Source organism: Odocoileus virginianus, chromosome 12 (assembly GCF_023699985.2).
Source record: "Odocoileus virginianus isolate 20LAN1187 ecotype Illinois chromosome 12, Ovbor_1.2, whole genome shotgun sequence".
In the NCBI taxonomy this organism is placed as follows: domain Eukaryota; kingdom Metazoa; phylum Chordata; class Mammalia; order Artiodactyla; family Cervidae; genus Odocoileus; species Odocoileus virginianus.
Genome location: NC_069685.1, coordinates 14,150,946 through 15,304,378, shown reverse-complemented (window position 1 = coordinate 15,304,378; position 1,153,433 = coordinate 14,150,946). Strand labels below are relative to the sequence as shown.

At 38.7% G+C, this 1,153,433-nt stretch overlaps 3 protein-coding genes, 1 long non-coding RNA gene, 1 other non-coding gene and 2 pseudogenes across 12 annotated transcripts; 4 read left to right on the top strand and 3 right to left on the bottom strand.

The window, feature by feature from the left end:
* The first annotated feature begins 48,415 nt into the window (after positions 1-48,415).
* Positions 48,416-138,989, top strand: IL15 (interleukin 15). 4 transcript variants are annotated; one of them, XM_070474821.1, is made up of 8 exons: positions 48,417-48,504; positions 75,987-76,108; positions 122,307-122,405; positions 123,534-123,631; positions 124,933-125,017; positions 132,118-132,162; positions 134,134-134,271; positions 137,186-138,989. In XM_070474821.1, the coding sequence occupies exons 3-8, from the start codon at positions 122,394-122,396 to the stop codon at positions 137,294-137,296; spliced, it is 489 nt and encodes a 162-aa protein (XP_070330922.1). In that variant the 5' UTR covers positions 48,417-48,504; positions 75,987-76,108; positions 122,307-122,393; the 3' UTR covers positions 137,297-138,989. The 4 variants fall into 4 exon arrangements, with proteins under 4 accessions (XP_070330924.1, XP_070330922.1, XP_070330923.1 ...); XM_070474822.1 differs by lacking the exon at positions 48,417-48,504 and adding an exon at positions 48,924-49,008; XM_070474823.1 differs by lacking the exon at positions 75,987-76,108 and having other exon boundaries at positions 48,416-48,504.
* Positions 138,990-258,354: 119,365 nt separating this feature from the next.
* On the top strand, positions 258,355-259,320 carry LOC139037690 (uncharacterized). The gene is made up of 2 exons (XR_011490521.1): positions 258,355-258,420; positions 259,147-259,320. It is a non-coding gene; the product is annotated as an uncharacterized lncRNA (long non-coding RNA).
* A 32,311-nt stretch (positions 259,321-291,631) lies between these two features.
* Positions 291,632-294,941, bottom strand: LOC139037868 (histone-lysine N-methyltransferase SETMAR-like; annotated as a pseudogene).
* Positions 294,942-321,962: 27,021 nt separating this feature from the next.
* On the bottom strand, positions 321,963-1,147,327 carry INPP4B (inositol polyphosphate-4-phosphatase type II B). Of its 5 annotated transcripts, XM_070474817.1 has the most exons (27): positions 1,146,943-1,147,325; positions 1,011,166-1,011,228; positions 759,831-759,893; positions 735,530-735,740; positions 732,919-732,963; positions 703,321-703,439; positions 701,196-701,312; positions 609,057-609,107; positions 599,473-599,552; positions 568,427-568,538; positions 559,958-560,030; positions 540,186-540,333; positions 505,240-505,370; positions 504,776-504,880; positions 493,383-493,491; positions 464,407-464,584; positions 451,860-452,063; positions 433,543-433,702; positions 413,073-413,245; positions 411,721-411,844; positions 410,540-410,657; positions 404,731-404,871; positions 402,799-402,896; positions 376,816-376,928; positions 373,248-373,402; positions 327,792-327,936; positions 321,963-326,550 (listed from the first exon to the last, which is right to left on the bottom strand). In XM_070474817.1, exons 4-26 carry the CDS (start codon positions 735,618-735,620, stop codon positions 327,804-327,806), a joined length of 2,778 nt encoding a protein of 925 aa, XP_070330918.1. In that variant the 5' UTR covers positions 735,621-735,740; positions 759,831-759,893; positions 1,011,166-1,011,228; positions 1,146,943-1,147,325; the 3' UTR covers positions 321,963-326,550; positions 327,792-327,803. The 5 variants fall into 5 exon arrangements, with proteins under 5 accessions (XP_070330918.1, XP_070330921.1, XP_070330917.1 ...); XM_070474820.1 differs by having other exon boundaries at positions 321,963-327,931; positions 1,146,943-1,147,327; XM_070474816.1 differs by having other exon boundaries at positions 321,963-327,936.
* LOC110140929 (glutathione S-transferase A4 pseudogene) lies at positions 444,261-445,517 on the top strand (annotated as a pseudogene).
* Positions 976,239-976,346, bottom strand: LOC139037881 (U6 spliceosomal RNA). Its single transcript, XR_011490835.1, has one exon. It is a non-coding gene; the product is annotated as a U6 spliceosomal RNA (small nuclear RNA).
* Positions 1,030,417-1,030,941, top strand: LOC110127531 (large ribosomal subunit protein uL15). Its single transcript, XM_070474673.1, has one exon. The coding sequence runs from the start codon at positions 1,030,431-1,030,433 to the stop codon at positions 1,030,875-1,030,877; it is 447 nt and encodes a 148-aa protein (XP_070330774.1). The 5' UTR covers positions 1,030,417-1,030,430; the 3' UTR covers positions 1,030,878-1,030,941.
* Positions 1,147,328-1,153,433: the final 6,106 nt, after the last annotated feature.

The following is a 1,153,433-nucleotide window of genomic DNA, read 5'->3' as shown; positions in this document are numbered from 1 at the left end:
TTCTATTCCTGCTTTTTTATTCTGATAACTGATCATGCTGAAAAATGTATATATATATATATATATATATGTATATATATATATATATATAGTTGTCAATCCATCTTACTTCATGACCATGAATCACAAACGGGTCCCTAATTTGCCAGGCAGCCATACGATACATTCCTACTTAGTTCACATTCCCATTGCTCTCGATAACTATAACCTTTTCCGTTCTCCCAAACCCCAAACTATTACTTTCCCATTTTCCCTCTCAGCTGATGGCCTTCCTCTGTTCACTAAAAAATGAAAAGTAAACCAATCAGATAAGAAGCGCTACAGACTTCCTCCATCCCAAGTCCCACCTCCAAGCATCTGAATTCTCTTCCTCCACCTTCCTGTCTGCTCCTGTCTACGACCAGTGCCTGCCTTTGTGGGCCAGAGTCCATCCTCTGTTTTACTCATCATCACTCCTGTAATTCTCCCCACTCTTTTCTACAGCATCAGTTTCTGGCTTTCTACTAGATCAATACCATCTGTTGAAGTGTTATAATGGGTATTATTTTGTGAAAGCTTCTCTCAGCCCCACCATTCTTTTGCTCCCTTTTCAGCAGAATTACTCTTGAAAGAGTTGCCTGTACTCATGTCATCAGTTTCTCCTCCTGCCACTGTCTCTCAAACCACTCCTGTCAGACTTTTATGATCATCTCCACACTACCAAGAGTGCTCTCATCACAACCACCATAGTGCCCTACTTACACCCTTCAGATCTTAATCATTTCTCTGCGCTGAAGGTCAGCCCCCAAACTCCCAGGACCAGCATCTGTGCCTGAGCGTCTTTCCAGATACTCAGAAAGTCACATGCATGTGAGAAGGAGGTAAGAAACATCAGGAAATTAACATCATCCATACTCCCCCACTCCTCCCCCACTGTATTAACTAATTCTTGGTGGTGGTTTGCTGGTTTAGTCTCCAAATCCAGTCAGACTCTTTGCAACACCATGGACTATAGCCCACCAGGCTCATTTGTCCATGGGATTTCCCAGGCAAGAATACTGGAATGGATTGCCATTTCCTTCTCCAGGGAATCTTCCCGAATCAGGGATGGAACCCACGTCTCCAGCACTGCAGGCAGATTCTTTAGCACTGAGTCCCCAGGGAAGCCCATGATGGGTATAAAATACCATAACCTCCTGCCTCTTGGATGGAATGATTCTGAGCTGGGTTTTACACTCTTCCCCCGAGTTTTCTTGTGGAGCGGAGCTCCAGTTGTCACATATTGCTCAATAATGCTCACTGATTGACTGCTTCCCTTTTCTTTACGCCATGTCCCCGCTCCACTATTGGCACTCTTGCACCTCTCAAATGAACACGGTCCTCTCTGGTTTTTGTTTAGAATCTGCTGCTGAGGAAACCAAAACTAACACCACCACCTGTGACCTCCACATCACTGAACTGAATGATCAGTTCTCAGGTTTCTTCTTTGGGGGCCTTTCAGTAGGAACTAACACAGTTGTTCCCTCCCTGCTGCTCACTAGCTCAACACACCTTTAGATTTTTCTGCTAAATCACACATCACTTCTTCTCAGCCTCTTCTCTTAGTTTTGTCTCTTTCTCACTTCTGTGTTTGGAGTGCTACAGGTAAGCAGTCCTTGGTCCTGTTCTTTCCTCTGTCAGTGACTCTCCAGGTTTTATAGACCATCTCTGTGATTCTTGTCAGTCTGCTCCATCCCCTTTCTGATTCTAATTTATGTATTAGTTCCATAATGATATACTTCCCTGGTAGCTCAGACGGTAAAGCATCTGCCTACAATGTGGGAGACCTGGGTTCGATCCCTGGATTGGGAAGATCCTCTGGAGAAGGAAATGGCAACCCACTCCAGTGTTCTTGCCTGGAAAATCTCATGAATGGGGAACCTGGTAGGCTACAGTCCATGGGGTCGCAAAGAGTCGGACACGACTGAGCAACTTCACTTCTTCCATAATGATGGCATTTTTGTCCTCAATTCGTTTCCTTCAGTATGCAATTTCTCTTATCATTTTATTCTGTTATATTCTAATCTTGTGTTTGAATTCTTATTTTATTGAGTTCATGGTTTTGTTACATATTTCTATAGTGTAAAGCAACTTTGTGAAATTTTCTTCTATTTTTGGTTTTCTTCTCAACCCAGGGATTGAACCTGGGTCTTCTGCATTGCAGGCAGATTCTTTACCATCTGAGCCACCAGGGAAGCCCCGTAATGTAAAGCAGTTTAGTGAAATGTTCTTCTACTTGTGGTTTTCTTCTAGGTTGAATTATCAGTCTGAATCTTGCAAACTGTTCTTGTCTTTCATCTTTGTCACATTATGCATACATTGGTGTCACACATTTTCTATTTATCCAACTCATAGTTAGGTGGCTTTTCTGCACAAAGTCATCATATTAGCTCTGATATAATGTAGCTGCCCTTTTGACTCCAGAGCTACCAGATATCTTTGTACAGCTTGGTTATTGCACAGGGCATCTGGTCCAAGAGGCACCTGAGGTTGATTATTATTATTAATTATTATTAATGTTATTTGGTCATGATTGGCTGGGATAAGGTTTATGATTGGGTCACCACAATTCATGGTGCTGCCTCTCTTCATGGGAGCTCTGTAACCTAATTGATGTAAGTATGCCTTAGAGTGGTCCCACTAGGTTCTCTTCCCACTGTAACTGAGACCAGGCTTTTTGGGGTACCTTCCAAATTATAGTTTAAAATCTACTTATTTCATCTTCTAGCTACTTTCCTAAAGCTTGAGAGAATAAGGGTGAGAAGAGCTCAGCTGAAGGGATAATGGTCACATCATACCTTGACACCCAAGCTCTGCTCACCTGAGATTTCTCAAACTTCCTGTGCCCAGATTCAGGCCATAGACTTGAGGATGGTGTATGGAGTGATTTCTGTTCTCATAGGGATTATCCCCACGCTGTGAATTTTCTCCCACTTCAGGAAGGGGTTCTGCAGCCCTAGTAAGTGCAGACTCACCCACATTTTAAAATAATCCTCCTCAGTAACCGTTTAGTCAACTTTTTACCAGTAGAATAAAAAGACCAGGATTCTCCTCAGTTGCTTTTCTCAAAATGTGGAGGGTCTCACTGAAGATATTCAGAAAATTTCTTGACTTAGTGATCTAGTTTTTTTGGGGTTGCAGTGATTTTTGGCTGAACAGTATTTCTTTACTCTGTGCTGAACTGTTGTTTTTTTTTTTCCTTGATTAACCGCCTTTAGTCATTTGATCATTATTAAAAGCTTTTAATTAAAAAAATAGTTTTGTTCACCTCATTAAAGAAGGGAAATTCTCTAGCACACTTTTTAAAAAACATTATTTTAAAAACCAGAACACAGAAGTCAAACTTTAAAAAAGAAACATTATTCCAGAAATAAAACTATGATTGCATCTTAAGATGATTGCTGGTCAGAGCTGTGGTTATTTCAGAATGTTAAAAAGTAACATAAACTTGATCACAGTAAATGATTTGTTTACATAATAGAGCCAAGAAAAGAACTTTCCCCAAAGGTGTAGTTACCCTCTACTATCAAGTAAAGTGAAGTGAAAGTCGCTCAGTCGTGCCAACTCTTTGCGACCCCATGGATTATACAGTCCATGGAATTCTCCAGGCTAGAATACTGGAGTGGGTAGCCTCTCCCTTCTCCAGGGGACCTTCCCAGCCCAGGGATCAAACCCAGATCTCCTGCATTGCAGGCTGATTCTTTACCAGATGAGCCACCAGGGAAACCCATGAATACTGGAGTGGGTAGCCTATCCCTTCTCCAGCGGATCTTCCCAACCAGGAATTGATCCAGGGTCTCCTGCATTGCAGGCGGATTCTTTACCAACTGAGCTATCAGGGAAGCCCTTCTACTATCAAAACCTCCCACAACTGTCTATTCCTCATCTCTCCTTCACAGAAAGGGCCATCACTGAGGAAGGGAGTTAGACACATTTACTGTAGGAGCTCCATACGACTTCACTTTCACGTTCACGTTCTAGTGGCTCAAGATGGTAAAGAACCTGCCTGCAATGCAGGAGGCCTGAGTTCAATCCCTGGATCAGGAAGATTTCCTGGAGGAGGGCATGGGAACTCACTCTAGTATTCTTGCCTGGAAAATCCCATGGATGGAACTACCTGGCGGACTCCAGTCCATAGGTCTCTACAGTTGGGACACAACTGAGGACTGATACTACTACAGACCAGAAAAATACAGGGTCTTCTCTTCCTTCTGCTCTTCCCCCGCAAAAATCATTTCCTTACTATAAAAGGTTTACAGCACTTAGGAAGTGTTTTCTAATCCAACTTCGCAAATGGCAACTCCAGAAAGCAGAGCTTACAGATTTAGTTGATTAAGTACAAGAAAGGACCATTCGTATCAGGTTCTAAAGTATCACTTTAATTATTTTGTTTCTTAGCTTGATTTCTCCTTTAAAAGTCAGAAGCAATTTAAAAGGTGGAAATAATGCCAAGAAGGCTTAAAGAAAAAAAAGTGCCATTAAAACAATTCTAAACAACCATTTAAACTTTAGCATTTAGATCAAATTGCCAACATTCATTGGATTATGGAAAAAGCAAGAGAGTTCCAGAAAAACATCTACTTCTGCTTTATTGACTATGCCAAAGCCTTTGACTGTGTGGACTACAACAAACCCTGGAAAATTCTTAAAGAGATGGGAATACCAGATCACCTGACCTGCCTCTTGAGAAATCTGTATGCAGGTCAGGAAGCAACAGTTAGAACAGGACATGGAACATCAGACTGGTTCTAAATAGGGAAAGGAGTATGTCAAGGCTGTATGTTGTCACCCTACTTACTTAATTTATACGCAGAGTACATCATGAGAAGTGCTGGGCTGGAGGAAGCACAAACTGGAATCAAGATTGCTAGGAGAAATATTAATAACCTCAGATATGCAGATGACACCACCCTTACGACAGAAAGTGAAGAGGAACTAAAGAGCCTCTTGATGAAAGAGAAAGATGAAAGTGAAAAAGTTTCCTTAAAACACAGCATTCAAAAAACTAGGAGCATGGCATCTGGTCCCATCACTTCATGGCAAATAGATGGGGAAACAGTGGAAATAGTGATAGACTTTCTTTTCTTGGGCTCCAGAATCACCACAGACGGTGACTGCGGCCATGAAATTAAAAGACGGTTGCTCTTTGGAAGAAAAGTTATGACCAACATAGACAGCATATTAGAAAGCAGAGACATTACTTTGCCAACAAAGGTCTGTCCAGTCAAAGCTTTGGTTTTTCCAATAGTCATGTATGGATGTGAGAGTTGGACTGTGAAGAAAGCTGAGTGCTAAAGAATCGATGCTTTTGAACTGTGGTGTTGGAGAGGACTCTTGAGAGTTCCTTGGACTGCAAGGAGATCCAACCAGTCCGTCCTAAAGGAGATCAGTCCTGGGTGTTCATTGGAAGGACTGACGCTGAAGCTGAAACTCCAATACTTTGGTCACCTCGTGCGAAGAGTTGACTCATTGGAAAAGACCCTGATGCTGGGAAAGATCGAAAGCAGGAGGAGAAGGGGACGACAGAGGATGAGATGGTTGGATGGCATCACTGACTCAATGGACATGAGTTTGAGTAAACTCCGGGAGTTGGCAATGGACAGGGAGGCCTGGCATGCCGCAGTCCGTGGGGTCACAAAAAGTTGGACATGGCTGAGTGACTGGACTGAACTGAACTGAAACTTTAGCACCTTTTATTTATTTATTTATTTATTTATTTTTTATTTTTATTAGTTGGAGGCTAATTACTTTACATCATTGCAGTAGTTTTTGTCATACATTGAAATGAATTAGCCATGGATTTACATGTGTTCCCCATCCCGGTCCCCCCTCCCACCTCCCTCTCCACCCGATCCCTCTGGGTCTTCCCAGGGCACCAGGCCCGAGCACTTGTCTCATGCACCCAACCTGGGCTGGTGATCTGTTTCACCCTAGATAATATACATGTTTCAATGCTGTTCTCTTGAAACATCCCACCCTTGCCTTCTCCCAGAGTCCACAAGTCTGTTCTATACATCTGAGTCTCTTTTTCTGTTTTGCATATAGGTTATCGTTACCATCTTTCTAAATTCCGTATATATGTGTTAGTATACTGTAATGGTCTTTATTGTTCTGGCTTACTTCGCTCTGTATAATGGGCTCCAGTTTCATCCATCTCATTAGAACTGATTCAAATGAATTCTTTTTAATGGCTGAGTATTATTCCATGGTGTATATGTACCACAGCTTCCTTATCCATTCGTCTGCTGATGGGCATCTAGGTTGCTTCCATGTCCTGGCTATTATAAACAGTGCTGCGATGAACATTGGGGTGCACGTGTCTCTTTCAGATCTGGTTTCCTTGGTGTGTATGCCCAGAAGTGGGATTGCTGGGTCATATGGCAGTTCTATTTCCAGCTTTTTAAGAAATCTCCACACTGTTTTCCATAGTGGCTGTACTAATTTGCATTCCCACCAACAGTGTAAGAGGGTTCCCTTTTCTCCACACCCTCTCCAGCATTTATTGCTTGTAGACTTTTGGATAGCAGCCATTCTGACTGGCGTATAATGGTACCTCATTGTGGTTTTGATTTGCATTTCTCTGATAATGAGTGATGTTGAGCATCTTTTCATGTGTTTGTTAGCCATCTGTATGTCTTCCTTGGAGAAATGTCTGTTTAGTTCTTTGGCCCTTTTTTTTGATTGGGTCATTTATTTTTCTGGAGTTGAGCTGGAGGAGTTGCTTGTATATTTTTGAGATTAATCCTTTGTCTGTTGCTTCGTTTGCTATTATTTTCTCCCAATCTGAGGGCTGTCTTTTCACCTTGCTTATAGTTTCCTTTGTTGTGCAAAAGCTTTTAAGTTTCATTAGGTCCCATTTAGGATTATAGTTAATACTCTGACCTACTGATCTTGAGTGGAAGGTAGAGAATCCATTATTTCAAACAACTCTGCTTCTTCCAGAGAGATGGACATAGTATAGATTTATTAGTAAAGTATATAGCAGATAGGCCAGACTCTTAGGACAATGTAGATCCATCAAGGCAAAGTTCCTAAGACAGGCTGTATGGACTTTTAATGAGTGCTTCCCCCACCCCCATTTATTTTTATTAGTTGGAGGCTAATTACTTTACAATATTGTAGTGGTTTTTGCCATACATTGACATGAATAAGCCATGGAATTACATGTGTTCCCCATCCCAATCCCCCCTTCTGCCTCCCTTCCCATCTGATCCCTCTGGGTCTTCCCAGTGCACCAGCCCTGAGCACTTGTCTCATGCATCCAATCTGGGCTGGTGATCTGTTTCACCCTTGATAGTATACTTGTTTCAATGCTATTCTCTCAGAACATCCCACCCTCACCTTCTCCCATAGAGTCTAAAAGTCTGTTCTGTACATCTGTGTCTCTTTTTCTGTTTTGCATATACAGTTATTGTTACCATCTTTTTAAATTCCATATATATGCATCAGTATACTGTATTGGTCTTTATTTTTCTGACTTACTTCACTGTGTATAATGGGCTCCAGTTTCATCCATCTCATTAGAACTGATTCAAATGAATTCTTTTAATGGCTGAGTAATATTCCATGGTGTATATGTACCACAGCTTCCTTATCCATTCATCTGCTGATGGGCATCTAGGTTGCTTCCATGTCCTGGCCATTATAAACAGTGCTGTGATGAACATTGGGGTACACGTGTCTCTTCAGATCTGGTTTCCTAATTCTTTGTTGAAATAAGTTGTTTAAAATTAAATAGATTTTTAAAAATAGCAAAGCATCTGATAGTCTTTAAGATGTAAATTTTAAGAGATACATTTCACACCGTATCATGGTGGAGTTCCATCTTGTTTGGCTGTAAGGAGTTTGATTTACTGTTCTACTTGTTTTCAGTCTCCTTCTTGACCATAATTTAGGAAAAGATAATCTAAGGGTGGGCTTCCCAGGTGGTACAGGTAAAGAACCTACTTGCCAATGCAGGAGAGCCAAGAGACATGAGTTTGATCCCTTCCCCAGGGTTCAGGAAGATCCCCTGAAGAAGGAAATAGCAACTCACTCCAGTATTCTTGTCTGAAAAATCCCATGGACAGAGGAACCTGGTGGGCTATAGTCTATAGGGTTGCAAAGAGCTGGACATGACTGAAACGCCTTAGCACACACACAATCTAAGGGTAAGAGACAAATCTGTGAATAAGTTAAAAGTTTGTTTTCTGTACCTCCATTTCCTTTCTCTGGCTATGTTATATCATACCTTTGTGTAACCCCTGTTTCAGAAGTTTTTTTGTTTTCTTATTTCAAATTATAGAATGAAAGTCTTTCTCTAGTGATGGATCTTAAAGGGAGGGGCAGTTGAGATGGGGAGTGTAGAGATGCCCTCAGCAGTATCATCATTATCCCGTGAGGGGACCTGCAAAGAATTCAGACAGCATATTGGGTTAAGACTGCTTTTGCCAACTGAAATTGTAGATGAGAAGGTAAACAGCTCTTTTCATTAACAATCTGATAATCACTTTATGCTGCTTTGAGGTAGAGATCCTGGTAAGTTCAAACTAGACTGGTGCCATGATGCTACATGCACCTGGATGAGTCTGACTTGCTAAACACTATGTTGGTTTCCCTGTGCTGCTCCTGAAGATTCCTCTGGTCCACTGGCCCTCTTGTCACTTCTGCTTCCCCCCACCATGGGCACACCGCAGCCTTTGCATGTCACATGCAAGCAATAAGGAACCACGAGATCTGAATCAGACTTGTCTACATCACTTGTCCAGCTGCCCCCATTGCCCCAAACCATGTTGGGTAACTTCTCTAGGTTAACCTCCTCTCCCTATTACTCCTGAGAAAGCATACCACTTCTTTTGTACCTATTTTCGTGTTTTAAAACCATATACCAGTTAGCTTTTACTAAAATAAAGCTGTGTAACAAATAATCAAAGAGGCTTAGAGGCACGTGGGCTCCCCTGGTGACTCAGGCAGTAAAGAATCTGCCTGCACTGCAGGAGACCCAGGTTGGATCCCTGGGTCAAGAAGATGCCCTGGAGAAGGGAATGGCAACTCATTCCAGTGTTCTTGCCTGGAAATCCCGTGGGCAGAGGAACCTGGTGGGCTACAGTCCATGGATATGACTGAGAGACTAACACTTTAACTTTTAGAGGCACATGAGTTAGATATTTACTGTTCACGTGTCTAGAGTCAGGTGGAGATCGGCTCGGTAGCTCTACTGATCTTGGCTGACCTCACTTGCCTGGGTGGGGGGATACTGGTGGTCACTGCTCTAAGCTGTTTTGACTGGTGCAAGGCAACTTGGCTTTGTTCCACGTGTTTCTCATCCTCCAGTAGGCTGGCCTGAGCATGTGCTCATGGCAATCAGAGAGGCACAAGAGAATAAGCCGGGGCAGGAAGGCTCCTTAAAGTTTAGGCTCTGAACCTGCTCGCTGCTGTGTTTGCCTCAGTCTGCTGGCCAAAGCAAGTCAGTGGTTGAGTTTGGACTGGGATTGACACATATACAATATTGATTCAATATATAAAATATATTACTGATAAGAACACATTGTATAACAACAAGGAGCTCTGCCTAATGCGCTGTACTGACCTGAATGAGAAGGAAATTCAAAAAGAGGGAGGGAGGTTGTTTATATGTATGACTGATTCATTTTCCTGTACAGTAGAAACTAACATAGAACATTATAAAGCAACTAAACTCCAATAAAAATTAATTTTTTAAAAAAAGAAAGATACTGTCCACCGGGGCAGGCACTGCAGTGTTGGCAGCAAAATGTACAGATTCAGGAATAGATGAGGTAATGCAGTCAAATGATGCAATTTCCCCCTTCTTGGTACCAGACATAGTTGGAGTTCAGTTCAGTTCAGTTGCTCAGTCGTGTCCGACTCTTTGTGACCCCATGAATTACAGCACACCAGGCCTCCCTGTCCATCACGAACTCCCGGAGTTTACTCAAACTCATGACTATCGAGTCGGTGATGCCATCCAGCCATCTCATCCTCTGTCGTCCCCTTCTCCTCCTGCATTTGGAGTTAAGTGAGGGAAAACCAGGGCCTTGGTGCTTGACTTTTCTGCTTTGCTTCCAATGCCTCAGTTTTACACGGTTCACCAGGACCCGAAGTATCCGGCTTCCTCCACTTCCTCTTTTGATCTGGATATGTTCTCCCTTACACAGTAGTGTATAATCAAGTCCATCAAACAAGCCTCCTTAGTTATGAAAGTGTGAAATAAAATAACTTAGAAAATTCTTTTCTTTTCTGACATCTGGCTTGCATGACTAAGGTATTGCTGGAGAGACTGAGAAATTCAGGTTTGAATCGCAAAGGTGACTACTGGGCTCTTTGCTTTGGTCTGTATCCTTGCTCTTCTTCCCTTGAGAAATAAGCTTTGAGCCTCACTTTGGAAATTTAAGGCTGCCAGTAAACATGATTTAATGGAGAAATAAAAATGCATCAGCTTAATATTTACAAAATACACTCCCATTAGGTTTTACTTCCAACTTCAGGTACAGATTTTACTTCAGGCTGTGGATTTTATTGCTTGATTCATAGTTTGTTCCGCGTATATTTACATTCTGATACAAGACCTGAGCTATTTCACCTCTCCCCATTTCCATTTCCTGATCTATAAAAGTAATGGTATAGGAATTGAAATTTATAAGCTTGGGAAAGCTACCTAACTTTTTTGGGTTTTTGTTTCCTCATCTGTTTAATAGTCTGTTGGAAAGCCTGCACAACCCAATATTATTGTTAAAATTCTAAATACCCTTAAGACCTAAATTCAAGATTCCAATTGTAACAGTGGATTAGTTTTAATATTATACAAATGGGAGGAGAGTTATTTGGAGACAAAGAACTCTATCTAGTTCAGTCAAATCAGACAGTGGGACCATAATACCACTTCTAAGGTCAGTTCTGCTAGAGGCTAGAATATTGCCTGTATAAAAAGAAAGATACTGGAAGAGTATAGACTTTCTGAGGAAGCAAGTCAAGGATACCTAACCTGTTTGCACCTAATGCACAAAATGATTAAAAGAAAACTGAGAGTCCATTTAGGTAGAGGAGATGGTCAACTGACAGCATATAAAATAGCAATGAAGGCAGCAAATACACAATTTATTTATCAATAATTGCTGTCATTTATTGTATTTGGTTGACAAAAAAGTTAATTCTGGATTTTCCATACCATATTCCGGAAAAATCCAAATGAGTGTTTTGGCCAGCCCACTAACCACTTCAGTGGTTTAGTACTGTACCTTCATTTCTTCACAAATACTCTGCAAGATAATTATCCCAGTTTCCAAAACTATGAAAAGCTTCCAAAGCTATGAAAAACTGTCCAAGAGCACACATGTACTGGGGACATGGTAGCTGAATGTTTTGTGAATCCTGCAGGCTTCTATACGTAGCCAGCACAACTAGGCGGGGCACCAAGTGGCTGTTTGGGGCCACAACATGGTATGCAGCACTCCAACCTCTCACATCGCCAGCGGTGTTGAGAAAGAGTTAGCTATTTTAGCCACTCGTCTGAGAGCACTAGTGCTATCTGGGTGTGCCCTATATTCTGTCCTTAAAAAGCTATCAGTTGCAGTGTGTGAAAAAGTTGAAAAATGACTAACACACACACACACACACACACACACACACACGCACACACACACACACACACGAAGTACCCCAAATAATACACATGCACCTCTCCACTTTGCAATGTATTTTGATATTTTTCATTCTTTTTCATTATTAAAAAAAATAACAACTACCTATCAAATTAACGTCTTGTCCTGGTGAGTATGGGTTAATGATCAGCAATTTGAAAAATGCAGACAGAGAGGTAATGAAAGATAAAGCAATCTTTCTGTACTCAAAGAAAATGGGAAGATAAGAGATAGGAGTAAAGGAGGAAAACATTCTCATTTCCCCTGTCCAATCTAGGGGACAAGCTCATGAGGGCATGGCCAACTCCCGGATGCAGTTATAGGACTGAAAGTGAAAGTCGCTCAATCATGTCCAACTCTTTGTGATTGCAGGGACTATACAGTCCATGGAACTCTCCAGACCAGAATACTGCAGTGAGTAGCCTTTCCCTTCTCCAGGGGATCTTACCAACCCAGGGATCGAACCCAGGTCTCCCACATTGCAGGTGGATTATTTACCAGCTGAGCCACAAGGGAAGCCCAGTCAAAGGCCTGGGGGTGGCATAACAAGTGAGCCATAACTCAGCTTGACTATTTGTATGTTGCCGCTGGATATAATCTATGAGGTGGCACTGAATTTGGTATCTACACCCACACAGCAACTTTCCACCCATTTTCATGGAGTCTAGTGAAAAACAACAAATCAGCTGAAAGAAAAATAAATCCCAATTCCTCTTCACATATGACTGTGAAGGAATTCCCAATCTTATCATAAAAGTCACTGTGATATTTTTTTCATTGTTACATAGGCTCATTGACAAGTAAAATAATTCTTAAGATCATTTCATGTACAAATGCTAGAAAGTGTTAATATAACAATGTTATAAATGTCATTAAATCTTTTTTCCTCCCATTAAGTCGTAGTGTATATTCTCCAAAACTGATGAATTAAGGAATTCTAGGCCTACAGGTAGGAGACGCATCACTGCATTTCTGTTGCCAGTGTATTCTGGGTATAGCATTTTCTCATTAAACTGTCATGATAATATTAATTGATGAAATTTTGGAACAGCAAGAATGTGCCCCACATGTGAAGTTGAATGGTGAATTGAAATAATTTTTAGATAATTCCAGTGAAATGTTCATTTCTACAAATCATACCACCGAAGCATATTTTCTCCACATTATCTTTGCTTTTTATGTAAAACTATCACTTAAACGTTTCCTAAGGGGAAAAATGCAAAACTATTCTTTTTTAAAATGAATATGTTTATGTTTCATACAAATGTCAGTTTCTTAAATAAAGACTTTGAGAGTGTGTTTGCCATAACACTGTATCTTTTTGAAGAATTATAGTTACAAGTTTAAAGTAGTATTGATGGAGAGGGAGGTGGGAGGGGGGATCGGGATGGGGAACACATGTAAATCCATGGCTGATTCATGTCAATGTATGGCAAAAACCACTACAATATTGTAAAGTAATTAGCCTCCAACTAATAAAAAATAAATAAATAAATAAAGTAGTATTGAAGTAGTAAACTATGTTACAAATAATAGTCTTTTTTCATCTTCCTGATTCTTCAGTCACCTGAGGCTATCTGGTTGAATATAACCATTAATACAACACCATAGCTTTTCTTATCTAATAAGTTTTTTCTAAAATGAGACAATGTATTTGAAATAAAGAGGGCTTTTTTGGGATGGGTGGAGCTTCTAGAAAAGATTAAGTATTATTGTAAAGTTTTAATTTACTCTTTTTACTAGAAAAAAATGATTGAGGTTTAATAGTTATTTTAATTTTGCTAAGCTTACTGTGTGCTCATAATGAAGTGAGCAACAAATATTAGAGAGGAAAGGCAAATTTTAAAATGCATTACTTACAGGAATTTCAGTAGAAGAAAAACTAGTGATTAAAAAAATGTCTATACCAGTTTTCAGAATGTGGAGAACACTGAGCGGCCAACTCATCACCAAGAACGTGGAAATGATAGAGAAACATGATCCTCTCTTGGTGATTTGACTGTAGCATAAACTCAAAGGTCTGGACATTATCTAAAATCGCAGAACTTTCCAGATAGGAGGACTTGAGTGTTTCCTGATGAGATGCCTCAAATGGTGTCTGTAGGCCTGAAAGCCTGGGACTGGGGGCTGGAAGAACATTGTTAGTGCCTGTTGAAGTGCTGTCCACAAAAAGAAACCTTCGTGAGCAGCCTGTAAGTTCCTTGGCCCCAGTGGTAAGTCAGCCCCAGTCATCTGATTTGTAGGCTGATCCCCTTTCTCGATTCTGTACTCAAAAGCCGTCTTCTGATTCAGATTTGTTTTTCCACTTTAGGACTACCTCTAGAAAAAGAATACACTGGTTCTATAAGTACACCTGTTTCAGTGCATGTGAAAATTAAATTTCACTTAATAATTGAATAAGTAGCTCTCCTGTTGCTATGTCAGTCTTGAGTGTTCCATTCATGGAAGCCTGACACTGAGAGAGAGAGAGAGCTCTAAATCTCTACATAGTTTCACAAAAGCCCAGTGGGTCTTTTGAGATCTTTCCAGACTGATTTCTTGCTCAGAGGCTGCATGAAATTTTATTTTTTAATGGTTATACTATTCAGTATAACACATAGTAACTCTAAGTTTCCCACTTCTAAAATGAAGATAATAATTCCTCAATGCCTGTATCATCTTGCTAGTAGTTTGCTTAGCAAGCACTATTAGGCCACTCAGCTCCCCTGCCCTCAATTCCTTGGCTAGAAGAGCCTGGAATATAACAGTGAATATTCTGGATAATTGCTTTCCTAGCTTCCTTTGAAATTATACAAATAGAAAGGAAGAGATCCAAATGAATGTAAAGATGAATTAGCCTTAGCAGTTATGGTAAGCAGAATTTAACATGCTCCACCACCCCCACCCACCGCCCCCCAGTAGGATCCCTGCACTGTGTGTACACACCCACAGAATGCCCTGGACTATAAATAGGATGAATTTTACTCCTGTGATGAAGCTACATTAGAGGACACAGTTGACGTGGAGAAAGAAGTTGCCTTTGTGGGCCTTTTCTAAACACAGGAGCACTTTAAGTCTAGATCTAGCGGTCAGAGACTGCTGATCAGAGACCAGGAAAGTCAGAGATTTGAAATAGCAGAGGTATTCTCCCACAGTCCTTGAAGAAGTAATGGCCAAGTTTGGGAGAGAATGACATGGCAGGAAGTGGGAGGCTGCCTGTAGGAGCTGAGAATGGTTCTTTGGTCAATATCAGCAAGAACTAGATTCTTGATTCTAGATTCTAGGACTAGCCAACACTCAGAATGAACTTGAAGTGGATTTTTCCCCAGAGAACTCCAGACAAGAACTCAGCCCAGCCAACATCTTGCTTTCAGCCAGATGGACCCAGATGCTGTTGCAAATATCTAACCCATTGAAGTTATGAGATAACGAATTGAGGTTGCTTTTAGCTTTTAAGTTTATAGTACCTTGTTATACAGCAATAAAAACTAATTCAGGGGACTTGCCTGGCTGTCCCGTGGTTAGGACTCCATGCTTCTACTGCAGAGGGCATGAGTTCAATCCTTGGTCGGGGAACTAAGGTCCTACATGCCCTGAGGTGTGGCCAAAAAACAAAAACAAAAAACTAACAAGGGAGTCTTGCCATATAATTACTAGATTGAAAACAACTAGAGTTTTCAAATAAGAAAAATCCAGGAAATACTTCAAGATTAGGACAAATTAAAACAGAAAAGTATAGTTTTATTTCACTAACAAACATAGTTAAAAAGCTCTTAAATAAAATACTTAGCTGGTTCATCTTGTCCATATATATATATATTTTTTTTTCAAATCGTGATCAACTACAGTTATTTTTTAAGGCATAATAAATCACCTCCAAAATAACTAGTTTAAAAAAAAAAACCTTATATTTCTCTCTGGACTTTGGGGATAAGAAATTTGGGGAGGACTGAGAAAAGCAGCTCATGTTCAGCGCCTCCTTTGATTGCAGTTTGATGTTGGCTAAGACTGCGGTCTTTTCCTTTGCCTAATAGTTCAAGGTGGGAACTTTAACTTGGTCATGAGGAATTAAAAGAATTTAATTTTTTTTTTCAATCTGACCAGTCTTTAAAGGCTATTGTCTTGGTTGGGGCTCAGAAATCCTATTTTGTGTCAAAGTTGAGAAATGACTTTGTTGTTCCAGTTTCTACTGCCTCTCCCTTAGAAAAAATGCCCACTGTTGCTTCAGTAGGTTGGAATCCACAGAGCATTGCAATCTATAATTTAACCAGATATGAAAATTTCACACCTACTTTTTATTACTACCATTACATGAAATATATGCCATGTACTTGTTACAATCTTAGCTATGAAGATTAATAAGTTAATATTTCTGCCCAAGAGGAGTTTCTAGCCTCAAGGCAGAGAGAGCTGTATAAAGACCTAACCAGGACTTGACATAATTAGTTCTATAATAATGGTATGAGCAAGGCATTATGGGATGATGAAGAGAGCTCAACTGTAAGTACTCAGGAATAGTTACATCTTAGGCAACATGGTTGTACTCCTGCTAAAATAGGGCTGTTTCATTGGTGAAAGATGATGTAATTGAGAGAAAGTATTGTGATTCATGTATATTGTAACCAAAGGACAGAAACTGTCAACATCCTTTACAAGAAAGGAAAATCATTTCTTGCCAATTCAAGACATTTGACTTAGGGCCACGGGAGGAAAAACGAACCATTTTTGGCCTTTCTTGTTTCTTGTTTGTTTGTTCCTTTTCTTGGTTATGGTTTGGTTTTGATAATGAAAGATTGTTTTAGGAAAGCTCTGTTTTCCATCTTTTCAAGATTAAAAATGCATGCAATTTTGTCTTCAAAAGTTAAATATTTCTCCTTTTAAATTTTAAAGTTTTCTTTGACCTTTTATTTGTGATTACCTACTTGTTGTGAGACATTGATAAAATGCTACAGGATCTATTAAGATGGAAAAAATTCATTACTGGTCTCTTGAGGCTTATATTCTAGTAAGAGACTATGGTACAAAAATAATACAATACCTGGTAAAATAAATGCCATCAAAATGTTATGGAAAATGAGGGGAGTGTGCCTTGAGTTTTGATCTTCCTGTTGACTGGTTTGGGGTGTGCCTTTAACCTCAAAATCATGACAGTGGAATCAGGTTGAGGTGTTTAATATTGTTATAACTTCATTATCAGAGTTTTACAGCTGAAGTAACTCTCTCAGAGAAGTCTAGTTCTTTGTTTCTGGTCACATGGTTCAGCCACGAAAGTCTGACCCAATGTTTCATGCTTACTCTCTAAACCTCAAAACCAGCGACTGCAAATTCACAGCCTGTTGCTAAATTTGGCTTACAGTATGTCTTAATGTTATTATTTTTAGCAATATGAGTATTTCAAAATAACTTCTTGGAATTACTTTTGGCAAGGGCATGTCTTCTTTAAGCATATATGGATATGTATTATACACACACACACACACACACACATATATATAAAACACACATTGTATATGTGCCATATACTATATGAAATGCAGTACTTGAAGTTTCTAGATCCCATTAAGTTCTGTTTAGCTTCTGGGTCTTTGAAGTTACAACTCCCATTTTTTTTGGGACAAACATTCCCATCTTTTCTTTTTCTAAACCAAGTATTATTTATACCAAGACTCAGCTAAGGAACCACCCACCTACAAAGTTCAACCAGTTTGGTTTTGCCATAGCTTCTACTTGTAAGTTCTGCATCCTGAATTTATCTCTAACAAAAACACTTTATATTGTAATCATTCATTTACTTTCAAACAATTTGAGGGCAGGAATTATCTGTTCATCTTGGGCTCTCTAGTACTGTGCAATATCTCTGGCATACAGAAAGATTTCAATAGACCTTTATTGACAAAATGTTTTGTTAAGTGATGTAGAGATGTTAGAAATGGCATGAGAATTCAATATTTATTTGTACTTTCTTAGAAACATACTCTAGCATAAGCACATTCTTTGGATATAATTTAACATTTTATGCTTTTTTTGTCTTTAATTCTATTTTAAGATCTTCCAGGGAAAATAATTATAAACCTTAAATTGCATAGTCAAAATGATATTGAAAAAGGGGGAATATACAAAGAAATTTTACTATCTTAAAAAAATATTTTTGAAAGTAGGGCTTAAGTAAAGTTGGATCTAGGCCAAAGGGCAGTAAAATATATAAGAAAGCAGAATAAAGAAGTCAGTGAAATTTATAGTGAAACCTAAATAATAGCTGACAGCATAATTACAAAGTTTCAGAAAATTGTTAAGTAGTGATGTCCAAAAGAACAAAGGAGAGGCACAGAGTTTTCCAGTTTTCAGCAAACCTTGGGACTTGGCCATGATGTAGAGGGGGGGAAGAAGTTAAATATTCTCAAAATCTTGTGGGTATTATGGTGGACCATTGATAGTGAGTGATAGAAAATGTGATGATTAAAATGCATGAGTTAAATTTTAAGTGTAATTTTTCTCTTTTATATAGGATGTAGAAAGCTATATGGGACCGTCATTCTCACCATGAGGATGAGAAGAAGCTGGATAACCAACAAAAGTCGTGGCTTTGCTGTTTGAGCTCATCTCAGAGCTAAGATCACAAGGCAATCTAATGAAGTGAAAGAAACCCACCCTCCTCCTAGGAAAGAAGAGGCGTATGGTTAACTCACAACTTGGCGACCAAGCAACAGCAACTACAGTGGATAACTCCACCGTTTGCAGGGGAGAGAGAGGAGGAAGGAGCGCCCACAAACATAGGTAAGAAGAACAGAAACTTTTACTGAATATTTAAAGGTCTCAATGTGGGCTGTGTGGCAATCTCAATGACTAGAACCCAGTCACGAAGGGAGTCTGTACTCACTTGTCAGCTCTTTCCCATGGGCCTTCGCTGAATGTTTGTGAAAAGATTAAAGCAGACGTCCCCAACACCCCAGGCCATGAGCCAGTACAGGTTTGTGGCCTGTTAACAACCGGGTCGCATAGGAGGAGGTGAGTGGTGAACCAATGAACAAAGCCTCATCTATATCTACAGCTGTTGTCCATTGCTTTCCCATAACCTCCAGATGTAATCTTCTAGTTGCAGGAAAACAAGCTCAGGGAGCTCACTGATTCTGCATTATGGTGAGTTGTATAATTATTTCATTATATATCACAATGTAATAATAATAGAAATAAAGTGTACAACAAATATAATATGCTTGAATCATCCTGAAACCATCCTCCAGCTGCACCAGTCGGTGGAAAGATTGTCTTCCACAAAACCAGTCCCTGGTGCTAAAAAGAAGGGGACCACTGGATTAAAGACAGCAAGAGGGCTGAGGTAGGTCCTTGACAGGTAGCCTGGTCATCAAACATAGCAGGAGACAGAACTTGTCTTCCCAGAGAGCTGGGAGGGTGTTAGGGAACTTATAATAGAGGAAGTCTTGTTCAGACTTCAGAAACAGGAGAGCAGGCCTCTGACCTGCCTGGATCCTGCCTGAATTCCATGCCTGCCAGCAAGCACAGCAAGTCAGGAGGTGCTTTAGATAAGAAAGGGAGTGAGTCTTGGAATTTTTGAGCCCCTGGAGATCTGGCCAACCCTCCCATGCCCCTCACATACCACCCACCCTTCCCGCCCCGCTCTCAGGTCTCACAAAATCCTATGACTCAGGCGAAGCAAACAGTATTGTAAAAAGGTTAAAAGAAAACCAGAGCTGCATTTTTGCATACGAACTACTGACAATGATTTCAGTTTGTGGCCTGGGATGATAAACAGGAGCCCCCAAACCACAATTTTAAGTCGCACCTATTGAGTAGACTCACCCTATCCCAGTTGGGACTCCAGATTGCTATTAATGAGGGACTTCCTTGTGCTGTTTAAGTCTGGATGTTGATCAGTCCAATTTGGTGATGTATGTGCTGTTACTGTACTCTGTTGTTTCTATTCCTTTTCTTTTAATGACTGTATACTGAAATTGTCAAATAATATTCTATAAAAATTGAAATTGTTTAAGTGTGTTATAACTAGCGATTTCTTTTGTTGTTGAATCATTTAAACCTAAAACAAAAATAAACTTAGAGCAAAACAAAGGGACATCCCTTACCTCTTCCTGAGGACCAAATATGTGGAGCCTGCTGAAGTCAGGTGCAAGACATGGGCACAGAAAGAAACCCTATAGTTACACTAGTGTTAATCGCTCAGTCTGGTCTGACTCTTTGCAACCCCATGGATGATAGCCTTCCAGGCTCCTCTGTCCATGGAATTTTCCAGGCAAGAATACTGAAGTAGGTTGCCATTCCCTTCTCCAGAAAATCTTCCCATCCCAGAGTTCAAACCCAGGTCTCTTGCAGTGCTTGCAGATTCTTTACTGTCTGAGACACCAGGGAAGTCCCATGCTGAATTCAAGGTAGTAGCTTCTATGATTCTAAGGAGGTCTGGAAAGCTGATAGAGACCCATCTCTGGATGTAGTTTTATGGGGCTTTCAAAGGTAGAGAGTGGGCACGAGACAACTGAGATAAACCTTCCCGGGGACTCAGATCCCCCATCTCTGCTAAAAAGAGGGCTCTGATCCAGTATCAAATAATTTGAAGCCTGTTGCAAGTAGAGTCTAATGAAAACAACAACAAAGCTTAGGATCAGTCCAAATCCACCTTAGCAGCCTGAAAGAGATGAGGTCCCCTTTTCTAGGAATAAATATTGTGTACTCAGTCTCTACTGTTTATTCACAATGTCCAGCATTCTACCTAGAAAAAAAAAATTGAGACATGCAAAGAAGCAAGAATTAATGACCAATTATCAAGAAGTAATAGTCACTGGATCCAGGACCAGAGGTTATTAAATATTGAAGTTATCAGACAGGGATGTTAAAATGTAAGTGAAAAATAGTAGTAGAGAGATGGCTAACCTGTGGTGGACTGATGGTGTATTCATTTCTTATTGTTGCTGCAACAAATTACCACAAATTTAATGGCTTACAAAATAGAAATTCATTATCTTCAAGTTCTGAAGGTCAGAACATTGAAATGGGGTTTATGGGCTAAAATTGGATATCAGCAGGGCTGCCTTTGATCTAGGGGAGAATAAGTTTCCTTGCTTTCTCCAGCTTCTAAAGGCTGCCTGCATCCCTTGGCTTACGGCCCCTTCCCACATCATCCAAACCATCATGACAGCATTTTCAAAGGCTCTCTTTAGTTACAATACTAATTCCTCTGCCTCCCTCTTTCACTTCTTAGAACTTTGTGATTACAGTAAGACTACCTGGATAACCCAGGATAATCTCATCATCTTAAAGTCAGATGTTTGGCAGTGTTAATCCTAAATGAAATGTTAATTCCCCTTTCATATCACATACCATTCACAGGTATTAGGAATTAGGACACAGACATCTTTGGGGGGACATTATTTTCCCCACTATAGATAGAGAATTTTATCAGAGAGATGGATTACAAAAGTCAAGTGGAAATGCTGAAAAACTATAATAAAAAGATGAAAATATCTTTGGATGAGCTTATTGGCATACAAACAACAGATTATATGCTGAATCATAAAGCATATATCAATAAATTTAAAAGTATTAAAATGATACACAATATGTTCACTGATAATAACATTAAAGTAGGAATTAAAAGCAATAACATTTCTACAAGGAAAAGTGGAAGCTATCTCATTGGGAGAAACATTCTACCCCTACTGTATTGCCTGAAGCAAAGCCACTGAATTTTCTTTTCTTTTTTTTGAATTTTCTTGATTCAAGGAGATTCACTTAAATGCCTGGGCCTTGTTCACTTACGACTTACCCAAGCTAAAATGTGACAGAGTCTACTGGATTATCACAGTCCAGCCTCAGTCCCAGTTATGCATGACAAGAATAGACAGTTACTTTGCTCAGCTGAGGACTCCAGGCATTTCACATATCTTTGTCCAATATGCCACTCAATAAACCTTATTGTATTTTATTGACTCTTTGACTTTTGTCAGCGGTTTAGCTGTTTGATCTGCCATTTAGAAAACCACAGGTGGCAGATTAAAAGACAGATCTCTTCAGAGCCATAAACTATAGGAATAAAATCATGGTTAATGGTGATACTGAGTCACACATGTAGATGCCCATAGTAAGGGCCTGCTTTCTGATGAGACTACATGAAATTAAGGTACCAGTTGGGGCTTCTCTACTTAGATGGCACCACTGCTGCTGAATTCACCATTGTACCAGACAGAACAACGATGTGCCCCCAGAGGCTTGGCACAAAGTGAAGGACTCTTGGGCTTTGATCCAGAGAGCACCACTACCAGACGTGTGTCTCCTACCCTACGTTGCTCTGTTTGTCTTGTAATGGAGAAGACTACACCACACAGGGCATTGCCCCTGCTCTTCCGAGAAGATTATATTAGATCTTTGAACCCTTCTAGGGCTACTGGTAGTGCCTTGCTGCTCTCGACACTTTTCAGCTGATAGTGTTATTCTTCCAGTTGCATCAGTCAATTCTAGCCACATTATTTTGTCCTTTCAATCTAATCTATGTCATGTTTTTTACTTCTGGATCATTTGCAGTTGGGAGAGAACATATCTTTTATCACAAGGGCCACGCAACAAGGGTAATGATCAGGATAGTCAATGGACTTTTGATACTTCCCACCATCCAGAGACATCTAGTATATTCGAGTATTGGAATGGCTCCTCAAAAATAGTCTCAAAAATATTTCTGACTCTACCTTTATCATCCCTTCCTTGTTCACAAACTTTAGTGGGTAGTTTGGTCCCCAGAAAAAGGTAGTTCTCGCTCAGTCACCTTTTGAGGTAAAGTGGGAACCCTAAGACCTACCCAGCCAACTAGAAGACCACATAGGAGGCACTGCCAACCTTCTTGGCTTGTATAGGTCCCCCAAAAGAGGTGGGAGTTCATGGAAACTGATTTTGAATATTTGGGATTCTGCTCTGAACATCGCCGAATGTGATGCTTCTTTTTCTTCCTTATAGTAAATCAAGTATATGTATACATATACATATACCTGATATATACATACACACACACACACAGTATATCATTGTGGTGGTAAACCAATGAAAAGGGAATCTAAGAGATTCAAACTTGATTCTGCTTCAGACGCCTGGATTCACTTGTTGAACTGCCAGTGTTTTAGATCCTAAAGATAATAACCACTTGGCTGAGAGTACTATGGCCCATGCAGGCCACATGGGGCACATAATGGGTTTCTATCAGGTTTATTAAAATACCCTTGTTCCTCCAGCACCCGACCTTCTCTGTGGAAAATACGGGTGAGAGTAAGAGATGCTTGGGGAGGGGAAAAAAAGTGAAGTTATAGCTACCAGAATGGGACATACCAACTTTGTAATGACTGGGGGAGAGTAACATTCTCAGCACCTGGAGAAGGAATAATAGATAGATGCAGGGTGGTATGGAGGAAATCAGGATATTTATAATGCTTCTTTTTTTAGAACTACTCTTGGAACTTTCTTCATGAAGAATGGTTATTTGGGAGAGTTTCTCCAAAGGAAATCTGTCTAGTTATTTATCCCTATGGTGAGAGTCATTCAATTCCAACTTATGTGCTATTTGTCCTTGATTTTAACTGAAGTAATCAATGGCACCACTTTGGATCTGGAAGGGATTCAAGTTTGCCTCAACTCACTGGCCAGGGTTATGATGGATGGGTAGAATTACCTTACACCTCTTCCTTGCAGGCTAAGACAGAAGCTATGTAATTGCTAATACATCAAGCCATATCTGGGCCAAGTAGAAATATCAATACAGAAATGTAAAAAAACACTGGATTTTCAAGGCATGCCCTGATGGTTTATTCAGTTGGCTGGGCTCAAACCATGGAAGGGAGAGCATGGTGGTCAGTACTGTAGGCTGACCTTATTCTGGGGTTTGGAGTTCTGTTGACAGTAACCTTATTAAATGTTGTACAAGACAAATAAATATATTTTGTTCTAACCTTCTTCTAGTCAGATTAATCAGAGTAACAAACAGGGTGTCATACTCATAGGAAAATTTACCAGAAATCAATACGGCATAAAAAGCAGGGGGTCATATGGTTGTGGATAATTCCCTATAGGTTGAGTGTTCCTGCTGTGTGACCAGAGACACTACAATCTTAGTTCCAAAACATCTTTTCAAGGGATGTGTTTATTTGTTCTCTTCTATTTTGTTTTTTTTTTAAATTTATTTTATTGAAGAATAATTGATTTACATTGTTGCTTGTTTCTACTATACAGCAAAGTGATTCTCACACACACACACACACACACACACACACACACACACATGCATATATATGTATACACACACACACACATTCTTTTTCATATTCTTTTCCATTTGATTTTAATTTTTTTGCAGAACCTCCATACTGTTCTCCGTAGTGGCTGCACCAGTTTACATTCCCACCAACAGTGTAGGCAGGTTCCCCTTTCTCCACATCCTCTTCAGCATTTGTTTCTTGTAGACATTTTAATGATGGCCATCTTGATGGGTGTCATATGGTATCTCATTGTAGTTTTAATTTGCATTTCTCTCATAACTAGTGATGATGAGTATCGTTTTCATGTGCCTGTTGGCTATCTGTATAGCTTCTCGGAGAAATGTCTATTAAGATCTTCTGCCCATTTTTTGTTTGGGTTGTTTGGGTTTTTGTTATTGAGTTATATGAGCTCTTCATATATTTTGGAAACTAAGCTCTTGTCAGTCACATCATTCGCAACTATTTTCTCCCAGTTCGTAGGCTGTCTCTTTGTTTCGTTTATGGTTTCCTTTGCTTTGCAAAAGCATCTAAGCTTGATTAGGTCCCATTTGTTTATTTTTGCTTTTATTTCTTTTGCCTGGGGAGACTGATCTAGGAAAATACTGGTACAATTTACGCCAGAGAAATGTTTTGTATATGTTCTCTTCTAGGAGTTTTATGGCATCACATCTTATATTTAGGTCTTTAAGCTATTTTGAGTTTATTTTTGTGTGTGCTTTGAGGGTGTGTTCCAACATCATTGATTTACATGTGGCTACCAGCCTTCCTAGCACACTTGCTGAAGAGATTGTCTTTTCTCCATTTTATATCCTTGCCTCCTTTGTCATAGTAGGTGTGTATATTTTGTTTTAAGTACACTTTACATTTTGAACAGTTTTAGGGGTATGGAAAAATTACACAGCAAGTATAGAAAGTTTCATATATTGCCTACCATCTTCCATTACTAGCCTACCACACATAGCTTCCCCTTTTATTGACAGTTTACATTAGTGTGGTTACACTTATTACTTGTTACAATTGAATCAATATTGATGAGCTACTATTAACTAATTAAAGCCCTTAGTCTACATTAAAGTTCACTTTTTTTTTAAAAGGATTCTTTTATGGGGACTTTTTGTTTTTTAAGTGTTCATTGAATTTGTTACAGTATTGCTTCTGTTTTATGTGTTTTTTGGGTTTTTTGGCCCTGGGGCATGTGGGATCTTAGCTCGCTGACCAGGGACTGAACCTGCACATTCAGCATTGTAAAGCAAAGTCTTAACCACTGGACCCCCAGGGAAGTCCCTGAGTTTGCTATATTATACCAGTCTGTGGGTTTAGACAAATGCCTAATGTCACCTATCCATCATTCCAGTATCATAGAGAATAACTTCGCTGCCTTAAAAATGTCCTGCGCTTCACCTGTTCATTCCTCTCCCCTGTCCACTAAACCTCTGGCAACCTCTCTTCCTTTGCTTTCTGTATACTTTTGCCTTTTCCAGAAAGTCATATATCTAGATTCATACAGCATATACCCTTTTCAGATTGATTTCTTTAGCAGTACACATTTGATGTTCCACTATGTCTTACAAGTCTTAGTAGCACATTTCTTTTCATCATTGAATAATATTCCATTGTATGAATGTCCTGTGACTTATTTAATCATTCACCTATTGCAGGACATCTTGGTTGCTTTCAAATGTTGACAATTATGAATACAACTGATATAAATGTTCACATGTTGGTTTTTGTGTGGACATAAAGCTTTGTGAAGAGCCTGATGTGAAGAGCCAACTCATTGGAAAAGACTCTGATGCTGGGAAAAACTGAAGGCAAAAGGAGAAGAGGGTGGCAGAGGGCGCGATGATTAGAGAGCATCACTGACTCAATGGACATGAGTTTGAGCAAACTCTGGGACATAGGGAAGGACAAGGAAGATGGTTGTGCTGCAGTCCATGGGGTTGTAGAGTCAAACACGACTTAGTGACTGAAAAACAACAACAACAAATTTTCAATTCATTTCGAGAGATACCTAGGAGTGCAATTGCTGGATCATATGTTTAGTTTTGTAAGAAAGAGTCAAGTTGTCTTGCAAAGTGGTTGGACCATTCAGCAGCCCCACCAGCAATGAGTGAGAGCTCGTGTTAGTCCATGTCTTTACCAGCGTTTGGTGTTGTCAGCATTTCGTCCGTCACAAACCTACTGCATGCATAACACCCACTTCAGTCCCACCATATCATCTCATAAGACTCGGAGGCAAGGGGAACGGATGCAAATATATAGATACTCAAGCTGCTTTGTGCCCCAAGGTACAGAGTCGTTGGTCTTTGATTCAGTAGTTTTTGATGTATGCCAGACTTCATGAAACTACGTCAAGCAAACTTTTTAGGTTTCAAAAGGGTAAAAGCCCAGACTCTTTATAGTCCTTTTGTTACATCCACAAAGAAAAACTTATACAAGAATGTTTATTGTAGTTTAATTCATAATAACAGACATTTGGAAATGAACAAAACATCCAACAATAGATCAATGAATAAACAATTTCTGGTATTCCATACTGGAGTGGGTAGCCTATCCCTTCTCCAGCAGTTCTTCCTGACCCAGGAATTGAACTGAAGTCTCCTGCATTGCAGGTGGATTCTTTACCAACTGAGTGATCAGGGAAGCCCCATACAATGGAATACTACTTAGCAAAATAACAAAATGAATTGCTGATGCTCACAATAACATGGACAAAAATTTTTGGCATATGCTGACTAAAATAAGGCAGACATGAAACAGCACATTTTGTATACTTCCATTTACATGACATTCTGGATTAGCATAACTAACTAATGGTTATAGAGATGAGAACCATGCTTGTTTCTGAAAGACTGAGATTGATTGGGATAATACAAGAGGGAGATTTCTTAGGTGATGGCTATCTTGACAGGAATGTATCTTCAACAGTCAAGGTTTGTGTCATTCATACATTTCCTTGTCCTGAATTTGCCTTTTCTAATGTAATATTTTAAAAGAGACAAATTGTCATTTGCAAAAAAGTGCATTTTCAAAACTGATCAAACTGTACATGCAAGGTCTTTGTACCTCATTTATATGTAAATTATACTTTAATATATAACAAAAATATAGACACTCAATGAATAAAAATGTGATATGGAATTCCAAAACCAAAGAAAACTAATTCATCAACTCAATAATATAACAAAAAGGAACAAATAAAATAAAAGTAGAAAGCATAAAATAGATAAATCAAAATATATCAATAACTCTATCTAATTCCTTTCAAAAGATAGAAGTTTCCAGATTAAATGACATAAAATAAAATTTAAAAACAAGAATTCAAATTCTAGTTGTTAGGGCTTTGTAAAGAGGCACCCATAAAACAATATGAAACCAATAGTCTTAAGGCTAGAGAATAGATACACACAACTAAGTGAAATAAATTTTTTATGGTACTATCAGGAAACAAATATTCCCAGTCAGACAAAAGAAATTTAATGTGACAGCCTTATATATTGTTATAAAGGTACAACCTACCAGTATATCTCATGAATCTTTCATGCACCTGACATCATAACTTTAAAATAAAGGAAAAACTGTTAGAAATTTAAGTACCTGACAAAGGCATAATCCTAGTTGCATCCTTTAACACAGCACTCTGAAAAATTGGCTGTTGACTGAGAAAAATATGTATAAATATGTGTAATCTGGCTAATTCTGTTAATAATACTGGACATTAAGTCTAAAAAATAATGTTCTATTATTGATTGAACAGTCACAATGTTTGGGCCACAAATAAAATTGTAAACATTTCTCCATAAATCTTTACAGGGAAAGTAGCATTCTGCTGTACCACTAATAATATTAATACAAGTGGTTATAGCCATTTTGTAAGGCAATTTGGCTTTATCGATCAAGATTTAAAACATGCATATATTTTGTCCCAAAGAACTTTGCTTTTAGGAATATATTCAACAAAATCACTCACGTATGTGCACAGGATATATGAATGAAGATACTCTATAAGACATTATTATAATATCAATATAGTGATATAATAAAAAATCAAAGTTAGGAAATTGGCTAAATTATGGAATCCAACCATGGAAAACTGAATTCATTAAAAAGATGTGTGTATGTGTATACACATACATATGTATGTATATATATACATATATATGTATTTATAACTGTGAGGTGATGAATGTTAATTTATTATGGTGATCTTTTAACAATATATATGTCAAATAATATATCAAATAATTATATTGTGCATCTTCAATTAATACAATGTTTATGTCAATATAACTCAGTAAAACTTGGGAAAATAAATAAGTTTTATATATATATATGTATTATATATACATAAAATGCCTCAGAAGTTATAAATGAGCAGAAATAAGCAAATGGCAGTAGAGAGTAGAATTATATACACACACCTACACACATATGTATATGTGCGTGTGTGTGCTCAGTTGCTTCCTGTGTCCGACTCTTTGTGAACTTAGGGAGAGTAGCCTGCCAGGCTCCTCTGTCTATGGAATTTTCCAGGCAAGAATACTGGAGTGTGTTGCCATGCCCTCCTGCAGGGGATCTTCCCAACCCAGGAATCAAACTCTCATCTCCTGCATTGCAGGCAGATTCTTTACTGCTGAGCCACCAAAGAAGTCCAATATATATATATATATGTGTGTGTGTGTGTGTGTGTGTGTGTGTGTATAGTATTATAATATGATCCCACTCTGTGTGTCTTTAAATGCCTAGAATAATGGAAAGATGCACCCCACAATGTAGGCAAGGGTGACTTCTTAGGCAGAAAATAGGATTTGGATGTTAAAAGGTGAGGAAGTTTACTAAATGGGGCTTATACATTTATCACCGTCCATGGTGGCTCAGATGGTAAAGTGTCTTCCTACAATGCAGGAGACCCGGGTTCAATCCCTGGGTTGGGAAGGTCTCCTGGAGAAGGAGCTGGCAACCCACTCCAGTATTCTTGCCTGGAAAATCCCTTGGATGGAAGAACCTGGTAGGCTATAGTCCATGGGGTCGCAAAGAGTCGAACACAACTGAGCAACTTCACTTTCACTTTGAGTATTTTTATAGCCAAATATTCATTTATTAAATATTCAACAAAATATAATTCTAATTTGATATGTAAACTACCAGTCATCTAATTTTTAAAGACAGCTTGACCCATGAGCTATGTAAAGAAAAATAAAATTTTATTTTTTAATTCACTTAAAATATGCTTTTTTTAAAGAATAGGATTCAAAATGATTAACATCTATGCTAAATAAAATGTCTGTCATTATGGAACATTTAACAATAGCTTAATATAATGATTATCTGGTGGGCACTCAAGAAAAACTTGTTGAATGAATTAATAAGCCCTTAGAGACTACACGCACAACAAGAATGGCAACAATGTATACTGTTATTAACTTGTATGTAAAAGGAAGTCTACAATATTTTTTATATGTGTTTCTCACCTCCATGGATTTCCCAAAACTTGTTTGTTACGGACTTTGGAATAAGATAGGAGATCAAAACAAATGGGAGATTTTTCTTGATGTGAGCAGAAACGTAAAATGGCCTAGTCCTGAACTGAGCAGATATAGGCAGGGTGATTTGACTATGCCAAAGCCTTCGACTGTGTGGATCACAATAAACTGTGGAAAATTCTGAAAGAGATGGGAATACCAGACCATCTGACCTGCCTCTTGAGAAACCTGTATGCAGGTCAGAAAGCAACAGTTAGAACTGGACATGGAACAACAGACTGGTTCCAAATAGGAAAAGGAGTACGTCAAGGCTGTATATTGTCCCCCTGCTTATTTAACTTAAATGCAGAGTTCATCATGTGAAACAGTGGGCTGAATGAGGCACAAGCTGGAATCAAGAATGCCAGGAGAAGTATCAATAACCTCACCTATGCAGATGACACCACCCTCATGGCAGAAAGCGAAGAAGAACTAAAGAGCCTCTTGATGAAAGTGAAAGAGGAGAGTGGAAAAGTTGGCTTAAAACTCAACATTCAGAAAACTAGGATCATAGCATCTGGTCCCATCACTTCATTGCAAATAGGTGGGGAAATAATGGAAACAGTGACAGACTTTATTTTTTGGGGCTCCAGAATCACTGTGGATGGTGACTGCAGCCATGAAATTAAAAGACGCTTACTCCTTGGAAGGAAAGTTATGACCAACTTAGATAGCATATTAAAAAGCAGAGACATTACTTTGCCAACAAACGTCCATCTGGTCAAGGCTATGGTTTTTCCAGTGGTCATGTATGGATGTGAGAGTTGGACTGTGAAGAAAGCTGAGCGCCGAAGAATTGATGCTTTTGAACTGTAGTGTTGGAGAAGACTCTTGATAGTCCCTTGGACTGCAAGGAGATCCAACCAGTCCATCCTAAAGCAGATCAGTCCTGGGTGTTCATTGGAAGGACTGATGCTGAAGCTGAAACTCCAATACTTTGGCTGTCTGATGCGAAGAGCTGACTCATTGGAAAAGACCCTGATGCTGGGAGGGATTGGGGGCAGGAGGAGAAGGGGACACAGAGGATGAGATGGCTGGATGGCATCACCGACTCAATGGGCATGAGTCTGAGTAAACTCTGGGAGTTGGTGATGGACAGGGAGACCTGGCGTGCTGCGATTCATGGGGTCGCAAAGAGTCGGACACGACTGAGTGACTGAACTGAACTGAACTGAGGCAGGGTGAATTTAAGAAGCCATGAAGTCTTTGATACATGCTGTGCTTGGTAGTTTTTAAACTAAAGCATGATTTGGGAGTAGTTTAGTCACTCTATCATTTTCTGTTTTATATGTGATAGTTTATTTCTGTCTTTGTTGTAGGTCTATCTCATGTGTAAGTCTGTGAATATGTTCAGAATCTGCCTCACATGTTAGATGGAATATTGGGCTAGATCAGAGGTTCCCCCAATTTTTTTAGGCATGGTGGTCTTAGTGTTTTGGTAATTTTTCTGTGTCACCCCTGGACCAAAAGAAGTAACTTACTGGTCCCTTTGTAAGTCACTAGGTCCAAATAAATTAATACATAGTTATAATCTCACAACTTAATATCCATTTTTACAAATCATTAGAAAAACTGACTGTGTCGCACTTGCTTTGCAGCAATCCTAGACTCTTGTATGCCCACCTAGGTGTAGAAATGTCTTATGTGGGGATGAAGGTATAAAAAGAAATCTCTCCTCCTGACTGCAGTGGAACTAAACAGAACCAACCTGGCATTTCTCTTTCAGCCTGAGCAATGGAGAACACACTGACAATGTTAAGATCTTCTTATGAGGTCAGTGGTTTCCAGCAACCCTTCAAGATCAAGGAAATTCTGAAAAAGTCTTGAAAACTAAGGCATTTTATAACAAAATTTTCCTTTCTGAAAGCAGAGCAGATTGTGGAGAGGGAGGGAATGAGAGAGAGAGAGAATCAGCCTACACCAATATTACAGATACACATCAGGAGGAAATGAGAAAACTTGTTATACTGGCTTTTCGTATTTTTATCAGTTTGCAAATCATTTGTGATAGTTGTGCTCTGGTTGAAGAGTTGAGAGCTTAAGAGTTTCAGTCAAATCATAATTACTAGGTAAGTTTCAGATCTGACTGAAAGAGTAGGTTATTAATCATGTTTGACAATCTTTGCAGCTGTGAGACATACATTTACCAAAAGAACTGTTCCTACAAACTCTGATTTTGTAGACTCTAAAGGGTTACCACAAAGTGCTGGACCAGAGCCAGTCAGCAGCTCAGTAGCAGCTTCTGTTGATCCTGGAGGGCAGGGACTGTGAAATTATAGTGAAGGGATCACCCAGATAGAGAAGACGGCAGACACTTGTAGGACTGTGTGAAAACAAATAAGCACAGGAACCTGGAAAACAATAGTAATGGACCAGAATAATCACGTGTTCTTGGCATGAAGTCATTGGCATGAGAGCCCAGAAAAAGAAAGCAACTAGGCACCCAAAGGAAAGACAGCAGTATCCCAAGAGAAATCTAAGACTCTCTTTCTAAAATCTTGAAGAATTTATCTATGTATTTTATGTGCATTTTCCTCTACCTCTGCTGTCTCAGTGGTCTCTAAAGGGAGATTTTCCCCTCCCTTTCTCCCCACATCTACCATGGGACAACGCAGAAGCAAAAATAACGGTACAACTCTGCATCTATCAAAACCAGCAAGCATAGCCGAGACAAAGCAAAACTGAACTTTTAGAAATGAAAAAATACAGTCAGTGAAATGAAAGCTAAGTTTACAGAATAATACATTAAGAGAGAATTAATGAAGCCAGAAGATATTTATTAAGAAATATAACTGGCACCTACAAAATGATGGAAAAGTACAAAAGAGAGATTAAGAGACATGGAAGAGAGAATGAATGAGTCCAACAATGTATCTAATCAAAGCTCTGAAAAAATACTACATTAAACAGAAGGAATATTTAAATTGGTAATAGATAATAAGAATTTCATGAGTCCTAATGAATTCATTCTGAGGAATACCAACAAATCCCAAATAGAATATACTATCACTTGTAGGTACAAAATCAGAAAAACTGCAGAGCACCAAATAATATAGCAAATTTTTAGAAAAGCAGAGAGAAGAGATGGATTATGGACAAAGAAATGGCAACTAGGTTAACATTTGACTTCTCAACAGGAGCCAGAAGGCACTAGAATAACATTTTCAAAATGCTGGAAGTTTCTTTCAACCTGGAATCATATGCAGCAAAGACACCTTTCAAACAAAGACAAATTAGACATTTTTATGTACTAAGCACTCAACCACAACAAATTCTCACTGAAAGAACATCTGAAGGATATACTTCAGGAAGAAGGGAAAGGATGCTAGGTAAAAGGTCTGAGATGTATTAAAAACTGGGGCCCAAAGGGAGGTGATTGGAAAGGGTTTCCAGGACACTTCAGCAGTCCTGGTAATATTATTGTTTTGTTATATTGTTCCTTACTCTATTATTGTGTTACCTTGCTAACTCTATTATTATGCTGCACATGTTCTTTTATGTACCAAGTGTTCAATAGTGTCAAAAATTGATGAAAAACATCATATGGTCCCCATAGGGGTAAAAAAAAAAAAAGTAGCATAAATGAAGAGGAATATATTATCCTGAAAATTCAGGAAAATTACATTTCAGGGAAAAGTGATTTATGAGAGGAAGCAAAATAAACTTCTAGACAACTGTTTAGCTTGTCTAAATAGGATTCAAGAAGTTGTCATTTCTAAGAAATATGAATACCTGGTATATGTAAGGAACACGCTGAGGAGACAACTGGATGCTGTGCAAAAATAAGCTGGGAATAAAAGGGAGGTGGATGGAAAGATGACTGATAATACAAAGGCAATAGCAGAACGGGCCCTGTTAAAACACTGATGCAGAAAATTTTCATCGGTGCACTGAAGGCAATTTCAAAGCTGTCTTAGAATAAGGAATAAAAAAGGTGAAGGAGATGATGAATAGTAGACAACCGAAGAAAGTATAGACAGTGATGAGGAGGAAAGCAGATGGTAGGAACACTGACACCAGGCTTGCTGGCACCTCCTATACCAGGCCGTGAGATCACAGGTACATGTCAGAACCCTTCCTGAGTGCTAACATCTGAGCTTAGCGTGATCTCCCTCTTCACCAAAGAGGAGTGTGTGATTAGTCACTCAGTCATGTCTGACTCTTTGCAACCCAATGGACTGCAGCCTGCTAGGCTCCTCTGACCAGGGGCATTTTCCAGGCAAGAATACTGGAGTGGGTTGCCATGCCCTCCTCCAGGGAGATCTTCCCGACCCAGGGATCGAGCCCAGATCGCCCACATTGCGGGCGGATTCTTGACCATCTGGGCCAGCAGGGAAGCCCACAGAAGAGGAGATCTGGCTTCAGAGAAGCCCTGGAAGACTTGGAATCTGAACCTGAGTTTTTCTCTTTCAAGTGTTTGAACCTTTATTTTATTTTTTTCAATATTATCTAAACACTTAGAATTCAAGTTAACTTACTTTGAGAAGAGTTACTTTTTTACTCATGACAGGTAAAATATCAGTGAGGCTAAGACACAGAACACAGACTTGTGGTTGCCAAGCGACAGAGGGGATGGGGGTGGGTTGGAGTGGAGGTTTGGGATTAGCAGATACAAACTATTTTAAATAGAATGGATAAACAACAAGGTCCTACTGCATAGCATAGGGAACTATACTAAATATCTTCTAATAACCTTTAATGGAAAAGCATATAAAAATGAATATATATGTGAATCACTTTGCTATACAGCAAAAAGTAATATACTTCAATGAAAATTTTTTAAAAATCAATGAGACTAAAACAATATTAAAAATTAATATTCCAAATAATATAGTACAAAAAATTAAATATACACATACATAAATATATCCTATAGATTAAAAGAGAAAATGAGTAAGGACACCAGTATAATCTGAGCGTGAATGCATATCTCTAAAATCAAATGAAGAGCTATTGAACTCAGCAGAATTGCAAAGAAATAAAAGTTGCAAGTACAGTTTAATCTTAGGATACATTTTATATATAATTTAAATATGTCAAAGGAGAAAATGTATTGTGACTTATCATTCACATAAACCAAAGTTCAATTACGAGGTAATATCAGTTGTACCCCAAAGACATTTAATAACTTTAAAATGCCTCTATCTATAGTAAAAGGTTTCCCTGGTGGCTCAGATGGTAAAGAATCCACCAGCAACGTGGGAGACTTGGGTTCGATCCCTGGGTTGCAAAGATCCTATGGAGGAGGGCATGGCAACCCACTCCAGTATTCTGGCCTGGAGAATTCCACAGACTGTAAAGTCCATGGGGTCACAAAGAGTCGAACACAACAGCAACTTTCACTTTACTTTCATCTATAATAAAACAACTTATTAAATAAGAATACACTTACTTCATTTGTATAACAAAGAATTCTTTTAAACTATCAGGAAAATTATACTTAAGATTAAGATACTAAAATTATTTCAATAAAATAATGAAGCAAGTCACTCATATTTATTTAAAACGATTCTGGAATTGGCACCAATTCAATAAGAATTGATATAAGTGTTAAGAAATATAGTCTTGGAAAGGGTAAAGATTTATGATTATATGCAGATTGTTAATTGCAAAAAAAAAACCCTTCTAATTCAACTAATTGGAATATTTTGTATTTCTGAACATGCAAAAATATTTTGTATTTTTGTATATCTGAATATCTGTGCAGAGAAACAGGTGCCTTCTATGCTCATGATACGTAAATTTCTGAAAAAAACAAAACAAAACAGTGTTTTAAAGTTAGAGTCTTTAACTTTAGAGTTAGAGCTAGAATTCTGTGCTAAACATAACCAGAAGCATGAAAAATATGTATGTTTAAAGCTGATTATTAAAATGTTAGGGCTTCCCAGGTGGCACTAGTGGTAAAGAACCTGCCTGCCAATGCAGGAGACATAAAAGATGTAGGTTCGATCCCTGGTTTGGGAAGATCCCCTGGAGGTTGGCATGGCAAACCACTCCAGTATTCTTGACTGGAGAATCCCTAGGACAGAGGAGCCTGACAGGCTACAGTCTGTAGGGTTCCAAAGAGTTGGACATGATTGAAGCAAAGTAGCATGCACGAGTGCACTATAACATTAATTATTAACATTGCAAAATTGCAATGTTTCTATGTCCAACTAAAGAATGATTAAAGCATTGTACTACACATTCATTAAACTTGGGTTTTAAAAGATGTCAAATGACATGGAATGTAAACATGTTAGGTGCAAAAGGTATACATTAATTTTTGCTGAATTTATTATGATGGGGCTCCTGACAATCCAACAGCTGGCCTCTCCTTGGGACAGCCTGACCTCAACTTGTTGATGCAAATGAAAACTTTGTCATGTAAATTATCTGGAGTTAATTTTCACACAGCTTGGAAAGTATGATATGCATGTCATCATTTTGTAAATGAAACTGTAGATAATGGACTTGTCCAGGATCATACAGAAATGACATGGTGAAGCTGGTATTTGAACCCAGGTAGGTCCCTCTCTCTCCCTCCCTCTGCCCATGCTCCCTAGTGTATATTTACTGTCTGGCATGTGGAAGACACTCATCTCTAATCCCCAAACTAGCAGCACAAGGCAGGGATTATTAAACAAACAACACCCGTGTTCTCTTCAGTCTGTTCCAACTTTAAGACATTTATTTATCTGATTTTTGAGAGGCTAATCATTACAAAGCTGACCACCAACCATCTCAGCGAGGAAACAATATGAGAGCAAACATGTGAAATTCACAAACAAGTTTACTCAAGTGCAAAGGAATATTTAATGTGAACTGAAGTTAATATGGAAATCTTGACGGGGAACTCTCTTGAGGCAGCCTGTGAGAAAAGGTTTGGCTTACTGTGTCAAATATTAACCAGAAAAAAGAGCAATAGAAACACACACCTGAAGGGATAGGAGTAGGAGGCAGCAAAACTAGTGTGTTCTTTAGGGTAAATATAATTGTACAAAACTGTAAAGAGAGATGGAACTCAGTGGATCAGTTAATGGGAGACTTTTACGAATACTGGCCTGAGAAGTTAGTATCTGATTTTTATAGGCAATTACCTTAAGGTTCAGCTCTGATTGCTGTCTGTATTGTAAAAATGGTGTTTGACTTTTTTTTTTTTTTGACTTTGCACATCAAAATAACACGTTATCCTCTACTTCTCTCTGTTAACTCAAAAAGATACCCAGTAATAATGAATATTTTATTGCTTATTTTGAGACATTTTGTTGCAACTCTGTTGTAGATGTGATTTTTTTTTTCCCTCCATATATAGAAGACTATTGAATTCAGACTATACAACAAGATCAGATGGTTCAGTGACAAAGCTAAAAGCTCCATAAAGTGAAAGGAAAGTGAAGTCGCTCAGTCGTATCCGACTCTTTGCGAGCCCATGGACTGTAGCCTACCAGGCTCCTCTGTCCATGGGATTTTCCAGGCAAGGGTACTGGAGTGGGTTGCCATTTCCTTCTCCGATGGAAAGCACTAGTAACCTGCACATGTTTCCTGCTCCATAGGTTTCCAGAAAATAATGCTCTTTTCACAATTAGTTTGAAGTAATATCACAAGATTATTTTAATTGGCTAATTTTCTTTTCCCTGTGGTTGTTTTGGATTCAATTTCCAAGTGTATGTAAATCTGTGTGTGTTTTATTGAAACATAGTTGAAATTAAGGAAATGGAACTTTATATATTTCTCTAGCTATATGACCTTTGGCACATTAATCTCTTTGAAACCCAGTTTTACCATATGTAAACTGGAGATGATAACCTCTATCTTATTGACTTTAGTTTTAGGATTAAAAATGATGCGTGATGGTTCAGTACCTAAGACCCTGAGCTCCCATGGCAGGAGGCTGGGATTCAACCCCTGGTCAGAGAACTAGATCCCACATGCCACAACTAAAGATTCCGAGTGCTTCAACTAAGACTTGGCATAGCCAAATACATAAATAATTTTTTTTAATGATGCATATTAAGCTGCAAGGGTATTGCTAACATAAGGTAGGTAGTGAGTAACATAGCAATTGTTAATCATTTATGGGCCAATACTTAACTAGCTTGCAGTATGTTAGAGATGAAAGTGAAAGTCACTCAGTCATTTCCAACTCTTTGTGACCCCATGGACTATACAATCGTTGGACTTCTCCAGGCCAGAATACTGGAGTGGGTAGCCTTTCCCTTCTCCAGAGGATCTTCCTGACCCAGGAATCAAACCCAGGTCTTTTGCACCCAGAAGGTGCTTCTTCTGTCAGAGAAGGTGAAGCTTTGCTAATAGAGATTGGTTCAAATATTGGATTTACCACTTAATTTCTGTATATCCTAGACAACTTTATCTTAGACTTTTAGTTTCTAAATGAATAGTGTCCACTTGGGCCAGACAGATTTAAAACTAGGCTCACATTATAGAGCTTAACAATTCAATATTCTCCGTATTATATCATGCTGACATCACAACATCTAATCTCAGTGAATGAACATCTGGGAGATAAATCTGTATGACTAATGATACTTGTTTGAATAGATCAGACTTTAAGCCTTCAATTACAGGTTTGCTTTTCTCTCCCCTTTTGAGTGCACAAGAATTAGCATACACCTGACATTGACATCAAAATTCTCAGTAAACTATCATGGGGGGAAAAAAGCTAGTCAACTGAAATGACATTGTGATATTACTTCAAAGTAATTATGATAAAAAATTTGAACAGATAGGGTTATCTGCAAGCCACTGTTTGTGGTTATGCCAACATACAAAAATCAACCACAACATATTGTAAACTTCTCAATGGTAGCAATTAGGTCATGGATTTTCCTTTTGGAAAGGAAGAACTGTACCTTATATTACTTCTGTATAATCTGTGGTATGTAGAAGATTCTGAGTGCAGAGTTAGCAATAAATAAATGCTCATGATAGAGTGGTTTGATAACATTAGTTTTAGGTCTATCAAAGTTGATTTTGAATATTCAGATCTTAGATTTCTCACAGTAAACTTAGGGATGTTAGTCGTTTAGCTGTGTCCGACTTTCTGCGACCTCATGGACTGTAGCCCACTAGGCTCTTCTGTCCATGGGATTCTCCAGGCAAGAATACTGGAGTGGGTTGCCATTTCCTTCTCCAGAGGATCTTCCCCACCCAGGGATTGAACCTGGGTTTCCTACATTGTAGGCAGATTCTTTACCACTGAACCACCAGGGAAGCACTTAGGTATAAATGCAAACCAATGTGGATTTTAAAGGGAAGGTTTGTATCTGAGGGGTGAGACCAGCAAATGTAGCAGTGAGACTTCTAACACAATTTACATACCATAATTATTTATTCATGTAGAGATGAAAGTACCTTCAAATACTATGCACAATTATTTCCAACACTTCTATGTGCACTATGTTTGAGCACAAAAGTTGATTTTACAAACATAAGATTTTCTTTTGCCTGCACTAGAACCTCATTTCTTATTCATGTTTCAAAAAGAACAAAAAACACCAAACCTCCCTTTTTGAAAGCGATTTTTCAAGGAAATGCTCATTCAATGTTTTTGTGAGTTTCTGCAATCAAATAGTAAACTATGACATTGTTTCTTGGGATACAGCTTATTTTCTGTGTGCTATATTGGACAAGAATTCAAATAGGTATTATATTGCTGCTGCTGCTTGGTCGCTAAGTCATGTCTGACTCTTTGCGATCCCGTGGAGAGTAACCCTCCAGGCTCCTCCGTCCATGGGATTTTCCAGGCAAGAATACTGGAGTGGGTTGCCATTTCGTTCTCCAGGGGATTTTCCGGACCCAGTGATCAAACCTGCATCTCTTTGTGTCTCCTGCATTGGCAGGCGGATTCTTTACCACTGAGACACCTGGGAAGCCCAGGTATTATATTGAGTGAAGTGAAGTGAAGTCGCTCAGTCGTGTCCGACTCTTTGAGACCCCATGGACTGTAGCCTACTAGGCTCCTCGGTCCATGGGATTTTCCAGGCAACAGTACTGGTATTATATTAAACCCACCTAAATTTTACTTTGCTGTTTCAACTACATAAGAGGGGTTACTTCCATGATTTAATTAACACAGTGTTTATCAACAACAATTTCTTACACTGAACCAGTGCTGATTTTTGATGAGTTCTTCTTAGGGACATTACAGAATGTAATCATCATTATTGTCTCTTTTAATTTAAGATCTATAGGTGAGGAATTTTAGTGATAGCCTTGTCGCTTCTTAAGGCATGTAGGGGAGGAAAGATGATTTTCCCTCAACCCTCCAGGTTCTTGGCTGAGACCCATAAGCAGCAGTTTAATAAAATGTACACCTTCTGTATACATGGGAAATACCCAAGAAAACCGGGTAACTATCTGAAATTGCCCAGCGACCATCTTAAATATCATCTCCAGTTAAAGACAAAAGAATGATGTTGTGGTGTGGTATGGTGGTGGTGGAGGGGCAGTTATGGGAGGTTACCAGGAAAAGCATAATAAACAAGGGTATGATGCTATATAGATTTAAGTCTCTGCCTTCTCCAGTCATAAGTGTTTCCAGAGAATTCTTTCTCATCTGCTTCTTGGCACAGAGATGACCCTTAAAATCAAGCTTTCTCTTATAAATGTATAGTTCTCTTAGAAAAGGATAATTACTTGGTTTTCAGAGCTTTCCCTGTGTCTGCTGTTTCTTATAAATAACCAGCTCAAGATAATCCCTATGCCTGAGGCATATTTGGGGGTGACAAATTCTAATGACCTTCAGGGATCTGTTCTGAGCTCTGCCATTACTTGCATATTTCACAAAGTGTGAATCATCTTTCTAGTTTCTCTCTGCTTTTTTCTTTTGGGGGGTGGTGGCAGTGTCTGGGATCTTAGTTCCTGGTACAGGGATCAATCCCAGGCCCCCTCAGCTAAAGTGCTGAGTCCTAACTACTGGACTGCCAGGGAATTCTCTTTTTAAGATTTTGTAGAACTAAAGCCATTCCTGGCAATAATGTTTCTTAGACTCCTTTAATCAGAGTGAGTTAGACTTCAGTTTAAATTTCAGATTCTCCAGTCAAATTGTATATGAGGACTTTTAAATTTTAACAAAAATAAATCAAGTTGTAAATGGCTATTAGTAGGTGAATAGTCAATTAAGTTGTACGATTATTACAATTACTGGATGTTTATTGCCATAGAGGCATGTATATAACTCCTAAACATTCAAAGCATCACACTAAAGTGTAAGTGAACCAAATGCAGAGCATATCTGGTGGTGAAAATAGTTATTTGGCTGTTACGGCTCCTCTCCCTCAATTAGCATTGATAATGGAGTTTATTCTAGGAGAAAGTGATGTCTCTTCAATAGCACTTTGCAAGTGTGTTTTCTGGAAAACAAGTTCTGCTCATTAACTGAGGTTCTACTGCAAAATGGTTTTTTTTAACCAATAAATTTGAGAAATAAGCTAAACAGTATCAAACAGACTATTGCAGGAGTCTCTAGAGCCTTTAGTATACTGGTAGTCATTGTGGACCTTAAAAGGAGAAAAACAGTTTATAATTTGATGACATCCAATTATTTCACTTTGTTTCATTCATAGTACTTTTTGTCTGCTAAGAAATCTTTACCTACATCTAGATTGTGAAGCATTTTTTTCTATGCTTTCTTCTAGAAAGCTTATATATTTTTAACTTTCCCATTTAGGGCTATGAACCATTTGTGTTAATTTTCACAAATGATGTTGTTGTTATTGCTGTTGTTCAATTGCTCAGTTGTGTCTGACATTTGCGGCTCCATGGACTGCAGCACGCCAGACTTCTCTGCCTTTCACTATCTCCTGGAGTTTGCTCAAATTCATGTCCATTAAGTCGATGATGCCATCAAGCATCTCATCCTCTTTCACCCCCTTTTCCTGCCCTCAGTCTTTCTTAGCATCAGGATCTTTTCCAATGAGTTGGCTCTTCGAATCAGGTGGCCAAAGAATTGGAGCTTCAGCTTCAGCAACAGTCCTTCCAGTGAATATTCAGAGTTGATTTCCTGTAGGATTGACTGGATTGATCTCCTTGCTGTCCAAGGGACTCTCAAGAGTTTTCTCCAGCACCGTAGTTCAAAAGCATCGATTCTTCAGCACTCGACTTGTTTTTTATAGTCCAACTCTCATATCTGTATGTGACAACTGGAAAAACCTTGGCTTTGACTAGATGGATCTTTGTTGGCAAAGTGATGTCTCTGATTTTTAATATGCTGTCTAGGTTTACCATATCTTTTCTTCCAAGGAGCAAACATCTTTTAATTTCATGACTCCAGTACTGTCTTCAGTGATTATGGAGCCAAGAAAATAAAGTCTGTCACTGTTTCCATTTTTTCCCCTTCTATTTGCAATGAAGTGATGGGACCAGATGCCATGATTTTAGTTTTATGAATGTTGAGTTTTAAGCCAGCTTTTTCACTCTCCTTTTTCACCTTCATCAAGAGGTTGTTTAGTTCCTCTTCACTTTCTGCTATTTCTGAGGTTGTTGATACTTCTCCCAGTAATCTTGATTTCAGCTTGTGATTCATCCAGCCTGGCATTTTCCATGATGTTCTCTGCATGTAAGTTAAATAACCAAGGTGACAATATACAGCCTTGACATACTCCTTTCCCAATTTGAAACAAGTCCATTGTTCCATTTCTGGATCTAACTGTTGCATCTTGACCTGCATACAAGTTTCTCAGGAGGAATGTAAGCTGGTCTGGTATTCTCATTAAGAATTTTCCACAGTTTGTTGTGATCCACACAGTAAAAGTCTTTAGCATAGTCAACGAAGCAGATGTTTTTTCTGGAATTCTCTTGCTTTCTCTATTATCCAATGAATGTTGGCAATTTGATCTCTGGTTCCTCTGCCTTTTCTAAATCCAGGTTATACATCTGGAAGTTTTTGGTGCATGTACTGCTGAAGCCTAGTTTGAAGGATTTTGAGCATTACTTTGCTAGCATGTGAAGTGAGTGCAATCATACAGTAGTTTGAACATTGGTATTGGGATGAAAACTGACCTTTTCCATTTCTGTGGCCACTGCTGAGTTTTCCAAATTTGTTAGCATATTGAGTGCAGCCCTTTAACAGCATCATATTTTAGGATTTGAAATAGCTCAGCTGGAATTCCATCACCTTCACTAGCTTTGTTCATAGTGATGCTTCCTAAGGCCCACTTGACTTCAGACTCCAGGATGTCGGGCTCTCAGTGCATGACCACACCATCACAGTTTTCCAGGTCATTAAGCCTCCCCGCCCCCCTTTTTTTAAATAGTTCTTCTGGGTATTCTTGCCACCTCTTCTTAATCTCTTCTGCGTCTGTTAGGTCTTCACTGTTCATGATCTTTATTGTGCCCATCCTTGCATGAAATGTTCCCTTGATCTCCAGTTTTCTTGGAGAGATCTCTAGTCGATCCCATTCTATTGTTTTCCTCTATTTCTTTACATTGTTCATTTAAGAAGACCTTCTTATCTCTCCTTGCTGTTCTCTGGAACTCTGCATTCAGTTGGGTATATCTGTCTTTTCTCTCTTGCTTTTAACTTCTCTTCTTTTGTGTATGTATTAAATGTATACATACACATATGTATGTACAATATATATGTGTATGTGTACATATATATTTATACATGGAGAAGGCAATGGCACCCCACTCCAGTACTCTTGCCTGGAGAATCCCATGGACGGAGGAGCCTGGTGGGCTGCCGTCTATGGGGTCGCACAGAGTCAGTCATGACTGAAGCGACTTAGCAGCAGCAACAGTATTTATATACATACATACATACACACATATCTATATGTTCTCAAAGTTTTGATTTTAGCAAGAATTTAAAACCAATAAATGACAGATGAAACTATTTTTGAACATAAACTCAAATATTTATGTAGGGCATATTTGCTAGCCATATGATCAAAATCAAAATCAATGTCAGTTTAACTTGCTGATGTAGAATATTATTGGTGTTGACTTTGGTTCACACCCTTTCATTAAAATTATGACATATTGTAAAAAGTACTTCATTTAAATTAGAGGACTAACTCAAGTAATGTGTCTTTTCCATCCTCAGCAAGTATATGTGATGAAAATGAAATCCCTTTTTATAATTAGTCATTGAAATAAATGCCAAAAAGACCCAGTCATACTGTGTACATTTATAGTATTTACTCTCATAAATCTAAGTAAGGTAAGTAATGTATTTTGAACTAGATTGTGATTGATAAGATCAGTCTTTTAAGACTGTTCAGAGTAGTATTATTAGCACATTAAGTTATCTCTTGGTTCTATTTAAACCCCTTGTTCTTCTTACTACATGACAAAACATTTAAGATACTATATACTTTTAATCACATTAAGTTTCATGTCATTATTTAATTATTTTAAATTCATTTACAGCTTGACACTAGCTGCCCTTTCTCCTTCTTTGCCGTGGGCACCCTTTGACTCTGCAGTCCAAACAAAATCACTATCTTTAATGGGCATCTGCCAGAAGGTATCAGCCACTAGTTCTTCTGTTTATGACCTGCAGCAGAGCTCTGCCAGCCTGTTGTCAGTGATTTCATTCAAATAATCTATTTCATAAAGGAGTTATAAACCTCATGGCAGTTTCATTACAGAAACACAAGGAGATCAGGAAGCAGAAATTCAAGGGAACTGATGAGTTTCCTCCCTGGTGACGGCTAAAATTACTCTAGAGCAAACAAAATATGACCGTCAGATACTGCCTGAGAGCAAAGGCTTCTTTTCTCAGAAGCTGTGGAGGGTGGGTCAGTTTAGAGGTGGCAGGGGTTAGGGGCAGACCCAAGCTAGACCACCCGAGATCAGATCCTTGCAGGGGACCACCCAATTGCCTGTGAATTGCAGGCCACTTGTGAAATTTCTTGTGGCCTTGGTTTCTCCATCAGTAAAACGGAGGTAATAGTTGTTCATATTTCATAGCATTATCATGAGGATTTATTGAGCTAATATTTGCCTTAGTAGGCACACTTCTAGGAACTACAGAAATAGTAGCTAGTATTGCTCCACCTCTGAGGAAGCAGCAATTTAAGAAGCTCTTAAAAACTTTCTTTAAGAGGAAGAATGTTGCTCTTGGTTGTCAGGACCACCAGAAAGACTGAGGTGGGAAGCAACCTCGAGGTAAGGTTTTAACCAAAATGGCACCTTGAGGGGTCCCAGTCTATGTTTTACAAAGACCAGAAGGTCAGCTTTTTCTAGTTCTGTAATCTGCTCCTTCGGAGAACTATAAATAAGCTCACAATCATGGACTTTGAACACTAAGTCAGATGAGCTAAATTTCAACTGCTTCCACGTAGTTGCCAAAGCTACAGAAAACATTCGTTAGCCATTTATTTTAAAGAAAACTAGCCAATTAGGTAATATTGTCTTTCGAATGAAAAATCAAATATTAAAATTTATTCCATTATGATTTTATTATTTTTTTAATTCAAAGAAAGATTATTATCGTCACTTCTGTGAGATTTAGTTAATTTTTACTTCTTTCCACAGGGTACTTTTATTAGTTACCTTTAGGCAATTTCATCAATCTTGGCCTTTGCTTTTAATTTATACAGTGGGATTTACTTGTTCATTGGTGTGAGCAATTTTTAATACCCTGCCAAGCAGCCTGTGGCAACTGAAAATACAAGTTGCATACATTAGATTTCTCTTTTTGAGGCACTGCAACAAAAACATGCTGAAAACCCAACCTTATTGAATTGCACGAATTTATATAACCAGTTCAAATATACATTTTTGTATGTAATTGAGAAAACAAATTTGACCTACATGCTCAGGAGGCAAGTATATAGTTGAGCAAAGTCTCTCCTATGGCCATCATCAGTTTCAATTTCAATTTGTCAACTTAAAAAATATTCACAACCTAAAAGTTGAGAGTTATGTTTTTTTCAATGGGAGTTTTTAGACCTTTGAGCCTGGGAGACAGCATCTCAAGTGACGCTGAGAGAACTGCGCTGGGGAGGCAAGGGGAGGAACCAGGTTATATACAAGTTTTGCAACAAAGGGCAGGTACTCTGAACGTCACAGTCACAGTCCAGGTTATATACAAGTTTTGCAACAAAGGGCAGGTACTCTGAACGTCACAGTCACAGGATTGCTGTTAATTAAAGAAAACCAGATATCCCAAGTTAAGGAATTTAGAGCTTTCTATGTATGGGAAGCTGGAAGAGTCTGAGCTTACTGAAATCATTCCTTTCTTATGCATCTCAGCTGTCCGAAGCGTTTCCTGTGTTTTTCACATTCTGAGCTTCCTTTCCTCAGGGCTCACCATATGGTGTGGCTGTAGTCCCATGGCTGCTAGCTAACAGGTATTCTTCTCCTTCCTGAGTGCCCTTAGGGTTCACCAGCTCGCACTGGAGGGTTGCAATCACTGATGATTGTGACATCCTTGTTCACTGATGACGTGACACGTGTGTGTGCTCAGTTGTGCCTGACTCTTTATAACCCCTTTGACTGTAGATGCCAGGCTTCTCTGTCTCTGGAATTTTCCAGGCAAGAATACTAGAGTAGGTTGCCATTTCCTACTCCAGGGGGTCTTCCTGACCAAGGGATCAACCTGCTTACGATGTGTCTCCTGCATTGGCAGGCAGATTCTTTACCACTGAGCCATAGCGCAGGATATTGCATTTCTCAACTTTGTCATTTGTGTTATTTTATCTCCTAAATGCTTTATATTTCATTCAGTCCATCTTGTTCTAGAGCTTACATGTATTAGAAGATCAATCAATAGCCAGAGACCATTTATACTGATTGTATTTTAGTTTGGCTATATGAAGAAAATTCCCATCAGTTTCACAGCACGGTGAAAACTTCTCCAGTAGCTCAGAAAATACATGACGACCACGTATTACAAGTGTGCTTTCAGACACTGATGTCTCTCAGCTCTGGGGTCAGCCAGAGCCACCAGGCTAGTGAGCTTCAGCTAACAGTAACTTTTTTAAAGTGCTCTTAGGCAGCCACGTGCAGCAGGTGATGACCTGACCTCTGGCGGCAGTGATATTTCCTTCTGCTAGTTGTTGCTGAGTGAGGTCAAAGAGCGGCCTTACTATCTGGACAACTGCTTCAGCCATCAGCTGCAGATCACACAGCATCTGTAGGGGAGCTGAAGGAGGCATGGGAGTTCATCTTGCAGGAGCCAAGAAAGACTGGGGCAGTTCAAGTCGATGAGCAGACACAGATCCACTTCTCCATCATTAGTTTCCATATTCACATATACACATGCTTTGCCTTTGGGGCTGCTATGTCTATTGTAACATAATCCAATCCTGTGCAAGCCTGATCTCAGGATGCATGTTCATTCTGCAGATCACAGCTTCAGTGTATTGTTAGTCCCTTGCCTACAGATGAGTTCCATTCCGAGAGCACGTTCCTTAAGTCCAACAAAGTTAGCCTAGGTGCCCAACTAATGCAGTCAGTTATATAGTACTGTACCCTAATAGGTTTATAAAACTTTCCACTCAAATAATACATAACAAATGCAAAAAATAAACATTTTAAATCTTATAGTACAGCACCTTGAAAAGTACAGTAGCATGTATCAGTACCAACGACATCATCATTACTTTTACCTTGCTTCCGGAGATGCTAGACTTGAAATATACTGAGCTACTCTACTCTATACAGTGCTGTATGTGTAGACAATGCACATACATGACAATGTATGCCAGACAAATGAACTCACTCATATGACTGGACATGTGAACGCACATTTGCATCTTTGAAAGTTTGCAACTTGAACGTTTGTCTGTAGGGGACTTAACTTTGCCATGGACAAGTCTGATTGGATTTTAAATCACTGGCACTATCACAGGAAAAATCAGTATTACATTGTCTTGAACAGAAAAGAATAACTGCTTTATTTCTTTAAATATAATTTCTAACTATGGTAAAATTTTGAATGGTTGTAAAAGAGTATTTACATTTTCATCTCATTTTGCTGACAGTGACTACCTAGAGCATAAGCTTTTCATAAAAAGTGAAGTGATTTTATATGGAACCTTAGGTACATTTAATATTTAAATCACTTCTGTTTCTGTTTTACTTTTAACATGTGTGTAATGCAAAAGAAAGTTAAACGTTTTACCAAGCTCCAGGGAGCCTTATTTTTCCTATGACATAACTCTGAAAAATTTGGGGAAGCACCTTTCCCTTAGGGATTTTCAGTGATTCACAATGCGTGCAAGGTTCTCCAAAGTGCCTCCAAAAAACTGAAACCTTTTCTGCAGGCTTTGAGGCATTGGAATCCCTTAGCCTCAAGGAACTTGGTTCTTTCAGCAGTAACACCCTACAATAACAACATTTCACACGGTCCTATTGCAATGTGTCACACCGGACTATGTACTAGACTGGGAAAGTGGCCCGCAGACAGACTCCCTTCAAGTTCATTCACCCTCCGTGCCAACTGCCTTGGACAAAGTAGTCGCCCAAGTGTCTTCCTTCCATGGTTTCTTTAGTAGGACTTCAGAGCCTGCCTTCTTCCAGCCTACAGGGAGGGTCAAGGTCTGGAGTGGCCGCCCATCCCGACCCAACACATTTTCCCTCTCCTGCGGACCCCTGGGACCTGCGCCGCGCCCAGGTCTCAGTCGCAGCTGGGACAGCCTCGCGTGCCATGGGGCCCGTGGATGCGGCAGATGGACTTCGGGTCACCTTCTAGCTCCTTCCCTGCATGTGTCCCACGAGGGAGGGATAGGCCAAGGCCAGGGCCAGCGTCCCAGGAGGCGGGGCTGGAGCGCCTAGCCTGCCTTCCTTCCCCCTGCCCTCCAGGTTCTGCGCCCCCGGGCTTGGCGCCGGCGGACACCTCCTAGCGCGCAGGGAGCCGAGACACCTGGGGCACCCGGCCAAGAGCTGCCGCCACCCGCCCCTCCCCCAGCCTCCGCTGGGGGTGTTTATCTTCGCCGTTCCTCCTCGCTCTTTTCTGTTTCACTTTTCTTTTCGTTGGGGGTTGGGGCTCCCTGGGTTCCAGGCGCCCAGGGAAACCCCAGCTGGTTTGTTTGTGGCCGCAGAGACCTTACGCCCGGGAAGGGAGCCGGGTGGCCGCGCCCGCCCCGCTGCACGGCCTGCCGCCCCTGACCCTGCAGCCCGGAGTCGATGGAGGTACAGAGCCTGGCTTCTCTGCTTCGGGAGGGGAGGCGCTGGTGGCTGGAAAGGGCAAGGGAATTTTCCCCGAAAGCCTTCGTCTCGGTCCCCTCCCAGCACTGGCGGACCCACCCGTCTCCCGCCGAGCAGCTGCCAGCCGGGCCGCTCCGCCCTCTTACGGGGGAAACTCTTGACCGCGACTTGGGTTTTCGGTGGCGCTAGGCGCAGAGGTTTTTCCCCTTCTGACCCTTTATTTCCCGTCGCGGGCTCTCCTCGCCATCCTCCGCTTCCAGCCGAGCACAGAGCGCTCGCCCACTTGCGGGTCTCCCGCGGCCCGGCGGTGCGCTCCCCTCTCTCCGCGCCGCCGCTGCCGCGCGCTCCACCTACCCCGCGCCGGGAGGCGGAGAGCGAGGGCAGCGCGCCCGGCTGCCCGCGCCGAGCTGCGGGGTTCGGAGAAAGGGAAGTCCCGCCGCCCAGAGCGCTGAGTTCTGCACCTCATCCAGCTCAGAAAGTTCAAGTAAGGTACTGCAGTCCCCCGCTTCTTCCCTACCGCTCCAAACTCCCCACCGACCGGTGCCAACTCGTGTGTGAGCTTGCACGTCTGACTCTGTCAGTCAAATTGCCCTCCTCTGTTTGGATCAGGACACTTATCTGCCTTGGAAGAGGAATTTACAGAATGGTTAACTTTTGACAGTCAGGCCTGGCTTTATATTATTTCCAGAAAATCAGTGCTAGAAACTTCAAAGAAACGCAGGAGACTTGTACTGCCGTCAACTCCTTACTCAAAGGGGCTTTAAATGAAAATCCAGTTAATTTTTCCAAGTGTTGTTGAGATGTTGCAAGCATATACAGTGTATTTGAATTTAGCTTATAATGTATTGAATTTAACTTGATTTTCTATGCATTTAAAAGTTTGTTAACATCAAAGTATACGTAAAGCAAGGTTAATTTTTAAATGATGCTTATAATTTTTAAATAGGGTGAGTCAGAAGTTTCAAAACTGGAAGTACAGTGATTGTCACTAGCGATTTCCATTATGTTTTTAAAAACTGCTGTCTGATGTTACGACACTGGTGATGGCATCTCCTTGTAATTGATAGGCATTTTCATTTTGTCAGTGTGTTTAAAGCGGCTTAGTTGACTTGATTGAATAAACAGATGAGCTCTAGGTGGTTACAGCATCCTACTCTGCAGAGGTGGATGTTCTATGAAATGCATCAAGGTACGATATACACTAAACTCCTGTCATTTTATTGGAAAGCAGTGCGGTGGGCATGATAGATAAGAGGGAGCAGATATAAAGAGAAGAACATAAAGATATAGAAAGGAAAGGACTGATGACAAAGCAATAGCCATTTTAGAGTTAAAAAGTGATAAAACGATTAAAATTTTACTTAACAAAGTTAAGAAGTCTAGAAGATGGTGAAGCTTTGTTCTGGTAGGCAGAAAAGGCACATCCTTGTATTTTTTCCTCAGTTTTCTCTTCTCAGAGTTTTGATAATACTCAGAATGGCCTTCCCAGCAGGATTGTCTGCTCTAGGACAGGGTGACAGAGGTTGGGTGTTGGCCTGGACTTCTGGTAGGCAGAACGTTCACTGTTTTCTGCTGATTTGGACTGGGAACTCCAGAACCTGATTTGAAGCTACAGTTTCTGGAATTAGGAATTTTCCTACAGCTTACTGGTGGGTTTAAGAAAAACAATTTGATGCTTTTTCTTTTAATCCATGAAGTTGATATGTAAATGTCAACAGCTGTATCTCAGGACATAATGTTTGTCAGTGAAATTCTTGTTTATAAATTTCTTTAGAGGATGGGGGAAAGCAGTGGTCTAGAGTTTGATAATTGACGAATTTAAATCCTAGAAGGGTCTCCATCTCAGGTTTGCTATCAAACCTGGACTTCAGGAAGGCTGTGGATAAAGGGACTTTTTCTGAGGACAATAGCGATAACTCTAATGATCTTTTTAAATGGATCTCGAACACAAAATAGTTTCAAAAACATTTTGAAACTTACAAAACTGCCCTTTCTTCCTGTCTCCCATTGAGTATACTAAGTTTTATTCGTTATATAACAGTTCCTTTGCAGGTTAGTTAGTGATAATGCAGAGAGGACTGTTTCAGGTCCACAACTTGAACTATGGGAAATAATATGACTCATAGCTAACACTTGCTGACTTCTTATTATGTCCCAGATGTTGTTATAAATATGTGTGTATTTTTAAAAAAGTATCATCGTAAGCTTTTGTGGTGGTAGGGGCTGTATTTTATAACTGGAGAAATTGAACCATAGAGTAATTAAATAACTTTCCCAAAGTCACAGAGTGAGAAAGCTGTAGAGATTTAAGAACACCAGTATTTATGAAGGCTATTATTTCCATAGAAATATTTCTCACAATTTGACAGTGACAGTCAGCCATGATTTCATTGCAATGTAGAGTGAGGTAATGATGGAACACTGGTTTTATAGTAACACTTACATGGTACTTTCATACTGACATTATTAATTATATATTTAAAGATTACCTTTCGGAGCAAATAGTAGTCACATCACATGATGTCTATGTAAGTTTGGTCCTTGAAGAAAATCTTTATGGTTCCTGAATGAAAATGCTTGTCCATTTCACCTAGTTTTTGCTGATAGAGCTTGACAAATAGTAGGCAAATGTGGATTGATGTATGTCTGTATCTAGCTATCTACCTATATATCCATTCATCCAAGAAGAAGGCTGGAATTGAGGGAGTCTTCAGAAGACACTCTCATAACACAGGGGGGGTGGGTATAGTCAACTGTATGAGAAGTCTCCTTTTCAGAAGATATTTATGGTCTGAGAGTTGGCAAGAAGCCAGCTTCTTTCTTTAGCTCAATATTAACTCATATTTATTGATCCAGTGATTACAGATTATTTGTTGAGTTGAGCATTGTTTATGTGCTGGCTGGTATCCTATTTTATGGATTGGGTGGAAACATCCCATAGGAAAGTTGAGAGAACATTTGTGAGTTTTGCTAGTAGTATTTACTCCTCGTTAACGGTGAATTTTACTAAAATAGCTACAGTCAACTTCATATATGTTATTACTTACTAACTTGCTGTATGTCAGGGAATGTTACCGCTTTTTAAGTTATTCAGCGCTAGAATCAGAAATAGGAAATAAAATGCTCTTTGACCTTAGCTCAATCCTATGCTAGTATTTGTACATATTCTATATCTGGAGGCAGAGTATGTATACAGTTTTATCCCACTGAAAATCTAATGGTGCATGGCAGGTCATCTTTGGAAGTGCAGAGGACTGTATGTGGACTACGTAAAAATGAGTAAGAGAAAGTCAGAATGCCTATTAGGTGGCCATGTTGTAAGTCATGTCTTTTCCCAGTGCTGAAGGAGAGTGACAGAAAGTGTTTGGTTAAGTAAAGGATCTGAAACTGAAACTGATCCCAGAAGAGGAAAATATGATGACTGTAAGGTTGGGGGTGGGGATTCTAATGATCTTCGGGACACACGAGCCCAGCAACATAGTCAGTGAAGCCTGCACCACTGAAGTCCTCTTACTGGCTCTTTTGCTCATGTGCCTTCTGACGCAACTTTGGCAGAGGAAATACATTGGCCCTTGAATGACAGAAGTTTAAACTGTGAGATCTACTTATATGAGACTTTTTTGGGACAGTAAATGCCGCAGTGCTACAGTGTCCATGGCTGGTTGACTCTGTGATGCAGAACCATGGACACCGAGGAACTGTGGTCCCCAGGGCTTGCTGTAAATTACAGCAGATTTTCCATAGAGTGGAGTGTTGGCGCCCCAACCCTGCGTTATTCAAGCATCACCTGTATCCTTTGCACACTTTTTTCTTTCGTTTGCACACTTTTAGCACTGACTGCTAACATTTTCAAATTATTTTCTAATTGAACGTTTTAGTTAGATATTTAGCCATATATTTTTCCAATTCGTTTGCTCTCCTTACCCCTCGACGGGCTTCCCAGATCGCACAGTGGTAAAGAATTCGCCTGCCAGTGCAGGAGACACAGGTTCCATCCCTGGGTCGGGAAGATCCCCTGGAGTAGGAAATGGCAACCCATTCCAGTACTTTTCCCTGGAAAATTCCATGGACAGAGGAGCCTCGCACACTGTTCATGGAGCTTCACAGAGTCAGGTGCAGCTAAGCACACACAAATACACCTCAGCACCAAAAAGAAGCATGTACTTTGAGATTTCATTTTTAAATAAATATTTAGATTGTGAAAATTATTATTTATGTTATTTTAAGCCTAGTTATTAGTACACAACTATCCAAAATAACCCATTCACTTTTGATAAGTAATTATTGCTGCTGCTGTTGCCACTAAGTCGCTTCAGTCGTGTCCGACCCCCTGCGACCCCATAGACGGCAGCCCCCCAGGCTCCGCCGTCCCCGGGGATTCTCCAGGTAAGAACACTGGAGTGGGTTGCCATGTCCTTCTCCAATGCATGAAAGTGAAAAGGGAAAGTGAAGTCGCTTAGTCGTGTCCGACTCTTAGCAACTCCATGGACTGCAGCCCACCAGGCTCCTCCATCCATGGAATTTTCCAGGCAAGAGTATTGGAGTGGGTTGCCATTGGCTTCTGTCTCTAGTTATTAGCTTAGAACTAAACTGTATTAGAAATATATATCAGAGTAGGTGTGGACAGTGTGGATATCACTGCTTTGACTAAAGAAAGTGTCTCTAATAGCAATTTTCCCCCTTTCCCCTATGTTTGATACCCTGGACAGGCAAGGCACAAAGTAGGGTTCTGAGTGGGGGCGAGGTCCACCTTTCTTTTGTAAAACGGGACAAGCATCATTATGAAAGAGGAAGCGGGAAAAGAGAACTTGCTAGAAATCTGCTTGCTTCAGGCTCGTTTCAGGCATATCATTCATAAAAAGGGGCTCCTATGGAAGTAGTGGATCTGGAAATTCATTTCTTTAGAACTCTCTGTGGTCATGAAGACCTTGGAAAGTCATGGAGGTTCCCTGATGTGCTCTGATCTAGTTCAGCCTCATCCCCAACAGCCCTTCCCATGGTTCTGGACTGCCAGGACTCACTGCGCTTCAAAGCAAGTGTGTGTGTGTGTGTGTGTGTGTGTGTGTGTGGTGTTCACACACACGCATGATTGCACCTTGTGGGGCAGGCAGTAAAAGAGGGAATCTGGCTGTGATAGAGTCTTCCCAATGGTAGGATTGAAGAGTTGGTTCTCGTCAGGCTTAGACAGCCTTTGCAGCGTCACTTCCAGTCACCTCTTCTGTGCTCCAGACACACTTGCCTTACATGTTCCTCGTCATTCCTTGTCAGCCTTCAAGTGTCCTGCTCACAAAGCCCACCCTCTCTAACTTTGGCTGCCCCTTTCTACTGCCCAGGAAAAATTATTCTCTCCCTTCTATGTATTTATTTGGTGCTTTCTACATGCCTCTTTGGGCTTCCCAGATGGCACTGGTGTAAAGAACCTGCCTGCCAATGCAGGAGACATAAGAGATGCAGGTTCACTCCCTGGGTCGGGAAGATCCTGTGAAGGAGGGCATGGCAACCTACTCCAGTGTTCTTGCCTGGAGAATCCCATGGAGAGAGGAGCCTGGCAGGCTATAGGCCATAGGGTCGCAAAGAGTTGAACATAATTGAAGTGACTTAGCATGCACAAGATCATCCTCCAGTAATAGCTTTTCTCTCTGTGAATTTATCTTATCATGTGTCTGTCTCTACACTTACATTCTGAGTAAAGACAGGACAGTGTGTCCCATGTCCCCAGCCAGGGGTTAGACATGTAGTTGATTTGTATTGACCTCAGTGATCATTGAACAGTTTAACAGCTAAGCAGAGGCATGTAAAACAGGTAGGAAACGTAAGCAACACAGCAAAACACATTGCTGGAACATTATAATATAGGCAATATTTTAGGAAAATTAGTGTAGGATAGGATTTATTGAAGAAAAGAAAGAATTGGAGCTAAGGGAACCAGCCAGAAATCCATTCAGGGATATAGTCTTGTTCCTATCATCTACTCAAGGACCTGCATTTTGCCTGCTAAGTCACTTCAGTCATGTCCAACTCTTTGGGATCCTTTAGACTGTAGCTCACCAGGTTCCTCTGTCCATGGGATTCTCTAGACAAGAATACTGGAGTGAGTTGCCATGTCCTCCTCCACGGGATCTTCCCAACTCAGGTCTCCCGCATCTCCTGCATTGGCAGATGGCTTCATTATTACTAGTACCGCCTGGAAAACTGGGAGCTAATGCTAGTCATTCTTCTTTTTTTAAATTCGTCATCAGTTTTTCTTCTGTCTCTAATGAGTCTTTCCTTCACCATGCAGTGTCGCTATCATTTTTCCCATTAAAAAGGGAAACCAGAAAGACTCTCTTGATCTCATGTTTCTCTCCAGCTACCACCTGGTTTTTCTGTCCCATTTTATAGGACAACCTTGATAGAACAACTCTGGTCTGTATCCAGCGTGTCTTTCTCATCCTCTCTTGACCCAGCCAGATGGTCATCCCCACCACCCCGTGAAAAATGCACTTGTCAAAGGTACCAGGAACCCATGAGAAATCCAGTAACTAGTGCTTGGTTCTCTTCCTAGGTGCCACATTAGCAGAACCGGAAAGTTCTTTGTATGACTTCCAGGGAATCCCCCTTCCTCATTGTCCTTTTTCCTCACCAGCACCAAATTTAGTCTCCTTTGCCACCTTGTTTTCTTAACCTCTGAATATAGGCATCTGAGGGCTCAGTTCACAGCCTTCTCTCTATCTATGCTCACTCCCTTGGTGGGTGATCTTAGTCTCTTGGCTTTCAACACCTTCCTAAATGATGATTCATCAGTGTATCTGTTAGTCATGAGCCCTCTCTGAAATCCAGAGTTATGCATAAAAGTCCCTTCACACCCCCGACCAGATATCTAGTGCTCATTGGATTCTTGTGAAGTGAAAGTCGCCCATTTGGGACCCCGTGGACTGTAGCCTGCCAAGCTCCTCTGTCCATGGGATTTCCCAGGCGAGAATACTGCAGTAGGTTGCCATGCCCTTCTCCAGGGGATCTTCCCGACCCAGGGATCAAACCCGAATCTCCTGCATTGCAGGCAGGTGTTCTTTGCTGTTTGAGCCACCAGATGGTAAAGACCTGGTTTCCTGACTTTACCCCCCAAATTGTGACGCCCATGACAAGTCCATTCTTGTTATTGCACAGATCACCAATTAACCTATTAACTGTGAAATGTTCCTTTCTTCCCCTTTTCTCACACCCTGCCATTTAATCTGCTGAATCACTTAGCTGTGCCTTCAGAATAGATCCCGCATCTGACCTGCTTACCACCTTAACTGCTGTCTCCCGGGTCCAGGTCACTATTATCCTGGCTTGTGATATATTGGCAAGAGTGGGTCTCTCTTTTGCAACTCTTGTCCCTCCCCTTCCCCCACGAAGGTTTCAGTTACCTGTTTTTACTTATGTTTTACTTACCTACAAACAAATGAAAACCACTCCAGTATGCCATGGCTTAAAAACACAGTAACATGTTATTTGCCATGATTCCGCAATTTGGACTACATGCAGCTCCTCTCAGGCTACTGGGAGTGACACACCCAGGAAGATTTCTTCGTCTTCTTGCCACACACCCAGGCGGATCTAGCGCCTGGTGTCTGTGGTAGCACTGGACTGGCTATGAAATTAAAGGCACCTCCTTTGATTCTTCCTTTTTCATAAGAAACAGTTCTTATTAGCGGTTGAACACGCCATTTCTTTAGAGAGTTAGGGATCTAGAGACTTTCTGTGTCCTTTTTGTTTAGCTGGTGGTGCTTTATTTGGGGGTACAATTATATTATAAACCTTGGAGGCTTCCATTTTATCTATTAAGGATCGGTCCATTGGAAAAGACATACCCAGAAAACTCTTGAGACAGGCTGCAGTTGACCTTGACTGTGAGTCAGAATGCTGTAGGAGAAACTTTCAAGGTCTTTAGAAACTGCTTTTTCTCATGGACAGGGTCTATGAGGTGCCACCTTAAATCTCTTCTAGGTCTTAATGAGACATCTTCCAGCCACATGCTTGATTTAATCTTTAACCTCAGAGGACACTGTACTAATAGACCCTGGATTTGACCTTTGCCCTAAGACTGCTTCTTTGAGAATCTTGTGTTGCCTCAAGAGGCAAGAAAGATAGTAATTTTTGTTTTCCAACCTAACAAGTCCTAGTTTGAATGATTTCCTCTAAATACAACTTGAACATTTTAGTTCCTCTTTCTCTTCCTGTAAGTAATCCTAGGTCACAGAGTAAAGCCAGTTATCACATTCAGAAATTTTCTTAGTCAGGTCCACAAGTTTTTATTAGATACATTTTCTTTTGTCCATATTATTGTAGGCAGTTATGCAACATGGGTTACTTTCTCTGCAGTCTCTAATAATGATTTCATCACACCCTTTCTAGGCTCACTAACAGTAAGTATCCTTGCTACATACTCCTCAGGTGTCTCCTCCTTATGAAATTGACCTTATGTCAATTTCAGTCAATTATTAATTACTCTGTATTTAACTACCCTGAAATTTAATAGTGTAAGATAAGAATTATTGTATATTTTTGATGTTCCGAGTGTAGAAATTTGGACAGGACCCCATGGCAGTGGCTTATCTCTGTGTCAGAATGTGTGTGATCTCAGTTGTTATGACTCCAAAGGTCCAGGATTGTCTGAGATTGTACAAGAAATTGGGTCATATGTGGGGCCTCAGTTCTGCCTGTTGCCTGGGTTCCTTTGTTCTTCTCCACTTGACTTTTTCTATGTGACTAGATTGGACTCATTCACAACATGGTGGTCTTGGGGTTGTCAGACTCCTCATGCAGTATCCAGCTTCTATAAAAGAGGAAGTGGAAACTGCCAAGGCTTAGGAAGCCTAGGTCTGAAATTCCCAGACTGTCCCATTTGTCTCATTTTATCAGGAAAAGCAAGTCTGGAGGCCATCTCGATTCAAGAAGAGAGGACATAGACTCAGCCTCTTGCTGGGCTGTATGCTATGCTTGTTCATAGAAGGAAGATGTTGATTAGTGGCCACCATCTTGGAGATCATCTGTCACACTTTGTGATCCTTTTAAAGCCTTGATCTGGTCATGCCACTCCTCTATTCAGAACTCTCCACTGCCGTCTCATTTTAGTTCAGTAAAAGCCAGATTCCATTATGGTAGTCAGCAAGGCCCTCGGTGGTTTGTTCCTCTGTTACCTCATCTTCTCCTCCTCTTTTAGCTCAGGGCTTTGGTAACTCTGACAACCTTTCTTTTTAAAAATTATTTATTTAATTTTCAGTGGAAGGATAATTGCTTTACAATATTGTATTGGTTTCTGCCATCTATCAACACGAATCAGCCATAAGTACACATGTGTCCCCTCACTCTTGAACCTCATTCCCATCTCTGACCCCATCCCACCCCTCTAGTTTGTCACAGAGCACCAGTTTGAGCTTCCTGAGTCATACAGCAAATACGGTAATGTGTATGTTTCTTGAGTCATACAGCAAATATGGTAGTGTGTGTGTTTCCATGCTGTCTCCACTCGCCCCACCCTCTTCTTCCCCTTCTGTGTCCACAGGTCCGTTCTCTATGTCTGTCTCCGTTGCTGCCCTGCAGATAGGTTCATCAGTCCCATCTTTCTAGATTCCATATATATGCATTCATAAATGGCATTTGTTTCTATTCATCATGTGTACTACTGTGTTCTTGTCTCTGGGTCTTTGAACTTGCCATTCTTCTGCCTAGAATGCTTCCTCTCAGATGTGGCCCACTCCCTTACCTCGTGCGGGGCTTGGCTCAAATACCCCCGTTGCTGGGAGGCTTCCCCTGACTGTGTGCTTCCTGTTGCATTTCCACCTGCACTCTCTCCCAGCTCAAGCATTTCTCCAGACAGGAATAACTACCTGACATACCACCAGGTTTCTGCTACCTTATCCAAAACACTTAGGATCAGATGTCTTTGGAATTCAGATTTTTTTCAGCTTTTGGAAAGGTAATTGTGATAGACTGAGTTGTGTCTCTCCCTCTCTGCACCAAATCCTTGTATAGAAGTTCAACTTCCAAAACAAAAAAAAAAAGAAGTTCAACTTCCAGTGAGACAGTGCTTTGAGCAGTAATTCAGGGTAAGTGAGGTCAAAAGGGCGGGGCCCTAATGGACTAGAACTGCTGTCTTTATAAGATGAGGAAGAGACCGTAGGAGTTCACATGTACAGAGGAAAGGCTATGTGCAGACCTAGTGAGAAGGCAGCTGCCTGCAAGCCAGGAAGAAAAACCTCACCAGAAACCAACCCTTCCAGCACCTTATCTTGTACTTCCAGTCTGCAGAACTATGAGAAAATAAATTTCTGTTGTGTGACCCACCCAATCTATGGTATTCTGTAATGACAACCCTAGAAGAACAGACTAATGTAGTGACATAATGCCTTTGCTATATATCATGCAACAACTATGGTTTATAGTAAGCTTATTCAGGAAGCTACTCAAAAGTGAAACAGATACAGATTCTAAATAGTTTTATGCCAGTTCATGTTTTGTTAACCAATAAATTAAGCAAAACCTTCAGTTCTTAGAGTCTTTTCAATTTCAGATTTTCAGATGAGGGATGATGAACTTTTACATGTTTTATTCAGTCATGTTTGTTAATTCCCACCTTTCCCCATCTGCACATGAGCTACAGAAGAGCATTTTTGTGATTTTGTTCATTGGCATATCCCCATCATCTGTTGCTAAGTCACTTCGGTCGTGTCCGACTCTGTGCAACCCCATTGATGTCAGCCCACCAGGCTCCCCCGTCCCTGGGATTCTCCAGGCAAGAACACTGGAGTGGGTTGTCATTTCCTTCTCCAATGCATGGAAGTGAAAAGTGAAAGTGAAGTCGCTCAGTTGTGTCCAACTCTTAGTGACCCCATGGACTGCAGCTTACCAGGCTCCTCCGTCCGTGGGATTTTCCAGGCAAGAGTACTGGAGTGGGGTGCCATTGCCTTCTCCGCCATCATCTGTTAGTGCCTGGCAAATGGTAGTGCCTCATAAATATTTGCTGAATGAATGCTAAAGAATACGACATGTTCAAAGTAATGGAGAATGAAACAAGAGCTATGTCAAGGAAGATCTAATTTACTCATATGTTTTATTTGTTCATTGAATTTCTTTGTAATAATTTTGAGTGCCTACTATGGGCCAGGCACTCTTCGAAGCCCTTGACTGGCTTTGATTCAGAGTTTCTAAGTGCAGGAAGGATCCTGACGACTTTCAGATTTTAATCTTGGGAGTCAGGAAAAGTAAACACTGCAGGAACTGATATGGGTTGTGGCTAAAATGTGAGGGGGAGTCAGGGAAATGGATGAGTTTCATTTTGGAAAGCTCAAGATTGAGAAAAAAGTGGAACAGAAAGCCAAAAATGTCCGGTGAGTCATTAGAAGTACTGCACTAAAGATTGGGTGGGCTATTAGTCCAAGAGATGTTGGTTTATGAGTTCATTGTCAGGAGTTACTAACTGAAGCCAGTTGTAGGAATATTTCTGCAGGAGGAAAATGTATGTAGAGAAGACCAGAGACCCACTACTGACCTGGCCACTCCAGAAAAGGAAATGGTCAGAAAGGATCTTCAAGAAAGGGTTGGCCAATTTCCAGGTCTTCAAAAGAAAATGTTAGGATTTTCACATCTTCTAACCCTTGCTTGCGTGTCATAGCCACACTGTCTGCTTCTGTTGTGATGGATTCCATATCCCCCATAGGCCTACTCTTACACACAAATCTTCTTTTTCAACTGAAGTATAATTGACATGTAAATTCTACGAGTTTCAGGTGTATGACATAATGATTTGACTTTTGTTTATATGGCAAAATGATCACCACCATAAGTTTAGTTACTGTGTGTCATCATAGAGAGTTATCATTTTTTTCTTATCATGAGAACTTTTAAGATTTATTCTCGTATCAACTTTCAGTTATACACTATAGTATTGTTACCCAGGGACTTCCGCAGTGGCTCAGTGGTAAAGAATCTGCCTGCATTGCAGGAGACACAGGAGACATGAGTTCAATCCCTGGGTAAGGAAGATCTCTTGGAGATGGGCATGGCAAACCCGCTCCAGTATTCCTGCCTGGAGAATGCCATGGACAGAGGAGCCTGGCGGGCTACCGTCTCATAGAGTTGCAAAAAGTTGGACACACAGCTGAGACAGACGAGCATGGCCCAACTGTCTCATAGTCACCGTTCTGTACATTACATCCCCATGACTTACTTATGTTCTAACCACAAATTTATACCTTTTGACCCCCTGCACACGTTTTGCCTCTACCTCTGGCAACCACCCATGTGTTCTATGAGTTATTTCCTCTATGCAGTTCTCTCGACAAAACCTCAAGTTTACCTCCTATCTGTGCGTGCATTCTAAGTCGCTTCAGTCATGTCCAACTCTGTGTGACCCTATGAACTGCAGCCCGCCAGACTCCTCTGTCTGTGAAATTCTCCAGGCAAGAATGGGTTGCTTCAGGGGATCCTCCCCACCCAGGAATTAAGCCTGCATCTTGTATGTCTCCTGCATTGGCTTACCTCCTCTCTAGCCAACTGGAAACACTGATCACATCCTGCTTTGTGCTCTCTCCACTGATGGATGCTTCTCTAAGTATCTTCAGTATTTTGTATATTGATTCATGTTCTTCTTACCCCTCTCCTCAGATAAATGATACCGGTGGTGCAAAGGATGACAAGAATTATGATGGAGTTGGAAGGGCTAAAGTTTGGAAAACACTGTGTCTTTATGTGCCAGGCACTTGCCTGGTACATGATAAAACTCTAATCATGTACTTTTGTTGTCAGTAATCTTTCACATGTTGCTGAGAGGTCAGGTAATACTACTAGGTTCTGAGAAAAGGAGTTTGGCTGGAAATAAATCATGAGTGATCACATAGCTGTTAGAATGTCCCAGCACATGCTTGTATTGTCAGAATCAGGAAGGGAGATAGAATTTTCTGAGAGTCTAATTTGGGCCAAACTACAGATAGAATCTTTACATTCATTTTTAGATAATACAGATGAGCTTCTTAGATTAGTATGCAGGTTTTTAGAACTGACTGAAAAAATAGGGTTGTTTAATATTTCTTTTTCCAGTTTTATTATCTGAGAGGATAATTTTATCAGTTGCAAAGTAAATGCTTCAGTAAATGAAAGGAAGTAGAAGCAAGCCACACCCTATTTTCTAAATTCCTTCAAATAGGAATACTTTTGTTTTCCTAATTCAATAGTATTTGCTAAGTATTTCGGGGAAAAAAATTCAATAATACAAAAAAAATGAGAAAGCTTTTGTAAAAATAGTGGTAGCATTAATACTTAATTTATTTGATGCCTCTTTCCCTGGGAGGCCAAGAGAACAAATGTGCAGTCATAGCAATACTATTTGTCACTTTAAAATTTGCAGTAATTCTAAATGTGAGATTTTTTAAAAAATATGTATTTCATATTTTTAACTCTACCTCTAGAAATAAAGATCCTCATGTTCATTGTTTTGTGAAGGACCTCTAAAACTTCAGACATGTGGTTTTATGTTGGCATGTTAGATTTAATATTGATATAGTTCTCTTCTATACTTTGACCTGTCTTAATTCCAGACACATGCCTCAGCCTCTGTAGTTCATAAAGCATTGGCTTGTAGGGATGGTTTTGAATCAGGTAGGATAACAACAGACCAGAAACTCTTCCAGACAATAGCAGATATTTATGATTTATTGAATACTTTCTCTGTGCTTGGCTGTCTACCAAGTGCTGTGAGAGATAACACATGAACCAAACATGATGGCTTTTAGGAACTTATTATCTAGTGGAGCAATGGATATTTGTATATGAAGAGCCAAGTTACCCAGGACACACTGTCCGTTCTCTGAACAATCCATATTTTGTTTCATTGCTAAATGCACAGACATGCACATCCCTCATTGAGAATACTTCATCCAACATCTCTTCCTCACCTCTTTGTCCTGCCTCACTTACCTGGTCCAGGTGTCTCATTTTGATAATGTTTTCTCTGGGAATACTTCCAAGACTCCAAGATTGGGTTAGGTATCTCCCATTCTTAATTTCATGTAATAAATATTTCAGAACAGTTGGCCCTCTCTATCTGTTGGGTGATATAACCTCAGGATCAACCAACTGCAGATCAAAAATACTCAAAAAAAAAAAAAAATTCTAAAAGGTTCCATAAAACAACTTCAATTTGTGGCTCACTGGCAGCTATTTACATAGCATTCATATTTAGTTAGGTATTATAAGTAATTTATGGATGGTTCAAAGGAGAAGGAAATGGCAACCCACTCTGGTGTCTTTGCCTGGAGAATCCCATGGTCAGAGGAGCCTGGTGGGCTGCAGTCCATGGGGTTGCAAAGAGTCAGGCATGCCTGAGCGACTAACACACTTCAAAGTATACAAGAAGATGTGTTTAGGTTATAGGCCAATATTCCATCATTTTATATAAGATTAGTATGCATGGGCTTCCTTGGACTAGTCCCTGGCGTATACAGAAACAGGGCTGTGGTTAGCATTTATTGTCGGCCACGTGGGAAGCACTTCCACTTGTTTAACCCTCCCAAGCTCCTTCAGGTGTTTGCATCCTCACCACTTTTCCAGTGATGCAACTGAAGCTGCATGAGTTTAGATGACTTGGCCAGGCGCCACTGTGAGATGGAATAAGAGTTTTAACCCAGATCTCTCTCTAGAGCATGAACTCTTCACCTAGTCGGTGTTGCTCAGTGTAAAAACTAATATGAGATATAAAGATTAAGTGGGAGGAGATAAAATTATCATTGTTTATAAATGAAAATTCTGAATATTAACAAGCTACTAAAAGTAGTGGGCAAGTTCAGCAAGGCTGTCAGGCAAAAGAATAATGGAAAATCAATAACATTTTTCAACACTAAATGTTAGCTAACATAACATATAAAGTACTCAACACACCAGGAAGACACTTCTATCAAAATCAAACAGAATTTACGTGATGTTTATATGTATGGCTCAGTATTAGAAAATCAATCAATACGATATTAAGGGATGCAGAGAAAGTTCTTATCAAATTCTTATTTTTTCTTTTTAATTAATTTTTATTGGAGTATAGTTGCTTTACAATGTTCTGTTTATTTCTGCTGTATGGCAAAGTGACTCAGCTATATATATACCTTCTTTTTGGATTTCTTTCCCATTTATGTTACCGCAGAGCACTGAGGAGGGTTCCCTTAGCTATACCGTCTCTTATCCTCCTCCATCAGAGGGCAATGGAATGAAAACCACAATCACAGGAAACTAATCAATCTGATCACATGGACCACAGCCTTGTCTAACTCAATGAAACTATGAGCCATGCCATGTAGGGCCACCCAGGACGGATGGGTCATGGTGGAGAGGTCTGACAGAATGTGGCCCACAGGAGAAGGAAATGACAAACCACTTCAGTAGTCTTGCCTTGAGAACCCCATGAACAGTATGAGAAGGCAAAGTGATAGGACACTGAAAGATGAACTCCCCAGGTCGGTAGGTACCCAATATGCTACTGCAAATCAGTGGAGAAGTAACTTGAGAAAGAATAAAGAGACAGAGTCAAAGCAACAACAACACCAGTTGTGGATGTGCCTGGTGATGGAAAAAGGTCCGATGCTGTAAAGAGCAATATTGCATAGGAACCTGGGATGTTAGGTCCATGAATCAAGGCAAGTTGGAAGTGGTCAAACAGGAGATGGCAAGAGTGAATGTTGACATTTTAGGAGCCCATGAACTAAAATGAACTGGAATGGGTGACTTTAACTCAGTTGACCATTATTTCTACTACTGTGGGCAAGAATCCCTTAGAAGAAATGGAGTGGCCATCATAGTCAACAAAAGTCTGAAATGCAGTACTGGGATGCAGTCTCAAAAATGACAGAATGATCTCTGTTTATTTCCAAGGCAAACCATTCAATATCACAGTAATACAAGTCTATGCCCCGACCAGTAATGCTGAAGAAGCTGAAGTTGAATGGCTCTATGAAGACCTACAAGACCTTCTAGAACTAACACCCAAAAAAGATGTCCTTTTCATTGTAGGGGACTGGAATGCAAAAGGAGGAAATCAAGAAATACCTGGAGTAGCAGGCAAATTTGGCCTTGGAGTACAGAATGAAGCAGGGCAATGGCTAATAGAGTTTTGCCAAGAGAATGCACTGGTCGTAGCAAACATGCTTTTCCAAGAACACAAGAAAAGACTCTACACATGGACATCACCAGATGGTCAATACGAAATCAGATTGATTATATTCCTTGCACCCAGTGATGGAGAAGCTCTATACAGTCAGCAAAAACAAGACCAGGGGCTGACTGTGGCTCAGATAATGAACTCCTTATTGCCAAATTCAAACTTAAAGAAAGTAGAGAAAACCACTAGACCACTCAGGTATGACCTAAATCAAATCCCTTATGATTATACAGTGAAAGTGAGAAATAGATTAAAGGGATTAGATCTGAGAGATGGAGTGCCTGAACAACTATGGAAGGAAGTTAGTGACATTGTACCAGAGGCAGGGATCAAGACCATCCCCAAGAAAAAGAAATGCAAAAAGGCAAAATGGTTGTCTGAGGAAGCCTTACAAATAGCTGTGAAAAGAAGCTAAAGGCAAAGGAGACAAGGAAAGGTATATCCATTTGAATGCAGAGTTCCAAAGAATAGGGAGGAGAAATAAGAAAGCATTCCTCAGTGATCAATGCAAAGAAATAGAAGAAAACAATACAATGGGAAGGACTAGAGATCTCTTCAAGAAATTAGAGATACCAAGGGAACATTTCATACAAAGATGGGCTCAATAAAGGACAGCAATTGTATGGACCTAACAGAAGCAGAAGATATTAAGATGAGGTGGCAAGAATTCACAGAACTATGTAAAAAAGGTAATCATGACCCAGATAATCACAATGGTGCACTCACCTAGAGCTAGACATTCTGGATTGCGAAGTCAAGTGGGCCTTAGGGAGCATCACTACAAAGCTAGTGGAGGTGATAGAATTCCAGTTGAGCTATTTCAAATCCTAAAAGATGGTGCTGTGAAAGTGTTCCACTTGATATGCCAGCAAATTTGGAAAACTCAGCAGGGGCCACAGGACTGAAAAAAGTCAGTTTTCATTCCAATCCCAAAAAAGGCAATGCCAAAGAATGCTCAAACTACCACACAATTGCACTTATCTCACACGCTAGCAAAGTAATGCTCAGTATTCTCCAAGCCAGGCTTCAGCAGTATGTGTACCATGAACTTCCAGATTTTCAAGCTGGATTTAGAAAAGGCAGAGGAATTGGAGATCAAATTGCCAACATCTGTTGGATCATCGAAAAAGCAAGAGTTCCAGAAAACATCTACTTCTGCTTTCTTGACTATGGCAATGCCTTTGACTGTGTGGATCACAATAAACTGGAAAATTCTTCAAGAGATGGGAATACCAGCCCAGCTGACCTGCCTCATGAGAAATCTGTATGCAGCTCAGTAAGCAACAGTTACAACTGGACATGGATCAACAGACTGGTTCCAAATAAGGAAAGAAGTATGTTAAGGCTGTATATTGTCCCCCTGCTTATTTAACTTAAATGCAGAGTTCATCATGTGAAACGGTGGGCTGAATGAAGCACAAGCTGGAATCAAAAATGCCAGGAGAAATATCAATAACCTCATATACGCAGATGACACCACCCTCATGGCAGAAAGTGAAGAAGAACTAAAGAACCTCTTGATGAAACTGAAAGAGGAGAGTGAAGAGTTGGCTTAAAACTGAACATTCAGAAAACTAGGAAAACCAGTTCCATCACTTCGTTGCAAATAGGTGGGGAAATAATGGAAACAGTTACAGACTTTATTTTTTGGGCTCCAGAATCACTGCAGATGGTGACTGCAGCCATGAAATTAAAAGACGCTTACTCCTTGGAAGGAAAGTTATGACCAACCTAGATAGCATGTTAAAAAGCAGAGACATTACTTTGCCTGCAAAGGTCCATCTAGTCAAAGCTATGGTTTTTCCAGTAGTCATGTATGGATGAGAGTTGGACTATAAAGAAAGCTGAGCACTGAAGAACTGATGCTTTTGAACTGTGGTGCTGGACTCCTGAGAGTCCCTTGGACTGCCAGGAGATCCAACCAGTCCATCCTAAAGGAAATTAGTCCTGAATATTCACTGGAAGGACTGATGCTGAAGCTGAAACTCCAGTACTTTGGCCACCTGATGCAAGGAACTGACTCATTGATAAAGACCCAGATGCTGGAAAAGATTGAAGGTGGGAGGAGAAGTGGATGACAGAGGATGAGATCATTGGTTGGCATTACTGACTCAATGGATATGAATTTGAGTAAACTCCAGGAGTTGGTGATGGACAGGGAGGCCTGGTGTGCTACAGTCCATGGGGTCCCAAAGAGTGGGACACAACTGAGTGACTGAACTGAACTGAACTGAAATGAGCTATACAGTAGGTTCTCATTAGTTATCTATTTTATCTTAAATAAGAGCTTGATAAAGTTCGATGGGATCATCCAAATAAATACATGAATGGATTAACAATATCGACTAGAAAATCTGTAGTAAACATCACCCATAATATATAGAACTTTTAAAAGCATTTTCTTTATTTTTTAGAGATTTCAATGCAACTATTTAATCAGGAACTGAAGACCAAAATAATAGTAACAACTCATTTTCATGGAGTATTCACCATGTGCTAAGCCATATTTTAAGTGCTTTATCTGTTTTGCTTATTTAAATACTCTTAAAGACTCTTAAGGGTCTTCTCAATGCAATAAGCAGCCTCCTACATTTACCTTTTTATAATCCTCTATGATAACAAACAAAAAAACTCTCAAAAGAAATCTAGCATCTTAAACTACAAAAGTGCAGCCATCTTGGGCATCTTGTACAAGTACACCCAGCAGAAAGGGTCAAAATCTTAAAGACTGTAACAAATATGTAATCTCATAGAAGGAATTGAGTATTTCAATCCCGTGGAGGCACAGTAAATATTTGATGATGTCTATAGCTCCAGGAGTTGGTGATGGACAGGGAAGCCTGGCATGCTACAGTCCATGAGGTCATAAAGAGTTGGACATGACTGATCAACTGAACTGAACTGAAGTAAAAGCAGAGAAAAATGGAAAGCAAAGTTTAGAAAGAATAAAGGAATAGCAGTCTATTCATAGTAGTAGTTTTAGTAGCCATTAAATAAGAATATTTAATGATCTCATGTCTGTATCTTTAACAAAATCATCTATAACATTTTTCTAGATTTCATATATAAGTATTAATAATATACAATATTTTTTTTTCTCTTTCTGACTTACTTCACTCTGTATGATAGTCTCTAGGTCCGTCCACATCCCTGCAAATTATCCAGTTTTGTTCTTTTTCATGACCGAGTAATATTCCATTGTATATACATATCAAGGAGGAAAGGGGAAGATAGAATGAATTGGGAGGTTGAGAATTATGTATATACACTATTTATACCATGTATAAGATAGATAACTAATAAGAACCTACTGTATATCTCAGGGAACTCTACTTAATCCTTTCTGGTGACCTACACGGGAAGGAAACCCAAAATAGAGAAGATACAAGTATTTGTATAGCTGATTCACTTTGTTTACAGTAGAAACGAATACAGCATTGTAAAGGAACGATACTCCAATAAAAATTCACTCAAAAAAAGAATATTTAATGAGACCAATGAAAGAAGAGGTAGAGAGCTAAAACTGCTTTAAGTCTCCTAACTGAAGGGCAGCCATTCTGTTGACTGTTCCTGGATAATGACACACAGCTCTAGGGGAAAAGAAGGAACCCACTGGTGCTGAAAAGGTCGGGAATTTCCACTGCCCAGTCCAGGGAGGAGAAGGCCAGCAGCCCCATGGACCACATGGGACTTGGGAATGTAAGCATGCTGCCAGTTAAATAAACTTGATTGATAGATACATCCAGCCATCTAGTTTTGTAAGCTTTGCTCTGTAGACTTGAGAAGTTTAATCTACTTGTCAGGAAAGAACCTACAAGCAATGCCTTAGAAACAAGACCTTTGGGATTACCACAGCAAATCTGTGGCCATGGTGTTGATTCAGAGATTCAATGCTTGGGATAAATCATTTCACCCATTGCATAAAAAGCCCAATATTTGGAATGGGAAATATCAGAGGCCTAATATCAGCAAGAAATATATAACCATAGGAGAATGATAACCAGCTCTCGTGAACTAGAAATGGGTTGCTGAGGAATTATCAGGCTAACGTACATATGTGGTTAATAAAAGATCAAGTTTGACTTAGGTTTTTTTTCTTAATTTTAAGTGTTTCTGGGATTGTGGTAATTGTCCTTTTTGCTTCTGTTAGAGATCGGTGAGAAGCAAGAGAAATGTTTGAATCCAGTTATTTGCCAGTGGGAGATGTGCTGTATAATTAAGCTGTCATTTTCACTGATAGGTTATTATCAGCAGGTAATAAGAAATGCACATCATTATAAATTGTCACACGGCATTTCATGCCACAACAGATGAGGTATGTCTTTCACGGCAGCACCAAGCAATCATGTAGAGATTGGTGCCATTATGGCAGTTATAAATCACAACATACACTTTAATAGTTAAACAATTATCTGTAGTGGCAGTACTGGAAAATTGTTTAGTAATGATTGGCTGACTTTTATGATGAAGAATAATTTTGATATGGATTGTTTTCTATAAAACCTGAAGAAGGCAAAAGAACACTCATTTGAAACATGTACTTAGGAGCTTTTTGGTTTGGAGCTCATTTATCTTTAACTGCAAATATTTGAAGGATCAGAAAGTCACCAAAATAGCTTTCCATATATAACTTTAGAGAGTTTAAAATTACTATGTATTTCATATTTTTATTCTAGGTAGATAGATACTACATAATAGGACTAAGGACACCCAAAATCAAGTCTATCTGATTTTCTCTTTGGAAAGCCACGAGTTAGCAAGGGAATGTCTGGGCTTAAGGGATAAAAGGAAAATACTGCTTTGTTCTTGAAGGGCCAAAGCTAAAGTCTTCTCTTCCATCTTTCTGTTTCCTTTCTCTTGGTATTATTCCTTTGTTATTTTTCTTACTTCTGTCTCTTCCCTCGTCACAATTCTTATGTTATTCAAAAATGAGCTCAGGGCTACCCACTATAAAAACTTCATGTGGACTGACCCAACTTTCTTTTATCCTTTAATTGTGTTGTCTTAGACTTTGCTCTACTCATGGAAAAGTTTAATAGACCTCCTTGTGAGAATTGTATTTTTTTTTTCAGGAAGTATTCTTATTTTTTTAATAAATTTATTCATTTTAATTGGAGTCTAATTACTTTACAATATTGTATTGGTTTTGCCATACATTGATATGAATCCACCACAGGTGTACATGTGTTCCCCATCCTGAACCCCCCTCCCAGCTCCCTCCCCATCCCATCCCTCTGGGTTATCCCAGGGCACCAGCCTCGAGCACCCTGTCTCATGCATGGAACCTGGACTGGTGATCCATTTCTTTGTGGGAATTTTAAAATCATATCAAGGGGTTTATGTGTTTCTAACTAGACCATTGCAGGCCAAAGTATCAAAATGTTTATTCACAAAATTTGGCCCAGTGAAGAGCTTGCCCCAGAATGTAAATGCACCATACCACTAACATGTACTTAGTTCATCTGACTTTTTTTTCTCTAACAAGACTTTTCTGAAGAAAGATGTAGTGCATGCTTGCTTCATTATAAACTGGTATTTGAATAGCATTGACCTAGACTGTTAGCATGTTAAAGGCCACTTTGTTACTTTCCAGTCCTATAGGAGGGGTGGAAGAGCCTGTTTGGGAGGGACAAGATGACTGGCTCATGATGAGGTGTAATATTCACAGTAGTAATAGTCACTGAGAGGTAACATTTTACGTGTTCACTGTGTCCTATGAAGTCTGCATGAAAGAGCTTGTTTGAGCCTCACAATAACCCAATGAGGTAAGTTTTCTCATTTTCCCTATTCTCCAAATGAGGAAACTGAGGCTCTGAGAGACCAACTTTCCCTAAACCGTACTTCTAGTAAGTGCCTAAGTTGGAATTCAACCCATTTATGTCTGAAATCAATTTCTGTACTATACCTAGAACAGTGCTATCCAGAAGTTTCTGCAGTGATGAAAATGTTCTCTGTCTGCTGTGTCCAATATAGTACCCACTAACCATGTGTGACTTTTGAGCACTTGAAATGTGGCTGGCTCAACTAGGGATGTGAATTTCTAGTTGCATTTCATTTTAATTAATTTACATTTATATTTAAATAGCCGCATGCGGCTAGTGGCCATTGTATTGGACAGTGCCACTTCAGATGCTTTTAAGTGTTGCTGATTATAGACTTATAAGGGGAAAACTAAACCAGGAAAATATGTTAAGAGAATGTGCTAGTCTTTCTCCATTTTTAGAATTTCCCTAGATCTCAAATTAAAAAAAAAAATTTTTTTCAGGAAGGAAGGACTGCTTTAAATCTATCGCTATATAGAGGCAGTAGGATTCAATTAAAAAGCAGACAAATGATCTACCATCTCCTCTGGTTCAGACACTCCACTGGGCTTTGGGAATTATGAATAAATGAATAAAATATGATTCTTGTCTTCAAGGAGCTCACAGTACAAGTAACTTCGTAGAGGATGTTATACATTTTCCAGAGTTTCTTCATATATGATTAGAAAAAGTATTTAAATATCTGCTACCTAATATTTTGCAGTGTTTTGCTTTTAATTTTTAATAGTTTAATTGTTTGAAGAGATCATCTATTTCCATAGTTTAAAATTAAAATGTCAAAGTGCTTTTAATTTTCTTCTATAGAAACAACTAGTGCTATCATTTTCTAATGTATGCCTTTACAAATATTTTATGCATGCAGAAGAAAATGTACACATATATTTAATCCTTCCCTTTTTTTAGAACAAGTACGCACAGTCACCTAACCTTGCTGTTTGGACTAAAAATATATACTTTGGATACTTTTTCATTCCAGGACTTAAAGAATTTCTTATTTCTTTCCATGGATTCATAATATTTCATGAAATGTCATAATTTATATCAACATTCCTCTGTTGTTTTCTTTATCATTCCCCCATTGTTATTTACATTCTTTTGCCATTACAGGAGGGATTGATATGAGGAACTTTACCAATTATATTCTCATGTGAGCTAGAGTGAACTGCATTCATGTTTACCAGAGCGTATTCCATAGAGTACAGATCTCAGATGTTCAATATAAGAAGAGGGTTCTGTGGTTAAATAACTTCTGAATATTCATTGAAGATTCACAGTGCACATTGTCAAATTAAAGATCTCCCCCACCCCAATCTATGTAGGGTTGATCCAAGTGTTTCTCAGCCATACATTTTCTCAGCTAAGAGAATATAATCTTTTTGTAGACTGGCTTCCCTGGGAAGCAGACTCTGAGACAGGATTGTACATGCAAGAGTCTCATGGGGCATGTCCTCAGGAACACCCGATGGAAATGAGGGGGATGGAAGTAAGTGGGTAGAAGGACAAGTTGAACTGCGGTGCAGTTGGAAGCAAAGACCTCAGCCAGTCAGTCCCAAAAGGAGTTCTCTGAAGCTCGATGACCCTTTAGGAGTGCTCCAACTCCAGGAAAGGAGGCCAGGTCTCCAGGGAGGGGACCACTGAGGGCATCTCTGCAGAGACTCAGCTCTGAGCTCTCAGCTAGGGAGTGCCTCCATGTTCACTACAGTTCTGCCAAGCATCTTTGCACCTTTTATGGGAAGGCATAACAATCCTTAGATGGCTTTGCTGGTCAGAGGAAGGCCTTTCCTTTGGGAACCATTTATCCTCTTTGAAATATGGGTGCCTGGATGGAAGTTGTTTGGAGTATCAAACACTCTTTGATTCTATTCCATTTCAGTGTGTACAAATTGAAGTCCAAAGTAAGAGACAAAAATTTTTCCCAAACATGCATTTGGCCACAGAGAAGCCAGTGATCTGGATCGGTCAGAGGACATGCATTGTTATGGCATTTTCAAGAGTGTGTTGCATTAGTTGAGGCAGGTTGTTGGGGCAAATGGCAGCAGAGATGAGTTGAATTTGGTTTTAAATATTTTCATTATCCCTTCTTAGGTATTTCCTGAAGAAGCTTGCCTCCTATTTTCTAGAAACATTAGCCCTTGTTGCTAATAATTGCAAGATTAGGCAACGGAGGACGTGAAAGGCAGGGATCTATCTAGCTTTAAATCAGAGCTGTAGGTGCTCTTATTCATCCTCTCTTTTGAAACTTAAAAGGGTAAACATACATGTGTGTGAAGTTGCTTCAGTTGTGTCCAACTCTTTGCAACCCTGTGGACTGTAGCCCACCAGGCTTCTCTGTCCATGGGATTCTCCCGGCAAGAATACTGGAGTGGGTTGCCATTGACTTCTTTAGGGGAATCTTCCTGACCCAGGGATCAAACCCACGTCTCTTATGTCTCTTGCATTGGTAGGTTGGTCCTTTACCACTAGTGCTACCTGGGAAACCCAGGGGGTAGCCAAAAAGTCATAGCAACTCTCAGGGTCCTTCCTTTTGAGAATCAGATGGGTCTGAGTGCTCATCCTGTGCCTTTCAGCATATTTGTTGATTTCATTCTCATGCATCCTGTGGAATTCTCAGTTGTGTGCCTATCCAGGAAGCTTATTTCTTGGTTGCAGAGGGAAAATGCCAAAGGAAGAGATCTCTCTTAGGCATTTCTGATCAAGTTGATGAATGTTTGTAGAGTGGATGGGAAAATATCCAAGAAAAATCTCAAAGAATAAGTTCTTCTGAGATAACAGAGTTCAATTCAGTTCAATTCAGCCGCTCAGTCGTGTCTGACTCTTTGCGACCCCATGGACTACAACATGCCAGGTTCCCTGTCCATTGCCAACTCCTGGAGTCTACCCAAACTCATGTCCGTTGAGTTGGTGATGCCATCCAACCATCTCATTCTCTGTCGTCCCCTTCTCCACCTGCCCTCAATCTTTCCCAGCATCAGGGTCTTTTCAAATGAGTCAGTTCTTCGCATCAGGTGGCCAAAGTATTGGAGTTTCAGCTTCAGCATCAGTCCTTCCAATGAACACCCAGGACTGATCTCCTTTAGGATGGACTGGTTGGATCTCCTTGCAGTCCAAGGGACTCTCAAGAGTCTTCTCCAAGACCACAGTTCAAAAGCATCAATTCTTCAGCACTCAGCTTTCTTTATAGTCTAACTCTCACATCCATATAAGACCACTGGAAAAACCATAGCCTTGACTAGATGGACCTTTGTTGGCAAAGTAATATCTCTGCTTTTTAATATGCTATCTAAGTTGGTCATAACTTTCCTTCCAAGGAGTAAGCATCTTTTAATTTCATGGCTGCAGTCACCATCTGCAGTGATTTTGGAGCCCCCCCAAAATAAAGTCTATCACTGTTTCTACTGTTTCCCCATCTATGGCAATATGAACTGATGGGACCAGATGCCATGATCTTAGTTTTCTGAATGTTGAGCTTTAAGCCACCTTTTTCACTCTCCTCTTTCACTTTCATCAAGAGGCTCTTTAGTTCTTCTTCACTTTCTGCCATAAATGTGGTGTCATCTGCATATCTGATATTTCTTCTGGCAGTCTTGATTCCAGCTTGTGCTTCATCTATGTCATGATGTACTCTGCATATAAGTGAAATAAGCAGGGTGACAATATACAGCCTTGACGTACTCCATTTCCTATTTGGAACCAGTCTGTTCCATGTCCAGTTCTAACTGTTGCTTCCTGACCTGCATACAGATAATAGAAGTAGGAAGAAAAACCAGGACTAAGGAGTTGGCTGTTGTATGAGCATGATGCAGAGGAGAAAGCAAAAATAAGAGGGAGATAAAGGTTTGGTTAATGACTGTGTCTTAAGATCAACTTTTAAGTTGAATAAACATTTTTCTCAAAAATCTTTTTTTCTTTCAACAAAAATCTTCATAAGGATTCTTGTTATTCTTATTGTTATATAATAGTAAAGGATTAGGTGAAAGATTGTTAAAAAGGGAATTTGAAAGGGAATAAACTCTTATAGTCACTTCTAGAGAGTGGTAGAAATGATAGAATAGGAATTTGCCTTAAAGTGATCCAAAATGAGTTACTGGTTTTGAACAGTCATTGCCTCTTCCTTTTTCCTTCATAACACATGGTATCAAAGACCTAGGTATGCTGACTCTTCAGTGTTTCAGGTACAACTTCTTTCATAATCCACTTGTAATTATCCTTTCACAAAATTGTCAGATCAGGTAGCATTTTGGTCACTTCCGATTATTGATTTGTCTAGTCCGTTTAAAATTCCAGTCTCATCTCCAGATGTTCACTCAGCTCAAGGTAGGCCTATGGGACCAGTCGAGGGACGAGGGTGTGGTCCACATCTTCATGCTTTCTAACCTCCTTCTGGTTTTAAGCGCTGGAAGTTGAGGGCCTAGAGGGTGGTGAAGGTCAGACATACCAGATGGCTCCTGACTTAACTAGGCTATTCTCTGTTAGCTGTTGCTTCCCTTCCTGTCTAACAGGAACAGATTATTGATACGTTCTGTGTGGGAGGTTCCAGAATTGGGCTATTCCTGCCCTTTCAGATCCCTCCCCTGGGGGTACAGCACAAGATCAAGATGCCGGCGGATTGAGTTCTCTGGGGGAGGCCTCCCTTCCTGGCTTGCAGACGGCTGCCTTCTTGCTGTGTCCTCATGAGGTGTAGAGAGAGAGGAAGGAAACAAGTGCTCTAATACCATTTCTCATAACTCCACATTAATCCCATCATGAGGGTCCCACTCTTATAACCTCATTTAGCCCTAGTCACCTTCCAAAGCCCATCTCCAGATAGCATTACAATGGGGGCTAGGGCCTCAACACAGGAATTCTGGTGAGACCCAGTGTCTCTTGTGTTTAGTTTATAACACAGTGTCTCTTGTGTATAGTCCCGTAGTACTTTTGTCATGTTGCTGACTCTGATTCCAACCATTGCCTCTCACTTCCCATGCCAGTATTTTAGTCTTCTGTATAGGGACCAGTCATGGGGTCTTGGGGTGGAGTTGATGGTTTTGAGGTAGGAGAAGTAGAGTAAGGGTTTGCCTGCCTCTGAATTCTCACTGGAGTAGGTGTCTAGACATAGCTACAAAACTCTCCTTAGAATGTAGGGCAGCTTAATGCTTCTTTATCCCCCAGTATTTGGTTCTCATCACCAGTTCCAGGGCAAGCGTAAAAAAATCCTCCAGGGCAAAAGTGAAAAAATCCTCTTTTTAAATAATGTATGATTATTTTTTCCCCAAATAAAGCAGCTGTATTCAACATGGATGTGAGTTAAATTATGAGGAAGACTGAAGATTTTAGGGACAATTAATTTTAAAAAGTTCCTATTGTCTTCTGAAGCCCTTTCCATATGAGTCTTCCTGTCTTTTCCAGCATCATCAGATGCAGAAGTAATTATAAATTCAAGGAAGGGAAGATTATTCAGTACATAATTTTTAATCTCTTTATCCTGCCTTTGACTCCTACAGAATCCATTCCTACATATGGTCACGTGGCTCTTCAAAATAATGTCTCATCATGTGCCATGTTGGTGATGTCACAGGAAGTCAAGAAGTCAATGTTAGCAGATAGCCAGCATATAGGAGGTCATGTAAGTAAGGTTTTAAGAATTACATCATACAGTACAGACCCATTTATGTAATAATGTAATTAACAATAATGATGATGTGGCAAACTGAGAGATATTATATATGTACCTGAGATTTTTAAGAAGTGAGCATCTTAGTAAAAACTAAAATGCCATTTGTCATAGAAGGTTGAAAGCATTTTCTGAGGACAGAGAGCATTATAACAGGACAAACAACATAACAGAGGTAGGCAAATTGTCTTCTGAAAAAAGCCAGACAGTAAATATTTTAGGCTTTTCCAGCCAAATGATGTCCACTGCAACTACTCAACTCTACCCCTGTATACTGAAAGTATTGGGAAAGTATAGACATAGATGGGCATGGCTTTATCCTAACAAAGCTTTATTAACCAAAACAAATGGCAAGTGAAATTTGGCCTGTGGGTCAGTTTGCCAACCCTTGGCATATTAGTTGAAGAAATTGTGCCTCTCACTTTTTGCTGTCATTAAGTCAAGTTTAAAGAAACTAGTGTACTTAGAATTAGATAATTAGATAATAAAGGTAATGCAGCGATCCAATCTCTGAATGATTTTACAAAGGTAAGGAGATCAGAGAATAATATAGATTAGAAGTCTAGAATGACTGTTTGAAACTTTTGAAAAGTAAGAGCAATGTAAAATCAAGTAGTCTCAAGAACTAAACAAAATAAGTCACAGAAATGGAAATCCAAGGAAATAGCTTCTTTTTGATAAAGTGAACACTTGTGTTTAATTTTACTTTCAGTTATAATATATAACTCTGTTAGAAAAATTCTAGTACCATGTGTTTAGATCAGAATATGCAGTAGAGTAAATACAGCGGTTTATGAAAAGTGAAACCTTTTACAAGAATCCTAAGAGGAAAAAAGTAATTCCTTTCTTATGCAATCATTTCTGGCCTACTAAGATAATAAAGTGAATATAAATTGAAAGAAAAAGAATGAAGAAAATGTCCTTTGTTTATAATTACCTACAAAGTAAGACATATCTTCTAACTTCATGTGTTTCTTTGAAACTGCTCTGTTTCATAGAATTTTTATGAAGAATTCCCTAAACTTGAGAAACAACTTACTGACAGTCTTAGAGATAAACATCTTATATGTTGCTGCCACTGAAGGCTCAAAGAAGAAGTTGGAGAGCCCTTTGGATGTTGAGGAATCGAACTTGGGACATTTTTGTCATGGCAACATAGCTCTAAATTGCCACTGTTTATGAAAATGAATAAACATTTTAAAAATTCCATTATGATCAATTCTGGGGCAAAAACCAGGGGAATTTTCATTAAGTGAAATCATACTTGAAATATGCAAGAAATTAAGCAGGAATGTCCCCTCAGTTGTTTTGAAGTCATAACAAAAGTACTTTCTGTTTATTGGAATTTTTTATTCCTAGTTTTTGAGCAGGTGGTTTCTTGAGTTTAGGGATTCTTAATAAAAATACAGAGCAGCTTCCTTTGGGGTCCTTAAAAACAACCCTTTTGATGGTTTTATGGAGGCCTGCAATAGCGGTTCTTATCTGTGGGAGAGCGTCTCAAGATTTTTGTTTTATTGTTATCTTTCTGATTATCAAAATAACATGCTCACTATCATAAGAGTGTGAAGAGTACAGAAAGGTCTAAAGTGAGAAAAACATTACCAGTAATGCAATAAATAAGAGGCAGATTATTACATGATTCTTTCCAGGGCTATTTTTTCTACATGGTTGATATAAAAAATATTGAAAATTTGCCTTGTACTTTTGTCTAACAGCAAACTGTGACATTTCCTTGTGATATTACATAAGTTGATACTATTTTCATGTGTATATAATACTTCAATTTAAATGTATCATAACCTATTATAATGTCATTAATTTGTGATTATTAAAAGAAAATTTCAGCAAGTATATTTTTTAATAAATCTCTGACCAGATTTTTGAAATTTTTATTAGGAAAATTTTCTAGGAGAATCCAGATGTTACAAATGGTATGCAAGATATATTCCAGAAAATATGTACAGATTTATGTCTTCATCATCCCATTGTGAGTCTTGGTGACACTACATTCTCCTCAATGCTGACATTTAACAGTTTTAAAGCAATCTTTCCTGGCTCCATGATGAGCAGTGGATTGGACCAAATGTAATTCTCATCTTGGAAATCATGTATTAATAGAATGGGTCTGGGGAAAGACTCACAAATTAAGTCTAAAGCAAAACTCAGAGATAGTGAAAAAGCTGTAAAATCTGAAGTGAAAATCTGTAAAATCCAAACCCATGGGCTGTAGACTAAAGCACTGAGGCCGGTGGCATTTGCATAGGAAGTTCTGTTGCGGGACTGAGAGAAATGGAGCGATGGGGGGGCCCTGTGATGACATTTGTCAGCAATCACCAACGGGAAGAAAAGAGCCCAGTTCTGCATGGGGACTGAGCTTGAGCAGGGAGTCGTTGCCAGGAGAAATGGAGAAAGGTTCTTTGTCCCCATGAGTGGCAGATCTCAGAAAGCACATTTTTCAAAAAGGAGGGAAATGCACTGGTGCAAAGTGGCCGTGCCCCTCAGGAACAGGTGGGGTCGGGTACCAGGTCATATCCTGAGTTTCCTGCCTGGGGTTTCCTCCTGGTGGAAATGTGGGCAAGTCCACAGGCTGTCTGGCTAATCTTTGCCCAGTGGGATGTAGGAGTTACTAACACATTCTTGCAAATCTTGCCCCTTCTTCTGCCTGGGGTTGACCGCAAAGGTGCTGTTTCTGTAGCTCTGGGCACTTGAGAATGGCCAGCCTGCCTGGGCATTTGTAATTCTTGTCATTCCTTCTAGGGACTTCCTGTCCTGCAGCTTTCCCATTTTTAGTTTCTCTTGCCTTCTTGGAAGTGCAGTATTTACTAGAATCCTTTTCCTGTGCCTAATGGTGATGTCACATCTTTTTTATTTGCTTGAATTCTGTTGGAATTTCTTCAGATTCGTGAGTTCTTTAAGAAGTCTATTGTTTATTTTTCACACAATTGAGAATTGAGAAAATAAACTAAGAGTTTATTATTGATTTCACAGCCAGAATTCTATCAGATAATAAACACTGAATAATTTTTGTTCCTTAAATGTAATGACTTGCTTTGTGGTACAGCACATGGTCAGCTTTGGCAAATATTCTAGAAGTAGAAGAGTGAATTTTTCCATTTTGAGGTACAGTGCATCATACATGTCAGGTAGATCAAGTTTTTTTGTTTTTTTTTCAGGCCTACTCTATCATTGATGAATTTTCTTTCTCTGTTGTTAACTTTTGAGAGAGATATTTTAAAGTCACCCAGATGATGGTGAATTTGCCTTTTTCTCTTTTCTCTAGTTCTACTAGCTTTGCTTTATAAACTTTAAAGCTCTAACTTTTAGGAGGCTGCATTTTTTATCATGATATACCCCTGGTGGATGGACCTTTTACTGGGTATGAAATGCCCGCCTATCTTTCTAGTAAGTGACTGGCCTTCAAGTCTGCTTTATCCAAAATTAGTAGAGCTGCCCCAGCTTATTTTTTTTCAGTGTTTGCATGATACATGTTTTCCCCTCCATTTCACCCTGACATTGTCCTTATACTATAGGTGTACATCCTGTAACAAGAGGTAGCTGTGTCTTACATTTTTGTTTTTAACCTAATGTGGCAATCCTAGTCTTTTACATAGAGTATTTAGTCCACTTTTATTTAATATAATTACTGATGTAGTTAGATTCGTATCTATCAGCCTACTATTTGTTTCCACTTGACTCATCTCTTTATGTAGTTTTATCCTTCCTTTCTTGACTTTATATGGATTAATGGATTTTATGGATTCCTTTACTAATTTATTAATTAATATTATTTCACTCTTTATTTTTCCCTTAAACATTAAATGTATCTTTAAAAATTGTAGCTTAAGATATTAATTGTTACCTAGATGTTACAGTATGCATCATTTGTATATTACACCCTATCTAATGATTTTTTAAAAGAAGAGAGTACTTCAGTGTGATTTAAACCCTTCCAGAGGAATATAAACTCAGCTTGTTTTAATGAAGGGAGATTATCATTGACACCTAAACATGCTCAAAATTTCACAAGACGAAAACTGTTTTCAATTTTATTTATGAATATCAATGAAAAACTCTTCAGAAAATTATTTGCAGCTCATCCAAGGAATTATGTATTCTTGATGAAGTAAATTTCATTCCAGGGATGAAAGATTATGAAGTCTATTTAAATATTTCATCATAATAGTTGATCTAAGGGAAAAATCATATGTTAATTTCTACTCATTTGATAAAATTTAGCAAGCATTCTGGATATTTTAAACAAGAGAGACACCTCATTAAAGAAAGAGTCAAACATTTTATAACCATGACAAAACAATAAACTGTATGTTCACACATACACATACACAGACTCAGTCCAGTGACATTGTCAATAATGGCTAAATGCTAGAGGTACTTCTGTTATTTCTACTCAAAAACAAGCAAGATAATTGTGTTTACCTCTCACCCCTGTTAGTGATGTACCAGAGATATTAGTTAACAAAACCAAAAAAGGCAAAGGAATTTGAGGTATGAAATTTAGAAAAGTGTAAGTAAAGCTGTTATTTGTAAATGACTTAATACTTAAAAAGAAAAATGTAATCTAGCTGAACATTTTCTATTGCTCAGTTCCAACAACTAAGAGAGAGAGAAAAGGTAACTCTAACTCATTAAAAGAAATCATTTGGTTGGCAAAAAGCAAGCCAAAACAAAAGAAAAACTCTGGAGAAATTCTAAAGGAGACTGGTAAGCTGGGGAAAATATTTGCCTCTCAAATGACCAGGAGTTTTCTCTCTAAATATATTTTAGGAATTGTGGGAATGTTAAGAATTACAAAGCAATAAAACAGTGTGTGTTAGTCACTAAGTTGTGTCCAACTCTTTGTGATCCCATGGAGTGTAGCCCACCAGGCTCCTCTGTCCATGGGATTCTCCAGGCAAGAACACTGGAGTGGGTTGCCATTTCCTTCTCCAGGGGATCTTCCTGACCCAGGGATCAAACCCAGGTCTCCCACATCGCAGGCAGATTCTTTACCAACTGAGCCAAGTAGGCAAAGATAAATGAACATTGAAAATACAAATAGTGGGCTTCCTTGGTGGCTCCATGGTCAAGAGTCTGCCTGCCAGTACAAGAGACACAGGTTCGATCCCTGGTTCAAGAAGATCCCACCTGCCACAGGACAGCTAAGCCCGCGTGCCACACATATTGAGCCTGTGCTCTAGAGCCTACGTGCCGCAGCTGCCGAAGCCCGGACACTAGAGACTGAGCTCTGCGAGAAGAGAAGCTGCTGCAATGAGAGCCCCGTCAACCAGCTAGAGGAGCCCCCACTCTCCGCAACTGGAGAAAAGACCATTCAACAGCGAAAACCCACTTCAGTCAGATAAATAAGTAATACAACTAGCACCGTGATTCATAAACAGTGTGTTCAACCTCATGTGCAGTGCTGCTTGTTATTTAATTTTATTTGAGGAATGTAGAAATAGAGGTATGTATTACTAAATTTGCTTGCATTTCATAAGGAAACTTTTAAGTATTTGCAAGGACTAAAAATGTTTGCCTAAATCAAAACCGAAAGGTGGAGGGGAAACAGGTGAACAGGGACAGGAATCAGGGTACAGTTTCTAAAATGAATATCTTTTCTTTTCTTTTTATTTTGTTTTAAAGTATGTACATTACTTTTATAAAAAATATAACAAATGGTAATTTTTTAATTACATGAGTTTCAGCTGTACAACATTATAATTTGACATCTGTATACATAGTGATCACTTCCTAAAGTCAATAAAATGTAACTTTTCCCCCAAATTTAAAAAGCAAGAAATGCATTTGAGTCTAATTTGCTTTCTTAATTACTGTAGATATTGGATTCCATAAAGTGTTCATTTGTTGTTTGTATTTTTACTGCAATGATCTTTGTTATTTATATTTAGAGATATTTTTGTTTTTCTTATCAGATTTTATAATCCTTTAAAAATATAAGGAACAAGCACATTTTAGTCTTTTTTTTCATTTTTATTAGTGTTTACCCTATCATCTGGTTTATTGTAAGTTTATTTTTACATTTATTATTGTAAGTTTATTATTACATTTATAAGTTAATGTAACTTATAGAAATATTAATTTTTATTTTGTCAACTCTATCAATTTTATTTTGTTGAATTTTTTAAAAATTGCTTTAAATCCTATCCCCCAATCAGGCTTTTATATATTTGCTTTACATCTGTTAGGTCTGGTTCCTCTTTATTACTTTTCTACTTCAAAATTGTTCTCACTGTTTTCACCAGTAGATTTTTCCGAGAAGAATGTAAAGATTGTAATATCAATTTCATTTCCTATGAAATAATTTGGAAAAATATCTCTGTAATGCATAGCGTTTCTATCCAGGAATAAAGTATACTTCTCAAATTATTTGTCTTTTTTGCTTTTTAGTTTAGCTTTATTTATTTTTATGTAGTTTAATATAGTCTTTATCATGTTTATTTTAATTGTACACTTTTGTCAATAATGTGAGTTATTTAATTTCCTCTATATATTGCTAAAATATAGAATGATGAATATGAAAATTATGGTTATTCAGTTTTTATTTTCATTTGTTTTGCTCCAAACCATCTTAAAGAACTTGCCATTTTCAGTCTTTGTGATATCTCAAGTACTGTATTTAGCTTTGTTGTATTAAATACTTGTTGAATTTATAAAAGTGATGGTCTTATTTTTTTTGAGTAGTTTTAACTAGAATTTCTTACTTTTTCTACTTTATTAATCAGAAATTCCAAAAAAAGTTCCAAAGTATAACCACCAGGGTATTTTATTCTTACTCCTGAATACAGTGGGCATGCACTGATTTGTTAGTAGGTTAGAAGTCGGTATTAGTTTAAAGAAGACTTGATTGTGTTAAGAAGTAATTATCCTATTCCTTTTATTAAGAATTAATTTTTTTAAGAGAATGGATGCTGAACTTTGTGAAATGCATTGTGGGACACTATTAGAATTCGAGCACTTAGGAGCACTGTATCAGAGACAGGCTAGCTGCTGCTGCTCTCAGCTTTGTCATTTGTAAAACGAACACAGCAGGTGTTGTATGGTGTAATTCATACCCTGTTTTTTTCAGAACACCACTCTTAGTAAGTCACTCACCTTCAAAAAAAAGTGTACTTGCTTCTTATAGTCAGCACGATTAAGAAATAAGTTTGTCTTCTGCTTTTCAAGGCTCTGTGTATTCAGGAAGGAAGGGTGGAGTTGAGTTAGATACTGATTTTTGAGATGTTTAAGTTCTCGTAAGTAGGTGATAAGGTGGAGCGTGTTTATTTTTGTCTAGGTGTCGTAATGTGCATAATATTCAAAAGCTGACAAATTACTGGTTAGTCCTCTGCCCATAGATCTGGAGGGCTAGTCACAGTGTATATAAGCATGAACCTCACTGCCAGTCTATCACTAATAGATACCGATACTATCTATAATTGCTCATTCATCTTCTGCATGTGTGCTCAGTCCTTCCTGACTCTTTACTACCCCATGGACTGTAGCCCGCCAGGCTCTTCTGTCCATGGGTTTCTTCAGACAAGAATACTGGAGTGGGTTGCGATCCCTTCCTCCAGGGGATCTTCCTGACCCAGGGATGGAACTTGCATCTCTTATGTCTCCTGTATTGGCAGGCGGCATCTTTACCACTAACTAGTGTCACCTGGGAAGCCCCATTTATCTTCTATCTTATCTTAATTCTAATCTTCTTATACAGGTGATTATTTCAATATTCTGTGGAAATCTCATCTGAAATCTTAGCATTTTTTATGAGGCAGTGGAGATTTGTCTACTGTCAGTAGTAGTAAACTTACATTACAGAACTATAATTTGTACATTAAAATGTCCAGAAAGGAAGTATACCTTTTATTAATACATACTGTATAACTGTGGTGAAAACACTTTGTGGTTTTATTAAAGCTTGTTAAATTATTGATTTTGTGATAGAGATAATGCTTAGTACTACATATGCCAGGAAATATAAGCACATCCTTGTCAAGAGGTATTTTCTATGGAATGAAGGATCCTTTTTTTAATTTAAAGCATTTTAAAAAATTTGTTTGTTCGCTCATTTACTTTCAGCTACCCTGGGTCTTGGTTGCTGCCCACAGGCTCTCTCTAGCTGCGGCGAGCAGGGGCTTCTGTCTAGTCGTGTGGCTTCTCTTGCTATGGAGCACCGGCCCTAGCGTGCTGGCTCAGTAGTTGTGATTCAAGGGCTTAGCTGCTCTCTAGCATGTGGCATCTTCCCAGTCCAGCAATTGAACCCATGTCCCCTGCACTGACCGGAGGGTTATTTACCACTCGACACCAGGGAAGTCCAATGGAGGACCTTTTGCAAGATAGATCCTGCAGATCCTCTGAGCCTCGGTCTACCTATTCAGGCCATGCTTTTAAACTCTCTGCTTTAATTGGCTTATCTTCCTTTATGTCACCTCGCCACTGCCTCTCGCATACAAGTATGGCTCTCTCCTTAGCCATCCTCACCATTCTTTAGTGGGTTTTGGCAGAAACTTCTGGATCCCTTCCAGTGAGGAGGTTTGGGTGTGTTGATTCAGTCCTTCTCTCTGCCTAGTTAATCCTCACCTTTATTTTTCTATCACATTTGGCTGTCTGTTTAGTGGGGGTACCCTTTTTGTTGATATCCATCAGGAATTCCGAAGCCGAATGTACTCTCAACCCACTCCACCAAGGGTACCGATCCCTCAGTGGAGAGTTTATCTCACATCTGTCGTCTCCTACCTGTTTTAGCTTTCTCCCCCTCCTGGCTGAAACGTTCACTTGGATCACATCTTTCTGACCCTGAGCATTTTCTACCTGCCTCTTCCTACTTCTACTGTAAAAGGAACTCTATTTAGACAAACTTTCATTTTCAAGGAGCCTCAGGAAAGCCAAGTGGTAGGAATTTTCCAAACAGGATTTGACATTAGTTTATTTCTGAGAGGCGCATGGTGCAAGAAAGTAAGCCAGCCTTCCTGCTTTCCTGCCCTGGTGCTGACACTAACTAGCTGTGTAAATTTGGACCAGGAATCCCTGTTCCTCAGATTTCTTATCTTTAGAATGATGATAATAACAATCCTTTCCTTACAAAGTTGTTGTAACAAAATAATTCGTTTATACTATGTAAATGTAATAGCTTAGAACAGTAACTAAGTAGTCAGTACTTGATATTTGTTAGTAATTATTCTTTTATTATGATTTTAAATAATAGTTTAAAAATCCTTCTTTTTATGTATTTGAAGATGGCGAGCATAAGTAGAATAGAAGGTAGGTAAGTAAATTCTTATTTGTGCCTGCTGAGTTGCTCAGTCTTGTCTGTCTCTTTGTGACCCATTGTACTGTAGCCCACCAGGCTCCTCTGTATTTTTCAGACAAGAATACTGGAGTGGGTTGCCATTTCCTCCTCCAGGGAATGTTCCCAAGCAGGGATTGAACCTCGTCTCCTGTGTCTCCTGCATTACAGGCATATTCTTTACCACTGAACCATAAGAGAAGCCCAAATACACAGATGGAGGAGGTGGGGGTTGAACCTGGGGCCTCGTACATGCAAAGCATGCAATATACCACTGAGCTACACCCCCTGCAACTTCTTATTGGCCACAATTTAATTGGAAAATAAAGTTGGAAATGCAGGTGTCTGATTATGTAGGACTTTGAAAATGCCATATAATTTATTTATTATTTTTAAAGAAACTTTTCTGTTTATTAAAGAAACTCTTTAAATCATTCAGACTTCTTTGTTAACTCCTCCTATGGCTGTACCTCTGTCCTATAAGATCTCAACTCCTAAATAGGTTACTTTTACCTGGGGTTTATTCTCCTCTTTTTTTTTTAGCTTTTTATTTTATATTGGTGTATAGCCAGTTAACAATTATGTGATAGTTTCAAGTGAACAATAAAGGGACTCAGCCATACATATACATGTATCCATTCTTCCCACAAACCCCCCTCCCATCCAGGCTGCCACAGAACATGGAGCGGAGATCCATGTGCTATACAATAATAGGTCCTTTGTTGGTTATTTTAAATATAGCAGTGTGTACATGACCATCCCAAGCTCCCCACCTATCTCTGCCCCTCAGCAACCATAAACTCGAACGATGCTGTAAAATTTACACGTACAATAGTAAGCAATGGAAAACTTGATACAGCTTAAGTGATTTATGATGGTAATAAAGTTGTTGTTTTAAATTAACCCATTAGAGAGGCACAGACAGTGGAATTAAAGAGTGAAACAGAGATTATAATTATGGGAATTCAGCCTTAAGGTGATGCAAGTTTAAACTAAGTTGTTGAAAATAGCAATGGTGACACACAGAAGCATAGAAATGGTTATTAGGGCTCAGAGAGAGGCTCTGGCAATAGGTGTTTCTGAGCCAGGGGTCATGGTTTAAGCAAGTTTAATGAAAAGTTAGCACAGGGTGTTGTCTCCGCAGAAAAACTTTGCTTTTAGATTAATGAAGTTTGAGAAAGTGATAGCCTATTTGGATGGAAATACCATTGATAGGGATCAAACTTTTTTGTCTAAAGGTTCAAATAGCAAATATTTTAATTGTTGCGGGACAACCATTGTCTATGTTACGTAGTCTTCTTTTTTAAATTTTTTCTTTTACTAATTTTAAAATGTAGAACAGAAGCTTCAACCTGATTTTCCCCATCAAGCCATATTTTGCAAACCCCTGCTATAATTTATTGTCAGAGAACAGAACAGTGGCAGACATGTCGGGGCTAGAGATCTAGATTTCCTAATCTTTAGCATATATATGTTTTGAAAAGTCATTACTGAAGTGGGTTGCCATGTCCTCCTCCAGGAGATCTTCCCAACCCAGAGATCAGACCCACATCTCTTACATCTCCTGCATTGGCAGACTGGTTCTTTATCCCTATTGCCACCTGGGAAGCCCAAAATTAATATAGACTTTTTAAAAAATTGGTTAGAATTTAACAAAATAGTTTCTGAAAATTCTTAAGTTCATAATTCTAAGGAAATTAATATAAAGTAAAGTTTGGCTTACATTTGGTTTATGAGAGCATCATGGTTAATGATAGAACAAAACAGCACATAATCGTAGCTAGCTGCATTTGGCATCAAGGATTGGGGATTGTTTATGTTTTAACTATGGGATTAAAGGGTGTTATAATCTTTTTAAATTGACCAAAATAAATGTATTATAAAAAGCATTTAATGAAACAACTTGAGTTCTTTAATTCTATCTAAATTAACCAAAATCAATGGCACAATTTAAAGAAGCCTCTTAAACTAGCTAAAATTAATGAGTCCATTTATTCCCTCAATTCAAGTAGATCACAAGAGAATAATTATATTTTCCTGACTGAATTTTATTGATCTTAAGTTTAACCAAGGCATTTTGCTTCTTACAACAGGTTTCTAGAGAGATTCAATCTCATCCCATTAGGACCAAGACATTATTTTATTTGTTCTCTTTAACATGATACCTTATTTCAGATGAACTTTTGAAGTTTATGAAGAGTATTGATTCCTTATAGATGCAGAATTCAGATTACACAAAGGAGTTTTAGATAAATTCAATATTGTGTTTAGTTTTAGGTACTAAGTTTTAAGAAAAATATTGATATATTAGGTTTTACTTACAAGGAGACAATCAGGAATATAAGCTATCTATTACAAACTCAAGTGAAAAATAGTCAAAACACCTAGCAAAGAGACTTTGGATGGGCTATGCATGGAGGTGGGTCCATGTATATCGATTTCTTAAAATATTTATAAGAGTAGAGGAAGTAACGGGTTGATTTATCCATCCATTTATCCATGATTTATCCATCCACCCAACCATCCATCCATCCAACCTTTTAAAAATTTCCTTCTTTATGTTTGCCATCTTGCATGTGCTTGAGATTCAAAGATGAGTAAGACATCCCCCACCTAAAGAAGATCACAGACTAGTGAGGATATTCAGTTTTGTGGGCATAGTTTTAGCTAAGTTAACTAATCAGCCTTTGTTTTCTGTAAGTCTGGATATTAATAATAACTAGTTCATAAGGTTATGGTTAGGGGAAAAATTAGGTTGTGATAAGTACTACAAAGTGCTGTAGAAAGTTAGATGATTTAACATTATAGGCTGAGATTTATTGACTAGAGATTACTAACTCATATTTTCTAAATCTTATCATTTAGAAATTTGTATATGGTGAATCAGTTATCTATTGTTAGGTAACAACTTATCCAAAATCTTTGGACTTAAAGCCACAGTGCTTTATTATTTCTTACAATTCTGCTTGTTGACTGGTCAGTTTCTCTGTTAGTCTTGTCTGGACTTATTCAAGATTCCTCACTCACATGTCTGGGCCCTCGGGGCTAGCTGTGATCTGAGTTTTTGTTTCTATATGTTTATTTCATTTAGCAATCTAGCTGGATTTTCTTTCATGACAGTGGAAGCATTCAAAGATGGAGAAAACAGAGAGGCATGGCTTCCTACAAACCTAACCCTGGAAATTCCTTTTTATTTTTGCCAGTCTTCTCAATCTCAGCAAGTTATAGAGATAGGGCCAGCCCAGGTTAATGGGACAGAAAAGAGATTCCATCCCTCTATGGAAGGAGAAGTGATATCACATTGCACAAAGGCACAGGGATGAAGGGGTTGTTGTGGCCATCTTTGCAATATGGTGAGTTTTCATTTCACCTTTGATAAAATCTTTCTATATACAGAGACTGACAGTTGTATTTTTTTATTTTGGTAATCATTACTAGTAAATAATTATGTGAAATAAGATAAAGGAAATATTGCAGCTTCTTCTGACTTATGCATTCATTATGAGTAAAGGTTCTATTTGTATATGAGTAAAATCTACTAATTTGAATTTTACATCCCATTAGTTGATCTTCAGTGGTTTAACAATAGAAATAAATCCTACCTTTTACTAGCTGTCATTTTTATTACTTCATAACAAAAAGATAAATATATTTTAATTCAATTTTCCTTTTATTTCAGTGTATAACCAAGGCTTAGAGATAATAGAGTGGAGATGGGGAGCAATTTTGTTTAATTTTTTAATCTAGTAGTTTTAATGGCTTCCCCAATGACTCAGTGGGTAAAACAATCTTCCTACAATGAGGGAGACTGGGTTTGACCCCTGGGTTGGGCAGATCACCTGGAGATGGGAATGGTAACCCACTCCTGTATTCTTGCCTGAAAAATCCCGTTGGACTGAGGAATCTAGTGGGCTATAGCCTGAAGGGTCAAAAAGAGTCAGACATGACTGAGCAACTGAGCAGAGCTGAGTAATTTTAATGCCATTTCTAGTTGTCTAGTCTCCTTACTTTTTAAAAATTTTAATTGAAGGATAATTGCTTTGCAATGTAGTGTTGGTTTCTGCCATATACCAACATGAATCAGCCATGGGTATGCATACTTCCCTCTCTATTGAACCTCCCTCCCACCTCCCATCCCATCCTACCCCTCTTATGATCCTGTGTATTTCTGCATTGTCTTTTGTAATCTCTCCTTTTTTATTCCTAATTTTGTTGATTAGAGTCTTCTCCCCCCCCCCCCCCTTTTTTTTCCCTTTGAGTCTGGCTAATGGTTTGTCAATTTTGTTAAACTTCTCAAGGAACCAGCTTTTAGTTTTATTGATCTTTTCTATTGTTTCATTTCTTTTTCAGTTATTTCTGCTGTTACCTTTATGATTTCTTTCCTTCTACTAACTTTGGAGTTCTTTTGTTCTTTTTTCCAGCTGCTTTAGATGTAAGGTTAGGTTATCTGTCTGACATTTTTCTTGTTTCTTGAGGTTGGATTGTATTGCTATAAACTTCCTTCATAGAACGGATTTTGCTGCATCCCATAGGTTTTGAATCATTGTGTTTCCATTATCATTTGTTTCTAGAAATTTTTTTTATTTCCCATTTTATTTTTTCAGTAACCTGTTGGCTATTTAGAAATGCATTGGTTAATCTCAATGTGTTTGTATTTTATATATATATATTTTTTTTTTTTTTCCCCCCTATAATTGATATCTAGTCTCATAGTGTTGTGGTCAGAAAAGATGCTTGATTTGACTTCAGTTTTTCTTAAATTTACCAAGGCTTGATTTGTGACCCAAGATGTGATCTATCCTAGAGAATGTTCTGTGTGTTTCTGAATGTTTCTGAGAAGAAAATGTGTTCTTCTGTGTTTGGATGGAATGTCCTGAAGATATCAATTAGATCTAATTAGGTGGAGTATGTCATTTAAGGCTTGTGTCTCTTTGTTTTCTGTTTTGATGATCTGTCCATTGGTATCAGTGGGGTGTTAAAGTTCCCTACTATTATTGTGTTACTGTCTGTTTCCCCTTTTATGTCTGTTAGAGTTTGCCTTATGTATTGAGATGCTTGTATGTTTGGTTCATAAATGTTTACAATCGTTATGTCTTCTCCTTGTACTGATCCCTTGATCATTATGTAATATCTTTCCTTATCTCTTATAATATTCTTTATTTTAAGGTATATTTTGTCTAATGTAAGAATTGCGACTTTGGCTTTCTTTTGATTTTCATTTGCATGGAATATCTCTTTCCATCCTCTCACTTTCAGTTTGTATGTGTCTCTAGGTCTGAAGTGTGTCTCTTGCAGACAGCAAATATATATGTCTTGTTTTTGTATCCATTCAGGTAGTGTGTGTCTTTTGGTTGGACCATTTAATCCATTTACACTTAAAGTAATTATTGATATACATGTTCCTATTGGCAGTGAAAACAAATTATATATATTGATTATAGTCTCTCATGATAGGGAATGTCTTTTAATTTTCTTGAAGATGAACACAATTTCTTATCTTCTGACTTTTAACTATTCTGCTACTTTTGGATAGAATGTTTTGTGTATGTCTGTTAGGTCAGATGACTGACCTAACATGTAGTTTAAATCAAGGGTTTCCTTGTTGATTTTTTTGTCTGGATGATCTATCCATTGATATCATTGGGATTTTAAGTCCTTTGCTATTGTATTTTTTTTTCCTTTTCTCCCATTGGGTATATTAATATTTGCTTTATGTATTTAGGTGCTCCTATATTGGTGCATAAATATTTACAAATGTTTTATCTTCTTGCCAGATTGACCCTTTGTCACTGTCTAATGTCGTTTCCTTAACTCATGTCCATTTGTGTCATATGTATGTAATATTTTGCTGTCATCCTAATAGCAGTCTCATAGATTCACTTTCTTTTTAATCTTATTATATGGTTTATCCTCTTTTAAAGTATTCTAGTCTCTTTCTAACTTTATTACATGGCTTATCTTCCTTCAGAGTACTCTCATTTCTTATACTATTCCTAATATTCCAACATAATTAATTTTCTGCTTTTCTCTCAAGCCACATTTCCACTTTCATAGCTATGCATTATCTTGACTAGTCAAACCATGTAAGCAAATTGAGCATTCACAAGGCACTTAATCTTCCTGTTTGGGTCCTAGAATTGAGACAGTTTTGCTAAAATTGATATTAGCCTTGCACAGGTTTCAGGTAATTCTTCAGTTGTTCTTTATTGCAATAGTGAATCAGAACCTAGAGCACTTGTGACTTTATTTATCAGGATTCTAATTTTGTTTACAGAGAAGGCAATGGCACCCCACTCCAGGACTCTTGCCTGGACGATCCCATGGATGGAGGAGCCTGGTGACCTGGAGTCCATGGGGTCGCTAAGAGTCAGACATGACTGAGCGGCTTCACTTTCACTTTTCACTTTCATGCATTGGAGAAGGACATGGCAACCCACTCCAGTGTTCTTGCCTGGAGAATCCCAGGGACTGGGGAGCCTGATGGGCTGCCATCTATGGGATCGCACAGAGTCGGACACGACTGAAGTGACTTAGCAGCAGCAGCAATCTTGTTTAAAGATATCTTTTTTAAAAAATTATTATTTTTTATGCTCAACTGAATTGAAACATGTATAAGATGAAAATACAAATTAGCCAAAATGATTTTCAAATATACTTTGTGAATCATCTGATTAATTTAATGTGCTATCTCACATGACGTTGCATTCTAATTACACAAACCTGTTAAGTCTGTTTAAAGTATTGGGGACCTTGGCAGAAATAATAGCCAAACAGTTTTTCAGGGGATTTCAGAATAGTTGACTTCCAAAATGTGACAGATATCTTTGAAGTTTCATAAAATTAAATATTTAAAAGTACAGTAATTGCTTCTGAAATTCTTATTGCATGTTAATTACCTTGCTAGGTTTATTGTGTGCGTCATCTCTGTACTCCTCATTACAACTTCTTATGATTTATATGGTCGTCTTTGTTTTGTACAAGCTTTGGGAGGTAAGTAAATTGCCCTTTGCTGTGTAACAAATCATTACAAACTTAGTGGCTTAAAATAACATCCATTAATTATATCACAGTTAGGTAGATCAGAAGTCCAGAAAAGCTTGACTGGGTATTTTACTCAGGGTCTCACAAGGTAGATATCGAGGTGTTTTCCAGGCTGGGCTTTCATGTGGAGGCTTTGAAACTCCAAAAACATCCATTGCCAAGCATAATTCAGCATAATTCATTGTGAGCATAATTCAGTTCCTGTGGTTGTACGAGTGAGGCTGTCAGCCCTTGCTGGCTGTCAGCAGGGGCTAGATAGTAGTCCTAGAAGCCACCAGTGTTCCTTCTTACATGACTCCTTTCATCGTGATACCAGCAAAGGCGTGTGTAGTCCTTCTCATGACTTGAGTCTCTCTGGCTTCCCTTTGAGCCACCATCCAGAAAAAGTTCTGAGCTCATGTGATTAAATTAGTTGTCCTCCTCGCCCACTTCACCTCATATAATCTCCCTGTTAAGGTCAACTGTGCCATATAACATCACATAACATCTCCATATAACAGGGGTAATACCTCATCATATACACATTTTAAGGTAGGATTTGGTAGGGGGGCAGGGTGAGGTGTATAATTTTGCTTGCCATGACCTGTTCCTCAAAATAGTAATTGACTGAGTTGGAGTGCAAGCCTGGATTTGGTTGAACTACAGAACTTTGTCCCCATAGCACATTCATCAGAGGGCCTGATTTTATACACAGGCTTTATGGGAACTAACATTATTGCTACATAGCCAGACTGTGTTGGTTCTACATACTGCTGTGAAAATACTGCATTCGAGGGTGCCAGTACAAGCTTTACATGAGCACTGGTCCTGTAAAATAGGACATCCAGATGGTCAAGGGTAGCATAAATTGGGTTTTGTTATGCTCTGTATATTTCCGTGATTTGCACTGAACGTCAGTTTAAGCCACCCTATTGTATTTCAAGCTGTGGTTTCTGCTTGCTCTCTGTCTCCCCTCTGTCTATCTTATAAATGCACTTTAAAGACTTGATTAACTGAGTCAAACTCATTTTCGTTTCTTTTGGAAATCAGAGTGCAATTGTAGTTTTTCTTTTTTATTCATATTCTTTTCAAAGATAATTGAATTGAATGACTCATTCTTTTAAGAGTGTGCTAGGGGAACCGCAAAAACTATAAAGTCAATGAAGAAAATTCCCACTCTTGAAGATACCAAGCTACCGTTAACTAGAGACCACATGGAGTAGAATATTTGATCTGGTGCACACACACACATATACAGCACATAGTGTTATATTGAATATATGATATTTACTACTTAGGCTATTGAGTGTAACTTTTTCTGAGAGTACTATTGATTTCTTTGTTGACTGCTTTTGAATCTTGTTTTTTCTTCCCATTAAGACAATGAGAGAATCTATTTTCCCCCCACGATTTAGAGGTTGAACCCAGCCTCACAGTTGTGGAAACCAGCTCAGTTGTATTAGGAACAGTGTAGTTTATGTGTGAAACTGTGCATTCTGGATTTCCATAATAATTATTATTTACTCAATAATTAAGTAATTTGGGACAAGTCAGTAGATATCTCTGAACCTCACTGTCCCAACTATAAATCAAACAACCTACTTTGGCTAGTTTCCAAGTTGCTAGAGATTTTTAGTTTATTTTGGTTTGACTATCTAGAGTTTGTTGGATCTCAACAAAACGTATGAAGAAAATTTACAGATGAATGTGTGTGACTATTTCTTTTAAATTTAATTAGGTCCCATTTGTTTATTTTTATTTCCATTCCTGTGGGTGTGTGACTATTATAATAATAAAATTGATTGGAATGTGCATGGGGCCTGCCATACTTAATCAAGTTATAGGATTGTTTTTCTTTCTTCACACAGTGAAACTCTTTCTATGCTCTGCTTTTCTCAAGTGTTTCATTTTCTCTTTTCTTTTTTTGCCTTTTCTCCATTTCACCAGACATATCTTTTACACTGATTATTTGATTATTTGGTCACAAGCTAGGCATGATTATTCTTACTTTGATGAGACATCCATATTCCTGCTATCTAGGATAAATTACCAAAATATTGAGACAACAGGCATCATAATAGCAGCCCAGAGCCAAAATAGTTATCACACATTGTCTTAGCAAAGTTGTTTTTGTCTTTCTTTGTGAAATATGTTGTATGAAATACTGGTGTCATTCTGAAGGGCTCTCCCCCAAATTGATGGCCCAAGTCATAGCATCCACAGGATGTTTTAAACTGTTAAAGAAAATTAAGTGAACGGTTAAATTAGAAACGGGGTCTGAGCTATAACTTCTCTCCCTAGAGGGGAGGATATTATGAGCGACATGCATCTAGGGAATGATTTTTCTAGTAATAAAATTTGGAAAATAGCAACCCAGACAGAACAAAACCGTTCATGCTGCCATTCAGTATGTAGGGAACAAAAAGACTTTTCACAACGCAAGAACCTTTACTACTATGTGTTTGCAGCAATGCCTTCGTGCAAGGGGAAACAGCTGTTTATCTGTTTTTCTTTGGGTTTTATTTTCTTTTTACTCTGCCATTCTGTCAGCGCGTGTCTTCATAAAGCTGTAGGATTCTGATAGGAAAACTAGTGAGTCCATGTGCTTTGGAAGCCAATGTGTTGATTTTCTAGTTTGATAACAATATTTTATTATAGCTAGAGGGAGCGTGTGACTACAATCGTTAGAGGCAGGAAGCCTAATGCCACCACTATCATGTCCAGAGTGAGCTATCTCCTGTGTTTTATGTGCTTAACTCGACTGAATGAATATTGTATCACTGCTTTTATTTTTTGTTCTTTGAGTATCAGAGACTTGTCAGATGGTTCTGTTTCTGTCACATACTTGATGGAAAGTAAAGCTTCCTGCATGGAGATGGCTTTACAATTTGGCTGTAAAGGAAATCTCTTAAAAGTTGATTGGAAATTGTCTTTATGAGTTCTGCCCTCTGTGTTATTAAAAATTTCATAACTCAGCGCTGTGTTTGCCCAGTGTATTTGGACACATCCTTCATCTGATCACCTTCTTCTGACAAAACATCTGTCCCATCAGCCTTTCTTTGGGGGCTCAATAGTCTTGTTCAACTCATCCTTGTTATACATTAGAATCAAGCTTTTGGAGTGCTTTCCTTGGCTATTTGCACTGTCAAGGATCAAACATCATTTATGTTCAGTAATTCACCTCTTTTATTACTCTAGGCATAACTCCTAAGAAGTGCTTCAGACCAGGGAATCATCTCTGAGCATTAATTAAACATCTTGAAGAGGTTTTTTTTTTTTTTTTTCTTCATTGAAATGAGCATACTTTAATGCCAGTTTTTCCTTATTAAAATTTCTCATTCTCCAGTTACCCTTTGTGGTTACATCACCTGGCTATGTATCCTTACTGGCTGGCATTTCTGGTACGCAGCTCAGCTTTAACACCCTCCCAATAATTCTGTGACTCTAAGTGGTCTTGTTTTACCTTAATTAAGCCAAGCCTGAGAGAATGCCTGTTTCTCTCACTGTGCATTTTCCTTCTTTCCCCAGAATACCGCTTGATTCTTACTCAGAACTCTTACGTGAAATGCACTGTGAAACACAGTGCCTTTCTTTCTTCTGTTTTCTTAAGAGTTGGCATGTCTAATTAACCTGAGTAAAAAGAAGAAGACATTTTTTTAAAGGGTTAATAGAAGTCATAGTAATCTTTTCTTTGCCTGGAAACAAGTTGTCCAGCATCCCAATGGAATTTAACAATACAGATATTTCTTCACATTTTCCTTTAAAAAAAAATCAAAGGGTAGGTGCAGTCTAGAGGGCCTATTTCCTTGTGCCTTAATGACCCATGGTAGCCCAGATGTTGAAATGCTTTAAGTGGGGAAAGAATTTTCTTTCATCATCTGTTCTGCTAATGGTGTTTATTTGATGTAAATATTCAGTTCAAGCATGATAATGGGTGCCCAAAGGAATCAAAGTGAAAAAACAAGATTTTTAACATATTTTTCATTCCCATATAATTTATGTTTTATGTATTTCTGTTGGAAACTGAGAAAGCTTTTTTTTTTTCCAAAGGCAATTACTCTGCATGGCCATTTACCCTATTATGGGACTTTCTTTCTTTTCAGATAATAATCCACAGACTCTTCAGGAGCTCAAGTTAAGTCATTAGTTGCTTGATAAGAGATCATTAGTACAGAGCTTAATCTCCATTGGTTGTATGAAACTCCCTGACATCAAGTGATCCATTTTGTTGTTTCTGAGACCAAGAATTATTGTTTTCTCTTGGCATCATACAGATTGTGTATTTCAATAGAAGTCACAAATTTACAGCTCATGTTGAAGTAATTTATGCTGAAGACTAATTTCTCTATACAGTTGTTCAATTTTTTTAAACAATTTTTTCCACTGCTGCTTTCTGAACTTTTGTTCCAAACTCTTCTTAATTTTTTTTGGACATGCATCTAGAATGCAGAATCTTTGTTCCCCAACCAGGGATAGAACCCATGCACCCTGCAGTGGAAATACAGAATCTGAACCACCAGACCACCAGGGAAGTCCCCCAATTTTTTTTATTAAGAAAGAAAGAAAGAAAGGAAGTGAAGTCACTTAGTCATGTCCAACTCTTTGCGACCCCATGGACTGTAGCCCACCAGGCTCCTCCATCCATGGGATTCTCCAGGCAAGAATACTGGAGTGGGTTGCCATTTCCTTCTCCAGGGGATTTTCCTGATGCAGGGATCAAACCTGGGTCTCTCTCATTGCAGGCAGATGCTTTAACCTCTGAGCCACCAGGGAAGCCAACGTTAGATATGTTAGATTTATTTGAATGGTATGTTCTACTACAGAGATTATTAATGTCAATGCTTTGTTCTTTTAATGTACTTTCTTCCTTCAGGGATAGTTTGTGATGTGCTGTGAGTGTTTTCTCTTTTCTATGTTTATTTCTTTAGTCTTATTTTTTGGCTGTACTGGGTCTTCGTTGCTCTCTGTGGGCTTTCTGTAGTTGTGGTGATCAGGGGCTACTCTTTGTTCAGGTGCGTGGGCTTCTTATTGCTGCGGCTTCTCTTTTGTGGAACACAGTCTCTGGGCGCTTGGGCTCGGTAGTTGCAGCTTGTGGGCTCTAGAGCACAGGCTCAGTGGTTGTGGCAAGGGCTTATTTGCTCCGTGGCTTATAGAATCTTCTGGAACCAGGGACTGAACCTGTGTGCCCTGCATTGGCAGGCGGGGTCTTATCCACTGGGCTACCAGGGAAGTCCATTTTGAGTTTTCTCTGAACATTTATTAATGTTAACAATAAAGAAGATTCAACTATTATCTTTCTATGTAGGTGACTACAATAATAATATCCAGCTTTGTTCTCCTTCTCTATACTTTCTTCTTAAAATTCAGATCCATAAGAAATGTTAACAACTGGGTGAACTTGGCTTAATGAAATCTGAATTTTCTGTCAGGTCTAACCTTGTAAAATATTGATCAATGAATTCCACAAAAATTTTGATTTTACCTAATTACAAGTTTTTCCCCATCAAACTTTTGATCAAAACCATTTAAGGTATAAAGTACTAGCTAGAATTTTCCATCAGAAAGTCAGTGCTATATAGCTCCCCATAGCTAATAGTCACATCAAAAAGTATATAAGGTTTATAGAAGCGGAGACTTTTATCAGATTCTATGAAATGGGAAAGATATGTGTGTGTGCACATGGCATGCTAGACACACAATCGCAAGCCAACACTGGGAAGTTCCCTGGACAGTTAAGGAATAGTGAGAGATGCTGTGATGTCATAGATAAAGTGTAGGAACCTGGCATAAATTATTTAACAACTTATGGCTCACTTTTATCCTATCGATATGTTAGGACAGTATTCTCAAGTTCACTTGCACTTTCAGTCATTGGAATAGTTATTTGTTTGCCAGTGGAGAAGGTGGTGCTGAAGAGGAAGAATGAGGTTTTTGGCTGGAGAGGTGGTTGTTCAAAATGCAGAACACCATGAATACTTGATAAATCTAATGATGTGTGTGTATATATATATATAAAATGTATATTATGGGAGACAACAGTCACAACCCAGATGGAAATACTTATTGGGCATATGTACTGGGGAGGCTGGAAAATTTTATGCTGGGATCTCAACTAGTTATGACCCAGTCCTCTATTTACCCATCTAATAATTAATATGTGGGTTCAGCATGCCATCAACTATAAATTTCACTCTTAAATAATCAACAGTCTCTCTTTTCCTGGAAAAAAGGATGATTGTTGATGACCAGGAAACGAAAGCTAATTTTTTTAAAGTAGGAGCTATCACTCAGATTGAGGTAATAGTTTGTCTAATAAGTAAACACTTGGTTGAGTATCATACTAGCTGATGTTAAAAAATGATTTTTTTCTCTTCAGTTATGGATTTCATTACTGACTAATTCTTGTAAAGTATAATTGTTAGGTAACTTCACTGTCTAAGAATCTGAAGTTGTATTCTGTTGTCCAGAACAAATATCTGATTCTTCACCTCGACTTGGAAGGTCGTATGCAGTCTCACTCCAATTCACCTATTCAAATGTATTTCCTTTGACTTCCTTCATCATTTTCCAGCTGGTGACTCCTCTTAAGTTTTCTCATCCTTGCATGGTATAATTTATGCTGGGTCTATATTAGCTGGAATAGCCTTCTTCTTCCTATTTAAATTATATTCACTCTTCAGTACTAACCTCAATTGCCCCCCCATCCAAAAACCTCCATTTGCAGCAGCCTTTATCCTGTCTTATTTATTATTCATTTATTCATGTATTCACAATCCACAAATACTTGTTGAGTACTGCCTATGCTACAGGTACTCTCCTCACCTAAACATGAATTTTTATTGCATGTAGAGTTATATCCAAGTAGTTATACTGAGTTTGTAGTTTAATGTTTATTTTACTTCTGCTCTAAACCTGAACCCACAATAGCAACAATTATGTCTTTTTTTAAAAAAGGAAATTGTGAAATAGTGTCAGACACGACCAGGCAAAGAATTACAAGGACAGTCTGTGTCTTCTGTTGGCTGTTTAGCTCTTGGGTAAGTGAAATCAGTGGACATTTATTTAACTTCCATCATGTTAACTGCAACGTTAGGCACTGTAGGAGATAAACGAATGTGTTTTATGTATGTGTTATGTATATGCGTTTTAAAAAAATCGCTTTGCAGAGCCAACAATCTAGAAAAAAGGTATTCTGAAACCTCTAGCGGATTTAATGTTTTAGCTTCAGATGATTTCATCCAAATTTTTGAATATGTGTTTATATTCATTTTTCTGAGGAGAGAGTGCATAGCTTTTAAGATGTTAAAGGTGTCATTGATCATTTAAAAAAAAAAGATTAAAAAACTCATGTTTTCAATTTGTATAAAACAAGCACCCAACTAAAGAACAGAAACCTTGGAAGAACAACAATATTCTAAGCTGGGTTTTTGTCTGCATACACTCAGATTTCCTCTTTCATGTGATAATGATTCTTAATGTTGTCTATAGAGAGAATAGAAGGAAAAGTTATTCTTTCCTCTGGCAGAGTAGATTGAATTTTTTTTTTCTTTTTCTTTTTTTTTTTTTGGTCAATGGTTAAGGAAGTATTCTTTTACCTTCAGAATGCATTACCAGAAGTCCTGCATTTTTAACCTCCTCCAAGGCTTCGTGCTCAGGCTGTCCCTCTTGTTTGGAGGTAAGGCTCAGTGAAGTTCAGTTTTTGGGTTTCACTTGGCCTGATCTCAGACAGCCAATGCCTCTCCAGTGGGTCCAGCCTGGCCGCATCCTCACTGCTCCTCTTGACTCCTCATCCCCACCCTTGTGGGAAGGTTCAACTGTGAGAAGAGGGGAAAAGCTCATTAGTTCAGTTCAGTCGCTCAGTCTTGTCTGACTCTTTGCGACCCCATGGACTGCAGCACGCCAGGCTTCCCTGGCCATCACCAACTCCCAGAGTTTACTCAGACTCATGTCCATTGAGTCCGTGATGCCATCCAACCATCTCATCCTCTGTCGTCCCCTTCCCCTCCTGCCTTCAATCTTTCCCAGCATCAGGGTCTTTTCCAATGAGTCAGTTCTTCACATCAGGTGGCGAAAGTATTGGAGTTTCAGCTTCAGCATCAGTCCTTCCAATGAATATTCAGGACTGATTACCTTTAGGATTGACTGGTTTGATCTCCTTGCAGTCCAGGGGATTCTCAAGAGTCATCTCCAACACTATAGTTCAAAAGCATCAATTCTTCAGCACTCAGCTTTCTTTATAGTCAGACTCTCACATCCATATATGACTCTGGCAAAACCATCGCTTTGAATAGACGGACTTTTGTTGGTAATGTCTCTGCTTTTTAATATGCTATCTAGGTTGGTCATAACTTTTATTCCAAGGAGCAAGTGTCTTTTAATTTCATGGCTGCAGTCGCCATCTTCAGTGATTTTGGAGCCCAGAAAATAATAGTCTGTCACTGTTTCCACTGTTTCCCCATCTATTTGCCATGAAGTGATGGGACCAGGTGCCGTGATCTTAGTTTTCTGAATGTTGAGTTTTAAGCCAGCTTTTTCACTCTGCTCTTTCACTTTCATCAAGAGGCCCTTTAGTTCTTCTTCACTTTCTGCCATAAGGGTGGTGTCATCTGCATATCTGAGGTTATTGATATTTCTCCGAGCAATCTTGATTCCATCTTGAGCTTCATCCAGCCCAGTGTTTCTTGTGATGTACTCTGCATAGAAGTTAAATAAGCGGGGTGAAATATACAGCCTTGATGTACTCCTTTCCCGGTTTGGAACCAGTCTGTTGTTCCATGTCCAGTTCTGACTGTTGCTTCATTAGCACATATCTAAATAGAGTATCTGTGTTTCCTAGATGGCACTAGTGGTAAAGAACTCTCCTGCTAGTGCAGGAGACATAAGAGACATGGGTTTGATCCCTGGGTCTGGAAGATCCCCTGGGGGAGGGCATGGCAATGCACTTCAATATTCTTCCCTGGAGAATCCCAAGGACAGAGGAGCCTGCCAGACTACAGTCCTTAGGGTAGCACAGAGTCAGACATGACTGAAGGGGCTTAGCACGCATATACACAAATAGGATATCTATATGAAAGCAGCTGAAAGCCCTGAGAAACCAAGGCACCCTGCTTGGTATTCGGGCCCTTGAGAGCCATGGATAGGTTTGGATTCCCCATGAGTTCTGCTGGGGTTAGGTTGTCGTTGGAGTCGAGGTAGATTGAGGGGCATGCCGGCAGCCTGCCTGCTGATAGGACCTGCTGTTAGCCTGAGGTGACGACTAGGAGGTAGAATGTGGCTCAAGGCTGGGGTCACCCTCCAAGCCTCTGCTACAGGGCTGGGGCTGTTCCTTCCCTGCCATGTAAGATAGGAGCATTGAACTTCAGGGCTACTAATTACATGATAAATCCACCTCCTTCTAAGTGCTCAGAAAGTTAGAACTTAGCCATTATTATTTAGTCTTTTGTCCCAAATAATGTTTCAGTCTCTGGGAATTTTGCAATGAATGTCTTTTTAAAATCTTATGTATTACTTTAAATTTTCCAGAGCAATTCTCTTTCTCCACTTTATGCCAAACAGGGTGGGATTCCAGGTGACCTAACCTTTTACTAAAACAGATTTTAAAATGGCTTGTTCCAAGGAACATTTATGTTTAAAACTTCACGATCATATTAAGATCACATCACATGGAGATAAAAGTGCTGCATTTCCTTCATTCTTAAGAATCATCTGCAGCAGATGCCGTGCTGTGGCTGTATTTTCCTTAAGGAATGATGATTTTGCTGTTCCGATGGTTGGGAGTGCCACTTGCCGGACAGTCCTCTCTGGGAGAACCTCTCGTTGCCCAGGTCACAGCCACTTCTGAGGCATTGTGCACCCAGTGTTCTTTGCAGAGAGGGGAGTGTTACCACGGCCCCGTTTTCTGCAAGTTCAACAACATCAAGGGCCAGCTTCAGTGCTCCACAGAGCCCAGAGAGAGACAGAGCCTTACTGGGCTTTATTTCTTCTTCCCTACCCCATAGGGAGCGATCCCAAAGATGCTTCTCGATATACATCCTGCACATAAATCTGTTTCAGAGTCTCCTTCCCAGAGAACCTGCCTTGAGGAGCCGTCATTTTCTTTAAGAAGCACCTATCTTTTTACTATCAGCTTTTCTAGAGATGAGAATAGAGATCATTTATAAGATGGGACCCTATTTCAGAAATGTTTGAATTGAAAACATGTGCTTTGTACATGCAAACAAATCGTGCTGACTCCACAGGATAGCTATAATTGCTGGCTGGCTGATCATGTTTTTGTTGTTCAGTTGCTAAGTTGCATCCAGCTCTATTGTGACCCCATGGCCTAGCCTGCAAGCCTCCTCTGTTCATGGAATTTCTCAGATAAGAATACCGAGTGGGTTGCCATTTCCTCCTCCAGGGTATCTTCTCTACCCAGAGACTGGACCTGCATCTTCTGCATTAGCAGGTGAGTTTTTACCACTGAGCCGCCAGGGAAGCCAGTTTCAAGTTGTGGTGGTTGTTTAGTCACTCAGTCATGTCCTATTCTTTGTGACCCCATGGACTGCAGCACACCACGCTTCCCTGTCCATCACCATCTCCCTGAGGTTGCTCAAACTCATGTCCATTGAGTTGGTGATGCCATCCAACCATTTTATCCTCTCATCCCCTTCTCCTCCTGCCTTCAATCTTTCCCAGCATCAGGATATTTTCTAATGAGTTGGCTCTTTGCATCAGATGGACAAAGTATTGGAGCTTCAGCTTCAGCATCAGTCCTTCCAGTGAATATTCAGGATTGATTTCCTGTAGGATTGACTTGTTGAATCTCCTTGCAGTCCAAGGGACTCTCAAGAGTCATCAGTTCTTTGGCACTCAACCTTCTTTATGGTCCAACTCTCAGATCCATACATGACTACTGGCAAAACCAGAGCTTTGACTATATGGATCTTTGTTTGCAAAGTAAAATCTCTGCTCTTTCCTTTTTTTAAATATATATTCTGTCTAAGTTGGTCATAGCTTTTCTTCCAAGGAGAAAGCGTCTTTTAGTTTCACAGCTGCAGTCACCATCTGCAGTGATTTTGGAACCCAAGTGAATAAAGTCTTTCACTGTTTCCATTCTCCCATGATCATGTTAGGTGTGACCAATAACCCCAAGCAATTAGAAGTCTTTCACCAAAGCTATTATCTGAAGAAAGTTTAAAGATTATTTTTCCCATTTCTCACTGCAGTTTTCTCTTTATATGGTCTCCTCACTTGATCTGAACACATGGTTTTAAGCCCATGCGTTATATCTTCAGCCCTGCCATGTCTTAAGATTCTAATTTGCGTATGAATCTGTCTGCCAAACCATCATCTTTGCTATCCCACCACCCTCCCAGACTTCACCACTGAGTGAATCATCTTCCCCTCCAGCCAACCCTGTCTTATGTCCAGTCTCAATTAGCAGCCCTACTACTCGGACATTCCAAACCCCAAACCTCTGAGTCATTCTAGCCTCTTTCCACTTTTTCCCTCCACATACCTGACAGTCAGTGCAACCTGCCAATTTTTCTGGGAAATGTTACTCCAATAAGTAACACTGTTACTACTTTGGAATTCCTATTACTACTACTTCAAACATGAACTGTGTACTATAGTACATGAACTATGTACTGTAATTATGTTTGATTTGTTTTGCTACCTTCAGTCTTTCTTCCTTTAAATATATTCTCTTCAGGGTGGTCAAGATATCTAAATGAAATGTAAGTTTTGATTGTGCCTTGCACTTCTGAACACAGTGAACAGCAAGTTCTATCAGGCAAGGTTTTCCATGGCAGCTCATTTATCATTGATCATACCACTTTCATACCACTTTTGGGCTTCGCTTGTGGCTCAGCTGGTTAAGAATCTGCCTGCAATAGGGAGGCCTGGGTCTGATCTCTGGGTCGGGAAGATCCCCTGGAGACGGGAAAGGCTACCCACTCCAGTATTCTGGCCTGGAGAATTCCATGGACTGTATAGTCCATGGGGTCCCAAAGAGTCAACTGAGCCACTTTCAATTATACCACTGTTACTCTCTTTATTCACCTTGATGTGCTGGTAAAATTGAAGTGCTTGGAGTTTACCTGAATGCTTCATAATATTTCTTGCCTCCATGCCTTCTCCCATTATTTTCCTCTGCTTTCCAAGCAGAGGAAACTTTGACTAATAGGCTAACTTTAATCACCCTTTAAGGTAATCAATTTTTGTCATCTCCACTAGGATGCTTTCTCTACCCACAGACCTGTGATATCCAATCTGGTTTAGCATTTACAGTATTGGACTTCCTTAGTGGCTCAGCGGTAAAGAATCTCCTTGCCAATGCAGAAGACATGATTTTGACCCCTGGGTCAGGAAGATTGCCTGGAGAATGAAATGGCAACCCACTTCAGTATTCTTGCCTGGAAAATCCCATGGACAGAGGAGCCTGGCGGGCTACAGTTCGTGGGGTTGCAAAAGAGTCAGACATGACTTAGTGACTAAACAACAAGGAAAGTATGTTTGCTGTCTGTAATTTCTTCACCAACAGGGACTGTGGTTTTTCACCTCTGTAACCCTAGTGCCAAGCACAGAGAATGCTCAGTAAATGTCTGGTGAACCGCACTGGAGCATGAAGACAACAGCTCTCTGGTTCCCTTTATATTTACTTATTTAAAGAGTCTGCCTGCAATGCAGGAGGCCTGGGTTCTATCCCTGGGTCGGGAAGATCCCCTGAAGAAGGGAATGGCAACCCACTCTAGTATTCTTCCCTGGGAGAGCCCACGGCAGAGAAGCCAGGCAGGCTGCAGTCTTTGGAGTTGCAAAGAGTCAGACATGACTGAGTGACTAACACACACTTTATAGCTTATTTAGTATATTATCAACATTCCAATTATTCTTTTTGTGGTCTTTGTCCTGAAATCCAGCTCTCGCTGTCTTCCTAACATCTTGATAAAACTGGATACTTAACAGTTGTGAAACTTAATCTTTTCAAAACTGAACTCCTGAGTTTTCTCTTAGATATCTCTCCCCATCTCCCTAAGTTTAATAAACAGTAAACTGGCTCTGGCCATTTCAGGCCCAAATCTTCGATGTCATCCTTGACACTTCTCTTTCTTTTATACCGAACATCCAATTTAGCAGATAGTCCTGTATCTTCAAACTATATATTCTCTCTCTCTCCATTACTGTTATCTTGGATTACTGTAGCAATATTCCAAACATTTCCCCAAGCCTGTGCTTGCCCAAACAAAGTCTTTCTCAATACAGTAGCCAGAGTGTAGCTTTAAAAATCTAAACCAGTTTACATCCTTCTGTGCTCAATATGTTTCAAATGGATTTTCTAATGAAAGCTCAAGTCCTTCCCCAAGTCCATACCTCTTGCCAATTTCCCCTACTCTCGTCTCACCTGACCTCCGGAATTTCTGGCTGAATTAGAGCCTCTTTGGGACTTCCCTGGTGGTCCAGTGGTTAAGACTCCATGCTCCCACTGCAGCGGGGTAGGGGTACAGGTTCAATCCCTGGTCTGGGAATTAAAAATCCCACATGCCATGCAGCAAGGTCAAATGAATTAAAAATAGAGCCTCCTTGCCTTTCCCAGCAAGCTTTTGTCTCTTGTTACCTCTGCCTGGAAAAGTGTTTCCTCACTGTCTCCCTCTCTTCCTTTAGAACTTTGCTTCAATTTAATGTCACCTTATTAGTGAGGCCTTTCTTGCCCATCTTTTGTAAAATAGAGGTTAACTTCACAAGTACTGTATTTATTGTTTTCCATGGTAATTTTGTTTTGTCAGTCATACTTTATAATTGGCTCCTTTAATTCCTGACTTCCTGGGTTATTTCTTTTCTTTTTTCAGTGCTGTGTCCTTGGAATAATGACTGACACATTGTAGGGGCTTAATGTATTTTTGATGAATGTGTGAGTGAATGAAGGAACCAGGGATAAACTCCAGTTATGTTTCTGCTCACCATGTGTAATGTTGAGCGAATTATTTAACTTATCTGAGTTTTACTCCCTTCCTTTGTGAAGTGAGACTGGTAATAATGGTGCCTGCCATATTTTTCTCAAAGGTTGTTGATGAGATGCCAATGTAATGTTCATAGATGATGCTGTGAGTCTTCCTATGCCTTGTGCACAATATAAATTTTAATCTTCACAGTAGTCTTCACAATGATCATAAGAGGTATGTTCTATGATCATCTCCATTTTGATGATTTTTTGGGGAAAAAAAAGAACTAAGGCATGTCTTGAAGTCACCTAGAGAGTAAATGAGAGGATTCAAACCCATATAGTTGTGAGCACGTCAGTGTTGACTGGCAGCCCTGAATATGTGTCTCCTTATTCAGTGCCTGTACTTTGTGAAAATGACCCCAGATAGGAATCTTACAGGTTCGTATTAGACACTGTTTTTCAGTTGGATCTCATTTTGACATTTTAAAGATTTTGTGCTGAATTTTGTCAAATTGTTTTTTCCATCTGCAAAGGCAATCATATAACTTTTCTCTTTTTATCTGTTAATGTAGTAAATACAAAACTAAGGGCTTCCGAGGTGGCACTCTGGGAAAGAACCCATGGTCAAGAATCCGTCTGCCAACTCAGGAAACATGAGACACAGGTTCAATCCCTGGGTTGGGAGGATACACTGGAGGAGGGCATGGCAACCCATTCAAGTATTCTTACCTTACCACAGAGAGGAGCCAGGCTAGCAACAGTCCAGAGGGTTGCAAAAAGTCAGACATGACTGAAGCAACTTAGCACGCAGGCATGCACACAAGTAAACTTCCTGATGCTGACCATCTTTTTAAGAACCAAGTTATTTAATTTTATTCTGTTAAGACTCTACTTAGTAAAATTTAATATTTTGGAAATTAGTATCTGTGTTCCTATAAGAGATTGCTATATGATTTTCTTTTCTGGGTTATCATGACATAGTTTTGATGTTAGATTTTGGTGCCCATGAATTAGAATAATACTGTAATTACCGTAAGGATTTGTAAATTTCCTGAATTTTTGGTAAAAACCCTCATAAAGAATTCAGAGTCTTTTATTACATGTCTGTGTTAGTCGCTCAGTAATGTCCAACTCTGTAATCCCATGGACTGTAGCGCGCCAGGCTCCCCTGTCAATTGGATTCTGCAGGCAAGAACGCTGGGATTGCCATTTCCTTCTCAAGGGGATCTTCCCAACCTAGAGGTTGAACCCATGTCTCCTGCATTGCAGGTGGATTCCTTACCCTCGAGCCACCAGGAAGCCCCTTTTATTATGTATATTTTGACTAATCTTTAATTAGGTTTTCCTTATTTTCATGAGTCCATTTTGATAATTTTCTAGAAAGTCAGTGTTCAAATAGATTTGCATGAACATATAATTAACAAAAATTATACTACTAATGGCCTTTTTGTGTTTTAATACATATACATATAATCTGACATTTTGCTTTTTAGTTTTGATCAGATTTATTTTTCAAAGATACATCTCTTAGTTATACTAATTACCTTTTTCTACTTTATTAGCCTTTTTATCTTTAATAACAATTCTCCTCTTAAAATTATTTTATCTATTCTTGAGATTAATGAATAATAAAGTATTTCAATCTAATTATTTTCTGTGAGAGTCTATAAAATTCTATATGTTATGCTTTTGCCATAATGTTTTTTTTGATCACATGTAATTTTCAAATTGATTTTCTTTTATACCAGCTCTATTTAAAAGGGTAATTTACATTTTCAAGTGTATAATTTTTTTATTTTCTATTTTTTACTGCTTTTTAATTCAACAATATAGATATTATTTTAATTCAATATTATTCAATTCAATCATCAAATATTATTGATATTATTGATTTGTGATTATAGCAGGCATATAGAATCTGATTTCAGATTTTTATGTAATTTTTTTTGAGACATTAGGTTTAGTGCTTTGATGCTTTAGGCATATGTCATAAACAACCTCTTAGGGATGTCCCATGTGTTTATTTTTTATGTGCTATGTCTATGAGGTAGAATGTTTCATCTATCTATAGTTAATCTAATATACATATACACTACATAAAACATTGTTCATTGTATTTTAAAATTTACCACAGGCAGTGGTGTGCTAGAGCCAGCTCTAATTGGTTTGTGAGAGCCAATGATTAAATATGCAGAAATTTTGTGAACCAGTTATTAAAACACTATGACTTGAAATATGGTGAAGTACTTTCATAACAGAAATTGGCAAATACTACAAAATGATGATGTTGGTGGTGGTGATGTTTTGAGAATTAGCTAACTTGCATACCCAAACCACAGCCCTACTCATTTTTATGTTTATATTTCTGAGCAGAGTTTAAGATTTTTAAATAACTCCTTGTTTTTCTATTAGATTTTCCTTTATATAATTTGAAGCTATATTGTTATATATTTGAAACTATAGTCTTAGAAGCATAAAGCTTCATGGTTATTATATCCTCTTACAGATTGTAACTTTCATCCATATCCATTATCTTTCTATTGCTTAGAATTCTAATTGAATTTCTGTCTTGAATTCTAATTTTATGGTATTATTATTACTATACTCGTATTTGCTTAGCATATCTTTTCTTGTACTTTTATTTTCAAGCTTTTTGTAACATTTCATTTTTGTTACATTTTTTACAGATACTGTATTAAAAAAACATTATCTGTTATCTTTCTGCCTCTCATTTTTAAAACCCAATCCAAGTGTCTTTTAGTAATCAAATGTAGTTTTTAATCACACCTTTTCAGGTATGGGTGAATGTACTTGTATATTTAGATTTACTACTGCTACATTACTTTTTATATGTGAACTTCTTATTGTGATTTCTTTGTTTAATTTTCTCCTTTTATGCTTACCGTAACCTTCTGTTAGTTTGCTTAGGTTTTCCTTACCTCGTTTTACTTTATTTTATTTTTAAGCTTGAAAATTATGATATATGCAGGATTCTTTTTTCTGTATTGAACTTTTGATTTCTGCAATTAATCATCATGAATGTGCTGCCTCTTCACCAAATAAAGTAATAATCTTAGCATGAATTTTCCTCTTCTTTTCTCATAATATTTACGACATGGAATCTATCTGTGATTTCCCTTCCATGCTGCTATCTGGAAAAGTACATATTAGATCAGGAGTTGCCTGGTGCTGAGGTTGGGACTGGTATGACTGTAAAGGGGTATGGGAGAAATTTCGATGATTATAGCTATGGTTTCCGTTGTTGTTGGAGCAATTTCATGGAATCAAGATTGCTGGGAGAAATATCCATAACCTCAGATATGCAGAGGACACCACCCTTATGGCAGAAAGTGAAGAGGAACTAAAGAGCCTCTTGATGAAAGTGAAGGAGGAGAGTGAAAATGTTGGCTTAAAGCTCAACATTCAGAAAACTAAGATCATGGCATCCGGTCCCATCACTTCTTGGGAAATAGATGGGGAAACAGTGGAAACAGTGGCTGACTTTATTTTTAGGGGGCTCCAAAATCACTGGAGATGGTGATTGCAGCCATGAAATTAAAAGACGCTTATTCCTTTTAAGGAAAGTTAGGACCAACCTCAGTTCAGTTCCGTTCAGTCACTCAGTCATGTCCAACTCTTTGCAACCTCATGAATCGCAGCACACCAGGCCTCCCTGTCCATCACCAACTCCCGGAGTTTACTCAAACTCATGCCCATAGAGTCGGTGATGCCATCCAGCCATCTCATCCTCTGTCGCCCCCTTCTCCTCCTGCCTCCAATCCCTCCCAGCATCAGGGTCTTCTCCAATGAGTCAGCACTTCAAATGAGGTGGCCAACGTACTGGAGTTTCAGCTTCAGCATCAGTCCTTCCAATGAACACCCAGGACTGATCTCCTTTAGGATGGACTGGTTGGATCTCCTTGCAGTCCAAGGGACTCTCAAGAGTCTTTTCCAACACCATAGTTCAAAAGCATCAATTTTTTAGCTCTCAGCTTTCTTCACAGCCCAACTCTCACATCCATACATGACCACTGGAAAAACCATAGCTTTGACCAGACGGACCTTTGTTGGCAAAGTAACGTCTCTGCTTTTTAATATGCTATCTAGGTTGGTCATAACTTTTCTTCCAAGGAGTAAGCGTCTTTTAATTTCATGGCTGCAGTCACCATCCACAGTGATTTTGGAGCCCCCAAAAATGAAGTCTGACACTGTTTCCACTGTCTCCCCATCTATTTCCCATGAGGTGATGGGACCAGATGCCATGATCTTAGTTTTCTGAATGTTAAGCTTTAAGTCAACTTTTTCACTCTCCTCTTTCACTTTCATCAAGAGGCTTTTTGGTTCCTCTTCATTCTCTGCCATAAGGGTGGTATCATCTGCATATCTGAGGTTATTGATATTTCTCCCGGCAATCTTGATTCTAGCTTGTGCTTCTTCCAGCCCAGTGTTTCTCATGATGTACTCTGCATTTAAGTTAAATAAGCAGGGTGACAATATACAGCCTTGATGTACTCCTTTTCTGATTTGGAACCAGTCTGTTGTTCCATGTCCAGTTCTATCTGTTGCTTCCTGACCTGCATACAGGTTTCTCAACCTAGACAGCATATTAAAAAGCAGAGACGTTACTTTGCCAACAAAGGTCCGTCTGGTCAAGGCTATGGTTTTTCCAGTGGTCATGTATGGATGTGAGAGTTGGACTGTGAAGAAAGCTGAGCACTGAAAAATTGATGCTTTTGAACTGTGGTGTTGGAGAAGACTCTTGAGAGTCCCTTGGACTGCAAGGAGATCCAACCAGTCCATCCTAAAGGAGATCAGTCCTGGGTGTTCATTGGAAGGACTGATGCTGAAGCTGAAACTCCAGTTCTTTGACCACCTCATGCAAAGAATTGACTCATTGGAAAAGACCCTGATGCAGGGAGGGATCGGGGGCAGGAGGAGAAGGGGACGACAGAGGATGAGATGGCTGGATGGCATCACCGACTCTATGGGCATGAGTTTGAGTAAACTCCGGGAGTCAGTGATGGACAGGGAGGCCTGGCGTGCTGCATTTCATGGGGTCACAAAGAGTTGGACACAACTGAGCAACTGAACTGAACTGAACTGATACAGTTGTCACAACTCTGCATATCATATGCCTAAAATGGGTGTGTTTTATCACCTTGAAATTATATCAATAAAATTGATTTTAAAAGTACAGTGGGAAATGTCAGAAAGAACTCGAAATCATTAGCAAGATGTAGAGAACACCCATTAAAGATTGCATCTCAAAAAATTATAAGGGAACATTTTTTTCCAACAATGCTATGTAGTTTGGAATTGGGTACTGGCAAAATGAAAGTATCAGAAAGGTGAAATGTAGAGAAAACTTAGTGGATGAAGATTTAGATTCTCCTTAGGATAATATTACAGTGGCCGACTGGGACACCTGCTGGATAGGGAAGCAAGTGCAGGTAAGAGTCTGATAGTTCTAAGAGTGTGTGCGCGTGTGTGTGCATATGTGTGTGTGTGTGTGTGTGTGTGTGTGTGTATTATGGGGGCAGTGTAATTGTAAATAAGTGAAAAATAAAATCCAACAAACATGTAATATGTGCTCGTTATGTACCTGGTATGCTTTTTTGTTTTGGAGTACAGTAATGAACAAGATAAATAAGGTTTCTAACCACAAGAATCTCACATTTTTGCAAAATTAATGAATGAGATTTATAAAAAAAAAAAAAACTTAAAAAAAATGTGACTGTTAGTTATACCCAAGTGTGAATATTATATGTGTTGTGCTCCATAATTTCTTATATCCCATATATTTTTTTTCTTTGGTAATTTTTTTTAAATTTTCCTAGAATGTATTTTCATGTTATTATTTCACAGACATTCAGTGAATTTTAAATTTTCTGAGGTCTGGTAGCAAGAATGTTCTTTATCCTCTTTCTCAAATACTAATGTCCTTCTGTACTATGATTTCATCTTCACCAGTTTTTGGAACAAACTGCTTTTGGAAACTAAGCTAGAGGAATAGATCTTATTGACCATTTCTGGACAGTAGGTTAAGTATTAAAGTTGTGCTGCTCTGCAGAAGCTGTCTACTTGTACCTGCCCTAGGGTTAGCCTTTCTCAAAAACATTTACCCAAAACATTTTTCAACAACACTTACATCAAATGATAAAAAACGCACATGAACATATTGCTCTGTTGAACTATTATCAAAGAGTGGTAGGAGCATCGTTTGTATATGCCCCTTAGTTACATATATGTATGCTTCATTGTCTGGAGAAGGAAATGGCTACCCACTCCAGTATTCTTGCCTGGAGACTTCCATGGGCAGCGCCTGGCGGGCTAAAGCCATGGGGTTGCAGAGAGTCAGACACACTGAACAACTAACATGCATACACACACACATGCATCATTGTTGTCTTTGATGATAAACTACCTTAGGTGTTTCTATATTCATTTTCTGTAATACCATCTGTCTAGTTAAGGCCTTTTGAGTTGTCATGGTAACTAAGGTGTCCAAACTTTATGACTACCTTTGTCCTTGGCAATGCAATATTTATTTTAAATGGCTGTGATTTGTTTGGAAGCATTTCAGTATAGTTAAGCAATTTGTCTTAAGTATTCTAAGAATTTCATGTTGTTTTATTTAAAATATATATGTATATTATTTTATAGGTCTTATATGAAGTAGCATTTTTTAAATACTAAAAAAATCTTACTTAATCATTTATTTTTGTTGTTTTGATAAACTGTTGTGATTCATCGGCCTTAATAACATATTGTGTGGAGTCATGAAAGTTAAATGCCAACTTCAAATCTTGTTTTTATTTTTATTTATTTATTTATTTATTTATTTTAAATGGAGGCTAATTACTTTATAATATTGTGGTGGTTTTTGCCATATATTCACATGAATCAGTGATGGGTGTACATGTGTTCCCCATCCTGACCCTCCCTCCCACCTCCCTCCCCATCCCACCCCTCAGGGTCATCCCAGTGCACCAAATCTTGTTTTTAAATGGAAGTAATTTTTAAAAGTCACAGTAGTAACTCTTGATAACATAGTTCACATTGGATTTTTTTAGCCTCAATGCTGAACACAGATTGTATGTTTTAAGAAATTTCTTATTTGAAAATTTCGTAATATTGGTGTGAGTTGAAAACAGCTTGAAATAAGTTACTGAAAAAATGCCAGTACACTTAATGACAGGACAACTTAAGATGTTAAAGATATCACTTTCTCAACTCTACTGAAATTGGAACTGATTATGAAATCCATAAGTGTCAGAGGCTGGCCTGTGGGTCAGATCCACGGTCTGTTTTGGTAAGTTGCATTGGATACACCCATTCACTCAGGCGTTGTATATGGCTGTTTTCACATGATGTCAGCCTTAGATAGTTTAAACAGAGACTACGAGGTTTACAAAGCATGACGTTTGCTCTCTGACCCCTCACGGAGAATGTTTACCGACTCCTGCTTTATACAATAGTGACAGTTTTGTTTAGTCTCCTACCACTGCTTTCACACCGTTATCAAATGACTCACTTTTCTCTGAGCATGCAAGTCCTTGTCAGGCTCTTTTCTCCACCTAAAGTGTTGTTTCCTTTTGCTCAGATCTAAAATCTATCTGTTCTTCATGACATGATTCAATGAAAGTGTTTAGTTCCGAAGTCTTGTCCAACTCTTTGCAACCCCATGGACTGTAACCTGCTAGGCTCCTCTGTCCATGGGATTTCCCAGGCAAGAATACTGGAGTGGGTTGCCATTTTCTTCTCCAGGGAATATTCCCCACCCAGGGATCAAACCCACATCTCCTGCTTGGCAAGCAGATTATTTACCAGTGAGCCATCAGGAAATGGTTCCATGGAATCAGCCATGATTCCATTAACCCTTCCTTTATGAAGCTCCACAATTACAATTTTTAAAAAAAGCAATATTACCTAGACACGTGTCTCTTATACTCCCTTACATATACTCTAAAGTCCCTTGCCTTACTCTTGGTTGTACTTGCTTGACATATGCAGCCGTGACTAAATCCATTTCTCTACCTACTCCAAGCCTAGCTATTTTTTGTATGTAGTAATGTGGCTGTAGGTAACACGAGCGTGCTGACTAATCTTACTTTCTGGCCATTCATGACCATGAACTTTCATTAGGCTAGGCTCTTGTAAAATACTTAACATCTATTCACTGTCCTCTGTACCTTGATAGGTATTTCATGTATTCTCCTATCTTCAACCCATAACACCTCCTTCCCAGGCTGTCTGCTGATGACTTTAGTCCTAGTTAACAGAAAATCGAAGCAATGTCAAGAAATTTCACCACCACATCTACCTGCCTCTCAGTCTGTGCATCTAGGTTTCCTTCTACTCAGCCTTCCTTTCCAAGCTCATATTGAAAAGGTGACCAATTTTGGACCCCTTTGTGTATAAAATACTCTTTTGATGTTCTGAGCACTCAGTTTCAACATGAGGAGGGTGGATTTGCCCTACGACTAACAGATAATCCTCAGACACCAGTAGGATGATGTCCAAGAATTCAACTCAATTCAGATACTTTTTACCCAAATTAGGGGTCAGATCCCACAGGTTGATGGTTCAGTCATCCAGACTGGTCCCCTCCCAGCCTTCCATCGTGTGCTTTCAGTTGCCTGTTGAAAGTCTAAGTTGTTATCTATGCTTCTGACCAATTGGCTATAAATCAGGGGTCCCCAACACCCCCAGTTTATTGGTTTTTAATAAATGAATATAACTCAGGAATAGGAAGATGGAAGAGCTGAACAGGACAAGGTGTGAAGCAAGGGCGCAGAGCTCCATGGCCTCTCCACCTGGTGCCACCTCCACCTGGCCCCCAGACCCCGAAGCTCTCCAGACCCACGCTTTTGGTTTTTTATGTACGTTTCATTACATAGACATGACTGCTTAAATCGCTGATCCTTGGTGTTTGAACTCAATCTCCAGTTCCTCTCTCCTCTCCTGAGGTGGGGGCAGAAATGGGACTGAAAGTTTCAACCCTCTAATCACATAGTTGATTCTCCCTGCAACCAGCCCACATCCTTGGGTGGAGTCCAAAAGTCACTTCATTATCATAATAGAAGATCTCATCACTCTCAAAGATTCCTTATCACCCTCAACACGAGAAATTCCTAGGATTTTAGGAGCTGTGGGCCAGAAATGAGAATGAAGACCAAATACAGTTTATAAATCACAGTATCCCAGATGTCATCCTCACTTGCCTATTCAAGAATATCACTCTGACAATCGTTCCCCTCTCTTGTGTGTGTGTTAATCGCTCAGTTGTATCCAAGTCTTTGGGACTCCATGTACTGTAGCCCGCCAGGCTCCTCTGTCCATGGAATTCTCCAGGCAAGAATGCTAGAGTGGGTAGCCATGGGTACCCACCAGAGGATCTGGGTAGCCTCCAGAGGATCTTCCCGACCCAGGGATCGAACCCAGGTCTCCTGCATTGCAGGCAGGTTCTTTACCATCTGAGCCCCCAGGGAAGCCCTATGTAAGAGTGTCCCTCTGACAATTGTTCCCCTCTCTTCCATAATCAGTTTTTACCTCCGCTTACAAATGTGCTGTTATTTCCCTCACGTTCTACCATCTCTTATCACCTTTTGGAGCAATGTTCTTCAAAACACTGTCTGCACTGGCAACTTACAGTCCTCTCCCTTTCTCTGCCGCCCATGCCCTCCCAGTGCTCCTTGCAGCATCACCCATGACCCTCGTGTTGCTGAGCACTGCTCAGCACTCAGTCTGTGCGTTCCTTGACCTGTCAGCACATCGACATGGTCTTCCTTTCCTTTTCCTAAATGTACTTTTCTCACTTGACTTCTAGAACATCACCCTTCTTAAAGTTGCAACCTTGTCCTTCTTACCTGTTTTCTTCTTCCCGTCTCATTTAACTACTCTTTAATGAAATATGTAATCCATTTACTTATGTATACTATATGTAGTCCATCTTTCTTCCTGAAACCAAGGTGCTTCTATGTTCACTGATTTGCTTTGTGAACAGGAATGCCTAGGTCATGCCGAAACGTCCAACATGTAGTAAGTACTCAATAAATGCATACTAAATGGATTAAGGACAGCCAGGTAGTCTTACATTTTTTATATTCCACATAAGCATTCAACCTTGGTCTGCCTTCGGTTTTAGTTTTTTTGAGTGACTAGCTGAATATGTGTACCAAATAAACCAATACTTATAGCCCTTCTTTTCTTGCAGAGTCTATTTAAGTTTATTTTAAATGTGTGACTAGGCAGGTAAATGATTAAACAGAATCAAGCAAAAGAAAACAGCAGTATGCTAGATTGTTTTTCCTCACTGGCTTCCCAGGTGGTGCTAGTGGTAGAGAAACCACTTGCCAATGCAGGAGACTTAAGAAACATGGGTTCAGTCCCTGGGTTGAGAAGACCCCCTGGCGGGATGGCAACCCACTCTAGTATTCTTGCCTGGAGAATCCCATGGACAGAGGAGCCTGGCGAGCTACAGCCCACAGGGTCACTAAGAGTCGGACACAACTGAAGCAACTTAGCACACAGAATGTTTACAATTGTTTTCACAAGTCACTCCAGAATTAAACCTACTGGGGCCACCCCATTGTGTGGATTGTCTGCTTTTCATGATGTCTAACTCTTAGGCAGTGACATCAGATAGTATTGCTGTCATAAGTTCAGGGGGTACCCTGCAGTGAGACCCAGTCACAGGAGTCCAAAAAAAATCAGCTTAAACTCTGATAGCTCTTTGAGAGTAGGGCTTGGATTTAGTCTTTTTTATTCCTGGATCTAGGTACGCAGGTGATTGAAGGACACGTCAAAGATGCTGATTGTTAGGGCCTTTCATGACCATATGCAAACTGTGTCCCAGGATTAAACATTGCTTCCATAGTTCTCCAAAAATATGACATTATAAGGAAGTGGACAATTTATTTCATCACTACACTTGTATTCTCAGAAAGTAATTAACCTGATTTCAGCCACTTGTATCTAACAGGTACTTTGTGGGGGACAAATGAGATGATGTTTGTGAAAGGGCTCGAGTTCCGTTTTACGTCAGAACAGTGTGAAACACGTTTGTTTTCTTATTGAAGTACAGTTAATTTACAACATCTTGTTAATTTCTGCTGTACAGCAAAGTGATTCAGTTACACACACACACACACATGTATGTAAATAAACACATATGTTCTTTTTTATATTCTTTTCCATTATGGTTTACCTGAAGATACTGAATAGAGTTCCCTGTGCTATACAGTAGGACCTTGTTGTTTACCCATTCTGTGCATACTGTTTTGCATCTATTAATTCCAAACGCCCAGCGCATCCCTCTCCCACCTCCCTCCCCCCTTGGCAACCACAAATGAAGGACCTCTTTGTAAACTATCAGAGAGCAGTGGCTTCTTATGATTTACATGGGATGGATTAGCTGCTTTCCATAGTAAGGACCTCCACTTCTCAACCAGAGTTTATTATTTCTTGCATCTCTCTTCTACCTGTGCAGCCTGGATTGTGAGGTAGAATTTTGATAGCCACATTTATGACATTTATCCGAAGCAAGCCGCTTAACCTCTCAGAACCTCAATTTCTTCACTGTAAAATAAGAGTAATATCTCTCATCTAAAGATATTGCCAGGACTGAATATGATAATGTATGTGAAATACTTTTGTAGACTTAAAAGCACTTGGTAAACAGTTCCTACTCTAATTAGTATTGCCATCGTGAGTGATAATTGTATTAAGTGTTAACACTGAGTCTTACTCAAAGAGAAAGTTACAGAGTATTTTACCTTTTGGGGTCTTCTTTACACTCCTGGATTACACGCACTCACGTTCTTAGCAAAGTTGTTGATCCACATAGTATGGACTGTCGAAACTTCCAAAGCTGTTATGAAAATCTGTCTTTCTGTTAGCCAGACAACCACGTCAGTTGTTTTGCCAAATTAACAAGGCTGTAAAAATATCCTCAGTTAACACTGGTTTTTATTATCATTATTTGTTAGAAGTCTTTGAGGTCATTTCCTACTTATTCTACCATACTTGGCATGGAGCATTCAGACTAAAGCTCTTAGTTGTCCTTGACTTACACCCTGCTGGTAGTTGGGCAGGACAGTGAGAGTCTGATTGGTAAGATTTTAACATCCTGCACGTGTGGAGACACTGATGCAAAAGCCCAGGATTGAAATACTCATTGTTACTCAAGCAGCCTCCTGAGGCGTCATTAACAATTGTATCACCCTTTGTATTGCTTGGTCCCAGCTTAGTAAATCCTGCTTCTTGAACACTGTGGAGTGGGGGATCCTGCAACTAAAAAGGAAGTAGGGAATTTAAGAGAGTTTGAGTGAAATGGTGAAGATAATTTTAAAGTTTTGCAAATAGTTTGGAGTAGTGACATAACACAGGTAAAGAGAATGATTAAGATAAGAGTAACAGACGTTGCTGTAATTAAACTGATTAATGGGTGATTTAGATTATGTGTAATAGGAAGATTAGACTTAATAATTTGTTGTGAAATAGAAGGCATTTTTATTGAAAATACACTTACACTATCTTTTTTAATACTTAAATTCTAGTTTTTCTTTTAAAGAGTTATACAACATATATTATAAAGTAATCATTTTTACATTTCAAAAACATCTGAAAATAAAATAATTATTTCAGGCTACAAAACTTAATTGCAGTGAATACTTATGTTGAGAGACATGGCAGATTTTGGTTTTTGAAGGGGAAGTCAACAATACATACTATTTAAAATGATGGCCAAAATAGTTGTTTAAATTTTATATGTTTTGGTTTTAATTTTTTTTAATAAAGTGGAATTGGATATGGGAATGTGTAATCTTCATATTCTTTGGAACTCTGCATTCAAATGGGAATATCTTTCCCTTTCTCCTTTGCTTTTTGCTTCTCTTCTTTTCACAGCTATTTGTAAGGCCTCCTCAGACACCATGTTGCAGGAATGGTCTTGATCCCTGTCTCCTGTACAATGTCATGGACCTCCGTCCATAGTTCATCAGGCACTCTATCTATAAGATCTAGTCCCTTAAATCTATTTCTCACTTCCACTGTATAGTCATAAGGGATTTCATTTAGGTCATACCTGAATGGTCTAGTGGTTTTCCCTACTTTCTTCAATTTAAGTCTGACTTTGGCAATAAGGAGTTCATGATCTGAGTCACATTCAGCTCCCGGTCTTGTTTTTGCTGACTGTATAGAGCTTCTCCATCTTTGGCTGCCAAGAATATAATCAATCTGATTTCGGTGTTGACCATCTGGTGATGTCCATGTGTAGCATCTTCTCTTGTGTTGTTGGAAGAAGGTGTTTGCTATGACCAGTGCGTTCTCTTGGCAAAACTCTATTAGCCTTTGCCCTGCTTCATTCTGTCCTCCAAGGCCAAATTTGCCTGTTACTCCAGGTGTTTCTTGACTTCCTACTTTTGCATTCCAGTCCCCTATCATGAAAAGGACATCTTTTTTGGGTGTTAATTCTAAAAGATCTTGTAGGTCTTCATGGAACCATTCAACTTCAGCTTCTTCAGCCTTACTGGTTGGGGCATAGGCTTGGATTACCATGATATTGAATGTTTTGCCTTGGAAACAAACAGAGATCGTTCTGTCATTAGAATGCAGAGTTCCAAAGAATAGCAAGGAGAGATAAGAAAGCCCGCCTCAGCGATCAATGCAAAGAAATAGAGGAAAACAATGGAATGGGAAAGACTAGAGATCTCTTCAAGAAAATTAGAGATACCAAGGGAACATTTAATGCAAAGATGGGACCTATAAAGGACAGAAATGGTATGGACCTAACAGAAGCAGAAGATATTAAGAAGAGGTGACAAGAATACACAGGAGAACTGTACAAAAAAGATCTTCACGACCCAGATAATCACGATGGTGTGATCACTCACCTAGAGCCAGACATCCTGGAATATGAAGTCAAGTGGGTCTTAGGAAACATCACTACAAACAAAGCTAGTGGACGTGATGGAATTTCAGTTGAGCTATTTCAAATCCTGAAAGATCATGCTGTGAAAGTGCTGCACTCAATATGCCAGCAAATTTGGAAAACTCAGCAGTGGCCACAGGACTGGAAAAGGTCAGTTTTCATTCCAATCCCAAAGAATACTCAAACTACGGCACAATTACACTCATCTCACACGCTAGTAAAGTAATGCTCAGAATTCTCCAAGCCAGGGTTCAGCATGGTCCAGCCAGGGTGAACCGTGAACTTTCAGATGTTCAAGCTGGTTTTAGAAAAGGCAGAGGAACCAGAGATCAAATTGCCAATATCTGCTGGATCATCGAAAAAGCAAGGGAGTTCCAGAAAAACATCTATTTCTGCTTTATTGACTATGCCAAAGCCTTTGACTGTGTGGATCACAATAAATTGTGGAAGAATTCTTAAAGAGATGGGTGTACCAGACCACCTGACCTGCCTCTTGAGAAACCTGTATGCAGGTCAGGAAGCAACAGTTAGAACTGGACATGGAACAATAGACTGGTTCCAAATAGGAAAAGTAGTATGTCAAGGCTGTATATTGTCACCCTGCTTATTTTAACTTCTATGCAGAGTACATCATGAGAAACACTGGGCTGGAAGAAGCGCAAGCTGGAATCAAGATTGCCGGGAGAAATATCAATAACCTCAGATATGCAGATGACACCACCCTTATGGCCGAAAGTGAAGATGAACTAAAAAGTCTCTTGATGAAAGTGAAAGAAGAGAGTGGAAAAGTTGGCTTAAAGCTCAACATTCAGAAAACTAAGATCATGGCATCTGGTCCCGTCACTTCATGTCAAATCAATGGGGAAACAGTGGAAACAGTGTCAGACTTTTTTTTTGTGGGTTCCAAAATCACTGCAGATGGTGATTGCAGTCGCGAAATTAAAAGACGCTTACTCTTTGGAAGGAAAGTTATGACCAACCTAGATAGCATATTAAAAAGCAGAGATGTTACTTTGCCAACAAAGGTCTGTCTAGTCAAGGCTATGGTTTTTCCAGTGGTCATGTTTGGATGTGAGTTGGACTGTGAAGAAAGCTGAGCACCAAAGAATTGATGCTTTTGAACTGTGGTGTTCGAGAATACTCTTCAGAGTCCCTTGGACTGCAAGGAGATCCAACCAGTCCATCCTAAAGGAGATCAGTCCTGGGTGTTCATTGGAAGGACTGATGCTGAAGCTGAAACTCCAATACTTTGGCCACCTCATGCGAAGAGTTGACTCATTAGAAAAGACCCTGATGCTGGAGGGATTGGGAGAAGGGAGCGACAGAGGATGAGATGGCTGGATGGCATCACCAACTCGATGGGCATGAGTTTGTGTAAACTCCAGAAGTTGATGATGGGCAGGGAGGCCTGCCGTGCTGAGATTCATGGGGTCGCAAAGAGTCGGACATGACTGAGCAACTGAACTGAACTGAATCTTCATATACTTCATCACTTTAAATTAAAGAAAACAGGATTTTGTTACTTATGAAATTCTCAAATGATGTTTCAGTTAACAGTGATATAAAGACTGAAGACATCTATTCAATGTCTATAGAAGTAGCTTCTTCTGTTGTAAATTATATTAATAGTCAGTAGTTTATATGCATTAAGGTATTTGGCTGCTTCAGCTTTTCATTAATATGTCTTTGGAATTCAGTCAATTCAAGAACGTAATACAGTGGAAAGGACTTGGGCTTTGTAATCAGGCAAACCTGGTCTCAAATCATGGCTGTCTTGGACTTCCTGTGGGGCCTGGGCAGCTCACCCAAAAGTTGCCAACCCTCCATCTTAGGACTGTTCTGATGATTAAATAAGATACACATTTATAAGTGACTAATAGGGTGACTGTGAAAAAGTTGGTGCTCAATAACTGTTAATGCTATTCCCTTTCTTTCTTCCTATTAGTCCACTTGTATTTTTAATGGATCGTCTTCACTCTGGGTTGTATTGTAGGAAGTATTCTGGATGGATGGCTGCTGGAAACCCATTGCCATAGCCAGCTCTTCTTCAATACTGAAGGATTTACTCTGGCATTGAGTAATGAGAATTTTGGTAAGAGAAATTAGATGAAGATAGTATATAGACTTTTCTTAAAAGGTCACTTGTGTCTCAGATACTTCATAATAATTTATATGGCTCTCCTCTGAAGATTTGGGGATGTCACAGGTGTCTGTTGACATATGGGTTGTTTTTATTTTGAAAATAAATAAACTAGGTTTTTAAAGTCTATTAACACCTTGATGTGCTCTTCATGTTGTTTTTCACTTATCTCACTCTATTTTGTTCTTTAAATGTCTAATCAATAAGTTGTGTAGTCTTTGAAAACAAGGTCTAATTGTTATTCATTCTTTCAGTGTGAATAACATGGAGCACAGATTCTTAGAGGTTAAGTCAACACTCCTCTTTTGGGACCTCCCTGGCAGTTCAGTGGTTAAGACTCTGCCTTCCAATGCAGGGGGATGTAGGTTTGATCCCTGGTTGGGGGGCTGAGATCCCACGATGCTGCATGGCCAAAAAATGGAAAAAGCATTGCTCTCTGAAACTATAAAGACTTTGACCACATGAAAGAGGCAGGCAAAAATATAAAAACTCCAGGAAGTTCTGAGATAAGTAATCTTCCTAAATCACCCAGAAAATGTATTATATATCAGCTCTTAAGATAGTATAGGGTATCTTTGGTTGGTTCCATTTCTATTCAGTTTGTCTCCAAATTATATTAATATGTAATTAATTTTCATATTGTTATGTGAAATTAGTATATAACTAGCATACCTATATTAGTAATTCCTATAACTAACATGAACTATGTTGGACAATTGAAAAGTAAGTAAGAAAAAAAAGAAGAAAAAAGGAAATAAGGATGAGAAGGAAGTTAAGGATAATAGAAACAAATTATATTACCATATAGGTAAATTAGTAAATATACATATTTTTTATACATTATTATCATTGAAATGCAATTGGGGAAATATGTATTAAAGAACTTTGCATGTAGGAGACAGAGTTGAAGGTAGGGGAGAAAGCAAAAAAGATACATTCTAATTTCATTCATTCCAATAAGGAATTCTGAAACTTTGATATGTTTATATTTTGGAACCTAAAAATATGATAAGGTATCATTTTGAATCTCATTGTTTCACTGAGAAGTTTAACCACTTTGTCCATGATTTTATTTTTCAGAAACCATATTTGAGAAGCACTTCCATCCAATGCTACTTGTGTTTACTTCTCAACAGTCATTTTTTAACAGAGGCTGGCATTCATGTCTTCATTTGGGGGTAATTTTATCTTTCAGCATAGAATCATCATGTTAATAACCAGGATCATTGTTCTTCAATATCTTCTCTATTAAATTGGTTCATGTTCAGTTTGCTTAAATCTTTAGATTTTCAGTATGTGGGGTATGATAACAGATTATGGAGATTCAGAGGAGGTTTGGTAAACATCCTACAGAGAATTTTTATATTCTTATAAAATTCCAAACGAGTATTACATCCTGCAAATAAATTGGACTTCTTGATATCTGACTAAACTTGGAAGGAAACTCTTTATTAACATCCTGTGTGATTTTCACACCAGTAAGAAAATAGATATTGAGGGCTTACCCATGTTGCTTTTTTGTTTTACCTACCCCTGGCATTGACACTTCTTATCCTTTGAGCCCTATCTTAGTTCAGTTTGAAACATTTATTTCTTCATTTAGGCCTTTTGATTTTCCTCCTAATAAACATTCATATTTTCCTATGCCTGTTAACTTTTTCCTTCTCTGTTAGATGCAACTAATACACTGCACTCACCCAACTTGTAGTTTTGCGATCTGACTTGCAGTTCAGTTTTATTCTGCTAATGCCTTCATGTTATGGGGAACCACAGATTTGTGCAGGTAACTCCTCCTCTCAAAAAAAGAATAGTTTTGACTTGCATGCTTCTGTCCTGGATCCATCAGGGGGCAACAGTTTTCCCTGAAGCTCCAAGAATTATGCTGCAGTTACTTGGTCAGTGTATGTATCTTTTGTCCTGATATTAAATTTCCATTTTACAAAAATACATAAGTTGCATGATCTAGTTTTGTGACCAGGCCCAAGTCCATAATGTTTATGGAGAAAGCTGCTATAAGGTGCATGTAAGGGGCATATATTTACTCTCAAAATCCTTACATCAAAAAGATGAGTGCTTATTTAATAATTTTACCCATTTATTAGACTTAAAAGTCTGACCGGACCTCTACTTAAAGGAAAGTAATAATTCATTCAAAAACATATTCTGGGCACTGCCACACATCAAGCAATGTTTTTATTTTGATGTGATAAATTGCACCAACTTATCTATAAGTTATCCCTCCAAATTAGATTTTTCTGTAATCCAGGTTGGTCATCAAGCTAGAGTAAAGCGCCAAAATTGTACTATATATTCAGTGTTTCTATTCATCTACAAGGCTGTGGAATGCCCAAAGGCAAAGATAGCACTCATTTTTTCACTTGTTGGAATAAAAAGATCTTGATTGCTCTTTTGCCTATAGTATTCAGCAAGACAATATTATGTTGATTCAAAATGCTTTGCTCTTTGGTTTTGCTTTCAGCTGTATCAGTGCAGGTCTTCCCAAAACAGAAGCAAACTGGCAGTATGTAATAAATGATTTGAAAAAAGTTGAACATCTTCTTCAAGTAAGTACTCATTCCATAAAATCTTTCATATAATTGCTATGGAGTCTGTTACTCCCTGTGTTTTCCTGTCAGTCTTAATGAAATCTCGCTTGAAACAGTAATGTTTCTGTAGAATTGGTATGCCTCATAGAACCTCCAATGAAATCTTGTATTTAGAATTTTCAGATAGCAATTACCTTTAAACCTCAATTTATGAGTGGCCTAGCGTGAAGAACTCTCTGTGACCACAAGCCAGAGAGACTCCCTTTTCCTGTGAGATACATAACAGATATATCCTCCAGATATCAAACAGACTGGAGAGCTCGTTAGCAGAAAAACCAGGTGACTTGGTGACCCTTGTAGGGGAAATAGGCTGACCCAGGGAAGGACTGTCTGTTCCATGGACTAGAAAACCCCCTCTGGACACACCGGTTGTTTTGGCAGAACCTGTAGAGGAAAGAAATAAGGGCTGTATTATTGTGTGGGCAACACAAGAGGGACCAGTGAGCATCTCAGGGGCAGCAGGTGTACCCAACCTTCCAAATTTGCACCAGAAAGATTCTGAAAACTAAACCATCACTAGAATCACAGCATACAAACATAGGTCAGCACGTCTGTGCTAAGCCTACACAGAGTGGCTGCACGCTAAGCTACAAGACTTTAAGTAGGACCAGGGTCTCCTTACATAATATCCTAAATACCAGAATATATTGAAAACTCAGTTTTCAAACCAAAAAGCAGGAAATTCACAACTTGAATGAGAAGAGAGTCTGAAACAGGCTCTTAAACTGAGATGGATTAGATGTTGGAATTATTTGACAAGAATTTCAAAGCAGCCATTGCGAAGATGTGCCAGCAAGCAACTGTGGATATCCTTCAAACAACTGAAAATAAAACAAAAAACAACCCAGAGAGTCTTAGCGAAGAAATACAATATGTAAAAACACACCAAATGGAAATTACAGAACTAAAAAATACAATAGCTGAGATATAAAACAGACTGAAGAGGCTCATTAGCAGAATGAATATGACAGAGGAAAGATAGTCAACTCCAGGGTAGAATAGAGAGGAAACAGATTGAAAAAGAGTAAATAAAGCCTCAGGGATTTTGGGGACAATAAAAGATCCAGCCTTCCTTTCATTATCCTCCTAGAAGGAGAGGAGAAAAAGAATACTAACCAAAAGACATAGATCAGCCAAATTGATGACAAAATACAAACTGACTTTGTGCTGTCTACAATGAATTCACTTCAAATGGGTAGATTGAAATTAAGAAAGAGAAAAGAATATGTCATGTTGAGTAGATTGAATAGTGTCCACCCCTAAATTCGCATTCACCTAGACCTCGGAAGTCTTTGCAAATATACTCAGTTAAGATGAGATTACAGTGAGGTAAGGTGGGCCCTAAATCCTTGACTATTGTCCTTATAAGAAAACAGGATACATAGACACAGGGAAGAAGGCCCTGTGAAAACAGACAGCCACGAGCCAAAGAAGACTGGAATGACTGGCATGATGCAGCAAGGGTTTGGGTGCCACAGGGAGTGACAGTTCTCTCGTACCTCCAGAGGGAGCAGGCTCAGTTGAATCCTTGGCTTTGAACTGTAAGAGTATAAATTGTTACTTGAAGGCCCTCGCTTTGGGGTACCTTGCTACAGAAGCTCTAGGAAGCGGAGGCACACACACACAGTCATTCACACAATAATTTTTAAAGCTAGAAATGGCTATATTCATATCAGATAATGCAAACTTAATAGCAGATAAAATTACTAGAGTCAGGAGAGACATTCCATCTTGGTAAAAGAGATTAATCACCAGGAAAATATAATGATCTTAAATGTGTACCCACCAAACAGCAGAGCCTCAAAATTTAAGAAGCAAAAACAAATAATAGAACCAAAAGGAGAAGCAGATGAATCCACAAATATAGTTGATTTTAGCACTTTCTCAGTGACAAATAGAACTACTGGACAGAAAATCAGAAAGTATGTAGAAGAACTGGATGGCACAGTCTACCAACAATATCTAATGTCATGGATAGAACACTTCACACAACAACAGCTAATAAACATTCTTCTCACCAAGACTGGACATATCCTGAGCCATAAAATAAACTTGAACACATTTATCAGAACTGAAATCATGCATCACATGTTGTCCAACCACAGTGAACTCAAGTAGAAGTCAATTACATAGATATAACAGAAGATCTCTAAATACTTGTAAATTAAATTATACGCTTAGAAACATTCCATGGGTCAAAGAGCAAGTCTCAAAGGATACTAAAATATAGAACTGAATGCAGACAAACATGCACCATAGGAAGATCTGTGGGATGTAGCTATAGCATTACTGAGTAGAAAACTGATAAAATTAAATGATTACGTTAGAAAACAGGAAAGATCTCAGATCACCAATCTAAATTAGTGCCTCAAGAAACTGGGGAAGGAAGAGCAAAATAAATCTAACCCATGCAGAAGGAAGGAAGTAATAAAGACAAAAACAAAAAGTAATGAAATTCAAGTTAGGAAAGCAATAGAGAGAAATCAACTAAATATAAAGCTCATTACTTGTGGAAAAAATAAATTGATAAACCTTTAGAAATCCTGACAAAGATAAGAGATGACAGATACCATTAATATCAGGGCTGAAATTGGGGTCTTATTACAGAACCTACAAACCTTAAAAGGATACTAAAGAAAAACCATGGACAACTTGATTCTCATAAATTTGATAATTTAGAGGAAATGGACAATTTTCTCACAAACCACAACCTATCGAAATGTAGCCGAGATCAAATAGATAATGTGAACTCTCCTATAACTACTAGATACTTTGAATTCACCATATACAAGCTCCCCAAAGAGAATCTCCAGATCAGCTGGTTTCAGTGGCAATCCACACACAGCTGTGTAAAAAGTCAACGGGGTAACAAACTGTAGTTCATCCATACAATGGAACGTTACTCAGTGGATAAAAAGAAATGAGCTACTTAGCCATGAAAAGGTAGAGGATCCTTAAAACCCATTTGCTAAGTGAAAGAAGCCAATCAAAATAGGCTACATACTGTATATGATTGCAACTATATGACATTCTGGAAAATGTTGGATACAATAAAGTCATCAGTGATTACCAGTGGTTAGGAAAAAGGGACAGATGAAAGACTGGAGAACAGGTGATTTTTAGGGGCAGTGGAAGTATTTTGTATGCAACTATAATGATCAATGCATATCATTACACATTTTCAATAACTATAGGGATACAATACCAACAGTGAACCTTAACGTAATCTATGGACTTTAGTTGAAAATGTATCAGTATTGACTCATCAGCTATAATAGATGTACCATCCTAATATAAGATATTGATAATAGGGGGAACTTGGGAAGGGGCTGGGAGCCATACGGGAACTTTTCTGGTCATGTCCTGCAAACCTACAACTGCTTAAAAAATAAAGTCTATTAACTTTTTTAATAAGTCAGTTTCAAAAGGTTACCTACTGTATGATTCCATTTATATAATATTCTTGAAATGATATCATAGGAATGAAGAGCAGAGAAGTGGTTGAGAGGATATAGAAGGATGAAGAGGGGACTATGAATGTTTCGGGAGGAAGGTGATTTTAGCTATAAAAGAGTAACAGAAGCTTTCTTATGGTAATGGATTGTTCTGTATCTTAAATATGGTAGTGGTTACATGAATGTAGACATCTGATAAAATTGTAAAGAACTATACACATACACACAAAAACTGGTGAAATCTGAACAAAGTGGGTGGGCTGTATCCATGTCAATCTCCTCACTATGATATTGTACCATGTCATGCAGGGCAAAATGTGGTTTACTGGATAAGGAAATGGCAAACCACTATTCTTGCTTTGAGAACCCCATGAATGGTATGAAAAGGCAAAAGGATAGGACACTGAAAGATGAACTCCCCAGGTCAGTAGGTGCCCAATATGCTACTGGAGATCAGTGGAGAAATAACTCAAGAAAGAATGAAGAGATGGAACCAAAGCAGAAATAGCACCTAGTTGTGAATGTGACTGGTGATGGAAGTAAAGTCCGATGCTGTAAAGAACAGTATTGCAAAAAAAAAAAACCAGTATTGCTTAGGAACCTGGAATGTTAGGTCCATGAATCAAGGCAAATTGGAAGTGATCAACCAGGAGATGGCAAGAGTGAACATCAACATTTTAGGAAGCAATGGACTAAAATGGACTGGAATGGGTGAATTTAACTCAGATGACCATTATATCTACTATTGTGGGCAAGAATCCCTTAGAAGAAACGGAGTAGCCATCGTAGTCAACAAAAGAGTCTGAAATGCAGTACTTGGAGGCAATCTCAAAAATTACAGAATGATATCTGTTCATTTCCAAGGCAAACCATTCATTATCACAGTAATCCAAGTCTATGCCCTGACCAGTAATGCTGAAGAAGCTGAAGTTGAATGGTTCTATGAAGACCTACAAGACCTTCTAGAACTTAACACCCAAAAAAGATGTCCTTTTATTTATAGGGGACTGGAATGCAAAAGTAGGAAGTCAAGAGATACCTGGGGTAACAGGCAAACCTGGCCTTAGAGTACAGAACGAAGCAGGTCAAGTCTGATAGAGTTTTGCCAAGAGAATGCACTGGTCATAGCAAAAACTGTCCTCCAAGAACACAAAAGAAGACTACACATGGATACCTACATATAGTCAATATCAAAACCAGACTGATTATATTCTTTACAGCCAAAGATGGAGAAGCTCTATATAGTAAGCAAAAACAAGACCGGAAGCTGACTGTGGCTCAGATCATGAACTCCTTATTGCCAAATTCAGACTTAAATTGAAGAAAGTAGGGAAAATCACTGGACCATTCATGTATGACCTAAACCAAATCCCTTACAATTTTACAGTGGAAGTGACAAATAGATTCAAGGAGTTAGATCTGATAGACAGAGTGCCTGAAGAACTATGGATCAAGGTTTGTGACATTGTACAGGAGACAGGGATAAAGACCATCCCCAAGAAAAAGAAATGCAAAAAGGCAAAATGGTTGACTGAGGAGGCCTTACAGACAGCTGAGAAAAGAAGAGAAGGTAGAAGCAAAGGAGAAAAGAAAAGATATATCCGTTTGAATGCAGAGTTCCAAAGAATAGCAAGGAGAGATAAGAAAGCCTTCCTCAGTGATCAGTGCAAATAGGGGAAAACAACAGAATGGGAAAGACTAGAGATCTCTTCAAGAAAATTAGAGATAACAAGGGAACATTTCATGTAAAGATGAGCACAATAAAGGACAGAAATTATCTGGACCTAACAGAAGCAGAAGATATTAAGAAGAGGTGGCAAGAATCACACAGAAGAACTATAGAAAAAAGATGTTCACCACCCAGATAACCATGATGGTGTGATCACTCACCTAGACATCCTGGAATGTGAAGTCAAGTGGGCCTTAGGAAGCATCGCTACGAACAAAGCTAGTGGAGGTGATGGAATTCCAGTTGAGCTATTTTAAATCCTATAAGATGATGCTATGAAAGTACTGCACTCAATAAGCCAGCAAATTTGGAATACTCGGCAGTGGTCACAGGCCAAAGGTCAGTTTTCATTACAATTCCAAAGAAAGGCAATCCCAAAGAAGGCTCAAACTACTGCACAAGTGCACTCATCTCACACACTAGCAAAGTAATGCTCAAAATTCTCCAAGCCAGGCTTCAGCAATACGTGAACTGTGAACTTCCAGATGTTCAAGCTGGTTTTAGAAAAGGCAGAGGAACCAGAGATCAAATTGCCAACATCCACCAGATCATTGAAGAAGCACTAGAGTTCCAGAAAAGCATCTACTTCTGCTTTATTGACTACTCCAAAGCCTTTGACTGTGTGGATCACAACAAACTATGGGAAATTCTTCAACAGATGGGAATACCAGACCACCTGACCTGCCTCCTGAGAAATCTGTATGCAGGCTTAAAGCACCATTTAGAACTGGACATGAAACAACAGACTTTTTCCAAATCAGGAAAGGAGTATGCCAAGGCTGTACATTGTCACCCTTCTTATTTAATTTATATCCTGGGTATATCATGCAAAATACAGGCTGGATAAAGCACAAGCTGGAATCAAGATTTCTGGGAGAAATATCAATAACCTCAAATATGTGTATGACACCACCCTTATGGCAGAAAGCGAAGAACTAAAGAGCCTCTTGATGAAAGTGAAAGAGGAGAGTTAAAAAGTTGGCTTAAAAACCGACGTTCAGAAAACTAAGATCATGGCATCTGGTCCCGTCACTTCATGGCAAATAGGTGGGGAAATAAAGGAAACAGTGACAGACTTTATTTTTGGGAGCTCCAAAATCACTGCAGATGGTGACTGCAACCTTAAAATCAAAAGACGGTTGCTCCTTGGAAGAAAAACTATGACCAATCTAGACAGCATATTAAAAAGCAGAGACATTACTTTGCCAACAAAAGTCTGTATAGCCAAAACTGTGGTTTTTCCAAGTAGTTATGTATGGATATGAGAGTTGGACTATAAAGAAAACTGAGTGCTAAAGAATTGATGCTTTTGAACTGTGGTCTTGGAGAAGACTCTTGAGAGTCCCTTGGACTGCAAGGAGATCCAACCAGTCCATCCTACAGGAGATCAGTCCTGGGTGTTCATTGGAAGGACTGATGCTGAAGCTGAAACTCTGATACTATGGCCACCTGATGTGAAGAACTGATTCATTTGAAAAGACCTGATGCTGGGAAAGATTGAAGGTGGGAGACGGGGATGACAGAGGATGAAATGGTTAGATGGCATCACTGACTTGATGGACATGAGTCTGAGCAAGCTCCAGGAGTTGATGATGGACAGGGAAGCCTGGCATGCTGCAGTCCATGGGGTCGCAAATAGTCGGCCGTGACTGAGTGACTGAACTAAACTAATGATCCTGCATCATCACTGGGGGAATTGGTGAAGGGGCACACAGGATCTTGCTGTATTTTTCTTATAACTTAAAATGAATAAAATTATCTTAAAATAAAGACTTTAATTTAGAAAGTTTAATTTAATGTTTTCAGTAGGTTGTTCCCATTATATCTAAAGCAGGGAGTAGTTTCTCATATTGCTTCATTTTGTTTCTTTTCAGTCTGCACATATAGATGCCACTTTATATACTGAAAGTGATGCTCATGTGAGTATATTTTGTTTTCAACATTGCTGTCTTTTTCAATGTTCAAATGCTTGGAGATATATTTTTATAAATTTACTGAAACATGTATAATTTTAAAATCTAATGTTTGGCGTGTTCATATGATCAATGAATTTTACATGCAATTGTTGAGATTATAGCACTTTAGGGAGAAAGAGCTACATAGATAATATTTACATTGTAGCATCTTTGTCAAATCGAGACATAAAAAAACCTTTTCTATCAATGTCAAACAAAAAAAGGTACATATTTCTGTGATGCAAGTAAAACATAATGCAATTGATGCAAGAATCAAGTTAGTCAATTTGAAAATATCCTACATATCAATTTTATCCAGTGCTATCACTTTTAATCATATATTTTACAAATTGTTTAAATATATTCCTGTTCTACATTTTGCCTGAATCTTTACAGTTGTCAGAAAAGGATTCTGACTGGTTATTCTTTATGTGAGAAAAGAAACAAACACAACCCATAAAATCTATCAGAATTCAAAAATGACCTTAAATCGCTTCATTAATATGCTGACATTGCTTAAGGCATATAGAATTTCTGTTGAATTGCTGGTCCATTCTGTCTGAACTGGTTACTAAAACCAAGACACAAATCCCTGACATCTTCTCTTCTTGGAAAATAAACTCTGTGTTGTGTGTATTCACAACAGTGAGTCTTCTGTTATTCCTTAATTAGAACTTCTCTTAAATAGAAGGTTTACCCTACCGAGACTTTTTAAGCATTGGAAAGAAGCCACAGCCAGACACGGGGAGGCAGGGAGGGTGGGGGGGAGGGGTGGAGAGCAGGTATCTATCAATCACTTGGAGATAGTGCTGCTGCACTAGAAATAGTATTCTCTTTTGGCTTCAACATGTTTTCCATTTTTCTTTGCATTTTCTTCAAAGTAGAAAGCCGTCAATTAACCGCCAACACTCAGAATCCTGAGATTGCTGTTTTTGTAAGAAGATAACCTTGCCACTCCTGCGGTTGTAGCTAGCAAGAAGCTGAGACTGAAATTTAGATTTAAACCCTGACTCAGCCACTTCCTAGCTTTGTTGCCTTGGAAGACACTAAATACTTCTGAAGCTCAGTTTTATTATTTGCATTTTAGTTGTTGTTTATTTTATTGACGTGGTGACAGCATTTACCCTTTCAATCCAGGGCAGCTGCTGTGGGAGGATAAGGGGTATTTCCAGCGCCAGACAGGTGTCTGTGTCCTTTCCTCCTTCCCTTCCTTCCCTCCTTCATTCATTCAGTAAGCACTTGCGAAGGGCCTGCAGGGTTCCGGGCACCATGCATGGCATCGAGAACAAGAGACAGTCTTTGTCAAATCCCCACAAGCTCATTAAATGCTTTGGTTTGAAGTTTAGGTTTTTGTTAAAGAAATCATCTTGGGAAATGTATTTTTATGGGACCTGAAAAGTATCTTTCTGATTTGGCCAGCCTGTGCACAGGCCATAGTCCTGCTTTGATTTTTCTAAGAAGTTTCTTGGAATTATGTGTGCCACTGGAACTTGCAGGAATAGTATGATTAGCAGCTACCAGTATTTAAAATGTTAACAATACAGTCTTATTCTAAAAAATTCTTCCATATGCACCATCTTTATTCATGTTTTGAGAGTTCCAGGTCAATATTATCACCCCTCTATACAGAGGAAATGTGCTTAGTGGGAAAAAGTGGTGTATTATTTCTACGTTTTCTAGTTTTATGTTCTTTCTTCTGCACAGTATCCCCATCTTTCCTGACTGTTTTGTTATCAGTTTGTTTTGGTTTTGATTTCAAAGCCAAAAGAGAAAAATAAGTCAAGCTGCTTCCTATGTAAAATGTCTTAGGATTATTGTGTTTCTTTATAAAATAGTTGGATTGACTTTTTACAAAATCAGAATTGCATCTGTGTGAAACTGAAATAATGGGAAAATAATTGTTTTCAAAAATGATTCTTTGTAATTCTGTTTTAGCCCAATTGCAAGGTAACAGCGATGCGGTGCTTTCTCCTGGAGTTACGTGTTATTTTGCACGAGTCCAAAAATGCCACCATTTATGAAATAATAGAAAATCTTACCATGCTAGCAAACAGCAGTTTATCTTCTATGGAGGTGAGTTATGCAGTAGTTGTCCAGAGTTACATCGGATGCTCTTGGATTGACTGGAGGAAATCATTAGCTGGATGGGAATGGACAAGGAGACTCTTGGAGGGAGCACTTGGGAAAAGGAGTTAATTGCAGCAGAATGGCTGCCAGAAGCTGCACCATCACGCATGTGCACACAATCCTAAGCTTTTTATTGATTTATTCATTCAACAATCATTTACTACATGTTCCACAGCTTGTGCTTCATTGCACACAGGGTGTGCTGAAATGTTTGAAATGACAAAGGTGAACTAGACAAACAGGTCACTGACCTCAAGGTGTTGATCACCAGGTATAGTTACATAGTTGTTAAGCGTGTGTGTATGTGTCCGTGTGTGTTAGTCACTCCATCCTGTCCAACTGTTTTCGACCCTGTGGACTTCTCTGTCTATGGAATTCTATACTGCAGTGGGTAGCCATTCCCTTCTCCAGGGAATCTTCCCAACCCAGGGATCGAACCTGGATCTCCTGCATTGCAGGAAGATTCTTTATGTCTGAGCCAGCAGGGACACCCAAATGTTGAGCATTCACAGAGTAATACTTGGGTTATTACTCTGTGCCAGCTACTGTTCTTCCAGGGTCTCATGGTAACCCATTGAATTCTCGCAGTCAATCTGTGAGATATGGTTATCACTGTTTCTGTTTTGAGGCTCTCATGCAGTTAGTAAAATGAGGAGTCAGGAATCCCCAAGCAGTTTCTCTCCAGAGTCTGCCTTCTAATCTACCCAAAGGATTAATGTTGCAAAAAGATAATAATAAAAATCTGGATACTTGAAGTAAAAGGTATACTCCAAGGTAGCAAGAACGGTATAGGGCTCCTGGAGAGCAAATGCCAGGGACCCGTATGCTAGGCTGGAGCATCAATTGTGCAAGGCCCTGAAGTACAGAAGATTATGGCTAGCATGACAAAACACTAGTGGCCAAAGGAAAGTGGACAGAAAAAGTTTCATAAACAAACAAAGCCATCATCATAATTTGTTCATTTAACAAATACTCTTTGGGGCCCATTGTAGGCCCTCGGGATATCAGAAGTTAAAGCACACGTGCCGTTCCTGTTCTTACGGGAGGAGGAGGCATGTAGTAATCACTAGGCAAATAAATAGGAGGTCAGGTGTTTATTAATAACTGTAGTGGCCACAAAAGAGGCAGGTAAGGGGACTGAGACTCTAGAGAAGGTTTGCTTACAAAGCTGACAATTGGCGAAAACATGAGAGAGAATGTGCTTCAAGGATGCTATGGGGAAGTATGTTCAGTCAGAGACAACTGAAAGAGCAGAGACCCTGAGCTAGTGTGGCTGGACACTGTTGATTTTCCCTAAAGTACCAAGCTGCTTTAGGTCTTCATTCCAATGTCACCTTCCCACAGCAATGTCACTTCTTCACAACTGCGATCCCCCTGCAACCTCAGCATGCCTCACCCCCTTCTCTATATGTCCCACCATCTTAAATACTATATATTTTACTTGCTGCATATTGTCTAATTTTTCCTCCTAGAATTTCAGCTTCAGAGGGGCAGGTTTTTTGTTTCTGTTTTTTTGTTTGTTTGTAGTGCTGAGTCCCAACTCCTAGAACAATGCTTGACATGCACTAGAATTCTGATCTGTTTCTGAAATGAATATATTAATGTTTAAAATACTGTTGTGACATGTGCTCTCTCTGTTATTGGTGGAAAGGCTGAGCCATACAACAGATAATTCATAGCAATGTCAATGGGGAACTCTTTACTGTGCATTTTTATAGTCACCCTCAGCATGGCATAGTGTGGCCCGAATGCACAGTCAGAGGACCTGGACATGGAGAATTTCACTGATTATGTCAACTAAATGAGTCATTTAATATCTCTGCCTTCCTATCTGACATGATTATTTTCAGAATCAAATAGGACAGCATTATATGGAATATGACAGCACCTGGCAGAGGGTATGTGCTTGATAAACGCTGGTGAATTTGAATTTTAAATGCTTAATGGATGGAAAAATCTCATTTTGATTTTTTCTGAAACAGCTTTCACAGTGCAGATGATCCCTGGAAAGTTTGTTTTGTGGATTGCTACACTTGTAGACACTGTGTTTAAAGTACAATAATTTATGGTATTCATCAAAATAGTTCAAATTAACCAATAATAATTGGGTGAATATTGTGTGTCAGGCCCTATGCGAAGCAACAGTACATAGCCTTGACTTCCTGGAAGAGCCTAGAGCAAACAGTGTTCTGAGAAGCATGAAGCTCCTTAACATCAGCCTAACACATGACGTGATGTGAGAGAGAGCCTAAATACGGAGTTCTGAGAATGCAGAGATGGGACATTTAGTCTAGCCTCGGGAGCTCCCAGGTTCAGAAAAGCCTTCCCAGTGGAGACAGCACCTGAGTGATCTTAAGTGTGAGTGGTTGTAGCTAAAATAGAAGTGTGGAAGGAAGAGAGAAAAGCAAAGACAGCAGAACACCTAATAGGTTGATGTATGTATGGGACCAAAAGGCATGAACCCAGTGTTCCTAGAGCTGAATCTTTGAGCTGTAGAAAAAGTGAAAGAATTAGGTAAGGAATAGCTCAAGGAGAGCCGGCATGCCATGCAGGCACCAAGGACTTCAGGCTAGGGTAGATGACCTGAAACTACTGAAGGCCTCTCTAAGAAGGAAGTTTGTGGTTCAATAGATCTTTTTTTTTTCCCAATTATATTTTTCATTGTCTTTAATTTACTCTAGGAAAAAATCAGCCTTATCAAATCTCCCAGTTCTCTTTTCCCTTAGTTACTCCTAATAGGGTAATTAATCTGCCAAAGATTTTATGTCCGGATACCTCACCATGTGGTTCAAATGATATGATATTCACAGGAAAAGCATATTTTAGATTTTCCAATCTCATCCTTTCTTTTTATTTGCAGAATAAAACAGAATTGGGATGCAAAGAATGTGAGGAACTGGAGGAAAAAAATATCAAAGAATTTTTGAAGAGTTTTGTACATATTGTGCAAATGTTCATCAACACTTCTTGATTGCAGCTGATCCTTTTCTGCATTTCTATTATTAACAAACATCTTTCCACGGCTTAGAGGCAACAAAGCACTCAGCATTTAAAATGTGCTGCCAAAACAAATTCTTCTGGCAAAACGATGCTCAGGATCTTGGTTGGGATGGATTCATAAAGGTGAAAGTCGAAACATCACACTGAGACCACGTTATCTGCCAGGGACAGACTTGTTTTGTTCATTTATTTTTAATTTATTATTGAAATTGTACATATTTGTAGCATAATGTAAAATGTTGAATAAAACGGTGTACATATTTTATCCTTTGAAATTGCACTGATATTTTACATCTTATAAGAAAATAGAGGGTGTTTGGTTCAAGGGCGACTGTCCAATTATTAAACAACCTGTACCACTTGGTACTACAGCTATAGGCATAGAGGATGCCCCAACCAATGTGGAAATTGACTACCAGCCTTCATTTACTTCTTTAGGTGGAGCACTTGGAGGGAGAATTGACTACCAACAGGAAAGGAGGAACTGGGTAGAAACCAATAATTTCATTACTGATATATAAAGCCCTTCTTCTTGCTATTGTTGTTGTTTAGTCGCAAAGTCATGTCCAACATTTTTTGAGACCCCATAGTCTTTAGCCCTAGAACATGGCATCCAGTCCCAGCACTTCATGGCAAATAGAAGGGGAAAAAGTATAAGCAGTGACAGATTTTATATTCTTGGACTCCAAAATCACTCCAGACAGTGACTGCAGCCATGAAATTAAAAGACGCTTGCTCCTTGGAAGAAAAGCTATGACCAACCTAGACAGTGTATTAAAAAGCAGAGATATCACTTTGCCAATAAAGGTCCATAGAGTCAAAGCTATGGTTTTTCTAGTAGTCATGTATGGATGTGAGAGTTGAACCATAAAGAAGTCTGATCACCGAAGAATTGATGCTTTCGAATTGTTGAATTGTCGAATTGTTGAAATAGAGAAAACTCTTGAGAGTGCTTTCAACAGCAAGGAGATCAAACCAGTCAATCCTACAGGAAATCAACCCTGAATATTCATTGGAAGGACTGATGCTAAAGCTGAAGTTCCAGTACTTCGACCACCTGATGCAAAGAGCTAACTCTTTGGAAAAGACCTTGACGCTGGGAAGGATTGAAGGCAAAAGGAGAAGAGGGCAGCAGGGGACGAGATGGTCAGATAGCATCATCAACTCAATGGACATGAATTTGAGCAAACTTCAGGAGATGGTGAGGGATAAGGAAGCCTAGCGTGCTGCAATTCATGAAGTTGCAAAGAGTCAGACATGACTTAGCGTCTGAACAACAACAGTAGCCTGCCAGTTTCCTTTGTCCAGGGGATTTTCCAGGCAAGAATACTGGAGTGAGCTGCCAATTCCTTCTCTAGGGGATCTTCCTGACCCAGGGATTGAACCTGCATCTGTTGCACTGCAGGTGGGTTCTTTACCACTGAGCCACCAGTAAAGCTCTTATGAGAGCTTGCAAGTGCTTGGCGTGAAACATGCATCAGTCCACCTATAATAAACCTTTACTGTGGCTATAATAAACCTTTACTGATAGGTGAAATTGTGTATCAAAAGCTAGTGGTTGCAACAATGTTTATATTTCATTCTTCTCTCATGTACAAGTATTTTACTTTTCCTACCTTGTTTTTGTCATGTTCCTATAATAAAAAACTGCTGATGAGAGCTAACATGATGTGGCATGAAATAATTGTTTCTATTATTTTTTAGTATACTGTCTAAAATTTTCAAACTCTCTTGAAACTGAACTGACTGAAGTGAAATATGCTCATCTCATCAAAGATTTCTTGCCCCTATTTCACTTCTGGCAGACTTTACTGAGAGATCAAAGAGTAGGGATTTATCTTAAGAATTTGATTTCTTTCCATGTCATAGTGCAAACCATGTCTCTATTGAATCATTCTTTAGTAGTCAGTCCAGTGCCCCATCCACACTCATGTATCTCATTCTTTCAGTCAATGTATGCTTGATATTTTCTTTCAAGATAGTTTTGGAGAAATCTGTATTCCATTTGACCTTCAAAGAGTCATGTATTGGCTCTCAGTCCATCCCTTGACCTCAATCCAGACAAATAATATTTGGCAGCCGTTGAGCTTGTGGCATTTTTTTTTTTAAGTTTCATCTGAAAAGGAATTTTTTTGACAGGGAAATTGTTTTATTTATTGTATCAAAGGTATTAAGCAGAAATTTTAAAAGTTGAAATAGAGATGTTTGGATATTCATTAAAGATCAAATTATTTAATGTGTTAAGAAAATTTTACCACGTTCATTAAACCCAGTACATTATAGGAATTCTGTTTTTAGCTGAGTCGCCATAGAAGTGAATAATAATGTCTAAAACATGATGGTATATTTCTCTGAGATGAAAATATTCTAGATGGAATGATGGCATTTGTAAAACAGAGCCGTGATCATGCCTCCAGTTTTATTTTGGGTTTTTTGTGTCTCCATACAGATTTTAAGATTTTTATTTTGGGTCTTGTGGTACATTATGGTCTGTGACTTGGATAAAGATAGAAGGTGTGTTTATCAAATCTGTGGAGTATGCAATGAAGAGTTACAGTTCCCTCAGGCTGGAAGGGAGTGCCAGTGTAACAAGATGAAAATTAATAAGGATTTACCAAGAGTTCTGTACTTGGGCCACAATAATGAACTGCAGGGGTAAAGAATAAGGAGGATGCCGCTGGATTCAGCAAAAAAGATTTTAGGGTTTTTATGCACTAATAACTCAATGTAAGTTGACAGTTTGATGTGACTATCAAAAAGGTAATTGCAATTGTTAGCTACTTTAATATAAATATATTACTTAGGGCAGTATTTTTGAAGTATGCTTGATGACATCAAAATCACCTGGAAGGTTTTTGTTTGGGTTTTTTTTTTAACAGTTTTATTGAGAAATAAATTGGCATATATCACTATAGAAGTTTAATCATGAATTTTGATTTACATGTATTGTAAAGTGATTAACGTGATAGGTTTAGCTAATGTCACCTTCTCCTATAGATACAATAAAGAGAAAAGAAAGGAAAAAACAGGGAAAAATTTTTCTCCTTGAAATGAGAACTTACAGGATTTACTGTCAACAACTCTCCTGTATAACATACAGCAATGTCAGTTATCGTAATTATGTTGTCCATTACATCCCTAGTAATTATTCATCTTGTAACTGGAAGTTTGTATCTTTTGACCACTTTCCTTCTATTTCCCTTCCTTGCATTCTGCCTCTGGTAACTATGAGTCTGATCTCTCTCTCTCTCTCTTTTTAAAATTTTGTTTTGCTTTTAAGATTTCACAAATAAGTGAGATTATACAGTATTTGTCTTTCTCTGTGTGACTTATTTCACTAAGCATAATGTCTTCAGGTTCTACTAATGTCACAAATGGTGGAATGTCCTCATTTTTATGACTAAATAATGTTCCTCTCTCTCTCTCTTCATCCATTTCTTAGGTCATTTCCATATCTTGGTTATTATAAATAATGCTAGTATGAACATAGGGGCATATATATATTTTCAAGTTAGTCTTTTTGTTTCCTTTGGATATGTTTCTAGAAGTAGAATTGCTGGATCATATAGCAGTTCATTTATTTTTAACATTTTGAGAAACATCCATACTCTTCTCCGTAGTGGTTGCACCAGCTTAGAATCCCACTAACAGTGCATAGGTTTCCCTTTTCACTACATCCCTGCCAACACTTGATATTTGTTGTCTTTTTTATAGAAGACATTCTAATGTGTGTGGATATAATTTCTTATGGTTTTAGTTGGTGTCCCTGATGATTAGTGATTTGAGCACCTTTGTTGGTTTTGTACACATCTTTGTTGGTTTTGTACAACATCTCTGTTGGTTTTGTACATCTTCTTTGGAGAAATGTTTATTCAGGTCCTTTTCCCATTTATTAGCTGTGTTTGTTTTTTTATTGAGTTGGATGAGTTCTTTATGTATTTTGGATATGAACACTCTATCAGATATATAGTTTGCAAATATTTTCCCCAATTCTATAGGTTGCTTTTTCAGTTAGTTAGTAGTTTCTTTTGGTGTGCAGATGCTTTTTACTTTGATGTAGTCCCACCTTTTTATTTTTTAATTTTTTTGTTGCTTGTCCATTAGATGTCATATCCAAAGAATCATTACCAGGACCCCATGTAAAGTAGCTTTTGTTCATATGTTTCCTTCTGAAAGTTTTATTATTTCATATCTTACATAGAAGTTTTAAATTCATTCTATTTAGTTTTTGTGAGTGGTGTAAGATAGGGGTCCAGTTTTGTTCTTTTGTATGTGAATATCCAGCTATCCCAACACCATTTACTGAAAAGACCTTCTCTTCTCCATTGAGTGTTCTTGGCTCCTTTATCAAATATTAGTCGATATTAGCTGGTTTTATTTATGGGTTCTCAATTCTGTTTCTTTGGCCTATTGTTTTTATGCCAGTATTCTTTTATTTTGATGACTATTGTTTTATAGTACAACTTGAAATCAGGAAGTGTGATGCCTTTTGCTTTGTTTTTCTTTCTCTGAATTTCTTTAACTATTTGGAAAATCCTGTGATTCCATATAAATTTTAGGAGTGTTTTTTCTATTTCTATTTTTTAAAAAAGCCATTGGAATCTTGAGAGGGATTGTATTGAGTCTATAGATAGCTTTTGGTAGTATTGCCATTTTAAAAATATTCTTCTAGTTCATGAATATAGGATACCTTTCCATTAATTTGTTTCTTCTTCAGTTTCTTTTAGCAGTGTCTTATAGTTTACAGAGTACTTTCACCTCTTCAGCTGAATTTATTACTAAGTATTTTGTGTCTATTGTGAATGAGATTGATTTCTTTCTTGTTCAGAAAATCTATTGTTAGTGTGCAGAATACTACTGATTTTTTTTTTTCACAGTCTATCATTCTGTCATTTTTGAGACTGCACCCAAGAACTGCATTTCAGAATCTTTTATTGACTATAAGGGCTACTCCATTTCTTCTAAGGGATTCTTCCCCATAGTAGTAGATATATAGATATATAGTCATCTGAATTAAATTTGCCTATTCCTGTCCATTTTAGTTCACTGATACCTAAAATGTCTATGTTCACTCTTGCCATTTCCTGCTTGACCATGTCCAATTTATCTTGATTCATGGACCTAACATTCCAGGTTCCTATGCAATATTGTTCTTTACAACATAGTGAAGGTGATAGAATTCCAGCTGAGCTATTTAAAATTCTGAAATGCCAGCAAATTTGGAAATTTTAGCAATGGCCTGAGGACTGGAAAAGGTCAGTTTTCATTCCAATCTCAGGAGTACTGCCAAAGAATGTTCAAACTACCTTATAATTGCACTCATTTCATATCCTTGCAAGGTAATACTCAAAATCCCTCAAGCTAGGCTTCAGCAGTACATGAACTGAGAACGTCTAGATGTGCAACCTGGATTTAGAAAAAGCAGAGGAAATTGCCAACATCAGTTGGATCATAGAAAAAGCAAGGGAATTCCAGAAAAAAACATCTGCTTCATTGACCACAGTAAAACCTTTCACTGTGTGGATCACAACCAACTGTGGAAGATTCCTAAAGAGATAGGAATACAAGACCACCTTACCTGCCTTCTGAGAAACCTGTATGCTGGTCGAGATGCAACAGTTAGAACCAGACATGGATCAACAAACTGGCTCAAAATTGGGAAGGGACTATGTCAAGGCTGTATATTGTCACTCTGCTTAGGTAACTTATTTGCAGTGTACATAATGTGAAATTCTGGGTTGGATGAATCACAAGCTGGAATCAAGATTGCCAGGAGACTGATATGGTTGATTCATGGTGATATTTGGCAAACAATACAGTTCTGTAAAGCAATTATCCTTCAATTAAAAAAAAGTTATAAATTAAAAAAAAAAGATTGTAAGGAGAAATAACAACCTCAGATATGCAGATAATACCAGTCTAATTATAGAGAGTGAAGAGGAACTAAAGACCCTCTTGGTAAGGGTGAAAGAGGAGAGTGAAAAAGTTGGCTTAAAATTCAGCATTCAAAAAACTAAGATAATGGCATCTGGTCCATTCACTTCATGGCAAGTAGATGGGGAGAAAGTGGAAACAGCGATATATTTTATTTCCTTGAGCTCCAAATCACTGTAGACAGTAACTGCAGCCATGAAATTAAAAGACACTTGCTCCTTGGAAGAAAAGCTATGACAAACCTAGACAGTGTATTAAAAAACAGAGACATCACTTTTCCAACAAAGATCCATATAGTCAAAGCTATGATTTTTCCAGTGGTCATGTACAAATATGAGAACAGGGCCATAAAGAAAGCTTTGAGTGCCAAAGAACTGGTGTTTTCAAACTGTGGTGCTATAAAAGACTCTTAAGAGTCCCTTGGATAGCAAGATCAAGCCAGTCAATCCTATAGGAAATCAACCTGAATATTCACTGAAAAGAATGATACTGAAGCTAAAGCTCCAATACTTTGGCCACCTGATGCAAAGAGCCAACTCATTGCAAAGACTCTAATGCCAGGAAAGATTGAGGGCAGGAGGAGAAAGGGGAAACAGAGGATGAGACAGTTGGATGGTGTCACCAACTCATTGGACATGAGTTTGAGCAAACTCCAGGAGAGAGTGAAAGGGAAGCTGGCATGCTGCAGTTCATGGGGTCACAAAGAGTCAGACGCGACTTAGGCACTGAATTATAACAACAAATCTTTTATTGATATATTAAAATTTCAGTGGATGTAGTATAGCTTAATTAACTGGAGTGGTTATAGTCCCCTAGACAGTTTAATAAAAATTTTCTACATGCATAAAAGGAAAATTTTACAATTCAGATATAAACTGCTATCTTAAAATTAAAATTAAGTTGAATTTAGATGTGAATATTTTAAGAAGTGGGCTTCCCAGGGGGCTCAGTGGTAAAGAATCCGCTTACCAAGCAGGAGACACGTATTTGATCCCTGGGTTGGAAAGATCCCCTGGAGAAGGAAATGACTACCCACTCCAATAGTCTTGTCTAGAAAATCCCATAGACAGAGGAGCCTGGCAAGGCTATGGTTCACAGGGTCTCAAAAGAGTCAAACATGACTTAGTAAATAAACAACACAGAAACATGAGAAGTGTTACCAATGATATGGGAATACATTTTTGTGACATTAAACTAATGTTTTCTCTTCAAAAAATTTCCATTAAAAATAAGGATGAGTAAGCTTGTGTCCTTTGTAGAAATTTATTATATGATTTACTGAGTTATATTAAGATCCTACAAAAAAATGACACATATGGGATGATTTTTTATTTGAATTTTTGTTTCTTATACCAGACTTCATCAAGATGAAGTTGTATTTATTCCTCTGATTAATGACAAGTCAAACTTCTAATTTGAGTATCAATTTATGCTCAAGTTGGCAACTGAAGAATGAAACAGCTATCTAGACAACAGGCAAAATTGATTTTTATCCATCCTCTTTGTATTCCAGTAAATGTTTTCCAAATGTGCTTTTCTGTTTCCAGCAAACTAAAGATTATAATTTTATTTCTCTCAGCCATTAATTATTTACTTCTGAGAGTGAAGAACTTCTTAAAGCACAAGAGTGCTTTTTTTGTATTTTAATTTTGTATTCTGGAACTTTACTGAACTTATTGATTAGATCTAACAGCTTTTTTGGTTGAGTTTTTGGGATTTTCTGTATATAAAATCATGTCATCTGCAAACACAGAGAGTTTTACTTCTTCCTTTACAATTCTGGGGGGCTTCCCCATGGTTCAGATGGTAAAGAGTCTTCCTGCAATGTGGGAGACCTGAATTCAATCCCTAGGTCAGGAAGATGCCCTGGAAGGAAATGACAACCAACTCCAGTATTCTTGCCTGGAAAAACCTGTGGATGGAAGACCCTGGCAGGCTACAGTCCATAAGTTCACAAAGAGTTGGACCAAAGTGAGCAACTTCACTTTTACAATTCTGATAACTTTTTATTTCTTGTCTGATTGCTCTAGTTAGGGCTTGTAGTACTCTGTTGAATAGGAGTGGCAATGTGGACAGCCTGTCTTATTCCTGATTTTAGAGGAAAAACTTTCAACCTTTTACCATTGAGTATGATGTTAACTGGGGACTTGTCACATATTGCCTTTATTATGTTGAGATATGTTCCTTCTATGCATAATTTGTTAGAATTTTTTTTAAATCATAAATGAATGAATGTTAAATTTCAAATCCAATTTCCTACATTTATTAAAATTGCCATATGGTTCTTTTATTTCATTCTATTAATGTGCTATATCATATTGATTGATTTGTATATGTGTATGTTAAATCATTCTTTCATCCCAGGGAAAAATTTCACTTGACTGTGTTATATGAGCCTTTTAATGTGATACTGAATTCTATTTAACAGTATTTTATTGAGAATGTTTGTACCTATACTCATCAGGGATATTGGTCTGTTGTTTTCTTATGTAGTAGTGTCCTTTCCTGGAGTTTTCCTGGTGGCTCAGACAGTAAATAATCTGCCTGCGATGCAGGACACCTGGGGTCGATTCCTGGATTGGAAAGATCCCCTGGAGAAAGAAATGGCAATGCACTCCAGTATTCTTGCCTGGGAAACTCCATGGATGGAGGAGCCTGGTGGGCTACAGTCCCTGAGGTCACAAAGAGTTGGACATAACTGAGCGACTAACACTGATGAGTGTCCTTTTCTGGCTTTCAGTTCAGTTCAGTCACTCAGTTGTGTCCAACTCTGTGACCCCCATGGGCTTTAGCATGCCAAGCCTCCTTGTCCATCACCAACTCCTGGAGTTTACTCAAACTCATGTCCATTGAGTCCATGATGCCATCCAACCATCTCATCCTCTGTCGTCCCCTTCGCCTCCCAGCTTCAATCTTTCCCAGCATCAGGGTCTTTTCAAATGAGTCAGTTCATTCTTCCCATCAGGTAGCCAAAGTATTGGAGTTTCAGCTTCAGCATCAGTCCTTCCAATGAATATTCCGGGCCGATATCTTTTAGAATGGACTGGTTGGATCTTCTCCCTGTCCAAGGGATTCTCAAGAGTCTTTTCCAATACCACAGTTCAAAAACATCAATTCTTTGGTGATCAGGTTTTGTTAGAGTCCAACTCTCACATCCATACCTGACTACTGGAAAAACTATCGCTTTGACTAGACAGACTTTTGTTGGCAAAGTAATGTCTCTGCTTTTTAATATGCTGTCTAGGTTGGTCATAGCTTTTCTTCCAAGGAGCGAGTGTCTTATAATTTCATGGCTGCAGTCCCCATCTGCAGTGATTTTGGAGCCCAAAAAATAAAGTCTGTCACTGTTTCCATTGCTTCCCCATCTATTTGCCATGAAGTGATGGGACCAGATGCCATGATCTTAGTTTTCTGAATGTTGAGTTTTAAGCCAACTTTTTAATGCTCCTCTTTCACTTTCATCAAGAGGCTTTTTAGTTCTTTGATTTCTGCCATAAGGGTGGTGTCATCTGCATATCTGAGGTTATTGATATTTCTCCCAGCAATCTTGATTCCAGCTTATGCTTCTTCCATCCCAGCGTTTCTCATGATGTACTCTGCATAGAAGTTAAATAAGCAGGGTGACAATATACAGCCTTGACATACTCCTTTCTCGATCTAGAACCAGTCTGTTGTTCCATGTCCAGTTCTAACTGTTGCTTCCTGACCTGCATACAGATATCTCAGGAGGCAGGTCAGGTGGGCTGCTATTCCCACCTCTTTAAAGATTTTCCAGAGTTTGTTGTGGTCCACACAGTCAAAGGATTTGGTATAGTCAATAAAGCAGAAGTAGATGTTTTTTTAGAACTCTTTTGCTTTTTCCATGATTCAGCAGATGTTGGCAATTTGATCTCTGGTTCCTCTGCCTTTTCTAAATATAGCTTTAACACCTGGAAGTTCACAGTTCACATACTGTTGAAGCCTGGCTTGGAGAATTTTGAGCATTACTTTACTAGCATGTGAGAGGAGTGCAATTGTGTGGTAGTTTGAGCATTCTTTGGGATTGCCTTTCTTTGGGATTGGAATGAAAGCTAAAGTTTTCCAGTCCTGTGGCAACTGCTGAATTTCCCAAATTTGCTGGCATATTGAGTGTATCACTTTCACAGCCTCATCTTTTAGGATTTGAAATAGCTCAACTGGAATTTCATCATATCCACTAGCTTTGTTTGTAGTGATATTTCCTAAGGCCCACTTGACTTCACAATGCAGGATGTCTGGCTCTAGGTGAGTGATCACACCCTCATGATTATCTGGGTTGTGAAGATCTTTTTTGTCCAGTTCTTCTGTGTATTCTTGCCACCTCTTCTTAGTATCTTCTGCTTTTGTTAGGTCCATACCATTTCTGTCATTTATTGTGCCCATTTTTGCATGAAATATTCCCTTGATATCTCTTAATTTTCTTGAAGAGATCTCTAGACTTTCCCATTCCATTGTTTTCCTATATTTCTTTGCATTGATTGGTGAGGAAGGCTTTCTTATCTCTCCTTGCTATTTTTTGAAACTCTGCATTCAAATGGGTTTATCTTTCCTTTTTTCCTTTACCTTTCTCCTCTCTTTTATTCACAGCTATTTGTAAGGCCTCAGACAACCATTTTGCCTTTTTGCATTTCTTTTCCTTGGGGATGGTCTTGATCCCTTCCTCCTGTACAGTGTCATGAACCTCTATCCATAGTTCTTCAGGCACTCTTGTCTGTCAGATCTAATCCCTTGAATCTATTTGTCACTTCCACTGTATAATCATAAGGGATTTGATTTAGGTCATATCTGAATGGTCTAGTGGTTTTCCCTACTTTCTTCAATTTAAATCTGAATTTGGCAATAATGAGTCACAGTCAGCTCCCAGTCTTGTTTTTGCTGACTGTATAGAGCTTCTCCATCTTTGGCTGCAAAGAATGCACCAGGACCCAGTAGAAAGGAGAAGTGACCTCACAAGAGACTGGCCCAGACTTGTCTGTAAGTGTCCAGGAGTCTCCGGCAGAGGCATTGGTCAGCAGTGACCTGCTGCAGGGCTGGGGATGTTGTAGCCATGCATTCTGGGAAACAAACTCACTCAGAAAGATGATGCAGATAGTGGAGTGTGGTTTATTACACCGATGGGCCCAAGGCAGAGTCTCCTCTTAGCCAAGGACCCTGACCAGCTTCTGTGAAAATCTTTTATACGCTACTTGTATGTGTTCAAACCCATCTCCCTAAATTCCTGGAAACTTGTATACACAAAGAAAGGTAGATACAATCACAATAGCCCCATCACTGATGCGTCATGTGCTTAAACAGTTAAAGAGTTGGTCATTAATCAATAAGCCCAAGGTTATACTCTGATAAGTACAGAAAAAAAAAAAAAGTATGACCTGTCCAGAGACAGGGGTGATTAGTGTATGTTTTCTCTTAGGTGATGACTAACCTAGATAGGACTCTCAAGATTCCTTTGTCCAGGGGGGGTCTTATCCGTCTGTTGGTCTGTCGTTTCCATAGGCACTGAGCAGAGAGTTCAGAGTCCATGGAAAAGGCAGCGGAGCATGGCCAGCATTGAACAGGCCTAAGATGGAGTCCAGGCCCTACGGTCTCCTTCAGGGCACTGAGTGTAGCAGTGCATGCTGGGACCTTGTAAAGGAGGTCGCCATTATCTTCATTACCTCCACCATAGTTTGGCCCCTGGTAAATAACAGGGAGGGAACACAGCCCCGCCCATCTACAGAAAATTGGATTAAAGATTTACTGAACATGGTACCGCCCATCAGAACAAGACCTAGTTTCCCCCTCAGCTGGTCTCTCCCATCAGGAAGCTTCCATAAGCCTCTTACCCTTCTCCATCTGAGGGCAGACAGACTGAAAATCGCAATCAAAGAAAACTAACCAGACTGATCACATGGACCACAGCCTTGTCTCAATGAAACTATGAGCCATGCCCTGTAGGGCCACCCAAGATGGACAGATCATGGTGGAGGGTTCTGACAAAACGTGGTCCACTGGAGAAGGGAAAGGCAAACAACTTCAGTATTCTTGTATTCTTGCCTTGATAACACCATGAACAGTATGAAAAGGCAAAAAGATAGGACACTGAAAGATGAACTCCCCAGGCCGGTACTGGAGGCCAGTCAGGCCAGCTACTGCAGATCAGTGGAGAAGTAGCTCCAAAAAGAATGAAGGGATAGAGCCAAAGCAAAAATGACACCCAGTTGTGGATGTGACTGGGGAAGGAAGTGAAGTCCGGTGCTGTAAAGAGCAATATTGCATAGGAACCTGAAATGTTAGGTCCTTGAATCAAGGCAAATTGGAAGTGGTCAAACAGGCGATGGCAAGAGTGAACATTGACATTTTAGGAAATCAGCGAACTAAAATGGACCGGAATGGGTGAATTTAACTCAGATGACCATTATATCTACTATTGTTGGCAAGAATCCCTTAGAAGAAATGGACTAGCCCTCATAGTCAACAAGAGTCCAAAATGCAGTACTTGGATGCAATCTCAAAAATGACAGAATGATCTCTGTTCGTTTCCAAGGCAAACCATTCATTATCACAGTAATCCAAGTCTATGTCCTGACCAGTAATACTGAAGAAGCTAAAGTTGAATGGTTCTATGAAGACCTACAAGACCTTCTAGAACTAACACCCCCCAAAAGATGTTCTTTTCATTTTAGGGTACTGCAATGCAAAAGTAGGAAGTCAAGAGATATCTTGGTTAACAGGCAAATTTGGCCTTGGAGTACAGAATGAAGCAGGGCAAAGACTAATAGAGTTTTGCCAAGAGAACGCACTGGTCATAGCATCACCCTCTTCCAACAACACAAGAGAAGACTCTACACATGGACATCACCAGATGGTCAACATTGGACTTAGCTACTTCTTTTTCTAGGTCCTTAAGACATAGAGTCAGGTTTTTATTTGGAATCATTCTTGCTTCTTAGTGTAGGTGTTTATTGCTCTGGACTTCCTTCTTAGAACTGCTTTTACCACATCCCACAAGTTCTGGTATGTTGTGTTTCCTTTTTTGTCTTAAACTTTTGATTTTAAAGTCCATTTTGTCTTTCAAGTATAGCTATGCCTACTTTTTAAGAAAAAATTGTTTATTTTTAATTGGAGGATAACTGTTTTATGATATCGTGTTGGTTTCTGCTCTGCTTTTCTGTTGTTGCTACTATTTGCTTGAAATATATTTTTCCATCCTTTCACTGTCAATTTATGCATAACTTTAAAGTGAGTTTTTGGTAGGCAGCATATTTTTGCATCTTTAAAAAAAAAAATCCTTTCAGTCATTTTGTGTCCTTTAGTTGGAAAATTTAACCTGTTTATGTTTAAGGTAATTATTGATTGGTAAGGACTTACTATTGCCATTTTGTTCATCATTTCCTTACTGCATTGTATATTTCCTTGTTTCTTATCTTTTTATCTGTGTATGTGTATGTTTTGGTATCAGAATGCTTTGACTTCTTTATCTTGCTATTTTTGTAATTACTAGAGGACTTTCTCTTGTTATTACTATGGGGCTTACATAAAATATATTAAACTTAAAATAATCTCTTTTAAACCAATGGCAAGCTAACTTCAATAACTCATAAACTTTACAATTTTCCTCTCCCTCGGGTATTTTAGATATTGCTGTTACAATTTATATGGTTTTTATATCTTATAACTAATAACAGATGGTTGTAATTATGGTTATGTTTACTACATTGGCTTCTTTTTAACATTTAAACTAGAGTTGTAAGTGAATTAGGCACCACTATTACCATATTACAAAATTTCACTATGACTGTGTATTTAGTGTCACCAGTGAGAGCTGGATTGCTGCTGCTAAGTCACTTCAGTTGTGTCCGACTCTGTGCGACCCCATCCCTGGGATTCTCCAGGCAAGAACACTGGAGTGGGTTGCCATTTCCTTCTCCAATGCATAAAAGTGAAAAGTGAAAGTGAAGTCGCTCAGTCATGTCTGACTCTTCTCGACCCCGTGGACTGCAGCCTACCAGGCTCCTCCGTCCATGGGATTTTCCAGGCAAGAGTACTGGAGTGGGGTGCCATTGCCTTCTACAGAGAGAGCTGTGCAACTTTTTCATATTTCCATTATGTTAACTAACATTATTTTTCTTCCACTCAAAAAACTCCCTTTAGTATTTCTGATAAGGCAGGTCCCTCAGATTTTGTTTGTTTGGGAAATTTGTTATTTCTCCTTTGTATCTGAAGGACAGCTTTGCCAGGTGTAGAAATCTTGGTTGATAGTTATTTGCTTTAAATATTTTGAATATGTCATTCCATTCTCTTCTGGCCTGAAAAGTTTCTATTGAGAAATCATCTAGTCTTATAGGAGTTCGCTTGTATATAACTTCTCTTCTGCTTCTATTGAAATTCTTTTTTTGTCTTTGACTTTTGACAATTTAATTATAGTTTATCTTGGTGCAGCCCTAATCAGGTTAACCTACTTAGGATCTTTTACACCTCATATATTTGGATGCCCATTTCTTTTCCCAGGTTCAGGAAATTTTCAGCCATCATTGCTTTAAATATATTTTCTATTCTTTTCTCATTCTCATCTCATTCTGGAATTTCCGTAATGCAAATATTGTTTCTTTTCATGATAGCCCATAATTTCTGTAAGGTTTCTTCATGCTTTCTCATTCTTTTCTCTTTTTGCTTCTCTGACTGGGGAATAGCAAATGTCCTATCCTCTGGTTTGTGATTCTTTTTTCTGCATGGTTGAGTTTACTTTTGAAAGTCAGTTGAATTCTTCCGTTTAGTTTTTGCATTTTTCAACTTAGGATTTCGGTTTGTGTTTTGAAGGCTACTAGTTCCTTGTCTAAACAAGAAACGTTGTGTTCATGCACTGTTTTCCTAATTTCATTTATTTGCCTGTCTCTAAACTTCCTTAAGAGGATTATTCTGAATTCTTTGATAAATCTTCCTTTCTTTAGGGTTTGTTGAAGCTTTAGTCTCCTTTGGAAGTGTCATGTTTTCCTGATTTTTTTATGGTCTTTGATTCTTTAATTTAGTGTCTGTGCACTGAGTAATCCGGCTCCTTCTCCAGATTGCACAGGTTGCTTTGGCAGAGATAGTTCTTCAACAATCAGCTCGGATTGGGTTTCTGGATGTGTCTGCTGCTCATGTCCTTGTGCAGATAGGCGCTGCTTTTATGGTCTGTTTTGGAGCAAGGCAACTTTGAGTATGGGGCTTGATGGAATGTGCCACTGGCTGAGCACAGCTGGACAGGACCACTCACTTGGTTTCCTACCAAGTTGCGGCTGTAGAATGGGCTCTGCAGTTGCCTACATCCTCTGGTCAGGCTTTCTAGATGGTCCGGAATGGGTACCATTGTCAGTAGCACATGAAGTTATAAATTAGTTTCCCTATCCTGGCAGCAGAATGGGACCCAGGGCCTGCACAGCTCATTGTTTGAGGACCGAAATCAAGCCAAAGTGTGCACTGAATTCCCTGATCAGGTGAGGCCACCAGTTCTGCTCTGCAGACGGGGAAGCCAAGTGCCACTGAACATAGGCTGTTGAATGGGCTCTTCTCATCCCTGTGTGCTCCGCTTAGGGCTTCTTGGTAGGAGAGGCTGAAGGCTGTATTCAGCAATGAGTGGAGCCATCAGCTAGAATCCTTGCCAGGATGCAGTGGGAGAAGCAGCACTAAAGTCAGGAAAGCTCTTTTCTGTTTGTCTTAACTCAAGCTAACCCACACCCCCAAGTTTCTCTACAGAGTAGGGACACTGGCTTTATTTGGCAAAGTCAGCTCTGCCAACCTGCCTCTTTGCCCAAGCGCCACTGGTCTGCACCACCAGCTGTGTCCCAGTCCTTCTGGTCGGGCAGGGCGGGATCAGGACACTCTCCACGGTGGGTGGAGCTCTATCTCAGCTCCCTGGCCTGAATGAAAGGGGAGGGCTTGCTCCACTCTACTCTCAATAAGATGAAACATTTTTAAGGTTTTATTTTTTCCCTAGCCTTTTTGTTGATGGAAAATAGAAAAATGTGCCATTTTTAACTGCAACTTTCCAGTCCAGTCCTTACACAAATGTTAGCCTCCCTTCACTGCTTGTTGGGATGGAGGAAGGAAAACCATAATGGTGGTCACTTTACCAATAGCAGTTTACAGTGACCCGTAATCTATTCTGGTTATATAAGCACAGAGTGGGTTTAAAATTTGGCATTTTCCAGTGCTCAAAATTAGGATTCCTCCCACATTAGTTACTTAATATGGATCACTTCAGTTAATCTTAAGAAACTCAAAGCATATATGTGCAAATTCTCGAAACATTCTTAGCTAACTTAAGAAAGAAAGCAATCACATAAAACAATCTAAATTTTATTTTTCATGCTTGTATTCTTACCAAATTAGTCTTTCATTTGTGTTTCAAAAATTTCCTTTCTTGAGCCGTTCTCCTTAATTAACCAGCCCAATGTTATTTGCCTAGACTGGAATGCAATGTTAATGTCTCACCTGCCTTAAATGCTGACGGTATTGGTCTTATGTTACATATAATAAAGAAAGCATAAATTCATAGGCCTAGGATCTCAAATACTAAAGGCAAGTCGAATAAAAATCAGGTTTACAGCCCAAAGTCATATTGATAAATGACATTCTTGCTTTTTCTTAATTTCAGATAAAGAAAAAGATACATGAGAGAATATTATTTGTATACTCTTCCTGGCAATAAGCAAAAAGGACTAGAAGGCAGAGGACAAGGAATACAAAGAGAACCAATACATAATTTGTGAGCCCAGAGATTTTAAAGCCCAATCACAAGTTTAGTTTTATAGGCTCTCATTCTTTATCTTAGAGCAGAGAATCTGTGCTATTATTTTATTTTGCTGCTGTTGTTATGTTGTGAGAAAGACTTATATGTTTTGATGTGTTACTGTTTCTGTCCATCAAAGTCAATGGCTCCTAAGATCAAACTGACGTATGATATAAAAATCAAGGAATGTGATTGATCCTTCTCCTCTTCCCACTCTTACAAATATACTGAAAATGCATTTTCCCCTTCATCTGCATTATATCAGGCTTAGTATAAGCTCTCTGTATTCGTATGTGAGTCACGATTAACATTTGCATGTCATGTATAAATATTTTGCCCAGAAGAAATCCCATTTCCATAGAGATTTGGTTCAATGCTTCTGAATATCTGATGACTAAATTTCATCTTCACTGAGGAATTTATTATGCAAGGTAAACTTTAGCTTTATTGAGAATTCCCCTAATTGTATAATCTCTCGGATGCAACATAGAAGAAAACTTAATGAATCATTAATAAGGAGTCACAATTTTGTCCTATATTTTACTTTAATCCTGGATTTCAAACTAAGTTAACTGTTGGAGAAGTTAAAAAGAAAACTGTTACGCAGAAGCAGATTTGAAAATTGTACCTTTAATTTTTACAAACTGTATCAACACTCCCAGAAAATGCTCATCAGAGAACCCAGGGTCAGTCTCCAGGTGGTCGGTCCTCACCCCTGTCATCATGAAGGAGTTCCTTCCGTCAGTCGCGCTGTAACTCCGTTTATTGAAAACCTGCTGTGTGTGCACTTAATGCTGGGTGCCATCGCAGTTACATCTGTGAATAAGACAGCCATTATCTCTGTTCTCATGGAATTTACATTCCAACAGGAAAGTCATATCATCAAATTAATCACTCAAGTTTTTATTCAGGTATTTTGAGTTCTAGGAAGGGCACCAGTTGGGCATATGAAGAGGAAAGCAGGTGTATCCAAGGTGTCAGAGAGCTTCTTTGAGACAGTCATATCTGAGCTCTGCTATGAATTATAAAGAATCGATCAGAGAAACAGTCTGACAAACCTTCATTCAGGAAGGATGATGGCATGTTCAAAGAGCAGAAGGAAGCCCAGAAGGCTTAGGGTCACAGAAAGCACTGAAAGAAGCTGGTAAGATAGGTATCAACTGGTCTCATAGACTCTGATAAAGTCTTTCATTATACTCCAAAAAAGGGGATTCTTATTCTGACACATGTGAAAAATATATGAAGCATTGTTTCTGCCTTTGAGAGAAGAGTCAGAGTCAAAATTGCCTTACCAATAAATTCCAGCATAATAAAATTATTTCTAATGCCATCATCTTCCATGGGCCTCATGATTGCAGTTATTTAACGAATTCTTCGCAACACCTGATAGAAATCAACTTTAGCAAGTAATTGTTTGTTCACTGCCAAAAACAACAAAGCTGTTTGCAGTACCTCTGACCTGAGAGGCCAGTGTCCTGAGGATTTGCACCTAAGTCTAGCATTGGGATCCCAGGACAGTCAGTATTGATGTGTGGTCCAAATATGAACATTGGGGAGGCTTCTCGAAAGAAGGACTTTCTACATCATTTTTTAATGAAAACTATTTGAGGGAATGGAGCCCATTCATTCTCATTAAGAAAAATAGGGTAAAGGAAGGCACCAGGATATAGAGAGAGCGCTCAATAGGGCACAGTTAAAATGAGAAGTGGAAAGAAGCAAGATCAGCAGGGCCAGGTGGAGAGAGAGGAATCTGAACACACAATTTCAGCAACGCAATAAGGGACTCATCGGATCAGGCTGGACAGTGTCTTGGAAGAGACAAAAGTTGATTTTTCTAAAGGAGATAATATGAAAGAAGCAACATTTCTGAATCTTAGTGACAGCTAAGAGCCTAAAGGTAAGCCAAGAATGTCAGACAGTGATTGTCTCACATGACAAATATCATCTTTTCAAGGGTTTTAAAGATCATGGTCATCAACCAGGTTCAGTTTTTCTGAGTTGATTTAATAATGTCAAAGACCCCTCACCCCAGTGGTCTATGGATTCTGTTCTCTTTGGGACACACAGATGCTGCTGGAAATAATATGATCCTCTTACACTTTCGTGGTGCTTTCAGTTCAGTTCAGTTCAGTTCAGCCGCTCAGTTGTGTCTGCCTCTTTGCGACCCCATGGACCTCAGCACGCCAGGCCTCCCTGTCCATCACCAACTCCCAGAATTTACCCAAACTCATATCCATCAAGTCGGTGATGCCATCCAACCATCTCATCCTCTGTTGTCCCCTTAAATCTTTCCCAGCATCAGGGTCTTTTCAAATGAGTCAGCTCTTCGCATCAGGTGGCCAAAGTATTGGAGTTTCAGCTTCAGCATCAGTCCTTCCAATGAACACCCAGGACTGATCTCCTTTAGGATGGACTGGCTGGATCTCCTTGCAGTCCAAGGGACTCTCAAGAGTCTTCTCCAACACCATAGTTCAAAAGCATCAATTCTTCGGCACTCAGTTTTCTTTATAGTCCAACTCTCACATCCATACATGGTGCTTAAACATTCACAAAGCACTTTTATCTTACTATCTTATTTGATAAGAGTTTTTGTCCCTCATAGATAAAGGTGAAGAGGGGCAGAACCTATGAAAGATTTTGCTTATGTTTGTAATATATTAAAGACCAAAAAGAAGGAAAGAAAGGAACCTGAAATTGTTGTCCACATTCAACTGTGTATTTTTCTATGCCTTATTATCTTTTATATTTCTTTTCAAAGAGTCATGAGCATAATACTTGGGGTGGAAAATTATTTGTTGTTAAGGAAATCAAAACAGAGTTTAAGCGTGTATTTTTATTCCGTATTTTGATTATTTTTTCTTCACACAATTCTATTCTGGTGTTTTGTTTGCTGTGCCCAGATGGCAAATGCACCATTAAGTTTATTCAGCCTGAATTAATTATCTTTTTATAGTAAAAGAAAATCCTCTCCTTTTGACAAGTAAGATGTTTATGCTCTATTTATGAATAAATAGAGGCAGCTGTTATACACAGCATTATTAATAGCATTGTTTTAAACATCTTATCTGAAAAGAAATCCAGTCTTCAATATAAGCTCTTGGTGTCCCAGGGTTTATTAGAGAATGAAAATCCACAGACCTCTTATCCACATTAGAGCATAATAAGAAAAAGAGCATGCTTTCTGTAGACGAGGCACTGAATTCAAATTGCAGGCATAAAGCAGTGCTCTTAAATGGTTATTGTCTTTGCTGGTGGCTGGGCCCTGATTTTTCACGGTTTCTCAGGTTAAGAGTGTGGATATTGCTAAAGCTGCTCTCCCTGGAAACAGAAAGCTAACAGAAGCCAAACACCTCATCTAAATGACCACAATGATGCTATTTCTTAATTTCTCAGTTGAATGGCATTTGACATGGCCAGAGTAAAAGGGATTTTTCCTTTGGTTAAGAGTGTGTAGTTTTGCAAAGCAGAGAAAATTTTACTCCTTCAAAAAGGTCTTCTGCACTCTGAGCCAGAAAAAGTAAGACAAAGTATAACACTTTGTCACCACAATGAGATCATAACTCTCCAGGCATCTGATTGGACTTTGGAATTTTCCTCTTTGAAGGAATTTGCCTTTCCAGGAGGCCATAAAGCCAGTTTCTTTCTCAATGAAGCCAACTTGTCTAGAGATTCATTTCATTTCTTAGTCATCTTTATTTTATCTTCAACAACAAACATAAACTGTTCAAGGGAATGAATATTTGCCAGCAGTGTTATACCAAAGGCCAGGTATAGAAGTCCCACGTGTAGGTTTCAAGCGGCTACATTGTCTTTAGAGGACTAAAAACAATAATAGAACTGACTGAAAGTCTGTCTGCCTTTAGGATCACGATGTGCCAGTGATTCTATGGAATGCCAGTGGAAGAATTATTGTTGTTGTTCTGCCGTGTCTATTTGTGACTCTATGAACTGCAGCATGCCAGGCTTCCCTGTCCTTCACTATCTCTGAGAGTTTGCTCAAACTCATGTCCATGGAGTCAGTGATGCCCTTCCCTGAAAAATAATTGGGGAAATCTAAGTCTTAAATAATTGTTTGTGCTGTGCTGTGCTTAGTCACTCAGTCTTGTCCAACTCTTTGCGATCCCATGGACTGTAGCCTGCCAGACTCCTCAGTCCATGGGGATTCTCCAGGCAAGAATACTGGAGTGGGTTGCCATGCCCTCATCCAGGGGATCTTCCCAACCCAGGAATCGAACCCAGGTCTCCCACATTGCAGGCAGATTCTTTACCATCTGAGTTATCAGGGAAACCCAAGAATACTGGAAAGGGTAGCCTATCCCTTCTCCAGGGGATCTTCCCGACCCAGGAATTGAACCAGGGTCTTCTGCATTGCAGGTGGCTTCTTTACCAGCTGAGCTACCAGGGAGGCCCAAAGAATTGCTTAGGTTATAATTGCAATGATACACATGAAACCTGCAAATTGGGCTTTCCTGGTGGCTCAGATGGTAAAGAATTTACCTGCAATGCAGAAGACCTGGGTTTGATCCCCAGGTTAGGAAGATCCCCTGGAGAAGGGAACAGCTACCCACTCCAGTAATCTTGCCTGGAGAATTCCATGGACAGAGGAGCCTGGTGGGCTACAGTCCATGAGGTTGCAAAGAGGTGGATATGACTGCATGACTAAACAACAACAAAACCTGAAGATTAGCAAGTGGATTCAGCTGACCATGACTTCCAAAGAGTTCAGACTTATTCATACAGTTGATGTTTTCACCACTCTGCTCTTGCATATTCTTTAAATAGTTTGAAATAGACAATGATAACACAGTGATTGCAAAGATTAAGAAGAAAAATTTTACCTCAATTTTGATTTGTGTTTAACACTTAAAGCTGAAAAAGAGAACAAGCCATGCAGCATAATAGTTCACCAAACTGATTCGTGAAATAGTTTACTAAATGTGACCAATATCTTTAACTTTGAAATATCCTACTTTTGAGTTGTTAATTATTCCATTTAAATTTCTTTTAAAAAATCAAGAAAAGAAAATGTCCCATCTGTGGTTTGATTCATTAGTTGTATCTTTTGCAAACACTTGCTTTATTAAAATTTAATTATTAGTTATTAGTTAATTATGTGAAAATAAATAAAGGAAACATCATTTTAACCGAGTCAGGGAGGGACTTCCCTAGCAGTCCAGTGGTTAATGCTGCAGTTCCACAGCAGGGCACATGGGTTCAATCCCTTGTTGGGGAACTAAGATCACACGTGCCTCACTGCACAGCCAAAAAATTCAAAAATTAAAAATAAATGGAGTCAGGGATCCCTGATGAGGGGGTTCTCATTCAGATCCCAAACAGGAGGAAGCTTACTTTATGAGTCTCTGCAGGATAAAGAAAGAACTTCTCCTTGCCCACCAGCAGGTCTGCTAATGAGAAACCGCCATACTCAGCCAGTGAGAAATGGTAATCACTGAACTGTTTGAAACAGCCTCTCCCAACTTCCTCTTTTGCCCCTATAAAAGCAACTACTTTCCCTCTGCTCCCTAGTCTTACCTATAGTTCGCTATACTTGGCTTGGCCCAAATCACAATTACTCTATTCCCAAATAAGGGCTTCTCTCGCATCTCAGTTGGCAAAAAATCTGCCTGCAATGCAGGAGACCCTGGTTCAATTTCTGGGTTGAGAAGATCCCCTGGAGATGAAAATGGCAACCCACTCCAGTATTCTTGCCTAGAGAATGCCATGGAGAGAGGAGTCTGGTAGGTTACAGTCCATGTGGTCTCAAGAGTCAGACATGACTTAGTGACTGAACCACTCCCACTGCCATTCCCAAATAAACCCATATTTTTCTGGAAAAATAACTGGCTCTTTTGTATTTTAAGGTCAGCATTTACATAAAATGTGATTTTATGAGATTGTTAATAAAGAATCAAATTCTAAATGGTTATGTAGATTAAAATCAACTTAAAAGCTGTAGATTTTTTTTCCCCAGACATTTCAAGGTATTTATAATTATTTATAGTATTTTTTTGTGAGAGTAGCAGCTGATTCATAGTTATCCTCAGTTTTGTAAAGAAATTTATGTGAGAGATCCATAACCCACATGAAATTACGTTGACAGTGAATCCTTTTCTAGGGGCACTGATGATAAGGAAGAGAAAAGAAACATTAGCAAAATGCAAAACCAACAAGAATATTTTTTTTTTTAAATCAGGATGGGGAACACATGTAAATCCATGGCTGATTCATGTCAAAGTATAACAAAAACACTACAATATTGTAAAATAATTAGCCTCCAACTAATAAGAATTTTTTTTTATAGGGAAGAGAAAGGCAGTGGTAAAGGACAAATAAGACTAGACAAAGGCACTAGGAAAGACGTGGGCAAGATCAAAACTTTATTAAAGAAGAGAGGATGGATTCTAATCTACTTTCATATCTTTATCTATCCAGAACTGGCTTCAGATGCCTTGAGAGTTATTCTGGTTAGGAGGGAAGTGGATCTCTTCAGAATAAAAGCAAACTTTTTTTGAAGTCCAAGGAAAAGGCAAAAGGACAAAGGAGGGAGTCAACATTTGATGACTTTATGGCTTTAGAAATATTTTTAAAATGCTGAAAGGGGTTGAGCACTTGGACAACATATTCAAAATAAGAAAAGTATTTGTTTTTCCTGCAGACTTCCGTTGTTAAGACAATAGCCAAAATATCCAGCTTTATAACAGCTAGATAGTTATAAGGTAATTGAAATTTAATTTTTGAAAACATAATTGAAATTATATCCAAACATTTAAGAATGTGGTATCTGAACATCATTGTGGAAAAAAATGTTTACCAATATGAAAGATCTTGACCCTGGGACTGAAACTCCAAATAACTATGGATAAAATTCATTGAGAGGAAGTGAGTAATAAGAGAAATAAGTGGAGACAAAACATCTAGGAAAATCCATTCTGTCCACATTAAAATGAGTTAAAGAAAATGTTCTGCCAGTTTTTAGGAAGGTATACGTGGTTCAGTTTGTATATAGTGTTGATGATTTTAAGAGTAGACATTTTCTTTTGTCTTGATTTTTCACTTTTTGCATTCTTTATTATTGCTTTGATTTCTCCATTATCTTAATTGTCTTTCAAAAGGCGTCTTGAACTTGGAGTCTACAGATAACTGGGTTGCCCATGAGTGTGTTTTCAGAGGTCTCTAACACTCAGGAAATAAATCTAAGTGTGGTAAGGTGGTTTAGTTGCTAAGTCATGTCCACCTCTTTTGGACCCTAGGGGTTATAGCCCACCAGGCTCTTCTGTCCATGGTATTTCTCAGGCAAGAATACTGGAGTGGGTTGCCCTTTCTTTCTCCAGGGGATTTTCCCAACCTAGGGACTGAACCCAAGTCTCCTGCATTGCAGACAGATTCTTTACCACTTAACTGCCAAGAAAGCCCAAATCTAAGTGTGTATCCATATGCGTATATTGTTTTCAAGAGCAGGTCCTTAGTGTTCATCAGGTTCATAGAGTGTTCCAAGAATCAAAGTTTTCAAAATGCCCCTCTAAGAATCCCTTTTTTTCCCTATCAAGTCAAAGGGTCAGGCGGTTTTATATCTTGTAAAATTTGCCTTCATACTTAAAGGTACATCTCAGGATCTTGTTAAAATGCAAATTCTGACTCATTAGCTCCCAGGAGATGCAATCCTGTTGGTTCATGGATCATCCTTTGAGAAACAAGGGTTTGACATCAGAGAGCTTTTGCCTCTGGGCTTTTCCAGAATGCCATCACCATTACTGAATGGACGCCACCTAGAGAGATATGGAGCCAGGTGTGGCCTCAGTCACTGGAGCCCTGGCAAGCTGCCTAGCTGCTTTGGAATTCTTTCCTTGTTTCTGAAAAGCAATAATGATATTATTCGACTACCAGGATGGTTGTTAATTAAATTAGATGCTGACTCCAGTTCTTGGTACACAATAAATAGGAAATAACTTTATTCTGTCCCTCTTCCCCTGAGTATTTTGTAGTTTCCTTTCACTCTAGTGAGGCGATTACTTAGGAGTTATATAATCAACAAATCTGAGGATAACCTCAGGTTGAAAATAAGTACAGTATTACATATGACCAGAATTTCCTTGAAAGCATTCTATTTCAATACCCTCTGGTCTCAAGCCAAACTAGAATTCTAGTTTTCTACCTATCAACTTTCAACAGTAAAATACCAAAGCAAATTGTTTATTTGCTGTGGTTTTGGCTTAGTAACTTGTTGCCTGAGGAATGCTGCCTTTAAGCCAGTGTGACCACTTCTCTTCGACACTATTTGCACCAGTTATATTAGTTAATTGTCACCTATTACAACAAATACTGCAACATTCTCAAATTCTTATCTTTTCTCCCAACTCATTTTCAGGCTATTCTACTTGTTAGATTTCACCTGTCTCACTGCTACTGAGTGTAACTGTTTATACTGTTTATGTTAATTATTGATTTAATGTACAGCCTTGGTTACTTATTTTTTTGTCCATCTCAGATTGTCAATAATCAAACACATCTAAGTTGCATTGCATCACAGCTTCCATGAGCTAGGTGAAGCTGGGGACTTAAATGCTTTCAGTCAAGGTTATCCTTTTTGTAGTTTAGTTTACTGCCCTTGAAAATAAATGATTTCATGCTCTCATCTTTAAGGTACACAAGCAGGATAATTTGGTCGCTACTTTTTTATTAGCAAAGTAACAAAGTCATGATAAACACGAAATTTACTATCAAATTCTCACCGTTGATAAAGTCTCTTTGAAAGGGCAGTAGTAAACAAATAGGGTAGAAAACAGAGCTCCTGATTCATAATTTTTCAACTCTTTAAGTTGCCCCTTGTGAAAAAAACAGAAAACAAAAAACACAGCTTAAAAAAAGTGGAGAGAAAGAAAGACTGTTGTATTATTCTTGAAGACTATTAGGCTCAAGGTTACCAGCCAAGCATAATTCTTGTTTAATTCTTCCATTAACACCTAATCCTGTTTATGTCAAGAACACCTTTAATAGAATGTCACTTCAAATCACTGAAATACAAAGACAAGCACTGTAATTTACATTAGCTACAAAATGAATGCCCTCTCCACAGGGACCCCTCAGCTAGCAAGTACATAAATGACAATGCATGTTGCCTCTGAGAGCTCCCTAGAAGCCACAGCCATCAACGTGATGGATCCCACCCCACACACAAAGGTCAGGTCTTTTTTCTGTGACATGAGTCAGCATGTTCTCTTCTTCCTTTCTGAAGGAGGTTCTGAGTATTCATCTGGGAAAAAAACTGTGGTTTCTAGCACTATTGTTTAATTTGAGTCTCTGTCTAAAAAGAGAGGATATGACTTATTATGCAGTTCCTGGATGTTAGTTCTGTGGTGTGGGGTGTTTTGATGTTCCCAAGGGACTTTGGCTATCTTCAGTGAGTAGTGTGACCCCATGGGAGGAACTTTCAAGATAATTGACTGTCCAGATATAATTAAAGAAATCTGTACTAGCTTCTTTAATACAGCACTGCTTATATATATATATATATCCATGTATGGGCTTCTCAGGTGGTGTGAGTAGTAAAGAACCTGCCTGCCAATGCAGGAGACCTAAGAGATGTGAGCTGGATCCCTGGGTTGGGAAGATAGGCAACCCACTCCAGCATTCTTGCCTGGGAAATCTCATGGACAGAGGAGCCTGGTGGGCTGCAGTCCACAGGGTTGCAAAGAGTCAGACACAACTGAAGTGACTTAGAACACACACGGCCATTGGTAACTAGAGAAAAGAAACTATAACAGAGTAGAATTTGTTGATAGGACCTCAGAGAAACAAGTTGAGAAACAAATCTCTAAAAATGAAAACCCTTACACAAGTATCATATTATTTTTTTCACTAATTCAATTATCACCTTGATAAAGCAAGGATATAAATGGCCCACTATGCCCTCTGAGAACAAGTACAAACCCAGTGATTGGTCTTAGCCATAGATTGGGCAGCAGTATATTCTTTGATTCTAGAAATAATTGAAGTTTATGGAAATCATAGCTAGAATGGCTAATAGAATTTATTTCATGGCCAACAAATTCCCGTGGCAAATTTACCATCAGATACGTACCCTACTATTAGGCATAGTTTGCAAATACAAAATCACAACAGCATTTTCCCTTAGTCTCTATCATGTGGACTACAGGACTTTGAGTGCCATAACTCAGTTTTCTACTTTTCAAAACTCCCTAGACTTTAAAGAGGACAAGATGGGGAAAAAGGATGCAGAGTCATTCTTCCGCCTATCTCTAATTCAGTAGAGTCCTAAGGAAGTGCGCTGTAAGATTTATTCTTTGGAATGTTAGAGGAACTCAAAAGTTTTTTGTGGTTTTTTTTTTCATTTTTAAAGAATTTAGGGCACATGCCGTGGAATGTGGAGTCTTAGTTCCCTGGTCAGGGATCAAACCCTCACCCGTTGTGCTGGAAGCACAGAGTCTTAAACCTTGGACCACCAGGGAAGTCCCAGGAACTCAAGCGTCTTGAAAGGACCCTGATGGAGGGTAAAGCATCTCTTGAAAAAGGTAACATCAAAAATGTAAAGGATCAGTAGACACTGACCAAAAAACTTAGTGAAGAAGGACATTCAAAGGTCCTTTATCCTGACCTCGGGATTTTTTATCTGTCATCTCTTTGCCCTCATCACTTTCTCTTGGGTACTTTTCCTCTGTTCCTATTACTGTTTCAGGCTCCCTTACTCTTACAGAAGAGTGGAAAAAGGCAAGCATCCTTTTCGGTGTATACATCTGTCATTCTAAGCTCATACTGGAGTAAAATTTTTCTGATCTTTTGACCTTAAAAGATGGCTGCACAGATTGTTCTCTGTTAGAACAAATACAAAATTATCTTTCATTTTTTCCTCACCATTGTTTTCCCCAAGGACTTATAATTTGCCCTTTTCTGTACAGCTGTTCCCCAAATAACTTAAGGACAAAATTGTTACTCCAGATGATTTGGTTTTAATGACCAGCAATCACACACAGGAAAATTAATCAAACCCAAATGATGATTGGTGTTTGAAAAGGAAGGCAGGGTCCACAGAGAGGCTGATCCTAAACAATCTGCCAGGGAATTTGGATGGCTTCTCCAGCACCCAGCTGCTATATTCTGGGAAAAGTGATCAAGAGTGCAAGACCTATGGCTTTTCTGGTAGTCTTTGAGAGTAGCTTAAATTCTTTTGTGTCCCTGACATTTCGGACATTTCTGAAAAATGCTGTTGACTTTTTGAGGCCACTTGTGGCTATATAAAACACTCAACTTAGTCCAGCATCAATTGGATAGGCTCTCTGCCATCATAGACCCCATCACATTCCTGATTTTCACATCTATATAACTCCCTACTCTCTGTAGCCATTTGACTGTACAACCACTGAAAGGTCATGACACTTTTAATTTATGAATTTTTTTTTGAATGGAAAATTCTTTTGATTCTATAATGCTTTACAATTTTCAGAAGTTTCACACTCATGATTTCATATAATCTTGTAATAACCCCTCTCCCCCCCCATTGCCCCTCCCCTTCCTTCTCCCCAGTAGTAACCAGTAGTTTATTCTCTGCATCTGTGTCTGATTCTTTTTTTGCTATAATTAACTAGTTCATTGTACTTTTTAGATTCCACATGTAAGATCATATAGTATGAGATCATATAGTACTTGTCTTTCTCTGACTTATTTCACTTAACATATTACCTGTCAAGTCCATCTATATGGCTGCAAATGGCAACATCATTCTTTTTTTATGGCTAAGTAGTATTACATTTGTATATATGTACCACATCTTCCTGCCCATTCATCTCTTAATGGAACCTAGATTGCTTCCATGTCCTAACTACTGTAAATTGTGCTGCTGTGAACATTGGGGTGCATTTATCTTTTCAACTTAGTGTTTTTGTTTTTTTAGGATATATGCCAAGGAGTGGAATTGCTGGGTCATACGGTAATTCTATTTTTAGTTTTTTGAAAAACCTCAATACTGTTTTCCATGGTGGCTACACCCATTTACATTCCCACCAACAGTTGTATGAGGGTTCCTTTATCTCCCCATCCTTGCCAACATTTGTTATTTGTATTCTTTTTGATGACAGCCATTCTGACAGATGTGAAGTGATATCTCATTGTGGCTTTGATTTGCATTTCTCTGGATAATTAGCTATATTGAGCATTTTTTCATGTGCCCATTGCACATCTGCATTTCCTCTTTGGAAAAGTAGCTATTACATTTTTCTGCCCATTTTCTGATCGAGTTGTTTGGTTTTTTGATGTTGAGTTGTCTGAGCTGTTTATATATGTTGGACACATTTTATACTGAAGGGTCATCATAGAAACCCTGGACTCAGAGCACAAATCCTGACTGCTGGTGCCAACCCTTTCAGAGAAGTGTCTGAGAAAGAAAGTACAAAAAATGAAGGCAGGCAGTAACTTATATTAGCAGCTATCACTGGATTGGGGTTTGCCACCTCCAAGCCCCACAATGGAAGTTTTGTGAGCTATGCTGGATGATGGAACTATGGTCTCACTTACATAGTAACCTGACACTGTATGCATCCCCTGAGTCTCAATGCTCACTACCAAGACTGAGAGAGTGAAATAAACTATCCAAAAAATCAAATAAAGGATGGAACATTTCCTTAAACCCTAGCTATAGGAGAGTTAGCCTGGCTATCCAGGCCAAGAATTGTTAGGGAGGCTTATATTACCAACTTCATGAGAAGAGGAGAATCTCTAGAGAAAAGGAGAGTCAAAAAGACATCCTCCCACCCCCTAGACACACACACACACAATACATTCTTGATGACTCAGAACTTTAAATCCTCCTTAACACAGTGGTCTAGAACAAACATCTTTGAGTCTAGCCCTGCTATGTCTTGGATTTCTAGGGTGTTTTTGTATGGTTGGAGATTGTTCAGGGTTCATATTGTATGGTGGTCTCATTGGTTGGCGTTGATATTACCTAGAAGTGGTAAAATAGAAGAGCAGCAACCTTGAGCCCCCTTAGAGTCCCCAAAAATGGGCTCCATAGAACAGTTGTGGGACAACTATGGAAACTTGAATAATGGGACCAGTTCAAAATTTTTTCTTAATTTTTCAATAAAATAAAAATTCCTCAGTTTGAATTCTGCAACTTTTGATCCAATGGACCCACTTTAATTTTCCAAAAACTTTCCCCTCTATTTCCCTAAACTTTTCCCCTCCCCTAACTTCATCAGTTGCACCATCATGGAATAACTAAGTCCCTCCTTTCTGCAAATCCAAATTCTATGTACTGTGGATGCTCAGGGTAAGCCACTTCTCCTCCAAGAATATTTTACAATAATACTCTAGGACATCCAAATCTATCTCACTCTTCATGGTGCTCAGTAAAAAACTATACATCGTGCCACATTATCATATTATCTTGGGAGTGTAATCAAGTTAGTCTAAGCAAGTATGATTTGTTTCCCAAAATAAGCATCAGGTTGGCAGCAAGTTTCTTTCAGGAGAAGTCTTTCTCTTTTTTGCATCCCCAGGGCACTAGTAAATTATGCATTCATTCCACTTGCCAATATATGTGACTAGTTGGATAGATGAGTGAATCTGCAGATCTCCAGTAGTGTTCATTTGAAGGTGAGAGTGAATAACGTAAAGTCAAAAAGGAAAAGGTAAAACCAGACAATATTTACCTAAGAAAAGACACACGTAAGTGACATGTCCATAGCAATTCCTAATAGATGGTCCGAACCAAGCTTTTTGAATCGATTATTGAATTGTTTGGAAGTGGCTCCTGCATAAGTCAAATGTTTACCTTGTTCCATTGAGGAACACAATTGCACCTTTCATTGTAATTGGCCCAGTCACCTGTTCTTTCAGTAATTTTTTCTTATGTTGTGTAAGTTCTATATGTTTGTTATGGGGAGATTAGACAATTCAGATTTTAATGAAGAAAAATTAAAATCACACATAGTACTACCACTTAGAGGTGATCACTATGAAGAATTATTTTTAGAAGATTCCGTTATTGTGTATGTATGCTTCTTAAATATAAAAATAAAATGATAATATCTATAATATTTTTGAATTATTGCTACCTTATTTGTTGTAAACTTATTTTAATGGACACAAAGCAATCTATTGTATTAATGTAACATATTTTCTTGCTTAAAGCCCTTTTAAAAATATTCTGTTTTTAAACAATTTTACTGTTGGATATTGGTAATGTTATATTCTTTTGTTGCTACAAATTCTCTTCAATGAGTATCCTTGAGACAAATCTTTGTGCACACATTTAATCATTCTTTTAAGATTTTATTAAAATAAAAATGCATGAGTTTAAAGAGGCAGTATTGTTGAATGCCACCCTCCTTTTTTCCCAGTTCTGCCCATTCCCATAAGAAAGACTGAGTATGTCCCAGCTTCCTCATTTAGGGAAATGTTGGAGGAAATACACCTGACCTTTCTGCACTTCATTCTCCACAGTCTCTTAGAAGGAAGAATGGCTAATTGATCAGAAGGCTCTTTCCACTAGTAGCTTGGATCTGTAAATGAAAAATTGTGGCGAGTCTCATTCTTCCAGCACCTTGCATTTAAGTCTGGGCCTGACCATCTGTCTAGATGTTTTGTGAATCAGTCATGCTCTCGTTCTCCTTGTCCTGATTGTGACTGAGTAGGTGGGTGAGCTGAAACCACAATTCTTTGTCTTCGTTCCAGGTTCTTGTGACTAGTGGGTGAGTAGACTCAGGTTCAAAGGTTAGAGGTTAAGAAATAGAGAAGTCATACCTAATACTCCTGTCTAAGCCATGATGTCAGCTTGTTCAAGTGCGTCAGTGTTTGTGATGGGGACGAAGGCATGTTGCTATAAATCATTGGAAAATATTAACTAGACCAACAACTTTACTCTTTTTTTATCATTTCTTTTGTGCATCCTCTCTCATTAGTGAAACCTAGAGTAGAGAGCTGGAGAAGGCAATGGCACCCTACTCCACTACTCTTTCCTGGAAAATCCCATGGACAGAGGAGCCTGGTGGGCTGCAGTCCATGGGGTCACTACGAGTCGGACACGACTGAGTGACTGCACTTTCACTCTTCACTTGCATGCATTGGAGAAGGAAATGACAACCCACTCCAGTGTTCTTGCCTGGAGAATCCCAGGGACGGGAGCCTGGTGGGCTGCCATCTATGGGGTTGCACAGAGTCGGACACGACTGAAGCGACTTAGCAGCAGCAGCAGCAGCAGAGAAGAGAGTGGGTGAGTACTGAAATGTAAAAATCTATGCCTACTTCCTTCAAAAAGGCTGTGAGCATAAAAAGAATTCAGAGCATATTGAGCATATGATCAAGTACATTTGTCATGTTTTTGATAGGACATTTTTTATGTCAATATCAGTTCAGTTCAGTTCAGTCACTCAGTGTCCGAATCTCTGTGACTCCGTGAATCACAGCATGCCAGGCCTCCCTGTCCATCACCAACTCCCGGAGTTTACTCAAACCCATGTCCATCAGGTCGGTGATGCCATCCAACCATCTCATCCTCTGTCGTCCCCTTCTCCTCCTGCCCCCAATCTGTCCCAGCATCAGGGTCTTTTCCAATGAGTCAACTCTTCACACGAGGTGGTCAAAGAACTGGAGTTTCAGCTTCAGCATCAGTCCTTCCAATGAACACCCAGGACTTATCTCCTGTAGGATGGACTGGTTGGATCTCCTTGCAGTCCAAGGGACTCTCAAGAGTCTTCTCCAACACTACAGTTCAAAAGCATCAATTTTTCGGTGCTCAGCTTTCTTCACAGTCCAACTCTCACATCCATATACGACCACTGGAAAAACCATAGCCTTGACCAGACAGACCTTTGTTGGCAAAGTAATGTTTCTGCTTTTTAATATGCTACTTAGATTGGTCCTAACTTTCCTTCCAAAGAGTAAGCGTCTTTTAATTTCAGGGCTGCAGTCACCATCTGCAGTGATTATGGAGCCCAAAAAATTAAAATCTGACACTGTTTCCACTGTTTCCCCATATATTTACCATGAAGTGATGAGACCAGATGCCATGATCTTAGTTTTCTGAATGTTGAGCTTTAAGCCAACTTTTTCACTCTCCTCTTTCACTTTCATCAAGAGGCTTTTTAGTTCCTCTTCACTTTCTGCCATAAGGGTGGTGTCATCTGCATACCTGAGGTTATTGATATTTCTCCCGGCAAAACTTGATTCCAGCTTGTGCTTCTTCCAGCCCAGCATTTCTCATGATGTACTCTGCATAGAAGTTAAATAAGCAGGGTGACAATATACAGTCTTGGCGTACTCCTTTTCCTATTTGGAACCAGTCTGTTGTTCCATGTCCAGTTCTAACTGTTGCTTCCTGACCTGCATATAGGTTTCTCAAGAGGCAGGTCAGGTGGTCTGGTATTCCCATCTCTTTCAGAATTTTCCACAATTTATTGTGATCCACACAGTTGAAGGCTTTGGCATAGTCAATAAAGCAGAAATAGATGTTTTTCTGGAACTCTCTTGCTTTTTTGATGATCCAGTGGATGTTGGCAATTTGATCTCTGGTTCCTCTGCCTTTTCTAAAACCAGCTTGAACATCTGGAAGTTCACAGTTCATGTATTGCTGAAGCCTGGCTTGGAGAATTTTGAGCATTACTTTGCTAGCGTGTGAGATGAGTGCAATTGTTCAGTAGTTTGATCATTCTTTGGGACTGACTTTCTTAGGGATTGGAATGAAAACGGACCTTTTCCAGTCCTGTGGCCACTGCTGAGTTTTCCAAATTTGCTGGCATATTGGGTGCAGCACTTTCACAGCATCATCTCTCAGGGTTTGAAATAGCTCAAGTGGAATTCCATCATATCCACTAGCTTTGTTTGTGTGATGCTTTCTAAGCGCCACTTGACTTCACTTTCCAGGATGTCTGGCTCTAGGTGAGTGATCACACCATTGTGATTATCTGGGTCATGAAGATCTATTTTGTACAGTTCTCCTGTGTATTCTTGCCACCTCTTCTTAATATCTTCTGCTTCTGTTAGGTCCATACCATTTCTGTCCTTTATAGGTCCCATCTTTGCATTAAATGTTCCCTTGGTATCTCTAATTTTCTTGAAGAGATCTCTAGTCTTTCCCATTCTGTTGTTTTCCTCTATTTCTTTGCATTGATCGCTGAGGAAAGCTTTCTTATCTCTTCTGGCTATTCTTTGGAACTCTGCATTCAAATGGGAATATCTTTCCTTTCCTTCTTTGCTTTTCACTTCTCTTCTTTTCACAGCTGTATGTAAGGCCTCCTGAGACAACTATTTTGCCTTTTTGCATTTCTTTTCCATGGGGATGGTCTTGAACCCTGTCTCCTGTACAATGTCACGAACCTCCGTCCATAGTTCATCAGACTCTCTGTCTATCAGATCTAGTCCCTTAAATCTATTTCTCACTTCCACTGTATAGTCATAAGGGACTTCATTTAGGTCATACCTGAATGGTCTAGTGGTTTTTCCTACTTTCTTCAGTTTAATTCTGAATTTGGCAATAAGGAGTTCATGATCTGAGCCACAGTCAGCTCCCGGTCTTGTTTTTGCTGACTGTATAGAGCTTCTCCATCTTTGGCTGCAAAGAATATAATCAATCTGATTTCGGTGTTGACCATCTGGTGATGTCCATGTGTAGAGTCTTCTCTTGTGGAAGAGGGTGTTTGCTATGACCAGTGCGTTCTCTTGGCAAAACTCCGTCAATATAGTTGTGGTCAAATAAATCAAATATTTTATACATGGTTCAAATCATTGCATCTTGCTTGGAAAGGATTTCCTTGGCTCTAATTCAAGTAAAGTAACTTTACTACAGGTAGGTTCTGGTTATAATATAGTTTTTTGAAACAATTTTAAAATAATTCAAAGTATGATGGATAGATTCTCTGTTAATTATCCCCCATCAAATTAACCAATTGCTTTTTATTAAATATTTTTCTTCCACATATATACTTACAACCATTTCTTGACTCTCTCTTTTCTTTATTCTTCATCTATCCATTATTTTGTTATTTGAGCAGACAAAGAACATTCTGCTGGTATTAGCAAAATGAACAAATCAATATGTGGAAAAATGACTTTAAACTTTAGATTTGGAAGAAAATATAAGGGAAAAGTTTTACCCTGCAGAGAATGGTGAATTCAGAATTTTTCAAAGGCTTAAAGAGAAAAAAAAAAGCAAAGAATAGAATATAACTGAATGGATAGAGCTACCATAACTGAGAAAGGAGTGTGCTCATGATAAGAAGGTTTGGTCATAAATGGAGAAAAGATAAGAAGAATCCAGAAGCAAATAGACGTTGGGGAGGCTCATGTGTTTGCTCCCTACATAAAGTCTTCCTTGATTGAGGTTTGAATTATTCATTGCCAGAGATGGCTATATTCCTTTTTCTGTGACACATGTACCAGCTTCTCAGATCCTGAACTTCGCTAAATTTTATTTGCTCCTTTTTCACTCACTTGCTGCTCCAGGAGCAAATCTTTGAATAAAAGCTGGCTTCCTACTATCTCACCTAAAGAAAGAGAAGATGCTGGCCTGGGGATGCGTGTGTCTGGTCCCATGGCAGATACAAGTCTCCTTGTAAAACTTTAAACTGTCATCCTCTTGTGAGCTCATTGATGTTGGTGTCACTGAGATTTGGGTCTGCACCTACAGAAGCAACACAATAACTCTGAAAGAGTTTCCCTCTAAGCAGAGCCAGCAGAATTTATGTAATAATCAGATATTCAACATTCATCTCAACTGAACCAAACCATTTAGGTACCTAACAGTATACTTTCTCTATTTCTATAAATAAAATAAAGAATAAAGTCTATTCTTTATAGTCTAGTCTTTAATAAAACTCCCTCCTTTAAAGAAAATGTAAGATAAGAGCTCATAGATGTTACTTCTTTATCCCAATAAAGAATATTCAAGTTAAAAATGTATTCACTCCTCTTAGAAAAAGACTCCAAGAAAATTATCCTCGGTCAAGGCCACTTGCATTGCATCTGCTCCAAGAGGTCCTCAAGAATTAAAAAAAAAAAAAAAAAATTGTAGACTACTCAAAGAAAGAAATGTTGGCATCAATCAGTAGGAGAATCCTATTTAATTTGCTTTTTAAATCCTGAAAAACAAACAAATGGATCTAATTGCTCAGCAATTCTTGACACATCAAGTGGAAGGAGGTAAGAGAAAAGGGGAAATTTCATTGCATATATGTTTCTTTTCTTCTTGAGATCATCTAGTTCAAAGAGATGGCTCATAAAGCTCTTGTCTCTCAAATATTTTTCTCTGTGATCCAATAAATGTGAAAATATTTTTAAAGATTCATTAGGAGGATAAGGGCTTCCTTGGTGGCTAAGTGGTAAAGAATCTGCCTGCAATGCAGGAGACTCAGGGTCAATCCCTGGGTTGGGAAGATCCCCTGGGGAGGGAAATGGCAACCCACTCCAGTATTCTTGCCTGGAGAATCCCATGGACAGAGGGCCCTGGCGGGCTACAGTCCGTGGGGTTGCAAACAGTTGGACATGACAGTGACTACGCAACAGGAAGGTAAAAAAATATGGTGTTTCTTTGGTATTAAACTCTGAGGTGAGGAATGGTGCTTTGCAGCAGGTTAGTAGTACCAGAAGATGCTGAAAAATTTCTAGCTAGATCATATACTATCCCATCTTTTCCTTTCTTTTCTCATTATTTCCAAACCATTTAATTTCTTTCCTCATGAAGTCTTGTAAAAAGGATTGAGGTTGCTGCTCATAAGTATGCCTTTTCAGCTATCATTGTGACTTCTTTTCTTTTCTAGTTGTTGCCTTAATGGTGTTGTTACCTATACAACATATTAGAAAGAGGGGGCCATTTATTTAAAATGATGTCATGATGATCTAACCTTAAGAGCTGGTATTACAAATTAAAGCACAGTTCAACCTATTCATGTGATTTTTTTTCCCCTACAAATGGTTTTCCTCTCCTTACTTAAAAATAAAAGGATTAAAACCTCACTAATATTCAAAATTGAGAAATTATGTTTCAGCATAAAAATTATCAAGAAGAAAAGTTACAATGAGATCGACACAAAAGAGGGTTCTATTCTACTAAGTTTGTCTCTTTTTTAATAAAAATAATCTGTGTACATAATTTTTCACAAGCCAAATAATATACAGAGATTCACAATTGAAACAAAAGCAGCCACATATGTTTGTGTCTGAGTCCTATTCCAAGGTAACATTCACCATCAATTAATTTTAACACTTAAGTGTTTTTCTTCATATTTCTAAATGCTACATTATGTCTTATTTCTAAATAGAACAGAATTTTTAATCCTAGATTGTTTTTTGACTCTTTTCTCTGGTAAATGAAAATTTTGTACTTTCACTTACCCCCGTTCAACCACACACCTCCGCTCATGCCAGTATAGCGATACCAAAGTTTGGGGTTAATACTCAGACAGCATTAACCTTCCAAGAAAAATATTGACAAACCACACATCATCAAAACTAAATCTTGGGACTTCACTGGCTTTCCAGTGGTTAAGACTTTGCCTTCTACTGCAGGGAGTGTGGGTTTGGATTCGAGATCCCTAGTCAGGGAATTAAGATTCCATTTGCCTCACTGCCAAAAAACCAAAACATAAAAAGCAGAAACGATATTGTAACAAATTCAATAAAGACTTAAAAAAAAAAAAGACTAAATTAAATCTTCTGGTCGTAAAAGTTCCCCATTAAGAAAATAAATACGCAAGACTCAGTCTACAGAAAGTATTGGCAAAAAAATACATAACAAAGACTAACCCAGCAAGTGGGCACCTTGTCTTTGCACAACAGAAAGAATAAATACAGAGGCAAGAGTCTTTTGCAGGAGGAGAAATGGCTATACTTCCATTTCTCCAGCCAAGCAAGGAGACAGACAGCAATGCTCAGATATCTCCCCATCATCTTTCTGAGTGCAGTATTAATTGTGGAAGCAGAGAGCAGAAGGGAGAGGAGGCTTGGGAGTGACTGGTGGAAACTAATTCTAAATTTCAGGAGTTCTTTGTGCAGGTGAGACTGTCCATCATACTGTACATCACATATACAGATTCAGAAATATTTTTCGTGTTGTGTTGCATGCTGTGAGCTTTCAGCCTATGACATCTAAAGTTCACTGTGGTCATTCTAAGTCTCTCAATACACCTGGGCAAGCTCAGTGGGCTGTCAGCAAATTGTTTCTGTGGTTTCCCTATTGTTCTACAAAAGCCTGGGGGCTCTCAGTTAATCATTTTGCTTCATTTTTGTTTCTACTTCAGGGGCCTTGAGTATGCAAGATGCAGGATGTGGTTATAAAAAGATTTTTTTTCTGCCAGAATATATAAAAAACTGTCAATGAAAAATTAATCAGTTGATCTAAGAAAGAAATGAAAAATTGTATTCAAGCCAAATTGAAAATCATAACCAGGCAGCAGATTCTCAGGAAGCTCTGAGAACAGTTCTGTCCATTAGAATTCAAAGCACAATTGTATAGGTTTTTTCAAACAGAGGGCTGTACTTTAAATGACATGTTAGTGACAATTTGCACACTCCAAATCTGTAAGTACAAAGTAGTGGGTCATTGTGGTTCCCACACAAGATCAAGAAGGAATGTTATCTTAAAAGGACTTTTTCTTTAAATTTTTAATGAAATATAGTTGATTTACAACTTAGTGTTAGTTTCAGATATACGATAGAATGATTCAGTTTTATATATATATATATATATATTTCAGTTTCTTTTACATTATAGTTTATTGCAAGGTATTGAATATAGTTCCCTGTGCTATACAGTAGGTACTTGCTTTTATTTTATACATAGTAATGTGTATCTATTAATCCCAAATTCCTAATTTATCCCTCTTACCTTTTCCCCTTCGATAACCGTAAGTTGTTTTCCATGCCTGTGAGTCTATATCTGTTTTGTCAATAAATTCATTTGTATCATTTTTAAAGATTCCAGGTATAGGTAATATCATACATTTGTCTTTTTCTGTCTGACTTACTTCACTTAGCATTATCACCTCTAGACCCATTCATCTTGCTGCAAATGGCATTATTTCATTCTTTTTTTATGACTGAGTCCATTGTGTTAAATAATATAGTGTTGGGTGTTTTAAATAGTATAAAACTTCTGGAAAACAGTTTGGCGATGTTTTATGAAGTTAAGCATATACTTATCATACTTCTAAACTCAGCAACTGCACTCCTAGGTACAATAACTTTTATTTGCAATAACCCCAAGCCAGATATAAAGCAGTACACCAACAAAAAAGCAGAGTAACGAAATGTGGTATAGTCATACAGTTAAATACTACTCAATAATAAAAAGGAACAAATGGCCGAAACATCCAACAACGTGGGTGAATCTTGAGATTTGCCGCTCTAAAATTCACCAGAACTATGCTGAATGAAAGAAGAGAGACCCAACAAAGTCCTTATTGTAAGATTCTATTTAATAATGCTCTAGAGCAGGCAAAACAGATTATGCTATTTCTTCAGGCAGGGTTTTAACTGGGAAGGGACAGAGGAAAATTTCTGTGGTGATGAAAGTGTTCCGTGCCTTGCATGCATTAGTATGCATTTGTCAAAACCTTGACAGACACAATTAACATTTTGGTATTTCCCTGTATGCAAATTATATTAAACAAAAATATATTTAAAAATTTTTTTCAGTCATATTTTTGATCCAAGAGGCATGACCTGATACGTTTCCCCCTCTGTAGAGTTAATGTGGCTAGATTTAAGTTATTATTTTAAAAAGTTTTAAAATGTCTTTTTCCCCCAAAGACTTCAGGGATTTAAATAATTCATGTTCACAGCTATGTGCCCAACTTTAAATTGAACTAAGCATACTTAGTGTGTGAAGATCATTCACTAGCAGGTGTAAAGCACCTGTACAGTGGGCGAGTGTCTGAGCATTATAAGAAACCTAACTAATGGATTCATTGTCACACAGAGCATGATTTTATAGTATTTCAAAGGTGTTAAACATTTTTAAACCAGGGGACTTATTTTCTATCTTGCTGGGATGCCTTAAATAATGGGTTATTCTAAAATATTTAGTTGACATACATTTACTAAGACACAGAGGACATAGACCTACCAGAGTTGCTTTGCAAATACTAATATAGTGCTGAGACTAATTTGCTAACAAACATATCAATCTCATTTATCTAATTTAGTGTTGTCCTTGTAAGTCCTTGGATCTAGATCCTCATTTAAATGATATGCTTTTTGATTAAAACCTTGAAGGCTAGTGGTAAAAATCACATGAAAAATACTCACTACAGATTTTTTAAATTGGCTTAGTCGTATTCTTTATTCAAATATAGTTCCAGATTATACTTGATTATTTTTTAAAATTCTATTCTCAAAAGAACATGAATAATTGTGTAATAATCTATGAGAAAAGGACCTGAAAAAGAATCTATATATATGCATATATCACTTTACTGTATATCTGAAACTACCACAACTTTGTAAATCAACTACACTTCAATTAAAAAAACTTTATCCTCAAAAAATGGCAATTTAATACCACTGAAAACATTTAGGAGCTCCATTTTTAGGTACATAAAGCAGGCAGAGCCACTGAGACTTCATTTAGATATTAGTCAAAGAAGAGACCAAAGTAAGAAATATTTAGAGGACAGAATCCGTAGGACTTGGGGACCATGGGATCTTAAAGATATGAAATGGAGAATTATTCTCAAATTTTTGACAAGAATCAAACTATTTGACCTAGCGAACTGTGTTAAAACTCGCTGATAAAGCACATTTTAAAAAATTCATGTATGAAAATGGAGATGGGCAACTGCATTTGTCCATTTCAACTCCCTGGGTTGATATCAGGAGGCCTGTGCAAGCTACATATCTCAAAGGACCCCTATACATATTGGAGGCACAAACCATAAGGAAACAAATGTGGTAATGGGTAACTTTGGCAGAGCTTATCTTAAGAAATGGAAGTTTTTTGCATAGTTCGTCCTTTCTGTGCCAACCATGAATTCTTGTATGTTTATGGTTGTTGAAGCATACTGGGGACAAGCATCTTGCATTTGACCTCTACGCTGGTCAGTTCAGTCAATCAGGTGTGTCTGACTGTTTGCGACCCCATGAACTGCAACACGCCAGCCTTCCCTGTCCATCACCAACTCCCGGAGTTTACTCAAACTCATGTCCATTGAGTCAGTGATGCCATCCAACCATCTCATCCTCTGTCGTCCCCTTCTCCTCCCTCCTTAAATCTTTCCTAGCATCAGGGTCTTTTCCAATGAATCAGTTCTTCACATCAGGTGGCCAAAGTATTGGAGTTTCAGCTTCAGCATCAGTCCTTCCAATGAATATTCAAGACTGATTTCCTTTAGGGTGGATTGTTGGATCTCCTTGCAGTCCAAGGGACTCTCAGGAGTCTTGTCCAACACCACAATTCAAAAGCATCAAATCTTCAACACTCCGCTTTCTTTATAGTCCAACTCTCACATCCATATATGACTACTGGAAAAACCATCACTTTGACTAGACAGACCTTTGTTGGCAAAGAAATGCCTCTGTTGGCAAATCAATCTCAACACTGCTATTCTTTGGTTAGCTTTAATGCCAGAACCAAGAGTCTATTTGAGAGATATTGGCAAACACTAGCATTGAATAGATTCAGATTTTCCACATATTTTCAACTAGAACATAAAACTGTGTCTCCCGGGCCATTTTGTACATTTCATCAACAGACGGTGTCACAGTCAATTGCTATGCTCTTGTACCAGTATAAAATCTAAAGCAGCCATCCAAGGGTGCATTAAATATAGAACGCCTGAGTCATTCTGTCTTACACGGAAACATATGGGAATCTTTGCTTCCTAATAAAAAAAACAATGGGGGGTGGAGGCTGTTACCATGGGATTAATCTGAATCACAAGGCTTTCAGACTCAGCAAGCAGCTTGAAATGTGCAACCGTTTTAGGTTGTTAACTTTCAAGCAAAATGGAATTTTGGAGCAGGAGTATTCATTCCCCCCCAAGTTTCTAAAATTCTCAATTCCTCATTGACCCCTGAAGCCCAGATGATCTCCTCAGCTTAATATTAAGCTCCTTTAGACAGTATTTTCTTAATCATGTTCAGAGTACACTGTATTTCTCTGAAGACTAAGTTCACCACCAAATTTTAGCCATCCTCCCACACACACACACACACACACACAGTCCAGAATGAATGTACTTGATTTCACCTTCCCATTTGAATCTTTTAGTGTCAGTCTGATGTGAATGAGGCCATTTGATTCTATCTCTGAACTAAATTGTATTTGGATTCAGGGACAGAAATGCAAGAACAGAGAGTAAGTACTTTGCAACTGGAATGATTCTTTAAATTCCAGAGGTTCTGTGTGTGCCTTTAGGACAAAGAGGTGAATTCACAGATGAATGGGTGGCATCATGTTCATGGGACTGAATTTGAGGAGGTGCAAGATGAACTACACTGTTTCTACTTAGGAAAGTGCAGAGAAGTGAAAGAATATGTTTCCTTCATAGATGTAAACTTACAGAAGTTTATCCTCTGTGAATTTATGCAGACTCAATATTAAACCCTTAGGTTAGAGAATAGAGCTGATTTGTACATGTTGACCTCTCTCCCTCCCTCCTTTTCTCCTTCCTTCCTTACTTTCCCCTTTCCCCGCTTCCTCTCTTTCTTCTTCCCTCCCTTCTTCTCCCTCCCTCCCTCCTTCTTTCCCTTTCTCCTTTTGTCTGTTCCTCCTTCCATCCTTCCTTCCTTAGTGATTAAGGACGACTAAGGTGTTCATCTGCTGCTTGATACTATTGGCACATCATTGAGACCTTTAAGTCAGTTCCAACCCAATGGTCCAAAACCTTCATTTGTCACTAAAACCAAAATAAAGCTTTAGGGCTTCTAGTCCATATCCCCTACCTTTGAATTCTAGACATGAATCTCATTAATGGCATTATTTACTGTGTTCTAGTTCTAAGGATTGAGAAGCAGTTTATTTTCATGTCAGTAGTCACGTAATCGGTGCCCTCTAATGAAACAGAAAAATTTATTCCTTCCTTAAGTATTCATAATTTAAAATAATGAACTCCAAACAATTGGACCTCAGGAACATATGTAGTCAGAACATGCAATTCTAAGTTGGAGTATGGAAAATATTGGCTAAAATTGAAATGATCACAAAATATCATTTAACTCTCACAAATCCTTAGGAACTGACTTATAGCAGATAGTTTTATTTTTCCTGAAAGTATATACTCCCTATTCTACCCACTCATCAACCACCTGCAATTTCTTGGTCATCCATGCCAGTCTTGATGGCAGTACCAACATGGTTCAGTTCTGTTTATGAGAATTCAATGAATGGCAGCACAAGATGTTCAAGCTATAAACAATGGAAAGAAGAGAACAGAACTCTGCAGATAATGGGCTTTCATGGCATGCATCTGATGCAGATTGTGGCCTAACAAATAGGTTTTTTCATGCATCTGAGGTTTAAATTCCAATTACCAAAAGTCTGCTTCTTTCTTCACTTCAGGTGGGTAAATGCCAATGTGCCCTCTTGAAACAGGATATATAAACCATCAGTTTCTTGTGAATGACTTTAAGGGAGTGAAATGAATATTTTACAGCCTTCTTGGGCAGGTTAACCATCAAGAGGGAATTGATTGACTGAATAGTTGTTGGACTTTGGCTAAATGCTAGGTCCATCTGCTTGATAGTCAGACATATGTGCTCTAGAGTGGAGAGTGAAATGATTTATATCTAATGTTATAATAAGGTACTTTTACTGTTTACAGTGAAAATTAATCACAAATCAATCTTTAATGCTGATGTGTGCATCTCTGTTAGTATAAGAAACAAAAATTGTCAAAACATCGCCTCTCAGAGATTTTTGTTTTTCAAAGGTACAGAAAAACTCAATAAATTATAAATCCCAAAGAAATATATAGTACTCATAATTCTTGATTTTCATTCACATTTGGGCCCATGTGTGTAAGTTATAGTTTTCTAGAAAGGAGGTTGAACTAAAGAAGGACAATATGCTAATCAGTAGCTCCAAGGTAGCTTTTGTGTATTTGGACTCCTACAAAGCCATGAATGCTTCATTTATTAAAAAAAAAAAAAATGCTATGTTAAAAAAAAAGCTGGGGTGGTAGGGGAGGGCCTCACTACACAGCATATGGGATCTCAGCTCCTTGACCAGGGTTGAACCAGTGCACCCCGCACTGGTGAAACATGGAGTCTTAACCACTGGACCACCAAGGAAGTCCCTAAAAATATATATATATTTTTTAGCTTCTAAATATAGTCAGCCCAATCATTGTTGAAAGCTTCAAGGGAGTTTTGTGATACTCTAACAATGCAAATTCTGTGAGTATTACTATAAGAAAGGCGGTGTTTCTGTTTAAAATGACATATCTCTTCAAATGTCCATTTTAAGGTCAAGCTCTATATTTTTATCCTGATATTTTTAAATTCCAAAGGATTTTAGGAAGCATTCTAGGTCACAGGGAAGACTATGAGAGCTTCAGAGTACTAGCAATGTTCTTATGGGAAGAACGAATGTGTCAAGCTAAGCATGGTATAAAAACCAGGGCAAAAACACGAAGTAGAAAATAGAAAAGAGACTATGGAGACACCCCAAAAGATGGCTGGTCTGTAGGAAGGATAAAATAGGAAACTGTGATAATGTAACTGGAAAATTAGTCTAATTTTTTACAGTGTAGACATGTTATATGGTAAAGATATTTTCCTGTTTCTGAAGATACGAAAAACAAGGGAAAGAACGAACAAAGACACATGTAGAATGAGGTATGTTCCTCTTCTGTATTATATACAAGGATTAAAACAGACATAATGGAAAGTTCTCAGTTTTTCCTTTCTCTCTTTTTTCTTTCTTGTTTTTTGTTACCTCCATAAATTCCCTCTCATATTTTGCTCAATCAACAAAACTGAAAAAAAACAAACAAACAGCTCTGGGAAAGTACTGTTAGGTACAGGGATGGAATTCCACCAACAGTCCTGAGCAGAAGCACAAAACCTAGAAACCTCCAAGTTTCGCAGCAGTTAAGACAAAGCTGACACCAGAGCCAAACCACAGGGACACGTCATGTCCCAACCTTGTCCTCACTTTCCAAAACTCCTACCTGCTTCCACTCAGGGAGTTACCCATCTTCATGTCTTCCTTGATCCTTATCAACTGAATAAAGCCTTTAATCTTGGCCTGAGTCACATTTTCTTTTTCTAAAGAATAGTCTGTGAAAAAATGTAAAAAGGCTATCTGAAAGGAATTTAGTATTTTTTTTTTTGACTTTTTTTTTTTCCATTTATTTTTATTAGTTGGAGGCTAATTACTTTACATCATTACAGTAGTTTTTGTCGTACATTGAAATGAATTAGCCATGGATTTACATGTATTCCCCATCCCGGTCCCCCCTCCCACCTCCCTCTCCACCCGATCCCTCTGGGTCTTCCCAGTGCACCAGGCCCGAGCACTTGTCTCATGCACCCAACCTGGGCTGGTGATCTGTTTCACCCTAGATAATATACATGTTTCAATGCTGTTCTCTTGAAACATCCCACCCTCGCCTTCTCCCAGAGTCCACAAGTCTGTTCTATACATCTGAGTCTCTTTTTCTGTTTTGCATATAGGGTTATCGTTACCATCTTTCTAAAGTCCATATATATGTGTTAGTATACTGTAATGGTCTTTATCTTTCTGGCTTACTTCGCTCTGTATAATGGGCTCCAGTTTTATCCATCTCATTAGAACTGATTCAAATGAATTCTTTTTAATGGCTGAGTAATATTCCATGGTGTATATGTACCACAGCTTCCTCATCCATTCGTCTGCTGATGGGCATCTGGGTTGCTTCCATGTCCTGGCTATTATAAACAGTGCTGTGATGAACACTGGGGTGCACGTTTCTCTTTCAGATCTGGTTTCCTTGGTGTGTATGCCCAGAAGTGGGATTGCTGGGTCATATGGCAGTTCTATTTCCAGCTTTTTAAGAAATCTCCACACTGTTTTCCATAGTGGCTGTACTAGTTTGCATTCCCACCAACAGTGTAAGAGGGTTCCCTTTTCTCCACACCCTGTCCCAGCATTTATTGCTTGTAGACTTTTGGATAGCAGCCATCCTGACTGGCGTATAATGGTACCTCATTGTGGTTTTGATTTGCATTTCTCTGATAATGAGTGATGTTGATTAAGATTGCTGTAAAGAATGAAGGAAATGTGTAAGATACCTATGCCTTAAAAAGGTTTTGATTATAAATTAAAAGATTTATTAATTTATCTGGTTTTTCTCAAGCCTAGGGACATAAGTTGAATACTTCAGCTCCCAAATTATGAAAAAGCAGACTCTAACAATCATGTCTGGCTGAACTGAAAATAGCATTAAACAAAAGGTTTTATTTGTGAGTGGAAATCACAGAGTTCTTCATTCACTTGAACATCCCTATGGGAGCTTACCCATCTAAGACAGTACCTCTCAACACCTGCCAGATAATACTATGTAGAGGCAATAAACCAAACAAAAGATAGAAACTATCATCAAACTGTATAGTTTTCTTCACTGTTGCTTAGTAAGACCATTCTTTAGATCTCTATGGTATAAAATCATTTAAAGCTTTTTAAAATTATGTATAATTCTTTAGATTCATGGCACCGTAATACTGTCATATTTATACCCTTGCGGTCCTCATTCCAGGGCTTCATGAAGAGTTTCATGAAGAAATTCAGGGCTTCTCACAAGAGTTTCTAAAGAGCTTGGAAACCTCTAGGGTAAATATTGTGTTAGAAATTAATTCTCCCTTCTCATTAAAAAGTGTGTCTGTATACTTGAGGCACTTAGATCTGTTTCTAACCAACTTAGTTGCTACTATCTAGAGAAATAAAAGGGAAGATTCCATAATACCCTGCGATATACATACTTAGGAATTCATTTGGAATGTAGTTATGAGAATCAGGTTTGTCAATGCATTCTGTTGCAAGTCAGCATTGATTAAGCAATTCCAAATGGCTACTTAAAATTAAAGATTTCAATTTGGCTGTATTCTAAGAGGCCCTGGAGACTAAGTAGGAAATGAAAGAATATTCTAATGAAATGTATTTTATTAAGGTATGGATATTTTTTCCAATTGTAGGTTTACACTTCATTTGTTTTAGAAAATTAAAATTTTAACCTAACTTAGGTGAGATGGTGAACTGCAATGAACAAACAGATTTTTGATTCACTTCTAATTTTGGAAAAGTATTGATTCCATATTAAACTAGACCAGGACATCATCAATAAAGAAATGTTTCCTTATTTTGCTGTAATTTTGGTCTTGGGTAACTTTATAACAGCATGCAAAGCTCTAAAAGAGAGAGAACACCCACTGAGGGACTATTTTGTGCCAGGTAAAATTTAAGAGGGACTTCCCTGGTGGTCCAGTGGTTAAGACACTGCAGGGGGCACAGGTTCAATCCCTGGTTGGGAAACTAGGATCTCACATGTCACACAGCCAAAAAATAGAAAACAAAACAAAAATAAACTCTACAAGGCATCCCTCGTAGCTCAGTTGGTAAAGAATCTGCCTGCAAGGCAGGAGAACCTGGTTCTATCCCTGGGTCAGGCAGATCCGCTGGAGAAGGGTTAGGCTACCCACTTCAGTATTCTTGGGCTTCTTTTGTGGCTCAGCTGCAATGCAGGAGACCTGGGTTCAATCCCTGGCTTGGGAAGATCTCTTGGAGAGGGGAAAGGATACCCTCTCCAGTATTCTGGCCTGGAGAATTCCATGGACTGTATAGCCTGGAGAATTTCATGGACTCAATACTCAGAAAACTAAGATCATGGCATCTGGTCCCATCACTTCACGGCAAATAGATGGGGAATCAATGGAAACAGTGAGAGACTATTTTTGGGGGCTCCAATATCACTACAGATGGTGACTGCAGCCATGAAATTAAAAGATACTTTCTCCTTGGAAGAAAAGCTATGACCAACCTAGACAGCAAACTAAAAAGCAGAGACATTGCCAACAAAGGTCTCTCTAGTCAAAAATTTGGTTTTTCCAGTAGTCATGTATGGATGTGAGAGTTGGACTATGAAGAAAGCTGAACACCAAAGAATTGATGCTTTTGAACTGTGGTGTTGGAGAAGACTCTTCAGAGTCCCTTGGACTGCAAGGAGATCAAACCAGTCAATGTTAAAAAAATCAGTCCTGAATATTCATTGGACGGACTGATGCTGAAGCTGAAACTCCAATAGTTTGGCCACTTGATGCAAAGAACTGACTCATTTGAAAAGACTCTGATGTTGGGAAAGATAAAGGGCAGGAGGAGAAGGTGATGACAGAGGATGAGATGTTGGATGGCATCACCAACTTGTTGGACATGAGTTTGAGTAAACTTCTGGAGTTGGTAATGGATAGAGTAGCTTGGTGTGCTGTAGTCCATGGGGTCACAAAGAGTCGGACACAACTGAGCGACTGAACTGAACTGAAAATTTGAGAGGCATTTTTCTACAATCTTTAAACAGGGTTAAGAAGTAGACATTATAATCTTAAGAACATGATGCTCAGAAAGGATAAATAACTCATCCCAGGAAACAAAACTTAAAGATATAAAAATCAACATTGCAAACAAAACCTTTCTGTTTAGGCACTAATTTGACGAGGACAAGATTGCTCATGCACTCAGTCATTTCCATTGTGTCTGACTCTTTGTGACCTCATGGACTGTAGCTCACCAGGCTTTTCTGTTACGGAATTCTCCAGGCAAGAAAACAAGAGTGGGTTGTCATGCCCCTCTCCAGGGGGTCTTCCTGACCCAGGGATTGAACCCGGGTGAACCCGGTCTCCTGCATCTTCTGCATTGCAGGAGAATTCTTAACCACTGAGCCACTGGGGAAGACTTGTCTTGACAAGGACAAGACTTAAGTCTCTTGAAATGTGGACTGTGGATTTCCATTTGTTGTGTGTGTGTGTGTGTGTGTGTTAGTTGCTCAGTTGTGTCCGACTCTATGCGACCCCATGGACTATAGCCCAACAGGCTTCTCTGTCCATGGAATTTTCCAGGCAAGAATACTGGAGTGGGTTGCCATGCCCTCCTCCAGGGGATCTTCCCAACCCAGGGATTGAACCCAGATCTCCTGCATTGTAGGCAGATTCTTTGCCATCTGAGCCACAAGGGAAGCCTTAGCTCTCATTTATTTGTATTCGTGTACATACATACATATATATATATATATACACACACACATATATACATATTTATACACACACATATACATATATAGTGGAAATTATAGTATGTGCAGTTATAATTATACCATATAGTTATAATAGCACACATATTAAAATTATAATTTCCCCTAAATGATAGAAAATTATTTCTCCTGTCAAATCCATAACAAATAATCCTGATTGTCAGGTAGCTCACCTCCTAGTGATAACCCAGTCAGGCATCTCCCCTTTTACTGCTCTACCTTCCCAGCACTTGGCTTCTGAGACTTTCCTGCTAGCTGCTTCAAGATGGCAGGAGGAGAAAGAGCAGGCAAGATGTCTTCTCTTTTATAAAGTTGTTCCGTGTTTAACTAACCATTTAAGCATGCAGTTCATTGGCATTGATTATATTCACAGTGTTGTGAAATTATTAGCACTATTTCCAAAATTTTTTAGTATTTTTAAAGGGTGGAAAAAAAAGGAAAACAAAAGAGTATGCCACAGACTGTACGTTGCTCTCTAAGTCTAAAATATTTACTACCCTGGGTCTTTACATAAGAAGTTTGCAGATATTTGCTCTAGACTCAAGTAACTGTCTAAAACAAATGCCCTTGGGGCAAAAAGACTCCGAATATCTGATCCACCTTTCAGTTCTGTGGACCCTGGATAGTATTTGTTTCTTCATTTTACAAAAGGTTGTTTTTTAAGAAAGGTTATATGTTCACAGCAAAAATGAGAGGAAACTATGGAGATTTCCCATATACCTTCTCTCTCCAGAAATGCATAACCTTCTCTATTATTAATATATCCCACCAGAGTAGTACATTTGTTGCAACTGATGAACCTACACTGATTCTTCATAATCACAAAAGAATTCATAATTTACCCTAGGATTCATCTTGTTATTGCACACTCTGTGGGTTTGGACAAACGTATAATGACATATATACATCATTATATATCATATGAAGTATTTAAAATTAACCACATATCAAAACTGGTAAGTGCGTGCTAAATTGCTTCAGTCATGTCCGATTCTTTGAGACCCTATAGACTGTGGCCCACCAGGCTCCTCTATGGGATTTTCCAGACAAGAATACTGGAGTGGGTTGCCGTGCACTCCTCCAAGGGACCTTCCCGACCCAGGGATCAAAACCACGTCTCTTACATAGATTCAGCCAAAGCAACACTCAGAGGAAGAATCATACACCGAAATGCTTTCACTAGAGAACAAAACAAAACCTTCAGACAAGTACAATTACTTTTAGTCTTAAAACACTAGAAAAGGAGCAGAAAAATCACTGTCCTCTGCCAAGTTGAATGGCAGAATCGATGATAAAAGCAGAGGACTTTCAGTTAAGGTACTGGAAAATCATTACTCAGAAAACCTCATACTGCTTATAGCTAAAAATGTTGACTAAATTACTTTATGGATTTTCTTGAAAAGCGTAAAATAATTGACACCTAGTGAGAAATTATCAGAAAAAGTAAAAAGGAAAACAAAGCAAAGATTTCAGAAGTAAAGGCGGAGGCCAGAACTGATTTTGCTTTATGAATGTTCACCATTTCTAAAGATTTAAAATTTGTGTTTAGGTCCATAAAATTTAAAGAGGTAAAATAGACATCAAAATCCATGGTATGCACAAGATGGGGAGTATAATGTATATTTTAGTGTTGACTTCCTCCACAATAATTAACAATATGGACTTCTTAAATAAGCCAATGGTCACAGTCTGTTGACAATAGGAAACTCAAGCCTTGAAACTGGTGTAAAACTGTCATGACTAGTAACACCTTTAGGAAACCTTGTAAAACATTTGTAAATCCTCTCCAGACACAGCTTTCTTTTCCTTGACCTCAAATCACTTCTCCAAATAATTTTTAAGAATAATGAGCAGCAGAAAGTGAGTGATGTCTCAGCATTTCAGAACACAAGATTTTATGAGCAAGAATCAACTGACAAAAATTGAATGGAAAACCATCTCCCGGAGCTTGCTCAAACTCATGTCCACTGAGTTGGTGATGCCATCCAACCATCTCGTCCCCTGTCATCCCCCTCTCCTCCTGCCTTCTATCTTTCCCAGCATCAGGGTCTTTTCAAATGAGTTGGCTCTTCGCATCAGGTGGCCAAAGTATTGGAGCTTCAGCCTCAGCATCAGTCCTTCCAATGAATATTCAGAACTGATTTCCGTTAGGATTGACTGGTTTGATCTCTTTGAAGTCCAAGGGATGCTCAAGAGTCTTCTCCAACACCGCAGTTCAAAAGTATGGTTCCGCCTCTCACATCCATACAGGACTACTGGAAAAACCACAGTTTTAACTACATGGACACTTGTCGGCAAAGTAATGTCTCTGCTGTCTAGGTTTGTCATAGCTTATTTTCCAAGGAGCAAGCATCTTAATTTCACGGCTGCAGTCACCATCTGCAGTAATTTTGGAGCCCTAGAAAATAAAGTCTCTCACTGTTTCCATTGTTTCCCCATCTATTTGCCATTAAGTGATAGGTCTGGGTGCCATGATCTTAGTTTTTTGAATGTTGAGTTTTAAGCCAACTTTTTCACTCTCCTCTTTCATTTTCATCAAGAGGCTCTTTAGTTCCTCTTTGCTTTCTGCCATAAAAGTGGTGTCATCTGCGTATCTGAGGTTATTGATATTTCTCCCTACAATCTTGATTCCAGCTTGTACTTCACCAGTAGTTATTATGGAAAAAATGCAAATTGAAACACAATATTCTTTTCTTTATGAACTTTGGGAAAGTTTAAAAATATTGATAATAAATTGGAATAGTGTTGGAAAAATTAGCATTCTCAGACACTATTGGTGGTGCTGAATATTGTTATTCTAAAGTGTGTTTGCCAAGATCTCTCAGAATTTAAAACTCACCTATGACACAGTAATTTCATTTCTAAATTTTTTCTATATATTCACACCAAAGTATGCCAAGGTGATTACATCAACATTCTTTGCATTATTATATATAAAAGACAAAACTAGAACTGCCCAGATATTCATCATAAGAGAATGGTCAAATCTATCATCATACTCCTGTTCATTAGCTTTCTAAAGGAGCCATAAGAAGGAATGAGATAGATTTGAATGTCTTGACATGCAAGGAAATAAAAGCACTTTTAATATGAAAAAAGCAGGGAGCAAAACAGAGGTAAATTATAGTGTGATACAAAAAATTGTATACATTTTTAAGTGATAGTACATCTATTTTTTAGAGTAATACATGAAAAATGTTAACTGTGATCACCTCTGAGGAGAAGAACCAGGAGTCTGAGGGAGAAGGAAAACTTTTACTTATTGTTTATACTCTTTTGCTTTTTGTTAAAAAAAATATATGTGTGTATTTATATATATATATATATATATCTCATTTTAAGTAATTAAAACATTTATTTTAAACAATTATCTTAAAATTTAATTCTTAAACTAATAATTTCAAACATAGTTTTAACTAATTTATTTACATGAAAAAATTTATTTAAACAATGAAAACCCTAATCTCCCTCTTAAATAATCCCGTGGAGACAAACCCAAGCAAGTGTCACTCCATCCTCAGGGTCTATGTGCTCCTTGGGGACGGAAATATAAGAGCTCAGATTCTGTAATGATTCTTGAACTTCTTTCACTGCAAACTTGCAATCATTACACTTACAGAAATCTCAGGTTAGATAACACTTAGTGTTTTTCTGCAGGAAACAAGAGTAGAGTTTTTTAATTGTTCAACTGGTGGAAAGTACACAATCTGCTTATTCAAAATTTTTATATTCTCCCCAGTGACTAGGCTTCCAATCTGTTCTTTATTAATTTTTATTGGCTCCTAATTTGAATTTTATCTCTTTTTTAAGGTTATATTTATACTTCCTTTAATCAAGAAAACTATACCAATGTTCCTATGCTGAGCAGAAATTAATTTTGTGGTTTATGAAAAATTATGTAGATATTGTCTCCATTTAGGTTTTCTTTGTTTTTAATGTATTTTTCCCTCTAAAAATCTAATTTTGCAAAGCCAGTCTTTATCATTGTTCTGAGTGAAATCATATGATGACTCTAATTTGAGCTGATTCCTTGTAAGCAAGAAAAAGATTACCATATACCAAAATCAGCAGTCTGGTCCTGTCCTGCAGCCTCCCCCCACCCTCCCACCAAATAACTCCCTTTTCAGCTTTATGCCTCTGGGTGTGGTATTCTGATTTTCACTGTTCCCACTTACAGTGTTGGGCTTCAGTGGTGCAAAAATAGTTTCCCAAATGATTTCCAAACTCAATCCACCCTTCAGTAATTACATTTGTAGATAATGGAAAAGAAACCATTAACTCAGAGTGCTTTTAAGTCATAATTAATTGCACATGCAAATGCACTGCTAAATTTGGATGCTCAATTAGACAGCTAATTGCATCGAAAATGAAAGTGTGCCCTCAAATTGACTACCGTGGGCCCTGGACCACCTGTGTGCATCTTCTTGCTTAAACAAGCAGGTCTCCTTTCTCAATACAATTGTAGGTAGGTATGAACAGGGGTGAGGGGACGCAAGTACCACCTGCAGAAAGCGGAAGATGGAGCCAATCATAATTGTCACACAGTCTATTTCAAACCAGAGCCTCTGCAGATGAAGCACCCTGGGGATCTCGGGAGTCTTAGGGCTCCCCCAAAACATTCAACTCCGTAAAGGAAACACTACACTCAGACATTAGTTCTTTCTTTGAAAGCACAGGAGGTGTTTTCTCATGAGCCTTTAACTCCCTATAGTAACTTGAAGCTTCTGTGATAAGAAACTAGTGGTACAATTAGAAAATTTAAATGATTACAACCAACATTATTACTAATAGATAGGCTGCTTTATATCTGTATAACAATGACAATATATATTTTACATATATTTGCTCATCCCATCACAATTCCATGAGATAAATAGGAAACATGCAACTATGCACATGCTGAGCACAGAAGCTATGATTCAGAAAAGTGAAGTAATTTATTTCCTCAGAAAATCAACAACAGGAAAGAAACTGCCCTATTTTAAGGCAGCCTGGTGGTCATTCATGAAAATGGTAGTGAGTGCTAAAAATACACATTGCAAAATAAATGAGCCTAAAATTTCTAGCATGCTAAGATAAATTTGAAATTTTTGAGATGATTTTGTCAATTAAATCATAGGCAACCTTAAGATAAAAAGTAGTATGTTAGGCAGAATAATGGCCCCTCAGAGATACCCATGTGGAACTCCTAACCCATGAACATGTGTGTGCTTGGTCGCATCCAACTTTGTGACCTCATGGACTGTAGCCCATTAGGCTTCTATATCCATATGATTTTCCCCTCAAGAATATTGGAGTGGGTTGTCATTTCCTCCTCCATGGAATCTTCTTAACCCAGGGATCAAACCTGAGAATCCTGCATCTCCTGCGTGGCAGGCAGCTTCTTTACTGCCAAGCCACTGGGGAAGCCCCGTGAGCATGTCAGGTTACACTGAAAAGGGAAATTAAGGTTGCTGATCAGCTCATCTTTAAATAGGACCTTAAAATAAGTTCTGGATTATATGATGGATCCAGTATAATCACAAGAGTCCTTAATAGTGGAAAAGGTTGATGAATGGAGTCAGAGAGAGACATGACTCTGAGTCATGTCTCATAGTCACAGACAGATGCAACACTGCTGGTTTCCAAGACGGAAAAATGAAGCTGTGAGCAGGGAATATGGGAGACTCCAAAGAACTGGAAGAGGCAAGGAGATCCATTTGCTCCTCAGACCCCCTCCCCCTCTGAGAGGAACACAGCCCTGCTGACATCCTGATGTGAGCCTAGAGACATTTTTGTCAGAATTCTGACCTCTAGAATTGTAAGATAGAAATTTGTACTATTTTAAGCCAGTTACCTCATGGTAATTAGTTATGGCAGCAAATAAAAAGCTAACACAACTTGTGTCCAAAATGTACACAGCTGAACTGCAAACAAATGCTTGTAGAATAAATGAAGGATGTCTCCTAAGTGCTGTGACTCTGTCAGGGTGACATAACTACACGTGGCATTTGCCTCTCAATCCATCTCACTCCATTGGTTCTCAGAAACGAATCCTGACCTTCTTCTGAGCGTTTCTCTCATTTATTGAAATCTCTGGTTAGAAGAGATTCACAAGCCCTTGTTTTGCAAAGACAGTTGTTTCTGTTTTTCATTTTATCCAAATAATACGTGTCAGGCTCTGTCAGTGGAGGTCCACTGCATGCTGAAATAAACTACTCTGATGGCTGACTCTCCAATTCTCTTTTAAACATCAGATGTGGTATGTTGAATTGATTTCTCACTTATTTTTGAGAGATGTGAAAGATAACATAAAGCTTTGCTTGAGGATATGGTAAGTGGGGTAAAAGAAGCCTGATTTGCCTTCAGTTAGATTGAATCGCAACTTGAAATTAACGACTGTGTTCCAGCTATCATTGTTAGGGTAAAACTTGGAGAAAAATAGAGTTTCGTTGATTCTAAGACAGCTTTTGTATATCAACATATTAGAAATCAACAGTCATCATAGGGTCAAGGGTATCTTAGGATTATTTCCACCAGGTGGATGTAGACAACTTGGTGATAACTATTCTTTTGTCATCACTTCCATTAATTTACTGATATGTACATTGTATCCTACTGCAGATGAAATTTAATTGCTACTGAATGTAAAGTTGGTATGGAAGCAAAGAGACACAGAAACAGTACAGCAGGGCATAAATTTGCTCTTAATGACACAAATATTCATTACTGGTGGAATAACTAAAATTTTACAGTTTTTGTTTTAAGCAGAGCAAAAACCAAGGACTTAATAGATAAAATATTGACAAGTAATGAAGCTATATTACGTTTTTCTAATGAGATATGTGCAAAAGGATTGAAAGATGAGGGTGGGAATAAATTGGGAGTTTGGGACTGACATGCACACACTACTATATTTAAAATAGATAACCAACAAGGTGCTACTGTATAGCATAGAGGACTCTGCTCAATCCTCTCTAATAACCTATATGCGGAAAGAGTTTGAAAAAGAATAGATTATGTACATGTATAACTGAGTCACTTCACTGTACACCGGAAATTACACAACCTTGTAAATCAATTATACTCTAGTATAAAATTTAAAAATTAAGACAAAATAAAGGACTGTTTCATTAGATTCTAAGCAATGCAATTGAAAGTAGAAGAAATTGACAAGTGTCTCAGAAGAGATGGAAGAAATTTCAGGGCAATGAGAGGCTAGTGTGACTAATCCATGGATTGTACAGTGTATGTATTAAATTATTGCTTCATAATTTTATCAGCAGCATTCTTCTTTACCAGTAATACAATCATTGATATTTCAGACTAGGTAAAAAATAACAAGTAGAAAAATGAAGGAATAAATGGTTGGTTTATTTTATATTTTTCTCCTGTAGCATGATACAGAGGCAACTTGAATAATAGAATATGGAAAAGGAAAGGTAAGTTTTCTGAACCTTTATTCTGATCTATGGGCTTTCCAAGTGGCTCAGAAGTAAAGAATCTGCCTACCAAGCAAGAAACATGGGTTTGATCCCTGGGTGGGGAAGATGCCCTGGAGAAGGAAATTGCAACCCACTCCAGTATTCTTTCCTGAAGAATCCCTTGGACAGAGGAGCTTGATGGACTAAAGTCTATGGGTTCAGAAAGAGCCTGATATGCCTTAGTCACTAAACAACATTCTGATCTATAAAATGCTGGTAGCTCAGCTGGTGAAGAATCTGTCTGCAGTGCAGGAGACCCCAGTTCGATTCCTGAGTTGGGAAGATCCCCTGGAGAAGGGATAGGCTACCCACTCCAGTATTCTTGGATTTCCCTGGTGGTTCAGCTGGTAAAGAATCCACCTGTGATGTGGGAGACTTGAGTTCGATCCCTGAGTTGGGAAGATCCCCCAGAGAAGGGAACAGCTGCCCACTCCAGAATTCTGGCCTGGAAATTTCCATAGACTGTATAGACCACAGGGTCACAAAGAGTCGGACACAACTGAGTGACTTGCACTTTCTGTAAGGATTAAAATAGTTTTTCATCTACTTCTCTTATAATCAAAGGGAATGTTTATAGGTCAATCGTGGGGGAACTTCTGAGGATTTAGATTCGAGAGACAGGAGTTCAGTGATCTTACGCTTACATGCTGACTTCTCAGTTCCTGTGGAAGTCAGCCTCCAAGATGACCCTCAGTGAGCCCTGTGGAATCCCCTCCCTCAATGCACCGGCTTTCACCTGTGTGACCAATGATGTTTGGCAGTAATGATGTTAAGATCACTTTGAAGATGAGGTTATAAAGATGGTGGCTTCTGCCATAGGCAGCATGTGTCTTTGGAGAAACCTGCTTTCTTATCTTGCTGCTCAGGCAATTCTATGCAGAAGCCTACATGCAAGAAACTTCAGGCTTCCAGACAATAGCCAGCAAGGATCTGAGGGTTCCAGCCAATAGCCATTAGGGCGAGTCTTCTCAGAAGTAGAGCCTGGGATTCCAATCAAGGCTTTATAATATGGTGCAAATCCTCGAATATCCTAAGTCAGAAATATCCAACTAAGCCACTGTGGGATTCCAGAGTCTCAGAAATTGTGAGATAATACTTATTTGTTGCTTTAATCCCATAAATTTTTAGGTAATTATCTATATGGTAACTAATAACTGTGTGTGCTTGATTACTCATGTCCAACTCTTTGCGACCCCATGGACTGTAGCCCACCAGACTCCTCTGTCCATGGGATTCTTCAGGCAAGAATACTGGAGTGGGTTGCCATGCCCTCCTCCAGGGGATCTTCCCAACCCAGGATTGAACCCAGGTCTCATGCATTGCAGGTGGATTCTTTACCTTCTGAGCCCAGTCTTTTATTGGGCTTCCCAGGTGGTGCTAGTGGAAAAGAACCAGTCTGCCAATGCAGAAGACATAGGAGACGTGGGTTTGATCCCTGGGTCAGGAAGATCCCCTGGAAAAGGAAGTGGCAACCCACTCCAATATTCTTGCCTAGAAAATTCCATGGACAGAGAAGCCTGGTGGGCTACAGTCTATTGGGTCGAAAAGAGTTGGACATGACTTAGCGACTCAACAACAACAAACAATCTTTTATCTAAAAAAAAAAATTAACATAAGACACACTTCACAGAGTTTTGGGAGAATTGAAAGAGAACTTACTGTAAAGTATAAAGTGTTGATACAATGCTAATTCCTGTATTATCTTACTTGTCCTTTTACCACACTTTGTGTAACCCCGGTGCTCTTAAGTTTCTCCCTAATTCTAAATAAGCCATTAAGAAATATTGTGCTGGGGGTCCCAGACCACCCTCAGGTGCAGTGACTTGCTAGATGGACTCACAGAACTCAGATGTTGTTACAGTCATGGTTATGGTTTATTACAGTGAAAGGATACAGATTAAAATGAGCAAAGATAGAAGGTATGTAAGGCAGTTCAGCAAAGCCTGGATGACTAAGCACAGGCAACAGAGCACAAGGGTGAGAGCTAAAGGAATATATCCAAAATGGGTCAGGTTTGGGCTTCCCTTGTGGCTTAGCTGGTAAAGAATCTGCCTGCAATGCAGGAGACCTGGGTTTGATCCTTGGGCTGGGAAGATCCCCTGGAGAAGGGAAAGGCTACCCACTCCAGTATTCTGGCCTGGAGAATTTCATGGATTGCAAAGTCCATGGGGTTGCAAAGAGTTGGACACAACTTACTGACTTTCACTTTCACTTGTTCTTCTCTGTTACAATTTCCAGACCCCTTTTTCTTGATCTGCTGACAAATCCACATGCCTGATGTCGGGGATAGTCTCATTGCTGCTGCTGCTGCTAAGTCACTTCAGTCGTGTCCGACTCTGTGCGACCCCATAGACGGCAGCCCACCAGGCTCCCCCATCCCTGGGATTCTCTAGGCAAGAACACTGGAGTGGGTTGCCATTGCCTTCTCCAATGCATGAAAGTGAAAAATGAAAGTGAAGTCTCTCAGTCGTGTCCGACTCTTAGCGACTCCATGGATAGTCTCATTACATATAAGTAAATGAGAATTTTTATTTACACCAAACGATAGAAGGACATGGCCTTATATCTTGAGATAATCAACTTCGCATTTGAAGGTTTATTTCCTCTGTCTCCATTTATTTCCTCTGATTTCTCCTGCCCTTAGGTAGGTATCTATGAAGGATTTTATTAGGGTGAGGAAACTGGCTTGTAGCCAGAGGCCCTACATTGCCCCCACATAAAATTTATTTATAAAGGAGAGTCTCTATCCACCTTGTGGATTCCTGGTCAAGAAACATAGCCTTTATAACACATCTTTCTTGCCATTAGCCACAAAAATCCCTTTTATGAGCTACACAAAGACTACAAGGCTATCCCCATAAGCCAGACTTATATATGGATGTAGAAAGAGGTGAGGCAGAGACTGACTCGCGCAGCTCCAGTCCAGCCTGCGTGAAACCTCCCAAGCAGCTGCATGGCTCACGGGCGTGGGGCACGGATGGGCTGCCACCCAGCGGGAGGAGGAGTTCATGCCCACGTTGCCGCATGCCCATCAGAGGTTCACCTTCTGCCACTTGTTCCAGCAGTGTCTCTTTGTCTGGGCAGGGAGGGAATCCCTTCCAGAGCGCTGGGTCAAGCAAATTTAAAGCAACTGCAGCGGTTTTCACAAATGAGCAATCACGATATCAGAAAATGCCAATGGCTTAAAGTGAAATATATCATTTGTTGGAAAGATGTGGCCACTTTGAGCTTCTAGAGGGTCCTTGAGCATCCACCTTTAATAGCTCAGCGCATCTTCTCAGCTCACATGCTTCATTGGAAGTTGTTCACTTAGCTACTGGGTCTCTGTTTCAGAAGCAGACATACTCTCCATTCACTGATAATATACCTTCCCTGAGACCCCAATGTTCCTAGTAGAACAAGTCTTAAAACCTCAGGTGATTCAATGTTTGATTTGAGGTACAGCAGGGAAGCAGGATACTATGGCAAATTAGATAAGATCCTCACCTCATCTTAGAAGAATGTGCTTCCCAGAAATACCTGGCAAAGCTCAGTCACCAACGCTTTAAAGGAAAGCTCTGGATACTTGAGAAGGAAGAAAACAGTTGACAGAAAGATGGTTAAGAGGCTTGAGTGTGTGCCTGGGTGCTAAAGTAGCTTCAGTTGTGTTTGACTTCTTGCCACCCCATGGACTGTACCTGCCAGGCTTCTCTGTCCATGAGATTCTCCAGGCAAGAATATTGCAGTGGTAACCATGCCCTCCTCCAGGGGATCTTCATCGAACCCACATCTCTTAGGTCTTCTGCCTTGGCAGGTGGGTTCTTTACCACTAGCACCACCTGAGAAGCTCTAAGAGGCTTGAGTAGAGTCAGCATATGTCCCAGTTACAAACAGATTCTTCTGGTTTTAATCGTTGCCCTGGAAAGATTATTAAAATCACCTCTTTCAGTCTAAAAAGTATCCTGGATTGGATGGCAAAGTATGTGGTGGCCCTTAACTTAACTGGCAGCTGACCCTATGTGGTCACCCTCAAAGAGCTGGAAGCAGGTGGAGGACTCTGAGGAGTAGCGGAGGTGTGTGGTCCAGAAGTCTCCTGAACATCCCAGGGTTATGGACAAGCACATTTGAAACTGCAGAAAGAATTCTGACTGAGAAGACGCAATTAAATGGAGCAATTAGGAGGTCACTGGTGACTTCCAGGCAGAGGCTTTAGAGCAAAGCTGAGGCAGAGGTTGCAATTTCAGTGGAAAGAGGATGGAGTCAGAGATCTGTGCTAGCCACTTACATTGTAGAAAAATGTGATAGTTAAATGAAGGAAAAGAGTAAAAAATGGGGCAATTATATGAATGAATTGATACTAAAAAAAGAGAAACAGAAATGCAAAGGGCTCTGAAACATATGAAAAAATGCTTAACATAAAAAGGTAATTGAAGTTAGAATTATGCTACAGTGTGATTTTTTAACCATCACATTGGCAGTGGAAAGAGGTAAAAAGCACATACTAGGAGTAGAGAATAAATTAGTCTGACGGAGGATGGCTTGGCAAAAGGCAGGAATATATAAAATGAATATTCCATTTGACCTGGAGATTTCTACTTTCAGAAATTTTCCTGCAGATATTCTTGTGTAAGTGCAGAATGAGTTTATATGAGGATATTTATTATAGAATTCTTTGTAACATCAAAATATTGAAAGTAACCTAATGTCTTTTTATAGGGAACTGGATAAATAATTTTTAAAAATGTTGACTGCTTACCAAGTATCAGATATTATTTTAAGTGTTTTATTTGTGTTAATTCTTCTGTAATTCTCCTCTCAATAAAACTGAGAGCTCAGATGACTATTATCCTCCTTTTACAGATGAGGGAAATGGGACACAGAGGAGTAAGTAACTTGCCCAGGGGCATGCAGCTAGTAAATGGTAGAGCTGGGGTTTGAACTCAGAGTTTAGTCTCATGACCACTGTTGTAAACATACGTTGGTCTATTAAGAAAAAACAATGAAGTCTTTTATTGTTGCTTTTTCAAAAATTGAGGTAGACCTAAATATGGGCTTCCCTGGTGGCTCAGAAAGTAAAGAAATTGCCTGCCAGTGCAAAAGACGCGGGTTCTCACCCTGGGTCAGGAAGAGCCCCTGGAGAAAGGAATGGCTAACCACTCCAGTATTTTTGCCTGGAGAATTCTATGGACAGAGGAGCCCGCCTACAAGGCCATGGGTTTGCAAAGAGTCCAACATGACTGAGCAACTAACACTTTCACTTTCAGACTATATATAATTATATAAAATAATCTCTGAGGCAAAGGTTTAAGTGAAAAAAGGATGGTGCAAAACACTGTATTTTCAGATGTAGAGAACAAGTGTATGGACACTGATGGGGGGTAGGATGAATCGGGAGATTAAGATGGACATATATTCACTATTGATACTATGTATAAAGTAGATAACTAATGAGAACCTAGTGCATAACACAGGGAATTCCACTCAATGCTTTGTGTTGACCTAAATGCACAATTGCACTCATTTCACACGCTAGTAAAGTAATGCTCAAAATTCTCTAAGCCAGGCTTCAGCAATACGTGAACCATGAACTTTCAGATGTTCAAGCTGGTTTTAGAAAAGGCAGAGGAACCAGAGATCAAATTGCCAACATCCGCTGGATCATCAAAAAAGCAAGAGAGTTCCAGAAAGACATCTATTTCTGCTTTATTGACTATGCCAAAGCCTTCGACTGTGTGGATCACAGTAAACTGTGGAAAATCCTGAAAGAGAGGAGAATACCAGACCACCTGACCTGCCTCTTGAGAAATCTATATGCAGGTCAGGAAGCAACAGTTAGAACTGGACATGAAACAACAGACTGGTTCCAAATAGGAAAAGGACTATGTCAAGGCTGTATACTGTCACCCTGCTTGTTTAACTTATATGCAGAGTACATCATGAGAAATGCTGGGCTGAAAGAAGCACAAGCTGGAATCAAGATTGCCAGGAGAAATATCAATAACCTCAGATATGCAGATGACACCACCCTTATGGCAGAAAGTGAAGAGGAACTAAAAAGCCTCTTGATGAAAATGAAAGAGGAGAGTGAAAAAGTTGGCTTAAAGCTCAACATTAAGAAAACTAAGACCATGGCATCTGGTCCCATCACCTCATGGGAAATAGATGGGGAAACAGTGGAAACAGTGTCAGACTTTATTTTTATGGGCTCCAAAATCACTGCAGATGGTGATTGCAGCCATGAAATTAAAAGATGCTTACTCCTTGGAAGGAAAGTTATGACCAACCTAGATAGCATATTAAAAAGCAGAGACATTACTTTGCCAACAAACGTCCATCTGGTCAAGGCTATGGTTTTTCCAGTGGTCATGTATGGATGTGAGAGTTGGACTGTGAAGAAAGCTGAGCGCCAAAAAATTGATGCTTTTGAACTGTGGTGTGGAGAAGACTCTTGAAAGTCCCTTGGACTGCAAGGAGATCCAACCAGTCCATCCTAGGGAAGATCAGTCCTGGGTGTTCATTGGAAGGACTGACGCTGATCTTGAAACTCCAATACTTTGGCCACCTCATGCGAAGAGTTGACTCATTGGAAAAGACCCTGATGCTGGGAGGGATTGAGGGCAGGAGGAGAAGGGGATGACAGAGGATGAGATGGCTGGATGGCATCACTGAGTCGATGGACATGGGTTTAAGTAAACTCTGGGTGTTGGTGATAGACAGGGAGGCCTGGCATGCTGTGGTTCATGGGGTCACAAAGAATTGGATATGACTGAGCGACTGAGCTGAACTGAACTGAATTATTGGTTTAATAGATGACCATATATTTCCATATATTTCAAACCCAAAGCTTTAAGAACTGCATCTCAGACTTATTTAATTTGCTGATATCCTTTGTAATCATATGGACTTCCCCAATAGATCATTTGGTAAAGAATCCACCTACCATGAGAAAGATCTGGATTCAATCCCTGGGTTGGAAAGACACACTGGAGGAGGGAAAATCTACCCACTCCAGTATTCTGGCCTGGAGAATTTCATGGACTGTATAGCCTATTAGGTTGCAAAGAGTCAGACATGACTGAGTGACTTCCCTTTTACTATTGTAATTATAGATATCCTGTTCATGTATGCAGTTCCCTGTAAAATTAAACTTCTGCTAATAAATTGAACTAAATAATAACCATAGATTTTCACAACTGAACCCATCCAGCTTAGAAATTAAATTGCCACAGTCAAATTAAGTAAAAATATTCAAAAATTATGTGGCATGAAAAATGATGTATCTACCCCTAAATGGAGACCTCATCAAATGAATATAGAAAGATAAATCAAAATTCCAGAAGTACATTGTACATAGAGAACAGAACTACCCAAGTTTGTTTTTTTTTCCCCTATAGAAACTATTGTCTGTATTTTAATTACAAAACAAAATCAACTCTTACCCAGAATCTGTTTGGATCCTTTTAATCGCTTACCAGTATATTTTTAACCAGTATTTTTACACTAGTGATGAGTCAAAAAATATGATCTGAAACCAAGCTTATAGTGTTCATTATTTTTTCTGATTTCTGAGATGGATTCACCAGAAGCAGATTGAAATTCAATCCTATGCAAAGCATTTCAGAAGCATCTGCAGTGAACTGAAATTATAGGGAAGGAATGAAGAAAAAAATCATTCATTAGAAAAAGAAAGAGCAGGCTTTAAAATCATAACAGGAAAATATCCTGCTGTTAGCTAAGAAATGGATCATTAGGCTGAGTCCCACTAGATGGTGAAGTTATTCCTTTGTCTACAACACATATGCCTAAGTTATACATTTTTTTCTTTAGCTGATCTGATGTAATCTGTTCAAGTTTAGAAGAGACTAAGCTTTTTCTCTTGATACTGTTTGCTACCCTTTTTCTCAGAATGCCTCTCCTTCAGTTTTCTTGCTGGAGGTTTTTATAAGACTTTAAACACTGAGGGACAGAGTGTAAAGAAAAGGAATCCATAATACTCATGAATATTTAAATTACAATAGATATCCCATATCAGATTCAGTGAAAAGTCTTTGCTATTTAAAGCAGATACATGGCAAATGTCCCTTTATAAAATCAATGTGTTCTGCAAAAGAGCTTTTCCAGTACCCTGAACACATAGTTATCCGAACTGACTGAAAATAATGGGTTTGACTTTGTCATTTCACAGCTACATTTATATATACAGAAATAGAGCTGGTGGTGTCATCAGAACAGATCACATAAGGTTATACTGTTGGAGTGACAGGCAAAGCCTGCAAGTTCCTGAGGGAAGGGTGGGGATGAAGCTGACTACAGGCCAACCACAAGAAGGCACTTCTCAGTGGGGAAAATGTGAATAATTCAAGTAGGAAGTTCTCTTCTATTTTTCACCAGCCTAATATATTGGGTTGGCCAAAAAGTTTGTTTGGATTTTGCCATAACATCTTATGGAAAAACATGAACCCAACCCAAAAAGGCCATGACTGGTGAAGTGTGAGCTTAGAAAATAAAGTATAGCCTCTGTGCTGTCCACTGAGTTATTTATTGCTAAATTGCCTATTTGGAGTTGGTTAGTCTTGTCAGCCCTATGTCTCGATATTGTCTCAGCCCTCTGCCAAGAATTGGGTTTATATAATATAGACTCAGGCTTCATCTGTGGCTGAGCTGGTAAGGAACGCACCTACCAGAGCAGGAGATGCAGGAGACGAGGGCTCAATCCCTGGGCTGGGAGGAGGGCATGGAAACCCACTCCAGTGTTCTTGCCTGGAAAATTCTATGCACAGAGGAGCCTGGCGGGCTACCGTCCATGGTGTTGAAGAGAGTCAGACACGACTGGCTCCATACACACACAATATACTTTCAGATATGATGTGCTGTGTTCTGCTTAGTCGTTCATGTCCGACTCTGAGACCCCATGGACTGTAGCCCGCCAGGCTATTCCGCCCATGGGAATCCTCCAGGCAAGAATACTGGAGTGGTTTGCCTTGCTCTCCTCCTGAGGATCTTCCCTACCCAAGGATCCTACTCAGGTCTCCTGCATTGCAGGTGGATTCTTTACTGTCTGAAACATCAGGAAAGCCCAAGAATACTGGAGTGGGTAGCCTATCCCTTCTCCAGGGGAACTTCCCAATCCAGGAATAGAACTGGGCTCTCCTGCCTTGCAGGTGGATTCTTTATCAGCTGAACTACCTTGGAAGTCCATGTTCAGATATAAATCCCACTAAAAAAAATAAGATGCTTTATCAGATTCAAAACTAAGTCTCTTTAAGTCAACAATAAGAGATATGAAAATAATTTCTGTCATAATAAATACAGGTAAAATTTAAAGTTTAATGTCAGGGACCAACTGGGTGTGAAGGATATATCCCATTTCCTTTTTCTGGACTCAGTCTAATTATTGGAGAAGCTTCACCACGCACAGTCAGGTTGGGTAAAGTGTCCAGAAATCCATGGTCCTCAAGCCCAAAGTCATTCCACATCATTGGATTATTAGTGGTGAACACTGATGATTCACTATTCCTTGAACGTGTATATTTGTTTGTTTCCATGAAAGTTTGATATGTTCATGAAAGCTTCTATGTTAAACTGTACATCAATTGATATCAATATTACTTAAGTTCTATTAAAATGGGGAAGGGAGGAAGGGAATAAATTGTACTTTATTTAGCTACTTGGTCAAGTGTAGGGTTAATTTTTATCCTAATTGTCATTTCTTGTTTTCTGAGACTAGAATGCGATAGACAGTCTTAGAAGTACAAGATGTTTTCTAGGAAAATGCCTGTGAAGAGGTAGGGGAGGAAGAAGGGGAGAGAACAGAAGACAGAGAGAGCCCTTGGATGATGTTCAGGTATGATACTGTCAAAAGAGCAAGGAAATGAAGAAGGATTGGGTGAGAAGAGTCTGCAGTGCATCTTGCAGAAAGTCTAGACCAGGGCGATGAGGAACCCCAGGGCAGAGGTTGCTTAGAAGAGCCCCATGTCAACTAGAAAGTATCTGCATTTAGCACCTGAGCTGTGCTCATTCATTAGCTGGGAGAAGCCAGGTAGCTCATGGCCTAAGTATGTGTGAGCACTTCAGTGGATCCCAAAGGTGTGTGACCACTGGGTCACTCCTGAAGGGAAATCATGTACCTCCAGAACAACACCACCACTTCCATCACCCCTGATCACCATTAAACTATAAATCCACCCCTTTCTATCTATTTCCCCAAACTTGGTTAAGTCCAGAAGAGAGATGAAAAATTTACAGTAAAGCTTTCCCTGTGTGCTACGATAGACATATATGCCAGATAGTCAGTGTAATCACTCCTACTGATCTCGTGACACAGACACAAGGTTGGATGTGCCATGAGATGAAACCTAACTGCTATTTCTGGTTAGTTGAATTGCAATATTGTATTTGCTTCAGTTGTACAGTAAAGTGATTCAATGATATTTACACATGTATGTATAAAGATATACATACAGTATATAGTCTTTTCCAGATTCTTTTCCATTATAGGTTATTACAAGATATTGTATATAGTTTTCTGTGCTATATAGCAGGTTCTTGTTAGTTACTATCAACTAACAACTAACAAGAACAACAGTGTGCATATGTTAATCCTGAACTAATTTATTCCACACCCTCCCCTTTAGTAACCTTGTTTGTTTTCTGTCTGAGTCTACTTACTTTTTCAGTAACTCTCTGTACAACTTCTCTCTCTCTCTTTATATGTATATACACACACACACACACACACACACATATATATATACATACTCTCTCTATATATACTATGCTGAAAAATATTTACATGTATATATATATATATACACATATACACATGAAATATACATTTTTTTTTCAATCAAAGAAGCTAAATTAATGATCATTTCATACTTTCCTTATACCCACACCCTTTTGGTAGACAAGATCTTCAACTTCTAAACCACATTTTTTCTCACATACAGAAGGGGTTTCTCTATTTTTGAGGTGGAACACAGCTACCTACTTTTCCAAACTGCCAGCCCCAAAGCTCTGCTGACACTGCACTTCTCATCATATCTGTGTGTGTCGTTCCAAGCACAATTGGAAGCAAGTCTGCAATGACTGCCTCAAGGTTTGCAGGCTTTTGTAGAGTACTTGGCATAATCTTCACATTATGGATATTATTCTTTAATGCAAAATGGAATAATACCATTACAGTGGAGATCAAATTGGGTTTCGCCCATTTACTTCTAACATTTCTTTGAAATTTTTCATTTCCTCAAGTTCCCCCTGGTTGGGGAAAAAAAAAATTCCCTGGAGCAGCAACTCTCTAAAGAGTTATGCTTATGTATTAAATTCTTGCCACTGGGCAAATCTCCTGACCCAGAAAGATTTATTCTAAAACTTTTATAAATAATCCCCATCCCTTTTCATATATTTCTCTCTGCATTCTAATTACATTTTTAAGAAAGGGGAGAACAAATTTGATTGCCACTATTCTTATGAGATGAAGCTGGTTTAACCTGAGCTGAGAAAAGCTCCCACTGCCCTTCTCAATACTTTTCCCCAAAAATCTTTATCAATGTGTCAAGTTGAATTTATGTGGCCTGATTTGATTGGATTTTTTGAAAGGAAGAGGAGTTGGCAATACTGAATTACTCATTTATGACTCAGTGTGGGGTTATTCTGAAACATGCTGAGGTTCAAGCTGATCCAGGGATCTGGGCTGAACACCAAATTCAATTGGGTTGTCTGAGAAGTGCATTTGGCTCCTGGTCACCACAGTTAGAGGCACTTAAAATTTACATGTGAATATGTGAATAATTCTTAACAAATTAAGGCTTGACTGAATAATTAAGCAAAAAAAGAGGGAGTAGGAAAGGATTTATATCCTTGACTGGAGGGAGTGGAAAGGCTAGGTGGAAGAACAATTCTTTGTCCTGAGGATACCTACAAGACAGAATCAATGCAATATTTGCCTTAGTCATTGCATCCAAACTGATTGGCTTGTTGTATCTCGCCAGTAAGTTTGCTGTAGAGATGCCAAATTTGTGTCAAGGCTTCTTGTGTGGCATGTCTAGGAGTCCAGGGGAGTGTGGGGGCTGGGATTACCTCCTGGAGAAGCTAGTGTCTGAGATCTTCAATCATCCTGCTCTGTCCTCTGCCCCTTTCCTTTTTGTTCACTCACATCTGTGAGTTACATAGAAAGGGGAGAGGCCCGTACAACAGGAAAAGGACAAAGATCTGAATTCTGTTTTAGACTAGGCTTGAAACATACAAACGCACTCTCAGTGTGTTAACTAAAAAGATGCGCAATGTGAGAGTGGCAAGTTGAGTTTTATTTGGGGCAAAAAGAGGGCTGCATCCTGGGAGAGAGCATCTCAGATAGCTCTGAGAGACTGCTCCAAAGAACCAGTTGGGGAAGATCAATATATAAGATTTTTGAGAAAGGGGAGTTCAGAGCAATCAAGTGCTTACTTTACAAAGGTTTTCTGCCAGTCACAAGGAGCTGATGTCACCATGAAGGGATTTAGTGATTTTTCTAGATATGAAGAGATGAAAGGATTGGAATCATGAAATTAGTTCCTGAAAATGTCCAACTACCTGAAGACCTGTTCCACCAATTTCCCTGGAGCACAGAGCGCCTGCTCTCCACTCTGAATCCCCCTCAGGGCTGTTGAAAGTCAGCAGCTGCAGCAGCAGGGTTCAATCTCCTCCGAGGCAGATGGAAACGCCCCTGCTCAGTCGCCGGCAAATGCTTTTAGTGAGCGCCAATTTGTAGCTGACACATGTTTGGTTAAATGACTTTTTTATTTAACATCAACCAGGTTACAGAAGGAGTCTTAGAAGACCCTGAGAAAGAGATCTCCATAAGAGGAAAAGGGAATTTTACACACAGAGCCAGACACCATGGCAGACCCTAAACTGTAGGAAGATTGGTTTCAGATATGTGTCCAGATGCCGTACAAACAGGGCCACCTTCAGGGTGTGCAGATGTGCACAAAGATCCACCCTCAGGAGACACCCACACTTGGTTTAGGCTCTGCTATCACTGACTTAAAATTCTTAGCAATTTTGAGCAAGATGGTCTGTGTTTTCATTTTGCACTGAGTCCCATAAATTATATAGTAGTTCTGAGGGCAACCCTTACGCTAGGACCTTGCCCAGTTTCCATCTATTCGAAATAGGCCTTCACTTAATGTGTTCCTCCTGTGGAAATACTGTATGGTGGGTTAGGATTAAAGATTGACTTGCAGTGGCTTATTTCTTTCTAAAACCCAGACAGGAAAGGGATAATTGCTCAGGGGTCGGAGGGAGAAGTGATTGAATTACTATCGGATTACATTCTTTATCTTTCGTAAGTAAAATGACATAATTAAAACTAATAACAATTTTCAGGCTAGATTGCATTGATCAGTACAAGAGGAACCACTTTTCATTTTAAATTAAAGAACACAATTCAATTTTCTCAAGAACCCTTGCTGACCCAGGAACTTTTTCTACCTTATACTGAGCCTAAACCTGTCACTGTCTTCTGGACTTTCATTTCTAAGTGGAGAAAAATGTAATAATATGCCAATATAGAGTAAGAAAGTAGGTTTGAGGATCCTAGATTGGGCATGCCTTTGGACAAAGTATGAAATGAAATCTAATTTTCAGATCCCCAGTAGGATGCATGGCTGGTAAAAGAATATTTAGAGAGCTGGCACCTCAGAAACATTTTGAACCTGAAGATTTGGATGCTATAGCTATAATCTTGTTAGTGGAAACAATGACTAAACCTGCCCATCCTGGCCAGGCACCATAGTAACCATTTGCACGAGTAATTTTATGACTGAAGATCCTAGTGAGGAACAGAGTACTAATAAACCATCACCAACTGGAAGAATTCAGGAAAGGTCAAAAGAAGATGCCAGTCCATATGTCCTACCCACCTCCCAGAATCCTCCTTGCTGAAATCCATCTGGACTGAGCACCACCAGGAAGGATCCTGAGTCAGAATAATCGGCCAGAGACAACCCAGAAACTAACCCCATCACCATAAAACCTGTACTCCTAGCCACGTGGCAGAGCTGTTCTGGGTTCCTCTGTCCTGCTGCTCCCCACCCAGGAGCCCCTTCCCAATGAAGTCTCTTGCTTTGCCAGCGTGTGTGTCTCCTCGGACGATTCATTTCCAAATATGAGACAAGAGCCCACTCTTGGGCCCTGCGAGGCTCTGCCTTCCTGTAACAGTCTGAATCAGGCTTAGTTTGTGTCTGGTCAAAGTCTGTACATAATACTTTAGACCCAGCTGTCTCTGTTGGTTTTTCAATATTCTTTGTTTAGCTGTTCTAAAACAAGTGCTGTCTAAATTGCTTAGTTTCATACATGAATTTCTGTGCCACAGATTAACCTGAAATAAACTGCATCCATGCTCCTCCTCACTTCAGGCGTTGTTTTTGCCACTGACAGGAACAGTTATAAAAGGAATAAATATAAATCTTGATTCTAAGTGAAAATAGTGTTTTATTATGTCTTTGTAAAAATTAAGACTGGTGAAAATATCTTTCTTAGAGTTTTCAGTGGAAGGATGGTAACACATCAAGGGTACTTAGTGCCATCCCCAGCTATGAAATATTTCTTTTGAAGGAGAGATGTTATTGACACCATAAAAGTAAGTCTGAGGGAAGCATCGACAATGGCATCGGGATCAGAAGAAAAATAGCTGCAGCTGTGAAGTGAGACGCACCTACATAGTCATATGGATAACAACCCTTTGCAGGAATTCCATCTTTAAAAAAATAATGTCAACATAGAATTCCTCTAACATAGTTTAATGACCAAAACTCCTTTAATGCTTTAGATTGCATGAACAGATGAGCATACAAAATTTTGAAATTGTGTTAGATCTTTATGAAATATTGTGTTTATTTATTTTTTATTGCTTGGGGTAAAGGCAAAGAAAGCAAGGGACATTGCTTTTAAATCAGAATCTTATTTAAAAGAGCAAGGTTAAATTCTCTATAAAGTACTCGACAAACTACTGATTCATGTTTTCATTTTCCCACAAATTATCCTCTGCTTTTTTGTCAAAGCCTATAAGGTAGGCATGGAGATTATAAGAACAATTTGCAGAAACTCACACTTAAATCCTTTCTCCTTTATTCCTAGGCTCCCCAGGGAGAAGCTCCTGTGCTGGAGAGAGGATTTCTGAGAATTTAATTGTGTTCTTTAGCGTAAAATCAGACCCGTCTGAAACACTTCAGAACAATTAGCAAATTGTCATCCATTTTCCTCTTCTTCTGCACTGGCCCCCAGGGAAAAACAGAACTGTCACAGTGGTAATTGCAGGCATTCTTTTGCCTTTACCTTTTCCTGCTGACTTCTCATCCCAGCCTCATGCAAATACAGTGTTCAGGTTTACAGAAAAAGAGCAAAATTTAGCCTCAAAGAGCCAAACTTATTTTCCGGTCCCATGGTTTTCTCCCTCTGTATTTCACACGGGGACTGATTTCCATTTCATACCCCAGAGAAGGAGTATTATCATATCATCATGAAGAACTAAATTAGTTCCTATTATTTCTGAGCCGAGGGTCTGAGGTCGGCCAATTGGAATTTATCCTTGCTGATCTTAGAGCTTGAGCTACCCAGGAACAGTGAAGCCAGGCAGCGAACCAAGAGGTACCTAGTGATTCTCCTGAGAACTGAAAAAATGACTGTCATTCAGGTTCTGATCAAGAGAAGGGTAATTTCATGCCAAATGACATTAGCACGCTGATCTGAATCTTTTATAATTAATTATTATTTTCAAGCTCAGATGCACTTGAGACAGGTCAGCACCCCTCACTTTTCAGGGCTTATCATTACCTCCACTCTAGATGTAAAGGCCTCGCGAGGAGGCAGTAACTGCCTGGAGGCTCAGGCCTCTCTGTAGAAGCATCTCAGGAATGATCACCTCCAGGTGTTCTTTTGAGGAGCCTGCTTCTCTCCTCCTTTCTTTCCCTACCAATTTCAGTTTCTGTCTAGATTCTGCTTGGGCCAGTGGATGAGTCACAGGGGCCGGAATAGGTGTTACTTTCAAGCAAGCAAGGTGTTCAGGAACAGTGAACACAGCAGGTTTGAGACTGCTACTGTCCTTAGACAGGATGGCAAGTTGGACTGACTTGAAAGGTTGGCCCTTGGCTGACATCCGAGACTTTGGATTTTGGAAGGATTTCCCGCCCTTCCCCAAACTGTGCCAGAAGTGTTTGTATAAATAATGTGGATTATGCTGGACACCTTCTGTGCTTCTAGGAGTCTGAAATTTTGGCATGTGCTCAATAGAGGGTGCCATGTGACCAACCCCCAGTGAACGCCTTTGGGCACTGAGTTTCTAATGAGTTTCATTGGTAGACAACGTTTCACATATGCTGCTGGAGGAATTAAGCGAATCATATGTGAGTCTCCTAGGAGAGAGCCCCTGGAAGCTTACATCTGCTTTCCTCCAGACGTTGTCCCATGTACCTTATCCTTTGCTGATTTTGCTTTGTGTCCTTTCATTGTAATCACAGGGGCTTCCCAGGCGGCCCTGGTGGTAAAGAACCCACCTGTCAATGCAGGAGACTTAAGAGATGCAGGTGTGACCAGTGGGATCCAGATCTCCTGGAGGAGGGCATGACAACCCATTCCAGTACTCTTGCCCAGAGAACAGCATGGACAGAGGAGCCTGGTGGGCTACAGTCCATGGGGTCACAAAGAGTCAGACAAGACCGAAGCAACTTAGTACTCATGCGTCTAAATCACAACCATGAACATAACTATTTGCTGAGTCCTGAGACCTATGAGTCCTCCTGATGAATCATCAAAACTGAGGGTGACCTTGGGGATTCCTCACCACACAAGGTGTCACCCAAAGGATGCTCTCATACAGAGTGAAGTCAGAAAGAGAAGAACAAATATTGCATATTAACGCATATACGTGAAATCTAGAAAAATGCCACAGATGAAACTGTTTGCAAAGCAGAAATTGAGACAGAGATAAAGAACTAACTTACAGACATCACGGTGTAGGTGGAGGGGGAGATGAACTGGGAGATAGGGACTGGCATATACACTACTATGTTTGTAGTAGCCTATATGTGGAAGATAGATAACTAATGAGAACCTACTCAGAAAAGAAGAATGGAACTGGAGGAATCAACCTGCCTGACTTCAGACTATACTACAAAGCCACAGTCATCAAGACAGTATGGTACTGGCACAAAGACAGAAATATAGATCAATGGAACTTAATAGAAAGCCCAGAGATAAATCCATGAACCTATGGTCACCTTATCTTCGACAAAGGAGGCAAGGATATACAATGGAAAAAAGACAACCTCTTTAACAAGTGGTATTGGGAAAACTGGTCAACCACCTGTAAAAGAATGAAACTAGAACACTTTCTAACACCATACACAAAAATAAACTCAAAATGGATTAAAGATCTAAATGTAAGACCAGAAACTATAAAACTCCTAGAAGAGAACATAGGCAAAACACCCTCCGACATTAATCACAGCAGGATCCTCTATGACCCACATCCCAGAATTTTAGAAACAAAAGCAAAAATAAACAAATGGGACCTAATGAAACTTAAAAGCTTTTGCACAACAAAGGAAACTATAAGCAAGGTGAAAAGACAGCCCTCAGATTGGGAGAAAATAATAGCAAACGAAGCAACAGACAAAGGATTAATCTCAAAAATATACAAGCAACTCCTCCAGCTCAACTCCAGAAAAATAAATGACCCAATCAAAAAATGGACCAAAGAACTAAACAGACATTTCTCCAAGGAAGACAGAGATGGCTAACAAACACATGAAAAGATGCTCAACATCACTCATTATCAGAGAAATGCAAATCAAAACCACAATGAGGTACCATTACACGCCACTCAGGATGGCTGCTATCCAAAAGTCTACAAACAATAAATGCTGGAGAGGGTGTGGAGAAAAGGGAACCCTCTTACACTGTTGGTGGGAATGCAAATTAGTACAGCCACTATGGGAAACAGTGTGGAGATTTCTTAAAAAGCTGGAAATAGAACTGCCATATGACCCAGCAATCCCACTTCTGGGCATACACACTGAGGAAACCAGATCTGAAAGAGACACGTGCACCCCAATGTTCATCGCAGCACTGTTTATCATAGCCAGGACATGGAAGCAACCTAGATGCCCATCAGCAGACGAATGGATAAGGAAGCTGTGGTACATATACACCATGGAATATTACTCAGCCATTAAAAAGAATTCATTTGAATCAGTTCTAATGAGATGGATGAAACCAGAGCCCATTATACAGAGCGAAGTAAGCCAGAAAGATAAAGACCATTACAGTATACTAACACATATATATGGAATTTAGAAAGATGATAATGATAACCGTATATGCAAAACAGAAAGAGAGACTCAGATGTATAGAACAGACTTGTGGACTCTGTGGGAGAAGGCGAGGGTGGGATGTTTCAAGAGAACAGCATCGAAACATGTATATTATCTAGGGTGAAACAGATCACTAGCCCAGGTTGGGTGCATGAGACAAGTGCTCGGGCCTGGTGCACTGGGAAGACCCAGAGGGATCAGGTGGAGAGGGAGATGGGAGCGGGGACCGGGATGGGGAATACATGTAAATCCATGGCTAATTCATTTCAATGTATGACAAAAACCACTGCAATGTTGTAAAGTAATTAGCCTCCAACTAATAAAAATAAATGGAAAAAAAAAAAAGAGAGAGAGAACCTACTCAGAGAACTCTACTCACTGCTCTCTGGTGACCTAGGTGAGAGGGAAATCAGAAAAAGAGGGGGTATTTGTATGCATGTAAAAGTATGACTGATTCATTTTTGCTGTGCAGAAGAAACTAAAACAACATTGTAAAACAACTATACTCCGATAAAAATCTTTTAAAAAAGGATGATCACTACCCTTTTCACCTAGGCTTTAAAGTCTTAAGCTATACCCTGTTATCATTTGTATCACTTAAGATAACCTCTAAAGCAACTCAAATACAATATTATGATTTTTTAGCTCTTCCAATGTAAACTTGAATATAAGGCATCATTATTGATTCTATATTTAGCTATTCCATAATAGTGTACTGTACTCAGATATTGTGGCAGCTTTTATTTGTAAGGTTATCATATGAAACAATTATTTTCTCAGTAACCCATTAGTTTCTAGAGTGCTACACAAAAACTTGGGGTTTTGACTTAATTATTTTTCTGGAGAAGAGCGAGTTGAATTTTATGAAAAATATAAATAAAAATATTTTATCTGAGAAAATATTAGATACCAGAAGCTATAACATGCCTAGAAAATTTTTTTTGTGTGTTGTCTGATGTAAGGAATTATAAGCTTTAGGTGGTTGTATCAGATGGTGTCAAAATCCTTCATAAATTCTTCAGATGGCCACCAATATTACTTAAAATTTTGGTGAAATTTAAATTCTTAGGATGAGTGAGGGGATCTTAGATTAAGTTAGTTATACAGCAAATGAGGGGCAAAAGTGAGAAAATGATATTTATCCTAAGAATAGTCTAAAAATTTTTTTTTCTGCATTCATGAGAATCTTGATTTCATAGGCACAAGAGTATCAATGGATTGAAGCAAAGGCTCTTGTGTATATAAATGCAAATCCTGGATGTCTTGCTAACTCAGTGCCAGAATCAGAGTTTTGTTTCCAGAAGGTTGACTCTTCCAGATTCAGAGTGGATTATCTCTGCTACATGTAAGCAACATTATGTTTTAACCCTCTGTTCAAAAACAGAATTATCTAGCTCACTAACAGACTTGGAATTTGGAGCCAGATACCAAATCTGCTTGGGCTTCCCAGGTGGTGCTGTGGTGAAGGACCCACCTGTCAGTGCAGGAGTTATAAGAGATGTGGGTTTGATCCCTGGGTCGGGAAGATCCCCTGGAGGAAAGCACGGCAACCCACTCCATACAATGTGACTTAGGCCATATTGCTTATGACACTACCTAATGCACAAGGCTATAGGAATACTCAAATGAGAAACCAATATGTAAGTATAGAGCCTACATTCTATGCCTAAACCCACTCCATATGATGTGACTTAGGCCATATTGCTTATGACACTACCTAATGCACAAGGCTATAGGAATACTCAAATGAGAAACCAATATGTAAGTATAGAGCCTACATTCTATGCCTAAAACATTGTGATTAGTCTTTAAATAAATGGTAGAAATTTTGGCCTATCCCTCATTGTTTGGGAGAGATATAGCTTTTGATAGACAGATGGCCAAGAAAGCATAAATAAGTAACTATATGCATTTCTACTCAACTCACTCTAGAGCAGTTAGAGTTTCCCATGTGAGAAATAGTTTGGTTGAAAAATCATGGTTTGGGATTCAAAACATCACCTCTCATCACTTGTGATTTGAAGACTGTTTCTTTCCCCTGCATGTTTTATTTTAACAGCATGGCATTTTTATCTTGATTAATAACTATCAACCCTCACACTTTATTTTCATGAGAAAAGGAAAGTCTACTTCTTTATTACTCTTCCACTCTATGAGGGATGTCAGGACAACTTGTGTTCTGTATTTTAGGTCAGGCCAAATTGGTCAAAACCCATCTAGCCACTTTTTGGGAAGGTAGTAACAGATTAGTAGGTAGATATAAACTTCATGTCGTTTACATCGGAGATAACAGTGATCGACACAGGTGCTCGCTCTTCTACCTGTCTCTAACATACTGACAATATTCTGTGTACTTGGGGTCACTGGTACCCAAGAACAATGTGGTCCAGAGTATGGATATTAAAATTTCTTCTGAAATTTCATGCATCTCATAAAGATGTTTGAGGATAGAAACTTTCAAAAGAGGACAAGCTGTAGATAATTTAGAGCAAATAAGAATTAAATAGTAAAGGGAAAAGTGTTGTGGATAAACTGGTAAGTTCATTGAAGGTCAGAGTTCCCTCAAAGCTCAGTCAGTAAAGAATCTGTCTGCAATGCAGGACACCTGAGTTCAGTTCTTGGGTCTGGAAGAGCCCCTGGAGAAGGAAATGGCAATCCACTCCAGTGTTCTTCTTGGAGAATCCCATTGACAGAGGAGCCTGGCAGGCTATAGTCCATGGGTTGCAAGAGTTGGACATGACTTAGCAACTAAACCACCAGAGTATACCATCCCAATATGAAACCATCAATACGAAACAGAAGAGCTGAAAGTACCTGAAACCAAAGAGAAAATGCCAGTTTGCTCTTAAGAGAGATCAGACATTGAGTAACTCAGACATTGAGTAACTTATCCTTGCTACAGTCTTCTTGACTATATGCTATGATGTATGGTGCCTTGAAGGACCATGTTGATATTGCCAGGCTATTGTTGATACTGCTTCCTCAACCCTGTCTACTTAGGAAGCATGCACTCAGCACTGAAGACTCAACTCGTGTGTTACATTCTCTCTAAAGGCTTTTTCATCTTAATCCAGGTCAAACTGTTCAATAATTCCTTTGGATCACCTTTGTATTCAAATGTTTACTTGGATTAGAGAACCCATAATATACTACTGAATTTATTTCTTCAAGTGTCTCTTTCCTTCTTGTAGACTGTAATCTCCTTATAGGCTGAGAATCTAATTCATCTTTGTATGTGCCTGACACAAAAATATATTTTTTGATTAATGGCCCATGGCATGAATATATGCAATAAGAAAGGGTGGAAACAAGGAATGAAGAAAAAAAAGGAATGCAAGGGATCTTAGAAATGTAATAAAATGATAGGAAAATGGTGCTGTTTTTTTTTTCTTTTTTTTAAGTTTATTTAATGGGGCCAAAGAAGTTTCTCCTTTCAGACTAGTGTTCAAAGATGAATGCTTACAAAAAGATTTAAAAAAAAATAGGATTTTTTTTAATATCGCTAATGTGTTAAGAAAGAAACTGTAATCTAGGGGCCTGAGCATCACTATGAATGTAAATTATAAAGAAAAGTAAAACCAAAATCCTAGCATTTACATTTACAATTTTTTTTTACAAATATTTACATTTTCAAATTTTTTTTAATATGGACCACACTTAAAGTCTTTTATTTAATTTGCTACAATATTGTTTCTATTTTATATTTTGGGGTTTTTTTTTTTGGCCGTATGGCATGTAGGATCTTAGCTCCTTAGCCAGGGATTGAACCCACAGCCACTGCATTGGAAGATGAAATCTTACCTACTGGACTGCCAAGGAAGTCCCATTCACATTTTTTTAATAACAAAAACTTTCAAAGTGAAGATAGTTCTTAGACCTTTCAGTTGAAAAGTCCAAATATCTGATGGAGACATAGACTACATTTTGGCAGGAGGTTAGAAGACACTTTGCTTTCCTCAAGGCCACAATTAGCCCCTGAAATGTTTCCTTGGAATACAATGCTCTTTCACTTGTTTGTTTTTTCACTCTGAAGTTACATTTCAGGCATCAGTGATTTTCCAGGATATTAAAGTGTAGGCTTGGCAATAACGGTTCCCAAGGCCATCAGAGCCCCGCATTCCAGCATCAATCACATGAGAAGTTTATTGGCACCAAGACCCTTTCTCATAATGAAACACCCAAGAGAAAATGCTTCTTAATGAATTTGAGCCAGAGCTGGCATTTAATTTTGAAGCAAACAAACAATTTCAGCAGCCTTGTTATATGTAATTATCCATTTTGAAGCTACAGTATTAAGACCTACCATTGGGCATACCGCAACATATGGATTTGCTAGCCTCTGAGACCTTGGAAATTTTAATATCCAGCCATTACCTGCTTTTATTAGAGAGTCCTCAAGATCAGACTTGTTGTTTAACTCATTACGAAGCTGTCAAACTCTTTTCCTGAATTAAAACTAGAATAAATATTTAAAGTTTAAAGACTACATTTCTTTTTACAGATATAGTGGGATCATAATTTAATTAAAACAACATTTTAAAAGGTGCATAAAAACATATGAATTGTGTTTGCTTGTCTATAAATTTTCATTTTTGTCTTTAACTTTTAAAAATTGAAACATAGTTGATTTAAAATGTGTTAGTTGATCCAGATATATATTTTTTAGATTCCTTTTCTGTGTAGGTTATTACAAAATGTTGACTACAATTCCCTGTGGTATACAGTAAGTCTTTGTGGGTTTATTTCATACATAGTAGTGTATATATGGTAATCCCAAACTCCTGCTTTATCCCTCCTCCTCTTTTCCTTTTGATAATCATCAGTTCAGTCAGTTCAGTTGCTCAGTCATATCTAACTCTTTGCGATCCCATGGACTGCAGCACGCCAGGCTTTCCTGTCCATCACCAGCTCCCAGAGCTTGCTCAAACTCATGTCCATTGAGTTGGTGATGCCATCCAACTATTTCATCCTCTGTCGTCCCCTTCTCCTCCCACCTTCAATATTTCCCAGCATCAGGGTCTTTTCAAATGAGTCAGTTCTTTGCATCAGGCCACAGTATTGGAGTTTCAGCTTCAGCATCAGTCCTTCCAATGAACACCAGGACTGATCTCCTTTAGGATGGACTGGTTGGATCTCCTTGCAGTCCAAGGGACTCCCAAGAGTCTTCTCCATCACCACAGTTCAAAAGCATCAATTCTTCGGCTCTCAGCTTTCTTTATAGTCCAATTCTCACATCAATAAATGATTACTATAGAAACCATACCTTTGACTAGACTGACCTTTGTCGGCAAAGTAATGTTTCTGCTTTTTAATATGTTGTCTAGTTGGTCATAGTTTTTCTTTGAAGGAGCAAGTGTCTTTTAGTTTCATGGCTGCAGTCACCATCTGCAGTGATTTTGGAGCTCAAGAAAAGAAAGTCTGTCACTGTTTCCATTCTTCCCCATCTATTTGCTATTAAGTGATGGAACCAGATGCCATGATCTTTGTTTTTTGAATGTTGAGTTTTAAGCCAGCTTTTTCACTCTCCTCTTTCACTTTCATGAAGAGGCTTTTCAGTTCTTCTTCACTTTCTGCCATAAGGCTGGTGTCATCTGCGTATCTGAGGTTGTTGATATTTCTCCTGGAAATCTTGATTCCAGCTTGTGCTTCATCCAGCTTTGTCTGTAAGTTTGCCATAAGCTTGATAACCATAAGTTTGCCTTCTATGTCTGTGCATCTATTTCAGTTTTATAAATAAGTTCATTTGTATCTTTTCTTTCTTTTCAGTCAGTTCAGTTCAGTTGAGTCGCTCAGTCATGTCCGACTCTCTGAGACCCCATGAATCGCAGCATGCCAGGCCTCCCTGTCCATCACCAACTCCTGGAGTTTACTTAAACCCATGTCCATCGACTCAGTGATGCCATCCAGCCATCTCATCCTTTGCCGTCCACTTCTCCTCCTGCCCCAATCCCTCCAAGCTTCAGGGTCTTTTCCAATGAGTCAACTCTTCGCATGAGGTGGCCAAAGTATTGGAGTTTCAGCTTCAGTGTCAGTCCTTCTAATGAACACCCAGGACTGATCTCCCCTAGGATGGACTGGTTGGATCTTCTTGCAGTCCAAGGGACTCTCAAGAGTCTTCTCCAACACCACAGTTCAAAAGCATCAATTTTTTGGTGCTCAGCTTTCTTCACAGTCCAACTCTCACATCCATACATGACCACTGGAAAAACCATAGCCTCGACTCAATGGACGTTTGTTGGCAAAGTAATGTCTCTGCTTTTTAATATGCTATCTAGGTTGGTCATAACTTTCCTTCCAAGGAGTAAGCGTCTTTTAATTTCATGGCTGCAGTCACCATCTGCAGTGATTTTGGAGCCCCCAAAAATAAAGTCTGACACTGTTTCCACTGTCTCACCATCTATTTCCCATGAAGTGATGGGACCAGACCAGATGCCATGATCTTAGTTTTCTGAATGTTGAGCTTTAAGCCAACTTTTTCACTCTCCTCTTTCACTTTCATCAAGGCTTTTTAGTTCCTCTTCACTTTCTGCCATAAAAGTGGTGTCACCTGCATATCTGAGGTTATTGATATTTCTCCCAGCAACCTTGATTCCAGCTTGTGCTTCTTTCAGCCCAGCGTTTCTCATGATGTACTCTGCATAGAAGTTAAATAAGCAGGGTGACAATATACAGCCTTGATGTACTCCTTTCCCTATTTGGAACCAAGATTCCACATATAAGTGATATCATATGATATTTAAGACTATCTCTCTATTTGCCACTCCAAATGAACATTCTATGTAACTTAAATAGAAAAGAGAGATGAAATGTGCATATAGTAAACTCAAATACACCCACATAAATAAATATTCAGTGTCAGAAAGTGTGCTGAGAACTTTAAGTGATATAACAATGAATATTAGCCAGTTTTTGTTCTCAGGTACATGCAGATAATGGCTGAGGAACACAAAAATGAAACCTAGGGTGAAACATACATCTAAAGCAAGAGAGAAAATTATAGCTTTTGAGTTATAACTAATTTTATAGGAGTTCAAGGAAACAGAAATTCTCATCAATTTGGAGATGAAGGAAAGGGGATGGATAGTAAATGGAAAATGTGAGATGAAAGCTGAGGGAAAAGAAAGATTTGTAAAGCCAAAAGAGACTTTCAGAAATGCAGGCAGGGAACTATGAGGTGGAACTCATAGCAGCTCACTTTGGATGAACCATGTGAATTCAAGAACTGAAGGAAAAAAGATGGGAAAGAGGGGCTTCCTCACACTGAAAACACCAGGTTCAAAGCAGAGGAAGGTGCATTTACTTTCATATCCAAAAGGGATTTGGGGATGGTTTTTGAGAAAATTAATTACAGGTAATAAAATGATCAGAGTTGCATTTAGAAAGATTAATTTAAAATTGGAATCACTGGAGAGTGAGAAGGCAACTGTAAAACCAAGGTAAAACCTAATAAAGTTTGAACTTGGTGTTTAAGTAAAGCTGGGAAGGAGATCATTCCACTACATGACAGGAAACACAATTACTAGAGGAATCTAATCTTTGTCAAATTGGATGTAGACATTTGAGGATAAGAAAGGAATCAAAGATAATTTCAAGATTTTATTTCATACATAATCAACTATAAGGGAAGAAAGCAAAAAACATATAGAGGCTAAACAATATGAAACTAAACAACAAATGGGTCACTGAATAATCAAAGAGGAAACCCAAAAATACCTGGGAACAGTGAAGACAGAAACACAATGATACAGAAGCTACGGGACACAGCAAAAGCAACTCTAAGAGGGAATCCTATAGTGATGCAAGCCTGAGCTAGGAAACAAGAAAAAACAAACAGCTAATGAAACCAGAAAGAGAAAAACAAAGCCTAGTTTGTAGAGGAAGCAAATATTAAAGATCAGAGTGGAAATAAATAAAACAGAGGCCAAAAAACAATAGAAGTGATCCATGAAACTAAGGGATGGTTCTCTGAAAGAATAAAATTGATAAACCTTTAACCAGATTCAGAGAGAGAGAGAACTCAAATAAATCAAATGAGAAATGAAAGAAGAGCAGTTACATGTGATACCACAGAAATACAAAGGATCATAAGAAATTAATATGAGTAATCAGATTATCAATAAAATGGACAAACTAGATTTACAGAGATATACAGTTTTTCAAGACTGAATCAGGAAGAAGCAGAAACTATGAACGGATGTTTTTCCAATAATCAACTTAAATAAGTAATAAAAAAAACTCCCAACAAATGAAAATTCAGTACCACAAAGTTTCACAGATGAGTTCTACCAAACATTTCAAGAAGAGTTAACACCTATCCTTCTCAAGCTATTCCAAAAATAATCAAAGTTATTCCATAAAGCCAGCATCCATAAAGTCTCATCCTGACACCAAATCAGACAAATTGTATCACACAAAAAAGAAAATTTTAGGCTAATAACATCAAGGAAATTAGATGCAATAATCTTTAACAGAATGCTAGTGAACTGGATCCAACAATAAATTAAAAGGACTATACACTATGATCAAGTGGGGTTGACCCCAGGGCTGCAAGGATTGTTCAATATCTGCAAATTTATCAATGTAATACACCATATACATGAATATAAAGAATAGAAAGGAATAAAAATTATATGAGTATCTCAATGGATGCAGAAAGAAACATTTGATAAAATTCAACATTCATTTATGATAAAAACTCTCAACAAAGTGGGTATAGAGAGAATATATCTCAGTGTAATAAAAAGCATATATGACCAAGGCACAGCCAGCACCATACTCTATGGTGAAAAGCTGAAAGCATTCCCTCTAACATTAGGAATAAAACAAAAATGCCTACTTTCACTGCTTTTATTCAACGTAGTACTGAAAGTCCTAGCCAAAGACAAAAATAAATAAATACAAGTAATTCAAATCGAAAAGGAAGAGGTAAAATTGTCACTGACTGCAGAAGACTTGATACTCTATATAAAAAACACTGTGGACTCCACCAAAATAGCATTAGCACTCATCCAGGAATTGAGTAAAGTCACAGAATACAGAAATCTGCTGTGCTTCATACATTAATAATGATCTATTAGAAATATAAATTAAGGAAAAAATCCTCTTTACATGTGTGTTAAAAAGAAAAACATATACCTAGGAATAAATCTAAGCAAGGAAGTAAAAGACTCATACTCTGAAAACTATAAGGCACTGATGAAAGAAACTGACGATGACACAGACAAATGGAAAGACTTATAGTGATTATGCACTGAAGAATTAATACTGTTAAAATGAATTACCCAATGCAGTGTATAGATTCAGTGCAAACCCTATCAAAATACTAATGGTATTTTTCACAGAACTAGAACAATTAATTTTAAAATTTTTATAGAAACACAAAAGACCCCAATAGCCAAAGCTATCTTGAGAAAGAACAAAGTTTGAAGTATGACACTCTGTGATTTCAAGGTAATCAAAATAGTTTATTACTGGCAGACAAAAATAGATCAATGGAACAGAATTCTTTAAAAGAAAGTTTATTTTATAAACTCAAAATGGATTAAAGATCTAAATGTAAAACCAGAAACTATAAAACTCCTAGAGGAGAACATAGGCAAAACACTCTCTGACATAAATCACAGCAAGATCCTCTATGACCCACCTCCCAGAATATTAAGACAGCCTTCAGGATGGGAGAAAATAATAGCAAATTAAGCAACTGACAAAGTATTAATCTCAAAAATATACAAGCAACTCCTGCAGCTCAATTCCAGAAAAATAAAGGACCCAATCAAAAAACAGGCCAAAGATGGCTAACAAACACATGAAAAGATGCTCAACATCACTCATTATCAGAGAAATGCAAATCAAAACCACAATGAGGTACCATTACACGCCAGTCAGGATGGCTGCTATCCAAAAGTCTACAAGCTATAAATGCTGGAGAGGGTGTGGAGAAAAGGGAACCCTCTTACACTGTTGGTGGGAATGCACACTAGTACAGCCGCTATGGAGAACAGTGTGGAGATTTCTTAAAAAACTGGAAGTAGAACTGCCATGTGACCCAGCAATCCCACTCCTGGGCATACATGCCGAGGAAACCAGAACTGAAAGAGACACGTGCACCCTAATGTTCACTGAAGCACTGTTTATCATAGCCAGGACATGGAAGCAACCTAGATGCCCATCAGCAGACGAATGGATAAGAAAGCTGTGGTACATATACACAATGGGATATTACTCAGCCATTAAAAAGAATACATTTGAATCAGTTCTAATGAGATGGATAAAACTGGAGCCCATTATACAGAGTGAAGTAAGCCAGAAAGATAAAGACCATTACAGTATACTAATGCATATATATGGAATTTAGAAAGATGGTAATGATAATCCTATATGCAAGACAGAAAAAGAGACACAGATGTATAGAACAGACTTGTGGACTCTATGAGAGAAGGCGAGGGTGGGATGATCTGAGAGGACAGCATCGAAACATGTATACTATCAAGGGTGAAACAGATCACCAGTGCAGGTTGGATGCATGACACAAGTGCTCGGGACTGGTTCACTGGGATGACCCAGAGGGATGGGATGGGGAGGAAGGTGGGAGGGGGGATTGGGATGGGGGACACATGCATATCCATGGCTGATTCATGTCAATGTATGGCAAAAACCACTACAATATTGTAAAGTAATTAGCCTCCAACTAATAAAAATAAATGAAAAAAAAAGTTTAAAAGACACAACACTGTAAATCAACTATATTTCAATATAAGTAAACAATTTTTTTTAAGTTTAAAAAAAATAAAAGAAAGTTTATTTTAAAAAGAAAATTAGCTTTGGGATAATATCTATCTGCTTAGAAACAGAAGAGACTCCAGTCACAACCTCTGGTCCATAGAACAACCCCACTATTTACAAAACATATGTTTAAAGAATTGAAAGAGAGAAATAAGTAGCCAGTGAATCAAATGAATAAAAATATTTCTGTGTTATAATTTCAAAGAAGAGGAATTCTGTGCACTCAAGTGTTGGAAAAAGTTATGTAAATGTTCGTCTGAATCTTCTGGTCTTATCAAATTTCAAATCTCCCCCTGCTTAGGTTTCTTCATCTGAAAAATGGGAATTAACAATAACACTGCTCTCTTATGAGTGTTGGGAAGACTAATGGGTTAATATTGAAGAGTACTTAGAACTTGGTCTGGCAGAGATAATTCATCACCATCATTAAATTTGTTGTGAAACACGAAAGTGAACATATGAGTGTTAAAGGTGTAACATTCCCTGGTGTCTAAAAGTGAGATGGCTTCCCTAAGCTCCTTGGGCTTTTGTTAGGCATCTTTGACCGCCAAGAGCCGTGTATAAGCCTGTAAGGGACGAGCAATCACGGGGGTATTTGGAGTGGTGGATCTCCTTTGTTCTTCTGTGCAGTTGTAACTACAGTTTTTTGTTTTTGGTGTGTTTGTTGGGGTTCCCCCCCCCGATTTTGCTTTGGGATCTGTTGTTATCCAGGAAGAAGTAGAAAACTGAGTACAATTCAAATAAGCTTCGAGTTGGGTTAAAGTGTGAAGGGACAAAAGTACCCTACTTCTGACAGTAATACAAGGTGATGTGAATTTCTGCTTGAATTTTCTCTCTCTGCTCTCAGACAGGGACAAAGCTTAAAAGGACATCTTTTATCCAGGGCATGATGGCTGTTCTCCAAAGACGAGCTATTTGTGTGACATCTCTTCCCAGTTGTCACTTTCCTTTGTATCAGCTTGGCACAAACTGACAGAATCACTTAAACCATCCAATACAAACATTCACACATTGAATTAGGTAACTTTAAGGTGTCTTCCAATTCTAAGATTCTATGATTTCAGCCAACAAAAGGAACATTGAGAAAAAGTCTATTAAGTTTTATGTTCCTGCAATTCTAATTGGGGTCATTTTACAGACAACTGTAATTACCCTCACAACTAGGAAAACAGCCAGCTGGTAAAGAATCTGCCTGCAATGTGGGAGACACTGGGTCAGTTTCTGGGCTGGGAAGATCCACTGGAGAAGAGATAGGCTACCCATGGACTGTATAGTACATGGGGTCACAAAAAGTCAGACACGATTGAGTGACTTCCACTTCACTTCTTATCAGTAACACTGATGCTGAGAGTCATGCAGCAAAACTTTCAAAGATCTGAAAGGAAAACAAACCTTTATATCCATTAATGATGGGGTCTAATATTCTGAGGAATCACTGAGCATTTTCTTTTTGTTTTAATGCCTTTTCTAAACATTAGAGCAATATTTGATGCTTGGAGGAGAAAGATTTTTGCAGAGCAGTTGATTATTTTGAGGATTTAAGTACAAAATATAAGTACAACTGGATATATATGTATTAATGTATAAGAGTGTGTAAGTATTAGTTGCTCAGTCATATCTGATTCTTTGTGACCCCATGGACTGTAGCCTGCCAGGTTCCTCTATCCATGGAATTCTCCATGCAGGAGCACTGGAATGGGTAGGCATTCTTTATGTGTGTGTGTATATATATATATATATGTATGTATATATGTATGTATGTATGTATGTATATTATACATATATATTAGCTTTAAGAGGAACAACAGCAAAAATACATCTATTGATAGTCATTAACTCTCTTAAAATGAGAATGATGATCAATTGCTGTTCCTCAATGAGTCCAGGGCAAGAGGAAATGAATATTAACAAACTATTGGAGATTTCAATTTAGTATCTGAAAAAGAAATTTCTGAAAACATAATGACATTGAAGTGAGTGCCATTGTAGAGATAATTTTCCACAGAGATCATTTGAAATTGAAATAGATGTCCTGCTGATTGTATGCTTCCTGCATGACCAGATGACAATTTAGAGGATGAACTCATAGTTCTCTCCACAATTTAAGATTTATTCAAATACCTGTCAACTACCAAATTGAAACCACTGTTACAAATCTTTTGCAAATTGAAGCATATATAATAGAAATAAGATAAACACAGTTTAGGTTAAACATAATGTCACATACAAATATGCCATAATTTTTGATGGTTTCTCACTATTTCCAAATGTCACCATATCAGTATCGAAAACACAGATATATTTATATCAAAGCTTGCTGTCATTTGGTCCTATGTGATTTCTTTTTTCTTTTTTTTACTAATGAGCTAGGTGATCCATAAACAGGGTTTCCTAGGTGGCGCAGTAGTAAAGAATCCACTTGCCAATGCAGGAGATCCAGGCAACGCAAGTTAAATCCCTGGGTCAGGGAGATTCCCTCGAGTAAGAAATAGCAACCCGCTCCAGTATTCTTGCCTGGAAAAATTCCATGGACAGAGGAGCCTGGTGGGCTACAGCCCATGGGGTTGCAAAGAATCAGGCACAACTGAGTGATTGAGCACACAGTCCTATAAACACATCTCGATCCACTCTAATATGCTGGGTACTTGATATTGGAAATAGAGCACCGAAAAAAAAAATAAAATTCAATAGCCTTAACTTTACGGAGCTTATAGTTTAGTGAAGGGATAAGGCTAACAAACTCTTATGTATGCAATGTTTTTTTCTAGATGTACATACCTATGAGAAAATTTACAGATTAGGCACAGTAAAGAAATTAATAACAATAAATAACAAAATAGAACAACATATGGTAATAAAAGTTGTGTGAATATGGTTCTCTCTCTCTCTCAAGATATCACTGTACAAATGTAATGCCTTTTTCATCTTAACTAAGCACTTATGAAGCACTGTGACTGTTACATTGGCAGTCTGAGGTATAACAGCAAGGCTAGCACAAATTTCTTTGTCCTTCTTCACAATTTCATGGATAGAAGGCTTCTTATCATAGACCTCAGCAGTCTCAGCATACGTTTTTTTTTTCCTTTCCTTGTTCATTTAAGAACTTTCTCTTTTTTTCACTTAAGGAAGCACATAGCTTCTCTTGGGATTATCTAAATTGCCAGCATCACTACTCATGTGCTGTGGGGCCATTATTAAGTAAAATGAAGGCCAATTGAACAGAAGCACTGTGAACTAACACTTTGACAGTTGATCTGATAATCAAGGTGGCAACTGACAGTATTAGTGGCTCTGTCATGTCTGACTCTCTGTGACCCCATGGACTGTAGCCCACCAGCCTCCTCTGTCCATGGAATTCTCCAGGGAAGAATATTGGAGTGGGTTGCCATCCCATTCTCTAGGGGGTCTTCCTGCCCCAGGGATTGAACCCAAGTCTTCTGCATTGCAGGCAGATTCTTTACTGTCTGAGCCATCACGGAAGCTGAGGTGGTGACTAAGTGATTAATACCCTGAATGTGGGATGACTCATGTTCCAGGTGGGGCAGAGTGGGAGGGCAGGAGGTTTTATCATGCTACTCAGAATGGTGCACAGTTTAAAATTCATGAATTGTTTATTTATGGAATTTGTCATTTACTCTTGGACTGTGGTTGACCATGGTAACAGAAATCACAGAAAACGAAACCACAGAAAAGAGGAACTATAGTAACTGGAAGTGTAACATTGCCGATAACGGAGAGGGGAAAGATTGTAAGGGGCATGCACTTAGAAGGAAAATCTCAAGGGTAGTTTTGGACATTTTAAACTGAAGATACCTACACATGGATGAAAGCAGTTTGGGGAGAGGAACAGAATTTTTGGTCCATGGATGACATTTAAAACTGTGATACTGAATGAGGTGAAATTACCTAAATGGTAAGTAGAAATTAGCCAGTTCCCTGGGGACACTGATACATTAAGAGATAAGAGAGATGATGAAGATGTGTGAGCCTGGGAAGTAGGATAAAAAGCTAACGTATGCCAAAGTGAAGAGGAGAAGGGATCGCCTGCAGCAAATGCTGCTCCTAGGTCAAGTTTGACAAGGATGACAAATTGATCATGGGATTTAGCACATGGTAGGAAACTGGTGACTTTGCTAAAACAGCTTTGGTAGAATAATAAGGATGAAAGACCAATTAGAAACTATTTTAAAGAGATTTTAAATATGAAACTTCATGACTAGTTACAATTTATTAACTCAAAATCATTTAAAAAGTGTCAGAAGGTAGGCTACAAAATAATGTAAGTGGAAAATAAACAATCACTGCAAGTGATAAATATTAATTGTCATCCACCAGCTAGGAACATGCTTGGAGAATAGATGAAGTATATATGAAACTGCTGTCTGGGAAAACAAGACAAAACTGTACTAGAATTCACACTGTTGACATATGTTGGTCAGAGAGTCCTGTTTATATTCCTTGGGATGAAGCAGGGTCTAATGTCAGCATGGGGTGTGGAGAAAAATTAACCTACTGAGATTGGCTTGAAGCAGCATTTTAAATTTTTCCCAGACTGATTTGTGTTTGAAAGTTGAGATTATAGCCAGCAAAGCGTTATATTGACACCTCTGCATACTTTTAGAAAACACGGAGAACACTATTATAAATAAAACAGATAACTGATAAGAATCGACTGTACAGCACAAAGAATGAGAGTCAATGCTCTGTGATAACCTATATGGGAAAAGAATGTTAAAAAGAGTGGATACATGTGTTTGTATAACTGATTCACTTTTTTGTACAGCAGAAATGTACATAACATTGTAAGTCAACTATACTCCAATAAAAATTAATTTTAAAAAGCGGTAAATAAAACAGTCACAGAAAAAAACATCGGGAGGGGAGTTTGGGGGAGAATGGATACATGTATATGTATGGCTGAGTTCCTTCACCGTTCACCTGAAACTACCACAGTATTGTTAATTGGTTATAACCTGATACAAAATGAAAAGTTTTTAAGTTAGAAAACATAAAACACTGAAAAAACCATCTTTATATTCAGGACAATGTACATGTCCCATAAAAATATTTATGAGCAATTTATAAAGTTATGTTCTACTTAAATTTGGCAAAAATCAAAATTAACAGTGTTCAAAAAACAAAATCAAATGAACTAACATTTACTGAGTATCTGCTATTATGAAAAGCAATGTGATTATGTCTTGGAGTACAGAAATCAAATGGAAGTCCCATATTTTGCCTTTAATGAACTTAAAGTTTATTTGAAAAGAAAAAGGGGGGAAGCTAAATTACTCTATATAATTTAAAAATTAGGGAAAGAGAAAAATCTAGTACTATCATAAGGTAGGATACAGTTAATAATATAATTGAGGAGGCTTTCGTTATTATAGAATACTTTGAAAAGGCAGTGATTAACTCAATTTAATAGGTTTTGTGAAATAGGTCAAATTTTTCTGTGTTATTAAACACAGTTACCATCTTGATACCCAAGATTAACTAGGGAAAACACATGAAGAAACACATGAAGAAAAAATTTCAATAGAACTGCTAATCAATCATATATAGAGGTATATGATTAGAGCTATATAGCAAGTAACTTTCTAAAAAAGATTCAGGATTGGTTTCATAGACCCAGAGCTTTGAACTGAGTTTTGAAAAACAGATAACATCTGGAAAGGTAAACCAGAGAATGTAAAAAAGAACAGAGACAAAAATAGCCCCAAGTCTTTTTAATGGTACTCTACACAAAAGAAAGAATTTGTAGAGAATAATTCTTCATTGGAAGAATATGATAAATAAATGTAGAGTTTTTTTATGATGGTGATGTTAGTAATAAACCAGAGAGAAGATATTTAGAGCATTAAATTAGCAGTAAGTATTTGTCTTTAACCAAATATTGCACAGATTCCAAATATATTGGTGAGTGATGTGCTTGGCAACTTCAATAAAGATATCTACATAGATACAAAAAATTTAAAAACAATCAAGGGCTGTTTCCCGTATACTAGATGACATCTTACTTAAATTACAAATGTATTTAGGAACTAATAACTATGTCTGCATTGTTACATTTGCAAACTAATATATTACTCAAAGTATAAGTTTTAAAAAGTTCAAATCATGAATCACCTAAATATATAGTAAGAACATATCATATATACTTAAGTCATTAACGAGGGAACCCCTAGAACAATTAAGCTACATCAAAAAGTATAAAATAGCTAGTGAAAACTTGTTATAAAGCACAGGAAGTTCAGGGTATGTTTGATAATTGATCTGGTAATCAGTCGCTAAGAGTCGGACACGACTGAGCGACTTCACTTTCACTTTTCACTTGCATGCATTGGAGAAGGAAATGGCAACCCACTCCAGTGTTCTTGCCTGGAGAATCCCAGGGACGGGGGAGCCTGGTGGGCTGCCGTCTATGAGGTCGCATGGAGTTAGACAAGACTGAAGCGACTTAGCAGCAGCAGCTGATAATCGAAATGGTGCACAGTTTAAAATTTATGAAGTGTTTATCTCTGGAATTTTCCATTTATTTTTGGACTATGGTTGACGCATGGTGCTCTGTGATGACTTAGAGGAATAGATGGGGTTGTGAGAGACAGGTCCAAGAGGGAGGGGATGTATGTAAACATAGAGCTGGTACACTTCATTGTATAGGAGAAAGTAAAACAACATTGTAAAACAATTATACCTCTATTAAAAGGCAAAAGCATCAAAAATATTTATATGATCAACTAAGAACGGTATGTGGAAATGGAAGTTAGATGCAAAACTGGTTAATATCTTACAGGACAATAAAATGGTAAACTTTTCTAACAGTTAGCAGTCATTTGCACCACTAACAGAAGCTCTCTGACAACAAACAGACACAATTGTTGACTAAAATCTTGTTAAACATATAATTGCACAAGACTGATCTTGAGTTAAGAAGTGAATCAACTTAACTATACCATGGTCATGGTGGTTTAGTTGCTCAGTCGTGTCTGACCCTTGCAACCCCGTGGACTGTATCCCGCCAGGCTCCTCTGTTCATGGGATTTTCCAGGCAAGAATACTGGAGTGGGTTGCCATTTCCTTCTCCATAAGCATATCATGTAGAGAAGCAATTTGGGGGTAAGTCTATTAGACACTTTCCAGTGTGATATTGAAAAGGCATGCTTTTCTGTTATTTACAAATATAAGGGTAGTTTTGTTTTTTTTTTTTAACAAACTTTCCTTATGATCCTAAATAGCCATCAGAAGTTATATTGTTTATCATGAAAGTTTGGTCTCATGTTTCATCTATATAGATTTAGAAACAGACTTTAAGTAACATATGTACATGTCCTTTCTAAACGGTCTTCTAATCTAAAGTTATACAAAGTTATACAAAAACTACTAACCTCACAGAATTCAAATGGGTGGAGATTTCATGAAGAATGTAAGAATGAACTTTTAAAAGCTTCCATTATTTACCCTTCTTTTTCAGTATATCACTCAAAAAAAAAAAAAAAAAAAAGGCTAACCTCCACCAAATCTTGCTTGCAGTACATGTCATGTTGGTTAATTCCTTTCTCCTTGTGGTTTTCAAAATCTGCTGCGGGCTCAGTGTTCTACGATGGCCTAAAAGGGTGGCCTGTGAGGTTGGAGGGAGGCTCATGAGGAAGGAGATACGTGTACATGTAGCTGATTGTCATTGTTGTGCAGCAGAAGCTAGCACAACACTGTAAAGCAATTATACTGCAATTAAAAAAATCTACTGAGGTTCCTGGACTATCAGAAAATGACCTTCCTTGATATCTGTAAGGCAAAGATCCTATTTTTTAGTCCCTGGAAGGGCTGTATAGACATTGGTCACATATAAGCTATGGCCCTTTTTACTTAATTGTGGGTCATACTTAACTTTTAATGTGTCATTACTTACTTTTAATGGCCATTCATACTTTTAATGTGTGAACAAATAAGATTTAGTCTGAAACATGACACTCTAGCCGTGTCTTTGATTGTACAACTGATTTGCTTAATTATATTTTGGTTAAAAAAAGAGAACAGAACCTCAACAGATCTATATAAATAATTATATTGCCATGAACAATAGAGATTCAGTATCTGCTCCTGTCCACTGAAAGGTAAGTGAGAAAAAGAGAACATTTAAAAAAATTTCATTTTAATTTGCAGAAACATTAAATAGAAATGGTTGCTCATATAGCCATCAGAAAACAGTACATTGAACAATATTGTATATAAAATATTACATATACAAAATATTATGTGTAATACTATATATGTATAACATATTTTTAAAAATGAATAACCACAATTAAATTGTCCTCATCAGTTCATTCAGTCCTAATCAAATTTCCCATTGGATCTTGATCAGCAGCCTGCTTTCATAACGTATGCTTCTTGATGAAAAAGAGCTCTTGAAATCTTAAGTGAATCTGTCCCCAGTCTAAATGCTCTTGGCTTAGAAGCCTTTGCTCAAAAGCCTTTCCCTTGAAGTGTCACTAGTACAGTGTTTCTTTGCAGTGCTAAGAACATGCTTCTTTACTAAAGATCACATTTCTAGACTGTAGCTTATAATGAGACTTTGGACAAACATGAGAGAAAAGTGTAAACTGTCTGTTGATGACAAGACTAAATAACATTGATTGATGTATTAGGTGTGTGTGTGTGTGTGTGTGTGTGTGTGTACACACATGGACGCACTCGGTTGTGTCTGACTCTCTGTGATCCCAGGCACTGTAGCCCATCAGGCTCCTTTGTCCATGGGATTGTCCAGGCAAGAATACTGGCGTGGGTTGCCCTTTTCTACTCCAGGGGATCTTATCCACCCAGGGATCAAACTGCCTCTTGTGTCTCTTGCATTGGCAGGTAGATCCTTTACCAACAGTGCCACTTAGGGAAGCCCCAGTTTATTAAAGCAGAACCCTAAGAGATTCAACAGGAATCTCTGTTGGGTCTTTGCTGGGTCAATAATGCATAAGTGACATCTTAAGGATGGATTTAATCCAGGTTTCCCCTGTGAGTCAGACATACTGTGAACAAGAAGGGTCTTGCCTCAATCCTGGAGCCTTCTGATTCTCTCTGGAATGTGGATAACCCTTGACACCTATTTGTATTAATAATAGTTTCCTGTACAAAACTAACTTAGGGAAGGTATAGTTTCTCTGGATTTGACATCTCTTCTCAAGAAGCTCTTATAATAGTGTTTAGCTAATTAAGAAATGCTGAAAACATGAAACAACCTAATTATTACTGGTATTCCTTCTTTAATAAGATGAAATATGAATCTGTAGGTCCCCAGGATATCTGAAAAACTCCACACATTATTTACATGTTAAAGATACCTGCAAACAATTTTTATGACTCTAGAAACTTATTTTAGAAGGGCAAAATCAAAAGAATCATCAGAGGAGATTAGACACTGAATTGAGAGGAACAGAAGTGCCTAAAAAAATGATTATAACCTGACTACCTAGCAAATACAATGTCAAAAAATATTTTAAAACATATAGCAATAGGTACCCTAATTGTGAGATCCCTTCCCTCTTTCAGAAGTAATTCTTATTCTTCGGATTTTTTTTTTTTTAAATAATCAAGGGTATTATAAAGACAGCAGAACAAACCAAAAAATTATTCTGATGACATACAGAGTCTCTGCTGTCTAAAAAATTACACAGAACATAAAGAGTAACCTTTTTATTATTTCTTATTAAGAGGAGCTGAATACTTTGAGATCAGTTTAGCAGAGAGAAAATCCAGATTCTAACATTGCATTAATATAATCTTTGACAGTAAAGAATTCACAAGCCTTCTTTTCCACTGGTGAACAAACCCACTGAAACTGCGTCGACACATTGCATTGTTTCTTTTTAGACACATCCTTTTGGGTATTATGATCCAAGTCAAAGAACATTCACTTTCCTTAACTTGATATAGTCATTCAAATTTTGTCATCCATTATTTTCTTTTATATTCTAAAATGACCTGACACTTTATTTTAAGATAAACTATTCTCTAGTTCCTTTTAAAAATATAAAAACACATTCCATTGACTTGTATACACAAGTTGTATTTATGTTCTGTTATTTTTCTGCATAGAGTCATCCATACATGTTAATTACCACTTTTAACCGAAGTACCAAGTTCTGCTTCACAGCAAAAATTGAGAGGTAGGTAATTGGGAACTGTCTGATATAAGCATTTTGGCAGACCAGAGAAGTTTGTGAACACACATTATAACCTCTAAAATCACATTCTTTTATACTTTTATAGTGACAAGAATAAATATGCTAACTAAAACATCTCAAAGGTATAGACATTATAATATTTAAAAATAAAACTTACCCTTGATGATCAAATTTTTACTGTTCTATTACTTATAATCTATGCCTACAAATAAAAGTTCTATTAATTAATTCTGATATTAGTCAAAATCTTAAATTTAACTAAGCTCTTGGAAATTCTGTTTATGTTGACCAAAAAAAAAAAAAATTGGCAACAATTTGGTTTTTTGTGTGTTTATTTATTTATTTTTCCCTTTTAAAAAACTAAGTTATAGTTGATCAGTTTCTGGTGTACAACATAGTGATTCACAATTATTAGAGGTTATATTCCATTTATAGTTATTAGAAATGTTGGCTATATTCTTTGTGTTGTACAATATATCTTTGCATTGGATAAACAATCATTATCTATATTTAAAAGTTGGCTAAAATTACAATATGATTAATTGAACATTAATTTTATATTTTAAAAATTAATATTGAAGAATATTAGTTAATCAGGGCAATAAACCAGTATAAATTTTAGGACGTTCATACTAGCAGTCTCATGAGAAAACCAACCAAAATCTAAAAAACTTGTTTTTCTTATACTTTACTCTGACAAAATACAAGAAAAATACATACAACTGTTTCTAAACCCCCAAATATCCAACCAATCTCATTTTTCCAAGGGTTCATTTTGAGCAAATGAACTTAAAGTTTTATATAAAATATTTAAGTTTTTTTTTTTTCTGAGATAAGTTTTCTTTTTCCCTTTAGAAGCCTGGGATTTCTCATTTGAACCACAGGACATAGAAGATTGAGTAACTATTTTCTCAGTTTTCTCAAGGACAGTGTTTAGCTAGTGCTACTGTAAAATGCATTAGAAAAAAGTTAATAAATTACATGCAAAGGATGCCTATGAGAATCAGGATTTAGTCTCTGGTGGAAAGGAAGGACACAGTAAGAGCATATACTTTTTTCCTGGGAACTCTTGTACTTTAAAATATTCATATAAACTTTACGTTTTCTTTTGACAGCACAACACAATGACACTCAGATGAAAAAGAGAGTACTTTGTCACTTATAATTCCAAACAAAAGAGAACTGCCAGGCAGGGCCACACCGGAGGTTGTACCTGGGGACATGGGACAGCAGGCTGGTGCTATTTGGGGAAGAATATGGCAAGCTTGGTGGGGTTGCATAGGCTTCACAGACTCCCGTGTAGGTTGGCTAATGTGAATAATTTTGGCAGCCTTTAGCACATAGAAATTGTCCCTAGTTTTCTGGTACCTGGCCCCAGAGTGATCCAGAGAGATGTATAGTGACCTGGAGTTTGAAAGCCCCATAAGGGAAGTGGTCACTATGCAGACAATCAGCTGCTCAAAGCCGGGGAACTGACTGGCTTCTAGCTAGGGCCTCAAAACTGAAATAAGGTAGCATTTAAAAAATAAAAACAAATGATATTATACCTTATTTGTTTCTGTAATCCAATCAGAAACAGATTTTTAATATCATTTATAATCCTGCTTGGGCTTTCCAGGTGGTGCTAGTGGTAAAGATTCAGCCTGACAATGTAGAGACATAAGCGACACAGGTTTGATCACTGGGTTGGAAAGATCCCCTGGAGGAGGAAATAGCAACCCACTCCAGTATTATTACCTGGAGAATCCCCAGGGACAGAAAGGAGCCTGGTGGGCCACAGTCCATAGGTGGCAAAGTGTCGGGCACCACTGAATGACTTAACATGCATGAACGCACATCTAGTATTTAGGACCCTGACTATATCACAACATCTCAACAAACTGAAGTGTAATAAAATAAAAAAAGAACTTTTTGCCATTCCTTGTACCAGATAATAGAGAATCATGCTTGTGCAATGAAGAGTCCATTATATTACATTGAGCTAGCTACAGGAGATTGATATTACTCTTATTAATTTCTATACCTATTTAAGGACTAGCCTCACCTTACATATTTCACAGAAGAGCACTGAATATTTCTTAGGAAACCCTTACCTTGATAATGATTAGAGGCTACTTTTCTCACAATTCTTATACATATCATCAAGCCAGCATGTTTTCAAGAGCAGCACAATCACAATTCCAGGTTCTGATTAATGGAAAGATAACAATAAGGAAACATTTGGCAGAAATCCCAAAGTCAAGAGTACAGCAGAAAACTAAAATCGGGGACAAACAATGGTTTAATTTATTTTTTTTTAAATCTCAAAAGTTGAAAAGTTTTAATCTTTAAAAAGAAAAAAAATAAAAAGAGCTCGTAATTTGCAATTAGAATTCTTTTTTCACTCTTAAATATTCAGTAGGGAAAAGAACAGTTATGTCAATGATGTGACCTTTGAAAAAGGCTTGTAGTTCTCTGGGAGCTGCTATGACTGGTTAATAGAAGTGAGATATGGTCCAAGTGGCTAAAACGCTAAGATCAGCTTATAAAGGAAAGGAGGAATAACTTGAGAATCCTTCTTGTTCTTTTAGGAGACTTTCCCTCCCTCCCATTCCAGGGACAGAATGACAACCTGTGTGCCAGTATGAATAACATAAACTCTTCTTTACATGGTTCTCTGGTTCTGGCTCTTTCTGTAAGCTTCTCTGGTGATCACCCTGAGGAAGCCAGACCTAAACTCTGCGCAGTTGTTTTCCTTCTGCAAAGTTTTACTTCCCTGAGGGAGTAACTCTCATGTTAATTTCCCCCAAATATCACTCATGTCAGCTGGAGTATTGAAAGAAACTGTGTTAAAGCCTTAATAGCTCAGTGGTAAAGAATCTGCATGACAACACAGGGGATGCAAGAGAGTGGAGTTTGATCTCTGGGTCAGGAATATCCCCTGGAGTTGGAAACTGTGACCCACTCCAGTACTTTTGCCTGGAGGATCCCATGGACAGAGGAGGCTGGTGGGCTATAGTCCGTGGGATTGCAAAGACTCAGACATGCCTGAGCAACTGAGCATAATAATAGTAATGGACTGATTACACGGAAAATTTAAAATTGAGTATGAAGTAGTAATATTTCTGTAATCTTTTATCGATACTTGTTCCTAGAGTATTTCTTTCTATGAGTCTTTTTTCTTAGTCCTTAATTTGTTGATAGTTTCTATGTCTCACTCTTTTTTTTTTGGCTGTGCTGGATCTTTGTTACTCTGCACAAGCTTTCTCTAGGTGCAGCGAGTGAGGGCGATTCTAGTTGCAATGCACTGCACTGCATTGCACTGTCTATTCTTGTTGCAAAGCACACACGGGCCTTAGGAGTAAGGACTACAGCAGTTGTGGCACGTGTGCTCAGCAATTACAGGCCCAGGTTTAGCTGCCCCATGGCATGCGGAATCCTACCAGACCAGGGATCAAACCTGTGTCCCCTACATTGGCAGATGGATTCCTAACCATCAGGGAAGTCATGTCTCACACAACTGAAAACTAGGAAAATAATAACAACAACAATGAAGCCTCCTTTTTAATAACTCTTAGCCCAAAGCTCTAAACAGCTTTATCTGGCCCTAGGCCAAGATAGAAAAATACTGAAATTAACCTCAATAATCAGTTCTGATATGTCCCAGGCCTATGATATTCGACAACTCAGTTTGAAGCATAATGTTTGTGTTGTTTTGTTTGGCTCACAGCTTTCAAATATCTTTAATGCTCAGTCTTTCTTGTTATTTTGCCAGCACAGAGTTTTCCCAAGAAAATATTTTATCAGTGTGGTCCCTTCCAATGTAAACAAAAGGCCTCCCAAGAGTAAATTTTTATTTCATCACTGAAGTGCTGAAATCATCTCTGACCCTTAATATGCAACCTCGGCAGCTTCACCAATTTTAATCTTGAAGACACATCTCTAAAAATCAGTGGACTCTTTTGTACAAATAGGTTGCTCAGGTCTTCATGATGAAAAGGGAAAAAGAGAGTTGTTCTAGAGTTTTAGTGGCCATTTTAGTAAATGACTATTATGCAAAGATTTTTTTAAATAAAAAGACAAGTCACAGATCGGGAGAAAATATTTGGAAATTACATACCCAACAAAAGGCTAGTATCTACAATATGATATTAATATCTAGAATATAACAACAGCACAACAGTGAAAAATCAAATAATTTGGCTAAAAACAGAACAAAAGTCATGAAGATTCATTTTATCACAAACTTGCCATTTGAGGGATACTTGTGGGGATGCAAATGTCTCTATTGTAATGATCTTAATTGTATTAATGTCAGTTTCCTGGTTGTGATATTGTTCTGTAGTTTGCAAGATGTTTGCATAAAGGGAAACTGGACAAACAGTCCTTGGGGTCTCTCTGTATTATTTTGTAATAAGTGCAGGTGAATACACAATCATATCAAAATTAAAAGATTAATTTAAAAACTATGGTGCAACATTCCATTTTTTAGATCTCTTCTAAAGTCCATGATCCTATTAAAATGTTGAACCAGCAAGACTGCTTTCTTTCTCCCTTGTCAATCCCTGAACAAATATGTAGGGCAGGGTTGGGGTGGGGGACAAATAAAAAAAAAATGTAGAAAATAATTTAAAACCTCCTGGTGTCACAGGGATTGCTTTGAAGGCTTGTGGAGGGATGTGTTTTGTTTGTTTGTTTGTTTTAATTGGAGGCTAATTACTTTACAATATTGTGGTGGTTTTTTCCATACATTCACATGAATCAGCCATGTGTGTACATGTGTCCCCCAGCCTGACCCTCCCTCCCACCTTCCTCCCCATCCCATCCCTCTGGGTCTTCCCAGTGCACCAGCCCTGAGCACCCTGTCTCATGCATCGAACCTGGACTAGTGATCTGTTTCACATATGATAATAGACATGTTTCAGTGCTATTCTCTCAAATCATCCCACCCTCGCCTTCTTCCACAGGGTCCAAAAGTCTGTTCTTTACATCTGTGTCTCTTTTGCTGTCTCACATATAGGGTCATCGTTACCATCTTTCTAAATTCCATATATATGCGTTACTATACTGTATTGGCGGAGAAGGTAATGGCGCCCCACTCCAGTACTCTTGCCTGGAAAATCCCATGGATGGAGGAGCCTGGTGGGCTGCAGTCCATGGGGTCGCTAAGAGTTGGACACGACTGAGCGACTTCACTTTCACTTTCCACTTTCATGCATTGGAAAAGGAAATGGCAACCCACTCCAGTGTTCTTGCCTGGAGAATCCCAGGGATGGGGGAGCCTGGTGGGCTGCCGTCTATGGAGTCGCACAGGGTCGGACACGACTGAAGCGACTCAGCAGCAGCAGCATACTGTATTGGTGTTTTTCTTTCTGACTTACTTCGCTCTGTATAATGGGCTCCAGTTGCATCCACCTCATTAGAACTGATTCAAATGCATTCTTTTTAAAGGCTGAGTAATATTCCATGGTGTATATGTACCACACTTTTCTTATCCATTCGTCTGCTGATGGACATCTAGGTTGCTTCCATGTCTTGGCTATTGTAAACAGTGCTGCGATGAACAATGGGATACACGTGTCTCTTTCAATTCTGGTTTCCTCAGTGTGTATGCCCAGCAGTGGGATTGCTGGGTAGCATGGCTGTTCTGTTTCCAGTTTTTTAAGGAATCTGCACACTCTTCTCCATAGTGGCTGTACTAGTTTGCATTCCTACCAATGGTGTAAGAGGGTTCTTTTTTCTCCGCACCTTCTCCAGCATTTATTGTTTGTAGACTTTTTGATAGCAACCATTCTGACTAGCATGAGATGGTACCTCATTGTGGTTTTGATTTGCATTTCTCTGATAATGAGTGATGTTGAGCATCTTTTCATGTGTTTGTTAGCCATCTGTATGTCTTCTTTGGAGAAATGTCTGTTTAGTTCTTTGCCCCATTTTTTAACTGGGTCGCTTATTTTTCTGGAATTGAGCTGCAGGAGTTGCTTGTATATTTTTGAGATTAATTCTTTGTCAGTTGCTTCATTTGCTATTATTTTCTCCCATTCTGAGGGCTGTCTTTTCACCTTGCTTATAGTTTTCTTCATTGTGCAAAAGCTTTTAAGTTTAATTAGGTCCCATTTGTTTATTTTTGCTTTTATTTCCAATATTCTGGGAGGTGGGTCATAGAGGATCTTGCTATGCTTTATGTCAGAGAGTGTTTTGCCTATGTTCTCCTCTAGGAATTTTATAGTTTCTGGTCTTACACTTAGATCTTTAATCCATTTTGAGTTTATTTTTATGTATGGTGTTAGAAAGTGTTCTAGTTTCATTTTTTACAAATGGTTGACCAGTTTTCCCAGTTTTTACCTGGGGAAAGAAAGAGGCAGGTAAGATGTTAGGAGGATACAATTTAAAGGAACTGTTGGGAAAAAGAGACACAGATGTATAGAACAGACTTTTGGACTCTGTGGGAGAAGGCGAGGGTGGGATGTTTCAAGAGAACAGCATCGAAACATTTATATTATCTAGGGTGAAACAGATCACCAGCCCAGGTTGGATGCATGAGACAAGTGCTCGGACCTGGTGCTCCGGGAAGACCCAGAGGGATTGGGCGGAGAGGGAGATGGGAGGGGGGATCGGGATGGGGAATACATGTAACTCCATGGCTGATTCATGTCAATGTATGACAAAAACCACTATAATATTGTAAAGTAATTAGCCTCCAGCTAATAAAAATAAATGAAAAAAAATTTATGTAACAGGAATTAAAAAAAAAAAAAAAAGGAACTGTTGGGTAATATTCCATAGTGTATATGTACCACAGCTTTCTTATCCATTCGTCTGCTGATGGGCATCTAGGTTGCTTCCATGTCCTGGCTATGATAAACAGTGCTGCGATGAACATTGGGGTGCACGTGTCTCTTTCAGTTCTGGTTTCCTCGGCATGTATGCCCAGGAATGGGATTGCTGGGTCACATGGCAGTTCTATTTCCAGTTTTTTAAGGAATCTCCACACTGTTCTCCATAGTGGCTATACTAATTTGCATTCCCACCAACAGTGTAAGAGGGTTCCCTTTTCTCGACACCCTCTCCAATGGAATATTACTCAGCCATTAAAAAGAATACATTTGAATCAGTTCTAATGAGATGGATGAAACTGGAGCCCATTATACAGAGTAAAGTAAGCCAGAAAGATAAACGCCAGTATAGTATACTAACACATATATATGGAATTTAGAAAGATGGTAACGATAACCCTGTATGCAAGACAGAAAAAGAGACACAGATGTATAGAACAGACTTTTGGACTCTATGGGAGAAGGCAAGGGTGGGATGATCTGAGAGAACAGCATCAAAATATGAATATTATCAAGTGTGAAACAGATCGCCAGTCCAGGTTGGATTCATGAGACAAGTGCTCGGGGCTGGTGCACTGGGATGACCGAGAGGGATGGGATGGGGAGGAAGGTGGGAGGGGGGTTCAGGATGGGGAACACATGTAAATCCATGGCTGGTTCATGTCAACGTATGGCAAAAACCACTACAATATTGTAAAGTAATTAGCCTCCAACTAATAAAAATAAATGAAAAAAAAACAAAAAAAATTAAAGGAACTGTTGGAGTTCTGCTTTTGTTTGTCCCCTGACATTGCCTAATTGCCTAGGGATAAACAGTGCCTGTCCCAGCACCAGCTGCTACTCAAAGCTCCAGTTGAGCTGTCATCAAACGTAAATTTATGCCAGATGAGAAGCCTTGTGCCGTGAGCTGCAGATTTAAAAAAAGAACGACTTTTACATAGTCACTTTCCAACACATTCTTTTCCAAATTTTCCAAGGGCTGGTAAATTGAAGCTTATACAGCAGAACCTATGAGTTGTGGTCAAAGTGGTCCTTTGAGAGGGATGTATGGCCTTAACTATTTATTAGAAAAGAAGAAATATTTTGAATCAATTGTGTTAAGACATATTTTAGAATTTAGAAAATGAATACTAGAGTCAACCAAAGAAAATGGAAAAGGAAAAAGACGATAAAAAGAAGAGTTGTGATTAATGAAAGTAGAGGTGCTATTTTACCTAGAATGTGATTATAGAGAAAACACGTCATATAGAAGGAGACAATGACCGAAAAGAAGAAAAGAGCTTTTCTCCCAATCTTTCTGTTATTCAGGAAAATTGGTTCCATTTCTCCCCTTTTCTCAAGCTTAGCTCTATCCTCTGCTTCCAGGGTCTGCTGCCATTTCACCCTGCAACAAAGAGTGAAGTTGTGGGGGGTCAGAGTCACCTGCCCACCCGATACCCATGGAACTCCAGTGGAAATCACTCCTTTAAGGGTTTAACTTGCCCATGCACCACCTCATTTTTGCAGAGAAAAATGAAATTTGGAGAAATCAGAAGCCATTAAACACAGGCCCTCCAAAGGCTAGGCACCACTACCGCTGAGCTGTCTAGGAAAAGTGGTCATGAGGTGCACGGTCTTACTTCAGGCTTTGCCAGCAATACACTCTCATCCCATCATTGAGCAAGAGTCTTAAACTCCCCAAAGAACAGACCTTGTTTTGTGGGGATGGAAGAAAGATATTTAGCTTAGATTTCCATATCTTTAATTTGTGTTAAATTTAAACCCTGGCAGACATCCTTATTTTCCACTCCATTAATGCATTGCATGGTTCAACAACTCTGACTTCACCCTGACACCCTGATTATGGTAATGTGAACTCCTATTGCTTTTCATAAATGTCCTATTCTGTGTTGGGTCCAAAACAGTCTCATGTTGCAGGGAGGGTGTTTATGTGTATATATGTATTCATATATACGTATACATCTGTATACATGTATATACTTAGGTATGTGTATGTGTATATGTGGGCTTCCCTCGGGCTCAGCAGTGAAGAATCCTCTTGTCAATGCATGAGATGAGGGTTCAATTCCCGGGTGAGAAAGCTCCCCTGGAGAAGGAAATGCAACCTACTCCAGTATTCTTGCCTGGGAAATCCCATGGACAGAGGAGCCTGGAGCGCTACATCCATGGGATCACAACAGTCAGACACAACTTAGTAACTAAATCACCACCACTACCATATGTATATATACATAAATAAAATGATGTACTCTCACCCAGGAAGAGTGATGACTAAAGCACCAAGGGTTAATTGTTCTTTGTGTACATTATTAGAGAGGAAATATTCTTTTCTTCTCCTGACAGTCTGGGGTTATTTATTTAAGACAATGTTCAGGCTCCATGATTCCCAAACCTGCTAATCACTATGAGTCACCGAAGTTCTAGTTAAAAGTAGAGACTCCTAGAGTTTCCCTAGAACTTCTCAATCAAGACATCTGGGATATAGCTGAGGTTCTGTATATTGAACTTGTGCCCCCAGGGTGCTTTTATGTTTGAACAAGTTTGGGAAACATTGTTCTACCTAGTTCTGAGGTCTACAAATACTTAAACCATATGCACATACTGTCTTTGGGGAATCATCCCAACAGAAAATGTTATTCATTTGCGCGTGCATGCTAAGTCTCTCTAGCATGTCTGACTTTTCACAACCCCAGGGACTGTCACCCAGAAGGCTCCTCTGCTGTGGGCTTCTCCAGGCAAGAATACTGGAGTGGGTTGCCTTTCCTTTCTCCAGGGGATCTTCCCCACCCAGGGATTGAACCCATGTCTCTTATGTCTGCTACACTGGCAGGCAGGTTTTCAGTATATCTTTATCTCTTAGCTTCTCTAAACCTTGTTTTCTTCATCTGAAATGTGGAGATATTATTATTATTATTATACCTCCAAGAGACTTTTAGAGAATGCAATAAACTGATGCTTATAAAACTCGTAGCATAAGACTCAGAGGAGAGCAATCCCGCACTGTTAGCTAAGACTGTTATTATTTCCAGTGACAATCGTTTGCTTGCCTAATGTGACAGATTATTTAGAAAAATGTTGCAATTATTTTCCTCCCTTGTACTAAGCCTCTGTGCATTGTGGTTTTGCAGTAACTCCTGCCAGGATATGGAACCCATTTCCCCTACCCTTGAATCCAGGATGCTCTTGTCAATCTTTCTGACCAATAAAACACAGCTGCAGAAGAGAAGTTCGGCTAGTCTGAGCCTGGGCTTCAAGAGGTCTTGTGAACATGCATTCTATGAACGAGCCCATTCTAGCCTGCTGGGTGATGAGAGACCACACGGGCCAGTCAGCCAGCCAGGTGTCTAAGCCCTGGCCCCAGAGATGAATGGAGCCCAGTCAAGATCAATATGGTGCCACCCATCTTATAGCTACTTGGAGGCAAGTAAGTGGGCCTAATTAAGAGAAACAGAAATACCCAGAAGATCCAAGAACTCATGAGGAGTAAGAAGTGGGGATTGCTTTAAGGTACTAGGTTTGGGGATAATTTGTTACACAAGCATAGATAACTGATACATCTACTATATGTCAATTTTTAGGAAACATATTAGAGATGGGCTAGTGGTAAATAACCCATATGGCAATGCAGGAGACTTAAGACACACAGGTTCAATCCCTGAATGGTATGGCAACCCCCTCCAGTATTCTTGCCTGGAGAATTCTGTGAACAGAAGAACCTGGCAGGTTACAGTCCATAGCCTCCTGGGGTCACAAGGTCTATGGGGTCACAAAGAGTTGGGCACGACTGAAGCGACTTAGCATGCACAGGTGTGTTACAGAGGCAGGTAAAAAAAAAAAGGCACAATACTTGCTCTCGACAACAGGAACCATGGTTTCACAAGAAAAAAAGGCAGCTAAATATAACTACAAAACCAGAATGTGCAAGACTAACATTGGGCTAACAGTGAATCATTGAAAAAGCAAGAGAGTTCCAGAAAAACATCTACTTCTACTTTATTGACTATGCCAAAGCCTTTGACTATGTGGCTCACACCAAACTGTGGAAATCTCTTCAAGAGATGGAAATACCAGACCAACTTACCTGCCTCCTGAGAAATCTGTATGCAGTTCAAGAAGCAACAGTTAGAACTGAACATGGAACAAGAGACTGGTTCAAAACTGGGGAAGGAGTACATCAAGGCTGTATATTGTCACCCTGCTTATTTAACTTATATGCAGAGTACATCATGAGAAATGCTGGGCTGGATGGAGCACAAGCTGGAATCAAGATTGCTGGGAGAAAGATATGAGGATATGAAGATGACACCACCCTTATGGCAGAAAGTGAAGAAGAACTAAAGAGCCTCTTGATGAAAGTGAAGGAGGAGAGTGAAAAAGTTGGCTTAAAGCTCAACATTCAGAAAACTAAGATCATGGCATCTGGTCCCATCACTTTATGGCAAATAGATGGGGAAACAATGGAAACAGTGAGAGACTTAATTTTTGGGGGCTCCAAAATCACTGCAGATGGTGATTTCAGCCAAGAAATTAAAAGATGCTTACTCTTCGGAAGAAAAACTATGACCAACCTAGACAGCATATTAAAAAGCAAAGACATTACTTTGCCAACAAAGGTCCTTCTAGTCAAAGATATGGTTTTTCCAGAGTCATGTATGGATGTGAGAGTTGGACTATAAAGAAAGTTGAGCACCAAAGAATTGATGCTTTTGAACTGTGGTGTTGGAGAAGACTCTTGAGAGTCCCTTGAATTGTAAGGAGATCCAATCAGTCCATCCTAAAGGAAATCAGTGCTGAATATTCATTGCAAGGACTGGTGCTGAAGCTCCAACACTTTGGTGACCTGATGTGAAGAACTAACTCTCTGAAAAGACCCTGATGCTGGGAAAGATTGAAGACAGGAGGAGAAGGGGACAATAGAAGATGAGATGGTTGGATGACTCAATGGATATGAGTTTGAGCAAGCTCCGGGAGTTGGTGAAAGACAGGGAGGCCTAACGTGCTGCAGTCCATGGGGTCACAAACGGTCAGACACGACTGAGAGATTGAACTCACTGAACTTTGGACTTCCCAAGTGGTGCTGTGTTAAAGAATCCGCCTGCCAGTGCAGGAGACACAAGAGATGCTAGAGCAATCCCTGGATTGGGAAGATCCCCTGGAGTGGAAAATGACAAACTGCTCCAATATTCTTGCCTGGAGATTCCATAGTCACAGAAGCCTGGCGGCCTACAGTCCAGCGGGTCTCAAAGGGTCAGACTCGACTGAGCACAGCACAAAATTACAGTCTTTGTAAGCTGCATTTGTTACAAAAAATATTTGGAATGTCTGCTGTTTGTGCACTGTTCTAGGCACTTGAGCCATATCAGTAAATAAATTAAATTCCTTTCTCCAAAGGAAATACTAAACAGTAAATGTTATAAATGAATACATGGAATAGGATATATAATGTTTTGATTTACATTTCCCTGATGGGTAATAATGCTGAGCTTTTTTTCATGGACGTCATTGACTCTGTTTTTGGGGGGAGAAATATCTAGTCAGATCCTTTGTCTAATTTCTTAAACTCCGGATCTTTTTAACACTTCATTTGTTATGCCAGGACTCCTGCTAGGATTCCAACTAATACCTATCTCAAGGCCATCAGATTTATGGGATCTACTTTAAGGTACATAAATTTAGTAAAAGATTTAGGGCAACCATCTATGCTGTCTGTGCAAACAGAAAGAAGAAAATCATTTTCATATGATCACACTGACCTCAGCAATTTCTTTTGAATTAGGGCTGTATCTCAGTTTGGTCTCTTAACTGCTTTTCACTTGAATCATTTACTGTAGAAGCATCCTAAAACAAAACACAGTCCAAGTCCCAGGAAGTCAAATTTTAGGGCTCCAATGCAAAGTTTCCCAGCAAGCTGTAAAAAACCCTGACAGTGGAAACATCTGAATATAGTTATAGATGAAACTAAAAGACAGCCTCTTCTTGCCAAATTAATTCAAACTTTGGTAAAACCAGAGCTCCAGTAAAGTGGCTTCATGCCACACAGAACTGAGTTTGAGTATTTACTCTGTTATATTGGCTACGTGACTTTGGATAAGTTGCTTGACCAATTTCAGCCTGTTTTCTGATCTATGAAATTAGGACAATAGTATGACTGTATATAAAATGGCTGTGATAGATAAGTAAAACTATGCAAATAAGACACCTGGAAATAATGTTAAATAACTGTTTTCTTCTTCACTATTGTTATAATACTGTTTCAAGTTAGGCTGGTTCTGAAAAGTACTGGATTGGCCAAAATGTTTGGTTGGGTTTTCCCATATGCTTTTAAGGAAGGCTACGGTTTTTCCAGTGGTCATGTATGGATGTGAAAGTTGGACTATAAAGAAAGCTGAGCGCCAAAGAATTGATGCTTTTGAACTGTGGTGTTGGAGAAGACTCTTGAGAGTCCCTTGGACTGCAAGGAGATCCAACCAGTCTATTCTAAAGGAGACCAGTCCTGGGTGTTCACTGGAAGGACTGATGCTGAAGCTGAAACTCCAATACTTTGGCCACCTGATGCAAAGAGTTGACTCATTTGAAAAGACCCTGATGCTGGGAAAGATTGAGGGCAGAAGGAGAAGGGGGACGACAGAGGATGAGATGGTTGGATGGCATCGCTGACTCGATGGACATGGGTTTGGGTGGACTCCGGGAGTTGGTGATGGACAGGGAGGCCTGGTGTGCTGCAGTTCATGGGGTTGCAAAAAGTCAGACACAACTGAGCAACTGAACTGAACTGAAGGAAAAATCTGAATGAACTTTTTGGTCAACCCAGTATTTTTCTCTTTCAAAATGCCAAGTCCATGCCACCAGAATTTCTGCAGATATATTACATAAAGCGGCTTCTCAGGTGACAGTAGGGGTAAAGAATCCTCTTTCCAATGCAGGGGATGGAAGAGACATGGATTCGATCTATGGGTTGGAAAGATCTCCTGGAGTAGGAAGTGGCAATCTGCTCCAGTATTATTTCCTGGGAAATTCAATAGACAGAGGAGCCTAGTAGGTTACAGTTCATAGGGTTGCAAAGAGTCAGATAGGATTGAATCAACTTAGCATGTACGCATTTCTGCTTTTGCTATCTTAGTAATTTCAGGTTTTTTCACTTTCATTTCCTCCTCCCTTTTTTGCATTACTATGTTGCTTATTACCTAAAGAAAATATTTCGGGTTGATATCCAGATAGGTATTTATTGCCTATGTATCTGCCTAGCACCACTGCCATATTTGAGAAGTCTCTAAATTAGGAGACAAATTAAGAGTTAAAATTGTAGCATATCCAGCCTCTCTTGCTGCAAGGGAGCAGTCAGATGAGCTAGACGTTACCTGCTAGAATTACCTAAACGAGAATTCAATTAGCAGATACCGATGCTAAAAGCAGGCATGTCATGGACTCCTTCCTGGTGAGGATGACCTGAACAGTTGTTTTATAAGATTTAAAGGTCCTTTTGATGGCAGGATAAGAGACAATGACCCTGAGAGAGATGAAAAGCAGAACACTTCGCTATTCACAGTTCTAAATGGGAAAATGCTGCCACATAAGGGAACAGAGCAACTGCACGCTGGAACTGTAGAAGCAGACTTATCACAAAATGGGAGAGAATAGCCTGGTTTCTTGGGCTTCCTGGGGATCAACTAATTCTAATAATACACAGGTTCTGGGGCATAGAAGTGATGCTACCTGGTCCAGGGGCAACTGGTAAATTGTGCCTAGTGGTCCCAAAGGATGGGAGCCCAAGAAGGGAAGTGGTAGAGTTGGGGGCTTAATAAACTGCCCACAAAGGGGAACTGAGAGTTTTTAACCATAACTTCAATACTGGGCCAAGACAGCACCTGTGTAATATTACAGTGGAGTCATCAGCTTTCCAACAGAGCAGTGACGTAGGCAGATGTGAAAGAGTTTGGGCTTAAACTTGGGAGTTTCTAGTCCCTGCTGGCTCAGTTGGTAGGGAATCTACCTGCAATGCAGGAGCCACAGGAGACCACAGTTCAATCCCTGGGTGGGGAAGATCCCTTGGATAAGGAAATGGCAACCCACTCCAGTATTCTTGCCTGAGAAATCCCATGGACTGAGGACAGAGAAGGTTGGAAGGCTATAGTCCATGGGTTTGCAAGAATCAGACATGACCTAGTGACTAGGCCATCACCACCCCCACCGGAGGGTATAGGGTTTTGCTGAAAGAGCCCAGTAGTGTAATTTGAGGATGAGATTTTGTGTCTTCCAAACCTGATTCTCTGGACCTTCTTGAGATTCTCAAAGCTATCCTAGGAATAGTATTAGTCTGGGTAACGATATTAGTCTGGGTTCTCCACATACAAAGAGTTTCATGATAAAGAATCAGTTCATGTGATTATAGAAGGTGGCAAGTTTCAATATCTGTACGGTGAGTCAGAAAGCTGGAGACCCAGGAGAGCCCATGGTTTTGTTCTAATCTGAGTGCAAAGGTCCAAGAACTGGAGGAGTCAATGATGTGATTCCAGCCTCAACTATGTAATTCAAGCAGGCTCAAGATCCAGAAAGAGCCAGGTATCCATTTGAGTCTGAAAGCAGCAAGTAAATCGGTGTTCCAGTTCAAAGGCAGTCATGGAGAAAGGATTCTCCCTCTTGGGAAAGTCAGCCTTTTAGTCTATTTTGGCCTTCAGCCGATTAGATGAGGCTCGCTCACATTGGAAAGGGCAATCTGCTTGAGTCAGTCAGTCTACTGATTTAAATGTTAATCTCATCTAAAGACAACTTTAGCAAAATATCCAAGATAATGTTTGATCCCATATCTGGGTACCCCAGGGCCCAGTGAAGCTGACACATAAAACTAACCATCATAGATAGGGTTTCCCTGGTGGCTCAGTGGTAAAGAATCTGCTTGCCAATGCAGGAGACACACGTTTGATCCCTGATCCGGGAAGATCCCACAGGCGAGGAGCAGCTCCCTTGGGCCACAACTATAAACAACTTTAAAGCCTGTGCTTTAAAGCCCAGGAACCACAACTACTGAGCCCTTGGGCTGCAACTACTGAAGCCCCCGGGCCCTGGAGCTTGAGCTCTGCAACGGGAGAAGCCGCTGCAGGGAGAAGCCTGCTCACTGAAGCCAGACAGGAGCCCTGGCTCGCTGCAATGAGGGAAAAGCCGCCCAAGCAGCAGTGAAGACCCAGTACAGCTAATAAATAGATAAACAAAAATTAACAATCATCACGCTTTATAGATTGATTTTCCATTTTCTAGAGTAGATTCTGTGAATTTTTATGATTCCCATTTAAAATCTTGACTGCTACAAGTACCAGTTTTATTTTAATATTTAATCTTTCATGTTTAAGAATGCAAGTTACATGTAATGTTATGTATTTTTCTTTGAGAAGAGCTTTTGATATATCTACTACCCCATTCTTCCTTTATATTTTTTTGATAATTTTTCCTTTTAGGTTTAAATGCTTCTCTGATTCAACCACTATCTCAAGGTGAATTTTCTAACTTTTATGCAATAAGAGCTCCCCCCTAAACTTTATATCTTCAGGATTAGAAAACTGATTTGTAAGATTTACACTTTTTAAAATTTAAAGTTTATTGTTTTTAAGTTAGTAAATAAGATTTTTAGACATTCGGTGAACAGACACAAAATACTATTAACTCAAGTTAAAGTTCCATAAATTGCTAGCAAATTTGAGAGTTGAGTGTTATTTCTTATTTATAAAATCTGTTCCATTTTAAAGCAAATATATTAACATCTCCTATAGTAAGTCCCCTTCATTTTTAAAACAGTTTTAATTTTATATTTCTGTAGGATTAATTCAGATTTATGCTTTTTAAAAATAAACACTGCTTTTCATAGTTACATAATCTCCAGCATTTTTACAGTTTGCATTCTGGTAAGTGAATGCAACCTTCCCTATATAATATTAATACAGCCACTCCTGCTTTTTTTTGGTGGTTGCAGCTACATTTGAATAATATCTCTTTTAACATCTCTGATTTCAACTCAGATAAACTACTTTGTCTTCTATAAACAGCGTAATTTTTTTAAAAAGTAAAAATATTACGGTCGGCCTCTTTAAAGGGAACTTTAATTTACTTGATTTTGTTTATTTCACTTTACTTGTATATCTTTATTTCATTTTAATTCTTTTCTTTTTCCCTTATTTCTAATGATTCCATCAATTTATTTATCTCTTTTGTCCTTCTTGTTCATTCTTTCCATACCATCAAATGTTGTGTCTTGTCTGATATTCACACAAATTTATCTAGTGAGACATAAAAAAACAAACTAATAATTCCACACAGGATACTTTAACTTTCCCATTCTCCTTCCTGCTCTATCTCCTCACTTCTCTTCTTTTTCTGCCCTGTGCACCCCAATTTAACTGTTCTGCTAAGCTAGCTTTGTACTTTGAGGTTCCTACTTATTAATAACATTCTCTTTCACTTTCTCACATCTACCTTAAGAATTCCTTTTTAAACCATTTATATGTTTAATTTTGTTTTGGTGGTATTTAAGCAAGAATATTTTATTGAAGTTTTGCAAAGGCAAAAGCCAGAGAAGTCATGAGAGTTTGATCAAAAGCCTGTGATTCCTGAAGAGTTCACAGAATCCATGTAGACCAAAGCAGGAAGCTAGGACAGGTGCAAAGGTATAGTAGGGTGGGTTGCAGTAGCTGTCTGAAGGCTCTACAATTCTTGCACATTTCAACCCTTCCTCTCCAGGGGAAATGGATGAGTTTCTGACAGATCCTGTCCATGGGCTTTCAAAACAGGAGCATGGTCTATAGTCACTTAGATTTACCCTCAAATTTCTCCTCTGCCACATTTAACAGGGTGTTATCTGGCAGTCACCAGCCTCCAGAGCTTCAGTTTCCTATTTGTGCAAAGGAAATATGATAACCATCTCACAGGGTGGCTCTGAAAGCATAGAAGACCACACTCCTCTGAAGTGGGTATTATTAGGCACACCAGTGACATTTGGGTGTCTGTCTTTCCCTTCTTCAGAACTGTGCCTTAAGACAGTCAAATGATTTGAGACTAAAACCTCACATCCCACCTGCTGGGAAGAGGAGAATTGAAAAATAACACCTCTCCCCTCTAGCCAAGCATGTGTTTTTCCATTTTTGTATGCAGTTTCTGTCTTTATCCTGACACACATATAGAGTTGAAGGGCCTTGAACTGGCAGGTTTGTGTCTTATAGAAATATTCTTTTGACTTTGACATGCAGATATTTTTTGGCTCACCTCTTCCTAGTAAGAGATATTTATAAGTCACCAGAGTTTTAGATTTGAACCCAAGATCTAGTCAACTCCAAAGTAAAATAAAACTCAAGGTAGTCAACAGAAAAACATTAGAATTAAATTTTAACGAATCTCATATCTTATAGTGTCTCTAGGCAATGCTAACCTCCTCCTTAAGAAATAATTTATTGCCTAACACGTCAGCTTGGGAAATATATAAGTTTCAGCTCAAAGGACTCTTATAGGGCAACAGGCCCCAAACTGCCTCCAGGCACAAATTTCGAACATTATCACTACCTAAGTTCCTCTATTTTTTTCCCCTTTTTCTCGGACCTCAGGTTTGGATTTTCTTTTTTTTTTCTGGACATATATTAAATAAAAGCTCATTTCTCAAAAGGACTCCCCAGGTGGCGCTAGTGGTAAAGAGCCCGCCTGCCAGTGCAGGAGACAGAAGAGACACGGGTTCCTTTGATCCCTGGGTTGGGAAGATCTCCTGGAGAAGGGAATGGCAACCCATTCTAGTTTTCTTGCCTGGAAAATTCCATGGACAGAAGAGCCTGACGGGCTATTGTCCTTGGTGTCCCAAAGAGTCAGACACGACTGAAGCAACTTAGCACCCATGCGTTCCTCAAATGTAATTCATCAAAGAGTCTTTGGTTAGCTGCACCTAACATGTTATTGATGGAAATAGTCTCTTCTTTCCCACACAGAGGAAAGAGACTCTATATTTTAGGTAATCTTAAGGTCTTTATGAACCCACCTACCAAAGAGGTATTTGAGTTCAATATCTGGGTGGGGGAGATCCCCTGGAGAAGGGCATAGCAACCCACTCCAGCATTGTTGCCTGGAGAATCCCATGGACAGAGGAGCCTGGCAGGCTACAGTCCACAGGGTCGCAAAGAGTTAGACATGACTGAAGCCACTTAGTATATGCACACACGAGGTCCTTTCAATTTAGATGAATGCTAAGGTTTTTTTATTTTGTTAAAGCTCTTCAGTACACAACCTTGTATTAGAATCATCTCCTCCCATTGCTGGCTATGGGAGCTTGTACTGGGCATGTTATTTGGATAACCCCATGTAAGTGCAGTCATCCTCAAAGAGTGGTCCCTAGACAACCATCATTAGCATCACCTGGAATTTTTTAGCAATGCATATTTTCAGACTCCACTGGAGATCTACTGAGTTAGAAAGCCCTAAGTTTGTGTTTTCAAAACACCTTCAGGTGATCAGGATATAACTGAAAGTTTGATTAGATTAGAGACAAACCATCACATTTCTACAGTTTATTTTCCAGTCAGTGAAAAGTGCACACAAAGCAACAAACATATGGCATGGTGCACGGCAAGTGCTCCAAAATGTTAGATGGGAGCCTTGTTACTGAAAATCATTTAGAGATCCTCCACATCCCTTTTATACATCCCAGGTTGGCAATTACCAACTCAAGCCAACAAAACAGAAAATGTTTACCATTTCACAAATTAGTTTATTTATTAAATGCCAATCATACAGACTGCAAGAATCCAGGGATCCCTGTGAGGACAAGAACAGAGTCTGAGATAAGAATTCTAGCCACTAGTAGAACTGTGTTCCCAGATTCTGGAATTAAAGTTAACTGGCCTCTCCACCTAGGAAGTCATTCATTTGGGAAATCAATTCGAATTCTCTTTATCAAAGGAATAGTTTCTTACTAGTTGGGAAATTGTTGTTTATTCTGAAAAGATTGAAAGTAATCAGCAGGCAATTTTAGGTTTATTTCTTGGAAAAAATAAATGCAGTACTCTGTTAGGTGGTGGAGCCGTTTCCTGAAGGGACTAGAAGAGGATCAGCCTATGAGCAGGAGATGGCTTTCTGTCACTGTGCTACTGGTGATTTACCCTCTAACAGCCAATTAGGGGTTTGGCTCCTTAACCCATCTTCAAGTCTTCTGAGCCAGATGTTGTTCGGTCACTGAGTCATGTCTGACACTTTGTGAGCCCAAGGACTGCAGCATGCCAGGCTTCTCTGTCCTCCATTATCTCCCGGAGTTTGCTCAAAGTCATGTCCATTGACTCAGTGATGTTATCTAAGCATTTCATCTTCTGCGGCCCATCTCTTTTTGCCTTCAATCCTTCCCAGCATCAGTGTCTTTTCCAAAGAGTCAGCTCTTGGCGTCAGGTGGCCAAAGTACTGGAGCTTCAGCTTCAGCATCAGTCCTTCCAATGAATATTCAGGGTTGGTGGTACAGAAACTAGTCCTTTGAATGCAGTCCTTCCTGACTTACTGGATACTGATTGTAAGGTGCATTTAGCTCCACCTGGGCGGTTTTGAGGATGTATACCCCTCCAGCCTCCAACACTGGATTTAACCAAAAGAAAACACAAACTAAGAGGCTTCACTTATTTTCCATCTCTGCTTTTAATTTTTGTAAACTTCAAACTGGATATTTTTCCTTAAGAAACTATAGAGAAAAACAAATGGATGGACAAATGGTTATTCTAGTCCTAAAGTTTTTTCAAGTCTTCATAAGATAGTAGTACTTTTGTTATACAATTTTTTCCTCCAACTCATAAGAAAATAGTTTGTTTTACCAATTCTTCTTCCAACATCCTCTCAATCCCCTCTCTATTTTCTTTCTCTGAGAGTCCCTGACACAGTTCGGGTTTTTTTGTTTGTTTTTTTGAAGAAAGAAAAGAGATTTTTATTTGAATTAATTGAGAATTATAACCTGGGAAACAGCCTGAGAAACTCTGAGAGCTGTTCCATTACTCAGGAGGTAAGATGTAGTTTTATACATCTTTGTGACAGAGAATTTGTGTTTCCTACTCATGTGATATTATTGCACATGACATTCTTCAAAGATATTTTTGGTCAGTTATGCATGTACAGAGAAAGGCTTTAATCAATGAGACCCCCTTTATAAGTGAAAACAGCTTAAAATTTTGGCATCTGAAGAAAGAAATCATTGTTCTCAAAGGTTAAGTAGAAAAAGATTTTGATTCCTTCTTCATCAGACAGTTTTTTCAATGAGATTTTAAAAATTATTTATTTATTTATTTATTAGCTACACTGGGTCTTAGTTGTGGCATGTGGGATCGAGTTCCCTGACCAGGGATTGAACCCAGGCCCCCTGCTTTGGGAGCAGAGTCTTAGCCACCCGACCACCAGGGAAGTCCTCCCAACACAGCTTTAAAGATTTTTACAGTAAAGAAAAATGTATATCCTTTATGCCATTCAAACATTCATTCAATCTACAGAAGTGCAAGAATGAGGCTTATTTCATCACAAACATGGTGAGTAGGCAGCATATATATAAAATAAGAGGGGAAAAGAGAAGGAGTGTCAGAAGCTTGCTTTATCTATAATTCAGACTGGGCCATCTCTTGTGAAAGAACATCTAGGAAAGAAGGAAAATGTCATGACAAATAAAGCCCGTTACTTAGGAAAATCCTGCAGGGACCTCCCTGTGGGCCGGGCAGGAGTAAGAATGATTTCTTAACTTTCTCACTGGTTTTAAAGAGCAATCACTGGAGTCATTCCTACAAAAGAATCTTTCAGGATTAAAATGGGCAGGATCTTTCAGAAACCTGTCTGTATTTCCCCCATCTGTGACTAGCCTTTATTTCACCAAAAATCTGAGATTGTTCAGCACAGTCAGCTCACCCACTGCCTTAGGCATCCTCTATAGCTTCCAGGCAAAAACATGGTTGAGTTCTACTCTGATAACAGTGAATTGTTTCTGATAGAAACTAAAACCTCCTGGGCTTCACTGCTTGTTCCGAGAGTTTAGTTTCTCTCATTTTAGCAGTTTTCCTTAGCCCTCTGCTTTTGACAGATAAGAGACAGAACCAAACCCAGCAGTGAGTGGATTCTATGGAAACCAAGGGGAAAGGACTAACTCAGAAAAGGAATTATTTTCTTTCTGATAGCATGTGTGTTATTTAGATGCACCATTACAATTGTCAAAGTATTTCAAGCTGCCCTGCAGGAGCCTGGTGGCTACGATCTATGGGATCTCAGAGAGTTGAACCCACCTGAGTGATTGAGTTCTGTAGACCTAAATATTTACCTCTTGTGGTACTGGAGAAGATTCTTGAGAGTTCCTTGGACAACAAGGAGATCAAGCCCATCAATCCTAAAGGAAATCAACCCTGAATATTCATTGGAAGGACTGGGACTGAAGTTGAAGTTCCAATATTTTGGCCACCTGATAAAAGGAGATGACCCACTGGAAAAGACCCTGATGCTGGGAAAGATTGAAGGCAAGAGGAGAGAAGGGTGGCAGAGGATGAGGTGGTTGGATAGCATCACCGACTCAATTCAATGACATAAATTAGAGCAAACACTGGGAGATAGTGAAGGACAGGGAAGCCTCGTGTGCTATAGTCCGTGGGGTTTTGCAAAGAATCAGATACAACTAGTGACTGAACAACAACAAGGGACTTGGCTCGGAATTTGGGGAAACAATTAGTTCAGAACTCAACATCTCTCAAAAATGATGTTTTTTCCAAATTCACAGTTACTTCCTTTATTCAGATTCTTATCACCTGTTGTTTGCATGGCACCGTGAAATGATCTCTTGATGAATCTATAAGACTTCAAGTGGTTCTCAAACTGAAATAGGGAAAAATGTCACCACAAGAGCAGAGTCCTGTATTTTATCCCCTCGAAGTGCGAACACCAAGGAAATGCTGATGTAAGATCTCAAACTATAAATTTTACAAAATTACTAACTCCACCTCTCTGTCCATTCTTCCCATTGTGCCAGAGCACTCATTCTATAGTGCAAACTTAAGAACGTCAACGTCAACGTCCACCAAAAATACAGTTGATACTGCCCCAATGCCTTGAAGAATAAGTTCAGACCCTTAATTAGCAATAGTACATATATATATATATATATATGTATATATATATATTTGTCTGATATTTTTCCAGAAAGCATTTAAAGACAATTATAAAGTAAATAGGGCTTCCCAGGTGCCTCAGTGGTAAAAGAATCCACCTGCCAATGTAGGAGACACAGGAGACATGCAGGTTTGATCTCTGAGTCGGGAAGATGCCCTGGAGGAGGAAATGGCAACTCACTCCAGTATTCTTGCCTGGGAAATCCAGTGGCCAGAGGACCCTGGTGGGCCAGAGTCCTTGGTGTCGCCAAGAGTCAGACTTGACTTAGCGGCTGAGCATGCGTGCATAAAGTACATATACTACTACCAAAGAGATGATAGATGTAGAGTCGTTATGGAGAGAAATGTAAGTAGGAAAAATAAGCTGAAGCTAAGAGTGAAAGTAATACCCATTTGAGATATACCCAGTGAAACTGTACATTTGCCGTGAGTGGGCCCCAGATTTGGTTCTAAATGGTCTAGCAGCAAATACAAAGAGATGTACATTACTGGCTAAGTAACTCACAGTTTTCTGGAAGGGAAAAACATATCTAGTTAATAAGGAGAACTATGATTCATCTTGATATTGAGACCAGAGGGGATTTGTTCTTACAGGGCCTGAGCAAGTAGTTCCCTTGCAAAACAATGAAAAATATCCTTAAGATAAATACAGCAATGTGTTTCCTAGGGCTGTTTGTTACGTTCCTATGTGTTGATCCGTGGTATTACACCTGACAGGAAGCACAGTTCTACAAACACCTTGAAGGGATCCGGTGTTTTCCCCGTTGGCTTAATCAAAGGATATATTTTAAAGTTCCTAGAGGGAAGTGCTACAAAATTTACTAGGAGTGGGTCAAGTTAAACAAATGTATTAAATTCGAATCTACCAGCTGTAACTATTATCGCCCTTCACTGACCCTTATGTAAGTATTAAATAGCTGGAAATCCCAGGTTGTACTCAGAAAAACACCTGGAGTACAACCCTTGTGGGATATTGTTGAGTGTTGTTTGTTATTTAGTTGCTCAGTCATGTCAGACTCCTTGAGGCTCCATGGACTATAGTCCTCCAGGTTCCTCTAACCATGTGATTTCCCAGCAAGAATGCTGGAGTGGGTTGCCATCTTTCTCCAGGGGATCTTCCCACCCCAGGGATTGAGCCCCAGTCTCCTGCATTGGCAGGCGGGTTCTTCACCACTGAGCCAGCAGGGAAGCCCTGAGTGTTGTTTAGTGACCCTCAAATTTCAAGATAAGCTTGACATTCTGTTGTGAAAATTAGTAGTCTAACAACAAGGAAATTAAAAATAATTTTTTGTTGTTGAAGCATAGTTGCTTTACAATGGCAGGCTAGTTTCTTCTGTCCAGCAAAGTGATCAGCTATATGTATACATAGATCCACTTCTTCGGATTTCCTTCCCATTTACATCACCACAGAGCATTGAGCAGAGTTCTCTGTGCCCATTACTTAAATATTTTACACATAGCATCAATAGTGTGTATAAAGTGAAAGTGAAAGTGCTAGTCACTCAGTTGTGTCTGACTCTTTGTGACCCCATGGACTGTAACCCGCCAGACTCCTCTGTCCATGGAATTCTCCCGGCAAGAATACTGGAGTGGGTAGTCATTACCTTCTCCAGGGGATCTTCCTGACCCAGGGGTCAAACCCGGATCTTGTGCATTGCAGGCAGATTCTTTACCCCCTGAGTCACCAGGGAAGCCCAGTGTTTATTAGCTCATTCTAATCTCCCAACCCACAGTACTTTTCCCCTTCCCCTACTGGTGTCCGCACATCTGTTCTCTATGTGTGTTTCTATTTCTGCTTTGTAAATAAGTTTATCTATATCATTTTTCTATATTCCACATATATGTGTTAACATATGATATTTGTTTTTCTCTTTCTGACTTCACTCTGTAAGACCGTCTCTGAGTCCATCCATGTCTCTACAAACAGCACAGTTTCTTTCCAAGATGTCATGCATAGATGTGAGTGCTATTCTGTGCTAAGTCTCTTCAGTTTTGTCTGACTCTTTGCAACCTAATGACTGTAGCCCACCAGGCTCCTCTGTCCATGGGATTCTCCAGGCAAGAATACTGGAGTGGGTTGCTATGTCCTTCTCTAGGGGATCTTCCCCACCCATGAATAGAACCTGAATCACTTATGTCTCCTGCTTTGGCAGGCGGGTTCTTTACCATTAGTCCCACCTAGGAAGCCCAGGGATACCCACACACATTCAAAACAACACATGCTGGATGCATGCAACCTGCAGGTCTCAAGGTCTTCTCCTGTAACTATGCAACCAATTCAGACCTCCACCACTTTTTACTTAACAAGCATCTTCACTTCTTGCCAGCACCAATTATAATTCTTGATAAATAACTCATGTAACTAACTTCGTAGTTTTGGTCTTCATAAGTGTTGGTCTTCCCTTTTTAGTGTGGTGGAACACAATTCAAGTGTTTCTTGAATCGGTTTCCTGAGTTGCAGTCTCAACAAACCCCAGGTAAACATCTTTTTTAGTTTGATGAGGTCTTGATTTCTAAAATTTTGGTTAACAGATGTATATGTTTGTCTTTAATCTATACCATAGGGGTGGTTGGTTAGCATCTTAAAGTGTCCTAATAAATAATGGACACAACAGAGGTAGACATTTAGCACTTTGTATATTGTTGTTTGAATCTATACCAGAGAGTTTGTGAATCAGCATGAAAGGTAATTGCTGTTTAGTCGCTCAGTCATGTCTGACTCTGTAGCGATCCCATGGACTGTAGCTGCCAGGTGCCTCTGTCCATGGGATTCTAGAGGCAAGAATCCTGGAGTGGATTGCCACTCCCTCCTCCAGGGGATCTTCCTGATCCAGGGAACCAACCTGCAGCTCCTGCATTGGCAGGCAGATTCTTTACTGCTCAGCCACCAGGGAAGCCACATAAAGGATAGTACACTTCTTTTCCATGAAATCAATGCATCTCAAGATAGGTGGTGTATTAAGGCAATTTCTAAAGGCCACACTGTACTTGGATGAAAGTAGTATAAAATAAAAAATTTGGCACATTGGTGCAGTGTTTAAGTTCTAGCGCCCAGTTGGTCTTAGGATCATCTACCTTTCAGGGGCTGACTAGTCCTGCTAACAGAAGAGATACATTTCTTCCTTTAGAGTAGAACTTTTATCCAATGCTTAAGTCCTAGGAATAAGCTGTGTTTTCTTTTGTGCTTTGTTGCTGTTTTTCAGATGCTCAGTCCTGTCCAACTCTTTGTAACTCCATGAACTGCAGTATGCCAGGCTTCCCTGTCCTTTATCTCTTGGAGTTTGCTCAAACTCATGTCCATTGAATTGGTGATGCCATCCGACCATCTCATCTTCTGTCGTCCCCTTACTTGTCAATAAATGCCATAGTCAACAGTAGTCTAAGATTTGTTTTCATCTTAATGTACCACCTGGTAGTGTAATAGAGGGTGGGGAAAGTTATAGGCTCTGCTTAACCCTAATCAACCAAAAGCTACTAGATGTTTACTCAAAGAATCAAACTTCACTGATGGGCAAAACTGATGAGGTGAGTTTATAACATCGTCTTGGCTTGACCCTTCTGTGTGTAACCCAAATAATGCATTCTATTTCTACTCTGATTTCTATCTTGTGTTTAACCCCACTGGATGAATGATTATGGCTTATCCTACAACAATCTTTCTTGGCCTTTTAATACTTACAATCTATCAATACCATAAAGATTTTACTTAACTTATTAAAAATTTACAAATATAATGGGATATAGTATTACATATGCTTTTTGAAACCTCTTCAAACTATTGCTATTCCCAATATACTTATTGTGTTAGATCTTTGCTTTAACTTTAGAATGCCTGCTAGACTTACACACATGCACACATATTTCCTGACAAATTTTGAGCACCTGGGAAATATCTTATTCATGCATGCACAGCAAGTATCTAGAAACAGCTCTTATATATAAAAGACAAGCAATAAATATCTGTTTAATGGGTATATTTTAGAAATAACATGTGAGCATATATTCTGTGTCATTGGACTCTTCATCATTATCAAGGCACAAGGCAATGATTCATATTGAAGACATTTTCAGAAGACCTAATGAACCAACTTGTAGGCTGGTTCATTGAACCAACTTATCAGTGAGTCATCATTCTTTCCTTCCTTTGGCTTCCTTTTCAGCCATTGGGATCTTTGCAAAATAATTTACATGCTTTCTTCTTAACCAAAGTTTTGACTGTATTTACCTAAGATCTGTAGTATTATGTGTTTTGTAAACCAAAACTCTAGCTAACGCTGAGATTGACATCTTATTACAATTTAATTTTACCAAACCATTTGTAAATAGTAAATGCTATACAATCAATAAATCAGCTAAATGTATGCTACTCAGGTGACTAGATCTAGTGCAGGCAATCAGCAGGTAAATTAAAGCAACTGTTGCCACAGGCATAACTTAGACAGTAATAGTGAGTGCAAAGAAGGGGGAGGATAATAGTGGGCTGAAATTAGACTGTGGTATGTTAGTGGAATGATTAATATCTTGAAATATCTCAAATGAGCAACATGAATGAAGTCAGGGAGTTGCTATACATGCAGTAGTTTTCAAACTTAGCTACTCTGAAAAGACCTGCTATTCCCACTGCATCCTAGAAAATTATATCAGAATTTCAGCAATGTAGGCACTGGCATTATTTTTTTTCACTCTCCAGATGATTCCAAGGTACAGCAAAAGGTTTCAGCCACTGCTGTTATTCAAACTGACCTAAAAATGGCAAAACCCTGGATTTGGAGAACAGCATATGGTAGGGGTGAGCAGACACATTGAGAAACATATAGAGTGGCTTTGATAATCTTTCTTCAAAAGGTAGAAATCTCTCACGTGTGGGAGAGCTACATTTCAAACTTTATTAATGGTAAACTGTTTCTGTTAGAGATTTTATATGGTCTATGGTGAAAAAGAAAATGATCTGGTTTAGGATGCAGCAGGAAAGCATAGAAGTTGAGTTAGATATCTCAAAGGGCACAAGAGTCCCCTTCCCCTTTATGGAAGGACAGAGAGCTGTTTTCCAGACAGCCAGGTGGAAGGGAAAACACAGCAGATGTAATTTGTGTTGAATAAAGATCACACAATGTCCTTAATCACCACCTTTCCTTTTTATGGAGTAAGTGTAGATTATTTTCAGTTTCATCATTTGTATTGGAGCCTGAAACAGATGCTGAAGGTTTAGTTTAAGATGATATGTGTATCATATAACAACCTCCAATATGCTCTCCAAGGACTATTTACTTTCCACTTTCCATAAACTCAGTACAAGGGAATTTATTCTTAAAAGCATTGAGGTAAATTAAACACAATGATCGCAACTTCCTTCAGAGATAACATTTAGTGGAGTTATTACAGGGCTCACTGTGTCTGCTTTGAGTGGGCATTTGCCTTAACGACTTTGTTTAACCAGCTTCCATTTCCTTGCTTATATGATTCAAAGAGCTCTTGCAACTGTTTGCCCTTTGGAGTTTTGCAACCAATATGCGGTAATCACAATTTGGCTTTCTTGCTTGCCCTCTCTCTCTTTTTCTATTTATTTTTTAAACAGAATTGTATCTAAGAGAAAAATATTTACAGTTTCAATACCAAGGGTGATGGTAAAATTCTTAAGATGGTTGTTTACACTAAATATTCTTTTCTGTCTGAAACTAGGAGTTAGGGATTAGAATCTGGAATTCATAATATAAAATACCCCCATTTACAAACAGGTAGCTCACTTTACTGTGTGAGGTGTCCAGGTATAGGAGCCAGTGCTCAGGAAATGATGGCTGATAAGTAAATAAGTAAGTATAGGCAATAAAACTATTTCTGCTTTATTGACTATGCCAAAGCCTTTGACTGTGTGGATCACAATAAACTGTGGAAAATTCTGAAAGAGATGGGAATACCAGACCCTCTGACCTGTCTCTTGAGAAACCTGTATGCAGGTCAGGAAGCAACAGTTAGAACTGGACATGGAACAACAGACTGGTTCCAAATAGGAAATGGAGTACGTCAAGGCTGTATATTGTCACCCTGCTTATTTAACTTCTATGCAGAGTACATCATGAGAAATGCTGGGCTGGAAGAAGCACAAGCTGGAATCAAGATTTCCGGGAGAAATATCAATAACCTCAGATATGCAGATGACATCACTCTTATGGCAGACAGTGAAGAGGAACTGAAAAGCCTCTTGATGAAAGTGAAAGAGGAGAGTGAAAAAGTTGGCTTAAAGCTCAACATTCAGAAAACTAAGATCATGGCATCTGGTCCCATCACTTCATGGGAAATAGATGGGGAAACAGTGGAAACAGTGGCTGACTTTATTTTTGGGGGGCTCCAAAATCACTGCAGATGGTGATTGCAGCCAAGAATAAGAAGACTCTTACTCCTTGGAAGGAAAGTTATGACCAACCTAGACAGCATATTAAAAAGCAGAGACATTACTTTGCCAACAAAGGTCCATCGAGTCAAGGCTATGGTTTTTCCAGTGGTCATGCACGGATGTGAGATTTGGATGGTGAAGAAAGCTGAGCACTGAAGAATTGATGCTTTTGAACTGTGGTGTTGGAGAAGACTCTTGAGAGTCCCTTGAACTGCAAGAAGATCCAACCAGTCCATCCTAGGGGAGATCAATCCTGGGTGTTCATTGGAAGGACTGATGTTGAAGCTGAAACTCCAAAACTTTGGCCACACCATGCAAAGAGTTGACTCATTGGAATAGACCCTAATGCTGGGAAAGATTGGGGGCAGGAGCAGAAGGGAACAACAGAGGATGAGATGTCTGGATGGCATCACTGACTCGATGGACATGGGTTTGGGTGGACTCCAGAAGTTGGTGATGGACAGGGAGGCCTGGCGTGCTGCGGTTCATGGGGTTGCAAAGAGTCGGACATGACTGAGCAACTGAACTGAACTGAACTGATAGGCAATAAACAGAGGGAGAAACATAACTACTGCGTCCTTTAGATGAATCAGTGAACAACACATATTCAGAAAATACAACACTGTGGGCTTCTTTGGGGAAAGGAAGCCAGGACCAAACTCTGTGTAGGGCTTCAATGAGACTTTTAGTCTGATCCGTAATTATTTGGGTTTTTATAAGAAAATTAGATGCATGTATTTATGTAACTAGAACTAGCTTTTACAACAAGCAGAAGACTAGAAGGAAATAACATTTTAAAAAAGAAAGAAAGAAAGAGACTTTCTTTCTACCATTGTGTAATCTTGCCTCCTTTGTGTTAGATTAATTGACCATAGGTGTGTGGGTTTATGTCTGGGCTTTCTATCCTGTTCCATGGATCAATATCTCTGTTTTGTGCCAGTATCATACTGTTTTGATGACTTTGGCTTTGTAGTTTGGGGGCGACTGGGTAAACATACATGTAAGGCTGAGTCATTTTGCTGTGTACCTGAAACTATCACAACACTGTTAATCAGCTATATTCCAATAAAAAGTAAAAAGTTTTTAAAAACAGAAATAAAAAGGAAAAGGCAACAGAGAATTTAGAATCTATCTGCAAATGACTAAATTTTAGTCTTCAATAACAAGTACATGAGAACCAAGGCAATCTCAAAAAGTACTCAACAAGAGGCAGAATTCAACAAAATAAACTAAAAGGAATTTTTGAAAGGACAACCTAATCTTAATACAGAAATAAACAAAATACTAGATAACAGCAATTTTGATTCAAACATCAATTTTTAAACATTTTACTTCATTATTTTTATTTATTTATTGATATATATATAGCGTATATAAACTTTTGCTCTCCTTGCCTTTTAAAAAAAATCGACCAGGTCATCCCCCCAAAGTGGGTAACTCTAGTATTTTACATTAAAATTATCCTTTAACTGACATTTTATCCCTGTTTTCCACCATTAAGGAAAACAGTTGCTATTTAATAAAGCAGCGTTTACTGGAGAGAGATCGCAATTGGTTTATAGGAAGTATGAGGTGTTATGAACTCAATGTTGTCTCCCCAAAACATATATTGACACCCTAATCCCCAATGTCACTGTATTTGGAGAAGGGCATATTAAGAGGTCATTAAGGTTAAATGAGACCATAAGGGTGGGGTCCCAAACTCTTGAGTCTACTTCTTGGAGTACATGCATGCATGCTAAGTCTCTTCAGTCATGTTCAACTCTTTGTGACACTTTAGACTGTAGCCCACCAGGCTCCTCTTGTCCATGGAGCTTTTTTGGGCAAGAATACTGGAGTGGGTTGCCACTCCCTTCTCCAGAGGATCTTTCTGACCCAGAGATCAAACCCAGGTCTCCCTCATTGCAGGCAGATTCTTTACTATCTAAGCCAGAGAGTTAATTTTAAAACATTCAAAAACCACTACAATATTGTAAAGTAATTAGCCTCCAACTAATAAAAATAAATGGGAAAAAAAATGAAGCTAAGGAGCAGACTCCACGGAGAGAGGCTTGCCTATACCAATAGGGGGGTTGTAATTGCAATAGGCCAGGAGAAGAGTGACACTGGGCTGCTTCCATCACGATAGTGAAATAACAGCTCAGAACTTCCATGCAACAGTGAGAAAGAGCCTCAGGAAGTCCTTCTGGTTTCTGCCAGCTTGAGCATGTCAAGCAAGGGACCGGGGGTGCCCATGTGCCTGCTGAGGGGACAGAGAATTACTTGGATCTGGTTGAAGAGGCCATGGTGGGCAGATTTGGAAAATGGAGACGCATGGCCAAAATCAAGGACTCCTGCCAGTGCAGGAAGCTCAACTGCTAATGGGACCAGTTACACTCAGCAGGCACTGATCCCAGCAAGAAAGAGCCCCACCATTTTCCAGTGGAGACTGAAGGGTGCTGGGAAGTCAGGGCCAGTCTGAGGACTCCATCGCTTCTGATGCTGTGAGACCATAGAAGGTGGAGCTTGGGAAGAACACAGAAGAGAAAATGACCTGTGCAGATTGGAGTCCTTGTAGGTAGGTATAAGGAGCTTACGATCTCTTTCCATATCTATCACATGAACACATATCTGGCCAGACTACCTGTGCTGACTATCTGAGTATTGCTAAAGACAAAATCATTTCTCTCCTGGAAAGTGAATCACTGAGGGTTTGGAGTGAGGGGTAGACCTCTTTGAATTACCTTCTTTACTGTTTTCCCCCTTCTTTTCCTCATAGTTCTCTCCAGGAGGGAAGATTCTTTCATTCTCTTTGTCCTAGTCTCCCATCCTATGTCAGTAAGCCTCCTGGATTAGCTCTCATACAAAGGACAAAGGTAGGAATTCTCTCCAAAGTCCATGGAATAAACACTTGGTTCTACATCCTCCATATATATTTAACTGGGAGCTGTGGGGCATGATTTTTTTTTAAAAAATGGATCTCTGAAAATGAAAATAAGTTGACTTTTAAATATCATCTCCATTAAAAATAGAAGTAAAGAACTCATGCCAGTTGATAACAATCCCTTCCAAAATCAGAAAAGGCTGAGCTAGAAATTCTCAAAGGAAGAAGTAAACCTATTAAATAACATTTAAGCTCACAAGTAATCAAAGATGTGCACATTTAAAAGCATAAAACTGTATTAAATTTGAAATTAAAAGAAAAGCATTCCCAATGCTGGAGAAAAGTCTGTGAAAGTGTTTTTATTGTAATACTATTGGCAATGATAATTTGTTCATAATTTTCACAAAACAATTTATCACTAAGTTTTTGTATTCTCCAAATTATCTCCTTAGATCATGTGTGTTTTCATCATTAGAAAAGATAATAAATAAGCTCTTAAACAAAGCTAAGTGACTCTCCCTAGCATCAGTTGCTGTTTACCATAGCTACCTATGTAGGGCTGGTGAGTCTTCCACCTGGCATGTCATATCATCCTTATCTGCATCCACCAGACATTTATATCAGTAACTGTTGACAGGCTGCGAGAATGACAGGGGTGTTGTGCTAGGACTCTTAAGTAGCTCTAGTTTTTCTGCTTCAACTAAAATGTGACATAAATTTATTTCAAATATATGTGTAACAGTCAAATACAAAACAAACCAAACCAATGAGTTAAAAATAAGAATAGTAAAATTATTTTTCAAAGAAAATTCCAAGTTAGCAAGTAAATGAATGGTAGCAAAAGGACCTTTCCTTAAAGGTACAGCAATGTGTGGCACATATAAATGTCCATGAAGCAACTTTGTAAAAGAACCCAACAATGGCAGTGACGTGAGGAATTATCAAAATGAAGACAAAATTCCAGATTAAAGTGACAAATGTTCAAGTGAATCACTGTCTCCTTTGACAGGTGACTTCCTAGGGACTGCATTAACATCTTAGAAAAAGAAACAGACCTCCCTTCCTTCTTCAATTCAAAGATACCTTTTTCGCCAGAGAATTGGTGCAAAGTTGTCCTCACACAAATAAAGAAGAAAGAATTCAGAAGGACTGAACAGAGTCAGAAAAGTACTATCTTCATGTCTTTAACATTTTTCCATAAAACTTGAGCATGCTCTCTCCCTCTCCATATATATATCATATATGTATATAATAATTAAAATTAATTAAAATTCAAAAATATGTTTTCCCTGGGCTCTTATGTGATGCTAATGAAAAGGGCCCTATAAAAAGAAGTGTACATTTAACTGCTATGTAAAATAGGACTAAGAGAACTCTTGTTCCAAAGCTAGCTTCCTTTTACTTTAAATAAAGAAGTATTTTTTTATTTTTAGCTCTGTATTTTTCTACAAAGCATTAAAATCTTTGCTTCTCTACTGTTGAATTTTACTGAAGAAGAGAGTGAGACTGATAAAATATTTCATTGTCAAACCTGAGAAATATTTCTTTACTATTTATGTACTTAAATAGTATGTACTGTACATAAATGGTATGTACACAGGATGCTGGAGATCATGTCAGCACCTTTATTTCACCTGTGGGAGCTCAGAGGCCCTCTGAGGCACAAGCCACTATAGGGAGGTTATGCAGCTGGCCAATGAGCGGGCAAGATCTGAGCAGAACTTATGAATGTAACTCATTCAGTTGCATCACTAAACTAGGGATATTTACTCAGCAGCGAGCACAGTGTCTTCCTTTTCATTTTTCACATCATCAGGCAATGATGTGCATGTTACCCATAACTTCAGGATGGGTCTGATGAAGGGGGGTTAAAGGGCACGGATAGTGTTTCAGGCCATATGCTTCTCTCTGGTCTTTTCATTCTCTTTCCTAAGATCACCGATGTCATGATGCGTGTTACTTGAAAAATCTAATACTGATTGCAACTTTATCTCTTATAGAAGCTTGTCATGTCATTCCACAGAATGAAATAAAAAGAAAAATGCATTTCAAATAAACTCAAATCCTTCTGTGACTTTTTCTCAATATACATCACTCAACACCTATTATAATACATATGGGTTTCCCAGGTGGCACCTTCCAATGCAGGAGGTGGGTTCAATCCCTGAGTCGGGACAATTCCCTGGAGGAGGGCATGGCAACCCACTCCAGTATTTTTGCCTGGAGAGTCCCATGGACAGAGAAGCCTGGTGGGCTACAGTCCATGGAGTGCAAAGAGTCAGACACAACCAAAGTGACCTAGTATATATACACATAATACATATAGATGGGTTTAATTTGGCCTATTGGACAGATACAAATCCAGCTGATTGAAAAGAATTTGCATTTATTTTATAAATCTGATTCCTCTTCCAACAGTTGTGAGACTTTGGTATCTTTCACGGCATTTACAATCCAGACCAGGAAGCTCTTACAGTATAACTCTTAAAATTTCAGGAGAATAGGAAGATTATTTTATATCTTACTGACACATGTCAAGCTCCTACAACAGTCCCAGGTACAATATGGACTCTCAAAATATAATTCCAAATGAATTCCAGATTCCTGTAAACTATGCACATGTAAACCAAGGCTACAGCTCTGATGTCTGAAGTCCAAGTTCACAGATTAGGCAGCAGCTCAGTGGGAAGGATGGAACTTACTGCTCAGGACCAAGAAGTCTGATTAAGAAACACAGCTTGTGAGAAGTGTTTCTTACAGTGTCAGGGGAATGTGGGAAGATAAGAAATTTCAGGGAGGATTTCTATGACATTGCTTCAATTATGAAAATTTTTCAGATAATTCCTACTCCAGTCAAGATGACTCATCTTATCTTTGGGGCTGAAATTTTTAATGGATACTATTTTAAGAAGAATAACACTGGGCTCAAAACCAACAATATATTTGCTACAGGTTCATTGACTTGCAATTTGGACAATTTTCCTATCCACTAGACCAGTCTTTTCTTTTCTTTTTTCTTTATTGTTCTTTAAAGGAAGTCCTTGAGGAAGAGAGATATCTTATTTTTTAATGGCATTTAACTTACCAATGTGAATCAGATTATTTAGAAATTAACTTTAATGAGTAATAGTTCTAGATCCTTGCTTTAAGATAATTTAAAAAGTAATGACTAGATTTACTAAACTAATTTGAATTCCTTGAGTTAATTAGAAACCTTATTAGCAGATATTATTAGAAAGAAATTTCTAGTTTTCAATAAAGGTTTCTAAGCACTAATTTTGGTTTTGACCAAAAGTTTTGAGATTGTAATGATGCAAATATGACCTGTATTATGGATCTTTATAAAAGGTAATGTTGTATAAAGCAGTGCTGCCCATGAAAATAGTAGAATGTGGGCTATAGAAACCATTGCACAATTTAAAATTTTCTGGTAAATACATTAACAAAAGATGAAATCAATTTTAATAACATTTTTTTATTTAACCCAAATAGCTAAAATATTATTATTTCAACAGGTAATCAATATAAAAACCATTCCTCTTTGTCTGTCCAGGCAGTTATAAGAAAATACCACATACTGGTGGCTTATGAAAATGTGCTACTCACCATTCTGGAGGCTGAAGTCGGGTATCGGGTTGCCAGCTTGGTTAAGTGAGGGCTTTCTCCTAGGTTTTTGTATCCTCACATGGTGGAAGGTGTAAGGAAGCTCCATAGAGTCTTTAGTAAGGGCACTAATCCATGAGGCCTCCACCCTCCAAATAACATCACATTGGGCCTTAAGACTGCAACATATGAATGTGGGGGGTACATTCTGACTGTAGCACTATTAACGAAATATTTTATGTTTTTTTTAGTTTTAAGTCTTCAAAATCTCCCTTCAGATATATCACATTTCAAGTACTCAAAAGCCACAAACAGCTGGTGGTGACCATCACGGGCAGCGCAGGTCAAGAGGCTGAAAGATTTTGGAGTTTGACAGCTCTGGATATAAAACCTGGTTCAATCATTTACTAACTATTAGTCACTGAAGAAATTTAAACATTCCAAGTGCCAGTTCCAGCAACTATAAAAGGGAAGTAATTTATAGCTTGAATATTTTTGTGAAGATTAGAAATAATATATATAAAACATCTACTACAGTGCTGGGAACTCAGGAGCTATTACTTCCTGAAGAAGCTGAAGTTTCAGTGCTTGAAACATAATTTCTATTAAATGCAGCTATTACCATCGTCACTTCTTCACCTTTGAAACTGTCGAAAAAAATTCTCTTAGTTTAACTTTCTCCACCAAGAAGCCAGTTTTGCATTGATACATGGAATAGACCATCTGACTGTGGACCATCTGCAAGGTGACCTCATTAGCACACAATACAAGAGATAATACTGTTGGCACTTACTGTTAAATACGCATTTATCATGAAGGAGCTCACCTTCTTCATTATAGATCACAAGAAAAGTGACAGGAGATATATTCATTTCGTGGGTTATTATCTTTATCAAAAGGCACACAATGCCTTGGTAAAATAATACATTTCATTCTGGAATATATTAAAACTTTTCTACATGCTCTGAAATTCATTTCCTCTTGTTTCAATTCACATCTCCCATACCTCAGTTGTTTCAGTCTAATTAGATAAGCCTGATTCTTCTGGCCATTTCTCTTAAGAATATTCTCAAAGAGACCAATTGTGGTTTTCTTTGGGGAAAAGACTGGATTTACATTTCTAGAAATGGTGGAAGAGGCTGAAGATTTTGCTTGAAAATGTAATGGCAAAAGAAAGCACACTTTCCAGTCATACTTGAATACCAGCTGACTTGGTCTACATTACAGAATGCTGACAGTCAATGAAAGTGAATATTTTATGCTACTTTTTAAAGACCTCAAAGTGTTCTGATGCCAATAATTTTACTTAATCAGGAAAAAATATATAAGAATCAACACTAGCTGAATTATGGTGAAACTTGATTGTTTGATCTGTATGCAATTTGTTTTGTTTGCTTTACCCAGACTCTTTGCAACACAATGGACTGTAGCCTGCCAGGCTCCTTTGTCCATGGGACTTCCCAGGCAAGAATACTGGAGTGGGTTGCCATTTCCTTCTCCAGGAGATCTTCCTGACCCAGAGATCAACAGGAGTCTCTAGTATCTCCTGCATTGGCAGGTGAATTTTTACCATCTGAGCCACCAGGGAAGTCCTTACCCAGAAAGTTAGCTCTATAAAGAGGGAAGTATTTGTTTTTTCTATGACAAAGCATGTAACAGATTTTAGAAAATCCTACCATTCCCATGTAATGATAATTCAAGGGAAAACAACTTTTAAGTGGATCTTGGTCAGACTCAGTCTATGGGAATTTAACATCAAAAACCCGGGTTTTAAAATGGAGAATTATATCCTGGATGCTGCACTGAAGCTTACACTTAGGAGTTTTATCTTAGGAGGGGATAGAATTGTAATAGAGTCATAGCTATAGCTGAAAGTCTGAACTATCCCATCTTATTCAATTTAAAGGTGAGATTCAGAGAAATGGAGTGATTGGTCCATAAGCAAAGTGATAGCTAAGGATAGAAAGAGTGAACCTGAGCAATTTGACTCAATCTAGGACTTCTGTTAGAGCTCAGGAGAGGTTGATCTCAAATGCACCAAAGTCATCTATTGACTACATGCATGCTCAGTCACTTCAGTCAAGTCCGACTCTTAGAGCGACCCCATGGACTGTAGCCTGCCAGCCTCCTCTGTCCATGGGGATTTTCCAGGCAAGAATACTGGAGTGGGTTGCCATGTCCTCTTCCAGGGGTCTTCCTGACCTAGGGATTGACCCGTGTCTCCTGTGGCTCCTGCATTGAAGGCAGATTCTTTACTGCTGAACCACCGGGAAAGCCCCATATATTGATTATTCTGAACTAAAGTTACTTAAGAAACAGTCAGTGCAAGAAGAACACCCTGACTCTCATTTGTCCCCAGAAAGCAGGACATAAATTTCCCACGTGAAAAATACCCTCCCATCACAGGACATACGAGATATCCTTATTGCTAGAGACACAAATTCAGGGCCAAGAAGTTTGAGCAAAAAACTCTGCTTAGATTCTTCACTAATTAAGCACCCAAGCTGAAGTTTCCTTGTCTTGTCAATTCCTTACAAATCTATTGTTTCTTCATCTAAAAAGTGTAAAAGCTGCCTGCCTTGGTCACTGCTTAGGTCCTACATCTATGAGAACTCCATTACATACAAAATTAACATTTATTTTTTCCTGTTAACCTTTCTTATGTCAAGTGAAAGTGAAATTTGCTCAATTGTGTCCCATGGAATTCTCCAGGCCAGAATACTGGAGTGGGTAGCCTTTCCCTTCTCCAGCAGATCTTCCCAACTCAACTCAGGGATTGAACCGGGGTCTCTTGCATTACAGGTGGATTCTTTACCAACTGAGCTATCAGGGATGTCCTTCTTATATCGGTGTAACTATCAGATCAACCAAAAAAAAAAAAAAATGCATAGGGAGAAATTTTCCTTTCCCGAACACCTCTGAGGAAAATGATACATATGCTGTGGGAGATAGTTGAGTAAAGTAAGAAGAATGTTTCTTGACATTTTATCCCTTTGGCTGAATATGCTCACTAATAATGAAGAAATAATTAAGCTTTATTTTCAAGTACTAGAAAGCTTCAAACTGTGCTATGGAAATTATGGGTATTTGGAGTGAGAGAGGTGTGATTTATTCAAATAATTATTTCAATGCTGTGGTTTATTTTGACTAGAGATGCCATTGTCATATTTCCAGTCTGACTTTCATTGTCAATTGTTTTGTTATTCATGGATCATGGATAGAGAAAGACAAGTTATTACTACTGAAGCATCTCTAGGAAATTCTTCTGGGCAATTAAACAACCATTTCCTCCCTCATGGGTTAGCTGCAAAGCCACAATACTTAGCAAATGAATTAGATGAATACTGGTTAAGAAAATAACCAGCCGGCATTCTGGATGTCTCACAAGGAACATGTCCTCCTCTATATCGTTACTTCATTCTGAGACTCACAGATTCATGTGGGCCTTGTGAAGCCATTACAGAACCAGTTCACACCTTGCTCTGCAGTGAAGATACTGTTCCCCTCTGGCTGTAGGAATCTTGATGCCCCTGTTGTCTCTCTGTCTGGGGTCCCATTGTGATATTTGTATACAGGTGTCACTCCAAGTTATGAGAAGCAAATTTTTCCAAAGTAAATGGTGAGTGACTGTAAAATACTTCAATGTCTTAAAGCCAAGAAATGAAGTAAATTTAAGACAAAAATAAAATGCATATATGCTTTATTTTGTAGTAACCTATAACCTATAACCTATAAGGGTTCTTTTGAACCTGAAAAAGATTATACATATGTAACGCTATCACTGTGTTGTACACCCAAAACTAACATGATACTGTAAATCAACTATACTTCAATTAAAACATTTTCTTAAAAAAACAGAAAAAATATAAATAAAATGTGTATATGCTAAAAAGTACAAAATGGGAAAAGCTATATAGAGAAATGCTTGTGTGTTAGTCACATTCAGTCATGTCTGAGTCTTTATGATCCCATGGACTGTAGCTTGTCAGGCTCCTCTGTCCACAGAATTCTCTAGGCAATAATATTGGAGTGGGTAGCTATTTCCTTCTCCAGGACATCTCAGAGGATCTTCTTGACCCAGAGATCGAACCCAGGTCTCCTGCCTTGCAGGAGATGCAGTAGACGCAGGTTTAGTCTCTGGATGGGGAAATTCCCAGAGGAGGGAATGGCAACTCACTCCAGTATACTTGCCAGGAAAATCCCATGGACAGAATTTCCTTGATCACTTACCAAATTTCAATTTTCGTATGTGATGGCATTGTCTCTATGAGTAGCTATTTCTTTCATTATTGTTGACAATATCTCTCAGCCATGTTCTCTATTATATACTTCAGCAATGTTTATTTGACCCCTCTCTGAGCTCTCTAGGTCATCTGCCAATCATACCCCCTTGACTAGTAGAATTAGAGTTGGTCAACATTAGATTTTGTAAATGCAACATCTCTCTGTGTCATTCTTTTGTCTTGTTAAGTTACAAGTGTGTGCATGCTCAGTTGTGTCTCTTTGTGACCCCATGGACTGCAGACCGCCAGGCTCCTCTGTCCACGGGATTTTCCAGGCAAGAATACTGGAGTGGGTTGCCATTCCCAGTTCCAGGGGATCTTCTTGACCCAGGGATGGAACCAGCATCTCTTGCTTCTCCTACATTAGCATGCAGGTTCTTTAACCACTGTACCAACTGGGAAGCCGACTGGATCACTAAGCCTCTGTGTTAATTTAGTCCTTCCCAAGATTCTGAGACTCTCCTTGACTGCAGAGAAAGAGGAAACACATGAATATCAATGTCAAAAGCTCTTTAGGGTCAGTACCAAGCCTCTCTTATTGTTTCTCTAATTCTAGTTCCTGAGTGTGGCAAAGACTGACTAAGCCCTCAGCAAAGCCCCTTTTCTTTCTCCTGGACCCACCCTGGTAGGTCTCATTCCCCATTGTCCCTTTCCCAGTGGGCTTTCATGCCATCAGATTAAGTGTGATTGGAGTCACATGTGTCCTTTCCATCCAGGGGAAGCCCCGGTGGCTCACTTGGTAAAGAACCTGACTACTGATGCAGGAGACATAAGAGACCTGCATTCAACTTCTGGGTGGGGAAGATCCCCTGGAGAAGGAAATGGAAATCCACTCCAATATTCTTGCCTGGGAAATCCCATGGAAAGAGAAGGCTAATGGGCTACTGTTCATGGGGTCACAAAGGGTCAGACATGACTGAGTGTGCATGGCATGCAGGCCTCCCCACCCCTCCCCATGGGGGAAAAAAACCCAAAAAAACTTTCCTCCCTGGCCCAAGAAGGTCTCTTACTCATGATCCCTACATTCAGTTCTTCCTCCCTTGACTGCTGTGTGCAGACGGGCATGACAGCCTTGAAATCTTCATGATAAAACTGAGTCTTATGATGGAAAGAGTATCTATTTCTGAATCATCCCTTGAGGGAAAGACACTCATCAATCAGAAATATGCATTTAAAACTTAAGTGGAAAATAAAATCCCATAATGAAAAACCACTAATATTTAGTGCTTTATAGATTACAGTGGCTATAACTGCCGTATAGAAAACTGACATACATACTCCTGCAATAAATCCAAGTCTTAATAGCATGGTTCCTGCCCTGCCCCTGTTTACAGGCCCTAAACCTCAGTTACTCTTTGGGGACCTACCTTATTTCTCAGTCCTTCCAGGAAACTGATTTGTTCTCTGTGCTCCACAACAAGTGAAGCCACAGGAACAAGAAGCCCACTGTCCACAACTAGAAAGTAGCCCCCACTCGCCCCAACTAGAGAAAAGTCTGCACAGCAACCAAGATCTGGCACAGCCAAAAATAAATTTTAAAAAATTATAAAATTGAGCTGGCAGAATTATTTATTACAGCTAAAAAATAACATACATATTTTTCATATAGTTTTCAAAATGGAAGAAAACCTAAAATCTTTTAAATGTATGGAATAAATTATGATGCCTTGAATTAAATTAATAATACATTAATTGTGATGATGTGTTAGTCACTCAGTCGTGTCTGACTCTACCCCATGTACTGTAACCTGCTAGGCTCCTCTGTCCATGGGATTCTCCAGGCAGGAATACCGGAGTGGGTTGCCGTGCCATTCTCCAGGGGATCTTCCCAACCCAGGGATCAAACCCGCATCACCTGTGTCTCCTACATTGCAGGCAGATTCTTTATCATCTGAGCCACATGATACATTAAGTACTCAGCATTAATCACCATAAGATTAGTGAGATTTCCAGCTTCCTAAAATAAGCAATTACAAAATTAAAGTGAACAAACACAATTCTCTCTAATAAACACCCTAATAAATAGTTTCTTATAACAAATGTTTATGTTTCCAATATTACAGTTCATAGTTAAGCCCCCCTGTCCGTGTACCAAGGCCCCTGGAACTCGAGTAGTGCCCTTGCTAGTCCATAGACACTGAATGTAGACTGACCCCATAAACTACAGAATGCTGCACAAATGATGCTTCCAAGTCTAAGTCATAAGAATCCTACAACATCTGCCTTGAAATATGTGCTGGGGAGGCCAAGCACAAAGTAAGAAATCTACCTACCAGGAGACCCTCTTTTCTTCTTACATGAAGAAGGCCTACCTGGCCATGTATGAGAACCACATGGAGAAAGACAGATGATCTTTCATCTCAGCTGAGGTAGCAGACCTGTGAGTCATTGTGGGCATCCAGCTCGAGACACTTTAACTGAATCCAGTGCCTGCCACCTTCCTGCAACCACATGAGAAATGCAAGGTTAGACTTGCCTAACTGAGCCCAGTCAATGCAAAGAATCATGACGAACAACACAAACTGTTTTAATTCACTGAGTTTTGAGGTGGTTTGTTACACGGAAGTAAATAACTGGAATACAGGACAATGGTTATTTTAAAATGCAAATGCAAACTTGCAAAAATAATGCAGTTCTTTACCCTTTTCAGTATACGCTAGTGTACTTTTATTCCTTCTCTCTACATGAGTTCAGAATAAGCTGGAAGAAAAATAAAGCAGTAAATGGAAGTCAGATACCACCTTCATTATTCATAAAGGCTAACGTGGAGGCTGTGCAGGAGCCAGATAAATTTCATGACACTAAGGGCTAAATGGCAATGGCGCCCCGCTCCAGGACTCTTGCTGGAAAATCCCATGGACGGAGGAGCCTGGTGGGCTGCAGTCCATGGGGTCGCGAAGAGTCGGAGACGACTGAGCGACTTCACTTTCACTTTTCACTTTCATGCATTGGAGAAGGAAATGGCAACCCACTCCAGTGTTCTTGCCTGGAGAATCCCAGGGACGGGGGAGCCTGGTGGGCTGCCGTCTATGGGGTCGCACAGAGTTGGACACGACTGAAGCGACTTCGCAGCAAGGGCTAAATAGGGCCTCCCTGGGGGCTCAGATGGAAAAGCATCTGCCTGCAATGCAGGAGACCTGGTTTTGACCCCTGGGTCAGGAGTATCCCCTGGAGAAGAAAATGGTAACCCACTCCAGTATTCTTGCCTGGAAAATTCCATGGACAGAGGAGCCTGGTGGGCTGTTACTCCATGGGGTCACAAAGAGTTGGACACGACTGAGCTACTAACACAAGTCTAGATAGAATTGTCTACCCTTTTACAGGTAACTGGACCCAGGCAACTATGCCCACCTGGAGGGGAATCCCTGGGTAAGAGTCACAGCCCAGAAAGAGAAACTAACCTGTGGGTAGATTTGTTTCCAAGAACAAATGGCATTTGTTTTCCCTAAATTACCAGTCAGATAAGTCACTTATGTCATCTGGGGCGAGGTAAGTAAAAGACCAAGAGTTGCACCAATTTCTTCCCTCCACATGGAAAGATAAACTAGGAGGAAGGAAAAAGATTCCTTCTATCAGTAAACAGATTTGACCAAAACTGAGTTAAATGAGTATATATATAACTGAAATGACATGAAGTATGTAAATCGTCTCTATTTTCCTTTAAAGCAGAATAATGGCTATATCATGCTTTACACTCTCAAAATAGCTTGTGACAATTTCTTTGTTGAAATTTTCTGATTAAATACCTTAGAAACTTGTGCCTCTGATTTTATTTATAATTTTATCCAGCGAAACACCCAAGATTTGGTGCTTATAATTTTTCTTTCTTCATTGCCCATCAACAAGTGTAAACAAGGTATAATAAATGAAAATAAGTTACAGGTGCTTCTGAATAATACAAAGTTCTTACCATCTTACATCAGTTTTATAACTCCAGTGCAGTTAAACTCCACATCATAAACACAACTTCAAAAAGTTCGAGTGAGTTGCGAAAATAAAAAGAATCCAAGGTTCCATTTAGGCTAGACAGAGAATATACTTTAATGGGGTCATAAGTGAGTTGAAGATAAGATAGTAAGGACAATTTTGCTTCAACAATTAGATTTTCTTTGGGCTAATGAGAATGTAAAATTTAACTAGGAGGTTGCTAGAACTCTATGAGTAGGGATGATTTACTAGAATCATTTAAGAAATTGAGATTCAGTATATATTTATTTCCTTGATTGTAGGCTTCAAAAATGTGAAAATTAAAATTTTGTGTCTTTGACCACTGATCCAAATACAAATTAAACATTACCCAACAGTGGTGGGGTGGGGGATATATGTATACAAATAACTGATTCGTGTTGTTGTACAACAGAAACTAGCACAATACTGGAAAGCAACTATACTCCAATTCAAAAAAACAAGTAACATCATCCTCATGGAGGAAGAATGATAGGAATGATAAGAGATTTGCAAGGATACCCATAGCCTTAAAGATTGAATAGGGACTGTTTCCATTTTACATATGCCCATGATAAATATGCATTTAAAGGAAAGATGTTGTCTCTGCTTTCAAACCTTTCATGTGGCAATTTTGCCCTTAAATTTTCATGCATATCATAGATTTGATAGGCTCTTTACATTAACAAGCACACCTCGTTCAAGCCATAGGTTTATTTAACTTCCCATAGCTGTATTTTACTCAACAATATAGTTATATTTCATCACATAAATGACTGCTCTGATATTTCATGCATTCCCCTATGGTGAACAGGAAATGTAACATTACAGACACTGTTTGAAGTTAGAACCAATAGTTAAAGACCCACTACTTACAGCTTGAGTGTAACTTTTACTGCTCCCAGGCTAAGCATAAAAACTGATCAGAGAAAGCTTCTTCAGTGGTATTAAAAAAGACTGAGAAGTGATGCTTGAATAGCTCTGAGATCTGGGAACAGGGATGTGAATGACCTTCTAGACCTTGATACCATCACAGGCCAGATTACATGGTGACAAATGTCTTAGAAGTGGTGAAATGGTCAAATCTGCCTTGTGAAGACAACACTGAACAGTAACCCTAGTCTGGGCAACAAACCCTGGGGGAGACACAGAGTTTTTGTAAAAAGTCCATGAATTCTCATATATACTAAACATTTTGGAATCAGACATGCATGTACAAGGTAGCTCCCTGCTTGGTTAGAAAATACATTTACACCTGTTTACAGTTTTAAAATGTATAATACCTTTTGGGGGCTTCCTAGGTGGTGCAGTGCTAAAGAACCCACCTGCTGATGCAGAAGACAAGAAGACATGGGTTCAATCCCTGGGTTAGGAAGATCCCATGGAACAGGAAATGGCAACCCACTCTAGTATGCTTGCCTGGGAAATCCCATGGACAGAGGAACCTGGTGGGCTGCCATCCATGGGGTCACAAAGAGTTGCTACAACTGAATGAGCACACACACATACACACGCACGCACGCACGCACACACACACACACACACACACACACACACAAAATACCTTTTATATGCTTTTTCTCAATCAAGGGATTCTAAAACCCAGCTGCAACAGATAAGAACCTGGGAAACCATCTCATGAGGGGCAGGAAAACCATACTTAAAAGTATTAACATTTTTTTTTCTTCCTAACTTTTCACACTGTTTATCCCTAACTCTTTCACATCCATAGAACAGGTTAAGACTCTGCAACAAAAGCACATTTTTCTCGAGAGGAAGAATCTTGACAGCACCATTAAGCTGGAAATGGAGCCATTAAGGTGAAAAAGCTACCTTTGCGATTCCAAGCTGACCAGAAACAGACCCATGTGATTTCACTGGAGTCTGCAGGAAGGAGATGTGTCTATATGGGACAATTTGTAGGTAGAGAAAAAAAATGCAGTATGATTTCCAAGAGGCCCTCAAGTATTGATTCTCACTCTTGGCTGCATCTTAGGATTACCTGGGGAGTTTTTAAAGTTCTGGACGCTCGGGCTGCACATGAGGTCAATAACACAAGAAGCCAGAGGTGCGGGGTGGAGAGGGGATGGAGAGCCAGGCGTCAGACATTTTCAGGTCTGAGTGATTTCCGTGTGCTCCCGGGGCTGGCACTGGTGGCTCTGGGGGTCCTGGGGAGATCCCCTCAGCTCATCACATTACTTGGTGCCTGACAGGCTCCTCAAACAGAAGCCAACTTAAAGATTTCACACCTGCAGCCCGTTACTCAATCATCCAGTCTCTCACGAGACAGGATAACAGGATTTGTTGATTTGGCAAGAGAGGTTGTTATGGCCTCCCAGGCAACATTAAGCACATCTCACTACATTTCCACAATCACTCTGCCTGGGCTTAATTTCAGATATACTCCCTTTTACCTTTATCAGATACAGCACTTCAGAGCCTGATCTAAATCTGCTGCTAAGTGGACTATGGTTTTATTTTTAAGCCTTCCCTAACAACCTCGTTGAACCACTGCATGGCCACTGTGTGGAATTCTCTCTCTGTATATGTCTGGGAGCATTGTTTTTCTCCAGTTTTCAGCAACTGTTTCATTGGAGTGCAATCTGATTGAATGGAGATTGTGGTAAAATCAGATTTCGGTATTTAATAAGCACTCATTGTATGCAAGGCGTACTGTTATATGCACAGGAGAAAATGCATACTGTTACATGAGTTGAATTAGGAAGATATGACTTGTCTTCTTAAGGAAGTCCCACTGTAATCAAGATGGCCAAAGAGCAAAATGTGTAAGTCAAATAAAATATATTGAAATAAATTCTTATCCTTTTTATAAAGACATTTTGAAAGAACAGGGTAACTTCTGAGGAAAGGAGGAAGAACCAACACAAGTTATGGTGACAACTGAACTTAGTCATTTAAACATTGTAACTTTTTCTGATTAATGAATATACACTGAAAAAAAACTAGAAATATAAAAGGTGTAAAGAAGAGAAATACAATATTAATAGTAATCCCACAATCCAGATAAAGCAGATTTATTTTATTTTTAGGTATGAATATGTGTACATATATGTGTATGAGTGTGTATTTTTATATGCATGTTAACAAATCATATATTCAGGTATATATACATTATACATGAGTATATGATATATGTTTATATATGTGTGCATATATAGTATATTTGAACACATCCTCTTTGTGTATTATATATACATATATACTCTTTCATTTATATTTGTACTAAATATTGATGTATATTCACACACACTACTGAGGTATCTGGAGGAACAGAAAAACAGCAGCCCTCTTTCCTGACGAGGTTCTTAATCAGTTGAGAAATAAAGAATAGAAGGGGAAATCTGCAATAGTTCTACTGCTGATAAAAATTAAGTTGGAGAACACCAGTTCCGTTCAGTCACTCAGTTGTGTCTGACTCTTTGTGACCCCATGGACTGCAGTATGCCAGGCTTCCCTCTCCATCACCACCTGACAGAGCTCACTCACACTCACGTCCAAAGAGTCAGTGATCCCATCCAATCATCTCATCCTCTGTCGTCCCCTTCTCCTCCTGCCTTTAATCTCTCCCAGCATCAAGGTCTTTCTCAAGGAGTCAGTTCTTCGCATCAGGGGGCCAAAGTGTAGAAGTTGCAACCTCAGCATCAGTCCTTCCAAGGAACACCCAGGACTGATTTCCTTTAGGATGGATTGGTTTGATCTCCTTGCTGTCAGAGGGACTCTCACGAGGCTTCTCCAACACCACAGTTCAAAAGCATCAATTCTTCGGTGCTCAGCTTTCTTTAAGGTTCAACTCTCACATCCAGACATGACTACTGAAAAAACCACAGCTTTGACTAGACAGACCTTTGTTGACAAAGTAATGTCTCGGCTTTTTAATATGCTGTCTAAGTTGGTCACAGATTTTCTTCCAAGGAGAGCAAGTATCTTTTAATTTCATGGCTGCAGTCACCATCTGCAGTGATTTTGGAGCCCAAAAAATTAAAGTCTGTCACTGTTTCCATTGCTTCCCCATCTGTTTTTCATGAAGTGGTGGGACCAGATGCCATGATCTTTGTTTTACAAATGTCGAGTTTTAAGCCAGCTTTCTCACTCTCCACTTTCACTTTCCTCAAGAGGCTCTTAGTTCTTCTTCGCTTTCTGCCATAAGGGTGGTGTCATCTGCATATCAGAAGTTGTTGATATTTCTCCCAGCAATCTTGATTTCAGCTTGTGCTTCCTCCAGCCCAGCATTTCACATGATGTACTCTGCATATAAGTTAAATAAGCAGGGTGACGATATACAGCCTTGACGCACTCCTTTCCCAGTTTTGAACCAGTCTGTTGTTCCATGGCAGTTCTAATTTGCTTCTTGACCTGCATACAGATTTCTCAGGAGGCAGATCACGTGGTCTGGTATTCCTATCTCTTGAAGAATTATCCAGTTTGTTGTGATCCACACAGTCAAAGGATTTGGTGTAATCAATAAAACAGAGGTAGATGTTTTTCTGGTATTCTCTTGTTTTTTCTATGATCCAACAGATGATGGCAATTTGATCTCTGGCTCCTCTACCTTTTCTAAATACAGGTTAAACACCTGCAAGTTCACAGTTCACACACTGTTGAAGCCTGGCTTGGAGAGTTTACAGCATTACTTTGCTAGCATGTGAGATGAGTGCAGTTGTGCAGTAGTTTGAACATTCCTTATGTTCAAGCTGGTTTTAGAAAAGGCAGAGGAACCAGAGATCAAATTGCCAACATCCGCTGGATCATCAAAACAGCAAGAGAGTTCCAGAAAAGAATCTATTTCTGCTTTATTGACTATGCCAAAGCCTTTGACTGTGTGGATCACAATAAAGTGTGGAAAATCCTGAAAGAGATGGGAATACCAGACCACCTGACCTGCCTTTTGAGAAACCTATATGCAGGTCAGAAAGCAATAGTTAGAACTGGACATGGTACAACAGACTGGTTCCAAAAAGGAAAAGGAGTACGTCAAGGCTGTATGTTGTCACCCTGCTTGTTTAACTTATATTCAGAGTACATCATGAGAAACGCTGGGCTGGATGATGCACAAGCTGGAATCAAGATTGCTGGGAGAAATATCAACAACTTCAGATATGCAGATGACACCACCCTTATGACAGAAAGTGAAGAGGAACTAAAGAGCCTCTTGATGAAAGTGAAAGAGGAGAGTGAGAAAGTTGGCTTAAAGCTCAACATTCAGAAAACTAAGATCATGGCATCTGGTCCCATCACTTCATGGCAAATAGATGGAGAAACAGAAGAAACAGTGGCTGACTTTATTTTTGGGGGCTCCAAAATCACTGCAGATGGTGACTGCAGCCATGAAATTAGAAGATGCTTACTCCTTGGAAGGAAAGTTATGACCAACCTAGATAGAAAAACCTGAGACATTACTTTGTCAACAAAGGTCCATCTAGTCAAGGCTGTGGTTTTTCCAGTAGTTATGTATGGATATGGAAGTTGGACTGTGAAGAAAGCTGAGCACCAAAGAATTGATGCTTTTGAATTGTACTGTTAGAGAAGCCTCTTGAGAGTCCCTTGGACTGTAAAGAGATCCAACCAGTCCATCCTAAAGGAGATCAGTCCTGGGTGTTCATTGGAAGGACTGATGTTGAAGCTGAAACTCCAATACTTTGGCCACCTGATGCGAAGAGCTGACTCGTTTGAAAAGACCCTGATGCTGGGAAAGATTGAGGGCAGGAGGAGAAGGGGACGACCTAGGATGAGATGGTTGGATGGCATCACTGGCTCAATGGACATGAGTTTGGGTAAACTCCAGGAGTTGGTGATGGACAGGGAGGCCTGGCATGCTGTAGTTCATGGGGTTGCAAAGAGTTGGACATGACTGAGTGGCTGAACTGAAGTGAACTTGAACATTTCTTTGGCATTGCCTTTCTTTGGGACTGGAATGAAAACTCACATTTTCCAGTCCTGTGTGCACTGCTGAGTTTACCAAACTTGCTGGCATATTGAGTGCAGCACTTTCACAGCATCATCTTTTAGGATTTGAAATAGCTCAACTGGAATTCCATCACCTTCACTAGCTTTGTTCATAGTGATGCTTCCTAAGGCCCACTTGACTTTGCATTCTAGGATGTCTGGCTCTAGGTGAGTGATCACACCATCGTGGTTATCTGGGTCATTAAAATCTTTTTTGTAGAGTTGTTCTGTGTATTCTTGTCACCTCCTCTTAATATCTTCTGCTTCTCTCAGATCCATACCATTTCTGTTTCTTATTGTGCCCATCTTTGCATGAAATGTTCCCTTGGCATCTCTAATGTTCTTGAAGAAACCTCTAATTTTTCCCATTCCATTGCTTTCCTCTATTTCTTTGCATTGATCACTGAGGAAGGCTTTCTTATCTCTCCTTGCTATTCTTTGGAACTCTGTATTCAAATGGGTATATCTCTCTTTTTCTCCTTTGCCTTAACTTCTCTTCTTTTCTCAGCTATTTGTAAGGCCTCCTCAGACAACCATTTTGCATTTCTTTTTCTTGGGGATGGTCTTGACCACTGCCTCCTGTACAATGTCATGAACCTCTGTCCATAATTCTTCAAGCATTGTGCCCATCAGATCTAATCTGTTGAATTTGTTTGTCACTTCCACTAATCATAAGGGATTTGATTTAGGTCATATCTGAATGGTCTAGTGGTTTCCCTACTTTCTTCAATTTAAGTCTGAGTTTGCATTAGGAGGTCATGATCTGAGCCACAGTCAGCTCCTGAACTTGTTTTTGCTGACTGTATAGAGCTTCTCCATCTTTGGCTGCAAAGAATATAATCAATCTGATTTTTACTGACCATCTGGTGGTGTCCATGTGTAGAGTCTTCTCTTATGTTTTTAGAAAAGGATATTTGCTATGACCAGTGCGTTCCCTTGGCAAAACTCTCAGCCTTTGACCTACTTGATTTTGTATTCTAAGGCCAAATTTGCCTGTTACTCATGTATCTCTTGACTTCCTACTTTTGCATTCCAATTCCCTATGATGAAAAGGACATCTTTTAAAGGTGTTAGTTCTAGAAGGTCTTGTAGGTATTCATAGAACCATTCAACTTCAGCCTCTTTTGAATAACTGGTTGGGACATAGACTTGGATTACTGTGATATTGAATGGCTTCACCTGGAAATGAACAGAGTTCATTTGGTCATTTTTGTGTTAGCACCAAAGAACTGTATCTCGGACTATTTTGTTGATTTGGAGAACACAGTTGTGTGAGAAACCAAAGGGCTGGCTAATTGAATTCCAAAATTATATACTTACCCACTCAACCACTGGCAGTTCTGGACCTGGGGAGACCAAATGCCATTAGTAGTTGCCTTGGCCCTGGGGGAACAGAATAAAATTTAAATGTGTTGTAAGTAGGCTTGCTACCAAAAAGGAGAAAAGTATGAGCTAAATTTAGTCTTTACAAATGTACAAATGTATGTAATTACTATGGAATAGAAAGTAATGACTATATATATATTCTGTAACATAAATGTAATTACAAATATATGTGATGCAGCAATTCAATCTAGTACAAAACACATTCTCAAGTAAATAGCCATTATTAATCTAATCCTCAAGCTGAATTATGTTTACCTATATTGGCCTACATAGGTTATCAGAAGTTTTGCAATGAGATTATATGGAAACACTATGATACTCTAATCACAAAATGCATAAAGACCTCCTATTTATAAAATTTCAACAATAAAGATGCCTTAATTTCACCTCTAAGGCCTCTGTGAATATTAAATTTGTATGAAGAAATTAAAATTCAAAGATTAAATACTCTTACAAGTTAAATCCAGAGGAAACAAGGTTCAAAATAAAATCCCCTTGACTTAAAAAAGTAAAGTCCCAAAGTCCAATTTGTAATTCTGCTCAGTTAAGTCAGAGAAGTTCACCACAAATGGATAAAAATGCATACAGTTGAGTGTTTTTCTTTCAGCAGCTACAGCCTGGGATGGATGTGAATCCTTTAAGGCCTCAGAAATTTTTAGTTCACCGCCAAGACAAATCATTTTCACTCTAATGTGTGTGCATGCTAAGTAGCTTCTATCATGCCTCACTCTATGCAATTCTATGGACCATAGTCTGAAAGGCGCCAAGGTCCATGGAATTCTCCAGGCAAGAATATTGGAATGGGTTACCATGTCCTCCTCCAGGGGATCTTCCTGACCCAGGGATCTAACCTGCATCTCTTATGTCTCTTACATTGGCAGGCAGGTTCCTTACCACTAGCACCAACTGGGAAGCTCTTGCACTCTAATCAGTTCAGTACAGTTCAGTCTAGTTTGGTCACTCAGTTGTATCTGACTCTTTGCGTACCCAAGGACTTCAGCACGCCAGGTTTCCCTGTCAATCACCAATACCCAGAGCTTGCTCAAGCTCATGTCCATTGAGTCTGTGATGCCATCCAACCATCTCATTCTCTGTCATCCCCTTCTCCTCCTGCCTTCAATCTTTCCCAGCATCAGGGTCTTTTCCAATGAGTCAGTTCTTTGCATCAGGTGGTCAAACTATTAGAGCATCAGTTTCAGCATCAGTCCTTCCAATGAATATTCAGGACTGACTTCTTTTAGGATTGACTGGTTTGATCTCCTTGTAGCACAAGGGACTCTCAAGAGTCTTCTCCAACACTACAATTCAAAAGCATTAATTCTTCAGTGCTCAACATTCTTTATAGTCCAACTCTTACAGACTACTGGAAATACATGACTACTGGAAAAACCATACCTTTGACTAGATGGACTTTGTTGGCAAAGTAATGTCTCTGCTTTTTATTACACTGTCTAGATTAGTCATAACTTTTCTTCCAAGGAGCAAGTGTCTTTTAATTTCATGGCTGCAATCACCATCTGCAGTGAATTTTTGGAGCCCAAGAAAACAAAATCTGTCACTGTTTCCATTGTTTCCCCATCTATTTGCCATGAAGTGATGGGATCAGATGCCAGGATCTTTGTTTTTTGAATGTTGAGCTTTAAGCCAACTTTTTTCTTTTTTTTTTTTTTTCATTTATTTTTATTAGTTGGAGACTAATTACTTTACATCATTGCAGTGGTTTTTGTCATACATTGAAATGAATTAGCCATGGATTTACATGTATTCCCCATCCCGGTCCCCCCTCCCACCTCCCTCTCCACCCGATCCCTCTGGGTCTTCCCAGTGCTCCAGGCCTGAGCACTTGTCTCATGCACCCAACCTGGGCTGGTGATCTGTTTCACCCTAGATAATATACATGTTTCGATGCTGTTCTCTTGAAACATCCCACCCTCGCCTTCTCCCAGAGTCCACAAGTCTGTTCTATACATCTGAGTCTCTTTTTCTGTTTTGCATATAGGGTTATCGTTACCATCTTTCTAAATTCCATATATATGTGTTAGTATACTGTAATGGTCTTTATCTTTCTGTAAGCCAACTTTTTTCAATCTTGTCTGTCATATTCATCATGAAGCTCTTTACTTCCTCTTCATCTTCTGCCATAAGAGTGGTGTCATCTCCATATCAGAAGTTATTAATATTTCTCCTGGAAATCTTGACTCCAGGTTGTGTTTCATCCAGCCCAGCATTTCCAGGATGTACTCTGCATATAAGTTAAATAAGCAGAGTGACAATATACAGTCTTGACACACTCCTTTACCAGTTTTGAACCAGTCTGTTGTTCCATGGTGGTTCTAACTTGCTTCTTGACCTGCATACTGATTTCTCAGGAGGCAGGTCAGGTGGTGTGGTATTCCCATCTCTTGAAGAATTTTCCACAGTTTGTTGTGATCCACACAGTCAAAGGCTTTAGCATAGTTAATGAAGTAGACATAGATATTTTTCTGGAATTCTCTAGTTTTTTCTATGATCCAACCTATGTTGGCAATTTGATCTCTGGTTTGCTCTGCCTTTTATAAATCCAGCTTGAACATCTGAAAGTTCTTGGTTCATGTCTTGAAGCCTGGCTTGGAGAATTTTGAACATTACTTTGCTAGTGTGTGAGATGAGTGCAATTGTGGGGTAATTTGCGCTCTAATAGAGCTCTTTAAAATACTCAAAAAGTAACTCTAATCCCACATCCACCAAATTTAGAATATAAGCCAAACCCTCACTCCTAGAGCAGTGATCCATGGTAATATTTCTGTTCCCTAAACCCAGTATGTATGTTGTCAAAGACCATCCCACTAGAATCTGAGGAATAAAGGCAGATGATAGATGGTGACCACCTTGACTTGAGCTTGGCTGCTTTGCCAGTCTTCTTTTCTAGAATCCACAGCCTGTGAATGTAATTGGTAGGAACCTCCCAGCAAATGATTAATTCTGTCATTCTGAATTTACTGCATGTGGGCTGGGGGACATTCCAGAAGCCTGACGTCTCCTCAGGAGGGTGGTCTTGAGATGTTGCTGCCCTCTTTGTTTCCAGTGGCAGCAGCCCTCCCCACAAGGTATTATTTGAGAATCCTTTCTTTTTTCTTCACACAATCTATTCGCACCCTCTTAACTTCCTTTTCCCTTTATACATATCAGTCCTGAGGTTGAGCTTTATCGTTAGTACTGAATCCTAGCTATTCTTTGAAGTGTTTAGTGCCTGTGTATAGCGGCACATTTCCCTTGCCTCTTTTTAAATAACAAATGTGAATCATTTGTTCACTCAGCAAACATTTATCGAGTAACCTTTGCCTCTTGGAATAGAATTAATTTAGCCTAAAAAATACCCTGCCCCTTAGAAAAGGATTTCATCTGAGAGCCACATTTGTTTCAGCTGACAAAACAGCCTAGAATTTCTCAACTGAAGCTGCTATCGAGCTGGCCCTGAGGCCCCAGTGGGGGCAGATGCCCCAGCTGTGTGTTCCTCTAATGTCCAGACAATCTCCTTCTTTTCCATCCCAAAATCCCCTGGCTACCATGATACCTACCTGTTCAGCGACAATCATTGTTTTGAAACTCACCAAACATCATTGGAGAAGGCAATGGCACCCCACCCAGTACTCTTGCCTGGAAAATCCCATGGATGGAGGAGCCTGGTAGGCTGCAGTCCATGGGGTCGTGAAGAGTCAGACACGACTGAGCGACTTCACTTTCACTTTTCACTTTCATGCACTGGAGAAGGAAATGGCAACCCACTCCAGTGTTCTTGCCTGGAGAATCCCACGGACGGGGGAGCCTGTTGGGCTGCCGTCTATGGGGTTGCACAGAGTCAGACACGACTGAAGTGACTTAGCAGCAGCAGCAGCATACATCGTTTTCTGTTTTCATTTTCTATACGAGGTTTTGGACCAGGCACACAATTGAAGGTCAAGTGCTCCAGAGTCTCTGCCTGTACTGTGAAGGCAGAAAGGAGCACCGCCTCCTGCTGTTTAAGCCTCAGTCACAGGACGTTTCAATGATTTCAAGCTAGAAGCTCCCTAGTGTTCTGTGACTCACGTGTGACTTTGCTGCCCGGCCTTGTACATTCAGGTAACAATCTATGTTAGCCTGGCCAGCGATGGCAGGTCAGGCTGTGTCTGCACTATGATCAACTACTGCCTCCTGCCGCCCGAGGCCTTAGCACCTGCCAAAGGCACAGCTTTGCTGAGGTCCTTGCATTGCACTGCAAGTTTAAGGTCAAGCTGCAGCAGTCTGCACTCTGAGGCCATCTGTGCTGGCTGAAGGCCTGTACCTTTGGCCCTGTCTCCACAGAAGGTCTTTTAAGGTCAGAGTCACAACAAGTTGCAGCCACCTGGCAAAGCCCAAAATACCCTAATGACGAATGTTTCAAGACTCTCAGCTTCTGTCAGCAGAGCAGACTTGGCAAGGTAAAAAGTTGACCTGGCCTGGTATAAAATCTCCCCACCAGGAATGTCAAAATTCCCTGCCTAGGCATTAAACACTAAGGTCCCATCAGAAGTTCATTTCATAGGAAATTTGCTTTACAAATTCTTCTTATAGCCTTTCTCAATGTTCTCAGTCACTAAATATTAGGTTTAAACTTAAATATGTATTATAAATGCCACAGAACACATATTTCTCATGGTATGATCTTAATTTAGTAAAATAGAATAAACACCTGATATAGTTTTTCCATGTCCAGTGTTTATTTTATTTAGTGACATTCATTAAGTTGACTGTAGCCCACCAGGCTCCTCTGTCCTTGGGATTCTCCAGGTAAGAATACTGGAACAGGTTGCCATTTTATCCTCCAGGGGATCTTCCCGATCCAGGGATTGAACATGGGAATCCCGCGTTGTAGGCAGTCTCCTGCATTGCAGGAGGATTCTTTACTGACTGAGTCACCAGAGAAGCCCATGTAATATCCAATTTAGTTAAAATACATTTCAGTTCAGTTCAGTTGTTCAGTCATGTCCGACTCTTTGTGACCCCATGGACTGCAGCATGCCAGGCTTCCCTGTCGGTCACCAACTCTTGGAGCTTGCTCAAACTCATGTCCATGGAGTCAGTGATGCCATCCAACCATCTCATCCTCTGTCATCCCCTTCTCCTCCTGTCTTCAATCTTTCCCAGCATCAGGGTCTTTTCTAATAAGTCAGCTCTTCGCATCAGATAGCCAAAGTATATACAGTCAGGAAAAACAAGACTGGGAGTTGACTGTGGCTCAGACCATGAATTCCTTATTGCCAAATTCAGACTTAAATTGAAGAAAGTAAGGAAAACCACCAAACCATTCAAGTATGGACCTAACTCAAATCCCTTAGGATTTTACAGTGTGAGTGACAAATAAATTCAAGGGATTATATCTGATAGACAGAGTGCCTGAAGAACTATGGACAGAGGTTCATGGCATTGTAGAGGAGGCAATGTTCAAGACCATCCCCAAGAAAAAAAGCAAAATCCTTTTAATACACATATATTTAACTTAATATTTTAGTAAATAGAATGAATATCTGATATATTAGAAAAGACATATACATATATGCCAGGTATTTATTTTATAAAATTTATATCATACTAAAGAAAGAATTATGTATTCTGTGTTTATCCATTAAAAGTTCTTTTAAAAAATGTCCTAATATCACCAATTATAAAGTGAAAAGTCAAGACATTTTAAATCACAGTACCCCATGAACCTGGTGAAAACACTAAATAATATAGTAAAGCTTTATGCAGGCTCCTCCCCAATTTCCACTTTGGCTATTGACAGGGAACCATGTTTAATTCTTTTAGCTAACCTTCTATTTATTTTTTATTGAGATATAATTGGTATATAATATTATATTTGTTTTAGTTGTATGATGTAATGATTGGATGTTCATACATATTGTGAAATGATTACCACAGTATCTAGTTAACATGTTACCTCACATAGTTACAATTTTTTGCTTTCTTATGATAAAAAGCTTTAAAGATCTATTCTCCTAGCAGCTTTAAAATATACAATACAGCATTATTAACTATAGTCACCATGTTATACATTATATGCAAGACTTGTTTTTTTTACAACTTGAAGTTTGTAATTTTTGATTCTAGCTGATTCTTTTCTTTAATCCCCATACCCTGAATACTGTCTTGGACAGCTATTTTTCAACTATTCAGTTTTGAAAATTATTTATTTACTCTTTCATCTCTTAATCCACCAAACTTCTTGTATAGTTAAATCATTATATTTAATTAAATCAATAAGCTATGTAAATGTAGTTTACTTGAAAACCATAGTTTATTCTCGTGCAACTTTTTCATTTATCAAGAGTTTCTAATTTCCTTTTTCACCCACTATTTCTCTTTATGCAAACATTGTATGTAAACTGTTTAGCTTATCACATTCTATGGAGTGTTTGCTTGTTTTTTACTGACAGTCCCGTGGGACACTCTGCCTCACCTGTCATCTAGACAAGTCACTTTGTAGGATAGCTTCCAGGTGGTCATCCTGAGATTTCTTTTTGGGAAAGAGATTTTTCCTGGAACTTATCTTTACCTTTCTTGGATTACCGAGTTGTTTTGCTAGAGCAGAGTATGTGGGAAGTGATATTTCTGAAAACTTGTGTTTATAAAAATGTGCTTATTCCAAACATTTGACTGACAATTTGTCTAGATATAGAATTTTCATTCTACATCTGTTTCTTTCAGATCTCTGAAAAGTTTGCTTCACTACTGTCTAGCATCAGGGTTATTAATAAGAAGGCTGGTGCCAATTTGATCAGTCCCCTATAGATGACATATCTTTTTCTCTCTGGAAATTATTAGGGTCTTGTCTTTATTACTTTGGTACCAAAATCACACAAATACTTGTCTAGAAGAGGGACTTCTTAATGCATTTGTTTGGCACACAGAAGATGGTTTAAATCTGAAGACTTAAGTTCTTCAACTCGGGCAAATTCACTTGAATTGATTCTTTGATATTCTATTAGGTTGGTGTAAACATAATTACAGTTTCAGACCGTGAATTTTAAATCATTATAGTTGTTATTCAGTCACTCAGTCATGTCCACCTCTTTGCAACCCCATGGACTTCAGCACACCAGGCTTCCCTGTCCTTCACCATCTCCCAGAGCTGCTCAAACTCACATCCATTGAGTAGGTGATGCCATCCAACCATCCCTTTCTCTGTTGTCCCCTTCTCCTCCTGCCTTCAATCTTTCCCAGCATCAGGGTCTTTATAACTAGGCATAAACATGTCTTTACCAATCAAAATAGGAATCATTACAATCAACATATTTTTGCCAATGAGAAATAAGTTTGCTTATTCCTGTAGCATAAAAATTGATGCTTTGGGGCGCAATGAACTCTTGGAAAGCATTTTCTGCATCCTTCTGACTGTGGGAGCATTTGTTTTGTGAAAAGTTGTCGAGATCCTTGAAGAAGTGGTGTCCGTTGGCGAGAGGTCAGGTGAATATGGTGGATGAGGCAAAACTTTGTAGCCCAATTCATTCAACTTTTGAAGCACTGTTTGTGCAACATGCAGTCAGGCTTTGTGGTGGAGAAGAATTGGGCCCTTTCTGTTTACCAATACTGGCTGTAGGCATTGCAGTCTTCGGTGCATCTCATCAATTTGCTGAGCATACTTCTCAGATGTAACAGTCTCACTGGGATTCAGAAAGCTGTAGTGGATCAGACCAACAGCAGACCACCAGACAGTGGCCATGACCTTTTATTATTGCAAATTTGACTTTGGGAAGTGCTTTGGAGCTTCTTCTTGATCTAACCATCAGCTGGTTGCCCCTGGTTGTCATATAAAATCCACCTTTTGTTGCACATCACAATCTGATTGAGAAATGGTTTCGTGTTGTTACATAGAATAAGAGAAGATGACACTTCAAAATGGAGATTTTTTTAAAAATTTGTGATCAGCCCATGAGGCACCTGGGCTTCCTTGGCAGCTCAGACAGTAAAGAATCTGTTCACAATGCGGGAAACGTCGGTTCGATCCCTGGGTCGGAAAGATCATCTGGAGAAGGGAATGACAACCCACCTCAGTATCTTGCCTAGAAAATCCCATGGAGAGAGAAGGCTGATGGGCTACAGTCCATGGGGTTGCAAAGAGTCAGACTCTACTCACTTTCACTCATGAGGCACCCACCTATCTAACTTTTTCACCTTTCCAATTTGCTTCAAATGCCCAATGATGTGTAGTAATAAGAGGATCAGCTTTGATGGTGGCTCTAAATTGGTCGTTACCAACTTCCAATGGCTGGTCATTAAGCTCTCCATCTTCGAGGCTCTCGTCTCCTTTGCAAAATTTCTTGAACCACCACTGCACTGTACATTCGTTAGCAGTTCCTGGGTCAAATGTGTCATTGATGTTGTGAGTTGTCTCCTCTGCTTTACGACCCATTTTGAACTCAAATAAGAAAATTGCTTGAATTTGATTTTTTGTCTAACATTTCCATAGTCTAAAATAAAGTTAAAATGAGCAACCAAGTAATGAGTCATTAGCAAAAAAGCATAAAGAAATGCACATTAAGATGATGTATTATATGGCCACATTTATTTAGAATGAATTCCAGTATTAAATGGTAAATTTAAACAGTGTAAAAACCACAGTTACTTTTCTACCAACCTCACGTAAGCTTCTCTTTTCTAGGTCCTATCAATTTAAATTGCTAGCGATCAAATAAATATTGATCATTTGTTACTCAATAAAAAAATTAAAAATAAGGTACAGGTTCCATTTAGATTCTCCATCATTTTGAGTCTTAGAAAAATAAACTCTCAATAGTTCCTTGAGGGTTGAATTTTCAGACCTTCTCATAGGCAAGGTCATAGAATCTGTAACTGGATTTCTCCCAGAGGTCAGGTGGAAACCAGCTCTTTATTTTATGAGCATAGGTACCTAGATAATTAGGTCAGTTTCCCAAGATCTTACAGTCAGTTAGTGGCAGAGCCTGGATAAGACTGAATCATTCTCATTTTCTAGCTGGGTTCTTTTTCTGTCACATATTTTCTCATCTGTTACAACTCAGTGGCTTGAAGAAGAAATTCACACATCTTAAGTTCAAACATAATGTGTATGGTTTCCAAAGGAAATTCTAGGGGCTGTAATAACAAACAAACAAAAAGTGGAGAAGGGCTAGTGAGCCGGCGAAGATTAGAGACATCTTTCAGAAGGGTGGATTTTCACCTCCCCTCCTGCCATTCATCACTGCTAACAGCAACTTCCGCAACTGCTGATGAAACCATTTGCTAAGATACACAGTGGTCAGAGTACACATGTGGTATTTAAACATAACTTTGCTTTCTTGGAAATGGCAATCAAACAGGTATTCAAATTATGGAAAGCGTTAAATATATGTTTCAAAAAACGTTTGTAGTAGAACTCGGTCTTAGCATGAAGACTGAATTGTGGTGTTAAAGAAGACCCAAAAATGAAGACACAGTTTGAGCAGCCAGCCCCTACAGCCATGTAACCCAAACGTAAATTGCCCTGATTTCCCTGAATGCTAACTCTGTTTTCAAACAAAACTCAAACTTTTCCCCATGAGTCTTTCCAGCCACTCAGCTACAAACGAGCATATACAACATTACTACACTAGAAGGAATGTAAGTTTCTAGCAACCAATCACAATGGAAAACACTGCACTTCTTCATTCATGCTTTATAAACCAAGCTAAAATTGCTGAGAGTATGGCACTTTTGGTTTTGATGTTTCCCTGTTTGCAAACAGTTTGTTTCTTGTTCAATAAAATATTCATATCAACTAATACTCTCCAAGTTTTCTTTTGACAATTTCTATAATACCCACTAGCTATGCCACTATAGACAAGTTAGTTAAATTCTGCAAGTTTTCTCATTAGTAAAATGTGGAAATGGTGATAAGATTTATTACAATATTCTTTAGAACATTGGACAAAATTGTAAGATTTATTAGAATATTCTAAGCATTGGACAAAATTACGCATAAAACTGAACTAGCATAGTGGTTGGTACATGGAATACACTCATAAATATTTGTTAAATCAATGAATATTAGGCTATGCTGTTTGTCATACAGACTTTGATTTTTCACACATACAATTACTTGAGGGTATGGAGAATTTTGCTTTCATCAAAAGTTGCTGAAAAATAGTATTATTTCAGTTGACTTGCTTATAAAACAGTAAGAAAAAAGTTGTAAATGACAAATTCAGTCTGAAAGAATAATTTAGGATATGTGTCATTTTTTATATTGTAAAAGGTTAGAACATTTTGCACTAGGCTAGCGTGTTGTCTTCACTGAATAAAATGATTTTTTCCTCTAATTTTATATTCACAAGACTGTGGAATGTATATATCCTCAAAACATACTGGAAGAATTGATCATCAGTAATAAAAACAATTGTTTACATGTATGATGTAGGTGCTGCTCAATAGTCATTCACAAAATTGATTCAACTCGTCATCCATTCAACTCATTTGTTCATTTATTGATTGTGTTTTACTGAGTTTCAAATCAGTAATGCTGAGATCCTGAAGAGAAAGTCATTGCCCTGATGCTAGCAGTCTTACCTCCATTGCTTAATTCATTTGGAAAAATTAGGAACAGGAAATTAGAGCAGAAGTGGGTGAATGTTCCTTGCTGTTGCTATGTACGTAGTCCCTCCTCTTCTAAGGAACTATACCAAGCATATAAACCAGTACTGTCCAATAGAAATAAAATACAAACTACACATGTAACTTTAAATGTTCTACCAGGCACATTAGAACAAGTAGAAAGAAATAGGTGAAATGAATGTTGAAAATATATCTTAACTTCATCTTTTCAAAATATTACCATTTCAACAGGTAACTAATACTAAGGTTATTAATAAGATTGCGTACATTCTTTTTTTCATACCAAATTTTTGATATCTGATGTGTATTTCACACTAGCGATGTACCTCAATTTGGACTAGCCATATTCAAATGCTCAATAGGTTCACGTGACTGGTGGCTAACATACTAGTGCAGATGATAGGCTTTGGGATGTGGACATCTCTTTTTGGAGGTCATCATTCAACTTACTACATTGCCTTAGAGCCTCTAGAGGAATGCAGTTCATGAACACCTTGATTTTAACCCAATGATATTTATTTTGAAGTATCTAATCTCCAATTCTGATACTGTAAGATAATAAATGTGTCTTATTTTAAGCAAGTTTGTGGCAATGTGTTACAGCAGCTGTGGGCAACTACTAGAATTGATCTCAAATCTTGTTTCCTCCAGCCAGGGGTCTTTTATTGAAACCATTGAGTAATAATCATGTTAATAATCTACTAGTAGTAGAGACATGATTATTGTCTTCCCTGCTGAATGAAAAATTTCTGGTTTGGAGCTTGATAGCAAAATAAGAGTTATAAAACCATATAATTGATTCAGGAATGATAATAATCCAGACATTTGCAGTAAAAGTTGCAGTATAGTTTTGACTAAAGGTCAGTTGTCAGTATATTGTGTCTTCTGATACATTTCTGTATCTGGCCATTTTTGTTCTAGGGCAGAAAATAGCCCCAGTCTGGGGCTTTCTGAAGAAGGCACAGATAAACTTGCTTAATCTGAGGAACTACATGGAAAATCAAGGAAGGGGGGGAAAGGAGGAAGGAGGGAAGGGGAGAAGGGAAGAAAGATGGAAGGAAGGGAAGCTGGATCTGTGAAAATTCAGAATTCATCAAAATAATAACCCAAAGATCAAGTAGCTATGTCATATGACCTGGTGCCTGCTAAATAATGAGAAGCAATGTGGACCTGGGTTCATAAGATGGAAAGCTTTTACCCTATAAAACAGCATTAAAATAAAGAACATTTTGGTGGTACTTTCTAGAGACATAACATAGGCCTCATTTATAGTGTTTTTAATATCAGTATCAAATCAGTTGCTTAATTCATCTTTGTTGAAAGCAGTGTAACAAAACACCCAGGGATACACTTTTGCTTGGTTACCTAGTGTCAATTACTGCAGAAAATACATTAAAATAATAGTACGTAAGGTATAATTAAGAATTAACAATAGGAAGCAGTGAAGTTGCTCAGTCGTGTCTGACTCTTTGCGACCACATGGACTGTAGCCTACCAGGCTCCTCCATCCATGGAATTTTCCAGGCAAGAGTACTGGAGTTGGTTGCATTTCCTTCTTCAGGGGATTTTCCTGACCCAGGGATTGAACCCAGGTCTTCTGCATTACAGGCAGATGCTTTATCAGCTGAGCCACAAGGGAAGCCCAGCAATAGGAATCTAGACCAATTAATAAGACCATAGAACTCATTATTAGACAAAATATTTGCTGTTTTGCAGATTGTGGGGAACACTAATTAGGGATAATAGATAAGAAAGAATTTGGTGTTCCTATTGTCACTTGGTAATTGTTGAGAGTCACCAAGCAAGACAGCAGAAAGGACTTTATCAGATGGAGCAAAACAATAGGCCACTCTAAGGGGAGGCCAAATAAACACTGAGAACGAGATTCAAAGGAATTTATTGTCAATACACCTCTAATTAATCTATAATATGATAAAGAAACAAAATTGTGGACATATAAAGTAATGGTCATAAGGGAATCAAATATCTTAAGGTAGAATAGACTTAATTTGTGAATCCTGAGAATACTATCTTTACCATATAAAACATAAAGAAATGAACATAAATTTTCTCTAATAAGGTTCTTTTCCGAAGTAGAAAAAATTAGATTAGGATTTTTACATTATGAAATGTTTAAAAACAGTGTTTATATATTGAATTCATTGGTTACTTGCCAAAATACTTTTAAAAATCTTCATAAGATAAAGATTAGAAAGTCCAACTCTTTCTTTCCTGACTTTGATCCCAAAGGTATTCATATATAAGCTTGCCATATATAGCATTGACAATTTTTACAAAGTATATTTCAGTCATAAACATAGAGTGTAAAATGAAGAAAACTTTAGTCTCACTTATTATGATGCAAAAAACAAAACATTGATGCAAGGAAGTTTTATAAGAAAATGTAATAGATATTTCTCGGTTTATTTTGTTGTACAAACATCAGTATTCTTCAGATGTAATGTTGGGAGATGTTTGCAAATTTGGCAGAGTACAGATATCTTTCAGTAAGATTGATCCAAGAAGAGTCTATGTTTGCCACAACTCAGCCCTTTCTTGCAAAGACAAATCAATTCAATTTATTTACCCAGGTTTTAGGAGGAGATTTCCTGGTGACTCAGATGATAAAGAATCTGCCTGCAATGCAGGAGACCCAGGTTCTATCCCTGGGTCAGAAAGATCCTCTGAAGAAGGGAATGGCTACCCACTCCAGTATTCTTGCCTGGAGAATTACGTGGACAGAGGAGCCTGGTGTGCTACAGTCCATGTGGTCATAGAGTCAGACACAACTGAGCGACTAACACTTTCATACTTTAGCTTGGGCACAAAGGAGGCAGAAATGGAAAATTCCATCTCTCGTTCATTGCAGCAAAAAAAAAAAAAAGCTGAGAACTAGTCGACTTTTGTTTTATATCAAGGTAACAACATATTTTTCTGCTTTTTTTTTTCTTCCAGTATTCTTAGAATTTTACCACATTTTCTAATTCTAAAGCCAGAAATTTAGTTAAGTCTTGGTATTTCCTTAATTGAACTATTTATGCCAATATATACATAGTTACTTCCTTCATTTCTTCTATAAATATCAGTTCAGTTAGTTTTCAGATGATTGACTGAGATGGGTAGAATAATGGCTATTGAAGCAAGTTGAGACAAAGATAAGTAACTTGCCTGAAATAGTAGGCATGTATTTTTGGATTTCAATCCTCATCTGGCTAACTCCAAAGCCATCTACTTTCTATCAAGTGCCAATGAGTTTACCTTCATCACAACCACCCTTAGTTATTTGCAATCATTGAAGTTTAGATGAAAACAGTTGTTTATTGAAGAAATTTATTTTCACCTCAAGTATTTCAAAACTCCTGAGTATAAACTACCTTACCATTATATTTTATAGTTCTTATAGTCTTGCATAGTGCTTACTATGAAACCCAACACATTATCTGTTTCTTCTAGCCAGTAGGAACTGAGAATGGCCATAACATTGAAAAAAAAAAAAGACTAAATTGTGGTAAGAATGGACTATATTTTCATCATTTTGTTACTTTCATTAAATTAGAAATGTGTAAATGCTTGCATATGATATCATTTCTACTGAAGTCAATTCTGTTGTCAATGCTGAAGGCATTTTCAAAATTATTATTTGTTTATTCATCTCCTTCCTTCTCTCTCTCTTTTTCTTTTGATTGTCCATAAATTGTGACAGGCTGCTTTCTCAACTCTTTTGATTTAAATGCTTGTTAACTTAGGTGGGAAATTTAAATTGTTTCTTATAAGGAAGTCAGTGTATTAGGTAAAGCGTGCCATCTTGTTTTAGAAATTCTGCAAAAATGGGAACGCTAATTACAACTTAAATCCATGGTGGCCTTCAGGGAGGAGAGCATTTGCTATCAAAGAGAAATATACAGATTCTTAGTCTGTATAAGAATTCAGTCTTCAACCCTAGATTTGTCTCTACGGTTTATTATTTTGCCCTCTTAGCAATATGTTAGAGGAAATTAGTAGAAGAGGTGCTTTTTGTTAAAATATTTTCATGATAATGATTAAGCATAATTTGAAAAGTAAAGAAGTGAACCTATGTTATTGAAAAGGTCAAGGTTGCTTTTGTATGATTATATAATTTGAGCAGTTTAAATTGAGAGACAATTTGTCAAAAAGTCAACATTTGGCATGCTTAAACATTTCCTATTAACTCTGGTTAACCCTATTAACGACTTCAATGGAAATAAAAACCACCTATATTCACAGGAAGCCAAGAAAAGTGGGAGTCAGTACACAGAATGCCTTGGTGCTTTAAACCTTTTACATAATTGAAAATAATTAGGCCTGCCTAAGAAAGCCATTGTCACAATACAAATTTGGCAGGAAATTAATAAAATCAGCTATGCATTGTAAAACTATTTAACTTATTTTTATTTGATTAGTTGACAAATCAAATGAATTACAGAGATGATAAATTGACTTTAAAATTCTACATTAACATATGCCCTGAAGTCTGTCTTCAAAGTCCATTACTGTATAAAATATTTCTATTGAAAGAAAAAAATCTAAGTAGGAAACTTACATTTTCAAATGGGTGCTGCCTGGCTAAAAGACAAAAATAGAAATCTGTGGCTCAAAAAAGAATGTCCAGCCCACAAATCCTGAGAGATTATCAGGGGAGAGGCATTTCTGACTTTAAAGATGCTGTTATTATAAATAAATCACATGCATATACTTTAGCAAATAAATTGCTCACATACTAAATAGCAACCCCTCTTAAGTTGCTGAGGACAAGGGTGAAGTCCTCTATAGCATGAGTCTAACAATCGCTCCTTAATAAAAACAATCAATGAGTTGGAATTGACATCTGTTGTAAATGCACATTGATTAAACTAGGCTGCAGGTTAATCAATGCAACTCAAAACATCCTGGTGTGATTATCCAAGTATATGTACAACAAAGAAATCTGGGAGTCACTCTAGTTCAAAAGTCAATACCTATAGGCTGTATGGTGCTATTTTAAAAGAAAACAAAGTGATTGGCTGGATATCAAGGGATATAGCTTGTATTTGACATGGGAAAGAAATAACACAGAAGAAGCCCAGCTAATAAGGTCAAAGAAATTAATAGGATTACATAATTGTCATTTTGCAACCCCAAATGGCTTTACTGATCCAGCTAAGGATGATCACCTTAAACAATGAGGTGGATGGTCAATGGGGAACATGAAAAAATTGCAAATAAGGAATGGCAATCCACTCCAGTATTCTTGCCTGGAGAATCCCATGGACAGAAGAGCTCAGCAGCCTACATCCAATGCGATTACAAAGAGTAGGACATGACTGAGCAAGCGACTAACCTCTTTATGAATATCTCTGGCTTGCAAAAAGGGAAAATTACTTTATTAAAAAAAAAAAAACACACACCAATTTGTCAGTCCCTCAGCCTAAAGTTTAATCTTAGCAACACTCATGGCTGGCCAACCAGAAAATAAGTTTTCTGCTGCAATGCAATGTGGTATTCAGCATTACTTATTAAGTATACTTACCTCCAAATAATTCTGTTTTTTGGTTTCTGGGAATTACAGGGGATAGAGACAGAAGCTAGACAATGAGAGCGTTTGGAAAACTCTCATTGTCAAAGTTTGGGCAGGATATGGCAATGCTTTCATTTTTGCTTTTGGAAAACTTAGACCAGTGAGGGTTTGAATATATTGACATTGCAGAACCATTTAAGCTGAAGTAGAGTTTCTTCAGTACCTATCTTAGCTCCTCAGTTTTACAGATAAGAAAAGCTAAGTTCAAAGGTCACCAAAGCTAGTAAGAACCAGCCAACATTAGTAATGCCCCAGATCCTAGGCCTAGAGCTCTTTGCAAGACCTCATACAATTCTTTAGGGACGTGTTGGCACCTCATCAAGTACCGTGGTCCCAGTGACTATAGATGTTGCAGAGAAGCCTGGAGGAAAATTTGCAAACGATGCTACAGAGAAAATTAAGCAGCAAACTTATGTCTGTATTAGAAGAACATCTTTAAGGTCTTCTCTGACAGTGCGTATCTTTTTGAGCAATTCACAGCTGGATCTATCAGAGTTTAGAGGATTAATTTAGGAATCTTACCCCCATGTGTTCTTTTATCCTTAGGAGTAATTTTTGCATAAGGAATAATTTTTTTTTCTTTCTTTTTTTTTTTTTTTCATTTATTTTTATTAGTTGGAGGCTGATTACTTTACAACATTGCAGTGGTTTTTGTCATACATTGAAATGAATTAGCCATGGATTTACATGTATTCCCCATCCCAGTCCCCCCTCCCACCTCCCTCTCCACCAGATCCGCCTGGGTCTTCCCAGTGCACCAGGCCTGAGCACTTGTCTCATGCACCCAACCTGGGCTGGTGATCTGTTTCACCCTAGATAATATACATGTTTCGATGCTGTTCTCTTGAAACATCTCACCCTCACCTTCTCCCACAGAGTCCACAAGTCTGTTCTATACATCTGAGTCTCTTTTTCTGTTTTGCATATAGGGTTATCGTTACCATCTTTCTAAATTCCATATATATGTGTTAGTATACTGTAATGGTCTTTATCTTTCTGGCTTACTTCACTCTGTATAATGGGCTCCAGTTTCATCCATCTCATTAGAACTGATTCAAATGAATTCTTTTTAATGGCTGAGTAATATTCCATTGTGTATAGGTACCACAGCTTCCTTATCCATTCGTTGCTTCCACGTCCTGGCTATGATAAACAGTGCTGCGATAAACATTGGGGTGCACGTGTCTCTTTCAGATCTGGTTTCCTTGGTGTGTATGCCCAGAAGTGGGATTGCTGGGTCATATGGCAGTTCTATTTCCAGTTTTTAAAGAAATCTCCACACTGTTTTCCATAGCGGCTGTAATAGTTTGCATTCCCAACAGTGTAAGAGGGTTCCCTTTTCTCCACACCCTCTCCAGCATTTATTGCTTGTAGACTTTTGGATAGCAGCCATCCTGACTGGCGTATAATGGTATCTCATTGTGGTTTTGATTTGCATTTCTCTGATAATGAGTGATGTTGAGCATCTTTTCATGTGTTTGTTAGCCATCTGTATGTCTTCTTTGGAGAAATGTCTGTTTAGTTCTTTGGCCCATTTATTGATTGGGTCATTTATTTTTCTGGAGTTGAGCTGGAGGAGTTGCTTGTATATTTTTGAGATTAATCCTTTGTCTGTTGCTTCATTTGCTATTATTTTCTCCCAATCTGAAGGCTGTCTTTTCACCTTGCTTATAGTTATAAGGAGTAATTTTTAAGAATACCTGACTACCTTGGACCATATCATGAAATGATGAACTTCTTTTAGGCCCCTGGGAATGGATACAGCAGGCATTACTGTTTTTATTTTTCATTATTTTCTAATAATATTCACACAGAAAAATGCTATTCTGCTGTCAAATTCAGTTATGTAATCACTTCAGCTATACTTTTCTATAAGGAAAAAGAAATACCACAATCCAAATATTTGCAATCAGTCTATAACCCAGCAGCTACTCATCCTGCTTAGGTGAAAGATTGTTTTGGAAACTTGCAAAGTGGGTATTAGAAATCATTTTATTCACTTCTGCAATGACCTTCATAACTGCTTTGTACTAAAGCATGCTGGGTAACTCACACTCCCAAATGGATTTAAAACTAAGGCCCCAAGTCAACATAGTCCCCCTCAGGCTAATGAGAATCAGTAGCAAAGATGTGCCATGTGTAGTTTTAAAATGTTAAAAATGGTGTTAACAGATTAGGTCCTGAGTTTCCTCATGAGATTATTATTGCCTTTTAAAGCAAACTGTTGTTAGACATGGCTTTTTAAACCATGCTGGAAAATCAATGGCCCAACAGTTTTATTCTCTGTCTTTCATTCCAAGTGTATTGAAGATCTGTCTTCAAGAAAGGATTCTCAGAGAGGTGGCTCTTACGCTCATGGAACAGAGGAATGTGGTATTGATTTGTTTACTAAGAGAAGCAATGGTGCCTGAGAACTTTGGGTACAGGTCTACATTTCATTTTCTGCACCCATCAAAATGGAACAGAATAGGCTAAATAAAACCACAGACCACAACCAAGACAAAAATTTATTTTTGATATTAACTATAATCTCTCATTTTATGCTGTACTATAACTATGAATACAGTCCCCATAGGTGAAATGCTATTAAACAATAACATTTTTCTAACAAGGGCAACCAGGGCAGGAAAAAAGAAAGCCAAAAACATGGCTTGTCTACAGTAAGAGATTAAATAGCTTTTCTTTTCTTTTCCCCTGCTGCCCTTTACAAACCCACTACATTAATGCGCCACACTTGAAGAACTGTGTTGGAGGTTAAGCCTTTTGAATTATAAATTTGCCACTTATTTAAAATGAGATTACTGGCAACTCATTTTGTCTTTATTTTCAAAGTCATCCCGATCATACATATAATAATTCCTATTTAATTTCTATCCCTTATGTCTGAGAACATGTTGTTTCTTGTTCCATTTAATGCTCACTACTACTCCATGACATAGAAATTATCACTGTTTAACAGATGAAGAATCTGAGACCTTGCTTTGGCAAGATTCATATAGTGGGAAAGTAGAAAACTGGGATTTGAGCCGTCTCCCTGATCCAAAGTTATGTTATTTTCTCTATGCCACAGTCTTATTTCCTTAAGCAACTAGATGAACTTACAGTGAACAAACAGGCTAGATTCTATTCTATTTTAACCCTTAAAAAATGTCAATATTGTTTACTTCGAGTTTTACGTTATTGTGCATGCTAAGTTGCTTCAATCATGTCTGACTCTTTGCAACTCTATGGACCATAGCCTGCCAGGCTCCTCTGTCTATGGGATTCTCCAGGCAAGAATATTGAAGTGGGTTGCCATGCCCATCTCCAAGGGATCTTACTGACCCAGGGATTGAACCTTCATCTATTGTGTCTTCAGCATTGGCAGGCAGGTTCTTTACCACTAGCCCCACCTGGGAAGCCCTAAGTTATTAATTAGCATTACATAAATTAATACCTAAGACCATATTTGAAATATAATGAGAAAGAGCTTATAAATAGGTTATATGGAATTTTAAACAAAAAACTACCCAGATCTTTGACATTGAATTGTACTTTAAAATATATTTTCCCATCATAGTAATATCAGCTTAAATCTATACCCTAGGTATAGTCAAGTGCTCTAACCAGTACTCACTCTAGGAAAAATTAGCTAGTATTTCATCTTAAGGATGTATTCCAGATGTGGCCAACACAAATGTTCAGCTCTATTTATGAATGTTCGATATCGCAATCTTCTTAATTTGTGGAACAGATGTTAGAGATTATGTTTCTTTGGTGAGATGAATGGCTTTGAAGACTTGTGGATATGCTGAACCACAGAGAGAAAGGTGCATGGCTAAGATACAAGAATCTAGGCCTTCATCCCTGAACCACAGTGTTGACTGTCTTGATCTCACTCCTTGATGGTCCTGTGTTTAGCTAACACATTTTTGGCCTTGTGACACAGATTAACATGGTTAGCTGGAATAGGGTCAGATCTGCCTTGAGATAAAATTTTCCTGGTAGCTCAGTGGTAAAGAATTCACATGCCACTGTAGGAGATGTGATTCAATCCCTGGGTGGGGAAGATCCCCTGGAGAGGGAAATGGCAACCCACTCCAGTATTCTTGCCTGGGAAATCCCATGGACAGAGGAGCCTGGCAGATTATAGTCTATGGGATCACAAAGGATTGGACATGACTTAGAGACTAAATAACAACAAAACTTTCCATGACAAGTTTTGTCAGGACACACAAGGGACTCTAAGCATACAGAAGGGCTGATGCCCTTATTTCACACCTGCCAGCAACTCTATGTATGATGAAAGTCAGTCTGAGATTTGCTTTTATCTTATCAATGCAGGGAAAGAAAGATGTATTTTCTCACCTACCTCTAACTATTAGAAATTACTAATATTTATCAAGGGCTTCAAGACAAATATTATTCATCTCTGTGTAGTATCTCAGCATCAACTCTCCCACTACCTGGATCAATTTTTCTTCCTTCACCATTGTCACCTCTCTACCAGCAAAATGTAAAGCTAGAGGTCAGGCAGGGTGCTCTTGTATCATTTCTAAACTTGTTTTTGGATGCACTTGGTCTCTGGAAAGATTGAAAATTTAATAGGCTTCTTGAAGACACTTCCATCTACATAACTTATAGAACCAGGCCTCCAAATGGTCCAACAAGCTCTTATTCCCTTAAAGCAAGGACTCAATCCAGAATCAAAGAACAAAATACATATAAATGTGAATAAATATCCTAAATTTAGGAGCTACTCATTCAAACTGTTCAAGGTTGGTGGCAATATCTCATAAAAATTGGCAGGTATTTTCTCTCTCAACAATCCTTGAACATGGCTTTCTAAGACAGCATGTCGACATTAAATCTAGAAAAATTACCCTCTTCATTTCTTACCTCATGGTAGTGGAGAAATGAAGAAAAGCACCATAGACTCTTGTGATAGGAAATTTAGATTGATAGATAGACCTGGTATTTCGATGTGTACTCTGAGCTCCTTGGAAAGAAACAGTGTGAGCTGTTTTACTATCATAAGGCATAAAGCAGATGAAATCTCACTTTATAGAAAATAAGATTTAGTTAGGGTGTACTTAAACCACTGTCTTACAAGTGGGATTCCTATCTAGAATTTCTGATCTGGGAAACATTTGACAAAAGAACTAATTTAGGACCCATTCATTATTTGGAATGATAGACATTTTTATTATTTTTATTTTCAAAGCTCTAAATTCAAATGACTTCCCTCCTAAAGGCAGATATTTTCTTGGTTGTACAGTGGCCAGGAAAATGTACCAGGTCATAATGAGTTAAGCAGCTTTTAGTAATGAATCTCAAGTGATGGGCAGAAAGAAGTTACATGGAAAATACCTGTAGCTTGTTAGTTTTTCACTCACATACATTGTCTGTAAAGGGCGACCTCACTCACGACGTTGTTCGTGACTTTGTGACTACCGATATGTAAGAAGTTTGGGAGGAGGCTGCAATAGTTGGGAACAAAACAAGTTCTGAAATCAGACTTGGGGGCAACTTTCATATTTTTCTCTCACTAGTATAGCAACAGTATCTACCTCATATGATTGTTTTGAGGATTGAATGAGTTCATCACCATAACGCAAGCAGCACAATGCCTGGCGTGTAGTAGGTGACCTATATGTGTTTACAATAAACAAATATCTAGATTCCCTATTAAAATTCCTTTAAAAACAAATGCCTCCTAATTTTTCTATCATAAATTTGGATTTTCATAAATTTTTCTTCATGTGGTCACTGCTAAATCACATCATGGTCACTAAACCTCCATAGTGTGTGATTTTGCCGAAAGCCTCAGAGAGGCAGATAGAATGCAAAGTGTATTGGCCTATAGTCAGAAATCCTGGTTTTCATTCTAACCCTGTGACTGGCAACAAACTTCTTCACTTTTCTAGGCTTCATTTGTTCACCTTACAGTGTTGGTTCTGAAAATCAAATGAGGTCAATTATACCACACTGCCCATCACCGAGCCAGCGTGTGACAGATGCTCAACAAATAAGAATTGATTCTCACCAGCTAAGGTTTATATTTTGGGGGCGTAAGAAATAGGATATGGATTTCTCCTTATCCCTGTGTAGCCCATGGATTGGCACATCCCTGATATCTACTTAATAATTAAATATTCCCAGACTTCATGAATAAAATGTACTTCCAACTTTATTTCACTGTGTGACAAAAAGACCTGAGCGTGTGAATTTGATTGTTTTCTCACTGAAATGTCTGAAATGTTCTTCTGTACCTTATGGCTCTGAGGATGCTATTTTCTTTGTTAATGATGTCCAAACAAACACATTGTTAAAAATAAATTGCAGGGAAGCACAGTGGGAAATGAAATTTACCAGGTGGAAGATCAAGAGGAATTAAGCACAAAAGCTCCATCCTATATGTCTGTAAAATTGATTTGACTTAATAAGTTTAATGCAAATGGAGTTGTATTGTTTGGAATGTATGAATACACACAGGCACACACACACACACATTTGTAACTGTTTGAGTCCATCTTGCTGCTGTCCATTTAGAATTATGAATAAATAAATATAAATAAGTTGTTTTCATTTTTAAAAATCAGCTTTTTATCTGAAATTCCAAACTAAGCATAAATGAGCATATGAAGAGATAGACTTTAAAGAACATGGTAGATTGGGGCCTGCCCAAAGACAGGTCATGGTTGCCATATTCTTCTTGGTAAAAGAAGTACAGTATCTCTTATCTCATCTTCTAGATTAAACTTGTTTGTTGTTTACTGTCCCTGTAAATCATTTTGTTGTAGCCACTGCTAGATTTATAACATGCAGTTTCTAGTAATCAAACCAGTTTTCCACTCCAAAGCATTGCTGTGTGATTTGGTATAAAATGTTTTAGTCTGTTCACCTAGCTAACGCTGCATATAGTTCAGGATTCAGGTTGCATATCCTCCAGCAAGTTTTCCTTTATTCTTTCTTCCTATTCAGGACCAGCAAAATGACCTTTCCTTGTACTCTTAAATTACTTCTTGTAATTTACAAATTGTAGCTTTCTTGTTCGTCTTTTCCATGCAACCTTGCTTGTTCTTCAATCCAATCCCCTGCCACAATGCCTAGCACAGAGGAAATGCTTAATACTTGTTGAACCCAACTGAATCAATTCACAGGTTATTTTTGTGTAACTAAGCTTATTCCAAGGTGATTGCCAAGTTTCCACTAGTCTGAGAAGAATGTTTCATGTACAATGTCCTAAAGGAAGCATTGATATTAAGAAAGTGGTGTGTTTCCATCTTCTCACTCTGATATCTGTGACAGTGAAACATCTACTCGACGCATGAAATTTGTACCATGCAACTCCCAGTGGGCTGAGTTCAGGGATGTGAGCTCTTTAGGTATGTGAAAAGTTCCACTCAAGAGTTTTTGGTTTTCTGCTTTGCAAAATAAAAATAATGATTATACCTCCTTTTCTCACAGAAGGGACCAGGACAAGTGTCTGGCCCAGTCAGACAAATAAAAGATGAATTCTAAATTGATTATAGTTCATCTCCTCTGAGAGGATCTTTTACTTACCTGATGGTCCCACTTACCAAAATGGTAAATCTGTAAAACAAAGGTAGAAATAACGGATGACTTTAGAACTATTTGGTAACACACAAAAGGTGGTTAAGAGGGAAGAAGGATGCTAGCAGATATAAAAATACAATTCCTAGTTAGTACAAGTTCAATATACAATATTTGAACTTTCTTTCATAAATGAAAGATTTCTTTCATTTGGGAAGCAGACATCTTATTGACATTTGTAGTGATCTTACAGAAAATCAGAGGATGTATTTTTTATTCTTTATTAGAAGACTAAAACAATAAAAAAAAGCAATTTTAGTTGCTCAAATTGGCATAGATCACATCTATCAAAAATACCAGGCAGGGACTGCCCTGGGGGTCCAGTGGTTAAGATTTCACCTTCCAATGCAGGGAGCGCTGGTTTGATCCCTGGTTGGGGAGATAAGATTTCACATGCCTCAAGGCCAAGAAACCAAAACATAAAACAGAAGCAGTATTGTAACAAATTCTATAAAGACTTTAAAGAAAAGAAAGTATGTTTAAAATAATATGCAAAAAGAATTCACAAAGCAACTGAAAATATCCTATTCATAAATGATACCCAATATTCAAGGACTCCAGATCTTTTAAAATGCTATATTATTTCAAGAAAACAAGTCATTCCTTTCTGTGTGTCTTGGATCAACTGTACTAACCCCATTTAAAAATGGAGGAAACTGAGCAAAAGAGACAGAATCATTTCTGAAACCGTAACACTAGTAAACCAACAGGAGAATTAACCTAGTTCATTGTTTTACTACTTTCATATATGGGAGTCTGCTAATTTGTTTATTTCAAAATTACACTCAGAATGAACAGGAGTTAGAGCAAGAGTAAATTTCTTTTTTGGTACGATTCTTTTCAGATAAAACAATACACCCATCATTTTAGGCCAGATGACTCTCTGTCCGAGACAAAACAAACAGACCAAAAACTCCTAAAAACTAAGAAAAAATATTTTATCAATCCCTATACTGAAAGTAATTTTACAGAGAGATTCAGTACAATAAGTAGGCCCCAGCAGGAAAAGGTGTGGCAGTGTTAAAAATACAATACAACCCTTCCCAGTGAAGTCACTTATGCTAAGCCCCACATCACTAAGACCGAGATTTAATTTAATCACAGTTTTGGTTCACCCAGAAATGAAATCTTACACCAACCAGTCAATCAGGAATTGTATGGTCAGCTCTAGTGAGGTCATTTGCCTGCTAGACCCCTGCCACCTTTTAAGAGAAAGTAACCTTGCAATGACCCACCTACTTTTTGCCTAGAATAATTTCGTTGATTTCACTCCTGTCTTTCATTTTGCTCCTCAAATCTTCTTTCTGTCTATTGTGTTGGATGCTGCCCTACTCATGTATCACGGGACAAAGCTAATAAGATCTTTAAAATTGACTCAATTGAATTTTGGTTTTTAATGTATTTTTGTTGCCTTTAACTTGTTTAAGAAGAAATATATTTTACTTGGTACCTTAGCACCAAGGCAGCCTTCTCTGATCAAAGGTCAATTCAACTCATTAAGAAGTTATTGAATGCCTAATATGTATTAAAATTTGCATTGAAGTCTATGTTGAGCTTTCTAGGTAGTTAAAATTGTATCATATAAGTGAGTAACTTCTCTTTGCTAATCTTAATGACTGGATTTAATGCAAGAGCAGCAGGTGCTTTTTAGCTTTCTTGATGATTTACTCCATCGTCTTCAAATCTATTTTCTAGTGCAGCATCTGTGAGCAAAATCAATTGCATATTCCAGGCAGGTTTCTTCTTTTCTCTTTTTGAGAATTCATTATAGATCTTAATATATTAAAAAAGTTTTTTGGTAGTCTCTTATTGGTTTTATGTTCCAAGGTATTAAGAGTCAGATAATATGTTCACTTGCTTTGTCTAAGTGCTTTTCCCCCCTTGTCCAGAACATTTTTAGCATTTGGTCTAAGCTGATCTAAAGATTTTCAACTATTTTATATGCAACATGGGTGAAATTTGAATTAATTTATACAGAAAAGCTTTTTACAGTTCTCTCATTTGTAAATGTTGAGTGCTCATATTCTTTAAATGGAAAAAAAAATCCATGCTCAAAAGGATATTGGTGTAGAATTAATGTAAAGACAAAAAACCAAATGTATGTTTTTCTTAAACACACAAAGTTAAAATCTAATTTCTACTGTCATTCCTCAGGTAGAGAATAAAACATTTAATATCCTTGCAGCTTTCTCCCTCAGAAGAATATTCTAGGAAAAATAATGTAAAGAAATGCCTCAAAAATATTTTCTTATTTTTATGAGAAAGGTAAGTTTCTCTCATAAGGCATATTTTCCATTAAGAATTTTTAAATCATATTTAAACTATTAATTTTCTCTCAGGTATTTATATCAGATCTCTTGAATCAGCCTATTCCTAAAATATTTAGAAAATATGTTTACTAAAAAGATTTACAAACAGAGAAATAATTCAAATAAAATTCTCATACAAATTTTAGATGGCCTGCCAGTTTTAAAAAAGATGAGTGATAAAGTTTGTGCTAGAAAAAAAATCACTTCATCTAATATCTGTTATCACATCTAAACTAAGAATTCGAACAAAAGTTATTTTTAAGGGAGATTTTAGGGAATTAATATGTATCTCCATTTCCTGTCCATGTTCTGAACAAATTAGGAGGTAGACAATGAGTCAGGTGTCAGAGAAAGAAGTACTGAAGTTTTTCTAAATTCTGAGGTAATTTTAGACTTACAGAAGAGTTGCTAAGGTCGTACAGAGTTCCCATACAACCTCCACCTGACCCTTCCTAATGCTAACATCTTACACAAACATTGGTACGACACTAGTCACTAAAGCAGAGGCTTTATTTACATTTCCCAGTTTCTGTTCCAGGATCCCACCCGGGATCCACACCGCGTTCAGTGTCATGTCTGTTCACCTCTTGTATCACGGCTCTCTGTGTTTCTTTGTAACTCGTGAACTTGGCAATCTGAAAAGTACTGGTTAGGTGTTTTGTGATTACCTGATAGTTTTTCTATATTGGACTGAGTTGATAGATTTGAGGAGGACCAGAGTGGTGACAGTTTGTAAATGATTGATATATTTTATCGCTAATGACCATGAGAGTAATTGGGCTTTCCTGGGGGCTCAGTTGGTAAATAATCCACTTGCAATGCAGGAGACTTGGGTTTGATCCCTGAGTTGGGAAGATCCCCTGAAGGAAATGGCAACCTACTTCAGTATTCTTGCCTGGGAAATCCCATAAAGAAGCTTGGAGGGCTACAGCCCAAGGGGTTGCTAGAGTCAGAGACGACTTAGCGACTAACCACCACCGCCGTGACCGAGAGTAATTGCTAACGGTGACTTTCTGTGGTCTTTTCTCCTATATCCATCAATTGGCATCTTTTGTTAGGCTAAGTTGCTTCTTTTCCTTCATTTACTTATTGATGCAATCATTTATTTTTATCTCATGCTTATTTTATTCTGAGTCTCATAATTTAATACTATCATTATTTACTTTGTATTTCTAATTTTTCCAACTGTGGGCAGACTTGTTCAGGTTGACTTTTGTGTTCTCCTGATATCTTCCCACTGTGTTTTGTTTTGACTTTTGTTCTTTTGTTTTAGTTTGTGTTTGTCTTTACTTTCTGGCACTTCGAGATGGTCCAGATTCATCTGCGCTTTCTCTGCCCCTACCCTGGAATGAACCATTTATTCAAGTAATCTTGCTTCCTTTTATTAGAAAATGAAATTTAGAAACCAACATCGAGGTGTGTTCACTGCTACTGGTGTATGACTTCTAGGTCGTCTTAGTGCATGGAGTAAAGAAATGTGTATATGCACACTTTTCCAGGCACATACGCAAATCTGTGTTTTTATACCCACCTCTCTCTGTGTGTGTATGTATGTACATGCGTGTATGCTTATGTGTATGTGCATCTGTGGAGGTGGTGGTTTAGTAACTAAGTCACGTCTGACTCTTGTGACCCCACAGACTGTAGCCTGCAAGGCTCCTCTATCCATGGGATTTCCCAGGCAAGAATACTGGAGTGGGTTACCATTTCCTTCCCCAGGGAATCTTCCTGAACTAGGGATTGAACCCGCATCTCCTGCATTGCAGGCATTTTCTTATCACTGAGCCACCAGGGGTTATGTGTATGTACATATGCTTATAAAGATATATACAGTTAAACATAAATTTATACTGATGGTTCTGATTCCAGTCCACTACCACAGGGTTTATTGTATCCTTCCTCTTTGCTTATTTGTAACTATCTTCTCAGGACGAAACACAGCTTTCATCATCTGCAATTTATTTATTTGTTCAACCGCAGTTTTGTGAATACCTCTGGGATGACTTTATTGCCACCAGAGGGTTTTTAAATGAGCCAGCATGGAATATTAAATAACTCCAAGCTCTCTATATTTCACTCTCAACTTTGTTTCCCAAGTTATATCCATCCAGATTGCACACAATTCTGTAAGATTATTTAATAAGAATAAATAACAATGTAAAAGTGAGCCAATATAAAATTGACAACAAATAAAGATGCCCACATTTATTTCCATTACTAAAGTCCAGGGGAGATTTAAAATCTACCAATGAAATCCTCTTGTGACTTACAATACTAAGATGTCAAAATCTAAAGAATTTTAAAGTGAAAATTCAAATCATCTTGTCCTTATGAGTTACAAATCCAGGAGAATTTAGGACTTCACCAATTCATTACATGCTCAGTTTTAGCCTAAGGGGTTTTTGCATCTGGGTAAAGTTGCAGTTTCTTCAGCAGCTATAATCTAAGCAATTTTGGCAGGGAATATTTCTTTCATAGCCTCAGAGTTGTTTTAGTTTAATGCCAAATCTCTCAGAGTCTCAATTCTAAAGCATCCAGAGTTAACAGTGGATGCATATACAGTTGTCAGTGACCTGCACTTGACTGAAATGCAAGTTTCTCCCTGCGCCTAAGTTAGCATTTAGTACTCACTGTTGTCCATACAGAAACTCAAATGGCATTTAGAGATGAAAAGTTAGATGGTGAAAAATCTAGATTTTAGTCTAATCAGCATGCCCATCTGGAGTTCATGAGCTATGAAGTTAAACTCAATGAGAAGTTTCCTTCCTTTAAAGAGTAGTTAACCAGATCTGAATATAAAATTACTACATCTGTGTAAAAATTTACTACTGTATCCTTTCTCCTCTCTCGGAGAATGATGTTTCAGATGTTGCTCTAGTTTTACAGTTGTTCTTACTTTTCAATAGACTTTCTATTTCAGAGCAGTTTTTGGTTCCCAGCAACGTTGAGGGGCGGATACAGAGAATTCTCAGATACCTCCTGCCCCCCGACATACACACCCTCTCCCGTTATAGATATCCCTCTTCACAGTGATCCACCCAACGAACCTGCATTGACACATCATCATCACCCAAGATGACGCTTTACGTTAGAGTTCACCCTTGGTGTTGTACAGTTTTTGGATTGTGATAAATGCATAGCGGCATGTGTCCACCATTACTGTATTATTCAGAAGAGTTTCATTGCCCACAAACCTTCTGTGCTCTCATCTTCCTCCCTAACTCCTGGCAGTCACTTATCTTTTTCCTATAATTTTGCCTTTTCCAGAATATCATATAGCTGGAATCATACAGTACATACCCCTTTCAGATTGGCTTCTTTCACTTCGTAAGACACATTATTCCAGGTGCTTTCTTGATAGTTCATTTCTCTTTAATGTTATACATTATTAAAAAATTGTAAGGTTTTCTTCATTTTATATAGATTATGGGTTTTGACAAATGCATAGAGTGCTCTGTATATTACCACAATCAAGTTGTAGTATAGTTCAATCACCTCCAAAAACTTCCTCATGTTATCTTTTTGCAGTCAGACTCTCTTCTCACGTATAGTTCTTGGCAATCACTAATCTCTTCTCACCAAAATGCCTTGAAGCATACAGTATGTGGTCTTTTGGATCTGAATTTTTTTTAATTAGCACAATGAATTTAAGACTTATCAGTATTACTGTACAGGGAAGTAGTATGTTCTTCTATGCAGTTGAGTAGCATTGTAATGTATGAATGTATCAGTTTTTTTCTATCCATTTGGTGATTCAAAGACATTTGATTTGTTTTCAGGTTGGGGCCATAATAAATTTCCCATAAACGTGTACAGGTTTCTATGAACATGCACTTTTATTTCTCTTGAGTAAATGCCTAAGAATGAGATGGTTGAATTACACAGTAAACTTATATTAACCTTCCCTGGTGGTTCAGACGGTAAAGAATCTGCCTGCAATGAAGGAGACCTGGGTTTGATCCCTGAGTTGGGAAGATCCCCTGGCAGAGGGAATGGCACTCCACTCCAGTATTCTTGCCTGGAGAATTCCACGGATAGAGGAACCTGGCGGGGTACAGTCCATGGGGTCGCAAAGAGTCAGACACAACTGAGCGACTTTCACTTTCATACTATGTCAACCATATAGGAAACTGTCAAACTGTTTTCCAGAGAGGCTAAATCATTGTGTGTTCCCAGCAGCAGCCACTGAGAGAATTCCAGTTGTTCCACATATTTGAACATCTTATAGTGATTAATAATGTTAAGTATCATTTTGTGTCATTTTAGCCATCATGTATCTCCTTTGGTAAGGTGTGTATTCAAACACTTTGCTCATAATTTTTTAAATTGACTAGTTTTTTTCCACCTATTATTGAGTATTAAGTTACTAAATAACTTTTTAAGTACACATTCTTTGTTTGATATATGATGGACATGTATTTTCCCTCAATCTGTGACTAGACTTTTCCTTCTCTTAACAATGTAAAATGCAGCTTCTAATCAATAAATTCTAATTAATAAAATTCAATCCTTCAATTATTTTTCACAATTTGTTCTTATGATATATAAGAATTCTTTGCCTAACCTAAAGTCAAAAATACTTTCCCCTATGTTTTATCTAGAAGTTTTATAATATTATATTTTACATTTACATTTTGAGTGAATTGTTGTATAAAGTTTAAGGTATTCATGAAAGTCTTTTTGTATGAACATCCGATTGTTCCGACACCATTTATTGAAAAAAATCTTATTGACTTAACTTTATATCTTTGTAAATGGTACTTTTATTGTATTTATATTGATCGTTAGGAATACAATTAATTTTTGTACCTTGACTTTGTGTTCTGTAACCATGTTAAATTCACTTCTACATCTAGTTTTCAGTGTAGATTCCCACTGGATTTTCTACATCATGTTGTTTGCAAATAAAGGTGGTTTAACACCTTCTTTCATAACTGGGTGCCTTTTGTTTATTTTCCTTGCCTTGATCTGCTCAAAACTTTAGAAAGATTTTCAGAAGTAGTGAGAACAAACATGCTTGTCTTATTCCTGATCTCAGAGGGAAACAATGCAGCCTTTTACCATCAAGTAAAGTATTCACTGTAGGTTTTGTATAGATGCTGTCGATCAGTTGAAGAGTTTTCCCTTGTACTGCTAGTTTTATGATAGTTTTGTTTTTTAGGAATGAATTTTGCATTCTGTCAAATGATATATGAGATGATCATATAGCTTTTCTTCTCTAAGTTTGTTAATATGATGAATTATACTGATTCATTTTCAAATATCAAACTAGGTTATTTCTGTGATAAATCCCACTTGTCGCACTTGATTTGCTAAAATTTTGTTTAGAAACTTTCCATCACTTTATGAAAGATGCTGGTCCACAGTTAATTTTCTTTGCCATGTTGTTGTCTGGTTTTGATATCAGGATAATACTGGCCTCATGAAATGAATTAGGGAATACTCCTCCCTATCCCAATTTCTGAAAAAAAAAGTCACACCTGCAGGTACATGAATATCAGAAAAGAAGAGAGAGGCTAACCTATGGATATCCCCACACCAATCGGAACAGTGTATGAATTGTATGCTTATGTGTATTGTCCATGTATGAATAACAATTTGTATAATGTGTAACAAGAGACTACAAATATTTTCCTAGAGGATATTGCTCACTGGAAAACATGAAACAAAAGTGAAAGGATGTTTAGCCCTCCATTTTCTTTCTCTTTAAAGGCAAGTCAATTCAAGTCCGAGTACTTTTCTTTAGACATAAGTCAGGGACCTCTGAAATAAAAGATATTCCAGAGGCGATACATTCACTTTCCTTTCGGGTGAATTCTCTCCTTGTTCATGAAGCTAACAAGCTAAAGGCATAGAGTTACGCTATCTTCAGCTAACATGCGGGGGGAAATGGAAAATAACAATGAACTGATTCACTCGGGGTTAATGGCAAATCCAGACCTCATTAGACCTCTTGCCTCTCACTGAGGTGTTACAGTTGTCTCTTCAGTTATATTTATTTCAGTGAAATTGCTTTTCATTTTTATCTTACTAGTGACTTTAGAATCGATCTCCAAGATAAAATGCAATTTTACAGTAAAGTAACTCTTATCAAAAGCAGGCTGCTTTTACTATAGCCCAACCTTTTAATGTTAAAGTTCCTGAAGGCTTGGTCTTCGGCTTTTTTCTTACTATACTTACTCCCCAATTGAAATGGAGGTCCATTTCCCCTCTGGCTTTTCCTCTTGGGAACTGATCTTTTCCAGTGCCATATAAGGGCTACTCAGGTGATTCAGATGGTAAAGAACCCACCTGCAATGCAGGAGAGTCATGTTCAATCCCTGGGTTGGGAAGATCCCCTGGAGGAGGAAATGGCAGCCCACTCCAGCATTCTCACTTGGGAAATCCCACGGACAGAGGAGCCTGGCAGGTTACAGTTCACCGGGTCTCAAAGAGTCAGACACGACTTAGCGACTAAACAATAACAACGAAGACCATATAAAGGGATGGAGAGGTGTCCATTTCAGCTGCCACAGAGGTGGGGAAGGGCACAAAAGCGCCCCTCAGAGTCTCCACCCAGGACACACTGGCTGAAGAGAGTCCTTTTGGGCACTGAGATTATTGCTGAGAGAGAAAGGATTTCTTTCTTCTTGTGAGACGTAGGCTGAAAACACTGTACTGGCAGAGACTTTCTGAAAAATTGCATTAAGACATAGGAAAGAATAGCAAAAAAAAAAAAAAAATCATGATGGGAGGGAGTAGAGAGAGTGAGAGAGAGAGGTTGAGATAATGCAAATCATCACTTAAAGATTTAAACATCCTACAGCAGATGTGCCTATAACTCAACCCCTGCTCTTTTTCAGTTTGAGTCAAGAAATTGCCTTTTCGTTTAAGCTAGTGAAATTTTTTTGTCACTTTCAGCCAACAAGTGCTGACTACTATTCTGAGTGTTTCTATTCATTTACTCATGATGACAGCTTACACTGCTCTTCTATTCCCACTTTATACTCTCCCCGGATCCACTTCCATGAATTCCATACTTGAATTTCGGCTTGCATTGGAGGAGTTAGGCAGCTGAACTTGCCATGTTCAAAGCCAAACAACTGGCTTCCCCTCAAACCTCCTCTTGTTCTTTTTTTTTTTTTTTCATCTCAGTATGTTACCACCACTTTTCAATGACTCAAGTCAGAAATTAAACTCACCTTAATTACTTGGTCCCTCTATGCTCCCCCACTGCCAGATCATCAACAAGACTAGCCACTCTTACTTCCTAAATATTACATCAGTTACTCTCTCTACTTTTAACTTTTACTTTCTCATCCCAGTCCAACACCATCACCCATTGTATTGCAACATCTTTCCAGTGACCTCACACTTTCAGTTTTGATTTCCTATAATCCAGCCTCCACAAGCACCTGGAGTCAGCCTTTAAAACCATAAACTTAAGTCACTTTGATCTCCTGCTTGGAACCTTGTAATTTCTTCTAATTGCACATAAAATAGAACTTAAATCCTTTTCCCATAACTTTAATCTTGCTTTCTCCATGCTCCATACTCTGTGGTTCTGGCACTGGTTTTACCACACTGTTTGTCCTTATCTTCCTTTGGCTGGGTAATTCTCCTCCTTTATAGCTTGACCACCTTTTATAAATCACCTACATGGTTACTCTCTGTCAAAACTCCTAGATCAATTACTTCATATCATACAGATTCCTCATAATCACTTATTGTCATTGTTTGGCTTTATTTTTATCTACCTACATCACTAGTGTGGACTGTGAACTTCATGAATTTTAGACCCATACCTCTTGTCTCTACCCCTAAACACCTGGTATCCACCTTGTCTGCCAGCTACAAAGACACTCAAAGTATCTTTTGGTTGTTTGTTTGAAGATTCTTTGATGTGGGCCATTTTTTAAAAGACTTATATTGAATTTGTTATAATGCTTCTGTTTTATGTTTTGGGTTTTTGGCTGAGGCATGTGGGATCTTAGATCCTTCACCAGGGATCAAATCTGCACTCCCTACATTGGAATGTGAAGTTCTAACCACTGGACTACCGGGGGAGTCCCTGCAAAGGATCTTTTGAATGAATGAAAGATGGAAAAAATTAATATGCAAATGAATGAATAGATGGCACAGGGTATATTACAGAAGAATTTGAATGGTGGAGACTAATTCCATTTAGACTTATATAAGAAACTTGCTCTAGAATAAGAGACATAGGAAATTCCACTTTGAGCAATAGCTTTGGAAATGGTGAGAAGAAAGGAAATAGCCTCAGAGAAAACCTGGGAGAAAATCTGGGTGTCTGTGTGTGTGTGTGTATGAAAGACACACCAACTCCTAGTGTATATATGTATGGAGGATAAACTGCAGGAGATAGGAAATAAACCTTGGAAGAGAAGAAAGATATTCCAAATTGCGGATTTCATTGAATACCAAACTTCATTTAGTTTGAACAGAACTATAGTCATGAAGGTGATGAAGAATGCATGTGAAGAAAATAGCTGTGGCTATGAAAGGGGGAAGTAGAAGATCTGAGAGATATGGCAGTAACATGGACAGACCTTAGTGACAAATGGAATATTATATGTCAACAGAGATAGGAGACGTAAAGCTGATTCACGATTGTCAACCTGTGTAACAAGGATACAGATTCTGTTAGCAGAGACAGGAATCCAGGGAGGGCTGTGTGTAAAATGGGAAGATGGCGATGATATTAAATACATCGTAAAACATATACATACAGAAATAAGCAGCAGCTACTTGGAAAAGGTGGTGCTGAATTCCACCTGAAAAATCAAAGATAAATAAGTTAATGAGCAACAACTTCTACAAAGAAAACTGTATTGAATAAGTTCTATAGGCTGAGGGCATCAACCAGAGTTCAGTGCTTAAAATGGAATCCTGTCATCTTTAGCAGAAAATAATATAGTATATGTAATATGGGGAATTTGACATTTATATTATCATTGGAAAGGTTAGAGGAACTTCATGTCAGAAGTGGATTCTTATCAGGTTCCTGACATCAAGCCCCTTTGGTCCAGCCTTCAGGAACCACCCCGGCCCACAAGTCAGGAAAATGCTATTGCTATGGCATCACCATGCTGAAGTCACAGTCATTGCCGTTGGCAAGCTGCAGGACTGACAGCAGGTGTGGGGGTCCAACTGCGCTTACTCTCCACTTGGATGTGTCCACTTAGGTTCACGAGAGGTCAGCACTTCCCATCCCTTGCCATCTTCCTTCCCCTTTCCTGATATGGCATTGGTGGGTGTCGCTGGCAAAACCTGTAGGATAGCCTGAAGTCTCATGGGAAGGGAGCTGAGCAAATGCAGTTTTTAGTCTTCTGGCCCTCACGTTCCAGGAAGTGGGATTTCAGGGGCCTAAAGCACATTGGAAATGGAGGCTGAGGGCCAGCAGAGAAGGCCCAGCATGGGGCACAGGGCTAAACATACGTGTTCTTACCCACTTTGCATTGAGAAATACTGCGTTGTCATACTGTTGAGACAGGTCTGGGATCTGGGACACTTTGCTGCAGTGGTGCAATGCTTGGAGCTGGACACACCTCTCCATGAGCAACAACATGCAAAGAAACTGTATGGGACTAAAAATAACTGTGCATGTACGGTTAGGACAAACTCTGGACAAAGTTACAAAGATTCCAAAATACCCTACTACCATTTTCAAGAGTCTGGAGCAAAAGCTGGGTACTGAGCATGCCCCCTGCACTCAACACCACCAGAGGGGTGGGCAAAACACCTAAGCCACCCCTCCAGCCAGCCCCCTGGACACACCCCTATCCTCACACTGTATAAGAAACAAGTTCAACCCCCTTGAGGAACGAGCAAGCTGGAGAACATGTTGTTTGCTCCAGCTCCCCCTTGTTGCAGCAGGGGCCCCAATAAAGCCTTGCCTGAATTTGTCTGGCCTCTGATCAATATATTAAGGAGGCCAAGAACCCTGGTCAGTTAACACTATAACCCTCATTTTACAGATAAGAATGTGAAGACAGGGAAATGTTAAGTAACTTGACATAAGCCTGCATTATATGTCTGCATTTAACAAAGTAGGGGAATCAGATTTGCATCCAGGCATTTGGACTCAAAAGCCCACATTCCTTAGCACTGTCCTAGAATTTTCTCCTTAGAAATAACAATTGAAGACCTCAAAGGAACACATTTTGAATGAGAAAAGAACAATACTGAGTGCAGACCTTTGGGCAATCCTTCGATGTAGGAAGCAAGCAGAGGAAACAGATCACTTAAATTCAAAGGTGAATTATCACCAAGAATGCAGTGGCTTATGATCTATCTGTTTGAAAACTGAGAAGTTACCACTCTAGGCAAGCAGCAGATCATCAGCCTCACTGCTATTGTTTAATTCTGAAATGAAGGGCTATAGCAATAAACTCATATGGCTTAGGAGAGAAGGGAGCTTTTGGTAGCTCAGTGTCAAATTCTTGGTATTCTATCCCAATGTGTTTCCTCTCTCATTTTAACTTCTCAGTTAAAATGTATTTAAAAATCTGTTCTTGGGTCACCCTTACTCATCAGGATCATTGAGAGAACAGAGAACTCAGTTTTTGTTGTCATAGGGAGCCACAGAAGCATGACCATGTGGCTACTTTGGATTTTATGGGTGCTGGCTGAACACGCTCCAACTATATCCATCTACCCTCCGAACTTCCCTCTCGACAGCTCTGGAACATATTTTCGGAGTCCCTCATACTCTGACTTCATGTGCGTGTCATTTACAACACTCAAGGAACCTTTGCATGTGTGTTTAAGACAGAAGAGTATTCTTACTTCACTCACGCTACTCTACTGGTTTTATGGCAGGTATCATTTTGCTATAATTTGCTATGAATTGTTTCACCATGGAGCTACCTCTAGTACTGTTCCTGATCAGATGTAGAAAGACACATGTACTGATGAACATGTACATGTGTGTAATATGAACATGTACTGATGATGATGACATTACTAAGAGTTTCTTGCTACAGGATCAGATATGCTCTTGAATTCTCCAGATGGTAAAACTCCTTTCTTTCTTTACATGTCTCATTGTTTAATTTTTTTTTTCTATAACATGGAATTAAAACTCTTTGGGATTTACCTTCTACTATCAACTGCTATAATGAATTATAATTGATCAGATCCAAAGATCCAATAAGGAAAAGTTATCTTATGTACTCAAATGACTAATATAATCAGGATTACAAAGATCAGTGATTTGCCCAAAGATGAAGCATCTGGTTATTGCATCTTCTAAAATTATAGTTGATTTTAGTCCCATAGAATAGCAACCCTGAAAGATGCATTCTGCTATTAATAGTTACTAACCTAGTATCAATGTAAAATTTGCACTGCATTTACACTTCATCAGAAAGTTAGTCTATGTTCTTTGAAATACTATTTAGGCTACACTTCTGCTATTTTAATAAAGTTTTAGAGATTTCTACATTGACAAAAATGAAAAAAAAGTATAATTTGATATTTGAAATGAAAAAGACAGAAACATAAAAAATAAAAATCACATTTATTAAAAAAATATACACAATGTACAATGAATATGGTTTTCACAGAACAATAAAACAAAATGATTTTTCTTCAAATGACAATATAAAGTGATCTAACCTATTTGTGCCTCATTTCTTAGGACTACACATTATTGGTTGATCTGGAATATATATTTAACACTAAAAGAAAACAAATGCAAATGTTTCAGCTAAGTACCACAAGAATCTGAAAATCACATATTAGGTTAAATAAAATAATAAAATATGCACAAGAGTGTATGTGTACAAAGGATTGCACATGTGAGGTGAAATGGGAGTGTCTATACAGTTACAGAAATGTAGCATCTGCCTTTTAAAATCTGAAAGCTCTCTGACATGAAATGGCTTTTAATATTTATAGTGATATAACAGCATCATAAGAGCTACTAATATAGAGATAATAGAGCAATCTTGCTAATATTTGAGTCAATACTGCCTGCCAGTCAATAAAATTGCACCTAGTCATCATTAAAGATGTACTGTTGAGCTGCACCCTTGTATGACCTTAGAATATTCTGATAATTTAGGAAGACTATGAATGTTTCATACCATGAGTACGAAAGTGCAACATCTTAAAGAAAGACTAAAAGATAAGTGGCTTAGTGGTAACGACTATACCTGCCAATGCTGGAGCTGCAGGAGACATCTCTAGGTCAGGAATATCCCCTGGAGGAGGAAATGGCAACCCTCTCAAGTATTCTTACCTGGGGAATCCCATGGAGAGAGAAACCTGGTGGGCTACAGCCCACGGGATTGCAAAGAGCTAGGCACGACAGAGCAACTGAAGACAGCATGAAAGATAAGCAACATTCGGTTTACCAGGCAACAACACTTGTAGTAGGTCTTCTCTCTAATGTTCAGTCTCTCTGCCTATCCTACTTAACTGTGAGTCATGTTTTCCTTTTTAAATTTAAAATTGTGACTATTCATGCAATCTAGAAAAGTTTATGCTCAGGAGAGCTGGTGGCATGTACATCTTTTAAGTTAATACTACCTTACAATGTTTTCCTACCTCCTTGATACTAATAGCCAGATATGATTTATTTCTTTGACATCAGAAATGCTTTAGATTTCCTCTTACATGCTTAGAAATAAAACTAAGAGTGTTTAATCTGCACTATAACTCAGAAAGAAAAAGCCCAAATGTCCATACCTTAACTTTATACCTAATTGGCCCTCCATATTTTATCTAAAACATTAACTGCATTTTTCTGTTCTTGAAGCTTTTGCTAGAGATAACGTCTGTTTGGAAAGTTGTAACAAATTTCTTCCAAAGAAACAAAAGATCTAATACACTGGTAGTTTCTTTATAAAGTAATGAAACATAAATATGGAGGGGGAAAAAAGCAAAACTCTTGCAGATTGCAGCTGGGCTAAATGAATGTGGATTCTGTGAATTTACCTAAAATTGTCAATCCACTATACAACTCTCAGCAAATTCTTCTCTTAAGTGGCACATAATCTGTAAAGCCTCCAGCTATTAGAGATGCCTTGTGTTTAATATATTTGCTTCACTATGCAACTGCTGATCACAGTTTTTCTCAGACCAGTTTCTTAAACCTGTGATGAAAGTTGATTTATTTCTCCAAAGATTATAAAAGGTGGCCTATATGTTGAATGAAACCACTGATAGACCATCCTGTTTGGAAATCAAACACCTAAACATTTGTGTGATTTAGTATACTGCCAGAGTTTAATTTGTTTAATCTAACAGTTTGGTTTCCAATTGAGCTATATTTATTAGAATCTGGGCCTGGTAGTATGTTACTGCTTTTCCAGCATTTAGGAAATGCTAAAATTATAAACTTAAAACTGACACTGAAGTGCATTTTAGTGATTTTCTAATTAGGCTAACATTTCCCTGAATTTTTCCTGAAGTTGTTATTGCTTAGGCGAAAGCTGCATTGCTCAGATTTCCCTTGCAGAACATCACAGAGAGATACATTTTTATCTATTTATTTTTTAAAATTTCACTTTTTGGCCACATAGCAGGGCATTAGTTTCCTGACCAGGGATCCAATCTGTGCTCTGTGAATTGGAAGCATAGAGTCCAGTGGAGCGGAGCAACTAGGCCACCAAGAGAGTCCCCAAGAGATACATTTTTAAATGAATTTCTATGACTGTTTTAAATATGAATAAACATAAACAGCAAATATTACTTATAGTCTAACAGGAGTCTTTAAAGAGGGCATAAACCAAGTCAAAACTGTAGCCCTCTGAGGGTGACTGCACTTAGTATCATTTTAATAATTTAATACTGCTTCCAAGTAGTGATTATTTTCTGGAGAAAAAGTGAAGGAGGTATCCAGTTTTGCACTGGTCAATGTTTAACACGTGGTTTTCCAGGAATTCAAAGTATGGGTTGGTAGCATTTGGCAGTTTCCAGGGTGTAACACCCACCATGGTCAATTTCAAGCTACCTATGTGATGTTACTGCATGCGGAGTCAGGAAGTGAGGCCCAGTTAGCACTTTATAAACATCATGTTTCCACTGATACAATTGGCATAAATAACCTCAGCAGCAGATATAAACAGTACAATATAGTAAAATAATTAGGCTGCATTAAGCTTTGATTATCATTTTTAATAAGATTTATTCAATTGTGTTCTGTAATTTAATATTTAATGATGGTTGTGTTTTGAAAACCGGCCTACAGGATTTAATGGTCAAGTATCGTGAGTCAGCACCAGCCAGTTTCTAGCACACCACTATTATCCTATTCTCAGCACCTAGCAAACTTTACATAGGAGGGGCCTGGATTTGCTTGGGAAGAAAAGCATGAATCTTCTTCTCTCCCACTGTCTTATTGTAGGCAAAACACCATACTTAGTTGAGAGAAAAAAAAGGGACGTATCTCCCACCCGGATGCTTGCTTTTAAGACCTCACATCCTCAGAACAAGAGGTCATAGTCTTATAAAGTAAAGACTGGAGCTTAGTTACCTGGTGTCCTGCTCCCACTGGGCAGCTGGTCATTTCAGTACAATCTGTCAGCAGGATCAAATATTTGCTCTGACACATGGGATTACTGGGTTGACCAAACTGTTTACATCAAAGGATTGTTTGGGCAGAGTGTTGACAAAACCCAAGTTAATACTGACAAAAAAGAAACAACCACACAAGAAATAAATGCAAGGGTACATCTAAAATATGGGTCTGCTTCAATAAAATATTTCAAACTTTTACATTGAGCTATTCTGGAGAACATTTTTCAGGCTCTGGATCTTAGGTCACTGGGTCAAACATAACTAGGATTGCATTTTCCCTTGTTTTTAAGTATGTTTTCTGTAGGACTTTGTAAATAGCTAATACTGAAGTATTATCTACTTTTGATGACATCAGAGGGCAAACATGTTTCTGAGCAAAAAAATTATCTTGTTTGGAAATGTTTTCTTGGTTCAGTGTCTGACTCAATGGGATCTCTTCAAATAGAATGACTGGTGCATCTTTTAAATGAAAATGGAAACAGAGAAGCATGACTTAGCCTGTGTTTGTACACAAGAGATTTTAAAACTTTTTGTATAACATTTCCTCTTTGATTTAGAAAGGTTTAGTAACTTAAGAAATAATGAAGTAGTTTTCCAAGCATACTTGAAATATCTCTCAGGAAAGGGGTGACATTATTGTAGCTATGAAAAAACATTTCCTTGATGAAATCTACTTTTAGAACATGAACAAATACAGGTTTCCATTAGAGGAATACAGAAAACTATGTTAATAATAAACGAGAAAGTACATTACTTTCATTTGTATTATAGTAAGTTCTATTCTTTGAGAACTTCTATAATAGTACTTCATAGAAAAGAAAAAAAAAAAACAAAACAAACACAAAACTTTGAAATGTCTTCCACAAATAGAAAACCCTACAGTTGGTTTTCTGGTTAATAAATATTTTTTTCCATATTTGAATCAAGAGGTTTCATTTTTAAAAATACGAACAAAACTATTGCTCATAAGACTATTTACAAGATATAAATCACTTAAGGTATCTTGGAACTCAAGACTGCCATCTGATATACTGAATGTGGCTTCATGGTTACTCAAGGGAATCACTGTCATACCAACCACTTTACCTTAAATCCAGTGGGATAATGAAAATAACCACAAACCCTACCATTTTTAAATGAAACTGAACAATTCGAAGATTATATTTACTCAGTGAAATTGAGAATGAGGTATAAAGGAGAACAAGATAACCTGTCCATGAATAGATCCACAGCACACAGCATCATTTCATGAAAAACGCAGTAAATATTTTGACAACTGCCTCAAGTATAATGCCCACAAGTCCTTAGCTAAAATAACAGATAGACAATTCTAGCATTAAAAGCCCCAGAGGCTTATCTAAAATTGCAGCAATTTAAAAAGCCCAACATGAGCCTGGAGATCTGCTTGGAATCTTTATTTCAATAGGTGTCTTGGTTGAGGAGCTATCATATCAGCTAGGAAAGCTACAGATGATTTGTTGAATGTGGTCATTGCTAAGAGGTTTCTATGTAACAAGTCTTTGGCATTTCCAAGGGAGACTGATGCTCTGGATCGCCAGCTCCTCTGATGAGAAAAGAAAACATATAAATTCTTAATAAATGTCATTTATTTAGACCTTTGTACTCTAAGTTTCAATTACAGCAATACATGCCAAGGCCTATTTAACCAGTATCCTTCCCAAATTTTCATGTATATATTTAGGGTGGCAATTCACAGATCAGATAAGCCACAACCTACAAGGTAAGAAGGGATTGTAACCAGGGTTCTAAAATCATCTAGCTGAGTAATTGGGGACACAGCTTCCTTGTACTTTAGTTTAGTCATTTATAATATTTAAATTGTTATACATGATGATCTCTAAGGCAATTTCTGACTTGTAGTTTTAGGAAACTCATGGTGTTATTTTACCAAGTAAGGGCAAATTTGAAATTCAGTTTAGGAGAAATAATTGTTTTGGTTTATCATTAATTACGGTAGCATAAGATTTAAAAGGTTCATTCACATATACTAATCTATGCCAGGCAGTGCATACTTACATCATTGATCGATACATATTAAGATAAATGCTAGAAAACACCTCAAAGACATTTGACAGTCTTTCATGAGCTTAACTGCATGAAGTTTAGGCTGATGGGGTAAATCAATCCAAGTCAGAGTTTTGAAAAGATACCATGTTTTTGAAAAGTATTTTTATTGCTTTATTAACACTGTCCATCAACATTTTTAGGAGGACCAGTCACACCTTCACAGGATGACAGTCTTTACAAGCACATAGGAACTGCTTCTGTAGTCAGGTTCAACAGGTATCTTGGTTAGGTATCCACAAGCTAACACTTCCTAATTTCCATTCACTAGAAAAATATTTTTAAAGCCTGCAAATGGGCTCTCAGGTTGTATATGAGAAAGGATGGGGGATATCTCAAAGCCTCTCTCCTCTAGACACTCTCCTATCATCGCTTTGGAGTGGAGAATGCCACTCTCTGAATCACCTCCAGGGCCCCTGAAGCAACTTAGGTTTTCTCAGAACGTCTTTCATTAAAAATCCCATGAATGAAATGTACACTTTTTGAACTGATCTCAACCAGCGAGGATCAATACATAGAAGCTTGGCACTAGAAACACAATATGATTTAAGATTTGTTTAATGGATTTCTTTCAGAGTCATATGCTGATAACTAATTCAAGTAATTCCTAGATTTGGGTGAACATTCCTGATCACCTCCCTCCACAGATTCATGACAATGAAAACAGAAAAACAGTGGAGATTTTCCAACGGAAGCGTATTTGTGTTCCTGTTTATTTACATGTTGGTAAACTTAGGTGTCAGCTTTTCCATAAGTCCCCTCTGGAGGTCTGTAGTACTTGGGGAAAGCCATCAGCTGTAGCATGTTGAAAGCATACTTCCTGCATTTGATATTCTTCAGTACATTTTCTATGCGGCATCCTTCTCTGGTGAAAGGGGAAAAAGCACAACTTCATGAAACACAGAATAAATAAATATGCTTTATTTGTTCAATGCAGAGTTGCAGCAACAGTCCAAGTAAAAATAACAAAGATTCAACTCTACATTTTTTTTTTTCACAAGTGATGATACATCTTACAAAATTAAATCCTAGGCCAGGCCCAATACCATTATTGCCCTCGGAAAAAAGATGAGTAGAGTCCCTTTGCTCTTAACATATATTTAAGGTTTAATAAACTCTTTAAATATAATTTGATCCACGATACAGCTTCATTTTCATTTCATAAATATATCTGCCTTTTTATAACTTTTCCACAAATGAATTTCTCAGTCTCTTTAAAACACATGAACATCTACACGTAGCCCTAAGGATGTAGGTTCTAGGAATAAGGCATTTAATTAAGTCTGGCCCTATAGATTTTTAAAGGAAAGTTTCATCTCTATTTGACTGCATTATTTTAGCTGTGCAACAAGGAGGAAAATGGCTTTCCAAACAGCCTGGTCCAAGTCTCAGCTTTATCAAGAGGAGTGCTTGTGGACAGATAGTACAAAAGTCACAGGTGCTGAAAATGGGGCATCGAGACGCAAACAAGACTTGGTTAAAAAGAATAGAAAAGTACAGTGAGCGCCAAACCAACCCAAACCATAGTTACAAATGGATTCATTTAATTACAAAACAGAAATAGCCATTCTCTCCAGAAAGTTACTTGACAGAAAAAAGGTTAATTGCAGCAAAGAAATCACAGAACTAACAGGTTAAGAAATCGAACAGAGGGTTCTATCAGCTGACGGCGACAATGAGATCAGCACAGTGGAAATCGAGTCTGGATGGAAGGAACCTCCCACATCTGTAGGACTTATCTCAGGGTTCCGGGGTGTTGTGCAAATTCAGTCTTAATTTCTTTAAATAAACGGAAATGGGAAGAGGAACAGGAGGCGCAGAACTTCAAGCTTTCAGGATTCTGTTCTTTGTCTTATTCCAAAGACAGGAATTTAAAAATTCTTCTTGAGCTAGTTAACAGTTGGGAAATGCTTTTCCGTGAACAAAAGAGCGAAATAATTCACTTAATGCATAGTACTTCTTTTCTTTTAGCTTTTAGGAAAAACAAATAAAACACAATTCAAACATTTGCTTGTTCTTTTTTTTTTTTTAAATTCTGTGAATCTGAAAATGTAGAAATTACAGCATTGTCCCCATAATTTAAAGTCCATTGTCAGTTGTAGAAAAGAAAGGAATGCAACATAAAACTTATTGGTATTTGGCTAAAAGTAATGCAAGACTTAAAATAAGCCACACGACTAGCAGGTGTGAGCTGACAAGCAGCAAGGCGACAGGATAGAAGTGTCGAGAAGTTGGCTTGTTATCAGTTAGACAGCCTGTTTCAGGATCGTCAGATTCATTCAGTGCTCCCTGGGTTTGTCTGCTGTTAAACAGGGAGGGGGGCAAGGAGTTAGGGGAGAAAAGAAAATAGTAGAGCATTCACACAGTAAAGAAACTCAACCTTAGATATCCTGAAATACAACACATTATCTTATATCATATGGAAGTTTCAGATGAAGTTTTTATGCTAAATAGACCCAAATGCATCCTGTGTGCTTTTTCTACCTGGACTACAGTGACAAATATATTTAAAAAAAGAAGATTCTTTTTGCTTTTTGTGCAAAAAGGAGGAGAGAGATGCTATGGTGATATTCACATAGGGCGAATATATATGCACAAGGAAAAACTCAAGAAGCATAACAGCACCAATAGAGAATATGACATGGATAAAACTAAAGTATGGATCAGCCCATAAAAAATAATCTGATAAATCAATACATCTTCGGAAAATGAAATGAGAAACACAGTATGTAGTGAAGGAAACAGATGTGTTTGGCACATTCAAACACACTGTCTATTGTTTATGTACCTATATAATGTATTTAAAGTTATAAAAATGATTTATGGAAATGGCTTGGTATTTTAAACGGATTAAACACCTGACATGTCATCCTTGCCAGCCATAAGATTAGTTTAACAAAACCTGACTCAGCACCCTTCCACTAGGTCAGCTCATAAATTATGTTGTCTCCCGCTATCTTCCTAAAATGAGGCCAAATATATCTCCTATAGACTCCTAAGCTTAAAGGAGATTATATTTGCAGAGTGACACATCAAAAAAGAAAAGATTCTAGATTTCCAGGTTGTGTATTTTCTGTGTAAGTGAAAAACGAGCATTTGTAATTGGGCTGAAAAGCAGTTCCAATTATGCCATATTTGTAATATGCCATACTGATGTGAGTTGAAAACACAAATTCTTTTCTATGGCATAGTTCATCAGTATTCAGAGTATTCAGAATTTCAGTCACTCAGTTGTCAAGGCATTTTTGATTTCTATCAGCTCTTCCAGGTTTTAAAGCAGAAAAACAGGGTTTGCTCAGTCGATGAACAGTGCTATGTATGCAAAGGTACCTTCTAAATAAGCCCCTTACCATCCATGACCCCTTTTCAACCAGTGGCAGCCTCTGAAGACCTCCTACACAAGAGATTTTTGACCTGATGTCCACTACAACCAGTGGCCACACGTGGACAAACAGCAGTCTTAATGATTTTAAACAGTGATCTGACCTCATTTAAATCAGTCATGCCTGGCTGGGTTCTAGTGTTCCCTTGTTGTTGGGTGAAGACCTAAGGGTTTTGTAGCCAGTGACAAAGTGAAATACTCTTATCTGGAAAATGAGTAGCTTATTGTGTGAAATGGAGTACTATTTAATTCCTATTGTCAGTTGTACTTGGTTACCTGTTCAACTCTTACTGCTTACTAGGTAGGAAATATGTAGTAGATTTTAAAGTATGGATACTCCCCCCCCTTTACCCCTTGGTATCCACATGTGGGAATGGGAGATTGGGATTGACATATATGCACTCTTGATACTATGTATGAAATAGATAACAAATGAGAAAATACTGTATATTCCAGGGAGGTCTACTTAGTGCTCTGTGGTGAACTAAATGGGAAGGAAATCCAAAAAAGAGGGGATATATGTATATGTACAGCTGATTCACTTTGCTGGACAACAGAAGCTGACATGACATTGTAAAGCAACTATGCTTCAATAAAGATTGATTGAAATATACATTTTGTGGGAGGTGGGAGGGAGGTTCAAGAGGCAGGGGACATATTGCACACTTATGGCTAATTCATGTTGATGTATGACAGAAATCAAACCAATATTGTAAAGCAATTATTTTTCAATTACATTTAAATAAATTAAAAAAATTAGATATAGATACCTTTGAATGTGACTAACAAAAGCTTCCTTGCCCAATATTATTTCTCGAATATCACCTTTACTAACACTCACTCCTGTCCACTATTAAGATGTAGGTTATCTGTAGCAAATTAACTTTGTTAAAACCTTGGTTCCTTTCCAATGATTCTTGTTAAGAGAGAAGTACAGAGTCTCATGTATCATTTATCTATTATCTACTATTATCTATCTATCATAATATAAATATTACATTCTGATTACAAATTAAGGTTAAATATTAACCTCAGTCTATCAGTCATATTATAGAAACACTTTATCTTTCCCAATGAAGCACTCATTGACAGGCTCCAGCTGAGGTTACAGACAACTGGTCGACAAGTAAGTTGAAACAATCTTTTAACAGTCCTTACTTCAAATACAAGGGACTCATTCATACCAGATGGCGTTTTTTCCTACAATTGCCAGAGCCCATTTATTACTTTCCAAGTCTTCTTGTTAAACATGTCTTTCAAGTCAAAGTACTATGTTAAAAGATTTGGTTCTTCTGAGGGGCAGTTTTATAATTGAATTAATTGGTTGCTTACTAATTTTAGTCTCAGGATATTAGGATAATATATTTAAAATGCCTTTGACATAGTCATTCTATTCTTCAGCTGAAAGCAACATAACCTATGAGGCTGCCATTGCATGTAGAGCTTGAGGCCCTGACTATGTCACCCAGTGGGTACAGATGCCCTTGGGGCTGCTTTCTTGCTTCCTGCTAAGAACAGCACAAATGTTTATTTCTTCAGGGCCACAAATGAAATTTTCAGCATTCTGCAAGTGTAAATGCAAAGGATGTGCTAAGTAATAATATTAGTAATTTCCTCCCTGGGAGATTATGACAAATAATTAATTAGTGGCTGCCTGGCATGGTATGCTGACAACCCAGTGTCATTAGCTTTAGCCATCAGTGACGGGTAGATCACCATGGAAGCAAATCACAATGTTGTTTCCACTGAAAATGTGACATGATGAGACATTTAAGGGCAGTTACTGAATCTGCAGGATAGAAAATGATTTTTTTTCCTTCAAAGACCTGTCAAAGCAATCACTTAAAATAGAAACAAGTAAAAATGCGTTTAACTCTTAAACACATCACTGCCTACATGAGGAGACATTTCCTTAAATAAAACCCAACATGCATGACTTGATGATATTTGGTTATTTCCCCCTCTTTTCTGTCACTGACTACTGCTGTATCCTAGATCACAAGGGTGATAAGTCCCCCACTATAGGTATCCTCTCAAATCATTCAGACCTCTTAAAATACAAGTTAGAGTCTTCCTGTCTCCCCCTGCTGGGTAATTATTCATGAATAATGTTGCTATTTGATATTTTAGTCCTTTAACCACTGTAGCTCTTCAAGCTCCCCCAAAGGAAAATTAGCAATTAAAACTGAATTGAAAAATCTTTCCTTCTGACCAGAAAGCTGATTTCCTCCCATGCTAAAATGAGACCATTTCATTTTTAATTACTTTCAAGTTTGGAGTTATAGGCATAGCATCTTGAAATGATGAGCCAAGATTTTAGAGCCAGTATCTCACTGGGCTTTATTTGAGTCCACATTCATCTGCTAAGTCGATCTTAATAGAGCACCATGTTTCAGGCTCTAAAATGTCGGATTGTGTCAGATTTTAAACTGGCAGACCTGTGTAGAGATGAATATAATGTAGGTCTTTATCAATAAGAGATTTGAGAGTGATATCTACATCATAGAACAGGAGAGTCTCAGACGCTAAGTGACTTTAAGAAGTCTTCAAGTTGAATTATACATTTTATAGATGAGAAAATAAATTTAAAGGCTTTGCCTAGGCTTCTAAAACAGTAAGTTGTAAGAAAAAGGATCCTGAGAATGTAGTTTGCCCAGCTCACAGTTTCCTTATATGATAGCCTGGTAAAATAAGGGGAGAAGGATTTTTTGCTTGCAGTTTAGATTTAGGTCCAGTTTTAAATATATTGACTCAAAATACACTTAGATGTCAAATTACCAAAATTTCCCAAAAATTTAGCTTATAATTAGAATACTGAAAGTATTATTTCCAGGACTTCATTTTTTTAAAAAACTGTGCAACTGTTTAAATGGGGGGGGTCATTTTAATAAAAGAATATCAAGGTTGGGATAATTTCCACTGGCTTAAAAGCAAGACTGGGCTTCCTACACGGCACTAGTGTTAAAGAACCTGCCTGTAAGTGCAGGAGAAGAAAGACACGTGGATTTAATCCCTGGGTTAGGAAGATTCCCTGCAGGAGGGCATGGTAACCCACTCCAGTATTCTTGCCTGGAGAATCCCATGGACAGAGGAACCTGGTGGGTTATGGTCTACGAGGTTGCAAAGAGTCAGACACAACTGACGTGACTTAGCATGCACGCAGAAGCAGGATTAGCTTTTGTGGCCACTGAATCCTCAGAAACATTTAAAATGCTTTCTTCATTTTAACTGGATTTCAGAATCTAATACAAAATACATTATGTTACCCACAGGAAAATCCCCTAAATTAGGAAATTCCTCAGAAGACAGAAGACTATGTCACTGTTTGGAGTGTCCAGATCATAGAATGTTTTCAATAGTCCTAGACAAGTTTGCTATAAAAGAGAGAGCAGTGTTAAGTGAAACCCCATTCAGAGGAAGCAAGAGCCCTTGGCATAGGACACATGCATTTCTCTGGATGTGACATTCTAAGGGGAGGGCTACTGTGAACTAGAGGATGCCAGAGCAAGGTAACCAGGTAAATGATAGTGGACCTGGGAACCTGGAAAATGATAGTGGGCTTGGAAACCTGGCAAAGCAGAAGAGACTGAGGCAATGGGAAAGGATTCCATTGGTTTAGAGAAGAGGGACATTTATGGTTAAGTGGTTGTTGATTTCAGATAGTCAAAGATTCAATCGTTTAAGTCTGGGCAAACTGCAAAGCAATGGAAGTGTCTGAAGTAAGCAAAGAGATCTCCATGTATCATATCCAATCATGTGACAGCTACTGAATAGACATTACAGGAAGTCTCCAACATAACGAATGGGCTCCATTCTGAGAGCATGTTCGTAAAGTTCAACTTGTTGATAAGTCCAACCAAGTTAGCCTAGGTATTCAACTAACACAATCAACTAGATAGTATTGCTACTGTTCTGTAATAGGTTTATAATACATTTCACAAAAGTATGCATAAAAAGCAAACAAACAGTCAAAAAATAAAGAAAACATTTTTAATCTTGCGGTACAGCACCTTTAAAAGTAAAGCAGTGCAGAACAACAGCTGGCTCACAGGAGCTGGCCTTGAGTGAGCAGGCGAGAGTTACGGACCAGAGGAGGGAGAGGAGGCGGGAGATGGCAGAACTGCAGGATTGTCAGCACCAGGAGACAGAGGGCAGGCTGCAGCCCCACTTGTGCCTAACACTGATGGCACAGGTTCGGATTGCTTGCTGGAACCAGATGGGTGTTTGCATCTTGGTAAGTTTGCAACTTAAAGGCCCGTATGTAGGGAACTTACTGTATCTTATTCATTTCTTACAATGGGTTGGTATTATTATCCCTACAGGCTAAAAGGGATTATAAAACCTGCTCAAGCAGCAGATAGGGAATTTTTATCTTCATCTTATTAATAGAAAAACCATATTCCTTTCACCTTATGATTGGGTTCCTTTCAGCACAGATTTCCCCCTGCCTCTCAGAAACTGGCAGCTGTGATTTCTTGCTAGTTGCTAGATTAGATTAAGCAACCTCTAAAATTACTTCCACCTCTACCTTCCTATGATTCCTTGATACTATTAAGACATAAAGTATGTCTATTAAGACACACTCTAGAGATGCATATTTTTCTGCTAATAAAATAGGTGACAGCTCAATAAGAAACAGTTGGGGTATGGGGCAAAAATCAAAGAACGCAAAGAATGCTGACATTGTATTTACTCTCTAAAGTCTCTAGCTCATTCTTACCTGTTTTCAGAATTAAAAAAAAAATCTGACCTATTTAATGTTTAATTTGTCCCCCACATCTCTTCTAGCATTCTTCTCCCAGTTTCACTCTTTTAGTTTCACAAAGTACCTAGACAGTAAGAATGTCTTCTTGTCAGAAGAAGGAAGGCTCTTGGTACTTGGCTGGTGGTCCAGTGGCTAAAACTCTGCACTCCCAATGCAAAGGACTCTGGTTCGATTCCTAGCCAGGAAACTAGAGCCTGTATGCCACAACTACGAGTTCGCATGCTGCAACAAAGACCCTGCACAGCCAAATAAATAAATACACATAAATCCTTATTTAAAAAGAAGCAAGGCTTCAAGAAGTGACACTTTCAGATAGTGTTTGACACTGCTTTGAATCCTGCAGACACCCAGAAAAACAACTCAAGATAGCTAAAAATGTTTTATAAAAAAGTTTAAAAAAGGAAAAAGAGACAGAATGAATGAGTTCAAAGTATAATTGCTTCCATCAGACCATTTTCAGAGAATTGATACCAGTTTTGATCTTCAAATTTTAGCAAGGAGAATATTTGGATGGGGTCCAGAAAGAAATACCATAAATGATTAAAGGGCTGAAGAAAAAAAGCTTCTGAGGAAGTGTTTAAGGTTAATTTCGTTTGGATAAAAAAGAAGGTTAATATGTGATGTGGCTGCTACATTTAACAGTATGTAAGACAGTGGTAAAGTCATTTTTGAGGTATTAAATTGTGTTTTGCTCTCTTACATTTTACCCTGTAGCATAAGGCATGACTCTGGGGATTTTAGCAGTGCTGAAAGCAAGAGCGGCCTGGACTAAATAGATTTGGTGTTCTTTAATCTTACAACAGAGAATGTGTGAGGTGTCCATTGAGGGGGCAAAAGGATCTTTGAGGGTTGAAGGAGAAGAGAGAGGGAGAAGGAGAAGGAAGGGGAGGGAGGGAGGGAAGGCAGGGGAAGAGAGAGAGAGAGCAAGCAGAGTGGGGAGAAGGCAAAGGGGCAAATGTTGGTGCTCCCAGAGGAGGACACCCGTGTGGGGAGGGAGGACCATGCAGGGCAGGGAGAAGGGGGAAGCCAGCACGTGCATCAAAGGGGGCTGGCCCTCCATCAGTGGTCTGCTTTGCCAAAGGTTCCCTTGTCTTGAGCTTGGTTTGGAGGCAAGGATATGAAGCAGCTTAAAGGTATCATAATGAATAGGAAATGGGCATATCAGCAGCTGATGATTGATACAGACAAGCTTTCTAGAAGTTTCAGTGCAAAATAAGACTGTGACAAGCAGAGAGCTCAAAACAATAAGAACTAATTTTCCAGCCTGGCTGGACAGGAGCTGAAATGTGGAATGAAGTTTATTTAAAGAAATTATTTAAAAAGAAAACCAAGCCCTATTACCTTATATATACCTCGGTTAGTAAACAGGTTATAGGGCAGTTCTACAAAAAGTATATAGATGCAGATATATGCCTATAACTCATTTTCTATTTCCCACGTGATGTTATTAGCTTTACTTTGTATAAGAGCTCCTACAAGTTGACTTAGTTTTAAGTATGGCTTCAAAGTATCAGTCAGAGAGAAGAAATCAGATTAGCTAATAAAACATTCTGTGAGTGCATTTGTGGCAAAGGTACTTAAAAATATAAACAACCCTTGTCTCAGCACTCTAGTTGTCACTGTCTTGGACTGAGAATAATTTTTACACCCCAGTAAAGAGAAAGCTAACAAGAAAATATGTAAGACTTCTGATTCCACTCTTGATAGGCACCTGGAAAAGTATAATGAGTTAAATCTATGGACACCCAGCTTTCCTTATGGGGCAGGGAACCTGGCAGAGCAGGCAGCCTGACTCTGTTCTTAGCTCTCAAATAAAAATAAAAGCCCATGTATGCCTATGGTATTCTGAAGGTAGCTTAGGAAAATACTGGGTATCATAACAACAGATATGCATTTGGACACACCTAACAGGAAAGAAGGGCTTTCCTCGTGGTCCAGTGGCTGAGACTTTGTGCTCCCAATGCAGGGGGCCTGGGTTCAATTCCTGGTCAGGAGAATAGATCCCATATGCTGCAAATAAGAGCTTGCATGCCTCAAGGAAGGTGGAAGATCCTATGTGCTGCAACTAAGACTAAGCATATTAAAAAGCACAGACATTACTTTTCCAACAAAGGTCTGTATATCAAAGGTATGGTTTTTTCCAGTAGTCATGCATGGATGTGAGAGTTGGACCAGTTGAAGACTGAGCACCAAAGAATTGATGCTTTCATACTATGGTGCTGCAGAAGACCCTTGGATAGCCAAGAGAGTCCCTTGGATAGCCAGGAGATCCAACCAGTCAATCCTAAAGGACATCAATCTTTTTTTTTAAAATGTATTTTAATTGGAGGCTCATTACTTTACAGTATTGTGGTGGTTTTGAATATTCATTGGAAGGGCTGGTGCTGAAGCTGAAGCTCTGATACTTTGGCCAGCTGATGGGAAGAGCCGACTCCTTGGAAAAGACCCTGATGCTAGGAAAGACTGAAGGCAGGAGGAGAAGGGGACAATAGAAGATGAGATGGCTGAATGTCATCGTCAATTCAATGGACATGAGTTTGGGCAAATTCCAGGCGATAGTGAAGGACAGGCAAGCCTAGCATGCTTCAGTCCATGGAGTCGCTAAAAGTCAGACATGTGACTTAGCAACTGAACAATAATAATAACAAAAAGAACATCAGCCCAGCTTCCCAACATCCATTTGGTTAAGTTTCAATCTTCCCTTTTAAAGGGGGAATGTTAAGATCTATCTGCTGAGAGATTATGAAAAGGCACCTAGCATATTCTAAGCAATAAAAATAAGCAAATAGGAAAATAAAAAATTCTCTCCCTATCCTCCTTTTGGGCTTCCCAGGTAGCTCAGTGGTAAAGAATCCACCTGCCAATGTGGGAGTCTCGAGAGATGTGGGTTTGCTCCCTGGGTCAGGAATATCACTTAGAGAAAGAAATGGCAACCCACTCCAGTATTCTTGCCTGGGAAATTCCATGGACAGAGGAGCTGGGGGCTACAGTCCATGGGGTTGGGAAGAGTTGGACGTGACTGAACAACTAAACAACAACAACAAATCCCTCCTTTTGCTAAATCTCAGTTTTCAGACAAGGAGTACGTTGACCAGATGGACAGCCACTTAGCTCTGGCTATTTCTCCTCTCTCTCCCTAATGGTGAGATGCCCCAGGATTCAGGACAGCACCCTTCTGCTTCCTGCACCACACATACTGTCTCCAGGTGATGTCAGCCAGCCCCCTGACATAACTACTAGGATATGATGATGAGTCTCAAATTTCTCTCCCCTTACTTTACACTTCTCTAAATGACAGACACATATATTGCATATTCACTTGGATGTTTACTTTACAGACATTTTAAGGTAATGAAGCATGGAAGAATACACCACCCCCAAATATGCCACATTGGCATAAGGATCATTTCGCGCTAAAGGCACTTGAAAAACAGCAGGTGCAGGAAGAGTACTCTGACCTCCCCTTTTCTTCCTGAAAGTGAGAGATAAAACCGCCGCATGACAGACGCCCTGCCTCTACAAGGAAGAAAGAAGCATTCTTATCACCAGAGACGGGGAGTCACTGCCGAGAGAATTCTATACAGCAGGCCTAGATGAGAGAACTCTTATCTCCTTCTAGCCTCTCCCCTGCATGCCCCATATATTTCAGTTATTTTTCCACAATCGCTTTTCTTCGTTCAACCTGGTATAAACGCATTTCGGTTTGACATTTCTTTGGATCTTCATTTTCTTTTGAGAATTTCCACATATGTGTACTGCGTTTGCTTTTCCCCTGTTAATCTGTCTTAGGGCAATTTCATGCTCAGGCCCAGACAGAGACCCTAGGAGGGCAGAGGAAAACTTACCTCCCACCTAGTTTCAAGGTCACGTCTTAAGTTGAGTCCATGTTCTCGGCCACCACTACACACTAGTTCCTCCTTTCCTTCTTATCACAGGAAATGACACTCAGCCACTCTCAGACATTCATGTTAAGCACCTCAACTCTCCCTGATTCTACCCTGCATCCCTCCAACCATCAACAAGTCGGACCACTTGGCACCATCTCCTTTGCTGCGACCTGCCTGTGACCCTCCATCATTGTGCTCTTATACTAATGGAAGATGGTTTCCTGTCTTCTCCACTCTTGCTCGTCTATTAAATTTTAGTAAATGGCAAAGCAACCAACACACTCTTCTGGTCACATCCAAAAACCATGTCCCCAAGAGCTTTTATGGAATGAAAATCCATCTGCATAACAGGCTCCCATAGGGAGCCAGGCTTGTCAAAATACCAGCGGTGCTTATCTATATGCATGGAGATGCAAATATTTTCAACTGCTCAGCACTGAGACCAAGGCTCCTGAATCTCAAGGAAGAAGTTCAGCTATATCTTCTTTCACTACAATCTCCTGGGTTTTTCAGGTTTTTTCAATCCCTCCCCACTCTTGCCATTTCTATGAGATTCTAGTCAGTGAGATAAATCTTGCCAACCTTTCAAAGTGATGGACTTTGGGTTTTCTTTGCTGCATCTGGAATAGATGAAGCCGAGTATGGACCAGTTCAATATCAGACATCACCACCACAGTACTGATATTATTAAACATTCATTTCTACTCCATCTTGGAATTTGTTGCTCCAGAAGGATAACCTTAGAGTTCTTGCACCTGGAATTGTCATTTTCTTCTCTAGGATAGGATTTCTTTTTCCTGCTTTCAACTTCTCGCCATTTCTCTTTCCCAGATCTCTCCTATTCCCACCATCCCAAGCAAACAGCACAATGTTACAATTTATATTGTCAACATCTGAAACTGAAGTCTTATGAAAATCCTAGTGAAAAAGAATAAATACATTCAATAACCATAGAGTGGGTTTTTGGATACAAGTGCGTGGCTAAAAACAATAGCTACACAACTACGACAATGACAGAAGATAAAATATAAAGTTCACCAAGGATGAAGAACTCAAAGGTGTGACTCAAAGTGCTTTACATCTAGACTCTGGAGATTTAAAGATCAGGGAAGGAAGGCATCTTAGAAAAATTAACTTTTGTGATGGACAGTGAAGGCTGAACAGAATTTCAATGGTGAGAAACTGGGTGGGGTTTTGGGGGATGTAAATAGCACAGAAAGTCATGGAGAAAGGAAAATGTCAGATGCATTTAGGAATGACCCACAGTTCACTTTGGTTGTAATAATGGGGCAGCAGGGAAATAAATGAAGACAGAAAAATTAAAATTAGTATTTTCTTTCTTGTTGGTTATCTATTTTAGATTTTTTTCTAAAATAAACACCTCTTTTGTGACAAGAAATTCAACTATATTGTTTTAAAATGAGATAGGGCTACGTTGCAAATGTTTGTATTGTTGATAAAAACTTAGACTTTATTTTTGAAATGATGGGTGGACAAACGCTGAGGACCTATGAGCAGTGGAATGGCGTGATGAGCTACGCACAGCACCCAGGTGCAATAGGCAAGATGGCACGAGCCAGGCCTGCAGGAGGGATGGAATAAACCAGAGATATGGAGACCAATCAGGGCTCCCCTGGTGGCTCAGACAGAAAAGAATCTGCCTCCATTGCAGGAGACCTGGCTTTGATCCCTGTGTCAAGAAGCTCCCCTGGAGAAGGGGATGTCAATCCATTCCAGTATACTTGCTTAGGGAATTCCATGGACAGAATTTTCAAATATTTTTTGAAATTCAATTGGACTGCTGGGCTATATAGTCCATGAGGTTGCAATGAGTTGGACACAACTCAGTGACTAACACACACACACACAAGGAGACCAGTTGAAAGTGTTCATTGCTCAGTAATGTCCAATTCTTTGTGACCCCATGGACTGCAGCCCACCAGGCTCCTCTATCCACAGGATTTCCTAGGCAAGAATACCTGAGTGGGTAGCCATTCCCTTCTCCAGGGAATCTTCCCAACCCAGAGACTGAACCTGTGTCTCCGGCACCACTGCAGTGAGAAGCCCGCACACTGTAATGAAGAACAGCCCCCACTTGCTGCAACTAGGGGCTTCCCAGGTGGCACTAGTGGTAAAACTCGCCTGCCAATGCAGAAAACGTGAGACGCGGGTTCGATCCCTGGTTTGGGAAGATCCCCTGGAGGAGGTATGGCAGCCCACTCCAGTATTCTTGCCTGGAAAATCCCATGGACAGATGGAGTCTGGCAGGATACAGTCCATGGGGTCAGAAAGAGTTGGACACAACTGAAGCAACTCAGCATGAATACATGAGTGCTGCAATTAGAGAGAGCCTGCGCAAAGGCAATGAAGATCCAGCTCAGTCAAAAAAAAAAAAAAAAAAAAGAAGAGTTTAGGGAGGGGAAGATGAGGGAGAGAAAGTTATACAAATATGTTCAGGTTTTAGGAGGAAATGCATCCTATTCAAATATGCTGCTGTGCTAGTCGCTCAGTTGTGTCCGACTCTTGCGACCCCAGGGACTGTGGGATGCCAGGCTCCTCTGCCCATGGGATCCTCCAGGCAAGAATACTGGAGTGGGTTGCCATTTCCTTCTCCAAGGGATCTTCCCTACCTAGGGATCGAACCCAGGTCTCCTGGGTTCACATCGCAGGCAGATTCTTTTAAATTTTATTTTTATTTTTTATGATTTCATGGCTTCCCTCGTAGCTCAGTCAGTAAAGAATCTGCCTGCAGTGCAGGAGACCCAGGTTCAATTCTTGGGTTGGGAAGAACCTCTGGAAAAGGAAATGGCAGCCCACTCCAGTATTCTTGCCTGGAGGATCCCATGGACAGAGAAGCCTGGAAGGCTACAGTCCCTGGGGTCGCAAGAGTCGGACAGGACTGAGCAACAAAACCACCATTGAATGAAAGACTCTTTAAGTTCTACAGTGATTTATAATTCTTAAAAGCTTCAAACACATGATTTCATATAATTTCATAATAACATTTTCTTCCTCTATCAATATATTACCCCTCCTTCCTTCCCTGTTCTGACTGGTAACCATGAAATTGTTCTTTATACTGGTGAATCTGTTTCTTTTTTGTTTTATGCATTAGTTGGTCTTATTTTTTAGATTCCACATATAAACAATACCACGCAGTGTTTGTCTTTTTCTGTCTGACATTTCACAAAGCATAATGCCCTCCAAGTCCATCCACATTATTGCAAATGGCAGAATTTTATTTTTTTACTTGGCTAATATTCCATTGTATACACACACATACACACACACACACACCCATGCACCACATCTTCTTTATCCCTTGGTCTGTTGATGGACACTTAGGTTGCTTCCATACCTTGACAACTATAAATAATGCTGTTTAAATATGCTGTGCTTGATATAAGACTTTAGATATTCTTAACAAAGGTAGGTCTAGACAGGATCTATACCATACATTTGGAAGTTACCTTCAAGAAGTGAGTTAATTAGAGGAAGCCACCCACGTAGAAAGTATAAGCTAAGCAGAGATGAGGGCTGAGGGTAAAGCTCTGGGAATGCTTGCATTTGTAAGGCCAATGAGGAAGGAGGCAGAGCGCACACAGTGACTTGAGAAAACAGTCACAGATTCAAAGAAACAGAATTAACCTCTGTGTCAACTGAAGCGAGGAGGCTGAAAAGTAAATAAAGGCTACTGGACTCCATAGCTTTATGACTTGTAGCCTTTGACTTTCAGTAGAATTTTAGAAACAGAAATTAGTATATAAACGACTGATAAATGAACAGCAAAGAATGGGAGGCAGCACATTATTTTAACTACTGTGTTCAGAGCCTTGATAGTGAAAGGAAGGAAGAAGAAAGACAGCATAGAGCCTCCAAAAGGCAACAGAATCGACCAAGTGTTTTGGGATCTGTGAGATAAGTATGCCTGGAAGAAAAGAGGAGAGAGAATATGGGGAAGATTCAAGAAAATGTGAGAGTTTGTCATCTCTTTGTTTTCAGGAAAAAAAAGTAGATATTTATGGGTTGAGGACTAGCTACAAAATAGGGGACTTTCGTTGCTTATCAAAAAGTCCTTACTAAGTGTGTGTTAGTTGTTCAGTTGTGTCTACTCTTTGTGACCCCACAGACTGTAGCCTGCCAGTCTCCTCTGTCCATGGAATTCTCCAGGCAAGAATATGGATTGTGTTGCCATTTCCTTCTCCAGGGGATGTTCCTGACCCAGAGATCGAACCCGGGTCTCCTGGATTGCAGGCAGATTCTTTACTGACTGAGCCACCCAAGAAATCCACTAACCAAAACACTCCCTGGCTCATCTGGACATGGAACCAAAGGTAACCATAACCTAATTAAAAGCTTCATCTCTTTCCTCTTTGTGACACAATCAGAGGTTTTCACAACATATTATCAGTGGTTTAGTAAACAAATAAAGCCAAGGTTGGATTTTTGATCACCTAAGCATTCATGCCACAATTATTCAGAACATGTACGCTGCTGCCCCTGTGGTTGGGGAGTAGCATCTTTGTACAGTTTTGAAGCCCAACATCTGTAAGTCCCAAGTATTTATATTTTACATTCACATACAAGTTTCAGTTTATGTTGCTCTTGAACTGTTGTCTTTTCATATGGTTTTTTGGATTGAAGCCTTCCCATGATCATATACACACAAAAACAACTAATTAGAGCATTTTATCAACACAAATGACTATCAAATTGACTACACTAGAATCTATTGTTCTGCTTCCCTTTTAATTCTAATACTGCAAGTGACCTGTAATTATCTGGTGCCTGATATTGTATCCAATATGCTATTTCTGATTATAGACACTGGGAAAGCCTTACAATTTGCTTCCCAGAACTTCTGTACCTTGAGCTAACAAATGATCTTAAAAGATATCCACCTATCTTCTGCTGATACAGACAGGTGCTTCCTCTTGCTTTCCTGTCCAAAGCTGAGTATTTCTTTCCCTTTTTAAAATTGGTTTGGTATCACTATAAGTTATAGGCAATTGACCATTAATCTTGATTAATTTGGGTTTCCCAGGTGGCATCAGTGATTAAGAACCTGCTTGCCAATGCAGGAGACGTAATAGATATGAATTCGATCCCTGGGTTGGGGAGACCACCTGGAGAAGGAGATGGTAACCTACTCCTGCATTCTTTTTTGTTTTTTAACTTTATTTTTTAACTGAAGGAAAATTGCTTTGCAGAATTTTGTTGTTTTCTGTCAAAACTCAACATGAATCAGCCATAGGTATACAGATATCCCCCTGGAGAATCCCACATACAAGGAGCCGGGTGGTGACAGTCCATTGGGTCACAGTCGAACACGACTGAAGCGACTTAGCACACATGCATGCTAGATTGGTTTTCATTTTTGACCTATACCTCTCAAGCCCTCTAAGAAGTATAGAACACAATGCCATGAAAACACTATTCCCTAAGATATCTCTGATGAAATAAGTTGGGAAAAGAACTGAGTTAAACACTCAAGCAGGACTTTTTATTTACATAGTCATCCAAGGAATATTTTTTGAGTACCAACTTTGGGCCTTAAATAGTTTGAGCTGACTACAATCTAAGAATAAAAAGAAAGAGGAAGGGGTTGTCATACAGAATAAGTTGACTGATCTTAAAGTAAGAGAAGCCTCTGAATTCCAGGCTAAAGCATTTTAATATTACTCTCTTTGCGTTGGGAGTCATATGACTGGAGTTGAACTTCAGGAAAATCTCTTTGGGAGGACTGTGTACAACAGATTAGAAGGTGAGGGATGAGAAGAAAGAGTAATTAAGAGAGTATTGCAGTGGTCCAGGTCAAAAGTTATAAAGGTCTGGCGTAAAGCAAAGTAAATAGAAATGAATGAGAAATGATGTATGTGATAGTTGAGTGGGGTTCAACATCTGGAGCCTACCCTATAAGAATGCTAGAGAGAAGTGGTAATTACAAATCGCAAGACCCAGGAGAGAGTATTCTGTCTCAGATACACTTTTTTTTCCTTCTCTGTTTGCTTTTGTAACTACACTGATGCAGATAATCAAACTGAGTCTAATAGAGCCATTACTTCTGATACTTGCAACCATTTCCTGCAATAATTCTTAAAATGGCTGTGCTGTTTGCCAAACAGATGGCTATCAGCGAGAGGACAAAATATCACTCGGAGCCAATCGCAGTAATTGCTTTGAGTTAACATTTTTTTTTTTTGGACTCATCAATATGATGTTTCTTTTTTGGTGCTTTTATTATTATTTATTTTTAATTGGAGGTTAATTGCTTTACAATATTGTGTTGGCTTCTGCCATGCAACAACATGAGTCAGCCACAGGCATATATATGATCCTTCCCTCTCGAGCCTCTCCAATACCCTCACCATATCCCACCTCTCTGAGTTGTCACGGAGCACCAGCTTGCGCCCCCTGCGTTACACAGCAACTTGCTGTTAGCTATCTGCTTTCAATACGGTAGGGTGTGCGCTTCAGCGCTGCTCTTGCAATTTGTCCCACCCTCTCCTTTCCTGTTGCGTCCAAAGTCTGTTCTCTATGTCTGTGTCTCTATTCCTGCTGGGCAAATAGGTTCATCAGTACTATTTTTTTTTTTAATTAAAATAAAAAATGTGTCAGTAGTTTCATTCCAGTAGAAGCAAGAGGGTCCTAAGGGCCCCACAATTTTCTTTTCGACCCACCTGGCTTGTGTTTTGCCCCACATCTGTTAGAAATTACACTCTGTATCAGCTCTCTCCTGTTCAGCTGAGTAAGACACAGAGACACAGAGCTTAGAAAAAGGGGCTTTCCCCTTCTCTTCTCATTGGTGTATGCTAGTCGCTCAGTCGTGTCTGACTCTTTGTGACCTCAGGGACTGCAACCCGCAGGCCCCTCTGCCCACGGGGTTCTCCAGGCAAGAATGCCATTCCCTTCTCCAGGGGACCTTTCCATCCCAGGGATCAAACCCGCGTCTCCTGCATGGCAGGCAGAGTCTTCACTGTCTGAGCTACCAGAGGAATCCTTCTCTTGTTTAGGCTCCCTCTAAGCTGCTTAAAGTTTTTCTTTGACTCAGATTGTTACTGCCAGAAGGCAACCTTAGAGATTACATCATCAAACCCCTTCATTTTTCAGAAGAGGAAGCAGCAGCTCCAGAGGAAGACCAGGAGCTCATTAGCAGTCCGCAAGGTACAGAGCAGAGACTGTGTGCAGAACAGTGAGATTAACTATATACGCTTCAGTTTATACACAGTGAAGCAGCATCTCCTCCCATGTTCCATCCCTAACAAGGAGCCCGCTTCTTACTCCCCGGGTTTTATACATTGTGAGGACAAGCTGTCTGGCACATTGCTGTACAGAAACGCACTCAGCCTTGGGAGGAACCAGAGCTGGAGAACCTCCATATATGACTCACTATGATCTCACTGTTCCTCAGAAATCCCTATGGTCCTTTGGCTCATTTTTCTAGGTAATTACGGTATAAAATTACGGTATAAAATTGTCCTTTCTGAACCTGCCACTGTGGCTACTGCTGTTTCGACTTATAAACCACTGAGAAATTCAGGAAGGAAGAAAACTAATGGATGGTTCCTATAACACTCATGCATGAAGCATCAACTAAGCTCATAGAAAGTTAATAATAAAGGTTACCACTTCCTGAATAGTGACTGTTTCACAAATACCAACCACTTCTCCCAATGATTTCCTTTAACCTTTACATCACTACTGTGAGGTAGGTATGGAGATTTTCTGTGCAAATGGGGAAACGCAGATACTAGGTAGAATATCCAAGCTGACTCTGGCAATAGAGGTAGAGCTAGAATTAGAATCTGGTTCCTCTGACTCCTGTCTGCTCTTAATGTCATACACTTTCCTTTTCTACATTATGCATTGTGCCAGAAACTATACAGATTATAGTACCTGCGAACACGGTCTTACAGTCTAACCAGAGCAGCCCAACATACCAAGAATTAGTGACAAATATGTAGTATTGTCATACAAAAAATAAAGTTTTCTTATGTTTGTGTGCTAAGTCGCTTCAGTTGTGTCCAACACTTTGCGACCTTATAGACTGTAGACTGCCAGGCTCCCTGTCCATGGGATTTTCCAGGGAAGAATACTGGAGTGGGTTGCCATGCCCTCCTCCAGGGGATCTTCCTGACTTAGGGATTGAATCTACTTTTCTTGGGTCTATTGCATTGGTAGGCAGCTTCAAGGGTAATAAAATAATATAGTAAATTTACTATATAGTATATATAGAAATAAAGCATATTTTGCATGCTAAAATGTGAATGAAATGTATGCTAATCAAGATGATAATCAGATGAAGAAGTACATAGGGCGATATCCCCAGCACAGATTTTGTCCCTCACGGAACTGGGGTGTGTAACCCTCCCAGCATTCAGATGTCCTCACCAACCTGGACGTTCATCAAATCTCTTTGCTCAAGAGCTTAATTTCCAGCCCATCCCCCTGCAATCCTCTACTTTCTTGGTCATTCTGGTGACCGACATCATCTTGATGCTACTTAGGGGGTCCAGACTCAGTCATCTCATTAGCATAAATGCCTGGGTTCTCAAAGGATTTTTCTTTTCTTAACTTTTATTTTATTGTATGTAGAATTTGAAAAAGGATAGATACATGTACATGTATAACTGAATCACCTTGTTATACACCTGAAACTAATACCAACACTGTTAAGCAACTATATTTCAATATAAAATGAAATAAAGGTTTTGAATCAAGAGTTGTCAGTGTGGGTTTAGGTTTACGGTGACCACATGTGCCAGTGTGCCTGGGATAGCCCCAGTCTACATTGACTGGCCCAGTAGAAGTTAGACGAAAGGAGAGACAACATCTAGGTATTAAAAAAAATAAAAAGAAAAAAAAGATAGAGGCAAAGATTTGTGGTTTTTGTTATGCTTGTTACATGTTTGCTGAATGAGTGTGTAGTGGCACATATTTATGTCAAAACATGGTGAAAAGATGAATGAGAGAGACAGAGAGGGCATGATCTGACAGAGATGAGGAGAAGATAAAATGACACTATAGGATTGTATGGTTCAAAACACTATATTTGGTTAGAAAAATTAGTTTGAAAATATTATACAGGGTAGATTGAAGCAGAGGGACTGGAAGCAGAAAAGGCAGGAGAAAGAATATTGAAATAATCAAGGTGTGTGGCAAATAAGGAAGGGCCAGGGTGGTGGAGAGAACCTGTCAAAGTCAGCGAAATGTTCAGGGGAAGAATTGGCATAATTTCAGTTGACAGACAAGTAACTAGGACTTGCGTTGCTGTTTACGATGACATTGGTCCCAACTTTTAGACACTTGTCTTTATGAGCAGTGAGAGAACAATGCAGGATTGCCTACTGTACTCATGACACTTTGGGACTAAGAGGAAGCAAACTGAAATAATGGTACCTGCTACCCATAGGTTTTATACTTATTTTCAAAAATAAGTGATGGGAGAAGTGTGTCATATAGCACACACAGTATATGCAAACTGAAGTGCTGTCACAGGCAATTTAAATTCAGCCAAACAGTATCAAGTCACAGGAAAGGATTTGTGCTGACTCAAATTCTGTTGGTTTTGCTTTGTGTAATTTGTTTCTTGACTTTGGCTTTAGAGTTGTATCCGTGCTAAAGGCATGGGGAGCTCATACCTGGTTTTATGTCTGAGTGTATGTAAGCAACATTATACTAAAAAGAATTTATGTCAGAAAGGAATGTATGTAATAATTCTCTCTTCTTCTAAAGAGGTCAGCACACGACTCAATTTTGAGACACAATATGTAATATAAATAAGACTGTTATTTATATCACTGTCTTTGACAAGAGAGTAGCTATCAGTGATGTTCAACTGAATAGTCTAAGTGGACACATGAATGGGAGTCAAACGACAATGGGCTAGGAAGAAAATATGGGATTAAAAAGTAACAGCAGCAGTTGGGACCACAAGAAGAAGTATATATCGTATATGACAAATTCTGAAGGAAAACCATAAATTAAAGGAATACAAGCAGTAAAACCAACCATATAAGCTGTGATTGATACCCAAGACCTAGTACAATGCTGCACTTGGCTAAAATATGAGTTTTGTGGTTATGTGGTGAACATTAAATATGTTTCCTTCCAGAAAAGTGAATATATCAATAGGCAGGAATTTTATGGCCAAATTAATAAATGACAATTTGTAAGATTCATTAAAAGGCAAGGTTTAAGAAATATGGAAGACAATCCAGGTGTCGTATGTAATTACCTCAGACCACAAATCAGTTAACAAGAGGTCCATGGATCATACCCATGTGCCATTGATTTAGGAGCTGACTTTATGACTTACAGTCAAGTTGTTGAGCTCTAGAACCACACAGCTAAAATACTGACATTCATTCTTTTAATTTCTTCCATGACATAAATGAAAATAATTTATTGAAAGCCAGTTGCCAAGAAATTGGTTGGGGGATTATGAAGACCTGACTTTGCATAAGTAAAATTCCAAAATTAATCTGGGTATGATCTAAGATTTTTGTACAGAAACATGAAGCTAACATTTATTAGCAGGCTTATCCTTTGGTTTTACAGAATTATATCCTAATGGGTTCTATGTTAGTAAAACAGGAATTAGCTGTCATTCTCATTACCTTAAAATAATTCCCACTAGAGGGAGATTAATAAAAAGTAAACAGCTGATTGAAAACCAGAGTACAGATTATTAGCCTATCGATTCTTATTTCTACAAATTATTAGGTTTTCTAAGAAGTTCCCAGTAGATAGCACAGTACATATTATGTAATGATTCTACATTTCTTTATAGCATGGTGCTCATATACTAGTAATACAAACCTGGATTTGAATCTGGCTTTGCCTCTCGCTACCTGTGTAACTTGGACAAGCTGCCTCATTCTGCTAAACTTTCATTTTGTCATCATTAAAATGAAGATGATAAAAATACTGTCCTCTTTCATATAGGTTAATATGAAAGTGAAACACATTCACATACTTAAACACACACCCCCATGTATTATATTCAGCTTTAGCGTACCCAGCGTATATTATGGGCTTCCCAGGGGGTGCAGTGGCAAAGAACCTGCTCCCCAATGCAGAAGCTGCAGGAGACACAGGCTCAATCCCTCGGTGAGGAAGACCCCCTGGAGGAGGAAATGGTAATCCACTCCGGTATTCTTGCCTGGAAAACTGCATGGACAGAGGAGCCTGGTGGGCTGCAGCCCGTGGGGTCTCAAAGAGTCGGACACGACTGACACGTGTGCTCTTTTATCTTTTATTCACTTTACTGTTAATATCATACTTTTTCATCATGTTCTATGATACACATACATTGTGATACTCTGAGATATAGACAAGCTTTTTCTTTTTCTTTGAACACTTATTTAACTTCACAAATGTAACTGGTGTTCAGAGGAACACAAATTAGGAAATGGTGACTTAATGAAAGTTCAGAATAAAGTTTAAAGCCATAGACTAAAGGGAAAACTAAACCATTTACTCAAGTTAATATCTGCACACCAAGGTCATGATGGCTTACACGTTAAGTAGGAAATCAATTCAATCATTAAATAATTCTGACAAAATGTCTTATTCGTCTACACATGTATTTAGAGTAGGTGTCATTTTATTTTCATTTTTAACTAAGATAAATGTCTCAATTTTCTTTTCATTTAGTAGTAAAATATGAAATCCAGGGCTGTCTTATAAACATTTGTAGATTCAGAACCCATCACTGCAAGAAAGCAATGTGAATATTTTATTATTGTAAGTCAGGATAAGACCACTTCGCTCATCTCTTCATTTTCTTTGGTAGCTTTATTTTGAACAAAACATGAAATAATACACTATACTGAAATAATATGTTGTTCTGATTTCCTTGGAATCAACACTGAGTCTTTCTTGATCAAGAATAAACTATTTTATCATATTCCCATCATATTTAAAGTCTTTTCTAGTATTTTACAAAATACCCTGATAACAATTTTTTTATTCTTTAGATATATTTCTTAAAAACATGATTGTTTTTACTGGACTGAATAAAACATTGTGGATATCAATTGTATAACATGGGGTTGGCCAAAAACTGGTTCATTTCTGTAATATGGAAAAACCCAAATGAACTTCTTAGTCAACTCAATAAATATAAAACATTTCCAAGAGTCAAGATATGTACAAATAACTTATTTTCTCTTGGTTTTCTAAAACTCTAATAATCATTTTAGAACTTCGTAGTAATGATAGGAACTCTCTTGGTGTTATTTAGACACTGTTATTTGAAGGAAAGTTTCCTCTCAAGGAAGAGGATTAAAAACGAGGCCAGGGTACCTGGACAAATACGAGCCACGTGGTACACAGGAGAGAGACATAGAGGATGCATGGGGAAGCAGGTCCTGGGCTTAGTGCTCTGACCAGTGGCATGTACTTACACCTACACAGACAATTATTGTGTGTGTGTGTGTGTGTGTGCGCGCTCAGTCAGTCATGCCCGACTCTCTGTGACCCCAGGGACTATGGCCTGCCAGGCTCCTCTGCTCACGGAGTTTTCCAGGCAAGAATACTGGAGCAGGTTGCCATTTCCAACGCCAGGGGATCTTCCTGACCCAGGGATCGAACTCACAGTTCTTGCATCTTCTGCACTGCTGCTGCTGCTAAGTTGCTTCAGTCGTGTCCGACTCTGTGCGACCCCGCAGATGGCAGCCCACCAGGCTCCCCCGTCCCTGGGATTCTCCAGGCAAGAATACTGGAGTGGGTTGCCATTTCCTTCTCCAATGCATGCATGCATGCATGCATGCTCCAAGTCGCTTCAGTGGTGTCTGATTCTGTGCAACCCACTAGCAAGTGGATTCTTTCCCACTACACCATACTTGGAGAGAATTGGCCTTGATGCTCTCTAAGCCTAAAGTCTATGTTCCCTCAGGATTTCCATCTGTAGAATTCTGACTCTGCATTTCTAACTCTTCATCCTCTACCATGTACCAGACATTGGGTAACATGCATAAATATGTACCTGCTTTCAGGGCTCAGAGAGGGAGAAAAGATATCCAAATTATACAAATACCTACATCTCATGATGAATGTCTGTACAGTCAAGCATTGAAAAGGGAACCAGGAAACATCACAGTGGAAGTATGCTCAGGGCAGACATTATAAATGCATGATCGTTTCTTAGGCAAACTAAAGGGGAGAATACAGCAGACACAGACAGTATGTGCAAAGGACAGTGGCTTCAAGGACCCAGGGTTTAGGAGGAAGAGAGTGTGGACAAGGCAAAGGCCAGGAAACGAGTGATAATGTGACAGGCTACTTACACGTTCTTAAGCACGCAGGGAACTGATCAGATGTGTGTTTCAACATAAACATGAGCCAGTACACCAAGGATGGGCTTCCAGAAGACCCTCTGGGGAGGGAATCTGGGGAGAAATGGTACTGCCTGATCTGATGCAGACACTAATTAGATGCCAACCTTCTGTGTTGCTAACAGAAAGGAAATCTGCATGTTTCTAGACACTGGTAATAGTGAGGCCACTGGTATCTTATTAAGAAACATGAGAGACCCTGACTCATATTCTTTGTCCCAGTGTTGGGCCACCACCTTCTCACATGAAGAAAAGTTAAAATTGTACCTATAGTCAAGTGCCTGCTTCTCAAAAACTACTTTAGATGCGTCTGAATGTTTAACTCAGAATTTGCCTGCATCTTCCAATCTCCAAGAAACTATGGAGAGAAGATAACTGACAAGTAGAAAATTGTGGGAGGACAGTAACTTACTAATTACCAAGCTCTCTACCAGACAGTAAAAATGATGCAGTTAGAACCCTGATTCAGATCTTGTGTTGATTTTCACATGGTGACATAAACACCAGCAACCTCATCCATTGGAGGCTTAACTTATTCCTACTTGAATTCTGGCCTATTAAATATCTAAGACGGCACAGTCATTCATCCATGTCCACAAAATGTAATTTAGTACTTCAGTAATAAAATACTGAATGATGCCCATGACAGTCAAAGGAATGAATGTGTCTTCCTAAAAGCCTAAATGGTTTTAAGGGACTATTTGGACACTGGGGTAATCTGTTCTTTTTTTTAAAGAAATATTTTATGATTCTAATCAACCTATCACTAAATGTACTTAGTGATATATTATACATGACCAACCTTTGCCATCATGTATTTTCTTTGGATAACACTGCTGACATTTGATGCATTAATTGAGAAGCTTCTGATGGGAATGCAGTTCTATAGGTCATTTTAAAAAATCCTCAGATCACACTATAATGCTGTTCTGTCATCCTGTTATATAGAAATTAAAATACAACAAAACCTGACTGGCTGCCCTGTGCTCAGCAATAATTTGGGGAGCCGTAACAACTCTGTTTTTCATCGGTATCTGCGGAACTGAATGCTTTCTGAATGGTATATGGAAACACTGCTACTGTATCTGAACACTTTGATATGCGCATATGAGATAATCACTGTTGCAAGTTCAAGTTCATTACAGCCTCATTTCAAGTTCCAGCTGGGAATTAAACTAAAATTGAGACTGAAATGGGTTTTGTTATCCCTATTGAGCTACTTAGAGGAAGATGGCTTATAATGATAGGGCGAGTGATTGCCTCTTGGGTCTGAAAACACATAGAATTGGAGATGGTTCACTACATACACACACACAATAATCTAAAAATCAGATCATTCCACCAACAGTCCATAGAGTCCTTTTTTTCCTTTCTTTTATTGGGAACTAACTTAATTGTGAGTGTCTGCTTGCCCAGATTAAGGATTTGCAACATTGATTTTAATATTTTTCCAATCTATTACCAAAACTGTGCTGTGATTATAGGAGGCTGCATAGTCACAAAAGATTCTTAAATTATGTTTAAATATATTCACAGACATATAATGACATTGTTGAGCATTAAGTGTTTAGGAAATGGAGATAACAATATACAAGTGATAATCTTTATTACACACTATTTATAAAAGAGAAATGGGTGAAGGTCTTTATATCAGTTATCTTATTCAGAATGATCTGTTCTACTGAATTTGTGTGGAAGCTTCACAATCATCTAATTTTAACTATAATCATTAGCTGAAGATTGCTTATTAAGCATTTTGTGGCATGTTCCACCAAGTACACACGTGTGTGGGTATAAGATCCTACTGACTAGTTTGAACCTTTTAGAGTCTTTATTAGCCTCATAATTTCAATGAATATTCCTTGTGGACTCACTCGTGTGGCATCTGTAATTCCAAAGTCACAGGAACCATGGAGCTAACTATTATCTATCCATTTTCAATAGTGCAGTGCAGTAAAGTTGGATTGATGGTTAAATAAACCACTATCAATACTGACAATCACTGATTTTTAAGAGGCATCTAAATAAAGACTGAAACATTGCATTCCTTTTTGCCACTTTTAATGATACACACGACTCGGAGATACAAATGGACTCTGGAGTTTTCATATGGAAGAGGCCATGATAAATGAAACCATCAATCCCAAATTTATAAACTAAAATAGGTCTTTGTCAAATAGCAAAGTCATTTTCCCTCTTTTCTCTGATGCTCATGTATACTTTAAGGTTGATAATATAATGCCTATTAAATTCTTGATACAAGTCAACAGCAGAAAGGAGACATTTAATCTAACTACTTGTCCCATTCACAAATAGCTTTAAAATAAACATTATTCTATCATGAGGCTATTATTTTTCAGATGGTTAAAAATTTTTTTTTCTTAGAGTATTTTTGAGGAAGCTATTTTAGGTCTAATTTGCTCTCTATTCCAACAGCATATGATAGTATAAGAGGTTAGCTCTCCAGTTCAATATTATGTTTAAAGCACTGAAGAATTCATAAACTACTCTCCCCTAACAATTATGAATCAGATACTCAAGAACAAGAAGGGTTTGAGATTTAAAGAAACTGAATATTACAATTAAAGTAAAATTCTATGTTGCAGCAGTAATATTTTTTAAAAAATTAAAAATTTTGATTTAGTTTTACAACAAATGGAGAGGGTTCTTACACAAAAATTCATTCATGATTATCTTGTTGCAAGGTGTCTGGCCCTAACAAACTTCTCTTCATTCTTGGAATAAAGGATGGAGGTGTATTTGGGTTAAGTAGTTATGATGTTTACAACAATTGAGAGGAGGTCAACTCAAACTGAAACTAACGGGAGATGTTAGGTTTGGTTTGCATCACAGATTTCTCTCCCAGATGTACTTACTGTCTTGGTTGCCTCATCAGGCTAATGATGAAAGTTATAAAGGGGAAAGGTGTAGACAGGTTAAAAATCAATGTATTTGGAGAAAACCAATGTATTTGGAGAGGGATAAGGGCTCCTGGACCTGGATACCTATAAAAGTCATATTTCTAGCCTTTTTAAAGGTCATTACCTTTTCAGAAATCATAACTTGAAAAAGTAATCTACTTTTAAAATTTATTGTCAATATGTGGCAATCTTAGACCTCGAGCAAAACATACTGAAGATTAGAGAATAATCAGTAGCTTTTAAAAAGGAAACTAGAACATTAATGTCTCTTGTGGGTAGAATATGTTCATTCTTAATTTACCCATCTCATAATAATACCAGGGTCACCTTCTTTCTGAAGCACCAACAGGGTTCCATGCTCCCCGCTACCACCTCTCTGGGAATCAACTGCTCTCTTATCTTTATTTCCAAAGCAGTTTACACATAATATCATAAAAACTTAATCCACCATTATTTATTTGCTTGTGTTTCTCTCTCAGAAGGCTATGAAGCTTTTTGAGGACAAAGGACACAGATATTGGGTTGGCCAAAAATGTACATTTGGGTGTTTTGGCTGACTTATGGAAAAACACAAATGAACTTTTTGGCCAATCCAATATCTATCTATCTATCTATCTATCTATCTATCATCTATCTATCTATCTATATTTAATGTGAAGCATGATGTTCAGCAAATAAGATGCATTCAAAAACTTCTTTCTTCTGTAAGATAGAACTCAGAACCACCCATTTCTTATGGTTAATGGCTTCCACCATAGTGGCATAACAATCCGGAATAAAATGAAATAATAAATATTAATAAATAATAAATAAAAATAATAAAATAGAATTAATAGGGTTCTGGTCAACCATGAATAGCCTATATAGGCCCTGTGTTGCCGAAAGAAACAGAATGAAGAAGTAGGTCATCACCAGGCTGGAAGTTTGCCCTTTGTGATAGTAAGTAGACCATGAGGGAGACTTGGCTCCAGCCCAACAATGGTACAAAATTGAGCTTGCTCAGGTGTCCACTTCACTACCTGACTGGTACTTTGGGGCTTTTATGAGAAAAAGTAACTATACAGGCCCCATGTAACTTTAGCTCCTCACTGACACCTTGTTTTTTTTGACATCATTACCCTGCTTGTTCAGTGGTGAACTGAAGTGGCTGAACCAAATCCAAATTGCATATGTCAACACCTTGCAAACTTGGTTAAGACTCTGTGGTCTGGTTAGGCCAACAGTCAACCATAAATTGGTTTCAGAGTCATTACATGCTATTACACATGAGTAAGTTTTGGTTTTACACCTTGGGTGATTTTTCAATGTAGGCATTTCACTGTATCCAAAAGATTGCTTTCATAAATATCTCTTTTAAATATTCATTTTTAAATTTATTTATATAAAATTTTAAGGTCCTTAAATTACATATTAATTAGATATCATTGTTTAGAAATATATTCTATTATAAATCTCAGCCCCATTTCTTAGAGCATAGAAAATATACAATATGGCCACCATACTTCTTTGGGTCATTATAGTTATCTCAGAGGTAAGGTTGACAAGAATAAAAATATATATATTTAAATTTACTGCAAAATATCAATTATCCCAGTAGAGCTCAAGAGAAAGCTTGCTAGAGAGCAGTATATATGAAAAAGACTACATGTTTCAATTTATTACACAGTGAGAAAAAACTGTTTTAAAAAGGTCATGAAATTTATGGATCCAAGAAGAAAGAGGTAAATACAGGTCAGGAGAGACATCCTAGGCTCTCAGAAGCATGCACCTGGAGTCAGATGGCCTCACACTGCTTCCTTAGCTGAGAGTCACCAAGCAAGTCATTCAACCCCTCGGGGGAGGTTTTCTCATTTTAAGCCTTAATCCTTAGGCTATAAAATAAAGTTTTGGGAAGTTCATTTTCTTGAAGTGCTTAGAACAGTGCCTGGTAGATTGTCAGCATTATATATAAAGAAAGGAAGAAAGAAGGAAGAAAGGGAGCAATGAAGGGAAGAAAATGCAGACCTTTGTTCTATTTTATTCTGTGTTCTCCACATTACATTTAGACCATGGGGTTGAATTCTGCTTGTAATCATTTACATAGGACATTATGTGGAATCTTGGAAAATGGTACAGATGCACCTACTTGCGGGGCACAAATAAGAGATGCAGATGTAGAGAAGGGCAGAGAATGGACATGTGCACACGGTGGGGGGTGGGGGGGAGAAAGGGGAGGACAGGGTGAATTGGGACATCAAGATTGACATATACACACTGCTTGTGTGTAAATCAGACAGATAGCCACAAGCTGCTAAATAGCACAGAGAGTTCTGCTCAGCGCGCTGTAGAGACCTGGAGGGGCGGGATGGTGGTGAGGGTGGAAGAAGAGATGTATGTATACAGGTAGCTGATTCATTTAATTGTATAGCAGAGACTAACACAACATGGCAAAACAATTATATGCCAATAAAAAAAAGAATGCATTGAGAGATAGTGGCAATACAGTTGAAGAAGGGAAGAAGGAGTAACATCTAATTTTACATCTTAAGTGGATTCAAACAATTAAGCAGAACACAGCAACAATCTTCAAATACTTGCAGGCTGACAAAAGACAGGAAATACTGACTCTATGTTGATCTAGGCAGATGAGTGGATTGATGACTGGGAATTATAGGGTGACAGATTTCAGCTAAATATGAAGGCAAATGTTATAAAACGTATAGCTGTCCAATTATGGCATGGGTTGATACACAAAGTAAGGACCTTCCCACTATTGAACATGTACAAGTAAAGGTTAGCTGACAATCTGTCAGGGATGTTGTATAAAGAATTCCTGCCTTGGTTGGCAGGGTCACTAGGTAATCTCTAAGTTTCTATCAAATGCTGAGCCTTAAAATACCATTAGTATGAAAAGTTACAAGTGCACAGAAATGGAAGTGGTTTGAAAACTGACTTTTGGGAGAATAATAATCAATGTTTGAAAAACATTTTATTCTGTACCAAAAGCTTGCAGTCCTTCACCAACCCATGTAAATATTTAGGGGAAGTTGATGTGTCAAGAAATGATTATCTTTCGTTTCTCAGTTTGTCTCATTTTGAGACATAACATGATGGATTTTTTTTTTTTTTACTTAATATTAAACTTAGCAATTGAAACACTAGTGTAAGAATGGGTATATCTCTCAGAAGTCATAGTGACTGGGTCACCTGAAGTGAAAGTCACTCAGTCATGTCTGACTCTTTGCAACCCTATGGACTATACAGTCCATGGAATTCTCCAGGCCAGAATACTGGAGTGGGTAGCCTTTCCCTTCTCCAGGGGATCTTCCCAACCCAGGGATCGAATCCAGGTCTCCTACACTGCAGGTGGATTCTTTACCAGCTGAGCCACAAGGGAAGCCCAGGTCATCTGAATCAAGATGTAATTTACAAACAAGATCAAATTAGGTCCAAGCAAAGCAAATAGTAAATAATTTATATATGTATATGTGTATATAAACATATATATATATTGCTTAATATCTATATCTTTGGCCTTGGAAGTTAGTCAAAGAGTAATATTAAAATAGTTCATTGCTATTCACTTTTCCATTTCAGTTATTTTATTTTATTTGGATCATAAGTTTTGTAAGGATGACAAACTCATTTTGACCAAAAAAAGAAAAAAACAAACCAGTGACTTCAGTGACTTTAGTCTATTCTCTGAAGTGGATTTAGACTGTTTCCTCAAACACAGAGATTTAACCTTGCTCCAGTATACATTCTCACTGTTGCTCAGAGAAGTGTATCTTCTCACAGTCGAATCAGTTCAGAATCAAGAAGGAATGTCCTGTTTCACTCCAGCATGTCTGTTCTCACCCACCATCACATTAGATATAAGTACAAACCTTTCCTAGTGGCTCAGATGGTGAAGAATCCACTTGCAATGCAGGAAACCTGGGTTCAACCTCTGAGTTGGGAAGATCCCCTGGAGAAGGGAATGGCTACCCACTCCAGTATTCTTGCCTGGAGAATCCCATGGATGGAGGAGCCTGGTGGGCTACAGTCCATGGGGTCACAAAGACTAGGATATAAGTGAGCTGGTATCTTTCTTTCTTATCTACATAAATCAGAAAACTTTCCCCTGCATCTTGCACACACATAGGTCCAGATTTATTCAAGATATTTTTGTTCCATTTTTTCTTGATTGTGAAAACCTGAATTCAATCAAAGTTTTGTTTCTTTACTAATCAAACTTCAGGAAGAAATTGGCAGAGTTCAGCAACATATTGGCAAAATGTGCTAATACTATTTTAACATTTAGGTGGAGAGATGGATATTCAAAGAGAATTATTTTGGAATTTAACTTAAAATTAAAAAAATAAACACATAAACTCATTTTTCATTAGCACTACTAAATCAACATCCCCAGATCCTCATCCCTTTTTAAAGTATGGTATATTTCTCATTTTCCTTTCACTTCAATTTCTGTACTAAGATTGTTAGTATTTCCTTCTTTTCTCATTCAAGCAATGTGAGCAAAGGTAGCAAAATAAAAATACACATATTTATCATAAAACTATGTAAAGCAGATTGCAAAAAAAAAAATGGCTTTCTTTTATCTTGCCATAAATAGAAACATAATAGTTTCCATCTTCCATTATGATCTGAAACTACAACCTTAGGAACATAAGATTGTAATTTATAAAAGAACTTCAAAGACTGTATTTTGAATTTATAACTGACTACATGAATATCAAACAGGATTACTTTCTAAAAGTAGATTTATTTAACCTCCAAATAAAGTTTCATGATTTAGAATTAATTTCCCATTATCTAGGATATCTATTATCTGCTCAGGAACCACACAATCTATTAGCAACTTTAAAGTTATTAACATAAACAGTAAAATCAATCATATTTATGTAATCCAACCACAGAGGAAAAAGATTAAACTCAGCAAATGCTTGTTGTGGCCTGGGCTTTCCACACATTTCTCTTGTGTTCAGGCTGAGCCCATGGCAAGTCTATATAGCTGCCTAAGCTGCCCTTTTACTTTATGACCATGTAATATTTGATCACATGGACCCTGTATATATTCTTCCCTGGTGGCTCAGATGGTAAAGAATCTGCCTGCAAAGAGCGAACCTGGGTTCAATCTCTGGGTCAGGAAAATCCCCTGGAGAAAGAACTGGCAACCCACCCCAGTATTCTTTCCTGGAGAATTTCATGGACAGAGAAGCCTGGCAGGCTACAGTCCATGGGATTGTAGAGTCGGACACGACTGAGTGATTAACACACACACACACACCCTACATATATTCATGGGAGTTTTTCTTTTTAATAGGAAAAGTGGTTTTCCTTCTTTTTTAAATAGGGACTGGAGAGCAGTAGGAAGAAATTTTCAATAAATGTATCTATTTCAAGGCCAGCTGCTACAAAATCAATTCATTCTTGTAAAGGGAAGGCATTTCCCCCATCTTTTTCTAGCAAAAATAATATCTCTTGACAGCTCTAAGATGCCTTTTTCTCACTTTTGTTCTAGTCTTTCCAAGAGAAAAAAATATTTATCTCAAAGCCAAATAAAACTGATATAAAAATTCCACCTCTGAGTTTGTTATAAAATTAAACAGGGGAACAGAAACTGAACAACCGATGAATCTATTGTATTTCTATTTCCTAAAGCAACAGAGCAGTCAAGGTGATTTGCAAACTCTGAGGCATATACAAATATTATTTTCTCAAATAGTTGAGAGGAGAGACATCACTTTGAAAAGACATAAATTCAGATACTTCTGTGTTAGAGACTAGTTTTTTTTTTTTTTTCAGTTTAAAAAATCCTCTAGATCGATATTATTCAACTTGATTTGATGAGTGCTAAGAGCAGATCTAGGAAAAGTCTTGAGCCTAGTAGATAAGGAATGCTTTATGTGATTTTATTATTAAGTATTTACATCCCATCTTGCTTTAAGAAGAATTTAAGGCAATCTAAATGGATACATAAAATGTAGTAAGTTATCAAGAATGGGTTATGAGAAAGAGCTATAGAGGGCAACGGTTGTGTCATAAAACTGAACCAGAAATGAAGCCACTATATTAAAAATAGAAAGCATATAAAAGAATGCTATACATTTGAAGTGCCCAGAACACTTACATTACTCATTTTAAGTTGAAAATATCGTAAGTCAAAACTGCATTTAATGCATCTAACCTACAGATCGTTATAGGTTAGCCTAGATTACCTTCAGCATACTCAGATCACCTATATTAACCTACAGTGGCATAAAAATCATCTAACACAAAGCTTATTTTATGATATAGTCTTGAATAGCTCATGTAAGTTATTAAATATTGTACTAAAAGTGAAACACAGAATGGTTTTACTTAATGTGACATCCTGCTCTCTACTATGCTGGCTTGATGGTTAGATTTTAGATGATTCAGGGCAGTGAAATTCCAAAAACAATTCTGTGATACTTGAAAAGTATCACATGTGACTTGTTATACTAATCAGCGACCAATTTTGTAAATGATATATTTTATAAATTACACCCTTGATCCCTATAAAGATGTCATTCACAATCCCATAAATTCTGATGGGCTCAATGAATGGAAGAGAATGTGGTGTAATTGTGCATATTATATTTTTGCCCACAGGACTTGAGATCATTATCCTCAGATACAAATGTATTACACAGGGCATTTGAACTCGGTCATCTGTGATCTTCTGATCAGAAGAAAAGTTTGCAATATTTTGACTTCTTTTTTCATAAACTCTATTGCCTCCCGGTCCAGTTTTCATTAGACAGCCTGTGAAGACATTCAGTTTGTTACCCTGGGCTAGTGACTGGCGCTCTACAATCAAAATTCAGGTTAGAAGGAGAGTTGAAACTCTTTTAATGAAAGTGTTTTCCTGAGTATAGTAAGCACGTCAACAAAGTCAGGAGTTTTTATGCAGTACAGTGACAATACATTGATTTTAATGTTTCGAATTTATCCTCATGTGCTTTAGGGAAAACATAAGAAACATAACAAGTGCATAAATTCAAGGACATCCTTGCCCTGGTCAAGACTAAAGTAAATGTCTATTCAGGTGACAGCTGTAGAAAAATCATTAGGTGGTTAAATGAATAACTGAGATTTGGGTAGCATTATTGTATGGGGATGGAATGCCATAACAAACTTGGAAAAGACTCATTAGAAGACCCTGATGCTTGAGGGATGAGACTGAGGGCAGGAGGAGAAAGAGATGACAGAGGATGAGATGGTTGGATGATATCACCGACTCGACAGACATGACTTTGAGCAAACTCCGGGAGATAGTGGACAGGGAAGCCTGAGGGCTGCAGTTCATGGGGTCACAGAGTGGGACCCAGCTTAGTGACTGAACAACAGCAGCAATAGACTTGTAAACTTTAAAGCAAATAGGATTTGAGATAGAACTATATTTGTTCCATGTGCATACATATTTTTTATTTCCTTTTTGAACACAGCATTCAAGTTCAACAATATGAGGCTATAGCACTAGCTTCCTTGAGTCTTGTGTTTCAACTTCCTGGGAGCATAGATGAACTTGCTGGATTTCAGCATAGCCATGGCCCACACATCATTCAGGCCTGGGCTGACTGTATCTCTAGCTTCTCTAATGAGAACAAGCCATTTCTAGGACTAGTTTTTGCTACACCTCATTTTCTGAGAGCAAAAACATCAATCATGTCCCTAATCGCCAATAGGTTTTTGTTGTGTCTCAGCTGGAAGTTTCCTTCTCTTGTCTAAAAGGGAGCTCTAAAAAGTTTCAGATCACCTCACAGGCTCCTGTCAAAACACTGTGCATTTCACTTTCCAGACTCAAGAGATTTTTCTGTCCTATTTCACTGTGCTTTCATTTTTAAAGAAAATAAACAAAACAAAAATGTTCTTTAAATAAAAAACTACCACTTCTGAAACCCTCTTTTCTAGAACTTGATTTAAATGCAATAAACCAGTGCTTTATAAATGCTGGGACCTTTTTGGAAAGTCCCAGTTATATGCAAACTCCCACTATATGAAACAATAAAGATCAGCTGTCAAGAATGAAAACCAGGATGACCAGGAAATATTTATAAAGATGTTCAATATAGTATGTTATTAAGAAAATACTAAATATGCCAGGATATTTTTTACCCATTGGATTGGTAAATAAAAAAATCAAAAACAGAACTCATAGTACAAATATGGGGTCATGTAGAAAAATGGAAGCATGTGTATGCCTAATGGAATATAAATTAGTGTAGGGCAATAGGGTAGCGTCTAGTAATATTGAACATATGAATACCATCCCTTTCACTTACAGGTTTACATACCCTTATGCTCATATTCATAATTATACATGTGAATATGTCTCTTACACTATTGCTTCTATTGCATATAGTACCAAAATATCAGAAACAACCTAAGATTCAACAGAGGAATAGATGAGTTGTGGTCTATGCACACAAAGGAATACTATACAGCTATGAAAAGGAAAGAGCAGACCTTATATGTGGACATAGATCTCAAAAAACATGATATCAGCTGAAGAAAATGAGTTGCTGAATGTGAGACACACCATGAGAACAGTTTTGTAAACAAAATCTCTAATAAATGTGAGGAATTAATAAATAATACTCTTAGCCTGGACCACTTAGATATTCCTAGTTAAGAACTCTTCTTTGCTACTTATCTAAATTGTACTAATCCTCAAGACACAATACAAATTCTTCCTTCCTCTGGACCACTCCAACGCACAAAGATTCCTTTTCCCCTTTGATCCACTCTACTAATAATAGTCAAGTATGTGACCTCATTTATCTCATTTTCTCATTGTGGTGACTAATAAACATTCCTCATAGAGAATGTTTCAGGTAATTCTTCGTGTGCAGCAAGAACTCACCGACTCTTAGCTGTGGTTATTATAAGTTTCTGTCTCCCTTTGTTTAGCCCGGCACTCTGCCATAGTACTCAACAAATATTTCCATTTGACTGTGACTATGATGGAGACATATTTCTGCTAGTGATAATACTTGCCCAGGTCATCTCCCGAGGTGGGGCCCTGGCTCAGGAGTTACTGGACACTCAGTCAAGTCCGTGGGCGCTTGGGAGTTGGACGTTCCCGAGTTTCACTGGCCGATGCTGAAGCACTGCTCTGTGGGGATCACCGAGGATCACTAAACTCCTATTTTGCACTCAGGTGCTCCTAGATTGTCCTGATGTTATCAGCTGAACTCTTGTCAGTTAGACTCACTGAGGGAGTTTAAGTCTTTCAGAACAACTATTAATCCTGAGAGTTTTCTTTTAAGATCTAGAACACCTGGGGAAATTCCTCAATTTCAGGAACCTCAGAGGAGGCACTTTTAGAGAAACATGGGACAAGAAAGGTTACATAGGGTAGCTTAAAAAAATGTGGAAAGCATGAACATTTACTAAGCGGAGCACCTAATATCCGTCAGGCATAGAGAATTCACATATTTGATCTCATTTAACACAATGCCTCCAGGAGAGAGAGAGATAAGTTATCCCTGGTTCACAGATAAGGAAACTGAGGCCTGGAGATTAATTAACTTAAAAGCTGCATAGAAAATAATTTCCAGAATAAGGATTTAATCACAGGCCTTCTTGATTTTAAAAATCTATGTTTGTGGCAGAAGTTAAACTTATTTAAGTTAGATTCATTTATATTTCATTTCATTAAATTAAATAAAAAACACATTCCAAACACTTATTTATCTAGGTCCTTAGTTAATAATTTGAGGAACTGAGAGAACCGACTTATTTGGAAAGGTGTGTCTAAAACTGATAACGGCTCTGAATGTTAAACTCCATACTCACAGGGTCTCAAGTTACTAGTACTTGAAAACAAAATTAAATATCAATACAAAACACATTAGGGAAAAGAAAGATATCTGAAAATGACTACTTCCAGTAGCAAAACAACCTGACACATATAAATATACGAAGAAGAAAGCCTAAAATTAGCACATACATTTTGTTTAGGAAACTGAAAGTTTTTAGGTAGCTCATTCTTTGACTTCTCCAGTAAGAGCAGTTCCTTATTGTGGGTCATCTGTGGATATCTTATTAAGAGATATTTGCTCCAACATGATTTTTATAGAAGTGCACTCTCTGTAGCATCTTTTACCTTACCAGTGGCTGAAGCAACAACATCCTAAGTGGTGTAAGTTTTCACATTATTATTAGGAAGCCTAAGAAGATGGTGACTTCATCTGGGCTTATTACTGTTATTTGTCACAGATACAGGCTGAAATAATGCAGCAGACACACCACTGAAACTCTCAAGGGAAGAGATAACTCTAAGTGATAATGAAGAAACTGATTTCACTTGTGCTGTTCTACACAAATATGTCCCTTTCCAATAGTCAAGAGATAACTGAAAGCTTCAATTACCCATGTCTGCAATGCTTCTTATTCACTTCAATATTTGAATTAGGGGATAATATGAAATAATGGAAGCTCTTCTCCAACTAGTACAATCAAACAAAAGCTAAAAAAAAAAAAAAAAAAGCCAAAGTGGAAAGAAGACTAAGGAAGAAAGATGTGTTTCTATCTAAACACAAATGATCTCCATGACTTGAAAGTGAACCCCACAAGACAGTAAGTCATGAGAAATAAAACCTGTACTGACATCATTAGATGGAGGTCATTTATTTATAAAGCAGAACATTTCATAAGTTATGCTCCCTGACACATAAATTTTGTGTTGAGAATATGACATTCAACAGGATGATAAAACTCAATAAGGCTGATGGGCCTTTTAATCTCTCTCTTGTGAATTAAATATTTACTAAAATAGAATGATTAAAGCCCTGTATCTTAAGAGGGATAAATAGGTTGGATGCTGAAACATACCCTGATTAATCTCACTAAAGGCATCTCAACTATCTTTGGAGTCATTATAGAATGACAGATTGCAGAGTAATATAGCATAAGGAAAAGAAAAGTTACAGACTGACAACTAAACAATATCATGTCACACTGTTACACTGCGTACACACATAATCCTAGAGTTCCTCTTAAAGGAAAATAACAGAGAACAGGCACTGTCATTTTAATTTACTTTTAAGTGACAATTAAATTTCCCAACACAACTATTTTTGGATAAAATGTGACATTTAATAATCTAGTCAGATTTTGTATTTTTAAATGCAGTCTTAACCGTCTTTAATCAAATATAAGTTTGAAAGTTCCTACTAAGTATGCTTTTTGCAAAAGCATTGGGACAAGAAAGCTTTTAGCACTCAGTGGTGACTTTGGTATGAAACAACTGAGTGCTGATACTGCATTCATTCTTCCTTTCTATTTAAAAATAAAAATGCTGCTGATTATTCAGCCATCATTTTATAAATTTCTGCTATAGATATCAAGGAAGAATTTGGTACTACACATACATTTCAAAGAAAAACTAGATACACCAGGTTTATAGTCGTATCACAAATTCAATAAAGTCGGTTACTGAAGGGTAGTTGGTTTACCTGAGGCAGACTTGAGTCAAGTGGCTTTCAACCCCAGCTCTATCCCAGATTTTAGTCTGTGGTGGGACTCTGTGAGAATCTCTGCTTTGGTTTTTATAATATCGGCAACTGCTGAGAGTTCCCTCTGGAGTCATATCTACCCCAAGTCCTCATCAGCTTCCTAAGAGGAAGCGGATTTTGTGCCACTTCAGTCAGACAGACTGTAAACAGTGGCACATGTTGGAAGCATGAAGCTGTTAAGTAATAATGGATATGTAGGAAAAGAGAGAGTCTGAAATTTTTGAAAACAGGACAAAGGCTACAATGACAAGTTGAAATCATCATGGAGTAATCATGGTGAAGTCGCTCAGTCGTGTCTGACTCTTTGCAACCCCATGACTGCAGCCTACCAGGTTCCTCCATCCTTGGGATTTCCCAGGCAAGAACACTGGAGTGGGGTGCCATTTCCTTCTCCAGGAGATCTTCCCGACCCAGGGATTGAACCTGGGTCTCCCGCATTGCAGGCAGACGCTCTACCGTCTGAACCACCAGGGAAACTCTCACAGGCAAACAAAAACTGAGTCATGTGACCACTGAGCATCTAGTGTCAGACAAGTCTCTGCACCATTGGGAACTTGAACTTTCTTTGAGGTATACCAGACCCAATACCACCACCAGTCGTACTCAGAACAATGCCTGTCAGCTGCAAACTTAGGGTCTCAGGGTCTCTCCGTGTAACTGCGCACCATTTGGGACGCCAACCACTCCTCGCTTAGCAAGCACACTTCCTCTTGCCACACACAGTGGTGTTCAGTCATGTCTGACTCTGCAACCCCATGGACTGTAGCCTGTCAGGCGCCTCTGTCCATGGGAATTTTCAGATAACAAGACTGAAGTGGGTTGCCGTTTCCTTCCAGGGGATCTTCCTGACACAAACCTCAGTCTCTTTTGTCTTGCCAGTTCCAATTGTAATCCTTGATAAACAACTCATGGGACTAACTGTAACCTTGTGGGTTTTTGCCTTTAAAAGCCTCCCTTATTTTCTAATCTGGTAGGACACAATTCAGGGCTTCCCAGGTGGCTCAGAGGTAAAGACTCAGTCTGCCAAGCAGGAGATGCAGGTTTGATTCCATGGAGAAGGAAATAGCAACCCACTCCAGTATTCTTGCCTGGGAAATCCCATGGAGAGAGGAGCCTGGCGTCCATGAGTTTACAAAAGAGTCAGACACAACTCAGTGAATAAAGACAACAATAAAACACAATACTGTTGTTTGTTGAATTTGCATCTCCTGGGTTGCAGTCCTAAATAAACACCTTTTTATTTCAATCATGTCTGTTTCTAAAATTTTGATTGACAGATTCAGCCTGTGATGATAGATTGCTTGCAGCCTGTTTGTTTTTAAATTTGTATCCAAACCTCTTTAAAACTTTCACTTTCATCTTGTGGAACTTCTGCTTATAAATATGTCACAACTGAGCGATAATTTCCTTTGCTTATTTCCAACTGCCTATGTATGTGCAAAACTTCCTAACAGATAGGACCTGAACATTTTAGAAACTTATGTTATTCATTCACTCATTCATTGAATATTTACTGAGAACCTACCATAACTAGACTTTATTCTAGTACTGGAGATATATAGGTGAACAAGAAAAAAAAAATCCATACTCTCATAGAGTTTATTCTGGTGAAAGGGCTTCTGAACAAGCAGGGAGATGCAGCTTTATTTATCGATAACACTTCTCTCATCCATAAGTAATTTGAAACTTACAGCAATAAGCAGTATAAAAAAGTAAAATTTAATATAGATAGGGAAAAAAATAAAACTAGCAAAACAGCAATGGTATTATAACCCTGGTAAACTTTTAAAAATATCCAGAGTAAATAGCCTGAAAGGTGGTTAGAATAATTCAAACATAAAATAAACCACAACTGATATTAAATAAAATAATTTAATATCTTTAAAATATAATCAAACTCCATTAAAATGCTAGTTTTTTTAAATCCAGGATTGTGTCCTAGAATATTTATAAAGTTCTTAAAAATTCTGTCTCTGTCTCAATGATAAACTGTGCACAGTCCAAATATAAGTAGTTTTTAAATGCCTCTGAAGCAGTTCCAATGTGCATCTAAAAGTCACCATCTGAAGGGTAGGACTTCCGATCAGGTGGCAGAGCGAAGAGCTCTGCAAATCTTCGTCCTCCTCCGAAAACTATGATGCCGAAAAACATTGTCCAAACCAATTATTTAAGGACCCTAATAATCAGCCGAAGTCAAGCAATGAGTGGAAAAGAGTTTCTAACTGGAAAATTGCTGAGTGGTAGGGAAGAAGAGAGGCTATGGTCTTCCTATCTGGGGCTGCTCCCACTCACGACCCTCCCACCAGAGTGCGGTCACCATGGAAACCAACAACTTTGCTGCCCCAGGCTCTGAATGCATTTAAGAGGAGTGGAAAATCACACAACCCAGCACTGTCAGAAGCCTTAGTAACCTTGCGCTTGTGCTAAGGTCGCTTTAGTCATGTCCAACTCTTTCTGACCCTATGTAGCCTGCCAGGCTCCTCTGTCCATGGGATTCTCCAGGCAAGAATCCTGGAGCGAGTTGCCGTGCAAACAAATGCTTCCAGCCATCCTCACAGCTGCCTGAGGCTGCATTTCCACTTGGGCTACTCCCCAGAGCAAGTGGACTAGTTATGAATGCAATAGGAAAGGAAATCCTGGACATCAAGAGAGCCATGGAGGGCTTTGATCAATTTCCACACATCTTGGGTTGACTAGTAGAACCTAAAAAGGCCTGGTGGGAAGAAAAGGTACGATGGATACAACAATTCTTGAACTGGAATATATTTCCAAATTAACACACAAGATACATCAACAAAGCCTCTAACTGGATAGAACTGTTTGAACGCAACTTCTGTCTAATTAATGACTGACACTAAATTACAGACAGCCAAATGCAACCCCAGGAAATAAGGCTTAGACATTAAAAAAAACCTGAACTACAGCTTCAAAATGTAATTGAAAACATAATTTTAAAGAGATGGAAAAGTTGCTACACAGTTCTGAAAAACGGAAGGCAACAGAATGCATTCACATTAATATTTATATTGTTCTTCATTTATTCAGCCACTGTTTATTTCAATCTGGACCAGACTTCTCAGGTGGCACCAGTGGCAAAGAATCTACCTGCCAATACAGGAGACATAAGAGATGCCAACTAAGTTCCTCGGTTGGGACAATCCCCTGGAGGAGGAAGTAGCAACTCACTCCAGTATTCCTCCCTGAAGAATTCCATGGACAGTGGAGTCTGGCAGACTATAATCCATGGGTTGCAAACTGTCAGACGCGACTGAGCACATAGACACACACACACACACACACAGAACCAGACACTGTGCTCATTGCCAAGGTATTAATACGACAGTGAACGTGATAAGGTTGAAAGCAAAAAGTTTGTATTCTAGAACTAGAGTTTTCTCTTTAAATCTCAGATTTTGGTCAGATGACTCTGGTCTGGTACACAGTCTCAAATTTCTAAAAGTATGTAATTTTTATGACATATGATTTAAGTAATATTTTGAGTAACAGAAGTGAAGTAGTCAAATACATAACCAAATAATTTTAAGTGACAGCATTTTGTTTTACTTGGTATAAAGAAAATAACATTAAATATAACTAAGGCAAACAAGGTCTCACTGTACAGCACAGGAAAAAAATATAACTAAGGCATCTGTGTTTTAGTGGAAGCTCTAGTACTTTCTGAGTAGTCTCTGACAAAATACTCTACCGAGTTCTGTTTCTTTATTCTTACGGTAAAGCAGATTTGACTAAATTTCTAAGGTGATGCCTTAATCTCAAATTCTATGACTATTAGTAAGGGCATACAACAATATACATTAACATAAAATATTTATAAGAAACCTATCTAGACTAACTTTAATGAATGCAATCCACTCATAATTAGCATAGCATTTGTAAGCACATGTACATTTTCAAGGTGGTATTGAAATAGCTTATTTTCTTAAATAGATAAAACATTGCATGAGAAACCTTATTTATAAGGTTTTATATTAATATATGATATTGGAATCAAACCATATGTCATAATATATTCACAAAAATATACAAGGCTCATAATTGCCTAGACTTGATTGTCTCAGGAAGATCAAGACCCGTGATGTTTATTTTTCTAACAAATACCACACAGTGATTGTTCACAAGCATTGTTCTAATCATGTAACACATATCAGTTCATTTAATCCTTGAGACCTTCCTAAGAAGGGCTATTATTATTAGCATATTTGTTTTACATAAGGAGAAGACTGAGGTACCAACTTGCCTCGGGTAGTAAGGCAGGATAAGATTAACTTCCTCTTGGCTACTAAGTGGCACATGACCTCAGTTCAAACTCAGGACTGCTGGCTTCCAAGTCCCTTCCTCCCATCCACTCTGCCCTGTGGCCAGAGCTTATAAAGCTATGGGCTTGTAAGATGGTACCCAAAGAGGGAAAGTATGGAAGTTATTTAAGACAATAATATTTCTTATTTCCCTTAAACACACACACACAGACAAGTCCTCACACTCTCACACAGTACTCACATGTACAAAAACCCAAAGGATAAATGTGTCAGATTAGAAATTTACATATATATATACAGACACACACACATACACACACACACACACACACACACACACACACACACACACACACACACATATATATATATAAAACCACCAAAGTAGTGGAGATATGGAAGTCACAGTCTTCAGTATTTTGGGATTAAATTTCTAGTGCCTTACTTTAGGTCACAATCCAAAACTGAATCCCCGTAAATGTTATGTCACTAGCAAACATGCTGACGTATAATGTTAGTTCCTCCAGCCTGTATGCTTTACCAAAATATTTAGTTTTATATTTCAACATATGTATATGACAGATACATCCTTTATTTACCAGTTGGAAAAAATACCTTTCTAATTTAAGGGTCCTCTCTTACCTCTGCCTTAAATAAACAAGTAACAAATTCAACTTCCAAATTATTTTATGTTGGTTGACTCATTCCAGTCGGTCTCCGACCTGGAATAGCATGTGCCCTGCCCTCCACACTGGCATCTTTGTTCCATCCATAGTGATATTTGTACTTCTCAAATGCACAACAGAAGGTTTCATACTCAGATCCTGAATCTTCCCTATGAGTGCTGAGAGATAATTTTTGAAAAGAGTCTTTTCTAATAACCAAACGTGTGTGTATGGCTGAGATGCTCATGTCAGGCCTCAAAGACATCCTCATACATTTATCCAAAAATTATGGTAGAACTCCACTGAACAAAGAAAATGCCAAGAGACATGAAATGGGGTAAAAGAGAGGGCTTCAGAAACCTGTCAGAAAACATACAATACAGAAAGAGCACAGGCAAGCATCACCTCACCACGGAAAGACCACAGCCGTTAAAAGAAAAGTGAAGCTAATGACATGCCAGATAAGAAGCAGCCTTTTCAGTGCATCATATGACATTCCTTTTTGCACTCTGGGAGCCTGTCCCATGTTTCCTGTTGTGCTTTTGAGTCAGTCTTTGTAGGAAAGAGATAAGTTCACTAAAATTTCTAATTAACGTATGTCCTTGCTGATAGACCCTGGGAAAGAGGCACTTCTTCCTTCCCATTATGGCTTATATTTTAGATTTAATTACTGTAGAAATGAATCAGGAAACATGACTTCAGGCAGAACATTTTAAATGTCGGCAGAGTAATCATATTAATTCTCCATTTTAAAGGATCCATTATCCCATCTTTATGATGAGTGATGTGAAAATAATTTTTAGGAAAGAGGTTAAAGATGGGAAGACCCTATAAGCCATGGTAGGATGGCCCATTTGTTGCCATTTTTTGGATAGTTGATTTGTTTGGATAAAGCCTTAGTTTTATTTTATGTGTACACATAATGACTTGTACATAAAGGAACTGTACTCTTCAAGTGTTATATATGAAAGAACCTGAACCCTTCAACTTGGGTTTAAATCTGTTAATGAAATATATCCTCCATTCACATGATCAAAATCTGGCCACATTTTTTTATTGCCTAAAATGAACAGAGGAAATACTTAAAATTATTTTCTCTTTCATTTCATGAGCTCGAAGTCAAGGAAATGCAGTGAAGTTACTAAATGCTTGCTCCTCCAGTAAAATATGTATTATGGGGAAAAAAAAACCTTAAAATAACCATAAAAGAAAAAATAAGGTCTTACTGTACAGCACTTGGAACTATATTCAATATCCTGTGATAAACCATAATGGAAAAGAATATGAAATGAATATATATATATGTATAACTAAATAAGTTTGCTGTATAACAGAAATTAACACAATATTGTAAATCAACTACACTTCAATAAAAATTTTTTAAAAAGAAAGAAGTTGAAAACATGTGGGCTACCTTCTCATACAATCCAGTGCTCGGATAAAGAAGTCCTTGTGTAACTGATGCTCATCTCTCAGGATTGAGCACTGTTCAAGCGTCACAGACATCGATGTCCTGTCTTTGGCACTTTTACAACAGGTGAAACGAATGCCATTTAGTTTGCGACAAATCTGTAACAGACGTAGACATGGTTTCTTGTTTGTAGATTACTCTCAAGCGTCAGAGTCCTCTAAATACTCATAGTCTAAACTTACCAAATTTATGCTAATTTATGAGAGTCAACTGTTTCAATATGCCCTGTGGAATGGAAAAATAATACCTTTTCATTTCAAAAGTTGATGGAATAGATTTAATTTATTTAGCTCTTTGTACATGAGGTGAGGGGCTGTTGAAGGCATGTAAGATGGTAAATATTCCTCAGAGGCAGCGATGCTCTGAGAGGGTATCTAAGCTGCAGGGGCTAATGATAATAATCACAGCTCAGAAGTAACCTCTTATTAGTGAAGGGGGGGAAAAAACCTGTATTTCCTGGATAAGCCACTTGCTTTGAATCTTAAAGAGCTAATATCATCTCACATATGTTTGAAATAACCTTTGCTAATCTCTGTGGGATATTATGAGACTTTAAACATCTACATGGTGCCAAGTGCAGCAGATAAGGAAACCACTCATCAATGCGACTAACAAGAACTAGGACGCTCACAATGGCCACTGTTAATTGCATATCCACTGTGCACTGGTATAATGCTAATAAATTTCACATAGATCTGCTCTTCTAATTTAACTGCACATGAACCCTGGAGGAAAGCATGTTCATCTTATTTTACAGATGAGAAAACTGAACTTTAGATAGGTAAGATGGCTTATGCAAACAGAGCAGAGCCAAGGTGCTAACATCATTCTATCTAACAAGGACCAAGTCTTTAAATTCTGTCCCATTCTGCTTCTCTCTGTAACTCTTTTTTTCTTGTTATTCTGATGTAAGTCAGAAGAAGAATCTCTGAGTAGCAGTAATTTATGGGCTCATTGCCTTCTAGGTAACAGGTGAATCACTCCATTCTTTTTTCTTCCCTAGCCCTGGTAATGCTCTGATATGAGATACCAATCATCAACATAGCATCAACAATGTTAATCAACATGCACTTAAGAGACATTTAATGTGATGAAATACAGGTCTGCTTTATTATTTGCCATCAAGGAAGCCTTAACAGTTGCCTGCTTTGAAGAGAGGGTATAATAATACAGTTCATCAAGGGTTTTTACCATGATTTAAATATGACTAATACTTAGCTTTAGGATTTACAACTCCTTAATAGACCTTAGGTAAATACTTTCTCACCATCTTTAACGTGGCTAGAGAAATGTGAAAGCATAATTTCAACATATAATCTTTTTTCATCTAGAAAACTCTAATGCTTTTAAATAAACAGTATTTCAAAATTTTTCATATAAAATAAAAAAAGCTTTACTAAATTTATAATAACAGTATATAGACCTCAATGGTCACTTATGAGAGATGATCTTTTAAAAAGAGTGAATATTCTTTAAAATGCACTGTCACAATTATATGCAGCTATCCTATTAAGGATATTTCATGTGCCAAATTTAAAACAAAGAGAAAGCTTGGGCAATTCCTTCAAAGCAGACTGGTTGGGTCTTCATTTCTGTATTTAGAGCTAAATGAGCTTAATTTAACATTTAGTTTAACATTAGCTTAATTTAGTGTTTGGTATTTTTAAGTTCTCATTTTCAGCTTTAAAAATTCATTAAGATAAAATCAAATAGCTTTGCATTTTTAATTAGAATGTAAAACAGTAAAAAAGAAAAAGCAGTATTTCATTGTTTTAAAGAAGAAACAGAGACAAAAATAAAAATTTTTGTGGAAGATGTTGAAGGGAATTTCTATATTTCTTGAAGAGTAATACCAAGGTCCATGGTTTACAAAGAGGATACTGAAACTCATGTATCACTCTACAGACATGCTATTTATAGTTAAGCCAATATTCCTATAGAATGTCAAATTTGCACACTATGGGTGGTGTACATTTATCAAGGCAGGCAAACATTCATTCATTCAGTGGGAAGTTGTGAGTAAGCCATATTTGACTGGTATATACATTTCAAAAACATTTTCAGAAACATGTAGGATTTATGGGAAATTTCTTTATATGTACAAATAAGAAAACTACATGTACTAGGAAAAACATACATTTGTGGTTCTATGCATCCTTAATTTACCAATTTACATGACTGCACAATATGTATATAACGACATATGTATATGTTCCTAAGTTGTCAGATAGCCTTGGGAAATGGTCAAACTCCTTTTGTGCTATCATGTCATTAGAAATGTTGCAAAAGTAACTTATGACGTGTCTTTGTGAAATTTTTCTGAGAATTAGCAACCATAGTAGTCTTTGAAGATGTAAAGAGCAGACATGGGAGAAAGAACTATTAAAAACAACCTTCATGTAATGCAGGATGGTGCTAAATGGGACCAGTGTAAATGAGCTGCTCAAAAGCAATCTTTCATACTGTTACCTTTGATGCTCTTCCCTGGGGCTCCAAGAGGGCATGAAGGAAAACCGAAGCAGCTTTCCCTCTGCCTTGTTCCTGGTAAATTATTTTATATATACTCATGGTAAATTATCCATTCCTTTTTCCCAGAAGAGAGCACGCAATATTGGACTATAATTGAACCGTTTGCAGTAGGGGAAAGCCTTTGTTTTAGGTGCTATTGATAGAAAATGAATAGCACACAGGAGAAGATCTGTTACATTGAACTCCAAATTACATAAGCAGCCCTGTATATGCAGTAAGTACAAATATGGCATGCATCAAAAATATCTCCAAAGCATGTCCTTCCTGATGAAAAGATCCTTTCCTAGTGAAAGGATCTCTGGGCCTGAATGTTTAACAAAATTCATACGTTCATGTGAGCTATGCCTGAATGGTTGCCAGATAAGAGCTTAAAAATATAGGCATAATTTTCTGCCCCCTCAATCTTACAGAAACCTGGGGTGGGAAAGCAAGTCTGTCTTTGACCTTGAGGGTGCCATTAAATAAGAAAAGACCCTACAAAATATAGCTTATTACCCCAAGGGCCATCCATCAGTGATAAATTCTATGGCAATATCTAGTGAACAAGAGCATTTACAAGCTCATTAACAAAACACTATGTCCAGGAGCCCTACCGAGGCTGTGAGTCAGAGATCTGATAATCACATTCTGTTGAAACCATACTTCTCTAGGGCATCAGCTCAAGACCTTATTGAGATGGGCAATTGACATTGCAACACACAATATCAAGAAAATCAAAGACACTTGATTTTAACCTCAAAGTATCAAACACACCCTGAATTTATAAGAAAAGCCAATGAATAGGAATTTTTTCTTGTTGAACACATCTTCTATCTTGTGTTCTAGTCTACTGATAAGCTAGATGCCTAATCTCTTGGACGATGGAGAGTGACATCTGGTAACCCAAAGTGCAGAAGTTGGACTCCGCAGAGCAGATACCCAACATGCCTGCTGATTGATCATCATGGTGACAAGGAGTAATATTTAACAGGAGAGTGCCTACCGTTGCAGCCAGCCACATGATTTCTACATTCTTTCTCTTTTTGGCTTGGATATTTTGATGGAGATTTTCTAGTAATCCTTTTAAATCATTTTGTTCTTGAAAATGTGAAATGTCTGAAAAACAAGAAAGGAGGGGGAAAAGGAAATTTGTGTTAGAGTTAAGCTGCCCACAGTGTTTTTCTTAACATATTTGCAAATGCAACTTCCAGAACAACAAATGCCACTTTGGAGCAGAGAGTATTTGAGGATAATCATACCTGGTGGGCTGCAGGCCACGGGGTCGCAAAGACACGACTGAGTCACTTCACTTCACTTCATACTTCCTTACCTACTCATACTTCCGGTTTATTCTTTGCTTAGAAATATGCCTCAGTTTCCCTCAGTCCCTATTGTGTATAACTGGTCACATAACACTCACCAAGGAGGGAAAATTTTTAATGATGAGGGCTGCCTCACTTCAACGCAAGTATACGATGTGGATGAGGTGTGAGACACAACCTTCCATTTTTGGTGACCGAGCAGCTAGTCTGAATCACCAGATTATATCAAACTTAACATCTCAGACAGACGTGAAATTTGAAGTTCAGCCAAAACACATGAAACCAGTTTCTACATAGCAAGATTCCTCAACCTAGGCAATGCTGACATTTTGGACTGGCTAACATGTTATGGAGAGTGGGCCTATATTCTGTGTTGTGGGATGTTAAATTGCATTCTGACCTCTATCATTTAGAAGTCATTAGTACCCTTGCATTGTGATAATCAAAAATATCTTCAGACATTGCCAAATGTGCCTTGTAAAGTCTATCTTGGTTGAGAACAAGTGTTATTAAGGAGCAGAGGTGCGGGTAGAAAGAAGAACAATGCAAAAGGCAAAAGTTAATTATATGCAATAATTGAGGAAGGGAGCAGGAAGTGACTGACTGCTCAGATCTCTACATACTCATAACTAGAGCATGGGTAACCAATGGCATGTGGTTCATATTTAAACCTAAGGAAATGTACATTATGACACAGTGTCCCTGAGTCTCAGTGAGATAGGATTCAAGTTTAGAATATATAGATGGACACAAAAAGTCTAAGAGAATGGTTGGGTTAGCACCATACTACACTCTACCATGAAATATACAAGTTGAGGGATGAAGAACTCCTGAGAGCTATAACTCAGGCTAAAAGCAGAAGAAAATACATATGAACAATATGGACTATACACAGGTTATCTTGTTACATTGAAGAGATAGATATGTTCCTGAATCTGACCATATTAAAGATGACACAAATAAGCTTTACTTATAATTAAGCTTTGCACTTTACAAAATTTTACTAGACAGTCCTTTTATTAAAATAATATATCTAAGTAGTTCTTGACTTCAGCTCCAGAGAGTAGAGGAAATACTTCCTAATAAAATGTATTTGCAATTTATACCTACCAAGAGTGGAAATGGTTGGTGAAATGGAACTAAGCATTGAAAACAATTATATACCATCTTGAATTTCATGTCCACAAAACAGAAGAGGGTCAGGATAACCTAGATTCATATCCTGCTTTAGGGAGGTGAGATTCAAATTTTTAAATAAATATACGCATGATTCCACTTTATTAGTTCCTAAATGGGAAAACTGTCAAAAGTCAATTTTTTACTGTGTAACTATTCAGTTCAGTTCAGATCAGTCGCTCAGTCGTGTCCGACTCTTTGCGAACCCATGAACCACAGCACACCAGGCCTCCCTGTCTATCACTAACTCCCGGAATTTACTCAAACTCATGTCCATCGAGTTGGTGATGCTATCCAGCCATCTCATCCTCTGTTGTCCCCTTCTCCTCCTGCCCCCAATCCCTCTCAGCATCAGGGTCTTTTCCAATGAGTCAGCTCTCTGCATCAGGTGGGCAAAGGACTGGAGTTTCAGCTTCAGCATCAGTCCTTCCAATGAACACCCAGGACTGATCTTCCTTAGGATGGACTGGTTGGATCTCCTTGCAGTCCAAGGGACTCTCAAGAGTCTTCTCCAACACCACAGTTCAAAAGCATCAATTCTTCTGCACTCAGCTTTCTTTATAGTCCAACTCTCACATCCAGACATGACTACTGGGAAAACCATAGCCTTGACTAGACGAACCTTTGTTGGCAAAGTAATGTCTCTGCTTTTTAATATGCTGTCTAACTATATACGATTCCTTTTTTTTCTTTCCTAATTTTTTTGGCCACAATGTGTATATGGTATCTTAGTTCCCCAGCCAGGGATAGAACCCACACCCCATGCATGGGAAGCAAGGAGCCTTAATCACTGGTTGACCAGGGACGTCTCAATGATTCTGTCAAGAAAGAGAAACTTTCCCTAAAGACCTCGCACTGTTAGGTAGGAGACTCTGATACACACAGATTTGAACAGGACACAGCCTAAGGATAAAGGGGAGGAGGGATAATACAGAGGGCCTTGAAGAGAACTGCTGAGTCAGCTCAGGACTCCCTAGTTAATGGAAGACACTAAGGACAATAATGGTGCCTTCTAATTGATGCTTACAGTGCAGGAGGAGTAAGTCAGGTCTGCCATCACTGCTCTTAATGCTGATAAATGGCAAACAAAATAAAACCCCAATAATCCATAACTTAGAATAACAATCAGCAATTTTAAATGATGAAAAGGGTGTATCATTGACTTAGAAAGTACCCTTGACATTGTTGAAAGGAAAAACTGGTCATATTAAAAAATGAATTTATTTATATAACATTGTGTGTGTGTGCATGAATTTATTTGTGTACCACGGCGTGTGTGCACATGCTTGCCTCTCTATGAAATTGCAGGCAGAACAAGACATCTGTTTAGATACTAACAGTGTTCATCTTTGGGTTGTGAGACTTAGGGTGATTTTTCAACTGCCTTTTAAAATATATATTTATATTATATTGAAATATAATTGACTAATAATGTGTTAGTTTCAGGTGTAAAGCAAAGTGACTCAGTTATACCTAAACAAGTACCTATTCCTTCTCAAATTCTTTTCCAGTTTAGGCTGTTACATAATATTGAGCAGAGTTCCCTGTGCTAAACAGTAGATTCTTGTTGGTCATCTATTTTAAATATAGCAGTGTGCACATGTCAATCCCAAACTCCCAATCTATCCCTCACTCAACTGCTTTTTTATGTCATTTGAGACACTTACAATAAATATGCTTTGCTTTAAAATAGTAGTTATTTTAAAAGCAAGGGAGAACAGAGTACACATGTATAAGGAAAGGGGAAAAAACCCCAAATTCTCATAATACAAAGACCTGACCTCCAAGTCTCCAAGGTCAGCAGGGTGCGACAGATTTTTAAACCATTATTAACTGCAGTCAAGTGTATGTGGTCATGGGCTATGACACAAGACAGTAAAATAATATTAGGGGTGGAAGAAAAGGAGTGGCCAATTCAGTGAAGAATAGTTGGATCTGGAAGGGTTTCTAGCAAAGGTAATGCTTTGTGTCTACTGAGAGCATTTTATGCTGAGAGAGAAGTGTCAGCAAAGGCGTAGACCTGTGAGACGATAGTGCAGAAATAGGAAACGTGGGAGTTCACCACGTCCTTCGGGAGCATGATCTCAGAAGCAAGAATTGTGAAGAGTTTTGCTACTACTCTGAGATATCTGAGCTTCCTCCTTAAAAAATGGGAGCACTTGGTGAATTTTAAATATGGACATAACCATATTTGAGAGGTCCCTGAGACACTTTCCGAAATCACCTGGTATAAATGACTTTCAAACATTTTTGAAAGCAATACCAAAGAATTTTACTTCATATAATTCTCCAGCTAGGCACATGTTTATTCCTTTGTAACAAACATTTTATGAAATCTATTTACCCTTGGACTTCACTGATTACTCAGATGGTAAAGAATCTGCCTGCAATGCAGGAGACCCAAGCTTGATCCCTGGGTTGGGAAGATCCCCTGGAGAAGGGAATGGATACTCACTCCAATATTCTTGCCTGGGAAATCCCATGGACAGAGGAGCCTGGTGAGCTACAGTCCATGGGTAGCAAAGAGTCAGACAGGACTGAGTGACTAACACTTTTATAATCACATTCCATGTTATTTTCTTTTGAATGTTGGCCCCAACCCACCAAACTGATTTAACATCTATAGGGTCAACATAAAAAAAAGCTAGCAAAGCATGGATTTAAGGCAATCCTATATTCAAGATGTTTAGGTGACTGTTTCATAAAGTTCAGAGTCATAGGAGACAAGTCAAAAACCCAGGGCCCCAGTATTGTGCCAATAATTTTCCTCCAAACTGTGTTAGTGTCTTCACAGTTAGCTGGTGGTATAAAAAAGCAATTCCAGTATTAATACAATAAACCAGCTTCTATAGAATTCTGAGAATCCAGAACAAAGCATAATAACTTTTCAAAATGATTTAGTTTCATAGTTGATGTGAAGATTTTTAAATCAGCCACTTTAAACAGACTACAAGATTCCTAAAATAAGTCAAACAAATGGCCATCCTTTGCTCATTTCTACCACAGAAGGACGGTGCTTTCAGATACATAGAAATGATGTTCCATAGAAATTTCACTCCTTCTCCTTATGGCATGCTTTTTAGAAGGAAGACATTTGATGATCTTAAATTTTTCAAGCCACTGTTTCTATTTCTGAAAGATAAAACTTGCTTTATTCAGAGCACACCCCTATCAGTCCATCACTTTGATTACGGCCAATTTTTTTTAACCTGACACAAATCCTGCAGGCCCAGGAATTCCAGTCTGGTTCTAGAAACATGCAAAGTTAGTAATGACTAGATAGGTGAGATTTCAAAATATAATGATAGATCCTGAAACAGCAACTGAAAATCCTGCTATACGTGGAACGTGGATTGGTTTTGTTACTGAACCAACTGGGGTCTGCTCACCCACTTGTAGGGAAGCTAATCCACTGACTCTGAGTTGAGGTGAAGGTAAGTGCTGTGTTTACTGTGGGGCACCAAGCAAGGAGTCCTGGACGGCTAGTGCTCAAAAAGCCTCAACTCCCTAGCTGACCTCAGCAAAGCATTTTTAAAGGCAAAATGAGGGAGTGGCATCCCAGGGTATGTGATCAGCTTGTGCACATTTCTCTGATTGATGGTGACCTAACAGGGCAGTGTCACAGGGGTGACACATCATACCTTAGGCGTCAATAGGTCTAGGGGTTACATGCTCACGGTAGTCAGTAATTGATTTCTTCCATTTGGTGGGGGCTTTAGTATTTGTAATACAACTCAGAAATGTGCATCAGATACTGTGTTCTGAGTACTTGGGAGAGGAACTACAGCAGAGTGTCTAGGGGAGGGCTGTGTCCCGTGAAGGCCTCATATGGAGTATCCTGCTCAGTTACGGTTTTAGACCTAGAATGAGTTTCCTCCAATGTAAATACAGCTGATAAATGCTGCTTTTGATACTCCTGCATTACTCTAGGACTGAATTTAGACAGAGCAACTGAATCTCTATACTTATCTCCGTAAGAGTATTTTTTTTTTCAAGCAAGGTTTAAGAAAGTAATCAGACGGTGAAAGGCACAAGAATTTAGATTGCATTATTGCTTATATTAAACAGCAGCAAAAATCTAAATGATGATTAAAGAGAGGTAATCTGTCATATATTTGTATATCTATACAATGACATGGAATCTTATTCCTTGTACCTCAGATGGTAAAGAATCTGTCTGCAGTGCAGGAGTCCCGGGTTCAATCCCCAGGTTGGGAACATACCCTGTAGGAGGGAATGGCAAACCATTCCAGTATTTTCTTTTTTTAACTCCAGTATTCTTGCCTGGAGAATTCCATGAACAGGGGAGCCTGGCAGGCTACAGTCCATGGGATTGCAAAAGTCAAGACACAACTAAGTGACTAAGACACATACAAAATGAATAAACATGTTGTATGTATTAACATGAATGTATACTAAAAACTATATTGAGCAAAAAAAAAAATTCAGACAAGATATAAAGCCAAATGTGCAAAACTATACCATATTTTTAAGGATACATACATATAAAGAATATAATCTGAGAATATAAAATACCAAATTCAGGATATTGATTTTCTCAGGGAAGAAAAAGTTAGGGGTACAAACCAAACAGGGCACAAGGGAGATTTCCAGTCTGTCTAGAAATACATGTTTCCTACAAAATTTCTGAGACTGACTGATGGGTTCCAACACGTTTGTATTTTATGAATTGTGCTTTTTTGCTGTTACTTGGAACTTTTATAATTCTTTTTAAAGAAAGCACTGAGCCAAGATTCTAGGAAATGACTTCTAATGCCAACTTCATTCCTGCTTTGACATGCTGTCACACACAAGTGGTTTAACCCTCTGTCCCTGCTTTCTGAACTACAGAGTAAGGACAATAATTCCATCATGCTTCATCAACTTAAGGTGGAAAACAATGAATAAAAGTCTTGGCAGAAGAGGTAACATTATTAAATTCTGTGTCAACTCTGAAAAACAGAGGAAGACATTTGTGTTCTTAAGAAAGAGCTTATAGCCTCGGATAGAAAGCTACTCTCTCAGGCAAAAGTCAACATTTATCCAAAGTAAGAAATATGCTCTGACGCAGACACAGGTGCACACATGGTCATGATTCCAAACATTTCCCCAAAGCCAGTGACTGTTCCCTCACCACTCCCTGATGGGACAGAGCAGCTAAGCTCAGAGTCACTTTGCAGTAGCTCCTTTTGCCTTGTTTTGTCAAATGGGATTTCTCGAACAACAACAGTTCTGAATATGACATTGACCCGATTCAAAGGCAGGGTGCTGACAAGTGAGAGGAATGAGACCATGAACTCTCAGCTCACTGAACTGTGATGCTAATAAGGCCAAGGCAATAGCTGCATCACCTCACGGTCAAATGACCAAGATGAAATGGAATTTACAGTTGCCTTCCCATCACCTTCCACCCATTTCTCAGTGGGGAGCAGGCACAACATTAACAAGGATCCCTCTCATCTCACCCCCATTCTGAAAGTCAAGTGGTATAATCTCATCCCCATTGAAATCAGGACTAGTTCAGGAATGAGCATTTAAATCTCTGCCAATCGGGACTTGACTTTGACCTTGAAAACTGTTTCAGGGTTATGTAAGAGACCTAAATTGTTCCAGATAAGTGGGGGTCAGGCCTCTGTGTGGCAGAAGAGGAGGAAAGCTCTTTTAATCTCTTTAACATACAATTGACACTGGCTTCCCCGGTGGCTCATGGGTAATGAATCCATCTGCAATGCAGGAGACCCAGGTTTGACCCCTGGGTCAGGAAGATACCCTGGAGGAGGGCATGGCGGCCCACTCCAGTATTCTTGCCTGGAGAATCCCATGGACAGAGGAGTATGGCAGGCTACACTACATAGGGTCACAAAGAGTCAGACATGACTGAAGTGATTGAGCAGGCACAGTTGAGCATGGAGATTAGAAGGAGGATAAAGTCAACACTAAGAGTGATGAAATAGGGGAGAAAAGTATCTTTTTAGTGCTTCTAAGGCACTGAACCAACCCTCTCTTAAAGGGTTGCCTACCTTACCAATGCATTTTCAATTTTTTTTCAGTGATGCCAGGTTGAGTTAGGGTTTCTGTCACTTTCAACCAAAAGCATTCTAAGGTACATATCTAGTTATATAGGGATTTTTAACACTGACCAGCCATATTGCAAATGCGTAATGTTGCATTAGAGGTGAGGAATTACAAGTAAGTAAGGCAAGATGCTTACTCCTTGGAAGGAAAGTGATGACCAATCTAGACAGCATATTAAAAAGCAGAGACATTACTTTGCCAACAAAGATCTGTCTAGTAAAGGCTATGGTTTTTCCAGTGGCCACGTATGGATGTGAGAGTTGGACTGTGAGGAAAGCTGAGCACCGAAAAATTGATGCTTTTGAACTGTGGTGTTGGAGAAGACTCTTGAGAGTCCCTTGGACTGCAAGGAGATCCAACCGGTCATCCTAAAGGAGATCAGTCCTGGGTGTTCATTGGAAGGACTGATGTTGAAGCTGAAATTCCAATATTTTGGCCACCTGATGCGAAGAGCTGACTCATTGGAAAAGACCCTGATGCTAGGAGGGATTGGGGGCAGGAGGAGAAGGGGACAACAGAGGATGAGATGGCTGGATGGCATCACCAACTCGATGGACATGGGTTTAAGTAAACTCCGGGAGTTAGTGATGGACAGGGAGGCCTGGCGTGCTGCGATTCATGGGGTCGCAAAGAGTCGGACACGACTGAGAGACTGAACTGAACTGAACTGACTGAGGAGTACTTATGGAAAGCATCCCATCCATCACTTCTACAGTGATGGTTTTAAAACATCTTTGTTTTACATTATTTGACACTGCTTCTATTAAGAAGATGGCATCTTTGTACCTTCATCTGGAAGCTGGGTGGGCTTGTGACTTTGTTGACAAATAGATTATGGCAGATGTGATGCTCTGTGACACTGAGGTCATAAATAACCATGAAGCTGCTGCCTTATTCTCCTGGAACTTTGCTGTCTATACTCACTCTTTGAGGGAATCGCCTATGGTAAATCCTGTACTATGCTTGCAGAGACCCAAGTCACATGGAGGGTCTTATTTAAGTATGCTAGTTAACAGCTTCAGCTGAGCCCGGCTTTTGAGCCATCCTAGCCCAGGTGTCAGAATGAGTGCAGAAACCTGTAGATGACTTCATTCCCCAGTCATTTAAAGGACAGCAGCCATTCTTCTTTCCAAGTGACATTCCAGATATCTTGGAGTGGGGACAAACACCCCCACCCGCCCTGTCTGAACACCTAACCTATAGAACCTGTGAGCACAAATAAAATGATTCTCAAATTAATCAGTAAACATGGAAAGATTTATTACCTAGTAATAAATTACCAAAGCAACTACAGTAAGGAAAAGAAAAATTTGGAAGGGACTATATTTCTAAGTATGAAAAAATGAACATATGAAAAACAGTGCTGAATACTTGTAAATCTAAGGCTGATTCATGTCAATGTATGACAAAAACCACTACAATACTGTAAAGTAATTAGCCTCCAACTAATAAAAATAAATGAAAAAAAAAAGAAAAACAATGCTTTTATAGGCCACTCTGGTTAGTACTATATTCTGTAACATTGTATCTTTTCTATAATTGATTCTGAAATAATTACAGTTAACTATACTAGCAAGCAAACAAATGCAATTAGCCAAAAGCCAATGAGATGTCTTAAAATTAGAAATTATGTTTTTGGGGGCTATAAAATCCTGAAAATTATGAAGAAAAAGCCCCACTGAAACCATCTTTCCTTGAATTGTATTATCAATTTATAATTTATGAAAAAAGCAATATTAGAAATCAAATATCAAACTCCCAACATGATCAGAACTGAATAATATTTTTGGCCTATATACTTTCATTGTTTCATCTTAAATAAATTTCAAGGTTGCATCACCCATAACAAAGAAAAAGACACACTTCAAAACTAATTGTTAAAATATATTAAAAGTAATGTGTTAACAATTCTTTTAGAATTTCCACATTCACTATTGCACATTGAAGGCTTTGGGACTTGGTGTGTAGGGAGAATATTATAACACATTCATATTTTTCTATTTTCTTTCTTCCAAAGAAATCAGTCATGATTTAATTTCAGAATCTCTGAGCAATCTAGAGTCATGTTGAAGGCTGGTAGGCAGGTGATACTCAAAAATTTAAATTCTGCTTTCCTCTAGACATAGAGATATTTTTATTAATGGGGAACAGAAAATGAGAGTATGAAAAGGGTCTTTATGCAAATAAATCCCCAGGTCAATCTTCCTGAGAAGACTGGTTGCACTGCTTGGATTATTTTTTGCCTGCTTTCAAGTGGCCTGGGTCCTTAGCACTGAGGAGCACTGGATGGTCACCTTTTTTCCTTCCAACTCAATTTCCAAGTTCCCTGCATTTCAGAACAACAGTAAGCAAATACTTGTTGAGAGCACATTCTACACACAAAAATCTGAAGACCAAAGCAAGAATAGATTTCTCAAAGCTTAGGACTAACAGGGAAGCACCTTTGGGGGTAACTTCAGCACCCCAGCTCTCTGCCCATGTAAGAGTCAGGCTGCCCCCTCTTAAATATACCAGGGTCAAATGGGAGACCAGAGAGGCAGACACATAACACGGCCTTCTCCGCAAAAGAAGGGTTCACCTCTGCCACGGCCCTCCTTTTTCTGATAATGAAGAAGGAATTGACTCCAAAACCACCAGAACAAAAGAAAAAGAAAAGAGAAGGTAGTTGAGAAGAGTAAGCTTTTTGCCAATGGTCTCTGAATTACCTCTGTTGGTTCCTGGAGGCACGTAAGAATGAGATATTGAAACAGACTCACTGACTTAGAGAAAGAACTCGTGGTTACCAGAGCGGGAAGCGGGGAGGGGAGGGACAGACTGGGAGTTTGGTATTGACATATCACACTAGTATGTTTAAAACAGATAACCAACTACTGTATAAGCGCAGGAGACACTGCTCAATATTCTGTAGTAACCTAAATAGGGAAATAATTTGAAAAAGAGTAGGTATGTGTATATGCATAACTGAATCACTTCACTGACACCTGAAACTAACACGATGTTGCTAATCAACTATGCTTCAATATAAAATAAAAATTAAAAAAAGCATGAATCTTGAATGTTTCACATTATATAGAATATAATAAAATAAATAACTCCTGAGGTATTTAAAAAGTCATTAATGAGGTAAAACAGAGGAAGAAGATTTTAGAAATGAGGCTGCTTTGCAAGGCTCTAAAATGAAAAGAGATAGTAAGAATATAAGGCCTTCCTTTTTTTCCTTTCATATAGCTCCTTTTTGGCTGGAAGTGACCTCTAGTTTGATAATCTAGGATTCTCATGTATTTGTCATTTATTGACAGTAACAAAATGTATCGATCTATGCACGTTGCCATAGTTCCCTTTTCTGATGCTCCTGATAAAGGTAATTTTATCTTTGAGTCTTTGATTTGTGACCCCTACCTGACTTCAAAGAAGAGTTGTGCTTTATCTGGAGTTGTATTCTGAAAAACTGGAAGCATGAAGAAAGAAAAGTAGTCGGGGAGGTGAACTGGAAAGTAACAAAGGCCCCTGCACTCGGGGTTCCTGGAAAGGCGAAATGGCAGGTAGAGAGTGAATGTTTGGCAGTGATTTCTCAATAGATGAGTGAATTACACATTTGGAAAAAAGCATTTCAAAAGTAAAATAAGTTGCTGTCTCCTCTTTGATGTTTAATTGAAAGTTGGAACTAATTTTTAATTATCTTTATTTGTTGGGCACTTTACAGGATGTGGGCTTCCCCTTGTAGCTCAGTTGGTAAAGAATCTGCCTGCAGTGCAGGAGACCCAGGTTTGATCCCTGGGTTGGGAAGATCTCCTGGAGAAGGAAATGGCAACCCACTCCAGTATCCTTGCCTGGAAAATCTCATGGACAGAGGAGCCTGGTGGGCTGCAGTCCATGGGGTCGCAAAGAGTTGGGCACAACTGAGCGACTAACACTTACGTACAGGATGTGATACTATCTTGAAACTGAATTCACAGGAAACTGGCATCAAATCAGGTCAAATTCAGATATTTATTTCCAAAAGGGAAGGTGAGTCCTAAGATTTCTAATACACCCCTCACACCTCACTGTGGGATCAATGAATTATCCTAACAGTGGTGATTTCAGGAGCTCATCCTTATGAGGGTGCTCAAAAAAAAAAAAATGTACTTTTTAAAAAAAGATTACCAGAGAAGCAATGATTTATACAGATAGCTATATGGATAGATCCATATAGAGAGCTAGGCTTCCCTTGTGGCTCAGCTGATAAAGAATTCGCCTGCAACGCAAGAGACCTGGGTTCAATCCCTGGGTTGGGAAGATCCCCTGGAAAAGGGAAAGACTACCCACTCCAGTATTCTGTCCTGGAGAATTCCATGGAATGTATAGTCCATGGGGTCACAAAGAGTCAGATATGACAGAGCGACTTTCATATAGATAGCTACAGAAAGAGCTTTACAATCAAATTTAACTAGATCAATGTGTGTACACAGGAAAAACAGAACTCTCTTGAGGAGCTCAAAGCACATACAACCATTATCTTATCTGTCTTGCTAATGTTCATAAGTGCAATGTGACAACTTCTCATCCTGGAAACTGACACTGAAAATATTAACTTCCTTTCTCCAGTGAGATAATGGTAGATGATGAACAGGTACATAAGGATTAATTATTCTCATTTAGCTCATAATGAAATGGAGACACTCAAAGCAGCAAGTGATTCACCTAAATGAACTTTTAATTGAATTCATATCTTTGGATTTCATGCCATTTGGTGCATACTAAATAGAGAGGTTTACTGGGAGTCCAGCTAATCTTCAGTGAGTGGTGAAAGAAGTCTAAAGAAAGAAGACCCCACTGAGAAGAAAGGAATGTAGAAAAATGGAAGGATGACTAAAAGGCTAGAAATCTGAGCCTTGATCCACACAAACTGGAGAACAGGGTTGATGGATCTGATTTGTGAGGGGCATGAAGTGACAAAGAAGATGCAGAGATAAATGGTGATTTGAACAGGGAGGTGGCCACGAGCATGTGTGTATGCGAGGATGTGTGTCTATCTTTGCTACTTGCAGCACTGTTTGTATTTATTGCTGTGATTCACCCTACAAGTTAAGAGACACTAGAAGTCTGTGTCTAGTTTTACATGATATGGAAAATTAAAATTGAATATTGTTTTGTATCACTTTTCAAAAAGATACAGGACTGCTTTAAGAGACATATAAAATTTAAAAATTATCTTAATCTATATTAACATAAAAAATTTTAACAGGTCAGTACATCAGAGTCTCTTCTGCAATGAACTGAAAATAAATTTTAAGTTCAGAAGATCAGGGTCCTTCAACAGCAGTGGAAGAGTAGCAGCGTAAGAAGTGAGAAGAACATTTAACTGGTAGTCAGAAATTAAAGAATTTATCCCTGTTCTCCCACTACCTGGGTGTGTGAATTTAACAAAAGCTATCCAGGATACCAAACTCTTCATAACCAATTATAGGGTTAAACTATATTAGTGTTAATCTTAACTATGTCCTGAGGAACACATAGTTAAGAAGATGATGAATATTCTATGGGTTTTTTGGTAGTTCTACAATGAAATAAAAATGCTATTTTAAACAAAATTAAATAAGTTTAGGTACTGTAGATTATGGCATAGTGGTAAAGAATCCACCTGCCAATGCAGGAGATGCAGGAGACTTGGGTTGATCGCTGGGTCAGGAAGATCCCCTGGAGAAGGGAATGGCGACGCACTCCAGTATTCTTGCCTGGAGAACCCCATGGACAGAGGAGCCTGGTGGGCTATAGTCCATGGGGTTGCAGAGTCGGACACGACTGACCACATGTGCGTGCGTGCACATACTTAGATTAGGGTTGGCAAACTATGGCTTGCAGGCTAAACTCAGCCAATTCTGTGTTTTTATAAATACAGTTTCATTAGAATTCAGCCAAGTTCATTAATTTACATATTGTTTATGGCTTATTTTGCACTTCAGTGGCAGAGTCCAGGAGTTGTGACAGATCATAACTGTGATCTGTGAAAAATCTGAATTATTTATCTCCTGATCCTTTACATAAAATGAATGCTTGCTGTGCTACAGATCTTAAAATTCTCAGTGTGATCAAGTGAAGTCCAAAATCATTTGACTATACAATTCTTTCATTCCCCAACAATTATTAGTAGCAAGAGTATTCCTTGGAATACTTTAGATTATTTCCAAGATCCAATTGTTCCCTGATTCTTCAAAACATTTGTTGTTCACTTGTTGAATTGTGTCTGACTCTTTGCGACCCCATAGACTGCAGCACACGAGGCCATCTTGTCCCTTACCATCTTCAAAACATCCAACTAAACAAATGACCCAATCTATCCCACTCACTCATTCATCATTCAACAAATATTTACAGAGTATAAGGTATGTGCCAGACAATATTTTTGTTTATTGGGAAAAAGAAGTCAACAAATAGACAAGGAGGCTTGTCCTCATGAAGCTTACATTTTAATAAGGTACTTGACATATTGTATACGAGATAGTGATAGATGTTTGAACATAGAAAAATAAAGCAAGAAGGGGACCAGGGCATTAGAGATCGGAATTGTCAACAGGGTAGTCAAGAAAGGTCTTACTGAGAAAGTGACATTTGGACAAAGACTTAAAGGAGGTAAGTGTTTTAAATGGTGGGAAACATATAAGGCAGAGGAAACAGCCAAGGAAAAAATTCCTAAGAAACAGCTAGAGGTCTGTGTGCGGCAGAGTGAAGCAAGTGATGGAAGGAGGGAAAGACAAACAGAGGGAAGGAGAGAGAGAAAGAGATGGGAGAGTGGAATCATAAAATCAGAGGTTTTGCCCAATTATGGGGAGCTTTGTAAGAATTTAGAGACATTGTAAGAATTTAGATTGTTACTTTGTAATAAAAAACAAGGTGCTATTGGATGGTCTTAAAGAGAGACATGATCAGATTTTCATCTTTAAAAGGTCACTGTGGCTGCTGTGATCAAAAAAACTGTTGAAGGAGGTGGCGAGAGGAAACAAAGAGAACCGGAGAAGGTTTTTGCCACCATCTGGCAGCAGGAGGAACAAGGATTTGCACAGAGTCATAGCAAAACAGGTGGAGAGAGCTGGCCATACATTTTGAAAATAGAGCCAATGACATTTTCTGATGCACTGAAAACGGGGTGTGAAAAAAAGAGGAGTCAAGGTTACTCTCATTATTTTCCAAAACAAGAAAAAGTTAGAAATGATAAAAACGGAAATGCGGAAGACAGTGGGAGGAATACATTTTTAAGGGCGCATAAGGAACAGAGTTTGAGGTGTTGAACAGGATGGATAAGTTCAGGGATGAGAGATGGGCTAGGGATGCAGGTATGTGTGTGTGTTAGTTGCTTAGTCATGCCCAACTTTAAGTGACCCCAGGAACTGTAGCGTGCCAGGCTCCTCTGTCCATGGGATTCCCCAGAATCCTGGAGTGGGTTGCCATTCCCTTCTCCAGAGAATCTTCCCAACCCAAGGATTGAACTCAGGTCTCCTTCACTGCAGATGGACTGTATGGACGTGGATAATGAAAGGATGGTATATAAAGCAATGAGGCTGTTCAACAAGGGAACAGAGTGGACATCTGCGGACTGGAGGCTGGTACCCTCAGCATTTAGAGGTCAAAAAGGTAATGTGGAATCAATAATGGAGGTTGAAACACAGCAGCCAGTGGACAAGACTAATCACAGAAAAGTAGGGGGTGGCCTGGAAGACCAATGATGAAAGAGGGGAAAAATAATCATGTCAAAACTATCGCTAGATCACGTAGGATGAGGACAGAGAGGAGTACTGGCTTTAAGAGATAGAAATATTGACAAAATCAGTTCCAGTGAAGTAATGTGGACCAAAGGCTGACTAGAGTGGGTTTAGCAAAAACATGAGAGGAGAAAAATTGAAGACAGTAATCTTTGAATTGCATTTTCGCCTGCTTGGGGAAACATTTTCTACATTCAGGAAGCCCTTCATTATAACAATTTTCCCATGTACTGCCAAACCCTTTCCCTCATCTTTTTATATGTCTATGCAATGCCAAACATATGGATAATATGTCAAAAATTCCTCAGCCATCTGAATGTTTCCAAATACACATAAGTTTGAAATAAAAAGCAAAATATTTGGATGACTAACAAGATTTTTCATTTGTATATCTGTATGTCTAGATAGTATCAGGGTTGAGATGTCTGGAAAACAGAAATTACTACTAAATAAATTATATAATAGTAATTTATAGCTCCTATTGGAAGGATTATCATGTGTTAAGAAAATTCTTGAATCTTCTGCCACTTTATATCCTGAAGTTTATTAGAAATGCCCAAACAGCCTATAGTATTCAGATTATTCTTTGTGTTTAGGAAACTGAGACACATTAATTCAACTTGACACAATAAATCAAGATCATCTCATGCTGAACAGAATCAAGATTACAGCTGAATTGTTTTATATATATATTTCACTTAGGTCAATAAATGTTTGTTAAACAACAAATAAATAAAAGATATTACAGTTTTACTATTCTGAAAATGTTCACTTCCTTCTACGTTCATGGCAAGAGTATTAATGAAATGCAAAACACAGATTTACACTTTGATAGATAGACGTGTAACATCTTACAAATCTAAGCTAGTGGGTCTCAAATCGTGGGCTTCCCTGGTGGCTCAGATGGTAAGGAATCTGCCTGCAATGCAGGAGACCTGGGTTTGATCCCTGGATTGAGAAGATCCCCTGGAGGAGGGGCTGGCAACCCACTCCAGCATTCTTCCCTGGAGAATTCCATGGACAGAGGAGCCTGGTGGGCTACAGTCCATGGGATGGCAAAGAGCCGGACAGGACTGAGCGACTAACACACACACACACACTCAAATCTTACTGTTCAATACAGAGGGGGCTTGTTAAAACACAAAATGCTGACCCCACAACCCCATACGGATTTGTTTGAAATGATTCTTTCATGGATGAAGTGAGGATAGGTGCTGAGTGGCAAAGGGTAGATTGTGCTGGTCCACACTGATCAGCTATCACTATCTGAACCCTTTCCCATTCTGCTGTTAATAGCAGGTAGCCTCATTTCCCAGGCTAGTTGCTGCCCTTTGATTTATAATTAAGGGCAATGAGGATTGAGAGGGAGATTAAGTAGGAGAAAGAAGCCAGAAACTAGTATATTTCTCTCTCCACCTGTTTCGCTTGCTGTCTCTGGAACTGGTTGCGGTTTCTCCATAACTTTAGCTTGCACTGGGCAACTTCTCTGCCCACGGTCCCACCTTCTACTGGACAGTCCCCACAAAGAACATAGATGGAGGTGGGGAAAGGCAATTTTTGTGCCCTGGAGCCAGTCGACCTAGGTCTCTTCAGGACCTGGGTTAGCTACTGCTAGATTCCTGCTATTGCTAAATGCTGGGTGGCTACATCACCCTGGTTAATTTCTCCTCAGTTTATTCATTTTATCTCCGATCTTCCACAGTAAATTCCTAAAATGCTCATTTGCATGACTGGGCTCTGACTAATATGGCTACTAAGAAATTTGAATTATTTTTCAAGTTGCCACAGGACAGTCTGGGCTAGCATATTCTATCAAATTCAGACACTTTTCTAACCATCTGCAGGTTAGTCATACCCTGATCTCACCCTCAAAGTTTATAGACAATGGAAAGGAAGCAAATGAAAGAGATACTCAGAGAAGGGAAAAAGGTGATGGGGTAAGGGTCTAACAGTGCTTTTGTCACCCACAGCTGAAACTTAGTTGACAGAATTAAACAGCAGCCTCTGATGTCACTGTTCTGGGAGCACTAAGGGTCTATCCTCATGTTCATAAAGGGTCTCTCTACATTAATGTGAACCTTTCAAAGGGAAGTCTAGGATTACCAGGTGTGGGGAGAAAGGTAATAATTTAGAAATTTACTTTGAAAGCTGCAAAATAGTTAACCTATATCAGCAAGTTCTTTCACTCAGTAGAAACAATCAGGATTGTTGACTTTTAGTTAGGTGTGTGCATGCCCACAATCATTGCATGTGTGTGTTAATGCCTTTTGAGATATTTGCTTTCCTTCATTTCATTACTTTATAAATGCAAGTCACTTGCAAAGGCTGCAAATGACTGGAGTGCTGCGCTCAGATGTGTCTGACTTTCTGCGACCCTGTGGACTATAACCGGCCAGGCTCCTCTGTTCTTGTGGTTTCTCAGGCAAGAAAATGAGTGGGTTGCCATTTCTTTCTCCAGGGGATCTTCCCAACCCAGGGATCGAACCCGTGTCTCCCTTGCCTCCTGCACTGTAGGCAGATTCTTTACCAAGAAGCCATCGGGGAAGCCCCAGGACTGGAGGCCAGGCTCAGTTTAAGCGGTAGTCCAGGGGCAGAGAGCTCTGAGGGCAGGGACAAGAAACACCCAGCACACTTATCCTGCGAAGTGAAGGCACCGTGTTCAAACTCATAGCGACGGCAAGCCGTGTGGTGTGCATCCAGATACGTGGGTTCCGACTGTAAGCAGTAAGTGGACGAATATTCAGAGACAGCTTTCTTTGTTTAGGGAGCACTGCCTGTCGACCCAGCACACAGAGCTGATGCTGTCAGTATTGATTTCATCACACACTTTCTGGTCTGCAACAGAGCTCATAAAATAACCACTAACTGAAGAAAATATCCATCTAAGCAGCCTTAATTTTCACTGATAAACAGAGCAAGTGTGGTACAACTCTTCTCTCTGATACATGTTCAGTATTCCAAGAACTGATTTATATGTGGCTCCTTGACTTTATCCATTTGCAACACAAGATACCTGTAAGCATGTGACCACACTCGCTGGCTGCCAACAGTGTGAATCCAACAGGGTGATAGGCTAAAGACGTCTGCCAAGACCTAGGGCTGATTTCTTCCGGGCACAGTATATGCTATAAACATTGTTGTTAGTTCTTCTTCAGCAATAATCTGAAGTGTATCCGTTTGTAAACTCATTTCACACAAAGTACAATTACGAATGATATTTTAGTGGTTCCAGTCTTTTCATTTCTCCTAGAAACAAAATGCAGTACTATCATTCAGGAAACTATTACCACATATTTGTTCTAGAAAAATTATCTTGATTTACTAGAGAGATATGTTAAGTTTGAAAAACTGGTTAAATATTCAATGACGATATTTTCTTTTTCAAAAGATATTTTTCTTGACGTGGACGATTTTTAAAGTCTATATTGAATTTGTTACAATATTCCTTCTTTTTCATGTTTTGATTTTTTTGACCCCGAGGCACGTGGAATCTTAACTCCCCAACTAGGGACTGAACCCGCACTCCCGGCGTTGGAGGCTAAGTCTTAACCACTGGACTGCCACGGAAGTCCCTCAATGCCAATACTTTAAAAAGACAAAGTATGAGATGCTAAGGGGTGAGTTGATTCATTCTCTGATCTAACAAAAGCCACTTTTAGATATTCAACACTGTATTCACAGTCAAGTTTTTCTTTTTCATTTATTTCTGGGACATCCTCTCATTTGAAGGTTCTTCTTTTCCCAGTGGAGTCCTATTACTTTTTTTTTTTTTTTTTTACTATTTCACATTACTTTGAGTTTTAATATCTATAATAATTTTCTTTCTACTTTTATCCTTAACTGAACAGCTTTGCTCCTTTGCTCTATTTTTAAGTGAGAGGTGAGATAAATCAAAAAACTAAAAACAAAAAATGTTAACTAAAATATAAATTCAAAGCAACAAAAATCAGTAAATTGCACCTTGTTAACCAAATCTTAGCTCAGCAAAAGTGAGCATCGGAATGTGTGGGATTCTTGCACAGCTTTTATGAATTATAGTTAAATAATTAACTATAAATTATTTAAAAGAGCTTGATAAGATCACAAAGGAAACCATGATTGATCTGATTTTGAAAGTTAGTATGGTGGATGTATGGAGAAGGAAATGGCAACCCACTCCAGTGTTCTTGCCTAGAGAATCCCATATACAGAGAAGCCTGGTGGGCTGCTATCCATGGGGTCGCCCAGAGTCGGACATGACTAAAGCGACTTAGCATGCACGCATGCATTGGAGAGGGAAATGGCAACCCACTCCAGTATTCTTGCCTGGAGAATCCCATATACAGAGAAGCCTGGTGGGCTACTATCCATGGGGTCGCCCAGAGTCGGACATGGCTGAAGCGACTTGGCATGCATGCATGCATTGGAGAGGGAAATGGCAACCCACTCCAGTGTTCTTGCCTGGAGAATCCCAGGGACGGGGGAGCCTGGTGGGCTGCCATCTACAGGGTCACGCACAGTCAGACACGACTGAAGCGACTTAGCAGCAGCAGCATGGTGGATGTAAACATCTTTTTTCAAGGTTTTTCCTCTGAAGCCATCGAGGGGCCACGGCAGAGCTGATGGCGCTGCTAGACCAGCAGGGGTATAAAGGCAAAGCCGGAACTTCCCTTTGCACTCCTGTCAAACCATCTGTACTCAGAACACCAAACTAAAGAATTATCTGTGACCTTTGGTCAGAATTCTTCAGGTGTTAAAGGGCTTCAGCCAGGCAGGGCAGCTTTCTTTTTCTAAAAACTAGAGTATACTCTTCCCCTTCAATGAGGGTTCTGACTTTGCTTGCTCTGGGAGGCCTGTCCTCTGCTCTCTCTGAGAGCCCTTTGCAGGCATTCTGGCCAGTTCCAGAGGCCTCACCACTGTACCCCTCTATAGACCCTCCAGATAAGGCGGTCAAGTGTGTTTACCTGCTTACCGTCGGCAATTCTGTCTTTATAATTTCTGTTTCTCTTAGGAAACTAAAGCAAAGAGAAAAAAAAAAACAGAAAGCTTCTCACTCGATTCTTGCTTTCAGGCTACTTTTTCATTTCTCTACTTTTCATTCACTTTACGTTTCCTAAGGGTGACTTTTACTCTGTTTCTTTACTTGTACATCATGAGTTCTCTGCCTGAATGTTTGTGATGTGGTTTCAACCCATGCTTTTATTAAAACTACTCCATCAAATATCATCAAATACGTTAACCACCAAATCCAACAGCTACTCTTTAATCCTCATTCTTCTTCCTTCAACAACACACTTCTTATTCTATTTCTGAAGTTCTTTATTCATTCATTTGCTTGGCTGCATAGGGCCTTAGTTGCAGTATGTGTGATCTTCTGTTGCAGCACATCAGCTTCTCTCTAGCTGTGATGCACGGCCTCAGGAGTTGTCGCGCAAGAGATCTTAGATCCTTGATCAGGGATGGAACTTGTGTCTCTTGCATTGCAAGGCACATTTATTAACCACTGGGCCACCAAGGAAGTCCCCACAATTATTATTCTTGCTCACCTTCTCCTAGTTGATGTTCTTTTTATTTAGCTACAGTGATGCTCGATGACCCTGAATCTGAACATTTCTCCATTTTGTTGCGGGCTCCTTAGTCCTCCTTCCCTTCTACTACAGATACTCTCCTCCTATCACATATGTTTTCTCATTTCCTACATGGAGTACATAGAAAATTATTTAAACAATTCCTCTAAAATGAATTATCCATAAAATATTAGTACTATAGTCCACGGGGACACCAAGAGTTCAACACGACTTAATGACTGAACAACAACAATCCTATTCTCTTATTTCCGAAGATGGAAAGAATTCATAGGCACTTTTCTTTTTCCCCATGCAGAAGTGAAATCTGTGGCAATTCATGACCACACAATGAATGTCAGAAATGATCAAGGAGAAACTAACACTTTTTCGACAACAAAAGCAACAAAAACAAAAGTAAATTTTTCACAGAAAGGATCAATACTAAGAGCAACTAGTATTCTGGAAAGAAGGCTTCCCTTGTGGCTCAAGACAGTAAAGAATTCACCTGCAATGCAGGAGACCTGGGTTCAGTCCCTGGATTGGGAAGATTCCCTGGAGGAGGATATGGCAACCCATTTCAGTATTCTTGCCTAGAGAATCCCATGGACAGATGACCTTGGTGGGCTACAGTCCATGGGGTTGCAAAGAGTCAGACATGACTGAGAGAAGAGATTTAGAGTTAAGATACACGATTCCTTGATCATGCTGAGTCACGAAAGTGTAAGCTACTAGGGGCAGAGTCTTTCATCTTTCACCATCCATAGCAATAGGCACAGAGTCATACATGATATGGTCTCTCTCAATGTCTGCTAAATTGAATGGGAGGCTTACAGCAACCATAGCCAAAAAAATACAGGATGAAATATAACAACAACATTTTACTTACCCTCATCATCAGCCTAAGATTTTTTTCTAAAAAATTTTTCTGCAATTTTTATGCTACAATTGATGAAATATTATATATAAGACAGGGACATCAAATATTGTGGAGGTAGTTGACATCAGCTCGCTAAAGGCCCTGCCTGACCCCCCTTCTAAGCTCACAAGCTAGAATAGCCCACCCTTAAAGCACTCACACAGGGACCAATAAATGGCAGTACTCCAATAGAACTGCATGAAAATGTTCTTCTCCTTTGCTTTGGAAAAAAGACAAGAGAAGGGAATTATTACCAAAGAGAGAAATGAGAGATTGGAGATTAAAAATTGACACTTGGTCAGTCCTCATTTAAAGGGAAAAGACAGCATTTCATCTGCTCCTTTCATGAAACTCAGGGGCCTTGAATCATGTGAGATGAGATGGTTACTCTAAATCATGGAGCAGTCTGTGCCAGCGGTTTACAACAGTACTTTATTTTATTTTGCTAACCCACCCCTTAAGTGTCTTAATGCTTTTGGCAGGGTATGAAAGGGGCCTTGAAAGGTTTCTGAACTCATCAAACCCATCTGGAAGATCAGAGCCGGAGAGAGAGAGAAACACTCATACCTGACCCATGGGAGCTTCCCTAGTTGATCAAAGGGGCCAGTGATATCACAGACAGGACCTGAGTGGAAGTAGCTCCTGGTGATTTACTGTGCCTTAGAGTTAAGGCAGCAAGACAACTGTCTGAAGGCTGCATCACTAAGCTAGGAAAATTCAAGGGAGAAATCCACAGCACAAGGTACCCAGACAGAGCACAGACCTCTCAGCCATCAACAGCTCTGTCTGATAACAGCCTCAGATAAATATACAATACATGCATGTGTATATGTATCTATACATTTGTGTGTACATGCATTCACACCTATATCTGTATACACGTACACATATATCTACACAAATGTATATGTACATATACACATGTATGTATTCCATTAGTGGAATACTTGATAGGTGGGAATGGCCTCTCTCTCGGCAGATTCATGGGATCTATGGCTGGGAAGTACCTGTTACAGAGGAGGGAGCCGAGAACGGGTGATTCCTTTCCTGTAAATCTTTGCTGAAACATCTATTGGAGCAAGAAATATACATATATATGTAAAAACATATGTATATATCTAAATGGACATCTACACATACATGAATATGTACAGCTCTAGATCCCATGAATCTGCTGAGAGAGACAGACAGACAGAGAGATAGAGAGAGAGGCTATTCCAATGCACCAAGCCTTTCACTAATGGCCCCTCTGCAGATACAAGGAAGATGTAGTTGGAGGATAGTAATTTTTGAATTTGATTATTTCTTCCAAAGGAACTTGAGACTTTCAAACAGATCAGTCTATAAATCACCAGACTGTGCCCAACACACTGAAAGGAAACGGGGTTCTGTTGCCTGGCAACTTTAATTTTACTCCCCTCCCCACTAACAACTCCTAAGGGGTGTGTGTCCCATCAGTACGGCTGATAGAACTATTAGGACAAAAAGATTCTGCATGTGTAGACTGCTGAATTGAGACTATCAACTGAACCTACTACATATTTAACAGCCTTGCAGAATATGTGGGGAAGAATCAATGTTTTAGACCATAAAAGTTAAGTATAAAAAAAGTAAAAGGATGGTACTGCTTAATTGAAAGTGAAAATATAGGCTAAAATAACTTATTCATTAATTCCTGATATTGCAAAACTAGGGGACATCCCTAAATTAAAAAAAAATCTTTTGGGATAAAAAGGAAAGTTTTTATTTACTAACAGAATTTGACTAGGTAATAAATCATAAAAAACCAGGGTTAAGTAAATTGATGGATAGGATGTCCAAAATGGATGAATAAGTGAAAGTAATATGGTTAGAGGTTAACTTATCATTTTAACACTATTACAAATTATTCCTTGATTTCACTATGAAAGAAAAATGGTAATTATATGGATTAGGTATATGATCCCACATGGAAATTTTTTCCTCCTTAACCAATAGACTAACCTTTATTCCCACTCTTAATAAAACTTATTGGTTCTTCCTTGAATGGAGTGCAATCCAGTGACACTTTGGGCTACAATATTTCTGCATGAGGAATAATCCTATATATGTCAGTGTAATTTCATAGATATGGTTCAGACTTTTGTTATGGAAAATAACCACAGTCACGTCACACCTTCAATCTGTGCCAAATCTATGATAGTGCTGTCTCAAAAATGTGTTGACGTAACAGGAAACAAAATATCAGAAAAATTCAGTATGTTAAGACAATTTATTTCAACTAATGAAATAAAACTGATTTGATGCAAAAGTCCAGCCTGTTTTCAAGGATGAGATATATTTACATGTTTCTAAAACTGTTATTTTAATTAGCAATACATTATATAAGATCTCATGTTCTTCACATTTTTAAAACTTACACTCCCATGAAGAGTTTAAATGACTTGAATGTAGGGATTACTTTGTATTTCCTATCTGAGAAACACTTCAACAATTATTTATACATATTTCTTTTTTGGAGTGCATAATTGTTTATGTATACAGTATTGAAATCTTTCAAAGACTTTATCAACAACCTACTTTTTAATATAACATGTGTTTTGAGTAGAGATGGTATAGCATTGGTTCTCAAATATTAGTATGGATCAGAAATCACCTGGAAGTCTTATTAAAAGATTGCAGGGCAAGTGCAATAGATCAGCAGAGGGGCCTGAGTATTTGCATTGATAACAAATTTCCAGGTGATACTGATGCTGCTGGTACAGGGATCTCACTTTGAAAGGACCCCTATAAACAGAAATCAAGTTGTCTGTAAAAATTCTGGGAATTACTTCCAAATTACAAGTAACTGTGAGAGAATTATCCAGAAACATCCAAGTTATAATAAACTTTTCCCATTACTTACTAAAGCAAGATAGTTTTGTTTATATTATTAACCTTCCAAGTAATTTACAAATCTGAAATTCATAAGTATGCTGACTGCCAAAGAATCCCTCTGTATTTAATTTCATTTTGGCATTAAAAATATTTTATGTGAAATAAAACATAAAAACAGCAGTAAAATTTTCTAATGATACATACATGGATGTGCTTATGCCACTGTAATATTCTGAAGTAAAATCACTGTGTTATAAAAAGACCTAAATACTCTGCTACCTAAGCTATTTCAAACTAAGTATCAGAATACAGATCAGGGAACAAATTGCCAGCAGATAGATAACAGGCAGAGTTTAATTACAGCTTTTGGTAACGATATTTCTTACTTTATTAAAACCTAGTTTCTTATTGTGACTATCTAAGTAGCTCAACTTATTTATGTATAGTACTTATGGAAGATCTCCAAATACATTCTTGAATCTGTGATTTTGGATTGCTCAAATACGTGCTTAATTTTGTGGGAAAAATAAAAGATGGCAGTACTGAACCATGGCCCAAAAGAAAACAAAAAACAAAATGTAAAATGTTATTTCTATAGGCTTACACCCCAACATGTTCACATAAATATTGCAATAAGTGTTTTCAATAAGTTGTGCCTTAATTTATATCACTTTTAATTACTTGCAAAATTTATGTTCTGATTTATATATATAGGAATATATAGAAACATACACACACACAGATTCTGATTCTGGGAAAGATAGAAGGCAGGAGGAGAAGGGGACAACAGAGGATGAGATGGTTGGATGGCATCACTGACTCAATGGACATGAGTTTGAGCAAGCTCCAAGAGATGGTGAAGGACAGAGAAGCCTGGCATGCTGCAGTCCATGGGGTCGCAAAGAGTCAAACACAATTAAGCAACTGAAAACCAACACACACATATATATGCTAGAGATATATCTGATGTAGACTACAAATTAGAAACCTACATCTTTATTAAAGTCTTCTATGTAGTTAAGAATTCTACAAAATTTCTGTTGGATTCAATTGAGATTTCTAATTATGAATTCCTTATTTTTCACTTCTGGCACTTTCCAAGGACACTGAAATTAATGTCCTAGTATGAGCAGCAGGACACACTTGACTGCAATCAGAACAACGAGGCAGGTGTCTGTGAGGCCACCTTGGCAATCAGTCTCTTTGGCGCAAACAATTTCAAAATCACTCTCACATTCCCACCCCATGCTTTTTTCTTCCGTTGACCTTTATGTCTGTCCTCTCCCAAAGAATTATTAATCAAGAAATTATTATTGTTGTGTTTTTTTCTTTTTTTTTGGTAACTTGCATACTTACAATCAGGAGGCATCTTTTCCATAAATATTGTGCAATACTCTTTAAGGAGTTCAAAATTTTCCTGATTAATACTTTCTTGCAAAGAGACATCCCCAAACCTAAATATAGAAAAAAGAGAATAGTTATGATTTATAAAACAGGACCCAAAAGTAACTTTTTTTATCTTTCTTTTTTAAATAGATGGTAATAGTTTTGCAAGGGAGGAGTCTGTTTTTTGAAACAACATTGCATAATGGTGAAATCTAACATATTCCAGTTTCCACTGGCCCTGATTCCACCAATCTTTTTTGACATACCAAAGTATTCTTACAATCATCAAATGTGAACCTGAATGAAATAAATCTAAAACACTAACCCCATGCCTCTGCATAACTGACACTCTGTCCAAGTTAGTTTCTCCCATCTCTGCAGGGCTGTATCTCTAAAGACACAAAAACTCTCCCCTCTCTTTTGATCCCTCCAATCTTCCTCCTCACCAGTGATAGCTTGAGGAGCGGTCCAGAAGACCAGGACCAGATACTGAGCTGCAAATAGCCTTAAACACACTGCTGCAGGCACATGGAGAGCCCTCCACTCTCCCAGGGACTAGCTCACTTCTGTGAACTGTATTTTTCTGTCCACACCATGAAGGATGCCAGCCTCTGTACTGGTGCTCTTCTGCTGTCTTCTATAAATGTAGTGGTTTTTTAGTTTAGTTAAAAAAACAACAGTAAAGGATTAAAACATTCTTATCAAATCATGGCAAAGAATACACTAGCTAACGATGTGGGTAGGAGATGTATAGAGAGTAAATTATAGATAAGGAAGCATTTAAAATACTCTCCAAAAGTTTAGCTTTGGGGAGCTTTCTCAGCCAGGCTTTACAGCAAGACAGTAACTTCTTTCTGTAAGAAGTTTTAGAGAATCTTTTAAAAATGTATTTTGTGAACCTTAACTCTTATCTGTTTTTGATAATCTCTACATGTGAACCGCTGAAAAATTGATGCTTTTGAACTGTGGTGTTGGAGAAGACTCTTGAGAGTCCCTTGGACTGCAAGGAGATCCAACCAGTCCATCTGAAAGGAGATCAGTCCTGGGTGTTCATTGGAAGGACTGATGCTGAAGCTGAAACTCCAATACTTTGGCCACCTCATGCGAAGAGTTGACTCATTGGAAAAGACCCTGATGCTGGGAGGGATTGGGGGCAGGAGGAGAAAGGGACGACAGAGGATGAGATGGCTGAATGGCATCACCGACTCAATGGGCATGAGTTTGAGTAAACTCTGGGAGTTGGTGATGGACAGGGAGGCCTGGCGTGCTGCGATCCATGGGGTTGTAAAGAGTCGGACACAATTGAGTGACTGAACTGAACTGAACTGACATGTGAACCATCTAAGATGCTAAAGTAATTCCTTTATCTGCTAAAAAATGGTTTCTTACAATTACTTATGAAATCACAGAAAATCACCTGTCATTTAACTGAGTAAACTAATATGAAAGGATGTGTTCATATAAGGATATAAAGGATATGTGTTCAGATAAAGGATCCTCCAATAACAATTATTTTAGTAAATAAAGGAAAGGATAACATGTTTTAGGTCCAGAAAATGTTGACAAAATTAGCAGAGTTTACAATGCTGAAATACATGTGAGCCTAAAACAATTCTAAAATTTGATACACACACATAGGTATTTGGAAACATGAAGAAAGCTAACCCATGCGAATATTCTGGTATTGACACCAATATTTTCCTTATTATTTTGCAACATTTAAACTTGGTATGAGCCAGGAATCTTTAAACATGAATAATTCTGTCTGCTATATCAAGGAACTTAGTTTGGAAGAAAGGAAAATGTTACCCATGAATCCAGTGTCTATGCATAGGTACATGTGGAATTACTCAGCATATTCATAACAATTAAAAAAAGACTGGTCTTATATCTGAACCTTACCTCTCCGCAAGAGTTTGCTGTTCATTAATTCCAACATTAAAAAGTACTGGATACACATGAAGCAATTGTCCTTCTTTAATCTGCAGAGGCAGCGACTCAAACATTCTCGCTGGAACCTTCACCTCCACAACATAATGCTCACTGGAGACAGAGGAGGACAGAGAAGCAGCGTTGCTTTATTTCATTCAATTTTATTTCTTTAGATTCATTGTAAAGAAACAACAAAACAGCTGGAACATAGCACTGACTCAGGTTTTTGGTTGTTATTTGCTTATTTTCTATTATTAATTCATTTGATAATCATTTCATTCATTTCACTATTAAATTACTTGGCATAAAGAATTGTTTACATTTACTTCTATTACTCTGAGTTGTTTTAGGAAAGGAAGAACATTTAGTGCATGTTCATATACCATGTACATAAGAGCTTCAGTATTTGTTTTCTTGATTTTAATTATTTTCAGACCAGCTCAATGATAAGAAAAGCAATTAAATGATGGATTTTCAATATAGTGAAACTAATGAACGAAATCATTTATAACATTTTTAGCATCCTAATTGTTATTATTGATGAACCTCCTGTTTGTGATGGCCTGATGGAAATGCAATAGTTTTATTATTCAAGACGTAACCTTGGTGGTTCCTGATCATTTCTCCACATTATCATGGGAACATTTTTTTCATTGGAAATTTCCATTAAAAATTACTCTTAATGTTTAGTGTTGAAGATTTAAATTGGGATTCACAAAATAAGGTCAAGAAGAATAACTGCTTATGTATTCTGAAACGTATCTTTTGATCTAGCATGAACTGAGAAAAGAAATGTCAAACTTCACCTGGAATTAAGGAAAGTCCATGTGTTTCCTGAACTATATAGCATGCTAGTGTTGTAATAAGTATATGGTGTAAGGAAGAACAGGACAATGAGCGGGTCTCTGTGAAAATCTTTTCAGTTTCTCTAGTATAATAACACTGATGCTTACTCTGAGTCTTCGACTGCCAGACTTTTTCACCTCAGCTTTGAACGAGAGAACTGGGAAATACCATCCATCCAGCAAGCAGGGATGTTAGCACCACCCTCAGATGAATGGACACTTCATTTCTCTTTTAAAAATTGCTTTCAGTGTCCTTTACAATAGACTACTAGGTGGCTGATATTTACTTATTTCAAAATTTTCTGGAATATGAGAAGATTCAGTGGGTGAAGTCTGCTCTGCATTTAAAGATTGCTCTGAAGGTGAAACATTATACACTTCATGATAGTTTTTTAAAACACTGAAGTATAGTTGATTTACAATGTTGTTTTAGTTTCAGATGTATAGCAAAGTGATACAGTTATACACATACACATCTTTTCAGATTCTTTTCCATTATAGGTTATTATAAAATATTGAATATAGTTCACTGTACTATTAAGTAGGTCCTTGTTTATTTTAAACATAGTAGTGTGTAACTGCTGATCCCACACTCCTAATTTGTCCCCCAATTCTCCTTTGGTGTGGTAGTCATTCCCTTCCCCAGGGGATCTTCCCAACCCAGGGACCAAACCTGGGTCTCCTGCGTTTCAGGCAGATTATTTATCATTTGAGTCACCAGGGAAACCCCAAGAATACTGGAGTGGGAAGCCACTTGCCCTGGTTGCTCACATGGTAAAGAATCTGCCTGAAATTCAGGAGACACACCTTCAGTTCCTGTGTCGGAAAGATCGCCTAGAGAAGGGGATGGCTACCCACTCCAGTACTCTTGCCTAGAGAACTCCACGGACAGAGGAGCCTGGTGGGCTACAGTCCATGGGGTCACAAAGAGCCGGACACGACTGAGCTACTAGCACTTTCACTTCCCCTTTAGTAACCATGTCTGTTTTCTATTTATGTTTTTTAAATAAGTACCTTTGTATTATTTTTTTGATCCTGCATATAGTGACATCATATGATACTTGTCTCTGTATGACTTGTTTCACTTAGTATGATAACCTCTAGTGTATCTATGCTGCTGCTGCTGCTGAGTCGCTTCAGTCGTGTCTGACCCTGTGAGACCCCACAGACGGCAGCCCACCAGGCTCCCCCGTCCCTGGGATTCTCCAGGCAAGAACACTGGAGTGGGTTGCCATTTCCTTCTCCCATGCATGAGAGTGAAAAGTGAAAGTGAAGTCGCTCAGTCGTGTCCGACTCTTCGTGACCCCGTGGACTGCAGCCCACCAGGCTCCTCCACCCATGGGGTTTTCCAGGCAAGAACACTGGAGTGGGGTGCCATTGCCTTCTCCGTATGCTGCTGCAAATGGCATTATTTTATTCTTTTTTATGGCTGAGTCATATTCCATTTTGTACATATGTGTGTATATATGTATATACATACACACCTCAATCTTCTTTATCCATTCATCTGTCAGTGGGCATGTAATTTGCTTCCATGTCTTGGTTATTCTAAATAGTGCTGCTATGAATCTTTTTGAATTACAGTTTTTGTTTTTCCCAGGAATGGGATTGTTGGATCATATGATAACTTTTAGTTTTTAAGAAACCTTCATACTATTTTCCAATTAACATTCCCACCAACAGTGTAGGAGGGTTCCCATTTCACCATAAACCTCTCAAGTGGTTACTATTTTTAGTTTTTGATGATGGCCATTCTGACTGATGTGAGGTAATACCTCTTGGTAGTTTTGATTTGCATTTCTCTAATAATTAGCAATTATGGTGAAGGACAGGGAAGCCTGGCATGCTGCAGGCCATGGGGTCACAAAGAGTTGGACACAACTGAGCGACTAAACCACAAAATAATTAGCAATGTTGAACATCTTTTCATGTGCCTGTTGGCCATGTGTCTTCTTTGGAGAAATGTCTGTTTAGGTCTATTGCACATTTTTTTGGATCAGGTTGTTTGTGTTTTATATTGAGCTGTATAAGCTGTTTGTATATTTTGGAAATTAATCCCCTGTCAGTTGCATCATTTTCTCCCATCCCATAGGTAGTCTTTTTGTTTTTGTTTATGGTTTCCTTTGCTGAGTAAAGACTTTTGAGTTTAATTAGGTCCCATTTGTTTATTTTTGCTTTTACTTCCATTGCACTCAGAGACAGATCCAAAAAAACATTGCTGCAATTTATGTCGGAGTGTTCTGCCGATGTTTTGTCACTCCATTAAAATATAATTGACATAAGCTCATTGTTTTAAGTATATGATTCAGAGTTTTAGCAAATTTATAGAGTTGTGCAATCATGACCATAATTCACTTTCAGAACATTTCCACTGCCTTAAAAAAAATCCTTTGTTTGCATTCAAACCCCAACTCCATAGTCGGCCCCAGCAAACAACTGATCTATTTCTATGTCTCTGCATTTTACTTCTCTACATATTTTATATAAAGAGAATCATGCAAGGTATAGTCTTTTGGGTCTGGCCTGCCTCATTCAGCATCACTGTCAGGTCACGTGTGTCAGAGCATGCTGGACAGTGTTCTGTTGTTTAGATATACCACATTTTGTCTGTGCATTCAAGTTGATGAACACTTCATTACTTCATGATTTTGGCTACCTGTGTTCTGAAAAACGCTACTAGTTTTGTGTGGACATTTCCTCTTGGGTATATACTGATGAGTCATGTAGCAATTTTAGGTTCACTCTTTAAGCAACTGCCAAATTGTTTCCAAAGTGACAAAACCACCAATCGTGAATGAGGATTCCAGATCCGTGAATATGGACTGTCTTTTCATTTATTGGATCTTATTAATTTCTCCAAGCATTATTTTGTGTGTTCTGTTTCTAATTCTTCATGAAAATTGCTCAGTCTTGTCTGACTTTGCAACCCGATGGACTATACAGTCCATGCAATTCTCCAGGCTAGAATAGTGGAGTGGGGTAGCTTTCCCTTCTCCAGGGGATCTTCCCAACCCAGAGATCAAACCCAGGTCTCCTGCATTGCAGGCAGATTCTTTACCAGCTGAGCCACAAGAGAAGCCCAAGAATACTGGAGTGGGTAGCCTACCCCTTCTCCAGGGGATCTTCCCGACCCAGGAATCTGGGGTCTCCTGCATTGCAGGTGGATTCTTTACCAACTGAGCTATCAGGTGTGGTATGTGTGCTCAGTCTTGTCTGACTCCCCGAAATCCCACGGACCACAACCCACCAGGCTCCCCTGTCCATGGATTTTTCCAGGCAAGAATACTGGAGTGGGTTGCCATTTCTTAGAGTGCTTTATTAAATTTAGTCTGATGTAGTTATTCTATTTGATGCTATTGTGAATGGTTATCTAGTCACCACTGTTTCTAACAACTTTCCAAGAGTGCACTTTATTCTTTTTCTTCTCTGGTCCAAACCAAGTCAGCCCCCTCTGGCAGGAGACTGGGGATTTTATGGCCTGCTTTACCCTCATAAAACTGTGCTGACAGAGTTGAGGAAGATGGGAGCAACTCGGCAAAAACGCCACACACTCCTACTGGCTTATCCAATGTACACCAGTTTTTCACGAATAAGTACTTCTAAATTTGTGCACAAATTTAGTCCTTAGTTGTAAGATGGTTGCTTTAGAAAATTCTGTCCAATTATAATGTCGCTTTCTGGAGAAAAATTTTGCCAAGCTGCTCACTTTGCCATTCCAGTTTCATTCCCATCCATATGATAGCTTTTGAATTTAGATACAGTCTAAACTCCCTCAGTTCTTTAAACTCCCTCAGAAAAAACATCTGCACTCTTCCTATAGCAAATGATCTGGTAAGCTTCCATTATAAAAGTGATAAAAGTATCAGTTTCTCACTTTTGATAATAATCCTCATAGTAATACAAGGTGGCATTGTTTTCTAGGCATGTGTATGAGCAATTTTATTCCTTTTTCTTCCAATGAATGGCAAATTAAGCATTAGGCTGCAGTTGAGATATTTAGTTTTAAAGGGATGTATTTTTTCTTTATATATAAGAAACAGTTACCTTTCAATCAACCATGGATTTCTAGGCATTCTTTACACAAAATTTTAAATAATTATATGTTTATTATAGAAAGAAAACAAGTTTAGTTTGAATTTTTATATTTTATACCTAAGTCTCTTCATCTCTGGCACAAAAAGGGCTCTCTTTAAAAATTCATTTTTTTTTTAAACTCTGATCTGAGAAAGCTTCAAATTTCAAATATCTTCATGCAGCATTTAAAAGTGCTAATGCCAGAATGGTTAAAATTTCGAGGACTTCTGACTGAAATAATTTATCCATAGGATGTAATTCTTCTATTGGAGGTCTATTCTACACACCATCATTTTTCTAAATTATTTGATATTTTGCCCATCATACAATGACCTTCAAAGCTATTTATTTAAAACTGTTCTTGGAAATCTCAGTCTGACAGTGAATTGTCAAAAATAATTAAGAAAAATGGTGGCATATGCCCCTGACATAGGAATACATCTTTTCTAAAATTCTGCTGCTTTTAACAGAATTTAATACCAAGTCATCTCAAGAATTATGACACTATTAACTAAATGATTCCAGCAAAAATAAAAACATCCAGAGCTTTAGACTAGATAGTAATAAAAAGAAAAATGTTTTTCTCATGCTTGCTATTACTTTGAATTCCTCACATTTCGCGGGGGAGCATTATCCTATTTATTTCACTGTAGTGCAATTTACAAACATCCATGAGACTTCTAAGAGTTTTTCAGTATCTTCCCCTGTCATGTCACCTATATTTATTTCTCATTCAAAGAAGGAAAAGAGAACAAAAGAAACATTTCCAAGCCAAATCTCAATTCTCCTTGGCTCTGTTGTCAGGGGTTAGTAAGAAACATCTAACAAAGCTTGGTCTTTAGGAAATGGGCACCACTTACCGCCTTCCTGTTATAACTGGCAAGACATCATTGGATGTGGCTTCGATTATTTTAAATGCGACTTTTTTCAAATCCGAAATACCAACGGCCATGTCCTCGAGCATTCCAATTTCCTCACCTAAGCAAGGGCAAAGGAACCTAGTTACAAACATACTATTTGAAGAGAATGTCTCTTTGTATTCCGCCTCCCTGCTAGAATTTGTTCTAACAATTTAGTGAATGAGTTCCTGAATGCAGTGAATCCATTCTAAGGACATTTGCCTCAGTCTGAAGGTTTTCAACAGTGAAATCAGAACCGTTTCAATAGACTCCAGCTGTCCATATGCCCTTTGAAGGAAGGAAGGAGGTATACCTTTGCTGGAAGGCTAGAGAGAAGCTTTAATTCTTTGATGACACAAAGTATCGTGCAAATCTTTCTCTCTTGGCAGGACTGACATTTGATTTCTAGAAAATAGAGATGGTTGCACTGAAGATCACTGACCTAAGCTCATGCTAGTTTTATATTTAATACACTGAAAAAATAAAGCCTAATGAGGAGGCAATTAAATAAGAATCTGTCCTGTACAAAAGAAATATAATGTGAGCCACATACATAATTTTAAATATCCTAGAAGTCAGATTTTTAGAGTAAAATTTTAAAGGTGAAATTAGCTTTAATACTGTTTTCCTTTAGCCCAATATATCCCAAACAGCATTGCAGCTGTAAATCAATATACAATGATTAATTATTCATGAATTATTAATATAAAACTGTTTTCTACTAGTCTTTGAAATCTGGTGGGCACGTTGAGGATTTATTGATCTGGACTAGATATGTTTCAAGGCTCAAATGCCACACCAACCTATGTATTGAACAGGGCAGTTCCAGACATTAGAGACTTGGGACTTTAAAAATCCAGTCATTGAAACTAGGTTAGCAAAAGCTTTTTATATTTAAAAAGCCAGATGGCTGCCCAGGACTCCACTGTGAAGTAATCTATAATTCCATTTTCAAAACATAATGAGGGTAAAAGCACAGTGACAAGGAGAATGAATATAAAGAATTGAAAGTTATATGCTTTCTCTAATGCTTGATGCAAGAAAGGTTGACCTCTTATTTTTATGTTTAACTGAAGAATCTATGGATCACATAGCTTTATGAATAGGGATATTATTTTAACATGGACTAAAGCAATACTCACTATATGTACTCAGCAGTCCTTCATATTGTACTATCAATCCCACTGTGTGAAGCTGCTCAAGGAAGCCAGGGTCATACAGACTTGTGTGCAATTTGATGATAAAACCACAAACCAATCCAGTAAGCTAAAACAAGAGAAAAAGAAAAGAAAAACACTGAAGAAATTCCTGGGGTCAGTGAGCTTTAATTTAAAAATATTTAAGACTTTGAGACATCACAGACTTAATTAGAAATTTCCAAGCATGTGTAACAAAATTGTAACTATTATATATCCATTTTGAAACCATGGATGTATAAACCCAGGCTCTCTGACAGTTTGAGAAAGGCAGCACTGTGAAAGGGGAAAGACCAGGCGGTAAAATCATAAAAAGTCACTTAACACTTCCAAAACATTCTCAAATATTTTTGCACACAAAGAATAGAGATAATAGTTCTCATTCCACAGAGTTGTAGTGGAGAGATCTGTAAAAGGCAGAGCAAAGTGCCTGACACTTTGCTCCATTTACTACTGGGTCATCCATGAAATGGTAGGGGACAAGGGATATTTTGGTTAAATTATTCCCTTTATCTGGATGGTTTACAAAGACAAGTTTCCATCTCTTTCCCTCCAGGTGTGTCTATAAAACTCAGTCACGGCGGAGCAGGCAGGAGGGGAGTGGGAGCATGGCTATTGTGACGGGTGCCATGGGCTAGGGTTGGGTGTCGGCAAAGGAGGTGACAGTGCCATCCTTCCATCCAAGACAATGGCCTGGCAAACTTCTATGTAAACGACAAAAACAAACAACAACAACAACAACAACAAACAGACTATTATAAGGCCCTGTCCAGAATTCACGAGGGAGCTGTAGAAATAAGGGGTTGCAAACAGATCCCTTTTGCCAGTCCTGGCTGCTATCTGCATGGTGCATGGTGCAGACACCCCAGGAATAATATGAGGACAGGACAAGGGACTCTTTCCCTCAAAGACTCTGTGCCCTATGAAACAAAGGACATTTCAGAGACACGGCCACCTTTTTGCAGAAATAATTATTTAAGGTCTCACACACTGTTTCTATTCAGCTAGGTATCTGTTATGAATAAGAAAAGCCGGGTATCAATACCTTAAGAAAAGGATCCCCTTAAAGAGCAAACTATTGGACTTTCCTGGTGGTCCAGTGATTAAGACTCCAAGCTTCCAATGCAGGGGGCATGGGTTCGATCCCTGGTCAGGGAACCAGGATCCCACAGGTCAGGCGGTATGGCCAAAAAAATAAAACTAAAAGCAGACTATCGTAAGAAGATCTCTTTCCTCACTAAGGATGCTATTTGACAGCCCATCAGTGTGCTGGGCTCACAAAAACAAGAGGCACCTACCGCTTGGCTGAAGACGATGTCTCTTCTCAACGTCAGCATCAAACACTGGGGCAGGCTGTAGGCGAGCTCCTGGAGGAGCACGAACGTCAGGGACCGCTTAGCTCGGTTCACCACTTCTCCCATGCCGTCCTTCAGGCTGAGGATGAGGGGGTACAGCTGCTCATACCAGTCCTCTGTGGGCGGGCGGGGCGTAAGAGCAGTGGGATCGGTGGATGAAGACTAATTTACTTGCTTTCAGCAATGTTCTACACATTACTTAGAAGTTACAAAGATAAGAGATTTCTGAGCCCAACCTCTCCTCTGAACTCCTGATGTCTATAACCAGCCACCCACTGGATCTTTCCACTTGGATGTATCTCGTTTATAGAAGAACTCCTCTCCTCTCTGCTCATCTCTAATCTGTGCATTGCCTGGATCTTGGTGGATGGTGCCACCAAACGCTTCCCCTGCTGGAAACATGTTTTCCTGGACTCCTTCTATAGTCTTCACATATATTGGGTCATGAAATTAGTTCTACCACCATAATAGGGCTTTCCTGTGGCTCAGATAGTAAAGAATCTGCCTGCAATGCAGGAGACCCAGGTCCTATCTCTGGGTCAAGAAGTTCCCCCAGAGAAGGGAATGGCTACCGCCTCCAGTATTCTTGCCTGGAAAATTCCATGGACAGAGGAGCCTGGTGAACTACAGCCTAGGAGCTTCAAAGACCCATCAAACACTCATCTTCCTTTTGCCCTCTCCCATTATCAGTTACCCATTTCCCACGGACCACTTCCTATCCTGCTCCATAAGTGACCCCTCTTCCTCCAGACGTATCCTTCTCCAATCTTTTCTCAACAGAGTTGCTACAGGGATCTTTCTCATCAGTTTGAATTCCACCACTCACTCTTTCATTTCCTTACTATTTTAAAGACACCAAAGCATTCACAATGAAGTCCCAAAGCATGACAGACCCTGCATTATCTGATCTCGGCCTGTGTCCAGCCTATCTCTCAGAACTTTTTCATTTGTAGCCTTGAGTCCCAGGGGAGCTGAACAGACACATTTCCCCACATCTGTTCTGCTCTCTCATCTCAGTGTCTCTGCAAATCCTATCTGCAATCCTGGAGTATTCTTCCTGTGCTGATCTTCCTGACAAATACTTTATCTTCTCTGCAGACTCAATTCAGGGTTTCTCTCTTCCAGGAAGTCTTCTTGATTTCTCCCTAAATCTCCGCCTCATTTACTAAAATTTGGATCAGGTTCGCTTCTTTGCGTTCACAGCTCCTTGCCTATACTCTTCTGCAAGATAGTAAACTCACTGAGGGCAAGAAATTTGTTTTAATCACTGGATCTCCAGATTGCAGCATATCAAATATTCAATTTTTAATTAAATGAGTAAAGTTGGAATAAATAGAACAAAAGTCTTTTAACATATAGGCATGAATGAGAAAATCAAGTTTTTGACAGTATTTGGAATCTGAATAGCTTTTCTTCAAGTCAGGATACAAAACTGAAACCATCTGTGCTTTCTGTATGCCTAGAAATTTAACATGTTTCAGTTATATAATTATGACTTTGGCATGTGATATAGAAACAAGTTATATTCTATTTCAGTCTATTTGAAAATCAAACCTTGACAAATGTCAAATACTATAAATTCCAGACTGTGTGCTATTCCATTAATATATAAATTGACAGTGGTATGACAAATACAAATACAATTGAAAAGAAATGAGTGCATGCTGAAAAGTTAACTATGAATCAAGATCTGAAGTGATACAATCTTCTCAGTTTACAGAGTGAGTAATGTGAATGGTCAATAACCAGTTAAGACCTTGAAAGAGTTATAGGTAGTGATGAAAAGAATCATAATCACTATCGCACCCTATCTACTGTCACTAACTTGTTTTATGTTCTATAATAGATTAGATGAAATAAACCAAAATGGTTGAAAGGATAATTAATGGTCCCAACTTAATAAAAAGAGGTGCTCTTGTTAATACTCTATGTAAATGCTTATGTGAAGTTGTAATACAAAATACATTAGGAACATTAAGAGTTATTATTTTAAAATATTGTAGAATTAAGTGTTATGACAGGAATAAAAAACACTAGAGAAAAGAGAATTCAATGAAGGCCTGTTAAATCTGTAATCATTTAATAAAGGACTCATTTGTGGGCAGCTTAGGATAAAATATGAACAGTGTGGTTCAGTTGAAATAGGCATCAGGTAACTATTGATTTTTATGTCATTAGTAGACATAAAAGGGCAGATGGAGGTACATCAGACTTATTTTCAGAGTAAAAGACACATCAAGAGACATCAAGAAGGAATACTTGATATTCATATTGTTTTCATAGTTATATTGTCTTACCTTTCACTCTGCTATTTGATTATTGTTCTCAATATGAACAGACAAATACATGTGGAAGACAAATATCTCAATAAATCGACCCAGATGTATATCTTAAAAGAGAACAGACTGAAAACCAATTTTGCTTTGTGTTTAGGTCTGCAAAAATGAATTTCTACTGAAGAATTCTCCAACGTAAAATAAAGCCTGTGTGCAGTAGATGGCGCTGCTTTATCAGCCTGAAGTAAAACTATGTGGTCACTTACTCCATTCTGTAACTGATTTATACTTTTACACATTTGCAAAGTTCCCAAATAGCAGGTATATGTTGTCCGGGCACCTTGCATCCTATTCTGTGTCAAGTGATCAATAACCTTGCCAAAAGTGTGATAAGCTCTTTCTATCAGAAAGTGGAAAATTAACTTATTTTTTCCCCCCCTTGGAAGATACTAGCTCAAATTAAACAGAGCTCATGGCTTTTCTTAAAGATCTTTAAAAGGAGAATCTTCACAGATTTCTTCATCAGCATAATTTCATCACTTCTAAACCTATCTTCACTCTAATTTAACCATTTGATTCCTAATCAGAAATGCAATAAGATTAAAAAAGAAAGAGATCACCTGATCTAGTCCTATTGGAATAAAACTGAGGACCTGGAAAAATAAATAAACATACTGAAATTCTACATCTAGAAGTGCTCTTAGGTATTTGACACTAACCACTTTCCAGTGTCTTTGCTTACTCTAATTATATATACTTCTTATGACTAAAATTTAAGGAAAAGGACAATATAAGGAAACAATGATGAATAAGAAAATGACAAGTAGGTGAGCAAGGTAGAATGTCTTAAAGATAGCAGTAAGCTTCCTATAAAGAAGTATGAGAAAGCTAAAAGTACTTTTTTTTTTCTAGAAAAGAAGCAATTTAAGTTTAGCAGATAAAGGTAAACCCCCCTGGCAAATGCAAATTGCCATGACTTCAGGCTTTGTTCCCTGTTAATATTCACTCAGTGTAAATCTCAGGTTCTGAAATAAACACAATGGTGTGTGACAGGGCAGAGACAGGCTGAAGGAGTCAGTTCATAAAGGGCCTTTTTGCTTCAACGAGCATTCCAAATCACTCTGAGAAAGGCACAGCAAATGCTTGTGTTTCTCCTGAAAAATATTTTTGGGGTACAACAAAAAAAGCATCAGGTCCTGACAATCCTGAGACCACTGTGACATCATCCCTCATGGCTTCCTGTCTCCCCCTATTTCACAATTTACATGGGGCTTGTTTTGTTCCAATGGGAAAGTCATTTTGTGGGATGGATGAAGATGGAGTTCATTCTGTATTTTCTAGTTCAAGTAAGAAATCTTGAAATGAGATTCAGACAACTAAAAACATCTTTAAACAACTACAAGTGGTGCCTATTATGTATGAGGGAACCTTCTGAGGCACTCTAAATTATTTATGTCTTCATGTGAGTGGTCTTACATGGGTGTATATACTATGCAAAAATTCATTAAGCTGTTCACTTAAAATGCATATACTTTTCAGTATCTGTGTTATAGCTCAATAAAAGGCTTAAAAAATAAAAGAATCTTGAAATGCACACATCCACGCTTCTGAGTTTAGCTTCGTCATGTTTCAACGGAGATTTTTACACACACGCATATACACATACACACCTACGATAAACCCAGAGACGCCAGGTAGCTAAGGGCTTGCCAACACGCAGCCACTGCGCCTACACCTCTCGCGGAAGCTAACTGGCCCAGCAGGCACGTAAGTGCCCACATCATTGATTCTTTCCCCTGGGTTCCTTTTAGTGACAGAGGAAAATATGAAGAGAATGTTTTAGTATCTCTATAAAAACTTGCTGAAACTCCTTAACCCTGAGACCAACAAGCAGAGTCTTTCCTCAGGAAAGCATAAAATGTGTGTGGCTTAGCTGAGCTTTTCCTGAGCTTTGTGAAGTGTGCTGGAAGTCGTCCAAGCAGAGCCTGTTTTCCAGCCCTTGACTCGCTTCTCTAACAGGATTCAAGTCAATTCACTGAAGGATTCAGAGAATGACGGCGGGGCGCCCCCTCACCTCCTCCACACACCATCTATTTCCTGTTTAGGATGTTCACGTCCTCTGAGCTCAGCGGCTCTCATGTTGCTCAGGAGAAAAATAAAAGGGCCAAATTCCAACCGACGGTAGCAGAATATAATGTTTTCTTTCCAATTTCTGAGCCATTTTCTTCTCAGGTGCTCAGTCTCCTTTGTTCATTTAAAGTAATTAACTTCACAGAAGCTTGTAGCCAGTATTATTTTTGTTATCACAACTTTTCAGACATTGGGAAAAAAGGACAAGCTCAAAGCTTGCCTACCCATTAAACTTCATGCAAAGAGACAGAAGAAATATATGAGCCTGGCTTGTAGGATTCACCTAAGTTCAGAAGATGATGAACTGTGGAGCAGGACAATTAGAATGGCCTTTAAGGAGGGCGATAAAATTCCCAAGGTTGTGAGAGGAACAGAGACCCATTCCACAGCTGACAGGGTTTCTAACAGGATGTCCAAACCTCAGGTGGCATAGAACTGGCAGTGGTTTCAAGGCTGGGGGCTGGGAGTGGGTATATCTCTGCCCATAGAGTCATCGATGGTGTTAAGGGCCTGTGTTCTATATCAGAGCTTCCCAGTTGGCACAGTGGTAAAGAATCCACCTGCCAATGCAGGAGATGCAAGTGACATGGGTTCAATCCCTGGTTCAGGAAGATCCCCTGGAGGAGGAAATGCCAACCCACTCCAGTGTCCTTTCCTGAAAAATTCCAAGGACAGGGGGGAGCCTGGTGGGCTACAGTCCATGGGGACACAGGAGCCAGACTGAACACATACACACATTAATCTGCATCGACTCAGAGATGGCGACCTGTGTGACCGTCTATGCTTTGGGCACAGTTTTACAATGTGAATGTCAGTGCTTGGAGGGATCAACTAACGATAAGGTTTCCTCTCCAGATACCTTACAGCAGGATTCCTTTGTATAACACACACGTGCAACCGTGGTCATAGACCCGAGGCACCCGGCCATCAGAGGGCTCCAAGGATCAGCCGAATCCCGGGCTACAGAACACAGAAATGAAGCTGACCCAGACAACAACGGAGTAATCAGGGAAAGAGAGGCACCTGCGGAGGCTGAGCTGCCTAGGATGACGCCCCTGGCCACGAAGAATGCCCTCCTCCAAGTCTTCCTCACTCCATTGCCATCTTTATGACTCATCTCCTGGCTCTGGTCCAGGAATTAAAAAAAGAAAAAAATCTATATTTATCTGTCTTTAACGAATGCTAAGCTGTCTTCCTTGTATCAATTTCCCCTTTTTCTCATTGCCCATCATGAGAAATACTGCATCTGTGGAGGACTGGCTACTGGGACCCCTTGATATTCACCCCCAAGGATGCTCATGTCCCTTCTAAAAAATGGTGTAATGCTATCAAGCCTCCATACCCACAGGTTCTACATCTGGCGATTCAACCAACCACAGATGCAGAACCTGCAGACACAGCGGGCCAACTATACACTCATTTGTTAGATGAACAGAACCTCTTCAGTATGAGGTCCTGGGGTGATAAATATTAAAACTCATGACCGCTACCCTCAAGGAGCTTAAAAGACAGAAGAGAACGTCTCAGGAGGTGTGAAGTAATGCCTTCAATGTAAGGAGGGTATAAGTGCTAAGAAAGTTGGGACAAGACACATCTAGCGGGGTGAAGGGTTTAGAGGCAAGAGAATGCATCTCTGGTATGAAGATCATGTTCAGTCATGGTCCTGTCGCTTCCTGAACAAGTGAACGGAGAGCTACACACAGGGAGGTCAGGGAAGCTGCTCGGTATATAGGGAGTGAGCACCAAAATAGTGAGTCTTTGTAGGAACAGTCGGGGAGGGATGTCTGGTTTGATGATGCTGAGTGCTGTAAACAGAAGCCAGGAACTAACTTGGAGGAGCTCAGAAGTGGGACTGGAGGGGAGAGGAGATGGGGCTTAAATGATGAAAAGACTTGGAAAAGGCAGGAATAAAGGGGAAGTAAGTATTGAATGACAACCCACTCCAGCATTTTTGCTTAGAGAATCCCATGGACAGAGGAGCCTGGTGGGCTACAGTCCATGGGGTCACAAAGAGCTGGACATGACTGAGTGCCTAAGCATATACACACATGAGTTGCGCCTGAAGCCCTGATAAAAAAACGATGGAAAATCAAGTGGACAGTCACTGTGGTAGGCATAGGAAATGGAATAAGTAGAAGTGGGGGGAGAAACAGGGAGATGTAGATTTTAGGTGAGCAGGAAGACAAAAGCTAAGAAGCAAGGCCAAATCTAGAAATAATGGGTATCAGATGCATGCATGTGTGTTAAATCGCTTCAGTGGCATCTGACTCTTTGTGACTCTACAGATTATAGCCCACCAGGCTCCTCTGTCCATGGGGTTCTCCAGGCAACAACACTGGAGTGGGTAGCTATTCCCTTCTCCAGGGACCTTCCTGACTCAGGGATCAAACCTGTGTGTCTTATGTCTCCTGCATTGGCAGGCGGGTTCTTTGCTACTAGCTCCACCTGGGAAGCCCTTGGGTATCAGGTCGGGCAAGGCTAACAGTAACTCTGGGAGGAAGATCCCATATAAATGCTGTGTCTTCCTTTGCCCCTAGGAAGAGCAGTCTTAAAGGCACCAAGGGTATTTGCACAAAGGGCAAAGATGCATCTTCAGATGTAATCATCATAGCATCCAGTGAACTATGACCCAAAGTAAGTGACTGATCTTGGTAGCTTCCAGATGTATGAGAAATGAGTGGACTGCCTGACTCCAGACAAACTGCCAGGGGAAGAACAAAGCAACCTTTTCTCACGTTAAGGAAATCTTGTTTGTTTAAATCCTGCCAGTCTGAGAACAATGTCATAAAACTTTCCAGTCTTGCTCTTAGCCAAACAGCAAAGGAAATGCATCAACTGCTACCCTGGTTAAACTTCTCATCTCATAGCACAAAGTTGAAAACTTGAAGTAAATTCTGCTAAGACAGTTTCCAGGAACTAAATCCATTAATCAAACACGCTCTGTATAGGCGGAAGCAAAAAAATTCAATCAGGGCTTATGCTGGAACAGGAAGAGTCACATGTTCACATTCCTTGGGCTTATTTTGCCTTTTGACAAAACTGTAATCTCAGGACTCTGATCTACAAACATGCTGAAATTGAAGAGTAAGTGCATAGGTCATGAGTCAACAAGTAACCTCAAATCACCAATACATCTACAACAGAGAGCTCTTGTCATTTAAATTTTGTCCACTATCTATGATTGAGAAGAGAGGCGTGGTGGAGAGTGAGTTGATGAAAGCTTGATTAGAACACCAAGAGGACAGAAAATGAAACACATTTCTACCCTGAAGTGTACTAGGTGAGTGATTAGTTTCCTAGTTAATTTCAAGGCCAGTGGAATACAGTGCACCCTTAGAAAATTATTTCTACAAATCCAACAAAGTCTAAAGTAAATAGATTCAACTTATAAGTGCTGAGTAAGTAGGCAAGAGGGGCTTGCTTCCCCAGTGGCTCAGTGGGTAAAGAATCCTCCTGCAATGCAGGAGACACAGGAGATATGGGTTCTTATCTTCCTGGGTCAGGAAGATCTCCTGCAGAAGGAAATGGCAACCCACTCCAGTATCCTTGCCTGGAGAATTCCACAGACAGAGGAGCCTGGTAGGCTACAGTCTAAAGGATCACAAAGACTCAGACATGACTGAGCAACTAAGGTAGGCAAGTAACCAACAATAATGAAAAACAATACTATTTCCTATCCTATTCTATATTTATATGCCTCACATTTCCCACAAGGGAGATATGAATCTTTTTTTTTTCTTTTGGTCTATCCCACTTTCTCTGTGGGTATGAATATCACCAGATATATGAGAATGAGAAATATTTTTTTCAATTGTGATTATGAATATGTGGCAACTCTTTCTGCATAAGGTACAATTCCATAGTAAATGTTTGAGAGATACCGATGGGATTGATTTTCATGAAGTTATCTCATAATACTGCTAATTTGTATCTGATAAAACTTAACATTTTGTGCCAAGGGTGATTGCAAAAACTTTATCTGTACAGATTTAAGATTTAGCGATGCTTTCTCCTGAAAAGAAGAGAAGCAGTGCAGAATCGTGATTGAGGGGACAAGGTCCTCAACTTGGACCACCAGGGTCTGAATCCAGGCCAGGCCACCGGACTTGGCATGAAAGTACATGTAACAACAACTGTCTACTTCTTTATCCATTAAATGGGTAGAACTACTCCTATGAGTGTTGCAAGGGTGAAATGATAAAGGCAGCATCTTCAAAATAATTTTGGCACATACAAAGCAACACCAAACTGTTGGCTACTACTTTTAAAAAGATGGGAACAAGCATTAAGTCATTCAGACATATGATCTGATGTCTGTCCACTCACCCACATTTCTTATGCTTTTCTTCTCTCTCTTTTTTTAAAATTAAGTTTCATTGGGGTATAGTTGCTTTACAACGGAACATGTTTCTGCTGAAGAGCAAAGTGAATTGCTGTGTATATATCCCCTCTTTTTTGGATTTCCTTCCCATTTAGGTCACCATAGAGCATTAAGTAATTCTCTGAGCTATATAGTTATCTGCTTTATACACAGTATCAATAATAAACATATATATATATGTGTCAATCCCAATTCATCCCACTCCCGCCTTTCCTCCTTGGTGTCCATATGTTTGTCCTCTCTGCCTGTCTTCTCTCCTATTTCTGAGGATAAACTATTTGTTCTCGAGCGAAGACCAGCTCCTCTATCTGTATACACCAGATCATCCCTCCTCTCACCACTGAAGGGTATCACTCAAGCAGTTCCCTCCCCTGCCTCCGACATCATCAGTATTTCTTTGTTACTGGATTGTTCCCATTAGGACACATGGTTATCATCCCATCTTTAAAAAATAATTCTCTCTTGACTCTACTTCCCTCTATAGCTTCCACCCTGTTTCTCTGCTTCCTTTTGTGCTGAAAGTCCTCAGAGGGTTGTTCATACATGCTGTCTCCAGTTCCTTTTCTTCTTTCCCTTGTAACCTTCTCTATTGAGGCTTTAATCCCTGTGTACTCTAGTTCAGCCACTCTCATCAGCATCATCAATGTCTTCCATGCTGCTAAATCCAAAGTCGCTTCTCAGCCGTCATTTCCCTTACCTACTGGCCGCACTGGGCAGATGGATCCCTCCTGCTTTGTTGAATACCTTCTAACCCTAGATCTCAGGATGTCATATATGTTAACCTCCTAAGTCACTGGTCATTCTTTATCTAACTCTGATGTCGGCTCCTCTGCTTGTTAACATCAGATTGTCCCCATTTGTGATCTGTAGGTCACTTCTCTTTTCTCTGAAAACTCATTTTTTTTTTTTTTTGCTGACATTATTCAGTTTCATGGCTTTAAATTACCTGCTAGCAATTCCCAATTTGAGACCATTTATCTAACCCTCTCTCCTGAATTTCAGATTTTTATATCTAACTGCATACTTGATACTTCCATGGCAAACGTAAGATATTCAAAGAGAACATGTCCCTATTCCTGACTACAAAACTTGTTCTTTCAAGAGTCCTTGCCAGCTAGTCCACAGCCACCCCATCCTCCAGTTCATTCCTGACTTCTCCCTTCTCTCATTTTCCCATCCAAACCATCAGAAAACTCTGTTGGCACCACTTTCAAAGTAAGTACAGAACCCAGCTACTTCTCATCATGTCTAGGCTACTTTTCTTAGTCCAGGCTACTACCATCATGTCTCAATTAGAGAAATAGCTTCTAACAGGTCTATGCCTGTTTCTATCCTTATCTACAGTCTAGTCTGAACATAGCAGCCTGGGTGTTAAAATCTGTCAAATCAGGCTAGTCCTCTGCTCAAAACCCTCCAATTGCTTCTTGATTTCCTCAGAGTAATAGTCAATACAAAGGCTTTAAATTATTTAAACTCGTCTACACTCTCCCCTTCACTTTTCATATTCAGACCAAATGAGCTTCTTTGCTGTTGTCTGATTGTGGAAAGCACACATATGCCTCAAGGCTTTTGCATTAGTTGTTTTCAATACTCAATATATCCTTACCCCAGGTATCCATATGGCTCACTCCCTTATCTCCTTGCTTCTTCATTTAAACATCAACTTTTCAATGAAGCTTGCTCTATTAAACGTCAACAATATTCTGAAACCCTCTTACTTTGCTCTGTATTTTCCCACAGAATGTCACTTGTAACATATTAGGCAATGTCTTTCTTTCTTACGGTATTTATTATGTCGAGAGACATGAAAAGAATATAAAATTCAGGAGGTCAGGTGTTTTGTCCGTTTTGTTCATTACTATATCCTGGTGTCTAGAATAGTGCCTGACACACAGTAGATGCTCAACAAAAATATGCTGAGTGATTGAAAACAAAGAAAAAAAAATTCACAAATTATGTGACATCTTATTATCATAGAACTTCAGAACTGGAAGAGATCTTAAAAAATTGCAGATGATCTTTATTTTACCAACAAAGAAAGTGAGGTCCAGAGAATTTAAGTGACCTGCCAAAGGTCATGTAGCCAAATAAATAAATTGTGGCCTTGGCAAGTACAATATCTTGGTTCTGAGTCAAGTGTTATTTCGATATAAGTCACTGTACAATTTTTAAGGGAAATAACATTAGTTTTCTGAGAAAACTGAATGTTCAAAATGTCATAATGTACCATTATAATTGGAATTCTAAGTTTGTAATAAAATATTTGTTATCATTTTTATTTTTACCAAATATTTAAAAAATTTTTAAGTGTACTTTACAAGTTGTTTTGCTTACTGGCCTATGAGTTTTAAAGACCCTTATTCATTGATTTTTTTTCTTCTCAGTGAAATTCTAAATATTCATGTGCAGAAATTCATTAAATCCAAGAGTATTAATATATAAACCTGTAGATGAAAATGATGCTCTGCACTTGCATATTTATACTTTACAAAGTAAAATAGACTTGTTGCACATTATAAAACCACTGAAACAATTCTCATGTTAAGTGTAAGTTCTGAGGATATGATGATTTTCAGGCATGTATGCATAAATACTATAGAAGGAAACGGCAACCCACTCCAGTACTCTTGCCTGGGAAATCTCATGGACAGAGGAGCCCGGCAGGCTACAATCCACGGGGTTGCAGAGTCAGACATGACTGAGCATAGCACAGCAGAGGCATGCATAAATGTGCACATACACTGAAGATAGTCACTTAGAAATATTGAGAAAATTAAGCATTTCTTGTCCAGTAGCAGTGCAGATCAGGGTGATTCAGCCTTTACTCCACAGTGTTGGCCTCTGAATGATGTTAGGCTCTGGAGATTCAGAGAAAATAAAAAAAAAAAAATACTTGGCATGTTCTCTCATAGAGCCAAGGCTAGGAGGGGAGATAACATTTAAAATAATGTTTCCAATAAATCAGAAATACAGAGACTGCAAATCAGTGGCCCAGGAACAGCTTCATTTGACCCTCAAATGTATTTTATTTGGCCTTTCTCACATTATAATGATTAAAAAAAACCCTATTATCTACTTTAAAAAATTGGGATATTGTATACAAAAATTCAGATTCACTTGAAAAATCAGAAGATACGGTAACTTTAGGTCCAGGTTCCCATATGGGAATGACTGGCTGGAGCTGGAGTGGGGGCCCTCTTTTGAAGGGATATATGCTTCCTAGTTTGGTCCAGTGTCCATCAGCTTCAGCTGGCTCATTCTGGTGAAATTGATCATTATCACGCATGATGTCTGTGGGACTTTGTACTTGCAATCCTTGTAGAAAGCGTGATTCTATAATTTGCAGAATTCAATGAAAAAATAAAATTGTGAGACTTCTGCTTGAAAAGCAGTAAGCAAGCTTTTTCCTTTCTTCCTCAGTAGTATCTCTCTGACCTATCATGGTGATTTCTATTTACTCTTTTGTGTCATAGTCCTTTGGGCATGGTGTTAGCCTGTGTGCAGATTTTCAAAGGCACCTAGCCTGAGTCTGCTTCTCCAGCACTTGCACCCAGGCCCCTTGGTAGGTAAGGGTGGGAATGGGAGATGGTCACTGGACTGGGATAAGGATGGGGAAGCTGGGCAGGCACTGGAGGACCAGCGGGGGCAGAACTGGAGATGAACTAAGTCTCCATGTCCCAGACACAGCCTTCTCCACACTACTGGACTTTATTCACAACAGCACGGCTAACTTTATTGAAAAGGCGAGATGCCCACAGAGCATGAATCCCATGGCGTGGGGCCCTGCTGAGAGAGGAATCTGAGCACTTGACTGCTCCGATGCTTGTAATGCCAGCTGTGGTCTGAAAGATCAGAAAAAGATGCCTCAGTGGATACAAAGTTTGAGCCTGTGGATGGTAGAGGTAGGCAATCCTTTGAAAGCCCAGCGCTGAAAAGCAAAAGATGAGATCTCAAAAGAGTCCAGTGTGACTGGGTAAGAAAGGATGAAGCAGGATGAGAGGAAGAAGGTGGCCGAGCACTGTGAAGAGACAGGTGGGAGTCTGGGAGTTGAGGGCCTTGTAAGACAGGGAGAAAGATAAGCAACAAGTGAGGCATTAGCTATGACCACCTGACAAACCATTAATCAGCTATTAATAGCAAACATAAAGGAAAGTAAACTCACATGCAAAACTGCTCTTAAAATTTTAAACTTATGGCTGATTCATGCTGTACAGCAGAAACCAACACAGCATTGTAAAGTGACCCTCCAATTAAAAAAAAATATTAAAGATAAAAAATTAAGCATTCCTTTTCACTAGTTATTCTACAGCCCCAATTCTTTTTGACAAATTCAATCAGGAAACACTCTGCCTGGATGTGAATCCTTGCTCAGATATCTACCAGCTCTGTGATCTTAGAAGCAGCGCTCAACTTTCTCATCTATAAAATGGGAATAAAAACAATATCCCCTATAAGTTTGTCGTGAGATTGAAGGGAGGGATGGATGGAAAATTTAGCAAGGTATATGTCATATAAATGTGAGTGCAGTCAGTTTTAACTATTAAAGTGATTATTTCCTCTCTTTGGATACCTTTGTTTAGTATCCAAGTTGCATTTGATTTTCATCCTTTGGGGCTTCCAACTCCTCAGTTGAAGGCAGTTTCCATGACCCAAGGCTCAGCAAGATAGATTTTGCTCATCTTTTCCTATTCCTTCTCTTTTCATTTTCTCCGGTTTAATCTATCTATCTGCTGATGACTCCCAAATGTATACTTCCTCTTCTATGTTCTTTATCTTGCAGAAGCTGTCTTTGGAAAATCTGTGTGTCTTCTTTCAAATATAACTGTTTATCCACCAGACTTCAAGAACAGGGCAGTGACTGAATGTGTTTCTAGATACAGTGCCTGGTATAGGACAGATGTTCAAATAAAATCTATTGAATGAATGAAAGGATCTTCCTCTTTGTTTTTCAACTAACATGTATTTGGTGTGTCTCTTCCATAAGGCCTAATGCCATGAACTATTTTAGATATAGTTGTGTCAGCTGATTAATTGTTCTAGTCATTAATTATTTCCAGTGTATTAGGAAGATAGTTACTGTGGCCAACCAAAGATATAAGATTTGCTTAAAACAAAACAAACGAAAAACCTTTGATTTGTCCCTATTTGGAGGATGGGGTGCCTTTTTCAGATGACTTATCTTTGGCATTAGCAAGCTACAGATAATAAATGGTAATAAATTATTGAAATAAAATAAATTCTTGGTAGTTATCAGTCAATTTTGTTAACTGGAGGCAGCTGGAAATATAGTAAAAGATGTGGGAGGAAAAGTGAATTCTCAGGTCCCATAACAAGTGTGTCTGAAAGTTAAAGGAAAATTACGAATTGGGAAAGGACATGAGACTAACCACTAGTAAGTGAACTAAGTCTGTGATATGCCTGATGTTTACCACGTTTGTAGGAAGAAAAAGTGATGACATGAAGGCAACCTGGGCTCATTAGGAAAAACTAGTCACAGGAACTTCATCTTCTTTTTGGCAGGACTTATAGCTGTGTGGATGAGGAAAAAATAGTATTCAATGACATAGAGTATTTGGCCTTTCACAGGGCACTTCATGATACCCTTGTGAAAGACAGAGAAATACAGGCCATCTAATAACATGAATGGATCAACATATAGCTGGATGAACACATGTTGCCAGAGTAGTGATTAACTAGTGTATTTCAATGCATGGAATTATTTTTTGAAATGTGCCTCAAGGATCTATATTTAGCTCTGCTTTCTCATCATTTTAATCTGTCGCTTCTGTGAGTAGATAGGAAATGTTTACAACATGTGAATAAAATAAACCTTAGTAGGGCAGTAGGCATGATGGATGAAAGAAACAGGTATTTTTCAGCATGTACTCAAAAGTGTATTACATTATAGTCATAGGCTTAGACATCAATCTCTTCGATAAAATTGAGACAGACTGGGTCTTAATCTTCTTGTGCCCCTAATATTTCAAAATGTCCAGCACAGAGTAATGCCTAAATATTACTTGAATTTTGAGAAGCCTGAGGTATAGGTCCAATTTAGCAAGGTTTATGGATTTCAATGGAGCTATTAGTGAAAGTGAAAGTTGTTCAATCATGTCCGACTCTTTGTGACCCCATGGACTGTATAGTCCATGAAATTCTCTAGGCCAGAATACTGGAGTGGGTAGCCTTTCCCTTCTCCAGGGGACCTTCCCAACCCAGGGATCGAACCTAGGTCTCCCGCATTGCCAGCTGAGCCGCAAGGGAATAGCTAATAAAAACGTAAACACCATTAATAGAATAGTATGTAAAAGTAGGGAGGCAATCCTGTGTTGCACTGTACTTGACGCTATACCTTTGAAAAGTGAAAATGAAAGTGTTAGTTACTCAGTCATGTCTGCCTCTTTGCGACCCCATGGACTGTAACCCACCAGGCTCCTCTGTCTATGGAATTCTCCAGGCAAGAATACTGGAGAGCATTGCCATTTCCTCCAAGGGATCTTCCAAACCCAGGGATCAAACCCAGATCTCCTGCACTGCAGGCAGATTCGTTGCCAACTGGGCCACCTGCTTATAAGTATGTTTAAATGTACAAAAATAAGAGGACAATCTTGTTTGTTAAGAAAACATATGGATATACATCAGCATTAGTTTGGAACAGTTATTCTATTACTCGTTCTCAGAATGTACAGAAAGATTTTCTTCTCTCAGCACTATTTGCAGTAATCCTGAAAAAAAATTTATGAAGTAAGATATAGTGAAAAATTCTAGATCTAAAATAAAAAACCTTCAAAGCTACAGGTTTAAAACATTATTAAATTGATACACTGTAAAGAGAAAAATCTACAAGTTGAGAAGAGAAATATTTGCAGTTATAGAGGAACATTAAAAAATGAAAAAATGGAGCAACAGTTCAGAAGACCATCTGTTTAACCAACAAAGAAACATGATGATTATAATGCAAAAATACAAGATGATGGTAAAGGAAGAAAAACCAACTATCATAAGGTTAAGTATGAGATTTCAAAACATATCCCAACATAAAACACAACAGTCAAAAGCACATGAACAAAATTTTATTAAGTTGATTGATTAATTGATCAGAAATCGACCACAACTATTTTATTGATTAAAATATTTGCAGAACTGAATTCTAAGGAAAACACTATTCTAATGTTAGGAAAATAATCACTCATAGATGATGTGGCAAGAAATTCCTATCAGTGTTTAGCACATCACACATAACAATAAACTTTAGATGGCTCAAATCACTCACTAAATCAATCTATTAATTAACTGTGGAATGAAAATAATGTAATGACTTTTCCACCACAGCTGTGCACTGAGGATAAACGTGGTGTTACTGAAGAAATGGATTTCATTATCAAAGATATTATTTTGAAATACAGTATTTAAAAAGTTACATAATGTGTATATGCATGCATGTAAAGTCATGTCTGACTCTTTCCAACCCCATGGACTGTAGCCTACCGGGCTCCTCTGTCGGTGAAATTTTCCAGACAAGAATACTGGAGTGGGTTGCCATTTCCTACTCCAGGGGAATCTTCCTGACCCAGGGGTCAAACCAGCATCTCTCGAGTCTCCTGCACTGGCAGGCAGGTTCTTTGCTGCTGTACCACAATATCAAGACACAAATAATTAGAAACTACAATATGATGATTTCTGTCCAAAATGGCATGGAATCACTGAAAATATCTAAAGCTGGTAAGGTAAAAGAGTGTCTGTAGGTACTGCTGTTCAGAGTACCTATTGTTACAAAGAACCATTCAAACATCCCCACCCAACCAAATGTTGGTTTCTAAATGCTATTCTCCAAAAAAGAAACCAGGATTCCTTGGAAAATAGCTGAACCACAAGCTGGGACAAATACAGATGAACCTAGAATAAGTTTTTTATGAAACAGAGAATAAGAGAGTGAATAAAATGTAAAAGTAAGAAAGTAAGTGAGAAACTAAATACATAGTCTATGGCAAGAGAAGCTACCAAAAGGCCACCAAGAGCTCCTAATAGCTAGCCCTTGAACAATTTGAGCCCCAAATAAATAACAACATTAGAGGCACATAAACCAAAGAATAAAGTAAGTATTCATGAGTCCACACTGATATCAACAAGTCATTGTATAAGTAAAACATGGGAGAGAAGGATTAATTCTTCCTTATAAAATAATTCCACTTGCAGCAATCTGACTTAGAGGATAATTTCTGAGATGTAGTTAAAGATTTTCATGTTCAAAGATGCTTACATGTTACAGTTAGAATTTGACATGGAACAACAGACTGGTTCCAAATTGGGAAAGGAGTACATCAAGGCTGTATATTGTCACCCTACTTCTTTAACTTATATGCAGAGTACATCATGAGAAACGCTGGGCTGGAGGAAGCACAAGCTGGAATCAAGATTGCCGGGAGAAATGTCAATCACCTCAGATATGCAGATGACACCACCCTTATGGCAGAAAGTGAAGAAGAACTAAAGAGCCTCTTGATGAAAGTGAAAGAGAGTGAAAAAGTTGGCTGAGAGCTCAACATTCAGAAAACTAAGATCATGGCATCCTGTCCCGTCACTTCATGGCAAATAGATGGGGAAACAGTGGCTGACTTTATTTTTTTGGGCTCCAAAATCACCACAGATGGTGGTTGCAGCCATGAAATTGAAAGATGCTTACTCCTTGGAAGGAAAGTTATGACCAACCTAGACAGCACATTGAAAAGCTTTACTTTGACATTACTTTGACAACAAAGGTCTAGTCAAGGCTATGGTTTTTCCAGTAATCATGTATGGATGTGAGAGTTGGACTATAAAGAAAGTTGAGTGCCAAAGAATTGATGCTTTTGAACTGTGGTATTGGAGAAGACTTTTGAGAGTCCCTTGGACTGCAAGGAGATCCAACCAATCCATCCTAGAGGAGATCAGTCCTGGGTGTTCATTGGAAGGACTGATGTTGAAGCTGAAACTCCAATATTTTGGCCACCTGATGTGAAGAGCTGACTCATTTGAAAAGATCTTGATGCTGGGAAAGATTGAGGGCAGAAGGAGAAGGGGACGACAGAGGATGAGATGGTTGGATGGCATCACTGACTCAATGGACATGAGTTTGGGTCAACTCCAGGGGTTGATGATGGACAGGGAGGCCTGGTGTGCTATGGTTCATGGGGTCGCAAAGAGCCAGACACGACTGAGCAACTGAACTGAACTGATCTCAAATATCTTTTTTCGGAAATAGTTAAGGGGATAGTATATGTAAACTGCAACTTTAGCTTGTTTGCTTTATAGTTCAGAAAGCCATTATTAATTTCTCTGTTGCATTGTTTAATGTGACAAAGTTCAGGGTAGAAACTAAAAGTGCATTTTTCCTAAATTAAGAGGAAGATTAAAATAAATGAATAATAGTTATCATTTTTATTACTTAATAAAAATAAATTTTACTTAAATAACTGACTAACAATCCCACATCAAATATGCAATAACATCCATCACATATTTAATATATTATAAGTATAACTGAGCACACATTCATTTGCTATATAATCACACTTTTATTTGTTAATCATCCCTTTTATGAACCAATATCCTTACCAAAACTTTCTATTGTGCATTCTATACACAATCATCCAACACATAAAATGTTAACAGCTTTAACTTTAGAATTATTTGATAATACTACATTATCTAAGTAATACATTATCTAATACTAAATAATTTTCAGACCAAAGTATGTATTTTATTTTATTAATTTAAACAATGTCTTATCTCCTAAAAAAGTTTATAACTCAAAAAAGAATGATTGAAATAAACATGGAAAATAAGATATTAGTAAAATTAATAAAGATAATGAAATAAATTATAAGACACTGTGTTATAATTTGACTCCAACTATCCACAAAACTGATCTAGTTATGAATTCGCTTTAGGAGCAAATTCTACATGATTTTTAGGCTATATCCAAGCAATATTTTACATTCAAATGAAGGTGATTCATCTAATTTTACAAATGACTTACCTACCAAATATTTTTACTTTTTAAATGGAAACTGATTGCACAGATACGTTCTTCTGATAAAATACAAGATATGAATATATGAATAATTTCCAATACTTTGGAACTCTGTTCTCATCAATAAGCAGTTTTCTGGAGCATCAAAAAATGTGGCAAAATTCAGTATCCCTTAACCTCTTAATCTTACTCTGCCCCAAGTGCCTTGAACACGTAATGGACAGAACAAATCACTAATATGGATTCTGCTTCTTTACCTCATTTTCCAGAGCACAGCACAGTGCCTGGCTCATCACTGATGGTCAAGAAATATTCAATTAAAGAAAACTGAAGTATACTATTTCTTTTTGACATAAATTATGATAGGCTTTCATTTTGATTCATGTGAAGTTATGAATCTGGACCAGCTTCATTAATAAAATTGATATTATTAAAAAAGAAAATCCCCATAGACAGTTAAATCAAGTAGAACATTAAAAAAATCTGTAAACTTTCAACCTAAGTGAGTGTACTATGGAGGATGAGAAACATCTACAATAAGAAAACTTTAGAAAGCCACTGTTGATGAATGTGATTTAGAAATGGGTCTACTGTTAATCAGGTGATGAAAGATTGATGGTTCCTGTAATTAAACTCCTGATGAAGCTGTGAGTAATAAAAAATCAGGAAAACAAATTGAGAAAACAATTTAATTTGATAAGCAGCCATATTTTCTTATACTCATTTTCCTTAAGGAAAAGGGAAAGCAGATTTTAGAAGAAAAGGCTAGGGTAGCACTTTTTATCTCCAAACACTTAAGAATCCGGCTGGAATAACTCTAGGAGCAAGTCTTTCTATCACAGAGGAGTGCAGATATCTGTCTTAGTTTTTGTTGTCAAAATTAATCAAATTAACAAAAAAATTTTAACAAAAGAAGCCATATTTGCTAGTCAACCTTGTAATAAGACATACTTTGAAAGTATTTCTCTCTGTCTCTATACATAAATATGTGTGTGTGTCTATAGTGACACACACACCCATATGTGTATACATATGTGCGCATCAGTGTATGTACCTATACATGTATCTATGAAAATTTAAGCTTCATGAAAATATGTCTTTCAAATAACACACAAACACATTCTTCTTATATGGTATTAAGACTTCTTATATGTTTTTGAAATAATTCACAAACTCACTCCCTCGGAATAAGGTGAACAGCATTTTACCATATCACCTTTTCAGAAACCTTTTTAAGATGTTGCATCCTGCTAGTCCTCAAAGTTTCTAAGTGTTTTCAGATGCTTGTTTCTGTTCCTAATAAAATTTTGGAGGAATGTGCATAAAAGTAGATTAAACTATATCAGACTCTTTAAAAGAAAACACTGCTCTCCTTTCAAGAGGGTTTTTATGTAGTTAAAAAAAAAAAATGAGCATTGCAAGCAGTTCTGAAAACACAACCAAGATGCAATTTGATAAATAGCCTTCCATCACCCCAGCCAGAGCAGTGGAAAAGCACACGATCAGCACTTTCATCAAAAGCACTATTGACTCCTCGTTTTTCTATCTCATTTTATCTTGGCTTTCTCATTTTGTTTACTCAGTCAATGACTGGGGAAAAAAATGACTCCTTACCCTTTGGATGAGTTACGATGGAGTCCACCGGAGAAGAGTCCTTTTCTACATCTTTGCTGCTGTCACTGCCTCCCTCGCCACCGCTCTCTCTTTCGATCAGTTTATCCACCATGGCAATAATGCAGTTCAGGCTCTTCCCCACACTGGCCCACACCCTGTCCTGAAAAGAGCATGAGTATCACTATGGGTCTTTATTGCAAAACCAAGGTGAGGCAAAATCAGATGAATACACTTGAGGACAGCAGGAAGAGGAGCAATCATGCAGACTGAGTGACTCTAATACCCCCCTTTGTTTGGCCAAATTATGGAGAGACAAGAAATCTATTTTCTCTTACTAAAGCATAAATCAAGTGCTATGATCTTTCTATCTAGGTCATTGTTTTTGCCCTGTCATATAACAATGATCAACTATCATTCAACGTGGATCCATAATTGAGCACAAATTATATTTTACACTGGAGATATCTATTTTCTTTATCAATAATTAGTGTGGAAGCAAAGAGTCACCAATATTTTAAAATAATGACTGCTGCTTGCATTCAAATTTCTTGTTTTTCTTTTTATTGTGATAATAATACAACGTAAAGCTGACCATTTTAGCCATTTTTAGGCATGCTGTTCAGTGGCATTCAGTATTGATACATTCACACGGGTGTGCAGCCATCATCACCATCCGGCTCCAGCATTTTTCATCTTCCTAAGCTGAAAATCTGTACCCTGTAACATGAATTCTCCATTCACCCTGTCACCCACCCCTGGTAACCACCATTGTACTTCCTGTTGCTATGAATTTGACGACTCTAAGAATTAAAAGTTCTTAAAGTGTGGTCTTCAGATCATCCTAACAGAATGACCTAGAGAATTAAAATGCATATCCGTGGGCACCACCAAGTCTTCAGAACAGTTTCAGATGAACAGATACACACTATGAATAAAGCAAATTATCAACAAGGACCAACTGTATAGCATAGGAAACTCTATTCAGTATTCTGTAATAGCCTACATGGGGAAAAAATCTGAAAAGAATGAACATGCATATAACTTCATATATGCATAACTGAATCACTCTGCTGTATACCTGGAACTAACACAACACTGTAAATCAACTCTATCCCAATACAAAATAAAAATTATATTATTTAAAATAACAATTGGGAACACTAAGTTGAAATTTCAATAAGCTTTTTAGGTGCTCAGAAATGAGGTGATTTTCCAGTGGGAGCCCAATGACATGGTTTCTACAAAAGTTCTTGCTAAATTTATTGCAATTTGGCAAAATCACATCCTATCTTCTTTCCTAAATAAGTCATACTTGCTTTTCATAACCCTCTATCTTAAGTATAAAATATGCTGTTAATCACAAGTAATCATAGCAAATTTTTCTGTAAACACAGATCATTCCTCCCAAGAATTAAAAGCACATTTCATTTGCTTTTAATGGAAGCTGATAAATCCATAAACTATATCATCTTCTGCCTAGTACCTGAAAAAACGAAGTGGAAATCTTCAGACCTAAAAAGCTCATCACTTCCAGGAGGCACTGCTGGAGAAATGTAAGCAAGCTGAGTTTGTGACATCACTCACTGAGATTTGGTGAGGAGTTTATATTCTAGATCATATAACCAAACTGTGCTGTGCAATGCTATGCTTAGTCACTCAGTCCTATCCAACTCTTTTGTGACCTCATGGACTATAGGCTCCTTTGTCCATGGGATTCTCCAGGTAAGAATACTGGAGTGGGAAGCCATGCCCTCCTCCAGGGAATCTTCCCAACCCAGGGATAGAACCCAGGTCACCCACGTTGCAGGCAGATTCTTTACTGACCGAGCCACAAGAGAAGCCCAAGAATACTGGAGTGGGTAGCCTATCCCTTCTCCAAAGGATCTTCCTGACCCAGGAATTGAACCAGGTCTCCTGCATTACAGGTGGATTCTTTACCAGGGAGCTTTACCAGGTAGCTTTATCAGCGACCAGGGAAGCCCATAACCAAACAAAACAGTCCCTATTCTGAATATGCCTTAATCACCACCATCAACCTTATTTTTCAGACTATAAGCTGAAAAATGAAGCAACTCTCCAGCTAATACTGTGGATAAACTCTGTTACTGAGGGAAAAAGGAGGAAAGAATTTCTCTTAATTTTTAGTCTAGCTCTGTAGAGGAGATAGGCTTTCAACTCTCTTCCTGTTACTCATGATGAGAGAAACTTTACGTTTTGATCAAAGATGAGTAGTATTGCATGCTATCTTTCTTATGTCAAAGGCATACAGAGGATGGACCATCTGCTCTTAACCACATCTTTGAAGAGCATGAACAGAAGGGTCTATAAGAGGGTGATTTTACATTCTCCACCTAGCCATTGTTCTTCTTCCTTTATAGATACATCAGGTTATACAACTCTGCTGTGAGAAAAAAGTCACCTTTGCAGCCAGTACAGAGATCTTCACTGGCATGAAGAACAAGCTGAAGTGTGCTCATTGATTAAGATCAACAATCATATAGCAAACAGTTGTGTTGTGTGTGGCAAACAGTCTTAAAACACTTAAATGGGTGGAGGGCACACAAACTGGGAGGATGTTTTGGGGGGAAGAAGCAGAGCAGGTGCTTATGTAACTAATCCATGATTCATTCACAGTCAGATATTCTGCTGAAGGCACATTTAGCAGCAGACTCTGAGCAGACTCAGTCTGTTCTTTATCTTTTGGAGAGCAGATCCTGCCAGGCCGGTGGTGACAGAACCCTGAGCTTTGCTGGATACTGCTTCCATTTCTTTTAAGGCATTGACAGAGGAGATTAAAGTCACTGATTTACATTGCTGTCCCTCATGCTAGACTGGGAGTCATCTGAGAGAAGGAAATGGCCATCCACTCCAGTATTCTTGCCTGAAAAGTCCCATGGATGGAGGAGCCTCATGGGCCATAGTCCAAAGGGTTCCAACGAGCTGGACACAGCTGAGGGACATGTGTCCTCAGTACAGAAGGTCTGGAAGAAAGGCAGAGAGGGAACGAACGAGGGAGGAAGAGAGGACGCCAACCCAGAGGCAGACTGAGGACTGCTATTTATATTCACCTGGTATATGAACATTAGCTGATTTAACCTTCAAAAACCACCACATAATATCAATATTATTGACTCAGAGTTTAGAGCTGAGGAAACTTCTGGTAAGAGACACTGAATAACATTCAATATTAAAATGGTAGAGGTAGACTAGAAATTCCATTTGATTCCAAAGACTTCATTTATTCTTTATGATTTCCCACAGAATTCTGGTATCCAGTAGGAATTCATTTTCACAAAATCACCAGAACTCTGGGGACAAGCTTCGGGGAGAGGGAGCCCAGGAAGGGTTAGGTATACGTGTGTGTCACCTCACAAAACTAAGATTAGGTTTCAGCTATCTGAGGCTTTAAAATGAGCCCAGTGGCAAATTCTGAACTAACAGAAGATTCTACAAAAAGGTCAGGCTGGTCCCACGTACCCTGAAGTCTGAAATCAACAGTACCATGTAAGTAAGGGTGTAACAATCACTTGACTAAAGGACCAATCAGTCTGGGTCAAAGGACATAAGTAGCAAATATTAACAGAGGGCAACGTCAGCAACAAGGCCCCAAATCCATTTGTGGGCCCAGGATATGAAACAGGGAGTGGCCTACAGGGATGGGAGGTGATAATTCACTTCTTAGAAGATAGTTAAGGAATATTATTAACTACCAGCAAGATAATTATTTTGGAGCTAGGATGCTAACAATGAGTAGCAAACATTTTTGAAGATGTAACTCGAGTATCTGATTTCTAAACAAGCCATTTTCCATCATGTCTCTGAGAAAGCATAAGCTCAGAGGAAAATAACCAGCCAAAATCCATTCTCATTTTGGTGACTTCCTATTCACGAGGCCAGTCCATGTGGGGGATTCTTTTTGTTCACATTGCTGGTATGACTGGGACGTACTCCACTTTCTTTCCCACTAAAGTCATGAAGAGAAGACAGTGGAAGCATGAAGACTGCCTGGAGTTCTTCATGTTTCCAGCCTTCCCCCTCCCCATTTTCAGGCAAGAGAAATATGATCTTCCTCCAGATTTTGTTTATCCCCTCAGCCACGTGACAGGTTTAGAAACACATACACACATACACACGACGACAACCTATCAGAAAAGCAGATGGCTGGGCCTTCCTTCTTCTCCCCCTCCAATAGCAGTCATTAGCCTACTACTGAAGAGAGTAACTGGACATTGGTGGGTTAAAGTCTAACCTTTATTAAATGGAGCTTAATGCTGTCCTCGACCCTAATAACACCTTCAGAAAACCTAACTTCTAGAAGGTGAAGTGGCTATCAACTTTTGCTCAGCAATGAGGGGAAAAGTCAGTGGGGAACAAGCAATGCTATTTATCCCATTCTGAGTCAGGTTCTGATCTTGGTTCTTGTTTATTTCTGGGTTAGGACCTAAGCTAACATGCAGGTCAAAGCCAGTGGCAATGGATATACACATTTGAAAGATGTAGACATGAGTAGCCAGGGGGTATTACACCTGGCAGAGTGAACCATGAGGGTAGGGAACGTGGTGCTTACTCAGCATGTCACCCATTTATGAGCTCAAGAGAAATCCTTATTGCTTTGGATCAGCAGTTAACGTTAAAAAAAAAAAAAACTCATTCAGCAATCCTTAGCTGATTAACTTTTCTAGGGATGACTTCTGATCAGCAAGAATGTAAAGGCTAAACTAGAGTTGATATGGGGACCCTGTTGTATCTTTATCTCCATGCATAATTTGTCACTGGTCACTATGAATTTCTGAGCACTCTGATTAGAACCAGTTAGTAAATTAACAAGACTGATCTCATCTTTAAAAAGAAGCTTCAGTCTATCCTTGAGTTGACTGAGAGTAATCTGCACTCCTCAAGCCTGGTTCCTCCACACTGCAAATCTGTGTTCATCCTATAGCTTGATAACTCTCCTTTCTGAATCCTGGAGTTGCACATATAATACTCTACAGGTACAAGATGGCACATTCACGGACAAAGCTACATAATACACACATACCTACACACATGTATATAAACACCATGCCCATGACATACATATCATGTCCACTAGAATCAGCCAGATATGTGACATCCATCAGAATTGAGATGCCCCCAACGTTTGCTTCTTATTCATCCTCCTGCTTAATTTCATCCACCTACTCATGCAATAATCCCTGACCTCGGTTTTCCAATGACCACACTGCTGGCCTTACCCTGAAATTCAGTGCCTAGTTACATAAGTGAATCAGACGGTCAGTCACTATTTCCCCAATAGGTGACCTTTCCAAAGTCCCTGATTTGGATCTTGCCCAGACCTACTGATTAGCTCTCACATGGTCAAGCCTACACACGAGAGCCACATTTATCTTCATTGATAACCATGCCTGTGCCATCACTCCTTGATCAAAAGCAGGCTGAATACTGCAGCAAGTATTTTCTCTTCTCTCAGCTTAGAGGCACCTCTGTAGTTGGGTCAACCAAGATACTAACTCTACACATGTCTCTTTAGTTTTCAAAATGAAAACTTCATTCAGGTCAGTCTCCTTGCTGCCCTAGAAACATGCTGCTAATTAGCTCAACATATATTTTCTGGGCATAGGCTACCTGCCTGCTGAGTGCTGAACATCAAAGATATGATGGAAACCTTGGAGGAACTAGTGTTTCTAACTTGACACATGCTGCTTTTTATGCTTCGAGGGCCTTCTCCTTTACCTTCCATCGATCCAAATTCTCACCCTTTCAGATTCCACGTATCCAAGAACTGTTCCTGATATTCTCTCTCTGCTTAATGCATCTTTTCTTTCTAATACACAGTGCACTCTACAAGGGAAATGACTATTATTTATTAATCCTTTTCCTCTCAGGTCCTAGTACTCATCGTGCATGCATGCTAAGTTGCTTCAGTTGTGTCTGACTCTTTGTGACCCCATGGACTAGAGCCGGCCAGGCTTCTCTGTCCATAGGATTCTCCAGGCTAGAATACTGGAGGGGGTTGCCATGCCCTCCTCCAGGGGATCTTCATGACCCAGGGATTGAACCCACAATCTCTTGCATTGACTGGTGGGTTCTTTACCACTAGCACCACCTGGGAAGCCCCTTGTATTCACCAGGTTTTAGATAAATAAAAGAATGAATAAATGAATGAATGAAACAAGGAAGGAAGAAAGGAAGGAAGAAATGATTTTTTCATCCTCTTCCACCTTCATATAACTTCTCTCTGAATTCTTTTGACATTTTTCATGTGTGTCACATAACTACTTCCATCCTGAGAATATCTTTCAATATCTCTGCTTGTTTTATGAGTGCTGGCCATTTACTTGAATATGGCTGTTGAGGTCAGAATCCATTTTTTTTTTTTTTGGACTGCATTTGTTTCCCCCCAAGTATCCATAACATTGCTGCACACTATTGATGCTTAATTAACATTTTTTGATTAACTTAATAGCCTGCTATTTAGAAGTAAAAATAAATTAAGATACAACTATAAGAACTATTATCACAAGTATCTTCAAATTGAAGTTAGAATTAAGCTCATATTCTGAATGGCTGAGTTTACCTTAACATGTGTCACATCAAGCTATAGATTCCAATCCATGGAAATATGAAATAAAGCTTTTGTTTAATAATAAATTAAAAATAACTGATTTACTAAAGCTTTTAATTTTAAATTGGTAATTGGGTTTCATCAGCACACCATCAAACTAGGCATTGTAACAGTCAGGAAAGTATTCAAGGGAGATGATGCTATCCAATATAAAACCACAGGAAAATCAGTCTTACATGAATAAAAATAAAATATCTCTGTTAAAAACAGGGGCTTGAGTTGGAAGACGAATTGCTGAGTCAGCAAACCCATCCATTCACTTATTCTTCCATCAGTTCTGAAAAATACATTGAACTGGTTTGTATCAAACACTGCATGAGGTGCTTTAAAACAGGGGGCTGAAGGTGAATGTATTAACTGCATGTGGGAAACTCTTGAAATTGGTAGGATTTCATGAATATGCATGCCCATAAAGATCTCATTTGGGGTTTCTTTTCTTTAATAGAACATTTGTGCATTTTAATGGACAGTCATGAACTTTGCTTAATCACCTTTTGTGGACTTTAATATCAGATAAGATTTCAGAGCACATCTCTCCCGGGTGAAATGGACTGGAGAAGTTCAGGAAGGTTTCCCATCCATCAAGAAAACAGATGATGGAACACTTTCCATTGCTATGCAGGGAACAACTGGCCTAATTCTCCCTGTCTTTTCTGATGGGAAGAATGGATGCTTTCAATGTCCCCTCCTTGTAATAATATGAACAAAACTAGACAACCCTATTAGGCATGACTTAGGAAGGAGGAAAAAAAAGCTGAGACAAGGGTAAAATACCTGCTTTCAATTCATATTTGCTGGGAAATATCTGAAATTATTTCTGTGTAACCAGAACTTTTGCAATCAGCACATAAATAATCAAATAAAATGCAAATTACCACCACTGGGTTTCTGGAAGCTGTTGGAGACCTTCACTCATCATTTTATTAACTTTGGTCATCTCTGATGGTCTATGTCCATCTTGAATTTTACCACTTCTATGCTTGGAGATAAATGTGAAAATGGATTGAATAGTTGAGAGTTGATTATGACTCTGGGAAATATGCACTGAGAGAGGGATTTAACAGTTTTCATTGGAAGAGAGAATTGGAAGAGAGAAACAAAATCCTCCAAAAAAAAAAAAAAATCCTGAGTCCTAATGGTGGAAAAGGTACCTGACATGGTGCTGAGTTAAGTTAAATTTAATTATTCCATGTTTCCAAATATGAAGGAACACAAGAATAGTAATTTGAGAGGAAATTTCAAAGTCATTAATGTATTCTACAAATGAGTATTGGGTACCTTTAATGAGCGAGTGCTCTGCTAACTAGGGGGATACAAAAGTGAGCATGGCATTGTCTTTGTCCTTAAGGAACTTATAAAGTTGAATATATGGAAGAAATAGACATATAAACAAGTGACTACAGTTCAGTGCTTACGAGACTGTGTGATCATGGGATGCAAGAATAATACTTTATTATACAAAATAGTTTGGAGTTGAATGTATATATAATATAAAATTTGTAAGTAAATGGCCATATTTTAGTAGACATCTTACTGACTTTAGGTAACTAAGTCATAAGGTATTGCTTTAGAAAAAGATAGATTAGTATCTAGCTGCCTATAACATATCATTACCTTTAAAAAATGAGAATGATTAATTTCCTTCTTATTAAGATCAGGTCAATGGTTTCACATAGCATAATTCTAGCCAGTCAGAGAACTGAACAGAAATGCTTTGGAATATCAATTTGCATAGGAACATTATGCATGACCTCAACTATTTTCCCTAGAGGTAAGGCCTAAGATGAACAGAAACTGGCAAGAGAAGTTGAGACTACAGGTCACTGAAGATTGTTCATAGATGAGGAATCTGGCTAGATAAGTTTTGTCATCAACAGTATTTTGCAACCAGGTATGCTCACTGCCACCAATGATGACAATATACATAGCTGTATCAATCATCTGTCAAACTGAAACCTTCATATTTGTTCTACACACCATTAGAGAAAGGTGAAATACAAAATAAACTGTAAGAATTTGGTAAAGAACATATCAGAAAAATGTAAATCTTACTCCAAAATTCAATCCTTGGGAATTTTGAGTTGCAGAGAAACCACATTTTTTTCAAGTTATATAGAGACTTCATTCCAAAAAATACCTGAAATAAGTATTATTGTGAATTTGTGCTATTGTTTCTATATGCTATGAAATTACCAAACACTTATTATGAATTAATGCAAACCATCTATTGTGCTTATGTGACATAAACGCATTTTGCCATAATAAAGCATAGTAAATGTTCTCCTAGCTTAAGAATGGAAACTAATGTTAAATTTGATTTACATTTACGACAGGAAGAAGGGAAAGTAATTGGCTAATCTGGATGCTGAAATGTTTCCTGATATAGAAAAGTAGTCCAACTAAAAAAATGAGTTAGGAATATGGCTAAATAGTAAAGTTTTCTTAGTCTCACATTTTGCTGGATGGATCAAATCTGAAAGATCAGAAGTTTATCTTTATTCTTTAACAATTATTGAATGAGAGTAGGCAGATTTAGCCCCAAACCCAACAGTGTTAAATCACAATTTCCTGAGAACAGTATAATTACGGGAAGCCACAAAAACTGGGTCAATTTAATACTTTGGTGGGATGACATGCTTTAATATTTTGGACAAACTAATCTTGGAATCCCAGCTGTTGGCGGCATCTGCTGTAGAGATGTAGAGAAAGAAAAGCAATATGTCATCTTTACCAGCTAAAACATGGAGAATGCTAGATTAGTCTATTTCTTTGCACAGATTGTCACAAAAATCCCCCTATTCCTTCAGGGTTTAATTGTCTACTAACTTTTCAGGAAAATAAACCTTTAAAGCTCTCAATTATTTAATAAGTAAAATTCAGCAAATAATAGACTTATTTTTGGCCAGTGATCATTTTAGTTTCAATCTCTTCTTTATTGACCAGATAATTATTATCTAGATTTATATGTCATTAATTTTTCCAACAAACAAGTTGAATAGAGAAAGGACATTCTCACATTGATTAATAGAGATTCTCTCTCCTGACCTCCAAAAGAAAGGTTTTTTACATGCATTAGCTCACTAGAACTTGAGTAACTTACTAACATGAACTTACTTTCCAAATATTTATTATGAAAAACTAATTGCAGTTGTTCAAGTTAGGTAATTGTTAAAACTACAGTCACTGCCAGAAATTAAATAAATCAGATTTTTTAAAAATAGAGCTATTATAATCTTATGTACAAGCCTAAATTAACCTACATGATCAGAGTGTTTTTGTATGCTATCACAGAAACCCAATTAAATTAATTGTTTAAAATGTTAAATTATTTCAGGAAGTTGACTAGACTTGTAATCAGTGCCGAAACTTTTCTAACACCTAATTAACCAAGAAAAGCAGTACACAAAATTATGTTTCCAATTCATTTAATAGTAACGTCTCTAAAGGCATTTCCAATTAGCCACATTTTCATTGGATTTACTCAACTTTTCAAAGTTAGATAAAGATCTGAAAATAATGTTAAGTGGTTATAACTTCACTACTATTTTTTAAAATAAAAGATTCCCATATTTTATTTCTATTTTCTTTTTTACATATATTTGCACCTATTCTTTTTCAAATTCTTTTCCCACTTAGACAAAGGGATCTTTCTAATAGAAAGTGGTCTCCAAGGAACAGCAATAAGAAGTTTGTTATATAACATTTTACTGAAGTTGGCCCTCTTGGGCCCTCTTGGCTGGCCCTCACAAGGTCTGGAATTTCTAATTTTTCTCAAATGTTGCTAGTAACTAACTTCCGCCACTTTTTTTGGTGTCTGTTTGAAACTTCCACCACTCTGCTCAGTCTGTCCTCTCTGCCCTCTTCTGCATGTGATTCTGATTTAATGATAAAAGAAGACATCCAGGTTAATGTCTGAAATATAAAAATAACTTGTACAACTCAACAGAAAAGAGCAAAGCAAATAATTAAAAAAACAAGCAGATGAACTGAACAGATATTTTTCCAAAGAAGACATGAAAAGGTGCTCAACATCACTAATCATCAGGGAAAAGGAAATCTAAGCCACAATGAAAGACACCCCACACATTCTAGAATGGGTGTCATCAAAAAGAAAATAGATAACAGGTGGTGGAGAGGACGCAGAGAAGAAGGGAACCTGTATGCACTGTTGGTAGGAAGGTAAATTGGTGCAGCCACTATGGAAATCAGTATGGAGGCTCCTCCAAAAATTAAAAATAGAACCACCATATGATGGTTCCACTTCTGGATATATATTAGAAGGAAACAAAATCTCTATTGCAGAGATATCTGCACCACCATGTTCATTGCAGTACTATTTATAATAGTTAAGATATGGAAACAACTTAAGTGTCCATCAACAAATGCATGAATAAAGAAAATGTGATACACATACATACATACAAGCATACACATACATACACACACACCAACCCACAGCCACAAAAAAGGAAGTAGGAAGAGTGCTCTCTGGGTGCCTTTGTGCAGTTCTGGTCACTCCGAGTGGAGCCAGAAAACCTGAAGGGCCATGATGGCTATGAAACCCAAGCTCCACTATACAAACAGACAAGGCCAGATGGAATCCGGGTTTAAGATGCTGACGGAGTCAAGTTTGACAAAGAATTTTTATTTTATTTTTTTTCATTTATTTTTATTAGTTGGAGGCTAATTACTTTACAATATTGTAGTGTTTTTTGTCATATATTGACATGAATCAGCCATGGATTTACATGTGTTCCCCATCCCGATCCCCCCTCCCACCTCCCTCTCCACCCTGACAAAGAATTTTTAGAAACAAAACAACACTTGCAGAAGTTGCAAGATGGTAACCATCTGCTTTTCTAAAGGTTGAAATTGATGGGATGAAGCTGGTGCAGACCCAGAGCATCCTCCACTACACAGCAGATTAGCACCATCTCTTTGGCAAAGACTTCAAGGAGAGAATCCTGATTGACATGTATGTAGAGGGGACCTTGGATCTTCTGGAACTGCTTATCAAATGTATCCTTACCTCAAACCAGATGATCAGCGAAAGGGAGTGGTTAACATAGCCCAGAAGCTATAACTGGATACTTTCCTGTGTGTGAAAAGGTTTTATGGAGTCATGGACAAAGGTTTTTTGTTGGCAATCAGCTAAGCCTTGCAGACATAATTCTACTCCAGATCATTTTGGCTCTAGAAGAAAAAAACTGCCTTCCTTCACCTTCAGGAGTACATAGTGAAAGTAAGCAATGTCCCTGCAATCAATAAATTCCTTGAACCTGGCAGTGAGAAGCAGCCTCTGCCAGATGGCATGTATGTGGAAACCATGTACAACATCTTCACACCATAGGACAGCAGCGCAACTGGAAGTGAGCGCTGCCCACAGAGACCGCTGTGTCCACAGCAGTGTCTTAACTGAAGCCAGGCTGCCACGATCCAGCTCTGCTGCGGTGCTGTGTATATTGTTCCCAAGTTGGTCTTTCATATCCTGATATCTCTTCTAGAAACTTTGACCTCTTTTTTGTCCAGTGAGTGATTGTTATGGGACCTCTTCTGAACACCTCTTGTGGTGAGGCCAGCATTTAGGTTAGAGCTGCTCTGTCTGCTCATTTCCCAGCAATGAGGATGGGTAGCATCTCAGGTTGTCCCCTGAGCTCCTGTCCTCTCCTTATCCCAATCTAAACACCCTCCAGTCTCTTCCTATTTTTAGTGTCTAATAACAATGGAGTTCACTAGATAGCAGCTCGCCTCTGAGCTAAAATAGATCCATGGTAGTGATGAATGCCTTTGATAGTCACCAAAATAAAGGATTTACTAATTAAAAAAAAAAAGGAAGGAAATTCTGCCATTTGTACCAATATAGATGGGTCCTGAGGGCATTATGATAAGTGAAATCAATCACATAATGGACATACAAATATTGTATAACTCACTTATATTGAGAATCTTAAAAAAGAAACCAAAACAGATTCATGGAAGCAGAGAGTAGATTGGTGGTTGCCAGAAGTGAGGAGGGGGACAAAAAGGGTGAAGGTGATTAAAAGGTACAAGCTTCCAGTTATGAGAAAAGCTAGGTCCTGGGGAGGTAATATACAATATGGTGACTACAGTTAACAAAACAGAACTGTATGTTTGAAGGTTGCTATGAGAATGGGTATCAAAATTTTCATCCTAAAAAAAGAAAATCATAGTCCTGTAAAGTGATAGACATTAAGTTCTTGTGATTATATATGTGCAAAAAATAATTTTGCTGTATACCTTATACTAATACAGTGTTATATGTCAGTTATAGTTCAATAAACCTGAAGAAAACTATTTCAAATAAAGAACAAAGAAGCCATCCAGCCCCACCCACCCTCACAAAAGTAAAATCCATTTTTACACCCTCTCTGCATTCTCAGCCCAGCAGCACACTTCTGCCCAGGACTTATCCCCTGCATGCCTACTGGGATTGATTATCTTCTCTTCTTTGTAAGGGACTTGTTCTATCAGTCATTGCCTCTCAGCCTCTCAGCCTTAAATGCTTTTTGGAGTAATAAACATAGTCAATTGTGCCACCTTTAAAACAAACCAAGTAAAAAACTAATAAACACAGACACACATCACAACTACCATTGTCAGCTAATATGCTCCTGTCTGAAAGGTCACCTCTCATACTGTTATCTTCTACTCATATTTAATTCTCAGGAAATACTTCTGGAAATCCCACTGTGACCCCCAGATTCCCACTTCCTCCTATGTACAATCCTAAGTTGCACAATCACTGTCATTGGTATCTCAAGAGCCCAGAATAGGCTGTGGAACGCTTGCATCTGTAGGCAGGTCACCTCTGGGTCCCCAGCACCTGGCACAGTAACCCAGGCAGAACAAGCACTTTGTAACACCCACCGTGCTGAACGCGTCACCATCGACCTCAACTCACCATTTTCTCTCGCTGTATTTTTTTCCCATCATAAGTTTATTTAAAATACTGAGCTGAAGTCTCTTTAGCAAAGCCTAACTTCTTCCACCTGTCTTTCTACATCCTTGTCGCAACATTTTGTGACTATTTATTAACATATTTTTATCTACCACTAGAATCTGAGCTCTAGGATCTAACAACCTAGCATGATTTATCTTGCCATTGGAGTACCTGTGATATAGAAGGTCTCAAAAAGTATCTAAAGAAAAGGGAGGAAGGAAGGAAGGAATGTGAGGGATGACTTGAGCAGAAGAAGGAGGAAGAGGAGTGGGAGGGAGTTTGCATAACACAATAAGGTGAAACTTATGACAACAAAAGATACACAGTTCCAACAATCTCCCTTGATTTAATATAAAAGTGGTAATTATTTGTTAAAAAGTTAACAATTAGTTAAGTCACTCAGTTGTGTCCAATGTTTTGAGACCCCATGGACTGCAGCACGCTGGGCTTCCCTGTCCATCACCAACTCCTGGAGCTTGCTCATATTCACGTCCATCACCAACTCCTGGAGCTTGCTCAAATTCATGTCCATCGAGTCGGTGATGCCATTCAACCATCTCATCCAGTCTTCCCCTTCTCCTCCTGCCTTCAATCTTTCCCAGCATCAGAGTATTTTCAAATGAGTCAGTTCTTCACATCAGGTCCCCAAAGCATTGGTACTTCATCAGCATTGGTCTTTCCAATGAATATTCAGGACTGATTTCCTTTAGGATTGACTGGTTGGATCTCCTTGCAGTCCAAGGGACTCTCGAGTCTTCTCCAACACCACAGTGTAAAAGCATCAATTCTTTGGCACTCAGCTTTCTTTATGGTCCAACTCTCATATCCATACATGACTACTGGAAAAACTATAGCTTTGACTATAGGGACCTTTGTCAACTAAGTAATGTTTCTGCTTTTTAATATGCTGTCTATGTTGGTCATAGCTTTTCTTCCAAAGAGAAAGTGTCTTTTAATTTCATGGCTGTAGTCACTATCTAAAGTGATAAAGTCTGTCACTGTTTCCATTGTTTCTCCAACTATTCAACATTAAGTGATGGGACCAAATGCCATGATCTTAGTTTTTTGAATGTTGAGTTTTAAGCCACCTTTTTCACTCTCTTCTTTTACTTTCATCAAGAGGCTCTTTAGTTCCTTTTCACTCTCTGCCTTTAGGGTGGCATCATCTGCATATCTGAGGTTATTGATATTTCTCCCGGCAATCTTGATTCCAGCTTGTGCTTCATCCAATCTGGTGTTTTGTATGATACACTCTGCATAGAAGTTAAATAAGCAGGGTAACAGTATCAGCCTTGATGGACTCCTTTCCCAATTTGGAACCAGTCCATTGTTCCATGTCCAGTTCTACCTGTTGCTTCTTGGCCTGCATACAGATTTCTCAGGAAACAGGTCAGGTGGTCTGGTATTCCCATTTCTTGAAGAATTTTCCACAGTTTGTTGTGACCCACACAGTCAAAGGCCTTGGCATAATCAATAAAGCAGAAGTAGGTGTTTTTCTGGAATTCTCTTACTTTTTCTATGATCCAGCGGGTGTTGGCAACTTGATCTCTGGTTCCTTTGCCCATTCTAAATCCAGCTTGAACATTGGGAAGTTCTCAGTTCACAAATTGTTGAAGTCTATCTTGGAGAATTTTGAACATTACTTTGCTAGTGAGAGATGAGTGCAATTGTGTGTTAGTTTAAACATTCTTTGGTATTGCCTTTCTTTGGGATTGGAATGAAGACTGTCCTTTTCTAGTCCTGTGGCCACTGCTGAGTTTTCCAAATTTGCTGGCATATTGAGTGCAGCACTTTCACAGCATCATCTTTTAGGATTTGAAATAGCTCAACTGGAATTCCACCACTTCCACTAGCTTTGTTTGTAGTGATGCTTTCTAAGGCCTGCTTGACTTCATACTCCAGAATGTCTGAGTTAACAGTAAGTTTACTTCATGAAATACAAGTTCTATTCTATATCTACTCAAACTCTTTCAAAGTCACAATCAAAATTTATTTATTGGCTATGCTGGGTAGTATGTGGGATCTCAGTTCCCTGACCAGGGACTGAATCCATGTCCCCTGCATTGGAAGAAAAGAGTCTTAACCACTGGACCACCAGGGAAGTCCGATAAACCAAATTTATGATCTATCCCATTTCCTCACTTATCTCAAGGACTATTATTGATCCTCATACTGAGGATCATATATAACTTACACATCTAAAAGAGATAGCATACAGCAATAATAGTAAAGTAATACAATTCATGTGCCTGGGCCTTTGCAGGACATGGGGCATTATCACACAGGCAAATCATCTATCTCTGGACCACACGAAGAGCTATACAGAACAGGTGCTGTTATTTTCACTTTACAGTGGAGAAAACTGAACTTCAGAGAGGTTACAAGGAATGCACGTCTCAGAGCAGTAAGTAAATTGAAGTAGAAGGTGAAGGTAAAAAGAAGAAATACTAGATTTTCTGTTTTAAAAATGATTCAGTGGGAGAAATGTAATCTTAATCAGTGACAACAAATACTTATTCAGCATTTACCTCTTGGAGCCCAGTGCTGTCTTTCCTGCGATAGTAATTTCATCAAAAGAAAGAGCAGGTATCACTTCATAGCCCTGCAGACAGCAATTTTTTTGAGTGACCTGAGCCTTTCAAATAATTTACTCCCTGAACACTTCTAAATTTAGAGTGGCAGGGAAAATAATCATTAACTCTTTAACATCCAATACAGTTAGCATACAACAGCATTTTCTTGGTTAAGCATGTGATATAGTAAGGAGTTTCTTTCTGTGTGTGTGTGTGTGTGTGTGTGTGTGTGTGTGTGTGTGTGTGGTGTGTGCATATACTTCAGAAAGTTCTTAGATAATGGAATATATATTGATTCAGGAGAAACACACTGTTCCCTCTCACCCAGAGAGAGAAACCTTGGTTTTCTTCTGTTTTATTCTGCCCACCTAGGGTTCCTATCACCATATTGACTTATTTGCTTTATTTGCCTTTGTGTGTGCTTGCATGCTAAGCTGCTTCAGTTGTGTCTGACTCTTTGTGACCCTATGAACCATAGCCCACCAGGCTCCACTGTCCATGGGATTCTCCAGGCAAGAATACTGGAGTGGGTTGCCACGCCCTCCTCCAGAGGATCTTCACAACTCAGGGACCAAACCTGCGTCTTTTATGACTCCTGCATTGGCCGGCAGTTTCTTTACCACTAGCGCCACTTGGGAAACCTTTATTTGCCTTTACTAGTTATTTTTTCAGATGCTTTCATGTGGCCCTTCTTTTGCCAATTTTAGAGCCACCTGGAGCAACATTTTTTAAATAACAAACCCAATAAACAAAAGAACTTAACAGATCTCTAGGTCCACTGCTATTTAAATGTTAATGCTTTTTAAGTATGCCCCAAACTAACACACTGGACTGCACCAATGAAAATACTTGTTGTATCCAAGTCATGGTTTATGGATGATTACTGACTCTTTTTCTAAAAACAATTTTAATGGTTTGTATCTCCTTAGTAAGTAAGGAAAATATTACAGTCTTGCAATTGTGGCATCCTTGCTTTTGAGAGAGTCAATTCCTACACAGGTTCATAAGAAGTCAAGGGTTCCCAAGGAGGAGAAAGAGTTCCTGAGCCCTGAAGAGGAGAAAGGAGTCTGGGACTCTCAAGGAGAAAAGGACAAACTTTCTTTTCTATGTTGCTTTGTCTTAGTCAATATAACAATGTATCCTGCTCGAGGACATGTTTCTCCTTAACAAGAACCTTCTGACTAATTCTGTCATCTTAAAATATATAATATGGGAGTGGGTCTGATAAGAACTTTCTATTGTTGGTTCTAATCTTGTTAATTTAAGATGTATATATTGTGGGAGTGGGTCTGAAAAAAGTATATAAGGCCTTGATAAGACTAGCTAGGGGGCCATTCTCTGTCCCCCTTCTGATGTCTGATGTCTATGTCAGAAGTTTTCTCTGTCGCTTTTTATACTTTAATAAAACTCTGTTACACAAAAGTTCTTGAGTGATCAAGCCTGGTCCCTGTTTCTGAAGCTAAATCTTCTTCTTTGGAGATCAGGAATCCGACATGGTTCTCTGTAAGCTATCACGTTGATGATATTTATTGGAGATAATTATTATTTGACTACATTATATGTACATTAACATATATAATGTAGCAGTTCAGTGGTAAAGGATCTGCTTGCCAATGCAGAAGATGCAGGTTCAGGTCCTGGGTGGGGAAGATCCCCTAGAGAAGGAAATGACAACCCATTCCAGTGTTCCTGCCTGGGAAATCCCAAGCCTGGTGGGCTACAGTCCATGGGGTCACAAAGAGTTGGACACAACTTAGCGACTAAACAGCAACAATCACAACAACATTTGTTTTATATATATACATGTATATATGTATATATATATTTATTTGCTATCAAATAGGTTATATATATTTATTTATATATTTTTATTATATATTATATTTATTTATATTAGATTTATATATATTTATATATATATATATAACCTATTTGATATCAAATAAATTTTCACATCAAATAAATGTGGTTGGGTTAAAACTTTCATTTATAATTTGCCCCCAAGGAAAAAATCATGACCTATTTACCCACAATCTGTATCATGACTGCTTTCCAACATGTTTTGATGAAAAGGAGAGATTTCTTGACACTTATGCTCTGTTTTACAGTACTAAACATGGGGAGGCAAGCTAAGTTTAAAAAAAAATAAAAGACTTACCCACTCCTCCTCATCATAGTCTGAATGGTGTGGAATGGAGTCCTGCCGTCTCATCGGCAGGGGTGGGTCCTGGGAACTGCTCTCCTCTGCGCCACTCTTAGGAGAGGGTGGTTTCGTCAGGACACCTCCTGGCCTGGCGGTGTAAAGTGCTAAAAGGGCACTTCTGACCAGCTGATCCTTGAAGGCATGTACAAAAAGCTCTGTCTGGAAAGAAATTGACAAGGATTAGAAACGCCATGGTAGGCACCTCAGCAGAGAGCTCTGGAAAGGTCAGTGGCAGATCTGCTGACACTTAAGCGGTGTGGATGGTGGAAAAAGTACATGCAACAGACAGAGAAAATGATTCATACCAATCAATGGAAAATAGCTTGCTTTCAGGCTGCTGCCAAGGCCTTGAGTTCTAAAGCTAATGCTGAGGTTCTATATGCACTATGAACACCATCTGTCTCCTCGACCCCCCTTCTCTTTTTTTCTAAATCCTGTCGTTAGAGATGGATTTCACTGGGGATTATCATTTGAACACCATCTACCTGCTGTGTCTTTCAGGTAATTTCCAAATATGCCTTTAAAAACAATGTTATCAGACTATGTTTATTTTGTGTTTTAAACAGAGTTACAAGTTGTAGAATGACATATCTTTGCAAAAAAAAAAAAAGAAGAAAAAATAGAGGCAGGAGACCTTGATTGTTTTTAGCATCATGGACAGATTTCACAAGTAGAGATGACACAGGCAGTCTTCCTCAGGAAAACATTTGGCTTTTATTCCCTATTATTACCCTCTAAACTGTCTCCTCCACCAAATGGTTTCAGTAATGTTCAATGTTAACGAGGTTACCGTGAAATTTGCCATGGTAGATTTTTACAAGCTGGTGGTAAATACCAAGTAAGTACTACTGTAATGATGCCTTTCCAACAATAAAGAACTTTACAGCTGTACTTTGCATTTTCCTGATGAAATGTTTAATGGCTTCACCCTGTTATATACTGGAGGGTGCAGTCATTGATTTTCTGTATTATAGTACACTGAACATGCAAGTGGCCTAACAATCTGTTCAGAGTAGAGAAATAACACAAGCATTGACTCACACTGTTAACATATTTATACTTTGTAACCTGTCGGGAAGGGGCCCCTTAACCCACAGCATTATGCTGAAGAACACATCATTTACTGAGATGATCTTGGCTAAAATGTTGTCTTCACCAATGCTTTAACTCAAGGTAATCATTTACTGGTGCTCTCTAAATCAATCCTAATGTATATCAACCCTGACTATTCACTGGAATGGCTGATGCTGAAGCTGAACCTCCAATACTCTGGCCACCTGATGCGAAGAGCTGACTCACTGGAAAAGGCCCTGATGCTGGGAAAGATTGTAAAAAGCAGGAGGAGAAGAGGGTGACAGAGAATGAGATGGTTGGATGGCATCATCGACTCTATGGACATGAATCTTAGCAAACTCCAGAAGATGGGGAAGGACAGGGAAGCCTGGCGTGCCGCAGTCCATAGGGTCACAAAGAGTTGGCCTGGACTGAATGGCTGAACAATAACAACTCAATAGGTGGTCTACAGTGCCATGCCCAATCACTGTTACTAATTTGTCTCTAAATTTCCCTGTTGTGTCAGCAATTACAGAAAACCAGTTAAACCATGTGCACCTAATAAAACTAAGTCACATCTGTAGAGCTACATCTTTGCAACAGATTGCGAAATTCTAGAGCTAGAAGGGACCTTGAGTGGACCTCTTCACTAACAAGATAAAAAAACTAAGAAAAAAGCGTGGTGACTCATCCTAGGGCCGACTGTTGATTGAAAGTATGAATGGAACAGAGCCAAGGTTTTCTAACAAATTCAGTTATCTCTCCCCCTTATTCCACACCACCCGCCACGACAGTCAGCCTAGATGCTTCTGTCCATTTTCCTCTTCTCTAACCCCAGCTTGCCAAGTGTTCCAAACATCCACCAGCTCTCACAGTTCGTTGTGTCCACAATTGAGGATGTAACTCTCTTCCCTGAGAAATTTTAGCAGATGGTTTTAAACACTCGTTTAATTTGTTAGTCATATTGGAGGCACTTGGAAGGTAAGTAGACAAGAAATATGATTAAAACAGGATAATATTTTAAGAATAAGCAGATGAAAAATATTTTATAACAAATAAGTTTTCTTATTTTTAAAAATAAAAAGGCAGCTTGGTTTTTTTTTTTTTTTTTTTTACTAAAAAGAACTGATGAAAAAGTTGGCTACACAAGTACAAATCATATAGTTGTAGCAAAATGGGAAACATGCTGTTTATGTAATTTTTCAGAGAGCATGGATGTCTCCATCAATGTGGATTCAAGTCAATGTAGGCAAAACCAAGACAATATTGTAAAGTAAAATAAATTAATTTAAAAGAAAAAAAGGAAAAACCATAAAATAAGTAAATAAATATTAAAAACATGAATGTACTTCCACTCAACTTAACCAAGCTATTTCTCTCCTGATAGTTTCAATAAATTCTTTTGATTTATTTTTAGAGCAAAACAGCTTGACTTCTTTGACTTCTGCTACTATAGCTCTAGTCTCCATAATGCTCACTAATTACTATGTAGCTGCATACTATTCACACCCAAAGAAGTTTCCTATGGTTCTTGTAATCACCACTATTTCTTCTCATGGTAGCACACACAGAGTTTCTGAGTTTATTCAAATCTCATTTGGGTTGATTTAGCACCAGTGACATGGGAGCTAATGTATACATTCATGGAGTTTTAAAAACCTAGAATTTTTTTTTTGGGGGGGGGCAGGGGTAGCTGAAAATAATGTTCAAAATCTTAAACAGAATAAAAACGAAACTTCTACTTTGTGTCTATACTGAAACATGTATCTGACTCCCTTGGAAACTCTCTGGATCACCCAGATCCTGAGCATAGGAATCAAATTTTGTTACACAATAGCAAAAATATTGTACTGCAATTTCCATGTGACCTGGAAAAATCTTAATTTTCTTGACCAGTGTTACTTGCTACATGTGGACCAATATAGACCCAGATGTTTTACCATCAAAATAAATTAGTTTGAAGAGATTAATGGAGTCACTCAATCCTATTATAGCTGTATTGCATTATCTCAGTTGCTGTCCTTGAGATAATACCAGTGAAGTCAAACATCAAGGAAGGAAGCAACATGTCTCTCTGAGCTACCTATTGACTCCGAGTTCTGAAAGCATTTTCCTTTTCTTACTTAGCTCCCACTACAATAAATGAAAGAAGAAAGGTTGTCTAAATATTATTGTAAGGGTGGGCAAAATAATTCATTTAAAATATTAACATAACAATACAGTAAAAAAGCATAAACTCTGAACCCAAGGCAGATCTATTTCATTTGTTCTATATTAAAAAAAAGAGAGAAAGAAAAGAAAATGTCTTCTTGCCTTTCTGCCATGTTCCCCATTCATATGCTCATACAAGTATCCTTCAAAGTAACACACAGAATTATCTGCAAGTACAAAACTACTAAAAATTACTCCTCTTGGGGATACATTTGCTAGCTTCCTGAATATTAATGCAGGATGAATACTTAGAATATGTTCATTTAAACTCTCTCTTTTAAACTAGAGAACTCAACAAATTAAGCAAAGTCCCATTCCTTTTAGAATCTCCTTATATTCACTGAAAACATCCAAGGCCATGCCTAATCTCACTGGCAAGACGAAATGCCATAAACAAGTAATTATCATTTTAGTAGTCATGCATATGACATAAAAAGCATCCTGCTTATTTTTAAATGTTGTTGTTCAGTTGCTCAGTTGTGTCTGATTAATTTTTAAATTAGTACACCTTAATTATTTCATGGGCTTCCCAGGTGGCACTAATGGTGAAGAACCCACCTGCCAAGACAGGAGACAGAAAAGCCACGGGTTTCACCCCACGACTTCATGGGGCAACAGTGCTTACTTGACATTAGCACCCTGATTGGTGTTTGGGGCGGCTGCTGCTGAGTCAGGTCTGACTCTTTGCGATCCCATGGACTGCAGCCCGCCAGGCTCTTCCGTCTGTGAAATTTTCCAGGTAAGAATACTGGAGTGGGTTGCCATTTCCGCCTCCAGGGGATCTTTAAGATCCAGGGATCAAACCCAGGTCTCTTGCAACTCCTGCATTGACAGGCAGATTCTTTTACCACTGAGCCACCTGGGAAGTCCCCTTGATATGTGTTTAGCATTCCCTAAGCAAAGAACATTGAGTTTTCAGCCAGGAAAGATATCTGACATCTGGGCAGGTTATATAAACTATCCCCTTGACCTTGGCTAAAATCACATAACCGCTTTTTCCCGGTATGTACAAAATTACAGTGCCTATGTGTGAAATCCTTATGGGAGTTCACTGTAAAGAGTACTCTTCTATTTATTCTTCTTTTTCTTGACCCACCTTTTCAGTTTCTGTTGCTGACTCACAATCCCCTGCTCACTCAAAATGTAGATAAGTGGACTCTAAGGGACCGTAAACCACTTTCTTTTTTTAATTTATTTTTTTTAATTTTGTGGCCACACTACGTGTGATCTTAGTTCCCTGACCAGGGATTGAACTTGTGCTCCCTGTGTTGTAAACACAGAGTCTTAACCACTGGTCTGCCAGGGATGTTCCTAAACCACTTTCTTAAAAGCGTTTTTTCTACTGGTGATGTCATTCTATCACTTCAAGAGTCATTTTTTGTTATGCCAAGGTCTTCATTTCTGCCTACCTCCTGAATCAGCATGGTAAAGGGTTTCCATCTGCAAGTCTTCTGAATTTACAACCTCAGCCTGATCTCAAGTTTTTAAAATAAATGTGTTCTTCCCTGTGTTTCCATCTGAGGGGTACCATTACTGTTCAGCAAATCTGAGTCCAAACATCTGGAGCATCTTCAGGTATATTATCTTCTGGGTTAGTGATCAATTTCTACTGGTTAGACCTTTTCAGTAATTTCCAAGATTGACTCTTGTATTATATTCCTACAGCTAATCCTAGTTAATAACCTTTCTGTGTTCCATACTGATATTTCCTTAGTCTTCTTACAGGTTGATTCCATTTTCTTTAACCTTTCTTTTTTTCAGGATGTTATCCAAATAAAATATTGTCATCTGAGTTCCAGCTCAGAACTCCTGAATCAGAATTTGTATTTTAGCAAAAGCTCCCCAGAAGCAGTACTGACATTTCGTGATGCTCAATATTCAAATCTCTCTGTTCTTACTCAGCTTAGTTGTTGCTCAAAGGATGATCTTCACAAAGCAAGTCACTGGGTTTCCAATCTCAACAACCTTTCAGTACCTACAGAATAGACCTTCTCTCAGGTAAATGAGATTAAGAGGGCTAGAACATATTTCTTTTTTAACTTTATGAGACATTGCTGAACTGATTTTCAAGCTGCAAACATGTACCCATCAATGATGGATGAACGTTCCAGTTATTTCATATCCTTCCCAACTCTTCCTATGCTCAGGCCTATTGATTTTAACTCCTCTAGTGGGTGGTTTTCTGTGCTTAGTCGCTCAGTCGTGTCCGACTCTTTGAGACCCCATGGACTGTAGCCCACCAGGCTCCTATGCCCATGGGGATTCTCCAGGCAAGAATACTGGAGTGGGTTGCCATGCCCTCCCTCCAGGGGATCTTCCCAACTTAAGAGACTGAATCCAGGTCTACTAACTTGCAGGCGGATTCTTTATCATTTGAGCCACCGGGGAAACCCAATGGGTAGTTAGTGGAACCTCATTTTAAATTTGCATTTCCCTAATAACAAATGATGATGAGAATCTTTTCATGTGCTTATTTGCCACCCATCATTTTTGGTAAAATGTCTTTACAATTCTTTTGCTCATTTGTAATGGTTTTATTAGATTTATTATTTTTATTTATATAATAAACACATTATTATATATAATAATATATATTTTATATATAATAATAATAAATAATACATTTATTACATTTATACATTTATTATTTTATTATTAAGTTGTAAGAATATACACTTGGCTACAAGTCCTTTGTTAGACATCTATTTTACAAATGCCTTCTCCTAGTCTAGACTTGCCTTTTCATTTTCTTAATAGGGTCTTTTGAAAACTTTGACAGTTTTTAATTTTGAAAAAGTCTTATGTATCATTTATGTTCTTTTTTATTAGTTCATGCTTTCTGTGTTCTAAGAAATAGTTGCCTCATCCAAGATGAAAAAAAAAAAATTCTTCTATTGTATATCTGCTTGCTTATTTATTTGCTTTTTTCTTTTTTCTTTTTCTGGCTGTGCTGGGTCTTTTCTGCAGCTGGCTCTTTGCTGTGGTGTGCAAGATTTCTCCAGTTGCGGCACAGGCACGGGGCCTTCTCGTGTTGTGGAGCACGGGCTCCAGAGTACGTGGGCTCAGTAGTTGCAGCTAGCAACTACTAGTTGGCCCATGGTATGTGGAATCTTAATACCCCCACTAGGGATTGAACTGGCATTCCATGTATTAAAAGGTGGATTCTTAACCACTAGATCACCAGGGAAGTCCTTGCTTTTTTTCTTTTAGCTTGTATATTAAGGTCTACGATTCATTTAAAATTAATTTTTATATATGTGTCAGGTGTAGATAAGGAAAGGTTTACTCTGCATGTAGATATCCAATTGTTCCTGCACTATATGTTAAAAAGATATGCTTTCCCCAATGAATTTCCACTGCATTTTTATATAAATTTATTTAAACACCTTTGCTGTGCTTAGTCACTCAGTCATGTCTGACTCTGCAATCTCATGGACTGTAGCCCGCCAGACTCCTCTGTCCATGGGATTCTCCAGGCAAGAATACTGGAGTGGGTTGCCATGCTCTCTTCCAGAGGATCTTCCCAACCCAGGGATCAAATCCAGGTCTCCCACACTGCAGGTGGCTTCTTTACCATCTGAGCCACCAGGGAAGCCCAGGAATACTGCAGTGGGAAGCCTATCCCTTCTTCAGGGGATCTTCCCAACTCAGGGATCAAACCTGGATCTCCTGCATTGCAGGCAGATTCTTTACCATCTGGGCCACCACAGACATCACCAAATGATCAATACTGAAGTCAGCTGATTATAATCATTGCAGCTGAAGATGGAGAAACTTTATACAGTCAGTAAAAGCAAGATCTCGAGCTGACTGTGGTTCAGATTATCAGCTCCTTAATGCAAAATTCAGGCACAAATTAAACAAAGTAGGAAAAACCACTAGTCCATTCAGGTACGACCTAAATCAAATCCCATATGATGGTACAGTGGAGGTGACGAATAGATTCAAGGTCTGGTAGACAGAGTGCCTGATGAACTATGGACAGAGGTTTGTAACATTGTACAGGGGGCAGTGACCAAAACCATCCCAAAGAAAAGGAAATGCAGGAAGGCAAAGGGAAAGCTTTACAAACAGCTGAGAAAAGAGGAGAAGCAAAAGGTGAGAGAGAAAGAGACAGATATACTTAATTGAATGCAGAGTTGCAGAGAATGGCAAGGAGAGATAGCAAGGCCTTCTTCAATGAATAATGCAAAGAAATAGAGGAAAAGAATAGAATAGCAAGGACTAGAGATCTCTTCAAGAAAATTAGAGACACCAAGTATTCATATCATGCAACGACAGGCACAATAAAGGATAAAAACTGTAAGGACCTAACAGAGGAAGAAGAGATTAAGAAGAGTTGGCAAGAATATACCAAAGAACTGTAAAAAAAGTTTTGAAAGTGAAAGTGAAGTAGCTCAGTCATGTCTGACTCTTTGCAACACCATGGACTGTACAGCCTACCAGGCACCTCCATCCATGGAATTTTCCAGGCAAGAGTACTGGAGTGGGTTGCCATTTCCTTCTTCAAGGGATCTTCCTGCCCCAGGGATCGAACCTGGGTTTCCCACCTTGCAGGCAGGCACTTTACCATCTGAATCACCAGGGAAGCCCTGACCTGCATAACCACAGGGGCATGGTCCTTCACCTAGAGTCAGACATCCTGGGGTGTGAAGTCAAGTGGGGGTTAGGAGGCATTACTGCAAACAAAGCTAGTGAAGGTGATAGAACTCCTGCTGAAATTTCAAAACCTAAAAGATGATACTGTTAAAAGTGCTGCACTCAATATGTCAGCAAATTCGAAAAACTCAGCAGTGGCCACAGGACTGGAAAAGGTTAGTTTTCATTCCAATCTGAAAAAAAGGCAATGCCAAAGAAAGTTCAAACTACTTTCCAGTTGCACTCAACTCACATACTAGCAAGGTTGTACTTAAAATTTTTCAAGCCAGGCTTCAGAAGCATGTGAACTGGGCACTTCCAGAAGTACAAACTGGGTTTAGAAAATGCAGAGGAACCAGAGATCAAATTGCCAACATCTATAGAATCATAGATAAAGCAAGGGAATTCCAGAAAAACATCTGCTTCATTGACTACGATAAAGCCTTTTACTGTATGGATCACAACAAACTGTGGAAAATTCTTAAAGAGATGGGAATACCAGTCCATCTTACCTGTCTCCTGAGAAACCTGTGTGCAGGTAAAGAAGCTACAGTTAGAACCTTACATGGAACAACTGACTGGTTTAAAATTGGGAAAGTAGTACGACAAGGCTGTATATTGCCACCCTGTTTATTTAACTGATACGTTGAGTGCATCATGCAAAATGCCAGGACGGATGAAGCACAGCTGGAATCAAGATTGCTAGGAGAAATCAACAACCTCAGACATGCAGAAGATACTACCCTAATAGCAGAAAGTGAAGAGGAATTAAAGAGCCTCTTAATGAGGATGGAGGAGGGAAGTGAAAACGCTGGTTTAAAACTCAACATTCAAAAAACCAATATCATGGCAATTGACTCCATCACTTCATGGCAAATAGAAGGGGAAAAAGTGGAAGCAGTAACAGATTTTATTTTCTTGGGCTCCAAAATCAGTGCAGATGGTGACTGCAACCATGAAATTTTCTTCCATGCTCCCTCCTTGGAAGAAAAGCTATGACAAACACAAGCAGCATATTAAAAAGCAGACTCATCACTCTGCCAACAAAAGTGTATATAGTCGAAGGTATGATTTTTCCAGTAGTCACGGACGGATGTGAGAGTTGGACCATAAAGAAGGCTGAGTGCCAAAGAATTGATGCTTTTGAATTGTGTGGACTCTTGAGAGTCCCTTGGACAGCAATGAGATCAAATTAGTCAATCCTAAAGGAAATCAACCTGAATATTCAATGGAATGACTGATGCTGAAGCTGACATGCCAATACTTTGGCCATCTGATGTCAACAGCCGACTCATTAGCAAAGACTGATGCTAGGAAAGATTAAAGGCAAAAGGAGAAGGGGGCAGCAGAGAATTAGATGGTTTGGTAGTATTACCAACTCAATGGACAGGAATTTGAGCAAACTTTAGGAGATAGTGAGGGAAAGGAAAGACTGGCATGCTACAGTCCATGGGGTCACAAGGAGTAGGATTCAACTTAGTGACAGAAATTGCTTTGTGATGAGCAAAATAATAATGTTATTGGTTGTTTAGTCACTAAGTTGTGTCAGACTCTTGGGATCCCACAGACTGTAGCCTGCCAGGATCTTCTATCCATGAGATTTCCCAGGCAAGAATACTGGAGGACAGTGCCATTTCCTCCTTCAGATCCTGACCTAGGGATCAAACCCACATCTCCTGCATTGTAGGCTGATTCTTTACCTCTGAGTCACCAGTGAAGCCCCAGAATAACGGGTTTCTTAAAAAAAAGGTCTATCCATCTCTATGGAATGGAGACTATTGTGTTTATTTGAAACTAATGTCAGACATACATTTGATTTATGATATATATGCTTACATTTAGGTCTTTATTTTTTTCATTTTGAATTTATTTACATTGCTCTCCCCTCTCTCTCCCTCCTCTTTTTGTCTCTTTTTGGTCTCAGTGCAGTGTAATTTTAGTCTAGGGAAAAGTAAAATGTGTCTTTTATCCCCCTCTATTACTAACCTTTCATATCTTATGTTAAAACTTTGGTTTATGCTTTGTCTTCTCTGTTTGGATTATTCATGTATAGTCAGAATTTGTCTTTTGCTATAATCCTACATCATAACATTAAATAATTTCTTTACTATTTCCATAAACTAATATGTAGCAAACAAAATCCAGTTATCCATCAGAAGATATACTAAGAATTAAAAAATTAGAAATACTTAATTGAGTTTGTCCATATTAGAACATGAGAAATGTATAGAAAATTTTACTGTGGAAATTCACTTAGGTCCCTATTATGTACTGAATATCTATAAGGATGATTTTCTTGGAAAATAATTCAAGAACTTGTTTTCCAAATATGCCAGTTCAGATTCAGTAAAAGAGAAAAAGGGGGTTATCAATAAAGAAAAGATTTATTTTCTAATCCATAGTGTGCAAGTCCCCGAGCTTAAAAGCAAAATATTTTAAGTTAACTCTTGCTAATATTAAACTATACTAAAATTTAAAGTGCTATTTTTGTGATTTACCTTTTATGCTAGATTTATTGCAGGCAGATTCTTTACCCTCTGAACCACCAAGGAAGCCCTCATGGATAATATTTTATTGTAAACCAAGAGCTAGTAACTGTCTTCATACACTATGCAAAACTCTGTTAACTTAGGTACTTCTTTGAAATACTGGGCATGGATTCTTAAAGAAATGCATGGCTTGCAAATTTAACCTAAAAAAAAAATCCTGATTTCAAGCGCTGACGGATTTATTAGTAGACAAAACTTGTCTACTCAGTTTAAAAAAAAAAAAAAGGGACGAAAGTTGGACCAATGCTGAATTAAAGGAGGTGAAAATATTATACATGCCCTGCCCCCTCCCCCAAATCACCACAGCAAGTTGTAAATGATGTATGAAATGACAAAGCCCTGCCCAATGCACGGGACGAATATAAATACTGCTCTGAAATCACCACTGTGAGGTACTATTTGCTAGAATTTTCTGCATAGCTGAACCCAGGAAGACCTCACCTCATCTACAAATCCAAAAAAGTAATGAACTGAAAACAATTCTATTATTTTACTCTATGCAACACTCTCCTCCTTCCTTTTTCTTAGCCATAACATTCATTGACTATTAGAATACTTAAGTATTGCTGAGGAGTTTAATAATTTTTTATTTTTTAACAAAGGAAATATCAAAACATATATTAAATGGAAAACCATAAAGGGTTTCCATTCCAGAGTCAACTAGACCCTGGGTCTGAATGCTAGTTTTGTTGAATCCTGGGTTTGACTCTACTGCCTGATTTTGTACATGCTTTAAACTTCTTTGAACTTCCATCTTTTTCCTTCGTAAGATGGAGATGATATGGACACACAGTTTGAAGGTTAAGTGAAATAACCTAAGCCACTGAAATCACTGGCATGATATTGGACAATGTAGTTAGTTGTAAAGTTTGGGTCAATTTTCCCTCTCTTTTCATAATGGAGGCACATATCCCAGCATGGAAGGAAGATTGCATTTTGAACTGGAAGTCTTGGGTTTTAATTTTTAACTCAGTTTATTAGACAATTCACTTGACTTTTCTGAAGACATCTTAGATATTTTTCTTCTGAAAATAGATGTTGATTATATCCTATGAGAAAAATATATGATAATATAGACTTTAAAATGTTAAGTAAGGGCAAAGTGGTACTAATTAACATATCTGAGTCAAAAATATATATACAGATATAGTATTCAGGTTTCTAGGAATCTGTTCTTCAGGGATGCAATGAACTACACTATTTTATCTAAAATGTTATCATGAGAATTTTCTTTGGTCAATTTCTTCAAGGGCATATTTATTAGAAATATCTCATAATAAATTGCAAGATGTCCTCAGGATGCAGAGGTTATGAATGAGTGTACCAGAATTGGACTCCAAGACACTTGACTTTGCATTTCTAATCAAGCAGCAATTTGATTTTTTCTATCTTGGTTCTCCATATCATTCAGATGCCCTAATTCATTATGGAAATTGATGTTTGAGTATCTACCCCATGCCAGACTAGCTTTTCTCTTTACATATACAAATGCAAGTCACCTTTGGAAGAATGCAGACCTAAGTCCCAGTACATTTCAAACATTAACTAATAATTTTGGAAATTTTTAGAATCTTCTCCCAGGAGACAATGTTGTAGAAAGCAAACTGAGGCATAAGAATCACCCCATGCTACTGATGAGAATCCACATGAAAGTTCTTCTCTCAAATGAAGTGACATTCCTACTCAAAGGGCTAGCTTCATATGCATAAAAATTAGGTGCTCGCCAGAGGAAAATACTTTTCAAAATCTAATTTAATTCATTTAATACAACCATGAAGCAAAGAAAATGAAAGATGTCAAGGAAAAGAGAAAATATACTTCAACCAATAATAGGTTTCATTTCCTACTAGGAAAAAAAAAGTGTTCAGTAAGATTTGAAAAGAGAATGAGGCCAATTCATTTTGATCCTGTGGCAATACTTTGAAGCTTACTTTCTAACCTGGTCTATTTTACATTTCCAGATGCTATGAAAGGTAATGTATGCAGAAAGCAACACCAGTGGGGATTTGGGTATTTCGTTTTCCCCACTGCAGTGACGATTTGGATCTTACTTTTTCTGAAAGCATCTTTAAAGAATTCTTCAAGCTGTCTGGAGAATGCTGGCTTGCAGAATTAAGCAGTAGGTCTGCATGGGTTGCTATCAGAGGTTGTAGTTGATTGATGTTGCTGAGAACTTCTTTTGCTTTGGCTGTGTTTTCAGGTGAATAGTAAATAAACTGGTATCCAGTACTGCAACAACAAAGATAAAGGCGAATTACACAACAAGCAGAAAGAACTGTCAGCACTTAGTACCAGATGCTAAGTGATAAACAGAACTCCTAATAGCACTACTTCCTATTGAACAGATAAGAATTATTCTAAGAGATTTTTGTGATATTCTGAGTTTTCTCAAGTCAAATGACCAAGATATTTTGAAAGACTAGATGAAATGATTCTAGTCCTTGCTTAAGCACTAAGAAGATTTTTCATTATTACATATGTCAAGAATTAGCATTCAAAACAAATTTAATTACTAATGAACCTGAGGTCACACAGTACAGAGAGAAGAGTATGAGCCTTTATATTTAGGCTATTATGGATACAGATCCTGGCTCTTACACTTGGTAGGCCACGTGATCTTAGGGTGACCTTCGTTTCCTCATCAGGAGAGTGGGAATAATTAACCAAACAGTTCTAAGAGGTGGGTAAGGTCAGCCATCATTCATGTGAAATGCCTAAAACAGTGCATGACACAGAGCAAGCATTTAATAATTACTATGTATATTTTCCCCATGATAGTTAGGGCAGAGGGCACAAATTCTAATAGCTGAGAAATAGGGAGAATATAAATTAAGGCCAAGTGAGCATATGGAGAATTTTGTTGTATAGAAAAGGGACATTGATGACATAAAAATTTCATTATGTTATTTTTTTCACCACTCTTTTTGTTCACCTTGCAGTTTTCTCATTTGACTTGCAAAAATATCTAAAACTGACTACAAATGAAAGAAGTACTGACTTTTATAATCATGTTTTAAGAATTGGATAAGCACATTATGGGGGTAAGATTTCCATCAAATGATGAAGTCTTTGTCCAGTTGCATTAAGAAAGATGAAGGAGACATTCCAGCGAAACTTCAAAGAAAAAGAAGAGTGGCCACGGTTGGTACATTTACATGGTGGGTGCAATACTTGGTTATATTTTATATCCAACCATCAGTGCTTTTTTTTCATTATACCACTGAAACTAAGTCTTCCTAAAACAAAGTTCCCTTACAGAGTTTACGATTCCTATCTCTATTCAAAATTTGATACCCATTCTTGTCCTCTTTGACCTCAATATTGTGCTTATCAACCAGTCAGTTGATTAAAATTGCTGTTGTCTGTACCACTGTCAACATACTATAATTGTTGCTGTAGATATTATCATTAACTTACAAACTCAGGTTGTTTCTCCAGGGCATGATGAACTAACAGGCTCAAGTTGTGGACCACCTGGCCCGAGAATCATAAACCAGAGATACCCTAGACTCCCAAAACTGTGATTATCCTGGCCCTTTCTTCTTCCTGCCCCTTTCTTTTTATTATCCTGGCCCTTTCTTCTTCCCCTTTAAAAAAAAAAATCCCAAACTCAAAGACCAAGATGGAGTGGCTCTGAGGCTTGCCTGCCACTTCCTCCTTGGTGTTTGGCAATAAATCACTTTGCTGTCAGAGTTGAGTTTGGCTTTATGACCCATGGGCACATAAACCCTTTGCTGGATTTCACCTTGCAACCCCTGTTGAGTATATTAAATATTCTCTTTATATTTACCAGCTCAATTATTAACATTCCCATAATTTCATTTTTCTTCTATTCTTTTTTCCATTTTAAAAAATTTATTTATTTTTGTAATTGAAGGATAATTGCTTTACAGAATTGCATTGGTTTCTACCAAATATCAACATGAATCAGCTATAGCTATGTTGGAATATAGTTGATTAACAATGTTGTGACAGTATCAGATACACAGCAAAGTGACTCAGCCTTACATCTATACATATCCATTCTCCCCCAAATTCCCCTCCCATCCAGGCTGCCACATAACATTAGCAGAGTTCCTGTGCTATACAGTAGGTCCTCATAATTCTTTCCATTTCTTATTTCAAAATATCAGCATCCAATAAGAAAAATTAACATCTAGGAAGAACTCTCCCTTCCCTTTACACTAATGATTTGCAGAACAAAGTATCTGTTTCTTTAGGGAGACAATACAATAAATCTATTATTTTATTTACTTTTTTCATATTTAAAATGTCCTTGGTTGCTTGGACTATTTGGGAGACAGGACAAGAAGCTCAATGAAGGATATAGGTTTATAAAGGCTAAGAAACATGATGAGAATTTGCTCTTAATTTTGTACTCAAAGTTTTTTTTTTTTTTTTTTTACATTTCAGAAGCAGGAGTTTAAAAATAAAGCACACCACTTATTTTAATGCAAACCGAAGCAGATGACAAGTAACAACAGTTAGGAAGAGAGAGAAAACAATAGTTCCTGACAATTATCTCTCTTTCTGGTTCTTCTGATCTCCTGGGAGACTGTGCTGAGGCCTTTAACAAAAATCATGAACTGGAATGTCCTCCTACTCACCTGTACTCAGACTGGATACAAAATTAAATTCACCAGTCATTAGTAAATCAAACAACTCTGTGTTATTACTGCAAAAAAAAATTATTATCTAAAGATATTGACATACCCACTCAGTTCATACCTACTACTAAATATAGAATAGATAACCAACAGGGACCTACTGTATAACACAGGGAACTATTCTTAATATTTTCTAATAACCTATAAGGGAAAAGAATCAGAAAAAGAATGTGTGTGTGTAAATGAATCACTTTGATGTACAGTGAAAAAAGTAGCATAACATTGTAAATTAACTGTACTTCAATGAAGAAAATACACAAAGTTACTGATGTGTCACCAGGGTGGGGATGATGTTTAACACCCAGCATTTTTGAGAGCCGAGAATAGGACTTATTAAGGACCATATACAGAAAATAGCCTGTGGGGGCTGCTCCGTGGTCCATTTTAACTGATCTGCTCTTCTACTGCTTTCTGGTTTCATCTTATGGGGATGGACAGGTCTCCCCTGGCTTAGCTCAGGAAAGCCAGTGTGGTCTTCCCACCTTATCTTCACAGATCTGTCTTCTTTCTGAGTGTGTCAGTCCTGGCCTCTCACGTGTTCACTCCCATGCACTCTTTTACTATTATTATTATTATTTGCTTATTTATTTGACTGAGCCAAGGCTTAGTTGTGGCATGCGGGATCTTCGATCTTCACTGTGGCATGTGGAATCTATGACAGTTCCTTGACCCGGGATGGAACCCAGGCCCTCTGCACTGGGAGCAAGAAGTCTCACCCACTGGACCGCCAGGGGAGTCCCAGTCCATGCCCTCTTTTTGACCTCTGTCACCATGACCTTCCTCCTTCACTCATGCCATACTTCCCTGGCAGTTCACTGTTACTTTATTTCTGAACATTTTTCCATTTTCGTGATTTTATCTACACATTTCTTACTCTGCAAATTCCCTGAGAGTCTCCTCTCCACTGGAGAGAATACATTGTCAAGATTTCTTTCTTGCATATTCTTTCCTTAGAGTCTAGTTCAGTGGTGCTCAAATTTTAGCAGGCATGATTCACTTAAGGATGATGTCAGGGCCCGCGTATTTATAATCAAGAAAGCAGGTGCCCTGGCGACACCAGCAGATTCTGCCACAGTGGGTTGCAGCTTTCCTAACAAGCACCTTGGGGAATCCTGATGCAGGTACACAGTGAAGCGCGTTTTAGAGACACGCACTGCCACTGTTTTGTAAGTTGTCCTCTACACCTCTGGTCACACTACACAATGACTCCGATCAAAGTTCCTTCTCTAAGGCAACTTCCGTGCATCTACTTTATGCTCACAGTCTGTTCAACATTAGTCTTATTTTTACTTGTTTTAAAAATTGAAGTAGAGTGGATTTACAATGTTAATTTCTGCTCTACAGCAAAGTGATTCAGTTACATATAGGCATATACTTTTTCATATTCTTTTCCACTATGATTTATCACAGGATTGAATATAGTTCCCTGTGCTACAGTAAGACCCTGTGGTTTACCCATTCTACATATACTGGTTTGCAGTTGCTCACTCCAAACCCCCATTCCACCTGTCGCCTCCACCTCCTTGGCAACCACAAGTGGTTACCAGTTAACAGTGGTTAAGACCTCATTTCTAGGTCTGTGAGTCTGTTTCTGTTGCCTATATTCAGCACAAATTGCTTTGGTTCCCTTCTCATTATGAGTGTTGGCCCCACCAAACTTTTCCATCACCCCTTCATCTTTTCCCTCCCAATATATTCCCACCTTCTTCCTCTCCATCCCTAATGCATTCTTCAATCACCACCCCATTATGGGGCATAACTGTAATTCCTGTCCCAGGCTCCTGAGTCAGTTTCTATTTGAACAGAGTTGTGTAGTAGGCATTGATTCTCCTGGTTAAGCCTTTTAATGATGAGCATCTTACCTAGTAAGGCCGAAAGACTCATTTTCCACAATAAAAGCCAATGTTGGTGTCCAATTTGAAATAGTATGGTATGAAAAAAAATTACAACCCACAAAATAAATTTAAGTGTACATAAATCTCATCTACCTATTCATTGCCTTACTCTTTACACATGTTATTTATTTTAACAGTTAAAGCTTTTTAAATAGAAAGTTATGAGTATAATTTAATTATTGAGATAAAAAGAATATAGCTAAATTCTATTTTATAGTGGTCTGAAATTTAAACTGAATCTAAACACTTGACTCAACTATCAATCAGACAAAGATGAAATATCTGCTTGGACAAAAAATATTGAATAGGATATAAATATTATAGCAAATCATGGGTAAAATATTTGAAAGTAGTATCATAATAGTTTTATATTGATGAAATAGTAAATTAAAGTATACAGGTGGATGTATATACAATATACACTTTGATTTAATATATATTTACTTAAATTATTTAATACCCTATTAATTAGCATACATACATATACATACTCAAATGTTCATGAGCATATTGTTATTAGAGGTAGGTATAATTTTTGAGGTATAAACAAAAATAAAGCACATAGTAAAATAATATTCATATTTACAAACGTTAATTGATAACTGAAATATGATTAAAACAATGATGTATGTTTTTGTGTGTATTCCAGCACAGTCACTTCTCGTTGGTCCTTCTTATTTTCCCATCCTCTAGTATTACATGGGATTCCCAGGTGGTGCTAGTGGTTAAGAATCTGCCTGCCAATGCAGGAGACAGAAGAGACAAGGGTTTGAATCCTGGGTTGGGAAGATCCCCTGGAGGAGGGCATGGCAACCCTCTCCAATATTATTGCCTGGAAAATCCCAAGGACAGAGGAGCCTGGCAGGCTATAGTCCATAAGGTTGGACACGATTGATGCAATTTAGCGCACACACACTAGTGTTACGTGTTCCAAGGCTCAGTCCTTGGAAAACTTCCTTGCTTTTATCAACATGTCCTTTCTAAGTAGTCTCATTTAAACTTGTGGTTTATAAACCTCAGTTGTATTAATGATTTTCAAATTCATTCATTCCCATCTAGACTGTTCCTCAAGCTCCATTAAAAGCAAAAACTTTTCTCTTGACAGTCCCAACTTATCACATCCCAAACCAAACTCCTGATCTGCTCCCCATTCTCTATAACAGCTCCCCACCATACCTCATGCCAAGCTCATCTGATGTGGCCAACATCTCTTTCTTTCCTACCTTGTGCCAAATTTTCCAGAAAATTCTGCCTTCTTCTCCCAAACATATGCAGAATCTAACTGCTCATTTCCACACTCGCTGCAACCATGCTTTTGTAAGCCACCACCATCTACCACCAGGATTATCACAATAGCCTACAAACTGGTTTCCCTTCTCTGTCCTTACACTGACACTTTGAAACCCTTGCCTCATGTTTAGGTTATGTTGTTGTTTAATCACTAAGTCACATAGGTTGGATGAAGGCAGGAAGCAGGCAAGAAGAGAGAAACAAAACAGTTCTTTCTTAGCCCGTTGTCCATGCCTCAAATTCGGGAACTTGCTCTGCTGTTTATCTGTGCCTTCCTTCCTCCAGGCCGCTGTGATCTCCATTCCTTAACCCATTTACTCAAGTGAGCTACTATTTTAGCAAATGGAGTCATGGAAAAATACAGATGAGACAGGATGAGGTGGCAAGGAGGGAAACAGGAAGAAAACAGAAGGAGGAGTGGCATGGCTGGATTAGGGTGGATGAACTTAGGAAAAGCTGCTATGGAATGCTGTGTTTCCACTCCTGCTGCAGAACTAAATCTCCTGGGAAAAATCACAGGACTAATTCTGCTTCTTTTTCTCCCCTTACTCAAGCACTGTTTTAGAAAAAACAAATGATTTCCTGAATCCAGAGAGAGGGATAGACATGCTTTCAGTTCTGAGAAGAAAACCATGTGGATAATAAATGAAAATGTACACGTTAGTGCACTTGAATATACCCTTCTGGCTTCACAGGGTTTAACAATGTGCTTCAGGAAATTGTAGAAGGTAAAAAAAAAAACAACGCAAAATCATGATGAAATCATATGGCTCTGCTTTCGCCCATTCATCCTTTCCATTCTTTTTTCCCTTTTTTTCTTTTTGCTAGAAGTGTAGCTTACAAAAAAGAACCTGAAAGAAAACAATATTTGCTTTTGTTTACCTCCTATGGACTTCACTTGTATAATTAAATAAGTTACAAATCTAAACTTAAATTGATGTTTGTCTCTGAAAATACTCTTTTTAAAAATATTGTTTCTTGGAAATTTTAGAATCAGTTTTTGAACAAACCTTGATGCTGCTGTTTATTAGCTCTGTAACAAGTAATGCTAATCAAGGGGGAAAAAAAAAACCCCAAACACCTAAAAATCATTTTAGCTCAACTTGCCCTCAAAGAAAATATAACTACTGACTCTGACCACACTGGTTCCTACAATCTTACTTTTCAGTTTGAATGCTCTTATCTGCCATTTTTTGACCATTTGGACCATATGTGTGTGTGTGTATAATATATAACATATATATATATATATATATATATATATATACACACACACACACACACTACATACATATTTACACACGTTCTTTCCTTAGTCCTATTCTTGCTCTAATAAAAGGCACCCAGACACTATTATCTGACAAAGTTCATGAGTTTTCACTTCCTTCCATGGCCTATTCCCATTTATCCATGGTTTCACTTGCCCTGATTTCTTTTGCCAACTTCCAAGAGTTTGGTTGATCTATTTCTGCCTAGTTTGGCTTCTGGTATTTTCATGCTCTCTCATCTGTGAACCTGTAATGGAGAAACACCCAAACCAGGTCCCCTGATTCCCTTCCATCCAAAAACTTTCTGAACTCCATCCTGGGCATTATTCTGCATACACCTCATTAAAATACAGAGAAGGTTGTCGTTGAGTCTCTCAGTCATTTGCAGCTCTTTGTGACCTCATGGACTATAGCCTGCCAGGCTCCACTGTCCACGAGATTTTCCAGGCAAGGATACTGGAGAAGGTTGCCATTTAATTCTCCAAGGAATCTTCCCGACCCAGGAATCAAATGAACTCTCATCTCCTGCTTGGCAGGCAGATTCCTTACCACTGAGACACCTGGAAAGCCTGTATGATAAGGTATAAGAATAGAAACCATCTTCCAACAAACAAAAGCCCAGGACCAGATGACTTGATAGGTGAATTCTACCAAAAATTTAGAGAAGAGCTAACACCTATCCTACTCAAACTCTTCCAGAAAATTGCAGAGGAAGGTAAACTGCCAAACTCATTCTATGAGGCCACCATCACCCTAATATCAAAACCAAAGATGCCACAAAAAAGAAAACTACAGGCCAATATCATTGATGAACATAGAGCAAAAATTCTCAACCCCCAAATTCTAGCAAACAGAATCCAACAACCTATTAATAAGATCATACATCATGACTAAGTGGGCTTTATCCCAGGGATGCAAGGATTCTTCAATATTCACAGATCAATCAGTGTGATACACCACATTAACAAATTGAAAGATAAAAACCATATGATTATCTCAAAACATGCAGAGAAAGATAAAAACCATATGATTATCTCAAAACATGCACAATTCAACATCCATGTATGATAAAACCCTCCAGAAAGCAGGCATAGAAGAAACATACCTCAACATAATAAAAGCCATATACAATAAACCCACAGCAAACATTATCCTCAATGATGAAAAATTGAAAGCATTTCCCCTAAAGTCAGGAATAAGACAAGGGTGCCCACTCTCACCACTACTATTCCACATAGTTTTGGAAGTTTTAGCTACAGCAATCAGAGAAGAAAAAGAAATAAAAGGAATCCAGATTGGAAAACAAGAAGTAAAACTCTCACTATTTGCAGATGATATGATCCTCTACATAGAAAACCCTAAAGACACCACAGGAAATTACTAGAGCTAATCAGTGAATATAGTAAAGTTGCAGGATATAAAATTAACACACAGAAATCCCTTGCATTCGTATACACTAACAATGAGAAAACAGAAAGAGAAATTAAGGAAACAATACCATTCACCATTGCAATGAAAAGAATAAAATACTTAGGAATAAATCTACCTAAAGAAACAAAAGAGCTACATATAGAATACTACAAATGATAAAAGAAATCAAAGATGACACAAATAGATGGAGAAATATACCGTGTTCATGGATTGGAAAAATCAATATAGTGAAAAAAAGTATACTACCCAAAGCAACCTATAGATTCAATGCAATCCCTACAAGCTACCAATGATATTTTTCACAGAACTAGAACAAATGATTTCACAATTTGTATGGAAATACAAAAAAATCTCGAATAGTAAAAGCAATCTTGAGAAAGAAAAATGGAACTGGAGGAACCAACCTGCCCGACTTCAGACTATACTACAAAGCTACAGTCATCAAGACAGTATGGTACTGGCACAAAGACAGAAATATAGATCAATGGAACAGAATAGAAAGCCAAGAGATAAATCCATGCACCCATGGACACCTTATCTTTGACAAAGGAGGCAAGAATATACAATGGAGAAAAGACAATCTCTTTAACAAGTGGTGCTGGGAAAACTGGTCAACCACCTATAAAAGAATGAAACTAGAACACTTTCTAACACTATACACAAAAATAAACTCAAAATGGATTACAGATCAAAATGTTAAGACAAGAAACTATAAAACTCCTAGAGGAGAACATAGGCAAAACACTCTCTGACATAAATCACAGCAGGATCCCCTATCACCCACCTCCCAGAGTAATAGAAATAAAAGTAAAAATAAACAAATGGGACCTAATGAAACTTAAAAGCTTTTGCACAACGAAGGAAACTATAAGCAAGGTGAAAAGCAGCCTTCAGAATGAGAGAAAATAATAGCAAATGAAGCAACAGACAAAGGATTAATCTCAAAAATATACAAGCAACTTCTCCAGCTCAACTCCAGAAAAATAAATGACCCAATCAAAAAATGGGCCAAAGAACTAAACAGACATTTCTCCAAGGAAGACATACAGATGGCAAAAAAACACATGAAAAGATGCTCAACATCACTCATTATCAGAGAAATGCAAATCAAAACCACAATGAGGTACCATTACATGCCAGTCAGGATGGCTGCTATCCAAAAGTCTACAAGCAATAAATGCTGGAGAGGGTGAGGAGAAAAGGGAACCCTCTAAAACTGTTGGTGGGAACACAAACTAGTACAGCCGCTATGAAGAACAGTGTGGAGATTCCTTAAAAAGTTGGAAATAGAACTGTCATATGATCCAGCAATCCCACTACTGGGCACACACACCAAGGAAACCAGGATTGAAAGAGACACGTGTACCCCCATGTTCATCGCAGCACTGTTTACAATAGCCAGGACATGGAAGCAACCTAGATGTCCATCAGCAGATGAATTGATAAGAAAGCTGTGGTACATACACACAATGGAATATTACTCAGCTATTAAAAAGAACACATTTGAACCAGTTCTAATAAGTAGGATGAAACTGGAGCCTATTATACAGAGTGAAGTAAGTAAGAAAGAAAAACACCAATACAGTATATTAACACATATATATGGAATTTAGAAAGATGGTAACGATGACAGCAAAAGAGACACAGATATAAAGAACAGACTTTTGGACTCTGTGGGAGAAGGTGAGGATGGGATGATTTGAGAGAATAGCATTGAAACATGTATATTACCATATGTGAAACAGATCAACAGTCCAAGTTCGATGCATAAAACAGGGCACTCAAAGCTGGTGCACTGGGACAACCTTGAGAGATGGGATAGGGAGGGAGGCGGGAAGGGGGTTCAGGATGGGGGACACATGTACACCCATGGCTGATTCATGTTAATGTATAGCAAAAACCACTACAAAACTGTAAAGCATTTAGCCTCCAATTAAATAAATAAACTGAAAAAAAAAAAAGAGAGAATAGAAACCATTCCCAAATATATCTAGAGGCAAATGTTCCCCTGACTGCAAATGGGCCTGAGGGATATTTTTAGGCATTACGGAAATGCCCTAAGTTTGGATTGTGATAAGGATCACACAGTTGTACAAATTTACTAAAAGTTCCTGAACTGTATACTTAAAATAGGTCAATGGCATGGTATGCAAATTATACTACAGGAATAGAGAGTAGAGTGCTGGTTTCCAGGGGCTGAGGAAGGAAATGGGGAGATACTGGTTGGATACTGGTCAAGGGGCATGGAGTTTCATTTATGCAAGATGTTTAGTTTCCAAGACCTAAGGTACAGCCTGGTGATTAGTTAACAATGCTACAGTGCTCTTGAAACTTGCTAAGAGGTTAAATTTTAAGTGTTCTCACCACACACACAAAAAAAGAAAAGAAAATGCTAACTATGTGGAATGATGGATAGGCTAATTAGCTTGATTGCAGTGATTATTTCACAATATATACATATATCAAAACATCAAGTTATACACCTTGAATATATAAACATTTTATTTGTCAATTATACCTCAACTAAGCTAGCGTCTGCCTGCAATGCGGGATACCCGGATTTGATCCCTGGGTTGGGAAGAGCCCCTGAAGAAGGAAATGGCAACCCACTCCAGTATTCTTGCCTGGAGAACCTCATGGACAGAGGAGCCTGGTAGGCTACAGTCTATGGGGTCGCAAAGAGTCGGACACAACTGAGCGATTTCACTTTCACTAAGCTAGGGGAAAAACTCAAATGCTCCCAGCACATGATGTTCTAATGCTGGTAATTATGATTCTGGGATAAAAGTACAGGAAAACAAGAAGGTTTATTTAGGACCCATGTCATTTTTTTCCCTGTTAAGTCTGATATTTTTATGGAGGAGTGCTAAAAAAGCCAATAATTTATACTGTGGAATTTATACTAGAAATCCAAGTCTCTCTCATTTTAATAGATAATAATTATTGGGTCTATAATATAGGGCTAGAATTATGCTAATTTCCTTTCAGGGATTATTTTATTTAGTCATGGCAACAACTTTCTGAAGAACAAATATTATTCCATTATATAGATTTAGGAATTGAAACCTCAGTAGGTTAATAATGTGGTCTAGAACATACAACTACTATATATGTTAGAACCAGGAGTCAAAGGCAGGTTTGAACACAGGATTCAAATACAGTTTGAACTGTTAATGATGTTTTACTACCCTTCTCCAATACCATGTTCATAAGGTAGCAAATGTTCATAAAACATCATTAAGATTTCAAACTGTATAATAATAACCTGCATTTGAATCCTGGTTCTACCATCTATATAATAGTTCTATGTTCTACACTAAGTTACTTAACCTACTGAGGTTTCAATTCCTAAATCTATATAATGGAATAATATTTGTTCTTCAGAGAGTTGATTTCATGAACATGGTATTGATCCATTTTAAGTTTGAAAAAATTACAATCCCTTAGCTAACACAGAAAATATCTCTTAGTTAGAAACATATTGGTAGGTACAGCATATAAATATTGAAACAAAATATAATTGGAAAGTTCTCACCTTCTAATGAAAACAAAGCACATTAAAAAGATGTATAATTCTATGTTATAACACATATTAGACATAAGAAAGAGTTCGAAAATCATTTCACCATCAATTGTTTTTGACAAATATTTAATGACTGCTACTTGGTCAATGCTCAGAAAAAAGCGAAAGGTTAGAGTTGTTTAGCAAGATAATCATTGGATGAGTGTGAAGATGCGTCCCCTAAATGCTACAGACAGGGCTGGTAGCAGAGAAGAAAAAAAGGGGGGTAAATAGCTGCTTCCCATAAGTCCTTGAAAATCTAAGGCTCTACATTCTAAATGTGTGCAAAAATTGCCCAGGTAACCACAGTTTCAGGGTTTGTTTACGGACTACTCAGTACTATTGGTCTTTACATTTCTAAGAGGTCAGAACTCTGTTTAAGAGCAACGAGAGGGAGGGGATATATGTATATTTATAACTGATACACCTTCCTGTACACCAGAAACTAACACAGCATTGTAAAGCAATTAAACTCAAATTAAAAAATAAATTAAAAAAAAAGAACAATGTAAAAGAATGTCACATTGTAAATTTTCTAGGTATTTTGTTTTTGGAGATCTTTTTCATGATACCTAGTTTTTGCATATTTGCTGAAAGTATTAGGGGCAAAGGGTTTGAGAAAGACATTTCTCTTATTCCATAACTACATTAAAAAAAAAAGGCAAAGGAAAGACAGAAAACAAAGGGGAAAGTCCTAAAGGAAATAGGACTCTCTGTCTACCTCTACCACTCTAACTAAATTTGTTATCCTTTCCAAAACATTCACTGATGCATCTCCCCTGTGTATACACAATTTCATGTTTTCTTGAAAATACATTTTATATACATCTCTCAGGTCAGTTCAGTTCAATTTAGTCACTCATTCGTGTCTGACTCTTTGAGACCCCATGAATCGCAGCACACCAGGCCTCCCTGTCCATCACAAACTCCCGGAGTTTACTTAAACTCATGCCCATCGAGTCGGTGATGCCATCCAGCCATCTCATCCTCTGTCATCCCCTTCTCCTCCTGCCCCCAATCCCTCCCAGCATCAGCAGGGTCTTTTCCAATGAGTCAACTCTTCGCATGAGGTGGCGAAAGTATTGGAGTTTCAGCTTCAGCATCAGTCCTTCCAATGAACACCCAGGACTTATCTCCTCTAGGATGGACTGGTTGGATCTCCTTGCAGTCCAAGGGACTCTCAAGAGTCTTCTCCAACACCACAGTTCAAAAGCATCAATTTTTCAGCACTCAGCTTTCTTCACAGTTCAACTGTCACATCCATACATGACCACTGGAAAAACCATAGCCTTGACTAGACAGACTTTTGTTGGCAAAGTAATGTCTATGCTTTTTAATAGGCTGTCTAGGTTGGCCATAACTTTCCTTCTAAGGAGTAAGCGTCTTTTAATTTCATGGCTGCAATCACCATCTGCAGTGATTTTGGAGCCCAAAATAATAAAGTCTGACATTGTTTCCACTGTCTCCCATCTATTTCCCATGAGGTGATGGGACCAGATGCCATGATCTTAGCTTTCTGAATGTTGAGCTTTAAGCCAATTTTTTCACTCTCCTCTTTTCCTTTCATCAAGAGGCTTTTTAGTTCGTCTTCACTTTCTGCCATAAAGGTGGTGTCATCTGCATATCTGAGATTATTGATATTTCTCCCAGCAGTCTTGATTCCAGCTTGTGCTTCCTCCAGCCCAGTGTTTCTCATGATGTACTCTGCATAGAAGCTAAATAAGCAGGGTGACAATATACAGCTTTGACATACTCCTTTTCCTATTTGGAAACAGTCTGTTGGTCCATGTCCAGTTCTAACTGTTGTTTCCTGACCTGCACACAGGTTTCTCAAGAGGCATGTCAGGTGGTCTGGTATTCCCATCTCTTTCAGAATTTTCCACAGTTTATTGTGATCGACACAGTCCAGGGCTTTGGCATAGTCAATAAAGCAGAAATACATGCTTTTCTGGAACTCTCTTGCTTTTTCGATGATCCAGTAGATGTTGGCAATTTGATCTCTGGTTCCTCAGCCTTTTCTAAAACCAGCTTGAACATCTGGAAGTTCTCGGTTCATGTATTGCTGAAGCCTGGCTTGGAGAATTTTGAGCATTACTTTACTAGCGTGTGAGATGATTGCAATTGTGTGGTAGTTTGAACATTCTTTGGCATTGCCTTTCTTTGGGATTGGAATGAAAACTGACCTTTTCCAGTCCTGTGGCCACTGCTGAGTTTTCCAAATTTGTTGACATATTGAGTGCAGCACTTTCACAGCATCATCTTTTAGGATTTGAAATAGCTCAACTGGAATTCCATCACCTCCACTGGCTTCATAGTGATGCTTTCTAAGGCTCACTTGACTTCACATTCTAGGATGTCTGGGTCTACATGAGTGATCACACCATTGTGATTATCTGGGTCGTGAAGATCTTTTTTGTACAGTTCTGTGTATTCTTGCCACCTCTTCTTAATATCTTCTGCTTCTGTTAGGTCCATACCATTTCTGTCCTTTATTGAGCCCATTTTTGCATGAAATGCTCCCTTGGTGTCTCTAATTTTCTTGAAGAGATTTCTAGTTTTTCCCATTCTGTTGTTTTCCTCTACTTCTTTGAATTGATCACTGAGGAAGGCTTTCTTATCTCTCCTTGCTATTCTTTGGAAGTCTGCATTCAAATGGGAATATCTTTCCTTTTCTCCTTTGCTTTTCGCTTCTTTTCACAGCTATTTGTAAGGCCTCCTCAGACAACCACTTTGCCTTTTTGCATTTCTTTTCCATGGGGATGGTCTTGATCCCTGTCTCCTGTACAATGTCATGAACCTCCGTCCATAGTTCATCAGGCTCTCTGTCTATCAGATCTAGTCCTTAAATCTATTTCTCACTTCCACTGTATAGTCATATACATCTCTAGATACCTAATAATCCATATACTAATTGAAATGACTATACAGTGTTCCACGTTAGTGATGCAGAATAGTTGCATAAATATATTCTTCCAAGATGTTTCTAATATTTTACTAGTATGAATAGACTCTATGAACACCTGAAATATTTGCCTTTTTAAAATTTATTTTTATTATATGTATATTCCTAAGTAAGTTGTTTTCCTGAGGTGTATTTTGGAAGGTTGCAGACAGAGAACCGGTGAGGCTGTGTGTGTGCGTGTGTGTGTGCATGCACCCATGTGCACGCTCAGTCCTGCCTGACTCTTTGTGGCCTCAAGGACTGTAGTCCACCAGGCTCCTCTGCCCATGGAATTTTCCAGGCAAGAATACTGGAGAGGGTTGCCATTTCTTTCCCCAGGTTAGCTTTCCAACCCAGGAATCAAATGTGCGTATCTCGTGTCTTCTGCATTGGCAGGCAGATTCTTTACCAGTAGCACCACCTGGGAAGCCCCTCTGTGAGGCTAGAGTCTTAGAAATATTTTTACTGCCTACTATATAGGAATGGATTAAAATAGGAACTGATATGCATGCAAAATTACTGTATCAAGTCAAGCATCCTTTTTTATAGTATAGATAATGTAATTTACTTTGAACATTATATTGTTCTCATAACAGCCCAGAAAGAGTTGAATAGATCAAAGTTTTTAAAATTTCTATTCAATTCCTAGAAAGGTCATCTGTAAACTAACATTATTTGTTTAAGAGCATATACATTTAATGCTGAAAAACTACTGATAGCATGAAGATGAATGCATACAGAATCTCAGTGGCCACAGAAGTCTGATTTTCCAGCTACATCATTAGCTGCATGAGCAATTCAGTCTGAAAATCATTATTCTCACTGATAAATAGGGGAATTTGTAATCTCTGAGATTCTTTGTAAATTCCAAGTCCTAAAAGATTACTGCAAAAAAGGCAGACTCAGTAATTTTATTTCCACCAAGTTCCTTTCATTTTGAATATAGACGACTGATCTTATTAAGCAAGCACTGGAAACAAAGGGTGAAATTTCTAGATTCCCTTTCCGAGTGACCCAGCCATTCACCCAGTGAAATTAACCAGAAACCTAAGAGCCTTTCAACCCTGCCGAGTTACCGCAATTCCTCATCCACTTGGATTTAAATCCTATAAAAATGTCCTTAAATCTTCAACTCCGTACTCACCCATTTCCTCCCATTGGTACTACTGTAGTAGCCTGTTTGCTCCTGTTAGTTCTCTCCACATAGTAACTCAAAATGCACATCTGATCATGTTCCTCTCCAGACCAAACTTGCCATCCTCTTAGCCTATATGATGAGCTGTCAAGACTTGACACAGCAAACAAGTGTCCTCCCAATCTGGTTCTCATCCTTTATCCCTTCTTTCTCTCCCTCTTCTCTTCTCTTCTCTGTCTGTCTCTTTCTTTTGGCTGCTCTATGTTGCTGGAGTCCCCAAGCCAAGGTGCAGTGAATGGCACCACCCTGTCCAGGTATACTGACAGAAGCCTGGGAATGTTCCTTGACATCCTTGGATTTTTACCTCACATTCCAAACAGACATATGAAGTCCAAACAATTGCCAAGTCCTTTAAAATATCTCTGCAACTGACTGTCTTCTCTCCACCCGTGCTTAAACCATCCTAACCAAGCCATCTTTCTCCAACAGAAACAGTGCAATTAACTACTCACTTACACAAGCCTCCTGAAGAAGGGAAGAAGACATTGGAATAGTTCAGGCAAGGTCTCAGATAATAAAGATTATGCAGTGACACTACTTTTCTCATCACACAAGCCAACTATGGGATCTTTCCACGGCATAGATCCCATGTGTATATATTTCAAAGTTAGTTTGTGCGTGCTGTCGTGTCCAAATCTTTGTGACCCCGTGGACTGTAGCCTGCCAAGCTTCTCTGTCCATGGGATTCTCCAGGCAAGAACACTGGAATGGATTGCCATGACCTCTACCAGGGAATCTTCCCGACCCAGAGATCAAGTTCATGTTTCTTATGTCTCATGCATTGGCAGGTGGGTTCTTTACCAGTGAGCCACCAGGGAAGCCCTTTGTAAAGTCAGTACTTTCACTAATGACAGTACTTGCAAAGAATGAGGTGCTCTAGAATTAGTTTGTAAGGTTCTGGGAAAAAAGAGTATTTTTAAGTTTTCTGGTGATTTATGACTGCAGTCACAAAATTAAAAGACTTGCTCCTTGGAAGAAAAGCTATGACTAACATAGACAGTGTATTAAAAACCAGAGACATCACTTTGCTGATAAAGGTCTGTCTAGTCAAAGCTATGGTTTTTCTAGTTATCATGTATGGATGTGAGAGTTGAACTATAAAGAAGGCTGAGTGCTGAAGAATTGATACTTTTCAACTATGATGCTGAAGATAACTCTTGATAGTCCCCTGGACAGCAAAGAGATCAAACCAGTCAATCCTAAATGAAATCAACCTTGAATGTTCATTAGAAGGACTAGTGCTGAAGCTGAAGCTCCAATACTTTGGCCACTGATATGAAGAACTGACTTCTTGGAAAAGACCCTGATACTGGGAAAGATTAAGAGCAGAGAAGGGGGCGGCAGAGGATGAGATGGTTGGATGATATCACTGACTCATGGACATGAGTTTGAGTAAACTCAGGTAAACAGTGAAGGACAGGGAAGCCTGCTGTGTTGCAGTTCATGCGGTTGCAAAGAATCAGACACAACTTCGTGACTGAACAACAACAATTTGTAGATGACTTTCTTTTCTGTTTTCTGACTTTGGGATTATGGCTATAAACATCTAAACCAATACAGAGCTTTCAGGGCTTCCCTGGTGGCTCAGATGGTAAAGAATCTGCCTGCAATGTGGGAGACCTGGGTTCAGTACCTGGGTCAGGAAGATTCCCTGGAGAAGGAAATGGCAATCCACTCCAGTGTTCTTGCCTGGAGAAGCCTATGGACAGAGAAGCCTGGTGGGTTACAGTCCATGGGGTCGCAAAGAGTCAGACACAACTGAACGACCAACACACAGACATAGAGAGCTTTAAAGAACATGCTGGAAATTACTCAGGATTTAATCTGAGTCTCCATATTTTTCCTCAGATTAAATGCATACTAGTTAACATAACTATGTCATGATTTTAAACTTTATGCAATTCCTGATTTATATAAAATAAGTCATCAAGCCATATTTTCTTCTCATATTTAGTTTTTTAAGTAACCAGAAAACAATGTTTCTGTAGTCTGCTGTATATTTCACACTTAAATTTAAGTTCTAATATTCCTATCAATTAACTTTTTCTTCTGAGATAAAACCAAAAGTCATATCTTAATAACTGTGTGAGATGAAAATATTTAATTGTGAAGTCAAATTATCTTCCTCAGAATGATGACATATTTATCCTTCCTCAAAAATCTCAAGGTTGTGACCACTGTTTCTAACAATAAAATGATTTCAACAGAAATAAGCGACTACAGTGTATATAAGAAGCTAGAGCATAACTGCTCAGTGATTTTCTGAGATCACACCATTAAGATTATGTGTTTTAGCATTTTCAGACACTGTTCTCTTTACTTAATTTATTATCACTCAAAATTCTATTATCATTTAGAAAACTTGTTTGCATTTACAATTAAAGTCATTTTCTTTAAAGGAAAGATTTAATTTTTAAAAAGCTTGAACTGTCACACTTGACAGAGTGCTTCTTGCTTCAGATCATACCTGTCTTCACAAGCTTTTGGGTAGGTAACTGGAAGAAGGTTGCAAGTTTTAAATGTTAAAGTCACTACTGCATGGCCAGTATTGAGCCAGATTTTAAGTTGGCTATTTTTATAAAAATAGAAATATCTTTTATAAAATAAAAAAGCTCCTTCTTCAGAACATATGAAAGTATACTTTTCCTTCCTAGTCAGGCATGAGGAAACACAGACATTATAAACGCCGACAGACGGCCACCTCAAAGTCTACAAGTCATTTGCCACAAGTGTCCCTGTGTTTCTGTCACTTAATTCAGACACAACGGTCTCTTCAAGCAGAGTAATTTGTTCTTCCTTTTACTCCTATGACAGACAAAGCTTTCATTTCTTTCGTTTATGCCCGATATACTTACTGCTTCAAGGAACACTTATCAAATCAGTTCCTCGGGGGGCAGACATAGTCAGTGCCCTGGCAGACACATAGCGCAGAATGGAAGAGAGGCAATCAGGATCACTGGAGGCTAAAAACAGATGTGGCCTTGCGAGAGGTAAGTGAAGACTTCCAGGCAAAGCTGAAAGAGAAAGACTTCGATCTGGTTCACCATGGGGTGGTGTGCGTGGAGCAGATGATGGTGTGAGTGGCGAAAGATGAAGCTGGAAAAGAAGTCAGGGTCACACTGTTGTTGTTTAGTCATTAAGTCATGTCTGACTCTCTTGAGACACCATGGACTGTAGCCCGCCACTCTCCTCTGTCCATGGGATTCTCCAGGCAAGAATACTGGAGTGGGTTGCCATTTCCTCCTCTAGGGGATCTTCCCAACCCAGGGATAAAACTTGCATCTCCTGCACTAGAAGTTGGATTTGTTTCCACTGAGATACCAGGGAAGCCCCAGGGTTAGATTCCACACGAAAATATTATGCACCTTGGGCTTTATTCTCCAGGCAAGAGGCAGCTATGAAATGTTTAAAATAATGAAATCATAAGATCATATTTGCCTTTTAGAAATATTATTTCAAGCAAGGTGAGAATGACAAGTGAGATGAGAGCCAGTCTGGAAGATGGAGAGTGACTAAGAGATATGGCAGTAGAATATTTAAAAGGTGTTGGATCCACAGATTAGGGCTATCCTAAACCACAAGTGACTATGGAAATTAATGACTTCCTGAGAAACAAGAAGTGACAGAACTGATTTATTTTTTTTTTTTGGAAGTGGAAGCAAGGGAAGAAAAGTAGTCAAGGATGTTTGCATTTTGAAGTTGAACATCTGGTGGTGTCTTAATTAAGAAAAACAGTCCCTAAGAAAAGTTTGTGGATAAGAAGATGAGAGATGGCTGCAAATATTGACTTTGAGGTGTGTGAATGACACTATTAACGTGGAGCTGTCTACTAAATGGTTATGAACACACGTCTGAATCTCAAGAGCCACGCCTGGGCTTAGCACAGAGATGGTGTATGAAGCCCAACGCCCAAGAATACGCAGGCACAGGGACCTTCTGTATATAGCACAGGAACTAATTCAGTATCTTGTAACACTCTATAGTAGAAAAGAGTCTGAAAAAGGATGTGTGTGTGTGTGTGTAAACATATATATGTGTGTGTGTGTGTGTGTATGGACTTCCTGTGTGGCTCAGATGGTAAAGCGTCTGTCTGCAATGCAGGAGACCAGGGTTCAGTCCCCGGGTCAGGAAGATCCCCTGGAGAAGGAAATGGCAGCCCACTCCAGTATTCTTGCCTGGAAAATGCCCTGGACAGAGGAGCCTGGTGGGCTACAGTCCATGGGGTCACAAAGAGTCGGACACGACTGAGTGGCTTCACTTCATATATATATGAAGTGAGGTAAAGTGAAGTGAAGTGAAAGTTGTGTCCAACTCTTCGTGACTCCAAGGACTATACAGTCCATAGAATTCTCCAGGCCAGAACTGGAGTGGGTAGCCTACCCCTTCTCCAGGGGATCTTCCTGACCCAGGAATAGAACTGGGGTCTCCTGCATTGCAGGCGGATTCTTTACCAACTGAGCTCTCAGGGATATATGTATACACACATGTATTTGTATAACTGCATCACTTTGTTATACATTCAAAACACTATAAATCAACTGCACTTGACTAAAAATAATTAAAAGAACATGTAGGCAATTAGCATCATATGCACAGTGATATAACATTTTCTGGAGGGCATTATATAGCAACTCTAACATGTAACCACTTCAACTGAGAAATTTCACTTCTAGGAATTTTATAAAAAAGAAAAAAACTTTCAGAAACATAAGAATAAGGGTGTGCAAAGAGAGAATTATAACAAAAAACAGAAAAATCTAAATGACCACCAATATTATATTGGTCAGATAATTATGCTATATTTAATCAATAAAACCCTACTTAGCTTTTAAAAAAATAATGAGATCTACACACATTGAAATGAAAGGTTGTCAGGACATTTTTGAGTAAATGAAATACTTGTTTACATGTTTTATATAAATAGCAACTAAGCTCTCATTATGTGCCAGGTATCGTTATAAATGTTCAGTGTATATGAAGTCACCACATCTTCAGAACAACCCTATGAGGTATGCAGTATTATTTCTACATTACAAATAAGGAAACTGCGGTACAGAGTGGTGAGGTCATTTGACTAATGTTGCAATGCCAGTAAGTGCCCAAGCCAGGATTCAAATCCATACAAGGAGTAGAGTCTATGAATTATCTGAGATGAAAGCTTCTGCCTTGCCCCAGAATGAAAACCAGAAAAACTAACCTGAGTTATAGGAAAGTCAAGAACATTACAGTCTCATGACCTGAGTTAGTAGATCAAGAATCATGATCACTGAAAACTCTGATATTTTTACCTAGAATAAAATGCACAGGGAAAAATACATTAAGCTGTTCAAATTGGTTTACTCAGGGGGAAGGAAAATAAAAAGGCAAACTTTTTAAAACCTTCTTCATTCTCTGAATTTGTGTGCGACAAGCAAATATTATTTTTGTATAATTAGAAAGAGAATGAAGCAGGAGAAAAAGTGCATTACAAATTCATTTCAGATCATATGTGCTGTGCTGAGTCGCTCAGTCGTGACTGACTCTTTGCAATCTCATGGACTGTAGCCTGTCAGGCTCCTCTGTCCATGGGATTCTCCAGGCAAGAACACTGGAGTTGGCTGCCATCCACTGTTCCAGGGCATGTTCCCGACCTGAGGATGGAACCCAGGACTCCCACATTGCAGGCCGATTCTTTACCATCTGAGCCTCCAGGGCAAAAAGCCCTTGGTTCCCTTGTGTTACATTTAGTTCAATGCTTTGCAAATGTCATCACTTAGGTTGTAGTATATAGCCAAGCCTTAGCAGGGCTATTTAATTGTTTTTTCTTTCCTGACTTCACACTACAGATGTGCAAGACCTAGAACCCACGTATATTTGAAGATTTGTTGTGTAGAGGGGCTGCATATAGAAAAGCATATACTGATTGGGAAAAGCCAAGTACACAGTTTTGGCAGATCTAGCGTTGTATTTGTCAAATATGAACAACCTTGAACGCTGAGAGTGGTCAAGGAGAAACTGATCCACTGGGAGAAGTAAATAAACCTTCAAGGAATCAAGTTATAATAAACACAAAAATTAAGTTCCTATCTCCTTGAAGATGATATATTGTCAACTACTGGGCAGAGTTCAAAAGAAAAAAAGAACGGATAAGGCTTTTATTCACACTTCTTATTTCTATAGGGGCTGTATGATTTTATTATATTTAAAATTTTTCTTTATTTTTTTGATGCTATAAAGTGTTCTTTCCAAAAGGGAAAAATGTACTTAAAATGAGCAGGAGATGAATTTTACCTGCAACCTGTAAGACTTATCTTACTAAATGGAATACCTTTGTTGTATTGGGCGTGACTTCCAAAATCCAAAAACACATAAGGATTATTAAATTAAGAAGACTCAATTAATATACTTTGAAGAATTAGTCATTTTAAGCCATTTTGAACCTTTCAATTTATAACAGAAAAGACACAAAGATATAGATTACATACAGAAAAATAAATTGGATGAGACTGTATGCTCTCAAAAACTATCCTGTTGAGGACAAAAATTATGGGTTATTTTAACTTCCTTCTTTTGACTTTTCTACATTTGCCAATAAACTTATTTTAAAAATTGGAAAACTGTCAATAGCAAGCAATATATTAAAAAATATATATCACTAAAATATCAAAATATTTCCATTTAAAAGATATATGACATAATATATGGATTTATACAGAGTTATGATGTGAGTGTTTAAACTACTCTGCCAGTGAGTAACAAGATGAACTTCTGAAAGAAATCCATAGACTAAGGTAGAGATAGAAAAAGAGCTCTAAGTAGGGGGAAAATTGGCTCTCAAAGTTAAACATGGATGCAGTCTTACTGCTTTCAATGAATACATTTGAATCAGTCATTCCCTTTCATAAAAAGAAATAAGAATATTATTTTAAGCATGAAAGTAAAGATTTTGAAAATAAGTATCTTTGTAACTGCTGCCTAGTCTGTTCATATGTTACTGGAGAAAGTACATAAAAAGAAGAGCTGAAAAAGCTTGACTCCTTTGCTTAGACATCTCAGCTTTATACCACTAATGAAAAACGTTAACTTATGTTTTAACTCCTATTAAGCAGCGGTTAGCAATTCTATCCTGAAGAATACATTTCAAAGCTAGTGGTATGATTTTGAATCCAATTCTCCCATTTCTGGTTTACTGGATGTTTATTACACTCTAGGCTACAAAGAACATCTTTCCCTAATGTGATATTTCTCCTTTTAATCCAAGAAACCACTTAGAGAACTAGGAAATTATACTGATTTTTCTGACAATAATAAGGAAAATTGATCTCATAAAAGGTAAGGCTGGTGTGTTTAACTATTCATATTGTTTTACTTTCCTTCAGAAAATTCCTTTAAATTCTAGTATATACTCAAGTGTTGTAGGCTCAAAAACAGGCTATAACATTTCTATGGGTAAAATTTTACTTTGCTTTCCTTTTGACTTTTCCAAATAATTTCTTTCTCTCTTCTATTAGAAATTGTGGGGCTGTCAATGTTGATAATCAACATTATCAACAGATTGAGGGAGCGCATTGAGGGGGTGAGGGTAGTGGAGGAAAAGACATGGTAGATACTCAAGGTAGGCATTTGACACTAAAATCTCTTGCAGGGAGTCAGCTGTGAGTTTGTCCTTAATGAACAGGTAGATCACAGGGAATTAATACTCTTGAGAAGTGAACACTGCCTGTCATTGGCTTTTCTTCTTTACAAAGGCTCTTGGTTTTCATGAGGTACCTTTTTATCTTAATGAAAGGGCTATGCCTTCAGGTCATGATCCTGCTCAGTGAAAGTTCTGGCTGAATCTGAGGTTCCAGCTGAGTGTTGTCATGGTAATTTTCCCTTTCTTTTAAGTAATACTGGAACTAAAGAATTGATTCATATTTTGAGAGAGGAATCTATAAGCTTCTAAACAGTCTAGGTAAATCACCAAATCCAAGAACATGTAAGTGTTTGATGAACAAATGAATACATGGGTTACAAACAATGCGATTTTGGTCTTTTAAGGTAATACACACACACACACACACACACACACACACACACACACACACATGCATATACATACGTTATCTACATATACATGTATATATATATGTGTGTGTACACATACATTACTAAAAAGACCAAAATTAGGATTTTTGTAAAAAGAATATAAATTTATACACACCTATATGTACATAACTTTGCTATACACCTGAAGCTAATACAACATTGTAAGTACACTATATTTTAATAAGATTTTTTAATGGTTAAATGGATAAAATGATAAATTTTATATGTAACCAATATTTTATTACAACAAAGACCTTAAAAAACAAGCCCACCAAAAAATAATATGAGTAATTTACATTTTGGTTCTTAAAATGCCTCATCTCTAAAGCATGAAAAGCTCTATAATATGCTTGGTTTTTATTCATTCATGTTATTCAGGCCCAAGCTTTTCCAGATCAAAATTCTTACTGCTTTATCACCATCTTTGGTTCCATTTTATAACAATTTAATGAGTGAGAGATTCTTTAAAGAAAAATTTCCATGTAACAAGACGTAATGCTTTTCCTCTGTATTACAACAAATATTCCTTTGCATACATTTTCTTTCCTTTTGATAGAGGCTAATTGAGGTTCTATGCAGTTTTCAAGTTTAACTCCCCTGTGCCGCTATTCCTGTTTCTAGCCTCCACACCATTCTGGCCTCTCCCAGCACTATTCACCTACATTTGTATCAATGGTTCTCAACCCTAGACACACATCAGTCTCACCCAGGAAGCTTTTAAAACTTAACAATGCCTGGGCTCCATTCCCAGGACTGACTTAAATATTTTAAAGCTCCAAAGGTGATTCTAATTTGCAGCCAAGGTTGAGCACCCCTGCTCTATATAATACTGACCTCACTGCATTATGATTATTTGTGAAACTTCATCTCCCACTGAAGTTTTTGGCACTTTAAATCAGACTCGTGTGAATTCCAATGCCTGTTGAGTTTGATCTATGGAATCTACTCTGTGGAACACTCCAGAAGATCTAAAATTCAAAAAGACGTCATGTCTTAGTTAAGGAAATAACAAACTATTATAACAGTACTGGACTAAAACAAACCTAGCATACCATAACTGTGACCTAGGAAACTATATGGGAAGTAAAAATAAAACATTGGGATGAAGAGTCAGATCAACTTGATAAATCAGGAAGACATGATGGAGAAAGTAGAATCTTAGGATGGATTATGTGTAGAATTTCAAATAGGATTATGTATATGATTTTTACAGAGAGAAATGAAAAATAGCGGGGAGATAAAAACAGTAATTTTTTGTAAACAGCAACAGAGTAAGAAAAGGGGAAGAGATGGAAAAGTGAAATCCATTAATAAAATAGTTTCTGTACCATAAAGAAACAACTTCAAGAGAGGAGGAAATGAATGTAGAAAGTCAGTGGGGTGAAATCATGGAGGTTTTGAATGCTCAATGAATGAGCATGGATTCCTTGATGGTTTCTGAACAGGGACTAATGTACTGAGACATTTGTGCTTTAAAAAAAATCAATCTTCCTAATTAATTATCTTGTAGTCTTGAAAATACTTTTTATGTGATCTGAATTACATTATATGAATACTATAGGCAATGCTTTCTTATGCTAAAATGCTTTTCATTATGTGGTCAATGTATTCATCAAAAAATAGATCACGAAGGAACAGACACATAAATTACATCTGTTCCTAGATGATAGTATTTCATTGGCTTAGCTGAGAAGAAAATAAATGAAGGGGAAGTCGTAACAATAGCTGTGGTGGGTCTCCTAAAAATATCTAAAAGATGCAGCTATCTCTTTTTGGGCAGGGGAAGGGTTATCAAAAGAAAGAAAAGGTGAAGAAAATTTCTTTCACTTAATGCTATTTCCTGTCCTGCCAAATGTAAATACGGTCTCATATCATAAGTCATATGTATTTCTATATTACTGTTTGTGGCTGAAAAATGCAATATTTGTTGCTGAAAAGGTCTGCAGAAAATTATTTGATTAATGTGATATCACTTTAAGCTTGACATGTTTGCTCAGGTTATTGCTCAACTTGATGAAGAGGCTGATACTATACTCATCGGGGTATTGCCTCAACAAGCTGTATTTGTCCCATACCACTACCCTATAGAGAGTATTTTTAAGATCTAGGCTAAGCTATTGTTTTAATTTTAAAAATGGCATTTCATCAATAAAGTCATCAATAAAGCAATGGGATAAATAGCACATATGAAAAACCTAAAGCAAATCAACATTTACAAGCATTGGACTCACTTTTTTATTTTAGATTTGATCTTAGAGCTCTGTGTGTTTGTGGTATGTGTGTTTGTGAATGTGTGTGTGTGTTTATATATACATAAACATGCCAATGAAAAGTGAAGAACACTGGAGAATTCAGGTACTCATGCAGATATTTAAAGCTCAAAACATCAATGTTTAAATATACAACTTAACATTTGTCTTTGCCCATAGCATATAGTGATATTTTACGAAATTATATGGATAGATTCCATGTTTCACATACACTTGCTTTATGTGCTCAAGTAAATTCTATGTACCCTGTGGGCATTTTCAATCTTTTAATTGTATTATGCACTTTAAAAATTTGATTGCAAAAAATAGTAAATTCTCAAGATAGAGGCTTCTAGTTCTAGACAAGATGGAATAAACACAATCTATTTTACTTTTCCCTCTAACCACCAAAAACAAAACAAAACAAACTACTCTGTACAAAATATATAACTCATTTATCAGAAGACACCAAGAGGTGGAGAGAAGAAAACAGACTGGCTAGGAGCCTCAGGACTTAAGGAATGACATCATCATTATTTCCACATTTGCTTGATTTTTGTCCCTCTTTGCCTCCTAAACATTTCACTTTGGATAGAAGGGAAGCCCTCAGTGAAGCGAAAGGTCAAATAAACAGCACCCAAGAAAAGTCAAAGGACTAATTAAAGGGTAGCCCCACAGAACAGTAAGTTTTTAACCATAAATGCCTGAGGGTGAATATCACAAACATAATAGTACCCCTCCACTCAAAGGATGGTGCAGCGAGGGGATAGTGAGAAATATCCCTGCCTAGTAAAGCCCTCAGGCACAAACCTGTATTTCACTCTTCTTCTCATTTCAGTAAACAGATGGCATCCCCTTCCCCATGGGGTCTGTCACTGAACTGACATTCAACCTCCATGAATTAAATGAGAGGTGACCCTCCTCTCAGAGCCCCTAGTTGGAACTCTGATGTCCACTCCCTGTTCCAACAGTAATGCAACAGAACCACTTTCTGCAGCAGAAAGGTTTGGGGGAAGAGTGTGACTACTAGGGGATAACACTAGGGAGTTTCTATGTGATAATGGGATGGTTATTTACGATGACTATGGTGATGGTTAGTCCAATTTACATCTGTGATACAACCTTACAGAACTATATTCCCTACCCACTGAAAAATTAAAACCAAAATAAAAAACTGGAAAAATCTTAATAAGAACACTAGCTAATTTAAAAGTATTATACAAGTAGAAAGATAATTTCTTTAAAACAAGAAAGACATATATATTATTATGTACACACACACACACACACACACACATATACACATTGCTAGCTTGTACATTTATATAACAGTACATCAGTTATACAATTCCAACTTATTTTAAATGCCTTCTTCCTGAACATCTGGACAGTGAATAACAAATATGTTATGTGATAAAGCTTTTTAAAAATGGTTTTAGTTTTGCCACTCAGATTATTTCATACTATTACTAAACCAACTATGACTAAAGAATAATTATTTCCCCCTAACTTTCAAAATTGGAGGTTTTTTTTTTGGCTGCCTGTGCACCTTGTGGGATCTTTGTTTCGTGGCCAAGGACTGAACATGTGACCCCGCCATGGTGGAAGTTCAGAATCCTAACCACTGGACAACCAGGAATTCCCCAAATATGAGCTCTTAATTCAAGAAGAGTAACTACTTGAAAGGGAAAAGAAAGTTACTCTTCACACTTGGATAACACTCTTTAAAATATACATGAGTATGGTCATAACCAGAGGATATAACAGGGTAAACTTGGTTGGTACATGTGGGGATAAACTACAGTACTAATGCAATATTTTAAAGTAGCTAAGAACAAAACACAAGGTTGAGAAAATAAATTAAAATTATAAACAACACCAACAATACTTCGGTTTTTGTGTCTCCTTTTCTGTAAGGAATAGGAAGTTTTCTCTTCTAACTTCATCACTTAACTAATAGAGTTCTGTATGGATGGCTTTTTTTAATGGAATAATTAAATAATAGGGCAGTTAAGTGCCTTGCCTCAGGCCACAGTGGAAATCACTAGTAGGGTCAGAGTCATAAATTAGGACTCGTGCTCTCCATTAAGTATCTTTGTCTTCACAGAAAATTAGACTATGCTTTCAGCTAAATATCTGTCTGAACATCACTCCATTGAGTTACAATCATTGATACTAGAATACTATTTATTAGTAGGATGGCTTCCAGAAAACTTTTCTGCTAACACAGTTCTACTCTATTAGTAATATGCTTAGCCATCACAGCCATTTCATTTATTTTAATTTCTGTTCAAGTTTTTTGTTTTTGAAATTCAACAACTCTAAGTTCCTGAATGGCATGGTTGGAGATGTCAAGAATTGTTCATTGTGATGGATCAAGCTTATTTATCCTAACTTGGTATACAAAAAACCTTCCCCAAAGGGAAGATAATCATGAATGCATTCTGTTGTCTATCACTTACTTTCTTCTTTCTGCTTCGAATCTATGTAGGAGTTTCCGAAGACCACCATTCTTAAATCCCTGAAAATGGGCAGCTGGGGCTCCCACGGTGATGACGTCGTAGAGAGCATCTGTAACAAGAATGGACACGGAGATGAACACCTTGCAAACACTTATCTCCAGCATGCTGTTTGCATTGAAGCATTCACACTGTGGGAAGTGTGAGGAATTATTCTGTTTAATTTTGCAGGAATAACAATGAACCCACATCTCAAGGGGGCAAGACGAGCTAATCAATCTTTCTAAAAGCCACCTGTGTACCTAAACAAGTTATAATATTTGCTTGATTTATGACTACATCTTAATTATATACTACCGTGTAGAACAGCATGTTCTCTCATTCTTCTATATACTTACTGAGATAACACATTAATTGGTCTTTTGTGTATTTTACTTCATTGTGTTTTGCATCATTTAATTTGCAATCATATTGAAATTCAACAATAATGAACAATCTTTCAACCAAAAGTTGCAGAGAAAAGAGCCAAAATATTATAGTACTTTGACTCAAGGACAAAACAGTACTAGTGCCTTTAAAAAAATCTATACACCACAGTTTTTTGCCTGTGTATACTACATCACACAATTTTGAATGCATGCAATTGAATTTTGCAATTTCCTTAGGTGGCATAGAAAGAAAACACAAGATGTCTTGATCTGTTTTCCAGTGAGATACTTTGCTTTTTCTAATAATAAAAAACCCATACATTTAAATTGAAACTCAATCCTTTGATCTTGAAAGCCATAAAGTTTGATACATATTAAGTTTACCACTTCAAAACATGCCATCATTTTACATTCTAATGAAAAGTATCCCTATAAGAAGAAAGACAAAGTGAAAGCCCTCTTGTTAAACCACACTTTATTTGAGAAATCTAATTTCATAGTAGATCCTTTTCAAATTGACTTTGATATTGACACCTTGGTTGTTTTTCCAATCTCATTTACAGGGAAAACATAGATTATTTTATTAGCTTCAGGTAAATACCATCACTTTTTCATAGTGGTTCAAGCCAAATACACCTGAAACAGTAAATTTTTTAAATAAAATACGTCCTCAAGTGAAAAGACTTCAGCTAAATTCAGAGAACTCAAGGTCACAAAAAAACCCCAGAAGTACAACCCAAACTAAACAGCCACTAAGGCAGATACTGAACAGTCACTTAATGGACTGTTGGAGTGCTGAGCTTGTCTTCTTTTAAAAAGTCACTAATCAACTGAAAGTCCTGCTAAGTCACTTCAGTTGTGTCCAAGTCTGTGAGTCTCTATGTACTGCAGCCCACCAAGCTCCTCTGTCCATGGGATGCTCCAGGCAAGAATACTGGAGTGGGTTGCCGTGCCCTCCTCCAGGGATCAAACCCACATCTTGTATATCTCCTGCATTGGCAGGTGAGTTCTTCACCACTAGCACCACACCTGGAAAGCCATCTTTTCTTAAACTAGCAACATATTAGATTTGTGTGAAATTTAAGATTTCTTAGTCCAGAGGATTTTAACCTAAGACCTAAGAAAAGGATTCTAAGGTGTCCAAGAACAGATGTTGATTGTCTTAGTGACTCCGTTCTCCTTCATGGAAGGGGGATCACAGCTTTCTCAAGTGATCATGTGATCACTCAAAACTGCCAACACTAAATTCTAGTCCACTTTCACTTATCTGATGAGAAACCTGAGGACCCTGAGTAGTTGTCTGCTTCATCCAAAGTCTTAAAGACCTTATACCCAGGGATTTCTGGAATGGAGAGTGAGGAGTTTGTTCCTGATGGGACTGTAAGTCCGTGGCTCCATATAACAGCTCTGCTAGGTATAAGTTGTGCAACACTGGGAAAAGTATACAATCTCTCTATGACATGGTTCTTCTGCTAGAAGATGGAGTGGGAAGTAGTTACAAGAAGTTAGCATTCAGTAAGTACTGGCTATGATTATTTTCCCTATTAATTAAGCATAGAAGGCTGATAGTTCAACTTTTGCTATTTCTCTAAAAAAAAGTAAAAATTTTAGTCTGAAAAGGAAAGTGATAGTGAGGCTCAGTCTTCTAAATAAAATAGTTTGTGCATCAATTTAAACTACCTGTGGGTCGGGGGTGGGGGTGGGGGCATGATGCTGCAATGAATTACACTACATTTCTGCTAAAACCTGGGTGATCAGCAATAGCAACAATATACCAAAGTGACTAAAAACATGTGGATAATTCCACATGTCTGAAGCACAAATTAAACATATTCCGAACTCAGTTTTCCAAAAGAGACATCTATGATTTTTATTAGATCCAAGAAAACTTGTGGCCTTTCCAACACCACCCAACAAGAAGAGGAATGATGAGGGAAGTCGATATCTGAGGGAAGAGAGAAGTTTTTATTTTGTTTTGTGTTTTTTAAGAGAGAAGTTTTAATTGATGGAGATTAACCTGTGGAGTGGTCATGTATGGATGTGAAGAAAGCTGAGCGCCAAAAAATTGATGCTTTTGAACTGTGGTGTTGGAGAAGACTCTTGAGAGTCCCTTGGACTGCAAGGAGATCCAACCAGGCCATCCTAAAGGAGATCAGTCCTGGGTGTTCATTGGAAGGACTGATGCTGAAGCTGAAACTCCAGTACTTTGGCCACCTCATGTGAAGAGCTGACTCATTGGAAAAGACCCTGATGCTGGGAGGGATTGAGGGCAGGAGGAGAAGGAGATGACAGAGAATGAGATGGCTGGATGGCATCACCGACTTGATGGGCATGAGTCTGAGTAAACTAAGAGAGTTGGTGATGGACAGGGAGGCCTGTTGTGCTGTGATTCATGGGGTCACAAAGAGTCAGACACGATTGAGTGACTGAACTGAAGTGAACCTGTGGAAAATTCTTAAAGAGATGGGAATACCAGACCACCTTAACTGCCTCCTGCAAAACCTGTATGTCGCCAAGAAGCAACAGTTAGAACCGGACATGGAACAACATGGTTCCACATGGTTCCAAAGTGGGAAAGGAATACATCAAGGCTGTATATTGTCACCCAGATTATTTAATTTATATGCAGAATACATTATGTGAAATACTGTGTTGGACAAAACACAAGCTGGAATCAAGATTACAGGGAGAAATATCAGTAACCTCAGATATGCAGATGATACCATCCTTATGGCAGAAAGTGAAGAGGAACTAAAGAGCCTCTTGATGAAGGTGAAAGAGACTGCAAAAGCTAACTTAAAACTCAACATTCAAAAAAATTAAATCATGGCATCTGGTCCCATCACTTCATGGCAAATAGATGGGGAAACAATGGAAACAGTAACGGACTTTATTTTCTTGAGTTCCAAAATCACTGCAGATTGTGACTGCAGCCATGAAATTAAAAGGCACTTGTTCCTTGGAAGAAAAGTTATGATAAGTCTAGACAGCATATTAAAAATCAGAGACATTATTTTGCTGACAAAGGTCTGTCTAATATAGTGAAAGTGAAGTCACTCAATTGTGTCCAACTCTTTGTGATCCCATGGCCTGTAGCCTACCAGACTCCTCCATCCATGGGATTTTCTAAGCAAGAATACTGGAGTGGGTTGCCATTTCCTTCTCTAGGAGATCTTCTCCAGGGATTGAACCTGGGTCTCCCACATTGTAGGCAGACACTTTACCATCTGAGCCACCAGGAAAGTAAAAGTAAAAGCTATGTCTAGTAAAAGCTATGGTTTTTCCAGTAGTCATGTACAGATGTGAGAGTTGGACTATAAAGAAGGCTGAGCACCAAAGAATTGATTCTTTTGTACTGTGGTGTTGGAGAAGACTCTTGAGAGTCCCATGGACTGCAAGGAGATCCAACCAGTCCATCCTAAAGGAGATCAGTCCTGAATATTCATTGGAAGGATTTATGCTGAAGCTGAAGCTCCAGTATGTCAGCTACCTGACATGAACAGCTGCCCCATTAGAAAAGACCCTGATGCTGGGAAAGATTTGAAGGCAGGAGAAGGGGACGACAGAGGACGAGGTGGTTGGATGGCACCACTGACTCAATGGACATGAGTCTGAGCAAGCTCTGTGAAGGACAGGGAAGCCTGGTCAACAAGCTGGTCAACAACAGAACTGACTTACTTTTGCAAAATTTGCAAAACTATTTGTGACCACAAACATGGCGCTAAGGCCCCTTTTAGGGTCTTATAAAGAAGCCCATGCACAGGAAAAGGCTTGAACCTAAGCTTTGCTAGCTTCATGGAGAATCTGTCTCTTCAATCTATCCATAGTTTCAGGCATCCTCTGAAGCTACTTTCTAGGAACAGAAACTTTCTCTTTATTCATCCATCTCACTGAAATGTTGGGAATCCTAGTAATCTATTCAGGAACTAAGATACTTTGAAAGAGTAGACAAAGGAAGAGAACCAAGTGACTCAAACACGCTCCACTCAAAAAAGAGCCAATTATTTATCTTTAAGTCTAAATGAAGAAACTAGCATTCTTTAAAATCATCTACAGTTAAGAACCTCCAAAGTTATGAGCAAGCTCTTTCATATCCAAAATTCTGAATTTTACTCTTTTCTATTCTATTTTCTATTTATGAACTCATCTCTTTTAGGGTTTTAACCCTATATTTTTACAGAAGCCTATAAAATCTCCATCTCTGGCTAGTCTGACTTCTTCCACACTAAACTATCCAGTTCCTAACCTGTCTTATGAACATCTTCGAGTGTCAACCAGCTATTAAACTTAACTTGTTCTAGCTTAAAAAAAAAGAAAAAAAAACTCTTAGAAAACATGTATTTTGCATATTTACATTTTATAAAGATGAATTATTAAAAAACATATTAGTGATAAACTGATACAGCCACTATGGAGAACAGTAGGGAGACGCCTTTAAAAACTAAAAATGGAACTACTCTGTGATCCAGCAATCCCACTACTGGGCATACACCCAGAGTAAAGCATAATTTCAGAAGACACATGTGCCCCAGTGTTCATAGCAGTGCTACCCACAACAGCTGTGACAGGGAAGCATCCTCAACAGAGGCATGGATAAAGAAAATCTGGTGCATACATACAAAGTAATATTACACAGCCATAAAAGGAACAAAATTGGGTGATCTGAAGTGACATGGATGGACCTAGAGAGTGTCATACAGAGTGAAGTAAGTCAGAAAGAGAAACACAAATACTGCATATTAATGCATATATGTGGAATTGAGAAAAATGGTATAGATGATCTTATTTGCAAACCAGAAATAGAGACAGAGACATAGAGGACAAATGTATAGACCCAGGGGAAAGGGGAGGGATGGGATGAATTTTGAGGTTGGGATTGATGCATATACAATATTGATAGTATGTATAGATACTACAGTATAGATGACAAATGAGAACCTACTGTATAGCTCAGGGAACTCTACTCATTGCCATGTGGTAGCCTAAACAGGAAGGAAATCCAAAGAAGAGGAGGTAAACATATATATATATAAAAGGATTCACTTCATCAGAGAAGCTAACACAACACTGTAAAGCAACTATACTCCAATAAAATTTAATTTAAAAATAAAATAAAATTGAAAAATGTTATATATTCTAAAATGCTCACTGAAGTCAGTTATTCATTCTATTCAACAGCATATTTTAAATATATCCTAGGAGCAGTTTTATTCCTTTACATTTAGTTAGAATTAGCTGCAACTGATTGCTTTTCTCTAGGAGAAATCACATATACAAAAAAAGAATCAATCAAAACATTAAAATCCTAAGATAATCTGATCAGTGATATTTGTCTCATTTTAAGATGTTCCTCATTTTATCCTCCTTATATTATCTTTTGTGATATGAATAGCCCTTAATTTTCAGATTTTTGGTACTGAGACAATTATAAAAATATAGATGGGCATTTTATTTTATAGGAAAGTTAAGCATTTTATAGAAAAAGGTTTCCATTTTATAGGAAAAAAGTTAAACTTTTATAGGAAAGTTATTTTATATAAATGTTATAAAATCTTATTCTCTTTTAAAAAATAATATGCATATTTTCTTTGATATTTTATATTTCAAAAATTTGTTGGCTTTAGGAAAATGGCATCTCATGCACCATATGAGGAAAGTGGAGTTCAAGCTGTTGAGTCTCCTTAGCTAAAGATACTAGGTTGTTTGAAATCTAACAGTAGGGCTACCTTATAGCCTTTTAAAAGCCACTTATTAATAAAACAAGATAAGTCTATTTTTTCCCAGAAGATCTCTTTCAAATTCCTACAACTATAAAAATAGTGCTGATGAAAAAAAAAAATGTAGACCTGCTGATCTCATTTCAAAGAACAATTTAAAACATAAACCCTGACTTTAAAATGGCCCACAAAATGAATTGGATATGAATCACAAGACAATAGGGAATTTTAAGGGAAATCTGTTTCAAAATAGTCCGAGCAGGTTGGCATCACCATTAAAAGATAATTGTGCTTCATTGATAAGGTGATATACCCAGGCTCTTGAGATACAGAAACGCCGGAGCTCTTAATAGCTCCGCCTGCGTAGAGATTAGAAGAGTAAGGGGCAGAAAAGTCAGCCGACTCATTCATATTAAACAGTAAATCCAGGCCGATCTTGCACCTGATTCCAACTGCAGTTTTACAGTATAATATAGTAGTTTCTTTCCTTTTTTCCTTCATTTCTTCCCTCCTTTCTTTCTTCCTTCCTCCCTTTCTTTTCTATGTACTATATACCATTATATATGTATCACATATAAAATAACTTAAACATAGAATATCACAAGAATCCATAATGTATAATGTTCACAACTATTTTTCTATGAAAGGAAAATGTACTGGAGATGGAAACTGTCTCCTTCATCCCAGGGCTTTGTGTTATTGTAGTCAAAGCTGCTAAGATCCCTATAGTGGTAGCTATTCTATTTGCTGCGTATAAGCAAAGGATAAGGATGAAAAATTCACTCAATGGGCCTGGGGGCACCTGAAGTTAAATGAAGGTTATTTCATTTGTCAGTATGAGACATGACAACATTAGTTCCGCTCAGTTAGTTGTTTCAAGAGCTAGACATTAGCCTTGTCTTTGGTGAATCTTCTTGCTACTGTTTGCAAAACTAACTCTCCAAATATAGCAGATAGATTAATCAAATGTGCATAGATGCAATTTACTAATGGTAAGAATGAAAAGAGATGTAGACATTGAAATAATTCACCAGTGAAATACCAAGGCTTGGCGAATCTTACTTGCATCATTACCTTGCAAAATGTTGTCTGTAATTCAGCTAAATGTTCAAATCAGTAACTATAGATCTTAAATACATTTAACTATGATTCATTTAATCTGCTATTAAAAATATGCTATATAAGTAGAAAATCTGATTGACTACCATTTATAAACATTATACTTTGCAAATAAAGAAAATCAAAGCTCAGAAAGGTTATGAATTTGGTCAAACTAGGAAAAGTAAGGCATAGAGCCCCCAAAAGTCAGTCAAGTTTTTAATTTCTATGGTAATATAGAGTTGGTGAACTAGTCTAGAAAGCACCTACTTTAACTGAATTTCAATTTAAAATAATGTTTAAAATTACAAAATCATAAAATTTTAATACATACATATTTTATAATGTTATATGTAGGACTTGCATGTCTCATATATACATATATACATATATATGATATGTGAGTAGCCTTGGGGGAAAATTTATATGTAATAGAATTCAGTATTTTCAAATTAATTTTTGATTTAATTAATTTTAATTAATCTCTAGTCTCTTTGCACATTTTTTTCCTTAGGTGTTCAAAGAAAGAAATCAGTCTTTCTGAAAACATGTGAAAAACTCTCTAGTTGACGAGTTGTACCCTATTTCTCTCGCCTGCCAATGCAAGAGACACAGGAGATGTGAATCCGATCCCTGAGTCAGGAAGAGTCCTTGAAGGAGGAAACGGTAACCCACTCCAGTACTCCTGCCTGGAAAATTCCATGGGCAGAGGAGCCTGGTGGGCTACAGTCCATAGGGTCGCAGAGTTGGACATGAGTTAGCGCCTGAGCACGCACACCCTAGTTCTGTAACTTAAAAATCTAGCTTTACTCTCTACTGTTTGGTATTTGTCATCATAAATAAGAAATTCTTTTATACATCTTATTATGGGTTGAATTGTGCCCTCCCTCCCCTCAGAAAGGTATTTTAGACTATGACCTTAATTGGAAATAAGGCTTTCAGAGATGCAATCAAGTTGAAATAAGGTAATTAGAGCAGGTCCTAATCCAACATGACCTAATCTGGTATGTCCTTAAAGGGGACATTCGGACATTGAAGCAGACACAGAAGATGATATGAAGACATAAAGGGGAATGACATGCAAAGACCGAGGTGATATATCAACAAAGAAAACTAAAGAAAGCTAAAGATTAAGCTAAGATTAAGTTTCAGAGGAATCATGGCTCTGCCAACACCTTCATTTTAGCTCCCGGCCTTCAGTCATTACATTTCTGTTGTTTATGACTCCTGCTTGGTGGTACTTGCTAAGACAGCTGTAGGAAACTGATAAATATCTCACTAAACTAATCAGAAGAAATTTAGTTTGCTTTTTCAAATGTCTTTATTTTAGTTGCCAGTTCCTTTTACACTGCAGAAACAACAATTAAATAATTTAATGCCTTGTATCATACCAGTTCACTCTAGTCTATTTTCAGATATTACCCTGGGAAAAAACAGCATAATATAAATGGTTCTTTTGTTTTTAAGAAGTAAGTAGAAAGTAAAAGCCCACTTAGCTAATAATTCCACTTTGTATACTGGAAATATTTTAAGGATCACCACCAAATATTTGAATGGATATTTAAGTATAAATTCATATCAATTTGTCTTCAACAGACTATTTGGTTTAATGATACTGCTATCTATCCATAGCTGTAACTTGAGTTATCATTTTCTCTCTTCTTTTTATTTCATCTGTCATAGAACTTGCAAGTGATGATTTTTCCAAAATGCTTCTCTAAATCCTCATTTCTCTAAATGTGGCTGCTTTTTTGGTTGAAGATTTCAATGTGTCTTAATAGGCTCTAAACTGATCACTTTCCTCCAATTTTAACTGTCATGAAAAAACTGACAATTTGCTTTATTCCAGTGATGGCAACTATCACATGAATCACAAAAACTATTATTGTTGATTCTATATGTTTTATATGCTCTAGTTCACTTAATCAGGACAGGAACAACACTGCTTAGAAAGATTAAATAACAGGCTTAAGGTCAAACATAAAGTGGTAAAGCTGAAATTCTATTATACTTCAAAATATATAAACTTGGTACTGTATCATAAAAGCCTCTTCATATTGGCTATTAGAAAAAAAAATTACGTTGGTTGCCAGATAGATTTTGAATGCCCTAGTTTCTTTATGACTTTGTTTTTGATGATTTTTAAAAACCATTAGATGTTGTTATGTTCAGTAGCTCAGATGGTAAAGCATCTGACTGCAATGCAGGAGACCCGGGTTTGATCCCCGGGTCGGGAAGATCCTTTGGAGAAGAAAATGGCAACCCACTCCAGAATCCTTGCCTGGAAAATCCCATGGACAGAAGAGCCTGGTGGGCTGTACAGTCCATGGGGTCACAAAGAGTCGGACAAGACTGAGTAACTAACACATGTTCAAATTATTAATAGACACAAGTAATCAAGGAAGAGCTTCTAAACGCCTTAGGGCCAATCCATTTTGCTATTAATTCAGTGTTTTCATTTGACATAATTTTTGGTGAACAGGATGCATGTTAAAATTTCAGGTACTTGATAAGGTATATGATGATGCAATTACAATTATAATTAAATATAAATAATCAATATAATTATAATGTGTTTATAATACAAGAATGGGCTTCCCTGGTGACTCAGCTGGTAAAGAATCTGCCTGCAATGAGGGAGACCTGGGTTTGATCCCTGGGTTGGGAAGATCCCCTGGAGAAGGGAACAGCTACCCACTACAGTATCCTGGCCTGGAGAATTCCATGGACTGTATAGTCCAGAGGGTCGCAAAGAGTTGGACGTGACTGAACAACTTTCACTCACATCAATAATACAATCATATGTCAGAATGATTTTAATTACGTTTGAACTTGTATATTAACTAGTTGTGTATAGACAATCAGTATACACAAACTTATAAAAATTTTTTTGATTACAAAACTTCAGGTAATTTTAAAGTAGACAGGTTTCATTTTAACCTTTTAAAAAAAGTCTAACCTCTCTATTTTGAACTGTGGTGTTGGAGAAGGCTCTTGTTGGAGTCTCTTGGACTGCAAGGAGATCCAACCAGTCCATCTCAAAGGAAATCAGTTCTGAATATTCATTGGAAGGACTGATACTGAAGGTGAAACTCCAATACTTTGGCCACCTGATGAGAAGAACTGACTTATTTGAAAAGACCCTGATGCTGGGAAAGATTGAAGGCAGGAGGAGAAGGGGATGAGATGGTTGGATGGCATCACCGACTCGATGGACATGGGTTTGAGGAAGCTCTGGGAGCTGGTAATGGACAGGGAAGCCTGGCGTGTGCAGTCCATGGGGTTGCAGAGTCAGACATGACTGAGTGACTGAACTGATTGAACCTCTCTATTGTGAGAACGGCTGCAAAACTGTGTGTTAGAATGCTTCTGCAGATGCATCTGTGAATGACTATGTGCATGTTTGTATGTATATGTTGATAGACTTAGCATGAAAGAGTGACAATCTAAAGGAACTTTTGGCTATCTAGGAAGATGAGCAGGATGACCATAGAATTTATTATTCACACAGAGAGAGCTTTGAGAGGTAAAGGATGTGGATGGCATCATTAACAAAGCTGCTGGACAAGCATCATAATATGGTCCTTTCGCTGATAAATAGTGGCAGATGGTTCCCCCAAATATTCACAAAAAATGATACAGCAATAAGTTAAAGAAAAAGGGAAATGAGAAGAAAACTTAAAATATACTTCATACTGAGAAACGGCAAGGAATTATGTAGCAGCAACATCTTATCATTCACTCTACAGCTATTTAAGTATGTTATGAAAATGTATATGTATTTTCTTGAAAAATGTATCTCAAAACTGAGTACATCAAAATACTCTACCACTTTCTGATAAATCCACTTCTCCTAGAGAAGGGGTGATCCTGTTGATAGTCACCACTAAGTCAGACAAACAGCCTTTCAGTCCACCTTTGGACTTTGGTTTCTCAGGGTAGATACAAAATGAACCAGTCTTGTTTTACCTCTTTTTCTTATTCAAATAGTAGCACAATGCGAGGCTATTAGGAACTGCTGAACATACTCAGCTTCAATTGTTTCATCGTCATCTTTGTATAACTGCTAGAATTTTAAATTCTTCCAAAAGTCAAGCCATTTAAAGAAGTACACACCAACATGAATTGTCCATTGGAAATACTATATCCCTACCTTTCAAGCGGGGGCTGTGTACGTGCATTCTTTGCAGATGTAGATTTATTGGAACAAATTCTAATGTTTTTTCTCCTTTGCTGCTGCTTGATTTGAAAGAGGACCCTAGGTGGAAAAAAATTGAATATCATTAGTAAATAGGTATGTGCATGTGTGTGTGAGTGCACAAACAGATGTTGAAAAGTCCATCTGATATAAAAGTTCAGAAGAAAAATATTTCCTGCATGAGCTGCTTTTTTTCCCTCAGAAATTTAATTTTAAAAATTCTGTTACCCATAAATGATGCCACGAGGGAAAAAAGTACAATTTTTTCTTCTTTGCTTTTCATGCCAAGATGGTAGAGTTGAAAATTTAAAAAAAAAAAAATTGGCTTTTCTACATTCATAACAATACTTATGATTGCTTTCACATAACATACATGAAACTCATTTCACTTTGAATATGTGAAGTCATTGATTTCACACCTGTTTCCTTGCTGAGTTCTGTCAGAATGTCTTGGTACATATTCAGCATTTGATCACAGTGAGTAAGGACGTTTTTTCGTAGATTGTCCCAGTGTGGAGAAAGCTCACCAAGTTCTTTTAGCTCCTGGTTTCTGTTAAGTATGGAAAAGAAGAGAAAACATTGATGGTTAACTTAAATCCATCCATACAAAATGCTTTGTCAGGGTTGCCAAACTAATTGACTGACCATACCTTTCAGGAAAACTTTATGCTTATTAGGAAAAAATCATTTTAACACAAAGGAAGATATGAATCATTTAGCTCACACAAAAATTAAAAGTTCCGTACGCTCAGTCACTCAGTCGTGTCTGACTCTTTGCGACCCTACGGACCACAGCCCACCAGGCTCCTCTATCCATTGGATTTTCCAGGCAAGAATACTGGAGTGGGTTGTCATGCCCTCCTCCAGGGGATCTTCCTGACCTGGGGATTGAACCTGTGTCCCTGCGTTGCAGGTGGGTTCTTTACCACTGAGTCACCAGGGAAGCCCACGGTTCTATATATCAAGAAACAAAGTATATTTAATTTATTGACAAAAATTTCACAAAGATGACAAAGACTTACTACCCTTAATATATAGAGAGGCCATTCAGTTTTGTTTTTTTTTTAAATCATACTAAACCTCAATAGAAAAATAACTAAATTCTAGGCTTTGACTATTCAAACTAAAATTATCTGGAATGAGCTATCTAACCATGTCTGAAGCTATTCAGATAATCTAGTTTATGTATAATATAGCTATAATTCTTTTAAAGCCCATAAATAGTATGATCAAGTATGATTTTATTGGTCTTAATTTCTGCCAAGGACAATTTAAGTAAATACTATATGCCTATATTTTGTCCCATCTTTTTCAAAAGACCTAATCAAGTCATCTAGGTTTTAATTATTAACTTTTATCTAATTCTCTACCCTTTAGCCAAGTTAATTTAAATCATCAGAATGCCTTTTTAAATTATAATGATAAATGATTTAATATGCTGCTTGGTTAGATTTCTTATTCATTTCTGTAACCTTTTACCAACAACATTTTCATGAGGCTAATTTAACCAGCAATAATGAACCGTCTTTGCTATTTTGGCTGTGAAACCTGCTAAATACCAAGCTAATAAATTCAGAAGATGTAGAATCTTTAACATCCTGTTAAATGCAAGAATAATGGATGGTGTGCAAAAATGTGACTTGCTTTCAAATTCTTGTAGCTGCTTTTGCTTTGTTTCAGCAGGAATGCAATATAGTATTGCCGCATCTTCCACCTGAGGTCTTTATGAACATTAATCTCAGTCTCAATGTTTCCATAGATTAGCTTTCATCACACAACATTCACAGAGGTAATCAATCAATGGACAATTAGAGTAAAGGAAGTTCATGGCAGAAGGAGGATTAGGAGGGAAGGTTGAAGAATTAGAGAGTCAAATTCTCTGTGTGGACTCAGAAGACAGGGTGTTCAAATTCAGGACAAAGTAGCAACAACCAAAACAAACACATAATTTAAAAAGCTGAAGATACCCAAGTCTAGAAGAACTCGGGTGCTTAGGTCAAATCTGAGGTACATAGCAAATGTGATACATCAGCTTACTAGGTAAGATTTTGAGCTTTATTTTCAATATATGGTTATAATAGAAATATTAACTTAGTATTCCTGTTTAATACTAATAAATGTACCAAGGATTTACAATGTATGTTGTCCCTGAATCTCTATCAGAAATAATAACTATAAGGGGGAGTGGTGAGAAAGGGAAGCGGTGATTGTAAAGTCCCTGACTATGGCGTGGAATACTACAATGGAATATACCTCCTTGCCTAAGACAAATCTGACAAAGTGTGGTCTGAAAAGCTTAGTATTCTATAGGGAGTGACTTAGGGAAGCAGGGAGGAAATCTGTAAACTGATATTTAAAACGTATTATATTACTCCAGTATGTCAAAACTTATATACAGGAATACATAGATGAAACCTGACATTCACTGCATGTTTCTCCCAAGAAAACATTCAATAGATATACATCCTGAAAGTGACAACCAACCAGCGTAAGGTTTCTCTGCATTTAAAAAAAAAAAAAGTTCAAATATAAGAGAACTATAGAATAAAGGTGTAAAAAACCAGAGCAATGAAAAATGCATAAAACAAAATGGGGCAAAGGAAAAAAGTCACTGTAAATTTTTTAAAAAAGAAAAAATTACATTGCTTGCTAAGTCACTTTAGTTGTGTCCGACTCTTGGCGACCCTATGGACTGTAGCCCACCAGGCTCCTTTGTCCATGGGATTCTCCAGGCAAGAATACTGGAGTCGGCTGCCATGTCCTCCTCCAGGGGATCTTTTTGACACAGGGACTGAACCCATGTCTCTTACATCTCCAGAATTGGCAGGTGGGCTCTTTATCACTAGTACTACAAAAAAAAAATTACATTAATACATTAAAATAGTGAAGATAATTGGGTGCACCAAAATCAGCAAGCTTTTCAATCAGGAAGGCTAGGGTTGTTTGTACCATAGTTTAATTTTGCATTGGTAAGTAAAAACTTTTGAGTTTAAGAGCTTTGCTTTCTTGAAGGCAGGGCCTGAGATCAAACAATCCCAGGACAGCCAGAGGAAGGAGAAAAGAGAAGGATTGAAAGGAAAAAGCAAAAGCAGATATAAGGTGGTCTGTTAATGAGCTGGGAAGAACTTCACAAGAATACAAAGCTGGTTACTTGACCACATGGAACAACTCCAGAGAAGTCATAATGAAATTTCTCCTCTTTGGAAAGATTATCTAGGTGGAGGAAAAGTCATTTATCTATACCAGTTCCTTACCATCTTCTTTAGTTCACTGATAAAGACCTCCATGGGGCATTAACTCCTTCATACCTCCAGTAGTATAATCTGTCTCCTCTGGGCAGCAACTGGGGAGTAATATCCCAGTGGAGACAGAATTTCCTGGGTCTGGTCTGGAAAGCCATACAGATTCACTCTGGATATTTCCATGGCAGATATTGGGGTCATGACAACGGCTGGTCTTCACCTTAAGGGAGACTGATAAACTGATGGAATTAGGAGATAAGGAGACAGTGATGGCACTAGCTGTGGCTCTCAATTGAGCAAGTGGTCAAAAGCTGAAGACATGTTGGGGGTGAGTAGGCATTAGTTCAGTTCAGTCGCTCAGTCGTGTCCGACTCTTTGAGACCCCATGAATCGCAGCACGCCAGGCCTCCCTGTCCATCACCAACTCCCGGAGTCCACTCAAACTCATGCCCATCGAGTTGGTAACGCCATCCAGCCATCTCATCCTCTATCATCCCCTTCTCCTCCTGCCCCCAATCCCTCCCAGCATCAGCAGGGTCTTATCCAATGAGTCAAATCTTCACGGGAGGTGGCCAAAGTATTGGAGTTTCAGCTTCAACATCAGTCCTTCCAATGAAAACCCAGGACTTATCTCCTTCAGGATGGACTGGTTGGATCTCCTTGCAGTCCAAGGGACTCTCAAGAGTCTTCTCCAACACCACAGTTCAAAAGCATCAATTCTTCGGTGCTCAGCTTTCTTCACAGTCCAACTCTCACATCCATACATGACCACTGGAAAAACCATAGCCTTGACCAGACGGACCTTTGTTGGCAAAGTAATGTCTCTGCTTTTTAATATGTTATCTAGGTTGGCCATAACTTTCCTTCCAAGGAGTAAGTGTCTTTTAACTTCATGGCTGCAATCACCATCTGCAGTGATTTTGGAGCCCCCAAAAATAAAGTTTGACACTGTTTCCACTGTCTCCTCATCTATTTCCCATGAAGTGATGGGACCAGATGCCATGATCTTAGCTTTCTGAATGTTGAGCTTTAAGCCAGCTTTTTCACTCTCCTCTTTCACTTTCATCAAGAGGCTTTTTAGTTCATCTTCACTTTCTGCCATAAGGGTGCTGTCATATGCATATCTGAGGTTATTGATATTTCTCCCAGCAATCTTAATTCCAGCTTGTGCTTCTTCCAGCCCAGTGTTTCTCATCATGTACTCTGCATAGAAGCTAAATAAGCAGGGTGACAATATACAGCCTTGACATACTCCTTTTCCTATTTGGAACCAGTCTGTTGGTCCATGTCCAGTTCTAACTGTTGCTTCCTGACCTGCATACAGGTTTCTCAAGAGGAAGGTAAGGTGGTCTGGTATTCCCATCTCCTTCAGAATTTTCCACAGCTTATTGTGATCCACACAGTCGAAGGCTTTGGCATAGTCAATAAAGCAGAAATACATGTTTTTCTGGAACTCTCTTGCTTTTTTGATGATCCAGCGGATATTGGCAATTTGATCTCTGGTTCTTCTGCCTTTTCTAAAATCAGCTTGAACATCTGGAAGTTCTCGGTTCACATATTGCTGAAGCCTGGCTTGGAGAATTTTAAGCATTACTTTACTAGCCTGTGAGATGAGTGCATATTGTGCGGTAGTTTGAACATTCTTTGGCATTGCCTTTCTTTGGGATTGGAATGAAAACGGACCTTTCCCAATCCTGTGGCCACTGCTGAGTTTTCCAAATTTGCTGGCATATTGAGTGCAGCACTTTCACAGCATCATCTTTCAGGATTTGAAGTAGCTCAACTGGAATTCATCACATCCACTAGCTTTGTTCGTAGTGATGCTTTCTAAGGCCCACTTGACTTCACATTCCAGGATGTCTGGGTCTACATGAGTGATCACACCATTGTGATTATCTGGGTTGTAAAGATCTTTTCTGTACAGTTCTTCTGTGTATTCTTGCCACCTCTTCTTAATATCTTCTGCTTCTGTTAGGTCTATACCATTTCTGTCCTTTATTGAACCCATTTTTGCATGAAATGTTCCCTTGGTATCTCTAATTTTCTTGAAGAGATCTCTTGTCTTTCCCATTCTGTTGTTTTCCTCCATTTCTTTACATTGATCGCTGAGGAAGGCTTTCTTATCTCTCCTGGCTATTCTTTGGAACTCTGCATTCAAATGGGAATATCTTTCCTTTTCTGCTTTGCTTTTTGCTTCTCTTCTTTTCACAGCTATTTGTAAGGCCTCCTCAGACAACCACTTTGCCTTTTTGCATTTCTTTTCCATGGGGATGGTCTTGATCCCTGTCTCTTGTAGAATGTCACAAATCTCCATCCATAGTTCATCAGGCTCTCTATCAGATCTAGTCCCTTAAATCTATTTCTCACTTCCACTGTATATTCATAAGGGATTTGATTTAGGTCATACCTGAATGGTCTATTGGTTATCCCTACTCTCTTCAGTTTAGGTCTGAATTTGGCAATAAGGAGTTCATGATCTGAGCCACAGTCAGCTCCAGGTCTTGTTTTTGCTGACTGTATGGAGCTTCTCCATCTTTGGCTGCAAAGAATATAATCAATCTGATTTCAGTGTTGGCCATCTGGTGATGTCCATGTGTAGAGTCTTCTCTTGTGTTGTTGGAAGAGGGTGTTTGCTATGACCAGTGTGTTCTCTTGGCAAAACTCTATTAGCCTTTGCCCTGCTTCATTCCATACTCCAAGGCCAAATTTGCCTGTTACTCCAGGTGTTTCTTGACTTCCTACTTTTGCATTCCAGTCCCCTATAATGAAAAGGACATCTTTTTTGGGTGTTAGTTCTAAAAGGTCTTGTAGGTCTTCATAGAACTGTTCAACTTCGGCTTCTTCAGCATTACTGGTTGGGTCATAGGCTTGGATTACTGTGATATTGAATGGTTTGCCTTGGAAACGAACAGAGATCATTCTGTCATTTTTGATATTGCACCCAAGTACTGCATTTTGGACTCTTTGAGTAGGCATAGAAAAACACATAAACTGGGCCCAGGACAGGCAAACTTCTTGCATAATTCAGGTTCACCTGCATCATTTTATGAAATCTAGATGGCATATAGAACAACACTCTTCATCTTCCCCAAGAAGGAAGTTCAAGTACAGTCCTTCCAAGTGATGGCCAGTTGCAATTCCCCAAAGATTTAAATAGAAGCAGTACACCAAGTAAAATAGTTGATACTCGCGCTGATTTGGGGAGCCTTAACTGATGTTGATCACCCATCTTTTCTACCACTCATTCCAGATTTGCCTCAGACTCTACTGGCATTTCAGCTGATCTGGGATGCTGCCTTGTGAGGTTATCTAGATCTTAGTCCCAAGAGATTAGGCTCTTAGTTTTCTTTCTTTCACGGAATTTTAGTTGTGGCAGTTCCCCAATTATTTGGACATGGAACATCTCTGAGTTCTAGTCATATTTTTCTTGGCTCAGATTGTGACACAGGAGCCCTGTTTCCCCACGGTGATGAGCATAGTACCTCTTACTATCTCTCCCGGTCCATTTAGTTAGAAATGTACGGTGGTCATATCACATGCAAAATCAATCACAACTCCCAGTTAATTGGGACTGTTACTGGGTCCTCTGACAGAACTGCCTCTGCCCCTACTCTAAGAATCAGTATTCTAACTGGCAAAGTCTAAGGTTATAGGGAAAGGATATCAGGAAGGGATCTCCAAGTAGGGCATCGTGATTGGATATAAGGGCCCACCCTTTCTTCTAGAGGTGGTTATTCTGGCTATGACAGGCACAACATCTGATATGAGCTGTTGATTTAGTGTATAAACTTTATCCTGGAGGTTTTTTGCCCAAGTTGGTACCTTAGCTGAGTCTTTCAAGGTGAATATTATTCCACTGTTCTACCAGGTCAGTGGCTTTTTGTAGGAGGTGGGGTGGGGGAGGGGCAGAATGGAGTGCCGTGATTACAAACTCGTATTGCAGCTCATTTGATGTAGCAAGCGTTCTTTGGTTGGAGCAATGTCATGTGGGACAGCATATCATTGGATCAGGCATTCTGTGAGCCATCAGATGTGGGAGCTAGCAGTGGCATTGTGAGCAGAAAAAGCAAACACAAATTCAAACTACGTTTCATATCCCAGTATTAACTGTTGCCTTCTCCAAGGTCATAGGGATCCAACTTAATTGACCTGCCACCAAATAGTTGCTCAGTCTCCCCCACAGAATGGTATAATATTTGAGTCCATTGCCAATGTAAATGCAATGTTAATTTAGCAGTAATAGTGGCTATATCAGTCTTGGAGAGGGAGGCCATGCCTTTAGGTTCAAGTATAAACCCTGTGTCTATCACCAAGGCCACTCTATTCTTGGGTCTATTTCACAAACTCTGGGGTCTGAGAGTCTGGCTAATATCCATGGGCAGGTAATAAAGTCCATCTGGTTGTAAAGGGCCTTTTCTGCAGTATTTGTTTTCTGATGAGCATGGCTCAGGCATAAAGGTATTTGTGCTAACTCCTATAAGCCCATCCCCATACCCCTGTCCAGACTCCTTGAATCCAATCTTCTAGTCTAATTTCTTCCAGATCATTCACTTTGCTAATACTCAATATATATCCATGCCTGAAGCCACCTCTCTCTCTAAATGAATAACAATTACACTGTTCTTCAAGTCTACCCACAGGATGGATTTTGTCATTACTAACCTTCATTATCTACCTAACACATCAGCCTGACCCATCTTTTTAAGAGTTTGAATTCTTTCCTCCTCCATGAGTCAACCGTATGAGATCTCCCATGGGGCTATAAGTATGAACGAGAGAGAAGCATCATGAGATAGAGGTACTGACATGATGTCGGTGACAATGAGACTCTGGGACAGCTCTTTATGAAATATATTCATACCTCCCAGATCTGCTTGAGCTCTATTCCAAACGTATTACTCCCATCTCACAATACCTTACTCCTGTATCATATAATGGGATCACATCAGTACCTATGTCATAATGGGCAGCTCCAGGCCAGAGCTGTGTCCCATCATCAGAAGTTTTGTCTCTTAACTAGGGTCCAGTATTAGACTGGGATGATGCAGGAGGCACCAGCACATTTCAAAACCCTAAAGGTCTGCACTGAAACAGTCTTATCTGGATTTGCTGAAGCTTCCACAGGCTAAAACCATTTCTCACCACAGATACTTTCAGGCCACGCTGGACCTCCATGGTCATGCACCCAAGGGCCTGCAACACAGGATCTTTTGAAATGTTCCTGTTACTTGCGCTCTATTTGACACATTTTGTTTCTCCATTAATGATTTATATGTATATGTAATAATTTATATATATATATATACACTTTATAGAAATAAATATATATATATAAATAAGTATATATTTATATATATATAACCACTATATATCATATACATCAAATGTATATATGATATATAGTGATTATATACATTTTTGTGTATATGACTTTTATGTATATTAATGACATGTATATCAGAAATACAGCTCAAAAGCACAGCAGTCACTTACATACATAGATGAAAAAGGTCTTTTTGTGTATGTATATGTATGTGCTGTATTCCTGATTTTCCCCATTATTTGTCATTGAAGCAACTTATGTTAGAGATGAAGCAACCCTATGTTACTCCACTGCAATTATTAGCATCTCCTTCATTTGTAAAATATCCCATTAGATAATCCAAATTATAGGATGCCAGAATTAAGATATCCTTTTGATATAGACTATAAGAAAACAACAACTACAAACTCATACAATATCACAGTTGAAGGAAATTTAGGAAACAATTTGAAACCTCTTGCTTCACAGAAGGAGGCATCTAAATAGACTGCTTGTTAGTCTAGAAGTCACTAGAATGCTATAAGATTTTTAGACTATAATCCCCATGTACACACTTTCCTCATCCCATAAAATTCTGCACTATAATGGCAAAGAAATACATAACAAATTAACAAAATAACAAACAATAAACAGTTGCTTGTTTGTTGAAGGTACTCAAAGAATATATGTTGAGTGAGTTGCGTTTACAGCCTGGACCTATTGACTTTTAGAAGTACATATATAATCTTTCATGTACTCTTAATATTAAACCTGAACTCAGGATAAGTTATAATTAGGAACTTTTACTTCTGAGTCATTCAGTTAGAATGGCATGGCAACTAGGTGCCCAGTAATAATCTCTAAAATGTGTTCAAGTGTATAGTGGTGTCCAGTATTCTGAGACCCATAGATAAGGTCCCTGTGGTCCAGCCTGCATGTTGCCACTTTTACCTAATAGAAATCTGGCATCCACATTATAATTACATAGTTACCCATCTTTACTAAGTCTTTGGTATGAATGATAAAGGTGATAAACTCTGTAAACGTATTTGCAATTCATAGAAAAATATTTTTTAAAACACTCCTTGCCCATCTATAAACTTCATCATTTTACTCACAGTAACAACAGCTTCTGCTTTCAAAAGCTGCGCACTGGGAAGACCCAGAGGGATGGGATGGGGAGGGGCTTTGGAGGGGTGATCGGGTTGGGGAACACTTGTAAATCCATGACTGATTCATGTCAATGTGGCAAAAACCACTACAATATTGTAATTAGTCTCCAAGTAATAACAATAAATGAAAAAAAAAAAAGCTGTCTCTTTCAATTGTTACCCTACAACAATAAAAAGAAAAATTTCTGGAAAAATCTCCTGTCCTGCTAGAAAACATACAATTTTTTATGAATTCCCTACTCTACTCTTACTAAAGTTCTATTTTTAAAACAAATCTTCTAGCTTGTCTCTTAACTCCTTCTGATTCTCCAAGACTCTAATAGCGAGGCACGGAAACTTGAAAAGACTGAATATTCAAATATTAATAAGCTTAGGCCAGTTACATGTTAAAGTTCTTTTGGCACTTACTGCCATCCATCCACTTTCACTTTGCTACCTACAAAAATAAAAGGCAAATTATATAAAATAAGTCTCCAAAGGAGACAGGTGATTGCTAAAGCCTACTTGAGAAATATCTAATGCTCTATGGTTCTTGACATTTCAACTGTAAAGTTTGACATTCTTGATAGTTGATGAAATATTCATACAGCACTCTGGAAATAACCTGATGGGGCACTTTTTGTCTATATGGTTTATTTCATCTTGCCTTGCTTAAATATTTCAAAAATACATGCTTTCCCTCTGCAGGAAAATTTCAAGTAGTTCCTGGAAGTTCTTATGACCTGTTGAATTTTCCAAAGTGTGAAACACACAATTAAGCATATAACAAGCTTGAAAATGCAGGCCATTAAACAACATAGAGAGAAAATGAGACCACCACCACCCCCAAGAAAAAAAACAGACCAAAGGACTCCTGGAAAAATAAAGAGGAATAACTGAACACAAAATGAGTCATATAAACTAAAAGTGAAATAACCAAACCTGCCTTACGACGTTCACATATGATGCATGAAACCTTGGAAAGATAATTAAACAGAAAAAAGTCCTGCAAACTTCCTTACTTACACCCCGGGGGTCATGCCTAAAAGAGCAGGGAGGGAGGGTGTTGGGCAATAGAGAAGCCAAGTAAGCAAACTAACATCAGACCCTTTTCCTTAGTCTAGCCACCCACCTGCTCTAACTGAATCTCTCTAATTATACAGAGCTATTAAAAACATTTCTGCTGGTAAAAAATAAAACTAGGTTTAAGACTACCAAAATAGAACAACAGTTAAAAGAGGAGAAAGTTTATCATCTACCTAAAGCTTCTATTTTAAAGATAGTTTTAAAGCCTGCTGATAATGTATTTAAGAGGGGAATTCCAACACAGGGAAATTTGCTCTGAGTCTTTAGTCCCGGAGACTTGTCTTTGTTATCATTTTGTTCGACCACAGTCCTTAGTCCATGGAAAGTGTGTAATGTAGGCCTGCTGACTGAATGAATGAAAGGACTGCTTGCAGATTGTAGTTCTTAGATTTTTCTGATATTTGAGAGAAAGTCAGAATATAAACTGACTCTGTATAGTCAAGGACCCTATAGTCCAGGCTACGGTCTTCCTATGGGAGAGCTGGACCATAAAGACACCAAAGAATTGATGCCTTCAAACTGTGGTGCTGGAGAAAACTCCTTCAAGTGCCCTGGACAGCAAGGAGATCAAATCAGTCAATCTTAAGGGAAAGCGACTCTGAATAGGCATTGGAAGGATTGATGCTGAAGCTGAAGCTGCAGTATCTGGTCATCTCATGAGAACAGCTGACTCACTGGAAGAGTCCCCGATGCTGGGAAAGATGCAGGACAGGAGGAGTAGAGGGCGTCAGAGGATGAAATGGCCGGACAGCACCACCGATGCAATGAACATGAACCTGGGCAAACTCTGCGAGATGGTTAGAGACAGGGAGGCCTGGAGCGCTGCAGTCCATGGGGTCACAAAGAGGCTGACACAACTGAGAGACTGAACAACAGAACATAAACTAACCCTGAAGTAGAATGCTGAGATCTACTTCAAATACAATGGACACATGTAATATATAAATGTGTCGCTGTGGAGTCCTCTAACCTTATATGGTCTAGGTCTGTAACCCTGGCTTCTTTAATTCTTCCTCAGGGACAGAGAAAGATTTGAAATATATCTTCATATAGCATTTCTTACTGCAGTGGCTTATTCTGTGTGTCAGTCTGGCTGAACCACAAGGCATCAGATATTTGGTCAAATGTATTTGCAGATTTGTCTATGAGAGTGTTTTCAATGATATTAACATTTAAATCTATAGATTGAGTAAAGCAGATTGTCTTCCCTATACTGGGTGGGTTTCATCCAATAAGTTGAAGGCTCACATAGAACAAAAGGGCTGAGCAGAAGATAACTCCTCTTGCCAGACTGATTTTGAACTAGGACATTGGCTTCTCCTGGGTCTCAAGCCTGCTGGCCTTTGGACTAAAACTACATCACAGTCTCTCCTGGGTTTCCAGCTTGCTGACTCACTCTGAAGATTTTAGGATGAGTACACACAGACACACATACACACACCTCCTACTGGTTCTGTTTCTCTAGACAATCTTGAGTAACACACTATCTACAGATTTCATCACAAAGCTTTCTCTCTGCTTATGTAAAAGAATTTGAGGGGTAGTGATTAGATATAAATGTCTAGAATACAGTTTAGGCTCTTTCGTGACTTTTTTTTTTTTTACAAATACTCTGTCGACTTCAAAAGAAAAATAACCACAAGAGACACTCAGCTTGTCTAAGGGACATACACAAAACATTGCTCTAGTCCTGGGGTCAAGCTCCACACGTGAGCATCTATTTTATGTGCAAACCCCCAAAAATAAACTTAAAAAAATCTGGTATGTAAATTCAAAAACCTTTGATATTTTGAAAAGTAATTATTGTAAGAAAGAATGCCAAAGAATAACAGTTAATTCATTTACAAAAATGTAGTAAGATCAAATAGCCTGATAAAAGTTTATCTACCAAAGGATACAGCCCAGTAAGAAAAACATTAACATGTTATTTGAAATTATTATTATCTAAGCAAATAGAAATATTTTCCCACAATGAGCTGTGCAATACCATTTTGTAAAATAAAAATAGCTACACAATTTAAATAGAGCTTTTGGTAGTTATCACACTCTAAAACTACATGTGGGTGTACATGGGTGGTAAGCTTAATAGCCAAATGACTTTCATTCATTAAGTAAAATTAGACCTCAAACCAAACCTGAAAGAAGTCATAAAAATTTACCCATTAGGAAAAAAACTAAATACAAAATAGTCAATGAAGAATAGACTCCATAAATGACTGGCAGGTGTCTTCATTTCATAAAGTGGCCAGGTGATACCATAAAACTGAGCAAAGTTTGGGAAAAATGACTGGACATTCTGAGTGATAATTTACTCTGGTTCTTGCTTGCCATTAAAATAAGTGACTGTGGTACTATACACTCAAGGTAACTACAGGAATTAGTTGTAATCACAGAATCTGTTTGTATCTGATAACCAGCCAAGTTCTATAATTTAATTTTAGGTAACTTCATTAGAAAAAGAATGAGGAGTGATGACATGTTTTATTCCATCCTGAGAGTCTATTTTCTGTTCCTGATAAAGGTGATTTGGTGTTTATTTACTTGTGAATAACACCTCACTTACCCTCCAAAGTTGTCAAACATGGTCATTTATTATCATTATTATTTTTTATTTCTTAAAGCTCAGTGTTCCACTTATACTTAAAGTGGTGGCATATTATCTGAAATTTATCCTAAATCCCACATATACTAATACATGTCTTTTCATTTTGCGTAGCCAGGAAAATTACTAACTGTACCTGAAAGGTTAGTAAAGCAAGAACTTGTGCTCACAGTATCATTATCTTTCCATTACTCCTGCCCCTTCTTTTAGAGAGTGTAAACATTTGTGGGTATTACCCCTGCAAATTCTCACCCCTGGATCTGGAATGTAGATGTCCCCAGTTCAGTTTCAGAAAGTGAAAGAAAGTGAAAGTGAAGTCCCTCAGTCGTGTCCAACTCTTCGCGACCCCGTGGACTGTAGCCCGCCAGGCTCCTCTGTCCATGGGATTCTCCAGGTAAGAGTACTGGAGTGGGTTGCCGTTTCCTTTTCAGAGGTATGTGGTAATCCAAGAGGTTCCACAAAGTTCTCGGCAACAGAGCTCTCTGAGGGACACCATGAGGTTTTCCAGGTCATCAAGGTCATTTTGGTACAGAATGTGTCTCTTTCCTTTTTTTTAAAACAATCCTCAGATATAATTGTTTCAAAGTCCAGGCTAAACAAAATAAAAAGTTCAGTCCCACTAGGCACATTTCAAGGGCTCAACAGTCACATGGTTATCAGAGTAGGCAGTGCAATATAAAACATTTCCACCGTCGTGGACGTTACAATAAACAACACTGCTCTAGACAAATGAGAATGTAAGTGAGCAGTGCAGTGACCTGTCTGATGCCATATTGTGAGGAAGTGGCAGAATCAAGACTTGTACCACAAGGTCTTGTGAATGCAAATCTTGTTCTCTTTTTAATCCCTAGTGAGTATGATTTCCTCGGCAGCTAAAAGGTAAAGAATCTGCCTGCAATGCAGGAGATGCAGGATCGATCCCGGGTCAAGAAGATCCCCTGGAGGAGGAAATGGCAACTCACTCTAGTGTTCTTGCTGGGAAAATCCAATGGACAGAGGAGCCTGACTGTGGTCCATGGGGTCACAAAGAGTCGGACACAACTGAAGCGAATGAGCAGACAGGCATGATTTCTCTGAAGAAAGTTATTCTTCCATAGAAGGACAACATGGGAATCTCCCATGTGAGGGACTCATCTGAACGTCACTTTCATCCAGGTCAACAAAGCTGGTGCAAATAGTTTGCTCAAGTGTGCACTTACCAGACAGCCTTGGCTACCAGAAATGTTAGAATCTAACAACTGAACAAAATTCTTATATATTTTCTATTTTTTTAACAAATATTTATGTAGTGCTTATTACAGTTATTCATGCCAAGTACGATAAGAACTTTACAAATGTTCACTCATTCTATATGCATAACAGTCCAGGGAAGTAGCTATTATTATTACTATACTTATTTTACAAATGAGGAAACTGAGACTCAAGGAAGATAAGTAATGTACTCAAAGTCATTCAGATAGTAAGAAGCCAAGTTGGGATGAAACCCAGTATTTAAGGAGGATGCCCATGTTTTCAACACTGTTAGAAAGACCCTCCACTAGAAACAGCACAATCTCACTCTCACTAGATATCACAGCAAGAATATATATCTGTATACCTTCAACTTGGGAAAAAAACACAAAAAACAAGAAAACCTTCTGCCTGTTGGTGACAATGACACAACTTGATATCAGCCCTCTTATTCTTTACATTAAATTCCAGTGAGCAGGAAGAAAGGAGGATTTTATGTTACTAGAGTTCTTCACTAAAGATGCTATTGCTGGTTATCCTCGATAAGTGCGGTCCAATAGAACTCTGTGTGATGGGACTGTTCCAAAGTTGTGCTACTTAATTGTGATGGTTACTATCCATAGGTGACTATTGAGCACTTAAAATGTGACTAAGGTGATAGGAAAACTAAATGTTTAATTTCATTTCATTTTAACAAATTTTAACTCAAGTTTAAATAGCCACTGGCTCAAATAAGAGCCACAGAGGGCTCTAGTTTTCCTTCTAAACCTTGTGCCTGACCACTATGTACTGCACGAATGACTAATACTTATCTATTCAGTCATGCAGATCAGAGTGTTTGAATTATTCTACACACATTACTCCCAGATATAATCCATCACTAAACTCTGCTGAGTTCAGCTCATTAAAAAAAAAAAAAAAGAAAGAAAGAAAGCTCAAATGTTTGTACATTTCACCATTTTCCCCCAACCACCAAGGTCTTAGCCACCATCATGATAAGCCTAGGCAAACACTATATGCCCTAAATTGTTTTACCTCTACACATTTCTCTGCCTTTTTCTAACTATAATCATGTCATTCTCCTCTCACAATTTCAGTTGTTCCTGGGAGAAGATTATATTCCTGAGTGCTTATTATATGCCGGGTATTATGCTAGGTTCCAAGAATAGTACAAGAAGAAAATTGACAAGTTCTTCCTTTTCTGTGTCCCAGGAGGCCCTAACTAATCTGAAGCCTGACTATCATTCCAAAATCACTCTCAACTCTAAATACACAAGTTTTCTGGGAGAAGACATGCCCAGTCCATTTTTCTGACCACTTGGAATTTGTAATGCCGTACAGTAAACATATACATGAGGTATACCAAGTTAGTAAACTAAAGGAGATTACAAATATATTATAGACTCAGTTTTCTATCTGAAACACTGTCAAAATTCAGGCAAGATAAAAACAGTGACAATAGTTTTGATATATTGCATGTCTCCTGTGTATATGGGGTTTCCCTGGTGACTCAATGGTAAAGAACCTTCCTGCCAATTCAGGAGATGTGAGTTTGACCCCTGGGATGGGAAGATCCCCTGGAGAAGAAACTGCAACCCAGTCCAGTATTCTTGCCTGGGAAATCCCATGGACAGAGGAGCCTGGTAGACCACAGTCCACTGGGTCTCAAAGAGTCAGACAGGTCTTAGCAACTGAGTATGCACGCACAAGAGTGGTTTCTGCATATTAAAGGCCTATGTACATATGCAGGCTTCCCAGGTGGCACAGTGGATAAAGAATCTGCCTGCCAATGCCAGAGATACAAGAGACTTGGGTTCGATATTTGGGCAGGGAAGCTCCCTTGAAAGAGGGCAAGGAAACCCACTCTAGTATTCTTACCGGGAAAATCCATGGATAGAGGAGCCTGGTGGGCTACAGTCCATGGGGTCACAGAGAATCTGACATGACTGAGCAACTGAGCATGCATGCATGTACATATATACTAGTCATTTTTCATCAACAGCTCACTTTAAACCTCACAATAACTTTGTGTATTTATTACTTAGTCCTTTATTTACAGCTGAGGAAACTGAACATTAGGGCATTTACATAAATTGTGGATTTGGAAGAGTCAGGTTTCAAGCCCAGAGTTGCACTTATACACACACACACACACACACACACACACACACACACAGTGCAGTCATTACGTGCTAGAGTTTCTTGATTATTCACTTAATTACTACAGCAGCCTTTCAGGACAAATGATAACACTATCTAAAAAGTGAAAAAGAATGAAAACTGAGAGGTTAAGTAATTTTCTAAAATTGTAAGTGTGTATCAAATGGTAGATACAGAGATTGTGGACTTATTACTATTCCAATTCTGTGGTTTTATCATCACAACCCACACTCTCCCCTACTCAATCCATGTGAAGGAAAGAATCCTGGTACAATGGGCAAACATGCTTCTGAATGAGTTTTGCCTTATTTGTCCCAGAAGGGTTATTATTACAATAGCAAACAGCAAAATAAAACACATATTTCTGTCGCCAGCTTGGTGATACTAAGCACTCTCCAGGACTTCTCATTAAATGATACCAAGAATCCATAATGATGAACTTAATGGCACACAGCATCTGTCCTCAAAACTAGGAGTTGGTAGAACAAATGTGCTTTCTATGATAAATAATATACCACATGGTATTCCAACTGTGCATCAGCATTGCATGAAGAAAAATGAACAGAAGAAATAACACTAATCAGGTAGGAGTCAATAGTGGAGTCCTGACGGGATATTTTTATGCATCATTGTTAGATCTTTAGGACTTCAGATTTTTCTCAGAGAAAAAGAGAGATAGGAAGAAACATAAAGATAAAACAGAAGAGATAAAACATCTATGAGATTCATCAGCTTGAGGTTTATTTATCTATGAAACCTAAACAGTATAGCTGCTCCTATTGCTTTTCCCATTAATCACTGTTTCTTTCAGGTCAGTAAGGATTTTCAGCGTGCCTCTATTTTATCCAAGTATGCAAATATCAATAGACTCTCAAAAGTTATATGCTTCAGCCAGGCCAAAATAAACAAAGTACAGGTGAAACTGGAGATGTGGGTAGATAGTAAGGAGCCCTAGCTTGCCTTGTAGGCTGGGTAAAGGGGAAACCTTGTGTGGTGAAAAAGTTTGAAAAACAGTACATAAATTATACTTGAGATGATTTAGTTCCATGGACAGAGTAGTCTGGAGGGCTACAGTCCATGGGGTTGCAAAGAGTTGAACAGACTGGGCTACTAACACACATACAGGCACAACCATGTGCAGTGAACAGGGTAGCTCACTATGTGGTAAAATTCTACTGTAAAACTTTTTGTACAATGAGGATATTTCTGAAGTAGAATTTATCTGAATATATTTTAGTTCTAGCTCATAATTCCTAGCGAATGCTCTCAACATTTCTTAAATGACAGCCCTGTAGCATTATCAGTTTGAAATAATGTGAACCTTTTTGAATACAATAGTCACAAAATATTTTTAAGATAAGGTGCAAGATCAGAAAATTAAAAATCTTCAGCATTTCTTTCAAATTTTATATAATGCTTAGAAAATCCATTTAATAGTATATGGTAATATTTAAGTGAGCATATATTAACAGAACATGTCTCTGAAATGTAACTTGGTGCAGCAAACAGGCTTAAACCTGGGATTTCAAAGTATCTTACCATTATTTGCATATGTAAGAATATATTGGATTCAAGAAATAGATTTAAGATTACATATTCAATAGATAGATACACTTGTCATAGGTCAGTAATATGGCACAGAAAGTGAAGCGTATAGAATATTTGAAATATATAGTATTGAACAAAAAGGTGTTTATCTTCATTAGCAAAAAATATTTTATTATCATGAATTTAGTATATGTACAATATTTACAAACACTAATACCTAAGAGAAAGCATTCGCATTCTCTCAAAGAAGTGCTAGGAAAACTTTTATTTAAAGATGTTATGTCCCAAATTCTATCACATTTTTCCTACTAAAACATTTGGTTCATATGTTTTATAGTCTATTTACAGGATTGTACCTCTGCCTAGTACACACAAAGGTTTATGTCTTAAATAAGACCTAAGAAAGTCTTAAAGTTAATTGTCATAAATTACTCCTATCCTTTCTTTTAGACTCTCGAAATTATACACAAGGAGTTTCACTCCTTCCTTACCCCTGGGACCGATGAAAAAAAATATACAAAGAGAAGAAATGAAGCAGGAGAAAAGGAGAAAAACACATGATATAAACCAAACTAATTTTTTCCTTGGGAGTTTTATGGACCATGAGGTTCATCTTCACTGAAATACTTCATTTCTTAAAACACCGTACCATAATAAGTTTTCAAACATCATACTATAATGTAGAAAAGTATGCATTTTTGACAAAACACTCTATGACCACCCAAGCTTCCCATCTAAACATATGTGTGTGCACATCATCATTTAATATGGTATATGTAGCTGTCATAGAGCTTCAATGCCACAAGTTCCATCATGTCCTCTAGTAACTACATATTTCAACATAGACTAAGCACAGCAAACTTTTGAAGTAGCACAAAATCCAAAGATAATACTCAACATAAAATACAGAGCAACACTAAAACAAGCTATAAAAATTTTATAGGTGGTAGTTTGGCAAGACCTACATAACTTGCTGCATGCAACCCACGTTGAGGGACTGTAAAACTTGAGGCACGATAAACACAGGCAAAGGTGCACATAAAGACGCACACAAATGCACATGCACCTTCTATGTATTTAGGATCTCTGTGCTGCCTTCAACACGTCACTCTCTCCTTTTCTCTCCATTATAATAACTCCAGAGTAAACCAGTGGTCTTCCCCCAGCCCCACATCCTTCAAGGAGGCTAGGTCAAAGAATGCCACATCCCTTATACATCATGATTATGGAGTCATTTAGTAAAATCCTTAGAAGCACGGTGTTATACTGATACTTGGTAATAAGAACCTCCCCCTCTTTCCTTCCCAACACATAATTTCAGTCTAGCTCTCAAGAGGTTACACATGAAGGCTGTCTCCTTGATACTCCTGCTAGAAATCGGCATTATCACATTTTCAAACCAATTATGTGAGTCTATAAAGAGAACCGTGAATTTTTCTTATTGTTTATTTTTTAATTGCTCAGCTGGTAAAGAATCCGCCTGCAATACAGGAGACTGGTTTGATTCCTGGGTTGGGAAAATCCCCTGGAGAAGGGATCGGCTACCCACTCCAGCATTCGTGGGCTTCCCTGGTGGCTCAGCTGGGAAAGAATCCCCCTGTAATGCGGGAGACCTGGGATTGATCCCTGGGTTGGGAAGAACCCCTGGGGAAGGGAAAGGCTATCCGTTCCAGTATCCCTGCCTGGAAACGAACATGGACAGAGGACCCTGGCGGGCTACAGCCCATGGTGTCACAAAGAGTCAGACACGACTGAGCGACTAAGCACAGCACATAGTTAACTTACAATGTTGTGTTAATTTCCTTTATAATTTAATTTAATTTTTATTATTTTTCAGCCACACCATGCAGCATGCTGGATCTTAGTTCTGCAACCAGCAATTGAACCCGTCCCTTCTGAGATGCAAGCGTGGAGTTTTAACCACTGGACCACAAGGTAAGTCCTGTGTTACTTTCAGGTGTATAGCAAAGTGATGCCGTTTTATATATATATACACATATAGTTATTTTAGATTTGTTTCCATTATAGGCTACTACAAGATATTGACTATAGTTTCCTGTGCTATACAGTAGGTCCTTGTGGTTTACCTATTTTATATATGGTAGTGGGTATATGGTCAGAGAAGGCAATGGCACCCCACTCCAGTACTCTTGCCTGGAAAATCCCATGGATGGAGGAGCCTGATAGGCTGCAGGCCATGGGGTAGCGAAGGGTCAGACACGACTGAGCGACTTCACTTTCACTTTTCACTTTTATGCATTGGAGAAGGAAATGGCAACCCACTCCAGTGTTCTTGTCTAGAGAATCCCAGGGATGGGTAGCACAGAGTCAGACACGACTGAAGTGACTTAGCATACAGTAATCCCAAACTCCTAATCACCCCACCATGATATACCCCTTGGTAACTGTAAATTTGTTTCCTATGTCTGTGAGTCTATTTCTGTTTTGTAAATATGTTCATTTGTATCATTTATCCATAAAAAAGTGAACCATGGATTTTGAGGAAGCAAGGTCACCAGCAGAAAAGCCATAATAGATTGCTATACTATCACAGGGGAGAAATGATGGTGGTGGGATTTGAATGGAAGGAGTGAAAATCTAAAAAATAAATGAATTTAAGAGCAACTGTGGAATGAGAATGATAAGAAATTGACACTTGAACTTGAATGTGGATAGATGTAGTGAGACAAGATAAAAATATTTATATTTTACCTTTCTGCATTGAACTTTTGAAGAGTGAATGTTATTTACTAAGATAGAAACTAATTGAGGGAGAATAATTTAAAGGGAAAGACATGGCAAAAAATCAAGAATCTCTCTTATGGATGCTGTCATGAGAACACAGTAAGCCCATCCTCATTTACTATACATTTTCTTGAAGAAGGAAGAAAACTCAAATTCTAAATAGCTGGCAATTTTCCTAAAAAATAGAGTCATCCAAATTTCTTTTTTTTAATTTGAAGGAGAGATAAATTTAGAATAGACTTTGATGTTCAGACAGAAAGTAAACTCTAAACAAGAAGAAACCAAGATAAAGCTAACTGGCAGTCCAAGTAGTTTTTATTATTTGTATAAGTTATTGTCAAATGGTAAAGAATCTGTCTTAAATGTATGAGACCTGGGTTCAATCCCTGGGTCAGGAAGATGCTCTGGAGAAGGGAATGGCTACCCACTCCAGTACTCTAGCCTGGAGAATTCCACGGACAGAGGCGCCTGGAGGCTACAGTCCATGGGGTCACAAAGAATCGGATGCAGCTGAGCGACTAACTTTCTCTCAGAGGTTATCACATTTGTTTTCTATTGCTGTGTAATAAATTATATTCTAAATACACCATCCAGAAATAATCTTTGTTTATGTTAGTGTGCATATTACTAGTAGTTCAGTGTATTACCAGTCTGTTTTCCTTCTAATTTATTTATGTATCAATCAAAATTAAGATGTCATAAGTTTGAATAGATAGTAGACTGCATTTTTAGCATTATATAGTAGATTCACAGGTTATTCATAATACAACTCAGATGCGGAAGGAAAATTAACCATGGTACGGGGGCATAATAGTTGTGGGGACCAAAAATCTGCTTTCCAGTGAGGCTGATGAAAATGTGAGTAGATGTAGAAAATAAAGACACAGTATTTCTTCTGGGTAGTGGGTTGAGAGTGATTTACTTTTTACTTTTTATATTTTCTATATTCTCACTGTTGTCTATAGTGAACATATTTTATAGAAAAAATGTACCATATAGTTTACATATCTGTAAAATATGGCTTCAAGAGAAAAGAAGCAGGAAATTGCTAAGCCCACAAGCCTTTCTTCATAGCAGTAAACATAACTTGATATCTATAATTTCTTGCTTGTGAATTTTTTGGACCTAAACTGTAATATCAAACTCAATGTATAGTGTTGTGGAAACACTTCACAGCCAATGCAAATGCAGTTAGGCAGCTGAGCTTGAACTCAGAAGGCATTAATGCTTAGACGAATTAGAGGGAGGCCCCAAAGAATTTAAATCTATCACTGCCCTCGGACTCTGCATGTGTACAATCTCAAATTTAATAAGTGATTCACTTTGAGATCAATGTATACTAAGAGACTAATAGCAAGAGAGGTTTCAGAAGGCTGCTGCATGCAATGACAGACACTGTGTTTGGGTGATGGAGTAGCTATTGCATCATTATGTCCCTGATGACATTTACACTCCATGTTATGATGGGTGGGATACATAACATTTTCCTCTTTATAATTATAGGTACGCATTATGCAAGGAGGTGAACCATGCACATACATGGTCCCTGCAAACAGAGTCACACTTAGTCTGTTAAGTGTATACCAAGCTTGAAACAATAAAAATAATAACATGCTTACATGTATGAGTGGGATATCATTCTTATTGAGCTAAGTAATTTATGAACTACTAATAATCCCTTGTCTTTAAGACAGTTGTGACTAGACATATACTTAATACTCCTTTAATTTCCTACTTTACTTGCTATTTTCGTTTATAATTAAATCCAAATGTAAACACAGGAAATCTCTACTTGCAAGTTTACAAAGCTGATGTCAATCAGAGTAGTCTTTTCAATTTTCCCTTTTCTACCCCCTTAGTAAATGAAGGGAAGTCATACAACAAAATATTCAAATAATAGCCTAAACACTCCTGTGTGTGTGTGTGTATGCTAAGTCACTTCAGTTGTGTCCGACCCTTTGGGACCCTATGGACTGTAGCCCACTAGGCTTCTCTGTCCATGGGATTCCTCAGGTAAGAATATGGGAGTGGGTTGCCATGCCCTCCTCCAGGGGGTCTTCCCGACCCAGGAATTCAACCCACGCTTCTCTTATGTCTCCTGTATTGGCAGGCAAGCTCTTTACCGTTAGTGCCACCTGGGAAACCTAAACACTCCTATAGGGAGATGGCAAAAACACAGCAACTTGAAGTTGTAGAGAAGTTTACATCGAGTATGAAAAGAGAGATTGCAAGAGTCAATGGATTATGAAAGAAAGTGTAGGATTTTCTAAATCCAGATTTTCACAGAAGTCGAGGGCTGACAATCTTTGTAAATTCATCATCTTGGTAACAGAGAGAACAGCTCACCTTTGCAAAATGTTTATTTTGGTTCTTTAAGGAAAAATGTTTGTGACCCCTGTTATACAGCTAAATTCACACTGTATTTACTAACTTTCCTTAAATAAAAGAGAGATAAATGAAAAGGAGAGGGGAAAAGATCGTGTATCTATGACTGTGTCTGTCTATCCATCTACAACTATCTCTGTGCATTCACAGAGTCTATGCAGAAGGAAATATAAAATGGGACTTAATGGCAGCTTTTATCTGCTACTCATTTACTTACTGCTCATCACCAACTAAAATGATATAATTTAGTTAATGGTTATTTTAAAGATTCAGAAAATAATTGTTTCTGTTCCTTAGCAATGAAAATGACCATAATATAAAGTTGCCCTGGCAGCTTATTTTTCTCTGTTGAAGAAAAGACTCCAAGCTTTTTAAAAAAATGACTCTTTCATTAGAGATTTCCAAGCTAAAAATGAAGCATTTTGCACTCTTTGCAAGTGCTGAAAGATAAGGGCACAATGGCACCCACAGCCTTCGTCAAACAAGGTAAGGAGACCCATTAAAGTTGTGCTGTTGGTAGGAAAGTTGAGGCGAGTGAAATACTTTCTAGGATGTGCGTGAGACTAGGGTTAAAAGAAGCCATCTGCAGCACCATGGATGGACCCAGAGATTGTCATACAGAGTGACATATGCCAGAAAAACAGACATCGTATGGTACCACTTACATGCAGAATCTAGAAAAACAGTACAGATGAACTTATTTAAAAAAACAAAATACAGTCACAGACATAAAAAACAGGGAAGCCCCAAAACACTTGATTACCAGGGGGAGACGGGAGAGGGATAAATTGGGAGGTTGAGACTGACGTACAGACACTGCTACGCATTAAAAAGAAACCAAAAACAACATACTGTAGACAGCACAGGGACCTCCACGCAGTACTCTGTAATGACCTATGTGGGATAAAAATCTAAGAAAAGAGTGGATATATGTATATGTAAAACTGATTCACTTTGCTGTACAGAAGAAACACAACATTGGAAATCAACTATGAAAGTGAATGTGCTAGTAGCTCAGTCTTGCAGACTCTTTGCAACTCCATCAACTGTAGCCTGCCAGGTTGCTCTGTCCATGGAATTCTCCAGGCACAAATACTGAAGTGGGTTGACATTCCCTTTTCCTGGGGAACCTCCCAACCCAGGGATTGAACCCGGGTCTCCTGCATTGCAGGCAGATTCCTGTTTGAGCCGCCAGGGAAGCTCTATCAATAATACTCAGTTAAAAATAAAAAAAAAAGGCCAAGAAAAGAACTTCGGAATAAAGTTCTTTTTAGGTTGGAGATTCCACCCAACCAAGAAAAAAAATCTCAAATTCTTTTGTAGGATAATGTCCTATTCTTACATTCTTAATTTGTTATATTCTGCATATTAATTTTATAGAATAATATAATGAATACAGTATATTATTTTATATTATAAACATAATAATAATTTAAAATATTTTATCAGTTGGATGGCATAAATCTTCAAGGGCAGATTTTTTAAGAAAGTTTGCTGGATGATATTTTCTGTGCTTTTAAGTATGCCATTTCCACTTGTCTTCATTCATAAAAGATATTATAGCCAGACCCTATATAATAAAGTGGAGACACAGCCTTTTTCTCTCAATAATCAGTAGGTATTACTACATAGACTTCTGCAGAGAAATATTAAGGTTAGCCTGATTTTCTCAATAGCATGTAAAGAAATAAAAACTGCATGTTTTCTTTCAAGATTTTGCATGAATTATTCTTTCCCAAAAATGCAAAAATTTTCTGGTAGTTTCCAGCTTTTTGTCCTAAACATCCATCATTTTCCCTCTCAACATTTTGAATGTTTTCCCACCTTTGTTTAGTATTTGAGAAGAACTCCTGTCTGTGTTCCACATCTCTGATGTGATTTCTCAGTGTCAAGTCTGTTCTGATTCTGGATTTTTTTTTTTGCCTGTTGCATTTTAAATTTTCATTATTCTCCATTATTTCTTTCTTCTCAGCATTTTTTTTTGGTCATGCTGTGAAGCATGCAGGATCTTTGTTCCCTGGCCAGAGATTGAACCCAGGCCTCCTGCATTTAGAGCACAGAGTCCTAGAGTCTTAACCACTGGACCACCAGGGAAGTTAAAAACGTGATGGCCCTTAATTTAGATGGTTCTGATTCCTTTTCATAATAGGCATACCTCCTTACATTCTACTGAGATCACTAGCCAGTTTTCTTACAATTTTTTCCTATTTCTCTTTTAAATTTTCAGTATGACTTTTTCTCTACATTTCTTTAGAAAATATTAAAGATTCATTGTTGAATTTTTTCCAACACATTTGAATAATAGGAGATTTACACAAAAAAGGTGCATTGTAGGGAGAAAAAGATGCCAGAGGAGTAGGTGAATGTGGACTAGCTCTCTCTCCACAGATACATCAGGAATACAGCTTCAGACACAATAGCGCATGCAGAACACAAGCTGGGAGCAGACAGGAGTACCTGAGCAGTGGAAAAGAATACACAGAACCACACAAAACTCGGTTAGACAAGGAGCTAGGGGGAAAAACAGGAGTGCTAGTAGGACTGGACCTGCCCTCAGTGAGAGGGGGAACTGAAGCAGGGGTCTGATCCCCACGTTGGGGCAATTGTCTGAGTCAGAGGAGAAACACTTAAGGCTGAGAGTGAAACAGCTGATCTGTGGCAGGCTAAATGGGATGAGAATCAGACAGTCCTTGCTGCAGCCATGCATACCCTGGACAGGGATGCAGGTCATACCCTGGAAGGGGCAGCAGCTGGGAATTGGAGTTTAGGGATTGTGGAGCCATCCCAGGGCGAAGGCTGCTGTTGACTGCGGAGAGATGGATCAAGGGGATGTGAGGAAGGAGACTGTGGTGGAAAATTTCTGTGGTGGAAAGCCAGGCAGCCATGGAAGAAGGCCATACTGCTGAGTCACACGTAGGGGGTGGAGCCATCACCATAGCTTCTCACTCCCCACACGCCAGCATTGGCAGCTGAACAATAGAGAGGCTGGCACGTCAAACGGCTGATGTACTGACTACAGAGTAGGACCCACCCAGGAGCCCCTTTAAGTGACTGATGCACTGATCTATAGAGTAGGACCCCAGCCAGGGGGGCCGCTCTATGTGCCTGACATGCCGAACAGCAGAGAAGGACCCCAGGCAGAGGAGCCCTCTAAGTGCCTGAATGAGCGGAGCTGCAGAGAAAGACTGGCCAAAGGGGCCTTCTACAAGCTTCTACAAAGGGGCCAGCCACAAGAGGCTTGAAAAAAGACTCTGATAGGGCCATAACTTTTGCTCTGCCAGGGTCCCCACAGGCCAAGCAGCCATACCCCCTTCACACTCAACTCTCAAGGGGGCAGACCTGCCACAGGCAAAAATAAAAATAAATAAATACACTTACATCTATGCGCACAGGGTCTCTTTGGTTGTGTCCAACTCTTTGCAACCCTGTAGACTGGGGTCTGCCAGGCTTCTCCGTCAGGGGGGTTCTCCAGGCAAGAATACTGGAGCATATTGGCCAATACTGGTTGCCATACCCTTCTAGAGCACTATATTTCCTGCTGCCCTAGCCGTCAACCCACTGAGTGCCTGGTGCTGCCAGAATCCCTGAGACCCAAGCAGCGGCACCACCTCCTCACCTGGCCCTCACAGGGGCAAACCTGAGTCCTCCAGGACAGCCTCAGGAGCAAACCCTAGTGGACGAACCACATGCAGAGGTGGAAATAAAACCACAGCTGAAACCCAGGGGCAGTGTGGCTAAGGAAGACGACCCAAAACCTTCCGCCCAGCTGTACAAGCTGCAGATTAAATCCACACAATCAACTAGGCAGACTCTGTGTCCATGGAATGTATAAAAGGTCATTGAGAGCGCCCACAAAAGAAAATGCACTAGTTCTGATAGCTGTGGACATTGGAGGCAAGAACACAGAGGACTAGGACAAGTTAGAATCTGAGCTGCCCCCACAGCAGGTCCAGAGACCAGCACGGTGTCGAGGGCATCCTAGGAGGTGAGGTGGACTGTGACTCCCAGCGAGGGAAAGGACTCTGACAGCAGTGACTCAAGGAAAACATTTATTATTCTTGTTTTGACTTGCTCTGTATCTTCTTTTGGATTTTTTTCCTTTTATTTCCCCCCTTTGTTGTAGCTGTCAATTTTATTTCCACTATGAAATCTAATTAATCTTTTAAGCTTTTTTTTTCCTCAGTCACATTTTTTATTGTTGTTATAAACCTCTGCCTCTACGTTGGGCATTTGTAGTTCTGTGGAGTCTTCCTTTTCTTTTTTTTAAATTTAATTTAATTTTATTTTTTCCTTTTCTTTTTTTAATTTTCACTTTAAAAATTGTTTTAAATCTATTATTATTTTTTCTACATTTATTCCTTTGTTTGCTTTTCCTATGTTCTTTTCCCTTTTCAGTTAATCTTTAATGTATATAAATCTTTACCTATCGCTATGTAACTCTGCATATCTATTCTTTCTTTCTTTCCTTTCCTCTCAACACATTTGTTAAGTTTTATTTTCACTATTTTATTCCCCAGTTGGCATCTTGCTTAGTTTTATTTTCCAGTTTGTGCTTTAGCTCGTTTTGTTCTTAATTGGTAGATATAATTTTTGGTTTCCCTTGTTCACTGGGTCAGTCTATTGTGCTTTATATTTGTTGGGCTGTTTTGACTTTGCTTATGGGTGTACATGTATATATGTATATTCAATTACACTTTTTACTGTTGTTATAAACCTCTATTTATGTTGAGCTTTTGCAGTTCTGTGGAGTTTTCCTTTTCTTTTTTTCTTTCTTCTTCCTTTTATTTCTTTTCTCATTTTATAATTGTAACTTCTAATTTTTAAAACCTATTGTTTTTTTCTACATTTATTCCTTTGCTTTTCCTACTGTTCTTTTCCCCTTGCAGTTAATCTTTAATGTATATAAATCTTCTATCTACCTCTATTTAACTTTGCATATCTATTCTTTCTTTCTTTCCTTTCCTCTCAACATATTTGTCAGTTTGTTTTCATTGCTTTATTCCCCAATTGGCACCTTGCTTTAGTTTTGTTTTCTAGTTTGTGTTTGTTAGTTTTGCTCTTAACTGGTAAACATAGTTTTTGATTTCCTTTGTTTGTCGGGTCAATCTACTGTACTTTATTTTAGTTGGACTGTTTTGACTTTGCTTATGGGTATATACATGTATATGTGTACATTCCCTTATTTTAATTATCTTTTGCCTGATTTTGTCGCTGCTATATGTCTGGGGTTCGTCTTTGGTTTCTCATTTTTGGGTATTTGCATTAATCTCACTTAATGCCATAAAAAAACACTTGTGGAATTTTCGTTCCTGACCAGAGATCAAGCCCTGAGCCTTGGAGTGCAAGCACTGACTCCAAGACCCTAGACCACCAGAGGACTAACCCTGGGGGGTATCAGACAGTGAGAACTCACAGAAAGGAAACCACTGGAACCTAAGAGCCACCATCATCTCAACACCAGTAGCACCCTGTGCAGGATGCTTCATCTAAACCACAAACAAAACAAAAACACAAACCCAGTCATCAGCAGACAGGATTAGCACCTCACTCAGCCTTTCCCATCAGACGAAAAACAAGCAAACAAACAAAAACTCAGCACAAACCTCACCCTATAAGAAGCTTACACAGACCACTGGACCAGCCTTAGGAAGGCAGAAACCAAAAGGAAGAAAGAATTCAGCCTTGAAACCAGGGAAAAGGAGACCTTAAACACAATAAGTTAAAAAATATATATAAACATATATATATATAATGAAAAGCCAGAGAAATACCACACAAATGAAGGAACAAATTAGAAACACAGAAGTCCAAATAAATGAAGAGGAAATAGGCAAACTACCTGAAAAAGAATTCAGAATAATGACAGTAAAGATGATAAAAAACCTTGAATACAAAATGGAGAAAATGCCAGATCAGTTAACAAAGACCTAGGAGAATTAAAGAAAAAACATGCAGAGACAAGCAACACAATTGCTGAAATTAAAAATGCTCTGGAAGGAATCAAGAGCAGAATATCTGAAGCAGAAGAATGAATCACTGAGCTGGAAGATAAAATGGTGGAAATAACTTCTGAAGAGCAGAATAAAGTAAAAAGACTGCAAAGAACTGAGGAAAGTCTCAGAGACCTATGGGACAATATCAAATGCACCAACATTCGAATTATAGCAGTCTCAGAAGAAGAAGAGAAAAACTAAAGGTATGAGAAAATTTTTGAAGAGATTATGGTTGAGAATTTCCCCAACATGAAAAAGGAAATAGTCAATCAAGCCCAAGAGGCACAAAGAATGCCATACAGGATTAACCCAAGGAGAAACACACCAAGACACACACTAATCAAACTAACAAAGACTAAACACAAAGAAAGAATATTAAAAGCAGCAAGAGAGAAGCAACATACAAGGAAACCCCATACACTTAACAGTTGATCTCTCAGCAGAAACTCTGCAGGCCAGAAGGGAATGGCAGGATATATTTAAGATACTGAAAGGCAAAAATCTACAACCAAGATTACTGTACTTGGCAAGGATCTCACTCAAAACTGATGGAGAAATAAAAATCTTTTCAGACAAGCAAAAGTTAAGAGAATTCAGTACCACCAAACTAGCTTTACAACAAATGTTAAAGGGACATATAGTGAAGAAATATGAGAGAAGAAAAAAGATCTACAAAACAACTCTGAACAATTAAGAAAATTAAGAAAATGGCAATAGGAACATATATATCAATAATTCCTTTAAGTGTAAATGGATTAAATGCTCCAACCAAAAGACACAGACTGGCTGAATGGATACAAAAACAAGACCCATATATATGTTGTCTACAAGAAACCCACTTCAGACCTCATGACATATATAGACTGAAAGTGAGAGGATGGAAAAATATATTCCATGCAAATGGGAAGCAAAAGAAAGCTGAAATATCAATCTTCGTATCAGACAAAATAGACCTTATAATAAAGAATATTACAAGAGATAAGGAAGGACACTACATAATGATCAAGGGATCAATCTAAGAGGAAGACATAAAGATTTTAAGTATCTATGCACCCAACATAGGAGCACCTCAATACATAAGACAAGCACTAACAGACATAAAAGGAGAAACGGACAGTAACACAAAAATGGTAGGAGACTTTAACACCCTACTCACACCAATGAGCAGATCATCAAAACAGAAAATTAATAAGCAACACAAGTCTTAAATGATACATTAGATGAGATGGATCTCACTGATATCGTCAGGAAATTCCATCCAAATGCAAAAGAATACACCTTCTCAGGTAGACAAAGAATATTCTCCAGGGTACTCCACATCTTGGGTCACAAATCAAACCTTAGTAAATTTAAGAAAGTTGAAATCGTATCAAGCATCTTCGCTGACCACAATGCTATGAGGCTAGATATCAATTACAAGAAAAAAACTTCAAGGAACACAAACACACAGAGATTAAACAATATATTTCTAAATAACCAAAAGGTTACTGAAGAAATCAAAAGGGAAATGAAAAAATTTCTAGAAGCAAATGACAATGAAAACATGACAACTCAAAATGTATGGGATGCAGCAGAAGCAGTACTAAAAGGGAAGTTTATACAATACAATCCTACCTCAAGAAACAAGAAAAACATCAAACAGACAACCTAACGTGACACCTTAAATAACTGGAAAAAGACCCCAAAAATTAGCAGAAGGAAGGAAATCATAAAGATCTGAACAGAAATAAACAAAAAAGAAATGAAAGAAACAATAGTAAAGATTAATAAAACTAAAAGCTCATTCTTTGAGAAGATAAAAAAAAATTAACAAACCTTTGACCAGATTCATCAAGAAAAACAAAGAAGAATCAAATCAACAAAATTAGAAATGAAAAAGGAGATGTTACAACAGACAATGTAGAAATACAAAGGATTATAAGATACTATTATAAACAGCTACATGACAATAAAATGGATAACCTGGAAGAAATGAACAGATTATTAGAAAAGTTCAATCTTTCAAGACTGCAACAGGAGGAAAACAAAATTATGAACAACCCAATTACAAGCACTGAAATTGAAGTTGTGATCAAAAATCTCCCACAAAACAAAAGCCCAGGATCAAATGGCTTCACAGGAGAATTCTACCAAACATTTATTTATTTTTTTATTTCATTTATTTTTATTAGTTGGAGGCTAATTACTTTACAATATTGTAGTGGTTTTTGCCATACATTGACATGAATCATTTAGAGAAGATGTCTAATGTCTGTCCTTCTAAACCTCAAAAAATTGCAGAGGAAGGAACACTTCCAAACTCATTCTACGAGGCCACCATCACCCTGATATCAAAACCAAAGAGAACACAAAAAAAGAAAACTATAGGCCAGTATCTCTGATGAAAATAGATGCAAAAATCCTCAACAAAATTTTAGCAAACAGAATACAGCAACACATCAAAAAGCTCATACACCATGATTAAGTTGGTTTTATTCCAAGGATACAAGGATTCTTCAATATACGTAAATCACTCAATGTGGTACCCCATATTATGAAAGGTAAAAACCATATGATAATTTCAATAGATGCAGAAAAAGCCTTTGACAAAATTCAGCACCCATTTATAATTAAAACTCTTCAAAAAATGGGCATAGAAGGAACCTAACTCAACATAGTAAAGGCCATATATGATAAGCCTCCAGCAAACATTATTCTCAATGGTGAAAAACTGAAAGCATTCCCTCTAAGATCTGAAACAAGGCAAGGGTGCCCACTTTCCCCACTGTTATTCAACATAGTTCTGGAAGTCCTAGCTACAGCAATCACAGAAGAAAAAGAAATAAAAGGAATACAGATCTGAAAAGAAGAAGTAAAGCTCTCACTGTTTGCAGATGACATGATCCTGTACATAAAAAACCCTAAAGATAATATCAGAAAATTACAAGAGCTAATCAGTGAATTTAGCAAAGTTGCAGGATACAAAATCAATACACAGAAATCACTTGCATTTCTACATATTAACAATGAAAAATTGGAAAGAGAAATTAAGGAATCAATCCCATTTACCATTGCAACAAAAAAATTAAATATCTAGGAATAAACTTACCTAAGAAGACAAAGGAACTGTACATAGAAAATTATAAGACACTGATGAAAGAAATCAAAGATGACACAAACAGATGGAGAGATATTCCATGTTCCTGGGTAGGAAGAATCAATATTGTGAAAATGACTATATTACCAAATGCAATCTACAGATTCAATGTGATTCCAATCAAATTACCAAAGACATTTTTCACAGAACAAAAAATTTCACAATTCATATGGGAACACAAAAAACCCTGAACAGCCAAAGCAGTCCTGAGAAAGAAGAATGGAGCTGGAGGAATCAACTTTCCTGACTCAGACTATACTACAAAGCTACAGTCATCAAGACAGTATGGTACTGGCACAAAAACCAGAAATACAGACCAACGGAACAAGATAGAAAGCCCAGAAATAAACCCATGCACCTATGGGTACCTTATATTCGACAAAGGAAGCAACAATATACAATGGCACAAAGGTGGCCTCTTCAATAAATGGTGCTGGGAAAACTGGACAGCTACATGCAACAGAATGAAATTAGAACAGTTCCTAATACCACACACAAAGATAAACTCAACATGGATTAAAGACCTAAATGTAAGACCAGAAACTATAAAACTCTTAGAGGAAAACACAGGCAGAACACTCTGTGACATAAAGCAAAGCAAGATCTGTGACCTGCCTTATAAAGTAATGGAAATAAAAATAAAAGTAAACAAGTGGGACCTGATTAAACTTATAAGCCTTTGCACAGCAAATGAAACTATAAGCAAGGTGAAAAGACAACCTTCAGAATGGGAGAAAATTTCCAAAATATACAAGCAGTTCATACAACTCAATACCAGAAAATCAAACAACCCAATCAAAACATGGGCAAAAGATCTAAACAGACATTTCTCCAAAGAAGACATACAGATGGCTAACAAACACATGAAAAGGTGATCAACAATACTCATTAGTAGAGAAAAGGAAATCAAAACAATGCAATATCACCTCACACCGCTCAGAATGGCCATCATCAAAAAGTCTACAAATAATAAATGCTGGAGGGGGTGTGAAGAAAAGGGAACGCTCTTGCACTCTTGGTGGGAATGTAAATTGATATAGTGACTATGGAAGACATATGGAGATTCCTTAAAAAACTAGGAATAAAACCACCACATGACCCAGCAATCCCACTCCTAGGCATATACCCTGAGGAAACCAAAACTGAAAAAGACACATGCATCCCATTGTTCATTGCAGCACTATTTACAATAGAACTATTTACTAGAACATGGAAGCAACCTAGATGCCCATCGACAGATGACTGGATAAAGAAGTGTGGTACACAGACACAATGGAATATTACTCAGCCATAAAAAGGAACACCTTTGAGTCAGTTCTAATGAGGTGGATGAACCTAGAACCTATTATACAGAGTGAAATGTGTCATAAAGAGAAAGATAAATATTGTATTCTAACATATATATATGGACTCTAGAAAAATGGTACTGAAGAATTTACTTACAGGGCAGCAGTGGAGAAGCAGACATAGAGAATAGACTTGTGGACATGGGGAGAGGGGAGGAGAGGGTGAGATGTATGGAAGGAGTGACATGGAGACTTACATCACCATGTGTAAAATATATAGCCAACGGGAATCTGCTGTATAGCTAAGACACTCAAACAGGGGCTCTGTATCAGCCTAGAGGGGTGGGATGGGGAGGGAGATGGGAGGGAAGTTCAGAAGGGAGGGGATATATGTATACCTATGGCTGATTCAGGTTGAGGTTTGACAGAAAACAACAAAATTCTGTAAAGCAATTATCCTTCAATTAAAAATAAATAAATTTAAAAAAGGTGTAATGTAAGCTATAAATGAGGATCACATATGTGATGAAAAATTTTCAAGTGCTCAGTAGTCATATTTAAAGAGCAAAAAGAGACACATATAAAATTAATAATATATTGTATCTAACCCAAATATAGCCAAAATGTTATTTAACATTTCATTATAAAATTGGTCTTTTTCATTTGTGTGTGAAGAATTCAAAAATTGGTTTGTATTTTACATATATGTAACATCTCAAATTGAACTATTCACATTGCAAGTGATTAACAGTTCTAGTAGCCAAACATACTGGACAACGCCAGTCTTGATTTTTATGTTAGTATCATACTTTACGACGTGAAATAAGTCAGACAGAGAAAGACAAATATATTATACTGCTTATATTCACAATCTTAGAAAAATAATACAAATGAACTTATTTATAAAATAGAAAGACTCACAGACTTAGAAAACAAACTATGCCAGAGGGGAAAGGTGAGGTGTGTGATAAATTGGGAATTTGGGATTAACAGATACACACTGGGTGTATAAAATGGATAAGCAACAGGGTCCTACGGCAGAGCTCAGGGAATTCTACTCAATATTCTGTAATCCTATATGGGGAAAGAATCTGAAAATGAATGGATATATATGTATACATGGGCTTCCCCCACGGCTTAGCAGTAAAGAATCTGCCTGCAATGCAGAAGCTGCAGGAGACATAGGTTTGATTCCTGAGTCAGGCAGATTCCCTGAAGGAAGGCATAGAACAGCATTCTTGCTGGGAAAATTCCGTGGACAAAGAAGCCTGGTGGGCTACAGTTCATAGGGTTGCAAGGAGTCAGTACACAACTGAAGCCACTTAGCATGCACCCACATACTGAATCACTCAGCTGTACACCGGAAACTAACACGACCTTGTAAATCAATGACAGTCCAATATAAAATAAAAATTTTAAAGAAGACTTAAAGAAAAAAAGCAAATTTTTATAGAAAAAGTAATTAATGTAAGAGATGATCGTAAACAATTTTCTCTTACCTACACAAATCTTCTTTGATTTGAAGAGAGATCAATTCCTTAGGAATATGAAAAGAAAGTATGCTCTCTGACATCTGCTCCCGGATTTGCATCCACTTATTGTCAGAAGTGGGAAATCTGTATAATTTACACACTGGGTTCTTTAACACTGGAAAAGGAGACAAAAATCAAGATTAATAGTCAGATTATAAAGATATGCCCATTAGATAAAGATCAAGTAACAACATCATTAATCAGGCTACCATTCTAGTTATTTATTTGATGAAAAATTTTTATTATAACCCATAGTGTATTTGAGTTCCTAAGAATTTTCTCCATACACCTTATTTTTTTCAGTAGCTTCTGGGACATCAGTCTGTATTAAATTAGAAAGTGATACATCAAATTCCAATTCATAAAGTGGCCACTGTCGTTCTCTGATATACTGCCTAATAATTCTTTTCCCTTCTAAAGATTTTCTTATAGTATATGTATTTATAACTATAGATGAAAATATATGAATTTATATATCATACATACTTTGAAAAAATACATTTCTGAATTTCTTCCAATCACTCTTAGTCAACTTTACCCACATACATAGTAGGTGACAACTGATATATTAAAGGTTCTAAATGACCCTACTACCAAAAGTGACTTATTTCTTAAATGTCAAAAGGTTTATTCTTAGTTTAAGATCTATTACCATTCAAATATTATTCATACTTCAGTGCCACTAAGTCAATAACACACTTTCCTGAAACCATACATTATTAAAAGCAGAATAGGGAAACTATGGAACAAACTGAATATTTGGGGTGTGTGGGCAGTGATTAGGGGAAAAGTAACATGGTCATGTCATTAAGGATTTTAAAAGATTAAAAGAAAAAGTTCAAGACTAGATATTAAGATAATACTTGAGACACCTTTTATGAGGCCAGCATTCCTGCTGCACTACCAAGCCCTGTATTTCAGGGCAAGGTTTTATCTCCACTGCTGTAGGGCGATGAATGTAAAAGAAGCTTTTGCACAACAAAGGAAACTATAAGCAAGGGGAAAAGACAGCCCTCAGATTGGGAGAAAGTAATAGCAAACGAAGCAACAGACAAAGGATTAATCTCAAAAATATACAAGCAGCTCCTGCAGCTCAATTCCAGAAAAATAAATGACCCAATCAAAAAATGGGCCAAAGAACTAAACAGACATTTCTCCAAGGAAGACATACAGATGGCTAACAAACACATGAAAAGATGCTCAACATCACTCATAATTATCAGAGAAATGCAAATCAAAACCACAATGAAGTACCATTACACACCAGTCAGGATGGCTGCTATCCAAAAGTCTACAAGCAATAAATGCTGGAGAGGGTGTGGAGAAAAGGGAACCCTCTTACACTGTTGGTGGGAATGCAAACTAGTACAGCCACTATGGAGAACAGTGTGGAGATTCCTTAAAAAGCTGGAAATAGAACTGCCATAGGACCCAGCAATCCCACTCCTGGGCATACACACCAAGGAAACCAGATCTGAAAGAGACACGTGCACCCCAATGTTCATCGCAGCACTGTTTATCATAGCCAGGACATGGAAGCAACCTAGATGCCCATCAGCAGATAAATGGATAAGGAAGCTGTGGTACATATACACCATGGAATATTACTCAGCCATTAAAAAGAATTTATTTGAATCAGTTCTAATGAGATGGATGAAACTGGAGCCCATTATACAGAGTGAAGTAAGCCAGAAAGATAAAGACCAATACAGTATACTAATGCATATATATGGAATTTAGAAAGATGGTAACGATAACCCAATATGCAAAACAGAAAAAGAGACACAGATGTACAGAACAGACTTTTGGACTCTGTGGGAGAAGGTGAGGGTGGGATGTTCTGAGAGAATAGCATTGAAACAAGTATACTATCAAGGGTGAAACAGACCACCAGCCTAGGTTGGATGCATGAGACAAGTGCTCAGGGCTGGTGCACTGGGAAGACCCAGAGGGATGGGGTGGGGAGGGAGGCAGGAGGGGGGATCAGGATGGGGAACACATGTAAATCCATGGCTGATTCATGTCAATGTGTGGCAAAAACCACTACAATATTGTAAGTAATTAGCCTCCAACTAATAAAAATAAATGAAAAAATAAAAAAAATTAAAAAAAAAAAGAAAGAAATATATCAAAGTTTAGTGAACAACAAAATATCACGTCCATCACCAGTCAAGTATCTATGATTATTTGGCTTCAGTTTACCAATAAAGCTAACTAAAAACAGAATTTGATATTGAAGTGGATCTAAAACTTTTAATAATGCCCAGCCTGGAATGTGGCCCAAGTCTCTTCAATGTATAGAGTAAAACACCTTTCAGCATTTCAGAGTTCCAAAATCCTTGTGCATGCAAGTCACTTCAGTTGTGTCCAACCATTTGCGACCCTATGGACTGTAGCCTGCCAGGCTCCTCTGTCCATGAAGTTCTCCAGGCAAGAATACTGGAATGACTTGCCATGCCCTCCTCTAGGGGATCTTCCTGACCCAGGGATAAAATCTGTGTCTCCTGCATTGGCAGGCAGGTTCTTTACCACTAGCACCATCTGGGAAGCCAATAAGCCTGTACCACATTTATTACTTGGATAAATATATATATATATACACATATATACACACATACATATATATTTTTGAGCATTAAAATGAGGAACTACTCATCCATTCTGCAACCACCATTCTCAGTGGCTCAGTCTGGACATTATCATTGTTAAGAACTGAGAGTACATCAGAAACCTTGACATCAAACATCTCATTCTTCAATAACCAGATTCAAAGCTCCCAGTACACTTCTCTATTTCCTATAAGTGTTATCTAGAATGTGCACTTTTTAAAAACACCAATGTCGTTTAGTCACTAAGTAGTGTCCAGTTCTTGCGACCCCATGTGGACTGTAGCCTGCCAGGCTCCTCTGTCTACGGGAATCTCCAGGCAAGAATACTGGGGTGGGTTGCCATTTTCTTCTCCAGGGGATCTTCCGACCCAGGAATCAACCTGGGTCTCCTGCATTTTAGGCAGATTCTTTACCCACTGAGCAATGAAGGAAGATAAAAACACCAATAGAAGCCAGGAAACAGTAGTATATTTCCAGTACGTTGAGAGATAATATTTTAAATCTAGTATTGTATGTCCAAAAGGATTATGTTTTTGCCATAAACATGACCTTTAAGTCTTGTGAATCAGATTATACCACAGACCATATATAAGGCTAATTACACTTTCTCATTTTTGTGAATTATAATTGACATAATATTATACTAGCTGCAGGTATACAATGTAATGACTCAGTGTTTGTATAAATTGTTAAATGATTACCACAATGAGTCTTGTTAACAGCTGTCACCATACATGATCACAAATTTTTTCTTGTGATGAGAACTTTAAAAATCTCTCTCAGGAACTTTCAAACATGCAATATAGTATCATTAACTATAATCATCATGCTGCATATTATGTCCTCAAAACTATTTTATAACTAAAAATCTGCATCTTTTGATCCCTTCACCCCCATCCTCTGTCCCTCATCTCTGGAAACCACAAATCTGTCTTTGTATCTATGAGTATTTTTTTTTTAATTTGTTATGCTTTGGTTTGTTTTCAGAATCTACATACAGGTGAAATTATACAGTAGCTGTCTTTCTCTGTCTGATATTTCACTTAGCATAATGCCCTCAAGGTCTATCCATGTTGTCACAAATGGCAAATTTCATTCTTTTTTATGGCTGAATAATATTCTACTGAGAGAGAGAGAGAGAGTGTGTGTGTGTGAGATCTGTATATCACATTTTTTAGGCTGAATAATAGTCTATTCAGAGTGTGTGTGTGTGTGTGTGTGTGTGTGGTGTGTATGTGGTGTGTGTGTGGATGTGTGCATGTGCGTGTGAGATCTGTATATCACATTTTTTAGGCTGAATAATATTCCATTCAGAGTGTGTGTGAGTGTGTGTGTGTGAGAGAGAGAGTGTGTGTGTGTGAGATCTGTATATCACATTTTTTAATCAATTCATCTGTGGATGCTGAGATTGTTTCCAAGCCTTATCCACTAAAAATAATGCTGCAATGAACACTGGGATGCATGTATCTTTTTGAATTAATATTTTCATTTACTTTGGATAAATACCCAGAAGAGGGAATGCTGGATCATATGGTAGTTATTTTTTTAGTTTTTAAAGAAATCTCCATGTTGTTTTCCATAGTGGCAATACCAGTTAACACTGCCATCAACAGTGCACAAAAGTGTCCTATTCTCCACATCCTTGCCAACAACACTTGTTATATCTTTTATTTTTGATATCCTTTCTAACAGAGGTGAGATGGTATCTCACTGTGGTTTTGATTTGCATTTCCCTCATGATTGGTGATGTTAAGTAACTTCTCATGTACTTCCTGGCCACCTTTATGTCTTCTTTGGAAAAACATCTATTCAGATCCTCTGCCCATTTTCAATCAGATTTTGTTGTTATTGAGTTGTAGGAGTTCTTTATATATTTTGGATATTAGCCCTTATCAGATATAGTTCCTTTTATATGAAATACAGAAAGCTACAACCCATGAAAGAAACTATGGTATTTAATTCATCTTTAAAGTGACAATATTTCAAAGATGTAAGAATTTTACTAAAACCTCTACTGTCATAGACTTGGAAAAGAAAAAAAATATATATGTAGGCAACTCAATATATTGTAAGTCAGGTTAAATCACTTATAGGATATTAGGAATTCTAATATAACTAACATGGTCAGGAATATAAATGAATCATTTTAGAGTAAGATAAAAACTCAGCCTCTGTCCAAATTTTCCGTTTGTAATCTAAGTAAATATTCAATTATTTGAGTTATCTATATTTAGTACATGTACTGCTTACTAACCTCTGTTTTGGGGTTTTTTTTTTCAAGATTACACAGAATCTTTGTCTATTCCAAACCATGGTTAAAAATCCTTGGATTTTTCTTGCCTTTAATAAAACAATAATTATTTTTAGAAGATTTATACTTTTAATTAGGTTGCAAAATATAATATTCTTTATTTATCTCAAAACCAGCCCTTCAACTTTTGATTCTGCTGTTTTCATTTTAATGCTCTTCAATGTATTCTAAATATAAACCTTTGTTGAAATAACATAAGTAGAAATCAGGGACAGTATGATTAATGTGCTCCAGAATTCTCCTGTGACCACCCCAGACACAAGGTCCAAGACCCTGTGAAAATGCTGCTAGTTTTTAAGGAAAACGCTTGAGGCAAATAATAGACAAAAATCAGGCCACTTGATCTACCTCCCAGAATTCCCAATAATGTCTCCTATCTAACTTTCATGCTATATATTCTAAGCTTTTGAAACTCATAAATCTCTAAACACTAATACTAAATTTTATATAGTTACAAGGGTCTCAATGCAGACATAGTGGAATCCACTTTACACCCCAGTTTGATCCAGCAGCATTGCTTATTGAAAACCTACTAAAAGCAAGAACATTTACTCTGTATCCTAAAATGTCATTTAACAGAGTAAGACTTAGAAAGTAAAAATCAGTATATGATCTGCAGAAACTATAAAACTCTTAGAGGAAAACATAGGCAGAACACTGTGACATAAATCAAGATCCTCTATGACCCACCACCTAGAGTAATGGAAATAAAAATTAGAATAAACAAGTGGGACACAATTAAACTTAAAAACTTTTGTAGAGCAAAGGAAACTATAAACAAGGTGAAAAGGCAACCCTCAGAATGGGAGAAAATAAAAGCAAATGAAACAACTGACAAAGGATTAATTTCCAAAATATACAAGCAGATCATGCAAGTCAATACCAGAAAAACAAACAACCCAATCAAAAAGTGGGCAAAAGACCTAAGCAGATATTTCTCCAAAGAAGACATACAGATGGCTAACAAAGACATGAAAAGATGCCCAACACTGATCATTATTAGAGACATGCAAATCAAAATCACAATGAGATATCACCTCACACCAGTCAGAATGGGCTTCATCAAAAAACATACGAACCATAAATGCTGGAGAAGATATGGAGAAAAGAGAACCCTCTTGCACTATTGGTGGGAATGTAAACTGATACAACCACTGAGAAAAACACTATGATGATTCCTTAAAAAATTAGGAACTACTGCGTGACCCAACAATTCCACTACTGGATATATTCCTTGAGAAAATCATAATTGCAAAAGACACATGTAGCCCAGTGTTCATTGCAGCACTGTTTACAATAGCGTGGACACAGAAGCAACCTAGATGTCCGTCTAGAGAGCAATGGATAAGGAAGCTGTGTACATATACACAATGTATTACTGAGTCAGAAAAAGGAACATAGTTGAGTCAGTGATAATGAGGTGGATGAACCTAGAGCCTCTTGTATAGAGTGAAGCAAGTCAGAAAGAGAAAAATACAAAGTATATTAACACATACATATGGAATCTAGAAAGATGGTACAGATGACCAGATTCACAGGGCAGCAGTGGAGATGCAGACATCAAGAATGGACTTATGAACAATGTTGTGGGAGGAGAGGGTGGGATGAAGAGAGACAGTAGCATGGAAACATATACACTACCATATATAAAAAGATAGCCAGTGGGAATTTACTGTATGCCTCAGGGAATTCAAACTGGTGCTCTGCGACAACCTAGAGGGGTGCGATGGGATGGGAGGTGGGAGGAAGGTTTAAGAAGGTGTGGCCATATGTACACCTATGGCTGATTGATACTGATGTATGGCTGACACCGACACAATACTGTAAAGCAATTGTCCTTCAATTAAAAATAAAAATTTAAAATTCAATATATGGTCTGACTTTTAATTACCATGAAGTTTGTCCCACTGGTTACAAACAGATCAGAGAAGATGTCTGGGTTGATAGTGGGGAGATTTTTGCCATCCTCACATAAAAGAGAGTCATGGGATTCATGCATCAAACATTGAACAGTGGGCCATAAATAACGAATGCTTTTGTCATTTTAGAAATGCTTCTGCCCTATAGCAGAGACACAATTTCAACAATTCTGCACACACACTCCAGCTGTGGAAATGAGCCCACCACTTTCAGCTCTGGCTTTCCACTGATGCCAAATGTTTCTTCATATAAAAGGTGCATTGCTGACCATATAATAAGCTCAACTCACTTTCCACGTGGCTCAGTGGTAAAGAATTCACCTGCCAGTGCAGGAGATGTGGGTTTGATTCCTGGGTCAGGAAGATGCCCTGGAGTAGGTTGTGCCAACTCACTCCAGTACTCTTGCCTGGAAAATTCCACTGGATAGAGGAGCTTGGTGGGCTACAGTCCATGAGGTCCCAAGAGTCAGATGTGGCTGAACACACTAGCAACAACTATTTAACATCTATTACAAGTTATTTTTAGAGACTCCTGCATATATTATCTTCCTTTTTCCATTGCTTTTGCCAGAACAACTGCTAAAAATATCATGTGATAGATTCTACCAAGAGAATAGTAGTAAAGAGATTTTAGATCCCACCATGGTTCCAATAATGACTTAATAAGAATAAAGTTCTAAGCTAGTCCAGATCTGAATACATTCCCTCTGAAATCCACCCCCTAAGGTGAACACAGGGACAGAAAGCTAATGACAGATTTGTTTCTCCTAAAATTACAGCACAACTCAATTGTCTAGATTGTTTGTTCCAGACACTATAAAGGGCCTTTTTAATAAGGTGGCACACAACCTGCTTTTCTATGGCTTTCAGCAATTGTGGAACCCAAGTGCTCCAGCTCTAAATTATCAAGGTAAAGATGCCAAGGATATGTTCAACAAAGCCAACACTTAGCTGGCACATAAAAAAAGATAGCTGTTCAAGCAACCTGGGGCAGGAAAAGATAAACCAAAGAAGTATCATAGGGTCAATTCTTTTCTATGTCTGTGTTGGGACATCAGAGGATTAGACAAGATTTTCTAAATACAGGAGACCTGAGTTCGATCCCTGGGTGAGGAAGATCCCCTGGAGAAGGAAATGGCTACCCACTCCAGTATTCTTGCCTGGAGAATTCCATGGACAGAGGAGTCTGGTGGGCTACCATCCATGGGATCACAAGGAGTCAGACGCGACTGAGCAACTTTACTTTTGGGAATATGGATTCAGGGTGGAAGAGATCATCAAAACGTAAAAGTTATCTCATCAGGTTGTCTCCTTTTTTTTTTTTAGAATTTTCCTTGAATAATTTAATTAAATCCTATAACAGTATAACATAACAGCAAGGAATTATTGAGAACTGAGTCTTACTAACACAGACTTTAATTAATAAAACTAGAACTTAACATTCAGTGAAACACATTTTCTTTCCTAAAATTATCGCATTTCTTTTTTTTTTTTTTTTCCAAACACAGACAAGGCTAATTTGTTTGTTTGTTTGTTTGTTTGGCTTTCTGGTTTTCTTTTTTTTTTTTCCATTTATTTTTATTAGTTGCAGGCTAATTACTTTACAATATTGTAGTGGTTTTTGCCATACATTGACATGAATCAGCCATGGATTTACATGTGTTCCCCATACCGATCCCCTCTCCTGCCTCCCTCCCCATCGCATCCCTCTGGGTTTTCCCAGTGCACCAGCCCTGAGCACTTGTCTCATGCATCCAACCTGGGCTGGTTATCTGTTTCACCCTTGATAGTATACAAGTTTCAATGCTGTTCTCTCAGAACATCCCACCCTCGCCTTCTCCCACAGAGTCTAAAAGCCTGTTCTGTACATCTGTGTCTCTTTTTCTGTTTTGCATATAGGGTTATCATTACCATATTTTAAAATTTCACATATAAAAAATAATAATAAAAAATAAAAAAATAAAATTCCATATATATGCATTAGTATACTATATTGGTCTTTATCTTTCTGGCTTACTTCACTCTGTATAATGGGCTCCAGTTTCATCCATCTCATTAGCACTTATGAAAACAAATTCTTTCTAATGGCTGAGTAATATTCCATGGTGTATATGTACCATAGCTTCCTTATCCATTCATCTGCTGATGGACATCTAGGTTGCTTCCATGTCCTGGCTATTATAAACAGTGCTGCGATGAACATTGGGGTGCACGTGTCTCTTTCATATCTAGTTTCCTCGGTGTGTACACCCAGAAGTGGGATTGCTGGGTCCTATGGCAGTTCTATTTCCAGTTTTTTAAGGAATCTCCACACTGTTCTCCATAGTGGCTGTACTAGTTTGCATTCCCACCAACAGTGTAAGAGGGTTCCCTTTTCTCCACACCCTCTCCAGCATTTATTGCTTGTAGACTTTTGGATAGCAGCCATCCTGACTGACGTCTAATGGTACCTCATTGTGGTTTTGATTTGCATTTCTCTGATAATGAGTGATGTTGAGCATCTTTTCATATGTTTGTTAGCCATCTGTATGTCTTTTTTGGAGAAATGTCTCTTTAGTTCTTTGGCCCATTTTTTGATTGGGTCATTTATTTTTCTGGAATTGAGCTGCAGGAGCTGCTTGTATATTTTTGAGATTAATCCTTTGTCTGTTGCTTCATTTGCTATTATTTTCTCCCAATCTGAGGGCTGTTTTTCACCTTGCTTATAGTTTCCTTTGTTGTGCAAAAGCTTTTAAGTTTCATTAGGTCCCATTTGTTTATTTTTACTTTTATTTCCATTATTCTGGGAGGTGGGTCATAGAGGATCCTGCTGTGATTTATGTTAGAGAGTATTTTGCCTATGTTCCCCTCTAGGAGTTTTATAGTTTCTGGTTTTACATTTAGATCTTTAATCCATTTTGAGTTTATTTTTGTGTATGGTGTTAGAAAGTGTTCTAGTTTCATTCTTTTACAAGTGGTTGACCAGTTTTCCCAGCACCACTTGTTAAAGAGGTTGTCTTTTTTCCATTGTATATCCTTGCTTCCTTTGTCGAAGATAAGGTGTCCATAGGTTCATGGATTTATCTCTGAGCTTTCTATTCTGTTCCATTGATCTATATTTCTGTTTTTGTGCCAGTACCATACTGTCTTGATGACTGTGGCTTTGTAGTATAGTCTGAAGTCAGGCAGGTTGATTCCTCCAGTTCCATTCTTCTTTCTTAAGATTACTTTGGCTATTCAAGGTTTTTTGTATTTCCATACAAATTGTGAAATTATTTCTTCTAGTTCTGTGAAAAATACTGTTGGTAGCTTGATAAGGATTGCACTGAATCTATAGATTGCTTTGGGTAGTATAGTCATTTTGACAGTATTGATTCTTCCAATCCATGAACACGGTATATTTCTCCATCTGTTTGTGTCCTCTTTGATTTCTTTCATCAGTGTTTTATAGTTTTCTATGCATAGGTCTTTTGTTTCTTTAGGTAGATATACTCCTAAGTATTTTTTTTTGTTGTTGCAATGGTGAATGGTATTGTTTCCTTAATTTCTCTGTTTTCTCAAGCATTACCCTCAATGGTGAAAAAGTGAAAGCATTCCCCATAAAATCAGGAACAAGACAAGGGTGCCCACTCTCACCACTACTATTCAACATAGTTTTGGAAGTGTTGGCCATAGCAATCAGAGCAGAAAAAGAAGTAAAAGGAATCCAGATAGGAAAAGAAGAAGTGAAACTCTTGTTGTTTGCAGATGACATGATCCTCTACATAGAAAACCCTAAAACTCTACCAGAAAATTACTAGAGCTAATCAACAAATATAGTAAAGTTGCAGGATATAAAATTAACACACAGGTTGTCTTTAATACAGTTCTCCACACAAAGGTTATCTGTGATTGTGCTTAGTCACAGAAGTGGTTCAATTCTTTGCAGCCCCATGGACTTTTGCCTGCCAGGCTCCTGTGTCCCTGGGAATTCTCCAGGTGAGAATACTGGAGTGGGCTGCCATGCCCTTCTCCAGGGATCTTCCCAACCCAGGGATTGAACGCAGATCTCCCACACTACAGGAGGATTCTTTATCGTCTCAGCCACCAGGGACGCACTCATTTGTGATTATCTTCATGCAATTTCTTGCTTTCAGGAGGTGGTAGAAATCACATATATAAATCGAATATGACTTTATTAGTTTCAATCTTTACAAAATCACTATTTTAATGTCCTGTAGATTCTTGTAGAGAATCTGTTTGGTAGCTTTTAATTATGCAGTTGTTTAATAGTCTCACTATTCAGCTGAATGTCCTTGCATTGCCTCTTCTCCAAATGCTGGATAATACTTAGAGAAGATAAGTCTGGGTAATCCAATTAGATAATGACATTCTCTCATTTGTAGTTGAAAATTTCTTAGTTTTATATACAGACATCTTAAATGTAGATTGGCTCTTTTTAAGATTAAATGAGATCTAAAAAAAAAAAAAACCTAAAAGAAATCACGAAAAGACTGTCCTAAGCATGGTTATAGGAAAGAGAATATAAGAAAACATGACAGGAGTTCTGAAAAACAGCAAAGAGAGACCGCTCTTTAAAATAATGAAGATGAAATAAACTGTTAAAAATTAATTCCCCCAAATTTTTAAATTACTTTTCTTTAGGTGTCATACAATCCATACTATGTTATTGCTTGTGTTGCTTTAAAGCATCAAAAAAATAAGAATAGAAATAGTATATATAAGCTCAGTTGGAAAAGTGCTGCTCCCCTTGTGTAGCCAAGCCCACAAGCCCCTAGCACTCCATCTTCAATTCAAGGCCATAAACAAGAAAAACCATTACAGATGTCAGAATAAAACATAAAGGTAATATTTGTGGGAATTTAGTCTCCAACTGGTGATAACTGGTGAGTTCAGTGTGTATACTGTATTGTGTATTGTGTTTTGTAGTGTATTGTATTTTCAATGTTGGTTGGTCAGAGAAGTGTTTTGTTTCATTCATTCTAGTTTCAATGATTTGTTCTGTTTATTCTAATCATCTGGTCCCATCACCTCATGGCAAATAGATGGGGAAACAATGGAAACAGTGACAGACTTTATTTTATTGGGGTCCAAAATCACTGCAGATGGTGACTGCAGCCATGAAATTAAAAGACGTCTGCTCCTTGGAAGAAAAGCTATGACAAACACTAGACAGCATGTTAAAAAGCAGAGACATTACTTTGCTGACAAAGGTCTGTATAGTCAAAGCTACGGTTTTTCCAGTAGTCATGTGTGGATGTAAGAGTTAGACCATAAAGAAGGCTTAGCGCCAAAGAACTGATGCTTTTGAACCGTGGTGTTGGAGAAGACCCTTGAGAGTCTCTTGGACTGCAATGAGATCAAACCAGTCAATCCTAAAGGAAATCAGTCCTGAATATTCATTGGAAGGATTGATGCTGAAGGTGAAGCTCCAATACTTTGGCCACCTGATGTGAAGAGTCGACTCATTAGAAAAGACCCTGATGCTGGGAAAGATTGAAGGCAGGAGGAGAGGGGGATGACAGAGGATGAGATGGTTGGATGGCATCACTGACTCAATGGACATGGGTTTGAGCAAGCTCCGGGGATGGTGGACAGGGAAGCCTGGTGTGCTGCAGTCCATGGGCTGCAAAGAGTTGAACACAACTGAGTGACAGAACAACAACAACAACAATTCTAATCCAGTCACTAAAGCAAAGGAAAAATCTAGAAAAGCGTCCCTTTCTGGTTCATCTTTCATGCTGAACAACCTGGAATGACCTGCAGTTCATGGAACTCAAGTTGTTTCCTGGCATTTTGCCTCTGTTCAAGGCATTCTCTGAATCTCAAAGGAATGCTCCTTTTTCCTGGCTACAGGTAATTATCCCATAAACTCAGCTCAACTAGTACCTCCTCCAGGAGGTCCTCCTTGACTTCCACCTCCTCCCTCCCTATAGGCGTCTCTCCTTGGTACTCCCCATCCCCCTCTCTGCATGGTTCTTACCAGTTGTGCTATAATTGTCTGTTTACTGCTCTGTGCCCCCGTTAGAAGGTAAACCTTGAGAAGGCCATGACTGTGCTGTTTTCTTTACCTTCATTTTATCTCCTGATTTCCCAGGCAAGAATACTGGAGTATGTAGCCATTCCTTTCTCCAGGGGATCTTCCCGACCCAGGGATTGAACTCGCGTCTCTTGCATCTCCTGTATTGGCAGATGGATTCTTTACCACTGAGCCACCTGGGAAGCCAAACATTACCTTCCCTAGTAGGAAAACAGAACGGCCCTGACTGTGTAAATTGAGAGGAGAAAAAGCAAGAGGGAAGGACATAACTAAAAACCTCACTTCAATGAAGAGCACAGTCAGCAGAATGAAGGAAGGAACACCAGAGCTGAAAGTTCTTCTCATAATTGTCCACAAAATATTACCTTTTTGACTATATCATCTTCCTGACTTTATTTTCCTTCTAGGTTACATAAGGTGGGCAATAGACAGGGGTGATAAAACAGGAAGAAAGCTGAAGCATTAGAAGTGTCTGATGATTTCACTGATTCCTATCAATAGATAATGAAATTTACTCTTCCACTCAGGCTACTTAACACTCTATGTTAATACACAATAAAGAAAACATGAAAATTCCAAAAGAGCAAGGTTAATGGTGTGAACTACTAATGCCACCAAACACAGAAGTAAACAAAAGATGTTACAGACATCAAGCCGTCACATGACAGCCACCTGGAGGGGGAGTCCTGAGGAAACTCAGAATGAAAGCAAAGAATGCCTGCCATCTAGCTGTCAACTGCCGCAGACACGCCAGACTGTGCACTCTGAGGAAACTGGGGATGAGAGAACACAGGATACTGGCCCCGGAGAGCTGAGGTGCATCTTAAAGGAACGACTGCAACGAGCCCAGACTTCGCATCTTCCCATACACAGAAAGGACTTCCCTGGTGGCTCAGAGGTAAAAGCATCTGCCTACAATGCGGGAGACCTGGGTTCTATCCCTGGGTTGGGAAGATGCCCTGGAGAAGGAAATGGCAGCCCACTCCAGTATTCATGCCTGGAAAATCCCACGGACAGAGGAGCCTGGCAGGCTACAGTCCATGGGGTCACAAAGAGTCCGACACGATTGAATGACTTCACTTTCACTTTCATACACAGAAAAGGGCTGATTTCATTAACTTGAGACATATGGTTTTCCTTAATTACCAATAATCTTTTGATGTTCTGGCTCCCTGCCCTTTGTTGCAAAAACTCCCATACATCCTGGCTCTTCAAAGCAGTCCCTCAGAGTGATCTGAGACTTCTGTCTCCCGGGCTCAAAGTCCTGAGAAAGTCTGCCTAATAAAACATAGCTCTCATCTTTACGGTTGTGCATTTTTTTCTTTGCACTGACAATGGGCTCCACTGGATTTATTAAAACAGCAAAGAGCAAAGAAATCTGGTGAGTGAGTATAAGGATAAAGGGCCAATGTTAGGAGTCAAGATGGTCCTATATTTTATATATCATAGAGTTATAAATACAAGGGCAAATCTGTTCAACTAGTATGAAGAACATATGAGGATTCCCCAGTGGCGCGTTAGTCAAGAATCCACCTGCCAATGAAGAGGACACAAGAGATGCAGGTTCAATCCCTGGGCCTGGAAGATTCCCTGGAGAAGGAAATGACAACCTGTTCCAGTAATCTTGCCTGGGAAATCCCATGGACAGAGGAGCCTGGTGGGCTACCTTTGCATGGGGTTGCAAAGAGTCGGATGCAACTGAGCAACAGAGAAGATACCACAGAGAAACCTTTGTTATTATAAACTGATATGATCTAAAATTTGACAAGGTAGTTAATTTAGTACCTCATGAATGAAAAGGAAAAAAAAAAAGAAAAAAAATAGAGATTCGCTTTTTTGGTTGGAATTCCTTAGGACTCAAAATGAACATAGAGAGAAATATTTTTTCAAAGTCTCTAAGAATATTTCTTAAAATATTCAGAGTCACCAGTTGCTTTAGATGGGGTGGTATTGAGGAGAATGTTGCCTGTAATTAGTTCAGTTATGTGGTATTGTGAAAAGCAATTAAAATACATGGTGCCAAATGAAGCAGAAAAAAAATTTAAAATGAGAATTTAACAGTAATTTTTAGGGAAAGTAATAAATAATTTTAAACAGAAATAATTCAATTTGAACATCTTTCTCAGGGACAGAAGAATAACAGTGCAGTTTTCTGTACTTGGAGCAAAAATTCAAGTGGTAAGATACACCCATTACCAGTCATTTGACAAATATCTGCTGAGTTCCTATTGTTTTCTGTCCCTGGAGACACAGAAATAAATAAGCAATGTTTCTTCTTCTGAAACAGCTCATAATTGGGCAACTGCAGTAAAGCAATAGAGCAGGTGTGCTAAGTCACTTCAGTCTTGTTCGACTATTTGTGACCCCATGGACTGTAGCCTGCCAGGCTCCTCTGTCCATAGGATTCTCCAGGCAAGGACACTGGAGTGGCTTGCCATGTCCTCCTTCAAGGGATTTTGCCAACCCAGGGACTGAACCCACTTCTCTTACATCTCCTGCATTGGCAGGCAGGCTACTGACCACTAGTGCCACCTGGGGAAGTAGATGACTTAAGCCTATTTGGGGGAAAAGAAAAAAAGATACAGTGGACTATTTTGAGAATACTTGTGATTCATCCATGAGGCAAGAAGATAAACAGCAATAAACTCTCCAAATAGGGGGGAAAGTATCTGTATTTAGGACTGAAAACAGGATAGTCCTCACATTGAGGTTTAGATTTTTTACAGTCATGGAATTCATCGCTGTCAGATACACCCTCTGTGAAAAGGATAGACAGCATACCCGTTAATACACAGCATGAAGCTGGTCTTCAAAAATATCATGGATAATTTCATGACTCAAGAAGTGTAGAATTCAACTAGGAAAGATGCTGTATCAGATCAAATGCTTGCTGACAGAGGGAAACTCACTCAAAATGTGAAGATAATAGGAAACAATGACAGGGTCCATTAGCTTCTCAGATTGATCATGATAATATCAAAGTCCATGGGCTGAAGTATTCTGTAGCATTATACTTTAACAAAGAAAATGGGTAGATTTAGGAAATCTAGAGAGAATTGTTGATCTTGACAACATTTTTTAAAGAGTTTACTTCTGGCCAGGCTTATTAAATATAAATAACTCCTGAGAAAGACAACTGTAAGTGACAAAGAATTGGATATAGGACTCCATGTGAAACTGATGAAAATGAAAACTTTCATGAAATATTTCTAAAATGAAGGAAAACATAGCAAAGGCCAAACTATGCTCTCTAGATTTCAGACATGGAGGACCAAAAACGAAATTGAAGACTGTCGAGGTCAGTTTGGTCATCCGAAAAGTATTGATGCCCAAAGAGGCTGACCAGTCTGTTAGAGTCACACTGCTGTTAGCAGATCTAGGCTGTGACACCAGTTCTTCACAGAGCCTGTTCAGTGCACTGGTATGAATACCATCAGAGCCCGTTTGTTCTTGTTTGGCTGTAGACAAAGGCGCCTCAGTTAATGCACACCCAACTCTGTGACCAGGTAAGAGACTTGGTTGTTCACACTTCCCTGTGTTCAAAATTAACTTTCCCTACCCTCATCCCTGAAGCAACACCCCAACAACACACAGTTTTATGTGTTCTCACTTCCATTTTGCTTAAATGAATGCACCAATAATTAAACAGGTAACTTTTCAACAACTTTCATAAACCATTATAAAATCAAGCAAAACGAGAACCTCACAATTCTTAATACTGCATCTTCTAATTCATTTCCTCTTTCAGAGAATATAAAATCCAACAGCCAAAAGGAATTTATTTTCTCCTATATAGCTAAAGTACTTATATATCTTTTTTATGGAATTGTAAATCCTGCCCCCTCTCCTCTTCCTCATCATTTTTTCTCCTCCTGCCCTTACCTCTCCAGGCTTCCAACATATACATTCAACTTGAGAGGCTAACACGGCATGAAGACGGTGAGGTTCAAGAGAGAAGAGCTTTTTCCTCTGTAGTCTCACAATAGATAAGTGAATTTTCTGAGTTATTCATTAAACTTCTAGAGATATAAATAGAATAGTGAAGAGCAGCTATGAGCTATGACATCCTCTTGCGCTCAATCAGTAAGAACTTCATAACTCACTTGAGACTGGCAAGTTCCATATAATACATGAATATAAAGGCCTGGGAAGAATGTCAATAGCTCCCTCCGCCTACAGATTGTGAAAAAGTATCTCATGGAAATATAATAGATTAATTCCAAAGTTGCTGAGTTTAGATGGATAAATAAATAGAACAAAAGACCAAGGTACACACAGACCCAAGTCATGGGTGCATATTCCACTTACATATTCTATACATGTGCAACACACTGTAAGATTATGAACAGAAGCATGTTATATATAGCACTTAGATGTATTTTAAAATATTTTTTTTTAAAAATCAAGCTTTTAGAACATTTGACAGTCATTTTGTCTTATCTTTCCCTAATATACCCTGGAGAAGGAAACGGCAACCCACTCCAGTATTCTTGCCTGGAAAACCCCATAGACAGAGGAGCCTGGCAGGCTACAGTCCATGGGGTTGCAAAAAGCTGGACACGACTGAGCGACTTCACTTTCCCTAATATAAGAAGGCTCATAGAACATATCTGTGGGACTTCCCTGGTGATCCAGTGGTTAAGAATCTGCTTTGCAATGCAGGTGACCCAGGTTCGATCCCTGGTCAGGGAACAAAGATTCCACAAGACACAGAGCAACTAAGCCCATCAGCCACAACTAGAGTGCCTGTGCTATAGTGAAAGACCCACAGGATGCAGTGGGGATCCCACATGCTGCAACTAAGACCCAGTGCCGCCAAATAAACAAGGCTGCATTTAAAAAAATAATTTCATGAAAAGAAAATATTTTTGGCAAATGTTCTAGGCACTTTCAGATTGCCTGGACCGGACACAGGAAAAATCATCAGAACAAAGTATAAAATCACCACCAAAACCGTCACCTCCAGGAAAAGGGAAAGCGGTAATCAATCCTGACTCCGCTAGTGAGTGTATTTAAATTGTAGAATGTAGCTGCTCCCAAGATTTCCATGTTGCTTGTCTCTGTCATATTACAAATCAAAGGTTAGGAATCATACCCTAGACACTTGGAAGAGTTAATAGGCTTCCAAAACTCATGCCTTGCAGATTTTATGGTGCAAGGATCAGAAGGTGCAGATTTATTTTTCTCATGTTCCCTTTGTCTCATCTTCCTTAGGTGATATATTTCTTTCTACCCCGAGAGCCACTTTTCTCTTTCTCTTTGAAATTTATATTAAACCAATCAGTATTTTAAAATGGCATTTCCCTTTGTGTGCATAAAAAAATTACAAGGTTCACATGAGTGAATCACTTAAAAAGTGTCTTATAATTACAGTGTAGATGATTTTGATGATAATTTGATTCATTTAAACTGTATTTAACATGAGTGCAATATCTCTCACATTCAATTTTACTTCTCAAAATTGACATTTGGAGAATTAAATAGATTATCTAGATATATTGAAATCAAGGTTTAGAGGTTTGGTCAGCTTTTAAAAGAAAAAAACATATATGAAGAAAACCCTTTGAGGATACATTAGTTATTTCAGCCATATGGATGACTTATCAAGTATTTTTATGGTATCTGGCTGGTGTAGATGTGCAGATAGCCCCTTCCCTGTATAATGCACATTCCTCCTGATAATATATCCTTAATAAGCATTTTTTAAAACATGCCATTTGGTCCTAGGTTGAGAAGTAGCTGCTCTTCTTTGGTTTAACCCCCCATTCTATTAAGTACAATTCATGGGTTTTTGGTTGCTATATTTTATTTTTAGTTCTTTGATTCAAAGTGTTGCATGTTTTTCTCTATCTCTTATTATTACTGGGTTTCTGCAGGGGAAAACTGCTCATTGTTTAGGGGTTCTGTCTTAGTAACTTTGAAGTTTGGTATCACTCAATCTGATTATCATGCTATTCATGTCACTGCTGAAATGCATAACAGAGCAAGGCTACGAAAATGTTAAGGTTTATTTTACTGTTATACCAGCTTGTTAATTAATGGCTTTTTTAGTAACAGCATGATCTAGTAATTAAAAGCAAAGGCCTTAGGATTAAAACCAAATTAAATGTTGGACCTGCTACTGGCTAGGTAGTAATCTTGAGCAATTTCCTCATCTTTAAAATGGAGATAATAACAGTGCCTTCTTCATAGCACATATTAGAAAACAAGTTAAGGCAAGGCACATGAGGCATTCAGCATCTTGCCTGTCATTGTACTAATCATTATTTGCTAATATCATCATATCACTACTGGTAACACAATGTACGTTATCATTCAAAAATTAGTTCCATGATTTACATATATATTATCACATATTTTGTAACTGTATCAGACGTCAAAGTCATCATTTACCACACTGTTCAGTGCCTTTTTGAAATTCAAATATATTAGCATTATTAACACTACATATATATGCATATATATATGCACACACACACAATGGAATGCATAAATGTGTGTATGAATTTTTCCTACTGAATCCACATACATACTGTTTTAACAACTTTATTTTAAATTCTAGAATTAGAAAGTCAAATTAATTAAGAGCTTCACATTTCTAATACTTCCTCCATCATCTGAAACGATGTCTCATTTCAAATAAAACAAAACCCAATTGATAAAAGGAATTTGTTTTGCCATTTAGCCAAGATATACAAATATATTTTTTATGGAATTGTCAAGTTTACCCCCACACTGCTGACTCCCATGATTACCAATATTTAATAAATGTTTATAACAGTTCTGTGAGAACGGTATCCAGGTTCAGTATCAACTTCTTAGAAAATTAAAATGTATGTTCACATGAAATGAACTTAAGTTTCCAAAACTGAGGTACATACCTGCATTCAAAAAAGGTAGGTTATCTTTTCTGCTCACACTTCCTGGGGCTGAACATTCACAAACCAGTGCACACTAGAAGGAAAAAGAAGAAAGAAAACATAGTTGAACACGATCAAATAAGGAATGAGATTCTTTTATTTGCAAAACATGAGGCCGTGCACACAGTTTCAAAAAGTTTTGAACAAGACATTTTTGAAAAACTATTTTGAGCTGTATCTTTAGGATGAATCTAATTTAACTTGTGATTATTTACTTACATATAATATGATTTTATTATGCAATTATAGGCTACATTTCAGTTTGAGTTAAAGACTTCTTAGGAAAGAAAATTTGTACTTTCTTTGTGGAAAAGAACCCTCCCTAACATGCTAGAAATAGGTTCCCATTACAGCAAATCACCTAGGACAAGGTGAATGGCTTTGTATTTCTGTCACCTGGGTGGGTCGATTTTAGATCAATAAAAAGCAAATTATTTTCTAGTTTTTAAGTAAAGGTAACTGTAAGTAAAAGAGAAAATATATTGTAGCATCTAATTTCACAATGCAAAAGGAGACTTTTTGTCTCTGGCAAAAGATACAAACACTTGCTCATAAAGGATGAGTGCACTTTATAAATAAGCTGATGTCCCATTTATGAATAAGTAATTTATACACAAGCTAATCTAGAGATAATAGATGATCTATTAACCCATGATAAACAGATTCAGCTCATGATCCTTTACAGAACAGACACTGCTCTGGACAGGAGAGCGGAGAGACAGAGAGAGACACAGAAACCCACCTCCCTTCTCCAAGGACTGGCCCGGGTTTGAGATTCACAGCCACAGAGGTCATTGTTCATGATAGCAAAGTGTGTGTCTCTCAAGGATTTTGAGAAGGGACACAAATAATTTAAAACCTTGATTTAAATGCTACTTTCTGTATTCTTAAAGTCTGCTACTCATTCTTCTATCATAACATTCATCACATTACTCAGGAAATTTCTAGATGGAGAAAAATGTTCTTTCCTAAATTTTTTAGTGCTTATATTGAGATCCCACAGAAAGAATGAATAACTGCAAATAATTCTTTAAATTTAGTGTTCTCTAGATCATTTTTGCAATCAACCAGAAGTCAGAGGTGATTTCTTTTTTTAATCCACAGGTATTTTGGATATGCACTTTCCAAATCACCACAGCAATGTGCAAGGATCCTTAGACACATTTCTTTATTTCTTTAGTTCTTTATTTCTCCTATTTACAATATTTTCTCTACTTCTTTCAGCCTACATAGGGCTGTTAAAGTAATCTATGGTAAATATTATATTCAACATATCAGTGCTTGGTTCTAGAATGTAAAATGGTTATTTACTGTCCAATCAAGTTCAATATTCTCAGACTGGTCCTCAAATGCTTTTATGCTTTGTCCCTGACATCCTTCCACATAATAACTAGGTACATGGCTCTAAATCATCTTCCTTTCCAAAAGAATATCATCATCTACAATATAACATATAGGGATGGTTTAGATTAAACCTTTTTAGTGAAGAAGTTCCTAATTCCCAGAAACCAGGCTATTATCCTGAGAAACTGCTTCTTTTAATGGAGGCAGTCCTGCCTCTTTGAAATCAAAGATAACTTTCTGTTTCCAAACTAAAAGCCTGTTTCATTTCACCAAATGAATACAGACATATGACTTTTGTATAACCATATCTTCCATCCTCACTGGAAAACTGATATTAAGGACATTTTAAACTAATATTCTTATTTTGCAAAGATACTGTATTTCAAAGTTCTACTATTCAGAATCCTCTCAAGATTTAAATCCATTGAACATAAACAGAAAGTATCTAATAAACAGTTACTAAATTAATATTTTCATACTTGGACCCTGGTTATTGCTTTCTTCAATTGTTTCCTGAAGTGTACACTTTGTGTCACTATTTAGATTGAAAGTTCTCCAGGCCAAGAAGCTTATTTCTTATTTCCTTAAGCTATATTTAAAAAAAAATTTTTTACATTGACCTTAGAGTCACTGCTACACTGTGCCAGTTGCTACAGAGAATGCAAAGATGGAAATGAGGTGGAAATTGTGCTTAAGAAGGTTCAGCTATTTATACTGCTCATTGCTATTATGATGATGGATATTTGCAGCATTACACATTTGCATGGTGTGCACTTGCAATGTAATGACTCTACATTTGTGATTCTGAGCAGGAATAACAAAACATCACATGCTTTTTGTACCAGATGTAGCACCGTAACCCTATTGATTGTGATTAATAATTTTAAAAGTATCTTTTGATGGTAAGTGTGGGCAAGCAGAAGAAACATAAGATATGTAAAATTCTTAGAGCTAAATGATTTTGACTCTCAGCTAATATATCAATTTGCTACGTGTTGATCTAGAAAATTAGCAGTATTGTATGAACAATAATCACAAAGCTCTGTATGAATCCATCAAGACCAACACTTCATGGCTAAGTACTTTCACATTTGTTAGTTTATTCCATCAATCACAGTTCTCAAAGTTATTCTGGAGTCTCCTGGAAATTCTTGATGACTTTTTCTAAAGATACTTTCACTTAATTTATTATACTTTTTGGCTGGGTCGCACAGTATGTGGGTTCTTATTTCCCTGACCAGGGATCGAACTCATGGCCTCTGCATTGGAAATTCAGAGTGTTAGCCACAGGACCACCAGAGAAGTCCCTCTGATAACTTTAGTCTTGGTAGCCTTTGTGGCATCTAGCACAGGGTAAAGACAATTTTATTTTCAAATTAATACTAAAATATTATTGTCTGTTTCCTTCTCTTTCTCTTATAAGCATATAGTAGAATTTTTCAGACTGTATCACCCAATCAAGTGATAGCTAATGGTATGTGTACTTATATACTCTTCTGTTTTAAGCATTTCCTGTTTGACTTTCTAATATGATAAATGTCTACAGATATAATTCAAATAAGTGAATTATATACAGTATAATTACAAATACAGTAAGTGTCAGTAGATAAAATCCACCTAAATATAAATTTCAAGAGTGTTAAACAGAATTTCTATGCTTTTGTGATCTCATTCAGTCTCGTGGCTTAAACACCACCCAAATATCATCTGGTGACTCACAAATGCATAACTCCAGTTTGGACAGCCCACCTGAATTCCAGACTTGAACCTCCAGCTGCTTTGATACATATATACTTAAATATCTAAGAGGAATGTCAAATACAGCATCTCAAACTCTCCCATCTTCCTCCACCTGCTTCTCTCAGTGTTTTTGACAAGATGGTAATTCTATTTTTTAGCTATCCTTTTCTCCTGGAATATGGCCACAATTCACTTTCTCCATCAGCATCACCCTGATCCAGCCCATCTGCATTTCTACCCTGAATCTTCACAATCATTGGGTTTCATTCTGCTGTCTGTACCTCATGGTAGGCTCTACTCAATACAGCAGCCAGAGGGTCCTCTTAAAATATGAACCAGACTTCACACCTATACACTCGTCTCCTCAACTGTCTTCACATGTAGCCCAGAGCCTAACGGGCTTCAAGGAAGTACACAGTCCGTCTTCCCTGCTTCAAGAATCTCTGGCCTCAACTCCTATCACTCTCCTCCTTGACCCCTCAAATCTAGTCACACTGACCTTCTTGCTGTTCCTTCAACACAAGGAGCTTCCTGCCATCTTAGGACCTCTGCTTTCTGCTCACTCCGCCTATAATTCTTTCTCCTTCCAGAAATCCACAGTTCTTATTCCTTATTTCCTGCAGGTTTCAGCTCAAATATCATACTACTAGTGAATCTATCCTTGACTATCCAGTTTAAAATGGCCACAGCCTAGGACTCTCCAGTCCTTTTTTCCCTATAGCAAACAGCACCACCTGATCAACAATATATTGCTTATTTTTTAATTGCTGCTTCACAAGAAGGAGGCATCTGTGCCTAGTTGGTTCACTGATGAATATGCGTGTGTGCTCAGTCACTTCGTCGTGTCCGACTCTTTGTGACCCCATGGACTGTAACTGACCAGGATCCTCTGTCCATGGGATTCTCCAGGCAGGAATACTGGAGTGGGTTGCCATGCCCTCCTCCAGGGGATCTTTCCAAGCCAGGGATGAGCCTGCATCTCCTGCAGCTCCTGCACCACAGGCAGATTCTTTGTGGCTAAGCCACTGGCGAAGCCCTTGTACAGTGCTATATGTAGCCAAATATTTTCCCATCTAGGAGACAATTTTGGATTTAATTTCTTTAAAATTAAAATCGACTTCATTTATTCATTGATTCAGTTTCCTTCTGTCATGCTCAGTTCTGGGCAATGAGGGTAGAAAAGAGAACAAAACAGACAAACACCTTTCTCTCAGGAAGTTTAAGTCTAGTGAAGGAAATAAACAATACATGAGATAAATAAAAAACACATATGAGGTTGGACAGCAGTAAGTACTAAAGACAAAATAACTCGGAGAAGAGAGGGTGTTTCCGGCAGGCATTGCAGTTTTAGATATGGTGGCAGAGAAGGTTTCGGTGAGAAAATGATTTTGTATAAAGACCAGAGGAAGTAAAGGAGTGGAGCACAGATACTGGGGAAAATGCTACATGGATAGATGGAATGACAAAGCTCATGGACCCAAGTTGGAAATGTATCTGGAATGTTTAAGGAGCAGCAAAGAAGATAATGTGGCTGGATCAAGATGGACAAAACTGAGGAGCAGAAAAGGAGGTGAAGGATGTGAAGGGGACCAACACCTGTAGGACTATAAGTGAGGATCTGGACTTATCGGGGCTTCCCCTGTAGCTCGGTCGGTCTTCCGGGAGATGAGAGGCCACCTGAAGAATGACACATTCTGTATTATATTTTAGTGAGTGCTCTGCTGAAAATAGACTATGACGGTCGTGAGGATGGCAGGGAAGGAGGCTGGAGGGAGTCAGGGAGACATGCAAGAGACCACAGTAAGTCCCCTACCTACGAACCTTCAAGTTGTGAACCTCCAAAGATGCAAACATGCATTCTACCAACATAAGCGTGGGTGAAACTGCAGCCTGCCCTCCGTCTCCTATTGCTGATGACCCTTCAGCTCTCCCATCTCCCACCTCCTCCTGTTCCTCCAGGCAGTAACTCTTCTTGCCTGTTCACTCGATGCCAGCCCTCTTATGCCAGCCATTGTATGGTACTACTGCATTTTGTAAGGTTAAAAATGTTTTCCTTATTTAATGTTCGTGCTTGTTTTTTATGTATTATTTGTGTAGAAAGTATTATAAGCTGATTACAGTACATTACTACATAGTCGATTATGTGAGTTGGGTACCTAGGCTAACTTTGTTGGATGTATGAAAAATTGGACATATGAATGTGCCCTCAGAATGTAAGTTGTTCATATGTAGAGGACTTACTGTACTGCAAAAATCTAGATGACAGACAATGTGGGTCATAGGGCCTTAAGCGGTCACAAGTTGTCAGATTCTGAATTCAAAGTCAAAATGAACAGGATTTACTGCCATATGGACTATGAGAGGAACAAAGGATTGAAACATAACCCAAAATGAAAACAAAAAAAATTTTAATAAACTTAATGTTTTTCACCTTACATGTTAGCTTTGTAAAAGGACAATGTTAGGACTTCTTTTGTGAATTTTTCTTTGTACTACTCTGTCATTTTAACACTTTGTGTTCTATTTCTGTGTTTTTATGTATCAAATAGAAGTTTGAACCAGTATAATACGGTGAAGGACCCTATGCACAATCTTTCTTTGATTTAAAAACAAACAACCAAGCAAAAAAACCATAATAATATGGTTTTAGGAAACAAGTAAATGTATGTGAGAGGAAAGAGCTTGGATTTTCATTTATAAAGATTCAAGATTAAAATGTCATATTTTACATCAGAGGTACTATTATAAACTGAATCACATTCCTTGGAATTCACATGTTGAAGTCCCAGTGTTTCACGTCACTGTATTTGGAGATAAGGACTTTGTGGAATGGGTTAAATGAGGTCACAAGAGTAGGACCTTAATGTTACAGCTCGTGTCCTTAACAAGAAGAGGAGGAGACACCAGAGTTTCCTCTTTCCCTCCATGCACGTGTGCCATGGAAAAGCCTTGTGAGGACACAGCAAGAAATCTGCAAGCCAGGAAGAGAGGATTCACCAGGAACTGAATCATCTGGCACTGTGATTCGGGACCCAGCAGCATTTCAGAACTGTGAGAAATACATTTCCGTTGTATAAGTCATTTAGTCTATGGTATTTCATTATGGCAGCCCAAGCAGGTTCATACAGGTACTAATTTTTTATCTGCTCAGTATATATAAGGGATAACATGTGCCACTTAGTACACGACTATGGTGCAAAGAGTTGTCCCATTTCTTCCCCCGCATTCGTGCAAACCAGTGAGAGGGATGTGGTTTTAGGATAACCTCAATCTCAGTTACTTTGTCTTTTCATATATCTCAGCCATTGACTAACTTCAAGATTTAAATCACTATTAGTAACAGACCATGTGAATACATTTCATAGAGATTTTTTTGATTTAGCAAGTCTGCAAAAAGGTCCTCATATTTGAATTTCTAACAAACACTGTGATGATTCTGACCACACTTTGAAAAGCACTGAGATAATGTTCTTTCCACAAAACTTCTAAATATCATGCAGAGTGGACCTTATGACATGCTCTTCATGACTGTTCCTAGGGATTGCCAACAGGGTTTATAGTAACTTTATAAAAAACTTTACAAAAGGTCAAGAATGCAGATAGGATAAAGCTAAAACCAAGAATGCTTGATGTGGTTAGCATTTTAGTCCACTTATGACAACTACATGGTACGTGCTGACACTGCCACCTATTTCTAGAACAGCTCAGTTAACTCATTTTTTTAAGTTCATATTACTAAATCAGAAACATTATGTATGACTTGAGTGGGGCATATTCCTGAGTATCAAGTTCTCCATTTATGAAAAGAACATGACTCAATTTGTGCTATCCCATAATAGCAACATTGTAAAGGAGTCAAGGGGTGAGCCAGCTTTGGGAAAAAATAGAGGTGGCTGGTAATAGGTTAGGAAAATGGAAAGCAGGCTTCCTTTGAAATGGGAAGAGTTTCAGCTCCTGGTCTCCATGGGTTTAGGCACAACTGTCTGCCTATTTCTGCCTTTAGTTCATCCTGTCCCCCTGACACCCTCCCCACCTTCTTAACCTACAAATCCCCCCCTCTCTAATCTTGACACACACAGGCATCTCCATGTGGTGATGACTAGCAGGAGTCTTACACAGAACTCCAGAGTTAACAAGGGTTGAATGACTGAACCTAGCCACAAGACAGGAATCTTAAGACGATCTGCTGCATAACTTCAACATGGCCCTGCCATTTGCCAGCAACCTGATTCAAACATTGGACCTCATTGAAATATGTTCATGACCTGGAATACATTCTGAGGGAGAGCAGGGAACTGAGAAGAACAAGGCTTGGGGAAGTGGTAAGACCCTAGCCTATGCAGACTAAGAACAACATTTTTTTTTGAAAGTCGGTTTAGATTTTTTTTTGTAATGTTAACGATTTGTTAAGTGCTAGATAAGTACTGTCTCTCTCCCATGTAGATGCTTCCTTGGTACCAAAAATTAAAACATGCTCCCAGACAAGGGACACTAAGTCAGAAAATAGGTCACAATGGATCATGTTATTAAAAATGCTCATTTATGAAAAGGCAGACATTCTAATATGTAAAAAAATACATTTCCCTGGGGGGGGGGGCGGGGCGGGGAGGAAAGAACTATTAGTTTATAACTTGATCCCCTGTCCCTCAGTGAGACAGGCAACTCCCTTCCTAAATCAGGACTTTAGACTAATAATTTTGTCTCTATTTAAAGAAAAGAAAGTAGAAAGGAAATAAAAATCCTGGATACTGACAATATTGGGGCTTTTATTCTGGACTTCAAGGAAGCTGGCACTGTCCCTCCCTCTCCAGAGTCCCTGCCACCACCACCCCCAATCCTCCCAGCCCATTTACCACTTACTGCTTATTTTTTTCCATAATTTCCTAAGGCACAGAGTTGTTCAATCTGTCCTCCTTCATATGAAAACAAAACCCAAACTCCAACTATATTGCTTTCCAAAGATAATTTTGAGAGCAGAGAAGTGGTTACTTTTGGCAATAGGCCTCCCAGAATGTTCTGTGCATCTCACATAGGGCTAATTACTGCAGGATACAACAGCGATCAATACTTTTGTTCTAACTGAGAAGAGGCTGTGCCAACACAGAGAGCCAGCTGCGAAGAGAAAGGTGTTTTGAATGGTGCATGGCTTTGCATAGTTTCATGCAAACAGGCCGTCTGGGTTGTGAGAATGAGACACACGTAAGGTACTCCCATTCCAAGGCTAATTTCTCATTTAGCTCTTGAATAATGAGATTCCATACCCCACAGAGGTGATGGTGATCCGGGCAGCTGGCAAAGCTGATCGTTTCTAATTTAATTTGTGCAGTGAGCTGACTGGGAGCCTACCTTTTGTCCCTGCACATCTGTCGTGATGTTGTCAGCTTCCCCATCCTCAATCTCCCCCATCTTCACGACACTGACTTCTATGGTGCCGACAACTTTGCCACCATCTGAGGTTCTGCAACCAAAAATAAAAGAAAATGAATGAAAGGTAAGACTCTTCTCTTTCCGGAAAGTGTATCCAAACATGTTTGTTTCTGAAAACCACTAGCACTGCTTTTTACCTGCATCGGTTGTAATGAACAAATCTGCTTTTTATACACCGAAACCTGTACATCATGTTGGTGTTGTTTTTAATTTCCAAAGAAAATTAGGCATGGTAAGTGCATGGACTGTCAAAAGCTACCTCATGAAGGTAAAATCACCTCAAGGCTCTCAGGAGTAGCCAAGACTATGGATTCATGCTCCATTTGATAACCCCATGTCCCTACAGTAGCATCAGTCATGTCTCCTCTGTACCAATCACATGGGATACTGTCCACATCTATTACAGACACTACATCTGAATAAAACAGAAAAGAGTAAAAATAACCTTATATTCCTCTATGACCCAGCTGTTGGCTATAAACTCTGATTTTATGCTTTTTCCTAATGTCATTTTTCTTTCTCAGGGATCAGTTAAAGATGATTCTCTCCCAGCAAACATCAGAAAGTTATAGTACATACGAGCAGAAATTAACCACTGAAGTCATTTAAGATAACCATTGCTTTTTCAGATAAAGAAGCTGAGACTCAGGAAGATAGACTCATTCGTGGAAACAAAGTGGCAAAACCAGAAACCAAGGTCTGTATCCTCTTTAAGTCTGTTGACTTAAAGTAGTCCTCTCTACTTAATGAAAATGATAATTTTATATTAAGATTTTCATCATAATCACTGTTACACAAATTTTATGGTTAACATCAATAATGAAAACAAAAATAAAATTAATAACAACAATCCTCTAAGAGTCTCAAATTTATTTTCTGGGCAATTAAACATACAGAATAAATGATGGCATCATGTCCTGGGAACACTGTAAGACATAATGATGCTCTTCCCTTTAAACTTACTTGGAAGATTAGGCAGGTAAGTCATCCATTGGTGGAGTGCAGCTGTGGCTTCTCTCTAAGCCTAACTGACTAATGTTAGTTACATAATCTTTCATTTTCTTTATTTAGTCATTTAAAATTTTTATTTAAAATTTTAATCTGAATATAAATGGTATATTTCAACCAATTCCTTAAAAATGTCACTATTTTATTATTAGAGGTGTCAGAAAAGGAATAAGAAGATTAGTATAAATAGTTAACTAAAATGCTCATTAAAATAATGAATAAGTTAGGTGAAAAGGAAATCCAATTTTTATCAGATCATAAAGTTTTTCTCAAAAATATACAGAGTACAAATTTAAGCATACCTTTTGAATTATGCTTCTAAGAAAACCAAATTAGAAAAATTCTAGAGACCTATATATAGGGACTATGATAATGTAATAAAATAAAGATTATGTACATAGAAAAATAAAAGTGATTTACTTAAATAGTGTATTAAGATTATTATTAAGTGTAAAATAAAATGCTTCTTGGTGATTTTTAAATCAGTGTAAATCATAATATTAACTCAATTATTTTAATTAATATAGAAAATTTAAGTATTTAATATAGAGAAGATGTATATGCAGATGACAGTATTATCTATGATATTGTAAAAAAAAACTATTTAAACTCCAATTCTGAGATAATTTTAACAATCAATTACACCATTTTCCCACTTGAAAATTATGTAATAACTTATAAATCATGAATGTGACATATCTCCGTCCAATTATTCAGTATCTGATAGTTAATAAAGAATTTAATAAAAGCCCTGATACTACTCATAGTTTTTTCTAGAAATCTGCAGACTCCTCCTTCCCACAATTTGATAATCAATAACAATTAAAGACACCTTTTTCTTCCCATAGGCATTGTTTAAAAATTTTGCTTAAGCAAACTGCTTAATTTCTAGGTATACAAAGCTTGTGTATAGCTTTCTGAATTTTTTCACTGAACTAAACTAAATAATGTCATAGTGATTTGAAAGAGAGGCCAGACTTCTCACAGCCTCATTCCCAGCACTGAGTAACAAACCAATATTTGCAATAGTAGGTGAAAGTCTGAATTCAGGAGCTTGAGTTATCTGCCAGCTTCATGACCTTGGACAAGGAACTTAACCATGTGAAACTTTGTAAAATGGAGATGATAATTTTATTATAAGGACTACTACATGATTTATGTAAAGTTCTCAGCATGATGACTTACACAAGATAAGTGCTTCTTCCTTCTCCCTCTCCTCTTCACCCCAGTAGCAGTAGTAGAAGTATCAACAACATTGCTATTGTCATTAATGTCTTTGTTGTTGTTTGGTCACTAAGTCCTGTCTGACTCTTTTGTGACCCCATGGACTGTGGCCCTCCAGGCTCCTCTGTCCATGGGATTTCCCAGGCAAGAATACTGGAGTGGGTTGCCATTTCCTTCTCCATGCCTGTAGCAAGAAATACTATAATCTTTTAATAGTCTTCGATGCCTATTTTAGTAAAATTTCTGAAAATAACTGAATTCAATTCAGAATTTTACTAAAACGGACATCAAAGACTGTATTCTAAAGATTATAGGATTTCTTGCCACATGCATCTCAAGAGTGTCTAAGTACTCATTAGAGATACAAAGACTTTGTAATGACAGATGACATTCTAAAGTTTACATTCCTAGTAGTGCTAAAGAATACAAGTTCATACCAGTTACAATGCAACTGAATCTTTCAAAGTGCTAAAGTTAGATGAAGAAGCCACACACCATGGGCTTATGGGAATAAGCTTCCGAACTGTAGCTGTATATAGTCCCTTTAAAAAAGCATCGGTCTGCTTTTTAAATACAGGCATATCTTGTTTTACCATGCTTTGTTTTATTGCTCTTTGCTTTTTTTTGGAGATCACAGTTATTGAGTCACCTTTTTACAAATCGAATGTTCATGGCAACCCTATGTTGAGCTAGTCTATCAGTGCCGTTCCCCCCCATAGCATTTGCCCTCTGTGTTTCCGCATCATTTTAGATTAAGGAATTCTTGAGGGATTCTAAAACTTTTTTTTTCTTTTTGGATAAGAATCTCTAAGTACCCTAAAGCATGCTTCTTCATCTGAGATTTATGGGAGACAGAGTGGTGAATCTAGGTTATAAACTGGAGAGCTGAACCCAAGATACCCAAAAGCATCCTGTCAGTGAACTGCAATGTGAAAAGTAGAGGCAGTTTTCTGTTTATCCTGTAACAATTTACTACCCACAGAGCATGGGTATTCAACACTTCTCTTCAATCAGGCAAATCACAATCGAAATACCTATCTCATGTTTCCAAAGGCTGCTGTTTCAAAAGTGATTTAAAAAATTAGAAAATATTCATTCTTAAGTGATTAATGATGCTTTCAATTTATCACTCATTAGGTTTAGGAGGCTACTAATAATTGTGGGCATGTGTGCATGCTAAGTTGCTTCCGTTGTGTCCAAGTCCTTGCTACCCTATGGACCATATCCTGCCAGGCTCCTCTGTCCATAGGATTTTCCAGGCAAAAATACTGGAGTGGGTTGCCATGCCCTCCTCCAGGGGATCTTCCTGACCCAGGGATTGAACCCAGGTCTCCTGTACTGCAGGAGGATTCTTTGTAGTCTGAGCCAGTATTCAATGTGTCCATATATATTTTACTGCCATTATGACACTGCATCTTGGCATTTTCACAAAGATACAAATTTCACTGAACTAAGAAAGAAAAGCAATCTTCATACACTTTCCTAGCAATTTATATGGTCATAAGAACAAGATGCATTAATAAATATCTCAATCTATATAAAGAAAAAAAAAGAAAAAAGCTATGTCATTTCAGCCTCTTGCCAGGTCATTACCACTGCTTAATGCAGAGAGCTATAAGAGAAGTAAAAGATGAATAGTTCATGGCAGCTACATTATTTCAATCACAACATCAAGTTCCTATTTCCCTCAGCAGATACACTTAAATAATTAACCATGCCAACAAGAGGGAAGACAGAGAAGGGGAAATTTTCAGCAAAGCAAATCTATACTTCCTTATCACTTAGGTTTTCATGCTTAATGCATTAGTGATTAACATTCTTTAAAACCTTCCTTTAAAATAACTCCCCTAATGCTTCCTAAAGAAATATTCACCCTCACATGCTGAAGCATATAAACATTTTAGAAGACTGAAGCAAAAGGAGTGTGAAACAGTTTTCTAACAAAAGACAGTTTGATGACATTTTTCCTCTAAACTTCTTTGTCACCTATTGTACCATCCCTAGTAGAGCAAACAGAAAAAAATAATACTATGGAAGTATTAAACAGCAACATGCAAATAACTCCTCTATTTTGGAAATGCCACAGAGATACAAATGGCTCTGTAAACATCCAGGGGAAAACCATCATTAGCACTGTCAATCTCTGAATATAAAGTAGCCTTGGGGTAAGCACAGGAATCATCATCTGGGAGACATGCGTGCTGGACGTGCAACCAGGCAATGAAAATCTCACCTGGACAGAAACAAGCAGAGGCCGTAAGGAAACAAATGGGGTTACCGACTGAGTGGACTCAGACGATCGTTCTAGAGAATGTACTGGGCCTCAGAGAAGTGAGATTTCTACTGAAGCATGTATGACTAAACACACCTCTCTTCTGGCTGAACTTCACACATTTCAGAAGCCATATAATACTTCCAAGCTAACACTCAAAACTTTTCAGTAATTCTTATTATCATAGTTTACAGACTTTAAGGTTTAGTCTTTTGTTTTCTTCTCTTCTCTCATTATAAGCTTATCTCCAGAAATTTCATGCATTATCATGGGATGCAATTATCCTATCTTAGAGGATCTAGCACAATTCTTTAGGTCCTATTTTTACTTGGTTTCCTATTCTAGAACTCCAAATTCCTTTTGTCCTGATAGAAGTTTACATTCTATAAGCTTGCAGTCTAACTCGTCCTCTTCCCAAACCCCAACTCACATCAGTAGAGTATCACTCTCCAAAGGCCAAACCCACAGAATATTCCATTTCTACCAGTGCTTCGCCCCTACCATCCAATAAGTCACTACACCCTACTGATTCTTCCCCTTTTTTTGGTCCCTTCCAGTGGCAACATCTTAATGAGTTTCACCAAATTTCTTTCATTGCACTTGAAGGACCTACTTCCCATCTTCCAGAATCTTTCTCTTCCCTCGTGTTCATGTCAGGCTTTCTTCTTAAAGACCTGCTATCACTATTTCATTTTCTCTGCCAAATTTCCTTAGATACTTACCAATGTCTACCCAGAGTGTTTAATGTGTAGACTGTCTTTCAAAACTTATCCAGGGTTATGGACAGCTCGGTATTTTCGGTTTAAACTGATCCATGTCATCACGCACCAGTAAATGACTGAGATGATATTAGTGAAAAGCACAGAGATCTTTGAGTGACAGAGTCCTTGGTTACAATGTTGGCTCTTTAAATAACTAAGTGATCATGAGTGGGCAATTCAGCCTCTATTAAGATTTTTGTGTCATAAAATATGAAGGTAGTGAACCATCCTACTTGTCTCACAAGGTTTATGTGTCCCAAAGAAAAGATCTTAAGTTTAAATATAAAAATGCTTTTGTGGGAATTTCCTGGTAGTCCAGTGATTCGAACTTGACACTATCGTTGTTGGGACTGGTTCTATCTCCGGTCAGGGAACTAGAGTCCCACAAACCACACAGCATGGCCCAAAAAATTGCTTTCATATATGGTAATGGGCACAACTGTTATACTTACCTGGGCCACAAAGTTCCAAGAGCACATCATAGATATGTGGACTATCAGTTTTTCAGATTATTTGGCTTGTAAATTCCTCTTTACTGTTGAAAACAGTACTATCCAAATATGAATAACTGCCTCAGTACAAATAAGCTAAAGAAATAGTTCTCTCCTCACGACTCTATTAAAATATATACATATATATCAACATAGAGTGAGTTGCATTTGCAAACTTGATTCAACGCTAGATGTAAAGCATAAGCTATTTCTTTAAATTTTAGAAATAGCCATCTCTTTAAATACAATAAATACCTCATCAGCAAGGTGAGACAATACCTTGGCATCTTGTAAATGTCCTTGTCAGGATTCCCAGGGAACCAAAGCTACATTCAAGTTGACAGGTCACCATCATCTGCTCTTTGGTACATAAGATGTTGCAAGTAAGATAGAAGAAGCACACGCCATATTCTTGTACCCACTGAATGAAGCTTTAAAACCTGGACAGGCTGCACAGAGCAGCTATTTGAGGACTCAAAGCAAACAGTGCCAGACACACTGGGGAAGAGGATCAGAATTTTAAATACCACTGACCCAGAAGTTAATTTACCATTTTTTCCCCTATCATACCTCATGATCTAGACTTAATACAGCCCCAAGCCCAGAGATGGTCATGGCATACACAAAGAAAGTTCCAGAAGAAGCTCTCTAGTCTGGCTCAAAGAATAGAAAAGAGGTCTCCTAAAATTCAGAAGAGTGATGAAATCACTTTTCCTGTCTCTACTCTCTTGGATCTTAGCCCCCAAACAATCCAGTGGTGGCAGCAACAAAAATGAGAGCTAGGAGGAAGTGCAGGAGCCTAAAAGGATGAGGAAAGGAAGGCTTCCTCTCTGATTGGAGCTGTGATCCCAAGGGGATGGGGTGAATGTCCTTTACTTTCTCTCTCTCTCTGTTGTCCCCTATGTCTTGGCCTCCAGAAGAGGGTATAGTTGCATGACAGAGAAGTGAAAATCAAACCCCAGCTTTCTGGATAAAGAACCTTTTGATCCTTCCCTTTCAGGAAAGCCACAGGAAATGGGGATGTGCCAGAGTGTAGAGAGGAGGGAACTTAGAAAGGTACATCTTAATGTTTTTCATGAACTTCTGGGCTTACCTCAAGCTGTTCATGCATGGATCTAAATCATGTATGAGACACTTCAAGAAATAATCTATGGACTACACTACCCCCAGGCCCCAGACTGTTACCTGGGTGACAAACTTGAAGGATAGGTACAAATAACACTGTGAAAGTTTTGAAAACAGAAGTGATATTGCAACTATGAAGTTTCATAAGACACAAGGTCAGCATACAAATAACAGCAATTAACAATTAGAAACTGAAATTTTTTAAAAAATATATTAATCGTTTATAGTAAGTCCAAAACAAATCTATCCTTAGGTATCAATCTAACAAAAATATGCAAGATCTATATGCTGAAAATGACAGATGTTGATGCAAGAAATTTTAAAAGTTCTAAATAAATGGTGAGACGTACTGTGTTCATATATGGGAACAAATTTATTAAGATGTCAATTCTTCCTATATTCTTCCTACAGCTTTAAGGCAATACCAGTTAAAATGCCAGCAAGGATTTTTTGTATATATTGACAAGTTCATTCAAAAAATTATAAAGGCAAAGTAAATAGAATGGCCCACATAATTTACAGGAAGAAAAACAACAATGGAGAAATTAAATTTACTGATTTTTAAGATTTACTGGAAATCTATAGTAACCAAAACTGTGTGGTAATGACAACAGGACAGATATATTGATAAATGAGACAGAATACAGAGGCAATATAACCAACTGTTTTTGACAAAGTTAATCAGTACAATGGGAAAAAACGCAGTCCTTTCAACAAATGGTACTGGAAAAAACATTCACTTAGGGGAAAAAATGAAATATTACTTAAAACTTCAAAACTGAAACAAAAATAACAAAGCAATGGTTACTGATATCAATGCAAAACAAAAAATATAAAACTTTAGAAGGAAGACAAAGAAGAAAAGTCTTCATGAACTGAGCTTTGTCAAATTTTTCTTCAATATGACACCAAAAGCATGCTCTAAAGAAGAAAATGATAAATTGAACTTCACTAGAACTGACAACTTTTGTTTTGTAAACGATACTTTTTCATGAATAAAACAACAAGCTACTGACTGCAAGAAAAATATTTACAAATCATGTTCTGACCAAAAAAAAAAAAACTTGTATAGAAAAAACACAAGAGCCTTCAAAAGTCAACAGCAAGCAAATGAACAACGTAAATAGCAAATGGCCAAAGTTGAACAGAAGTGTCTCAGGAGAGGATATATAGATAACAAATAGCCCGTGAAAAATTGTTTAACATCGCTGGCCATTAGGGAAATGAAAATTAGAAGGATTATGAGACATCACGCTGTATCTTAGAATGTCTGGTGAGGATGCAGAACCACTGAAACACTCAAACACTGCTGGTGGGGAAAATAGCACAGCAGTTTCTAACAGAGTTCAACACACACTTAACATCTGACTAGGAAATTCCAGTCCTAGGTATTGACTCTAAAGGAATGAAAACTTAAGGTCACAGAAATACCTACACACGAATGTTTTAGCAACTCTATTCATAATCACTCAACACTGGAAACAACCAAAATATATTTTCATACGAATGGTTCAACAAATAGTTGTACAACCATATCATAGAGTACTACTCAGCAATTAAAAAACAATTATTGATGTGCACCACACCTTGATGAATTTCAAATACATTAGACTGAATAAATGAAGCCAGTCTAGGAGGGATCTGTAATCTATGATTCACTGGCTGTCTCAGAAAGCATTTCTCTATGGTGATGGAGAACATACATGGAACATACATCCATCACCACAGAGAAATGCTTTCTGAGACAGTGACCACACCGTGGTTCTGAGAGACTGGTGTGGGTGGAGGTGTAAATCATCAGGGCATCAGAAGGCAGCTTCTCTGCAGTGATGGAGCAGTTCTGTATCCTGACTGGGGTGGTGGTTACAAGAATCTTTACACATGTTAAAATTCACAGAACTGTACAACAGTAGAACGTCAATTTTACTGAATGTTCATTTACTAAATAGAATAAATGAGCAAAGACATAGCGGTTTTCTATGGTAATGAATAAATAACAAATTAATAGCCATTTAATCTGGGAATACAAAACCAAACTACTAAAGGTTATTCCCTTCCATGTGAACAAAATATTCTAATTTGTGGCAACATTTATTTGTAATGATAGAGTCAAAGTGTCAATTCACCCCATATCTTGGGCTTCTAAAATATCTGCTGACATAAAAATGCCATGTGCTAGAGAAAAATGTTCTACCTGAACAATGTGGGGTGGTACTTCAACAGAGACTGGAGAGTAAAATGCTCTTGCGGGAGGTGCAATGAAATTTCCAAGTCAATGACTCTTATTCATGGGGTAAACTAACTGGCCACTCATGTCTGAATTTACTCATGTTTAGACTGACAAAAGAGAAACTATTGCTAAGGTTTTCTGTTAGTTTATGTTATTATGTTTATTTGTTTGAAATTTAAGAGAAAGAAAAATGTTGAAAGGAAATGAGCACTACAAAATTAAGCAGAGACCACTGGGAGAGGAAGAGAATAGTAGTGAGAAAGGAATTATAGGGTGTTATATGTAGATTGCTGTGGAAATCCGACTTAACACTGACATTTTTAAAAGCGAAAAATACAAATATTTAAAAGACCAAGTATAAACAACCTTGAAAGACAGTTAAGCAATATATATATATATATATATATATATATATATACTTATATATATATATTTTTTACTAAAAATGGACATGCTCCTACAGCAAAAACTCTTTATAAGAATGGTTTGCCACATAGAAATCTCTTGCATTCCTATACACTAACAATGAGAAAACAGAAATAGAAATTAAGGAAACAATACCATTCACCATTGCAACAAAAAGAATAAAACACTTAGGAGTATATCTACCTAAAGAAACAAAAGACTTATACATAGAAAACTATAAATCACTGATGAAAGAAATCAAAGAGGACACAAACAGACGGAGAAATATACCGTGTTCACGGATTGGAAGAATCAATATTGTCAAAATGGTTATACTACCCAAAGCAATCTATAGATTCAATGCAATCCCTATCAAGCTACCAATGGTATTTTTCACAGAACTAGAATAAATAATTTCACAATTTGTATGGAAATACAAAAAACCTCGAATAGCCAAAGTAATCTTAAGAAAGAAGAATGGAACTGGAGGAATCAACCTGCCTGACTTCAGACTATACTACAAAGCCACAGTCATCAAGACATTATAGTATTGGCACAAAGACAGAAATATAGATCAATGGAACAGAATAGAAAGCCCAGAGATAAATCCACGAACCTATGGTCACCTTATCTTCGACAAAGGAGGCAAGGATATACAATGGAAAAAAGACAACCTCTTTAACAAGTGGTGCTGGGAAAACTGGTCAACCACTTGTAAAAGAATGAAACTAGAACACTTTCTAACACCATACACAAAAATAAACTCAAAATAGATTAAAGATCTAAATGTAAAACCAGAAACTATAAAACTCCTAGAGGAGAACATAGGCAAAACACTCTCTGACATAAATCACAGCAGGATCCTCTATGACCCACATCCCAGAATATCAGAAACAAAAGCAAAAATAAACAAATGGGACCTAATGAAACTTAAAAGCTTTTGTACAACAAAGGAAAATATAAGCAAGGTGAAAAGACAGCCCTCAGATTAGGAGAAAATAATAGCAAATGAAGCAACAGACAAAGGATTAATCTCAAAAATATACAAGCAACTCCTGCAGCTCAATTCCAGAAAAATAAAGGACCCAATCAATAAATGGGCCAAAGAACTAAACAGACATTTCTCCAAAGAAGACATACAGATGGCTAACAAACACATGAAAAGATGCTCAACATCACTCATTATCAGAGAAATGCAAATCAAAACCACAATGAGGTACCATTATACGCCAGTCAGGATGGCTGCTATCCAAAAGTCTACAAGCAATAAATGCTGGAGAGGGTGTGGAGAAAAGGAACCCTCTTACACTGTTGGTGGGAATGCAAACCAGTACAGCCGCTATGGAAAACAGTGTGGAGATTTCTTAAAAAAACTGGAAATAGAACTGCCATAGGACCCAGCAATCCCACTCCTGGGCATACACACCGAGGAAACCAGATCTGAAAGAGACACGTGCACCCCAATGTTCATCGCAGCACTGTTTATCATAGCCAGGACATGGAAGCAACCTAGATGCCCATCAGCAGACAAATGGATGAGGAAGCTGTGGTACATACACACCATGGAATATTACTCAGCCATTAAAAAGAATTCATTTGAATCAGTTCTAATGAGATGGATGAAACTGGAGCCCATTATACAGAGTGAAGTAAGCCAGAAAGATAAAGACCATTACAGCATACTAACACATATATATGGAATTTAGAAAGATGGTAACGATAACCCTATATGCAAAACAGAAAAAGAGACACAGATGTACAGAACAGACTTTTGGACTCTGTGGGAGAAGGCGAGGGTGGGATGTTTCAAGAGAACAGCATTGAAACATGTATATTATCTAGGGTGAAACAGATCACCAGCCTAGGTTGGATGCATGAAACAAGTGCTCGGACTTGGTGCACTGGGAAGACCCAGAGGGATCAGGCGGAGAGGGAGGTGGGAGGGGGGATCGGGATGGGGAACACATGTAAATCCATGGCTGATTCATGTCAATGTATGACAAAACCCACTACAATATTGTAAAGTAATTAGCCTACAACTAAAAAAAAAAAAAAAAAAAGAGAGAGATCTTAAAAAAAAAAGAATGGTTTGCAAATGTCACCAAAAAATCAAAATATTCTAAGCAACTCTGAAAAAACTGCAAAGATAGCAGGCATGGAGGATTAGAGGATTTGATAATTAAATAATTAGTATTAAACGCTAGTGATGGGTCAATATTTACTATTCAAATTTTGAATTTTATATATATTTTATTGGATTTGTTGTGGTAGTGCTGGTGGCTTAGTCACTGTTAGTCTGACTCTTGGGACCCCACGGACTGCAATGCAGCCTGCCAGGCTCCTCTGTCCATGGGATTTTCCAGGCAAGAACACTGGACTGGGTCGCCATTTCTTTCTCCAGGGGATCTTCCTGACCCAGGGATCAAAAATGCATCTCCTCTATCTCCTGCATTGGTAGGTGGATTCTTTACCAACTCAGTTACCTAGGAAGCCCATACATACAATATATATAATGTCTGGATACGTATGAAAGGCCTCTCTAAAACAATGCCATTTGAACAAATACCTAAACAAATATATAAAGGAAGTAAGGAAGTGAACCACATATCTTCATTAGGAGAAGATCTTAAAGATAGAAGAAGCAGATGGTCTAAAGGAACACAGTGGAACACAGTATCCATATTCAAGGAAGAACAAACCATACTGTGGCTAAAGCTGGGTAAACAGGGAGACAGGGCTAGAAGACTAAGTCAGAGAGCCATGCATTAATTCTACATTGTTGCATCAGTTCAGTTCAGTTGCTCAGTCATGTCCCACTCTTTGTGATCCCATGGACTGCAGCTCGCCAGGCTTCCCCGTCCATCACCAACTCCTGGAGCTTGCTTAAACTCATGGCCATCGAGTTGGTGATGCCATCCGACCATCTCATCTTCTGCTGTCCCCTTCTCCTTCTGCCCTCAATCTTTCCCAGTATCAGGGTTTTTTTATAATGAGTCAGTTCTTCACATCTGGTGGCCAAAGTGTTGGAGTTTCAGCTTCAGAATCAGTCCTTCCAATGAATATTCAGGACTGATTTCTTTTAGGGTTGACTGGTTTTATCTCCTTGCAGTCCAAGGGACTCTCAAGAGTCTTCTCCAACACCACAGTTTAAAAGCATCAGTTCTTCGGTGCTCAGCTTTCTTTATAGTCCAACTCTCACATCCACATATGACTAATGGAAAAACAATAGCTTTGACCAGACAGGCCTTTGTCAGCAAAGTAATGTCTTTGCTTTTTAATATGCTATCTAGGTTGGTCGTAGTTTTTGTTCCAAGGAGCAAGTGTCCTTTAATTTCATGGCTGCAGTCACCATCTGCAGTGATTTTGAAGCCTCAAAAAATAAAGTCTGTCACTGTTTCCTCTGTTTCACCATCTATTTGCCATGAAGTAATGGGACCAGATGCCATGATCTTTGTTTTTTGAATGCTGAGTTTTAAGTCAACTTTTTCACTTTCCTCTTTCAGTTTCACCAAGAGCCTCTTTAGTTCTTCTTCACTTTCTGCCATAAGGGTGGTGTCATCTGCATATCTGAGGTTATAGATATTTCTCCCAGCAATCTTGATTCCAGCTTGTGCTTCATCCAGCCTGGCATTTTGCATGATATACTCTGCATATAAGTTAAATAAGCAGGGTGACAATATACAGCCTTGATGTACTCCTTTCCTGATTTGGAAACCAGTCTGTTGTTCCATGTCCAGCTCTAACTGTTGCTTCTTGACCTGCATACCACAAACCCAGTAACTTACAACACCACCCATTTACCATCTCACAGTCTCTACAGATGAGAGGCCAAACCAGATCCTCTACTCAGGGTCTCATAGGACTGAAGCAAGATGTAGGCTGAGCCACACTCACACATGGAGACTCCAGAAGAACCCACTTCCTGGCTCATCCTGGTTATTAGGGGAATTTATTTCCTTGTGGCTTTATGACGATGGTCCCCACTTTCTTGTTAATCCCACAACAGGTACAAAAGGCAATCACTTGGCAGGGCTGCGGAGGAGACAGTCAGCTTCCAGTTAAAGAGAAATGATTGCGGATAGGGAATGGGGCTGAGGAAGAAGCTCAAGGATCAGAATAGAGTTAGGGAGCAGAGGGCACCAGGGCCAGGGAGTGGACACACAGGCAAAATGATGGGCAGCTATGTGGATGAAAGACGTAGAGAATGGAGTGGTGGACACAGTGGGGGAAGGAGAGGGTGGGGTGGATTGGGATAGTGGCACTGACCTATACACACTACCATGTGTAAAATCAGTAGCTCGTGTGAAGCTTCTGTATAACACAGGGCGCTCAGCTCGGTGCTCTGTGATGACCTGGAGGGGTGGAATGGGCAAGGCGGGGATGGGAGGGAGACTCTAGAGGTAGGGGATATATGTATAAATAGGCTTCCCAGGTGTCGCAGCGGTAAAGAATCTGACTGCCAATGCAGGAGATGCAAACTCGGGCTTGATCCCTGAGTTGGGAAGATCCCCTGGAGTAGTAAATGGCAACCCACTCTACTACTCTTTCACGGAACATTCTATGGACAGAGAAATCTGGTAGGCTACAGTCCACGGGGTTGCAAAGAGTCGGACATGACTGAGTACACACACAGCTGATTCATGTGGTTGTACAGCAAAAACTAACACAATGTTTTGAAGCAGTTATTCTTCAAATTAAAAAAAAATTTAAAAAAGGTGACCTAGGAATCCAGGTCATCTTACAGTACAGGTCAGCTACGATAAGGAAACTCAGTTTAGCTAGGCAAATATACATTGGCAGATAGTGCAGCAGTGATTGAAATTACTCTACAGACCTGAAATTTCTCATTTTCTGATTTTCACTTGTTCTGCTTACCATCTTTATAATGCTTTACTACATCATCAGGTAATTATTTTCAAGGTCAAAATGTGACTAACCCATAGTTAAAGGCGTCTAAAGATTTCTATAAAACTTTTCTTGTTAAAATGGAGAAAAGCAATTAAAGCCAAATTCAAGACACACTGCTATATTGAAACAGTTCACTGTTCACTGTGTGTGTGCTAAGTCATGTCTGACTCTTTGGGACCCCTTGGACTGTAGCCTTCCAGGCTCCTCTGTCCATGGGATTTCCCAAACAAGAATACTAGAGTGGGTTGTCGTTTCCTTCTCCAGGGGATCTCCCAGACCCAGGAATTGAATGTGCATCTTCTGTTATCAGCAGGTGAATTCTTTACCACCGAGCCACTTGAGGAGTCCCATTGGAAACACTATACTGCTTTTATTCATGCTAAATAGATTCCGAAGATCAGCAGGAATAAATCAAATGTTCTTTTTTTTTTTTCAAATGTTCTGTATCAGCGTTTCAACCTAAAGTACATGAGAAAGCAATTACTTGTTCTTCAGATAACTCCCTGTTAAAACATTATTTTAAAATTTCTGATTATAAGAAAGCATATTTATTAGTAATTAAAATGTCTATCACATCATTAAAAAAAATCCATGTAAGAAAACAAAAGGACTTTGGTATTTGGCAGACTGACATGCTAACAGAAAGTAGAAACACAGTAAAAATTAAGTCACAGAATTAAAATTTTCAATTCGAGTGATTGTTCTATATCCTTTTGTAAATATTTGAGAAGTGAATTGAAGTTTGTGTTCCAAATAAGTTTCACTAGCTTTCAACAGCCTTGGATGCAGCTATTTTCTCTTTCATTCTAAGATAACTCCTCAGAACTTAGGATCAGGATTGCATAAAATCAGAGAACACTTAGAACAGAAAGTAAGCTTAAGAATCACCCAATTCACTCTGTAGAAACTGAAGCTGAGAGAAGCCAAGTGAAAGGCTCACAGCCACCTCACAAGTCATCAGTCGTGCTGAGATTTGCCAAAGAACAGTAGAACCCAGAAGCCTATATATATATATATACACACACACACACACACACACACACACACACACACACACACATATATATATATATACACATATCTCAGGCCTTACTTCTTGCATACAGCATCTAGTTCCCTGATCAAACCTGGGCCCCCTGTACTGACAGCCTGGAGTTTTAACCATTGGACTAAGAGGAAAGACCCTATTTTTTTGGCCCTAATTTTAAAAAAAAAAAATTATTTCTGAAAACCAAAAAAAGGAAATTGCAGTAAATTTTAAATGTGTTTTACTTCCAGCTTTTTGGTCAGTAAGTTGATTGTCCTTATCTGGAAAATCCTTTATAATGTGAAACTTTGGTCGAACTCTCACTAGCTCACTCCAAAGCCTGGAGGAAACTTGCTTTCTGAATTACCTGATCTTCAGAGCAATAGATACTTTGAGATAATTCCACCTTTTTTTTTTTGGCCATGCCTCACGGCATGCGGGATCTTAGCTCCCCAACCAGGGATCGAGCCTGTGCCCACTGCAGTGGTGGTGTGAAGACTTAACCACTGGGCTGCCAGGCAAGTCCTACCACCTCGTCTTTTAAACTTTTTTCTTAGGTGTCTTCTCATAGCTTGGACCCTCTCCTTCAGCAGCATTATTTTTCTCGCACACCTCTGTGTTTGGAGGTAACTTCTCTGTGTACTGAGTAAATTGTTTCTTATAAGCATCACCACCTCTTTCCATATAGAATCTGCAATGTTCTGATACATGGCGTGCTTCCCAAATACTTCTGCTTTGAATTCCTTATTTTCCAACCAAGGATTCATTTGGCTCCATGAAGGATGGAGAAGCTTCTTTCCACCACTCTCTTTAGAGGCACCCAAAGTTTCTTTCCAGTGGCAGTTCTCAGGTGAACTAAACTCAATACAAAATATCTTCACACTATACTTTGGAAGTTCCTGAGTATAAGCTGCAGGCTATCACAGTCTCTTCGACACAGGCATAAGAAAGCTGACAAATAAGCTCTCTGTAACATGAACTATCACCCCATATTTGAGTGTACTGTATTTATTTGGGGGCTTCCCAGTGGCTCATGTGCTATTATGAAATGCTGCTTGCTGCACATTCTCAGCCTCTCCTGTAGCTTCAGAACTGCCTAAGATTCCATTCTTAAAATTAGTTCCAGAAGGAAACCCTCCTCATCTCTTAGAAATTCATCAGTCTTCCTTTCTGACTCCATCGCTCTGTATGGAATGCAGCAGGTAGAAAGTCTGTAAAACTTTCATTGAGGAACAGGCCTGTAGTATGTAAAGAAGGAAAACCCCTCTCCAGAAAATACATACTTCCATTTTTGAAATTTACCTGAGTCCTGAAACTCAAAGCCCCAATACTTTGGTCACCTGATGCAAAGAACTGACTCATTGGAAAAGACCCTGATGCTGAGAAAGACTGAAGGCAGGAGGAGAAGGAGGTGGCAGAGGAAGGGGTGGCTGGATGCCATCACCAACTCGATGGACATGAGTTTAAGCAAACTCTGGGAGATGGTGAAGGACAGGGAAGCCTGGCGTGCTGCAGTCCATGGGGTCGCAAAGAGTCGGACACGACAAAACAACAACAAGCATCATTGAAGTCAAAGAATTTATAAAAATAATCTCTGAGAAAATAAGGACATTTCATAACAAATATAATAAAAACAATTATGTTTTGTTTTGTTTTTACCACTTCCTCCCTATAAGGAGACTTCACATAGCCTTTATTATCACAATATATTTTTCAAATGAACTTGGCAGGAAAGAAAACATCACTTGAAAAGTATTTGTTTCAAGGACTAGCGGGGGTTCAAGGGAAGAAGAGATGGAATGAAAAAACAAACAGAGGGAGATAAACACTTTTTTTTTTCCTATTAAACTATAAAGGGATTCTTTTCTTAAAGTCCCTCCTATAAATCCATAATCTAAGCTCATCTCAGTGTCATTATTACCATTAGTAGACAGATGAAGTAATGTAAGCAAAGTAATTACCTTTTGGTGACAGTAATGGCATTCTAGCTTTCCAGTGTTATAATCACACGCCAATCCTTAAAATACTTTAAAGGCCATATCACTGGGTCATAGAAGCAATTCATGGTACTAGAAGCAAATCTCCATAGCCCAGAAATTTAGTGTTAGTTGGCAGCCTGCCCAACAAACAAGCAAACCCCAAAACTGTTAAGAGACAGTCTCCTCCTTACTGTGTAAGTCCCTGGAACATCTTCAATTTGATTCTAGATAAGAGAAAAATAATTCCCACTGTATACTGTTTCTAAGTTTAGGATCAAAACTTTTAAACCTGCTTCAAATTAGACAGACTACATCGATGTTGAGGGAGATTAAAATAAAATTCTAGGTATCTGGTCTGGTCTTCAGTGGACGGATGAGGATTAGACCAAATTTATAACAGCACCCTAAATTTGGTTTTAGCAGTCAAGTTTATATTGAGTTCTAAAGAATGTGTTTACTGTGCAATTTGCATGTGTGAACATCAGAAAGAAGTAGATACAACATGTATCTACAAGTAAAACTGGTCATTCTATTTGCTTATCATATTGTAACACATGCTAAGTAGCACTTAGATCAGGTCTAATTAAACCTGGGTCAGTGATTTCAATTGATTTATAAACCTATTTTATATTCAAGACAGTAAACTGTTCCATAATGTAATAAACTCATCAGGGCCAGACAATGTGCAAAAAGAATCTTTAATTACCTAACATTTTCTATCAAATTCTAATAAGCTTAAGTACCTAGGTAAAGGGACCCAATAGCTCACCGACAGGCTGGGCCCATTGCTAGAAGCCACCTACTCCTATTGTAATACAGCCTTGAGAAAAACCATGTGTTTACACTGGTATTAAAAGAAATTAAGTAAAGGAAAATCAGTGGGCCCATTCTTTCTTCCCTCATTCTACATCTTTTTACCTTTAATCTCATCCTTCTCTTCTGCCTTCTTAAATCTTTTATCATACGACTTTAAATATTTTCTAGTTTTCTTATCTTCCATTATAAAATTATATTAATGCTTGTCTTCCTTTCCCTGACTCAGTTCTTCATCTACCTGAAATCTCACTGCAAACACTTTCACTCAACCACACTGTTACTCTGAGGGATCATGCTATACTGCAGAACAACAGACATTAGTGAATTTCACTTGATGGATTAGGGCAGAGACACCCAGGCCGGAGGACACTGTTGGGAGACACATTGTAAAGGGGCAGGTAACTGTCTACAGTTCTGCAAGGAGAGTAGCTCCAGCGCAGCTCAATCACACACTGTAAGTAACTGGCAGTGTGTAAATGGAAAAGCAAAGTCAATCCTAGCTCATCTCACTAGGAACACAGTTAAGAACAGTGACCTTCAGTGATCATTAAGCCTGTTAACTGCAGCAGGAATAGAGTTCCGACCTGCTTCTTCAAAAGCCTGATGATAGGGAAATGGCCAATTTGGTCTTAGAACACTGAGGAACCTGGGAAGAAGACCAGCCCTTTTCACCGGCCCTCCTGGAGACTTCTACCTCTCATTAGTTCATTAATGAATATGGAGAGTGAGTATGGAGAATACTAGGGACTTCAGATGGGTAAAACCATCCCAGGTAAGGGATACAAGAAGATGGAGGGAAAATAACAGGACGTCAGCGTGGGGAAGAACCGTGGGAGTACCATCTACACATACCGACAGCGCCGTGCTCCTCTGTGAGTTGAAGTTTTGAAACCGAGCTCGAACCCCTGAGAAAAGGGGTTTCCAAAGAAATACGGGGACTCTGACTCTACCTTTATAAAGTGTTATGGGCACATAAGTCACCATAAACAACAAAGGAGGTGGTGATCAGTGTCAAGGGCAATCTGTGTGGCTGCAGATGAAGCTGAAAAAGCACTTGCTATCTTGTATCTCTTGGCTTAAGTTTTTGCACACTTCTGTTCATGTTCATGTTGGGGAGGGGAAAGTAAGAACTACAAAATTTAAGGCAGAAAAAGAGCATAATCATATAAAAATTATAGAAAAAGATGAATTGAAAATGGATATGACCCAGCAATCCCACTCCTAGGCACACACACTGAGGAAACCAGATCTGAAAGAGACATGTGCACCCCAATGTTCATCGCAGCACTGTTTATAATAGCCAGGACATGGAAGCAACCTAGATGCCCATCAGCAGACGAATGGATGAGGAAGCTGTGGTACATATACACCATGGAATATTACTCAGCCATGAAAAAGAATTCATTTGAATCAGTTCTAATGAGATGGATGAAACTGGAGCCCATTATACAGAGTGAAGTAAGCCAGAAAGATAAAGACCAATACAGTATACTAACTCATATATATGGAATTTAAAAAGATGGTAACAATAACCCTATATGCAAAACAGAAAAAGAGAGACAGATGTACAGAACAGACTTTTAGACTCTGTGGGAGAAGGCGAGGGTGGGATGTTCAGAGAGAACAGCATTGAAACAAGTATACTATCAAGGGTGAAACAGATCACCAGCCCAGGTTGGATGCATGAGACAAGTGCTCAGGGCTGGCGTACTGGGAAGACCCAGAGGGATGGGATGGAGTGGGAGGTAGGAGGGGGGATCAGGATGGGGAACACATGTAAATCCATGGCTGATTCATGTCAATGTATGGCAAAAACCACTACAATATTGTAAAGTAATTAGCCTCCAACTAATAAAAATAAATGGAAAAACGATAAAATAAAAATTACCAAAAAATGAAAAAAAAAAAAAAAAAGAAAATGGGTGCTGGGATTTCTAGTTGTGGCTATAGTTAAGGTACCTAATTGTTCTGGGGCTTCTCAGGTGACACCAGTTGTAAAGAACCTGCCTGCCAATGCAGGAGTCATACGAGACCCAGGTTCAACCCCTGGGTGCAGAAGATTCCCTGGAGCAGGGCATGGTGACCCACTCCAGGATTCTTGCCTGGAGAATCCCATGGACAGAGGAGCCTGGCGGGATATAGTCCATGGAGTCACAAAGAGTCAAACATGACTGAAGCGACTGATCACACAGCACACAGTGGTTCTGAGTTTAACCAAGAAAGGACAAGCGCCTAAAGGCAGGACTTTCAGAAAAAGGCATAAATTCAGTTTGGGGCAGCTGTATTAGGTGATTGTAAAAATAACGATGTGTGCACTTAGGCAACCTTAAAAACAATCTGTCCATGATATAAAAGAGAGAGTATGTAAAGTCACTTCTTTCCCCTTTCCACATATTCATGTGTATGAATTTCACAAATGCGCGTCTATATAGGCCATGACATGGATGTAAAAAGCCATGGGGTTGACATGCTTACTGACTGGGGTGGGGGATGCGAGAATCAGGGGTGGGAACTGCATGTGGATGGGGCAGAAAGTGTGGAGGAGCAAGGCATGTGTGTAGGACTGAGGGGTCACTTGGAGAAGATCACAGACCTGTCTATAGAGGCACGGATTAGAGGAAACCTTCATGGCGGGGAAAAGTGGATGAATGCATATACAAGTCTCTCATAGATTTCTCTGGGAAATGCTTGATTGTTTCTATTGTTCCAAATCAGCATTTTCTGAACTATGCAGCTGTTTTTCTTTGAACACCGTGTCTATTTGTATATTGCATGCGTGAGTGCTAAGTCACGTCCGACTCTTTTATGACCCATGGAATGAAGCCTGTTAGGCTCCTCTGTCCATGTCATTCTCCAGGCAAGAACACTGGAGTGGGTTGCCAGTCCTTCTCCAGTGGATCTCCCCAATCTCCAGGGATCGAACCTGCGTCTCTTTTGTCTCTTGCATTGTCAGGTATGTTTTTTTACCACTAGCGCCACCTGGGAACCTACTGTGTCTGATAAGCATTTGATAAGGGGTTGCATGAAGAAAGCTTCTTGAGTTCAAATTAAAGAAAAGTTGTGGGCAATGCTGTCTCTGAGAGTCCCTGAAGCACATGAGGATAATGAAGACTCTGAGAAGTCCTACAATCAGGTCACCTACTTCATTTTTTAAAATATAACATTTCAACTTACTAGACATAAAACTTCTTCACGCAAAGAACACACACTAATAACTGAAGGGATATCAGTGTTCTAAAGAACATTCTTTGGAAAAAGATGATATAAATGCATCCAAAGCAGCAGAAATACAGGGTGATAATGATGAAAGTGGCTTTGGTAAATACGGGCAAATCCAATATAAAATTTTCAGGTCAAATATAATGCCTTGCAGGCCTAATCACTCCTGTAAATTATCTTCAAAGATAAATAAGCTCTCAAACTTCTTAAGCAGGTAGGTTTTTGTGTACAGATATTAACTCTATGTGATTTGCATTTTAAAAGATGGGAGAGCGCAGGCTTTTCTTTACAAATTGAGGAGCTATTGAAGTGTACTCCAAGTTCGAGTTGTATCTTCAGTGACTAAAAACTCTAATTTGCAATCTGACAAATACGACATCTTTTGAATAATGCAAACTAAGGAAGTGCTAATTGGTTTCCATAGTCATATCTCTGGCCTCATGAAAATGGATTAGGAACATAAGAAAAATGCAGACTATAGCACTGCAGAGCCACTTAAATTATAAATGAAAGACAAGGCTACAAGGATGAAGAGGGAAATAATAATACTGATGATGGTGATAATTTTAGTAATGGGTGACAGCATGATGAACACCTGCTTTGCATCAGGTACTGTTTCAGATGGGTTGGGTACCATTTATCTAATTCTCACCTGGGTGGGAATAACAAAAACGACATCAAAAACCCTAAGGCTAGAGGAGCTGATCAATAAAAGAAAAAAAAAATCCACCACTAACATTTATTGAGCACTTACTATGTGTCAGGAGCTGTTACAAACATTTCACGTTAGTAATTCACAGGAACCGAGGCTGTCACATGGCCACTGTCATCCCCATTTCACAGATAAGAAAACTGAGTCTCAGAGTAATCAATCATGTTGCTAGGCATTAAAAAAGCCTGGATTTGGGCTCAAGCATGTCTCTAAATCCCAGACTCTCTACTCCACTATCCTAAGTCCACAATATTTGTATGCTTTGCATTCCCTAATTTTATAATAAATTAATGTCATGTTGTCACTTTATTGCAAAGTGGCTCATGTTACAGCCTTCTGATAATTTTAGGTGGTCTTGTTCCTAAATGGCATTAATAAAGTTACATATAAGAACAAAGTCAGCTTCAGAAGCAAATAGCCCTACTTCTGTTTTTGATGTCTCCCTTCCTTTTCACACTCCAGTCCCAAGAAACATCACTTGAATTTATTTCTGTAGACATTTTATCACAGATTCAGCAATAAAATGCATCAGTCAACTCTAAAAGCAATTGACACTCTGTGTCACTTTTACGAATTTCTACCCTGATTTCAGTGCTATATTGCTAAACTTTCAAGTCAAAAAATTTTTTAGATTTTTCAGAACTCTATCAGAATGCTGCCTGTTTCAACCAAATACTTTCCCTAGGTCTCTTGCTGGTATCTGGTATCTGATAAGCCAAATCTGGTGTCAGTGTAATTAAAGCCAGAATTTGGATTTCAAGGAAGCACCCATTCTTCAGATAATAAAAATGTAATGTTCAGATTAAATCAATTTCTTTGCCATTGCCCAATTTAGAGATTTGTAGATGTCACATTCTAAGAAAGACCTTCAACAAACTAAGTAAGCAAACTAATGAAAATGTTAAGCGATGGGTGAAGGAATTAGTAAGCTTAATACAAGAAGAAAGGAAAACAATCTTAACAGAGTGTTTTCCTCTAACACATGGCAATGCATGGAACTTCACTGCCTTTATTAATTACCCAGAGCCACGGTAGGAGGGAGGTTGTTACTACTCCCATTAACAGATGCTAGAGGATAGACAACAGGCCTGGGGTGACGCAGCTGGTAACACAGCTGGGACTGGAGCCCAAGGCTGGTGGGAAAGTCAAGTGCTCTTTCTAGTGTTAATATATTACATTACTTCACAAGGAAAAAAGAAAGGTGGGGAGATTTAAAACTGGGCAAAAAAAGCTGCTTTCAAAGTGATCATAGAGAAAACAATGGAGAATAGTCAAGATCTGTGAGAAAGCAAAAGAGCCTGAAAATAATGTAACTGTATAAACACGTCTATCCGTGCAGTCTAAGAGGTATTTGCATGAATATGCACACCGAAAAAAGTTACATAAAATGGGGGGGGGGGGGAGTATAAGGTCACTGTTAATTTCTTTCAGAGCCCTTCCCACACATCTGTATATTACAAAACACAACACCATATGTCTCTTGTGAGACTTCTCCTACTTAACACCAGGAAGGAAAGTGAGGAATAAGCAAGAAGATAAAATCTAGGACAAATAGGAGCACTTTTCCAACAATGATCTGTTGGAAAATGGGAGAGGTGTATGACCTCCTGAGTCTGAGTCTTAGGTCACTAAAGAGGCCCAAGAAGAAGCTGAGGTGTCAATCTCTCTTCTGGCCTCTAAACACATTTCATTCTAAAATTCTCAACAAAATATATCCTCTCTAGGAAATCCTTGATATCAAGAACTCCTCTTCTAATTACCACGCTGCCCCAGCTGTGTCACCTTAAGAAGTCATACTGCTGTTACTCCCTTTGCTTGTAAAACAGGAATAATATCATCTTCCAGGCAAGGTTATCAGAAGATCCAATACGGTAAGATATTTGAAATGCTTAATCCTTCATAAATTTCAAAGTGTTAGTTATATCTTCCTATTCCCAGGTGGCGCTAGTGGTCAAGAATCCACCTGCAATGCAGGAGATTCCAGAAACGCAGATTTGATCCCTGGGTCGGGAAGATCTCCTGGAGGAGGAAATGTCAACTCACTCCAGTATTCTTGCCTGGAGAATCCCATGGACAGAGGAGCCTGGCGGGATACAGTCTATGGGGTGTCACAGAGTTGGACATGACTGAAGTGACTGAGCAAATCACACATGGATCTATGAGGTTCGGGCCAGTGTCTTGGAGGAGCTTCATTCTGAATCATGTCAAAAGCAGGGTGAATAAAACATTCCAATGATTCGAGGCGTTCCACATAAAGGTGCATCTGAATCAAACATGAGTGTGCGTTTGCTACTGATGTGCATGTTTTCTTGCTTGCTCACTCCCAAAGGAAAAAGATGCAGTGCTCTTATGTATTGCTTTCAGGGGTTAGGATGGGCATTTTTAGAAAATTCGAGGCAAGCGCATCAATTAACTTTTACATGCTATTCTTATCCTCAAATTTTTCCATTGGTGCCTTTCATAATTTTAGCAAATAATCTCTTTAGTAAAATAATCACTGATATACTATTATCTCTCAAAGCAGGCTTTTGGCCACCAATCAATGTCCATTGCCTTTATTTAATATAGAGAATATTTTAGACAGGCATAAAAGTTAGTGTGGTAAAACCAGAATTTTTTGCTGTAATTCTACTTTCCGGTAACTAGAAAAGCTAACCAGAAGTGACTTTTAAAAGAGAATAAAACATCTTCAAAATATACGTGACTGTTAAGATACTTGTACATGATCTTATAAATCATCTCTGAAGCCCAAGTAAGTGCTGATAAGAAAAGATGTTTTTATGAAAGTATCCATCACACATACAATTTTAAAGACAGCATCTGGTGCTTAAAGTAAGCATCATTTGCATGTAGGAAAAGAGTAATAGTAGGCAACCCATAAAGAAAGTTTAATTTTATTTCAAACGAAAAATACATTTATCAGTTAAAACTCTATGGTCAATACATGGCCAAGGTTGGTCTCAGGTTACGTTCATGCCTCATAGTAACAGACAGAATCTGACCCTCTGCCCTATAGCCTATAGAACATGCTCTGGTTCCCAATATGCAAGATGCCAGTGACATTTACTCTTTTTTTTTTTTTCACCACTCTGCATATGCTTGTGTGGAAAACTGTATGTTACAGCCTAAGGAACCTTTCCTTAATATTGCTTCCTGCTCTTAAATTAAGAGCATGCCTTTGGGAGATTCAGTTTAAAGTATGTGCGCTTTTTTTGCTGTTGTTCCATTTTTAGAAACAAAACTGAAATATGCGTATGCGCTGTGTGTGTGTGAGGAGGCTAAATTAAGCAAAACACCAAAAAATAAAACAAAACTTAAAAGACTCCATAATTTGTATCTTACCATCTCTAAACACATGCATTTGACACTAAGGTAAAATAAATAATAAAGGTTTGCGAGGAAAGTAAAAGTCCTAAAATAATATAAACATATCTATCCATATAACCTATGAAGTATTTGCATGAATATATACATGAAAGTGTTACATGAAATAGGAAAAAATTAGATACAGTAGAAGTTTAGTGTCTGTTTCTTTCATAGCCCCTACCATATGTCTGTACATTATAAAACATAACACCATATATCTATGCAGGATCACTGAAGTCTTACGTTGTATGTTACATGACAGTGCTACTGTACATGTGAAGGAAGTAATAAACGAAAAGGAAACATAAATTCTCTTTTTATGGGTAAACACTTCTGTATTCAAGAAAATTTTCTCACATCCACTATGACAAAATTACATAAATGTTTGCTTAACTTGGGGGGACTACATGTAGGAGATTACAAAAGAAACGACAGAATAGTTGTTAAGATGAGCTAAAAGTTTCCCATGACAAGACAATGTGACCTACACAAAAATAAATGTGAATTCCAAGTAAGGCTTTCAGCTTTTCAAGCCAATTACAATCCATCACTCACTATTACTCTGGAAGTAACATGCCTCAGATATACTCTAATACTTAGGTTGCATAATGTTCACTAATTTAGGATTCTCCGACTCAGAAATAAATGGCACCAGGTTCACATTTAGCATCCATAAAAATATAAGAAAGTCATCATCATGAATCAAAATTCCAGCAAAATATGTTTGAACCTCTACTACGTCACAGTCATTTAGAACTGAATTTTAAGGTTAAAGTATTAAGAAAAAATAGTTGAGGTCCCAATATAAAGTAGAGAACAGGGTAAAGATTAAATGGGATCATTTGTTTCCTATCAGGCAGGAAAACCAAGCAGAGGAAGCTCTGGAGTCAGATCAAACTGAATTCTAATCCTACAATCAGCAGCTTAGACAAGCTGCTAAAAAACCGGGATGATAAAACTGCAGAAATTACATTAAAAACTGTAGGAAAAGCACCCAACACATCCCTTGCATGCTAGTAGATGTTCAATGAATAACGGGATTTTTTGTCATCATTCTTACTAGTAGTATCAACTGCAAAACGTGAACTCTGCTGCTATTTTTAAAAATCTGTTAAGAACCTATCACTATAGTTGGCATATGAAAAATTCATGATAAATGCTTGCTCAATGAGCAAGAACTGAATGAAATCCGAACTGCGTGGAGATGGGCAGCAAAGGTCAGACAAGATCAAATTGTTGGGTTGGCCATAAAGTTCATTTGGGTTTTTGGTGACAACTTACGGGAACCCAAATGAACTTTCTGGCTAAGCCAATACTTCTTATTTGTCTCAGTTCTTCTGAGGAGGATTTCCTAGGAAAGAATTTTTACCCTCCCCTACTTTTTCTGCCTTTGTGATTGTCTGACTACTTTATGAGCAATGTAATTTTTCCTCTGACCTCTAGAGCCATTGCCAGAGAAAGATCTGCTTCTCCATTCTGTTGTTAAGTCATTGTTCTAAATTTTGGTTTGTTACAAATCCAAGAGACTCAGGTTAGGTTAGCAGAGCAAGTACTTGTTAAGTGCTTGGGCAGTAAACCAGGTATAGGGTCATGGTTCTGGGGTGAGAAGAGATTGCCCGGGTTTCCCTCAGTCTCCACTTATCCTAAACCCAGCAGGCTGATGCTTGCTTACTCCATTATGGCTAACATTCCTGAGCTCTCCACGGCCACTGGGACTCATCAGGCCTTCATTTGCTATAAAATGAGTGGTGAAATCAATGTGGAAGACATCTTGAACAAGTGGTCCTTGCCCTGTGTCCTTGCTTTGTTCTGCCATTACTAAGTCATGTAATGTGTGACATGTTTTAACTCGATCTCAGTTTTCTCTTCGGTCAAAGGAGACAAAAAAGTGGGTCACTAAAAGCACAGGTTTGGGACTCCCCTGCCGATCTTGTGGTTAAGATTTCACCTTCCAATGCAAGGAATGTGGGTTTGGTCCGAGGTGGGGAGCTAGGATCCCACTTGTCTGGAGGCCAAAAAACCAAAACATTAAAGCAGAAGCAATATTGTAACAAATGGTCCACATTTAAAAAAAAAAAAAAAAGAAAGAAAGAAAAATTCCAAAAAAAATTTTTTAAAAAAGAGCACAGGCTTTGCAGACAGAAGTATGTGGCTTCACACATTGGCTTTGCAATGTAACAGCATTGTAACTGTGCAAATTACTTAACTTTTTCCATACCTCAGTTTCTTACTATATAAAGTGACAAAAATAGTAATATCATAGGCTAATTTGATAAGGGTCAATGAAACAACATCTCTAATATACTCATCAGAGCATAAAACACATAATGTCTCATTCTCCCCAATATAAGCAAACAGGCTTTAGTCTACAATTTCAAAAATGCACTGTCATATTTCATGAAATTTAAGTCTATAAATAAGGCACACACTTTTTGCCCTTTTTAAGATTTCTGTGGGAAAAAAGTTCACCTCAAACTCAAAAATCCCAGTTCACAGCACACAGGATGCAGTGGCCACATTAAACTATTAAACTCCATGGAACGACTTTGGGAGCTTTAAATCTGAATTATCTGAAATGAAGCAACCCAAAGGGACAGTGATCACAAAAAAACTAGGCAGATTTTAGAGGTATTTGCCATCCAAGTATGGTGCAGACAAGTATACCCTTATTTCTGTGAAATGTTTTTTAACAGAAATCTGAGAATTCTATTGCTTTAAAAACAATGACTAGAGAATAGAAGGAATAAAACTGATATATTAGTGTAAAGGCATAGTAAAAATAAAACCAATAATCAAAAAAACACAAAACTTCTTATCCTTGATCAAGTGGCACTGGTGGTAAAGAACCTGCCTGCCACTGCAGGAGATGCAGGAGATGTGGGTCGGATCCCTGGATCAGGATGATGCCCTAGAGGAAGGCATGGCAATCCACTCCAGTATTCTTGCCTGCAGAATCCCCTAGACTGGCCAGCTACAGTCCACAGGGTCACAAAGAGTGAGACATGACTGAAGCGACTTAGCACGTAAGCATGCGTGCATCCCTGATCTAACACTTTTCTGACTCAGTACCTTCAGAGGCTGCCAAGTCAGTGGAAAGAAGATAAATTACAACAGATGTAAAAACACAAAGCACCAGAAATCAACAGGTTATAATAAGTGTATAATGTGTCTTGTTCACAGGCAAAGAAATCCACAAATTTGGCAAAACGCAAAATGGGATAAAAACAGCAACCTAGCCATTTCAAAATTTATTTCTTCTAGAAAATGCAATGTTTTGTTGCTAAATTTGGTTTCCTTTTATACAATCAAAATCAAATAAATAAGAATCAGGAGTTTAAAATCAAAAGTGTCAAAAGTGTCTTGATTTCCTGTAAATCTAGAATTATGATACTTTTTTCAACCTGTAAGTGTAATACCTTAAACTAGATCTTCCTGTTCCTACTCTTCCTCTAATTGTGTGTGTTCAGGTATTTCCCTTCCACTAAAGATTTCTTGGCTCCTGATATCTTTCTCAAAGCCAGTAGCTAAATATTGTGTGGTAGGCTGCTGATATTAACAACAGTTATGATACAGTCAGTACTATGGAGTGTTGAGCAAGGTGAGGAATAAAGTGTCATGTAGCATGCACAGAAAACGTGTAACCTGCTAGTGGTTCTCAGCAAGCCCAATGTCTGACATCTCATATCATGAATCTGGGGCACTCAGGTCATATCTAACTGCCATGCTAGATGGATAATAGATATCTTCTAGAATATCAATGATAATGCTAGACGGACATTTTAGCTGGCACTTACACACTTCCTATGGAAAATAACCACAGCAAAATTCTATCGGGAATAACATCACAAAACTACAAACATTTTTAAATGCCTTCCTCAATAAAATACAACAAAAACAACAGCCAAAAGGAAGCCAAAAAGAATACAACAACCTTTGTAGGAGCCATCAAAACTTATTTTTCTATAAGACTGTGAATTACTTTAAATCATTTTAAATCATCTCTTAAGTCAAAATGCAAATCTATAAGGATCAGGAAAAATCAGAAAGCAGAGAGCCAGCAGTAGATTCCACCATAAGCTGTGGCATCTACACTGAAATAAATTGGTTATAATGAATCCTCAGGGGCTGGGCAGAGGGCAAACACACTTAAGACACATTGCCTGTTCCCTTATGTAAATCATCCAAGATTTACAAACAGTGCTGTATATAATTTTTATCTTTATATATACTGTATAAATATTGTAAGGTAGTATTCTCCAAGCATACATAATTTTAAAGTTATTATACAACTGGAAAACAGCATACTATTTTCTTTTAACTTATAAGGAAGTTAAGAAAAATGATTACTTAATACTCTCCCCGGTATTAAAACACTGTGCAACTTCCTAAAGATTGTTGAATTGTCTTCTGAAATCATGCTGTGTTGTGCTTAGTCGCTCAGTCGTGTCCGACTCTGTAACCCCATGGACTGCAGCCTGCCAGTCATGGACTGTTCCTGGGGATTCTCCAGGCAAGAATACTGGAGTGGGTTGCCATGCCCTCCTCCAAGGGATTTTCCCAACCCGGGGATGGAACCCAGGTCTCCTGCATTGCCACCTGGGCTTTCTACTGTCTGAGTCACCATTTACCATTCAAGCCACCATTGTTATCATCCCCAAAATCATCTCTCAACCTGTTGTGTGTTGCTATATGAATCTACTTTAACTTACGTTTTACATTTAATTATACAGCAACAAAATAAGCTCAAAAAAGAATAATCAGCTTACCCTTTATTATCATAAATCTGCCAGTTGCCTCTAACAAACATATTTCAAACCAAGAAACCCACCTGATTTAAAACATAATTTTGAAATAGTATTTAATAACATGCCCGTCATTTCTATTTACTTTCTTACTTTCAAAGAGTTTTCTCCCCTTATTTTTTTTGAAGTTTCATTTAACCACTTTATTTTTTATTTTATACTGAACAAGGGCTGCTTACAATATTATATTGGCTTCAGGGGTACAACATAGTCATTTCATATTTTTATAGATTAAGCACCATACAAAGCTATTATAATACTGACTGTATCCACATGCTGTATATTACACCCCTATGGCTTATATAATATATAACTGGTAGTTTGTACTGTTTAATCTTCTTCACCTCTTTCATCTGCCCCACCCCGTCCCCTCTAGCCAGCACTAGTTTGTTAATAATATCATTTTCCTCCCCTGCAAGAACTGATAACCTTTGACCGTCTGAAACACAAACTTGAATGTGAACTTGAATAATTGCTGTTTCCCAGTAACTTACTGCAGTGGAGAACATAAGCCATTTAAGGGCTGACATCTAACCAACTGTAAGAACAGCAACTTCTCAAACCCAACCAGCATTCCATAAATATGATGGGCTGTTAACTTTAATAGCATCGAGACCTACCTCAGGCTCAGAGCCAGCACTTGCTCCTTGGACTTCAGTAGCTCCCCGACTTTAAAACTGGCATAGCCCAGGAAACTTCGCTGAAAACAAGAAAGAATGGTTTCTATTAACTTCCGAGATTCTTAACATTTTGTATCACGTCAATCACACAAAATTAGCCTTTAGAAGAATGAAATGTTAACTCTATTAGCCCGACAAAGATTCCACTGACTAAAGTACAACCATCAGTAACATAAATCTACTTCACGGGGTGAGATTGAGGGGGTATGAATTCATCCTTCTCTCTAAAAACAGAGAGGAAGAGCCTGGAAAAGAATAAAACAGCCAACAGAGAAGCCAGGACTTTTCCACAAACAAACCCCACATAAGAAAACTTATATAAAAGAAAAGATAACAAACGGTCAATGTTTACCAATGCTGTGCTTGTTCTTATTAGAATTCCTCAAGGCATGGGCAGCACTAACTTTGTATTCCAGATATGAGCAAATCTGTTAGTTGAAGCTATTTTTATGTGGGACTCTGTACAAGCTATAAATAGAAATGCTATATTTCTCCCCCATCACAGCAATGTTTAAAAGTATTTGTCTCCTTTGTTATTTCTACACTATCATGGGACAATTTCATTCCAACAAACAAAAAAGAATGGTACTTATTTAGTTACATTTTCTAAAATTGTTTTCTAAATCTATCATACTGGGTATTGGCTATCTATGAATGTATCTACCTTCTACATTCTCTGACTTATAATATGAAGAATAAAACACTAAATTGGTTTTCCTTTTCCAGGATAAAAATCTTTCATCTCTTTTTAATATTCCTGGCTGCTTGCGGTTTAAAAGTCAGAATATTATGGTATACCATAAATAGGATTTTTCATTCTCCTTTCAAGGTCAAGATGTAAACATGAAAATATCAAACCCATATTATTACCCATACCATTGCTGCCTAACACTTTGCAATACTTTACAAGAAGTCCACACTACATCTTCCAGAACATTCTCTCCTCATAAGTCTGTTGCTGGCCTGCCCTAAAATGAGATGCCAGGTTTAAGTCAACTGGGTCTTTTCAGAGGAAAGTGTGCAATTATTCCATACATAAAAGGCTGCACCTACACAAAGGGATCACTGGCCATAGGGGAGAAAAGCTTCAGGTCAAAATTTTTTTTCTCTTTTCAAAGCTCTAACTTAGAAGAACTGGTTCAAAAGTCATAAAGGCAAAAATCTGAAATACAACTTGGTTGTCAAGTTGGAGATATCAGTATGTGAGTGCTGATAAGCCCAACTGATTCACATGAAATGCAAAGAGGTGGTTTAGACAACAAGTCCCAAATCCAGAATCACAGAAGACTAAATTATCAGATGAAGAATGTTATGTGAAAACAGAAAATTTGCGGAAACAAGGTCTGATGACATGAGTGAAGAGAGTGAATCAAGGCAGAAAAGAAGTCCATGAGCTGTATGAACAAAGCTTCAGGAAATTTAGGGTGACTTTTCAGTGAGGGGCCGAGCTAGCCGAGGAGATTCCCAGCTGAACAAAAGCATTTACACCACCTCAGCAAAGGCCTACTAGGCTGTCTCTGTGTAAAAGAGCTCCCCCCACCACCACTGCTAGTCTCCATTCCTTATCCTGATGTACTGTTTCTATTGTCACTTAAATACTATGTATTTAATTGCCTATTTTTCCCTCCCCTCAAAATAAAAATTGAGATTTTAAGTTCCCCAATGAGTTTTGCTTTCTGCTAAAACAGTGCTTCACATTAGGTGTGTGATAGTGAGTGACGATAAATCAATGAACAGATGGCATACACATTACCTTTCAAGTAAGTTATTCTATGATACATAAAAGAAATCCTCCTGCAGATATTTACAAACTATTTAGTGGTAAAGAATCTGCCAACCAATGCAGGAGACGAGAGAGATGCAGAGTTCTATCCCTGGGCTGGGAAGACACCCTGGAGTAGGAAATGGCAACCCACTCCAGTGTTCGTGCCTGGAAAAATCCCATGGACAGAGGAGCCTGGTAGGCTTACAGTCCATGGGGCCACTAAGCACATAGTTCACTGAACTGTGGGAAACCAAAACAATTTTTTAGCCTGCAGATTGTGTACTATGTTAGTGAATTTCACTTTAGCATTTAAGTGCTTTGAAGACATGTTTCACTTAACTCTTTCACTGGTAATTAGGGGTTTTAATTTAAATGCCACCCCTCACTCATTATCCCCACTTGAAGAAAATGCTTAACTCAGTGGAAATGTCAGTGTCCCCAAAATTCAACTTATTTCCTCCCTCTGCCTTTTGAGATTTTGAAGGTAGAGATAGTTTTAGAATTAAGAAAACAAACTGCACATGCTATGCATGTTATTGTGGTCTTTTCAGCAATAAAAGTGGCAGATGTTCCAGACGGGAATGTAGGAAGGAACAGGTGGAGGGGCTATTTTCAGAAATGCTCTACAGATACACCAAGAGACACAGCTGCAAGTAGTCTGTGACCACAAGCCACTGATGTCTCTCCTGCCCACCAGACCCGGAGCTGCTGAGGAAGCAGGCCCCTGGCTCATGCATCTTCTAGCTCAGTCCATGGCTCAGAACACAGGGACTGTATGCCACGCTCACTGCTGCGCTGTGAGAGCTTGCAGTGTTCCAAAAAAGGACGCTCGTGAGTCAGTCTTCTCCATCACAACTCTCAGTGCCATGACTAACTTCAAAGGACAATACCCTTTGAGAGAGCTTGCAGAAATCACACACGCCATTTCAAACCACCTTAGGTGTCACGTGTGCTCAGTTGGTAAGTCATGTCCAACTCTTTGCAACCCCATGGACTGCATGCAGCCTACCAGGCTCCTCTGTCCATGGAACTTCCCAGGCAAGAATACTGGAGTGGAGTAGTAAGTTCCTTCTCCATGGGATCTTCCCAACCCAGGGGTCGAATCCTCATCTCGTCTCCTGCCTTGACGGGTGAATTCTTTACCACTGAGCCACCTGAGAAGCCCAATGGTATTATGAAACCATGTCAAACCAGAGCAAGTGTTATACATTCTAAAATTTTAAAATTTTACTCTAAAAGTAACTATACACTAGGACTTCATGTTGCAAAAAATGCACTATGACTACCTAGAGGGGTGGGATGCAGGAGAGTGAGAGGGAAGCTCAAGATGAAGGGATGTATGTATACTTAGGGCTGATTCATGTTTTTGTATGGCATAAACCAACACAACATCATAAAGCAACTATCCTTCAATTAAAAATAAAAAAACAAATAAAAGGCATTAATAAAATCCCCCAATTTACAGACAGTGCATAATTCACATTGCAATACTGACCAATGGACTTGTCCATACATTTACTTTCTAGCAGGTGTGCTTGCTTCACTTCAATGAAAATATTAATAAGATTATGACCTTCCACACCTCAGAAGGTGGAAAACATATCATTTGTTTACATGAATATTCACTGGACTCTTGGTAAAAGGATGAATTAGAGAAAATAGTTTTCTCTATTCCTGAAACTTGAATTCCCATGGAGGGAAAATAGCACACAGTACTAATGCAAAAGAAAAACTTAATATAGTTACTCTATCTTACTATCATTTTAATCATAATCATATAACTTAAGAAAATTATTTTTAACAATTTTTTTATATTGCACGTATAACTTAGGAACATCTTTATCTCTCCTTCAATGTTGTTTCTAAAATTCTTATCCTAAAAGTTTTAAAGTAGAAGCTCCAATATTAGGGGGAAAATTTAAAAAAAAAATAGTGTCACTAGAGTCAGGGGTCTGAAGTGCTGTTCTAAATTCAGGATTATATCCAAAAATTAAAATCTGGGCAAATAAATCATTTCTCCAAGACCCCAGGCTAGTTGTCTACTGATGGGCATTGAAGAGCTCTGTAGGTCTGTCTTCTCTCTCACAGACCTAGGAACTGCACAATTCATTCCACCACATTAGGCCTTTGACTTTCAATTTCAGTTCAGTCGCTCAGTCATGTCCCACTCTTTGTGACCCCATTAACTGCAGCACACCAGGCCTCCCTGTCCATCACCAACTCCCGGAGTCCACCCAAACCCATGTCCATTGTGTTGGTGATGCCATCCAACCATCTCATCCTCTGTCATCCCCTTCTCCTCCTGCCCCCAATCTTTCCCAGCATCAGGGTCTTTTCAAATGAGTCAGCTCTTCCCATGAGGTGGCCAAAGTACTGGAGTTTCAGCTTCACCATCAGTCCTTCCAATGAACACCCAGGACTGATCTCCTTTAGGATGGACTGGTTGGATCTCCTCGCAGTCCAAGGGACTCTCAAGAGTCTTCTCCAACACCACAGTTCAAAAGCATCAATTCTTCTGCGCTCAGCTTTCTTTATAGTCCGACTCTCACATACATTAGGCCTTAGTTTCTATATGAAGCTGTTGCATATGATAATAGTTCTTTCTCATAGTTACTGTTACAAGAATTAAAGTAATCTAGGCAAAGCACTTAGTACATTGCTGGGAAAATTGAAACCACTGAATAAATATTAGATTATATAGTGCTTAAGGAAAATATGCCCAGAAGTCAGATGACTTAAACATAAGTCCACTTTAAGTATTTTTGGAAAAGGCAGAGTATTAAAAAATGTCTGAGAGAAATTCCAGTTATAAAAAAGGAAAACACATGTTTAAAAATAAAAGTTAGATTCAAGCAAAATATAACTTGAAATAAACTCTAGTGAAAAATAAGTTTTTCTGCCAAATGGGAGAAAGTGAAGAGGAACTAAAGAACCTCTCGATGAAGGTGAAAGAAGAGAGTGAAAAACCTAGCTTAAAACTCACTAAGATCATGGCATCTGGTCCCATCACTTCATGGCAAATAGATAGGGAAAAAATGGAAACAGTGGCAGATTTTATTTTCTTGGGCTCCAAAATCACTGTAGACGGTGATTGCAGCCATTTAAAAGACACTTGCTCCTTGGAAGAAAAGCTATGACAAACCTAGATAGTGTGTTAAAAAGCAGAATCGTCACTTTACCAACAAAAGTCTGTGTAGTCGAAGCTATGGTTTTTCTGGTAGTTATGTATGGATGTGACAGCTGGACCATAAAGAAGGCTGAGCACTGAAGAACTGATGCTTTCAAACTGTGGTGCTGGAGAAGACTCTTGAGAGTCCCTTGGACTGCAAGGGGATCAACCAGTTAATCCTAAAGGAAATCAACCTAAATATTCATTGAAAGGACTGAAGCTGAAGCTGAAGCTCCAATAATTTGGCCACCTGGTGTGAAAAGCTGACTCACTGGAAAAGACCCTGATGCTAGGAAAGATTGAGAGCAGGAGGAGAAGGGATTGACAGAGGATGAGATGGTTGGATGGCATCACCGACTCAATGGACATGAGTTTGAGCAAACTCCAGGAGACAGTGAAGGACACAGAAGCCTGGCATGCAGTAGTCCATGGGGTTGCAAAGAGCTGAATACAACTTAGCAACTGAACAACACCCTAGTGAAAAGGAGATATGAATGCTATGTGGTCCCTTGCAGTTCATAGTGCTGAGTACATGATAGCTATGCTTTCTTGTAACTCAAATTTTTATTAGATCATGTGGAATGTTTATCAGAGACCAAGAAATGTCTGGATGAGATCAAAGAAAGTTAATACTCATGGAGTCTGGATGAAATCAAAGAAAGTTAATACTTGTGGAGACATGGCCTGCCTGTAGATAAAAATCAGGGACCCATAGGAGTTAACTGGCTTACACCCCATCACAAAACTAGTTAACATGCAGAGGCCAAGTTAGAATCCAGGTTTCTTACTCTTCAGTCCAGAATTCTTTCATCCTGCCTCATGCTGTGGGCCTTATTTCCAGGACAGGTGGCAATCCCCTTTCCTTCTGACAGGCTCTCTGTCCCAACTCTGTGTGGCTCTGACCTTTCTGGCCTGCTCATGACGATGCGACACTCACAATTATCATTCTGATGCAAGCACCCAAAGTAGATGACTATTATGTTGCTAGATGCACGATTTCAATCATTCACCTGGCTGGAGAGTGATATCAAGCAGGGTGGAGAAAGCAAGCCATCTGTGTCAATCCCGAGCCCTGCTCTATGGGGAGTGCACACATAAACAGTCCCTCCCCCCAGTCCCAGCAAGGACTCTGAGTCACAGACATCCAGGGTGCTCAGCAGGGCTGCATACTTCCCTGAAGCAGGTCCTCAGCAGTCTGGTACCCTGGTATTACACCAGGACCCAGTGGAAGTACCGCCCCTATAGGCATACCTCCAACACCTATGTTCATCTCACAAAGCCTTTATGCCAAGTAAAATAGGTTTTCTTTATACTTCGACTTGTGTGAACTGCCCCAAATTTTTCAAGTGCTGTCCAGAGCTGCATTATCCAGCTTGAGCACTAGTTTGCGGCTATGGTGAATTGTGATGTATTCTATGTATAAATACACATCAGTTATAAGATGTGATATGAAAAGAGTGTGACATATATCATTAGTGATTTTTACATTGATTATATTTTAAAATGATAATACTTTTGCATGAAGTGAAGTCGCTCAGTTGTGTCCAACTCTTTGCGACCCCATGGACTGTAGCCTAGCAGGATCCTCAGTCCATGGGATTTTCCAGGCAAGAATACTGGAGTGGGTTGCCATATGTCTTTTATACTCTGTTCTATTCTCATAAAACTATATACAGTAACTGTGGTGTATGTTGTAAAAGGTCTTTGAAAACTTGAAGTTGATATCGTGAGGCTGATATATAACATCTCCTACAAACTTACAGGACAGGGCTTTTTTCATACCTTTGTACAAGTATTTTTTTTTTTTTGCATAGATAGGGTTAAATAAAATATTATAATTAATTTTATCTATATCTTTTTACACTTTTAAAAGCATGGGCTACTAGAAAATTTTAAATTATATATATAGCACACATTATATTTCTATTAGTGCTGGTTTTGAGGTTAAATGTATATGTCTGTTATACTCTGTCCTATTCTCATAAAACTATATAGAGTAACTGTGGTGTAAGTTGTAAAAGGTCTTTGAAAACTTGAAGTTGATATCGTGAGGCTGATACATAACATCTCCTACAAACAACTTACAGGACAGGACTTTTTTCATACACCTTCGTACAAGTATTTTTTCTTTGATCTCAACCCTAACAGACATGGTTGCACAGTCTCCCACCCCACAGGGAGGGACAGAGCATACATGAACTATTTGGGCTGAAAAAATACATCAGAAATTAAAAAAAAAAAAAAAAACAACTGAGAGGAAATACATTTAACGTGATAAAGAGTCTACAAAAAACATTAAAAAGCACTTTAGGGTGAAGTCATATATATTATAAAATTACAGCTTTATTATGAATATACCTGAAAAGTTCTCACAGCACAAATTGGTATGCACTTGACTAAGTCATCAACAAAGGTGTGGGTGCATCTAATAGATGCTGCTGAAGAATGCAAAGAGATGTGTGGAATGTATTTGAAAGATTCATAATAAAATGTTTAGCTCATTTTTAAAATAGGAGCACTTAGTGGTTAGAGTTCGTGACACATTGACCAAGAACTTAAACCCTCAGGACTTTTTTCAGTATCCAAAAAAACTGTTCTGAGGAGTGATGAGATGTATATCAACCAGTGGTCCTTCATAGCTCCTCAAGGTGTGGTAATTTTTCCCTATCAGAATATCAAGTATTTTGAGAATGTTAGAAAGCCAAAGCATGCTTTAAAGTGTTAGTTGCTCAGCCAGGTCCGACTCTTTGCAACCCCATGGACTATAGCTCACCAGGCTCCTCTGTCCCTGGAATTCTCCAGGCAATAATACTGGAGTGGGTTGCCATTCCCTTCTCCAAGGAATCTTCTTGATGCAGGAATTAAACGTGGGTCTCCTGAATTGCAAGCAGATTCTTTACCTTCTGAGCCACCAAGGAAGCCCCCAAGGCATGCTGACTTATTTTTATTTAGGCTCATGCTTATCATGCTTATGTGCAGCAATATAACTGCCATTTCACTGTTATCTGATGTGTCCTACAATGTACTAGATTCTTGCCGTGTTATGTGATTATCTTTGGACACACACTCCCTTTGTATTCTGGTGGTCTAAACAAATACAAGATAGTTGGCAAACCTAAATCTTGGAATGGGAGATAGCACCAGTAGGGAGCAGCAGCTGGGCAGGGAGACTGCATGGGGCCTGCTGGGAGGGAAGCCTGAGGCTGGAAGGACTTGCTGGTCCCTTGGGGAAAAGTATAGAAGCCCCCGTAGTCTTGGCAGTGACACTGGTGGTGGATGTAAGAAGAGCAAAAGAGGTTAAAAGGACAGGCAGGAAACACAGCATGAAAATTCACTTGAACCAGGGTTATGCAACCTGCCCCAGGAAGAAACCTGAAGTCAGTGTTCAGCACGAGCGAGCATGAAGCATCATTTTTCTTCGCCTCCGCTAACAGATGCAGAGGCGGCTGACTCACTTTGCAGCCAGTTCACACTTTCTGGATGGCTCCCTTTGGCCAGTTGGAAGAGCAGCTGTGGCCAATGAGGAAGTGAATGCTACCTAGTACAGGGTTCCCCACACCCGCCGGAAGAACGTTGCTAATTGCATGTAGGACTTCAGGGAATTTCAAATAGGCCTTTCAGTTGGCTCAGCCACAGGGTCTCTTAGACCCAACTTATTTCTGGACTTTTTCCTCTTTTCTGAATGCAAAATCCCAGGGACAAGCCTCCTGGGCTATCTTTTCAAGAGCTTCCGCTGCCTTGTCTAAGCAAAATCACCTATTAACCTCTTGTTCTCCCAACCTCTAAAAGCCGGAGAGGCGATGATTCTGATGCAGCAGGAAAACCTTAGCTCGATCTCCCAACACTGGGCCATACTTTCGTGGCAGTTTCTGTTTGACTTGCACTCTAGGAGATCAAACCAGTCCATCCTAAAGAAAATCCACCCTGAATATTCATTGGAGGGACTGATGCTGAAACTGAAACTCCAATACTTTGGCCACCTGATGCGAAGAACTGACTCACTGGAAAAGATCCTGATGCTGGGAAAGACCGAGGGCAGGAGGGGAAGGGGACAGCAGAAGATGAGATGATTGGATGGCATCACCGACTCACTGAATGTGAGTTTGAGCAAACTCTGGAAGATAGTGAAGGACAGGGAGGCCTGGAGTGCTGCAGTCGGTGGGGTTGCAAAGAGTTGGACATGACTAAATGACTAAACTCAACAGTGTTGAAGCCACAGGGAGCAGAAACGTCACAGTCCCATTATCAGGTCTCTGTCTCCTTGCTGGACAGGTAGAGCTCACATCTTCAATTTCCCAGCCTCCTGCTGGTCCAGGAATGTTGGTTCCAATGGCATCTCAGTTTCCTGCAGGGCAATTTCTAGACTTTTCTCTATCCAACTGAACTAAGGATGAATTCGCATCATGATGATTTTCAGGAGAAAAGGAATGAAGTCCATGCAATTCAGCAAATATGTGACAATGTCTCCTTGCATAGTCACACCCAGTTAATTTAACTCAAATTTACTTTCAGGCAGTAGGCCAGAGAAAAATCCAAATGATTAGACTAGAAGCAACATGCATGCCTTTTGGAAACAGAAGACACACTTACTCCAACCTCTGGTGGGGGATCCTTATGTTCAGGCACAACACTGGTTCGAACCTAAGGAGAAAAACAAGCATTTACTGAATGACTTTCAGAAGTAGAAACCAGTGAAGAACCACTTTCAGAGTAGAAACCAGTGCAGAAGCGTCATACAGGTGTCATTTTCATTTTCCTTCATCTGGAATCAATCCAGACTCTGTGGTTAATCATTACTGAAGGTACTTGTGTATAGCTTTGACCGTGGGCAGCTACAAAGCTGACCTTTTATAGTTCCTGAAATTCCTGATGTCCCTAAGTAGACAGGGCTGCCTGAATCCTCAGCTCAACACTCCTTGTCAAATACAGAGATATCAGGGCTTTAGGTGAGTCACTTTTAATCTCCTGGAAAAGCAACCTTCACTCAGCATTCCAGGGAAAGAACAGAGTGACCTAGAGAATGCCGTTCCATGCATGCTTATACATATTTATTCTCTGCATAACAACCAAGATGCACCATCCTTTTAGTATACCCTTCCCACTTAAGAATTCTCAGCCAAATTCTGAGATAACTGCATCTGGATTCCTTTGAAAACTAATTCTTAATTGTGGAAGAGAGAAAATGAGAGTAGTGGTTTAGTTGCTAAGTTGTGTTCGACTCTTTTGTGACCCCCATGGCCTGTAGCCCACCAGGCTTCTCTGTCCAAGAGATTTCCCAGGCAAGAATACTGGAGTGGGTTGCCATTTCCTACTCCAGGCAATCTCCCCAACCAAGAGATCAAGCCCCTGTCTCCTGCATTGTAGGTGGTCTCCTGCATTGCAAGCAGATTCTTTACCACTGAGCCACCAGGGAACCCCCAAAGAGGAAAATACTATAAAATAGTCATGTGGGGAAGATTTTCTTATGTTTCGAAAGCATTTCAGATGAAAAATCAACTCCTTACATAATAAATAGACATATTTCTTCTACTGAGTGGTGATCCTCAACCCTGGTTGTACATTACAATTACCTGAGGCCCTGTCAAACTATCTTGTGTTCTTTCCTGGCCCAAGATATTGGCTCTGATGTATTGCTACTGAGTCTATGATTATTAAAAAATTTTTTTCAGATAAAAAGAAATCACAATTATCTTTCTCACTTAAGAAAAAGCTACTAACAGCAGGAAGAGAACATAAATCCTAGACCTACTATATCTAAATTTGCAGTAAAGATGTGATAAACAAGTTAAATGAATACAGAGCAATATACAAGAACACTGTGCTTAACTGGAGAGCAGAAGGCTGGTGAGACCGATGGGAGAGAGGAACCCAAGAACATATAATGGATCAACATTTTAGGGGGTCATTTAAACAAAATCCCTTTGGAGGTGCAGCAATGGCAATCATATTCTTTGTTTATTTATGACAGATCCAGCATTATCACTTGTACCATTTGTCAGTCATTAGGACTCGAAATCGTTCACCAGAGCACAAAATAATGACAGGAGAGATCCCAACAGAGTAAACAACATAATCTACAGAACACACTCAAGTCGGGAATCATGACAGAGTGCTCACCAGGTAAGAGCATCTCCAGGTTGGTAGCTGCATTAACATTCTTTGGTCCAGAATGTTCAGATATACCTTCAGTCTCATTATCTGGAAATCATTAGCTGGCCTCAAAGGATAAGGAAACTCAGAAACTATATTAATACATGGCAAGCTGTAATGTAATGTGTGTGCGTGTATGTACATGTAGACTAAATACAGTATGTGCATGTATATATATATATATATGTATATGCAGACTATATACTGTGTGTATATATGCATATATACACATACTATATATGTATATATACATAATAGAAATATATATAGTGAATATTCACATATATGCAACCCACATACACATACATATATGTGTATATGTATCATTTTAAGAAAACATTTTACATCCAAAAAGCATTAACCAAACACATATGTTTGAACTTAGAAAGAAAGCAAAAGAAGTAAAAAAAAAAAATGGTGAGAGTAAACATATATAGGACTGCATAAAGTGACCTCATGTACAAATATATATATATATATATACTATGCAATATAATATTGGACAAAGGTATATGAATACTGACAACTGTCGCAACATAGTCGTTAAAGTCCTAAATTTATACTGGTGTTATCAGTAGAACACTTATACCTTATTAATATGAATAAACTGCATAGAGAAAAAAAGATTCTTAACCCAAAGTTGCAAACTATGAAAATGTCTAAAGCTATTCACTGACCAGTTGGCATATTCAGTGTGTATGTGTGTGTCTGCCTGTCTGTCTGTGCACACATGGGCAAAGGGGAGGGAAAGACAGAGTGAACTTCACTTTACATAATAGAAGTATCTGTACTTCATATTTTCCTGTACCATGGCACGTTTAAATCACAAGAACTCTTAATGTAGAGGAACTTAAAGACAAAATAATAAACCAATTTTAAATTTTATAAAGTCAAATTTGTTAGGAAATGTTTGTTTAAATCAGTTTATATGTAGAATTTTAGTTTATATATTTAAGATCAATACCACTGATGTTACAGTATATAGGTTACAAATTAATCATGCTTTTCTTACATAATATACATCCCTCTTCACAGTGAAAACACTGGGTTTGTTTGTCAGTGAATAAGATCCCATTCCTTCTCTTGGGGACTTTAGAGTCTAGTGGGCAGCACAAATGTATGAATAATCCAGGACAATACAGCAAGTTCTAAAATGAAACTGTGGGTACATTCCTGTCTTCATGCAGAGTGAAGAGTAACTGATTCAGCCTGTAAGCATCAGGAAAGGCTACACAACAGAGGAGGTCTGGGTTCTGAACAGTGAGCAGGAGTTTGAGGCAAAGGAGAAGGCAACCAAGCAAAGAAGGTGTTATGTAGCAGGCATGGAGTCACAAAAGCCCATCTGTGTTTGGAAAAGACAGAGTATTCAGAAGACAGTCTAACATGGGGCCTCTAAAGGACACAAGAGTCAACTCTGTTTGGGGAGAGAGATCAATCTATCATGCTATGGAACTGGAGTTGTATACAATTTCTAGATAATAGGAAATTAAAAAAAAAAAGTATGTATTTATTTTACTGTGCCAGGTCTAAGTTGCAGCACATGGGATCTTTGATCTTCACTGTGGCATGTGGGATCCTTTGCTGTGGCATGCGGGATCTAGTTCCCCAACCAGGGATCAGACCCAGGCCCCCTGCATTGGGAGCACAGAGTCTCAGCCACTGGACCATTAAGGAAGTCCCCTCCTGGATCATTCAAACTCTGCCCAGAGTCAGGTTGGGAGATTATTTAACCTCCTTACGCCTGCTGTCTTTTCCCTTACAATAGTGATCTCTAACATGGGGTTAGTAAGACACGCCATAGGTGGTTGTGAGTGAGACATCTTTCTAGCACTTAGAACAGTATGTGGCACAGACAGGAAAGGAGGAAGAAATGAGAAAAAGAAGGGGAAGAAAGAAGAGAGAAGATTGTGGGGAGTGAGAAAAAGAAAGAGAGAAGGAAGCGATGTCAAAGAAAAGATGAGAGGAAGCAGAGAGAGAGAGACAGGGGGATAGGAATGAGAGAGGAATATGTCATTAAAAAAAAAACAAACCCCATAAATAAACCTTGGACAGATTTAGCAGAGACCTCTTGGTGAGAAAGGGATAAGCAATGACTATCTCTATAGCATCTAGAATATTCCAGTTCATCAGCAATGTCATGCCTCCTGAGATTTTCTGGTCTTCTTTATAAATTCATTTTTCCTTTTTTGGTCTTATTAGCAGTTCTTCGCCCTGTTTTGCTTCACCATACCCCGCCCCCACCCCATCCTGGGACATAAGAATGTCTGCCTGGCTACATATTTAAAGTTTTTACAATTTCCTTTTGTCTGGACTTTTATGATATCAACAAATAAAGCAAGAAAGATCAATTCCTAGGAGTGGTCATGTAGAAAATTATATATTCCATCTTGAATATTTCTTAAGATTCCCGTTAAAACAAATTCATTTCCTTCTCTATCAACTTTATAAGCTCAACTTTCTACATATTAAATTCAACCTGAAAAAAAGAAACAAAGGAAAATCAGGTAGCATATAGTGAGTGCCACCCTTTCATCAAATCTTTATTGACTCATTCATGAACTAATTGTTCAATTAAGACACCACTTGTGCTATCCCTGCTGTGGCTGAATAAAGCCCTTCACAAGGCGATGTAAGAAGTTGTTCTTAAATGAGTCACCCTTGTTACAAAAAGCCTAGGCACTGAGCCCTAAGCATAGGAGGAAGGTGACTGCTGCATTTTTTCATATGTGAGTGGTGCTAGGCTATTGTTAGTATCCAGATCCAGGGAAGAAGAGGCCACGCACCAAGGTGTCCAAGCCTGGACTTCATGGGTAGGTGAGGAAGTAGCAATCTTTCCCTGACGGGTCTCAGCTGGAAGGAAGAGGGGAAGGCGTTGGCAGTAGTGGAGAAATACACTTGGGACAAGGGGAAAACACAGATCCTTCCCGCAGACCACTGTCACATCCAGGAAGGTCCCTTGTTATGAATGCATCATTGAAATATACCCTTTTTTCTAACAAAAATGTTACTATAATTCTCTGTATCTCAAATTAAAATGTATAAAATCATCAGATTTACTTGTTCCACTTGAAATGAGATAAAGAATAACCTTGCTAAAACAAACACATGGAAACCTGACCATAACAGAAATGCCTGGCTCTCCTCCGAGTCCTATACAAGTTCACAAAAATGCACTGTTTTATGGTCAAAGAGATAGAATATGGCTACCTTTTAAAAATAATGTTTTTTTTAAAAAAGTTAACAGAATCTCAGAAGTGGAAGCAATCTTAGGCATTATTTATTGGGCAATGATTCTTAAACTCCAGCATACACAGTCATCACTCACTGATCTGCAGCTGGTTAGGAGAATGGTCTGAGGACCGTCCTGTGAAACTTGTTACAGAAATGCAGAATCTCAGGCCCCTTCCAGACATATTGAAAGTGAAGTATTAGTCACTTAGTTGTGTCCGACTCTTTGTGACCCCATGGACTGTAGCCTACCAGACTCCTCTGTCCATGGGGTTCTCCAGGAAAGAATACTGGAATGGGTAGCCATTCCCTTCTCCAAAGGATCTTCCCAACCCAGGGATCAAATCAGGGTCTCCTGCAGTGCAGGCAGATTCTTTACAGTCTGAGCCACCAGGGAAGCCATCCTGTCCGTCTTCATTTCATGGAGATCCCCAGGTAATTCATATGCCTGTTGAAGTTTAAGGTATAGTCCATCTAGTCAAAGCTATGGTTTTTCCAGTAGTCATTTATGGAGAGTTGGACTGTAAAGAAGGCTGAGCACTGAAGAACTGATGCTTTCCAATTGCGGTGCTGGAAAAGGCTCTTGAGAGTCACTTGCACAGCGAGGAGATTAAACAAGTCAATTCTAAAGAAATCAACCCTGAATATTCTTTGGAAGGACTGATGCTGAAGCTTAAGCTCCAATACTTTGGCCACCTGATGTGAAGAGCCAACTCACTGGAAAAGACCCTGATGCTGGGCAAGATTGAGGGCAAAAGGGGAAGCAGGACAGCAGAGAAAGACATGGTTAGATAGCATCACTGACTCGATAAACATGAATATGAGCAAACTCTGGGAGATCGTGAAGGACAGGGAAGCCTGGTGTGCTGCAGTCCATGGGACTGCAAAAAGTCAGACATGACTTAGTGCTGAACACACACACAATAGAATGCTTACGAGTGAAACAGCCACAGATGACAATGGTAGCTATTCATTTGCACCTAAAAATGCCTAATAAGGAAGAGGATTTGTCTTCTGGTTATGAAAGCACTTAGTAATTTTCTTAAATGTCAAGCATCTATAAAAGCTCCAGATACTACTTGCTTTCAAAAATATCCTTTCCTTTGTTATGCTCTGCTGTATCATGCTATGGAGGAGAGGTTGCTCTGGTCATCAAGTCAGGGATTGATTTGGGACACAGATGGGCTGGAAAGACTCAATGTTTCAGGCTGAGTCCCTACCTTCTACCCCTAACTCCTAACCCTTCATTCCCGACCCAGTCTCAGTTTCATCTTCTGAAGCCCTAATCACAGCACCTTGGAAATGACTACAATTGGAGATAGGGTAATTAGGTTTAAATGAAGCCACTAGGATGGGGTCCTAATGCAATAGGACCAGTGGCCTGATGAGAAGAGGAAGACACATCAGAGGTGCAAACACAAAGGGATGATCAAGTGAAGAAACAGCAGAGGACTTCCCTGGTGGTCCAGTGGTTAAGACTTAACCTTCCAATGTAGGCAGATGCAGGTTTGATCCCTGATCAGGGAGCTAATAGCCACATGCCTCCTGGCCAAAAACATAAAACAGAATCAATATTGTAACAAATTCAATGATGACTTTAAAAATGGTCCAAATCAAAGAGAAAAAAAAAACCAATCTGCAAGGAGGGTGGTCAACTGCAAGTCAAGGAGAGAGGTCTCAGAAAACCTCATCCCTGCTAACACCTTGATCTTGGATTTCCAGAGGCCAGAAATGTAAGAAAATAAATTTCTGCTATTTAGGCCACTCAGCCTGTGGCACTTTGTATGGCAGCCTTAGCAAACTAAGACACTCAGACTATCTGTGTTGTAGGGTATGGCCTTCAGTGGAGAGCCTAATTCGTCTTCACTCCTCAACCCTTGAAAGGATGTTAGAGATTCTCAGATGTCTCAGTGGACCACTTTTGCACTGGACCTCAGCTTCAACATCTGTCTTTAGAGACAGAGCAGCCATGAATTTGAGTCCCTTTTGGTCTCTAAGTTTGTTATTTCAGCTACACATGAAAACCCAAATCTCTGCTGGGTCCTGAGCCGGCCAACTGCCACCGTGTGTTTAGTAAAGACCGATACTCTGGCTTCCAGCTACAGAGAGAAAATCTGTTCATTGCCCCAGGTGAGAAATGGCTTTTTAGCTCCTCAGCATCAATTCACAACTCCCTCTAGGACTGGGGCTCTTGCTTGGTTTTGGTCCCTTTGCCTGGTTTCCTAAACACTGTGAAATGGTGGGAGGTTTCACTCTGCTTTTTTATACACATTTGGCCTGGTTCTTTTGCTATTGCCAGGGTCAGGATTCAGCGAGTCTCTTCTGAGAAAATAATGGCCATTAATTGGAGGACCCTCAAGTCTCAGTTTCTCACGCCATCCAATACAACTGCTGAAAGCTCGGCTAATTTCTCTTTCTCCGAGCAGCAGCCCTCTGTCCAGGTAAAGTCCTGTTCTTTAGCCCGCTCTCAGAATCACCAAAGGCCTGGGAAGGCAAATACACATGCTCCTGATAGCTCAACTCTGAAATGTCCTCCTTTCTCTGGAATTTTAGTTTCTCTTGAATCTGCCTGCAATTCAGGAGATGCAAATTTGACCCCTGTACTGGGAAGATTGTCTAGCAGAGGAAATGACAACCTACTCCAATATTCTTACCTGGAGAATCCCATGGACAGAGGAGACAGGCAGGCTACCATCCATGAGGTAGCAAAGAGTCAGACATGACTAAGCATGATCATATTAGTTATTACTATCATGGCTTGATGATGTTTTCAAACATGACTTTTGTAACATTTGACTCATTTCTATGTGGTGTCAGAGAGGGTTGTTTATCCCAACTACTACATCCTAACCCAACTAAATTTTTTAATATCTGAAAGGTACTGCAAAGCTAAGGGATCTTCTAAACACACAATTACAAAATGAAAAAAAAAATGATCAAGAAAGCATAGTAGTTAAATATGATTGGAGGGGGAGAACGATGCCATTATATGTTGGTCTATTGAATAAAGTCCGCCTAGGTCCATCTAGTCAAGCCTATGGTTTTTCCAGTGGTCATGTATGGATGTGAGAGTCGGACTGTGAAGAAAGCTGAGCACTGAAAAATTGATGCTTTTGAACTTTGGTGTTGGAGAAGACTCTTGAGAGTTCCTTGGACTGCAAGGAGATCCAACAAGTCCATCCTAAAGGAGATCAGTCCTGGGTGTTCATTGGAAGGACTGATGTTGAAGCTGAAATTCCAATACTTTGGTCACCTCAGGCGAAGAGCTGACTCATTGGAAAAGACCCTGATGCTGGGAGGGATTGGGGGCAGGAGGAGAAGGGGACAACAGAGGATGAGATGGCTGGATGGCATCACCGACTCCATGGACACGAGTTTGAGTAGACTCCGGGAGTTGGTGATGGACAGGGAGGCCTGGCGTGCTGCGGTTCATGGGGTCGCAAAGAGTCAGACACGACTGAGCGACTGAACTGAACTGATTGAGTAAAGTGAAAGTAAAAGTGTTAGTTGCTCAGTCATGTCCAAGTCTGTGTGACCCCATGGACTGTAGCCCACCAGTCTCCTCTGTCCATGGAATTCTGCAGGCAAGAATACTGGGGTGGGTAGCCATGCCCTTCTCCAGGAAATCTTCCTGACCCAGGGATCAAACCCACATGTTCTGTGCCTCCTGAATTGCAGCCAGATTCTTTCCAGTCTGAGCCATCAGGGAAGCCCTGTCTATTGAGTGAAGCCTTCAGTAAACCAATTAGAAATGAACAACTGCAGGTAGTTCTCTTAGGAAAAGCAGTTAATCCTGAAGCCTGAATACTATCCAAAAAGGATCCAATAAGTAATGAATGGGACTTGCAGTCGTGGCCTTTGCTAAGCAAATGTGATCATCTTTCACGTGTCAAAACATATCATGTAGATGATGTACACAAGAACATTCTAGAGATTTCCAAGCAAAAAGAAATCACAGTGAGAAAAATGTAAACACTCTTAGTTTGGATGCATCTAATCTTAGAGGTCTTCCAGAAAGAGACTCACAGACTTACGAGCTTATGATTGCTGGGGGAAGGATGGGGGCAAGGGGAAGGGAGAGTTAGGGAGTTTGGGGTCGCCGTATACACACTGCTATATCTAAAATGGATAACCAGCAAGGACCTACTGTATAGCACATGGAACTCTGCTCAATGTTATTTGGCAGCCTGGATGGGAGGGGAGTTTGGAGGAGAATGTATATATGTATATGTATGGCTGAGACCCTTTGCTGCTTGCCTGAAACTATTACAACATTGTTTGCTAATTTGCTATACCCCAATTCAAAAAAAAGAAGTTTAAAAATCTCTTAGAGGATTCCCATGTCTCTAAGGCAGTGATGTTCACACCACGGATTTCTGGTAACATGAATCCCTTTATGTTTAATTGGTGGCTCCTTAAGACTGTTAATTTCACCAAATGAATGTGATATTATACTAAATTCTACCAGTCATATAGGAGTCCTGTGGTTCTTTACATTAATGGTGACTGAAACGTGGCTCCGGAGTCATATAACTCTGGGTATCCCTGCCATTATCCACATTTTATACCATTTCCCTTTCCAACTCTTACAGAGATCTATTATAGGCTGGTAAAAAAAAAAAAAAGAACTGAATAGCCAAAATATCTTTAGACCTTCTCTTCCTTTGTTGAAGAGTCACTGAAAAATATAAGTTCTGCTGAAAATAAGAGATGCTAAAACTGAGGTCTAGTTTTCATGAAATCAAAAGAAGATCTCTCTATCACAGTTCTTCGAGTAAAATCTGCCTTTCAGACTCTTTGCTCCTGGCTCCTCCTAAAAGGGTCACCAGGATAGGAAAGGCAGCCTTAGTCAGACCCCATGGGGTGTCCTGCACCGCGTCTCAGAGTCAAGTCTTGCCCTGGGCACCCACCTAAAACAAACAGGGCAAAATTCCAGAGAGCCGTACAATCTAAGGCCAAAGTTGTTTGTTTGTTTGTTTGTTTGTTTTGAGAGGGGTGTATTGGCATATATGCATTACTCTGTATAAGACAGATAACTAATAAGAACCTACCGTATAGCAGAGAGAACCCTACTCAATGCTCTGTGAGGTCCTAAATGGGAAGGAAACCCAAGGATGAGGGGATATATGTATGTGCCTGGCTGATTCCCTTTGGTGTACAGCAGAAACTAACAGAACTTCGTAAAGCAACTCTATTCCAATAAAAAATAAAGTAAAAAATAGTTAGCTATTTTTAAGACAGAAATAAAGAATAAAGGACTCTTTATACCACAAAAACAGAATATAAAAATGTGTTTACAGGCACTGAAGATATTAACTAATAATCTGCTAAACAACTGCGCATTATAATTGAGAATTCCACTCCTGCTGACTTCCAAAGCTCCATATGAGAATATTAACATTTCAGGACACAGAACACTCAATTCAAGTATCATATATCCATATTAATAACTTTTTGGTAAGGTCAAACCTCCATCGCTGTTTTCACTTTCCTATCTTTATTTCTCCACTTCTCGAACATACAAAAATAATTGTTTCATCATTCTGAAAAAGGAAAAGGAAGTCAATGGGAGCTGATCTCTTGATCCCAGCACTAGGCCTGGGTTGACCTGGGTTGAATATTTGCTACACTAGAAATTTTCTACCCTCGAAAGAAATAATACAAATCTATAATTGATAAAGAAGGATAATGGAAACAATGGAAATAACTATTTCCTTGCCCTATGGGTTAAGTATTTCAGAGGCATATGTATCAATTTTTTTTACTTGTATTATCTCACTTAATTCCTTAGTTCTGGGTTATATTATTATTCTCTGGCCCATTTTACAGATGAGAGAAGTCAGATTCAGAAAACGAGTGATTTGTCCATGTCAGTAGCAAGTTACAGCTCAGATTTGAAATGCTCTGCTTAAAGCAGCTGCACCCCTTCCACGACATGTGCCTTTTCTGAGCCCAGACTGGTGGTGACTTTAATTGTCTTCCCTAGGGCTGCTTAATGAGTTTTAAAAACCAAAAATCTATTAGCCTCAGGGAAAAGAAACAGACACAATCCATCACATTACCAGACTCAAAAACACCATCTTTAATATATTAACAGCCCGCGATTAAGACCAGAGTCATGAGTTAATGAATGAGTCATTAGACAGAGAACAGTAATATCAACACAAGCACATGTCTACTAATATGTTGCTCAGTGAAAGTCAATTAGTCCCAGCATTGTAAAGGCTAAATAATTTCTAGGTAGCTTTAAAACAAAATTATTGTGATATCACTTAGTATTTTAAGAGTTCATTTATAACTCAGGCTTTTGTAACCCCAATCAAAAGAAGATCACCAATCCCAGAGTAAAGAGCAATTGATTGATAAGATCAATTCACAAAGTACATTTTTTTTTCAACAAATTGGAAAAAAGTGGTGTACACAGACACAGAGAGAAGAGGCTTTTATTGTATCTATGCAATGAAGTGTTGTGGTCATCTATTCTATTCTCACATCACTTTCTTTCTCTATGGAATTCCAACAAAGTATTGGATTGGCCAAAAAGTTTGTTCAGGTTTTTTCTGTATGAGGTTATAGAAAAATCTGAACGAACAAATTTTTTGGCCAACTCAACATCTAATAATTTATTCAGTCATTAGGTCTAAGTATTGGCCGCACTTGAGAACCACCTGAAGAAGATTTAAAAATGCTGATGAATTCTTTACATTCCTTTAATTAATGGTTTCTAATCACTCAGAATTGTTTTTCATTGCTTTCCCTTCTCATTCACTCCACAAACCACCTTATGAGATAGCTGACGCTAACACCTGAAGTTCCTTTCAACCTGCCTGAAAACAAAACTCCAAAACAAGTTATGTTTCTTCCCAGGTTACGTCTGGTCCATAAAAGTGCTAGTATTTCAACACAAATCTGTGTTCTGAAACCAACAGTCTCAACCCCTCCATTGCTGTGTTGTCTGCAGCTTAGGCTGAAATGAGAGTTCACATCCACTACAGTGGACTGAAGGCATTGTAGAGAAATTGAAATAAAACTTTGCAGTTTCTCAACAGCAGAGGGAAATGTGACTGTGGCACCTCAAATTGGGATGAGTGAAGATACTTCTCAAAGAAACACTATTATGAAAGAAATAGAGGAAAACAATAGAAGGGGAAAGACTAGAGATCCTTCAAGAAAATTAGAGATACCAAGGGAACATTTCATGCAAAGATGAGCACAATAAAGAGGAGAAATGGTATGGACCTAACAGAAGCAGAAGATATTAAGAAGAGGTGGCAAGAATACACAGAAGAACTATACAAAAAAGATTTTCATGACCCAGATAACCATGATGGTATGATCACTCACCTATAGCCAGACATCCTGGAATGTGAAGTCAAGTGGGCCTTAGGAAGCATCACTAGAAACAAAGCTAGTGGAGGTAATGGAATTCCAGTTGAGCTATTTCAAATCCTAAAAGATGATGCTGTGACAGTGCTACACTCAATATGCCAGCAAATTTAGAAAACTCAGCAGTGGCCACAGGACTGGTAAAGGTCCATTTTCATTCCAATCCCTAAGAAAAGCAATGCCAAAGAATGTTCAGACTACTGCACAATTGCACTCATCTCACACGCTAGCAAGGTAATGCTCAAAATTCTCCAAGCCAGGCTTCAGCAGTACATGAACCATGAAGTTCCAGATGCTCAAGATGAATTTAGAAAAGGCAGAGGAATCAGAGATCAAATTGCCAACATTCATCGGATCATAGAAAAAGCAAGAGAGTTCCAGAAAAACATCTATTTTTGCTTTATTGAGTATGCCAAAGCCTTTGATTGTGTGGATCACAACAAACTGTGGAAAATTCTTCAAGAGATGGCAATACCAAACCACCTGACCTGCCTCTTGAGAAATGTGTATGCAGGTCAAGAAGCAACAGTTAGAACCAGACATGGAACAACAGACGTGGTCCAAATCGGGAAAGGAGTACATCAAAGCCTTATATTGTCACCTTGTTTATTTTACTTAAATGCAGAGAACATCATGAGAAATGCTGGGCTGGATGAAGCACAAGCTGGAATCAAGACTGCCAGGAGATATATCAATAACCTCAGATATGCAGATGACACCACTTTGATGGTAGAAAGTGAAGAAGAACTAAAGAGCCTCTTGATGAAAGTGAAAGAGGAGAGTGAAAAAGTTGGCTTAAAGCTCAACATTCAGAAAACTAAGATTATGGCATCTGGTCCCATCACTTCATGACAAATAAATGGGGAAACAATGAAAGACTTTATTTTGGGGGACTCAAAAATCACTGCAGATGGTGACTGCAGCCATGAAATTAAAAGCTTGCTCCTTGGAAGAAAAGCTATGACCAACATAGACAACATATTAAAAAGCAGAGACATTAGTTTACCAACAAAGGTCCATCTAGTCGAAGCTACAGTTTTTCCAGTAGTCATGTATGGATGCGAGTTGGACTATAAAGAAAGCTGAGCACTGAAGAAATGATGCTTCTGATCTGTGGTGTTGGAGAAGACTCTTGAGAGTCCCTTGGACAGCAAGGAGATCCAACCAGTCCATCCTAAAGGAAATCAGTCCTGAATATTCATTGGAAAGACTGATACTGAAGCTGAAACTCCAATACTTTGACTACCTGATGTGAAGAACTGACTCACTGTAAAAGACCCTGATGCTGGAAAAGACTGAAGGTGGGAGGAGAAGGGGACAGAGGATGAGATGGTTGAATCGCATCACCGACCTGATGGACATGAGTTTGAGAAGGCACTGGGAGTTGGTGATGGACAGGGAAGCCTGGCGTCCTGCAGCCCATGGGGTCCCAAAGAGTAGGACATGACTGAGCAACTGGACTGAACTGTAGGTCTCCTGCGGGATGCACTCAGGGTTGTCTTAAAACAGCAGAGTGTTCAACTGAATGCTGTAAAATCTTCATAAGAAGAAATAATGATGAAAAACTATGGTTCTATAAAAGATTTATTTATAGTTTCCAAAGATTGAATTCCAGACTGAGAAACACAATCTCATTAGTGGAAGACATCTCTTACTGTAACAAACCAGATGCCCACTGAATCCTGTGACACAGCAGCAGGGATACAAAATGCTTGCAATTAACATCTTTTATTTTTCTTATTTATTTATTTGGCTGTGCCAGGTCTTAGTTGTGGCACTCGGGGTCTTGGACCTTCATTGTGGCAAGTGGGTTTTTTTTTTTTTTTCCAGTTACTTCATGTGGGATCTAGTTCCCTGAAGGGGGATCGAACCCGTGCCCCCTGCATTGGGAGCACAGAGTCTTAGCCACTGGACCACCTGGGAAGTTTCCAGTTTACATCTTATTCAAACTCCAGATCAGTAGTATGCTAATGAGGTCCAATCAGGGGATCTGCAAGGTCAACACCATTTTCATAATAATTCTAAGAGAGGATTTTTCCTTTCTACTTTCATTCTTTCACAAATGTACAGTACAGGGTGGAATTTTCTAGATGCGACAAGAAATGTGATTTGCCTGTAGATTGAAACATGACAACATAGGTCTCGCCTATTAATCAGACATTAAGAGACACACATGTAAAACAATGGCATTCTCCCAATATTTTTTATTTTTAGTTTTCCAAAACAATTAATTTTGAAAAACATGTAATATATATGCTAACATATAATAGGTTTATTATTAGCTATTTTAAGTGAATTAATACATATTTTTTAATTCTCTAAGTTTTAATTTTTAATGTGGTCAATAGCCACAGTTGTTAAAGTCCACATAAACAAAAGCCCCTTGAGATTCTGGAGAATATTTCAGTCTTAGCATTTTAAAGAAGATTTCTGCCATAGAATCTCTTTCAGAGATGGATGTGATATTTACTACATGAACTCACTCATCCAGTCGCTCTGAATCCCCATGGGTTCCTTGAACTTGTCTTTCTTCCATCTCCCTGCATTCCATTGCCCACAATGATCTGTCATTCTAAGGGTGAGGGACATGACTGTGAAAAAGGAACAATCAATTTATAGGCCTACATTCTAGCAACAGGAAGAGATGGATATATCAAAATGGGTAAATTAGTAAGTATGCATAGAAGTAAAATAGGGCAATGGAATGAAGAGTGAAATGGATAAGAGTATTTTATGTCCAGTGGTGAGGGTGAATTTCTCTGAGCAGTTGACTTTAAGACCTACTAAAGAAGAGAAGCCAGTCCAGAGAAAAATAAGGCGGGATGGTGTTCCAGTCAAAAACAACATCAAGTGCAAAGGCCCTGAGGCCAGAGTGGCTGAAAAGAAAGTAGTTGAAGGAGGAGGTAGAAGAAGAAGATAGATTAAAAGGAAGGAAGGGCTTTGGTAGAGTCAAGTCTACATTCTAATTTCAATTGGAAACTATAGCAGGGTTTTGAGCGAAGAAGAGATGTGATCTTTCTCATACTTTAGAAATATTCTAATTGTATATGGAGAACAGACTACAGAAAGTCAAGAGTGGAAATAATGAACAATTAGGAGTTATTTGCAAATTAGAGTTTTATTATGACTGCTTTACTTTTTTAGAGACAAGATCAAGTTACATATTTAAGTTTTAGAAGGATAATTGTTTAGGTAACCTTGAGTCATTTAAGTTGTTTCTGAATATTGACAGAAAGTACATTGATACTGACAGAGAAATAGTTTTTAAATTTCCTGCATGTGTAATTACATTAATCTCTGAGGATAATAATGCTCAACCATCACAAGAATATCTGTGGATGAATATTTAAATACATTTAGTGCTAAATAATAAATGTACTATTTACATTACAAATATTAAAGAATAGCACAGCTCTTGAAATAGAAGAATCTTCAGAAGAAGCATGCTACCTTAAAGCATGAAGGGACTCAATTCCCTGAAAAGAAACTATCAACAAACTGAGTGGTAACAGAATTATAATTACTGAAGAAACTCCTAAGAGTAGGATTTTTTATGGATGGATTCAGCATTTCTGGCAGGTACCCATGGCAGTACAATTTAGAGAATATTTTCATTGTCCCATCTTTGCATTTAAACCATATCAGTGAGCAAGGATTCAAAGACCCATGAATGGCAAATAATGATGGATGGATGGAAGATCATAAAAAGAAAGAACAGCATCTTTAATTTTGAAACCAAACCCCTACTTTTCAGCACTTCTGCTGCTGCTGCTGCTGCTAAGTCGCTTCAGTCACGTCCGACTCTGTGCGACCCCATGGACTGCAGCCTACCAGGCTCCTCCGTCCATAGGATTTTCCAGGCAAGAGTACTGGAGTGGGGTGCCATTGCCTTCTCCATCTTTTCAAGCACTGCTGCTGCTGATGCTGCTGCTGATGCTGCTAAGTCACTTCAGTCGTGTCCGACTCTGTGCGACCCCATCCCTGGGATTCTCCAGGCAAGAACACTGGAGTGGGTAGACACTTGCAAATGGGACTTCTGAAAAACTACTTTCCATGTAAGCAAGATTTTGCCCCTGATAGGGCCTGACTTACAAGACATTTTGGAGGAGTTTGGGATTAACATATACACACTACTATATATATATAATAGATAATATATATTATCTATATATGTTATCTATATAGTATATATATATACTACATATATATAATAGATAATCAACAAAGACCTACTGTATAGTACAGGGAACTCTACTCAATACTCTGTAATAACCTAGATGAGGAAAAAGTTCTGGAAAAGAATACATACATATAAATATATATATATATATATATATGTATGTATATATATATTTGTATAATGGAATAACTTTGCTGTACAGCTGAAACTAACAACATTGTAAATCAACTATACTCCAATATAAAAATAAACATTTAAAAAATATATCTAGGAAATCCAACTCTAGAAATTTTTGAAGTTAAAGCTCTGGAACATTGTTCATCTGCACTGAAGCTGCTTTGAGGTGGCCCTTTCATTTCCTAATGAAAATTTTTCTGTGTATTTTAACCAAAGACACACACATCCATAGGACTGCACACTCATTTTCAGTAAAGCAATTCAATTTAAAATGTAACTATTCAACAAAGAAACTATTTCTTCAAATCATTCAAGGCTTTTAAAATATATCTTCTCAGATGTCGAAGGAATTTACCATCTCAAGGAGACATTTACAACCTAGAATCTTTAACACTTAAAACTCTTTAACAGTTGGGAGTGTCTCCATCATTTATAATGCACGTGTGTGCTTAAAATGGGTTTACACTTGCTATACTGGCTGCCTCAGTGCCCATAGAGCAGGCTTTTTGGAGCTAATGAGATTGGGCACTTGAGAGGGAACTGCTTAAAACTAAGAGCACCATACAAATTGTGAAATTATTTGTTCTAGTTCTGTGAAAAATACCATTGGTAGCTTGATAGGGATTGCATTGAATCTATAGATTGCTTTGGGTAGTATAGCCATTTTGACAATATTGATTCTTCCAATCCATGAACACGGTATATTTCTCCATCTGTCCTCCTTGATTTCTTTCATCAGTGTTTTATAGTTTTCTATGTATAGGTCTTTTGTTTCTTTAGGTAGATATAGTCCTAAGTATTTTATTCTTTTTGTTGCAATGGTGAATGGTATTGTTTCCTTAATTTCTCTTTCTGTTTTCTCATTGTTAGTGTATAGGAATGCAAGGGATTTCTGTGTGTTAATTTTATACCCTGCAACTTTACTATATTTATTGATTAGCTCTAGTAGTTTTCTGGTAGAGTCTTTAGGGTTTCCTATGTAGAGGATCATGTCATCTGCAAAGAGCGAGAGTTTCACTTCTTCTTTTCCTATCTGGATTCCTTTTACTTCTTTTTCTGCTCTGATTGCTGTGGCCAACACTTCCAAAACTATGTTGAATAGTAGTGGTGAGAGTGGGCACCCTTTTCTTGTTCCTGATATCAGGGGAAACACTTTCAATTTCTCACCACTGAAGGTAATGCTTGCTGTGGGTTTGTCATATATAGTTTTTATTATGTTGAGGTATGTTCCTTCTATTCCTGCTTTCTGGAGAGTTTTAATCATAAATGGGTGTTGAATTTTGTCAAAGGCTTTCTCTGCATCTATTGAGATAATCATATGGTTTTTATCTTTAAATTTGTTAATGTGGTATATTACATTGATTGATTTACAGATATTAAAGAATCCTTGCATTCCTGGGATAAAGCCCACTTGGTCATGGTGCATGATTTTTTTAATATGTTGTTGGATTCTGTTTGCTAGAATTTTGTTAAGGATTTTTGCATCTATGTTCATCAGTGATATTAGCCTGTAGTTTTCTTTTTTTGTGTGGCATCTTTGTCTGGTTTTGGAATTAGGGTGATGGTGGCCTCATAGAATGAGTTTGGAAGTTTAGCTTCTTCTGCAATTTTCTGGAAGAGTTTGAGTAAGATAGGTATTAGCTCTTCTCTAAATTTTTGGTAGAATTCAGCTGTGAAGCCGTCTGGTCCTGGGCTTTTGTTTGCTGGAAGATTTCTGATTACAGTTTCGATTTCCTTGCTTGTGATGGCTCTGTTAAGATCTTCTATTTCTTCCTGGTTCAGTTTTGGAAAGTTATACTTCTCTAAGAACTTGTCCATTTCTTCCAAGTTGTCCATTTTATTGGCATAGAGATGCTGGTAGTAGTCTCTTATGATCCTTTGTATTTCAGTGTTGTCTGTTGTGATCTCTCCATTTTCATTTCTAATTTTGTTGATTTGGTTCTTCTCCCTTTGTTTCTTAATGAGTCTTGCTACAAAAAACCTCGAATAGCCAAAGTATTCTTGAGAAAGAAGAATGGAACTGGAGGAATCAACCTGCCTGACTTCAGACTATACTACAAAGCCACAGTCATCAAGATAGTATGGTACTTGCACAAAGTCAGAAATATAGATCAATGGAACAGAATAGAAAGCCCAGAGATAAATCCACGAACCTATGGACACCTTATCTTTGACAAAGGAGGCAAGGATATACAAAGGAAAAAAGACAACCTCTTTAACAAATGGTGCTGGGAAAACTGGTCAACCACTTGTAAAAGAATGAAACTAGAACACTTTCTAACACCATACACAAAAATAAACTCAAAATGGATTAAATATCTAAATGTAAGAACAGAAACTATAAAACTCCTAGAGGAAATCATAGGCAAAACACTCTTCAACATGAATCACAGCGGGATCCTCTATGACCCACCTCCCAGAATATTGGAAATAAAAGCAAAAATAAACAAATTGGACCTAATTAAACTTAAAAGCTTTTGCACAACAAAGGAAACTATAAGCAAGGTGAAAAGATAGCCCTCAGATTGGGAGAAAATAATAGCAAATGAAGCAACAGACAAGGGATTAATCTCAAAAATACACAAGCAACTCATGCAGCTCAATTCCAGAAAAATAAATGACCCAATCAAAAAATGGGCCAAAGAACTAAACAGACATTTCTCCAAAGAAGACATACAGATGGCTAACAAACACATGAAAAGATGCTCAACATCACTCATAATTATCAGAGAAATGCAAATCAAGACCACAATGAGGTACCATTACACGTCAGTCAGGATGGCTGCTATCCAAAAGTCTACAAGCAATAAATGCTGGAGAGGGTGTGGAGAAAAGGGAACCCTCTTACACTGTTGGTGGGAATGCAAACTAGTACAGCCACTATGGAGAACAGTGTGGAGATTCCTTAAAAAGCTGGAAATAGAACTGCCATAGGACCTAGCAATACCACTTCTGGGCGTACACACCGAGGAAACCAGATCTGAAAGAGACACGTGCACCCCAATGTTCATCGCAGTACTGTTTATAGTAGCCAGGACGTGGAAGCAACCTAGATGTCCATCAGCAGACGAATGGATGAGGAAGCTGTGGTACATATACACCATGGAATATTACTCAGCTGATAAAAAGAATTCATTTGAATCAGTTCTAATGAGATGGATGAAACTGGAGCCCATTATACAGAGCGAAGTAAGCCAGAAAGATAAAGACCATTACAGTATACTAACACATATATATGGAATTTAGAAAGATGGTAACAATAACCCTATATGCAAAACAGAAAAAGAGACTCAGATGTATAGAACAGACTTTTGGACTCTGTGGGAGAAGGCGAGGGTGGGATGTTTTGAGAGAACAGCATTGAAACATGTATGTTATCTATAGTGAAACAGATCACCAGCCCAGGTTGGATGCATGAGACAAGTGCTCGGGCCTGGTACACTGGGAAGACCCAGAGGAATCGGATGGAGAGGGAGGTGGGAGGGGGGACCGGGATGGGGAATACATGTAACTCCATGGCTGACTCATGTCAATGTATGACAAAAACCACTGCAATGATGTAAAGTAATTAGCCTCCAACTAATAAAAATAAATGAATAAAAAGGGGGGAAAAAAAAAACCTAAGAGCACCGCACATAGTCTGCTCACAGGGCCGACAGAACCAAGTGACAATTTCATGACTTCTTTTCATTAAAAGCTGTGTTTTCACTCTCCCCACTTCTTAAAGTGACTTTCCCTTTGATGTCAGTAGGAAACCTGCAAATATTCTCAGACAAGGGTGCTCATTGTTGGCTCCAGATCATCCCAGACAGAATTCTGCCCTTCAGAGGAGCTGTTTCCAGGTAAAGATTTAACAACTGATTCTCAGAGGCTGGAGATGGGAGGAGAAGCTATGACTTCTAGAGTGTGCCATATTTTCGTGGTGAAAATACTCACCCTGGCCCATTAGAAGCTACCACTTGGGATAACTGGCCATGAAGTTGGGAAGAGGTGTGGATGATCAGCTCTCCAGGGCTGGTGGAAGCAGGTTCCAGCACCCTACTATGGGATCATGGCAGAGAAGCCTACACCAGGTCAACTGAAATCTCAGTATACTGAAATCAGTATACTGAAATCAGTTGACCCAGGTCAACTGAAATCTCAGTATACTGTGAGCCTGACTGTAGTCGGCTTTGGCATCTATTCCAGGAAAAAGTAAGTACAATACCACTATATTAACATTAATAATTGAAAGTAAAATTATCCTTAGTCTCATATCAGAGGGAATAAGACCACATCTCAGAAATCTATGATTGTTTTTTTAAAGTATAGTTGATTTAGGCTTCCCTGGTGGCTCAGTGGTAAAAGAATCCACCTGCAATGCCGGAGATGTGGGTTCAATTCCCTGTGTTGGGTAGATCTGCTGGAGGAGGGCATGGCAACCCACTCCAGTATTCTTGCCTAGAGAATCCCATGGACAGAAGAACCTGGTGGGCTACAGTCCATAGGGTAGCAAAGACTCAGACAAGAGACTGAGGACGCACGCATACATAGTTAATTTACAATGACATGTTAGCTTCAGTTGTACAGCACAGTGGCTTGGTTTTATATATATATATATTCTTTTCAGATTATTTTCTCCTATGGGCTATTACAACATATTGTATATCATTCACTGTGTGATGCAGTAGGTCTTTGCTTTTTACATATTCTATATACAGTGTATATGTTAATCCCAACCTCCTAATTTATCCCTCCCCCTCCTTTACCCATTGGTAACCATAAATTTGTATCCTATATCTGAGAAATCAATAGTTTTAATCAAGTTTAAAACTCAGGGGAACTTAAATATCTGGCTAACAGGTGAGCAGTACTATCTATTCAATCAGATTCCCAGTAGCTGCTGAGAAATTCTTTAAAAATGAATGGAAACTTTGGCCATGGGAAAGATCCGGAAGCACACAAATAATCTGGCTAATCAGAACTAGTCTCATGACATATTGGGGCTCTAGGGTCAGTTTCTAAGTGCCCTGGTAGCTAGTATTGGGATGCTACAAAATGTTCTGTAACTTTAGAATCTCTTGATTGTAAACATTACAGGACACAGACCATGTTATGTATCAGTGTTCAGAAAAATGTTGTCACTAAATGTACCACAAAGTTGGGGGGAAAAAAACCTAAGGTTGTCAGTATATGTCCTAATCCATAAATGGACTTATTCAAATAAAAGATTTTTAGGGTTTAAGCTCTTAAGAAAATCTTCCATTAAGGAATTTTTAATAGTTGTTTCAATTAAGCAAACAGACATTTCTTTAAGGGAATTAACATGCCAATAATTCTGTCGCCTTGAGAAAAGCTAACTTTTAGGACAGCTGTCTTGTACAAGTTTTATTTCACAGCTTATTCCAAACCAAGCTACACAATATGACAGTTTGGGCTTGTATTATCATGTTTCAGGGACTTCAGACAATTTTATATTAAAAAAAAAAAAGAAACTGACAACTCAATGAGACTTTTTTACTTTTTTCCATTTCTTTGAAATAAAAAGCAGAGGGGGGGTGGTAAATATGGCTAGACATTTAGTACAGGTTTTGTAATAATAGATTAGTGGACTTCCTACAGGGCTTCCCTTGTGGCTCGGTGGTAAAGAATCCACCTGCCAAGCAGGAGGCGTGGGTTCAAGCCCTGGGTCAGAAGATTCCTTGGAGAAGAAAATGGCAACTCACTCCAGTATTCTGACCTGGGATATCTTACGGACAGAGAAGTCTGGCAGGCCACGGTCCCTGGGGGTCCCAAGAGTTGGATGCGACTTGGTGACTGAACAACAAGCCTTCCTAGGCATATTAATATTCATAAAAAAGAGAAATGGATCAGAAGGGCATTAAAAGCTATTCTTAAAGCAAAAGAGAAATATTTCTTGATGTCCTTGAGAAATGAATAGGGAACTTTATTAAAGAAGGAAAAAAACACTTACAGTGAGGAAATTTAAGAAATAGGGAAAAAAGACAGGATCACATTTATCATCACGAAAACCCCCATCAGAGTGTTCTATCATTTATGAGCTAAGGGGCCTTGGGGCTAGAAAAGACATTAGAAATAATTTAATCCAGCAACTTGAAAAAGTATTGCAAAGTGAAAAAAAAAATTCCATTTCTTCCAGATTCACTGGATATAACTGAGAAAAATTATATGTATTTAAAGTATACAATGTAAAGATTTGATATATATATACATTGTGAAATGATTACTGTAATCAGGCTAATTCACACATCCATCACCTCCCTTTAGTTACCTTTCCTGAACATGATAGAAGATTATCTCTTAGCAACTTTCAGGTATCCAATACAGTAGTGTTAATTACAGTCACCATGCTGTGCATCACATCCCTCAGAACTTCATCCTAGAACTGGAAGTGGGTACCCTTTGATCTCATCTCACAGTTTAGCTCAGAACAAAATTAGGTCCATGCTCAGCTCAGTTGGTAAATAATCTGCTGCAATGCAGGAGACCCTGGTTCAATTTATGGGTCAGGAAGATCCGATGGAGAAGGGATATGCTACCCACTCCAGTATTCTTGGGCTTCCCTCACGGCTCAGCTGGTAAAGAATCTGCCTGCAATGTGGGAGACCTGGGTTCAATCCCTGGGTTGGGAAGATCCCTTGGAGAAGGGAAAGGCTACTCACTCCAGTATTCTGGCTTGGAGAATTCCATGAACTGTATAGCCCATGGGGTCGCAAAGAGCCAGACACGACTGAGCGACTTTCACTTTCACCCTTTGATCAATATCTCCCTCATCTCGCAATTTAGCTTAGAACAAAATTAGGTCCAGGCTCCATGTTTTTATTTTAAAAACTTATAAAATGGCAGACAAGTAGCCACAAGAAAAACTTTGAAAGATGGAAACAGATCCTGGGGAAGCACCCATCTCAGATGTCTCTTGAGCATCCTGTCTGACTGCATCAGAGGCATTTACTCTCTGTGTCCCTGTTCCTCAAAGCCAGGTTGTTGGATTTGAAGCACTGGAATCCTTTAGGGACTGGCTAGAAATGCAGACTCTCACGTTCTTCCCCAGACTGTAACTTAAGAATCTTTGTTTCCCAAGGTTCTCAGGTGATCCCTGAGTATATTAAGCTTTCAGAAGCCGAGATGCAAAGGATGCATCCTTTCAAAATGGAGGAGAGTTTGCTAAATGACCAAACCTTTCCTTCCTAGCCTTTATTTTTCAAATTCTTTTTTGTAACAGTCAGGAAGACTGGAAAACAATAGTACACTTAGTTAAAATACATAAAGATGTATTTTATGATGTTACATTACAATGAGGTTCTCATATTTAAGAAAAGGATTTGTACATAAGTACTCTAAAATTCAACAGCAAAACTACATGATCTTATTGTTATTACAGGTACTAAACTCACTTGTTTTTGTTTGGTTTTGCTTTGTTTTATAATGCATACTGCATTTGGGCAGCTGGTGAGCTGCATTTACATAAAGGATGGATAAGTAAATTATCTAGGGAGCAACCATACCCATGGAAACTGCTCCCCTGAAATCCCATTAGAAATTTGGCCTCCTAAGACCTCCCAAGAAGGATGTCTATAACTCGGTCTGATTAATGTTCTGTCTGCTACTTCCTGGGAAAAAATGCAGGGAAGAAAGTCTCTCTGAGGATCCAAGAATTCCCAAAGCAGCTGGAGGAGTTATAAAAGGAAAGGCATCTGACCATTTCCATGGGAGCTTCTTCACTTCTCCCATTATCTTTATTTATAGTAACTCAGATTACATTTTTCAACACAAAACCAAAAAATGCTAGTGAGCTGGTTCCTAATGTTTGCTTACAGTACAGGATGCTTCTCTTCCCCAGTTCAGCTCTGGTCCTGTTATTTTTTTAGTCCAAACTATCTTGTGTCAAGGGCTTCCCAGGTGGCCCAGTGGTAAAGAATCTTCCTGCCAATACAAGAAACATGGATTCATTCCCATGTCGGGAAGATCCCCTGGAGAAGGAAATGGCAACCCACTCCAGTATTCTTGCCTGAGAGGAAATCCCACAGACAGAGAAGTCTGGCGGGCTGCAGTCCACAGGGTCATAAAGAGTCAGACACAATTGAGGCTAAACAACAACAGTCTTGTGTTAATTTCTCACCTCATCTATCTTACCCCCTAGGATTTAACTGTTAATAGCAGCCTTGGTTTTCTGCCTCATGACATCAAGTTTCTCATGCATACCCTTAAGGATGGATTTGCTTTCATATATCAGAAGTGAATAAATATACAAATCTAGTTGATATTTAATATTTGTTCACATTTTTGTTAGGACAGTCATATTTATTTTTAAGCCACTAAAATATAAATCTGAAATTTAAAAATCGTGCCTTTAAACACCCTTGGGAGACAGGCAGAATCAATCATCAAACTGTAGAACACGGAGAATGGAGAGTCAATTGACTTTTTAAAAGTTGTTAATCTATTTTTAGAGAAAGGAGACTGCATAACTGCATAATCATATGTATACAGTTTAATACATACAAATTAACACCAGTGTAACCAGTACCACCTACCTTTTCCATGAAAGATAACCATCGTCCTTTTCCTTTCTTAAAAGCATTATCATTAAAGATTGCCTAAACAAGAACACATGGACTTTCTTTTTCCCCTATATTTTCACCTATTATAAAATACACAAATGCTATATATATATATCATTGTGACTTGCTTTGCTTACTCAATCTTTTTTTTTTCGATTTATCCAAGTTGTTGCATATAACTAAGGTTCATTTATTTTCATTGTCAGATAGTAATTTATTGTATGACTATACCAAAATTTATTTACCCTTATTAGTCTAGATGAATATTTGGATTATTTCCAGGTACTGGCTGGAATGAACTGCTGTTGTGAAATTCTTCACCCATACTCTGGAGCACATGTGCACAATCACTTTCTAGGATAATTACCCAGAAGAATTGCTAGGTCTTTAGAGATCACATCTTTCACTAAACTAGAATGCCAATTTGATTTTCAAAATGGTTATATCATTTACCTCCAACTGCATGAAAGTCTCACACCTTTATTGATAGATATGTGAAATGATTAGATGTTTAATTTTTTTGCCATCAGTGGATGTGTAATTATACTTCATCATAATTTTAATTGACGTTTCTCAGTTTAATGAGGCTGATTCCCAAACATTTACTGGTCACCTGAATTTTCTCTTTGGTGAAGTGCTGTTCCAAATCTTTTGTCTTTTTTCCTACAATTATTTGTCTTATTTTTATTGACTTGTTAAGATATTAAGAAGAGGTGGCAAGAATACACAGAAGAACAATACAAAAAAGATCTTCATGGCCCAGATAATCACTATGGTGTAATTACCAACCTAGAGTCAGACATCCTGGAATATGAAGTCAAGCGGGCCTTAGAAAGCATCATTATGAACAAGTCTAGTGGAGGTGATGATGAGCATAAGATGATGCTGTGAAATGCTGCACTCAATATGCCAGCAAATCTGGAAAACTCAGCAGTGGCCACAGGACTGGAAAAGGTCAGTTTTCATCCCAATCCCAAAGAAAGGCAATGCCAAAGAATGTTCAGACTACTGCACAATTGCACTCATTGCACATGCTAGTAAAGTAATGTCAAAATTCTCCAAGTCAGGCTTCAATAGTACGTGAACCATGAACTTCCAGATGTTCAAGCTGGATTTAGAAAAGGCAGAGGAATCAGAGACCAAATTGCCAACATCCGTTGGATCATCAAAAAAGCAAGAGAGTTTCAAAAAAAACATCTATTTCTGCTTTATTGACTATGCCAAAGCCTTTGACTGTGTGGATCACAACAAACTGTGGAAAATCCTTCAAGAGATGGGATACCAGACCACCTGACCTGCCTCCTGAGAAATCTGTATGCAGGTCAAGAAGCAACAGTCAGAACTAGACATGGAAGAACAGACTGGTTCCAAACCAGGAAAGGAGTACGTCAAGGGTGTATATTATCACCTTGCTTATTTAACTTATATGCAGAGTACATCATGAAAAACACTGGGCTGGATGATGCACAAGCTGGAATCAAGGTTTCTGGGAGAAATATCAATAACCTCAGATATGCAGATGACACCACCCTGATGGCAGAAAGTGAAGAAGAACTAAAGAGCCTCTTGATGAAAGTGAAAGAGGAGAATGAAAAAGTTGGCTTAAAACTCAACATTCAGAAAACTAAGATCATGGCATCTGGTCTGATCACTTCATGGCAAATAGATGGGGAAACAGTGGAAACAGTGACAGACTTTATTTTGGGGGCTTCCAAAATCACTGCGGATGGTGACCACAGCCATGAAATTAAACGACGCTTGCTCCTTGGAAGAAAAACTATGACCAACCTAGACAGCATATTAAAAAGCAGAGACATTACTTTGCCAACAAAGGTCCATCTAGTCAAGGCTATGGTTTTTCCAGTAGTCATGTATGGATGTGAGAGTTAGACTATAAAGAAAGCTAAGTGCCGAAGAACTGATGCTTTTGAACTGTGGTGTTGGAGAAGACTTTTGAGAATCCCTTGGACTGCAAGGAGATCCAAGCAGTCCATCCTAAAGAAAATCAGTCCTGAATATTCATTTGGAAGGACTGATGTTGAAGCTGAAACTCCAACACTTTGGCCACCTGATGTGAAGAACTGACTCATCTGAAGAGACCCTGATGCTGGGAAAGGTTGAAGGCAGGAATAGAAGGGGATGACTAGGATGAGATGGCTGGATGGCATCACTGACTCAGTGAACATGAGTTTGAGTAAACTCTGGGAGTTGGTGATGGACAGGGAGGCGTGGTGTGCTGCAGTCCATCGGGTCACAAAGAGTTGGACGACTAAGCGACTGAACTGAACTGAACTAGATGTCCTTTATATATTTACATTTATATTTATAGTGGACTTTAATCCTTTGTAATATATATTTATGCTTTCTCTCCTCTATAACTTGTCTTTTCACCCTTTTTATGGTGTCTGCTCCACCTGACTCTTAAATGTTCATATTTGAAAGCACTATGACAAGAAGAGGAAAAATGAGTATAAAACCATACAACTTTAAAAGGCATCTCAAGAACATATCCAATATCATTATCTCCAATTTTGTATTCTAGAAATGATCTGTCAGCACTTACATACCTGTTTTCAACTATATCATCCTAAAATTGCCTGTGTCAGCCTCTTTGCAGATATTTTCAAGACTCTCCATATGTGTCTGAAACCTTCCCTGCCATAGAACCTGATACGTCGATACTGACCTATATCTAACACTTATGTTTAAAAAAATCCAGTTGATTAAGTGACACATGACAGACTACCATCCAGCTGTCTGAAGAGTTTATAACTAAAGACAACTTTGGAAGAAAATAACTTGTTTGCATATAGAGATCTGCTCCTTTGCCTTGATATAGGCCCTACTAATGAGTGAGTTGTTATTTTTCCCACCTTTCAAAGTCAGAAAAGTAAGGCTCTCAAAGTAAGGCTTTCAAAGCCTCAAAAGTACTAAATATTTGCTATGAATTTATACTGACTATCATTTCCTAATTTCCATATTTTGGAATTTGTACCAAATGTGCCAGGTCCTATTTATTCTTCTACCCTTTCCCACCTGCCCCTGGGGGCTGAGTTCTGGAACACGTCTAGGGGCTTCCTTGTCCTTCAACTTTTAGCTGCATTCTCATGGTGGGGGCCCTGGAAGCAGGCTGGAGGGTCCAGAGGGGAAAGGGAGGAGAGGATTACTTACCCTTAACTTCCTTTCCCAGGAAAGGGGCTTCCCTGGCGGCTCAGACAGTACAAAGACCAAACGTGCTAAGTCACTTCAGTCGTGTCCGCCTCTTTGAGACTCTATGGACCTCAGCCTGCCAAGCTCCTCTGTCCATGGGATTCTCCAGACAGGAATACTGGAGTGGATTGCCATGCTGTCCTCCAAGGGATCTTCCCAACCCAATCTCTTATGTCTGCCTGCATTGGCAGGCAGGTTCTTTAGCACTAGTGCCACCTGGAAAGCCCTAAAGACCAGATAGTTAAAATCAAAAGATCACTGTTAATTAAAGAAAACCTGCCATCTCAAGGGCCCCCTTGGTGGCTCAGACAGTGAAGAACCCACCTGCAATGAAGGAGACCAGGTTCGATCCCTGGGTCGGGAAGATCCCCTGAAGAAGCAAATGGCATCCCACTCCAGTATTCTTGCCTGAAGAGTTCCACGGACAGAGGAGCCTGGCGGGATATAGTCCATGGAGTTGAAAACAGTCAGACATGACCAAGCAACTAACACTTTTCTTTCTGTGAGGTAACTTTTGGTGGCCATGTTTTTTGACCAAACTGGCTGTGAATGAAAACTACTGCCTGCCAGTTACAGGCAGTTTGTATGTCACAGCAAGCAGGTAGCTAGGTGTGAGCAAAGAACTGGGGGCAGGGGCCAAGTGGCAAGAACGCATGCATCTTGTAAACAGCAGGGGTGCCGGGGCAGACAAGAGAAGGAACCTCCTGACTGACAGGAAACCACACCTTCTGGGTGATAAGTGTCCTGGAAGCAAACAAAGAAAGGTGGGGAAAGACTAGAGTTTCCTGTATCTGAATGTAACCTGTTGCTTACTATGCTCTCATTACAATAAAATTAGCCTTGCAGATAAGAAGTATCTGTCAAGCACCTAAGCTATGACACTGCTGATCTAAACTAAATAGAGACAAAAGTCCCTCCTCCTTTTGGGAAAATGGAGTTGGGATGGAAATAAGGGAAGACAGCCCCCAAACTCCTCCTTCCCCAGTATTCACTGGGGAAGTTCCACCCGTCATCATGCCCCTCATAACTGGCTTGGCTTGCCAAAGCAGCACAGGGCAGAGCTCTTCACCTGTCTGCCTGTTCTCACCCTGAGAGCATATTCTTCTTTAAATAAATTCTCACTTCACTTTCTTTTTTTCTCCCTCTGTGTTTTTTTTTCTAATTTATTTATTTTTAATTAGAGGACAATTGCTTTACAATATTATGTTGATTTCTGCCATACATCAACATGAATCACCCACAGGTAGACATTTGTTCCTGCCCTGCAAGTCTCTGAATTCTTTCTAATCAGAACACTATCAGTAAACACAGAATGCATTACAGCTGCTCCAAGGGTGAGCCCTGAGGGGATTCAGGGCAGAGAAAAGCAGGACACTGGTCCCAGATGAGAGGTCCATAATGAAAGAATGACTTCAGCGAGCCCAGACTCATGTGTATCTCTCCATAAACGACTGAAGTAAGTGAACTCGCTCAGTCGTGTCCGACTCTTTGTGAATCCATGGACTGTAGCCTACCAGGCTCCTCCATCCATGGGATTTTCCAGGCAAGAATACTGGAGTGGGTTGCCATTTCCTACTAATATAAAAGGCTAAACTCCTTAACTTGAGATATAAGGTTTTCTTTAATTAACAATACTCTTTTGTTTCCAACCGTCTGAGGTTTGGGCTTCCCTGGTGGCTCAGATGGTAAAACGTCTACCTGCAACGTGGGAGACCCAGGTTTGAGCCCTGAGTTGGGAAGATGCCCTGGAGAAGGAAATGGCAACCCACTCCAGTACTCTTGACTGGAAAACTCCATGGACGGAGGAGCCTGGTAGGCTACAGTCCATGGGGTTGCAAAGAGTCGGGCACGACTGAGTGACTGCACTTGTATTCACTTGTATCAGGTCTAAATTTAGGGCTCTCCAGATGGCGCCAGTGGTAAAGAACCTGCCTGCCAATGCAGGCAGACCCCATAAGAGATATGGACATGATCCCTGGGTCAGGAAGATCCCCTGGAGGAGGGCATGGCAAACCACTCCAGTACTCTTGCCTGGAGGATTCCATGGACAGAGGAGCCTGGTGGGCTACAGTCCATGAGGTCACAAAGAGTTGGACATGACTGAAGCGACTTAGCACCTCTGGTCTTTGTTGCAAAATTCCTTTATCTCCTGGCTTCCCCTGGCCTCTTCAGAATAGACTCTCAGAGTTACCTGAGATGCTGAGTCCTGAGTTTTAAGTCTTTAGAATGTCCACTGAATAAAACATAAGCCTAAACTTTTAGATTATGCTGTATTTTCTGGTTAACATGGCCTTCTCTACCCAAGTCTCTCTCACTTTTTTCTGGAAATTGAATGATCCCCTCCCCGTCCTTTCTTTCAGGTCCAGCAATGATAACAGCTCTACCATTATTCAGTCATGTTACTGCACGACTCTTCGTGGGTTCCACTTTGCAAATTGTCTCTCTGTAAATAAACCCGACTGGAATTATCCAAAATTGCGAGTGCCATCTGTTTTCTACTGGGTTGGGACTGATAGAGACTTAATAGCCATGCTTGTATGCACAAAAGAGAAACAAAACAAAGTATTGAGGTAGAGTCTGGTAAACGATGCTTTCCTGGGCTCCCATCTAAAGCATGTAGAGGCATGAGGACTGTTTTCTATGGAGCTAATGGAAGAGTCAAGGAACATAAAAATTATGTTAGGCCCTGAGAATATCATAAATAACAACGAACAGAATGACTCCTCCCCTTAGGATGATCGGTTGTTTTTACCAGGACTAGGTGGTAGACCGCAGTCATGACCTGCCAGCTGAACTGCATTCACAGGGCTGGTGAACAGCACTTCCCTCATGCAACAATTCTTTAAGCCCTCTTGCTCACCTCATCCATTCTCATCTCCACACTTGGAAACTGAAAGGGGCCATTACTTTAGTGCAGAAAAGTGAATTATGTTTCAAGTGACCTCCATGCTTCCTGGTTTCATTCACAGTATTTTTTTCTTACTGGTTTTTTTTTTTTTTTTTTTAATCCCTTTCCCTGAACTTCATTCAGAGTTTTTTTTTTTTTTCTTTTTTTTTCTTACTGTTCTCTTTTCTTTTCCCTAAAGAAAAAAGGCACCTTCCTTGATGCTTATCTACTCCCCACTGCGTAGGTTTCTTATTTTCTCACGCTTTGATATCATATTAAATAACAAAGACTTGTTTTCCTCTTAGTCGTAGTTCAGGCAAATGAAAAAAAGCAACTATTTAACTGTAAAAAGGGAGCAAATTATAATTAGCTACATGAAGAAATACCTCAGGATGCTACAAAAAAATATTTTTATTTTGCAGCTACAAAGCTGTCCTCTGAAGGAAGAGCCTTATTATTTATGTACTTTAGACATAAGAGTCTTTTCATATATACACTGCTATCTATAAAATAGAGGACTTATAACTTACTGCATAGCACAGAAAAATCCACTCAGTATTCTGTAATGACCTAGATGGGAAAAGAATCTAAAAAAGAGTGGGTGGGTGTGTAACTAATTCACTTTACTGTACAGCAGAAACGACAACATTGGAAATCAACTGTACTCCAATAAAAATTTGAAAAAAAAAATAAAGTTTCTTAAACCAGAATATATTTAATACCACAAAAAGCACATCAGACAGAAGAGAGATTTTTCTTAAATGAAGTTACTAACTGGAAATATATAAGCTGTAGTATCTGGTAGAGATGGTAGCAGAGAGAGGCCTTTTCCTACCGGTTCTCCTACAAGGAAGGCAGCCTAAATTCCATAAAAACAAGAACAGGAAGGCTTAATCTAAGGGTCTCTTATTTCCCAATTTACTGGATGCTGTAACAGGTAACAGAAAAACACTGAATAAGAGAGGCAGCCACTATTTAAGTAAAGATCTTCCCCTTCCTTAAAAAAAGCACAACCTCATGTGGGGTCCTTCTCTCCCCCCGAGTGTAGAGGGGCCTCAGGCTCTATGTTCCTCCTCTCTTAGCCATCAATGCAACTAAACAGGAAGTAATCTGAAGGCCACCTAAAGCAGCCATCAGATCCTGAAGGAATTTTTTTCTAACAGGTTTTTAAATACCATCTGGAGAAAAAAAGAACCTCAGCTCTTTTGCTTACTCATTTCTAGTCCTAAAGAATACCTAGACAGCTAAAGCTTCACAGTTACAACATCATACTTTAGGAGCTAAAAGCACAGTTCATAATGCATTTGTCACTACTTTACAGAAAGATTTTAATAAAAATTGTTACACCTTTTATGTAGAAAAACACTACACAGGTTCCACTGTGCTTACTAGTGAACATATAAATACACTTATTACATTAGAAAATCTCCCTTGACGCCCCTCATTAATTTTTGAAAGCAATAATTGTTCCCTCTATGTTGATGCTATTTGGTATCTAATTCAATGCTATACTTCTTGTTCTAAATAGATATGCTAAAACACATACATATTTAATTTTAAGGGATAGATTAGTATTGCAAATGTCTCCAAATGTAGAAATACATCACTTAAGTAATACTTTTAAAAACTAATCATGCACAGACAATATTAATATTAATTAATATTATATTAATTATAATATAATTATTATATTAATTATAATAATATAATATATTATATTATATTATATAATAATATAATATATAATTAATTATATTATATTATATAATATATTATATTAATAATATATTATATTAATCATTGACAGTATTCATCAAGTACACCCAGACCATAATCATATACAGTTGTGTTTTAATTCCTTTGGATCTTATGTAGATGGGAAAATATGGTAGTTAATGCATGGACATTTAAGTCCATAACATCTAGTTCTGAATCCTAGCAGCTGTGTGACCTGGTTAATTTACTTTATGTGGTGGACAGACTTCAATGTGCCCCTCATGATCTCTGATCCCTGGTGTTCCTCTCTTCTATAATCCCCTTGCCTTGAGAGTAGGCAAGACCTGTGACTTGCTTCTAATCTGGAATATAGCAAAGGTGCCAGAATGTCACTCTTAAGATTGTTATATTACATGACAGAGGTGATTAAGATGTCATCCTGTGACTAAAGTACATTACATAGCACACTATTTTAGCAGACTGTATTTGCCAACAAAGGTTCATATAGTCAAAGCTGTGGTTTTTCCAATAGTTATGCATAGATGTGAGAGTTGGACCATAAAGAAGTCTGAGTGCTGAAGAATTGCTGCTTTTGAACTGTGGTGTTGGAGAAGACTCTTGAGAGTCCCTTGGACAGCAAGGACATCCAACCAGTCCATCCTAAAGGAAATCAGTCCCGAATATTCATTAGAAGAACTGATGTTAAAGCTGAAGCTCCAATACTCTGGCCACCTTATGCGAAGAGCCGACTCACTGGCAAAGACCCTGATGCTGGGAAAGATTAAAGGCAGGAGGAGAAGGGGACAAAAGGGGATGGTTGTATGGCATCACCAACTCAATGGACATGAGTTTGAGCGAGCCCCAGGAAATGGTGGACAGGGAAGCCTGGTGTGCTGCAGTCCATGGGGTTGCAGAATCAGACGTGACTGAGTAACTCAACAATAAAGACAAATGTGTATCATTTGAAGGTGCCAAATTCATGAAGATTTGTTGCACATTTTTCTAATCCTCAGATTCCTTACAATTTGTATTTGTAAAATACAAATGATAGAACCTTCCAGAGTAGCTGTGATCGTTAAATGCAATTCTGTTTGCAACACACACTCCCAGGACCTTGAGCTCATTCATGGAGAGCTCTCAAAAATCTGTAGTACCATTATTACTACCAATATCCTAGAAAGTTAAATCTCAGAAGAGTGAATATAAGAAAAGGCCTTAGGAAGAGGTGAGAGTACTGATTAACCAAGAACTTGACAAATTTGATTTTATTATACCTGATATTGAGAGAGCCATTTCCTAAGCAGGTTGATAAGAAGTCTAGGGGTCCCCAAGGAGAGAGAGGTCTGGGATATTCAAGGAGGAAGAAAGGACAAACTTTTTTACTTTTTTTCCTCTACATTCCTTAGGATTATATAACAATAATGTATCCTGCCTAAGGACAGTCTTTGGATTAAACCGTCTGGCTAATTCTGTTATCTTAAAACATAAATTATGGGAGTAGGTCTGGCCTTTACAAGGATGTATCCTGCCTGAGCACAATCTTTGGATTAAACCTTCTGGCCAACTCTGTTATCTTAAAATGTAAATTATGGGAGTAGGTCTGGTGAGGTCTTTACAACCTCCAGACATTCTTTGGATTCACTGGAGAGTATATAACTCCATTGCTAATACTAGCAAAGGGGTACTCTTTTGCCCCCTTCTGATGCCTATGTCAGAAGCTTTCTCTATCTCTTTTATACTTTAATAAAACTTTATTACACAAAAGCTCTGAGCGATCCAGCCTCGTCTCTGGCCCCGGATTGAATTCGTCTCCTCCAGAGGCCAAGAATCCAGGCGCTTATCGTTCAGCAACAACCTTTTAATATCTAGAACAGTATTAAAGAAAATTGAGAAACAGAAGAGATTGGTCTTGAGCACCCTTCCTTTATTCCTTCAGGCCCTCCCTACCTTTTCCCCACCTCTTTCAATCCTTAGGTACTTGATTTCTCTTAATAGCTGTGTGCACTGAGGATCAAGGAACCTGTTTTAAGGGTAGGGATGTTTATAATAGCTTAAAATGCATGAAAAACACAACTGCTTCTTCTGCCAAAATACAAGAATTGTCATACATTTGCAAAAGGGGTTGAAATAAAATTAAAGGGAAATTTTATAGGACTATGAACATTTTCATAATATAGAACAATTTCAAAACAGACCACATTTTGTATAGAGAAATTTTGCCGAAAAAGCATTCATGTTTCTTAATGGCAGTCTGAACTATCTTGTTTACTACCTTGATCTCTGACACTGAGCTTTATTTATTACTCTCATTTTGATTTCAGATCATTTTAATTACCAATAAAAAGCAAGTACCACCACTGAATGGATTATTACTTCTGTGGATGCTTTTAAAACTCGAATAGTTAGTCACCTCATTCCAAAGGTTCTATAAATCATTTTTATAAGGGAATACTGTCATAAAATTTTTGAGAGAAACCCTGTTATTAGTGGAGAAATGTGAAGCTAAGAGTGACTAGTACTTAAGTGTTGTCAAGTACAAACCAACATCATTAACTTAAAAGTGCAAAATTGCATCCATCCCTCAATTTCATTAGAAGAAAAATCATCAGTAAGATGACAGAGTTCATTCCCATCCTGTCAGCTCAAAATTCTGAATTAGAAGAAATTTGAATGTTAGCAGCATGGAAGCTGATGTAAAACAATTTTATACCTTTTGAATAAAGAGGATGTTTTCCAATATCACCAAAGAGGTGACACCAAAATTGATATCCTAATTAGTAAATTAACCAGGGATCTCAAGAATTGAGTAGACTACAGAGCCCATTCTAAGGGATGCATTTCTTATTGTCATGGCAAAGAGCATGACGTTCTAGAGATGAAGGGAAAGATAGAAACAGGTCATTTATTTAATGGATTCTAAGAGCAATCTTTGCTTCTGAGTTTATGTAAATCCCTATACCTGTGAAGGCTTAGGTATCTGAAAGCTTGTAATTAATCAAACTAACATAAATTGGTTTTTAACTAAACTAGGGAATTGGAATTTTGCCTGTTTTTTTTTTAATATGAATTTCATAATCAGAGTTCCCAGCTGATTGGATAGAATAATGACTAATAGCTCTAAACCAACCCAAAGGCCTTTTATGCTTACTTTTATTTACTCTATATTCTGATCTACTTATCTCCTTATCAACTGGAATGTTAAGTTCCTTAGTTATTACTGATAGCTTAGCCACAAATTAACTGCAAATATAATCAAACTACTTAATCTCTTTGACCATTTATCTCTAGTGCTAAGTGCTAAGTTGCTTCAGTCTGTCCCACTCTCTGTGACCTCTGGGACTGTGGCCTGCCAGCCTCCTCTGTCCGTGGGATTCTCCAGGCAAGAATACTGGAGTGGGTTGCCATTTCCTTCTCCAGGGCATCTTCCCAAGTGAGGGATTGAATCTGTGTCTCTTTTGTCTCCTGCATTGGCAGACGGGTTGTTTACCACTAGCACCTCCGGAGAAAAAGAGTAAAAACATTACCTTTTCCCTTTCATTAGGGCTCAGAAGCAATAAAACAAGTGAAAACACACTGAAAACAGTAAGGCAGTATACACATTTAACAAAAAATTATAAGTATTATTATTACATTTCTGGTCTTAGCTCATTGAGTATCAGTTTTACTAAGCAATAAGCTGCAACTTAATAATATTTATTAACAGTGAGATTTCCAATGCTTCCAAGATGTCTGCATTTAGCCACTCTTAACCCTGATGCTGCGAGGAATTGGGGGCAGGAGGAGAAGGGGATGACAGAGGATGAGATGGCCGGATGGCATCACCAACTCGATGGACATGAGTTTGAGTAAACTCCGGGAGTTGGTGATGAACAGGGAGGCCTGGCGTGCTGCGATTCATGGGGTCATAAAGAGTAGGATATGACTGAGCAACTGAACTGAACTGAACTGAATATTGAGTGTATCTGCTTACTAATGCTTATCAATTAGTTTTAATCCACCCACATTCTCTAAAATAGCCACTGATTTGTGAAGAGTAGCAGTCATTTAAAGAGAAATAACCACAGAAATAAGAGTAAAAGCTTTGCAGGTGGAGCGAACATTAGTCTCTTTAATAGTAAAATACTCTAGCCAGACCAGGCTGCAAAACAGGTAAGCTAAGAGGGAGGGAAAAATAAATGTGTGTGTGTGGGTATGCAAATTTGTGTGTATGTGTGTGTGTGTATGTGAACTTGCAAACTTTTAAATAATGTATATTTTATACAGAGAGTTGTATAGGTCCTTTACCCAAAATATAAGGTTTAACAACTGGAAAGATGGCATCAGAATAGGAAATGTAGATGTATCAAGTTTTCCGATTTCCATCATACTTGTTCCCAAGTAACTTTGCATGAGCATACAACTTCCGCAAGGTATAAATTTACATCAATGGAAAAAAAAATAACAGACAGAGCAAGAACATCATCTCCATTTCCAACAACACACTCATTAGTCACCCAAGAAACAAGGGCAGAGCTTTGTTTGACAATATGATAAATGCTCATTATTACTTTAGATGTTGATTGCTTTCTTTAAAATATAAAGATGTAAAATAACCCTCAATTTCAACTTTTTTTCCTGCCATTTTATGTCACTTGGTTAGTACATAACAACAGTTACTCTAGGTGGAGTGTTTAAAATTAAATGTCCTCTTGGTGTCTGTTATCTCATTCTCATTTCATTCGTATAGAAGTGCTTTATAAGCTCTTCTTAGCCAAGCTAACTGCTTGGTTCTGCTTATTTCTATGAAGTCTTAAATTCACAACTTAATAATGTCTAAGTGCACCTAACTCATTTATATTTGGGGAAATGTGCACAATAAAAATATCTTTATGGAGGCATATATGCATTGCAGAGTCATAATATTACTTGTGAGTAGAGGCAGAAAACATTTACATAGTAGCAGATGTACTCATAACTAATTAGATTCTATTACAAGGCACACTACAGGTGACAGATCTCTAGAAAAAGAAAGCATTTTTTGATAAGGAGGATCAATATTCACTGTTATAGAATTATTTTCTGATTAAAAAAAAAAAAGCCAGAGTGGAGGGGGCGGGGGAATATTGTTGAAAAGTAAAGCATTTAAAAAATAATGACAATAAAAAAATGCACAGAAACGTACACCACACAGTCACAGAGCTGTGAAGGAGCCTATCAAATGCCAGGAATGAATAAGGGGATGTGCTCACACCACCCCATGTGCATGGCATTTGGGGCTGGGAACAGTACATGTGCATACTTGGTGGTACATTGAAATATGAGTCACACCAGAGCCACATTAATTCAGAAAAGGTAGAATCTGAGCAGAGGCATATCATTCATTTAATTCGAGTCAAGCTTAAATTGTCCAAGTCCCATAACTTCTGGTGGTCTTCAAAAGAAAACAGAGTCACAGTAATACATGTTTGATTTAACAGTGACCAAAAGAACCAGAATAGTCAAAGAAAATAGAGGGCTTATGTTGCCATAGATTTAGAGCTTACAGTTGTCCATTTTCCCTACAATTGCTAATATTTCACCTTCTCAGTGTGCACCTAACTTAGGAGGGATGTGTGCATGTTCAGTCATTCAGTCATGTATGGCAGACTCTTTGCGACCCCATGGACTGTAACCCACCAGGCTCCTCTGCCCATGGAGTTCTCCAGGCAAGAATACTGTAGCGGGCTACCATTTCCTCCTCTAGGGGATCTTCCTGACCCAGGGACCGAGCCCACTTCTTCTGCGTCTTCTATGTTGGTAGGTGGATTCTCTACCATGGAGCCACCTGGGAAGCATCTTAGGCAGGGAACCTTTGGATAAATGCCATCTAGATCTTTCGTTTTCTGTTCTGTGACTATGGGTAGTTTGGGCTAAGTGATTTTTATCTCAGCTGCTCATCTCAGTTTGCTTATGTAAACACACAGTTGCAATTGAGTCATGCAGATACAATCATAACAAGGAAGAAATGGGTTTGTAGAAAGGCACTAATAGCAGTAGCTCTAATTTATCAGACAACGTTATCATCACCTTCTGTAGTCCTGAGCTGAGTAAGTGATTTAAATAGACATTGTCTCTGCAGCTTAGGAATTTATGAGCTAAAACATAAATAACAACCCTTGTTCCTTTCCAAGAAGAGAAAGTAGATCTGCCCTGTGGGCTTCCCAAGTAAAGCATTAGAACTCGAAGATAAATTGGTCATTAGCTTTATTTCATTTCACCTTTTTTTTTTAGACTCTTGCCCTCTATTTTTCCGTAATTTAAAAAGACTCTGGAAATCAGAAGGCTTACAGAAGGAATCCAAAGGGCAAATATCCTCAAACATTAAAGAGCATGAGAAAAGAAGCCAAAATGAGATTAGAAAGAAAAAAGACATCTTGATGCCATGGAAAATGATAAAAGTCTCTTTCATAAACCAAACTCCCAGCCAAATAAACAAAGGAAGTAAGAGATATTTGGATGAAAAATGATAACAAAATAGTTTAAAGGTCAAGAACAGAAAAGGACTCGATAATATAAAAAAAAAAAAGCCAGTAAATAATATTAACAAATAAAACAGAGAGCTTGGGAGCTTTTTAGCAAAATAAATTTCCCAAAACGGAATTATGGTTCTAGCAACTCAGCAAAAAATACCAAATTAAGACAAATATTAAATAATTCAAGCCAACACTATTTAGATTATTGAAATATTTGGTTTAAACCGGACTCAACGCTTTTTAACCTAAAGCTGCCATGTTGAGTAGCATTAGTATAAAAGTGCTGAATAATGATATTCTGAGAGGCAAAGCAAGTTCCGCAAAGCTCCTGCCCACGTGAAATGACATGAAAGGCAGTGCCTGTAGGAGGGCATGGCAACCCACTGCAGTATTCCTGCCGTGAGAATCCAGGGGACAGAGCAGTCCGGCAGGCACAGTCCACTGGGCCGAAGAGTCAGGCGTGACTGAACAAGTGAGCGCACACACCCACCGAGCTTAAACGCTGTCTGCGGCTGCTCTGACCACTCGTTTCCCTTGGTGGAGCTACGGCCCCAGTCCGCCCTTCTAAGAGTGTTGAAGCCACCTCTCTGTAATCCAGCGTGTGGTCTAGAAATGCCTAGAACTTTAAAATAGGAGGGAAAAAATGAGTAATGACTTTTGATTTCATTACGCTTAATGCCATTCCATTGTGAGTTCCTATGGTAAATAACACATTTTTCAAATTAAGTAAATGGCTGCTTAAATGTAAATGAAATGATTGATGTCACTTTAATTTCAACTTTCCAAAGATATTCAACAAATATCTCTTGGATATTTATTTTGTGTCAGCCACCAGGACAAATATTCTTTACCTAGGAGCTTAATAGGGATAACACAGTGAGTCTTAGAGATTCAGGACTAGTGTGTATTAGTTTTTCAGAGGAAAGTGCTAAATACACCCCAGTTACCTGACTACTATTGACCAGTGGTCAGAGGGGAAAGTAGAATCCTTATCATCATGAAGCATTAGCAGTATTGCATCAAAGTTGAAACACAAAAGGCAGGCTGGAGCATGCCAAGTCAACACTGGTTTGAGCACTAGTCTCAGGGGTCGAAACAATTCACAGTGAAATTAATTTATTCAATCCCAGCTAAATTAGCAATGATGCTAATATTTTTGTTTAATTTTCCAAGTGGAAAAGTCAAAATGAAAAATATCAAAATTCAATAAAAAACATTATTAAAAGTAAGCCATTAATTAAAATATCTGAACAAATCATTTCCATGTGACATTTCTCCTGAGACCTCTCTGATATCAGAATATAAAAGACCGAAAATGAAGTAGGAAGGCATTTCTGAGACGGGGAGAGGGCACTAGGAGAATTTTTTTTTTTTTTTTCTAGATCTAGGTACACGTCTAAGAGCAGAAGTAGTTCAGAAAAAGGGGACAATCTCCTCTCAAGGGTAGCAAGGGTCACCATACTTGCACCCAGAAGTTAAACATTCCCATACTGCTGCTACTGCTGCTAAGTCACTTCAGTCGTGTCCGACTGGGATTCTCCAGGCGAGAACACTGGAGTGGGCTGCCATTTCCTTCTCCAATGCATGAAAGTGAAAAATGAAAGTGAAGTCGCTCAGTCGCGTCCGACTCTTCGCGACCCCATGGACTGCAGCCCACCAGGCTCCTCCACCCATGGGATTTTCCAGGCAAGAGTACTGGAGTGGGGTGCCATTGCCTTCTCCGACTCCCACACTAAATCACACCAATTTCCTGAACCGTGAGGAGGAAGAGAGGAAGAATCAGGAAACTATAATAGTCCAAACATGATAACACATCTCAACCAGACTATCCTTAAAATCTGTTGTATGATTACAAAACAGGATCATAGCTTCAGTATGTGGCTGCATACACACCCATGTGACTCAGTGGTAAAGAATCCACCTGCCAGTGGAGGAGATGTGGGTTCAATTCCTGGGTGGGGAAGATCCCCTGGAGGAGAAAATGGCAACCCACTCCAGTATACTTGAAAAATCCCATGGAGAGAGGAGCCTGGTGGGCTACAGCCCATAAGGTCACAAAGAGTTGGACACACCTGAGCGACTAAGCACATACACACATGTCCACACATTTTGACAAAGTGTACATCAATAAGGTAAATGATGAGGTCCATCTTATGAATAATATTCTTTCATCTTGAAGACCTTCTTATCAATAGGAGTGGGACGGGGCAAGGGTTTTAGATGTGAGGAGGGGGCATTGCAAAGACTCCCATCCCAACACTGCACCTGCAAAAAGGTCACCAAGGAAGACCCTTTGTTCCCATTAGCCTCTGAGTCAATTGTTCCACCATTACCTCAAGAGGGAATAAGAGGTGGGTTGACTTTTGCCATTTAAATGAAGTTAAGGCATCTTTAGTCTCTCCCATCTCTCCATTTCTCCAATCAGGAAGTTTCCATATACCTCTTATGTTTATCTGTCAGAGGGTAGACAGTCACAGAAAACTAATCAAACTGATCACATGGACCACAGCCTTGTCTAACTCAATGAAACTATAAGCCATGCCTCGGAGGGCCAACCCAAGGCGGACAGGTCACGGTGGAGAGGTCTGACAAAATGTGGTCCACTGGAGAAGGGAATGGCAAACCACGTCAGTATTCTTGCCATGATAACCCCATGAACAGTATGATAGGACACTGAAAGATGAACTCCCCAGGTTGGTAGGTGCCCAATATGCTACTGGAGAAGAGTGGAGAAATAACTCCAGAAAGAATGAAGAGATGAGCCAAAGTGAAAACAACGCCCAGTTGTGGATGGGACTGGTATAGAAATAAAGTCTGATGCTGTAAAGAACAATATTGCACAGGAACCTGGAATGTTAGGTCCATGAATCAAGGTAAATTGGAAGTGGTCAAACAGGAGATGGCAAGAGTGAACATCAACATTTTAGAAATCAGTGAACTAAAATGGACTGGAATGGGCAAATTTAATTCAGGTGACCATTATATCTACTGCTGTGGGTAAGAATCCCTTAGAAGAAATGGAGTAGCCCTGAGTCAACAAGAGACTCCAAAATGCAGTACTTGGGTGCTATTTCAAAAACAACAATGATCTCTGTCCATTTCCAAGGCAAACCATTCAATATCACAGTAATCCAAGTCTATGCCCCAACCAGTACTGCTGAGAATGCTGAAATTGAACAGTTCTATGAAGACCTACAAGACCTTCTAAAACTAACACCCCAAAAAGATGTCCTTTTCATCACAGGAGACTGGAATACAAAAGTAGGAAGTCAAGAGATACCGAGAGTAACAGATAAATTTGGCCTTGGAGTACAAAATGAAGCAGGGCAAAGGCTAACAGAGTTTTGCCAAGAAAATGCACTGGTCATAGCAAACACCCTCTTCCAACAACAGAAGAGAAGACTCTACATATGGACATCACCAGATGGTCAATACAGAAATCAGATTAATTATATTCTTTGCAGCCAAAGCTGGAGAAGCTCTATACAGTCAGCAAAAACAAGTTTTGGAGCTGACTATTACTTAGATCATGAACTCTTTATTGCCAAATTCAGACTTAAATTGTCTGAATTAAAACCACTAGACCATTCAGGTATGACCTAAATCAAATCCTTTATGATTATACAGGAGAAGTGACAAATAGATGCAAGGGATTAGATCTGAAAGACAGAGTGCCTGAAAAACTATGCACAGAGGTTCCTGACATTGTATAGGAGGCAGTGATCATGACAATCCCCAAGAAAAAGAAATGCAAAAAGGCAAAAAGGTTGTCTGAGGAGGCCTTACAAATAGCTGAGAAAAGAAGAGAGAAAAGAAAGAAAAATAAAGTGAAGTCACTCAGTCATGTCTGACTCCTTGAACCCCATGGACCAGGGTTCTCTGTCCATGGGATTTTCTAGGCAAGAGTACTGGAGTGGGTTTCCATTTCCTTCTCCAGGGGATCTTCCCAACCCAGGGATCGAACCTGGGTCTCCTGCATTGCAGGTAGATGCTTAACCATCTGAGCCACCAGGAAAGCCCACCAGGGAAACCCACCAGGGAAAAGAAGAGGAGCGAAAAGCAAAGGAGAAAAGGGAAGATATTCCCATTTGAATGCAGAGTTCCAAAGAATAGCCAGGAGAGATAAGAAAGACTTCCTCAGCGATCAATGCAAAGAAATAGAGGAAAACAACAGAATGGAAAAGACTAGAGATCTCTTCAAGAAAATTAGAGATACCAAAATTAGAAAGGGAACATTTCATGCAAAGATGGGCTCAAAAAGGACAGAAATGGTAGGGACCTAACAGAAGCAGAAGATATTAAGAAGAGGTGGCAAGAATACACAGAAGAACTATACAAAAAAGATCTTCATAACCCAGATAATCACAATGGTGTGATCACTCACGTAGAGCCAGACATCCTGGAATGTGAAGTCAGGTGGGCCTTAGGAAGCATCACTACAAACAAAGCTAGTGGAGGTGATGGAATTCCAGTTGAGCCATTTCAAATCCTAAAAGATGATGCTGTGAAAGTGCTGCACTCAATATGCCAGCAAATTTAGAAAACTCAGCAGTGGCCACAGGTCTGGAAAAGGTCAGTTTTCATCCCAATCCCAAAGAAAGGCAATGCCAAAGAATGCTCAAACTACTGCACAATTGCTCTCATCTCACAGGTCAGCAAAGTAATGCTGAAGATTTTCCAAGTCAGGCTTCAACAGTATGTGAACTGTGAACCTCCGGATGTTCAAACTGGATTTAGAAAAGGCAGAGGAACCAGAGATCAAATTGCCTGATAAGTTAGATCACTGAAAAAGCAAAAGAGTTCCAGAAAAACATCTACTTCTGCTTTATTGACTATGCCAAAGTCTTTGACTATGTGGATCACAGCAAACTGTGGAAAATTCTTCAAGAGTTGAGAATACCAGACACCTAACCTACCTCTTGAGAAATCTGTATGCAGATCAAGAGGCAACAGTTAGAACTGGACATGGAACAACAGACTGGTTCCAAATAGGGAAAGGAGTATTCAAGGCGGTATACTGTCACTCTGCTTATTTAACTTATATGCAGAGTATATCATGAGAAGAAACGGGCTGGAGGAAGCACAAGCTGGAATCAAGACTGCCAGAAGAAATATCAATAACCTCAGATACGCAGATGACACCAACATTATGGCAGAAAGTGAAGAACTAAAGAGCCTCTTGAAAGTGAAAGAGGAGAATGAAAAAGTTGGCTTAAAGCTCAACATTCAGAGAACTAAGATCATGACATCCGGTCCCATCACTTCATGGCAAATAGATGGGGAAACAGTAACAGACTTTATTTTTTGGGGCTCCAAAATCACTGTGGATGGTGACAGCAGCCATGAAATTAAACAACGCTTGCCCTTGGAAGAAAAACTATGACCAATCTAGACAGCATATTAAAAAGCAGAGACATTACTTTGCCAACAAAGGTCTGTCTAGTTAAAGCTATGGCTTTTCCAGTAGTCGTGGATGGATGTGAGAGTTAGACTATAAAGAAAGCTGAGCACTGAAGAATTGATACCTTAGAACTGTGGTGTTGGAGAAGACTCTTGAGAGTCCCTTGGACTGCAAGGAGATCCAACCAGTCCATCCTAAAGGAAATCAGTCCTGAATATTCACTGGAAGAACTGATGCTGAAGCTGAAGCTACAATACTTTGGCCACCTGATGCGAAGAACTGACTCATTGTAAAAGACCCTGATGCTGGGAAAGACTGAAGGTAGGAGGAGAAGGGGATGACAGAGGATGAGATGGTTGGATGGCATCACTGACTCGATGGACATAAATTAGAGCAGGCTCGGGGAGTTAGTGATGTACAGGGAAGTTTGGCGTGTTGCAGTCCATGGGGTCGCAAAGAATCAGACACAACTGATCAACTGAACTGAAGGCATCTTCCTTTCAGTCACTTCCATTTTTACATTGTTTTCGGAGAATCTTTTTCTTTTGGAATATTTTACTTTTAAGGAATAATCATTCACCAGTCATTAGTGGACCCATTCGTGGATCCATTTAATTTTGGAGCCCCAGTACCAGTCACCTGCCCTGCCTTCTAATTCTATTTTGACACAGATGATCATGGAAACACTCAAAATCAGGATGTGGAAAGCCTTTTGTGTATTCTCTTTTTTTCACCATTACAATGGACAAGTGAAAGTCTGGGATATGAGGAAATGCAGGAATGTCATTCTTAATATGAGTTTGACAACACATTAATCTCAAGTAACGTAGCTCCAGGGTGGCAATCCAGAAGTGGGCGATGATTGTTTAAAATATCCCCCGTGAACAATCTGAAGCAAGAGTCCTTCGTTCTATAGCCACAGAAGGTTAGCAGAGCAAAGCCTTCTCTGTCTTAAGAATTCCCCCTGTCAACTTCAGTGAGCCCCTCCTCCCAAGGGCTGTTCTGTGGGAAGAAAGAGTGAATTCATGCACTTCACAGCCGGCCCAGTGCAGGGAGCTGGAGGCTACTGCTTTTGGGAAGCTAATGTTTACAGCTCAGCCTTGCCAGCACCAGTGAGGAGCACAGAGCAGATGTTATTTTCCTGGTGTTTTTACACTCCTCTGGATTTCTTGCTTCTCTTCCAAATTTCCACCACATTTGGCTCTTCATCAGTGACTGCTACATATACACTGTCTGGCCATCAAGATTGTTACAGCGATAGCCCTTTATGTATAATGAGTTAAAATAAACTAACTTGGGTCCATTGCCAGGATTAGATATTAATTTAGACAGAAACTTTGACATCACAGAAGAGAGCCCTTTCTCAACATACCTTTCCCCACCCCCCATTTTCTCCTAAGAGAATAAGAGCATCTCATATACAGTGAGAAAAGAAACATTTGTGAATCACTTTCCAAAGGAGGAGAAAAAAGAAAGATGACTTAAAAGGGATGCTATTTTTCATGTTGCCTGTTGAAGTGTCTTTGTAAGTTAGGTCGTTAGGAAGAAAGATCTACTTTGTTATAGTAGCTTAGCACTAAATGGTCCTCTAAGAGAGGAAAGTCATACTACTGTCATAGCAAATAACTTAAAATCAAAGAGTAATTTAGACACAAGGAGAATCTTCTGGATCAGCTTTTCCATCTTCTTGCAAAGGCATAGGAATATTATATTTCACTGAAAATATAAAACATAGGCCATTTTTCAGTATTAATAATGCATGAAACTATTTTATAAAGATTTTTTATACAGCCACAAAACACTCTTTGAAGTGGAAAATTTTGTGAGAAAAAAGGAAAAATAGTAATCACTCTATCTGAATATACTATCAAGAATTGTCATTTATAAAACTCACATTTTTGATCCCCCTACCTCATCACCATGGAATAACATATCACTTCTTTATTTTCAGCTATGGTTTAAAAATAGACAAGCCAAGAATTTTACACTCAAATAATTTCAAATATTCCTGAACTCAATATCGTCAGAGAAGTTGTACAAAAAAATCAAGCCATGATCACTACTATCTAACCGGAATATGTTTATTCTCTTAAATGGAAGACAGAAATAAAAGTTATTCTTCTTTTTAGATACTCAGTACACTCTAAAAATGAAAATAATCTGTTGTAGGACATAGACTATTATCACCATAATCAGAGTTATTTCCTAGGCTCTTAGATACAATGAACCATAGAAAGAAAATTATGGTGAGACGTGAGGCTGAGGACCTTGGGTGGTAAGTTGCTTTCCATTGTTAAATAGCCTACTCTCTGTGTGGAGAAAAGGGAATCCTACACCGTTGGTGAGAATGCAAACTGGTATAGCCACTATGGAAGACAGTGTGAAGGTTCCTTAAAAAACTAAAAATAGTTACCATGTGACCCTGCAGTCCCACTCCTGGGCATATATCCAGAGAAAACTCTAATTGGAAAGGATACATGCACCGCAACGTTCAGTTACTCCTTGGAAGAAAAGTTATGACCAACCTAGACACCATGTTAAAAAGCAGAGACATTATTTTGCCAACAAAGGTGCGCCTCATCAAAGCTACAGTTTTTCCAGTAGTCATGTATGGATGTGAGAGTTGGACTATAAAGAAAGCCGAGCACTGAAAAATTGATGCTTTTGAACTGTGGTGTTGGAGAAGACTCTTGAGAGTCCCTTGGACAGTGAGGAGATCCAACCAGTCCATCCTAAAGGAAATCAGTCCTGAATGTTCATTGGAAGGACTGATGCTGAAGCTGAAACTCCAATACTCTGGCCACCTGATGCAAAGAACTGACTCATCTGAAAAGACCCTGATACTGGGAAAGATTGAAGGCAGGAGGAGAAGGGGATGACAGAGGATGGGATGGTTGGATGGCATCACTGACTCAATGGACATGAGTTTGAGTAAATTCCAGGAGTTGGTGATGGACAGGGAGGCCTGGCGTGCTGCAGTCCATGGGGTCGCAAAGGGTCGGACACAACTGAGCGACTGAACTGGCTGAATGTTCATGGCAGCATTATTTACTATAGCCAAGACAGGGAAGCAGCCTAAATGTCCATCAACAGATGAGTGGATAGAGAAGATGTGGTAAATACATTCAATGAAATACTACTCAATAATAAATGAAATAATGCCATTTGCTGAAACACGGATGGACCTCGAGATTATCGTACCAAGTGAAGTCAGTTAGACAAATATTATAGGATATCACTTATAAGTGCAAACAAATGTGTTTACAAAACAGAAACAGATTCATAGGCATAGAAAACAAATTTATGATTAGCAAAGGGGAAGAGGGATGAAGAAGGGGTAAATTGGGAGTTTGGGATTAGCAGATACAAACTACTATATATATATATATATATATATACACAAGGTCCCACTGTATAGCACAGGGAAATATAGTCTATATCCTATAAAAAAAAACACAATGGAAAAGAATATGAAAAACAATAAATACATATGTATAACTGAACATTTTGTTGTACACCAAAAATTGACACATTATAAGTCAACTACACTACAATTTAAAAATTAAAAAAAAATAAAGAACAGCCTACTCTCTTAGCCTTTCCCTATGTGTTTCAGTTCAGTTCAGTTGCTTAGTCGTGTCCGACACTTTGCAACCCCATGGACTGCAGTGCACCAGTCTTCCCTGTCCATCACCATCTCCCAGAGCTTGCTTTAACTCATGTCCATTGAATCAACAATGCCATCCAATCATCTCATCCTCTATCATCCCCTTCTCCTTCTGCCCTCAATCTTTTCCAGCATCAGTGTCTTTTCCAGTGAGTCAGCTCTTCACATCGGGTGGCCAAAGTACTGGAGCTTCAGCTTCAGCATCTGTCCTTCCAATGAATACTCAAGGTTGATTTCCTTTAGGATTGACTAGCTTGATCTCCTTGCTGTTCAACGGACTCTCAAGAGTCATCCCCAGCACCACAGTTTGAAAGTATCAATTTTTTGGTGCTCAGCCTTCTTTATGGTCCAATCTTCACATTCATACATGACTACTAGAAAAACCATAGCTTAGACTAGATAGACCTTTGTCACAAAATGATGTCTCTGCTTTTTAATACACTGTCTAGGTTTGTCACAGCTTTTCTTCCAAAGAGCAAGCATCTTTTAATTTCATGGCTACAGTCACTGTACTTTGTTGTAGCTAAATAAGCATACTATTAATAAGCTGTTGAGACTCAATCATAAGAGGGCCACAATGCTGTAAATATGAAGTACCCTGCTGTTGATATGTGAATAACACAGAAGTCATTTAATACCTAAGGAACTATTTTTTTCAAGATCTAAAACAGCTAAAATATTAATGATTATAAAATTCCATCTTTACCTTTTAAAATTATAATCTACATCTGTACCTTAATTTTCAAAGCAGTATTTTAAAATCTGTTTTACATATAACTGTGCCATGATTCCATCTCTTGGCTTCAAATCCATTGTCTGCACTCTGCCATGTGATGCAGAGGTTGAAAGTCTCACAAACCTGCTTCTGCTTTCCCAACTGGCTCTATGTTAGCCTTCCCTACCAGAGTGTACTAGATGGAGTCTAAGAGTCTGGAGGAGGAAGAAACATATTCCTTTCTGTGAGCTGGTAGTCTTCCTGTTGTTCCTAAGACCTCACATGGGTAAAGGATCTGCCTGAAATGCAGATCCTGGTTTGATCCCTGAGTCAGGAAGATCCCCTGGAGAAGGACATGGCAACCTACTCCAATATTCTTGCCTGGAGAATCCCATGGACAGAGGAGCCTGGTGGGATACAGTCCATGGGGTCACAAAGAGTCGGACATGACTGAATGACTAACACTTTCAAGAGCATGGACCCAGTTACACTTCTGCGCCCCAGGACCAGCTGTCTCTTGCTATAGCACAAGCCAAAACCAGTCTGCAATACTCCAACATCTGCAGCCTGAAGGCAGCCCTCTCAGAGATGCCCACACTAGACCTGCCCTCTGCAGAGTGACACTCAGGCTACAGAATTTTTTGCCTAAGCTCATCAACATCACTAAGTCATCAACAAATTTTCACTCCACTGGTCCTTTCCTCCACGGTTCTAAGCGTCAATCATTTCAAGCTCTTGCCTGAACAGCTGGAGCTGTTCCAACACCTCTAGAGACAACAGCCACCTCTTGTAGCTGCCATCTTTGTAGTAATTTTACCTTGTTAAAAATACTTCATGTGTATGTATACATATAGCTGAGTCACTTCCTTGTACAGCAGAAATCAATACAACATTATAAAGCAGTTATCCTCCAAAAAAAAAATAAAGACATAAATACTATGCCTACTTAATTACTTATATTCAATATCTGTGTTCAAATAACTGGTGTGATTTCTGTCTCCTGACTGAGCCCCGATCAATTCAATAATTCCACAGGGGCAGTCAGAGCAAGCCTTACTGTTACCATTTCACAAACATTCACAGAATAACATTCTAACCCTGGGAAAAGATCACCTGGGATATGAACTCCAATCTTGGCACTATTTTCTTAGAAACTGCTTCTATGTGTAAACTGAATAAAGTACTTCTCCTAGGTACCCCACATATGCAATTAAAACAAACATAGGCAAAAATATCTAAGGTGGCTCAGATGAGCAGGGCTATTTAAAAGTCAGATCCTTGGACAAAGCCCCAAGTTAATTTTTAGGTCAAAGTTCTTCAATTTCAATCCATTTTGATAGTTTTGAGAATTTGGGTTAAGAAGTATTCTCCTTCCTGTAGCGTAATAAACAGTCATGATCCATGCTATCAGAGCCCACTGAAGAATGTCAAAACCATGCTTGTGAGCCCATTCTTTCCTATACAGTTTTTAAAGTGGAAATTAAAAAGCAAAACTACGAAATAAAACGTAGCTTTCAGGATTACATTTGCTTGCTGCCAGGTATTCTATAAATATGAAAACAAATCTCGGAAGCTGCTTCGAAAATGAAAGCAATGAATATTTCCTGGTGGGATGTCCAGCAAGCTTTTCTAGACATGGACTTCCTTACTTTTTTTGGCCAAATAGTGTACTTTATTCCTCCTATCTGCTCAGTGGATGTGTTTCCAAAGGTTGCTTTGTGTTCCTGTAAATCACAGGGATTCCTCTACCATACAGCTGGAGGTGCTGGCAGCAAAGACGGATTAAGCAGAAAAGAGAACCAGACGGGCTTTCCAAATGGCCTTCTTCCACAATGGCAGCATTAAGATAACGACAACAAAAAGGTGAGAACAGAAGGTTCAGAAGCAAATACACCAGCTTTCACTCGTCCTCCCTTATTAGAACCTCAGGGCGGAGACACAGGGAAAAAATAGGCTGAAAGTACAACCACATCTGTCGTTCCTATGCTCCATGTTAAAATCCATATCCTATACAATATGAAAATTACATTTTTACTCTTAAAGTACAAGTAGAGGGATAGATGCATACAGATACTATTTTTCAACACTGGAAAATATTCTCAAGTCATATGTCCCTCTGTTTCACCAAGAATTTAAGAAATTCACCTGTTAATTTAATAGGACAGGACCCATTTGATGGCTTATGACACCTCACTCATGGGGAACAAAGTAAGAAATGTCTATTAATTAAACACCTATGATAAAGCGGCCTCCCCACCATTTTTATAGCCTCAATGTGACCATGATTTACCACTGAGAAACTAATGTTGAATGACAGCATCTGATTGTTTCTGGCATAGCCTACTGCTTGAGAGGCGGCATCCTACCGCAGTGAAGTGCCAAACGGTCCCTAGGGACGTTAACTGATGGCAAGTGGCCTATAGAGGGTGGCGTTTCCCAGCTCTCTACTCAGATAGGTGTTAAGTGTGAGTCCCTCAATCATGTCTGACTCTTTGTGACCCCATGGATCGTGGCCCACCAGGCTCCTCTGTCTGTGGAATTCTCCAGGCAAGAATACTGGAGTGGGTTGCCATTCCCTTCTCCAGGGACCTTCCCAACTCAGGAGTCAAACCCAGATCTCCCTCATTGCGGGCAAATTCTTTACAGTCTAAGCCACCAGGGAAACCCTTCACTACTCAGATAACTATACCAAAATCAATTTGACTTTGAAGATTACCTGATACTTTGTATCAGAGAAACCAAATGTGCTACCACCCAGAACATGTTAAAAGGTTAGAAGTCATCTAACATTATTTTTTAATGCCCATCATCAAAGAAACAATGTCTATGACTCCAACCTTTAACTCATGATGTACAACTGTGGATATTCTACCTTTATTCTGTTAACATTTATAAAAGTAATGAATGCATAGCACGCTGATACATTAGTTAGAAAACTGTCTAAATTGGAATGACAGGGCTTCCTACAGTGAAGTGCTCTTCAAGTTGCATGTATAAATATTAGCCTCTAGGGGGAACTCAAGGCTCTTCACCTTAATTTTCCTAAAGCCTAAGTTAAAAGGAGAAATCTCCATTGCACTATGAGAGAATGATCTGGCTAGCTGGATTCCAGAACATCGATTGGCCCATGTTTTATAGGACTGGAGCTTTTGGAGGGTTAAAATTTGTCTAAAGGGATTATTTTTCTCTTCATGCTATTTATTTTTTACACATGGCAAACAGTGGAATCACTGCCCTAGAAAATTCCTCTCCATCTCTTTTGTGTACATACAGATACACACATGTGTGTGCATGCACACACATACGTGTACACATACGCATATTCAAGTACACTGAGGATTATCTGATTATCATCTTTGCTCAGCCATCCATGTCCATGTTGTAAGGGAAAAATATTGTGCAAAGGAATATCCAGCACTTCTGATGTCTGGTCATCATATCACATCACCTGAGATCTTCCTCCAGTTTCTAACAATATGCAGCAATAGTATGGAGCACTTATTTTCAAACTGCCCTGAATACCATTAACTAGTGTGGTGACTCTGGGCATATCCTTTTGCTCTAAGAGTTCCACTTTTCTCACTAAATAGTTTCTACAGCGCCTTCTGGCTCTGGTATTCTATGCATTGCATCTTCATCAGTTTATTTCCGGTCCTAAGAGCAATTATGTTCAACAACTACTGGCAATCTAAGTCATTTTTCTCCACTGGGTGATTTCATTGATGTAATGCCAGTCAGGGTCGCGGAGCAAAACCCCAAACATCCAGCACGCATATAGAACTCACATCAAATATATATGACCAGTGGGCTGAAGAGACCTAGAGCACAGCTGCCCAGCCCAAATCAACCTAAACAGACAAATCCCAGCGGCATACTCACAATCCGCCTTTAGTGGAGCATGCTGCGTATCATGTGTGACGAAATTTTCTTAGAGCTTTGGGTCATGGGCTCAGCAAATGTGCACACTGACTCTCACAACTAAAAATTCAGTGGAATGCACAGACATCTTTCATCAGTCATCTGCCTGCCTGTGCCTGTAGCTTTCCCCCCCTGTAACTCATGTGGCAATTCAGAAGAGTTTGGGATGAATACAGCTTACCTACATGAAGAAGGAACAAGATTTTCAAAAAAAGGTAGAGTAAAAGCACTCCTGCCTCTCAATATACTTGGAATTCACACCCATTTCTATTCTGTAACTTTCATCTACTATGGATGATCAAGGAATAAATTGGCCAGAACAATTCAGGAAAAGGACAAAGAAGAACATTAGAAACATGCATTCCAATTCTTTCAGAGAATCCAACTGTCGAAATGAGTTGATATTTTGGAAAATAGACCAAAAATGATCTTAAATGCATTTAATGCAAGGCTTTCAATTTACAAATCAGGAAACTGCAACTCAGAGAGGCCCAGTCCTTCATTGGATGATCTTGATTTAGGGTTTATCTTAGATGCTATGATGTGAATAGGAAATTTTGCTTGTGTCCACACTCCAGAGTTAAGAGGATCAAGCTCAATACATAAGTCTATTGTATCTGTTACCTATTTCTGCATAGCGTCAGGATACTTATGACTTTACGTAAGTGATGCATCATTGCATGCACTGTATTAGTGAACCAGGCAGCTTTGTTCACCTCATCTGAACCCACTCAAGGTGGGTGACTCAGTGGCTTGGCTGGGGCTGGATGCTTTAAATGACCTCAGAGCCTGAGGGCTCAGCTAGAATGGGTGGAAAAGCTGTAACATCCAGGACTCTCTATGAAACCTTTCATTTGGGCTTTTTACATGATGCTGGCAGGACATAGGCATTCCTAATGGCTCAGAGGGTAAAGAATCTGCCTGCAGTGTAGGAAATGCAGGAGATGCAGGTTCAGTCTCTGGGTGGGGAAGATCCCCTGAAGGAAAAAAACTCACTCCAGTATTTTTGCCTGAAAAATTCCATGGACAGAGGAGCCTGGTGGGCTACAGTCCAAAGGGTCTCAAAAGAGTTGGCCACGCCTGAGCAACTAAGTATGGACATGTCCCAAGAGGGCAAAAGTAGAAGTCATAAGGCCGATAGAAATAGAATCTCCAAGTCCTGTTTTGTCATTTCTGCTGCATTGCGCAGGTCAAAGTAAATCACAAAGACAGACCAGACTCAAAGGGTGGGAAAATATTTAGACTCCACCTCATTTCGGAGGAGTTGCAAAGATGTGTATGTATAAGTGTATGCATGCAATCTACCACACCCAGACAGACAAAAGAAGTTAGGAGGTTAAATAAGATGCAGATGCTATTTCCTTTGTTTTCAACAGAACATCTCCTAGGGACAAAGGTGACACGACAGGTCACTGACTAATGTTTCAGATCACCCATTATTTTGAATTCCAATAAACAGAAACTATGCCATTGCTACAATTTTATTCAATGTTTACATTCTAACTAGCATCCACTAAATCCCCAGTCATAAAAATGGGGACAGAAGGAGGGGCTAAAATAGATTTTGTCAGTTTATTTTCGAAGTACATATTCTTATCTACTATGAAAAGGCATGACCTTTTCAGCTGAGGAAAGCAATTACGTTTTTGCACAGAGATTCTTTATATAACGACACAAAGGAGATTCACAAGTTACCAGTTTCTGGCAAGACTAAGGAATCCAAGGCAGGCAGAGTGTATCACGCAAACTTTGTGAAGAAGCTCAGTACATCAGAACATGGGGCTATTGAAGTCAAGGCTTTGATCCTCAAATAGGCCAATTATTTTTGTGAAGGGAAACCTTTTTCAATGTAACAGTCTGATCACTCTTCTTCCTACAGAATTCTTTACTAACCTCAAGAGAAATTGAGAACACAATCTAACAAAATTCACATTTTGTTTATTTTCCACATATTCTGGTAGATGCTACAGGGCTGCAAAAATAAGAACTATGCAGCTTTATTCATACAGAATTTTTAAGATTATTACCAAAACAAAAAGGACTATTCAAGTAGTTAGTTTACAGTGTTCAAAATGATAAAGTGATGGAGGTATAAATTACAATACAAATTCAAAGGAGGAGGATATTACATTGGGGGATCTAAAAAAAATGTAAAAATACGGTGATGTTTGCACTGCACTTTTATAGACACATGGAGGAAGGCATTCTAGATAGAAGAGAGAGGAAAGTATTAATTAAACAAAAGTGAACGATCTACCTTTGTAAGAAGGTAGGGTCTTAAAAGAGAAAATTCATGGAACAAGAGTATAAATACAGCTCAGAGACACATTACAAAGAATTTACCTTGTTTTAGAAGGTAATGAGGAGCTACTGATATAAAGTGCTGGTATTTTATTAATTAGGAAGATTATTCTGGCAGCAATGAATGTAGTTGATTAAAGAGGAAATGAGCAGATAGGAAGAGAGGTCAGGTACCTACTAAGATAAACTACACAAGAACACTAAAGTCAAGGACCATGAGCAGAAAATATCAAGAGCACCAACGCACAGTTTACATCTCTTAAGAAGATGGTTGATCTACTTTTCTTAGAGACAGGTCAAGTCAGGAAGGAATATAAATCTTATATAAATGCTTGAAATGAAGAGGAGAAAATCTGAGCAAAACAGGGATAGCCTTAGTATTTTCAGTTATCTAGATTCTAGTTTCTAGAGAAGGACGTTGTGCTTTGTCAGAGTACTTGATCAGTCTGGAAACTTCACCATCATCAGTGCACTGGGGAAGTTAGAAGGCAGGAGAAGCAAGGCGAAGTGGTGAAGGAGACGTGAAGATCAGATGCATGCCTCTGTAGAAGAATCTACTCAGCACGATTTTGTAAATTTCTCCAGCCATACTCACAGTATAGGGAGATGAAATGAACTGAACAATGGGAATCACCCAAGCTGGAAATCAGGATGAATCAAGTGAAGATGGTGAGAGACTCGAGGGTTACCCTATATTCTCTGTTGAGGACATTTTTGAAAACACATTCTATGGTTCTGGCTGAGTAAGGAGTTGGGGGAAGGCAGAACAAGATAGGTAGACTGACAAAGAGAGTGGGGCAGAAGTGCTGTGGATCCTGGTCAGAAGAAGGCAAAGACCTGTAAGAGTGATGAGAAGGCTCTGTAAGAGCAATGAGAAGCTGGGAAGATAATGCGGGCTATCGAGTCACTAGAGATTCATGCAATCCATCACCTCTATGGTGTGGGCAGGGGATGGGGGCACACCCAGCACTCTAGCCTCCTTATCCTCCTTAGTTAAACCTCAAAAACAATGTAACCCGTGGATAATGGAGAAAAGACTTCACCTTCCCTTAGGAAAGCCCTTATACTCATGAATATAATATGAGTTATGACTAAGATGATTTTGTGGTCCTTTCTGGCATGCTTTTATGATATAGTGCTTTCATCTATAGTCATTCTCACCCACTGACCTGTGAACTAATTTGTAATTAATATCAAACACACAGAGGACGGAGATAATAAAACATAATGCAAAAATATTCCTATATCTATAATTAATTGAATCAAACCATTTGCCATATTCACTTTACTTCTACTTTTAAAGGAAGATGTAGATAAAGAAACACATTAAGCATTATATATGTCTTTTCTTGATCTCATTTATTGTTCTCCAATTTCAAAACTATTATCTGTCCTGAATTTAGTTGTTAATGCTCCTATGTGTGGATGCATCCATGACTTTTTATTTTTAACTTTTTTGCAAATTATATTTCATTATAGGTTATATCAAGATATTGGGTATAATTTCCTGTATTATACAATAAATATTTGTTGCTTATCTATTTTATGTATAGTAGCTTGTATCTGTCAATCTCATATTCCTAATTTGTCCATCCTCTTCCCTGTTCCAACTGGTAACTATAAGTTTGCTCTCTATCTCTATTTCTGTCTTGTATATACATTCATTTGTGTTTTTTAAGATTCCACATATAGCTGATATATAGTATTTTTCTTTCTCTGACACTTCACTAAGCTTAATATTCTCTAGGTTCATTCATGTTGCTGACAATGGCAATATTCCACTCTTTTTTATGACTGAATAATATTCCATCATGTATATACATCACATCTTCTAAGCCAATTTTCTATTGATAATCACTTGGAGAGTAATTTTTATTTTAAAATCTTTTTTTTTTACAATATACATAAAGAGTGCATTCATTTTTAACTGCTTTAATAGTATGAATATACAATTTGCTCATTTATGTGAATGGGCATTTAGATCTCTTGCGATTTTATAGTAATAAAAAAACCATATTGCAAAGAAATTCTTTTTTTAAATTTTAAAAATTTAAATTTATTTTAATTTATTAAAAAATTTATTTATTTATTTATTCAGACAGGATGGCAGCCCTGTATGAACATGATAATTATCTGGAGAGTTTTGGTTTCTTTCCTTTTAGTTTTAAATCCAGATGCCCTATTCTATGGCTATGCATACTATTCTGTTTTACATCATGATAGACCTAAAAAGTGATGATGTTTATAGGGTGAATTACAGTAAAGGAAAAATGTTACTCCTAGAAATTTAAAGTAGACCAGTCATTTCTACCTCCCCAAACACACACAAATACCCCAAGGGCTAAAGGAATCAATTTTCCACAGATTGAAAATTGTTTCCAATTTCCCTGCAATGATGTGAAGGCGACGCTGGCTAAGCAGCCCCATTCTAGAGCAAAGATTCTCAGATTTGGCTGCGCATTAGAATCTACTGGGGAACTTAAAAAAAATTTGCTCGTACCCTGCCTGCACTCCAGACCAATTAAATTAGAATTAGGAGGATCAAGACTTCAATTATTTTTTAAACCTCTCAGGCGATGCCTTGATTATGAGAGTCACCTAAAACACTTGTTACCAATATATATCTCCAGGCACCAAACTCTTTAATGGCCTGCCTGGGGAACTGGATGCTTAAAACCATCTCAGGTATCCACCTAGAAACAGAATTCCTGTGTCTAAACCAAGCAGTCATGAGAAGACCACTTTCCTTTTGTTTTGCTACTCACAAGATTTTTATTTTGAGAGTCTTCTAACACACTCCAGAAGCCTGAGGCCATTCTTGAAACAACATTCTTGAAATATCTTTCACCAAGTCAACATTTAACCAATTTTGAAAATGTCTCCAGAACATATGAAATCTCTACTATCTTTCCTCCTTTTATACTGCCAATAAATGACATAGCCCATTTCTTCCAGGTACCCTGACTTAATCATCCTCCATTCACTAGGACCCCCTCCAATAATTCTTCAGTCTGCAGTCAGAATAAATTTTGAAAATTTGGAACATGATTTATTCATCAAAACCAAAAACCCCTTTAAGAGCTTCTACTGTATTAGAACAGGTCCTCAATCCTCATCTTAGCCTTCAAGTAACGGCACGGTTCACCCTTTACCCACCACTCGAGCTCCAACTCTTCCCTATGGACTGTTCAATCCAGCCAAATTTTCAGTGTTTTTCTTGGCTCTCACTTAGATAGAGAAGGCCACTTTAGAGTCACTTGAGAGCCATTATCTGTTGGAGCAATCATTCCAAGTAAGCAATCTTCCCTTTCTACATAGCATCTCTATTTCAGTGGTCCCTCTGACTTAGGCACTGCATGGTTGGTCCGATTGGAAGTGACAAAACTGAGTCCCTTGGGAAAATATCCCAGGTGGATGTCATTAGCTTTCTGAGCGGCTTCACCTAGTAGCTGCAGCGGACACTGTCACACCACTGCATGTGGCATATGTCATACTGTCCACTAATCCAGGAAGTAACCTTTCAGAATCCAGCCAAAGGACTTCTTACCTTTGTTGATGAGGTGGTAAGGAATACTGGAAAAGAACAGGCTGTGGAACCAGACTGCTTAGGTAAGTCCCTGCGCCACTAGCAACCAACTGTGCAAATGTGGGCTACATACTCAATCTAACCACCCTTTCTTCCCTTATCTGTAAACATAGTCATGGTAATAGTAGCTACCTTCATGTTGTTGTTGTGAAGAGTAAATAAATAAGATAAATAATTATATGAGAGAGGGATGGATTGGAAGTTTGAGGTTAGCAGATGCAATCTATAGTATACAGAATGGATAAACAACAAAATCCTACTATGTAGCACAGGGAACTATATTCAATATCTGGTGATAAACCACAGTGGAAAATAACATTATAAATGCATATATATATATATATACACGTGTGTGTGTGTATACACACATATATGTATTTGTATACATTTATATATATATACATGTTTACATATATGCATTTATATATAGCTATATAAAACTGAGTCACTTTGCTGTACTGCAGAATAATACAACTTTGTAATTCAACTATACTTTAATTAAAAAAATATAAATGCCTGGAACTTAAGTGGCTAATAAAAGTTTTATTATTATTGCTCTCACCAGTTTACATTTTTCATTTCTCCTTTTATACAGGTAATCTTGCATTTTTGTCATCTAGCATTCTTCCAGTTTTCACCACCCACACCACATTCCTTTTTTCCTATTGATTGTAGCAAAGGAAAAACAAAGTAGTAAAAATACTAAAATGACTAAACCTTTTATCAAATAAAAAACTCTGCATGTTTTCCAAAACATATTAAATATCATTCTCACCTTTTGCTACCATCATTAGTAAATTATGCTGAGAGACAAGAATTCAAAAAATAATACCTTAGTTGTGTCTACTTGAGTAATGCTTTGTGTTATTCTGATTCAGTTTGTTAAAGGATCTCTGGGTCTTGGAATCCCTAACCCACTTTAATAACTTATACAGTTAAAATAACCCTTTGGCAGGAAATTCTTTTCTGTGTCAAAGTTTATTCGGTCATGCTGAATTTTAGTCCCATTTTCTTTAGGTTTGGCTTTTGTGCCTATTTTATAAAATAGGACTTGTAATAACCATCATTACTTAGTATTTATTACAAAAAGAAACTTCCCACCTTTAAAATTTACTAGGATGTCACAATATATTTCTTTTTGAGTTCAATTTCATATAGAAAAAGGGCTTTTAAAGAAATATCAAAGGAAATGCTATCTGAGGTAATTTTAACCATAAAATGGACCCCATCATACACCCAAAGATCAAGACTTCGGTAACACATATATGAATTCTGACTATAATGTAAACACATTATAAATATATGTTAATATAAGTTAATATAATATAAACATACTATATATGTTAATATAAACATATTATACACCTGCCAGTAATTAAGATGAATAATCCCAAAGGCTACTTATAGGAGGGCAAATGACAGTAAACCAGCAGACATAAAAATGAGATCAAATTATAAAATTTGTTCACTTACACTTTTTAACAATATTCAGTACTTTGTGTTGTCCCTAGTCACCTAAACCATCCACTCTTGTGATGGATAGAAAGAGGTCAAGAGTCAAGGTGTAAGACAGTCATCATCACAGACGTATACATATTTGGAACCAGAGAAATTCACTGCAAGGTACCCTGAAAATATATCTCAGACACTTTTACATTCAAGACTACTTCACAGGACAAAGCCAAGTGTAGTTACTGATACACTGAAAATAATTAATGCTAAAATCCCTCTGTAGGCTGAGAAGAATTTAGGTCATTTCAGGGATGGGATAATGTCTCTCTTAATTCTGCAAATCCCCTGGAATCCAGGTCAGAGATCTACACGCTCTAGGAAAAGGAAAATAAAATTTTAGATAATGGTTGAAGATGGTGATTATGGTGACTACAAAGATGGAAAAAATGATTACCATTTATAAAACATTGAGAAAAAGTAAATTCCAATAGCCATGTAAACAGTTTGAAAAATCTACCAAAGTGACTCAAAATCTCTATTAGTGACTTAAAAATCTCAAAATCCTTGTAGTAGCTGAATAGAAATATTTATAGAAATGCAGCTGTCATTTTATGTAGTGTTACATGTGTGCATATTTTGTGTACATCATTTGGGAGTCATCTTTGATGCTTTCTTTTTATTTCAACTATTTTATCCTAAGTCTAGTTACTTTTGTTCCTAAGTATGTATAAAATACAACCACATCTCTCCATTTCACTGACAGCATGCTGGTCCAGCCACAGCATCTGTTCTGTTTACTCCTATCCCCTTTAAGTCCATGTTCCACATAGCAGCTAATGTAACTATTTAAAAATACAAATAGAATTAGGTCTCATCTCTACTTAAAGCCAATCAGAGGTTACCTAAATCAGATAAAATTAAATGAAAATACCTTTAAGACTGACCATGGGCTGACCCTACACCTGTGTGTGTGTGCTAAGTCGCTTCAGTTGTATCCAACTCTTTGTGACCCCATAGACTGTAGTCCACCGGGCTCCTCTGTCCATGGGATTCTCCAGGCAAGAATACTGGAGTGGGCTGCCATGCCCTCTTCCAGGGGATCATCCCCATGAAGGAATCAAACCAACATCTCTTACTTCTCCTACATTGGCAGGAAGGTTCTTTATCATTAGCATCACCTGGGAAGTCCTGACCCTACTCCATCCTTAGCCTAATCTGTAATAAAGGCTATAACTAGTTCAGGTAGATGGGACAGGCACCTACCTATTTGGCACACCTCTTATTAACTTGGCACTTCTTTCTTATTGCCAGAACGCCAATTTTGTTGGAACTGGCAGTTTTCTCAACTTTCCTAGCAGTTAATATTTGGCATCAAATTTCAGTCCATGAGATGAAAGTAGGTATGTATGCTAAGGGATTTCCTCTGAGTTTCCAACTGTATATCACCTACTCAAAGATGCTTTCTCTAATAACCCCTGGTAGAATTAAACTCCCTCCTTCTAATCTCTCAAAATCCTTCTTCTTCTTTAGCATTGATTACAGTCTGTTATATTATGTATCTGTTGATTTGTTTATGTCCCTCTGAGTCCTCTGCAAGTTCTGTGACAGTAATGAACACTTACACCTTATTTACGGCTGTATATTGTCAACTCTCACAGTAGGAGATAAATATTCGTGGACAAGAGAATGAATAAAATAATTACTTTCATGAGCATCACTGTTACGAACTATATTGTAAATCCATTATGCCAACAGACATTTGTCTTCTATTTCTTTTGGTCAAGGTACTATGATTGGTGGTGTAGGAAATATAAAAGTAAACAGAACATGCTCTTAAGAAAGACACAAGGACTTCCCTGCCGGTACAGTGGCTGGGATTCTGTGCTTCCACCACAGAGGGCAAGGTTCAATCCCTGGTTGGGGAGCTAAAATCCTGCATGCCACATGGCATGGCCAAAAAAATTAAAAATAAAGTCTCCTGCTCCCGACCAAAAGACACAGACTTAATGCAAAACAAAAACATGTACATTAATAACCATAAGGGGCAACAGGTGACATAAACACAGCATAGATGCTATGGAATTTGGAGAAAGGGCAATTCCTAATGAGTGTTACGAGTTTGAAGAAGATACCCTGGGAGAAGGTCTAAGTTGACCATGAATAAAAGTGCTGAGTGTGCAGTCACGTCCGACTCTCTGTGACCCCATGGACTGTAGCCTGCTGGGCTCCCATGTCCCTGGGATTCTCCAGGCAAGAATACTGGAGTGGGTTGCCATGCCCTCCTCCAGGGAATCTTCCCAACCTAGGGATCGATCCCAGGTTCCCACATTGCAGGCAGATTCTTCACCGACTGAGCCACCGGAGAAGCCCATGAATATTGAAAGGGGTAGCCTATCCCTTCTCTAGGGGATCTTCCTGACCCAGGAATTCAACTGGGGTCTCCTGCATTGCAGGCAGATTCTCTACCAGCTGAGCTACCAGGGAAGCCCATATAGAGTTATATTATATCAATACATATTCATACAGAGGCACTCAGATATATTTCAAAATACATTGTGTGTCTCATGGACTACTCTTATTTCCTATATGCTTGACCCTTTGAGTGCCTCTGAGGGGAAAATAAACCCATTATTCTGCTAAACATTTTTTTTTTTTAACACTGAAGTAAACATCAAGAGATGACATAACTTGCCTAAAGAAATAGTCAGTGTTCAAAGTCAATAGGAACCATGATGTCAAAGCTCATTGAATCTGGGTGGGTATCTTTCTATTACATTTAGAAGAGCCTGAAGACATCACATCAGAGGGAAGAAACATTAGGGTCGTGCCTCATATAAACGCCACCTAGGTTTATGCATCACATTTCTTCCAAAGTGTTTGCAGATATTATCATTCGTTTTCCAACAACCCTGAAAGATAAGTAGGAGAAGCAGCTCCATCTGCATTCTCGAAGATGGGTTATCTGAGGCGGGGAAGGGTGTTGTCCCAGTGAGCTACTGAGCTCTGCAGAGGTCAGACTAGACTCCAGGTCCCTGTTTCCTGCCCAGGGCTCCTTTTACTGATCTGGGTAACAGAATCTCCCGGGGAGAGGTGATGGGGGATGGGAAGTGAGACTGGAGAGATTCCAGAAGAGGAATATGGTTCTTTCTAGCATCTCTCTCTGGTGCCTCTACCCACAGGAATATGAGACCAGGTAACAAGATCTTAAATGGGACTTTTCCTGTAGCTTCAAATTGGTGATTCATGTTTAAGAATGGAAAGAATATAAGTAGCTCATACTCTAAAGAGAACTACAAATAATAAGGGCTTCTTATCTTGGGAGCTTTCTAAAGCATGCTAAGTTGCTTCAGTCATGTCCCACTCTTTGCGACCCTATGGTCCTTAGCCACCAGGTTTCTCTGTCTGTGGGATTCTCCAAGGCAAGAATATTGGAGTAGACTGCCATTTCCTTTTCCAGGGGATCTTCCCAACCCAGATATCGAACCCAGGTCTCCTGCAGCTCCTGCGTTGCTGGCGGATTCTTTACCACTGAGCCACCGGGAAGCCCTTCTAAGACAGTAAAAGGAGTCTTACCACCACCAAACCTCACTTACCTGTCTACTAAAAAAAACTGGGAAAGGAGAAAGGAAAGAGGTTTTCCGGAGTCATAGCTTCCTGACCTAATGGGAAATTAAAATCTGCCCCCCCATTAAACAAGCTAAATATGATGGATCAGAGAGAATCTGTACTAGAGGTTGGGATTCTAGTACCTCACTGGTTTCCCTTACGACAAGGCATCTTGATCTTCCCTGGATCTACCTACAGGAAGGAAAAGGAAACTGACAAAATACCAAGGCGGAAGGAGGTGATGTGGGTGTGGTAGCTGGTACATGCAGTACTTGATTCCAACGGTTAAACGGGCATCTTGGAAGACCACTGAAACCGAACTGCAAGCCAGGTGAGAGTCCCAGGCTGCCAGAGGCTATGGGGCACCTGGACAGGAGAAGTTCAGGAACCTGTGCAGAAGGATGTCACCCCTGTGCCCCACGGAGACCTTCAACAAGCCCATGCACTCTCCCACCCCGACTCAGGAGAGAACCAGCTACTCAGTTACAGTCACAGGAAGACAGCCACAGCCTGGGGAGCAGCAGTAACGGACCAAGAGGAAATACAACAGTTCTCATTAGGAAGGGACAACTTTTCTTTTTCCGTTTTTCTTTGACTTTATCTTTATTGGAGTATAGTTGATTTAAAATATCATGTTAGTTTTTGCTGTATAGCAAAGTGATTCAGCTACACATGTAGTGAGTTGGCCAAAGAGTGCATTTGGGTTTTTCCATAAGGTCTTACAGAAACAACCAAATAAACTTTTTGGCTGACCCAATACACAGATCCCCTCCTTTTTGGATTTCCTTTTCATTTAGGTCGCCGCAGAGCATTGAGCAGAGTTCCCTCTGCTCCCACCCAGGCACACAGGGATAATGAGAGGAAGAAAGTGTGCCCCGCCCTGGGCTGGCAGGTGAAGAAGGGGTATGGGGAGTGGACAAGCAAGCCACGCCGCTCCCCGTGTGTCAAGGGGCTGGAGTCTCATCCATGATGCTGGAAGGGAAAGTTTTCTAAAAGAAACGAGATTGGAATTTTCCAGTGGACAGAATTTGAGTAATGGGAAATGACTTCAGAGTTCAGACATCCGCCTAGGATTTCATTAAGGAATCTGCTACCCAGCTGGGAAGAGGAATTTGACATAACACAATAGGGGAGCAAAACTGGTGAAAAATAAAACCAGTTCATGTGTGTTCCCCACTGAGCAGGGCCTTCTCCATAAACTAGATAGACAAAAAGCAAAAATCAACAGGCACCATGAAGGCTTTAGCAGGGAAAGAAGACTATTAATAATATTAATATTTATGCTTCTCTGCAGAGAAGATTTGCAACCCACTCCAGTATTCTTGCCTGGGAAATCTCATGGACAGAGGAGCCTGGTGGGCTGCAGTTCATGGGGTTACAAAGAGTTAGACATGACTGAGCACACACGCATGCACAGAGATGATTTACTGGAATAAAAACAACCCATAAGTAAAAGGCAGAAGAAATAAAAAGAAGCGAACATACGTAGGCCTCTCTCTCAGCAGAACCTGCAATTTTCAGATTCCTACTTTTACACTCAGATGTGGACAGGGCACAGTGAGGAATCTGGAGAGGTTTGTACTTAACACTACAAGGAGCATTTATTTCAGACATGTGGCTACATCAATTAAATGCAATGTGTATTCACAACATTAGTCATTTCACACAGAAGCTCATTATAATGTGTGCGCCTTGCTAAAGCAGCTAAGAGTCAGTGAGGCATAAAAACCACAAAACATCATTAAAGATCGTATATCACTATTTTTAAAAAACATTAAATTTTTACAGTGGTTTCCTTCTTCAAATGACTAATGGTCCAAATAATCAAATATTTTCCTTACTGATTCCACTTGACCTCGCATCCTGATTACATAAACTGACCCTATCTTTCTTTAATTCAGCAGTGATTTTAAAAAGCGTCTTCCCATATTATAAACTGACAATCATAATTTTGCATAAAATATTAAAGAATAAATGGCTCTAATAAAATATTATTAGAGGCAGCAATTTCTAATTTAAAAGACTCATTAATTTAGTTTCTGAATGAGAATAACTAAGGTAAATCATATATGAAAAAAGAAAACCAAAGGGTAATATGATTATACAAATAACTATTTTAGGGTTAGGTAGGCAAGCTGTCACTCAACAATCTATGTGCTGTCTAGCATTATTACCCATGGTGTCCGATGTAATGAAAGTAAGAATTCAGTGTGAATTTACATCAGTTCAACTGATCAAAGATATCCTTAAAGCATCCTATGAGGAATGCAATGTGCTGAGAGTTGATCCAAACTCAGAAGGGCAAAGATAAATAGCGCATAGTCAGTATGGAGGAAAGAGCGAATGGATGTAAATGTCCTAAACTTTGAAGATTTCGCCATCAGCAAAAGGCTATGTAATAAACAAGACATTTCCTGTCTAAAGCAGGTCATATTTGCTACATCAATCAGGGCCTAGGGAGAACCAGATGGCACACTCACAATGGTTTAACTGAAGAGGATTTAAAAAAGGACTGTTATAGAGTCACAGGAGGGTTAGGAGCCTAAGAAGGGCCAGGGGCGCACTGGGGAATATAGCCACAGTTATTGGTTCTCAACACCAACGGTGGGAAGGCTGAAGGAAGGGACCAGATTTTCAGGGATGAGAGATGGAGCCTGGAGCGGTTCTGCAGGACCAGACAGGAGTGGCGGAAGGAGTGGGGAGCAGACAATTCTAGAACCCCAGCAAGGGTTAAGGAATGGAAATGAGGGGTACCTTATCTAATTTCTCTCTCCCTCCATCTCCCTTTCCTGGTAGCTCATCTGGTATAGAATCTGCCTGCAATGCAGCAGACCCCCGTTTGATCCCTGAGTCGGGAAGATCTGCTGGAGAGGGAATAGGCTATCCACTCCAGTATTCTTGGGCTTCCCTGGTGCCTCAGTTGGTAAAGAATCTGCCTGCAATGTGGGAGACCTGGGTTCGATCCCTGGGTTGGGAAGGTCAACTGGAGAAGGAAACAGCTACCCACTCCAGTATTCTGGCCTGGAGAATTCCAGGCACTGTATAGTCCATGGGGTCACAAAGAGGTGGACACGACTGAGCAACTTTCACTTACACTTTCCCTCTCCCTTAGTTTGTTCATACATATATGTAGTCATGAAGGGAGGTCTAACTTGATTCCTTTATATCTGGTTTTTCCCCTAGTTATTTCCATCTCCACCCAGAAATGAGAGCTCAATACTTCCTGCCTGGTTAATAACTGCATGATTTTTCTTATCTTGATTGGAGTAAAGATGGAGCAGTGGATTTTCTCTAGCACACAATTTCTTGGAAATTACAAATACAAAATCATCCATTAAAACAAAGGTCACCGTCCTTGATTCTGGAATTAAAACAGTTAATTTTTCATATATCTTACAAGTAACACTGTAACATTACAGTCACATAGAGTTTAGTATCAAGTGATGATTCTTCTCTGTATATTATTTCACACATTGAGTTAAATTCCAATGTTTTCATTAGTGCCAATATCAACTTAAACTCAGTGTCTCCAAAACCAAATAATAATTTCTTTCTTTTCTAGTATTCAAACTTTTGGACAATGACATCCCTATTCCTTCAATCATGTGATATTAGTAATTACTGTATTTTTCCTTTATGTTTTATAATAACTAATGCCTGTATAGCATGGAGGGCTTCCCAGGTGGCATGAGTGGTGAAGAATCTTCCTCCCAACACAGCAGACCTAAGAGACATGGGTTTGATTCCTGGGTTGGGAGGATCCCCTGCAGGAGGGCATGGCCACCCACTCTAGTATTCTTGCCTGGAGAATCCCCATGGACAGAGGAGCCTGGTGGGCTACAGTCTATAGCGTCGCAAAGAGTCTGACATGACTGAAGCAACTAAGCACGCATGCATATATCATGGAACCACTTATGAAAAAAAAAATACATATTTATTTGTTCATTCAAAACCCACATATCTGAGAGAGAGGGAGGCTAAGGAATGGTGAAAAATACTACCTGTAAGTCAAAAGGCATATGATCTAGGCATGCAAAGAAACAACATGCTCAAAGTACTCAAGTAATTGCTCAAATATTTGTTTGTACCAACTGTTATGGTATCAGAGAAAATAATGACAAAATAAATGAAAATAGGCATCAAGCTAAGCTTCCCAAAGGAGCTTCACAGGAAATACTAGGCAGATGAGTGTAAGAGAAGAATTGGTGAAAATGTGTCTATAAAGGAATAGATGTGATGGGATGCCCAGTAACCCAAGAATAATAAGTCTTTGGACTTACTATTCTTACATTTTACTTGATAATTCAAATTATCTTATTCAATACAGGACTCCCAGTATGTGTAGAAGAATAAAGGAAAACACTCGCTGAGATAATACACCTGGGTCACTGCCGGAAGAAACGTGTGTGCCAGGTTAAGGAGTCTGGATGCTTCTCACAGGTTTCTCATAGACAGGAGGAGGCGGAGGAAGGGCCCACAGGAAGGGAGGGAGGGAGGAAGCAAAGGAAAAAGGGAGAAAGATAGGGAATGCTGGAATTTGTCAGCTCCTCTGAAGTATCCAGGGGTGATTCTTGTTCAAGGATACCTAGCTACTGGTACTAAGTACTGTCTGGACTCTTGGGGTTCTGATTTCCACTCTTGTTCGCAAACAGATTTTTCCCCAAGAAACAACAAAACTTATGAGAACTTCATCTTATGCCCTAAAAATAGGGCTTTTACCTCCATTATTTCCAGGACAAACAACATCCTGATAGATCAGTTAATGTTTCATAGGCCTGGCTTAGGCCACATGGCTACAAAACTTTTGACAGGACAAACTCATATGTCAATACAAATAAATACATTCATTACATAGACAGTATTAGCTTACATAGACAATATTGCAGCTTATATCCATTTTCTTACTCATGCCTCGCCAAATGAGACAAACTTGACACCCAGTGCTAACTGTTCAAGGTCTTCACAGACATCCAATACTCAAATCCAAATCTGTTTATCCCCAATCTCCATGCTCCAGATATAAATAAATGCCTTCATAGTAGTCAATTATCAGCCTGGGACAATGTTGCACTGAAAAATCACCTACTCTCATGAAATACATCAACCTCTGCACAATGAGTCCCCACAGAGTTACTGCAGAGTTCTAAATGTCTTTTGGGTTTTCCTGAAAAATATATCACCTTGATAAAAGTAGTTCAGATTTTGACTAGATACCCATGCCTTATGTTTATATAATACAATACTGTACACTGAAGAAAGTCAAGTTTTAAAGTTGAGATTTAAAAACAACAGCAAAACAGGCAGCAAATATCACTTGGAATTGGTTCTGCAATGGAAAAGGGCAGAGAGGCTTGTCAGGGTTACAATGAAGGGCAGTTTTCCCTTCCCAAATCCTTGCTTCATTTTCAATCAGGCTTCTGACAATTGGTAGCGATGTGTGTCTCTGCTAAGCAGCCTGACACATTCTAAAGAACAAATACGTAGGCTGATGACATCCTGTTCATCCCTACCATCAGCAAAAGTGTTTCCTCTCCAGGAAGGCACTTTAGCTCCACCTTCTCATATTGGAAGTGAATACCTGAGCATCTTTACTTGCTATCGCCATAAACAGTATCTCACAAGATGGCTTAAGTCAATTTTACTAATACCTTGATCTCAGCCCTGATACCAAGGACTTACCCTCTGGATCTGCCTACAAGTAAATAAATAAATACAAGGGCATGCAGGGCACTTCTCTCCTCAACTTGAAATATAGAGCGTTTTAAATGGAATCATTTCTTTTCTTTGCCAGAACAGGCAAATAGCTGCAGGCTCTCACAATTGCTATTTTGAAACTCTGACTCTACACAATGCAGTACAGTGGAAAGAACGATGATTGAAGAGCCAAGACCTGTACGTGTCATAAATTCTACTCTTGCATCTATATTGAATAGATGGGTGCCCTTTCATAAAGCAGAAAGTGTTTGAGAAGATGAATAGAGTAACAACGTTTGACCTTTTAAGGTGCTGAAATCCTAAGATCATAAATCTCAAACACTTAGTGAAAAATATATTTTAGTGAAATTGCTAGAATTTCTCCCTTTGAGACCTAAACTATACAAGGAAAAATACTTCTGTGGTAAAATATAATAGGCATCTACACAATAAGTATTATTTACCATGCTATTTCTGGTCATTTAAAACATAGTGATTAAGTAGACCACAGACTCTGGAACTAAATGCCCTGGTTTACATCTGGACAGTTCTGCTTAAGAGCTTTGTACCTCTCTGTGTCTTATTTTTTTCTTCTGGAAAATGACGATCATACTCATAGTATCTATCTTTCAGTATTCTGTAAAACTTAAATGAGTAAACAGGGAAAGCCTAGAGAACAGAGCATTGACAGAGTGGCACTTTTAAGGTACTGTTTACAAGATAAGGATGATGATGACTGCACATACAAAATAGAAATAAAATTTTTCTGCATGTTCACTCACATGTCTTTAAAGAGAAAAATGTAGTCATGTAGGAAATACTAGGTTTTTATCACATACCCAGACGAGACTCTTTCTGCAGTTATTAAAGCAAACTAACAAAAAACAACTTTTTCCAAAGTTAATTGTAGTGGTAAAATACAAACAAGTATTATCACCACCACCACTATCACCAGCACCATCATTACAACCACCATCACCATCACTACCACCACCACCACCATCACCAACACTGCTATCTCCAGCATCATCACCAACACCAATACCACCACCACCATCATCACCAACACCACCACCACCATCACCACCAACACCAATACCACCACCACCATCATCACCAACACTGCCATCTCCAGCATCATCACCAACACCAATACCACCACCACCACCATCACCACCACCATCATCTCCAGCATCATCACCAACACCAATACTACCACCACCATCATTACCAACACTGCCATCTCCAGCATCATCACCAACACCAATACCACCACCACCACCATCACCACCACCATCATCACCATCACACTAAGAACTCCAGCAGTAGCAGCTAGACTGCACTTAGCAGCTTCTACATGCCAGGTGCTACACCAGAAAATTTACACCAGTCATCATATTTGTCCTTAAAACCACACAGTATAATATTTACTCCTATAATCATTTCATCGCTGAATGAACTGAGGCCGAGAAAGAGTAAGTTATTGGCCCCTGCTCACACATTCAGTAAATGTCAAAACCTGGAAATAAACCCTAGTTCAGAGGAGCACAGTTCACCAGCTAAGCCATCATCTTGGAGACTAACATTCCAAACAAAAATGCATTTTTCAAGCTAACATTCTCCTTGTAACTTTTTTCCCCAATGATCTGGATTTCTTTGCAAAATCATTTTGGTAAACATTTTGGAAGATACAGAATAAAGAATATCCCTCAAAAGAGGAGGGTGTTCTGTCTTGCACTATTTTTGAGATACTTTGGGCAAAGAGCATATAAACCATCACTGAATGTAATTTCATATATATTCTTTCTCTCATTATTCATATGATTTTCTTTGATCATCAACATTTTGGAATCCTGGGACTTGCCAAACTAATTAAAATGTATTTTCATTGAGAAATGATTAGGCAACACTCATCATATGTTCTTTAAGGAAGTGCTATAATTGGTGACTTTCACATAACACAATTTCCTTCCCACTAGAATCTTCAAACATATCATAAAAATAATCATCATTTCCTCTTGTTACCCAAATGAGATAGGTTCAAGCCAAGTATTTCATTATTTCTCATTTGGTAAACTGATCCTAGAAAGAGATTGTAACATAAACACTGCTGCAGAAGAAACTTTATAATTAAATAATAATAATAACAAACCAGGAATTTCTAGTAAAAGCAAGAAATTTCTAGCTCTCTGTCCTAGACTCCTATTTCCCACAACTCCAGAATTCCTGGGCACTCCTGTAGTTTACTTAGGTGGCCCAGAACTTCTTTAGAAGTGTGTTCAAACTTAACCCAAACTAAAACCTTTTTGGGTGTTCATTCACATGTCTCTCCTCTTTCTTCTTTTTGCTATCCAGTCTTTACAATCTTAGCACCTCACTTATTCCTGATCCCTTGGAATCCAACTATTTTCTGAAAGGTTAGTAACTTCCCAATTGCAAAATCCAGTGGTCTTTTCTCACCTTTCTTGGTATCTCTGAGCACTAGGTAACATTGACCTTCATCTCTATATTAAAACTTTCCCCTAATTTGATTTCTAGGGCACTACACTATCTGGTTCCCTTAATTTTTTTATTACTTTTTTTAAACTGTTTTTCCTATAGAGTTTTTTTTATTATTCAACACAAATAGTGGGTTAGAACCTAAGGATGCAAAGATAACCCAGATGGTACCCCTTCTAAGAGTTCACAGTCTAAAGGAGAGCTAGACTTTACATGGAGGATTATGAGGTTAAGTGGTAAGTCTTAGATCACAGCAGTGATTCCCAAAGTATGACCAGTGGACCACCAGTATCAGCAGTACCTGGAAACATGTAAGAATTTCAACTGTTTGGTCCCCAACCCAAACCTACCATAGCAGAAAGTGAAGGTACTGATTAAAAAATAATAATAATGTGAGGAAAAAACACAAGCTATATCATAACTATTTTTAAGTAGACAATTCAATAGTATTAACTATATTTACACTGCTGTAAAACAGATCTCCAAATATTTTTCATCTCACAAACTGAAATTCTATACTTATTAAATGACAACTTCCCTTTTCCCCTCTCCCCAGGGCCTGATAAGCACCACCCTACTTTCTGTTTCCACAAATTTAACTACTTTAGATATCTCAAATACATGTCATACAGTATTTGTCTTTTTGCGACTGACTTATTTCACTTAGCAGTCAACAAGGTACATCGGGTTGTGACATGTGACAGGATTTCCGTTTTTCAAGACTGCATAATATTCTATTGTATATATATTTTATCCATTCAACAATTGATAGAAATTTGGGTTGCTTTTACCTCTTGGCTATTGTGAATAGTGTTACTTTGAACATGGGTATGCAAATATCTCTGAGATCCTGATTTCAATGTTTTGGGCATATACCCAGAAGTGGGACTGCTGGATTACATGGTAATTCTATTTTTAATATTTTGAAGGACCTCCATACTGTTTCCAGTAGCCTTTGCACCATTTTGCATTTCTACTGACAGTGCATTTCTATATCCTAGCTTGTTATTTTCTGGTGTTTTGGACAGTAGCCATCTTAATGAGTGTGAGGTTGTTCCTCATCTCTTTACTGAAAGCTAGTCAACTCTTCTTCATCAGAAGTCATGGCTTCCAACTGTCGGACTTTGATCACTTTCTCCTATTTCTCTTTTTCTTGAGTCTCTCATTTTCAAAAATCACTTCTGTAAAGGTGTCTTCCAAATCTTTGTTCCAAATGCTGTGGTTACTTCCTAATGCAAAAGTCATTTCCAACCTGCTTCTTTTTTGTACATTCAAATAAAGAAAGCTGAAAAGAACAGATACTTGTTTTATCAACTTCCCTTGCTACTACTGGGTGACTATGGGTCACAGTTCTAGCCAATGAGATGCAAGAAAAAATCTGGGACAAGTTTCCTTTTCTGAGGCGACAGATTAGAATAATACTCCCCTTTCTCTTTTGCTGTGTGAGAAAAAATAAAAAGTAATTTTTAAAGAGACGGTTAGGTGTTTCTAGATGATATGAATCTTTTCACGTTCCACTAATTCTGTGCACGTAGTTCCAAATGATTGCTTAAATATTTCTACATGGATATCTCATTCACATGTGAAACTTAAAATAACAAAAATCAAATTAGATAAAGAATCCTGTGCATTTGTCATATTTTTATGTTTTTTTGATATAGCCAACATTTTACAGACCAAGTATAACTGCATTATGTGTATTAATAAATCCTGATATGACTAAACAGTGCAGAGCAAGTAATCTCTAGGAACTTGCAACTGGAGGAAACAGCATTAAGATATACAGTTTTCTTCATTTGACTATTTTTATCATGACATTGTCAGCAGCCTGAAATAAGCTCTCATGATCACTTGGCAACCTGGCTTAGCTCCTCTTGGATGCCTGTTCATTGGCATGGAAGCCTCACATGCTATAACTCAGCTAACTTGAGACAGGTACCAAATAACACTAACACAGCTAGAGCTACTACAGGGCGACCTAAGGTAGGCTTGTCCAAACGGAAATGAACAATAGAAGGGTCATCACTGCTTTTAGCACCTGAAGTCAGTTACACTGACCCTAGAGAAAGATGCATTAGCTAAGGCAGTCCAGATACTGACAGATCCTTCAAAATGTAAATTCTTCTTCCCTTTCCTGGAGGTCAATATAAAGAGGAAGTTCTTAACCACATTTACAAGGGTGGTTACCTTCAGCAGCAGATTGATTGAAAGCCATCATCAACTTCAAATTATTCATAGAGTTAGGAAACTTACTGCTCCTGCAAAATCTCCCACAGTCCAACAGATTCAATATCAGAAGACTGAGAGTTTGGCTGACATCTCAGTATGACCTTGAGCAAATTGTTTAAAATTACTTTCTAGTTCTCAGACACAACCAGGTCTCTCAGAAGTTCAACGGTAACACTACATGTACAAATTCTTTGTAATTATTAAATTTTACAGCATTTATTTGTTCTTTATGTTCTGTGATGTCCCAATTACAATCAGCACTGCTGTAAAAGGTGAAATAATTTGTATGGCTATAGGGTAAGATAATCCTCTCCTTTCATCTGCCATCCAAAAACATTTGTACTCTGGTTTGCTGTTTAATTAATCGCACACTTCTTTTCCTCTATTTTACCTTTGGTGTTTCTGGAAGTCTAAATGGTTAAGCCATTTGCCTTGCAGAAGAAAACACAGGAAAAAAAATAAGTTTTTTTCATAACTTTTAGGTGGCTATGGTTTCAGAAGTTCCTTCAGACAATTTCATCTAGTTAAGCATTCATGAATTTCATGAGGTCAGACTAGAGAAGAAACATCCTGCTTCTTCTGCCTAACAAATGTTTTGAGACAGAAAGCAAATTGTAAGGAAAGTAGAAAATAACTCTTTATTCTCCACTTTTACTTTCTGCTATATCCAAGGTCAAAGAATCCTATAAGAGCCTTGCATTTGGGGCAGTTCGAATGATGTCTCAAAAATCAAACTGGGTGATGACTCAGAGTTGTACGACCGAAAAAGAGGTACAAGGTGATTCATTGGTCAGCCCATCTGGCATAAGTGTGATTTGAAAAGTGAATCTTATAAGAAGAGGTTTTTGTTTTTTTTGTTCTCATTCTTTCTCAAGTGTGGTTTTAGAGGACAGACCCATAGATGCAAGGTCCTTTGAAACCCAAGACAGAAGATGAGAGTCAAGTATCAAAATGACTCTCATAATGAAAAATGTGGGCATGTTCTTACGTTATGTTTTGCTGTTTTTCTCCATTTTTGGAAAGAAATACTCAGGAAATGAATATTGGAATATCTAAATACAGAGTACTGGGTTAATAACATACTCAAATAAGAACAGAGAAAATTGGTTCTTATTCAATGCTGTTCACTTGTTTCAAACTGAAACAGCTCCGGTGTAAGAGCACAGACTCAGCACCCACCCACACATCGTCTCAAGAGAACACAGAGGAGATCTCCAGACTGATCAATTCATGGAAACACGGTCAATCTTGAGTAGTCTGATACCAGAAAAACACTAACCCTTCTCTTAAAAATATATGGCTTTCACTTGGGAAAGAATGCCCTGAGTGCAAGAATAATATCTGCCATAAACAATGAAGACACCTGCATTTCTACTGCATTTTTAGCAGTTTTTAAATTTTAAAGCACGTTTACATGCATTAGCCTCTTTTCCTTCCAGCAGGAGAAAGAACAGGTACCGGCGCTTCCCTGGTGGTTCAGATGGTAAAGAACCTCCCTGCAATGTGGGAGACCTGGGTTTGATCCCTGGATGGCAAAGATCCCCTGGAGAAGGAAATGGTTACCCAGTCCAGTATTCTTGTCCTGGAGAATTTCTTGGACATAAGAGCCTGATGGGCTACAGACAATGTATTATAGTCTCTACTTTAGAGCTGGAGAAACTGAGATTCCCAAGAAGATAATCTGTCCAAAGCCACACAACTAAGTAGATGATCTGAGATTAGAGCATCTGATTCTAAACTCGATGTTCTTTGCTCTCAATGCAGCATCATGATTGGGTAGGGATCCCTGAGGAGACAGGGAGTTGTATCCTTGACCCCAAGTTTGAAAATGCCCTTGCTACATTTGTTTCCGACACTGTGTGAACCTCATTTTCCCAGAAACCTTGTTCTTGCATTGTTGGTGTGCTTTTCAAATGCCTCTTACTGTCTCATAATAATTCATCTCCAGTTTGGTCTAGTCTTTTCTCAGATACTCGTTTAGGTTGCAAGTTCAAAGTCAAAGATGCTAATACCAAGGGGAAGCAACTACTACATGTGTGTGCTAGGGAAAGCAGAATGGAGAAGCCAATAAAACAGAATTTGAAAGACATGCTTCTGCCTTTGAGCCTACATTAACTGAAAAGCTCTCTTTACAGATAGAAGAAAAATTATCTGAATATTAACACTATCTTAAGCATATTTTTGGCCTTCCTTGGGACCAAATGAACTTGGTTCTGGAATTTAAAGTTTGAAGTCTTAGCTAATGTACACATACATACAAATCTGTGTCTATTACTCTATGTACATACTCATGTTTAAAACTTATATGCATAGATTTGAATATACAAGCACACATCCAGAGTTTCTAAAATGAGCCCTCAGTTTCTCTGTTGCTCAGAGGCCAGAGAAAGCCACTATGCACCTTTCAATATGCCTCAACTGAAACTCAGGAATGAAAAGCAAATGCTGTAGCCATGACATGCGCTCTAAATTCCCTGAGTGGGAGGAGGCAGGGTGAGGTGGATGAGCTCTTGTTTACCTTTAAATCCTATCCAATTCAGATTTTCCTGAGAAACTGCTTTCCCATATTCCAACAAGCTAAGATGACCATCAGTGCTCTTTTAAAAAAAATCAAAATGGCAATTTAAAAAGAAAATCAGTATATTATTTAAAAGTTTAAATATCCTTAGGATTAAACCAATGCAGAGGGTGCAGTTTCGATTCCTGGTCAGGAAACTGAGATTCACATGCCTCATGGCCAAAAAAACAAACACAACCCCAAAAAATAAGGCAGAGCAGTATTGTAACAAATTTGATTTTTGATAAAGAGTTTTAACATGGTCCATATCAAAAATAAAAAAATCTTGGGGGTGGGAACTATATCCAAGTTTATGTAAAATACCAGTGTCTCTGAACTCACACTGAATTCCTTAGGACAGCTGCCCTCTTGGTGTGAAGCTCAAGAAATTACATCTTAGAAGATGGGATTGACTTATTGTCATGAAACCTGAGTCACTCGGCTAATGGCAACTTGAGAAGAAAATCTTTGTGATGTGGAACCAGATGTCCTTTAACTTTTTTCAGAATGTGGCCTCACCTTTTGCTTTGGTATATACTCATAACTTTTCTCCGTATGTTTAAAAATACTTTTCACGTGAATTTAAATACCAGCTGGAACCTAGTTGTAAGGATCATTCCATTCAAATGACTCCAAGGAAAGCCTAAGTTTCTTTAGAATTTCCCTTTGTTCCTGCTGTGCCATGTATATAAATTTAAGGTAATTAAAAGCTATTCTGAGCTGGAGCAGACTAACCTTTTAAAACACTAGATTCTGCTCCTTTCTAACCAGAAGAAATGTTTTGGCAACATATCACATTTCAGGTTTGCAAAAGCAAGCAGGAATGAGAAGCTGGTCAAGACACGTGTCCTCAGGGTCCACGTTGGGCTGCTCAGGGATCAGCCCCATCAGAAAGAATGTTCCCTAAGCTTCCACCTGCCCCACAGCTGTGCCAAGAAGGCTGTTTCATGAACGAGACGAAGCTGGCCAGCCAGGCGCCCACAGCATAAGTCACTGGACAAATGGTAACAACCCACAACTGCCTGAAAACGATCAGAAAGAGGTCAGTATCTCAGAAGGAAATAAAGGCAAGCAGAAATAAACTCTCTCAGTTTAGGGTGCAAATTAGGTTCACAAATCCCAGTGGTCAGTTATCAGATCATTTGATGGGCATTAGCAGGTAACGTAAATAAATAAGTAAATAAATAGATGGATGGACGGACAAATACATAAGTGTTCCTAGATCTGTTTGGAAGCATGATTTCATTATCCAGTTTGCTGACTACAATGGCATGAGAAGATGGAGCTCCCACTTGCATCTCAGGTCCTTGAGTCCCCTACAAGTTCCCCTAGTTATTTCAGGGAGTTCCCAGAATATCATCAAGTAATGCAAATGATGGCCATCTTCTTCCTCTTCTGCTCGGATTGGCCTGATGAGGTTTTCAGCTGCTGCCTTCATTCTCTACAGATGGTCCCCCTGACAGTGGGTCCCTCAGGCCCGCTACCCCGCCCCCAGCACTGCCAGCATTCCTCCAGGCGGCCACTTGTTCCTGGCAGTTGCCTCCCATGCAGGCTTACCGGTAGCCCTCCTGTTCTGAAACTTCAGGATGCAAAAGTGACATTGCTCTGAGAACAATGCATTCTGCATGGAAGTAATATTAATGACACTTACCTTTTAAAATCACATTCATTCTGTTTCATTAAAATAAGGAAGTATTTCAGAAAATCCATTAGCAGTACTGTATGATTATGCTATTATTTTATTTCACACTCTCCTGTTTCTTTCCTTTTTCTCTCATTATCTGCTCGCCTCCCTTATTCCACCCACTGCATTTATCCTCTTATATTTTTCTACATACTCAGGACAGCCATTTACAGTTATATATTGCTTAACTATAAACACAATATATATACATATATAAAGGCATTTTCTATTATTCATTTTCAAAAAATGGAATTCTATTACACACCATTTTCTGCATCTTGCTTTTCCCAAGAATGCAATGCCTCATGGATCTCCTTCCTAGTCTGCTTTTAGAGATTTAAGTAACTAATCATTTTTTTTTCCCTAAGGCTTCATAATATCCCTAGTTTGGGTACACCAGAATTTACTCACACTTTCTCTCTTATTTTTCACTATTATCAGCCATGTTCAAACATTCTTCTCCATATATCCTTAAGTACTGGTAGTTTTGTATCTATAAAATTGAGAGCTATGAGTAAAATTGCTAAATCAAAGTGGACATTAACCTTTCATTTGCATAGATGCTGGCAGATTTTTTTAGATCGTAAAATTTTGCATTCAATTAATGCTGTAGAAAGGGCACTATTCCCACACTTTTCCAGCAATGGTCTTTAAATTTTTTTGCCAGTTTATAAGCAAAGAGTGATGATCACACTGCTCCTTTGATTTTGTGTACAAGACAACAGAATACTTTTTTATATTTCTTGGTCATGTGTATTTATTTTTCTGAGGGCCACCTCTTCAAATACTTGGCTCAAATTTTTGACCCTACTTCTAAACTTGGAAGAACTCTCTAAATCTCACAAGGATTACTACTCCAATAATCTCATCATTCCATTAGGGAACACAGGGTGGATTATGCTTTGTGATCAACATGAATATAGTTGCCCAATTTGGGAAAGTGAATGGGAAAAAGCCTTAACTAACCAGTTCTACTTAAACTGGAAAAAAAGCAAATCAATTCTAGTTTTCGTTTTTATTTTCTCTTTTAGGCTGAGTTCAAAATGTTTCCATAACTCACACATCTGAAGACAACCAATGGTGAAAATACTGAAATTACAGTTTTGCTGGTCTCCATTAAATAAGGATGTGGCTATTTCACAGTCAAGCAGTCACTCTACTATGGAACCCAAAACTTTGTAAGAAGCTTGTTTTGTTTCATGAGTAAACTCATTTTCTTATTTTATTGTCAAAGGGTCAGACTTCTCCATGCAAACAACATTTTCTTCTGGAAAGTGAAGAGGTAGTGATGAATATCCTTTTTTCTATTGTAGGAATTAAAAAACCCCCAAAATCTCTGAACAGAAGATACAGAACAAGTACCATGCCCATGCAGAGGCTAGTGGCACAAAGAAAGAACTGGAATATTTGAGAAAAGGAAAAACAATGTAAAGAACAGCACAGAATGGAATGCACTTGGTACGTAAACTACAGTGAAGAGGAAATTAAAGACAGAGGTAGAAATGCAGATATACAGAGAGTAGCCTAAATGCTAATGGGAAGAAGTTAAACAAGCAGCACTTCTGCTTCTGGTTAAGATGCAAAAAGTTGCAAGATTGTCACTCCCATTGTTACACTGAGAAGTCAGATAAGTCACTAAATCAGAGATTTTATTAAAAGCAACAGAAAACCGAGGATATAAATAAACCAAAATGAAATGAAATCCAGATGATGAGGGACCTTTCATAGAGAAGCAATGTCCAGGACTGGTGTCACTGTTAGCTGAGCAGCAGGAAAAAGAAGATCTTCCATAGAAACCAGTTGAACTTGTCATGAACTTTTAGTGAGCCCATGTGACCTGGTGTGAGAAATCGGAAACCCTAAGCGCCCTAGCCACAGCCTGAGTCCCACCCATCCACCTACTTTCTCCCATGGGACATATCATGCAGGAAGGTATTCCAACGAAGGACTGAGGAAAGACAGCAGAGACAGGGACTTTCCTGGTGGTCCAGTGATTAAGACTTTGCCTTCCAATGCAAGCGGTGCAGGTTCAATTCCTGGCCAGGGAGCTAAGATCCAACATGTCTCACAGCCAAAGAGCCAAAACATAAGACAGAAGGAATACTGTAACAAAGTCAACAAAGATTTCAAAAATGGCCCACATCAAAAAAATCTTTAAAAAGCAAAAAGAGAGAGATTCACTGCTAAAGAGCACAGAGCTTTCTCCAAGGTAAGGGTTTGATTCACCCACATACTAGAATGAAGTTTGGCAAAGAAGTAGAACAATGAATTGAAAAAAAAAAATTGCTCCAGGAATCTAAGATTGGTTTAACATACAAAAATTAAGTATTTCATTTCACTAACAGAATAAGAAAAATATTTCAGCATCTCCACACACACAACAAAAACAAAAAACAAAAAAAACCCAACAACAATTGACTCAATCCAATACATTCATGATAAAAACACACAGAAAATTATAGATAGGAGAGAAATTCCACAATCTGACAAAAAGGCATCTGTGAATAAACTGCAGTTAAGATCACATTAATGGTGATTTATTAAACACTTTCCCCTTAAGTTTGGAAACAAAACCAGGATTTCCACTGTTACCACCTCTATCAATACTATACTAAATGTCTTAACTAGTTAGCACAACAGAGAAAGATAAAATGCACAATGACTGGAAAGGGAAACGTCAATCTTTCATCATTCACAGATAACACAATTGTGTTTTACAAAACTCTATAAAATCCATGAAAAAAATCTTTTAGAATATGTGAATTTCACAAGGCTGCAGCCTTGGATACAAAGTCAATATATATAGGAATGATTATATCTCTACCTATTAGCAAATGACAACTAAAATTATACTTTTAAAATGATACCTTGTATCATTTTATCATTAAAAAGTCATAAGCCTAGAAATAAGTCTAAAAATATTATGTCTTGTATACTGAGCACAAATATATTGCTATTACAAGTTTAAAGTCCTAAATAAATGGAAAGATATCCATCCCATAGTTATAGATCAATAGACTCAATATTTTTAAGATGTCCATTTCTCCCCCACTTCCCTGTTGGCTCAGACTGTAAAGAATCCACCTGTAATACAAGAGACCTGGGTTCAATTCTTGGGTTGGGAAGATCCCCTGGAGAAGAAAATGGCAACCCACTCCAGTATTTTTGCCAGGAGAATCCTACAGACAGAGAAGCCTGGCGGGCTACAGTCCATGGGGTCACAAAGAGTCGGACATGACTGAGCGACTAACACTTTTTCATTTCTCCAAATTGATCTATATATTCAATACAATTCAAATCAAAATCTCAAAAGGTGTTTTAATGTGACTGACAAGCTGTAATAAAATTTACATGGAAAGATAAAAGGCTTTCAGTTTGACAAAAACAACAACTTCAATAAAAACAACAAGCTGGTAATGACAAAAAAATTTAAATTACCAAATTTCAGGACTTACTGCGAATAAGTCCTGGGAATACAGTCTTACTGCGAATACAACAATAATCTGTCATTGGTATACAGCTAGACAAAGAGATCAATGGAACAGAACAGAACATCCAGAAACAGACCCACATATATTACTAGACACTGACTTTCCAGTCAAGGCACCAACTAAATTCAGTGGAGAAAAAAAGTAACTTTAATTAATGATGCTGAAATAACAAGGTACCTATACAGGAGAAAATAACTTTAATACTTACCTTAAAAGGAGTACATCAAGGCTGTATATTGTCACCCTGCTTATTTAACTTATATGTAGAGTACGTCATGAGAAACGCTGGGCTGGAGGAAGCACAAGCTGGAATCAAGATTGCCAGGAGAAATATCAATAACCTCAGATATGCAGATGACACCACCCTGCCGGCAGAAAGTGAAGAAGAACTAAAGAGCCTCTTGATGAAAGTGAAAGAGGAGAATGAAAAGTTGGCTTGAAACTCAACATTCAGAAAACTAAGATCATGGCATCTGGTCCCATCACTTCACGGCAGATAGATGGGGAAACGGGAAACAGTGGAAACGGGAAACAATGGAAACAGTGTCAGACTTTATTTTTTGGGCTTCAAAATCACTGCAGATGGTGACAGCAGCCATGAAATGAAAAGACGCTTACTCTTTGGAAGGAAAGTTATGACCAACCTAGACAGCATATTAAAAAGCAGAGACATTACTTTGCCAACAAAAGTCCATCTGTAATCATGTTATGGATGTGAGAGTTGGACTATAAAGGAAGCTGAGCACCGAAGAATTGATGCTTTTGAACTGTGGTGTTGGAGAAGACACTTGAGAGTCCCTTGGAGAGCAAGGAGATCCAACCAGTCCATCCTAAAGGAGGTCAGTCCTGGGTGTTCATTGGAAGGACTGATGTTGAAGCTGAAGCTCCAATACTTTGGCCACCTTATGCAAAGAGTTGACTCATTGGAAAAGACCCTGATGCTGGGAAAGATGGAGGGCAGGAGGAGAAGGGGACGACAGAGGATGAGATGGCTGGATGGTATCACCGACTCAATAGACATGGGTTTGGGTGGTTTGGGTGGACTCCGGGAGTTGGTGATGGACAGGGAGGCCTGGTGTGTTGTGGTTCATGGGGTCACAAAGAGTCAGACACGAATGAGTGACTGATCTGAGCTGAACTATTCCTATGTATTACAAAAAATAATTTGAGATGAAGCTTAAACCTATTATAAATGTAAAGGCTAGAACTATAAAATATTTTGGAGGAAAACACTAGAGAATATTCTCCTGGCCTGAGGTTAGGGAGATTTCTTAGGGCAGGACACTTACTACAAAGAAAAATATTGAAAAAGCAGACTTAATCAGATTTTTTAATTTCTGATGAAAAAATACACTGAGAAAAGTATTAGGTAGGACAAAGATTAACAAAAAAAACTGTAACAATATTCAACAAAAATGCTTGTATCCACAAAATATGAAGAATTTTTAAAAATTAACAATAAAAAGAAAACCAATTTTTTTTTACATAGGCAAAAGACTTGATCAGAAACTCTGCTTTTTAAAAAAAGAGATGAGTTGCCAATAAGAACAGGAAAAGGTGCTCAGCATCATTAGTCATCAGGAAAATGAAAATTAAGGCCACAGTGAGATACCACTTCATTCCACTAGAATGCTAAATGCAAAAGATTGACAGCACCTTTGTTGGTAGAGTAACTAGAACTCTCATGCATTACTAAGAGTAGGAGAATAAAATTGCAGATAATTCTGAAAAGTAGTTTCTAGAAAAGTTAAACATGTACCTAACCCACAATATAACTATTATGCTCCTCAGTATTTACCTCTGAAAATAAAAGCCCAATTTCATGCAAATACTGGCACCCAAATGTTCATCATCATTGTTATTAAAAAGCCGGAAGCAAATAAATGTCTATCAATATAAGAATGAATAAATAAATTGTGGCGTATCACTACAATAGAATATCATTCAGTTATCAAGTCACAGAGGAACATGAATGAATCTCAAAAACATGCTGAACAAAACACACCAAATACAAGAGACCACACACTATGTGATTTCACTCACAAACATTTTAGCAAGCAAAACAAATCTATGTTGGTAGATATGGGAAAGGGATCCTGAGGCACCCGGATCAGGGAGGTGGTGGTAACTAACTGCAGAAGGACACAAGGGAACCTTGTGGAATGAGCTTTCCATCTTGCCTTGAGTAAAGGCCACACGCTCATGTGCATTGTCAAACTCACCGAACTGCATGCTTAAGGTCTTTCCATTTTATTATGTGTAAATTATACTTCGGTGAAATATAAATATGCTCTTTGTAAATATAAACCACTTATCAACAGGTAGAAAGGAAGAAAAATTATTTATTAATGATGGCAACATGTTGGAACTCTACTTTCATATGGAATAGGTAACTCCTCTTATGAACTCTGCCAAACATAAAGGGGAAGGATGTCCCTGGTGGTCCAGTGATTAAGAATCTGCCTTCCAAAGCAGCGGGTGCAGGTTCAATCTCTGGTCGGGGAGCGAAGATCCCACATGCCACAGGGCAATTAAGTCTGGGTAATACAAATAAGACCCAATATAGCCAAAAGTAAATTAATTAATAATTAATAATTATTTTAAATCACTAAAAAAAACCCAAAACATAAAGGTGAGCATTCCAAGAGGCCAAGGTTGAGTGAATGAAGAGGTTGAGAAGACCACATAGCACACACAAAAGAGAAGGAAAAAAAAGGCCTAGGGCAACAAAAGCACAAATTGAGACATAAATCTAGCCATTTCAAAACAAGCAATACAGCTATTTTTTTTCATGAACAGTAGCTGGTCACTCCATTAAAGGTTTTCCAGACATCCGCAGTTGGTTATATGTACTTAAAAGTGCTTAAAATGTTTGGATATAAGTTTTTAATCCTGTACTTGAATACTGACTTTTTTCTCAATCAAAGTTTAGGCTCCAAAATGAAGAATGCTTCTAAAGTTATCAGTTGAAGTAAAAAATATCATATTGTGGGAGTGAAAAATGGGAGAAATCCTATCAACTATGTCTGTTCCGCAGGGTAGCATGGAATAATCTACATCTTTGACTTGACCTACTTATTTTCAGAATCCCCATTTCTTCACTTCTAAAACGGGCATAATGATACTTCCCTCAAAGTTTTATGGAGCTTAAGGAAGAAGCTAAAAACTAAACATAGCACTTGGTATATACTTCAGTTCAGTTCAGTTCAGTTCAGTCGCTCAGTGGTGTCCGACTCTTTGAGAGCTTATAAATTGCAGCACGCCAGGCCTCCCTGTCCATCACCCACTCCCGGAGTGACTCAAACTCATGCCCATCGAGTTGGTGATGCCATCCAGCCATCTCATCCTCTGTCGTCCCCTCCTCCTCCTGCCCCCAATCCCTCCCAGCATCAGGGTCTTTTCCAAAGAGTCAACTCTTCGCACAAGGTGGCCAAAGTACTGTAGTCTTAGCTCCAACATCAGCCCTTCCAATGAACACCCAGGACTGATCTCCTTTAGGATGGATTGGTTGGATCTCCTTGCAGTCCAAGGGACTCTCAAGAGTCTTCTCCAACACCACAGTTCAAAAGCATCAATTATTCGGCACTCAGATTTCTTCACAGTCCAACTCTCACATCCATACGTGACCACTGGAAAAACCATAGCCTTGACCAGACTTTGTTGGCAAAGTAATGTCTCTGCTTTTTAATATGCTATCTAGGTTGGTCATAACTTTCCTTCCAAGGAGTAAGCATCTTTTAATTTCATGGCTGCAATCACCATCTGCAGTGATTTTGGAGCACCCAAAAATAAAGTCTGACACTGTTTCCACTGTCTCCCCATCTATTTCCCATGAGGTGATGGGACCAGATGCCATGATCTTAGTTTTCTGAATGTTAGGCTCTAAGCCAACTTTTTCACTCTCCTCTTTCACTTTCATCAAGAGGTTTTTTAGTTCCTCTTCACTCTCTGCTATAAGGGTGGTGTCATCTGCATATCTGAGGTTATTGATATTTCTCCCGGCAATCTTGATTCCAGCCTGTGCTTCTTTCAGCCCAGCATTTCTCATGGTGTACTCTGCATATAAGTTAAATAAGCAGGGTGACAATATACAGCCTTGACATACTCCTTTTCCTATTTGGAACCAGTCTGTTGTTTCATGTCCAGTACTAACTGTTGCTTCCTGACCTGCATACAGGTTTCTCAAGAGGCAGGTCAGGTGGTCTGGTATTCCCATCTCTTTCAGAATTTTCCACAGTTTATTGTGATCCACACAGTCAAAGGCTTTGGCATAGTCAATAAAGCAGAAATAGATGTTTTTCTGGAACTCTCTTGCTTTTTTGATGATCCAGCGGATATTGGCAATTTGATCTCTGGTTCCTCTGCCTTTTCTAAAACCAGCTTGCACATCTGGAAGTTCTCAGTTCACGTATTGCTGAAGCCTGGCTTGGAGAATTTTAAGCATTACTTTACTAGTGTGTGAGATGAGTGCAATTTTGCAGTAGTTTGAGCATTCTTTGGTATATACTTAGTGATCAATAATCTTAATTTCTTTTTTCTTAACCAGTGCACCATATCTTCCAGGTAGAGAAGAAAAACCACAAAATCTATCTCAATAAGTACAGTTAGACATAAAACTTGTAAGAAGACAATGGAGAAAATCAAGCCAAGTCAAAGTATATTAAATAGAAAATGGTTTTATTTTCCTTTGAGAAACATAAAAACTGAACTGGATAATTCTGCCTAGGGAAGTGTACTAGAACTAAACTTATTTGTACATATAACACACAAAATACAATAAATTAATATCCAATCTAGATAAGGTCAATTTTTTTTGAAAGGTAGAAATAGGGAGTTGTCAGTGAAAGGCAATTTAAAAAAATCTTAGGACACATGTCCTCACCTGAGATGTGTTCAGTATCTATTGAACATGGGGCTCTGTCATACAAGCTAAACATCTAGCAATCTGAGAGACAGCAAACATTTAGTAGCTCTAGAGCAAACGGAGTGAAGTCAATGGACCCTCCTGCAAAACACATTAGCAGTTTAAATTTCTACCACGGACAAAAACAGTTTTGTGACCTAATCAGGTGTTTATAGAAAGATGGACATCCTCAGCTGGGTATTAAAAGAACCTTGTTCAGTACTTTCCAAAACACTGTGTTGCTTGGGAAAAAGAGGAAAGAGAGAAAAGTTTAATGGTGATATTCTTTTCATTCATAAATTTCTCCTTCCTCTGAGTTTTGCTGTAATATATGAAAGATCCAGATTCCCAGCTTGATTCCCTAGGGCAGAACACTGTAAATGATGTGCTAAAAACACATTTGTCTGTCTTGTTTCAGTTTGCAGACTGCTAAAATAGAGCATACAACCAGTATATATCCAGAAGACATCAACTTCACTGTTAGAACTTAGGCTCTCATACTTTAGCCATGGGCTTCAATTTGAATCTTTAAGAATGTTAGTGGCTGTTCTTTTGAAACATCCCACCCTCGCCTTCTCCCAGAGTCCACAAGTCTGTTCTATACATCTGAGTCTCTTTTTCTGTTTTGCATATAGGGTTATCATTATCATCTTTCTAAAGTCCATATATATGTGTTAGTATACTGTAGGGTGAAACAGATAACCTGCCCAGGTTGGGTACATGAGACAAGTGCTCGGGCCTGGTGCACTGGGAAGACCCAGAGGGATCAGGTGGAGAGGGAGGTGGGAGGGGGGACTGGGATGGGGAATACATGTAAATCCATGGCTAATTCATTTCAATGTATAACAAAAACTACTGTAATGATGTAAAGTAATTAGCCTCCAACTAATAAAAATTAAAAAAATAAAAAAAAATAAAAAAAATAAAAAAAGAATGTTAGTGGCTAAGTCGTGTCTGATTCTTTGGGAATCCCATGGACTGCAGCCCGCCAGGCTCCTCTGTCTACAGAATTTCCCAGGCAAGGCTCCTGGAGTGGGTTGCCATTTTCCCCTCCAGGGGATTGTACCAGTCCAGGGATTGAACCATGTCTCCTGCACTGACAGGCAGGTTGTTTTTTTACTGCTAAGCCACCAAGGAAGCCCTAAATAATTTCCTTAGGTAAGGCAAATACCAAAAAGGTGACTCTAATTCTAATAATGAACCCATGTCCCCCCTTCCCTGCCTCCCTACCTGCCAAGCATTATCCATCCATCTGCTGCAAAGAGAGACTGATTGCTATGAATGGGAAGGATAAAGGATGTGGTAGGAGAAAACAAGAGTCATTATGAATCAATAGACTCTTCTCATTCTGTACAATGACTGATTGCATTTCTGTTGAAGTTATAATGAAAGATAATCTTATGTTCAAAGAACCTAACAAGATTCTAGGATAATAGCCACATCAAGGGCACAGATAACATATCATTATCTCTTTAAAACTTCTAATAGTAATATGTATATAAACAAACATGAGATTGCAAAGTAACAAATCTATTTGACTGGTTAATTCCAAGCAATAATGAATTCAATAGAAAAAGACAAGGAATTTAGTCAGCTGACTAAATTAATTTATATTCAGCAAGTAAAGAATATCTCATTGTCCTGTCCTAATACGATGAATGGTTTATTGGGATCAAATATTTAAACCAACTTTTAAATATTTGTTGATTATTTGTTGATTTTCCAAAATACATAAACATTCATAATCTCATTTCATAACCCTTAAAAGTACTATGATCTTAAAATATTTAGGGTCATAAGTGCCCCTAATCTAAACTGCACTTTAAATTTACTTGCTACCTTCTCCAATTCTGTATTTACTTCCATAATAAAAAAGCAAAGAACAATAACAGAAACTTAAATAAGAGAAAGGGCCCCAGCTATTAAAAAGATGAAATAATGTCATCTGCAGCAACATGAACGGACCTAGATGCTATCATACTGAGTGAATTCAGACGGAGAAATACAAATATCATATGATATTGTTTATATGTGGAATCTAAAAAAAAATGGTACAAATGAACTTTTTTTTTTTTTTTTTTTTACAAAACAGAAATAGAGACACAGATGTGGAAAATAAGTTATGGAGGGGAGGGGCGGAGGGATAAATTGGGAGATTGAGATTGATACAGATACACTACTGGGTATAAAGTAGACAATAAAGTCCTCCTGTACAACTCAACAACTCTACTCAATACTCTGTAATGGCCTATACAGGGAAAGAAAACAAACTAAAAGAGTGGAGATATATATATACATATAACAGATTCACTTTGTTGTACAGTAGAAACTAACATTTGTATCAACTATGCATGTGTGCTAAGCCACTTTGATCATGTCCAACTCTTGGCAACCCTATGGATGGTAGCCTGCTAGGCTCCTCAATCCATGTGATTTTCCAAGCAAATCGATTTTCCAGGGTTGCCATGCCCTCCTTCAGGAGATATTTCTGACCCAGGGATCAAACCAGCATCTCTTATGTCTCCTGCATTGGCAGGTGGGTTTTACCACTATACTCCAATTAAAAAAAAAAAAAGGAAGAAAGGCGCCAGGATAAAGATTACACATACATGACATACATGGAGACTATCTGCATATTAATGAACTGTGTTTCTATTTACACTTCGATCACTAGAACTAATTGTTAGTTATTTTAAGGAAGAAGTTATGCTTTAATTAACAGCATTTCATAAATGAAAGCTGGTTGCATTTCTTAAGTATGTTCAAATTTCACAAGTCTTATTTCACAGCAGGGATTCCAGTTCATTCAATACTTTTATGTGATAACACCTCTAGATCAAGGAAGAAAATCTTTAAAAGACCCTAATTAATAGGTTTCCGGAATAAAAGCCAAAAAAAAAGCATACTTAATGGGTAAGCTAATTATCTATCCCTAGAGCATTAAAATACCTAACATTTTAAATGACGCAGATTGAAGGAGAGAGAAACACCTTTGGTATTTAATATTTCTAACTCTGCTGTTCCTAAGGACTTAACCAACCCAAGAGCTCAACATTTTCATCTCTGTAGCATAGTGTTTCTATACCTCTGACCCTTCCATATTCTTCATCCTGTCTACACTTTGGGACCTTGGGAGCACTGTTTTTGATCATGTGCTTGGAAAAAACATAAAATCCTAGAGTTTCTGCTTTATTTTCCCCATCACCCTGACACTTCCCTGCTTATTACTTCTCTACAAAATTGTGCCACCTTCTCCTACTTTTCATTTAAACCATATCTCCCTTCTCCCCAATTTTATGCTTTTGTTCCCCCAATTTCCCTCTCTCTTTGGCAGAAGACAAAAAAAAAAAAGTCATGCTGTAGGATTTGTGTGTAATCTTTGGCCCAGCTCTCCCAATCTACTCCTTTTCCATGTCACTTCAAAAATCAAGGAAAAGGCATATAAAGGGAAAAGAAAAGAACAAAACTTCAAAGCAAGACCTTTTTAGTTGCCAGCTTTAACCCCAAATGTTTGTCTCTTAAAATATTTTTATCTTTCCCTTTCGATCAGAAATAATACATGTAGGATTACTTAGAAAAACACAGCTAGTAAATTGGATAAAACTTTGGTTAATATTCCTTTATTTGATTTTTACTATTTATGAGAGACATGAGACAGCAGCCAAAACAATAACTACAGCAATTAAGCTTGCAATTACTGCTCTGTAGCTATTGCTCTTCTACATATTTTACACATATTAACTTATTTAATCTTTACAACACTGCTCCCCCAGGTAAACAGAAATGAGGATCAACTCTCCCAGAGTCACAAAGCTAATGAGCAGAACAGGAAACCAGACAGTCTGCCTCGACAACTCTACCTGACCGCCATCACTGCTTCTTTACCACACACGTGCTGTGCATTTCATGGGGCATTTCTTTTGCATATTTAAAGACATGAACTTTTCTGGGTCTGAGATGAGTAGAAATGCCTTCAAGACAGAATTTTTTTTCTCTATTACATATCCCTACCATCTACCTATGCTATATATTTTGTGGTAAAGAATGAAAAGGAAAGAAAGACTCATGAGCAAGACAGAAATGCCTAGTGAGGACAGAAATGAAAGCTGCACTTCCCCTTGACCAGTTATGACTGACTCTCCAAGCCCAGCAGCACCTGTCAGCTTCAAGCAGAATTCTCCCAGAACCTACTGGTCTACCTGCCTTCAAAGTGTTTCCTGACTTGCATTTCATTGTGGATCGTCAATACTCCCATGGCTCCCCACTTTCAAGCTTTGAAAACAGACAAACATTCATTCTCATGGGAAAGATTTAAAGAAGGCTCCTGGTAAACCATCCCCTTCCCAGTACCTATTGATAGCATTCTCTCCTGTCCTGAAATTTTCAGGGTGGCCTCCGGTGAGAGTGGCTGGGTACCTAATGGTCTCACTTGAACCACTGATTCAAGAGGAGGAAAATTCAGACCCTGTAGGAAACCTAAAGAACCTAGAACAAAAGACCATCAGGACCTGACATGACCTTCCTGTAATGAGGCCAATTCTGCCTCATGCTGACAGTTACTTCCTCTCCTGTTTGCTTTGGTGCCACGAACAACATCAGAAGAATAGAGGGAGTTAGGGTTATACGTAAAATAAATTGCGAAAGCAGAACATTATCAATCTCATTTTAGAATAATGGCAATATTATAAAGTTTTGATGTATTATTTAATCTCTTCCATTTGCTTTCTGCCCACAATGTTACTTCTTCAACAACACTTAAAGCAGCAATGACAAAATATAAACCAACACATCAAGCCAGCCTCCCTGAAAAAGAAGAAAAAACTGTTCTGAAAGCTTTTGCTCCGAACCAATTGCCAGTGTGGCAGGAAGCCAAAAGAATTTGAAAAAAAAAAAAAAAAATCCCAGCAAACTATAAACATAAGACAAGCATAAACACAGCACAAAGCAGCTCTTTGAAAAATGCCAGTTACATCACAAATCCGACGGTTTGGAAAAGCCCATTTCTTTTCCCAAAGAAAGAAATTAAGTTCAAGTACTTACAGTGTCATGAGACTTATCCTTGACATCATAGACTGTTAGCTTTATTTTGGTCTCCTCATAGATGGGATACTCAGATGGGAATGTGACACCAGTCAAGAACAGTGGGTCTCTTGTTCCCTGTAACAGCAGAAGCAGACAACTTTGATTCAATGAGGCAGGAACTGCAGTTGGCAGCCTGTGGTGACACAAGAGAATGCAGAGTGTCTGGGTCTGTTTGTTTTTCTAGGAAATGATTCTATTAGAAGAGAGATCTGAATTGCCAAAGTGTGCCCATAGGGAACAGCATGGCCCAAGGCCCCAAAGTACTGATAGAGCTGTAGATAGTACATGCCTTGCATCCTTGTCAAAGCTGCTAAGAATCTTGAAAAACAATTTAATTTCATTACATGCAGAAGCATTGTTAGGGTCAGCTGTCATTACATTTAGCATACATTTAATGGACATAACCTGTGACTTATGCAAATAACCTGAGATACTGACTGATCAAATTAAAATGAAGCTCTTTTCTCAACCACTTGGTAATCTTATGCTGTCCATTTATTTCCTTCCTGTAATGATTCAACTGAAAGCCACGCTCTGATAGCATTCATTTGTTTTTAGATGTTCAGCTGTATTTTTTTTTCTCAGACTGATTTGAAAACTAATGAAAGAAACTAAATATGATGGATTCAGGGCTATGAAATTACTATCTCAGGATGCAGTACACAGAGTATTTCCATGCCTCAGAATTCATTTTTAGAGAGCTGACATCCAACATTAAATTTTGCATCTATATTTAAATATGCACAGTGCTGAATGTTTGCTAGAGTTTTGTAAGCCAGTCATTTATGGAAGTTTCTGGAAGCTGAAGTTATTCATTTATTCATTCATTCCTTCTTCCTTTTATTTAACTAATACTGCTTTTTGTTTGGCACTGTGTTAGACGATGTGCAAAACACACAGTGAATGAAACAATCAACAACAGCTATATATATTCAAATCAGTGTGTCAAAATACATAATTTCTCTTAAATCTTGACAATATTTTTAAAATAATCAAGTTGGGATAATGCTTGAAAACAGTTTTCATATAAATGAAGAATTTTCCAATGTTGATTTTCTTCGAATGAATAAGATTATTTTTGCTTATTCAACCACAACTTTAACTACAAATGATACCAACACTGGAACCTAAAGTTTCCCAAGGACAGATTCAGGGCTACGTGTAAGATCTGGGTCACTCCCATTGGTGAAATGTGTGGACTTTTGTCTGAATCATCTATTCCACCAACGGCAGTTAGCAAGCCTGGTCTGGAGTAGACAACTTAAAGTCCTGCAGAGAAACTCCTCCTTCAAAATAGGGCTCCCAAGCCTAAGAAAAGTGAAGCTCGGAGTTTAGAGGGCACTTTCTTTAATGCCAGAGACTAAGTAACCCTCATTCAGTAAAGCTGTGAAATATGTGTGATGAGAACAAAATAATCAGAAGGGAAACACTTCCTCTTTTGAATCTGATCCAGCACAATAACAAGTTTCCTCCCAACACATTTTGAATGTTATATAAGCAACAATAAATGTAAATAGGAAATCTCTCATCGGATGAGTAATATTTACACCTTTTGCCTAGAAACATTACAGTGTCTCCAATTAATCATCTACCTTTCTTTGAAAAACACCATACCTTAAATAAAAAGACACACATGAAAGGCAGAGAATACGAAGTTTCCACAGACAGTCTGAAGGAAACAAAAAAATGAGAAGGGCAAAAACAGTTTTAAACGTCTCTAGGTAATTTACAACTTTCTTTTTTCCCTGCAAAAATATACTCATTCCATTTAATTAAAATTTTATATACAGCTTTTTCTCTACTTAGTACTCTATTCAAACATTCAAAGTGGGGATTTTCCTTTTACTTACTAAAGAAAAATAAGGTCTTTTATAAAAATTTTTTAAAAGGGCAAGTTCTTTCCCCATTTGTTTATCTTGGCCAGTTACAAATGCATGCTTAGTAAGCTCAGGTATGCCTTCCTAAATGACAGAGGACGGTAACTCAGCACGGCTGTCAGCCAGGATCTAAGGTAATTCAGCTGTTTGCTCAAATCCAGACAGCGACCTGGAGATAGAGTAAGGCAGGCACACAGCACGCTCACCTCAACAATTTCGGTGCTGGAGTATCTTGTCAGCCCCTGCTCCGCGGGGTGGATTACTGAGATCTGGACCAGAGTATTCAGCTTCCGATCACGGACAGGAGCCAAGAGATCCTTGCATGCTGCCGACGGCAAAGCAGAAAGAGAAAAGAAACTAACACCGTATCTCAGGGAAAACTTCTGTCCCGGGTTGGAAGGAACCTTAGCGCTGGCACTGAATGAAATCTTCTGGGAGTTCTGGGCAGATTTTAGAGGAAGTCCCTTGGAAGTACCTTACAGAAATAGGAAGTCACGTGCTGCGGAGCCGAACTGAGAATTCATTTCCACTGGCCACATCTGCAGCTCTTGCGAGTCTCCACTGCCCTGGGATCCTCACTCTCCTGTGTGACTGTGCACACAAGGCGCAGGGACTTTGAGTGACTTTAGTTAGTCGCTAAACCCCGACTTTAACTCACACCCCTAGACTAAGTAAACGCGCTGGGGCCACATCCGGGAAACTTTATGCTGCTCCTGATTTGCCCTGGCTGGATTAGCTCACTTGTCAGAAGGCACACTTGGTATTTACCCATCCATTCACTATCCGTTCACCCTCACAGCCCTACAGGTTCAGGGCTGGGTGGTTGCCTTTCAGCTGCACACAAGCTGAGGCAAAGGGCGGAGGAGGAAGAAAGAGGAGGGGTTAAAAGCTCCTTTGTCCAGATTCTAGCCAGGCCTGCGAGCCAGAAAAGTGGAAAAAGGATGGGTTAATTCTTGCCCCGGGGGCCACAGACCCAGAAAGACCTTTCCCTTGAGATAGGAGGCTCATATTACAGAGGCTCCTCACCATACCATATTTACTTGAATATTTTCTCCACCCACATATCATTCCCACAATTTGGGGAAGAAAAATCCAAAACATATTCCTTTTCAGCAAATCCATTATCTCCTCAGGTGTTTCCCTTCCTGGCTTTGAAATAGTAATTTTGCTACCTGCATTTAGATCGTGAAGTATCATGCAGCGTCCCTTCTAGAGAAAGTGTCACTCACTCAGTCCTGTTGGACTCTTCGCCACCTCACAGACCTTGATCCTCCAGGCTCCTCTGTCCAAGGAAGTCTCCAGGCAAGAACACTGGGGTGGTAGCCATTCCCTTGTCTAAGGGATCTTCCCCACCTAGGGATCCAACCCTGGCTCTCCCACATTGCAGGCAGATTCTTTACCATCAGAACCACCCCTTCACTAGACAAGAAGGTTCAAATTAGGCTGAGTTGGTGGCTGGGGGCGGGCTGACACTGGGCTTGGGACTGAAGTGGCCCCGAGCCCTGGATTCATGGCCAGTGTGTGCTGAGCTCTATACTATCCCCACCTCACACCTCTGATTGTTGCAAGAAAAAAAAGAGGGAAGGACACAAGTATTTAAAATACATTATTTCTCTTCAGCAGTACACAAGACCTTCATCCCCTAGACCAGAGGTACTAGGGCTTAAACTTGAAAGCAAAGGAAACTATAAATGTAATTATCACCTTTTCTTTGCTTACAAATTAGCTCATTTACAGAAGCAGACTGGGACAGAGGAAAAAAGCAGCAGTTTTGCAATGAAACAGAGGTAGTTTTCAGCTAGTTCTACTAGCTGAGCAATGCTAGGCAAATTATTTAACTTCTTAACTTCTTGATAAACTTTGAGATCTTTTAAATCCTGCACAGTATTTTTGTGATATTTTTTTCCTTATTTAAACTATAGTCTCTAACCATACAAGAAAGCTTAGGAAAGCATGTGTGGAAAATAGTAGCAACAGTTTACCTAGCCATCGCTAATTTTGAGTCCTTTTGCCAATTATCTCTTTATTTCTCAAAATGATGCTTTGAATTATTATTTAAGTTTTACGTACTAAGAATTGGAGGCTTAGAAACATTAAGCACTCACATTTGCAACCCTAGAACTCTCTCGTAGTTTGTTTACATCATACCCCAACAGTTCCACTTCTTTTCTTGGCATACTGAATTCCTTTCTAGCACAATGGGACCTCTTTTTGGGAGAGCGACTGCCATAATTCTTTATTGTCTAACCGAAGAGATCTAGTTTTAGAAAATACTGATGCAAGGTTTCAATAATGTCAACATATCACCGGAAGGAAAAAAAAAAGATAGATTTAGACTTTACTGTTCTTCGGTGGTTATTTTGATCATTTCCTCTGCTTGCCTAATGACTATTTATCACTCATTCTCTTGGCTTTCTGCTCACCGTGTACAGTTCTCTCTTCATTTACTGATACTGACATATATCTGTCCATAGATTTTGAAGCTGGAGCCAGTTTGTTCCAAACACATGCATTGTGTCCAAGTCCTGCTGGTAGCTTCATCTCTACCTTATGGACTTATCACATTTTCTCAAAGTAAGTTACTTCTTTTCTGATTTTTTATCAGACTTGATTGTGGGATGTGGTTAGTTCTCAGAAGTGACAGACTGTTCTCAATTTTATCAGAGAACCTCTCAGACTGACTCTTAAAGAAAAACAAAGACAATCTCCATTAAATGTTCTGTCGAACCCAGTTTGACAGAATTGTCAAACCCAATTGTCAGACCCCCAATACTGATGAAGTGAAAATAATCTTAATGGCACTTTATATTTCTTTATATTTAAAATCAAAATATGGTCTAGAAAACAACAACTAAAAGTTACATCTTGACTGCTCACATCTTTTCCTTCCCAACAGACCAGAGATTTTACTGTTCCCTAAACCTATGAGGCAAGTTATCAGGGAAAGACCCTGAGATCACTTAGAATCCCTGAGCTGTATTCCCAAATTCCTCATTTTCGACTTATATGCCATTAAGTCACAAAATCTTAGAGGCTTAGTTTCTTCATCTATTTCTTGGGGTGGATGTAAGGAATAAATTAGGTCCCTTTTATGAATGGACTTTTCTATATGAAATAAAGTTTACTAATATCATTATACTAACATTGACAAATATCGATACCAATATTTACCAATACTTAGTATTTTATTCTTCTGTAAAATGGTTTTTATTGACTCAGTTACATTCAGACCGCTCCTTAGAAGTTCTCAGTAGGTCCCATATTTCTTTGTAAGTACTAAACCAGTACATGAGTCACTGCATTTCACAAAGTGAAACCCATCCACGCTATGGATCTATACCTACTGAAACTGTCCCACAGGTGGGATGATAAATGATGAGCGATTGAATTGCTTCATGGAGGTGTAACTCATTGGATCACTGTAAAGAATTATCTGCCTAGTAACTTTTCAGTATCCACTAAAGAAGCGTGCAAAATCTGGTTTTAGAATCAAAAAATATCATATTAGTTTTCCAGCCACACTTAGCATATTACCCATTACCCACACAAAACTCTACTCTAGGAGGGAGTGACCTGCGTAAATGGCCTTCCTTGATTCACAGGACTCAAAGAACACTCTGGAGTTTCACTTCATTTGTTTGGTTTTATACAAGAATTCTTGAACCAAAGGGTAGCAACAAGTAAATACCTCTCTGCCATCATTCATTCATCATTAGATTTTTACTTTTATTTCTACCTTTTTACTGGCTTTGTTTTGGTCCAGACTATTTAAAAGCATTCTCATAGTCCACCATGTTTAAAATATACAAGGTGTTGATAGCTGGGGATTCAAATGTGCTTGTGTCCACTGAATTAACTGTTTATTTTTTTAAGTAAAGGGAGCAAAAATCATAATATGAAAACAATGATTATGTTTTTTAAAAAAACTTACACTTTTAAACTTTTCTTTAGAAAATAAATAAAAGAACTACGAGTGACTACTCCTGTTAATTTGTCTATAGTAACTGGCCACGTGAGGCTGCACTTCACACTGTCAGTGCTGGCGAGTGAGATGCTCACAGGCATCTCCAGCTCAGATCTGTACAGGGCCCAGACAGCTCTCACTCTGCTGGAAGGGAATCCTCAATAGCTGCTACTGCTAAGTCGCTTCAGTCATGGGGTCGACTCTGTGCGACCCCATAGACGGCAGCCCACCAGGCCCCCCCGTCCCTGGGATTCTCCAGGCAAGAATACTGGAGTGGGTTGCATTTCCTTCTCGATGTATGAGGTGTAGTGATAAAAACACAGGGCACGTCAGTATCTCTGGAAAGCGCTGGGCACCGAGCAACAGGAAACCTATGCTGTGTCAAGAGCCAGGCCCTCCATCCAAATCCATTGCCTGAAGAAGTAAAAGCCCACTGTGGCTTCATTTAAGGATTTGTCCAAAGCTTGAAATTTCAGTCACTGTGTAAGTTAAATCCATAGATCTGTGACTAAATTTGGCCTAAGGACCAGAAGTTTCCAACTCCAGTCTACATGCTTAAGCTACTGCTTAGATTCTTAGGGAGAAAGTTCAGGTCATCTATTGCTCCTATGATTTCTCTACTATCCAAGAATCCAGAAGCTAAAGGGCAGGGGTTTCTGGGTTCTCGTTGGGTTAATAATCCGTCCACCCCAAAATAATGTTTGTTTGTGTGTGTGTGTGTTTTTATAGAATATCCACTTGTGTTTCATTCAGTTATCATTTTTAAGTCACGTCAAGTCTGTTGAGTCACTATATCTGTTCTATCATTCTAGCCAACACGGGCTGGAAGCTGAAAAATGTCTCCTGACTCTTGTCTCAGAGAACTCAGTCCCAGAAATTATCCATTTGAAGTAGAACACAATTTTCAATTCAGGTGCCTTTGAATTCAGCAGCACTGGCCAAATCCTAGCTGTCCTCAGACTTGCACTGGGTAACCAGAGGCGCCTGCCACAGGCTTTCACGAGGGCAGTGGCAGTTCAAGGTAGACTCCCAGCAACTGTCTCTTTCCCCTTTAAGAACTTTCTTCTGTGAAGCCAGGTCATTTTTCTTGCCCCATTTCATTCCATCTCTCTTCTTGCCATTCAGTGTTAAACAGATGTTAAGCAATGGTAAGCATCAAGCAGAGTTTATCCTCTGCCCTCTAGAAAAAAGCAACAGCTACAAGCAGAGGAGTGGACTTTGACAAGAGTTCACACAGATCTACAATTCTGTTCTTAAATGAGCCAAAGGAAGCTTAGGCTTCGAGGAGAAACCACACAGGAGAGCAAATAGAGAATAAAGACATGTTTGTTTGTTTTTTAAACTCAGGATAAAATTGTATTTGAACCAGGATCTGGCCTAAGGAATTATGTGACTTTGGATACATTACTCTCTTTCAGCCTCTATTGTCTCATCTGTAAAACAGAAGTCAAAGGACAGATTTCAAAGATTTGTTGTAAAGATTATATGATGTAATATATGTAGAATGCTAGGCACATAATAGGTCCTTTTTAATTAAGATTAATATGAATATAGACTCTTTGTGACCCCATGGATTGTATAGTCCATGGAATTTCCAGGCCAGAATACTGGAGTGGGTAGCCATTCCCTTCTCCAGGGGATCTTCCCAACCCAGGGGTCGAACCCAGGTCTCCCACATTGCAGGTGGATTCTTTACCAGCTGAGCCCCCAGGGAAGCCCAGCTGAGCTACCGAGATTAATATGAATATAGTTATATGCTGACACAAAAATGGATTGTATCTATTCAGTATTCTTATAGTAATTAAATTCTCAAGATATTCCAAGTTGGTTCTGATTTGATATAACCTTATTCTTTTGTTAATACATTTATTTTATTAAATATATATCTGTGATATTTTGGTACCTTCTTGTTTCCATATAGATAAACACAAAATAAAATGTACACTCCTTAATGGATTATCTGTTACTTTCAGAAATCATAGTTATCATGAGTATTTTGCCTTCTGTGAAACCAGATGTGCATTTATACTTGTTCATTTCCCCTCTGATGAGGCACTTCCAAATAAGAAGCCAAAAAAAGCAGAAAAGTTTTATTTATTTTCTGTCTGTCCTCAAACGTACTACATGTAAATGGTAAACTCGTGCTCTAAGCATGGATTTGTCTGGGAGGTTAGTGTCTCTTTACTTAGAGACAGCTGGTCCACAGGGAGGCATCGTCTTAATAACTGAGACGTCCCAAGGGGTCATGGGAAGACCTGCTTCTCTGCTCTCTGTATTCCTTCATCAAGAAAGGAAGACTGAATGCTTATAAAGCTTCTTTTTCTTGCAATTAAAAATAAATGTTACAGCTCGAACCCAAAACAAATCTTCTTCTCTGAGGAAAGCTCATTTCTTATACACTGCCCCCCTCTCCTGACTCTTTATAGGGAAAAAGGAAGAGACCCTTCGTTCTGTCCCTTTTCCCTCGAGGGACCAAAAAAAACCCAAAATAAAACCAGGGTATGGAGGATAGGGGACATCTGGAAGAGAAAAGTGGCCTTATCCAAACAAGGATCTAGGGGAATAACCATCTAGCTCCAGGCTCCACCAATAGCACTATTTGTATTTTCCCATCCTGAAGAGAATCGATCATTTCCCTAAGGCTATGAGTAAGCCTCTTGCTGCCGAGAAGGCAGTGTTGTGTTTACTTCTCAAATTCTTAGAGTTTGGTCAGCTTTCTCAAAAATGTCACACACACACACACACACACACACACACATATATATATATATATATATATATATATCCTTGTTCCTTGTAGTCCAGAAAATTAAATGCCATTTATCTATCAACTGATACGCCACCTTGGGATATGTTTCCAGTTCAATAAATCACTGGACTTTTGGTTTCACAGTTACCATTCCATGCCAGTGAGTCCCTCTAGATTAAATCAATTTGATTAAACATTAAGAGATATCTGTAACATTTTAAAAGCTTAATAGCCCCTCTAATGACTTAGCCAGTACAATATGCTTTCCTGTTCTTAGTTTCTTCTGCATTTCTGTTCTTTATTCTTCCTTCCTCTCAGGAATTTTAAGACAACAGTTTTCTGAAGACTAGGATGTAAATCTGTGGTCCAGATCTCCTGAGTGGATTCAGAAGACAACACTGCCTTGCTCCCAGGTCACTGCATTCCATGATAACCAACTGTCTGCTGCAAGATGGCAGAAAGTACAGCGCCGAGTGTGCGTGTCTCGCTCAGCTGTGTCCAACTCTCTGTGACCCCGTGGACTGTAGCTCGCCAGGCTCCTCTGTTCCCGGGAGTTCCCAGGCAAGGATATTGGAGTGGGTTCCATTTCCTCCTCCAGAGGATCTTCCAGACCCGGGGACTGAACCCGCCTCTCGTGTCTCCTGCATTGCAGGTGGATTCTTCACTGCTGAGCCATGGCAGAAGGCCAACTCATACTAATATCCATACCAGGAACATGTGTTGGGAACACACTATTCACTTAGGAATATGTTTTTAAGGCTAGTCCTCGAAAACCATGGCTCTATATCATGCTAAGCTGCTTTATGCTCATTAATAACATTCTTCTGTGTTTATTTTGTTATTTCCCGTAGAATCTTGAAGAGTCTGTAATTCATTGAGCCTAGCACCACATCTTGCCCTCGCTGTTCCTCTTAGTTTATTTTCAACTGACCGAGCCTACTTTGTAACTTTTCTCATTGGGTATTGTTTTTCTTATTTGTGTGCACTTCTGCTTTCTCAAATGTCTCCTGTGTGTTTTCTCTTCTCTCCTATTTCAGATGATGTCTTTGCTAACCTATGTTTCTCTCATCACTCTGAAAGATGAGGTTATCAAAACCATCACTTGTATATTTATTAGACTTGGGACTACTGGGGTCAGGAATACATCTCTCTTAACAAACCACAGCATCTCCCATCAGTTAAGAAAGTATCTTTTTAAGTCTACATAGACTTAAATGTGTAAAACAAAAATGTGCACTCTTCCCCTTAACTGCAGTGTGGAAGATTTTAATTTACACACACTTCCCTAAAGAGTATGTGAACTACACATAGCTACCTACATAAGAAATATTTGTTGGGAAAATTAAAGGACTGTGTAAAAATTGGACTGCTAGGTTAGAAAATGTGGGCTTATTTTTCTTCCCCCTCCCCTCCGCCTAGTTTTCTTTTCCTTTGTCTTTTAGGATACTGAGTTCAAAATATTAATGTTCCTAATTTAAAATTAAGATCTGACTTTCAAGGGAGGATAATTATACCTATGTAACTTGAACTAACAATATTAATATTAGGTTTCTAGAAAGTTAGAGGGCAAAAAAGCAGCTCAGTGTTTAAGGTTGAAAGATAAGAAATCAATCCAAGGAATCAATACACACACACAAACTAAATAAATAAACTAATAAATAAAGGCATCCTCATGAAAGGATTCCTTAGACATACTGAAATAATCCTAGAATTCTTGTCCCTATACTACATCAATAAAATGCTAATATAGGGGATCCCTTGGCTGTCCAGCGGCACTTCCACTGCAGGGGGCATGGTTTGAACCCCAGTCAGAAACTAAGATCTCCCTAGCCAAGCAGGGCAACCAAAGAAAATGCTAACTATAATACAAATTTTAAGTTTTTGTCAATTAAGACAATAAAAGAAGCATGTAGAGACGATGAGGGTGGCGGGCAAAAAGCACAATTTACAGTACGCTTATTATGTAGCAAGCGGCATTGGACTTAAACTTCGCTTGTGTTAGCTGGAGTCCAGGACAATAACGTGCCTATTGACATTTCATGGTTCCATTAGTTCTGTATCCACATTTTTGACTAATCAGTCAGATCTCTTGATCATGAAGGCTCATTATTTATTTATTAATTTTTTACCCATAGCTCAGTAGCCTGAGTTAATTGTTTGTTAATGACATCATTCTGTTCTGTCTGGTCCTCTGTTCGTTGGTGATTTAGCTTTGTAATGAGAATTTTAAGACAACCAACACTCTGACAGTAGAATCCAAATAAAACTCAAGGAAATGATGAGACTAATGCCATATTAGGCATTAGGAAGCAGATGACAGGGTTATTGAGGAATACAGCTAATAATTTGCATGAGGGAATTGAAGAGATTTTGTTATAGAAATTTTGCCTCAGAATTCTGGCTACACTGAGATTTGAGTGTAGCTTCTGAATTATGTTACAACTGACTAACTTATCTATTAAACAAAAGCCAGATTCAGATTGTTGAGAAATAGATCCTGAAATCGAATTTGTTACTTTTTCCCCTGTAAGAGAACAACATAAAAATATACCACCATATACTATGTGTATCTGTGCATTAAATAAAAACAAATTAGCTTGAACAAAAAAAATGGCCAAGAAGATGAAATTCACTTCTACAGTCGGGAATATTATACTAAAACGAACTAACCACTCAATTCTAGTTCTTAATTTAAGTATCACTGAAGAATCTATAGAGAAAGAAGAGAGGAACCTCTGCCTGGAACAATGGTGCTCTCGAGAGAAATGCTCTCTGATTGTGCTCTGGAGCAGGGAAGATACCAGTTGTACAGAAGACCGTGTATTTGCATATGAAAAGAGCAAATCTGGTTCAAAACACTGTTGTCAGTATCAAAAGACTCACTCTCCAGTCTGTCCTCAGCTCCCCTGGCTTCTCTCATGTATTTTCCTGTTTTCATGAATAGCACCTAGATGGCTGAGACTCTGTCCTCAAGCAATTGAATTAAAAACAAGTCTATGCTTGTATCTCTTCTGGTTTTGATCTCCCATGCAACACAATGTCAACCCCAAACTGGCCTGGCGTCATTGCCTAATAGTTTGCTCAGACTTAGCTCATAGTACTTATGCTCCAAATTCCTGTTCCCCGTCAGATACAAGGGCTTGCAGCTTTCTGCTGCTCTTTTCAGCAGGAACATATGGGCTGCTTAAGAAGAGATGAAGACGTTATTCCGAGAATAGAGGCAGGTCCCCCTGAATACTAAAAGAAATATTGTGAGTCAGCTCATGGAAATCTGTAGTGTAACAGCTAGGGTCGCAGAAGGGGAAGAAACACAGCGGGAACAACCTTAAGTCTTTAACTCATCCAGGGACCAAGATGACAAATGTTTTTCCAGAACTGCCATAGAAGCCCTAGGTTTCTGGTTCAGGAAAAGCATGGAGCCCACCCATGGATCCAGCGGTACCCATGGTGAATGGAGACGGGCTGCTTCCTTGCTTTACCTCTGAACCAAAACATGAAGCCAGAGTGGCCAGTGGGATGGGCAGTCACAGAAGGAATGGCGGGAAAGTCAGAGCCTGAATTGCCAAGTGTGGATGTCTAAGAGAAGTGCGCCCAACGTTCCTAAATTCTAACTGGGGACACAGAATGACGTCCAGAAGGGATTTGAAAGTCTGAAGAAGAAAAAAGCAAACTGGGATCTGGGAACGTTGCCTTCTGGGGTTGACAGTCCCCTGAGGAAATCTGAGGCCCATTGGTTTGGGCAGGAAGTAGCGAGCACAGTGGAAAGCAGTTGTTGAACCTGGATGATTTCATGCACAGAACACTGACTCACCATCTGGGTTTCACTAAATCCTGCGAGAGGCAATTTTTAGACATGCTTTCCTGAACCAAAATGCCACAGAAAATACATTGTATATACTGTACCCAAGGGCTCGAGGTTTATTTTATTTTTTAAAAAGGACATCATTGATTTATTTATTTGGCTGCCCTGGGTCTTAAGTTGCAGCACTCAGAATCTTTAGTTGTGGGATCTAATTCGCTGACCAGAGATGGAACCAGGGCCTTTGCATCAGGAGCACAGAGTCTGAGCCACTGAACCACCAGGGAAGTCTCAAAGGCTTGAGTTTTAAAAGGTGGAATTTAAATTAAGGTAGTTTTAAAATTTTGAGTAATATTTTTCTCACAAATGTATTGGACTTAGTAGTTATATGTGGGATTAATAGCTTATGAAACTCCCTGTAATGCCAAATATTTGACAAGTAGATTTAAAGTATTAAATCAAAGCCAGACAAAGCTAGATTATGAAATAAGGAAGGGAAGGAAGGAGTGATGGGAATAGATGGTTAATTAACTTCTCATTGTATTGTCTATCTAGAACATCCTTTGTGGAGGGGCAAGTTAGCAGTCCTCGTCTTTCTTGAGTTCCTTGCATCAATCAAAGGTGTGATTCTTTTGGAGGCAAAAGAAAAGCTAAATATTCATGCTGAATATGGAGATTTAAGAGTGTTAATTCTCCCATCATAAGATGGTTGACTCACAGGAAATAACACAAGCTTGGTACAGATAAGCTACAGCTAGAAATGACTAGTGAGCCAGGAGACATGACACAAGGAGGAAGACAGTGAATCTGCAGGTGAGGAATTGAATATGGGCTAGCTTGAGGGCAGAAAGTGTCTAGTTATTTGGAGCAAAATCCCCAAGTTCAACACTATGTGGAAATAGCCCAGATCAGACAGCTTGAGAGTGGGAGAGAGTGGTTCTAAGAGAATCAGACTTAGAGGGAAATGAAGAGCACACTTTTCAGAATATTTGGGATCTTTAAGGAGAGCCTCGAGCTCAGCAGAGTGCCTGTGAGTTGCATGTAGAATGATTCCCAAAGCCCTAGCTATACAGGAAGTTTTAGAACAAAGGAGCCGTTGTGCACCTTACCCCAGCTGAACAAGAGAATAACCACCTTCTCAGCAATTTCAAAACACAGGTGGGATTAGATAAGATAAGACTATGAGACACCTTCTGTTTGAAGGTCTCCTTGCCAGTTCTTTCTTGCTCTGTGTGAAAGGGAAAGTGTCGCTCAGCCGTGTTCGACTCTTTGTGACCCCGTGGACTGAAGCCCAACAGGCTCCTCTCTCTGTCCATGGAATTCTCCAGGAAAGAATACTGGAGTGGGCAGCCAGTCCCTTCTGCAGGGGATCTTCCCGACCCGGGGATCAAACCAGGGTCTCCTGCACTGCAGATGGTTCCTTACCGTCTGAGCCACCAGGTAGCCTTGGCAGTTCTTTCTTGCTCTGTTCAGTACAAGATCAAAGGCTCAGAGTCATAGATCTCAGTCCTGACCAAATGACTTTGGATTTGTTATGGAATCTCAGTATCCTCATCAGGAAATAAGGACGATAAATTACAGTTATTCTCACTGGGTGCTTGTGAAGATCTAATTAAATATGTAGGGGAAAAAGATACATTAATTTCCTAATGATGTATTAATAATGTGCTTCTTCCTTTCATGTTTCATAGCTCAAATCCTCTGTGAAATAAGAATGACTATATACAACTTACTTATAGATAAGGACTCATGTGTTCAGAGGAGGTAAGGGCTTAACCGAGAATAGTAATTTTAAGATATCACTTAGGCAATAATTTATACCCCTGGCACCATTCTTAATGCTTTAAGTACACTACCTCATTTAATTCACAAAATGGCTCAGGAAAGATGAATTTTTCAGAAATGCACAGGAAACCAGTAGCAGAAGTGAAGTCGTGTCCAACTCTTTGAGACCCCATGGACTACAGCCTACCAGGCTCCTCCATCCATGGGATTTTCCTGGCAATAGTACTGGAGTGGGTTGCCATTTCCTTCTCCAGGGGATCTTACCTGACCCAGGGATCGAACCTGGGTCTCCCGCATTGTAGACAGACACTTTATTGTCTGAGCCACAGGATTCAAATGTGCTCAGAAAGGCAGCCCAGACCATGTTCTCAAATGCTGCCCTTGGACTGCCTCTGTTCAAGGTCACACATGGTTAGGCTCAAATCTCTGGACCTCAGTCCATTTCTGCTATTTTGTTGTCTGTTGTGCTTCTCGTTGTATGTGTGTGTGTGATCTTAAGAGCATCTCATCTAGGAAGATGAGGGAGCTTCCTTGGTGGCTCAGATGGTAAAAAATCTGCCTGCAATGCAGCAGACCAGAGTTCAATCCCTGGATCAGGAAGATTCCCTGAAGAAGGGAATGGCTACCCACTCTAGTATTCTGGCTTGGAGAATTCCACAGACAGAGGGGCCTGGCAGACTACAGTCCATGGGGTCGTAAAGAGTTGAACCCAACTGAGCGACTAATACTTTCACAGGAAATGTTTTACTTCCTGATATTATCATAATACAGGAATCTTGAAGTCACTTTGTGAAGAATTTTGGCCATAAAAGCCACACAGAAAGCCATTTTCAACTATCCAGTCTAGTTAGAGAACCTACTTGATCAACTCAACCCTTGACTGATTCTTCCTGTCGGTTCTCTCTAGATGAACCCCAAGGGCAATCGGGTTCTGCCCTTCTTAATATAACTTGCTAACAACAAAATATCAACAGTTAAATAGTTGTCTTCACTGAGAATACTAAAATGAATTGCATTTTACAAATAATTGTGTTAGCAACAATTATAAAACATTTCAAGGTCATTTCTAAATCTAGAAATCTATTTTATGAAGCAATGTGAGTCAAGAAGCAATGGCTTTCATGCCTACATTCAGTTCATGGATATTTACTGAATGTCTCAATGCACCCAGCATGATTCTAGGTGACAGCCTCATAGCAGTGAACAGGAAAGCAAGTTCCTGGTTTTATGGCACTTAAGAGTCTAGCAAGACATAATGTTAAAAAATAATGATTTAGTGAGACTTTTAAACAGGGTGACTAAATTGAGAGTGTTGGGGGGAGCATGGATCAGGAAAAGCTTCTCTGATGAGGTAAAATCTGAGTGGTGATCTAAAACATACTGAGAACTAGCTGAGGGGGGGAGAACGAATGTCGACTCCAATGCCTGGCCTGTTTGAGAAGCAAGAAGAAAATGCATAAGGATGAGAGTGAGGCGGCAGAGTGAGCTGGAAGATCAGTGCAGGTAAGGGCCTGCTCCCCGAGATTCATCTAGAGTGTGGTAAGATATTTCAATTTTATTCTTTTTAAAAAAATTATTATTGGAGTATAGTTGACTTACAATGTTGTCTTAGTTCCAAGTGTACAGTGCAGTGATTTAGTTATGTATATTCCATTATTTTTCAGATTCTTTTCCCATATAGGTTTTTCAGATGTTGACGAGAATGTCCTGTGCTATACAGTAGGTTCTTATTGGTTACCTATTTTATATATATTTGTGTGTGTATGTTAATTCCAAGTTCCTAATTTAGTCCTCCCCTGACTTCCCTCTTTGGTAACCATTAAGTGTGTTACCAAAATCTGTGTGCCTGTTTCTGTTTTGTAAATAAGTTCATTTATATGATTTTTTTTAAGTGGATTCCACGTATAAGTGACATCATATGATGTTTGTCTTACTGTCGATTCATTCTAAGTGATTTCACTTAGAAGCCCCTGCAGGGTTTTAACTAAGGAAGTAAAGAGATCCCAATTCTATTTTTAAATGATTTATTCTGGCTCTTTCACTAGGAAGAGAGAGTGAAGGGGCAAGAGCAGACGCAAGCAGACCCAGGAGGACTTTGGTAACCAGCCAGGGGAGAGCTGATAGCCTCTGAGAATTGAATGCTGTCGGTGGCAACGGACAGAAGTGGTCAAATTCCAAATATACTTTCAACACAGAAAATATAGGACTGATGATGGACTTGGCATGAGGTTAGGGAAAAAGAAGAATCAAGAAAGAGAGTTTGAGGATTTGCATAACCTAATAGATGGTGATATATTTTAAGGAGATGGGTATCTTTGGGGAAATGAAACATTTGGCAGACAGAAATGGGAATAAAGGTTTTAACCATCTTGAGTTTAAAATACCTCCTAGGACATCAAGGGTCTTAAGCAAATAAATGGCATTGTGGCATGGAGAGCAAGGATCAAAATTAGAGGAAGGAAGTGCTCCAGGGGAGTGTTAGTTACTCAACTCTGTGACCACATGGACTGTAGCCCACCAGGCTCCTCTGTCCATGGGATTCTCCAGGCAAGAATACTGGAGTGGGTTGCCATTTCCTTCTCCAAGTGCTCCAGGGACCAGATCCTAAGATCTGATGGTTTACCTCTCAGACCCAGAATTTAAGATACAATGAGAAATAGAAAAAGTAAGGGAGAATTCTGGTTAGAAACCTTGATCTTAAAGGTGTGTTCTCTTCTCATGCATCTTCCTTGATTTACTTAAGTCCAGGATATTTCTTCCCCTGGTGTCTGAAATAGCCAAAAGTACATTTTCCTTCTTTAATTCCTCAAAAGTCGCACAATCCACAGTGACTAAGAGAATGGGCTCTAGAGTGAGCCTGCCTGGATTCAAATCTCAACTCCTCAGGTTCTCCATAATTCAGTTCCAAAATGTAGATGATAATGGTGCCTAAAACTAAACTCAACATTCATGATGGTGATGGACAGGGAAGCCTGGCATGCTGCAGTCCATGGGGTTGCAAAGAGTTGGACATGACTGAGCAAATGAACTGAATAGTTCCTAATCAGAGTTATTATGAGGATTACATAAGATAAAATTGGTGACGTAACTGGAACGTAATAAATATGCAATAAATATTTGAGATCCTTAAGAAAAAAAAAAGATCTTCTAGATGAGCAAGTGGAGATATTTACTGGCCAGTTGAAAAGGAAGGAAGATTATCATATCAAGTGGCAAATCAGACAAAGACAGAGATCATGATATAACTTAAATGTGAATCTAAAAAAATGATACAAATGAACTTATTTACAAAACAAAAACAGACTCACAGACACAGATAAATGAATTTATGGTTACCAAAGTGGAAGGGAGTGGAAAAGAGATAAATTAGGAGTTTAGAATCAACAGATACATACCACTATATATAAAATAGGTAACCAACAAGGCCTGCCGTATAGCACAGAGAACTATACTTAGTATCTTGTAATAACATAAAGGAAAAGAATATGAAAAAAGAATATATATATATGTATAAATGAATCATTTTGCTGTACACTTGAACATAACACAACGTTGTAAATCAAGTACATTTCAACTAAAAAAGAAAGAAAAAAGAGAAGTGAAGGCAAGAATTACAATTTTTGGAGCTAAAGACCTATAAGTTTTGTTTAAAGCCATGGACTTTGAAACTGTTTACAGCAAGGTGTTTTAAGTTTTGTGACTGTTAGGGTAAAACTGATACTCTGAATCTGAACAAGTTTTGATGTGGGAATAACTTGCCTGTTCAAGCTGACTTCTGCCACCTGCCCCCAGAGATGACAGCCAGGAGCAAAGTCTCCATCATGGTCAAGTAGAGGCAATGCAGGAGCAAGGGGCTGAGCACTTGCAAAGCCGTGGGCTCTCCTGCGCCAGATACAGGAGCTCAGTAAGTTACTCAACCCCGCTGAGTCAATTTCTGCTGTTGTCAAACCAGAAGAGCACCACCATTGACAACTGCGGAAAGTCAAATCTCAAGTAAGAAGCACTGGGAGAAGACTGTTCTGTACAGTGGACATGCATGCGCAGTCATGTCCAGCTCTTTGTGACCCTATAGACTGTAGCCCGCTAGGCTTCTCTGCCCATGGGATTCTCTAGGCAAGAATACTGGAGTGTTTCCTCCTCCAGGGGATCTTCCTGACCCAGGGATTGAACCCACATCTCCCTCATTGGAGGTGGATTCTTTACCACTGCACCATCAGAGAAGCCCGACGGTGAACATGGGGAGGGACTATTCTTTAATCTCTACCAGGTCTTTTCCCAGGATTGGTTCTCAGGTAGCCTAGGATATTTGGATGCCATCTGCTCAACAAGAAGCTGCACTGACAAATTTCAGCCACACACACAACAGCATCATGGGACCTTGCTCCCTGATAACCTCAGCAGCTTTCTAATGAACAAAACTGCAAGGCAGTCCTGATTCCTCAATTACCCATAAGCAGCAACAGATGCTCTAAGGTAGACCTGTTCCAGTGACCAGCATTTTCAGTGATTAGACAATGGAGCGAGAAAAGTAATTAAGTAAATCACACACAAAGATAAATAAATGGGATGGAGCATGTTGATCATGCATGAGAGACAGATAAAGAAGGTAGAATGTGAACGTGTAAAAAACCCCTCTCATTTAACAAATAATTTGCTAAAGCCATGTGGAATAAACAATCCCAACCTTCCTTAACTAAATGTTCCTATGGTATATTATTTAGAAAGAGATGGGAACAGAACAACAGGTATAGTTGATACAATTCACAGCAACAAAATTCAGTTAAATGGTACACTCCTGGCAAAAAGGAAGTGAGGCCAAAAAAGACATTTGTTCTCTTACGTACTTTTCGTTTATTAACTGATGCCACGAATCAACTTCCTAAGGGATACCAAGCTAGAATTATGACCAGTAGTGATAAGAACAGCTATGTTTCAGAGGCAGCATGCATTAAATCTTGAGTCACCAGAAACCACTACTCACATGATAGTCCTGTCAAGAAGCTCTAATTGAGGGACTTCCCTGGTGGTCCAATGGGTAAGACTCCACGCTCCCAATGCAGGGGCCCAGGTTTGATCCCTGATTAGGGAGCTAGACCCCGCATGCCACAACAAAGACCCAGAGCAGCCGAATACCTAAACATTTTTTTTTTTTAAATAGGAGCTCTAATTGGTTCATTTTCTCATCCTTTAATTAAATCTCTCATTATTTCAGCAGTACAAAAAACTTGATGCTGATCTTAGATAACCTTTTCTGGTCTTCCCTTCCCCCATTCTGAACTTTCAGTAATTGGCCGCAGAGAACATGACTTTTAGAATTAAGAATCTATATTCCTCCACTCCAAGTCCTATGCCCTTAGGCAAATAACTGACTTCACCTGTGAAAGGGGAATAGTAAGCAGCACCTGGCAGGCCTGTTGTTAGATCAGAGATAAAACGGGAAAAGATACACGAGGAGATTCCTGGTGTCTGTAAGCTATGCATAGGTAGACAACTGTCATGGGCACAGCATGGCTACAGATTCTGCTCAGCATGGCTTAAGACTTCTCTGAGTTTCATCTAGTGCAGCCTGAAAGCCAGTAAGACTCAACACCAAGCACTTAGGAGCTCAATGTGTGATAGCAAACTGTCATGCACAAAAATGCAGTTCTAAGACCCCTGTTCAAAAAAGTACTTGCTAAGTACGACGAAGTGATTTATCCAAGGTTATATCCAAAGTAGCAAAGATTAACCAATCATCAAGTATATTGGTACAGATATCATTTCAGGTGCTTCTATATATTAATACATTTAATCCTAACAAGAACTATAGCAGGTAGTTACTGACACCCCTTTCTATTCTACAGGAAAGAAAATAGAGAATGACACTGTGTCATTTCTCTAAGGCTGCATGGCCAGCTGGTAACAAACACATTACTAAAAGGCAAGAGCAGTCTTCCCACTCCCATTACCTCCCCATTCAGATTACAGACTGAAATTTGAACCGGGAATGCAAAATCATTGCCTGTTATTCTGGTTGTTGTGCTGATTCACTGTTGTTCTGAAAAAAATCTCTCTTCAAAAGTACTGCTAGTTACTCGGTTCTGTCAAAATTGAGATAGCTCCAAGAAAGACAAGTCAGGCAAATTCTTGTGTCTGTAAGCTCTGCATAGGTAGGCAATTGGCAGGGGCAGAGCATGGCACAGAGCCTGTTGTGTTCAGCTCAGCATGGCCTGAACCTTCCCTGAGTTTCACTCTAGCTTAGCTCCAAAGCCAGTAAGACCCAGTTCTTCCTGATACCCAAATACAAGTTGCAAGTGATCCAATAATGTTTAAAGGCTAGCATTCATTTAGAATTTTAAAACAGGCTTCTAATGTATGTGTGACAATTGTAAAATATTGCAAAAGGATTTCTAGAGCCTTAATTTACTTTCAGAGTGGGATTACAAGTAATAAAGAGGAAAAAATAAATGAGCATTAAACTCATCACCCTGGGAAACGAGCTGTAGGTTTTTTTTTTTTTCGTGTAGTTAGCTACCACCTTCGTCTGAATTATCTCTTATGTTTCTTCTAAATCAGCAGAAATCCTGCTCATCTTCCAGACCTGATCCAAATGCCTCTTCCTCTGAAATGCTGTCTCTGGTGCCATAGTTATAGTTAATCACTGCTTGCTCAGTACTCCCATAGTTCTTGACTTAAGCCTTTATTTTGCCCTTATCATAATCTGCCTAACCTTATAGTTTGTTTCTATAATGTCTTGGAAATTTTTTAGAAACAAGGAGGGAGTATAGCCTGGTGGTTAAAATCAGGAGCTTCAGATCACACAAAACTCAACATGTCACTCATCTTCCATAAGATCTTTGTAAAGTTGATCACTGGGAATCTTAGATTTTTCATCTTTCCATTGAAGATAATATGAGAGACTCCTGGGTTCAAATTACTTTACTTGTTTATGTCTAAGTATCTTTTCCTATAAAACAAAGATGATAATAGGGCATTTATCTTACCAATAGAATTGTGAGAATTAAATAGTATATGTAAAGTATTTAGATCAATGTACATTGAATGAACAAGCACCCAATAAATGTTAGCTATTTTTTTTTTTAATTCCCATTCCTGGATCATAGCCTTGTTATGGCAAAGGGGCTTGTGTAACTCAATGAAGCGATGAGCCATGCTATGTAGGGTGACTCAAGATGGATGGATCATCATCATGGAGAATTCTGACAAAATGTGGTCCACTGGAGGAGAAATGGCAACTTACTCCAGTATTCTTGCCAGAATCCCATGAACAATATGAAAAGGCAAAAAGATATGACACCAGAAGATGAGCCCCCGGGTCTGAAGGTGTCCACTATGCTACTGGGGAAGAGTAGAGGGCAGTTACTAAGAGCTCCGAAAAGAATGAACCAGCTGGGCCAAAGCGGAAATGACATCCAGTTTTAGATGTGTCTGGTGGTGAAAGTCCAATACTGTAAAGAACAATATTGCATAGGAACCTGGAATGTTAGGTCTATGAATCAAGATAAATTAAATGTGGTTAATCAGGAGATGTCAAGGGTGAACATTGATCAACATCTTAGAAATCAGTGAATTAAAATGGACAGAAATGGGAAAATTTAACTCAGATGACCATTATAGCTACTACTATGGGAAAGAATCCCTTAGAAGAAATGGAGCAGCCCTTACAGTCAATAAAAGAATTTGAAATGCAGTGCTTGGGTGCAAACTCAAAAATGACAGAATGATCTCAGTTTGTTTCCAAGGCGAACCATTCAACATCACAGTAAGCTGCCTATGCCCCACTGATGCTGAAGAAGCAGAAGTTGACTGGGTCTATGAAGACCTACAATATCTTCTAGAACTAAAACCAAAAATGATGTCCTTTTCATCATAAGGGATTGAAATGCAAAAGCAGGAAGTCAAGAGATACCTGGAATAACAGACAAGTTTGACCTTGGAGTACAAAATGAAGCAGGACAAAGGCTAACAGATTTTTTAAGAAAATCCTTAAAGAAATGTGAGTACCAGACCACCTTATCTGTCCCCTGAGAAGCCTGTGTGCATGTTAAGAAGCAACATAAGAACCAGACATAGAACAATGTACTAGTTCAAAATTGGGAAAGGAGTATGACAAGGTTGTATATTGTAACGTTGCTTATTTAACTCCTCACAGAGTACATCATGAGAAATGCCATCCTGGATGAATCACAAACTGGAATAATGATTGTTGGGAGAAATATCAATAATCTCAGATATGCATATGATACCACTTTAATGGCAGAAAATGAAGACAAACTATTTTAAGAGCCTCTTGATGAGGCTGTAAGAGGAAGGTGAAAAAAACTGGCTTAAAACTCATCATTCAAAAAACTAAGATCATGGCATCTAAGATCTAAGATCTACTTGCTATCACTCTGTGGCAAGTAGAAGGGGAAAAAAGTAGAATCAGTGAAACATTTTATTTTCCTGGGCTCCAAAATCACTGTAGATGGTGACTGCAGCCATGAAATTAAAAGACTCGTGCTCCTTTGAAGGAAAGCTAAGACAAACCTAGTCAGCATATTAAAAACAGAGACATCACTTTGCCAACAAAGGGCCATATAGTCAAAGTTGTGACTTTTCCAGTACTCATGTATGGATGTGAGAGCTGAACCATAAAGAAGGCTGAGCGCTGAAGAATTGATGCTTTTGAATTGTGGTGCTAGAGAATACTCTTGGACTTCAAGGAGATCAAACCAATTAATCCTACAGGAAATCAACCCTGAATATTCAATGAAAGGACTGATGCTGAAGCTGAAGTTCCAGTGTTTTGGCCACCCGATGTGAAGAGCCGACTCATTGGAAAAGATCCTGGGAAAGATTGAGGGAAGAAGGAGAAAGGGGCAATAGAGGATGAGATGGTTGGATGGCATCACTGACTCAATGGACATGAGTTTGAGCAAACTCTGAGAGATAGTGGAAGGCAGGGGAGTCTGGTGTGCTATAGTCCATAGGGTCAAAAAGAGTCTGACATGACTTAGCAACTGAACACCACCACATTTTTTTTAACTGGAGTATAATTGCTTTACGATATTGTGTTAGTTTCTGCTGTCCAACAAAGTGAATCAGCCATATGTATACATATATCCCCTTCCTCTTGAGTCTCCCTCCCACCCAATCCTCTGGATCATCACTGAGTGCTGAGTTGAGCTCCTTGTGCTATATAGCAACTTCCCACTAGCTCTATCCCCCTCACCTCCTCCACCACATCCTCATATGTGTTCTCTTGTCTCTATTCCTGCCCAGCAAATAGGTTCATCTGTAATGTTTTTCTAAATTCCATATATTAACACATATGTTAATACATGATATTTGTCTCTTTCTGACTTACCTCACTCTGTATGCTATTTTTAATGTTATTATCCTGTAGAACTGTGGTAGGAAAAACAGCATCTTGTTTGCAAAGAGATAAGCACATGGTAGGTGCTCAAAAAACAGTAGCTTTTACTGTGCCCATAATGCCTTGTCCTTAGAAGGTGCTCCTCAAAATTACTGTTCAATGGAATGCAATGTTTTATAAGGGAAGTATCATACTACAGGAATAAAGAAAATGGCTATGAACTTATAATGAGGCAACAAAATAGAGCAAGTGCATTCTTAACAGTTGCTTCTCTTGTTTGAAAATCATCCTGCAGCTTATATGAAGAGGTAATATTTTTATTAATATTTTTATCAATAGATTAAATACAAAAATATACCTCTGTGCTTAGTATTCCCTTTAGCTTACCTATAATACCACATAGAAGGTAAAAATACTAAAGATATAGTAAAATCTTCCATTCTCCCATTGGAGCTTTAAAAAAGTCAGAGCTTTATGATCATTTATAAAACACAGATCAGCAGGAGAGAAGTGTGAACACAGGAGAAAACTGGCAAGTTTGCCTTCCTTAATTTTTTTTTTCTTTCTGAGAAACATATAAAACAATGACTGATTTATAGCAATTCATAAACTATGAATGGATCTGACATGCAGGTTAATGAAAGCCTTAGCAAGCTATAAAAGCCGCCTATATAAAGAGATGAGACAGTTTTTGTGCAGCTTGTCAATTTGGGCATATTTTATACACATTTTCAAATTCTGAACACAGAAAACCGATCACATGATTTACATGACTTTTTTTTTTCCCCTAGCTGGGCTATTAGATATATGGTAGCTGTTTATAGAAAACCTAAAATCAGTATGTAGAATCACATATATGATCCAACAGAAGAACAAAGCCTTTAGAATCAGCATTCTCCTTGCCCTACTGAATGCCACTCTAATATTTGAAGTTATCAACCCAAGGACATCTTGCCTATGTACCATGACATAATGCTGTGATAGAAATGAATTTTAATCACTGAATTCTAGGCTGGTACACATCATTTACCTGGTCCAGATATATAGTGGGTTGCCTGTCCACAGACCTTTTTTTTTAAAAAAATTCTCTATTTCCATCGAGAAAACAGAGTCTCTACAAGGGTGTACTTCAGTTTGTTTATTTAGTCACATTATATATGGCAGCGGAGAAGGCAATGGCACCCCACTCCAGGACTCTTGCCTGGACAATCCCATGGACGGAGGAGCCTGGTGGGCTGCAGTCCATGGGGTCGCAAAGAGTCGGACACGACTGAGCGACTTCACTTTCACTTTTAACTTTCCTGCATTGGAGAAGGAAATGGCAACCTACTCCAGTGTTCTTGCCTGGAGAATCCCAGGGATGGGGAAGCCTGGTGGGCTGCTGTCTATGGGTTCGCACAGAGTCGGACACGACTGAAGCGATTTAGCAACAGCAGCAGTATATATGGCAGAACTGATGTGGCTTACAGAGTAAATGTGAAATAATTTTCTACAAAGTACTTGGAATCACTGATTTTTCAGTACATACCATGATTTCAAAGGACCAGAAGGTATATGAATCAAAAAACCTACTTGAGAATACAGATTTTATTTTCTCTTCTAGGAGGACAATATGGCTGCCTTTTAATACATAAACTGGTATAATAATATGTAAGTACGTATTGCATGGACCTGGTGTGAGTGTGTGTTCTGAATTCAGAGTCTTTATCTTGTTCTGAACCAAACATCTGCTGCTGTCCTGGTCTAGAACGTGATTCCTCCTTTCCTCCCAGTTTGAGTGCTGTATTCTTCCTTCACAAACTGGCTTTAGTTAAGTCTTCCTTGGAAGGGAGACCTGGCTGGCTCAGACAGTAGGAATCCACCTGCGGTGCAGAAGACCTGGACGTTATCCCGGATTGGGAAGATCCCCTGGAGGAGGGCATGGCAGCCCACTCCAGTGTTCTTGCCTGGAGAATCCCACGGACAGAGGAGCCTGGTGGACCACAGTCCAGGGGGTCACAGAGTCGGACATGACTGAGCGACTAAGCACAGCACAAGTCTTCCTTGGAAAGCCTTTGACGACTTTTTCTCATATTAGTTTGATCTTTTTATATTCTCAGAGACCCTGAAAAATTGCTTAGCTTTTAAGGATTTTTTAATGACTTCAGGAGTCTTAGGCTGAACTAAACTAAGACTAGTTTGATCTCTTTGGCTATACTATGAGTTAATTGAAGGCAAAGAGCAGAATTTTACTCCTTCAAATATGCCCTCTTTTCTTGTTCAGCTTATTTAGGTGTTTATTTAAATAAATAAACAGTTAAGACTATATGAGCATGTTGCAGAAACTTTGGAAGATTTAATAAACTACCTTTATACTTTCCTCTGGAAAAGCATAACAAAGGAAATGGAAATTTTACCAAGTTGTGAGAACCATGATTAAAATCTATCAAGCCTTTTCTTCCAGTCTTATTCCTTTGTGCACATAGACACAGTTAAATAAGGGTTTTGTTGTACATGCAGTTTGTTAGCCTGCTTTGACAACTCTTACATTTCCTTGTTGAATAAAACATACTTTTGACCGATGATTTTTAATGACTATATAGTTTTCCATCTTTAAAATATGTTTCATTATAAAAATAAACAACACATGCTGATTGACTCTGAGTTGGGGATAAAGTCACATGTTTGCTCAGTCGTGTCCGACTCTTTGCGACCCCGTGGACTGTAGCCTGCCAGGCTCCTCTGTCCATGGGATTTTCTAGGCAAGAGTACTGGAGTGGGTTGCCATTTCCTAGAGTGGCTCAAACTTTCCTTTATTGGTTCTATATTTGAGGTATTAGAAGAAAAGTTAAGAAATGAGATGGGCGAACAGAAATCAAGAAGTCTGTCAGAGAACTTACTTCGTGGTTCAGTGGCTAAGGCCCCACTGCATTGCATGCTCCCAATGCAAGGGTCCTAGGTTCAAATCCTGGTCAGGGAACTAGATCCCAAATACTGCAACTATTTTAAGACCTGGTGCAGCCAAATAAATAAATATTTTTTAAAAAGAGGATTTGCTATCTGAAAATGTATGATGACATATGACTACATTGCAGAGGTAACTCTGAATTGCCTATTATTGATTTTCATCTGATATAGTTCTCACTATATTATTAATAAAATTATAGAAATTAATATGGGTTTATTGACTTTAGAGAAAACAGAAGTATAAAGCAAGGATCATTAAATAATTTGAACCTCAAATTAGTCTTATTTTCTGTGCTAATAAAATCTGTAGAAAGGAACTGATGCATTTTTCAATTCAAGAGGAAGAAGTCTGGAAAAAAGTCATTTTATCATTCTTAAAAGAGAAAACAGCTTCACAAAAGGCGAGGAATCGAACAATCATTTGACGTTGAATCTCACCTCTCTCCAACCCTTACTCTCTAGAGTCTCAACAACATCCAGGCACCAGGATTGATCCATTGTCCGGAGGTTCAGTACAGGTGAAGGTGAGGGAGACTAGAAGCCATGGGAGCCGGAACTCGCTGGCTCAGCCCCTTGCCTCTCTTTCCGTCGTCCTATTCCGACCCTGACTTTCTAGTAGCCCAATAAACAGTCCTTCACTATTTGCAATGTCCACTTTCACTTCAAGACCCATTCAACTCATAACTTGGTTTCATGCCTGATCCAACCAACAACCTGAGTTACTACCCTTGGGCCCAGTATTCTCCTTCTTCCAACCCTATTACCTGCTGCATAAGTATCTACTATCGTCTGCCGCCTCAGGCTGGGAAAGGCACCTGGGTCTTGTGTTTAGTATGGACACTTTCCAAACCAGCCTCCACAGCCTGCATAAGTCTCTTGGGACACACAGAGGCCTTCCTCGACTCTCTATGTCCAAAATAGGCCCCCAATAGGGCCTCTGTTCTCCAAACCACCTCCTTCTCCCCCAGGCACAGTCTATAGACTTGCCCTGTTTCTGTCTACCCGAGACTTAATGCTTTCTGAGAGTGCTTTTTTAAGTCTTCTAGGCTCCCAGTTAAATTTAGGTGAATGAATTGCTTTCATTTGTTAGGGATTTCACTCCTGCCGCCATGTACCCACGTTCCCGTCATAACTGACACCAAGGCTGTTGACATGCACAAAACACGTGTCAGTGTACCCTGCGACTGGTCACGTGGCTTTCATTAGGTATCAGTCATCAGCGTGTAAGTTATCTCAAGAACGTGACCTCATGCTGTGAAACGAAAAACACAAGAATCGCATGCACATACACACATGCCATTCTCTCCTACGTATTAACACGCATTGGTGACTATTGCCTTGGCTTCATGATATATGTGGTGTCCATATAAAAATAGGAAAACATTCATTTAAGTATTCTATTGACGTTGGAGGTAGTAAATGGAGGCATGACAATAAACGTTATAAGCATAATTAGGGAACTAAAGAGACAGTTCACAGGAATTTCTTTTCTTTCATATCTTTGTCAAATGACTTAATTCTATATATAATTTCCCACAATGGCTTCAAGAAAGAAATGTTATCTGAATGGGAGAAATGATCCCTCTTCTTAAATGCCAGCTTTGTTGAAATAAAACAATTTTACTAAACTGTAAACAAAATCGGTGTTCTCTTGGATTTTTACTTATTTTTCTTTTTGTGAAAATAAAAAGGGTACCTATATACTCAAGCTAAACAATGAAAGAGATGTGGAAGTACAGCTATAAATGTACAGGTGAATTACACAATTTAAATGCAGTCAATCACTAGAAATACCATTGATGATGGGCATGAGCTCCTCATCTTATTAGTACATGCTTATCTTTTACTATCAAGATATTTTTAACCAATCAGCTTGCTCAATTGACTAGACATCTCCCACGAGATTAACTTGAATAAAGATGTAGCAGAGGAACTTCAGCAAGATATATTGATTTTATAGACATATAGACAAGACAGAAACAAATCCCTGATGGAAAGTAACTCATACAAAATAATATGACACCTACAAAGTTAGTGTGGCTGTTCCCAATTTAAAAAGCAAGGCCACTGAAACTCTCAATTTATTTGAATACTTTGGTACAGAATCAAGAATCAAATATAAGAAAAAAATTATTTGGATGGATAAACAACACATTCCTACTGTATAGCACAGGGAGATATATTCATTATCCTGAGATAAGTTATAATGGAAAAGAATATATTAAAATGTATATATATACACATATATGTATGTATAACTGAATCACTTTTCTGTATAGTGGAAATTAACATGACGTTGTAAATTAACTATACTTCAATAAAAGGAAATCTACCCCCAAAAAAATTTTAGTTGGAAAATTAGTTGGAAAAAGGTCTCTTACATCCTTTATTCCATTTTCTTTCTAGATTTTTTTGTAGTAAGATGCTTTGCTTTCTTTCTTGTTAATTAAATATGCACATTCTTAAGCAATGAAAAAATATTTAAGAAAATATTACTCTCACTTATTAATTATGAAATGAAGCTAACTATATGTAGAAGTCTTGAATAATTTGTAAGATTAAAAAAAACAAAGAAAAAAATGGTGATAAAAATATACACTAAAACCTACATGGGTTTGGCTATATGTCTTTGAAAGAATAGTTTAAAAAAAAATCTTCAAGAAATGGTATAGTTAAGGATCTTTTAAAGTGCTAAGAAGCATAGCAAACAGTTTAGGAAATATATATTCCAGGATCAACAACACAGTTCCCTGAAGATTCTAGATGACTTTCTTTTGTTTGTGCATCAGGGATTTCCTGCCATATGACAAAATAAAACTACCTGTTGTTAAGAATTCTAGTGTATTTTTTGAATAGATATGAAAAAAGAAAATTAAAGTTTTGTTTTTTAAATTGGAGAAATATTATTATGAATAAATTCTCAGAGCTGCTGATCTCTTAAATCTATGATTCAAGCCAGAAATGTAAGGGATGACAGCGTTGTTCCCAAACTTGACTGCACTTTCAAAACAATTAGTATAGTTAGGTCTTTGAAAAAGACAGGTAACTTTAATTGAAATAGAAGATGGGTATTTGGTCCATGCATTCTGTCTCCATGCTTGACTAACAGCCTCTACTCCAATTACTTCTGCCTAACTCAGATTTCCCCTATTCTCCAGGCTTCAAGTAAGAAAGCTTTCTTTGTACTTTGAAATACTCCTAATGAGTCTAACAAATCTTCATTTTTCAGAAGTCTTGCTGAAAGGTTAAAAAAAACAATAAATATATTACCTTAAAAATAAAAGATGAGTAAGTCAAGTCTCAAGTAGCAAGAGTTATGGTTAATGAGTCAAGAGGTGCCAAGGTCTTTTTTGAGACTTGATTTCCTTTCTGAAAAATGGATTTTTTTTCTTTATTTGACAACATCTGAGAATTTTCTAGACAAATAAATAAATAAATAAAGTATATCTTTATCAGTGGTTGCCAGGCATTACCAGAAAGACAGGGCTGAATAGGCAGAGCTCAGAGAACTTTTAGGGCAGTGAAGATACTAAGTATGATTCTATAATGATGAACACATGTCTATACATTGTCCAAACCCATAGATAACATATAACTGCAAGGATGAACCCTAATGTAAATTATGGACTTGTTCCTCAGTCGCTCAGTCGTGTATGACTCTTTGTGATCCCAGGGACTATATCCCACGAGGCTCCTGAGTCCATGGGATTCTCCAGGCAAGACTACTAGGGTGGGTTACCATTTCCTTCTCCAGGGAATCTGCCTGACCCAGGGACTGAAGCCGGGTCTCCTGTGTCTCTTGTATTGGCAGGCGGGTTCTTTACCACTGAGTCACCCAGGAAGCCCCAAATTATTGACTTAGGATGACAATAATCCATCACTGGAAGTTCATCAACTGTAACAAATGTACCATCTGGCAGGGGGATGTTGATAATGGGGGACGCTATACATGTATAGGGGCAGGGCAGTACCTAGGAAACCTCTATATCTTCTGTTCAAATTTGATGCGAACTGCTAACTGTTCAAAAAATAAAATCTATTAGAAAGAGAAAGAAAAACAAAACCAAAAAAATTATGATTGTTTTCTCAATAAGCTATGCTTCAAAATGTAATATTTTGAGTGAAGGGTATAAATTTGAAACATTTCATTATAATAAAATATATATTCCTAAAATAACTGGAACTTCAAATCACTACAAACTACTACAGACAGTGGAGATATGTGTTTCAGCTTGCCCATAACTTCATAAAATATGTATGTATCAATGATTTGGATATTAAAATATATCTTGTGAAATTTCATACAAATAAATGTAAAAATATTAGGGACCTTTCAAAGTACTTCAGAACAATGAAAGAAGAAAAGGCTCTCTAAATAGTTCATAGGAACCATATTTTTACCCCCTTTAAATGCCATTTTGCAACTAATTCCCTAATAGCACTTTGCAGTCATACCCAATTCAAGTTCCTACTCACTAGCTAAGTAGTGGGCCAGCTTCAGGGTATGCTTTTTTTTTTTTTAAACCACTGCTACATAAGCAAAAATTGTTTTTATTGAAGTGTAGTTGATTTACAGTGTTGTAGGGGTGCACATTTTTAATTCATCCTTTGACAAATTTACAAATTTCCAGATGTGACAGATTCTTAGAGTTGCTTAAGCAAGTTAAAGCTTTGAATTAAAATTAAATTCTGAAAGTCATAGATCTTGCCACAATATCAAGATGGAAGAGCAAGGGAATATTTTTGAGTGAGACCAAAAGGGGAGCACAGACCCTGTCAACGGCATAAAGAAGGACAAAGGAAAACTCCACATGAGCCCAGTCAACAGCCCCAGGAGTGAGTAATTAGACACGTGGATTTTGAGAAATGATTTGCAACAAACTTCAGTCACTGTATTAGAATAAGTGTTGGGCAAAGGACTTTTGGTCAGCAGATTTGATTGACAGACATAAACCCATCACCACTGAAGTCCTCAATCCTTGGGTCATAAACGGACCTTCTCCATAGCTCAGATTCTTCACTTATAAACTGGGGAAAATAACATTTACCTTATAGAATAATTTTTTTTAACAGAACAATATTCATTAAATGTTAGAAAATATATTATAAATAACAATGATATCAGTAACATGCCTAAAGTTGTAAACTATATGTACAAAAGACTTATTACATTTATAGCTATAAATAAATAAGAATTTCTTACCAAGGATGAATTCCAACTGTGGTTCATTTGGAGTCTTCTGAATACCTATGAATAACAGGCACAAATTCAGATTGAAGATATTTAACTCATCAAAATTATGTGAACATAAATAACTTTCTCCCTGCCCACAATGTATAAATACACTATTTGGCAGAACAAATAAACTCAGTTAATCATCCAGACATATATAACAAGTCAATTCTCAGGGCAAGATGTAACATTTATAGCAAAACTAGATATGGCTAAAGATTTGATTGCTCTATTTAGTTCCATGGTCATAAAACAGAAATATTGTTTCTGTAAGGCATGAAAAATGCAAAACATATTTTCCAACTGTTTGTTTCTTTTGTATATATGTCGACAGAGATGGAAACTTTGCAAAGGATGACCTCATCCAAGTCTTCTCTGACACAGATTTCTCTTTCACACCACTTCAACCTTGTGTTAATGGTAAATAATTAAAGAGCTATTTCTGGTTAGGTTACTCAGGACATGATGATGGCGGTTATTCTGCCAATTTATTGATAGCTCAAATCAATATTCTATTAAATGTTCTTTCCTTTTTTTGGCAGTTAAAAATAAATCTATTAACATGGGTAAATGATTTAAGATGAAGTGGGAGTGAAAGTTAAGTTCGAAAACAAAGGTAAGGAAAACGGAACATCTAATGGTTAGAAGATAGAAAGGTAAGGCTGTGGCAAGTAATAAAACGGTAGATGGATTTGTTAAGACTACAGTCTGTATCAGAGCTTCCTAAACAAGGGCTGATGGGATATAGCCATTTTTTTTTTCAGTATCATCAAATGAAATATAATCTATAAAAATAATGAATCACTATACTGTATACCTTCACCTAATATAATATTGTAAGTCAACTATACTTCAATAAAAAAAGAGAAAAAGAGATCATAAAAAATATGAAAACAAATAAATAAGACTACAAAAGGTAAGTACAACAACAACAAAAACAGAGCGACGGAGGATTGGGATGTCATTTATCACCACTCATGGGTGACCAAGAAATGAAAGAGTATTATATAAAAATCTCCTCCTTGTTTATCTTTACTGGTGCACTCATCAGATAAAACTTGAATTTATTAGCATTTAGTCATGAATATACTGTGTCCACTACAGATTGGCACTTGCTGTCTACCTCTGCAAGGATTAAATCATGAGCTGCTGCAGCTGCTGACCTTCAGTATCCCCTGAAAGGAATTTAGGGTGGAGATCATAAATGAGGCATCTGTGATTTGGGGGGGGAGGAGGCAGAACAGGTTTTCAGATAGATATTTTCTGGAGACAATTTTACAAGCCCAATTCTTGCATCTCCTCATATATAGAAAAGCACTAAAATCCCTCATGGTGACATCTGCTCCTCATAACTAGCAGTGACCTTCATGAGAAAAGCAGAAACCTTCTGCAGAAATATGTGCTTGATTGCATGGACTCCTCTTTCACCAAAATCACATGTACACTGACCTTTCCCCTACTTATTTGGAGCAGTTTCTAAGAGCTATCTGAAATGCTGTCTCCCAGGCTATGGTTTTCATTTTGCCCCAATAAAACATAACTCATAACTCTTGTTGTGCATTATTTTTTCAGTCAACAACTGTTAGAACCATCTCTTTGTATAAAAACCATGTTTTTTATGTACAGAGTTCATATTTTTTGCATTTATGTTTACTTTTATTTCCTACTGACATTTAACAATTTTAGACTTTCTAAGAAGGGTTAGATTGACAATTATTATGTAGGTCTTTATTAATTTCAAATACTGTAATTTTTTTTAAAGGTTATTAACAATTCTGCTGTAAGCTCTGACAATCAAATTACTCAAATAAACTCATCCAACCAGTATCATTTTCTCAAGATTATTTTTATAACGTAAAGGAAATGAGAGGTTAGGCATATGTTTGCCAGGGCTAAATAACTGGACAAGAATCTTTTGAATAAAATAAAACACAATTTATGCTAAACAATCTAACCCTAACTCTAGAATGTTAAGCATGAGAAAAAACATATACTTCTTTCAATGATTTTAATTACTTGAGTAGCACAAAAACCAACATTCATGTTCAAATGCTAATCCTGGCCAAATTGCCAAGCTTTCTTGCTCTGTTGATGTGACTTAGGTATGGCAGCAACTGCGAAGCAGCTAGTGTAATCATTGTGCCCTAATGTTTTCAACTGAAATGTCTTTGGTTTTAAAGAGAAAACTTCTAGGATTCAAAAAACAATTCCACATGAGAGTAGAAATATGATCAATAGAAAGTGTGCAACCACAGCCTCCTAAATGGTGTCTCAGATCCACTCTGTGCATCCACAATCGGGTCTCCATCAACATCCAGAGTGACTTTTTCAAAATTCAAGTACTGCCTTAGTTTTCCAATTGATCTTCAAATAAAGATCAACATCCTTAACAAAAAAAGAAACTACATACTATCTTACTACACATACAAGAACAATGGTTCTATTTGATATTGAACCATTTCATAAACTATCATCTACCTCACCCAGGATAAAAGAGGGGAGACATATCATAGACATAGAACACTGAAATAATAGTGCAAAGGAACAAAGTTATGTAATTTGGGGGTGCATTTATACTCACTTGTGAACTGAAAGTCCCCGGTGTCATTTGCCTGGGGTGTAGGCAGAAAGTTCTGGCCTTCTTCTGATGCTCCTTCCTCTTTGATTTCCATGATAAATCTTCACAGTTCCTAAATCTTCCCAATGTTTGTGCCCAAATGCCACGGCCAAAGATTCCTGGTTTAATACAGGCGTATTTTCAGCTAAAGTCCTGATATTCCCACTCTGAAATTCTGCATTTAGGAAACAGCAACAGCAAAAGTCTCAGTTACTTGAGTATAAAGTATAGCTTTATACTCTATACTATATATAAAGAGTTCAGTATAAAGCTAAAATCTCAAAGTAGGTAGAGCCTACAGCTACCTTCATATGAACTTTCTTCCTGCCTCTCCCACTTTTATTTGCAGTATCTATCCACACAGTTAAATGTATCATAAACGCTGGGTTAAATGGGTATTCTCCATGTAATCATTTTACTGTCATATGAGATACTTCAAATCCTGAGAGGTATATTCTTTCTCTTCTAATTCATTTTGTAAAATAGCATATAGCTATAGGAGCCGCTAACTTAATATGTACCTAATTTAGCAGCAAGAGCAGATAGCATCTTGACAAAGCATTAGCATGTTCAGCCAAGGTATATCTTACTATCATTCCTTCCATTAGAACTGCCCTTTATGCTTATCTCTCTACCAACTTTTGTTACAACACTATTCATGAGCACATAAAGATCATTTGGCACAACACTCTTCTTCCAAGACGAGCTAACAGGTTGTTCAAGGAAGTTCCAACTTCATCATTATGCATAGTCTCTTGCTTCTCTGCCTGATCAAAGTTTAAATGTTTAATGATTGGGATATATGGTGAAAAGAATGAATAATAATTCTAAAAAGATAAAGTTCCAAGGCAAACAAAAGGAACAGCAAAGTGATGAAAATTAGCATGGGGAAAGAAAGCCTCCAAAAATTTAACACCCTGTTACACAGACAGACTCAAATAGTATTAAATTCATTTTGTATTTTAGTATGTTATACATGACCAAGAATAATATAGAAAAAAAATCAATGTTGTTTTAATTCAAGTTACTACCTGAATTAAAATGTATAAAAATCTTTAAACATCTACCCAATGCTATTTAATGAGATAGCAGCAATAGAGTTTGGTTTGGGATACTGATTTGGTTTCCAACTTCACAAGTTCACAAACTCACTCTTTGTTGTCTTTAACAAAGTGACTTCATTTATAATTCAGCTCTAGTGTTTAAATGTCATCTGGCAAAAATTAAATCCAGAGAGCATCTTGAATCTTTAGAACATATTACAATAAGGTTGCAGATAAATACACATTGGCTTCTAAGGATATAATTAGGAATACTTGCTGGGGTAAAAGGCAATAGTACTATCAATAAGACCAAATCCATTAATTTGATAATTATATTTTTTATTTTTTATTGAGTTATAGTTGGTGTAAAATATTACATAAATTACAGGCATACAACATAGTGATTCACAATGTTTAAGGTTATACTGCATCCATAGTTACTATAAAATATTGGCTATTATATTCCCTGTGAGGTACTATATATCCTTGTAGCTTATTTTATACACAATAGCTTGTATCTCTTAATTCCCTGCTTCTATATTAGAACAAAAGCAAAAATAATTGGAACCTAATTGAACTTAGAGGAAACCATCAACAGGATGAAAACACAGCCTACTGAATGGGAGAAAACATTTGCAAATGATATGACTGATAAGGGGTTAATAGCCAAAATATATAAACAGCTCGTACAACTTAACATCAAAAATAAACAACCCAATTAAAAAATGGACAGAGATCTGAATAAACACTTTCTCCAAAGAGGAGATGCAGATGTGCCAATAGGCACATGAAACTATGCCAAGCATCACTGGTCAGTAAGGATATTGCAAATCAAAACCACAATGACCTATCACCTCATACCAGTCACAATGGCTATCATCATAAAGAACATAAACAAATGTTAGAGAGGATGTGGAGAAAAGGGAACCCTCATACACTGTTTGTAGGAATGTAAATTGGTGTAGCCACTGTGGATATACATACATACATACATATATATATAATTTTGCCATTTGAAACAACATGGATGAACTTGGAGGGTACTATGCAAAGAGAAATGTCAGAGAGAAGAAAACAAATACTGTATGATATTACTTAAATGTTAAGTCTAAAAACTGTGGTGCTGGAAAAGACTCTTGAGAGTCCCTTGGACTGCAGGGAGATCCAACCAGTCCATCCTAAAGGAGATCAGTCCTGGGTGTTCACTGGAAGGACTGATGCTGAAGCTGAAACTCCAATCCTTACCTCATGTGAAGAGCTGACTCATTGGAAAAGACCCGGATGCTGGGAAAGACTGAGGGCAGGAGGAGAAGGGGACAACAGAAGATGAGATGGCTGGATGGCATCCCCGACTCGATGGACATGAGTTTGAGTAAACTCCGGGAGTTGGAGATGGACAGGGAGGCCTGGCGTGCTGCAATTCACAGTCGCAAAGAGTCAGACATGACTGAGTGACTGAACTAAACTGAACTGAGGTCTAAAAAATACAACCAACTAGTGAATATTAAAAAAAAAAAAAAAAAGCAAACTCACAGATACAGAAAACAAGTAGGTAGTTTCCAGTGTGAGAGGGAAAGGAGGAAGGGTAATATAGGGGTAGAAAATTATATTTTAAATTAAGATAATCTTTTCTTGTTGGATTATTTAAATTTAGATATCTTTTTAATAAGGAAAGGCACATACTTATTGTACCACATTCTTTCAAGAACCTATGACAAATGTATTAGCATTAGTGGAATACATTAGCATTAATATCTGTGGAAGAGCGACATGTATGTGGGACTCAGATACATGGATTTTGTTAACTTTACTACACACTTTGATCAAAGACTCAATCCCTAATCCTGATCAGTCACTTTAAAAATTATAAAGGAGATCTAAATAAGGCAATATGGATGAATCCTAGCAAAATAATAACCCGGGACACCAATGATAAATAATTAACAAGTGCCAACTCTATGTGTGGGTTGTGTGCACTTGTGTAATTTGAGGGTGAGTAGAGAGGACTAAACTAAGATGCCCACAAAGACCCACTAACATAGTTCCATTTTAAGCATGCCCATTCAAAACTGAAAAATGAACTCAATTTTAGAGAGAATGGAGTCAGACCTATGAAACAAAGACTATTTGACAACCTCTTATGATTCTATTCATTTCCATTCTATCTTTGCTGCATTTGAGGACAAATTTCAGGTTTGATAATTATTAGCAAGGCACAGACCTCAGAAGGAATCAGCTACAGTACCAGCAAAGTAAAAACCAAGAATTTCCAGCTGATAAATATAGCCTTTACTTAGGGTTATGGTTAGGTGCAATAGTTCCTTTTCTGTGTCTGTTTGGAAACTTTTTGGTTTGGAGATCATCATAAAAATAGACTGAGGTTTTTACATACCACACAAAAGTTTAAAACAGCCAGAGACTAAACAATTCTTAAAGCAGAAAGAAACCACATTAAGCATACCTTTAGCAGAAGAATAACATGGTTACATTTGAATTTTAGAAAGTTTGCTGTTGTTTAGTGGCTAAGTCCTGTCCCACTCTTTTGCAACCTTATGGACTGTAGCCCACCAGGCCCCTCTGTCCATGGGATTTCCCAGGCGAGAATAGTGGAGTGAGCTGCCATTTCCTTCTTTAGGGCATCTTCCCAATCCAAAGATCGAACCTGCATCTCCTGCATTGGTAGATGAGTTCTTTACTACTGAGCCACAAGGGAAGCCCCTTTAGAAAGTTTATTGTAAGTCAAAGAGGGAAATATACCAGAATGTGACAACTTGGTAAGGAAATCAACCTTTTTGGAGGCAATTCTAATAGTCTAGAAAAATAAAATAACAAAAAGAATCCATGCCAACATAGAAGCAGATAACTAGAGAAGAAAATTGGATCCAAACCAACTGGAATCTGGATTCAAATCAATTACTAAATAGAATTACCTAGACTTGGTGATGGAATTAGATGTGATATCAGAGTTGAGATAAAGGAAGACAGAAATTTCACATGGGACCCAGTATAGTTTGGACTATTAAGCTATCTGTAGAAGAGTAAGTCCCCGCTATGTGAACCTCCAAGTTGCAAACTCTCAAAGATGCACACGTGCATTCCTTTCACATCAGATGTGAATGAAATTGCAGCTTGCCCTCTCTTTCCTGTTGCTGATGACCCTTCAGTTCAACCATCTCCTACCTCCTCTCCCTCCTCCACTCAATAACTCTTCTTGCCTGATCACTCCATGCCAGCTGCTGTGTTTCACTAGTGTACTTTTCAAGGCACCGCACTGTACGATTTAAAATGTGTTCTCTTGTGTGTGTATTTGTTTTCTATGCATTATGCGTGAAAAGTATTATGAACCTATTACAGTATAGTACTATATAGCCGATTGTGTTAGTTGGGGACCTAGGCTAACTTTGTTGGACTTACAAACATGCTCTTGGAAAGGAACTTGTTCATACGTGGGGAACTTGAAGAAAGAATTGCAGTCAAAGATGATGAGTTTAATTTCAAACGTGTTGCTTCTGAGATGTCTTAAGATATTCAGAAAGCAATTGAACACATGGGTCTAGATCATGGGAGAGATATTAAGGCGGTTAAAATATAGTTTTGGTCAGTTATTGATGACTAATGGTTGAAGTCAAAGGGATGCATGCAGTCACAGAAAGCAAGTGCATGCAGAGAGAAGGATGACTGAGGACTCAACCTTAAGGCTCAGAACTATTTCAGAGCAAGGAGAGCTGTCACCTAGGAAAGGGACCAGCAACGACAGGAAGAGCGGAGAGGAGTGACTAAGGGTAACAACATCATTGTTCCTCAGGTAAGCAATGCCACTGGGTTAAGAGATGACTTCACCTTTTTCTAAAGCATGGGGACACGTGTGCATAGAATACTGAAAAGGACATAACCAAAAGAATAAAGAGGAATTAAATATTAAGAAGAAAGGAGATGATTGACGGGGCAAGAAAAATCTGATGCTAGTATCTGCTATAATGAAAGGAGGGGTAAACAGAAAATTAGATACGATCTGACATGTAAGGGAGAGAAACTTAAGGATATTCGTCCCATGGCGCTTTTTGTTTTTGTTTTTCTTTCAAGTACAGGACATATTTGTGAACTCTTGGTAAGTAAAGATGTGTCAACCTGACTTCAAAAGCACAGTTCATAAAGAAAAATGTTAATAAATTTGACTACATTAAAATAAATATATTCTGTAAGCAACAGATACCATATAAAGTGTGAGATAATTTATATACAGGGAAAATAAGTTTGGAACACAGAAGTTTTCAGTTTCTATTTACACAAGGATGGAAAGACTATTACTCCTACCAGAAACTCAAGAAAAAGCTGAATAGTATATAAAATCCTAACTTTTCCTTAACTAAGCAGAGAGCTGAGGTCTCGGAGCAACCAACCAGCCTGAGCTCTTAGCAAAGATCAATTCCTCCAGAGAGCAGAGCTGTCTTTCACCAGAGGAAGGGATGTCAGGCTCCAAACAAGTTTGAAATGGAAATTCAATCAAAATATTTAATGACTTACTAAAGGTCAGGGTTAGTTACCATGAGCATATACAGCTACTGAGAGCCACAAACTCAAAGGTAATTTGTATCCACCAACAGACTTTTTTCTTCACGAACCTCACCAGACGCTCATAAGAAAGACTGAGAGCAGAACAGGATATGAAGAAAGCATCCTTGGTAATGCAGGACTGTGGGAGGCAAACAGCAGAAAAAAAAAGCACATCACTTGGACCCACCTCTCTCCAGAACAAAAATGGCCAACACTCTTGCCATCAGGGCACAGGTGAAAACTCACTGATTAGTGGATGGAAGCAAGAGATGGGGGAGGAAAGTTTCCTGAGAGTGTTTCATTACAGATCCTCTATTTCTAAGAGAAGGACAGAATCGCTGAGAAAGCCCTATCCATAAGGCCCAAGAACTCAAGACAACAACAATAAAAACACAGTCAGGAGAAAAGCAAATAAGCGATCAAGAAACCGGACTCATGTGATGCAGAAGTTGGAATTATCAGAAAGAGAATACACTAAAAACTGCAATGGAAAAGGCAGACAACCTGCATGACCAGATGGATATTTTTAGCAGAAACTATTGGAAAGAATCGGAGAAGGCAATGGCACCCCACTCCAGTGTTCTTGCCTGGATAATCCCAGGGACGAGGGAACCTGGTGGACTGCCGTCTATGGGATCACACAGAGTCGGACACAACAGAAGTGACTTAGCAGCAGCATTGGAAAGAATCAAATGGAAATGCTAGGAATGTAAAAGACAAAAATATTTAAAGACATCAGAACCCTGATCTAGGATGCGCAGAAACCACCAGGCAGATAGTCACACACACACACACACACACACACACACACCCAATAATCAAACAAGCAAAAAAAAAAAAAAACTTGTACATATATCACATTCAAACTGCTAAAAACCAAAGTTAAGGAAAAAAATTTTAAGGTAACCAGAGCAAAAATGCAAAGTACATATAGAATGACAGAAATAAGACAACATTTTGGACTGCTTAGGAACTATGTAAGTGGCATATTTAAAGTTCTGAAAGAAGAAAAGCGATCAGACCAAAATTCTATACAATGTAAAAATAACCTGTAAAAATTGAGAGAGATAAAGACTTTTACCCAGACAAATAAAAAGTGACAAATTTATTACAAGCAGACCTGCACAGCAAGAAATACTAAAGGAAGTTATTCAAGCGTGACACAACAGAGAAATATCTGGATCTACACAAGAAATGAAGAGCACTATAAATGGTGTAAAGGAAAATAAATGTTAATTTCATCTCTTCTTACTTTGAGTAACTATAAAAGATAATTTCCCAAAGCAGAGGTGGGCATAATTTTCCTGTTAAGGACAAACATTAAATATTTTAGGCTTTTGGAGTCATGGAGTCTCTGTCAGAGTCACTCAACTCTAATGCTACAGTGTGAAAGCAATTACTGAAAATACCTAAACAGGTAAGCCTGGCCAGGTAACACTAATATTTTATTTGCAAAACTAATTGGTATTCAGAGTTTGTTTGACCTGCAGACTAGTATCTACCAAACACTGGTCTAAAGCACAATTAGTAGCAATGTATTGTATGCTTCTAGCATATATAAGAAATAACATCCGTAGTAAGATGATGAGAGTGAAGAACATGGAGTTATTATTTCTTTTACACTAAAATGATAGACTTCTCTGGTCACTCAGATGGTAAAGAATCTGCCTGCAATGGAGGAGACCTGGGTTTGATCCCTGGGTCGGGAAGATCCCCTGGAGAAGGAGATGGCTACCCACTCCAGTATTCTTGCCAGGAGAATCCCCATGGACCAAGGAGCCTGGTGGGCTACAGTCCATGGGGTTGCAAAGAGGTGGACATGACTGAGTGACTTTCACTTTCATTTTCATGCTAAAATGATAGTATACAAATTATATCACTAAAATATATAAAAGTAGACTGTTTGCTCTTAATCCAGCCACATCAATAATTACATTAAATGCAAACAATCCACACACACACACACAGATACTTCACTTAAAAGAGTGAGACTATCAGCTTGGATTAAAACAGTAAGTCCTGACTATATGCTTCATGCTGTCCTATGCTTAATTGCTCAGTTGTGTCCGACTCTTTATGAGCCCACGGACTATAATACAGCAGGCTCCTCTGTGGGTACTCTCCAGATGAGTATTCTGGAGTGGGTTTCACGCCTTCCTCCAGGGGATCTTCCCAACCCAGGGATCAAACCTGGGTCTCGTGCATTGCAGGCAGATTCTTTACCAGCTGAGCTACCCGGGAAGCCCTTCATAGTTATATTTATGGTTCATATATATATATGAAATTTATATATTTTTCCAGTATTCAAGTATGGATGTGAGAGTTGGACTATAAAGAAAGCTGAGTGCTGAAGAACTGATGCTTTTGAGCTGTGGTGTTGGAGAAGACTCTTGCGAGTTCCTTGGACTGCAAGGAGATCCAACTAGTCCATCTTAAAGGAAATCATTCATTGGATGATTGATTCATCCAATATTTATAGTCCTGAATATTCATTAGAAGGACTGATGCTGAAGCTAAAACTCCAATACTTTGGCCACCTGATGCTAAGAGCTGACTCATTTGAAAAGACCCTGATGCTGGGAAAGATTGAGGGTGGGAGGAGAAAGGGATGGCAGAGGATGAGATGGTTGGATGGCATCACGGACTCAATGAACATGAGTTTGAGTAAGATCTGGGAGTTGGTGATGGATAGGGAGGCCTGGTGTGCTGCAGTCCATGGGGTCACAAAGAGTCAGACACAACTGAGTGACTGGACTGAACTGAACTGAAATATGAAATATATGCTTCGTAGTTATATTTAAACAGAATGACATACATCAGTTCAGTTCAGTCACTCAGTCGTGTCCGACTCTATGTGACCGTGTTTCGCAGCACACCAGGCCTCCCTGTCCATGACCAACTCCTGGAGTTTACTCAAACTAATATCCATCGAGTCAGTGATGCCATCCAGCCATCTCATCCTCTGTCATCCCCTTCTCCTCCTGCCCCCAATCCCTCCTGGCATCAGGGTCTTCTCCAATGAGTCAACTCTTTGCATGAGGTGGCCAAAATATTGGAGTTTCAGCTTCAGCATCAGTCCTTCCAATGAACACCCAGGATTGATCTCCTTTAGGATGGACTGGTTGGATTTCCTTGCAGTCCAAGGGCCTCTCAAGAGTCTTCTCCAACACCACAGTTCAAAAGCATCAGTTCTTCAGTGCTCAGCTTTCTTCACAGTCCAACTCTCACATCCATACATGACCAGTGGAAAAACCATCAGTTCAGTTCAGTTCAGTTGCTCAGTCATGTCCGACTCTTTGTGACCCCATGAATCGCAGCATGCCAGGCCTCCCTGTCCATCACAAACTCCCTGACTTTACTCAAACTCATGCCCATCGAGTCAGTGATGCCATCCAGCCATCTCATCCTCTGTCGTTTCCTTCTCCTCCTGCCCCCAATCCCTCCCAGCATCAGGGTCTTTTCCAATGAGTCAACTCTTCACATGAGGTGGCCAAAGTATATAGTCAAAGGTTAAAGTAAAAGGATCAAAAAATGTAAACCATGCAAACTTTTATCAAAAGAAAATTGAAGTGACTATATTAACATAACTGAAATAGATTTCACATCAAGGAATATCAAAAGGGACATTACACACATGTGCCTAACAGCAAAGCTTCATAATACATGAAGCAAAAACTTAGTTAAAAGGAGAAATAGACAAATCTACAATGATATGCTTGGAGATATCAACATCCCTCTCTCAGTAATGGATAGAACAAGTAAACATAAGTTAGTGAGGATATCAGTTCAGTTCAGTTCAGTCGCTCAGTTGTGTCTGACTCTCTGCGACCCCATGAATCGTAGCATTCCAGGCCTCCTGTCCATCACCAACTCCTGGAGTTTACTCAAACTCATGCCCATCGAGTTGGTGACGCCATTCAGCCATCTCATCCTCTGTCATCCCCTGCTCCTCCTGCCCCCAATCCCTCCCAACATCAGAGTCTTTTCCAATGAGTCAACTCTTTGCATGAGGTGGTCAAAGTACTGGAGTTTCAGCTTCAGCATCAGTCCTTCCAATGAACACCCAGGACTGATCTCCTTTAGGATGGACTGGTTGGATCTCCTTGCAGTTCAAGGGACTCTCAAGAGTCTTCTCCAACACCACAGTTCAAAAGCATCAATTTTTCGGCACTCAACTTTCTTCACAGTCCAACTCTCACATCCATACATGACCACTGGAAAAACCATAGCCTTGACCAGACGGACCTTTGTTGGCAAAGTAATGTCTCTGCTTTTTAACATGCTATCTAGGTTGGTCATAACTTTCCTTCCAAGGAGTAAGCGTCTTTTAATTTCATGGCTGCAGTTACCATCCACAGTGCTTTTGGAGCCCAAAAAAATATAGTCTGACACTTTTAGTAGACTTAATAACACTGCCAACAACTTGACCTAATTGACATTTATAGTACAATGAATTCAAAAGCAACAGAATGCACGTATTTATTTCAAAGTATATTTGGAATATTCATTAAGATTATATCCTAGATCATAAAACAAACCTTAACAAATTGAAGACAACTGCAATAAAAACAAGTGTGTGTATATAAAACATACTCACACTCATTAGAATCAGAATGAAATTACTACAGTACATATCAGAATATGTTTGAAGGGAAATTTAGAGTATTAAATGCTTATAAAAAAATATCAAATCAGTGACTTAAGTTTTCCCTTACAACTAGAAAAGGAGCAAATAAAACCTAAAACAAGTAGAAAAAGGAAATAATGTGTACAGTTAAGATACCCAATAAAGATTTAGTTTCCAGAAGAGTTTAAGAATGTTAGAAAAATAAACCCAACAAAAAAACTAGCAAAACATGTAAATAAGTAACTCAAAAAATTAAACACAAATTGTCAAGAAACATATTAAGAGGTTTTGAACTTCACTAGTTATCATGGAAAGGCAGACTAAAATTACATAACCATCAATAAGTAAAAATTTTGAAGTCTCAAAATCTCTAATATTAATGAGGATTTGGAGTAACAGAAACTTCCATGCACTTAAGATGTTCTAATCATAATGGAAAATAATTTGGTAATACTAGTAAAGTTGAAAAGCAATTCCACTTCTAAGCATACATTTGAGAAAAATTTAAGCAAATGCATACCAGAAGACAGTTGAAAGAATGTTTACAATGAGTCAACTTCTAAAAATAAATATTGAAATAAGCCCATCAATAAGAAACTACAAAAATATAATGTGGTCTATTCATCCTATATAGGATGAATTTTCATTCCAAGTATCAACACTGATTAACTTCACAAAGCATAGAGAAAAGAGAAAGAGTGAAGAGGGCCATACGACAGAGAGAGAGGGAGAAAGAAAGACAAGGGCACTCATAGAAAATTTTAAAACATATAAAATAATATTCCAGTTCTGTATTGCACAGGGGTCCACATACATCATAAGTACAATCATGGAGAAATGCACAACAAATACTAAAGACAGAATTGTGATGATATTTGGGAGGAAGGGTGTGTGAGATGTGATCAGGATGGGGATCAGAGGCGTCTTCAACTCTACTGAGAAAGTTTGATTTACTAAACTGGGTAAGGACTTGCCTGGTGGTCTGGTGGTTAAGACCATGCTCACAACGTAGGGGGCATAGGTTTGATCCCTGGTCAAGGAACTAAGAATCCACAAGGCATGTGGCACAGCCAAGAAAATTAAAAAAAAAAAAAAAAAGAACTCTCATGTAAAAAACAGAATTGGGTAACAGGTATAAAACATCTACTATATTCTTCTTTGTGACTTTGGTATGTCATAAATACTCATGAATTTAACTACATTATGTTAATGTGTTGAGATGAAATAGGAGGAACACAGAGCTTTGAGAAGAGGGATGGAATCCCGTGCTGGTCTTTCTGACACTGGGTGAGGAACATGTAGGTGGGACAACTGTATGGATCTATCTGAGCCTGGAGACACAGGTTTATGGAGACTTCTGTCTAACCAGCTGTGTGACTTTCTCCAGCAGGGTTCATCAGCCTGGTGAAGAAGGACAGTTCAGTTGACATAGTGTTGGGGTTCTGTCTACAGATGCAGTGAGGGAAGGGTGAAGCCAAGGATGTAATACTAATGTGGCTGAAAAGTTTCTAGGCTGGAGTGTGAAGTCAAGGGCAATGATGTGACATATTGGAAGCTGAAAGAAGAATTCAGTCCTAAGTGATAAGTCCAGGGAACTTTTATGGGATAAATGGGTAGATAAAAAAGAGTGGTTTTCATGGTCACTAGACTCCATAAGACAAAGAAATGGTGCCAGGAAGGATGCTAGCTGGGGTTATTCCCACGGACATGGCAATGGCCCAAAAGAATATGTTGGCCAAGAGAAGACCTTGTGTCTGGTAGAAAAGTATGAACAGAACCGGAGTTTGGCCAATGAGCAAGATCAACAGGGGTGGAGGTGTGGCATAGCCAGGCATAACAGCTTAGGAGGGCTCTCATGACACCTGGAAAAAGTAACCCTGCCTCCAGGCTCTTTATATGTGGTCATTCTTCATTACAGTAGACAGCAAGGTAGCAGAAAACTGCAGAAAAGCAGGTCCCCATTACATCAAAGAGACAAAATATTTTCTCAAGAGGTAGAAGGCAGGTGGGACTATTTTTCATAGAAAAAAAAAAGACTCCAAAGACTTTGTGTAATTTTCAAAAGTGGGAGGATCCGAGGAAGACTGAGTCATAGCCAACGAAGCTCATGGCAAAATGGGAATGAAATAATGGGCCAGAATACCTGACAAGAGGCTCTTGTGGTTTAGGATGTACCCCAGGATGACACGGGTGTGAAGACATCATACCATGGACTGTTCTTTGTTTCTAAGTGAACCACTGGTTAAAGATGCTTCTTGGCCTGTTCAGGCTGAAGTCCAGAAGGAGAGTATTTGGAGGCTTGATGACACCATATACCTGTGACTTTCATTTAGGTTTACAAACAGTGCTTTGATGTAATGTGTCAAATGAATTGTTATTTCCCATCCATCTAAAAAAAAAAAAAAACTAGAATAGCAAATTTCTATTATGTTGATGGAGTGTAGCCTAGGTATTGCTAGTGGTAAAGAACATGTTTACAATGCAGGAGACATGGGTTCCATCCTGGAGAAGGAAATGGCTACCCACTCCAGTATTCCTGCCTGGAGAATTCAGTGGACAGAGGAGCCTGGCAGGCTACAGTCCATGGGGTCGCAAAGAGTTGGACACGACTGAGCGACTAACACACACATATTATGTTGATGGGATAACCTTTCATGGGCTTCCCAAGTGGCTCAGCTGTAAAGAATCTGCCAGCCAAGCAGGAGATGCGGGTTCAATCCCTGCCTCTGGAAGTCTTCCTGGAGAAGGATATGGCAACCCACACCAGTGTTCTTGCCTGGGAAATCCCATGGATAAAGGAGCCTGGCGGGCTACACTCCATGGGGTGGTAAAAGAGTCAGACACGACTTAGGGACTGAACAACAACAAACAGCCTTTCAGTAGCTAAGCTACTAAACTGCTCACTTCATGTTATTGTTGCAAAACCTTCTGGAGCCAGGACTTCATCCTGATAAACCAAATATAATTCAGGATGCTAAATCACTTTAAAACCTTCTAAACATCCACAATTTGCAATATGTACATGGATGGGCTGAACTTCTGAGGATCAGCCAAATGCTATGTGGGGACAAGAAGAGGTGAAAGAAGGAATACAATCCAGGTAGAATTTACCTCTGCCTTCTCAGCTCCTTTCTCCTCATGGGAAATGTCAAGTGCTTTGAAGGCTACCATTACTGCAAGAGAATTACATTCACATTTGTTCAACCAGGACCATATTCTCAGTAACAGGGGTTTATTCTTTGTTTCATCATTCAAAAGTAATTGCAGAATTTAAAATATGATTTCAGGGAAAAAATTTTCTTTGGGGAAAAAATGGCATAAGTTGGCAGATATTTTACCTAAAAACCAAAATCAAACATATATTTAAGGTCAAAATCCCCTCTGTCTTCTCATGAGGGTCCTCAACAGACACAGGATAACTGCCATCAGAGCAATGGACACACATTCAGGAGGAATGATTCTGCCCAGGAAAACCAATTAACCAATCGTGTCAGAGGACAATTGAATTCCCCAGGCTATCCGTATGGTTCTACCACTAATATTAAACTTGGTGAGTAGATGCTTTGTCATGAGAGGAATAAAGATGCGAGCTGTCAAGGCTCCACTTTGATTGGAAGTCCAGCTTTGGGGGCTCAGTACTGAATTAGTTAACTATGCTTCCTTTGACGTGAGGAAGTGTCACAGACATGAAATAGAAGACACACGGATAGAACATAACCAAAAAACCACATTATTTGAAGACTTTTCCACTTAAAATGTGGTTCCTGGATCTGCAGTATCTACATCACCTGGAAGCTTGTGAGAAATGCAGAACCTTGAGCCAGACCCCAGGTCTACTAAATTAGAATTCACACCATAGCACAAATGATTTTTATGCCTATTCAAGCTTGAGAAGCACCACTTTAAGGCAAATAATAAGGTAAGAAATAATTCTAAATCACAATGAGTATTAGATGGTCACTGAAACTAGCAAATTCTTGATGTTCAGAAGGACAGAACACAAAGAAGCAATACAGAGTGCTCCCTAGAACAAGCATAGTCAAAGATTTATGCCTTTGGCTCACCGTCAGAGGTCAGTCTGCCTGCTGCTCATTTGTTTCAGTTTAGGATAAGAACGAAATGGATCTCCACTGTATACGAAGTAAGAAAGGGAGGCTCTGTCAATTCGGGTGATAAGGTATCCTTAACCCTGAGAACTCAGAACACTTCAGCACCACAACAGATTTGCACCAGAATTTAAAATCTTACTCAGTCATGTCTGACTCTTTGCAACCCAGGGACTGTAGCCCGCCAGGCTCCTCTGTCCATGGGGATTCTCCAGGCAAGAATACTGGAAAAGTGCCATTCCCTTCTCCAGGGGATCTTCCCGATCCAGGGACCGAACCCAGGTCTCCTGCACTGCAGGCAGATTCTTTACTGTCTGAACTACCAGGGAAGCCCAGAATTTAAAGTTACTCACAATAATCAAAGATCCTAAAAGGAAGCACTTGGACCAGCTTTGGAAATATAGCAAGTCTGCCACCTGACTTGTTAGACCTTGTTCTGTGTCGCCATAAAAAGGAAAGCAATCTGAAGAATTACAAAGTAAATATGTGAAAATACACTTGATTTGATCTCAGTCAACTCTTGCAAGAGGTTGGTTACATATGTCTACTATCACTACTCTTTCAAACACTGAGATACAATGTTCTAACACAGTATGGAATGGAGACTTAAGGCAACTAGGGGCCATGTCATTCAAAGGTGGGAACACTGAGACCCAGGGGTGGGACAGAAAAGCTCCACAGGCTTAGCAGCCACTTTGGGGTTGGCTAGAAGTCCTCTTGTTCTAAGGTGGGCTTTTAACCTCCTCTTCCTTTCTTTGTTTATTATTTTTATGGCAGCATGGTGACCTTACAACGTTGTCAGTTTTACCGTGCACCAGCACGAATCGGGCATGCGCACACACAGATCCCCGCCTGGGAGGGTTCTCGGCCCTTCGTCACCACGGCGCAGGAAACGGAGCTCGCTCTGCTGTGCGGTGCGTTCTCATTGCGGACCTATCTTACTCTTCGGGACCAATAGTGTACACGTGTCAATCCCAATCTAATTCACCCCACACCTCCTTGGCATCCGTACGTTTGTTCTCTACACCTGTGTCTCTATTTCAGGTTTGTAAATAGGATCATCTAGACCATTTTTCTTCCCAACAAAGGTCCGTCTAGTCGAGGCTATGGTTTTTCCAGTGGTCATGTATGGATGTGAGAGTTAGACTCTGAAGAAAGCTGAGCACCGAAGAATTGATGCTTTTGAACTGTGGTGTTGGAGAAGACTCTTGAGAGTCCCTTGGTCTGCAAGGAGATCCAACCAGTCCATCCTAAAGGAGATCAGTCCTGGGTGTTCATTGGAAGGGCTGATGCTGAAGCTGAAACTCCAATACTTTGGCCACCTGATGCGAAGAGTTGATTGGAAAAGACCCTGATGCTGCGAGGGATTGGGGGGGCAGGAGGAGAAGGGGACGACAGAGGATGAGATGGCTGGATGGCATCACCCATGTCAATGGACATGGGTTTAGGTAAACTCCAGAAGTTGGTGCTGTGATTCATGGGGTTGCAAAGTCAGACACGACTGAGCCACTGAACTGAACTGAACTGATACCATTTTTCTAGATTCCACAGATACGAGTTAACATACAATATTTGTAATTCTTTTTTTGACTTTTCTTCACAGTATGATACTTTCAATTGCTTCTCACACATCATCCAAAGGATAGGAATTTTCATCAAATGTTCCAGAAAACGTTGAAATTTCAAGGAAATTTTTCTCTATAAATACTTCATGTGACACATGACATTTTGCTTATTTAACAAAAGCTTGTAAAACTGGTCACCAGCCCTAAATACATTTTTTTTAATTGCTATCATACAGCAGAGGTTTTAAAAAAAATAGTACAAGAGAGTTTTATAGAAATTCACTAGATGTTTGGGTATTTTTAAATGGCCTTCTCTGTCATCTGAAAATTATCTAAAGGACAGGAGTCTACTGTCTATACTTAAGATGACAGAGCTTTTCTCCTGATACTATTATTTGGCAGCTGCATATTCCAAATGTAATGGCTCCTAGCATTCCATCTCAAGCCTATCTCAAGAAGCAGAGGCATGCAGAGAGAAGTTTAATTTGGATGGAGGTTGATTCTTCCTTCACACATACTAAAGAGGGCTTTGAGGAAGTGCTGTCTCAGCAACGTCAAATACTGCAAAGTCCTTAACATCCCACACATCCACCCAAGGCCAGTTAAATACTATGTGTTTGAGAAAAACTAAAACTGAAGCATTGGCTATATCCTCAGGCCATTTCTAATACAGACATCAGAAGTTATTCATTCACAGAACCAACTGAATTCCTTTTGAGGCTACATTTCAGGTTCAAATTAGTATTGACTGAATTAGCTATGGTTTCTGATGATTAATTTCTCATTTTCTTTTGAAATCTGAAATTTCAAAGTAAGACAGATAATGAATTTAATTAAAATTTTATCTTCTGCTTTTTATTATGATGGGCAAGAATAAATGCATATTTGTGATCATTACAATTTCGCTCTAACTCTCCAGAGATGTTCATAGAGTGCCTGAGGTTATCTACAAAGAATATAGTGTGACCTAACTAAGATTTCTCCATCACACTGCTTACTGAATACAGATAATAAGTCTGAATTCTCTCACTCAAAGCAGTCTCTTTACACTCAAATGTGTACACAATCACACATTCTACCTTAAAATATTTACTCAATAAAACTGCACTACAATAAGAGCAAACAATAGGTACTCAAAAAAAATAAAATTTAATTGTTAAATCTGAATTGGGAAGAATAACAACAAAAAGAACAAGGCTGAATAGTGAAGTTTCAAGCCATTGTTCCACCTGCAAATTCATTTAGTTTCTCTGGTGCCTCTCATGCAACTAAAGAAATCATAGATTAATTGAGTGAATTCCCTTTAAAACATGAGCTAATCTAGTATCAGCTATAGTATGTATGTATGCTGAATCACTTCAGTCATGTCTGATTCTATGCAATTCTATGGACTGTAGCCTGCCAGGCTCCTCTGTCCATGGAATTCTCCAGGCAAGAATACTGCACTGGGTTGCCAAGCCCGTCTCCAGGGGATTTTCCCAACCTAGGGATCGAACTCACGTCTCCTGCAGCTCCTGCATTGCAGGCAGACTCTTTACCAGAGGAGCCCTTTCAGCTAGCGTATATAAAGAGTTATTACTGAGACAGTATGGAATTTAAGTATAGTTTTATGTGAAAGTAAGTCATTGATTTATGCCTGAATACTGAATAAATCTTTTTCCTTTCCCATCTTTTCAATCTCAAGCTAAGGCTCTCCAACTTTTAGGACTGTTTTTACTTCTCATGTAAGGAAAAGTAAGGAAAGAAAATATCATAATCATTAATTCATATGACATGTATTTTTTGAGAATCTGCTATATAGAGCCTGCCAGACTCCTCTGTCCATGGGATTCTCCAGGTAAGAATACTGGAGTGGGTTGCCATTTCCTTCTCCAGGGGATCTTGTCCACCCAGGGACTGAACCCATGTCTCCTGTGTCTCCTGCATTGGCAGGAGGATTCTTTGCTGCTGAGCCACCTGGGAAGGAATGGCACTTATTGTTACAGTAATTCAGCATGAGTGACATAGCAAAGTGGTGAAGAGAGCTATTCCGGACCCAGACTGCCGAGGTTCTGTCCCTTTGGGATCTAGGGCAATTAGCTAAATCAAACCATTCCTTAGTTTCCTCATCATAAGTTGGGGAAATGGTAATGCCTATTTAATGAATTGTGGAGAGGATTAAATAAATATATGCAAAATTTTAGGTATTGCATTTCTAGCAGAAATGGACCAAGGAAACTGAATATCATATGCCTCACTGATTACAAGTAGACACAAAAATCAAGCTACTTGAGCATTTTGAAAAATAAACAAAAGCAGGAAAATTGTGAGAAAGAGCTAAAATGTAAAGATGTAAACCACATGCGGCTGACTTTTTCATTTTCCCCTCTCTTTTCTTTCAGTTCAGACCTGAAGGAAGTTCTTATTTTTTGACATGAGCCAAAAACTGTGGCAAACTTAAAAGAATTTAAATCACATATGTATGTTTTCTGAACATAATGTAATTAAACTGGAATTCAATAATAGAAAAGTATCTAAAAAATACGAATATTAGGGAACTAGGTTACACACTCTTATATAACCACTAGGCCAAAGAGGACATCACAAGAGTAATTAGAAAATAATTTGAATTATGAAAGTAAAGAATAATAACAAAATTTGTGTAATGTACCAATAATAGAAGTACTTATAAAAATTTATTATATTAATATTAGAAAAGTTTCAAATCTATGATCCAAGTTACCTTAGGAAACTAGAAAGAGTACATTCTAGTAAAACTAGTTTTCTAGTAAAGCTGGAAAGACTACATTCTTCCATAAGGGAGGGAATAATACAAATTTAAGCAGAAATAAATATGATTGAAAATTAAAACAATTGAAAAAAATTCAATAAATCCAAAAGCTATTTCTTTGCAAAGATAAATAAAATTGATAAACTTATCCAGACTGACCAAGAAAAAGAGAGAAGCTATACATTAGCAATATCAGGAATGGAGGAGGAGACATCACTACAAACCAGAACTTAAACAATAAACAGATATTCTGAATAATATGAAAACAAATGTAACAATAAAACAAGGTCTTACTATATAGCAGAGAGAACTATACTCAGTATATTGTAATAAACCATAGTGGAAAAGAATCTGAAAAAGAATATACATGTGTATGTATGACTGAATCACTGCTATACACCAGAAAGTAACACATTTCAAATCAACTATACTTCAATTTTTTGAAGTATAATTATATAAAATTGAACAAATTTCTTGAACAAAAACTGCCAAATCTCACTCAAGAAGAAATGTATAAGCTGAATAGTCCTGTACCTATTACAAAACTTGGATTCATATTTAAAAGCTACAAACAAAACTCTAGGCTAGCTGACTTTCCTGATGAGTGGTACTAAAAATTTGAAGAACAAATAATAAAAGTCTACACAAACTCCTTGAGAAAACCAAAAATGGGGAATAATGTCCGATTTCTTTTATGACACCAGCATTATGCCAGTGCAAAATCAAGGATGCTATAAAAAAAAAAACAGAAAAATATGCTCATGAAATTTGACTCAGAAAAAAATATCAACAAAAGCTTAGCTATAACAGATCTAATTCAACAGTATATAAAAGTTGTTCATTCTAGAGTGAACTGGTATACAGAGGGGTTTATCTAGGAATGCAAAACTAGTTCAACATTCAAAAATTGAACACATATGATCATCTCAAAGATGCAAAAAAAGTAACTGACAAAAATTCAACATCCAGAAAAAAGAAACTCTCATTCAGAAAATTGTTTAATAAACAAACAAACAAAAAACTCTCAGCAACTTAAGAATGAAAGCCAAGAACTTTGATTATGGAAATCTACAAAAGTGCAACAGTTACCATCACAACTAGAAAATAAAAGGCTCAGTACTTTGATGCTAAGATCAGGAATAAGTTAAGAATTTCCACTCTCACCTTTCCTCTTCAATTTCACAGCAGAAGTCATAAGCAAAGCAATAAGGCAAGGAAAAAACAAAAGACATACAGATTGGAAAGAAACAACTAACATTGTATCTATTTGCAGACAACATTATTGTCTGTGTAGAAAATAGCCAAAAATATCTACCAAAAAAGCTAGAAGAAATTTTATCAAAGTTGTGCAATATAAAGTCAATATACAAAAATCAACTGTCTACAAAATAGCTATGAAAATGGAAAAATAAACTTTTTAAATGTACCATTTATTATAGGACCAAAAAGCAGAAAATTAGAAACAAAATCAAACAAAATATGTACAGAATCTTTATGCTATAATCTACAGAACACTGATAAAAGAAATAAGACAAAATCAAATGAAGATATACATATGTGTGTATGTGTTCATGGATTGAAATTCTCATTATTGTTAAGATGTCAGTTTTTTCTAAACTGACCACTAGGGGCAGAGCTAGGCTCCTGACTGCAAGGTACACAGCTGTCAAAACTAAGAATACATTTAGAAGGGCAACTGGACTCACAACTGTTGTTGCCGCAACCTGGTGCTCAGTGGCCTAAATTCACACCACCAGTAACTCAGAAACCAGTGTTCAATCAAGCAGCAAACACTGTCAGAGGTCCAGTCCCTTGTTGAGCTGTTTGGTAAATGGTAACAAAAAGAGAATGGAGGGTAAAAGGAAAGAGCCATTAAAATACAATGTGGCTGGGCTCTCTCATTGGCTCTGTGTTCAGCATCACCTTATATATAAATGAATGGGCAACAAGGAACAGTGCCTGAACACAACACACAAGAAAACAGAAAGCAAAGTGGGTAAGATAATTATCTCAACAGATAACCTGTGACTGCTTTATGGAGGATATGCTATTTGTTTAAGAGATTTATGCACCAGAAAGGTGGGTACAGATAAAAGGAAAGGGGAGGGGAAGGCAGGGAAGAGGGAGGGAAAATGAAAGAAAATAAGGAAGAAAAATACCGAAAGTGGAGGCAGTGCGAACAAAGACCTAAAGCTAAGCTACAAATGTCGAATATGCATAAATAACAGGAAATTAGCTAGTCAGATGGGAGCAGAGTAGATGGAGCAGCAACAGGAAGTGGGTACATTATCACTGAATGAAATCATCCACAAGGAGGCATAACCGCTTGTGTTTCCAATGTTAGACATGGTGTTTGTACACCAGGAGATAGGGCAATCAGGGTTACCTCCTTCCTGCTCTGTTAGTTCACTGCCTCACTCGAAGTAAACAAACAATAACTGAGCAACTATTATGCCTATTATTAAACAAATAATAAAAGAGCAACACAGAGGCAAAGTACTGTGAGTAATTCAGAAGCAATATGTCACTATACCCTTAAGTGGGATTTACAATCTAGACAGCAGAATCCAAACTACTCACACACACACACACACAAAAAACCAAATAGCTCAGGTAAAAGGATTAATGAATCTGCCTTCTAGTCTTTGCCTCCAAGGCACAGAATCAATAAGCAATTTCTGAATCTATGGTATTGGCAATATTCTGTGCTAGATATTAAATGTACATTCTCAAACTTAGTTTTGTTTACTTTTACCTTTTCCCTTTTTGCCCCTTCTTTCTAGAACTCAACATATCTAGTCAGTGTGTAAGTCAAGAGACAAATGCAAAAGAAACCACATTGTAGAATGGATATTTTAAAAGGACATCTTAAAAATACTCATTTTATTAATGGGTAAACTGAGATTGAGAACAATCTGAAATTTTGTCCGGGGTCAGACAGTGAATGAGCTAGGGAGAAGGGATTTAACTCCAGTTTTAACACTTTAAAAATCCATTGTTTTTATACTGAGCAAAATACAGTCCCTGAAAACCATTTAAAGAAATTAAAAGAATTGTCATTTAGTTGTGAAAATTCCTTCTGAAAAAGGAAACAGTGAAGATCAATTTCATGCCAGAAAGCATGTTCCCCAGGCACCAACTCATTCTGAAATAGGTGATTATTCAATCTGGCTGTAATATACCATCTCTGTTTTCCTCCCTGTTTTATGTTTTCATGTTAATCATTTTACTTCCTTTTCTTTTTTTAAGCCATATTCAATTAAGATTTTTAATTAGTTTTCAAATTTGAGACACATCTCTAGTAGAAAGCAAACAATAAGAGCAGAAATTAAGGGGCAGCTGTCTCATCTTTCTGGGGATGAAACAAGGCTTTTTTGTTTCTAAGTTATAAATACTAGGGAAATTTTCAAGATTTTTTTAAAGAAATAGTTAACTGAGTAGTTAACTGAATTGAAAGATACTGAATTTATCTAAGAAAGTCAACGTTCTTTCCAACACATGCTGAGAACCTTTCTTCTGGGATAACCTTAGGTTAACTCTAACACTGTGAGTCTTTAAAACTTTTATTGCTGCAAATACAGAATCTCCACATTTTATACAAAACCAAATCAGTTCTTTAGATTCTAAAGTAGGCACCAACCCATGATATCTTCCTCACTTTTAAAATTCTGTGAGTTTTACAAATAAAGGAGAATAAGCACTTTCAGTGGAGAGGAATAAGATTCAGAGCAGCTAAGATGCAGATACTATTTTTTTGTGGTTTTCCTTTTATTTAAGAGAACAAATATTACTAACATTAACATTGAAAATTACTTAGTAAGCTTTTATTCCAGTACTCCTTATTGGTACTTTCAGGTATTATTTTCACATTCAAAGTATAATCAGGATTTGAAACAATTAACCATATAATTCAGGTCAAGAAAAATCTTCTGCCTGAAAAGCTAACCTATAGAAGCAAACAGGTTTTGTTTTTTTTTCTTTCTTGGCTTGAATTATCCAGATTCTGGAAAATTATTAAACAAAATTTAATGTGCAAAGCCAGAAAACAGGTCAGGTTACCTAAAAGCAGGCCAGCCTCAGGAGGATAAGGAACCCCTTAAAATACATATTTCTAAGACAGAAACTTCTAAAACAGTTCCTCATGTAAACCTGGAAATAATGGTTAAGTAATAGCAGGTTCACTAAAGGTGCACACACATACACAAACACATTCACATTTGTATATATTACAGAACTTCCCAGAACCCATGTGGATGTGTGTACAGTATTCAGAAATTTTCAAACCTTTTTGATCCCAAACCATTTTATATAGAACAGATGATAGAACTAGTGTTCGGACTCACCGAGAACCTTATTGCACAGTCATAAGCCTTTTATGCTGGACCCTGGCAGGAGATGTGGGAGGGTGGGGTTGGGTGGTAGATTTGAAAGCTTGTCTTCATACACCCAGGGGACCAGAAGAAAGACCAAATGACATAGGACAGAAATGCCAAGGGCAAAAACTGGCCAAGCAAAGCTGGTTTGAAGACGCTTCTACCATAACCACTAAGGCCCTAAGGGATAGGCTGATCGCCATATTCATGTTCATTCATTTTCTTTCTCTTTGGCCGCACCACAGGGGGTGTGGGATCTCAGTTCCCTGAGCAGGGATCGAACCTGTATCCCTTGCGCTGGAAGCATAGAGTCATAACCACTGGATCATCAGGGAAATCTCCATCTCATTTTTCAACACAGCTTCATTTTCTGCTTCTCTCCACCTCTGTGACCTTCCTTAATCTTTTTCAGTTATGTTCTTTATTCACTGCTGTTCTTTCTACCTGGGACTCTTCGCTTTATACTTCAAGCTCTGAGTTCAACACCGTCTTCCACAGAAACACCCTCTGTTCAGTCCATCTATAATAGATTCCTCTCTTCTTTCCCAGTATTTTCCCTACAGAATTTTTCTTCATAACATTTATCACAGTTTTTATTTACATATTGATACTTGTTTATTTATTTCATGTCATGTTCACAAGACTACAAGCACCATGAAGGCAGGAAGAGACTATGTCTGTTTTGTCCAAATTTATGATCACCAAATTCCTCATAGATGAGTGTTTGCCATATAGCAGGCCTTTTATAAATATGTGTTAATTTAATAATAAATAATAATAATTAGTTCCTTCACATATCTCCCTGAGTGAAAGTTGCTCAGTCGTGTCTGACTCTTTGCTTACCCCATGGACTATACAGTCCATGGAATGCTGCAGGCCAGAATACTGGAGTGGGTATCCTTTCCCTTCTCCAGGGGATCTTCCCAACCCAGGGATCGAACCCAGGTCTCCCACACTGCAGGCAGTTTCTTTACCAGCTGAGCCACAAGGGAAGCCCATGTCTCCCTTGGCCTGGCCTAATTGAAATCCTCAAAATTGATTTAATGTATACATAGAAATAAGTTCCTCTTTAGGATATAATCATCTATCTATAATATGAAGTCACACACATTCTAAAACATCAAACTTGCATCTTTGTAAAATATTTTTATGATGGGGGCTGTAGCTTGAATAAATCATCAATCTAAATCAATATTATGGGTTGATTATTGAGAACCACTCTCGTACCTGCTTTCTTGTATTCTTCAAATACTTCTACTCTTTTATTACTGCCTTGCTGATTTCAGAGCTCTGCAAAGAACAAAAAGAAAAATGTTAGGATTTGTTGTTTCACCAGGAACTCCTCTTTTTTAAAAAAACAATTATTGGAGTATAGTTGCTTTATATGTTGTGTTAATGTCTGCTATACAGCAAAGTGAATCAGCTATACATATACACAGATCCCTTTCCTGGATTTCCTTCCCCTTTTGGTCACCACAGAGCACTGCGTCTATTTCCTGTGCTATACAGTAGGTTCTCATCCATTATTAATTTTATCCATAGTATCAATAATGCATATATGTCAGTCCCAATCTCCCAATTCATCCCAGCCCTTCCTTCCCCCCTTGGCGTCCATACATTGTTCTCTACGTCTGTGTCTTTATTTCTGCTTTGCAAATAGCTTCATCTATAGGAATGCCTCTTTCCTAGGTAAAATATTTAGTTTGCTTGTAATGCCCATTATTCCAAACTTGAGGACTTATGATCATAAGATCCATGGAATACAGCTATTTCTTATTTGTATTCAAATTAATCTGCTTCGTTCAGCTCACAGAGGTCTACAGGAAAGAACTCTAGCTGACTCATTCATTTGCTTACATGCACCAAGCACTATCCTAAGTTATTGGATCAACTCATTTATTCCTCATAACTACTGGACAGACAAGGGTTAACTCAGCAGGCTTGCATTACTGAAATGCTACCCTTTCTAAAGAAAGGTCCTCCTTCAGAACTGGCCTTAGTCCAGCTCCTGGAAGATGACCTCTGAGCTCTCGGCATAGGCTGACTGATGAGAGAGTTTCCATATATGTTTCTGCTGCTCCAGGTGGGCCAGATACATTTATGGTGAACACCTCTTTTTGCTTGAAGGGGAGGGGCTGAAGTCTGAACAGTGAGGTCAGTCATCTGGTGCTGCAAGCTTCTGTGACTGACCTCTAATAAAACTCTAGACACCACAGGTCAGCTGAGCTTCCCTGGCTGACCACATGGGACCAGTTCACACATGTGGTCACACACGGTGGCGGAGAGAGTTAAGGGCATCCCCATGTGCCGTTAGGGGCTTCCCAGGTGACTCAGTGGTAACGAATCTGCTTGCCAGTGCAGGAGGAGAAGGAGACATGGGTTCGATCCCCAGGTCAGGAAGATCCTCTGGAGTAGGACACGGTGACCCGCTCCAGTATTCTTGCCTGGAGAATCGCACGGACAGAGAAGCCTGGGGACCAGGGGATCGCAAAGAGTCAGACACAACTGAGCATGCACACACGCAGGGGCCCTTAAGACACAAAACCTCCAAAAAAAGATGTCATTTTCATCATAGGGGACTGGAATGCAGAAGCAGGAAGTCAACAGATACTCAGAATAACAAGGCAAGTTTGGCCTTGGAATACAATATGAAGAAGGGCAAAGGCTAACAGAGTTTTGTCAAGAGAACATGCTGGTCATAGTGAACACCTTCTTTCTACAACACAAGAGATGGCTCTACACAAGGACATCACCAGATGGTCAATGCCAATATCAGATTATGTTCTTTACAGCAAAGATGGACAAGCTCTCCACAGTCAGTAAAAACAAGCCCTGGAACTTATTGTGGCTCAGATCATCGGCTCCTTATTGCAAAATTCAGGCTTAAATTGAAGAAAGTAGGGAAAACTACGAGGCCATTCAGGTATGATGTAAATCAAATCCCTTATGATAGACAGTGGAGGTGATGAATAGATTCAAACAACTAGATGTGATAGACAGAGGTTGGGAACATTGTACAGGAGGCAGAGAAACCATTCCAAAGAAAAAGAAATGCCAGAAGGCCCAGTGGTTGTCTGAGGAAGCTTTACATATAGCTGAGCAAAGAAGAGAAGCAAAAAGCAAGGGAGAAAGGGAAAGAAATACCCAGTTGAATGTAGTTACAGAGAATAGCAAGGAGAGGTAAGAAGGCCTTTTCAAATGAACAATGCAAAGAAAGAAGTGACACAAAAAGGGAAAGACTAGAAGCCTATTCAAGAAAACTGGAGATATCAAGGGAACATTTCGTGCAAGGATGGGCATGATAAAGGACAGAAACAGTAACAATCTCTTCTCTATCAGAAGAGATTAAGAGATGGCAAGAATACACAGAAGAACTAAAAAAAAATGGTCAAAGTGAATCAGCTACACATACACACATATCCCTTCATTTCTGGATTTCTTTCCCATTAAGGTGACCACAGGGCATTGATTAGAGTTCCTTTGCTATACAGTAGGCTCTCATTAGTTATCTATTATATACATAGTATTGGTAGTGTGTATATGCCAATACCAATCGATGACTGAGTATAACAGCTTTTCTGAATCTTGGGAACCCTTCTAACAAATAATTGAGACTAAGGGTGGCCTTTGGGATCCCCAACAAACCACCCTGCGAGACACCATTACCCGCATAATATAGACAGTGAAGTGAAGTGAAGTCGCTCAGTTGTGTCCGACTCTTTACGATCCCATGGACTATATAGCCCATCAGGCTCCTCTGTCTGTGGAATTCTCCAGGAAAGAATATACTGGAGAGGTTAGCCATCCTTCTCCAGGGGTCTTCCTGGGAATTGAACCTGGTTCTCCTGCACTGCAGCCAGATTCTTTACATCAGGGAAGGAATTGGCAAAGAAAGGAACTGGACAATGAATTCTGAGCTAACCCAGAATTCCACAGCTAGTTTAAGTGTCAGTATTTAAATCTGAACCCGATGATCTGGTTTAGGTATTTTACCGCCACTATGACATGTGGTTTATCAAAATATTTATTATATGCCATTTAATACATGTATCCAAAAATGCCACCTGGTTCTTTTTCTTATTTTGTTGTCAGGAATGATAATTTTCAAATTGTAAATGTACCATCAATTACCAAATTTCATTTTGTCTGTCAACAAAAGAGCAACAATTCTTTTGAGTTAAAGTTTTACTTTCTGCTATATTTTATTCAAAACAAACTTTCTTCCAGTCATGTCAAAAATGCAGATGTGATGTTAATATTTTCTCACTAACATCCTCCTTTCTATATGGTTTTTAATACAGGGGGATGAAAACTACAGAGTTAGCTTTAAATCAAACACCAGGTTTTGTTTAATTTGGGGAAAACAAAACACCTTATCACAGTTTTTCTTAAGATTTATAATATTTTGAGTTTAAGAGATCCAGAATTACCTTGAAGTGTTAGAAGAAATAGTTTCATAATAGGAGAAAGCATTAGACTGATCAGTTGCTATTAAAGAAAATGTAAACCATCTACTGATTTCTAAACACAATGGATTAAAACAATATGCCAGTTACGTACAAAAGTCATGAATTTGCTACATTAATCTTTTTTAAGGTAGACTCTGCAAAAAACACTTTGGTCTAATTGGTCATCTTCATTAGCTGGGTGAAGTAGCTTTGAGTCAACTTATTCTAATACTGGAACAAAACCATAATTTATTATCTTATCTTTTTAAATTCACCCTAAACTAAGCATTGGACACTGTTGTACACATATGGATTCCTGTGTCTTGCTCTTATCACTCAAACAGACTGTACATCTCTTGATATTCTGGTGTCATGACATCTGCAAAAGTAAGGAGTCTTCCTTGCAGTGTGGATGTTCAGAAGCCAGTGTAGTCTCAGAGTGTCCAAACAGTCCTTAAATAACTTCCAAAAGTACAAGTAAAGAATGCAGAGGAAGGGAAATCCTTCACATAGTGATGCTGAAATACATGAATGTAAACTGGATAACTGTGAAAATGCAAAGAATAAAAGTTTATGATGCAGAAGTATCAATGGTGTTACGTGAGCCTGAGTCTTTCATACTTGTTTTGTTTCCTTTATCTTGTTGTTTATTAATTCTCAGCTCCCATCACAAAACAAGAACTAATTTACCCAAACCCACCAAAGTGTTGGGTTGTCTTAAGTAAATATCCTACAGAGTGAATGCAAACAAAAGCCTTATTTAACACTTATCATTGCCTTCACAATAAATGATCAAGTAGAATACTGGCCTTAATTAGAACATAAAGTTTTCTTAAGAAAATAGAAAATTCTGTCTTAGACAACTTCAACTAAGTATTCAAATAAATTGAATATTATTGATTAGCAATAAATTAGGCAATATTTTAAAAAATGGAGTAGCCTTTTTGGGCTTCACCTTATGCTTCTTGGGTTCCTATATCCATCCCCTGTTTCCCTAAATGGGGCAGGCTCTCATGACTCACGTTTTCCCTCCACTCAGGAGTTCTGGTGTGATGGGGATATACACAAAGTCCCAGCTGGATATATTCCTTTTCCACATTGCCCCATGAAATTATTGCTGCGCTTGAGATGCCTTGTTGTTGATCTCAGACAGCCTGGTGACTCCAGGTCAAGTGTCCCATCAGTGAGAGGTTTGGGGATACTATGCCAAAGGCAAGAGCTAAGTGGGGTGTAGTTTAGAAAGGACTAGGAAGAGATGACATATATGTCAGGATGTTATATAGTATGGAGATCCTCTCTGTTTCTGAAAAACTCAAGTATTTGTCCCCTAAAAGATCCAGCAGTTAAAACCTGTTTCACAGATATTATATATAACATATACACACATAGTAAAATTAGTAGAATCTGTCTGTCTCTGAAATAGATGTGAAAATTTAACCCTATCTCAAAAGTAGACTTTTTAAAAATTAAACTTTAATTAGAGGATAATTACTTTATAATATTGGGCCTCCCTCTTGGACCTTCCTCCCACCTCCCACCCCTCTGGATTGTCACAGAGCGTTGGATTTGAGATCTGTGCATCATACAGCAAATTCCCATTGGCTATATATCTAAAAGCAGACTTCTAAAATCTTACTTTAGGTCTTCAATTTCCACCCCTTACTGTAAAAACAAAACAATTTATAATAGCTAAAAATGAGATTATTCTCAAGTGCTGATAATCTTTGCATCAACTAAAAAGCTACAAAAAATTTCCTATAAGAATTTAGAAAATGACTCAAGAAAAGTCTCAGGATACAAGATAAATTTGCAATAATAACTTCTATATAACAGCAGTAAGCAGGAAGTAACATTTTTAAGCTAAATAAATGCAACTCCCAGTGGTATAAACCACCCTGACTCACTATAGCAGTAACAACAAAACCAACAAAGCACTTATGAATAACTCTTTAAAAAATTATTAAAAGCTATAAAGGAAATAGGGAGCTAGAACACATTCATGAGTGGGAAAGTACTTACAACATAAATATCACGACTCCCGAAATTAATTCATATTTTTAGCGTAATTCCAATCAAAATTCTAGTAGGGGTAATTTTAGAGTCTATCAAAATTTTCTAAAGTTTACTTGAAGAAAGAGTCATGGATCATAAAGAAAATTTTGAATGTAAATATTAATGAGATGTTTTGTTCTAGCTAATGATAAAACACATTGTTGTGACACAACATTTAACATAGTACAGAACTGGCTTAGAAATTGACATATAAGATATCCCAGAAACATCTGTTTTATGTATTTATTCAACATATATTTAACGCCTGTCATATGCCAAGTACTATGCTAGTTATTGAAGTGAAAACGCAATTCCTGCCCTCAGAAAATTTGAAGGGGGAGAAACTAGCTATTTTCATTTTGATAGAAATTGATACAAATGGGCATAGGACTTTATGAATGTGTATAGAAAAGAAATCTAAATTCAGGGTATCATAAAATGGACACCACTAATTAATGAAAAACAAATTGTTTAATAAGTAATGTTGAGATAATTGCCTATCTTTTGAAACAAAAATCTAATATATCCCATTAGATAGAGATATAAATTGCAAATATATTATATAATTAAATACAAATGAAATGCAACATAAAAAATAAATTAAAATGGAATTGATTATTTATATTTCTCTTTGGAGAGGGTAAGTCTACTTCTGAAGTATGTAAGTGCTAAGAGTAATTAGAAAGAATATAACAGGTTGATTGGACTATGTAAAAAACTTCCCTAGGTAAAAAAGATAAAAAGAAAAAATTAAAAAGCAAAGCAGATGTGAAATTATTTGCAGCAAATGCAATACACCAAAATATATTTTATATAAATACTAAATATCAAAATCAAAATGAAGAAAGAGCTCATTAATGAACATATGGAAAAATGTTCAACTCCATTAGTACTCAAGGAAATAACCATTAAAACAATGATTGACAATATTTCATCTAACAAACTGGCAATGAAGAGAAAATGTTCATCCCTGGTGCCATTTTGAAATTGTTTTGAATGCCACTTTTCTAAAACCTTTAACAGCTCTAAAAATATTCCAATCCTATTGCAGAAAATCTTGAAAGAATTCTCACTATATAAAATTCATACAAGATGCTCATTTCAGGCACACTTTATTTGAATACCCACTAATCCAAAGCACCCTTTAGATAACTGCTGGTGAAATATTCATCATGCTATCACAGGTACCATACCCAGTTAACAGGAGGCATGCAAGACATGTCTTGAATATTGAATAGAGGAACTAATGGGCTTATATCTTCATCATTAAAATAAATAAAAGTGGGGCTCTGGCTTCTGAAAAAATGTTTTCATAGTCTTTGATCTCAGCTCAGTTCAGTCGCTCAGTTGTGTCTGACTCTTTGTGACCCCAGGGGCTGCAGCACGGCAGGCCTCCCTGTCCATCATCAACTCCCAGAGTTTACTCTAACTCATATCCATTGAGTCAGTGATGCCCTCCAACCATCTCATCCTCTTTCGTCCCCTTCTCCTCCCACCTTCAATCTTTCCCAGCATCAGGGTCTTTTCAAGTGAGTCAGTTCTTCACATCAGGTGGCCAAAGTACTGGAGTTTCAGCTTCAACATCAATCCTTCTAAAGAACATTCAGGACTGATTTCCTTTAGGATGGACTGGTTGGATCTCCTTGCAGTCCAAGAGACTCTCACAAGTCTTCTCCAACAACACAGTTCAAAAGCATCAATTCTTTAGCACTCAGCTTTCTTTATAGTCTAACTCTAACATCCATACATGACCACTGAAAAAACCATAACTTTGACTAGACAGAACTTTGTTGGCAAGGTAATGTCTCTGCTTTTTAATATGCTGTCTAGGTTGGTCATAACTTTTCTTCCAAAGAGCAAATGTCTTTTAATTTCATGGCTGCAGTCACCATCTGCAATGATTTTGGAGCCCAGAAAAATAAAGTCAGCCACTGTTTCCACTGTTTTCCCATCTATTTGCCATGAAGTGATGGGATCGCATGCCACGACCTTAGTTTTCTGAATGTTGAGCTTTAAGCCCTTTTTCACTCTCCTCTTTCACTTTCAAGAGGCTGTTTAGTTCTTCTTTGGTTTCTGCTAAGGGTGGTGTCATCTGCATATCTGAGGTTATTGACATTTCTCCCAGCAATCTTGATTCCAGCTTGTGCTTCATCCAGCCCAGAGTTTCTCATGATGTACTCTGCATATAAGTTAAATAAGCAGGGTGACAATATACAGCCTTGACGTACTCCTTTCTTGATTTGGAACCAGTCTGTTGTTCCATGTCCAGTTCTAACTGTTGCTTCCTGACCTGCAGACAGATTTCTCAGGAGGCAAGTCAGGTGGTCTGGTATTCCCATCTCTTTAAGAATTTTCCACAGTTTGCTGTAATCCACACAGTCAAAGGTTTTGGTATAGTCAATAAAGCAGAAAAAGATGTTTTTCTGGAATTCTCTTGCTTTTTTTGATGATCCAACAGATGTTGGCAATTTGATCTCTGGTTATTCTGCCTTTTCTAAATCCAGCTTGAACATCTGGAATTTCACGGTTCACGTACTGTTGAAGCCTGGCTTGGAGAATTCTGAGAATTACTTTACTAGCATGTGAGATGGGTGTGATTGTAGTTTAAGCATTCTTTGACATTGCCTTTCTTTGGAATTGAAATGAAAACTGACCTCTTCCAGTTCTGTGGCCACTGCTGAGTTTTCCAAATTTGCTGGAATATTGAGCCCAGCGCTTTCACAGCATCATCTTTTAGAATTTGAAAGAACTCAACTGTAATTCCATCAGCTTCACTTGCTTTGTTTGTAGTGATGCTTCCTAAGGTCCATTTGACTTTGCATTCCAGGATGTCTGGCTCCAGGTGAGTGATCATACCATCATGATTATCTGGGTCATGAAGATCTTTTTTGTACAGTTCTTCTGTGTATTCTTGCCACCTCTTCTTAATATCTTCTGCTTCTGTTAGGTCCATACCATTTCTGTCCTTATTGTGCCCATCTTTGCATGAAGTGTTCCCTTGGTATCTCTAATTTTCTTGAAGAGATCTCTAGTCTTTCCCATTCTGTTGTTTTCCTCTATTTCTTTGCATTGATCGCTGAGGAAGCCTTTCTTATCTTCCTGGCTATTCTCTGGAACTCTGCATTCAGATGGGAATATCTTTCCTTTTCTCCTTTGCTTTTCCCTTCTCTTCTTTTCTCAGCTATCTGTAAGGCCTCTTCAGACAGCCATTTTGCCTTTTTGCATTTCTTTTTCTTGGGGATGGTCTTGATCCCTGCCTCCTGTACAATGTGACGAACCTCCGTCCATAGTTCTTCAGGCTCTCTGTCTATCAGATCTAATCTCTTGAATCTGTTTCTCACTTCCGCTGTATAATCATAAGGGATTTGATTTAGGTCATACCTGAATGGTCTAGTGGTTTTCTCTACTTTCTTCAATTTAGGTCTGAATTTGGCAATAAGGAGTTCATGATCTGAGCTACAGATCATGAATCAGCTCCCAGTCTTGTTTTTGCTAACTGTATTGAACTTCTCCATCTTTGGCTGCAAAGAATAAAATCAGTCTGACTTTGGTATTGACCAAAGTGATGTCCATGTTTAGAGTCTTCTCTTGTCTTGTTGAAAGAGGGTGCTTTCTACGACCAGTGTGTTCTCTTGGCAAAACTCTATTAGACTTCGCCCTGCTTCATTCTGTAATCCAAGGCCAAATTTGCCTGTTACTCAAGGTCTTTGATCCAGTAATTCTAATTCTGGGTTTCTATCTAGGGAGGTAATCCTAAATAGAGGGGGAGAAAAGGTGTATACATAAAGAATTACCACAGTAGATAAAACTTAGAGCTCACCTAAATATTCAAGTATAAGGAATCTTTGAAAATATTGTGTTATTTTAATTTGGGGGAATAGTATGTCACCATTAAAAAGAAGAGTTTAGAATTCAGGTTTAGAAAGACTTATGCAAAATGTTAAAAGTGAAAAGCAAGTTTTATAGTTATATATCTCTTATATCAGTGGTACCCAAACTTTTTGGCACCAGGGGCTGGTTTCATGGAAGACAATATTTTCCATGAACTAGGGGGTGGGGGACTGAAGCTGAAGCTCCAATACTTTGGCCACCTGATGCAAACAGCCAATTCATTGGAAAAGACCCTAATGCTGGGAAAGATTGAAGGCAAATGGAGAAGAGGGTATGAGAGGATGAGATGGCTAGATTGCATAACTGACTCAATGAATATGAACGTGGGCAACTCCATGAGATGGTGAGGGACAGGGAGGCCTGTCATGCTATAGTCCATGGAGTCACGAAGAGTTGGACACGATTGGGCAACTGAACAGCAACAGGGGGTGGGGGATGGTTTTTGATGATTTAAGTGCCTTACATTTACTGTGCACATTATTTCCAGTATTATTACGTCAGGGCCACCTCAGATTATCAGGCATTATTAGATCCTGCAGGCTGGGAACCCCTGTACAGGTATACTATAGTGGGTAAGACTCAGCATAAATCCTATCTTCATTAACCATAACTCCCTGAACAACTTAACCTCTTCAAGTCTCAGTTTCCTTATTTATAAAATGGGATAGTAGTAACAATATTGTCTATTTAAAATAGACTTTTATTTTTAATAAATTAAAATTAGATAATTCAAACAGTGTTAATATCAAATATTATATAACACATACTCAGTAATCACAGATATAGCTTTTATTTGAAGTATTAAACAAAACCAAAACATATGCACACCAGAAAGTCCATATGTTAATACACCAATACATTGGCAGCAATTACTGTGTGATGGCTTTGGCTGTTCACTACCTTTGGAACATCTCTTCTACATTTGGGAAATTTTCACATTCCATGTTTACACATCACAATGATGGATGCCCAAAATCCACTTTGCAGTCTTCTTGACATGTTAAGAGTCTAAGTTATCCATGAATGGATAATACTTGGTGAGGATGCTAGGGTGAAAGCCTGTTATGAAGGCTTTTCTGATAATACACCCTTGGTACAAGTCTTCCATTTTTTAATTTATTTTTAAACAAAGTATAATTTACAATGTTGTGCTAGTTTCTGCAAAACTATTCAGTTAGATATTCTTTTTCACAGTCTTTTCTATTTTAGTTTAGTACAAGATACTGAGCATAATTCCCTGTGCTATATAGTAGGTCCTTTTAAATCTATTTTATATATCATAGTGTGTATCTGTTAGTCCCAAATTTCCAATCTATCCCTCCCCCACTTTGTCTCCCCTTGGCAACCACAAGCCTGTTCTTCATGCCTGTGAATCTGTTTCTGTCTCACAGATAAGTTCATTTGTATGATACTATAGATTCCACACAATAAGTGATATCATATGATACTTGTCTTTCTCTATCTGGTTTACTTCACTTAGTATAATAATCTCTAGGTCCACACATGCAGCGGTAAATGGCATTATTTTTTTCCTTTTAATGGCTGAGTAATATTCTGTTGCACACATATACTACATCTTCTTTATCCATTTGTCTATTGATGGGCACTTAGGTTGCATCTATGTCTTGGCGATTAAATAGTGCTGCAATGAACACTGGGGTGCATGTATCTTTTTGAATTAGAATTATACACTATACCTCAGGCACATGAAAATTTTCAGTCTAGAAGCACATGCTTCACAGAATCTATCTGGCAATCCATTCTAAGAGCTAAGATCCTGCCCACCATCAGAGGTAGTGGGGTTGAAGATCCACTGTCAGACTCAGGTGAGGGCAGTGGATCCTGTGCCAGGGGCAGGAACTGGGGGTTTGTCCAGGAGCAGTCGGTGCTCATGTGTATCCACTGGGCTTAGAGCTCTTGAATGGGCAGTGTCAGAGCCTGATTAAAACCTTTAAAAGTCCTGAACTTCAAAAACATTACCATGTACCATCCCCTACCTTGATGTGAAAGTGAAAGTGAAAGGGAAAGTGGCTCAAAGTCTCTCAGTCTTGTGGGACTCTTTACAACCCCATGGATTTATACAGTCCAGGGAATTCTCCAGGACAGAATACTTCAGTGGGTAGTCTTTCCCTTCTCTAGGATTTCCCTCCCCCCACCTTATATCATTTGAAATAAAAGCAATACTAAGCTATACAATAAGTGTAACAAAGTCCAATAAAATTTTGATTTTTTTTCTCAAATACACACACACACAAACACACAAACACACACTTCTCTTCCCTTATAGGTTATTACAAAATATTAAGTAGAGTTCCCCACACTATACAGTAGGTCCGTGTTAGTTATATTTTTTATGTAAGTAGTGTGTATATGTTCAGCCCGGTTCAGTCCAGTCGCTCAGTCGTGTCCAGCTCTTTGAGACCCCATGAATCACAGCACTCCAGGCCTCTCTGTCCATCACCAACACCTGGAGTTTACTCAAACTCATGTCCATCGAGTTGGTGATGCCATCCAACCATCTCATCCTCTGTCATCCCCTTCTCCTCCTGCCCCCAATCCCTCCTAGCATCAGGGTCTTTTCCAATGAGTCAACTCTTTGCATGAGGTGGCCAAAGTATTGGAGTTTCAGCTTCAGCATCAGTCCTTCCAATGAACACCCAGGGCTGATCTCCTTTAGGATGGACTGGTTGGATCTCCTTGCAGTTCAAGGGACTCTCAAGAGTCTTATCCAACACCACAGTTCAAAAGCATCAATTTTTCGGCACTCAGCTTTCTTCACAGTCCAACTCTCACATCCATACATGACCACTGGAAAAACTATAGCCTTGACCAGATGGACCTTTGTTGGCGATGTAATGTCTCTGCTTTTTAATATGCTGTCTAGCTAATCCTAACTTATTAATTTATCCCTCCCTCCTGACCTGCCTCTTGAGAAATCTGTACGCAGGTCAGGAAGCAACAGCTAGAACTGGACATGGAACAATGGACTGGTTCCAAATAGGAAAAGGAGTACGTCAAGGCTGTATATTGTCACCCTGCTTGTTTAACTTATATACAGAGTACATCTTGAGAAATGCTGGGCTGGAAGAAGCACAAGCTGGAATCAAGATTTCCAGGAGAAATATCAATAACCTCAGATATACAGATGACACCACCCTTATGACAGAAAGTGAAGAACTAAAGAGCCTCTTGATGAAAGTGAAAGAGGAGAGTGAAAAAGTTGGCTTAAAGCTCAACATAGAAAATTAAGATCATGGCATCCAGTCCCATCACTTCATGGCAAATAGATGGGGAAACAGTAGAAACAGTGGCTGACTTTATTTTTCTGGGCTCCAAAATCACTGCAGATGGTGACTGCAGCCATGAAATTAAAAGACGCTTACTCCTGGGAAGGAAAGTTATGACCAACCTAGACAGCATATTAAAAAGCAGAGACATTATTTGTCAACAAAGGTCCATAGGCAAGGCTATGGTTTTTCCAGTAGAAATGTATGGATGTGAGAGTTGGACTATAAAGAAAGCTGAGCGCCGAAGAATTGATGCTTTTGAACTGTGGTGTTGGAGAAGACTCTTGAGAGTCCCTTGGACTGCAAGGAGATCCAACCAGTCCATCCTAAAGGAGATCAGTCCTGGGTGTTTTTTGGAAGGACTGATGTTGAAGCTGAAACTCCAATACTTTGGCCACCTCATGGGAAGAGCTGACTCATTTGAAAAGACCCTGATGCTGGGAAAGATCAAGGGCAGGAGGAGAAGGGGATGACAGAGGATGAAATGGTTGGATGGCATCACCGACTCAATGGACATGGGTTTGTTGGGGTGGACTCCGAGAGTTGGTGATGGACAGGGAGGCCTGGCATGCTGCAGTTCATGGGGTCGCAAAGAGTTGGACACAACTGAGCAACTGAACTGAACTGAACTGAACCACCTCCCTTTTCCCTTTGGTAGCCATAAACTTGCTTTTTTTCTGTCTGTGAGTTTCTTTCTGTTTTGGAAATTACTTCATTTGTATCTTTTGCAGGTTTTCTTTTAAGATTCTACAAAAAAGCAATATCATATGATATTTATCTTTCTCTTAGTGTGATGATCTCTACATTCATTCATGTTGCTGTTAATGTTATGTCTTTCTTTTTTATGACAAATCTACTTTTTCTGACTCTTCACTATCACATCTCATACAAGTTAAGAAATCAAATGGTTATTGAGTAAATGACTGAAAAAGTCAACAGATCTATATATTAAACAAGTGGTATTTAAACATGTTGCATACCAGAATTACTTGGGGATTCAAGAGCCTCGATCAGAATATTTGAGGTATTTTGCATTTTGAAAAAGCTCCCAGATGATTTAATTTCGTCAACTTTGGAAAAAAATTGATGACTGATTCCACTGAATCTAAGGTAAAACTTTAAAATCACACTTCAGACAAAAATGCAATGTGGCTGTAATTACCCAAACATAAATTGATAGGCCTATGGTTTGGGACCAGAAAGTTGAGATTATTGGAATCTACTTTGTAGAAGGTATAGTGAAAACCTTTTAAGAAAGGACATTTGTTCTATTTGTGTGGTCTAGTGTGTGGGAAGTAGTAAAAAAGAGATTCACAGTGAGTGAGCCTCAGAGTAATAATCATCACAGTAACATTACCTTTAGTACCCTCATGAGAGTGAGAAACGAGAGAAACAGTTAAATATTAGAGATAAAAAAACATGATGGCAATATGTGGGTATTAGGTGCAAAATCATTTGAAATTAAAATAGAGAAAGTCAATAGCCTACAAGAATCCTAATGACTGCATACCAGATTCCTTACTATAAACCCAGGAAAAATGCACGCTGTGATTCAAAACTATAGGCATGGCTAACAAAGGGAAACGATGATATTATTGTAGGGGAAATGATACACGCTTTTATTTGTTTAAAGTTCAACCAGCTCTGTCAATTTGGATATAACACAGCTTTGAAATTTTGCTCTTTTGAGCAGCTTCACACACAAGCAGTAAATACTACGAGTCAAATGCCATAAACCATCCCTGTAAAAGATCATCCTTCAAAACGTGGTCAGACGAGCAGAGTGAAGATGACAGGAGAGCCCTCAAAATAGCCTACAGATGGAGTATTATTTAGGAATAAAATGTTTTCCCTCAAAAACAGCTTTGAAGATTACCTTTCAAGGAATGTCAAAGCAAATAAAAACACTTTTTTTCAATATATCAAAAGCAAGGAGCCAGCTAGAGATTCAGCGAACCCATGATTACAGTCTGTCAGAGATAACTTAGGACTTAGAGTCTTAAAAAAAAAATAAAAGGAACAGACTAAATCTGATAGGATGCTTTCTTTGAAAGGAAGGATGTTAAGAGATACCATGTATTGTCCCCTAAAAATGTTAGATTAGAGGTACAGAATGAAATAACTATATAAAACTCTTAACGTAGCAGGTAAGCATTTTGAAGGATTCATTATTTTCAAGGCTGATGCCTAAAAATAATACCTCATTATCATCCTTGCTTTAGTTGTTTCCATATTAGAAGGACTGATTGAGATCCAAAGCAGTGAGGCCAGAAGAATAGGATCAAGGACCAAGAATAATTCTAATTATCCTATGGAAGATGGGATCCAGAAAGCTATTGTGATGCATGCTGTTGCAGAGTTCATAACAAGAGCAATAAGAAAATCACACCTTGAAAACACCAATGGCTCTAGAAAGAGATTTCAGAAACCGGGGTTATGTTTGAGTAGCAAAGGCACAAAGATCAGTGTCAAAACTCAGAATGTCACTGGGTTGATTTCAGTGTGGTCCCATAATTGTAGATGGAAGGCGGCCACTGTGTTTCCCTAAAGCAGGGCTGTGTCAGAGCTGCTGGTCCAGCCCAGGTGAGTCACATCTCTCCAGATCGGCACTTAGTAGTACCATGCCAATAGCTTGAAATGAGCCATGGGAGTATTTATTTAGAAAATGGGCAAATACTAAAAACCAGGACTTTTTGTTAGTTTCGTTCTTTAGAGAGCAAGTTTAACAGCATATCTCTGCCTTAAAGGGACAAGTTCAAGACACTTATGAACAATGGCTCCAAAAGAAGAAAAAATTTAGAGGACACATACTAAAGAAAATACAAGGATGATGATCCAAGAGCTCATTTGGGTCTATATTAGATGTTGTCTAATTAGATGACAAAATACTTCCGAAATAATATTATGCCATTCAGGGAGATGAAGATAAACAAAATTAATGTGAATATTAGATGCTTTTGGTATATCTATAAATGGATGGGTTTATCTCTCTCACAAAAGAAGCCCCTGAATTAAAACTTCTGAGGTGTATATGGACAAAAGTCAAAAAGAAAAATGACACTTAGATCCAGCAAACCCTATCTGTGCTACAAGAAGTATAGAACAAAATGGTCCAACATAAGAAGCAGATCTGAAAACTTCAAGAAATTGAAAAAAGAAATTGAAGATGACACAGGTAAATGGAAAGATACACAATGCTTATGACTTGGAAGAATATTGTTAAAATACAAATTCAGTGCAATGCATATCAAAAGAACACAGGCATTTTTCACAGAATCAGAACAAATAATCTCAAAACTTGTATCAGTTCAGTTCAGTTCAGTTGCTCAGTCGTGTCCGACTCTTTGAGACCCCATGAATCGCAGCACGACAGGCCTCCCTGTCCATCACAAACTCCCTGACTTTACTCAAACTAAAGTTCATTGAGTCAGTGATGCCATTCAGCCATCTCATCCTCTGTCATCCCCTTCTCCTCCTGCCCCCAATCCCTCCCAGCATCAGGGTCTTTTCCAATGAGTCAACTCTTTGCACGAGGTGGCCAAAGTACTGAAGTTTCAGCTTCAGCATCAGTCCTTCCAATGAACACCCAGGATGGATCTCCTTTAGGATGGACTGGTTGGATCTCCTTGCAGTCCAAGGGACTCTCAAGAGTCTTGTTCAACACCACAGTTCAAAAGCATCAATTTTTCGGTGCTCAGCTTTCTTTATAGTCCAACTCTCACATCCATACATGACCACTGGAAAAACCATAGCCTTGACCAGACGGACCTTTGTTTGCAAAGTAATGTTTCTGCTTTCTAATATGCTGTCTAGGTTGGTCATAACTTTCCTTCCCAGGAGTAAGCGTCTTTTAATTTCATGGCTGCAGTCACCATCTGCAGTGATTTTGGAGCCCAAAAAAATAAAGTTTGTCACTGTTTCCACTGTTTCCCCATCTATTTCCCATGAGGTGATGGGACCAGATGCCATGATCTTAGTTTTCTGAATGTTGAGCTTTAAGCCAACTTTTTCACTCTCCTCTTTCACTTTCATCAAGAGGCTTTTTAGTTTCTCTTCACTTTCTGCTGGAAGAACCACAAACTGGAATCAGGATTGCTGGGAGAAATATCAGTAATCTCAGATATGCAGATGACACCACCCTTATGGCAGAAAAACTTGTATAGAACCCCCAAATCCCTAAATAGCCAAACACTCTTCAAAAAGAACAAAGCTGGAGGTTTCACACTATAATTTTGTTGTATAGTTGATTTTTAACTATGCAACAAAAATATAGTAATAAAGACAATATGTTAATACAACAAAAACAAAAACAGATCAATGGAACAGAAGAGTCCAGAACTAAACCCACATTTATATGGTTCTATGAAATAGAGGCAAGACTATACAATGGGGAGAAGACATCCTCTTCAATCAATGGTTTTGGGAAAACAGGAGGGCTACATGAAGAATAATCAAACCTGACTATTTTCTTACATCGCATAAAAGATAAACTCAAAAAAACTTAAATGTGAAACCTGAAATCAAAAATCTCCTCGAAGAAAACATAGAAAGTATGCTCTTTTGACACTGGTCTTACTAGTAATTTTTTTTTTTTAATACATCTCCTCAGTCAAGGGAAACAAACAAACAAAAATAAACAAATGGGATTACATCAAACTAAAAATCTTTTCCATAGTAATGGAAAGTAGTCAACAAGATGAAAAGGAAACCTAATGAATGGGAGAAGATCTTTGCAAATGATATTTCTGATTAGGGGTTAATATCCAAAATATATAAATACCTCATACAACTCAATGCCAAAAAAAAAAATACAGTTGAATTAAAAAATAGGCAGAAAACCTGAATAGATATTTTTTCAATGAAGATATACAGATGGCCAACAGGCACATGGAAAAGATGCTTAAAATTACTAATATGGAGGGAAATGCAAATCAAAAACTCAGAATAAGATAGCATCTTGCACCTATCAGAATGGCAATGATCAAAAAGACAGTGAATAATATCAAGTGTTGCTGAGGATGTGGAGAAGAAGTAACTCTAGCGTACTGTGTGGCAATATAAATTCACACAGGCACTGAAGAAACTATAGAAAATATTTTGGAGGTTCCTCTAAATAAATAAATAAAAATAGATCTACCATATGATCCAGCAATTTCACTTCTGGGTATTTTCTACACGGGGAAAAAAAAAACAAAACCAATCCAAAAAAATATACACTAAGGTCCACTGAAGTGTTATTTCCAATAACCAATATATGAAAGCAACTTAAGTGAATGGATAAAAAAGATTATATATACAATGAGATATTACTCAGCCCTAAAAAGAATGAAATCTTGTCATTTACAACAACATGAACTGAGATGGATTATGCTAAGCAAATAAGTCAGACAGAGAAAGGCAAATACTGTATGATATAAATTATATGTGGGTCTAAATAACACAACAAACTAGGGACTATCCAACAAAAAAAGCAGACTCACAGATACAGAGAACAAAGTAGTGGTTACCAGTGGGGAGAGGTAAGAGGAGAGGGACACTATAGTGGTGGGTGAGTGGGAGATATAAGTTACCGGGTATAGGATAAGCTACGAGCATCTGTTGTACAACATGGGGAACATAAACCAATATCTTGTAATAACTACAAATAGAAAGTGAAAGTGTTAGTCCCTTAGTCATGTCTGACTCCTTGCAAGCCTACGGAATATAACCTACCAGAGTACTCTGTTCCTGGGATTATCCAGGCAAGAACACTGGAGTGGGTAGACATTCCCTTCTAAAGGGGTTCTTCTAGACCTAGTGGTCGAATCCTGTGTCTCCCACTTTGCAGGAAGATTCTTTACTGCCTGAGCCACCAGGCAAGCCCATCAACAGAGCATAACCTTTAACTATAACCCCTTTCTTGTATACCTGTAACTTAAATAATGTTGTACAGCAACGATACATCAATCAATCAATAAAACAGTCCAAAAAGTGAGTGTGTTTTTGTCTTAGGATCCAGCAAAATCCTGGAGTTCACTGATGCACTTCCCTACCCTACTCAGCAGAGTGTTGACCAACAGATGGTTCTTTAATGGTATGAATATGTTCTAACTCATTCTGTTCTAGAGTGAATCCACTACTACATCTGACTATTGAGCACTTGAAATGTGCCTGGCGTTACTGAGGAACTAAATTTTTAAAATATGATTTTAGTTAATTTGAACTTGAGTAGCCATATGTGGCTAGAGGCTACTGTATATTTTGCAAAGCAGCTTTATAAGTAAAAACGAAACCGTCCACCAGTTACACAAACAAGCAGCATCATTCTCAACTTTATAAGAACAGAACTTCCTGGGAACCAACAACATCCTCTTGCATAGGGGCCAGATTTCACTCTGGTAAGGCATGGAGTCAATCATCAAACCACATGCATTAAAGGAACAGAAAGAGCCTCATTGTGGTGTGGGATGGCTTCCACCCTTGACGACTCTATTTGGGATGGAATTGCACCCGGTTAAGACTCCTGCCCTTCTCCTCCCTCCTGGACTTCTAACTCTGTTTCAAATCATTAGAAACTGTGCATTCTTTCTGCTTCCGACCTTGTGCTAAGCCTCTAAGTGTGGGATCTGCCCCAAGCCAGACATAGTCCATCTGCATTTGTCCAGCTCTGTCTGATTGAGAGGCTAGGCTTAATTTCAGAGTAAAGTATTAGAAGCTCCATCTGGCATCAAGTATGCCACATCATCTAATAAAGCTTTTATTAGTAATAAAGCTGCTATTTAAAGCTCTGTTTGTCTGATCTGTGCCTAATACTAAGTTCCTTCCAAAACATGAAGAAAAAAAATAATTTATCAGCCACTGCTCCTCCTCCCCTCAGAATGTCAACACTCAATATAGCTGATGTTTAATGGCTTCAAAAGTAAAATGTAAAATGTGTCTTTCTGATGGACTCTGTTCTGAAACTACTTGAATGATACTGTTGGGCTTATGTATGTATTGGCTCGTATTAAGGCAGCCATGTGTCAGAGAAGTAAATCATATGGAAGTGCTTTCTACTGACATTAAGGTCTTTCCTGACCTCCTTGAGCTGGTCCAGTTCTGCATTATTTGCTTTCATAGCACCTAGTACTTCTCCTTTGTGACATATCATTTCCTAATTTGTGCGATTCATTAGTGAAGAGCTTACAATTCCCATTAGGTTGCAAACTCCGTAAGCTTCATAAGGAAGAAGACTTTGTGTATCTTTTAATCATCATTTTATTTCTAGCATTTTGAATAATGACCAGCCCATAGATGATTAGCTCCCTAAATAAATAATGCAATATTTCATTTAACTGCATAAAAGATTATCATCAGTATGAGCAGAGATTATGATGCCAGTTCAATTTTTGGCTTATTTTATGCATCAGCCCCAGAAATAAGGGTGCCATAAAAGGAGAACTCTAGTTTGGAGCATAATAATCTCCAGGGACACAAAACTAATAGTGGTCAAAGGAAAGTGACTGGATTCATGCTGTTTTTGCTTCCATTTCACAGGTCAATGCCAAGGGTCTGACAACAGATTAGTTAAATAATTCAAACTACATAATAATGGTGCTCAGCCAGCAAAACCAGCCTCCACTTGGGGAATGGCATTATGTTCAAAACACACAAGAAAACATAAGAGTCAAGATTGGAAAAGGTTTGTTTTGGTTTTGTTTTTTTTAAACTACTTTCCCAAAATACCTCCTCTGGCATTTTTGGATTCATAGAGCAAAGGCAAGTAAGAACTCTCTGTGAGTAGATATTATTAATGGACTTAAGAAGCAGTAATACCTGTTATTCATCCTTAAAGTTTCCATGTTTTGCATCATAGTTTCCCTAAGATCTTAGTCAAATTTGTAAACTTGAAATCCTGTGTTTTATGAACTTAGGTAGAGCCTGTGTTTATCTTTGGATCAAACTGGAAAGCAAGGAATTAAGACAGGATTAATGCAACTATATGATTAAAAGCAGTGGGATGGTCTAGAGAAATAAACAGCAACCAGAACGGTTCCGTGGAATTCAAGAACATTCTCTAGAGATCCTCAGAAATTCTTGCTACTGTATAGATGAAGACTCGAGATTATTACTTTTAGACATTTAAGGAAAATGTGATACTGAAAAGATGGCCAACCCATAGAATCTGGGGCCCAAAATTAATTAGAAAAGGCTGAAATGGGGTCTGGAAATCTTTAGACTACTTTTTGAGAACATGAATCAGGAATCTTAGTGACAGGATAGCTGATAAGAATTAGAGATGTTATATATTATAAGAGGTCTATTGTAAAGAATTTCAGAAAAATATTCCTTAGAACACTATGGAGAGTGTGTATCATTGTTTTTAAGAATATTCGAAACTTAAGCAGACCAAGAAAACAGCATCTAAAGCCATAAGGTAAATGTATGAGGGCTTCCTTACAGAGTTGAGTAAAATTTAACACTTTGCTAACTTGGAAACAGAAGCTGAGACATAATAGCAACATAAAAAATGAGCATCTTAAAAGTCAATATAACTTACAAATTGAACATACATTTATTTAACAAATTCCATATTAGGACAGACAAATATACTTTGAGGAAATAAAATTATCAGTATTTTAATAACACCAATAGATATATATCTGGAATATTCATATATCTGATAATTTATCTGATAACATATGAAAAACTTAGTTATTAAAGGAAACCTTGGATACAGCCTGTCTTTAGATCTTAAAGCCACTACTTCCAATAACTATAACTTAAGACATCCAAATACTACAATACGAAGGGCATGAGTATATAACCAACTAAATTCCAGAATATTTTGAAAAAAGCAATTAAAGCAACAGCTGACACGTAATTTTCTAAAAGAAGACATCTGGACATTAAGGAATTCCTCAGAAGAAATTTTCTTTGTTCAGATATTATGAAAACAATTACAGTTTGGGGTCTTGTATTAAGTTTTTGATTAATAATGATTTCTATGTTTAAAATATCTACCCAGTTAAGGAGAGAGGGGGCTACAGTTTTTATCAGTTTTTATCAGAATGTTAACTCGTCATGTGGGGACGAAGACAGAGTCCCCTGACTACTCATCAGAGAATCCTGGTTCTGTGTGGGCTTTTAGCAAATGAGTCTGCTCTTTTCCAGAGAATGTAAATAGCTTTCAGAGAAAGCATGCGTTGATACATTTTTTGACTTGACACAAGGGGAGATATAAAGTTACTTTGATAGAGAAGAATTTGATCTTAGGCCAGAAAGCTGACAGAAGAGAACAAAGCAATCAGAAACCAGAAACAGTCTCAACCTTCATTTAAATATTTTCAGGAACAACTCATTGGAGTGGGAATTTTCTCATTAACAGAAAACAAACCAAATAAAAAAACCCTTAGGTATTTAACTTTTATACTGAAAGTCTGTATTTCTGAGCCTCAAAAACCAGTAAATAATGATACTCATGCAAAAAGGGCTCTTTTCCAAAACCTGAGTTTATGCGAACATCATATAGATTAATACTCCGTTGTCAGCTAAGAAGGAAAATAATTTATTTCTCATAACATAGTTCAAATAGTTCATTTGATCCTCAGGACATTCCTAAAATGAATAGGAACAGGTATCATGATTTACTTTTCTACAAAAGTGAAACTCAGTCTTAAAGGACGAGTGAGTGTATCAAATAGTTGCTTACTTTATAACATCCATCACGTGAACTGATTTAATCAGGTGTTCAACTAGGTTAAGAAATTGACATTCCAATAAATCTGTCTGATTCTAATCCCATACCCTTAACCCACTATATTTTAAATTTCTTGTCCAAGGGAGCATGCATTTACTACTAGAACTAACGTTTAAACTCCCAAAATAGTGTTTCTCTCATTAGACAAGTGGCCTCCCATATCTGTCCATAACTGAACAGCAGTGTGTGTAAGACTGACACTGGCTTACACATTCACCAGACCCTGTCCCTTTTTTCATAAGCACACACCTAGACTATACCTCCAACCCTTCTGTGCAGCTGGGTGTGGCCATATGTCTGAGATCTGACTAAAGGAATGTAGGCAGAAGGTCTGTCTGGACACTCATGCCAGACCTGAGCCATAAAATCCTCTTCCACAATCCACTGTGTTCTGCCTCCCTCTCTCCTAGCTGAATGAGGAAGACATCAAGAAGTACAGATCCACAAGAAGGATCCTAGATCTCTATATCATGATGCTATACTTCTGTCAATACCTACCACGAATGGCCAAACTGAAATTTATATGAACAAGAAAGAAACTTTTATTTCAATAAGCTACTAAGATTGTGGAGTTTCTAAAGGGGTTCACCAGTTCTTATGCTCACCAGCAAAATGTGAGAATTTCATTTGCTTCACAGTCAATAAAATGTGGTGGTAAGTCTGTCAGTCTACAGATAGCAATAACTCTGGCTTTAATTTGCATTTTCCTGACAATTTGTCATTTTAAGCATTTTCCATATGTATATCATTCACTTGTCACATGTTCATTTGACACTATTCCTATCTTTTCCCCATTCCTCTGTCCATAGGATTCTCCAGGCAAGTATCCTGGAGCAGGTTGCCACATCTTTCTTCAGGGGATCTTCCCGACTCAGGGACTGAACCTGAGTCTCGTATATTGCAGGAGGATTCTTTACCACTTGAGCCACCTGGGAAGCTCCATGTATAGAAACAGATTTGTGTAAAATTGGCCTTGCGCCCTATAACCTTTTCATATTAACTTATGATTTATAGTAGTTTAACTTTAGACTTGTCAAAATTTTCTACATACATGTGTCTTCTATGAATAAGGGCAGTTTTAATTATTCCTTTGAATTGTTACAACTTTTATATCTTTTTCTTATCTATTCATATTGACGAGGACCTCCAGTAAAATGTAGAATAGAATCATATACTTTGCTTATTCTTGATCTTAGCTGGAAAGCATTTAGAATCTCACCATTAACTAAGAATGATGTTTGCCTCAGAGTTTTTCCCATGAATGGGTACTGAGTTTTTCAAATGCTTATTCTGTATCTATTCTGTTGCTCATATAATTTTTTCCCTCTCTTCTGCTAATGTGGTACAATATAAGATTAAATCTTGAATGTTAAACTAATCTTGCATTCCTGGGATACACTCCAAATGCTCATAACAAATTATCCTTTTTATGTATAATGGAATTGCTTTGCCAATATTGGGTTAAGGATTTCTCATCTCTGTTCGTGACGGATAATGGAATGTTTTTCTTCTAATGCCTCTAGGTTTAGAACAATGATGTCATAAAGTAGGCTGTGAAGTGCTCATTCCTTATATTTTATGAAAGTTTGTATAACATTGGACATTTTTCCTCATTAAATATGTAAGATTTCATTAGTGAAGCCTCAATGGCCTGAAGTTTTCTCTATGGGAAAGTTCTGAATTATAGTTTATCAGATACAAGACTGCCATATCTTTTATTTTTTCTTATGTCAGTTTCAATAAGTTTTGACTTTTAAGGAAAATCTTCATTTCAACCAAATTGTAGAATTTATTGCCCTGAAGTAGTTCATTTTTCATAGCTCTTTATATTTCTTTTAATATCTTTAGGACATGTACTATTAGCCTCTCTTTCAAATCCAGTACTAATAATTTGTACTTGCTCTTTTCTTGGTCAGTCTTGCTAAGGATATATCAACTTTATTTTGAAAAAAGAAAATTTCTAGCCTTTAAACATTTTTGTCTTTTTCCATTTATTGCTTTTCTGTTTTGTGTTTATTATTTTCTTTCTTAAGCTTACTTTGGTTTTAATTTTCTCTCTCTTCTCTAGTTTCTTAATGTGAAAACTTAGGTCACTGATTTTAAGTATTCCTTCTTTTCTAATATAAGCACTTAGAAGTGTTCATTTGTTCCCAAACACTAATCTAGCTACATTTCACAAATTTAATGTGTTTTGTTTTTATTTCTACTTAAATTAAAGCATTTTCTAATTTCCCCTTGAAATCCTTCTTTGACCCATGAGAAACTTAAGTCATGTGCTACTTAAATCTTAAATATTTGGTCAGTTTCCAGGTAACTTTTTTTTTCTAATTTAATTCTACTGCGCATATTGCGGGTCAGAGAAACTATTCTGTAAAAGGGAATTTTGGAAGGTATTAAAACTTCTTCTACGGTTCAGCATATGGTCTATTTTGGCAAGTGCACATTGAATACTGGAGAAGTGTGTGTTCTGCAGATGTTGAGAAAGGTATTCTATAAATATAAATCAAATCAATTTGATAGATGGCGTTTTCAAATTTTTAATGTGAAGTGATGGTTGCTCAGTCGTGTCTGACTTTTTGCAATCCCATGGACTGTAGTTGGCCAGGCTTCTCTGTCTATGGGATTCTCAAGGCAAGAATACTGGAGTGGGTTGCCATTCCCTTCTCCAGGGGATCTTCCTGACCCAAGGATCAAACCTGGGTCTCCTGTACTATAGGCAGATTCTTAATCATCTGAGCCACCAGGGGAAGAAGCGATTTGGTGGTGGTGGGGGGGTCTTTCACTTGTTGGTGGGGGGAGGCCTGTTAAAAATGCTTACTATGATTGAGCATCTGTGTATTGTCCCTTTAATTCTGTCAATTTATGCTTCATGTATTTTAAACTGTTATGGGTGCATACCCCTGGAAAAGGAAATGGCCACCCACTCCAGTATTCTTGCCTAGAGAATTCCATGGACAGAGGAGCGTGGCGGGCTACAGTGCATGGGGTCACAGAGTCCAACACAACTGAGAGACTGAGCAAGCACTCAAATATGGATGCATACATATGCAGTATAGTCATCTCACCTGACCTATTGACCCTCACATCATTATGAAATATTTCTCTTTTTCAAGTAACAATCCTACTCTTGATGTTTAAATATAGCTACATCAGCTTTCTAATTACAGGCTACTGTTCGCATGTTACACATTTTCCCATCTTTTACCATAACATATGTAGATGTCTATGTAATAAGAGTTGATGTCTCATGCTCAGGCATGTCCAACTCTTTGCAACCCCACGGACTGCATATATATACTTAGATTTGAGTTTTTGTTTTCTTTGTAGAACTTCAAAGATATTATTCCATGGCTTTCTATATGCCATTGTTTCTGATTTTAAAAAGCCATTCGTAATTCATGTTACAGTTCTCCTAAGTGTAATGTGCATGCTTTCATTGGTTGCTCTCAGTTTTCTTCCTTTATCTTTATTTTTCAGCAGTTTAACTATGATATGATGAAGCATGATTTCTTTTTCATTCATCCCACTTGTGGCTTTTCTGGGTTCTTGATTTTATAGGTTAATTGTGTTATTTTCAGCAAATTTGGGGACTTTTTTTGGCCATTATTTATTCAGACATTTATCACCCTTTCTCCTCTTATTCTGGGACTCTATTTTCACATACTAGATATTTTGACATCACTTCAAATGTAACTGAGACTGTGTTCATTAAAAAAAAAAAGTCTCTTTGTTCTTCAAATTGGTTTATTTCTGTTGGTCTTCCTTATCCTTTCTTCTGCAGTTTCCACATACTGTTCATCCCCATCCAGTAATGTATTTAAAGTTTAAATTTTGTACTTTTAAGTTCTAGAATTTCAGTAGGATATTTTTAGCTTCATATTTGCTGTTGAGAATCCCTGTGTGTTTACTGATTTTTTTCAATTACTGCTTTAAGCCCTTGAGCATATTTATGATAGTTACTTTAAATGGTTATTATAAAAAGACTGCTATAACACCTAATTTTAGTGTTTTATTTTCAACATATCAGTCATTTAGGTTTCGGTGTCTGCTGACTACATTTTTTTTTTTTCACTCTGGGACACATTTTCTTCCTTCTTTACATGACTAGTAATGCACATTTTGCTTTACTTTATGCTAAATATTGTACATCTTGCAATGAATGCAATCTTGGGCAAGGTGTTTTTCTCTAAATAATGAGTTTAGTTTGGACAGGCAGATAAATTACTGGATGATCTCAATCTCATCAAACTTGTTTTTTATTCTTTGCTAGAAGGGATTTACTTTATTTTATTTTCAGACCTGTGATGTGACCGTACCTTCATGGTATGGTCCTTGCAAAGCCTGACTTTTCTGGGATTTCAGCTGGTTGAGGTATTCATCAGTATTATTCCACCCTGGACAATCAGACTATCATCTCCTCTAACACTGCACAATTTCTGACACCTCTAGTATACTAGTAGGCCCTCAGCACATTTCTATCTTTGAATCAGATACTTTAGCTCCAAATTCAATCTCTGTCTTTTCCTCTCTATTAAATCTCCACTCTCTGCTCAGGATCACTCCCGTGCTTCAAGTCATAAATTTCAAAAGAGTGTGAGGCTCAACTGACTTTCTTTTCCTTTCAGTAAGGACCAAATTCTTGGACTATTGCCAATGACTGTAGACAGTTGTTTACTATATTTTGTCCAGGTTGACAGTTGTTTACATCAGGAGGGTAAGTAAAAAACCAATTAATTTGTTATGGATGTAAGAAGTCTTATATAATAAGCATCTTAATCACTTAATCTACAAAGTTCCAATACTGTACTTTAAATTGAAAATGTTGTATTAACCAATAAATGTTAGTTAAATATTATACATAAAGTTATAAATGTATCTCTTCAAAACTTTAGTAATGCTTCCTTGACACTGATTCCCAAAAATTGACTGATCAAGGGGTAGGAAAATATTTCTGGTTCTCGAAAATCCTCAACTCTGATTTGAGACCAAAAAGAGGGTAAAATTATAAAAGCCATACATATACATATATATTATACATGTATATATCTATATATATGCATATATGTGTGTATATATATGTATATATAGTTATTTCCATAATAATTGTATCAAAGTAGCACACCAATAGTAATGCAATAGAACACCAGGTTCCACATACATCTGAATGCGCTAAATATCTTATTTTGTTTCATAATGATGCAAATTAGGAATAATATAAATTCAGTATAAATCTTTGATAAGGCAGAATATTAAGTTCTGCCAAACCTGGCCAAAAATAGGCAAAAGTTTCCACAGGTTTCTCTGTCCTCCAGTAGTCTCCACTGCCTGCAGCCATCCGGGGTCCTCACCCTGGGTTCTCAGCCTCCACTTACCCCAGAACCCTTAGGTGTGCCCCTCAGCCTGAAAAAGGTGCTAGCAGCTCTTCACTGTCAAGCAGCCACTATCATTTGACCGCTCGGATTTTCAACTCTTTCAAATCACGAGTTTGAGATGAAAGGAACTTCACGCTGCCTTTCCAAGGCTTTCGGTATCCTTGCTTTAGTTTCATGAAAGCTTTAAAATGTATCACAAGTCCCTGATTTCTCTAATTTTTTAAAAAAGATTTATTTGTTTGTTTTTGGCCGTGCTGGGCTTTCCTAACTGTGCACAGGCCTCCTCTGGTCGCAGAGGACGGGGGCTACTCTCCAGCCGCGGCGTCTGGGCTGCTCACCGCAGAGGCTTCTCGTGGAGCGCGGCCTCCAGGCTCCTGGGCTCTGGAGCCCGGGCTCAGCAGTCGGCCGTGGACTTACTTGCTCTGAGGCATGTGGGATCCTCCAGGACCGGGGTCTAACTGAGGTCCCACGCATGGCAGGGCGGGTCCCTGACCCCGGGACCATCAGGGAAGCCCGCATCTCTCTCATTTTGTTGCTTTGATGCTGAGCGACGACTGGGACTCTGTGGGAATAGTGCTTTTCTTCGGTCAGTCCTTGCTCCGTGGCTTCCAGTTCAGCTCAGTTGCTCAGTCATATCTGATTCTTTGCGGCTCCAGGGACTGCAGCACGCCGGGCTTCCCTGTCCATCACCAACTCCCAGAGCTCGCTCAAACTCATGTCCATCAAGTCAGTGATGCCATCCAACCATCTCAGTCTCTGCCGTCCCCTTCTCCTCCTGCATTCAATCTTTCCCAGCATCACGGTCTTTTCCAATGAGTCAGTTCTTCGCATCAGGTGGCTAAAGTATTGGAGTTTCAGCTTCAGCACCAGTTCTTCCAATAAATATTCAGGATTGAGTTCCTTTAGGATTGACTGATTTGCTCTTCCTGCAGTCCAAGGGGCTCTCAAGAGTCTTCTCCAGCACCACAGTTCAAAAGCATCATCGGTGCTCAGTTTTCTCGAGACCAACTCTCTCATTCATACATGACTCCTGGAAAAACAATATCTCTGACTAGACTGACCTCTGTCACCAAAGTAATGTCTCTGCTTTTTAATATGCTGCCTATGTTGGTCATAGCTTTTCTTCTAAGGAGCAAACATCTTTTAATTTCATGCTGCAGTGATCTTGGAGCTCAAAAAAATAAAGTCTCTCACTGTTTCCATTGTTTCCCCATCTATTTACCATAAAGTGATGGGACCAGATGTCATGATCTTAGTTTTTTGAATGTTGAATTTTAAGCCAACTTTTCATTCTCCTCTTTCATTTTCATCAAGAGGCTCTTTAGTTCTTCTTCACTTTCTGCTATAAGGGTGGTGTCATCTGCATATCTGAGGTTATTGATATTTCTCCCAGCAATCTTAATTCCAGCTATGCTTCCTCCAGCCCAGCATTTCTCATGATGTAGTCTGCATATAAGTTAAAAAAGCAGATGACAGTATACAGCCTTGACATACTCCTTTCCCGATTTGGAACCATTTTGTTGTTCTATGTCCAGTTCTAACTGTTGCTTTCTGACCTGCATACAGATTTCTCAGGAGCTAGGTAAGATGGTCTGGTATTCCCATCTCTTGAAGAATATTCCAGTTTGTTGTGATCTAACAGTCAAAGGCTTTGGTGTAATCAATAAAGCAGAAGTAGATGTTTTTCTGGAATTCTCTTACTTTTTCTATGATCCAGTGGATGTTACCAATTTGATCTCTGGTTCTTCTGCCTTTTCTAAATCCAGCTTGAACATCTGGAAGTTCTCAGTTCACATACTGTTGAAGCCTGGCTTGGAAAAGTTTGAGCATTACTTTGCTAGCATGTGAGATGAGTACAACTGTGCAATAGTTTGAACATTCTTTGATATTGCCTTTCTTTGGGATTGGAATGAACACTGACCTTTTCCAGTCCTGTAGCCACTGCTGAGTTTTCCAAATTTGCTTCCAGGCCCTGTAGGTAAAAGCCACATGGAAATGGCTGCTGTCTTCAACTCAAGTTGGGAATGTTTTCCTCTCTCTAGATTTCTAGTACAAAAGCACTCACTGATTCTACAGCTTTCAGGTATCTTTGAAAATGTGATTTTTGTAATTCATCTATCTTTTCTAGTTCTTTTTAAAAATTTTTATTTTTTAAATTAATTTATTTATTTTAATTGTAGGCTAATTACTTTACAATATTATAGGGGCTTTTGCCATATGTTGACATGAATCAGCCACAGGTGTACACGTGTCCCCCATCCTGAACCCCCCTCCCACCTCCCTCCCATCCCATCCCTCAGGGTCATCCCAGTGCACCAGCCCTGAGCACCCCGTCTCATGCATCGAACCTGGCGATCAGGTTCGCCAGAAAAGAACAGTCTTTTCTAGTTCTGTCAGCAGTATTCTTGGCCTCATGTGGCTTACTGCATTCTTCTTTGAAGAAGAAGCCCAGTTTTGAACTTGATGTAAGTGGAATTATATATAATTTATTTTTGTCTGGCTAATTTTGCTCAGTATTATTCTCATTGTTCTCATTATTCTCATGTATGGATATGAGAGTTGGACTGTAAAGAAAGATGAACACTGAAGAATTGATACTTTTGAACTGTGCTCTTGGAGAAGACTCTTGAGAGTCCCTTGTACTGCAAGGAGATCCAACCAGTCCATCCTAAAGGATATCGGTCCTGAATATTCACTGGAAGGACTAATGTTGAAGCTGAAACTTCAAAACCTTGGTCACCTGATGTGAAGAACTGACTCATTTGAAAAGACCCTGATGCTGGGAAAGATTGAGGGCAGGAGGAGAAGGGGACAACAGAGGATGAGATGGTTGGATGGCATCACCAACTCAGTGGACATGGGTTTGAGTAAACTCTGGGTGTAGGTGATGGACAGGGAGGCCTGGTGTGCTGTGGTTCATGGGGTCGCAAAGAGTTGGATATGACTGAGTGACTGAACTGACTGAACTGATTCTCATTGTTGTTGAGTATTCCATTGCATGACTATACCAAAATTTATTTATTCCTTCTATTGTTAATGTGTGTTTGAGAAATTTCTACTTTCTGGCTACTATGAATAGTGTTGCTTTGAAAATTCTTGTAAATGTCTGTGAATTGATAAATACATGTTTGGTAAGTGTATAGTAATAGAATTGCTGGATCATGGGTACATATGTGTTCATTTTTAGTAGCTATAGTCAAACAGATATCAAAGTGACCATTCCTATCAATATTTACATTTCCATCTGCAATGTATGAAAGTTTCCACTTATATATTTTTAATTAGCTATATTTTTTCTAAGACTTTTGCCATATTTTTATTAGGGCATTGCTTTTCTTATTGTTTAGATAAATTTTTTATCTAAATATATTTTATATATATTCCCATATATTACATTCTTTCTGTTTTATTTTCAACTATACCAAATATCCTGGAGTAGGAAATGGCAACCCACTCTAGTATTTTTGCCTGGAGAATCCCATGGACAAAGGAGCCTGGTGGGCTACAGTCCGTCCACAGGATCTCAAAGAGTAGGACATGACTGAAGCAACTTAGCACACACACATCCCAAATACAATGTGCAAATTCCTTTAGATTACTCCTACTTTGAGTTATTCATATACCGACTTCAGTTCATTAGAGTAGATAATTAAACCTTAACTTTATCACAACAATAAATGCCTTATCAATAGATTTACCTGTCAGTATTCAATATAATGATGTGAAATATCACTTTAAGGCTAATATTTATAAAACAAATTAGGAAAAACCTAGATTCACTGTTTTTCTTTGGAGATAGAATTAAAAGGTGGTAAATACCATTAACAACAAAGCAGAAAGAAAAAGGGATGTTTGTATTTTAGAATTCTTACAGCTATATAATCAGAGTAAGATTGATCTGTAATTAATGAGGTGAAGCTATTTTTTGTTTTCTTTTTGCCTTATGTGGGCTTTCCACAAAATACTGCATATGAATGTTTGTGGCTGCCACATTTCTTCAGCATGCCCATCCTAAAGAGGCTTTTTTCACTGACACTTTATTAGCCATGTCAATTCTATTACCCCAGGTGTGACTAATACCTGGTGATAAACAATGTTGAGCTTCAACTCTCCAATTCTAACTATAACTACTAGCATCACAGAATGCCAAACTAACAAGTGATGCAATATGCCCAAATTATATTTATCTTGATATTCAATAAAACCAATTTCCAGTCCAACATGTGTTTATAACACTGTCTTCTGGAGAGTTTACATTTTTAAAAAGTGCAGCAGAGAGTTAAGGCTACATTTGTTAATGATAAAAATCTCAAACTGATATGGAAGAGACTAACAAGCCCCAACGGTTTTAAACTGGCTTTAAATCCACAAAATGTGTCATACTGTTCTAATCTCTGCTCAGAGTATATTTTATTTTATTTTATTTTATTTTACTTAGAGAATATTTTAAACAAATGCCTTATTGGCTAGACACAGTATAAACAAACCAAAGAGTCAGTTATAAATAATTATATCTGCAAACAAAGTTGCTCTTACAGAAGGAAAACCATGTCTAAATACTTGATTTCCTTTCAATTTCATTGACTTTTTCAACATTATCTTGAAACAACAATATCTTCCAACAGCAGACTTCTCCTATCAGTACATTATCACTGGCTTCAGTCACTGCATTAAAAGCCTACAGTATATTTTGTGCTGGACAGAAGGATGCAAAGGCTTACTTCTACTAATACATGCCCAATCACTACCCATCAGAAGCATGTAAAAAAAATGAAAAACTATTTCAAAATGAGCTGAAGTAGACTACTTTCAGTTACGGCCAAAAAAGGCACAGATCAGATTTACTGGCACAGAAAATGCTAAAGGTATTTACAAATGAAAAGACAGAACTGTAGTAAAAGGACTTATATATATATATGAGTTATGTTTCTGAGCTTTAAAGGGACTTGAAATCACAATATAACTTTTATTACTATCCTGCAACTTATTCTTTATCTTCATATTAACTTTTCTTGGGTGATTTCATCAGGGGAATAAGTCAGTATCCAAAAATGCCAACTCAAGCTATATATGACCAGAACTCAGATCTACCAGGCTTTACCAATCACATCATTCTTCCAATGGATAAATCACTTCCCACAAAGCAATGTGACACAGAAATTAACTGAGAGAATTATAGCTGCCTTAAAATTTGAAGATGGCTATGACTGTGAGAAAGTCAACTATCATAACAATCTATAATTCATTTAAACACTCTGGTTTAGATTAAAAGATAATCTTCACAATGTATTATTACAAGACAAAATTATTAGTTAGAATTATCAAATATATAAAGAGCAAACTAAAGGCAAACTTCTGTGTCTTTGTAAATATGTAGTCTCCAGTTTTAAGAGAAGAAATAATTTTACAAAGTGCACACAGCATTTTGAAAAGTTATTCAGACAGGCTTTTTTCCCTGTAAGGACTAGTTATCAGCATCTTTGAAGTTACATAATGCAGAAGCTGTTCCTTTATTCCTGTGATCTGCCTTGGATCTTTGAGGATAAAGAAAAAATGTCTATTCTGTAAAAACCATTCAACCTATCTAAGGAGCTAGAACTGAGGTTTAATCCCACTGAGAAAAGCTCTGGTTGTTTACTTATCAAGAAGCCAAAAACCCAGCAGTGAGAGACAAAAGAAAAATAATATTTAATAAAGGCCTCAACTCTGCAAAATAACAATAACTGATAACCTGAGAACAGGGAGACACTGTTAGCACATGACACTTGATTAAAAGGAGGTTTAATCAGGAAACAATGGTTTAAAGTAATATAAAATAGAACTTAAAATAGCTGTTAATTGTGTCACATCTATGGGGCTTCCCAGGTGGTACTAGTGGTAAGGAACCCACCTGCAATGCAGGAGACACAAGGGACATCGGTTTGATCCTTGGGTTGGGAAAATCCCCTGGAGTAGAAAATAGCAACCTACTCTGATATTTTTACCTGAAAAATTCCATTGACAGAGGTGCCTGATAGGCTATAGTCCACAGGGTTGCAAAGAGAAGGACATGACTGAGCATACACACACACATACACATACACAAATGTATCTATACCTATGTGTGTGAGTTAGTCATTCAATCATGTCTGACTATTTGTGATCTCATGGACTGTAGCCCACCAGGCTCCTCTGTCCATAGGGATTCTCCACACAAGAACACTGGAGTGGGTTGCCATTCCCTTCTCCAGAGGATCTTCCCCACCCAGGGATGGAACCTGGGTCTCGTGCATTGCAGGCAGATTCCTTACTGACTGAGCCACCAGGAAAGCCCCAAACCTCACCCATCATGGGGCTCGAACCCACAACTCTGAGGTTAAGAGTCTCATGCTCTACCAACTGAGCAAGCTGGATGGCTATCTATACCTGTGGTCTCCTTTATTGAACAGGCTCACTGAAGCTAACTAAGAATGAATTACGTTACTCAAGTTATAAAATAATTTTGTAGGTTTTTTAGTGATTTTATTTACAAGCAATTTTTTGGTTTTGTTTTGTCTGAGATTTACTGCACTGGAATAGGAATTGCTTTCCTCAGGAAACTGAACATGTAACTGTTCAGATAGCCCACGGGGACAGCACTTCTGAGAATGTTGTTATTCATCACCCCTCAGAGGTCATGACTAAAGAAAGATGCCAGTTACCAATTCAACAATTCTCCAAGTAAATTCCTCACTTTAACCAGTTACAAAAGATCAAACTCACAGGCTGTTAAGAAAGTATTTAAATCCCTTTAAGCCCTGAAAGTGTGGTAAAGAACCTGCCTGCAGGAGACATAAGAAACATGGGTTCAATCTCTGGGTTCAGGACGATCCCCTGGAGGAGGGCATGGCAACCCACTTCAGTATTCCTGCCTGGAGAATCCCATGGTCAGAGGAGCATGACAGGCTACAGTCCGTAGGATCACAGAGTCAGACACTATTGAAGTGACCCAGCATACTCATGTACACACACACACACACACACACACCTATATATCTTTACTTCTTTTTCACTACCCTAAGCCTGGACTCTGACCAAAGGCCCATCACGACTACTGAGAGTCAAAAGGCCAAGTCCCTTGCCTGCACCTAGGCTTCCCCAAGAATGGCTTTGCTTGAGTCTTAGGAAATAAACTCAGGAGCTCCCCTCTATTCACATCAAGCTCTAAGGTTTTTGTCAATTCTGAGTCAAACCAATAGCTAGCACTCCCAGAAGCTAGGAAGGCCATGCGTGGGAGAACATGCATGAATTTTCCTCCGTAAAGGATAAGGCTTGGTGAAATTCTGAGAACTTCACTGAAGGCCAAGAGCAGGACCTAATAAACTATGTTTTTGGAGACAAGCTATGTGGTTAAAACATCCATACTTCTGAGAAGGTTGACTTTAATAAACCTTGGTGTCCCCCATATTTGGGGATGGAGAAAATACATCAGATGTATTAGAAAATACATCTGGCCTAACCTTGAGGCCAGAAGATTACAGAGAGACTTGAGAACTGAATGGTTTTTCAAGGAGCAATAATAATTATAAATTCTTGTAGTTGTAAATTCTTTCTCTACTTCTTTGATATATAAATCGTCTCTCGGCCTCTGGCCAATTTTACAACCAAAAAAATGTCTTTCTCAAGGATCCAGGAGTCTTCTCTTTGAAATGTAAGCGTTAAGAAATAAAGTGCCAAGAAAGGGTAGACCGTTTGAATAAGCCAGTGTCTAGTAAAGAGACTGAATCAATAATTAAAATTTTCCAAAAGAGAAAGCAAAAATAATAATAATAAGAGTTCAGTGATGAACCTTCCTACCAAACATTTGAGGAAATTATACTAGTTTCCTACAATATCTTTTAAAGGACAGAAACAGAAGGAATACTATCTGACTCTTTCTACGAGGTCAGCATAATTCTAATACCAACAATAAACAAAGACATTACAAAAAAAAAGAAAGAAAACTAAACCAATCTCTCTCATGGAAACAGATGCAAAAATCCTCATCAAAATATTAGCAAATTGAATTAAAAAAAGCATAAAAAGAATTACACACGATAATGAACTGGGATTTATCCCAGATATCCAAGACTCGTTCAACATTCAAAAATCAATTAATGTGACCTATCACATCAATAGGCTAAAGAACAAAAATTACATCATCATATTGATTGATGCAGAAAAAACACTGGACAAAATTCAACTTTCATTCATGACATAAACTCTCAGAATATTATAACAGAGGAAGACTTTCTCAACTTGATAAAGAATACATGCAAAAAGCCTACAGCTAACACTATACCTAATGGTAAGAAATGTGAAACCTTCCCAGATGGGTGGATTGCTACTCACCACTCCTTTCCAACATGGCACTGGAAGCCCTTGCTGATAGAATAAGACAAAAAAGCCAAGAAAGGGTATGAATACAGGAAAAGAAAGACAAATAGTCTTTGTACACAGATAATATGATTATTTATGTAGAAAATCTAATAAAAAAAGAAAAACTGACCAAAAAACTCCTGGAACTAATAAACAATTATAGCAAGGTTGCAGGGTATGAGGTTAATATACAAAAGCCAAATGCTTTCCTATATACAACAATGCACAAGTGGAATTTGAGATTAAAACCACAAAACTATTTACATTAGCACCCCACAAAAATAAAATACTTAGGCATAAATCCAATAAAATATGTGCACAATCTATATATGGGAAACTTTAAACTGTGATGGACAAGCCCAAAGAAGTGCTAAATAAAGGGAGTGATAATCCCTCTCTATGAACAAAAGACTCAATATTGACAAAATGTCAATTCTTCCCAACTTGACATATAGATTCAATGCAATTCTAATTTAAAAAATCTCAGCAAGTTTTATTTATGGATATTGACAAATTTATTATAATCATTATATGAAGAAGTAAAAGGCTCAGAATAGCTAAGACAATAGTGAAGGAAAAGAATGAAGGTTGAGGACTGACACTACTCAACTTCAAGACTTACTGTAATACTATAGTAATCAAGATATTGTAGTATTGCAAAATAACAGAAAATAAAATAATGGACTAGAACAGAGGACCCAGAAATAGACCCTCATAAGCACAGTTGACTGATCTTCAGTGAAAGAGCAAAGGCAGGTGCAATGGAGCAAAAATACACCCTTCAAAAAATGGTGCTGGGAAAACTGGATATCCTTATCGGTAAATATTATTCTAAATATAGACCTTTCTATAAATATTAACTCAAAATGTATGTGTACATAAATGTAAAACTCAAAACTACAAAACCCCTAGAATACAACATAGGAGAAAGCCTAGATGACCCTAGGCAATGACATTTTAGCTATACTATACACATACAGATGACAGAAAAAAAATGATAAACTGGACTTTCTCAAAATTTAAAACTTCTGCTCTGTGAAAGATAATATCAAGAATTAGAAGACACACCATCAGAAGAACGTATTTTCAAAACTCATATCTGACAAAGGACTATTACCCAAAATATATAAAGAACTCTTGAAACAACAATAATAAGTCAACTTAATTAAAAAATGGGTAAATGATCTGAACAGACACCTCACCAAAGAAGATATATATATATATGGCAAATAATCATATAAAAGATGGTACACGTTTTATGCCACTTGGGAAATGCAAAATAAAATGGCAATAAGATATCCCTACATACTTATTAGAATGGTCAAAATCTAGAGTATGGACACCACCAAATGCTGGCAATAATGTGGAGCCAAAGGAAATCTCTCATACATTGCTAGCAGGAATACAAAATGGTATACCACTTGGGAAAACAGTTTGGAATTTTCTTATCAAAATTAAACACACTCTTACCATTTGATCCAAGTACTCTTTGTTTTTTACCCAAAGGAACTAAAAACGTCTATCCATACGAAAACCCATACACAAACATTATAGAAGCTCTATTCATAACTGCCAAAACTTGGAAGCAACCAACATGTCCTTCTACAGATGAGTGGATAAATTGTGGTATATTCACACAGTGGAATATTATTCATTGCTAAATAAAATGAGTTATCAAGCCATGAAGCAATTTTTAAATACATGTTTTTCAGTGAAAGAACCCAATTTAGAAATGCTCACATGCTGGAGGATTCTAACTATACCACTTTCTGTAAAAGGCAAACAATGCAGATAATAAAAACATTAGTGGTTGTCATAGGAAGCAGAGGGAACAAGAGGTGAATAAGCAGAGCTCAGAAAGTTTTTAGGACAGTGAATCTATTCTGTATTATACTATTATGATGAACATAACTCATAATACATTTGTCCAAACTCATAAAATGTACAATATCAAGAGTGTACTCAAAGGTAAGCTACGGACTGGGGGTGATTAGGATGTGTTCATGTTGGTTCACCCTTGGTACCAAACGCACCACGATGGTGAATGACACTGACAATGGGGTAAACTATGTGTGTGAGAAGGTAGAGGATATATGGGAAATCTCTGTACCTTCTTCTCAATTATGTTATGGACCTAAAACTCCTCTTAAAAATGAAGTCTTTTTAAAAAAGAAATATAGTGCTTTCATTTTTTAAAGCTGAAGAGTATCCCATTGTTAGGCCTCCCCAGTGACTGAGTAGACAAAGAATCCACCTGCAATGCAGAAGACATGGGTTCAATCCCGGAGTCAGGAAGATGCCCCAGAAAAGGAAAGTGACAACCCAATAGTTCATCTAGGAACTGATAGCTGTTGGCTCCTATGTTGCAGACCCAAAGATGGAGAAACTGCAATGCCTGTCACCTTCCATAGAATATCCTGATAAGAAAACCTGAATCACAATGACATAATGAAGGAAACTTACACTCCACTTTAGCAAATAGGAAACCAGAGACAAGAGAAAATTAGAGTAAATGGAAAATTAGAACTTCTGGAAAAGATAAATGGATATCTGAATAAAATTTAGTTAAGCTCAGGCAAGTTTGTGGATGCATGTGGGTGTGTTGATTTCCAAACTAAAGATTTCATTAAATTGAATGAAAGAGTGGATTATCATCACCTGGAACTACAACTGTAGCTTCCAACTGTAGCTTGGAAGATCAAGAGTTGCATTACAAAATTCAGAGCAAAACAAGCAAACAAACATTGAGATGGAAAATATGAGGGAAAAAATAATAGATATGAGATTTGGAGAAGATATATAACCTAATATTCAAGTAACAGAAATATTAGAAAGAGAAAAAGAACAGATGAAGGCAAAATGATAATGGAACCATAGTAGAAGAGAATTTTTCTGAGGTGAAGAATAATTTAAATGGACATTTCAAATGCCTTACCAAGTCCCAGACTTTATTGCTAAGAAAATATATATTCCTAGGCCTATGCAATTAAAAATTCAGAAGTCTGAAAACAAACAAAATAATGTATGAGCTTAAAACAACAAGGAACAAGATAGCTAACAGAAAAGAAAATCGGAACAGTATGAGATTTCTCATAGGAATCTCATGGACAGAAGAATAAAATTTAGAACTAACTGAAAGGTAAGCCTGGCAACACTAGAGTCCTTTCACCAACCACAATATCCATCACCCATTAGAGTAAAAAACAGTACTTGAGAAATGACAGTAATCACCCATACACTATATATGAAGAAAATACTTAGAAAAATATTGTAACCAAATAACTGGATTGGCATTTAAGATGAGGGAAGGTAAATTGAACAAAGAATACACAGTGGGCTGAAATAGTTATGTTTTACGCTCTGATTATGGGTTCTGAGAAAGTGAAGGTCATTGTTAATGATAAAATAGGAGCACAGGGTATTCTGAAGCAATATATAAAAAACAGCCTTTAGGCTTTATGTTCTCTAGCAATAATAAGCTTGAAAAAAATGGAAAATTATACCATTTATAATATATATATAAACATTACAAAATACAGAGAAAAGTAATAAAATGGCAGAAGACATGATATATGAAGAAAAACATACAACTGTATTGAAAGTGAAACTGATAGTCACTCAGTATGTCCAACTCTTTTGACTCTATGAACTCCTTTGCCCACCAGGCTCCTCTGTCATGGGATTTCCCAGGCAAGAATAATAGAGTGGGTTGCTATTCCCTTCTCCAGGGCATCTTCCCGGCCCAGGGATCGAACCTGGGTCTCCCGTATTCCAGGCAGATTCTTTACCATCTGAGCCACCAGACTATTGTATTAGAAGATAGTAAACAAAATCTGAACCAAATAGGGAGGTCTTTGGGTGAGAAGACACAATATCATGAAAATGACCATTTCCCTCCCAAGTTAGCACATACATTTAATGGAATTATAAATCGAATCTCAACAGGAATTTAAATAGAATTCAACAAAATAATTTGTGAATTATAAGAGAAATAGATGTCCAACACCACCTAATGAAATCATGTAACAGAAGAATAGTGATGGGGTCTTAAAAACTTATGATAAAGCCAGTGTATTACTACCATATTTAATATGACCTGGTAAACAACAAAACTAGATCAATGGAATGAGAGTATAGAAATGGATCTTGCTTATATAGATTATTAGAGAAAGAGTAGATTATTAAATAAATGTGGGCACAATTAGTTACCTAAAAATATAATTATTTATTTCTATTTTATATCATGTGCTATGCTCAGTCGCTCAATTGTGTCCAACTCTTTGTGACCCCATGGCCTGTAGCCCCCCAGGCTCCTCTGTCCATGGGGATTCTCCAGGCAAGAATACTAGAGTGGGTTGCTATGCTTTCTTCCAGGGGATCTCCCAACCCAGGGATTGAACCCAGGTCTCCCGCACTGCAGGTAGATTATTTACCATTTGAGTCACCAGGGAAGCCCAGGGGATCTTCCCAACCCAGGGAAGATTTTATATCATATGCAAAACTAAATTCCTGATTACTTATAAACTTAATTATAAAAAAGTTCAATATTGGAATCCTGCAAAGTATGTATATATAGTTATACGAAAACTATAATCAGGCAAACAAGTCAGTAGACAAATGCCAAGCAAATGGTAGACAAAAAGATTATCTATAATCTACAAATGTATTAAAATTAATGGGAAAAAGACAAGCAGCTGAAGAAAATAAGAGCAAAAGACTATGAAAGGGCAATTAACAAGGAAAAAATGCTTAAATCTACCCATCCCTGGGGAAATGCAAATAAAGCACAATGAAATATCACTTTACACCTAACAGATTTCTGAAGATTAACAGGAAAAAAGCTATTACACCAAATAATGACAGGGATGTGGGAGAAAAAGGCCCTCTACCCTATTTCTGGAAGCCCAAAGTGTTACAGGCTTTTTTGAAAGCAATACAGCAACATCTATTAGAATTATAAATGCATTTACTGTTCCCACTCCTGGGAATATGCTCCATAGAATAAAGACCCCAGTTCATTAACACTTATGTACCTGATGATTAGGGCTTCCCTGGTGGCCCAGTGGTAAAGAATCTGCCTGCAAAGCAGGAGACACAGGTTCAATTTCTGGGTTGGGAAGACCCTCTGGAGAAGGAAGTGGCAACCCACTCCAGTATTCTTGCCTGGGAAATGCCATGGACAGAGTAGCCTGGCAGGCTACAGTCCCAAAGAGTCGGACACAATTTAGCAACTAAACCACCACCACAATGGGATGATTATTGCTCTTTTGTTCACTCTGACCAAAAATAAACACAGAAACAAACAACAGAAGCCTTGTTAAATGAGCACCCATATATAGGGAAATGGCTGAGTGGATGATGACATATCACACAATGGGATATTATTCAGCTATTAAAGAGAGTGAATTAGAGGTTTACCAACTGACCTAGAAGCATTTCCGCTGAAGAGCAGCAGAACATGCCACCCCGTATGCCACTCTGCATACAGATTATGTTGAGCTGAAGAAAAGACATTCTCTGCTTCCCCCTTACCCACCCGAAAGCAGAATATGCACTCCTCTAATGAAGGTGTCCCCTCCCTACTTCTCACACCAGGAAGGGAATACTAATTTTATCACTGGAGATAAGATCACACTGAAGAGTCTACACAAACATATCTTACTAACTAGACTTATCTATCATGAGCTTCCCCATAAATTTGTCTTCCTTCAATCTGCCACCCCTAGAGCTTCAAAGTCCTTTTCCTTTGCCTTCTCCCTCCTCCATAAAATTATTTTGCTTTGATAGGATGCCATCTAAGTCCAAATTCTGGCAATCCCTTTGAGTTACTTATCACTAAGATTTCTCCTATGTAAAGTGAATGGAATGTGTTAATAAACTTTTTCTGTTCTTAGTATGTTGTTTTGCCAGTCTAACTTAGAGAAACCCACTCCAGTATTCTTGCCTGTAAGATCCCATGGATAGAGGAGCTGGGCAGGCTACAGGACCCTTTGAGTCCATGGGGTCTCAAAGAGTCAGACACAGTTGAGCGACTGAGCATGCACACACAGGCAGTGAGCCCAAGATGGGTGGAGTAAAAAGTTTTTCTCCCCTACACCATACTGTATGGTTGAATCGGGAAACAAAAGGACATGAAAATGTGCAAAACACAATTATTTGCAATATAAGTGATTACAAATATACATATGAATGATTACAAATCACATAAACATATTTATATTATTCTAGTAGCATATAAAATGGAAACTTGGAAGGATCACTATTAGGACCCCACCAAGAATTATCATGCTTTTGTAGGCAGTTAATATGGTGATTTGTGTTAAAGACAGAGGAGAACAGCAAAAAAAAATCAGCCCTCCCAAAAAAGAATAAAATAAACGACCACTAAAAATGGAAACGATTTAAATATGCAAAATTAAATATATGAATATAATTTTAAAAAATTGAAAATGGGAGGAGGAGCTAAGATGGAGGAGGAATAGGATGGGGAGACCACTTTCTCCCCTACAAATTCATCGGAAGAACATTTGAACACTGAGCAACCTTCACAAAACAACTTCTGACCGCTAGCAGAGGACATCAGACACCCAGAAAAGCAGCCCATCGTCTTCGAAAGGAGGTAGGACAAAATATAAAAGATAAAAAGAGAGACAAAAGAGCTAGGGACGGAGACCCGTCCCAGGAAGGGAGTTGTAATAGAGGAAGTTTCCAAACACCAGGAAACCCTCTCACTGGTGGGTCGGGGGGAAGTTTTCGAATCTCGGAGGGCAACCTAACTGGGAGGAAAAATGAATAAAACCCACAGATTACGTGCCTAAAATCAACTCCCAGCAGAAAAGTACCCCAGACGCCCGCATCCGCCACCAGCAAGTGGGGGCGGAATGGAGAGGAACAGGCTGCGTTGCTTAGGGGTAAGGACCGGGCCGAATGCCCTGAGGGCAATCGGAGGGAGCTAACGTGAGATAGCAACTTAAACTGTGGGATAGCAAGACAGAGAGAGAAAATTAACCGGCTGGAACACACTGCGGGCCGTTCGCAGAACAAAGGAAGAACTGAGCAATTCGAGAGAAGAGCTAGCCGGCAGCGGACCGGCCCATCCCCGCCTGACCGGCCCATCCCCGCCGGAGGCAGGAGGCAGGAGGCAGGAGGGAGGGGAAAGGGGGAAACTCGGCCCCAGAGACAGGTACCCCCTACCAAACTGCAAACAGGCCTCCAGTTTCTAACCAAAGACTTCCTGAGATTCTTGATGGCTGACATCCGCCGGGAGGGTCGCGGCTAGAGGCCAGGTCCCCAGAAGAGACACAAGGCGCACCCAACCAGTGCGCGGAAACTGAGGCTGGGACGGGGAGGGGAGAAGGCGCACCGCACCCGGGGAGAGTGCGCCCGTCAGGCTCCTGGCCGCCTGAGCTGCTAGGGCGGGGAAAGCACAAAATGCAGGCCCAACCGAGTAGGCCCTCTTCTGGAGTATCCGAAAACTGGAACCACATGCAACTCAGGGCCCGCTCCCTGTAGAGCAGCCGGGAGCCTGAGCAGTGTAGACGGGGAAAGCACACACCCCTGAGCAGGGCAAACCCACTGTGGCCGGAACACTGCGGGTGCTCCCCACACAGACCATCTGCAGCGCCCCTGCCTACCCACAGCACCAATGAACCAGCGAACCTGAACAAGAGACCACCTCCGCCTGCCTGTGTCAGGGCAGAAATTAGACACTGAAGAGACCTGCAAACAGAAGCCAAATAAACAAAGGGAACCACTTCAGAAGTGACCGGTGCAACAGATTAAAATCCCTGTAGTTAACACCGACTACACCAGAAGGGGCCTACAGATATCGAGAAGTGTAAGCTGGAACAAGGAGCTATCTGAAACTGAACCGAACCCACACTGCCCGCAACAGCTCCAGAGAAGTTCCTAGATATATTTTTACTTTTTTCTTTTTTTAATTAAAAAAACAAATTTCTTTTCTTTTCTTTTTTTATGTTTTCTCTTTTATTTTCTTTTAAAATTCCCTATTACTTCTCTATTACTCCTTAACTTTCATTTTCATATATTTTTACTATTTTTTTAATTAAAAATATTTTTTCTTTTTTAAATTTTTGTCTCTTATTTTCTTTTAAAGTCCTCTATTACTCCTTAATTTTCATTTCATTTCACTATAACCTTGCAAAAAAAAAAAGGCCCTATTTTTAAAGCAAACTTCATATATATTTCTTAATTCTTTGTGTTTTTGTTTTTAATATTGTATTTTTATGAGTCTAACCTCTATTCTAGATTTTTAATCTTTGTTTTTCAGTATTTGATATCAATTTTGGACATTTAAGAATCCAATATTCAGTACCCATTTTTACTTAGGAGTGTGAGGATTACTCTCTCCCCCTTTTGACTCTCCGTTTTCTCCCCCAGATCACCTCTATTTCCTCCCTCCCCCTTCTCTTCCCAATCCAATTCTGTGAATGTCTGTGGGTGTCTGGGCTACGGAGAACACTTAGGGAACAGAGTATTGCGTAGATCTGTCTCTCTCCTCTTGAGTCCCCCCTTTTCTCCTCCTGCTCATCTCTATCTCCCTCCTCCCTCTCCTCTTCTTCATGTAACTCTGTGAACCTCTCTGGGTGTCCCTCACGGTGGAGAATCTTTTCACCATTAATCTAGAAGTTTTATTATCAGTGCTGTATAGTTGGATAAGTCTTGAGGCTACTGGAAGAATAAGACTGAAAATCCAGAGGCAGGAGACTTAAGCCCAAAACCTGAGAATGCCAGAAAACTCCTGACTACAGGGGACATTAAGTAATAAGAGATCATCCAAAAGCCTCCATACCTACACTGAATCCAACCACCACCCAAGAGCCAATAAGTTCCAGAGTAAGACATACCACACAAATTCTCCAACAATGCAGGAACATAGCCCTGAGTGTCAACATACAGGCTGCCCAAAGTCACACCTAACACACAGACCCAGCTCAAAACTCACTACTGGACACTCCACTGCACTCCAGAGAGAAGAAATCCAGTTCCACGCACCAGAACACCAACACAAGCTTCCCTAACCAGGAAACCTTGACGAGCCAATCGTCCAACCCCACCCACTAGGAGAAGCCTGCACAATAAAAAGGAACCACAGACCACCAGAATATAGAAAAGCCACTCCAAACACAGCAATCTAAACAAGATGAAAAGGCAGAGAAATACCCAACAGGTAAAGGAACATGAAAAATGCCCACCAAGCCAAACAAAAGAGAAGGAGATAGGGAATCTACCTGAAAAAGAATTTAGAATAATGATAATAAAAATGATCCAAAATCTTGAAAACAAAATGGAGTTACAGATAAATAGCCTGGAGACAAGGGTTGTGAAGATGCAAGAAATGTTTAACAAGGACCTAGAAGAAATAAAAAAGAGTCAATTAAAAATGAATAATGCAATAAATGAGATCAAAAACACTCTGCAGGGAACCAACAGTAGAATAACGGAGGCAGAAGATAGGATAAGTAAGGGAGAAGATGAAATGCTGGAAATAAATGAAGCAGAGAGGAAAAAAGAAAAAAGAATCAAAAGAAATGAGGACAACCTCAGGGACCTCTGGGACAATGAGAAATGCCCCAACATTCGAATCATAGGAGTCCCAGAAGAAGAAGACAAAAAGAAAGGCCATGAGAAGATACTCGAGGAGATAATAGCTGAAAACTTCCCTAAAATGGGGAAGGAAATAGCCACCCAAGTCCAAGAAACCCAGAAAGTCCCAAACAGGATAAACCCAAGGTGAAACACCCCAAGACACATATTAATCAAATTAACAAAGATCAAACACAAAGAACAAATATTAAAAGCAGCAAGGGAGAAACAACAAATAACACACATGGGGATTCCCATAAGGATAACAGCTGATCTATCAATAGACACCCTTCAGGCCAGAAGGGAATGGCAGGACATACTTAAAGTAATGAAAGAGAATAACCTACAACCTAGATTACTCTACCCAGCAAGGATCTCATTCAGATATGAAGGAGAACTCAAAAGCTTTACAGACAAGCAAAAGCTGAGAGAATTCAGCACCACCAAACCAGCTCTTCAACAAATGCTAAAGGATCTTCTCTAGACAGGAAACACAGAAAGGCTGTATAAACATGAACCCAAAACAACAAAGTAAATGGCAATGGGACCATACCTATCAATAATTACCTTAAATGTAAATGGATTGAATGCCCCAACCAAAAGACAAAGGCTGGCTGAATGGATACAAAAGCAAGACCCCTATATATGCTGTCTACAAGAGACCCACCTCAAAACAAGGGACACATACAGGCTGAAAGTGAAGGGCTGGAAAAAAATATTTCACACAAACGGAGACCAAAAGAAAGCAGGAGTCACAATACTCATATCAGATAAAATAGACTTTAAAATAAAGGATGTGAAAAGAGACAAAGAAGGACACTACATAATGATCAAAGGATCAATCCAAGAAGAAGATATAACAATTATAAATATATATGCACCCAACATAGGAGCACCACAATATGTAAGGCAAATGCTAGCGAGTATGAAAGGGGAAATTAACAGTAACACAACAATAGTGGGAGACTTTAATACCCCACTCACACCTATGGATAGATCAACTAAACAGAAAATGAACAAGGAAACACAAACTTTAAATGACACAATGGACCAGCTAGACCTAATTGATATCTATAGGGCATTTCACCCCAGAACAATCAATTTCACCTTTCCTCAAGTGCACACGGAACCTTCTCCAGAATAGATCACATCCTGGGCCATAAATCTAGCCTTGGGAAATTCAAAAAAATTGAATTCATTCCAGTCATCTTTTCTGACCACAATGCAGTAAGATTAGATCTCAATTACAGGAAAAAAAAAAAACTATTAAAAATTCCAACATATGGAGGCTAAATAACACACTTCTGAGTAACCAACAAATCATAGAAGAAATAAAAAAAGAAATCAAAATATGCATAGAAACGAATGAAAATGAAAACACAACAACCCAAAACCTATGGGACACTGTAAAAGCAGTGCTAAGGGGAAGGTTCATAGCATTACAGGCTTACCTTAAGAAACAAGAAAAAAGTCAAATAAATAACCTAACTCTACACCTAAAGCTACTTGAAAAGGAAGAAATTATGAATGCCAGGGTTAGTAGAAGGAATGAAATCTTAAAAATTAGGGCAGAAATAAATGCAAAAGAAACAAAAGAGACCATAGCAAAAATGAACAAAGCTAAAAGCTGGTTTTTTGAAAAGGGAAACAAAATCGACAAACTGTTAGCAAGACTCATTAAGAAACAAAGGGAGAAGAACCAAATTAACAAAATTAGAAATGAAAATGGAGAGATCACAATAGACAACACTGAAATACAAAGGATCATAAGAGACTACTACCAGCAGCTCTATGCCAATAAAATGGACAACTCTTGGAAGAAATGGACAAATTCTGAGAAAAGTATAACTTTCCAAAACTGAACCAGGAAGAAATACAAGATCTTCACAGATCCATCACAAGCACGGAAATCAAAACTGTAATCAGAAATCTTCCAGCAAACAACAGCCCAGGACCAGATGGCTTCACAGCTGAATTCTACCAAAAATTTAGAGAAGAGCTAACACCTATCTTACACAAACTCTTCCAGAAAATTGCAGAAGAAGGCAAACTTCCAAACTCATTCTATGAGGCCACCATCACCCTAATACCAAAACCAGACAAAGATGCCACAAAAAAAGAAAACTACAGGCCAATATCACTGATGAATATAGATGCTAAAATCCTAAACAAAATTCTAGCAGACAGAATCCAACAACATATTAAAAAAATCATACATCATGACCAAGTGGGCTTTATCCCAGGAATGCAAGGATTTTTTAATATCCGCAAATCAATCAATGTAATACACCACTTTAACAAATTGAAAGATAAAAACCATATGATTATCTCAATAGATGCAGAAGAAGCTTTTGACAAAATTCAACATCCATTTATGACAAAAAATCTCCAGAAAGCAGGAATAGAAGGAACATACCTCAACATAATAAAAACTATATATGACAAACCACAGCAAGCATCACCCTCAATGGTGAAAAATTGAAAGCATTTCCCCTAAAATCAGGAACAAGACAAGGGTGCCCACTCTCACCACTATTATTCAACCTAGTTTTGGAAGTGTTTGCCACAGCAATCAGAGCAGAAAAAGAAATAAAAGCAGTCCAGTTAGGAAAAGAAGTGAAACTCTCACTGTTTGCAGATGACATGTCCTCTACATAGAAAACCCTAAAGACTCTACCAGAAAATTACTAGAGCTAATCAATGAATACAGTAATGTTGCAGGATATAAAGTTAACACACAGAAATCTCTTGCATTCCTATACACTAACAATGAGAAAACAGAACGAGAAATTAAGGAAACAATACCATTCACCATTGCAACAAAAAGAATAAAATACTTAGGAGTATATCTACCTAAAGAAACAAAAGATCTTTACACAGAAAACTATAAAACACTGATGAAAGAAATCAAAGAGGACACAAATAGATGGAGAAATATACCGTGTTCATGGATTGGAAGAATCAATATTGTCAAAATGACCATACTACCCAAAGCAATCTATAGATTCAATGCAATCCCTATTAAGCTACCAATGGTATTTTTCACAGAACTAGAACAAATAATTTCACAATTTGTATGGAAATACAAAAAACCTTGAATAGCCAAAGCAATCTTGAACAAGAAGAATGAAACTGGAGGAATCAACCTGCCTGACTTCAGACTATACTACAAAGCCACAGTCATCAAGACAGTATAGTACTGGCACAAAGACAAATATAGATCAATGGAACAAAATAGAAAGCTGAGAGATAAATCCATGAACCTATGAACACCTTATCTTTGACAAAGGAGGCAAGGATATACAATGGAAAAAAGATAATCTCTTTAACAAGTGGTGCTGGGAAAACTGGTCAACTACTTGTAAAAGAATGAAACTAGAACACATTCTAACACCATACAGAAAAATGAAATGGATTAAATATCTAAATGTAAGACCAGAAACTATAAAACTCCTAGAGGAGAACATAGGCAAAACACTCTCCGACATGAATCACAGCAAGATCCTTTATGACCCACCTCCTAGAATACTGGAAATAAAAGCAAAAATAAACAAATGGGACCTAGTGAAACTTAAAAGCTTTTGCACAACAAAGGAAACTATAAGCAAGGTGAAAAGACAGCCCTCAGATTAGGAGAAAATAATAGCAAACGAAGCAACAGACAAAGGATTAATCTCAAAAATATACAAGCAACTCCTGCAGCTCAATTCCAGAAAAATAAATGACCCAATCAAAAAATGGGCCAAAGATCTAAACAGACATTTCTCCAAAGAAGACATACAGATGGCTAACAAACACATGAAAAAATGCTCAACATCACTCATTATCAGAGAAATGCAAATCAAAACCATAATGAGGTACCATTACATGCCAGTCAGGATGGCTTGTAGATCAAAAGTCTACAAGCAATAAATGCTCAAGAGGGTGTAGAGAAAAGGGAACCAACCCTCTTACACTGTTGGTGGGAATGCAAACTAGTACAGCCACTATGGAGAACAGTGTGGAGGTTCCTTAAAAAACTGGAAATAGAACTGCCATATGACCCAGCAATCCCACTTCTGGGCATACACACCTAGGAAACCAGATCTGAAAGAGACACGTGCACCCCGATGTTCATCGCAGCACTGTTTATCATAGCCAGGACATGGAAGCAACCTCGACACCCATCAGCAGACGAATGGATAAAGAAGCTGTGGTACATATACACCATGGAATATTACTCAGCCATTAAAAAGAATTCATTTGAATCAGTTCTAATGAGATGGATGAAACTGGAGCCCATTATATAGAGTGAAGTAAGCCAGTATAAAGACCAATACAGTATACTAACGCATATATATGGAATTTAGAAAGATGGTAACGATAACCCTATATGCCAAGCAGAAAAAGAGAGACAGATGTACAGAACAGACTTTTGGACTCTGTGGGAGAAGGCAAGGGTGGGATGTTCTGAGAGAACAGCATCGAAACATGTATATTATCAAGGGTGAAACAGATCACCAGCCCAGGTTGGATGCATGAGACAAGTGCTTGGGGCTGGTGCACTGGGAAGACCCAGAGGGATGGGGTGGGGAGGGAGGCAGGAGCGTGGATCAGGATGGGGAATACATGTAAATCCATGGCTGATTCATGTCAATGTATGACAAAAACCACTACAATATTGTAAAGTAATTAGCCTCCAAGTAATAAAAATAAATGAAAAAAAAAGAAAAAATAAAATAAAAAATTAAAAATGTCACAAAGAGTCAGATACGACTAAAGTGACAGGATGGACGAATGGATCACTGCTATCATTAAAGCTCTTTCCTCAGTGATTAAGAAAGTTTCTGTGGATATGTTCAGGAAATGCGTGGGAGGCAGTAGGCCCATAGCCTTCGGCATTGACTGCAGAGTTCATGACCCATCCCTACCATGGACTGGAGGTGAGACTTCCACCGCAGTGCACTGTTCACTTTTCCAAACTCAAAATTTTCACAATTGTGAGATAATGTTGTGAAAACATAATGCAACAATGTAATTAAACTGCCTAGCACAATGCCTGATACATATGAAGTGCTTAATAAATATTGGCTATTAATATTATCATTCTTATTATAAGTACTGCAAATGGACCAGTTGTGGGTCCTTGTTAGACAAAATGAGGAGAGGTGGACAGCAAGATGATTTTGAGGTTCAAGCATTTCTTGGAACCATGCTGCTATATTTTCAATTCTCCTTCCTAGGCTTTGATTGGGTAGCAAAGAAAGTTAAAACCTTTTTATACGATCTTAAAGATCCTCAAAATTGGTCTTTCACCCAAGCACAATAATTCTCCTGGGCCCAGACCTTCTGTTTCTCAAACAATTCTTGCCATGCCTACTCAGAGTTGCTACTAGGATCCAATATGCAAGATGGTGACTCACATTTTCTGATAATCTAGTACATGCCAGGCATGATGTTTTACAAAGTAATGTTGAAAAGTATGCTCTATCTCCCTCATCTTGTAGATAAAGGAACTAATATTCCCATAGTTTAAATCAATGTTAAAATTTCTTTTGATGTCAGCTGTGTCTAGTTACAAATCCCTGGCTTGTCTAGTGCAGCCTGTTGCCATCAACATATACATGCACTATAAAGAGTAAATATTCTGCAAATGTAAAAAGAGCAGGATATTTAACAGGAGGTTTCAGTTGTCTTAGCGTCTTGGCTGAGGTCCTAAAATTGAGGACAGCAGGTGATAAATGTTAGCACATTCTAAATAGAGGTGCCAGACACTCCCACCCGGACGTGTGGAGATAAATCTAAACATGTCTTTACCTTCTTTGTCTATCACCAGTCTAAATAAAGTGGTTTAAGTAATGGAGCTTTTAAAGAGCTTGCTAGCTGAGGAACTTGTTGAGCTTTTCGCCTCCCCACTTTCAGATTATACTCAAGAAGCATCCCATTACAGAAAGAGCTGGTGACTGGGCATCTGAAAGAAACGGCAGTGTACCAGATTACTAGAGCCCCAGGCAGGAGATAACTTGTTCCTTTCTTTCTGTTTCCTCCTCCCATCCCAACCCTGGAAGATTCATAGACTTCAGCTCTGGGGAAAAAGAGAGTGTAAGAACGAAATGGAGGTAGACAACAACAAAAATAGAAAATTCATCCATCCTTTCTTCCCCACTGTTGGTCTATGGAATTCTTCTGTCAGAATTAAGCTGGAAAGAGATGACTTTCTAATCCAAGCTAAATTGGATTAGAGATTAGAGGTGAACATTATGTGATTGTAGCATATTTCTAATATCAGAAAATGTCAGTTCTAATATCCAATGATTTTTCTAATATTATTTCTAGAAAGATATGGGATCTTTCTGAGAGAGTCTCCAGTGGCAGAGAAGGGAGATCCAACAAAATCTGTTGGAGGGCAATGGTGAAAGAAGGACTAAGGCCATTTCATGATCATGTCTTACTAACTGGTGACATAAGAAGCCATTATTTCCTCCCCTCTGCTTTGGTTGACATTGTTCATATATGTTGCTGTCTCAAAAATTTCCCATCATTCCAATGTCATCTTCCATGACCCTGTTTCCATAATTTCTTTTATAATGTGTCTGGATTAATTAATCTTTTTTTTTTTTTTTACTGCATTCCCATAGACTTAACACCCAATCAATTATACAATTGTAGCTATGAATATAGTCAGATTTCTCTGAAACAGTGAGTTCCTTCAAAACAAGCAGAGAGTCTTATTTTTTTCTTCCTAGTTTTAGCTTCCAAAGTGGTTCAGTGGTAAAGAACCCTCCTGCCAAGCAAGAAATGCAGGTTTGATCCCTGGGTTGGGAAGATCCCCTAGAAGAGGGCATGCCAACTCACTCCAGCACTCTTGCCTGGAGAATCCCATGGACAGAGGAGCCTGGCAGCCTACAGTCCTTGGGGTCGCTAAGACTGGAACACTACTTAGCAACTAAACAAAAGAACAGCATATTACTTATGATAAATGCTAAGCACTAGTTGATTAAATTGCTGTGGAATGAACTGCTCGTTGAAATCAGTCACAAAATCCAGGACCATGCCATACCTGCTGTGCCCCAATATTTCTCGAGGATAAATTCAGACATCATCCCACAGGCAGCAGGATGCTGTGTCTGCTCTCCTGTGGACTTCCCAGGTGAGAGTCAAGATAACCAACACGGACGGCTATTCATGAAAATAGAGACCCAGGACTTCCCTGACAGTTCAGCGGTTAAGACTCCAACTTTCAATGCAGGGGATTCAAGTTCGATCCTTGATCAGAGAACTAACATCCCACATGCCATTGGGTGTGGCCAAAAATTTAAAAATATATATATATATAAAGAGAGAAAACAGAAGCCCAGATGTCAGCAGTGCACAAAGCGAACAAGTATTAGCCATTTGCTGTTTGTGTGTCCAGCCTTGGGAACGAGAGATAATGAAGATGACACCTAATCTGTTAATTAAACTTATGTTTCGAGCTGTTCAAAGTGGCTCTCAGGTTGGAAAGTGAATGATCATCACTTGCTGAGAGCAGTGGAGCTGAATCCCAGAGTTGATGGAACTCTGGCTGTGCAATGGTCACCTCTATAAGCTGAATATATGGAACCTGAGGCCAGCATAGGCTGAGGGCCGCGACCAGGCCATGGCACCAACATCAGACCCAACCCCTCCACAGACATCCTTTACTGGACTGTGTGACAGATGCGAAAATCCCAGCCCAACCCCTGACTTAATAATGGCATGTCCTAGATTCATGCTAAGTCCACAACTTATCAAAATCCTGAAAAAGAAGGCCTAAATATTTTCCTCAGCATGACTAAACTTCAGATGTTTTCTTTCTGAGGATAGTCCCCTGACTTCTTTTTCCTTATTTACTTTAGAAAACGTGTAATTCTTTCTCTATCTCTTTGATGTGTAAATCTTCTCCCAGCCTCTTGCCAGTCTTACAGCCCAGGAATGTCTTTTTCAAGGACCTCTGGACCATCCTCTTGAAATGCAATCAAGACAACCAGTGCCCTTAGCAACCAGTCTCTGTGGGAAGGTGGGGACCTCACTTTCAGTGTTGTTCAGTTGCTCAGTCATGTCCAACTCCCTGCAACCCCATGGACTGCAGCACGCCAGGCCTCCCTGTCCATCACTCCCTGTCCTCACTCCCAGAGTTTGCTCAAACTCATGTCCATTCATTCAGTCGGTGATGCCATCCAACCATTTCATCCTCTGTCGTCCCCTTCTCCTCCTGCCCTCAATCTTTCCCAGCATCAGGGTCTTTTCCAATGAGCTGGCTCTTTGCATTAGGTGGCCAAAATAATGGAGCTTTAGTTTCAGCATCAGTCCTTCCGATGAATATTCAGGGTTGATTTCCTTTACGATTGACTGGTTTGATCTCCTGGCTGTCCAAGGGACTCTCAAGAGTCTTTTTTCTAACACCACAGCTTGGAAGCATCAATTCTTTGGTGCTCAGACTTTAATCTCCATAGACATCGATTAGTAAACACAGATGGCTTCATCATTTGTACATAGACCAACCGGATGCCTAGTGTCCTCCAGTACCTTTCCACTAGCTCCAGCACTTTTCCACTAGTGCTGAAAAGTTCTGCAGCCTTTTGTTTCACTGGAGTTAAGTTTGATTTCTCTTCACAGTCGCATTAGTCTTTATTAGAGTCATTCTTGCCTGTTCGGCCTCACCCGGGGCAACTGTTCTTTGATGAACACTGTAAAGTATTTCAGCCATAGCATACCGATGGTCACAGTTGTGATTAGTAAAATCTTTAATAACATTTCTTGACCCTGTCAACCAGTGGTTCTCAACCAAGAGCAATTTTTCCCAATAGGGGACATTTGGTAAAGTCTAGAGGCATCCCTCCTAAAGGAGATAAGTCCTGGGTGTTCATTGGAAGGTCTGATGCTGAAGCTGAAACTCCAACACTTTGGCCACCTCATGTGAAGAGTTGACTCATTGGAAAAGACCCTGATGCTGGGAGGGATTGGGGGCAGGAGGAGGAGGGAATGACAGAGGATGAGATGCCTGGATGGGCATGAGTTTGAGTAAACTCCAGGAGTTGGTGATGGACAGGGAGGCCTGGCATGCTGTGATTCATGGGGTCACAAAGAGTTGTACGCGACTGAGCGACTGAGCTGAATTGAACTGAGAGGCATCCCTGGTTGTCACAATTAAGGAGGAGGGATAGAGGAGGTTTGCTTCTGGCACCTAATGGGTAGAGGTCAGTGGTGCTGCTTATCATTTTACAGTGTACAAGGAAGCCCCTCAAAACAAGTAAGAATTTGGGGCAAATGTGAAATATGCATAGTTGAGGAACTCTGCTATAAAATAATCAGGATTTTAAAAGCACTCTTCCTTAAGTCTCAGGCTTGTCAAGAAAATTTGGTTGTGCCCAAAGGCTTGTGCCAGAATAAGTTAGATTATTGGTCCTAAAAGCAACACAAGCTGTCAACTGAAAAATAACCTGAAGACAGCCATCCCATGGTATCCTCAGGGGATTGGTTCCAGGCCCCACTGAATGGATACCAGAATCTGTGGGTTCTCAAGTTCCTGATATAAAACTGCAGAGTACAGCCTGCTCTGGAAAATGCAGAACCCACAGACACGGAAGGCCAGCTGTAACTCTGGAAAAGAATATCACTGAGAAACAGGAGTAGAACCAGTAAAACTTATTTAATATTGAATTACCTTAATACCAAGTGAATCCACATTTTCATTGTTGGAGGACATGTCTACAGCTGATGCTGTGCAGGTTCTGTCACTTCCATACTATGGCAATGTGGGCTGGTTATTTAATTCTCAGGGTTAGGTTTCTCATCGCTGTAAAAGAGGGAAAATAATACCTGCCTCTCCACATCACTGTAAAGGCTTGACAAGATGATGCACAGTCTGACTTACATTGAACACCCTATATATGATGATGACTTAAAAACTGCAATAAGAAAGTCAAGTAGGGACCTCAGCACTGACTACTTAATAAATGAGGAAATAAATGACATCTAATAAAGTCCAAAGTTTATAATTTAATATTTTGAGACCACATTATCTCTTCAAACACCATTATTTTTATGAGAAATTAAGATCCAGATAATCCAATTTGCGGGCTCCTGGAATCACTCTGTACTCATAATCACATGAAGATATTTCCTAGTTAGAAACTAATTAGATGCTTAATTAGCCTATAGGGGCTAATGAACTGCCACCCTGCCATTACCTCCTTTAGAGGACTAGCTCAATCAATTTGGGTACACAATAATACTTATGATTAATCTAATACAGGATGCCACCACCTATCAATATCTTACTGACAAAAGTTAGCCCATGGCCCCCTTCAAAGAAATTACTAAGTCTGCAAACGCTCTCTTAGTAGCTGGCAAGTTAACTTAAACGGGTTACCTGATTTCTATTTCATTTACTCAAAGTTATGAGTAATTATTGTATGAGCAGTTATTGTAGCAATGATAAAGAACAAATACGCATTTAATTCACTTGGGACACACTGATCTCATTTTATTTGGCAAGCACACAATAAAAAAATTAAACACCTGCCCTCCTTCCCTTTTTCACACAGCTGGAGAATCTGTATCAGGGCAAACTGTCTTCAAGTGCTTCTATCGTAGTTCAGAGGTAAATGAGTTTAGCTCATTTATTTAATGAATGACTCTAGTGAATTCTCATCAACTCCACCTTGAGTAATAGACCTAAGAAATTATGCCTTATTTTTATTTGTCCTACACTTAGAGCTTCTATTATTTATGTGGGTCTTGTGCTTTCTTGGCAATATGTTAAAAGATTATCTGAGTTTTCTCAAGAGCTATCTTCTAAATTTAAAATGTATTAGTCTATGAGCAGTGAAAGAGTGAAATCCCTCAAGTTGCCACTCAACAATTCACTACTCAATCAATATATAAGAATGTTTTTAAGCTACCAAACTAAAGGACACTTAAAATTGAAAACAATGGATAACTTCCTTCCAAATTTTCTAAACTAATTTTTCCTTCAGATAGACTTGTCAGTTCCAAATTGAACATGACTTGGGTTTCTGAGATCCTGGGAAACGAGAGAGATCTTGCTTAATTTTCTATTTCTATACAAAGCAGAGTAGAATTAAATTTTCAAATTTCTTCCCTCTTTATGAGCTCCAGAGGGTACATTTTGGTTAGCTCAATACGCTATTCCTACTTTAACTCATGAGCTCATTTTTCAATTTTATTCTAAAAATTGAGTCAAGGAATAAAATCTTCAAAGTGCTAGTTCTCACTAATGTACTTCTCAAAAGGGGAAAATTAAGGGTAACCTCAGTGAGGTACAGATCAGGACAAACTGCTAAGAAGAATTTTTAAAAAAAGAAATATTAGGAGTGGAAAAGTCCATATCATCACACTTTACAATAACCTTAACATGAAGGCAAATGATTGGTTGGACAGTCCATTTAAAAGGGCAAATTTTTATCATCCAAAAATCTTCCTTAGACATAGGCTGGAAGGGACTTTTCTGTGGGACACTTAGTACCAGTTATAGCTTCTGAGCTAACCAAAGTCAGGATGTTTACTTGCTTGAAAAACAATACCAAAAAAACCCCAAAAAAACAATACCATAGTCTAAGTAAAAAAGGGTGTTAATCTAATCTGTGAATCTCAGCCTTGGTTGTACATTAGAAACACCTTTGAAGACCCCCCCCCCCCCAGCCCCTGCTAGTTTTTGGCTATGCTGCACTTCACTGCCTGCAAGCTCTTAGCTCCTCAACCAGGAGTTAAACTTGTGCCCTTTGCAGCAGAAGCACGGAGTCCTAAACACTGGACTGCAGAGGAAGTCCCACCTTTGAGGCTTTTAAATACTCAAATGCCCATTCTGCCCCCAGAGCAACTGAAACAGAAAGTGTAGGCTGGAAACCAGACATCAGTAATTTTTTTAATGTTTCCTCAGGTAATGTTAACACGCAGTTCAAGCTAAGAATCAATGCTTTAAAGAAAAAATGGAAAGCTTTTCTTTTTCCATGACATTTTCCATTATAACAGATTTAAGAGGAATATTTGGATGTATTTTCATGATTGGAAACAGAATTGGTTGGAGGAGAAGAACCACCTTTCCATTTCCCACCTATAACATTTAGAATGAGGTTTAAAGCCACTTCTGAAATAGCTTTTTCAATTTTTATACTTTTTAAAATAATACTCAAGTAGGACTTTGAGATCATTTCCATGTGTGTACATTTAAGTTGATGTAATTTGATTTGCCATAGCCATTTATAAGTTTCCAAGATAGGAAACTAAATATTGCTAACCCATGCAATCGACTCCAGGTCAAACAGAAGGTTCAGTTACTGGTTATGCAACTTTTTTCACTAAAAGCAGTACAGCAATATTAAATGTGGCATAAGAATATCTTAATATAACAGAATAAATAATGTTTAGTTCCAATATATTTAATATTATTTTAAAAATACCATAATTAGTATATTAACTTAGTTGAGGCTCTTTTAGGTACCATATACCCACCATAGACCCTGGGGATAAAAAGGTGTCTGAAAAGACACATCTCCTCACTGACATACAGCTCAGCTGGCTGACTTGTAAGTCAGGCCAAAAATTTTGATCCCATATGTATACACACTGGAAACAAAATACTATTAAACTTCAGTGATATATTGCCACAATTTTCCATTTGTCCATATAACACATTTTCAAGTCATCTTGGTTGACACTCTATCTTTCCCTATATACCTCAGCTTCTAAAAGATCAAAAAAAGACTGATAATGTGAACATTACTATTTGAGCTTGTGCAGATTTATGCAAAGACAAAATATGGTAAATGATTCTCAAATTTCCACTGCCCCCAAATTTTTCTATTCCATTCTTTCTTTCCTACCATTTCTCATCATCATTGTAATTATCATGACTATCTAAGCAGTCTAATACTTAACTGAAAAATATGTCTGAAAGCAAATCTGTGGCATGAGATCATAATTGTTGACCCACTTTGAATTTTTTCAGTTCTTAACTATTCTATGTTTCCTTATAAAATATTTGTGCTCAGTATACTGTTACATATTACGGAGAAAATTACTCATAATGCATCACAGTAGCAACCATATGTAGTATCTAACATCTTTACAAGCTTTTCTCTGTCAAGCTTTTACAGTTAGTCACACTGAATTTAAAATTCTGTATGCAGCTCTTTCATTTTATTCATACTATATTTTAAGAATTTAAAATTTGCATTAACAACTCTATAAACCTGATTTGAATTGGTATATGGCTGAAATTCTTAATATTACAGAGCACTTCAAGAGCTTCAGAGTATTGACTTAATGAGCAAATATTTATACACTGCCTTCTATGTGCCAGGTACTAGATTCTGAAGACATGGAAGGGGACAAAAATAAGATTCCTGCTCTGTGGAGGTGATAATTAGTGGGGAGAAACAGACAATGAAAAAATAAACAAATCAAAAAGATAATTTGAGGTTGTGAGTTTTAACACTCATGGGATTCTGACTCTGGAAATCCTGGAGGTTCTTAGAGAGATATCCATTCTCCAAGTAGACAATGTTTGAGCTTGGATTTGAATTATAAAGTAAGAATCAGCCATGTGAAACCCTCAAGTGCATAAAAATGTAAGAGGAATGGACTCATGATACTGACCTGGAAATTCCTCATTACCAGGAATAGATCCTCCTGAAGCTACAGGCAAAAAGTAAGCAAACTTTGAAAATGCTTCTATCTTGCCAGTCCTCACATGGTTTCTCCTGAGCCAGATCTCAATCTTCCTTCATCCTTTCCCACACAGGCACTTAAAGGCCAATTCCTTCATCATATGGCTCACCAATCACAAGAGAACATATATGACCAAATAGTGTTTAGTTGCTCAGTCATGTCCAACTCTTTTGCAACCCCATGGACTGAAGCCCACCACGCTCTTCTGTCCATGGGATTTCCCAGGCAAGAATTCTGGACTGGGTTGCCATTTCCCTCTCTAGGGGATCGTCCAGACCCAGGGATCAACCTAGCATCACCTGCATTGAGAGGTATATTCTATACCACTGGGAAGTTCTTGGATCTCCTGGATATGACCAAATTCCTCCCTAAAGTTTGTAACCAAAGATGTAGTTAGAATTTATAATATAATCTGATCAAAATCTATGCTGGACTTTCTTTTTACCATAAATTTACCACGAATCTTTGCATTTTAAGTTTATGTTGCTATTATTGTTGCTCTTATCAATTTTGGAGCTGATTTGTGTCAAGCTTGTACGAGTGGTTTAGCATTGCAGTTAAGAGCATGAGCTATGGACAGATGCTAACAGTAAGGCCTGATCTAAGCTACTTAGACTAGCCACAATTTCCTTATCATAGTCAAAATTATATGAGTTTGGTACAGAGAACTCAGCTTAGAGGCTGACACACAAACTTTTAATTAACAGGTAGGGTAAAAAATAAATAAATAATAAAGGTAGGGTAGGAGACCTCCTTGGCAGTCCAGTAATTAAGACTCTGCACTCCCAATACAGGGGGCAGTTTCAATCCATAGTTGGGGAATGCCACATCCCACATGTCACGTGGCATGGCCAAAAAAGAAGATAGAAACAATAATTTAGGGAGTCATTGGCTTCTAATCTGTACACTTATAAAAATAGGTAGGGTAGGGAGAGAGAGAGGAAGAGAGAAACAACATAAATTCACACACACAAACACACACACCCCTTGAGACTATTTTAAATATTGTATGGATGAAGATCTTACTACATGGGAGTTAAAACAAGACAGTCTAGTTATGCCATATTACTCTTTGGCATATTGAAACTTTACAGCTTAAGACACTGCATGTGGTCTGCTAAGAAGAGCATCCATTTTCACTTGGATGAATTATATAAGGTGGGACTGGGGGAACTGGAAATCCCAAACTCCACTAACCGTTGGTCATAGATGTCACATCAAGTTTCAAACACAATCACAATGGGGCATTTAAAAAAAGGTGCTAAGGGTCCTTTCAATTCTCTTCCATGTTTCCTTCTGTTCTCAAAGCCTCCATTAAGCCATTGACTATTTCCTTCTCACTAACACAAACACTCTCGGAGAAGCCTGTCTTGAGACCCAGAACTCTTTATTTGGAATAGAAATAAAATAATCAGGGGGATGACTGAACCCTGTATTCAAGGAAGGGAAGGAATCTAGAAACAGACAAAAACACAGGTTTTACGCTAGCCTCCTCCATTGACATTACCTCAGAGCAGTTGAAAGAGGGTTGACCAGAAAGCTCCATTTTCTTGTGCTTGAGATTACATGATGTATAAAGGGTTCCATGGCTAAAACAAAACTAGAAAACCACCAATCCAGGAAATGTGAAGGCCTTTTGTAAACTGTAGTGTGATTTACAAATTCTAGTTCCTAATATTATCATTACTGTTTCTTGTTTCCTGTGAAAATTTAAATGTCTGTTTTATTGGGAAGTTTCTTAATTAGATAATAAATTTCAAGAAAAGGCACAGTTCCAAGTCAAAGATTCATTTTCATCTCTAGTATTCTGTGCAATAAGCACATGGAAAATGCTTCCTAAAGGAATTCCTAACAGGATTCATTTATTGGGGGAAGCAGGAACAGTTGACTAAACTCTTTTCCATCACAAATTTAATTCACATGGGGTCAACCCAGGCAGTCATCTTCTGTAGAAAAGAAATTTGCCACTGGGGACTTCCCTGGCTGTCCACTGGTTAAGACTGAGCTTCCACTGCAGGGGGTGCAGGCTTGATCCCTGGTGAGGGAACTGAGATCCTGCATGCCTCATGGTGTGGCCAAAAGGAAAGAAAGAAAAGAAAAGAAACTGGCCACACCTTCTGGTTCTTGTGAAGATATTCAGGGACATGTTCCCTGTCTTCTTTGGTTGGACATGCGATTCCTAAGGATCTAAATTCAATTACTTCAGCCTCGATGCTTAACCCCAGGTTATAGCCAGACACAAAAGGAATACTGAAAAATAACAACAGGACTCCAGTTTAGCTACAGGATACATGACTACAGGATACTACATGGGATTCATGTAAATAATAATACCAAAGACATGTCAAACTATGTGTCAGGCACCGGTCAAAGTGCATTACTTATATTAGCTTATTTATTCTCCATGGCAACCTGATGGGCTCAGAACCACAATTAACTCATTGACAGATGAAGCCCAGAAAGTCATTATTAGAACTAGGATTCAAACCCAGGTCATCTCAAGCTTTAGAAATGACCGCACAATGACTCAGCTCTTTAGTTTCAGTGGAGTCAGGAAAAAGAGAACAGATTACATTTTGTCCTGATTTCTGCCAATTATAAGCATGCCCTTGTGCTTGATACCTTCCTTCGGTCCCTCTGGTACTGCCCACCACACCTCTCGATCTCGCTCTGTGCGCTGACCTGCATGCCTAGCCTCAGTGATCAGTGGGCTTCCAGTCACGTCTGGCACGAGTTAGAGATTAGAGGTCGGTGGGAGGGTAAAGTCAGGGTGCTTATTTTCCCAGGTCTCTCAGTCAGGTCACTACCGGTCAGCGGCCTCCCTCTGTTCATGCCACAATTCCTGTCAAATGACTCACTTCACTCTGGATTTCCTTCCTCTTCCTTCTTCTGCCCCCAAAGAGTTAGAGATAACAACAGTTCTCTACTGCTACAACTGCCACAGCACAGAACCATAATTGTTATTTCCCCCAAACCCTGACCACATCTTTGTAAATGGTCTTTTATTAAACTTTCCTCAAGCCACTACTCCAGGATTCTGAGCAAAGAATTCCATTCTCCATCTACTGAGTTGGCCAAAAATTTCACTAGGGATTTCCCCAAACATCTTATAGAGAAACCCAAATGAACTTTTTGATCAACCCAACAGTTTACATATGACTGGACCCAAAAAATAAAAGACAGCATAACCCTCACTATCCCAGCTTTCCACTCTCTGCACCTCAGGCCCAGGAAATAAATTCTGCAGCTGTCTAAAAAGAGCTCCATTCCCCCTACTAAAAGCCAATGTGAAAATTATTTTTCAATTTTCTTGGTTTTCGTATAGAGGCCAGAAATTGAGATCTACAAATAGGATAGCATTATTTTTTTTCCTAGATTTTCAAGTTTATTGATATGTGTCTACATTGATTTTGCCTTGTCATTTGTAGTTGGTACAGTAGTTAAAATGAAAGAACTAAAAGTACCAGATTAAAGATGTGTAAATCACAAAGATCTAATATTGATATGAATAAAACTAATTAAGAAAAAATACAATGGTATGAATATATTTGGGCTTCCCAGGTGATGCTAGTGGTAAAGAACCCACCTGCCAATGCAGGAGGCATAAGAGACCCAGGTTCAAGCCCTAAGATGGGAGGATCCTCTGGAGGAAGCTATGGTAACCCATTCCAGTATTCTTGCCTGGAGAATTCCATGTACTGAAGAGCCTGGTGGGTCTACAGGGTTGCAAAGAGTCAGATATGACAGAATTGACTTAGCACACATGCATGAATATATTTATATAAGTGCTCGGGCCTGGTGCACTGGGAAGACCCAGAGGGATCAGGTGGAGAGGGAGGTGGGAGGGGGGACCGGGATGGGGAATACATGTAAATCCATGGCTAATTCATTTCAATGTATGACAAAAACTACTGTAATGATGTAAAGTAATTAGCCTCCAACTAATAAAAATAAATGGAAAAAAAAATTTAAACATGCAAAACAATGTTACATCCTGCAGAATAGTATTTTTCTCTAATGATAGTCCTTGGGTCTATTAAAGCATCCTGAGCGTCAGGCAGCAGGCAGTAACAGACTATTCATGATGGGTGTTGGTCTGTTTGAGTTGAATAACCTGACTGACCTTATGACTCAGGTGTCATAAAGCAGACACACTTAGCCTAGTTAAATGCAAAATATCTGATCTATGAAGCTGATAACACTACACAGTTGACTTCTTGGAACCAGGTAGTAATACTTCCAGGAAATGTGATTCCATGGTGCAGAAATAGACCAGGTGCATCCTTGTTTTTCTCTCAATTTAATTAGCCATTCATCAGCAACAATGCATGTTTATGAAAATGCCTCAACTTTAAACAAAGAGTGTGAGTATCTGAACTGACTTTAACATCTTTTCTCCAAACCATCTCAAGCTGATCTTGTCATTTACTTTAACAGCTCACTCTGTGGTGACAATAGAGCTATTTCCATTGAAAAGGATGCAAGAATACCCTGGGCCATAATTCAAAAAAAGTATGTTTCCATACCTACTCTTCTTCCCTAACCCACTTTAACAGTGTTGGTAATCTTCACTGTTCTACCCTGGTTTTCATGTTGAAAATCTAATTTTATAGCTACAGCTCCTCTGTCTTGGTTAGAAGGATGCATTTCATTTTACCATTATTTGATGTTCGCAAACCTAAATGTTTGCAGAAGTAGATTACTCACTGTTTTAGTTCATCATCATCAGATTTCACAAAGGTCTTAAAAATCTGTGAGCATATACAACTACTAGTGGGATAGATAAAATGAACTGATATCTCTGAATTAAATCTTAGAAAACTGGCTGGAGATGAACACGTAATACACTGACAGATTTCAGCAATAAGCATTTGGGGAATGTATCAGGGTACTTCAAGCCTGACAGGAAACCATGATCATGACCAAAGGTTAAAAGACAGGAACTGTAGATTTTACGCCTCTAATTATAACTTTGCCACCTTCTTGATGTGCCAGAACTCCTACACTACAAAATGATAATTATCTGTATAACCTGGTTGGCAGAGTAATTGGCATTAACAAAAGTGATTGATATAAAGAGTAATATAAAAGAAAAAAAAAACAAAACTCTGTGCTACTTTGCCTTGAAGAAACAGTCAAAAATTATTTTAAGAGATTGAGAGCCACACTGTCCTGAAACAAAGTCAAGATATAGTGTCTCTTTCAAATTACAGATGCTGTTTCTTTTCCTCCCCACCTATATTAGGCAGCCAGCCCCTAAGGTAATCCCTAGTGATCATCACCTTCTGGTCTTCACACACACATACACAGTTCTCTCCCATACTTGTCAGGTTTGATCTGTGTATCCAATAAGATATTCTAAAATGATAGTGTGTGATTTCCAAGGTGAGTTCATAAAAACCATTGACTCCTGCTTGTTCTTATATCACTCGCCCTGGGAGAAAGCAGTTGCAATGTTTAGGGGACATTCAAGTAGCTCAGTGGAATAGCCCATATGAGGAGGCATTGAGATGTCTTACCGAGAGCCAGCATCAACTGCCAGTCATGCGATTAAGTCATCTTAGAAGCAGATCTTTACTCCCCCATCAAGCTCCAGATGAATGCAACTCCAAATTAACATCTTGACTGTAACCTCATGAAATCTCAAGCCAGAATCACTCTGCTAGGCTACTCCTAAATTCTGAATCCATAAAAATTGTGTGAGATAATAAATGCTTGCTCGTATAAGCCACAAAGATTTTTGGGGGTGAGGGGTAATTTGTTATATAGAACTAAAATACTATTTATTCTGATTTTCTATTCTATATAAAATTTACCTTGATTGTATACATATTCTTTCTCCCAACCTTCTTACACACGCACACACATTTTCAAGCAAGCCCTGTGTCTAAGAGTATGGCAAAATGTCTAGGAGCAACGGGAGGGTGTGCACACTTTGATAATGACACAGTTTTAAAGAACTGATTCTCCAAGATATACATGTCCATAGTTACACCTGTACAAATAATGAAGGTCTGTCCAAAAAAATGTCCTCAGCCAAGGAAGTGTTTACAGAAGTAAACACCACATATTTGATCTTCATAATGTATATAACTCTAATATATTTACAACACAGTAGCTTATTTCATTGTCTTATAGCAGCATAAGGGGAATACTGGTGATATCATTTTACTACCCAGGCAGTTTATAAGTAGTGAGTTAATGGCCTGCCATTAAATCCTGTTAACTTCAGGAACTGAGTCATATTGTCTCAACTGACAGTGAAACAAATAAGCTACATGATTAAGAGGAACATCTTGCTGAAATCCTGTGGAGGTCTAGCAGTACATGGAAACTAAGTATCAATTTCTTCAGTAGCAGATAAATTTCAAGCAATTATTCACTGTAACTTTGCTATGAATTGTGATTATTAATACATTATACACAGAGAGCTAAAGAACTAACATTACCAGAAGCACCCAAAGCAGAAAATAAATCACTGTTTCCCACTTGCCCTTAACATTTCAGATTAACATTGAAAAGTAATAAAGTTAGAGAAGATATACATTCACTGTTTTTATCACTATATTTCCAAGACTGAAATAACAGATGAAAAATCATCTCTAGAAACTTTTGAGTACTTGTAGAAGTTTTTAGCAAAACCACTTGAAAACTGTTTTTAGTATTAGATTTCAATATAGTAAAACATCTGAAAACACAGATTACTTTGATGGTATTGGTGTGACTTTCTCTTAAGAAAATCAGAATTCTAAATCAAAATAATAATATTGAATTGTACTTCAAATGAGGTTTTACCGTACACAAATTTAGTTTCTGCAAAGGTCAGAAATTTTCTTTTATACAAGCCCATAAAATAATTTTTAAAGCTGTAAAAATTATACCAAAATGAAAAGTCTAAAAGAATGAGATTCATTATTTTATCTTCATAAAATAGAAGCAAAATTTTACCAAATAGAAGAATTATTTATTATTAATTAACAGAATTATACCAAAGGATAAGGATTATGGAACAATTACAAAATGCTTTTCTGAAACACTCTGATGAGTTTTAACTCCTTAACTCTTTGAACTAGATCTTACACATCTATGGGTATACCTCATTCTACTGTGCTTTATTGCATTTTTAAAAAATTGCTGGTTTGTGGCAAACTTGTCCTAGTGGCTCAACTGGTAAAGAATCTGCCTGCAATGCAGGACACCTGGGTTCGATCCCTGGGTTGGGAAGAGCCCCTGGAGAAAGGAATGGCTGGCTACCCACTCCAGTATTCTGGCCTGGAGAATTCCACGGATGTTATAGTCCATGGGGTCACGAAGAGTCGGACACAACTGAGTGACTTTCACCTTGTACCAAGCAAATCCTTCAGCACCATTTTTATAACAGCATTTCTTCACTTCATGTCTCTGTGTCACATTCAGTAATATTTCAAACCTTCCCATTATATATAACTGATAATTGTTATAGTGATCAGTGATCTTTGATGCTACCATTATAATTGTTTGGGGGCAATTACAAACAATAAAAATACTGTTGAGACACAAAAATATTCAAATTCAGCCAATTAATAATCCAACAATGGCTGTTAAATGTTCAAGAGAAAGGAAGAGTCACATACCCTTCACTTTAAATCAAAAGCTAGAAATGATTCAGTTTAGTGAGGAAGGCATAATGAAAGCCAAGATAGGCTGAAAGGTAAGCCTCTTGCACCAAATTGTAATTTGCAAAGTTGTAAATGCAAAGGAAAAGTCTTGAAAGCATTCAAAGTGCTACTCCAGTGAACACACAAGTGATAAGAATGCAAAAAGCTTTCTTGCTAATGTGAAGAATGTTTTAGTGGCCTGGAATGAAAAATTAAACCAGTCACAACAGTCCCTTAAGCCAGAGACTAATCTGGAGCAAGGACCTGACTGTCTTCAATACTTTGAAGACTGGGAGAGGTGAAGAAGCTGCGGGAAAAAAGTCTGAAGCCAGCAGAGGTTGGTTCACGAGGTCTAAGAAGCCACCTCCATAATATAAAAGTGAAGCAAGTGCTGATGTGGAAGCCGCACCAGGTTATCCAGAAGATGTAGCTAAAATAATTAATGAAGGTGGCTACAGGAAATAAAATTTTAGCATAGACAAGAAGCCTTCTGTTGGGGAAAAAAAAAATGCCATCTAGGACTTTCATAACTAGAGAGGAAAAGTCAATGCCTAACTTCAAAGCTTCAAAAGATAGGCTTCCTCTCTTCTTAGGGGCTAATGCATGCTAAACTGCTTCAGCCGTGTCCGACTCTTTGGAGCCTTATAGACTGTAGCCTGACAGTCTCCTTTGTCCACAGGATTCTCCAGGCAAGAATACTGAAGTGGGTTGCTATTTCCTCCTCCAGGGGATCTTCCAGACCCAGGGATCAAATCCATGTCTCTTATGTCTCCTGCATTGGCAGGCCAAGTTCTTTAACATTAGTGCCACCTAAAGCATTAGTCAAAAAATTTGTGCTTAATCAATTTATTGTTCCCTGGTGGCTCAGACGGTAAAAAATCTGCCTGCACAGGAGACCCAGGTTCGATCTTTGGGTTGGTAAGACCCCTGGAGAAGGAAATGGCAACCTATTCCAGTAATCTTGTCTGGGAAATCCCATGGACAGAGAAGCCTGGCAGGCGACAGTCCATGGGGTCACAAAGAGTCAGACCTGACTTAGTGACTAAACAACATTGTGTCAAAATTTTATCCTTGTGAACCAAGGAATTTAAGACATACCTAGTATTTACAAATCTTTAAATGAATTGCTTATTTAATAAAACTGTGAGTGGATTTATGCTTAATATCATTTCAAAAGGATTGAGTTATTTTACCCTGAGAAATCATTGATGATTTAATCTGAAAACCCTTGTGCATTGGATTGTATCTACTTATATATTCAAAGCAGTCATTTCTCTTCAATAATTTTATAATATCTGTTGAATGAGATAAAAAATTAAAAAATAAAAGTTTTCAGCAATCAGTTCCGGCAATGTTTTGGGATAAATACATTCCATTTGTTTAAAAATTAAAAATCAACCTTTATGCTGATCTTTGTATTCTTGAGTTTTATTTTTTCTTTCCATATAAAATTGTATGGAAGAACTACTTTTACTATGTCTTCCCCATCAAAACCTACACTGAATATAATGATCTGCACAATAATTTTTCAGAAAAATCAAGCCAAAAATCAAAGCCAAATCAAGCCAAAAATCAAGCAAAGAATTACTTGTATGTCCATTTTATGCCTAGCTAAAAGGAATGAGACTTAGGCTCTGACATCAAGGAGATGGAAACAGAACCAGAGAAATCAAGTTAAATTACATGAAATGATTAGGAAAAATTAAGTGCTATGATATGTAACAGCATTTCCCCAAAGATCCATGAGATGTTTTATTAAAAAAGAAAAAAAAAAAGGCTTCCATGGTCAAATAAGTTTGGGAAATATTTCATAAAACATTACAATGTTGGCAATTCACAAAGGCTATTAGCATATTAATGACAAAAGCTCTGTAGCAAATTAAATGATTGTACTTTGATTAAACCAGAATATTCAAAAAGTTTTCAGTCATAGAAGCCTTTGTTAAAATGGTCTCTTTTTGATGATGAAAATTTCATAAGAGGGGAAATAACACAGTATTTGCCACATTAATGTAGTATATTTGGTTCAGATTTTTTTATTAAAAGAATAATAAAAGAGGACTTATGCCATTTAGTCTATCCCTCCATCCCTTTTTCCTTCTTCTTTCCCCATTGGTTACCATCATCTTAAAACTGATGTATGTTCTTATCCATATATTTACTTTTACTTAGATATATAGGATTTCTCTGTGTTTTGAATTTATAAAAATAATATCACTTTTGTACATACTGTAATGTATTAATTTTATTCAATATTATGTTTATGAGACAGACCCATAATAATGCATATAGGTTAACGTCATCTATTTTATTCGGAGAAGGAAATGGCAACACACTCTAGTATTCTTGCCTGGAGAATCCCATGGACAGAGGAACCTGCCCGGCAGTCCATGGGGTCACAAAGAGTCGGATATGACTAAGTGACTAACAAAAACATCTATTTTATTAGAGGAATTATGTTCTTTGACCACAAAAATTATCCAACCTGTTAAGTACACACAGCTTATTCCCAATGTTTTCCTTTTATAACCGACATCATTGTGAACATTCTTGTACATATATCCTTTTTTGTCTGTTGAAGAGATGTTCTAGAGTATCTACCTAGAAATAGAGTTAAGTCATAGATGCCAGCATCATTAGGGGCTTCCTGGTGGCTCAGTGGTAAAGAATCTGCCTGCCAATGCAAGAGGCACAGGAGACTCGGGTTCGATCCCTGGCTAGAGAAGATGTGCTGGAAAAGGAAATGGCAACCCACTCCAGTATTCTTGCCTGGGAAATCCCATGGACAGAGGAGCCTGGCAGGCTACAGTCTATGGAGTGGTAAAGAGTCAGACACCACTTAGCAACTGAACAACAACCTATGCTATCATCTTTAGTCAGTATTTCAAACGTCTCTCCAAAATAATTAACTAAGTTACACACCAGCCAACACACTGCAGGAATTCTCAAGGACTCACATCTGCAGGCACTCAGATATAACTTTATATTAATCTGATTTGTATGAACTTATAATGTGCTGATATACAATGCTAATATCCCTTTTTAGTTTTGAAATCTGAACATATTTTCATAACCACCTTGGCCATCTGGCTTTCCTTTTTTGTGAAGTGGGAAGATTTGACAGAGTTGATTCTATATTTCCTAAACCAATCCTTCATTGTTCAAATTCGCCGTGAATAATTTCCCTGGTTTATGGTTTAATTTTCATTTTGTTTATTTCTTTTGTTGTATTTTGATGAGATTTTATGATTTACAATTTTCTAAAGCTAGTACTTTGATGTCTTATGTTTTCTTCCAAAAGTTTCAGTTTTATCTTTCTCACTGAAGTTTGTATTCCAAGGGCTATTTATTTCTGTATTATGTCATAGAGACATTTAATTATCCCAGTGACATTTCTTGACCAATCTATCCATTTCATACCGATTTTCGATGCCCCCTTATCATATACCATGTGTTTGTAATACAGATGAGGTCATCAGCAGTTGAGAGAAGGGAGAGAATTTACTACTGCACTGACAATCACACATGAGTTAACTGCATGAAGAAAGCAGTCTTCAGGTAAGGGCTGAATACTGGATGGAAATAAAGGTTTTGGTGTCAGACAGATGTTCATTCTTATCTCTTGAGTAATACTGCAAGTTAATCTTATTGCAAAGAAATTTCTTCACCTGCAAATGGCAATAATACAACTTATCTAATAGTATTATTTAATGAGGTATTTTAAATGATTATCACATTCTCTTGAATATAGTGGTTATCCAAAGAGGTTAATAGTAGTATTTGTAGGCCTGTTGTTGCAGTAGGCTTGATAGAAGATTCTGATTGGGTTAGGAGGAAAAGAGCAGATTTGAAAAAAATTTTTAGGAAAGAAAAATGATACAGCTGGGGTATTATCTGACTCTAAAGGTTAGAACTGAAGATGACTCTAAGCTGAGGCTTGGAGGGAAAGGTCAGAGGGGCTGATGACACAGAGGTTCTCTTAGTGTGGTTCCAGCAGTAGTAATTTCTGAGAATTTAATACAAATGCAAATTCAAGATGCCAGACCTCCTGATTCAGTGACGCTGACACTTGGCCCAGTATTTTAACAATGCTCCCCACCCCCAGGTGATTCTGAAGTTCTCTCGTGTGAGACACAGGGGCTTAGAATATGATGAGTAAGAGGAGATGCTGAGAAACCAGGTAAACAAGGAGTGCATGAAATCAGAGCTGAATACGTAGATTTCTTACATCAAAGTCTGAAATTCTCCCTTTCTGCTGTCTTTGCTTGCTTCCAGTTATTGGTTTGACTTTACTGAATGGCTTCCCAATCTCAGAATCACTTCTCGGCTTTCAGGTTCTCCTTGCAGTCCATCTCCTCAGCAAAGCAATGTCAAGTCAGCAAGCCTTAACTACTCTCCATCCTTCCCACAATCTCCCTCCCACATTGTTCTTCTCCTGCTTTCAGCTTGGAGGTTCCTCAGGAAGGCAATTTGTCTGGCACCATTTCATCTCACATTAAGTACCATGTACATTTACAGAGCTTTATATATAATAAATGAGGGTAGTAATAGCTTAGAACACAGCTTTAATAGTAGGAATCCCTGGTCATTAAATATAAAACAGTGATCAATATATGCATACCTAGTGACCCTTCTCTGCCCCCCAAAAGACCTGAAAAGAATATGCTGGATCTGTACTGTTTAAGAGTACTTTTATTTAAAAAACAAATTTCAACCCGAATCCAATAGGTGTAAGTGTTAAAAATAAAAAAAGAGGTGAGCAGTAGCCAGCCACAGAAAACTGTTACCAATTTTCAGATTTCTCCATTGTGTTTGTTAGAGTTCTATTGATTCTTTGAGACAGAAGTAATAAATAATAAGAAATTTCATTACAATAGCCTACCAGGGACCTGGCCGGTATACTAATTTTGGCCATAAAATATGTCAATTCCAACTGCAAAGGATCAGCTCAACAGTGGTAAAAAAGATCAATTGTGTAGACCTGTGTGATAAGTAAATCTGCTGTGGCATTGCTGGGAGCAGCATGCACATGGAAAAACCACCTTCATTTTAAACTAGTGCTGGCTGCCTTGTAACATCTGGGAATCCATGTTTAGTAAAATAAAATCAATCTTTAGGAACTTGGAACAGGTCACACTTATTATTCTTAAATATAAGATAATTCCTATGTTTCTTTATGTGTTCTTCCTTTTGCTTTATCATTTGTATATTTGCCATGTTCTATTTGTTATAAGCAAATCGCTAAGTCCATCTCACACTTGAGGGAAGAGAATTACACAAGAGCATGAATCCCTAGGGGCTTGGGATCACCAAGAGTCAAGTCAGAAACTGCCATCTACAGTGGTCATCTCTGGGAAAAGCACTTGTGTGACTTTTGTGTTGCAAAGAGAACTAACTTCTCTCTTCATTACAAACCACTTTTACTTGGAAGATTCATTAACCAACAAACTTTAATGACTCATGCTTGGGTATTTTTTATATACTTGCAGAACTGAATATTTACTGAAAATAAAGTCAGTTTTGTCAATTAAGGAAAACAATGTTGATATCCAATACACCGACTCATTGGAAAAGACCCTGATGCTGGGAAAGATTGAGGTCAGGAGGAGAAGGGGGTGAGAGAGGATGAAATGGTTGGATGGCATCACCGACTCAATGCACATGAGTTTGAGCAAGCTCTGGGAGGTGGTGAATGTCAGGGAAGCCTGGGATGCTGCAGTCCATGGCATCAAGAGGAACCAGACATGACTGAGACACTGAACAACAACATTCAACACACTATAGAACTTAAATATTTAAACGAATGCTAGAATTTTGGAAAATTGTATCCAGTAACAGTCTTACCAGTTTCTCAATATAGCAAACCTTTGCTAAACATTTTGGCAGCAATTAAAAAAATGTTGAGCTTCATATTGTATAATGAAATGTGTTAATATTTGAAAGTGCTCTGAAAGCCAATGTTTTTCAAATGACCAACAGATGCTTTTACAGAATCATGGATGTATTAACTTAAATGCAAGGCACACCAATGGAACTCATGGAACAGTATGAAAAGTTCATTAATATAGTTTCAATTACATCTTGCAATCAGTTTTTAAGAAACTACTACTTCCAGAGCTTTGTTATCCTTCCGTCTCTAAGTCTTGCCTGACTCTGGAACCCTGTGGAACGCAGCACCCAAGTCTTCCCATCCTTCACTATCTCCTGGAGTTTGCTCAAATCGTGTCCATTGAGTCAGGGATACAATCTAACCACACAGAGTGCTAGCGTGGTATAAAAGAAGAATATCTACTAATATCTGAACAGGGTATTAAAATACTTCCTTTTCAACTATGTAACTGAGGCTGGATCTTTTCCATGTACTTCAACGGCAACAATAAATGGCAACAACTTACCACTGTGGAAGCAGATACGATCATCTACCCAATTTCCATTAAGCCAAACATTGAAAATATTTACAACTATATTAAATGCATATCTCATCTCACGAAATTATTTTTATTTGAAAAAGAGTGTTTACATTAAACATATTTATATTGTTACTTTTAAATGAATTATTTAAGATGGCTAGTGGGAAGTTGCTGTATAACACAGGGAGCTCAGTCTGGGGCTCTGGGACAACCTAGTGGGGTGAGATGGGAGGGGAGGTAGGAGGGAGACCCAAGAGGGAAGGCACATCTGTATACTCATAGCTGGTTCATGTCGTTGTATGGAATAAACCAACACAACATTGTAAAGCAATTATTCTCCAATTAAAAATAATTAAAAAAAAAGAATGTCTCTTTAATTCCCAGAACGATATATATTGATAGATATAATTCACATAAACAAAAATTCTTCGAGTTCCTCAATACATTTTAAGAGTGCTGTTGATCCTAAGACAAAAATATCTGTGAACCACTGAGCTAGATTTTGCTGTTTTATCATCCCAGAAGCTGAGCAGTTTGAACAAGATGATTTATTTATTAGGCATACTACAAGTTCACTGGTGGAAGCTGAGGGGATGTGCTCACTGTTTCCTCAGGAAACCAGGTTCACAGAGACTATCTCATCAAGCTTCTGCCCTCACAAGAATGAGATGAGCAGAGCTATGGAAAAATCTGCAAAGGCTTATAAAGTTTACCTGGAAGTTACATACGCTACTCTTAACATCTTCCTAAGAAAGTTACATGGCCATACCTCATTTAAGCCAACAGAGACCTAGTTTCTCCCCAAAGGAAAAGGAAATCCATAAATAAGTAGTGAACAATACAAACGACCACTAGATATGCCAACTCCCCTCCACAGACATCAGGAACACTGAGTTGAAAAGGATTATGAGGCTGCTGCTAAGCTCATGAGGCTCACTAATTTCCCAATGCCATTGAAACAAATACCACAAATTTAGCGTCTTAATTCAATGCAAAATGCATTTTATGAGAGCTTTGGAAATCAGAGGTCTTAAAATCTGAGTGTTGGAAGGGATGCCTTCCTTGCAAAATCTCTAGGGTCTAATCAGTTTTCATTTTGTAGAAAATATGGATTAGAACAATATTTGTTCCTTCAAACAAGTATAACTGTCCACCTGCTAGGTATGAGGCACTATTTTAAACGCTGGAGATACTGATCAGAACAAAAGGTACAGTCCCAGTGCTGAGAGCTTAACTTCCAGTGGAAGGAGAAGTAGAATGACCATGTAAAGAACGATGCACATATGTGTTAGGAAATAGACACAGCAAAGAAAAGGCAGGAGAAAGTGACTGAGCGTGAATGTGAGAGGTGCTGCTTTAGAGAAAGGCCTGTCTGATCAGGCAAGGATTGAGTTGAATAAGAGGAAGAAATTATGAGGTCTGGAGGAAGAACATGCTGGCATTGAAAATAGCAACTGAAGAGTCCTTCAGATGGGAGGATGCTTGGAATATCTGAGAGGCAATGGGTAGGCTAGTGTGTGGCTGAGGAGGAGGAGAGGAACAGATGAGGTCAGAGAGAGAGAGAGCTAAAGTGCAAACAAGGTAGTGTGCCAAGGACCATGAGAAAGATGGTCCGAGATGGGCAGCCACAGTGCCACTCACTTGTGTTACAAGGTGAATTATGTTTTGAAGGGGTCACTGACTACTGTGGGGAGAATATAACCCCAGATGGTGGTGGGTGTGTGTGCTCAGTTGTGTCTGACTCCTGGGACCCTATGGATTGTGGCTCACCAGGCTCCTCGGTCCATGCAATTTTCTAGGCAAGAATACTGGCGTGGGTTGCCATTTCCTCCTCCAGGGGATCTTCCCACCCACGGATCGAACCCGAGTCTCCTGCACCTCCTGCACTGCAGGCAGATTCTTTATGGCTGAGCCATGGGGAAAGCCCTCAGGGCAAGGTTAAAAACCTAAAGAGTAATCAGCAAGTCTGAAACAACACAGAAAGGAGATGATATTGATTTGCACTAGAACTGCAATGGTGGAAGTAATGAGAACTGTCTGGATTCTAGATAAAATTTGGAAAAAAAAAAAAAAAAAGAAAGAAAAGTAAGTCAATACTGATGGAGCCATCGATATTGATGGATTAGATGATTTGGGTGGGAAAGGATCCTTACCAAGAAAAGTGACCACTCTTCAAAACCACAGGATAGGGAGGGATGGAGGAAGGGAGGGAGAGAGGGAGGGAAGAAGACTCCAACCAACTTTTCAGCTATAAGATTTTTGTACCAGAAAGAATAGGACTTCTTGGAAAATTAATTCTGGGACTTAAGGAAGCCCTTGGATATTAGTTAAAAGAAAGATGAATCTTACACAAACAAAACATGCTTACTTAGCACCAAAAACATGAAAGGCATTAGGCGAGTCTGGCACAAGTAGCTGCTTCTGTACATCTGTGTAGTCTCCAAGAAGCAATTTCCCTTTTAAGAGTCCAAGCTGATGATGTCGCTTTCAATGTTATTATAATATGATTTATTATTATCTAATCCACACTTGACTAAAATGGCCCTGTCCTTCTCTGAACAGAATAAAATTTCTTGAGTAGATATTTAACAAGCCCTTGTGAAGGTCACATTTGCTGTCAATTCCAGTCTCGGGCTAAAGGTAAAGTTCTACAAAATAAACCATGACACTAGTAAGAAGAGGACTGGTTCTCCACAAAGGAGCCAGAATTTGCTAGTGCCATCTAGAAACTTCTGTTCCTTGGTTTCTTTCCAAAATATTGATATTAAAGCATTGATTAAGCTGAATAGAACTACTGAGCACATATATTATGCATGTGCTTTTCAATGCATGAGAACACTTTAAATAAGTAATATTTTTTAATTTACTTTTGTTTCAACAGCCAAACATTAAATTGAGTCAAGCCGCACTGAATTAGAAAATTGTGTTATAGATAGCCAATCTCTATTTTCAATTTATCACCATGTTAACTTTATTTTCTGATTATCATTAGATGCATCCACTTACATTCCTTGCCACTTCCACCATCCTGATTCAAGTTAGCTCCATCTGTAGTCTGGGAGGTACCACCTCCACCCGCCTGATTTCAGCATGTCTTGCCAGCTCTGATCCTTCTCTGCAGAGCAGTCAGAATCTCCCTCCCCTAAACTCAAGCCACGCAATATTTTCCCTCTGCTTAAACACTTACAAAGGCAGATCTTCCCTGTGGTCCAGTGGCTGAGACTTTGCATTCCCAGTGCAGGGAGCGCTGGTCAGGGAACTGCAGGGAACATGTATCCCCCATGCCATAACTAAGAGTTAGCACAGTCAAATAAATAAACATGTTTTTATAAACTTAATAAAGGCTTACAAAAGTTCACAGGATAAAGAAAAACCACTGGGGACCGATAGGCGCCTGCAAGTAGCCTCTCCACCTTTTCAGCTGGAGACCCCTCATTGCTCACTCACTGCCCTTGGCTCTTGTAGTCTTTTCCCAGACTAGTTCTGCTCCCAGTCATCCAAGATCTTTGCACAGGCTGCCCCACTGCCAGGACACTCTTTATTCCCATTCTCTCTTAGCTCTTCTTTAATTCAACATCTATATATTTAAATAATCAACTGTGATTGTAAAGGAGGAAAAGAAGCTTGGTAAATTCAGATCTTTTAACTCTACTCAAAGGCCATTTATCTGCTGACCTAATGCTTCATGGGCTTCCCTTGTAGCTCAGTTGGTAAAGAATCTGCCTCCAATGCAGGAGAGCTGGGTTCGATTCCTGGGTTGAGAAGATCCCCTGGAGAAAGAAATTCCAGTACTCTTGCCTGGAGAATCCCATGAACAGAGGAGCCTGGCAGGCTACAGTCCATGGGGTTGCAAGAGTCAGACACGACTTGGTGACTAAACCACCACCAATGCCTCATGGATTTCCAGAAAATCTTATAATTTTGTTTTGCTGTACATTAGCAGCTGTAAACTCTAATGCTAAGTGTTAGTATTTTTTATAGTAGTGCTAAGAAAGAGATTCAGATGTCACTAACTAATGAGCTTTGAAAACAAATGAACCATATGTCAAAAAATAAAGCCTCGAGAAATAAGTGAATCAGAAAATCATTTCAGTGCTACAGTGTCCAAAATGACAAGTCTAAAAAGTGATTGTGCTATTCACCCTTTTATCTTTGGAGGTCAATGTTCAACACATATAAATACATCATCAGTCTCACAGTCTGAATGAGCTCAATTTCGGTTGTATGAATATATATATACAAGACAAAGGTTCTTGCTGCTCTGGAGAAGTCATAAGGCTCTGCTCAAAAGACTGTCTGCTCTCAAATCACTGCAGGACAAATTGATGCTTCTTTCTAGAGGGACTGGACATGAACTCTTTGTCTGATCTTTATCTGAGCTAAAGACTCAAAACCGTAAGCTTCCAACCTTTTGTCTAGATTATTAACAAACAGAAACCAAGTTTTTCCTGGATTCTAAAATAGACAAAAATACTTCTGAAAAAAAATCAAACAATAAAAACAACACCAAGGGACTTCCCTCATGGTCCAGTGGTTAACACGCCACCTGGCAATGCAGGGGATGTGGGTTCCATCCTTGGTCGGGGAATTAAGATTCCCCATGCCTTGGAGCAACTAATCCCAGGCACCACACCTGGAAAGTCTGTGTGCTGCAATGAAAAAATCCTGCATGCCACAACTAAGATGTGACACAGCAAAATAAATAATGTCAAGCTTTAGTTCAGGCTGACCCAACAATTCCCCATGAACATAGCAAGAATTATTTCTGACATTTTTAAGAAGGAGGAAATCCATTCTCAATCACCCTCCCCATATTACACTTTCAAAAATTCCCATATTACATTTTTCAAAAAAACTAGACTTTGAAAATTAGTTTTATTTTCAGGAACAAAGCAGGGTAAAGCTAAAACTAAAAATTTCACTTTGACCTCAGTAGCTAGATGCTAAAGGAAGTGAAATAATGTGTTCATAGAAGCAGTAGGAATACAACCCACCTTTAAACTGTGATGACAAGTCATGAATGCCTGGACCCGACATGTGCCTCTTTGAACACACTGTCAGAACCAGGGCTAGTGTGGTAGTCATCAGTGCCAGTCATCAGATTCCTTTTCTGTGCACACAGTAGGACTGCATTTATTAAGATGGCACGGCCATGAGGTTGCTTTGGCCAACAAAATAGCAGAAGTTATGGGTGTCACTAACAGCTCATGCATAGCTGGCAATATTCCTTTCCAACTACTGCTGCGCTGGCATGCTGTAGATGGTGGAAACGCCATCATTCTGGATCTCTAATTATAAAGACACGGATTGGAGCCCCAGCTAACCCACTGTGGACCTGCATCTTGAGTGAGAAGTATGCCTTTGCTCTTTCAAGTCTTTCCAAGTTGAACTTGTTCATTTATCTAATTTAACCTAGCCCACCCTGAGTGATAAACATCTGTAAATTCAAGTCATCAGAAATAATTTTGAATTTTATACTGTGATTATAGACATATACATATAATCATTTATTTATATTTATATATGGGTATCATGGGTTTTCCTAGGTAGCTCAGTGGTAAAGAATCTGCCTGCAGTGCAGGAGATGAGGGTTCAATCCCTGGATTGTGAAGATCCCCTGGAGAAGGAAATGGCAACCCACTCCAGTATCCTTGCCTGGGAAATTCCATGGACAGAGGAGGCTGGCAGGCTACAGCCCATGGAGTCACAAAAGAGCTGGACAAGACTTAGTGACTAAACAACATGGGCTCATAGAATGAATGAGAGCAAAGGATACACAAATTGTAGAATGTTATCAGATTTCAATTCATTAAAATTCCTTACTCTGCAGCTCTCTTAAATTTCCTTTTAGGCTTTTTAACCTGAGAGAGAAAACCTGTATGCATTTCTATAATCACTGGAGTATGTAGTCTTTCACAGGTACAGAGCAATTTCCTGGTTGCTGAAAACAATACCATTTGCTCTTCAAATGCATCCCCTAGGGAAGTCAGAGTTCATTCTCTAGTGTTTTCCAATCTTATGTTCATATTAAAATATCTGAAAGAACATCCATTTTCATGTATTATCTAAAAGGAGTACATCTTTTATTATATTATCTAAAGGAGTACATTTGTACCATCTTGAGAGATGGTACAAATGACTACATTTATGCACAATTTGCTGAGCAATGCCAAACACTGGAAACATCATGAGTCAGCTGACGGTTCAACAGAAGTCCCTGAGCACCTAGAATCGCCTCTTTTGTCCCCTTTCTGATGATGTCCCTTGAATTAAGTAACAACGCAGAGACCAAGAAAAGCTGAGGGAGAGTTTAATGTATCCACCTACACAGAACAGGGGAAATTTGCTTTTCTTTCTTCCAGAGAAATGTCAACAATTTTCATGGTATTTAAGTAAAAATAAAACTCTGAGCAGGGACTTCCTATATTTCAGGCAAAGCACTATTTCCTTGCCCACACAAGTCTCTTAACTCTTCTTAGAAGAATCTGCACATAAATGAGAGAGAGATGTATGGCAGTGTAACAAGAGTAAGCAGTTTGCTTTCCCGTGGCTGCTATTCTTGATTTATGAAGAAGAAATGCAAGAAAAGAAATTGAGCTATGATTCCCTTTTTTCTAATACAAGGCTAATAATACCACTTAAATTTAGGGTTGTGAGGATGAAATGAGCTATTCCACACAAAATGCCTGGCACATAGTAGGGGCTCCATAAACTGTAATTGCTATAATAAAATACTGTCTGAGCCCATAAGTTCTTGGCTTATAGACATTTCCCAAGTTTAATTTACACTCTTTTTTTTTTTCCATTCCATACTCTTTTTCAATGGAAATCTCATCTAATCTCCAGGCTTCTACTATTAACCCAAAAGGAAGATTTTTAAGTTTACATATTTAACCCTCCCCTGATTTCCAGACCTATATTTGCAGTTCCTTCTGGAACACTGAGTGGACGACCCAATATTTTCTCAAATTCTTTATGTCTACAGCATCCATCATAACCCCAATCTGGTACTGACTTTAGACATGGGTGAGGATGGCTCTTGTCTTAAAGTCTGATGTGGATTGGTCTACTTTGACAGCATTCCTCTCCAGGGAACAAGGATTGATTCATCAGAACAAATAGGTCTCATCACTGTATAGTTGTAATTACCCTGCTTTCTTCAAGGGCAAGTAAAATTATCGACAGATTAATAATATAGAACTAAATTTCCCAGTTATCTGTATAAGAATTAAAATAAGCATTCAATCCTTGGTTCATGAAATCTAACAAAGTCTTAAATTCAATATTTCTATAAACAATGCTAGTTGATTTGCTAAATCTCTTTTCTATGTATGACTTGGTAATTAACTGCCCTCCTTTTCTCCATTTTCCACTTCAGAAAGCATTTCTGATTTTAATTTCTAAAAACTGGGACTGAACGACTTCTAAGCAGGGAAAAGATAAATGACCATTAATTCAACTGATAATTAACCACCTGAAAATTAACAAAAGACTATATTACCATCATTTTCTGCCATTCTACAATTTAGGATTTTACTTTCCTCTAAGTAGAAAAATGATTATTTTTTCAAATCCGAAGAAGTGGCAACTGCATGTAGACGTGTATGCCCTGGCATTTCTAGAACTGAAGTTGCCTCTTCCTGCAATTCACCAAAGAGATTCTCTCAGAACTTAAGGAATTTGGGCAGTGCTATGCATGAATGGCACCCCACTCCAGTACTCTTGCCTGGAAAATCCCATGGGTGGAGGAGCCTGGTGGGCTCCAGTCCATGGGGTCGCTAAGAGTCGAGCATGACTCAGCGACTTCACTTTCACTTTTCACTTTCATGCATTGGAGAAGGCAATGACAACCCACTTCAGTGTTCTTGCCTGGAGAATCCCAGGGACAGGGGAGCCTGGTGGGCTGCCGTCTATGGGGTCTCGCAAAGTCGGACACTACTGAAGCTGCTTAGCAGCAGCAACAACATGCATGATGAGAAGGGGTTGTCTCAGCACCTGGAAGGCTACCGTGTTCCCTGATGACACCCTCCCTCTATTATCAATGAACTGATTCTAAGCAAGCAAAATAACCAACATTGGAGGAAACGATATTGATTTTCTTTTCTGCCTCTGGCAAGGGTCTACCAGGTCAATTGGACAGGTCGCTGAAATTTTTTCCCACTTCACTTTCCTCATCTCTCAAACGCACTGCCCTCTGGTACCTAAAATTATGCTTCTATATATGTGACTTTGTGGGAAACTTAAATACACTACCAATCACATATTTAGGAGTAAGTGGTTCAACATGCTTCTTCTTTGCATGTGTATTATGATTCATAAGATCACTTGATTTTGGAAAACATGATGAAGAAAGACAAAACAAAAACAGCAAGTAAAATCACTTGAATGAGGACATGAAATCAATGATATCATTGATTCAGTGGTTATAGGATAAGGTCTAGTCAAGGAAGTAGATACACATGATATACCATGGACTGATTATCACCAATTATCATTTGCAAAAGTCTACATTTCAGATCATAAGGGTGCAGTTTCCAGGATTCCTCATATTCTTTTTCATCTATAATTTTGCAAATATTCCCTTTTTTTTCTCTTAGAATTGCCCATTTGGCTAGAAAACCCCTATACTTACTTGAAGATGCCATTCACTTCCTTCTAAGAGCCAACCTTGATCACTCCCAGGAAGGATTAAGAGTTAAATTAATGAAAAAAAAAAATGTACTGTTTTGGTACCTGTTTATATGCCTGTGTTTCTTGCTAGACTGTAAGAATCTCAGTATTCCCAGACCTAAGATAGTGTTGGACATGAAGACAGAACTTGATGCAATTTAATAAATAATATAAAATTACTCAGTGAAAAATTTTTTAAGCCTCTACTTTTTTCTTGTCGTTTGACATTTCATTGCTATTTCATGAAATTTTTAAAGGTTAACTTTTTGTCTCACTTGTGCTCTTGTCATTATGATCTTAAAACGGTGTCGCTGTAGACAGTCAAGCATTATTTCTGTCTAATGTACTTGAAATGAGCTGAAGATTTTTACCTAATGTGTTTTCTGTGCTGGCACAACCAGTATAAGATCTAATCAAATTTGATGTTTTACAAAAAAACCTTGCATCTTCTTTCAAATCTTCTAAGGATTAAAAACCAAACTATGGTACCCAAATGTAATTCTTAGAATTTAATCTAATGTTTATAGTGAGCACTCTTATAGATCATATTAGTCAATAATTACCATCTATAAGATAAATTTTACAGATCAAGTTAGAGGTATTTGAAAAGGATTCACAGTCTAAACAATATATTGTGATTTCTTTAGGGATTAACGCTGGAAGTATTATTTTGGCTTGATGAACACTATCATGTTGTAAATGTCAACAACCATCATAGTCCACCTAAAGATATGTTTTGTTGAACTCAAATATACTGTTTTAATATTAAAGGTAGAGGTCACAAGCCACTTCCTCAACACTGAAATGAAATTTTCCTTGGGACTTCCCTGGCAGTCCAGTGATTAAGACTCAGCTCCCAGGGACAGAGGGGCCTGGTGGGCTACAGTCCATAGAGTGGTGAAGAGTCAGACATGCCTGAGCGACTGAGCACCCACATACTACCACTGCAGGGGACATGAGTTCAATCCTTGATTGGGAAACTAGATCCTGCATGCCACATGGCACCAAACACAAACAAACAAAATACTCCTTTGGAATTCTTCTTTGGCTCTTTGAACTTGGTTAGTACACTGGACTCCAGAGAGAAGACAGCGGGGGAATGAAATAGCCCGTGTTGCTTACACATGCTGCAGTCATCTAGAACTTCAGCATGCACAGTCCGTTCCCATCACCTCCATCTAAGGCTTGAATGGGGCCGACCTCGGATGAGTGTAATGGTCAAAACTTGACCCTCTTTTAATGTGACTTTCCACTCCTACTTGCCATTCTCCATCCAACACCACTCCAGCCATCCCAAACAATTTTCAAAGAGTTTGCTAGGCATAGATTCCAGGAAATAGGGGATGATTAATCATGTTTAATTTAAAAAGACAAACTAATTCATAGACAGCAAAGGAAATCTCTCAAAATAAACACCGTGGTATCCATTTGAACCAACAGCTGCTGAGCCCTGGGTGATCAGTAGATGTAGATATATAGAGGTGCACATGGGGAATGGGAGAAATAGGGCCTCAGTGGGAAAATGGGCAGGCAGGATTCTTAAAAGAGAAGCCAAAGAATATACCGCAGATGGAGGCTGAGTACATACATGATGCTGCCTAAATGAACCAAATAGAAGGTAACAGTCTCAGAGAGCAGAAGTTATACATACACAGGAATGATGAAAAATATCTAAACACATGAACTCTAGAAATATTTAATAATTATTCCAAGATTCACCTATAATTGTTCAAATCTTAGTTTCAAAGTAAGCTAGAGTTCAAGATGTATAAATTCTTATTTCAGTAAAATGTATTCTTCCCAGTCCTTTCTTGAAGACATTTTGTACCTTAAAAAACAACAACAAAACTCTCACCTAAACTTGAGGATTCTGAGAAATGATCATCACTAATGACCTTTATAGGAGAGGCACCTAAAAGCTCAGCTTGCTTTTGATTGCTCACCATGCCCCTAAGCCCTTGTGTAAGTGGCTTTCTATTCTCCTTTTCTTTGTAAGCATTATTTTTCAAACATGAACATGTTCAGCACTGACTGCTAAATTGGTTAAATCCACATGACAAAAAGGGCAGCCAACAATCTGGAGTGTGTTAAAAATGGTAATACTTTAAAAATAATGTCTTGCAACAGAGTAGAAGTTTATAAAAAATAATGTTGACATTCTAACTGTGATCTAGTAAATTCATCAGGATCATGTGAGTGTGTGTATATATGCATATATATACATGCACATATATATGTATATGAGAGAGAGCTATAATCGTTCAAGAAAACACATTATTTTGCCTAAATATCTGTAACACTAGGTATCATAATTCTTTGTGATATCACAAAAGAATCCCTTGGATGAATATTCCAGTTTAAGAAAACATGACTCAATCTAAGTATAACCTTAAAGGATTTGAAGGGTTCTCTTATTATAAATACTGAGAAGCATATAAACTGCACCTTGGTGAATGAGCCAATTTGAAATTCTAACTATTTTCCAGATAAATAATATCCATTCACATACCCATATTGCAGGCATAGGCATGAAGGTCAAGGAAGGTAAAATCACTTTCCCCAGAATTATTTTAACAAAATAATTTCCCTGCTTCCCCAGTGGCTCAGCGGGAAAGAATCTACCTGCAATGTAGGAGACAGTTTTGATCCCTGGGTCAGGAAGATCTCCTGGAGAAGGAAATGGCAACCCACTCCAGTATTCTTGCCTGGAAAATTCCATTGACTGAGGAGCCTGGCGGGCTATAGTCCGTCAGGTCACGAAAGAGTCAGACACGACTTAGCGACTAAACAACGACAAATTGAAATAAGACTTCCTTCCACTTAGATACTACAGAAGAACTTTTATAGTTACAAACCACACATTCTTTTACCAAGAAACACAAAAAGAATGAGTTTTAAAAAAAGGAGCTTGAGACAGAGACACACATTGAGGTTAGAAATTAGATGAAATGCTATGAACTTGATCCTAGATCTGTTCAGGCCTCTTTTCTGAATAAGAAAAAATAAGGTATCAATACATACCCTGCTCCAAACACACACATACAAATATCATGCTAAGGAGACAGTCATTTGTGATAACAGCTCAATGACAGCTGATGTAGACCAGAAATGTTCCTTCATTCTCCGAGCAAAAAGTTTGGATGATCTCCAGGTTGAGAATACCAGACCAGCATCAGGTTGCTCACCACACCAGCTAGCTGTTTGCTAAGCTTATCACCCAGATACCTGTGTGCCTGCAGAAGTCATAAACAGCCAGATGGCATTCACCTTGCATATCCACAGGACAATATAACAGCAACACAAAACTATTTCCTACTGAAGCAGAACATGATTCAAAGTGTATTCGAATGAAGAATATTATCAGGCAGAATAATTCTGCTTTTAAAGATTTATCTGTATTAAGTCAACTAGTCCATCAATGAGGTAAGTTCTCATAGCTGATACATGATGGAGGTCACAGTAGCTGAGGACAACTGCATTGATGGATTGAACCGACTGATAAAATCAAAAGATTTGATCAGGAGTCAAGTCAAGAACAGAGATTACTGTGGCCTCCTTTACCTGGCCTCCTCTAGTCATTATCACACTGTGTCTGGCTGATGTGAGAACAAAACCCAGATTATTTTATATAGACCAGTGAGAATCAAAGTTTCTTCCTTGGTTCCTGCAGTAAGGTTCCCTATGAGAGCCCAGTGGGGGGTCACTGACCAAACTGAATAAACTTCCACACCATTCCCAGCTCCAGGGTTATCACCGCCCTTACGAATCTGGTGTATGCTGTGGGCTTCTGTTTGGGATGTTTGATTAAAGAGTTTCTCAGGGAAAGGGCTTCCTGGGGGGCTCAGTGGTAAAGAATCCAATGCAGGATTAGATTGCCGGCAATCCTCCTGCTAGGGCAGGAAACATGGGTTCAATCCCTGGGTTGAGGAGACTCCGTGGAGGAGGAAATGGTAACCCACTTCAGTATTCTTGCCTGGGAAATCCCATGGACAGAGGAGCCTCGGGGGGGGCCACAGTACCTGGGGTCACAAAACAGCTGGACATGGCTTAGTGACTAAACAACAACAGGGAGAAGGGGGGTACATGTTTATGATAGTCAAGTTAGGGCATTTTAGATAACTTTTAGAAACAGTAAAATACTATATGGAAGGAAAATACATTACTGAGTTTTTAATGAAATGACTCATTCCAGGGGGGAAAAAAACATTGACTATGGAAATAAAACATCTGTGCTCGACTCCGGATCCCCTTTCATCACCTGCCTATGTTATGCTTCTTGTCAGAATTACTGAACAAAGAAGGCAAAAATCTAACTGTCTCCACTCCCTTGCTCTGATGTTCTGGGAGGCAATGTCACTTTTGCCGAGGAGATGTCTCATCCTGAGATTTGGAGAATGTGAGGGAGACAGTGGCACTGCAAGGGGCAGATGGGCCCCTACACACGTGGGTGTCGGCAGCCGCTCAGCCCCCAGCTCCCCCTGGCCTGGTGGGCGTGGGGAGGCTTTGGCAGCAGTGTGGTTATGGCCGCAGCAGCTCCTGACCTCTGGAGCTGGGGTGGTGCAAAAGTTTGATGCCAAAGGCACCAGGTGGTTGCCTGACTTTCATGCCGACAGCCTGTTAAAGATTTTCCAAGCACTGATCTTTGTGTCAAATCCATTTTGCCTAAAGTACCCAGAGTTGTTTTCTTGCACTGAACTCTAATGATAAAATGCCATTATGTAGGGAAAAAATAATGTGTACTCTGTATGCATGTTTAATGACATTGAAATTCTGTTTACAGAGTGTAAGGTTGATACAAATGCCTCTTTTTGTCCTACACCATTTTTCTCTTGTGCCAAAAACCTATCTAAGCATTGTTTCAAATTCTCCAAAAATCTCGCTCTCATTCTCTCTACCCCCACTCCCACTGCCGCTCCATCAGCCCAAGACTTCTCTAATTTTCGAAAGCTTCCTGCCTTCCTGCCCTCCCCTGTGTTTTTCTTCCTTGTCCTACCTTCAGTCATTATCAGACCTCCTTATTCCTCTAATACCTAAAGGTCCTCTTGGAATGTCAGTATTCTCTCTTCTTCTCTATCAATCAAGATAATCCAGCTGTCCCAGCTCCCAGCCCCAAGCCAAGAAAGCAAATTCTGTCTCAATAATCAGCAAAACAAAAGAATATCTTTACAATTCTGGCGGGGTTTTGGGGGTTTTGCTTTTTGTTTTTAACATAAGCCTGACATTCTACTCTTTGCCTTAAGGAGCTATCCAAATTTTTCTTCTAAGTGTAATTCTCTTCCTAGCCAGAGTTCTGTTGCAAAAATAGCAACAGAAAAAAAAAAAAAAATCGCCTCTTCTTTATTAGAGCATAAATGACTAGCTGATTATCCAAAAGGTCTTCTTTCCTTTCATAGTACAGAGTTGTGCATGGGAAGCAGTGCCCAGGTAGGGGTGACATTTCTGGGTCCTCTTTTGTTTAAGTCAGCATCATGACAAGTTTTGGCCAAGAGGATATAAGATGAGCAATCTATGGGCTACGGTGGCTGTGTATCCAGTACGCCTTCTCCATAATCTTGTCTCCTTCTGAAATGACCTCTAAGGCCATGGGGTGAGGACAGGGGCATTCAGATTGAAGGTGACAATATCCCTGAATGAGTATGTGGAACAGAGTCCTCACCATCCATTAGACAGTGACATAAGCAAGCAATACACTTTTACTGTTTTAAGACACAAGGATTTGGGAGGTTATTTGCTAAAGCCCTTAGTCTCACCATAACTGTTTCAAGTTCAACTTTTGTGTGTGTGTGTGTGTTCTAGACATCTGAGAATTCTTTTTTTTATATATTTATTTATTTTTTTATTAGTTGGAGGCTAATTACTTTACAATATTGTAGTGGGTTTTGTCATACACTGACATGAATCAGCCATGGATTTACATGTGTTCCCCATCCTGATTCCCCCTCCCACCTCCGGTATCAAATTAACCTAAGTGTGTGCTTCTAGACTTGAATAGATTGGCCGCATCAACATTAATAAAAATGATGTTGCTAAAAAGCTATGGAGAAAGACTACTGAATATTTGGTGTGCTGAGGAAAATATCATTCCTCATCAAAATACACTTGATTTCTTAATAAATAAAAGTTTAAATATTTACTTTCTACTAGTAGATGCCTCAGTTTTGAAACTGTAATATGTTATGTGAATCTACAATAAAGCAAATGGTTGTGACATTCTTGCTTCTCAGAGCACCAAACGGTATCTTCTGAATTAGGACATCATTTGGGAAATAATGAGCTTTTAGCATCTATGCAACACCTGGGTTGGTCCTGTTTCAAAGAGTCAGACATGAGTGAGCAACTAATACACACATATACACATAGAGAATAAGTTTCTTAAATTTACAGGTAACACGAAGCTATATGAATCAGAAAACGTACTAAAAGACTTGAGTCATGTTTTCCAAAGATTTAAAAAGCTATCATGGTAAACGACTTAATTAATATTCTGATCTAAGCTTTGGTTCTGATATTCAATAGCATATGTATGAACAAGGAAGCAATTTATATGGGAAAAAAAATGTACAGGTGTTAGTTCCCCAAGATTTTAATGAGCCAATATTTGAGGCAGCTGCTGACATTAACACAGTATTAGGCTATATTAATAAACGTGCACTCTTCAATTCATGGGCTGTTAGTCTCATTTAATTCTCCCCAACTGTATCTGGACCATTTGGTTTGGTTCAGAGGGACAGATTTTAGAGGAATGCTGAAATATTAGAATCTGTGACCAAGAGAAGAATTAAGAGTGAGAAAGACATAGGGGTTACAACATATTTAATAGATTGGCTTAGAGATTTATCTTGCCTAGGGAGGAATTTATATGACAAAAAAAAAAAAAAAAGGTATAAAATTCTTGAATTTATGTTTTTTTTAAATTACTTACCTGACCAAAAAAGCCCAAAGAGTTTGGAAAACAAACAAGATATGCGTTAGGGAAATAAATAAAAGCCCTTGACTTTGTCCTTTTTTTGCTCCAGATATGTTGGGGAAGTTGAATACAGAGGAAATCTCTGTCCGATATCTTATTGAAATCCTTGGGTGTATCAGGGCATGAGGATACCCCACTGTACTGGCATAGGTTTCAGAGGATGGAGGAAATTCTTAGGAATATTCAGGAACAAAGTTGTATGGGAATGTCTCAACACAAAAGCTTCCCACATCAGAGAATGGTATAGAAGAATAGCCAGATATTTTGTGTCCCAAGAATAATACAGATCTTAAGAGGGAGGAAGGGAAAGAAAGAAAGGGAAGGAGAGAGAGAGTGTGTTAATGAATCTATAAAGGGCTTTAGAATCAGGACAATGGATACTGCAGCAGAAAATGATATTGGGTCACACTGCTCTCATCAGGCAGCAAAATATCAGGAGATGTGTGCCACTGAGAGTCAGAGAACTGTGTGCAAGGTCAGGTCAGAGGCTAAATAAGGAACAGGTCTGCACGGCCCCAGCTTTTGTTCCAGAATGTGATAAAAGTCCTCTAGGACATAAGCACTGCATAGAGTGGAGGGAAAGGGGGAGGAGAATGACTAGGAACTGATTGAGTTCAAACTAAAACAGAGTTTGTATGGAACCGACAATGATCAGTGAAAGTGGCGCCGGAGCTGACAATGATCAGTGAAAGTGGCGCCGGAGGTAAAGAACCCACCTGCCAATGCATGAGACATAAGAGACTCAGGTTCACTCCCTGGGTTGAGAAGATTCCCTGGAGAAGGAAGTGGCAACCCACTCCAGTATTCTTGCCTGGAGAATCCCATGCGCAGAGGAGCCTGTTGGGCTACAGTCCACGGGATCGCAAAGAGTCAGACACGAATGAGGCGACTTGGCATGACAATGAGCGTGTTTGCTGCCACGAGGCAGGAGAGAGGTTCCAAACTGATAAGCATAGAAAAATAACATTGCATTTTTACATCTCTAAATTTTGTGACCAGTAGAATTTAGATCCTCCAACTAAGAGCAAGGAGAGCCCTGCCCTTTACTTTTAATTGGGCTCTTGTACTTGTATCCATTGAGTACGCATGTGTATGTTAGTCACTCTGTCATGGCCGATTCTGCAGCCCCATGGACTGTAGCCTGCCAGGGTCCTCTGTCCATGGAATTTTCCAGGCAAGAATACTGGAGTCGGCTGTCATTCCCTTCTCAGTGGATCTTCCCAACCCAGGGATCGAACCCAGATCTCCTACATTGCAAGTGGACTCTAACTTCCGAGCTACCAGGGAAGCCTTTTAAATGGCCCATTGTACTTATATCCACTGAGTGGCCAAGAAGGGATTTCTGGATAATCCTGGGGTCAAAGCACATCCACTTGGATAGGATGGAATAAAAACTGTCCATGACTATTTAATCAATTCAGGATCAGAAAAGACACTGTATGATCACACCACCTTTTGTCCCAAATGTCTTGGGCAGAAATGGAAGTGGAGATCCTAATAAGTGAAAACTCAACCCCTCAAAAGAGATTTGCCTTCTATTTCTTGAGCCTAGCCTATTACATTTCCAAATAGTGGGGTCAAATTTGTGTGACTCAACAATACCTTCGCATGGAGACCGGATGGGGTGGCCCTGAGAAAACCTCTCATGGCTAGAGCCTCACAGGTGTGCAGACTCTGAACCTGAGTTGAAAAACCCAGCAATCCTGCTACTAGATTTTCTAATTTCCAAGCTTGAGCTCCTGCTCCTTTCTCTGCTTTCTGCAACTATTGTAGGGTTCAATCGCAATCTGGGCATAGATATACTCCTGTCATCTAGGTGAAGTCTGAGGCAATCTGTGTCTACAGGAAGTTTTCTTCGATTAAAAAAAAAAGTAACAGATATGTGTTGAGTATCTTTGTATGCTAGAGGTGATATTTAGTGCTTTATATGCATCATTCTATTTAATATACCATAAGATATGTGTTAACAACTCAGAGATGCAGATGATACCACCCCAATGGCAGAAAGTGAAGAGAAAAATAAGACTTTTGATGAAGATGAAAGAGAAGAGTGAAAGGCTGGCTTATAATTCAACATTCAAAAAAACTTAAGATCATGGCATCTGGTCCCATCACTTCATGGCGAATAGATGGGGAAACAATGGAAACAGTGACAGACTTTATTTACTTAGACTCCAAAATTACTGTGGATGGCGAATGCAGTCATGAAATTAAAAGACACTTGCTCCTTGGAAGAAAAGCTATGACAAACCTAGACAGCATATTAAAAACCACAGACATCACTTTGCCGACAAAGGTGCATTTAGCCAAAGCTATGGTTTTTCCAGTAGTCATGTATGGATGTGAGAGTTGGACCATAAAGAAGACTGAGTGCCAAAGAGTCGAATTGTGATGTTGGAAAAGACTTGAGAGTCCCTTGGGCAGCAAGGAGATCAAATCAGTTAATCCTAAAGGAAATATTTATTGGGAGGACTGATGCTGAAGCTCTAATACTTTGGCTATCTGCTATGAAGAGTCAATTCATTGGAAAAGACCATGATGCTGAGAAAGATTGAAGGCAGGAGGAGAAGGGGACAACAGAGGACGAGATGGTTGGATGGCATCATCAACTCAATGAACCTGTTTGAGCAAACTCCAGGAGATAGTAAAGGACGGGGAAGGCCCGAGTGCTGCAGTCCATAGGGTGGCAAAGAGTCAGACACGACTTAGCAACTGAACAACAAGGTATGTGTATGTCCTTGTACACAGGTGTGGCTATATATATAATGGTGTATGTTTCTTCTTTACACACACGTGTGTATTATATATCTGTGTATGTGTGTAAAGAAAGAATTACACACTGTTAAATATATTGGCTTTGTGGCCAGAACACCTCAATTTTCTCTCCTTAAAAAATATGTATGTATATATTTATACACATATATAAAGTAACTACATATGGTTCAGCAGGTAAAGAATCTGCCTGCAATGCAGAAGACACAGGAAATGTAGGTTCTATCCCTGGGTGAGGAATATCCCCTGGAGAAGGAAATGGCAACCCATTCTAGTAGTCTTGCTTGGGAAATCCCATGAACAGAGGAACTTTGCGGGCTATAGTCCCATGGTTCTCACAGAGTTGGACACGACAGAGTGACTGAGCACATACACATAAAGTATATAAATTTATGTAAGGTATATATAGATATATAACATATATATAAAGTTATTAAGATAAATACATATATACATACAAATTTACTTTAGGGGGAGAGAATTGAATTTAAATAATTTGACAAGATCACTATGTGGAGTACTTTGCTTGCTTCAGTGTGTCAGATTTCAGAAGAATGCTGAAAAACTAGAATTTGTCGTCAAGGAGGAGAATTAAGAATGAGAGGGATATAGGGATCATAATATATTTAATAGGTTGGTTTAGAGGCATCTCTTGTCTGGGGAGGTGTTGCCATGACAACTGCATCCAGCTCCTGAAGATCAAGATGGCCAGCACCACTCACCCCAGCAGCTTAACCTGGCAGAACGCTCAGGCTGTTCTGTAGCAGAGTGCCTCTGGGGATCCATCTTCTGATAGAGAAGGTAGATTTTCCGTAAGTTCCAGAGGGCACACGTCTGGGCAATTCTGCCAGCATGGAACCTCAGCAATTTCTATACTGTCCTGTAAAGATCTGGTTCTGCCCTCTCCATGGAGGTCTGAATCTCAGGTCTGAAGGCAGGCAGGAGGAAACTCTTGCTGAGGGCTCTGTCTCAGCCCTGGAGAAAGTGACTATTCCTTCTGTCCACTATTAAAAAAATATTTATTCATTTTGGCTGCACAGGATTTTAGTTGCAGCATGCAGGATGTTCATTTGTTGCAGCATGTGAAATCTTAGTTGCTGGCATGCAGGATCTAGTTCCCTGACTAGGGATCGATCCCAGGTCCCTGTGTTTGAATCTAGAGTCTTAGCCATTGGCTCACCAGGGAAGTCCTCACTATATTATTAGTTGTTCCAATTTTCCCTTACAGTTGATCATTCCTTACATTAAACTTTCTATGTTCAAATTAATGTGTGGTTTCCATCTCCTGATTAGATCTTGACTGAAAGAATAATCAAAACCTTCCTTCTCCATGAGATAATACACAGTCCTATTTATCAAAATGAATAAATCATCTCATTTTCATACAGGAAAACTATAAGAAAAACTAGCAGATTATTTGAACCTCACCTCTGATATAAAATTTAAATGTCTGCCCATCTTTAATCTTCCTTAGCCTCAATTAATACACATGCATCATTGTTTAGGATGGCATCTGAAACATAAATCAGGACCATGGAGTCAAATATTAAAGAGTTAATTTTATGAAATACTGTTCTCTTAGGATTCAAATGAATCTTGACTTCCAGATCCACAGCTCTTGGATACATTTTTTAAATAACAAATTGCATATGAAGCTCATTTCCTTCTTGAGTTGGAAATACTATAAACCAATGAAGTCATTTGCCAGATCAATAATAACTAGATTATATTCTTGTAACATGCATAACTCAGTAAGACAAAATAAGATGTTGTGTATCCCAATGAAAACTTACTGAATGAATGAGTCTTTTACACCATATAAACACTGTAAATTTTCCTTGTTCAAAATGAGCATCAATTGGTTTGATTGTATAATAAAATAAAGGTAGCAGATGTTCAGAAAGAGGAAAGAAATGCATATTTACATGCTCAAAAACAGTATCTTTCTCACTACCAAGAGTGAAAAAACCCCTCTGGAAATACCATACTTCTTGGGTCTAAAAAATTACATTCAGTGGAACTGAAAGCCCATTTCTGGAAGTATCAATGTTTTTTCATGATTTAAAGTGCACCTTGTTTACACTTACAAATTAAAGTATAATATTCTTAGATTTAAGTGCCTTAATCCCAACAGAAAACATTACAGTTGTCCACATTTCCCATCTTTCTATTTCAATCACTGCATAAATGCTATTTCCAATTAAGTTTACTGGTGCGCTTTGTGCTATGGTTTAACTCTGCTGGTACCATACCACTTCTTTAGCAAACTGCAAATCTGGTAAATATGAGTGCTTCTATTTTCAAGTAAATGAATTTTATGCAAACTATTTCCACTGTCACACGATTAATTCCCCTTTAGCATTATAATCTATTACATTTGTGGATGATAAGCAGAAAATGAAATGGAACTTTTCTTTCTGATGGAGCTAAATCCATTAGTGAAATTTCAAGCTGTGTAGCTAAAGAGGTCACTTTACTTCATTGTAATATGTGTTCTTTTTTCTTAATTTTAGAATCTAATTGTAGAGTCAGCATTAAAAGAAAAAAAAAAAAAAAAGCTCCCAATGATGTTCAGTAATATTTGCTCTTCTTCATTTGCTGAGCACTTTTTCCTCTTCAGATCTTCAAACATTACCCAAACTTTAAAATGCATAGGTTTCTCTGTGGCCTTAGCAAACGTTTCAATAATTTCATGTTGGATGAAGTTATCGAAACATTTCTGAACTATTTTAAAACTGTATGAAAAAGTCTTACCTGTTCCAGAAAGAAAGAAAGTGAAGTCGCTCAGTCGTGTCCAACTCTTTGCGACCCCATGGACTGTAGCCTGCCAGGCTCCTCCGTCCATGGGATTTTCCAGGCAAGAATACTGGAGTGGCTTGCCATTTCCTTCTCTAGGGGATCTTCCCGACCCAGGGATCGAACCTGGGTCTCCCGCGTTGAGACAACAGATGCTCAAGATAAAAGGCATCGATGTAAGTGCAGATGTGTCTACTGGGGGAACCTCAGAAAAGACCCCCCCACCCAAGAGCCAGCCACAAGGCTATGGATGCCCCCATTCTACACAAAGGTCTAATATGGGGAAGAAGAAAAGTGAAGAAAAGTCTGTGTGGAAGTTTTCTTTAGAGAAAATTGCACCCTGTAACAGAAACCTAGTGAGAGGCTCTTCAAGGGGGTTCCTCAGAAAGTGTAACGTGTGCCCATGTGTGCATGCGTGCCGAATCACTGCAGTTGTGTCTGACTCTTTGCCACCCTATGGACTTCAGTCTGCCAGGCTCCTCGGACACCTGGGAAGCCTGTAGAGTGACTAGTGCAGGTTTATTGTGCTGGGTGTTGGGGGAGTGTGGTGGAGCAGGGTCTGACTTCTCCCTGAAAAGTCTAAGGAGAGAGAGATGGAATGAGTAACTGTGCTGGCCGCATAATCACAGTAACTGTGCTGGCCGCATAATCACAGTGTTACTGATGGGTTGGAATCACCCTCGTTCTCTGAGCTCATCAGAACAAATCTGTGGGTGTTTTCTGTGAATCAGATGTGGAAGAGCTGGCCAAGAGGGACTGTTACTTCAAGAACAAAAAGACAAGGGAGTGAGAATCGAAAGAGGCCATGTAGCAGAGTCACCATAAAACCACGGCAGAGTGGTTTCACCAGCTGGATGGATGGAACCCTTTCTCCACGTCAGGGGCATTGCTATCAGAGGGAACCGTCTAAAGAACCTACAGAAGCATCCATGGAAGAAAACAAAAGTTTGTAATGCCTCCTGCGAGGACAAAAATAACAAAGTAAACTATGATGCTGACACTCAAAAAAGAATGATCTCCATGGGAAGATGGGAAGAAAAGGGAACCCTCTTGCACTGCTGATGGGGAAGTAAATTGATGTAGCCACTATGGAGAACAGTCTGGAGATTCTTCAAAAAACTAAAAATAAAACTGTCATATGACCCAGCAACCCCACTACTGGGCATATACCCTTAGAGAAGCATAATTCAAAAAGATGCATGTACCCCAGTGTTCATCACGGTACAACTTACAAGAGCCAGGACATGGAAGCGACCTCGACACCCATGGACAGATGAATGGATAAAGAAGATGTGGTGCATATATACAATGCAATATTATTAAGCCATAAAAGGGAACAAAATTGGGTCATCTGTAGTGATGTGGATGAACCTAAGGTCTGTCACACTGAGTGAAGAAAGTCAGAAAGAGAAAAACAAATATCATATATTAACATATATATATATACATAAACTAGAAAGATGATACTGAGGAGCTACCTGCAGCACAGGAATAGAGATGCACATGTAAAGAATGGACGTGGGGACACGACGGGGAAGGTGAAGGGGAGAATTGAGAGAGCTGCATTGACATGTATATGCTACCACGTGTAAAACACACAGCTAGTGGGAAGCTGCTGTGTAACAGAGGGAGTCCATCCCAGTGCTCTGGGATGAGTGTGATGACTCAGAGGGCTGTGATGAGTGGGGGAACGGAAGGTCAAGAGGAAGGGGATATATACTTACCGTTGACTCATACTGTTGTAGAGCAGAAAGTAGCACAACATTGTAAAGCAACCACCCTCCAATTTAAAGTTAATTAATTAATTTTTAAAAAAGAGACTCAGATGTATAGAACAGACTTGTGGACTCTGGAAGAAGGCGAGGGTGGGATGTTTCAAGAGAACAGCATTGAAACATGTATATTATCTAGGGTGAAACAGATAACCAGCCCAGGTTGGGTACATGAGACAAGTGCTCGGGCCTGGTGCACTGGGAAGACCCAGAGGGATCGGGTGGAGAGGGAGGTGGGAGGGGGGACTGGGATGGGGAATACATGTAAATCCATGGCTAATTCATTTCAATGTATAACAAAAACTACTGTAATGATGTAAAGTAATTAGCCTCCAACTAATAAAAATAAATAAATAAATAAAAAAGAAAGAAAGAATGATCTCCATGCCCTGATGCTCCCTTCCCCTCTTGTCCTGTTTTGACTCTGGTAGGGTTGGAAGCAACATCAGGCAGGGAAGGAGGGGCTGACATGAAGATGGAAGGGCCTGATCAATCCCTGGAGGCAGGTCACCCTCCAAAACTGTGCCTCAGCTGGAGGAGGGACCAAATAAAGATTGAGTGTGGGCTAATATGTTAGACTAGACAACCTATTTTCTGAATCCAGACTGTATTGTTTTGTATAAACTGACCCTAGAACTTCTTATTATCCAGGAGTAATAAACTTGTTGAAAGTTTCATCCAGTAATGGAGGAAAAACTTCTCCTACTGAATATATTTTACATGGATGGTGAAAAACAGTCCAATGGGTTTTATGGTTACATTCTGGCAATTATACTTTTTCAGTTACATATACTATTTACAGAATTCTTTAATATGAATCTGAGAGACCCTGATTACAGGTGTGTAGGAAAAATTGGTTTATATAAATGTGTCTATGTTAATGCCCAAAGAGTTATGGGTTTTCAGGATTAGGATGCAACACACTAGGGCCTCCCTGATGGTCCAGGGGTTAAGACTTCGCCTTCCAATGCAGGGGTGCTGGTTCAATCCCAGGTCGAGGAACTAAGATCCCACATGCCTCACAGCCAGAAAACCTAGGCATAAAACAGAAGCAATGCTGCAACAAATTTAATAAAAACCTTTAAAAAATAATGCAATATATCAAAGAGGCAGCACCTATAAGGTGAATATTTGATGTATTTATAGCTCAGCCTTTTTACAATAATAATGGTAATAGCTAATAGCTACGTACTTCTTTGGTGCCAAAGAAATGCCATGTCCTGAAGGCTTTATAGTGGGAATGTGCATAAATGCTCTCATCAACTATTCTCCCCACTACTCTTCTCTAAAGAGAAGGTAACCAAGGCACAAAGAAGGTGATGGAGTAACTCACTCACCGTCACTGAGAGATGGCTATAGAGGTGAAACTCTCAACTCATCCCAGTGATAGCCACAGAGAAACAGAGGCGAAGAAGACACACACGTGCCCTGTGGAACCCCAGCCCTGGCTGGCAGGAAAACTCACATGCAGACTCCAGTTCTCAGAAAGCTTCCTTTACCTTCAGTTACATTCCCTGTCACATACTATCCAGTCTTGCCCATGAAAGCAGCAATAGATGTTAGATCTAGCACAGATGCAAAAATGGCTTGTAGTTTAAGTAATCGGGGCCGTAAGCTGGAATCGTGATTGCCAGGAGAAATATCAATAACCTCAGATATACAGATGACACCACCCTTATGTAAGAAAGTGAAGAAGAACTAAAGAGGCTCTTGATGAAAGTGAAAGAGGAGAGTGAAAAAGTTGGCTTAAAGCTCAACATTCAGAAAACTAAGATCATGGCATCTGGTGCCATCACTTCATGGCAAATAGATGAGGAAACAGTGGAAACACTGGCTTACTTTATTTTTCTGGGCTCCAAAATAACTGCAGATGGTGACTGCAGCCATGAAATTAAAAGACGCTTACTCCTTGGAAGGAAAGTTATGACCAACCTAGATAGCATATTAAAAAGCAGAGACATTACTTTGCCAACAAAGGTCCATCTAGTCAAGGCTATGGTTTTTCCAGTAGTCATGTATGGATGTGAGAGTTGGACTATAAAGAAAGCTGAGCACTGAAGAATTGATGCTTTTGAACTGTGGTGATGGAGAAGACTCTTGAGAGTCCCTTGGACTGCAAGGAGATCCAACCAGTCCATCCTAAAGGAGATCAGTCCTGGGTGTTCATTGGAAGAACTGATGCTGAAGCTGAAACTCCAATACTTTGGCCACCTCATGCAAAGAGCTGACTCATTGGAAAAGACCCTGATGCTGGGAGGGATTGGGGGCAGGAGGAGAAGGGGACGACAGAGGATAAGATGGCTGGATGGCATCACCAACTCAATGGACATGGATTTGGGTGGACTCTGGGAGTTTGTGATGGACAGGGAGGCCTGGCATGCTGCGGTTCATGGGGTCACAAAGAGTCGGACATGACTGAGCAACTGAAGTGAACTGAACTGAACTGAAACTTCAGAAGAAATGACTGATATATTCATTTCTCAGAGTCAATTTGTTTCATTGAAACTAGAATTGTTTATTGGATAGAGTAAAATACAACTGATAGAATGTTTTTGACCAGAGTATATGTCCCAAAATGAGAAATCTAGGAGACTGAAGGGGCACAGTGAAGGCTCTCCTTGCTAATAAGCCACTTACCAGTTGGAGGGATTCTAATGTCATGTTGCCTAAAGATGTTAAAAGAGTCAACATGAACAGTGAAAGGGGAAGTGCTTAAAAGTTGTTCAGTATTATATTTGTAATCTATTATTGTTATGTCCAAATAGAATCCTCAATGTTTTGAAGTTTTAAAATGCTTTTTATTAATCCTAAAATAAAAAATGGTCCCATAACTCAACAGTGATGTAACTTGGACAAAATACACCCTTAAGTACATAGAAAAAACCTAAGGGAACATTCTATTCCCCATACATTCAATTCTCCACTCTATAAAAGTTATACGTGCTTTTTGAATAATATGAAAATAAAGAATATAGAAATCACCTATAATTTTACCATCTGATGCAAACATTATTAATATCTTATGCTCTTGTTCAAAATTAAGATCATATGGTATAATCTCGTCTGGAGTATTTTGGAGTTTTTTCTTTCAAATCATACTTTTGACTGTACATTTGCTATCATAGAGCAATACATATGTTCTTTGTTCCTCTTTTCCTGATTCCATTGCTTTTTTAAAAACACTTTTTGTACATTTTTACCAAGGCAAATAGGACAGCAAATGAGCCCTCGAAAAGCTGAACAGTTACTCCTTACAAAATCAAAGAGAGAATTTACACTCAAATCAATAATGTATATGCAAATATATTTCTGGAGTCTCAGAAGCCTTTGAGAATACTAGGCCGGCCCTTTTTAAAATAAACCTTCTGACTAAATACTGCATATACTCCAACCATCCCACTGAGCTCCTGGGGCTCTTTCAGATGGATTGGAGGACCTTTCAGCTTCTGGACCCTCAAGACCTTGCAGAATTGTCCAGGCAGTAGTTAAACATTAACTACCATAACTACTTAAGGGTACCCCCATCACTCTACACTGATGCCCTGCAACCCAATCAGCAACATTTGGCAAAAGAAGAGCGACCTCCATCGTGTGGCTCACTAGCGACTCAGACAGTGCAAGAGCCAGACAGGGCCCTCGGGGTCCCCGAGTTTATACCCCACTTTACGTCTCAGGAAAACCAAAGACCTTGAAGGTTAAGTGACTTGGCTGAAGCGACACAGTGCCGAGAGAGGGGCATATTCTGGCTGGCAGGGAAATGCTGCTTTTACCTTCCCTGGAAGGAAAATACCACCGCCAATTATTTATACTAAAAGCATATCTTCTTGCTTCTACTGTATCATGTTTCCTTATCTGTAGAGAACAAATCTGGAGACCAATTTAGAATCGCATATATTTGGTCTCTGGAGACTAACATATTGTTGTTGTAGTTTAGCAGCTAAGTCATGTCTGATTCTTGTGACCCTGTGGACTGGGGTCCCATAGGCTCCTCTGTCCATAGCATTTCGGAGGCAAGAGTACTGGAGTGGGTTGCCATTTCCTTCTCCAGGGGATCTTCCTGACCCAGGGATAAAACCTGCAACTCCTGTATTGGCAGGTGGATTCTTTACCACTGAACCACCAGAGGAGCCCTTAAATATTATGGGAACCCATAGAAAATCACTGGTTCTGTAATATTCAGGTAGCCACAACCCAACTTCATGCATTGATCACCACCATATTTTATTTGAGAGACTGCATTCTCAAAGATTGAGAAAAAAAGCTAAAACATCCTTCGGTGTTTTCTTTTGCAAAGAGATGTAAAAGCTAAGGATTGTTATTAACACAGGTCACAGTTAAAGAGGGAACAGGTTGTGACTCTGGTCAGGGGTAAGTTTGCAGAGAAGCCCAGAGAACAGCTTTGAGAGGTAAAAACTATCTCAAACTCCTCTCTAGGGACGGCAGGGCTCTCTCCCTGAAAGACTTAAAAACTGGAAGAACCACGTCATTCACACCAGTCACTACAAAGCAATATTTCCAGCACTCAGTGCTGAGACACTAATGACTTGATGGCAAATGGGTAAAAATTCTAAGCAGTGATCTAAGCATTTTAAGCTTTTCTGTCAATAATGCAACAACAGTCAAAACACTTCAAAGAATACCAATACCCAAACAGAACACTGCTCTGTTTAAAACAGGTAACCAACAAGGACCTGCTGTGTAGCACAGGGAACTCTGCTCAATATTCTGTAAGGATTTGAATGGAGAAGAATGTGAAAAAGGATAGGAAAAAACTTTTAAGTCATCAAAGGAAAAATCTCCTTCCTGAAGTTAAGTGATAAAATCAATGTATAAATTAGTCAGAGAAAAGGTCAACCCAGATGGGTCTCTCTTGTAGAAGACAGACAATATGACATGAAAGTAATGTGTTGAGACTTAAAATATGTGTTATTGGTAAAGCAAACCTGATTGCCACTGTGGCAATCCATCTAAATTGTTTAATCTGGAAATTTTTTCTGTTATTGGTAAATGCTTTAGTATGAAGCAGTTATCTTGATCAAGTGCTGTATAGATATATTATGCTGCACTCTACAGAATCCTAAAAAGTGTCATCGTTCTAGAAAGCAGATTTTCAGCATAACAGGGTAGCAGCAAATAGAATATACGCTTTTTCCATTTAACATGCTGACATAAAATCATTCTAAAATGTATTAAACTTTATGAGGTCTTCCTTAAAAGTACATTGGGCATAATGTCATTTTCCTTGATGACCCAGAGTCATTATGGTGAATATTAATTATCACACTGGGCTTCAGTAAAATGATGTCTGTGAGACCCTCAGAAACGTATTCTTTCTATGGGCACTAGAATGACCAAATGTCAGCATTAAAGAGGACTTGAGAGCTTGTCTAGATTATTCCATTAAAGATGAGGAGGCTAATGATGAGAGAGGAGCAATATGATGTAATGTGTAATTGTGACCTACCTCAGGTCTCCCAACTTCTTCAGGGTCCTTTCTGTAATAGGGAAGAACCTTTGTCTTCTACTACAAGTAAATCACTAAAGGGATGTTGCCTGTGAGCTTAAATTCTATCGTATGCAATGGCCCATCTCTGTGAATCCCGCCTCCTAGGTAATGAGCATTAAAATACCTTTGTTTAGTTTACAGGAAACATCCTGACCAGGCCTACCTGTGAATGACCATAAGGAGGATGAAATTAACACATCCCCTTCGGAGGCTGATGGAAACCAGGAAACGTTTGACTTTATTCTCTCCCCTTTTAGTAGAAAAGGAGCCTGAATTCTAACTCATGCAAGATGTTTCTTTGGGATGCGAGTTCACCATCCTTGTGGTTTGCTCACTTTTTGGATAAAATCACTGTTCACGGTCCCAACAGCTTGTCTCTCGATTATTGGCCAGTCACGTGCAAACAGGACGAGCTCAGACTCAGTAACATTTCAAAAACCGCACACTGTACACAACAACCTGGGCTTTTCATTGGTCCCTCTTTTTTTTTCCATAGTTTTTCTCTATCCCTCTTGTCAGTTCTATGCTCACCCTCCTCACTGTGGCTGGTTACTCCGTATCCGCCAGCACATGGCAGTGCCCTCTGGAGCTGACCAGTCAGTGCTGGCACACACGGAGGGCATAGGAAGCCCATGGTCATCCGAGGGTGAGGGGTGGAAGTCGGGATCTGGGGAGCACTCAGGGAAAATTTAGGAGAGTGACTTAAAATACAGACAGTAAACTAACTGAACCTCAGTCAGGGGGTCTAGCCAAATGTTGGAGCCCAAGGTGCAGAGCCAAAGTGGGGAGGGGAAGCAAGAGCCAGAAGATGCCAAGGAGGGGGACAGTCCAGGGACGAGAGGGCCATGGGAGGCAGACAAGGGGAATGGGAGTGACAGGGATACTGTGCTCTCTGTCATTCTCGTCCTGCATGACTGTACAGTAAGTTCCCTACATACGAACCGTCCAGCTGTGAACTTTCAAAGATGCTAATGTGCGTTTCATAAATGTCCGGTGTGAGTGAAATCGCAGCTTGCCCTCACTCCAGCGGCAGTCTTTCAGCTCTTCCCTCTTTCCTCTGGTAAGTAACTCTTCTCGCCTGTTCACTTGATGCCAGCCCCTGTCTTCCAGCTGCTACACTTACTACTGTACTTCTCAAGGTTCTGTAAGGTAAGATCAAAAAGGTTTTCTTTGCTTTTTGTGTTTGTTTTTTTATGTATTATTTATGTGAAAAAGTATTATAAACCTATCACAGTACAGTACTATATAGCCGATTGTGTTAGTTAGGTACCTAGGCTAACTTTGTTGGATTTATGAACAAACTGGACTTACAAATGTGCTCTCAGAATGGAATTCATTCCTATTCAGGGGACTTACTGTACTTTGAAAATAAATGCAGTTGCAGGGACGGAGGATGCCTGCTTTCTTTTATAGTTACTCAATCAATCCAAGTTTGAACCTGACTTAGAGAACTCATGCTTCAGATGGTGAGATATGGATGTCACAGAGATCTGGGTGAGTAACCTGATGGTCTGTCTTAACCGAGGTAAACAGGTTTTGCGTATAAGGCCTGGGGCTGTGACAGTTCATGAGTCTTGTTCACTTCCTGAGAACAGCTTTCCTGGCCTCTGAGGTTTCAGAGCTACTAAGTTCCAGATGGGTGAAGTGTTCCCTTCTGCTTTGGTTCCCATGCCAATAAACAGATAAGCCAACAGCTGTAGTAAGTAGTGGGGGAAATGGCCTTTTAGAAGTCAGCTGCATTGGAGCCTGTTCTAACAGAATAGTGAATTCTCACTTAAAAAAAAAAAATCACCCTTTTGTCTAAAATGAGATGGCTGGGGCCCTCGGGGGGGGCAAATGACTTGTCCACATTGACACAATTGCAAGGCCATTGCCTGTGATTAAAACCGTCATGTGTTAGGGGCTTCCCTGGTAGTCTAGTGGTTGGGACCCCATGCTTCCAATGCAGGAGGTGTAGGTTCGATCCCTAGTCAGGGAACTAAGATCCCACATGCCACACAGGGCAAAAAATAATAAGAAAAAGAAAACAGAACAAAACCCATCAAGTGTCAGAGCTCTGCACTCCCAGCGGTGGTCACAGGACAGGTTATTATCACCTCCAAGAGGAAACGCTCCCCACCTGGTGGGCAGGGGAGGGTCTATGGCACTTTCTCCCTCATGTTTTCCTGTAGAGGCTTTGCTGTACTGTCTGCAAGACAAATTGGTATTCTCTGTAGGAACAGACAGGATGATTCATGCTGTGTGCTACATAATTAAGGTCTGTGAACTCAAAATGAGCAAGCCAGGATGTTAGTAATCTTGGTAGGAAAGTGGCTCACGGAAGCAGCCATACCTCATTCTTTATTTGAATCCCTTTGAGGTGGGAGAGTTAAACTGCTCTGAGATAAGGGAACTTACCTGAATAGAGTTCTTTTCAAGGCTTTTCTCCCCTACCTCTCTGATCTCTATCATGAAATATATATGTATGTGTGTGAATTTTTAATTTCACAGCCAAGAAATGAGGTCTTCCTCTCATCTCTTGTGCTTTAAAGTACTTGTTCAAACCAAACAATGATTGAGCTGCTATAACAGACCATAGGACCAAGCACTTCAAAGCCACATATGAAGACTACCTGGATTTTGCTTTCTTAAAAGCTCATAGTCTAGGAAAGACAGATGTAAAAAATTTACATAGGCACTTACTTAACTAGCTGTGTCACTGTGGCTAAACCATGTAAATTCCATAAACCCGGTGTCTTCAAGTGTAAAGCGACAATACAATACTTATCTTGCTAATGCCATCATATTTTTAAAGTCAAAGTATATAAATCCATGAATGGTAGGTTTTGTATCTCTTAGTAACTTAATAACCACCAGTAAGTGACAACATAAGTGAATAAATATTCTAACCAAGGAAAGATGATAATGAGTCAGAAACACGAAGGAAAGAGAAGGCTACTCTTCCCACAAGTGCACATTTGTTGCTTTGTGGCTGCCCAGCAGGCACAGATCATTTCTTTGGCAACAACATCCAATTTTCTTGGACAAGCCCCCCGTCTCCCGTGCTCAGCCCATGTGTTTCTGAAGGAGTTCACACCATTTCTGACTGTGTGGCATCACAAGCAGTCCTTTCAAAGCTTCAGCAGAGTCTGGGTTACAAAGGCAGCCTAAATACTAAATTATATTGCACTAAAAATAGAAAGAATGGTGCATTTTTCTTCTGCCAATTTTCTTTCTGATATTGCACAGAAGTAAGTGGGAGGAGAGGGAAGGGCAAAAAGATGAGGCAGGAAGCTGGATCTGAACTGTAAAAATGTCCAAAGGGTATTTTAAGGCAAGGATTGGCTAATATTCTACCATTAAATTGTTCGCATTTGTGATATAAGTCCTTTCCATTTCCCCAAACCTGTTGTTATTTGTCTTATACACAGAAGGTCTTGTGTGTGTTTCTGTTTGTTTGTTTTTAATCTGTGTTGACACAGAGTAGAAGGACAGTATGCAAAGATGGGCACACTGATCCGCAAACTAAACCAAGCCAGCTAACACAGAAGCTGGGAGTGGCAGATGGCCAATAGAATGTCAATTACATGGGTGTGTGTGTGTGTGTGTGTGTGAGTTGCTCAGTCCTGTCTGACTCTTTGTGACTCTGTGGACTGTAGCCCACCAGGATCCTCTGTCCATGAAATTTTTCAGGCAAGAATACTGGAGTGGGTTGCCATCTCCTCCTCCAGGGGATCTTCTAAACCCATGGATCGAACCTGAGTCTCTTGCGTCTTCTGCACTGTCAAGTGGGCTTTTCACCACTGAGCCACCTGGGAAGCCCCAGTTGCATGGAGCAAAATTCAAAAATCTGGATGGCAAGAAGGCACAAGCTAGGACATAGAGGAGTGATTTGAGAGCCCATTTCATCTACTTTTGAAGGAAGGGATACTTCAGCTGGGGTTTTATTTTCAGTCCTATTCAGATTCATCTGAACCCTGATGCAATAGACAGTTTGAGTTCCCTGTTTAAATCCCTGCCCTGGTTTTGTACTGGGAGCATATGATTGCCAAACTGTGGGGTGCCTATTTCAAAGGAGAAGGAATAACTCCGCATCAACCAATTAGGTCATGGGATTTCTACTACAGCCACAGAAAAGCTGTGCAAAGAACTCTAAAATCACACTTATAGAATTTGGGTGAGGAAGCTATTTGAGATCGCATGCTTGTGGCAGAAAACCAAGTACATGCAATGTTCTATGGGCTCCCAAGAGTATGTTCCTTAACTCCTTTCTTTTTTAACTTAGGGATTTTTTGATGTGGGCCATTTTTAAAATCTTTATTTAACTTGTTACAATATTGCTTCTGCTTTATGCTTTGGGCTTTTGTCAGCAAGGCATGAGGGATCTTATCTCACTGACCAGGGATCAAATCCATACCCCCTGTATTGTAAGGCAAAGTCTTAACCACTGGACCAGCAGGGAAGTCCTTGCTCCTTAACTTTTGATGTGCACATGAAATGAAAACGCAGAGTCTGATTAGCAGGTCGGAGGGAGAACTTGAGATTCTGTATTTCTAACCAGCTCCCAGACAATGCTAAAGCTGATGGTCTGGGGTCCATACTCAGGGCAGCAAGGCTAGATTCCCTCATGAGACAACAAACAACAGAGGTCCCTACATGTTTCAAACAAATTAGCCTCAACATATATAATATTCCTTGGACCTCAGAGTCATTATGGAAGAAAAAAGAACATACTTACCGGAACCCTGCACCATCAGGGTTCAGTGCCAGAGAAACTGGATTCCCACAATACAGACTTTGGAGTCTTTGGTAAGCCTCATAAATTACCACAAGCTAGAGATCATGGAAACTACAATACCAAGAACTATGGAGAATTTACCAAAGGAAACTATGCTGAGTCTTAGAGAAATAAAGAATAAAACTGACAATTGCTACCATTTGTTTAATGTTTACCACCTGTCAGGCACTGTTCAAAGTGTTTTATCACTTAATTCTTAACATTACAGGAACAACAGTTACCTCTATTTTAGACATAAGGAAGCCGAGACTCAGAGTAAGTTAACTGCCCAAGATCACACGGCTAATATTTAGCAAGACAGGTGTTTAAACACAGGCAGTCCTGTCCTACAGTCTATACGTGCGCACTCCCTAACCTGTCCCCTTCTGTTTCTTTACATTCCAGATCCACCATCAGTAAGGCCTACCAATTCTATCCGTTCACTCGCTTCAAAGTCAACTTCCCCATCTCCTCTACCACCTCCTACTCTAACTTTCTCTCTTTTCATTGAGGATAGCACGTGCTAAGTTGCTTAATCTTGTCCAACTCTGAGATCCCAAGGACTGTAGTCTGCCAGGCTCCTCTGTCCATGGGATTTTCCAAGCAAGAATACTGGGTTGCCATTTCCTCCTCCCTAGGATAGTATAACACAGCTCTTATGTATATATATATATATATATATATATATATATATATGTATATATATATATAAGTAAATCCTCTAACTGGACTCTTGCACTTGATTTTTTTTTTTTAATTAAAAAAAAAAAATCTTAAAAAAAAATTGAGGGCTTCCCTGGTTTGTAGCAGGACTATTACATCACACTCTGAGTACCTACTATCTAAATCCTTCAATGGCTTTCTGTGGCTTCTAAGCTAACAACAGACACACTCAACCAGGGGCCAAGGTACTTCGGGATTTGATGTTGTTTTCCTTTCCTGCCCTCTCTTCACCATAGGACCCCTCACACCCTGGGCTCCACCCAGTCTGTACTTTAAACTGACATTTTTTTGTTGTTAATTTTCAACCTCACTGATGAATTTTATTGAGGTGTGAAAATAATTTAGTTGGTCAAGATCAGCATTTTAATGAAATGAGAGAAGAAAAACACATCAGAGTGTTATTTGTCAGACTTTTTTTTTTTCAATGATACGGGTGCACTTCATGATGAAAAACCTATTTATAACCAAATATCGCAGAGAAAAGAAGAATGATGCCTCCTTGTTCTCTCTTGCCACCAAGCCTCAGCAGATGTCATTTCTTCTATCTGGGAAGCTTCGCCTCCCCCCCCCCATGCCTAGGAGTCCCGTGTGTACCCTCCTGGGATCCACGGCACCCATGGTGGGATCTGAGGGACCCAGCGGGGTGTCAGCATCTATACACTGTCACACGCACAAGTGAGGAAGACTGACAGGAGAAGCTCTAAAGAATCCAACTATCTGGCTGCAGGAGGGTGACCCAGGTATCAAGACAAAGACAGGGGCTGGGAGAGAAAGTGGCAGGTAGAACCAGCACAAGCTCCTTCAGCCATCAGGGCAGCCGATAGTTCCGAAGACACTCGGGCTCATGGTGAAGGACACACGGGAGGCTGACAAAGTAGGGCAAAGATGCCGTATTTGGAAAGCTAGTTCATCAGCCCGGGCGAGAGCCCGTAAGCACGTTTGTAAAGATAGCAACTGCCAGGGGGAGAGCAAGGGCAACCATGAAAGACTCTAAGGAGGGAGGCTCTGCCAAGCCTGGTTACAACGCAGTCCATCTCATGCATTTATCAGATGCTAACTAGTACTATATGCAGGTCAGGGAGCAACAATTAGAACTGGACATGCAACAATAGACTGATTCTAAATAGGAAAAGGGGTACGTCAAGGCTGTGTATTGTCACCCTGCTTACTTAACTTCTATGCAGAGTACATCATGAGAAATGCTGGGCTGGAAGAAGCACAAGCTGGAACCAAGATTGCTGGGAGAAATATCAATAACCTCAGATATGCAGATGACACCACCCTTATGGTAGAAAGTGAAGAGGAACTAAAAAGCCTCTTGATGAAAGTGAAAGAGGAGAGTGAAAAAGTTGGCTTAGAGCTCAGCATTCAGAAAACAAAGATCATGGCATCTGGTCCCATCACCTCATGGGAAATAGATGGGGAGATAGTGAAAGCAGTATTAGACTTTATTTTGGGGGGCTCCAAAATAACTGCAGAGGGTGATTACAGCCATGAAATTAAAAGACACTTACTCCTTGGAAGGAAAGTTATGACCAACCTAGATAGCATATTAAAAAGCAGAGACATTACTTTGCCAACGAAGGTCCATCTAGTCAAGGCTATGGTTTTTCCAGTGGTCATGTATGGATGTGAGAGCTGGACTGTGAAGAAAGCTGAGCGCTGAAAAATTGATGCTTTTGAACTGTGGTGTTGGAGAAGACTCTTGAGAGTCCCTTGGACTGCAAGGAGATCCAACCAGTCCATCCTAAAGGAGATCAGTCCTGGGTATTCATTGGAAGGCCTGATGCTGAAGCTGAAACTCCACTACTTTGGCCACCTCATGCGAAGAGCTGACTCATTGGAAAAGACCCTGATGCTTGGAGGGATTCGGGGCAGGAGAACGGGACAACAGAGGATGAGATGGCTGGATGGCATCACCAACTCCATGGACATGAGTTTGAGTAAATTCCGGGGGTTGGTGATGGACAGGGAGGCCTGGCATGCTGCGATTCATGGGGTCGCAAAGAGTCGGACATGACTGAGAGACTGAACTGAACTAGTACTAAGGCCTTCCACAGTAGCTCAGCGGTCAAGAATTCGCCTGTGATGCATGAAATAAAGAAGACCTGGGTTTGACTCCTAGGTTGGGAAGATCCCGTGAAAGAGGAAATGGCAGCCCACTCCAGTATTCTTACCTGGAGAATCCCACGGAAAGAGGAGCTGTCCTGCTCCTTGGGGTGCAGTCCAAGGGATCACAGAGAGTCAGACATGACTGACTGAGCACACACAACTAATTGTAAATGGGCATTTTACAGTTGACTTTTATATAGTTTCCAGGGCCAACTTTAATAGGGTAAAGACCTTGAGGTTGGTTGGAAGAAAAAAAACATTCCTATGTATCTGCCGACTGTCAGAAACTGCATCTATTTTTTTTTTTCCTCTTCAGTGAGGAAAGAAGAGAGTTCTTACCTGTGGGTGACCTTTGGGGACATGGAGGCAGGATTATAGAGATGGGCATGATTTTAATCCTCTGAGTGGTGGGTAAAGAAACTGATGCTCAGAGTTTCCTTGTCTTACAAGCTAAGTGCTAGAGCTGCAATCAGAACTCAGGGCCTATTGCGAGTCAGGGAGGGCTTTGTCCACAAAATCTCATGGGGTCAAAGTGCAGTTCCTGAACACATTCCGCAAGAGTCTCCTCTTTACTTGCCTGGCCCCGCAGGTTCTGTGCCCCTTGCCACTCACAGGGAGCTCCATGAATCACCCCTTGGTCACTGAGACAGGTCACTGCTGAGGTCCATGAATCCAGCATGCATGTGACTAGAGAAAAAGAGTTATTGCTTTTTAAGTAAGGATATGGATGAGGGTTATGGGAACTGAAAGAGAAAAAAAGGGCAAATGTTAGAGACCTGGGGAAAAGGTGAAATAACTTAATGTCTGACTAGGTGAGAGGGACAAAGAGGAAAGAAGTGTTAAAAAAAAAAAAAAGATACAGAGAACCCAAGACTTGGAGACTGGAAAGAAAGCTGAAACCACTGACCAAAATGGGGTCACAGGGGAAGAAAAGGCTTCCAGGGTCACAGAGAGAAAGACCGTTAGCTCCGCCTGGGATAAATTAACTTTGACAAGAGGGCAGGATATGCACTGGAGATTTCGTGCTGATGTATTATCTGAGTAAAGCATGTTTTATGTCACCTAGGGCAGTGCTATTTTCACTCTGAGTCAGAAAGACGAGCTGAGCGGTTAGAACGAGAAGGGAAAGGCCTTAGAGGCGCACAAATTGCAGGGGAAAGTATTGATTGCAGTTTGGATTATCTAAGCTAAAGCCTGGGAAACCTGCACTCTCTCCCCATATATTCAGGCAGGAGGAGCAGGAAGATAGAGGGCTGGAAGGGGCTCTTTCTTCTCTTTTTGTGATGTATCAAAACCACACAAAGCTGACCACGGGGGCCGCAGGCTCCTCCCGCAATCACAGCCCAAGCCAGGTTTTGCCGCAGCTGCTGAGCCCGAGAGAGGCCTTCAAAGCCGCTGCCTGGAGAGGCTCCTCCCGCCGGCGGGGCCCTTCTCCAGCGCTCAGAAGCTGACGCAGCTGGAGGGAGGCTGGCGGCGAGCCGGCGGAGGGCTGCTGACGGGAACGCACAGAAACGGTGCTGGGGGGGGAGAAAAATCAAGAAGGGATAGAAGTCAGAGCCGAACTGGGTGTTAAGATCCACCCCGAGAAGAGGCGAAGAGTATTGAGTGCCTTGAGTTCCCAGAAGTGGAACTTCTGTGAAAGGCAGACTCACCACAGAGGATGACTTCAGAGAACTGAAGACACAGAGGCTGTGAAGTTCATCGAATCCACCCACCGCCGCTGCCTCGCGCAGAGACCCAAGGCCTCCGGAGGAAGGAGCAGTCAGGGAGGTCACATGACCCACCGGTGTCCCCCCAGGCAGCTGTCAGCGGGGGAATACGGCACACACTCCCGATGGCACACACATGCTCCAAGGGACCTTCTTAGCTGTCCATGCAACATTGTGTCAGGTGTGGCTGCAGTAAGCAGAAACCCCCTAATTGTGGACAGTCACCATAGGTATCTGATAAATAGTAAGACTAACTATAGAACTGGGAATGGGCACTATGCATGATGAAACGTAGGGATTCCCAGGTGGCGCTAGTGGTAAAGAACCCACCTGCCCATGCAGGAGACGTAAGTAAGAGACATGGGTTTGATCCCTGGGTTGGGAAGGTCCCCTAGAGGAGGTCATGGCCACCCACTCCAGTATTCTTGCCTGGAGAATCCCATGGACAGAGGGGCCTGGCAGGCTACACTGCATAGGGTCACATAGAGTCAGACTCAATTGAAATGACTTAGCACACATGCATGAGGAAATATAAGATGAAATTGAGATAAATGCCATATAAAATGAAAAATGGAACTGAGATCCCCAAAACAGGTCCATCAGAAATGGTAGGGTGATCTCTGATGCCTGTGCTTACAGAGCTTCTTCTGGTCATCTGTGGGATCAGCCATCCTTCCCCTTCTAGGTCCTGGCCTTGCCCCCAGATACCAGGAACTCCAAACAGGCGATTCAGAGACAAAAAGTCCCTCTGGTTTCAATGAGGCACAGTTGTTCTGGTCTGGGTGTGATTTCACTGCCCAGGTTTTGTCCATCAGAGGCTCTGCTTCCTTGTCAGGCCCTTGATTCATACCCATGGTACCAACCAAGACAACCACACTTGTCTTTTCAATCCTGAAGCACTGTTCACAGCCTTTCATTCTGAATTCTCCACCTTCCTTGTCATCTCAAAACTGTGGATAACCACACAGCATGGCCACATTCCTCTGTCTGAGCCTTCTTACCACCTTGACCCCCAAATTCTCGCCCAGTCTGTGTACTTAGGTCACTTGATGCCCATGAAGCCTGCTGTAGCTTGATATTTAGACCAACTCTGCTTGGCCCTTTGGATTCATAGTATTTATTTGTCCTGCCCCCTTTCCTTTCCACAGTAGCATCTTCCAGATTTCATCATCCTGGCCCAAATAAGACACTGACCACAATTTGATTTTGGCAGCAGGAAAGAAGAAAGACGAAAACTGCAAGTTAAGGAGGAAATGTGGCTTCTTTTAGAAAGTTATTACTAATATACCTAAATATGAAGCCTAAAGGTAAGGAAATTATTCAATCCATTGGAACTGTTGGATTGGCCAAAAATTTCATTTTGGCTTTTCTATAAGATCATATGGAAAAACCCGAATGAATATTTTGACCAACCTAGTATTTACGGTAGACTAGGTTGTGCTCCTGTTATCAAATTTCCCAGGGAATCTCAGCGACTTCACATAAGAAAGGTTTATTTCCACCCCCTCCTATATAGTCAATGGGTGTTTCATGCGTGCACGCTTAGTTGCTTCAGTCATGTCTGACTCCTTGTAACCCCATGGACTGTAATCCACCAGGCTCCTTTGTCCATGGGATTTTTCAAGCAAGAATACTGGTGTCAGTTGCCATTCCCTCCTGACCCAAGGATCAAACCCACATCTCTTGTGTCTCCAGCATTGCAAGCAGCAGATTCTTTACCTGCTGAGCCACCTGGGATGACCTCAGTGGGTGTTAGGAGGTGGGAAAGAATTGTTTCAGGTAGGGACTAGGCTAAAGGAACCTTCAGCTTTTCATCAGAACCAAGTGTCCTTGATTTCCTGGCAGGTGCGGATTACCAGAGGATCACAGAGGGTTTTCACAGTCTCAGTTTGGAATTGACTCTATCACTTCTTACAACTCAATAGCTAGAGCTGCACATAAAGTTCTGCCCATCTGCAAGGAAGTGAGAATCCCAGTTTTTCCATGTGGTTCAAAGGGCAGGAGACCTGGAGACTGGCAATGCTAGTAACATCTGGGCCACGATGATTCTAGGTGACACAGCTCTGGCATTCTCCCAACTGCTGTATGAGCTGAAGGACTAATGCACCTGCAGTTGTGACAGTGCTTCTCATTCTTAGTTGACAATAAGCCAAGCTGTCTGCAATAAGTGTGATAAAAAATGAATGAATGTGCACTGATGGAATGATGAAATGACAGTGCATATGTTAAATACTGCGAACCTGAGATATCCGAGCATGGTTGTTGTTCAACGGCTTAGTCAAGTCCAACTCTTTGCAACCCCATAGACTACAGCATGCCAGGCTTCCCTGTCCTTCACTATCTCCCAGAGTTTGTTCTAACTCAATTTTATTTCACCCTTCCACTTTTGTGGCTTGAGGAGAATACTTTTTTAAATATTAGTTTGTAATGTCTACTTTGTATTTAATGAACCAAGATTAAAAGTGGAGGATCTGCCTCTCATTTTTATGGATAATCGCATATAACATTCAAAAGCATAAAATACCAACAGTATTTTCTTAACAGCAACTTTTAATGCTTCAATACAGCAGTAGAGTTGCAAATAGAAAATTATATGCATCCATCTTATCAATACTGTGATTTAATTCTAGAGTATCACCTACACCTCTACATATATTTAATCTTGTAATCATAGCCTTCTACAGACAGATCCATGACAATTCAGTACATATATGAATTACAGCACTAGTTTATCTAGACCTGGCATTGGGGTGCATGCGTGCCCAGTGTGTCCATGGACTATATCCCCCCAGGCTCCTTTGTCCATGGAATTTTCCAGACAAGAATACTGGAGTGGGTTGTGATTTCCTACTCCAGGCGATCTTCCCAACCCAGGGATCGAACTCTCGTCTCCCTATTCTCCTGCTTCAGCAGGCAGATTCTTTACCACTGAGCCAGACTTGGTATTAGGATGCTTTAAACTCTTAGTGTATAAAATGAACATCTTGCCAAGAGGACATTTAAAATAATGAGGAAAGAAAGCTATTGAATTACCCTTTATTACTGCTTGCTCTTCTTCCTCTTATTACATGTTGAAAAAGCTTTGAGTTATTTATTTACATTTAACTCATAGACAAGGCTGTTATAACTTGAAAAGCCTACAATAAGATTAGGATGGCTGTAATTCTGTCCATTAAATTTTCCTGGAGACATCTGAGCAGTGTGCTGGGTATGGTCTCTGTAGCACCTCATCAACTCACATCAGAAAAGCAGCAAGAAGTATAAGTAATTAAATGTTTTTTAGTGGCTAAATCTTGTCTGACCCTTCTGAGGCCCCATGGACTGTAGCCCACTGGGCTCCTCCGTCCATGGGATTCTCCAGGCAAGAAAACTGGAGTGGGTTGCCATGCCTTCCTCCAGGGGACCTTCTTGACCTGGGGATCGCACCCTAGTCTTTTGCATTTGGCAGGCAGATTCTTTACCACTGAGCCACCAGGAAGGCCAAGTAATCAAACAGGTCTTCTCTAATTTCCCAAATGGGGTTTATCAAGCAATATTTTCTCTACTGAGGTCACCAAAAACGTGAAGTGTTTCAGCAAGACCTAACTCTCAACAGCTGAAGACTGTCGTTTGAGAGACATTTTTCAAAAGGCTCCTCTGCCTCTGTGCGTCTTCCAAGCATACCCAGCCCCCCACCAGGACCACAACTCTGAGTCTCCCTTCTATAGCTCTCAGGTTCCATGAGCATAGGGCAAGCAGCCAGCCTGTCTGAGGGATTTAAGATACTTCTTAATCCCAAAAGCTCATAAACACTAGTATTGACTTTCAAAATCATTCTCACCCAGTTTCATAAAATCCTTACTATCATTTTGGTGAAAACTGAAGTGACCTTTTTAATACCACCTGTTGTTTCATTGTATGACAAAAACCACTGCAATGATGTAAAGTAATTAGCCTCCAACTAATAAAAATAAATGGAAAAAAAAATACCACCTGTTGTTCTCCAGGGAGTAGTTGCCAAACCAGCAATATATATTCCAGAGAACAATATTTAATAAGACCACACTTAAATTTACAGACTATATATGTTAAAGCCAAACTCACTAATGATGTAACTCACAAATATACAGAATTTTAGAACTTATAATTTTTTTATCAGAGCTAACAGAAGGCCAAAAAATAAAAAATTTAAAAAAATTCTCTACTCACTAATTTTTCTATACCTATCTTCTGGTGGGAAAGAATACAAAGAGTAGAAAAGAAAGTGTGGAGAAGGCAATGGCACCCCACTCCAGTACTCTTGCCTGGAAAATCCCATGGACGGAGGAGCCTGGTGGGCTGCAGTCCACGGGGTCGCTAAGAGTTGGACACGACTGGGCGACTTCACTTTCCCTTTTCACTTTCATGCATTGGAGAAGGAAATGGCAACCCACTCCAGTGTTCTTGCCTGGAGAATCCCAGGGACGGGGAGCCTGGTGGGCTGCCATCTATGGGGTCGCTAAGAGTTGGACACGACTGGGCGACTTCACTTTCACTTTTCACTTTCATGCATTGGAGAAGGAAATGGCAACCCACTCCAGTGTTCTTGCCTGGAGAATCCCAGGGACGGGGAGCCTGGTGGGCTGCCGTCTATGGGGTCGCACAGAATCCGACACAACTGAAGCAACTTAGCAGCAGCAGAAAAGAAAGTGAAAGGAAGTGTTAGTCGCTCAGTCATGTCCTACTTTTTGTGACCCCATGGACTGTAGTCCTCTAGGCTCTTCTGTCCATGGGATTCTCCAGGCAAGAATACTGGATCTGGTAGCCATTTCCTTCTCCAGGGGATCTTCCCGACCCAGGAACCAAACCTGAATTTCCTGCATTGCAGGCAGATTCTTTACCACCAAGTCACCAGGGAAGCCCAACATAGAGTACTGCTAAAAAACAAACACAAAAAGAGATTGAGATGAAAATATATTTCTGAAACAGGAATCAATTCAGAAAATTATTTCACTTGAATAGATATCCATTTTATAAACAGAAAAACTGAAAGAGAAAAACTGTATGACGTGTTCAAGTTTCTAAAGTTGATTTGTGAATGGAGCAGGAAAGCTTTTCTCCTAACTTTAGTTCAAATATCTAATTTGAGATTTTTTTTTTTTTTTGGTACTGATTCTCTAAAGATCTGTAAAGACTGAAATTTTGTGTGTGTGCACACACTGTTAAGAAAGGTTCTAACTAAAGGATAAAAAAATATTTTTTTCAAAAAAATTTCTATGTACATCTCAAGTCTCCAGCATCCTGCCTAGATTTCTTTCTTCTCTTTTCCCGCTTTCTCTTTTTTCTCCTTGAGATTCTCACAGGGGAAAAAAGAGGGAAAATGAGATTTCATGAGAGGATAGTTCTGACCTAGAAAGAGAAAAAGAAGAACTTTAACACAGAGAAAAACAGAGACAGATCTTTAAAGAGATGGGTGGGAAATGTTACTACATTGTTTTGCTTTATGTGGATGTAAAGAAAAAGGAACCAAATTTTTGTTGCTTGAACAAGGGGAGGGATTTTCTTATGAGGCCCTGAAAGATTTTATAGTTGAAAAGTAATGTGAAAAATAATAACTTCTGCCACTGAATGATTGTTATAAGGCTCAACACCTTCAATAAAAAGATGCATCTGTTCAATTTCCAGTCACATCAAATTCTCATTACAAACAGCTAAATCTCATCTCTCCATGAGCCAGACTGTATCAAAAGTAGCAGCTTTATGCATTAAGTTTTGTAACACACACTTATATCCCACATCTCCCAGGTCACAAAGCAAATTCTAGGAACTTTTCCCCTCAGTGAATGACAGGCTTGGATGCTAAGCTTCTGCGAGACCAGGAGCAGGGAAACACTGGTGAGCAAAATGCCCTTGAAAAGAAGAAAGAAATTCTGGCGCTTTTTGGAAACAGAATTTTTCAGGTCCCAAGTGCTTGTATAAAAACAATTTTTGTGCTAAAGAAAAAAAAATCAAGTATTGTTGAAAGTTTAATTCAAAATCCATGAGAAGGAAATAAGAGATGTATTAAGGCCAATAAATAAATAAATAAATAAATCCCTACGATAGAAAACTGAAAAGCCTGCTTAATAATTTCCATGCCATTGTCTCTTATGTGATTTGGAAATGTTTGATACTGTTACATCCTTCTAAGGTTTGGGGAGAGAATAAAATGCCAAGGGGTTTAAAGTTCCCAGACAAATCACGAACATCAGGACAGAAAGGTGCAGACTCTAATGATGAATGCTAGGGTTCAGAGCGAGAGCTCTAATTCAAAGCATAACTTACCTTACCAGGACAGGGGCCAACGGACTTGACCTTAGACAGCTTTGCCCTTTAGAGAAAGGTCTTTTAAGCCATGAAGAGATCCTCCAGTAAGCAAAAAGATGAATATCACTTTCAAAACAGAAAATAGGTCAACTGATATGGCAGAATGAAAGCTGGATATTGTCAATTTTTTAAGGCGGTGAAGCTGAAAATGAAAGGTAAAATTCAGGGATACAGGAATGATATGCTTTCTTTTTGGCAGCATGTTCATTCACATACCTAAGAGTCTGTCATTTGCTGCGCCTGGGAATGTTGGCTTCATTTAAGACTTAAATCAAATCCAAGTAATTAACTAAATGGTACACGCTTATTTATATTGCTCATGAATTGATGCAAACAGTACTCCAGAATAGGATAATTGAAGAAGAATTAGATGATAGTGCTGGAAAAAAAAATCAACATTTAGCAATAAAATGGTTTGAGGATTAAAGAAATAAGGGTATTTTTAAGGCAAGAGCAGTGACAATGATGAAAAATTATATCCATCTTATATTATAATTATATAATCTCCAGGGTAGACTGTCCATGCATTATGCAGATAATAATTATAACTATAAATTGTGATTATATTAATATAATTAATTTAATATAATATATTATTTTAATTATAATTATATGACTATCATTGTAAATTATAATCATCAATTCATATACATAGACCCATGGAATAGATTGTAAAAGTGGCCATAATACTTTGTAGTGCCTCCAATCAATAAGTGCAGTTTATCTGCTTATTCTTAAATTTGAGCCGGCGTTATAACTTTCTTTGGTGAATAGAAAGTGGCAGAAATGATATTTTACCAGTTCTGAAACTAAACCTCTCTCTGTCTCTCTTTTAGAGCCTGCCACCTCCACTTTGAGCAAGTCCCAAGTCTGGTTGGTCTAGCCTTCTATACACTGAGGGAACCATTGAACAACAACTGCCATCCCTCCAGCCAACAAAAGCCAATCCTAGAAGCAGAGCCACCTAACTGACCAGAAGCTGAGCACAGGTGCAGGAGTGACTCCAGTTAAGTACCCAGCTGATCACAGACCAAACTGCCAACCCTCAGAATGATGACCTTACATAAGCAGTGGTGATTTTAAGCCACAAAGTTTTGTGGTGATCTGTTACACAACAAAAGATAGATGATGGAATCCATATATTCTAAGAAGCCTCATAGAAATGTGTTATTAATTTGCCAAAGCACTGTTGAGTATGAACTATTCACCGGGCAAAATGACAAAGTCCACTAATAGTGCATTGAGGAGACAGAGTTCTCTGGAGCACAGTCCATCCTGGAGATGTCAGGGAGACTTGCAACAAACATACCAGAGTGAGAACTTGAAATTTACTAATGAGTGGGCTGGGTGAAGTAAGGGGGGAGAGTTATTTTAGTTGAAGGAATGGTAAATGCCTACAGAAGTTAAATAGCAAGGTGTAAGAATGAAGATGGGCTTCCCTGATGGATCAGTTGGTAAAGAATCTGCCTGCAATGCAGGAGACCTGGGTTTCATCCCTGGGTTGAGAAGATCCCCTAGATGAGGGCATGGCAGCCCACTCCAATATTCTTGCCTGGAGCATCCCCATGGACAGAGGAGACTGGCGGGCTACTGTCCATGGGGTCGCAAAGAGTCGGACTTAACTGAGTGACTAAGCATGCGTGCACAAGAAGGAAGATGCAGGAATTTCCATTAGTAGAATATAAGGTTTTAATTTGGAAATGGCAAGATATGAGAATAGAGAAGGTAATAGGAACCAGACCATGAAAGCTTTCGGTGGGCTCATAAACACCTTGGATAGAAGTGTCTTGATATAGGCCTAGGGACAGTAGTTCCCAGACATGAAAGCACATGAAAATCATCTGGTGGTTGTGTTAAGAATAGGAATTTCTAGGGCTCTTTCACCCATAAATTTTGATCCAATAACTTTGTGATGGAGTCTAGACTTTGGGCTTCAAATTTTGTTTTAATTTCTGTTTTTAATATATAACCGAGGAGGGTCTGATGTAGATTGTATATGTGCCACACTTCAAAAAAAAAATCACTAGGAAATGGGAGGTCTCCTGAAATGACTTAAAAAAGAGAGTGACTCAGCACTCCCTGTATTATTTTCAGGTTGGCATTTAAGACTGATTTTTCTGGCTGGGTTTGGTAGGTAATTGAAGGCACTCAGAGAAAGAGACAAGGACAAGAAAATCTGAATGAGGGCACTGGAAGTAAAAATTGGAGACCAATGTGTGAAACATTTAGAAGGCTAAATGCCAGGGATTTTGGTTGACTGAAGAAATGGAGGTGGAGGAGAAGGGAAGTGTCAAAGATGGCACCTAGATTAAATGAGATTTAAAATAGCTTTAAAATGTTCAGAAGGCACTAGTTTGGAAGTTACAGGTACATATTTAGGAGTCATCAGTGTACAGGTATAAACCAAACTATGGGAGCTGGGGAGAGTTTTGCGGAGCTCCCAGGACAGTGAATAGAGGAAGCAGGGATAAAGCCAATGGCAGAAGCCAAAAGTACAGAAACACTCGAAGGACACATGAAAGATGAATAGCAGGTTAAGAAGCTGGGAGAAAATGCTACAGAGTGAAGAGAAAAAAAATGGCTACAGTGAAATTATATTCCCAGTGGCCATAAATTGGCACAGCTCCAGGCAAACTAAAATGTTTGGTCACCCTACTTAAAAATTAAAATGTGTCATTCAAAGTCTCTTGTGATTGCTGCCAGTCTCATTTCACTAGAATTTTGGGTGCAGAAGACTGAAGAGTATGGTTTCAGTGTTGACCTTGAAATAAAAATGTGAAAACAGAATTCATGTAACCCTTTTAAGAAAGTGTAAAGTATACAGAAAATTATAAATAAAAATGCAAAAAACCCAGACCTACCTATGAACTTTGGTAAACAACCTTGCAGAGTCTCTCTATCCATAAATAATTTTAAATTACAAGGATCTTTGATTCAAATTGTACATTTTACATACATACATATGCAGCTTCTCTGGTGGCTCAATGATAATCTGCCTGCTAATGCAAGGGACAAGGGTTCCATCCCTGGGTCAGGAAGATCCTTTGGAGAAGGAAATGGCAATCCATTCTAACATTCTTGCCTGGAAAAATCCCATGGACAGAGGAGCCTCGTGGGTTACAGTCCATGGAGTCACAAAGAGTTGGACACGACTGAGCGACTGAACAACATCATATATATATAAACGCACACACACACACACAGAGGAGATCAAATCAAGATGACCAGAGCAGGAAGATACAAAACTGATCTTCTCATGAGTATATTAGAAGTCCCTCTACAATTCTTACTGAAAATGAACTGGAAACTGGCAGAAAGACTCCTGTACAACCAGGGCTGTAAGAAAGATACATGTGGAGTCAGGTAGGAGGGCAAGAGTGAAAAAAAAAAAAAACCCATTTAAAATCACATCAAAAAGAATAAATTACTGGGTATTTTCTAAGAATAAACTTAACCATGGAGGTGAAAGACCTATATTCTGAAACTATAAAAGATTGGTGAAGGAAATTGAAATTGACACAAAGAAATGGAAAGACATTCAATATTCTTGGATTGGAAGAATTAATACTGTTAAAACGTTCATAGGTAATATGTGTAACAAGGCAATCTATAGATTTAAAGTAGTCTGTATCAAAATACCCAGGACATTTTTCATATAACTAGAATAATCCTAAAATTCATATGAAACCACAAAAGACCCTGAACTGACAAAGGAAAATATAAAACATATTTTGAAAAATATAAAATATTTTGAAAAATATTTTGAAAAATATAAAACAGCTATAGGTATTATGCTCCTTGATTTTAGACTTTATGGCAAAGCCATGATAATCAAAACAGCATGGTACTGAACAAAAACAGACACATAGATCAATGGATTAGAAAACTAAGAAACAAACCAATATACCCATGGTCAATTAATCTACAACAAAAGAGGCAAGAATATACAATGGAGAAAAGACAACCTCCTCCATAAGTGTGCTGGGAAAACCAGATGTCTCCACGTAAAGGAATGAGATTAGGACATGTACAAAAATAAACACAAAATTGATTAAATACCTAAATGTAAGACTTGAAACCATAAAAGTCCAATAAGAGAATATACATAAAACACTCTTTAACATAAATCACAGCAATATTTCTTTGGGTCTGACACCTAGGCAAAATAAATGAAAGCAAAAATAAAAAAAACTGGAAAGTAATTAAACTTAAAAGCTTTTGCACAGTAAAGAAAAGCATCAACAAAACAAAAAACAACCTAATGAATGGGAGAGAATATTTGCAGATCATATGACTGTCAAAAGGTTACTATGCAAAATACATAAACAGCTCATACAATTGGGTTGTAAATAAACAGTTCATACAACTCAAAAAAATCAAACAACCCACTTAAAAACAGGCAGAAGACCAGAGTATATTTTTTCCAAAGAAGACATATACTAAGAAACTTGAAAAGATGCTCACTGGGCTTCCCTTGTGGCTCAGCTGGTAAAGAATCCGTCTGCAATGCGGGAGACCTGGGTTCGATCCCTGGGTTGGGAAGATCCCCTGGAGAAGGGAAAGGCTACCCACTCCAGTATTCTGGCCTGGAGAATTCCATGAACTGTATAGTTCATGGAGTCGCAAACTCAGACACTAATTATTAGAGAAATGCAAATCAAAATAACAATGAGATATTACTTCACACTTATCAGGATGGCTATCATAAAAAATCCTACAAATAACAAATATTGAAGAAGATGTGGAAAAAAGGGAACACTTGTCCACTGTTGGTGAGAAGGTAATTTGATGTAGCCACTGTGTAAATAGAATGGAGGCGCCTCACAAAACTAAAAATAGAACTACCATCAGTCAGTTCAGTTCAGTTCAGTCACTCAGTCGTGTCCGACTCTTTGCGACCCCATGAATCGCAGCACACCAGGCCTCCCTGTCCATCACAAACTCCCGGAGTCCACCCAAACTCATGCCCATCGAGTTGGTGATGCCATCCAGCCATCTCATTCTCTTTCGTCCCCTTCTCCTCCAGCCCCCAATCCCTCCCAGCATCAGGGTCTTTTCCAATGAGTCAACTCTTCACATGAGGTGGCCAAAGTATTGGAGTTTCAGCTTCAGCATCAGTCCTTCCAATGTACCCAGGTCTGATCTCCTTTAGGATGGACTGGTTAGATCTCCTTGCAGTCCAAGGGACTCTCAAGAGTCTTATCCAACACTGTAGCTCAATGATCCAGCAATTCCATTTCTGGGTATATATTCAAAGAAAATGAAACCACTAAACTCAAAAAGATACATGTACCACAATGTTCATAGCAGCACTATTTACAATAGCCAAGATGCAGAAGCAACTCATTTGTCCATCAACAGGCAAATGGATAAAGATGTGTGTGTGTGTGTATGTATACATATATATATGTGTGTGTATGTATGTATGTAAAATAGAATATCACTCTGCTATAAAAAAAAGAATCAAATTATGTTACTTTCAAGAAAGTTGATGGGCCTACAGAGTATCATGCTCAGTGAAATAAGTTAGACAAATACTTTGTTATAAGTGAAATCTAAATAATTTTTAAAAAGAATGTATATAGCAAAATAGACTTACAGATATAGAAAGCTAGTGTATACAAGTGGAGAGAGGGAAGGACAAGATAGGAGTATGAGATTAAGGAATACAAACTACTATGTATAAAATAAACAAGCAACAAGGATATACTGTACAGTATAAGGAACTATAGTCATTGCTTTGTAATAACTTTAAATGGAGTATAATCTATAAAAATACTAAATCACTATGTTGTACACCTGAAACTAATATAATACTGTAAATCAACTCTACTTCATTTATTTTTAAAACTTGAAAAAATATATATATATACAGATCTGTAGTAATAAATATAATAAAAATGTGTCTTTTTCAGAAAACATTGTTGTTCCGCAAGTAATAATCTACATCCAAGTTGGGAAACGTTTGCTGTAAAGGGCCAGTAGTAAATATTTCAGGCTTTCTGAGCCATATGGTTCCTGTTGCAGCTACTGAACTCTGCCCTTGTTCAGGAGCATGCAAGCAGCTTAGACAACATGTAAATAAATGAGCAAGGATGATCTGGCCCATAGGCTATAGTTTGCCAAATGCTGATCTATATCATAATTTTAATGATTTCATACTGCTTATGGCTGTACCATAAATTATTTAACCAACCTTCAAGAAACATATCCCAAGGAGATTTTCAAATGTTTGGAAATGTATGTAGAAATATGTTAATACCACTAATGTATAACATCAGCAGGGGAAATTTGAAACAATGTAAATGTTCATCAGAAGGAGATTAATTAGATAACTTGGGGTATACATGATAATTTCTTTCAAAAATCCTAAGTGGTATATTTAGAATATCAAGTATAATTTTATTTCTCTTCTGAATTATCCTGCCCTTAACTTAGATCAGTTTCTTCAATTTCAGAGATCTGAATTACTTTTTAAATAAATAATAATGTGAATGGTCATGCTATTTTGATTTGACTATTACAGGAAGACAAACATGTACAATATTATAATACAATATGTGCTGTGTGCTCAGTCAGGTCCAACTCTTTGTGACCCCATGGACTGTAGCTTGTCAGGCTCCTCTGCCCATGGAGTTTCCAGGCAAGAATACTGGAGTGGGTTGCCATTTCATCCTCCAGGGGATCTTCCCAACCCAGGGGTTAAACCTGAGTCTCTTGTGGCTCCGGCACTGACAGGTAGGTTCTGTACAATATACAGTATTATACAATCTACAGAACTTACATTTCTCCACTTGCCCCACTAATGTTCTTTTTTGTTCAGGATCCAACCCAAAAATCACACCTTGTATTCAGTTGTCATGTTCTCGGAGTCTCTTTAAATTTGAAGTATGTCCTCAGTCTGCCTTTGTTTTTCACAGCCTTAACAATTTTTAAGAGTGTTGTTCAGGTACTCTGATATCTCAGTATTCAATGAGCCCATCTACTGCTCAAATCTTGGTTACTAAACACCACGCTCCAATGAACTAAAACTATTAGTCCTTTAAGTCATTTTGCTAATTGCAAAACTGGTACAGGAAAAGTACAAGAAGGGCCTAAAATATCTTGTGGGGCCAGACAAAATCAAAGTGCTTGAAAAAAAGAGAGAGACAGATAGGTATAATCTAAAAAGATACAGGAGCCAACAAAATCATGATTGTGATAGGTTAAAACCTGTGGAATAAAACAAATCCATTTGCCCATACTAGTATAAACAATGTGTGAATAGATGAATGGATGAGTAAATGAGAAAACCTTTCCTTACAATAGATTTCCAACTGGGAAACACTACAGACATAATTGTTTTAGGCAAGAGTCACCAACAGATGCTAAAATCAGTGGTTGGTGTTATTCAGTCGCTCAGTCCTGTCTGACTCATTGCGACCCCATTGACTGCAGCACGTCAGGCTTCCCTGTCCAAAATTAGCAGTAAAGGATGATACAGAAAAGCTACATAGATACCCTTCAATTCCTTCTCCAGGAGATTCTTGTTAAATACAATGAAATACAGTAACTTTGCAGCAGAGAAGCCTGACAGACCTCAGCCTCACCAAGGGATCAAAGTCACCATTTTCAGTAATGGAACAAACTGACATCATACCCCTTCTGACTTGATGTTTGGAGAAGGTCACAACCTCACTTTTTGGTATCTTTGCCAAAAATGTAAAACCTGAACTCAAACAGGAGGACATGTCAGAGAAAATGTATCGACTGCCATGGCCTCGTTGACCTAGTAGTAGACATACTAGGGTACACTCACATGGTGTTAGATGTACTGTCCGTTTGGCCTTGATTCAGTTCACAGAGATCTACTGGAAGACTTTTAAGAAGAAAATGACAGGATGACAGCTGGGTCTCAATGAGATTAAGCTGGCAGCAGAAGGTAAGATACAAAAGGAAGAGGGTGGAAATGAAAGCCAGGGAAGGCACTGATGCCTAATAGGAATCTGTAACATTATTTCAGGCACATGGTCATAATAATCTCCACTAGGGTAATGGCATTTGAAATGGAGGAGAGGAGAGCAAGCCAAGAAATAATGGGAAGAAAAATCAAAATTAATTTTCCACTGACTGAATGTGAAGGGGCTGGAGAAGAAGGAAAAAGGAGGCCCGTGTTCCTAGACTGAGCACCTGAGTGTTTAGGTAGAAGGTGGATCAAGGAAGGAGGAGGTCATGGAATTCAGTTCTGTACAGATATTTGAGACTTCTTCGGAACAATCTAAATAAAATGTCTAGCAGGTAGCAGGCAAGATAAGTCTGCTGTCTGTGGGAAGAGATGTAGGCTATAGGAATGGGTGCATCTTCCATTAGGAAACTGGGATTGAAGAACACATGTACGCTGGGCAGTGTCACGATGCCAGTAACGGGCAGAGCTGGTATTTAAACCCAGTTCTTCCCAATTTAGAAGTTTCCATGACCTAGAGGAAGTTCTATATAAATTGAGACTCTCCAAAGGATTAAAGAGCTTCCCAGGCAATGGTAAAAACCTGCCTGCCAGTGCAGGACACATAAGAGACATGGGTTTGATCCCTGGGTCAGGAAGATCCCCTAGAGGAGGGCATGGCAACATAGTTCAGTAGAAGTCTGGCAGGCTACAGTCCATAGGGTCTCACAGAGCCAGCCATGATTGAAAAGACTCAGCATGCATGCAAAAGATTCTTAAAAACTGCAAACAACAGCATTTATCAATTTCTAAGGCCACAAACAATCAGGCTTTGTACAAAATTATGAGCCACTCTTTTCAAAAAATGTAAAAGAGTAAGGTAAGTCCCCTTTTTGTCTGTGAGTCCCCTTGGGCTTTACATGAAAGTAAAGGCTGTATTTCAGAACCTCCTAAGACTTCCAACTGTTACTTGACTGGCAGCGCCTAGTCCACCTCAGATATTACTCACTCAAGTACTTTAATTACCAGATCAGGTATCTGGTCCTGCACATTCAAATATTTATACATAGGCTAGATGGAAAAGCCTGGGTATAAGTAGTTGAATTCCTATCAGGTCTTCCAACCTGTTGTTGTTGTTGTGGTTTTTTTTTAATTTTTATTGAAGTCTAGTTGATTCTGGGCTTCCCAGATGACTCAGTTGGTAAAGAACCCATGTGCCAATGTGGAAGATACAAGAGGTACGAGTTTGATCCCTGGGTTGGGAAGATCCACTGGAAAAGGAAATGGCACCCTGACCCAGTGCTCTTGCCTGGAGAATCCCATGGAAGGAGGAGCCCAGCAGGCTAGTCCATGGGGTTGCAGAGTCGGATATGACTAAGCGCATGCTCTCTCTCTCTCTCTGACACACACACACAACTTCACAGTTGATTTACAGTGTTCTGTTAGTTTCACATGCACAGCAAAGTGGATCAGTTATATATATATATACATATGCCCACTCTTTTTTTAGATTCTTTTTCCCTTATAGGTTAATACAGAATCCCCTGTAATCCCCAGAGCTAGAGTTTTAAATTTCAGTGCTCTGTATTAGTTGGCAGAAGTGTTGAATCCTAAACATCTACATTGAACAGGAGTTCATTCTCTGAATATATTTGAATCCACAAAAAGCAACATAATTGAGGTCAGCTCTGAGGGTGGAGAGGAGACCTATCACTCAACCTGTTGGGCATCACAGAGCTGTGACAGGAAGGAGGACCCGGGCAGAAGTTGCTGATCACTAACTATGACCATAACAGCAGTTCCCTCCCACTGGGGACAGGTGTTGTTCACATCCTACGCCCCACACATTCCACCCCACTTTTACCCTTCATCCTTCTGTTAAAGGCAGGTGATGAGACCGGAAGAATCAGAGTGCCCCCCATCCACTCCTTAGAAACGGTAGCATAAAATAGAAAATCTATCATAGTTAATTCTTTAAAAGAATTTATATTTATATTTAAAGAATTTATATTGCTGAAATCAGTAAGTTTACTCTCATTAACTATGTTTTCCTTATTTCTGATACCTGTACTGACAATGAAATAAATATACACACATTGAGAAAAGTACAAGGGCACATCCCTGCATAAACACAGCTCTTCTCTTAAATTGCCACAGCCAAAGCGATCACATTCTTCAATCCTTCTCTCACCCCAGTTCATTACATACTCTAGGAAAGGTGTTTCATTATTGTCGTTTATTTATTTATGCACCTGAAAAGGAATAAAAGCCATCCCTAATTCGGGTAACTCTCAAATCATACTCTACCTTCTTGCAATTAAAACACAAATTTACTTAAGACACTGCTTGCCTAAAACAACCCTGTTTTCAAAATAGACACTCCATGAAATTCGTTAGTAACAGCTGAATGCTCAGGAGCAGAGCAAAGCTTCAATTAAAGGATTACATTCCCAGATTTAAAATGGGAGAGGCTGGAAGCTCAGGACTGAACATTTCTGCTCTGCATTCATTGTTTCTGATTTGAGTTTGGTTTTGATTATTCTTTTGCCTTTTCCTCTCTTGCTTTCTTTTTGCCTTTGGGTAGAATTATAAATTATAGGGAGAAAAAGAATTCTGATCTTACCAAGGAAGTTGTTTTTCTCAAGTTGTTTCTTTTATTTTCAAGTTGGTTTCCAGCCCCGCCTTTGTGCAATCTAAACCTTCATTTCTGGTGAGTCACCAAGGTCCAAAGTCTGCCCCACAGTGTTACCTGAATACTTGAATTACCCAGGAACCAGCCTGCTCGCAGGAACTCTGTTTTCCCTCATATAAAAATGAGCTTTAGAAATGTTTAAGCAATAAAACAATAAAAAATATTTAAGCAAAAGAAAAAAACCCAACTAAGTGAAGAAATAAAGGGCCTGGACGTTGGATTTCACTGCTACCAATCAACATGTCCTTTCTCTCTCTCAATAATACCATGTACATTTCTAAGCAACCCAAAGAAGTTACTGAAAATTGGGCACTTAATTGGTTTTTCCGAAAACACACAAAACTGACAACTCGTAAAAATCATTGGTCGTTTTCCCATCACTGATATATTAAGAGCCGAAGGAATGCATCAACAATCTTGTTAGATAATAGTACTTTGCTACTGAAGATGATATTATTTGATCAGACATACTTCAATGTGTAATTCAGTGCTACTCAGGATTGAGGCAGAATTGCTTCTCAGCTGGATAAAAAAAATACCAAATAAATATTTTTGAACTTCTCAGTAGGTGATAATCCAGTAACTCTGAGAAACAATTCATAGGCATATGGAACAAATTACTATGGTAATTGCAAAAGGATTATGAATACTTATAGGTCAGTAGTCTTGACCTTTTCAAAGCTAACCGGTCCTCTGAAACTAGGACTTCAAAATAAACGAGATGGTTGCAATGTTTACCGATTTTTTTTTTCTTTTAAGCGAATGAGAGCAAGGCAATGAATTATTTAAAAATACCATCTACATTTTTGATGGACTCCCAGGTGGCGCTAGTGGTAAAGAACCTGCCTGCCAATTCAGGAGACATAAGAAAAGCAGGCTGGATCCCTCCATCGAGAAGATCCTCTGGAGGATGGCACGGCAACCCACTCCAGTATCCTTGCCTGGAGAATCCCATAGTCAGAGGAGCCTGGTGGGCTACAGTCCACAGGGTGGCAAAGAGCTGAACAGGACTGAAGTGACTTGGCATGCAGACACCTACATTTTTACTTTGTATATGGGTGTGACCACATGTATACCTATGGCTGATTCATATTGATGTATGGCAAAAACTGTCACAATATTGCAAAGTAATTATCCTGCAATTAAAATAAATAAATTAAAAAGCAAAGAATATTTTAGTTTTGCTGGGAACAGACCCACCTTCTATCCTGCTGTCTTACAAACTCTAGATGGCCCCTGGATGGCAGGAAAAGAGGGAAAACTACACAATCTTCCTTTATTTATCTCAATTCTGACCTTACATTTGGAAAAAGTGAAGGATAATTCTGGCCAGTGTTTGTTCAGTTCTGGAACAGACAATATCAATTTCATAGCAATGCCATAACCATTTACTGCCATCACAGCAGGGCCACTTGCTTGATGAAAACATAATTGGAAAAAAGTCTTCTTATGTGGCATTGTAAACCATCTACCATATTCAGGTTTTACAATATGTAGCAAACTCAAAAAAGAAAAGAAAAAAGAAACAGAAATTTCTGGAACAACATCAGCATCTAAGAACTACAAAAGATCACATTACTATGGAAGGAAACATGAAAATAAACAGCAAATTAACATGTAAAAATACCTCCCACTGCAAATAATAAGGGATTTGTATTGCTTTATCATGTTCCTATGTGTGTTTCAATATATTCCCAACCTCTCAAGGAGTGATTTCCTTATTTTTGTTTGTTTACAACCACATAGTGCTATGTGCCCAATCTAAGTACTTTATAACTATGAAATAACTCTATTTGCATAAGAACATTATGCAGTAAACACTGTTATCATGCCCATTTTATAGATGGAAAACGTGAGCAAAACAGCCAGGATTGAAACAGTTTATAAGAGTATCTTTAACCACTATACCATATGATTGCTTCCTTTCTTTCCTATATAGTCATAAAAATGCCTCTACAGTGTAGGTTATTCTTAAAACTGAGGATTATATTCTGAGATGAATTTCAGAGCTAGTATTAACATCCAAATTCACATTCTAGTACTCTGTAATTTATGAAGTATGTGCTTCTTTCCTGAAAAGCTTTCATATAAAACACAGGTCAACATAAAAGACTAAAGATGCTTTCATGCCACCAGTGATGAAGAAGACAAGAGATTAGACCTGCTGTGTGTGCTGTATTGATATATACAAATATATGTATATTGTGCATAAAATGAATGCCACCTCTCATACAAAAATATTCTCTATATAGGAAATATATAGGTAAAAAAAGAAAATCAACATTATTTTCCCTCCTTCCTCCTCCAAAATAGAATTTATTATTGTTTGTAGTGAATAGCTATGTTTAAGAATCAATAAGACCCTTCTATCCAAAAAAGAAGGTAACAAAAAGTAATGAATAAATAAAACTAAGAAAAAATTAATTATCATCTCCCTACAGAGAACTAAATATATACTAAAGAAGTCACATCATTTTTCAGTGACTGTTAAAGAACAGAAAGAAACCATATTTGCTTCTTTAGCTATTTCATTTCGTACCAAATAATGAACCAATTTTTAATGATATTAATAATATGTTCTCTTACTAAACAACCACATCCCAGGAGCCCCAGACTTTTCTCTCTTTCTCTCTCTCTCTTTCTTTAATCCCTGAGCACTCATTTGAAAATTAACTTAGAGCCCTCATTACACTAGTTCCTTTATCCACTGAAAATTTTCAATGCATTGTGAAAATTAAAATCATCAGCTTCCTGAGAGGTGCTGGGCACTGGTACACAGAAGCCTAGAGTGAAGTGTACCTGTGCAGACAAGCTCCGGGGTATCTCCCCTCCTGAAGGCTCCCCTAGGAGTAGGTGAGGAGCTACAGCGATGCTCGTGCAACAAGGAGACTCAATCTCTTAGCAATACTGAGGAGTTGCTGGGAAGTCGAAAGACATCAAAGTACAACATGGCTTCTCACAACCACAACACGACATTCTGGAAAAGGCACAAGGAGGTGAGAAATTTGCCTGTGATTATTGTTTAAGGCGAAGGACTCTCCCTGCTCCTCCGCTTGGAGGATTAGTACAGAGAGAGATAAATAAGCAAGGATTTGGTGATTTGAGAGTTTTTTTGTACAGAATTTTTTATCTGGATGAGACCGTTCCGGCTTCCCCTCTCATTAACTCTCTGACCTTAGACTGGATTGTTATGCTTCCAGTACCTCTCTTTGCTCCACTGTAAAATGTGAAGGACAATATTCATGTACCTTTCACATTTGGGTCTCATGGTTGGCACTTCATAAATTGTCAGTGAATGGCTGACAAGCATTAAACAGGCACTCAATAAATATTATACACACACACACACACACACACACATATATATAGTGCTCAGTCACTCTGTCATGTCCGACTCTTTGCAACTCTATGAACTGTAGCCTGCCAGGCTCCTTGGTTCATGGGATCCTCCAGGCAAGAATACTGAGTGGGTTGCCATTTTCTTGTCCAGGGGATCTTCCCAACCCAGAGATTGAAACTGTATCTCCTGTATCTCTCAGCATTGCAGGCAGATTCTTGACTGCTGAGACACTAGGGAAGCCCTATATACATATATAGGGCTATATATAATATATATATGTATATTTATATATACATTTTATATATAATATATATGTACAATATAAATATTATATATGGCATACATATTTATATATTATATAATTATATACTGTCTATTTATTATATATTATATGTTACATATAGTATATAATAAACTGCATATTATATATTATGATAAAATATATTAATATTACATGTGATATTTATATCTATATACATGTTTTATATATATGTGCTTATGTATATTTTAAAGAACTACAGTGGCAGGGAGGGCAGATTGGCTGGTTTGGATGGGCTACACAAGAGGTGACTGTCCCCCACCCACAACTGTCTCTAGCTGTTGTGATTCTTACCCCAAAACTCCCTGTTTCTGCAGGAGGAAAAGAAATGGCAGTACCGTAAGTCCTCTACATAAAAACAAGTTCCATTACAAGAGCACGTTGTAAGTCCAACTTGTTCGTAAGTCCAACAAAGCTAGACTAAGTACCCAGCTAACACAATTGGCTATATAGTACTGATGGTTTGATCCCTTGGTCAAGAAGATCCCCTAGTGGAGGAAATGACAACCCACTCCAGTATTCTTGCCTGGGAAATCCCATGGAGAGAGGAGAATGACGGGCTACAGTCCTTGGAGTTGCAAAGACAGTCAGACACGACTAAGCATGCATGCACTCAATAGTACTGTTCTGTAATAGGTTTGTCATACTTTTCACTAAGTAATAACATAAAAACAAACGGACGTGAAAAATAAAGAAAATGTTTAATCCTACAGTACAGGACCTTGAAAAATACAGTAGTACAGTGCAATAGCTGGCACACGGGGGCTGGCATCAAGCGAACGGGCAAGAAGACTGACTGACCAGAGGAGGGGAGGACATGGGAGATGGTAGAGCTGAAGGATCATCAACAGCAGGAGACAGTTATTGTTGTACAGTCAGCAAGTCAAGTCCAGCACTTTGCGATCCCATGGACTGCAGCACGCCAGGCTTCCCTGTCCTTCACCATCTCCTGGAGTTTCCCCAAACTCATGTCCATTGAGTTGGTGATGCCATCCGGCCATCTCCTCCTCTGTTGAAGGGCAAGCGGCAATTTCACTCATGCCTGACATGAGATGGAAAGCACGTTTGCATCTTTAAAAGTTCACAGCTTGAAGGTTCATATGCAGGGGAGGTCCTGGGCCCAATCCCAGTACCAAGATCTTTATCATATAAAAAAGGGTTGGTGAGGCCAGACAAAACCAAACCAAACCATTCTTCGGTCATCTGTTTCATCTACCCTTTTTACTGCTCTCTATGCCCTCCTGCTTTCCACAGTGGAGAACTACATATTTATGTGCCAGTGACTGGAAGTGGGGAGAGGACCCCATGGGAAGGCCAGCCAAGCACATATTTGGAAACCTGCAGAATAATTAACTGACATATCAGAGTAATGTGTTACATACCAACCCACAGAGAACCACCAAGGGGAGAGGGTTCAGAAATCTCCTCTTCCATCTGTCTGGTCTCTCTTTCTTAGTAGTTCAGCCTGGCCTGGGTCCTCAGGACACATACATGTTTTTCCATAGAAAGCATTCCTCTTGTATTTTCTAACTTGCATTTTGTGCTACCCAGTCCCTTTGTTCTTTAAACAAAACTTTCCCTGTCTTCCATGCATGCCCAAGGCCCCACATCCATTTATGGCTTGCTCTGGCACAGGTGAGCAGTGATTCTTTGATCCTAAAATAACATTGCAGGAAGCAGAGAATTTTGTTCCTGAGGCAGGCTATCATGGTTCTGGCCTGAGGACAGAAACTTTAGAAATCAACCATACACCTGACTACCTGATTAGAGAGGGGTTCTGCCAGCCTATTTCTAAACCACACTGGGCATAAAAAAGTATCAGTCACCATCTTACTCTCAAGGTCTATTTTTTTTAAAACCTCCATCTGTTAAATCTGGCTTGAGCCATATTAGTTTGGTGAAAAAGATGTGTGTGAAGGGAGCAGGGTTTAGCGTACCATTATAGACTCCTTGCACTAAACCATAGGCTGACCGAGTTTAGCTTGAGAAGGCCACAAATGATTTCTGAGAGACCCTCTTACTAGATCACTGCCATTGCCACCTATGGTCTTGACTTTAATATCCTCCTCATTAAACCCATCTTGAATTCCACTGATAATTACATTCTCCATTGTCTCGTGTCTCTCTACTTATAATTTCTTTGCTATACATATGTTTATTTATTTGCATAGAATTCTACAACTTACAAAAATACTTACACACACACACATATATATTTGGTGGCTCAGTGGTAAAGAATCCACTGCCAGTGAAGAAGATGGAAGAGATACTGGTGCAATCCCTGGGTCGGGAAGAGTCCCTGGTGGAGGAAATGGCAACCCACGCCCATATTCTTGCCTGGAGAATCCCATGGACAGGGGAGCCTTGCGGGCTACAGTCCATGGTGGCTCAAAGAGTCAGACATGACTGAAGTGACTGAGCACACACACGAAGCTCACACTATTCCTCCTTTCTGCAGTGTGTATATTCTTTAAGTCAATTACTTTAAACATGCTGACAGGAAAAATGGTATTATCCCCATCTTACAGGTGTAAAGTTCAGGGAAATTAGAAAACATAATTGAGGTCACACAGCTAAAAACTGCCAAAGTCAAAATTCTAACCAGGACTGTCATCAATGCCAAATGCCTTAATATGATCCTTATGATGCTACAAAATCTGAGTTCCTCTATATCCAACAGTATATCCAACTGTTTACAGCTAACCTTTCTACTCTAGCAAAGCCAGTCTTTCAACTCTCCTCCATCTTTATCTGGAGGAATGTCTCCTTCCCTTGTTCTCTCTCTGTCTCAACTGCAATATTCTTAAGCCTTCTTATTCACTGTGTCCCCTGATCTAGAATCTTTGATAGCCTTTTATCTGCATATGCGTGTATACATGCTAAATTGCTTCCAGTCCTGCCCACTCCTTGCAACCCTATGGGCTGTATCCCGCCAGGCTCCTCTGTCCCTGGGATTCTCCAGGCAAGAATACTGGAGTGGGTTGCCATGCCCTCCTCCAGGGGATCTTCCCAATTCAGGGATTGAACCCACATCTCTTATGCCTCCTGCATTGGCAGATGGGTTCTTTATGACTAGCGCCACCTAGGAAGCCCTTATCTGCATACGGTTCAGTTCAAATCCACTGTTCCTCCCAGCTTTCCCACATCACCACAGCTGAGCACCATCTCTCTTCCTTCACAATCTTATGCGGTTATTTTCTACCCATCACGTGGCCATCATGAGTAGGCCCTCCTGTCATTAAATGCTGTTTCTACAGTAACCCTCAGCCTTCCCTTGGCTGGAGAAAGTGACACAGAGATTAGGGAATGAGAGGCTCCCCTGAGACATCATGCACTCATGTCACCTTCTGTTGAGCTGTCACTGGAGACAGAAAATGCACCAATTTATCAACAGAGTACTTTTCAAAATTGTCAGGACTCAACTCATATATCTTCTCCATGTTGCCTTCTCTGTCTCTGTAGTTAGAACTTAGCAAGCTTTCTTCTATCCTCATATTAACTAGTGCTGGCTGTTTATAGAGCACTTACTACAAGCTATTACGTATTTTGTTTATTTATAAAGAAGTCTCCTGCCTTCACTTCTATAGCTCCCTGGACACTGGAAAGTGACACTCACTGTGACCCACTGTGGCCTGGCTCCAGACAGACAGACTTCATTCAATGTTATGGGGCCAGGTGAATGAATGAATGAACAAATGAAAATGTAGATTCCATGGAAGCCAGAGTGATCTCCCTAAATGACATTTAGCTAGCACTGAAAGCCTCAGGCTATCCAGCGAAAGCCTTGTTAATCCTTAATTTGGCTGAAATAACTCTCAACTCTGATAAGGGTCAGAAGAAGAGAAATTTACTGTGGAGCATGGTTTCCCTTAGGAAGTTTTTGCCACGTTATCTTTGGCTCTTTGTTCAGCCTCAAATCCCAGTCCACTCATCGTGCAGCTGAATCACAATAAGAAGCCAAACAAAAGGGAAAAAAATAGAAAAGGAGAAAAGAGAAGACAAGCAGAGTTTCCACTGGACAGAAGCAGCAGGCAGAGTCACTCAAGGAGAAAATCAAAACAAGAGCTAAAGCCACCTAAAAAAAAACCAACTGCGTATTTCTTTTTTTTTTTTAATTTGGAGGCTAATTACTTTACAATATTGCAGTGGTTTTGGCCATACATTGACATGAATCAGCCACGGGTGCACATGTGTCCCCCATCCTGAGCCCCCCTCCCACCTCCCTCCCCATCCCATCTCTCAGGGTCATCCCAGTGCACCAGCCCTGAGCACCCTGTCTCATGCATCAAACCTGGACTGATAATCTATTTCACATATGGTAATATACGTGTTTCAATGCTATTCTCTCAAATCATCCCGCCCTCGCCTTCTTCCAGAGTCCAAAAGTCTGTTCTTTATATCTGTGTCTCTTTGGCTATATCGCATATAGGGTCATCATTACCATCTTTCTAAAAAAAAAAAGCTGCGTATTTCAAAGACCTACTCAAATTTAACAGATATGACTATGGTGGGCTGTGAGGTAACCAAGATTAATTAAGTGAATCAAGATTTCCTACCAGCCATCTGCTCTCTCCACTGTGCCTCCCTGCCTTTCTAATATATTTATGTTGATGCTATATTATAAATTTAAAAGTCCTATAGTTAAAAAACAACATAAATATTATTAATAATAGTAATAAAATAATAATGTATATACCCCTGAGTCCTATTTCCTCATCAATAACGTGAAGTGATCAGAACAGCTATGAGAGGAATTCACAGAGGCTTTATCAGTATTAAATAAAAGAGCATAAAGTGTTTAGGACACAGAAGGCATATTGAAAACATTCAATAAATATTACTATTATTGGTAACTATCATCTGCCTCAAACGCATGCCTTTCTGAGTAAAGATTGTCCTGGAAAAGTCTGCATGAAAATGGAAGTACAAGCATGAGATATTTGATGGTGATGGTCTAGCTGCTAAGTCATGTCCAACTCTTGCGACCCTATGGACTGTACCCCATCAAGTCCCTCTGTCCATGGCATTTCTCAGGCAAGAATACTGGAGTGGGTTGCCATTTCCTTCTCCAGGGGATCTTCCCGACCCAGGGATCAAACCCAGCTGTCCTGCATTGCAGGTGGATTCTTTACCGAGTAAGTCACCAGGGAAAGAAAACTTAATAACACTATGCTCTACCATTATACCCTTGACCTCTGTGGTTACTATGTATATCACCCACGTGGTTGCTCAAATAATTCAAGGTGCTATATGAAAATTACATCCTGTGTGTGCTCACTTACATTTAAGAGATTGAATCCCAGCCTGTGCCCTTTCATAGGTATTACAAGTCCACTATGTTACAGGGCAGGAGCTCTCAGCTTTTAAACTAGCCTGGATATCATTAGTGGTCTCCCAATATTGCACATGTAACATAACTACAGTTCCACTCAGAATCCAGCTGGGACTAATTCGTTTGTTTAACAAATATTTATTGAGCTTCTAATACTCACCAGGAATATACCTGTGCTGGGAATGTAGCAGTGAGCAAAGAAGACAAAAATCCCTGACCTATGAGATCTACATTCTAGTGGAGCATGATCCAGAATAATCAAGAGCAGAAATAAAAATGTTTAATCTTTGGAAATGCCATCTCATCAGCCCAAAGATAAGCTGTCTTTACATTTGAAATAAAGGGATTTTTTTCATAAAAAGTTGTCTTTTACCATGACATTATACAATGGTAAGATTGGGGATATGACTTTCTATGTTACGACCTATTGTTTTTCCTGATATACCTTTAACTTCCTTATTTGCACAAAGGAGACCAAATGAGAATAATCTATCAAAAGATTAAAAAAATCTATTGGCAGTAAGACTAGTAATTATAGGTAACTTAAAGCAGAAATAGCAAAGCTTAAAAGGAATGCATAAATCCTGCCTCCAAGGGTAAGAAAAGGACCAAAGTCACTTTTTAGGCCCAATCTCCCTGTCTCCACCATTCCCACCTTCCTGCCTTACTCTGGTGTCTGAAACTTTTAAAATTGGAAGTAGCATCTGTGGTTACCTATCCACACTGCTACCTATCAGCCCCAACCCCCCCACACACCAGCTGGAATAGAATATCAAATCCAAATCCAGAATTTTTAAATACAAGAGAATAAGTTGTTCTCTTGGAACAATTCCAAGAGAACAGAAAGAACCATCTGATCTTTGGCAGAATGCTCTCCTTTCTGTTGTAAGGCTCACACTCTTGGTAAACACTTTATGTAAAAAGATAGCAATGGGTGATATGCAATGAGAGAAATGGTGAAACGGGTCAACGCTAATAAGTTCAAGGCGCTACTCTACACTACACACGGAAACAAACTTGGTTCTAGAAATGGGGACAGAAATGATGCCCACTTTATAGATAAGCAAAGTCGGAACTGAAGACTACCCTAATGTGCTCAAGTTTTCATGACCGGTAGCTGACAGAGCTGTGGCTCACTCCATGACAGCTTACTGCTGGCTTCCATATGCTTAACCAACTGTCTTTCTCAACACCATCAGCTCCATCTTAACTCATGATTCCATGCATCTCTTTCTGTTCTCTCTTCCCATTTCTGTTTCTTGTAGTTGACAGATAAACTCTTGTAAGACAAGAGTTATGTCATGTGATTTTATGTCATGTGATTTTATATTGACCACAGATATTGAAACAAGCTTAAAAATTATAAATCACTGAAAATCCCCCAATTCTCACAGTTCTGGGGGCTAGAAGTCCAATAGCAAGGCGCTGGTAGGTTTGGTTTCTCCTGCAATGGCCTTTCTCCTTGGCTTGCCAATGGCCACCTTCTCCCTGTCTCTTCGTGTGGTCTTTCCTCTGTATACATGCATTCCTGGTGTTTCTTTGTGTGTTTAAATCTCTTCTTACAACAGTCAGATCAGATTAGGGCCTACCTTTAACTTATCCACCTCTTCAAAGGCCCCATCTCCAAGGTCCTAGCTTTTGACATAGGAATTTTAGGGAGCATAATTCACTCAATAGCCAATTCTAGCTTTTATAAATGTTGCAACATCAATCAACTTACAATCGGGTCTCCTCTGTCTGCACTCTTTAAAGTGATTTACCCATCTTGACTGTGACCCATTCCATTTTCTTGCAAAACTTAACTCTCAGAGAAATTATGTCCCTCTTAACTTTAAGTTTCCAGCGAACTCGTGAGTGTGGACTCACAACTGAACTGTAAACATGCCTTATTTTTGTAATCTATCCCTACCAATACACACACACATACAAGCTATGGCTACAACTCTACTAAACTCAGGGTGTGAAACATTGTATTGTACATCTGCCTTAGTTCATCTAACACAATTTATGGATTCCCTGAAACAAAGCCACACGGTCTCTCCATTCATGGAGCCAACACCTAAGAAGGGAACATCAGACTAGTGGGGAGGCAGATGATCAACAGGCAAGTAGGTAAGCACACAACACATTCATAATGTGAGTTGTGGAAATCTACAAATGTCAGGAAGAGGCTGTGAATGGGAATGCCAGTGAAATGGGAACACCAGTGGGTTGGGGGAGAAGAAACTTACTTGATGCTGGGTGGTGAAGAATGGTCTCCCAGAGTTGGAGACATCTCACTCGAGGTCATAAGGATAAGAAAGACCCAATCACAACCACATAAAGAGCAAGGAAAAGAGTGATTTCAAACCAGGCACTGCAAGTACAAAGACCCTCAAGGCAAGACAGATGTTGGTGTGTTTGGGGACCTGAGGATAGAATGCAGAAAGCAACGGGTCATAGGATGAAGAATCCAGCTCTTGCTTATGCTGCCTAGCAATTGACCTGTACAAGCATTAACCAGTATAGCGCTGTGATCAAGAAAAGTAGGCCCAGGCGTGAAGGGCCTGGGTAGGGATGACATGCTTGAGTTCTAATCCCATCTCGGCTACTTATTAGCTGTGCTGACCTAGATTCAACTTTCCAATTTCAAAAGCATCAAGGAGTCGTTGCGTTTGCAGGTCCCTGCAAACGTGACATGAGTTAAACAATGTAAAGCACTTAGCATTTGGCACATCATCTACATTCTGCAAATATTAGCTATCTTAACATGAAATAAGCCAAATATACAGTTTCCTCTCTTTGTGCTACTTCTTGTATTAAACTTGCATCTGTACGTAATTTTATTTATTTATTTATTTGTAATTTTAATAGTTAGAAACTTTTTTTAAAATTAACAATCTCTAATTAAGAGATATAGTTAATTTGGGGAAGAGTAAGACTTTAAGACTTCACATGACAGCTGTGGTTAAATTCAGGTGTTAGTTTCTGCCAAGAAACAATATCCCAGTGCAGGTTACAAAGAATATATTTATATGATCTGTTTTTATATTCAAATATTAGAAGATAACAAAAATGTGTTAAATATCCAATTTTCTCTCTTTAGTGTTTTTGTTTTCTCTCTCCCACCCCTCAAATGCCTGAAACATTTTGGTAGACTCAGAGAAGGCAGAATCTGTTCCTTTCTATGGAATAAAGTTAAATCAGAGAGAGATATTAAATAAGGTCACAATCATTTAATCCACCTCTCACACAATTTCAACTTCTGGGGCAGATTAGAAGTTTCACGATTCAGCAAGCCCAAATTCACTCATTGTTACATGGGATTTTATGTTATTATATAGCATCTGGACCAGGTTCAGGACATGTCTTAATTGCATATTATCTACAGGATTCGTCTTTAGATCAAAGGGTAATTCCGGACTATCTCTCCTCTCACTTCATCACTGTGAGGTTTCCGGAAGAAATATGTCTGAAATAAGTGTAGAATAGCAGCTAGACAGGGCAGAGAGCAGCATATCTTGTTATTATTTGGGGTGTAAAGAACGGGACTGAAGAAAAGAGAGCTGAGAAAAATCCATCAGTTTCAGAAAAATATACTTTTGTTGGCTCTTTGAAGAAAGGATATGAAATCTGGAAGGACAAAAATAAGGACACATTCTATATTCCTTAAAGAGTTTTAGGAACTTTTTCTCCAAGTTTTGTACTGCACAAAGAAAAGCACTCAGGTATTTCCCCAGAGCTGGTATCTCTCAGATCTAGCTCCCAAGTCCTATTGGAAGTCAACGAAGGGCAAGCAAACAGAGTACCCAAGTTACTGTCAGATTCACAGGCTATCGATTGATACGCTATCCTGCAAATCATCTTAAGGTCAGCAGGCAACAATTAATTCTCCAGGAACTGTGGGCTACAAAGAAATAGAGAGGAGTTCTGTTCCTCCCTTAATAATTACTTCCAATAATTTATCTTCCTTCAGATTACCTGGAAAATGGACCATTACAATTATTCTAAATTGGGCATCAGTGCAAGCACATTGTTCTTTGAGTGAGATAATCCCAGAATATTCTAAGGATATGACTTTTGTAACCAGCTGATGCTGAATCTACACAAATTGAGTATGGGGCAGTAGATGCAACTTAACTACTAGAGGCACGGGGGAGGGATAAATGAGGAGTTTGGGATTAATGTGTACATACTACTATAAATAAAATAGATAAAGAAAAAGGACCTGGAAGGCACATGGAAGTATATTTAATATCCTGTGATATACCATAATGGAAAAGAACATAAAAAAGAATGCATACATATGTGTAACTGAATCACTCTGCTGTAGAACAGAAACTAACACAATATTGTAAATCAGTAACTGTACTTCAATTTTTAAAATTAATCAATTAAATTATAAGAGGCAATGGCTGGCATGAGTGAGGCTCACCATCTTCAGTAATTGCATTAAAATAAAAGAATATTAATCAAATGAAGGAACAGCCTACTTGAAACAACCATTAAGGGATACACCACTGCTGTGCGTTGTGGGAGCCAGCAATCTAGCAAGCATGCCTGTACAGACTGCATCTCTTCCCAAACACCTGACACCTACTGTTGCCAATTTGTTTTTACTGCGGAAGCCCTAGTGTTCTTAAACACCTTCTCCACTCACTTCCCTAATTGGCTAAAAAACACAATCATCAAATGGTTAAGAAAATACATTGACTCATGGATGGCTACCGGTTGGGAAAAAGAAGATGCTACAAAATTATAAGTTCGTTTTTAAAGACTGAAGATGGACCAAGAATCTGTACCCTATATTTAACAAAGTTGACAAGTGAAACCACAAAAATATGCACTAGAAAAAAGCACATGCCCTTATGTTTGCTTTACCTAAATCAGTTCAAGTGGGTGGAAAGAAACTCAGGGAAGCAGAGGTCTGCGAAATTTTAAGGAGACTGCTCAAACAATATTTTGCCATGTGTGTAGGAGAAGCTGGGCAGAGAGGATGCAAATTAAAATTTATGTCACCTGGAACTAGAGAGGTTCCAGAGAGACCATCAGTGACTCATACAGGGGATAGCGCTAGTTATTAATAGTAGCACAATCAGTCTATAAAGAAGATGATCTAACCAAAGAGAAAAGTTCTTTTGAAAAAAACCTTTTCAACAGAATAGTGAGTATAAAGTACATCTCTTCTTCAAATGGGCATGGGCCAAGGCCCTTATGGGAAGCATGGTGCACGTCCCCTATCTGGCATGTTTTAGACTTGTTCATCTGTGACAGCTGAGGAAAAATGAGAAAAAACATCAACTACCCCCATAGTTCCCTATAAAACCAAAATGAATAATATAGTCCACATGATCGTGTCATAACACATGATGAGCTTGGCAGTTTACTGTACATTTTGCTATCAGTGTTTAATGTACAATTTCTCCTAACCAGAGATTAATTACCATTTATATTGGGTTATACATCTATAATACAGAGAATAAGCCACTAAGATTGAAGCTCTCTTTTACTACTTTATGAGCTGTGTGACCTTCATCTGAACTACCTAAACCTCATTTTCTTTATCTGAAAAATAGATATAACAATAATAGTGTGCCTCTTACTTCTAAGGATCGAATTAAATATATGTGCATCTCCAGCTAGCCTTGCTACTTTTTTTGCTCTGAATGAGGTCATATTTATTTTTAGACCAAAATTACCCTGATTCCAAGATGCTACCTGCCTCAGTAAGAAGTCAGCCCCTCTCAAAGATGCCATCAATGACTCCTGAGACTCTAGAAAAGGGACTTTATCAACTGCAGCCATTCTCCCTCCCCCTCCAGCTTCTACTCTCTACTCCCGATGTCCGAATCCTACCAGGAAAAGGCAGCCTCACCGCCACCTCTCAGAACAAGGCCACTGTGAGAACGCTTTTGTTGTGAGCCATGGCAGCTACCAACGGATGCTTGTGGAGCTGCCAGTCTTCAACTTGCTAAACTCCCTGATTCCCTGCGGAGCTGGGTAACACGGTCTTCTTCCCAGCTCTGTGATAACTTTACACCTGGGCCATGGGCAGCCCCATCAGCTGGAAGGCCACCTCTCCCTAGAATTTCAGAATCTCCTAAGCCTTCCTTTCCTTCCATATGAGATCACAGTCCACAGAACTCCATAAAGAAGCGATCCTTTGTCATCCCATCCAACCATCTGTCTTCTTCCATCCCTCACCTCAAACAAAACCTCTATAAAGTCTTTACAGTTTCCATACAAGTGAAAATCACTAAGTTGTATCTGACCTTTTGTGTCCCCATGGACTGTAGCCCACCAGGCTCCTCTGTCCATGGAATTCTCCAGGCAAGAATACTGGAGTGGGTAGCCATTCCCTTCTCCAGAGGATCTTCTCGACCCAGGGATTGAACCAGCCTCTCCTGTATTGCTGGCAAAATCTTTACCATCTGAGCCACCTTCCAGTTTCCAGACAAAGCCCTCAGCAAATAAATGAATGCAAACACATACTAGTGATAATTGCAAGATGGGTGGGATATACAAACAGCATGAAAGACTCAGCACAATTAACTGAAATACCGATATGTGTGTGGATGTATGTATTTATCCAATATTATTCCAATAATATTCCAAATATTTGTGGAACCAGTTTATTGAAATAGCTGGGGATTTGTATCTAAAAACAACAGTATTTGTTTCATAAAATAGCTTTAAAATTCACTCTTTTGGATTATCCTTTCTTTCCTGAATAACACCTCAGAAATGCCCCATAGTTTTTTCTGATTGTGTTCAGGTATTGACAATTGCATCATTAGGTATTAAAAAATTCTATTTCAATCAAAATGAAAACTTTAATCTCTCAGTCAATTTATGGCTTCTCTGCACCCCCCGCCTGTTGTCTCTGCCTTAGAAACATGCTATGTGCTCTGTCCTTCTCCCTTCTTTTCTGATATTCTCTGCACTCTCCTTTCCCGGTGGCTCAGTGGTTAAAAAAAAAAAAAATCAGCCTGCAATTCAGGAGTTGCAGGAGATGCTGTTTCAGTCTCTGGGTTGGGAAGATCCCCTGGAGGAGGGCAGGGCAACCCACTCCAGTATTCTTGTCTGGAGAATCCCATGGACAGAAGAAGCCAGTGGGCTACAGTCCATGGGGTCACAAAGAGTCGGACACGATGGAAGCAACTTAGCACATACTCTCCTATTCTTACAGGTAGAGAGGATGAACAAAAAGAAAACAAGTCTTGTTTTGTTTCTAAAAAGCTTTTTAAAGATAAATTATTTATTATTTTAACACTTTCACGTACATATAGACAAATCACCAAGATAATTAAGAGCTCTTTTACTAAGATAATTAAGAGAGTCCCCATGGATCCCCACCCCAGTTTCCACTATGTTCAGACAGCAGATGTGTTATTATTAAGGAACCAATATTGATTGATTGATATTGGGTTGGCCAAAGAGTTTGTTTGGGTTCATTAGTTTGGGCTTATTGGAAAAACTGGAATGAACTTTTAGCCAACCCAATATTATCAAAAGTGTATATTTTATTCAGCCTTCCTTAGATTTCCCCTAATGTCTTCCTTAATTCTTAGCCAGAATCTCATCCAAGACACTTTTATTCCATTTAGGCATCGTGCCCCCTTAGGCTCCTCTTGCCTAAGACACTGTCTCAGACTTCCCCAGGTTTTGGTGATCTCCTTCAGGGAAGACTGGCCAGCTGCTGTGCCGAGTGCTTCTCAACTAGAATTTGTCCCAACTGTTTTCCACATGATGAGACTGGGATTGAGAGAAGTCCATAAGGTGAAAAGCCATTTTCACCACAGCACATCAAGGATACACGTTATCAGCATGACACGACTGCTGATGTTGACCTTGATCCCCTGGATAGGGCACCTTTTTGTCAGCTTTCTCGGCTGTAAAGTTACTCTTCTTTTTCCCATTCCATGCAGCAATTTTTTGGAAGAAAGTCACGGTGTGCTGACCACACTGAAGAAGTGAGAGATCCATGTCACCTTTCTGAAGGCAGAGTATCTACATAAATCATTTGCAATTCTAATACAAGAAAGATTTATCTACTCTCTCCTATGTATTTACTCAATTATTTCTTCCTATCTGAATGGATTCATAAGTGCTTATTTTATTTTGTTGTTCAAATTATTCCAGCTTCAGCCATTGAAAGTTCTTTCTGTTGGTCCCTTTGATAGATTCTCAGCATTATGTGTTTCTGTATGGGGCGGGGAGTTGTTCTTGTCACTGTTGTGTGCTGTTATTGTTAGCTCTGTCTTGATTTCTGGAAGAATAAGACATTCTAGGTCCATTTCATGTATGCCTTAGACTCAATCACTTTTCCAAAGAGCCTTGGTTCATTTTATTGAAGACTGATACTAGAAAGAAAGATCTTTAGCTTTGTTTTTTCTCATTCTTTTTAATAACTACACAGTATGTGCTTTATGGATGTATCACAATAATACATTTAACTCGTCACTGATGGGTGTGCGTTTAGGATTTCCCCAATCAAAGTCCACATCCCCAGTTCTAACCTGTAACATTTAGGAGAAAAATATAAATAAACCTAAGTGCTTCAAACATTCTAACTAATGTTGGAAAGTAAAGCAATTGCTATGACAAGGAAGTAATCCTCCCTTGAGTATAGATCTTTTTCCTTCTGTTGGGTTATTTCACAAGGTGAATTTTTAGAAGTGTGTTCTCTGGGACAAAGTGGAGAACATTTTTATGGTGTTGCTACTTCACATTTTAAAAGGTTTGTATCAGTTTCCAATGCCAATAGCAATAAAATAATAGCTAATATTTTTTAAATGTTTATTCTGCAACTGTTATTATTATAAGGGCCTTATTTCTATTAATTTCTTAGTCTCACAAAATCCCTAGAAAGTAGATATTATTATTTAATCAGATGAGAAAACTGTGACATGGAGAGAAAGTAATTTGCCTAAAGTTATATAACTAGTCAGAAACAAAGCTGGATTTGAACCCACTTCATCTGACTTCAGAAGTTGGGGCACTTTATTATTGCTTTACATTGACTGATGACATTTTGTTGGTTAGTAGCTAAGTCATCTAAACTCTTTTGCAACTTCATGGACTACAGGGCACCAGGCTCCTCTGTCCATGGGATTTCTCAGGCAAGAGTACTAGAGGGGATTGCCATTTCCTTTTCCAGGGGAACTTCCTGACCCAGAGATCGAACCCCCATCTCCTGCATTGGCAGGCAGATTCTTTACCACTTGAACCACTGGGGAAGCTTGACTAGTTACATATGTCATATCAAATACTTAGATGTTAGTGTTCTGGCAAGCAAAAAAGGACATATGTAATAGCATAAATCACTGTCTTAAGATTGCTTCACTTTGATTTCTTTGAGCCTTAAGTATAATGACTTTCCTGTTTTTGTTGCTGGTGCCATTATTTTGTTTTATGTGTGTTTTCCTTTAAGTAAAATGCCCATTTAGATACATTTTTGCAATCACTAGTGGAACTTGCACTTTAAGAGTATGTGAGGTTTGGTACATCCCCTGATTTTCAGTGACAGGGAGACAGATATTGAGTCTTTCCTGTCTTAGGGATACCTCTGCCCTCTGCCTATTTCTTTCTGATTCTCTCTCTTGGATGAAGTTAGTCCCTGGGCAGCTCCAACAAACAGTCTCACTCAATAGCATCCTCTTGCTAACAGTTTCCATAGCTACAAACTATATCAGGGACAGAAGTCCCTGAGATGGTGAACTTTTCTAATCTCCCTTCTTCAGATACATTCTTGTAACAAAGTGTCGACTGTGGGGCAAAAATGCCAGAGGTTAGTCAAAATGCTTTTTATTATGGCACGATGGAATCTCAAGGTGCAACATGTATACCATTGAACTATACTTAATGAGGACTTAAAATGCATTAACCAAAGTTGGATACTTTGAGAGGGAAAGGAGAACTCTTGTTTTATTTTCACTGTGTTAATATATCTGGACATACAGTCATCCTAGCCATCATAAAGAGTCAATCCGGCAGTAGGCAAGCCCGACAGTCAATCCAGGGGCCTCTTTCCTTCCACTCTTCACATTAGCAGGTTCCCCTCTACTGGTCATATAGCATCACTTCCCATGTCAGAAATCTACCTTTTCTCTTTATGAAATGCTGAGATAAGATTTTTTTTCCCCAAAGATGGCCATTTCCAAGAATGATCATTGGCCATGTGATTCTGCCACTTATTCCAAGGTAGAGTTTATTTTCCCTCCCCTTAAATTTGAACTGGTTTTGTGATTTACCTTGATGAACAATAATATGTGAAGGAAGTGATGTTTTGTGATACCTGGAGACTTGGCAGTGTAAGCAGCTTTTTTCAGGCAGCTCACTGCAGGCAGCAGCTCCCTGCAGGAGATCCCTGGGTCCTGTCACTTCACCAAAGCTATACTGTGCCTCACTTTTAAACCAGGATCCCCCATGTGCTACTCATCTCCAGCCAAGCACACCTTTCTCATCTTTTGATCATACAATACCTTGCCTAACCTGTAGATTAAATTCTTTAGATCAAAGAAGTAGAAATGAAGCATACGTAACTAACAATGGCCAGATCTTCTCCCAAGCTTCCCCTTCAGGAATTTCCCAAACAAGCTGGGTGAACAAGACAGAATCTAAAGAAAGATAACAAGAAGTCAACAAGTCAGCAAACAAGCCTGCACACAGTGGGGGATGGTGATGACTCTGACCCTCTATCTCAATGATTAACTGAGATTTCCTCCCTGTTACTGCTTTTAAAACTTTGATGGCCCAGTAGAATCTCTGGAATTGGTTCTTGGACATGAGTCCGACTTCTCCCCAGGTTGCCACTTCCTGAACAAAGCAACCTTTCCATTCCTACCAATACTTGTCTTGGAGTATTGACTTTTTGAGTGGCAAGCAGCCAAACCTAAATTCATTAACAGCAGCTTTTTCCTTTCCCCCTCTAAGTTTTATTTTTTTTTAGAAGATAAGCAGTTCACTCTATATTTTTATTTTTTTAAACTTATTTTTCAATTGGGGGAAATTGCTTTGCAGTTGGGTTGGTTTCTGCTGTACAACACGAATCAACCCTAATTATACCATATCACCTCTCTTTTGAGCCTCCCTGCCCTCCCCCCATTCCACTCCTCTGGGTCATAACAGAGCGCCAGGCTGGACTCCCTGTGTTAAACAGCAGCTTCCCACTAGCTGCCTATTTTACACATGATAGTGTATATATGTCAATCCTTTGTCCTTTTAGAACCATGCATTGAGGCCATATTTATGTGAAGAAGTTCAGAATTAAAGCTTCAGCAGCAAGATCAATCCCCCCAAGCAGAGGCCAGCACTGCCCCCACCACCAACCTACAACCCTAAATGACTAAACCCAGCAAAGACCAGTAGAAATACCACCCAGGCAACCCACAGAATTACAACAGTGAAAATGAACCATGTTTTGCTTTAAGCCAGTAAGTCTGGTTTCTTACACAATGAAGGAAAATTATAACAAAAGCTTAAAATAAATTATTTTTTCTCTCCACAGTTCTTTACACTCTTGTAGTCTAATAACTGCAATAAAGCCAATGGGGATTTATCCAAGGCACCAAATTTTAAAGACTCTGCAGGTTTTAAAACCACCACAATCTTGAGCAAATGGCCTCTCTGCTACCAGCTAAAGCAGCAAGCTTGCCCCTATCAGCTGTTTGGCATAAAATAGGGATTTTGTACCATCAAGATCCACTCTTAGATCCATACAGGTTTCACACTGCACAGATTAAAAGGCATGATTTTCTGCTTTTTTGTTCTGCCCTCAAAAATTAATGTCAACTCAGTTACCCTCAAACAAACACCTTTTACTGCCTGGGCTCCAGAGCCACTGTTCTTTCATTAGAAGCTTCTACTATGATGAACCTGAATATTGAGCTGGAAGAATTACATCATGCCATCCAACTCTTACAACATCAACATGTACAGGACACCATGAAGAATAAATTTCTTGCTCTACTTTCCCCAAATAGATCAGGACTCCAATATAAGGACTGTCTTTTACCAGAACTTGTGGACTTTTCTGCTTATTTATGTATACTTTAAATCCCAAATTAAGAGGGTTTTAATATACCCTGAAGATTCCATGACTCCAAAGGTAGAGAATTAGAAAAGTCAATGGTGCCAACATTTACTGGATTCAGGGCTTAGGCGAGGCTAATATCAGTTCTTAAACATTTCACAATAACTTTTATAGGCTTTTCAGATAATATCCAAAGAAAAAATAGTTGAGGTAAATGTGCAGATTTAGATGACATGTGTGCATGCTAAGTCACTTCAGTCATGTCTATCTCTTTGTGACCCTATGGACTGTAGCCAGCCAGGCTCCTCTGCCATGGGATACTCCAGGCAAGAATACTGGAAGGGGTTGCCATGCCCTTCTTGGGATCTTCCTGACGCAGGGATCAAACCTGCATCTCTTATGTCTCCTGCATTGGCAGGTGGGTTCTTTATCACTAGCGCCACCTGGAAAGCCCTTTATATAACAAAGACCTAGGTAATTTTTTACTTGACTGACTCCTTGAGCCACTCAGAACTCCCCTTTATCCTAAAAACTAAACAATCCCCTCTGACACAGGATTCAATTCTGGAAGGAGACTGTCAGCAGGTTTCAAAAGCAGACTTGCGCCATGGTAAACCCTTTTATCTGAAAGCATCTTCCCTTTGGGGAGACTCAGTGAATATCATGGTAAGTGTCATTTACGAATCAGTTGTAACTCACTACAGTTTGTATTCACTGGGGTAAAATATCCACCATCTATCTTTAAGGCTACTATTTATCTGTAAGTCTACCATGCCTTTTTCTGAAACACCAAGAGATGTAACAGGCAACAGTAACTAAAGTATCACCAAACTAGGAGCTTACTCCCTTTGCCAGAATATAGTTTGGAAACAAACAAACAAACAACAACAAAAAAAAACAGTAAATTTGCTCTGGAAATGAGCACTATTCTAATAAAAAGAGAGAGAGACTGAGGCAAACTTTCCGCATCAAGAAGAACTAAACAATTTAAAAATATCACATTACAACACAGCTAGCTGTTCAAATACATATTGTCAAATATTTTGGATCTCAAGATTGTTTACCTAAAGGAACTTTTCAGTCTTTTCACATGCAATATTCTTGCCTTGAAAGTGCTAAAATTCCATGAGGAAGCTGCTGGCAAAACGAGCATTTCATTACAGAAAGAATACTGAAATCAGTTAGCTCTGAACTCAGATCAAATTATAAAATGGGAAGTACTGAAAATGACAATGTCGACTATCTGTTGTACATGGGTAAGACTTTTAAGTGAAAAGCAGAGGTAAATCCTTTAAAAGAGAAAAAAAAAACTAAAAACATTTTCAAATTATAATTTTGCATTTTTTTTTCCTTATTCTAACAGACTGTACACTCAGTGTAGAATTGGAAAGTCTAAAACTATAAACAATAAATATAAAAAATAAAACAAAATCTATAGAACATTTTAACAAGATTATTAACTCCTTATATTTTGCAATATTCTTTTTTCTTCTTACAGATACGGTAATACAATGAAAATAAACTATTATACTCTCACATTTTTTACTCAATGTTTTGGCATGAGTATATTCCTTATGCCCTTAAATAAAAATAAAGAATAAAAACAACAACAAAAGATAAAAACACAAACTTTAATGCTGTGTAAATTCCATCTTATAGATAGCCAACAATTTAATCATTCCTTTTTTTGTTGAATATAATGGAAATATATAGAATGCAGACAAGCATTTTATTTAAACATAAAATTAGGCACAAAATTGATTATATATGAACATAAACCACAAAAACTACAGTAAAGGCTATCATGATAGTTTTTAGTGGCTACACACTCTGAGCACTCTCTACTTGGATAAATTAATACAAAGCTTTTATAAATTGGCATCTGGGTGTTTATACCTGTGATGTAGCTTCACATGTTCAAAGGGTTTCAGTCCTGGTGGATACAAAGCTTGACACTAACATTGGTCTGGTACTAATTTCTTGGTCTCTAGAGAGTACACTGGATTCTGGTCTGTTACTCTGATGCAAAATAAAAAGTAGAAAACACTGAAGTTGTTTTTTCAGATGTCTATGTACAAAACAAGTTAAAAACTAATAATATGCTAAACCTCTGTGCACAGGCTTGCTTATTTTTGGCACATGATATCATCTTTGTTCCACAGAATAAATACAGAGAAGACAAATTTATAATGAAGTTATTTTTTAAGAAAATACATTAGCTTTTGCCATTAGGAGGTTTCAAGTCACATATCCTGCTTGGGATGAAGGGAAGGAAAGAACCTTCTATTATTGTCCTCAGTTATTAAATATTTGGTCATCTATTTTTCAATATGGGTGGTTATATTTCTAAGGTGCAACTGGTCACAGCCCCCCCCCCATGGACAAGGACACCATGAAGCATGGTCAGGCATCAGCATGGAACAGGGTTCTATGTCCCCTAGGGAATCCTCCCCAACAATTTCCCGTTACCTATTTACTGCCACAGCTTCAGGGCACCGGGAAGCATTTAAGAGGTTTTGTGGGGTGTTTTGTTTTGTTTGAGGATGAATGAATGAATCACCTAGGGCCTGATGCTTCCTAATTATAAACAGCTGTAGTGACTTCGGCCCCTCCCATTAGATTTCCTAAAATAAAGGTAGAGATTTCCTTTTGGAGCCTGCTGCCAGAATTACCTGGACTTCTTCCCTTTATTGGCCGTCTTACATTAGGTGAAAGCCAATAAAAGAACAGTTATTCTACTCACTGCCACAGAAATATCACACCTTCAACATCATAATGAGTTTGGAGAAAACAAGGGATGACAAAAGAACATGATATAAATGGCCAAAAAACAAAATCATCTCTTTGTGTTGCCAACATACGGAGGATTTATAAACCCTGGAACTGTTCTTTGCTTTCTTGCATGTGTGCTCAGCCGCTAAGTCTTGTCTGGCTCTTTGCAACGCTATGGACTGCAGCCCGCCAGGCTCTGCCGTCCAGGGGATTCTTCAGGCAAGAACAGTGGAGTGGGTTGCCATGTCCTCCTCTAGGGGGTCTTCTGGATCTGGGGATCGAACCCTCATCTCCTGCATTGCAAGTGGATTATTTACCCACTGAGCTACCTGGGAAGCCCCTTTCCTGTCTTACTATCTTGAAATCTTCCACCCATCTCTCTCTAAATCAGTCTCTGGTTTGTCTCTATTGTATCCCTTGTGTCTATAACAATGCCTCAAAGAGAGTAGGTGCTCAAAAAGCATTTAGAGACTTCCTATGTTAGTAACTACTAACTTCCTACAGTACTACTTCCTACAGTGGTAATCTCTGGTCTCCACCATCACTCCTCATCTGACCCACCTTGAACAGCACCCTTCAAGACTCACTGTCCTGAAAGACTAGTTTGGTCATGATTGGTCCCTCTCCAATCATGAATCAGCCTGCAGGGAAGGAATGGAGATACAGATGTAGGGAACAGACTTGCAGGCACAGCGCAGTAAGGTGAGGGAAGAACAAATTGAGAGCGTAACATTGATAATACTCAATGTACATAGCAATATATGCACACTTGTGCATGCTGCGTGCTAAGTCGCTTCAGTCTTATCTGACTCTGTGATGCCAGGCTCCTCTGTCCATGAGATTCTTCAGGCAAGAATACTGGAGTGGGTTGCCATGCCCTCATCCAGGGGATCTTCTCGACCCAGAGATAGAACCTGTGTCTCCTGCGACTCCTGCATTGCAGGAAGATTCTTTACTGCTGAGCCACTGGAGAAGCACACTACCATGTGTAAAATAGACAACTAGTGGCAAATTGCTATATAATACAGGGAGGGAGGGGATATATATATATATATTATATATATATTATATTATTATATATTATAATTATATTATTATAATTATATTATATAAATATAATTATATATTATTATATATATAATTATGACTGATTCGCAATGTTATACAGCAGAAACCAACACAAGACTGTAAAGCAATTATACTCCAATTATAAAAAATAAAACTGGAGTGCATTAAAAAAAAAATCAACCACTGCAATGTTGTGGAGTAGTTAGCCTCCAACTAGTGGAAATAAATGAAAAAAAAAATCAGCAAAAGCTGCTTTTGATAGCAGCATCCACAGCCAACCCACTTGCTCTCAAGCTCTGGTCTATCCTTGCTATAGCCTACCTCTCTAGTCAATGCTACCATCACTAATTAAGTTCACACTTTGTGATCCCATCAGGCCTTGCCAAGGTCTATTTCTAACCTCCACCCTCGCCAAATGCAAGCACATTCACATACATCTGCATGACTCCTCATAACTGATCCAGAAGAGCCTACCTTTCTTTCTCTCTCTTAAAATCCCCTATGCTTCAAGAGAAGTTCAAATCTCGCTTGGTGAAATGTCTTGTCTCGCTCTATGTTGAGGTTTTCTTTCTCTGAATTAATACTTACTACTTCATTCCTCTCTGCTTGTTCCTGTGGTTTGCCTCTCAACTGGATTCCCTCCTTAATGCTTCCAACAATTTTCCAATGCCTTAGTGTAATTCACCTTAAGGCTGCGAGGTTGTGCAGAAGCCAGAGATCACAGAAGCTGCCTAATAACAGGTGCAAGGCTAATTCAATTCAGCATCCGAATATTGGGTCAGAGGCCCAATACTGCCATGTAAAAGTCACAGAAATGAATCTGAAGGTTTCAGCTCAATCAAAATGAAGGCCTGTGAGTATATGATTACAAATACATTAATAAATGTATGTTTTTATCCTAAAAGACAGAACTTAGCTTTCTCTCCTGTTCTTCTCTAGGTATTTATGTCTCTCTCCCCCTTCTCTGAGAGATTAACCTGCTCAACTTCACATTGTTGGGTAGCATATTAACTCAAAATGTTTAAAACTTCACTGACAGGGACCTGAAATGAACACTGTCCTCAAAATGCTTTATCAGTGATAAAAAATATGATCCAAAAAAAAGCTTATCTAGGGTACCATCTATAAATATCCATTGTGCTGATGGCTTCCTAAAAAAAAAATAGCATTTATCTGCTTAGTTACACTTATTATCCTAATTTTATACATACTCATTTTCTCTTGGATAGGAAAAATATTTCTTGAAGAGTCAACTATTTTCTAAACCATTTGATACTGTTAGTTTGTTCACTGTTCCTGCCAACCCAGTGCACCAGCTTAAACAAGAATCTATCATAATTCACCTAGCAGTAAAGAATATGATAGCCTTAAAAGCAACCCACCCCAGTATTCTTGCTTGGAGAATCCTGTGGACAGAGGAGCCTGGTGGGCTGCTGTCCATGGGGTCGCACAGAGTCAGACACGACTGAAGAGACTTAGCATGCATGCATGCATTGGAGAAGGAAATGGCAACCCACTCCAGTATTCTTGCCTGGAGAATCTCAGGGACAGAGGAGACTGGTGGGCTGCCATCTATGGGGTCGCACAGAGTCAGACATGACTAAAGCGACTTAGCAGCAGCAGCTAACATAACACTGTCCAATAGAACTTTCAATGAGATGGAAATGCTATATAATTTGCACTGTTGGAGACAGAAGTCATTAGCCATACCTGATTACTGAGCACTGAAGTGTGGCCAGTGGGATTGAACAAGTGGAGCTTTCATTTTAGTTAATTGAAACAGCCCCAGTAGCTAGTGACCACCATTTCAGATGTTGTAATTCTAATATAATCGACACTGTTAAGATTATGCATTTACTGAAATTATAAAGGATAAATAAATAACATTCAGGATAAAATGACACATTTTAAATGCCTCTCATACTTGAAGTTTGTCTCTCTGGGTAAATAAAAATAGAAATGGTATGGAACTAACAGAAGCAGAAGATATTAAGAAGAGGTGGCAAGAATACACAGAACTATACAAAAAAGATCTTCATGACCCAGATAACCATGACAGTGTGATCACTCACCTAGAGCCAGACATCCTGGAATGCGAAGTCAAGGGGGCCTTAGGAAGCATCACTATCGAACAAAGCTAGTGGAGGTGATGGAATTCCAGTTGAACTATTTCAAATTCTAAAAGATGCTGCTGCTAAAGTGTTGCACTCAATATGCCATCAAATTTGGAAAACTCAGCAGCGGCCACAGGACTGGAAAAGGTCAGTTTTCACTCCAATCCCTAAGAAAGGCAATGCCAAAGAATGCTCAAACTACCTCATAATTGCACTCATCTCACAATCTAGGAATGTAATACTCAAAATTATCTAAGCCAGGCTTCAACAGTATATGAACTGAGAACTTCCAGATGTTCAAACTGGATTTAGAAAAGGCAGAGGAACTAGAGATCAAATTGCCAACATCCGTTGGATCATAAAAAAACAAGAGACCCAGAAAAACACCTACTTGTGCTTTATTGACTATACCAAAGCCATTGACTGTGTGGATCACAACAAACTGTGGAAAATTCTTAAAGAGATGGGTATACCAGACCACCTTACCCACCTCCTGAGAAGTCTGTATGCAGGTCAGGAAGCAACAGTTAGAACCAGACATTGAACAACAAACTGGTTCCAAATTGGGAAAGGAGTATATAGGGCTGTCTATTCTGATCCTGCTTATTTAACTTATATGCAGAGTACATAATGTGAAATGCCAGGCTGGATGAAGCACAAGCTGGAATCAAGATTGCCGCAAGAAATATCAATAACCTCAGATATTCAGATGACCCCCCCTTCCGGCTGAAAGAGCCTCTTAATGAAAGGGAAAAAGGAGAGTGAAAAAGCTGGCTTCAAACTCAACATTCAAAAAATCATGGCATCCAGTCTCATCACTTCATGGCAAACAGATGGAGAAACAATGGAAACAGTGACAGATTTTATTCTTTTGGGCTCCAAAATCACTGCAGATGGTGACTGCAGCCATGAGATTAAAAGACGCTTGTTCCTTGGAAAAAAAGCTATGACCAATCTAGGCAGCATATTAAAAAGCAGAGACATTACTTTGCCGACAAAGGTCCATCTAGTCAAAGCTATGGTTTTTCCAGTGGTCACGTATGGATGTGAGAGCATGTACATCCATGACTGATTCATGTCACTGTACGGCAAAAACCACTACAATACTGTAATTAGCCTCCAATTAAAATAAATAAATTAACTTTTTTTTAAAAAGCTGAGCACCAAAGAATTGATGCTTTTGTACTGTGGTGTTGGAAAAGACTTGTGAGAATCCCTTGGACTATGATGAGATCAAACCAGTCCACCCTAAAAGAGACCAGTCCTGGGTGTTCATTGGAAGGACTAATTTTGAAGTTGAAATTCCAATAGTTTGGCCACCTGATGCAAAGAGCTGACTCATTTGAAAAGACCCTGATGCTGGGAAAGATTGAAGGCAGGAGGAGAAGGGGACGACAGAGAATGAGATGGTTGGATGGCATCAACTCGATGGACGTGAGTTTGAGGAAGCTCAGGGAGGTGGTGAAGGACAAGGAATCCTGGTATGCTGCAATGAATGGGGTCACAAAGAGTTGGACATGACTGAGCAACTGAACTGAAATAAAAATAAATTCTTGGAAAGAATATTTCCCAGGTGTCAGAAGATGTGTGTTTTCAGGTATGTTCCTAGTAGTTGTGTGGCACTGGGAAAATCGCTTCTTGTCTTGGGTACTTAAAAATTTAGAACATGTGATCACTCACTTTGAAATTATTTGATTCTACATTAGTCTCATACTATTCAAACTACACTAAGGATATTTTTGAGGCTCACTTAAGGGAAAAAAAAATACATCAGAACACTTTGCAAATTGGAAAGTGACACACCAAAGCAAGACTACTTAAAGAAAAATATGATTCAGGAACACTAGTTCTGATGCTGATTCCCTTGTTCCTAAGTTTTTCTGGACCACCACAGAATATATGGTGGGATACACAAATAAGAACCTAGAATATTTCAGATCTTGTTTTGTTTGCTCCAAGGAAAAGCAAGTAATGACAAGCATAAAACACACAATAACTAGGAATTAAACACTTTATCTTGCCGGAGTATTTAGAAAATAAATATCTTTTATTTCTTCATTTATGTGCAAAACCTTAACAAACTTATCAAATGCTTCAGTTCTCCTCTGGATGGTCCCTTTGAAGGACTGGGTTTGGCAGCCCACTCTAGAGTGCAAGCAGGACTGTACACACTCTTTACAAATACAGGTGTGCTATCAACAGTCCCACTCAACTAGCCATGTTCAGGTACTGTCTTCCAGTCGTGGCTGTCTTGAAAATGGCCTGTGTATTGAAAAGCAGGTCACCATCCGTGTTGTTTCTGCCTTCAGTGTGAGGGCCCACGCATGCTTAGTCACTTAATAGTGTCCTCCTCTTTGCAACCCCATGGACTGCAGCCCTCCAGGCTCCTCAGTCCATGGAATTCTCCAGGCAAGAATACTAGAGTGGGTAGTCATTTCCTTCTCCAGGGGATCTTCCTGACACTGGGATCGAATCCAGGTCTCCTGCATTGCAGGCGAATTCTCTACTGCCTGAGCCACCAGGGAAATGCTTAAGAGGATATATTTGTATATAGAAAGAAAATATGAAACCTTTCCATATTTCAGTTCAGTTGCTCAGCCATGTTGAACTCTTTGCAACCCCATGGACAGCAGCATGCCAGGCTTCCCTAGCCATCACCAACTCCCAGAGCTTACTCAAACTCATGTCCATTGAGACAGTGATGCCATCCAACCATCTCATCCTCTGTTGTCCCCTTCTCCTCCCAAATCTTTCCCAGCATCAGGGTCTTTTCTAGTGAGTCAGTTCTTCCCATCAGGTGGCCAAAGTTTTGGAGTTTCAGCTTCAGCATCAGTCCTTCCAATAAATATTCAGGACTGATTTCCTTTAGGATGGACTGGTTGGATCTCCTTGCAGTCCAAGGGACTCCCAAGAGTCTTCCCCAACACCACAGTTCAAAAGCATCAATTCTTCAGTGCTCAGCTTTCTTTATAGTCCAACTCTCATATCCATATGTGACTAGTGGAAAAACCATAGCTTTGACTAGATGGATCTTTGTTGGCAAAGTAAAAGTATATTTAGTGTCTATATAAAGAAGCTAAGAGGATAATCATGCTGCACAACATGTAATATCCATTGGGCAGACATTACTAATCACCTACAGCAACATCCATCCTTTCTCCCTTAGTTATAAACCCCCAACTTCTAGTTCTGTGTGTCACTTAGAATGAATGCTGTCATCTTCTGATCTTCCTGGCAGCTAAGTTTTGGGCATTGTGATGTAATCACAATACTGCTGCTTAAAATGTGGCTATAATGGCTACAGATCCAGCAGTGACCTCATACCATGAAGAAAACCCACACGAGGAAAAAAGTTCTAGAAGAAGAGAGTTTTTTTCACCCAATGACCTTTTGGAGTTACCAAATATTCTTCAACTGTCAACCTCCAGATTTCACATGAAAGAAAAATAAAATGTCATCTAGTTTAAGACACTATTTTTTTTAATAATTTTTCTATTGTATACAACTGAATCTAAGCTTATATAGACATATACAGATTAGTTAATACTGTATTTTTATACTATGCAAATTAATATACATAATATATGCATGCAACCTTTTTCTCTGATAGGATGTACAATAAAAGAGCATCAAGCTTTACAGGGCTCAAGGACTGTTACATGCAACTACCAAAGTCATCTCTACTTTGAATTAATAGTGTTTAATGGTTTAAACCATGGGCTTCCCTGGTGGCTCAGTTGGTAAAGAATCCACCTGCAATGTGGGAGACCTGGGTTTGATCCCTGGATTGGGAAGATTCCTTGGAGAAGGGAATGGCTACCCACTCCAGTACTCTGGCCTGGAGAATTCCATGGACTGTATAGTCCATGGGGTCTCAAAAAGTTGGACACAACTGAGCGACTTTCACATAATCACAAATGGGTTACCATAGTTCAGACACTAATTTCACTGCAGCACACTCTTAATACCTGGAAGCGCTATAGCTATAGATCCTTGGGAAATCTAAAGTTCACAACATATAGATCCCTAGGGGCTCAGAAGGTAAAGAATCCTGCTGCAATGCAGGAGACCTGGGTCCGATCCCTGAATCGGGAAGTTCCTCTGGAGGAAGAAATGGCAACCTACTCCAGTATTCTTGGAGTAGGAATTCCTGGAGAATTCCATGGATAGAGGAGCCTGGTGGACTACAGTCCATGAGGTCTCAAAAGAGTCAGACATGACTGAGCAACTAACACTAATTTTTCACAAATAAAATTTCTGTCCAGAGTCTCATGGTCCCTGAATGTATGTGATGTCCGTCACACATCACAAAGAAAAATGCTTAAATCACTACACAAAAAGCTATTTAGTAATAAATGATGAATGTAAGAAGTATCAATATTCAGAGCTGGCAGTTGGCTGGATTCACCCATCAGTTAATGGCTTAGTCCCACACACCAGTCTCACAGTGCATATTACTCACATCCATACCTTAATTTGCAGTTAAAAAATAATGTCACGACCCTTAGAGTTGCTTGCAAATAATTGAGTCCTCCAAGGTTGATTCCACAATTAACACGGGTTTGCTGTACTAACTAGACTGCTTCTTCTGCAACCCTCCAAGCTCTAGAAAGACTCTTTGTTAATAGAAACTCCTACTGAAACTCAGTGGTCAAAATAACCCCCCAACTGACCAAAATGTGTTCAGATCAAGAGCCTTTCTACTCCTGGTTTGTTATCATTCGATCCACTCTTTGGCTTTCCTTGGGTACCAGGAGTTTCTAGCCTACCAGAAGGCTCTGTGCCTACAGCCACTGTCAATTAAGACAAACTAACACTGAAATAAGTATACGGCACCCGTCCCTGGCTGCAGGGACATGAACGTAGCTGACATATACTCACTCTGACTTGCACACTTTCATAGCTGCCCTGCCTCACCTCCCTCTGACTCATATCCTCTCAGTGAGGCAGCAGGGAGGAGGAGCACCTGAAGACAGGGACCACCATCACCCACTGCCCTGTGCCCCCCACCCCCGACCTCCCCACAGCAAGACCTGCCCAACACCAATGGGAAGTTCACCACAGGGAGCCACCTTCCAGCCAGATCTTCACACCCAGAGGCGGTGCTCAATCACCACCAGGTGAGACGAAATTTAGTGACTTAATGAGGGAACACTCTGCCACTAATTTCATTCAATTGAGGCTGTGAAGCAATAAACAAAAAGCTGTTGCTATTCCAGGTGCCAAGTATCTTGCTTCCAAGCAGTATCTCCTGGAGTTCAGAAGAAACAGCACAGATGAAAGGCAGAATTGCACTGACTAAATCAACTGTTAAATTTGTCAGCCACAGCAGAAATCCTATAGAAAACCCGGGATGGAAGACACACACATTTTCCTTCACCTGCATTGCCAAGGTGGATCACGTGAACACGACTTCCTGGAAATGCAACAGGGAGAATAGCACAACAGCCAGAGTTTCTCTTGTCACTTCTCATTCCTCAGGATTCATCTTCTCTTGTTGAAGACTGGCTACTAGAAATTATTACAATTTATCCATCAAAATACCACACTGAAGTAACACTATAGTAAAATGTCATCAGAATGTTGACATCATAATTCAAATCATACATTCTAGAGGGAATTAAGGAAAATGTGATGCTATACACTCAATGCATTGCATTTTTTCCAATGGGTAGATAAAGAAATATATATCAACATGAGATTAAAGACTACATTTCAGAAACAGATAATAAAAAACAGGATGGAGAAATATATTTATTTAGCAACTAAAGTAAGGATTCTTTCTGAACTGTTTGGGTTCATGTGATTTGACACAGAATCTTAATCCCTGAATTTGAAACCAAGCAAGAGGAGTAGGGTTTCAGCTAGCCTAGCCTCCTTATTTTAAAGATGCAGAAACTGGGGCTTTAAAAAGTAGAGGATATTTACAGAATTATACAGATAATTAACCACAGAGTCAGGAGAAGGAGAGGAGCTTAAACTTTATTCAGATTTTGAAACTTATTTTTTCCTTATATTCACATTCTTATTTGTATTTCTGAGATTAGCCTTTTTATTTATTATTTTCCAAAGACTCACTTAAAGCATAACCTTAAAGGGAACTTTTTGGGGATGATGGAATTACTCTGTAAGCTGATTGTACTAGTATTTACAGAAGCCTATATATATGCTAACACTCATTAGAACTGCACACCATAAGAAGTAAATTGAAAACACATAAAAAATAATTTTCAATGTTGTTGAAGAAGCTGATTTTTTATCTAGTGTATATAAATTTTTCACACTACAATTTATCATTTATTTTCAGGAGAAAACCAAGAATAAAATGAGAATATTTTAATCCCTTTGTCCACTATTTACTAATTCTATTGTATTTGGTATCCTACTATTTTATTGTATGCAATTCCTCTATCATTAAATATCAGTGTAAAATAAGGAAATAAGAATAAAGTGTAAATCTTTCTTCCTGTCATGGACCAAATCTGCCAGAGAGACAGAGGTGGGGGTAGGGGGTGGTGCGGAGGAAGGGATTTTTATGTATACGAGAAAGCAACCAGTAGAGAGATAAGCTATTTGGTTCTATTAAAAATTTAGAAAATTATAACTATTTAGGTCAATTCTAAATAGTTCATGATGGGGGTCAATTATATCTAGTCCAAAAAGTCATTCAGGAGGAAAACAAATATGTTTTTAATGTCAATCATCTGTATTTAACACAAACGTAAGGGATAAACTCAGAATATCACAGCATAGTAAAAAGGACATGATAATGAGTCTTACAGTGAACTCAAATTGCAACTTCAACATCTTTGAATCTTAGTTTTCTCACTCATAAACAGAAAGATCCTCTCTTTCTCAATAAATAATTATGTGGATAAAATATTATGATGCATTAAAAAATAACAATTAACATTTATTTAGGGTCTGCTACATATAAGACACTTCTAAGTGCTGCAAATGGTATATTTATATGTCTGCAGGAAAAGTTCAGTGACAATTGTTGTTCTTATTCTAATCATACAGATAACAAAGACAAAGGAGGTTAAGTAAGTAACTTATGGTTGTTGTTCAGTCACCAGTTTGTGTCTGACTCTGCAACCCCGTGGACTGCAGCATGCCAGGCTCCTCTGTCCTCCACTATCTCTCAGAGTTTGCTCAAATTCATGTCCATTCAGTCACTGATGCTGTCTAACCTAACCTCATCATCTGCCATCCCCTTCTCCTTTTCCCTTCGATCTTTCCGAGCATTAGGGTCTCTTCCAATGAGTCGGCTCTTCACAGCATGTAGCCAAAGGATTGCAGTTTCAGTTTTGATTATATGGACCTTTGTTGGCAAAGTGATGCCTCTGACTTTTAATATGCTGTGTAGATTTGTCATAGCTTTCCTTCCCAGGAGCAAGATACTTTTAATTTTGTGGCTGCAGCCACCATCCACAGTGATTTGGGAGCCTCCTAAAATAAAATCTGTCACTGCTTCCACTATTTCCCCTTTTATTTTCCATGAAGTGATGGGACTGAATGCCATGTTCTTAGTTTTTTGAATACTGAGTTTTAAGCCAGCTTTTTCACTCTCATCTTTCACCCTCATCAAGAGGTTCTTTAGTTCCTCTTCACTTTCGGCAATTAGAGTGGTATCATCTGCATGTCATGTAATTATGTTGGAAACTGAGGTTTGGATCCAACATTCTGGTTCCAGAGACCACATGCTTAAACAACAATGCCATCATTATTGCCTCATGTATAAGTGACTTGGCACACAGCAGATGCCCAAATAATGGTTGCGACTGTAGTTTTTTTATTTTTATGGTAAACTTATCTCTCTGGGCTCCTGGAATCTCAAAATGGGATAGGGCTACAAATGAGAATAATATAAATAAAACCACTTTGCTAACACTGTGATACTTTCCATTCCAATTTCCTTTCACTATGTAGTGAAGTCAGAGATTTCTTTTTAATGTGGATGTTAAACTTTTTAGTATGCTGAAGGCTTACGTTCTTTTTAAAAAGCTCCCAGCCCTTAATCTCTCTCTCCCAAGCTCTGGACCCAAATGCCCAGCTGCTTCTAAACATCTCCATGTGCATGGTATACGTGTTTACAATGGTTAGAACTATAGGGGGTTGTGGAAGATAGAGAGATAGAACATAAAACTAAATAAAAATGGAAATTTTTGCAGTTCAGTCCTAGTAAATAAATTGCCTTACTTTGAGAAAAGAGCCCAAGAGATTGCCTAGGTAAAGAAGGGGAAAGGAACTCATCAGGAAATCTCCCTGGAAAACCAAGATTACTTAAAAGAGAATCATCAATGAAGGTCAGTGATGATCCAAGAAAAGAGAAAAGATTAGGGAACTTCCCTGGAAGTCCAGTGGTTAAGACTCTGCCTTCCAATGTAGTGGGGGCAGCTTTGATCCCTGGTCAGGGAACTAAGTGGTCACATGCTGTGCAGTAAGGGCAAATAAAAAGATTGTCACAGCCAATCATGGCCCCTATAGAAAACGTAAGATACCACAGGATTCAGACACTCAGACTCTTATGTTTTAATTTTAAAAATCTGTGCTAAGAATTGGCTTTTACCGAGAAGGATGCTTTGGACCGTGAGACTCCCCTGTAGGTTCCTAAGTGTCCTCTTCTCCCAGACACTCGTATACTTCTGACTGCTGGGGGCAATCTATGGGAACTGCCTCAGACTATGATTCACTGCTCCCTCCGCTTTCTTTGCCCAAGGTCTGTCACAGCCTCATAGTGTGTGTATCTCATCCATCTTCTTTCCTACTGTACCTGCTCTGATTCCAGTTGATATTTTCCATATCCAGGACTACCTGGATGTCCTCTAAGAGTCAAGCAGAATAAATGTACAGAGCATCTGCTGCTGCTGCCCACTCCCGTGCTTAATTACAAGGTTCATGCTTGCCTTGGTGAATCAGCACCATGCTCTAGGAAGCTCCCCTCATGTGACGGGAATTGGCACACAAGATGACACCTATCAGTTTTGTCCTCTTACCTGTCTTGTCTATCATTCATACTTCACCAGAATCACCCCCCTAAAACAGAGATCCTGCGTAACAGAATCCTAAGATGGCCTCCAACAGTCCCATTCCTAATGCACATGCCTTGTAGATTTCCTTCCTTTTGAATGTGGATAAGCTGTGCATAGGATGGACTATCATCCTCATGATTATGTTAACAATCAGTTGGCTCTGATTTTTTCAAAAGGGAGAGATCTAACTAGGTAAACCCTTTAAAGGGACATGGCCCTTCCCAAGGTCAGAGAGATTTGACATGAGAGAGATTCTCTGATTCAGGCTATTAAGACAGAGAGAGCCATCTGGCAAGGACTCAAAAGCAACCTCTAGAAGCTGAGATCAACTCCCAACCAACAGTCAGCAAGAACTCAGGGACCTCAGTTTTATAGCTACAAATAACCAGATTCCACCAGCAAGAACAGGAGCTCCGAATAGGACCCTGAGCTCCTAGTAGGATTTCAGCCCATCTTACACCTTTATTTCACACTCATGAGACCCTGAGCAGAGAACCCAGTTATATCATGTCCAGGCCTCTGTCCCAAAGAACCATGAACAAGTAGATGGATATTGTTTTAAGACACTGAGTTTGTAGGAATTTTTACACAATAATTAAAAAACACTAATACATCTACCCTATTGTTTCCCATTTAAAAAATCTCATCTCCCCCCAGGGGGCAGGAAAAAAGCTAATTGTTCTTATTACTTGGTGAAATATCTTCAAATAAATATTATTTAATGCTCTAGGATGAATATTTCTTCCATTCTGCATTATATTTCTTCATCCAATAGCATCCATAAAGCTATGTTTCATCCATGCATCGCTCATCCAAATGAAAGCCTCAAATAACGAAGGTATGATTAAAGGACTCTGCTTAAGAGATGGCCATGTCTGCTATCACTGAAGCTTTCAGCACACAGCTCCCTTGTACAAGAGCCCTTCACCATGACACTAGAGCATGACCTGAATGGCACTCTTCCATCTTGGCAGCTTTGTGGAATATCAGTGCACTTCAGCCAACTCACTACTTTCAAGACTTGTGTCAGTTTCTAGGGAGCCATTTTTTTGCTGTGATTATTATCTGTGATTATTATCTGGGTGTTCAGGTTGTTTATGTTTTTCTTTGACTGATCTTTTTGATGGGCATTTCATAAGATTGTGCTAGGATGCTTCAGTCTTGTCTGATTCTGTGCAACCCTATGGACTACAGCCCACCAGGCTCCTCTGTCCATGGGATTCCCCAGGCAGGAATACTGGAGTGTGTTGCCATTTCCTCCCCAGGGGATCTTCCTGATGCAGGGATCAAATCAGTGTCTCTTACATCGACCTGCATTGTCAGATGGGTTCATTGCCACAAGCCCCACCTGGGAATATGGTGACGGGATATATAGCCCCACTACATTATGGAATTCCTAATGCTTTGTATTTTTGCAGAGAGAGCACATTCATTCTCTATGACACATTGATTCTTTCCAAGGAGTTCCCCAAACACAAACTAAGCACAAATAAGTGTCTAGGTTGCACAACAGGAAAGGCATACTGTGGGTAGGGCGAGGTGGGGGTGGGGATGTTGGAGCACCAACAAAATATAAAAGGGATAAAACATGTCTTTCTTGAGCAATAATCTATTATGATTCAGTCAAAATATGCCAGTAAGAGGCAAATTTAAAACCCCTCTCAAATTTCACTTATTACTCTCTTTTCACCCATTTTTTAAAATAAAAGCAGGATTTAGCCAACCCAACAAACAATATACACTACTACATAGATGAGAGCATGGTGTTCTCTTACAGGGCTAACGAAATAAATAAAAGTAATTAATGGCTAAAGAGCATGCTCAGTAGCTCCTCTCTTGACCCTAGACTGATGGGAAAATGAGGAGGTTCTTAGGCATAAATTAGCATAAATTAGAACTGCTTCCCAGGGAAACAGAGAGTCATTCAATGTTGACTGGTTAATGAAAGAAAGAAAGCGAAAGTGTTAGTCGTTCAGTCATGTCCAAGTCTTTGTGAATCCATGGACTGTAGCTCACCAGGTTCCTCTATCCATGGGATTTTCCGGCAAGAATATTGGAAAGGGTAGCCATTCCCTTCTCCTAGGTATCTTCCCAACCCAAGGATCCAAGCCAGGTCTCTTGCACTGCAGGGAGATTCTTTACCATTATGAGTTGAATTCTAAACCTTGGAGGATGGTGAGTTTCATTTACTCATTCAACAAATGTTTGCAGCCTGTTTTTACAGTGGCAAAGTGTATAAGAAATGGCAACTAACTGGAGATGATCAGAGTTTGATGTAATAGACTACACATAACAGGATTGATGTCAACAAGATGGATATAGAGGGGCTGCTTCAACAAGGAGAGATTATTTCCTGAGGAGTTGAAGGAAACTCTAGAGTGGGTGAGCATGCATCTGTCTGTGTGTGTGTGTTTGAGTGAAGCGGGAAAGAGAAAATGCATGTAGAGGTAATCCTTGAACTGTGTCTTTAAAAATGGGTAGGCAATGACAGGTTGTGTAACAGAAGGTATTTTTAGGCAAGAAAACAACATAAATTCATGAAAAGGCAAAGCAGATTTGAAGAAAAGGCTGACAAGTTTACTGTGATAAGGAAAAATTTATAAAAGAAGCAAGAGTAAAATGTGATGCTGGAAGCAAAATGGGACTTACTTGCAAAAGGTTTTATGTGGCAGAACAAAGCAGTCATTGTTTTCCTATAAGTAACTGACCCTAACTGACCTTCTTCCTCATTCTTCACAGAGACCCTAATCACATGGCTGATACCTGCTGTAGCCAATAAGAATAAGCCCTTCTAAAGAAACTGACCATAGTGATGGATCCATGATGAACATAGGATCAAAGCCAAACTGGAGAAATGGATGACAGTGACGATTCAAAGATAGGCATAGTACCTAAGCTAGCCATTTCCTCGGAGTCTTCTTACTGGATGTTGGTGGCAGGGAGGAATGGTGGCCAGGAAGTCTCTTTCCCTCTTCTGGTGGCAAGATTTAAGGATATGAACTTAACACTATTGCAAGTTGTGTTCCCATCCATGATGACAAAGCTTATCTGCCACAGTGTCAAGTCAACATCTAAAGAGCATCCAAGGCACAAGAATCAAGGGAAAGTGTCATTCCAATGGCGTTTTAACTTTTTAAGTGTAATCATTACTAAGAGTAAGCTTCTTATAGCCCTTTTCAATAATTTGCCAGATAAGCCAATACTTTTATGGCTAAGCTAATTAAAATCATATTTCTGTTATAACTAAGCCAATAATTCTGTGTTTTATTTTGAATCTTTTATTTTTGGCCAAATTAAATGCTTTTAAAAAATGGCAGGTACTCAGCTCATGCCGGTCAGAATGGCTGCTATCAAAAAGTCTACAAACAATAAATGCTGGAAAGGGTGTGAAGAAAAAGGAACCCTCTTACACTGCTGGTGAGAATGCAAACTAGTACAGCCACTATGGAGAACAGTGTGGAGATTCCTTAAAAAACTGGAAATAGAACTGCCATAAAACCCAGCAATCCCACTGCTGGGCATACACACCGAGGAAACCAGATCTGAAAGAGACACATGCACCCCAATGTTCACTGAAGCACTGTTTACAATAGCCAGGACATGGAAGCAACCTAGATGCCCATCAGCAGACGAATGGATAAGGAAGCTGTGGTACATATACACCATGGAATATTACTCAGCTATTAAAATGAATTCATTTGAATCAGTTCTAATGAGATGGAATTTCGAAAGATGGTAACGATGACCCTATATGCAAGACATCAAAAGAGACACAGATGTAAAGAACAGACTTTTGGACTCTGTGGGAGAAGGCAAGGGTGGGATGATTTGAGAGAATAGCACTGAAACATGTCTATTATCATATGTGAAACAGATCACTAGTCCAGGTTCCATGCATGAGACAGGGTGCTTAGGACTGATGCACTGGGATGACCCAGAGGGATGGGATGGGGAGGGAGGTGGCTGGTGGGTTCAGGATGGGGACACATGTACACCCATGGCTGATTCATGTCAATGTATGGCAAAAACCACCACAACATTGTAAAGTAATTAGCCTCCAATTAAAAAAAAATTGCAGGTACTTTATTTTAAACTTTTAAAAACATTAGCGGCATTTTATGCTTTAGGGGGGGCGTGGGGCAGTATTCAGTTTTTTAACAAGTAAATTAAATGAACTTGACCAAGGCTTCTACTTCTGTTCATCACAAACCGATTAATACAAATTAATACCGCCGCTGACAGCAACTAGAAAGGCTGAATAAAGTGTTATAAAAAAATAACGTACTTTAAAACTTTGTAAAGCCAACAAGGAGGCTTCTCTGGTGGCTCAGTGGTAAAGAGTCTGCCTGCAATGCAGGAGCTGGGTCGGAAAGATGCCCTGGAGGAGGGCATGGCGATCCACTCCAGTATTCTTGCCTGGAGAACCCCATGGACAGATGAGCCTGGCGGGCTATAGATGGGGTTGCAAAGAATCGGACATGACTGAAGCAACTTAGCACGCACACATGCAGAGCTAACAGAAGAGTAAAAAATTTACAAGGCCAAGATACAGAGGAGGACAGAGGTTCAGGAAGACAAGTCCGACTTTAGGGCCACTTTTTCATGGAATCTGAAGGGTCATTTAAGTATCACTCTATATAGTTCATCAGCATATGGAAGAATGAGAGTGGATCCAGGCCCTACTAAGGTGGGGAGATAAGTACATCTGCCTTTTTAGGTTCAGACATAAAAAGGCTTAATGTTGGAGGTACCAGTGAACCACAAGTGAAACCCCCTCACAGGAGTCGTTTGGCTCCACAAACGACTGGAATGGATTCAAGGCACTCCTGTCTAATCAAAGCCATTAGGTGCCTGGAAGTAGATAATAGAAATCCTCTCAGGAGGAAAATAATATCATGCCAGGACTCTAGCTATTTTTCCAATTTAAAAATACTATTTCACTGTATAAACCAAAATGAGGATACAGGGCGACAAGTCAGTAGGGATAAAACTTTCCAGATACCATTGAAACAGATTAATGTGACCTCAAAATAGCAGAGTAGACTTTCAAGTGACTAGGCTTATATCATCAGAGAGGTAAGAAAGAGAGCTCATACATTCTGGCAGACAAGTAGAAGCCATCAAGAATAATAACATAACAATTCTAGAAACAGTAAGTATGAAAATGAAAATTAAAAACTCAGTGGGTGATTTTAAAAGCAAAATAGCAACAGCTGCAAAAATACTCAGTAAACATGAAAATGAGTTGGAAGAAGCTATGTTTAATGAAGCATAAAGAGAAAAAAAGAAAAATATTAAAAAAAGAGAGAGAGTAAGTAACTAGAAATACAGAGGGTGAAGATCTATAACTCGGAAAATAGGAGCAAAATAAAAGGAGGAGAAAAGGGTAGCTGTATTATGTGAAAGAATACCAAGTAAGCTACAAATTCAAAAAACTGTAGAAACTTAAACTACACAAAATAAAATGTCACCAATAGCTAAACACATCACAGTAAACTAACAAAGAATTAAAGATGAAGAAAAATACCTTAAGAGGTAGAAAAGAAAGGGTTAACTTTAAATCAGCAATAGTTATTTTAACAGTTAACTTTTCAACAGAATAGAAAAGGAAGTTGGAAAAAATAAAATGACATTTAATGTTCTTTAAAATACATGCCAAACAGAGTTCTCTACCTAAACAATATATGCTTCAAAAATGAAGGTGAAATAGAGGTGTATCAGACAAATAAAAACTAAAACAATTCATAAGTAGCAGACCCATAAAAAGGAAGCACTAATATAGATCAATGAAAATGAAAGTTTAGAAATAGAGGAAGAAATAAAAAGCAATGAGAATAAGATATATGTGAATATAACAAAATATTGATGCTATGTGATAAAAATAATATCTTTATTAGCTTTAATATATATGAAGAAGGGCTTCCCTGATAGCCCAGCTGGTAAAGAATACATCTGCAATACAGGAAATGCCAGTTCAATTTCTCAGTAGGGAAGATCCCTTGGAGAAGGGGTAGGCTACCCACTCCAGTATTTTTGGGTTTCCGTGGTGGCTCAGCTGGTAAAGAATCTGTCTGCAATGTGGGAGACCTGGGTTCGAACCCTGGGTTGGGAAGATCCCTTGGAGAAGGGAACAGCTACTCACTCCAGGAAACGGCAACCCCACTCCAGTATTCTTGCCTTGAAAATTCCATGGACAGAGGAACCTGACCGGCTACAGTCCGTGGGTGTGCAAAGAGTTGGACACTGAGAGACTAACACATACCCAATTAATAAAAAGCTAGAGGGAATGATAAAATAAGATAAACAAAATAGATAAACTGAAGAAGAAGCATCACTAAAGAGCTTGAAGACATGAAAAGATAAAAAAGGGTATTAGAAATATTTTTATGCAAATAAATTTAATTATTCCAGAAAAATGCAAATTACTTAAAAAATTTTTAATTGATGTATATAATTGCATCACTATTAGAAAACTAAGAGCCACAATAAAAACTCCAAATTTAGATTGTTTCACTGCTTGTTAACATATATATATATATGATCTATTTTGAGTTAATTTTTGCAACACCTCTAAGATTTATATCTAGATTCATTTTTGTGTGTGCATGAATCTCCAGTTGTTCCAGTACAACTTGTTGAAGAGATCATCTTTGTATTACTGTATGCCTTTGTTCCTTTTGGAGAAGGAAATGGCAACCCACTCCAGTATTCTTGCCTGGAAAATCCCATAGACGGAGAAGCCTGGTAGGCTACAGCCCACTGGGTCCCAAAGACTCGGACACGACTGAGCAACTTCACTTTCACTTTGTTCCTTTATGTAAGATCAGTTCACTATATTTATGGTAGTGTATTCCCAATCTATCTTCTCTTTCATTGATCTATCTTTTCTTTCACCAGTATTACACCATCTTGGTTACTGTAGCTTTACAGTAAGGCTTTAAGTAAGGTAATGTCAGCTCTCCACTTAGTTCTTCCTCCTTCAATATTGTGTGGGCAACCCTGGGTCTTCTGCATTCCCATATAAATTTTAGAATCAGCAACTTGCTTGGATTTTGATTGGAATTACCTTGAAACTATAGATCAAATTGGGGGAAACTGACTTCTTAACAATGTTGAGTTTTTCTATCTAATTAATGGTATATCTCTCTATGTATTTAATTTCACTTTGATCACTTTATCAGAGTTTTGCAGTTTTTCTACATAAAAATCTTATATATATTTTGTGGCATTTATGCAAGTATTTCATTGTTTTGATTGCTAATGCAGTGGCAAAGTGCTTTTAATTTCAAATTACACTTGTTCATTGCTGATTTGTAGGAGAGTGATTGACTTTGTATATTTAACCTTGTACCCTTCCACCTTGCCATAATTGCTTATGAGTTCTAGAAGTGTTTTTTCTGATATTTAGGATTTTCCACATAGAGGATCACATAATCAGAGAAGAAAGATAGGTTTTTTTCTTTCCTCTCTAACTGTCTACCTTTTATTTCCCCTTCTTGTCTAACTGCCTTAGCTAGGATCTCCAGTACAATGCTGAAAAGTATAAGTGAGAAGGAACACCCCTGCTATGCTCCCAGTCATAAAGCCTCTAGTCACTTCTTGTCATTAAGTATGATGTTAGTTGCAGGGTTTTTATTTACTTTTATAGATGCTTTGAGGCAATTCTCCTCTATTGCTGGTTTGCTAAGAGTTTCTATCATGAGGGAAGTTACATTCTGTCAAATGATTTCTCTATATCTCTTATGATCTGTATATCTCTTATGATATGATCATAAAACTTTTCATAATTCGATGTGATGGATGACATTAATTGATTTTTGAATGTTGAACCAGGCTTGCATATCTGGGATAAATCTGCTTGGTTATGATGCACAATTATTTTACATATTATTAGATTTGACTTACTAATATTTTGTTGAGGAATTTTGCATCCATATTCATGATGGTCTGTAGTTTTCTTTTTTTGTAGTAATGTCTTTGTCTGGTTTGCATTAGAGGAATATTGACCTCATAGAATGAGTTAGGGTATTTTCCCTCTACTTCTACCTTCTGGAAGAAACTGTAGAGAACGGTGTAATTACTTCCTTAAATGTTTGGTAGAATTCACCCAAAAACCCATTTGAGCCTGGCACTTTCTGTTTTTGAAGGGTATTAAATATTAATTCAATTCCTTTAATAGATATAGGCCTATTTATATTTTGTATTTTTTCTTGAGTAAACTTTTTCAAATTATATCTTTCAAGGAATTGGTCCATTTCATCTAGGTTATCAAATTTGTGGGCATGGAGTTGTCCATCTTAAAATACCTCTTCCTGAATACTTTCACAGATATTAACTCTGCCTCTTCTCAAAGCACTGTTTCTTGATAAATATTTTTGTAAGGTATAATTTGTCAAGTATACCATAGGCACAGAAGGTGCCTGACAAAGACAAAAAATTCAAATACCACAATTTTCCACCACCATCCTGGATCAGGGTGTGTTAGCTATTTCTAGCTCTTCATGCTTGAGTTCACCTCATTTTATCAATGACTACTCTGCTTGTTGTCTTTGAATGGGAGATATTAATAACACTGTAACAGGAATTAGCTGAGAAAAGAGAAGTGGACCATTTATTTCCAGATATAACCACAAGTAAAAATGGGACTTCTTTTTTTTTTTCTTTATTTAAAATTTTTTTTATTTTTATTTTTTATTTATTTATTTTTTTTTTCCATTTATTTTTATTAGTTGGAGGCTAATTAATTTACAGCATTGCAGTGGTTTTTGTCATACATTGAATTAGCCATGGATTTACATGTATTCCCCATCCCAGTCCCCCCTCCCACCTCCCTCTCCACCCCATCCCTCTGGGTCTTCCCAGTGCACCAGGCCTGAGCACTTGTCTCATGCATCCAACCTGGGCTGGTGATCTGTTTCACCCTAGATATACATGTTTCGATGCTGTTCTCTTGAAACATCCCACCCCCGCATTCTCCCATAGAGTCCACAAGTCTGTTCTATACATCTGAGTCTCTTTTTCTTTTTTTGCATATAGGGTTATCGTTACCATCTTTCTAAATTCCATATATATGTGTTAGTATACTGTAATGGTCTTTATCTTTCTGGCTTACTTCGCTCTGTATAATAGGCTCCAGTTTCACCCATCTCATTAGAACTGATTCAAATGAATTCTTTTTAACGGCTGAGTAATATTCCATGGTGTATATGTACCACAGCTTCCTCATCCATTCATCTGCTGATGGGCATCTAGGTTGCTTCCATGTCCTGGCAATTATAAACAGTGCTGCGATGAACATTGGGGTGCACGTGTCTCTTTCGGATCTGGTTTCCTCAGTGTGTATGCCTAGAAGTGGTATTGCTGGGTCATATGGCAGTTCTATTTCCAGTTTTTTAAGAAATCTCCACACTGTTTTCCATAGCGGCTGTACTAGTTTGCATTCCCACCAACAGTGTAAGAGGGTTCCCTTTTCTCCACACCCTCTCCAGCATTTATTGCTTGTAGACTTTTGGATAGTAGCCATCCTGACTGGCGTGTAATGGTACCTCATTGTGGTTTTGATTTGCATTTCTCTGATAATGAGTGATGTTGAGCATCTTTTCATGTGTTTTTTTGCCATCCGTATGTCTTCCTTGGAGAAATGTCTGTTGAGTTCTTTGGCCCATTTTTTGATTGGGTCATTTATTTTTCTCGAGTTGAGCTGGAGGAGTTGCTTGTATATTTTTGAAATTAATCCTTTGTCTGTTGCTTCATTTGCTATTATTTTCTCCCAATCTGAGGGCTGTCTTTTCACCTTGCTTATAGTTTCCTTTGTTGTACAAAAGCTTTTAAGTTTCATTAGGTCCCAAAAATGGGAATTCTTATCACTGTATATGTGCCTTATCCAGTTCTAGATGTGTTCATGCAAGAACTAAAATTCAAAAGTAGAAGTCTTGGAAAATTTTCCTGCTTATTGTAATTTAATAATACTGATTAAAAGATGCAAAACTTCAGACAAATACTAAACTACATAGGATACCAGGAGTATAGATGTACACTAGAGGTGTTGTAGGCAAAAACCAGTAAAGAACATATTTTGCAATTCTATGAATTTAGTGCAATTCTAATAATATGTCAATGGGTAGTTAACAAACTAGGCTTCCCTTGTAGCTCAGTCAGTAAAGAATCTGCCTGCAGTGCAGGAAACCCGGGTCTGATCCCTGGTTTGGGAAGATGCCCTGGAGAAGGAAATGGCAACCCACTCCAGTATCCTTGTCTGGAAAATCTCATGGACAGAGGAGTCTGGTGGGCTGCAGTCTATGAGGTCACAAAGAGTCGGGCATGACTGAGCGACTAACATTTACTTACTTACAGACTTAGTAGTACTTAACAAACTAATTTTAAAATACATATGAAAATGTCAAAGGAAGAACTAAGATACTCTTTTAGAAGAATGACAAGATAGGAATTTTCTATTGATAATCAAAGCTTATTATAAAGCTACAGTAAATAAGATTATACAGGGGCTTTCCTGGCGACTCAGTGGTAAAGAATCTGCCTGCCAATGCAGGAGCCATGGGTGTGATCCCTGGTCCAGGAAGATCCCACATGCCTCAGAGCAACTAAGCCCATGAGCCACAACTATTGATCCTGTGCTCTAGAGACTGGGAACCATAATTACTGGGCCCATGTCCTGCAACTACTTAAATTATTTTAAGAAAAGACAACACGGTATTGACACAAGGATGAACTAATAGAGAAACAGAATGAAACAGAGAGCCCAGACACAGAGTTATTAATGTATGTATAGTTGAATTCTGAGAGTTGATACTGTAGAGCTGTGGGATAAAGATAAATTTTAAAGATAAATTTCAGTATCTTGTACTAGAATGATTATGTATCTATATTTTTAAATGGTTTAAATATTGAAGCTAAAACAGCAAAGCTTTTAAACGATAGTATATGGTAATATAACATCAATGACTCAGCAAAGGAAAACATTTCTTAAAAGAATTTAAAACGCACTAAACATAAAATGAATGAGGGATAGATTGGACTGCATCAACATTAAAAGCTTCTCTTCATTAAAATTTACATTAAAAGGGTAAAAAGGCTAGCCATAAAGCTGGAGAAGATTTTTGAAACACAATCAAGAATTCCCAGCAATTAAAAAAAATAAACAGAAGACAACTGACACAATAGAAAAAGGGTTAAGGGCCTTTAAATAGCATTTGCAAAAGGAAGATAGCCAAATTGTCAATAATTATATGAAAAAGCACCCATGCTCATTAGTCTTCAGGGAAATGCTAACTAAAACCACAAGATATCACTATACACCCAGTCTAGATGTATTCATGCAAGAACTAAAATTGGCTAAACTTGAAAAGATTCCAATTACCAGTATTGGTGAGGATGTAAAGCAGTGGGAACTCTCTTTTACTGCTGATGGGAATATAAATCAGTACCACTTTGGAAAACGTTTGGACAATATCTATTAACGTCTACTAATATTGTCCAAGATATTTGGACAACATCTACTAATGTTGCAGACAGCTGTAACCTAGGATGGAATAGCTGCATTCCTAGGTATGTTTTCATCAGGAATATGTGCACACATGCCCCCAGGAGACAGGCAGAGAACATTTTTAAAGCAGTATCATCTGTAATTTTCCAAAAAGCAGACTAAACAGCTAACATGTGGCATCTTGCATGCCTGCGCGCCTGTGTGCTCAGTCGTGTCTGACTCTTCGTGACCCCATGGACGACAGCCTGCCAGGCTCCTCTGTCCACGGGTTTTATCAGGCAAGAATACTGGAATAGGATGCCATTTACTACTCCAGAGGATTTTTCCAGCCTGAATCATGCAATAAAATGCACCAAAAATTTTAAAAGCTGCAGCTTCTCACAATAACATGATGAATGTCATAAACAAGCAAAAGGCGATAGAATAGTGTTTGCTTCACAGGATTTATATAATAAAGTTCAAAGACAGGAGAGGTTATACAAAACGACTAGTAAGGACACATCAGAGGTAAAACGACAAAGAAAAACAAAGAAGTGACAAAATCAATATAACTCTATTGACTGTATTTAAGGGAATGAGGGTACAAAGAGGCTGGCTAGTTACAAGAGTAGTCACTTTGATCAGTCATTAAGGACTTTGTTTTGTGCACGTGTGTGTTTATGTATGTTTGTGCAATTTTCTATATTTTTTCTATATTTCAAAAAAATTTTTAAAGGTAAGATCTACCATAACAACAATTCATTTAATCCTCATCTCACCTCAACATTTGGAATATATTAAATTTAGGCTTATTTCCCTGATCTATTTCCAAGGCTTACTTAACAGACAGGTGGGTGGAGGTTTGGGTGAAGATTTCATAAAACGTCAAGTTAAGGCAGAGAGCAACAAGTTACTAAACAGAAAGTGTAATGCTGAGTAACCTTTTCTCATTGAGTCACATGTGAACAGAACATAGTCAAGAAAACCAAGACAATAGCAGGATTCTACATCAACTCCCCACATAAGAATATCTACTCCTACTTGTGAACACTACAAGAATATTTTCTAACCAGAGTTTCAAAGATTCAGCAGATGATGTTCTTTCTTCTTTTCTCTTCAAAGTGTTTAAAATTATGAACCAATTAGATGTGAAATAATATCACAGGATTATGCATTGTGCTTAGATTACTAAAACTTAAATTTAAGTCAAGATTTTTTGCCAAACTTTGGTGCTTAAAAGAATATTATTGTCAACTAGTTTTAATTAATTTCAACAGCAAATCGCCTGCCAATGCAGGAGACACAGGAGACATGGGTTCTATCACTGGGGCGGGAAGAACCCCTGGAGGAGGAAATGGCAACCCATCAGGAAGCTGGTGGCCTACAGCCCATGGGAGTCAGACATGACTGAGCAATTGAGCACGCAGGCACACAGCAACATAAAACAACAGATAAGTCAACTCCATGAAAGATTTTTATTTATTTTGTGACTGCATTTAAAGACCAGATAGAACCTGAACATTATAGTATTAATTTATCCTATTGAGGAAAAAAAAAGTATATGCAAGATCTATTATAATAATTATATAATCACTGAAAGTCAAGATGTATTAATAATATTTAAAACTGTGTTGATATTGCAAGTTGTTAGTCATCAACAAATAAAAGTATATAGGAGATATTAGATAATAAATCCATTCAGTAATTTTAAAACTTGCCTTTCACAGTTATAGCAATATAAAAAAGGGAAGGACACTTGTAAACTCTAGTAGGTATTTTCAGAAAATTTAGTCAATGGAATTGGACAAAATTTCAGTGAAAGAAATTTCCTACTGACCAAAAAGAGGTCACAGGATTTGGTAATTAGGATGTAAAGGTGATATCAGAATGGATAGTTCTATGCCATAGTAGACGCAGAAGTTTAAAAAAATGTTGAGTGGGCATCAAGGAGATAGTTGTATGTTCCAAATATTCTTTCTCCCTTTTTCCTTTAGCATAAAACCCCCAATTTAAATTTAGCTAAATAGGTAGCTGTGCTATTAAGACAAATTTCTTATCCTCTTTGAAGTATGTATCTGTGGCCATGAGTCTGAATGGTGACCAATGAACAGGATGTGATGTTTGCAAATTCACAAGAGCACACCCTCTTCAATTTCCACTTTTAGAAAATTAGACAGGATGGTCAAGATAGAGAGAAGCATTTTGAGACCAAGAAACGGAAACCAGGTGTTAAGGCTGATGAAACAATACAATGAAAGGAGTCTGGGTCTTTGTCACTGGAACCATCATATCAGCTCTGGACGTCTTCCTCAGACTATTGCACAAGACAGAAATAAATCCCATTTCTCAAGCCACTACCATTTTGCTTTTTTTCCCAGCAGTTGTATCCATCCTAATGAACACTGCAAACCATAAGCCAAGAGAAACAAGAACTTCAGAAGAAAATAAAAGAAATTGTAATACATTAGGTGGTTCATCAGTGAGTAGCATGTAACACTAAACAAGATTTTACCAAAGACTGTGATTCTAACTTTACTAATAGATAGGAAGAAGGGGAAGATCTGAGAACTCATCCCCAACGTTCGTGGAGATAAATGAGTAACTACCATTTAGACTTAAATGCATAATTAAAGATGTAGCTGTTTAGGCCTGCTGTTAGCGGGGACAGGAGAAGCTACCAAAAGAAAGGACTAAAATAGTTGAAGGTATCTGTTTACCTCAAGAAAGTGGGATTCAAGAGCCAGGAGGTGTGGAGCAGTGACCTGCTGAGCTGTTCTGTTTATTTATTTATTTATTTATTTATTTGGTTGTATCTTGGAGCACATTTTAACTGTGTACATATATCACTTTTTTTAAATAAAAACAGTTTAAAAACAAACTGTAGTTAGCATAGGGATTATACATATAATGGCTATATGTATAATGCCTGATGCCAACTCTTTCTTGCTTTTATTGGTAAAAAGAAGACAGGACCTAAAGAAAGAGATGTCAAGAAAAAAAAAGTAGAAAGGTCAACAATGACAAGTTGGGACATGAAACAATATTCGTCTACATCACAGTTTTACCTAAATCCTGCCCAGCTGTGTGTGGAGAAATAAAAGCCAACCTCAGAGATGGTTTATCTCTGTCGTGGTCTCTGGAGCATACAGTTCAAGTGAAGTCCTGCTGATAGCCCTGCATGACTTCAGTGAATCTTCAAATACTTCCTTGTAGCTGTGGAGCGAGCACAGTATAGTCGAAGGAGCTTGGACATCAAAGGGAACAGATCTGAATTCTAATCCTCTCTCTTGTCCTTATCACCACAGTTACCTTAAGCAAGTTACTTCACCAAACCTCAATGTCCTTGTAAATAAATGTGGAGGTAACAGTATTTTCTACCCTGGATAGATATGAGAATCAAGTAAGATAGAATGTACAATACTGAACTAAGGGCCTTGCTCAAAGCAGATGCTGATAAGCAGTTCTTTCTTCTCCTCCTTCATTATTTTCTTCTCCACCACTTGCAGTAAATGGTTTATTTACTGCATAAGTCCTAAATAAACAATTGCTTAATGCTGTATGCATGCACATGCATTCTCCCTCCCTCCTGCCTCCTCCCTCTGGCCCTGTCTCAGGCTCATCTCAGTTAGGTTCTACTATGAACTTCCAAATGCCTCATGATTTTTTTTTTAATGCCTCATGATTTGAAACAAGGTAAAAGAAAATTCTTATAAAGAAACTCATTACTTCTCAGCATCATCCCTTCTACCAGAAAAAAAAAAAGTGGTTTTTTTTTTGTTAGTTTGCCTACTATATTAAATAGCAAAATACACCTTTACTCAAGGCTATGAAACAAAATCACCTCAAATTAGCAGCAAAATACGTAAAATGACTTAGTAAATTGAAACCATAAAGGGCAATGTTCTTAGCTCTGCTATACACAGTTCCTTGCAAATAGAACAATAATGAATAAATTTAACACCCTCTTCCAACAACACAAGAGAAGACTCTACACATGGACATCACCAGATGGTCAACACTGAAATCAGACTGATTATATTCTTTGTAGCCAAAGATGGAGAAGCTCTATACAGTCAGCAAAAACAAGACCAGCAGCTGACTGTGGCTCAGATCATGAACTCCTTATTGCCAAAATCAGACAGAAACTGAAGAAAGTAGGGAGAACCACTAGACCATTCAGGTATGACCTAAATCAAATCCCTTATGACTATACAGTGGAAGTGAGAATAGATTTAAGTGACTAGATCTGATAGACAGAGAGCCTGATGAACTATGGACTGAAGTTCGTGACATTGTACAGGAGACAGGGATCAAGACCATCCCCATGGAAAAGAAACGCAAAAAGGCAAAATGGTTGTCTGAGGAGGCCTTACAAATAGCTGTGAAAAGAAGAGAAGCAAAAAGCAAAGGAGAAAAGGAAAGATATTCCCATTTGAATGCAGAGTTCCAAGGAACAGCCAGGAGAGATAAGAAAGCCTTCCTCAGGGATCAATGTAAAGAAATAGAGGAAAACAACAGAATGGGAAAGACTAGAGATCTCTTCAAGATAATTAGAGATATCAAGGGAACATTTCACACAAAGATGGGTTCAATAAAGGACAGAAATAGTATGGACCTAACAGAAGTAGAAGATATTAAGAAGAGGTGGCAAGAATACACAGAACTGTACAAAAAAGATCTTCACGACCCAGATAATCACAATGGTGTGATCACTGACCTGGAGCCAGACATCCTGGAATGTGAAGTCAAGTGGGCTTTAGAAAGCATCACTATGAACAAAGCTAGTGGAGGTGATGGAATTCCAGTTGAGCTATTTCAAACCCTGAAAGATGATGCTGTGAAAGTGTTGCACTCATATGCCAGCACATTTGGAAAACTCAGCAGTAGCCACAGGACTGGAAAAGGTCAGTTTTCATTCCAATTAGAAAAAAAGGTAATCCCAAAGAATGCTCAAAATACCACACAATTATGCTCATCTCACACACTAGTAAAGTAATGCTCAAAACTCTCTAAGCCAGGCTTCAGCAATACGTGAACCGTGAACTTCCAGATGTTCAAGCTGGTTTTAGAAAAGGCAGAGGAACCAGAGATCAAATTGCCAACATCTGCTGGATCATTGAAATCAAGAGAGTTCCAGAAAAACATCTATTTCTGCTTTATTGACTACGCCAATGCCTTTGACTGTGTGGATCACAATAAACTGTGGAAAATCCTGAAAGAGGTGGGAGTACCAGACTACCTGACCTGCCTCCTGAGAAACCTGTATGCAGGTCAGGAAGCAACAGTTAGAACTGGACATGGAACAACAGACTGGTTCCAAATAGGAAAAGGAGTATGTCAAGGCTGTATATTCTCACCCTGCTTATTTAACTTCTATGCAGAGTACATCATGAGAAAGGCTTGCCTGGAAGAAGTACAAGCTGGAATCAAGATTGCCAGGAGAAATATCAATAACTTCACATATGCAGATGACACCACCCTTATGGAAGAAAGTGAAGAGGAACTAAAAAGCCTCTTGATGAAAGTGAAAGAGGAGAGTGAAAAAGTTGGCTTAAAGCTCAATAATCAGAAAACTAAGATCATGGCATCTGGTCCCATCACTTCATGGGACATACATGGGGAAACAGTGGAAACAGTGTCAGACTTTATTTTTGGAACTCCAAAATCACTGCAGATGGTGATTGCAGCCATGAAATTAAAAGATGCTTACTCCTTGGAAGGAAAGTCATGACCAACCTAGACAGCATACTAAAAAGTAGAGACATTACTTTGCCAACAAAGGTCCGTCTGGTCAAGGCTATGGTTTTTCCATTGGTCATGTATGGATGTGAGAGTTGGACTGTGAAGAAAGCTGAGTGCCAAAAATTTGATGCTTTTGAACTGTGGTGTTGGCGAAGACTCTTGAGAGTCCCTTGGACTGCAAGGAGATCCAACCAGTCCATCCTAAAGGAAATGAGTCCTGGGTGTTCATTGGAAGGACTGATGCTAAAGCTGAAACCCCAGTACTTTGGCCACCTTATGTGAAGAGTTGACTCTTTGGAAAAGACCCTGATGCTGGGAGGGATTGGGGGGAGGAGGGGAAGGGGATGAAAGAGGGTGAGATGGTTGGATGGCATCACCGACTCAAAGGACATGGGTTTGAGTAAACTCTGGGAGTTGGTGATGGACAGGGAGGCCTGGCATGCTGTGATTCATGGGGTCACAAAGAGTCAGACATGACTGAGTGACTGAACTGAACTGAACTGAAGGAAATTCACACACTCAGAACTTGGGTAGAATTGTATCATTTCAAGGAAATGTCAAGGGATATTTTGATCAATTTTTTTTTTGGTTTGTTTCTCATTCTACACCCTTTTAGATTTTCTAGTTCTTGTTTTCAAAGCCAAACGTCCCTACTTCCCAAGGAGGGAAAGAGGGAAGCCTTTATAGCCTCTCCTACCTAATACTACAAAGGAGAAAACCAAGTTCAGGCTACAATTTGATTGTCACTTGAAACTCAATTATTCAATTAAGGTCAAGCTATGGCTTTTCCAATAATCATGTATGGGTGTGAGAGTTGGACCACACCCGGCTGAGTGCCGAAGAACTGATGCTTTTGTAGTGGTGCTGGAGGACTCTTGAGAGTTCCTTGGACTGCAAGGAGATCCAACCAGTCCATCCTAAAGGAATCAACCATGAATATTCATTGGAAGGACCAATGCTGAAGCTGCAGTTCCGATACTGGAGAAGGGGATAACAGAGGATGAGATGGTTGGGTGGCATCACTGACTTGATAGACATCAGTTTGAGCAAGCTCCAGGAGATAGTGAAGGACATAGAAGCCTGGAGTGCTGCAGTCCATGGGGCTGCAAAGAGTCAGACATGATTGAGTGACTGAGCAATAACAATAACAGATATTTTTAAGGACACTTTGGAAGAACTGTGGTCAGATAAAATAGGGAGTAAGGAGAAGACCCTGTCCTCAAAATAATGTTCTCAAGTGTGAAATGACACAAATATCCAAAGAAGCACAATTCACAATAGATCTGGACTTCCTGGGTGGCCCAGTGGTTAAGACTTTGCCTTCCAATGCAAGGGTTGCTGGTTTGATCCCTGGTCAGGGAACTAAGATCCCACATGCCTGTGGTCAAAAAAAACAAAACATAAAAACAGAAGCAATATTGTAACACATTTGATAAAGACTTTAAAATGGTCCACATTAAAAAAAAAAAATCTTTAAAAAAAAAATTCACAACAGATCAATCCCAGCACCACCATAAGGGAATACAATCCTTTATTGCTTCCAAGGAAAAATAAAGAAAGAGAGAACACGTAATTGAAAGGGTTCCTGAACCTAGTACCTGCGCAATTCACTTTCAAATATATCTTACTCAGTTCTCATAGCAACTACATGTAGGATGAGAAGTTACCAATTTGGTCTAGAATTGAGGGTTTCTGTCTTAAGATCCATTGCATTTCAGCATGGTTTCAGACTTCTTAAAAAATAGTGACAACAACAACAGTAAATAAAAACCCTCCTGTGAATCCTTTTATCATTACTATACAGCGTCAATTTTCCTGGTTGAAAAGATACTTGTGAAAATCATCTCGCCTAGTGGTCCAGCTCAGTAGGTAAGCTCCATTAGCTCCACAGTTGGACAATTCCTGTCATTTTATTGTCTAAACTTTCATTTACAGCAAACAGTAGATGAACATTTTCTGTCCTTGGTGAATTCTCATTCTGCTATGGAGCACACCATGGTTCCGATGAACCACATACTCTCAAAATTGCCCAAATCTAAGTGAGAGAATCCTCTGCATGCTCATTTTTAATATCTGGCTTGAAAAATTACCTGACAAGTGCAGCTAATTTTGTGTACCCTCAATGTTAAGTGTTTTAAGGCACCTGAATGAGTCATAATTCTTTAAAAAAAATACCTTTGCCTTACATTTTCCATAATTAACTAGCATGAAGCTACGGTTAAGTAATAAGACTTAAAAGGATTCTGTAAAGTTAATGAGAGGCACAGTTAATTATATAAGTATAAAAATTGGAATCTGTGGCAATATATTGTGGATTATAAATTTAATGTAACTTGATTTTTATCATTTACATGCATTATTCCATTGAAAGTCCACATGAAGGGCATGGGGAGCTTCCAACTACTCTCTCTGCTATTTTCACTTGTACTTTTATTAGCTTCCTGTATATTTTTGTTGGTTTTCAAAAGCAAGACTTAATGTCATTTAGAAAACTAATATTATTCTTAAATACTGACAGTGATATAATATGAGAATATTTGTTGGATTATTTCTGAAAGGCAAGCTGCAGGTAAAATTGACATTTCAATGCTAAAGATTGAGAGCAAAATTAAATTATACTCCAGGAGAAGATTTTAAAATTATCTCATCCAAAGGGAACCCTCCTACACTATTGATGGGAATGCAAATTTGTTCAGCCACCATGGAAAACAGTATGGAGATTCCTCAAGAAACTGAAAGTAGAATTATTATATGCTCCAGCAGTCCCACTCCTGGGTATATATCCAGACAAAACTATAATTCAAAAATATACATGCCTTCTGTGTTTAGAGCAGCACTATTTATGACTGTCAAAACATGGAAACCTAGAAATACATCAACAATGAATGGATAAAGAAGACACGGTACATATATACAATGGAATACTACTCAGCCATAAAAGCAATGAAATAATTTCATTTTCAGTGACATGGATGGACCTAGGGATTATCGCACTAAGTGAAGTAAGTCAGAAAGACAAATACCATATGATATCATTTATATGATATTCATATTATTCATTTATAAGACATGACACAAATGAACTTTATGAAACAGAAACATACACACATGGACAACAGACTTGTAATTGCCAAGGGGGTTGGGGGCAAGGGAGGATTGCTTTGGAAGTTTGGGACTAGCAGATACAAACTATTATACATACAATGGATAAACAACAAAGTCAAACTATATAGCACAGAGAACTATATTCAATATCCTATAAAAAATAGTGAAAAAGAAAAAAACTTAATAAATAAAACTATGGTATACAAGAGACTAAGAACATGTGCAATGATATAATAAATTTCAATGGGCTAAATATCATAACCAGCAATTGTCTTTATTCTGTGGAAGAGTAACACAAGAGGAAATGAGCTTAATTTCCTCAGAAAAAATTTCAGTCAGATTCCTGACATGCAGTCCTTAAAATGAATTATCAACAAGATGAGGTACACTTTGAAAACAGGCTATAATCTCAGTATTAGCTAAAGTTTGAGAGTTTTTCCACTTGCGATATCATAATTTCTGTGATAAACTATGGGGGCTTCCTAATTTAACAATTCTCTCACAATTGAAAAATCCTTTAAAAACATAAATAGATCTTTCTTTCATGCTCTGTCAGATCTTAAAGTGAAAGTGACGTCGCTCAGTCATGTCCGACTCTTTGCGACCCCATGGACTGTGGCCTACCAGGCTCATCCATCCATAGAATTTTCCAGGCAAGAGTACTGGAGTGGGTTGCCATTTCCTTCTCCAAGGGATCTTCCTGACCCAGGGATCAAACCCAGGTCTCCCACATTGCAGGCAGACACTTTACCATCTGAGCCACCTGGAAAGCCCTTAGGCTTCCAGATCTTAAGGATGTTTATTTAAAATATAAATCTTTCAATTCTCCTTAACCTATGGTGCACCAGCTGCTGACTAAGAAATAGTAGGCTGCCACTTCCATCTGAAGTAACAGATGCTGGAAGTCTTTGCAACGAAGCAGGAGACAGTCCAACTGAAGCTATCAGTAGGTGCTTAGTTGGGGAGAAGATGTTAGGAAATGGGGCCCATGAAGTGCTGCCTTGAGCTCAAGTCTTCTAGATGATCAGATAAGGAGAGAGGCAGACAGGATTCCAAAACACAGCCAATCAAAAGAATGGGAGACTTTGAACACAGTTTGATCCTTTGCATACATGTAGTCATGCTCTTAAAAACCTCCCTGCAAAATCTTGAACCTATCTTGTTACTGCTGTGCTGTTAAATAGCACCACAAGTGTGATTTTTGAAGTATTCATAATTTAATCTCTGATGGGATTGACGACTAACTGCCACCCTCCTCTCCAAAGTTTGCCCTGTCTATTTCATAGCCTGGTGTTGATTCCAGGATGTACTTGCTCAGGCAGAGATACACTTTAGGTTTGTTCACATGACTAGTTCTCAACAAGGGAAGATGAGAAGGACTATATTATCTCCATCCTGAAGCTTTTAAGAAGCTGGAGATAGATCTGGAGGTAGCAAACCGAGAGGCACTGGAAGATGGTAGAATCAAAAGGCAGAAAGATAGAGTTCTCTGAGTAACCTCTTGGAGAAAAATTGTCCGCTAGTCAGGAATACCCACATAGGACTCTTACAGAAGTGAGAAGCAAAGAAAATTTGGTGTTTATTAATTGGACTATCTAGAATAACCCTACAACTACGTGTGTGCTCAGTCAGTCATGTCCGACTCTTTGTGACCCCATGGACTACAGCCCGCCAGGCTCCCCTGTCCACGGGATTTCCCAGGAAAAAATACTGGAGTGAGTTGCCATTTCCATCTCCAGGGGAATCTTCCCAACCCAGGGATCAAACCGGTGTCTCCTGCATCTCCTGGTTGGCAGGTGGATTCTTTACCAGTGAGCTACCTGGGAAGCCTACAACGAGAACAAAGGAAAGAAAAGATACCTAGGTTTTTTCTCTTTTTTTAAATTCTTATTTATATTGGAGTATAGATGATTTACAATGTTGTGCTAGTTTCAGGTGTATAGATAAATGATTCAGGTATATATATATCCATTATTCTTCAGATTCTTTTCCAATTTACATTATCACAGAATATCAAGTAAAGTTCCCTATGTTTTATAGTAGGTCCTTGTTGGTTATCTTTTTGTGAATATGTTAATCCTGAAGTCCTAATTTATTCCTCCCCCAACCTTTCCCTTTTGGTAACCATAAATTTGTTCTGTATGCATCTGTGAGTCTGTTTCTGTTTTGTAAATAAGTTCCTTTGTATCATTTTTTAAAGATTCCACATGTAAGTAATATCATATGATATTTATCTTTTTCTGCCTGACTTCATATTTATTTTAATCCCTGACTAGCAAAAGGTCAGATAAATGGTGACGATCCTAAAATAGATGGGTTGGTCTTAACACTGAAAAATTAAAACAACCGAAAGGCATTTCATAATTACAAACATTTTTTTTTCATAATTACAAACATTTTAAAATGGCAGTGGTCATCTTTTTCATCAATGATTAAAAAATTACTGGAATAGGTTGGTAATCCCTTGTTGAGACAGCTTTCCTTGTTGGTAACTGAGAGACAAAGAGGTTAAAAATGTGGTTGAGGATAAGAGTGTGAGAGAGCAACAAAAGTTATTAATGTTTTTCTAGTCCGGAAATATTCAAACAAGTTATTCCATCTTAAATTTATCCTCTGTGATATGGTTAATATCTTTCTTAAGTATCTGCTAAAATATTAAGTCAGATTAAAGATGTAACACACTTGAAAACTGCCAAGTACTAAGAGATGTAAAGAATATCTTTGCTAATTTTGTTGTTGTTTTTAGGCACTAAGTTATGTCTGACTCTTTGTGACCCCGTGGACTGTAGCCCACCAGGCTCCTCTGTCCACGGGATTCTCCAGGCAAAAATAATGGAGTGGGTTGCCATTTCCTCCTCCAGGGGATCTTCCCCGCCCAAGGATTGAGCCCATGTCTCCTGCATTAGCAGACAGATTCTTTACCACTGAGCTGCCTGGGAAGACCATCTTTGCTAATAAATTAAGATAATCAGAACAGGTCTGTTAGATAGAAGGATAACAAAATTGCATTAATTTCATTTTTTTCTGATTAAATTGAGAAGTTCAAGGAAATCTGCAATTACACATTAACATAGAAGTCTAGAATTAAAAGGAGAGTGAGAAGTAAGTGGGTGATATATTTAAGAATGGGCTGAGTTAACATTTCAATGCAAAGAATGTATCTTCTTTTAGTGAATAAGACTATTTGAACAACTAGATTTTTTTTTCAATACAGGAAGCAAGTTGTTTTAAGACATAGCCATTTAATTGTATATTTTTAAAAAGTCTATTCAAATTTGCTGAATAATTTATATTTCAGAGTTTTAAACAGACCACATATTACTTCATAAAGAAAAACTAATAAATTTGAGATTTGTATTCATTTATGAATTGAAAGACTATTTTAATTGTTTTGATCTGTTTCTGAGAATTTCTATAGCAACTGTCACCATAGTTTTTAGATTTTTCAGATAAAGCTATTAAAAAATGAGAACCCTTTCAATCAGTGAATTTTTTTCTCTGATAAAATTAAAGAGTATGGAATATGAGAACATAAAAAAGATGCATTTTTTTTAATGCTTGCTTATATCAGCTATTTATCTTAGGAAAGTATTTCCAGATATTCCAAAAAGATGACAAAGAACTAAAATGTATCAGAGAAATGGCTCAGGTTTATGTGTTCTTTGAGGTAATTAGTGTAATTTTACTTGGGGAACATCAAGAACCTAACTCTCAGCCCTGAGTATTCTAATTCTCCACCCGAGGGGTCCACCAGGCTCAAGACAGCTTCGGTTCTGGGCTGGACAAGAAGGCATGCGAGGCCCCTTCATTGAAAGACATTAACTGAGCATCTTGTTGCTTTTTCCTACACACCACCACCTATGCCATCCAGGCCAGGACTCTGATGGTACAGGACTAAGCCATGCCCCATAAAAATATTTTCATCAAGGCTCTTGGAGCCTGACTGTGACACATCTGCTTAGTTCTACTGCTCTTGAGGCACGTCGTGTTCTGTACCTGAGCTGGGTCTGCCTACTTCCACTGCCAACTGTTTGCCTGCTTGCTGGACCCTGAATCTCCCTGCCATCTCTGCTTCCTACTGCATCCACGTAAGCTATGGCCCTTGTCAGCTTTCTGTCTAATACTCCACAAACGTCTCACCTGGACCAGGTTGTTGCTGCCCAAAATCTGATCCTATAACATATACAAGCTGGGGAATATGTGGGTCCACCATGGTTTGTCAGACAGATTCTAACTCTGGAGAATAACAGAAATTTTTAAAAATCAAATTAATTCCCTTTTATTCAAAACCATGAAACAGACAACAAAAGAAAATAATAGGAAGTCTTATACTTAGTGTTTATAAATATAAAAATAAAGCTCTGAGCCTTTATTCAATTTAAAGGCAAATACTGATAGGATGTAAATATTTTAATTCATGAAGAGAAAATAAAAAATAGAGACCTAAGAGTAAACAAAATTATAAGAAAGCATGGTAAACAGAAAATATAAACAAGACAATTATAGTAAGAAATTAACTCACATTTTTTAACCCAAATTCTATATTTCATGTATCTTTTTCTCAAAAAGTTCACTTCTAGGATTGTATTCTAAAGAAATAATGATTGATGTATCTAAGGTAGCTACAAAGTTATTCACTGCAGTTCTGTTTACCATTGCAAAAATGAAAATAATGTAAATAGCTAAAGGAATCTATTTAAAAATTATGATATAGTGAGATACAATCTCATTAAATCATACAATATCATTAAAATATTTCCATTAACTATATGAAGTGATAAAAAGTTTCAGAATATTTCATTAAGTAAAAAACAGCACTAAAAACAATAGGATCTCATATTTAAAATACTTTGCTTGCTAAATAAGTATATATGTATTATAAGTATATATAAAAAATTAAAAAGTATACATCAAAATACTAACAGTTGGGGGGAAGAGGTTATTGCTTTACATATAACTGATCTATAATTTCTAATTATTCTGCAAGAAACACACTTTTACATCTGTAATAAAAGAATTAAAAAATATATATATATATATAAAATCTCAGATTAGGCTAAAGAAAAACTTAAAAATCTATAAATCACAGCAGGATCCTCTATGACCCACCTCTCAGAGTAATGGAAATAAAAGTAAAAATAAACAAATGGGGTCTAATTAAACTTTAAAGCTTTTGAACAATGAAGGAAACTATAAGCAAGGTGAAAAGACAGCCTTCAGAATGGGAGAAAATAATAGCAAACAAAGCAACTGAAAAAGAATTAATCTCAAAAATATATAAGCAGCTCATGCAGCTCAATTCCAGAAAAACAAATGACACAATCAAAAAATGGGCCAAAGAACTAAACAGGCATTTCTTCAAAGAAGACATACAGATGGCTAACAAACACATGGAAAGATACTCAGCATCACTCATTATCAGAGAAATGCAAATCAAAACCACAATGAGGTACCATCTCATGCCAGTCAGAATGGCTGCTATCAGAAAGTCTACAAACAACAAATGCTGGAGAGGGTGCAGAGAAAGGAGGAACCCTCTTACACTGTTGGTGGGAATACAAACTAATACAGCCACTATGGAGAACAGTGCGGAGATTCCTTAAAAAACTGGAAATAAAACTGCCATGTGACCTAGCAATCCCACTGCAGGAAACCAGAATTAAAAGAGACACGTGTATCCCAGTGTTCATCGCAGCACTGTTTACAATAGCCAGGATATGGAAGCAACCTAGATGTCCATCAGCAGATGAATGGATAAGGAAGTTATGGTACATATACACAATGGAATATTACTCAGCTATAAAAAAGAACACATTTGGGTCAGATCTAATGAGGTGGATGAAACTGGAGCCTATTACAGAGTGAATAAGTTGGAAAGAAAAACACCAATACAGTATATTAACGCATACATATGGAATTTAGAAAGATGGTAACGATGACCCTATATGCGAGATAGCAAAAGAGACACAGATATAAAGAACAGACTTTTGGACTCTGTGGGAGAAGGGGAGGGTGGGACGATTTGAGAGAATAGCATTGAAACATGTATGTTACATATATGAAATAGATCACCAGCCCAGGTTGGATGCATGAGACAAGTGCTCAGGGCTGGTGCACTGGGATGACCCAGAGGGACGGGATGGGGAGGGAGGTGGGAGGGGGGTTCAGGATGGGGAACACATGTACACCCATGGCTGATTCATGTCAGTGTATGGCAAAAACCACCACAATAGTGTAAAGTAATTAGCCTCCAATTAAAATAAATTTTTTAATCTATTTACAAGACATCTAGAGAAAATAACAGAAGAGTTTAAAAACACAAAGATAAGAAGAGCTTAAAAGTAAGTGAAGCTAAAAAGTCATGGAAAATAAAGCCACCACTGGCACCAAAAAAATTAAATGAATTCAAAGAAAATTTAATGACATTATACAGCCATTAAAATCATGGCTCACTCAAGTTTATTAATGACTGTCCTGTGATATAGCAAAGTAAAAAAAAAAATACCAAACTATGTGTACATTACAAGCCCAATTAATAAAATATACAATAGATATGACATATTACATTAAACTAATACATAAAATGCACATATAAGAAAGTTTAATACAACTATATTATGTACAACACATATTACCACATACACATTATAGAAACAGCCTGGAAGAAATAAAGTAAAACATTCATAATGATTTTCCTGGGTGATTCATAACTGATTATTTCAATGTTCATAGCATATTTTCATATTTCTAGATAAATATATTATTTTTATAATCAGAGAAAACCTTTAAAATACAAAATAGGTATCAGTTATTAAAATCAGTCATTTCATTGATATAAAAGATGAAATTTGAAGAGGTAAATAAATGAAAAATAGCAAAAATTAAGCCTTTAGGGTCATAGCGCAGAATCTAGACATACAGAGAATGCTATTTTTAACAGCCGCAGCAAAAATCAATCAAATGGATTTCCTTCTTGCAACATTTTTGAGGCTGTTCTAAGATTCAGCCCTTGGAAAGAAAAGTTTTTAATATGCAATTGCTATTCCGTGTGTTTGCAGGTGCTTTCTTTCCTATAATTCATTAATGTCCAATGACATCACCAGCACTTGCATGGGGAACAAAAGGGTACAGATAAGGGCTATCAATCAACCTTTTAATTTGCTAAAATCCCTTAATGAGAACTAATAACCCTTAATATGCATTTGCTTGATAAACAAGCCATTTGATTTGAATGGAAGGTCAACTCAGCCTGAGGCTATTTTCCTGCTGTTCTGTCAGATTTTAATGGCTGCTGGAAAGCAGCTGCTATAAAAACGCACACCAAATGCCCACCCCTATAGTTAAGCATGGACTTTACAAATAAAGGAAGTCACTGAACATGATGTATTTCTCCACAGCAGTCCTCCTGAGCCTGGGTCAGTCTTTGTGGTCAGACAATAAGAGCCAGTGTTCTGGGGGTAATGCTGACCTTCCCGACATCAAAATGGGCTCAAGAACCACCATCAGATGAGGATCATCAGTAACACTTGATGCCTACACGGCATAACTGGAAGGAGTGCTCAGGATCTATGTGCCTAACTGCAGCCCTATTTCTCCACTCCCGCTATATTTGTCCAACCTTCGTGTTTCACGTTTTCCTCATTTCCCCATCTGTCCTCCGGTGTCTTACCCCGGAGTCCAGACTCACTTGCTCAGGACTGTTCCACATACTGGAAGCTACCTTCACCATCAGGTTCCTATGAGAGAATCTTGCTCCACCAAGTCCCAACAACCAAGCCTGATAACCATACAGTGCTGTAACTGACTTGTTTGAATATGACCTCTACCTAGACATTAAAGAGGTCAGGTGTGCAGGTTCTATGGTCAGACTACTGGGCTCCAGTCCTGTGTTAGTTATGGTCATGTCTGACTCTTTGCAACCCCATGCACTGTAGCCTGCCAGGCTCCTCTGTCCATGGAATGCTGCAGGCGAGAATGCTGGAGTGGGTAGCCATTCCCTTCTCCAGGGGATCTTCCTAACCCAGGGATCAAACCCTGGTCTCCTACACTGCAGGAGGATTCTTTGCCATCTAAGCAACCAGGAAAGTCTTTAGAGATGATTTAGATTTAGAGATAACTGGGTTTAGGAGTACAATTCAGGAACTAACTGCTGGGATTACGATTCAAGGTTAAATCTTTGTCCTAGGAAAGTCTAGATATCTAGATATGATTAGTGCCAGGAAAAAAGCAAGACTATCCTAATATAAATTTATCTGAAAAGCTATGTGCTATGTGCTTAGTCGCTCAGTCGTGTCTGACTCTTTGTGAAAACATGGACTGTAGCCTGCCAAGCCCCTCTGTTCATGGGGATTCTTCAGGCAAGAATACTGGAGTGGGTTGCCATGTCCTCCTCTAGAGGATCTTCCCAACCCAGGGATTGAACCCAGGCCTCCCGCATTGAGGCCGGATTCTTTATGGGCCGAGCCACCAGAGAAGCCCAAGAATTCTGGTGTGGGCAGCCTATCCCTTCTCCAGGGCATCTTCCTGACTCAGGCATCCCACACTGCAGGTGGGTTCTTTACTATTTGAGCTACCGGGGAAGTCTAAGAATTCTGGTGTGTATAGCCTATCCCTTCTTCAGGGCATCTTCCTGACTCAGGCCTCCCACACTGCAGGTGGGTTCTTTACTATTTGAGCTACTGGGGAAGTCTAAGAATTCTGGAGTGGGTAGCCTATCCCTTCTCCAGGGGATCTTCCTGACCCAGGAATAGAACTGGGGTTTCCTGCATTGCAGGCGAATTCTTTACCAACTGAGCTACCAGGCAGGGAAGCCCAAAAAGCTATGATAAACCTTAAATTTCATTCAACAAAAAGATAATTAGTTCTAGAACAGTAGATAGGGATGTAAATGTAGATATAGGTGAAAACACCAATGCTTTAGAGTTTGGAAGTGTATTCTATTGAAAGTCAGAGGGTCATTCCAACCACCTTTACTCTTGAGCCATATAAATCCATCCTAAGGACTGCTGACCCACCAGTCTTGCTAAAGTGTGCAAAGACCATCAGCCAACTCATCTTTCAGAGCCCTTGAATGGATTATAGAATTACATATACTCTCTTTTGCATGACATCATCATATGGCCCAACAATCCTTTGCGTTCTTTATCCCAATGTGTTCCTACCTACACTTAATGCTCCAATGAAACAACTTATGCATTTCCTGCATTCACGGTTTGGCTCTTACAATTTTTTCTTCCCAGAAATCTGTCCTACTTTGTAAATCCGTTACAACTCTAGTCATTTTTCAAGACTTGTGTCAAATGCAATCTCACTGCATGATACTGTAACTTCAATTGGGTAGAAAATATGGGCAGAGAAACCAAGGGATAAAAGTAGTTGCAGTCCTATTTACCACCATTGCTAGTGACATTTGGGAAATAACTGTTGCTTATCGCCCTCATAACTTTAGGCTCCGAGGGCATGGAAGTCTTGGTTCACAGAGAGTAACATTTTCACCAGGGAATACAATAAAAGTCACATTGAACCAATTAAGATTTTTATTTTACTAAGGTATAATTTACATAATTTACCCTTTTTAGTGTATGATTCTGAGTTTTGTTAAGTGCATATAATCGAAGTACCATCACCAAATCAAGATCTAGAATAATTACATCACTCCAAAACATCCCTCATGCTGATAAGTAATCAAACCCAGCCGGTGCTCAATGCCTCATATCTCAATGGTTTCTGTCCTTACAGATCTACCTTTTCCAGAGTAGAATCATACAGTATATAACATTTTGTGCCTGGCTTCTCTCACTTAGTATAATATATGTTATTGCAGGTATCAATAGTTGATTCTTTTTTATTACTGAGTAAGTATTCCACTGTATGAATGTATCATAGTCTATTTAGTAACCAGTTGCAAGACATTTGCATGCTTTCCATTTTTGGATATTAGGAATAAAGTTGTTATAAACATTCATATATAAGTTTTATTGTACTTATGTGTGAATCTAAGTTTTCATTTCTCTAAAGTAAAACCTCAGAGAATGGCTACCGGGTGCAGAGGATAAGAGTGTATCTACCTTTCCAAGAAACTTCCAAACTTCTTTTGAAGGTGGCCATTCTCTTTGCCTACCAGCAATGTTTGAAAGTTCCAGATAGTCTGGATCCTTGCCAGTCCTTGGTATAAGTATAGTCCTTTATATTTCTTTTAATAAAAAAAATTAGACATTCTAATGGATATATAGTAGTATCTCATTGTGCTTTTAATTTGCTTTTCCCTAATTTCTAATGACACTGAGCACTTTTTCATGTACTTATTTTACATCTGTATATCTCTTTTAGCAAAGTGTCTCTTTAATTATTTTGCTTTCTATTGGACTATTCTGTTTTCTTACTGAGTTTTGAGAATATTTTATATGTTCTAAATACAAGCCCTATACTAGATATGTGTTTTGCAAATATTTTCTCCCCATCCATGGCCTGGCTTGTCTTCATTTTCCTGAGTGTATTTTGAAGAGAAGATTCTAATTTTGATAGTCTAATTTTCAATTTTTATATAAATCATGGTTTTGGAATATTTTCATAACCAAAGGTCACAAATCCTTTCTATTATTTTTTCTACAAGCTTTATAGTTTAGGTTTTACATTCCAGTCCATGATTCATATAAAGTTAACTTTTGTGTATCATATGTAGCCTTAGTGGGCTACAGTCCCTGGGACTGCAAAGAGGTGGACATGACTAAGTGACTAAAACTTACACAGACAAGTTGAAAGAATTTTAGTGAACACCCAAATACCCACCACCTAGATTCTGTGATTAGATTTTACCCTCCTGTGCTGGTTCTTAAGGTAAAAAGATCAGTGCAACTTATAAAATATATAAGAGAAAGTTAGTCACTCACTCGTGTCTGATTCTGTGAGACCTCATGGACTATATAGTCCACCAGGCTCCTCTGTCCATGGAATTCTCCAGGCAAGAATACTGGACTGGGTAGTCATTTCCTTCTCCAAGAGATCTACTTGTCACAGGGATCAAACCCGCATCTCCTGCATTACAGGAAGATTCTTTCCCATCTGAGTTGCCCAGGAAGACCCTATAAAATGTATATAATTTATAAAGTTGCACTGATATAATTTCTTTCTTTTTTTTGTAGCCACACTGCACAGCTTGCAGAATCTTAGTTCCCTGATTAGGGATTGATCCTGGGCCCTCGGCAGTGAAAGCTGTGAGTCCTAACCACTGGACTGCCACCATGGAATTCCCTGCACTGATCTCATTGGAAGGAGTCCTGTTGAATATTAACCTATAAATGCTGATGGTCACTCTGGGCTCTTCACATCAAAACACCAGTAGACAGGAAAAGAGTCACATACGTGACTCTGTTTGTCTTGATAAGGTAGGGATACTGTTACTAAGTGGGGGAAGAGAATAATAAATTTGAAATCTGATAATGATGGGCATTTCTTTGTCCTCTCCTACTCAGTATTGATGGTGAACTGGCAAATCCATGGTGTACACTGGCCTGTGCAGGGCATGGGAATCAGGGGCTCTGACCCTTCAGGTATAGAGATCAGCTCATCAGGTAAGCCATCTAGAAGCCAGCTAGACTGGCAGATGTTTCAGACAAGGGTCGACGTAACCTAGAATGAGTCCAAGCTGATGGAGATCCTGAATATCAGTCACAGCCACACGTCCTACTGCAGGGGCGGGACTGACATTGACCAGACTAAATTTCTTTTTCTTAATTTCTCCAGGAAAAGAAAAAAAAGCCTATGATAATCCAGGAGGAACCATTCCTAGATGAGGTGAGTTACTACTTAAAGCAAGTGAATCTGGATGAAGCCAGCACTGAGATAACCTGTCAGGCCCAGGCACTCACCTCCCTAGCTGCCAGGAGTGTTGGCTGTTAACAGCCCATGACCCAGAAGGCAGATGGGAGCTGTCTCATCCTAGGTTACACTTCCACCAGGGAAAGTCTGCTTCCAGTGACAGCCCTACATCCTTGCCAAATTCAGAATTTTTCCAAAGCTCCCTATAGAACTGCCTGAAAGTACGTGACAGTGTTAGTCACTGAGCAAAGTGGTGGACCCTTGGCAACCCCATGGACTGTAGCCCACCAGGCTCGCCTGTCCATGGGATTTCCCCGGCAAGAATACTGTAAGTATCCATTCCCTTCTCCAGGGGATCTTACTGACCCAGGGATCAAACCCAGCTCTCCTGCATTGCAGGCAGATTCTTTCTGTCTGAGCCACCAGGGAATTGTCTGAGGCCTCCCTCTAATGTAACTACATTTCTGTTCAACCTTTCCCCCTGCCCACCCTGATCCTTCCAGTTTCTTACAGGAATTGTTTCCAAGAGTACTTTCCAGTAAATCCCCAAATATAAACCTACCTAGAATCCGGAACCTGGGTAATCTGTCCTAAGCTAAACCTGCATGCACAGCATCTCTAATGTTGCTCTTTCTATATATCTGAGGTGCAGTCTAGCCCTATGTGGTCTTAAATCTTCCTTGGGTGTTCATGATGTGCACTCCTGATTGGGTACTGATGACCTTATGTATTGAGTTTGGCAATGTTTTGCCCCAATTCTGATAATAAATTTTTTTAAAAAAATATTAATATACACCTGTCAAAGTCGTAAAGTACATGAAGAAAGACTTTTATCATGTTGAGATCAATGGTGGTAACAACATAAATTTGCTTTTTCAGAAGCAATGTCAATATGAAGGCAGATCATCACGACATTATTTATTAGAAGACTATGTTGATGGTGTGCAGAATTAAACCTAAAAGGCCTGCTGACTGGCCATTAGGAAGAAGAAGTGAGTCACCCAGAGAGGTGACTATAGTCCTATAGTTCTGCAAATTTCTGGTTCCTGCTAGTTATTAAAACCAATATTATTTTGTTAGAAGAAATATTTAATTCTAAGTATCTGATACTGATCAAACTAGTAATAAAGACTTAAGTTCCTCTTGGGAAGCAAGGTTTTTAGATGATATAGACTCTAGGGTCAGCATGTATTATCATTAGACAACTGACTTTGTGTGTGAATTTGGGCAAATCAGTTTACACCACTAGGTTTCATTTCATTTTCAAAATGTTCATGGTGAGATAAGGATTCCTTAGGTTCATCTGACTCAAAAAGATGTTGAATTCATGGTGGCTGTCTCTCAGTTGTGTCCGACTCTCTGTGACCCCATGGACTGTAGACCACCAGACTCCTCTGTTAACGGGATTCTCCAGGCAAGAATACTGGAGTGGGTTGCCATTTCTTTATCCAGCTGATTCTATGATGTGATTCTCCAAAAAAGAAGACTGAGTATAAGAGACATTGAAAGCTCAATGTAAGAATGGTTAGTGAAAGGAAAGTTGTATTTGTCACATATGCATTCATGAGACAAATTTTTAAAATATATTTTATACTAGAATGAATGTTAGACAGCTGGTCCTCAAAAGGCTTTACTATAAACATGAGTAACTGACCAGAAGTTAGAGCACTAATAAGCAAATTGGATATCTCATCCAACCATGTATGACATCAGATTGATTTTTTTAATTATGAACGTAGATAGGTTGCATTATTTCTGAATTTTATTTCAGGATTATAAATCAGGTATTCCAAAATAATTGTTATAGAGAGATTTCACGCACTAATTAAAATAAAAGCTGTTAGAGGGCTAATGTTAGTTGGTGTGTATTTAAGAACAGGCAATCTCCTCCCTGGTACCATTAGCAATCAAACCCATACAGAGGTTTGAGTTCTCATCCTCATCTAGCAAGAAAACACTATTCCAAAGAATAACCCTTCAGGGTGTCTCTATAGGATTCAGTCTTTGCACAGAAAACACTAATGATCACACTCATTATACCAAGATACCTTAAGTCAGCCAAGTAGGAAATAAGAGCTGTACATCCTTCAATTGTATTCCCTATGTCAATACTTTTTTTTAAAGTAGATACACTATGATTTTAAGGTTGTAATGATGATCTGTGACCTATTTCTAAAGTGCTGTGTGGACATTTTTTCCAAAATGTTCAGAACATTCTGAAAGCATTTACCTTGATACACTCAATTCTGAATTATCTACGCTTATGGGAGTCTGATAATGAATCAATACCTGAATTCCACAGTAAATGTGAAAATTGACTCAAAGCAAGGCCAAAATTTTTTTTCCATTTATTTTTATTAGTTGAAGGCTAATTACTTTACAATATTGTAGTGGGTTTTGCCATACATTGACATGAATCAGCCATGGATTTACATGTGTTCCCCATCCCGATCCCCCCCTCCTGCCTCCCTCCCCATCCGATCCCTCTAGGTCATCCCAGTGCACCAGCCCTGAGCACTTGTCCCATGCATTCAACCTGGGCTGATAATCTGTTTCACCCTTGATAGTATACTTGTTTCAGTGCTATTCTCTCAGAACATCCCACCCTCGCTTTCTCCAACAGAGTCCCAAAGTCTGTTCTGTACATCTGTGTCTCTTTTTCTATTTTGCATATTGGGTTATCATTACCATCTTTTTAAATTCCATATATATGAGTTAGTATACTGTATTGGTCTTTATCTTTCCAGCTTACTTCACTCTCTATAATGGGCTCCAGTTTCATCCATCTTATTAGAACTGATTCAAATGAATTCTTTTTAATGGCTGAGTAATATTCCATTGTGTATATGTACCATAGCTTCCTTATCCATTCGTCTGCTGATGGGCATCTAGGTTGCTTCCATGTCCTGGGAATTATAAACAGTGCTGTGATGAACACTGGGGTACACGTGTCTCTTTCAGATCTAGTTTCCTCGGTATGTATGCCCAGGAGTGGTATTGCTGGGTCATATAAGGCCAAATTTTTATCAATGCTATGAAAAGGAAGTATATAGTAACTTTCTTATCTTATTTTGGAGATACAAATGAGAATTAAAATTATGAGATGTAGGTAGCATTAAGTTTGCGGGATAACTGGAATAAGAAAAAAAAATCAATGAATTATTTTAGAAAAAAGATAAGTATTTTCTATATGATTGTATAAACTTTTATGATTATTCAACACAAAAGTACAATTCTTCAATTAATTACAAAAATAAACCTAACCCTGTTCAGGGAACTAGGATCCTGCATGCCACCTGATGTGGCAAATAAATAAATAAAATTTCCACCAAACAACAATATATCACCTTTTAAAAAATAAATAAACCAAACTTCTGCACAGTGAAAAAACTGGAATATACTATGGTCTTATCTGGGCTTCCCAGGTGATGCTAGTGGTAAAGAACCTGCCTGCCAATACAGAAGACATGAGACGCAGGGTAGATTCCTTGGTCAGGAAGGTCCCCTGGAGGAGGGCATGGCAACCCCCTCAGTATTCTTGCCTGGTGAATCCTATGGACAGAGGAGCCTGGCAGGCTACAGTCCATTGGGTCCCAGAGCAGGACAAGACTGAAGCGACTTAGCATGTACACATGCATGGTCTTTTTTAGACATGGAGACTTTAACGACTAAATTTAGAAATGGATGGCAACTCTTCCTGAAGACATAGCTTCTCTTCTTATTGGTCTATTTTCTTTTCAGCAATGGACTGGCTGGCTGGTTTCAGCTAGCCTTACTCTTCATCTACTTTGAGTTCTGATTTGGAGCCATAACCTCACAATGCATAAATCTAATTATAGGTCTTCGTTGGTGAATTCAAAGTAGGCTTGATTATTTTTAGACTAATTTTAAAATGACATTTTAACATAAAATATTAAAACTTCACGAATTCCTATTAATTTGATTTCCTCACTTTGTGCCAGAAACTCTGGCCAAGAAATCAACAGGAAAGCAAACCAAAATATTTCTTAGCTAGACCACATTCCAAAATTACCTACCTCATGCCAAATCCTATTGCCCATTCTTACCCATCACATCCCCCAAGGGAAGCACTTCAACTAACATGATCATTTGTTTTCGGTTTGCTTCCAAATTAAAAAGGCATTTAGTTCCTCCTGTAAAGTAGCTATTGCCAAACAACCTGAATCTTTATTTATAACTGGTTATTCATCTCTAAATAACTATGAAAAATGAAAAAAAGATGGAAAATTATAGAACCAAAGACTCTTGCTTGATATTAAATGGTTTCCAGTAAGTATATAATTTAAGTACCCCCTCCCCTTTTTTTTCTTTTTAACAAGTTACTTGCAGGCAATTTGAGAATTGAAGTCATTTTTTAAAAAGTTATTTTGGGAAGTAATTGTTTTTACTAGAGATGTGCTAATTCACCAAACACAGTCCCAGAACTACGCTGCCAATCCTAGAAATGTCTTTTCAGTTTTCTTCTTATTTCCAATCCTCGGGCAACTCATTTGAGTTTTAGGCTTAGGACTTTGGAGAGGCTTTCGAACTACCAGGACAAAGTAAAGAGAACTGAAGCGGTTCTCCTTCCTTCCTCATGGTCTACTCCACGGCTGTCACGCAACTAGGCGTACTTAGACATAAACCCACAATCCACAGGGAAATCAGACACTCATCCCATTCACAGCAGTCAGAAAATCCAAGTATCATTTACTCCTTAGTAAATTCTCTTGAGCAAATCCCTTTCCAGGAGTTAAGGGGAATAATCCTGTCCAGCCCCAAGACTATACATTCATATGGAAAGACTGCTGGGACTGAGTTTTTACTCAAATCTGTATACAACGTATGTTATTAATATATAGTTAATAGCAGGTTGTAAGCAGAAAATCCCACATTTCCATAGTTTTAATCAGTATATACTCCTACTGACAGTAATTACACAGCCCTTTAAACAGTCTAAAACACACTTTTATGCTCACGTTATTTTTTTCTAGTCCGTATGGTCTTTTAATGAGCCATAGATCTGAAGTCAATACGCTTTCCTAGCACAGGCATTATACCCCTATTATCCTGTAGAGAACCGTCCTGTTCAGAGCAACTGATTCCATCCACTTAACCCAAGGAAGCTAGGAATACATCCTTTCTTTAACAAACGTGGAAGACCCCACTGAGCCAAATTAGATCTTACAAAATTCTAAATACAATTCAACAGCAAGATAAAAGGCATTTCAAGCAACTGCAACTCTTCCTCCTTCTCATTGTGGATGCTAATTAATTAGCTGCTCTTGACAACTGGGTAAAGATTTAAAAAAAAAAAGACATCAAGAAATTAAAAAGGCAGGAAAGGTCAGGTGTCTAAAGCTTAAAATTAGAGAGTAAATTTTAAAGAGTCATTAATTTTGGCATTAAAGCAAACATCTGGATAACAGACGGCCAAAAAAGAGAGGAGAGAAAGAAAAGAAGGGGAAAAAAAATGACTTTTCAAGGAGGTGGATGTCTGCAAATGCCATGAAATGAAGGGTTCTTAATTATGAGAGAAGAAAGAAAACAAAAATGAGAAGACTTATAGCAGAAGGCAAAGACTGTCGATTTGTTCTAATGTCATTTTTTAATTTGCCTTGAAATTTCTTAAAATTCAAATTGTATTAGATGGCATTTTAATGTCCCATGCTCATTCGATCTTAATAAATATGGCTAGCAGATATTGCTGTCTGTGCTTTACAATATTCCATCATGCATAATCCACAGCCAAGCAGAAACAACTCAAAAGTTCAGTCCTAAAGCGCACCATTTTTTCTGCTCAACGAGCAGTCTCGTCTTGCCGCACACCTTGGGGAAGTTCTGCACCCTCCATTCTTGCACTGCTCTGTGACTTTCAGCCTCATCCTTGAAGCAATATCTGTAGTCAAATTATTTCATCTGCTTCTGACATTTGAAAACAAATATTCTAATGATGTGGAAAATGATTTTACAAGAAGTTAATTTATCCTTTCCATTTCCACGACTTCTCCAGTTTTTTTCGACGCTTTTTCCCTGGAGAGAATATTCAATGTAATTACTTGGCAAGACTCTCTCTCTCTCTCTCACCTCCTCTCTCTCTATCCCTTTCAGTTTTAAAACAATACCTCCCCAATTTAACCTTGTGCTAGGAATGTAAAATAAAAATGACATCCTAAAAAATATGAAACACTGATCACATTCTCTTTTGAATTAATTTTTTAACTGAAGAATAATTGCTTTATGGAATTTTGTGGTTTTCTGTCAAACCTCAACCTGAATCAGCCATATATATATATATATATATCCCCTCCTTTTGAACCTCCCTCCCATCTTTCCCCATCCCACCCTCTAGGTTGATACAGAGCCCCTGTTTGAGTTTCCTGAGACATGCAGCAAATTCCCATTGGCTATCTATTTTACACATGGTAATATAAGTTTCCATGTTACTCTTTCCATACATTTTACCCTCTTCTCCCCTCTCCCCATGTCTACAAGTCTGTTCTCTATGTCTGTTCCTCCACTGCTTCCCTGTAAATAAATTCTTCAGTACCATTTTTATAGATTCCGTATATATGCATTAGAGTATGATATTTAACTTTCTGACTCACTTCACTCTGTATAATAGGTTCTAGGTTCACCCACCTCATTAGAACTGACTCCAATGCTTTCCTACTTACGGTTGAGTAATATTCCATTGTGTATATGTACCACAACTTCTTTATCTATTCATCTGTTGATGGACATCTAGGTTATTTCCATGTTCTAGCTATTGTAAATAGTGCTGCAATGAACAGTGGGATACATGTGTCTTTTTCAATTTTGGTTTCCTCAGGGTATATGCCTAGGAGTGGGATTGCTGAGTCATATGGTAGTTTTATTTCTAGTTTTTTAAGGAATGTCCATACCATCTTCCATAGTCACTGGACCAATTTACATTCCCACAAACAGTGCAAGAGCATTCCCTTTTCTCCACACCCTTTTCAGCATTTATTGTTGGTAGACTTTTTGATGACAGCCATCCTGACTGGTATGAGGTGATATCTCATTGTAGTTTTGATTTGCATTCCTCTAATAATGAGCTATATTGAGCATCTTTTCATGTGTTTTTAGCCATCTGTATGTCTTCTTTGACTTTCCTGGTGGCTCAGATGCTAAAGCATCTACCTACAATGTGGGAGACCCAGGTTAAGGAAACTATAGGCAAGGTGAAAAGACAACCCTCAGAATGGGAGAAAATAATAGCAAATGAAACAACTGACAAAGGATTAATTTCCAAAACATACAAGCAGCTCATGCAACTCAATACCAGAAGAACAAACAATCCAATCAAGAAGTGTTTATCACATTCTTTTTGGAAGACTTTGTCACTAATGTCAATAAAAACATAAACACTGGAAAGCAAGTCATATTTCTACAATAGGTAGCAAATACAATAATGATCCTTTAAAACTCATTAAATTATGTCAATGATAATATAATTACAGTATTATTTTTTCATTAAAATATTGTCACCATTTCCCCATAATAATCTTTAACTAAAACAAAGTGTCACTTTAATATAAACAAATGACTGAGACAATTTGCAGAGAAGTCTCACAGGAAGAACCCAGGCAGTTTGATAACTGGATTACCACCCTGACATTTTCATGTGCCTCTTTGTTATAGAATAACTCTCTTATTTAACTGGCCAGGATTCAACACTGGATGAAAATCAAACTTAGTAATAATTTACAAGATGAAATAAAAAACTTATTTTACTAAGATAAAATGTTATATTAAGTGAGATAAATATTACAGTTTAATTATCGAAATGAACATCAATTTTACATAATACAAGGTCACATCAGAATGGCAGACTCAGTATTTTTAATTATCTTAATGAATTAACATCAAAAAATTATTTCCATTTGCTCTGTCACAAGCCTAATCAGACACCCAACTTGCCTTATCATGGAGTAACTATTTTGATTATGTAGAAAAACAACAAGATTTGAGAGATGAAATGAGTCCTTAATGTTTAGAAGTATTATACCACTGCATACTAAAATACAGTTTTCATGCCAGGCATGAAATATGAAGAAGCACAAGTTGATCATAATTTTATATTTTTCAGTTGGAGAGGAAATAATCAGACTAACAACATACAAGATAGCCTCAGAATTTTGCATATATTTAAAATACATAATATTTGCTTGGGAATAAAATGTATTGCCTTGCTTCTATATGAAGCTGGACATCTTCAGAGTCTACCCTGATAAACACCAGTCTTTTGTGTGTATTTATCTAACACATTATTGATTTTTCCTTCCAGTAGTGCCTATTATTTGCCATGCACAGAAATGGTGAAATAAGGTTGTTAGATGAATTAAATTGTATGCAGAGATAGCTTTGTTAGGAAAAGATCAATAACCTATATTATCTATGACTGCTCAAATCTCACCAAGGTTTGTAATCAGTAAGGAGAGGTTAAACTCTAGCTATTCCCCAATCTAAGGCAGAAATTTCAAGATAAACTCAGGTTCATCAACACTGAATCAATAATTCACTACTCAACGTGTCTACCCTTCTCAGGGATAAAAAGCAGTGTGACTTTTTATATTTTCCCTGCTTGTCCTCATATTTTTTGTTAAAATGATGTTAAAGCTGATTTAAGACAAAAATGTTAATTTTCTACTTTTACAATTATTATTAAAGAGATCTGCAAAGGTTTCTAATGAAAGCACCAAACAATGAACAATGAATTTATCAGTTATGCAAAAGAATTATTTCTCTATAAATTAAGTCCCAAGCATTTGGAGGTGAGGAGATCTTAAAGTTCAGCAGAGTCCAAATGAATAAGTTCTTACTAATTTATCACCACTGCTCTACATCTGATTTAATAATAAAACATAGATAACATATAGAAATAACAATGACTCACTCACTGACAATCTGACTTTTATATCAAGGCACTGATCGCATAACCAAAGTGAAACTGGAATCTCTGTTCTAACTGACTGTACAGTTGAACATCTTTAAAGTAGACATACTGATGCTTCTCTCCGGTTTTAAGAAAGCTGGCAATGCCCCTGCCCATGTGCAGAAGAAACAGTTTTATTTATTTATTTTTTTTACTGAAGTTTATAGTTGATTTACAATGTCTCAGGTATACAGAGAAGTGATTTACTTATATGTGTGTGTGTGTTCTTTTTCAGATTCTTTTCCACTATAGGTTATTACAAGATACTGAGTTCCCTGTGCAATACAGTAGGTCTTTGTGCTTATCTATTTTATATGTAATAAAATTATATGTCAATCCCAAATTCATAACTTGCCCCTGCTTCCCCTTTGGCAACCATAAATTTGTCTTCCATGTCTGTGAGTCTGTTTCTCTGGCTGGTGGCTCATACAGTAAAGAATCTGCCTGCAGATTCTTCCCCAGGTTGGGAAGATTCCCTAGAGAAGGGAATGGCAACCCATTCCAGTATTCTTGCCTAGAGAATTCCAGGAACAGAGGAGACTGGCAGGATACAGGCCACGGGATCGCGAAGGGTTGGACATGACTGAGTGACTAATACTTTCACTTTCTCATTTATATAATTCTTTTGATTCCATAGATAAGTAACATTATATGGTATTTGAGTTTCTCTGTCTGACTTATTTCACTTAGTATGCTAATCTCTAGATCCGTCCATGTTGCTGCAAATCACATTATTTCATTCTTTCTTATGGCTTCTTTAAGAGAGAAGTGACATGCTGCTGTGTAAAACAAAACGTGTGCATCAGTCAAGGAGACGAACTCATCCCACTGACTCCTGTACACGCCAAATCCTCCACGGGGTGGGGGACAGCGTGGGGCTGGGCTGGGGACAGATCAGTTTCACTGCAACGAGCTGTGGCGCCCAAGGACAAAAAGCAGACTCTCCATATCTTCACTTTAAAACATGATTTGTCCCCTTACCTGTCATTTCCTCTGGTTTCTTTTGAGTGATAGTGAGATGTGGAATAATAAGAGGGCGAAGTGCTGACATGTATGGAAACATGCTGTATGATGATAACCCTTGCAGTATTTTGATTCATATTTGTGATCGCTGAGAATAAGTTAGTTGCTTCATTTTTTAAATCTTCATTGCATCCTTATGTTGTGAACCCTTTCACAGACATGAGAAATTTAAGATTATTTTAAGCTCATTCAGTTCACTCATTCAGTCATGTCTGACTTTGCGACCCCATGGACTGCAGCATGCCAGGCTTCCCTGTCTATTACCAATGCCCAGAGCTTACTGAAACTCATGTCCACCGAGTCAGTGATGCCATCCAACCATCTCATCCTCTGTCATCCCCTCTCTTCCTGCCTTCAATCTTTCCCAGCATCAGGGTCTTTTCCAAGGAGTCAGTTCTTTGAATCAGGTGGCCAAAGTATTGGAGTTTCAGCTTCAGCATCAGTCCTTCCAATGAATATTCAGGACTGATTCCCTTTAGGATGGCCTGGTTGGATCTCCTTGCAGTCCAAGGGACTCTCAAGAGTCTTCCCCAACACCACAGTTCAAAAGCATCAGTTCTTTGGTGTTCAGCTTTCTTTATAGTCCAACTCTCATATTCATACATGACTCCTGGAAAAACCATAGTTTGACTAGATGGATCTTTGTTGGCAAAGTAATATCTCTGTTTTTCAATATGCTGTCTAGGTTGGTCATAGCTTTTCCTCCAAGGAGCATGCGTCTTTTAATTTCATGGCTGCAGTCACCATCTGCAGTGATTTTGGAGTCCAAGAAAATAAAGTCTCTCACTGTTTCCATTGTTTCCCCATATATTTGCCATGAAGTGGGACCAGATGCCATGACCTTAGTTTTCTGAATATTGAGCTTTACGCCAACTTTTTCACTCTCCTCTTTCACTTTCATCAAGAAGCTCTTTAGTTCATCTTCACTTTCTGCCATAACGGTAGTGTCATCTGTGTATTGAGTTTATTGATATTTCTCCCGGCAATCTTGATTCCAGCTAGTGCTTCATCCAGCCCAGCATTTCGCATGATGTAGTCTGCATATAAGGGGTGTTCTTGAGGACCCCCAATACTGAAGTGAGAATTAAAAAATACATATAAAATATTTTATATAAAATAAACATAAATTTGTAAAAAAAATGATATAAAATAGATATAAATTTGTAAACTCTTCCAGATTTCTTAAAGCTCTTTCCATACCAACTTTGGCAGCTTTTGTGAACTCATTTCAAAGATGAAAATGAATTTAAATTAATTTAATTTATAAAAAGACCAAGTCTCTTTTCTTTTGTATCCATATCTTAATAAGTTTCAAAAGTTTTAATTTTTTTATTTAATGACTATAACAACCAATTTGTGCACCAAGTGTGTAATTCTTTGAAAAACTAAAACAAAGTGCTTTTTGTATTACAAGGAGTAGAAAATATTCCTGTAGAGTATTGGTGTGTGAAGTTAAAAATCTCTTCCTCCCAGAGACTCTGAACATGGGAGTCTGAGAAACAGACAAGGAACTGATATTTGGTATTTCATCATCAAAGGAAGTGTTCTATTTTGAAAGTTTGATATTAATAGAAAATAATTTTGGGACCTATAAGATATCAATCAGTAGGGTTGGAAAGAAGTAAAAAATAAGAATATTTTAATATTTTGGAGTGGCAGGGAATAAAGTATTATATAATAAAAGCATCACAATGATTATATATTATGAATATATATGTATACACACATACATGATAAATGGAAATCCTCTCAGAAGAATTTAATTCTTGGGTTTTGAGTTAGATGACTATTGTAGGTAAATGAAGGCTAACTCAGCCCCAAATTTTCTTATTATTTTTTGGTTGCCTAGCAATATGGCCCTAGAACTTCCTGAGTCGATTTAACAGAGTACATGCATGTTACACATACAGACTCCTTCACTTAAATGTGTAGCCTTGCAAGAAGAGAAAATATTTTCTGTGTGTTTTGTTTGTGTGTCTGTGGAAGAGAAGGGGGACTAGAAGAGTTATTTCATAAAAACTTCGGTCAGGCACTGACAGCACAAATCAGGACCCTTGATGACAGCGGGACAGACCAGAAGACCAGAGGGATGGAAAGAACTTCAGCATCAGGGAGCCTTTTGGAGGACACTGGCGCACAGACATAGCATGGTGATTTACATAGAACACCAGACCAGCCCTCTGGAAGAGAAAAGGAAAAGCAAAGGGCATTGGCCTTCGGTGGTTTCCAAGGGGCATCGGTGAACAAGCTACAGGAGAGAGAAATACTATCTTCACCCTGGAAGATAAAAGGACTACTGAACAGGCTTTAGAAGACAATCCCGTGCCTATCAACAGCTGGGAAAGAAGTGAGATAAATGCCTTTTAGCAAGTTACCGTGACCCTACACTTTGTTCTCTAGGCTGGAAGACCTGGGGATATAGGAATCACGTATGTAAACAAACCAGCAGATCGGAATACAATCTATTAACTCTTAAAACATGTGTTACTATGGTGGTTTAGTTGATCAGCAGTGTCCCACTCTTGCCGCCCCATGGACTCCATGGACTGTTACTCACCTCTGTCCATGAAAGTCTCCAGGCAAGAACGCTGGAGTGGGTTGCCATTGCCTTCTTGAGGGGATCTTCCCAACCCAGGGATCAAACCTAAAGTCTCCTGCATTGCAGGCAGATTCTTTATTGCCTGATGCCCCAGAGAAGCCCTGTTAGTACAGAGTGACTGAAACAAGGGCGTTTCAGAGCCAAAGCCTGTTGAGGAAGGGAGGGAAATTTGGGAAACCTTCACAGAGGAACTGTTGCTTGAACTGAGTCAGGAAATGTGACTATACATTTGCCAGGCAGCAGCAGGCTTGATGCGCATTCCAGGCAAACATACAGAGGCAAAAGAGAGTATGGTATGTTCCTGGACTAGCCATTATTTGAGTAGACTAAAGCATAGGGTATACAAACAGATGAAGAGACAATAAATCTAGAAAGGTATAACTTAGATTTGTCCCTCTCAAAGCTCCTTCAATTAGTATGCATCAGAGAACTTTCTTTGGAATTTTTGCAGTTAGCATCCTTGCAAGTGACGGGTGAAGGGAGTTGCTAGTAACAAGGTTGCCCCATGGGTACATTTGCCAAGATTTGGTTGGGTTTTATGAAAACACACATACAACTGGACATTGTTAAAAGGTATCTGGTCCTTTGTGAGGGCTTCCTGGGTGGCACTAGTGGTAAAGAACCTGCCTGCCAATGCAGGAGATGTAAGAGACACAGGTTTGATCCCTGGGTCGGGAAGATCCCCTGGAGGAGGGCATGGCAACCCACTCCAATATTCCTGTCTGGAGAATCCCAAGGACTAAGGAAGCCAGGCACACTACAGTCCATAGGGTCGCAGAGTCAGACACGACTGAAGCAACTTAGCACGCAAGAACATACACACCATGAATGGCTCTACCAGAAAGGATCACACATACACGATCCCATTGTGGGGACTCCATTACTACCAAAAGCTTTCATATAAATTGCCCAAGGGCATACAATTAGTTATTTACAGGGCTACAAGTGTTAACAATATTTTCAGACAGGAATTCAGTCTAAGTTAACCATTGAAGGCTACTACAAAAATTCCTTCCACCATCTCTCCACTCCTCCTACTTAGGCAGAAGACCTCCACTACTGGTAATTTCCAAATAGCTCACAGGCACAGAATTTACAAAGGCCTAAGAATTTAGAAAAGTGGCATGAAGGTAGTTTGGTAATCTAAAAATAAAAACTCATCATTTAATTATGATTTTGTATCTGTCATTAATATTTCACTGCATTTCCCCAAGTGTTCAGGGACATGAGTTTTAAAAAGGCAGCCTTACTACTCAGCCACAGCCACTTCAGCTTGCAATGAAGAGTCAAAATGTGTTCAATTAAATAAGACCTTTTAGAACTAACAACAAAAAAAGATGTCTTTTTCATTATAGGGGACTGGAATGCAAAAGTAGGAAGTCAAGAAACACCTGGAGTAACAGGCTAATCTGGCCTTGGAGTACAGAATGAAGCAGGGCAAAGGCTAACAGAGTTTTGCCAAGAGAACACACAGGTCATAGCAAACACCCTCTTCCAACAACACAAGACTCTACACATGGACATCACCAGATGGTCAACACTGAAATCAGATTGATTATATTCTTTGCAGCCAAAGATGGAGAAGCACTATACCGTCAGCAAAAACAAGACTGGGAGCAGATTGTGGCTCAGATCATGAACTCCTCATTTAAATTCAGACTTAAATTGAAGAAAGTAGGGAAAACCACTAGACCATTCAGGTATGACCTAATCAAATCCCTTACAATTATACAGTGGAAACGAGAAATAGATTTAAGAGACTAGATCTGATAGAGTGCCTGATGAACTACAGGACAGAGGTTTGTGACACTGTACAGGAGACAGGGGTCAAGACAATCCCCAAGAGAAAGAAATGCAAAAAGCAAAATGGCTGTCTGAGGAGGTCTAACAAATAGCTGTAAAAGGAAGAGAAGCTAAAAGCAAAGGAGAAAAAGAAAGATATACCCATTTAAGTGCAGAGGTCCAAAGAACAACAAGGAGAGATAAGAAAGCCTTCCTCAGCAAAGAAATAGAGGAAAACAATAGAATGGGAAAGACTAGAGATCTCATCAAGAAAATTAGAGATACCAAGGGAATATTTCATGCAAAGATGGGCTCAATAAAGGACAGAAATGGTATGGACCTAACAGAAGCAGAAGATATTAAGAAGAGGTGGCAAGAATACACAGAAGAACTATACAAAAAAAGATCTTCACGACCCAGATAACCACGATGGTGTGATCACTCACCTAGAGCCAGACATCCTGGAATGTGAAGTCAAGTGGGCCTTAGGAAGCATCACTATCAACAAAGTTAGTAAAGGTGATGGAATTCCAGTTGAACTACTTCAAATCCTGAAAGATGATGCTGTGAAAGTGCTGCACTCAATATGCCAGCAAATTTGGAAAACTCAGCAGTAGCCACAGGACTGGAAAAGGTCAGTTTTCATTCCAATCCCTAAGAAAGGCAATCCCAAAGAATGTTCAAACTACCTCACAATTGCACTCATCTCACATGCTAGTAAAGTAATGCTCAAAATTCTCCAAGCCAGGCTTCAACAATACGTGAACTGTGAACTTCCAGATGTTCAAGATGGTTTTAGAAAAGGCAGAGGAACCAGAGATCAAATTGCCAACACATGTCAGATCATCAAAAAAGCAAGAAAGTTCCAGAAAAACATCTATTTCTGCTTTATGACTATACCAAAGCCTTTGACTGTATGGGTCACAACAAACTGTGGAAAATTCTTAAAGAGATGGGCATACCAGACCACCTGACCTGCCTCCTGAGAAATCTGTATGCAGGTCAGGAAGCAACAGTTAGAACTGGACATGGAACAATAGACTGGTTCCAAATAGGAGAAGGAGTATGTCAAGGCTGTATATTCTCACCCTGCTTATTCGACTTATATGCAGAGTACATCATGAGAAACGCTGGGCTGGAAGAAGCACAAGCTGGAATCAAGATTGCCGGGAGAAATATCAGTAACCTCAGATATGCAGATGACACCACCCTTATGGCAGAAAGTGAAGAGGAGCTAAAAAGCCTCTTGATGAAAGTGAAAGAGGAGAGTGAGAAAGTTGGCTTAAAACTTAACATTCAGAAAACTAAGATCATGGCATCTGGTCCTATCACTTCATAGCAAATAGAAGGGGAAACAGTGGAAACAGTGGCTGACTTTATTTTGGGGGGCTTCAAAATCACTGCAGATGGTGAATACAGCCATTAAATTAAAAGATGTGTACTCCTTGGAGGAAAGTTATGACCAACCTAGACAGCATATTAAAAAGCAGAGACATTACTTTGCCAACAAAGATCCATCTAGTCAAAGCTATGGTTTTTCCAGTAGTCATGTATGGATGTGAGAGTTGGACAATAAAGAAAGCTGAGAGCTGAAGAATTGATGGTTTTGAACTGTGGTTGTTGGGGAAGACTCTTGAGAGTCCCTTGGACTGCAAGGAGATCCAACCAGTCCATCCTAAAGGAAATCAGTCCTGAGTGTTCATTGGAAGGACTGATGCTGAAGTTGAAACTCCAATACTTTGGCCACCTGATGCGAAGAGCTGACTCCTTGGAAAAGACCCTCATGCTGGGAAAGATTGTAGGTAGGAGGAGAAGGGGACAACAGAGGATGAGATAGTTGTATGGTATCTCCGACTCAATGGACATGAGTTTGGGTAAACTCCAGGAGTTGTTGATGGACAGGGAGACCTGGCTTGCTACGGTCCATGGGGTGGCAAAGAATCAGACACGACTGATCGATTGAACTGAACTGAACTGAAATATATCTTGGTTGCATTATTCCCACAAGAGAAAAAAGACATTTCTCTAATACTAATTATTTGGCAAAATTATAACTGGACAAAATTAACATAGGACTATAAAAAAATTAGCCAGAGTTATAATCCAAACCTCAAAAGGTCAGTTTGAGCACTGTATGCTGGTTATATATTAATAGAAGGGAGTAAATCAAAGAATGCGTGTGTGACTCTGAACATTTCTAAATTTTAATATATTTTAAACTGCTGCCCCCCAAAAGTGGATATTTATTTTCTCTGACATTATTCCCTGATTCAGACTTAAGTATGTCTTCCATAATTCTGAAAGGAGTAACGCTGAGTGATATATCAAAGGTACACTGCGGCTTCAGATATGCTGCTTCTCTTTTACAAGCCATGGCAATATTACTTAATAAGCAGAAGCTGACTTCTGCCAACACAGTCCTCTACTTGCCTGAGACAGGGAAATATATAGTACTTTACAAGAACATTTGAATATTTACCATTTTATAGATTCTCCTTTACTGCAGAAAAGAGGAAAAAAAGTCAATTGCACTTTAGAACAATCCTTCATTGGGGTGACATTTTTAGTGAGTAATATTTCAAAGACTGTTCAAGGATGAAAAAATGTTTTATAAACAGCAAATATTTTAGTGACTCCATGGTGAAAATTTCATAGTATGGGTTTTTTATATGGGGTTCTTCCATTCCACTATCTGCAGTCATTTCTAAAAATACAAACGGTCAAGAGTTTCCTACCAAGCTAAAATCATCTGTAAATTTCCACATCAATTACACTTTCTCTAGAATCAGATAGGTTTCTATGTATTTGTAAATGTATTTAAAAAATACTTATCAAGACAACTGACTTAAATAGGTAAGTCTATGAAAATTATCTACCATTGTAACAAGAGATTAACTTTATAGAATAAATGTACCATAGATTCAAAAATAGATGATTAAAGTTAGTAAAACAAACAAGGCACATGTCTGCATTCTAGAAAGCCTATTTTCAACATTGGATGCATCTGAACCCCTAAGATGCTGATCTGATTTTCCAAACCCTAGAACTGGAATTGAGACAGGAAATATCAAGACTTTCGAGACTTTATCTTCTGTTCCCTAGATAGCCCATAAGGGTTTATTAAATTCTCTAGAGTGTTTAAATGTTTAAGCGAATATTCCAGTTCTCAATTAGTGGAAAGTGGAAATCAAGACAAGCTTAGGGAGGAAATGAAAAAGTCACCAACTGTAGGTTCAGAACGCTGAGCAGGGGAAACAAGGATTCTGATAACCGTGGCTGCCAACTTGAAAAGCAATATAGAGTTGTATCATGCATCAAAGTCAAGAAAAGAAGTCCGAGTGAGAACCAGTCTGAGTCCAGTTGGCCCTCCGTGGGAGCTGCCCTGGTTGCATAACATGTACCCCCAAACAACTTCAATTATAAACGATTATCTCCATTTATTCCCGGGCTCCATATGCAATCTAAAATTTGGAAAAATAAATCTTTCTTAAGAGAGAATAACCCCAACAAAGAGAAGATTATGTGTCCCCTTTATGTCTTTTCCCTCTAGAAATGAGAAAGCAGGCTATTCGACCCAAGAAGAACTGGACAGCAGAAAATGTTCATTATGTAGGAGATACAGGATGGTGACTAGAACTTGTTATTAAGAATAAAATAGATTTGAAGAAGAATATTTGTTGTAAGGAAAGGTTTTATTTCCTGATCAATGGAAACAGTGATGATTTCAGAAGGAAAAAAAATCAGAATTCTTGAGAAAAGTGAGGTGAAACAAAAAATTTTGCAACTAGTAAGATGGGGGATTTTCTTAATTGAAAGATAACAGTGTTGAGAGTTACCAAAAAAGAACATTAGATAGATGATGTGAAATTGACCCACTAACAAAACTGGCTCTAAGGCAGAGAGGAGCTGAGAGGATTATGCCAAAGGACGCATGAGAAAAGAAAGAGCATTTGATTACTTTTACTTATTAATTTTCAATTCATCTCAAAAAGGCTTCAAAGGACTTCCTAAAATAGCTACAATACCCAAATACAAACTTAATCAATGAAAAAAAAAGAGAGAGAAAGACAGAAATTAACCACCGAAAATTCTATAAAGCTCTGATTGGAGTTTGGACCCAGAAATACAGAGCATAAGATCTTCTAGAATTGCTTGAGCTGAGAAACAAATTCAGCTTTAATTTTTTTCCTGGATTCAAGCAAAAAGGGATGAGGAGAGAGTGAAGTTACAAATTCTCTCTCTTAGTGGACTGTCCTTCTTCAGTGAAACCCTTGAAGGAAAACAAAAACCTAGGGCTAGTCCAGGTAACATGAGGTGTGAGGGTTCTGTAGGGCAAAGCCAGAGAGGGAGATGACGACCAGAAACAGCAAGAAAGTGGGAGGCGTGGAGGACACCAGGGCCTCTCAGTTGCTGTATCTGAATTGCTAGGAATGGAAGACAAGACCTGGTGACTATGAATGATGTGGATGATATTCGCTCAGATGTTCCCAACAGCGTGGGATGCTGTGGGACTCTCCACATACAATACCCCAGGTGCCCCACTTCTCAGCCCCATCAGGCTCAGGAACCACCTGTCGTGCCAGGAAGATTTCCCTTGTCCCCATACCAATCTCCGCCCTGCCCATCCCCATTCTTGACTTCCCTCTCCAGGCAGCCCCTTCCATCCCATCCTAGAGAACACCTCTGATGACTAACTTCAGTCTGTGGCTCTTTGCCTCACAGAAACACAACCCTTGCCTGACAGCATAGGTGACCCATTCACCCTCCCATGACCCACAGTCCAGGGATGGATAGCAAAGCTGCACTCAGCCTTCTCCCACAGACACCTGTCATTTCTAGCCCCTCATCTTTTCTCATCTTACAGTATTGTATTTCAGATAATTCTGTCTTCAGGACATTTTCCTCAGTCATTTTATCACCAGAATGAGCTGTGTAATCATTACTAAGTCATCGTCTTTAGTAAATAACTGAAGGCTATTTCCTTATCATGTATCTCACATCTGCTGCAGGCAATACAATTTGTTTTCTTTATGAATATTGAAATAAGAGCAAGATTCTAACAGGAAACACTTCAGGACCATACACACGCCCCTAAGGTAAAGGACTCAGCGGCCAAGGCAGAAGATGTAAGAGACATGGGTTTGATTCCAGGGAAGATCCCCTGGAGGAGGGCATGGCAACCTATTCCAATGTTTTTGCCTGGAGAACCCCATGGACAGAGGAGCCTGGTGGGCTGCAGTCCATGGGGTCACAGAGAGTCAGACATGACTGAAGCGACTGAGCTCACACACACAAATACACTAGGATGTTTCTTGACTCCACTGTCTGCGCATGTTATTTTCTTTTCTCTGGGATGTTTTACCATAGCATTTTTTTTTGTTTTTTTTTTGTTTGTTTGTTTTTTCATTTATTTTTATTAGTTGGAGGCTAATTACTTTATAATATTGTAGTGGTTTTTATCATACATTGACATGAATCAGCCATGGATTTACATGTATTCCCCATCCCGATCCCCCCTCCCACCTCCCTCTCTACCCAATCCTTCTGGGTCTTCCCAGTGTACCAGGTCCGAGCACTTGTCTCATGCATCCCACCTGGGCTGGTGATCTGTTTCACCCTAGATAATATACATGTTTCGATGCTGATCTCTCGAAAGGGCCCACCCTTCCCTTTTCCCAGAGTCCAAAATTCTGTTCTGTACATCTGTGTCTCTTTTTCTGTTTTGCATATAGGGTTATTGTTACCATCTTTCTAAATTCCATATATATGTGTTAGTATACTGTAATGGTCTTTATCTTTCTGGCTTACTTCACTCTGTATAATGGGCTCCAGTTTCATCCATCTCATTAGAACTGATTCAAATGAATTCTTTTTAATGGCTGAGTAATATTCCATGGTGTATATGTACCACAGCTTCCTTATCCATTCGTCTGCTGATGGGCATCTAGGTTGCTTCCATTCATCCTTGCGCAGGGGCCATGCTAATCTTCTCTGTATCGTTCCAATTTTAGTATATGTGCTGCCGATAGCATTTTTATCTGGCCAATATTACTCTTCCAAGAGTCTCCTCTTTTGTGGTACATGTCCTGAGCCATCTCAGGAAACCAATGGTTTTCTTTTGTGTGACGACTGCACCATGTATAGACACTAATAGAAAAAAAAAAATCTCTCATAGAAATTAATTAATATATTTGTTTGGCATACTCTACTGAGAAGGACTAGTACTTTGAGTGGAGGTCCCAGTACATTGGCAGACAATAAATTTTTGTGCAATAAGTGAAATTTTCTCAAATTGCAATATCTTACACAAAAAATATGTTAGAAGTGCTTTCAACAGGCAGTGCCAAGCTACCCATGATAATCTACTTGCTTATGTTTAAAACAAGAAATTATGATTCCTTCAGCAGACCCTGTTTCAGAACAATTTTGGGACAAAAGGGCCATGAATTATTAATATTTGAAGAACTAATGATATTACTCTATTTAGTAGTATCAAGTCTCAGGATCTGTAATACCAAACTTCTTAAAGGAGTAGCCCTAACTGATAGTATAGTTTGTATGGGACACAATATGGTTCACGCTAGAGCATTAAAAAGTATCACAATTGTTAGAGATATACATTTTGAGTAAAAAAATTCAGCTTCACATAAGTGCATATGTTCATATACGGTGGAGGAATTCTTTAGAAAACAGTATTTATCTGCCTCCTTTCCTGTAGAGCTATGTTCACCAGTACTAAGTTTGGGTTTATGCAATTTTAAAAGTCAAACTTTCTTTATCATGCGAAACAGGAAGGAAGGAAGGAAGGTAGGAAGGGACAGAGAGAGAAGGAGAGAAAGAAAAGAAAGATAGATAGATATGAACTACCATCTGCAAGATAAAGCGAATTGACATTTATATATTTAATAATCTTTTTCACGATGTAGTATCTTTTGTATTGTTTTGGAGTATTATTAAGAAAGTGAGTGACATGCTGAGCTATATTTTGCTGATAAGAGATCTGGTCACCATCAACACCATGCCTTTTCAGGTCAGCATCCGATTCTTAATATCTTTTTAAGACACAATAGGGCATTTTTATCGATCCATTAATATATGACTCAGGTGTGCTACAAAGCATGCACTGCCTAAGAACTTGAGCCAACAAAGTGCCGGCCCGTAGGGTAACATGATCTACAGGGTTTTGGCCTAAATACAACACGGAGAAAAATGTTTCAAAGGTCATTTTTGTTCTTTTTAGACTAGAGAAAATATTCACCATATAAAACAAATGGTACAAGAGTGCAGAGAGGAAAAGACATCCAAGGAGAGAAAGATGTATTTTGAAATAAGGCAAAAGTCTTCTAATTTTGACTTCCCACTCCCCAATTTCAACAGTGGTTTCATCTGCTGTCTCCCCTCTTCTGCATCAGCTCCCCACAAGGGACCTGCCTGCCTTCAAAATTTTCTTCCCTTAAAAAGACTAGTTGGGGCTTACTGTGCTCTTGATTTAGTGTCAATTTAACATTGAAACAATCTTGAAAGAAACTCGGCTCCCCTGCAGGGAACTGCTGGAAAATTGGCAAAAAGGACCAGAGAAGGCATTGTAAATGGTCACCTCCCATCTCTCCAACCGTCTCCCTGGTACTATCAACTTCATTAAAAAAAACAAAAATAGACTTTTTAAATGATTCCCAATACTGACTTTTATATCTCAGTGAATAGTGAAATTGACTGTTGTAAAAGACAGCAGGGGATAGAAATTAGTCTGGAGGGCCTCCAGCACCTGCCCACTCACCCACCTCCAGAGACCTGGAATCACAGGTCCCAGACCTTTTCCCTAGTAGCTGTTTTTAGAGATGCATACTCAGAAGGTGTTTATGGCCAACAACTGGTCTCTTTTTTCCACCACTGTTTCAAGTTCTGAATATAATTCTCAGTTATCACAAAGCCTACGATTCAGTCCATGATGACCAGCTGACCCTGGGACTTGACAAAATGAAGAACTCAGCAGGAGCCATCTGTTAAAATCCATCACCATGAGATGATGAAACTCTAAGCGCATCTCAGTCCCCAAATGCATCTCATTTCCTTCTCATCTTGACATGATCAGCTGTAACTGTCACCACATTTTCTAGCAAACTCTTAAAAGTCCAGCGAAAAAACTCAGAGGGAAATTATAGCCCTTTTGACATCAAGACTTGCATGTGGTTTTGAAGCATTTTGAAAGAGAAAAAAAACAGTGAGTCCAAAATGCCTACAAGGGCAGGCTTTTTGCTGTTGTGTTTTAGTATTCAGGATCTACAGCATACTATAACAGATGCCACAAAGTCCATGTTTAGAAAACAGACGCTTCTAGAAAAATGTCTCCTGATTAATCCTATGATACACAGGCTGTGCACTTAATAAGGTCAAACAGTAATACACATTTATGAGAATCACCAAGCGGTGGGAAACCACTGAGGACAATGTCAGAGCAGGTACCCTATGTCTCAAAATCCTTAATGAGACTGCACCTACTTATCCATCAACAATCCAGATGGAGAAGCACAATCTCCACATCCTAGTTACCTGACTCAGATAGCCTCAACTTATCCTCTGACTACGGAGTACTCTGCTTGCCATCTCTTCTCTAAACTTCTTCAGGCTAACTCAGGAAACAGAGAATGTGGGGTGGATACACACCGACTACAAAATCCCAAACTACTGACCTTGGGTTACAAAGACCCCTTTGTCTATGAGTTTCCTTTGAGACACTAAGTGGGGCTCCATTCATAAACTTAGGGGGAATCAGAAGGCTTGAGTTCCATGTCTGACTGTCACTCACCAGTCAGGCAGGCCCATTACTTTCTTGGGGCCCACTGCCTCCTCTGGAATGGAAGGGATGGATCTGATAACCTGAGAACCCCTTTCAACTTAAAGTTGATGAATTATCCAGTGTTCTCAAAACAACCTAATACTGGATCTTCATACAGAACAGAAAGCTTATGGGCCACAAGAAATGATTTCTCTAACCCACTGAAAACCTCATTCAGAAGCCACAAATTGGACAAATCAGGTTGGGTTCCCACATGACTTACTGTTTAAATAGATTACTAGAAATAGATAAATGAACAATACTAGAAGAGAAATAAATATTGAAGACAAAAACAATACAGAATATTAATAGGAAGTATCCTTCCCATCATTTTGTAACTCATTTCCTTCTCTTTGCTAACAGATTTACAGGGAACCTAGAAGTGTTCTTGAACTTAACAAAATTTTCTCTGATTAAATTACTTAATATTCTTAATAAATATATTTGCTTTTACTATATGAACGAGGATACAAGCTGAAGTTCCTCAGGATAATCTTTTTTCTCTAGTAGGAGCAAAGTCTTAAGAAACAGCCACTTTCTTCTTTAAAAACTAACTACATTTTACTATTGACCCTGTAAGAAAATAAGGTCCTAGGGAAGGGACATGTGTGACTAATTCTGTGTTACCTAGAACATCTTCTTATCCATCTACTTGATATTTTTTTGAGTATTAAACAACACTTAGGCCTGTGCAGTAAAATTTATAAAATAATCTATAAATTGCACAAAGCATTACTTGCAAAATGATCCCCTTTATGAAGACATCAAAATCACTGACTATTTCAGGATTGCACAAAGTTCTGAAATCAAGGTCCAATGAGCCAGGAAACTGAAGAGTCCCAAATATGGAGCTAATTCTCAAACAGACCTGCCAAAGTTGAAGTATGCATTCTGTTAGGCAAAAAGCTCAAAACAAATGATTCTGCCAAAACTGAACAGCTATTTTGTTTCCATATAAGCAAACTTAAAAAATCAATGCATTGAGAGAAGTTTTAATAATACTGAAAACATTCTTTTCTGTGCAAAAGATCTGAATGTCTTAGTCCTTAATGTATTGTTAAGCAAAGGATCAAGTATGTGATTGTCACACTCCTCATGCAGTTGTCTGTAAATTGGTAGCTTATTTTTATCTGTTAATTTAAATTTTATTTTACATTAATGGGAGGATCACTACAACACTGTGGTGGTTTCTGCCATACATCAACATGAATGAGCCACAGGTATATACATATCCCCTTCCTCTTAAACCTCCCTCCCCATTCCACCCCACCCCTCTAGATGTCACAGAGCCCAGACTTTGAGCTCCATGCATCATACAACAAATTCCCACTGGCTATCTATGTTACATATGGTAATGTATATGTTTCAATACTACTCTCTGAGTAGCTTATTTTTAAAATACTACGCTCAAGTCTATGATCAGAAATAACTAGTTGAAGGAAAAACAAGATACTGTATCATGTGGTTAGCAGCATGTCTCAAAGGCGGGAACCTCTCCAACACATATGATTTAATAAACTGTGTGTTAAATCAGTTATATAAGCTTATTAAGACAGCTTGAGTGTTCTGTTCAGCAAAGTACTAAGCTATCCATCCATAGTGTCAACTGTAACCAAACCTTAATTGTTCAACAGAGGTCTCAATGGTTATATGCATGCCATTCACACAAATGAAAGCAATATTTATCAGGATGTTAATCTGAAAGTGAAGTGAAAGTGTTAGTCACTGAGTCATGTCCAACTCTTTGTGACCCCATGGATGGTAGCCTGCCAGGTTCCTCTGTCCATGGGATTCTCCAGGCAAGAATACTGGAGTGGGTAGTCATTACCTCCTCCAGGGGATCTTCCTAACCCAGGGATCGAACCTGGGTCTCCTGCATTGCAGGCAGATTCTTTACTATCTGATGGGATGGGCCAGGAAGAACCAAAACCTGGACACTGTCACTCAAGCCAGAGGTCAAGTTCTAGGAGCACAGGCAGGGACTGTGAGAGTGAGACAGGTGCCCTGGATCAAGCAGGGAAGTGTTGAGTGTCAGAGGAGTGCTTGGAAGATGAGAAGATTAGGAAGATACTGGGAATCTAGAAAGACAGCATTTAGGGTCAAGGCAGGCAGATAATGACACCGGTCTAATGAATGAACCAAACTGCATTCTGATCCTAAAACAGGTCATTTCCTCTCTGCCCTGTTCGATGCCTTCTAAGATAGAGGGTGCTCCTAGACTTACTAGCACTGACTAGAGTCCTTAAAAGGTCAAAAATCCACAGAAGAACTTCGTAAGAGATTCTCATACAATAGCCAGTCTCATTTCATAACTGCCTAGCCGCTCCAGGAGAGAACTGTAAAACGAGCCTATCACCCTCAAAGAGAGTAATACCTAGTTGAGAGGATAAACTATACACCCACATCTGTGCAAGGCAATAACTGACCCAGTGCCTAACTCTGTGACACAAACGCTCACCTAGCCCCAAGATCTGCCTCTTAAACAAATATACCACCAGGGTCTACCCAACTTCATCACTTACTTCTCTGCTTACACCCACTGAAGCGATCTTATCCTGGCATCTGCAGGGCCCACTCAACCCCTGCCTCCCTCTTTCTCACTATCAGCTACTACTTACATAGCTCTCTTAACATCTCAAAATTAGGCACTAGACAGTCATCCAGCCCACTGAAGGTCCTAGTGATGGGGCAAATCGGGTAACGCAAAGGCTACCCAAGCAAAAGTAGATTCATAGTTCTATCCTTTTATTGTAAAAGTACTTATTCTATTACCTCCCTTTACTGGCTTTACTTGTTTTTATAAAAGCACTTTCCTCCAGCAAGGAAGCGGATAAAATCTCAGTGTGCAGCCCAGCATACTCCATTGTATGCATTTATTCTTAAAACGGTGTGTCCGAGAGAGTGAAGTACAATAGGGAAGCTGGCAAGCTTTCACTTTCTCTTAGTTTAAAAGTGTATCAGTTAGAGTTTATTATCCCAATGATAAATTAGAAAAAACAAAACACAAACTTCTTAGAATCACATCTTAAACATCTAATGCTGTTGTCAGTTGTAAGCAGCCTAAGTTATGGTTGTTATTAAATTGTCTGTTATCCAATAGTACATAATTTCCAGGAAAAAGAGACATGCACATGATAGACTTCTAATGAAAAGACATTTGTGATGAAACAGGGCAAACAACTCCAATCTCCCTTCCCCCTATGATACTGCTAAGTTTTCCTCAACCCACACCAACGCCATCAAGCTTACTTCTAGAAAAACTGCCTAAATTTATGGAGTCACCGGTAATTAAAAAAAGAGTCTGGTAGCAACTCTGAAAGTGAATTATATACATTAGCATTTAAATCAAAATAATATTCTAACAAAACAGGTAAGCCAAGCTTACTGTTTCTGGTACTAGGTGTTAATCACATGATAATTTTCTGTTCATCTTCTAAAAACCCATCCAATTAGATAAAATTATCAATCAATCTCAACTGAAAAAGGTTTAGACCGCATATTCTTAGTGGACTTTTCTGTAGGATATACACATATATCCTATAGATGCATAACCCAAACTTATTGCTTTTCATTAATTTATGTGGTCAGTTTATACTAGGAACCTACAAGACATGCAGGAGACAAAGGTCAGAGATGTGTGAAGTGTAGAAGGAACAGAGCAGCCACATTTCTCAGAATCATGAGTCAAACACATTTAGATCTCCCAACTGGAGACCAAGTATAAATCCAGATCACTAGGCAGTGGGATAAAAAAAATTTTAAGAAGTCTTTATTGTATTTGTTACAACATTGCTTCTGTTTCATGTCTTGATTTTTGGCCACAAGACACGTGGGATCTTAGTTCCCCAACCAAGGATCCAACCCCCCCTGTACTGGAAGGTGACGTCTTAACACCAGGACCACCAGGGAAGTCCCTAAAGCTTCTTACACAGGGATGTGTGTGCGTGTGCGTGCGTGTGCGTGCTAGTCGCTCAGTCATGTCCAACTCCTTGCGACACCATGGACTCTAGCCCGCCAGGCTCCTCTGTCCATGGTATCTCCAGGCAAGAATACTGGAGTGGGTTGCCATTTCCTCCTCCGGGGCATCTTCCTTAGCCGGGGACTGAATCCAGGTCTCCTGCATTGCAGGCAGACTCTTTACCATCTGAGCCACTAGGTATAAGACATTACAAATCACTTCCTAGGCAGTGACTTATTTAACCCCGCCTTGTTCTTCTCTAGTCATATATCACTGCTACTACTATTACTGCTAATAATAATAATAACATCCTTCATCCTTATCAGATACACAGAATTTTAAAGATTTTATTTGGGAATTTCAAATTCCCAGAAAATAAAAAGCTATATATGTTAAGACTAGATCTCAGAATATGACACATGCTTGAATTTACAGAGAGTAATGCACGAGAATAAGCTGTCAAAATTCTGATCTGTTTAAAAAACACTTGGTCTGACCTACAGAATGGGAGAAAATATTTGCAAATCATTTTTCTGATAATAGGCTAATATCCCAATCAGATAAATAATTTATACAACTCAATAGCAAAAGGCAAATAATCCTGTTTTTAAAATGGGCAAAGGACTTGAATAGACATTTTCTCAAAGAAGACATACAAATTGCCAATAGGTAGATGACATGGTACTCCATATCATTAATCATTGCAAGAGGAAATGGCAAGCCACTCCAGTATTCATGCCTGGAGAACTCCATGGACAGAGGAGCCTGGCGGGCTATAGTCCATGGGGTCGCAAAGAGCTGGACACAGCTGAAGTGACTTAGCATACATCCAGCCTGACTAATCATCAGGGAAAAGTAAACCAAAACCACGATGAGCTAATACCTGATACCTGGTAGGCCAGCCATGATCAAAAGATGGTTTATAACATACACTGACCAGGATGTGGAGAAAAAGGAATACTTATACACGGGCAGCGGGAATGTAAATTGGTATAGCCATTATGGAAATAGTCTGATGGTTCCTCAAAAGATTAAAAATGGAACTAACATATGATCTAGCTATCCTCCATCCAGGTATGTCTACAATGGAAATGAAATGAATATCTCTAAGAGAAATCTGTACTTCCATGTTCATTGCAGCATTATTCATGATAACCAAGAAAAGAAGACAACTTGAATGTCTTTTCGATGGATGGATGGATGGATGGATAAAAAAACATTGTATATAAATATAGGCAATGGACTCTTAATCAGTCACAAAAAAGAAGTAAATCCTACTATTGGGAACAATATGGATAAATCTGGAGTGCATTATACTAAGTGAAATAATCCAGACAAAGTCAAATATGTGTGATATCAACTATATGTGGAATCTAAAACAAAACAAAAATGATTTCATAGAAACAGACATGCTGGTTGCCAGAGGATGAGGGGAGATGAAAATGGGAGATATTGGTCAAAGGGTATAAACTTCCAGCTATAAGAAGAATAAGTTCCGAGGATCTAACGTGAAGAATGGTGACTACAGTTAACAATACTGTTAATTCAAAGTTGCCAAGAGTGACTTCCTTGGTGTTCCAGTAGTTATGATTTCACCTTTCAACACAGAGGACATGGGTTCGATGCCTGGTTGGGGGGTTAAGATTCCACATGCCTCACGGCCAAAAAGTCAAAACATAAACCAGAAACAGTATGGTAACAAACTCCATAAAGACTTTAAAAATGATCAAACTTTTTAAAAAAGGAAGTTGCTTAGAGTAGATTTTAAGCATCCTTCCCACACCCACCTACACTCAAAAAAATTAACTAACTGAGGTGATAGACATGTTAATTACCTTGGTCTTGGTAATTATTCCACAATGTATATGTATATCAAAACACCACATTGTACACTTTAAACATACACTTTCTCAAATATGCATCAACCATTCCTCAATAAAGGTAGAACAAAAAAAGAAAAAAATAAACCACTCAGGATAAACTGAACCTTGGTTTAAATCAAGATAAGCAACCACAGGCATCTCATAAGGCCAACTGCTAGCAAGAACACACCCTGTCGCTAAAGAAAACAAGGCAGTCACAGATTTCACAGTCTGAAAAAAAATCATAATAAGATGTTATCTTGATTGATTTCAAATCAATTTATTCATAAAATATTTTTCACAGAAAAGAAAAAAACACAGAGGAGATAAATTTTGACGCATCTTAGCACTGAAAGCAGAGGTCATCAGTTGTTTTTTTTTTCCTTTCCAGCATTTTTCCTGTCATAACTTTCCCAGATTTCAATTTCCACAGAGGTGACTCTGTCTTCTCACTCTCATGGTTTTTCTCTCACCTTCTTTAGACCTCTCATTTCCATCACCAGACTCCGGATCTCATCATTACCAACGTCCTGAACCTCCAAACTTCAATTTCAAGCATCTCATTTCCTTGTTTTCCACACTCACTCTCTGTAGACTCCAATCAGGATCTACTGTGCAGTCCAGCTCCTGGCAAAAATTCTGTGTGTGATCTTTCAGGCCTGAGCCTGGGCCGTTTCAAAGGCTGCCCTCCACACTCCAGACCAGATGCATGGCTGATGCCTCACAGGCCCTGAGAAGAGGCATAGTCAAGGGCTCAGGTCCCCAAGGCTGGCCACAGGCTCTTCGGCAGGCTGTCCTCTTAGCTCCGCACCTTCATTCAGAGGCCTCTTTTTCTCTTGACTATTTACTTATCTGGCTGCGCTGGGTCTTAGTTGTGACATGTGCGATCTCGTTCTCCAACCGGGGATCGAACCCGGGCCCTCTGCATTGGAAGCCTGGAGTCTTTGCCACTGGACCACCAGGGAGGCCCCCAGAGGCCTCTTCACTAGGATCTTTAGCCAAGACTTTCCTCAGGAACCTTCGCCTAGCCCTTCTCACTGGAAGGACGGAAACCTTATTTTTTTTTTTAATTTCTTCTTCTTTTTTTAAATTGAAGTACAGCCGATTTACAATGTGATGTTAAAGCGGAACCTTGAAGGTACTTGTATCCACTCTGACTCTGCTTTTTCACTCCTAGCCTTTCCTTTGGGCCTTCTTCCCTGAATCTGTAAAACTGCAGAAACCTCTATTCACAGCTCCCTTGGCAGTAAAGTGATCCCCCCACAACTGTGTTGATCCACAGGCTCCTCAGCCAGCCCTGGAAAAATGGAAAAAGGGTGTCCTTGCTTCCTCATGGGTTAGCATTTTGCTTACACTCTCCTAATAAGTGATTAAAGCCTTGGCGGCTAATTTTTACTTTAGTTTATTGTCTCATTCAGACTTTTTGGGTAGCTCAGCTAGTAAAGAATCCGCCTTCAATGCAGGAGACCCCAATTTGATTCCTGGGTGGGGAAGTTCCCTGGGAAAAGGGATAGACTACCCACTCCAAAATTCTTGGGCTTCTCTGGAGGCTCAGGCAGTCAAGAGTCCGCCTGTAACACAGGAGGCCTGGGTTTGATCCCTGGGTTGGGAAGATCCCCTGGAGGAGGGCAGGGCAACCCACTCCCGTATTCTTGCCTGGAGAACCCCATGGACAGAGGAGCCTGGCGGGCTACAGTCCATGGGGTCGCAAAGAGTCGGCCAGGGCTGAGCGACAAACACAGCACATTATCTTCATCAGCGGCGGGTCTAATGCCTGATAGTCCTGCTCAGCTCTTTCCACCTCTGTCTGACACCTACTACCTACAATTAATTGTACCATCACCTTCTCAGCTCTCCTTCCCTCCTCGTTGCCTCAGTTCTGCCCTCACCCAGCTGCAAAGCAGTTAGTCTTTCTATACCACCTCCTATTTACCCCCGAAACGACCCTGACTTCTGCATGCTGTCTCACTTGGGAAGACCACACACTTGGTAAAACCAAGTCCCCATCTGTAATCCTCTCTGTGCGGTAGAGTCTGTCTGAAGAAAATCTTACAACTACACTGACCGGTGCCACTTTTGATCCATGATGTCCATCTCAGTAGGCTCCTAAGATAGCCTGGCAATCATACTATAAAGCACTGGTCCAGTCACACTTCCATATGCCTTGAGGACTATCCAATACCTCTGTTTCCTATTAAATATCTGAAGCTTTCTCCTCTATACTTCTGTTTCTCTGATGACCTTCCTTCCTCGTTTAATGGGAAAACATGAGCAATCAGAAGACATGCAAGCACCCACATCATGTTCAACCCCTTAACTTCATCCGTACCTATATATCTCTCATCTGTTCCATTATTATGAGTCAACTCTACAGGCTCTTGCTTCCCTGATGGCTTAGTGGTAAAGAATCCACCTGCCAACGCAGGAGTCGCAGGAGGCTTGGGTTCGATCCCTATGTTGGGAAGATTCCCTGGGGCAGGAAATGGCAACCCACTCTAATATTCTTGCCGGGATAATCCCATGGAGAGAGGAGCCTGGCAGGCTACTGTCAAAAGGGTCACAAAGAGTTGGACATGACTGAGCGACTAAGCACACATGCATGGTGATGTCAGGTTGTAACTTCCAAAGCCACAAAATGTGGGGCAGTTAGACAGACAAAAATGAATAATTTGGCTTCAGAAGAGAAGTATTTATGCAAGCCTTTTATTATTTAAAATGAACTCATCAAATTATAAGTTGCCATTTTAACTTAAAAATGCACTAGATAAATTGTATGATTTCTCTTTCATAAGTGTACAATACTGAATTAAATACGGTTTTAATAATTCTCTTCTGTAAGGTATCTGGTATTCTCTCAACTCAATCCTTAGGGAATTATATCTTCAAAGACGGGACCAATCAGATTTCTATAGACCTGTATATTTCTATTCTTTTTCCCATTGCAGGAGAGAGAATTTCTATTCTACATATCAATTTCAAATTCTGTTAACCCCCTTCATTATTTCTTTACAAAAAAAGAATAATAAGAGTATTCTTATTTAAGAAAACAGCAAGCCGTTGCATATTTGCCCAATTTATCAATCCTGTGACTTTGTTCTGGGTCATTCTCATGAAACTAAAATCTTTAATTTTTGCAACAAGTGCTTTGTTCTACCTCAGATTATAATCTTTTCTTAGAACCAGGTCACATGACCTTTCTGTGAAATATGATGTGTGGTTTTGTGTTTTAGTACCAGTGACATGTCTTGAATGTATTCTTTTGTGTCAATTTTCAATACAAAAACTATCTGGATCAAGAATACTTAGTCACTATGATACCTAAAATATTGCAAAATGTTGAAAGCTCAGATGATCCAAACATTTGTCATCTCAGAAAATGTTAAGGTCACATACCACTCAGAGTTCCAGATTGAAAATTGGCTCTGCTATCTTAAGCTATAAAGGAATTTACTGGGGAGACGCAGCTGATGAGAGGCTAGCAAACCAGTCTTGGAGAGCTGGTGGGAACCAGGGGACCCCAAGGAGACAGCAAGATCACAGGAAAAGTCACAGAACAAGAGAAGTCTGGTCTGCATGCCACTGCTCACACAGCCTCTGCCTGAAAGTGTCAGGAAAATGCAGATGACCCTTGAGTTCTGTCATTATTACTTCCTGACTGTGGCAAGGCAAGAGGAGAGGAAAATACATCCATCCCACTACCATGCCCCCTCTTACCCAGTGTCTGCATAGTAGGAGTCCCTAATAAGATGTGGTACAGCCAATGAAGTCATGAAGGCCAACTCCAGGCCATCCTTGAAAGAATGCCTCATAGGCTCCATCATACCAAGGGCAGCCACACCCCACCAGGGGGAGTTAGGCTGAAATTACACTCAGAAATACTCGGGAATAAAAACAATATTGATACGAAGCACAGAGTAGCCAGGAAAAAAAAAAAAGGCAATATTACAAAGAAAGGGAAAGGGCTTTACTTTCTCGTTCACTGACTCTATACTGAAATATATGAAATAGCGCATCTACTTTTAACAATAACTGGAAATTGACCATTTCTCCAGCCAGATGCCTTCATAAGTCACTTTTTACATTCAAAGCTTTCAAAAATAAGAGGCTGGTACCTCCAATGATATACAGGAAACAGTCAACTATGGAGAGACTGAAAATCTGACACTGTGGGGGTGAGTCCTTCTGAACCTCTATCGTTAAGTTTGCTGTAGGAAAACAGCAAACTACCTGAGTTTCCCAAACATGAGTAAATATAAGGAATATCTAGAATATTATGACAACACAACATAAAATGAACTACATCCAATCAAGTTATTGGGAAAGAGGCTCCCACTAACAACTAAAAGCTCGCCTAAGTCAAGCCTAAGTCAGGCATTTGAGAGCTGTTGACAGCCTTACCCATTCAAGATTTCTCTGCCTTTTAACACCACACATGTCACTTGTCATCTTTTCTGTGCTTTTAGAGCCCTAGTCTCTGTAAGCTTTAGTTCCTTATTAAATTATCCTTTTAAGTTGGAAGTGTCTCTTACCGTTAGACATCTCATGTGTGGGGTTCACACGGCTCTTACTGATGGGGCCAACTTTACAATCTACTCTAAAGTGATCTACTCTCCTCTAAGGGGAGTAAATCTTGCAAGGTCTCAGAACGAGGAAAAAAATCTTTGTTCTGTTTTGTTGATGTATCTGTATGAGATGACGGATGTTCGCTAGACTTACTGTGGCCATCACTTTACAGTGTATGTAAGTCAACTCATTATGCTGTCTGCCCGAAACATACTCAGTGCTCTATCTGCGGATGCTCAGTCGCTTCAGACTCTTTGCAACCCTGTGGGCTGTAGCCCACCAGGCTCCTTTGTCCATGGGATTCTCCAGGCAAGAGTACTGGAGTAGGTTGCCATTCCTGCTCCAGAGGATCTCCCTCCCTCCCTCAGAGATCAAACCCACAAACCCAGCACCTCCTGCATTACCTGCAGATTCTTTACCACTGAGCTACCAGGGAAGCCCAGCATGTCCACTATACCTCAATAAAATTGGAAGAAACAAATAATCTCTTCTTTTTACCAGTCTTTGTCCTATTCCAGAAAGCTAACTTATTTATTCCAAAACATACAAAAAGAGACTATTTCTTCAATAGATGAGTGTTTAAAAACATGGTATTTGGATTTACTTTGGATTGACAAAATATAACTTTTTTGGATAAAGATGGATATTTGCAAATAATTTTTTTCCTAATTTGGTTCCACAGAATCATGGGCTCCATATAAAGTCAGTTGACACTGAAAAAGTTCTTTTTTAAAGCAATGTTTATATCTATACTTGGTTTCCCTGGTAACTCAGTTGGTAAAGAATCTACCTGCAATGCAGAAGACTCCAGCTCTGTTCCTGGGTCAGGAAGATCCTCTGGAGTAGGGATAGGCTACCCATTCCAGTATTCTTGAGCTTCCCCGGTAGTTTAGATGGTAAAGAATCTGCCTGCAACGTGGGATACCTGGGTTTGATCCCTGGGTTGGGAAGATCCTCTGGGGGAGGGCACGGCAACCCACTCCAGTATTCTTGCCTGGAGAATCCCATGGACAGAGGAGCCTGATGGGCTATAGTCCATGTGGTCACAAAGAGTTGCACACGACTGAGTGACTAAGGACATATCTATACTTATTGAAGACTAGCATATCTAGTGCACTTATTTCAGAATCACAAAGATGCACATTGAAGCCTGATTAAGAAACTTCTTAGTTTTGCTACTGTGGACAAGTTAGTTAACCCTTTTTAGCACTGATTCCCTTATCTGCAAAAGGAAAATAATGATATACAATGATTAAAAGGGAGAACTTGTGAAAAGAGCAAAAAACTTTGGTACAGTGCCTATTACTTTCTCTCCTCTCTCTGTGAGCCTCTCAAAGGCATACTCATTCGTTAGTGAACATACATGGGACACCCCTACTGTCCTCAACTGCCAACTGGTAGGGACAGAAGTGTCTGCATCAAACTCCCCCACCTGAAATCAAGATTTTAAGTTCAAGAAGTTTTATGAAGGGGCTGCCTGTGGTTTTGGCCCTTCTGAACAAAGCCATAGGCTCAAAAACCACAAATCTATCTGAAATATGGGATATTTGGGGGGGGCTGCATTGGGTCATTGTTGTGACACATGGGCTCTTTGCTGGGGCAAGCAGGATCCTCTAGTTGCAGCACGTGGACTTCTCTCTAGATGTGCCTCATGGGCTCTGGAATGTGTGGGGTCAGCACTTGTGGCCCACACCAAGTGGGATCTTAGTTCTTGGACCAGGGATTGAGCCTGTGTCCCTTGCATTAAAGGCAGATTCTTCATGACTGGACCACTAGGGAAGTCCCTGGATTTTTAATTAATAAAAAGTTTTCACTTTTTAAAGAGATGAGTAAATACCTTACAATAATAATGTTTTGAAGTTAGTTGGAAACAATGGGCAGACCACAAAACTATTATGGCCAGAATTACTGTTAAGGAGATATCATGAGGAGCAAAGATGACAGGATTAGAATTTAAAGGATTATTAAGAAGCCTGGGAAGAACAAAAGCTTCAGAACAAAAGTAAAATGAGCTCCTAAATTTGGCAATAAGTTTAAACAAACCAGCACAGAGTTTGGTACATAGAGTTCGGTGCTTATGTGTAGAGTAAATATGAAGTTTATACTCTCTGAGGCAGTTGAATCACATGCATCATATCCCATTGTCCCTAAAAGGATGTTGCAATTACCAACATTCCTCAGTATTGGTTTCCCCACCCAAATTCATATGCTGATATCCTAATCCCCAGTGTGATGGTATTAGGAAGTGGGGCATTTGAGAGATAACTAGGTCATGAGGCTGGAACCCTCACAATGGGATTAGTGCCCTTATAAGAAGAGATACCAGAAAGCTTGCCCGTGGCCCCACCATCTAAACACTCAGCTAGAAGGCCACTGTAAATCAGGAAGAGGCCCCCATCAGGAATTAAATCATTCACATCACAGCACTGCTCAGCCTCCAGGACATGAGAAATGAATGTTGCTGTTTAAGCCATGCAGTCTATTGTATTTTTGTTTTGGTAGTCCAGGATGACTAAAACAATTATCTTGGGAAATTTAAAATTAATTTGCCACCAATGTTCTGAATGTTATCATCTCTCACTTGTTCAAAAAGTCCAGTCATTTGCATATCCTTCTTCCCTGAATCTTTTACCTTCTTCTTTTCTATTCACTCTTTTCTATCAGCAGGCAAACATGCTGAAGATTCCTTTTTGCTTAAAGGAATGACAAGAATGCTGTCTCCCACATCCCTATTCCTCTATGCCACTACCCTCATTCCTTCCATTTGCTAATGTCTTAAAATAAATAAATGTCAATAAGCAAATAAATGTTCACTATATGCTTTTTACCCCCATTCTTCAAGCCATGGCAATCTGTCTTCTGCCCCTTGGGATGGTTGCTGTTCAGTCACTAACTCCTGTCTGACTCTTTGCAACCCCATGAACTGCAGCACGCCAGGCCCCTACCTTTCCCTGAAAGTTCTCCTCATTGTTACTGTCACTTGACTATTACTACATCCAGTGAGTTTCTCAGTTCTTCTCTTACTTAGCGTTTCAGAAACATTTAAAATCATTGACCATGATTTTCTTGAAACTCACTATACTCTTCTGGGTTTCCAACAACTATTATCCTCAATGTCCTTTATGGGCTCTTTTTCCCTCTGACTCCTCCTGAATTACTGCTTCTGCTAGGTCATCTTTCATTCCCAATCTAGATACATCTCCTGAGCACTACATTCCCCTGGATTTGGTGAACACTTTGGTGTCTAGGACGGTCAGTTCTCTGTTGCTAATCCAGATCACTCCTCTGTTCTGTAGCTCCCGTAACTTCCTCAGCATCTTACGTCTAACAAATTCACATGAATTTATCATCTCCCACAAACGGGCTCATCACCAAGTTAATTAATACAGTTAAAAGTATAGATATTATCCTTCTCTCCTTTTAACCCTTATCAAGCCCCCTATCCACCCCCACACAAAAACAAGTCAATCATATACTCCTCACTTCCAAAAAGTTTTTTACCTCTCTCATCAGCCCTTCTATGGACCAAGACCATTTATTACATTGATAGCTGTGGATGGAGGGGATGCAGCCTAATGGTTAAGGGCATAAGGTTTCCAAGCAGGGATTGAATCCTAATTCTGCCACTTATATGTTATGCTACTTGAAACAATTTACTTCATCTTTCTACACTTTCATTTCTTCACATTTACAACTGGAACACTTATAAAGCCCAGTCTCACAGGACTATTATAAAATTAAGTAATATAATGCAAGAGGCCTTGTCATAGTGTTGGGAAAGCATTAAATACTCAGTATATATTAGATAGTATATTCAAGTTGTCAGCCTTCTCCTTGGTATATATTTTCCACAATGTAAAATGAGTGATTTTCAGAAATAGAATCTAGTAAAGTCACTACTCAAATTTAAACCATTTGGGGGTTCCTGTTGCACATGATATAAAATCCAAGTCCAGTAAGAGGTTTACCAGATTGTCTGAGACCTGGTCTCTGTCACCTTCTCAGCCTTATTTCTCAGTTTTTATTACTGCCCTCTATATTATAGTCATGGGTAATTTCTGTCAGTTCCCTATTGCTCTCACATCTCCAAATTTAGCAAATGCAATTCCCTTCATTTGAACATCTTTTCCTACTCTTCTTTGGTTAATATCAATACAGTTAAGTTCTGGCATTCATAGATAATGCCTTGACTATGAATACCCACGGCATCTTGGAATACCAAGAGCATTGTTCTGTGTGATTACTAAATTGTTTGTCTCCTGCTCTGAGTTTTAAGTTCTGTGAGGGATGGAAGCATATTCATCTGTCTATCTAGAGATACCTATCTATTTCTCATTTATCTTTGTAAGTTCACAAACTCACATGCTTCTTGACTCATGGTAGATACTTATTAATAATAACAATTGGGGAGAGTGTATCAATAAATGAGTAAATGATTTAGACTGCTGAATGGCCTTACAGACAGGAAAGGGGTACCCTGTTCATCACCTAGCCTGCTCAGGAGTACACGTTTAATGGGAAATCTCTCTTGTATTTGATTGACATGAGTCAATCCCTAGAGCTCAGTCTTCAGGGTTGGTAACTAGACCTTAAAACCCATCTAATCCACTGAGCTGCAACCACCTTAGGCTGACTAGGCTGAGGCTAAATAAGTAAGCCTGCCTTTACTACTTTTTTCAAAGACAAATCCCATAGGTTTAAAGCAGGGATTTTACACTCACATGCCTACAGGGGCCAGACAAGCATCCTAAGTGAATGGCATGGGTAAATGCACATTGGGTAATTGGCAGGGAGCTGGGGAGAGGGGAGAATTACTGAATGAATGGACAATTCAGGCCTTTACTAAAGGAAATAGACATTATTCAGTTCCAGTGAAATATTCCCAGATCTTCTGGCTGTTTTTTTTTTTTTTTTAAACCTGGAAAGCCAAACTTGCAAGTAAAGCTACTGATTTCAAAATCTGGCTTAATATAATGGGGAACAAACAAAAGAAATTTATGGGCCTGATCCAGCTTCTGTGAATTATCAATTCATGATCTTAGCTTTAAACCAATTGCAAAAAAGAGAGAATTTAAGAATGCAGACAGGTCTGTATCAACCCGTCACATCCATCAATGCCCCAAACTTGGATCAGCTCCTTCTACTAAATGACAACTCTAAATTTAACATTATCCCTAAGCACTCTCCTAACAAACACCCTCTCACTCTCAACAGCAGATCTTTTTTTTTCCATTTATTTTTATTAGTTGGAGGCTAATTACTTTACAATATTGTAGTGGTTTTTGTCATACATTGACATGAATCAGCCATGGTCAACAGAAGATCTTGATTACTAATTTATAAAGAAAACCACCAACATTAGTAAATAATCATCTCATCTTCCCATTCTCCATCTACAAACTTAACTAATATTGGAACCATCCAACCTCAAAGGAGAGGTGATCCTCCTCATCCTTAAGTGGAATTCTTCCACCATTGCTCCTAATATATCACCTCTATTAATTATTCCCTTCTCTCAAAAATCTTCAACATCATCCTTATGCTCAACTTAGCAACAATTTCATGTTTGGGGGGACAAACCTCTTTTGACTGCCTACTATCCCCTCCTCTTATTTCCTTTAAAGTAAAGCTTATTTTTCATACTGTTCTATAAGCTTTACTATTAGCATAGATTTATAGAACAGGAAGCAATCATTATTTTTATTGATCTACACTAAGTCCTCTGATGTCCACCCAAAATATTACTTAATGTCATCTGTTTATTTGATAAATATTTATTCTCCTAGTTAAATATCAAACACTGCTCACAAACAGTCTGTTCCAAATCCCAGCTGAGGTTAAAGCTTCTCAACACAGTTGACTCACTCTGCCATGGGTAATGGATCTTCTACTTAAATGTCATAGAGACAGAATAAAATAGGGAAACAGGCACAAATGCTTTAATTGGCAGGAAAACAAAACTTATCTATGAGCACAGCCATGAAGTCTTAGCAACAGTCAAAGAAGTGTGAATAAGTTATTCTGTTGATTATGACTACAGATGGAAGAATAAAAACTCTGTATGTGTAAAAGAAAACGTGTTTCTGAAAGTTTCAACACAAAGGCCAAAATATGAGACTGATAGTCATGAAGGGAATGCAGGCAATAGTTATAATGGGCTATCATTTATCTTGATCATGACTGTGTTTTTCAAATCATGAGTCAAGACCCCAGAGTGGGCTATAAAATCAATTTAGTAGATTACTGCTAGCATTTTTTAAAACAAATTACATAGAAGGGAGTAGAAAATAGAGGACATGGCACATATAAAAACTAGTAGTTATGTCATGAGAAACTATGTAAATTAGTACGTGTGTACATGTACAGTGGACCACATGATAAAATGTATTTCTTACTGTGGATTGGGAGGTATAAATATATATAAAACCATTAGTCTTGAATGAGCAACCTATATTCTCTCTCTACACCTTTTCAATTCCCAGTTTCAACTGGTTGTTTCTGCTCTAGTGAATCCACTAAAATTTTTCCTGATAATGTCACCCACAGCCTTCTACTTGTCAGATTTGAGGGACCCCCTTCAGACACATAGTTGAATTCTCTGCTATGCTGAATAGCGTTCATACCTTCTTATTTTGGTTGCCTTTGACTTCTCTGACATCACTTTCTAATGATTCTCCTTCTATTTCCCTGGTGTTTCTAGATTGTGTTCCCTCTCTCAGGCTTCCTTGGTAATCCTGGCGTTTCTGCAGATCAGAACACAGGCCTCTAAGATGCCATGCATACTAAGACTGAACCTTGTCTCTGCCACTTACCAGCTCTGATACTACAATACCTCCCTGCCCCATTCACTACCATCTCTTGCCTGGATTATTGCAGTAACCTAATGACTGATTTCCCCTTGTATCTATTCTCAAAGGGTAGCCAGAGCAATCCTGGTAAAAGCAAAGTCAGATCAACTCATTCTTTCGATCAGAACCACTCACTGACCCCATGGTCTTTGCACAAACAGCATCTTCCTAGTGAGGTTTCCAAGCCTCTCTCTTTAAATATGCTATTACAAGACACCTTGTCCCTCTTTCCTGCTTTACTCATCTCCACAGTCCTTGTCTAAAATACAGTACAATTCTTCACTTTGTTTACTGTCTGTCTCTTCTTACTGGAATATAAGATCCAGTAGGACAAGGACTTCATATCCCCTGCATCAGGAATTAGTGGTCCATACCAGGTCTTCAACAGTACATGAACAGTAGGCTTCAACAATACGTGAACTGAGAACTTCAAGATGTTCAAACTGGATTTAGAAAAGGCAAAGGAACCAGAGATCAAATTGCCAACATCCGCTGGATCATCAAAAAAGCAACAGAGTTCCAGGGAAACATCTATTTCTGCTTTATTGACTATGCCAAAGCCTTTGACTGTGTGCATCACAACAAACTGTGGAAAATTCTTCAAGATATGGGAATACCAGACCACCTTACCTGCCTCCTGAGAAACCTGTGTGATCCTGAGGGAAGGGATGGGGAGGGAAGTGGGAGACAGGTTCAGGATGGGGGACACATGTACACACATGGCTGATTCATGTCAATGTATGGCAAAAATCACTATAATATTGTAAAGTAATTAACCTCCAATTAAAATAAATTAATTAATTTTTTTTAAAAAAGAAGCAACAGTTAGAACCAGACATGTAAAAACAGACTGACTCCAAATTGGGAAAGGAATATGTCAAGGCTATATATTGTCACCCTGCTTATTTAACTTATATGTAGAGTAGATCATGCAAACTGCCAGGCTGGATAAAGCACAAGCTGGAATTAAGATCACCAGGAGAAATATCAATAACCTCAGACATGCAGACGATAACATGCTTATGGCAGAAAGCAAAGAGGAACTAAAGAGCCTCTTGATGAAAGTGAAAGAGGAGAGTGAAAAAACTGACTTTAAATTCAACATTCAAAAAGTGAAGATCATGGCATCTGGTCCCTTCACTTCATGGGAAATAGATGGGAAAGCAGTGGAAACAGTGACAGACTTTATTTTTTGGGCTCCAAAATCACTGCAGATGGTGACTGCAGCCATGAAATTAAAGACGCTTGCTCCTTGGAAGAAAAGCTATGACCAACCTAGACAGCATATTAAGAATCAGAGACATTACTTTGCCAACAAAGATCCATCTAGTCAAAGCTATGGTTTTTCCAGTGGTCATGCATGGATGTGAGAGTAGGATCATAAAGAAGACTGAGAATCAAAGCATTTATTCTTTTGAACTGTGGTGTTGGAGAAGACTCTTGAGAGTCCCTTGGACTGCAAAGAGATCCAACCAGTCCATCCTAAAGGAGATCAGTCCTGGGTGTTCATTGGAAGGACTGATGCTGAAGCTGAAACTCCAATACTTTGGCCACCTGATGTGAAAAACTGACTCATTGGAAAAGACCCTGATGCTGGGAAAGATTGAAGGCAGGAGGAGAAGGGGACAACTGAGGATGAGATGGTTGGATGGCATCAGTGACTCAACGGACATGAGTTTGAGCAAGCTCTGTGAGATGGTGAAGGACAGGGAAGCCTGGTGTACTGTAGTCCATGGGGTTGCAGAGTCGGACACGACTGAGTGACTGAACAACAATAACAACTAGGAAGCCATTAATATTTATTGAAAGAAGGAATGACTATCATCAGTCATGCATTCTTCTTTTGATGGTAGGTAGGCCTGAGTACATATGGCTCTATAGCTTTCCTACACTATTCTATGCATTATCCTATGTATAATATAATTTTTAATAGGGATTTTCACCATCAAGCAAAAAATAAGAGACATATATAGGAGACTGAAATTCACAATCAGGGTTTCATCTTGTATTGACAATGTTCCTGTTGGTTAACCCTATAAGATGCTAACCCTATAAGCTTCACACTGGCCTGATTGAACAGATAATAAAAATGTCCTAGAAATGCTACTTTGAGGTTCTTCTTTTTTATTTGCTTCATCAGATATACAATCAATTCTGTTAGCCTAAAGGATGGTAAAGATAGTTCATTTCCCTTTCTTTATTTCCCAATAATAGCCCTTAATTGCATAATGAAAGGAGAAAAATTATTAATAATAAAAACTTCCCTTGAATTAAAGCCAAACCACAACTTTAGTTTTTCTTGTTATTGTTGAATTTATGATTATATCATTTTAAAATATATTTGCCCCTGTAAAAACACTAATTAACCCATTAAGAATTTCTACCTATTAATAAATAACTACATCTTCCTTCCATTAGGGAAACAAAAAAATGTCAATTTAATCAACTTAATATTCTCTCTACTCTTCTAATTTTTCCAGTTTAATTTTCACAAGCTCACAAAAATTCACTTAGGCATTACTATCATCCCCAGTGAACAAATGAGAATTTGAGGCATAACAGACAAGATAGCTTGTTCAAGATCATTCAGATATCAGGTAGAAGCATTGTGATTTGACTCTAGAACCTAAGGTATGGAAGGAGATGTAGATTATCAGATAGAGGAGATAATATCTTGAGAAATGTGATTGACTAAGGGAAAAGTTGGAGAAGGAAATGGCAACCCACTCCAGTACTCTTGCCTGGAAGATTCCGTGGACTGAGGAGCCTGGTAGGCTACAGTCCATGGGGTCAGAAAGAGTCGGACACGACTGGGTGACTTCACTTCACTTCACTTTAAGGGAAAGTTAAGAGCTATTCCTAGGCTTTGGGGTTGGGCGACTAGGTAAATAATGGCTCTTCCAATGGTCTACAGGAGGAAGAGGTTTAGAGTATAAGTTTGTAATAAGATCAATTTTTGATATAAGTTTGAAAGTAGGAATGTATTTTGAAGCTTAAAATGAGTGCCCTCGGCTGGAGATACAAATGTAGAACTTGAAAGATGTAGAAACCAAAATCCTAGAGGGTAATCAGTTCACCCAGGAAGAAGTCACTACACTTGGTAAAGTGAAGAAGAAAGAAAGAAAGAAAACTAGCTATCTGAGAAAGAGGAGTTTTACTGGAATGAGAGATTGAATGAAAGTTTATTCCAGAAGAAAGAGTGAATGGTTAGTGAGAAAGCAAAAAGAGTGATAGGATCCACTATTCTGAGAAACGGTTATTTGCAAAGGGGAAGGAAGTGACTGAACACTATCTGGAAGTCACAGGGGCTAGTAAAATTTTCTTCAGCAAATTATCTACCATTTGATGCCTTATAAAACTGACCTTCCTAGAAACATAGCTCTCAAAGCCTCACATCCCAGAAAAGACCTTGCAGGAGGTGGCTGGCCATCATCTGACTCCTTGGGAATCCTCCTGAAATAGCCCTCTTTAGCAAAAATTGTGCTTCCCAGGTGGTGCTAGTGGTAAAGAATTCTCCTGCCAATGCCAGAGACAAGAGACTCGGGTTTGGTCCGGGTCGGGAAGATCCTTTGGGGGAGGAAATTGACTCCAGTATTTCTTACCTGGGAGAGCCTATAGACAGAGGAGCCTGGTGGGCTACTCCATGGAGTCACAAAGTCAGACACAAGTGAGCACATGTGCCCGCGCACACACGCACACAGTCAGTATGGATGGATGCCCTTGGCGACAGTGTTACTCATACCCGGCAACTCTTGTGTTCTAAAGCAAGCCCTCTTAGGAATTCATGGTTTCTTCTAAAGCAACATTTCACAAAGTGTGCTTCCTTGAAACCTAGCCTCTGGATGGAATGAGTATTACACAAAAGTATATAAAGTAGAAAATGTTCCATGGTCCACTAACTCGACAAAGTTAAACAGGTTTCTTTACAGCAGGATTTTCAGAGACTAATATTCTAATGTGTGTCATAAAACTACAGGAGGGAGATATAAAATTCAGCATTTTCCAAAATTATCTGATTATAGAACTTTTTAAAAGTGTTATCACATGGATCAGAAATTTAAGAAGATGTTTTCCCATAGGATGAATGCTGGTGGAGGTTATTTCAGGCAATGTGACAGACTGATCAGAGATCAAAATCAACACCATTTTAATTGTACCAGGTACCATCCCATGAAGCAGCCATGTCTACTTCAGTCCACTCCAGTTTCAGCACTCTGCTCACACAATGACATTAATTCAGTCATAGTCCCTTTTATAATGGGAATAGAACCTTGCTTGAAAGTTGAAGCATTTGCTTTCCCTTCTGATGAACTAAATTCTATGAACTCCGTAATAAAACTAGGATTAGGGCATATGGTACATTTCATTTCATAGTCCTGTGTGACTGACTACATGAGATAGAGCTGATGAATAAACTTGTTGATTGTTGGTATTATTTCCCTGCTTCTATTTTTTTTTCTTTTATAGCTGCAAGCTCAGTTGTTACCAAGAAAATCAATAAACAAGCTTTCAAGAAAAATTACACCTAGGGAGAAGAAAGGCCCTTTTGCCTGGAAGTTATTCTTTTTCTTTTCTGAGGCAGTAATACCCACTCCACAACCAGAGTTCACTTTTCAAGTCAACAGAAGCCATATGTGCTCAGTGAGGACTCTCTGCTGGGAGAACACAGCCCTCAAGTATTTTCAGAGCGGTATCTTTTGTTACTAGGATAACTTCTGTGAGTTGAATTGTTCTGAAAGTGAGGCAGGACTAAAGAAAGAAAACTAATGTAGCCAAGAAAATAAACCATTATCCACATTTCCAGGGCCTAGAAAAGAATGCAGGACAGGCTACAAAAGGCAGACTTTTCCTGTGAGTATAAATGAGACAGAACCCTGTTAACTAGAGCAGAAGCTCTCATGTCTGACCAATTAGAGCAGTACCATTCAAAAGAACACAGTAAGATGATGGAAATGTTCTACAACTTTGCACCGTTCAGTATGTTAGCCAGAAGCATGACAGAACTCAGCCAAGATCAGCAAAAACCCACAGCCGACTTTCCAGCAGAGAACATGAGCAATCCCAGCTGAGACCATATTAAACCACTCATATAATCTGCATACCCGTGCCAATGAGTTTTGCTCATTAAGTGTTTGTTCCACAGTAATAATGACAAAACTGATACAGAGGCAACAGGCTGATACAGAGGCAACACCTGATACAGAGGCTTCATATTGTGTTTAGAAAAGTGCCTGACATCAAATAAGCAGTCAATAAATATTGGCTGTTATTATTACCCATAATTTGCCAGCATTCCCAGAATGGGTTTCCCAGCTGCCCGAAGAAAATGAGATGTCTATCATAAGTTTCGTGAGGGCTACAGATAATGCTGATCTATCAAATTTTTAGCCATTTTAATAAATTAGCAAGAAAAGTATCAAAAGTTAAGTATATTATAGTAATGGAAAGTTATTTACTTCCATCACAGTAAAAGGATAATCCATGATCTTCTAAAGCCCTTCACACATCCTGTATTGATATATCTGATGTATGCCCAGCTAGCATATCACCAATCAGATCAAATATCAAACTTCTCCCATGAAAAATGGACAGCAATAATTTTGTTGCATGATTAATTGTTGATGTTATGATATTTACATCAGGTCAAAAGTTAGGATGAGAAATGTTATCTGTCCTAGTATTTTCAGACATAATGCTTCTATGTCTGATGCTACTTTCAACTGTGGATTTTAAAAGAAAAAATGTGTTAGCTCCAAGAAAACATTATTATACACCTTGTTTTTACAAAAACTGGAGAAACACATGACTGTGAGGTTCACCCCTCTGACAGGTGTGTGTGTGGATGGTGTGTGTGTGGGTGGTGGTAGGAGGGTGGTGTGTGGGTGGGTGGTGTGTCTGTGGGTGGTGTGTGGGTGGGTGGTGTGTGTGTGTGGGTGGGTGGTGTGTGGGTGGGTGGTGGTGGGAGGGTGGTGTGTGTGTGGATGGTGGTGTGTGTGTGTGTGGGTGGTGTGTGTGTGTGGGTGGTGTGTGTGTGTGGGTGGTGTGTGGGTGGGTGGTGGTGGGTTCTTTCATGGCTAGTCTTCTCTGTCTGCACTTTCTCCTTCAGGTAAGTCATTCATTCATTTAAACAGCTTCAAGCAAAACTCCTCAGGTTGTAACTTATCTTTTGAACTCAACACATTTCTGTTTCTAGTTGATTTTTGTACTTGGATGTTCTGCTATCTCCTTGTTGCCAATTAAATGTGGATTCATTGCCTCCCTGGACATCATGCATCAAACGTGTGTATGGTGCTATGTGATTACTCAGGGTAGTAAATCTCCTAGTTCAGTTCTTCATACATAACAAAAGCAGGAATGAAAGATAACCTTGCTATTATTCTTGTTCTCCATTTTGGTTTTTTTTTTTTTTTTTTGGCTATGCTGCATGGCATATGAGATCCTAGTTCCCCGACCAGGGTCCAAACTCATCGCCCTGCATCAGAAGTGCAGAGTCCTAATCACTGGATTGCCAGGGAAGTCCCTCCAATTGTGTCTTCATAATAACCCTTGGTATGGCTATGGCAAGTATTATTATCTTACTTTTTGATGAGGAAAATAATATACCAAGTTGTACAGATCATCAAATATAAAGATACTGACAGGTAGGCAGGTAAAATTGCAAATATATGCCAATGAAATTAATAATCATTGTATGAAGAATGATAAGTATTCAGACTAAATTTTATGGAAGCAAATTTTGGGACTGACTTGATAGAGTTGATATATAGTAGCTAATATATATAAGTTAATATTAATAAGCTAAGTTAATATTAACATTAACTCAATTATTTAAGTATTCTTTCATAGTTTTGTAGAAGAAACGAATATGAGATCTCCCATGGGTTAAGCAGCCTGCATTAGGTCAGGCAGCAACAAGCTAATAAACCACCTATCTGGGATTTGAATACAAACCAGACCAACTGGCTCCTGAGAAGTTTCCCTACTACATTCTTCTCTCTGAAATTAATAAGAAGTTGGGAGGGAAGAAAAATGTAAGAGCAAATGCAAAGTCATCCAGGTAGAAATAAGTCTATCATACACAGGCCTGGGTTCAAGCAGGTTTCCAGGTAGGAAACCACACCTGGAAGAGGAATCGGACGGAAAGGAGGTTGGAAGAATCTGGGATGCACCAGCAGTGAAGTGGTCCTTCTTTTGTCTTTAAACAGCTTTGTTCTATGCATTTATTTACTGGCCTCACAGAGTGGTGGCATGTAAGACCTTAGTTCCTCAACCAAGGATTGAACCCATACTCCTGGCGTTGGGAGCACGGAGCTTTAACCACTGGACTGCCAGGGAAGTCCTGAAGTGGTCTTTGAATGTCAAGCTGAGTTGTTTGGGTTTCTGGAACTGCCCAAAGGGAACCTGACCTTCTGTCTGCTTTAACTTAATCTGTGACAACACGCAGGCAAATGAACACGCTGAGGAGAAATGTACCAGCGGCACTGGAAGAGGCAGGGGTTAGTTTCTTAATCCGGAGCTGTAACAGTCTGCGTGAAACTGTCAGCATCTCTACCTCAAAAGACTTCACATACATCTGAGTCACTGAACTATTCCCAAAGGTGAAGAAAGGGACAGATCGAAGACAGACGCCCCAGTCACATGCCATCCCTGACTCCCTGATGGAGGGGTAAGTACTGCAAGTGCGGAATGTAGGTAATGGTGGAGAAGCCGTGTGCTTCTGCACCAGGTTCAATGTTGCAAGGGCTTTAACTGAACATCTGGCTAGTAACATACCTTCCGTGTATCAACAGCACCTACTCCATGTGAAGAAATTACATGGGTCAAGTAACGGCAGCATGATTTCATATGCTTGCCCCATCACCTACAAGCATAACTGAAGAGTAACAACCACATGCTTGGGGGGAAACCTTGGTTAAGTCTTTTTCACTGGTAGTTCTAAAACAGGAATGTAACAAGAAACTTGCTGATAATCTCTTAAACCAATAGTTCTCAAATATAACAACTTCAATATGAAAGGAATTATTTCCTTAGCCTATGGACTAGTCAAGGTAGCCCCCTCACTGAACCAACTAAAGATTTTTTAAATCTTAGAAGTGATAAGGGTGTATCATCTACTTTAGTATTTTCTTTGATAAAACTGGCTGCAGGAAAGGAAATGTTTTCACAGTTCTCTTTTCCAACTTTTGCTAAGGTGTTTTCTAAAATGCTCTGAAAGCAGAATTTTTCCAAAAAAGTTGTTCCAAATGGGAACAACTCTACCTTTTTCATAACCATTTAAAAATCTACTTCATGCTTGGTCAACTCATAGCCAATCACCTAAGACTGAATTTCAACTGATAACTAAAATTCAACAGATTATTCTGAATCTTCCTGGTAATGTGAATCTCATTTCACCAAATTCATTATCTAAAATAATGAATATGTAATAGTATCTATTGAACACTGGCCCATACTATAATTTATAGTTAATGGCTGTAAAAAAGAATATTTGTGATACTGTAAACTGCTATCTTAAGGATTCAGCAATCATATGTATTATAATTCATGAAAAATAGCATATAGCATTCTTTTCATATTTCTAGATTGTCTTCTTTGTCAACTGGTGAGCAAACACACATAATACTCTTTCAGTTCAGTTAAGTCTCTCAGTCGTGTCCGACTCTTTGCAACTGAACTGAACTGAACTGAAAGAGTATTATGGGTGTTTGGCATCTATCAAAATGTTCTGAGTGTCTTGCAATAAAAGAGAACAGATCCAGGAAAGTTTAGACATTACTAAGGAAACAGTGCACAGATGTGGATGCTGAAAAATTAATACCACACCATCTTCTGATAGGTTGTAGCTCCAAAAATGCTCCTACACAAACAGAATGAAACATGCCAGGGCACAAATGCCCATGCCATCGCCGCATAAATGAATCATAAGGCATTAAAACAGAAATGTCAAGCTCTGGCATCAGGTCCAATTTCTGACAAATTCCTCAGCCTCACACGTGTGTCTTCATGCCACCTTGCTGGTTGAGAGAATACTAGAAGCAAAAGTAACCTGCCCAAGTATCATATGTTGAGGCATATAGATGTAATCTAGAAAAATGGTACTGATGAACCTATTTGCAGGGCAGGAACAGAGACACAGATGCAGAGAATTAACTCATGGACACAGTGGGGTAAGGGAAAGGGTAGGGTGAATTGCAAGAATAGCAACTGACATGCGTCATGTGTAAAATAGATAACTAGCGGGAAGCTGCCGAATAACACAGGAAAGTCAGCCTGGGGCTTTCTGATGACCTAGAAGGCTGGGATGGAGCAGGGGGGGCTCAAAGGGAGGGGGCATGTGTGTGTGTGTGTATCTGATTCACGTTGTTGTGCAGCAGAAACCAACACAACAGTGTAAAGCAATTCTCTTCCAAATAAAAATACATTTAAAAAAAAGAAAAAAAGGTAACCTGTCACATGTTAACAAAAACCAGTCGAAAAATAATGTTTAAATGTTATACAGTGTTTTATCTTCCTCACATCTCAAAATATTTTTTAAACTTGCAAAGTGAATATTTACTATTCTCAGATAAGATGTTCTAATCAGGTACCAATTTTGTTACAATTTAAGGCCACAGGAACCCTGGGAGGTTGCTGCTGACATCTAGCGGTGTAATTTTTAAATGCTTTAAAAACATACATCCAGAGAAAGAAAGGGACAAACATACTCATACATGAAAAAACAAAAAACAAAAAAGAGAAAATGTTAGTCGCTCAGTCATGTCCAACTCTTTGCAACACCATGGACTGCAGCCCACCAGACTCCTCTGGTCATGGAAATTCTCCAGGCAAGAATACTGGAGTGCATTTCCAATTCAGTCATCAAATCAGTGAACACAGTAGATAAATATTAAGTTGACTGAGGTGGCAAATTATAATATGACTTTTTCCCCAATTGATTTTGATGTAAGATATGCAATAGGCAGTGTCCTTATAGACCAGTGTTTTGCTCTTAGGCAAAAGTGCCCTCATTGAGTAGCTTGGGTTCGAGTTTTCTCCAGTGGTATGTGCAAAGAGGCACAGAGCTGATAGGTAATTGAACTGTGCAACCTCTGAATTAGGCAACCTCCCTTTGATGAAGGAAATGTATTTCAACAGTTGAAAATTATTTGCTTTATAAACTAGAATATTTGATTTTATGTATTATTCACATTGAAAAGATATCATAAAGGGAGAGAAAGTTCTTTAGTCCTAATTAATATAAGACGCTGCTAAATTATAATCCTCATAGTACAAAGGAATCTTTGAGCCTTTTTTTTAATTGGAGGGTAACTGCTTTACAACGTTATGTTAGCTTCTGCTGTACAGCATGAATCAGCTATGCATGTACCCTCCCTCTTGAACCTTTTAAATCTTCTTTCAATGAGTATCTTAGAGATGCAAGAATTTCACTTCTTCAAAGCCTGTCTACTTCACTCACAAGTGGTGGTAAAAGTGGGCCACAGAAGAACCCTCTTTCACAATCACACCAAAGGAAAAGAAAGTCCCATGTCAGTGTGTACCTTTACACAAAATAAAAAAGTTGTATAATGTACGTATACATACATGCATAAATACATGCACACAAGGGAGCTATTATATAGCAATATTCATAAATCAGTGACAGTGTGACAGATAGTGTATCTAGGTTACTTGACAGAGTAAATATGGGTTAAGGAAGAGAAATAGTTGTAGCATGATGAGGAATTCAGAAGGCTCCATAAAGAGCAGTTTTAAGGTTATACAGGCTTCGGAATAAGGAAGAAAGAAGACTGGGCATTTCAAATGGAGTTTCCAGCATAAGGAAAGACGAGGATGTCTAGGGTATAGAGTGGAGGAAGAGAGAAACAATCGCGGTAAGAAACATAGGTGGGGAAACAATGCAAGAATGTGAACATTCATAGAAGACAATTCTATGGCTTCTATGGGGCTCCCCCGGTGGCTCAGCAGTAAAGAACCCACCTGCCAATGCAGGAGACATGAGTTTGATCCCTGAGTTGGGAAGACCCCTCAGAGAAGGAAATGGCAACCCACTCCAGTATTCTTGCCTGGAAAATCCCATGGACAGAGAAGCTTGGTGGGCTTCAGTCCACGGGGTCTCAAAGAATCGGACATAGCAAGTGAACAATAACAACAAATGGCTTCTATATGACTATTCCATTAACACTATACATGGGAGTTTTCTTTAGTTTAAAAAAGATAGAGTATTTACTAAATCTAATTCTCAGAAGAGTAAAGAGTACCAAGAACTTCAGCAAATAACAAAACTCATTTTTAAGAAAAGGTAAATTCATAGAAATTATCGTCTCTTCCTTATGTAAATTCACCTTTCAGAATTACTTTTTAATCACTCCTCCATGAAGGTGTTCAATGATTTATTCTTCGACTTTCAGTTTAAATTCTCTATGCAAGATGACTGATGTTACAGTTCTATTTCTGTAAAGCACTGTGTCTATTGTCCATGCATTAGTCAAAGCATCACAACAATTACATCACCACTTTCATCACACATGTAGATGTATTTCAAACTCTCATTGTGATTCATGCCCTTTAACTGATTGATCAACCTGCAAATCTGATGCTTTACTTGCCATTGTTACTTAACAGTAGTTTGCAATAAATAATATAATTGTAATAAGCTCTTAAAATATCAAAAGAATTTTATCCTTTAAAGAATGTCAATATGTATTATATTGACAGAATGTTCTATTCTACAGCCAATAATAATAGACCACAATGAAACCAATCTCTAAGCAATATATTTATCACTTATTTCTTAGTGCCCTATAGCATAAATAATGCTGTACACTAACCTTATGGTAGTTTATTTTTGATTCTCAAAAAATGCATTTATATTAAGCCCAGATTTCAACCTATTTATAGACAAAAGAGTACATCAAAAAATTGCTGAGTCCTTAATATCCCATTTCACTTTCCCATAGGGAAGTTAAATGTATATGAGACTAACATTTAATATTCCTACATAATATAAATAAATTATAAGCATCAAATTTTCCTAACTGAAACTCAATCTATTTTGAGGACATATAAACCTGTTTAAAATGGAACAGAATAACAGTCTTTATTTTTGTGCATAATCTCACTAGGGACAGAGAAGGGTATTTTAACCTGAATAGGTAAAGTTGTCTCTATTTGGGAATTAAGAACACTGTAACCAACAGACATCTGAGATTTTAATAATAAAACACTACATGAAAAGTTACTTTTAAACCCTTTTTTTAAAAATCAAATGTAGAACTTTCAGGTATCTGCACACACAAAAGTGCCTGCTAGCCCAATAGACTGCTCTCCAAGCCCCATTGCCAGAGTTAATGGTATTCAAAATGAGTGTGTTAGTCATCATGCACAACTGAGAAAAGTTGAATGGTCCCATTTGTCCAAAAATAACAGCTTTACTAATATGCCTTGAACTTGTACTATTTAAACATTGAAATTGAAATGCACATATCCCATTTAGGATAATGGAGACAGAGCATCAGAACATTACCACTCTTTGCCTTATTAACAGAAATTTTTTATAAAGTTGCAAACACCCCTATTTCAATGGGTCCAAAGGACCAACCTAGTGAGGCGATGACATGAACACCATTTCTCCCACCCTAGTTTCTCCTTCACACCCCACTCCCAGCCTCCACACAAACACCAGTATCCTATAGCATAATCTCTTTGGGAGCATTATCAGAGCAAAGTACTTGGACTGCCAACACACAGAACTGGTCCAATTTTATTTGCACGTTGGGAAGAAGCAAATTTTGTTACTCCAGGTACACAATGCTGGACATTCTGCCACATTAATGGGAATTTCCCTCCTTCGCCTCGCCTTTTTCTTGATAACATTCAGTTTGAAGTAAGTTTATCCCTATCTTAAATAAATGAAATAAAAATCTAATAAGATTGAATGTATTAGTATATACATACCTCTGGAAAAAAGAAACATTTCACATGAGTGCATCCTGGGTAGTCTGTGCATCATCTCTTCATCCTTATTTTCATTAAAAAGGGCATGGACCCTTGACCCTCTTCATTATCTCCATCTCAGTGTGTTTCCTTCTTTGTCTCACTGTGTCATCTTCCATTAATGCCCTCTCAGTCAGCAGTTTTCTACCCTCCATATCCCTATGCTTATATCACAGTGCTCAGCTTCAACCACTTCTATATACTGTCTAGATATCAATTTTTATTATAATGCTCTTCTTGAGGAGTCACAGTTAATATTTTTGATAAAGCAAAACTTCAACTGATTTCATTAGCCATTAAAAAATACCTTGCAGTTTGATTTAACATTTTGGTACAGAGTGCCTACAATCGCAAATCTCCATTAGAGGAGAGAAGCTACTTCTTTAAACAGTTTATGCCTCCCTTGAAGCATTAACTAAAGCCAGAAATAAACAGAAACACCCCAGTTTGTAATTTAAACTAGCAATTTATTTTTGCTCCACTGCAAATTAAAGTTCAGAGCCTAGTTTTTGGCTGATGTCCATTCAATTCAAAGGCTTCCTTTGTTTCAGCACTCATTTTTTTTTTAGGAATTCATCAATTTGTCAAAAACAGAACCCAGTTGGTTCCAATTAGTATGCATCCTATTATACATTTCAACAAATCCAGTATGTCTGTTCATATATGTAAAGTGACATCACATCCTCACAGTTATTTAAGTAGGTAATATAGATAGATGACTTTAGCTCCCATCATAATTCTAACCTTCTCAACACTTTCTAGTAAAAATTCTTTTGAGACAGGAGTTTTATTCATGAAACATACATTTTATATCTGCATCTATGCTCTTCCTTGTTTATGCATATATGTCATTAGAATATTTGCATGAGCGTTCACATTCTAGGGCCCACGTATGTAAATAAATCACACTCAGTTGGAAAATTTAGCAACTAAACATGCAATCTGTTGAGTATAATCAGGCATGCTATTCAACAGCTGCATGATATAATTCAGTCTTTCCAAAGAAAATATATGCTTTGCATAAGAGTGTCTCCATCAAACTCAATGAAGTTTTTCCAGGAATTTGTACTAAAATTTTTTTGCCTATTCAAGAAACAATATATTAAACCATCTGACTAATGCTTAAATAAAAAGAAAATCTTATAAAATATTTACTAATTCTCATTGTCTATTATTTGTAAATATGATACACTAATTGGAGTTATTTCCAAGCAAATAGAGTACAACAGCAGTCCCCGATCTCTTTGGCACCAGGGACCAAAGATTTTGTGGAAGACAATTTTTCCCATGGAGGGTGGGAGTGGTTTGGGGATGATTCGAGGGCATCATATTTATTGTGCTCCTCTGAGAATCTAATGCTGCCGCTCATCTGACAGGAAGTGGAGCTCAGGCAGTAATGCGGGTGATGGGGAGCGACTTTGCTAATTTGCCCACCACTTACTCCCGCTGTGCAGCCTGGTTCCAAACAGGCCACAGACCAGCATCTGTCCATGGCCCAGGGTTTGGGGACAGTCAAGATCCTACCTACCCATTTAAACAAATGCAAGTATAGTGTCAGAAAAGTAATCATTATCCACAATGCATTAAGCTAATATATATTTTAAAATTTACCACCTACTTCCTCAACATGATGATCATCAAAAATCATTCCTTCTACTTTTCAGATAATGATTTACTTTTCTGATTGATTATCCAATAGCTAAAACAAGGAATCAAGAAAAAACCAACTAGTTGAATGCATCAGTGTTAAACAGACTAAAAAAATATATATCAATTCAAAATAAGCATTACCTTGTTCTGATTTTTCATGAAGTATAGCAAATCTCTTGCCAGGCAACACCATTTCTTTGGGTTCTGTGGGCAAAAAGAAGAGAGATTAATAAAAACAACCTTTCTTTTCACTCTATAAATGCTTAAAGAAGATTTATTAGTAATAAAGGTCAGAGAAGAAAATCATTTAACAAAATATTCAGCTCCATTCAGCAGCTGCCTTGGGAACCACTTGCTTTAAATGCCAAGTAATTTCCCCAAAGGTCCCCTCTCCCCTGCAGCTGAGAGCAAGGGTGACTGCCGCAGATCCTCAGCCCTGTTTTCTTTGCCTGCCTCTCTTTTCTCACATGGGAACAAGACCAGCACTCCAACAAGGAAAAGCAATAGCTTCAATCATTTCTAAAGATAAGATGTAATCCATGTTGAGACAGAACATTTACTTGGAACATAACAGACTGAAATGGAATTTGCAATTATCTAAACTTAGTTTCCTCCCTCCCCTAGTGAGGAGGGCTTTTAAAATGTTCACACAAGTTTGGGTGTTTTCCTATTATGCCTTTCCACAAAAATGATAAAGCGAGATATTGTTGGGATGACTCAGTAAATAATTGCAGATTGCCCTCCTTATGAGCCACAATTTCAGGGTTTTTCTATGCTGCTCCGAGAAGGAAAGTACTTGATAGGAGTCAAAAGTTATGAAAATATATCTTATTCCCTCCCTTAGCATATAACCATCTTGAGGAGTGTCCCATAAAAGATTTTATTGCATCATTATCTGAATGTTCAGATTGCAGGATAAGAAATTCAAGTCTGAGCAATAGTTCTCCAAAAAGAACTGTCACATAGGTAAGAATTTCAAAATCTCCCCTTAAGAAAGTTATTTGAAGAAACATTAACAGTTAAAAGCAATGTTGATTAATTGACTGTAACAGTCATTAGAAGAACAATCGTATAATTGCAATCACCACATCTTACTAGCTGTGTGAATTTAGGGAAGGGAACGAAACTCTATAAACCTCCTTTTCTCATCTGTAATATCAGAATGATAATTCTTCCTGCTTCATAGAATTGATAAGATAAATAAACAAGACAAGTACATAGAAAAGACACAGACCTAATGAATGTTAGTCAATATAATTATGAACATATTATTACTATTTTTTTTCATTTATTTTTATTAGTTGGAGGTTAATTACTCTGCAATATTGTAGTGGTTTTTTTTGCCATACATTGACATGAATCAGCCATGGATTTACATGTGTTCCCCATCCTGAATGCCCCACCCTCTTCCCTCCCCATCCCATCCCTCTGGGTCATCCCAGTGCACCAGCCCCAAGCACTTGTCTCATGCATCCAACCTGGGCTGGTGCTCTGTTTCACCCTTGATAATATACATGTTTCATTGTTCTCCTTTTAAAAAAATCTTGCAACCCTTTTGAAAATCACTGCCCTAGTGAGCCACATGTTGGAATGATTAAAATCATGCCATACTGGATAGTTCTTAATTTGTTGATTTATTAATCAGTCAATGAGGGAAAAGGAAATAAAGAGTTGTTTTAGGACTTTGGGCAGGTAAGGAAAAAATATTAAATTGCATTTTAAGAGGATGAGTAAGCTGTCACTCCCCTGCAGTAGCGTCCCTTGACTTTGCTGAGGATTTTAATTTAAAGATGTCCTCCAAGAAACTGGGATACTTCAAGATTCACTTAAAGCAGCTGACCCTTGTCTACTCTTATGAATACTCAATTCAATTTAAAAAAACACCTTGTGAGGCCCTACTACAATCAATACATTTTAGAGAAACCATTATAAACAAAAAGGACTCAAGAAAAACACTGTCAAGTGGGAAATTTGTAGACAATTATTCCAAGCAATTCATGAAAATACCATCATTAAACAATATAAAATGTGCTGAAGCAGCAGAAAAAATTGAACAGATATTATGCAGTCAGGAAAGGGTAATTTAAAAAGCAATTATAAAATCATATGGTATCACTTATATGTGAGATCTAAAAAAGATGATACAAATGGTCTTATTTACAAAACAGAAACATACTGACAGAGGAAACAAATTTATGGTTATCAAAGGGGAAGGTATGGGGGGATAAATGAGGAGTCTGAGATTAATATATATACTGCTATATATAAAATAGATAAACAAGGACTTACTGTATAGCACAGAGAACTCTATACAATATTCTGTAATAACCTACATGGGAAAGGAATCTAAAAATTAATAGATATATGTATACTCACAACTAAATCACTTTGCTGTATACTGAAAACTAACACAACATTGCAAATCAACTAAATTCCAATATAAAATAAGAAATTGAGAAAAAATAATAATCTTTAAAAAATCAATCAGAATAACTGAACTGATGTATACCAACTGACCATTAGTCCTATTTGGTCCACAAAATTTTTACAAGAGAGAAGGACTTGGAAAGACTGAGTCTGGAAGACAGATTAAGTGCAGATGTAAATTAAGATGACATTATACAGAGCAGACACCAATCTAACATGACTGGTGTCCTTATAAGGTGAGATACAAAAGTATACACACAGACAGGAGAATACCACATGAAGACAAAGACACAGAGAGAGATGACCATGTAACTAGGAAGGCAGAGATGTGCCTGCAATCCAAGGAATACAAGGATTGCCGGCAACAACAAAAGCTGAGAAAGTCATGGTACAAATGACCCTCTAGCGCTTTTAGATACACCATTGCCCTACTAGCCTTCAGAACTGTGAGAGAATAAATGTTTCCTGCTCCAAGGCACCCAGATCATGGTAGTTTGTCACAGCAGCCCCAGGAAATGAATGTAGCATCTTTTGAGCCAATAAGACTTAGGCCTTTACCCATACCCTGATCATTTGAGACTTAAAAAAAAAAACTTACATTGATTCACCAAACATAGTCTCAATTTAGAAATCAGAATACCCAGCTACATACAGAAAGGTGACTTAAACTTTATTTTTTTATCTTTTCATTTTTCATTTAATTTTTAAGGGAGTGGGGCTTCCCTGGTGACTCAGTGGTAAAGGATCTGCCTGCCAATACAGAAGACACGGATTCAATCCCTGGTCTGGGAAGATCCCCATTCTACAGGGCAACTAAACCCGTGTGCCACAATGATTGAACCTGCGTTCTAGAGCTTGGGAGCTGCAACGACTGAAGCCCCCAGGCCCTAGAGCCTCTGCTCTGCAACAAGAGAAGCCGCTGCAATGAGAAGCCCGCATGCCACAACTAGAAAGCAGCACCTGCTTGCCACAACTCGAGAAAAGCCCACACAGGAATTAAGATCAAGCCCAGCCAAAAACAAATACATAAAATTGTAATTTTTATGGGAGTACAGTGGATGCCCAATCTTGTGTTAGTTTCAGATGGACAGCAAAGTGAGTGAGTTACACATATACATATGCCCACTCTTTCTTGGGTTCTTTCCCCATATATGTCATTACAGAGTATTGAGTGGAGTCCCCTGTGCTGAAATGTCTACCCAGCTGTGCCATACAGTAGGTCCTTACTAGTTATTAATTTTATATACGGTAGTGAGTATATGTCAGTCCCAATCTTCCAATACTCCCCCCTACCCCCCGGTAACTATAAGTTTCTTTTCTACAACTGTACCTCTATTTCTGTTTTGTAGATAAGTTCATTTTTACCCTTTTTAAAGATCCCACATATAAGCAATATCATATGATTTGTGTCTTTCTCCAAATTGTCAAACCTCCATAGCTTGCTATAGTAGAAACCAACAGTCAGTGAAGAGGGTCCTCTATTGTTTCCCCAGGTCCTTCCTCCCCAGCCAGTCAACCTTGGTTCCAAGGCCTCTGGAACATGGGAGTGGAGTGAAAGAGGGGAGCTGGGGAAAGAAGTGGCCAGTGGAAAAGGAAAAGTAACTTTCTGGTCACTGACCTAAGAGGGCTAGCATCTACTTAAAGCTGATTCCTAACCAATGGATGCTTTTCCAGGTTCAGTGACTTATCCCCCTTCTCCAATCACTGGGGACCTTTCTTTCATCTGTACAACCCTTGGCAGGAGTCATACATCTCACTTTATCACTTATGACATCCACAACTCCAAGTGACACCTTTAGCTTCTATATGCTAAGACTAGTTCAGCCTTGGGACAGTCTTTGGGGACAGGACCCGGACAGCCTCAGGGTGACTCTCTCACATTCAAGGCTCACATCTGCTCCACAGGGGACTCTCCAACGAGCCCCGGGGAAACGGGCTAACCCCCTTGCAGCATCTCTCGCTTGCTCTACCATGAGCTATTCACAAGCTCATCTCCTGGCCTTTAGAGTCAGCAGAAATCAGCACTGTCTGTACTGAAACTTCCAAAACTTCAAGGGGTACACATCCAACTCTCACTGAGTCTCCTTGATGCATCTCTTTCTAGCACTAAGAGGGGAAATGTGGAAATGCTATAAAACCTACATCCTTGTAGACATGTCTCCTGGAGCCTCGGCTCATATCAAAGAAATCTGCCTTTAATTTTCAGGTTCTCCACCCCTTTTGTATTAGGAATGTAGGGGTCATCTAACCAGCTTGAGGGAATTTATACAAGGTAATGTGTCTCATATATCACTTTGGTGTCTGATAGCTATTGCCTTAAGAGTTCAAAATTTTCCAATTTTATTTTCTGTGATATTAGTTTTCGCAATTTGAGCTTTAGAAGACCCGTAGGGGAAGCAGCTACATATTGCAAAATATGTTTATAGGAAATGCTACTCAAAGTTCTGTGGTGACCTCAATGGGAAGGAAATCTAAAATTTGGATATATGGATATATGTATACATATGACTGATTCATTTTGCTATACAGCAGAAAATGACACAACATTGTGAAGCAACTATGAGCCAATAAAAAATTTAATTTAAAAAATGTCTACTGGATTTTTTTTAAAGTTTCCTGAACATTCTGTGAATTTTACATTGTTCTTAAATCGAACTTCTCCTATTCAGTCAGGCAAAGTGTCTTATGGCTCCCATATTCTGTCCCATTTCCTTTCTCGATGTCTATTCCTTCTGCTGGTGGTTCAATTCTTTCTTTTCAGCATCTTCCAAAGTTACCACCCTGCCAAAGATTTAATGCCAGCTTCTCCAGAAAGTGATCCCCCAGGTACTTTGAACTCTGCTGATTTCTTCATTATTTGACCCTGTATAGCAATTATAATAAATGTCTATAATTTGTATTGCTTTCTTAGGTTGTCTTATGTTCTCATGTCTTCCCAACTATATTTTAAATTCCTAAAAGATTGTCAGGAACTTGCACCTCTTGTCTAGTCCCTTCAGTGCTTAATTCAATATTCAGCACATATGAAGGAGAGTCCTAATAAGTACACAATGACTTGTATGTATTAAATATCTATTTATAAATATTAAGAGAAGTAACTTATGTAGCATAAGTATCTCACCAGGGTCTTTGATAGACATTGCATAACATCCTTACTGTTGCATAAAATTTAAAGAACATTTGAACAAATATGTGAGATAGGAAAGAGGCAGAGGGAGGTAGTAAATGAGAGGGAATAAGGCCATCATATAACAAAGATGCTATTATTTTGAAATAGATCTGCATTAAAGATTTTGCATTTTTCTATGTCTGACACCACCTTTATACCACGGGTAGCAATTTCTCTACCTAAGGATTAGGAATGTCATAAGATAAATAAAAGGGTTACCCTGGTGGTGTTAGTGGTAAAGAACCTGCCTGCCAATGCAGGAGACAAAAGAGACGCGGGTTTGATCCCTGGGTCAGGAAGATCTCCTGGAAACTGGAATTGCTTCCCACTCCAGTATTCTTGCCTGGAGAGTTCCATGGACAGAGGCAGGCTACAGTCCACAGGGTCGCAAAGAGTTGGACATGACTGAAGCATGTTAGCATGAATGCATACAAGATAGAAAAAACAAAGATGTTTAGAGTTTAACATCCAAAAAGAACTCTGGGTCCAAAACAAGAAAACAGTATTGTACATCAAGTTTTCCTTAGAGAAACCAGGATCTTTAAAAACACAACGTTAGTTACCATTAATGCAGTAGAAGGCACACCTAGAGAAACAGATCACAGAGTTCTGCAATACTAAGAGTAGAGAAAATGTCGGGTATGATGTAAATGAGAAGGAAAACTATCCAGGCTCAAGAGCTGTACGCAGTAGAAAACAGAAGAGGAGGGGTCAGACGCTGAGTCCTTCTTTTCCTTGTCTAAGTTTAAACCCCACGTGAACATGGTCATAGGAGCTTCTGGACTAACAGACTACTCTTCAGCGCACAGACTGGAGAGCACGCCGAGAAAGCCAGCATTCTGCATTAACACAACATAGAGGCAATTAGGGGGCTTTGGAGGAGGGAGAGAAATGTCTAAAGCCATGAACCGGGGACTTCCCTGCTGGCTCAGTGGTTAAGACTCTGCACTTCCACTGCAGAAGGTGCCAGTTTGATTCCCGGTCAAGGGACTCAGATCCTACGTGCTGCATGAAGTGCCCCCCAAAAATTTACAAAAATAAAATAAAACAAGAAAAAGCTCCAGTATTCATCTAAAAGCGGTGCAGAGAGATAACAGAGAACGGAAGACAGCATTTAAAGAGATAAAAGGCTCAGATTTCCTCAAAACTCATAAGAGTTGTAAAACTTCAGATTCAAGAAGCCCCAGAAGTCTTGAGCATAATAAATAAAATAAGGAAAAAAAGAAAAACCAGACATGAACCTGAGACAGAATCCCATTATCCCACAACCAATGTATGGTGTCCCAGGGAGACCGAAGTTCCCAAGAACCCTGAGCAGCGGACACAAGAGTCCTAGGTGGGCACGGCCCCATACTACATTCACCCAAAATGATCATAAGAGGCCCATTGAGCCCCACAGTCACAATGCCATAGGGGACGAGAAGAAAAGAAAAAAATCTGAAAGCACTGACCACTGACCTAAAGGTTGTCTGGGTCATCCACCCCCAAGAAGAAGGAACCAAAAGGTATCAGGTACAATGGCATCATTTTTCAAATGAGAAAACTAAAGACCAGAGTGGCAGACGCTTACTCAAGAGTATGACTCATGTGAGGACTGAGCAGAGGCAATAATTGCCATTTTTATAGCACCTTCTGAAATGCTACCACATCTTCCTACATTCTCACCTGGAGTCCAGTTTTTCTTATTATTATACATATCAATTAATGCTGCTATTCAGTTAATATTTTAAAATAAAAATTTCAATTACATATTTAAATAAAAATAACAATTAGAGACGGTAATTTTAAATCCATTTTCTTTAATGGATAATGAAATAGATTTAAAATAATAAATTTTGAGTTTGCAGGAAAAAATATTAGATAATTTAATTAGTAAATTTAGCAAGATTACTGAATTAGGGTCACTGTATAAAAATAAAATTGCAATACCATGTAACAAGAAACAAACCAAAAATAAGAATTATACTTTATTAAAATAGAATTAAAAACCTCACATACCTGGAATAAACCTAACAAAAGATGTTTATGATCTTTATACCTAAAACTCACAAAACATTACTTAGAGAAAATAAAGCAAACTAAAAGATTGAAAGACTCCATGTAATAAGGATATCAATTTTCCCCCAATTAATCCATGCATTCAGTATATTCAAAATCAAAATCCTAGTAGCTTTTTTTAAATTTTATGAGCCAAAATTTATACAGGAATGCAAAGGGCCAAGATTAGCCAAGGTGATATTAAAGAAAAAAAAAACTGGAGATATCAAATTTCTTGTGAAACTTTTGCAATTAAAAGTGTGTAATTGGTACAAAAGCAAACAGATATATGGAATGAAAGAGAGTCCAGAAATAAACCTACACAAATCATAAAAATTAATTATACAAGTAAATTATGGCAAGTTTGACAATGTGGAGCTGTGGTAAGAAGGCAACCTCTCTACTAAATCATACTGATTGAATTATGTATCCATTTGTGATGAAAAGTGAATCTTAATTCCAACATACAAAAATCTGTTTCAGAAGGTTTTGTATCTAAATGTAGATGATAAAACAATAAAGCTTTTAGAAGAGACTAGCCTTCCCTGTGGGGTAGACAATGGTTCTTATAAAGCATGGAAGTGGTAACCATAAATGGAAAACACTAAGTTTGACAATATTAAAATTAAGAACTTGTGTATAGAAATATTGAATGTTATGTACCAGAAACTAACATAGTGCTGTAGGTTCATAATAATTAAAAACAAAGAAACAAATTCATAGGAAAAGATCAGATTTGTGGCTACCAGAGGTGCAGCGTGGGAGAAGGGATTAAATGTAGTTGAAAGGTACAGGCATCCAAAGGACAGCAGCTGGAGATAGAACATTGGTGTTTTCCCTGGAACACAAGCCATTTCCCTTATTTTTAACATATAACATTCCTTCTCAAATTGCTCATTCATTGTTGACTTCGTTTAATACAAAGGAATCTTGCATAAAATGCATGCATATTCCATTTTAAAACATATTTGCATATCTCACAGTACATATGTTTGAGAAAAAAAGTTTAATTTGAGCTCTGTCAGCCAGGAAACACCTGGAGCTGATTTTAAGTATTAAGCCTGACCTTTGACATTTTCTTTTGCCAATACTAAAATTGCTACCAACTGGATCCGTTTCTAATTTCCTCTTGCTTACTATTTTATGAAATAATTATTTCAGACAAGAAAAACACAAACAAAACAAAGGTTTAGAATTGTAGGTTTTTAGAAGTGTCTTCATTTAAATTTTGGAAAGAAAATATAAATATAAAAGAAGAAATACAATTAATACATTTGTATGTGTCTGCAAGCAAAAGATAGAAAAGTCTTTTTCAACTCTGAATTATAATTATACATAGTTAAGTATCAATAATGAAAAACCACAAAGGTAATAATAATCAGGCCCAGGCATTTGAAAGATATGCTTAATCTATGCCAGAGGAAAGGCAGAACTAAAACAGTAACAAAAAAGCTATATGCCATGTTTAAAACATACAAAACACTGAATACTGGGAATAATTAAATTCGACCCTTTTGTTTTTTAATATTTTAACTTTTTTCAGTTGATGAAACCGTCTTCTCTAAATGATATACTTTAATTTCACTGATAATTTGATTTTCCTAATCTTAAATTTTCACTTAAATATTGTTTATTCAAATAAATGATCAAAATATTTCCCCATAGGCAATTTAGCAAGAAAATAGGCTTTTTGAACATTATTTTTAAAACTCAAGTTTCGAAGTAGAAGTACCTTATTATCATTATTGAGAATGCAAAAAAAATAAACATTCAGTGTCATCAAATATAAATCAGGCATTGTTCTGAATCGCAGTCTTATACATTTAACACAGACAACAATTTTAACTGCTAGGTACACTATTGTCCCATTTGATAGATGCGGAAACTGAAGACAGCTTGGTTATTGGAAGTTACCTGAGCCACAGAGCTAGTCAGCAAAAGCAGGATTTGAAGGCTGGTAGCTGTCACCAATCCCATTCCCTTGACTGTTCCACGGATAATGTATCTCTGACATTGAATATTTTCAGTGAGTTCCCATTACTAAACAAATATTCTGTCCTTAAGGTCTTAATATTTAAATATATTAACTATTACTACAAAGCTTCTCATTGTATTCTATATGTATGTTGTATAAAAACTTTCTGTGTATATCTTTGCCATTTTTTGCATTTTTCATGTCTTCATTAGAATTGTAAACAAATTATACTTTGAATTTAAAGCACTATCTCCTAAGAGTTTAAAGCAATTTGCATATATCTTGCCACTTATATTTAAACACAGATAAACATTCAGCACTTGTCTCTGAATTGAGTTTTATATATTTTATTGTATATTTTCCCATCTTTTATCTCACGCTGTTACCAAAGTCAAATTCTCAGACTCCAGGCCCTTTATTATCAAAGGGTGGTTCATAAACCAGCAGACTCTCCATGTCCCGAGAGTTTGTTAGAAATACAGAATGCCAGGCACCACACTAGTCCAGCAGAAAACCAACAAGAACCTCAGGTGATTTCCAGGAATATTAAAGTTTAAGAAACTTGCTTTAGATAGTATATTCTTCTAAACTGAAGGCTTCCTTAATCCACGTGCATCTGTGTCTGTGTGTGTGGCTGTGAGTGTGTGTGTGTGTGTGCTCAGCCATGTCCTAATTTCTGCAACCCCATAGACTGTAGCCCAGCAGGCTCCTCTGTCCATGGGATTCTCCAGGCAAGAATACTGGAGTGGGTTGCATCTCCTTCTCCAGGGGGTCTTCCCAACCCAGGGATCAAACGCACCTCTCCTGGGTCTCGTGCACTGGCAGGCAGATTCCTTACCACTGTGCCACTTAGAAAGCCCTTCTTAATCCTTGCTTCAGCTAATTTATTTCTGTAGATTTTGTGAGAGATACTCATCAGTTTTATTACTAAGTGTTTTGGTCTGTTAAAATTATTATTGAAGGCTTCACTATCTCTATCAGCTTTATCGCCTGCCGTGTTACTGAATTTTACTGAATTAACTCTTCAGGACTTAAAACAGAAGGTTCCTTTCTACGGCTGTCTGTAAAACTATCTGTTTGCAAGGTGTTATATCCCCTACAAGTGAGTACAAATGCCATCAATAGGAAACAGACAGGCAGAGCTGACATGCTTTAGCTCTGGTATGTAGCCTTGTAAATGTCTAAGAGGGCTCTTAAATTAAAAGATCAATAGCGGAATAGCTCCTGTTTTCTCTAGATCCTAGGAGATTTTATGCTATATTATAGTGCAACATTGATCTCAATTCCTTTGTAAATTCTTCTCAGATTTTCTTAGTTTTCAGGTACTTATTTATAAGATGCCCTAGGGTTTCCTGGCTTTTTATATAAGTTGACCTGAAAAGGTTCCAGAAAGATATCTTAGCAGTAATACAGATTTTCTTCTGGCTCAAACAATCACCATCGACAACAACCAAAATCAAACACAATAATTAATAAAACCCTCAAAGAAAAGTATCCATATGGAAAAACATCAAAATAAGCTTAAGAACAGTAAATTATTGAAACATGTAAATTATCATATGTGAAACTAATTGCCAGTCCAGGCTCGAGGCATGATACAGGATGCTCGGGGCTGGTGCACTGGGATGACCCAGAGGGGTGGGATGGGGAGGGAGTTGGGAGGGGGGTTCAGGATGGGGAACACATGTACACCCATGGCGGATTCAAGTCAATGTATGGCAAAACCAATACAATGTTGTAAAGTAAAATAAAGAAATAATTTAAATTTTTTAAAAATGGAGCATTATGAGAAAAATAAAACAGTAAATGAAAGCAAAAAAAAAAAATCAATTGTAAAATAAGACAAATTTTGTAGTACAAAATTCCCTGGTGGCTCAGTGATACAAAAAGCCACCTGAAATGCAGGAGACACAGATTTGATCCCTGGTCCAGGCAGATCCCCTGGAGAAGGAAATGGCAATCCACTCCAGTATTATTGCCTGGGAAATCCCATGGACAGAGGAGCCTGGTGGGCTACAGTCCATGGGGTCACAAAAGAGCTGAACATGACTTTAGCAACCAAACAACAACAACAAAATGTTTTTTACTATTTTAATGAAGCAACAGTACCCATGTCTTTTTAAAAATTATCAATTATTTATGACTTTATCTCTTTGCATTGGTTCTTGAATGGATTTCCAACATATGAGCTAGCTGAGGCGAGATTAATTTACTTGAGTACAAAACATCAAGGAAGATTATTCTTTAACATCTTGCCAATAAACAGCAAAATAAAGAATGTTGAGTATGATCTGATTACTAGATAGTAAAAAAAGAATTATTTCAATTGTGTCAGCTATTTCAGCTGAGCAGGAGACTTAAACATCCTATTATTAGTCCATTGGATTAAAAGTGATGAAAGAAAAAATAGTTTTAAAATGTTCATAGTATCTCTGAACATATTATCTTTGAAAAATGCTATGAACACATTTATTGGCATCTTGCTCAAGTTAATTACTATGATAACTTTTTCATATATATTATTACTCATAATCTTTAAAGCAACAATTTAGGAGAGATATAAAGAGTACTTTGGCCACTTTCATATTTTTGACTTGGCCCGAGAGAAGTTTTGCATCCCTTTACAGTCTTTCTATTTTATCTTATACCTACTTCACCTCCCTAGGATAAGGAAAGATAATTTGATTAGTCATATAGCCATATTTTATTTGTACATGGTTTCTTTGCCTCAATTTATTAAACCAAGTGTAAAACTTTGTTCAAAAATTTGGAAATTAATTAACATTAAAAAGTTTTTGAACTAAATTAACTCTTACTTTCCACCCTCATTCTAGGAATCAATGATTTTGGTGGAGCATATAAGCAACAAAACTCACAGCAGAAGAAAATTTTATCATGCTGAAAGTATTTGTGTAAAGAAAACCTGAACAATATCTAAATGCAAGAAAAAGAAACAGTCTATAAAAAAGGAAATTACCATTGAATATCTCCATATTCTACTACCAAAGTATTATAGAATTAAAAAGGGGACAAAGATAAAAACTATACGGTGCTCAATCAGGATATCTCTGCTTCTGGTAACATAGACGCTAGCAATTTTAAAAAGCATCCTGTCTCAAAACATCTAGAATGTGTACTAGAATACAACAAACATTTTAAAATGCATTGTTGAGTTCACAAGAAATAAGAATGATCTTACAGTGCCAAAAGGAAGACAGAGCTGAAACAACAGTAGCATCCAAATGCAAACATCATGAGTACACCGCTGGTGTTTACTAATACTAGCATCTTGAAGTCTTGGATTTTAATAGCTTGACAGGAAATAGTAGAAAAGACTTTAGGTTTGAAAATGATGAGGGAGTTGAATTAAGAAGGTCGGAAAGTCCAAAAGGGTATAAAATTTTTAAATGCCTTCTCCCAAAGGAAAGTGACGAGGGGAAGTGATCCGTGAAATTCCTAGCTTGAAGTAGAAAAGAAGAAAATAATTATTCTAAAAAATGCATAAATCATAGTTCTTCCTCCTTGGGTTTTGGGCTTGGATTACACTGAATACAAATCCTGAAAAATTTCAAGCAGTGAAATTAAATAATCAAATTAAATCTCCTCCAAAGTAATATAACCTCATTTCAGACCTCTTAGGATTCCCAGAGATTTAAAAACCAAAAAAAAAAGAAAAAAATGAGTTCATAATCCAAAATTACACAACTGACGAGAAAATGGGCCTTCAGAAAGGAGAATCCAAAGAAGCAATAAAAAGTAGAATTAGACTGCCAAGGACTTCAGACTTTGTAATTTCCAGATATACCACATAAAATGAATGTGCTAAAATCTCTAAATATATAAAACAGGGAAACCGTGAGAAAAGAAAATAGAGTATAAAAACCAACTGTAATTTTTTTTTTAAAGTAAATTCATGAAAAAATAAAATAAAAATCTCAGTACAAGGAAGAGAGTGTTAATAAACTGAAAGAAACATGAGAAAATGGAGGAGAGACCAGGGCCAGACCTAAGGTGAGTCAAGTGAGGCAGCTAGGGCAAAAATATTAAGGAGGCATTTACTCTTCCCAGGTAGCGCTAGTGGTAAAGAACAGGCCTGCTGGTACAGGAGACATAAGAGACGTGGGTTCGATCCCTGGGTCCAGAAGACCCCCTAGAGAAGGACATGGCAACCCACTCCAGTATTCTTGCCTGGAAAATCCCATGGACAGAGGATCCTAGTGGGCTATATAATCCACAGGGTTGCATATAGTCAGACATGACTGGATCGACTTACTCTAATCTACGCATCCTAAATGTTGCCGCCTGGAGGAGACAGTACCAAGAAAGATAACTGGCCAAAAGTTTTTCAGAACTGACACTGGTATCCAGGAAACAAAGAAATTCCTCTAAACACTAGTAAAACTGTTGAATACCAGCAAAGTTAAAGAGGACTTAAAAGCAGCCAGAAATAAAAGACTGACTACTTCAGTAAACTCTGTTGGTTCCCTGCCCACATCCTTTTTATCAACCAGTGAACTCACATGTACCCTTCTTTTGATAATTATCTTCAGCTTACTGGGAATATCTCAGCTTCCATACTCCTTCTTGGGACAGCCCACTTCTAAAGAATGATTAATCAAGGGACACCAAAGGTCCAAACGTGAGACATTTGTCCGGTACCGTGAGAATTCAGAGCTTCTTCTGGAATCAGGTTGTGCGGTGCTCTGCCTGGCTGCATCTGACTCTTGCGACCCCGTGGACTGTAGCCCGCCAGGATCCTCTGTCGTTGGGGATTCTCCAGGCAAAAATACTGGAGTGGGTTGCCATGCCCTCCTCCAGGGGGTTTTCCCAATCTAGGGATCAAACTCAGGTCTCCTGCATCGCAGGCGGATTCTTTACCATCTGAGCCAGCAGGGAAGCCCAGGAGTACTGGAGTGGGCAGCCTACCCCTTCTCCAGGGGAACTTCCCAACCAGGAATTGAACCGGGGTCTCCAGCACTGCAGGTGGATTCTTTACCAGCTGAGCCACAATGGAAGCCTACAACCAAGTTGATCTTCCACTAAATCCATGTCTTTGACTAACTGCTTTTCCTGTCCCATATGGCTTTCCTAATTCTCTTTTTCTTATTTCAACAAGAAATCAAGAATCCCCACCATGGGTTTGACTCTTGGAAACAAATTACCAACAAGCAAATGATAAACAGATCAACAGTAGATTTTCAAAATAACAATGAATGCCAGAAGGCTAGAAAATAATACATTCTAATACTGAAAAAAATAACTGTCAGTTAAGACTTCTATTCTCAAACTATAATTTGAGGCAGAGGTGAAATGAATATTCAAAGGTATCAAAACAGGTTACTGCCAATAGACCTATACCAAAAAAAAAAAAATAGAAATTTAAAGAAAAGATTTGGGGCAGAAAGAAAAATAGCAGTTAGGAAGTCTGAGACACAAAAGAAACTAAAAAAAAAAAAAAAAAAGAGGAAAGTAATTAGTGAACATGTGGATAAACTTAACCAATGATGTCTGTTTTTAAAACAATATTAATAATAAGACCTAATTCAGTGAATGACAAAATAAAATGGAACTAATTCTTTTACAAAAAAAGAGATAATTAAATTTAAGTTGTAATATCTTGCATTGCTGAGAAGTAGTCAATAGAGATTAATTAACTTTAGACTTTAAGTTAAAGTACAGGCAAAGGTTTTAAGGTCAACCTCTAAACAACAGAACTCAAATATATTAACTTCAAATCAGCAAAGAGGGAATAAAAGAACAGAAAACCTCACTCAGAAAAGAAGCTTGAGAAACTTTTACTTCTGGCAACAATAGAGCAAGCATCCCTGCATTAGTCCACTCACTACAAACAACAATAAAATTGGACAAAATATATAAGGTAAATCTTTCTGGGCATTATACATGTAGCACAAAACTGCACTTTATGAGTTAAGAAAAAGCTCCATCATTTCCCCATACTCTCCCTAGGAACAATTTTCCAGCCTCAGTAAAACAAGCTGAGATCCAAGCAAAGCACATGACCTTACTGCAATTAGAAAGCATAATTAGAGGTCAAGGAAGCTGAAGTAGATGCAATACGAAAGGCAAAGAATCAGAAAGGAAGAAGCTATGGAGAAGAGAGGTCTCAGATGTCTGAGTATTATTGCCTTTAACTTCTCGGGCACTGACTGGGCTATACAAGTACAGGACAAGAATATATGAGACTTTTTAGGGAGCCACTGCTACTGGTTAAGAATGAAACAGATATAGACATCAAGCAGATATTGGATATCTGCTTGACAGTGGATATTTGCATCCATGCCACCCAGAGTGGAGTTAGTTCAAAATACCTCCTTTTACTATAACCATTTAATAACGTCAGTATATACTTATTACTAGGTTTACAAAAAGAAAAGAGGAAAATATGACATACAGTAGAGAAAATACATCAAAGTAAACTAACCCAGAGGTGACAGAGTTCTTGTATATAACAGATACTGACCTTAAAGTAAATATTAATTAGATATTCAAAGAAACAAAGGAAATTAAAGGAATTTCCTTTTATCAGGGAATTAAAGGAAAATACAGACTTAACGAGAGAACAGATAGTAAATCTCAGATGAGAAATGAAAGCTATTTAAAAAGTCAAATAGAAATTCTGGCAATAAGGAGAATAATAAATGAACTACAAAAGTAACTGAAGGGGATTAACAGCAAGTTGGAGACGGTAGAAGAGTCAGTGAAGTTGAAGAGAAATTCATAGAAATTATGTAAGCAAGGAAAACAGAGACAAAACGTTTAAAAAAATGAACAGAATTCCAGAGACCTAGAGTGCAAAGTCAGATAACCAAACATGTACACTAGAAGTCTCAGACAGAAAGAACAATAGGACATATAGGTATTTAAAGAAATAATGGCTAAAAGTAAGCTCAATTTGGTGTGAAAAAAATTAACTTTCCAGAGTCAAGAATTTGAGGAAACCCCAATAATGATAAAATAGAAGAAAATTGCACCAAAGAACACTGTAGTGAAACTGCTGGGAAAAAACAAGATAAAGCAGTCAGAGAAAAAGACACATCGCTACCTGAAAAGTGATAAAAAACAACTGCTGACTGTTCAACTCATTTGAACAAGGTTACCCAGACAACAATGGAAGAGCAACTTTAACATTCTGGAGAAAAAAAATTATTTGAAGATTTTATATCTAATAAAAAATATACTTCAAAAATAAGGTAAAATAAAGGCATCTTATTTTTTTTTTAAAGTGAAAACATATTTGCAGCAAACATAAACTACAAGTTATTTTAAAGAAAGAAGAGAAATTATGCCACATAAAAAGGCAGATCTCCAGGAAAGAAAGATGAATACTGGAAAAAAGTAAATAGGGAGTTAAATAAGAAATTATATTATTCTCCTTATTTCTTTAAAAGATAACTGCAGTAAAACTGTAAGGCAGAGTTTATAACATGAAAAAAATAGAAGATAGGCAAAGAACAGCAAAATAGATAAGGGACAAGTTAATGGAACTCTACTGTTGGATGGGTATAATATTGTTGTTCCTTCATTTGTTTGTTTAGAGGCTACCCACAGACAGCTGAAGAAACACAGAAAGGAAGGGTTAGAAGCTCAGAGAGTTGTTTTTGTTTATTTTTTTATCTTTTTGGCCATACCACACAGCATGCAGGACCTTAGTTCCCCAACGAGGAATAAAACCCGTGCCCCCTTCAGTGGAAGCATGGATTCTTAACCACTGGACCCACAGGGAAGTCCCTGAATGAGTATAATATTTTGAAAATGGAAATAGGAACTGGAAATTAAGAAGCATCAAGGATGAGATAATAAGGTGGAATTGTGAAGAATTGGGTGTTAAATCAAATAACATTGAGTCTAAGTAGAATCCAAGGCTAGTTAAGCAGATGTTATGAGGACTAGAATACTGTTAATCCTGGAGTGAATACTACATAACTTTTTAAAACAAAGGAAATAAGAAGCAAGAAAGGACATAAACATGTAATTGAGTATTATACTCAATTACACCAATGTAGTCAGGAAAGAAGCAACGAAAGACAAACCTAAAACTGTAAGGGAAAAATGGAAAAAAAGTATGAAGATAAGGACTTCCCTGGTGGGCCAGTGGTTAAGAATCCGCCTGCCAATGCAGGGGACATGGGTGTGATCTCTGGTTCAGGAAGATTCTGCATGCCTTGGAGCAACTAAACCCAAGTGCCACAACTATTGAACCACACTCTAGAGCCTCAGCTCCACACCGAGAGAAGTCACCACACTGAGAAGCCTGCACATTGAAACAAACAGTAGCCCCCACTCCCTGTAATTAGAAAAAGCCCACTCATAGCAATGCAGAACAGCACAGCCAAAAAATAGTAAATACTTTTAAAATATGAAGATAAATTTAAAGATACTAATATAAATAATTATATGAAACATAAATAGAAACAAAATGAAATAGACTAAACAGATTAAACAAGCCAGGCATGCCCTGCAGGCTATGATCTGCAGGCCAAATCTTGCACACTTATTTTGTAAATACTTCCTGAAAAATAGCCTTGTCTATCCATTTATGTATTATCAGTGGTTGCTTTTGTGCTACACTGGCAGGGTTCAGTAGTTGCAACAGAAACCATATGACTTGCAAAGTCTAAAATGTTTATTGTCTGGCCCTTAACAGAAAATGTTTGCCAACCCTTGGACTAAATACTCCAATTATATAGCAGATTTTACAAGACTGAATTAAAAAGTCAGATCCAACTACATGCTGCCAACAAAAGAATTCAATTTAAATTTAAAGAAGATAAATAAGTTGAAAGTGAAAGAACATGGAAATGTCTACAATATAAACAAGAAACATAAGAGAGCTGTTGTCATTATATTAGTATGAGACAAAGCAGATCTCAAGACAAAAATGCAATAAGATGGATATTTCACAGTGTTATAAGGGTCAATCCATCAAGAAGATGCTGTGTGCTAAGTTGCTTCATTTGTGTGTTCCAACTCTTTGGGACGCTATGGACTGTAGCCCACCAGGCTCTTCTGTGCATGGGATCCTCCAGGCAAGAGTACTGTAATGGGTTGCCATGCCCTCCTCCAGGAGATCTTGCAGACCCAGGGGTAGAACCACTGTCTCCTACATCTCCTACACTGGCAAGTGGGTTCTTCACCACTAGTGCCACCTGGGTAACAGAAGATAGATAATCAAGAAGATAGATAATCTTAAATATGTGCCCACCTAATAATACGGGTTCAAAGTTCATGAAACAAAAATGATAGAACTAGAGGGAGAAATAAGCAAATTCATAATCATTATTGATTTTAACATCCCTCTATCAATAATTGATATATAAGAAGATAAACAAGTCAATAAAAAGATAATCTTAGCAACACAACACAACCATCTTGACCTAGTTGATAATTATAGAATTCTATATCCAACAAACTCAGTACATTCTTTTCAAGAACATATGGAATATTTTCCATGATCTATGCCAGTCAGGAAATAAACCTCAATATATTTTAAAAAACAAGAAATGTCAGACTATGTTCTCTTCTCAAATTGAAATTAAATTTAAAATACATAACAATTATTTAATATAGAAAAATAATTAAATAACCCACTTCTAAATAACCCATGGGCCAAAGGAAAAAAGGTAAAGAAAACTACAAAATGTGCACGTTGTATGAAAACACAAATACAACATATCAATATTTATGGTACATAACTAAAGCATTAATTAGAAGGAGATTTATAGCTTTAAGTCCCCATATTATAAAATAAGATCTAGCCCTTTCGTCTAGGCCGCCGACATGCCATCCAGATTAAGGAAGACCCGGAAACTTAGGGGCCACGTGAGCCACGGCCACGGCCGCATCGGCAAACACCGGAAGCACCCGGGAGGCCGAGGTAATGCTGGCGGCATGCATCATCACAGGATCAACTTCGACAAGTATCACCCAGGATACTTCGGGAAAGTTGGTATGAGGCATTACCACTTAAAGAGGAACCAGAGTTTCTGCCCGACTGTCAACCTTGATAAATTATGGACCTTGGTTAGTGAGCAGACACGAGTAAATGCTGCCAAGAACAAGACAGGAGCTGCTCCTATCATTGATGTGGTGCGATCAGGTTACTACAAAGTTCTGGGGAAAGGAAAGCTCCCAAAGCAGCCTGTCATCGTGAAGGCAAAATTCTTCAGCAGAAGAGCTGAGGAGAAGATTAAGGGTGTAGGTGGGGCTTGTGTCCTGGTGGCTTGAAGCCACATGCTGGGAAATTCATTAAATGTTAAGTGCTTTTCTCTTAAAAAAAAAAAAATAATAAGATCTAAATTTCTGACTTAAGAATCTGAAAAAGGAAGAGTTAAACTCAAAGAGAAGAAAAGAAATATTAAAAATCAAACATTAAACCAAAGCAACATTAAATAGACAAAGAGTAGAGAATATTATACAGGCAAAACTAAAGAACCACAGAAACCACAGAAACAAAAGAAACAGTAAGTAGACAAACAATAGACAAACCAAAGAAACATTAGACAGAGAAAAAAATTTTAAAGACACAAGCTGGTTCTTTAAAAAGTTTAGTAAAACTGATAAACCCCTAGCAAACTAATAGGAACAAAAGAGGGGACCAAATGAAGAAAATTAGTAATGGGATAATACATATTGCTAGAGATTCTATAGATTTTAAAGGATAAAGGAAATATGAACAACTTTATGCCAAGTAAATAAACAACTTAGAGGAAATTCACATATTCTCTAAACACCTTAACGTACCAAAACTGAATCAAGAAGAAATAGAAAATTGAATTATATTCCTCCTTCTATTAAATAATTTGAATTCATTATCAGAAACTTTCCCACAAAAAGATAAGACATAATAAAAAGAGGGGGAAATAAATAGGAGTACAAGAAAAACAAAGACAAATACGAAGGACAAAATAATAGAAGGAACTTCAAATATATTAGGAAACAATAAAGCTTAAAAATACACTAAATGAATAAAAAGACTGAAGACAAGTGGTGTAGCCATATTACTACCTGACGTCAGACAAAATACATTTTAAGCCAAAGAACAGTATTAGAAATAATGAGATCTCTACTTAGTGAAAAAAGTATCCAATTCACCTGAAAACATGACAATGAATAATTCCAAAATTGTATTCACCTTGCTATATAAAATAAAAATTAATAGAATTACAAGGACAAAATGAAATAGTATTATCACACTATCATAATGGGAGATTTTAGCATGCAACATATTTTAAAATGTCTTTGAGTACTTTAATATAACAAGGAAACAAAAATGAATAAACATGCCAAATATTTGAAGAAAAATGATAGAAATATATATTTAATAACACACAAATGATAGAAATATTATAATAAAGCCCTATAAATATAAAAGAGATATGTTTTTCTCAAGTATACTTATCCAAAGTGACTAAATATTAAGTTCTTTTTAGACGCTTACTCTAATCACAATAAAAGGAGAGATTAACCACAAAGACATCCAAAAGAAGCCAAAACAGTTTCTGATATATGTACCATCATGTGTGCTAAGTTGCTTCAGTCGTGTCCGACTCTGCACCGTATGGACTGGAGCCCACCAGGCTCCTCTGTCCAGGGGATTCTCTAGGCAAGCATATTGGAGTGGGTTGTCGTGCCCTTCTCCAGGAGATCTTCCTAACCCAAGGATCGAGCCTGTGTCTCTTTCATCTCCTGCATTGGAGGACAGGTTCTTTACCACTAGGGCCACAAGGGAAGCCCCTCTTCTATATTGTTTTAAAAAATGACAAGTGTCAGAAACAGTGCAATCTACCTCTTAGCACTTACACCCATCATTAACATTCACTCTCATTTGTCAACAACGTTACAATCAAAGTATTTTTGTGTGCTGCCTAAATAAACGTGTCTTAAAGAGTACCCTCTATCTCTTTTCTTGCTTCGATTTTTTCTCATATTTCCTTTTAGACATTTTCTTTCCCTTTGTTTCCTCAAAATAAATGTATTTTTTATATGAAATTAAACAATGTACTCCTTTCTTAAAATCTTGTCTGCTCTGCTCTAATTCTCAGAACGAATCCTTGCCCTCTTTACTATTAGTGTTTGGTATCCGGTCCTATCACTTCATGGCAAATAGATGGGGAATCAGTAGAAACAGTGGCTGACTATATATTTTTGGGCTCCAAAATCACTGCAGATGGTGATTGCAGCTGTGAAATTAAAAGACTCTTACTCTTTGGATGGAAAGTTATGACCAACCTAGACAGCATATTAAAAAGCAGAGACATTACTTTGTCAACAAAGGTCCGACTAGTCAAGGCTATGGTTTTTCCAGTAGTCATGTATGGATGTGAGAGTTGAACTATAAAGAAAGCTGAGCACTGAATAATTGATGCTTTGGAACTGTGGTGATGGAGAAGACTCTTGAGAGTCCCTTGGACTGCAAGGAGATCCAACCAGTCCATCCTAAAGGAGATCAGTCCTGGGTGTTCACTGGAAGGACTGATGTTGAAGCTGAAACTCCAATCCTTACCTGATGTGAAGAGCTGACTCATTGAAAAAGACCCTGATGCTGGGAAAGATTGAGGGCAGGAGGAGAAGGGGACGACAGAAGATGAGATGGCTGGATGGCATCACCGACTCTATGGACATGAGTTTGGGTAAACTCCGGGAGTTGGTGATGGACAGGGAGGCCTGGCGTGCTGCGGTTCATGGGGTCACAAAGAGTCAGACATGACTGAGCAACTGAACTGACTGATCCATCCACAGCACTGTGACTGGGCTGAGACATAGAGGAAGAAACAAAGAGAACCAGGTAGAAGCCATATGCTTTTTGTGAACCAGCTTCAGAAGACACGGAATTATGCTTTCGTTACTCTATTTGTTGGAAGAGTCATAAGCCCCTACTCAGAAGTTCAAGGGAAAGTAACAGACCTCATCTTCAATGGGAGGCGTGCTAGTCAAATGAAAAAAAAAACATGTGGGATGAGATATCTATATGTTGGTGTGGTCAAAATATGATGAACTGGAACAAAAGAATGGCAAATATATAACCTTATAGTTGATATTAAATTATGAGACATTACTAATGCTCTCAAAAATGTAAAAAAAAAAAACTGCTTAAAGCTTCTCTTTTTCCATGATTATTGGAGAGTATAACAGGTAAAAAGCTTCAGTGTGTAGTCAGACAGAAGGGTAAGTTTCAAATAAATTACATGACATGCAAAATGGGGATAGAAATATTTACTTTATATGGTTGTTGTCACATAGTCAGGGTTTGTTATTACTATAAATACTAACTGCAATATTTTTTTAGCAAAGACTATTTGGAAAATACAAAAGTATACAGAGAAGAAAATTAGTCACTCAATTGCACCACTCAGGAAAAATGAAACATTTTAAAATGACCTTGACAGAACAAGAGTTCTACTTTTTAAAAAAGAATGTATTTCAGTAAGAAAATGGTGGGGGAAAAGGCAAAAATCTTGCTCTGTACCATTTTATAATACTTACCAAACGGCTCCAGTATTCTTGCCTGGAGAATTCCATGGACGGAGGAGCTTGGCAGGCTATAGTCCATGGGGTCCCAAAGAGTCAGACACTGACTAAGTGACTATCAGTTTCCACCAAATGGCTATGGCTGTGCAGGGCAGATGCAGGCGGAGTGGGTGGAGTTCTGGGGGGCGGCGGGGAGAGCAGGAGTCTCCTACACAAGGTGACAGGATGCCCTGAGGGCAGTCAGAGGAAATGAGCTGGGACAAGGTCAGGGTGGGCTTCAGATCACCAAGAATCAATGGAAAGGGTCTGAGAGCAGGTGACGACAGTGGCTTAGACACAGGAGGCAGGCTGAAGGATGGTTTCTGAGATGTCCCGGGCAGATAAGTCTGATCAGATTGTTCGGTTCCTTAGGGGAACTAGTGAATCAGGAGTCTATGAAGTCAGATGATGAGCATGGATGCCATGAGGAACTTCAACATTATTCTCATAGGTAGTGGGGAGATTTGGAAGTTCGTAAGGAGGGAAGGGTTATGACCTCTGCTCCTGTCTTGTAGATCATTTAATTTGTGAAACCCATGGGAGGGTCTAGAAACAGGGAGATAAAATGTAAAATATCAGATGAGAGGAAAAGTGTTTAAAAAATAGAAGAGTCAGGAATTAATAGAGTTCCCTGGTATATCTTAGATTCTGCAAAGAATCTGCCTGCAGTGAGGGAGACCTGGGTTCAATCCCTGGGTATGGAAGATCCCCTGGAGAAGGGAACGGCTACCTACTCCAGTATTCTTGCCTGAGAAATCCCACGGACAGAGGAGCCTGGTGGGCTATAGTCCCTGGGGTTGCAAGGAGTCAGACATGACTGAATGACTAACACACACACAAAAGACGTAAAGTGCTAAGACTATAGAAACACCCAGATGTGGTTTATAGACACAGAATATACTTGGAGTGCTTGTAAAAATAACATGATGTGGAGAAATATCACAAAGGAACATGATAATAAAAGGGGGGCCAGGATAGGCTTTATAATCAGAACTTTGTGGGGTAGTTTCACTTGTCGAGTGTTAAAAGTGAGGATTAGGAACAGTATAAGTTACAGGGTAAAAATAGAAGTTTTGATGTTGCTGTTGTAATTTTTAAAGTAATGGGGGCCGACAGAGTCAAAGTATAAGCCCAATAATGACAATGGCCTCCAAGTATACAGAGAGAGCTTGGGAGAAATACACTGATTAGCTGATCTCTGCAATAAATCTGGAGTGGCTGTGGTTCAGTAGCTAAGTCGTGTTAGACTCCGTGTGACCCCGTGGACTGCAGCAGGCCCGGCTCCTCTGTGCTGCACTGTCTCCTGGGGTGTGCTCAAATTCATGTCCATTGAGGTAGTGATATTATCTAACCAGCTCATTCTCTGCCACCCCTTCCTGGATCACAAAGAGTCAGACACCACTTAGCAACTAAACAACAGCAACATACATCCTTTTATGGGCTCTTTGCTAACTTTCAAAATCCCGTGTTGAAATCTAACCCCTAATGTGATGGTATTGGGGAGGTGGGGCCTTTGGGAGGTGATTATGTCATGATGACGGAGCTGTCATGAATGGGATTAGTGCCCTTATAAGAAGAAACCAGAAAGCCAGCTCACTCTCCTGCCACATGAAGATATAACGAAAGGTCAGCAACCAGAGACCTGAAACCAGAACCCAACCATGCTGGCACCGTGATTTCAGACTTCCAGCCTCCAGAACTGTGAGACATAAGTTTCTGTTGTTTATAAACCACCTAGTCTTTGTTATAATAATCCCAACAAAGATGCATCTGAAATATATTTTAAAAAAGAAAATTTCTCTTCTAAACAACTTCACATTTTTAGGGTGGCGCTAGTGGTAAAGAACGCACCTGCCAGTGCAGGAGATATGAGAGACACGGTTCGATCCCTGGGTCAGGAAGATCCCTGGAGGAGGGCATGACAACCCACTCCAGTATTCCTGCCTGGAGAATACTATGGACAGAAGAGATTGGTGGGCTATAGACCATAGGGTCACAAAGAGCTGGACACGACTGAAGTGACTTAGCATGGACGCATTTCTACCTGGGGGCCTGCCTCGTGACGCAGAAGTCTAAAACACAAACAGCACCAGCCTTTAGACATCCAAGTGGAGGTTTCTTGTAAGACCTGCTTAAGGATATAGAGATTTTTCAGAGCTGTAGAATGGAAGCTAGCCAAGTAAGGTATAAAGATCAGTGACTTGCATCACATGAGGCTGAGAAAGAAAATTAAATTGTTCCATGTGGAGTGCTGAGATTTAGGAGGTTCAAGTTGCCTTGTAGTCAGAGGGATGCAGGTCTGGGAAAAGAAATTCTTATCCAGGAGCAGGCTATCCTGATAATCTTCTCCTGAAGATCAGCATTAAATCTCCCAACTAGAGACAGTCCAGGGGCTAGGCGTCTCCTCAGTTTCCCTGTCTATATATCTTTTTCAGCTGCAGCTTGTCTAGATTCAAGCATCACAGCCTGAATCTCTACCCAAGTCCCCATCCCTGAGGCTTGGAATCCTGCATCTTTTAATGTGTCAGAAGTGAAACTCCCTGCTGGTTGCTGGAGGTGAAGGAAGCATCATCCTTTCTCAGTTTTACTCTCTGATTTCAAGCAACTAGCTGGGGAAATACTGGATTTAATGAGCCCTTCTTTTGTCCTTGGAAGAACCACAGAATGCAGCTTTTAGATTTCAAGAATTATACAGGAATCTTACGGATCCACTGTAATTCTTCTGATAATGTTGTACTCAACATGATCACTTCTCGATGACCAGACAGCTGAGGTTTTACCTCCTGTAAATTTCCCAACAAAGAAGGGCCAGGTGTGTCTTCTTTGTTGGCCATATTCTCCTTCATATTCTGAGAGTCTTTGAAGAATAGAAAAGTTTCTCTTTATTTTTTTCCTATGAAAAATGTAAGGAACAGCAGGTAGTAACATTACAGTCTTAGAATTCAGTGATCCAGGAGGCATTTCCTAAGTATCTCCCTTGGGCCAGGCACAGAGTTAGGATTTAGGGATCCAGTTCAGAATATTGTCAATTATTCCTGTCACCCCCTACCCAGGTGGAAACAGTTCCATGCAGACAAGAGCTTTAAGTCTCAGGGCATGTGATAAAGCTTTTATTCTGGCAGCTGCTGCTGCTGCTGCTAAGTCGCTTCAGTCGTGTCCGACTCTGTGTGACCCCATAGACGGCAGCCCACCAGGCTCCGCCGTCCCTGGGATTCTCCAGGCAAGAACACTGGAGTGGGCTGCCATTGCCTTCTCCAATGCCTGAAAGTAAAAAGTGAAAGTGAAGTCGCTCAGTCGTGTCCAACTCTTAGAGACCCCATGGACTGCAGCCCACCAGGCTCCTCTGTCCATGGGATTTTCCAGGCAAGAGTACTGGAGTGGGTTGCCATTGCCTTCTCCGTTTATCCTGGCAGACCTATGTCTAAATCAGGAATTCATTAGTCAGAATAAACACCTTACTAAGATGCAACCATTTCAAGATACTCATAGCACTAGTTTTATATGGTCATGCTTACAACAATCAGAGTTGGCCTAACATCAACCAGTCATTCTTGGCTTGAATAAAATAACGTAAATTTCCTTTCAAATCTTTACTTTTCTTAAAGTTCAACTTTTAGCAGTACATGGCAGTAGCAGTGATGATGTAGTGTGTTTTTGGTCATCCTTGTCAAAATAATTCAGTATATCCAGCACTACTGGGTAGCCACCTTGGGGCTCTTAGATTATTTGTTAGGTTTCACTTTATAAAAGTGAAGCCAAAATTGGTTTGTTGTCAACTTGTTGACTGTCCTGACATCAGCAGTCCTGCTGGCATGATGAAGCCTGGGTCAGCCCAGGAGAACCTCTCACAACAAATTTACACATCGGTTCTTCTCTCTCCTATCCCTTTCTGGCTCCATTTCAGGCTTGCTGGGATCTAGGGACAGTTGGAAACACACATCTTTTCAAAGAGAAAAAATGTCAAATCTTTCACAAATTTCTTTTCTAGATAAATTTTACTGTTGAAAGTTCCTCTAGGGTAGAATATGCTTCTCAGGGAAACAATGAAATGTTTTTCATATGAATTGTTTGCCCCATGGGGGGGGGGCAAAAAAAGAGAGAGATGAACTTGATATCAGTATTTGTATGATGAATAATACTTTATTAGAACTGTATCCGTATCATTTTCTCTTTGTATAAATTGGTACAAAAAAATCTAGAATGCTTTTTATGTGTATAGTTCCTGAAAAACTGCCCAGTCCAGGTCCTACTAATTCCTCAGAAAACCCTAGAAGGCACCACGTTAATGAGTGATTTTACACCTTCAGCAATTGAAAATTAAGAAGAATAGCAAGGGTACAAGTCCAAATAAGGTCATATTTAATGGCCTGTGTGGAAATCATGCTTCTTTCCAAACTAGCTGATCTGGAATGAAGAGTGTGAATTTTTCATTTGGAATTTCCTTTTATAACTCTAACCATTCCCCTGTATCTTCTGTTCTCAAAAATAACTCCAAAATATTATTAGCTAGGGATTTCTTTTGCATGTGATTTCTCAAGTAAATGAGTCGTGCTGTTCTCTGGGACATCTTTTACTAATGAGCTTCTTTATTTGGGCTGAAGCAATGGTGACCCTGAGTGCCGAAAAGCAGTGAAAATAACTGTTAGGAACCCAAATACCATGTTTGTATTGGAATGAACCGAGTGCAGTTTGAAATGTATACCTACTTTTTCTCTCCTTCTTTATCCACCTCTCCCCTCATCCGCACCAATATTTACCATCAGTTGTATGTATCTTTTTTCTACTGTTACACCACATCTACACTTGAATACTCTTGGGGCAGGGTTTTAAATGTTGCTTTATGCTAATTAGCAAAATGTATTCCTTTCCAAAACAAAACAAAAATTCTTAGTACTCCAAAAATACTGAAGCATTTAAGGGATTCATATACTATTTGCCAATTTAAAACTATGTCTCTCTGCAGTATGAAAGGATTCAGTCTCAAGGTGTGGTATGGCTGTGAATTTCATTTTGGAAGTCATTTCTGCTGAACTGGATTTATTCAATACAATGAGGTTTTGAGGCGACGTATCAGGTAAAATTGTGTAGTGATTCTCATATAGCTAACCTCTGACCTATGCATGGGTTTTTGTGCATTCACCTTCGAATGGAGGAGAGTCAGTACGCCCAACAATAGACTGACATGAGGTGCAGAAAATACTGGGTTAAAAATATCCTGCATTTGTATGGCACATTACAATTTAAAATTACATAATTCTTCATAATTACACCTGTCTCATATTGCACCTGTCTCAAAGGGTTGTGAAGATTCAACGAAACAATGCAAGTAAGTTTTTGACACACACGAAGGTCACAGTAAATGGAAACTCTTGTTCCTGTTACTTATTTCGTTTTCTTCTGTGGATAACACACATTTCCATTCTATCTGTTCTCATAAATCTGTGAGTCTTTTCTCCAAGTTAGCGCTGAAAGCAAGTAATAGCCCCAGACTCATACTCACCTATGGTTTTCTTTCCAAATAGCATTGAGTTCATGAATTCCTCAGACTGTAAGTCTGCTGCAATTTTCCAGTCTCCAGACTCTAGATTTCACTGGGGTCAATTGGAAATAATATTACATTTACTTTTTATAACTTTTGAAATAAATTTTTAATTTACATTTAATTATACAACTCTTTGAAGAGTATAATATATTTTCTCTTCCAGATTCTCTTCCTCTGTCAGGGATCTCAATTAGTCCTTTTTTCCCCATTACTTCCCAATTGTAAAGCTATAGTATTAATTCCTTTTAAAAGAGTTGTTCTAAGGCTGTCAGACTGAAGGAAAAAATTAAAAATGGAGGAGTTGTTGCTTCTAAGAGCTGAAGGTCATCCCTTCTCGGCAAGGACGGAGCATGTGTACATATGACTGACAATCACAAATAGACGAGTAATTTGGAATCATGCACAAATTATTTTTTAATTAGGTTTTAATCAATTCGCTTTGGAGAAAAAGAAAATGTTAGCACGTGGTCAGCAGAATGATTTGTTCCGTTCCCTTTGACCTGTAAAATGGTCATCTGATCTTCCGCAACAAGCCAATACTCTTAGCATCTCACTATTCTGGCAACGTTTTCAGTGACACAATAACAACACCTACTCTATAAAAACAGAAAATGCTGTTGAGCTTGGGGGGTATAATAGACACTAGTACTTGCTTACCCAGAAATCATTTCCCACACCAACCTTCTTCCTCGCTCACAGAATCCCAATTTTCTTCATGTCATGCTTATTAAATCTCAATAATGACCAAGTCTCAAACCCCCCATCAGCTTCAGTGGAATTGGCCTCCTTTTTAGATCCAGCTCCATCTCTAGATGGATGGATAAACCACAATTTATCCAGTTCCCTTTGCCAGTGTCTGCTTTACACTGGTTCAGGTAGTAGAGAGTGAGACAGGACAGCACACCTGATGAGAGGATTCTAAAGAGACAATGGAGGAGAAAGGGCTCCTTTTTGCTCCTACATACTGTCACATCTCCATACTGTTCTATCTGCAGCTCCCATCTTGGGACCATGCAAAATGTTAGCCTGCAAGGAAATGCTGAGGATGGCAGAGTGCAAAGAGGAAAGTAAAGTCGAATTTTGGTGACATTAGAAAACTGCTGAATTAACTAACCTTGGGACTGCCCTGCCCCTGGACTTCTTGCTATGTAAGATAATGAATATCCTCATTATTTAAGACACTTTAAGTTGGGGTTCCTGAGGCTTGCAGCCAAATTGTTATAGCCTAACAAAGCTACAGAAATAACATTTTATGAGATGCATGTGAAAGGCTAAAAGATGATCAGTACTTTAGTGCTAGGCTGAGGGGTTCTGCCCTCACTTAACAGCACCCCAAGACCTATTCTCCATAAGTTTTTAACTCTATTAGCATGTGTTATCATAACTTAGGAAAGGTGACTCAAAGCATTAGGCCAAATAATAAATATGCCAAAAAATGAAAGAATGAGAGCAATACATAACACTCACTAGAGAAGAGAAGTGATAAATAAGGACAGGACCAAATTTGTAGCTTTTATCATATCACTCTGCAGTGCCTACCCAGAACAAATGAATCTTAAAGGTTATCTGAATATGGCATATGAGATTAAACACACTATGGATCAACAGAATGATAGCAAGAAATGCCCAAGATGGGGTGTAGTAGAAATAAATGTGAAAGTCTTAGATCTAGGTCCTAGAAAAGGCAGTGTACAAACTTGGGAAAGAGATAAAAAGGAGCTTTAGTAGTCTTCATTGCTCCTAAGCTCAGGGCACAGAAATAATGCTTACGTGACCACCATAAACATCATGCAATCTGCCTTCTAGACACCACTGAACTTGGTGACTGGACAGGTGGCTTTTAGCCCCAGCTAGATATCAAAATTATCTGTGTCCTTTAAAAAATGTAAATGTATGGGCCTAACTCCAGGCCCAGTGAATCAGGATATTTTGGAGTTGGCTCTCTGGCTTTGTGCATTTTGTAAAATTCCGTAAGTACAGTCAATGAACTGGTCTAGACTCCAGATCAAGCAAGATCGGCTGAACTGATCTCTATATAGGTCTCATCAGTGGAACTTTATATACTTCTGGGAACCACAACTTCAAAGAGACATTTAAAAGTTGAAATGCACACAGAGAAAGCCAACCAAGAGAGTAAGGAGTCTTGTAATTATGTCATGATGAGTAGATGAAAGACCTAAGGATATTTGATGTAGAAGTGGAAGTACTCAGAAGGAACTCATGAAAGGAAGCTACACACACACGTTGGATATTTCAGATTTGACCTGTGAAAGAGGTTTACTGCTTGATAGCTCTGAAATAAAGGATTAGAGACTAAAACAGGAAATTAGAAAATGACAGATTTCAGATCAATATAAAGAAAAAATTTCAAACCATTTAAATGGTCAACAATGGAAAAGACTGCTTTGAAAAATAGCAATTTTCTCATAACTGTAAATTCGCTCAAGAGGTCAAATGAATGACATTGTGGAACACAATTAGGAAGGCTACAGAGGAAATACCTGCCCTCAACAGGAAGTGGACTAGAACACTTCTGAGCTTACCTTTGACTCTGCCAGTCTCAGACACTTAGAGCAAATATACAACAGAAAGATCACAGAAACCCAGCTCAGAAAGCAAACTTGGAATTCACATGTTAAAAGTCCTTCATCCTATGGTTAACAGTTGTTAACATCTACTATATACATATTATCTCCAATTCTTATGACAAATCAGAAAGATTATCTTGTTAGTCTTACTGTATAGATGAGGAAACCAACTTTTTGAGAAATTAAATATCTAACTTAAATATTTAAATATTAAGTGTAAGAGACAAAACTTTGTCTTGACAAAGTCTCTCCTTTTTTTTTTTTACAACCCTCAATGATTTCTCAAGATCCATAAAATGGATACTAAATTCCTTGTTTTGTATTTAAGAATTGCTATGCTCTTTTACCAACCTATATTTTCAACTTTATTTTTCCTCATTACCTTTAATTCACTTTATAATCAAATTAAATTGAACTACTTATTTCCTTCTAAGTACAAGTCCTCCTGACTCTAAACCTTATATTAAATCTGCTCCTCCATCTCTAAAACTGTTTCTGACATGATTTGCTCTATTTTCCCATATCTCTAAATTCAAACTCAACGACCAGTGTAAATACTTCCTCTTTAAGTCTCTTTCCTCATCAATTTGAAGTCAAGTTTTCCATCCCTAGAAGCCCCACTGAATTCTATGCTGGCTCTTTTGGCAATATTAACACTTTTCTGCTTTGTATTTACTAAGCATATGTGTGTGCATGTGTATATGACTTACAACAGCTTTCACATGCATATTTTTTCTACTAATTTCTAAAATTCCCCCACTAAATTCTCCCAAAATCAAATGTAACCATACACATGGTGAATGGTCAATACTTCTCAATTAAATAAATGAATGAAAAGAAAAATTTGAGCTACAAAGAATTGAAATGACTTGCCCAAGATCCCAAAAGTAATTTCTATCAAACCTGAGCCAACATATTCTCTAGAGTTTCTTACTATTTTATTTAAGCATTATTTATTAACTCATTACTATTATAACTTAATTGTACCATGAAGCAATTCTGCTGTGAAATTAGTTAACTAGAAACAAGAAAAGAACACGTGCACTCTTGATCCAGCTCTCCAAGGGGTAGGAAAAACATTCAGGCAAATATTTTTAAGTATAGCTCTCTGCTTTCTTCTCTAAAAAAAGAAAACCAGAAAATGTTTGTTTTCATATATTCAAACAATACTTAAATAATGAAAGCCAAGCACAGATCTGTCAGTGCAGTCACTAAATATTCAAATGCAAAAATTTGCAAATATCCAGAAACTTATATTTCTAATTAAGTAGATAGTATCGTGGAGTTGAGAACACAGTCCCTGAACAAATAAATCTGGAAAGTGCTGTTCATATGCCATCATATTAAGAACCAGCAATAAATCATTTTAACAGCTTCTCCGAATGTCACACGTGAAAAAAACTAAAAAAAAAAGTCTCTCAACTCACAGAAGAGATACACAGAAAAGAATGTTAAAATCAGAGAACTTGGTAGAGAAACATAGCAAAATATGCAAATTATTGTGAGAGGTTATTGTTTTAAATAAATTGGCAATTTATACGAATGACCAGCCATATACTTGAAGTTAGTGTCAACATTTATAAAAGCCTTCACAGCCAGTTCCAGAGAGGAAATCAATTATGCTGAAGAGCCAAGATACTCTTAAGAAGCAATAAATTATGCTGAAAATACATTCGACGATTGACTCAAAAAAATGAAATAGTCATGGTATAAAGAAATCCAATATATAAAGACAGTCCATTGCAAAAAATAAAAGTGAAGCTTCTGTTTTAATTATTCCAACTGTTCTTACAATAAATGTGATGTAAAACAACTGAAAATACATTTTTTGAAGAAAAGTGTTACCTGAAATTTATTTTTAATTGCAGGATAATTGCTTTACAATATTGTGCTGGTCTGCCATATATCAACATGAATGAAACCCAGGTATACATGTGTCCCCTCCTCTTGAACCTCCCTTTCACCTTGCACTCCATCCCACCCCTCTAGGTTGTCACAGAGGACCAGATCTGAGCTCCTGGCATCATAGAGCAAATTCCCACTGGCTAGCTAATTTTACATATGCTAATGTATATGTTTCAATGTGACTCAGTTCGTGTCACCCTCTCCTTCCGCCCCCCCCCCACCTCCTTGTCCACAAGTCCGTTTTCTATGTTTGCATCTCCATTGCTGCCCTGCAGGTTCATCAGTAGCATCTTTATAGATTCCATAGATGTGTGTTAGTATATGACATTTGTCTTTCTCTTTCTGACCTATTTCACTTGAATAATACACTCTAGGTCCATCCATCTCATTAGAACTGAGTCCAGTGCATTCCTTTTTATGGTTGAGTAATACTTCATTGGGTATATGTACCACAACTCCTTTATCTATTCATCTGTGGATGGACATCTAGGTTGCTTCCATTTCCTGGCTATTTTAAATTGCACTTACTTTTTAAGTTTCAGATGATAAGTTTGAGACGCTTCCCTGAACATCCTCCCCAAAACCAGGCCGTATGCCCTCTCCAATATGATCATTAGCCCTAGCACTCTGTACTGACCCTAACATAGGACAAAGCAAATGTCCTTCCATTTCTTATTCATTTATACTGCCCCTATCTTGTACACACACAGACAGACAAAGAGACACACGCATAGACTATAAGAGCCTTCTAAGCCAGAACATAGCATCTGGTATGTTTTCCAAAACACAGTATGACCTTAACATCTTTTTCATTGTCATTAAAAAAAATACACATCTTCAACACTTTTAACTGTATCCTGCAATATTCTCCATTTCATCTCAGGGCCATGATGGCAGGAGACCTCAGTTCTTTGGACAAGTTGGAAAGCTGGTTGAAGTTTTGTGCACAGATCTCCTTGGATATTTTTTCACATTGATTTCCCATTTTGAAAACAGAGAAAATGTATAATATCATATGATTTATTTTAAATCATTACCATGAATGCCTTTTTACACAAATACGTCACAATGGCATGTGGCCAAGATAGAGAAATGTATCTCCATTTTAGCATTCATAACAGAATGTCACATGACTAGGTCTTATATTTTCAAATAATTTTGTATTTAAAAAAACGCTCACAGTGGATCTCATTGCAGTCATTGTTCTGAGACATTTTTAAAGGAAAATTCATTTGAAAGTTTGTTTCTGTTTTTCACACATTGACATAGGTAGACAGATTACACAGTCTTTTTGTCAGGTATTATATTAAATGAATTGCATTATGGATGCCCTGTTAAAATGGAAAGCTGAGTTAGCTCTGACTTTGTGTCCATTCAAATATTAATCAATCACACATAGGTAAAGACATGAAAACACAGTATTAGCTAATGGTGGAACATAAACCATTTCAAAGTCTTTCAGAACACAAAGCCAGCTGCATAGACATGGCAGCTAGCCAGGGACAGCATGCTCACCAAAAAATGATCATTTCTGATCTTCTATTTTGAACAAGAAACCCTGACCCAATTGAAGGTAAAACAAAAATGTGTTACATAACTTGAGACTATGGCGTAGGGGTCAGAGCCCTTAATTGTCTCAGTCAGAGAGAGTTCGCTGTGACAAACAGCAGGCGCACAGACATGCCCACACTTCTCATTTGTTGCCGGCTGTAGGGTCACAGAGTCGGACCCGACTGAAGCGACTTAGCAGCAGCAGCAGCGAGAAGATATCATACATTTCAAAAGATTGTGTACTCTGGAGAAAAGAATATCAAAGCAAGAATGAAATCTTAGCCTCCTGCTGTGTCAACTTGGAGAAGTCATTTAAATTCTCTAAGCATGTTTTTACCTGTTTGCAACGACACTCTTACTTGCACCCTACATAAATACTGTGAATATTGGTTGAAAATTCATCATTAATACTCAAGGTCTTTTCCCAAGTATACTAACTTGTCAGCATAAATGGAAGACTTTCATATTTTTGTTAAACTCATCAACACATTTTACTTATAAATAAAACAGACAGTATTTTAAAGAAATACTATTTCTTTTATTATATTAATTTCTTCCTTGTTTGGATTGTTACACCTTGTAACAAGGTGTAAGACCAAAAGAATAAACAATAGAACACACTGTGGAGAACCCAGATGTTACCCTTGCAGATTCAGGGTTCAAGTTTTCCCAGAGAAATTGATACATGATTAAGAAGGGAAACTGACCTTGAGAATTACAATATAACATCATATCTTAAGGAAGAACTCATAAACATATTCAACTTGGACTTGCTGCTCTACCAAAGGAGAAATAAAGAATACCATGAGGAAGTAGGAAACTGTTTATGAGAAATCAACATACTAATTATGTCACCAGAATAAAAATTATGCCAAAACTAGTTTTAACTAAGTTTCAATTGTTATGCTTAAATCTCTCCTCAGCTAGGACATTTTCCAAGTAAAATAACACAAGTTTTGCTTAGGAAAAGGGAATTTTAAATGAAAAAATCAACAGAAACTTTCAACAAATTGTCAAGAGAGATGAAATTATTCCAACCTTATAGAAAAGAAACAAAAAGAAAGTTCTGTAGGAAATTAGTAGTTAAACATATTCACTGACAGCTTTCTTAAAGTTCTATCCTGCTGTTTAAAATTCTTTGAGCTTATTCAGTTTTAAGATGCTTTATTTCAAATTCAAAAAGTTATAACAAAAGGCTAATTTTATTACTTAATTTATGAGAGCATAAATTGTTCTTCCCTAGAAGAAGCTTTATTACATTTTCAAGATATTTCCTATCTCCCTTTTCCATGTGTCAGACAAAATTACACACGTACACATGTGTATGCAACCAAAAATAAAGAATTCACATCCAAAACATAAATGGAATTAATTCTGTACTTTGTAAGTAAAAAAGTACAAATAAACCCAAGACAACAGTAAGGACTCTTTTTCTGACTAAAATTGTTGTGTTCCTTTCTTGACCCTTTTAAAATGGTGGTTGAAAAAGTACATGAATGAACACATACATCAAACAGATACTGAAACCCTCAAAGGTCATTTCTTGCTTTATACAGTCATGAAAAATTCAAGGCAACTGTCAAAAAATAGCAAGCACAGCACCATACCGTGCTGACATCAAAGAAGCTGTTGATATTATAGCTACTTTCAAACAAAAATAATAACTTAGTTGGGGCTCTGATTACACTGGTGTCCCACCCTGTGAATATAACCATCTTATTTTGACAAGAGCAAAGAGGAACCAGCTATTCTCCCCAGAGCATATTAGAATTCAGAGCCACCATCCTCGGGAGATATTCTTGATTGCCAAGGGTTTCCCTATTAGCATCTCTCTATTCCCACCCTTTCACCTCCCATTATCAATGATGACCAGAACCTATCCTAAGATCCTTCAGGAAACTTAAGAAGCTGGAGACCCTCAAATACACACACCAGAGCATGGACGTTGGGACCAGATCATGAAGGGCCTTGAATATGTAGTAAAGAAGTTGGATTTGGTGAGAAGTGCAGTGAAGGACTGCTAACTCATTAAAACAGGAAACATACAATCCCACTCCTGGGCATATATCTGGGGAAAACCATAATTCCAAAAGACATACGCACCCTCACTGTTTATTGCCACACTGTTTACAACAGCCATGGAAGCAACCTAAGGAATGCTTAAGAAGATGTGATATATAAAATGGAATATTACTCTGCCATAAAAAGGAACAAATTGGGTCATTTGTAGAACTGTGGATGGACCTCAAGACTGTTATGCAGAGTGAAGTCAGTCAGAAAGAGAAAAACAAATGTCCTATTTAATGCATAGATGAACTTACTAGTAAAACAGAAATAGAGACATAGATGTAGAGAACAAACATATGGAAACAAAGGCGGGAAATGGGTGGCGGTGGAATGAATTGGGAGATTGGGATTACACATATACACTATTGGTACTAGGTCTAAAATACATAACTAATGAGAACCCACTGTATAGCTCAGGGAACTCTACGCAGGGAACTGTGGTGACCGAAATGAGAAGGAAATTTTAAAAAGAGGGGATATATGTATACGTACAGCTGATTTACTTCACTGTACAGCAGAAACAAACAACATTGTAAAGCAACTATATTCCATTAAAAAAATTAATTTAAGAGTAAAAACAGGGGACACACTTAATCTCAAAGTGGAGTACATCATCTGTGCTGGGAGCAATAAGGAATTAAGTGTTTGAAAAATAGGGAAAATTATTTGGTGCAACTGCTCATAGAAATATTCTAGGAAGGCTGTGAGAGATAAATAGGAGATGAAGACACACCAAGGGCTTCCCTGGGGACGCAGTGGTAAGGCATCTGCCTGCCAGTGCAGGAGATGCGGGTTCAATCCCTGATGTGGGGAGATCTCACACCTGTCACGGAGCAAATAAGCACCTGGGCCACAACTACTGAGCCAGAGCTCTAGGGCCTGGGAGCTGCAGCTGCCGAAGGCCACGCAGCCTCGAGCCCGTGCTTCCCAACAAGAGAAGCCACCACGAGCAGAAAGAAGCCTGTGCGCTGCAACTGGAGGGCAGCCCCCGCTCGCCGCAACTAGAGACCAGCCACTCAGCAATGAAGACCCAGCGCAGACAGTAACTAAATAAAAGACACCTCAAGGACACAGCTGAGAGGAGAGAGCAGGATAATACACAGACCCCAGTCCTAAAACTGTCATGGCCTTCTGCAACAAAGCTTGGTTACCCGGCAGTGGAGAGAGCACATAATGCGGTGATCCAACATTAGAGATGAGCCGGGCAACAGAAATGCAGAAATGACTAATCACAGGTCCTGAGGGACAAGCGAGGCAGGTGAAATCTATAAGGTGTGTATGAACCAAAGTGATATTGGAGGGAGGGGCTGAGGACTGGGATCTGAAACACTGTGAAAAATAATACAAGAGTCATGGTCGCCTAAGCATGCCCTGAGTCCTAAGCCACACTGAGTGGTGGATTACATGCAAACAATCTTCCCAAACAGAACACAGAAAATCAGACCAGTCCATGCAGGAAGAGCTGTAACAGAGCATCAGTAGAATGGTGGAAGGTAATCCCCGTGGTTGGAATAGATGGATCTCCTCGCCCTGCTCCAATCGACCTGAGGTCCAGTGTGGTATAAAACCAATGTGGTTGGAATAGATGGATCTCCTCGCCCTGCTCCAATCGACCTGAGATCCAGTGTGGTATAAAACCAATCTAACAAAATAGAATTAGTTTTGGTTAGATTCAGAAAAAGTATACAGGATTTTCATTTTGCTATGTATGTGCTCACTCACTCAGTTGCATCTGAATCTTTGCGACCCCATGGACTACAGCCTGCCAGGCTCCTCTGTCCATGGGATTTCCCAGGCAAGAATACTGGAATGGGTTGCCATACTCTCCTCCAGGGGATCTTCCCAACCGAGGGATTGAACCTGCGGCTTCTGCATTGGCAGGCAGGTTTTTTACCACTGCACCACCTAAGCCAACACCATCACAATTTCTATCATTTTGAAGAGAAACAATAACTAAACCAGTACAATAGCATATTATGCCATCTTTCTTTTATTTATGTCAACTGAATTAAAATTGAGCATTGTTTTACTGATCATCATTATCTCTCTTTTTTAAGCTAAGATTTCAGCTCATAAAAAGTGTATAGGAAACTGTCAGCAAAAGCTACCAGTTTTATGAAAACACAGGGTGAATACAATGTAAATCAAAACTACCATTCATTTCCAGCTAATGAGGTGCTCTGTTTTTTTCAATAAATATATTACTTCATCGAGGTTGGTCTGTTGGTTTTTTCCAGACCATTAGATTCTCACTTAATGAGATTTTTCTCCCTAAAGAAAATAGAGATATTGAATCAATATAGCCTCCTATAGAAAAGTACAGAGCAGACCAAAATTTCCATGAACATCCTAAATTTAGACACTGGATAGAAATACATGAGAATACCTTTTTATTTATTCAATCACAGTCTTCATATTTTTAAATTCATTTATATTGTACAGCAAATATTATTTGTATGGCATAGCCCATCTGTTGGTCATTTACATATTCCACTGCCATCGTTTAAAAAGGTATTCAAACATAGAAAAATAAAAGAATAAGATATAAGTAATATACAAATGTTTACTTCTTCCTGCTAATGTCTGTTTAAAAATCACCTGGACTTTTATTAGTAAGTTGTTCATGGTGAGTCTGGTAGTTAGCAAAAGGCATAAATTCTTCTCCTAGAGAAGAATGTTAAACAGGGTGAATTCAAAGTGCTTCCTTAACTAAGACCATAGAAAGCCAGAGTTGAAGTGAAACTTAGAGGTCACGTCTATGGGTTCTTAAACCCAGAAAGTCCACAGATGACACCAGCTCCTCAAATTACATGGGGGAATCATTCCTGCACTTGCATACGTGCATTTGGAGTCAGGGAAGGGTCAGTGGGGACAATATACAGAGATTGCAGCAGATTCTTAAGTGAGTCCAATGACTCCAAAAGAATGTAAGAATAGCCACTTTATTCTTCCCATGAGATTTAGTCTCTATAACCTACACATGTAGAATAAACTCTTTATTCTTCTGCACCTTAGGAAATGGAGACCCAGATTGGGGAATAGAAGAGTCACGCAAGGACATGTAACTATTTAGTGCTTCAGATGCTGGCTTCTCAGATGGTGATCAAAATGCCTACTCTTCTTCCCCCACCACTATTCAGAGGCCTCCACTGTGAAATCTTTAAAATGGAGCTTTTAACTCTACTACAGATTCTAATGTCAGGGTTAACGGTTAACAACACTGCCCTAAAGGGAGAAAGGAATCAAGAGAAAGTGAAAATAATAATATGAAAGAGCAAAAAATTAATGAGCAGTACAAATAGTAATTTACTTATATTTTCCATAAATTTAAGACATCCAATACATGCGTCTATAAACCCATGTATGCTCGTTTCGGTGGGATCACCGATGATATTATTGAGAGAGAATGTAACAAAATAATAGCTAGGTCTGGGTGTAACTGCATACATACCAAATATTTCTCTGTTCCTTTATATTTTTTCCTCCTCTCAAGAACACACTTGTAATTGCTAATTGTATAATCAGGAGAGAGAAATTTCAAGTACACAAAGAAAAAATGGCGTTTTTAAGAATGGTAACTTAAAATACTTTAATGTCTCCTCGGTCACTCTTCTGTACTTTTTCCTCTGGAATACCTCAGGTGATAAAGAATCTGCCTGAAATGCAGGAGACCTGGGTTTGATCCCTGGGTCAAGGAGATCCCCTGGAGAAGGAAATGGCAACCCACTCCAGTATTCTTGCCTGGAGAATCCCACAGACAGAGGAGTCTGGTGGGCTACAGTCCATGGGGTCACAAAGAGTCGGACATGACTAAGTGAATAACACACACTGTCACTCTTCTGTACTCTTTTCCCTCTGGAACAAACACTCTGGAACTTAATATTGAGAATTTACCTGGAAAGGGAAAAAAGTCAAAGCAATATACTTTTGTACTCTAAACCTAAGGGAGGAATATAATCTATCAACAAGTTGTAAACACAATTAGTGTAGGTGACTTATACCATTCGATCTGAAAGCCCTAGCATCTGTTAGAATCCTTTCTCAGGATGGACTAGAGCTCAAGAAAATGAGCTCTGTGGAAAAACTATTTGAGTTCAAACCCAGTCTCTCTCACTTTCCAGATGTAAGACGTCAGGCAAGATATTTAGCCTTCCTGTGCCTCTGTTTCCAATACAATGAGGATAATAGTAGTAGTAGTCTTATTCTGGATTCCCCCAAAACAGAACCTGATGAGATCTCATGTGTATTTACTTGAACGATGCCTCTGGAAGGAGTGAGAAATAACAAGAGTGAGAAAGCGCTATGCAGGAGCACATTATCAAAGCTGCTTCCATAAGCCACGGAGGCTTGATTCAGCAGAGACTTCTGAGAGCATACACAGCGCCTCTTAGAATTGGAGGGGAAGCCGCAGTATTTACCCACCAGCTCTTACGCAGCTTCTGTTGAGGCTTGCCCTGACCATGTCAAATCCCATTCACTTTTGTGCTGGCTCACAAACAGAGCTAGTGGCTTCCTGCAGCTGTGGAGAAGGCCTGAGACAGGAAGGAGAAGGGTACATACAGCACTTGAGGTGAGACACGAGTCTGAGCTCTCACAAAACTATCTGACACAGCGATGACTGAGATCAGAGTCAAGTCAAAAACACTGACAGGGCGCTGACAGCACCGGCTATATTACTCACCTCCAAGCACTGTGGCAGGGATTTAATAAGTCATTCACGCTGAAATGGTCAGAATCACATAATAAGACATCAACTCATGTTGGCTGCGATGATTAGTCTTTCAATATTTGTGAAGCGCCTCCCAGATGCCAGCTATGGTGTACCAGGTTATACGAAAATAATAAATATATAAATATCACCGACTCTGCTCTTGTTACTGAGCCAACTTGGGATTCACTCATCCAGACACAGGAAAGCCAACCTACTGACATCAGGCTGCGGTGAAGGGAAGAGCAGCACTGATCATAGGTGCCGAACAAGGAGTGCAAGCAGCTGATGCTCAAGAAACACCCAAACTCTCCAACGGGTTCCAGGGAAGAATTTTTAAGGGCAAGGTGAATGAAGGGAGTCACAGGGTGTATGATGAGCTCATACAAAATCCTCTGATTTTTGATGATGAGGTAACAGGGTCATATCACAGGGGTTCAAATTATCAGTTCTCAGGTCCCAGTAGTCTGGGGACTGCATGCTCATGGTCATGCAAGCTGACGCTTGATGACCATGAGCATGGCCATACTCATGAGAAGAGCATGAAAAAGAAGGAAGCAAGCTTCTTTCATTTGATGGGGGGTTTTAGTATCTGTAAAACAACTCAGGAACGTGCATCAGGTACTGTAATCTAGGTACTTCAGGGAAGAACTAAAGATTCTGTGACTGCTATATGGCTGATTTACAGTTTAAATTCTTACCAGTTCTACTGGCCCAACTGCTAATTTTGTCAGTACGTGTTCACATCTTTTTATTCATTAATTTTTGAGCCAACTATTTTTTGACTCAGGGGAAGCCTGGGAGATTACAGCTTTTCTACAAACAAGAGGCAGGCAGAGGACATGGGGGGAGGGGTCTGTCCCAGGAAGGCCCCAGAGTGTCCCGTTCAGTTAGACTTTCAATCTCGTCAATGTCTACTAGAGGCAGCAAAGAATCAGGCATTTGTCACCCAAAGCAATGCATTTTTTAATAAAGGCATACATCGAGTCTAGGAGAAACCCACTCTGTTCAAATATCAGGTCAGGTTTCACAGAAGATGTGTGTCTGCACAGACTCTTGACAGATAAGTAGGAATGGGCTCAGGAGGAGAAGAATTTCATGTAGTGAGAATGTCATATATAGAAGAGTGTCACAAAGCAAGAAAGAACACGGAACTTTTAAAGAACAGTAAGGGGTCAAGGGGTGATTATGGAATGGATCACCCTTGGGAAGGGAATTTTCTTTAGTAAATAGCACAATTCTCTTTCCTTCTTTACCTACAATTATTTGAACCTAATAAGAGCCTTAGCTCTGTTTTTATCTAATTTGTAATTGGACTTAGGTTTCTGGTTCCAGTACCCATACTATCTATCAATTTTGACTTTCTATGTCATAGCTATACTTGAGGGGACAGCTTTGCTTACATCTGGAACAAGACAGATTAAAAGGCAGTAACATTTCAGGCAAAACCAAAACACCTGGAATATACATTTTTCCATGGATGAATGTCAGGTAACAAAGCCATGCCATGCAGAGGCAAAGCAAGATCATGAAGGATCAAAGAGAGCTTTTGCTTTAGTTTTGTGTTAATTCTACAGGCAAGGAAAGGCTATTTCAACAGCCCAAGGTCAATATGAGGAAGGTCAACACTAGTCTAGATGAGCAGCACTGAGGATAAGAGGTAGAATTTATAAGTTTTGGTGAATAGATGTATCTGGAAGTCGAGAAAGAATCATTTTTCTTAAGATGACCTCCAGGTTTCTGGCTTAAGTGGATGGTTGTTTAGGATGATTGTTTACTGATGTTTTCAACAAAGACAGGAAATAAAGAAGAGACTATGTCTCAGATGGGGCTTCCCTGGTGGCTCAGATGGTCAAGAATCTGCTTGCAATGCAGGAGACTTGGGTTCCATTCCCAGGTTGGGAAGACCCCCCTGGAGAAGGAATTGGCTACCCACTTCAGCATTTTGCCAGGCGAATCCCATGGACAGAGGAACCTGGTGGGCAGGTTCAGACACGACTGAGCGACTAACATATGTCTCAGCAACTAACATTTGTCTCAGAGAAAGGAATAAAAAAAAAAAATGAGTTCATCTTGCATATGTCAATCTTGAGGGCTCTACCAAGCTCATGTGGCCCACAGCTGCTGCACTTATTTCCACATTTAACTTTAGAGGGGCCATGCTGATGAGAGAAGGGCACAGAGCTCCCCATGATGACTGGAGGACACTTTCAAGTACGTTTCTGGGCATCAAATTGAAACTGGGCCTTAATAAGGAAACCTGTGATATTTTAATAAGGTAAACCACATGCAACTATTTTTTAAATCTCCACTAATTTACTCTATCCTCATTAGACATTAGGTGCATTATGGGCGTTTCAAAATATGATATGGATTAATGTGGTGTCTAAAATTCCACCACTGATAATTTATTACTCTTAAAATATTGTTCCCTCTAGGAATTTTTATTTTAAAAGTGCAAATACCTTTGGATCCACACATGAAGGTGTCATTAGTCATTGACAAATCTATTTTTTTCTTCATCTAGTTGGAAGAAAGACACTAAGGAAACAGGAGCTTTGATATGTGAGTGGAGGAATGAGGTTGTCTGAAGCACAAAGGGGAGGACAGCTTGGAAAGAGTTTCTAATTTTTCTTTGGGATCAGAAGTCATTAGCACAAGGCCCAAAACCTGTCTGGAGGGAATGTGGACTTGGGTGAGGTTCAAAACAAATGAGAAATAAAGCTCTTTGGGGTCAACTTTCAAAGTCTAGTACAGTGTATGATGTGAGAAAACTAACTTGAAAACACTAAAAACAAACTGGGCTGTGCTTGCAGAATATTGATAATAGTCTGTTTGTTGTTTTTTTATTAACAAGATCAGATTGCTTCTTGGTCATGAGAGTTTTCAAGGAACCTGAAGTCATTCCTTTGGTTGGGAGTAAAGCCACTGATAAAGGTCCAATGTCATCGTTTAATTTAAAATATCAAGTGATACGATATAAAGTTTTACAATAAAGATAAATCTTCATTTAATCACATTCATATAAGTAAAAGGGCTGCAATTTGTGAAAATACCTAAGCTGGCCTCTCAGCTTATAGAGCAGATGAACTCTTATGACAGATCATTTTTTCAATGAACTGATAGCACTGGTTTTTCTGCCTAATAAACTGCTACCATGGGCATCAAATCTTCATCTTCTCCATTAAGTGAAACTATTCCCAATGTCCTCCTACTACATTCTTTCATTAGGCAAGCACCTCAGGTCAGAGTTTCTTCTACCAATTATAGGCCTCATCAATTCTCCAATCTCAGTTTTAAAAGGCTCTAATAGGAATTTAAGTTTCCTATAACTAACAAGCAATTCCATTAGAAAAAGAATGAGGGAGAGAAAAGTGATCATGGGATTAAAGGGAAAACATACATGCTCATCTATTTCAGTACAACTCTGGGCCAAGTTCTCTGATCAGCAGTAGTGAGACAAGCATCTTCTAAGGGGTTCACGGTCACAGGAAACAGCTGCGAGGTGCCCAAATCACCACAAGACAGGGCAAGAATCCTTAACCATGAAAAGGGAACCAACTACCTAGAAATGCAAGATGGGCTGCCAATAGATGAACTTATCTGCAATGCAGAAATAGAGATGCAGATGTAGAGAACAAACCTATGGACTGGGAGACTGGGACTGGCATGTATACACTGCTGCTATGCTTGGTCGCTCAGTCGTGTCTGACTCTGAGACCCCACGGACTGTAACTGGCCAGGTTCCTCTGTCCACAGGGATTCTCCAGGCAAGAATACTAGAGTGGGTTGCCATTCTCTTCTCCAGGGGATCTTCCTGACCCAGGGACTGAACATGGGTCTCCCACATTGCAGGTGGATTCTGTACCAGCTGAGTCACCGGGGAAGTCCATAAATGTGCCGCCAGGTATAAAATGAATGACTGATGAGAGCCTACTGTATAGCACAGGCAACTCTATTCAGTGCTCCGTGGTGACCTAAACGGGTAGGAAATTCAAGGAAGAGGGAATATATGCACATGTGTGACTGATTCACTTTGCTGTACATCAGAAACTGACACAATATTGTAAAGCAGCAATACTCCAATTAAAAAAAGACAAACTTCCAACAAGATTGCATTAGCCTGTCAGTCAACCAGTAATACAAATTAAGGCAGGTGCTATTTTAGATACTAGTGACCACAGCCTAGTAGGGGAGCGTCCTGCACCTAGTAAGTGCTAGAAAGACATGAGATCATGGAAGAGGATGATTGAGGGGGCTTATGGTCAGGACATGGTTGTAGGAGGCTCTGAACTGAAACCACAGCAAAAACAATATTCCCAGGCAGGAACAAACTACCTAGCTGTGTCTGAAGGACAGGAAGGAAGTATGTCATTGAAGCACAGTGAACAGAGGGCAGAGAAAGAAGGAAAGTCAGAGGTATTCAGGGACAGATTATGAGGCTTTTAGGTAATGTAAGTCAAGTCTTCATTTCATTCTAAGTAGAAGCCATGAGGAAGGCTTCAAATGGGAATGCTATGGTCTGATGTATGCCATGGAGAGCTTTCTCTGGCTACTATGCACAGGTCCTATTTCGGGGGGGGGACCAATAATGGAGGCCAGGACACTGATTAGGGTCTTATGTAGTTGAGGTAAGGTGATAATGGTGCTAACATAGGGGCAAGATCACAGTGGCTTGGACCAGGGAGATGGTGAAAATGTATAAGATTCAAGATATATTTGGGTAATAAACTGACATGACATATTAATGAACTTGGTATGCAAGATGCTGCTACTGCTAAGCCACCTCAGTTGTGTCCGACTCTGTGCGACCCCATCCCTGGGATTCTCCAGGCAAGAACACTGGAGTGGGTTGCCATTTCCTTCTCCAATGCATAAAAATGCAAAGTGAAAGTGAAATCGCTCAGTCATGTCCGACTCTTCGTGACCCCATGGACTGCAGCCTCCCAGGCTCCTCCATCCATGGGATATACAAGATGAGGAAAGGGCAAATCAAGGCTTACTGTCAGGCCTGGCCTGAATGGCACTAGAGGTGGTACTCACTTATGCTGAGATAAGGAAGACTCAGTAAAGAAAAGGGGGGCTTCCCTGGTGGCCCAGACAATAAAGAATCTGCCTGCAATGCAAGAGACCTGGGTTCGATCCCTGGGTTGGAAAGATCTCCTAGAAAAGGGCATGGCTATCTACTCCAGTATTCCTGCCTAGAGAATCCCATGGACAGAGGAGCCTGGCAGACCATAGTCCATGGGGTTAAAAAGTGTCGGACACTATTGAATGACTGAGCACGCACGCGCGCACAGACACACACACACACACACACACAGTTAGGAAAAATAGCAGGAGTTTCCTGGTCGTAGTGAGTTGGAGATTCTAATTATAAAGCCAACTAAAGACAAGCAGATAATTGAAGAATGAGTACAAGATAGGTAAAGGGGAGGTCCAAGCCAGGGATAGAATTTTTTGAGCTATTAGAGAATAGTTATTAACTAGATGCTGAGTTGTGTCATTCAATTCACATCATGAGGCATCGGCAATGTGTAAAGCAGAGACTAGTCCTTGTGCTGGGATAAATAGGATTGCTGTCTATAAGAAGCTGCCAACAGACTGTGTGCATGTGTGTGTTTTTCTGGGATGGATGTGAGACACAAATAAGTAAAATACACAGCAGAAGGGAAAAGCTCTAAAAGAGACCAAAGAAAAGTAGAGTGGGAATACAGTGAAAGATGTGATTAATTCCAAATGAACAGCTGTTTCTCAGAGGCTATGACATTTCAAGTGACCCTTAAATAATATGTGGATAATAATAGGTTGATGAAAAGGAAAGGGTTGAAGGGCCAGGCTGGGCAATAGCAGGGAGGTACGAAAACCAATACTAAACACCATCATGGACCTGGAAGGAATGAACAAATAAACACAACACTGTCCCCCGTGGTAAAGGAGTTTAAAGTCTATGTAAGGAGAACTACAAGGACACAAATAATGAAAGTGACACTCTGAGGAGGTCAGGGAAGGGTGTGGATGAAGTATGAAAGCCTGTTGATACCATGGGAGCTTATGCTTTGAAGACCTGCTAGGAGTACCATTGCCCCTGGGGTCTGAATCTAGGAAATGGATACTCTTAGAAACTGATGCTAGAGATTTAAAAAAAAAAAAAAAAAAAAACCCTCTTAGACTAGAGATAAGAAAGAGATGGGTCAGAGAGGCCAGGTTGTTATGCCTGCAAATTCTCAATAAAAAACAGGCCTGGACTGTCTTTTGCCCTTTGTCATACACTATACCATTAATTTGACTATAATTAACATTAGCAAAGAAATTAGAACACTAGTATAGAATGAAAGTAGACACAAAATCCAAAGGTCAGGATCTTCTACTAAAAAATTACCTTATTTACATTTAACATTGCATGCAAACCACTGCCAGGAGATACAGAGTCTACAAATGACAGACTATTTACTGTGTACTTACGTACTTACATTTCAATGTGGTACAACTCTCTAGTTGAATAGACATTTTTATTATTAAAAATCTCACAGGCTATTCATACACACCCATTTACATATGCAAATGTTACTCTCTCTATAGCAAATATGCGGAGATATTTCTCTTTCTGAACTTTTTAGCCACACCATGCAGCCTGTGGGATCTTAGTTCCCCAATCAGGGATTGAACCTGCACCACCTGAGCTGGAAGCACAGCGTCTTCACCACTGGACCGCAAGGGAGGTCCCCTGACATACTGCTTGATCTGAGATCTACTGGCTAAATTAATTATTATGTGAAAGCCTACACTTTGCCTGATATTCAATGTATACATTTGTTAGAGAGCACACATGATGGAGGGAATTTGCCTACAATGCAGGAGACCCGGATTCAACCCCTGGGGGGAGAAGATCCCCTGGAAAAGGAAACGGCAGCCTACTGCAGTACTCTTGCCTGGGAAATCCCATGGACAGAGGAGCCTGCCAGGCTACAGTCCATGGGGCTGCAAAGAGTCGGACACGACTGAACGACTAAGCACAGCACAGCACAGCACAGCAGAAGGGCAGTAACCAAAATTTCTGCTGGTGCTATTCATTTCAGAAGAGAATGAAATTGACTTGAATTTCCAGAGGCTAAGTGCCATCTGGTCCTATGTAAAAGAGTAGTGAATGCCTGCCCTTCAAAAGGTTTCCCCTCCGTAGCTCAGCAGTAAAGAATCTGCCTGCAATGTAGGAGCTGCAGGAGACACAGGTTCAATCCCTGGGTCTGGAAGATCCCCTGGAGGAGAGAATAGCAACCCACTCCAGTATTCTTGCCTGGAGAAATCCATGGACAGAGGAGCCTGGCAGGCTACAGTACATGAGACGCAAAGAGGCAGACATGACTGAAGCAATGACTTAGCAAGCATACACACCCTTCAAATGTTATCCCTCATCAATGGAGATGGCCTCAAACATTGATTATTGCCAGTAATTTTGAAAACTGGGATGATAATACCCAGTATAAAACTACTGTGGGTAGTTTGTTTTATGTTTCCATTCTGCTTTCTTTCACATTTTGTTTGTGTTCTTTTTAAAAGAAGAGTGAAAAAGTGAAAGCACTAGTCGCTCAATTGGGCCCAACTCTTTGCGATCCCATGGACTATAGCCCACCAGGCTCCTCTGTCCATGGGATTTCCAGGCAAGAATACTGAAGTGGGTTACCATTTCCTCCTCCAGGGGATCTTCCCAATCCAGGGCTTGAACCCATGTCTTTTATGTCTCCTGCATTAGCAGGTGGATTCTTTACCATTAGTGTCACTTGGCCCATTTTGTTTTCTTTCCCTTTTTGTTAGTGTTATTTTTAAGGGAGGACTGCAGGTCCATAAATGTAATCTCAGAGGCTTTCCTTAAACTCATTTCTCACAGTGCTCAACAATCATTTCTCCCTTCCTATCTAGAGGGTGCAATTCCAAGACGATGAGAGAAAAACTTGCCATCTGGACATCTAAGAAAATAACTTGCTTCGGAGGCCTGCCTGTAGCCACATGAAACCAAGGCGATTGCACTGGTGTTGGGTAACACACAAGACTCACTGCATCTGTGATGAAGACACCTTCGGGCTCATTCTCCTCCAACTGTTCTTCACCATGACATTCCTTTATCCTCAGCTTGACAATCAGAAGGGGGAAGTGCTCTGACTCCCTCTAAAGGCAGACTAGTTATGTTTGGACAGCTCAAATCAAGTCTTCTTTCAACCTGAGTTGAAATCTGCTTTCACATAACTTTAATCAGTTTATTCTTATTGAGCCACTGGAAACTACACTGAGCATGATGCCTTCACAGTCAACATCTGAAATATTTGAAGGCAAAAATGACCAGTACTCCAATTACAATTACTGCCTAAGCAAGTATTCAATTATCAGTACCTCATACATAATCTCTATTTTTTTAAATCAGCCATTCCATCTATAACCTAGCTACAAGAGTCACTCACTGATTTTGTTTTCTGCACTTTTTCTTTTTAAAATGAAATTTTTCTCTTACATGTAGTTTAGATTTCAGAAAAAAATTGCAATGTTAGAGAAGAGATTTTCTGTATGCCATGCATAGCCAGTTTCTCATATTATTAGTATCTCATGTATAATAATATGGGACATTTGTCACAATTCATGGACCTACAGTGATGCATTATTTACTAAAATCCAGATTTATTCAGATTTCCTTAGTTTTTACTCAATGTCCAGAATCCCATCTAGACATAACATTACAGTAGGTTCCTCATGACTGTGATAGTTTCCTTTTTTTTTTTTAATGACCTGGATACTTTTGAGGAATACAGGTCAAATATGTTGTAGAATGTCCTGTCCTTCAGTTAGGATTGTCTGAAGATTTTCTCATGGTTAGACTGGGATTGTGGACTCAAGGATAAAAACAAGGGAGGTAAGGTGACACTTTCAACACAGCAGGTCAAAAGTACATACTATGAACGTGACATCAGTGTTGAAGCTGACCTTGATCACCTAGAGAGGTAGTGTTTATCACGTTTCTCCTCCACAAAGTCACTCTCCCCTCACCTGCCTCTCCATACTGTGTTCTTTGGAAGAACATCACAGTGCAGTGCCCATTATTTTAAGACTGGGAGGTTAAGCCTCATTTCTTTGAGGATGGAGTGTCAACATACATTATTTGGAATTCATTTGCATGGGATGTTTGTCTTGGGCCCTCATTTACTTATTTATCACATCATTTATTTACATCTTTATGGACTCATGGATATTTATTTTATACTTTGGGTTATAATTTAGTACTGTTTTCTTTATCTGGTTCCTAGAATTGTTCCTGCTTTGGTTACTGGGAGCTCTTTCATTTGGCGGTTTTACTTCTTTGAAATAGCCTCATCATTGGGGGCTTTTATTTGCTTGATTTTATTTAAGTACTTCCTTACTTTCAGGCATTATAACATTCTCTGGACTCAAACTGTATTAATATATCTCCTACCTGAAATCTAAAATCGACTATTTCCCCTAAGTGCCCTATTTTATGTATTTGTCTGTTTATTTATTGAAGAGTAGTATTAGAAACCAAGAACTAAGAGTGAGGTCTCCCCTGGTGGCTCAGGGATGAAGAATCCGCCTGCCAGTGCAGGAGACATAGGTTCGATCCTTGCTCAGGGAAGATCCCAAGTGCCGTGGGGCACCGAAGCCTGTGTGCCATGACTACTGAGGTGCTGCTCTAGGGCCCGGGAGCAGCAGCTACTGAAGCCCCAGCACCTCAAGTCCGTGCAAGCTTCACAGCAAGAGAAGGCACCGCGGTGAGAAGCCCGAGCTTCACATCCAGAGAGTAGCCCAAGGAACAATGAAGAAACAGCACAGACAAGTAAATAAATAATTTTTAAAAAAAAAAGAACTAAGATATGCTTGGTGCTATTGGGGGGACGTTGCTTCTAAGTCCTTTCAGCTCACAGAGCAAAAAATACATGTGTATACTTAACTCATATTCGTATCTAAAAATACTTCTCTATGTAACTATCTGTATCTATATCAAGCTAAACAGGAGTTCATACTGATGGTTCCAATTCTAATCCATTACATTCATCATTCTAGCTTCCTTCCTTGCTTATCTGTAAATTTCCACTCCAACTTTGAGAAATCTGGCTCCCATCATTCTTCCCCCACTTACCTAACTGTTCAATTTCAGTATACTTATAAAGCAACACCCAAATTGTAACCTGTCCCCAGGTGAGAAACAACTTTATGCAGTGCTTATGCATGGTATTTTTTAACTTTAGTTTTATGAATTCAGCTCATTTGGAAAGTTGCTTAGTCAGTACCTTTACCCATTACTGCATTCAGGGAAGCTGTTTCATACTTTTATAATACAGTTATGTGTTTTGTTAAAATCTTCATTCTATGCTGAAAATATTCCCAACATACTAACAATTTTTTTTAATTTGCATACATTAAGGTTCATTTGTTCTGGAAAGTTCTATGGGTTTTGACAAGTGTGCAGTGTCAGGTATCCACCCTTAAAATTTTTTTCAAAACTGTTTCAAGTATCTCCCACACTGCCAATTCAACCTACACACCTTAATGCTATCTCATTTCTGTTTTAACTTGCAATTTCCTAGTGTCAAGTGACATTGGGTTTCTTTTCATACCCTTATTTACTATCTGTATGTTTCCCTTAGTGAGGTATCAGTCTGGGTCCTGTGCCCACCTTAAAAATCAGATTTTTGAATTTTAAAATTCACTATGTGTTTTAAAAATATTTTCTGCTTACCTATGATTTGTCTTTTTATTCTCTTAACAAGTATTTTTTGCAGAGCATAAGTTTTTAATTTTTAAGAAGTCCAACTGATAATACTTTTTTTTTTAATCTATGGATCATGCTTTTGACACTTTATCTCAAAAGTTACCATCAAACCCATGGTCACCTAGATATTCTCCTGCATTGTTTTATTTTTTGGCCATACCAAATGGCTTGTGGAACCTTAGTTTCCCCGGCCAGAGATTGAATCCCAGGCCATGGCAGTCTGAAAAGTGCTGAGTCCTAAGCACTAGACTGCCAAGGAATTCCCTCCTATGTTATTTTCTAAAAGCTCTGTAGTTTCACATTTTACATTCTGTACTTTACAATTTGAAATTAACTCTTTGATCTATTTTAATTTTTGTAAAACTTGTCAGGTCTGTGTTTAGATTGATCTTCTTGTACATGGATGTCCAATTGTTCATGCACCAATTGTTGAAGACTACCTATTCTCCATTGAATTGCCTTTTTTTCTTTGCCAAGGACCAATTTATATTAGCTTATCTCTGGGTGAGATAAATGAATATTCTATTTCATTAATCTATATGTCTATTCTTTCACTAATTCCATGCTTGCTTGATTATTGTTGCTATATAGAAAGTCTTGAAATCTGTGGTATAAGTTCATCAATTTTGTTCTCAGTGTTATATAGCTATCCAAGGTGTCAATCTTTCCATATAAACCTGAAAGTAGACTTCTGGGATATTGGTTGAGATTACAATGAATACATGGTTCAAACAGAAGAATTGATATCTTGACAATACTGAGTCTTCCAATCTATCAACACAGATTATCTCTTTGTTTAGATATTTTTTAATTATTTCATCAGAGTCTTATGGTTTTCCATTTGTAGAACCTGTATCTATTTTTCTTAAATTTATACATTTATGGATTTAATTTTTGTTGCTATTGTCAAAGTATAGTGTAATTGTTGGCAATTAGAAAACAATTTATATTGTTTATCCACTTTGTATCCTGCTAACTTGCTATGCTTGATTATGTCTTCTGGGCTTTTTTTTTTTTTTTTGGTCAGTTCTTTGGAATTCTACATAGACAATCATGTCATCCGCAAACAAGTCCTTCCCAATCTCTATACCTTTGATTATCTCTTATTGTCTTACTGTATTAGCTTCCAGTATGTGGTTGATTAGGATTGGTAACAGTGAACATCCTTGTCTTGTTTCAAATCTCAGGAGGAAAGTGCCCAGCATTTCACCATTAAGTAAAATGTTGACTATAGGTTTTTTATAGATGTTATTTATCAAGTTGTGAAAGTTCCTCTCTATTCATAGTTGGTGAGTTTTTTTTTAATCATAAATGGGTACTGGATTTTGTCAACTGCTTTTTATGCATTGATAGATGCGATCACATACTTTTTTTTTCTTTAGCCCATTGATACGGCAGCTCTTTATCTTTTAAAAATAGGGCACCTCTCCTCCTTCCATATAGAGCACAATGTGAACTTTACTCCTGGGTTTCTCATATAAATATAACACGTATTAATTTTCTAATTTTATTAGAAATTTTACTTGCTATCAACAAAAGCCCCAAGTTTATTTTTCTCTCATGAATTATTCTTTATTTATAGAGGTTGTTTTTCATCTCTCAATATATGATGTTGTGTATATTCTTAAATTTCATTATAGATTTATGCAACAAATATTTACTGAGTGCCTTCTTTGTGCCTTTTTAGTCTAGGTGCTGAAGACTGAGCACTGAGTAAAACAGGCAAGGCCCTCTTGTGAAACTTGTATTCTGGTGGAGGTGACAAAACATAAATAAACCAATAACTACATACAAAGGATACTGATAAGAAAAATAAGGAAAAATAAGATCGGAGAACATAGGATGATTTTGGAGGCTGAGATGCTAGTTCTCTGAGTGTGGTCAAGAAAGGCTTCTTACACTTAATGTGAACTAAAGAGCCTCTTGATGAAAGTGAAAGAGGAGAGTGAAAAAGTTGGCTTAAAGCTCAACATTCAGAAAACTAAGATCATGTCATCCGGTCCCATCACTTCATGGCAAATAGATGGGGAAACACTGGAAACAGTGGCTGATTTTACTTTTCCGGGCTCCAAAATCACTGCAGATGGTGACTGCAGCCATGAAATTAAAAGATGCTTACTCCTTGGAAGGAAAGTTATGATCAACCTAGACAGCATATTAAAAAGCAGAGACATTACTTTGTCAACAAAGGTCCATCTAGTCAAGGCCATGGTTTTTCCAGTGGTCATGTATGGATGTGAGAGTTGGACTATAAAGAAAGTTGAGCACCGAATTGATGCTTTTGAACTGTAGTGTTGGAGAAGACGCTTGAGAGTCCCTTGGACTGCAAGGAGATCCAACCAGTCCATCCTAAAGGAGATCAGTCCTGGGTGTTCATTGGAAGGACTGATGTTGAAGCTGAAACTCCAATACTTTGGCCACCTCATGCGAAGAGCTGATTCATTTAAAAAGACCCTGATGCTGGGAAAGATTGAGGGCAGGAGGAGAAGGGGACAACAGAAGATGAGATGGTTGGATGGCATCACCGACTCAATGGACATGGGTTTGGGTAGACTCCAGGAGTTGGTGATGGACAGGGAGGCCTGGCGAGCTGCAGTTCATGGGGTCACAAAGAGTTGGATATGACTGAGTGACTGAACTGAACTGAAAGATGAGATATCAGTTTATTGAGATTTTCCTTTGAATCCTACCATCCAGCATGTGTTATCATTCACAGCTTTGCATTATTGAAAATAATCAGTAAGGCTAAGAACAAAGCTTGCAACCAGTATTAACTTTGAACTGTCAAGTTGGCTAAGCAGAAACTACATTTCCCAGAATTCCTTTCCCTCGTGGTTCTGAGCTGATTAGCCACAGGAGGGGTTTAGGTGACATCAGAAGGCAAAAGTGACACAGCAACCTTATTTGAGCATGGAAGCCTGGGGTTGGGTCAGATGCTTTTGTAGCTCCTACAGATGGGTTATGAATCAGTTGGCTGAGTTCATTGGATGCAGCACCTGCCAGAGCCACAACTCCTTCAGCTTCTCCTACTTCCAGGCCAGGTGCTCATTTGGACCTCTGCTTCTCCTGCCAGATATCTGCATCACAGAAACTGGAAACCTAGAGGCTGAAGCAGGATTCAGACCATCCTCCTCACACGTTCCTGTTTGTCCGTGCTCTCACCAACTTCTCATCCATATTTTCTTCCTGACTTCTTGTCACACTGACTTCAGATCCAGGGAAAGTACATAAACACTTTAACCAGTTCCCAGAATTATGTAAGGTCAATATATAATAATCAGTGCCTATAATCAGTGCCTTATTTCATATCATTCCTAGGAGTTCGTCTATAAGTGAATCATGATTGACACACAGACCTACTATCAACACCTTCCCTCATATTTGTCATTTAACTTACAGTAGATAATCATTCAGGCCTTCCTGGTGGCTCAGTGGTAAAGAACCTGTCTACCAAAGCAGGAGATGCAAGTTTGATCCCTGGGTTGGGAAGATCCTCTGGAGGAGGGCATAGCAACCCACTTCAGTATTCTTGCCTGGGAAATCCCATGAACAGAGGAGCCTGGTGGGGCTTTAGTTCATGGGGTCGCAAAGAGTTGTACATTACTTAGTGACTAAACAACAAGATAATAATCATTCAGCAAGCTATGAATTTGGCTGTACTATTATCTGTACATTTCTGCACATGATCTCTAAAGATATTATTAGATTTGTAAATACCTATCTAAAACCATGCCTATGTGAGCCTCCCACTCTTAGAAATACATTATAAGAAAAACAAATGAAGTTAATTTAGCATAATTCCTAGTAATCACCACTTCTATTTCTAAGATCTGACAAGTTACCTGTTTAATAATTCCTTCCAGAATATTGTAGGAAATTGCTGTCAGATTCATTACCAAGTGATTTTCAGAATTTATCTTTTTCTTTCTTTGGGAAAAAAAAAATGGCACCTCTATGGTTCCCTGTGATTCTTCGGAGATTACTGATGGTGTTTCTCTAATCACAGCTATAAATTTTTTTCTGTATCCCAAGGATGTAATTTGTCTGACCCTGGAAACGTGTATTAATTTAAAGCAGCTTGACATGCTCTTACTATTTCTTCTCAAGATTGTTACCAGCTGTGGGTTAAGGTCTATTACCCACTTGCTCTGGCCCCAAAAAAAAACAAAACGAGCTGGGTGCAGCCCACAGAGGAAGCAATGCTGCTCAATGTTTGACATATGCTTCTCAAAACACTAATGTGCATATACATTACCCAGGATATTACTAAATGTAGGATTTCCTTTAGCAGGTGTGCATGAGGCCTGAGACTCTGCATTTTAACAAGCTTCCAGGGGTAGCAACACTGCTGATCCATGAATCACTTGTTGAGTACTGAGGATATAGTGAGAAACAAAGGCATATTTCCTGGTAAGCTAATGAAGCTTCCATTCGGTCTGCCCTTTGATGGATAAGGATAAGACACTAGTGGAAGCTTCCTAATGGAAGGGACTGGCTGTGGGGGAAACTGGGTCTTGCTCTGATGGGTGGGGCCATGTTCAGTAAATCTTTAACCCAATTTTCTGTTGTTTGGTGGGGCTATGTTCCCTCCCTGAGTCCAAACTATGGTAGGGGTACTTCCTTCAAAAGGACTTATGCCAGGACTATTTTACTCAGTGTCCTTGACCCCACAGCAGTTTACTGTTAACCCACGCCTCTGACGGAGACTCCTGGACACTCAGGCAAGTCTGCTCAGTCTCCTGTGGGGTCACTGCTTCTTTCTCCTGGGTCCTAGTGCTCACAAAGATTTGTTTGTGCCCTCCAAGAGTCTGTTTCCCCAGTCCTGTGGAAGTTCTGTAAACAAATTCCACTGGTCTTCAAAGTCAAATTCCCTGGGGGTTCTCAGTCCCTTTGCCAGATCACCAGGTTGGCAAATCTGTTGTGGGCCCTAGAATTTTTCCAACAGTGCGAGAACTTCTTTGGTATAATTGTTTTCCAGTTTGTCAGTTGTCTGCTCAGTAGCTCTATGGTGGGTTTCACACACCACACCTCCCAGGTCTGCTACAGTCAGAACCCCTGTCCCCGCAGCAGGCCACTGCTGACCTGTGCCTCTGCAGGAGACACTCAAAAACTCAAAGGCAGGCCTGGCTCAGTCTCCTGTGGGGTCCCTGGGTCCTGATGCCAATAATGGACTGGTTCCAAATTGGGAAAGGAGTCTATCATGGCTGTATATTGTCACCTTGCTTACTCAACTTATATGCAGGGTACATCATGCAAATGCTGGACTGGATGAAACATAAACTGGAATCAAGATTGCTGGGAGAAATATCAATAACCTCAGATATGCAGATGATACCACCCTTATGGCAGAAAGTGATTAGGAACTAAAAAGCTTCTTGATGAAAGTGAAAGAGGAGACTGAAAACTGCTGGCTTAAAACTCAACATTCAAAAAACCAAGACCCTCAGCTCCAAAAAGGAACACAGCCTGGCCAACACCTTGATTGCAGGCTGGTGACACTTTCAGCAGAGGACCCAGCTAAGCTGTGCCCGCATTCCTAACTCAGAAATGGTGAAGGTGAAAGAGGAGAGTGAAAAAAGTTGGCTTAAAACTCAGCATTCAAAAAATAAGATCATGGCATCCAGTCCTATTACTTCATGGCAAATAGATGGGGAAAATGTGGAAACAGTGTCAGATTTCATTTTCTTGGGCTCCGAAATCAATATGGATGGTGACTGCACCCACAAAATTAAAAGACGCTTGCTCCTTGGAAGAATAGCTATGACAAACCTAGACAGCATATTAAAAAGCAGAGACATCACTTTGCCAACAAAGGTCCATATAGTCAAAGCTATGGTTTTTCCAGTTGTCATGTATGATCTGAGAATTGCACCATAAAGAAGCCTGAGCATTAAAAAAATTGACACTTTCGAACTGTGGTGCTGGAGAAGACTCTTGAGAGTCCCTTGGACTGCAAGGAGATCCAACCAGTCCATCCTAAAGGAAATCAGTCCTGAATATTCATTGGAAGGACTGATGCTGAAGCTGAAACCGCAACACTTTGTCCACCTGATGCAAAGAACTGACTCTTTGGAAAAGACCCTGATGCTGGGGAAGATTGAAGGTAAGAGGAGAAGGGGGCAACAGAGGATGAGATGGTTGGATGGCATCACCAACTCAATGGACGTGAGTTTGAGCAAACTCAGGGAGAATAGTGATGGACAGAGAAGCTTGGTGTGCTGAAGAGTATGAGGTCACAAAGAGTCGGACATGACTGAGCAACTGAACAACAACAGGGCTGAGGAGTTTTCAGTATGCATCCTGAGGCACCTCCATGGAAGACCTCAACGTAGTCAACCAGAAAGACTGGCTGTGTGGTTTCTAAGGCCCAGTGCAAAGCAAAAATATTGGGCCTCATGTTAAAATTTTTTTAAGAATTTCAGGATGGTGACCGCAGAGTATTAAACCAAGCATGCAGCCTGTCTAAGGACAGGGCCTATGCAACTGGTCATGAAGCTGGATCTTACTACTGTATTAGGTGTGCCTTGAGCAAATTATTCAAACCAAGCCTCCAAGAACTCTGCAAAAAAAATGCAGGCATGCAGCAACTGACAGCACATAATACTGTGAAATGCATGTCTGCGAAAGTTCCTGGTCTAGTGGAAGTATTCAATAAATATCTGCTTTTCACATCTTCCTTTCTGTTTGACTGTTGTTGAACTACCAGCCTCAAAACACATACATGCTTCCTTGTTCTTTTTGTTTTTTTTCCTCCAAACACAGACACTGGAGTAACTTCAGTTGTCTCAAGACACACTGGTAACAGGTAAAGCCAAAAGGTGATGATTTCTTTTGAGGCTTGTTTTTCAGAATCTTCATCCTGCTTTATTAGCTTAAACAAACTGGTACCTTACGTAAAGATTCACAGCACAGATTCAGGAATATCTCAAGGTTTTCCAACATAGATCTATGTCATCTTACGACCTTCCTTGCATAAGCTGGTATTTAGAAAGTTCTCTTCCACCCACTACTCCCAAACAATGTGACACGCTTTCATCTGTATCAACGACACCACAACAGAGATTCTTGGCTGGGTAGTGAGGGGGTTGGAAGGCGGAGCTGTGAGAAAGAAGGCAGGTGGGTAGACTGAAGAAGATTCTGCCTGGTGCTTCTGACAAGGCAAGCATACAACTCGCCATTATTCATTAAGAATCATTATTTTAAAAAGATCTCCATAGTTTGCCTTCCAGGGATGTACAAAGTTATGTTTGTTTCATATATCATTTTTTCCTGAGTCTACAGTATTTTATAAACTGCTACTCTTGACCTCTTCAGCATGTAAATTTTTGCACAGAGAACATATGACTTTTAAGGTTGAGTGAGAGAGGGTTTCATACTCAAAAAGATGACTGAGCATCTAAATTCAGAGCATTTATACTTGCCCAACCCCATAAGTGTAAGAACCAATGTATCTTCTGGCAAGTAGCTGAAATTACCTACTTATTTTCTTTCATGTAAACAGAAAAGGTAACTTTCTATGTGCATAAGTAAAATTAATGTGCCCTTGATTTTTCAGTGACCCACTATCATAACCCATTCCAACGCAGTCACTTAGTTAGTGACAGCCAACTGTCCCTGGCATCCTAAGACAAAATTTATTTTATTTTCTAAGATGATTTTATAAATGCCAGTAACAAACATGGAAGTTATTAAAATTATAGCTTAAGTTCATTATAATCAGTTAAATGGAGTTTTATGGGCTGACCTAGGATCCTAAACATTGTAACAATGTTTTAATTATATAAGGTCCCAAATAAGTCATTTATGAATAAACTCTGAATACAAACTTCACATAATCTGGAGTCCACATGAATCTATTGGGCTTCCAAGGTAGCTCAGTGGTAAAGAATCTACCTGCTAATGCAGATGTGGGTTTGGTCCTTGGGTTGAGAAAATATCCTGGAGGAGGAAATGGCAACCCACTCCAGTATTCTTGCCTGGAAAATCCCATGGACAGAGGAGTCTTATGGGCTACAGTCCATGGGGTCACATAAAAAGTCAGACGTGACTTAGCAACTAAACAACAACAATCAGTAGTACAGACCAAAGGAGATTTAAAAAAAAAAAAAAGACGATGCATTAATGATATATGTTTACTACCCTAGCAGAAAATTTTTCTTTCTATTCTTTCTACAAATCTACGACTACCAGTTTTCTGACTTCTACAATAAGTTCCCTACATATGAACTTTCAAATTGTGAAGTTTAAAGATGCAAAATGTGCTCACATATCCAATCATGTAAGCTAGTTCACACGTTCAGCATACATCGTCATATGCAGCTCACCCTCCGTGTCCTATACCCTCCTGCTGACGATCCTCAGCTCTACCATCTCCCACCTCCTTCCCCTCCTCCAGTCAGTAACTCTTCTTGCCTGTTCACTTGATGCCAGCCCCTGTATGCCAGCTGTTGGTCTGTACTACTGTGCTTTTCAAGGTCCTGTTCAGTTCAGTTACTCAGACGTGTCTGACTCTTTGTGACCCCATGAATCGCAGCACGCCAGGCCTCCCTGTCCATCACCAACTCCCGGAGTTTACTCAAACGCATGTCCATCGAGTTGGTGATGCCATCCAGCCATCTCATCCTCTGTCATCCCGTTCAATCTTTCCCAGCAACAGGGTCTTTTCAAATGAGTCAGCTCGTCACATCAGGTGGCCAAAGTATTGGAGTTTCAGCTTCAGCATCAGTCCTTCCAATGAACACTCAGGACTGATTTCCCTTAGGATGGACTGGTTGGATCTCCTTGCAGTCCAAGGGACTCTCAAGAGTCTTCTCCAACACTACAGTTCAAAAGCATCAATTCTTCGGTGCTCAGGTTTCTTTATAGTCCAACTCTCAGATCCATACATGACTACTGGAAAAACCATAGCCTTGACTAGATGGACATTTGTTGGTAAAGTAACGTCTCTGCTTTTTAATATGCTGTCTAGTCTGGTCATAACTTTCCTTCCAATGAGTAAGCGTCTTTTAATTTCATGGCTGCAGTCCCCATCTGCAGTGATTTTGAAGCCCAAAAAAATAAAGTCTGCCACTGTTTCCCCATCTATTTGCAATGAAGTGATGGGACCGGATGACATGATCTTAGTTTTCTGAATGTTGAGTTTTAAGCCAATTTTTTCACTCTCCTCTTTTATTTTCATCAAGAGGCTCTTTAATTCTTCTCTTTCTACCATAAGGGTGGTGTCATCTGCATATCAAGGTACTGTACTGTAAGATTAAAAAGGTTTTATTTTTTGTGTTTCTTGTTTTATGTACTATTTGTGTAAAAAGTATTATAAACCTATTACAGGATAGTACTATATAGCCAATTGTATTAGTTGGGTGCCAAGGCTAATTTTGTTGGACTTACAAACAAATTGGACTTAAAAACATGTTCTCAGAATGGAACTTGTTCATATGCAGGGGACTTAACTATAATCATTTTGTACCAACACAGTACACTGAGGCCAATACAGTGTGGCATTCTTCCCCTCCTTTCCTATGTTCCATGTTCACTGAATAAAAGGTAGGGGCTGAAACCATGAGAGACTGGTCCATGCTCCAAAATTTCATGTTCTAAGAGATCAGGAAGCTGTAATTGGCTTTTTTAAGGTATAACTTGTTTACAATAGTATATTATATTATATCAATAGTATACTGATGTCCAAGTCAGGCATACATCATTATAATTTGATATATGTATATAATGCAAAGTCATTACCACCAGGTCCATTCATCACCCCTTCTTTTAAAGAACAGAAAAGTAGATTACAAGAAGAGAAAAGAGAACAAAGGAGAAAAAATGAAAGCCAGAAAACAGGAAAGATTTAAAAACAAAGCTAGAGGATTGTCTAAAGGCATGTGGCCATGTCAGGGTCACAGTGGCAGAGAGCAGAAGAGGGACAATAAAGCAGAAAAGACTAGACTTGGGGAAAATTAAACCAGAAACTAAGCAGCTAAGGCAGCTCTGAGAAATGTCCACAGCCTGCAGTGCCTTCAAGAGAAATGAGCTTGTATTTATTAAATAAATACCATTACTTTTATATTCACACAAAGAAAGAAAGAATAGGGCAACTTCTGCACCTCGACAGCTCAAACAAGTTCAGGGGCATTTAGACAGAATTACATTTTTTCTTTAAAGTGAACACGATTTTCACAGTTTATTAATGTCAATTTCATAAAGTTAAGTAGCTGAATCTTTACAGCTGATTACAATCAAGTAGGGCTTCTCATCTCTGACCTTCAACAAAATTCCAAAAGTGTAGTAATGAGAATCTCAACTAAGACTGAATATCAGGGAGAAATGAGAGAAGGAGGTGGATTCAAATAAATTTTCAGACATATAATCAACAGGACTTATTCAAAATAAAGAATGGTGAGGAATGTAGGACAGATAAGCAAAATTATGTTTGATTTGATACACGCTGAGGACACATCCATTTAGCACTAAGGAATTAAAGCATTAATAAACTCCAGTAACATGATTTTCAGTTTAAACCAAAATTCAATTCTGTCTAGACTGAATTTGGTCTTAATGTACTTCTCATAAAGGTGTCAGAAGCTGTGCGATTGTTTCTTTTTCAGTTGCGAATATGAAATTAATGAGACTAGAGACAGAGTCTATGAGCTCATTTATCTCAAGGCCTTAGAGGCTTTGGAGAAATCAATCTCATAAAACTCACTGAATTTGTGAACTAAAAAAAAAAAAAAATCTAACAAAGCATGGTGTTATTGCTGTGGTTCTTTACATGTGTGTGTGAGAGTCTTAAAACTCGGCAGATTTTCCACAAGACCACGGTGGGGTTGAATGTTAGCATAAGAATGGCTGTTAGGAAAGCAGGCTTGTGTTGAGGTTGTTCATTTAGAGATATATCCTGTAGAGATAGCTAGGTGGGCACTTCTCTCCCTCTCCAAATGACAAAAAAACAAACCAACAACAATAAAAACACACACTCTGCCCGTCCCTCCCGAGTTCTCCTCTGAGGATGAGTCATCTGCCTACTGCTCATCTAGTCCGGTCGGCAAGGCTCACCTCTTCCCGCCCCACTGGCTGGCCTGCTGTGAACAGACATTCACTCTGCGCAGAAAGAAACAGGAGGCGACCACTCTCCGTCACTTTATGAAGGAACCTCCATAGGGAATGGGTCTTCTTAAAAGGAGGTGATGTTCAGTATGGACTGGGTTATCTTATTACAAGGTGATGTTTAATATGGAGTGGGTTGTCTTAGAAGGAGGTGATTTTCCTGTCAACAGAAACCCTCAGACCCTTCACTAGCACATATAAGAGGCAAATGGGAAATGTTTGATTGTGGTTGGATTAGATAACTATTTCCCATCTATGATTTAATGAGATAAGATCGGATGGATGACTTAGCAAGGAAAAAAGAATCAGTGAGATTTCGTGAGACTGAATCTTTATCAATTAGGATGTGAGCCTTCATCTAAGCTGTGTACCATTGGCTGGAAATGTACATTGGTGCAGCCACTTTGGAAAACGGTACAGAGGGTTCCCAGGAAAATATAACTACCATGCAATCCAACAGTTCCACTCTTGGGCATATATCTGGAAAATGAAAACACTAATTTGAAAAGATATATGCACCCTAATGTCCACAGCAGCACTATTCACAATAGCCAAAATATGGAAGCAACCCAAATACCCATCAAGAGATGGTTAGATTAAGATGACATGGTTTATATATACAATGGAATATAACTCGGGCATAAAAAAGAATGAAATAACACTATCTGCAACAACATCGATGGGCCTAGAGAATATTATGCTTACTGAAATAAGTCAGAAAGAAAAATCTATATAATATTTACATATGGAATCAAAAAATAATACAAATGAATGTATATGCAAGACAGAAACAGAATTCCAGATAGAGGAAACAAACTTGTGATTACTAAATGGGGAGAGGAAGAAGAAGAGGGATAAATTAGGGGTATGAGATTAACAGATATAAATTAGATAAGCAACAAGTATGTACTATATAGCACTGAGAGTTATACCCACTATCTTGTAATAACCTATGATGGAGTATAATCTGTCAAAATACTGAACCACTATACTATCCACCTGAAACTAACACAATATTGTAAATTAACTATCACAATATTGTGAATCAACTATACTTCAATAAAATATATATAAGGTGTGTACTATTGGCATTACAACATTAAACATGTAGGATATGACAGTGAGACAAAAGATAACATCATGAATATGGACTTAACATTAGAAAAGAAGCATTTACAATAAGAATTTAATTACTATCCTTTAAAGAATTACTGCAGAAAGGCCATTGCTTACTTGCTAGTCAGTGGTTCGGCTGGACTGACTGACTTCCTTTTTTTTTTTTTTTGCTAACCTTTTCAAAAGCAATATTATTTTATTTTGCTGTTGTTTGTTTGTTTTTTTGCTTATTTGTTAGGGGGCGGGCCATACCACATGGCATGTGAACCCTTAGTCCTCTGACCAGGGGTCAAGCCCACGTCCCCTGCGTTGGAAGCACGAAGTCTTAACCACTGGAATATCACAAACTTATTTTAAATGAAGTCCACAAACTTATTTTAAATGAAGTTTGGCATCTTCTATGTTAGAAATATTTATGTTGAAGGAAGGACTAAAGAACCACACAGAGATGATTTTTATTGACCTGGCTTTCTTTCCCCTCATCTCAGTTCCTAGTTTCCAGTTTTACTTTTTATACATCCCTTGTGGCAGATTATTTTTTAAACACCACATTTTGCTACCCTGGGATTATGATAAACAGAAATTTAGACTGCTCTGTGTACTCTGCAAAAGATTAAAATGGCAAAAAAATATGCATTCGGAAAAACCAGAGAGTTTAATAACGCTTCATGTAGAACGGTATATGCTTTCTCCCAAACCTCCCCACCTCTTTGTTGCCAATTGCTCAAGTGGGCTCAGCATCATAAAGTGCTAAGTCTGGGTGGCAAACAGTCGGTGTAGAATGGCAAGGAAGGGACTTCCCTTGTGGTCCAGTGGCTAAGACTCTGCATTCCCAATGCAGAGGGTCCTGGTTCAAACCCTGGTCAGCGAGCTAGATCTTGTTTGCTGCAACTAAGGGTTTCCATGCTACAACCAAAGATCTCGCATGCCGCCACTAAGACACAGCGTGGCCAAGTTAATTAACTAAGTAAAGAATGGAGAAGAAGGAATGGCAGTGTGGTTGAGGGCAAGTAAAGGTGTATCACTGAAAAAGAATAGAGATAAATTGCTTTCAAAGAAGAAGAGATTTTAGGATTTTTAAGGCTAAGAGAAATGCCAGAGACTATTGATTTCTACATGTAAAGAGCTTAGAAGTCATGGGTTCCATGGGTTCCACGCTTCTAGAAAGAAAACAAGCTGGGAGGAGTGGGGAACTAAAAGTCATCAACTATTCTTAGTCCAATCAGAGAACTGAGGTCACAAGCCACCACCCCAAAATCTGTAGAGACAAGAAAGACAGAGAATCACAGCCCCAAACCAGCTTACCTAGAACAAAAGTTGCCGGAGCCAGAAACTGCTGGAAACACCTTAAGTGCACATTGCTAAGTAAAAGAAGATAGCCTGAGGTTATATATTGTATGACTCCAATTACAAGATATTCTGAAAAAGGCAAAATACATAGATTTTTTTTTTTTATTAGTGGTTGCCAGGAGTTCAGGAGGGGACAAGAAGGGATGAATAGGTGAAGCACAGTGGATTTTTAGGGTGATTAAATTATTCTGTGGGGCTTCCCTAGTGGCTTAGTTGGTAAAGAATCTGCCTGCAATGCGGGAAACCCAGATCCTATCCTTGAGTCAGGAAAATCTCCTGGAGAAGCGAATGGCAACCCACTGCAGTATTCTTGCCTGAGAAATCTCATGAACAAAGGATCCAGCAGGCTACAGTCCTTGGGGTCGAAAAGAGTCGGACATGACTTAGCAACTAAACTACCACTAACCACACTGTTCTGTGTGATATTTTAACGGTGGCTTTACGACAGAATGCATTTTTCAAAACCCACATACCATACAGATGTAAGTAAAATATGAGCTTCAGTTAATAATAATGTATCAATATTGGTTCAATAATTATATCAAACATACCGCATTACTCTAAGATGCTAATAACAAGGTAAGTTACATGTAGGAGTATACAGGAACCCTCTATACTATCTTCTCAGTACTGAAGTAAATCTAAAACAGTCCTAACAATGAAAGTCCTATGAAAATCAATGTCAGGGGCTTCCGTGGTGGCTCAAAGGCAAAGAATTAGTCTGCCAATGCAGGAGGCACGGGCTCAATCCCTGGCCCGGGAAGATCCCACACGCTGTGAAGCAGCTAAGCCCACGTGTCACAACGATTGAGCCTGCGCTCTGGAGCCTGGGAACTGCACCTACTGAAGCCCGAGTGTCCTAGAGCCCGTGATCCAGAGCAAAAACAGCCAGTACAATGAGAAGCCGGACACCGCAACGGGAGTGCAGCCCCCGCTCGTTGCAATTAGAGAAAGCCTGTGTGCAGCAACGGAGACACAGCAGAGCCTAAATAAATAAACAAATAAAATCATTAAAAATAAATAAACAAATGTCAGGTTGAGGGTGACTAGAAGTCTTATGTTCTAGGTTCCATTCCTATCCATGCTACCAGCTTAGTTTTTGACCTTGAACAATCAGTTGTACCTCAGCTTATACAACAGTAGTTGGGGATTAGAGCTGTCAATGACAAAGCTTTCTCTAAATCCTACTTTGAGAAAAATCTTATATTGGTGTTTAAAGGATGAAAAATCCTATAGGAGATAGCGACTGGCCTAAAACAAACAAACAAACGAAAACCTACTGTCAAGTTGAGGGGTAGAGGAAGCGACAGACTCATACAAAAGAAAATAGTAAAAAATACAGTAAAAATCAAGTAAATATAAGTGCTGTGTAAGTTCAGAAAGACTGGCATAGATTTGAGCAATCAGAAAATGTGCCATAGAAGCTTAACATTGTAAAGCAACTACACTGCAATAAAAATTAATTAATAAAAAAAATAGAAAATGTGCCATAGAGAAATCAGTACAAGATTCACAGAGTTGAAGGGAAAGAGGGCAGAGATGTGACCAGTACAGAAAGTAGAGAAATTCAGATGGTGTGGAGAAAAATCCTGAAACTCACATGGGAACAACTGAAGCACTTGTGAGTATAGAAAGTCTCAAAGTCAGCATAAGAAATCTGCACATTACCCCCACTTGCAATGTTCCCAAGAATGCTGACCCATGGGGCCAAAAGCATAACAATTATGATACCCCAGCCAATAAACACTTCATAAATTCAAAGCCAACTTTAATAACTTTAATCATGTATCTTTAATCTACAAAGCTCAAGATGTTTTTCAAATATAATGTTACGTAACCTTTCACCATTCTTGGAAGTGGTAAAAGAATGAGCTCCAAAAGGCCAATATTAAGAAAACAGACCCTAAGATAGACCCAAGACTAACATTTGAGTTCCCAGAGTCTTATACAAGAATAATTGTCTCTTGGTTCTGCTGCATCTTTTAGTAGGTAACACCTGAATGTTCTCTAAAAGGTTAGAAGAACTGCAAAACTTCTAATAAATATATTTTCAGAGCCAGTGGGCCTGTATGGGAAAGTAAAACACAAACTGGGACAGAAAACTGATATTTTGAGTGACTATTAAACCACCTTATTGATTAACATTATACAAATGTCTATTTCTGTATGGTACAAAAGAGAATATTGTTTTTGATTGAAATCCTTTGGGGACTGCCCTATTTTCCTTTTTCCTTTAAAAGCTTGAAAGGGAGAAGAACAAAACCCAAGTGGGCACAGTAGTTAATAACAAATACCACACTTTAACACTTTACCTCAATACTACGTCCCCAATGCCAATCACTAACTCCATTACACGCTCTTAGAAACATGCCCACATTTCAGAATGCGCTACATTAAATAACAATAATACTTGACATTTATGTAAATGTTACCATGTGTTTTCACATACATTACCCTCTTTGACATTAGACTTCACAGCCAGGGTAAAACATATCACGCTTTTACAGAAAGGAAAAGAGAAACTTGGAACAATGATACGACCTGCTCAAGATCAGAAGCCTAAGAAATGGCATGAGTTACTAGTTTTTATCACCAAAGCTTAATTTCATATCATCAAAGACTTTATCTCAGGAAAGTACTGCTGTATGGAGTGGGACTTTTAAATATTACTGCTCTAGACAAGCTTGTGCTTCATTTGAGCAATTCAGCAAATACCTTGTTCTTGGAGCAATTAACCAGGAAAAGGAAATAGTGTTATACTAGAAAGTCAGAGATTATAGCAGCAGCAATTAAATGCTGTAGGGATTCCATCAACAGCATTGCATACACTGCCGCACAGATTCCAGGATGGATTTTACCATGGGTGTATGTACAGGGTGGCCAGCAAGGCACAGATCAGTTGGGGAGGAGTTTGATGCAAGAAGTCTGTGATGTGTAGCTGAGGACCAAGACCTCCATCCAGGAGGCTTATTCCATGTTCTTGTCAGCAGAATGGCCATTTCTTCTTGATGACTAAGTCTAATTCAGTAATTGGTTCAATATCCTGCCCACGTCTTTCTACAGAAGAACTCTCTGGTACTCTCTAGTATCTTGGCTCCCCATACTACATCCCAAGAGATTAAGAATGGCCTTCTTTTTGAATTAATGGCTTTCTCAGGATAAATGCCCAGTAGTGGGATTGCTGAGTCATATGGTAGTTTTATTCCTAGATTCTACGGAATCTCTGCACTGTTCTCCATAGTAGCTATATCAATTTACATTCCCACCAACAGTGTGAAAGGGCTTGCTTTTCTCCACATCCTCTCCAGCATTTCCCGTTTGTAGACTTTTTTGATGATGGCCATTCTGATCAGTGTGAGGTGATAGTCTGTAGTTTTGATCTGCATTTCTCTAATAATTAGTGATGTTAAGCATCTTTTCATTTCCCTCTTGGCCTCTTGTATGTCTTCTTTGGAGAAATGTCTGTTTAGGTCTTCCACCTGTTTTTTGATTAGCTTGTTGCGGAATCTTAAAAAAAAAAAAGGCACAGATGAACCTATTTGCAGGGCAAGAACAGAGAATAGAGAATGGACAGGGGGTGGGGTGATGAACTGGGAGACCGAGATATGTATAAAACAGAAAGCTAGTGGGCACTTGCTGTGTAACACGGGGACCTCGGTGTGGTGCCCTGTGATGACCTAGAGGGGTGGGAGGAAGGACCAAGAGGGAGGGGATATATGTATAAAATAGCTGAGTTACTTCATTGTACAACAGAGACTAACAACATTGCAAAGCAACCATATCCCAAATAAAAAAAAAAAAAAGGCATGGCCTGCTTTCTGTCTTCCTTCTCAGCTAGAATCATTTCCAGAGCCACAGTCCCACAGCAGAGCCTGGATCCTGAGACTTGGGCGCTGCTACTTACCCACCCATTGACTGTTTCCTAAACCAGCTACCATCAATATGATCCTCCCAAACACTGATTCCACACCCAGATGCCCTCGTTCTGGCTCACTCTGCCTTCTTGCATTCATTAGCCTACCTCCACTAACCCTAGTACCCAAGGACGGTTAATAGAAACTATAAAATAAACTTCAAATAGCAGTGACCAAGAGAAACTTGTTTAATTTCAGGTTTTTTTTTAAATTCTAAAGTAACTAACCCTATAATGTCTCACACAATCTCACTGGTTATAGTTGTGTCTATGTGATGGGTTTTTTAAAATATATTTTATTAATTTTGTTAGAAAATTTCCCCCCAATTGTCAAAACAACACATCCAAATTAGAGAACTTGGGGCAACAGAAAAATACTAAGACTCATTCATTTCTCAGTTAGGACTTTATCATAAACATTTTCACTTGAAATTAAAAATTTCTTGAAAATGTTTTTAGATGCCACATGATTTTTCATTAAATGGAAGTATGATTATTGAGTTTTCATCACGTCCCTGAGGTCTTTTCCCTTTTAGTTTAAGAAATCTGTTTTCAGGTGAGGTTACACAGAATCATTGCCTAAGAAATGAAAAGCATTATTTCATGGGCTCAGAGAAGGTAACAGATTTTTTGGCCATATTGTCGTTGACATTAGAGTGGTTGATATCTTGAGACATGCCAAATGGAAAAACCACTCCATACTGGAGCATAACAGCCTTTCCAAGCCACAGAGCATAAGTAGATACTCTGCTAAAGTGTGGACGTGACAACAATACCAACTCAGTTCAAACACTGCTCTGAAGTTCAATACTTAAAATGAAGTGCCTGAGATATTTTTAGAAATGCAAGATTTAAAATCTCCAAAGGTGATCTCAAAATGGATTGGGCTCTGCAAGCTTTCTGCATACCCAGTCTTCACACCAGACAAAGTCTGTGACCAAACCCAGGAGCTGAAAGATCCAACGTCTCTTCTGGCAAAAGACTGATCTAACTTTTTCGAGTGTCCCAAGATGCCATATGAAATAAAAAAGTGAAAGGCAAACATGCTCCAGAATCCGATATGGGCCAACACCACACACATTTATTTGTTTAAACATGAAATTTTAAAAAGCCTGAAACACCCACACAGAGCGTTTTGCTTCCAGTAACTGCTCATCAGAAATGGAGCTCCCTGAAGAAACTAAATTACCCTTTGCAACATAGAAGAATTAATCAGGAAGAAATCTCTCCAAAAGCCCACCAGCCCACAAATTACTGGGAAGACAGGGACGGACTTCACTGTTGTATCCTCAGCACTCAGCCCACTGTCTGGATCAGCAGAACAGAGACTAGCCACAATAGAAAACTCAGTAAAGGTTAAACTGAACAGGGCAGCAGAATTGCTCACAGGCCACTTCTTTTAAGGTAACTACTATGTTGGTAACTAACATCACTAACGTAACAGGGCACATATTTTAATAAGCATTAAGGACAAAACAAAGCAAATGATGTATTTGTTGCAGCTATTAAGGTGCAGACCTTGCAAGTAACAAAATGTAATCTGTAAGAATTTCCTCAGAAGCTTCAAAGTCCTAGAATGACAGCAATCCTAAGCATTCTAATCCACTGTGCACAGAAAACTGTGACTCCAAAAGTCAAACAGAACAGGCAAAATAAATAAATGAGGTGCAGTGCTTAGTAGATTGTATTTGTTACTAAGATTAACAAAACATTTTAGCAAGGTTGCTGAAAACAAAATCAATATACAAAAATCAATTGCATTTCTAAACACCAGCAACAAGGAATTATAAAATGTAATGAAGGTTGCATAAAAAACACAAAGTATTTAGTAATAAATCTAATGAAATGTATGCAAAACTTTTATGAAAGATATTAAAGTTTTATTTAAAAATTAAAGAAAACTAAATGAAAAAGATCTCAACAGGTAAGAAAAAAAAGGTATTTCTTAAATTCAACAACCTATATATATATAAAAAAGAAAATAATAAAACATTCCCTAAACTTGATAATGAGCTTCCCTAGTGCCCTAGGGTAAAGAATCTGCCTGCCAATACAAGAGACGTGGATTTGATTCCTGGGTCCAGAAGAACTCCTGGAAAAGGAAATGGCAACCCACTCCAGTATTCTTGCCTGGAAAATCCCACGGAGAGAGGAACCTGGCAGTCAATGGAATTGCAAAGAGTTAAACATTACTTAGTGACTAAACAACAACAAACTTGATAATACGCTTAATTTCTAAACACTACAGTAAATATCACACTTTTTAAGAGAATTTTTTTGACCCAGTCTTTAATTTCAGAAGATAAAGATAACTATTATCACTATCATTTACTATAAAAGTGAGATATAAGAATTGGAAAGAAAGAAGCAAAACCCACTCCAGTGTTCCTTACTGGAAATCCTCTGAACAGAGAAGCCTAGCAGGCTACAGTTCACGGGGTCAGAGTCGGACATGACTGAATTGACTTAGCAAGCAAGAAATCTTATATGTAACAGAGATGATCACCTACATGAAAATCATTAGAATCAATAGGAAACTCTGAATTAATATAGAGCTTAGCAAGGTTTTGAAATACACTTTAACTTACAAAAATCCAGAAATGTTTCCAAACCACTATAAAATTTCATTTAAGAATAAGATATCAATCATTATAGTGAACAAATTAAAAGCACTAAAAACTTAACTTAGCACAAATTATACAAAACCTACAGAGACAAAACTTTAAAACTTTCTTAGATGGACAAAAAAAAATGTTGTCTGTCATTTTGATAAGCAATAAATGCCGTCCGCCATTGAGTCTTCAAGCCATCAGCCCCAGTGGTGCAACCTGAGGGGAATTTACAAGGAAAAAACATGATACTGGTCTTAGGTAATTAAGGTGCATTCTAAAATGAATCTACAGAAGAGCAAAAGGCCAAGAACAGTGAAAGAAAAATAAAAGCAAGGTAGGAGAATGTGTCTCACCAGATATAAAGAACTAAGTATATTTAAGCTATACATAAAGTATTAAGTTTATCAAGTTGTAGTTGAAGATGGTGTGGACTACAGATACACAAATAGGATAAAGCACCTAGAATCAAAGATATGGAAGCTTGATTTATTGCAGACCTCGACTGAAGATCAGTTAAGAAAAAAAAAAGAACTTTTCCATAAAAAGGGCTGAGGCAAAATGAGAAAAAATATATATATAACATTAAATCTGTACTGATACTATACACAAAAATTTCTGTGTATATAAGAACTGAATATAAAAGACCAAAGAATAAAATTTTAAGAAGATAGAATATATTTAATACCCTAGGGAAGGGAATGATTTCTTATGTTAAACATATAAAACCCAAATCATAAAGGAAAATATTGATGGGCTAGATGATTTTAAAATTAAGAAATCCTGTTCAGTGAAAGATATAAAAAGAAAATGAAAATTCAAGTCACATCCTGGGAGGTAACGTGTATGATATTTTTAAATGTGAGGATAAAAATATACAAAGCACAAATCAAATCAATCAAAAAGACAAACAATAAAATACAAAAACTGGCAGCATTTGGCAAAAAAGGCAATAAAAAATAACCTAAAAATTTGGAGAATGTAATTTAAAAAATAATTTGGCATTAGATAGTAGTATTAAGTGTGTACATACACTATAAGCTAAAATTCAAATCCTGGCTTTATATATACACACAAAGATATAAGTACATATGAAACCAGGAGTTGAATTCTTAGCTTAGATAGATAGACATGGAAATACACAAACACACATCTTAAAGAACACTTCACAAGAGTATTCATTTAACATTCTTTGTAGGGGCAAAATATAATCCAAGAGTAAAACAGGTTAAATAAATAAATTTTTGGTATATTCATTCTGTGGAACACTGTATAGCATCAAAAATAAACAAACTACAACTGCATGTAACACCATGAATGCATCTCAGGAACATAAGGTCCAGTGGGAAAAAAAGTTATAAGAAGACACAGATTTCATTTATATAACTCCAAACACATGAAAAGGTGAGCAATATAGGTTTAGGGATAGAAATATATATGATAAAACTATGGTGAAAAAGCATGAGAATTATGACAAAAATCCATGGTAATACATATTTATCTCTTAGGAAGCATAGATGGTGATGACAATGGGACATGCATCCAAGGAGCCTCAAAAGCAATGGCCCTCTTACTTAACTTGAGTGGTAGGTATGCAAGAGATTGCTGTATTTTCACTCTCTACAACATTATGCATACTTTATAGCTTTAGTTTTGTGTGACAGGTAGCAAAATATAAAAGAGAATGCTATCTAAGGCCCCCTTAATGTCCTTCAAGTGCCCTTTTAAAATCTGCTTCCATAGTTCGGAGAAAAAGTTTTAATAATATCTACCTCACAAGGCTGTGTGGAAACACAGCAGATCTTAGAATAGTATCTGGTATATAGTAGGTGCTTAATGATTGTTAATTATTATTATCATCAGTGGTAAAGAACCCGCTTGCCAATGCAGGTTACATGCAAGAGATGCCGGTTCAATCCCTGGATTGAAAGATCCCCTGGAGAAAGGAATGGCAATCCACTCCAATATTCTTGCCCGGACATGGACAAGAATCCCATGGACAGAGGAGACTGGTGGGCTCCAGACCACAGGGTCGCACAGAGTCGGACAGGACTGAGCGACTTAGCACATTATCATTATCAATATCATCGTATTTACTATTACCAAGGCAACTATCAATGTGATCAAAACAATCTACGGCTTTTCTGATTACCCAATGGTTTAATCCTTTCTACAATACCACAAACAAAATGTGGAACTTCCCTGGCTGTCCAGTGGTTAAGACTCTGAGCTTCCAATGCAGGGGGCATGGGTTCAATCCCTGGTTGGGGAACTAAGATCCCACATCCTTGCAGCCAAAGTAAACTAATTTTTAAAAATCAGCTGATGAATTATGACTTTATTCAGCTACTTTTGAAAGTTCATATATCCTACTGGTGTCACTACAAACCCTCTTTTTAAACCTTCAACAATTACTGCCTCTATTCAATATGTCTCATATACTTTCACCTAATTTAGACCATTATATTTAAGGATACTTTCTAAGATGAAGGAAATATACAGTGCTCCACATTCATATCCATTCTTCCCAAAAAAAGGTCCCTCATCTTTGAACTGTGTTTTAATATTCACGTACCATGAATGTGAGCATCTTGAGGATAAGGGTCACATATCATCAATGTTCTATCAGTCAGTTCAGTTGTTCAGTCGTGTCTGACTCTTTGCAACCCCATGGACTGCAGCATGCCAGGCCTCCCTATCCATCACCAACTCCCGGAGTTTACTCAAACTCATGTCCATTGAGTTGGTGATGCCATCCAACCATCTCATCCTCTGTCAGACCCTTCTCCTCCCACCTTCAATCTTTCCCAGCATCAGGGTCTTTTCCAGTGAGTCAGTTCTTTGCATCAGGTGGCCAAATTATTGAAGTTTCAGCTTCAACATCAGTCCTTCCGATGAATATTCAGGACTGATTTCCTTTAGGATGGATTGGTTGGATCTCCTTGCAGTCCAAGGGACTCTCAAGCATCTTCTCCAACACCACAGTTCAAAAGCATCAATTCTTCAGCGCTCAGCTTTCTTTATAGTCCCATTCAGCTTTCTTTATAGTCCAATTCTCACATCCATACATGACTACTGGAAAAACCATAGCTCTGACTAGACAGTCTTTGTTGGCAAAGTAAAGTATCTGCTTTTTTTTTTTGTTTTTTAAGTATCTGCTTTTTAATATGCTGTCTAGGTTGGTCATAACTTTTCTTCCAAGGAGCAAGCATCTTTTAATTTCATGGCTGCAGTCACCATCTGCAGTGATTTTGGAGCCCAAAAAAATAAAGTCACTGTTTCCACTGTTTCCCCATCTATTTGCCACGAAGTGATGGACCAAATGCTGTGATTTTAGTTTGATCAATGTTCTATACCCAACTTTTTGCTCTGTGTGACAAGAGCATTTATATGTGCTCGAAAAATGTTTGAAGAATGAATGACGGATTTAAAAATGAATGAACTAAGGGGTACACAGACCCGGAGGATTCTTGTTTAAGTTATAGGACAAGGCAGATATGTTTGCCTCTGTCATATTGTTCCAAGACAACAGTGCCATTAATGTGACAAAAACCAACATGAAAGGGACTAAATCTTTAGAAGGAATCAGGGTTCAGCAGTCAAAAGATTTCACCAAAATTCTGAGAGTTGGAAAGTAGCTGAGAAAAGTGCTTTGCGTGAAATAGAATGGAAAAATCCACAGCCAGGGAGTGGGAGTCCTGAACATGCTCTGGGCTAGAAATCAGCAGGGATGGATGGTAGGGGGGAAAAAATGTAGGAGAAAAAATGCTGAACATGGAAGTTAAGTGGAAGTCTGACTAAGGAGACCTCTACCTCCTGCCAAGGCGGAGAGGCAGAGCTTCTAGCAGCATAACATTTACAGCCAGGGAAAAAAAAGGAAAAAGAAACTAAGAGAGTTCTTTCTGAAGATTTGAATAAGTCCTGCAGAAACTCGACTACTGGTGTTGAAGCAGGCACTTACCCACCCCGGCACTCATGAGTGCTTGACTTAAGAGGAAGCTATCTTTTCATTCACCCTTGAACAGAGACTGTCCATTTATAAGACCCATTCCTGTACAGAGTGTTTACAATAATACCCTTTCTTTAGGAGAGACCAATAAAAGTTTCCACAAGTGTTAAAATCATTACCAGGAGAAAAACTAGAAGGCAAAGTCAAGGAACTTGCCCAGAGCAAAGAGAAAACAAAAGATCTACAGAAAAGGGTTGCGTGGAGGTGGGGAGAGGGAAGTCTATCTAAGTGACTAAAGTTTGATAGGATGAAGACAAGATATGCATTTTCACAGGAGCAGTGGTCACCAAACTTTCCAGGTCAAGAGATAATAATAGAAAAAAAAATCTAGACATAATTTTATGGCATTTTATACTCCACAACAAAAAGAGAATATCCTCAATAGTTCCAAAGTGAAAAAAATAATAAAAGTTCACTAAGGTAAGGAAAAACAAAAGCCTGACAGTCATTCTGCCATTGTCATCATTAAATGCTAGGGAATAAATTTAGAGCAATGTTCTCAGAGTTTAAGGAAAAATTTTTGGCATGTAGGTTATCTATTTCCAAATATTTGAAGTTAAAGAAATATATGTTCAGACGGTGATAAATTCAGAACATTTATCTCACATCCACATTTCAGAGGAAATCATTGAGGACACTTCACCAAAACAAGAATGGGAATCAAGAAAGAGAAAGGTGTAAGAAATAGCAACAAGAGAAAAAGCCAAGCACAGTGAAAGGGGAAACAGCTCTGCAGCAAGTCTAGAAAGCAACTCGTCTCAGGACAAGAAGACACAGGCCGCCAGTCGTTGCTGTTTGGTTGCTCAGTAGTATCCGACTCTTTGAGACCCACAGGCTATAGACCGCCAGGCTCCTCTGTCCGTGGGATTCTCCAGGCAAGAACACTAAAGTGGGTTACCATTTCCTTCCCCAGGAGATCTTCCCAATCCAGGGATCAAACCCACACCTCCTGCACTAGCAGGCGGATTCTTTACTACTGAGCCACGGGCAAAGCCCACGGCCACCAGTAGAAAATCTCAAAGAAGAAAAATGAGGTAGATTCCAATCACTATAACAATTACTCAGAAGAGATTAATGATACAGTGAAAAGGTTGTTTACAATTACCAAAGGGAGCAAAGGAGAGGGAGGAATAGAAACATCAGAAAAGATAGAAAACTCTATAAGAGAGCAATTTTTCATATAAAAGCAAAGCAAAATGTGCTGTGACTTTTAGCATACAGTGGAGTTTGAGATCACAATAGAACTCATTAGCCTTAATGTTAGGCTGATTCAAGAGGCATGAGGGATGGGTAACTGGGCCCTTAGAAGGAAAAGTAATTTAACTCATCATCTTTAGAATCTAGTTAGATTCTTAAAGTAAGAAGGAACTGATTGTGGTTTCAGAACAGAATGTAAATACTATCTGCCTGGATAATATACAAGGAAACTTAGAGCCAACAGGTTGGCAGATGTAACTGGAAAGAAGTATACAGGGGGAGGTATTAATATCCTCCCTATTCATCATGAGGAATAAAGAGGCCTTATCTAAAGACTAGAGAAGAAAAGTAGAAATTAAATGTGTTACCAAAATTATACAGATACACAATTGAAAAACCTTTCTAATATATGTATTTTAAATTGATAGGGGAAGGAAGTTGTATAAATGAGGTAAACTATATTTCACAGTGAAAAGTAGAAGTAATACCTAAGGTTGGTAAATCAATTAGTATTTAAGCATGTTAAAGTTATAGTGGGCTTCCCTTGTGGCTCAACTGGTAAAGAATCTGCCTACAAAGCAGGAGATCTGGGTTCGATCCCTGGGTTGGGAAGATTCCCCTGGAGAAGGGAAAGGCTACCCATTCCAGTATTCTGGCCTGGAGAATTCCATGGACTGTATAGTCCATGGGGTCACAAAGAGTCAGACAGGACTGAGCGACTCTCACTTTGATCTCTATGAAAGAAGTTCAGCAGGTAAAGATTCAGAATCAATGGTAAAGCACCAGTGCTTATTTACAGAGCTGTTAAAAGGGCTCCTTTAACAAATCATGGTTCTTCTTTGATTCTCACAAGGCATGAAGTCAAAGTAATGGTGTGTATAACTAATCAAATGGAAACTGGATCACCAGATTATCATTTTTTAAAAGAGATATTAAACAATTGAGGTTTATATGCAGATTTCTGAAAGGAAAGAAAGCTATTCAATGAACTCTTAGTGTTTTAAGTTCTAACTGATCTCATATTATTTAGCTTATAACCTTGAAAATACCATAGGATGTTGGCAGTATGATGTTAACATCTGTTTCAGGGATTTCTGCTAATTACTTAGGGGTTCTATGTTAGGAGTCCTTTTAGCATTTCTGCCTTGGTACTATGCTTGGCAATTCTGAAATTCTCATTAAGTGATTAAAAGTATTTGGATAGCAGTGATAACTCAAAATGATGGAATGAGTAAAAAATAGGACATTAACTCTACATTGGGAGTATGTCACAAAGAGGATGTTTAGGGGCCCAGAGTCTGCAAAGTACATCACTTGCAGAATCTAAAAGTAGACCCACATGACAGGAAAATGGATTTGGTGAAGAAAAATTGTTCAGAGATAAAGATGGAGAGGTTCACAAAGGGCTTCATATATCAGGTTAAAGTAGTAAAAAATCATGAATGTGAAAGACAATACATCATGCTGTTTTGATGACTGTAGCTTTGTAAAAGAGTTTGAAATCAGAAATTACAATGCCTCCAATTTTGCTATTCGTTCTCAAGAAGGATTTTGTAATTGGGTTCTTTGGTAGCTCCATATGTATTTTAAGGGCTTTCCTGGTGGCTCAGATGGTAAAGAATCTTCCTGCAATGCAGGACACCTGGTCAGGAATCCCCTGGTCAGGAAGATTCCCTGGAGAAGGGAATAGCAACCCACTCCAGTATTCTTGCCTGGGAAATCCCATGGCAAGACTACAGTCCATGGGGTCACAAGGAGACAGACAAAACTGAGCAACTGACACTTTTACTTTCTTTTGATGTATTTTAGGATTATTTTTCCTAGCTCTATGGAAAAAAAAAGTCAATGGCATTTTTCAAAAGGATTGCCTTGACTCTGTGGATCCTGTTGAGTAGTTTAGACATTCTAACAATATTGATTCTCCAAATCCATAAACATGGGCTATCTTTCCATTAAAAAAATATTGAAAATGTTTAAACACAAGGTGTCATTTTAAAGGACATTCTAGCTGAAGAATTTTAAAAATAAATGGAAGAAAAGAGTGGTTTCAGTCAATAATCAAGGCAAGAGACATGATGGCCAAATTTAAGACAGTAGAACTGGAAAAGTGCTATGGGCTAAATTGTGTTACCCAAAATTCAGATGCTAAAGCACTAAATCCTCACACCTCAGAACGTGATGCATTTAGAGACAGGACCTATAAAGTGGTGAACAGATTCAATGAAGCTGTTAGTGTAGGTCTTAATTCAACCCTACAGGGATTCTTATAAGGAGAGGAAATGCAGACACACGGAGAGCCACCATGAATAAATGAATAAATCCGGATATGTGTGCACAGAGAAAAGATTACATGAAGGCAGGGAGGAGACAGCCATCTGCAAGACAAGGAGAAAGGCCTCCACTCTGACACACCTCGACACTGGGTTTCAAGTCTCCAGAGTTGTGAGAAAAGAAATCTGCTTTTAAGCCACTCAGTCCACAGTGTTTTATTATATCAGCCCTAGCAAACTAATACAGATGGCCATAGGTGACTGGACCTGAGAGAGATTTCGAAGTCCTGAATCACCAAACTCAGTGGCTAGATACAAGTTTTAGTGGAGAGACAGGAGTCAAGGTGAGCCCAGATAGTAGAGTCATTTTCTGCAGTAGGGACTCCAGGAGGAGGAGCAGAATAGAGTAAAAATGAATAAATCCAGCCGTTTTTTGAGTTTTTGTAATCATGATCCATCCTTAGAAAGCCTAATTATGAATTCAGTTCAGTTCAGTTCAGTCAGTCAGTCATGTCCAACTCTTTGTGACCCAATGAATTGCAGCACGCCAGGCCTCCCTGGCCATCACCAACTCCCGGAGATTACTCATAATTAGAGCGGAATTATGGAATCTGAGCTCCAGAATGGATCTGGAACTCAGAGAGCTTGACTGGAGAAATAAGGTCATGTCCATCAGGTTGTACAATAGATTAATGAAGACCCTGCTGGGGAGCAATAGAATGATTTCTTGAATTGGGCGACCTGTGGAAATGAAGATATAGAAATGAAACAGACAAATCCATCTTACCCTAACAAACATCACTAAGGTTTTGGCTCTTAGTACTGAGGCAGGCACTTGAATGCCCACTCAGAAGACATTTCTCTTTGTGGGATCCCTTAAATAGGAGCCTACTTTGGTTCAGATTTGGGCCAGAAATCAAGCCCCAGAGAATATATCATGATTGACATTTGGAAGTCATAGTTTTTTTTTTTTTTTTTTGCTAGAGAATGTTTAGTAGGCATTTGATCTACTCATTTCCAAGGAAATGTATCTGAAAAGATTTTCTTCTTGATAAAAACAGGAAAGATATGTGTAAAGAAATGTTCACCTCTTTCTTCTTGAAAACTGGTAAAAAGATGTTCATGCTTGGTACTATGGCAGCCACATTGTGAGAATGAGGGAAAGCTAAGAGAATTGAAGAGAAGACTCTCCAGAGGTCTGGACTTGTGGAGTTGCTGAACCCAATCCTGGAGTCACCTATCTCGTCAGCTGTCACTGGAGAAAAATAATCCCACATTGTTTATTCCACTTTGGTCAAGAATCCTATTTGTGAAACTGAAAGCATTACAGTAGGTACCAAAATTTTCCTCAAACAGTTCACCTATTGATATGGGAAGTATTTTTTCCCCAGTTTTATTCAGATGTAATTGACAAATAACATTGTGTAAGTTTAAGGTATACAATGTGATGACTTAATGTACCTATAATATTACAAATAAAGTTAGTTAACATCTCCATCATTTCACATAATTATACCATTTTTGAGTTATAACATTTAAGATCTCTCTTAACAATTTCCAAGTAGACAAAACAGTATTGTGAACTAAAGCCACCATGCTGTACATTAGATTCCAAGAACTTATTTGTCTTAAAACTGAAAGTGGATACCCTTTGACTACCATCTCCCCATCCCTCCCACCGTTAGTCATCTGTTCTCTTCGTTTATGAGCTCAGCTTTTTAAGATTCCACGTGTTAGTGAGATCATACAGTATTTGTCATCCTGCGTCTGGCTTATTTCACAGTGTCCTCCAGGTTCATCCACGCTGTCCCAAAAGGCAGGATCAGGATCTCCTTTTTTATGGCTGATAAACATTTCTTTTGTTGTTTCCATGTCTTAGTCATTGTGAATAATGCTGCATTGAATGTGAGGGTGCAGATATCTTTCCAAGATAATGATTTCATTTTATGGATAGTATCTTGAAATGTGAGCCAAGATGTCAGCTTGCTCAGACTACTAAAGCTATGAGCCTCCAGCTTTTAGTCTGGGGGTTCCTTTCTCCTCTTTCAGTTTCTAAACAGAAAATAACAATAATTTTAAAGATGATACTGACCATCCTCTCTGTGCAAACATTTTTGCACTGAATGAAGGAATTGGTAGGATGTAAGGTAGGAAATATCAAGAACTGGTTCTTTAAAGCACCTTATATAATATACAAGTTTTAAAATGGGTTTTTGCCATACTCATCAATTGGCCACAGGTATAATTTCAGCCTATATTAATTTAATAATCACACAGATGTTCAGAGACTTTCTACTGATTGCATTTGACATGAGAATCACTGAAAAATTATCAGCAAAATCATTTTCAGTTTCCTTGTTGTATAAGGAAAAACTCACGGATTTTTCTTCGTAGTTTTTCATTTAAAAAAAGGTTTTAAACCTAACCTCACTCTTTAGTTTTGAATTTGTGACATTGAATCCTACAAAGTGAATTCCCTTCTGTGGTCTAAGACAGGAATAGAGATAAGAAATCTGCCTCTGGTTTCCCGGGGGAATGCCAGGAAACCCTTTTTTAAAAGAATAATGTCAATTCTCTTTAAGCAGTGCAATACACAGAAAAACAAAACCTTTCAATTCTTTTTATGAAGTAAACAAAATTCTGAAATATTGAGTATACATTTACTACTCAAAATACACATATACACAAACACACACACACAAACTCCAAAGACCAACCTCAATGTAAAAGTCCTAGAGAAAATATTAGCAAACAAAATCCATCAATACTTCTTCAAAAAGAAAAGTAGTACATCACAATCAAATATGGCTTATTCTGAGATCATGCAATCTGAGCAAATGTACTAATACTGCTTATATTAAACACATCACTTTAGTATTTAAGTCAGATCATGTCACTTCTCTGCTCCAAAACCTCCAAAGACTTTCCATTTTACTCAGAGTAAAACACATAAATTCTTACATAATCTAAAGGGTCCTCAGCCTCCGGGATCAAATACCTGACGATCTGAGATGGGGCTGTTATAACAGTAATAGAAATAAAGTGCCCAATAAATGTGATGCACTTGAACCATTCTAAAACCATTCTCTCTACTCTCCAGTCTGTAGGGGGGGAAAAAGTCTTCCACGAAACTGGTCCCTGGTGCCAAAGAGACTGGGGACCACTGGTTTATGTAACCTGGCAATCTATTAAACGTGTTGCCTCTGTCTCTCACCCTCTCTAATCAAGTCACACGGCTCCAGCCACACTGGACACTGCTGTTCCTCAAACAGTCCAGGGATGCTCCTGCCTTAATGGGCTTGCACTGCTATATTCCCTTTGCCTGGAACACTGTACACAAGTTATCTATGGGGCTTAACCCCTCACCTCCTTCCACTTTCAGCTTAAATGACACCTTCCTCATAGGCTTACGCTGCCCACTCTGCCTAAATTTGCAACTGTTCAACCCCCACCCCTTATGCTTCTGATTCTTTTTGTTCTACAACACTTCTGTATCTCCTTCTACAACTGATTCAATGTATTGATGCATCAGAATTCTTTTTATTGTCTTTTTCTCCTGCCACAATATAAACTCTAAAAGAGCAGGCTTCTGCTTTGTTCACCACTGGATCCTGCATGCCAACAAGAGTACCTGAAACATAGTTAGCATTCAATTGATTTTTTTAAAAATGATGAAATGATTACTTAGTATATCTGAAGAAAAGTCACATGGAATTCTTTATCAAAACTGAAAAGCCATTGACAAATAAATATATATTCTTGTTAAATACTCAACAAATTAGAAAGTAATGGCTAAATCCTTAAGATTTACCTCCAGACCACTCTTAGTGGGGAAACACTGGACGCATTCCACTACCATCAGATAAAATGGTGTTCACTATTACCACTAACACTTAACATTACAAGGGATGTATTGGTGGATTCAGTTAAACTAGAAATTATTAACACAAAAGGAATGAGTAGAGTAAACTATACTTTTCTGGAGATAAGAGCATTATGGACTTCCTGGAAGCCTCAGCAGGTAAAGAATCTGCCTGCAATCTGCCTGACACAGGTTTGATCCCTGAATTGGGAAAAACCCCTGAAGAAGGGAATAGCAACCCACTCCAGTGTTCTTGGCTAGAGAATTCAATGGACAGAGGAACTTGGCAGTCCATGGGTTCGCAAAGAATCAGACACAACTAGGTAACTAACACTTTCACTTTGTGAGAGGATTATGAAATTGGAGTTTAAAAGTCAAATGAAAAACTACCAAAATGAATGTAAGATTTAGAGAGGTATCAGTATATAAAGTAACACACAGAAAGCAATAATCTTCATATGTGCAAACAGTTAAAAGATATAATGGAATAGAAGGTCTAATTTATAAGAGAAACAATAATACAAAATAACAGATAAAATGCTTAGGAATTCTTTTTCAAATAAATGTGCAAAACTTTACTAGGAAAACCTAAACATGTGTAGAAATGGTAACTGGAAAAAAAAAAGAATGCAAGTTGTAAAAATGTTAATTCTCCCTAGATTAATGTATATATTTAAAATTATACCAATAAAATAAAAGAAGATTTTTTTTCTGGAAATAAATAAGATGGTTCTACAGTTAATATAAAAAAATAAGTATAAGAAGAAAACTCTTTAAATTAAGAGCAGTGAGAGAAGACTGTTCAGATTTTAAAACATTATAAAACCCCAATAATCAAAACAATATATAGTATTGGCACATGATTCAACCAATCAAAGGAGCAAAATAGAAGTCCAAGGAGTTCAGAAAAAGAAATACAAATTGTTTTTGAATATGTTAATCTCAATTACAAAAAATTCAATTAAAACTATAACAGGATAGGGACTCCCCTGATAGTCCAGTGACTCAAACCCTGCTCCCAATGCAAGGGACCATGGTCCAGTCCCTGGGCAGGGAACTAGATCTCATATGCCACAACTAAGAGTTCACATGCCACTAGCAAAGACGCTGCATGAAAGAAAATGTTAGTTCCACTCAGCCGTGTCCAACTCTTTGCATTCCCATGGACTCTAGCCCTCCAGGCACCTCTGTCCATGGAATTCTCCAGGCAAGAATACTAGAGTTGGTTGCCATTCCCTTCTCCAGGGGATCTTCCTGACCCAAGGATGCCCACAATGAAAATCAAAGATCCCTCTTGCCACAGCTAAGACCCTGGCACAGTCAAATAAATAAATAAATAGCTAAAAAAAAAAAAAAAACTATACCAGGATACCATTTATACCTCACAGATCTGTTAAGTTTCAGAAGTTTTGATAGCACATTGTATTATTGGTAAACATAAAATAATACAATCTCATGTGCCACTGGTGTAAATTGGAGGGCAACTTAACAATATTACAAACATTACAATATCACAAACATTACAAATATGTGTAGCAATGATTCAGTAATTCTACTGCTCAGAATTTACCCCAGCAAGGTGCTCATGCTCCTGAAATGATGCCTTTCAGGACTATTGTAATAAGATTAAAAGAAAGCTAATGTCTATTAACAAGAAAGTAGTTAAATTATATTGCATCTATTTAGTGGAATGTGCTGCAGCTGTAAAAATGATACTGAGGTCTTTAATACTGATGGGGCAGACTGGGTTACCATTCACCAGTTAGTCAAAACTCCCCTGTTGTGATGCTTCTCCCTGGAGAATTAAAAATCCCCATTCTTATTGAACTTGGGGAAAGGTATGACTTGCTTTGTTGAATGAAAAGTAGGCATATACATCATGTGTCAGTTTCAGACAGAAGATTTAAGAGCAAAGACATGATTTTTTTTAAGCTATCCCACCGCCCCACCACCACCTCCCATCTTTAACTGGCAATGTTCCAGATAAATGTTGCTCAATCAGCTGGAATTCTCAAGAGAGAGTGACCTTGACCAAGGTTACAGATGACTCACAATAGACATGCAATGTGAGTGAAATGTAAATCTATGTTATTTTAAGGCACAGAGATTTTAGGATCAACATGATAACCTATACTGGCCAAAGCACTCATGCAGAAAACTGTCCAAGATATATTGTCAAGTAAAACAGCAAGGTACAGAAGAGTGTGGATAGTATGCTACATTCTGCTTTAAAAGGAAATATTTGTAGCAGCACTGTTCACAATCGCCAGGACATGGAGACAACCTAAATGTCCATCAACAAATGAATGGATAAAGAAGATACGGTATACTCAAATAACGGGTTGAAGACCTAAATAGACATTTCTCCGAAGAAGACATATACAGATGGCCAGTAGGCACATGAAAAGAGGTTCATCACTAATTAGTAGAGAAATGCAAATCAGAGCTACAGTGAGAGATCACCTTATGCCAGGCTATCGTCAAAAACTCCACAAACAATAAATGCTGGAGAGGATGTGGAGAGAAGGGAACCTTCCTACACTGTTGGTGGGGATGTAAATTGGTACAGTCACTATGCAGAACAGTATGGAGGTTCCTTAAAAATCTAAAAATAGAGCTACCTACCATATGACCCTGCAATCCCACTCCTATAGGCATATATCCCAAGAGAAACGTGATCCAAAAAGATACATGCACCCCAGTGTTCACTGCAGCACTGCTTACAATAGTCAAGATGTGGAAGTAACCTAAAGGTCCACTGACAGAGGAATGCACAAAGATGTGCTACATGTATACAATGGAGTATTACTCAGCCATTTAAAAAGAATGAAATAATGCCATTTGCAGCAACATGAATGGACCTAGAAAGTGTCATACTGAGTGAAGTAAGTCAGAGAGAGAAAGAGAAATATTGCATGACATCCCTTACGTGTGGAATCTAAAAAGAAATGCTACAAATGAACTTAGAAAACAGAAACAGACTCACAGAGAACAAACTTAATGGTTGCTAGAGGGTAAGAATAGAGAGGAAGGGATAGTTAAAGAGTTTGGGATGGACATGTATACACTGCTTTATTTTAAATGGATAACCACCAAGGACCTACTGTATAGCACATCAAACTCTGCTCGATGTTATGTGGCAATCTGGATGGGAGGGGAGTTTGGGGGAGAATGTATACATGTATATGTATGGCTGAGTCCCTTTGCCGTTCATCTGAAACTATCACAACACTTTTAGTCAATTAGCTATAACCCAATACAAAATAAAAAGTGAAAAAAAAAAGGATGAGGTATAATGAAATACTATTCAGCCTAAGAAGGATGAAATAATGCCATTTGAAGCAACATGGATGCAACTACAGATTATGAATCTAACAGAAATAAGTTAGAAAGAGAAAGGCAAATACCGTATGAAGTCAGTTATATGTGGAATCGAAAATACGACCCAATTGAACCTATCTATGGAATAGAAACTCTGACACAGAATAGGCTGGTGGTTGCCAAAGGAGAGGGGATTGGGGGAGGGTGGGGGGGAGGTGGGGTTAGCAGATGTGGGCTTTTATACACAGAATGGATGAACAACAAGGCGCTGCTGCATAGCACAGAGGACCATGCTCAATATCCCACGATAAATCATAATGGAAAAGAATATTTAAAAGAATGTATGCATATATATATATATATGTATAACTGAATCACTCTGCTATACACAGCACTATAAATCACCTATATATACATCAATATAAAAAATTAACACTGAATAAAATAGAGGGGAAAAATAGCATATAAACATATATGTGTACTAGTTCATACAAGCATAAAATTTCTCTGGATGATGTTTATCTCTTAGGGCTGATGGATCTGGACAAACAGAAAAGACAATTGAGACTTTTGATAGAATATTTTATATTTGCTGACACTTGATTCTATGTAAGTATTATTGAGTCAAAAATTAAGTCAAAAAATTTGAGTCAAAATTCTTAAGGAAAGAATCACCTGTCTCGAAAACGTGTTGGTATAAAATCTTAAGAAAACAAGTAGGAGATAGAGCAAAGAGCAAATTATCAAACACCTTAACAGCTTATACCCCCATCCTTGGAAGACACAGAGCCAGAAAAGCTTCCAGCAGAAAGAAAATTAGGACCAGATTCATATGCCCCCCAGCCAAGCAATGGGCAAAATTTAGAGAGAACAAAAATGAAAAATGCAGTTGTCCACTGATATATAATGAGAATATTTCCTTCAGGCTCATCTTGGTGTCCAAGTCAGCGACATGCATAGTAAATTTCCTACAGTGCCACCCAATAGCCACTGACGGTCTGCAACATCATCTAACTTTTCCCTGATAATACCCTAGCTGGAAAAATAAAATAGTGTAGGAATCAATACACCTACAGCGCTTAGCATTTTGGAACAACATTTTATCTAAATAGGTCAACATTTACACTAGAATTACATGAAAACCAAGATTTATCTATGTTATTCAAAATTCATTTGACTCTGGCTTCTGTAGATACCCAGGTGGCACCAGTGGTAAAGAACCCACCTGCCAATGCAGGAGACGTACGAGACACGGGTTCAATCCCTGGGTCAGGAAGATCTCCTGGAGAAGGAAATGGCAGCCACTCCAGTATTCTTGCCTGGAGAATCCCAAGGACACAGGAGCCTGGCAGGCTACAGTCCATAGCATCGCAGCGTCAGACACGACTGAAACAACTTAGCACACATGCTCTGTAGATACCAGAGATGGTATTTTGATTTTTCAACTTTGTTATAAATACTTGAGTTGCCAGGTTCATCATCTCTCACCACCACCTAAAATAAAAGACTTATGCATTTCCCCAATAAAGGAGTCTTGTCGCTCACATTCATGATCTCATACATACACACACATCCACATACACATGCCCAGAAAACAAACCATCCACCTACTAACTTGATTCTTTCTTCAAGGGGAGTAGTTTTTCTTTCTGTTCTTTTATTCTACCAAATAACAAACGCTAAAAGAATCACCAAATAGGGTTTTATAACAGGTAAAAACTTCCTAGGATTCTTGCTTGAAAGTTTCCAAATGGAAAGTTAAAGTGCAGAGAAATCCCAAGACTTCTCAAATTGAATCAGATGAAGATACATAAGAAAATGACAGAAAGTCTCTCAGAAGATTTATAATATACCTGTTTTAAGATTCAAAGAATCATCCAATAATCAGGAGGAAAAAATTATACAACTTTTAATGAGAAATAGAACCTAATCTCAACTACACTCATCTTTTTTTCAATGCAACAAGATTTCTGTACTTTAGATAACTAATATGCACACATAGTTAATAAAAATATAAACTGAGTACATTAGGAAATAGTGATGCTGAAGGAGCTAACATTTAGATTTTTTTTTTACTTTGACAATGTAAACATAAACTCCTATCATTCTTTCCAACTAATTTGTTATCACAACACTATAGGACTTGCCACATGAGAAATTTTTTTGGAATGCATTCTTTTTTAATGCTGTTAGAATAGTTATTTATACAATTCACTACTGAAAATAATGAAGATTTTGAAGATCCCAAGAATTTCAGAAGGAAAATCATCCATATCATTTACTATGAGACCACAATGCCTAAGCAGCTAACATTTTTATCCTAAATATCTGTGGATTTATAAATATAACACAGTTTTCAAAAATCAAGACTTGAGCATTCAGATTGGTTAGCAAAAAGGACACAAGGAATTTAAAATCTTTTTAATTTTCAAAAATATTTACATAAGAAGTGACTTTACCAGTCATTCTGGATGAAAATCTTATTACTAAAGAAAGAAATTTTCATCTTTCCAGTCAACAGATTTTTATCAACGATACGTGATCTGAAATCCAGGGCATATTGAAAGAATTCTAATGTAATAAAAAGGAAAATGGCCAATGTTTTCGTTTTAAGAAAAACACGTAAAAATTTTAAGATTCTAAAACAAAATCTCATTCCTTCTCATTTAATTTCCACCTATGTAGTATAAGAAAAGATAATTAATAGGACTAAATAGGAGTGTCAAACTTTAATCACAACTTTGTATATTACCTTAATATCTATAATTAATATTCATTTCACTCTGACAAAACACATCTTCTAAAAATCCACCTGTTCTAAGAAGCACTCCAGAACTTCATTAGTCTTTAATATGTACAACATTATATTCAGGGCAAATGTTTATTCCTTTAACAGACTTCCTACCCATCTCCGTGTATTTCCTGATGCAGTAAAATGTATCAGGCAATGGCCATTTGATATATATGTAGATTACTGAGGATGGATTCATAGACTGAATTTCCATCCATAAACTATTAACAGTAATCTGTCATCACCTGAAGAAACTACTGGCTCAGATGCAAAGGAAAAAACTGCACTAACATCCTAGAATATATACTAGAATTTATTTCAAAGTGCTGAAGTTTGCACGAAGTTATCTGTATTCTTCCTGGGTATCCTCCTCATGACTGATGTTTCTGGATCAACAAGATTCAGTCGAGCTGTAGTCAGTGACTCTAAAAGACTTAGTTTTCCCATGTTAAAAACAAAAACAAAAAAACCCCTACAGTATATAATATGACCTTGGTCTTAATAAGAATTTACCACCAAACTGCATAACAATATAAATGAAGTTAATGCCACAGAACTATAGACTTAAAAATGGTTAAAATGGTAAATTTTATGTTCCGTATACATTACTACAAAATAAAAAAGAATTTATCATCAAAACACTTATTAATAATGTTGTCATTTAACATTTAATTATAAATTAGTTCACATTTTCCCACTATTTATCCACACATAAAGTTTTGTTCCTATTGTATTAGCTTCTTTTACTCATAACCCTGAACTACAATCTTGATCCATCAGGATTATTTATTCATTGATTTAGGATATAAATATTTCACTACCATAAATATGAACAGTGATCTACTGAGATTAACATTTCAGTTATGGGACCACAGCTAATATATACAGTCATATTTTCAGTGCTGTACCAGTGGCTTCATAAAATCAGCTCAACCAACATCTACTGAATTCCTATAGAACACAAAGGGCTCTCTCAGACACTTTTATTGTCACCTCAATATATGGCTGAATAACTTGAAAGCTTTACACTCATACTGTAAGTATATTTGTATATAAAGCTGCTATTAACCCCATGCTATGATCCCATCGTCACTGTGGAAATTTTCTAAGACCAAATCTTGTTGTTATCATACGTATCCTATACATATATCAAACCCCTAATTCTCTTATCTCCCCTTCCAAAACATGCCTTGAATACAAATTGTCATTCAACAAAGATACATTAGTTTAACAGTATTTCTTCCTGATTTTACTAATTATACATGTCCAGGCCTAAAAAAGCTCTTTGCTAGCAATTTAAAAATTAAACATATTATATAGGTACTGGGCTTCCCAGGTAGCACTAGTGCTAAATAACCCAACTGCCAATGCAGGAGACATACAAACATGGGTTTGATCCCTGGGTCAGGAAGATCCCCTGGAGGAGGAAATGGCAACCCACTCCAGTATTCTTGCCTGGAGAATTCCATGGACAGAAGGGCCTGCTGGGCTATAGTCTATAAAGTCACAAAGAGTCAGATACAACTGAAGTGACTTAGCAGCCACACATGTATATAGGTACCAGTATATAATGCTAACTTTATTTTTTGCACTGGTTGTTAAAATATTAATCTACTGTGACTCCAACTGTTGAGTTCTACATAATGCTATATTAGGAGTTCCCTAAGGATACTCTCATGGGGCAGTGTCAGGAGAGGCTGGGAATGGGGCCAGGTGTAGTGTTGGTGAATACATGGCCCCTACATCCACTCATATACCTGCCTAGTGCACCGAGGGGTGAGCATGGCAGGAAGTTATGGGCCATGGCTGTCACTGCCTCCGAGTAGCACAATGCAGGCAGGGCGGGGTGTGGATGGTGGGGCAGGCAGCATTGGTACAAGGGCTGTTACCAGAGCCAAGTCAGCATTTCCCCAAGTCTGGATCAAAAAGAAATAATATCCAGGTGTGTATTCCGCTTTGACCAAAGGCCATGAGGCCAGCTGCCCTCCAACTGCATAGATGTGCTGACTAGGGAAGACTTAATGAGGAGGTCTTAAAGAGATGGGAATACCAGACCACCTGACCTGCCTCCTGAGAAATCTGTATGCAGGTCAAGAAGCAACAGTTAGAACTGGACATGGAACAACAGACTGGTTCCAAATTGGGAAAGGATTATGTCAAGGCTGTATATTGTCACCCTGCTTATTTAACTTCTATGCAGAGTACATCATGTGAAATGCTGGACTGGATGAAGCACAAACTGGAATCAAGATTGCCGGGAGAAATACTGATAACCTCATTTATGCAGATGACATCACCCTTATGGCAGAAAGTGAAGAGGAACTAAAGAGCCTTTTGATGAAAGTGAAAGAGGAGAATGAAAAAGTTGGCTTAAAACTCAACATTCAGAAAACTAAGATCATGGCATCCGGTCCCATCACTCCATGGCAAATAGATGGGGAAACTATGGAAATGGTAACAGACTTTTTTTATTTTTGGGGGCTCCAAAATTACTGCAGATGGTGACTACAGCCATGAAATTACAGGACGCTTGCTCCTTGGAAGAGAAGCAATCACAAACCTAGACAGCATATAAAAAAGCAGAGACACTACTTTGCCGACAAAAGTCCATCTAGTCAAAGATATGGTTTTTCCAGTTATCATGTATGGATGCAAAAGTTGTACTATAAAGAAAGCTGAGCACTGAAGAACTGATGCTTTTGAACTGTGGTGTGGGAGGAGACTCTTGAGAGTCCCTTGGACTGCAAGGAGATCCAAACAGTCCATCCTGAAGAAAATCAGTCCTGAATATTCATTGGAAGGACTGATGCTGAAGCTGAAACTCCAATACTTTGGCCACCTGATGCAAAGAACTGACTCCTTGGAAAAGACCCTGATGCTGGGAAAGATTGAAGGCAGCAGGAGAAGGGGACGACAGAGGATGAGATGGTTGGATGGCATCACTGACTCAATGGACATGAGTTTGATTAAGCTCCAAGAGTTGGTGATCGACAGGGAAGCCTGGCATGCCGCAGACAATGGGATCGCAAAGAGTCAGACACGGCTCAGCAGCTGAACTGAACTGACTGAATAAGGAGGTCACTGGAAAAGTTTGACGTGATTCACTGTTACTATAATCTAAAAATGAACCAATGATTTGGGAACTGTTGGAGCAATTTGTTAAACTTAAATGAATTTAAATTATAACTTGCATCACTAGACAAGCTATATTCTGATACATGTCAGTTAACTTAGAAAATAAAATAATTATATATAAATATTTTTCTTGTGGATTGGTTTATAGATTAATTCATCTGACCATCTGATTAGTATAAGTATTAATTTTGGGATATTATCTAAAATATGATTCAAAATATTAGTTATTTTAATATTAATTTCTTCATTTAACTCTCAACTCCACACTCATATCTACATTTGCTTACCAGCATATCCCCAAAGAAAAGCATGGTGCTGGCACATGAAAGGACTCAAAATAATATATAATCTATGATTAAATAATTGAATAAGTATATACTCAACCAATAGTTAAAATTTGCGAGTAAAACTATTAGTTGCTCAGTCATGTCCAACTCTTTGTGACCCCATGGACTGTAGCCCACCAGGCCCCCCTGTCCATGAATCCTCAAGGCAAAAATACTGGAGTGGGCAGCCATGACTTCTCTAGGGGATCTTCCTGACCCAGGAATCAAACCCAGGTCCCCTGCATTGCAGACAGACTCTTTACCGTCTGAGCCCCCAGGGAAGCCCTCTATAATTCCCCAAGCCCCCTAAAATCAAAGCCAACAATTCCTTTTCACATGCAAACACAGAAATTACTGGGAATATACTAAGTGTAAGGCACTCGGAATTTTGTGGAGGGTACAAAGGTGAAGAATTACCTGGTCTCTGCTTTCAAACAAACTTAAAATCTAATAAGAGAATTTCTTGATAAAAATTAATATCCCAATATTTATAGCACACTTCTCTGTTGAACTCTCCATTTTAATAACAATGGGCTCTTCAAAATCTGATATACCTAACAGTATGCATGTGGCCACACACCTGTGGTATTTTAGTCCCGACAGTGGGTAAAAACTTCAGCATTTCAGGATTGTGCCTGAAAGTCCTACACTGCCTGGAAGCACTGCTCCCCTCAGCAGTGGTTCGAGAAGACATCGCATTTTCTGACTCACTAAGCCGTGAGGGTTGCTTCATCACCAAATTTCTTGGCTTTGCTTTGTTTTTCCTCCTTTAAAGTTAGAAAATAATATTATGGATTTTTAATAAATATAGACATTTCATTAATGCCAGTATATTCTGTTTGATCCCATTCTTGCACACCTATTGGTCTTCTTGCCCAAAGTGTGGTAACAGATGTGAACATAGCCTATTCATTTTGAGAAACAAACAACAGGAAGGCTTAAAGGGTTTAATCAACATCTAGGCTACCATGAAAGGAAAACAATTACGCTACCTCATTGCTGCCTTATTTATATGTATTAATAACAAATAAAGGGAAAAATATATCAGTACACCTGATTTCACTAAAGCATTTTTGAGCAATAAAGACTTCTCAAATCCATAGACCACCCCCAACATCTTCTGCTGTAAGAATCTGATGGATTATATATATGTAAAAGGGTGACAACCCTTCATAATTATCAGAAGAACACCCTTCTGGAACATCTCACCAGTTGCAGATGGAGGATTTTCATCTATCATTTAGATGCCAAAAAATGAAAGGCTTTCCTATGATCAACAGCAAATTCATACCCATAACATAAGGTACATGCAGGTATTTAATGCCAGATGCCCTCCCTCAGCTTCCTCTTGTGCGCTTGTGATCTCACTCCCAAAAATGCTCAAAGCAAAATTTCAAACCAGGCTCACTTTAAGGGAGTTTCTTCCACTCCACTCGAATGCCCGAGACCTTCTCTTTGAACTGATCGAGGAGACTTATACATGGTCTATTCATTTCCCAAACCAATAGTAAGTAAAAATTATACTGCCATGCAACCTTTAAAGTTTTCATAAACATTACGTCATTTTGGAATGGAAATTAACATCATTTTCTGAACATTTTATAGCAACCTGCCCTGTCATTCCTCACCATTCATTTGATAAAAGGTAAAGAAATGTTAATGGGTCTTTTAGGGAAAACCTCTCCTGACAAGTCATCACATGGAGCTAAAAAATCTCAGGATAAACAGAGCCCAGACTTGTTGGGTTAATGAAGTAAGCATAACACAGTTTCTCTGATTTCAATTTATCCATGTCTTTCCATCACCCTTGTGTTACTAAGTGATGTATGGGCCTCTTGCGCTGTTCAGTTGAGCTTTGCTCTGTGCCTTGTCACTGACAATAAAAGGATAAAAAATAAACAGTAACACATAAAAGAAGTTGGAAGTGCTTTCCTGTGACACAGGTTATAGATCCAAACTAATAAAAAGTTTCATTTTCAAAGATCATAGTGCCAACAACAAAATAAGTGAATACTAAATCAATGATTTACAATATATCAGTGTCCCATATACTGAAAAACAATAAAGTAACAATGGAAGAACTCCATCTCTGATCTCTCACGTCCTTTTATTATGTTGCACTTTGTGTCTTTGGGCAGTATTTATATTCTGAACTGATATCCTAATATCACATAAAGCAAGGCAGTAACTACTTTAAAAATCAGGATACCAATTTCTCTATAAACCCTAGAAACACTCTGCTCCAAACCACCGCTTTGTTCCCAATTTGGCCTTGCCCCTGAGAGAAGGAAAAAGTCACCCACAAAAAAGGTCGAGACCTTTCCCCCAGGTGGGGCCAGATTGCCAGTGCTTTCAGCTGCAGGCTGAGGTGGGGCTGCAAATGGGCAGTGGCTGGAATATAGGACATAATCTCTGCTCTAATGAGGTGTTTCCTCTTCATCGTGCAAAAAAGAAAAAAGGGGAAAGAATGGTAAGAGAACAGGTGAGGGGGACAGAGGAGGACCACACATTTTCTGTTTCTATGGAAGAGATCAAATTTTGACTACAAGATCTTCAAGAAAAAACACAATGTCAGTGGAAGACTAGAGGGAATTGTGGTGAAGCTCTGTCTAGACAGCTTATTAAAAAGCAGAGACATTACTTTGCCAACAAAGGTCCATTCTGTCAAAGCTATGGTTTTTCCAGTGGTCATGTATGTATGTGAGAGCTAGACTATAAAGAAAACTGAGCACTGAAGAATTGATGCTTTAGAACTGCGGTGTTGGAGAAGATTCTTTAAGAGTCCCTTGGACTGCAAGGAGATGCAACCAGTCCATCCTAAAGGAAATCAGTCCTGAATATTCATTGGAAGGACTGATGCTGAAGCTGAAACTCCAATACTTTGGCCACCTGATGCAAAGAACTGACTCCTTGGAAAAGACCCTGATGCTGGGAAAGATTGAAGGCAGGAGAAGAAGGGGATGACAGAGGATGAGATGGTTGGATGGCATCACTGACTCAATGGACATGAGTTTGAGTAAACTCCCGGAGTTGGTGATGGACAGGGAGGCCTGGCATGCTACAGTCCATGGTGTCACAGAGTCAGACACAACTGAGCAACTGAACTGAACTGACCGCCCTCTAGTGGTAAAGTTCAACAGTGGTGAAGGTGAGGGTCCTTCACTTTCAACATCCCCAGTCTTTTAGCCAACACCCAAGACATTAAAAAAAAAACTGCCTACAGTATGACTTAACTGACAAACACACATTAACATAAATTGCAAGATTTTATGTATTTTTCTTGAAAGATGGTATAAATTAGCAAATGCAATGATAAAAATAAAAACAAAAATAAAAAATAGATATTACTATCTGGTTGAGTTACACACTAACACTATGGTGAAATCAATCTGTCCTCTTGTACAACATTATTTTATACAGCTATTGTATGAAGACAGAAGGAAATGTCATAGACTATTAAAACTCAACTTGGTCTTCCTACAACTCCACACAGGACACAGGAACCCAGTGAAAGAGTTCTCAGTAGCTTAAGCTGAAAAAATTTGAGAAAATACATTTATAAAGTAGTATGGGATTATAATCCAAAGTATAAAATAAATATCCACTAGTCCATGTGTGGGGGTGCTCAGTCATTTCAGTTCTGTCCAACTCTTTTTAACCTTATGAACTATAGCCCGCCAAGCTCCTCTGTCCATGGAGATTCTCCAGGCAAGAATACTAGAGTAGGTTGCCATGCCCTCCTCTAGGGGATCTTCCTGACCCCGGGATTGAACCCAGGTCTCCTGCATTGCAGACTACTCCTTACTGCTGAGTCAGCAGGGAAGCCCATCCACTCGTCTACACTGATATAAATAAGTGATTGAATAAATCAATATATAGAGGAGAAGAGATAGTTCTCCCATGCAAGAGGTAACATAAGTGGATACTCCATCCCCGAGAAGATGGAGCATCCCCTGAAGATGGGTAACCCTGTTGCCCCACAGGACTCCTTAAGTGTGAGCTATACATAGCAACTCCCTTCCAAAGAATACAATACGGAAATGGGGGTGGGAATAAACCTGTCAGTGAAGAAAACTGACAAACACCACCTCAACAAATGATCAAGATTAACTCAACAGTGCTGAGAGGTTAACTCAACAGTGCTGAGACATAGATCGTATAATATGATGAGAACGGCATTTCACTTCTATGTGGCCTCCCTCCCAAGGACCCATATACACAGTGGTATCATGAGAAAATGTCAAATTCCATCATAGGGGCATCTTATAACATACCCCACTAACACTCAAAATTGTGAAGGTCATCAAACAGAAGCAAAGTCTGAGGAGAGTGTCACAGCCAAGTGAAACCTCAGGAGGCACTACAACTAAAATGTAGCGTGATATCTTGAATGGAATCTTGGAACAGAAAGAGAACATTAGATAAAAACTAAGGAAATCTGCATAAAGTATGGACTTTGGTTAATAATAATGAATCAGTGCTGGTTCATTAACTTGAGCAAATGTACCATAATGTAAGATGCTATTAATAGGAAAAACAGTTATGGGGTCCTTGGGAATTTGTATTACCTCATAATTTTTCCATAAATTGAAAATTGTTCTAAAATAGAGTTTATTTTAATGAAAGCCATACAAATACAAATCTATCATGCCCCTCATGAAAATAGTAAAAATAGTAACAATATTCCATAGTGCCTAACTTCTTCAACTTGCTTCAGTTGAACGAAGCAATTACCTTTCATGTTTTTTATTCTATTAAACATAAGTTGTGATTAGAAAAACAAATCTGATATCCTAATAGAACTTTCTATCTAGTTGTCGTTAGATATTTAAGCTTACAAAGACAAATTAGGTAAGCTTGACAGAATGTTGGCTTAATTCCACACACGTCTTTATATGTATTAGCTTCATTATCTTTGTCCTTTTATTTATTATAAGTCAGGTGTATTTTTCATAGATGTAATTAAAAAATTAAGACATCCAGCTTTAAAAGATAGATAAAAATCAACTACAGAAAAACTCATTTTTCCTCATAGGTAGTTATTCGTTTTCTCTTCACTTTTCTAAATTGTTGACTTTGTACTCAAAGCAGATACCTCCCCGCCGCCCCTGCCACAGTAGATCTTGTCCATCTACTGTGTAAAGAAAGGGAAGTTCTACTTTCTGCTGGGAAGTCATGATGCTAAATTTGTGTCACCATGATTATATCTATGGCAACAGACTGATGCAGAAAAGTTATCAAAGCAGAAATGCATCTGCTGCTTCTCTTTTAGGTGGGCCCTCTTAGGGAAATACTGTCACCACTTTTGTACCATGATAGAGTCTTTAGGCACAGGTGTCTTCCTGGAGGAATGTTTTGCCACACTTCAGGCTTCCCAGGTGGTGCTAGTGGTAAAGAATCCAACTGCCAATGCAGGAGACACAAGATCCCTGGGTTGGAAAGATCCCCTGGAGAAGGAAATGGCAACCCACTCCTGTATTCTTGCCTGGGAAATCCCAGAAACATGGTGGGCTACGGTTCATGGGGTCACAAAGAGGTGGATACAAGTGAGTGATTGAGCATCCATGAACACACATTCCTAGGATAGTAACTTGAGGAGGTCATTCTCAGAACAGAATAAAGCAGGTTAAACTCCAAAGTAGCCAATTTCCATTTCATACGAGATTATTTCATCAAGAGCATTATGATGATACTCTATAAATATTTAAGCAAGTATGTGTTCATGCTTTCCATTCCAGTATGTTAAATATGTTGTTATAGGAAAAGTTAAAACTTAGGGCAAGAAAGGAAAAGGATCCACTTAGTCATTTCCTTCAAGCTTGAACTGCTTTTCATAATAAAAAGAAAAATAGTAAAAATAGTAACAATATTCCATAGTGCCTAACTTCTTCAAAAAATCATGTATAAAAATATTCATATATAATCTGTATATATATGTATACATCTTTGTGTCTATTACACATAGAGAAATGTTCTTGGGTACCATTTGAATCTCTGGTTATTTTTTCTTCATGGTACATTTGAATGTTCAAAGTAAATCTGTTATTTCATTTAACAACCATTTATGTAGCATCTACTGAGTTTCAGGTGCCACTGTAGACATACTTAAAAAATTAAGGTATAGGCTTGTCTTTCAAAAAGGCTTATACTCTAGAGGGATGGGGGTGGCGGTTACTGGGTTGAATAGAGTCCTCCAAATGTCTACCTGAATCTCATGATGAATTTGAAAATATTCATCCTTCTTTGAAAATAGGATCTTTGAAGATTTAATTGGTTAAATTAAGATGAAGTCATACTAGATCAGGGTGGGCCCCTGGCCCATGACTGCTGTCCATGTAAAGAAGAGAACCCACACAGAGGGACACACGCAGGGAGAATGCCCCGAGACTGACAACGGGGCCAGAGGTCAAAGTGATGCATCCACAAACCAACGACACCAAGGACTGCCAACAACAACCGGAAGTGAGGAAGGCAAGGACGGACGCTCCTACAGAGCCTTCAGAAAGAGAAGAGCTCTGCCTTGATTTCAGACTTCTAGCTCCAGAACTGTGAGAGAATAAATTTGTATTGCTCTCAGTCATCAAATTTGTGATATTTTGTTACAGAAGTCCTAGAAACTAATACAGTGGGCCAGATAGACATATACACAAAGAAGAATTTCTATAAGAATGGATTCAGTTTGGGTAGCTTTTTTCCATATATTTTACTGAAGTATAATTGGTTTACAATGTTGTATTAATTTCTACTGTATAGCAGCAAAGTGATTCAGTTATAGACTCAGTGGTAAAGAATACATCTGCCAAGGCAGGAGACACAGGTTCGATCCCTGGGTTGGGAAGACCCCCAGAGAAGGAAGTGGCAACCCAATCCAGTGTTCTTGCCTGGGAAATACCATGGACAGAGGAGCCTGGTGGGCTACAGTCCATGAGGTTGCAGAGAGTTGGACATGACTTGGCAACTGAGCATAAGCACACATTCTATTATATATTCTTTTTCATTTTCTTTTCCATGTATACAATCTCTTTCATATTCTTTTCCATTATGGTTTATTGCAGAATATTGAATATAATTTCCTGTGCTATACTCTTGGACCTTGTTATTTATCCATTCTACATATACTAGTTTACATCAATTCAGTCATTCAGTCATGTCAGACTTTTTGCAATCCCATGGACTGCAGCCCGCCAGGCTTCCCTGTCCATCACCAACTCCCAGAGCTTACTCAAACTCATGTCCATCGAGTCAGTGATGACATCCAACCATCTCGTCCTCTGTCGTCCCGTTCTCCTGCCTTCAATCTTTCCCAGCATCAGGCTCTTTTAGATTCAGCTTAAATAGTACTTTTTAAAATGCTGATACTCACTAGGCTTTTCATATCAAAATATTTGTCTTTGATGTAAAACTATAAAGCACAAACAACAATCTTTGAACAATCTTGGAACATCCTATCTTTTCCAAGTCAAACTGCATAGGAAGTACTTTTATCTTTGAATATGCAGCTGCTTGAGACATTCCGCAGTTGTTAAACACCTTTCATGCGTCCAATTCATCCCTGTTCCAAGAAGCACATCCACAGAGGTGACAGCATGACTATAATAACACTTGGAGCAAACAAGCCCTTCTGTAGAATGATGACTAAGTGATTAAACGCTTAGCATGCCAACCCACAGAAACCACGGAGCCAGGGATTAAGACTCGGCAGCACATCACCCAGGAAGTCAGCTTTCAAGTAGAACTAAATCTGTTTTAAACAACATTAACATTTCCCAGGTCTCTTCCATCATCATACTTCTGCCATTTTATATTCCGGATGTATGTGAACTAAAAAAAAAAAAATTAAAACATCCAAACCTCTTTTATGACTGCTATATATTGATATAGAAAGGAAACCAAAATAACAACAAAAGACACCAGGAAATCGGAACGTCTTAGATAAACTTATCCCTGGGTATTTTGAGGTTTATTTTGACTAGAATTAGAAAGAAAGAAATAAACAGCCAACTTTCCATAAAGAGAAGGGAAAGGGAGAGAGAAAGAGGTGGGGGGCAGGGAGGGAGAAAGAACACAAATAACGAGAAAGCAACAGGGTAGGGAAAAAACTCATAATCAAAAATTGCAAAAAAAAAAAAAAAAAGAAAACTTCAGTGCTGTTTAAAGAATAAAAAGCCGATAAGAAAGCAGCTCCTCCTGGCACTACATGTGAAAGTGGGAGAGAAACATCTAGAACTCTGTGTAGCCCTGGGGTCTGCTCTAACCCCCTTCCCATGCCAGCATTTCATTTCCCCTTTGACATCACCCAAATTTCAAAGGCCATCATTCCTTCACTGAGCAATGCCTGCTTTGCCAGAAACAGCATGAGGCCAGCTTTTGACTCCATTATTTGCATTTCTACCAAGTAAAATTTCCACAGCTTTTTCTTATCAGAGGCTCTTCAAGGCCCTGGTTTTTCTACAAAGCAAGAAAAGCAATTTAAATATACATGTGTGGGTTCCTGCCTGCATGCACGCCACGTCGCTTCAGTTGTGTCTGACTCTTTGCAACCCCATGGACTGTAGCCTGCCAGGATCCTCTGTCCATGGGATTCTCCAGGTAAGAGTACTGGAGTGCGTTGCCCTCCTCCAGGGGATCTTCCCAACCCAGGGATCGAACCTGCATCTCATGTCTCCTGCATTAGCAGGTGGGTTCTTTATCACTAGGGCCACCTGGGAAGCTCTCACACGTGTGGACATGCATTACCAATTAAATCTACGCTTCAGTAAATTACAATTGCTGTAGGAACCAAAATTTAATTGTATGTGTCAAATTTTAATTGTAAGCCTCAAATTTTAATTATAAAAATGGCAGGACAATATGACAAGAAAGGGCAATATAACCTTAGCAGAGAAAAGACTGTGGTGCTGGGTAAACTCCTGGGCTTTGCCCCAGTCCCACTGCACGCTGGCCGCCCAGTTACTCTCCAGTAAGGCATCTCTCTCTACTTGCGTGAGCTGTGCCGGGTGCTTAGAACTCTCTTTTCCCCGAGGCCCTGTGGCTCTGTCAGTCACCCCTCAATCATTCCACTAGTCTATCTAAAATTGCAACCCCCCAACATTCCTTAACTTTTCAATCTGCTTCATTTTTCTCACACCGTATCTCTCCCACTGATACACTTTGCTTTCGAGTTTCTGGTCCACTAGCACGCGAGTGTCATGAAGACAGGGAGTTGGCCGCATCCTCAGCACCTAGACTGCAGCAGCTGAGCACACACACGCACAGCGCCTGACTCTCGTGGCCTCACAATGAATCTTTCTTAAGGAAACTGTGCCTCTCAGCTCTGCCCTCTGTGCTGGGATTATGCTGGTATTTACTCTAGAGGGAAGAGGGACTCAGACACACGTGTTCCCTGCCATCCTGGACTCAAGTACTTTGGAGTAGAAGCAAGATCAGGAATTGAGGAGGGACTATACCCTGAGAAGGGGACGACAGAGGATGAGATGGCTAAATGGCATCACCGACTCGATGGACATGTGTTTGAGTAAACTCCGGGAGTTGGTGATGGACAGGGAGGCCTGGCATGCTGCGATTCATGAGGTCGCAAAGAGTCGGACACGACTGAGCGACTGAACTGAACTGATACCCTGATGACAGTAAATAGATTCTGAAGTCTGAATAAACAGCTTCACATGAGGCCTGAGGACCTGCAACCGGGGCTCAGCAACTTTAATCACATGGCCTGGGGAACAGGTACTGAGATGTTTGATTCATTTCTTTCAAATCAACTTCTAAAGGCTTAGACCTCACAGAGGCAGAATAGAGGCTCTGGTTAGCATTTGAGTCCCTCACCAAGCAACAGGGAAAGAAATGAGGCATACAAAGTGGGAGGTCTTTAAATGGCAATAGGAAACTCAAAGCGAGTCGCGGGGGATTATCAAACCAGAAATCTAAATGAAGACTTTTCCCATGGCATCCAAATCCACAGCTCTCTACCAATGTACATAAGACACCAGTATCACTTTTAGGTTGAAAATTCTAGCTGCTTTCCTTCTCCCTCAAGCAAGATATATGGGAAAGGTATTTCTGCAGACCATCGCAAGTGGGTAAAACTAAAATTCAAATGCATATGCAGGGACCTCGCTGGTGGCCCAATGGTTGAGAATCCGCCTTGCAATGCAGGGAACATGGGTTCAATCCCTGGTCAGGGAACGAAGATCCCCCATGCCACAGAGCAACTAAACCTACATGCAGCAACTACTGAGCCCCCCCAGAGCCACAACTAGAGAGTCCGTGCACCACAATAAAAGATCCCACATGATGCAGTGAAGATCTGAGTGCTACAACTAAGACCCAAGGCAGCCCGATAAATACATGTATTATTTTAAAATTTATCTGTGGCAAAGGCTATGCTGATGACCTGTCTATCCTTACTGGACCAGGATAGATAGGAGGCACCTCATTAAGGAAGTTCTCACATGCCCTTCCAAGGACATATGCATACACACAACTTCTCACATACACACACACACACACACGCATACATACACACACAGTCCACAGTCAAGGACTTGCATCCTTGGAGGACCACTCAAGGTGTGGTGGGATCTGTGTTGTGGCTTATACCCATACAATCTCTCTTCTCATTTCCACTGTGAGTCAATACCTAGCCAGGTTAGAATTTACCCCACACATAGCCATGACTAGAATTTACCCCACACATAGCCATGCCTAAAATTTACCTGAAACCCCCTCTTTGCTCAGATCTTCTCCCTTCCCTCACTTCCTACCCTAGTGCTTCTTCCAGAAAAGCATCCCATCAACAAGTCATGGCACCTGAGTCCACGTGCCAGGCTCTGCTTTTGAAAGCCCAACATAAAACAGTCCATGTCTAGGTCAGCTATTGACTTCAAACCCCAAATTAGAACAGTTTAAATTATATTAAACTTGAATAAATCCTACCTCATTTTAAGGTCACTTGAATTTGTCAGGTTCTGAGTAAATCATCATCTATAATGATACTGTAAGCAGAGAAGGAACTCTTCCTATTTCAATGGACAAGTTCACTTCCCATTTGCTGTAACAGTATTGGAGAGGAAACTGGGCATGCTCAATTCCAGTGAAAGCCTGCAGTGTACTATAACACAATTTTTTTTGCTGCTTTTCTGCACATATAGTTGGTTGTTGACTTTTTCTTGTGCATTTGTTTTACTTTTTTTGCATTTAAATTTCTTTTTTAATTCAAGTATAGTTGATTTACAATGCTGTGTTCATTTCTGGTATGAAGCCAAGTGATTCAGTTGTGTGTGTATATATATATATATTTTTTTTCACATTCTTTTTCATTATGGCTTTTGACAGGTACATTATTTAACATCCTCTTTTTTAATTTTTAAAATTTGTATTGGAGTAGAGTTGATTTACAATGTTATGTTAGTTTCTGCTGTCCAGTAAAGTAAATCAGTTACTCATATACATATACCCACTCTTTTTTTGATTCTTTACTGAGTGTAGAGTTCCCCATGCTATTCAGTAGGTCCTTAATAGCTATCTACTTTATATATAGTAGTGTGTACTTGTTTTTAATCCTTTAATGTAGAAAAATTGACTCTAAAATAACTTAGCCAACTCAGAGTCCCCTGATTCTAATTTAACTTTTTTTTTTGCTTGTTTTATGAAATTGGCCTTGGGTATCTGATGGATTTTAAGAGGACTCTATTTCATGGTTTCTATTATAACTTTATATTGGCTATAGTCAGTTAAGAATTTAATCTGTCTCCTGCAAATTATTAGCAAACCATGAGAATTATCTTCACAATATGCAAGCCTGCTTCTGTCTGGTCAGTTATTTCCCATAGGAATTATAATGCCTCTTGAGAACTTGGTCAATTTCTTTTTTTAATATTTAGTTCACATTTTTTAGTAACAACATAAAAAGCTTCAATGAAGATATAGCATTTATTACATTCTCTTGAGCCTAAATTCTCTTCAGTGAATTTATTTATTTGATTTATACACCACTTGCTCATGGAAAGTTAGGTTCATATTTCAGTCAGTTTTCTATTTTCACATATTATGTTAGAAATACACACTGCCTTAATTAAAATGACATCACAAGGTGGCTATATTCATTTTGGTGGAGAATGTTCTTTCTTTGCTGCTTAGAATAATCCAAGAAGTTACCAATCTGCCTGATAATAATACACACTTCTTATATTACTGGCTTATCTGACTAAATTAATATATCATTATTTTCACATTTTCTTTTGCAAATTGACATCAACTAGGTAGTCTTATTTAACATATTTTTTTATTTTTACAGTTTCTTCCATGAGTTGCCAGTTATAACTATAAATACAAATTGTTTCTTATGTAGTCAACAGCCTTGTGAATAGGTAAAATGATGCACTTTTACTTTTTCTCAGTTTCTTAAATATAAAAGAGAGATAATCATAAAAATGACCTCATAGAATTGTGGGGAGGACACAGCCTGGCAGGCAGTAAGCACTCACTAAATGCTAGCTTGGCTACTAACAGGCGGGGCTGTTGCGCGTTCAGATGTCTTGTGTGCAGGTCATCAAAGCACATCTGAAGAAGTAAAGGCATCTGGAAGGTTCCTCACCTAAACACTGACTAATGAGAAACCTCTGTGTAGCATGGACTTCCCTGATGGCTCAGATGGTAAAGGATCCAACTGCAATGCTGGGGACCCAAGTTCAATCCCTGGGTAAGGAAGATCCTCTAGAGAAGGAAATGGCAACCCACTCTAGTATTCTTGCCTGGGAAATCCCTTGGACAGAGGAGCCTGACAGGCTAGAGTCCATGCGGTCACAAGAGTTGGACATGACTTAGCTACCGAACTACTACTACGTATAGCACAGAGAACTCCACTGCTCTGTGGTGACTAAACGAGAAGGAAATCCAAAAAAGAGGATTTATGTTGTTTGGTTGCTAAGTCATGCCAACTCTTTTTGTGACCCCATGGACTGTAGCTGGCCAAGTTCCTCTGTCATGGGATTTCCCAGGCAAGAATACTGGAGCGGGTTGCCATTTCTTTCTCCAGGGGGTCTTCCTGATCCAGTTACTGAACCCCAGGTCTCCTGCTTGGCAGGTGGGTTCTTTACCACAGAGCCACCTGGGAAGCCTGGATATATGCACATGTAGAGCTAATTCATTTTGCTGTACAATAAGGCAACAGGAATAGCTGAGCTCTTTCAAATCCTAACAGATAATGCTGGGAAAGTGCTGCACTCAATATGCCTACAAATTTGGAAAACTCAGCAGTGGCCACAGGACTGGAAAAGGTCAGTTTTCATTCCAATCCCAAAGAAAGGCAATGCCAAAGAATGTTCAAACTACCACACAGTTGCACTCATCTCACATGCTAGCAAAGTAATGCTCAAAATTCTCCAAGCCAGGCTTCAACAGTATGTGAACTGCGAACTTCCAGATTTTCAAGCTGGATTTAGAAAAGGCAGAAGAATCAGAGATCAAATTGGCAACATCCATTGGATCACAGAAAAAGCAACCGAATTCCAGAAAAACATCTACTTCTGCTTCATTGACTATGCCAAAGCCTTTGACTGTGTGGATCACAACAAACTGGAAAAAATCTTCAAAGGATGGGAATACCAGACCACCTGACCTACCTCATGAGAAATCTGTACTCAGGTCAAGAAGCAACAGTTAGAACTAAACATGGAACCACAGACTGGTTCCAAATCGGGAAAACAGTACGTCAAGTCTGTATATTGTCACACTGCTTATTTAACTTATATGCAGAGTACATCATGCGAAATGCAGAGCTTGATGAAGCACAAGCTAGAATCAAGATTGCTGGGAAATATATCAATAACCTCAGATATGCAGATGACACCACCCTTATGGCAGAAATGAAGAGGCACTAAAGAGCCTCTTGATGAAAGTGAGAAAGGAGAGGGGAAAAGCTGGCTTAAAATTCAACATTCAAAATACTAAGATCATGGCATCTGATCCCATCACTTTAAATAAATAGATGGGGAAATAATGGAAACAGTGAGAGACTTAATTTTCCTGGGCTCCAAAATCACTGCAGATGGTGACTGCAGCCATGAAATTAAAAGACATTTGCTCCTTGGAAGAAAAGCAATGGCCAACCTAAACAGAATATTAAAAAACAGACATTACTTTGCCAACAAAGGTCCATTCTGTCAAAGCTTTGGTTTTTCCAGTAGTCATGTGTGGATGTGGGAACTGGACTATAAAGAAACCTGAGCGCCAAAGAATTGATGCTTTTGAACTGTGGTATTGGGGAAGACTCTTGAGAGTCCCTTGGACTGCAAGGAGATCAAACCAGTCCATCTTAAAGGAAAGCAGTCCTGAATATTCACTGGAAGGACTGATGCTGAAGCTGAAACTCCAATACTTTGGTCACCTGATGCAAAGAACTGACTCCTTGGAAAGACCCTGATGCTAGGAAAGATTGAAGGCAGGACGAGAAGGGTCTGACAGAGGATGAGATGGTTGGATGGCATCACTGACTTGGTGGACATGAGTTTGAGGAAACTCCAGGCATTGGTGATGGACAGGGAAGCCTGGCATGCTGAAGTCCATGGAGTTGCAAAGAGTCTGACACGACTGCGTGACTGAACTGAACTGAAGGCGACAGAGAATGAGATGGTTAGATGGCATCACTGAATCAATGGACATGAGCTTGAGCAACTCCAGGAGATAGCCAAGGGCAGGGAAGCCTGGCGTGCTGCTGTGCATGGGGTCACAAAGCATTGGATATGACTTAGTAACTGAACAACAACAAAATTAGAAGCTGATACATCATAGAGCTACTATATTCCTATAAAAATTAATTTTTAAAAATTTATTTTAAAAAGAAAGGTTGATTAAAGGAACGGACACTATTCTGTGGAAGGAAGATTAAATTTACCCTGAGTGTCCCATTGGGCCAAGATGAGAACCAATAGGTAGAAGCTATGGGAAGCTACCCTTTCCAAGAGAAGCTTCTGCCTCCTTCAGAAAGCAGCAAGTTCCCTGTTACTAGAGACTTCAAGGAAAAGCAGGACAACTACCTGAGATGTAATCAAAGTGATTCCTCAAATGACCAGAAGAATTCAAGGTCCTTACACCTGTAACAGTAAAAAATAATAAAAGCTTCCTGCAGTTTATCATGTGGCACTGTATGAGGCACTTCAAGTGAATCAAGTTATTTAATCATCACAACAACTTCAGGAGGTGAGTACCAAGATAGTACTCATTTCATAACTCGGCAAATAGTGGCTCACCCTCTTAGAGGACCTGGCAGCCCTTATTCTTGAGGTTATATTGCCTCCTGGGACACAGTAAACCTGAGTCGGGGTCTCTCAATTATACCAGTGAAGTTGGACATCCCATCATTTTTTTTTAACATAGTCTTCTACAGTTTAGAAATCCTTCTGCATACAAATATGCAAGCTTGTACTCTATGAACAAACAACCCTAAATGTTCTCATCTTCTTACAAAAGTTTCTTTCTCATTCACTGTACACACTCATCATGGGCTGGCCTGGGCACCTACCTGCTTCTCATCTCCTAATACTGGATCTGGGCTGATGGAGTAGCTACCATCTCAAAATATGCTACTGGCCAGAGCAGAGCGAGAAAGAAAGTACATCTGAAACACAGTATTGATAATCAAGTATACTTCAGTAAAAATGTAAAAATTAAAAACAAATTTTTAAACCTGACATCTTACAGTTTTTCAAAATGTTTTCTCCAGATAATTCACGAGAGAGGAAACTTTCCGCAGCAGCACAGTATCATGATGGCGCTGAGGCTTTGCTTCGCTTTCACAGTATTCATACCTCTTCTGAAACTGTAGGGTTTCTTCTAACTTGAATAAAACACACACACACACACACAATTAAGAAATAAAACATTATGAGAACATGATAGGGTCTACCTACTGCTGAAACAATCTATTGGAGTAGAGCTAATGACACCATTCTAGTACGTAGGGTTTGAAATGCTTTGACCAGATTTCTATCAATCTTGATCATTTTAAATGAAGACAACTGTTCATTAACATGCTTTATTGTTGTTTGCAGCTTATCTAAATCACTAAGTAGTTTCTCTTCCAAATGACCTCTACCTTCAACACTAACTCGCTAACACCTGTTCTGCCTTGAGGACACAACAGACTTTGGGTTGTTGCATTTGCCCTTAGAGTGTTTTAGGATAAAAGCTGATCCCCTGCTCTGACAGTCTCCTGTGGGAATGGACACATATATATGTATGGCTGAATCCCTTTGTTGTTCCCCTAAGACGATCACAACATTGTTAATCAGCTACACTTCAATATGAAATAAAAAGTTTAAGAAGGAAACAAAAGAGCAAAGTCTGCAGCAGGCAGGAGCAGCTAGCCCTCCGGGCTCTTACCCTAAGCCACGTCTTCCTTCTTCTAAAACCTCTTGGCTTTAAAACACTCCAGAACAGGATAAAGCAGTTGGTTGTTAGGTATCATCTCCAGCCTACTCAATTAAATAAGTGACTGTTTTGGAATTCAGACTTAACCCTAACTGCAGCCTCAAGAGCTATTGCTCATCTGGTATGAGTCACCCCCTCCAAAGGCACCATCCAAAAGCTCTCTCTCCACAATATCAGAAGAGTGGATTTCTTTGGTTATGAGCTGTCTTGGCGATCTCATGCTAATTCATTTTCCCCATCCCCTTTTCAGATATGGAAGTTCAGTGCCTGTCTCTCAAAATGATAGTTTGATAACCCCAACATTATTTTGCTTTGTACTGCCAACTAAAAACTGTCACTTGTGAGTGACTTCATTGCAGTTGCTGACCTTCAACACAATCTAAGAGGAGTTCAGGGTGGAGATCAGGAATGAGGTACTTTATGCCCTGGAAAAACTGGGAGAACAGACCCTCAGATAGTTATTTTCAGGACAAGGTTTTATAAGCCAAATTTCTTGCATTTCTCATCTCTAGAAAAGAGCTAAAATCATTAATGGTGAGTCTGCTGTTCATGACTAGTAGCAACCTTGTTGTGACCAGCAGCAAGTTTCTGCCAAAACGTGTATCTGACTGCACATACCCCTCTTCATCAAAATCACGTATATACTGACCTCCCCACTACCTCCATGGAGTGGTTCCATCTGAGAGGCTCATCTGTCTCCCAGGCTATAGTCCTCATTCAGCCTCAGATAATACAAAACTCATAACTCTCACATTGTGTAACTTTTTTCAGTTGATAGTGGAAACAATTCTTTTTTTTAAAAAAAATAGGATCTTTTCTTTGTTTAAAGAAAAAAATTCAGAACTAAAAAAATATATAAACCTTACTTTTAATGATATAAATTAGAAATAGCTCAAAATGGAAATCTTTCTGCTTGGATTTGGAGATACATTTCTTGACAAGGTGTTGAGGACTTTCTTAAGCCATCCCCGTTTCATTTCAAAGAATTTAAAGCTGGGAAACATACCAGAGGGGGGAAAACAAGGTAATTTTATGTAATAGAACTACAACCTTAGATTTGTGTGCTCATCTCTTTTGATGGGCTAAAGTTCATGCCAGATTTTTCCAGGAACCGTGTTCCTTTTGACATAATTTAAAGGGCAAGTTATTTGCATTTTGTGAATGTGATACCTTATTTTCTCTCTTTTGACTTCTAGAAACCTTAATACTTTTTCAAGAGGTGAAATGATTGCTATAATTACTTTAATGTGAGTACTGATAATCCAACTTCTCACCATCTGGAAATGCCAAAATAAATCCCATTTACTTATTTTAGAGTCTGGACTATAAAACTTGATCATTTTCACTAAATGTATTATATAAATTTAAGATTTTGCTATAATTTTATCTAGTTGGTTTTAATCTAACAGCAAACACTTTCTTTATTCAACTTTTCAATTCCCTGTATAAAGAGAAAAGACCTATTATGTACAAAACATGATTCTGAGAACTGAAATATTTCCTGCCATATCAGTAAACAAAGGATTTTCACAGTCATCAGCAACTGTGGCCACCATGGAATGTGAACCGGTGAGCCCCGAGGAGACTCAGGAAGGAAAGAACAGCCTGCTATCCAGTAGCCATCACACTGGAGACTCAGGATGTGAAAATACAGGATATTGGCCCCAGGTAGGTGAGGTGCATATCAAAGGGATGATTTCAGTGAACTTTTGCATACATAGAAAAATACTAAATTCCTTGAGATGTCTGGATTTAATTTACAATAATCTTTTGATGTTCAGTCTTCCTGCCCTTGGTTGCAAAACTTCTATATAATCTGGTTCCTCCCCTCACCTCCTCAGAGCAGTTCTCTCAGGGTTACTTAAGATGATGTCTCCAAGGCTTGAAGTACTAAAAATTTCCACTGATTAAAACATAACTCTCAACTTTTAGGGTATGAACACGTTTTTCAAGTCTGCAATGCTATATTATATTATTAAGAATCTAACAATGGAATCTCTGACCTCAAAAAGTGTATTATCTAGTCAATGGGAATGCAAACAAATAACCAAAAAACAAAGACGCATGAGAAAAGCATGACAGCAGAACCACCGTCCTTTGGGGCACAGACTTTTCAGAGGTCACTGGCAGCTGGAAAACCAGGGGACAGCTTTGTGGAAAAAGGACAGATGACCTGGGTTGCACCTTAAAATCGGAGTAGATTTTCAAGAGACAGAATTGGGAAGGAAGAGCCCTCTGTGAGAAGGAAGGATGAATAAGCAGGGGTTATGTTCGGGAAAGATAAAGTAACCCTGTGTGCCTGTGGTGTAGGGCAGAGCAAAGGAGAAACAGGAAATAAAATGCAAACTGGAGACTCTCAGAGCTATATAATGCTCAAACTGGAAGGGAGCTCAGTGATCCTTTGTTCAAGCTCTTGTTTTTACAGATGTGGAAAGTAACAACCTCTTTTCACATGTTTCTTTGTTTACGTACCCTGCTCTAGACACTAAGCTTCCTTTTTAATTTGATTACGTGGCCTATTTTCCATGAACAGGCTCAAATATCATTTCAATGCAAGTAGCTGGAATGAAAGTTAACAAATTCATCTGTGAAATATACATATGTATGAGAAATAATTGCCGCACTTTCTTTTTTCTTTCTCCAGGTCTCACAGCCAAAATTTCAGGATGGTAAATCCTTTCCCCAAACTTTAGTTGATTAAATGTATTTGGCTGCACAGGGGAATAAGGCTTACATACTCTTCAATTTCATTAAATGAATTCTTCATTTTGAATATCTTTATACATCAGGAAGGGCTTCCCCAGTGGTGCTAGCGCTAAGGACCTGCCTGCCAATGCAAGAGACATAAGAAATGCAGGTTCAGTCCCCTGGTGGAGGGCATGGCAACCCACGCCAATAATCTTGCCTGGAGAATCTCTTGGACCAAGGAGGCTGGTGGGCCACAGTCCACAGGGTCGCAGAGAGTCAGATGTGACTGAAGTGACTTAGCAGGCACTCACGTATCCATCAGGACAATGCCACCAAAAAATGAATAATGTGAATTCAGTCATTTTACCTGAGAGGTTAATGTCCTTCAGGTTTGCTCCTGGAGATTTTGCCAGCTGTTCCCAAAACCCTCTGTCCTAGTCCACGCTGAGCCCTACCCCGTTTCCATTCTCCTAATGCTAAACTGTTTTCTTAAGCTCAAACACAAACAAAATGAATGGAAAACTTTCCCACTCTCATCCCTTAAAATTTTGCAGTATCTGTCCTCCTGAACAGCCTCGAGCTCTCTGATATTTTGGTTACAGTGTCTTCATCTTTAATACTGTTATTTTCAAATGCTGTTTCTCTAGAGAAACTTTCAGCAAGCTAAGCCCGTGTTTCTATTCACTTTGACAAGAGCTGTCTCCAGTATGGTCTTCACAAACTCAACTTACCAGATTCTGACATATAGAGAAAATGAATAACCATGCAAGCTCTTCAACACAGCCAAGGCAAAGCACAACGATGATTTTCATCTTTAGAAGCTCCTGGAATCTTGTCGCTGTTGTTGAAATAGCTTTACTTTTGTAGCTCCTGAACACTATAGCAGCATCTCTTTGTCCACAGACTTATTGGTACCTTTCTCCAGGACCTGTGACTCCTGAAGTCAACATCCCCACCATTGTTTTCAAGGCTTGTTGTAAAATACAAATCAGATCCTGTGTTATTGCTTTTAATCGTTACCCACTTTCAAGGTCAGTCACCACTTGTTTGGAAAAACAAGTTCTTCACGTTGAGGGTAAGTCTTTGGTTTGTCTCTGCCAAACAGGAGCTTGTTCTCCATCCTTTTCTTTGTGGGATTGATCTCATAGATACAACCCAGTCCTGTGTTGTTATCATAGAAAGCAACATTGATCAAGACAGATTTCACCCTAGCCTGCTACCTCTCTGCATTTAAAGTCCTTTTTTCTGTATATTCAGGTGTTTTCTGCTCTGAATATTAGCAGAAGTTAATTTTATTTTATCTGCTCTACTTGAAGCTGTCTTCAAGCCCAACCATCAAATGTATTAAATTTAAAAAAATTAAAATGTGTGCTCAGTCGTATCCAACCCTTTGCAACCCCATGAACTGTAGTCTGCCAGGCTTCTCTGTCCATAGAATTTCCAGGCAAGGATCCTGGAGTGGTTTGCAATGCCCTACTCCAGGGCATCTTCCCAACCCAGGGGTCAAACCCACGTCTCTTGTGTCTCCTGCATTGGCAGGTGGATTCTTTACCACTAGGGCTATCTGGGGTCACATGCAAACTAGAAGGTCTTCATACTAATAGGAAAAAAGGCCAATTGAGTTACAATTAACTTGTTACAATATACCAAATGGAATAACATTGCACTCAGCAGACAGAAAAATCCCACTACCGACTAAAGCTGTTAAGAATTCTACATGACCATGTTTATTATGGACAAACATATATTTAAGAGAGAGGTAAAAATGCTCAATATGAAGTTGAGTTCATCGCCTGCAGCATGAAGGTAAAGACAAACCCAAAGGTAAGATATATTTCCTCAAGAGAAGTAAAAGAAAGTTAAGTAAAATGAAGGTATTTATCCATCATAGTACCATAACTATTCCAACCCCTTTCACACAGTACAACAATCTAATCATTCTCTATGGAGACCACATTAATGGTTCTTCCATTCACTCAATCATTCACAAATACGAACCAGACACTTACTACTGTGCTACATATTATGCTAAACACTAGGAAGATACTGGTGAGAAAATATCAACAAAATCCCTATCTACAGAGGGATTTCAAAGCTTGTGAATTAAAGTAATAATTGATTTATACATGTAAGATGATGCAGGAAGAGAGAATTGGACATAACTCTGAAGTACCTCGAGTCTGAAGGAGAGACAAGGAAATGACTTTGGGAAGGATGACAGGGCAAGACAAGAAGCTTCAAAAAAAAAAAAAAAGAACTGGAAATCTCTTTCTACATCAAAGTCTTAGATGTCAGATAAACTGCAATGATATTTACAATGCTGAATCCACAAGACATGAAAGAAAATTCCTCAACGGCAAATTAAAATAAACCATATGATGAACATTAACACCAGGGAACTAGACCTTGGAAAATCCAAGGTCCAGGTTTAGGCAACAGGTGTTAAGTACTGGGACCTGTGTCCTGGGTGGAGGAGGACTCTGAGCCCCACATAGAACTGCAATTCTCAAAAATGAAGTACTATTTGTAAAACATGGGCTGGGAAACTTCCACACATCAACAAAGAGAAAAACTGTATCTGTATTTATAATTCTTCTTTCATAAGACTCTGAGGTTTAAATGACATGCTCATACAGAGGAGGCTGTGGAGGTCCACGGTGTGTAGCAGAAATAAATGCAATTCCTCTTTGGAGAAAAGAGCCTCCACTCAGGTCCCATAAGAATCACACTGGGACTTCCCTGGTGGTCCAGAGGTTAAGAATCCACCTGCCCATGCAGGGCGGGGGGGGGACACAGGTTCGATCCTTAATCCGGGAAGATCCCACATGCTGTGGGGCAACTAAGCCCACGCACCCAACAACTGAGCCCGTGTTCCAGAGCCCGTGGTCCGCAGCGAGAAGCCCGCACACCGCAACTAGACTAGCCCTGCTCACCGCAACTAGAGACAGCGAGACCACAGCAGAGGAGACTCAGCACAGCCAAAAATAAATAATAAAATTCAAAAAATTTAACTAGCCCCACAGATTTTCGCCAAGATGTGCTCATGTTAAAAATGAATATAAAGACATTTTTTTAATGAATATAAACTTAAGGGAAAAAAAGCCATCATGGCAAGAGTTAGCAGAAACATCAAAAGCTGTAGAACCTCAAGGCTTAAGATATCAAACCTAACAGATTTAATATAAACAACTATGCATGAGATGCCTAAAGAAATAAAAGATAGGATTGAAATTTGAGAAAGGAACAAAAGTGGCTGAAAATGACTAGACAGATGTGAAAACTAAATACAATGGACTAAATACCTACGCTGAATCCTCCAGATCCACACTGTCCACCCTTTTCCACCAAGCTCTCTGCCCCCTACACTTCTCTGATGTGTATTCATCTTTAATGTTAATTATATTATGACCCTTGGCTTCTTTTTGGGTTTAGTTAATGTGGAGCACAGGAAGGGGTTTTGGAGGAGGGGGGGTGTATAGAGGTGTATGGGGTCTTGGCTCTTTTCCTGGGAAGCCCCAGGGACTGGCGATGCCTTTTAACAGAGGGTTAGGGCTCCTGTGCTATGCAACCCTCCCTTCACCCAGTTCCCAGTAGCACCTTCCTCTCTGATAGCCCCGTTGCTGGTATTCCTGAGCGTCTGCCTTCTTCCTTGTGGTTTCTTTTTATCCTAACCAGAAAGAAAAGCTAGATCACTACAAAGAAATGGCAATTATACTGACAGCAAAATTTTCACTAGTTACAATAGAAGCCAGAACACTGTGGAACAATATCTTCATAGTGCTGAGAGGAAAGCGATCAACTTGGAATTGCACAGCACTATTATTCAATAGCATGCCCCAGATAAAGGCAGTCTAAGGTAAACAGCAACCAGGAGTGTTTACCAGCAATGGTCTCTTATTGCAATAAATATTCTTAGAAAATAGCCTAGCTACAGAAAATTAAATGTCAGAATAAAAGACTTTGGCAAAGTGGCTGATTATAAGATCAATACCTTAAAATCAATAATATTTCTGTACACCATTAACAAATAGTTTGAAAATGTTATTTCAAAAGAGATACTGTTTTGAACAACTACAATAAAAATGAGATACCTAAAAATAAAACTAACACAGGATGTAGACAGCATTTATGGAACAAACGCTTAAACTGTATTAAAATTCTCTTAAAAAGAAAGAGATATATTGTGTGTTTCTGAGTACAAAGATTATAATCAGTATTATAAGAGATCAAATCTACCCAAGCTGATCTAAATGACTCAACTTGAATCTGACTGCGGTTCCAGCCAAAGAGAGTGACAGAATTGGGAGAGGTGTCCAAGCATGTTAATTATTTCTTTCTTATAACATCCAGACATTTGGGGGACTTTGCTGGTGGTCCAGAGGTTAAGAATCTGCCTCCAACGCAGAGGACACAGGTTGGATCCCTAGTCGGGAACTAAGATCCCACATGCAGCGGGGGCAACTATTCTCACACGCTGCAACTTCTGACCCCGTGAGCTCTATCAAGAGAACCCCATGTGCCGCAGCTAGAGAAGACCCTGCTCACCACAATAGAGAAAGCCTTCGCCGCAATGAAGACCCAGCAGAATCCCCCCCCCCCCAAAATACATTTTTTATACATTTACATAACCTAATGTGTGCTCAGTCACTCAGCCATGTCCAGCTCTTTTCAACTCTCTGGACAGTAGCCTGCCAGACTCCTCTGTCCGTGGGATTCTCCAGGCAAGAACACTGGAGTGGGTTGCCATGTCCTCCTCCAGGAGATCTTCTAGACCCAGGAGTCACACCCACGTCTCCTGCATTGACAGGCAGATTCTTTACCACTGTGCCACCTAGGAAGCCCACATATAATCAAATACATACATACATACATGCATATATTTATTTACATATATATTCAGTATCAAGAAAATCAGAAAGACTTTTTTTTAAAGGACTCATTAACAGATCTGATACTGCCAAGTGGTCAAAGACAAGAAAACCACTTGTGAAATGTAACCCAGAGTCTCTAAGTGACTTTGGCCAAAACAGTTTCTCTGGAGCTGTGGGGATAAAAGCCAAGACTACAATGAAATAGGAAAGCATAGGAAACGTTAAATATCTCCTCTAAGATGCTTGGCTCTCTCATGGAAGAGAAATGAGCATGGCTGGGGCAGAATACACAGTAGAGAAGCGTATTCTACCTTATTTTTGAATTTTTATTGGAGCATAGCTGCTTTACAATGTTGTGTTAGCTTCTGTTGTACGGCAATGTGAATCAGCTCTATGTACACATATGTCCTCTCTTTTTTGGATTTCCTTCCCAGTTAGGTCACCACAGAGCACCGAGGAGAGTTCCCTGTGCTACACAATACTATTCTCATTAGTTATCTATTCTATACACAGTATCAATAGTGTTTATATTAATCCCAGTCTTCCAATTCCTCCAACCCCTCCTCCTTACCCACCTTGGTATCCATTCATTCTCTACATCCGTGTCTCTATGTCTGCTTTTCAAATAAATTCATCTATACCACTTTTCTAGATTCAACATATAAATGACATTATATATTTGTTTTTCTCTTTCTGACCTACTTTATACTGCATGCCAGTCTCTAGGTCTATCCATGTCTCTGCAAATGGCAATGTTCTATTCTTTCTAACATGTGAAAATCTTGTGTGTGTTCCCTGCTAATTGGAAGGAGTCTGAGAAGCAAAAATACAGGAGATAAGAAATGATGGCCAGGTAGAGAACCCTGAGATTTCAGAAAGAAACAGGACTGAGTGCAGAGGTATGGTGTTTAGCCAGGCAGGAAAAAGGAAAGAAGGGTGGTAAGATGCAAGAGTACAGTAGATAGGTGGTAAGTTATTAAAGGTCATGCTTTTGTTGGCTTTTCCTTTTACTGGAAATTAGTGGTAAAAGAGCCTAAAAACACACCCTTCCCTAATACCATTTTTCAGTGCCTAACTCTGATGCTGGTAAATCAAGTAGTAAATTCAAATGGATGAGCAGGAAAATCTCAGTATCTTCACCTGGCCTTTTATTCCACCAGAACGAAGTCACAAATAGCTTGGTGGTGCCAAGGAGCAGAGTCCTCAAGTCTAGACCAAGGATATGACTTGGCATTAGTGGCTCTATTTGAGTCTACGAAAGTAGTTAGGCAGATGAGCTTTTCTAGGAAAAATAAAGCAGTAAGACCATGCAGCTCCAAGTGCCATGGCGTAAAGGAATTGAGAGTTGTCTACTTTTGCATATTAAAACATTAATCTCCCCAGGGGGGCACAGCTCCAGTAATTTCTCTATAAATGTCTTCTACAAGGATTCACAAGGGTGAAGAAAGACTTCTCGCTCCCCATTAATTTCAAGAACATGGTTCACGCAGGTCCCCTCGTGCTTTCAGTGAATTATGATCAGGCTGAAAAACACCAATTCCACCAAATGCATATTTTTCCTCTTCCCAAGATTAAGCCTCTATGTTGGGTGATCAGCGAATGAGCCGCCCCATGGAGACCAGCAAATAAATCTGCAATGGTCATGCAACGCTGGCTCGCAACACCACCTTCCATTAAGAAACACAAGATTCTTCATAGACTGAGATTTAATACACGTTTATCTTAATGAAGAGCTGTCACCCAAGGTGTGTTCATGTTTTTCCAATAAATTGTTCTTACAGTGCAGATAAAGTCCCCCAGTATCTGTACTATAAGCAGCCGTGGCACAAATAAACCTTAGCAGCATTGGCACCATACGGTGTAAACAAATCCTTCCTAAAAATAAAATACATTTCGTGCTCAAGATATATCTTCTCAGACAGCAGGGGGGAAAAGCAATCCAGGCCGTGCAGGGGTTTTTCTACCTTGAGCTGCCAACTTCTACAGAGGGCTTTCACCAGCAGATTTTACAGAGGCAAACACTGATTTCTATGTATGGGAGATGTTCTTGTAGAAAATTCAGTGACAGGTTAAATTCTTAAGTGTGCTCAGAGAACATAAAATGACCGTGTAAATGAAGCAGACTGGATGCCACAGCTCTCATGAAAAACACAGCAAGTGTCCCCTTCCACCTAGGATGCTTTTTAGGCCACGAAAATGTTGGCTAGAATATTCAGTGTATGATTAAGGGTTTCCAACTGCTGGGCCATTTTGTGCTCATAATCATAGCATCTCTAGGAAATATGTGTGTGTGTGTGTGTGTGTGTGTGTGTGTGTACAAGGGCTTCCCAGGTGACTCTAGTGGTAAAGAACCCACCTGCCAATGCAGGAGACGTAAGAGACACAGGTTCAGTCCCTGGGTTGGGAAGATACCCTGGAGGAGGGCATGGAAATCCACTCCAGTATTCTTGCCTGGAGGATCCCGTGGACAGAGGAGCCAGGAGGGCTAGGTCCATAAGGTCCCACAGAACAGCACAGCACACCACAAGCTCAACAAATGGATCCAACTAGAACTAATCCCCCGGTGGCTCAGACAGTAAAGAATCTGCCTGCAATTCAGGATACCCAGGTTCAATCCCTAGGTTGGGAAGTTCCCCTGGAGAAGAGAATGGCAACTCACTCCAGTATTCTTGCCTGGAGAATCCCATGGACAGAGAAGCCTGGAATAATCACTATTTTCCCCAACTTGAAGAAACAAATGGCAAAGAGAAGGATCCTTGAAGATATCTCCAATGAAGATTGGAGATATCTGCATTGTTTTTAGCCAGCCTCCCTCTTCCAAGTCTGGAATGATCACCTTGGCCACTCCTGACCCTGATCCTGGCACCGAGGCTCAAAGGTGCATTTTCCTGTCCTGTCAATTGAAGCTGAAGTGAAGAACCCAGACATGGAACTGGCAAGAACATCAGGCTTCCTCTTACTTCTGCAGCTGATATTCAAAGAATCAGACTGCAAGAGTAGAGTCCTGAGGGGTGGATGCTTAAGGAATTTGCTCCATATTCTGGGTCCACCATTTCCTCAATGAATGACTGCAAGCATGTTTGCTCCATTTCCTCTCTGGCCTCACTGTTCTCACCTGTAAAATGGGGGTAACATCAGTGCCTAGCTCAGACAATTGTGGGATGTGAAAGAGTTAATGGAAGTAAAACACTCACAGTATTCAATAAAGGCCAGCGATTATTATTTTTATCAGGATAGAGGAAATATGTGAGTTCCCATGAGGATTTACTTTTTTCCAATTTAGTTCAACCTTTTCTTGCTGGTTCTCATGGATAAGACAAGGGTGATAAGGAATTCTACAAATTACTTAGCCTCAAAAAGACAGAATGCAGTTGACCCCACAGTTCAACAAATAGTTTGTAATTGTTTCCCACAGACTACCTGTCAAAGCATGATCAACATTTCCCTGGGTGTACTTTAGTAGGTTCTGACGCAGCAAAAATCCCTAAGAACAGATCATATTCAAGGCAGTGTGCTTGGCGAGCGCCTGGCTTATGGTGGGTTCTGCACAAACGTTCTCTCCCTTTGTTTCCTCCACTCTCTCCCTCATCTACTCTCATAAACCCACATGCATGAAGGAGGACACAAATGCATGCATACACACACACACAGCTTTCAAAGACCAGAGTCTTCCCTAGCGCAGCAAGAACTTTACTTACAAAGTTCTTGGAGACCTTCATCAAGAAGGAATTATTTAAAGAAAAAAAAAAAAAAAAGAAGGCTTTATTTTTAGATTAGTCATTTTATTATTTCCTTTCCTTTCCATACCCTAATACCTTTAAAAACACAAGGCCCTGTTCAGCTAAAATAAGCCCAACTATGCTGATTATTCATTCATCCACAAAATGTTTTTGAGACCTACCATATGTGATGCATTCTACTGGGTCCAAAAAATAAACTTAAGATACTCCCCATTCTTGATAAATCTATAATCTAGAGAAAGAAACTCTATAAAAACCAAAGACACAGAATAAAAACACCAAATAAACCAAAATCAAAGACACCAAAATATAAAAAAGAAACAGGCAACAAATAAATTTCAAGATGGAGTCAGTATAATTGTGCAACTATTATCTATAAGCCTAGATTTAAGCAATTTGTGTTCCAGAAAGGAACTTCCTGGTTTTCATTGATTGACCTTGTCCATAAGCATATTTTTAGAATGTGACCTCACAAAATACATCTATACTAATAAAATATTATTTTTATATCTACTTTATACAATAGGATTTCATTTAAAATTTAACTGCCAAAACTTTGGAAAATACCATGTTAGATAACTATAATATATCCATTCCTCATTCATTCATATAAGATAAAAGGGATTAGTTATAGTAATAAAATAATTTGAAGATTTGCCACTCATTGAAGACTCACTATGGCCTGACACTGTGTGCTTTTATTCTTATTGTATTTAATCCTCATAACATCTTTATGTGTGTGTGTGTGTGTGTGTGTGTATCAGTCGCTCAGTTGTGTCTGACTCTTTGTGACCCCCTGGACTATAACCCGCCAGACTCCTCTATCCATGGAATTCTCCAGACGAGAATACTGGAGTGGGTTGCCGTTTCCTTCTCCAAACATCTTTATAAGGTGGATGTTAATGAATCAGTTTATAGATAAGGAGGCTATGGATTAAAATTCATCAGAGTGAACTATGAAGCTACATAGTTTTCTTGGTAACTGAGTCCCAAATGATCACTCTGAGTAATAGGAATTACATAGTTCAGTTCAGTCGCTCATTCGTGTCCAACTCTTTGCGACCCCATCAATCACAGCACGCCAGACCTCCCTGTCCATCACCAAGTCCCAGAGTTATCTCAAACTCATGTCCATCGAGTCGGTGATGCCATCCAGCCATCTCATCCTCTGTCGTCCCCTTCTCCTCCTGCCCCCAATCCCTCCCAGCATCAGGGTCTTTTCTAATGAGTCAACTCTTCACATGAGGTGGCCACATATTGGAGTTTCAGCTTCGGCATCAGTCCTTCCAATTAACACTCAGGACTGATCTCCTTTAGGATGCCCTCTTCCAACAACACAAGAGAAGACTCTACATGTGGACATCACCAGATGGTCAACACCAAAATCAGATTGATTATATTCTTTGCAGCCAAAAATGTAGAAGCTCTATATAGTCAGCAAAAACAAGACTGAGAGCTGACTGTGGCTCAGATCATGAACTCCTTATTGCCAAATTCAGACTTAAATTGAAGAAAGTAGGGAAAACCACTAGACCATTCAGGTATGACCTAAATCAAATCCCTTATGATTACACAGCGGAAGTGAGAAACAGATTTAAGGAACTAGATCTGATAGAGTGCCTGATGAACTATGGATGGAGGAATTACATTAGTGGTTGTCAATACACTTAATACCATGCATTTATAAGTGTATTTTATAAATTATAATTTATAGTTTTTGCATACAGTCCTACGTAATTTAAAAATCTGTGAGATAATTATTACTATCTATACTTAACAGATGAGAAAATTGGCTCAGAAAGGTTACAATGACTTTATCAAAATCACTGTAGTCTATTTTTGGAGGAACAAAGGCTTACAGTAGGTCTTTATTTAACAGCATTTTAAAATACTTTAGCTGAAAAATTGATGCTTTTGAACTGTGGTGTTGGAGAAGAGTTGAGAGTCCCTTGGACTGCAAGGAGATCCAACCAGTCCATCCTAAAGGAGATCAGTCCTGGGTGTTCATTAGAAGGACTGATGCTGAAGCTGAAACTCCAGTACTTTGGCCACCTGATGCAAAGAGCTGACTCATTTGAAAAGACCCTGATGCTGGGAGGGATTGGGGGCAGGAGAAGACGGGCACAACAGAAGATGAGATGGTTGGACAGCATCACCGACTCAACAGACATGGGTTTGGATGGACTCCGGGAGTTGGTGATGGACAGTGAGGTCTGGCGTGCTGCGATTCATGGGGTCGCAAAGAGTCGGACACGACTGAGCAACTGAACTGAACGGTATCTTCCAAGCAACACAAATGTATCTAAAGCTAGAATGTGTGGAGACAGAAACAAAAACACGCCTGTGAAAGAAAGCCTCCAGTCTTGTTTGGATGGGCCTAGAATTCTTGTCTGTTGGGTCCTACCTTTGATAGTTCATCCAGACATTCTGATGGAAACCCTATCACATCAAGTAATTGTTACATGTGTATCCAAAATCACGGGACTTGGCAGTGATTTCAAATATTCCAATATGTGTTTCTGCCTACAGCACCACAGATCTTGTACTGATTAGTATTCATATCCTCGAATTTAATTTTTAAGGCATAGTACTTTAAGCCAAGTTCCAAAACATGTCTTTTACATTAGTATTGAACTACTGTAAAAACTCAGTATTTTTCTATGTGGTTTTACTGTAAACCATCTCAAATCATTTTTGGAAGTATTCAGGGAATAAATTATGAATAAATAAGTACCTAAATTTTAAAAAAAATTCAGTTTCTGCCAGCAAAGAATAACCTGAGTCTAGATTTTGTTCCTTCTCTGGAGTGATCATTATTCGTAGAATGTTCAAGTAAAACTTTTACATACCAAAAACTCTCTCTCCTTTTCTACTGAGTACAACAGATTATTTGAAAACTTCTACTTATTAATCTCTCTATACTTTTTAAATGTTTTTGACGATAAGGTAAACAATCAGCCCACTTGTCCAGTCTCTTCAGATTCCTGCACTGAAACACACATTTGTCTAAGCAAATCAAAACATTAGTCATCCTCATAGACAACAGACTTGTGGTTGACAAAGGGGAGGAGGTTGGGGTTGGCAGATGTAAGCTACTAAATAGTTCACTTCAGTTGCTCAGTTATGTCCAGCTCTTTGCAACCCCATGGACTGCAGCACGCCAGGCTTCCCTGTCCATCATCAACTCCCAGAGCTTGCTCAAAATCATGTCCATTGAGCCAGTGGTGCCATCCAACCATTTGATCCTCTGTCGTCCCATTCGCCTGCCTTCAGTCTTTCCCAGCATCAGAGTCTTTTTCAGAGAGTCAGTTCTTCACATCAGTTGGCAGTTTCAGCTTCAGCATCAGTCCTTCCAATGAATATTCAGGACTGATTTCCTTTAGGATACACTGGTTTGCTCTCCTTGCAGAATGGATAAATAACAAGGTCCTACTGTACAGGACAGGGAACTACACTCAATATCCCATGATAAACCATAATGGAAAGACTATTTTTAAAACGAATATATATAAATATATGTATGGGGCTTCCCTGGTGGCTCAGTGGTAAAGAATCAGTCTTTCAATGCAGGAGACTCAGGTTCAATCCCCAGGTCAGGAAGATCCACTGGAGAAGGAAATGGCAACCCATTCCAGTAATCCCATGGAGAGAGGAGCCTGGCGGGCTACAGTCCATGGAGTCATAGAGAGTCGGACATGACCTAGAACTAAACAACAACATATATATGTATAAGTGAATCACCTTGCACTATAGTAGAAATTAACACACTTTATACTTTAAATAAATAAGTAAAACCTTGATCATCTAAAATGGTGCATGGAAATAGTTAAACTAAAGTTAACTTCTTTCACTAAGACTGTATTTTTCAGTGATTTTTTTTGGTCATTTTTAAAGTATGATTAATGTTTATACGCTGGATGCAGAAAACACTCTGGAGACCTAGGTCTGTAAGGGTTGGAATCCCAAGTCAAATGTCATGTGATTTATGATCCCCATTGTAGTGTGTTTGCCCTGCCCTGTCTATATTGGTCAATCTTTTTCTGTCTCACACACACACTTTTCCTCAGTATCACATTACCTGAGAAATTTTGACAGGGAAATTTAAACCAGTGGGAGAAAGACTCTCCTGAGACTTTGAGAGTATTTTCATCCCTGCTAGTGCATCATTGCTTCAAGCATTCAACTGAAAAGAAATACAGAAACCTAAGCACGGAAATCAGAAAGTCTTAACAGAAGCAAATTATAAGAAACATTTTCACTTGTTTTCATTTGTTGTTGAGATCAATGATCTAGTCTATGAAATGGAAAATGAATGTTACTAGAATTTGATTTAGTGACCTGTCCATAGAGAAGTCCTTATAGTTTTAAGCACAGAGATGAACATCGTTCTTACCACAACCCAATGTCTGTAACTTGAATGCAACTGACATGTACAGGTCGCTATGCAGAATAACCACCATTGAAAATAATATAACTGGAATCAGAGGTATGGATGAGCAGGGCTAAAGACACACCCCCCCATACCACACTTCTCCCCCTTGTCTGTCTGCAGCTTCCTAGACAGGGCACCAGCAGACGTGTGGTTCACTGTGCATGCTCAAGCGCTCTTTGCAACCCCTTGGACTGTGACCCACCAGGCTCCTCCGTCCATGGGACTCTCCTGGTAGGAATACTGGAGTGGGTTGCTATTTCCTCCTCTAGGGGATCTTCGCAACCCAGGGACTAAACCCACGTATCCTGCACCTCCTGTACTTAGCCTGAGATAAACAAGTCTTGGCTTCAAGAAAACCTGGAGGACTCATGTTCATAAAAGCAAGGCTTTCTCTTCTGCATGATTCCAATAAGCAAAGTGTTTTACATACCAGGGTCAGTGAAAGAAAGCTGGAGTATATAGCTATATAGCATTTTTAAAAGGCAGAAACTAATTGTGTATATGAAAATCTTCCTGGACATTCATTTAAAAATATATATATATATAACTGGAGTACAGACCTAAATAAATAAGCTACAACTCAGGCTAGTTACCCAACCCTGTCCATGCATTATAACGTGCCAAACCTGATGATCTTGAAGGTACTTCAACCAGCTTTGACAACTGGAAACCAAATATTAAACTGAGCAATGTTTGCTGGATTGTAATTTTTTATATACAAGATATTACATATACATTACATTTGAACGTTTAGAGAAAGGTTATAGCCCAGTCATGGGAAAGGGAAGCTTTCAAGTCTCATGTGCCCCTCCCTTTCCTGGACAATGAGATGCGATTAAGCCAAACACTGAACAGGACTGGGCAAAGCTCAAGTGGCTCCATGGCACACAGTACATATGGCCTAACTCCCTGGTCACTTTGAAGAAGGAATCTTGAAACAGGAAAATACTTGCACAAAATGACTGGCGTCTAGTACGGCTCTTAGGGATTCCCAGGTGGCACAGTGGTAAAGAATCTGCCTGCCAATGCGAGAGATGCAAGAGATGTGGGTTCTGTCCCTGGGTTGGGAAGATCCCCTGCAGGAGGAAATGGCAATCCACTGCCGAGTTAAGGGAAGAATAATTTAGGTAAATGTTAATCTGTTTTATAAATGAGAAAGTATTGTCTAAGTTAAAAAAAAAATCAATGGAATAAGTATGCCATTCAAGCCACACATTTTCAACTTTCATATGTTAAAAATATAAGAAAGGAAAGCAATACAGATAACAAATGACAAAAATACAGTATCATAAAAAAACACTAAAATTGATTAAAAGAAAATCAAGGTCCCAATATGCCAACAGGAAAAAAATATAAATTAATATTTAAAGTACAAATGAAAATAAGCATTTCAAAAATGTTCAACCTCAAACAACAAGGACCTAGTATATATAGCACAGGGCACTATATTCAATATCTTGTAATAACCTGTAATAGAAAAGACGATGAAAAAGGATATACACGTGCATATATATATATATACATATATATGATCACCTTGATGTATACCTGAAACTAACACATTGTAAATCAACTACACGTAAAATAAATAAATCAAATTAAATTTTAAAAGTTGGATCTTTGAAACAAAATTATGTTCAGCCTCACTTAAAAAAACAATAGTGGAAGAATGCAGTACTTTAAAGCCTAGACTTTACAGTAAAATCAGTCTTGGTCCAAGATCCAATTCAACCACTTACTAGTTATGTGACTTTGGAGAAGTCACTTAACCTCTCAAAAAAGTAAGTTCCTAACTTTTAAAATGGGATGGTAATAGTGTCCTCCTCTTAATAGCAGTTGCAAAGATTAAATGAGCTAATATAGATAAAGTTATTGTGTGATGAACGGCCTATACAAGGTGCACAATAAGTGTTCTTGTTCTGTTTGATAGTTACAATTGTCTTCCTCAATCCAAATAACAAACTTAATAAAAAATAATCATATCCCTCAATGCTGGTGAGGATGGAGCTGTGACTATTACACTTCCAGGGAGAATGAAATGGTTGCAGTCTTAAAAAAAAATGCAGTTTGGCAATATGTATGATGAATTTTTGAAAGGTTCATACTTTTATTCAGTATATTATTTCTAGGAATCATTCCTAAGAAAACAGTAAAATGATAGACAAGGGATATTAGAAAATGAGGTCATACAGAAAAGATTTATCAGTGTGTTAACGGAAAAAAATGCCAATAGTGTAAAAGTCAAAGTTGCAGAAATAGCTAAACTAATGAGTGTGATTTGTATGCCTAACCACCAAATAGCAACTAAATAATAACAAAATTTTTAATTAAAAAAGAGGTTAGAGAAGTGTTTACAGGCTCAGGCAAAGTGATTTTCTTTTTCATTCATTGCTGTAAACCAGAATAGAGCTTAGCATAGTACCTAGCACATAGGCGTGCATGCATGCTAAGTCGCTTCAGTCATGTCCCAACTCTTTGCGACCCTAGGGAATGCAGTCTGCCAGGCTCCTCTGTCCACAGGATTCTCCAGGCAAGAATACTGGAGTGGGTTGCCATGCCCTCCTCCAGGGCATCTTCCTGACCCAGAAATCGAACCCACATCTCTAATGTCTCCTGTACTGGCAGGCAGGTTCTTTATCATTAGCACCACCTAGGAAGCCCAGGACACAGGAGGTGCTCAATCAAATTCTACACTGAAATGAACAACAGAATTCTAAGTGGAACAAGTCAGAAGACATTCTCACACACACATGCACATACTATAATCTCAACTTTTGTAGAATGACAAAATTCTAGAATCACAGGGTTCTAGGAACAAATACAATAAAATGCTAACAATATGTCCTCCAGTGATTTTTTTTTCTGCCTCTTAAGAATTTTCTCTACTTTCCATCTTTTTTCCCCAATAGAGAGCTATTACATTTATAATCTGGGGGCAGCGGGGGGAAGAGTAGAAAAAAAAAAGAAAGAAAGAAATCAACTGGAAGCCAACTGGTTCAATTATTTCTTGTTACATACACTATTCTGAGTTTGTACCATTCTTAACTCCCACCCAAAACATAAAATGGGAAATCGGAATATGAATAGCACGAACAAATTGGGAGGCAGTCTTCAAAACACAGTCCAGGAAAGAAAACATTATAGTAAATTTCAAAACAGCCAAAACAACTGTGTGTCTAGTATTAAGAAAATTATACAGGGGCTTTTTGCCTATATAATTTATACATATGAAAAATATGGCATGGCATAAACTCTTTAGATACAAACTACTTGTTTTCTCTACCATGGAATTATATTTTCTCTTACATAATATCACAAAGATTTATACATAATGGTTACTGTCAATTTTTTTGAAATCTGAAGAAATCCTATTCATTTAAAATTTCAACTCAACACAAAATTCAACAGGTACATTTTAGGAGATTCATGATATTTTCAAAGGGGGGCACCAAACAATGTCTCAGATTGCCAAATCCTTAAACACACTCACCAGGGGTAATTAGTTCTAGAAAGTGAACTGCCATGTCACCTAGACCATGAAGTAACCTGGCGGTATGATTGCTGGGCCATTGGCTGGATTCACTGAAAGATGTTTCCAGGACTGTGTGATTTAAATTCACACTTCAGCAAAACTATAGATTACTACGTCTAAGTAATTTCAGACAGATGGTAAAATCTTGACTCATGCAAGCTAAATTCTCGCATGCCAGGGGTCTACAGTATCTACATTCTCTGCCTCTCAGAAGTAAAATGTTACATGAGAAAACTGTGATGACAAGGTATGCAAACAATCAATATTGGTTTTAATCTAAGAAGCCTAACGCAGTCTTTGGTCTATCAAGCACATACTAATAGCTACCTAACTACCTACCATGTTCAAGGAACATTACTGCACGCTTTTTGGAATATACATATTTATGTATTTATTTTTGGCTACACTAGGTCTTAGTTGCTGGATGCAGACTCAGTAGTTGTGGAGCACTGGCTTACTTGTCCCATGGTATGTGAAATCTCCCAAGAGCAGGGATTAAATCAGTGTCCCCTGGACTGGCAGGAAGATTCTTAACCACTGGATCACCAGGGAAGTCACTATTGCATACCATTGTTGATTAAAAAAAATATGACCAAGAACCTAAGCTGAAATCTATTCCTTAATTATTCAGTCTGCCATATTTTCCTGAAAAAAATATATAATTTGTGCATCATTTATCTCATGCCGAGATTCCTAATTTTTTTAGGTGAAATATGTAGTGTTCTTACTTCAGTAACTTTTTAAAATTGCCCTTCAGATGATACCTATTTTTGTAAATAACAGCTTCACAAGTATATTTGCTTTAATAAAACTTCTAGGATTTGCTTCCAAAAACTGCAGGGAGGGGAAAAGTGAGTGATATTGTAGATGATACACGGATGGCCATGATTTGACAATTGTTGAAGTTGGCTGATGGGAACGTAAGAGCTCATGGTACTCTTTTTATTATGTTTGAAATTTTACATAGTAAAATGCTTTTTCAAAGAAGTATTATTTCTTAATTACATCACTTTATGTGGATCAGTTTGTCCCTTGGTTCCCATTCCCACAACTGCTGCATCCAATAAACACGGCTGAAATGCCTACCATGTTGATCTTGAAGAGGTTCAAATCCGGTGGCTATCCAATGCATAGGTCCCCTTCCGGTGCACAGATAATGGAATAAATTTTAATTCTGCCCTGGTCCACGATTTAATCATTCAGCCAAAGAAAGGGACGCCGACATCCAGATTAACCAAGAAGTGGGCTGGATAAATTTCAGCTGTCACAATAAAGTAAATTACACTGCTACATGGCTAATCCAATTTGGTCACTGTGGTGGCCAGGCCGTCACTATTATAGAGGACATTAGGGAACTGCCAAAGTGTCAGTGAGACAATCTGCAGCTATTTTTTTTTTTTTTTTTTGCTTTTCTGCATTGTCCCAAAGGCAATAAGACAGAGAAAAATGAACAATTACATCCTCTAAGACCTAGAAAAAGATTCTGCTCAGCCCATTTAATGAGACAATTGAGATTAATGCAAATGGTTAATACAACGTCTGTTTTAGAATGACCATTTGCCAGGGGTGGGTTTCTACCGTGTTCACTTAATGTTCTCTTTCCCTTTCTCTTACCCGGTCTTAAGCAGAATTCTGGCACGTTTAGGTCAATTAACTCTTAGCAATGCCTCACATAAGCAGACCTCACATAAAAGCAGAGTGTGTTAAATATTACAAACAAATCTTTAAAGTATTATAAACAATAGATCTTCTAAATATACTAGCTACTGCTAAAGATTCAGCTGTCTGTTGATTTTAATTTCATTAACTTGCTCATGATATAAATAAGTTCTGTGTAAAAGAAAAGCTTTAATAATAAATATATTGCAATTATTAATAGAAGGACCCATGGCTACTAAGCATTGCATACTGCCACCTAGTGGTAACTGTCTCCTCTCCAAATGGACGCCTTCTGGAAAGAGGAAATGCTCTATTTTAAAGCAAACTTATCCAAAAGACAGCTCTAGAACATATTTATTCATAATTGCTAAAAAGAAGAAGGCTATTAGGGAGAAATGAAATTACACATACCATAAAATCATCACTGTCTCATAAATTTAGGTAAAAAAGATTTGATTAGATTAGTAAATATAAAAAGTTATGGATTTTGTTAATGAAGACATGAAATTTTTAAAAGGTTATTTTTTAATACTATGCATCAAGTATGTAACATATTCTATTATGAATGTGATATACACCAGTACTCAAAGTGGAATATGTGGTTATCTAGCAAGTTTGGCTTATGAAAATATTCAAAAGGGCTTCATAGGATGTTAAATAATCACAAATGATACTTTCAAGCTTTCTTAAGGTCATAGACTCCCTCATCAGTGGGTTATCACTTCAGTTTAAGATCTCTTTGGTTCTTAGTTATACTGTTTTCACAGCAGTGAATAATTTTTGTGGTTCAGTTGTGCTAATTGCTCAAGCCTGTCTCTGATTTTGGCCAGAAGAGTAAAGACCCAAGAAAATGAAATGAGAAACATGTGAAAGACTGGATTAAAGAAAGGGCTGCTGTAGAGAACTTGGCTATGGTTAAGGGAGTACATTTTATTTGCTTTACAATGGTAGTCCCCAGTTTGGTCTACTTAATGCACTGTAACTGCTCATCTTAAGAACTTAGGTGAAAGGTAAAAGACTCATATTTCTGTCACTTGTTCATTGTAGTGAAAAACGCTCAGAGGATTCCTTTTAAATCATTGCCGCTTTACTTAAAAAAAAAATCACACTCTCTTTGAGACCCAGAAAAATCTCAGGTTTTCCTTTTAAAGTACTTATCATCTACAAACAATGGCTGTATTAAGACAGCTCATACATGGAAGTTTTAAAGAACTATATTTTATGTTGATCTGGGGAAACTTTTTTCATTGTTGTTGTTACTCTGATCACTCAATCAGAGTGAGTGTTAGGGCTTGCCTGTATAACCCAGGAACTTCTCCATTCTTGGAAACGTTGAAAATAGAGCACATAGCTCACTGATTTCAACAAGAGGCCTGTTGCAGGGCTGCGTGTTACCAACCAGAAGGGTCGGTAAAGACGGAAAGAAAGGTAATAAACAAATGAACAGAGGGAAGGCAAGAAAGAGAAAGAAAGGAAGCAAGGAAGACAGAGAGGGAAGGAAGGAAAGGGAGGGAGGGAGGTAGGCAGGGGAGGGGGTAACAGGGGGAGAAGCTCTCCTTGCCTCCATCCTCTTGAAATCATTAATTTAGATAATTCCCAAAGGAATCTCTGATCAAAGCCACATGATCTAGACAACTTCTCACGACTTCCTTTAATCAGCTTAACCAACTAAATGCTGCCAAGTCTGTTCCACTTAGTCATTTTGAGGTCTGTTTTGGGGTCTATTTTGAGGCCTCCGCCGCACAGTTAAGGACACCTAGCACGCACGGCTGCCAATGCAGGAGACAGGATTTACTCAAAATATTGCAATTTAAGAAACTCAGTTTGGAAAACATGATTCAAGAACTCATGTTACATTGAAATTCGACTCTTCATACTATGTTGGGCTTATATCTGTCAGTGTTCAGTAAAATTACAAAGTCAGTTGGAAAATTGGAAGCCTGAAGTTGCAACTACTGGATAATCCATGGGCCTTATGGTATACCATGTATTACAAGCTACTTCTAGGAGGTAAGACAGAGGTTACAATTGTGCCTTATGGAAGGAAAGTTCCACAGCAGATGCAGGTACACAAACAAGATAAATAATGAAACTTCACAGGTATTTTAACATGCTCCTGTTGGGTCTACAAGGTCATGGAACCATATAAAGTAAATGAACTAACAAGTCTTAATTCAAATGACAATTATACCTGAGACTCTGAAGATTCCTTAAAATTTTCTCCCATATCTTGATGTTTTTAGGTACATCTATACTACACTTAAAGTTTTGGAAAATAAAAGCTATGTGCATCTTGCATTCAAAAATGTAATCACAGCATCATCATTTGGATTTACCTGAAAATAAATGTTTAAATTAAAATTATTTGTCTGATAACCTCATTTCTTGGCCTGAATATGAAACTGTATATATTTATGTGTCCTAAAGAGCTCTATAATCAAAGATTTCTAACTCAATATTAAAAAGTAGTAACAAAATGGCTATAAAACAGATTCCCTGGGGCTTCAGAAAGATATATAGGACATGTTGAAAAATTAAGATATGGAATACAGAAGAGACAAGTACAGCTTTCAAATAAATGAACATTAATATTAAACTTGAGATTATTTAAAATGGCACATTTCTAGCTATTAAAATTCCCATGGTTATGAAAGACAAGAATTTACTCCACACAGATTACAAAAATTATGATATTTGTATATATAATATTAATACTGGCTGGGGATTTTGCACTATGAAATAAGAAAATATAATAGATATTCAGTAAGCATTTCACTCACTAATTATCTCATAATTTTTTTAACTTTGTATTCTCAGATGTCACCTGATAACTGACATCTATTCAGTTGCTAAGAGATACAAGATCAGTCTGCACTTTTTTCTTTGTCTTTAGGAGAATTGCCCTCTTGGGTTTTGTCTTGAAGTAGTGAAAGTTACTTCTGTCACCATATGGGGATTAATATTACTTGTACTAGAAGAAACTCCCAGGTCTCAGAAAGGAAATGAGTTACTTTCCATTTGCACAATTTAGAACAAATATCTGTCTTTTCTCTAAGCTTAATGATTTTTCCATTTCACACAAGTCAAATATAATAGCATTATTTTATAATCAAATTTAACTGATGAGTCTGTGTTATGAGTATTTTGACAAAACTCTTATGAGATATGAAGTCATTCAGTCAATTCGCATCCCCAAAGTGAAGCTCAAACTCAACATTTAGAAAGTACTTTCTGCCTATAACTTTGACCATGTGTTTCCTTAAATAGCTGGAAGAACAAGACTAAACTTGGTCTCTATGGTTTTTATTATACTTTATCAAAGGATCAAAAGCAAAACACAGTTATAAATACATACATCCTAACTGGTCATTATCACAAATAAGTATTGATCTGCCTAACCACAGAGAATTGTCTTCAAAAATAAGAGCAGTGTTTCAATCAGCACATAGTATTCCCAATAACACTGAGGATCTAGACTCTTCCCATGCACATTTCATAACCTTTCAAGGACAATGTTCTAAATCACATTTTAAAGAAATACCCTGAAAAAGCATTCCACTGTAGTGGCATTTTACATGACTACAGATCCAAGAGGTTCAGTTTTTAGCGCTCAAGTACAAATCAGGAAGCCATTGATCATTTACTCTAATTTTACATCAATGCTTTACCTTACCGGAGTACATCAGAAAGAAACACAAGGTAATGCATTTCTTTGTCTATTAAGTAAGGCAATGCCCACTTACCCAGTCCTGTTTTTACTTAACTTCTTGCACTAGCCAGCTGCCCTCCTTGTGGTTCTTTGCACCTACGTGCCCGCTTTAGCATAGACAGGTTACTACTATTGCTGCTCTAGGATCCATTAAGAAAATCTCTATTACAAGCAGGGTCTTCGAAATGCAAGCCTAGGCTTACAAACAAGCTACCTAGTGCCCTTCTTGAGGTGAAAAGGACAATCTACCCCCCTGTCTGCCAGGTTTCCACTTAGTTCATACACCTTTACAAACAAGTTCTATCACGAGAGGAAGGAGATATGCAAAATGTTTTAACACCTGGAGAGAAGCCGTAATGTAATGACCTCACAGAACGCACCTCAGAAAGAGGGAGGAAACCTAGCTCCGGGGGCTTAGGGGGAGACAGGCAAAGTGAATCTGCATCTTTAAGACAAGAGTAATAGAAAAACCTCCCAGGTTTTTCCAGTAAGTTTGGGGCAGCGGCAGCAGCAGCAACAATTTAATCAATATGCACATCCTCACCCTTATAAACCTCTTGTCCCCAGACAGTAACTGCCAGTTCCTCTCCACAGCGTTAAGGGCAGAAACCACCCCCTAAAAGGGAGATTTCAGAGGCATCGGGAGAGGCAAAAGCAGGTACCTAGAGCTCCAGCTTCCTGATCTTAATCCCAGCTGCAAGCCCCAAAGTCCGTTCAGGAACCAGCCCCTGGCTCCCAACATCCCCGGCCTGGCGCTCTTTGCCAGAGGGGCCAGCGCGCCCGTGGACTCTGCAGCGCAGTTTTCGGGCGCCAACCAACCATTCTCCCCTCCGCACACACGACTCCCCGCACGACCACGACCCCCCGCCCTAGCTTTCTAACCCTTTTCTTGAGACCTCTCAAGAGATGCTTGGTGGCCAAGAAGAGACGTACCCCGGGCTTCTTTGCCAGAACTGAGTTTCTTGGAGTGGGATGGGGGTGGTCATGGAGAGGGGCTCTTTAGGAAAAAACAAAACTTGGGCCAACCGAGAGCCCAGTATCAATCATCTTGACTCCCACCCCCCACCTCCTGCCTTTGCCTTGAAGCCGACTTCTCCCCAGGCGGGCGGCGGCGGCAGCTTAGCGGCCGGGATGGGGCTGAGGGCGCGTCCCCCCCGGCGGCCGCAGCCGGGGACCGCGAGGGTGGGCGCAGCCTTGGAAGGTCAGGGAGCTCTGAGAGCTCGGAGTTAACGCAGGGCCCAGAGAGCGAGGGTGACGGGGTGAGGCTGACGGTGAACCTGGACCGGCGCGCGGCCCCGGCCAAGGGGCTCCCGGCCAGAGGGTCCGCGGCTTTCAGGGGTACCCCGGCAACCCAGGACAGGCACCACACCACACCCCTTAGGATCGAGGTTCTGCAAGGGGCTATCGGGGCCGCCAGGCGGAGAAACTTGATGCCAGACAGACAAGCTCTACCTCTCCCCCGCACCCCAGCCAGGACGTGCCCCCGCGCTCTCAGTCAGACCCGCTCCAACGCCCCCCTCCGCGGATCCCCCACCATCATCCAGCCCACCCGACCAAAGCCCCCACCCGGCCCTCGGGGCCTCGGCGGGTCATTACCTCTCCCGGAGGCGGAGTGGGGGGCGGCGGCAGCAGCAGCAGCGGCAGCAGCAGACACTTTTAGTCTGACTTTCCGGCGTTCGCTGGTGAGCCTGTGAGCGCCGAGCAGGAGCAGTAACCTGCTATTTATAGACCGGAGCCTCAGCACCCGGGGCTGGGAACCCGGAGGAAGCGAGCCGGAGGCGCGGCGGCGGCGGCGCAGGGCGCAGGGCGCAGGGCGCGGGCGGCGGCTCCCGAGGCTCCCGCGCCTCCCTCGGGCTCCCGGGTCCCGCCGCGCTCCCAGCTCCCTCACCGGCCGCGCGCGCCCGGGAGAAGTTATCGCCGGCGCGGCCGCCTCTCCCGCTGCTCACACGCCCCCTGGCACAACCGCTACTTTCTGCCCCCCGCCCCACGCCTCCCTGCTCCTCCTCCTCCTCGGCCCTGTCCCAGCGGTCTCCTCCCAATGTCACCGGCGGCCGAATAGCGGCAGCGACGGCAACTGGCGCAGCTCGCTTCCCGCTACCGATGGAGTGGAGTTGGTGACCCGGCCGCCCAATCCACGACGACCCCGACACGCGTGCTCCGTGGGTGGCCTCCCCGCTCCCCGGCCCTCTGCGAGCGGGGACGGTCCCCAGGCTGGGCTGCTGGGTTCGCAGCTGCGGAGCGCGTTAGGGAGGGGTGACCAGAGGCCGGCACACTGCTCCGGGGCCACCGAAACCGCAGGGTTTTTAAGCCGCGGGAGGAGGCGCCCCGGATCCTGGCTCAGACCCAGGTGGGGTCGGGAGAGAGTGGGAGGAGGTGTCCCCTGCTCCCCGGACTCCTGCCTGCCACCGCCCTGGGACCCCTGTCTCTTGCCACTGCTCCGCCGCGGCCCGGGATGAGGTCGAGGGCAGGAGACCTGGGCACTGGCGAGGCTTCCGACTCAGCTCGGTCCCCGGCCACCCACCAACAGCCCCCACGTCGCGGCTCGGTGACTGAGGCCAAGCCGCTCCCAACAAGCATGTGACATGCCTTGAGCAGCCCGGAAGCTTGGGGACAGATCTACACTCAGCGTTGTTTGGGGTGTCGGGAAAACATGGGACGTAATCGCGCAGTCTGTACGGAGGCTAACTCTCCTCCACCGCCTAGCCGACAAGCCCGCGGGCGAAGGCACGCAGTCGGGCTATTCCGGGTTGTGGGGTGTGGGGCAAACCGCTCTCCCCATCTGCGCCTTACAGGTGCCACCTGGCGGTTCTCTTGGAGAGGTTTCCGCTCTGCGGCTCAAAGGTAATGGGGGTGCCGGGAAGGCGAGCGCCCGTCCAGACAGGCACCCTCAAGCCTTCTTTCCCCTCCCAACCAGCACTTTAAATTTACGTTTTAAAAAAGAAGTGAGAAGGCTGGTACGGCTTACAGTTTGTTCGGCAGAGAGACCGGACTCCCCAAGTTGGGATGGAGAAGTCGATTTGGGTAAGTCAGGACCCAACAGTTAGACAAAGCGCGAAGCTGCAGCTGCCCCAGTTGGCAGCCCTGCGTCTAGGAGTCCCTTCACTCCGCAAGCGCTGAACTGCCCCTAGAGTCGAAGCTCTGCCGATGAGAGCAGAGACTTGGGTGTTTGGTTTTGACTTTTCTTCCCCCCCCCCCCCCCCACTCTTCCTCAGAACTTGGAACAACGTTTAACATGCCGTTGCTTCCATACGCGTTTACAGTATGAATGAATGAACATTATGGACCAGAAACTGCTCTCACCCTGCACTCTCACCCTGCGCCCTTCCGCTTCTTTCTCTTCAAGCTCTTTCTGCTACTCTCAGCTACCATCACAGGTGAGGTGGATGGAGAGAAGCTGAAACAAAATAGGCAAGCAATCCATGCAGGCCCTGCGAGGATATGGATCACACCTGAGGAACCCATTACACAGTGAAATGTCCCCTCCATGGGGTAGTACAGAACACACTCCTCTCAAGAAAAGAAAAACAAAAACCTTTGTCATACTTGGGACTTGATGCAATGGATAAATCCTGTTTGTAGAGATCTGGCAAGATGAGGCAACTTTCTCACGGGGCAAGAGTTTCAGCCTTTTTTTAATTAATAAAATACAGAAATAGTGAAAGAACATCAGAACATCAGGGTGTCAGAGCTTTGCCACTAAATTGAAAAGATGTTTGGCATAGCTGTCTTCTAACTTTAAATGGAGATTTGGGTGGATGGGTGTGGGTGTGTGGGGCTGGGAGGTGTGTCCATGAAGACTGCCACAGTGCCAGAAGGATTAAAACTTTCCTTCTAAAAGACAGAGCTGTAAAACAGATGCAGCAACTGTCTTTGTGGAAATGAACACTTAAAGTGAGATACCCAGAAAACCCTCTTATAATTAGAACTGAGACATTCATCATGCTGACCAAGACCTTTTACAGGCCATTCACAGAGCTGCTGGGAAAAAGGCAACATACCTATGCATATCATCTAGGAAGTTTAAATTCTAGGCAGAGCGGATGAAGCAAATACATGTACCACATGACATTTTAAAAATCCATCCATCAGCCTGATATTTACCTTTTTTAGTTATTTGGCAGTGTTTCTCTTTAATAAGCCTAGCAGATTCAGATTCTTCTATGGCTTATTAAACTCGTTCAGCATCCACTTTTACAAACCTTGGACTTTTAGCCATTTGTGCCCTCAAAACATAACTCCATTTGCCAATGAAGGACAAAATAGTTTTCATTTCCTTTTGATATATCTTTATAGAGACACAGGTCAAGGATGATTCCCAGTAGTTACCTTGCCGTCTAAAGCAATAAAATCACCACAGAATCTGCAGGGCTGGCATCACACCCTCCTTTTTCAGGGAAGTAGCTCATGCTTTTTCTTTGTATAGATTCATTGTTCCTGGAGATTTTTATTTCCGATGAGATAGCTATGGTACAAAGAGGACTCTCCACTTTTGTGAGCCTTCACCATGAAAAGCCTCCTCTAAAATATAGCACCAAGTATGGCATAGTGGTTTTTTGTTTACCACATCAGTTTATTTATACTAATGGTAACTTTGTAGGTCAAGTCAGTTTTCATCCCAATTTTTAAAAATTTAGTATCGGGAGAGCTGTTTTGATATTCCAACAATAAGATCATCTCGTGTGTGCATATGGGTAAGTAAGTAAGTAAAGTCACTCAGTCGTGTCCGACTCTTTGCGACCCCATGACTGTAGCCTACCAGGCTCCACTGTCCATGGGATTTCCCAGGCAAGAGTGCTGGAGTGGGTTGTCATTTCCTTCTCCAGGCTATCTTCCCGACCCAGGGATCGAACCCGGGTCTCCAGCATTGCAGACAGATGCCTTACCGTCTGAGCCCCAGGGAAGCTTGTGTAATTAAACCCATGGGAGATGTTATTAGAAGTAGAAATTTGACCCAACTTCAGTAAAAGGGGTGGAACCAATGTAAAGACACTTAGCTATCCCTGGAACCCAAGGATAAGAATGCAACCGGGTGTCAGTGACAACTTGGAAATAGAGACATGCATTAACGAGTTTCTCTTTCCTTTTCCCCCCCTACCCTACAGGCTCCATTCTCTCTCCTCCTTCGCTCTCCCTCCCCCGATACACTTTCTCTGCTTCTCTAGTGTGCACTAAGCTACATGATTACTCACACATCTTGAACTTCATGACCCAAGGGCCAGTTTCAAATTCTCCAGGACGTACCATGATTGACTGCCAAACTCCAATCCAGACAATCATGGCTGGGGGCATGGTCAAGTTGCATTCCCATAGCAACCACTGTAGCAATCAGGTGCGTAATAGTGGTGGGCTGAGGCAGGAAGGGAAGGAAAAGATTCCCACAACACTGTGAGGAGTTCCTGATCCCCTCCCCTGACCACTAGCATCTCTGAACATTTGCTGTTCTCTGAATAATGGCACAAAGGCAGAAGGAGGCGGGGAGGAGAATGTGTATGCATGTTTAAATCCTGAGTGACAGATAATGCCTCTTGCTCACGGGGGTACCCTAAGATACTGGTCCCACTAAACGTAACAGAATGATTTTATGATCTCTCAACTTGGGACTTGGGAGTATGAGGACAGAATCAAGTATTTCACAGAGAGTTTACTTTAGCACCTCTTTTCATGGCAAGTTAAATAAGAGATTTTTTCTTTAACTGAAGGAAATGAGTGTGATATCATTTACATTTACCAGAGATAAACATTCTGCATTCTCATTTACATAAGAGTGATTTCTAAAATGTATATAAATCATATATTTGAAATCAAATCATATATCAAATATAATTGGATGGTGAATCGTAACATTTTTTTCTGGTCAGAAACCACTTTGAGAATTTGAAGAGGGCTGTGGACTTTCCCTAGAAAAAAATATGAGCAGATGCATGCATATTTTTTAAAATTTTATTGAAGCATAGTTGATTTACAATATTGTGTTAATTTCAGCTGTGCAGCAAAGTGACTCAGTTATACATATGTTCTTTTTCATGTTCTTTTCCATTATGGTTTATTACAGGGTATTGAATATAGTTCCCTCTTCTACACCATAGGACCTGGTTGTTTATCCATTGTATATATACTAGTTTGCATGAACACATATTTATAGCAGAATGATAGATAACATATTTATTTGACATCTGTAACTTCACATATCATGTTTCCTTTGACTTCCTCCAATCAATCACATCTGAATAAATGAAACAAGGACTCCAGATTCTTCAACAAAAGTTTCTAAATGCCCAGTAAGTAAAAAAATTGGTCAGGAGGACTTTCCTAGTGATCCAATGGTTAAAATTTTGAGCTCCCAATGCAGGGGGCGTGGATTTGATACCTGGTGGGGGAACTAATATCCTGCATGCCATGTGATGCAGCCAAAAAAATAAATAAAATAGTTGGGAGTGGGGAGTGCTGGAGCATATGTGAACTTAAGGACAGAGTGCCACCACCCCTAGCTCCTGCCCTGAAGAATCCAAATGAGTGGAGGTAAGGAAAGATAGAGCTCTGAGGACAGAGAAAGTAACAACGGGGAGAAGCTAGGACTGCTATTGCTGCTGTTCCATCACTAAGTCGTGTCGGACTCTTTCTTTGTGACCCCAGAGACTTTGGCCTGTTCAGCTCCTCTGTCCGTGGGATTCTCCAGGCAAGAATACTAGAGTGGGTTGCCATTCCCTTCTTCAGGGAATCCTCCCTACCGAGGGATCAAACCTGTGTCTCCTGCTTAGCAGTCAGAATCTTTACCACTGTGCCACCTAGGAAGCTCATTGCTAGGACTCTCGCAACAAAATGCTACAAACTAGCCAGCACAAACAAGAGAAATACATTTCTCACAGTTCTGGAGTTTGGAAGTCCAAGATCAGGACCCTGGCAGAGTTGGCTTCTCCTGGAGCCTCTCTCCTTAGGCTGGTGATGACCACTTACCTCTGTGCCCTCACATGGCGTTTCTGTGTGGCAGCACCACTGTGTCACTTTATGGTCTCAATTTCCTCTTCTTAGAAGGGCCACGTAGGATTGGGTTAGAGTCCATCCTAACAGCTTCATTTTTAGTCTGACCACCTCTGTAGAGACCCTCTCTCCAAATAGACAGCCACATTCTGAGGGGTTAGGGCTTCAGTATATGAATTTGGTAGGGGCACAAATCAGGCCATAATTGACATGAATCAAACTCCAGAAAGTGTCTGGGAATGGAGGTGAGATAGAGATCACCCCTTTATATTGAGAGCCCAAGAGTAATGAAATTTGTGACCAATTTTCCCGTTGGAATATTTGGAAAGTCTCAATCTTCAGAAAAACCCAGAACACAATGGTATAAAGTAGGAACATAAATGTTACCAGACCTTACATGCGTGTCACTTAAGTCACTTCAGTCATGCCCAACTCTTGGAGACCCTATGGACTGTAGTCCACCAAGCCCCTCTGTCCAAAGGGTTCTCCAGGCAAGAATACTGGAGTGGGTTGCCATGCCCTCCTCCAGGGGATCTTCCCAAGCCAGGGACTGAACCCACGTCTCTCATGTCTCATGCATTGGCAGGCAGGTTCTTCACCACTAGCATCACACAGCCTTGCCAGCCCCCTGGGCTTTCTCATGGTGCCTAAGTGGTGATGAAGAGGTGTCTGCAAGCTGCAGGAGGCTTGGAAGTTAGTGGGGAAAGACAGCCAGCAAGACATGGAAAAGGCCACCTAGGAGGGCAAACAGACACAGGACAAGCAGCAGAGAGGCCTGGGGACTGGTATGCAGAGATGTGGCTACCGTCCCGTGGCATGGCTCAGAGCAAGCATGCGGCCAAAGCGGGGATTTCAGAACAGTCCATGGCTGTGCCTTAGAGCAATGTCGTGTGCACTCACACCTGGAGAACAGAGGCCAAGTCATCTCTGCAGAAGAGGAGAGAGATCACCAATACCCAGACGTGTCTGCCCATGTCATGATGCTCCAAAAGTCTCCCCAGGACCAACAAACTACCCAAGAGGTGAGAGAGAAAGAAGAGACGGAACAAAAGTATCTCAAACTGGTGAGTTTTAAACCAGGACAGGTTTGGTTTAGATGACTGGAGAGG

Excerpts from the sequence above, each read along its gene's own strand:
- IL15 (XM_070474823.1), top strand. Across the intron at positions 123,632-124,932 it reads ATTCATGTCTTCATTTGGGG|CTGTATCAGTGCAGGTCTTC; the intron begins GTAATTTTATCT and ends TTTTGCTTTCAG. Across the intron at positions 125,018-132,117 it reads AAGTTGAACATCTTCTTCAA|TCTGCACATATAGATGCCAC; the intron begins GTAAGTACTCAT and ends GTTTCTTTTCAG.
- INPP4B (XM_070474815.1), bottom strand. The coding sequence starts at position 735,620 with ATGGAAATCAAAGAGGAAGGAGCATCAGAAGAAGGCCAGAACTTTCTG. Across the intron at positions 703,440-732,918 it reads ACAGTTGGAATTCATCCTTG|CATGCAAGGATCTCTTGGCT; the intron begins GTAAGAAATTCT and ends TGCCGTCGGCAG. Across the intron at positions 329,374-373,247 it reads GCACTGGATTGTATGAGAAG|CAGACAAACCCAGGGAGCAC; the intron begins GTAGCCCACATG and ends CCTGTTTAACAG.
- LOC110127531 (XM_070474673.1), top strand. The coding sequence starts at position 1,030,431 with ATGCCATCCAGATTAAGGAAGACCCGGAAACTTAGGGGCCACGTGAGC.